This window comes from Hyla sarda, chromosome 5, assembly GCF_029499605.1.
Source record: "Hyla sarda isolate aHylSar1 chromosome 5, aHylSar1.hap1, whole genome shotgun sequence".
Taxonomy (NCBI): Eukaryota; Metazoa; Chordata; class Amphibia; order Anura; family Hylidae; genus Hyla; species Hyla sarda.
In genome coordinates, this window is record NC_079193.1 from 123,239,760 (window position 1) to 124,118,187 (window position 878,428).

Genomic DNA, 878,428 nt, shown 5'->3' on the forward strand with positions numbered 1-878,428 from the left:
ATGGTGGCCCAGTATATAGGGAATTAAGGGGGGTACGGTATATAATTAAAGGGAAACTGACAGGCTGTTTACTCGCACTAAACCCAATACACTAGGTTACAGTGCATGTATACAAAAATTGGTCTTTCCATTTTCTAGGTATTGCCCCACATTGCTGGTATGCGAAGTCAGTCTTGTGCGCAATGGAGGCGGAGCTTCCCTGCCTCCATCCTGTATGCTGTGCTATGCCTGGCTGCCTTTGTATATTTATAATTCTTTTTTTTGCCAACTCTAGTATATTGTAGCATGTAAGCATATATTAGTATGGTGTCCATCTCTTCAGTGTAAGAACCAGGGCTGTGTGGAGATTCCTGCATAAGGTGGGTGATGGGTGCTGGGTGATTGGGGATGGGTGCTGGGTGAATGGGGATGGGTGCTGGGTGATTGGGTGCTGGGTGATTGGTGCTGGGTGATTGGTGCTGGGTGATTGGTGATGGTTGATTGGGTGATGGTTGATTGGGTGATTGGTGCTGGGTGATTGGTGCTGGGTGATTGGTGCTGGGTGATTGGTGCTGCGTGATTGGTGCTGCGTGATTGGTGCTGGGTGATTGGTGCTGGGTGATTGGTGATGGGTGATTGGTGATGGGTGATTGGTGCTGGGTGATTGTTGATGGGTGCTGGGTGATTGTTGCTGGGTGATGGGTGATGCACCGCTCTTTCTCTGCACAGGTTTTGTATAAATCTCCTCTATAATACAGTATATAATAGTGCAGCTGTCACATGTTTTCTGTAAATAAGACTGACAGCACAGCCAAAGTGTATATAGACATGGCAGACCTCAGAGAAACTGTTCTTGACTCAATTTTACAAAAACACCAACTTTTATGGGGATAGGAATGTAGTGGAGGCCTGGCGGGAGTACACTGTATCCCTGGGCCGCAGCACATCTGCCCATTAAATCTGGCAGACGTTTTTTTTAATTATGAAAAGTGCCCTCTTTTTTTACTTGAGCCCCTGCCCTTCAAAATGTCTGTGCACGTCCCTGTCAAAACCGCTGTAACAATCAGCCACCCCTGTGCAAATCACCTCAAATGTACATGGTGCACTCTCCCTTCTGGGCCTTGTTGTGCGCCCCCAGAGCACTTTGCACCCACATCTCCGTAGTCGGGAGAAATTTCATTACAAATTTTGGGGGGCTTTTTTTCCCTTTTACCTCTTGTCAAAATGAAAAGTATAGGGCAACACCAGCATGTTAGTGTAAAAAAAAGTATTTTATTTACACTAACATGCTGGTATAGACCCCAACTTCACCTTTTCATAAGGGGTGAAAGGAGAAAAAGCCCCCCAAAATTTGTTACGCAATTTCTCCAGAGTACGGTGATACCCCATATGTGACCCTAAACTGTTCCCTTGAAATACAACAGGGCTCCAAAGTGAAAGCGCCATGTGCATTTGAGGCCTGAATTAGGGATTTGCATAGGGGTGGACATAGGGGTATTCTACTCCAGTGATTCCCAAACAGGGTGCCTCCAGCTGTTGCAAAACTCCCAGCATGCTTGGACAGTCAACGGCTGTCCGGCAATACTGGGAGTTGTTGTTTTGCAACAGCTGGAGGCTCCATTTTGAAAACAGTGGCGTACCAGCCGTTTTTCATTTTTATTGGGGAGGGGAGGGGGGCTGTGTAGGGGTATGTGTATTTGTAGTGTTTTTTACTTTTTAGTTTATTTTGTGTTAGTGTAGTGTAGTGTACTGTTTTTGGGATACAGTCACACGGGCGGGGGATTACAGCGAGTTTCCCGCTGCAAGTTTGAGCTGGCGCGCAAAATTTGCTGCATCGCAAACTTGCAGCCTGATACTCACTGTAAGCCAAGTGGCAAAATCATCGATCAGCTATAACACTGCAAAAAAAAAAAAGTGAATAAAGATCATTTAACCCATTCCCTAATAAAAGTTTGAATCACCACCCTTTTCCCATAAAAAAAAAAAAACTGTGTAAATAAAAATAAACAAATGTGGTGGCGCCGCTTGCGGAAATGTCCGATTTATAAAAATATATAGTTAATTAAACCGCACGGTCAATGGCGTATGCGCAAAAAAAATTCCAAATCCAAAATAGTTAAAATTGTATACTTACCGTAATTTTTCTTTCTTCGAGACAGAAGGCAGCACAGAAGGAATAGGCCTGGCCTCTTTTATTCATCCTAGGACCGCCCACCTAAAAAAAACTCCACAATAATCAACCAATGGCATGACATCTTATCTTATAACTAGTCATTCAACATACGTACAAACTGTGTAAATAACTAGACTCTTTTCTCTGATGCTTAAATCATTTATTGTGAGGGTTATATGTGCTGCCTTCTGTCTCGAAGAAAGAAAAATTACGGTAAGTATACAATTTTAACTTTCTTCCTCGACTTCCGGCAGCACAGAAGGAATTCTCGCTAGCTTAGAGAACAGGGGTGGGGTTATAGATGAAGAGCTGCAGACAGTACCCCAGTGTTAAAGGCTGGATTCTCTGCTTGAAGGTTAAGCCTGTAATGGTTGATGAATGTGGAAGACGATGACCATGAAGCTGCATTACATATATCTGTCAGGGGAACTTGTGCCCTCTCTGCCCAAGAGGTAGCTGTGGCTCTTGTGGAATGTGCTCTAATCTGAAAAGGGGGTTCCTTATCTTCCAACTTGTAACATTCCACAATCACCGATTTGATCCATCTTGACAAGGTATCTTTAGCGGCTTTCTTTCCTTTCCTTACACCGGAGAATTGAATAAAAAGATTCTCATCAATTCTGAAAGACTTCACTCTTTGTAGATAGATTAAGAGAGCTGTTCTGACATCCAGAGGAGAATTTTCAGATGGTAGGAAGGTAGGAAGGAAATTTCTCTATTGATGTTTTGTACCGAAGCTACCTTGGGAATAAATGAAGGTATTGTCCTGAGAAGAACTCCATCCGGAGTAAACTTAGTGTATGGAGGATTCGCTGATAGGGCTTGCAATTCCCCCAGCCTCTTGGCAGACGTGATGGCGACTAAGAAGAGCACTTTAAAGGATAACCACTTCATTTCTGCATCCTGTAATGGCTCAAAGGGAGGAAACGACAGTCTGGACAGTACCAGTGATAAGTCCCAAGAAGAAACCGGAGGTTTAACCGTAGGTCTTAAATTTCTCAGTGCTTTGAAAAATCTTGCGATAAGGGGTTGACCCATAAATTTTCCATCAGTATAAGCGTTGATTGCCGTGATATGAACACAGAGAGTATTTGGTTTCAAACCCTTTAGATATCCTTCTTGTAAAAATTGAAGAATAATAGACACAGAATTCTCTGTCAGACCCTTCTGTTCCTTCCAGGAGACAAATTTCCTCCAAAGCTTAGCATACAGTAGGTTAGTGGATGGTCTTCTGGCTGCTAACAAGGTTTCTATAACTTCTTCAGATAAACCTTTCTGTCTGAATTTCTCCCTCTCAAAATCCAGAGAGTCAGATGCAATCTGTCCAGATGTTGATAAAATAGCCCTTTCTGTAACAGAAGATCTTCCTCTAGAGGTAGCTTCCAATATTCTCCCTTCGAGAGACGAAACAATAGAGGAAACCAAGCCCTCCGGGGCCAAAAAGGTGCAATTAACAGGACTGAGGGGCTGTCCAGTATAATCTTGTTCAGTACTCTGCTGATTAACGGAATTGGAGGGAAGAGATAAATGAACCGATCTTTCCAGCTCATGGTGAAAGCATCCAGATGGTCCGGGAGATCTGTGCGATACCTTGAGCAGAACCTCTGAAGTTTTCTGTTGCATCTCGTGGCCATCACGTCCCATTCGGGTAATCCCCATCTGTGGGTTATCTGAGCAAAGTACCTGGGATTTAATTCCCATTCGTTGGGATCTAATCTCTGTCGGCTCAACCAGTCTGCTTGAGAATTTAGCGTTCCTTTTATATGAAGCGCCATCAGGGAGATGCCCTGTTGTTCTGTCCAGGACATTATCTTGCTGCATTCCTTCTGTAAGGCTGCAGACCTTGTCCCACCTTCCTTCTGTATGTAGTACACTGAGACTAGATTGTCTAATTGGATCAGGACTGAAGAATTCGCAATCTGAGGAGAAAAATGCATTATGGCTAATCTGATCGCTCTTAACTCTCTGAGGTTGGATGAAAATTTAGTCTCTTCTTTTGACCAAGCTCCCTGAACCCACTGAGTTCTGAAGTGGGCACCCCAACCCCATCGGGAGGCATCTGTGGTTATAACCAGAGGGTCTTGAAGCTTGAAACTCTTTCCTTTGTTCAGGTTGTTCTCTTGTAGCCACCAACGTAAGTTTAGGCGGGTCTGACTTGATAACGAAATTGTAGTTTCCAGAGAGCTGGGTACTTTGTCCCAGGAGGTTAAGATCTCTTTCTGCAAATCCCTGATGTGTGCTCTGGCATAGGGAACGGCATCTGTTGTTGCCGTCATAAGTCCAAGTATCTGCATAGCCTTCCTGATGGATAGAAATGGGGTCTTTATTAGGGAACTTACTTGAAGAATAATTTTCTCCTGTTTTTCTAATGGAAGAAACACTTTCTGACATTGTGAATCTATAATCATCCCCAGAAAACATTTTCTTGTCGTTGGTAAGAGATCCGACTTCTGGGGATTGAGGATAAATCCCAATTTCTTCAGAAGATTCAACGTTGTCTGCAACTGCTGAAGGAGAATCTCTTGAGTGGTTGCAATGAGCAACCAATCGTCCAAGTACGGTACTACTTGTATCCCTTGCAACCTTAGAGCTGCCACAACTGTAACTGCAACTTTCGTGAATATTCTCGGGGCAGATGTTAGACCAAAGGGCATGGCCCGAAACTGAAAATGGCAAATTTCTTGATCTTGAAGTACAGCTATCCTCAGAAAACTCCTGGACTTTAGATGGGGACGTGAAGATAGGCGTCCATTAAGTCTAGAGAAACCATCCAATCGCCCTGCTGGACTAGGTGAGTAGCGGACTTTACATTTTCCATGCGGAACTTTTCTTTTACCAAATAACGATTTAGGTATCGTAAATCTATGATCAATCTCCATTTTCCGTTTGCTTTTGGGACTGGAAACACGTGTGAGTAAATCCCGTGACCTTGCTGTTCTGGTGGAACAGGTTCCACGGCTTGCTTGTCCAGAAATTCTTTGAGGAGATGCTGAACCACAGGGTTTGCTCTGTTTAGGATAAATCTTTCGGGAGGAATTGACACAAAATTCAGACTGTAACCTTCTGCAATAATTTTTAACACCCATTGATCTGATGTCAGATCCAGCCAGGCTGGAAAGAAATTTATCAGTCTTGCTCCTCAATTGACCGCAATTGACCCGTGGTAGTCAGAACTCAGATTTGGGCTGCTTCTGATCTGGCTGTCTCTTTTTAGTTTCTTGAAATCTTTTATTGTACCTTCTGTCTTGAAAAGGTTTCTTCCTAAATCCAGATCTGCGGGGTCTAAAGGGCTGAAACTGTTTCTTCTTTCTAGTGAAAGGAAAATGAAGGGCCTTCTCACCTTTATCTGCTTCCAAAATCTTCTCCAGCTGTGACCCTACTAGAGAACCTGCTTCAAATGGTAGAGTACAGAAGTTACCTTTTGATGAAGCGTCACCTGGCCAAGGTTTCAGATAAATAGCCCTTCTTGCTGAATTCAAAACCGCAAGATTTTTAGCACAGATTCTTGTCACATCTAAGGGGAGATCACAGGCGAAGTCTGCTGCAGTCTTCAATGTATCAATTTCCTCTAAAAGATCACTCCTAGAGACTCCATCTTGAATATCTCTTCCAAGTTGACTCAACCAGACCCGAACAGCACGGGTCACTGGAACTGAAGCAAGGGAAGCTTTCATTAAAGCAGCTGTATTGCAATAAGCACGTTTAATCAAGACATCTGTTTTCCTATCCATAGGTTCTTTAAGAATGGAGGAATCATCAGAGGGTAGCAGAGTTCTCTTAGATAGTTTGGCTACAGGTAAGTCTACTTTAGCTGGATTTTCCCAGGATTCTGATTCTGCTGGGTCTAACTTATAAACTGCTCTGAACCTGGACCCTAACTCCAGCCTGCTGTCTGGTTTCTTAAATTCTTTCTCTACTATGGTTCTCAGAACTGGATGACCTGCCAAAACATCAGAGGGTTTCTTAGGAAAGTAGAAGAGACTTTCTTTATCCTCTCTCGGCTTCTGTTTGGAAGATTCCATAATATCTTTAACTGCTCTGATGAGCTTCCCAGCATTTTCTTTTTTGAAAAGAAAGAAATCTTCAGTGACAATATCTTCAGAATCTGAAGAGTCAGACTGCGACAAAACATTCTCTGATGAAGAAGAAGAAGGAGGATCCACTTTGTGTTTCTCCTTCTTACTCTTTAAATTTATTCCTGAGCCTGAACTAAATTCAGACTTAAACCAAGAGAAAAAACTTCTTGCATCTTCCAGAAACGCAGAGGTTTCCTGCGGCTCAGAACATCTCCTACAGACTGTAGAAACAGCTCCAGGGGGTAAGGGAAGAAGACAGCTGACACATACTGGCTTTTGCTTATCAGGAGATGTGGTCAAATGAAATTTGCAGACTTCACATAGATCCCCAGATAACTCATCTGGTAAGAGTTGCTGACAAGAGACACATTGTCTATGCTTTGTTTTAATCTTCCTTTTCTTTGAAGAAGCAGGGCTTGCCATCTAAAATAAAAATACACACAATGAGTGATGTATAATCCCATGTAAGAAAGCATAAGGCCGCAGCAATGCACCATTTGACCATACAACCAGCCATACCTTAGGAGCAGAGAAATCCGGCTGCCTGCACAGAAGGGCACAGCACGCCATCTCTGCTCCGCTTAAATGCGCTTAGAAACCTCCGTAACGTCACATCCTGTCGCTCTGCATCCGCTTCCGGTTCCTCGGCTGGCTGCACAAGGGCGCGCGTGTTGCCATTCCCAAGATGGCGCCCAAACCGGAAGTCCCATAGATGGCTAACACAGCCCGGATCGCACGTGTGATGCCGGGAAAGCGCGAAAAGAACTGTATGGCTGACATGGCGGGGGAACCGTCACCCCAAGGCAAAAGTCCTCCTCTAAAGCCACAACACATATGACTGATAAGAGGGAATACACTTGCAGTAACCTTAGAATATGCTCCTAATATGACCCGGGTTTCCCACATGGATTTAGGAGAACTGCAAGACACCAGGTAGGCCAGGGTTACCCACGTTGGCCCTCAGTAAAAAACTGGCAACACTGGTGTAAACAAAGGCATATATCTAGGAAAAAGAAAAAATATAGTTAGTGGTGGGCAAGGTGTGAAACACACCTGTCAGGAAGAAAAGAGGACAGAAAAAAACACAGTTTGTATGTATGTTGAATGACTAGTTATAAGATAGGATGTCATGCCATTGGTTGATTATTGTGGAGTTTTTTTTAGGTGGGCGGTCCTAGGATGAATAAAAGAGGCCAGGCCTATTCCTTCTGTGCTGCCGGAAGTCGAGGAAGAAAGTGCATTTTTGGTCACTTTTTATATCATGAAAAAATGAATAAAAAGTGATCAATAAGTCCGATCAATGCAAAAATTGTACCGCTAAAAACTTCAGATCATTGCCCTCATACCGCCGCAAACTACTATAAACTGGCCTCAAAACACATAAAGAGGTATCAGACCATAACAACAATTTAACCTCACCGGGGTATAATATGTGTGTACACTAAAACTTATCTTTATTTAAATAAATCTAATCTAGTAAACTGTGAGAAACACACATTTGAAAACACTATGTGTCTCTAAGGTTTATAGGATTCCTGTACCCACTGGTAGTTTCAATATAGTCTGAGAGCACTTATTAGGTGTTTATATATACACACCATTAGATCAGGTTTTGGAGACATTTCATGCCTTCCCTATATAGTGCTCTCATATGGGCTATAGATTTTATGCCATTCGCCTGCTGTGCACCGCAGGTCAGATAACAGTGTACTTTCATTTTGTGCATTATATAGGACACTTAGGGGTTGCACATTAAAAAGTGATACTGTCACAACCCGACATGTTTCGCCACTATGTGGCTTTATCAAGGAGGACAATTGACAGCATTGAGTGTTAGTCAAAAAACGGTCCCTTTTATATGGTATTAGAGATGAGCGAACTTACAGTAAATTCGATTCGTCACGACTTCGATGACTTTTCCTGCATAAATGAGTTCAGCTTACAGGTGCTCCCGTGGGCTGGAAAAGGTGGATACAGTCCTAGGAGACTCTTTCCTAGGAATGTATCCACCTTTTCCAGCCCACCGGAGCACCTGAAGGCTGAACTATTTTACGCAGGAAAAGTCATCAACTGCCGAGCTGAGAAGTTCGTGACGAATCGAATTTACTGTAAGTTCGCTCACCTCTATATGGTATGCCAATGACATCATTGCCTCCCTTCCAATCAGGGATTTCCTCTCAGATAACCAATGATTATATTCAACTTGATATGTTCAGCACCAATCAGAGACTTTAAAACATATATGAGGGACATTTATCAATGTTTGCTTATGTATTCTTTTTTTTAGTAATTTTTTCCTTACTTTTTTTTTGCTTATGTGTGACTTATTTATCAACTGCTTTCAGCCTGTTGATAATTTTCTTTCACGTAAGCAATTTTTCCTTTTTTTTACTTTGGTAGTAGCTTTTTCTGCTCCATGTTTGAGCTGGAGTAAATATAGTCAATTTTTAACCCTGTTGCGACTTTTTTTTGCGCAGTTGCGACTGTCACAGTTAATAAATACCTGACTACCCGTAGTCCATTTTTAAATTATTACTACGTAGTTAATTTTTGGAAAACTTGCTTTTCTCGATTTTCAGTCAAAATGTAGCATGAAAAATCGCGTAGTCGCAGTCGCGACAATTTTGCGATAATTATAGTAAAGAAAACCTGACTAAACCCGTTGATAAATGTCCATAATAGTGCTGTGAATCTCCCTATCACAGTCGGTAGCTAGTCCCGACATCACACGCCATCTGTGCATGTGACTGTGGGGACCGACTGTGATTCGCTTACTATCTGGACTAATACAAGTCTGTGTATCGGTGGATGTCAGCGTGTATCACATTGCGCTCGCTCTTTGCGCTCTGGCTCCTATTGCCCGGCTACGTCATGTGCATGTGATCAAAACAAATGCACATGGCTAGTATCAGAGCGGGCGCATGCGCACACAGATGCCACTTCCAAACTCCAGTAGTAAGTGCTTATACACCTCACGTTATGTATTGCTGTCATCCTGTCAAGACATAATTCATTTATTTGTATCCACAGTATTTCTTATTGCTAATCAATGTATATATATATGACTTTAGCAGATTGTGATTGTAAAACGGACTTGCCAAGAGAGCATGTCTTGTCTCAGCAATATTAGTCCCTTGCTCACATTTGATCTTTGGTTATCAGAACATATTTGTGTGATTTTTAAATAATATTGTTTATTGTATATACACATGTTTAATATTTAAAGGTAAATTTATATTTCTTATGTGTATAGAGTATTGACACAATCCATCGGGGCGTCGGGGACACCCCGGGGACGCGGCGACAGAGATGGAGGGTGACATCCAGGGCAGCAGTGACGAGCGGTGATGGTCCGGAGCGGCGGGGACAGGTGAGTACAACTTCCTCTACCAGTGGTCTTCAACCTGCGGATCTCCAGATTTTGCAAAACTACAACTCCCAGCATGCCCGGACTGCCAACGGTGTTGTAGTTTTGCAACATCTGGAGGTCCGCAGGTTGTAGACCACTGTCCTATACTTTACATTGCACGGATCCCTCAACATACAATGGTTTCAACAAACAATGGTCCGTTTGGAACGGATTACCATCGTATGTATTCGGATTTAACATATCCACTAAGGTGCTTAATTATAAGATATCCCTAAATGTGATATTATGTACATACAAACTTTAGTCTACCATTATGGACTAACACTTCAAATTATTTTTACCTCACTATATTATATTCTAGTATGGTAATATATAACAGGTAAATAGGCTGATAAATTTGAATAGCACAGAGCCAGTTACTAGATAAATGCAGTGTAATTAAACCTTTCGTTCCGACCCTTCGGACTCAGGGTTCCCAGCCGGAAAATCCATTTGGATTCTTCTTTCAAAATAATGTTGTCCAAATTGCCCCCTCGTGGGCCAGGTCTGATTTCTCTCAGACCCCAGAATTTTAAATGATTATGGTCATTTCCATGTATTTCTCTAATGTTGCGGGCTATAGGTATTTCTGGCCCCGTTCTTATGCCACTGAGATGTTTGGAAATTAGTCTGCAAAACTCCTGCATGGTCTTGCCTACATATAATTTCGGACATGAACAGGCACATACATAGACAATACCCGAGCTTTTACAGTTGATGTAATCATACAGTTTATACACTCTGCCGTCCCCAGGGTTTCTAAATTCTCTCCGTCGGACAACGAAGGAACAGAATGAACATTGCCCACATGGGCAAGTCCCTAGATTTGGGTTCTTGAGCCACATCTCTCTTTTTTTCTGTACTAAAGTGGCTGTGAACCACTAGATCTCTCAGGTTGGAGCCTCTTAGGGTAGTCATAGAGAACTGTTTTGAGGTCTTCATCTACTCTCAATATAAGCCAGTATCTTCTCAATATATTCCTTACTTGATCTGTTTTATTATCGAAGGTTCCGATACATCTGATGATCTTAGAAGACGTATGTTCTGTTTTTGACTTAGGGTTACTAGTAGGTCAGTTCTTGGTGTGGCTTTCTTAAGATATTTCTCGGAGTAACCCCTATCTTGGAATCTTTTCATCAATTTCGGTGCTTCCATATCAAACGTCTCTTCCTGAGAGCAATTGCGTTTCGCACGCAAGAACTGACCTACTGGAATCCCCCGTTTAAGGGGTGTCGGGTGCCAGCCATTCCATTGTAGTAGGTTGTTCACCGCTGTATCTTTCCTGTACATTGATGTTTGAATGCAGCCGCTCTCGTAGATTCTAATAGTTAAATCAAGAAAATTTATGGTTTTATAGCCAAATTCCGATGTGAAATACATACCAATGGTATTTTGATTACGTTCCTCAATAAATTGGTGAAATAATTCTCTACCACCATCCCATAAAATCAAAACATCATCAATAAAATGACCCCAAAAAAGAATGTGCTCAGTGAATTGAGTGTTGTGCTCAGTGAATACAATAGTGTCCTCCCACATAGGTTGAAAAAAGACCAGAGTCCATCAAGTTCAACCTATAACCCTAATAAGTCCCTATTGAGTTGAGTTGATCCAGAGGAAGGCAAAAAACCCTCATACCAGAGGTAAAAATTCCTTCCCGACTCCAAATATGGCAGTCAGAATAAATCCCTGGATCAACCTTCTGTCCCTATAAATCTAGTATACATAACCAGCAATGTTATTACTCTCCAAAAATGCATCCAGCCCCTTTTTGAACTCTATTACAGAGTTCACCATGACCACCTCCTCCAGGAGAGAATTCCACAGTCTCACTGCTCTTACAGTAAAGAATCCCCATCTGTGCTGGTGTAGAAACCTTCTTTCCTCTAGACGTAGAGGATGCCACCTTGTTATTGATACAGTCCTGGGTATAAATAGATCATGGGAGAGATCTCTGTACTGTCCCCTGATATATTTATACATAGTTATTAGGTCTCCCTTAAGCCTTCCTTTTTTTAAACTAAATAACCCTAATTCTGATAATCTTTCTGGGTACTGTAGTCCTCCCATTCCCCGTATTACTCTGGTTGCCCGTCTTTGAAACATCTCCAGCTCCACTATATCCTTCTTGTACACTGGTGCCCAGTACTGTACACAGTATTCTATGTGTGGTCTGACGAGTGATTTGTAGAGCGGTAGAATTATTTCCTTGTCGTGGGCATCTATGCCCCTATTGATGCACCCCATGATTTTATTAGCCTTGGCAGCAGCTGCCCGACACTGGTCACTACAGCTAAATTTACTGTTAACTAAGACTCCTAAGTCCTTTTCCATGTCAGTCGTCCCAAGTGTTCTCCCATTTAATACATAATACCAGCCCGGATTTTTCTTCCCCATGTGCATTACCTTACATTTATCAGTGTTGAACCTCATCAGCCACTTCCCAGCCCAAACCTCCAACCTATCCAGATCCATTTGTAACAGTGCACTGTCCTCTATACTGTTTACTACTTTACAGAGTTTAGTGTCATCTGCAAAGATTGCTACTTTACTATTCAACCCCTCTGCAAGGTCAATAATGAATATATTAAATAGGACAGGACCCAAGATGGACCCCTGTGGTACCCCACTAGTAACAGTCACCCAATCAGAATAAGTACCATTAATAACCACCCTCTGTTTCCTATCATTGAGCCAGTTACTTACCCACTTGCACACATTCTCCCCAAGCCCAAACCTTCTCATTTTATGCACCAACCTTTTATGTGGAACTGTATCAAATGCTTTGGAAAAATCCAGATATACGACATCCAGCGATTGCCCCTTGTCCAGTCTGGAGCTCACCTCCTCGTAAAAGCTGATCAGGTTAGTTTGACAGGACCGATCCCTCATAAATCCATGCTGATACAGGGTCATACATTTATTTTTATCAAGATATTCCAAAATTGCATCTCTTAGGAAACCCTCAAACAATTTACATACAACCGAGGGTAAACTAACAGGTCTATAATTCCCAGGGTCACCTTTTGACCCCTTCTTAACCCCTTAAGGACCCAGCCATTTTACACCTTAGGACCCGGCCATTTTTTGTACATCTGACCACTGTCACTTTAAACATTAATATCTCTGGAATGCTTTTAGTTATCATTCTACTTTAACTTAGTGGTAAAATTTTTTGGTAACTTGCATCCTTTCTTGGTGAAAAATCCCAAAATTTGATGAAAAATTTTAACATTTTGCATTTTTCTAACTTTGAAGCTCTCTGCTTGTAATGAAAATGGATATTCTAAATATTATTATTTTTTATTCACATATACAATATGTCTACTTTATATTTGCATCATAAAATTGACGAGTTTTTACTTTTGGAAGACACCAGAGGACTTCAAATTTCAGCAGCAATTTTCCAATTTTTCACAAAATTTCCAAAATCACAATTTTTCAGGGACTAGTTCAGGTTTGAAGTGAATTTGAAGGGTCTTCATCTTAGAAATACCCCACAAATAACCCCATTATAAAAACTGCACCCCCCAAAATATTCAAAATGACATTCAGTCAGCATTTTAACCCTTTAGGTGTTTCACAGGAATAGCAGCAAATTGAAGGAGAAAATTCACAATCTTCATTTTTTACACTCGCATGTTCTTGTAGACCCAATTTTTGAATTTTTACAAGGGGTAAAAGGAGAAAATGTATACTTATATTTGTAGCCCAATTGATCTCGAGTAAGCCCATACCTCATATGTCTATGTAAAGTGTTCGGCGGGCGCAGTAGAGGGCTCAGAAGGGAAGGAGCGACAAGGGGATTTTGGAGCGTACGTTTTTCTGAAATGGTTTTTGGGGGCCATGTTGCATTTAGGAAGCCCCTATGGTGCCAGAACAGGAAAAAAAGCCCACATGGCATACCATTTTGGAAACTAGACCCCTTGAGGAACGTAACAAGGAATAAAGTGAGCCTTAATACCCCACAGGTGTTTCACGATTTTTGCATATGTAAAACAATTTAAAAAATATTTCAATAAAATGTGTGTTTCCCCCCAAATTTCACATTTTTGCAAGGGTTAATAGCAGAAAATATCCCCCAAAATTTGTAACCCCATCTCTTCTGAGTATGGAGGTACCCCATAAGTTGACCTGAAGCGCACTACGGGCGAACTACAATGCTCAGAAGAGAAGGAGTCATATTTGGCTTTTTCAGAGCAAATTTTGCTCGGGGGGCATGTAGCATTTAGGAAGCCCCAATGGGGCCAGAACAGCAAAATAACCCCCACATGGCATACCAATTTGGAAACTAGACCCCTTGAGGAACATAACAAGGGGTACAGTGAGCATTTACCCCCCCACTGGTGTCTGTCAGATCTTTGGAACAGTGGGCTGTACAAAATTTTTTATTTGCGCAGCCCACTGTTCCAAAGATCTGTCAGACACCAGTGGGGTGTAAATTCTCACTGCACCCCTCAGGGGTGTAGTTTCCGAAATGGGGTCACATGTGGGGTTTTGTTTTTTTTGCGTTTGTCAAAACCGCTGTAACAATCAGCCACCCCTGTGCAAATCACCTCAAATGTACATGGTGCACTCTCCCTTCTGGGCCTTGTTGTGCGCCCCCAGAGGACTTTACGCCCACTTATGGGGTATCTCCGTAGTTGGGAGCAATTGCATTACAAATTTTGGGGGGCTTTTTTCCCTTTTACCTCTTGTCAAAATGAAAAGTATAGGGCAACACCAGCATGTTAGTGTAAAAAATTAATTTTTTTACACTAACATGCTGGTGTAGACCCCAACTTCACCTTTTCATAAGGGGTTAAAGGAGAAAAAGCCCCCCAAAATGTGTTAGGCAATTTCTCCCGAGTACGGCGATACCCCATATGTGACCCTAAACTGTTGCCTTGAAATACGACAGGGCTCCAAAGTGAGCATAGGGGTATTCTACGCCAGTGATTCCCAAACAGGGTGCCTCCAGCTATTGCAAAACTCCCAGCATGCTTGGACAGTCGATGGCTGTCTGGCAATACTGGGAGTTGTTGTTTTGCAACAGCTGGAGGTTCCATTTTGAAAACAGTGGCGTACCAGACGTTTTTCATTTTTATTGGGGAGGGGAGGGGGGCTGTGTAGGGGTATGTGTATATGTAGTGTTTTTTACTTTTTATTTTATTTTGTGTTAGTGTAGTGTAGTGTTTTTAGGGTACAGTCACACGGGCAGGGGGGGTTAGAGCGATTTTCCCGCTGCGAGTTTGAGCTGGCGCGCAAAATTGCTGCATCGCAAACTTGCAGCCTGATACTCACTGTAAGCCCCTGCCCATGTGAATGTACCCTGTTCATTCACAGGGGGGGGGGGGGGGGGGGACCTCCAGCTGTTGCAAAACTACAACTTCCAGCATGCACAGTCTATCAGTGCATGCTGGTAGTTATAGTTTTGCAACAGCTGGAGGCACACGGGTTGGGAAACAATGAGATAGGAAACAGACAATGTTTCCCAACCAGTGTGCCTCCTGTTGTTGCAAAACCACAACTCCCAAACATTCTCAGGCATTCTGGAAGTAGTAGTTCGGCAACATCTTTAGAGCCAGATGTTGCCGAACTACAACTCCCAGCATGCTTGGGGTTGTAGTTTGCAACATCTGGAGGACTACAGTTTGCAGACCACTGGAGACGCAGGAGGTAGGGGACATAATCGGGATGCGGCGAGTGAGCGGGGACCTCCCGCCACGCTAACCGCATCCACGTCAGGGATAACTCTGCGCTCCCGGTCAGCGTGTCTGACCGGGACGCGCAGGGACGCTGCGGGCCGGGACAGAGGTAGTGAGCGCTCCGGTCCAGGAGCGGGGACCAGAGCGCTCACTGTAACATTTGTGGTGTCCCGGTACAGGACCTTGTCCTATTCCTGTCTTGAGTTCCCTCAGGAAGAGTCCCTGCAGTCCATAGGGCTCTCCTGCAGGGCTTCACCTCTTGTTTATCAGTTATTGTTTCATAACTATGCAGGGCTTCACCTCTTGCTTATCAGTTATTGTTTCATAACTATGCATATAATATGTCTGTATGTTGTTCAGCGTATATAAAGGATGTACAAATGTATAAAATGTATAGGACCTTCCTGGGTCATGTGATACTGTCATGTGATGTACCAAGAGTTCCCTGGGTACAGGACCTCCAGGCTTGTCAACCAATGGGCTGTAGTCCAGCCTCCTTAGTATATAAGGGGCAGTAGTCTCTAAATTCGCTCTCTTCTATCTTAGTTCCTGACTGCAAAGCAAGCACAATCTCAGCATATACTAAATTCATCTCAACTAGGCCAAAGCCTAAGGAACCTGCAGCCACTAAAAACGAGAGTTACCAAGCTCTATCTGCAATTACTAGTGACTACTATTCAACTCAAGCATATAATTAGTAGCACAGTGGCCTGCATAAATCTCAATACTACAAGTCCCAGCAAGCCTGCATCCCGGTTCCCTCTAGAGAAACTGTGTAACTGTAAAGACTGCTCTATAAGGAGTTTAAGTAAACTACTACTACTACTACTACTACAGTTATTTGCACAATTCCTGCTGTGGACATTCCTTTGTTAAGAAATATAAGATTCAGGGGGCTCACGCTATATATATAAAAATATATATATCGAGGTTACTGTGTTGCACGTAACCCATGTGCCAAAATAGGAATAAATAGAGAAAATACAATGTCAAGATGTACGGTATATATATATATATATATATATATATATATATATATATATATATATATATGGGAATATGCAAAGCAGCTCATTACATCACCTGAATGTTCCCTGGTATCAGCTTGGCTCCTGTTAAGGAATATAAAAAGCTGATCGGGATTTATGCCAAGCCAGACTACTCCCCAAAAGGGAAGTTGCTACCCATCTGCAGACAGCTGTTTCGTGGTTTATTGAAAGTGCTTTATTGTCCGTTCAGTCATTACAAGTCATACAATAAATTACAATCACACAAAGCATGACAGTACAATACACAGCAAAGGTTCCCTAAGCTAAACATCGCACATCATGCTACTCTAACACTCCGCTCAATCCTGTAATAGAAAAGCACAAGAGATCGAATGACAAAACAATACAATCTGTGATCGGGTAGGGGCGTGGGCTGTGGGCGTGGGGGGTATGGGCGACTATGTGTGGGTGGGGAGGGGGTGGATCACAGGACCAAACTGCTGGGCTGTATCTTCAAGGAGACATGGGAGAAGGAGAGGGGTCTTCACTCCTCTTCTTCCTCATCAACGGCCGGGCTGTCCAAGATGGAATAGTCTCTAAGCAGGCTTTTGATGAACCTGCGGCAGTCCCGGACAGACATGTTCTCCCTGTTGATCACGAGGCGGTTCCTGGCAAGCCACACTGCGTCCTTAAAACAGTTCATAAGGCGCCAGGCCTCCTGGATGGCCTCCACGTCGTGGGTCCCAGGGAACAGACCGTAAAGCACTGAATGATACGATAGGCAGTTCCTGGGTACAGAGTCTCTGAGTTCATGTTCCAGGGCGTCCAACAGACCCTGTGCAAAGGGGCACTGCCAAAACACGTGCAAGGATGTTTCCTCCACATAGGAACACCGGGGGCAGTACCGGGTTGTGCACAGGTTGCGGGCATGCATGAACGACCTGAGAGAGAGTCCTCCCTTGACGACCATCCACGACAAGTCCTTGTGTCCATTGGTAAGCCGCTTTGAGGCCACATTAGTCCAAACTGTCTCTGCAGTGGCTGCGGGGAGTCCCGGAACCAGCTCAGTCAAGTCCTTAGCTCGGATGAGCTTGTAGATTGTCTTCAGCTTCCATAGGTCAGGTTTCAGTCCTTCCAGCTGGTGCTCCCTCACAAACCGGACAACATCCCCATAGATCCAGGGAGCGTTCCAGTTGTAAGGGATGGAGCTGTCCCACCTGTAGCTACCCAGCTGTCTCCAGAGGGGCATGAGAAACAAGCAAGATATGGACCTGCCCGCTGAGCCAGTCTTTTCAACAAGAGTCCGCTGCACGCTGACACATGCAAAGGAGGCCCTCAGCAGAGTGGAGATATTGGGTATTCCCTTCCCACCCGTGCGGGGCTCCTTGTACATCACAGTCCTCTCTGTCCATTTTGCCCCAGATGAAGCGAAACACTGTCCGGGTGATGGCCTTGCAAACGGTGGTATGGGGAGGCCAGGCCTGTGCGGTATACTGGAGCACAGGCAAAACTTCACTCAGCAGGACAAGTGCTTTGCCTTCAATAGAGAGCTTTCTGGAGCTCCACAGTCCGATCTTAGAGTTCATCTTTCCTAGTCGGTCTTGCCAAGACTTAAGGGCCGCTCCTTCCTTCCCGAACCAGACTCCAAGAATTTGAATGAAGTCCGGCTTAACGGTAAACGGGAAGGGGGCCGGAAGAAGCCAGGTGCCATTCCCCGAAGAGCGTGACTTCCGACTTCCCGCAGTTGACTTTTGCCCCCGAAGCTCTGCTGAAGTCCTCGCAGGTCTGGACGAGTGCAGTCACCGAATGCTCAGAAGACGGTCACGTTGTCCATGTAGAGCGAACACTTGACCTCGTAGCGATCTGGTCCTGGTGCGGTGATCCCTCTGATCTCTCCATTCTGCCGGATAGTCTCAGCGAAGAGCTCTATAACACAAACAAAAAGAAGAGGTGAAAGAAAGCAGCCTTGTCTAACCCCTGAAAGGATGGAAAAGGGGTTAGTCTTCCAGCCGTTCACCAACACCGTGCTGTAAATATCAAAATACATGACGTTAACAAAAGAGCAAAACATCTTCCCCACACCTAGCTTGCGCCAAGCCCTGCCCTTGAATGCGTGGGAGCCACGGTCAATTGCCTTCTCCTGATCCAAACTGATCAGGGCGGCGTGGCCACGACGGTCCTGGATGTAATAGACCGTGTCTCTCACAAGTGCAAGGTTGTCACCAATCCTGCGACCAGGGATGCCGCAGGTCTGGTCCGGATGGACGATCTGCCCGAGGACGGATTTCAGCCTGTTGGCCAGCACTTTGGCGAGGATCTTGTAGTCCACGTTCAGGAGAGAGATGGGACGCCAGTTTTTCAGGTCACAGCTCTCCCCCTTCCGCTTATACAAGATCGTGATCATCCCTTCCCTTAACGACGGAGGCATTCTGCCCCCCACCATCAGCTCCTCATACACCTCCAACAGGTCCGGACAGATCAGGTCACCCAGCGCTACATAGAGCTCGGCCTGGAGACCGTCACTGTCCGGGGTCCTGCCGGGCTTAAAGGATTTAGCGGCAGAGAGCAGCTCCCCCACTGTCAAGGGATCGTCCATAGCCGACGCACCTGCGGGATCAACAACGTTAGTGATACCTGACAGGAACCTCTCGGCGGCTTCGGGGGCGGATGACTTGGGGGCGTAGAGGTTGCTGTAGAAGTCGGAGATGACCCCCACCACCTCCTCCTTGCCCCTCCTCATGTGTCCGGTCTCATCTCGTAGCTCAGTCAGGGGTGTGTGGCCAGCATGGAGCTTCCTGAAAAAGAAAGAGTTACACTTCTCACCCTTCTCCAGGTTCTCCACCTTGGAACGAAAGACGATTCCTTGGATTCCTCCTCAAAGTGCCTTTTCAAGCTCTTTTTGGTCTCCTCCAGCTCCTCCCTAACGTCCCAGTCACACTGGAGCAGGTCCTGCAGGGACCGCAGCTCGCGCTGCAGTTTCCTGAAGTCCCACTTCTTCGCACACGCCTGTTGTCTGCCTTTTGCCTGAAAGAAACAACGGAACTCGACTTTAACATATTCCCACCAATTTCTGATGCAGTTAAACATCCCTGAGTTCCTCCATGACCTCCTTCTGCTCCAACAGGGCACAATTCAACTTCAAGGAGCCTGGGCCAGGTGGGAATCCATGGCCCAGAGTCCCCCGAAATCGAATGGCCCTGTGGTCAGAGAAGAAGCAGGGGACCATAGAGTACGACACCTTTCTGTCTGCTCTCGAAGTGAAGAGGAAGTCTATCCGAGAACGGAGCGAGCCATCGGGGCGGCTCCACATATAGTTTACGGAGCCGTTCCCGATGGACCCAACAACGTCCTGCAAGGATGCCTCTGTCACCATCTCAATCAGCAGCTTAGATGTCACGTTCTGGCAGATGTGCCAGAACTGCGCCCGTCCACCTCAATGGGGCAGTTGAAGATGTTTTGCTCTTTTGTTAACGTCATGTATTTTGATATTTACAGCACGGTGTTGGTGAACGGCTGGAAGACTAACCCCTTTTCCATCCTTTCAGGGGTTAGACAAGGCTGCTCTCTTTCACCTCTTCTTTTTGTTTGTGTTATAGAGCTCTTCGCTGAGACTATCCTAGTGGTGGCGAGCTGAGTCCGCAGGGCCTGGAGAACCGTTGATGAGCCGCACGGGCTAACCCGCCCAGGAACCGTTTGCGACGAGAAGTCTGCCACAGACGAGCTCCCAGACGGAATCAAGTGAAAAGTTACCTCCCCTGATCAGGATGGCCACCCCCGCAGACCTACTGTCACCCCCACCAGACCAGTAGGAAGGGCCGTGAGACCACCGCCTGGCCAGATGGTTGTAAGACCTAGAAGCAGACAAAGCACATTCCTGCAGCATGTAAACATCACACCTCTGAGAATCTAAGACGTAAGGACAGTTTGAAATCTAAACCTAGCTCTAATACTCCTCACATTAATGCAGAAGATGTTGAGATCAGCCATGGGAATAAAAAGAGAGGTTAGTTCAGATACTAGTTACCACTCCGATCGGGCGGGTCCTCTTCTCTGGCGCCTGTCAGCTCCAGTGGCTTCTCATAGCACCCTTCCAAGAACTCGTCGTAGACCGGGTTGGCCGGTGCGTTTAGGATTTCTTTGACCTCTGGGTCCTGCAGCAGCTCCTCCATAGACTGAGCTTGGACATGCTCCACTTGGGCCTGCTCCATCTCCTCCTCTCCATCTGGAGCTTGGGGGGTCTCGCAGACCTGCTCTGCTTGGGCCTGCTCCATCTCCTCCTCTTCGTCTGAAGCTTGAGGAGTCTCGCAGGTCTCAATGATCTTTCTCTTGTAGGACTCAGCTGATGCATTGTACCTTCCTTTCCTCTTCCTCTGTATGGTACCTGGGGGAGGAAGCACAGGAAAATCCTCCGAAGAGCGGGCACCAGCAGCTGGAGGGGGGTTAGGTGCCACTGGGCCAGGGGAGAAAGGAGGCTGGGTGGGGCAGGGGGCAGGAGAGAGTGGCCGGGCAGGGGAGGACGGGACGGGGCAGGGGTGGTGGCTTTCGCCTTCTTACCCTCCTTGGTCGGCTTGGCCATCCGTGCTGCTGGCTCCGGAGCTGGGTCTGGCTTCGGTGCTCTCGTTGCCACAGATGGCCATGTTCTCTCCCTCTGGGGCAGTCCTTGTAGCTGTGGGCCACCAATCCGCAGAGGTTGCAGGTCTTGCTCTTGGGGCAATCCTTGGTCGTGTGACCTGTGACACGGCAAAACCTGCAGGCATCCTCTTTACAGTCCTTGTCCTCGTGGCCCATCTTGCCACATCTCCTGCAGGTCTGTGGCATGTCCGGGTAGAAGATAAGTCCTGTGGAGTTGCCCAAGGAGAATGTCGGTGGCAGGTGCTGTAGTCCATCTGGAGAAGCAAGGTTCTTGTTCAGTCTGATGACCACAGACCACTTGCAGGTCCAGTATCCGAGGGAGTTAAGGATGCGGGTGGGCTCCCTCACCACGATGCAGAAGCGCTTCAGGAAGGTCGAGATGTCCGTGCCTGGGGTGTGTGGGTTCCGCATTGATACCGTCACCCACCTCTCCTCTCTTTGAATAGGGCAGTTGCCCACAAAGCGAGAGAAAGGGGATTCGGGACTCGCCGCTTTCACCGCCTCCCATTATCTTCTACAGGTTCCAATGGTGGCAAAGGTGATGTTGAAGATTCCAGACAGAAAAGTTCCAATTCCGAGGGTGTCAGCCGTGGAGAATACTTGATCCGCCAGCATCTTCTTGCAGAACACGTCGTGGGACATGTCCGGCACTCTTCTGTCCACAGGCTTCAGCTTCAAGGCAACAGTCTGCCTCACGCAGGGCTCCAGGGTTAGGAGCTTCCAGGTTGGGGATTCTGCCGCCCTTCTGCCTTGCTGTGGTGGAGGTTGAAGTTTGCTGTGGTTGGGGCTGGACCTCCAGGCCTTGCACTGCAGCCTCCTGGGTGGACTTGCTGGTTGAGGCCATGGCTTCTTCCAGCAGGCTCTTTTCCGCTTTCTTGCTTGTGGAGATTCTTCGCAAAGTCTTCTTTCCTGGGTGGGAGGAGCTATGCAGATCCGGCCCCCGGTGGGAGGAGCTATGCAAATCTTCTCCAGAGGCCGCAAATTTCTTCAAAAAGATTCTGCGTCGCCTTCGCCAAAGTTCCGGAATTCACCGCCGATTCCCTTCTTCCAAGTTCTTCGACGGCTTCTTCTGGAGCTGCAGTCTTCAAGCTCTTCTCCTTCTTCAGATGTTCCGAGGCAGGCAGGAGATGATCTTCAGGTGGTATGCTCTCAAGAATTGCGGTTCTAATAAGAACGAAAAGTACTGCAATCGTACTACGCAAAATCTCTCCCACAATGCTGGGAGTTCTTCAGATCGCCTGTTTCGTGGTTTATTGAAAGAGCTTTATTGTCCGTTCAGTCATTACAAGTCATACAATAAATTACAATCACACAAAGCATGACAGTACAATACACAGCAAAGGTTCCCTAAGCTATACATCGCACTTCATGCTACTCTAACACTCCGCTTAATCCTGTAATAGAAAAGCACAAGATATCGAGTAACAAAACAATACAATCGGGGTAAGGGCGTGGGCTGTGGGGCAGGGGCATGGGGGGTATGGGCGACTATGTGGAGGTGGGGAGGGGGCGGATCACAGGGCCAAACTGCTGGTCTGTATCTTCAAGGAGACATGGGAGAAGGAGAGGGGTCTTCGCCCCTCTTCTTCCTCATCGACGGCCGGGCTGTCCAAGATGGAATAGTCTCTAAGCAGGCTCTTGATGAACCTGCGGCAGTCCCGGACGGACATGTTCTCCCTGTTGATCACGAGGCGGTTCCTGGCAAGCCACACTGTGTCCTTAAAACAGTTCATAAGGCGCCAGGCCTCCTGGATGGCCTCCACGTCGTGGGTCCCAGGGAACAGACCGTAAAGCACCGAATGGTACGATAGGCAGTTCCTGGGTACAGAGTCTCTGAGTTCATGTTCCAGGGCGTCCAACAGACCCTGTGCAAAGGGGCAATGCCAAAACACGTGCAAGGATGTTTCCTCCACATAGGGGCACTGGGGGCAGTACCGGGTAGTGCACAGGTTGCGGGCATGCATGAACGACCTGAGAGAGAGTCCTCCCTTGACGGCCATCCACGACAAGCCCTTGTGTCCGTTGGTAAGCCGCTTTGAGGCCACATTAGTCCAAACTGTGGCTGCGGGGAGTCCCGAAACCAGCTCAGTCAAGTCCTTAGCTCGCATGAGCTCGTAGATTGTCTTCGGCTTCCATAGGTAAGGTTTCAGTCCTTCCAGCTGGTGCTCCCTCACAAACCGGACAACATCCCCATAGAACCAGGGAGCGTTCCAGGTGTAAGGGATGGAGCTGTCCCACCTTTCCCAGCCCAGCTGTCTCCAGAGGATCATGAGAAACAAGTGAGACAAGGACCTGCCCGCTGAGCCAGTATTTTCAACAAGAGACCGCTGCACGCTGACAAATTCAAAAGAGGCCCTCAGCAAAGTGGGGATATCGGGTATTCCCTTCCCACCCTTGCGGGGCTCCCTGTACATCACAGTCCTCTTGACTCTGTCCATTTGGCCCCAGATGAAGCAAAAGACTGTCCGGGTGATGGCCTTGCAAACGGTGGTATAGGGAGGCCAGGCTTGTGCGGTATACTGGAGCACAGGCAAAACTTCACTCCGCAGGACAAGTGCTTTGCCTTCAATAGAGAGCTTTCTGGAGCTCCACAGTCCGATCTTAGAGTTCATCTTTCCTAGTTGGTCTTGCCAAGACTTAAGGGCCGCTCCTTCCTTCCCGAACCAGTCTCCAAGAATTTGAATGAAGTCCAGCTTAACTGTAAATGGGAAGGGGGCCGGAAGAAGCCAGGTGCCATTCCCCGAAGAGCATGGTCTCCGACTTCTCGCAGTTGACTTTTGCCCCCGAAGCTCTGCCGAAGTCCTCGCAGGTCTGGACGAGTGCAGTCACCGAACACTGGTCAGCGCAGAAGACGGTCACGTCGTCCATGTAGAGCGAGCATTTGACCTCATAGCGATCTGGTCCTGGTGCGGTGATCCCTCTGATCTCTCCATTCTGCCGGATAGTCTCAGCGAAGAGCTCTATAACACAAACAAAAAGTAGAGGTGAAAGAGGGCAACCTTGTCTAACCCCTGAAAGGATGGAAAAGGGCAACTCGACTTTAACATATTCTCACCAATCACTGAGGCAGTTAAACAGACATTTGTCATTACGCCATACAAGGTACGCATCCCTGAGTTCCTCCATGACCTCCCTCTGCTCCAACAGGGCACAATTCAACTTCCAGGAGCCTGGGCCAGGTGGGAATCCATGGCCCAGAGTCCCCCGAAATCGAATGGCCCTGTGGTCAGAGAAGAAGCAGGGGACCATAGAGTACGACACCTTTCTGACTGCTCTCGAAGTGAAGATGAAGTCTATCCGAGAACGGAGCGAGCCATCGGGCCGGCTCCACGTATAGTTTACGGAGCTGTTCCCGATGGACCCAACAACGTCCTGCAAGGATGCTTCTGTCGTCATCCCAATCAGCAGCTTAGACGTGACGTCCAGGTTGGTGGATGTGCCAGAACTGCGCCCGTCCACCTCAATGGGGCAGTTGAAGTCACCACCCAACACTACTGCCCTATCGGTGGCGAGCTGAGCCCGCAGGGCCTGGAGAACCTCCAGTCGGACATTCTTCTCAGGGGAGGCATATGGCACATGGGCTCACCCGCCCAGGAACCATCTGCGACGAGAAGTCTGCCACAGACGAGCTCCCGGACGGAATCAAGTGCAAAATTTCCTCCCCTGATCAGGATGGCCACCCCCGCAGACCTACTGTCACCCCCATCAGACCAGTAGGAAGGGCCGTGAGACCACCGCCTGGCCAGATGGTTATAAGACCTAAAGGCAGACAAAGCCCATTCCTGCAGCATGTAAACATCACACCTCTGAGAATCTAAGAACGTAAGGACAGTCTGAAATCTAAACCTAGCTCTAATACTTCTCACATTAATGCAGAAGATGTTGAGATCAGCCATGGCAATAAAAAGAGAGGTTAGTTCAGATACTAGTTACCACTCCAGTCGGGCGGGTCCTCTTCTCTGGCGTCTGTCAGCTCCTGTGGCTTCTCATAGTGCCCTTCCAAGAACTTGTCATAGACCGGGTTGGCCATTGCATCTAGGATTTCTTTGACCTCTGGGTCCTGCAGCAGCTCCTCCATAGACTGAGCTTGGACTTGCTCCACTTGGGCCTGCTCCATCTCCTCCTCTCCATCTGGAGCCTGGGGGGTCTCGCAGACCTGCTCCGCTTTGGCCTGCTCCATCTCCTCCTCTTCGTTTGAAGCTTGAGGAGTCTCGCATGTCTCGATCTTTTTCGTGTGGGACTTCCTCTGTATGGTACCTGGGGGAGGAAGCACAGGAAAATCTTCCGAAGAGCGGACACCAGCAGCTGGAGGGTGGTTAGGTGCCGCTGGGCTAGGAGAGAAAGGAGGCTGGGTGGGGGGCAGGAGAGAGTGGCCGGGCAGGTGAGGAAGGGGCAGGGGTGGGACGGGGTGGGGCGGGAGGGGCCGTGGAAGGGGCGGGAGGGGCAGGGGAAGGGGCAGGGGAAGGACAGGACGGGGCAGGGGAGGGACAGGACGGGGCAGAGGTTGCGGCTCTCGCCTTCTTACCCACCTTGGTCGGCTTGGCCATCCGTGCTGCTGGCTCCGGAGCTGGGTCTGGCTTCGGTGCTCTCGCTGCCACAGATGCCCATGTTCTCTCCCTCTGGGGACAGTCCTTGTAGCTGTGGGCCGCCAATCCACAGAGGTTGCAGGTCTTGCTCTTGGGGCAATCCTTGGTCTTGTGACCTGTCACAAGGCAAAACCTGAGGCATCCTCTTAACAGTCCTTGCCCTCGTGGCCCATCTTGCCACATCTCCTGCAGGTCTGTGGCATGTCCGGGTAGAAGATAAGTCCTGTGGAGTTGCCCAAGGAGAATGTCGGGGGCAGGTGCTGTAGTCCATCTGGAGAAGCAAGGTTCTTGTTCAGTCTGACGACCACAGACCAGTATCCGAGGGAGTCCAGTATCCGAGGGAGTTAAGGATGCGGGTGGGCTCCCTCACCACGGTGCAGGGAGCCGTGCCTGGGGTGTGTCCGTGATGTCCGTGCCTGGGGTGTGTGGGTTCCGCATTGAGACCCGCCTCTCCTCTCTTTGAATAGGGCAGTTGCCCACAAAGCGAGAGAAAGGGGATTCGGGACTCGCCGCTTTCACCGCCTCCCAGTATCTCAGCCGTGGAGAAGCCTTGATCTGCCAGCATCTTCTTGCAGAACACGTCCGGCACTCTTCCGTCCACGGGCTTCAGCTTCAAGACAACAGTCTGCCTTATCCAGGGCTCCAGGGTTGGAGCTTCCAGGTTGGGGATTCTGCCGCCCTTCTGCCTTGCTGTGGTGGAGGTTGAAGCTTGCTGTGGTTGGGGCTGGACCTCCAGGCCTTGCCCTGCAGCCTCCTGGGTGGACTTGCTGGTTGAGGCCCTGGCTTCTTCCAGCAGGCTCTTTTCCGCTTTCTTGCTTGTGGAGATTCTTCGTAAAGTCATCTTTCCCGGGTGGGAGTAACTATGCAGGTCCGGTCCCAGTTGGAGGAGCTATGCAAATCTTCATCAACGGGAGCAAGTTTCTTCAAAAGGATTCTGCGCCGCCTTCGTCGAAGTTTCCGGAATTCACCGCCGATTCCCTTCTTCCAAGTTCTTCGTCGGCTTCTTCCGGAGCTGCAGTCTTCAAGATCTTCTCCTTCTTCAGATGTTCCGAGGCAGGCAGGAGATGATCTTCAGGTGGTATGCTCTCGAGAATTGCGGTTCTAATAAGAACGAAAAGTACTGCAATCGTACTACGCAAAATCTCTACCACAATGCTTGGAGTTCCTCAGATCGCCCCTCGTCAGTACAGAGCAGGGTGATCTGGCTCGGCTGAGGTAAGAGGCCTGAGAGCAGCTAAAGGGGATGAGTATTTACCTCAGGGAGAGACCACCACTCCTGGTGTAACGGAGTTCAGAAGGCCATTTAGCACTCCGCAGGCATTCTGGATAGGGGAATATGCAAAGAAGCTCATTACAGGAATATAAAAAGCTGATCGGGATTTATGCCAAGCCAGACTACTCCCCAAAAGGGAAGTTTCTACCCATCTGCAGACAGCTGTTTCGTGGTGTTTGCCACTCGTCAGTACAGAGCAGGGTGATCTGGCTTGGCTTTTCATATATATATATATATATATATATATATATATATTTATATAATATATAAATATATATATATATCTGCAGACAGCTGTTTCGTGGTGTTTGCCACTCGTTAGTACAGAGCAGGGTGATCTGGCTTGGCTTTATATATATATATATATATATATATATATAAAGAGATATGTATAAATAAATTTGTAAAAAATTGACAGACTAGTTGTACATTAAAATAACATTTATTAGTTAAGGATTTATAAATAAAATTGTAATATACAGTCCAAGCAGAGCCTTTGCTATGGACTAGTATTAAATGGTAGAAATAATAATAATAAAAAATAAAAAAATGGGGATATTGATGATAATGGAAATAATGATATAAGATGATGAGAGTAAAAATATGAATGGAACAGCCACCTATTTGCGCATAGATTTTGAGTAGATACTGTTGCTGCAGTTAATGAATACAATGTTGCAATTGCTAGTGTTCCACAGGGTAGTATGTGGCAGGAGTCCCCACGCGGGGGTACCCCCTGGAAAAATTCCTCGGCGTTTGCTGTGAAAGCGCTTCTCCGTTGCGACAATTAAATGGCTGTAACTTCTTGATTAGAAGGGGGGATTTATTATACAAACGGGTTACAAAAAAATAAGAATAAAAAAAAAAGGAAAAGCAAATTAAATTGAGAAGGTGGACAACGCGTTTCAAAAGGGGAATCCTTTCTTCTTCAGGTCTTCAGGACCTGAAGAAGAAAGGATTCCCCTTTTGAAACGCGTTGTCCACCTTCTCAATTTCATTTGCTATTCCTTATTTTTTATTTTTATTCTTTTTTTTTGTAACCTGTTTGTATAATAAATCCCCCCTTCTAATCAAAAAGTTTCAGCCATTTCATTGTTGCAACGGAGAAAGCGCTTTCACATCAAACGCTGAGGAATTTTTCCAGGGAGTACCCCAGCGTGGGGACTCCTGCCATTTTCTCCCACATTATTGCCACTGCCTGCCAGCGGTCTCGGCAAGAAAGCTGCTCCCGATCACCAACCGATAAGAACTTTATCCCACCGGGGTCTCGAGGACAGCGGCACCCTTCTGCTCACCGTGACTCCAACTGCGCTCTGACTGCAAGGGACCAGCAAACATCGAGGGGGCCACCACCCCTGACAGCAGCTGTAATATCTGCCAGCAGACTGCACTTGGACATCTGGGACACACCAGCCGACGGTACCCATCCCACAGAAGCAGCGCTCCAGAATGCCGACACCGGCTGGCACCCCGTAGCACCGGAGACCAGCCAGAACATCGACCAGCTGTTCCAGTGGTTAGCGGCCCCGGAACCTCGCCGCACACCAGCAAAAATGCTTCACAGAGTTGTGCCTGGTTGCAGCACAACTCTGAAAGGTGAGCAGAATAATCCTCCCCCCTTCCTCTCCCAACCTAGAATTAAAAGGGTAAAGGCACCATCAAGGCGCCATCTCTGTGTTTTTTTCTTTTTACATATTCTACAGGGTAGTATGTAGAATTTGAACTGGTGACTTAGCACCTCTCACCGCTCCGCTGATGTCTGGGGTCCCGGGATGGTAGCTCTGTAGATAGTGGAGCTCTGTGCTGCAGACTGGTACCAGGATGCACACGGCAAAATAGATAGTTGTAAGGATACGATGATTGGAGCAGTGGATAGGTGCAAATGATCCGTAATGCTGCCAGGCGGCATGCTCGAGGCTAGGTGCGCGCGCCTGTACAATGGTCCCGATATAGGGGGGTTCCAGCTGTTGCAAGTGCAAATGTGCATAAACGGAGGTAATAGTCTTTGTATAGGTGGTCTGTATAGTATAAATGGGTTAGCTAAACACGTTTTGGGGAGACTTCTTCTTCAGTAGCTGTATATAGTGTACTCCATGTTAGTTATGGGTTTAAATAGTCTTTCTGCTTTGACTGGTAGCCATTTTGAGTATGGTGTAAGTTTTGAACTGGATTACAGGTGATTGGTAGGAACATGGGAAGTACAATGGATATTAATAATGTGGAAGAATATAAAACAATATATAAAACAGGGTAGGTTATATGTACAACTAGTCTATAAATATATATTGATCTATAAGCAGGGCCGAATCATCATTGGCGCTCATGGAGCACCTACTCCGGGCCCCGTGCCCGCAGGGGGCCCCGTCACATTCGGGACATTCCTGCGGGCTGCTCAGTAGCGGATCGGGGCCCCCCCCCCGATAGCCCGGCTGTGGCCACTTTAAAACAGTGACCAGCGGCGGCTCCTGCTTTTTCTATATTTCATATTTCCTTACCTGGCCGCGCTCGGCAGGCTCAGGTGATGCGTCGGGTCTTGTGGGCTGTGACGAGTGACGTATCCTGCGGCTCCTCTCCACGGCATCAGGGACATCACTCACCATTTCCTGCAGCCATGGCCGCTACAGGGCACAGTTTTCTTCATTACACCCCAGCGCTGCAGGAAATGACGAGTGACGTCCCTGACGCCGTGCAGAGGAGCCGCAGGATACGTCACTCGTCACAGGCCACATGACCCGACGCATCACCTGAGCCTGCCGAGCGCGGCCAGGTAAGGAAATATGAAAAATAGAAAAAGGAGGAGGAGGGGGGGAGCAATGAGCAGAGGAGGATTATGAGTGGGGGAGGATGATGAGGCAGAGGGGGGTAATGATGAGCATGGGGGGAATGATTGGCAGGGGGGGAATGATGAGCGGGGGGGGGGATATTGAGCAGGGGGTAATGATAAGCAGGGGGGTATTGATGAGCAGTGGGGGGTAATGATGAGCGGGGGGAATGATGAGCGGGGGATAATGATGAGCAGGGGGTAATGATGAGCAGGGGGTAATGAGCAGAGGGGGGTGATGATGAGCAGGGGGGTAATGATGAGCAGGGGGGGAAATGATGAGCGTGGGGGTAATGATGAGCAGGGGGGGTAATGATGAGCAGGGGGGGTAATGATGAGCAGGGGCAGGGAATGATGAGCAGGGGGGGTATTGATGAGCAGGGAGGTATTGATGAGCAGGTGGGGTAATAATGAACATGTGGGGTAATAATGAGCAGGGGGGGGAATGATGAGCAGGGGGGGTAATGATGAGCAGGTGGGGTAATAATGAACATGTGGGGTAATAATGAGCAGGGGGGGGAATGATGAGCAGGGGGGAGAATGTTGAGCAGGGGGGAGAATGTTGAGCAGGGGGGGGAGAATGATGAGCAGGGGGGGAGAGTGATGAGCAGGGGGGGAGAATGATGAGCAGGGGGGGAGAATGATGAGCAGGGGGTAATAATGAGCAGGGGGGTTAATAATGAGCAGGGGGGTAATGATAAGCAGGGGGGGGAGAATGATGAGCACGGGGGAGAATGATGAGCAGGGGGGGGGAATGATGAGCAGGGGGGAATGATGAGCAGGGGTGGAATGATGAGCAGGGGAAAACACGGGTTGGGAGGCGGGGGGGTTAAATATGGCACAGGGGCTGATAAAAGGGGGAGGAAGGAGGGGGGCAAACTGAGGATCAAGGGGAATCAAAGTTGGGGGGATGAAGAGGCTTATAGTTCAGAGCTATAGTCATTTATTTTACATTTACTTTATTCCTCTCAAATTTTCCTGTGAAAATGAGGGTACGTGTTATATGCCATTGCGCAGATAAATACTGTCATTCCTCCTCCCCCCCCCTCACATTCAGCAGGACATCCCTGTGTCCTGAAAGATCTTTTTTACCTTTCTGTGGCCTCGCAATAACTTTAAAAACGCAGGGGCCACCGGGAGGTAGCGCACGCAGGGACATCACTGACGTCCCGTGCGTGCGCCCTTAGGAGCGGAGCAGCGAGGATGCACGCATGGTAAGTTACCTACACATCATCTTCAGTGCTCCGATCACCACTCCTCTGGTCCTGGGACCTACTGCTATGGCCCCTAGGCCATAGCAGTAGATCATGACCCCGGACCAGAGGAGCGGTGGTCGGAGCACTGAAGTGGGCAGTACACAGACATACAGTTCTCCAGCCATACACTGTATATGGCTGGAGGCTGTATGTCTGTGGGGGACACTGCCAACGTAATGTGGGGGGAGTACAACCTAATGCGGGGGAACTGCAACCTACTGTGGGGGAACTACAATCTAATGTGGGGAAACTGGGGGTGGGGTTGTTGAAGAAAAGTGTAGTGGAGAAGGACCAGGAGGGCATGGGGGGCTGAAGTTAGGTTGTTTGCGGGGTGGAGTGGGGGGTGAGGTAAGGTAAGTGTGGGTTTGGTAAAGGGGGCAGAGGAGTGTGAAGGGAACTGAGGGGGGGGGGGTAGGGGGTGCAGAAAAGTGGAATAGTGGAGAAGGACCAGGAGTGTTGAAGGGGGGACTTAAAGGGGTACTCCACCCCAAGACATCTTATCCCCTATCCTTTTGCTTGTTTTCAATGGGATGCTGCTGCTCTATGCACACTACTGAAGACACAGTGTGTGGTAGTATTATTTTTAGAGGGCATGATGTTTGGCAGTATAATATACAGAGTACACAGGGTTTGTCACAGGGCATTCCGTGCGGTCCCTTTATGTATGGGTCCCCATAGCCAGAGTCCCTGGGACGTAGGGGTCCATGTTATGTAGTCTACCCTTTGTCACCTCTATTCCATCTAATAGACCAGTAATTTATGCAAAAATATGGTTGTATAGATGTAAATAAATAGTTAATTACCTGCGTGTAGTGTACCAGGACCTGACTAGGAAAACTCTATGGTATTCTGCTCGAGGACCTTTGGAGGTCCCTGTGACGTATTCAATCCCATCGTTCTATGTAACAGAGAATGACAGGTATTCGGACCAATCAGATTCACCCCGCCCCCTGCCCATATAAGGGAGCGGCGGCCATGTGTTCTCTCTCTTGTTCCTGGGCTGTCAAACAGGAAGGATCTGCGCAGCAACTATCGCAGTGAATTAAGCCCGCGCCTTGTGGCAACGGCTGAGCAATTCTAAATAGAGAGTGTATCAATCCCCAGACACTCTGCAGCATCACCGGACCTAATCTAACCCCTAAATCCGGACGGATCTGCAATATCTACCCTAAATTCAGAGACATTCTAAATACCTCAAGGTCCGCAACAACTGTCAGTCACTGAGCGATATAAGGACTGTTTATATGAGACTGTTACTGAGCCTTGGATGTACACCGCAAGCATTTAAGTAAAGTTGCTCAAGTTCAAGTTAAATCACCTTGTGGACCTTCAATCATTTCATGCACCTATCGTTACTGGGAAGGGCGGCGATAGGCCGGAGAATTACCTCAGCATACTAGCCCTCAGCCTGGCGTCACAAACTATAGGGTTAATATTAACCCCTCATATACCGATATCATACCACCACTGCCATACACCCCCATACAGGGCTACCACATCAGTATTATATTTAGGAAGCACAGTCTCTTGGAGAGTTATAATGATTGTTTTTATACAGAGGATGAGTAGCGGCTGGCAAAGTGAGGAACCAATGATGTCCAGGCGTCGAACTTTACAGAGGAAGATGGAGCTGGAAGAAGACCTGGCGTCTGGACCAGATGAAGAAGAAAAGGAACGACAACAGAGAAGATGTCTCCTGTGAGTCATTTTATGTTTGTGTATTCTCCTGACTGTCCCATTAGATCTCTCCTCACTTCTAAGTTTTGCAGTAATAATGGATGACACTGTACCCCAATTTGAGGCTCCAGTTGTTACAAAACTACAACTCCTATAATGCCTGAAGCTCTCCAGACATAATGAGTGTTGTAGCTTTGCAACAGCTGGAAAGAGTCACTTGAACTGAAGTGATTTTAGACCATGCAGATCATTTTATTTTAACGGGGGCCTGACTCCTGTGACACCCACCAAAAAAAAAAAAAAGAGGGGACATAGTCTAATATACCCAGGCCTATTTTTGGTCTCAGTCTGTTCCTTACTTGACAGGCCCGCAACAGGTCTCAGTGGAAGGGAAGGGGGACTATCATAATGAAGTGCTCCGTCTTAATCTGGCCCTGTCTATAAGTAGATATGGACGAGGAATTGGACATATAGAAAATTAATAAATGAGTAAATATGGAAAACAGATCAAGAGAATACCTATATAGATAAATACAGATACTTAACCATATAGTTACATATATATATATATATATATATATATATATATATATATATATATACTCACATAGCTCTTGCATACATGGATAAACGAATAGAATAAATATATGTATAAAAGTGATAAAACATAGTAAAATATAATATAACATCATAAAATATAACTGTTATAGGAATGTCAGGGTACAAAATGTCATTATAAATATGGATACAGAATATAAAAATATATAAACATAAAAATAAAAATACAGTAGGAACACAATAAATACAGAAATATATAATACCAATGTAATCTATATATATAAAACTCAACGTGTGTGTGTGTGTATGTATGTATGTGTGTATGTTTGTGTGTATGTTCCAGCATCACGTCCAAACGGCTAAAGATATTAACTAGACGTGACCACCAATAGCAGATCGGGGGCAGTTTTCCCCGTCCTGCCCACCCACAATAGGCGGGGCAGAATGGGGAACGAAAGGAGACCGGCGCCGAAGATCCACTTATCGATCCGGCGGGTGACGGAGGCTGCGGGCGACGGAGATTGGCGGTCGGCGATGACGTGCGGCTGGATCCGACGGAAGCCAGTGAGTTGCCTAGCAACATCTGGAGGGTACAGTTTGAGACCATTATACAGTGGTCTCTAACTGTAGCCCTCCAGGTGTTGCAAAACTACAACTCCCAGCATGCCCAGACAGCTGTCTGGGCATGCTGGGAGTTGTAGTTTTGCAACAGCTGGAGGGCTACAGTTTGAGACCACTATATAGTGGTCCCTAAACTGTAGCCCTCCAGATCTTGCAAAACTACAACTCCTAGCATGCCCAAACAACTGTTTGCTGTCTGGGCATGCTGGAATTTGTAGTTTTGCAACAGCTGGAGGACCACAGTTTGGAGATCACTTTGCAGTGTTCTCTAAAACTGAAGCCCTCCAGATGTTGCAAAACTGCAAATCCCAGCATGCACAGACAGCAAACAGCTGTCTCGGCATGCTGGGAGTTGTAGTTGCGTACCTCCAGCTATTGCATAACTACATCTCCCAGCATGCCCTTCGGCAATCAGTGCATGCTCGGAGTTGAAGTTTTGCAACAGCTGGAGGCAGACTGGTTGGAAAATACTGAGTTAGGTAACAGAACCTAACTGAAGGTTTTCCAACCAGTGTGTCTCCAGCTGTTGCAAAAGTACAACTCCCAGCATGCATGGTCTGTCAGTACATGCTGGGAGTTGTAGTTTTGAAACAGCTGGAGGTTTTCTCTCCCATGTGAACGTACAGGGTACATTCACACGGGCAGGTTTACAGTAAGTTTCCTGCTTCAAGTTTGGGCTGCGGTGAATTTTTCGCCGCAGCACAAACTCCTAGCGGGAAACTCACCGTAACACACCAGTGCGAATGTACCCTAGAAACACTACACTACACTAACACATAATAAAGAGTAAAACTCTACATATACACCCCCTTATACTGTCCCCCCCCCAATAAAAATGAAAAAGGTATTGTATGTCAGTGTTTCCAAAACGGAGCCTCCAGCTGTTGCAAAACAACAACTCCCAGCATTTCCGGACAGCCACTGACTGTCCAGGCATGCTGGGAATTTAGCAACAGCTGGAGGCTACCTGTTCGGGAATCACTGGCGTAGAATACCCCTATGTCCACCCCTATGCGATCCCTAATTTAGTCCTCAAATGCGCATGGAGCTCTCTCACTTCGGAGCCCTGTCGTATTTCAAGGAAACAGTTTAGGGCCACATATGGGGTATCTCCGTACTCGGGAGAAATTACACTACAAATTTTGGGGGGCTTTTTCTCCTTTTACCCCTTATGAAAAGGAAAAGTTGGGGGCTACACCAGCTTGTTAGTGTAAAAAACTAAAAATTTTTACACTAACATGCTGGTGTTGCCCCATACTTTTTATTTTCACAAGCGTTAAAAGGAAAATAAGGCCCCCAAAATTTGTAATGCAATTTCTCCTGAGTACGGAAATACCCCAGATGTGGGCGTAAAATGCTCTGGGCGTAAAATGTGCACAAGGCTCAGGAGTGAGAGCGCACCATGTACATTTGAGGCCTAAATTGGTGATTTGCACAGGGGTGGCCGATTTTACAGCGGTTCTGACATTAACGCAAAAAAATAAATACCGATATGTGACCCCATTTTGGAAACTACACCCCTCATGTAATGTAATAAGGGGTACAGTGAGCATTTACACCCCACAGGTGTCTGGCAGATTTTTGGAACAGCGGGCCGTGAAAATGAAAAATTTAATTTTTAATTTGCACAGCCCACTGTTCCAAAGATCTGTCAAACACCAGTGGGGTGTAAATACTCACTGCACCCCTTATTAAATTTTGTTAGGGGTGTAGTTTCCAAAATAGGGTCACATGTGGGGGGTCCACTGTTCTGGCACCACGGGGGGGCTTTGTAAACGCACATGGCCCCAATTTTTTTCCCAAAAGCTCAATGGCGCTCCTTCTCTTCTGAGCATTGTAGTGCGCCAGCAGAGCACTTGACGTCCACACATGGGGTATTTCCATAATCAGAAGAGATGGGGTTTCAAATTGTGGGGGGCATTTTGTCCTATTATCCCTTGTAAAAAAAAAAATTAATTTGAGGGAAAACTAGCATTTTAGTGAAAAAAAAAATTATTTTCACGTCCAACTTTAACGAAAAGTCGTCAAACACCTGTGGAGTGTTAAGGCTCACTGGACCCCTTGTTACGTGCCTTGAGGGGTGTAGTTTCCAAAATAGTATGCCATGTGTTTTTTTTTTTTTTTGCTGTTCTGGCACCATAGGGGCTTCCGAAATGTGACATGCCCCCCAAAAACCATTTCAGAAAAACTCACTCTCCAAAATCCCACTGTCGCTCCTTCCCTTCTGAGCCCTCTACTGCGCCCGCCGAACACTTGACATACACATATGAGGTATTTTCTTACTCGAGAGAAATTGGGTTACACATTTTAGGAAGATTTCTCTCTTTTTACCCCTTGTGAAAATTCAATAACTGGGTCTAAAACAACATGCCAGTGTAAAAAATGAAGATTTTGAATTTTCTCCTTCAATTTGCTGCTATTCCTGTGAAACACCTAAAATGAATGTCATTTTGAATACTTTGAGGGTTGTAATTTTTATAATGGGGTCATTTGTGGGGTATTTCTAATAAGAAGGCCCTTCAAATCCACTTTAAAACGGAACTGGTCCCTGAAAAATTTCGATTTAGAAAATTTTGTGAAAAATTGGAAAATTGCTGCTATACTTTGAAGCCTTCTGATGTCTTCCAAAAGTAAAAACATGCTCGATATGCAGAAAAAATTGGAAACACAAAAGGGAACCGCAACAATGTGCAGTAAAAGTTTTCAGATATAACGAAGACAAAGAGGTGAAAAAAACTTGCTCACCTTCTGGTGTTGTGCAGTGGGCACAACACCATATCGCGCTTGTATCCCGTTGCAAAGGGAATAGTGAAATCAGGGGGTGTAGCTCACACCGTGGCGTCCTGGGATTCCTGGACGTCTGGAGAATGCAAGAGGTGAAGATCCCCGGGGCTCCGGTTCACGTGGAAAAAAGGTGTGTTCGAGCGCTCACTCCTGTAGAATAGCTTGGCTGGGATCGTGGCAGTAAGAAGTAGGCGGACACGGTTAAAGATATAATAACTGGATTTTATTTGGATAGATCACAAATAACGCGTTTCGAGGGGTGGGACCCCCTCTTCGTCAGATCATTGATCTGACGAAGAGGGGGTCCCACCCCTCGAAACGCGTTATTTGTGATCTATCCAAATAAAATCCGGTTATTATATCTTTAACCTCTTCAGGACATAGGGCGTATGGATACGCCCTGCATTCCGAGTCCTTAAGGACCGAGGGCGTATCCATACGCCCGTGGGAAATCCGGCCCCCACCGCTAGCCGGAGGGGCGCCGGAGCCGGATGCCTGCTGAAATCGTTTAGCAGGCATCCCGGCATATCGCCCAGGGGGGTCATTATGTCCCCCCATGTCGGCGATCGCAGCACATCGCTCATCAATTCAGATGAGCGATGCGCTGCGATTCCGTTCCCCGCCGCTCGCCGGGCGGGGATCGGAGCCGGATGTCTGCTGATTTCTATCAGCAGACATCCCGGCAGTGTGCCGGAGGAGGTCCGGAGGACCTCCTATACCGGCGATCGCTGCAGGACGCCGGTAACTACTAACCGGCGTTCTGCAGCGGTTCCGGGTCCTCAGGGTCACGTGTGACCCTGTTACCCGGATATAGATGGTGACTGGTGGTGTAGTATACACCACCAATCACCATCCATACTGTACTGGGGGCTGGCATTGTGGCCACCCCCCTCAGTACAGTTGTGATTGGGTGGCCAAAGAGATCTGGTGTGCAGGACCCACATCCCCTCAGTAAAAAAAAAGTGCCCCTTGCCCCCTTTCTGTGGCCCCTTGGCACAGAAATCCCCAGGGATAGCTTTAGATTTAGGTAGGGACAGGTTAGGGTTAAAAAAAAAAAGTTTATTTTTTTTTTCTTTTTTTGGCGTACCTCAGTGGGTGTCCGTGGGTCCGTAGCACCTTTAGCTGCGTGACCCTGCTGGGTCGCTGCGGTCTGCCGCCAGCCTTTTTTTTTTGGCGCAGATCTTTTTTTTTTTCTTTTTTCCCTAAGCGTGTGTGCGGACCCTCTTAGTTATAAAAGAGCGGTCGGCCACCGTTTGTTAAAGCCCACCCGCCGCTGATCAGTCCCGTAGTACTGATCAGCGTTTTTTTTTGTGGTGCCGGCGCTTTTTTACGCGTTTTCTAGCGCTTTTTTTGCACCCATAGGCGGTCCGTGCCACCAGTAGCAGGCGTGTACTGTGTGGCCAGACCTTACCTGTGTGTGCGGCGTGCCTCACCGCTGTCAGTGATTTATCACTGATCAGCGTTTTTTTTTGTGGTAAAGGCACTTTTTTCGGTTAACGCATATTTTTTTTGCACCCATAGCAGGCGTGTACTGTGTGGACGGACCGTACCTGTGTGTGCAGCCTGTCCCACCGCTGTCGGTGATTTATCACTGATCAGCGTTTTTTTTTTTGTTCAGGCGGGTGCATTTTTTCCGGGGTTAAGCGTTTTTTTATTTTATTTTTCGGGTTTTTTGTGTGGGGGTCTGAGTACAAGCCACCAGCCACTGTTCTGGGCTGAGTGGCCGGACCCCCCTCTGACTTCTGCGCCCCCTGCCGCCACAAGCGCTAATCAGTGCACACACCACTGATTAGATAAACGCTTATTTTTTTGGCGCAGGGTTTTTTTGCGCTAGAAGTCCCCCTTTTTTTTTTTAAAGTCCCCTTTTTATTTTATATTTTTTTCTGTTAGGGCGGGTTAGTTTAGTTAGGTTAGGTTAGGCTAGGGCGGGTTAGGGCGGGTTAGGGAGGTAGTATCGCACAACACAACACGCAGCACACACACCAATAAAGTTTCCCCCACCCACACACACACATACCCGTATCCCCATTAGAGTTGGGAAATGGCCCGCAGAGCGTTTTCGGCGGAGGAGGCATATGCCATAATTGCCTCCGACACCGAGAGCGGCTCAGAGGACGATGAAGACCCCACCTTCCTTATTTCATCGTCCTCCTTATCATCTAGTTCTGATGATGAGCCACCAAGGCGGCGGAGACGCCGCCGTGCGGTGCCGCAAACCTCCTCTGCCCTTGACCCTGTGCCCCATGCTAGTATGAGTCCCCCTGGCGCTCATACTAGTGAAGCCCCCCTGCCAAGGTCACTGGTACCTCGTACCGGAGAACTTGTCTGGGCTGAGCCAGCGGACCACGAGCCCGTGATTCCTGAGTTTGTTGGCGACTCAGGAATCAAGATTAACATCGCCGGGTTCACTGAAAAGGACTTTTTCGGTCATTTTTTCAGTGACGACTTTGTTAATCTAATGGTTACACAGACGAATCTGTATGCCCAACAGTTCGTCGCCGCTAACCCGGGCTCACTTTTAGCTAGACCCGGTGGCTGGACTCCAGTCGATGCAGCCGAAATGAGGACCTTTTGGGGCCTTGCGCTGCATATGGGTCTAGTTAAAAAACCCAGTGTCAGGCAATATTGGAGTGGGGACGTCTTTTACCAGACACCCCTCTACAGTATGGCCATGGCACGTTCCCGGCTCGAGGCCATTCGGAGATGTTTGCATTATGCTGATAATGCAGCATGTCCCCCCCGAACTGATCCCGCGTATGACCGCCTGTATAAAATCAGGCCGGTCATCAATCACTTCGGGGCCAGATTTTGGGAGGCCTATGTCCCTGGAAGGGAGGTCGCTATTGATGAGTCGCTCATCAGCTTTAAGGGGAGACTCAGCTTACGGTAATACATCCCCACCAAGCGAGCGCGGTATGGCGTGAAGATGTATAAACTTTGCGAGAGTACCTCCGGGTACACTTGCAAGTTTATGGTGTATGAGGGACGAGATTCCTGCATTGAACCCCCAGATTGTTCCCCCACTCTGGGTGTTAGCGGGAAAATCGTTTGGGGCCTTTTGCACCCATTGCTAGATAAAGGTTACCACCTTTACGTGGATAACTTTTATACTAGTATCCCTCTCTTCACATCCCTCGCCGCCAGATCCACGCTCGCTTGTGGGACAGTCCGGAAGAATCAAAGAGGCCTTCCTTCCTATCCCCTGCAGACTCCTATCCCCCGGGGTGAGTCCCGTGCCCTCACCCATGATAACCTGTTGTTGGTCCGCTATAAGGACAAGAGGGATGTCCTTATGCTCACCACAATTCATGGGAATGGCAGCACCCCTGTCCCTGTGCGAGGTACCGTGGGACCGGTCCTCAAGCCCGATTGTATTCTGGACTACAATCGGTATATGGGGGGAGTTGATCTTTCTGATCAAGTCCTCAAGCCATATAATGCCATGCGGAAAACAAAGATATGGTACAAAAAAGTTGCGGTCTACATGGTACAGGTTGCCATGTACAACTCTTTTGTACTGTACAAGAACGCTGGCAACACAGGGACATACCTGGAGTTCCAAGAGGAAGTTCTAAAGGCCCTCATCTATGGTGACCGCCAAAGAGCGGGTCAGAGCACCTCTGGAACTTCAGGTCCCCGGATCGTCCCCGGCCAACACTTTCCAGGTGTGATCCCCCACACTGGAAAGAAGGGACGATCTCAGAAGAAATGCAGAGTGTGTCGCAAGAGGGGGATTCGGAAGGACACCACCACTCAATGCGACACTTGCCCCGATCATCCGGGCCTCTGCATAGGCTGCTTCAGGGAGTATCACACTTCCATGGAGTACTAAATTTTCCGTCATTTGCCCTAATTTTCATTACCCACAATTCGACTCCAATGTACCAGTCCAGGGTACATTGTCTTCCAAATTTTATACCAAACCCCCCCCCCCCCCCCAAAAAAAAAAAATAACCTTTTTCTCAATACCCCCAATATCTTTTTTTTTTCTTCCCCCTAAAAAATGGGTCATGGGACACAGAGTCAACAGCATTGGAGGTTTGCAGTTGCCTCAAATGCGCAACGTTCTCTCTCCCCACCTGAGCGGGTTGCGCATTTGAGGTAACAGAATAGGGACGGCCCCACACATCCCCTTCCCAGAATGATGATTCAGAGTATAGGGTTTGGGGCGGGCATCCTTTTTACTTTTGGCTGTACTCTGGGTCATCATTCTGGGAAAATAATTGGCATATCAGTTCTAAAATTGCAATTTTCTTCCCCCCATAGTACACTTCATCCATTCCTGGAAAATAAATAAATGTTCCAAATCTCCACTTCACCCTATACACCTTCCCTAGGGGGTGTACTGTTTCTTGTATTTTCCTCTGAATGTATGTAACTGTTAGGTCCGTAACAAACATCCGACTCAAATGCGAAGAGTTCTCGCTGAGCTCTGTCGTATTTCCAGGCGACAATTCAGAGTCACATGTTAGTTGTTCCCAAAAAGATGAAGCAGAGCATAGGTTGAAAATTGCAATTTTCAAAAGCTACCCTTCATCCATTCCTGGAAAATAAATTTAGGAAACCCCTGTGCGTTAGAAATGTCCTCTTTACCCCTATACCCATTCCTCAGGGTGGGTACTTTCTGTAATGGTGTCACATGTGGGTGTTTCATTTTTGTATTTTCCTCGGAATGTATGTAACCGTCAGCTACTGATATGCCATAGGCCACAAATACAAAGTGACCTCTTTGTCTTCTGAGCCTTGTTGTGCGCCCGCCCAGCACGTTACCCCATATGTGGATGGATTTTTATAGTCAGGGGAAAAAGCCCTCCAAAATTTGTAACCCAATTCCTCATATTACCCCTTGTGAAAAAGTTAAAAATTGGGTAACCCCAGCATTTTAGTGTAAAAAAATCAAATTTTTCAATTTAGGCCCACTTTTCAAAAAACCTGTGAGGTGTAAGAACTCACTGTAACACTGTTACGTTCCCCGAGGGGTCTAGTTTCCAAAATGTAATGCCATGTGGTTTTTTTTCTGCTGTCCTGGCACCAAAGGGGCTTCCTAAATGAGGCATGCCCCCAGAGCAAAATTTGCTTCCAAAAAGCCAAAATGTGACTCCTTCTCTTCTGAGACCTGTAGTGCGCCAACAGAGCACTTTTTACCCCCATATGGGGTGTTTTCTGAATCGGGAGAAATTGGGCTTCAAATTTTGGGGGGTATTTTCTGCTATTACCCTTTTCAAAAATGTAAAATTTTTGGGAAAACAAGCATTTTAGGTAAAAATGTTAAATTTTTTTTACATTTGCAAAAGTCATGAAACCCCTGTGGGGTATTAAGGTTCACTTTACCCCTTCTTATGTTCCCCAAGGGGTCTAGTTTCAAAAATGGTATGCCATATGTTTTTTTTTTGCTGTCCTGGCACCATAGGGGCTTCCTAAATGCGGCATGCCCCCAGAGCAAAATTTGCTTCCAAAAAGCCAAATGTGACTCCTTCTCTTCTGATACCTGTAGTGCGCCAGCAGAGCACTTTTTACCCCCATATGGGGTGTTTAATGAATCGGGAGAAATTGGGCTTCAAATTTTGGGGGGTGTTTTCTGCTATTACCCTTTTAAAAAATGTAAAATTTTTGGGAAAACAAGCATTTTAGGTAAAAAATTTTACTTTTTTTTACATTTGCAAAAGTCATGAAACCCCTGTGGGGTATTAAGGTTCACTTTACCCCTTGTTATGTTCCCCAAGGGGTCTAGTTTCCAAAATGGTATGCCATGTGTTTTTTTTTTTGCTGTCCTGGCACCATAGGGGCTTCCTAAATGCGGCATGCCCCCAGAGCAAAATTTGCTTCCAAAAAGCCAAATGTGACTCCTTCTCTTCTGAGACCTGTAGTGCGCCAGCAGAGCACTTTTTACGCCCATATGGGGTGTTTTCTGAATCGGGAGAAATTGGACTTCAAATTTTGGGGGGCATTTTCTGCTATTACCCTTTTCAAAAATGTTAAATTTTTGGGAAAACAAGCATTTTAGGTAAAAAATTTTACTTTTTTTTAACATTTGCAAAAGTCATGAAACCCCTGTGGGGTATTAAGGTTCACTTTACCCCTTGTTATGTTCCCCAAGGGGTCTAGTTTCCAAAATGGTATGCCATGTGTTTTTTTTTTGCTGTCCTGGCACCATAGGGGCTTCCTAAATGCGGCATGCCCCCAGAGCAAAATTTGCTTCCAAAAAGCCAAATGTGACTCCTTCTCTTCTGAGACCTGTAGTGCGCCAGCAGAGCACTTTTTACCCCCATATGGGGTGTTTTCTGAATCGGGAGAAATTGGGCTTCAAATTTTGGGGGGCATTTTCTGCTATTACCCTTTTCAAAAATGTTAAATTTTTGGGAAAACAAGCATTTTAGGTAAAAATTTTAATTTTTTTTTTACATTTGCAAAAGTCATGAAACCCCTGTGGGATATTAAGGTTCACTTTACCCCTTGTTATGTTCCCCAAGGGGTCTAGTTTCCAAAATGGTATGCCATATGGTTTTTTTTTGCTGTCCTGGCACCATAGGGGCTTCCTAAATGCGGCATGCCCCCAGAGCAAAATTTGCTTCCAAAAAGCCAAATGTGACTCCTTCTCTTCTGATACCTGTAGTGCGCCAGCAGAGCACTTTTTACCCCCATATGGGGTGTTTTCGGAATCGGGAGAAATTGGGCTTCAAATTTTTGGGGGTATTTTCTGCTATTACCCTTTTCAAAAATGTTAAATTTTGGGGAAAACAAGCATTTTAGGTAAAAAATTTTACTTTTTTTTTACATTTGCAAAAGTCATGAAACCCCTGTGGGGTATTAAGGTTCACTTTACCCCTTGTTATGTTCCCCAAGGGGTCTAGTTTCCAAAATGGTATGCCATGTGTTTTTTTTTTTTGCTGTCCTGGCACCATAGGGGCTTCCTAAATGCAGCATGCCCCCAGAGCAAAATTTGCTTCCAAAAAGCCAAATGTGACTCCTTCTCTTCTGAGACCTGTAGTGCGCCAGCAGAGCACTTTTTACCCCCATATGGGGTGTTTTCTGAATCGGCAGAAATTGGGCTTCAAATTTTGGGGGGTATTTTCTGCTATTACCCTTTTCAAAAATGTTAAATTTTTGGGAAAACAAGCATTTTAGGTAAAAAATTTTACTTTTTTTTTACATTTGCAAAAGTCATGAAACCCCTGTGGGGTATTAAGGTTCACTTTACCCCTTGTTATGTTCCCCAAGGGGTATAGTTTCCAAAATGGTATGCCATGTGTTATTTTTTTGCTGGTTTGACACCCTAGGGACTTCCTAAAGGTGACATGCCCCCCAAAAACCATTTCAGAAAAATGTTCTCTCCAAAATCCCCTTGTCGCTCCTTCGCTTCTGAGCCCTCTACTGCGCCCGCCGAACAATTAACATAGACATATGAGGTATGTGCTTACTCAAGAGAAATTGGGCTACAAATACAAGTAAAAATTTTCTCCTTTTACCTCTTGCAAAAATTCAAAAATTGGGTCTACAAGAACATGCGAGTGTAAAAAATGAAGATTTTGAATTTTCTCCTTCAGATTGCTGCTATTCCTGTGAAACACCTAAAGGGTTAAAACACTGACTGAATGTCATTTTGAATACTTTGGGGGGTGTAGTTTTTATAATGGGGTCTTTCATGGGGTATTTCTAATATGAAGACCCTTCAAATCCACTTCAAACCTGAACTGGTGTCTGAAAAATAGCGAGTTTGAAAATTTTGTGAAAAATTGGAAAATTGCTGCTGAACTTTGAAGCCCTTTGGTGTCTTCCAAAAGTAAAAACTCATAAATTTTATGATGCAGACATAAAGTAGACATATTGTATATGTGAATAATAAAAAAAAAAATTGGAATATCCATTTTCCTTACAAGCAGAGAGCTTCAAAGTTTGAAAAATGCAAAATTTTCAATTTTTTCATGAAATTTTGGGAATTTTCACCAAGAAAGGATGCAAGTTACCACAAAATTTTACCACTATGTTAAAGTAGAATATGTCACGAAAAAACAATCTCAGAATCAGAATGATAACTAAAAGCATTCCAGAGTTATTAATGTTTAAAGTGACAGTGGTCAGATGTGCAAAAACGCTCCGGTCCTTAAGGCCAAAATGGGCTTGGTCCTGAAGGGGTTAACCGTGTCCGTCTACTTCTTACTGCCACGATCCCAGCCAAGCTATTCTACAGGAGTGAGCGCTCGAACACACCTTTTTTCCACGTGAACCGGAGCCCCGGGGATCTTCACCTCTTGCAAAAGTAAAAACATGTCAACTTTATGATGGAAACATAAAGTAGACATATTGTATATGTGAATCAATATATCATTTATTTGGGATATTCATTTTCCTTATAAGCAGATAGCTTCAAAGTAAAAAAAAATGCAAAATTTTCAATTTTTTCATCAAATTTTGGAATTTTTCACAAAGAAATGATGCAAGTATTGACAAAATTTTACCACTAACATAAAGTAGACTATGTCACGAAAAAACTATCTCTGAATCAGAATGAAAGGTAAAAGCATCCCAGAGTTATTAATGTTTAAAGTGACAGTGGTCAGATGTGCAAAAATTCTACAGTGAAAATTGGCTGGGTCCTTAAGGGGTTAAAGGGGTATTCCAGGGAGAAACTTGTTTTTTATATATCAACTGGCTCCAGAAAGTTAAACAGATTTGTAAATTACTTCTATTAAAAAATCTTAATCCTTCCAATTATTAGCTGCTGAAGTTGAGTTGTTCTTTTCTGTTCTAACTGTTTCTGTTCTGTTCTTTTTTTGTTCTTTTCTGTCTGACAACAGTGCTCTCTGCTGACATCTTTGCTTGTCTCAGGAACTGCACAAAGTAGAACAGGTTTGCTATGGGGATTTGCTTCTACTCTGCTTTGCTGGACAGTTCCCAAGACAGGTGTCATCAGAGAGCACTTAGACAGAAAAGAACAACTCAACTTCAGCAATCTGAAAGGATTAAAGAGGTACTCCGGTGATTTTTTTTTTTTTTTTAATATATGGCATGGTTTTTTTCCGTTTCGTTTTTTATAAAATTTTCGGTTCAGTAATATTTTCAGTTTTGACTTTCAGATACATTCGGTATTTGGGTGTCCAGGTTTCATTTTTTTTCGGATACATTCGGTATTCGGGTGTCCGGGGGTTCATTTTTTTCGGATACATTCAGTATTCGGGTGTCCGGGGGCTCATTTTTTCAGATACATTTGGTATTCGGGTGTCTGGGTTTGATTTTTTTCCGGATACATTCGTATCTGGGTGGGTTTGATTTTTCGTATACATTCGGTATTCGGGTAAATCTTTTTTAAGCAGGGGACCATTATCGGGAGTGTGTGCAGGAAAAGTAGGCAGCCACAGAGATCGGAACATTGGAAGACAGGTAAGACAATATGATTTTATGTGATTTATATTAATACATAATGTAATGTTGAATGAATGAGTAAATTAATGAATGAATGCTGTATGAATGATTGATGTGTTTGATCGATGTGTTTGATTGTCGAGTGATTTATGTATAACATCATGTTATACATAAATCACCCGACAATCTAACGCATCGATCAAACAGTTGCAAAACTACAACACCCATGCGGCTGTCTGGGCATGCTGGAAGTTGTAGTTTTGCAACAATTGGAGGCACACTTTGGCAAACACACACATTCGCGCAATGCTTTTTATTCATTTTCAAATTCCGCTGGCTTTTGTCAGAAATGGGTTACCAGGTCAATAACATAACACCAAGGAAAACTGAGTCATTTAGATAGAATTAAAACATGATTACTTTTATTGGTTACATCAAAAACATGAGAATGAGAACATGCAAACCAACTGAGGGAGACTAGACAAAAAGGGGCGACACTATCTGCTCATGTGCATAGACAATATAATTCAATGAAGGTGCATGGTGCATTTGATAAAGTGCATACATCAAAGGGTCAAGAAAGGACCTCTATAAAGTGCACATAACTAAAAATACAAGCATGCATACCACTCGTAAAGAGCACAATGGATAATACCAGCAGCAGAGCAGGAGCGACGCCACCCCTACGATCGTTTCGGCGAACCTTCGTCCTGGGGGTGGCGTCCTCTAAGAACAGTGGATTATTTATACATAAACAGAGCCAATAGAAAACTTTTTCATTACCCTTTGCACCTGTGGAGTAAGTGAACTGCCTCTCCTATATCGGCGCGTAGCGCCAGAATCCCGGACCGCCGCGACACTTCCGGATGCCACATCATACGCCGTAATCACATGACGTATCACATGACCGGCCATAGACGCGAAACCCGGAAGGACCCGGCACCGGGACTCGGCGCACGCACAGGAGAAGACAGTGGACTTAGTCTGCATACAAACCCACATGGGGAGAAATCTTGTGCAGTTGTATTAATTCATACAGGGATAGCGAACAATGCATGAATAAAAATGGAAATATATTAATGACAGAAAAAGACAGAAAATAAAATAATTGATTAATTAATTAATATTGCATAAAAACTTATGCCAAGGAGGTGAAAAAAATGAATGAACAGTGTGGTGCTGAAGTGCAATGTTGTGGGAGTATAAAAAGGAAGTAACAATGAAAAAAATGTGTAAGTGAAATATATGAGTCAAGTGTAAAAATCACTGTGTTGCACAAAATTAAAATTCTGAAAAAGTCTGAAGGTCAAAGGAATTGATCTTGTGGATTTGGGGTTGCGTGGTGGAGATATTGCTAAGAAATTAGGTCAACGAGAAAGCGAGTGGATTTGGAAATTGAACACTGTACAACCATACGGACCAGTCCTACCATTTGCACCGTTTCTATGATCATTTGTCCTCCAGCAGTGTTGTTTTTAATAAAAAAATGTTTATATTGTCTTGTTTACTCTTTTTGTGTTTTTTATTTTTCAGAGCCTGGTGATGGTCATCTATATTGTCCTTGTTGACCCTGTGGATCGTCTGTATTGATATGTCCCACTGCAGTGTGGAATCAGCGAATGGAGAAAAATACAGATAATTAAGGGACTTTTTCATGAGCCTATTCTTTCTTTTTTTTTTTTTTTTTCATCACTCCATAATATTTTTCCTTGTTACTCAATATGTTTCAGTATTTTTATATTCATTTTCCACACACTTCCATCTTATTTTTAATTTTTCATCGCCATTTTTACATGGCCTCCCATTTTCTTCCACGTTTAAATTTTTATTATTTTCTTATTTTTCACTTTTTACATGATTCTTGTGGCACATTTGTAATTTACATATTTTATTCACATTTTATAAATATCCACCCACAGATCCACAATTACTTTTCACTCATCAACTTTTTCATTTTTATCCACGCCATTATCGGCTTTAAAATTTTAATTTTATGCAATACAGTGATTTTTACACTTGACTCATATATTTCACTTACACATTTTTTTCATTGTTACTTCCTTTTTATACTCCCACAACATTGCACTTCAGCACCACACTGTTCATTCATTTTTTTCACCTCCTTGGCATAAGTTTTTATGCAATATTAATTAATTAATTAATCAATTATTTTATTTTCTGTCTTTTTCTGTCATTAATATATTTCCATTTTTATTCATGCATTGTTCGCTATTTTAATATATTAGCACATGAAATTTCATGAATTGACACTATTCTTTGTTGTGTCCCTGTATGAATTAATACAACTGCACAAGATTTCTCCCCATGTGGGTTTGTATGCAGACTAAGTCCACTGTCTTCTCCTGTGCGCGTGCGCCGAGTCCCGGCCCCGGGTTCTACCGGGTTTCGCGTCTATGGCCGGTCATGTGATACGTCATGTGATTACGGCGTCTGACGCGGCATCCAGAAGTGTCGCGGCGGTCCGGGACTCTGGCGCTACGCGCCGATATGGGAGGGGCTGTTCACTTACTCCACAGGTGCAAAGGGTAATGAAAAAGTTTTCTATTGGCTCTGTCTATGTATAAATAATGCACTGTTCTTAGAGGACACCACCCCCAGGACAAAGGTTCGCCGAAACGATCGTAGGGGTGGCGTCGCTCCTGCTCTGCTGCTGGTATTATCCATTGTGCTCTTTACGAGTGGTATGCATGCTTGTATTTTTAGTTATGTGCACTTTATAGAGGTCCTTTCTTGACCCTTTGATGTATGCACTTTATCAAATGCACCATCATTGAATTATATTGTCTATGCACATGAGCAGGTAGTGTCGCCCCTTTTTGTCTAGTCTCCCTTAGTTGGTTTGCCTTTCCCTCAATCTCATGTTTTTGATGTTAGCAATAAAAGTAATCATGTTTTAATTCTATCTAAATGACTCAGTTTTCCTTGGTGTTTTGTGTACTAATTTGTGGAGGTCATATATGAAGCCCTCTGTACTGGGGATAGAAATATAGTTTTTTAGACATAGTACATGTCTCATTGATACATTTATACCCCGGTACTATGTTGCTATTTTATTTTTTGTAATTGATCAGGTCAATAACATGCATATTAATTGCCGTGGGAACATTTTTCATTCATAAAACCGCAGACTTAATTGGATAATTGCAGTGTAGAATGTTTGGTGTCCTAAGCGTTCTATACGGCAATTATCCAATTAAGCCTGCAGTTTTATGAATGAAAAATGTTCCCGTGTCAATTACTATGGATGTCATTGACCTGGTAACCCATTTCTGACAAAAGCCAGCGGAATTTGAAAACGAATTAAAAAGCATTGCGCGAATGCGTGTGTTTGCCAAAGTGTGCCTCCAGCTGTTGCAAAACTCCCAGCATGCCCAGACAGCCACATGATGGGTGGGTGTTGTAGTTTTGCAACAGCTGGATGCACCCTAGTAACAGTAAAACAGTAACTAACAGTCAGAAACAGTGTAGCGCAAGGAACAATAAAAAAATTAGAAAGAATTCTTTACTTTCGTTTTTCTACCACATGCATTCGGTAAATAATTAATGCATTTGTTTTCGGATAACGAATGTATTCGTTTTTTTTACCGCATGCACTTGGAGAATAACGAATGCATTCGTTATGTTGCTATTCGTTTTATCGTTGCTATTCGGAAATATTCAAAAAACGTTTTCATGCATTCGGAATGGCCCAAATGCATGAAAACGGCAAAATTCAGTAAATTTGACAACCGAATTGCACATGTCTAATGTTTTGTAATGTGCAATGTGTTATATGTTTTGCCAGCATGTATGTAAACACATACCTGTTTGTTGGGCAGGAAGTTCTGCAGTTGAGAGGGTTTTCTTTTACTGTTGTCCACAGTTCTGAGTCTGTTGTGGACAAGATGTCATAGCATATTTTTTTCTCTGTCTGCATGAGAAAAATAAGCCACACCCCTCATCTCATCCTCACCTCCCCCCCCCCCCCCCCCCTGTTCTGTATTCTAAGGAGACAGGTCTGCACAGGAGAAGGAACACAGAGAAGATAAGTGTGTTATCTGAAGGGTAGGATGAGAAGGTGCACGGGCTGGGGATGTATGGACTGCAGGGGAATAAATCTCATACTGGGAATAATCTCTATATGTGAAGGGGTCCCCCCCGACTCCTGAATGACACATACTGGGAGTTGTAGTCCCTGTCCCTGTGTGTGTGTGTGTATGCTAGTGTTTACAAACCAGTGTGCCTCCAGCTGTTGCAATACTACAACTCCCAGAATGCCCTGACTTTGGGCATGCTGGGAGTTGTAGATTTGCAACAGCTGGAGGCACACTGGTTGGGAAACACTGTTCTAGCCTATTCAGCATACACAACAGTGTGCCTCCAGCTGTTGCAAAACTACAACTCCTAGCATGCCCAAAGGCTGTCAGGGCATGCTGGCAGTTGTAGTTTTGCAACACCTGGAGGCACCCTGGTTGGGAAACACTGGTGTATGCCCTATAGAGGTGTGGTGAACTATAACCCCCAGGAGACTACAGAGGCAGCATGCTGGTGTTATACCAAAGACTGAAGACTCCTGAATGACACATGCTGGGAGTTGTAGTCCCTTTTGTGTGTGTATGACAGTGTATCCCAACCAGGGCTGATTATATTAGTTTGCTGTGTATAAGGGGGCTGACCTAGGAAAATAGTAGGATGGGTAAAGGGCGGAACAAACAAACAAAAAAAGGAGCCGCCCCAAACCAGCAAGGCATGTGGCATGCTGGGATTTGTAGTTTTCAGCACAGCAAGAAACAGGAAATAGAAGCAAAGATAGGAAAACAAAGTGGGGGATAAAAAGACAACAAAGAACAGAAATAGAGTTGCCAAAACAACAAGAATAGAAATTAAACCAAACAAATAGGGTAACTCAAAAACGGAAAAACACGTTGACCACCGGAGTACCCCTTTAAGATTTTTAAATAGAAGTAATTTACAAATCTGTTTAAATTTCTGGAGCCAGTTGATATATATAAAAAAGTTTTTTCCTGGATAACTCCTTTAACTGTTCTTATATTAACCCCTTAAGGACACATGACGTTCTCATACGTCTCCATTTCCGAGTCCTTAAGGACACATGACGTATGAGAACGTCATGTGTTTTACCGGCCCCCCCGCAACCATCTGGAGCGGAGCCGGTGCCCGATGCCTGCTGAAATCGTTCAGCAGGCATCGGGGCATATCGCCCAGGGGGGTCATGCGATCTGCGGCGGATTCCGGGTCAATCGGGTCTCCAGTGACCCGGTGACCCGGAATTATTGGCTGATCGGGGCCAGAGCCAGCAGGGGTGAGGTAGCACTGGTGCCACCTCACGATCGCCCTGATTCGTCGGCCGGATTACCGGCCGACCAATCAGGGCGCATGCTGCGGGTGTCACTCCCGCAACCCGCTCCGCCCCTCTTCCGGAGGACGTGAGCGGGTGCGGGACGTGCACCCCGGGTGCTGGGGACCCCGATCCCCGGCTCCCCTGTTGGGATCGGAGCCCCAGGAGCAGCGGCGGCGGCGGCGACGACGAGGGACTGACCTGTGCGGCGAGGATCGTTGGAGGTGAGTGACAGCCTCCTGCTGTTGCTTAGCAACAGCTCCCAGCATGCAAAAAGGGCATGCTGGGAGCTGTGGTTATGCAACAGCAGGAGGCAGACCACCACAACTCCCAGCATTCCCTTATGGGCATGCTGGGACTTGTAGTTTTGCAACAGCTGGAGGCACATTCTTTCTATGGAAAAGTGTACCTTCAGCTGTTGTATAACTACAACTCCCAGCTTGCACAATCAGCTAAAGTGCATGCTGGGAGTTGTAGTGGTGCATCTGGTGGTTGCATAACTACAACTCCCAGCATGCCCGTTGGCTGTCGGTGACTGCTGAGAGTTGTAGTTTTGCAACAGCTGAAGGCACACTGAGTTAAGTAGCAAACCAGTGTGTCTCCAGCTGTTGCATAACTACAATCTGGCCAAAGTAGTATGCCTCCAGCTGTTGCATAGCTACAAGACCCAGCATGCCCTTCCGCTGTCCGTACATGCTGGGGGTTGTAGCTTTTGCAACAGCTGAAGGCACACTGGTTGCAAAACACTGAGTTTGTTACCAAACTCGGTGTTTCACAACCAGTGTGCCTCCAGCTGTTGCAATCCAACACCAGTGGTCCCATTGGGTTATGGGTTCAATAGTAAATTTTCCAATCCCCTTCTGGGAGGAGATCCTCCCTTCCGGGGAGCAATACCCTGTCTGTAACCCAATTAAAATGTAACTTTTATTCTTGTTACTTAAAAAGTCTAACTGTGGTTGTGAAACTTATATAAATTTAAAATTATCAGGAGAGACAGTGTGTCTTCTTATATATGCCCACTTAGTGGTGCTATAGTACTGGTGCAAGAGTTATCCTATTTCTCGCTGTGTGTAGTGAGTGTATCACTCTACTAACACACAGTAACTCTGCACCCTTATTACACACTGTCTTCCTGTCTAAAATCTTAATGCAAAGCATGCTGGGAGTTGTAGTTTTGCAACAGCTGGATGTCCCCCCCCCCCCAATGTGAACGTACAGGGTACACTCACATGGGCGGAGGATTACAGTAAGTATCCGGCTGCAAGTTTGAGCTGCGTCAAATTTTCTGCGCAGCTCAAACTGCCAGCGAGAAACTACTGTGAACCCCCGCCCGTGTGACTGTATCCTAAAAACACTACACTACACTACCACAAAATAAAATAAAAAGTAAAAAACACTACATATACACATACCCCTATACAACCCCCCTCCCCTCCCCAATAAAAATGAAAAACGTCTGGTACGCCACTGTTTCCAAAACGGAGCCTCCAGCTGTTGCAAAACAACTACTCCCAGTATTGCCAGATAGCCGTTGACTGTCTAGGCATGCTGGGAGTTTTACAACAGCTGGAGGCACCCTGTTTGGGAATCACTGGCGTAGAATACCCCTATGTCCACCCCTATGCAAGTCCCTAATTTAGGCCTGAAATGCGCATGGCGCTCTCACTTTGGAGCCCTGTCGTATTTCAAGGCAACAGTTTAGGGCCACATATGGGGTATCGCCGTACTCGGGAGAAATTGCCTAACAAATTTTGGGGGGTATTTTCTGCTATTACCCTTTTTAAAAATGTAAAATTTTTGGGAAAACAAGCATTTTAGGTAAAAAAATATATATATTTTTTTACATATGCAAAAGTCGTGAAACACTGTAGGGTATTAAGGTTCACGTTACCCCTTGTTACGTTCCTCGAGGGGTCTAGTTTCCAAAATGGTATGCCATGTGTTTGTTTTTTTTGCTGTCCTGGCACCATAGGGGCTTCCTAAATGCCGCATGCCCCCAGAGCAAAATTCGCTTTCAAAAAGCCAAATGTGACTCCTTCTCTTCTGAGACCTGTAGTGCGCCAGCAGAGCACTTTTCACCCCCATATGGGGTGTTTTCTGAATCGGGAGAAATTGGGCTTAAAATTTTGGGGGGTATTTTCTGCTATTACCCTTTTTAGAATTGTAAAAATTTTGGGAAACCAAGCATTTTAGGTAAAAAAAATATATATATTTTTTACATATGCAAAAGTCGTGAAACACCTGTTCACATTACCCCTTGTCACATTAAGGTTCACATTACCCCTTGTTACGTTCCCCGAGGGGTCTAGTTTCCAAAATGGTATGCCATGTGTTTTTTTTTGCTGTTCTGGCACCATAGGGGCTTCCTAAATGCGGCATGCCCCCAGAGCAAAATTTGCTTTCAAAAAGCCAAATGTGACTCCTTCTCTTCTGAGACCTGTAGTGCGCCAGCAGAGCACTTTTCACCCACATATGGGGTGTTTTCTGAATCGGGAGAAATTGGGCTTCAAATTTTGGGGGGTATTTTCCGCTATTACCCTTTTTAAAAATGTAAACATTTTGGGAAAACAAGCATTTTAGGTAAAAAAAATATTTTTTTTTTACATATGCAAAAGTCGTGAAACACCTGTAGGGCATTAAGGTTCACATTACCCCTTGTTACGTTCCCTTCTGAGACCTGTAGTGCGCCAGCAGAGCACTTTTCACCCCCATGCAAGGTGTTTTCTGTATCGGGAGAAATTGGGCTTCAAACTTTGGTTTTTTTTTCTGCCATTATCCTTTTTAAAAATGTTAAATTTTGGGGAAACCAAGCATTTTAGGTAAAAAATATATATATTTTTTTACATATGCAAAAGTCGTGAATCACCTGTAGGGTATTAAGGTTCACTTTACCCCTTGTTACGCTCCCTGAGGGGTCTAGTTTCCAAAATGGTATGCCATGTGTTTTTTTTTTGCTGTCCTGGCACCATAGGGGCTTCCTAAATGCGGCATGCCCCCCAAAAACCATTTGTCGCTCCTTCCCTTCTGAGCCCTCTACTGCGCCCGCTGAAAAATTAACATAGACATATGAGATATGTGCTTACTCGAGAGAAATTGGGTTTCAAATACAAGTAAAAATTTTCTCCTTTTTACCCCTTGCAAAAATTCAAAAATTGGGTCTACAAGAACATGCGAGTGTAAAAAATGAAGATTTTGAATTTTCTCCTTCACTTTGCTGCTATTCCTGTGAAACACCTAAAGGGTTAATACACTTACTGAATGTCATTTTGAATACTTTGGGGGTGTAGTTTTTATAATGGGGTCTTTTATGGGGTATTTCTAATATGAAGACCCTTCAAATCCACTTGAAAACTGAACTGGTCCCTGAAAAATAGTGAGTTTGAAAATTTTGTGAAAAATTTCAAAATTGCTGCTGAACTTTGAAGCCCTCTGGTGTCTTCCAAAAGTAAAAACTCATAAATTTTATGATGCAAACATAAAGTAGACATATTGTGTATGTGAACCCAAAAAAAATATATTTTGAATATCCATTTTCCTTACAAGCAGAGAGCTTCAAAGTTAGAAAAATGCAAAATTTTCATTTTTTTCATCAAATTTTGGGATTTTTCACCAAGAAAGGATGCAAGTTACCATAAAATTTTACCACTAAGTTAAAGTAGAATATGTCACGAAAAATTAATCTCGGAATCAGAATGATAACTAAAAGCATTCCAGAGTTATTAATGTTTAAAGTGACAGTGGTCAGGATTGCAAAAAACGCTCCGGTCCTTAAGGTGTAAAATGGCCTGGTCCTTAAGGGGTTAAACCACACTGACTGGTGATCACTAGATCCCAAGCTTTCGCCTACAATATCATATACCAAATCCCCATTTGTGAATACCAAATCCAAAATGACCTCCCTCTGGGTTGGCTTCTCAACCACTTGTTGTAGAGATAATCCCAGTAGGGAATTTAGAATATCTGTACAGAACTAGCTATTTTGGTTTTCCAGTTTATATCCGGAAAATTGAAGTCTCCCAAAATGATAACTTCTCCTTTCACTGTTATTTTAGCTATTTCTTCAACTAGTAGATCATCTAATTATTTAACTTGGCCAGGTGGTCTATATATAACACCTACACGAGTTACTGTATGATTACCAAACTGCAACGTAACCCAAACTGAATCTATGTTTTCCTCACTAACTTGTATTAGGTTAGATTTTATGCTATCTTTCACATACAGGTCCCAGTCATTACTTTCATTAAACCATGTCTCAGTAACAGCCACTAAATCTATATTCTTAGATGCCATTATTGACCCAAGTTCATTGATTTTATCACCTAAACTGCGAGCACTTGTAGACAGGACACTGAGCTTGTAATTTCTTAACCTCTGTGCTACTGACATGTTCTGGCATTGTTTCGGGGGGCAATTGGACTCATGGATTTTCACTCTTTTGCCCCCCCCCCCTTCCCTGGGCGGTCCTGTGCCTGTTCCTGATGGGTGAGTCGGTGTCTGAAGGGAAAGGGGATCCTGCTGGAGGACTGTCTGCCGCAATTCCCTAAGGGGCCTATATCCCCCAATGGCCCTCTGGCCCCGCTGCCCCCTGGCTCGCTATCTCCTTGCCAAGGACTGCCTCTTCCGACTTCCTATGCCCCCCAGGTGGCACCGAATCTGGGGCACTGCTTTCACCACCTTTACCTGTAGGCTTTAAGCAGCCTTCTCCATAATGGTCGATGGGTTCCTCTGGAATGCACATTCTCTCCTGGCTTCTGCTTTGTCTCAGTCAGCTATCCCAGCAGCTATCCATTCTACTGTTGCTCCAGCTCCTCTGCCCTTGCTCCCTACAGCTGGCATAGAGAGCACTCAATCTCTGGATGGCATACCGCCTATATTTCATTCACAGTTTTCAGCTCCGCTGTTTACCTACTCTGCTTCATCAGCCTCTGCCTTACATCCTGCTCTGCTGGTGGGTGACTCTAGACCACTTACCCTTGTTGACCTACAGTTGCTAGTCCAATCTCTGCCTACCAAGGACGATATCTTCAATCTCACCATGTAAGTGGTAGTGCAATGTAAAAGGGAGTTTGCTCAGTTTTGGACTGACCTGACGGCTCTTGTCGTCTGAGTTGATGCAGTGGATGCTGCCCAGGAGGCAACTTCTTCTGTCCATGCCTTGCAGCCTCTTGTAAGGCGACACTCTGAACAGCTCTTTTCACTACAACAGCACCTGAATGATGTAGAAAATAGGGGCCAAAGGAATAACATACGTGCTCATGGTCTACCTGAGTCAGTGTCTTCAGGTGAACTGTGGGAGGCTCTGACGACATGTTTAATGACCTGCTGGACCGCCCTCCAGATGCTCATTTTGAAATGGACAGGGCCCATAGGGCGCTCTGCCCTCACCAGTGCTGATGATCAGCCTCCTCATGATGTCATGTCGGATTCATTTTTATGCACTTAAAGAGGACATCCTGTGGCAGGTGAGATGCCGGCAACGATTGGCCTATAAGGACGCTCCCATACAGCTTTATTCAGATCTCTCCGCCACACTCTGGTGCAACTGGCTGCCCTTAAACCCTTGCTTGCAGTTCTCCGTGACAAGGGCATTCTCTATCAGTGGGGTTTTCCCTTCTCTCTCTCTCAGTCAGTAGAGGTGACTGGACCTACTCCCTCCACACTCCTGATGACCTCCCGGGCTCCCTGCATGACCTGGACTTGCCAGATAGCTCCCTCCCAGATTGGCCAACCCTCTCCTCCTACTTGTCACCAGACCCGGCCTTCTGACCTAACCGCCAGGAGTGGGTCTCCCTTCCAGAGGACCACGATGCTGGGAGCCCGTCCTCCTTTGGCAGACACCTGTGAGCCTGACAGCCTAGTTGAAGTGTCCCAATCTCATGCTTGTTATGCCTCTATGTTTTGTGATGACAATTCTTTTGTGTTTTTTTTATTTTATTTAGGGCTTTCTCCCCTATCCATTCTCCTTCTCTCTCTGAAGTGTTATTTTCTTTCTGTTCTCCTTTCTATCTTCTCTTCTTGGGCATGGCCCTCCCCTTACCTGTAAGTGCATCTTCAATTATATTTACGAGTAAGCAGCTTCAATGGAGACGCCGGCTCAACACAGACCAAGCAGGTAGGTGATAGACAAGGTGTTTATTTATCCAGAATGCAACGCGTTTCGCTGCCTAGGCAGCTTCATCAGGCACGCCTTTTTAAACAATCCTTCATCCTCTTTTAATACACCACGGAGCGCTGTTTCCCGTTTTTTCAATTATATTTAGCTATGTTGCACCGGTGGGCCTTCCCTTCATGATGTTTCTTTTGGCAGTGTCAGGAGCGTTTTTTATTGTGACCACCTTGCTACCTCTTCCCCCCAGTAGGTTGGAGATTTTGGTCTCTACATAGACTTTACTAATAGTTAGTGTATGCTGCAGCTTTCCTTTAACTGCCTGTTATCTTTGTTTGTATTTTGTTTTCCCTTTTTGTAATACATTTCCATATGTAGTCCTTGTCTTCCCTCCATCATTTCCATAAGCACCAGGAGACTCATTTGAAGGTAGGTCATGAACCTACCCTCAAACACAATTACTACACTACCTGGTTTACTGCCAACAATCCAATGTCTCGGTCATGTGGGGTAGCCTTTAGGTCATTAAGTCGCCCATTAGGTCCTTTCTTGTACACTTGACTTGAGGCCCGCTATATCATCTCTCCCTTTCCATTGGTGGCCACAAGTTCATGATTTTTAACATTTATGCTCCTAACCTTAACCAGATCCTGTATTTACTGAATTTCGTGGTTGTATCCTTCTTCAACATTTGGCCCTTCCCTGGTTGGTTTCCTCCACCATAGGCAGCATCCTCTGATCGGACCATGCCCCAGTCTTTTGCACTTTGAAGCTCCCCTTTCTCACCTGGGGGGAGTGGACCTGGCACTTGAATGAATCTCTCCTGCTAGACCCAGTCTGTGTTGTGGATGTCGATCTTACCCTCACAAATTCTATCCTTGATCATGCCCAGGATTCCACTCCCCCTATGGTGCAGCGGGAAGCTGCCAAATGTGTGGTGAGGGGGACTCTCAATAAGCATGGCTCACACCTTAAAAGAGAGAATAAATTTTCTTACAGGTAGCCTAGCAGCGAGGAACTGAGTTAGAGTTGGCCCACAAGAGTGCACTCTCTGTACCTAACCTCAGGGACCTAAAGGCTGCGTGGCAGGAGGCGAGACGTTTGCTCTACTCTTCTTACAAGCGCACCCTCCAACTATGCTGAAGTAAATTTTCTGAATATGGCAATAAGAATGGACACAAGTTGGCCAGAGCACTTAGAAAGCGTCTCAGTCAATCCCACATCCCCAACATTAAATCCCAATCTGGCTCCACCGTTCACACTACACCTGAAATTGCTTCTGTATTTCACACCTATTATTCCACCCTGTATAACTTGCCCGCTGTGCCCCCCCTGGTCCTAGGTTTGATTCTTTTCCTGTTTCTACTCTCCCCCGCCTCTCATCAGAGGTGGTAGAGGAGTTGGACGTTCCCTTTTCCTTGCCTGAACTCCTGGGGGTTATTGAGTACCTCCCAGGGGGAAAAAGTCCAGGCCCTGATGGCTTCACTGCTCCCTTTTATAAGAACTTTGGGGAGCGCCTTGGCCCCTTATTACTCTAGGCCTTTAATTCAGTTTCCCCTAATGCCCCCTTCCCTCTAAATCTACCTCAGCCCATGTTGCGGTTCTCCCTAAACCGGGCAAGGACCCGCAGGTCTGCGCCAGCTATTGACCTATTTCACTCTTGAACGTGGATCTTAAGCTTTCTGCTAAACTTGTTGTGAATAGGCTTGGGCCTTATTTGCTCTCTCTCATCCAACCGGATCAGGTGGGCTTTGTCCCGGGGAGGGAGGCCAATGATAACACCCTAAAAACCCTAGACATTATCCACCATGCCCAGCGAATGAAAACGCCACTCATGATTCTTCCGTTAGATGCCAAAAAGGCATTTGACCATATTTCCTGATCTTCCCTCTCTGCTATGCTTGCTCATATTGGCCTTGGTCCCACTCTTCCCTCTAAAATCATGTCACTTTATCAGGACCCCTCAGCTCGTCTCGAAATTAATGGCTCCCTTTCCCAACCCTTCCGCATACACAATGGTACTCGACAGGGATGCCCCTTGTCCCCTCTTTTATATGTCCCTGTCATGGAACACCTCCTGGCCTTGATACAACACAACTCTGATATCTCCGGTATCACAGTGGGGGAATGTAAATATAAGTGCTCGGCCTTTGCCGATGACCTTCTGGTCTATATTACCAATCCACACGTCTCTTTACCCTCTTTCCTGTCGGAGATATCTGCCTTTGGTATTTTGTCAAATTTCAAAATAAATACATTCTGTGGCCCTGAATGTTTATATAGAGAACGCAGTATATGTATAGGCTATGCGTTTTAGCCAGATTACAAGGGATCACCTCAGCATCAAGAGTCAAATAATAATTAGAACCAACTAATAAGTGTTCCAAACAGGTGTGCTTAATACGTAACTTTTACTATATTTCTTATTTAAAATCCACCATTAATAAGAAAGTGCCTCTGTATTCCAACACCAATTAAAAATTGGACAATACATTGGTCATCACCATTAGTAAATAAGCATATTGAGGCTCTGCTGGGCCCTGCCAGCCTCAAGTGCACAAATGGATTAGTATACAGAACCACCGACGCGTTTCTACCACCTAGTAAGCGGTGGTTTAATCAGGGAAAGGTTAAATATAGTTGACCAAAACATATAATCAAGCTTGTGGTGTATGCAGCATAAGTTCCCCTCATAGCAAAATATATAGCATAATTGGACTAGTACAGCGGGCTCAATTGATCCTGTAAGGAAAAGAAAGTGCTCCACTCCTGTGTCCTAAAAAGAATTGTTTTTGGGGGCCAGTAGTCCGTAGCTGCTTCTACCACCTAAGAAAAAACAGGCAAAAGAAATTGCAATCAATGCCCGTCCTGGAAGAAAGAATAGGGAACAATTCATTCCCTACAGTAGTACTCACGGTTAGCTGTTTCAAAGTACGGGCACGGCATTACCTGCAGTTGCGCAGGGAGTCGGAACTCAGTCCAGCTCTACTCGCTTGGTGTAGCGAGGTGCCGGCGTCTGTCGTCACTACCGGTTTCCGGCGGATGTTACATAGCGCACAGTCCCCGCCCGCTCTGTGACGCTCACAAACAGAGCGGGCGTATTGCCGTATACGGCCCGGCTATGCGCGAGGTTGGTAACTCCGCCCCAAGTACCGTAGTGTATAGAATAGAAGGGTTTAAGACAAGTAATCAGACGAATACCATAGATTAAAGGAGATGCATTTTTAAAGATTAATAATAATGTGACAAGATCAAGGGAATCGCTTGGAAAATTAAATTTATGGGGGGGGGGGGGGGATAGTTTAACCACATTCGCAGGAGTACTGATTCCGGGCAACACCAAGATTGGACAAGGACCCAGCATTGAGTATGTTGGTATTAAGGCATTAAGACTAAAGGGGTGTCTATAGGCGCAATTAGTATAGGTATGTAGAGAGGGGAGAGACAGGGAATGGTTCACTATGGGAAATGGGAGGGAGATAAACAGTGGCTCTATTGGGGGTCTAGTCTGTCCCTATTAGACCCTAGTATGATGAACCTAAACCTAGGCGGGGTGGGCGTTCTTAAAAGAACGGTCCCGCTCTGGAACCTCCTATTGGTCCCTGTAGACCCTATCTAGGGTGATTCCTGACTCCTGACTAGGTCGACTACGACCCTCCCTTACTACCTGCAGTCATCACCCATATGTCAACTCCCCTCTATTGTCTAATATGCGCCTATAGGAAGCACCCAAAGTTTAACTGTTCGTTTAGGCCGTATGGTGAAACTGAATTTAATCTATAGATCCATTTGCATTCATTATGCAATAGTAGTCTATCCACGTTACCCCCTCGTTGTGATAGAGTAATTTTGTGTTGACATTCCCTTCTTACCTACGTGACACAATGGACCTATTGAGACGCCTTGATGGTATTAGCATCGGCGATGATACTATATTCGCCAGTATTGACGTCGAGGCACTTTATTCTTCCATTCACCACAATGTGGGTCTTAAGGCGACAGAGTACTACCTACGGACAAGAGGCATAGGCTATAATGAACATAACACCTTTGTTTTACAACTTCTCAACTTTGTCCTCACTAGGAATTACTTTGTTTTTAATGGTCGTACCTTCCACCAGCTCAGGGGGACTGCCATGGGGTCCCCCTGTGCCCCCAGCTATGCCAACCTCACCCTGGGCTGGTGGGAGGCGACCTACCTGTTCAGTGACGAGAGGGAACACTTCAGCGAACAGGCTACTTTGTGGCTTCGTTTTATAGATGACGTTTTTGTACTATGGAATGGAACTAGAAGGGATTTCGAACAACTAGTTGATGCCATCAATGCCAATGACCTGGGTCTATTCTTTACTTTCGAAACTAATGCCAGAGAACTTTGTTTTCTGGATGTTAAGATCTACAAGGACAGTGAGGGCACCCTACAAAGCACTATCTTCAGGAAAAAGACCTCGACGAACAGCCTCCTGAGGTGGGAGAGTTGCCACCCCGGACCCCTGAAAAGGGGCAATATCTCCGCCTCAGGAGGAACTGTTCGTCGTCACATAGCTTCAAAAAAGAATCCTCAGCCATGAGACAGAGGTTTCGAGATAGGGGATACCCTGATTTTCTTCTATCGCAGGCTTATCATACTGCCCGGTCAACACCAAGGTGCGATCTACTCACACCGAGACAAAATGAGTCAGGACCCCAGCATATGAGAATCATTGGTAGGTTTGACAGACAATCCTCTAACATCCGAACCATAATCTCCAAATATTGGGATATTTTAAAAATGGATTCGGATCTTAGAGAAATAATCAGTCCCTCACCTTTGATAACATTCAGACGAGGACGAAGTGTGGGGGACTGTGTAGTCCAGAGTCATCTATATCCAGACAACTCGGCAGCTCAGAACTGGCTGAACAAAATTAACAACGTCACAGGCTGCTATAAATGTGGCAACTGCCGGGCTTGTCAATATATTACAAAAACCACTACAGTACCACTACAACATCAACCCTTACCAATAAGACACTTCATCAACTGTACCTCCAAAGCAGTCATTTATGTTGCATATTGCACCTGCCCCCTCCTCTATGTGGGGAAAACCATTAGAGAATTGAAACGTAGAGTACTTGAACATATAGGTGATATCAGAAACATCAGGGATACACCGTTAGCGACTCGTGTTAATCAAACACATAGGGGAAATCTTTCTGCCATACGGTTTGCAGGGATTGCAGGGATTGCAGGGATTACTCTATCACAATGAGGGGGTAACGTGGATAGACTACTATTGCAAAATGAATGCAAATGGATCTATAGATTAAATTCAGTTTCACCATACGGCCTAAACGAACAGTTAAACTTTGGGTGCTTCCTATAGGCGCATATTAGACAATAGAGGGGAGTTGACATATGGGTGATGACTGTAGGTAGTAAGGGAGGGTCGTAGTCGACCTAGCCAGGAGTCAGGAATCACCCTAGATAGGGTCTACAGGGACCAATAGGAGGTTCCAGAGCGGGACCGTTCTTTTAAGAACGCCCACCCCGCCTAGGTTTAGGTTCATCATACTAGGGTCTAATAGGGACAGACTAGACCCCCAATAGAGCCACTGTTTATCTCCCTCCCATTTCCCATAGTGAACCATTCCCTGTCTCTCCCCTCTCTACATACCTATACTAATTGCGCCTATAGACACCCCTTTAGTCTTAATGCCTTAATACCAACATACTCAATGCTGGGTCCTTGTCCAATCTTGGTGTTGCCCGGAATCAGTACTCCTGCGAATGTGGTTAAACTATCCCCCCCATAAATTTAATTTTCCAAGCGATTCCCTTGATCTTGTCACATTATTATTAATCTTTAAAAATGCATCTCCTTTAATTCTATGGTATTCGTCTGATTACCTGTCTTAAACCCTTCTATTCTATACACTACGGTACTTGGGGCGGAGTTACCAACCTCGCGCATAGCCGGGCCGTATACGGCAATACGCCCGCTCTGTTTGCGAGCGTCACAGAGCGGGCGGGGACTGTGCGCTATGTAACGTCCGCCGGAAACCGGTAGTGACGACAGACGCCGGCACCTCGCTACACCAAGCGAGTAGAGCTGGACTGAGTTCCGACTCCCTGCGCAACTGCAGGTAATGCCGTGCCCGTACTTTGAAACAGCTAACCGTGAGTACTACTGTAGGGAATGAATTGTTCCCTATTCTTTCTTCCAGGACGGGCATTGATTGCAATTTCTTTTGCCTGTTTTTTCTTAGGTGATAGAAGCAGCTATGGGCTACTGGCCCCCAAAAACAATTCTTTTTAGGACACAGGAGTGGAGCACTTTCTTTTCCTTACAGGATCAATTGAGCCCGCTGTACTAGTCCAATTATGCTATATATTTTGCTATGAGGGGAACTTATGCTGCATACACCACAAGCTTGATTATATGTTTTGGTCAACTATATTTAACCTTTCCCTGATGAAACCACCGCTTACTTGGTGGTAGAAACGCGTCGGCGGTTCTGTATACTAATCCATTTGTGCACTTGAGGCTGGCAGGGCCCAGCAGAGCCTCAATATGCTTATTTACTAATGGTGATGACCAATGTATTGTCCAATTTTTAATTGGTGTTGGAATACAGAGGCACTTTCTTATTAATGGTGGATTTTAAATAAGAAATATAGTAAAAGTTACGTATTAAGCACACCTGTTTGGAACACTTATTAGTTGGTTCTAATTATTATTTGGCCTTGGCCCTGAATGTTTCCCTGCCCCAATCCTTGGCTGATGTGATTAAGTCAAATTTCCCATTTTTCTGGCCTTCCCAGGGTATTACCTATCTGGGCATTAAGATACCATCTGATCTGTACCAATTGTTTAATTGTAACTTTACGCCCCTCCTCAACCTCTTTACGGAACACTTATATCCTCCTGAAACCGAAAATATTCTTCGTAGGTCTGCAGGATTAGTATCCTCAAATTGACCCTCCTTCCTAAACTACTTTACCTAGTTCAGACTATTCCCATTCGCATTGCTTTCTTCTACTGGCAGCTGGCACTGATCAGGACACACACACGGCTCTGCTAAGTTTCCCAAGTGTCCTGTCCCCCTTCCCCAATGTCCCTTACCGGTCCCGAGCTCCCGCAACTGTGCCCTCCTGCAAACAATCACTTCCGGGTGAAGCGAGTGCAGTCTTTTTCTTTTTTTTGTAAAGAAGCTGTTTAGTGTCCAAAACCTGCTACTGCATCTTGTGCTTGGCAGGGCAGACACTATGGGGAGATCTACATAGATATATATATATATATATATATATATATATATATACGAACACACACACACATATATATATATATATATATTGTATATATATATATATATATATATATATATATAAGCCAGGTCTATACAATAGTTTGGAATCAAATAGTGCTGGCCAACTTATTCTTTGTTTGTATTACACATACGGGGGAGTGGCTACCTCCATGTTGGCTCCTGCACCCCACCCACCTCTATTAGGTGTATATAAGGTGCCTTGGATGTTTCAGACCTTGCAATGCCTGTTGAACTGTTCACACAGAGGCATATTCATAGTGTAGGGTCCGTCCCAGAATGAGGTCACCTTACCGTGGTGGGATGGTCCACGCTATTTGGCCGCCAAATTCGCAAGCTAAGTACCTCATAATTTCATAGTTTCATATTTTCATTTATTGCACTCCAGCTGTATAGCTTTTCATGTTCTATCTATATACTCATGTTTTATCTATATCTTTGTGCTAGCAGTGTGCTGCTGTATTCTCCTGTTGCTGTGTATATATATGTGGGAAGGCCGGCAAAGTTGGCCTGTGTTTGTGTGAGGGGGATGGGTTACAACTATAAGAGCCCGCGGCGTCAGTACGTCTCCATGCCGCGCGTTCTTCGCAGTAGGTTCCGGTCAGCTGACCGGAAGTCGGCTGTCAGCGGCGTCTTCGCTTCCGGTGAGTAGGCTGCCCCTGGTCCTGGGTCCCGTATCCTCGTTGAGCGTCGCTTGGAGGAGCGGTAAATAACTAACGGGGACCCGGAGAAGGAGGCAGCCCCGGTCTTTATATTTTGAGCACTGGTTGGAGGCTGCTGACTTCTGGAGGCAGCTGACTGCGCTCGGGAGTGGCGCATATTCTGGGAGACCACGACAGTCTCGCTGCCGCATGGCATCGCAGGTCCCGGGTTAGCATGTGGCGCCGCTCCCGGGGGGGCGGATTATATGTATGTATAGTAGAGGGGCATAGCTATATTTCAATACCCCCGGTACCTGCCGCAGGGCGATTCAGGCGTTCTCGGGTGTCAGCCGGGTTCCACCAGCACCCGTGGCCACCACGTGTTCTGTCACCCAGCACGTGGGTCTGGGTTAGCTGACAACATTAGGAACCTCATAGGGAGTCTTTTATACGCATCACACAGGTAGTGCACTGTTGCTTCAGAGCAGAATTGGCACAGCACGGGGGGGGGGGGGGGAACAGTTGTGGGACAACATACTGAGGGCTTGGCGCAAGGTTACCCCTGTCAATCCTCAGTATGGGTGCCCTTTGCATGCTTCAGGCACTTTTTCCGACAAACTTGGTAAACCCATCAGGTATTTAGGCAAATCCCAAATTTGCAATAATTTCAACTATACTGTCTGCAATTACCACCAGTGCAGACTGCTGCACATTGCGCAGTCTGCTTCCGGGCACACCCGAAGACAGCATGCCCCCAAAAAGTCAGAGCATGACTAACAGTGGTGGAGGTATCGTTCATGCAGTTGTTTCTTCAGGAGCACCCAGACAGCCAGTTTGTTTCGTATCTGATATCAGGTCTGGTAGAAGGATTTCACACTGGTTTTGTGGCACTCCCCAGTGCCACTTTTGAGTGTGAAAACTTGAGGTTGGCATCATGAAACCCAGCAGTAGTCGATAAGTTGATTGCCAGCGAGGTACTTAAAGGGTTTGTGTTAGGCCCTTTTGATAAATCACCATTTGATGTCTGGAGAATTAATCCGATAGGCCTAGTAGTTGGCAAGTTCAGTAATAAACAGCGTCTGATCTACGACTTGTCCGCTCCTTACTCGTCCTCCACTCCGAGTTTAAACTCTCTAATTCCAGCAGAAGAGTTTGCTCTCAGGTATTCATCAATTGACGAGGCCATCGCAGTGATTCTCAGCTTGGTTGTCTAAGGCAGACATAGCAGACGCCTTCAAACTCCTTCCCATTCATCCAGAATTGTGGAAGTGGCACGGACTGTGATGGCGTGGTCAATATTACTTTGCTGTCAAATTAACCTTCGGGTCTCGTAGCAGCCCCTGCATATTCGATAAGTTCGCCCAGGCCTTACAATGTAAGTTCCAGTGTCGGATAGGAAGGTGGAGGGTCCAAGCAAGTCTCTCATGTTTCTTGGCATAGAATTAGACACTCAAGCCATGGAAGCCAGGTTGCCCGCGGACAAATTGTCCCGCATTAGGAAGATCATTCATGACACCCTCATGTCACCCAGGGTCACGAAGGTTAAGCTCCAATCTCTCCTTGGCATGCTGAACTTTGTTTCCAGGTTGTTGGTACTCATGGCTTCGGTCCCTGGTCAGAATGATGGAGTAATTTTGGATCAGCATGCCAGGGCGGATTTGCTCATGTGGGAGTCATTTCTCAGAGATTGGAATGGCAGGGCATTTTTTGTTCCAGGCGTTGATAATCTCTCACCATTGATATTCTCTGACGCTTCATTCTGTTGGCTTTGCCGCCGTCTGGGGCGGTAAGTGGATGGCGGGAGAGTGGCCGGCCAAGGTATTACGGTCACCCGGGTTCTCCTCTAGCTCAGAGTTATTTGAGCTCAATCCAATAGTGGCTGCGGCCAAAGTGTGGGGTCATTTATGGCACAGGAAGACAGTGATGTTTGTATCAGACAACGCAGCCACCGTAGACATTTTGAGTAAAGGCAGGTCCAAGTCTGCCTTGATTATGTCTTTAGCTAGGAGATTAGTATGGTTGTCCCTGCAGCATCACTTCCGGTTCACAGTTCACATATTCAAGGGGTTAGGAACATGGCCGCAGACGCCTTATCCAGACTGAATTTTCAACTCTTTTTCGAGATCATGCCAGAGACAGACCCTCAGGGGGCTCCAGTGCCCATGCCACAAGAACTGATCCTGGACTGATAGTCTACTTGGAGGCTGCCAAACATCTCATCAACAAATCATTGGCCCCCAGCACTCAGAAGATGTATAACACAGCCTGGAGCACTTACACCACATTCTGTAACAATTTCCCCGAAGAAACTCTGCACTCTATCACTCTCCTACTTGGTTTCATCGGCTTTTGCCACTCTTCTTTGCACCTTGCTCACAACACAATCAGGTCTTACCTTGCTGGGGTACAGCACCACATCACATAAGCACAACCACATTTAGCATCTTTGTTCACGTCACATGCTATCAAAGCTGCACTTAGGGGCGCTCGAAGGTGTGAGGGAGCGAAGACTCCTTCCCGCCAACCTCTAGCGGCCGAATTGTTTAGACAATTAGCCGACGCTTTAGACAGGTAACCATTTGGCTTCATGGATAGTCTGTGTCTGAAGGCAGCTTTGTTTTTAGGATACTACGGCTTCCTCAGACCCGGAGAATTTACTTGTAAAACAGCGAGTAGTCCTTGTTTGACACTGGGTCAATTAATTCGGAGTTCGGATCACTACAAGCTAGAGTTGAGCTCTACTAAAACATCCCTACCAGGGCAAGTGGTTACTGTCCGATACTTCCCTACCAATCATAGGTGGTGTCCGGTGCACGTCCTAGGCGATCTCTTGACCACTCGTCTAGGAGCCAGTAGAGCTCAGCCGTTGCTGTTGTTTCAAGGGGCCGCTCTCACCACGGCACAATTCATCAAGCCGTTAGTAAGAGGTTTAGGGGGCAATCCAACAGTCATATCTGGTCACTCCCTTCGTATTGGTGCCGCGTCATCTGCATCACGGCAGGGGGTACCAGCTCACATAATTCGCAAGTTAGGCCGATGGAAATCCAGCATATACATGCGCTACATACCCAATCCTAAGGCCGAAATGTTGCGTGCTTTTCAGTCCTTGGTACTGTAATGTTGTTTTGTTAATAAAGCGCTTTTGTTTCAAATTTTGCAGTTTTGCCCTCTCTTTTATTCAGGTATACCTACACGCGGAAGTACATGGCACAACTCAGACTGCCTGTTAGCTAGGTCGTCAGGTGGTTAGTTCTAGGTAGGTACGGTACGCATTAAGTCCCCGAACACAAGTGGGAAGGCCGGCGAAGTTGGCCTGTGTTTGTGTGTAGTTACCACTATAAGAGCCCGCGCCGTCAGTACGTCTCCACGCCGCTAATTCTTCGCATCCCAGCCGAAAAATTTCCCCCCCCCTTCTTCTATAATCCATTCACGGCTAATAGGTATGCCCTCTATTTTATTTACCTACACGCGGCAGTACATGGCACAACTCAGACTGCCTGTTAGCTAGGTCGTCAGGTGGTTAGTTCTAGGTAGGTACGGTACGAATTAAGTCCCCGAACATATATATATATATATATATATATATATATATATACACATACACCCACATATATATATTCAGAATTCAAGTGGTCCCTAAAAAAATTTAATTTTGAACTTTCGTAGAAAATTTGAAAAAAATGCTCATATTATTACAAGCCTTCTAATGTTATAAAAAAAAAGTAAAAGAATGTTTAAAAAATTATGCCAGCATAAAGTAGACACATTGCGGATGTGAATTAATAACTAAATTTACTTGGCATGACTATTTCTCTTACAAGTAGAGAGTTTCATACATAGAGAACTACATTTTTTTTTAAGTTTTTCACAAAAATCGCTTCATGTATCAACAAAAAATGTACCACTAATATATAGTACAATATGTCTCGAAAAAACTCTCTCTGAATTACTTTGCCAGGTAAAAGCAGTTCAAAGTTATTTCCACTTAAAGAGACAAATGTCAGATTTGAAAAAAAAACAGACTGGGTCATAAAGGCCAAAACTAGCTGGGTCATGAAGGGGTTAAAGAGGTTATCCAGTGAGGTTTTTTTTTTCCAACCAATGTGTCCAGGTTGTGTAATAAATCAGAAAAGCTTCTATGGTGGAGACCACACCTGCCTTCAGGTTGTATGTAGTATTACAACTTTGCTCCATTCACTTTAGTGGGACTGAACTGCAATCCCAGTAGTGCTGTTTTTTGAGCTTCATTATCTTATCCTGGATAACCCCTTTTTAAATTCTTATTTTAGCCTTGAAAGCTGAACCACATCAAGAGTGGTGTTAAGGTTCCAGACAGGGCTACATACAGATTTTCCATAGATTTGATATTAAAAGAGGTAGCAGACATGCTATTTTATGGTATGTAGGTTTATGATATTTTTTGCAAGCAATAATAAAGGACAGCCATATAGGTTATGCTTGTTTCACAACTTACTGATCATAAAATGTCAGGTAAGTCCTGAGTTTCAGTAACTAGTCGGACCCCCCCCCCCCCCCCCCCCTCGAGTCTGCAGCTCAAACTCCCAGCGGGAAACTCGCTGTGAAACCTATATGTGAATGTACCCTAAAAACACTACACTACCACATAATAAAGAGTAAAACACTACATATACACATACCCCTACACAGTCCCCTCCCCTCCCCAATAAAAATGAAAAATATCTGGTACAGAAGTGTTTCCAAAATGGTGCCCAGTTCTTTGTCTGCACTGCTAAAACCAAACGGCTGGACCGAAAGTATGTGGTGTTCGGCAAAGTCGTTGAAGGCTACGAAGCCTTTGCAACAGCTGGAGGCACCCTGTTTGGGAATCACTGGCATAGAATACCCCTATGCCCACCCTATGCAATCCCTAATTTAGGCCTCAAATGCGCATGGCGCTCTCTCAATTCGGAGCCCTGTTGTATTTCAAGGCAACAGTTTAGGGCCACAGAGTACAGTGAGCATTTACACCCCACAGGTGTCTGTCAGATTTTTGGAACAGTGGTCTGTGAAAATAAAAAATGTAAAAAGGCTTTTTAAATTCTGTGAGGGGTGTAGTTTCCAAAATGGGGTCACATGTGGGGGGTTCCACTATTCTGGCACCACGGGGGGCTTTGTAAATGCACATGGCCCCCGACTTCCATTCCAAACAAATTCTCACTCCAAAACTCAATGGCCCTCCTTCTCTTCTGAGCATTGTAGTGCGCCAGTAGAACACTTGACATCCAATATGGGGTATTTTCATAGAAATGGAGTTACAGATTTTGGGGGGCATTTTCTCCTATAACCTAAAATAGCACATTTGGGGAAAAAAATGCATTTTAGTGAAAAAATTAATTTAATTTACACATCCGACTTTAACGAAAAGTCATCAAACACTTGTGGGGCTCACTGTACCCCTTGTTACGTGCCTTGAGGGGTGTAGTTTCCAAAATAGCATGCCATGTGTTGTTTTTTTGCTGTTCTGGCACCATAAGGGCTTCCTAAATGCGACATGCCCCCCAAAAACCATTTCAGCAAAATTTGCTTTCAAAAAGAAAACGTTGCTCCTTCTCTTCTGAGCATTGTAGTTTGCCAGCAGAGCACTTGACGTCCACATATGGGGTATTTCCATACACAGAAGAAATGGGGTTAAAACCTTTTGGGGCATTTTCTCCTATTACCTCTTTGTAAAAATTGTAAATTTGGGGAAAAAACTGCATTTTAGAGAAAAAATATATATTTTTTTTCATTTGCACATCCGACTTTAACAAAAAGTCGTCAAACACCTGTGGGGTGTTAAGGCTCACTGTACCCCTTGTTATGATAATCCAATAAAGGTAATCCAGGTGACAGGCATTCTGTGAGATAATCCAATAAAGGCAATCCAGGCGACAGGCAGTCTGTGAGATAATCCAATAAAGGTAATCCAGCACTGACAGTGTATGAAAACAGTAAACAAAAGTATCCTAACTCTGAGCTCCATGTCACTGGACAACATAAACCGAGGGGTACAAACAGTGATGTCCCCAAGTCCATCCAAGTAGGTAGGGTGACTCCAGGATCCGTCACAAGTATAACTACCGAACGGCCGGTTGCATTCTCTGGTAATGGCATTTCTCATACAATATCCATGCGAATAACTCCAGCTATTTTAACCCCTTCAGGACCAAGCCCCTTAAGGACCAGAGCGTTTTTTGCACATCTGACCACTGTCACTTTAAACATTAATAACTCTGGAATGCTTTTAGTTATCATTCTGATTCTGAGATTGTTTTTTCGTGACATATTCTACTTTAACATGGTGGTAAATTTTTGTGGTAACTTGCATCCTTTCCTTGTGAAAAATCCTAAAATTTGATGAAAAAAATTTTGCATTTTTCTAACTTTGAAGCTCTCTGCTTGTAAGGAAAATGTATATTACAAATAAAAAATTTTTTTTATTCACATATACAATATGTCTATTTTATGTCTGCATCATAAAAGTGATGAGTTTTTACTTTTGGAAGACACCAGAGGGCTTCACAGTTCAGCAGCAATTTTCCAATTTTTCACAAAATTTTCAAACTCACTATTTTTCAGGGACCAGTTCAGGTTTGAAGTGGATTTGAAGGGTCTTCTTATTAGAAATACCCCACAAAAGACCCCATTATAAAAACTGAACCCCCCAAAGTATTCAAAATGACATTCAGTCATCATTTTAACCCTTTAGGTGTTTCACAGGAATAGAAGCAAAGTGAAGGAGAAAATTCACAATCTTCATTTTTTACACTCGCATGTTCTTGTAGACCCAATTTTTGAATTTTTACAAGGGGTAAAAGGAGAAAATGTATACTTATATTTGTAGCCTGATTTCTCTCGAGTAAGTACATACCTCATATGTCTATGTAAAGTGTTCGGCGGGCGCAGTAGAGGGCTCAGAAGGGAAAGAGCGATAAGGGGATTTTGGAGAGTAAGTTTTTCTGAAATGGTTTTTGGGGGGCATGTTGCATTTAGGAAGCCCTTATGGTGCCAGAACAGAAAAAAACCCTCACATGGCATACCATTTTGGAAACTAGACCCCTTGAGGAACATAACAAGGAATAAAGTGAGCCTTAATACCCCACAGGTGTTTCACGACTTTTGCATATGTAAAAAAAATAGTTTTTTTTTCACTAAAATGTGTTTCCCCCCAAATTTCACATTTTTCCAAGGGTTAATAGCAGGAAATACCCCTCAATATTTGTAACCCCTTCTCTTCTGAGTATGGAGGTACCCCATAAGTTGACCTGAAGTGCACTATGGGCGAACTACAATGCTCAGAAGAGAAGGAGTCATATTTGGCTTTTTGAGAGCAAATTTTGCTCGGGGAGCATGTCGCATTTAGGAAGCCCTAAGGTGCCAGAACAGCAAAAAAAACCACATGGCATACCATTTTGGAAACTAGACCCCTTGAGGAACGTAATAAGGGGTACAGTGAGCATTTGCCCCCCACTGGTGTCTGACAGATCTTTGGAACAGTGGGCTGTACAAGTTTTCATTTTCATGGACCACTGTTCCAAAGATCCGTCAGACACCTGTGGGGGGTAAATTCTCACTGCACCCCTCATTACATTCCGTGAGGGGTGTCGTTTCCAAAATGGGGTCACATGTGGGGTTTTGTTTTTTTTGCGTTTGTCAAAACCGCTGTAACAATCAGCCACCCCTGTGCAAATCACCTCAAATGTACATGGTGCGCTCTCCCTTCTGGGCCTTGTTGTGCACCCCCAGAGCACTTTGCGCTCACATATGGGGTATCTCTGTAGTCGGGAGAAATTGCGTTACAAATTTTGGGGGGCTTTTTTCCCTTTTACCTCTTGTGAAAATGTAAAGTATAGGGCAACATCAGCATGTTAGTGTAAAAAATAAAAAAAATTTACACTAACATTCTGGTGTAGACCCCAACATTTCCTTTTCATGAAGGGTTAAAGAAGAAAAAGCCCCCCAAACCTTGTAACGCAATTTCTCCCGAGTACAGCGATACCCCATATGTGACCCTAAACTGTTGCCCTGAAATACGACAGGGCTCCAAAGTGAGAGCGCCATGTGCATTTGAGGCCTAAATTAGGGATTTGCATAGGGGTGGACATAGGGGTATTCTACGCCAGTGATTCCCAAACAGGGTGCCTCCAGCTGTTGCAAAACTCCCAGCATGCCTGGACAGTCAACGGCTGTCCGACAATACTGGGAGTTGCTGTTTTTCAACAGCTGGAGGCTCTGCTTTGGAAACAGTGGTGTACCGGACGTTCTTATTGGGGGAGGGGGGCTGTGTAGGGGTATGTGTATATGTAGTGTTTTTAACTTTTTATTTTATTTTTTGTTCGTGTAGTGTAGTGTTTTTAGGGTACAGTCACATGGGCAGGGGATTACAGCGAGTTTCCCAGCGCAAAATTTGCTGCATCTCAAGATGCGAGAAACCCACTGTAAAAGCCTCGCCCATGTACATTCACGGGGGTGGCGGGGCGGGGGGGGGGGGGGCTTGGGGGGGTTGCATCAGCTGTTGCAAAACCACAACTACCAGCATGCATGGTCTGTTAGTGCATGCTGGGAGTCATAGTTTTGCAACAGCTGGAGGCACATAGGTTAGGAAACACTGAGTTAGAAACAGACAATGTTTCCCAACCAGTGTGTCTCCAGTTGTTGCAAAACTACAACTCCCAGCATGCCCAGACAGCTGAAGGGCATGCTGGGAGTTGTAGTTCGGCAACATCTGAAGGGCCAGATGTTGCTGAACTAAAACTCCCAGCATGCCTGGACAGTCAGTGCATACTGGGAGTTGTAGTTTTGCAACAGATGGAAGAGCACAGATTGGAGACCATTATACAATGGTCTCCAAACTCGGGCCCTCCAGATGTTGCAAAACTACAACTCCCAGCATGCATGGTCTTTTAGTGCATGCTGGGAGTTATAGTTTTGCAACAGCTGGAGGCACACAGGTTAGGAAACACTGAGTTAGAAACAGACAATGTTTCCCAACCAGTGTGTCTCCAGCTGTTGCAAAACTACAACTCCCAGCATGCCCAGACAGCTGAAGGGCATGCTGGGAGTTGTAGTTCGGCAACATCTGAAGGGCCAGATGTTGCTTAACTAAAACTCCCAGCATGCCTGGACAGTCAGTGCATGCTGGGAGTTGTAGTTTTGCAACAGCTGGAAGAGCACAGATTGGAGACCATTATACAATGGTCTCCAAACTGGGGCCCTCCAGATGTTGCAAAACTACAACTCCCAGCATGCCCAGACAGCCAAAGGCTGTCTAGGCATGCTGGGAGTTGTAGTTTTCAGACTCCTAGAAGCAGCAGTGAAGATCTCCACTGCTGCTTCTGTGGACCATATACTTACCTGCCGGTCCCGTCGCTGCTCGTCCACGTGGCCGGTCCTGCCGCTGATCCTCGGTCCTGCCGCTGCTCCAGGTAAGTCCGCCGGTCCCCACGTGTTCCCCCCGTGTGCCGCAGGTCCCCGCGAGCCCCTGCAGCCTTCGTCCCCCGTTCTGCCCGACTTCCAGGGGCGGGCAGTGCGGGGGATCTGAACTTTCACCCCAGATCACAGTGATCGCTGACCAGGACCATCAATGGATGGTCCTGGGGGTGAAGCAGAAGTTGTCCCCTGCTGGAAACAGCGGGACTTCTGCCAGTTAACCCGTGCGAGGCTGCGCATCGCCGGGTTAACTGAATGTCATTTATAAACGCCGGGATGCGCGAACGCACTGCACAACCCGGCGTTTATATATGACATTCTGCGGGAAGGGGTTTACAGTCCATTTTGTGGAACACCAGCTATTTTGTGGAACACCCCAACAGACCCGGATTGATCCTTTTCGGGTCAACTTGGGGCTGTCCGGTCTGCTGTTAGGGTAAAAGTTCCGTTTGCCTGGACAGTCCGTCTGCATTACCATTGAATCTGCCAGTGTGGTATTGGATGGAAAAATTGTAGGGTTGCAGGGCTAAGCTCCATCTTAGCAGGCGCCCATTATACCCAGCTACTCGGTTCAGCCATACGAGTGGGTTATGGTCCGTGATCAGAGTGAATTCCTGACCATACAACCAGGGCTAAACATTCCTTTTCCACTGCCGCGTAGCTCACTTCCCTGGGCAATAGCTTTCTACTCAGGTACGCGAAAGGGTGTTCCCCTCCATCCTCCCTGATCTGGCTCAGAACTGCCCCCAGTCCGTACATGGACGCATCTGTGTGAGCGACAAATCTTTTGTTAGGGACGGGGGCAAATAGAACAGGTGCGTTGATCAAGGCTTGTTTCAAAGTTTGGAATGCTGTTTCACAGGTGGGAGACCACAGGACTACTCTAGGCAAGTTCTTTTTGGTCAAATCTGTCAAAGGTTTAGCAGTCAGGGACAAATTTTCTGTAACACCCTGCTGTCCCTAGTAATGCCAGGAACTGGGTCTTAGTGTGGGGTGTGGGCCAATTGGCTACAGCCTCAACCTTAGCAGGTTCTGGTCGTTGTTTCCCACACCCCACTCTGTGTCCCAAGTACTGGACTTCTGCCATCCCGAAATTATATTTTTCTGGTTTCAGGGTTAGGCCTGCGGCCCTAATTTGATCCAGTATGGCCTCGACATGCCTCAGGTGTTCCCCCCAAGTCTCACTATAGATCGCAATGTCATCCAGCGAAATCCTGGAAGCCCTCAAGGAGACAGTTCACTAAGCACTGAAATGTAGCTGGGGCATTTTTCATCCCAAATGACATGACCTTGAACTGGTATAAGCCAAATGGGGTGACAAAGGCCGACTTAGGGATAGCCTCCTTGGCCAGGGGAATTTGCCAATACCCTTTGCACAAATCGATGGTGGTCAGATAACGTCCCCTAGCAATATGATCTAATAGCTCGTCTACTCTGGGCATAGGGTATGCATCTGTCACGGTTCTGTCATTGAGGCGCCGATAATCGACACAGAATTGTTCCGTCCTTTTTGGGAACTAGGACCACGAGGGAGGCCCAGGGACTGTCAGATGGTTCTATCACCCCCAGTCTTAACATCTCTTGTATTTCCTTCCTCATCTCCTATTTTATTGCCTCCTCTTTTACTGCCGACCCGACTCCCCAGTCCAAATGCACTCGGGCGGTGGGCAAGCAAAATATAGCACCCCCTGCGACCCGAACAGCAACGGTGCAAGTAGACACATTTTCTGGCTCTACCTGATGCTTTTGAATCAAAGTGATAGTAGCCCCGGTATCTCTTAGGCCTTGTGCTACTTGTCCATTCACCCGTACCTCCTGACGGTGATGCTGACAGTTATCTGGAGAAGCAGCTTGTATTGGGTCTGCCTCATACAAAATTCCCAGACATTCCTCAGGGCCCACCTCGGTTTCTAGGCAGTGAGCCGCAGAGGGGCGTGATGGGGTGGCCTCTGTGTTGGATGTTTTGCGTCTCCAGTTGTTATTGGTAGATCTTAATGGGCAATAACAAGCAATATGTCCCGTGTTGCTGCAGTGATGGCACGTCACCCTAGACAATTCTCGGGGGTAGTTGGTGAACCCCTGAGGGTGCGGTGGTCCTGGTGGGACTGGAGCCCGAAACTCTGGGCGTGAGGTGATGGCTGGAGTGCGCGGTTCTACCTTACGAGCCAGCCGTGTAGTACCCTGGCTTACTTTTCTTGTTTCCGCATACTCATCTACTAGCCGAGCCGCCTCGTTTAAGTTAGCGGGGCGGCGGTCTCGTACCCAGTCTTGTATGTCCGCGGCCAGGTCTTGGAAAAAATGTTCCATTAGGAACAACTGCAATACCTCCTCCCCGGAGTTGGCCTTGCATCCTTGGGCCCAATGTGATGCCACCATTTGTAATCGGTTGGCCCATTTCATGTGGGAGTCCACAGCCTTCTTCTTGGACTCCCGTAAGCGGCGGCGGTATGCAGCAGTGCCTCTTTCACCCTTTGATACTGCGATATCTCTTCTGCAGTTAGTGCTCGGAAAGCCTCACTTGCTTTCCCTGATAGTTTCCCAGCCACGATCGTGACCCATTGCTCTGGTGGTACTTGGTGTAGTGAGCACTGCCTCTCAAAGTCAGCCATCAATTTATTCTTCATTTTCCACAAAGGTTTTAAAAGCAGTAAATGGAATTTTCTTTACTGCAGCAGTGGGTGGAGGGGCAGGAACTGCATGTGTAATGGGCTGTCTAGCTCTTACCAGTTCCGCTTCTTGTCTCCTCTTAGTTTCGATCTCCTCCTTTGCGTCCCGGAACAGCTGGTTTATTAGTTCCGTGGACGTTGCTGGATACAAGGCTAATCTCCGCTGTACAATAGCAGTTAGTACATCGACCTCGCTGATCGGTGCAATAGGTTCAGTTACCTCCATGGACCTATCCCTTTCGTCCAGCTCCAGCAGGTCAGCTATCAGCTCTCTCCGTGGTCTGTTACTGGCACTCCTACCACGACTCTCCCATAAATCTTTTAGTGTAGGTCTTTTCAGCCTTGCATACCGAGACTCCATTCAGCACTTGCTCTTTGGATAAAAGGACTATCCCACCGTTGCCACCAATGTAACGGCTACCCAGGTAGAGAGAGGGTATCAGCCGTTGATGACGTCCTTTTCCCTGCAAGCTGCTGTGTCAAAGTAAAGCTGGTATAATCCTATTCACGATATCCAGAGGGAGAGTCAGGTTTAGCTGTAAAAAGAGCAGCGTAATATTCCCAAATAATCATCTTTCAAGAACGAGACAAGGCTACGTTTGAAGGCTCAAGAAGAACTGTTTGTTGTGGAACAAGTGTCTTCTTTTATAGGAAAGACATCACAGGGGGAAGGGTCAGCAAAGACAATACAGGTGACAGACAGTCTGTGAGATAATCCAATAAAGGTAATCCAGGTGACAGGCATTCTGTGAGATAATCCAATAAAGGCAATCCAGGCGACAGGCAGTCTGTGAGATAATCCAATAAAGGTAATCCAGGTGTATTGTGCACTGACAGTGTATGAAAACAGTAAACAAAAGTATCCTAACTCTGAGCTCCATAAACAACATAAACCGAGGAGTACAAACAGTGATGTCCCCAAGTCCATCCAAGTAGGTAGGGTGACTCCAGGATCCGTCACAAGTATAACTACCGAACGGCCGGTTGCATTCTCTGGTAATGGCATTTCTCATACAATATCCATGCGAATAACTTCAGCTATTTTAACATTCCAGGCACGTCGTATAGTCTTGTTACACCCCTTTTAAAAATAAAAAAATTGGGTCTACAAGAACAAAAAATTTAGATTTTGAATTTTCTCCTTCACTTTGCTGCTATTCCTGTGAAACACCTAAAGGGTTTACACACTTTCTGAATGTCATTTTGAATACTTTGAGAAGTGCAGTTTTCATAATGGGGTAATTTATGGGGTATTCTTATTTTGAAAATGTTTTGAAAAATTGGAAAATTGCTGCTGAATTTTGAAGCCCTCTGATGTCTTCCAAAAGTAAAAACATGTCAAATTTATAATGCAAACATAAAGTAGACATATTGTATATGTGAATCAATATATAATTTATTTGGTATGTCTATTTTCCTCACAAGCAGAGAGCTTCAAAGTTAGAAACATGCAAAATTTTCTAATTTTTTATGAAATTTGGGAATTTTTCACCAAGAAATGAAGCAAGTATCGACGAAAATTTACCACTATGATAAAGTAGAATATGTCCCGAAAAAAATATCTTGGAATCAAATTCATAAGTAAAAGCATCCCAGAGTTATTAATGCTTAAAGTGACAGTGGTCAGATGTGCAAAAAATGCTCTGGTCCTTAAGGCTGACCTCGGTCCTTAACCCCTTAACAACCAAGGATGTACATTTACGTCCTAGGCCGGCTCCCACGATATAATCATATCGGGTCGGTCCCGGCATGTATCTGAAGCCGGGACCCGGGGCTAATAGCGCACGGCAGCGATCACGGTGCCGCGCACTATTAACCCTTTAGACTTTGAACGCTGCGTCTAAAACAAAAGTGAAAGCTGGCCGGCTGCGGGCCGGCGTTAGGGCGGGGCATCCTAGACAATTGCCTGGGGCCCCCATCCAAAAGGGGGCTGCTTAAAAGCTTTAAGGCAGTACTAACAATACTCCATTTTGCACAAAATCGTGGTAAAATCGCAGCGTTTTTGCCACGATTTTACCACGAATTTGTGTAAAATGCAGTTTCCAGGGCATAAGGCACTAACACTCCTCCCCCTGTCCTGAGCATTCTGGAGGAGCACTGCGCTCCACTTATCAGACGTCACCACGCTAAGCGCTGCACTAGTAAATCCCCCTCACATCCTGCTCCTCTGCTTGGGGGCCCGGGCCAGCACTTTTTTTTTTATTCTACTATGTGCGGTCTGCAGGGCTGAGGAGGCCAGGGGCGTGACCCTGGCGCAGAAGCAAGGCAGCCTCAGCCAACCCGATCGCCAGCAGGAGGGGGTTTGTTACAGTGTGTCACCCCAGTAGTAAGGAGATTACATGAGGAGGAGGTTTGTTACAGTGTGTCACCCCAGTACTAAGGAGATTACATGAGGAGGGGGGGGTGCTACAGTGTGTCACCCCTGTAGTAATAAAATGGAGGAAAAAAGCGGAGGTAGCGCCAGGTGCGGTGTAGGTCTTTATCAAGTATAGGTGGGTATCCAGGTGAGGGTAGCGTGTTCCTTGCCGGTGATGGTAGCTTGGTATGCAGGCCAGCAGCGTGAGGACGGAGCCCAGAGGAGAGGGAGAGGTATTGGAGGGAAAAAGCTGCGTTGGCGCTCCTAAGGAAGTAACCCAAGTCGTGGGTATTGATGAAAAATTATTTATTCTTACAGCATAAGAAATCAAAGAAAATAATAAATATAAAGCAAGACGCATTTCGGGAGTCACAGCTCCCTTTTTCAATTGCAGGTGTTTGCATGATATCACTTTCAGCAAGAACAAATCTCTCAAGAATATGCTGGCACCCAGTAAACTGAAAGCACCTAAAAAAACAAACTATCCTGCTAAACACCCCACCTGTCACCGGCTCATACAAGTGCAGCAAACCCCTCTGCAAATGCTGCAACAACATTGCGAACAAATGCACCAAGTTCACCTGCAATATCACCAACATCATCTACCCAATCAGGAGTTTCATCAACTGCAGCACCTCCTACGTGATCTACCTCCTTGAGTGCCCCTGTGGTCTTCAGTACATCGGGCGTACCATCCAGCCATTGAATCAGCGCATTAACAAGCACAGATCGAATGTCACCAAGGGGTACCAACTCCACAGTGTCTCCAGGCATGCAGCGGAAAAGCACAGCAGCGACTTCAGGTGTCACACCGTCACACCCATTGAACACCTCTCCGCTGACACCGCCCACCACTTCGCAGTACTGAGGAAACGTGAACACTTCTGGATCTTCACCCTCAAAACTTTGACACCGTCTGGTCTGAATGAATACATCGAAAACGTCACGTAATACGAGACAAAATGACATCCGCACCAGAAGCCTCCTCAATGCGGGACAAGCTGACAGCAAGCCGCAGCCAAAATCACCTGTCTCTCCCCTTCCCTTCTACCTCTTTACTCCCCTATAGGTTTACAGCTCCTCCATGACAACTTCCAAGTATGATCCGGGCTTCGATGACATCCGTACCAGATGCCTCCTCACAGCTGCACCAGATGCCTCCTCAATGCGGGAAAAGCCGACAGCAAGCCGCCGCCGTTCGGGGAAGGGAGAGACCACCTGTCTCTCCCTTCCCCGTCTACCTCCTTACTCCCTTACAGGTTTCCAGCTCCTCCATGACAAGTTCCGAGTGTGCTCCGGACTTCGAGATCAGATGACAGCCCGCCCGGACGATGATAAAGTCTGACATCGGCACCTTGACAGCACTACAACACGTCTATTGGTCGTAATATTCAAAATGGATTTGCCGCCGATGCCTCTAGGAATCTCCCGTAGAGGATATACACGTCTTCATTCTGATTGGACGCCACCTGGACTGATCCTACAGCGATTGGCTGACGTTTTTGAACTTTTTTGAACGTTATTCCACCGCCACCAGCGACAAAGACTTGCCCGGACTTATACGTCCCACCTCTGATTGGCTCATCTAAGATCCCGGACAGCCAATCAGCACCCCGCCGACTCTCTTTGGACTTATCTCCATACGGCTCATGTTCCCCTATGACATCGTAACTGTACTCAGCATAGTACGGCTTGCTCCTGATTGGCCGCCTCCTCACCTCTCGCAGCAAGCGGCCAATCAGCTTCAAGGGGCTCGTCTCCATTCATTCCCCACAGCGACAACCCTGCACAGCGATGACAGCCTTCTCCTACTGCCTCCTGATTGGTCCCACGGACGCCGGCAGCTTCACCACCATGGACTATTCTCGCGGTTCAGTTTGAACTTCCAAATACTCCTGTAAAAGACTATACCTATGATTTTTACATGTTTTATGTGGTTTTCATGCCCCTTCTTTGAATATGTTTCATTATTTAGGTCTTTAATGCTTGACCCCTACCTGGCCCTGGCATCTACCCCACATGACGTCACCAGCTCACCTGGTTTTGGCGCCATTTTCTCATGTATTTAAACACATATACCTGTTACCTTGCCATACAGCAACCACATGCAATTGAAAAAGGGAGCTGTGACTCCCGAAACGCGTCTTGCTTTATATTTATTATTTTCTTTGATTTCTTATGCTGTAAGAATAAATTATTTTGCATCAATACCCACGACTTGGGTTACTTCCTTGGGAGCGCCAACGCAGCTTTTTTCCTCCAATACCTCTGCACCCCAGTAGTAAGGTGTTTACATGAGGAGGGGGGTTGTTACAGTGCGTCACCCCAGTAGTTAGGAGATTACATGAGGAGGAGGTTTGTTATAGTGTGTCACCCCAGTAGTTAGGAAATTACATGAGGAGGAGGTTTGTTATAGTGTGTCACCCCAGTAGTTAGGAAATTACATGAGGAGGAGGTTTGTTACAGTATGTCACCCCAGTAGTAAGGAGATTACATGAGGAGGAGGTTTGTTACAGTGTGTTACCCCAGTAGTAAGGAAATTACATGAGGAGGAGGTTTGTTACCCCAGTAGTTAGGAGATTACATGAGGAGGAGGTTTGTTAGTGTGTCACCCCAGTAGTAAGGAGATTACATGAGGAGGAGGTTTGTAACAGTGTGTCACCCCAGTAGTAAGTAGATTACATGAGGAGGGGGGTTGTTACAGTGTGTCACCCCAGTAGTTAGGAGATTACATGAGGAGGAGGTTTGTTATAGTGTGTCACCCCAGTAGTTAGGAAATTACATGAGGAGGAGGTTTGTTATAGTGTGTCACCCCAGTAGTTAGGAAATTACATGAGGAGGAGGTTTGTTACAGTATGTCACCCCAGTAGTAAGGAGATTACATGAGGAGGAGGTTTGTTACAGTGTGTTACCCCAGTAGTAAGGAAATTACATGAGGAGGAGGTTTGTTATAGTGTGTCACCCCAGTAGTTAGGAGATTACATGAGGAGGAGGTTTGTTACAGTGTGTCACCCCAGTAGTAAGGAGATTACATGAGGAGGAGGTTTGTTACAGTGTGTCACCCCAGTAGTAAGGAGATTACATGAGGAGAAGGTTTGTTACAGTGTGTCACCTCAAGTAGTAAGGTGATTACTTGAGGATGAGGTATGTTACAGTGTGTCACCATAGTAAGGTGATTACATGAGGAGGAGCTTCGTTACAGTGTGTCACCCCCAGTAGTAAGGTGATTACATGTGGAGGAGGTTTGTTACAGTGTGTCACCCCAGTAGTTAGGAAATTACATGAGGAGGAGATTTGTTACAGTGTGTCACCCTGGTAGTAAGGAGATTGCATGAGGAGGAGGTTTGTTACAGTGTGTCACCCCAGTAGTAAGGAGATTACATGAGGAGGAGGTTTGTTACAGTGTTTCACCCCAGTAGTAAGGAGATTACATGAGGAGAAGGTTTGTTACAGTGCGTCACCCAAGTAGTAAGGTGATTACTTGAGGATGAGGTATGTTACAGTGTGTCACCGTAGTAAGGTGATTACATGAGGAGGAGGTTTGTTACAGTGTGTCACCCCCAGTAGTAAGGTGATTACATGTGGAGGAGGTTTGTTACAGTGTGTCACCCCAGTAGTTAGGAAATTACATGAGGAGGAGGTTTGTTACAGTGTGTCACCACAGTAGTAAGGAGATTACATGAGGAGGGGGGTTGTTACAGTGGGTCACCCCAGTGGTTACATGAGGAGGAGGTTTGTTAGTGTGTCACCCCAGTAGTAAGTAGATAACATGAGGAGGGGGGTTGTTACAGTGTGTCACCCCAATAGTAAGGTAACCACCTTACTATTGGGGTGACACACTGTACATGAGGAGGAGGTTTGTCACGGTGTGTCACCCCAGTAGTAAGGAAATTACATGAGGACGACGTTTGTTACAGTGTGTCACCCCAGTAGTAAGGAGGTTACATGAGGAGGAGGTTTGTTACAGTGTGTCACCCCAGTAGTAAGGAGATTACATCAGGAGGGGGTTTGTTACAGTGTGTACCTCCAGTAGTAAGGAGATTATATAAGGGGGAGGTTTGTTACAGTGTCACCCCAGTAGTAAGGAGATTACATCAGGAGGGGGTTTGTTACAGTGTGTCACCCCAGTAGTAAGGATATTACATGAGGAGGACGTTTGTTACAGTGTGTCACCCCAGTAGTAAGGAGATTATATAAGGAGGAGGTTTGTTACAGTGTGTCACCCCAGTAGTAAGGAGATTACATGAGGAGAAGGTTTGTTACAGTGTTTCACCCCAGTAGTAAGGTGATTACTTGAGGATGAGGTATGTTACAGTGTGTCACCCTAGTATTAAGGTGATTACATGAGGAGGAGGTTTGTTACAGTGTGTCACCTTAGTAGTAAGGAGATCACATGAGAAGGAGGTTTGTTACAGTGTGTCACCCCAGTAGTTAGGAAATTACATGAGGAGGAGGTTTGTTACAGTATGTCACCCCAGTAGTAAGGAGATTACATGAGGAGGAGGTTTGTTACAGTGTGTCACCTTAGTAGTAAGGAGATTACACGAGGAGGAGGTTTATTACAGTTTGTCACCCCAGTAGTAAGGAGATTACATGAGGAGGAGGTTTGTTACAGTGTGTCACCTTAGTATTAAGGAGATTACATGAGGAGGAGGTTTGTTACAGTTTGTCACCCCAGTAGTAAGGTGATTACTTGAGGATGAGGTATGTTACAGTGTGTCACCCCAGTAATAAGGTGGAAGTGAAGGGTGGAGTGAAGGGGCGGCAAAATTAGCTTTTGCCCAGGGTCCAAAAAAATTGCTTGCCCAGGCTCCAATCAAAATTAAAGATGGCCCTGGCAGTATTGGTAAAGTATCAGGGGCAGATCCGGGGGGATTGGCAGCAGGGATATTACCCCCCCCCCCCCCAGGTTAGTTTCCCCCATCACTTTTAAGGACATCCCTATGTCCTGAAAGATCTTTTCGGGACACAAGATTGCCCCTACTGCTATGGCCTATAAGCCAGGAGGAGTGGTGGTTGGAGCACTGAAGCAGGGCAATACATAGACATACAGCCTCCAGCCATACACTGTGTATGGTTGTAGGCTGTATGTCTGTGGGGGAACTATACTGCCAACCTAATGTGGGGGAATAAACTGCCAGCCTAATTTCGGGGAACTATACTGCCAGCTTAATGTGGGGGAACATACTTCCAGCCTAATGTGGGGGAACTATACTGCCAACCTAATGTGGGGAAACATACTGCCAACCTAATGTGGGGGGAACTATACTGCTAACCTAATGTGGGGGAACATACTGCCAGCCTAATGTGGGGGAACTGTACTGCCAGCCTAATGTGGGGGAACTATACTGCCAACCTAATGTGGGGGAACTATACTGCCAACCTAATGTGGGGGAACTATACTGCCAACCTAATGTGGGGGAACTATACTGCCAACCTAATGTGGGGGAACTATACTGCCAACCTAATGTGGGGGACATATGCTGCCAACCTAATGTGGGGAAACTATACTGCCAACCTAATGTGGGGGGAACTATACTGCCAACCTAATGTGGGGGGAACTATACTGCCAACCTAATGTGGGGGGAACTATACTGCCAGCCTAATGTGGGGGAACTATACTGCCAGCCTAATGTGGGGGGAATTATACTGCCAACCTAATGTGGGGGAACTATACTGCCAACCTAATGTGGGGGATCTATACTGCCAAACTATACTGCCAACCTAATGTGGGGGATCTATACTGCCAACCTAATGTGGGGGAACTATACTGCCAAACTAATGTGGGGGAACCATACTGCCAACCTAATGTGGGGGACATATGCTGCCAACCTAATGTGGGGGAACTATAATGCCAACCTAATGTGGGGGAACACACTGCAAGCCTAATGTGGGGGAACTATACTGTCAACCTAATGTGGGGGGGGGACATACTGCCAAACTAATGCGGGGGAACTATACTGCCAAACTAATGTGGGAGAACTATACTGCCAACCTAATGTGGGGGACATATGCTGCCAACCTAATGTGGGGGAACTCTACTTCCAACCTAATGTGGGGGGGGACTATACTGCCAACCTAATGTGAGGGAAGTATACTGCCAAACTAATGTGGGGGAACTATACTGCTGTTACGCCGAGCGCGCCGGGTCCCTGCTCCTCCCTGGAGCGCTCGCGGCATTCTCCTTTCTGCAGCACCACGGTCAGACCCGCTGACCGGGAGCGCTGCACTGTCATTAACGTGGTTTGCAGCCCAATCTCATTTACTCGCATTAGCCAAGATGCAGCACAATTCAGGGGGCGCAACATGGTCATCTTTGGTCACGCAATCTGGGGGCGCCATTTTTCATTTTTGCCCAGGGCCACACTTAGTCTAAAACCGGCCCTGCCCGGCAGCTCAGTGGGGCTGATCAGGAAAATGCGGTGTCCCGATCAGCTGGGACACGAGTGGAGGTCCTCTTACCTGCCTCCGGCGTGTCCCTTTTTTTTCCGTTTTGCTGTAGATTTTTGGGTAAAATGACTGATGTCACTGCAAAGTAGAATTGGTGGCACAAAAAATAAGCCATCATATGGATTTTTAAGTGCAAAATTTAAAGGGTTATGATTTTTAAAAGGTGAGGAGGAAAAAACTAAAGTGCAAAAACCGAAAAACCCTCAGTCCTTAAGAGGTTAAGGAGTTAATTTAAAATAAAAGTTACACAAGTTGTGTATAGTAATCGTAAACAGGCTGGAGATGGCCAGGATACCATGTTAAGTCTCCTTGGGCAAAACCCTTTAAAGGGGTACTCCGGTGAAAACCTTTTTTATTTTAAATCAACTGGTGCCAGAAAGTTAAACATATTTGTAAAATACTTCAATTAAAAAATCTTAATCCTTCCAGTACTTATTAGCTGCTGAATGCTACAGAGGAAATTCCTTTCTTTTTGGAACACTGATGACATCACGAGCACAGTGCTCTCTGCTGACATCTCTGTCCATTTTAGCAACCGTGCATAGCAGATGTATGCTAAGGGCAGCATGGTGGCTGCCTTGCAGTGCTGGAGCCTTGGGTTCAAATCACTAAGGACAACAATAAATAAATAAAAAAGACTTATCATTATTATAAGTCAGCAGAGAGCACTGTGTTTGTGATGTCATCAGAGAGCATTCCAAAAAGAAAAGAATTTCCTCTGTAGTATTCAGCAGCTAATAAGTACAGGAAGGATTAAGATTTTTTAATAGAAGTAATGTAAAAATCTGTTTAACTTTCCGGAGCCATTTGATTTAAACTAAGATCAAGTTTAAAGAGTCCAAACAGCAAAGATTACTTGATTGTAAAATATCCTTCTGTTGATGGAAGATAAATATTATACACAATATTGATTGACATTTTCCTATTCGTCAGGCAATTGCATCATTTGGTTGCATCTTTTTTTAGGTATTCGTTCTAAATAAAAACATAACACATTTCTATTTTCATCTGCTGTGAATAAGATCTACATTATACCTTACAAATAATGTAATTACAAATATTTACAAACAATAAATGTGATTCATATGTCACTTTATGAAGAGTGGAACCATCTCACCACTGTATCACCTCTGACACTAATGGGCACAGTGAGCAGAAATTGATGTTAGGGTGGGTTCACACTCCCTCCGGAGCACAGTGAGGACCTGCCAGCTTGCTCCCCTCTGCTGTTTACGGCCGCGGTGAGTGGCCTGAAGTTGAAGGCTGTGTGTCGCCCTCCCTCTTCCCAGTGGCACCTGCGACGCTGCACTTGGGGCAACTGATGCAGGCACCCTCCCAGGAACCCACTGCCACCTCTGCCTCCTTGCTGGATCCTACGGGTTCCCCCCAGCACCTTCCGGATATAGCCTCTCTGCCAGTGCCTGTAAGGGGTCCCTCACCTGATATAAAGGGGCCCTCCTCCTCCAGAGTCCCTAGCTCCACCAGTGGGTGCCCCTCTCTCCCTGGGTGCTCTGCTGATTCTATCCCCACCTGGTCAGCTACTCCTGCACAATCCCCTGCTGCAGCGCCGGATTGGACTCTTGTGGCCCCTAAACTCCCTTAGGATCCCCAACTCAAGCCTCAGAGACCCATGTCCACTCACAAGCGGTGGTACCTCAGCGGGGCCAAACTCCAGCGTTGGGAGCACCGGAAACCCCTCGACCGGAGGCTGGACTCTCCACCTGTGCTGACGGCCGGGATGCAGACTTGGCCTGCTTCTGCCCCATTTCCTATGGACTTTAGCCAATTGCTCTCTCACCTCCCTTCTAGGTAGGACTTTAAAGGGGTACTCAGGTGCTTACACATCTTATCCCCTATCCAAAGGATAGGAGATAAGATGCCTGATTGCGGGAGTCTCGCAGCTGGGGACCCCCGGGATCATGCACACGGCACCCCGTTTGTAATCAGACCCTGAGCGTGTTCGCTCCGGGTCTGATTACGGTCGACCGCAGGGCCGGCGGCGTGTGATGTCACACCTCCGCCCCCGTGTGACGACATGCTCCGCCCCTCAATGCAAGCCTATGGGAGGGGGTGTGATAGCTATCATGCCCCCTCCCGTAGGCTTGCATTGAGGGGCGGAGCTTGACTTCACACGGGGGCGGAGGCGTGACGTCACACGCCGCCGGCCCTGCGGTCAACCGTAATCAGACCCGGAGCGAACACACTCTGGGTCTGATTATAAACAGGGTGCCGCGTGCATGATCCCGGGGGTCCCCAGCTGCGGGACTCCCGCGATCAGGCATCTTATCCCTTATCCTTTGGATAGGGGATAAGATGTTTAAGCAATGGAGTACCCCTTTAAGGCACTCGTTGCAGAGGTGAAATAGCTGCGATGCGCCAAGATCTATAGCATGTCTCCAACAGAGTTGATGACTTGGAGGACTCCACTCGGTCTTACATTGGAAAAATTCAAGGCTCTTTGTCTGCTCAGACCGACTTCCTTAAAGACCTGCATTCCCATGTGGAGGACCTGGACAATAGGGGTAGGTGTAATAATATCCGGGTCTGTGGTCTCCCTGAGGCTACTCATGCTGCGGACTTGCATGCTACTCTGGAAGCCATCTTTAACATGAATCTGGGAGAGCCTACCTCACATAAGATCAAACTACACCGTGTCAGCGGGCTCTCCGTCCCCGACCCGCTAATGGCCCCCCCCCCCGAGATGTCATCTGCTGCGTGGCTGATTTCCAACTAATGGAGAGGATAATGGCTGTCTTGCTCTCTGAAAGACTTTGATTTTGATGGAGCACCTATCCAGCTGTTCCAAGACCTTTCTTGGATTACCTTAAGGAAAAGACGGCTGTTGCAACCTCCTCTGTCAGCTTTGCGCTCAGCACAAATACCCTACAGGTGGTCCTTTCCATTTGCCCTACAAGCCAGGAGGGATGGACGCTCTGCTGTTTTGCGAACTTTTGCGGATCTGCCAGAGTTTTGTGCTTCCTTGGATGTCCCTGTGCCCCGGATTCTGGACTGGGGACTGGTCCCTCCCCCCCCTCTCTTCCACCAAGCCGATCCATCCGGTCCATCCGGTTCTCCAGGAATGGTAGAGCTGCCCCCCTCCTCGGTGCCTCTGGCCTTGATGCCCATCCTCCCTGAAGACTGTGGCTGAGACTGTTGGACTCACATCTTGATCTCTCTTTTCCTGATTTTTCATTTTGTGATCTCTCCTGCTTTGGTTCATTTACTTCTGTCATAGTTTTTTGCAAGAGAGGTTATTACAGGACTGTCATCTGGCATGGCCTTTGGGCGGGACTCTAGTTTTGGTTCGTGGTCCCTTTGGTGCGTTCTTCCACCTTCCCCCCCCCCCCTGGGGCCATGGCCATGTGTTACAATGTTTGTTTGTACTTTTTGATCTTATCACCAGTTTTGGCCTCCTCTCTGGCTCCCATGCCAGTGGTTTGTTTTTGGTTATGTGTTCTTTGTACATGTCTCCACTTGTTCCTGTCTGTCTGTTCCTGTCTGTCTCTCTCCCGTCTTCTGTTTGGTTTGTCTTCTGGTCGCCTTGTTTCTTTCTCTTGTGCTCTTTCTTCCTAGGTCTAGCGGTGGTTTGTGGTAGTCTCCTGGTCATTATCTACATAAGCATTAATGTTATTTTGTTCAATGAATGTATCTAACCCTGTTTTAAAGCTGTTAATTGTTCCTGCTGTGACCAGTTCCTGAGGTAGACCGTTCCATAAATTCACAGTCCTCACGGTAAAGAAGGCGTGTCGCCCCTTTAGACTAAACCTTTTCTTCTCCAGACGGAAGGAGTGCCCCCTCGTCCTTTGGGGGGGTTTAACCTGGAACAGTTTTTCTCCACATTTTTTGTATAGGCCATTTATATACGTTTACCATATCCCCCCTTAAACGTCTCTTCTCAAGACTAAACAATTGTAACTTCTTTAATCGCTCCTCATAGCTAAGATGTTCCATGCCCCATATTAGTTTAGTCGCGCGTCTCTGCACCCTTTCCAAGTCCGCAGTGTCCCTTTTATGAACAGGCGACCAAAACTGAACAGCATATTCCAGGTAAGGCCGTACCAATGCTTTATAAAGGGGGAGTATTATGTCCCTGTCCGTTGAGTCCATGCCTCTTTTTATACATGACAATATCCTGCCGGCTTTGGAAGCAGCAGCCTGACATTGCATGCTATTCTGTAGTCTGTGATCTACAAGTACACCCAGATCCTTCTCTACCAGTGACTCTGCCAGTTTAATCCCCCCTAAGACATACGATGCATGCATGTTATTAGTACCCAGATGCATAACTTTACATTTATCCACATTGAACCTCATTTGCCAAGTGGATGCCCAGACACTTAGTCTATCCAAGTCATCTTGTAACTTATGCACATCCTCTATAGACTGTACCAAAGCTTGGTGTCATCTGCAAAGATAGAAAAGATAGAAACAGAGCTGTTAATACCATCCTCTATATCATTGATAAATAAATTAAACAACAGCGGGCCCAGTACTGAACCTTGGGGTACACCACTAATAACCGGGGACCAATCCGAGTAAGAATCATTGACCACCACTCTCTGGGTACGATCCATGAGCCAGTGTTCAATCCAGTTACAAACTAAAGTTTCCAAGCCCAAAGACCTTAACTTACCTGTCAGACATATGTGAGGGACAGTATCAAACGCTTTGGCAAAATCCAGAAACACTATATCCACAGCCATTCCTCTGTCAAGGCTTCTACTCACCTCTTCATAAAAGCAAATTAGATTGGTTTGACAACTTCTATCCTTAGTAAACCCATGCTGGCTATCACTTATAATACTATTATCCCCTATGTATTCCTGTATGTAATCCCTTATAAGTCCTTCAAACAATTTACCCACAATGCACGTTAGAGTTACCGGTCTATAATTGCCTGGCGAAGACCTAGAGCCCTTCTTGAAGATTGGTACCACAATAGTCTTGCGCCAGTCCCTTGGCACAATACCAGACACCAGAGAATCTCTAAATATCATGAACAAGGGTACAGATATTACTGAACTTACCTCTCTAAGAACTCTTGGGTGTAGACCATCCGGCCCTGGAGATTTGCTTACATTTACTTTACTTAACTTACCTTGTACCATCTCTACATTAAGCCAGTTCAGTACATTACATGATGTGTTACCAGCACTGACCTGGCCAATGTCAGCTCCTTTTTCCATTGTGTATACAGAACTAAAGAACCCATTCAGTAGCTCCGCCTTCTCTTGATCGCTCGTGACAACCTCCCTCCTACATGCTCTGTCCTTGGTTTTTTGTATTTATATATCTAAAAAAATATTTAGGATTAGTTTTGCTTTCTTTGGCCACCTGTTTCTCATTTTGAATTTTTGCTGTTTTTATTATATTTTTACAGATTTTATTAAGCTCCTTGTACTGTTTATATGATTTTATATGATACTGTTTGTACCGATTTGAATTTTTTGAAGGCTATTTTTTTGTTGTTTATTGCGCTTTTAACATCATTTGGCAGCCATGTAGGATTTAGTTTTAATCGTTTATATTTGTTCCCCTTTGGTATATATTTAGCTGTATAGTTATTTAGAGTTGATTTAAAGATGTCCCACTTACCTTCTGTATCAGTATTTGACAACACCTCCCCCCAGTCTATGTCCTGTAGTGCATCTCTCAGACCAGGGAAATTTGCCTTTTTAAAGTTATATGTTTTTGCCTTCCCCGTCTGTCTTTGTTTTCTACATTTTAAGTCAAAAGTAACTATATTGTGGTCGCTATTACCAAGGTTTTCCCGCACAGTTACATTACCAACCAGCTCTGTGTTGTTGGAAATGATCAGATCCAAAAAGGCATCACTTCTTGTTGGGTCCTCCACAAACTGGCCCATAAAATTATCCTGCAATAAATTTAGGAATTTTCTCCCCTTTGTAGTTTTAGCCAGCCCCCGGCCCCAATCTATATCTGAATAGTTAAAATCTCCCAGGCGGCCCTCTCTATTTGTTTATACAGCCGACCTTCTATCTCTTCAGTGATATTAGGGGGTCTGTAGATTACACCAAATATTATTTTTTCAGTATTTCCCTCCTTTTTCCCTCTACCCACAGTGATTCCACATCCTCAGAATCATCACACACTATGGCATCGTTCACACTGACTTTCATACCACTTCTTACATACAGACAGACTCCACCACCTTTTCTGTTCATTCTATCCTTGCGAAACAATGTAAACCCCTGCAGATTAACAGCCCAGTCATGCGAGGAGTCCAGCCATGTCTCAGTGACCCCAACTATATCAATATGTTCCTCCAGTATCAAGGCCTAAAGCTCCCCCATTTTATTTGCTAGGCTTCTGGCATTTGTGAACATACACTTTACATTTCCATTAAGTTTTACACACATTGTTAGGAGGAGACGTTAACCTGGTCTTCTCGCCCTCTGTTGATCGCCACTCTCTAACTGGCTCCCTGCCGCCCCCACCTCAGCTGCGCTTCTCTACACTTTTTAGGCAGCTGGTTCGCTCTACTGCGCTTTTTGACCTTTGGCGTATTAATCACCCCTCGGACCATTCTTTTTCTTTTTACTCCCATCCCCACAAATTGCATACCCGCATTGATTATTATTTTGGCAATCTCCCGTTGGTGCGCATGCTCCCCTCTGCTTCTATGGAACCTATCTCCTGGTCTGACCATAGCCCTGTCCTAGTTTCTTTTTCTCCGCTGGCTATGGCGCCTCAATGACTTGTTGCTCAAATCCCCTCTTCCCTGCACTCGATCATGGCTAGCATTGCAGAATATTTTGTGGTCACTAAGCAAGGATGCCCGTTGTCCCCCTTGATCTTTGCTCTTTGCATAGAGCCGCTGGCTGCTCTGATCCGGAGGGACACGGACATCTCCGGTATAGCTTTACAAGATAGGGTTTTCAAAATCTGCCTCTTTGCTGATGATTAGAGATGAGCAAATCGAACTTGACGAACCCGAATTCGTTACGAATTTCATGAAAAATTCGATTCGCTACAAATATCACCGCAATTCTATCGCACGAATCGCTTCATTAAACTCCATTTTACAGCGTTCCAGGCAATTGTAGAGCTAAGATGGCGGATCCACATGTGAGTACAGGGAGCGCGGGAAACAGCGGCGGGAATGAAGGTAGGCGGGCTGACCCAGAACCACATGTGAGATGCACCCTATCAGTGTTCACTGACCCCTGTGATGTCACAGCCCCTATATAATAGGCGGCCATCTTGTCTCACTTCATTTCATCTATGCACTCAGATGGAGAGGACGGGACTGTGTGTGTGTGTGAATAGCTCATACCACAGCGTTACACAACAACTGCTAGTCACATCAGCATTAGGGAAAGGCAGGAGTGCAGAGTGCTGTGCTGTTACTCTGAGAAGAATCATTGATAGCTAAACCTCCTATTCACGTTATTGAGCATTGCAGCAGAGAGGGGCAGATAGCTGTCAGCTGCCTCATACAGATCTCAAAGCTGCCTGAACTTTCTAAAGCATCTCATCTCCTCATTTTTCAGCTCTATTGAGTTTTCTTTTCTCCACAAATCCTCTGCTGCTCAAAATTGTGTGACAGAGTGCAATTTAGGGTTTAATCCCTGGATTTTTTTTTTGGTGGTGCTGCACTGTTGGGTCCTGCTGCTGTTCAGAAATAAGTCATATTAGTGTGGACTTTAGTGCCTTTTTACCATTTTTCACCTGTTACTCTGTCTCTGTGCTAAATTCAGTGTTATAATTCAGTGTTATACACCTGCCGGTGTATTAAAGAAACATTTTTTTACAAGCACTGTCTCTGTGCTAAATTAAGTATTATACCACACATGCCGGTGTATTAAAGAAAAAAAAGTTTTTCCTCAGTAAAAATACGCTTAACAGTGGCCTTATCATTGCAAAGGGCCTACATACAAGCAAATAGCGTACCATATACTACCTTTTTTTCAGTCTCTGTGCTAAATTCAGTGTTATACCACACGTTATACATCTGCCGGTGTATTAAAGAAAAAAAAGTTTTTCCTGAGTACAAATACGCTTTTTCAGTGACATTATCATTGCAAAGGGCCTACATACAAGCAAATAGCGTACCATATACCACCTTTTTTTTCTGTCTCTGTGCTAAATTCAGTGTTATACCACACGTTATACACCTGCTGGTGTATTAAAGAATTTTTTTTTTCCTGAGTACAAATACGCTTTTTCAGTGGCATTATCATTGCAAAGGGCCTAAATACAAGCAAATAGCGTACCATATACCGTATTTTTCGCCGTATAAGATGCACTTTTTCTTCCCCAAAACTGGGGGAAAAAAGTTGGTGCGTCTTATACGGCAAATACACCCCTATCGCGGCGGTCCCTGCGGCCATCAACGGCCGGGACCCGCGGCTAATACAGGACATCACCGATCGCGGTGATGCCCTGTATTAACCCTTCAGACGCGGCGATCAAAGCTGACCGCCGCGTCTGAAGGGAAAGTGACACTAACCCGGCTGTTCAGTCGGGCTGTTCGGGACCGCCGCAATTTCACTGCGGCGGTCCCGAACAGCCCGACTGAATAGCCGGATTAGTGCTTACAGGACACCGGGGGGGACCTTACCTGCCTCCTCGGTGTCTTCTCCGTTCAGGGATCCCCTGTATGCCGGCGCTCTCCTTCCTCGTCATCACGTCGTCGCGTACGTGCGTCGGCGTGCGTAACGACGTGATGGCGACGACGGAGAGCGAGGATACCCGGCCGGCAGCAGAGACGTTCCAGAGCGACGGGGACACGGTGACAGCGATGGAGCGATATCCAGGGCAGCGGTGACGGGTCCGGAGCGGCGGGGACACGTGAGTATTACCTCCTCCTGCAGTGGTCTTCAATCTGCGGACCTCCAGATGTTGCAAAACTACAACTCCCAGCATGCCCGGACAGCCGTTGGCTGTCCGGGCATGCTGGGAGTTGTAGTTTTGCAACATCTGGAGGTCCGCAGGTTGAAGACCACTATTGGGTTCAAAATCTTTATTTTTTTAGATTTTGCCCCTAAAAATTAGGTGCGTCTTATACGCCGGTGCGTCCTATAGGACGAAAAATACGGTACTACCTTTTTTTCTGTCTCTGTGCTAAATTCAGTGTTATACCACATGTTATATACCTGCCGGTTTATTAAAGAAAAAAAAGTTTTTCCTGAGTACAAATACGCTTTTTCAGTGGCATTATCATTGCAAAGGGCCTACATACAAGCAAATAGCGTACCATATACCACCTTTTTTTCTATCTCTGTGCTAAATTCAGTGTTATGCCACACGTTATATACCTGCCGGTGTATTAAAGAAAAAAAAGGTTTTCCTGCGTAAAAATACGCTTTTTCAGTGGCAAAGGGCCAAAATTCAAGCAAATAGTGTACCATATACCACCTTTTTTTTCTGTCTCTGTGCTAAATTAAGTGTTATACCACATGTTATACACCTGCCGGTCTATTAAAGAAAAAAAAGTTTTTCCTGCATACAAATACGCTTAACAGTGCGCTCATCATTGCAAAGGGCATACATACAACCAAGTAGTGTACTATTTAGTACCTGTATTTCTGTCTTGGTGCTAAATTCAGTGCTATTCCACACATTGGCTGGTGTATACAACAAAAAAATTGTTTTTTTCTGCGTATAAATACGCTTAACAGTGCGCTCATCATTGCAAAGGGCATACATACAACAAAAGAGTGTCCTATTTAGTAACTGTTATTCTGTCTAGGACCTATATACTTTGAAAGGACAGCCGTAAGTAATCGCCTGCTGCTGTTCTATACCCTCATAAACACACTAAGTATGTCAGGCAGGGAAGTGCCAGGACGTGCACAGAGGCAGAGGCCTACATAGGTCAGGCAGAGTTGGCAGCAGACTTGGGGCGAGTGGCAGCAGGAGTCGCAGTAATAGGCCTGAGCTCCTGTTAACACCCAGCGGTCGTGTCGTCGACCCATCTCCTCGTCAATTGGTTTGCACACTCACCCCCATCATCACAAGCGACATCTGGCAACCCCAGTCAAGAGTCGGTGGGTTCCTCAGATACAACCCTCAGTTGGCATGGCCCGGGAGCAGTCCCTGTAATCCCATTGCCTTTGTCCTATGCTGTTCCCTATCCCAAAGAAGTATCTCATGCTTTGGGTTCAGCTCCACTATTTAGCGAGGACGAGGTAATAGAGGACAGTCAGCATCTAATGGGCAGCCAAGAATGTGAGGAGACATGCGTCCCTTGCTCCGCAAGGCGGCCAAGTAGTGATGCGGAGAGTGACGTGGGAGGCGGTGTTTCAATTGCTCAGGGTCCTGAGGCAGACACTGTTGTGGAGGACATCAGTGACATGCACACATCTTTTGATGATGATGAAGCCGATCACAATTGGGAGCCGGGTGCAGAAGCCGGGGCTTCATCATCATCAGGAGAAGAGATTTGCTCTTTGTCTATGAGGCAGCAAGGCGGTAGCATGGTTGGCAATCAGCGTGATGGTGGCAGTAGTGGAAATTCAGGAGCCAAACATGCCAGGGGGAGACCACCTGCTTCACGGCAAGCTACCATTCAGGGAGGTAGTGGAACAGGGGTTCCTGGAGACGGCGCCAATAGCAGTGAAATAGTGCGAACTACGGGTGGGAAAATCAGCTACTCTGCGATGTGATTGTTCTTCATAAAGAATCCAGAGGACCTTAGCGTAGTCACATGCAAAATCTGTGGGCAGAAAGTGAAGCGTGGCCAGGGTCCCAATTTCGGCACCACGGCCCTGCGTCAACACATGATTCGCCACCATAAAGCGGCCTGGGATAACCGTGGCTCCGAGGTAGTGGTCCAGCCTGCCGCATCACCCAGTGGCCATCTGCTCCCTCCGTCATCCAGCCAAGGCTCCACCACCTCAGCCAAAGGGAGCATTGTGTCAAACCATCCTTCTTGCGCTCCTGCTTCCTCCGCTCATAGTCAGACATTCCGCCAACAATCGATCGGCGGCGAAGCCATGTCCAAGAGACAACAGTATGCGCCCACTCATCCAACGGCGCAGAAGTTGAATGTGCTCCTGTCCAAGTTGCTGGTGTTGCAGTCCCTCCCTTTCCAACTGGTGGACTCTGCAGCTTTCAGGGAATTGATGGCTTGTGCCGAGCCGAGGTGGAGAGTCCCAAGCCTTCATTTCTTTGCGAAGAAGGCAGTACCAGCCCTGCATAAGTTTGTACAAGAGAAGGTGAGCCAGCCCTTGAGCCTGTCAGTGTGTTCAAAAGTGCACGGCAGCACCGACGTGTGGAGCTGTAACTACGGGCAGGGACAATACATGTCTTTTACGGCCCACTGGCTAAATGTTGTTCCTGCACAGCCACAGCAGCAACTTGGACAGGTCACACCGCTTCCTCATCCATGCTCTCGCTCCCAGGCAGTTGGTCCTTTTACAGTGTGCGCCTCCTCCTCCTCCCCCGTGTCCTCGGCCTCCACTGCACATCCAAATCTCGGTGGCCCTTCATCGTACCATGTGTGTAGATCACAGACCGCAGTCCTTCACATGGTTTGCCTTGGCAAACAGAGTCACACAGGGGAGGAACTGCTGAAGTTCATTAGGGAAGAAATCCGAGTATGGCTTACTCCACGAAATCTGGAAATGGGAACCATGGTGACCGACAATGGGAAGAACATTGTGGCCGCACTGCGACAAGGAAGTGTGAACCATTCGCCCTGCATGGCACACGTGTTGAATCTGGTTGTCAAGAAGTTCATCAAGTCTTCACCCCATTTGCAAGAGGTCCTGACAATGGCAAGGAAACTGTGCATGCACTTCAGCCACTCGTACACCGCCAAGCACACTTTGCTTGAGCTGCAGTATCAGAATGGTATCCCACAACATAGTCTCATTTGTGACGTTGCCACACGTTGGAATTCCACCCTCCATATGTTGGACAGACTATACGAACAAAGAAAAGCCATCACAGATTTTTTGATGATACAAGCAGATAGGAGTACTCCCCTGTGTAACTTCAATGTGAACGAGTGGCAGCTCATACGTGACACCTGTCGTTTGCTGAGGCCCTTTGAGGAAGCCACATTTTTTGTTAGTCGCTCGAATTACGCCATGAATGACGTAATTCCACTCCTACATTTACTCTAAAAAATGATTGAAAACATGGCTGGTCATGGCAATGGAGATGTTGCGTCTACATCAGTAGGCTACATGAGTCCTGTGGGGGATGAACTGGAGGAGGATGATGAGGGGCAGAGCGGAGCACAGTTTACGGTGGATGAGATGGCCGGTGTTTCTGGTCATTGGACAGGAGGGGAGGAGCAGGAGCAGCCAGAGGAGCTGGAGGGTTATTACGAGGGAGGCGAGACAGAGGACCCAGACACACTGTGGCAGTATGCAGTGGAGATGGAGGCAGGTAGTCCCAGTGAGTCACTGTCACAAATGGCACGATGCATGCCGAGTTGCTTGCGTAGTGACCCCCGAATTGTCAAAATTCGTCAGCGCGATGACTTCTGGATCTCCACCTTATTAGACCCTCGCTACCGGCCCAGAATGGGGGCCTTTTTTACACCCACTGAGAGGGAGGACAAACTGACCTACTTCAGGGAGCTTCTACGTAGTCTGTTGGCCGATGCCTATCGGCCACATGGTCCATCCACTCGCAGGTCTGACTCGGGGGGCCCTCTGTGCTCACCTTCCACTGCCACAGCTGCTGAGGAGGGGAGGTGTGGCAGGAGCAGTACCGGCTCAATCAGCAGCAGCTTGAGTCTACAGTCGCTGATGAGTAGCTTCCTTCAGCCACATAGTGAAGCTACTCATCAGCAGCAGGTGGACATGGAGCAGGACCTGAACCAGCAGGTGATGGCTTACCTCGACATGACCCTGCCAACAACCGTTGAAGATCCACTGGACTTTTGGGCAGCCAAACTCGATTTATGGCCGCAACTAGCAGAGTTTGCCCTGGAAAAGCTGTCCTGCCCGGCCAGTAGTGTGCCATCAGAGCGGGTGTTTAGTGCGGCCGGGGCCATAGTCACCCCAAGGCGAACTCGTCTGTCCACTAAAAATGTGTAGAGACTGACGTTTGTCAAGATGAATAAGGGATGGATCAGCCAGGATTTCCAGCCACCAATGACAGATGGGTCTGAGTAGATTGACCATGCTCCTACAACAAAATTGTCTCTATTGTGGTTGGTTATGAAACCCTCTGGGGCAGACCTGGGGATTGTACGGCTCGCTTGACACATACGGCCCTTTGATTTGCTCTGACCGGCCCGCGCTGATTGGGGGACAACTATGCTGCTTAATCTGGGGGACATCTATGCTGCCTAATCTGGGGGTCAAGTATGCTCCTAATCTGGGTGACATCTATGCTCCTAATATGGGGAAAACTGAAGCTTCTGGCTTTGGGCCTATAATTTTTAGAAGTTTACCAGTAGCTAAATACATGCTTAATGCAAATGTAAACATTGATCTTTAAATGTAAGGGGTTATAAAAACCTCTTGGGTACTGCAAATGCATGCTCCAGACTCATTCTGTGTCTTTCAGGAACTACTTGCCTCCCTGGTGCCTCTGGCCTTGAGCCTTAAATTTTTGGATGTTTAGCAGTAGCTAAATACATGCTTAATGCAAATTTCAACAATGAACGTTAAATTCTCGGCGCTCTGCCAGGGCCTTCTTCTACCCCGCCTGGGCCGATCCGAGGACCTCACTAACCAACTCACTAACTAATCCAATCGCTTATAGCGACGGGCGGTGTGTACAAAGGGCAGGGACTTAATAAACGCCAGTTTATGACCCTCACTTACTGGTAATTCCTCGTTTTAAGATTAAATAATTGCAATCACAGATCCCTATCACGAACTGGTTTCAGCGTGCAACACGCACCTGTCATTGAAAGATAGAGAGACGCTAATCCGTTCAGTGGAGCGCTAGTGCGGCCCAGGACATCTGAGGCCATAACACACCTGTTATTGCTCGATCTCGCAATTGATCGGGCAAGGTAAGGTTTATTAAAGCCTCTTGGGTACTGCTGAGTCCTACTCCTGACTGCTCCTGGTGCAATGTATGGGGTAATTAAACACTCTTGGGTAGTGTTATTGTTAAATTTACTGGTAATTTTATCAGTAATAAAATTTAATTTTGCAGAATGCTAACCGTTACACAACGGAACGCTTGTTGCGTGTGATTTTTTTAATGAAAAAAAAAAATAGATGGAGAGGGATTAACTCTTCTTAATCATTTTTGGCGAATAGAATCCTTTTGCCATCTGATTTTTTGGAGACAGATGCACTTACACACATGTAATAATTTTTTTAACCAAATTTCAAACATTGCGTGGTTTATTACTTTTGAGAAGAATGTCTTTGGGTGGTCCACCGTCCTGTATATGCGCTTGTTTTAACAATAAGGTATTTTGTCAGACAATTTCGGAAAAAAATTGCGGTTTTTTTGGGGTGGATTGTGAAGCTCGGGTGACTGGTGTGTAGTGTGTACTTGTGCATCAGTCAACTCCAGTCTGTGTCCGTTAGGCAATATATGGGTTACTGAGGCAGCAGAGGTGGGGCCTTGGTCTTGGAATTTCAATTATTTAAAAAAATTGAACATATTGTGTGGTTTATTATATTATAGAAGAATGTATTTGGGTGCTGTATATGCGCTTATTTTAACAAAAAGGTATTTTGTCAGACAATTTCAAAAAAAATTGTGTTTTTTGGGGATGGATTGTGAAGCCCGGTTGTGTACTCGTGCATCAGCCAACTCCAGGCTGTGTTTTTCAGGCAATCTATGGGTTACTGATTTCAGCTGAGGTGGGGCCTGGGTCTAGGAATTTCAATTTTTTTTTAAAAAATTCAACAATTGTGTGGTTCATTATTTTTGAGAAGAAAGTCTTTGGGTGGTCCACTGTCCGGCCTTATAGAGTCTTCTGAAATATTGACAAAAATTTCTCATTGTGTTGATTTTGGAGGGGGGATTGTGAAGCCCTGGTGTGTACTAGTGCATCAGCCAACTCCAGGCTGTGTCCTACAGGCAATATATGGGTTCCTGATGCCACAGAGGTGGCGTCTGGTTCTGGAAATTTCAAATTTTTGAATAGCGGGTGCTACCAATGAGAAATCTTTGTCAAAAATTTCATATATTGTGTGTTTTTTTTGTGGGGGGGGGGGGGATTGTGAAGCCCTGGTGTGCCCTAGTGCATCAGCCAACTCCACGCATACTACGAATACTACCATCACGATCCCCCAATGGAGGGTTATCTGGGACAGGGCCTCCCGAGCTTCTATTTGTACGGCCTACAAAGAGACACAATTTAAGATGCTGATGGGTTGGTACCACACTCCTGTTTTGCTGAATAAACTGAACCCTGTTATTCCCCCGCAGTGTTGGAAATGTGGTGTGGGGCTGGGAGATATCGTTCATATATTCTGGACCAGTCCACTGATTGTTCTCTTCTGGCTGATGGTTCAGCGTCTGATCCGCCAGGTACTGGGAGTTTTGGTCCCCCTGGACCCTTTAATTTTTTTTATTACACTTGTCCACTAAATCCTTGACTAAACGACCGCTTAAGTTGTTCCTACACATGTTTCTGGCGGCCAAGACTCTCATAGCTAAACATTGGAAGCAGACTACTCCTCCGTCTGAGGGGGAATGGTTAGCTAGGGTGAGGGAGATCTGATCGTTGGAGTCACTCACTGCCTTCTTAAATAATACGGTACCGCAGTTTCTTGTGGTGTGGGACCCATGGGATAGATTCATGGATAGGCAACCACCTTTACTTCTTCTTCCTAGGCTTTACTTATTTTTTCTCCTCTCTCTTTTTCTCTTGTTTATGTGTTCCCTATTTTACCCCCCCTCCCCCTTTTTTCCTGATGTGCATTTTTTGTTTGTTACCTCTTTTCTCCCTCCCTCCCCCCCTTCCCTTCCTTTCCCTCCTTCCTTCCTTCCTCATTTGCACCCTGCTGGATCTGGTTTAGACGTCTGTCTAGTCTTATCTGCTTGATTGGCGAACTTTTGACTTTATATATTGATTTGATTTATTCTGTCTCTTTGATACACTGGGGGTTGTTCCCCAATATGTGGACTTTTGTTGTCTTATTTTGTTGTGAAAAAAAAAAATAAAAAATTTACAGTAAAAAATGAAAAAATAAATAAAGAGAGAGACCAGAGTTATAGGGGAATAGTTATCTAACCATGTGAAACAGTGGAGCTGATGCCCATAATAACCAACCAGATTCCAGATTTCATTTTTCAGAGGCCTTTTTAAAAATAAATGCAGCAATCTGATTGGTTGCTATGGGCAACTGCTCCACTGATCCTATACACAAGATTTGATAAATGTCCACCATAGGCTGCTTTCTTGTAAATATAGCACCACATTAGTTGTATGTAGTGTTCCAGCTAAGCCCCACTCACTGTAATCATGGATACCTGGTAATGTTAAACAAAGTTTATTCCCAAAATGCAACGCGTTTCACGTTTGGCGCTTCATACCTGGTATCCGTGGCCTCTGAGCACCCAAAGTATTCCACTCTCACTTGGAGGTTGCAATTAAAATATACCCCCATATTGTTTTATATATTTCACAGTGCATAACTACATATATGCCCTAGTGGTAACTACATATCTATTTGAAATGCCGCCAAAGCCCGACGTAAGAAGATCTGGTGGGACAGTGAATGAGCATACAAATACTTCCAGAATGGAGAAATACTTGAAATCTCCCCTTGATACAATAAAGATTCGAACTCAAAAACAGACAGCACATGAGACCACTGCCTATGGGTCTAGGTTTACTGTATTGCAGAACGAGGAAATGGAGGAGGGGGGAGAAAGTGGTCAAACAAATGCATAGGTCCTTGAAACAATACTAAAAGGAGCGGAAAAATGTAATCAATCTCTTACGGAATTAACCTCAAAAGTCGGCTCGCTCAGTAGTGATGTGTCTATTATCAGGGAGGACACGAACAAAATCAAGGATAGAGTCAAACAAATTGAAAAAGCAGTCCCCCGCATGGAGAAAGAAATAGGAGAGCTAAGAAAAGATTGGGAGGCTATTAAGTTCGATAATAAATGGTTAAAAGATAAAGTCTCAGACCTGGAGGACAGATCTAGGCGATGTAATTTGAGGGTTGTTGGCCTCCCTGAAGGAGAGGAGACTGACAAACCCACAGTATTTGCTGAGAAATGGCTGAAAGAACTGGTTGATCCTCAGTCTCTGACAACACTATTTCATGGGGAAAGAGCTCACAGGATCCCTAGTAAAAGTCCCCCAGTAGGCTCGCGACCTAGAACATTACTGCTGAAGTTGCTGTGTTCACAGGATAGAGATGTAATCTTAAAAACATCCAGAGAAAGGGGCGAAATCCAGTATGGTAGCTCTAAAGTGTACATTTTTTTCGGACTTTTCAAGGGACACGATACATAAAAGAATGTCATTTAACACGGTGAAGAAGAGACTGCATGCAGCAGGAATCAGATTCTCACTCCTCTTCCTGGCCAAACATAGGATTGTGTTTAATGATCAAGTATATTTCTTTGGCTCAGAGGGGGAAGCGCATAAATGGTTGGAGGAGAAGGGGATATTGTAATTCTGGTTTATTAAGTGATGGCCAGGGGGGAAGGGGGAGTGGACAGGAGTTAAGTGTAGAATAGAGTTCCGCGTAATAGATGCAGATCATGATGCAGGATGGGGGGATTGGTGGTGGGTGGGTTGGGAGGGCTGGGGGGTTTAGGAAGGGAAAGGGGTTAAGACAGGAAGGGAGGATCGATTGCCAGCTGGGTTGTGCCTTAGAGATTTAGGTTGGAAACAACAGTCTGATGGATAAAAAAAGGAAAATTATAATATGGAATATTAGAGGTGTGAAGAACAGATCTAAAAGGGTGGCTGTCTTTGATAGACTAAAAAAATACTTACCTGCTATAATATGTTTATTAGAAACGCATGTGACCAGTGACTCCCTAGGGATACTTAAACGGGGATGGGCAAAGGAAACCTACCACTCAACATTCTCAGAGTATTCATCGGGAGTCACTGTGTACATTCATAAAACAGTTGATATACATGTTATCCATTCACAGTCGGACCATAGGGGTAGGTTTATATTTTTGTACGCTAATTGGGGTGGCAGGTTAACTATTCTTGCATTTGTATATATATTCCTCCCCCTTTCTCAGTGGAAACCCTCCAAGCTCTGGCTTTTTTTTTTTTATAGCAGATAAGGAATATCAAGACCTCTTCCTTTTTGGAGATATTAACTGTGTAATGAATAATGTACTGGATTGGCAGGGAAAGGACAGGGGGAATGGAGAAACTCCCTTATATAGACGGTGTAAAGAAATGTCCTGGGAGGATGCATGACGCACTATGTATCCAAATACTAAATGCTTCTCATGTTTCAATGCTACCCATAAAACAGCTTCACGTATAGATCATGTAATTACTAATAGCTCAGCACTGGTGCTGATTCATAAAATCTTGTACGAACCCCGCTGTATCTCAGACCATGCTATGGTTATCTGTCATATTAAAAAACAGGAGGTAAGGATGGGGATCAGGAGCATGTATATAAACCCGCACTGGCTAAAAATTGATGATATAACTAAGGGACTGGAGAAAGAAATTAGGGAATTCTGGGATATAAATGCTGGGTCCACTTGTACATTGATGGTATGGGACACCCTTAAAGCATTCCTTAGGGGACTCCTAATAGGAATTATTGCTAGGTTAAAAAAAAAACTAAGGAAGAAGAGAGAGTGTTGGTGGAAGAAATAAAAAGCGCAGAAATGCATTATATCAATGATCCAAGCATTGAAAACTGGAATATAGTGTATGGGAAACAGGAGAAACATAAAGAGGTGCTCCTAGAAAAAGCCTGACACTCTATCTTCTTCAGGAACCAAAGGAAATACACAGAAACAGGTAAACCTAAGAGTGTTTATGAATATTATCAATCAGAAGGAGGGGAAAAGGATTTCAATATTAAAAGATAAAGAAGGGAAGGAAGTTAGGGATCAGGAAGGTCTAACCCAGATAGCTATGCAGTTTTTTCAGGAGCTATTCACTAATGAAAGTGATAGAAGTGAGGAAGAAACAGAGCTGTTTCTTGATCGGATTAAATTGCCTAAAATTAGCAACATAGAAAGAAGTGAATTAGAAAAAAATATTACCTTAGAAGAAATAGAAAAAGCTCTGGATTCTTTCCCCAACAACTCGGCCCCGGGCTCGGATGGGTTAGTTTTTGACATATATAAGAAATTCAGGGATACACTACTGCTTTGCCTAAATACTGTATTTAATGAATCCTTAAGAAAAGGGGAGCTATCCCCGTCGATGGCAAAAGCCATTATAATTCTAATTCCAAAAAAGGACAAGGGAAGTAAGGAAATGGATGCACTCAGACCTATATCTCTGCTAAACACTGATCAAAAGATTTTGGCAAAAATATGGGCAATGCGCTTACAGGATGTAATTGAACAATTGAATGGTCCAGAACAAAAGGGCTTCATCTCAGGGAGAAACATTTACAATAATATCAGACGCTTATTTATAAATATGCAAGTAGCCGGAGATGCGGAGCCCAATTCCATCCTGTTACTGGATGCACAGAAATCGTTTGACAGGGTGGAATGGGGATTCCTTTTTAGCATAGTAAAACGTATGAATCTCGGTGATCTGTTCTTGAAGGGTCTTAAAACATTATATAACTCTCCTAGTGCAAGGATAAATATAAATAATGTAATCTCTCAAAATTCTATTACTCTACAAAGAGGGACGAGGCAGGGGTGTCCCCTCTCTCCCCTCTTATTCTTTATTTTTATAGAGCCTCTTGGTCAAATAATAAGAGTAACAGAAGAATTTGAAGGATTCGGTGTAAATGGGGAAAAAAGAAAAAATCTTGCTCTATGCTCTATTTATTACGGACCCAGTTAAGAAAGTCTCAAAAGTCATGGAGACACTTACGGAATATGGAAGCTACTCAGGCTTCAAGATTAATTGGAAGAAATCAGGTCTTATGATGTTAACAGGGGAACGACAGCCGGTACCAGGGGAAATTTATGTTCTGCAAGAAACGGAAGCACTGGAATATCTTGGCGTAAAAATATTGAGGACTTTGCGGGTCTAAATATTGTTCCATTGGCTCAAAAAATGTTAAATAAAAATATTTTAAATTCAAGTATGGTGGAGACTAAGGATGAACATTGCTGAAAGAATCTTATTGATTAAAACTCAGGTTCAGCTGCACAGGGGCCCAGCGTGTGAGGGGGCCCGCCCTCACACGCTGGGCCGGTCCTACCATCGGACCCAGTGCACAGGGCCACCATCAGGGGGTAAACCCATACACTTGTATGGGGCCCGGAGCTTCAGGGAGGCCCGGACGTCCCTGTACTTTTTTTTTCCGGCTAGTCAGTGAGTGACTGCGACTGTCACTCACTGACTCCTGGCTGGGTACCTGTCAGAACTATGACCGGGCCTCATAGTCTGGGGGGCCCGCAGGACTATGAGGCCCGCTCTTTCTAGGGCGCAGGCCCCTTAAGAAGTACGGCAGGGCCGGACAGGCCAGGGGCTGATGGGAGTCGACGTGCCCCGCGCAGGCACGCAAGTCTACTCCTGTCACCTGACCTGTCCCAGCGCGATCTCCAGTCGATGATGATGATGATCTTCCCGACGGATCCTCCCCATGCAGTGACACTCTGACAGGAGCAGCAGCTGCACCGAACCCCGGCAGGGTGAGTGAACGGGGGGGGGGGGGGGGTTGGATGGGGGCTATGTTGTTTGCAGACTACAATGGTGATGAGAGGTGCAGGGGAACTGGTGCTTGGGGTGTTATAGGGGTGATGAGAGGGGGGGTTATGGGGGTGATGAGAGGTGCAGGGGGGTGATGAGAGGGGGGTTATGGGGTGATGAGAGATGCAGGGGGGTTATGGGGGTGATGAGAGATGCAGGGGGGTTATGGGGGTGATGAGAGATGCAGGGGGGTTATGGGGGTGATGAGAGATGCAGGGGGGTTATGGGGGTGATGAGAGGGGGGTTATGGGGGTGATGAGAGATGCAGGGGGGGTTATGGGAGTGATGAGAGATGCAGGGGGGGTTATGGGAGTGATGAGAGATGCAGGGGGGTTATGGGGGTGATGAGAGATGCAGGGGGGTTATGGGAGTGATGAGAGGTGCAGGGGGTGTTATGGGGGTGATGAGAGGTGCAGGGGGTGTTATGGGGGTGATGAGGGGGGGGGGTGTTATGGGGTGATGAGAGGTGCAGGGGGGTATGGGGGTGATAAGAGGTGCAGGAGGGTGTTATGGGGGTGAAGAGAGGTGCAGGGGGGTGTTATGGGGGTGGTGAGAGATGCAGGGGGGGTTATAGTAGTGATGAGGAGAGGTGCAGGGGGATTATAGTAGTGATGAGGAGAGGTGTGGGGCGGTTATAGTAGTGATGAGGAGAGGTGTGGGGGGTTATAGTAGTGATGAGGAGAGGTGCGGGGGGTTATAGTAGTGATGAGGAGAGGTGCGGGGGTTATAGTAGTGATGAGGAGAGGTGTGGGGGGGTTATAGTAGTGATGAGGAGAGGTGCGGGGGGTTATAATAGTGATGAGGAGAGGTGCGGGGGGGTTATAGTAGTGATGAGGAGAGGTGTGGGGGGGTTATAGTAGTGATGAGAGGTGCCTGGGGGGGGGTTATAGTAGTGATGAGGAGAGGTGCGGGGGGGTTATAGTAGTGATGAGGAGAGGTGTGGGGGGTTATAGTAGTGAAGAGGAGAGGTGCAGGGGGTTATAGTAGCGATGAGGAGAGGTGCGGGGGTGGTTATAGTAGTGTTGAGGAGAGGTTTGGCAGGGGTTATGGGGGTGATGAGGAATGATGAGGACACAGAGGATAAGAGGTATTATATTTAGTAGGTACAGTGTGTGGCAGTATTATATTCAGGGTACAGTGTGTGGCAGTATTATATTCAGGGTACAGTGTGTGGCAGGATTATATTCAGGGTACAGTGTGTGGCAGTATTATATTCAGGGTACAGTGTGTGGCAGGATTATATTCAGGGTACAGTGTGGGGCAGTATTTTATTTAGGTTACACTTTCTGGCAAGGTTATAATGATTATTGTCTTCATGCAGAGGATGAGGATCTGCTGACAAAGTGAGGAGCCAATGATGTCCGGATGTCAGACTCTGCAGAGAAGATGGAGCTGGAGGAAGACCTGGTCTCTGGACGAGATGAAGAAGAAAAGATTACAGAGAAGATATCACTTAAGTCAGAAGACGTCACTCAGGTCACTGACATCATTGTGTGTTCTTATGACTGTCCCATCAGAGCTGTAGTCACTTGTAAGTTCTGCAGTGATGATGGGTAAAACTGTGTCCAATCTGTGTCTCTTCAGCTGTTACAAAACTACAACTCCCATTGCCAGAGGCTCTTCAGACATGATGGGAGTTTTAGCTTTCCAACAGCTGGAGAACCACTTCAACCAAGGTGATCGGTGGGGGTCTCAGGCCTTGAGTTGTGTAAGGGGCCCCGAAATTTCTGATGGCAGCCCTGCCAATGCACATATGACAGGGAAACCAGTCTTGCCCAGTCACTAATCTGCTACTTACATCTGCCCATGGGGACTTCCTGGCTGAGGTGCGTGCGGTGAGTGACGTCATCGCAAGCACCTGGACGCTGACGTCCAGAGCAGAGCGTTCGATAACGTCACTTATAGCGCGCACCTCTGCCAGGAAGTCCTCTCAGGCAGATGTAAGTAGTGCAGGCAAGGTAAGAGTGTGTGGGTGAGTGAGAGTGTGTGTGTGTGTTTGTTTGTTGGGGTTATCCTACACTACCTTATGTGGGGAATCTATGCTACCTAATGTGGGGAATATATGCTATGCTACCTAATGTGGGGAATATATGCTACGCTACCTAATGTGGGGAAATTATGCAATGCTACCTAATGTGGGGAATATATGCTACATAATGTGAGGAAACTATGCTACCTAATGTGGGGGAACTGCTGCCTACCTAATGCAGATTAATGTGAGTTGCAGTGCAATTTTATGGCATATTACTTTTTTTTTGGGGGGGGGGGGGGGCAGGCACATTGTTTGCACAGGGGCCCTCTGTTGTCTGTGTCCGCCCCTGTTAAAACTATTATATTTCCAATGGCTCTACATATTTTAAGAGCAGCACCAATATGGCTTAGCGAACACTGGTTTAAACAGATTCAGGGTGAGATTAGTAGGTTTTTGTGGGATAAGAAACAGGCTCGCATTAAGTATAATAGGTGAAGGCGGGTTTGGAGTACCAAACCTACAATTTTATTATATTGCAGCACAAATTGAATTTTTAGGTAAAGAAGAAGAAATTGAGAATTTTTTTTTCTAAATGTGGGGCCACGGGTGGATCTCCAATAGAGGTACTGGAGGATGGTAGGTATAAGTGTGGGGGAAGCACAGGGATGTACACGTTTAAAATGTTTATAAAAGTTTGGAAATATCTTAGACGGGTATTGAGAATAAATGGAAGTTTAAGATATACACATATCTGGAAAAACTATTATTTTCCAGAAATAATGAAACTGCAGGGGTATATAGACTGGGAAAAAAGGGGAATCACGAGAGTATATCAATTAGTAGAGGGGGAAAAAAATCAAAGATTGGAAGACACTTAGGGTGGAATTTAAGCTTAGCCATAATTGTGAATATGCATATGTCCAGGTAAGGAATGCATTTGAAAAGGATAAATCAAACCCAAGGTGGGAAATTTGTACACATTAGCTAATGGATTTTATTTTCGCTATGCATAGTGCTTCTAATAAGATCGTGGGGAAAATATATAAAGCCCTGGTGAAAGCTGATATGGTAAACAATGAACATTAAGCTAGGTTATATTAGTGGTTGGTTTGATGGAGGGTGGGGGGCTAGTAAGGGGAGAAAATTTGTATGCTGTAGAATCTTACTGTGTTATTGCAATTTTGTATGGAAAAATATAAAAAAAAAATTTAAAAAAAAGAGACCAGAGTTATAGGGGAATAATTATCTAACCATGTGAAACAATAAATGCAGCAATCTGATTGGCTGCTATGGGCAACTGCTCCACTGATCCTATACGCAAGATTTGATAAATGTCCACCATAGGCTGCTTTCTTGTAAACATAGCACCACATTAGTTGTATGTAGTGTTCCAGCTAAGCCCCACTCACTGTAATCATGGATACCTGATAATGTTAAACAAAGTTTATTCCCAAAATGCAACGCGTTTCACGTTTGGCATTTCATCAGGCGCAAGGCGTAAAACACTTTGCATGTTAGGAATAAACTTTGTTTAACATTACCTGGTATCCGTGGTCTCTCAGCACCCAAAGTATTCCACTCTCACTTGGAGGTTATTTGGTTTTTTCTTGTACTACATGGTGAAACGATGGTAGTGAGACTGTTCATCTATGCTCTTATCCTAAGTTGTGCTTTGGCTCGAAAAACTTCCACCGGTAAGCACCGGTACACTATGGAGTGCTCTCTCTTTTTTGTTTTCATGCCACTCGCTGTAATGGAAGCTGAGCTGTAATTCCAGAGGTAAATCATGGACAGGTATGGCATTGTTTAGCAAAGCTGCCTTTCTATTCACAAACGACTACTTTACATTTAAATTCTGTCAAACACGTACTGCATTATTGTTAACTAAAAGTCTAGAGGGATGGGTCCTGTACCAAGTTATTTGCATAGACAGATTTTTGCAGTGAATTGATGATTTAGGGTAGGGTTACATGTAGACCATACACAGCATATTTCCCACTGTAGATGCAACAATAGCAGTCACAAAAGAGTGAGATCCCTGCTGCGGCCAGGCAGCTCTGTGTGTCCGCTCAGAGCGGAGGATTTACCATTGTAGATTTCCAGCTGCCTGCTAGTAGTAGAGTTGTATCTCCCTCTGGCCATCTGCAAATGGACACACACAGCTACTCGCCACAGCAGGGAGCTTGCTCTTGTGACCGCAGTGTGAAATATGCTTCGGATGCACTATGTGTGACCCTACCCTACAGAATTAACAATGTTATTTCCAAATATAAAAAAAATTAAAATAAATAAACAAAGACACAACATAAATTATAAATGTACCTGGGGGTGGAGCGGAGGGAGGGGTTAGAATAGTTAATAGGAATAAGCTTCATAGGAAAATAAAACTTACACCCTTGAATCCCATTAACCCCAATAACATAAAGGATGGAAATGTAAAGTGTATGTTCACAAATGCCAGAAGCCTAGCTAATAAAATGGGGGAGCTTGAGGCCTTGATACTGGAGGAACATATTGATATATTTGGGGTCACTGAGACATGGCTGGACTCCTCGCATGACTGGGCTGTCAATCTGCAGGGGTTTACATTGTTTCGCAAGGATAGAATAGATAGAATGAACAGAAAAGGTGGTGGAGTCTGTCTGTATGTAAGAAGTGGTATGAAAGTCAGTGTGAACGATGCCATAGTGTGTGATGATTCTGAGGATGTGGAATCATTGTGGGTAGAATTACAAAAGGAGGGAAATACTGAAAAATAGTATTTGGTGTAATCTACAGACCCCCTAATATCACTGAAGAGATAGAAGTTCGGCTTCATAAACAAATAGAGAGGGCCGCCCGGGCAGGTACAGTGGTAATTATGGGAGATTTTAACTATCCAGATATAGATTGGGGTCCGGGGTTGGCTAAAACTACAAAGGGGCGACAATTCCTAAATTTATTGCAGGATAATTTTATGGACCAGTTTGTGGAGGACCCAACAAGAAGTGATGCCTTGTTGGATCTGATCTTTTCCAACAACGCAGAGCTGGTTGGTAATGTAATGGTGCGGGAAAACCTTGGTAATAGCGACCACAATATAGTTACTTTTGACTTAAAATGTAGAAAACAAAGACAGGCGGGGAAGGCAAAAACATATAACTTTAAAAAGGCAAATTTCCTTGGGCTGAGGGCTGCACTACAGGACATAGACTGGGGGGAGGTGTTGTCAAATACTGATACAGAAGGTAAATGGGACATCTTTAAATCAACTCTAAATAACTATACAGCTAAATATATACCAAAGGGGAACAAATATAAACGATTAAAACTAAATCCTACATGGCTGACACATGATGTTAAAAGAGCAATAAACAACAAAAAAATTGCCTTCAAAAAATACAAATCTGATGGGTCAGCTACAACATTTAAACAGTACAAGGAGCTTAATAAAATCTGTAAAAATGTAATAAAAACAGCAAAAATTCAAAATGAGAGACAGGTGGCCAAAGAAAGCAAAACTAATCCTAAATATTTTTTTAGATATATAAATGCAAAAAAACCAAGGACAGAGCATGTAGGACCCCTTAATAATGATAATGGGGAGGTTGTCACGGGCGATCAAGAGAAGGCGGAGCTACTGAATGGGTTCTTTAGTTCTGTATACACTATGGAAGAAGGAGCTGACATTGGCCAGGTCAGTGCTGGTAACACATCATGTAATGTACTAAACTGGCTTAATGTAGAGATGGTACAAGGTAAGTTAAGTGATATAAATGTAAGCAAATCCCCAGGACCGGATGGACTACACCCAAGAGTTCTTAGAGAGGTAAGTTCAGTAATATCTGTACCCCTGTTCATGATATTTAGAGATTCTCTGGTGTCTGGTATTGTGCCAAGGGACTGGCGCAAGGCTAATGTGGTACCAATCTTCAAAAAGGGCTCTAGGTCTTCCCCAGGAAACTATAGACCGGTAAGTTTAACGTGCATTGTGGGTAAATTGTTTGAAGGACTTATAAGGGATTACATACAGGAATACATAGGGGATAATTGTATTATAAGTGATAGCCAGCATGGGTTTACTAAGGATAGAAGTTGTCAAACCAATCTAATTTGCTTTTATGAAGAGGTGAGTAGAAGCCTTGACAGAGGAATGGCTGTGGATATAGTGTTTCTGGATTTTGCTAAAGCGTTTGATACTGTCCCTCATAGACGTCTGACAGGTAGGTTAAGGTCTTTGGGTTTGGAAATTTTAGTTTGTAACTGGATTGAACACTGGCTCATGGATCGTACCCAGAGAGTGGTGGTCAATGATTCGTACTCTGATTGGTCCCCGGTTATTAGTGGTGTACCCCAAGGTTCAGTACTGGGCCCGCTGTTGTTTAATTTATTTATCAATGATATAGAGGATGGTATTAACAGCTCTGTTTCTATCTTTGCAGATGACACCAAGCTTTGTAGCACAGTACAGTCTATAGAGGATGTGCATAAGTTACAAGATGACTTGGATAGACTAAGTGTCTGGGCATCCACTTGGCAAATGAGGTTCAATGTGGATAAATGTAAAGTTATGCATCTGGGTACTAATAACCTGCATGCATCGTATGTCTTAGGGGGGATTAAACTGGCAGAGTCACTGGTAGAGAAGGATCTGGGTGTACTTGTAGATCACAGACTACAGAATAGCATGCAATGTCAGGCTGCTGCTTCGAAAGCCGGCAGAATATTGTCATGTATCAAAAGAGGCATGGACTCAAGGGACAGGGACATAATACTCCCCCTTTATAAATCATTGGTACGGCCTTACCTGGAATATGCTGTTCAGTTTTGGGCACCTATCCATAAAAGGGACACTGCGGAGTTGGAAAGGGTGCAGAGACGCGCGACTAAACTAATATGGGGCATGGAACATCTTAGCTATGAGGAGCGATTAAAGGAGTTACAATTGTTTAGTCTTGAGAAGAGATGTTTAAGGGGGGATATGATGTATATAAGTATATTAATGGCCCATACAAAAAATATGGAGAAAAACTGTTCCAGGTTAAACCCCCCAAAGGACGAGGGGGCACTCCCTCCGTCTGGAGAAGAAAAGGCTTAGTCTAAAGGGGCAACACGCCTTCTTTACCGTGAGGACTGTGAATTTATGGAACGGTCTACCTCAGGAACTGGTCACAGCAGGAACAATTAACAGCTTTAAAACAGGATTAGATACATTCCTGGAACAAAATAAGATTAATGCTTATGAAGAAATATAAAATCTCATCCCTTCCCCAATATTGCGCCACACCCCTACCCCTTAATTCCCTGGTTGAACTTGATGGACATATGTCTTTTTTCGACCGTACTAACTATGTAACTATGTAACATTATAGGAAAATTATAGAATATTTTCTGCATGATTGAATAGTGATGTTACCTTAAAGGAGTAGTCCGGTGCACACCTTTCTCTTTTTATCCCATCCGGGCTACAAAATAAAAGGAAACAAACTTTCTCTTACCTGCCAACGAGCCCCCGGAGCTCCGGTACACTCCGGTACAGGAGCTCGGTCCCCGAGCTGTATTCTTCTTACTTCCTGTTAGCCCGGCACGTCACACGGAGCCTCAGCCTATCACTGGCCTCAGCGATGTCCCACCTCGGCTGGTGATAGGCAGAAACTCCGTGTGACGTGCCAGGCTAACAGGAAGTAAGAAGAATACAGCCCGGGGACCGAACACCTGTACCGGAACACCGGGGGCTCATTGGCAGGTAAGAGAAAGTTTTTTTCTTTTATTTTGCAGCCCGGACGGGATAAAATGAGAAAAGTGCGCGTTGGACTACTCCTTTAAGATATATCTGTTATTGACAGAGGACAGTGTAGTGTAATGTAATGTATATGTTTTAGTGAACAGAAATCTTTATGACATCCACCTGATTATTTTATATGGTATGTAAAATGTCCTGATTGTTATGCAACTTATTTATGGGCACTGTCAGACACAAAAACTTTTTAATGTTGTACATCTTGGCAAAACATAAAATTTACTTATGAAGTATATATAAGAAAAGTTAATTTAGTTTTTATAGAAATCATGGCTTTGTCCAAGCTAAAGCACAAGCATGGACAAAGTCCAGTAAGTGGGGGTGGGCTAGCACTCCTCTGTGCTCTCTCCTGTTTGATAAGACCGGAGAAAGCACAGAAGAGTGCTAGCCCACCTTCATTTACTGGACTTTGTCCATGCCTGTGCTTCAGCTTGGACATAGCTATGATTTTTAATCCATGATTTCTATAAAAAGTAAATAACATTTTCTTATGAAGTATATTAGAAAGGTTTATGTTTTGCCAGCATATATGTTAAATAAAAGCTTGAAATGAAAGCGTTAAAAAAGGCCTGTGACACTGAGCTATAAAGTACCACCTGTCATCCCAAAAAATGTAAAAAGTATAAATTGCCTTGTATGGAATAGTTTGGTCTATTATTTATTTTTGCTGATTTATAGTGACCAGACAAACATGATGTGAACAGAGCCAAAGAAAACATGCAAGCTTCAGATCTAAAACAAGAGGAGAGAAAATGCAGTAAATTAAATACATTTCAACCTGATAAGCCAAGCCATACTTTGATAAAAATATACATAGTCATTGCAAGGTTCTTGTAAGGGCAAATGCTTTCAGTATTTTCCCAGCATTGATTCTTCATGAATCTATTGCATCTTCAGTAAGGGAGTCAAAAGACAGTTTCATTTGCTGAAAAACAAAAATAGCAGCAGTTACAAAGGTTAGCGATTTTATGTCCGAATTTCTAGCTACTGTATATTTATCTGTGTGTTAGGCTATGTTTCCAATCCTTTTGAATCACACAAAAATACCATATACATTGGAAAATGGACTACAAGTGATCAGTTTTAATCTAAGTGACTATGAAAACAGCCAAACCTTGATAGCTAGATGAATGGTTCAGAGCAGACCTTGGCATTGTACGGCCCGCGGGCCACATACGGCCCTTTGATTGGCTCTGACCGGCCCGCGCTGACTGTCGGCCGTACAATGCCCAGGTCTGCACCAGCCTGTGCACTGAGCTCCCGTGTGATGACAAGAAGTGCTAACAGGAAGAGGGAGGGGGCGTGCACTCTCTCCCCTCCCCCGCCTTCTCTCTGCCGTGCAGTCTTAGAACCTCTGAAGGCAGAGGAGAGGCCGTGTATCCTGTCTCCCTCCGCCCCCTCCCCTCAGCTCTAAACTCCGGCCGGGTGAGTGTTTCTGTGTATATATGTGTCTGTGTATTGTCTGTGTATATATGTGTCTGTGTTGTCTGTGTATATGTGTATATATGTGTCTGTGTGTTGTCTGTGTATATATGTGTCTGTGTTGTCTGTGTATATATGTGTATATATGTGTCTGTGTGTTGTCTGTGTATATATGAGTCTGTGTGGTGACTGTGTTGTCTGTGTATATATGTGTCTGTGTGTTGTCTGTATATATATGTGTCTGTGTGTTGTCTGTGTATATATGTGTCTGTGTGTTGTCTGTGTATATATGTGTCTGTGTATATATGTGTCTGTGTGTTGTCTGTATATATGTGTCTGTGTGTTGTCTGTGTGTATATATGTGTCTGTGTGTTGTCTATGTATATATGTGTCGTCTGTGTATACATGTGTCGTCTGTGTATATACGTGTCTGTGTGTCGTCTGTGTGTATATATGTGTCTGTGTGTTGTCTGTGTATATATGTGTCGTCTGTGTATACATGTGTCGTCTGTGTATATATGTGTCTGTGTGTTGTCTGTGTGTATATATGTGTCTGTGTGTTGTCTGTGTGTATATATGTGTCTGTGTGTTGTCTGTGTGTATATATGTGTCTGTGTGTTGTCTGTGTGTATATATGTGTCTGTGTGTTGTCTGTGTGTATATATGTGTCTGTGTGTTGTCTGTGTGTATATATGTGTCTGTGTGTTGTCTGTGTGTATATATGTGTCTGTGTGTTGTCTGTGTGTATATATGTGTCTGTGTGTTGTCTGTGTGTATATATGTGTCTGTGTGTTGTCTGTGTGTATATATGTGTCTGTGTGTTGTCTGTGTATATATATATATATGCCTCAAGTCACTATTACAATTGCATATGGTTCATAATGTTATATACTTTTTATATGTTTTTTTAAATAATTTGTATATAAGTGTTGATATGTTCACAGATAAGTATAAACAGAGTTCCTTTATTTCTATGCAATTAGGTAGTGTTTTTTAAATGTAAATTAATGAATTTCTTTGCCCAGGATGTGAGGTCATAGTTTAGGTCATTATGAAGGGGCGTGATTTAAGGTATATAAACCACTATTATTTTATAGTTCACACGTTCCGTTGCTGAAGAAAAAACCGAGGATGGTTTTGAAACGCGTCCAGCGATTTTAAATATGCGATATTGAGCCTGACAATATAGAACACTTGCCTGACATTAATAGCGATCATCCGACAGATCCAAGGCATCTATTACAGTGCGCCATCTCCCGAGCGCGCGACCTGTGCACGAGGAACGCCGCCGGGTTATTCACTCAGTATCCACCGTTATATTAATTGCAAGTAAAAAGCCAATCGGGCTATCCACAATAAGGACTTTATGCTTGCTGACCGCCACCATTCTCAGCTGGTCCGACTAAGGGACTCCGCTTGACAGCGCTGCAGTCCCCCCAAACGGTGCCCACCACCAAGTGCTGCGTTCTTAGGAGTTGGCCGAGACTCCAGCAGTGCAATCTCTGACTGAGGCAAGTCACCGGGCGAAAGATCCTATACAGCCGGCACACAGGACTACATTGAAGGGAGACCCGTGACACCCCGGGAGTGGTGAGCATTGTATGGAGTTTATTGCAAACTGGCTGATTTGATATGACATTTTGATGTGTGGTATACACAGAGATGCATAAGGAGTGATCTTAAGTGACTGTTCACTGTTCACCAAGCGCTACCTTGTATCGGTTGGATCGAGTTGCCACTGTCTGGAAAGATACAGTACCATTGCATCAATTGACTAACTGTATATCTGTAGCTGCTACATTTTATCTGCTTTATATTGAAGATTACTGAGAATAGGAACAATTGAATGAGCATTTGCATTGTGTTGTTCCACAGGATTATTAGATTGTTATACTGATATTACAGGCTCAAGTCGCAGATTATTTTTATAGTTGTTATTGGTATTATTATATTTTATTATTGTGTAATTAAATTAATTAGGGGTGTACAAGGGCCCTGTACATTCCCTATTTAATCTAGTATCATTCTATATTAATAAATATTAAATGATTTTAAACCAGATATCTTTGACCTTTGAGCCCCATTTACTTTTAACATATTGTCCCTATTTTTATACACCATGGGTATAGTTGTTTCTTGGGTTGCTCGGGTCTTTAGTGATGGTCAGACAGACAGGAGCCTCTCCATTGTGTCTATATTAGATTTGTAAATTACTTCTAATTAACCCCTTAAGGACAGAGGTCATTTTGGCCTTAAGGACCAGAGCATTTTTTGCAAATCTAGCCACTGTCACTTTAAACAACAACAAAAAACGTGGTCTTAAATGGCTGGAGGTGCTCAACCCCAAATGCAATTGTGCATTTATACTGGGGGAGCAGATCCTGCACTTGTAGTCCGTTGCTAGGGGCGATCCCCAGCATAAAAATGCATGCAATGGCGGATGCTTGCAGTGGACTACAACTGCCACAATAGAATCCTACACCAGATAAACTGTGTGGATGTGTAACAATTAGAATAATACAATACAGAAATTTAGGTGCACTACTGTGGTAGATGTATACAATGACATTGGCTATCCCTCAACACTGATGTTAAAATTGAGACATTCGCCAGTGTATCCTTATATGAAGGACACACCAGAGCCCGCACACCAACGCCAAGGTTTCTCAAATGGCACAGGACCTAACACTAACCTACCTGTGCGTGAAAAGCAAAAACCAGGGGCCAGTGGGCAATTACAGCAGCACTAGGCCGACATTCAGCCTGCTCCCAGTTACCTCCAGCGTGACTGAGCACACATACAATGGAAGGAGGGAGAGAGGCTATAAGCCCCACCCAAGTTGTCTGATATAGTTGCATGGCCTCACAGGTGCAACATTAATGCTGCCTGGAAAATGTTCAAGGCGCATTAACATATGGAGTTTACACACCTCTGGCAAATCTGGCCACTGTCACTTTAAACAACAACAAAAAACGTGGTCTCAAATGGCTGGAGGTGCTCAACCCCAAATGCAGTTGTGCATTTATACTGGGGGAGCAGATCCTGCCCTTGTAGTCCGTTGCTAGGGGCGATCCCCAGCATAAAAATGCATACAATGGAGGATGCCTGCAGTGGACTACAAGTGCCACAATAGAATCCTACACAAGATAAATGGTGTGGATGTGTAACAATTAGAATAATACAATACAGAAATATAGGTGCACTACTGTGGTAGATGTATACAATGACATTGGCTATCCCTCAACACACCTTCATATAAAGATACACTGGCGAATGTCTCCATTTTACTCCCACATATGGGGTATTTCCGTACTCTTTTTATTTTGGGGGTCTTTTTTTCCTTTTACCTTTTGTGAAAATAAAAAGTATGGGGCAACACCAGCATGTTAGTGTAAAAAATTTAATTTTTTTTACAATAACATGCTGGATTAGACCCCAACCTTTTCATAGGGGGTAAAAGGAGAAAAAGCCCCCCAAAAATTGTTAGGCAATTTCTTCCGATTACGGAAATACCCCATATGTGGCCCTAAACTGTTACCTTGAAATACGACAGTGCTCTGAAGTGATTGAGCACTATGCCTTTTTGAGGCCTTAGGGTGCGTTCCCACAGGGCGTATACGTAGCGTATTTGACACTGCGCAAATTTTACGGCAGCAGCGGGAAATACGCTACGTATCCCTTGCTCACTATACACACAGGGCTTTCCGGCGGCAGCCCTATGTGTGTAGTGAGTTTTGGAGGCGGGGCTGTGTGCCGGCGTGTCTGTGACGCACGGCTCCGCCTCCAAAACTCACTGCACACATAGGTCTGCCGGCGGAAAGCCCTGTGTGTATAGAGAGCAAGGAATACGCAGCGTATTTCCCGCTGCTGCCATAAATTTTGAGCAGCGTCAAATACGCTGCGTATACGCCCTGTGGGAACGCACCCTAAATTAGGGATTTGCATAGGGATGGATATAGGGGTATTCTACGGCAGTGTTTCCCAAACAGGGTGCCTCCAGCTGTTGCAAAACTCCCAGCATGCCTGGACAGTCAATGGCTGTCCTGCAATACTGGGTGTTGTTGTTTTTCAACAGCTGGAGGCTCCGTTTTGGAAACAGTGCATACCTGATGTTTTTCATTTTTATTGGGGAGGGGCGAGGACAACTGTGTAGGGGTGTGTGTGTATGTAGTGTTTTACTCTTTATTTTGTGTTAGTGTAGTGTTTGTAGGGTACATTCGCACAGGCATTCGCCCAGGCATGCTGGGAGTTGTAGTTCGGCAACATCTGAAGGGCCAGATGTTACAGAACTACAACTCCCAGCATGCCTGGAGTGTCTGGGCATGCTGGGACTTGTAGTTTTGCAACATCTGGAAGAGCACAGATTAGAGACCACTGCACAGTGGTCTCCAAACTGCGGCCCTCCAGATGTTGCAAAACTACAACTCCCAGGATGCCCAGAAAGCAAAAGGGCATGCTGGGAGTTGTAGTTTTGAAACTACCAGAAGCAGCAGTGAAGAGCTTCACTGCTGCCTCTGATGCAGATGCCGCTGTCGCCTCCTCCACTTACCCGCCGCAGCCGCAAACTCATGTGCCTCCAGCTGTTGAGAGCTTGCCGCTGGTCCCCACTGCCACGCCGGTACTTATTAAGTGCCGCGGTCCCCGCGGTCTTCCCCTGCTCTGTCCAGACTTCTAGTGGTGGGAAGAGCAGGGGAAATAAACTTTACCCCCCAGTCAGCTCATTCACTGTGATTGGTCCACAGGGACCAATCACAGTGATCGCTGACCAGGACCATCAACAGATGGTCCTGGGGGTTGTTGCAGAAGTTGTCCCCTGCTGGAAACAGCGGGACTTCTGCCAGTTAACCCGTGCGATGCTGCGCAACGCCGGGTTAACTGCGCGTCATATAAAAAAGCCGTGATGCGCGAACTGCCTGCACATCACGGCTTATATATAAGCCATTCTGCGGGAAGGGGTTAAAAATCGTAATCCTTTCAGTACTTCTGCTGTATACTACAGAAAAAGTTATTTTCTTTTTGAGTTTGATTTCCGTCTAACTACAATGCTCTCTGCAGATACCTCTGTCCATGTCAGGAACTGTTCAGAGCAGGATAGGTCAGTGGCGTACTAAGGGGGGGGGGGGGGGGGCGGCCCGCCCCGGGTGCCACTCTCAAAGGGGGTGCCAGGGGCGGACTGACCCGCCGCCGCCGCTGCTGAGGTCCCAGATCCCCAGCAGACAGCAGTGCCTTCTCCTGTATGTGCGATACACGCACATACAGGAGAAGGCGTCCCCTCTGTGTGAGCCGCATCTGCAGCTACACAGAGGAGACGTGACCTCCGCCCCCACGCAGCACGCAGTACAGGCACCGGTGACGTCACTCATCGGCGCCTGTACTGTGGAGGGGAGAAGACGCGGGCCCTGCAGCTGAGGAGATCGCTGCGTGGGATATCAGGTGAGCATCTTTTTTTATTTATTGTTTTGCTCTGCATTTACCTATGGGGGGGGGGGTTACTCTACATATACCTAGAGGGAGGGGGGGGGGGTGCTCTGCATTTACCTAAAGGGAAGGGGGGGGGTGCTCTGCATTTACCTATGGGGGGGTGCTCTGCATTTACCTATAGGGAAGGGGGGGAGAGGGGGGGTGCTCTGCATTTACCTATAGGGAAGGGGGGAGGTGCTCTGCAGTTACCTATAGGGAAGGGGGGAGAGGGGGGCTGCTCTGCATTTACCTATAGGGAAGGGGGAGAGGGGGGGTGCTCTGCATTTACCTATAGGGAAGGGGGAGAGGGAGGGGGGGTGCTCTGCATTTACCTATAGGGAGGGGGGGAGAGGGGGGTGCTCTGCATTTACCTATAGGGAGGGGGGGAGGAGAGGGGGTGCTCTGCATTTACCTATAGGGAAGGGGGGAGAGGGGGGGGTGCTCTGCATTTACCTATAGGGAAGGGGGGGAGAGGGGGGGTGCTCTGCATTTACCTATAGGGAAGGGGGGAGAGGGGGGGCGGTGCTCTGCATTTACCTATAGGAAGGGGGGAGAGGGGGGTGCTCTGCATTTACCTATAGGGAAGGGGGGGGAGAGGGGGGGTGCTCTGCATTTACCTATAGGGAAGGGGGGGAGGGGGGGGTGCTCTGCATTTACCTATAGGGAAGGGGGGAGAGGGGGGGTGCTCTGCATTTACCTATAAGGAAGGGGGGGAGAGGGGGGTGCTCTGCATTTACCTATAGGGAAGGGGGGAGAGGGGGGTGCTCTGCATTTACCAGTAGGGAAGGAGGGGTGCTCTGCATATACCTAGGGCTGGGCGGTATGACCATATATGTGTATCACGGTATTTCCGGCGGTTCCACGGTGTGTAACGGTATCCCCCCCCCCAAAAAAAAATTTACCTATAGGGAAGGGGGGAGAGGGGGGGTGCTCTGCATTTACCTGTAGGGAAGGGGGGTGCTCTGCATTTACCTATAGGGGAGAGGGGGGGTGCTCTGCATATACCTAGGGCTGGGCAGTATGACCATATATGTGTATCATGGTATTTACCGCGGTTCCACGGTATATAACGGTATCCCCCCAAAATCATGTAACCCACCAGCGATGTTCTGCCCCCCCCCCCCAATTAATGATCAGCCCAGCGGGGAACTGCTCACATATGTCAAGCACTGCCCTCCTCCTCTTTGTTGGGGGCCGCCGGGCGCTGGAACTCTATACTGTACGCCAGTGGTCTCCAACCTGCGGACCTCCAGTTGTTGCAAAACTACAACTCTTGTAGTTTTGCAACAGCTGGAGGACCGCAGGTTGGAGACCACTGCTGTACACTGTATACCTATGCCTGGGCTGCAAAAGATACAGAAAATAAACTTTTAACTCACCCACGTCGGCCGCACGCTGGGGACGGGAACGCCGGACAGCTGACAGCCTATCCCCGGCCAGAGCGATGCCCCTCCCCTGCCTGACCCTGTCATGTAAGAAGCCGGCTTCATACATGACAGTGGGCTCAGCCTATCACTGGCCAAGACGGGGCATCGCTCTGGCCGGTGATAGGCTGACGGCTGTCCGGCGTTCCCGTCCCTAGCGTGCGGCCGATGTGGGTGAGTTAAAAGTTTATTTTCTGTATCTTTTGCAGCCCGGGCATAGGTATACAGCGTACAGCAGTGGTCTCAAACTTACGGACCTCCAGCTGTTGCAAAACTACAACTCCCAGTATGCCCGGATTGGCTGTCCGGGCATGCTGGGAGTTGTAGTTTTGCAACAAGGGGAGGTCCGCAGGTTGGAGACCACTGGCGTACAGAGAGTTCCATAGCCAGCTGTCCGGGCATGCTAGGAGTTGTAGTTTTGCAACATCTGGAGGTCTGCAGGTTGGAGACCACTGGCGTACAGTATAGAGTTCCAGCGCCCGGCGGCCCCCAACAAAGAGGAGGAGGGCAGTGCTTGACATATGTGAGTAGTACCCAGCTGGGCTGATCATTAATTGGGGGGAGCAGAACAGTGCTGGCGGGTAACATAGGATTGGTTCCCCGATGTGGGGACAGCGCTGTGCTAGGCTGATAATACATTCCCGAGGGGGAGGGGCCCAATCGGTATTGCGGTATGGGGGAAAATCCATATTGTGCAGCCCAAAAAATTTGGTATTCGGTATAAACCAGTATACCGCCCAGCCCTAGATATACCTATTGGAAAGAGGGGGGGGGGTGTAGCTCTGCATATACCTATGGGAAAGAGGGGGGGGGGTGTAGCTCTGAATATACCTATGGGGAAGAGGGGGTGGGGGGTTTAGCTCTGCATATACCTATGGGAAAGAGGGGTGTGTAACTCTGCATATACCTATGGGAAAGAGGGGGGTGTAGCGTAGCTCTGCATATACCTATGGGAAAGAGAGGGGGGTGTAACTCTGCATATACCTATGGGAAACAGGGGGGGGGGTGTAACTCTGCATATACCTATGGGAAAGAGGGGGTTACCTGGCTACCTACCTGCCCTTTTACTGTGCAGGACACCAAGGAGGGCATTATTACAGTTTGTGGGCCTATAGATGGAAAGATTGTGTAGAGAAGGGCACTGAATATATGCAGAGTCTGACATGTTTTTCCTGCAGATGTTAAGAGATCCACATGGCGGTCTTATCCGGACGGAGAAGAAAAGGAAAGAGGACGCCGCTGATCAGAAAAGACGTTATTATGAGTCCCAAAATGTAACTGTAATCACTTATATGGTATACACATCCTGTGTGCAGCTGATATCTACCGCTATATGGTCCTGTATATAATCACTTATATTGTATACAGATTCTTTAAAGTATACTGGTCTGTATATAGTGGTTTTATACAGTACAGTATGGCGGTATTATCCAGTTATTGTGTGGTGGTATATATTTACTCCTTGTATACCAGTATTATTGGTCATAGAAATTTACCTATGTTAAAGTGTTTCTTACATATGTTTCTTATAAATTTTTGTTTATTGTGTGTGGGATTTGGGTGGAATAGTAGCGTGGCAGAAGATTGACGAGCTGCAGGGGCCCTTGCTTTTTTTTTGGTCCAGGGGCCCGAGTGTTGTCAGTCGGCTCCTGGGGGGAGGGGAGGGAGGGGGTGTAATTAAGGGGGGGTGCGTGTGTGTGTGGGGGGGGGGGTGGGGGGATGTGCTAAACAAAGGGTCCGCCCCGGGTGCCAAATGCTCTAGGTACGCCCCTGGGATAGGTTTGCTATGGGAATTTGCTCTTACTCTGGACAGTTCCTGACTTGGACAGAGGTGTCAGCAGAGAGCACTGTGGTCAGACAGAAAAGAAATTCAAAAAGAAAATAACTTCCTCTGTAGTATACAGCAGCTGATAAGTACTAGAAGGATTAAGATTTTTAAATAGAAGTAATTTACAAATCTGCTTAACTTTCTGACACCAGTTGATTAAAAAAAATGTTTTCCACTGGAGTACCCCTTTAAAAGGTACAAAACACAGCAGCATGGATTGGGTACTGTTGCCAATTAATTACTTACATTAGATGCTAAACCTAACTACAAAAGTTTACTACATAAGGTCCAGCAGTCAGAATAAAGAATGGTAATGGATAAGTGAAGGCGATAAGTTCCAAAATATGCTATCCACCGCCGCCTAGTATCCTCCAATGTTTCTTGCGAATCCTTAACCCCTTCAGGACAAAGCCCATTTTGGCCTTAAGGACCAGAGCATTTTTTGCACATCTGACCACTGTCACTTTAAACATTAATAACTCTGGAATGCTTTTAGTTATCATTCTGATTCCGAGATTGTTTTTTCGTGACATATTCTACTTTAACATAGTGGTAAAATATTATGATAACTTGCATCCTTTCTTGGTGAAAAATCCGTAAATTTGATGAAAAATTAGAAAATTTTGCATTTTTCTAACTTTGAAGCTTTCTGCTTGTAAGGAAAATGTATTTTAAGAATACATTTTTTTTGATTCAGATATACAATATGATGTTTGCATCATAAAATTGACAAGTTTTTACTTTTGGAAGACACCAGAGGGCTTCAAAGTTCAGCAGCAATTTTGAAATTTTTCACAAAATTTTCAAACTCGATATTTTTCAGGGACCAGTTCAGTCTTGAAGTGGATTTGAAGGGTCTTCATATTAGAAATACCCCATAAATGACCCCATTATAAAAACTACACCCCCAAAGTATTCAAAATGACATTCAGTAAGTGTTTTAACCCTTTAGGTGTTTCACAGGAATAGCAGCAAAGTGAAGGAAAAAATTCAAAATCTTCATTTTTTACACTCGCATGTTTTTGTAGACCCAATTTTTACATTTTTGCAAGTGGTAAAAGGAGAAAATTTTTATTTGTATTTGTAGCCCAATTTCTCTCGAGTAAGCACATACCTCATATGTCTATGTAAAGTATTCGGCGGGCGCAGTAGAGGGCTCAGAAGGGAAGGAGCGACAAGGGTATTTTGGAGAGTATGTTTTTCTGAAATGGTTTTTGGGGGGCATGTTGCATTTAGGAAGCCCCTATGGTGCCAGAACAGCAAAAAAAAAAACACATGGCATACCATTTTGGAAACTAGACCCCTCGGGGAACGCAACATGGGATAAAGTGAGCCTTAATACCCCACAGGTGTTTCATGACTTTTGCAAATGTAAAAATAAAATAAAATTTTTTACCTAAAATGCTTGTTTTCCCAAAAATTTAACATTTTTAAAAAAGGTAATAGCAGAAAATACCCCTCAAAATTTGAAGCCCAATTTCTACCGATTCCGAAAACACCCCATATGGGGGTGAAAAGTGCTCTGCTGGCACACTACAGGTCTCGGAAGAGAAGGAGTCACATTTGGCTTTTTGGAAGCAAATTTTGCTCTGGGGGCATGCCGCATTTAGGAAGCCCCTATGGTGCCAGGACAGCAACAAAAAAAAAACACGTGGCATACCATTTTGGAAACTAGACCCCTTGGGGAACGTAACAAGGGGTTAAGTGAACCTTTATACCCCACAGGTGTTTCACGACTTTTGCATATGTAAAAAAAAAAAATTTACCTAAAATGCTTGTTTTCCCAAAAATGTAACATTTTTAAAAAGGGTAAAAGCAAAAAATACCCCCCAAAATTTGTAACACAATTTCTCCCAAGTACGGCGATACCCCATATGTGACCCTAAACTGTTGCCTTGAAATACGACAGGGCTCCAAAGTGAGAGCGCCATGCGCATTTGAGGCCTAAATTAGGGGACTTGCATAGGGATGGACATAGGGGAATTCTACGCCAGTGATTCCCAAACAGGGTGCCTCCAGCTGTTGCAAAACTCCCTGCATGCCTGGACAGTCAACGGCTGTCCGACAATACTGGGAGTTGTTGTTTTGCAACAGCTGGAGGCTCCGTTTTGGAAACAGTGGCGTACCAGACGTTTGTCATTTTTATTGGGGAGGGGAGGGGGGCTGTGTAGGGGTATGTGTATATGTAGTGTTTTTTACTTTTTATTTTATTTTGTGTTAGTGTAGTGTAGTGTTTTTAGGGTACAGTCACACGGGCGGGGGTTCACAGTAGTTTCTCCCTGGCAATTTTCTGCCGCAGCTCAAACTTGCAGCCGGATACTTACTGTAAACCTCTGCCCATGTGAGTGTACCCTGTACGTTCACATTGGGGGGGGCGACATCCAGCTGTTGCAAAACTACAACTCCCAGCATGCGCTGACAGACTGTACATGCTGAGAGTTTTAGTTTTTCAACAGCTGTAGGCACACTGGTTATGTATCACTGAGTTTGTGACCTAACTCAGTGTTTCACAACCAGTGTGCCTCCAGCTGTTGCAAAACTACAACTCCCAGCATGTACGGTGCATGGTGTACGGTGACTGCTGAGAGTTGTAGTTTGCAACAGCTGGAGGCACACCGGTCGTGAAACAATGAGTTAGGTAAAAAAAAAACTCTGAGTTTCACAACCAGTGTGCCTTCAGCTGTTGCAAAACTACAACTCTCAGCAGTCACCGACAGCCAATGGGCATGCTGGGAGTTGTAGCTTTGCAACCAGCAGATGCACCACTACAACTCCCAGCATGCACTTTCGCTGTTTGTGCAAGCTGGGAGTTGTAGTTATACAACAGCTGAAGGTACACTTTTCCATAGAAAAAATGTGCCTCCAGCTGTTGCAAAACTATAAGTCCCAGCATGCCCATAAGGGAATGCTGGGAGTTGTGGTTGTCTGCCTCCTGCTGTTGCATAACTACAGCTCCCAGCATGCCCTTTTTTGCATGTTGGGAGTTGTTGCTAGGCAACAGCAGGAGGCTGTCACTCACCCAGCTCCTGATCCACGCTGCAGGTCAGTCCCTCACCGCCGCTGCTCCTGGGGCCCCGATCCCAACATGGATGCCGGGGTCGGGGTCCCCAGCTCCCGGGGTGCACGTCCCGAACCCGCTCACGTCCTCCGGAAGAGGGGCGGAGCGGGTTGCGGGAGTGACTCCCGCAGCAGGTGCCCTGATTGGTCGGCCGGTAAACTGGCCGACGAATCAGGGCGATCGTGAGGTGGCACCAGTGCCACCTCACCCCTGCTGGCTATGGCTGTTCGATCAGCCAGTAATTCCGGGTCACCGGGTCACTGGAGACCCGATTGACCCGGAATCCGCTGCAGATCGCTGGACTGAATTGACCAGCGATCTGCGGCCATCGCCGACATGGGGGGTCATCATGCCCCCCCCTCCGCGATATGCCCCGATGCCTGCTGAACGATTTCAGCAGGCATCGGGCACCGGCTCCGCTCCAGATGGCTGCAGGGGGCCGGGAAAGCACATGACGTTCTCATACGTCATGTGTCCTTAAGGACTCGGACATGGAGACGTATGAGAACGTCATGTGTCCTTAAGGGGTTAAGGATACTAGTCAATTTGCCAGTAACCATGATTGAGTTCAGCTTGGATTTGACAAAATGTAAAGGGATATAATTAGTCTTCCAGCTTGTAGCCATTGATGGAACAATAGAGCACTGATAACACTGAAACAAAATACCAAAGTCCAGAATTGGGTATTTTTGGTTAGTAAAAAAAATGTATAAAGATGTAAAAAGTCCCATCAAAAGAAAAATGGTACAGATCACAGCACAAAAAATGAGCCCTCTCACATCCCCATATAAGGAAAAAAAAAAGTTATAGGGGTCAGAATAGGACATTTTTAAACATGCTGATATCCATACAAAAAGTAATGATTTTTTAAAAGAAATTAAAAAAAAGTAGGTAGCTACAACCAAGACAGTGCAGACCTGGTCCTCTGGAAGCGTTATATAGATGACATTCTAATTATATGGAAAGGCACCCCGGATCAATTAACATTTATAGAACATTTAAACAATAACACATACAATCTAAAATTCACACCCAACATCAGTACACACACAATAGAGTTTTTAGATTTACAAATTACTACCCAGGAAAACAAAGCCATCTGTAATACATATCATAAACCGACATCTAAAAATAATTGCATACGGTTTGACAGTTGCCACTTACCACAATGGCTTATCAATATACCCTACGGACAATATTGGCGCATCAGACGCTACTGCACAGAAATTCAACAATTTAATAATGAAGCACAAACATTAACACAACAATTCATACAAAAACAATATCCTACTACTTTACTTCAGGATTCATTACATAAAGCTAGAATACAAGATAGAACACAATTTTTCAGCGATACTAACAAGAAACAAGACAACACTACCCACCAAGCAAAATTAATAATTCCGTTTAACACTTCACACAATCAGATAAAAAGAATAATTAATAAACATTGGCATTTACTACAGCTAGATAAAATCATCGGCTCATCCCTACCAAAACACGCCCCTATTATATTCACCAAGGCACCGAATCTAGGTTTAAAGATCGCCCCGACAACAAAACAAACCAAGACCACTTCACTCACAACAACACAATCCACTATATCTCACACAACCGGTTTCTACAGATGTGGCCAATGCAACAATTGCAAAGTTACGGTATTCCCCCAAAAAAAACAGATAAAATTACATCTACTACAAATCATACAATACATTCCATCAAAGAACTACTTACATGCAAAAGCAATAATATTATTTACATTATTACATGCCCCTGCAATAAACAATACATAGGCCGCACTTCATGCACCCTCAAAAAAAGGATAGCAGAAAATATTTACAACATAAAAAGAGTTTATGAAAAACATACATTATCTGCCCACTACAAACAATTCCACAATAGCCATATGAGAGGTACACAATTTTCAGCATTACAGTCAGTACAACCAGATTGGAGGGGGGGAAATTTCATGGCCAAGATGTCAAGAATTGAGTCAAAATACATATATGAGATGGACACACTGGCCCCTAAAGGCCTAAATGCTGAACTAGAAATCTTTGCTTTTATTAAAAAATTTAATTTAATAACATATCATTTAATGAAAATAATGTATTAAACAAGATAGGTACAATAAAAATAAATAAAAAAACCATATACTCCTAACTGATACGCATGTGATAAAACACGTGCTATTCGGTGTTTACCATATATAGCGATATACGGAATAACAAATTTTGTTCAAAAACATATTCCCATCTCCATCATTTTAGATAAATCAATATATGTATATATCCACATGTTCAAATTGATAGGGCGGTTGTATAGTTATAGTATATAAACATACCTTTAATAAAATATACACCTGTAATAAAACTTATATACACGAAAATGTATGGTACACATTATTTTTAGCTATTACACTCCATACAATAAACAAGAAAACACACAACATACCAAATGAATATGTCATAACATATTCAGTGAAGATACAGCAAAAATCCCAAATATTTTTTTAATATTTTTGTCTATTTTACATATGGAAGTATACATCAGACATTTACACACTTTATATCCATATCACCTCATCATAACAATAATATTATCATATATATGTATCATTTACAAACATATATCACATTTTTATAAACCACATATCATTTTTTATTTTTAAATACAATACCAACCATATATTTTAGTTTTCATTCTACTTTTACATTACATCCATATATTATATATATTTATTTATTTCTTTCATCTTGTTCTATATATGATTCATTACACTCACTATAGTTTATAGTAAATATATGTATATATGATCCAATACCCACACTTTGGTTCCTCTGCTAAAGTTCAGGATCATTCAGATCCCTAATCACTAATGAAATTCAGTGCTTGTTCAGGATCATCCAGAGATTCAGTGCTTGTTCCATTTACAGCTAAGAAAATCCACCAGTTACAGAAAAGCTGTGGTTATAAAAGCAGCACATTTCCAACAGATCATCACAGCTATTGAAAAAGAGACAGTTGAAGGTCTCGAAACGCGTCTAGCCTCTACATATACCAGCAATCTATTATACCATACTCACCACCATAGAAACCAGGATCTTCACAAATCAACTTGCAACTGCTGGAGGCCCCGAGTGAGCGGCCCACTGTTACATGCGCAGCAACACAGGACATCAGCACTGTAAAGTGCGCTTCTACACAGGACGCCAGCATCCACTGCCGACCTCCCTTACATCATCACTCCCGCAGTCACCTGTTGAAGCCCGGACATTTCACATCGGCCGGACGCCAGCCCACATGCGCAGCACCACAGGACCACGCAGAGAAGTGCAGCTTTCCCTTCAGACGGGCACATACAACTGTGCCGGACGCTAGCCGAGCCAGCACGTCAGTGTGCCTAGGGACACTGACTGGGAGGTCAGGTAAGTGGTGCTGTGCATCATTCCATATTGCTAACCCACTGTACTACCAATGAACATAGGAGTATAACTCCATTATATCACCAACGGTGGTAAAATACTAACTATTACTGTAACACCAATGAACATAGGAGTATAACTCCAATATACCACCAACGACGTACTACCAACTGCTGCTTATTTATTTTATATCCTGGACATTTAACAATAAGCTGGTTTACTTTCAATACTATTTTTATTTTATTTTCATATTTTAACCTATATTTTACTTATATATCTGTATTAATTCCTGCCCCCTGCAAGGGCCCCGTGGGGGTAGGTGATTATAACTGTATTTAATAAATGTTTTATGATCACACTGAATCTCCTACAATCTTTTTAATATCACATTTACATATATAGAAACATTACATTTACACACACACACATACACACTTCTATACACACATTAAAATCCATATAGACATCATCACATATTTATATGGTCCATACACATTTATCACACAAACCCAATTCTAGTATTTAATACAATACATAAGCCCAGATTTGAGGAAACACGTACACAGTATATACATTGTATATACACAATTTTCATATATTTTTTAACCCCTTCCCGCAGAATGTCATATATAAACGCCGGGTTGTGCAGTGCGTTCGCGCATCCCGGCGTTTATAAATGACATGCAGTTAACCCGGCGATGCGCAGCATCGCACGGGTTAACTGGCAGAAGTCCCGCTGTTTCCAGCAGGGGACAACTTCTGCTTCACCCCCAGGACCATCAATTGATGGTCCTGGTCAGCGATCACTGTGATTGGTCCCTGTGGACCAATCACAGTGATCTGGGGTGAAAGTTCAGATCCCCCGCACTGCCCGCCCCTGGAAGTCGGGCAGAACGGGGGACGAAGACTGCAGGGGCTCGCGGGGACCTGCGGCATTCGGGGGGAACACGAGGGGACCGGCGGACTTACCTGATCCAGCGGCGGGACCGAGGAGCAGCGCGGGACCGGCCACGTGGACGAGCAGCGACGGGTAAGTATGTGGTCCTCAGAGGCAGCAGTGAAGATCTTCACTGCTGCTTCTAGGAGTCTGAAAACTACAACTCCCAGCATGCCTAGACTGCCTTTGGCTGTCTGGGCATGCTGGGAGTTGTAGTTTTGCAACATCTGGAGGGCCTCAGTTTGGAGACCATTGTATAATGGTCTCCAATCTGTGCTCTTCCAGCTGTTGCAAAACTACAACTCCCAGCATGCACTGACTGTCCAGGCATGCTGGGAGTTTTAGTTCAGCAACATCTGGCCCTTCAGATGTTGCCGTACTACAACTCCCAGCATGCCCTTCAGCTGTCTGGGCATGCTGGGAGTTGTAGTTTTGCAACAGCTGGAGACACACTGGTTGGGAAACATTGTTTCTAACTCAGTGTTTCCTAACCTGCGTGCCTCCAGCTGTTGCAAAACTATAACTCCCAGCATGCACTAAAAGACCATGCATGCTGGGAGTTGTAGTTTTGCAACATCTGGAGGGCCCCAGTTTGGAGACCATTGTATAATGGTCTCCAATCTGTGCTCTTCCAGCTGTTGCAAAACTACAACTCCCAGTATGCACTGACTGTCCAGGCATGCTGGGAGTTTTAGTTCAGCAACATCTGGCCCTTCAGATGTTGCCGTACTACAACTCCCAGCATGCCCTTCAGCTGTCTGGGCATGCTGGGAGTTGTAGTTTTGCAACAACTGGAGACACACTGGTTGGGAAACATTGTCTGTTTCTAACTCAGTGTTTCCTAACCTGTGTGCCTCCAGCTGTTGCAAAACTATGACTCCCAGCATGCACTAACAGACCATGCATGCTGGGAGTTGTGGTTTTGCAACAGCTGATGCAAGCCCCCGCCCCGCCACCCCCGTGAATGTACAGGGTACATTCACATGGGCGAGGCTTTTACAGTGGGTTTCTCGCATCTTGAGATGCAGCAAATTTTGCGCTGGGAAATCCCCCGCCCATGTGACTGTACCCTAAAAACACTACACTACCACAAAATAAAATAAAAAGTTAAAAACACTACATATACACATACCCTTACACAGCCCCCCTCCCCCAATAAGAACGTCCGGTACACCACTGTTTCCAAAGCAGAGCCTCCAGCTGTTGAAAAACAACAACTCCCAGTATTGTCGGACAGCCGTTGACTGTCCAGGCATGCTGGGAGTTTTGCAACAGCTGGAGGCACCCTGTTTGGGAATCACTGGCGTAGAATACCCCTATGTCCACCCCTATGCAAATCCCTAATTTAGGCCTCAAATGCACATGGCGCTCTCACTTTGGAGCCCTGTCGTATTTCAGGGCAACAGTTTAGGGCGACATATGGGGTATCGCCGTACTCGGGAGAAATTGCGTTACAAGGTTTGGGGGGCTTTTTCTTCTTTAACCCTTCATGAAAAGGAAATGTTGGGGTCTACACCAGAATGTTAGTGTAAAATTTTTTTATTTTTTACACTAACATGCTGATGTTGCCCTATACTTTACATTTTCACAAGAGGTAAAAGGGAAAAAAGCCCCCCAAAATTTGTAACGCAATTTCTCCCGACTACAGAGATACCCCATATGTGAGGGCAAAGTGCTCTGGGGGCGCACAACAAGGCCCAGAAGGGAGAGCGCACCATGTACATTTGAGGTGATTTGCACAGGGGTGGCTGATTGTTACAGCGGTTTTGACAAACGCAAAAAAAACAAAACCCCACATGTGACCCCATTTCGGAAACGACACCCCTCACGGAATGTAATGAGGGGTGCAGTGAGAATTTACCCCCCACAGGTGTCTGACGGATCTTTGGAACAGTGGTCCACGAAAATGAAAACTTGTACAGCCCACTGTTCCAAAGATCTGTCAGACACCAGTGGGGGGCAAATGCTCACTGTACCCCTTGTTACGTTCCTCAAGGGGTCTAGTTTCCAAAATGGTATGCCATGTGTGTTTTTTTTTGCTGTTCTGGCACCTTAGGGGCTTCCTAAATGCGACATGCTCCCCGAGCAAAATTTGCTCTCAAAAAGCCAAATATGACTCCTTCTCTTCTGAGCATTGTAGTTCGCCCATAGTGCACTTCAGGTCAACTTATGGGGTACCTCCATACTCAGAAGAGATGGGGTTACAAATTTTGGGGAGTATGTTCTGCTATTAACCCTTGCAAAAAGGTGAAATTAGGGGGGAAACACACATTTTAGTGGAAATTTTTTTTTTTTTTTTACATATGCAAAAGTCATGAAACACCTGTGGGGTAATAAGGCTCACTTTATTCCTTATTACATTCCTCAAGGGGTCTAGTTTCCCAAATGGTATGCCATGTGGGTATTTTTTGCTGTTCTGGCACCATAGGGGCTTCCTAAATGCGACATGCCCCCCGAGCAAAATTTGCTCTCAAAAAGCCAAATATGACACCTTCTCTTCTGAGCATTGTAGTTCACCCATAGTGCACTTCAGGTCAACTTATGGGGTACCTTCATACTCAGAAGAGAAGGGGTTACAAATATTGGGGGGTATTTCCTGCTATTAACCCTTGGAAAAATGTGAAATTTGGGGGGAAACACACATTTTAGTGAAAAAAAAAAATTTTTTTTTACATATGCAAAAGTCGTGAAACACCTGTGGGGTATTAAGGCTCACTTTATTCCTTGTTACGTACCTCAAGGGGTCTAGTTTCCAAAATGGTATGCCATGTGAGGGTTTTTTGCTGTTCTGGCACCATAAGGGCTTCCTAAATGCAACATGCCGCCAAAAACCATTTCAGAAAAACGTACTCTCCAAAATCCCCTTATCGCTCTTTCCCTTCTGAGCCCTCTACTGCGCCCGCCGAACACTTTACATAGACATATGAGGTATGTGCTTACTCGAGAGAAATTGGGCTACAAATATAAGTATACATTTTCTCCTTTTACCCCTTGTAAAAATTTAAAAATTGGGTCTACAAGAACATGCGAGTGTAAAAAATGAAGATTGTGAATTTTCTCCTTCACTTTGCTTCTATTCCTGTGAAACACCTAAAGGGTTAAAATGATGACTGAATGTCATTTTGAATACTTTGGGGGGTGCAGTTTTTATAATGGGGTCTTTTGTGGGGTATTTCTAATAAGAAGACCCTTCAAATCCACTTCAAACCTGAACTGGTCCCTGAAAAATAGTGAGTTTGAAAATTTTGTGAAAAATTGGAAAATTGCTGCTGAACTTTGAAGCCCTCTGGTGTCTTCCAAAAGTAAAAACTCGTCACTTTTATGATGCAGACATAAAGTAGACATATTGTATATGTGAATAAAAAATTTTTTTATTTGTAATATACATTTTCCTTACAAGCAGAGAGCTTCAAAGTTAGAAAAATGCAAAATTTTCAAATTTTTCATCAAATTTTAGGATTTTTCACAAGGAAAGGATGCAAGTTACCACAAAAATTTACCACCATGTTAAAGTAGAATATGTCACGAAAAAACAATCTCGGAATCAGAATGATAACTAAAAGCATTCCAGAGTTATTAATGTTTAAAGTGACAGTGGTCAGATGTGCAAAAAACGCTCTGGTCCTTAAGGCCAAAATGGGCTTGGTCCTGAAGGGGTTAAAAGAAGCAAAACAAAATAAAACCTATATAAGTTGGGTATCGTTTTAATAGTATGGACCTACAGAATAAAGATAAGGTGTCATTTTTACAAAGAAAGTGCAATGCGTAGAATAAGAATCTCCCAAAAGTTTTCATTTTTTGGGGGGTCTCCCCTTCTTTTTCCTCTTCTAGTTTTCTTTTTTGCGATCGTTTCAGTGGGAAATAGTCTGTAATAATTTCCGTCTGTTGATGGGTGCCTTTGTCTAAAAAACTTGCAACAACTTGCACCCTCTGACCTCAGAACAAGACCCAGTGCACGGACACCACAGTGCAGTGGAGAGTAAGTAAGAGACAGGCGGGCTCAGCATCATATAGAAAGGGGTGCTATTAAAGGGTACCTCTCATCAAATAAACTTTTGATATATTTTAGATTAATGAATGTTGAATAACTTTCCAATAGCATGTTAATGAAAAATATGCTTCTTTCTATTGTAATTTGTATTTTTCCCGATCAGTCCTGTCAGCAAGCATTTCTGACTCATGCTTGAGTCCTAAACACTCAGAGCTGCCAGCCTGCTTTGTTCACAGCCAAACAGGCTGTGAACAAAGCAGGCTGGCAGCTCTGAGTGTTCTCCTTTGTGAACAAAGCAGACTGGCAGCTCGTAGTGTTTAGGACTCCAGCATGAGTCTGAAATGCTTGCTGCCAGGACCGGTAGGGAGACCCCTAGTGGTAATTTCTTCAAAGTGGAAAATTAAATAGAAAGAAGCATATTTTTTAATAACATGCAATTGTAAAGTTATTCTGCAAACATTAATCTATAATATATCAAAAGTCTTTTTGATTAGAGGTACCCTTTAAGCGTACCAAACAACAATTGCTACACCAAAGAAGAAAAAGAAATACGCAACATAATGCACACCCACAATTACTATAATCCAAAAAATATTATCTTTATTGCACATAAGTATTACAAAACGCAGACAATACAATTAAAACCAATTAAAAAAGGCCCAAGTGGCCACTGCACAAACAAGGGGGGGACCCCCTAAAAAGAGGCACCTGCCTCCACAAATAAATAGGTTGTTAGCCTATCATGTAACAAGAATGTTAAATCAATACAGTCCTATCCCCACAACACTGATAATGTATTTACAACCTGAATATCCTTCATAAATAGCACAGGGGACTAGCAATGGAGGACAATAGATGGAGGAGTAGTACGGCAGGTGCCCCCCTAGAGACCCCACACGTTCCGTTGCCCGTCAGCAACTTCGTCAGCAACCCCTGAGGAAGTTGCTGACGGGCAACGGAACGCGTGGGGTCTCTAGGGGGGCACCTGCCGTACTACTCCTCCATCTATTGTCCTCCATTGCTAGTCCCCTGTGCTATTTATGAAGGATACTCAGATTGTATATACATTATCAGTGTTGTGGGGATAGGACTGTATTGATTTAACATTCTTGTTACATGATAGGCTAACAACCTATTTATTTGTGGAGGCAGGTGCCCTGGGTGGGGTTCCCCCCTCTTTTTAGGGGGTCCCCCCCCCCCTTGTTTGTGCAGTGGCCACTTGGGCCTTTTTTAATTGGTTTTAATTGTATTGTCTGCGTTTTTGTAATACTTATGTGCAATAAAGATAATATTTTTTGGATTATAGTAATTGTGGGTGTGCATTATATTGCGTATTTCTTTTTCTTCTTTGGTGTAGCAGTGGAGAGTAAGGACACGAACAGAGAAGAAAGTCCAGCACCAACGGGTAAGTGGATAAAATTCACATGCCTTATTTAATCCTTTAAAATTTCAGCTAGAAGCATGTACAATGAAGCAAAACTCTGCTTGACGCGTTCCATGGTATGCCCCTTTTTCAAAAGCATACTGTAAGCATTACACACAACGTTAAAATAAGTAAACTTCAAATAACTGGTAGCCATCAGCTGAAGTCACAAATAAAACAATGGATAACACGTATGCAATAGACTCCCATGAAGAAAGGAACCCCTAATGTACAGAGATGGAGAAAAATCTCAGTATATAACTTATATTTAAAACTTATGGACATTCCCAATATCTTCTTTTATTACTTTCTTCTCTGTACATGTTTCATCTCTATATTTCAGCATGTTCTAATAAAGAAAATACTGTTCAAACCTATAAGTGCAAACAATTCACCTAAATAATGCAAAATAATACAAAAAAGTGTACAAAAGTAAAAATACAAAAATTATACAAAAACGCCTGTATTCAGAAAGCACAGCTTCCAATGTGAACAGAGACAGATGTATTTTTTATTGGCAATTGAGCGTATGTTCATCAGAAAGACACAACTTGATAATGTGAATATGGACCAACATCATTTTCAGACATCATTAATACGTAAGCATTAAATCATGGCGTAGATTTACCTATTCTTTGCATGCTTTGGAAATTGAGTCTGCTATCCGTAATGATGTTATCCCCACTCAGTTTACTGTGCGTAATCCTGATTTTTATTCAATTGCCTCTTGGTGTGAGGCATTGGATAGATTCCAGGAGTTAATAGAACAAGATCTTGTTAATTTGCATAAAAAACAAATTGAGCGAAAAACGATACATCTGAATAATAACTTAACACATGAGGAAGTTTCCGCCCTGTCTGCCCTGCGCAATAGCCAGGATATGGTGGTTCGTAGTGCAGCAAAGGCGGCTCAAACAAAGGCAGACAAAATTGACAGATCGTCTCCTTCGGAGTATCATCGGAGTAATATAGATACTGCAAAAAACAGAGCTCTTTCTCAGAATCGCCGACATTTAATTTCACATCGGAACTTTCCTATAAATAAGAAAACAAATGGAAATACGTTTTTTTTCACTACTCCATATAGCAGACAATTATAATCAAGCACATCATCCAACATTATATTCCTATTTTAAAACAGGATTTGATCTTGTCTAATGGTATCTGCTTTGTTTCCAAAAAAGCCCCTTCTTTAGCCAATCTTCTCTCTAGTAGTGAATTTAACTTGGTACAACCTAAAGCGGCACACTGGCTTGCCTGTAAAGGAAATTACAAGTGTGCAGGTTCCCAATGTATAACTTGTACTTTTATGATAAAAACATGTGAATTTTCTTCTTATACAACAGTCAAAAAATATACGTATAAAATTTCATAAATTGTACCACAAAAGGAGTGGTTTACTTGGGATCATGTACAAGTTGTAAGAAACAAAATGTCGGCTGTACTGTAAATTCATTGAAGGCACGGATCAGAAGACATATTTCAGACATTTCCAATAACGCAGTAGGTGCCTCAGCCCTGACACATCATTTCAGAGAATATCACAGTGGAGACGCATCAAGTTTGATCATACAAGGTAATGAGAAAGTACATGTAGAAGGGGAGGGGATTTTCATAGGACACTTCTTAATAGAGAAATGTTTTGGATATTTTTGCTAGGAAGTAGGCAACCTTTTAGTTTAAATCTACGCCATGATTTAAATCTTACGTATTAATATTAATGATGTCTGAAAATTATGTTGGTCCATATTCACATTAAAAAGTTGCATCTTTCTGATAAACATTCTGAATACATGCGTTTTTGTATAATTTTTTTGTATTTTTTCTTTTGTACAATTTTTTGTTTTATTTTGTATTATATAGGTAAATTATTTGCACTCATAGGTTTGAACAGTATTTTTCTTTCTTGGAACATGTTTAAATATAGAGATGAAATATGAAACATGTACAGAGAAGAAATTAATAAAAGAAGATATTGTGAATGTCCATAAGTATTAACACGTTAACGACCATGGACGTGTGTATACACGTCCAGGCAGGAAGCACGTTCCTGCATCAGGACGAGTATACACGTCCATGGTTCTCGTGGGTGCTGCCCAGTACCCAAATATGCTATCCACCGCCGCCTAATATCCTCCAATGTTTTTTGTGAGTTCTTAAGGATACTAGTCAATTTGCCATTAATTATGATCGAGTTCAGCTTGGATTTGACTAAATGTAAGGGGATATAATTAGTCTTCCAGCTTGTAGCAATGGCTTTCTTGGACATTGATGGTTACTTAAAAAAATGTATAAAGAGCAATCAAAAAGTCCCATCAAAAGAAAAATGGTACAGATCACAGCGCAAAAAATGGGCCCTCTCACATCCCCATATACGGAAAAATAAAAAAAAGTTATAGGGGTCAGAATAGGACATTTTTAAACATGCTAATATCCATACAAAAAGTAAAGATTTCTTAAGAGAAGTAAAACAAAATAAAACCTATATAAGTTGGGTATCGTTTTAATAGTATGGACCTACAGAATAAAGATAAGGTGTCATTTTTACAAAGAAAGTGCACTGCGTAGAATAAGAATCTCCCAAAAGTTACAAAATTGTGTTTATTTAATTTTTTTCAATTTTTAAATAAGATGCATCAAAGCTGCATGTAGTGTCAATTTGTCCCGATTTACTTATGATTCTGAGCAGTTTAGGCTGCTGCCTTCTGGAGTCAAGCCAGCTGGATATACTATGCATTATTGTGTTTGCATTATTGTGTTTTTTATTTAATTTTTTTCAATTTTTAAAGGGGTACTCCACCCCTAGACATCTTATCCCCTATCCAAAGGATATGGGATAAGATGTCTGATCGCAAGGGTCCCACCGCTGGGAACCCCCGCATTATAGCTTGCAGCACCCACCTGTATCTGCTTCCGGCAGCTCTGGAGGTTCTGGCTCCCGACCATGGGAACGGAAGATTGTGACATCCCGACTCCGCCCCGTGTGACGTCACGCCCTTCCCCCTCAATGCAAGTCTATGGGAGGGCCCAGCACCGGGACCCCTGTGATCAGACTTCTTATCCCCTATCCTTTGGATAGGGGATAAGATGTCTAGGGGTGGAGTACCCCTTTTAAATAAGATGCATCAAAGCTCCATGTAGTGTCAATTCACCCAGATTTACTTATGATTCTGAACAGTTTAGGCTGCTGCCTTCTGGAGTCAAGCCAGCTGGATGTACTATTTAAGGCACATCAACTAAAACAGATAAGCACAAGACAAACACTGGAACCGCTATATTCTTCTCCAATAATTGCATTATTCTCTAATAAAATTGCTAATGCTATTTTATTGCCTTTATAAAAAATTTAAAATATCCTGGAATGCTTCTTTAACTTCTGAACTGTTTTTAATAGCATTTAGAGATATGCTTTATGGACGTAAGCACAATGGGGGGTATTTACGAATAATGGCCGTGGTATGTGTTTTTTTACTCATTTTTTTCATGGGTGGCTTTTTCACTCACTGCGCCAAATTTACAAAAAGGTGCAATTTCAGAAATGACTGTCATATGTGTGAATTTACCCACCTTTCAGGTGATAGTTCCAGGAAGCTCTTTCAGTTGTGATTCCTTGTGTGTTACTGCAAGGCAGTTTAGTAGCTTCAATGTGAATTTTTTTATTTTACATCTTTTCATTAGCTCACAGGGTTATAAAACCTTTGAGGGGAAGGGGGAGTGTCACTACCTTGGGGTTTTGGTGGGATGTGATTTGTTCTGCTCATGCAGCCTTGTCCATGACTCATGGACAAGTCTGAGGCTGCTGTACAACTGGGTAGTGTCCCAGTAGGTATGGGGACCCCTAGTGGTGGCTGATGACCTGTTTTCTTGATAAATTACAAAAAAATTGTGAAACAAACATATTACAAAAGGTGTCTAATTTGCATCCATGAAAATTTAGTCATTTTAATCTTAAAGTAATAATTTGGATAAACATGTAAACAAGTATGGCTTGTAAACTTAATTGCTCAGAATATCCAGTTTTTTTTTTACTCCTTCCCACAAATAGATGTATATTTACATCCATTGGATGCTCCCGCTGTATGACATGTGCTCAGAAGGTAAGCATGCATCATACTTAGTGGGTCCCAGTTGCTATCAGCAACCACGACCCATGGCTAATGCCAGACATCGCCGATCGGGCTGCTGTCCAGCATTAACCCTTTAGGTGCTGCAATCAAAGTTGATTGCAGCATCTAAAAGCAGTTACACTAACTCCGTTACCGGCTAGCCCAGTGGGCTGATCGGGACTGCTGCGGCAAAATCGAGAGGACAGGGGGAGGTGTCTTACCTTCCTCACAGCCGCCCCATCGGTGGTCCAGGCTTTCAGCCAGGTTTGCCAGCCAGCTTTGTCGGATCACCGATAACACTGATCAATGCTCTCCTATGGAGAAGCATTGATCAGTGTATGCAATCTAAAGATTGCATGTTATAGTCCCCTATGGGGACTAAAAAAAAAGTGTAAAAAATAAATAAAAAAAAGTTAATAAATATGCATTAACCCTTTCCCTAATAAAAGTTTAAATCACCCCCTTTTCCCATTTTTCTAATAAAAAAAATAAAACCTAAACATGTGTGGTATTGCCCCGTGCGTATTTGTCCAAACTATTAAAATAAAACCTATTAATAAAACCGCACGGTCAAAGGCACAAGTGTAAAAAAAAATTGCAGAAATACATATTTTTGGTCAATTTAAATACTAGAAAATGAATAAAACGCAATCAAAAGGTGCCATAAAAAATGGTTCCGATAAAAACTTCAGATCATGGCACAAAAAATGAGCTCCCATACATCCCTATATATGGAAAAATAAAAAAGTTATAGTGGTAAGAACTGGACAATTTTAAACATACTAATTTTGGTGCATGTAGTTATAATTTTTTTTAAAAGTAGTAAAATAAAATAAAACCTATATAAATTAGGTAACATGTCCATCCTAACCATATTGAAAAATCTTTACAAATAAAAAATAAAATAGTTATATTTTTAAAGGAAATAAAATAATAATAATATTTCAAATAACAAGGTGATCTGCTTATATTAATAATTTCAACAAATTTTTGTTATGTGCCACTTTTTTCATGGTGGCAATTTGTGCCATTTTAAAAGGGTTGCACACATTCATCTTGATGTGTTGCATCTATTTTCTCCCTTCTTTATAGTCGCATTATGGTAATGTTTAGAGGTATAGCACCTGAGTTTGCTCGGGGTAATCATTCCTTTACAGAGTAAGCGTTCTACAAAAAGTGACCCTTGGCACCCTCGGGATGGTGTCTTTCAAATATGGATTGGACAGAGGATGTGCCAGAGCTTTTGTAGTATATTTCTCATGGCATGTTGCCCTGCTGAATATGTGGTCACAAAGTTGAAACCAAAAGGGATTTTTTTTTCTTTTTTGATCTTGTTCATCTGAGCTGGTGTCTCCCATCTCTTGTCTAGGCATTACTCTTGTGTCAGGTTCTTTGTTCTAAGGTATGCATTTTTTTTACCCTTTAGCACAGAAGCGTTCCTCCAGAGATCTAGCTTGAGTGATAAAGGCACTGTCTTCCGTGCAGTTCTTCCTTACTCTTTTGTACTGGCCAAAGGAGGTATTCTCACGCCACTTCTTATAGTGGCCACTGTGAAATTAGATATAACTGTTTGAATCCACAGTTTTAAAGTAAGTTGACCTGAGTATTTCATCGTTCTTAGGGGTGATCTCCAGGTCAAGGAACTCGATTTTTTCCGAGGAATAGTTGGGGGTTAGTGTAATCCCCCAATCATTGTTGTTAATCTCTCTGACAAATTGATCAATATTCTCAGTGGGGCCCTGCCACAGGATGAACAGGTCATCTATATACCTTTTGTATATAGGTGAAAAAGTTATTTTTGAGTACCAGTTCCAGACATGTGGTGAGGAAGGCAACACCTCTGGTGGTACATCAGAGTCTTTCTCCAGAAATTCTCTGGTGCACTGAATGCCTAAGTCGTGGCAAATATTAGTGTATAGTGTGGTCATGTCCATTGTGACCAGCGTCAAGTGAGATGAGTTGGTTGGAATTTTTGAGGTAGCTCGGGAGATTCTGTACATATTCCTGTAACAGAAGGCCGAGATATTGTGATAGGTTGCAAGTGCTGCTATTTATGCCGGAAACAATAGGCCTTCCTGGTGGGCAGGTCGAGTTTTTATGGATCTTTGGAAGATGGTAGTTGTATGGAACTGTGGGGTTAGGAATGAACATGAACTTCTTCTCTTGTTCAGAAATGATGTTTTTGGTGAGGCCCTCATTTAATGTGGATAGAAATTCTTTTTGTAATGCCAGGAATGGGTCACCTTTCAATACTTTATAGTAGTTTTCATCTTCCAGAATCTTGCAAGCTTCCAGATGATAATCCTCGTAGTTTTGTATCACCAGGTTCACGCCTTTGTCCGCTGGTCTAATTACGATCTCCCTGTTGTCTTTAAGGCATGTTTCTCTCTGGCTGTAAGGTGTCCTTCATGTCTTCTCTGTGGGAACTTGTCTGGCAGTGTTTTAAAATCCTCTGCCACCAGTTCGTGGAAAGTTTTCAGTTTATGTCTTTAATAGGGTAAAATTTGGATTTATTCACAATATTGGGATGTTTTCATCCTTTTTTTCTTTATTGTTTGGTAGTGAGAAATGGCGTTGTAAGGTAAGGCGCCGAGTAAAGTGGTGCAGATCCAGAAAAAGATCAAATTTAGTGGGGTTGTAATGTGGACAGAAGGATAGGCCCTTCTGTAGGAGTAAGAGTTCATTTCTGTTAAGGATTTGAGTAGATAAGTTAAATATTTTGATGGTCGAATTCATTCTATTCTTTTCTTCTTGAGGTGTATTTTTTTTATTTTATTTTTCCTTTTTTGGGGGTCTCCCCCTCTTTTTCCTCTTCTAGTTTTCTTTTTTGCGATCGTTTCAGTGGGAAATAGTCTGTAATAATTTCCGTCTGTTGATGGGTGCCTTTGTCTAAAAAACTTGCAACAACTTGCACCCTCTGACCTCAGAACAAGACCCAGTGCACGGACACCACAGTGCAGTGGAGAGTAAGGACACGAACAGAGAAGAAAGTCCAGCACCAATGGGTTAGTGGATAAAATTCACAGGCTTTATTGAATCCTTCAAAATTTCAGCTACAAGCATGCACAATGAAGCAAATCTCTGCTTGACATGTTCCATGGTATGCCACTTTTTCAACAGCATACTGCAAGCATTACACACAACATTAAAATAAGTAAACTTCAAATAACTGATAGCCATCAGCTGAAGTGACAATTAAACCAATGGATAGACTCCCATGAAGAAAGGGTTAAAAATGAACCCCTAATGTACGGAGATGGAGAAAAATCTCAGTATATAACTTATTTTTAATACTTATGGACATTCCCAATATCTTCTTTTATTAATTTCTTCTCTGTACATGTTTCATCTCTATATTTCAGCATGTTCTAAGAAATACTGTTCAAACCTATGTGTGCAAATAAATCACCTATATAATACAAAATAATATAAAAAAATTGTACAAAAGTAAAAATAAAAAAAAATTATACAAAAACGCATGTATTCAGAAAGCACAACTTCCAATGTGAACAGAGACTAATGTATTTTTTCTTTTTTCTTGGCAATTGAGCGTATGTTTATCAGAAAGATGCAACTTCATAATGTGAATATAGACCAACATCATTTTCAGACATCATTAATACGTAAACATTAAATCATGGCGTAGATTTACCTATTCTTTGCATGCTTTGGAAATTGAGTCTGCTATCAGTAATGATGTTATCCCCACTCAGTTTACTGTACGTAATCCTGATTTTTATTCAATTGCCTCTTGGTGTGAGGCATTGGATAGATTCCAGGAGTTAATAGAACAAGATCTTGTTAATTTGCATAAAGAACAAGTTGAGCGAAAAACGATACATCTGAATAATAACTTAACACATGAGGAAGTTTCCGCCCTGTCTGCCCTGCGCAATAGCCAGGATGTGGTGGTGCGTAGTGCAGACAAAGGCGGCTCAAACATAGGCAGACAAAATTGACAGATCGTCTCCTTCAACTGGGTTATCATCGGAGTAATATAGATACTGCAAAAAACAGAGCTCTTTCTCTGAATCGCCGAGATTTAATTTCACATTGGAACTTTTCTATAGATAAGAAAACAAATGGAAATAAGGTTTTTTTTCACTACTAAAAAAATAGCAGACAATTTACAACTATCAAGCACATCATCCAACATTATATTCCTATTTTAAAACAGGATTCGATCTTAAAGCAGATAGTATCTGATGGTATCTGCTTTGTTTCCAAAAAAGCCCCTTTTTAGGTAATCTTCTCTCTCCTAGTGAATTTCACTCGGTACAACCTAAAACGGCACACTGGCTTGCCTGCAAAGGCAATTACAAGTGTGCAGGTTCCCAATGTATAACTTGTACTTTTATGATAAAAATGTGAATTTTCTTCTTATACAACCGTCAAAAAATATACGTATAAAAATGTCATAAATTGTAACACAAAAGGAGTGGTTTACTTGGGAATGCAAAATGTCGGCTGTACCGTAAATTCATTGAAGGCACGGATCAGAAGACATATTTCAGACATTTCCAATAATGCAGTAGGTGCCTCAGCCCTGACACGTCATTTTAGAGAATATCACAGTGGAGACACATCAAGTTTGATCATACGAGGTATTGAGAAACTACATGTGCCTAGAAGGGGAGGGGATTTTCATAGGAAACTTCTTAATAGAGAAATGTTTTGATATTTTTGCTAGGAAGTAGGCAACCTTTTGGTTTAAATCTACGCCATGATTTAATTCTTACGTATTAATATTAATGATGTCTGAAAATTATGTTGGTCCATATTCACATTATGAAATTGCATCTTTCTGATAAACATTCTGAATACATGCGTTTTTGTATTTTTTTGTATTTTATTATTTTAACTTTTGTACCATTTTTTTATTATTTTGTATTATATAGGTGAATTATTTGCACTCATAGGTTTGAACAGTATTTTTCTTTCTTAGAACATGTTGAAATATAGAGATGAAATATGAAACATGTACAGAGAAGAAATTAATAAAAGAAGATATTGTGAATGTCCATAAGTATTAACACGTTAACGACCATGGAAGTGTATACACGTCCAGGCAGGATGCACGTTCCTGCACCAGGACGAGTATGCACGTCCATGGTTCTCGTGGGTGGTGCCCAGTGCACCCACAAGACTGCGGCAGGGACTCAGCTGTAACTCACAGCCAGGACCCTGCCGCACTGCCAGGACCGAAGTAAAGAATCAAAGGCGAATGACCAGGGAGTCAGGAGTTTGTCTGGCGCAGAGAGGAACCATCAGACAGCCAAGTAAAATCAATGGATTTATTAGATGCAACGCGTTTCGCTGCGCATGCGCAGCTTCATCAGGCATCAGGCCTCAGGCCTGATGAAGCTGCGCATGCGCAGCGAAACGCGTTGCATCTAATAAATCCATTGATTTTACTTGGCTGTCTGATGGTTCCTCTCTGCGCCAGACAAACTCCTGACTCCCTGGTCATTCGCCTTTGATTCTACACTTACCCAGGAGGGCTGCAGTGGACCTGCTTTCATATCTCTTCTGCTCTTAACCTTGTTGTGTGTGGGCGCACAACCAACTTCGGTAAGCGGCTTGGGAATCACCTTCCCCTACCCCCACCTGCAAGATCTACTGATCCCGCACATGAGGCGCCTTCCTTCCTTTCTCTAGGACCGAAGTAAAGTGAAGTGACCGCGGGCTATAAGTGTTTTTCAGGGCATTGTTCAATGAATTATAGACCCCACCCCGTGCCTGAAAGGATCAAATTAATAAAAGAAGTTATTGTGAATGTCCATAAGTATTAACACGTTAATGACCATGGAACAATACCGCACCCCTACAAATGTATTGGCTGGACCAGGGACCACTCTTATCTGTCTTTAGTCAGCTAGCAGGGACGTGCAGCTGTCTGTGACACTTAACGTTCCCAATGGATATATCCGTTATGTTGTGGGAACAAGCACCCCCTCATGGCCAATATGTCCATCACTGGGCATTAAAAAGAATTTCTGCGGTATAGGTGTCCGTTGTCATGTGAAAAAAGGGATGCCAATGAAATGAATGGAGCTGCTACAGTAAACATCAGGATCACTTTTTTTGACATGATGCTGATGGATACCTCTAACATACTGCTGAAATGCAGTATGAACGGGATGCAGTGTAGAGTCACATAGAGCACATCCGCAGCATATTTCACACCACGGATGCCGCCGGCAGTAACAAAGGCAAGATCACTGCTGCGGCTTGGTAGCTCAGTGTGACCGTTCATGATTGCCGGTGGGAAATCCACCGCTATGAGTGGACACAAAAAGCTACCCAGCTGCAACAGGGAGCTCAATATTGTGACTGTGCTGTGTAGATCCTACACATTATGCATTTTTATTTTTCATTATATTTATTTATTTAATGTATTTTATATTTTACTTTTGTACACTTTTTGTACACTTTTTTTACACTTATTGTTTTTAAACTTTTACTTTATATTATTTTTTTTACACTTTTTTTTTTAATGCTTTGGAATACTTAGTATTCCAAAGCACTGCAGTTATATGCTGCCTGCTAGTTTTACACTGGCAGGCAGCATATCAGGATGTGCCTCTGGCATGCCTCCTAACAGGCAATATCCGGGGCAGACCTGTGGGTGCTTGTAAAGACCCCCGGCTGCCAAGGTAACTAGCAGCACCACGAAATCTTTGCGGGGTGCTACAGGAGAGAGACAGAGGGAGCCCCCTACCTCTGTCAAAACTCCTTACAGCTCATGGTCACTTCTGACCGTGGCTGTAAGGGTTAAACTGCCGGGACCCGAGGTTTACTTCGGTCCTGGAAGTGCGGCAGGTTCCCGTCTATCTGGGATCACACACAGCACCTCGCGATCATGCTGCGGGGTGCTGCAGGGAAGACAGAGGGAGCTCTCTCCCTCTGTCAAAACACTTATAGCCCGCGGTCACTTCACTTTACTTCGGTCCTGGCAGTGTGGCAGGGTCCCGGCTGTGAGTTACAGCTGAGTCCCTGCCGCAGTCTTGTGGGTGCACTGGGCAGCACCCACGAGAACCATGGACGTGTATACTCGTGCATCCTGCCTGGACGTGTATACACTTCCATGGTCGTTAACGTGTTAATACTTATGGACATTCACAATATCTTCTTTTATTAATTTGATCCTTTGCAGGCAAGGGGTGGGGCTATAATTCATTTAACAATGCCCTGAAAGCCAAAGGGGTCCTACCAGGCGGTCAGGCAACCAGATAAGTAGGAGTACTGCCCAGCCCGGGATGAACAGCATGATAAAATATGAGGCGCATTTCCTCTATTTTAAAAGCGACTTACCAAAATGTAGTGTACAAAAAATATGTCCCACAAATGATACATTTGTGAAAAAAAAAGCAAATATCGCATTTTTAACACTGACATTGTAATAATTCCTGGCAAAAAACTATGGTGTTAAAATACTCACTGTACCGCAAATACCTTGAGGGGCCTAGTTTTTAAAATGGAGTCATTGGGGGGGGGGGGGTTTCCTATGATCTACCACCTTCAAATTTCTGCAAACCTTGCATAGCGCATAAAAAAGATGTACTTTTCAAATTTTCTAAATTTTCAAGTTAAATTGTTAGGCTTCTAATTTAACCCCTTAAGGACTGAGCCCTTTTTCACCTTAAGGACTCGGCCATTTTTTTGCAATTCTGACCACTGTCACTTTAAACATTAATAACTCTGGAATGCTTTTAGTTATCATTCTGATTCCGAGATTGTTTTTTCGTGACATATTCTACTTTAACATAGTGGTAAAATTTTGTGGTAACTTGCATCCTTTCTTGGTGAAAAATCCCCAAATTTGATGAAAAATTTGAAAATTTAGCATTTTTGTAACTTTGAAGCTCTCTGCTTGTAAGGAAAATGGATATTCCCCAAAAATTTTTTTACTCACATATACAATATGTCTACTTTATGTTTGCATCATAAAATTGACATGTTTTTACTTTTGGAAAACACCAGAGGGCTTCAAAGTTCAGCAGCAATTTTCCAATTTTTCACAAAATTTTGAAACTCGCTTTTTTTCAGGGACCAGTTCAGGTTTGAAGTGGATTTGAAGGGTCTTCATATTAGAAATACCCCATAAATTACCCCATTATAAAAACTGCACCCCCCAAAGTATTCAAAATGACATTCAGTCAGCGTTTTAACCCTTTAGGTGTTTCACAGGAATAGCAGCAAAGTGAAGGAGAAAATTCACAATCTTCATTTTTTACACTCGCATGTTCTTGTAGACCCAATTTTTGAATTTTGCAAGGGGTAAAAAGGAGAACATTTTTACTTGTATTTGAAACCCAATTTTTCTCAAGTAAGCACATACCTCATATGTCTATGTTAATTGTTCGGCGGGCGCAGTAGAGGGCTCAGAAGGGAAGGAGCGACAAATGGTTTTTGGGGGGCATGTCACCTTTAGGAAGCCCCTATGGTGCCAGAACAGCAAAAAAAAAACACATGGCATACCATTTTGGAAACTAGATCCCTCGGGGAACATAACAAGGGGTAAAGTAAACCTTAATACCCCACAGGTGATTCACGACTTTTGCATATGTAAAAAATATATATATATATTTTCCCTAAAATGCTTGGTTTCCCAAAAGTTTTACATTTTTTAAAAAGGGTAATAGCAGAAAATACCCCCCAAAATTTGAAGCCCAATTTCTCCCGATTCAGAAAACACCCCATATGGGGGTGAAAAGTGCTCTGCTGGCGCACTACAGGTCTCAGAAGAGAAGGAGTCACATTTGGCATTTTTGAAGGAAACTTTGCTCTGGGGGCATGCCGCATTTAGGAAGCCCCTATGGTGCCAGGACAGCAAAAAAAACAAAACACATGGCATACCATTTTGGAAACTAGACCCCTTGGGGAACGTAACAAGGGGTAAAGTGAACCTTAATACCCCACAGGTGTTTCACAACTTTTGCATATGTAAAAAAATATATATATTTTTTTTACCTAAAATGCTTCTTTTCCCCAAAATTTTACATTTTTAAAAAGGGTAAAAGCAGAAAAGACCCACCAAAATTTGTAACACAATTTCTCCCGAGTACGGCGATACCCCATTTGCGACCCTAAACTGGGGTATTCTGGGACACAAAATTCAATCTTTCTTGTTTAGCAAAACAATAAAGATTGAATTTTGTGTCCCAGAATACCTTGGCATTGCATAGGGGTGGACATAGGGGTATTCTACGCCAGTGATTCCCAAACAGGGGGCCTCCAGCTGTTGTAAAACTCCCAGCATGCCTGGACAGTCAGTGGCTGTCTGGTAATACTGGGAGTAGTTGTTTTGCAACAGCTGGAGGCTCCGTATTGGAAACCGTGGCGTACCAGACGTTTTTCATTTTTATTGGGGAGGGGAGGGGGGCTGTGTAGGGGTATGTGTATATGTAGTGTTTTTTACTTTTTATTTTATTTTTTGTTAGTGTAGTGTAGTGTTTTTAGGGTACAGTCGCACAGGCGGGGGTTCACAGTAGTTTCTCGCTGGCAGTGTGAGCTGCGGCAGAAAATTTGCCGCAGCTCAAACTTGCAGCCGGATACTTACTGTAAACCTCCGCCCATGTGAGTGTACCCTGTACATCCAGCTGTTGCAAAACTACAACTCCCAGCATGTACGGTCTATCAGTGCATGCTGGGAGTTGTAGTTTTGCAACAGCTGGAGGCACACTGGTTGTGAAACACCGAGTTTGGTAACCAGTGTGCCTTCAGCTGTTGCAAAAGCTACAACCCCCAGCATGTACGGACAGCTGAAGGGCATGCTGGGTCTTGTAGTTATGCAACAGCTGGAGGCATACTACTTTGGCTGGGGATGCTGGGGATTGTAGTTATGCAACAGCTGGAGACACACTGGTTTGCTACTTAACTCAGTGTGCCTTCAGCTGTTGCAAAACTACAACTCTCAGCAGTCACCGACAGCCAACGGTAATGCTGGGAGTTGTAGTTATGCAACCAGCAGATGCACCACTACATCTGTAGTTATGCAACCAGTAGATGCACCACTACCACATAAGGGCATGCTGGGAGTTGTGGTTGTCTGCATCCTGCTGTTGCATAACTACAGCTCCCAGCATGCCCTTTTTGCATGCTGGGAGCTGTTGCTAAGCAACAGCAGGAGGCTGTCACTCACCACCAACGATCCACGCCGCATCAGGTCAGTCCCTCGTCGTCGCCGCCGCTCCTGGGGCCCCAATACCAACATTCACGCCGGGGATCGGGGTCCCCAGCTCCCGGGGTGCACATCCCGCTCACGTCCTCTGGAAGAGGGGCGGAGCGGGTTGCGGGAGTGACACCCGCAGCAGGCGCCCTGATTGGTCTGCCGGGAAACCGGCCGACGAATCAGGGCGATCGTGAGGTGGCACCAGTGCCACTTCACCCCTGCAGGCTATGGCTGTTCGGGGCCGTCAGAGACGGCCCCGAACAGCCTGTAATTCCGGGTCACCGGGTCACTGGAGACCCGATTGACCCGGAATCTGCCGCAGATCGCTGGACTGAATTGTCCAGCGATCTGCGGCCATCGCCGATATGGGGGGCATCATGACCCCCCTGGGCAATATGCCGCGATGCCTGCTGAACATCCACGATTTGAAAAAAACAGGCCTGGTCTTTCAGGGGCATACAGGTTTACTTGTATTGGTCTTTAACCTCTTAAGAATGCAGGGCGTACCTGTACGCCCTGCGACCGGTCCCGGTGTTTAAAACTGGGTCACGCCATGACCCTGCATCACACCGGGTCTGTCCCGATGTCCCGATCAGCTAGGACGCGAGCGGAGGCCCCCTTACCTTGCTCTGTCACGTCCGATCGGCGTTTGATTGCTCCAAGCCTGAGCTACAGGCTTGAGCGATCAACCCCCTATTGAGCTGATCCATGCAAAGCTATGGCTTTGCAGGGATCAGGGTAAAAGATCAGTGTGTGTAGTGTTATAGCCCCCTATGAGAGCTATAACAATGCATAAAAATTTTTTAAAAAAGTTAATAAAGGTTATTTAACCCCTTCCCTAATAAAAGTTTGAATCACCCCCCCCTTTTTCCATTAAAAAAAATAACTGTGTAAATAAAAAAAAATAAACATATGTGGTATCGCCGCGTGCATAAATGTCTGAACTATAAAAATATATAGTTAATTAAACTGCACGGTCAATGGCGTATGCGCAAAAAAAAATTGAAAGTCCAAAATTGCGTATTTTTGGTCACTTTTTATATCATAAAAAAATGAATAAAAAGCGATCAAAAAGTCCATTCAATGCAAACATGGTACCGATAAAAACTTCAGAACACAGCGCAAAACATGAGCCCCCATACCGGCCCGTATGCAGAAAAATAAAAAGTTATAGGGGTCAGAAGATGACAATTTTAAACGTATAAATTTTCCTGCATTTAGTTATGATTTTTTTCATCAGAAGTATGACAAAATCAAACCTATATAAGTAGGGGATCATTTTAACCATATGGACCTACAGAATAAAGATAAGGTGTCACTTCAGCTGATGGCTATCAGTTATTTGAAGTTTACTTATTTTAACGTTGTGTGTAATGCTTGCAGTATGCTTACAAAACGTGTCAAGCAGAGTTTTGCTTCACTGTACATGCCTGTAGTTGAATTTTTCAAGGATTCAATAAAACCTGTGAATTTTATCCACTTACCCGTTGGCGCTGGACTTTCTTCTCTGTTTGTGTTTGTGTCTTCATCTTTAGGTGCTTCCCATAGATTAGATGTTTGTACATTTCCAATGATAAGGGGTTGTAGCAATGGTACAGATGCTGTATTTCCTGAAGTTGAGTTGTCAAATATAATCGAATCTTACTTTCCAATCTCAGTGATTGAGTTCCCTGGGGAGCCATCAATCGAGCTATGCACGGTGAGAATGGATTTGTGTATATCGGTCCCTCCTTGTGCTCCTGATGGTTACGGTTCATCCCTTGACAGCGATGGGGAGAGATGTAATAGAGTTGGTGTCAGGGATTCAATGTCACGGATGGTGTCTTATTTAAGCTTGTAATTATTCTTTATATGGTCGATTGTGTTCGGTATATGTTTTAGGCATATACTTATGTCCACGTCCTGGTCTGTTTCAGTATTTTCTTTATTTTTCGTGTTGTAAGGTTCACATTGGTCCCTTCTTTCCATCCGTTAGGGTTGCCCACGGGGTAGCCGGCAGCTTTTTGTGTAATTTTGTGGTACTCTTCAGTGTTCTTGGGTTGTTCTGTACCGGGCTTTTTAGTGGGTGTTTTTTTTGTGTTCCGCCAGACTTGTGGTCCTGCACCATTTTGTCTAGGCTTTTTGTGACCACTGGGGGCAGTGGTGGTGTTTATGATGGATAGGTTAAGTCGCAGTTTTGGGGTTTTGTGGGGTTTCGGGCAGGGGGTAGGGTGTCTTTCTGTGTCTGCTCTGCATTTGGAGTTCTTCTTATTCCAACACCTGTAAACCCCTCCCCTTCTGTCATCCCTATCCTGATTTAGTTTGCCCGCTTTTTTTGAAAATAATATCTTTTTGGGCTTTAGTTACCCTAATGGAGATGTTACGATTTAGAGCGTGAAATTCATTAAGGGTATAAAATTCTTCTAATTTCAACATAGTATGCTATATTTTTTCAAGTAATTGATCATGTGGGAGGGTGCATTTTGCTCTGATGTGCTCCATAAGCATGTTGAAGCACTTGTTGAGCAAAAGGTCCCACTCTCGTACATACATCTCATTGTTTTTAAAGGTAGAGTCCATAGTGAGTCTCAAGCCCCTTGGGGCTAAATCCTCATTAATATAGATATTCAGAAAATCGGCATCACTGCTATGTCTTATTTCGGAATAAAGTAAGTCTTCAAGTTCATTAAATAGTTAAGTCATGGTAGTGACAAGTTGATTAAAATGATTCTGACTGTTGATCAATACATATATTAATACTTATATATTTATATGCCATTTATAATGCTGAAAAAATATATTTCTTACCTACTCTTAATTTCTATAGCCAGCTTGCTATCTGCTTGCAACTAAGAAAGACACCTTGGAATGATGCCAGGCGGCCCAAGATGAGACGTCAGAAGACAAAATATTTGAGGAAGATACAGATTGTATAGAAGGGCAAAGATCAGTTTTTTTTCCAGTTTCAGAGTAAAAGAGCCGCATAAGTGAACTTTGGCCAAGAAATAAATAAATGTTTAAATATGCTAATATATACAGAGATAGAACTCAAATAACCAATCAAAATGCAACATGATGATTTTGACATCATAACTCATAACTAACCTTCCTTTTTTGTCAAAAGCTAACACGCTTCCGTAAAATAAAGCAGAACTCTCTTGGAGAACTCTCTGATAACACTTGGGAACTCTGAGTTTTCTTGCTGAGAGAGTTTTATACCAACATATTGGCCCTCATTTACTAAGAGTGGAGTTTAGGTTTCTTGTGGGTTTTAATTCCCTAAAAAACTTTTTGCCATGGTATTTACTAAGGTTTCCCAACATTTTCCCCTTTCCCTACACTTTGCTTTTTTTTTACACATGCTCTGATCTGTAGGGTTTTCCTCAGCTCAAATCCACCACATTTTATGTGGAAACCTTCGTAAATATGTTGTTTTTTTGTAAAAATGTCGGGAACACGCCCCTTTACCAGGTGGCCACGCAAAATGCAGTGTTAGTCTGGTTTTTTTCAATTCTGGCGCAGACAGAATTTCTGGCGCAACGCTACAGAATCTGGCGCACAAACCGACAAAACATGTCAGGTTTGCAATAGTAAATGAGGGCCATTGTCTGGTGTATATTTCTTTATGTTGACACTCAGCATTATACAGCAGCAGTCACGCACATTTTAAGGCCTCATCTGCAACCATCCTTGACAGTTTGTGTCAGAAGTGGGACTCTGTTCCCTGGACTACACTAGAGGGAAGAGCCAAGTCTGGTGGACCAACACCTCTAACCATCCAGGGCAACCTAGAGCTGTTCAAGCAGGGGCCTTATCAACTCCACGGAACGCGGTAAGCCTGTTGATCTCTTTATAAATCTGTAGCTTATCTGTGTTTTTTTTTTTTTTTTCCCCCTCCTGTCTGTAGCACACCTGGGGGAGGGGTTAATTGATTAACTGCTCTCAGGTGTTTAAAACTAACTGGGAAACTCTGTGAGCTCTGCTCTGACTGAGTCTAACTGAAGCTTGGTTTGTATTCTAAAGTGTTAACATCTGAGAAGTTTTATACGCAGAAGTTTAAAAAGCAGGAGTTGTAAGCAGGACCCACTGTAACTGTAAGTATTACATTCCCTTGATAAAAGTAGTTTTTCTTAATAGTTAATAACAGCTGTTTGTCACCAAGGATATGGACAGCAAGATTGGAGGTTTTCTTCAGTGCACATTGTGCCACATGTATACATCTCTGGAGCAGCAGCTTCAGGGTGAATACCGCTGTGACAAATGTGAGCATGTTGCCCACCTGGAAGCTCGTATTAGAGATCTAGAGGAGCAAAATGCAACATTGAGGGCGATTGACAATCTTACAGAGCAAGAAGTTAGTGGGGTAGAAATGGAGGTTGGAGAAACTAGCCAGGAGGCCCAAGTAGGGAGCTGGGTTAATGTAGTTAGAGGGACTGGAAAGGGGGCAAGGAAAAGGAAGGTCACTTCTGCTTCTGATCTCCCAAGTAAAATTGCCAAGTTGGGCGATGATGCGAGGGCCTCAGTATCAGAGATGGCAACCCTAGTGGATACTGGTCTCCCTAACAGCCGGGGGTACAGCTCAACTAGTAGTGTGGGGGATGGTAACGCAGGTAGGCCAAGACAGTTAGTTGTGGTAGGGGATTCTATAATCAGGAAGACGGATAGAATAATTTGTCGCCAAGACCACCTCAACCGAATGGTTTGCTGTCTCCCTAGTGCCAGGGTTCGGCATGTGGGGGAAATGGTGGACAAATTACTAGGGGGGCTGGGGATGACCCAGCTGTCGTGGTCCATGTGGGAACCAATGACAGAATACATGGTAGGTGGAGGTCCTTGAAAAATAATTACAAGGAACTAGGTGCCAAGCTGAAGGGAAGGACCTCTAAGGTTGTGTTCTCTGGAATACTTCCTGTGCCATGCGCATCGCAGGAAAGACAGTGGGAGCTTAGGGAGTTAAATGCATGGCTTAAGTCGTGGTGTGAGGGGGAAGGGTTTGGATTTTTAGAGCACTGGGCTGACTTTTCATTGGGGTACAAACTCTATTCTACGGATAATTTGCACCTGAATGGAAGGGGGTCCACTGTGCTGGGGGAGAGAATCCAGGAAGGGGTGGCTGAGTATTTAAACTAGGTGAGTGGGGGGAGGATAATAAAGCAAAGAAAGCAGACAGTGGGATGGATAGGTTAGAGAGGGGTCAGGACATAATGGTGGGTGGAGAGGAGTCATGTGGGGGGAGGTTAAGAGCAGTGGATAAGGAGATCCATGGGTTACAAACCAGCCGTAAAAATAAATGTAGCCCGAAAAATTGTAATCCTTATAATTCAAAAAATTCCATTAGCCCCAATAACTCAATAACTACAATAAGCCCCATTAACTCAAAAAATACCGTTAGCTCCAATAACTTAAATAACAACGTTAGACCCAATAACGCAAAAAATCCCATTAGCCCCAATAACTTAAATAATAACGTTAGACCCAATAACTCAAAAAATCCCATTAGCCCCAATAACTTAAATAGTACAATTAGCCCTTATAACTCAAATAATAACATTAACCCCAATAACTCAGAATATCCCATTAGTGAGACAATATGTGTAAAACTTAATGGAAATGTAAAGTGAATGTTCACAAATGCCAGAAGCCTAGCAAATAAAATGGGGGAGTTGAGGCCTTGATACTGGAGGAACATATTGATATAGTTGGGGTCACTGAGACATGGCTGGACTCCTCGCATGACTGGGCTGTTAATCTGCAGGGGTTTACATTGTTTCGCAAGGATAGAATGAACAGAAAAGGTGGTGGAGTCTGTCTGTATGTAAGAAGTGGTATGAAAGTCAGTGTGAACGATGCCATAGTGTGTGATGATTCTGAGGAGGTGAAATCACTGTGGGTAGAATTACAAAAGGAGGGAAATATTGAAAAAATAGTATTTGGTGTAATCTACAGACCCCCTAATATCACTGAAGAGATAGAAGGTCAGCTGTATAAACAAATAGAGAGGGCCACCCGGGCAGGTACAGTGGTAATAATGGGAGATTTTAACTATCCAGATATAGATTGGGGCCGGGGGCTGGCTAAAACTACAAAGGGGAGAAAATTCCTAAATTTATTGCAGGATAATTTTATGGGCCAGTTTGTGGAGGACCCAACAAGAAGTGATGCCTTGTTGGATCTGATCATTTCCAACAACGCAGAGCTGGTTGGTAATGTAACTGTGCGGGAAAACCTTGGTTATAGCGACCACAATATAGTTACTTTTGACTTAAAATGTAGAAAACAAAGACAGACAGGGAAGGCAAAAACATATAACTTTAAAAAGGCAAATTTTCCTGGGCTGAGAGATGCACTACAGGACATAGACTGGGGGATGTGTTCTCAAATACTGATACAGAAGGTAAATGGGACATCTTTAAATCAACTCTAAATAACTATACAGCTAAATATATACCAAAGGGGAACAAATACAAACGATTAAAACTAAATCCTACATGGCTGACAAATGATGTTAAAAGAGCAATAAACAACAAAAAAAATAGCCTTCAAAAAATTCAAATCTGATGGGTCAGCTATAACATTTAAACAGTACAAGGAGCTTAATAAAATCTGTAAAAATGTAATAAAAACAGCAAAAATCTAAAATGAGAGACAGGTGGCCAAAGAAAGCAAAACTAATCCGAAATATTTTTTTTAGATATATAAATACAAAAAAACAAAGGACAGAGCATGTAGGACCCCTTAATAATGATAATGGGGAGGTTGTCACGGGCGATCAAGAGAAGGCGGAGCTACTGAATGGGTTCTTTAGTTCTGTATACACTATGGAAAAAGGAGCTGACATTGGCCAGGTCAGTGCTAGTAACACATCATGTAATGTACTGAACTGGCTTAATGTAGAGATGGTACAAGGTAAGTTAAGTAAAGTAAATGTAAGGAAATCTCCAGGGCCGGATGGACTACACCCAAGAGTTCTTAGAGAGGTAAGTACAGTAATATCTGTACCCTTGTTCATGATATTTAGAGAATCTCTGGTGTCTGGTATTGTGCCAAGGGACTGGCGCAAGGCTAATGTGGTACCAATCTTCAAGAAGGGCTCTAGGTCTTCGCCAGGCAATTATAGACCGGTAAGTCTAAGGTGCATTGTGGGTAAATAGTTTGAAGGACTTATAAGAGATTACATACAGGAATACATAGGGGATAATTGTATTATAAGTGATAGCCAGCATGGGTTTACTAAGGATAGAAGTTGTCAAACCAATCTAATTTGCTTTTATGAAGAGGTGAATAGAAGCCTTGACAGAGGAATGGCTGTGGATATAGTGTTTCTGGATTTTGCCAAAGCGTTTGATACTGTCCCTCACAGACGTCTGACAGGTAAGTTAAGGTCTTTGGGCTTGGAAACTTTAGTTTGTAACTGGATTGAACACTGGCTCATGGATCGTACCCAGAGAGTGGTGGTCAATGATTCGTACTCTGATTGGTCCCCGGTAATTAGTGGTGTACCCCAAGGTTCAGTACTGGGCCCGCTGTTGTTTAATTTATTTATCAATGATATAGAGGATAGCATTAACAGCTCTGTTTCTATCTTTGCAGATGACACCAAGCTTTGTAGCACGGTACAGTCTATAGAGGATGTGCATAAGTTACAAGATGACTTGGATAGACTAAGTGTCTGGGCATCCACTTGGCAAATGAGGTTCAATGTGGATAAATGTAAAGTTGTGGTCATGGCTCAAAGAGCCTAGAGTGGGACCTGTACAAATTGTATAATACTGACCGTACTTACCGACCTGGAAACAGGAGACCATCCAGAGGACCTAAGAGGGAAAAACTAGCGGATGAGGTGTGCCCAATTACCGCGACCGTGGGTATGCCTGATAGAGGGCATACCCTAGTGAGAATTATGAGAATGAGGGAGGGCTGGGTGGGTGACGCCAACGTAACACACGCCCCCAGATGTGGGAGAGGGGTGGTTATATACCCCACGCCACTCCCACAAATAAAGCCAATTAGGCTTAACACTTGTGGTCATGGCTCAAAGAGCCTAGAGTGGGACCTGTACAAACTGTATAATACTGACCGTACTTACCGACCTGGAAACAGGAGACCATCCAGAGGACCTAAGAGGGAAAAACTAGCGGATTAGGTGTGCCCAATTACCGCGACCGTGGGTATGCCTGATAGAGGGCAAAGAGTCGGAGGTAGGGTACAACTAAGTTTTATTTGAATTTACAGAGCCAACACTTTAAACACCCCAGCCATCTCGGTGGACGGGTCAGGGACGTAGCGCTCGAAGCAGACAGAATTCCAGCGCCCCAACTTCTTGATGACGTGTGCAGGGGCATTGTGTTTAGACGCTGCAGAGGCTGCTCCGATCCTAAATGAGTGACCTGAAATACAACTAGGCTCGTGTCCCAGGATTCTGACAAGGGACCGCACGTGTTTGGTGAACTGTGAAGAGGAGAGTGCTGACCCATTGACCGGCAGAAGAGAGCTGTCCGCTGGCCGTCCAGGGAACGTGGAAAGGAGTTGTGTGAGGGCCAGGACCGGACACCATTGGTGAAAAGTAGGAAAATAGCGTATGGTGGCTCCCCATCTGCAGGTTTTGGTGGAAGACAGAGTGAGTGCAAACCCTGCCCCGTGCGGTGATAGTTGGCTCAGGAGAGGACCCTGTGACCTTCGACTGCAGCGTGTGAACTCCCCCGGCCTCAAGAATCCGTAGAAGGCCAAGTAGATCGCTGCTTTGATGACAGTGCTGAGTCTGGGACCAAACGGGTGAGTGTCCAGAAGTGAGGACATGGATCGGAAAAGGTCGCCAGTGACTGGTGCACGGGAGGGTGGTTTGGGACATGACAGGACAAGGATGCCCTTGAGTGCCGCCTTAATAGGGTTAGTGGACAGTAGAGAAAGTGCGTCGGGATGTGAGAGGGATCTGTGGTGTTGTAACCCTGCTAAGTGAAGCTTGATGGTGTTGTAAGAGAGGTGAAGAGAAGAGTGGCAGAAACCAACATAAGCAAGAGAGGAACGCACCGAAATTGTGGCAGGGAGACCTTGTTTGTGCATAAACGCGGAAAAAGAGGCTAGAGCTGCGTCATACGCCCGTGTGGTGCTGGGTGCAAGGGACTGTCTGATTAAAGAATTTGCCACCGTGATGAAGTCTGTTAGTCCATCTGAAGAAACTGTGTTGAGGGAACTGGGACCCCGACGATGTCTGCTTCTGGGTGTACCTGAAAAAACAGCTTCATGTTACCTCGTGACAGAGCGTCTGCTGCTGTGTTTTTGGCACCCTCAATGTGCTCAACACAAAAGTGAAAATTATGCTGAAGAGCGATCAAGACAAACTTCCTGACAAAACGCATGATATGCGGGGACCTAGAACGCCCTTTCCTTAAGATGTCTACTGTGGCCATGTTGTCGCATCTGAAGCGGACAGTGGAGTTGACCCACGAACCACCCCATACGGCAGCGGCTGCCACTATTGGATAGATCTCGAATAAGGCTGAAGTTTCGTGAAAATTCGGGATAAGCAGTATGTCCTGTGGCCAAGGACTGGCCAGCCAATGTGCACCGTGGAGAGCGGCGAAACCGATGGCTGAGGCGTCAGAAACCACGGAGGGGGATCTTTCCGTGGCTGAGGGGACAAAGAACGAGATCCCATTCCAGTTACTCAGGAAGTGACCCCACATGACCAGGTCTGACATTGCCTCGCTGTCGATTCGAATGACATACCTCTGCCCGGAAACTGAAGGAAGTAAGTCCAGGAGTCTGGATATGAATGACCTACCTTGCGGAATGATCCGCATCGCAAAGGCCATCATGCCTAGGTGGCTTTGGAGCTCCACCCTGGATACTGTGTGGCATTTTGTAATTTTCTGGATAACCTCACGGATCCTAGCCAGTTTCTCCTGGGGAAGCCTGGCTTGCATTTCCTCTGTGTCTAAGATGTTACCTAGAAAGGTGAGCTGAGTGGACGGGCCTTCGGTCTTATGGGGTGCGATTGGGACCCTAACTTCCTTGAACAGCCTCAACAGTGACCTGAGATTGGAGGGACTGTGACCAGGGTGTTCCAGCAACAGGAAGTCGTCCAGATAGTGAATGGTGTAGTGACAGTTGGAGACATGTTGTAAGGCCCAGTGTAAGGCCGTGGCTAGTTGATCAAAAAGCCAGGGGCTACTTTTGGCTCCAAAGGTGAGTTTAGTGGCAAAGTAATACTTGCCTGCCCATTTTACCCCATGCCACTGCCACAGGTCTTGCTTGATGGGGAGAAGTTTGAAGGCGTCGGTAATGTCAGCTTTGGAGAGCCACGTGCCCCTGCCCAGCTGTAGTATGGCCTGTATGGCTTGATCGATAGTGGAATATTTCATACTGAACTGATCGGAAGGGATCAGTGCATTGATGCTTGGGATGTTAGAAGAGTAAGGCGCGGAGAGGTCATAGATTAACCTTCTTTTATTGGAAAACTTCCCAGTGGCTAGCCCCAACGGGCTAACCCTCCAGCAAGAAAAAGGGGGTACATCAAAGGGGCCGATCATTAAGCCTTTCAGAAGTTCGGTTTGTATTAGTTCTGACTAGTGTTGAGCGGCATAGGCCATATTCGAATTCGCGAATATTCGCGAATATATGGTCGAATATTCGTCATATATTCGCAAATATTCGCATATTCGTTATCTCCTCGTTTCATTTTCGCATATGCGAAAGTTCGCACGCCAGTCTCACACAGTAGTATTACAGCCTTCTTTACACCACACAAGCTGGAAGCAGAGAGGGATGATCACTGTGATGTGTACTGTGAAGAAAAAAAAAAAAAGAAAAAAAAAGAATATTCGTAATTACGAATATATAGCGCTATATTCGCGAAATTCGCGAATTCGCGAATATGCGATATTCGCGAATAATATTCGAATTGCGAATATTCGCGAGCAACACTAGTTCTGACACCACTGTGGGTTCGGCGACTGTAGGTTACTGTACTACTGACTGTAGGTTAAGGAATTCATGCGTGCTTTGAGGCAACGCGACCAACCCTGTGTGAAAACCTTCACGAAACCCCCCAACTAGCCATCTGACCCAGCAGGGATCAGGGTGGCTGGCTAGGATGCGGGCCAGGGCGTCAACCCGCACCACGCCTAGTCACGCCTGGTTACCCCTTTGAGAACAGATGGAGCTGGGGTGGGCCCGGAAACAGAGAAAACACACATGGAGAAGCTTGCAGTTGCAAGTGGTGTGTGTGGTGACCCCGCACCAGCTGCAGGAGGGGGCTTTTAGACCTGCGAAATGCTCGCAGTAAAGTTCAGTGTCGACGGCTCCCCAGTTGGTCGTGTAGTTGAATTGCTCGAAAGAAGCAGCTGCTTTAGCCGCAAAAGATTTATGGTACTCTTAGAAGGTGGACCCTCCGTGTTTGTACGCCATTTGTGCGATCTTGTGGAGGTACAAATCGAGTTCCTCCCTGCGACTGGGACTAACTGAGCAAATGACGTCTCTATATAGCCCAAAGGCTATGACAAACTCGTTAATTGTTAGTTTCCTGTTAAGCCTGGCATCTTTGCTTTTGAAGGTGACAGCGAGATCGCCACAGTCAACGGTTTTGGTGTCATTGATGTCCGTGGTGGCTATCAGCAGAAGAGCCAAGTTGACATTCTTACCCTCCAGAATGTCTTTTTTAATTGCTGCCGGGATAAAGTGTGCGGGTGTAATATTCGGGGGAGGCTGATGCATACCTGAAGGTGGAGCCTGAGAGGTAGAAGCAACAGGAACAGCGGGGCCTGGGGCTGTGTCCGTGATCCTGGCGCGTTCCATGTCCTCTAGTCTATCCTGGAGTCCGGACACTGACGTGAGCACCTGGCTCATCATGGTGTGGAGCTGTGAAAGTGAAGCACTAGACGCTTGGTCCGATGCTGCTGCCTGCCTCGCCGGGGGGGACCCGGTCTGTGCCCAGCAGGTTGAACAGCTCCCCTTTCTTGGCTGAGGCCGGAAAGGGGGTGCCCCTCCTCCTGAGCTCCTGCATCAGTTTGGGGACTGTCCAGGTACGGTAGGAGGACACGCTGCCCCGGTCCGAAGCTCTTGCTGGGGTCTCGGGGACGGAGAGGGTGTCCTCAATGTCAGATGGTTGCGACATGCCGCGTCGGAACCTGTCCGGGCCAGTAACGGGTGCCGGTAGACAAAGTTAGATGCTAGTGAGAAACCGGGATGGTACCTGAACAACCCTAGCTGCTATCTTATAACACTGACCTGCTGTATCCTGAGTTTGTGGGAATAAAGGGAGCCTGAATAGGCACGACCCGGCTCACGGCTGAGGGGATACACAGAGACAGACAACAAAAAAGTGAAAAAATGGGTGGCAGCTGAGTGCCTGACGTGATGAGTGCGTGACGTGGTGGGCTAAAATGAGTTTTCCCCTTTTTTTTTTTTTTTTTTTGGGGTGTGTCAGTAACGGATGACCCAGTGTTCATGTGTGTTGAGTTGCGTTGCGCTGAAGCAAGTCAGGAACAACGGGCTACACCAAGGCCCCCACTGATGCGAACGGCCCAGGCTGTACGGGGGGGGTTGGCCGCCCGAGGCCCTGGGCCGCACCAGCGGCGGGTCCGGCGCGTGGAATGTGTTGGCCAGAATGATTGAATGCCGTGCGGAAGTGAGAACTGATGGCTATGTGAGAAGAAGTGAAATCAGTATATGCGTTTTATTTTTTTGTTTTTTTTATATACCTTGAGCTGAAAGCTGAAAGGCGAAGCCACTTGTGGAACCTGAAGGGTAAGACAAATACTAAAGTCATTAATGTTGAGGGACAGCGTGTGCCTGGCCGTAGGGCATGGGATAGATGACCAACCCTCCCCCTGGTTCCCCCCTTCTTCTTCTTGTTGCCCCCTCTTTTTTTTTTGAGAAGGGAGAGGGGGGTGGGGGGGGGCAGTGTGAGAGGGGGGGGGGGGGGTGAAAAAGGGGGGGGGGGGCAGGTGTGACATGGTGGCCGAACCTGGGTGATGCCGATGCCCATGCCCCGACAGCCCAGATTCCGGACGCCTCCCCCCCCCCCCCCCCGCAGCACCCGACCATGCATAAGCATGCCGGGAGCCAGCAAAGAGGGGGGAGAGCGCCCGGACCCAGCTGTGGGACGGCACCCAGCGAACGTCCCGGCCGGCCCCCATGACAGGGATGATGTGACTCCGGGGAGTGGCGCCGCCCCCCGCAACGGTGGTGCCCCGCCCCTGTAGCCCCGTGGTCGCCGCAGAGCTGGGCGCAGGAACGGAGCCCCCGGGCCCGGAGAGCAGGCGCCCCCCCTCTCCTGTGGTGACGCGGCGCCGGGTGGAGTGGGGAGCGGGCCCAGCGAGCATGCGCCCTCTCGCCCCCTGGATTTGAGAGGAGGAGTAACTCCGGAGCGACGCCGACCGCCGGGGCGAATGGTGACCCCGCCCCCCGCAGCTCCGCGACGCGATCTGTAGTGTGGGACGGGGTCCCCGAGCCCGGCAGCAGGCGCAACTCCATTCCCTCGGGACCGGGAACCGGGCGGGGCAGGTGAGCGGCGGGGGAACACGGAAATGGGGAACAACAGAAGCAAAGAAAAAACAGGGTACCAAAAACCTAGGGGAGTGCGAGGAGGCAAGCGACCCAGCTGGGGGTGAGCCTGCTCCGGCACTACGAACCCGGGCTGAACGACATAGAGCCACACTGGCACTTACCTAACCAACCTCTGCGAGGACGGGGGATAGAACCGCTACACACTACCAACGACACTCCGGGGGGGGGGGACGTATGCACTAACACGGCAGACTACTAGAGAACTACCGCCAACGTAACACACGCCCCCAGATGTGGGAGAGGGGTGGTTATATACCCCACGCCACTCCCACAAATAAAGCCAATTAGGCTTAACACTTATGCATCTGGGTACTAAGAACATGCATGCATCGTATGTCTTAGGGGGGATTAAACTGGCAGAGTCACTGGTAGAGAAGGATCTGGGTGTACTTGTTGTCATGCCGACCGCTCCGGGTCCCTGCTCCTCCCCGGAGCGCTCGCAGCGTTCCTCTCTCTGCAGCGCCCCGGTCAGACCCGCTGACCGGGAGCGCTGCACTGACACTGCCGGCGGGGATGCAATTTGCATAGCGGGACGCGCCCGCTCCCGAATCGCATCCCAAGTCACTCCGCCGAGGAGGCTATGCAAGTGGATCGGTCTCGCCTGACCCATGAAGAGAGGACTCGCCGTAGGGATAAAAATTTATGTCTGTACTGCGCCAGTACCGAACATTTCTTGGTGGATTGCCCTATTCGTGCTCCACGTCTGGGAAATGCACGCACGCACCCAGCTCACGTGGGTGTGGCGTCTCTTGGTATATAGTGTTGCTCGCGAATATTCGCAATTCGAATATTATTCGCGAATATCGCATATTCGCGAATTCGCGAATTTCGCGAATATAGCGCTATATATTCGTAATTACGAATATTCGTTTTTTTTTTTTTTTTTTTCTTCACAGTACACAGTGATCATCCCTCTCTGCTTCCAGCTTGTGTGGTGTAAAGAAGGCTGTAAAACTACTGTGTGAGACTGTCGTGCGAAAGTTCGCATATGCGAAAATTAGCATATGCTAATTTTCGCATATGATAATATTCGCATATGCGAATTTTCGCGGGTGCTAATTTTGTATGTGCAAATTTTCACATACGTTAATTTTCGCGTATGCGAACTTTCGCATATGCGAAAATAAAACGAGGATATAACGAATATGCGAATATTCGCGAATATATAACGAATATTCGTCCATATATTCGCGAATATTCGCGAATTCGAATATGGCCTATGCCGCTCAACACTATTGGTATAAAGTCTGCTTCTCCACGTCTCACTGTGCCCGTGCGGATTTCTCCTTCTGCCAACTCCTCCTTCTCAGCCGTGGCCTGCTTGGACTCGGGTGCTTCTGGAAATTTTATTCTGGACTCTTTGGTGAATAAGTTCTGCATCCCGGTGACCCGTCTCGTCAAGCCGCTCTACATTTCTTCGGTCAACGGAGTGAAGTTGGACTGTACTGTGCGTTACCGCACAGAACCCCTCTTAATGTGCATTGGACCCCATCACGAAAAGATTGAATTTTTCGTCCTTCCCAACTGCACCTCTGAAGTCCTCCTCGGTCTGCCATGGCTCCAGCATCATTCTCCCACCCTTGACTGGACCACCGGGGAGATCAAGAATTGGGGCCCTGCTTGCCGCAAGAAATGCCTCACGTCTGCTCCCAGTCCCGTCAGGCAAGCCTCAGTGCCTCCTCCTACACCTGGTCTCCCCAAGGCCTATCAGGACTATGCTTTGTCTCCTCATAGCCCCCGTCCTGGTAACACTCTGCCCAGTGCCAAGCCTCACCCTCTGCCCTCCCTCCCCATTCCCACTCCTTCTGAACTGCCTGCCTTTGATGAGGAAACCCTACAATCGCTCCCAGTGTTCTCGTCCCACGTGAAGCAATTACCGGACAAAAAAAGGGGGAGACCTAAGGGGGGGTACTGTTACGCCGAGCGCTCCGGGTCCCTGCTCCTCCCCGGAGCGCTCGCGGCGTTCCTCTCTCTGCAGCGACCCGCTGACCAGGAGCGCTGCACTGACACTGCCGGCAGGGATGCGATTCGCATAGCGGGATGCGCCCGCTCGCGATTCGCATCCCAAGTCACTCACCTGTCCTGGCCCCCGGCTGTCATGTCCTGGCGCATGGCTCCGCTCCTTAGGGCGCGCGCGCGCCAGCTCTCTAAGATTTAAAGGGCCAGTGCACCAATGATTGGTGCCTGGCCCAATCAGCCTAATTAGCTTCCACCTGCTCCCTGTCCATATTACCTCACTTCCCCTGCACTTCCTGGCCGGATCTTGTTGCCTTGTGCCAGTGAAAGCGTTTAGTGTTGTCCAAAGCCTGTGTTCCAGATGTCCTGCTATCCTCTTTGACTACGAACCTTGCCGCCTGCCCCGACCTTCTGCTACGTCTGACCTTGCCTCTGCCTAGTCCTTCTGTCTCACGCCTTCTCAGCAGTCAGCGAGGTTGAGCCGTTGCCGGTGGATACGACCTGGTTGCTACCGCCGCAGCAAGACCATCCCGCTTTGCGGCGGGCTCTGGTGAAAACCAGTAGCAACCCTAGAACCGGTCCACCGACACGTTCCACGCCAATCCCTCGCTGACACAGAGGATCCACATCCAGCTAGCCGAATCCTAACACTTGTAGATCACAGACTACAGAATAGCATGCAATGTCAGGCTGCTGCTTCCAAAGCCAGCAGGATATTGTCTTGTATCAAAAGAGGCATGGACTCAAGGGACAGGGACATAATACTCCCCCTTTATAAAGCATTGGTACGGCCTTACCTGGAATATGCTGTTCAGTTTTGGTCGCCTGTTCATAAAAGGGACACTGCGGAGTTGGAAACGGTGCAGAGACGTGCGACTAAACTAATATGGGGCATGGAACATCTTAGCTATGAGGAGAGATTAAAGAAGTTACAATTGTTAAGTCTTGAGAAAAGACGTTTAAGGGGGGATATGATAAACGTATATAAGTATATAAATGGCCCATACAAAAAACTGGATAAAAACTGCTCCAGGTTAAACCCCCCCAAAGGACGAGGGGGCACTCTCTCCGTCTGGAGAAGAAAAGGTTTAGTCAAAAGGGGCGACACGCCTTCTTTACCATAAGGACTGTGAATTTATGGAATGGTCTACCTCAGGAACTGGTCACAGCAGGAACAATTAACAGCTTTAAAACAGGGTTAGATACATTCCTGGAACAAAATAACATTAATGCTTATGCAGAATTATAAAGCTACATCCCTTTCCCTTATCCCCTTACACCCTTCACTTCAATTCCCTGGTTGGACTTGATGGACGTATGTCTTTTTTCAACCATACTAACTATGTAACTATATGTGTTCATTGGTCGGCTCTACAAGCCTGGGGGATGGTTTTTGTCGACCCGCTAGGATTAGCCCAAGCGACTGAGGATCTCCCAGCTGTGTGCAGTGGCGTCTCCAGCATTCATATTTAGGGGGGGCACGTGGGGGGCCAGTGACAAAAGTGGGGGGGGGCAATTTTAAAACGTGTGTGCGTGTGTATATATATATATATATATATATATATATATATATATATATATACACACACACACACACACACACACACACACACACACACATATATATACATACACACAATGATTTTTTTTCCGTTTTTGCCATAGATTTTTGGGTAAATGACCGATGTCATTATAAAATTGGTGGTGCAAAAAGACTTTTAGGTGCAAAATTGAAAAGGTTATGATTTTTAAAAGGTGAGGAGGAAAAAACAAAAGTGCAAAAACGGAAAAACGCTCGGTCCTTAAGGCGTTAAAACTTTTGGACACTACCATCAACTTTGATAGCGGCATCTAAAGTGTTAATGTCAGACATCAGCCTGATTGGTGATGTCTGGCATTAGCCGAGGGTTCTAGCTAATGATTTATACAACACAGTGGGATCAGGCACTGTGCATACACTTACGCCTTGTGTCCTTAGGTCTCATTTACACGGATGGATCCTCAGCATATTTTACACTGTGGATCCCCCGACAATGGACCCTACAGTGCTGCCTCCATCTGTGCCTGATCAAAACAGCAATCCTCCGTTACGAGCAGACACGCTTTGATGTGTATACTCGCACACATCGCGGCTGCTCTCGGCCTAGCTCAGAGAGCAGGAGGAGCGGCCATGATGTGTGCGAGTATACACATCAAAGCGTGTCTGCTCGTAGCGGAGGATTGCTGTTATGATCAGGCACAGATTGAGGCAGCACTGTAGGGTCCATTTTAGGGGGATCCGCAGCGTAAAATACATTGTGTATCCACCCCGAATGAGCCCTTAGGGCAGGGGCGGATCCAGAGTCGAGTCTCAGGTGGGGCACTATTAGAGTATTTTGTGTTGGCGGACAGAAAACAAGATTACGGAACTTACAATATTATTAAATGTATAATACAGTCCTAACCTTGTTTAAGACTCTTAGGCCATGCTCACATGTCAGAATAATAATCAAATATACCAATTGCCACAGAATGGGAAAGCGCTAAAGAAGTTTTTACCATTTAAAACTACAGCTCCCAGTATGACCTAAGCAGTGGTGAGGGGATGCTGGGAGTTGTTGTTTCACCCATCATAACTGCAGAACTTACAAGTAACTCCAGCTCTGATGGGACATAGTGAGGAGAATACAGAATGATATCAGTGATTACAGATGACCTCTTCTCTATAGTGAGGACAATACACAATGATATCAGTGATTACAGGTGATGTCTTCTCTATAGTGAGGAGAATACACAATGATATCAGTGATTACAGGTGACGTCTCCTCTATAGTGAGGAGAATACACAGTAATATCAGTGATTACAGGTGACGTCTTCTCTATAGTGAGGAGAATACACAGTGATATCAGTGACTACAGGTGACGTCTTATCATTGTGTATTCTCCTCACTATAGAGAAGACGTCACCTGTAATCACTGATATCATTGTGTATTCTCCTCACTATAGAGAAGACGTCACCTGTAATCACTGATATCATTGTGTATTCTCCTCACTATAGAGAAGACGTCACCTGTAATCACTGATATCATTGTGTATTCTCCTCACTATAGAGAAGACGTCACCTGTAATCACTGATATCATTGTGTATTCTCCTCACTATAGAGATCAGTGATTACAGGTGACATCTTCTCTATAGTGAGGAGAATACACAATGATATCAGTGATTACAGGTGACGTCTTCTCTATAGTGAGGAGAATACACAATGATATCAGTGATTACAGGTGACGTCTCCTCTATAGTGAGGAGAATACACAGTGATATCAGTGACTACAGGTGACGTCTTATCATTGTGTATTCTCCTCACTATAGAGAAGACGTCACCTGTAATCAGTGATATCATTGTGTATTCTCCTCACTATAGAGAAGACGTCACCTGTAATCACTGATATCATTGTGTATTCTCCTCACTATAGAGAAGACGTCACCTGTAGTCACTGATATCATTGTGTATTCTCCTCACTATAGAGATCAGTGATTACAGGTGACATCTTCTCTATAGTGAGGAGAATACACAATGATATCAGTGACTATGGGTGACGTCTTCTCTATAGTGAGGAGAATACACAATGATATCAGTGACTACAGGTGACGTCTTCTCTATAGTGAGGAGAATACACAATGATATCAGTGATTACAGGTGACGTCTTCTCTATAGTCTTTCCTTATCCAATTCAGCTGGTACATACCGCCAGGATTTGTTCCAGCTAAATCTTCTCTCTGCAGAACTTGATGCCCAGACGTCTCCTCGCTATGTCAGCACATTCTGATCCTCTATATGAAAACAATAATTATTATAATACTGCCAAACACTGTATTCTTTGAATATAATACTGGCACACACCCTCTGAATATAATTCTGACACACTGTACCCCCTGAATATACAACACTCTGTACCCTCTGAATATAATACCGCTATACACTGTACCCTCTGAATATAATACTATCACACACTGCACTCTCTGAATATAATACTACCACACACTGCACCCTCTGAATATAATACTACCACACACTGTGTCCTCTAAATTTAATACTACCAAACACTGCACCCTCTAAATATAATACTATCACACACTGTACCCACTGAATACAATACTACCACACACTGTGCCCTCTAAATCTAATACTAACACACAGTGCATTCTCTGAATATAACTTGCTGTGCAGTGCACCCTCTGAGTAAAATACCGTAATGTATTGTGGCCCCTAAAAAACTTACCACCCCAGAAATTCCTCATAATATACACTATACTTCTGAAAGGCAAAACACTCTGTGCCTTCACATATAGTAATAATGCCCCATTTTGTGCCCCTACATATAATAATTATGACCCGTCCTGTTCCCCCCACATAATAATGCCCTCTGTGCTGTGCCCCTCACATATAATGCTCCTGTCATGTGCCCCACACATTTAATGCCCCCTGTGCTGTGCCCTTCACATAAAATGCCCTCATTCTTTGCACCTCACATATAATGCCTCCATCATGCGCCCCTCATATATAAAGCCCCCATCATGCGTCCCGCACATATAATGCCCCCATCATGCGTCCCGCACATATAATGCCCCCTGTGCTGTGCCCCTCACATATAATGCCTCCATCATGCGCCCCTCACATATAATGCCCCCTGTGCTGTGCCCTTCACATAGGGGGGCATTATATGTGAGGGGCACAGCACAGGGGGCATTATATGTGAGGGGCGCATGATGGGGGCATTATATGTGAGGGGCACAGCACAGGGGGCATTATATGTGAGGGGCGCATAATGGGGGCATTATATGTGAGGGGCACAGCACAGGGGGCATTATATGTGAGGGGCGCATGATGGGGGCATTTTATGTGAGGGGCACAGCACAGGGGACATTATATATGAGGGGCGCATGATGGGGGCATTATATGTGAGGGGCAAAGAATGGGGGGATTATATGTGAGGGGCACATGACAGGAGCATTATATGTGAGGGGCACAGCACAGAGGCCATTATATGTGAGGGGCACAGCACAGAGGGCATTATATGTGAGGGGCACAGCAAAGAGGGCATTATATGTGAGGGGCGCATGATGGGGGCATTATATATGAGGGGCGCATGATGGGGAATTATATGTGAGGGGCACAGCACGGGGGGCAATATATGGGAGGGGCACAGCACATGGGGCATTATAAGTGTGGGGCACAGAACAGGGGGCATTATATCATATAATGCCCCCCTGTGCTGTGCCCCACACATATAATGCCCCCTGCGCTGTGCCCCACACATATAATTTATATGTGTGGCACAGCACAGGGGGCATTATATGTGAGGAGCACAGCACAGGGGGCATTATATGTGAGGGGCACAGCACAGGGGGCATTATATGTGAGGGGCACAGGACAGGGGGGCATTATATGTGAGGGGCACAGGACAGGGGGGCATTATATGATATAATGCCCCCTGTTCTGTGCCCCACACATATAATGCCCCCTGTGCTGTGTGCCCCACACATATAATTTATATGTGTGGGACACAGCACAGGGGGCAATATATGGGAGGGGCACAGCACATGGGGCATTATAAGTGTGGGGCACAGAACAGGGGGCATTATATCATATAATGCCCCCCTGTGCTGTGCCCCACACATATAATGCCCCCTGTGCTGTGCCCCACACATATAATTTATATGTGTGGCACAGCACAGGGGGCATTATATGTGAGGAGCACAGCACAGGGGGCATTGTATGTGAGGGGAACAGCACAGGGGGCATTATATGTGAGGGGCACAGGACAGGGGGGCATTATATGTGAGGGGCACAGGACAGGGGGGCATTATATGATATAATGCCCCCTGTTCTGTGCCCCACACATATAATGCCCCCTGTGCTGTGTGCCCCACACATATAATTTATATGTGTGGCACAGCACAGTGGGCATTATGTGAGGGGCACAGCACAGGGGACATTATATGTGAAGGGCACAGGACAGGGGGCCCCCTTGTCATGTGCTCTTCACATATAATGCCCCCTGTGCTTTGCCCTGCAGACCCTCATTAAATATTCCCTTTTCTCTGCCCCCCCCCTCCTCCTAACAGTGGCACATATCCTGTTTCCCTAATTCCCTGGGCCCTGAGCATACCCTTACTTACTGCATGCTGGCCGCGGGGACGGGTCCTCCAGGCGCCGGCGCGATGATGTGACGTCATCGCGCCAGCCTTTAGTGGATCTCGTCCCCGCAGCTCACACGCTGTGTACTCACAGCGTGTGTGTAAGGTTTAGTGAATGGTGGAGCCGGAGCTTACAGCTTCAGCTCCACCATGCTAGGACGCGGGGGGGGCAGCCCCGTTGCCCCCCCCCTGAATCCGCCACTGCCTTAGGGTACGTTCACACGTACAGGATCTGCTGTATATTTTCTGCAGCTGATTTTGCTACCTATTGAAGCTAATGGATTGCAAAATCAGCTGCACAAAATATGCAGCAGATCCTGAACATGTGAATGTACCCTTGAGGGGTTAATGAGGGGTTAATGTGTTTACATTTTGTCCTTCCAGAGGGGTCACTTTCCCTCCTTCAGTTTCCACAGGTCACATTACCAGAACAATTTATGGAAAAATCGCAGCAAAAATTGCGCTGTTTTACCGCGATTTACGAAAAATCGCGGTAAAAGCGCACAATTTTTGCCGCGATTTTTCCCAAAAATTGTTGTGATAATGTGGCCTGTTGGTGACCTGTGGACACTGGAGGAGGGAAAGTGACCCCTCTGCACTGCTACCATACACATTACTCAGCCGCTGGTTATACTGCTGATCAGGGGGGAGAGAGGAAGGACACGGGACATCACTCACCTCATATGAAGCGGCCGCTCTGCTGTGTGACCTGTCAGCTCTCGGCCTGTCCTCTCCTGTGCTGGGGGCGGAGCCATCAATGTATCAGGATATCCCTATTTATTTTAAATTGGGGGGGGGGGCAAGGGGGGGCACGGCCTGATCTAGGGGGGGCCATGGCCCCCTCTGGCCCCCCCCCCCCCTAGCGACGCCACTGGCTGTGTGGTCTCAATTTCTGAGAGTTCTGAGAGTTTTTTTTAGTCGGAAGTGACTGACTGCAGCTGTTAAAATATAAGTTAGAAGGCAGACCGCAGGGAGATTTGCCTGTCACATTTTTTTGCAGCCTCGTGTAAACAACCCCCCTTTCTCTGGCTTACTGTGAAAGCTTATCGGTATCACAAGGCTAAGCATACCAAAACAAAGTGAAATGCATGGTTTAATAAGATTTCTTTGGATTTTTAGGAAATCTAACAGACATTCTAGATTCAGAGAATATCTTGTTTGGATTTTGATTTTTTACATTTTAAGATCTACTCAGTGGATATGGTCAATGGAATTAAAAGGGCTGTAGATTCTTTACATTTTTTTACTTTTTCTATTTTTCTTCTCTGTTAAATAGATAGCATCTGGTAAATTTGGTAATTATGTACTTCTGATGTGTGTGTGTGTGTGTGTGTGTGTATATATGTGTATATATATATATATTCAGCAGGCAAGTAAACTTTTGCACTGCTGGTTAATTTTGGATTGAGAGAAAGTGTGTTGTATTACTTCAGTATACGTACCAGAGGGAAACTTTTGTACTGCTGAGGTGATATCCCAGCTCAGTAGATGTACCAAGTGATAAATTTTGTTTATCGTACTGCTGGTAGATCCAGTCCAGTATATTTGTATTGTATCCTTGGTAAATTTTTTGCATACTGCTGAAACATATATATATTTTTCTTATTTAAAATTGTGTGAACACCAATTTGTGTACAGCCAATCCACTGAGAGATCTTGCTAATAGGGTAATTTGCAACCCTCACTCTTACTGAGACTTCAAAAGCTTTAAAATTGTTCAATTCCTGCTCTGGTTAACTTTTTAAAGATAAAACTGTGCATTTAAAGATTCAATTTCCTCCCACCATGGGTGTGAAGAGGCACGTGACATAGTGATGCACCGGGAGGGAAAGAAATATCTTGATAAAATGAAAAAAACTAATGTCTATATGCAATTTGCATGAAAAAGGTAGATTACACCCAGACTTATGGTCTGAGGCTCTTAACCCCTTAAGGACAAGGCCATTTTACACCTTAAGGACCGGAGCGTTTTTTGCAATTCTGACCACTGTCACTTTAAACATTAATAACTCTGGAATGCTTTTAGTTATCATTCTGATTCTGAGATTGTTTTTTCGTGACATATTCTACTTTAACTTAGTGGTAAAATTTTATGGTAACTTGCATCCTTTCTTGGTGAAAAATCCCAAAATTTGATGAAAAAAATGAAAATTTTGCATTTTTCTAACTTTGAAGCTCTCTGCTTGTAAGGAAAATGGATATTCAAAATAAAACATTTTTGGGTTCACATATACAATATGTCTACTTTATGTTTGCATCATAAAATTAATGAGTTTTTACTTTTGGAAGACACCAGAGGGCTTCAAAGTTCAGCAGCAATTTGGAAATTTTTCACAAAATTTTCAAACTCGCTATTTTTCATGGACCAGTTCAGGTTTGAAGTGGATTTGAAGGGTCTTCATATTAGAAATACCCCGTAAATGACCCCATTATAAAAACGACACCCTCAAAATATTCAAAATGACATTCAATAAGTGTATTAACCCTTTAGGTGTTTCACAGGAATAGCAGAAAAGTGAAGGAGAAAATTCACAATCTTCATTTTTTACACTTGCATGTTCTTGTAGACCCAATTTTTGAATTTTTGCAATTGGTAGAAAGGAGAAAATTTTTACTTGTATTTGAAACCCAATTTCTCTCGAGTAAGCACATATGTCATATGTCTATGTTAATTGTTCGGCGGGTGCAGTAGAGGGCTCAGAAGGGAAGGAGCGACAAATGGTTTTTGGGGGGCATGTCACCTTTAGGAAGCCCCTATGGTGCCAGGACAGCAAAAAAAAAACACATGGCATACCATTTTGGAAACTAGACCCCTCGGGGAATGTAACAAGGGGTAAAATGAACCTTAATACCCCACAGGTGATTCACGACTTTTGCATATGTAAAAAAAAAAAAATGTTTTACCTAAAATGCTTGGTTTCCCAAAAATTTTACATTTTTAAAAAGGATAATAGCAGAAAATACCCCCCAAAATTTGAAGCCCAATTTCTCCCGATTCAGAAAATATCCCATATGGGGGTGAAAAGTGCTCTGCTGGCGCACTACAGGTCTCAGAAGAGAAGGAGTCACATTTGGCTTTTTGAAAGCAAATTTTGCTCTGGGGGCATGCCGCATTTAGGAAGCCCCTATGGTGCCAGAACCGCAAAAAAAAAACACATGGCATACCATTTTGTAAAGTAGACCCCTCGGGGAACGTAAAAAGGGGTAAAGTGAACCTTAATACCCTACAGGTGTTTCACGACTTTTGCATATGTAAAAAAAAAAATTTTTTTTTTACCTAAAATGCTTGGTTTCCCAAAATTTTTACATTTTTAAAAAGGGTAATAGCAGAAAATACCCCCCAAAATTTGAAGCCCAATTTCTCCCGATTCAGAAAACACCCCATATGGGGGTGAAAAGTGCTCTGCTGGCGCACTACAGGTCTCAGAAGAGAAGGAGTCACATTTGGCTTTTTGAAAGCAAATTTTGCTCTGGGGGCATGCCGCATTTAGGAAGCCCCTATGGTGCCAGAACCGCAAAAAAAACACATGGCATACCATTTTGGAAACTAGACCCCTCGGGGAACGTAACAAGGGGTAATGTGAACCTTAATACCCTACAGGTGTTTCACGACTTTTGCATATGTAAAAAAAATTTTTAGTTTTACCTAAAATGCTTGGTTTCCCAAAATGTTTACATTTTTAAAAAGGGTAATAGCAGAAAATACCCCCCAAAATTTGTAACACAATTTCTCCCGAGTACGCCGATACCCCATATGTGTCCCTAAACTGTTGCCTTGAAATACGACAGGGCTCCAAAGTTAGAGCGCCATGCACATTTGAGGCCTAAATTAGGGACTTGCATAGGGGTGGACATAGGGGTATTCTACGCCAGTGATTCCCAAACAGGGTGCCTCCAGCTGTTGTAAAAGTCCCAGCATGCCTGGACAGTCAGTGGCTGTCTGGTAATACTGGGAGTAGTTGTTTTGCAACAGCTGGAGGCTCCGTTTTGGAAACAGTGGTGTACCAGACATTTTTCATTTTTATTGGGGAGGGGGGCTGTGTAGGGGAATGTGTATATGTAGTGTTTTTTACTTTTTATTTTATTTTGTGTTAGTGTAGTGTTTTTAGGGTACAGTCGCACGGGCGGGGGGTTCACAGTAGTTTCTCGCTGGCAGTTTGAGCTGCGGCAGAAAATTTGCCACAGCTCAAACTTGCAGCCGGATACTTACTGTAATCCTCTGCCCATGTGAGTGTACCCTGTACGTTCACATTGGAGGGGGGAGAAACATCCAACTGTTGCAAAACTACAACTCCCAGCATGTAGGGTCTATAAGTGCATGCTGGGAGTTGTAGTTTTGCAACAGCTGGAGGCTCCGTTTTGGAAACAGTGGCGTACCAGACATTTTTCATTTTTATTGGGGAGGGGGGCTGTGTAGGGGTATGTGTATATGTAGTGTTTTTTACTTTTTATTTTATTTTGTGTTAGTGTAGTGTTTTTAGGGTACAGTCGCACGGGCGGGGGGTTCACAGTAGTTTCTCGCTGGCAGTTTGAGCTGCAGCAGAAAATTTGCCGCAGCTCAAACTTGCAGCCGGATACTTACTGTAATCCTCCGCCCATGTGAGTGTACCCTGTACATTCACATTGGGGGGGGGGGGGGGGGGACATCCAGCTGTTGCAAAACTACAACTCCCAGCATGTACGGTCTATACTGATAGACCGTACATGCTGGGAGTTGTAGTTTTGCAACAGCTGGATGCCCCCCCCCCCCCCCAATGTGAATGTACAGGGTACACTCACATGGGCGGAGGATTACAGTAAGTATCCGGCTGCAAGTTTGAGCTGCGGCAAATTTTCTGCTGCAGCTCAAACTGCCAGCGAGAAACTACTGTGAACCCCCCGCCCGTGCGACTGTACCCTAAAAACACTACACTAACACAAAATAAAATAAAAAGTAAAAAACACTACATATACACATACCCCTACACAGCCCCCCTCCCCAATATAAATGAAAAACGTCTGGTACGCCATGCTGGGAGTTGTAGTTTTGCAACAGCTGGAGGCACACTGGTTGTGAAACACAGAGTTTGGCAACAAACTCAGTGTTTTGCAACCAGTGTGCCTTCAGCTGTTGCAAAAGCTACAACCCCCAGCATGTACGGACAGCGGAAGGGCATGCTGGGTGTTGTAGTTATGCAACAGCGGGAGGCATACTACTTTGGCTGGGGATGCTGGGGATTGTAGTTATGCAACAGCTGGAGACACACTGGTTTGCTACTTAACTCAGTGTGCCTTCAGCTGTTGCAAAACTACAACTCTCAGCAGTCACCGACAGCCAACGGGCATGCTGGGAGATGTAGTTATGCAACCAGCAGATGCACCACTACAACTCCCAGCATGCACTTTAGCTGTTTGTGCAAGCTGGGAGTTGTAGTTACACAACAGCTGAAGGTACACTTTTCCATAGAAAGAATGTGCCTCCAGCTGTTGCAAAACCATAAGTCCCAGCATGCCCATAAGGGAATGCTGGGAGTTGTGGTGGTCTGCCTCCTCCTACAGCCCTTTTTGCATGCTGGGAGCTGTTGCAAAGCAACAGCAGGAGGCTGTCACTCACCTCCTGCTGCTGCTGATCGACGCTGCAGGTCAGTCCCGCCGCCGCCGTCGTCGCTCCTGGGGCCCCGATCCCAACATTAACGCCGGGGATCGGGGTCCCCAGCACCCGGGGTCGTCTTCCCGCACCCGCTCACGTCCTCCGGAAGAGGGGCGGAGCGGGAGTGACACCCGCAGCAGGCGCCCTGATTGGTCGGCCGGGAATCCGGCCGACGAATCAGGGCGATCGGGAGGTGGCACCAGTGCCACCTCACCCCTGCAGGCTCCGGCTGTTCGGGGCCGTCTCTGACGGCCCCGATCAGCCAGTAATTCCGGGTCACTGGAGACCCGATTGACCCGGAATCGCCGCAGATCGCTGGACTGAATTGTCCAGCGATCTGCGGCCATCTCCGACATGGGGGGGCATAATGACCCCCCTGGGCGATATGCCGCGATGCCTGCTGAACGATTTCAGCAGGCATCGGGCACCGGCTCCCCTACGGCTAGCGGCGGGGGGCCGGGAATGGACAGGACGTACTCCTACGTCCTCGGTCCTTAAGGACTCGGAAACGGGGGAGTAGGAGTATGTCCATTGTCCTTAAGGGGTTAACACAAAGGGATTTTAGAAGATAATGATTTTCTAGCATCTGCCCAAGCATGGCATGTACTAAAGAAAGATATGTGGAGGAGGAATGCAGAGATTAAAAGGGGAAAGTGACTAAGTATTTGTATTACAAAGATAAAGAGCGATCACTCCCCTATAATTATGGTGATCCTAACTGTTGGGTATGTCCCCATTGTGGTCAGCAAAACCTGCCCTCAGCAAAACCCTGTGTTTCCTGTGGCCAAGCCCAGCCTTTAAATGCTCCACCTTGTACTACCACAGCCCTTCCCTATATCCCATTATAACTCCTTCTAGTGGTGGCCATGTTGCTACACCCACTTCCTCTGCTGTCACACATCTTGGTCTACCCGGAAGTACGGCTCCACCCACTTTCTCTGCTGTCAGCCATCTTGATCTACCCGGAAGTACTGCTCCACCCATTTCCTCTGCTGTCAGCCATCTTGGCTCACCCAATCTACCTACTTCCTGTAATGGGCCCTCATCCTGTACACCCAAACAAGGTTCTCAAGCACTTCATCTCTTTCTGGTTATGACTCAGGATGGGGGTTACTTTGTACCCAATGACCAGATCACTGGCCTATACCCAAATCAAACCCAAACACTCACAGCCCAGCACCCACCAGAAAGCTCTGTATTTGATTCTGCTAATAATTGCTGGGCCTCACCAAGAGGTTATACCTCTCTGCCTAGTGAAGACAGTCCTCCAGCCCAAGATGAACCCCATGCACGGTTTCAGTCTCCTACCAATGATCATCATCATCAGTCTCCTACCAATGATCATCATCATCATCAGTCCCCAGGAAAGATACAACTTTCACCTGTTAATACAATCACACCTACTGTGATGCAATTTCATGAGCCTCCCAATACCTCCAACAGAGAAATCACCGAAATATATCCTCCTGATCTACTTGATGAATCTTAAAACATAACCTTTATTTTAGATTTATACACAAAATTCTATACAACATTTTTTTGGGTGCATCACCAACCAAAATAAATAGCAAAAAATAGTGTTGAGGAGGCAGGAGGTGTAGAGCCCACCCAGACAGCTTAGGGGAAAAAGAAAATTAGGCCATAGCTTAATATAGAGGGAGGGTATAATTGTATATATTTTTAGGTCCAATAATGGCCAGCAGATATTTTTGAAATGGGGGAGGAGAAGTGCCCATTAATAGTATGATACCCTTCCCTCTTTCCCTGCCTTTTGAGGGACCCACCTCCTGAATATGGTGGCCTCAACCACGGTGCTGGACCCTAGGCTCCCTAAGTGAAGGAGAAAACAATAAAATAGATGGATAATATAGTAGGGAGAAGGAGGGCTGGGTCTCTACAGCTCAGGGCTCCAAAAAAAAGGTATAATAAACAAATAACCAAAATAGCAATGCGATAAACCCAAAAAGGTGCATTAAAAAAGACAATCCTGCCACAAAAAATGTTAGAAACCAATGCGTTTCGCCTGTACATTCATTACAGGCTCATCAGTGTTACAAAATTGGCAGTATAAACTGAATAAAAACCTTAATTTTATGCACTTTATTCGGACTATTATGTCATTACTGGTATCTGTACATAAAATTAATCTGAAGCTAAATTAAAGTCTCAGCAAAAATAGTTCGATACAAACAAGAGAACCAGAGTCCAGATTCACATATAGCAAAGATAATTTCAAATATATCTCAATAAGACATGGTTCAATACATAGCAGGGTTTAGATGACAAACAGCAAAAACATTTTTCGGCTATAGATAATTACTTAAAGCATTGTTTTCCCTCTTGTGAGCATAGAATATAGCAATAAATACTGCATCCAACCAGGTCCCAGGAATGGTCTCTTGATATATACAGAGAATTATCAACAAAATATTCACTAAGGTCCAAATAGATAATAACCCCTCAGTTTGTTGGTCGATAATAGTAGTATGTTATATGGTAGATGACAAAAGTGTCAGCAGGTCAACAATGATGATAACCGGGGAGGGGGAGATACAATAAACAAAAGGACGCTAAGGTCCAATAGATAATCGACACTCACATAATAAACTGATACTTGATAAATAGTGAGTAGTAAAGAAAAACCTCTGTGGTGTGTAATGGCACACCACCGGGAAGGAATACTTATCCCCTTTAGATTGACCCTATGTTGGAGCTGAGATGGTAGGATGTAGGTCCTTATGATATCATGCTGCAGTCTAACTGAGGAATCAAAATCCTCAATTCATATAATGTGCTCCTCACCTGGGTTCCGGTCCAAGATCCCAGGCTTTTTTTATTGCATGGAGCTGGTCCATGGTGATCTATGCAATCTTGGATGTGAGATTGCTCATCATGTGTAACTTACGGACCATGTGAGCGCTCCCATGGGTGGAAGGGGTCTCTAATTGGAACGCTCACGTGATCGGACGCAGCCATAATACTAAAGGTATAGATATATACTGAACTAGTTCAAATTGTCAGTATAGGTCCATTTTTGAGTATTTTGATATATTGATGAAAAAAATGACCATAAGTAGATAGATTAATATTGCTGTCAAAAAATATTATTGATCCCAAATTTCTCTCCCCCTCCTTGGTTATCATTATTGTTGACCTGCTGACACTTTTGTGTTCTACCATATAACATACTACTATTATCAACCAACAAACTGAGGGATTATTATCTATTTGGACCTTAGTGAATATTTTATTGATAATTCTCTGTATATATCAAGGGACCATTCCTGGGACCTGGTTGGATGCAGTATTTATTGCTGTATTCTATGCTCACAAGAGGGAAAACAATGCTTTAAGTAATTATCTATAGCCGAAAAATGTTTTTGCTGTTTGTCATCTAAACCCTGCTATGTATTGAACCATGTCTTATTGAGATATATTTGAAATTATCTTTGCTATATGTGAATCTGGCCTCTGGTTCTCTTGTTTGTATCGAACTATTTCTGCTGAGACTTTAATTTAGCTGCAGATTATTCGGACTATTGTGTCATTACTGGTATCTGTGCATAAAATTAAAGTGCATAAAATTAAGGCTTTTACTCAGATTATACTGCCAATTTTGTCACCCTGATGAGCCTGTAATGAATGGACAGGCGAAATGCGTTAGTTTCTAAAAAATTTTGTGGCAGGATAGTCTTTTTTAATGCACCTTTTTGGGTTTATCACATTAGACCATTAGACCAAGTATGGTGTCTGAATATTTTCAAGCGGCCCTTGAAACAAAGATCTGGAATAACACCTTACTCCGGATTGGCATGGGTTCTATGGAAACCCAGCGAGTGCAAGTTGGGCTCTGCGATTGTTAACCTGGCAAATTCATATCTTTAGCATAATGATGGCCTAGTGCATGCAGGGGGGCCTAGCATACAGCATGACTCTGATCTGTTGGTAATGCATAAAGGGCCCATTGCAACCTCCCAACTGGCCATTACAGGTTCTAGAACACTGCATTGAAACATGATAATACATGTTGTTGGTCTCTCAGATATTCCTCTGCCCAACATGATGCCTGAATGAGGCAGCCTGAGTCCGCAATACACCGCATTTTTGATTTAGCTGGAAAGAAGGAAATTTCCCCTCTGGCCATTCCAACCATCAGTTCTGGACTCATCAGATTTCTTCCTGATATCTGTGCCAATGTAATAGTGTCCAGTATTAAAAATCACAAGTCAGAAATCAAGCTTATCTCTAAAAAATACGAAACAGTCCAAGCTCTGGTGAGTGCTGTCAACTTGTTCAATCAAACAAACCTCTTGGGTAAATACCCAATGCCACATGGTGCTTCAGATAACCTACAAGATGGTTTACCCAGAACCACGCCATCTAAACTCTTGCCCATACAGCCTAATCATTCCAGAGATCTCCTGCATGGTTTCGGTGAACCCAGTCCACCGCAAACTACGACAATACCAGTTACCTATAGTGGTGGAAATAGAGGGTCTGAAAAACCTCTTTCAGAGACTCTTTATAAATATGTTCCCTTTACCCCGATGCAAGTAAATAATCTCCTAACCCAACTTCCTGACCCAGAAAAACAGCCAATGCCTTTGTACAGAAGAATCAAGCAAATCCAGCAAACCTACTCATCAGTATGGAAGGATTTATATAATCTAGACTCTATCAGAACTGGAGAAGCTTTCTGGCCTATTATTTCTGCCAGCCGCCTTGATAGCTCTGCTATTGTGGATGAGGAGACATACTCTTCTGGAATGGAATTTTGCCGACAACTACAAGCCTGGGCCAGAGACAGACTAGCTTCAAGCTCCACCAATTTCTCTGATGCCTCTCAGGAACCTACAGAATCAGCTGAACAGTTTTTCTCCATACTACTTAATCTGTTCCAGGAACAAGGTTATGACCTGGAAGCAAATTCCATGAGACACTCTTCATTAGCACCTTTGTACAGCTCTTAATCATTGTCAAAGCTATTGAAAAGCAAACTGAAGTGGCACCTACTAAGAAATGCTCAGATGTGGCAGTCTGTCAAGATGCACCAATGATGCTTAATGCTACAGAGCAATACCCAGTTCAGAATTATGTCCCTCAGTTCCAAACCGTTCCTGCTCAGTACCATGTTCCGAATGATGCCCCTTGTAGACAACCCGTCAGAAACATCATCTGCTACAGATGTGGTAAACCCAGACATTTCGAGCAAAACCAGACTTCCTCCTTCCAACTATCGAATGGATTCAGCCACTGCAAGGCCAATGATGTCACAAAAACGTTATAATATGGACCAACAACAATCTGGACCTCTACTTGAACACCCACCCCACTCCAGGATGAATCAACAATGGACACCAGACAATAGAATGACTCCACAGAATCCAGCTAATCATGTCTGAATTAGAAATTATTAAGAATCTGGATCTGAGAATAATCATTGCTCCTCCTACTATTCAGACTTCCAGCAACTACCTTATTTAGTCCTCTATAGGACAATGGCAAGCCTGTGCCCACACTGATCTCTCACGTACATACTAATACCGACTTTACTAAATCAGGACCAACCTCTTTTGTGAATCTTACAGTCAGTGGCAAAACTCTTCCTTTTCTAGTGGACACAGATGCAGCCAGATCTGTAATACACTCTAAAGACCTACTGTGTACTTCCCTTATCTCTTCTGATTGCCTTTCTTGTGTCGGTGTAGATGGCACACCTGTTGCTTCAAACTTCACCCACCCTATACCTATTGGAGCACAGCAAGACATCCTTTCCCGACTGCTAATATCAGATACTTGGCCACTCAATCTGTTAGGCGCAATGAAATAGGAGGATGATGGCATGCACCTTGAATTATCCCAGCCTCTGACACCGGAAGAACTTTGTGTTCTGCAGGCCTCTCCACTGATGGTCATGAACATCCCAACAAAGACTACACCCGATGTCTATCTGCAACAACTTCCTGACCGTGTCTGGTCCAATGGTCCAGATGATATTGGACTCTTGCCTGTTTCACCTGTTAAGGTCTTTTTGAAATCTGGTGCCAAGATTCCAAAAGTACCCCAAGAGCCAATCAAGAAGCTTCTCTATCTGAACAAATTACGGCTATTCTCAAGAATGGAGCGTTAATCAAATGTGTTTCACCAGCAAACACCCCTGTTACCAGTAAAGAAGAAGACCCCAAATGGACAACCTGAGAAGTTCTGCATGGTACATGATCTTCGTGCCATTAGTGTTGCCACAATTCTAGATACTCCCATTGTTCCCAACCCACATACTCTACTTAGTTCTTGCCCCAGATGCCAAGTTCTTTACTGTTCTGGACTTAGCCAATGCTTTCTTCAGACTTGCATCCATTTCTTCAGACTTGCATCCAGACTGCCAATATCTTTTTGCTTTTACTCATCAAGGTGGGCAGTATACCTGGAAGCGCTTGCCACAAGGAGCTCCGAATTCCCCCAATCACTTTTCTCAAGCCTTATCCACTTGTCTGGATCCATGGGTACGCACCCATTATAATGTTACTTTACATCAATACGTGGATGACCTTCTACTCTGTGCAACATCGCAAGATGAGTGTGCCACCACTTCAGTGGATCTACTATCTTTCCTTGCTTCAATCACTGCAAGGTGACCCTTGAAAAAGTTCAATGGGCACAACAAAAAGTAGTCTTCCTAGGACATTGTATCTCTCAAGAAACGGAAAAGAAACCGGACAAAATGATGAAGACCTTGGAGCACAATTGTTTAGAGGTTATGGAAATAGAGACATCACATTTACCAATTGTCCAAGAAACACCATTGGACAATGCAACCTTTACTCTCTACACAGACAGGTCCAGATATGCTGATGAAAGTGACAACTTCCACACAGCATACTCAGTAGTTATACCATTCGAAGTTCTGCAGGCAAGGGGGTACATGACTGCAAATGGAACCCCTATAAAGAACTTTGAAGCTGTAAGGACCCTGATTGCCTTGAAATTGCCTAAACAAGTGCCTTATCAAAGTCAAAGCGCACAGAAGATTGGACTCTGAGGAAGCCAAAGGCAATTTCTTGGCCGACCAAGCAGCTAAAGAAGCTGCAATACTGCCCCTTACTCGAGAGGAAGCAGGGGTATACGTGATGACAAGAAAGCGGAAGAAAGAATCAGAAGAGGAAAGTGAAAACCCTGGCCTAAAGACACTGAAACAGTTCCACACTCAAGCCTTGGACAAGGAAAAAAGTATGTGGGAGAAAAAGGGAGATGAACTCAGTGAATCGGATGGCCTATGGAGAAAAGCACACAAGATTTGCCTTCCCCAAGCCCTTTACCAGAGGGTGACTCAATGGGCTCATGGAGTCACCCACAGAGGAAAAAAACAAATGATCACTTCTATCAATAAAATCTACCTTGCAGTAGGAATAACGACACCAGTTCAACAATATGTCAAGGGATGTGACATTTGCAACACCTGTAACCCTGGAAGAACAGAAGTTACTCCTAAGAAACACTTAGTCAAACCTTGCTATCCATTTCAGAGGATCCAGATTGACCACTAGTGTTGCTCGCGAATATTCGCAATTCGAATTTTATTCACGAATATCGCATATTCGCGAATTCGCGAATATTCGCGAATATAGCGCTATATATTCGTAATTACGAATATTCGTTTTTTTAATTATTTTTTTTTTTTCACAGTACACATCACAGTGATCATCCCTCTCTGCTTCCAGCTTATGTGGTGTAAGAAGGCTCTAATACTACTGTGTGAGACCGGTGTGCGAATTGTCGCATATACGAAAATTTGCATATGCTAATTTTCGCATATGCGAATTTTCGTTCATGCTAATTTTTGTATATGCGAATTTTCGCATGTTAATTTTCGCGCATGCGAATATTTGCATATGCGAAAATAAAACGAGAATATTACAAATATGCGAATATTCGCGAATATGACGAATATTCGTCCATATATTCGCGAATTCGAATATGGCCTATGCCGCTCAACACTATTGACCACATGCAATTGCCCAAAAGTGGAAAGTTTGAGTACGTGCTAGTAGCGGTGGACATGTTCTCAGCATGGCCAGAAGTCTACCCGGTCACTAATATTACAGCAAAGACTGGTAAGCTGGTATGCAGATTTGGAGTCCCTAAAGTAATTGAAAGCGACCAAGCGATCTTTCATTGCAGATATTACAAGAGAACGTTGGAAAATGGTTGGAGCAGACCTCCGACTCCATACCCCATATCACCCCCCAGAGCAATGGGAAAGTTGAAAGACTACATGGCACCCTAAAGAACAAAATCCTAAAAGCCAGTAGAGAACTGTCCCTTCCATGGTCAGAAGTGCTGCCCATAGCTTTGTATTCTGTTAGAAACACACCCCGACAGCCAACAGGTCTAACCCCATATGAGACACTTATTTGGGGGGGGGGGGGGGTCCCTAAGCTATGATGTTACTACCCTCAGCAGCTTAGTGCAGGAAATTATAGTTTGGTAACGTTTGTTATCACACTGTGCAATGAGCTGAGAGTAACACATGCTGCAGTTTACTCTTCCATTCCAGATCCAGATGCTGAACCAGGAAGTCACAAATTGCAGCCTGGAGAGTTTGTCCTCGTAAAAAAACACGTGAGGGGGCCCAAAAATTTAAGGCCCAAGCCCAGAAGCATCAGTAAGCCAAGTAATTCCTGAAAGACACAGGAGCAGTCCGGAGCAAGCATCAGCAGTACACCAGAGACTTTCATATCCCCTTACATTGAAAGATCAATGTTGAAATTTCTATTAAGCTTGTGCTAAACATCCAAAAATTTAAGGCCCAAGCCCAGAAGCATCAGTAAGCCAAGTAATTCCTGAAAGTCACAGGAGCAGTCAGGCGCAGGCATCAGCAGTACACCCAAGGGTTTCATAACCCCTTACATTGAAAGATCAATGTTGAAATCGGAATTAAGCATTTATGTTAGCTAGTGCTACCATAACATATATTGAGTTAATATCCCAGTCCCAGCAGCATAAGAAAACGATATATTGGCTGACTGCCACAGCCTGGAGGTGGGGAAAGCATAAGGAGCCCATATAGTGTCTGAATGGTGGCTGAAGCATGAGGAGACATGCAAGAATTTTAAATAGACATACAAGAATTTTAAATAGAAATCTAAGATTTTGAAATTGAGGATTTTGAAATGGAACTTTTAACTCCCAAGTTTTAGTGGCCTGGGCCCCGGCGTGTGGGTACAAAGGACCTAATCTAAGAAGGAGTCCCATGTCACATGTCATCACAATGACAGAGCCTGGAGGTGGCATCAGTAGGAGGAGACCATATAGTGTCTGAATGACACAGCCTGGAGTTGGCTGAAGCATGAGGAGACCCCAGGGCTTCACAAAAATTGTCAGAATACCACCTGCCATTCAAAATAATAAAATGATAGATACGTTCTCTGAAGAAAAGGATCCTTCATTAGATGACACTATGAGTATAGTGTGTTCCAGTGACATTAGCTCATCGGAGGAACAGGAAAACATGATACAACTTAATTCTGCAACTGAAGAACCACAACAAAGAATGAATGACTTAAAGCCTACTGGAACGGAGGAACTTCAAAATGGTAAATCTACCACCTGGAATAGTCAGTCAATTCCAACAGCCAGTGGTCAGTATCCACAATTCCCTGTTTCTGGCAATATTCCTTTTATTACTGGTCTGGTATCAACATGGCAATAATGCTCAAGGATAGCCACATGTTTCCTGCAATACACAGTCAATATATGGAGACCATATAGTGTCTGAATGGCACAGCCTGGAGTTGGCGGCAGATGAGGAGACAATAGGGCCTCACAATCTCTCAGAATAAAAGATGAATTTAGAAATTTCCATTGAAGATGTATGGTACCTAGTGCTATCATAAACATATATAGGTAATGTCCTAGGCCCAGCAGCATCACTAAACCATGTAGTTGCTGAATGACACAGACAAGAGAAGTAGCAGGAGGAGTGCACAAGAGGGTTTCATAACCCCTAAGATTGAAAGATCAATGTTGAAATCTCAATTAAGTGTGGAGGGGATACAGTGAGAAAGTGCTAACATCCAAAAATGTAAGGCCCAAGCCCAGCAGCATCACTAAGCCACGTAGTTCCTGAAACACACAGCCTGGAGCAGGCATCAGCATGAGTTTACAAGAGGGCTTCACAACCCCTAACATTATGTTAATGTTGAAATCTGTATAGAAGATGTATGTTAGCTAGTGCTAACATCAAAAAATTTTAGGCACAGTCCCAGCAGCATCACTAAACCATATAGTTGCTGAAACACACAGCCTGGATAAGGAAGCAGCAGAAGTACACAAGAGGGCTTCATAACCCCTAACATTAAAAAGTGAATCTTGAAATCTGTATAGAACATGCTGTATAGTGCTAACATCCAAAAAATTTAGGCACAGGCCCAGCAGTATCAGTAAGCCAAGTAGTTCCTGAAACACACAGCCTGGATCAGGCAGCAGGACGTGTACATAAGAGAGCTTCACCACCCCTAACATTAAAAGATCAATGTTGAAATCTTTATTGAGCATGTATATTTGCTAGTGCTACCATAATAAATTGTTGGGTAATATCCAAGACAGTCCCAGCAGCATCAGAAAACAATATATTGGCTGAATGACACAGCCTGGAGGTGGGGAAAGCATAAGGAGACCATAGAGCAGCACAATTATAGAGCCTGGAGACGATATGGCGGCGCAACGACAGAGCCTGGAGGTGGTAGCATCAGCATGAGGAGACCATATGGTGGCACAATGACAGAGCGTGGAGGTGGTAGCAATAGCATAAGGAGACCTTATGGTGGCACAATGACAGAGCACGGAGGTGGTAGCATTAGCATGAGGAGACCATAAAGCAGACGAATAAGAGAGCCTGGAGGTGCCAGCATGAGGAGACCATATTGCGGCACAATGACAGAGCCTGGAGGTGGTAGCAATAGCATAAGGAGACCTTATAGTGGCACAATGACAGAGCGCGGAGGTGGTAGCATTAGCATAAGGAGACCATAGAGCAGCAGAATGAGAGAGCCTGGAGGTGGCAGCATCACTATGAGGAGACCATATTGCTGCACAATGACAGAGCCTGGAGGTGGTAGCAATAGCATAAGGAGACCTTATGGTGGCACAATGACAGAGCGCGGAGGTGGTAGCATTAGCATGAGGAGACCATAAAGCAGACGAATGAGAGAGCCTGGAGGTGGCAGCATCAGCATGAGGAGACCATATTGCGGCACAATGACAGAGCCTGGAGGTGGTAGCAATAGCATAAGGAGACCTTATGGTGGCACAATGACAGACCGCGGATGTGGTAGCATTAGCATGAGGAGACCATAAAGCAGACGAATGAGAGAGCCTGAAGGTGGCAGCATCAGCAGCATGAGGGCCATGCCAACTGAGGGTTGAGTGTGAGGAACCCACCTACTGTTGACTGGGGGTGTCGAATGTCACTTGAGATTAAGTGGATGACCAAGTGAACCGATCAATCACGGCTGCTGGGTTGCTGGTCACGACACGACTGCTCGCTGACACCGGGAGCTCAGATCTCTCGCTGTGACTCCGACTGGAACACACCCCTACTCTGCTGCGACCTCTGCCTGCGCCTGATGAATTTAGGCCTCTTCCACTCCTCTGTGCACTGTCCTTTCACAGCATCTAGGCCCTTGACAGATTAACAAGTACAAAATAGTACACTACTTCAAGTTTAACAGTTACATAGTTAGTACGGTCAAAAAAAGACATATGTCCATCAAGTTCAACCAGGGAATTGAAGGGTGGGGTGTGGCGCAATATTGGGGAAGGGATTGGATTTTATATTTCTTCATAAGCATTAATGTTATTTTGTTCCAGGAATGTATCTAATCCTGTTTTAAAGCTGTTAATTTTTCCTGCTGTGACCAGTTCCTGAGGTAGACTGTTCCATAAGTTCACAGTTCTCATGGTAAAGAAGGCGTGTCGCCCCTTGAGACTAAACTTTTTCTTCTCCAGACTGAGAGAGTGCCCCCTCGTCCTTTGGAGGGGTTTAACCTGGAACAGTTTTTCTCCATATTTTTTGTATGGGCCATTAATATACTTATATGCATTTATCATATCCCCCCTTAAACGTCTCTTCTCAAGACTAAACAATTGTAACTCCTTTAATCGCTCCTCATAGCTAAGATGTTCCATGCCCCATACTAGTTTAGTCGCGCATCTCTGCACCCTTTCCAGCTCCGCAGTGTCCCTTTTATGGACTGGTGCCCAAAACTGAACAGCATATTCCAGGTGAGGCCGTACCAATGCTTTATAAAGGGGGAGTATTATGTCCCTGTCCCTCGAGTCCATGCCTCTTTTTATACATGACAATATCCTGTCGGCCTTGGAAGCAGCAGCCTGACATTGCATGCTATTCTGTAGTCTGTGATCTACAAGTACACCAAGATCCTTCTCTACCAGTGACTCTGTCAGTTTAATCCCCCCCTAAGACATACGGCGCATGCAGGTTATTAGTACCCAGATGCATAACTTTACATTTATCCACATTGAACCTCATTTGCCAAGTGGATGCCCAGACACTTAGTCTATCCAAGTCATCTTGTAACCTATACACCTCCTCTATAGGCTGTACCGTGCTACAAAGCTAGGTGTCATCTGCAAAGATAGAAACAGAGCTGTTAATGCCATCCTCTATATCATTGATAAATTAATTAAACAACAGCGGTCCCAGTACAGAACCTTGGGGTACACCACTAATTACCAGGGACCAATCAGAGTACGAATCATTGACCACCACTCTCTGGGTACGATCCATGAACCAGTGTTCAAACCTTAACTTACCTGTCAGACGTCTATGAGGGACAGTATCAAACGCTTTAGCAAAATTCAGAAAGACTATATCCACAGCCATTCCTCTGTCAAGGCTTCTACTCACCTCTTCATAAAAGCAAATTAGATTGGTTTGACAACTTATATCCTTAGTAAACCCATGCTGGCTATCACTTATAATACAATCATCCCCTATGTATTCCTGTATGTGATCCCTTATAAGTCCTTCAAACAATTTACCCACAATGCACATTAAACTTACCGGTCTATAGTTTCCTGGGGAAGACCTAGAGCCCTTTTTGAAGATTGGCACCACATTCGCCTTGCGCCAGTCCCTTGGCACAATACCAGACATGAGAGAATCTCTAAATATCATGAACAAGGGTACAGATATTACTGAACTTACCTCTCTGAGAACTCTTGGGTGCAATCCATCTGGCCCTGCAGATTTGCTTACATTTAAATTACTTAACTTACCTTGTACCATCTCTACATTAAGCCAGTTCAGTACATTACATGATGTGTTACCAGCACTGACCAGGCCAATGTCAGCTCCTCCTTCTTCTCTAGTATATACAGAACTAAAGAACCCATTCAGTAGCTCCGCTTTCTCTTTATCGCCTGTGACAACCTCCCCATTATCATTATTAAGGGGTCCTACATGCTCTGTCCTTGGTTTTTTTGCATTTATATATCTAAAAAACATATTTCGGATTAGTTTTGCTTTCTTTGGCCACCTCTCTCTCATTTTGAATTTTTGCTGTTTTTATTACATTTTTACAGATTTTATTAAGCTCTTTGTACTGCTTAAATGTTATAGCTGACCCATCAGATTTGTATTTTTTGAAGGCTATTTTTTTGTTGTTTATTGCTCTTTTAACATCATTTGTCAGCCATGTAGGATTTAGTTTTAATCGTTTATATTTGTTCCCCTTTGGTATATATTTAGCTGTATAGTTATTTAGAGTTGATTTAAAGATGTCCCATTTACCTTCTGTATCAGTATTTGAGAACACCGCCCCTCAGTCTATGTCCTGTAGTGCAGCTCTCAGCCCAGGGAAATTTGCCTTTTTAAAGTTATATGTTTTTGCCTTCCCCGTCTGTCTTTGTTTTCTACATTTTAAGTCAAAAGTAACTATATTGTGGTCGCTATTACCAAGGTTTTCCCGCACAGTTACATTACCAACCAGCTCTGCATTGTTGGAAATGATCAGATCCAACAAGGCATCACTTCTTGTTGGTTCCTCCACAAACTGGCCCATAAAATTATCCTGCAATAAATTTAGGAATTGTCGCCCCTTTGTAGTTTTAGCCAACCCCGCACCCCAATCTATATCTGGATAGTTAAAATCTCCCGTTATTACCACTGTACCTGCCCGGGCAGCCCTCTCTATTTGTTTATGCAGCCGACCTGCTATCTCTTCAGTGATATTAGGGGGTCTGTAGATTACACCAAGTATTATTTTTTCAGTATTTCCCTCCTTTTGTAATTCTACCCACAGTGATTCCACATCCTAAGAATCATCACACACTATGGCATCGTTCACACTGACTTTCATACCACTTCTAACATACAGACAGACTCCACCACCTTTTCTGTTCATTCTATCTTTGCGAAACAATGTAAACCCCTGCAGATTGAAAGCCCAGTGATGCGAGGAGTCCAGCCATGTCTCAGTGACCCCAACTATATCAATATGTTCCTCCAGCATCAAGGCCTCAAGCTCCCCAATTTTATTTGCTAGGCTTCTGGCATTTGTGAACATACACTTTACATTTCCATCCTTTATGTTATTGGGGTTAATGGGATTCAAGGGTGTACGTTTTATTTTCCTATGAAGCCTATTCCTATTAACTATTCTAACCCCTCCCTCCGCTCCACCCCCAGGTACATTTATAATTCCCACCTCTCTATCTACACTATCTTCCCCCTCTTTGCTGTAGGTTCCCTCCCCCCAAGTCCCTAGTTTAAACACTCCTCCACCCTTCTAGCCATCTTCTCCCCAAGCACAGCTGCACCCTCCCCATCGAGGTGCAGCCCGTCCCTACGGTAGAGCCGGTAACCGACAGCGAAGTCAGCCCAGTTCTCCATGAACGCAAACCCCTCCTTCCTACACCAGCTTCTGAGCCACTTGTTTACCTCCCTAATCTTCCGCTGCCTCTCTGGTGTGGCTCGTGGTACAGGTAATATTTCAGAAAATACTACCTTGGAGGTCCTTGCCTTAAGCTTGCAGCCTAAGTCCCTGAAATAATTTTTAAGGACACTCCACCCACCTCTTACTTTGTCATTGGTGCCAATATGTACCATGACTGCTGGGTCTTCTCCAGCCCCACCCAGCAACCTGTTAACCCGATCCGCGATGTGCCGAATTTGAGCGCAAGGAAGACAACACACTGTTCCGCGATCCCGGTCTTTGTGACAGATCGCCCTGTCTGTCCCCCTAATAATTGAGTCCCCCACCACTAGTACCTGTCTGGCCTGCCCTGCACTCCTCCTTCCCTCCTTACTGGAGCAGACACCCCCCTGGCGGTAAGAGGCGGTATCCTGTTGCAGTTCTGCTAGCTCTGTAATGGCATCCCCCTCATCTGCCAAGCGGGCAAACTTGTTGGGGTGTGCCAGTTCAGGACTAGCCTCCCTGACACTTTTTCCCCTACCCCGCTTTCTAACTGTAACCCAGCTAACTGCCTGACTGAGTTTTTTCTCTTTTTTTTTGTTAAATTTTTTATGTAGTACTGCTACTCCCAGCATGGAAAAAAAACTGTTCCATGATGGGAGTAGTAGTACCTGTACTAATAGACATATCACCCCCGATGTCAGTCGTGACACCCGATGCGATCGTCCATAATATAGCAGAGATGTGGAGCGGCTCTATACAGCGCTCGCATCTCTGCTCTGTACTCTGGCCAGTGATGTGAATAGAACATCACTCATTCATATTTTCCGCCCAGAGTGGGGATTGGCCAGATGGTTCCAGCCAATCACCGCTCTCTGAGGGAAATATGAATGAGTGTGAGTGGCTGCCGGAGAAAGCCGCTCTGCATCTCTGCAATAGACAGGACGATCGCAGCGGGTGTCAGCGAGTGTAATTTCTGACACCCGCTGCGATCCATCTATCAATGCAGGTACTATAGCTCCCAGCATGGAGCAGAGTGTGCTCCATGTTGGGAGTAGCAGTACCTGCAGTTAAGAACAGATCACAGGGGTTATCATTACTGACACCCGCTGTGATCCTCCTGTATAATGTATAGATGCGGCCGGCTTACTCTTCTGAGTGTTGCTGTGTAAGAGGGGGCGTGAAAGAGGAGTTTCAAAAACTGTGATTATCTGTTGTGCGGAGTGAATCTGTGGAGTGGGTGCGACTGCCTATAGCCCACATTCATATTTTGGGTAAGTTTTTCTCTTTTGCACATAGTGGGATAACTGTTAGAGTTTAAACACCCTTTTTCTTTTTCTTTTTTTTCTCTGTTCCACCTCTAGGGGGAGGAGGAGTAGATTGGGCACAGGTGTATAAATCTTAGCTTGGGACTCTTATTGAGAGCTTGCTCTTCTGAGTGTTGCTGTGTGAGGGGGCGTGAAAGAGGAGTTTCAAAAACAGGAGTTTGAAAGCAGGAGGTTGAGATCGCTGTGAGTGTTAATTTCTAAACCCACAAGGTCTACAAAAAATTTTAAGTGTAATTTTGACTGTCTTTTTTTCCTATACATTTGTGAAATCCCCATAACTAGATGGCCTCCATGTTGGAAAATGCAGTCCAATGTAAATCCTGTTCAATGTATGCAATCCTTGAACAACAGTTTGAGGATGCATATTGTTGTGCGAGATGTGTGCTAGTTGTCCGTTTGGAAGCCCAGATCCTGCATCTAGAGGGGCGACTGGCAACAATGAGAAGCATTAACAACATGGAGAGGAGTCTCCTGCTCACTGAGCAGGCACTCTCGGGAATAGAGGTGGGGGAGGACAGTGGGACAAAGTTGCAGGACAGTCAGGCAGTTAGCTGGGTTACAGTTAGAAAGAGGGGTAGGGGAAAAAGTGTCAGGGAGGCTAGTCCTGAACTGGCACACCCCAACAAGTTTGCCCGCTTGGCAGATGAGGGGGATGCCATTACAGAGCTAGCAGAACTGCAGCAGGATACCGCCTCTGACCGCCAGGGGGGTGTCTGCTCCAGTAAGGAGGGAGGGAGGAGTACAGGGCAGGCCAGACAGGTACTAGTGGTGGGGGACTCAATTATTAGGGGGACAGACAGGGCAATCTGTCACAAAGACCGGGATCGCCAAACAGTGTGTTGTCTTCCTGGCGCACGAGTTCGGCACATCGCGGATCGGGTTGACAGGTTGCTGGGCGGGGCTGGAGAGGACCCAGCAGTCATGGTACATATTGGCACCAATGACAAAGTAAGAGGTAGGTGGAGTGTCCTTAAAAATGATTTCAGGGACTTAGGCCGCAAGCTTAAGGCAAGGACCTCCAAGGTAGTATTTTCTGAAATACTACCAGTACCACGAGCCACACCAGAGAGGCAGCGGGAGATCAGGGAGGTAAACAAGTGGCTCAGAAGCTGGTGTAGGAAGGAAGGGTTTGGGTTCATGGAGAACAGGGCTGACTTCGCTGTCGGTTACCGGCTCTACCGTAGGGACGGGCTGCACCTCAATGGGGAGGGTGCAGCTTTGCTTGGGGAGAAGATGGCTAGAAGGGTGGAGGAGTGTTTAAACTAGGGACTTGGGGGGAGGGAACCTACAGCAAAGAGGGGGAAGATAGTGTAGATATAGAGGTGGGAATTATAAATGTACCTGGGGGTGGAGCGGAGGGAGGGGTTAGAATAGTTAATAGGAATAGGCTTCATAGGAAAATAAAACTTACACCCTTGAATCCCATTAACCCCAATAACATAAAGGATGGAAATGTAAAGTGTATGTTCACAAATGCCAGAAGCCTAGCAAATAAAATGGGGGAGCTTGAGGCCTGGATACTGGAGGAACATATTGATATAGTTGGGGTCACTGAGACATGGCTGGACTCCTCGCATGACTGGGCTGTCAATCTGCAGGGGTTTACATTGTTTTGCAAGGATAGAATGAACAGAAAAGGTGGTGGAGTCTGTCTGTATGTAAGAAGTGGTATGAAAGTCAGTGTGAACAATGCCATAGTGTGTGATGATTTTGAGGAGGTGAAATCACTGTGGGTAGAATTACAAAAGGAGGGAAATACTGAAAAAATAATATTTGGGGTAATCTACAGACCCCCTAATATCACTGAAGAGATAGAAGTTCGGCTTCATAAACAAATAGAGAGGGCCGCCCGGGCAGGTACAGTGGTAATAATGAGAGATTTTAACTATCCAGATATAAATTGGGGTCCGGGGTTGGCTAAAACTACAAAGGGGCGACAATTTCTAAATTTATTACAGGATAATTTTATGGGCCAGTTTGTGGAGGACCCAACAAGAAGTGATGCCTTGTTGGATCTGATCATTTCCAACAACGCAGAGCTGGTTGGTAATGTAACTGTGCGGGAAAACCTTGGTAATAGCGACCACAATATAGTTACTTTTGACTTAAAATGTAGAAAACAAAGACAGGCGGGGAAGGCAAAAACATATAACTTTAAAAAGGCAAATTTCCCTGGGCTGAGGGCTGCATTACAGGACATAGACTGGGGGGAGGTGTTCTCAAATACTGATACAGAAGGTAAATGGGACATCTTTAAATCAACTCTAAATAACTATACATCTAAATATATACCAAAGGGGAACAAATATAAACGATTAAAACTAAATCCTACATGGCTGACACATGATGTTAAAAGAGCAATAAACAACAAAAAAAAAGCCTTCAAAAAATATAAATCTGATGGGTCAGCTATAACATTTAAACAGTACAAGGAGCTTAATAAAATCTGTAAAAATGTAACAAAAACAGCAAAAATTCAAAATGAGAGACAGGTGGCCAAAGAAAGCAAAACTAATCCTAAATATTTTTTTAGATATATAAATGCAAAAAAACCAAGGACAGAGCATGTAGGACCCCTTAATAATGATAATGGGGAGGTTGTCACGGGCAATCAAGAGAAGGCGGAGCTACTGAATGGGTTCTTTAGTTCTGTATACACTATGGAAGAAGGAGCTGACATTGGCCAGGTCAGTGCTGGTAACACATCATGTAATGTACTGAACTGGCTTAATGTAGAGATGGTACAAGGTAAGTTAAGTGACATAAATGTAAGCAAATCCCCAGGGCCGGATGGACTACACCCAAGAGTTCTTAGAGAGGTAAGTTCAGTAATATCTGTACCCCTGTTCATGATATTTAGAGATTCTCTGGTGTCTGGTATTGTGCCAAGGGACTGGCGCAAGGCGAATGTGGTGCCAATCTTCAAAAAGGGCTCCAGGTCTTCCCCAGGAAACTATAGACCGGTAAGTTTAACGTGCATTGTGGGTAAATTGTTTGAAGGACTTATAAGGGATTACATACAGGAATACATAGGGGATAATTGTATTATAAGTGATAGCCAGCATGGGTTTACTAAGGATAGAAGTTGTCAAACCAATCTAATTTGCTTTTATGAAGAGGTGAGTAGAAGCCTTGACAGAGGAATGGCTGTGGATATAGTGTTTCTGGATTTTGCTAAAGCGTTTGATACTGTCCCTCACAGACGTCTGACAGGTAAGTTAAGGTCTTTGGGTTTGGAAATTTTAGTTTGTAACTGGATTGAACACTGGCTCATGGATCGTACCCAGAGAGTGGTGGTCAATGATTCGTACTCTGATTGGTCCCCGGTTATTAGTGGTGTACCCCAAGGTTCAGTACTGGGCCCGCTGTTGTTTAATTTATTTATCAATGATATAGAGGATGGTATCAACAGCTCTGTTTCTATCTTTGCAGATGACACCAAGCTTTGTAGCACGGTACAGTCTATAGAGGATGTGCATAAGTTACAAGATGACTTGGATAGACTAAGTGTCTGGGCATCCACTTGGCAAATGAGGTTCAATGTGGATAAATGTAAAGTTATGCATCTGGGTACTAATAACCTGCATGCATTGTATGTCTTAGGGGGGATTAAACTGGCAGAGTCACTGGTAGAGAAGGATCTGGGTGTACTTGTAGATCACAGACTACAGAATAGCATGCAATGTCAGGCTGCTGCTTCCAAAGCCGGCAGGATATTGTCATGTATCAAAAGAGGCATGGACTCAAGGGACAGGGACATAATACTCCCCCTTTATAAAGCATTGGTACGGCCTCACCTGGAATATGCTGTTCAGTTTTGGGCACCTGTCCATAAAAGGGACACTGCGGAGTTGGAAAGGGTGAAGAGACGCGCGACTAAACTAATATGGGGCATGGAACATCTTAGCTATGAGGAGAGATTAAAGGAGTTACAATTGTTTAGTCTTGAGAAGAGACGTTTAAGGGGGGATATGATAAACGTATATAAGTATATTAATGGCCCATACAAAAAATATGGAGAAAAACTGTTCCAGGTTAAACCCCCCCAAAGGACGAGGGGGCACTCCCTCCGTCTGGAGAAGAAAAAGTTTAGTCTCAAGGGGCGACACGCCTTCTTTACCGTGAGGACTGTGAATTTATGGAACGGTCTACCTCAGGAACTGGTCACAGCAGGAACAATTAACAGCTTTAAAACAGGATTAGATAAATTCATGGAACAAAATAACATTAATGCTTATGAAGAAATATAAAATCCCATCCCTTCCCCAATATCACCACACCCCCTACCCCTTAATTCCCTGGTTGAACTTGATGGACATATGTCTTTTTTCGACCGTACTAACTATGTAACTATGTAACTATGTAACTATGGTCTCTTGCACTGATATATATATATATACATATTCCTATTTTCCACAGAGAGCTGTGATTGGCTGGAACCATCTGGCCAATCACAGCTCTCTGCGGGAAATATGAATAGGTGTATATATACGTCAGTGCAGGGGACCATAGAAGAGCGTCCGGCCACATCTATACATTTTACAAGAGGATCGCAATGGGCGATCTGTCTATTAGTACAAGTACTACTACTCCCATCATGGAACAGTGTGTTCCATGCTGGGAGTAGTAGTACTACCTAAAAAATGTTGGGGGAAAAGTGAAAAACACACACACACACTACATTCTTATTATTGTCGGCAAAATTTTTAGTGCTTTACCTGCCCACATACATTGATCCCTGTTTAAAAATTTGTAAAAATTTTGTAATAAAAAAGATACATTTTGTTGAATACAATTTTTTCCATCACTACTGTATCTTTTTTACACGCCCTGCATCCCCGATCCTTAACCCCTTAAGGACTCAGGGTTTTTCCGTTTTTTGCACTTTCGTTTTTTCCTCCTTACCTTTTAAAAATCATAACCCTTTCAATTTTCCACCTAAAAATCCATATTATGGCTTATTTTTTGCGTCGCCAATTCTACTTTGCAGTGACATAAGTCATTTTACCCAAAAATGCACGGCGAAACGGAAAAAAAAAATCATTGTGCGACAAAATCTAAGAAAAAACACCATTTTGTAATTTTGGGGGCTTCCGTTTCTACGCAGTGCATATTTCCATAAAAATTACACCTTATCATTATTCTGTAGGTACATACGGTTAAAATGATACCCTACTTATATAGGTTTGATTTTGTCGCACTTCTGGAAAAAATCATAACTACATGCAGGAAAATTTATACGTTTAAAAATGTCATCTTCTGACCCCTATAACTTTTTAATTTTTCCACGTACAGGGCGGTATGAGGGCTCATTTTTTGCGCCGTGATCTGAAGTTTTTATTGGTATGATTTTTGTTTTGATTGGACTTTTTGATCACTTTTTTTATTCTTTTTTTAATGGTATAAAAAGTGACCAAAATACGCTTTTTTGGACTTTGGAATTTTTTTGCGCGTACGCCATTGACCGTGCGGTTTAATTAATGATATATTTTTATAGTTCGGACATTTACGCACACGGCAATACCACATATGTTTGTTTTTATTTGTTTTTACACTGTTTTATTTTTTTATGGGAAAAGGGGGTGATTCAAACTTTTATTAGGGAAGGGGTTAAATGACCTTTATTAACACTTTTTTTTTAAACATTTTTTTTGCAGTGTTATAGGTCCCATAGGGACCTGCACACACTGATCTTCTACACAGATCACAGGCGTGTATTAACACGCCTGTGATCAGTGTTATCGGCGCTTGACTGCTCCTGCCTGGATCTCAGGCACGGAGCAGTCATTCGCCGATCGGACACCGAGGAGGCAGGTAAGGGCCCTCCCGGTGTCCTGTCAGCTGTTCGGGACGCCGCGATTTCACCGCGGCGGTCCCGAACAGCCCGACTGAGCAGCTGGGTCACTTTCACTTTCACTTTAGAAGCGGCGGTCAGCTTTGACCGCCGCTTCTAAAAGGTTAATACCGCACATCACCGTGATCGGCGATGTGTGGTATTAGCCGCGGGTCCCGGCCGTTGATGAGCGCCGGGACCGACGCGATATGATGCGGGATCGCGGCGCGATCCCGCTTCATATCGCGGGAGCCGGCGCAGGACGTAAATATACGTCCTGCGTCGTTAAGGGGTTAAAGGGGTATTCCAGGAAAAAACTTTTTTTTATATGTCAACTTGCTCCAGAAAGGTAAACAGATTTGTAAATTACTTCTATTAAAAAATCTTAATCCTTTCAATAATTTTCAGCTGTTGAAGTTGAGTTGTTTTCTGTCAGGCAAGAGTGCTCTCTGCTGACATCTCTGGTTGCCTCGGGAACTGCACAGAGTAGAATAGGTTTGCTAAGGGAATTTGCTTCTAAACTGGGCAGTTCCCGAGACACGTGTCATCAGAGAGAACTTAGACAGAAAAGAACAACTCAACTTCAATAACTCATAAGTACTGAAAAGTAATGAAGATTTTTTAATAGAAGTAATTTACAAATCTGTATAACTTTCTGGAGCCAGTTGATATATAAAAAAAAAGTTTTTTCCTGGAAAACCCCTTTAACCCCTTAAGGACCATGGGCGTATGAATACGCCCTGGCTTTCTGGTGCTTAAGGACCCAGGGCGTATCCATACGCCTGTGGGAATTTCGGTCCCTGCCGCGCGCCGGGCGGGGACCGGACCGGGATGCCTGCTGATATGGTTCAGCAGGCATCCCGTGCAAATGCCGAGGTGGGTCATCCCCGTGCCGAGGGGGGACCCCCCCCCCGTGTCAGCGATCGCAGCAGATCGTTAGTGAATTCACAATAACGATCTGCCGGGATTCGGGTCATACGGGTCACGTGTGACCCGATGACCCGGAGATACAAGGTGATCAGGGGTGTACAATACACCCCCTATCACCCACTGTATCTATGGGGAGGTGGCGATTTCGTCACCCCCCCAGGAGCGCTGCTAATGGCTGGACGATCGTCCAGCCAATAGCAGCCGGCAGGGGAGGGGTTAACTGCATCTTTTTGCAGCTCTGCCCGTTAACTGAGTTCAGTCAGCGGGCAAAGCTGCTCAAAGGTGCCAGGGACCCCCCCTCTGTGCGATCAGAGCCCCCTCAGGGAAGAAGATCTGCAGGGACAGAGCAGGGAAAGAATACACTCCAGGGCAAGGTAGGAGTGAGTGTAAAAAAGTAAAAAAAAATAAAAAAAATCCCCCCCCCCCTGACCCCCTAATAGGTCCCCAAGGGTCCACCACAAATTTTTCAGTGTGACTCGGGCCCTATTAGGGGTTCGGGGCGCTGCATTTGCCCCCCCATTTTTTTTTGTCCGCAATTTTTTTCCCTCCCTCATATAACGGTGTGTGATTTCTAATCACACACCGTTATATCTAATAGTTACACCAAGCACTCACTACATACATCCCGCCCCCCCCCCCACACACACACCCTCAGTGTCAGGCAGTACTGGGGCAGGGACATCCTATACCAGACCCCGCTGTACAGTATGGCCATGGCACGGAAGCGGTTCGAGGCCATTCGGAAATGCCTTCATTATGCAGATAATGTAGCATGTCCACCCCGAGGTGATCCCGCCTATGACCGGCTTTACAAAGTGAGGCCGGTCATCGATCACTTTGGGGCCAAATTTTTGGAGGCCTACGTACTGCTCAGGGACCTCTCTGTAGATGAGTCTCTCATCAGTTTTAAGGGGAGACTCATATTCCACCAGTATATTCCCTCAAAGCGGGGCGCGATATGGCGTGAAGCTTTATAAACTTTGTGAGAGTACCTCCGGGTACACTTACAAGTTTAGGGTGTATGAGGGGCGAGATTCCCGTATTGAACGCCCAGATTGTTCCCCCACTCTGGATGTTAGTGGGAAAATCGTTTGGGACCTTATGTACCCATTGCTGGATAAGGGTTTCCATGTGTAGGTGGACAACTTTTATAACAGCATTCCTCTCTTCGCATCCCTTGCCGCCAGATCCACGTCTGCTTGTGGGACCGTGCGGAAGAATCAGAGAGGCCCCCCTCTAAATTTTCTGCAGACACCTATGCCCAAGGGTAAGTCCCGTGCCCTTGCCCATGAAAACCTGTTGCTGGTCACCTGTCCCTGTGCGAGGTGCAACAACAACGGTCCTCAAGCCCGATTGTATTCTGGACTACAATCGGTATATGGGGGGAGTTGATCTTTCTGATCAAATCCTGAAGCCATATAACGTCATGCGGAAAACACGTGTATGGTACAAGAAAGTTGCGGTCTACTTGGTACAGGTTGCCATGTAAAACTCTTTTGTACTGTACCAGAACGCTGGCAGCACAGGGACATTCCTCCAGTTCCAAGAAGAAGTCCTAAAGGCCCTGATCTTTGCTGACCGGGAAAGAGCAGGCCGGAGTTCAGAAGGAACGGGGTGCGCATTTGAAGCAACAGGTTAGGGACGGCCACACACATCACATTCCCAGAATGATGATTCAGAGCATAGGGTTTGGGGTGGGCATATTCTTTAGTTTTGGCTATGCTCTGGGTCATCATTCTGGGAACAGAACCTGTTTTATAATTTTATGTTCCACTGTACCCCATTTTAGTAACTTACCCCATGTAACGTTTATAATTACCCCATGTAATGCCCCTTGAGGGGGGGTCCCACTGCTCTGGCTCCACAGGCAGCGATTTCGAAGCTCAAGGCCCCTGACTGCACTCCTGTTCTTCTGTGACCGGTTCAGATATGAGGTATGTCCTTATTCCAAAGAAATGTAAATTAAAAATTTTTTTGCTGTTCTGGCACTAAATGTGACATGCCCCCCCATTTCAGCAAATTAGCAAATGTGACTCCTTCTCTTCTAAGCATTGTAGTGCGCCTGCAGTGCACTTGACGTCCACACATGGGGTATTACCATACTCAGAAGAGATGGGGTTACACATTTTGGGGGGCATTTTCTCCTATTACCCCTTCTAAAAATCTAAAATTTGGGGAAAAAACTGCCTTTTAGTAAAAAAAAAAAAAACAACAAAAAAAATGTACACATCCAAAGTAGCCAAACACCTGTCGGGTGGTAAGGCTCACTGGACCCCTTGTTACGTTCCTTGAGGGGTGTAGTTTCCAAAATAGTATGCCATTAATGCTTGAAGTGACAGTGGTCAGATGTTCAAAAAATGGCCGGGTCCTTAAGGTATATTTGGGCTGGGTCCTTAAGGGGTTAAGGACTCAGGGCGTACCTGGTCCCGTTTATCGGGTTTAAACCGTTCTCACTAGCAGAGAACGGGTTAAACCCGGTGGGTACTATGGGCAGCCAGGACCCACGGCTAATGCCGGGCACGGCTGAACGGGCCGATGCCGGCATTAACCCTTTAGACGCCGCGATCAAAGTTGATTTGCGGCGTCTAAAACTAAAGTTAAATAATACCGGCAGCTCAGTGGACGATGGGAGGGACCTCACCTGCCTCTCCGTTGTCTGATCGGCGATCTACTGCGATTTACTGCTCCAAAAATTGTAAAATAAAAAAAGCGTAATAAAGGTTCATTAAGCCCTTCCCTATTAAAAGTTGAAAACACCCGCCTTTTCCCAATTTTTAAATAAAATAATGTAATAAAGAATAAAAATAATCACATGTTGTACCACTGCATGCGTAAATGTCCGAACTATTATAATATAAGTTTAGCTAAACCACACGGTCGATGGCGTACACGTAAAAAAATACCAAAGTCTAAAATTGTGTATTTTTGGTCACTTCATATCCCATAAAAATATTTTAAAAAAGCGATCAAAAAGTCCCATCAAAACAAAAATGGTACCGATAAAAACTATAGATGACGGTGCAAAAAATGAGCCCTCATACCGCCCCATACACGGAAAAATAAAAAAGTTATAGGGGTCATAAGATGACAATTGTAAACATACTAATTTTGGTGCATGTAGTTTATAAATTTTTTAAGTATTAAATTAAAATAAAACCTATATAAATTGGGTATCCTTGTAACCATATGGACCTACAGAATAAAGATATGCTGTCATTTTTACCAAATATTGCACTGCGTAGAAACGTGAGCCCTCAAAACTTACAAAATGGCGTTTTTTTTTATTTCACCCCTCAAATATTTTTTTTTCTGGTTTTGCCGCAGATTATATTCTAAAATAAGTGATGTCATTGCAAAGCACAATCGGTGACGCAAACAAGCCCTTATATGTGTCTGTAGGTGCAAAATTGAAAGATTGATTTTTAGAAAGGACGGAGGAAAAAGCGAAAATTCGCCGAGTCCTTAAGGTGAAAATAGGCTGAGTCCCTAAGGGGTTAATGGTACCCCACAAAATTATAATAATAAAAGGTATCTCCATCACTTTTTTGGATCGCTAAAGTCCAAAAAAGAATAAAAACTGCCTGAAAAAACGCCAAACTAGGTTTTGTCGGGCGTTTTGAAACAACTGCTGAGAAAAACCTCAGTGGAATTCTAGCATAGCTTGATTAACCACTCTCCAGACAACTCCACTAAGGAAACGGAGAAGGAAGACCTTATTATATTTGATAACACAACCTCTGGAATCATAGCATCAGTACCATTTCTACAACCCTTGAACTCAGCAAATGCACCCAAACCAGGGAGAAACCCAGGAGAACCAAGACACCAATACTGGTGGACCTTTTTTAGACAAAGGCATCCACCACCAGACGAAAACAATCATAGACTACTTCCCCTTAAAATTATCGCAAAAAAGAAAATTAGAAGAGGAAAAAGAGGAGACCCCAAAAAAAGTAAAAGAAACTAACAATGAGAACCTCACAAAAAGAAAGTGATATGGACTCCACGATTAAAATATTCAACCTCTCCACCAATATACTGAAAGCTGACAAGCTTTCACTCCTACAGAAAGGCCTTTCCTTTTGCCCACACCACAATCCAGCGAAGATTGATTTGTTTCTTGACTTGCACCAGTTCACTCGACGACTCACTCTACAATGGCATTTTTTACTACCAATAACCGGAAGGGACAGGATACAAACAGCGAATCTTCAGCAGTTGGCAAGCACCCCAGTATCAGAAACAAATCGAAGTTCTACCCGATTGAAAGTCAAGGAGACAAACTTAAAACCTTTCTTGAACTAGTAGCCGAGGAATTTAAAGCAATCCCTAACAGATTTCCCCAGAAACCCCAGGAGGGTCACCTCACAGCTGTGGAGAGACAGGCCTTAAGGGATCTTAAGAACAACAAGGAAATCGTCATTAGACCGGCAGACAAGGGCGTCAGCCTTGTCTTTCAGAACTATGATGATTACCATCAGGAGGCATGCAAGATCCTAGAAGACAACGATTACTACAGGCTAGTTGATGAAGACCCCCTTCCGACACTACAAAGAGAAATCCTTGCTGCACAAGGTCTCACTCAGAATATCATCACTAAACAAGAAAATAAATTCCTGTTTATTCCTAATATAACAGTCCCATACTACTACCACCTTCCTAAAGTGCATAAGAACTCCATATACCCACTGGGAACGCCTATCATTTCCGGAATAAACAGCATTACTTGCAACCTAAAACAGTATCTTGACCTTCTCCTACAGGAATATGTACAGGATAATCCTAGTTATTTGAAGAACTTTGACCAACTCATATCACTCCTCAAGCTCATACCATGGGAAGATGACATGATTTTGGTCACAATGGACGTAACAGCCCTCTGTACTAACATCCGCCATGACCTGGGTATACAATGCACCAGGAATTTTTTGGAGAAAGACCTGGACGTACTACCAGAACAAGTAGCTTTCCTGATTACTTGTCTTGAACTGGTGCTCAAGAACAACTTCTTTACCTATGACACACGTATGTTCCAACAAATACGTGGGACCTCAATGGGGACGAGGGTAGCACCGACCTTTACTAACCTTTTTATGGGGTGCTTCGAAGACACATTCATCACCAACAACCATCTATTCAAGACCCACACCATTCTGTACAAGAGATACACGGATGACCTGTTCATCCTATGGCGGGGCCCTTCTGAGGAGATCAACAATCTTGTTGATGACATTAATGCCAACAAATGGGGGATCATCTTGTCCCCCCCAAACACTCATCAGCGAACATTGAATTCCTCGACCTGGAGATTACCCATAGTGAAGGAAAAATTATTACATCTACTTATTTCAAAACGGTTGATTCTAATAATAGAAGAATGAGTCCAGTGCAGACTTTGTGCAAATAATGACTTCTTTATACAGGTACCAACAACAACAGAATAAGTGACGCGTTTCAGCCAGATAGACTAGCCTTACTCATACTAAAGACTTTGGGAATTATTGGGCATAAGTAGGCGGAACACCGCCCATCGAACAGGTGTACCTAAAATTAGGGTCACGTGTTCAAGAGATGGTGTCCGCCCCTCAAGACTCTGGAGGAGCTATGGATGGAAAGTGAGGATGGTGACATATCATTTGAAGCTCCCTTTACGGAGTTCAAGCCAAAGTCGAAAATTACACCAACTTTCTCACAGTTTCCAAACATAGAGATATTTGTAGATATAGTAACCCAAGAGTTGGGGACTATATACTCTCAGAGAAGAGGTACCACATTCAATCTGGACAGAGCAGAACAAGCAGCTCTGAACTCCCTTAAAAGTAATACAGCATTGGTTATTAAACCAAGTTATAAGGGAGGCAATATTGTCCTTCTTGATAGGGACATGTATGTAGATATGGCCATGGCACTATTGTCAGATGTGACAAAATACGAAACCCTTTCCGCTGACCCTACCCAGATGTATTTGTTGGAATATAAAAATCTACTTTCGTCTGCCAAGATCAGAGGCCTTCTTTTAGAAGATGAATACATTTATTTATAACCCTCATCCCACCATTGCCACTATTTATGTTCTCCCCAAAACACACAAATGTACTAATCCTATTCGGGGGAGGCCTATTGTTTCTGGCAACGATTGCCTTACACAATGTGGTAGTCTCTATCTGGATAAAGTCTTAGCACTCTTCGACACTACACTTCCTTCCTATTTGAGAGACACCAAAGACACAGTTTTAAAACTCCAGGATATCACAGTCACTGACACGACTATACTCACTAGTTTAGATGTAGAGAGCTTGTATAGCAATATACGTCACGAACTTGGTTTACAGGCTGTCTCTCAATATCTAAGCACTAAGAGCATCATTTTCCAAGAGTACAATACCTTCATACTTTCACTCTTACGATTCATTTTGACTCACAATAATTTTTTATTTAACGGCACTTACTATCACCAGACACAGGTCACCGCTATGGGGGCCTCTTGTGCCCCCAATTATGCTAATCTTTTTTTGGGGTGGTGGAAAGACACGTGTGTTTTCTCTGAGGATTTGGTTTCTTTCACAGAGCACATTTTATTTTGGGGGTGTTATATAGATGACGTCCTCATTTTATGGGATGGGTCACGTGCACTTTTTAAGGATTTTGTTTTGCTATTAAATCGCAATACCATTGGAATGACCTTTACATCTGAAATTGGTGGACGATCCATCAATTTTTTAGATCTGCGGATCTACTTGGATAGTGAGAATCACATCCAAATGGATATTTTTAGGAAACCAACTTCGACAAATTCTCTCCTCCACTGGGATAGCTGGCACCCGGACCCCCTGAAAAGGAGCATTCCGGTGGGCCAATATCTCAGGGCGAGGAGGAACTGTTCGGAGGAAAATAGATTCCAACAAGAGAGCTGTAACCTTTATCAAAGGTTCCGTCAGCGTGGTTATCCACGTAAACACCTAAAGAGAGCTTACTATAGAGCCAGCTGCAGCGATAGGAACACCTTATTATCACAGGACCAGGGAGTAGATGCACCCAAAAAGGTTAGATTCATTGGCACTTATGATGGCTGCACGAACCAAGTAATGGCCATCTTACGCAGACACTGGCACCTTCTCGCGAGAGATGAAGTTTTGCTTCCAGTAGTGGGCCAGAAACCAAGCATTACATATAGACAGGAACCCAGTCTTAGGGATCAGCTGGTCCACAGCCATTTGATGACTGAGGCCAGAGCTCCAACATGGTTACATAATAATGTGGTAGGTTCGTACCCGTGTGGCCATTGTAAATTTTGCCCTTTTGTCCCTAAGACCAAAGAAATTCAAAACCCTAGAGACCAACGGACATACACAATCCGACAGTTCATAAACTGCGGCACAAAAAATGTTGTGTACGTTGCTAGATGAAAATGTCCTTAAATATACGTTGGTAAAACAACCCAGGAATTACGCAGGAGAATTCCACAACATCTTAGCAACATACGAACTGAATTGAATACTCCGCTAGCCAGACACATTCAACATATACATGGTGGTAGGCTAGATGACCTGCGTTTCTATGGCTTAACGCACCTCAAACTGGGCCCAAGAAAGGGAAACATCGATGCCCGACTATTGAGAGAAGAGGCCAAATGGATTTTTATGTTAAAAAGTAAAGCCCCGAATGGTATCAATGAGAGATTCTCCTTTGCAGCTTTCTTATGAATTGATGTGGATATTAGACCAGACTGTTAATTTTCTGTATTATCAACATTCTAATAATGCATTGTCTTACACTTCAATATAGCATTAATTTCCAGTTTGATCCCTTATTTTGTTCTTATTCTTTTTGGCATGTCCTGCCATTGTTAGTGGTCTTGTTTAGTGTTTTGATTGCAGCCTATAAATTTATTGTTATAGATTGCATAATACATCAATCATGGAAATGTGGCATTTCCCGTATCCCAGATTAATATTTGTCTCCAATTGGGTCACGAGTACATCAAAGGTGACTATTGAGATACTTTTCTAATAGTAGATTGCATATACATTACCTCATATCATCAGGCTGACTTAATGTCACATAGTTTTGTTTAACATATATAATTGATACTTACCCTGGACTGTGGGATCATACACAGTGCAGTCAAGACATGTATATGCAATCTATATAGTGGCACCTAGGAGTCAATAATGTGGTGGCATCCACATATATATATAAGCAATACTTACCTTTGATAGTTGAATTATGTACAGTGCCGCCTATAATGTACATATATATGGACATTTATCAACGGGTTTAGTCAGGTTTTCTTTACTATAATTGTCGCAAAATTGTCGCAACTGCGACTACACGCTTTTTCGTGCGACATTTTGACTGGAAAGCGAGAAAAGCAAGTTTTCCTAAAATTTACTGTGTAGTAATAATTTTAAAATGGTCTACGGGTAGTCAGGTATTTATTAACTGCGACAGTCGCAATTGCGCAAAAAAAAGTCGCAACAGCGTTAAAAATTGACTAAATTTACTCCAGCTCAAACATGGAGCAGAAAAAGCTACTATCAAAGTAAAAAAGGAAAAATTGCTTACGTGAAAGAAAATTATCAACAGGCTGAAACCAGTTGATAAATACGTCACACATAAGCAAAAAAAAAGTAAGGAAAAAATTACTAAAAAAAGGAATACATAAGCAAACATTGATAAATGTCCCTCATAATGTTTATTTACAGATTACATGGGTGAATCTATGCCCCAGCAATGTGGTAGTATTTTTTTTTTTGCACTGGTGTTTTTTATGTACATGTTGCTTATATACCTTAGACTGTGTACATTGACAACCTGTAGCACCATGATTGACATATTAGGATTAAATAACAAAAGGTTTTGGGTGTCACATCTGATACAACTATGTGGGCTATTAGACTTTCAATAGTATTCAGACTAAGTCTAAGATCATGCGCAGTGGGGTCGGCGCCTTCACGCATGCTCGATTGATGTGGTGGGGCCCGTAAGTTTCTAAGTGAGACGCGGACCTCATAGCGCATGCGTGAGTTGCACAGGGACCTCACAGCGCATGCGAGAGTCTCCGTGAGACTGCGAGAAGAGATTTGGACGCAGCAGAATGACGTAGTGAGGTGAGACATGTACCGACGGCGCTGATACGTGCACTGATATTGTTTACGTCTGTTGTGACAGGTTGAGATGACGGACTTGAACCGGAAGAACATATAATGACTTAGAATGATTGGTGGCACATCTAATGTTTAGTTACAGAGGACCTCATTGGAACTGACTTCGAGTCGTGAATTGAAGAGGTAAGAATAATTGTCTATAAATAGGACCAGCTGTTGGTGGGAACGCCATTGCCACAATAGCCTCTTGACAACGCTTTGGTACAGCGAAACATGTTGAGGGTGGCTGTGGATTAACATTTTAATCTATGCTGTTCCAGTGCTCAATGTTGGTTGACTGCAGCACCATAGTGATATACTACTACTGAGCAGATTGGGGGCTCCTGACTGCTATATGAAAGTAATATATTAATACAGCACTGTAACAGCACACCTTTTAATCTTACTTAGGGATTTTTTATAATACTATTAAAAGTTAATTTTTAGGGGATTGTTTAAGAGGGGAGTTAGTGATTCCAGGCTTGGGCCCTGGGGTTTGTTGTACATCGCCCCTCAAGACAAAAGTTACATAGTTGTCTTATCATTAGAATATACAATCATGCATACATCAATAACCCCATAATATACAGAGAGATAAGAAAAAGATAAAAAGTAGACAAGTACAAATGTACTTTGTAGACAAGTACAAATGTAGAAAAATACAAGACTAGAAAATAGACAAATAAGACAAATATCTATACACTTATTTAGTCAGCCCAATGGGAGGTAGTCTCCCATGGAAACAAACAAATATATTGTACTGCAACTACCATGAAAACTCGTGCTCATCGTAAAGAACAGGCTGCTTGGAATTGTATATACTGTATTTATCAGCATATAACACACATTTTTTAGGCTAAAATTTTTAGCCTAAAGTCTATCTGCGTGTTGTACGCCGATAAGCTGCTGCAGTTCAATGATTTAAAGCGGGCGCTTTAACCTCTTAAGGACCCAGGGCGTATGGATACGCCCTCACACCCTGGGCCTTAAGGACCCAGGGTGTATCCATACGCCCTGGCGTTTTCCGGTCTCTGCCGCGCGCCGGGCAGAGACCGGAACTGGATGCCTGCTGAAATCCTTCAGCAGGCATCCAGGGCAAACTCCGAGGGGGGCCATGTAGGCCCCCCATGTCGGTGATCGCCGCAAATCGCAAGGGAAATCGCCCTTGCGATCTGCGGCGATACCGGGCTGATCGGGTCTCTGGGACCCGACCGCCCGGTAATTTCGCATGATCCCGGCTGTCACAGACAGCCAGGACCATGCTAACGTATAGGAGCGAGGTGGCAAGCCGGCCACCTCCTCCTATACCCTGCGATCTGTCGGTTAGTTAACCGACCAATCGCAGGAGGGGGCGGTTACTTCCTCCCGTCCTGCCCGGCCCCTGAAAGTCCGGAGAGGACGGGAGGAAGACCGGAGGACGCTGCGGGGGACAGGGGAGTGCTGGGGCCCGGCCCCGGTACTTACCTCATCCCTGAAGACCCGGATCCTGGCGGCGGAGACGGCGGCGGCGACAGGTGAGTAGATCTTCAGCCGCGGTCGGGCCCTTTACAGCAATGCACGTCGCCGTAAAGCGACATGCATTGCTGTAATGGGACCCTGTAAACTACAACTCCCAGCATGCCCAGACAGCCCTTGGCGTCTGGGCATGCTGGGAGTTGCAGTTTTGCAACATCTGGAGGTCCACAGTTTGGAGACCACTGTGCCCTTCCAGATGTTGCAAAACTACACATCCTCAGCATGCCCTTACTGTCCAGGTATGCTGGGAGTTGTAGTTCTGTAACATCTGGCCCTTCAGATGTTGCAGAACTACAACTCCCAGCATGCCTGGACAGTTTTGGCATACTGGGAGTTGTAGTTTTGCAACATCTGGAAGGGCACAGATTGGGAACCACTGTATTAGTGGTCTGCAAACTGTAGTCCCCCAGATGTTGCAAAACTACACCTCCAAGCATGCTGGGAGTTGTAGTTCGGCAACATCTGGCTCTAAAGATGTTGCCAACTACTACTCCCAGCATGCTTGATAATGTTTGGGAGTTGTGGTTTTGCAACAACTGGAGGCACACTGGTTGGGAAACATTGTTTCCTAACTCAGTGTTTCCCAACCCGTGTGCCTCCAGCTGTTGCAAAAATATAACTACCAGCATGCACTGATAGACTGCATGCTGGGAGTTGTAGTTTTGCAACAGCTGGAGGTCCCCCCCTGTGAATGTACAGGATACATTCACATGGGCAGGGGGCTTACAGTGAGTATCAGGCTGCAAGTTTGCGATGCAGTAAATTTTGCGCGGCAGCTCAAACTCGCTGTAACCCCCCGCCCGTGTTACTGTACCCTAAAACACTACACTACACTAACACAAAGTAAAATAAAAAGTAAAAAACACTACATATACACATACCCCTACACAGCCCCCTCCCCTCCCCAATAAAAATGAAAAACGTCTGGTACGCCACTGTTTTCAAAATGGAGCCTCCAGCTGTTGCAAAACAACAACTCCCAGTATTGCTGGACAGCCGTTGACTGTCCAAGCATGCTGGGAGTTTTGCAACAGCTGGAGGCACCCTGTTTGGGAATCACTGGTGTAGAATACCCCTATGTCCACCCCTATGCAATCCCTAATTCAGGCCTCAAATGGGCACGGCGCTCTCACTTCGGAGCCCTGTTGTATTTCAAGGCAACAGTTTAGGGCCACATATGGGGTATCGCCGTACTCGGGAGAAATTGCCTTACAAATTTTGGGGGGCTTTTTCTCCTTTCACCCCTTATGAAAATATGAAGTTGGGGTCTACACCAGCATGTTAGTGTAAAAAAATAATTTTTTTACACTAACATGCTGGTGTTGCCCTATACTTTTCATTTTGACAAGAGGTAAAAGGGAAAAAAGCCCCCCAAAATTTGTAATGCAATTTCTCCCGAGTACGGAGATACCCCATATGTAGGCGTAAAGTGCTCTGGGGGCGCACAACAAGACCCAGAAGGGAGAGTGCACCATGTACATTTGAGGTGATTTGCACAGGGGTGGCTGATTGTTACAGCGGTTTTGACAAACGCAAAAAAAACAAAACCCCACATGTGACCCCATTTTGAAAACTACACCCCTCACGGAATGTAATGAGGGGTGCAGTGAGAATTTACACCCCACAGGTGTCTGACATCTTTGGAACAGTGGGCTGTGCAAATTAAAAATGTTGTACAGACCACTGTTCCAAAGATCTGACAGACACCAGTGGGGGTAAATGCTCACTGTACCCCTTGTTACGTTCCTCAAGGGGTCTAGTTTCCAAAATGATATGCCATGTGGGGGTTATTTTGCTGTCCTGGCACCATAGGGGCTTCCTAAATGCGACATCCCCCCCCCCGAGCAAAATTTGCTCTCAAAAAGCCAAATATGACTCCTACTCTTCTGAGCATTGTAGTTCGCTCGTAGTGCACTTCAGGTCAACTTATGGGGTACCTCCATACTCAGAAGAGATGGGGTTTCAAATTTTGGGGGGTATTTTTTGCTATTAACCCTTGCAAAAATGTGAAATTTGGGGGGAAACACACATTTTAGTGAAATTTTATTTTATTTTTTTACATATGCAAAAGTCGTGAAACACATGTGGGGTATTAAGGCTCACTTAAATCCTTGTTACGTTCCTCAAGGGGTATAGTTTCCAAAATGGTATGCCATGTGGGTATTTTTTGCTGTCCTGGCACCATAGGGGCTTCCTATATGGGACATGCCCCCGAGCAAAATTTGCTCTCAAAAAGCCAAATATGACTCCTTCTCTTCTGAGCATTGTAGTTCGCCTGTAGTGCACTTCAGGTCAACTTATGGGGTACCTCCATACTCAGAAGAGATGGGGTTACAAATTTTGGGGGGTATTTTCTGCTATTAACCCTTGCAAAAATGTGAAATTTGGGGGGAAACACACATTTTAGTGAAATTTTATTTTATTTTTTTACATATGCAAAAGTCGTGAAACACATGTGGGGTATTAAGGCTCACTTAAATCCTTGTTACGTTCCTCAAGGGGTCTTGTTTCCAAAATGGTATGGCATGTGTTTTTTTTTTTTGCTGTTCTGGCACCATAGGGGCTTCCTAAATGCAACATGCCCCCCAAAAACCATTTCAGAATAACGTACTCTCCAAAATCCCCTTGTCACTCCTTCGGTTCTGAGCCCTCTACTGCGCCCGCCGAACACTTTACATAGACATATGAGGTATGTGCTTACTCGAGAGAAATTGGGCTACAAATATAAGTATACATTTTCTCCTTTTACCCCTCGTAAAAATTCAAAAATTGGGTCTACAAGAACATGCTAGTGTAAAAAATGAAGATTGTGAATTTTCTCCTTCACTTTCCTGCTATTCCTGTGAAACCCCTAAAGGGTTAAAAGGCTGACCGAATATCATTTTATATACTTTGGGGGGTGCAGTTTTTATAATGGGGTCATTTGTGGGGTATTTCTAAGATGAAGACCCTTCAAATCCACTTCAAACCTGAACTGGTCCCTGAAAAATAGTGAGTTTGGAAATTTTGTGAAAAATTGGTAAATTGCTGCTGAACTTTGAAGCCCTCTGGTATCTTCCAAAAGTAAAAACTTGTCAATTTTATGATGCAAACATAAAGTAGACATATTGTATATGTGAAAAAAAAATTTAAATATTTTGAATATCCATTTTCCTTACAAACAGAGAGCTTTAAAGTTAGAAAAATGCAAAATTTTCAAATTTTTCCTAAAATTTTCACATTTTTCACCAAGAAAGGATGCAAGTTACAATTTTTTTTACCACTATGTTAAAGTAGAATATGTCACGAAAAAACAATCTCGGAATCAGAATGATAACTAAAAGCATTCCAGAGTTATTAATGTTTAAAGTGACAGTGGTCAGATGTTCAAAAAATGGCCGGGTCCTAAGGTGTAAAATGGCTGGGTCCTTAAGAGGTTAAATCAATGAACTGCAGCGGCTTTTGCAGGTGCAGAGACCTGCCGCCGCTGCCGGATTCTCTCCCCCTGGCTATCGGCACCGCTGCCCCATTGCGTCTCGCAGTGCATAGAAACAACGCAGGGGACGCCACACCGGAGGCCAGAAGCAGCGCGGACCCGAGCCCAGCAACAGGTAATTATTCAACCGGGGATGGGGGAGGCAACAGGGCAGCGGTGCCGCCAATGGCTGCCGCTGCCCCTTCTCTCCCCCTGGCTATCGGCAGCGGCGACGACAGCCAGGGGGAGAGAAGCGGCGGCAGCAGGGCTCTAGACCCCAGGAAAGGTAGGGGGAGAGAAGCGGGCAGCGACGGCCTCTCTCCCCCTGCCTTTCCTGGGAGCTTCTGCGGGGTCAGAAACAGTGTATCAGGGTATACACATGCACACACACGCACCCTCATTTTACCAAGGATATTTGGGTAAAAAACTTTTTTTACCCAAATATCCTTGGTAAAATGCCGGTGCAGGGTATACCCCGATAAATACGGTAAGTACGGACAAAAATGAATAGATTTAATATGATGAGTATATAAATAATTAGACATCAAATCCCGTTCTTCACGGTGTGCATTATAACATGGAAAAAGCTGGAGCTGCAGGTGTAAGTCATAATGAGATACAAATATAGAGAAGGTAAAAATAATGTCAGAAATGCAATACAACGTCTAACCGCCTGTTCAGACCTCTAGGAAAGCGGGTATCTAGTTCCAGGATCCAGAAGATCTCTCTGTCTAGGATCTTCTGTCTATAATTGCTGCCTCTGGTCGGGGGGGGGGGGGGGGATACTTTTTCAATGCCCTGCAAAAACATGGACGAGTAGCTGCCTTCATGTCTCCATGGAAGTGTTACGGGTGCAAAAATGTGGAATGTCCAATAAGCGTTTTGGGGTTCTAGTTTTCAGTTTATTTGTGGTGCATCCCACATATTGCACTTTACACTGTCTACAAGAAAAAAAGATATATAACATTAGGGGTATTACAATTAATATATTGTTGTATATTGTACTTTTTACCTGTATTGTAAGATGTAAACTGTGTGGAAACATGTATCATTTTGCAACAAATGAAAATATTATGGCCACATTTTTGTGATCCTTTATGAATCAACTAAGATGAAGTATGAGACCTAACTTTGCTGGAAAAAAAGACTTGGAGAAAGTTTTTGGGCTAGTGTAGGTGCTTTATGTGAGATGCATTTGTATCCCCCCCCCCCCCCTTTAGAGCATCTGCATACAAGGTATGCGCATATATTTATGCACCAAGTCACAAATCGCTTTGTAATTCTGACTATATTGAGTAATGAACATAACTGGTTGAGCAGAGGACATGTTTTTACTTTTATTGTACTTGCTGCCATTAAATATTCGAGAACCACCAGTGCCAGAGCCTATCAAATTATCCCGATCTTTTTGAAGTGTTATGTCTTTAGCTTTGTCAATGCTGTGTCTGGGGTATCCCCTGCACAGCATGCAGGATTTTATTTCTTCAGCCTTAAGCTCAAAAATAGCACTGGTGGAGCAATTACACCTTTTAATGCAGTCCAAAAAATGATTATTGGGGGCAAAAAGAATCCCCCTTTCCCACCAACACATAAAATTGTTGGCGAGAGAGGGGGAAAATTTTGCACCCATAGATGCACCGATAGTCTGCAGGTAAAAAATATCATAAAACATAAAAAAATTGTGTGAAAGTAGATAATCAACACATGATGCAATAAATTCCTGCAGATCCTCCTCGTAGTCTGAATAGGTGTGTAAAAAACATTTTAATGCTATGATAGCCTTATCATGGGGGATGATAGAATATAAAGATGTAACATCTGCTGTGATCCAAGAAAGATCACTAGTCCATGTGAAATCATGAAAGGCAGCTAATACATGTTTGGTGTCCCGTAAAAAACCTGGAATTTGTGAGACCAGGGGTTGCAATAACGCATCGACCCAGGCACAAAGTCTTTCATCAAGGGATCCAATCCCTGCGACAATCGGCCACATGGGTGGTGGGAATTGCTCCTTGTGTATCTTGGGCAGAGAGTGAAATATAGGTATAACAGGATGTGATATTTTGATATAGTCTACCTACCTGAAGGTGAGGAAACCACTTTTCTGCCCAAGATCCACAAGGTCCTCCAATTCCCTTTGAAAAGAAGTGGGATTACACAACAGTTTCTATATGTGGCAGGATTAGACAGAATGTCACAATTCAATTTACCATAAAGACCTTTGTCCAAAATAATAACCACTCCCCCCTTATCAGCCTCACGGATGAAAATATGATCCATGAGTTTTAATTATCTTAATGCATTTTGTTCCTTAAATGTGAGATTGTACTTTAAGGGGGAGATTGTTTTGAGCCAGAATAGTAAATTTCTTTTCCATGTATGCCAATTTTTTATTTATTTACGTTTCACATTACATCATGCATCAACATCTATTTCCTTTTTAGATATCACTTTAGTGGGTGATTTGGATTCCCAGACTATTGTAACATCTACTTACCGTAAAAACACTGCCACAAATTCTATTCTTCACGCCTTTTCTTGCCATCCCCCCCAAGTCATCTCCAATTTGCCTGTGGGGAAGATGATAAGAGCAAGGTGTAATTGCTCCACCAGTGCTATTTTTGAGCTTGAGGCTGAAGCAATAAAATCCTGCATGCTGTGCAGGGGATACCCAAGACACAGCATTGACAAAGCTAAAGACATAGCACTTCAAAAAGATCGGGATATTCTGATAGGCTCTGGCACTGGTGGTTCTCGAATATTCAATGGCAACAAGTACAATAAAAGTAAAAACATGTCCTATGCTTAACCAGTTATGCTCAATATAGTCAGAATTACAAAGCGATTTGTAACTTGGTGCATAAATATATGCCCATTATTTTGAGTGATCCCTTGTATGCAGATGCTCTCAAAGGGGATACAAATTAATCTCACGTAAAGGACCTACACTAGCCCAAAAACATTCGCCAAGTCTTTTTTCCAGCAAAGTTAGGTCTAATACTTCATCTTGGTTGATTCATAAAGGATCACACAAATGTGGCCATAATATTTGCATTTGTTGCAAAATGATACAGGTTTCCACACAGTTTACATAGTTACATAGTTACATAGTTAGTACGGTCGAAAAAAGACATATGTCCATCAAGTTCAACCAGGGAATTAAGGGGTAGGGGTGTGTACATCTTACAGTACAGGTAAAAAGTACAATATACAATATATTAACTGTAATACCCCTAATGTTATATATCTTTTTTATTGTAGACAGTGTAAAATGCAATATGTGGGATGCACCACAAATAAACTGAAAACTAGAACCTGAAAACACTTTTCGGACATTCCACATTTTTTGTACCCGCAACACTTCCATGGTGTCGCAACATTGCGCACAGAGACATGAAGGCAGCTACTCGTCCATGTTTTTGCAGGGCATTGAAAAAGTATCCCCCCCGACCAGAGGCGGCAATTATAGACAGAAGATCCTAGGTGGTTAGACGTTGTATTACATTACTGACATTATTTTTACCTTCTCTATATTTGTATCTCATATGTTTTTGATAGATGTCAGGATTATTTGCTAGTGTGTATTACACCACAACGCATTATGACTTACACCTGCAGCTCCAGCTTTTTCCATGTTATACTGCACACCGTGAAGAATGGGCTTTGATGTCTAATTACATATATACTCATCATATTAAATGTATTCATTTTTGTCCACACACAATTTCAAGCAGCCTGTTCTTTACGATGAGCACGAATTTTCATGGTTGTTACAGTACAATGTATTTTATATGTTTCCATGGGAGACTACCTCCCATTGGGCTGACTAAATAAGTGTATAGATATTTGTCTTATTTGTCTATTTTCTAGTCTTGTATTTTTCTACATTTGTACTTTTTATCTTTTTCTTATCCCTCTGTATATTATGGGGTAATTATGGGGTGATTTTAGATACACCTGTTCGATGGGAAGTATTCCGCCTACTTAAGCCCAATACCTCCCAAAGATTTTAGTATGAGTAAGGCTAGTCAATCTGGCTGAAACACGTCACTTTTATCCTGTTGTTGTTGGTACCTGAATAAAGAAGTCATTATTTGGAAGAAGTCTGTGCTGGACTCATTCTTCTATTTCTGGTCTGTCTCTGTGCTGGGTCGCACCTGTCTGTCGCACACTGAGCGTAATCAGGGGTGAGCTGATAAAATTTGTTTCTCTGCTAAGGTTGACTCTAAAAATTACATTTCCTTCTATAGCGGCCACTATAAAAAGTGGCGAGAAAACACACCGTTCGGTCAATGTAAAAGAGTGAGGAAAAACTGTACTGAGGACAGAATTTTTGCCATCCAAGCCAAGACTTTAGAAAAACGTTTCCACGCTAAGGGCTACCCTAGGTCCCTAGTCAAGAATGCTTACTCCAGAACATAGAACCTGACCAAAGATGACTGGATAAGCCAAAAGACACCTCATCCCAGACCAGCAAGAGTGGGAAAGAAAACCCTGAACTTTATTACCACCTACTCAGCCGGACAACACGCCATAAGAATGATACTTCAGAAAAATTGGCACATTCTGCTGTCAGATCCATATCTCAAAGACACCATCCCAAAGACACCAGGTGTCACTTTCCGCAGAGCCACAACTCAAAGGGGCATGATAGCCCCAAGCAAACTCAAATGCCATACCACTAAACTGGACAATGACACCACCACAAAGAAAAGAGCATACAGGTGCAATGCCCCAAGGTGCATGTGCAGTCCCACCATCCGGCATGATGAAACATCTGGCATGAGCCCCAATACAGGAGAAACCTTTGAAATAAAGAAGTGCCTCACAAGCCAATGTGGTTAACCTGATTGGGTGTAAGTTTGGCAAGCAGTATGTGGGGAGGACCACACAGCCACTACATATCAGGTTAAACCAGCATCGGGCAAATATCAGAAAGGGCTACCAACTACATGGCCTTTCACGCCACTGCAGTAAAAACCCTCCTTGTGACAGCACCCCAATATCCATCATCCCGATTGACCAGGTCCCGGAACACCTGACTAACAGGTTCGAAGCCCTAGTAAAGAAGGAAATGTTTCGGATATACAGTTTTGGTTCATTACAACCCCAAGGCCTGAACGAGATGACAAAAATGATTTATTGATCCTATTACCAACCTCCAGTCCATATTATCCCCTGCCAACCCCCCCTCCCTTTTTCATTACCCCCAGCCCCAGGATCCAGGTCCCACACATACTTAGTTTAAGGCTCTCTTTGCACATTTCACATTACAAATGTCCCCAGCGACCGGCTTACTAGCAAGCCCGCGCCCGCACCCCCCCCATGCCTTCCAATCCTCTCCAGGTAAAGTAAATAAAATCAGGTAGGATGAACTCCTTTCCATCCTGCCTTAATAAACCCAGTTAACCTAATTTGTGGGAGGAGTCTGGTCTTTATATACCCACCTGATCCACACATGTGCTGTCGCCAGCATGCAAGATGTCTTTGCACCGGATGCTGTGGTTTTGGCGGGAGGTTTGATTGCATATGTCGCAGAGAGGCACTGTTTGCTAGCCTAACTATGATGCAAGGAATACGGTAATGTGTTTAGGTACCTTTCACGCTGCAGGCTGTGAAGTAGTTACATCTCGCTCCTACAATATGCAGTAAACATGCAGTAAGCACATGTAGCTGTGCAGGCTCCAGCCCTGGCCTGCTGGCCGTGAGGTAATTTGCATATTTCTGCTTGAGGTTAACTCTTTCCTGTCTCAGTCTCTTAGCCTGCAAAGATCACTCATAGGAGGTCACAGCTGTGGCTTATACAAATAATTGACTGCAGCAGGAGGATGTGTTTGGGCTGACAGAGCAGCACAGGCTGCTGAATCTCCAGGTGTTGGGGGGCCTCCATATTTCGGTGTTGTTTTGACTGTTCTTACATTTACGAGATTATTTTTCCTTCATATGTGACCTGGTGTAATCCAGTTTCATGCTCACAACCGCTCTCCATTCTGTCCCCTCGCTGGAGTCTCTTGTGCTGCGTCTCCCCATCTGTACACTCTTTTATGCTGCAGCCCAGGACCAATCTCTTTCTCAGACATGTCATCGATTATAGGCCATGTATAAATTGTCATTATACATTGTACTGTTATACATCACCAGTGCATTTATTTACTGTGTTTGTCAGTTATATGTACACCACGTATACATCCCTTAGTATATACCATGTAAGTTGCCATCAGTATACTGTTATATGTCACCGTGCTTATGTCCCTTATCGTAGATACATCATATGTCTCTATTATACTGTTTTATGTTACCATTCATATAACTTGTATAGTTTATAATTACATACACGTAGTCATGTATGGGTTATGTCACCATAGAATATACTGTGCGCCCACCTGCTACGTCAGCAGATGTTTCATAGCTTTATTGTCGCATTTGTCTTGGTTTTTAGTTATGTCACGTTAGGCTTTCATTAATGTATGCAGGTCAGGTTTTTCAAGCTGTCACAGCATGACTCTCATGGTTCTCAGGTCTAGTATGTTAGGCTGTTATCATGGCATTGCTTTTACATTTACTCATGTGGGAGGTCAGGTGTGATATGATGTCCTTGCTGACATTACCACATGGTTCTCCACATTTATGTTTCCTTACAGCGTTCTGTGTTTTGTTACCATACACGCCATGTTTTCCTGCATTTATCACGCATACGGTTCACACAAGATAACACGTATTCATTTCAACCAGGTACTGACATCACTTGGCTTCCTGTGTCACGGCTACATTCTACACAACTACACCACCATGATTGCGTTTCCACTCTGTTGCAACAGCAGGTAACAAGCAAAACCGTGTACTGCCATACGTTCCCACACAGTATACCACGCCTACCTTCCACATAGTGTTCCTTGCTGATATCCCACACAGTATACCATGCCTGCGTTCAACAGTGTATTACTCAGGTTCCTACTCGGTGTACGTGCTTATGTTTCCCTAGCGGTGTAACATGTACATCTTCCTTCAATGTGACCTGCATATGTTTCTTACAGTATTGTTTTCATGGCTTGTGGTTAAGTTTTTCATGTTCAGCGCTGTCATGCTACTCTTATGTTTCTCATTGAACATGATTAATTCTACCCCATAACGTTCACACTACGCAAATATTCCTATAGCAGGCACATTACGCATAAAATTATGTATACCTTTGTGGAGCTGTCACATTGTACGTACATGACTGTGACATTTATGCTACAATAGTTCCAGTGGCATGTTTTACCTGAGCTGATACAATGCTTCACGTTATATTGGTTTGCAGTACCAGACGTTGATACCACAGCGTATGTACTGTGCTCGTTTGGTATAGTTGATTTACTGGGCTTTGTATAGCCGATGCTGTGTTACGTTTCCATAGCTGTCATGTGATGCATTAATGTCCCTATTGTGGTCATACGGTGCTTATGTTACTATAGCTGATAATTTGCATTACATAACAAGTGTCTATATGCTATGCGTTAGTGTTAATTAACTGATATACGGTATATTAATGTACTTGGGGCTTATGTTACTGTAGCAGATATACTGGGCATTTTACATTATTTTAGCTGACATATGGGTCTATGTTCTATTGCTGGTAATTGCGTTTTACTGTGGCTTATATACACTGTGTATTAGTGGTTAATTTAGCTGTTCTGCTGAACATTAATGTTGTTCAGGGTTTACACTACTGTAAGCTTATATACAGGGCTTTGTTGTTTTCGGAGATGTTATACGGTGCTTACATTACTTCAAGTGATATACCATGCTTCAACGTTAACAATTCTCTTCAGAGTCACATACATACGGTTACCTTCAGTGTCACATACATACGGTTACCTTCAGTGTCACATACATACAGTTACCTGCAGTGTGACATGCATACATTTCCCTACAGGGTAATACGCATACAGTTCCTTACAGTATACGTTTCATAGTTATTCTCCCATTCTTTTGTTTCAGCTGTCACGTTATGAACGCTTGGTTGTTTTACCTCTTAGCGGCATACGTTCAGTGTGGTTGAAGGCTGATTGCTATCGTCAATCCGTAAAGCCTCATCTTTATAGTTTAGTTTCTGGTCATTATACACGCCTTGTTACAGCCAGGTTGACCTCACCATTCCAGGTAAGCTTTAAGTCGTCACTTTACATGCCTTTTGTACGTCACACGCTCCCGTGAGAGAGAAGCCTCATATCGTTGTCATTCCTTTGTATATTATAAATGTTCTCATTTGGGGCAGATTGTATCGTCAATCCACAAGCCTCTTGTTGTCTTTTGTCCGTATGTTACACACGCCCCTGTTAGAGGCAGATAGCTCATGTTATACGGTGCTTACGTTACTTCAAGGGATATACCATGCGTCAACGTTAACGGTTCCCTACAGTGGGACATATATATGGCTCCCTACAGGGTAATACGCATACAGTTCCTTACAGTGTACGTCTCCTAGTTTATTGTCCCCTTCTGTTGTTTCAGCTCTTTTGTTTCATCTTACTTTATGTACGCTAGGTTGCTTTAAGTCTTAGCGCTATGTGTTCGATGTGGTTGGAGGCTAAATGCTGTCGTGAATCTGTAAAGCTTCATCTTTATAGTTTCCTTTTTTGTCATTACATACACCTTGTTACAGCCAGTTTGACCTCGCCATTCCAGGTAAGCTTTAAGTCGTCACTTTACATGCCTTTCGTACGTCACACGCTCCCGTGACAGAGAGGCTACCCGACAATCCTCGAGCCTCATATCATTGTCATTCCTTTGTACATTAGAAATGTTCTCATTGGGGGCAGATTGTATCATCAATCCACGAGCCTCTTGTCGTCTTTTGTTTTGTACGTTACATATGCCCTGTTAGAGGCAGATAGCTTATGGTATACAGTGCTTATGTTACTTCAAGTGATATACCATGTTTCAACGTTAACGGTTCCCTATAGTGTGATATACATATGGTTCCCTATAGGGTAATTAATACGCATACAGTTCCTTACAGTGTAAGTTTCATAGTTTGTTTTCCCCTTCTGTTTCAGCTCTTTTGTTTCAGCTTACGTTATGTACTCTAGGTTGTTTTACCGCTTAGCGGTATGCATTCGGTGTGGTTGGAGGCTGATTGCTGTCGTCAATCCGTAAAGCTTCATCTTTATAGTTTCCTTTTTGGTCATTACATACGCCTTGTTACAATCAGTTTAACCTTGCCATTCCAGGTAAGTAACATAGTAACATAGTAACATAGTTCATAAGGTTGAAAAAAGACCAGAGTCCATCAAGTTCAACCTATAACCTTAATAAGTCCCTATTGAGTTGAATTGATCCAGAGGAAGGCAAAAAACCCTCATACTAGAGGTAAAAATTCCTTCCCAACTCCAAATATGGCAGTCAGAATAAATCCCTGGATCAATATTCTGTCCCTATAAATCTAGTATACATAACCAGCAATGTTATTACTCTCCAAAAATGCATCCAGCCCCTTTTTGAACTCTATTACAGAGTTCACCATGGTCACCTCCTCCGGGAGAGAATTCCACAGTTTCATTGCTCTTACAGTAAAGAACCCCCCGTCTGTGCTGGTGTAGCAACCTTCTTTCCTTAAGACGTAGAGGATGCCCCCTTGTTATTGATACAGTCCTGGGTACAAATAGATCATGGGAGAGATCTTTGTACTGTCCCCTGATATATTTAAACATAGTTATTAGGTCTCCCCTAAGCCTTCTTTTTTCCAAACTAAATAACCCTAATTCTGATAATCTTTCTGGGTATTGTAATCCTCCCATTCCCCGTATTACTCTGGTTGCCAGTCTTTGAACCCTCTCCAGCTCCACTATATCATTCTTGTACACTGGTGCCCAGTACTGTACACAGTATTCTATGTGTGGTCTGACTAGTGATTTGTACAGCGGTAGAACTATTTCCTTGTCGTGGGCATCTATGCCCCTATTGATGCACCCCATGATTTTATTAGCCTTGGCAGCAGCTGCCTTACACTGGTCACTACAGCTAAATTTACAGTTTTTTTTTTTTTTTTTTGCCACCAGTTTTTTTATTTTATTATAAATTTAATACATACAGAGTCCATTAATGCTTACATCATTATCACAAAAGAAAAGTGTTAAGCAGTCTCTTTGCATGCCTTTCGTACGTCACATGTCCTTGGGAGAGAGAGACAGCCCGACAATCCTCGAGCCTTCGTATTGTTTTCATTCCTTTGTACATTACAAACGTTCTTGTTTGGGGCAGATTGTATCATCAATCCACGAGCCTCTTGTCATTTGCTTTTGTACGTTACTTACGCCCCTGTTAGAGGCAGATTGCTTGACAATCATCGAGCCTCATGTTGTTTCCGTTTCTATGTTTCATGCGATTTTGTCCGAGGCAGATTGCACTGTCAGTCCACGAGCCTCATGTTTTTTCCATTTCTGCGTTTCATACGATTCTGTCCGAGGCAGATTCAGTCCACGAGCCTCATGTTGTTGCCATCTCTATCTTGCTCTTATGTTTGTTACTATGTGTCTGATTGTGGTCTTAGTTGTACACGTCTTAGTGTTAAGTTCTTTGATGTGGGTTCAGCTTGTTCATGTCTTGTCGTGTGTACCTGTTGGGAAATTTGCCCTTATCGGTCTTTGTAAGCTGCTGGTCATGTATATTTTCTTCTGCAATAAGCCTCAGGGCGTAGCAGTAATAATCTTCTTTACGCCTGCAAGTATGTGGAGACTACCTTACTGGTACACAAAACCTCAGGTTAAGTATGTTGTTATATACTTTTATGTTTTTTCTATGTGGGTCTGTTGTTGTCACTTTATGTTTGGCATGGTTCAATAGGATTACTTATATGTGTAGCTCGGGACACTTTTCAAATCTTCCTCTTCTGGCACTACCTATCTAAATACCTACTGACGTTTGTGTTTTGGCCACTTTTCTAACCGACTCATTGTACCTTCTGTCTATCTAGCACTTCAACATTTTCTATATTTGACACTTGGGTTACCTCTATCCATGCGCACCCTGGTAGTACCATCCTGGTAGGTGCTATGGGTCTAGTAGTGCCAAGTGGTATATCTAGAAATGTATCTTGGCTTCGGCTCCATAACAGCTGCGCCAGCTTCTGGGTAGGTGCTTCTCTATGTCAGTTATCACTTAGATGTTAAGTAAGTTAAGGGCACTGTTATCGCTCTGTTCCATTGACACGTTCCAACCTCCGGCTGTTAACTGGAGTATTTTGTCTGTTATCTTGGGTTCATATGACGTAGGTTATGCTTAACCATTAATTCATGTATTACCTAACTGAGGTATTTTTGCCCCCTTCTCTAGGATACCCTTCACGGCCACCCAGGCACACCCCAGGCCTAATTATTCATGCAAGTGGTACCCTACTTACGGTACATATAAGAATCCGACCACAAGTGGTGGTTAGCTGAAACAGTTAACCTAATCCACACAGGTGCTGTCGCCAGCATGCAAGATGTCCCCACCCTCCCTTCCCCTTTATTTTCTACAGTCACTCTCAGGGCATCCCCTTTCTCTAGGATGCCCTTCACGGCCACCCAGGCACACCCCAGGCCTAATTATTCATGCAAGTGGTACCCTACTTACGGTACATATAAGAATCCGACCACAAACAGAAATTTTTCTGGCCGCTGCGACAATACCAAATTTTCCAGCCAGGTGTACATGCCTAATTTTTCGGGCCTCTGCTGCTGCACTTGTTATCGTGTTGCAATTTTTCTGGCCGCTGCTACAGCTGCGACAATACCCAATTTTTCATCCATGTGTAAATGCCTAATTTTTCTGGGCTCTGCTTCTGCACTTTTTCTGGTGCTGCAATTTTTCTGGCTGCTGCTACAGATGCGGCTGCGACAATACCAAATTTTTCATCCATGTGTACATGCCTAATTTTTCTGGCCTCTGCTGCTGCACTTGTTATGGTGCTGCAATTTTTCTGGCCGCTGCTACAGAAGCGGCTGCAACAATACAACATTTTTCAGGCATGTGTACATGCCTAATTTTTCTGGTACTCTCTGCTGACATCTCTGTGAATTTTAGCAACCATGGATATTAGATGTATGCTAAGGGTAGCATGGTGGCTCAGAGGTTAGCACTGCTGCCTTGCAGCACTGGAGCCTTGGGTTCCAAGGTTCCAAGCCTTGGGTTCAAATCCCACTATGTGCTGCCTCAAGGGGAGCTCTAACTATGTGCTGCCTAATATGGGGGAATCTTATGTGCTGCCTCAAGGGGAGCTCTAACTATGTGCTGCCTAATATGGGGGAATCTTATGTGCTGCCTAAAGGGGAGCTCTAACTATGTGCTGCCTAACATGGGGGAATCTATGTGCTGCCTAAAGGGGGGATCTAACTCTGTGATGCCTAAAGGGGGATCTAACTATGTGCTGCCTAAAGGGGGCTCTATGTGCTGTCTAAAGGGGGGATCTAACTATGTAATGCCTAAAGGGGGGCTCTATGTGCTGCCTAAAGGGGGCTAAAGCACGTTATTCCAAACCATTTAGGAATGTTAGGTGATTTATGCCCTTTATGGATTAAAACCAGACTCTGCATCAACTGAAGTCAATGGCGCTTCGCAAACTTTTGCGGAAGTTCCCGTTCGCGGTCCGCGAACCCGAAAATTTTATGTTCACGACATCACTACGGCTCTACTTTGAAGCCCTCTAATGTTTTCAAAAAGTAAAAATATGTTCATTTTATGATGCCAACATAAAGTGGACATATTGTATTTGTGAATAAAAATAAAATTTATTCGGAATATCCATTTTCCTTACAAGCAGAGAGCTTCAAAGTTAGAAAAATGCAACATTTTCAAAATTTTCATGACATTTTGGGATTTTTCACCAAAAAAGGATGCAAATAACGACGAAAATTTACCACCATAATAAAGTAGAATATGTCACAAAAAACGATCTCAGAATCAGAATATTCGGTAAAAGCATTTTACAGTTATTAATGCGTAAAGCGATGGTGGTCAGAATTGCGAAAAAGGACTCAGTTCTTAAGGTGAAAAAGGGCTGCATCCTTAAGGGGTTAAATATAATGTTTATGATCTTGCACAGTAAACGGTGGAAACTTAAGTCCGAAAAATACCGATTTTTGGCCACATCATATATCAGAAAAAAAAAGTCCCAAAAAATTATTGGTCAGAAGAGGATAATTTAAGGCATACTGATTTTGTTACAAAAAGTTTTTTCCAAGTAGTACAGTAATAGAAAAAGTATATACATTTGTTATCGCTTTAATCACATTGATCCACAGAATAAAGAAGATATTTTTACCATTAAGTGTGCTGCTTAACCACTCAGGGACCAAGGGCGTACAGGTACGCCTTCGCTCCCTGGAACTTAAGGACCCAGGGTGCACCTGTATGCCCGTGGGAATATCTATCTGATATCTATCAGAGGGCACCCTGTGCAAACCCCTGGGGGTCCTGAGACCCCCCCCCCCCCCATGTCGAAGGGATAGGAGTGAGGTGGTAGGGGTGCCACCCCTCCTATCCCTTCTATTGGTCAGTCAGAAGCGACCAATAGCAGATCGGGGGCGGGGGGTTAAAGTTCAGTTGGGGGAACTGTCCTGTGACCGGCGCAGGAGGTCACTTACCATCGGCGGCGGCAGCGGGCGGCGATGACGTGCGGCTGGCTCCCTGGTGCAGACTACGGAAGCCGGTGAGTTGCCTAGCAACATCTGGAGGGCTACAGTTTGGAGACCATTATACAGTGGTCTCTAAACTGTAGCCCTCTAGATCTTGCAAAACTACAACTCCCAGCATGCCCACACAGCAGTTTGCTGTCTGGGAATGCTGGGATTTGTAGTTTTGCAACATCTGGAGGGCCACAGTTTGGAGATCACTGTGCGGTTGTTTCTAAACCGTGAACCTCTAAATCTTGCACAACTACAACTCTCAGCATAAACGTACCCCCAGCTGCTGTATAACTACATCTCCCAGCATACCCTTCAGTGATCAGTACATGCTGGAAGTTGTAGTTTTGCAACAGCTGGAGGCACACTGATTGGATAAAATGAGTTAGATAACAGAACCTAACTGAAGGTTTTCCAACCAGTGTGCCTCCAGCTGTTGCAAAAGTACAACTCCCAGCATGCACGGTCTGTCAGTGCATGTTGGGAGTTGTAGTTTTGCAGCAGCTGAAGGTTTGCCGCCCCCCTCCCCATGTGAATGTAATGGATACATTCACACAGGCGAGTTTACAGTGAATTTCCTGCTTTAAGTTTGAGCTGCGGCAAATTTTCCTCCGCAACGCAAATTCCTAGCGGGAAACTCACCGTAAACCCCCGGCAGTGTGAATGTACCCTAAAAACACTACACTAACACATAATAAAGGGTAAAACACTACATATTACACACCCTTACACTGTCTCCGCCAATAAAAATGAAAAACATATCGTACGGCAGTGTTTCCAAAACGGAGCCTTCAGCTGTTGGGAATCACTGGTGTAGAATACCCCTATGTCCACCCCTATGCAATCCATAATTTAGTCCTCAAATGGGCATGGCGCTATCTCACTTCGGAGCCCTGTTGTATTTCAAGGAAACAGTTTAGGGCCACATATGGGGTATTTCCGTACTAGGGAGTAATTGTGTTACAAATTTTGGAGGCTTTTTCTCCTTTACCTCTTATGAAAAGGAAAAGTTGGGATCTACACCAGCCTGTTAGTGTAAAAAAAATAAACAAATTTACACTAACATGCTGGTGTTTCCCCATACTTTTTATTTTCGTAAGCGGTAAAAGGATAAAAAGACCCCCAAATTTTGTAACACAATTCCTCCTGAGTACGTAAATACCCCATATGTGGACGTAAAATGCTCTGCGTAAAGACAACATGGCTCAGGAGTGAGAGCACACTATGTACATTTGAGGCCTAAATTGGTGATTTGCACAGGGGTGGCTGATTTTACAGCGGTTCTGACATAAACGCAAAAAAATTAATACCCACATGTGATCGCATTTTGGAAACAACACCCCTCATGGAACGTAACAATGGATTTAGTGAGCCTTAACACCCCACAGGTGTTTGATGAATTTTAGTAAAATTTGGATGGGAAAATGAAATAAAAACATTTTTAACTAAAATGCTGGGGTTACCCTAAATTTTTCATTTTAACAAGGGAAAATAGGGAAAAAAAAACTCCCCAAATCTGTACCCCATTTCTTCTGAGTAAGAACATACCCCATATGTGGATGTTAGGTGTTCTGCGGCGCACTAGAATAGTCAGAAGAGAGGGAACGCCACTGGGCTTTTGGAGAGAAAATTTTTACAAAGCCCCCATAGTGCCAGAACAATGGACCCCCCCCCCCCCCAAGTGACCCCATTTTGGAAACTACACCCCTCACGTAATGTAATAAGGGGTACAGTGAGTATTTACGCCCCACAGGTGTCTGACAGATTTTTTGAACAGTGATCCGTGAAAATGAAAAATGTAATTTTTCATTTGCTCAGCCCACTGTTCCAAAGATCTGTCAAACACCATTGGGGTGTAGATGCTCACTGTACCCTTTATTACATTACGTGAGGGGTGTAGTTTCCAAAATGGGGTCACTTGGTCACTGTGGCTGTAAATCCCATTGATTCGGGGAGTTTCCAGAGTTTTTGTCCCTGATTTACCACGCCTTGCGCAGTCCCGTATATGCTCAATAATTGGACGCGGTGATCACATGTGTTACTTGTTAGGGTTAATTCTAGTTTGTGCGCGCTTACGGTTATGCGCCTTTTACACAACATGTTATAACAGTGTGACATATCACGCATGCTCAGTAGTTGTTTACCAGAAGGGGTGGCCTGTGAACAGTACTGTTAAACCAATCACCATCCATCCTCCTCATGTGCAGATAAGATATGGAACTTGTTATTCTGAACTTAAGTAACCCTTATTTTTATACAATTTCATAGAGAACAAGAGCCATTACTATTCTTTATAAAATTCATCATGATTCTAGCTATGCTAAATCAGACACTCACACAGACTTGTCAGAATCGTATCACAATCCCTCCAGATCTTGCAATACTACAACTCCTATCATGCCCAAACAGATGCTTGCTGTCTGGGCATGCTGGGATTTGTAGTTTTGCAACATCTGGAGGGCCACAGTTTGGAGATCCCTTTGCAGTGTTCTCTAAAACTGTAGCCCTCCAGATGTTGCAAAACTGCAAATCCCAGCATGCCGAAACAGCTGTCTCGGCATGCTGAGAGTTGTAGTTGCGTACCTCCAGCTGTTGCATAACTACATCTCCCTGCATGCCCTTCGGTGATCAGTACATGCTGGGAGTTGTAGTTTTGCAACAGCTTGAGGCACACTGGTTGGAAAATGCTAAGTTAGGTAACAGTTTGCTTCCAGCATGCACGGTCTGTCAGTACATGCTGGAAACTACACCCCTCACATAATGTAATAAGGGGTAAAGTGAGCATTTACGCCCCACAGGTGTCTGACAGATTTTGGAACAGTGGTCCGTGAAAATGAAAAATGTAATTTTTCATTTGCACAGCCCACTGTTCCAAAATTTATTTGAGGTAAAACTAGCATTTTAGTGGGGAAAAAAAATCATTTACACATCCAAATTTAACAAAAAGTCGTCAAACACCTGTGGGGTGTTAATGCTCACTGAACCTCTTGTTACATGCCTTGAGGGGTGTAGTTTCCAAAATAGTATGCCATGTGTTTTTTGTTTTTTTTTGCTGTTCTGGCAGCATAGGGGCTTCAAAATCCCACTGTCGCTCCTTCCCTTCTGAGCCCTCTACTGCGCCCGCCGAACACTTGACATACACATATGAGGTATTTTCTTACTCGAGAGAAATTGGGTTACACATTTTATGAAGATTTCTCTCCTTTTACCCCTTGTAAAAATTCAATAACTGGGTCTACAAGAACATGCCAGTGTAAAAAATGAAGATTTTGAATTTTCTCCTTCAATTTACTGCTATTCCTGTGAAACGCCTAAAGGGTTAACAAACCTTTTGAATTTCATTTTGAATACTTTTAGGGGTTCATTTTTTATAATGGGGTCATTTGTGGGGTATTTCTAATATGAAAGCCCTTCAAATCCACTTCAAAACTGAACTGGTCCCTGAAAAATAGTGAGTTTGAAAATTTTGTGAAAAATTTCAAAATTGCTGCTGAAATTTGAAGCCCTCTGATGTCTTCCAAAAGTAAAAACTCATACATTTTATGATGCAAACATAAAGTAGACATATTGTATATGTGAACCCCAAAAAAAAATTATTTTGAATATCCATTTTCCTTACAAGCAGAGAGCTTCAAAGTTAGAAAAATGCTAAATTTTCATTTTTTTCATAAAATTTTTGTGAAAAATTGGAAAATTGCTGCTATACTTTGAAGCCCTCTGATGTCTTCCAAAAGTAAAAACATGTCAACTTTATGATGGAAACATAAAGTAGACATATTCTATATGTGAATCAATATATAATTTATTTGGAATATTCATTTTCCTTATAAGCAGAGAGCTTCAAAGTAAAAAAAAATGCAACATTTTCAATTTTTTCATAACATTTTGGAATTTTTCACCAAGAAATTATGCAAGTATCGACAAAATTTTACCACTAACATAAAGCACAATATGTCACGAAAAAAACTATCTTGGAATCAGAATGAAAGGTAAAAGCATCCCAGAGTTATTAATGTTTAAAGTGACAGTGGTCAGATGTGCAAAAAATGGGGGGGCGCATCCTCTGTGAGCTCCGTACCACCGGCCGGGATAAAGCTTCCTTAGCGCTGTTCATTCAGCTCCACAGACCTAAAACCTCTCCGAACGCTCCGGTGAACTCCTCAGCATGGATAGGACCAAGTCTGGCGGGTCGCAAAGATCACTCTCCCAGATTATCCCTGAGATCTTCAGAGCGGGCCCTAAATCCAACAAGACGCCGACCCCCTCGCGCGCCTCCAGCCCGCCGGCTGACGAGGAGGAGGACATAGCCGACTCTACACCACTACTGCCCTTACCTGCTGACCCACTAAATCCTGCTGATCTCTACCGCTCCATCCAGCTACTCTTCAAAACGGAACTGGGAAAGGCTGTGGCGGACTTCACGAAGCAGGTGGGTGAACTGGGTCAGAGGGTGTCAGATATTGAATTGAGAGCGGATGAACTGGCTGACGCCATAGAAAGTGACCGCACACTTCTATCAGATCATTCTGAACGCATGGATATGCTTGAACTAAAGATTGAGGAGTATGCAAACATACGCATTCGCGGCTTACCAGAATCGGTCACTGACCTCTCAGCAGCGGCGCTAGATTTATTTACCAAACTAGTACCGCAAGTGGACACGGCACTGCTAAAATTGGATCGTATTCATAGGGGCTTGGGCCACCCTAAAGGCCCCGACATCCCCAGAGACGTTGTTCTCCGCTTACACTACCCGGAGATGCGGGATAAGATCTTACAAGCAGCACGTAATATCACTCCACTCCCGGGACTACCACCCTCAGTTCACCTATATGCTGATTTGGCTCCCTCCACCCTGGAGAGAAGACGCCACATGAGACCGGTTACACTTGCATTGCAGAAGGCCCAGATCCGCTACAAGTGGGGGTTCCCCTTTAACCTGCAATTTCAGATACGCTCCCAAACACATGTTGTGCGTACCCCCTCCGAAGCCATGGAGATACTATATCGGGAGAATGTTCCATTTGATGACCGAGCTGCTCCCCCTCCTAAATCACCGGCCCTCAAACGTATGTGGCAGCGCTCTGAGATGCCGCATAAGAGACATCGCTCTCACCCGCAGAAGCCTGGATGATGCCCGTCCAAAGTTGCTTCAAGGTTTTCATCTGCTGTTTGGGACTTACCTATGTTTTTTTCTTCTCCTATAGTCCGGGACTTTAATATGATAGTTCACCAGAGTTGTAGTTAGCTATGTTTGTTTACAGGTCTACTACCATTAACGTGGCGACTTAGAGGACCTGACCTTGTCGCACACTTTACTGACCCCTAGTCGGGGTTTGGGCCTGCTATTCTCCATATTCCTGGGCCGTTGGACTGTCATGTTGTCCCTGATGTGTGGGAAGTGTTGGACCCCTAGGGTTCATTGTTGGATCACTATGATAAGGTCTATACTCCCATTGGTTCTCCTGACATGTATTCTTCCTGTTTTTTCTTTCCTAGTTTTTGGTCTTTATGTTCCTTCACTTTTCTGCTGTTTTAGTTTGTCCGGCCCCCCGTCCCTGTCATGTCCTGGGTCTTTGTACTTCTCTAGCTGTTCCCATCAGTGGTCTGTATCTATCCTCCTCTTATGTCTTCCTACTGTTCGTCCTCTCTGTTTGATCTTTCCACTCAGCCTCTTCACAACTATCCCACGATTTCCTTATGTGTCGTCTTCTCTCTCATAATGTGAGGTGCTTTAACTCCCCCATGAAGTGGAAAAAGGCATTCATAGATTACCTGCAACACTCTCCTGATATTATTAGTCTACAGGAAACCCATTTTACCACGTCTTCTTTCCCCAAATATTTCCATACCAACTATTCTCACAGTTACATGGCATCTTTTGTCTCTAAAACTAGGGGGGTCTTGACACTGTAACATAATGATTTTCCACTCACGGTTAACTCCTCATATTCAGATCCTGAGGGGCGCTTCCTCATCTTGGAGGGCGTTCTTCTGGAAGATCTGTATTGTTAACTCATACGCACCTAATGATGATCCTCTTTCCTTCTTTGTTCAATTAGTTAACAGGTTGAAGTCCATTACCTATGATGTTTTGTTGTGGATGGGAGATTTCAATATGGTTGTCAACGGCATGCGGGAAAGGTCGCACACTGCTGGGTTCCGACGATCAGGTATGCAACAACGCCTTCTATTACAGCAATTTATGGATCTTGATGTGGCAGATGTATGGCGGGAACATAATTTGACCCAAAGGGGATACACTAACTATTCTCCCCCTCACTCTCTATAAACCCGCATCGACTGGATGCTCACTAACACCTTCTCACTTACCTCTTTATTATATGCAAGGCACATATCATGCGCATGCTCTGATCATGACATGGTTTATGCCCATTTTCAATTTGGGGAATCCTGCCCCACTCCCTTCACTTGGAGACTTAATGAGTCCTTGTTGTCTCGTCCCCATCTACGCACGCAAATAGAGACATCTCTGACTGACTACTTTTCTCTCAACTCTACATCCTCTGCTGATCCTGGATGGGTTTGGATGGCGCACAAAGCTTATGTAAGGGGGAAGATAATAGCTCTGGCCTCCAATTTGAAGAAAGACAGAACGAAAGCGCAGGCCACCCTAGAACATAAATTAGCAAAACTAACTATAGCCCACCAACTTCGCCCCTCACCCTATCTCTATCAAGCACTTAAAACTACCAAGCTACAGTTAGATGCAGTTCTTTCTGACCGCACTGAAAAGGCCTTGCGGTGGACTAGAGCTTCCTACTATAAGTGGGCGAATAAACCGGATCGCCTCCTAGCCTCCATGCTTAGACAAAAGCAGAGAACTAATAGAGTACACAAAATAAAACTACGCCCGGGAGTGTCCACTTCCGATCCATCCAGGGTCTATGAGGTCTTCCGCTCCTTCTATTCTTCCCTATATAAATCTCCTACTGTTCCTCCTTCTCCCTCTACTATCTCGACATATCTACAATCTCTCGCTCTTCCCACCCTATCTGTCTCTAATAGGGATTTTCTTAACTCTCCCGTCACGGTGGAGGAGGTAGCAGACGCTATTACTCGTCTGAAACTAGTTAAGGCCCCAGGGCCTGACGGTCTCTCGGCCCTTTACTTCAAAAAATTTGAAACGATCCTGACCCCCCATATAGTTTCTTATTGCAATAAACTCCTCTCAGGTTCCTCTATGCCACCAGAATTTCTACAAGCATCCATTGTGGTTATACCAAAGCCCCATAAAGACCCTTTGCTCCCGTCCAATTATCGACCCATCTCCCTTATCAACCTGGACTCCAAGATATTCACATCTATACTTGCCAAACGCCTCAATGCCATATTGCCGGACCTTGTGCATAATGATCAGGTGGGGTTTATACCTGGCAGGCAAGCGCCCGACAATATCCGCAGAGTACTCAATGTTGTCCACTGGGCGACAGCTTCCAACACCCCACTCACTTTATTAGGTTTAGACATTGCGAAGGCCTTTGACACTGTATTGTGGCCCTATCTCTTTGAAGTCCTACATGTCTCCACGATCCGTTCCAATCCCCATACGCAGGGGTACTCGCCAGGGGTGCCCCCTCTCTCCAGCACTATTTGCATTAGCCATGGAGCCTCTGGCGAGTGCCCTACGCGCTAACCCGGACATAACTGGAGCTCGCATAGGGTCAGAAGAGTATTTGGTACACCTCTTTGCTGATGACTTGCTTCTTACGATCACTAATCCTTTAGTATCCCTACCCAACCTCTTTTCTATTCTAGATCGTTTCTCTGAAGTATCTGGCCTGATAGTGAACAAATCTAAATCTGAAGTACTGTTCTGCAATACCCCTCGACAGGTGCGGGAACTTATTTCTCAAAACTTCTCCCTTCATCCCTATTCTTCTTTTCTTCCCTATCTGGGTGTCTCTATTTCTTCCTCCATATCGGAACTATATAAATTAAATTATATTCCGCTTTACAAATCCATCAGAAAGGACCTTGCTAAATGGAACTTGCCACACATCTCCTGGCTGGGTCGCGTGCACGCGATTAAGATGGTGATACTCCCCTGCCTTCTATATCTCTTTAGAACACTACCGATCCCAATCAGGATGTCTGATCTTTATAGATTACAGGCAGACGTGTTTCGTTTCATTTGGAGGGGCCGTCCTGCTCGCATTCCTAAATCTATAATGTATTACCATAAAAGACTGGGGCAGATTATCAGTGCCTAATTTTGCTAAATATTATAAGGCGGCTAGATTGGCCCAGTTGGTACTCTGTAACGCCCAGTCCTCCTACCCTAGATGGGTGGACCTTGAAAACTCACTCCTGTCGCCATTCACTCTATCCTCTCTCATGTGGACCACTCAACCAACTTCTTCGTTTATTCCCTATGCAGCTACGATTTCTCTGTACTCTCTTCTCCTATGGCGATCTGTCCGCTTCAAACTACAACTACAATCTCCTGTTTCCCCTGTATTGCCTATTCTTACTGATCCCCTTTTTCCGCCGGGACTTAGACCTTCTGACTTTTCCTGGTGGGTTTCCCACAAACTCTTTCTACTACACCACTTCCTCGTAGGGAAGAAATTAACCTCCAAGTCCCTGCTAATCTCTACCTTCCATCCCCCCCCCCCCCCCATCTGAATCCTTCCGGCTAACCCAGATTTTCTCCTTTCTTACTTCCCTGATTACTCCTGCTACCCTCATTTCTCCTACCCCCTATGAGGCTTTGGCTTTATACTCTCCCCTTCTCTCAGGCTCCCTCTCACAACTATATTCTACTTTCAACCGACCATCTAGTGAGATTAAGCTCCCCTTTATGTCACAGTGGGAGACAGACTTCAATATAGATCTCCCTCTCTCATCGTGGCATGACTGCTGTACCCAACTAAGTAGGGGTAGTTGGCAGGTGTCGCTGGCTGAGACGGCCTTGAGAATATTACACTGATCGTATTATGTTCCCGCCTGGCTCCATGCTATATATCCATCGGTCTCCCCTCATTGTTTCAGGGGATGCACTGAAGTAGGGAACATGCTTCACATTTGGTGGACTTGTCCACGAGTCTCTGACTTTTGGACCCAAGTGATGTCTCTGATATCCTCGGTGACCTCTAGAATCATTCCTCGTGACCCAGCAGTGTGCCTCCTAGGACATAAACCTGGTTGGATGCAGAACGCGTTTTTTCGTCTTACCCCATGTTGGCGGCCCATATACATATTGCCTCCAAGTGGAAATCACCTGATTTATTTCTTTCTATGGTGCTTGCACGAGTGAATGATCTTATGCTCATGGAACGATTGAATGCCATACGCGAGGACTCACTGTTATCATTTGAAAAAGTGTGGACTCCATGGTTATCTTCCTCTCATGCTTCTGATGTTGCCTATTACCTTTCTTTATAATTAATTGACTGATGTAATTGCTTAGATATGCTGATAACCATTTGGACATCTTGACCTGAATTTGTAGACCCTGATCTCTCTCTTCTCCCTGGGGCTTTGGTGCTCCCCCCCCCCCCCCCGTTTTTCTGGCCTCCCCCTCCCCCTATACCTCCTCTCCTTCCCCTGTTCCTAGTGTATCTAAAGCCGGTTGTGTTGATCTCACCTTTACCATTGTTAATTTATGTATGCTGATCATTACTGTTCTCACGCTGGATTGCTGATGCCTGTACTACATACTCTGTATCAGCATTTGGTTAATGCTATGTCGATAACTTACTTTTTCTTTTTACACTATATCTATACTGATGTATTGTATATTCTGTATTTGACTTAATAAACTTTCTCATTTTGACACTAAAAAATGGCGAGGTCCTACAGTGAAAATTGGCTGGGTCCTTAACCCCTTAAGGACAAAGGGCGTATCCATACGCCCCCATTTCCAAGTCCTTAAGGACACAGGGCGTATGGATACGCCCTGCGCATTTCTGGCCCCAGCCGCTAGCTGGAGCGGAGCCGGTGCCGGATGCCTGCTGAAATCGTTCAGCAGGCATCCCGGCATATCGCCCGGGGGGTCATTATGTCCCCCCATGTCGGCGATTGCCACAGATAGCTAGACAATTCAATCCAGCGATCTGCGGCGGATTCCGGGTTAATCGGGTCTCCAGTGACCCGGTGACCTGGTGGCCGAACAGCCATTGCCAGCAGGGGTGAAGTGGCACTGGTGCAACCTCACGATCGCCCTGATTCGCCGGCCGACCAATCAGGGCGCCTGCTGCGGGTGTCACTCCCGCAACCCGCTCCGCCCCTCTTCGGGAGGACGTGAGCGGGTGGGGGAAGAAGACCCCGGGTGCTGGGGACCCCGATCCCCGGCGTCCCTGTTGGGATCGGGGCCCCAGGAGCGACGGCGGCGGGACTGACCTGCGCGGCGGCGGCGGCGTGGATCAGCAGCAGGAGGTGAGTGACAGCCTCCTGCTGTTGCTTAGCAACAGCTCCCAGCATGCAAAAAGGGCATGCTGGGAGCTGTAGTTATGCAACAGCAGGAGGCAGACCACCACAACTCCCAGCATTCCCTTATGGGCATGCTGGGACTTGTAGTTTTGCAACAGCTGGAGGCACATTTTTTCTATGGAAAAGTGTACCTTCAGCTGTTGTATAACTACAACGCCCAGCTTGCACAATCAGCTAAAGTGCATGCTGGGAGTTGTAGTGGTGCATCTGGTGGTTGCATAATTACAACTCCCAGCATGTCCGTTGGCTGTCGGTGACTGCTGAGTTGCCGTTTTGCAACAGCTGAAGGCACACTGAGTTAAGTAGCAAACCAGTGTGTCTCCAGCTGTTGCATAACTACAATCCCCAGCATCCCCAGCCAAAGTAGTATGCCTCCGGCTGTTGCATAACTACAAGACCCAGCATGCCCTTCCGCTGTCCGTACATGCTGGGGGTTGTAGCTTTTGCAACAGCTGAAGGCACACTGGTTGCAAAACACTGAGTTTGTTACCAAACTCGGTGTTTCACAACCAGTGTGCCTCCAGCTGTTGCAAAACTACAACTCCCAGCATGCACTGATAGACCGTACATGCTGGGAGTTGTAGTTTTGCAACAGCTGGATGTTTCTTCCCCCCCCCCAATGTGAACGTACAGGGTACACTCACACAGGCGGAGGTTTACAGTAAGTATCCGGCTGCAAGTTTGAGCTGCAGCTCAAACTGCCAGCGAGAAACTACTGTGAACCCCCGCCCGTGCGACTGTACCCTAAAAACACTACACTACACTACCAAAAAATTAAATAAAAAGTACAAAACACTACATATACACACACCCCTACACAGCCCCCCTCCCCAATAAAAATGAAAAACGTCTGGTACGCCTACGCCACTGTTTCCAAAACGGAGCCTCCAGCGGTTGCAAAACTACAACTCCCAGCATGCAGTGATAGACCGTACATGCTGGGAGTTGTAGTTTTGCAACAGCTGGATGTACAGGGTACACTCACATAGGCGGAGGTTTACAGTAAGTATCCGGCTGCAAGTTTGAGCTGCGGCAAATCTCCTGCCGCAGCTCAAGCTACCAGGGAGAAACTACTGTGAACCCCCGCCCGTATGACTGTACCCTAAAAACACTACACTAACACAAAATAAAATAAAAAGTAAAAAACACTACATATACACATACCCCTACACAGCCCCCCTCCCCAATAAAAATTAAAAACGTCTGGTAAGCCACTGTTTCCAAAACGGAGCCTCCAGCTGTTGCAAAACAACTAATCCCAGTATTGCCAGATAGCCACTGACTATCCAGGCATGCTGGGAGTTTTACAACAGCTGGAGACACCCTGTTTGGGAATCACTGGCGTAGAATACCCCTATGTCCACCCCTATGCAAGTCCCTAATTTAGGCCTCAAATGCGCATGGTGCTCTCACTTTGGAGCCCTGTCGTATTTCAAGGCAACAGTTAAGGGTCACATATGGGGTATCGCCGTACTCTGGAGAAATTGTGTTACAAATTTTGGGGGTATTTTCTGCTATTACCCTTTCTTAAAAATGTAAAAATTTTGGGAAAACAAGCATTTTAGGTAAAAAAAAACAACATTTTTTTTTTACATATACAAAAGACGTGAAACACCTGTAGGGTATTAAGGTTCACATTACCCCTTGTTACGTTCCCCGAGGGGTCTAGTTTCCAAAATGGTATGCCATGTTTTTTTTTTTGCTGTTCTGGCACCATAGGGGCTTCCTAAATGCGGCATGCCCCCCGAGCTAAATTTGCTTTCAAAAAGCCAAATGTGACTCCTTCTCTTCTGAGACCTGTAGTGCGCCAGCAGAGCAATTTTCACCCCCATATGGGGTGTTTTCTGAATCGGGAGAAATTGGGCTTCAAATTTTGGGGGGTATTTTCTGCAATTACCCTTTTTAAAAATGTAAAATTTTTGGGAAACCAAGCATTTTAGGTAAAAAATTTTTTTTTAACATATGCAAAAGTCGTGAATCACCTGTGAAGTATTAAGGTTCACTTTACCTTCACTTGTTACGTTCCCCGAGGGGTCTAGTTTCCAAAATGGTATGCCATGTGTTTTTTTTTTTTGCTGTCCTGGCACCATAAGGGCTTCCTAAAGGTGACATGCCCCCCAAAAACCATTTGTCGCTCCTTCCCTTCTGAAAATTCAAAAATTGGGTCTACAAGAACATGCGAGTGTAAAAAATGAAGATTTTGAATTTTCTCCTTCACTTTGCTGCTATTCCTGTGAAACACCTAAAGGTTTAATACACTTACTGAATGTCATTTTGAATACTTTGGGGGATGTAGTTTTTATAATGGGGTCTTTTATGGGGTATTTCTAATATGAAGACCATTCAAATCCACTTCAAACCTGAACTGGTCCCTGGAAAAATAGTGAGTTTGAAAATTTTGTGAAAAATTTCAAAATTGCTGCTGAAATTTGAAGCCCTCGGATGTCTTCCAAAAGTAAAAACTCATACATTTTATGATGCAAACATAAAGTAGACATATTGTATATGTGAACCCCCCAAAAAAATTATTTTGAATATCCATTTTCCTTACAAGCAGAGAGCTTCAAAGTTAGAAAAATGCTAAATTTTCATTTTTTTCATCAAATTTGGGGATTTTTCACCAAGAAAGGATGTAAGTTACCATAAAATTTTACCACTAAGTTAAAGTAGAATATGTCACGAAAAAACAATCTCTGAATCAGAATGATAACTAAAAGCATTCCAGAGTTATTAATGTTTAAAGTGACAGTGGTCAGATTTGCAAAAAACGCCCCGGTCCTTAAGGGGTTAAAGGGGTACTCCGGTGTTTTTTTGTTTTTTTTTAATCAACTGGTGCCAAAAAGATAAACAGATTTGTAAATTACTTCTATTAAAAAATCTTAATCCTTCCAGTACTTATCAGCTGCTGAATACTACAGAGGAAATTCTTTTCTTTTTGGAACACAGTGCTCTCTGCTGACATCACGAGCACAGTGCTCTCTGCTGACATCTCTGTCCATTTTAGGACCTGTCCAGAGCAGCATATGTTTTCTATGGGGATTTTCTCCTACCCTGGACGGTGATGTCAGCAGAGAGCTCTGTTTTCCAAAAAGAAAAGAATTTCCTGGCACAGTTGATTTAAAAAAAAAAGTTTTCCACCGGAGTACCACTTTAACCCCTTTAGGACATGCGCAATAAATTTACGGCACGGCTCTGAAGCAAGTGCAGGAGCTGCGCTCAATTCATGCTAGGCAGGTCCAGGTGACTGTCAGCAGCTAGGGACTTGCCGGTAATGGCGGACATCAGCGTTCGCACTGATGTCCATCATTAACCCTCAGATGCTGTGATCAATACAGATCATGGCATCTGCGGCAGTGCGGCTCTTAAAATGTCTGATCTGATCGCCCACTTCACTGCTGCGGGGATTAGATCAGCCAAGATGGTGGATGGAGGTCCCCTCACCTGCCTCCGTCCATCTCCCGAGGTCTTCTGCATAGATTTGCCTTCCAGCAGAACAGAGCAGAAGATCGCCGATAATACTGATAAGTGCTATGCCTATGCATAGCACTGAACAGTATTAGCAATCTAATGATTGCAATAAATGGTCCCCTATGGGGACTAAAGAAGTGTAAAATAAATGTAAAGAAGAGTTTTTAAAAAAGTGAAAAAAAAGTGAAAAAGCCCCTCCCTCAATAAAGTTTTAAACCACCGCTTTTCCCCATTTTTATTAAAATAAAAGTGTAAAAAATGATAACTAATAAACATATTTGGTATCGCCGCTTGCGTAAATGTCCCAACTATAAAAATATAATGTTAATGATCCCCTACGGCAAACTGCATCAACATAAAAAAAAGTCAAAAATGTATGCTGTTTGGTCACATCACATTTTTTTGCACATACGCCATTAACCGTGCGGTTTAATTAATTATATATTTTTATAATTCGGACATTTCCACACGCGGCGATACCACATTTGTTTATTTTTATTTACACAGTTTTCTTTTTTTTTATGGGAAAAGGGGGGTGATTCAAACTTTTACTAGGGAAGGGGTTAAATGATCTTTATTCACTTTCTTTTTTCCCATAGGGGGTTATAACACTGCACACACTGATCTTTTACATTGTTCAATGGTTTCTCATGTTGTAAGCTGTTCGGGATGCCGCGATTTCGCCGCGGTGATCCCGAACAGCTCCCTGAGCTAATGGCAACATTTTAGTTTCACTTTAGACACGGCGATCAACTTTGAAGGCCGTGTCCAAAGGGTTAACAGCGATCAGCACCACGATCGATCCCGGCCGTGGCCCCGCGTTATAGAATGGGAGCGGACTTATGACATACATCATGGTTCCTGTAGGGTTTAAGGAAAATTAAGGATTGCAGTAACACACATTTTGCTATACACATGTTTATTCCCTTTGTGTGTATTGGAACTAAACCAAAAAAGGGGGTTAAAAAAGCAAATTGTACACAATGTCAAGCCAAACTCCAAAAATGGGCTGGACAAAATTATTGGCACCTTTGACTTAATATTTGGTTGCTCACTGTTTGGAAAAATAACTAAAATCAGTCGCTTCCTATAACCATCAATAAGCTTCTTACAACTCTCAGCCGGAATGTTGGACCACTCTTCCTTTGCAATCTGCTCCAGATCTCTCTTATTGGAAGGGCGCCTTTTCCCAACAGCAATTTTTAGATCTCTCCACAGGTGTTCAATGGGATTTAGATCTGGACTCATTGCTGGCCACTTCAGAACTCTACAGCGCTTTATTGCCATCCATTTTTGGGTGTTCTTTTTACATATGTTTGGGGTCATTGTCCTGCTGGAAGACCCAAGATCTCAGACACAAACCCAGCTTTCTGACAATGGGCTGTACAGTGCGACTCAAAATTTGTTGGTAATCCTCAAATTTCATGATGTCTTGCACACATTCAAGGCAGCAAAACAACCCCAAAAACATTATTAAACCTCCACCATATTTCACTGTAGGTACTGTGTTCTTTTCTTTGTAGGCCTCATTCCGTTTTTGGTAAACAGTAGAAAGATGTGGTTTACCAAAAAGCTATATCTTGCCTCATCTGTCTACAAGACATTTTCCCAGAAGGATTTTGGCTTACCGTATATACTCGAGTATAAGCCGACCCGAATATAAGCCGAGGCCTCTAATTTCACCCCAAAAACCCAGGAAAAGTTATTGACTCGACTATAAGCCTAGGGTGGGAAATACATCATCCCCCCTATCATCATCCAGACCCCCGTCATTAACACCCTCATCATCATCACCCTGTCATCATCCCCCCTTCATCATCACCACCTATCATCACCCCCCCCTGTCATCATCCCACCCCCCCTTCATCATCACTGCCTGTCATCATCCCACCCCCCTTCATCATCCCCTTGTCATTATCCCACCCCCTCTTCATCCTCCCCTTATCATTATCCCACCCCCTTCATCATCCCCTTATCATCCCATAACCCCCCTTCATCATCCCCTTGTCATTATCCCACCCCCCCTTCATCATCCCCTTGTCATCATCCCACACCCCCTCTTCATCATCCCCTTGTCATCATCACACCCCCCCCCACCCCTTCATCATCACCGCTTGTCAATGTCTGATACAGTGGTCTTCAACCTGCGGACCTCCAGATGTTTCAAAACTACAACTCTCAGCAAGCCCGGGCAGCCATCGGCTGTCCGGGCTTGCTGGGAGTTGTAGTTTTGAAACATCTGGAGGTCCACAGGTTGAAGACCCCTGCAGCCTTTGAGATCATCCCCCCTCTCACCCCCTTTAGTTTTGTACTCCCCTCCGCTCAGCGGGACGTTAGGGTGCGCTGGTCCGGGCCATCTGTGCTGCAGGGACCGTCCAGTGTGGAGGGATAGTCGTTCCGGGCTCTCCATCTTCACCGGGGGGGGGGGGGGGCCTCTTCTCTGCGCTTCAGGCCCGGAATAGAGACGTTGCCTTGACGAGGATGCACAGGGACGTTACTCATGAACGTCCCTGTGCGTCGTCGGCCGGGCCCGAAGCGCGGAGAAGAGGCCCCCCCGGTGAAGATGGACAGCCCGGAACGACTATCCCTCCGCACCGGACTGTCCCTGCAGCACAGATGGCCCGGACCAGCGCACCCTAACGTCCCGCCGAGCGGAGGTGAGTACAAAACTAAAGGGGGTGAGAGGGGGGGTAGCTGGATGATGTCGAAGGCCGCAGTGGTCTTCAACCTGCGGACCTCCAAATGTTTCAAAACTACAACTCCTAGCAACCCGGACAGCCGATGGCTGCCCGGGCTTGCTGGGAGTTGTAGTTTTGAAACATCTGGAGGTCCGCAGGTTGAAGACCACTGAGGGCGGAGAGTTCACTCGAGTATAAACCGAGGGGGGTGTTTTCAGCACGAAAAATCGTGCTAAAAAACTCTGCTTATACTCGAGTATATACGGTAATCAAGTTCATTTTGGCAAAATGTAGTCTTGCTTTTTTAATGTCTCTGTGTCAGCAGTGGGGTCCTCCTGGGTCTTCTGCCATAGTGTTTCATTTCATTTAAAAGTCGACAGATAGTTCACGCTTACACTGATGCTCCCTGAGCCTGAAGGACAGCTTGAATATCTTTGGAACTTGTTTAGGGCTGCTTATCCACCATCCAGACTATCCTGCGTTGAATCCTTTCATCAATTTTATCCTCTGTCCACAACCAAGGAGATTAGCTACAGTGCCTTGGGTTACAAACCTATTGATCATGTTGCGCACTGTGAAAAAAGGAAATCTAGATCTCTGGAGATGGACTTGTAACCTTGAGATTGTGATATTCTTCCACAATTTTGGTTCTCAAGTCCTCAGACAGTTCTCGTCTCCTCTTTATGTTGTCCATGCTTAGTGTGGCACACACAGACACACAATGCAAAGACTAAGTGGACTTCTCTCCTTTTTATCTGCGTTAAAAGGTGTGATTTTTATATTGCCCACACCTGTTACTTGCCCCAGGTGAGTTTAAAGGAGCATCACATGCTTGAAACAATCTTATTTTTCCACAATTTTGAAAGGGTGCCAATAATTTTGTACAGACCATTTTTGGAGTTGGGTATGACATTATGTCCAATTTGCTTTTTTTCCCTCCCTTTTTTTGGTTTATTTCCAATACACAAAAAGGGAATAAACATGTGTATAGTAAAACATGTATTACTGTAATACTTTTCTGTGAGAAATACTTCATTTTCTTTAAAAATTTCAGGGGTGCTAATATTTACGGCCATGACTGTATATCCTCTGTAGAAATTCTGCCATGTGCACGGTACAGCAGAATTAATATACGTCTAATAGAGGAAAAGATAATTTGCAATAATTTGAAAAGAGGATTTCACAGACCTTATCAGTCCTAACTTCATTTATTTTCAGATGGCATATTTTTCATAAGCCTTAAAGCAAGTTTAATTCATTCAGAGTATGGAGCCGAACATGATGCTAAGTTTCAAGGAGTATCCCCTTAATCATGAAAACAGAAATTCTGTTGCAGCAGACTCTCATTGAACAGAACTTTTCTTCCGTATTCTGCTCAAAAATGTTGCTGTGTGAATGGGGCTTAAAATTCTAAGACAGTCTGTCTGTCTGTCTATATGTAAGAAGTGGTATGAAAGTCAGTGTGAACGATGCCATAGTGTGTGATGATTTTGAGGAGGTGGAATCACTGTGGGTAGAATTACAAAAGGAGGGAAATACTGAAAAAATAATATTTGGGGTAATCTACAGACCCCCTAATATCACTGAAGAGATAGATGTTCGGCTTCATAAACAAATAGAGAGGGCCGCCCGGGCAGGTACAGTGGTAATAATGGGAGATTTTAACTATCCAGATATAGATTGGGGTCCGGGGTTGGCTAAAACTACAAAGGGGCGACAATTCCTAAATTTATTGCAGGATAATTTTATGGGCCAGTTTGTGGAGGACCCAACAAGAAGTGATGCCTTGTTGGATCTGATCATTTCCAACAACGCAGAGCTGATTGGTAATGTAACTGTGCGGGAAAACCTTGGTAATAGCGACCACAATATAGTTACTTTTGACTTAAAATGTAGAAAACAAAGACAGGCGGGGAAGGCAAAAACATATAACTTTAAAAAGGCAAACTTCCCTGGGCTGAGGGCTGCACTACAGGACATAGACTGGGGGGAGGTGTTCTCAAATACTGATACAGAAGGTAAATGGGACATCTTTAAATCAACTCTAAATAACTATAGATCTAAATATATACCAAAGGGGAACAAATATAAACGATTAAAACTAAATCCTACATGGCTGACACATGATGTTAAAAGAGCAATAAACAACAAAAAAATTGCCTTCAAAAAATACAAATCTGATGGGTCAGCGATAACATTTAAACAGTACAAAGAGCTTAATAAAATCTGTAAAAATGTAATAAAAACAGCAAAAATTCAAAATGAGAGACAAATGGCGAAAGAAAGCAAAACTAATCCTAAATATTTTTTTAGATATATAAATGCAAAAAAAAAAAAAGGACAGAGCATGTAGGACCCCTTAATAATGATAATGGGGAGGTTGTCACGGGCGATCAAGAGAAGGCGGAGCTACTGAATGGGTTCTTTAGTTCTGTATATACTAGGGAAAAAGGAGCTGACATTGGCCAGGTCAGTGCTGGTAACACATCATGTAATGTACTGAACTGGCTTAATGTAGAGATGGTACAAGGTAAGTTAAGTGATATAAATGTAAGCAAATCCCCAGGGCCGGATGGACTACACCCAAGAGTTCTTAGAGAGGTAAGTTCAGTAATATCTGTACCCCTGTTCATGATATTTAGAGATTCTATGGTGTCTAGTATTGTGCCAAGGGACTGGCGCAAGGCGAATGTGGTGCCAATCTTCAAAAAGGGCTCTAGGTCTTCCCCAGGAAACTATAGACCGGTAAGTTTAACGTGCATTGTGGGTAAATTGTTTGAAGGACTTATAAGGGATTACATACAGGAATACATAGGGGATAATTGTATTATAAGTGATAGCCAGCATGGGTTTACTAAGGATAGAAGTTGTCAAACCAATCTAATTTGCTTTTATGAAGAGGAATGGCTGTGGATATAGTGTTTCTGGATTTTGCTAAAGCGTTTGATACTGTCCCTCATAGACGTCTGACAGGTAAGTTAAGGTCTTTGGGTTTGGAAACTTTAGTTTGCAACTGGATTGAACACTGGCTCATGGATCGTACCCAGAGAGTGGTGGTCAATGATTCGTACTCTGAATGGTCCCCGGTAATTAGTGGTGTACCCCAAGGTTCAGTACTGGGCCCGCTGTTGTTTAATTTATTTATCAATGATATAGAGGATGGTATTAACAGCTCTGTTTCTATCTTTGCAGATGACACCAAGCTTTGTAGCACGGTACAGTCTATAGAGGATGTGCATAAGTTACAAGATGACTTGGATAGACTAAGTGTCTGGGCATCCACTTGGCAAATGAGGTTCAATGTGGATAAATGTAAAGTTATGCATCTGGGTACTAAGAACCTGCATGCATCGTATGTCTTAGGGGGGATTAAACTGGCAGAGTCACTGGTAGAGAAGGATCTGGGTGTACTTGTAGATCACAGACTACAGAATAGCATGCAATGTCAGGCTGCTGCTTCCAAAGCCGGCAGGATATTGTCATGTATCAAAAGAGGCATGGACTCAAGGGACAGGGACATAATACTCCCCCTTTATAAAGCATTGGTACGGCCTCACCTGGAATATGCTGTTCAGTTTTGGGCACCTGTCCATAAAAGGGACACTGCGGAGTTGGAAAGGGTGCAGAGACGCGCGACTAAACTAATATGGGGCATGGAACATCTTAGCTATGAGGAGCGATTAAAGGAGTTACAATTGTTTAGTCTTGAGAAGAGACGTTTAAGGGGGGATATGATAAACGTATATAAGTATATTAATGGCCCATACAAAAAATATGGAGAAAAACTGTTCCAGGTTAAACCCCCCCAAAGGACGAGGGGGCACTCCCTCCGTCTGGAGAAGAAAAAGTTTAGTCTCAAGGGGCGACACGCCTTCTTTACCGTGAGGACTGGGAATTTGTGGAACGGTCTACCTCAGGAACTGGTCACAGTAGGAACAATTAACAGCTTTAAAACAGGATTAGATACATTTATGGAACAAAATAACATTAATGCTTATGAAGAAATATAAAATCCCATCCCTTCCCCAATATCGCGCCACACCCCTACCCCTTAATTCCCTGGTTGAACTTGATGGACATATGTCTTTTTTCGACCGTACTAACTATGTAACTATGTAACAGAGTTTAGATGCTGTGGATTTGCTGGGTTGCTTTTTTACCACAAAACCTCAGTATATTACAGTAAAATTCATTTAGGTGGGATTTACACATACAGAGGAAAAATATCACCACACATTTTACCCCTTTTACATATAGGTATCATGATTGCTATGAATCCAAAGCATAGATTTTGCTGCAGAATGGTTTTAAGATTCTTCCACTATGCCTGGTGTAAGGATTTCACTCTAGGGTTAGCTCTGGGATCGTGGGTGTTCTCCTTGCAAGGTCTCCTACCCTCTAATTAATAAGTTAGCTGGTGTGGGCTCTGCTGCTAGCTCACTTAGCATAAGGGACTGGGAAAAACACTCTTTCATTATCTGCAACCCTGCCTAAGTGTTACACTGAACTCATTCTAACACTAAGAAAAGGGAGGTTTAATTAATTTACACCGTCAGAAGCAGTGTGCTGGTCGCTTAATAAAGAAGGCGGTAGGACATTCTGTATCAGAAAACCAAAGCTCAGCCCCCAAGCTATATTACAAAATGAATCTGAGCCCATTAATAGCATGGTGTTAAAAGGTGGGCATTCCACTGGTGATGATTTATTTTTAAGCATCTGTCTTGACCGGGGGTGGACAGGGAGAGTGAGTCCCAAGCTGTCCCTAACAACACTCTCCCTGCCTACTGGCCCGTCCGCCCTAAACAGTGGATCGACAACCACGGTGCTGAAACATAACGGGATAACTACCAAAACCAGACATAATATAAATTTACCTTGAGGACCTTGGTAAAGGCGTGTTCCCGAAATGCGTTGGTTTTATTCACTATTTTTGTACTTCTCCTAATGATTTAATGAAGATGAAATAAACCTTAAAGGGGTACTCTGCCCCTAGACATCTTATCCCCTGTCAAAGGGGATCTGGATAGGTTGTAGGTTTGGGCTGGGACGTGGCAGATGAGGTTCAACACTGATAAATGTAAGGTAATGCAAATGGGGAAGAAAAATCCGGGCTGGGATTATGTATTAAATGGGAGAACGCTTGGGACAACTGACATGGAAAAGGACTTAGGAGTCTTAGTTAATAGTAAATTTAGCTGTAGAGACCAGTGTCGGGCAGCTGCTGCCAAGGCTAATAAAATCATGGGGTGCATCAATAGGGGCATAGATACCCACGACAAGGAAATAATTCTACCGCTGTACAAATCACTAGTCAGACCACACATAGAATACTGTGTACAGTACTGGGCACCAGTGTACAAGAAAGATATAGTGGAGCTGAAGAGGGTTAAAGACGGGCAACCAGGGTAATATGGGGAATGGGAGGACTACAGTACCCAGAAAGATTATCAGAATTCGGGTTATTTAGTTTAGAAAAAAAGAAGGCTTAGGGGAGACCTAATAACTATGTATAAATATATCAAGGGACCTTACAGAGATCTCTCCCATGATCTATTTATACCCAGGACTGTATCTATAACAAGGGGGCATCCTCTACATTTAGAGGAAAGAAGGTTTCTACACCAGCACAGATGGGGGTTCTTTACTGTAAGAGCAGTGAGACTGTGGAATTCTCTCCCGAAGGAGGTGGTCATGGTGAACTCTGTAATAGAGTTCAAAAAGGGGCTGGATGCATTTTTGGAGATTAATAACATTACTGGTTATGTATACTAGATTTATAGGGACAGAAGGTTGATCCAGGGATTTATTCTTACTGCCATATTTGGAGTCGGGAAGGAATTTTTACCTCTAGTATGAGGTTTTTTTTGCCTTCCTCTGGATCAACTCAACTCAATAGGGACTTATTAGGGTTATAGGTTGAACTTGATGGACTATGTTACTGTTACATGTCTATCATTTGATGTATAGGTATAATAAATGTATAGGCCCTTCACCAGGTCATGTGATCTACAGTTGTTAATGTAAATAGGCTTAAGGACCTTCCTGGGTCATGTGATGTACCCAGAGTTCACTGGGTTCAGGACCTACAGGTTTGCTGGCCAATGAGCTTAGTCCAGGCACCTATTATATACAGGTCTGTAGTCTGTAAATTCACTCTCTTGGTTCCTGCTCTTATCTCCTGGATCCAAAGCAAGCACAATCAGCATCTCTTCATACAATTCATCTAGGCCAAATCCTAAAGAACCAGCAGCCACTAAAACCGTGAGTTATAAAGCTCAAACCTACAAATCCTGTGTGACTACTATCCTACTCAAATCATATAATTAGTAGCACAGTGGCCTGCTTAAAGCTCATCAGTCCCAGCAAAGCCTGTGGGGAACCTGCATCCCGGTTACCTCAAGAGAAACTGTTTCATTGTAAAGATTGTTTGCAAAAGAAGTTCAGTAAAAGTTCCAGTTATCTCATAAAATCTGCTGTGGACATTCCGTTTATCATCCCTGCTGTTAAGGGTTAATACCACCAGACCCTTCATTCACCATTGCAACACCTCAGACACCACAACTCTTTTGGCATCCTACGGACAAGATACGGGTGTGTGCCTTTGATAACTTTGCTTCCCTGACCACCCACAACGAAAAACGAGTGTAAACTGTTATTGCAAGAGCCATAGTCCTCCCCCTATGCAGAACTGTGCATACAAAACTGTCTGGGATTATTATAAGTTGCGCACAAAATTGTGCCCAAAAGTGTACAGGACTTTATTGCTGAAATTGTGCTTAGTCGGGGCGCAAAAAAAAGTAAGGGGGGAGGTGAAGAATTTTGTGTGTTTGCTGTCATACATGAAGGGGTTAAAGCTAGTGACGGGCCTTGCCGCACGTGCGAAAAGCTGCGGCTCCTCCCCCAGTGGCAGCCGGAAGGAACAAAAAGTTCCCCCCCTGTTGCCGATGGGAAGGATTTCTCGCCCGGACCAAACCAGAAGTCCTCCGGGCGCAGCGAAATTCAAAAGCTCCGACAGCTGCGCTCGCATCGCTACAATGCACCTTCGCTGCAGAGACTCTGCAGACATCAGGACAAAGCTCCAGACAGCACAGCAGGCAGCAGAAACAGGCCACAAGGATTGCCGCAGTATGCCGCGGTTCATCTTAAAGGACCAGCGTACCCTAATTGCCCAGCAGTGACAACGCACTCAAGCTTCAAGACAGCACACTCAAGCTTCAAGTCAGCGCACTCAAGCTGCAAGTCAGTGCCCTCAAGCTTCTCTTAAAAGGCCAAGCGCACCCAATCAAGTCTACAAGATGTCAGCACCTACAGCACCACCACCACCACCTACCCAACAGGATGGATGTGCTCCTGCAACCCCCGCCAGAAGGGTCACCACAGTCTGCAAGGAGAATGTTGCCCTCTTCACCTCCAGTTCAACGTTACAGCCTGGGAGCTCCTGTAGCCGCACCTGTCTTCCTGGGGAATCCTGTGCTCCTTACCTATAATGGGGATCCTTTCACTCTGCGAGACTTCAAGGAGAAGATACAGAGTCTCTTTGTTTTTTATTCTTTTCCCCCTAACCAGCAGGTGCAGTTACTTATGGGACAGCTACAGGGATCAGCATTGGAAGAGGTCCGCACCTGGCCAGCCTCCGACAAGGCCACAGTGGAGCAAATTTTTGAGGGACTATACCAAGTGTTCGAGTCTCATTCCCCATCTGAGGTACGTCTATGCCTGTACGAAAGACGGCAGAAACCAGGTGAGATCCTTTGGGCCTATGCTGTAGTACTGCAAAATGCATTAGAGACTGTCCAGAGGTTAGATGGCCTCACACCTGTGCAGGGTAACAGGGTGCTTATGGACAGATTCATAGACCTGGCACAAAATAAATGGGACAAGGCCCAACTTAGAATGCTGGCGGCGGAGAACCCTGACATATCTTTCCCTGGCTTTAAGAGATTGGCCATAAAAGTCATTGAGTCAGGGTCAGAGGCAGAAGAAGTTAGTGCCCCTTCCACTGAAACGGTAGGAGCCTCTGCCAGGCCAGTACAGCCATCACCGCCTGCTCCTGCACCATTACCTGCCCCTACAAGCCCTGCGGCCTTGGACTTACAGAATGTATGACAGGACATTGACCAGTTAACTAAGGTAGTCAAAGAACTTGCTAGCCGGACCAGTCCGCCTAGCCAGGGAGTACCTCCCCCTAAAGAACCTGTCCCTACTCCCCCATCCTGCTAGTTCACATTCCGCGTGTTGCAAGTCAGGACTTTCCATTTATGTTGACCAATGCCCCTATGTAAAGGTCGTTGTGGAGGGGGTAGAGCTAGAGGCCCTCATTGATATTGGTTCCCAGGTATCCACTATTCCTAAAGATGTATTTTATAGATATCGGGGGCCCGAATTATTGTGTGAACCAGATGATGTGGACTTTAAAGTGATGGCAGGGAATGGGAAACCAGTACCCAGGCATGGGTACTGGTAGCCCACCATTCAAGTGGGAAAGTATGTCCTCCAAGGACAAGGTGTCATTGTAACAAATGTAATTGATGAAGGGGGAGCAGAGTTCATCCTAGGAATGAACATTATAAGGCATTGTTTTGAGGAGATAGTAGGGTCCTTGCATGCATCTCTCCCTCACACGTTACCCTCAGGCCGGCGAGCTGCGCAATATCATCTAAAGATTTTGCAAGCAGAACAGAAATTCGTCAATCGCCAAGAGGAGATCTGCCGAGTGAGGATTCAAGATATATGGTCTGTGACCCTCCAACCACAGACGGAGACGATCATTTGGTGCCGTGCCCGACCAGGGGTGAATAACCAAGATTATCAGGCCTTGCTGGAACAATACAGCTGGAAGACTACCCCATGTCCGTGCAGCGAGGAGCTTATTTACTGTGTCTAATGGAAGGGTCCCGGTCCGAGTAGTCAACTTGTCGGATGTCGCCACCAGGCTACCGAAGTATACTCCTGTCGCTCAGCTATACCATCTTGAGCCCAAGGACGTACTGACTAAGTCGGAAGTAGCCCGACAGTCAACCGCCCAGACTGCTTGTGGAGCCGATAACAGCTATCCAGAACCATGGTGGACCCAGCTGCAGATAGGGGATGAGAATACCCCTAGAGATCAGGTTGGCGGAGTCATCCAAGTGGCCAAACAATATCAGGAGGCCTTCAGAAAGCACCCCACCGATTTTGGCCGGACCACAATGATCCAACATTGGATCCTAACAGGTCATAGTCCTCCAATAGAGCAACAGCATCATCCAGTGGCCCCTGGTATGTACCAGACAGTGAAAAAAAAGTTAGCCGAGATGAAGGAGGCTGACGTCATCTGGGAGAGCCAAAGCCCTTGGGCCGTTCCCTTGGTCCTCGTCAAGAAAAAAGATGGGACCATCCGCTTCTGCGTGGATTACAGAAAGCTGAATAACGTCACCCACAAAGATGCCTACCCTCTACTTCGAATTGAAGAATCCCTGACAGTCCTGGGATCAGCCGCCTACTTCTCTACATTAGACGTGACCAGTGGATATTGGCAAGTGCCAATGGCAGAAGAAGATAGTGAGAAGATGGTGTTTGTGACACCAATGGGGTTCTTCGAATTCGAAAGTATGCCCTTTGGGCTATGCAACGCCGCTGCAACCTTTCAACGCTTAATGGAGCGGTGCCTAGAACATCACAACTTTCAGAGTGTGTTAATATATCTGGATGATGTCATTTTCTATTCCAATACTTATCAAGAGCATCTGGACCACTTGAAGGAGGTGTTTCAAGTCCTGATCCAACATGGACAAACCCTGCAAGTGTGATCTACTGAAGCCACTGGTCCATTATCTCGGCCATGTGGTAAGTGCGGAAGGTGTCCAGCCTGATCCAGAAAAAGTGAGTGTCGTCAAGGACTGGCCCACCCCACGCACGGTGAAGGATATCAGTAGCTTCCTAGGATTCACTGGCTACTACCGGCGCTTCATCCCTCACTTTGCCCAAATTGCTGGACCCCTTACAGCTCTTCTCCGGGGTATTGCGAAGGAGAACTATAACGATATATATATAACTATAACTATAACACTCCTGATCCAGTGGGATGAAGAACAGGAAACTGCGTTCCGGGCTTTGAAGTACCTGCTCACTAAGCTGCCTATCCTGGCATATCCTGATTATGGTCAGCCCTTCAGGTTTTACACAGATGCCAGCTTCGAAGGCCTGGGAGCCATTCTATCCCAGGTGCAAGACGGTAAAGAAAGGGTGATAGCCTATGTCAGCAGACATCTGCGAGGGGCAGAGAAGAATGACTCCAACTACAGTTCCTTCAAGCTGGAGCTCCTTGCCTTGGTCTGGGCCGTGACCGAAAAGTTTAAGGACTATCTAGCAGCCACCCCTTTCACTGTGTACACCGACAACAACCCGTTGGCTCATCTGAACACAGCAAAATTTGGAGCCATTGAGCAGGTGGGCCTGCAGACTGGCCAACTACGACTTCAACATTAAATACCAAAATGGCAAGGCTAATGTGAACACTGATTTGCAATCTCGTATGGCCCCTGGCGAAGAACCACCTGTCGAGGACGAGTGGGTAGACATAGAGATGCCCCCATTCTATAATAGGTTCGTGAGTCAGAATGTCCTCACCACACAGGAAGACGGTCAACCTGGATCTACTAAGGTTCCTGAGGACCTCTATACATGGAAGACTCTACAGGACGAAAGTCGAGTCATGGGGGATCTGTTGGACTACCTACTCCTGAAGAAGGTACCAACCCGTCTACGCCGGTCACAATGTGACTATGAATTGAAGAGATTGTGGTGACAAAGAAACCGACTGTTTATCCATAAAGGACTGCTATACCGGAACTTGTTGGATCCAGTTTCTGGTGAACGACTCCATCAGATCCTGATTCCCAGAAGAGATGCTGCAATGGTCCTGAATGCTTATCATGATCAGTCGGGACACTTTGGGATCCACAAAACCGAAGCCACCATCAGACAGAGGTTCTATTGGATAGGGATGAAAGGAGACATTGAAAAGTGGTGCGGTGAATGTACTGTCAGCAACGTCACCAAGAACCTACGCAAGGATGCAAGAGCACCCCTTCATCCCATCCAGACTGAAAGGCCCAACCAGCTGGTCGCCTTGGATCATGTGAAGTTTTTTCCTATTACTCCTTGTAAAAATGTAAAATTTGGGGGGAAAAACTGCATTTTAGTGAAAAATAATTTTCATTTACACATCCAACTTTAATGAAAAGTTGTCAAACACCTGTGGGGTGTTAAGGCTCACTGGACCACTTGTTACTTTCCCTGAGGGGTGTAGTTTCCAAAATAGTATGCCATGTGGGGGTTTTCTTGCTGTTCTGGCACCATAGGGGCTTCTTAAATGTGACATGCCCCCCAAAAACCATTTCAGAAAAACTTACTCTTCAAAATCATCCCATTGTCGCTCCTTCCTTTCTGAGCCCTCTAGTGCACCAACAAAACACTTCACATACACATATGAGATATATGTGTATGTGAAGGAAGATTTTTCTCCTTTTACCCCTTGTAGAAATTCAAAAACTGGGTCTAGAAGAACATGAATATTTTGAATTTTCTCCTTCACTTTGCTGCTATTCCTATGAAACACCTAAAGGGTTAACACACTTACTGAATGTCATTTTGAGTACTTCGGGGGTGCAGTTTTTATAATGGGGTCATTTGTGGAGTATTTCTAATATGAAGGCCCCTCAAATTCACTTCAAAACTGAACTGGTCCCTGAAAATTTCTGATTTGGAAAATGTTGTGAAAAATTGGAAAATTGCTGCTGAACTTTGAAGCCCTCTGATGTCTTCCGAAAGTAAAAACAGGTCAACTTTATGATGCAATTATAAAGTAGCCATATTGTATATGTGAATCAATATATAATTTATTTGGGATGTCCATTTTCCTTATAAGCAGAGAGTTTCAAAGTTAAAAAAATGCAAAATTTTCTAAATTTTCATCGAATTTTGGAATTTTTCACCAAGAAATGATGCAAGTATCGACAACATTTTACCACTATCATAAAGTAGAATATGTCAAAAAAAATAAAAAATCTCGGAATCAGAATGAAAAGTAAAAGCATCCCAGAGTTATTAATGCTTAACCTGTTAAGGTCCCAGGCCGTACCTGTACGCCTGAGTCCGCGGGACCCGTGGCTAATAGCGCGCGGCACTGAACGCGGTGCCGCGCACTATTAACCCTTTAGACACGGCATTCAAAGTTGAACGCCGCATCTAAAGTGAAAGTAAAACAATGCCGGTTAAGCTCAGGGGGCTGTGCGGCATCCCATAAAGCTTACAGGACAGCCGGAGGGTCCCTACCTGCCTCCTCGCTGTCCGATCGCCGAATGACTGCTCAGTCCCTGAGATCCAGGCATGAGCAGTCAAGCGGCAGAATCATTGATCAATGGTTTCCTATGTAAAAGATCAGTGTGTGCAGTGTTATAGCCCCCTATGGGAGCTATAACACTGCAAAAAAAAAAAGTTAAAAAATAAAGGATCATTTAACCCCTCCCCTAATAAAAGTTTGAATCACCCCCTTTTCCCCTTTAAAAAAAAACTGTGTAAATAAAAATAGACATATATGATGCCGCCAATTAATTAAACCGCACGGTCAATGGCGTACGCGCAAATATAGTATATTTTTGGTCACTTTTTGTATCATGAAAAATGAATAAAAAGCGATCAATAAGTCCGATCAATACAAAAATGGTACCGCTAAAAACTTCAGGTCATGGCGCAAAAAATGCATAAAGGGGTCAGAAGATGACAATTTTAAAGGGGTACTCCGGTGAAAACCTTTTTCTTTTAAATCAACTGGTGCCAGAAAGTTAAACATATTTGTAAATTACTTCTATTAAAAAATCGTAATCCTTCCAGTACTTATTAGCTGCTGAATGCTACAGAGGAAATTCCTTTCTTTTTGGAACCTGGTGACATCACGACCACAGTGTTCTCTGCTGACATCTCTGTCCATTTTAGCAACCGTGCATAGCAGATGTATGCTAAGTGCAGCATGGTGGCTCAGTGGTTAGCACTGCTGCCTTGCAGTGCTGGGGCCTTGGGTTCAAATCCCACTAAGGACAACAATAAATAGTTATTGTTACTATTATTATAATGACGTCAGCAAAGAGCTCTGTGCTCATGATGTCATCAGAGAGAATTCCAAAAAGAAAAGAATTTCCTCTGTAGTATTCAGCAGCTAATAAGTACAGGAAGGATTAAGATTTTTTAATAGAAGTAATTTACAAATCTGTTTAACTTTCTCGCACCAGTTGATTTAAAAGAAAAAATGTTTTCACCGGAGTACCCCTTTAAACGTATACATTTTCCTGCATGTAGTTATGATTTTTTCCAGAAGTACGACAAAATAAAACCTATTTAAGTAGGGTATCATTTTAATCGTATGGACCTACAGAATGAAGATAAGGTGTCATTTTTACCGAAAAATGTACTGTGTAGAAACTGAAGAGTTACAAAATAGCGGGTTTTTTTTCAATTTTGCCTCACGATGATTTTTTTTTCCTGTTTCTCTGTAATTTTTTTGGGTAAAATGACTGATGTCATTACAAAGTAGAATTGGTGGCACAAAAAATCAGCCATCATATGGATTTTTAGGTGCAAAATTGAAAGAGTTATGATTTTTTTTAAAGCTAAGGAGGAAAAAACTTAAATGCAAAAACGGAAAAACCCCGGGTCCTTAAGGGGTTAAAGTGACAGTGGTCAGATTTGCAAAAAAGGGCTGCGTCCTTAAGCTGAAAATGGGCTGCATCCTTAAGGGGTTAATGGGGCAATTAGCATCAGCCTCATGTTTTTTTTTTTTGCCTTTCTCTGAAACAACACAGTAGGGTTTTAGGTTGAACTCGATGGATTCTTGTGTTTTTTTCAACCTTACAAACTATGCTACTATTTTACTAGTCTTGTTTAATGAATGAACGTTTTTCAGACAACGGGGTTCTAGTATAGTACTATCAAGTTTAGGACTAATGCCTGTAGTCATAGTGCTATATGACCTCCCATACATACACATACCAACTAGAGAAAAATGGAGTCATTCAAGAATATATATTTCAAATACAGTGACCTACGATGGCCCCGACATACGATCATTTCAACATACGATGGCCTCTCAGAGGCCATCGCATATTGAAGGCAGCATCAACATATGATGCTTTTGTATGTCAGGGCCATGTCGGGGGTATGTCGGCGTGCGTAGCGACGTGATGGCGGCAACGGATGCCGTTGAAGCAGAGGCCTTGCCGAAGTGGCGGGGACACCCCGGGGACGTAGCGACAGCGATGGAAGGCAACATCCAGGGCAGCGGTGACGGTCCGGAGCGGCGGGGACACGTGAGTATAACCTCCAATACCAGTGGTCTTCAACCTGCGGATCTCCAGATGTTGCAAACTACAACACCCAGCATGCTCGGACAGCCAACGGTTGTAGAGCACTGTCCTATACTTTACATTGCACGGATCCCTCAACATACCATGGTTTCAACAAATGATGGTCCATTTGGAATGGATTACCATCGTATGTTGAGGGACCATTGTACAAATAAGTCTTTATTAGATATTATAATTAAAAAAGAAGAGAAAATCCACCCGGGGGGGCTGCCATAAAATTGCTTAATTATTATTAGTATATGCATAATAACTGCCATACATGGTACAAGGAGCACCTAAAGTTACACAAGGATCACAAGCAATAGTCAATATACAGCATGTTAATAACAGACATTACCATTAGTCACAAGGCAGGCACCTAGAGCGAGAGCTGGTGTCGCTCTAGGTGCCTGCCTTGCGACTCGTGGTAATGTCTGTTATTGACTATTGCTTGTGATTCTTGTGTAACTTTAGGGGTTATTCATACCATGTATGGCAGTTATCGTGCATATACTAATAATAATTAGGCAATTTTATGGCAGCTGAGTGACACCTTTATGTCTCTCCCAACCCCCCTCCCCCAGGTGGAATCTCTCCTTTTTTAATATAATATCTTAAATGATAGGTTAAATGATCTTTATTCACTTTTTTTTTTGCAGTGTTATAGCTCCCATAGGAACCTATAACACTGCACACACTGATCTTTCACATTGATCACTGGTTTCTCATAGGAAACCAGTGATCGATGATTCTGACGCTTGACTGCTCATGCCTGGATCTCAGGCACTGAGCAGTCATTCGGCGATCGGACAGCGAGGAGGCAGGTAGGGATCCTCCAGCTGTCCTGTAAGCTGTTCGGGATGCCGCGATTTCGCCGCGGCTATCCCGAACAGCTCCCTGAGCTAACCGGCATACTTTCACTTTCACTTTAGACACGGTGTTCAACTTTGAATGCCGCGTCTAAACGGTTAATAGCGTGCGGCCCCGCGATCAATGCCGCACGCTATTAGCCACGGGTCCCGGCCGCTATGACGCGGGGCCACGCCGCGGCCCCACGTTATAGATCGCGAGCAGACACATGACGTACCGGTACGTCATGCGTCCTTAAGGGGTTAACAGCAACAGTCCTACACAACAATACAAACTTACCACACACTGTTTTTATGTTTCTCAAAGGTGCATAATTAATTAGACCTTCCCACATTGCCAGGGCTGGACTGGCCTAGCGAGATACCGTGATAATTCCCGGTAAGCCAACCGCACAGTGGGCCGGCAGGGGCCGGCATGTGCGTGGCCACACAGTGGCTGCTCACTCACACAAGGTCCTGACACTAAGTCAGGACCTTGTGTGAAGTGGCCACAGAGAGGCTAAGCTATGAGCTGTAGGCTCCCAGCCCTGCCACTCAACCCAGTAGCTGCGCATCCAGAGGCAGCACGTAGCGCAGTGATTCCCAAACGTGATTTTTTTTTTAACTTCCCTCCCCAGCGCCGCAGGGGAGAGGGAAGTTAGTGTGCGCTGTGAGGCTGTAACAGGACCTGCAATGATGTCACCATCATGTGATCAGGCACATGGAGGAGGAGGAGTCACATGATCAGGGGCTGCTGTTCTAGATATGTAAAGTTTAAGGAACATCCAATAAGGCAGTGATACAAAAATAATATATAACTTTTATTCTGATTCTGTATATAAAATACGAAAATTTTAAAAGTCCATAACTGGCAGTACAATTGGTCAACACAGGACCGTGCTCAAAAGATGGGTATAGGGTAACAGGTGAATACCTATATCTAAATAGTCCTACCTCATCCTAGGACTATCCCTCACTACGTTTAGTGTGGGTGGGGGTGGGGTTTAGTGATTTCCACTCGCAGGTGGTTGGCTAATTATTCTCTCATACTCCTGTCCAACGCGTTTCTCCCACTTGTTTTAGGGGTTCATCAGGGAACCGAGGAGGAGATAATAGGCTACCAGTATATAGTCATATCACACCAGGGTACATAGAAATGGGTATATATGGACTAAGTTCAAATCAGTAGATAGTCAAGATCAATAAATGGTCTAATACCGACCAGATAAACATTAGATAGAAGAGATAGATGTGTCAGTCAGTCACTGGCAAGTTGGAACCACAGTTTGTGTCCAGATTGGTAAGTTTGCAGTCCGAAACAATCATTCAAAGTGCTGTATACCCCGTCAAAGAGTCCAAAGTCAGTCTAATAACCGCAAGTCACCATGTCATAACTTTAAATTCAATAAAACATAAAGATTATTTATATGTAACACCACAGTCATATATGTGTCATCACATCCATGTAGGTTCCACTATTGACAATAACATAGAGTGGTTGTTACTTCCACACATAGATATAGTGCCATTCAGGTTCTATGCATATGTAGATGAACTGTGAAAACATAATTAGACAGAAATATGTTTGTATAAGAAATACTATGGTAAAATGATGCCAAAAAATAGAATAAATAAATTAATCTATAAATAAATCATACCTTGGTTTTGAATAACCATGTATGAGGGCTTGGGTGGTTAATTCTCCTATGTAGACTGACGGTGTTTATTGTTTATACTCTGGACCATGTGATCTAAAACAAGCATCATATTCCATTTACATTATACAGTTTTTTGCTAGTTGTCATGCATAACTCACTTATTGTTACTCACCCCAGCAAATGATAATGCCCTGGTGGTTTTACTGACAGATTGCCATCTAGGGTCTAGTTAGACCTTCCACTTTGGGGCCTGAGGTGAAAGATACAATACAGTGCAATGAGCAAAGATGTGTGCCCCACATTGGACGCAGATAGTTTCCAACGAAAGCGGAGCCCTCCCTTGGTCAAAACGGCACTTACCCTATCATTGGCCTCTAGGTGCTTGGACATCACTGGATGGAGGTGATGTGCCATGATCGCGGCTTTTTCACTGTTTTATACCAGTGAGCCGGAAGTGTGTCATAGGAGGCGCGGCTATGTGCCTTCGTTATGTTTATTGGGTGGAACGCATCCGTCCCCGGAAGTTACTGGGTGTGGAACGCAACCCTTATATCTTCCACTGCCGGATGCATTAGAGCAGTTCCGGTTGGTGGAACGCATATGCGTCCCAGAGAATAAATTCCAGCCTACTTTGTAATGTGATGTTCCGATTGGTGGACCGCCAGACAAAGGGGGAAATCTGGTACTGTTGGACCATAAACAATATGTAGAAATGTGCTGTAACATCCTGTCAGACGTCACAACATATCGTATTCTGAGCAGTAATCCTACCCAGATCTTTTATAAACAATTGGAATCTATCCTGAAAGAGGCAGCGACCTCTAAATTAATTGACGACAAAGAATACTCATTTCTACTACCAAAAGCACCTCGATTGGCAACCTTTTATGGATTACCAAAGATACATAAAGGACTGCAACCTTTAAAATGCAGGCCAATAGTATCAGGTATCAATAATCTAACACAAAACTGTGGAATCTATTTGGATGAGATTCTAAGACCCTTTGTCACAAGTCTTCCGTCATATTTACGTGATACACAGGATCTTTTGAGCAAAATACAAGACCTAAGTATTGAACAAGACTGGTGGTTGTGCTCTATAGACGTAGAAGCACTTTACAGCTCAATACCTCACGAGGCAGGAATAAAAGCAGTGCAGCATTTCATCCGAAGCAGAGGGGTCCAGTTTGCATTACATAATGAATTCATCCTATTGCTTCTTAATTTCATACTCACTCACAATTTTTTCATCTTCAACTCTGTCCTATACCACCAGCTCAGGGGCACGGCAATGGGCAGCCCAGTGGCGCCCACCTATGCCAACTTGCTCCTGGGCTGGTGGGAGGAAATCATAGTATTTGGGGAATCTAATCAGTCATACCACCACCACATACAATATTGGGGCCGCTACATCGACGATGTAGCGGTCATTTGGTCAGGATCGAGGGAGGACTTTGATGCATTTATGACATCACTCAATGACAACCCGATAGGCCTTGGTTTCACCTCAGAAATCCATAATGATCAATTGGCCTTTTTGGATGTCCTACTGTCCAAAAATCAGCAAGAGGGGATTGATACGACTATACATAGAAAGACCACTGCAGGGAATAACTTACTTACTTGGAGCAGCCATCATCCCTTCCCACTAAAGAGGGGCATCCCAAAAGGGCAATACATGCGCCTACGAAGGAACTGTTCATCTACAGACTCCTTCAAAATTGAATCAGCAAAACTTAGGGAAAGATTCAGGGAAAGAGGGTACCCAGATAAAATCCTAAGGGAAGCCTACCAACAAACAAGACCCCTAGACAGGATTCCTCTACTCCAGTCCAAACCAAAGGACCCTTTGGCAAAGGCTCCGACTCGAATCATTGGAACCTTTGATGCGGCATCTAAAGAGATCCGCAACATTATATGTCGACATTGGACAATACTGAGTTCGGATCCATTGATGAGTGAACTAGTGGAACCAAGACCAGTCATCACATATCGTAGGGGAAAAAACTTGAATGATGTACTGGTCCACAGTCACTATACTCCTCCTAAAGCAAAGAGAACCTGGCTGGATAAACCAGTGATGGGGACATACCGGTGCGGAGAATGCAAAGCCTGCAAATACATACATGTAACAAAAGAGTTCTGTGGACCTGATGAAACTAAAACATACAAATGCCGGCAGTATGCAAATTGTAAAACCAAAGGAGTAATATATTTGGCCAAATGCCCTTGTCCGCTATACTATGTTGGTAAAACCATCCGCGAGTTTCGGCGAAGAATTTTGGAGCATATGGGTGATATTAAACATCAAAGAGAGAAACCCATTGCAACTCACATGTTTCTCAAACATCGTGAAAACATGTATGACCTCAAATTTCAAGCCATCGAAGTTTTGATGAAGGATCCAAGAGGGGGCGATCAAGACAGGATACTTATGCAGAAGGAAACCAAGTGGATCTACCGCCTTGGCACCCTATCACCACGTGGTTTAAATGATTCCCTCTCATTTGTGCCTTTTATTTAAGGCTATTTATTTAAGGTATTCTATTCAAGGCAGTCCACCTCCCCTGGGATTATTCTATACCACTAATCATCGGTAACACTCTATGTCATAGATATTACCTATCGTGGCAGAGACTGTATTTAGCACCCTAAACTACTTTTTCTCTTATTTCCTCATTTTTTACATTTAAGGGATTTCACTTTTAATTTGACTAATCTACATTACGGGATCTATATGACTCCCTTGTATTTGTGCCTCCCTTTTTCGATTTAACCCTTACCACTAAACATTAGGAATCTTCTATGTCATGAAAATTCCCCATCTTTGCAGGAATACTATTTGGCCACTTTACTATGTGCAATACTTTATACATAATATCTTTAAGTATTTATTATCAATCGTCTTTTTAGTCACTGGTATTCAAGATCTGTACAGATATCAAACTGTCTATATTTGTAGCAAAACACCTAACAAGTTTTCCATTCACTATGCGTCTCTCCCCATGTTCCTAGCGGTGAAACGCATATGCGTTTCACCAACTTAACCATCGGAGTGATCGTAGGGTGAGACGCATTGGCGGTCCACCAATCGGAACATCACATTACAAAGTAGGCTGGAATTTATTCTCTGGGACGCATATGCATTCCACCAACCGGAACTGCTCTAATGCATCCGGCAGTGGAAGATATAAGGGTTGCGTTCCACACCCAGTAACTTCCGGGGACGGATGCGTTCCACCCAATAAACATAACGAAGGCACATAGCCGCGCCTCCTATGACACACTTCCGGCTCACTGGTATAAAACAGTGAAAAAGCCGCGATCATGGCACATCACCTCCATCCAGTCATGTCCAAGCACCTAGAGGCCAATGATAGGGTAAGTGCCGTTTTGACCAAGGGAGGGCTCCGCTTTCGTTGGAAACTATCTGCGTCCAATGTGGGGCACACATCTTTGCTCATTGCACTGTATTGTATCTTTCACCTCAGGCCCCAAAGTGGAAGGTCTAACTAGACCCTAGATGGCAATCTGTCAGTAAAACCACCAGGGCATTATCATTTGCTGGGGTGAGTAACAATAAGTGAGTTATGCATGACAACTAGCAAAAAACTGTATAATGTAAATGGAATATGATGCTTGTTTTAGATCACATGGTCCAGAGTATAAACAATAAACACCGTCAGTCTACATAGGAGAATTAACCACCCAAGCCCTCATACATGGTTATTCAAAACCAAGGTATGATTTATTTATAGATTAATTTATTTATTCTATTTTTTGGCATCATTTTACCATAGTATTTCTTATACAAACATATTTCTGTCTAATTATGTTTTCACAGTTCATCTACATATGCATAGAACCTGAATGGCACTATATCTATGTGTGGAAGTAACAACCACTCTATGTTATTGTCAATAGTGGAACCTACATGGATGTGATGACACATATATGACTGTGGTGTTACATATAAATAATCTTTATGTTTTATTGAATTTAAAGTTATGACATGGTGACTTGCGGTTATTAGACTGACTTTGGACTCTTTGACGGGGTATACAGCACTCTGAATGATTGTTTCGGACTGCAAACTTACTAATCTGGACACAAACTGTGGTTCCAACTTGCCAGTGACTGACTGACACATCTATCTCTTCTATCTAATGTTTATCTGGTCGGTATTAGACCATTTATTGATCTTGACTATCTACTGATTTGAACTTAGTCCATATATACCCATTTCTATGTACCCTGGTGTGATATGACTATATACTGGTAGCCTATTATCTCCTCCTCGGTTCCCTGATGAACCCCTAAAACAAGTGGGAGAAACGCGTTGGACAGGAGTATGAGAGAATAATTAGCCAACCACCTGCGAGTGGAAATCACTAAACCCCACCCCCACCCACACTAAACGTAGTGAGGGATAGTCCTAGGATGAGGTAGGACTATTTAGATATAGGTATTCACCTGTTACCCTATACCCATCTTTTGAGCACGGTCCTGTGTTGACCAATTGTACTGCCAGTTATGGACTTTTAAAATTTTCGTATTTTATATACAGAATCAGAATAAAAGTTATATATTATTTTTGTATCACTGCCTTATTGGATGTTCCTTAAACTTTACATATATAGTATAATTTTTCTCTCCAAGGGCATCTTTATCAATACACCCTATTAGTGAGAAGTCTCATGGGGAAAGGGGTGTTCTTATTGAAGAATAAATTTCCCAGTGATATATTAGCTGCTGTTCTAGGCCTCAGAGTACCCCTACGTCCCCCAGCATCCCCCTCCCCCCTGCGGCCCAGTGAGTTCCCTGCCAGAGAGGGGAAGTGTGCGGAAGCTGCGCCGGGCCGATGCAGTAACCCATGCCCCAGCGTTCCCCTCCCCATGCGGTGCAGTGAATGATTGACTTGCCGGAGCCCTGAGTCGGTGCCCTGCCGGAGAGGTTAAGAACGGGGAAGAAAAATGGCTTGCTTACGGTACTGTACCATATCCCTCTGTCACCCCTGTCCATCCCCCTGTCACCCATGTTCCCCCCCCCCGCCCATCCCTCTGACCACCCCCCAGTCTACATCTGTCACCTATGTCCGTTCCCCCATTCACCCCTCTGTCACCCCAGTCCACCCTTCTTTGTCACTCCTCTCCACCCCTCTTTTAACTGCTTGTCACCCTTGTTCACCCCTCTGTCATCCCTGTCCATCCTCGTGTCACCCATGTTCATCCCCCATTGTCCACCCCTCTGACCACATACTTGTCACCCATGTACACCCTTCTGTCCCTTTGTCACCCCTGTTATCACCTTGTCACTCCTGTCCACCCCTGTACAGTCTTCTACACCCCTCTGTCACCCATGTACACCCCTCTGTCACCCATGTACACCCCTTTACACCCATGTACACTCCTCTACACCCCTCTGTCACCCATGTACACTCCTTTACACCCCTCTGTCAGCCATGTACACTCCTCTACACCCCTCTGCCACCCATGTACACTCCTCTACACCCCTCTGCCACTCATGTACACTCCTCTACACCCCTCTGCCACCCATGTACACTCCTCTGTCACCCATGTACACCCCTTTACACCCCTCTGCCACCCATGTACACCCCTCTGTCCACCCTGTTACCACCTTGTCACTCCTGTCCACCCCTGTCACCCCTGACGCCCCCCTGTCACCCATGTACAGTCTTCTACACCCCTCTGCCACCCATGTACAGTCTTCTACACCCCTCTGTCACCCATGTACACTCCTTTACACCCTTCTGCCACCCATGTACACTGCTCTACACTCCTCTGCAACCCATGTACAGCCCTTTATACCCCTCTGTCACCCATGTACACCCCTTTACACCGCTCTGCCACCCATATAATCTCCTCTACACCCCTCTGCCACCCATGTACACTCCTCTACACCCGTCTGCCACCCATGTACACTCCTCTACACCCCTCTGCCACCCATGTACACTCCTCTATCACCCATGTACACCCCTTTCCACCCCTCTGCCACCCATGTACACCCCTCTGTCCACCCTGTTACCACCTTGTCACTCCTGTCCACCCCTGACGCCCCCCCTCACCCATGTACAGTCTTCTACACCCCGCTGCCACCGATGTACACTGCTCTACACCCTTCTGCCACCCATGTACACTGCTCTACACCCCTCTGCAACCCATGTACACCCCTTTATACCCCTCTGCCACCCATGTACACCCCTTTACACCCCTCTGCCACCCATATAATCTCCTCTAAACCCCTCTGCCACTCCTCTACACCCGTCTGTCACCCATGTACACTCCTCTGTCACCCATGTACACTCCTCTACACCCCTCTGTCACCCATGTACACCCCTCTGTCACCCATGTACACTCCTCTGTCACCCATGTATGCTCCTCTACACCCCTCTGTCCCCCATGTACACTCCTCTACACCCCTCTGTCACCCATGTACACCCCTCTGTCACCCCCATATACTCCTCTACACACCTGTCACCCATGTACACTCCTCTACACCCCTCTGTCCCCCATGTACACTCCTCTACACCCCTCTGTCACCCATGTACACCCCTCTGTCACCCCCATATACTACTCTACACATCTGTCTCCCATGTATACCCCCTCTGTTACGCCTTTACACTTATATGCCCCTGTATTCCTCTTCACTTGTAAAAGGGGAATCTGGAGGCTAATGCTGGTAAAGTGTGAAGCCTAATAGATTTGTTTTGCAAGTTTAACGGTGAAGAGTTGTGGCTGGAAGAAATGGTCAGGATGGTCCAGACTAGACGAACAATGCTGATCAGAGAAGACGTCACATGTGAGTTGCTGTATAAAGCAGCACTTTAAACTACATACCGACTGATAAATAGATATTGGAATTTGTGTGCATTGCGGCTTTTTTTTAAACATTTTTTTATTATTATTATTTTTAATCTTTTTTGCTCGTCAACTTCGGTCAGGGTGCCCCGCAAATTTTATTTTTTCCGGATGGGTGCCCTAAGCCAAAAAAGGTTGGGAAACACTAGTACACATGATTTGGTCTGTAACAGTATGATGGTAATATAAATGCTGATAATATTCCTCCCTGTATACTGGTATTATTGGTAATATTGGTCAGTAAACAGGATTTGGCCAGTAACCGTATGATGGTAATATGTATGGTGATAGTATGAGAGATAGGTGCCTTAAAACTTAGCTTTTAATGAATTATAAAGTTAAAAAATTATATCACCAATAATGAAGTGCATAATAGTACTATCACCAAAATAAAGCAACAAGTCAGCTGCTCCATGATTCTATCTACAGGAGGTATGTTATATCAATTAGATCAAAAAGTTGTACACATGCCCCTATTTGCCAACCCAACGCGTTTCTGTCTGGTCGGAGTATAATGTAGACCAGACTTCATCAGGGGTATAAATAAGCATGAATAATCTAGATTCCAAGAAAACAGCAGCGTATGGCCACAATAGGAAAAATGAGTCAAAAATTATTACAAGCACACAGTATGTGGTAACCCGTAGCAACCTAATTATAGAGACCAAAACAATGCCTCACATATAATGGAAAGATGAGACTGTTGATTGCGGTCTCCAACTTAGACTGATAATAAAGAACACTGCAAATCAGCAAAATGCTCTGCCTTTGCAGGCATACAAACCCCCACAGGGTTAATACCCTGATAAGTAGGACAATGCCTGATGTATGGGGGTACACATACTACACAAACAAATGACTCTTCCTATATCCTTCACTGTGGTATTAGTCCAGAACAGAGATAGAGATAAGGCCAAAGAAAAACACTGTAGTATAGAACTAGGTGCCAAACAAACGCCTGCAGTGGCAGGGGAGCCCGTCCTGTGTCGGGGATTCATGGAGGGGGCGTGTCGGCCGCCGCATCATGCGGGGACGGGAAGCCCCCTTTCCTGTATATTGCCGCGGCCCCGTACCTATTCCTTCGGATAGGGGATAAGTTATTTTGCACCATAGATGTCCTTTGAAGAAGAAAAATGGAAAAGGGGGTAGGAAAGGGAATCTGCACCCTATAGGTATATAGCAGAGAATTAGAGTATAAGACCTCACATGTAATATTACCAATTGAGTGAAATTACACTAATTAGTGTCGAAAAATTAAGCAGTAAACAAAACTAAAACAGTTCAGTGTATAAGGTTAGCAATAAACACCAGTAAGTGGGTACGTGGAGAACAAATGAAAATAGAGTATTCAACTAAGGCACTCTACCAACATTCTAGAGGGGAACAAACCAGTACTCTAGCCAATTTTCAGGTCGGGATGGAAGTATCCTGCGATGGAGAATGATGGTCTGGAGAGCGGCGAGATCACATATCTGGAATCCCTATTCCAGCAGCGAGTCAAGTCCAATGTCCACAGAGGAGAAGGTGTGCATCTTGTTATTACGGAGAACAAGGAGTTTCGTTGAGAAGCCCCATCGGTAAGGGATTTCCAGTCTGCGGAGCTCAGCAGTGAGGGGATGGAGATCTCGTCTTGCTTGTAGCATCGCAGCAGATAAATCCACGAAGAGTTGTATCTCATCATAAGGTGAAGGTAGAGAATTATGTTTCCTAGAGCAGTAAATCCTTTGTTTTCAAGAAGGTGTATCGAGCCAGGACATCTCTCGCAAGATCTTCAGGGAGAGATTTAGGCTTTGCCACTCTGTAAGCCCTGTTAATGCTATACTCAAAGATGTCCAAATCAGGTAGGAAGTGGCGAGTCAGCTCTCTGCTGACATCATGACCACAGTGCTCTCTGCTGACATCTCTGTCCATTTTAGGAACTGTCCAGAGCAGCATATGTTTTCTATGTTTTTTTTTTCTCCTGCTCTGGACAGTTCTTAAAATGGACAGAGGTGTCAACAGAGAGCACTGTGGTCATGATGTCAGTAGAGAGCTCTGTGTACCAAAAAGAAAACTATTTCCCCTGTAGTATTCAGCAGCTAATAAGTATTGGAAGGATTAAGATTTTTTAAAAGAAGTAATTTACAAATCTGTTTAACTTTCTGGCACCAATTGATGAAAAAAAAAAAGTTTTCCACCAGAGTACTCCTTTAAGGCTGATGAACCGCTGCCATTGCTGTCTGAAGCAAGGAGGTCGTCTGAGAGCAGAGGTAAGGTATCATCTCCCGTATAAGAGTCATCCAGTGTAGGCTCTATGTGGGCCGGAGAGCTCCAGTGACGAGGCAGTTCACGATCTTTCAGGGCTCGGTTATTCGGCATAGCGTTGCCTACCTTTTTGGCTTTAACCCCTTAACGACCAATGACGTATATTTACGTCCTTGGCCGGCTCCCGCAATGTAACATGCCAGGACCCGGGGCTAATAGCAGTGCCGCACGCTACTAACCCTTTAGACGCGGTGTTCAAAGTTGAACTCGGCGTCTAAAACGAAAGTAAAAGCTTGCCGGCGGCTCACTGGAGCTGATCGGGACAACCGCAGTGAAAATACAGTGTCCCGATCAGCTAGGATGCGTGCAAAGGCCTTTTACCTTCCTCCGGCGCGTCTGTTCGGCGATTGATTGCTGTAAGCCTGAGATGCAGGCTTGAGCATTCGACCTCCTATAACATTGATCAATGCAAAGTTATGGCTTTGCAGTGATCAGTGAATAAGATCAATGTGTGCAGTGTTATAGCCCCCTATGGGCGCTATAACACTGCAAAAATAAAGTGTAAAAAAAAGTTAATAAATGTGATTTAACCCTTTCCCTAATAAAACTCCAAATCACCCCTCTTTTCCCATAAAAAAACATGTAAATAAAAATAAATATAAACATATGTGGTATTGCCGCATGCGTAAATGTCCAAACTATAAAAATATATATCATTAATTAAATCGCACGGTCAATGGCATATGTGCCAAAAAATTCCAAAGTCCAAAATAATGTATTTTTGGTCACTTTTTACATCATGAAAAAATGAATAAAAATGAATCAAAAACTCTGATCAATACAAAGATGGTACCGCTAAAAATTTCAGATCACGGCACAAAAAATTAGCCCTCATACCGCCCCATATGCAGTAAAATAAAAAAGTTATAGGGGTCAGAAGATGACAATTTTAAACGTATAAATTTTCCTGCCTGTAGTTATGTTTTTTTCCAGAAGTACGACAAAATCAAACCTATATGAGTAGGGTATCATTTTAATCGTATGGACCTACAGAATAAAGAGAAGGTGTCATTTTTACCAAAAAAAGTGCTGCGTAGAAACGAAAGCCCCCAAATTTCCAAAATGGCGCTTTTTCTTCAATTTCGTCGCACAATGATTTTTCTTTCTCCGTTTCACCGTAGATTTTTGGGTAAAATGACTGATGTCACTGCAAAGTAGAATTAGTGGCACAAAAAATAAGCCATCATATGGATTTTTTGGTGCAAAACTGAAAGGGTTATGATTTTTAAAACGTGAAAAGGAAAAAAGGAAAGTTCAAAAACGGAAAAAAGCATCGTCTTTAAGGGGTTAAGTCTTCCCATTCTCTGTGGCTGGGGAATCAGCGACTTCAAAGTGCGGGAGTCGTCTCTCAGCGGTGAAGGGCTGGCGCCATCTTGCCTCACTCGGTCTCCCATCCGTCCAGCAGTGAAAAAGTGCTTTAGGGATTACCTCCTGGATTTTTGTTTCTTTTCCTGCCTGAGGTTGTCATAGTGGACTAGGTGTCCTTTTCAGGAGCTGTAACAATCGCTGGCAGGCCCGCTTAGCTAGTGAACGAGTGCTAGTAACGGAGCAGCTCTGTTAAGCGGCCATTCAGTGAAGAGGACAAGCCACGCCCCACCAATATGTATTTCTGAACTGATAATGACAAAGAAATAATACCTCCATATTCGGTCAGCTTTATTTCTAAACACAGCTCACACAGTGGCACACACTGCATGCAAATATACACTTACAGCAGACCCTTAGATCATAGAACAGACTAATAAAGACCAAAACCCAGGGACCCTAGAACTGTAGACAAGACCCTCTAATGCAGACCCTATAATAGACCCCAAACAAGACAGCTAAATTAAAGAGAGACCCCAGATTTTGGTGCCTACTTATACTTACTGATCCTTGCTCCTCAGCCCTTTTCTGATCAGTATACTGTGGCACACAGGGTCCTAATGCTGCCACTATGTCACTATCTGACACTATGTCCTACCACCAGAAGACATTAGGACCCAGTGCCACAATACCTGGAGCAGAAGAGGATCAAGGAGAGAAAACTAATGAGTTACCACTCCCTGTCCCTCCTGTACCAATGGATTTGTTTTAGCCGCGTTACCACCCCTTTGGGATGCAACTCTCCAAGTATATATCACCGGATAAAAACTTATCTGGGGTGGAGTGACTAACCGCCGAAGAGAGAGGACGCATGGCTGAGTAGCTCCCTCTCAGATCCTGCAAAACACGGCTAAAACCGGCAAACAGCTTCACCAAACTTCTCTATTCCTATCCCTGAGGATCACCTACCACCCCGGGAGTCTCATTCTCCAGTTGGGCACCTCGTCGGAACTGCGGTACACTACAAACCCGAAGCGAAGGTGAGGGCTAATAGACAGAGCGGGCGCCATTTTCGCACAGCGCATCCTCCTTGCAGGAGGAGCGCGAACGACAGCGCAGGATGGAGCTGTTTAATTGCGAGCTGCCTGCTTGTGCTCGCTCCGGGACCTAATACCTCGCAGTGCGCCCTGCCCTCGGCACCTGTGGGAAACAGCACGGGCTGAGCGGCGGTGAAGATTGGAGAGATGAGCGGGCGCCATCTCCGCTCAGCGCTCCTTCTCCACAGGGGACATACAAACTGCCTATCAGGCTAAAATTACCGTGACCTGCTGCCTCCACATAATCCCCCTTATCTCTACAGCAGCCACTCTGGTACCTAACGCCTCGCAGTGTGCCTGCTCTCAGCTCTCATAGGAGGGAGCGCAGGCTGAGCAGCGACAGAGAAAAGAGAGAGGAGTGAGCGCCATCTTTACTCAGCGCTCCTCCTCCACAGGAGACGCGCTGACTGCTCCTTCAACGAAAGCAGCCCTGCTACATGTCTCACACAACCTCCATCACCTCGGCAATAGTTCCTCCGTTGCCTGAATCTCTGCAGGGAGTCCCACTCCCAGTAAACTAGGGAAATATCATATGCTGTAACAGCTTTCAATATTTCTTGCTGCATCACCTAGCAGTGAAACCCAACAAGAACCTCTCCTGCAGACTCTTGAAACTATCATCTACAGCTTAAATAAATAGCCCTTCTACATATTTTTGAGACTCAAAAGGGATACTAAGAAAGTACAGTGATCCATGTGAGTAATTACTGTAATATCTCCTGCTATACCTTTGCACTTAATACTCTAATCATATCTTTGCAAGTCTCACCTAGCTACCCTACTTCTATGTGAGAACCTGGGGACATCTATAGTGGACTTTCAATTGCTCATAATTCCTGTTGCAGTTCAATAGGACTTTTATTCTACTGCTCCATAATCCTGTCCTGCTTGCTTTTTTTCATTTGTACATAAAACATTTTTCATAAAACAGCAGTTATACTATAAAACCACCATTGCACTATTTTCAAATTACCACTAGATGGTGCCGTTGCATAACACTTACATGCAACTGTGTATTCATATTGCCTTACTCCTGTTTTCATCTAACTGAGGACTCTTTATGTAATCAGTCCTTCTGACCAGCTTGCTTTTTTCATTGGCAATATAAAGGAACAGCTGAACTATAACATCAATGCTCTATTCTCAATTATCAGTTGGATTATAAAAACGCCACTGCACTCTTTTCAATTCAACACTAGATGGTGCTGTTGTCTAACATTCACCTGCAACTGTATACTCTATATTGACTCGCTCCTGTTTTCATCTAATTAAAGACCCTCTACGCAATCAGTCTTTTTGAGTTGTATACCTTCATTAAGTTATGCCAGCACGGCGTGGAAAAAAAATCCCTAACAGCTAAGTTAACTAAATTCTACTCAACATCCTTACCAGGTGTGCACGAAAAAGTCTCTGCTCGGTCCTCCATAAAAGATATTTCATTCTCACCGAAAACGTCTTCTACCATTCTCCTACAATGGCATCTCACCATCCAAAAGATGACTCTAAACTACCATCAAATATGGAATCTGCCATGAGGGCGCTGTTCCAAGAATTCAGGGAAAACCTCCAGAAAGACTTTATGACCTCTCTGAGCTCCCTCTCAAAGGAAGTTGCTGACTTGGGGAATAGAACGGGACATTTGGAGGAAAAGATGAGCGAATTCACTGAAGCTCACAATGCACTGGTGGATGACCAAAATGAACTGAATGAGGACATGTTTGCGGTCAAACTAAAACTTGTGTGATGTTCCAGTACCGCATTCTATACGGTACTTGTTTATTTATGGGTCCCCATAGCCAGAGTCCCTAGGACTTAGGGATCCCTGTTAGCCAGTCTACCCCTAGTCGCCTCTATTCTAGTGTATAGATCTAAATAAATGGTTAATTACTTGTTTCCATTAGCGTTGCAGGACCTGCGGATCATGTGACCAGGTGAACTCTATGGTATTTAGCTTAAGGACCTTTGGAGGCCCTGTGACGTAAGCAATCCCATCACACCATGTAATGGTGAATGGCAGACGTTCGGACCAATCAGATTCGCCACGCCCCCTCCCCATATAAGGGAGCGGCGACCACGTTTCTCTCTCTTACCTCGTGGGCTGTCAAGCAAGCAAGACCTGTACAGCAGTAATCGCAGTGAGATAGGCCTGAGCCTTGCGGCAACGGCTGAACAATTATATCTATAGAGTGTATCAATTCCCAAACACTCTGCAGCATCACCGGACCTAATAACTCCCTTAAAACCGGACGGATCTGCAGATCTCTTCCTAAATTTAGAGACTTTATGTCTAGCTCAATGTCCGCAACTACTGACAGTCACTAAGCAACTCAAGGACTGTTTGTATGAGACTGTTACTGTGCCGTGGTTATTGCAAGCACTTCAGTAAAAGTTATTCAAGTTCAAGTTCAAATCTCCTTGTGGACCTTCAGTTATTTTATGTACCTATCGTTACTGGGAAGGGCGGCGATAGGCCGGAACATTGATTTAGCATACCAGCCCTCAGCCTGGCATTACGAACTCTAGGGTTAACATTAACCCCTTATATATCTATACCATACCACCACTACCATACACTCCCCCCAAGGGCTACCACAAGCCTTTTTGGCGTTGCACGAACAGGATTCGGGTGTGTGCCTACCATTGCCACTAGTGAAAGTGTACTCCCCCTAAGAAGTGAACTTTATTAATGTACTGTGACTTATACTCCGGAGTAAGGGGTTGCGCGCACGGTGCTGTGTGGAGGAAGTGCGCATGTAAAGTAAGGGGGAGGCGAACAGTACTGCGGAGCTACAAATCAGCGCGGGACATCCCGAAGCACGTGATCCAGAGACCCTGCCCACCGAAGCCCTCTGTGCAACGGTGGCCATTTTGTCAGAGCCTAGGGCCAGAAACCAACAAAGAGAGACAGCCCAGAGTGTGCCAACAGGCTAGAAACTGTGAAGAACCGGAACAGTACGGGACTCTGAGACATCAGATTACCGAATTGAAGTCCTGCATAGAATCGCTTCAGCTGCCGATCAACGCACTCAAATTTCAATTAAAGGCTGTTGAGTTTCAGGTCACTGCTCTCAAGTTTGAAATCTACGCTCACAAGTTCCAGATTAACCAGCCTAGCGGTATTCCCGAGCGTGACTCGGGATTAATTTTCGCTGCTAGAAGCGGTAACCCCGAGTCACGCTTAGGGTAGAATTGCAGAGTTGCTGTGCAGGCTGCACAATATATCGCAAAAGCAATCGAATCACGATTTTTGCTTTTTGCGATATAGCGATGCAGCCCCCGGGAAAACATGTGATTATCTGCTCGGGTCGGCTCCCGTGGCGGGGGCCGGCCAGAGCAGGTAAAGACATATACTAAAAGTCAGTGTTTCTCAACCAGGGGGCCTCCAGATGTTGCAAAACTACAACTCTCTGCATACCTGGACAGCCAATGGCTTTCCGGGCATGCTGGGAGTAGTAGTTTCACAACAGCTGGAGGCCCCCTGGTAGAAAAACACTGAGCTAAGGGTAAAAGTAAAAAGGAGGAAAATAAAAAAAACTTTTGCTTACCTAATCCCAATCCCTGCAGATGCCATTCCCCTCCGTGCGCTCTGGTCCCTGCTCTCTTCACTATTCGTCTTTCAGGACCTTTCCCTTTTCAGCCAATCACAGGCTGCAGTGGTTTCAAGCCAGTGATTGGCTGAAGGGGAAAGGGCTTGTTCTGCAGGAAATACACTAGGTTTGAAATCTGCCCGGCAAACCTAGTGTATGCTGCTGCATGACAAGACAAGGTGAGAAGGGGGGGAAATGTGACATAGGGGGGAATGTGACAAGAGAGAAGAATGTGACAAGGGGGGGGTGTGACAGGGGGGGGGGGAGAATGTGACAAGGGGGGGGCGTGACGGGGGAGGGGAGTGTAACATGGAGGGAGGAGAATGTAACAAGTGGGGGGGATGTGACGGGGGGGAGAAGAATGTGACAAGGAGGGGGGAGAATGTGACAAGGGGGGGGAATGTGACAAGGAGGGGGAGAATGTGATATGGGGGGGATGTGACAAGGGAGGGAGAATGTGACAGGGGGAGATGTGAAATTTCAATGCAAAAAATTGTACTGCTTTTGGTACAAATTTCCAGACAGAATCATACCGCCAGGGAGGTTAAAGAACAATTGCGTATTTCTCTGGGACTTAGGAATCCAAGGTCTATTTAAAGGGCCAGTATAACAAATACAGAAATGTCGGAACCTGCAGTCCCACAGTCCCCACCTGAACAGCAAGGGGGCGATGCTCCAGCGGCCCAGCCAATGGGGTCTCCACCCTCAGCTAGAAGAATGTTGCCGCCCTCACCAACACTCTCGACCTCCCAGGGGTGCGCCCTGCCTGTGATGCCGGCAAGACCTCCAACACCGGTGGAAAAGGACCCAACCAGTCCACCCTCAGTCTCTCCCTGGGAGCCTCAGTTGCTGCACCTTTCTTCTTGGGGAATCCTGTGCTTCCCACCTACAATGGTGATCCTTTTACACTAAGAGACTTTAAAGAAAAATTCTACAGCCTCTTTGCATTTTATGCACTTCCCCCTCATCAACAGGTACAACTGCTTTTGGGACCACTCCAGGGACCCGCCTTGGAAGAACTTCGCACATGGCCAGTGGCTGATAAGGCCACAGTGGGACAGATTTTTGAAGGACTTTCTCAAGTGTTTGAATCTCACTCCCCCTCAGAGGTACGCCTCCGACTCTATGAACGACGCCAGAAGCCAGGTGAGACCCTCCGAGCATATGCAGTGGCTTTGCAGAGCGCATTAGAGGCGCTACAAAAGTTGGACGGCATTACGCCCGATCAGGGCAATCGAGTTCTGATGGACCGTTTTATAGAGGGGGCGCTAAACAAATGGGACAAGGCCCAACTTAGGATGCTGGCCGTACAGAATCCCGACATGGCCTTCCCAGCCTTTAAGAGACTAGCAGTGAAAGTAATAGAGTCAGGACCTCAGACAGAAGAAATTAGTGTTCCTGCTACAGACTCTCAGGGTCCTTCGCCCCAACCGCCTGTCCCTTCTCAATCTGCCCCACCAACACCTTCTCCTAGTCCTTGGACAGCTGACTTACAAAACATTAAACAGGACATTGAACAGTTAGCCAAGGACTTTAAAGAGATGGCAGTACGGCCAAACCCTTCCAGATCTGCAACACCACCACCTAAGAAGGCTCACCCTCGCCCTGTCACTCCACCTAGTGTTCCTCCTGTGAGACCACCTGGGAGCCAAAGACCCGTTTGTAGTTATTGTAACAAGAATGGACACTGGAAGAGCCAATGCCGGGCTTTAAACGGGCATCCCCTGGGGACGAGGACCGCACCCCAGGAGTAGAGATTGAAGGTCCAGAATCAACCAGCGATAAGAAAGGACTGTCTATATATGTAGCTGCTTGCCCTTATGTACAGGTGATGATTGAAGGTGTCCGGTTACAAGCTCTGATAGATACGGGGTCTCAGGTATCCACTATCCCACAGGGGGTTTTCTATAAGTACTGGGGCCCAGAAAGGTTGTGTGACCCTCAGGAAGCGGACTTCAGAGTAATTGCAGGGAACGGGAAACCAGTACCCAGACATGGTTACTGGGAGCCCACGGTGCAGGTGGGAAAACATGTGTTAGGAAGGCAAGGGGTGATCATCACAAATGTTAGCGATGAGGGAGAAGCCGATTTCATTTTAGGCATGAATATTAGGCACTGTTTTGATGATATTGTCTGTGCACTGCATGCATCTCTCCCTCACTTGTCACCCCCAGGCCGGCGAGCTGCCCAACACCACTTCAAAATCCTCCAAACAGAAGTTTGTGAATCATCATGGAGAAATCTGTCGAATAAGGACTCAAGATATCCGAGCCATTAGTCTACAGCCACAGACAGAGACAGTTATTTGGTGCCGTGCCCGACCCGGGGTGAAAAATCAAGATTACCAAGCGCTCTTGGAGCCCCTTCTGCTGGAAGATTGTCCCTTGGTGCGAGCTGCTAGAAAGCCTGGTAATCGTACGGAATGGGAAGGTCCCAGTGAGGCTTATCAATTTCTCTCAAGTTGCTGTCCAACTACCCAAGTACACCCCAGTGGCTACTTTACACCATCTAGACGTCAGAGATGTAGTCTCGAAGTCACAGGTGATCCAACCTGGACCTGATCAGAGCCCTGCGGAACCTTGGTGGAACCAGCTGCAAATAGGAGACGAAGATACCCCCAAGGAACAGGTGGAAGGAGTCATCCAGGTGGCTAAGAAACATCAAGAAGCTTTCAGCAAATTTCCCACAGACTTTGGCAGGACCGCCATGATCAAACATAGGATTCTCACCGGAGACAATCCACCCATTAAAGAGAGGCATCGCCCTGTGGCTCCTGAGATGTATCAGACCATAAAGAAATGCTGATGGAGATGAAAGAGGCCGATGTCATCCAAGAAAGCCAGAGTCCGTGGGCTGCACCTTTGGTCTTGGTGAAAAACAAAGATGGCACCATCCGCTTTTGCGTAGACTACCGGAAGCTAAACAACATAACTCATAAGGATGCCTATCCTCTCCCACGCATTGAAGAATCCTTGACTGCGTTGGGGTCTGCCGCCTACTTTTCCACACTGGATCTGACGAGCGGCTACTGGCAGGTGCCAATGGCAGAAGAGGACAGAGAGAAGACCGCATTTGTGACCCCCATGGGTCTCTTCGAGTTCAAAAGTATGCCCTTTGGACTGTGCAATGCACCAGCTACTTTCCAACGCCTAATGGAGCGATGCTTAGGGCACCTTAACTTCCAGAGTGTTTTGTTGTATCTAGATGACGTCATAGTCTACTCTCGAACATATCAGGAACACCTGGATCACCTGAAAGAAGTTTTCCAAGTTCTTATCCGACATGGACTCAAGGTTAAGCCTTCCAAATGTCACTTGCTAAAGCCTCAAGTGCACTACTTAGGACATGTCGTCAGTGCTCAAGGAGTCCAGCCTGATCCAGACAAAGTGAGTGCTGTGAAAGAGTGGCCTACACCCAGGACGGTGCGAGACGTTCGAAGTATCCTGGGGTTTGCAGGATATTACCGGCGTTTCATTCCTCATTTTGTTCAAATTGCCGGACCCTTGACCGAATTACTGAGAGGGACTGCCTGGGATAATTATAATGGGAGGCTTCCCATCCAGTGGGCCGAAGAACAAGGGGATGCCTTTCGAGCCCTGAAGTATCTCCTCACGGAACCCCCCATATTGGCGTATCCTGACTACAGCCTGCCATTCCGTTTATACACAGACGCTAGCTTTGAAGGTCTGGGGACGATCTTATCTCAAGTGCAAGATGGCAAGGAGAGGTTGATTGCCTATGCCAGCCGGCATCTTCGAGGTGCTGATAAGAATGATGCTAACTACAGCTCCTTCAAGCTGGAACTCCTGGCCCTGGTTTGGGCTATTACTGAGAAGTTTAAAGACTATCTGGCTGCTACTCCCTTCACGGTCTACACTGATAACAACTCCTTGGCCCATTTGAACACTGCTAAGTTGGGAGCTCTTGAACAGCGTTGGGCCTCTCGGTTGGCCAACTATGACTTTAACATCAAGTACCGCTGCGGAAAAACCAATGTCAATGCGGATGTACTTTCTCGCATGGCACCGGGAGAAGCAACTCCTGCTGAAGATGTGTGGGAAGATGTAGAAATGCCTCCCTTCTACCGAAGGTTCGTGAGCCAGAATGCTCTAACTGCCCAGGCGGGTGACGGACCTGAATCTCCCAAGGTCTCTGAAGATGTCTACCTGGAAGACACTTCAGGATGAGAGCAGAGTTATCGGGGACCTCCTCAACTATTGCCTCCACAAGAAAGTGCCTACTCGGGTGCGCAAGGCCCATGGAGACTTCGAATTGAATCGGCTGTGGCGGCAGAGAAACCGCCTGTTCCTACACAAGGGGTTGGTCTACCAAAATTCTCTGGAGTCTCTGGAGACCGCATACACCAGTGGTTCCCAGGAGGGATGCAGCCATGGTTCTGAATGCCTATGATGACCAATCCGGACACTTCGGGGTCCATAAGACGGAGATCACAGTCAGAAGGAGAGTCTACTGGATTGGGATGCGGGGAGACATCGAGAAATGGTGTGCCGAGTGCTCTGTGTGCAACATGATAAAGAACCCCCGGAGGGACGCAAGAGCCCCTTTTACATCCCATCTGTACAGAAAACAATGGTGGATCATTACTCCAAGTGGGTGATCGTGGTCCCCGTCAAGGATCTTACCGCCAAGATGGCTTGCTGCTCAACTCTTCTATCGGCATTGGATCCAACCGTTGGGGTGTCCCGAATCGGTCCTAACGAATCGGGGAACCATCTTTGAAGCCCAGTTGTTCCAGGAACTTTGCCGGCTGCATGATTGCAAGAAGCTCCGGACAACAGCCTACCATCCCCAAGGGAATGGACTCTGTGAGAGGGTCAATCAAGTGTTCATCCAGATGCTCAGAATAGCCTCTGTCTCGAAACACGAAGAGTGGCCTCAGCTGCTGCCAGAACTCCTGGAAATCTACAACAACACTGTTCACTGCTCTACGGGGTATACGCCCTTTTTCTTGATGATGGGCCTACACGGCCAATTGCCAAAGGATCAAACCTTTGGGCTACAGGCACCTTTCAACAATTCTCCTCAGGCTTCCCAAGGTTGGGTGTCAGAGCATCGACGAAGAATTGAGGAAGCCAAGGACATCGTTGAGAAGAAAATGGGTGAAGTTCATGAGCGCCAACAGAGACTATAATCGACATGCTTCGGCTCAGCCCTTGCAGCTAGGAGATAAAGTGTGGCTCAGAAAATTTCCTAGAACCCATAAATTGGACTCCCTGTGGGAAACGGAGCCATACACCATCACTGCAGTTCCTTACCCTGAAACGGACGTGTATGAGATACAAAAAGATGGGTTCGAGCCACAGGTAGTTCACTGGAATAGGATAAAAGTGTGCCGGAAAGAAGATATGCTTGGCTCATCTCCTCCTACTCCTCCTGATCCTCCTGCTACTTCTACTCCACCTCCGACAAGGCCTGTGAGAGAGTATGTGCTGAGAGAAGGAATTCATCCCACTATGGACGTTCCTTTGTTCCCATCTCAGCAGCCTACCATGTATTGGGGCATTCCGTTCCCAGCTCCATCCAGTCAGCCGACACTGGTCGCACCAACCAGTCAGTTGCCAGTAGCTGTTGACCCATGTCAACCACCATTGGTCGCTACACCCAACCTCAGTCCTGCTCCAGTGACCGCTCCGGACATTGAAGCCACTACTCCATCTGTTTTAAGAGAACCCCTCAGTTTTACCGAAGAAGTTGCTCCTGTTTCCAGCCCTCCAGCTGGTCCCTCGGGGACTGAAGTTCTTGAAAAGTCCTCAATTGAAGGAACTCCTGATGACTCGGAGGTGGTGTTGCGGCGGTCTCAAAGGACTACACAGGGCAAATTACCCATTTATTTATTAATAACCCACTTCAATGCTCTGCCGATCACTTTTCAGTACCCTAGATTACTCACTAAATGTACTACCTCAAAATTTCTCTAGTAAATACACAAAAACAAATAAATATCTCACTTAAGAAAACACTTAAGGAATTGTAGCATATTGATACCCAATTCCTGCCACTGTTAGGTACACTTCTTCTCTTCTTTATTCATTGCATGTGTGAGATGCTCTGCCTGGTCAGTAGATGCTCTTGCTAGTACAAAAATAAACACGTGATCCTAAGAATAACCTGGATAGGTTGTTTTGAAAGTGCTCTAGGGGTAAGTAGCGTGTAGTCGATAGACCCTAGCAGCCACCCTTACTGTGACCTAGCTTCCGGCTAGCCAGTATACCTTTTGTGTACTAACTAACAGGTAACTTATTGTTGGCATATAGAATGTGTAAGATAATACAAATCTCTAGTCAGCCTGATGCAAAAGGTAAATAGAGCTGTACTAATGTTTAGTTAGCCTTATGTATAGAAGTATGTGCTAATGTTCAGTTTAGCCTCATCAAAATGTATAGAGAGCTAATAAAACTGTCTTTGGCAGCAATCTAATTGTCTAGAGCGACCTAATTGCCTAGTAAGCTTCAAAATGTATCATAAGTTTTATAGAGTTGTATAGGAAGCTAGAAACTAAAGGATAGATAGCTTTCTTTAAATGTCTAGATAGCATTCAATTGTCTAGATAGCATTCAAATGTCTAGATAGCATCAAAATGTGTTTAGTCTACTTAGGATGTATAACAAATGTACAGTTCATCCTGTTCTATAGCATCCTGTTCTAGTCCTAGTCCCTCTGTCTCAGGGGACAGACGTCGATGCCGACTTATCTTTAATAAGGGGGTTTGTGGTACCGCATTCAATACGCTACTTGTTTATTTATGGGTCCCCATAGCCAGAGTCCCTAGGACTTAGGGATCCCTGTTAGCCAGTCTACCCCTAGTCGCCTCTATTCTAGTGTATAGATCTATAATTTATTCATAGGTTAATATAAATAGAATAACATGTGTAAATAAATGGTTAATTACTTGTTTCCATTAGCGTTGCAGGACCTGCGGGTCATGTGACGAGGTGAACTCTATGGTATTTAGCTTAAGGACCTTTGGAGGCCCTGTGACGTAACCAATCCCATCACACCATGTAATGGTGAATGGCAGACGTTCGGACCAATCAGATTCGCCACGCCCCCTCCCCATATAAGGGAGCGGCAGCCATGTTTCTCTCTCTTACCTCGTGGGCTGTCAATCAAGCAAGACCTGTACAGCAGTAATCACAGGGAGTTAGGCCTGAGCCTTGCGGCAACGGCTGAACATTTATAACTATAGAGTGTATCAATTCCCAAACACTCTGCAGCATCACCGGACCTAATAACTCCATTAAATCTGGACGGATTTGCAAATCTCTTCCTAGATTCAGAGACTTTATGTCTAGCTCAAGGTCCACAACTACTGCCAGTCACTAAGCAACTCAAGGACTGTTTGTATGAGACTGTTACTGTGCCGTGGTTATTGCAAGCACTTCAGTAAAAGTTATTCAAGTTCAAATCTCCTTGTGGACCTTCAGTTATTTTATGCACCTATCATTACTGGGAAGGGCGGCAATAGGCTGGAACATTGATTCAGCATACCAGCCCTCAGCCTGGCATCACAAACTCTAGGGTTAACATTAACCCCTTATATATCTATACCATACACCCCCCAAGGGCTACCACACTTGCGTACCTAGAGGACAGGTCACGCAGGAACAACATTCGTTTCTGTGGAATCCCAGAGACTGTTCAAGCATCAGACCTCAAAGAATACCTAATTGATTATTTTACTATCCTTATTCCTGATGCAGAGCAAAGGGACATGATAATTGACAGAGTTCATAGAATCCCAAAACCTGCTCACCTTCCACCCACAGTACCTAGAGATGTTCTGGCTAGACTACATTTTTACCACTTTAAGGAGGAGATTTTGAGGAGAGCTAAAAAGCCTCCTGCATTGCCAGAACGCTTCTCACAAATGACTCTCTTTGCTGATTTTTCCACCGTAACCTTAAAAAGAAGAAAAGCTTTCTCAGCCTCAACAAGCATCCTCCAGGATAAGGGTATTCCCTACCGCTGGGGATTTCCAGTTAAACTTCTAATTACTAAAAATGGAACTACACATGAGCTTCGTACCCCAGCGGAAGCTCTCATACTAGTCGAGAAATGGTTTCCTGACTCTATTCCAGACAAAGAAAAAACTTCACCCAAACGGAAAGCAGAATCTATTCCCTAGGACTGGAGAAAAGTGGGATCATTTCCTAACAAGATTTCACCGCAATTTGTTGGCTCTCCTCCGAGATCCCCTAAGTCCGTTCCGACCCAGGATTCTCCAACATGATTCTACTACTGCTTATTATCAAAGTTGCACTGTATGTTCCTCTGTTTAGTTAATCTCAGGTATAGACCTCTTAGAGGTCACTGGATATATATGCTTTTATTAGCTGATGCGCTATTCTATACTCCGGATCTCTTTTCAGTGTCGTTGTTTTACTAATTTGATCTTTTGAGTGCCCTTCTGGTACTCTGCATCATAATTACAAGTGTTATTCTTTATTTGTATCCCCTTCCCTCATGACCTATCCTATGCCCTTTAGTAGGTACAGGTCTGTTCACTTTGAACAAATGTTAATTGCACTGAATGGTTGTTTTTTTTTTCTTTTATTGTTTACTTTCCTTATGAACAGCTCCACGGGTACTCCCATACTACTTTCAAAGACTGTTTCTTGATCAATTCTCTGGCCCAAGATGAGGGTAAGTGAACTCCCGAATAACCTACATCCCACACCAAATAATCTACATCCCACACCATGGTATTTAAACTTTCCACATTAAACGTTAAGGGCCTAAATAGTCCTTTCAAAAGGTCACTATCTTGGAATGAATGCTCACGTTTGAAATGTGATATTATTTGTGCTCAGCAAACTCACTTTCTAGCAACCGACACCCATAGGGTAAAAAATAAAAGATTCCCCTTTAAATACTTTACCCCAAATACAACTATAAAGAAAGGGGTGTTTATTGCTATAAAAAAAAATACGGTAGCTTTTCAACAGATTGATGTTATTTACGACACTAAAGGTAGATATATATTGCTGAATTGCAGTATCAATAATGAAAAATTGACTCTGGTTTCACTTTATGCTCTGAACAAAAAACAAACCAAATTTTTCACCCACGTTCTGAATACTATTAACAACCATAAATATGGCGCAATACTAATGATGGGTGACTTTAATCAGGTCATGTCTCCCCTACTTGATAAATCCCTTCCTAAACGATCGGAGAAAAACTCTACTCTTTATCATACATTATTTAAAGAAGACTTATACGATTCATGGAGAGTATTCAAAGCTAATGATAGGGATTATACCTTTTTTCCAATCCACACAAAATCTACTCTCGCATAGATCTCATTATTGTCGACAAATGGTTGCTTCAAAAAGTGACTTCTGCTACTATAGGGATTATTAGCTGGTCCGATCACGCCCCGGTCACAATAACGGTCCAAGAAAGATATAATTCCCCCTCATACTCTCCTTGGAGGCTCAATAACTCTCTTTTAAAATGATATTATTGTTAGAGACAAGTTAGAGGGTGCTCTGAAGGAATTTTTCGAACTTAATAAACCTGACGACACTAATGTTTTAATTAACTGGTGTGCCCACAAGGCAGTGATTATGGGATCTCTCATTAAAATTGCATCCACTAATAAGAGAAATAGGTTAGCTAAAACTCAAGAATTGCTCCAAAAAATTTAAACTTTAGAAGATTCTCACAAGCAAACACTTGAGCCTCTAATATTAAAACAACTCAAATCCTTACGTTTTCAATTGCACCAACTATTGCAATACAAATTTGACTACATGTTCAAAAAGACAAAAACTCAATTCTACTGGCATGGTAATAGAGCAAGTAAACTTCTAGCAAATACATTTTAAGCCATGGCAGCCAAAACAAAGATCCCATATATTTTTAATAAAGATAAAGAAAAAATTATTAACCCACAACAAATTTCTAACACTTTTGCTGATTACTATGCAGAATTATATAACTTAAAATCGGGTCCCTCTGTTCCACAACCCACTACCCCACTTATTAACAGATTTTTTGCTTCTATCTCATTACCCTCAGTGGACAGCGATACCTTACAATCTCTCAATACACCCATCTCCTCTACAGAAATTTTAACTGCCATCTCATTCCTGAAGCCTAATAAATCCCCCGAACCAGACAGATTCACTGGGGAGTACTACCAAAAAATTTCACATTTTATTACCCCAACTACAATTAATATTTAACCACATTTTCACCACTGGGACCATCATTCCGGAGATGCTTAAAACATTAGTGGTCACCTTACTGAAACCGGGTAAAACACCAGATAAACCTGAAAATTTTCGACCCATTTCTCTATTAAATAATTACCTTAAAATTTACAACAAAATTATTGCCAATAGACTCAATGATATTCTCCCTAATCTAATAAATGAAGACCAAGTAGGTTTCATAAAAAACAGACAGACAGTTGATAGGACGAGGAGATTTATCAACTTGATATACGACGCAGAAACCCATAGAGAGTCTTCTCTGTCACTTGACGCAGAGAAGGCCTTTGATAGAGTTCACTGGGGTCATCTTAAATCTGTTCTAGTTAAATTTGGCTTAAGGGTTCCAATCCATAGTGCCATTACAGCATTATATTCAAAGCCCGAAGCATCAGTTTATTCCTCAGGATTTCTTTCTAATAGCTTCTCTATTACCAATGGAACTAGACCGGGGTGCCCCCTTTCTCCCCTAATTTTTGCTATGTTAATGGAACCATTAGCTGAAAAGATTCGTAGAGACCCAGGTATTAGTAGGTCGAAAATTGGAGATAGAGAACATTGTATAGGCCTTTTTGCTGAAGACGTTATTATCTTTTGCTCGAATCCTGAATCTTCCCTCCCCTTCATTGTTAGAATACTGTCAGATTTTAGAGACATTTCCTATTATAAAATTAATGAAACCAAATCACAAATTCTAAACCTAGGGATCCCTGCCAAACCTGTACATCGATTAAAGACTCTTTTTCCTTTTAGTTGGACTTCCTCCTCACTACAATATTTAGGTATTAAATTGACCTTCCCGACATCCCAACTTTTTACTGTAAATTATATGCCGCTCTTGTTAGGCAAACTGTTTCGCACCTTTCAACACATCTTTTGGCTAGGCAGATTGGCAACTGTAAAGATGATGGTTATTTCAAAAATTCTCTATACCTTCTGTAATGTTCCTATATTGCTGACAATAACTTACTTAAAAAATCTCCAATCAATACTGATGAAATACATTTGGTGCAGCAAAGCTCCTAGAGTCAAAGCAGACATTTTATATAAGCCTTTGTGTGTGTGTGTGTGTGTGGGAGGGGGGGGGGGGGGGATGTCCCTCTATGCTCCAGTATTACAGAGCGGTGATATTAGATCAGCTGAAATCTTTATGGATGGGCGATCAGTCCAAGAACTGGGTTCATATTGAAACGCATATCCTAGGTAAACATTCTGTACATAACATTCTTGAGGCTGCTTGTTTATTTGGCCAGCTCCCTACCCATAAACATCCCACTATTAACGCCATTATGCACTCTTGGAATACTTATATTATCCCTAAAAAAATATTTGGAAGCTGCAAAAAAAATTTGGAAGCTGCAATTCTACACATTACCTCCTGGATAGAAAGGGGACTATGTTTCCTTTCAGACTTCTAGCAAAATGCGATTTTTAGGTCTTTTGAACATATTAAGACGAAATATAACCTTTCTAATAAAGATTTTTTATAAATACCTACAAATAAGACACATTTTGTCGCCTTTAGACGTTGCCTCCCCGGTCACACCTTCACCGATAACAAAATGGATTAATCTACAGAATACCAGTATCAGGGGTATCTCCTTCTGTTATTCTATTCTACTTGATTCTTATACCTCCATACCTGATCCATACAAAATTAAATGGGAGGAGGAACTGGGTACGCGTTTTACTGAACATCAGTGGTCCATAGCTCACTCAGTAGTTCTTCCATTATCCCGCTGTATCAATCACTTGGAGACTACTAAAAAAAACTCCTATACAGATGGTACCTCACCCCCCAGAGACTAGCTCAATTTTCTGATACTCCTAGTTCCTGCTGGAGATGCGCAGAAGAGGGTACTCTCTCTCACATCTGGTGGTATTGTCCGAAATTGTTATCATTCTGGAGAAAAATAGGCAAATTTCTGTCACAATTATTGTTACGCCGAGCGCTCCGGGTCCCTGCTCCTCCCCGGAGCGCTTGCGGCATTTTCCTCTCTGCAGCGCCCCGGTCAGACCCGCTGACCGGGAGCGCTGCACTGACACTGCCGGCGGGGATGCGATTCGCATAGCGGGACGCGCCCGCTCGCAAATCGCATCCCAAGCTACTCACCTGTCCCGGTCCCCGGCTGTCACGTCCTGGCGCGCGCGGCTCCGCTCTCCAGGGCGCCAGCTCTCTAAGATTTAAAGGGCCAGTGCACCACTGATTGGTGCCTGGCCCAATTATCTGTAATTAGCTTCCACCTGCTCCTTGCTCATATAACCTCACTTCCCCTTCCCAGCATTGCCGGATCTTGTTGCCCTTGTGCCTAGAGAAAGTGTTTCCTGTGTTTGCCATACCAGTGTTTCCAGACCTTCTGCTATCACCATTGACTACAAACCTTGCCGTCTGCCCTGACCTTCTGCTACGTCTGACCTCGCCTCTGTCTAGTCCTTCTGTCCCACGCCTTCTCAGCAGTCAGCGAGGTTGAGCCATTCCCGGTGGATACGACCTGGTTGCTACCGCCGCAGCAAGACCATCCCGCTTTGCGGCGGGCTCTGGTGAATACCAGTAGCAACCTAGAAACGGTCCACCGGTACGGTCCACGCCAATCCCTCGCTGACACAGAGGATCCACATCCAGCCTGCCGAATCCTAACAATTATGTGGTTTCCCAATCATCTTAACTAGTTTGCTAGCAATCCTTAATATTGATCTCAACCTCTATTCCCATCACCACAGAACTATCATACTTCATACTTTATTGGTGGTAAGATCGAAAATAGCTAATAACTGGAACTCCCCGAAAATACCCACATTGACTGAGGCGATAGCTGGCATCAATAACAACTGCTGGCACGAGTATAAAATTGCAGATACACAAGATAGATTGTCCTATTTTATATACAGATGGGATGTTTGGATACACAGCAAACACAATTTGGTCCAACTGTGACCAGTCTACATTACTAAACTATACCCTTTTGCCACATATACACTACTTTTGCTTTATGTTCATAGTCCCGTGGAGCCTGTGCTTATTGCCATTACTTAATACCTTGTAAAGCTGTGGTTGTATTTCCTTTTTTTGTTTTGGTGTTTTCTCTACAAGTTTATTTTATTTCACAATGTAACTGAAAGGATTTGATACCATTGCTGCCTCTCCTGCGTGAGATGGCTCTTCATTTTATATTCTTGTACACCTTTCTTTTTTTCAAGAGTTTGTTTAATAAAAATTGTCAAGTAAAAAAAAAAAGAATAATTATCTGGATATAAATAAAATGTGTCAATTCACAAATTGCAAACAATAATCTTTTATATGTCAAGAAATTGAAACACAAAGTATATTAGAAATGAAGATATATGTTTGCAAAAGATACATTTGTCTGACTTTAAAAAAAAGATTTATAGAACAAAAGATAAAAGGCAGTGTTCACACCAGAAGCCTTAGTGCACAGCTCCTTTAGATTTGAAATCATGCATCACTTTTCTTCCATCAAAATGATGGTCACCATGATGTTCCCCTGGAAAGACTTCATTATAAGTCAATGGGCTCTGTTGCCCATATTTGCTCCTTATATACCTGTAATTAGAAACTGTGAAATAGACCAAGTGGATTCTCCCACTGGATTGAACTGGCTTTCTAAACATAATATGCAAGCTCCAGAAGAAGCTAATGGAAATGTCTTCACAACCGTGACAAAGCATTTCCAAAAGCCTAAAAATTATTTCTATAATTAAAGATGTTTCTTTCTTGCCTAGTTAACATTCAGATAGGAAAAATTGTTCACTTACCTGTTTCTGCTTAAGGGCTTCCATGGATTCAAATTCCAGTCTGGCTAATTTTATCCGGATGTCAATTGGTTTGTTGGGAATCACAAATGCCAAGATAAACTTCAGAGCTAACAGAGCATGCTGTCAAAATTAAAAAGAAAAAAGGATAATTGACAAATGAAAGATAGAAGACAAAAGAAAGATAATTATCCCATGCGATTTCTCAAGCTACAGTAATTATTATTCTCCTATTCTTATTTTCTGGCACCATTATACAATTTCAGTAGCTTTTCCTCATTTTTGCACATTCATGCACAGTTTTGTTATCAGAGATCAATTCCATAAATAAACTGATGTACTTAACTTTAGGATTTGTCCTTCATCTTTCTTTTGCCCCTTTAAGTAGCCTCATGTACAGCATTGCTTGGGCCTGACTACATGAGCGAACTTACAGTAAATTCGATTCGTCACGAACTTATCGGCTCGGCAGTTGATGACTTATCATGCGTAAATTAGTTCAGCCTTCAGGTGCTCCGGTGGGCTGGAAAAGGTGGATACATTCCTAGGAAAGAGTCTCCTAGGACTGTATCCACCTTTTCCAGTCCACAGGAGCACCTGAAAGCTGAACCAATTTATGCAGGAAAAATCATAAACTGCCGAGCCGAGAAGTTTGTGACGAATCGAATTTACTGTAAGTTCGCTCATCTCTAGGCCTGACTTTAGCTAGTGTTTCACAACTTAGTCTTCCTATCAAGTCCCAAAATAGAAAATGATTACTTAAGTAATGTAGACATGTATCTTAAGTATATTACAATGTAGATGTATAACAAAGAAAATTATAAAGAGTAACTTAAACCAGCGACATAGCGGAAAACGAACTGACAGCTGAAGGTCTATAAGGACTGGTCACCCCCTTGCTTAGCTAATTATGCCCATACACATCAGATAAAAGTTGTCCTAACCTGAAGATTTCAGTAGGGTAGAATGACAAAAGTCAGGGCCGGACTGGGACCAACAATGGTCGTGAATGTGGCTATGTGAAGGCAGAGCAACAAATGGGAGGGGACAAATGTTAATCATAGTTTGGTATAATAGGGTACATGACAGAAAAAAAAAAAAAATATATATATAGCTGTGCACCCCTCCCCTTTTTCACAGGAGGTGTTTTAATTTGGATTGATAATGGATCCAGCATGTCACCCAGTCGGTAAGTGGATACGAGCGTTAGGCTCAGAATTTGTGTCTATATACTCTGTATGTGCCAGAGCAGTATGCACCCGTGTATCAGGTAGTTGTGCTGGCTATTTTTCTTTTTGTGTTTTTGTACAACATAGGGGGAATGGCACCCTCTGTAGCTGTGCACCCATCCCCTTTTTCAAAGGAGGTGTTTTAATTTGGATTGATAATGGATCCAGCATGTCACCCAGTCAGAGGCTATATGCCCAGCAGAGGTGAGTGGATATGAGCGTTAGGCTCAGAATTTGTGTTAGGGTCCCATCCTAAATGAGGCCACCTCCATGTGGTGGATGGGGGGACACGTTTTGATCAAAAGGTGCGCTGAGAGCCTCCATTTTTTGACCAATGTGTGCTGCTGCAACCTTCTTTGTCTATATACTCTTAGCTAATTATGCCCATACACATCAGATAAAAGTTGTCCTAACCTGAAGATTTCAGTAGGGTAGAATGACAAAAGTCAGGGCCGGACTGGGACCAACAATGGTCGTGAATGTGGCTATTTGAAGGCAGAGCCACAAATGGGAGGGGACAAATGTTAATCATAGTTTGGTATAATAGGGTACATGACAGAAAAAAAATTAAAAAATATATATATATAGCTGTGCACCCCTCCCCTTTTTCACAGGAGGTGTTTTAATTTGGATTGATAATGGATCCAGCATGTCACCCAGTCGGTAAGTGGATACGAGCGTTAGGCTCAGTACTCTGTACTCTATATATACACACTATATAAACATTAAGCTATGGTCATACAGTGTATTTCATTGTAAATAGTAAAAATTGCACAATGATTGTGTGCCGTATTTTTTACATTAATATGCTGTATGTCTATGGGAAAGTAGTTGTCATATACACGTATGTTTAACTCCTTGGGGACGAAGGGCGTATGCATACGCCCTCGCGTCCCGTCACTTAAGGATGGAGGGTGTATCCATACGCCCTCTGCATTTCCGATCACTATATCTATCAGCAGGCATCCCGTGGCAATGCCTAGGGGGGTCATGAGACCCCCCCATATCGGCGATCGCAGCAAATCGCAGGTCAATTCAGACATGCGATTTGCCGCGATCCGGGCAAATCGGGTCACTGGTGACTCGATCTCCCGGAAAATAAGACTGATCGGAGCTGTCAGAGACAGCTCCGACCATCTTAAAGGATAGGAGCGAGGTGGCAGTGTTGCCACCCCCTCCTATTCCCTGCCATTGGTCGGTCAGGCTGACCACCAATGGCAGGAGGGGGGCGGGGGGGTTAGAGTTCATTTCCCCTGCTCTGGCCACCGATCGGAAGTTGGTACAGAGCGGGGGAACACGGGCGGAGAGAGGGGGGGGGCATGACCCGACTTACACGGAACGGAGGAGGCGGCGGAGGCGGCATCCCGTTGCAGCGGCGCGAGCAGGAGGAGCGGCGGCCGGAAAGTGCGGCTGAGAAGGCTGCAGTGAAGATCGCGATAAGTGATCTTCACTGTGGCCTTCTAAAAGCTGCAAAACTACAACTCCCAGCATGCCCACACAGCCAAAGGCTGTCTGGGCATGCTGGGAGTTGTAGTTTTGCTACATCTGGAGGGTCACAGTTTGGAGACCACTGTGTAATGGTCTCTAAACTGTGGTCCTCCAGATGTTGCAAAACTACAACTTTCAGCATGCACTGACTGTCTGGGCATGCTGGGAGTTGTAGTTTTGCAACATCTGAAGTGGCACAGTTTGGAGACCACTATATGATGGTCTCCAAACTGTAGCCCTCCAGATGTTGCAAAACTACAAATTCCAGCATGCCCAGACAGTCAGGGATGCTGGGCGTGTAGTTCTGCAATATCTGCCCAGACTGTCCAGGCATGCTGGGAGTTGTAGTTCTGCAACATCTGAAGGGCCAGATACTGCAGAACTACACGCCCAGCATCCCTGACTGTCTGACCGTGCTTGGAATTGCAGTTTTGCAACAGCTGTAGGCACACTGATTGGGAAACACTGAGCTAGAGTCTGTTTCCTAACTCATACGGCAGTGTTTCCTAAATGGCGCCTCCAGCTGTTCCAAAACCACAACTTCCAGTGTTGCCGGACAGCCATAGACTGTCCTGGCAGGCTGGGAGTCTTGCAACAGCTGGAGGCACTCTGTTTGGGAAACACTGCTGTAGGGTTTTGGTGGAGACAAGCCCCATCCTTGTAATTGGGTCCACCCTTACTGCAAATTCCTTATTCAGGCCTCAAATGCGCATGGAGCTCTCTCACTTCAGAGCCCTGTCGTATTTCAAGGCAACAGTTTAGGGCCACATATGGGGTATCTCCGTACTCGGGAGAAATTGCGTTACAAATTTTGGGGAGATTTTTCTCCCGTTACCCTTTGTAGAAATGGTAAATTTGGGGAAAAAAACCTGCACTTTAGTGGAAATTTTTTTTTTTTCATTTACACATCCGAATTTTACAAAAAGCTGTCAAACACCTGTGGGGTGTTAAGGCTCACCGGACCCCTTGTTACGTGCCTTGAGGGGTGTAGTTTCCAAAATAGTATGCCATGTGTTTTTTTGTTGCTGTTCTGGCACCATAGGGGCTTCCTAAATGTGACATGCCCGCAAAAACCATTTCAGCAAAATTCACTCTCCAAAATCCCATTGTCGCTCCTTCCCTTCTGAGCCCTCTACTGCGCCCGCCAAACACTTGACATACACATATGAGGTATTTCCATACTCAAGAGAAATTTTGGGGGGCTTTTTCTCCCATTACCCCTTGTAAAATTTCAAAAACTGGGTCTACAAGAACATGCGAGTGTAAAAAATTAAGATTTTGAATTTTCTCCTTCACTTTGCTGCTATTCCTGTGAAACACCTAAACGGTTAACAAACTTACTGAATGTCATTTTGAATACTTTGAGGGGTGCAGTTTTTTTAATGGGGTAATTTATGGGGTATTTCTAATATGAAGGCCCTTCAAGTCCACTTCAAAACTGAATTGGCCCCTGAAAAATTCCGATTTTGAAAATTTTGTGAAAAATTGGAAAATTGCTTCTGAACTTTGAAGCCCTCTGATGTTTTCCAAAAGTAAAAACGCATCAATTTTATGATGCAAATATAAAGTATACATATTGTATATGTGAATCAAAATATTATTTTTTTAGAATGTTTATTTTCCTTACAAGCAGAGAGCTTCAAAGTTAGAAAAATGCTACATTTTCTATTTTTTCATCAAATTTTGGAATTTTTCACCAAGAAATGATGCAAGTATCGACAAAAACTTACCACTAACATAAAGTAGAATATGTCACAAAAAAAAAAAACTCGGAATCAGAATGAAAAGTAAAAGCATCCCAGAGTTATTAATGCTTAAAGTGAAAGTGGTCAGAATTGCAAAAAATGCTCCCGTCCTTAGGGTTATAATGGGCTCCGTCCCCAAGGAGTTAAAAAAAAAGTCCTTTTTTTTTTCCTTTTTTTTTTACATACTGTGCGCACAAAGTGGCATGTCAAGGATGTAAAAAATACATCAATTTTTTTTCCTTACATACTAGCCCTCATTTAGTAAGCTAACCCCATCAATTTTTGTCAGGTTCTGCGACTGAAATTGTGTCGCACACCCTGTGCGACACTTTCTGAGACAGATTCTAGTATCATGACCCGACATCACTCGGAGAGTTTTTAAAACCCTACAAAAGGGGCTTGGTTATTGAAAAAAAGGGCGTGTTCCCGACAAAACTCCCAAAACCCTCCGAGTATTTGATAAAATACTCCACAAAAAAATGTGAGTTTGTGAAGAAGAAAACCCTACAGCTCTGGGCAGTAGGAAAAAAGTAAAAATGGAGGAATTATGTGGCAAAACATGTCCTATGCTGTTTTATATTAGTTAAACAAATGTTTCTTATATTTATTTAATCCAATCTGAAAATAAAATGTAATTTAAATTTAATTTTAAATAAAATTTAATTATAATTTAATTAAGTGGGAAGCCTATCAGGCTGAATTTGTGGGAGGGGCTTTGGCTATTTAACATCCATCGGCCCCTCCCTCTGGGCGTATGCTGGGTTGGCGAAATTGCGGGGGTTCTTTCGTTGCGTACGCTGGGTCAGGTGTGTGGTGGTGCAGGTAAGTGCCGGGTGACCGGCAGGTTTCATGGTTTCATTTACTGGGGCCCTGGTCTGTTGCAATTGCTCCCCTCGTTTGGCGGGCGGGCTCCGGCACCCAGCGCGTTATGTAGGCGGCGGTCCGACGGTGCAGCGCGTGCCCGGGCTGGCCGCAGTGAACACGGCCTCTGGATCCAGCGGCAGCTGGCGGCATGGCAGGCGCGGGGAGACGCGACCCACGTGGGTCTCCCTGTGCCGGCGTCTCACGTGTAATGCGGGGCTCTGAACGGGCGGAGTCACAGCATGCCAGTGAGCCGGCGGCATAGCTCCATGGATGGTCAGCAGGTGGCGCTGAAAAAAAAAAATGTGTTAGGATTATAGAGTGTATTGGTACCATGCAGTAATGAGGGGCTGGCTTATGGTGCACCGGTGTCAGGCCACAGTTTCCTGACACATGCACTGTCGCAGACAAGGGGCAGCTTGTAAGTTAATAATACTATAATCCATATCACTGTGGCTTCGGTTTGGGGGGGGGTGGTCATGCATATCGGGGTACTGGGTCGGAGGCTTGGGGTAGTCAAGTAATTAGTGGGGTTGGGGTAGTTTCAGGCATGGGGGGGGGCTAGGGGGTACCAGCACGTATGTGTCAGAGGTGGTAGGTGGCGTGTAACCCATATGGTTAGTACACTGTTAGTTTCTCTTGCAGATTGGGTGGTCTGTATCCAGTTAGGTGGTCGTTACATTCCTGGTCATTGCAAACTTGGCTACGGTCAGTACCAACCGTATGGCGGTTGTTCATGTTATTTATTCACGTTTCACGGTGGTCATCACTTTCACTAGCAGACGCTAGTTCACGTCATTTCAGTTCAAATGCTTAATACTCCTGTTACATTAGTTAATGTTACGCACTGCTGCTGTTACACATAGGCCCTGAATCACTGTATATCTGACTCGACATGTCAGATAGGGTTCAAGGCATCATTGCTACTGTCACGCATACAGAGCATTTCGTTTACACGGGTATTGGTCACTGTGATCTTGACTCTTCTTCAAGGGTGACCACTTGCCTGCGGTGGTGGCTGACACGTCTTCAGAGCCATCGCTAGTTAGTTAGAAGCGGTGCACACTGTAATCTTAACTCGCAGTCAGGAGGTGTTCACGGTTTAGTTATTCATGACTATACGCGTCATGCACACGTTCTCGGTCAGACTCACGGTCAGGCCTCGTTTCAAACTATTCAGGTGGTACTCTGGGTCGCACTGGCACTACGGTCAGCACTCTTGGGTTCGGCCACATTGCACGGGCAGTCACCTGCAGCTGTAAGCTAACATTAAGTATGTATTCGGTTGTCCGCAGGGTTACAGTCGATTTGCTGTTCATTTCAGGCATCTTACTGTTGTGTTACAGTGGTGGTAAGGTCAGTCAGTACTCAGCAAGGGGGGTACACGTTTCTCATATCAGGTCACTCATGATTACCGTTTTTTTTCCCCGGCACCCATTATGGCCCGGACAGGTCATGTCTCACGTGTCAGACATAGAGGACCCGATGTCCATCCCTGATACACCAGCTAGAAGCTCCGTGCGAGGGACGCCCTCCTCTGCAGCTTACAGGGCTTGGAAGATCCCCAAGTTGATGGAGGAGTTGCGCAAGAGGGCAATTCCATTTCCAGCAACCGCCCGCAAAGCATAGTTATACAAACTCCTCATGGCGGATCAGGGGGCTGGCGACAGTCAGGAGGGGACCTCGGGCCAGTCCACCCTCTCTGAACTGCATGCAATGATGACTTCCATGTTGGGCAGGCTGGATTCTCTGGAGAGAAGGGGCATTCAGGGGCCCCCAGCTCCAGCAGCATTGCAGGCGCCAACGCCTACACAGATGTCTGCCCCTGTTCCGGTAGGCAACCCAGGTAGGCGCTCTGGGCCACCAAGGGTGTCACCAGTCCATTTTGTCCCAGCGGCCCTGAGAAAGGACATACTGGAAGGGAAGGACATCAATTTGGCCTCCCTGTTGCTATCTGCCTTCGACGTTGAGGACACTAGAACGGTAGCGTGCGCTGACTTATCTGTTGTCCTAAAGAGTAAGGACACCAGGCTCAAATGGAAGCTAAATATCCACGAGTTTGTGATTGCCTTCAGCAAATACAGGGAGGTGATATGCTCAGCCAGACCGGAGCGCAGAGAGGAGCTCGACCTGTATTTGCTGAGGGTTACTGAATACGCATACAAATACGGTGGTACCCATTTCTACGATTATCATAGAAGTTTCTCAGCCATGGCAGCGGCGGCCTTCAGCCAAGATGGGTACCTCACGGACTGGAGCATCGAAGATTCACAGATGTTCTGCAGCCGCTTCGCAAATATCAAATTCCCCGCATGTGCCGCCTGTCAATCAATCACGCATACTACGGCGTGGTGTGTAGGCCTGGCTCAACAGGGCGAGCAGGGCGCCGCCAGACCTTCCACTTCCACGGACAGTTTCAGCAGGTCCGCACCTTCCGTGGATAAGTTGGGCCCTCCAGTACACTATCTCGGAGGCTCACAAATTTGTAACAACTATAACATGTCTTTGTGCAACTTCAGCAATTGCAGGTTATTACACATCTGCTTCTGCTGCTTCAGGGCACATTCGGGCTCTGCATGTAGGCAGAAAGGGCCAGCATGACTAGGCGGGGTACGTACCCCAGTCCTGGCCGCTCTGCTCGCGGATCACCCGGACCCAGATTGGGTCCAGTGGTTGATCAATAGTTTTGACAGAGGCTTCCATGCCGGCATGGTCACACTGCCGCAGGCCACATTTGAATGTGACAATCTGCTGTCTGCCGTAAACGATCCCGCTGTTGTCACTGAATTAATAAATGCTGAGCTAATGAAAGGTTATATGATTGGCCCCTTGTTAAGTTTCTCCATTCAGGTCTTGGAGGGTCAGTCCGGTAGGGGTGGTAACAGGCAAGTTCAATGGGAAAAAGAGACTGATATTTGACTTGTCGGCTCCTCATGGGTCACTTGTCCCCAGTATCAACTCTCTCATTCCATCCGAGGAGTTTAGTATGCACTATTCTTCCATAGACCAGGCTATTCAGGTCATCTTGGCGCTCGGCCCAGGGACTTGGATGGCGAAGGCGGATATCACAGATGCCTTCAAGTTGCTGCAGTTGCACAGGGACCAGTGGCAATGGTTTGGGCTCAAATGGCAGGGTGCATATTATTTTGCTTCCAAGTTAACTTTCAGATGCAAGAGCAGCCCGTGGCTGTTTGACCAACTGGCCCAGGCATTGCACTGGCTGCTGGTTAATGTCTCTGGATGCAGCCAGGTCATCCATTATTTGGATGACTTTCTTCTGCTCAGTCGCCCGAGGGAAGAGCCAGACCAGTTGGTCAGATTGCTGAAACTGTTCACTGATATTGGGGCGCCAGTGTCTCCCAAGAAAACGGTCGGTCCAACTAAGTGTCTCACCTTTCTGGGAGTAATCCTAGATTCAGTCGCAATGTAAGTCAGCTTGCCCACTGACAAACTCAACCGTATCAGAGACACTATCCACAAGTACACGGTCTCCCAGGTCACGACCAAGGGCGAGTTGCAGAGCTTGCTGGGAATGCTGGCATTTGCTATGCGAGCAATTCCGCAGGGCAGAGCGTTCGTATCCAGAATATTGTCTTTGCTGCATGGTGTCCCTCAACAATACAGTAGGGTTTGGTTAGATTGCCAAGCCCTGGCTGACCTGAACATGTGGGATAGGTACATGGCACAATGGAATGGGACGGCTATGTTTGTCCCGCCAGCCTCCGAGTTGTCCCCCAAGATCTGCACTGATGCATCATCTTCCACCGGTTATGGTGCAGTGTGGGGCGGCAGGTGGACGGCGGGCCAATGGTCCAATCAGGTATTGGCTCTGGCAGGCTTCAGCAGCACTTCGGTACTTTTTGAGGTTTTCCCCATTGTAGCAGCTGCAGTGACATGGGGCGACAAGTGGTCAGGGCAGACGGTGGAGTTTCAGTGTGACAATCAGGCGACAGTTGCCATAGTCAACAAGGGCAGTTCCAGGCATGCTACTGTCATGTCTTTCATACGCAGGTTAGTCTGGGTGTCCTTACAACACAACTTCAATTTTGTAGCCAGACACATACCGGCGGTAGACAACACGGCCGCAGATGCTCTGTCCAGGGCTAATTTCCATCTCTTTTCACAGGTGGCTCCGCAAGCAGACGCAGTAGGAACACAACCCTCTTGCCTGGCACAATTAATCTTGGACTGAATTACTACACACAGGTGGCCCGGGAGTTAATGTCGGACGCTTTAGCCCCCAATACCAGAAAGGCCTATCATGCAGCACACGACACCTTTAGGTCATATCTGTCTCAACATAGCATCCCCTTTTCTTACGACACCACTATCATTCTATCTTTCATCGGTTTCTGCCACTCTTCTCTGCACCTGTCTCATAGCACTATTAAATCTTACCTTTCGGGCATTCAGCATTTCATTTCTTTATCCCACCCAGACAGGCTGTCTATCCTATCATCTCAGGCTGTCAAGGCTGCGCTCAGAGGGGTGCTGGCTCGTAGCTCCACAGCGCCACCTCTCAGGAAACCGATCAGCGGCGAGCTGTTCCGAGCCATGTCTGACGCATTAGCCAATAACCCGTTTGGCTTCGAGCGCAGTCTGATAATTAAATCTGCCATTTATCTAGCCTTCTATGGCTTCCTCCGGCCGGGTGAATTTTCATGTGTCAGGCGGGGAGCGACACATCCACAGAAGGCTCATTTAGGGTGGCAGGGTTCTTGGTTCGAAGTTTCACTGTCCGTCACAAAAACTTGCAGGTGGGGGGCGGTGGTTAAGTATTTTCCTTCAGGTAGCAACTGGTGCCCGGTGGCGGTGTTGGCACAACTGGTTGAGTTCCTCCATGATAAGCCTCCGGAGTCGCCACTGTTGCCTTTCGGTGGGGGTGCTCTTACCACTTCTCTTTTCACATCGCATGTCCGCACGCTGCTTGGCAATTTAGGACACAACCCCAGAGAGTTCTCAGGTCACTCATTCCGCATAGGAGCAGCATCGGCGGCCTCCAGGCACAAGGTGCCTGTACATGTCATCCAGAAGTTGGGGAGGTGGCGTTCTGATGCATATACCACTTATGTCCCAGATCCCTCAAGGGAAATGGCAGAGGCATTTCAATTTTTGGCATTATAAATAAATGATACTTAATTTACCCTAACTGGTGGTGTATTTTTGCCCTCTATAGGCGGACCCTCAACGCGGTTTTCAGGCACACCTCAACCGCTGTTCTATGTTATAAGTAGAGTTTTGTGTTAGGTCTTGGTAAATCTAGTTTCTTGCAGGTGGCCTTGGCAGGAGGTAACAGGTAAGCCCATGCACGGTTCAAAGTCCTGACCACAAGTGGGAAGCCTATCAGGCTGAATTTGTGGGAGGGGCTTTGGCTATTTAACATCCATCGGCCCCTCCCTCTGGACGTATGCTGGGTTGGCGAAACCCACCCTCCTCACCCTTTTCTTCATCACCATACATAAGGGAATGCCCTCTATAGGCGGACCCTCGACGCAGTTTTCAGGCACACCTCAACCGCTGTTCTATGTTATAAGTAGAGTTTTGTGTTAGGTCTTGGTAAATCTAGTTTCTTGCAGGTGGCCTTGGCAGGAGGTAACAGGTAAGCCCATGCACGGTTCAAAGTCCTGACCACAAATGTATTTATATTTTTTATACTTTTTATTCTTTTTGTCAAATTTTGTAGAATATATATTTCATTATTGTTTTTTTAAATCATTACACTGAACTTTATTTTAAGCAAGCCAGACACCCTTTTTTTTTTTGGGAAAATTACTAAATTTTATAATTTAGTAACTAAAAAACTAAAAATTACTAAATTATAACATTACAGTGACCCCTGACCTACGATGGCCCCGACATATGATGAAATCGACATACGATGGCCTCTCAGAGGCCATCGCATGTCGATGTCAGCATCGACATACGATGCTTTCGTATTAAGTGCTATCCAGCAGCGCCAAATGCTTAAGCTGCTGCCGGATAGCAGCTTAATGTTCCCCGTGTGGTGCGGTAAGTATTACTTACCCCTCCACGATGCTCCGGGGTGCCCTCCGGGTCCAGCGCTGGTCTTCCGGTGTCTTCTCGGCCCTCTCCGATGACGTCAATACGCTGCTGCGCACGTCATCCAATAGGAATGGCGTACGCAGCGGCGTAATGACGTCGCTACGCAGGCCCAGTAAGGCCTTGCGGAAGACAGAAGAGGACCGGAGAAGACAGAAGAGGATCGGAGAAGACAGCAGAGGAGCGGAGAGCCCAGCGGAGGCCGGGGTCACCATCGGGAGCGGCGGGGACACCATCTCGAGCGGCGGGGACAGGTGAGTACAGCTTCCTATACTTTACATTGCACGAATCCCTCAACATACGATGGATTCGACAAACGATGGCTCGTTTGGAACGAATTACCATCGTATGTTGAAGGACCACTGTATTTAGTTTCATAAATAAAAATGATCCATTTTGGGCATTTTTGAGGCTACGCTTACACAGCGGAATGTCCGTGCAGAATTCCACTGAGCACACAGCAGAATTTCCATGGCATATGTTTCCGCTCAGAATTGCATTGCCATCTCTGAGATATTTCTAATTTCAAAATTTAGCGTGCAACACAATTTTTTTCCCCGTGCGACACATTAGTAAATCAGGGAGAAAAATACACAGAGTAAATCAAAAAACACTAATCAGAGATAAACACTCCACTCTTAGTAAATGAGGGCTACTGTGTGCACTGTGAGAAGGTGAATGGCATGGTGGTTGATGGGCGATTTGTGTCACCAAGGCTCCTGGCTTTGGTGAAGTAGGTGCCAGTATTTATTCAGTGCCTGTGCTGTGATGCAGACTGACACTATGGCCGTAGTATGGCTGGAAGGCCAATCCGGGACGGCTCTTACTGGGAATGATCAAGTGTAGGGTGGGGATCATTTCCCACAATTCAGGCCGGCTTTTGTTGGCCTTAAAGCTAGGCTGCCTCACAAGCTGAAAGGGATTTGATAGTTGCAGCTCACAGTGCCAGAGAAAGCTGTGTGTGGAGTTCTTCCCTGTGGTTGCTCCAAGAGTGGAAGCTGCAGAACAGCCTAGCTGGGGGCCTCGAAAAGACTTGCTTGTTGCCGCATGGCATGGACTCAGGTGTGAACAAACACCTAAGAAATACAGGTGGACTTTTGTTATGTTTTCCTTTGTTCTACGTTTCAAAAACAATCACTGTCCCAAAGACTTCCATATAGCACATTAATGTTGAAAATATGTAAGCAATCTTTCTGTGACCAAATCCTGTATACTGAGACCAATATTAACCTGTTGGGGATGGAGGGCGTATGGATATGCCCTCGCATCCCGGTACTTAAGGACGGAGGGCGTACCTGTACGCCCTCCGTATTTCAGATCAACGCCACTCGTCGGGCGGTGATTGGACCGGGATGACTGCTGATATCTATCAGTAGGCATCCCGTGGCAATGCCTAGGGGGGTCCTGAGTCAATTCAGACCGGCAATTTGCGGCGATCCGGGCCAATCGGGTCACTGGTGACCCGATCGCCTGGAAAATAAGAATGATCGGAACTGTCAGAGATGACCACCAATGGCAGTTGGAAGCGGGGGGGGGGGGGTTAGATTTAATTTCCGAGCAGAGCGGGGGAAACGCGAGCGGCGAGGAAGGAAGCATGGCCAGCTTACCCGGACCGGCGTCGGCAGTGACATGGAGCAGCGGCAGCATTGTGGAGCGGCGGCATCGGCAGCAGCAGGAGGAGTGTGGCCAGAAAGTGCGGTGTGGAGGAGGCTGCAATGAAGATTGTGGTAAGTGATCTTAACTGTGGCCTTCTAAACGCTGCAAAACTACAACTCCCAGCATGCCCTGTGTAGTGGTCTATAAACTGTGGTCCTCCAGATGTTGCAAAACTACAACTTTCAGCATGCACTGACTGTCTGGGAATGCTGGGAGTTGTAGTTTTGCAACATCTGAAGTGGCACAATTTGGAAACCACTATACGGTGGTCTCCAAATTGTAGCCCTCCAGATGTTGCAAAACTACAATTCCCAGCATGCACAGACAGTCAGGGATGCTGGGTGTGTAGTTCTGCAATATCTGGCCCTTCAGATGTTGCAGAACTACAACTCCCAGCATGCCTGGACAGTCTGGGCATGCTTGAAGTTGTAGTTTTGCAACATCTGAAGGGCTACAGTTTGGAGATCACTACTTAGCGGTCTCCAAACTGTTCTTCCCCAGTTGTTGCATAACTACAACTCCTAGCATGCCCAGACTGTCCAGGTCCAGGTAGTTGTAATTCTGCAACATCTGAAGGGCCAGATATTGCAGAACTACACGCCCAGCATCCCTGACTGTCTGGGCATGCTGGGAATTGTAGTTTTGAAACAGCTGTAGGCATGCTGGTTGGGAAACACCGAGCAAGAGCATGTTTCCTAACTCAGTGATTCCAACCTGTGTGCCTCCAGCTGTTGCAAAACTACAACTCCCAGAATGCACTGACAATCAGTACGAACTGGGAGTTGTAGTTTTGCAACAGCTGGAGGCACACAGGTTGGAATCACTGAGCTAGATTCTGTTTTCTAACTCAGTGGTTCCCCACCAGTGTGCCTACAGCTGTTGGAAAACTACAACTACAACTTACTGTGAATGTACCCTAAAAACACAAAACTACACTAACAAATAATAAAAAGTAACACATTACATATACACCCCCTTACACGTCCCGTCCCCCCACCCAAATAAAAATGAAAAACATCTCATACAGCAGTTACATAGTAAAAATTCATAAGGTTGAAAAAAAGACCAGAGTCCATCAAGTTCAACCTATAACCCTAATGAGTCCCTACTGAGTTGATCCAGAGGAAGGCAAAAAAAAACTCACACTAGGGGAAAAATTCTTTCCCGACTCCAAATATGGCAGTCAGAATAAATCCCTGGACCAACGTTCTGTCCCTATTAGGCTAGGTTTCCACTTGTTTTTTTTTTTACAAAAACGCCAATAAAAACGCCCATTTTTTTTGTGAAAAAACGCTGCAGCCAGATGTTAGCTGCAAGTCAATAGTAAACTGCAAAATGCCAAATCCACTTGCCGTTTTTCAGTTTGGCGTTTTTTAAATCCTTTTGGAGTTTTTGGGCTCCTTGGCAGTTTTTAAAAAACGACCTCTTGTCGAGACTTTGGCGTTTTTTCGGGAAAATCTTGGCGTTTTTTCCCATAGAAGTCTATGGGAGTGAAAAAACGCCAAGAAAAACGCCATGTGGGTTTTGAATTTGGCGTTTTTTCAGGCGGTTTTTATTCTCTTTTTATACCTTTTTTATTAAAATTTAGTAGGGTACCCCCTAGGGATGACGTCATTAGGGGGCGGAGCTACATACGGCGATCCAGGCTCTGTTAACATTGTCCGTATTGGATAATGGGAACAGACCCTTCTGCCAGTGTCTACCCAGACAGGGAGACTCCAGCTGTTGCTAAACTACAACTCCCAGCATGCCCAGACAGCCAAAGGCTGTCTGGGCATGCTGGGAGTTGTAGTTTTGCACCAATTGGAGGCTCACTGTTTAGGTAGACATTGCATTATGGGCGCTCTCACCTGCAGAGAGCACAAAAAATGTCCTAACCTATTTTTTTTGTGGTTTTTTTCTTTCTTCTCGTTTCAGATCCGTGTATGCAGAAGATTACGACGGATTCGATGGATTACCACGGATGAACAGGATTTTTTAAATATTTTAATAAAATGGTTAACAAGGGCTGTGGGGGAGTGTTTTTTTTAAATAAAAATTTTTTCCAATGTGTTGTGTTTTCTTTTTTATTGAATATTCAGGCTTAGTTATGGAGGCTGTCTAATAGACAGAATCCATTACTAAGTCAGGGCTTAGCGTTAGCCCCAAAAACAGCTAGCGCTAACCCCCAATTATTACCCCTGTACCCAATGCCACAGGGGTGTCGGGAAGAGCCGGTACCAACAGGCCCGGAGCGTCAAAAGTGGCACTCCTGGGCCTAGGCGGTAACAGGCTGGCGTTATTTAGGCTGGGGAGGGCCAGTAACAATGGTCCTCGCCCACCTTGGTAACATCAGGCTGTTGCTGCTTGGTTGGTAGCTGGCTGATACTGAAAATAGGGGGAACCCTATGCGTTTTTTTTATTTTTTATTATTATTTATGAAAAAAAACGCATAGGGTTCCCCCTATTTTCAGTATCAGCCAGATACCAACAAAGCAGCAACAGCCTGACATTACCAGGGTGGGCGAGGACCATTGTTACTGGCCCTCCCCAGCCTAAATAACGCCAGCCTGTTACCGCCTAGGCCAAGGAGCGCCATTTTTGATGCTCCGGGCCTGTTGGTACCGGCTCTTCCTGGCACCCCTGTGGCGGTGGGTACCAGGGTAATAATTGGGGGTTAGCACCAGCTGTTTTTGGGGCTAACACTAAGCCCCGGCTTAGTCATGGATTCCGTCTATTAGATAGCCTCCATAACTAAGCCTGAATATTCAATTAAAAAAAGACACAACACATTGGAAAAAATATTTTATTTTAAAAAACACTCCACAGCCCTCGTTAACCATTTTATTAATAAAAATAAAAATAAAGTTCATCCGTCGTAATCCATCGAATCCGTCGTAATCCTCTGCATACACGGATCTTAAACGAGAAGAAAAAAACACAAAAAAAATAGGTTAGGAAATTTTTTGTGCTCTCTGCAGGGGAGAGTGCCCATAATGCAATGTCTACCTAAACAGTGAGCCTCCAATTGGTGCAAAACTACAACTCCCAGCATGCCCAGAAAGCCTTTGGCTGTCTGGGCATGCTGGGAGTTGTAGTTTAGCAACAGCTGGAGTCTCCCTGTCTGGGTAGACACTGGCAGAAGGGTCTGTTCCCATTATCCAAAACGGACAATGTGAACAGAGCTTCAGACTAGCCTGAATATGTATGTAGCTCCGCCCCTAATGACGTCATCACTAGGGGGCGGGGCTACACAGACCGGCGGTGACAGAAACGAGGGAGGTAAGTGGACCTCCTGTTCTGTATACACTATATACAGCTATCTATAGATAGCTGTATATTCTGTATACAGCCCAAAGGGCCTGTAGGAGCTGGGAGTCATGTCAGTTTGGTGACTGGATTCCCGGCTCCTGTATAGTATACACGGGTACACTATGCCCCCCTGTATACTATACTGCCGGGGAGGTGAGTAGTGATGCTGTACATCACACCTCATCTCCTTACACTCTGTGGACCGGGCGCTCAGCATCCGACACACAGAGTGGTACTGTCACGATTCGGCTGGCTGGAGGTGGATCCTCTGTGCCAGAGAGGGATTGGCGTGGACCGTGTCGGTGGACCGGTTCTAAGTTGCTACTGGTATTCAGCGGGATGGTCTTGCAGCGGCGGTAGCAACCAGGTCGTATCCACCGGCAACGGCTCAACCTCTCTGACTGCTGAGATAAGCGCGGTACAAGGGAGTAGACAAGAGCAAGGTCGGACGTAGCAGAAGGTCAGAGCAGGCAGCAAGGATCGTAGTCAGGGGCAACGGCAGGAGGTCTGGAACACACAAGGAAACGCTTTCACTGGCACAATGGCAACAAGATCCGCCGAGGGAGTGCAGGGGAAGTGAGGTATAAGTAGGGAAGTGCACAGGTGAAAGTACTGATTAAAACCTCATGCGCCAATCAGTGGCGCACCGGCCCTTTAAATCGCAAGGACCCGGCGCGCGCGCGCCCTAAGGAGCAGGGCCGCGCGCGCCGGGACAGCACAGATGGGGAACGGGTCTGGTAAGCGAGTCGGGATGCGCATCGCGAGCGGGCGCGTCCCGCATCGCAAATCGCATCCCGGCTGGGAGCATTATCGCAGCGCACCCGGTCGGCAGGTCTTACCGGGGCGCTGCGAATAAGAGAACGCTGTGAGCGCTCCGGGGAGGAGCAGGGACCCGGAGTGCTCAGCGTAACAGTACCCCCCCCCCCCCCCTTGGGTCTCCCCCTCTTTTTGGAACCTGAGAATTTGAGGATAAGTTTTTTGTCCAGGATGTTGTCCTCAGGTTCCCATGATCTCTCCTTCCCATGATTCTCCCAATCCACCCAAAAAAATTTTTTACCTCTGACCGTCTTGGATGCCAAGATTTCTTTCACCGAAAACACGTCAGAGGACCCGGAAACTGGAGTGGGAGAAACAACTTTGGGAGAGAAGCGGTTAAGGATGAGTGGTTTAAGGAGAGAGACATGAAAAGCATTAGGAATACGGAGAGAAGGAGGAAGAAGGAGTTTGTAGGAGACAGGGTTGATTTGGCATTTGACTTTAAAAGGACCAAGATAACGTGGTCCCAGTTTATAACTGGGGACACGAAAGCGGACATACTTGGCGGAGAGCCACACTTTGTCTCCACGAGAAAAGACAAGAGGAGTTCTTCTTTTTTTGTGAGCATGTTTCTTCATCGGGGATGAGGCCTGTAGGAGAGATTTTTGAGTCTCTTTCCAGATGGTGGAGAAGTCCTGAGTCACCTCATCAACAGCGGGCAAACCAGAAGGCATGGGAGTGGGGAGGGGGGGGGGAAGAGGGTGACGGCTGTACACCACAAAGAATGGGGATTTAGCGGAAGACTCAGAGACTTTGAAATTGTACGAGAATTCGGCCCATGGTAGGAGATCGGCCCAGTCATCCTGGTGGGAGGAAACAAAATGTCGCAAATAGTCACCAAGAACCTGATTAATTCTTTCCACTTGACAATTGGATTGGGGATGATAAGAAGATGAGAAGTTTAATTTGATTTTAAGCTGTTTACAGAGGGCCCTCCAGAATTTCGACACAAATTGAACGCCTCTATCCGAGACGATATGCGTCGGAAGCCCGTGAAGGCGAAAAATGTGCACAAAAAATTGTTTCGCCAACTGAGGCGCAGAAGGAAGACCTGGAAGAGGAATAAAATTTGCCATCTTAGAAAAACGATCAACGACCACCCAAATAACTGTGTTGCCATGGGATAAAGGTAAGTCTGTAATAAAGTCCATAGCAATCAGACCATGGTCGCTCAGGAACAGGCAGAGGATGGAGGAGACCGGCAGGCTTCTGGCGAGGAGTCTTGTCCCGGGCACAGACTGTACAAGCCCGAACAAAATCAGCAACATCTGTTTCCAGGGTAGGCCACCAATAAAAACGAGAGATGAGCTGGACGGATTTCTTGATGCCAGCATGGCTGGCGAGGTGGGAGGAGTGTCCCCACCTGAGAATCCTGAGGCGCTGGCGTGGAGGGACAAAGGTCTTTCCTGGAGGAGTTAGTCTGATGGAAGCTGGAGAAGCGGAGATCAGACAGTCAGGAGGAATAATGTGTTGCGGGGAGGCTTCCATTTCAGAGGCATCCGAGGAACGAGAGAGAGCGTCAGCCCTAATGTTCTTGTCAGCGGGGCGAAAATGAATCTCAAAGTTAAAACCGGCAAAGAACAATGACCACCTAGCCTGGCGAGGGTTCAGCCGTTGGGCAGACTGAAGATAAGAGAGATTCTTGTGATCGGTGTATATAATTACTTGGTATTTGGACCCCTCCAGCAGGTGCCTCCATTCCTCGAGAGCCAGTTTTATGGCCAGTAGTTCTCGATCCCCAATGGAGTAGTTTTTTTCCGCCGGAGAGAAGGTCCTAGAAAAGAAACCACAAGTAACAGCATGTCCGGAAGAATTTTTCTGTAGGAATACAGCTCCAGCTCCCACAGAGGAGGCGTCTACCTCCAGTGAAAAGGGTTTAGATGGATCAGATCTGGAGAGTACGGGAGCAGAAGAAAAGGTAGTTTTGAGACGGTTGAACGCCTCTTCCGCTTGAGGAGGCCAGGACTTAGGGTTGGCGTTTTTCTTGGTTAGGGCCACAATTGGGGCCACAATAGTGGAAAAATGTGGAATAAACTGTCTGTAGTAATTGGCAAACCCCAAGAAACGTTGGATAGCTCGGAATCCGGAGGGGCGTGGCCAATCCAATACGGCTGATAGTTTGTCCGGGTCCATTTGGAGTCCCTGGCCAGAGACTAAATATCCTAGGAAGGGAAGAGATTGACATTCAAAGAGACATTTTTCCATTTTGGCATATAACTGATTGTCCCGAAGTCTCTGAAGAACCATGCGGACATGCCGGTGGTGTTCTTCTAGGTTGGAAGAAAAAATCAAAATATCGTCCAGGTAGACCACAACACAGGTATATATAAGATCACGAAAAATTTCATTTAAAAAGTCCTGGAAGACGGCAGGGGCGTTGCAAAGCCCAAAAGGCATAACCAAATATTCAAAGTGTCCATCTCTGGTGTTAAATGCGGTCTTCCACTCGTCCCCCTCCCTGATGCGGATGAGATTATATGCACCTCTTAAATCCAATTTGGTAAAGATGTTGGCGCCACGTAGGCGGTCAAAGAGTTCCGAGATAAGAGGTAGGGGATAGCGGTTTTTTATAGTGATTTTATTAAGACCGCGGTAATCAATGCATGGTCGTAAGGAGCCGTCTTTTTTTGGAGACAAAGAAAAATCCAGCTCCAGCAGGGGAGGAAAACTTGCGGATAAATCCCCTTTTTAAATTTTCTTGGATTTACTCCGTCATAGCTTGTGTTTCCGGAGCAGACAGGGGATAGATTCTGCCCCGGGGTGGAGTAGTACCAGGGAGGAGATCAATAGGACAGTCATAAGGCCTGTGAGGAGGCAAAGTCTCTGCTTGTTTTTTGCAAAAAACATCAGCATAGTCCTGATAGGCCTTGGGGAGACCAGGTATCGGAGGAGCCATAGGGCTTTGACTGACAGGACTGGGAGCAGACATAAGACACTTTTTGTGGCCAGTATTACCCCAGTTCTTGATATCCCCAGTGGTCCAATCGAGGGTAGGGGAATGGCGTTGAAGCCAAGGTAGTCCAAGAAGAATTTCAGAGGTGCAGTTAGAGAGGACCAGAAATTCAATCTTTTAATGATGGGGTCCAATGCACATTAAGAGGGGTAACGCACAGTACAGTCCAATTTTTCACCATTAACAGAGGCGATGTAGAGGGGTCTGGCGAGACTGGTCACTGGGATGTTGAACCTGTTAACGAAAGAGGCCAAAATAAAATTTCCTGCAGATCCGGAATCCAAGAAGGCCACAGCTGAGAATGAGAAGGTAGAAGAAGAAATCCGCACAGGCACAGTAAGACGTGGAGAAGCAGAGTTCACACCTAGAGCTGTCTCACCTTTGTGCGGAGTCGGAGTGCGTCTTTCCTGACGTGGAGGTCGGATAGGACAATTCTTCAAGAAGTGTTCGGTACTGGCACAGTACAGGCATAGGTTCTCAATGCGGTGGCGTGTCCTCTCTTGAGGTGTCAGGCGAGACCGGTCTACTTGCATAGCCTCCACGGCGGAAGGCACAGGAACAGATTGCAGCGGACCAGAGAAGAGAGGAGCCAGGGAGAGAAACCGCCTCGTGCGAACAAAGTCCATATCCTGGCGGAGCTCCTGACGCCTTTCGGAAAAACGCATGTCAATGCGGGTGGCAAGATGAATAAGTTCATGCAGGTTAGCAGGGATTTCTGGTGCGGCCAGCACATCTTTGATGTTACTGGATAGGCCTTTTTTAAAGGTCGCGCAGAGGGCCTCGTTATTCCAGGACAATTCGGAGGCGAGAGTACGGAATTGGATGGCGTACTCGCCAACAGAAGAATTACCCTGGACCAGGTTCAGCAGGGCAGTCTCGGCAGAAGAGACTCGGGCAGGTTCCTCGAAGACACTTTGAATCTCCGTGAAGAAAGAGTGTACAGAGGCAGTGACAGGATCATTGCGGTCCCAGAGCGGTGTGGCCCATGACAGGGCTTTCCCAGACAGAAGGCTGACTACGAAAGCCACCTTTCACCTTTCAGTTGGAAACTGGTCCGACATCATCTCTAAATGCAGGGAACATTGTGAAAGAAAACCACGGCAAAATTTAGAGTCCCCATCAAATTTGTCCGGCAAAGACAATCGGAGGCTGGATGCGGCCACTCGCTGCAGAGGAGGTGCAGGAGCTGGCGGAGGAGATGATTGTTGAGGTTGTGGTAGTAGCTGCTGTAGCATCACGGTCAGTTGAGACAGCTGGTGGCCTTGTTGCGCTATCTGTTGCGACTGCTGGGCGACCACCGTGGTGAGGTCAGCGACAACTGGCAGCGGGACCTCAGCGGGATCCATGGCCGGATCTACTGTCACGATTCGGCTGGCTGGAGGTGGATCCTCTGTGCCAGAGAGGGATTGGCGTGGACCGTGTCGGTGGCCCGGTTCTAAGTTGCTACTGGTATTCACCAGAGCCCACCGCAAAGCGGGATGGTCTTGCAGCGGCGGTAGCAACCAGGTCGTATCCACCGGCAACGGCTCAACCTCTCTGACTGCTGAGATAAGCGCGGTACAAGGGAGTAGACAAGAGCAAGGTCGGACGTAGCAGAAGGTCAGGGCAGGCAGCAAGGATCGTAGTCAGGGGCAATGGCAGGAGGTCTGGAACACAGGCTAGGAACACACAAGGAAACGCTTTCACTGGCACAATGGCAACAAGATCCAGCGAGGGAGTGCAGGGGAAGTGAGGTATAAGTAGGGAAGTGCACAGGTGAAAGTACTGATTAAAACCTCATGCGCCAATCAGTGGCGCACCGGCCCTTTAAATCGCAAGGACCCGGCGCGCGTTCGCCCTAAGGAGCGGGGCTGCGCGCGACGGGACAGCACAGACGGGGAACGGGTCTGGTAAGCGAGTCGGGATGCGCATCACGAGCGGGCGCGTCCCGCATCACGAATCGCATCCCGGCTGGGAGCATTATCGCAGCGCACCCGGTCGGCAGGTCTGACCGGGGCGCTGCGAATAAGAGAATGCTGTGAGCGCTCCGGGGAGGAGCAGGGACCCGGAGCGCTCAGCGTAACAGGTACCCTGAAGACAGTGAGAAAACTGCCACAGGAGACAAATTTGGCTGTTTCCACACACCAGGGAAAACGCCAGAAAAAACGCCAGAAAAACTGCCAAAACTCAGGAAAAACCTCTGGCAGTTTTTCTGGCGTTTTTGCTGGCGTTTTTTTAGGTGTACAAAAAAAACAAGTGGAAACCTAGCCTCAATCTAGTATACATAGCCAGATATAATGTTATTCTCCAAAAATGCATCCAGACCCCTTTGGAACTCTTTTACAGAGTTCCCCATGACCACCTCCTCAGGCAGAGAATTCCACAGTCTCACTGATCTTATAGTAAAGAACCCCCGTCTGTGCTGGTGTAGAAACCTTATTTCCTCTAAATGTAGAGGATGCCCCCTTGTTATAGATACAGTCCCGGGTATAAATAGATCATGGGAGAGATCTCTGTACTGTCCCCTGATATATTTATACATAGTTATTAGGTCTCCCTTAAGCCTTCTTATTTCTAAGCTAAATAACCCCAATTCTGCTAATCTTTCTGGGTACTGTAGTCCTCCCATTCCCCATATTACTCTGGTTGTCCGTCCTTGAACCCTCTCCAGCTCCACTATAATTTTTCTTGTACATTGGTGCCCAGTACTGTACACAGTATTCTATGTGTGGTCTGACTGGTGATTTGTACAGTGGTAGAATTATTTCCTTGTCGTGGGCATCTATGCCCCTATTGATGCACCCCTGATTTTATTTGCCATGGCAGCAGCTGCCCGACACTGGTCACTACAGCTAAATTTAATTAAATTAACTAAGACTCCTAAATCCTTTTCCATGTCAGTCGTCCCAAGTGTGCTCCCATTTAATACATAATCCCAGCCCACATTTTTCTTCCCCATGTGCATCACCTTACATTTATCAGTGTTGAACCTCATCTGCCACTTCCCAGCCCAAACCTCCAACCTATCCAGATCCATTTGTAACAGTGCACTGTCCTCTTTAGTGTTTACCGCTTTACAGAGTTTAGTATCATCTGCAAAGATTGCTATTTTACTATTCAACCCCTCTACACCGTCATTAATAAATATATTAAATAGAACAGGACCCAAGACGGACCCCTGTGGTACCCTACTAGTAACAGTCACCCAATCAGAATAAGTACCATTAATAACCACCCTCTGTTTCTTATCATTGAGCCAGTTTCTTACCCAGTTGCACGCATTCTCCCCCAGCCCCTTCCTTCTCATTTTATGCACCAACCTTTTATGTGGCACCGTTTCAAATGCTTTGCAAAAATCCAGATATACGACATCCAGCGATTGCCACTGGTCCAGTCTGGAGCTCCCCTCCTCATAAAGCCATGCTGATATGGGGTCATACATTTATTTTTATTAAGATACTCCAGAATTGCATCCCTTAGAAAACCCTCAAACAATTTACATACAATGGAGGTTAAATTAACCGGTCTATAATTCCCGGGGTCACCTTTTGATCCCTTTTTAAATATTGGTACCATATTTGCCATGCACCAGTCTTGGGGAACAGTCCCTGAATATTAAAAATAGGGGTCTGTCTATCACATTACTTAATTCCTTTAGAACACGTGGGTGAATGCCATCTGGACCTGGTGATTTGTCTATTTTGAATTTTTGTAAGCGGCACTGTACTTCTTCCTGGGTTAGACAGGTGACCTGTACTAGGGAGTTTACCCTATCACACTGTATTTCATCTGGCATTTCATTTTCTTCGGTGAATACAGTGGAGAAGAATTTGTTTAATATATTTGCTTTTTCCTGATCCACATTTATAATTTCTTCCTCCATCATTTTTTAAAAGGGCCCACACTTTAATGTTTGATCTTTTTGCTATTTATATAGTTAAAGAACATTTTGGGGTTAGTTTTACTTTTTTTTTTACATATTTTACATTTTTCTCTATAGCTTTTTAATGCTTCTTCACTGCCGTCCTGTTTTAGTAGTTTAAATGCTTTATTTTTGTCATTCATAGCTCCCTTAACATTTTTGTTCATCTATATTGATTTTCTTTTATTTTAAGATACTTTTAAAAGTCTCCCATTTAGTGTCAGTATTCTTGTTTTTGAGGACATTATCCCATTTTATATTGTTAAGGGCTTCTCTGAGTTGATCGAACTTTGCCTTCCTAAAGTTCATTGTTTTTGTGGCCCCTCGAGAGATTCCCTTATTGAAGAACAAGTTATAATGTATTATATTATGATCACCATTTCCTAGGTATCCTTTTACTTGCACATTAGTTACTCTGTCAGGTCTGTTGGTTAATATTAAAGGGGTATTCCAGAAAAAAACCTTTTTTTTTATTTATCAACTGGCTCCAGAAAGTTAAACAGATTTGTAATTTACTTCTATTAAAAAATTCTTAATCCTTTCAATAATTATCAGCTGCTGAAGTTGAGTTGTTGTTTTCTGTCAGGCAACAGTGCTCTCTGCTGACATCTCTGCTTGTCTCAGGAACTGCACAGAGAAGAAGAGGTTTTCTGTGGGGATTTGCTTCTAAACTGGGCGGTTCCCGAGACAAGTGTCATCAGAGAGCACTTAGACAAAAAAGAACAACTCAACTTCATCAGCTCACAAGTACTGAAAGGATTAAGATTTTTTAATAGAAGTAATTTACAAATCTGTTTAACTTTCTGGAGCCAGTTGATAAATAAAAAAAAGTTTTTTCCTGGATAACCCCTTTAAGTCCAGTAGGGCGCCCCCTCTGGTTGGGCCCTGCACCATTTGGGACAGATAATTGTCTTTAGCTATAGTCAGAAACCTGTCTCCTTTATGAGCTTCACAGGACTCAGTCTCCCAATTTATATCAGTGTTTCCTAAATGGGACCTCCAGCTGTTGCAAAAAAACAACTCCCAGTATTGTTGGACAGCCATAGACTGTCCTGGCAGGCTGGGAGTCTTGCAACAGGTGGAGGCACCCTGTTTGGAAAACACTGCTGTAGGGTTTTGGTGGAGACAAGCCCCATCCTTGTATCCGGGTCCGCCCCTATTGCAAATTCCTCATTTAGGCCTCAAATGTGCATGGCGCTCTCTCACTTCAGAGTCCTGTCGTATTTCAAGGCAACAGTTTAGGGCCACATATGGGATATTTCCGTACTCCATACAAATTTTGGGGGGATTTTTCTCCTTTTACCCCTTATGAAAAGGTAAAGTTGGGGGCTACAACAGCATGTTAGTGTATAAAAATTTAAATTTTTACACTAACATGCTGGTATTGCCCCATACTTTTCATTTTCACAAGAGGTGGAAGGAGAAAAAGACTCCCAAATTCTTCCAAGTACGGAAATACCCCATATGTGAACGTAAAATGTTCTGCGGCGCACAACATGGCTCAGGAGTGAGAGTGCCATGTACATTTGAGGCCTAAATTGGTGATTTGCACAGGGGTGGCTGATCGTTACAGCAGTTCTGACATAATGCAAAAAGAAATCACACCCACATGTGACCCCATTTTGAAAACCACACCCCTCACAGAACGTAACAAGGGGTATAATGAGCCTTAGCAGCCCACAGGTCTTTGACAAATTTTCGTTAAAGTTGGACATGAAAATAAAAAATGTGTTTTATTTCCCCTGAAATGCAGGTGTTACCCCAAATTTTTCATTTTCACAAGGGGTAATGGGAAAAAAGCCTCCAAAAATGTATAACACCAATTTTTCTGAGTAAGAACATACCCCACATGTGGATGTAAAGTGCTCTGCGGGCGAACTACAATGCTCAGAAGAGGAGGGGCGCCATTGGGCTTTTTGAGAGAGAATTAGGCTGGAATTGAAGGCTATGTGTGTTTACAAAGCCTCCATGGTGCCAGACCAGTGGACCCCCTCCACATGTGACCCCATTTTGGAAACTGCACCCCTCATGGAATGTAACAAGGGGTGCCGTGAGCATTTACACCCCACAGTTGTCTGCCAGATTTTTTGAACACTGGTCGGTAAAAATGAAAAATGTAATTTGTCATTTGCACAGCCCCCTGTTCCAAAGATCTGTCAAATGCCAGTGGGGTGTAAATGCTCACTGCACCCCTTATTAAATTCTGTGATGGGTGTAGTTTCCAAAATGGGGTCACATGTGGGGGGGGGGGCACCATGCCACATGGCCCCTGACTTCCATTCCAACCAAATTCTCTTTCCAAATGCCCAATGGCGCTCCTTCTCTTCTGAGCACTGTAGTTCGCCTGCAAAACACTATACATCCACATATGGGGTATTTCCATATTCAGAAGAAATGGTGTTAAAAACTTTTGGGGGCTTTTTCTCCTATTACCCCTTATGATAATGAAAAATTTGGGGTAACACCAGCATTTTATTGAAAAAAAGAATAATTTTTTATGTCCCAATTTTACTAAAGTTTGTCAATCACTTGTGGGGTGTTAAGGCTCACTGTACCCCTTGTTACATTCCTTAAGGGGTGTAGTTTCCAAAATAGTACGCCATGTGTTTATTTTTCTTTTTTTTACTGTTCTGGCATCATGGGGGCTTCCTAAATGCGACATATCCCCAAAAAACATTTCAGCAAAATTCGCTCTCCAAAAGTCCAATGTCTCTCCTTCCCTTCTGAGCCCTCTAGTGCACCCGCATATCACTTTACATACACATATGAGGTATTTCCTTACTCGAGAGAAAATGATTTACAAGTTTTGGGGGGCCTTTTTACCATTTACCCTTTGTAAAAATGAAAAAAATGGGGCTACAATAACATTTTTTTTATTTAGATTTTTATTTTTCTGCTATTCCTGTGAAACACCTAAAGGGTTTACAAACTTTTTGAATGTCATTTTGAATACTTTTAGGGGTGCAGTTTTCATAATGGGGTCCATTATAGGGGATTTCCAACATGAAGACCCTCAAATTCACTTCTAAACTTAACTGGTCCCTGAAAAATTCAGATTTTGAAATTTTCTGGAAAAACTGGAAAATTGCTGCTATCCTTTGAAGCCCTCTCATGTCTTAAAAAAGTTATAACATGTCAACTTTATGATGCAAACATAAAGTAGACATATTGTATATGTGAATCAATATGTAATTTATTTGACATGTCCCTTTTTCTTACAAGCAGAGTGCTTCAAAGTTAGAAAAATGCAACATTTTCAAAATTTTCCTGAAATTTTTGAATTTTTCACCAAGAAGGATGCAAGTATCGATGTAAATTTGCAAAAAATGCTCCCGTCCTTAGGGTTATTATGGGCTCCGTCCCCAAGGGGTTAAAAATAATACTAGTATGCAAGGAGGAATATATCATACCTATTACCATCATACTGTTACTGACCAAAATCCTGTATACTGAGACCAAGGTTACCAATAATACCAGTATACAAGGAGGCATATTATCACCATACATATTACCATCATCATAGAGGTTGAGACAGGTATGATGGGAGGAAAGGTAGGTTATCTCCACCCACTCCACCCTGTCTATATGCTGCACACCTTGTTGACCTGATGTACTGATTACCTGGCTATCCATACGGTGGAGGTATCTATACCGACCAATATTACCAATAATATCAGTATACAAGGAGGAGTATTATCACCATACATATTACCATAATACTGTTACTAACCAAATCTTGTATACTGACCAACAATACCAAAATACAAGGAGGAATATGAACACAATACACATTACAACCATCATACCGTTACTGACCACATCCTCAGGGATGTGGAAATCCTATCGCCAGACGACCAGGACATGCAGCACTGGGTGCCAGGCAGGTGAATTTTGGTGACATTTAGCCCTGCTTGGGGCTAGCAGAGCCTTACCGGCAACTCCGCGGTGCTCAGGGTATATATGTAGATTGCCCTAAAACTTAACTTTTAATAGGAAATGATTAAAAAATTATTAGAAAATCATATGGTGCTCAATGTGAGTTAAAATTACATGTCACACATGCACAGCCTCATATATCAACAGGTCGACACACCAGTTTGAATTACTAGATATGGTAGGAAATGTGTGATAAATCCCACAATTTGAAGGCATATTTAGACATGAACTAAAACCATGAATATGTGCCCCCTCTACATGTTTCAGTGAATCATCACCATCATCAGGAGGTATATGGCTAGTGTTGCTCGCGAATATTCGCAATTCGAATATTATTCGCGAATATCGCATATTCGCGAATTCGCAAATTTCGCGAATATAGCGCTATATATTCGTAATTACGAATATTCGTTTTTTTTTTAGTTTTTTTTCTTCACAGTACACATCACAGTGATCACCCCTCTCTGCTTCCAGCTTGTGTGGTGTAAAGAAGGCTGTAATACTACTGTGTGAGACTGGTGTGCGAAAATTCGCATATGTGAAAATTTGCATATGCTAATGTTCGCATATACGAATTTTCGTGTATGTTAATTTTGTATATGCTAATTTTCACATATGTTAGTTTTCGCATACGCGAATTTTCGCATATGCGAAAATAAAACGAGATTATAACGAATATGCGAATATTCGCGAATATATGATGAATATTCGTCCATATATTCGCGAATATTCGCGAATTCGAATATGGCCTATGCCGCTCAACACTATATATGGCATACCTCCCAATGACGGTAATGATTCACCGAATCATGTAGAGGGGGCACATATTGGTAGATTTAGCTCATGTTTAAATATGCCTTTACATTGTTGGATTTATCACGCATTTCCCACCTTATCTAGTAATTGAAAGTGGCGTGTCCACCTGTTGATATATGAGGCTGGGCATGTGTGGCATGTAATTTTAACTCACGTTGAACACCATATCATTTTCAAATTATTTTTTAATAATTTCCTATTAAAAGTAAAGTTTTAGGGCAACCTACATATATAGGGATTTCTGTACCCCAGGCATTGCACTCTGGGATAATTGTGTTTTGTTTATGTGCGAATCATTGACTGCCTGTGGGGGTAATTGTGTGAGGGTATATGAGCAGGCTTCTGACTCAAGCCCGCTCCACACCCGCTACCCCCAGTTAATTTCAGTAGCTGGGGGCTGCCACTAATAGCCAGCATGTGGCAATCGTCGCTGTCGACTAATAACCCTTTAGATCGCCGCTGTCTAAGTTTACAGCGGCATCTAAAGGGACCTTTTAACCATCCCTGGTGGTCATTATTCATAAATTTTTGTCTCTTCTTATAGGGGTAAAATATGAGTATCAACAGGTGGACACGCCAGTAGAATAGAAGTAACTGTAGAAGAGCAAGATACATTTTAATATCTTGCTCTTCTACAGTTAGTGTTAGTGCTAAGGAGTCAATCCTGAGTTCCTGGTCAGGGGGACAGGGGGAGGGTGTGTTTTTTTTTTGTATTCCCCCCCCCCCCTTTTGGTATGTATTCCTGGATTATTGTGATGGGTGTTTTTTTTTTTTTTTTTTGGGGGGGGGGGGGGGGGGGAGGGGGTTGTGATGCACTTCAGCAGTTGGTTTATTTGGTATAAAGGACCTATGGTGGACCCTATGCCTAATTTGTGTGTTTTTTCCCCCCACTAAGACAGATGTCATTATCTATAGTTAGCTGGAATGTCAGAGGTATGCCAGGTGGTAACAAGCAAAATAGTATTTTTCACTACCTACTTAGATTTCAGCCAGCAAGATTTTGCTTGCAAGAGACACATGTAACCCAGGATCGTCTGCATTTCTTCCAGAACGCATGGACAAAGGTGGCTTACTATGCTACATATAGCAATAACTCAAGGGGGGGTGAGCATTTTGGTCCATTGTAATGTTCCTTTTAAGTTTCTTGCTAAGCATGCAGACCACCAGTGTCTCTTATGTACCTTACATAAAGTTTGGCCCTGGAAGTACTGTATGTGTCACCAAGGTTCCTGGCCTTGGGGAGGCAAGAGACGGTAATTTTAAGTATCTGTGCTGCGGTGCAGCTAGATACTGTACCCATAGCATGGCTGAAAGGCCGATCCGGGACTGCTCTTGCTGGGAATGACCAAGAGCAGGGTGGGCTTTCTGCTGTCTTTAAAGCTAGGCTGCCTCACCAGGTGGATTGTAGTGGAGAGAGATTGGAATGGGGGATTGTCTTTTGGGAAGTTACACAGCCAGGAGAAGCTGTGTGAGGAGCTCTGTCCTGGATACCAGGAAAAGCCGTTGATGTGCCACGTGGCACAAACCCCGGGTGTGAATAAACACCAAAGGAAGCTAAGTTGGACTTTTATTATGCTGTTTCTCTTTCCTGAGTTAAACACTGTGTTTGCTGTTCATTGGAGTGTGAATAAAACACTGGACTTTGCTTTAAAACGCTGTCTCCGTACCTCAATACTGCTAACTGCACCTCACTGCAAGAGCGAGTCATCACTATATATATATTTCCCCACCTTATACTCCACTGATTAATTATCCGTGAGGTGTTTGCGGTTGCCCTACTGTACCCAGAAATACCAATATTGATGGTTGGAGATTTTAACAATGTGGTAAATTTGAGCTTGGATACGTTCTCCCCTGGTCAAGTAACTGGGCAATCTAAATCTATGCATTTTGGAATTTTGATGGAGGAGTCCGGATTAACTGCTTTACGGAGACTTAGATATCCGCAAGCAAGGTGTTTCTTTTGTTATTCACCTACTTTTACTTCCCTGTCTCAAATTGGAATGGGAATACCCTGCTACTTCCTTTTATATTATAGGAAGTCGCATATAATACTAGATTTCTGTCAGACCATTCCCCATTATATATACATTTCTCTTGTTAATTTGTTGAGCCTAAAATTTGTTTGTGGAAGATAAATCCCTATTGGCTATCTATATTAGGGGAGGAAGCTGATTTCCAAGCTCCAATTTCAGATTTTTTTTTCTATATAATGAGACTAGCACATCCAAGTTTGTAGGGGGAGCAGCAGTAGCCAGTATGTCACGGCTTCCTGCACACTTGCAGGTTCTGCTCAGCGCCGGGACTTACCTTTTGAGCGGCACGATCGCACCTCTTGTTGGAGCTCAAAGTATGTGAGGGGCAATACTCACCCGTTGACCACCCCCAGTTTGTGCGCAGGGAACAAACGCGTGTATGTATGTATATATATATACATATATATATATATATATATATATATATATATATAGTTTGTGTTAGTGAACACAGAGGGGTCACACAGTGTATTGGTTTCTATATATACAGTATATATATATATATATATATATATATATATATATATATATGTGTGTACAGTCAGTTTTGGAGGCAGAGCCAGGCGTCAGTGTCACGCCGGCACATGGCCCCGCCTCCAAAACTCACTAGACACATAGGGCTGCTGCCGGAAAGCCCTGTGTGTATACTGAGCAAGGAATATGCAGCATATTTCCCGCTGCTGCAGTAAATTTTGCGCAGAGTGAAATATGCTGCATATACACCAGGTGGGAATGCACCCTTAAGCAATATCCTATCAATTGTTACTGATTAAAGGGGTACTCTGGTGGAAAACTTTTTTTTTTTTAAGTAACTGGTGCCAGAAAGTTAAACAGATTTGTAAATTACTTCTATTAAAAAATTTGTAATCCTTCCAGTACTTATTAGCTGCTGAATACTACAGAGGAATTTTTTTATTTTTGGAACACAGAGCTCTCTGCTGAATCACGAGCACAGTGCTCTCTGCTGACATTTGTCCATTTTAAGAATTGTTCAGAGTAGGAAAAAATCCCTATAGCAAACATATGCTGCTCTGGATAGTTCCTAAAATGGACAAAGATGTCAGCAGAGAGCACTGTGTTCAGTGCTCTGTAGTATTCAGCAGCTAATAAGTACTGGAAGGATTAAGATTTTTTAATAGAAGTTATTTACAAATCTATTTAACTTTCTGGCACCAGTTGATTAAAAAAAAAAGTTTTACACTGAAGTACCCCTTTAACCCCTTCAGGTCCGAGCCAACTTTCACTGTAGGACCCGGCCATTTTTTGCACGTCTGACCACTGTCACTTTAAGCATTAATAACTCTGGGATGCTTTTAGCTTTCATTCTGATTCCGAGATCGTTTTTTCTTGACATTCTACTTTATGTTAGTGGTAAAATTTTGTCGATACTTGCATCATTTCTTGGTGAAAAATTCCAAAATTTTATGAAAAAATTGAAAATATTGAATTTTTTTTTAACTTTGAAGCTCTCTGCTTATAAGGAAAATGGATATTCCAAATAAATTATACATTGATTCACATATACAATATGTCTACTTTATATTTGCATCATAAAGTTGACATGTTTTTATTTTTGGATGACATCAGAGGGCTTCAAAGTATAGCAGCAATTTTCCAATTTTTCACTAAATTTTCATAATCGACATTTTTTCAGGGACCAGTTCAGTTTTGAAGTGGATTTGAAGGGCCTTCTTATTAGAAATACCCCATAAATGACCCCATTATAAAAACTGCACCCCTCAAAGTATTCAAAATGACAATGAAATGGTTTGTTAACCCTTTAGGTGTTTCACAGGAATAGCAGCAAATTGAAGGAGAAAATTCTAAATCTTAATTTTTTACACTGGCATGTTCTTGCAGACCCAGTTTTTGAATTTTTGCAAGTGGTATTAGGAGAAAAAGCCCCACAAAATGTGTAACCAAATTTCTCTCGAGTAAGGAAATACCTCATATGTGTATGTATGTTCGGCGGGCGCAGTAGAGGGCTCAGAAGGGAAGGAGAGACAATGGGATTTTGGAGAGTGAATTTTGCTGAAATGGTTTTTGGGGGGCATGTCGCATTTAGGAAGCCCCTATCTTGCCAGAACAGCAGGAAACCCCCCACATGGCATACCATTTTGGAAACTACACCCCTCAAGGCACGTAACAAGGGGTACAGTGAGCCTTAACACCCCCCAGGTGTTTGACGACTTTGCGTTAAAGTTGGAAGTGTAAAGGAAAAACCAAAGTGCAGTTTTTTCCCCCAAATTTACAATTTTTACAAAAGGTAATGTGAGAAAATGCCCCCCCAAAATTTGTAACCCCATCTCTTCCGAGTATGGAAATACCCCATAGGCGTGTGCACGGGGTGTGCCGGGTGTGCCTGGGCACACCCTAATCAAGCCGAGGCTCCCGTCAAATTCGGGATATCCAGGGAGCGTAGGAATTAGGGGGACACATCCCCCCAGAAAATCATGCAGGGGGACAGATCATGGGGTAATCCTCCCCAGTTCTGCCTGCAGAATATCCTGCATTATATGCTCCCTGGGTCTATTTAACCCAGGGAGGCATTTATAGCTGTTCACTCACGGCCGGAGCTTCTGAACTGTGTGCGCACACAGTTCAGAGAAGGCCATGACCCCTTCCCAGACGCAGGCGCTGATGACGTCAATCATCAGCGCCTGCACTGTGGAGAAGAGAGAACGCGGCCCGGCTCTTCAGGAGATCGCTGCGTGGGACTAGGTGAGTTTTTTTTGTTATTTTCTTTGGTACTTTGGGATGGGGAATCGTGTGGGGTGGTGACCCGGGGGGGGGGGGCTTTTAGTCACAAAACACAGTGTTACTTCACACTTACTCTACTGCAGTTTTTCCCAACCAGGGTGCCTCCAGATGTTGCAAAACTACAACTCCCAGCATGCCCGGACAGCCTTTGGCTGTCCCGGCATGCTGGGAGTTGTAGTTTTGCAACACCTGGAGGCACCCTGGTTGGGAAACACTGCTCTACTGGACCCTTTTCACATAGACACGCTATTATGCAGTTACTTCTATGAATTTTTATTACTGCTCTTTATTTTGCAGTCCAATTATATGTGAGTTAATGTCCTTCGTATGTTTAGTTCACAAATAGAGCAACTGATAGAGTCATTTCATACAATCATAGATGCATAGCCTCTAGAGCAGTGGTCTCCAATCTTCGGACCTTCAGATGTTGCAAAACTACAACTCCTAGCATGCCCGGACAGCCAACAGCTGTCAGGGCATGCTGGGAGTTGTAGTTTTGCAACATCTGGAGGTCCGTAGGTTGAAGACCACTGCTCTAGTGTTATTCAAAGTGCATATATAATTAGGTGTTACTGTTTTTTTTGTGTGTAAACTGCGCATTCATAAACATAAGATGCATAACTTTGCCTTGATGTCAGGACCCTTCTTGTATAATTGCACAAAGTCCTGTGTATTACATTGGGTCCCTATATTAGCACCAGGTTATGTATTCACTGTTCACTTTATTGCAAATGTCCCAACACTGCGCTATTGCACTAGTGCCCGTCACTCCATTTCCTAATCCACATATGTACACAGCTTCCTTTGTTATGCATTGGCTGCAGATTGTATAACACTATGCCATTGCCCTTCGCTGTTTCCTAGTGGTAGCTGGTTTCAAGTATTTGGGCTCCGTTCACATTGCCATAGGTGATCCTACATGCTTTAATTAATCAGGGATCACGTTATAGCGTGTATTCTTCTAGTATCGCTTCATGGGCCACCAGTGACGGGCACTAATGCAATAGCGCAGTGTTGGGACATTTGCAATAAAGTGAACAGTGAATACATTACCTGGTGCTAATATAGGGACCCGATGTAATACACAGGACTTTGTGCAACTATACAAGCGTCCTGACATCAAGGCAAAGTTATGCATCTTATGTTTATGAATGCTCAGTTTACACAAAATGTGAAACAGTAACACCTAATTATATATGCACTTTGAATAACACTAGAGGCTCTGCATCTATGATTGTATGAAGTGACTCTATCAGTTGCTCTATTTGTGAACTAAACATACAAAGTGTGAAGTAACACTGTGTATTGTGATCTGACTTTGCCTACATGCTATCTACCTAGCTATCAATCCACCTAGCTACCAACTGGCCTAGCTAGCTAAAAAACAACCTACATACCTTATAGGCACTGATTTGAATAGGGACCTTCCATATGATAAAATATACCTTTTATTAAGTTCCATTTAACCCCTTAACGATGAAGGACGTAAATGTACGTCCTGATGACGTGGTACTTGACGCACCAGGACGTACATTTACGTCCTAAGCATAACCACGGGCATCGGAGCGATGCCCGGATCATGTGCGGCAGGTCCCGGCTGTTGATCGCAGCCAGGGACCCGCCGGTAATGGCGGACATATACACGGCGTGAGTTTGTGCTTTAGGGTGCACACCCTAATGCAATAGGCTGCGCACGCCTATGAAATACCCCATGTGTGGATGTCAAGTGCATTGCGGGCGAACTACAATGCTCAGAAGAGAACGAGTCACATTTGGCTTTTGTAAAGCAAATTTTTCTGAAATGGTTTTTGGTGGGCATGTCGTATTTAGGAAGCCCCTGTGGTGCCAGCACAGCAAAAAAAATAAAAATAAACACATGGCATACTATTTTGGAAACTACACCCCTCAAGGAACATAACAAGGGGTATATAGTGAGACTTAACACCTCACAGGTGTTTCCCGACTTTTTGTTAAAGTTGGATGTGTAAATGAGAAGAAAAAAAAACATTTTTCACAAAAATGCTGGTTTTCCCCCAAATTTAACATTTTTTACAAGGAGTAATAGGAGAAAATGACCACTAAAATTTGTAACCCCATTTCTTCTGAGTATGGAAATACCCCATGAGTGGACGTCAAGTGCTCTGCTGGCACACTACAATGCTCAGAAGAGAAGGAGTGCCACTGAGCTTTTGAAGAGTGAATTTGTTTGGAATGGAAGTCAGGGGCCATGTGCGTTTATAAAGTTTACAAAATTACATTTTCCATTTTCACGGACCACTGTTCCAAAAATCTGCCAGACACCTGTGGCGTGTAAATGCTCACTGTACCCCTTATTACATTACATGTGGGGTATAGTTTCCAAAATGGGGTCATGTGTGTGTGGGGGGGGGTCCATTGTTCTGGCACTATGGGGGCTTTGTAAACACACGTGGCCTTCAATTCCGGACAAATTTTCTCTTCAAAATCCCAATGGCGCTCCTTCTCTTCTGAGCATTGTAGTGTGCCAGCAGAGCACTTTACATCCACATATGGGGTATGTTCTTACTCAGAAGAAATGGGGTTACAAATTTTGGGGGTCTTTTTCCCTATTTTCCCTTGTGAAAATGAAAAATGTAGAGTAACACCAGCATTTTAGTGAAAATTTTTTTTTTCATTTTCCCATCCAACTTTAACCTCTTTAACCTCTTCCCATCCAACTTTAACCTCTTCTGTTTCCTTAAGAGTCCTTAAGGATGCAGGGCGTATCCATACGCCCGTGGGAAATCCGGTCCCCACCGCTAGCCGGTTGGGGACCGGAGCCGGATGCCTGCTGAAATCGTTCAGCAGGCATCGCGGCATATCACCCAGGGGGTCATGATGACCCCCCATGTCGGCGATGGCCTCAGATCGCTGGACAATTCTGCACAGCGATCTGCGGCGGATTCCGGGTCAATCGGGTCTCCAGTGACCCGGTGACCCTGAATTACAGGCTGTTCGGTTCCATCTCTGACGGCCCCGAACAACCATAGCCACAGGGGTGAGGTGGCACTGGTGGCACCTCACGATCGCCCTGAATCAGGGCACCTGCTGCGGGTGTCACTCCCGCAACCCACTCCGCCCCTCTTCCAGAGGATGTGAGCAGGTGTGGGAAGTGGACCCCGGCAGCTGGGGACCCAACCCCCGGCGTCCCTGTGGGGATCGTGGCCCCAGGAGTGGCGGCGGCGGCGCGAGGGACTGACCTGAAGCGGCGGCTTGCAGCAGTAGGTGGTGAGTGAGAGCCTCCTGCATTAGCAACAGCTCCCAGCATGCAAAAAGGGCATGCTGGGAGCTGTAGTTATGCAACAGCAGGAGGCAGACCACCACAACTCCCAGCATTCCCTTATAGGCATGCTGGGACTTATAGTTTTGCAATAGCTGGAGGCACATTTTTTCTATGGAAAAGTGTACCTTCAGCTGTTGTATAGCTACAACTCCCAGCTTGCACAAACAGCCAAAGTGCATGCTGGGAGTTGTAGTGGTGCATCTGCTGGTTGCATAACTACAACTCCCAGCATGCCCATTGGAAGTTGGTGACTGCTGAGAGTTGTAGTTTTGCATCAGCTGAAGGCACACTGGTTGTGAAACTCAGTTTTTTTTTACCCAACTCAGTGTTTCACGACCGGTGTGCCTCCAGCTGTTGCAAACTAGAACTACAGTTAGGTCACAAACTCATTGATACATAACCAGTGTGCCTACAGCTGTTGCAAAACTAAAACTCTCAGCATGTACAGTCTGTCAGGGCATGCTGGGAGTTGTAGTTTTGCAACAGCTGCATGTTCCCCCCCCCCCCCCCCAATGTGAATGTACAGGGTACACTCACATGAGCGGAGGTTTACAGTAAGTATCCGGCTGCAAGTTTGAGCTACGGCAAATTTTCTGCCGCAGCTCAAACTGCCAGCAGGAAACTACTGTGAACCCCTGCCCGTGCGACTGTACCCTAAAAACACTACACTACACTATACTAAAATAAAAAGTAAAAAACACTACATATACACATACCCCTACACAGCCCCCCTCCCCTCCCCAATAAAAAGGAAAAATGTCTGGTACGCCACTGGAGCCTCCAGCTGTTGCAAAACAACTACTCCCAGTATTACCAGACAGCCACTGACTGTCCAGGCATGCTGGGAGTTTTATAACAGCTGGAGGCACCCTGTTTGGGAATCACTGGCATAGAATACTCTTATGTCCACCCCTATGCAAGTCCCTAATTTAGGCCTCAAATGCACATGGCGCTCTCACTTTGGAGCCCTGTCGTATTTCAAGGCAACAAATTAGGGTCACATATGGGGTATCGCCGTACTCGAAAGAAATTGTGTTACAAATTTTGGGGGGTATTTTCTGCTTTTACCCTTTTTAAAAATGTAAAATTTTGGGGAAACCAAGCATTTTAGGTAAAAAATTTTTTATTTTTTTTTACATATGCAAAAGTCGTGAAACCCCTGTGGGGTATTAAGGTTCACTTTACCCCTTGTTATGTTCCCCCGAGGGGTCTAGTTTCCAAAATGGTATGCCAAGTGGTTTTTTTTTTTTTTTTTTTTTGCTGTTCTGGCACCATAGGGGCTTCCTAAAGGTGACATGCCCCCCGAAAACCATTTGTCACTCCTTCCCTTCTGAGCCCTCTACTGCGCCCGCCGAACACTTTACATGGACATATGAGGTATGTCCTTACTCGAGAAAAATTGGGTTTCAAATAAAGTAAAACATTTTTCCTTTTTAACCCTTACAAAAATTGGGTCTACAAGAACATGCGAGTGTAAAAAATTAAGATTGTGAATTTTCTCCTTCACTTTGCTTCTATTCCTGTGAAACACCTAAAGGGTTAAAATGTTGACTGAATGTCATTTTGAATACTTTGGGGGGTGCAGTTTTTATAATGGGGTAATTTGTGGGGTATTTCTAATATGAAGACCCTTCAAATCCACTTCAAAACTGAACTAGTCACTGAAAAATAGTGAGTTTGAAAATTTTGTAAAAAATGTGAAAATTGCTGCTGGACTTTGAAGCCCTATGGTGTCTTCCAAAAGTAAAAACTCATAAATGTTATGATGCAAACATAAAGAAGACATATTGTATATGTGAACAAAAAAAAATGTATTTTGAATATCTATTTTCCTTACAAGCAGAGAGCTTCAAAGTTAGAAAAATGCAAAATTTTCAATTTTTTTCAGCAAATTTGGGGATTTTTCACCAAGAAAGGATGCAAGTTACAAACATTTTTTACCATTATGTTAAAGTAGAATATGTCACGAAAAAATAATCTCTGAATCAGAATGATAACTAAAAGCATCCCAGAGTTATTAATGTTTAAAGTGACAGTGATCAGAATTGCAAAACATGGCCGAGTCCTTAAGGAGAAAAAGGGCTAAGTCCTTATGGGGTTAAAGGAAATTAGTCAAACACCTGTGGGGTGTTAAGGCTCACTATACCCCTTATTACGTTCCGTGAAGGGTGTAGTTTCCAAAATGGAGTCACATGTGGGTATTTATTTTTTTGTGTTTATGTAAGAAGCGCTGTAAAATCAGCCACCCTTGTGCAAATCACCAATTTAGGCCTCAAATTTGCATAGTGCGCTCTCACTCCTGAGCCTTGTGCGCCCGCAAAGCACTTTACAACCACATATGGGATATTCCCGTACTCAGGATAAATTGCGTTACAATTTTTGGTTTTTTTTTTTCCTTTTACCGCTTGTGAAAATAAAAAGTATGGGGCAACACCAGCATGTTAGTGTAAATTTTTTAAATTTTTTTACACTAACAGGCCAGTGTAGCCCCCAACTTTTCCTTTTCATAAGAGGTAAAAGGAGAAAAAAAAAATTTGTAGTGCAATTTCTCCTGAGTACGGAAATACCCCATATGTGGCTGTTTCCTTGAAATACGACAGGGCTCTGAAGTGAGAGAGCGCTATGCGCATTTGAGGACTAAATTAGGGATTGCATAGAGGTGGATATAGGGGTATTCTACACCAGTGATTTCCAAACAGGGTACCTTCAGCTGTTGTTAAACTCCCAGCATGCCTGGACAGTCAGTGGCTGTCCGGAAATCCTGGGAGTTGTTGTTTTACAACAGCTGGAGGCTCCGTTTTGGAAACACTGCCGTACAATACGTTTTTCATTTTTATTGGGGGGGACAGTGTAAGGGGTGTATATGTAGTGTTTTACCCTTTAGTATGTGTAGTGTAGTGTAGAGTTTTTAAGGTACATTCGCACTGGCGAGCGTTTACGGTGAGTTTCCCGCTAGTAGTTTGCATCGCATCCCTCTTCTGTTGCTGATCTCCGTCCCTGATCATCACTCCTTTGCTAGGGATGGGTATGTGGACTTCGTCGCCGGTCCCCTTTGTTTTCACCGTTCTGCCCCGCCTATTGTGGGTGGGCCGAACGGGGGAAAGCGAAAGTTAACCCCCCGCCCCCGATCTGCTATTGGTCGTAGCGTCTATCCCTTCAGGGGGATCATGGGTGTCTTGGACAACCCTGATCCCCCTTATTTTTCGGGTCACCATAGACCCGTATGACCCGGAATTATGCAAATCGCAAGTGTGAATTCACTTGCGATTTGTGCCGATCGCCGACATGGGGGGGTCTGATGACCCCCTGGGCATTTGCACGGGAATGAAATCATTCAGCAGGCATCCCGGTCCGATCCCTGCCCAGCGCGCGACGGGGACCAGAATTCTCCATTACGTACACGTACGTTATGGGTCCTTAAGTACCAGGGTGTCATGACGTACGCGTACGTCAAGGGTCCTTAAGGGGTTAAGCCTATTTTATGTGAGAAGGCTTAAATGTCTACCACAATGCATTTGCTAAATGATGAGGTTCAGAATTTGGAAGCCAGGTCTGTGAACAGACAGGCGATAAGTGCCAAAATGCTCTACGCCTCCATTTGGTGGAAGATACTAAGAATAGGAGGATTACTCAGAAACAGGTCTTTTACGCAGAAGGGGGATCAGAGGGTCATATGTAGTCTAAAATATCTAAAGCCCAAGATCCCCTCACTTAGAGAAGAACACGGTGGTATTGCTGAATCTAATCTTGATGGGGGACATTTATCAATGTTTGCTTATGTATTCCTTTTTTTTTAGTTATTTTTTCCTTACAATTTTTTTGCTTAAGTACCCTAAATTTATCAACAGGTCTCAGCTGTTACGCCGAGCGCTCCGGGTCCCCGCTCCTCCCCGGAGCGCCCATGGCGTTCTCCTGTTCGCAGCGCCCCGGTCAGACCCGCTGACCGGGTGCGCTGCGATAATGTCCCCCAGCCGGGATGCGATTCGCGATGCGGGACGTGCCCGCTCACGGTGCGCATCCCGACCCGCTTACCAGACTCGTTCCCCGTCTGTGCTGTCCCGGCGCGCGCGGCCCCGCTCCCTAGGGCGCGCGCGCGCCGGGTTTTGTGATTTAAAGGGCCGGTGCGCCACTGATTGGCGCATGGGTTTTAATTAGTGTCTTCACCTGTGCCAGATCTTGTTGCCATTGTGCCAGTAAAAGCGTTTCCTTGTGTGTTCCTAGCCTGTGTTCCAGACCTCCTGCCGTTGCCCCTGACTACGATCCTTGCTGCCTGGCCTGACCTTCTGCTACGTCCGAACCTGCTCTTGTCTACTCCCTTGTACCGCGCCTATCTCAGCAGTCAGAGAGGTTGTGCCGTTGCCGGTGGATACGACCTGGTTGCTACCGCCGCTGCAAGTCCATCCCGCTTTGCGGCGGGCTCTGGTGAAAACCAGTAGCAACCTAGAACCGGTCCACCGACACGGTCCACGCAAATCCCTCTCTGACACATAGGATCCACCTCCAGCCTGCCGAATCCTGACAGTAGATCCGGCCATGGATCCCGCTGAGGTCCCGCTGCCAGTTGTCGCTGACCTTACCACGGTGGTCACCCAGCAGTCGCAACAGATAGCGCAACAAGGCCATCAGCTGTCTCAACTGACTGTTATGCTACAGCAGCTTCAGCAACCATCTCCTCCGCCAGCTCCTGCACCTCCTCCGCAGCAAGTGGCCGCATCCAGCCTCCGTTTATCTTTGCCGGACAAGTTTGATGGGGACTCTAAATTTTGCCGTGGTTTTCTCTCGCAATGTTCCCTGCATTTGGAGATGATGTCGGACCAATTTCCAACTGAAAGGTCAAAGGTGGCTTTCGTGGTCAGCCTTCTATCTGGGAAAGCCCTGTCATGGGCCACACCACTCTGGGACCGCAATGATCTTGTCACTGCCTCTGTACACTCTTTCTTCACGGAGATTCGAAGTGTCTTCGAGGAACCAGCCCAAGCTTCTTCTGCCGAGACTGCCCTGCTGAACCTGGTCCAGGGTAATTCTTCTGTTGGCGAGTACACCATCCAATTCCGTACTCTCGCCTCCGAATTGTCATGGAATAACGAGGCCCTCTGCGCGACCTTCAAAAAAGGCCTATCCAGTAACATCAAAGATGTGCTGGCCGCACGAGAAATCCCTGCTAACCTGCATGAACTTATTCATCTGGCCACCCGCATTGACATGCGTTTTTCCGAAAGGCGTCAGGAGCTCCGCCAGGATATGGACTTTGTTCGCACGAGGCGGTTTCTCTCCCCGGCTCCTCTCTTCTCTGGTCCGCTGCAATCTGTTCCTGTGCCTTCCGCCGTGGAGGCTATGCAAGTAGACTGGTCTCGCCTGACACCTCAAGAGAGGACACGCCGCCGCATTGAGAACCTATGCCTGTACTGTGCCAGTACCGAACACTTCTTGAAGGATTGTCCTATCCGACCTCCACGTCAGGAAAGACGCACTCCGACTCCGCACAAAGGTGAGACAGCTCTAGGTGTGAACTCTGCTTCTCCACGTCTTACTGTGCCTGTGCGGATTTCTTCTTCTACCTTCTCATTCTCAGCTGTGGCCTTCTTGGATTCCGGATCTGCAGGAAATTTTATTTTGGCCTCTTTCGTTAACAGGTTCAACATCCCAGTGACCAGTCTCGCCAGACCCCTCTACATCGCCTCTGTTAATGGTGAAAAATTGGACTGTACTGTGCGTTACCGCACGGAACCCCTCTTAATGTGCATTGGACCCCATCATGAAAAGATTGAATTTCTGGTCCTCTCTAACTGCACTTCTGAAATTCTTCTTGGACTACCTTGGCTTCAACGCCATTCCCCTACCCTCGATTGGACCACTGGGGATATCAAGAACTGGGGTAATACTGGCCACAAAAAGTGTCTTATGTCTGCTCCCAGTCCTGTCAGTCAAAGCCCTATGGCTCCTCCGATACCTGGTCTCCCCAAGGCCTATCAGGACTATGCTGATGTTTTTTGCAAAAAACAAGCAGAGACTTTGCCTCCTCACAGGCCTTATGACTGTCCTATTGATCTCCTCCCTGGTACTACTCCACCCCGGGGCAGAATCTATCCCCTGTCTGCTCCGGAAACACAAGCTATGACAGAGTACATCCAAGAAAATTTAAAAAGGGGATTTATCCGCAAGTCTTCCTCCTCTGCTGGAGCTGGATTCTTCTTCGTCTCCAAAAAAGACGGCTCCTTACGACCATGCATTGATTACCGCGGTCTTAATAAAATCACTATAAAAAACGCTATCCCCTACCTCTTATCTCGGAACTCTTTGACCGCCTACGTGGCGCCAACATCTTTACCAAATTGGATTTAAGAGGTGCATATAATCTCATCCGCATCAGGGAGGGGGACGAGTGGAAGACCGCATTTAACACCAGAGATGGACACTTTGAATATTTGGTTATGCCTTTTGGGCTTTGCAACGCCCCTGCCGTCTTCCAGGACTTTGTAAATGAAATTTTTCGTGATCTTATATATACCTGTGTTGTGGTCTACCTGGACGATATTTTGATTTTTTCTTCCAACCTAGAAGAACACCGCCGGCATGTCCACATGGTTCTTCAGAGACTTCGGGTCAATCAGTTATATGCCAAAATGGAAAAATGTCTCTTTGAATGTCAATCTCTTCCCTTCCTAGGATATTTAGTCTCTGGCCAGGGACTCCAAATGGACCCGGACAAACTATCAGCCGTATTGGATTGGCCACGCCCCTCCGGACTCCGAGCTATACAACGTTTCTTGGGGTTTGCCAATTACTACAGACAGTTTATTCCACATTTTTCCACTATTGTTGCCCCAATTGTGGCCCTAACCAAGAAAAATGCCAACCCTAAGTCCTGGCCTCCTCAAGCGGAAGAGGCGTTCAACCGTCTCAAAACTACCTTTTCTTCTGCTCCCGTACTCTCCAGATCTGATCCATCTAAACCCTTCTCACTGGAGGTAGACGCCTCCTCGGTGGGAGCTGGAGCTGTACTCCTACAGAAAAATTCTTCTGGACATGCTGTTACTTGTGGTTTCTTTTCTAGGACCTTCTATCCGGCGGAAAAAAACTACTCCATTGGGGATCGAGAACTACTGGCCATAAAACTGGCTCTCGAGGAATGGAGGCACCTGCTGGAGGGGTCCAAATACCAAGTAATTATATACACCGATCACAAGAATCTCTCTTATCTTCAGTCTGCCCAACGGCTGAACCCTCGCCAGGCTAGGTGGTCATTGTACTTTGCCGGTTTTAACTTTGAGATTCATTTTCGCCCCGCTGACAAGAACATTAGGGCTGACGCTCTCTCTCGTTCCTCGGATGCCTCTGAAATGGAAGCCTCCCCGCAAAACATTATTCCTCCTGACTGTCTGATCTCCGCTTCTCCAGCTTCCATCAGACTAACTCCTCCAGGAAAGACCTTTGTCCCTCCACGCCAGCGCCTCAGGATTCTCAGGTAGGGACACTCCTCCCACCTCGCCGGCCATGCTGGCATCAAGAAATCCATCCAACTCATCTCTCGTTTTTATTGGTGGCCTACCCTGGAAACAGATGTTGCTGATTTTGTTCGGGCTTGTACAGTCTGTGCCCGGGACAAGACTCCTCGCCAGAAGCCTGCCGGTCTCCTCCATCCTCTGCCTGTTCCTGAGCGACCATGGTCTGATTGCTATGGACTTTATTACAGACTTACCTTTATCCCATGGCAACACAGTTATTTGGGTGGTCGTTGATCGTTTTTCTAAGATGGCACATTTTATTCCTCTTTCAGGTCTTCCTTCTGCGCCTCAGTTGGCGAAACAATTTTTTGTGCACATTTTTCGCCTTCACGAGCTTCCCACGCATATTGTCTCGGATAGAGGCGCTCAATTTGTGTCGAAATTCTGGAGGGCCCTCTGTAAACAGCTTAAATTCAAATTAAACTTCTCGTTTTCTTATCATCCCCAATCCAATGGGCAAGTGGAAAGAGTTAATCAGGTTCTTGGTGACTATTTGCGACATTTTGTTTCCTCCCGCCAGGATGATTGGGCCGATCTCCTACCATGGGCCGAATTCTCGTACAATTTCAAAGTCTCTGAGTCTTCCGCTAAATCCCCATTCTTTATGGTGTACGGCCGTCACCCTCTTCCCCCCCCCCCCCTCCCCACTCCCATGCCTTCTGGTTTGCCCGCTGTTGATGAGGTGACTCGGGACTTCTCCACCATCTGGAAAGAGACTCAAAAATCTCTCCTACAGGCCTCATCCCGGATGAAGAAACATGCTGACAAAAAAAGAAGAACTCCTCCTGTCTTTTCTCCTGGAGACAAAGTGTGGCTCTCCGCCAAGTATGCTCGCTTTCGTGTCCCCAGTTATAAACTGGGACCGCGTTATCTTGGTCCTTTTAAAGTCAATGCCAAATCAACCCTGTCTCCTACAAACTCCTTCTTCGTCCTTCTCTCCGTATTCCTAATGCTTTTCATGTCTCTCTCCTTAAACCACTCATCCTTAACCGCTTCTCTCCTAAGATTGTTGCTCCTACTCCTGTATCCGGGTCCTCTGACATCTTCTCGGTTAAAGAAATTCTGGCATCCAAGACGGTCAGAGGTGAAAAAAAATTTGTTGTAGATTGGGAGAATTGCGGTCCGGAGGAGAGGTCATGGGAACCCGAGGACAACATCCTTGACAAGGACCTTATCCACAAGTTCTCAGGTTCTAAAAAGTGGGGGAGACCCAAGGGGGCGGGTACTGTTACGCCGAGCGCTCCGGGTCCCCCTCTCCTCCCCGGAGTGCTCACGGCGTTCTCCTGTTCGCAGCACCCCGGTCAGACCCGCTGACCGGGTGCGCTGCGATAATGTCCCCAGCCGGTATGCGATTCGCGATGCGGGACACACCCGCTCGCGGCGCGCATCCCGACCTGCTTACCAGACTCGTTCCCAGTCTGTGCTGTCCGGGAGGGCGCGCGCCGGGTCTTTGCGATTTTAAGGGCCGGTGCGCCACTGATTGGCGCATGGGTTTTAATTAGTGTCTTCACCTGTGCACTTCCCTATAATACCTCACTTCCCCTGCACTTCCTTGCCGGATCTTGTTGCCATTGTGCCAGTGAAAGCGTTTCCTTGTGTGTTTCTAGCCTGTGTTCCAGACCTCCTGCCGTTGCCCCTGACTACGATCCTTGCTGCCTGCCCTGACCTTCTGCTACGTCCGACCCTTGTACCGCGCCTATCTCAGCAGTCAGAGAGGTTGAGCCGTTGCCGGGGGATACGACCTGGTTGCTACCGCCGCTGCAAGTCCATCCCGCTTTGCGGCGGGCTCTGGTGAAAACCAGTAGCAACTTAGAACCGGTCCACCGACACGTTCCACGCCAATCCCTCTCTGACACAGAGGATCCAGCCTGCCGAATCCTGACATCAGCCTGTTGATAAATGTTGCATTCCAAGGCTTTTTTTTGTATTTTGGCTTACCAGCTCCTTTTTTTTTTTTTCCTTAAAAAAGTCGCATAGGTGATGTCAAATTGTCATATTTAAAAGCTATTTAATTATTGTAGCTGAGCAATTCCTGCTTTCTATGGCTTCTGAAAGTGAGGGCACACAATCCAAGCCTTTGTTAGAAGCTCCGATGTCCTTGGAGGCTTCTGGGTCTGGACCCAATACTCGCTTTTATATATATATATATATATATATATATATATATATATATATATATGTACTAGCTGAGTATCAAGCGTTGCCCGGTTTTTCCTTCCTCATCCTTGTTGGGGAGTAAAATCAACAGAGGAGGAAGCTTTTGACTTCATATCCCATCCCCATATATTGTTGTCATATCCCAACCCCATATCCCGTCCTCATACCCCGACCTCCTATCCCGTCCTCCTATTTCGACCTCCTATCCTGTCCTCCTATCACGTCCTCTATCTCCACCTCATATCCTGACCTCCTATCCCAACCTCCTATCCCAACCTCCAATCCCGACCTCCTATCCCGTCCTCTTATCCCGTCCTCTTATCCCGACCTCCTATCCCGACCCGTAACATGTGTACCAGATATTGAAATATCTCCAGCCGTACAGAAGTTATGTGAGAACATACATTTCCCATTGATTTTCATAGGACTTATGTATATGTAGTGTTTTACCCTTTATTATGTGTAGTATAGAGTAGTGTTTTTTGGGTACATTGGCACTGGCGGGCATTTACGGTGAGTTTCCCGCTAGTAGTTTGCATCGCATCCCTCTTCTGTTGCTGATCTCTGTCCCCGATCATCGCTCCGCTGCTATGGATGGGTAAGTGGACTTCGTTGCCGGTCCCCTTTGGTTTCACCATTCTGCCCCGCCTATTGTGGGTGGGCCGAACGGGGGAACGATCTGCTATTGGTCATAGAGTCTATCCCTTCAGGGGGATCGTGGGTGTCTTGGACAACCCCGAACCCCCTTATTTTCCGGAATTGCGCAAATCGCAAGTGTGAATTCACTTGCGATTTGCGCCGATCGACGACATGGGGGGGGGGGGGGCTGATGACCCCCCTGGGCACTTGCACGGGATGCCTGCTGAATTATTTCAGCAGGCATCCCGGTCCGATCCCTGCCCCGCACACGGCGGGGACCGGAATTCTCCATGACGCACGCATACGTCATGGGTCCTTAAGCACCAGGGTGTCATGACATACACGTACGTCAAGGGTCCTTAAGGGGTTAAGTCTATTTCACGTAAGAAGGCTTAAATGTCTACCACAATGGATATGCTAAATGATAAGGTTCAGAATTTGGAAGCCAGGTTTGTGAATCACCCGTCTGAACAAACAGGTCCATTTGATGGAAGATACTAAGAATAGGAGGATGACTCAGAAACAGGTCTTTTATGCAGAAGGGGGATCAGAGGGTCATATGTAATCTAAAATATCTAAAGCCCAAGATCCCCTCACTTAGAGACGAACACGGTGGTATTGCTGAATCTAATCTTGATGGGGGACATTTATCAATGTTTGCTTATGTATTCCTTTTTTTAAGTTCTTTTTTCCTTGCAATTTTTTTGCTTACAGGTCTCAGCCTTTTGATGAGTTTTGCATTCCAAGGCTTTTTTTGTATTTTGGCTTACATGCTCCTTTTATTTTTATTTTTTGCTTAAAAAATGAGGAGCGATTAAAGGAGTTACAATTGTTTAGTCTTGAGAAGAGACGTTTAAGGGGGGATATGATAAACGTATATTAATGGCCCATACAAAAAATATGGAGAAAAACTGTTCCAGGTTAAACCCCCCCAAAGGACGAGGGGGCACTCCCTCCGTCTGGAGAAGAAAAAGTTTAGTCTCAAGGGGCGACACGCCTTCTTTACCGTGAGGACTGTGAATTTATGGAACGGTCTACCTCAGGAACTGGTCACAGCAAGAACAATTAACAGCTTTAAAACAGGATTAGATACATTCCTGGAACAAAATAACATTAATGCTTATGAAGAAATATAAAATCCCATCCCTTCCCCAATATCGCGCCACACCCCTACCCCTTAATTCCCTGGTTGAACTTGATGGACATATGTCTTTTTTCGACCGTACTAACTATGTAACTATGTTGCATGGGTGATGTAAAATTGCCATATTTAAAAGCTATTTAATTATTGTAACTTTTTAAAAAATGGAAAACAATCAAGGGAAGAGGTGACAAAAAAGGAAACATATATCATCACCTACTGCAGCTGAGCAATTCCTGCTTTCTATGGCTTCTGAAAGTGAGGGCACACAATCCAAGCCTTTGTTAGAAGCTCCGATGTCCTTGGAGGCTTCTGGGTCTAGACCCAAGACTCTGTTTATATATATATATATATATATATATATATATATATATATATATATATACATACATACATACTAGCTGAGTACCCGGCATTGCCCGGTTTTTCCTTCCTCATCCTTGTTGGGGAGGAAAATCAACAGAGGAGGAAGCTTTTGACTTCATATCCCATCCCCATATATTGTTGTCATATCCCAACCCCATATCCCGTCCTCATACCCTGACCTCCTATCCCGACCTCCTATCCCGTCCTCCTATCTCGACCTCCTATCCCGACCTCCTATCCTGTCCTCCTATCTCCACCTCATATCCTGACCTCCTAACTCAACCTCCTATCCCGACCTCCTATCCAGTCCTCCTATCTCGACCTCCTATCCCGACCTCCTATCCCGTCCATATCCCGAACTCCTATCTTGACATCCTATACCGTCCTCCTATCTCGTCCTCCTATCCCGACCTCCTATCCTGTCCTCCTATCTCGACCTCCTATCCCGTCCTCCTATCTTGACCTCCTATCCCGTCCTCATATCCCGACCCGTAATATGTGCACCAGGTATTGAAATATCTCCAGCCGTACAGAAGTTATGTGAGAACATACATTTCCCATAGATTTTCATAGGACTTTAAACAAAAACCCCGACCCTCACAAATGGGGGTGGTTAAGGGTTAAATTAACTATCCTATATTTTAAGTTGACATATAAGTGACATGTGACCAAGTATTATCAAAATATCTCCAGGTGTTTGGAAGTTATGCAGTAACATATATTTCCCATAGAGTTGTATGTGACTTTAAACATAAACCCCTCCTCTGGCAAATGGGGGTGGGTAAGGGTTAAATTACCTATCCTATGTTTGTTGTTGACATATAAGTAACATGTGTGCCAAGTTTCATGTTAATATCTTTAGCCGTTTGGACGTTTTTGTGGAACATACATACATACACACACACACATTGAGTTTTTTATATATACTAGCTAAATACCCGGCGTTTTCCTTCCTAACCCTTGTTGCGGAGGAAAATAAACAAAGGAGGAAGCTTTAGACTTCATATCCCGTCCTCATATATTGTTGTCATATCCCAACCCCATATCCTGTCCTCACATCCCGACCTCCTATCCCGTCCTCACATCCCGACCTTCTATCCCATCCTCACATCCCGTCCTCCTATCCCAACCTCCTATCCTGATCTCCTATCCCGACCTCCTATCCAGTCCTCCAGTCCTCCTATCCCGACCTCCGATCCCGACCTCCTATCCCAACCCGTAATATGTGTACCAGGTATTGAAATATCTCCAGCCATACGGAAGTTATGTGGGAACATACATTTCCCATTGATTTCCCATATATACAGATACTAGCTGAATACCCGGCGTTGCCGGTTTTTCCTTCCTAATCCTTGTTGGGGAGGAAAATAAGCAAAGGAGGAAGCTTTTGACTTCATAACCTGTCATCATATATTGTTGTCATATCCCAACCCTATATCCCTTCCTCATGTCCTGACCTCCTATCCCATCATCATATCTCGACCTCCTATCCCGTCCTCCTATCCTGACCTCCTATCCGGACCTCCTATCTCAACCTCCTATCCCGACCTCCTATCTCGACCTCCTATCCCGACCTCCTATCCCATACCTCCTATCCCGTCCTTATATCCTGTCCTCCTATCTCGACCTCCTATCCAGTCCATCTATCCCAACCTCCTATCTCAATGCCTGAAGAAGCTGCGCATGCGCAGCGAAACGCATTGCATTCAATAAATCCCTTGATTTTATCCTGCCTTCTGACGGTTCCTTTCTGCGCCGGACAAAACTCCTGTCTTTATGGTCATTTCATCCTCGTTTCTACTCTACTAAGGAGGGCTGCAGTGGACCGACTTATACACTTCACGCTAAACCTTGTTGTGTGTGGGCGCACAACCAACTTTGGTAAGCAGCTTGGGATTACCTCCCTTCCCCCCCACTCACAAGATCTGCTGATCCCGCACATGAGGCGCCTTCTTCCCTCTCTCTAATCCTCCTATCTCGACCTCCTATCCCGTCCTCATATCCAGTCCATCTATCCACACCTCCTATCTCGACCTCATATCCAGTCCATCTATCCCAACCTCCTATCTCGACCTCCTATCCCGTCCTCCTACCCCATCCTCCTATCCCGTCCTCTTATCTAAACCTACTATCCCTACCTCCTATCTCGTCCTCCTATCCCGGTCCTCCTATCCTGACCTCCTATCCCGACCCCCTATCCCAATCCGTAATATGTATACCAGGTATTGAAATATCTCTAGCCGTACGGAAGTTATGTGGGAACATACATTTCCCATTGATTTGCATGGGACTTTAAGCAAAAACCCTGACACTCACAAATGGGGGTAGTTAAGGGTTAAATTAACTATCCTATATTTTAAGTGGACATATAAGTAACATGTGACCAAGTATTATCGAAATATCTCCAGCCGTTTGGAAGTTATGCAGTAACATATATTTCCCATTGACTTGTATGAGACTTTAAACATAAACCCCCCCCTGGCAAATGGGGGTGAGTAAGGGTTAAATCACCTATTGGAGAAACAAAAGGGGTAGATCAGCTCACCAAATCCATATGTGTCAAGCATCAGGCAATAGTCCCGGAGCACGGACGCAGGGAGCCGCCACTCCCCGTGAGACTGAGAGGAGGAAAATAGAAGGGGTCCAGCTCCTGGGTAGGTAATCCAATAAAACTTAACCTTTAATAGCAACCAATTAAAACATGGAAAGTCGCCACAGAGGTGACGAGTGACATGTCACTTAAAAACAAGGGGGGGGTGAAACGCCGACGCGTTTCGAGCAGTTGCTCTTAGTCATGGCCAATGACTAAGAGCAACTGCTCGAAACGCGTCGGCGTTTCACCCCCCCCCCTTGTTTTTAAGTGACATGTCACTCGTCACCTCTGTGGCGACTTTCCATGTTTTAATTGGTTGCCATTAAAGGTTAAGTTTTATTGGATTACCTACCCAGGAGCTGGACCCCTTCTATTTTCCTCCTTTAAATCACCTATCCTATGTTTATTGTTGACATATAAGTAACACGTGTGCCAAGTTTCATGATAATATCTTTAGCCGTTTGGATGGGATGCTGGAACATACACACATACATACACACATACCTACACACATACCTACACACACACACACACACGTTGAGTTTTATATATATAGATATATAATATATGTGTGTGTTCATTGCATTTTTTTAACCACTTTTTCCCCCCAAAATGTATATAAAAAAAAAAAAAAACGCATAGGGTTCCCCCTATTTTTATTTTCAGCCAGATACCAATCAAGCAGCAACAGCCTGACGTTACCAGGGTGGGCGAGGACCATTGTTACTGGCCCTCCCCAGCTTGTTACCGCCTAGGCCCAGGAGCGCCATTTTTGATGCTCCAGGCTTGTTGGTACCAGCTCTTCCCGGCACCCCTGTGGTGGTGGGTACCGGGGTAATAATTGGGGTTAGCACTAGCTGCTTTTGGGGCTAATGCTATGCCCAGGCTTAGTAATGGACTCGGTCTATTAGACAGCTTCCACTACTAATCCTGTAAAGTAAATGAAAAAAAAAACACGTTTAAAAAAAAAATTATTCCAAAAAAACACTCCCCCACAAGCCCTTGTTAACCATTTTATTAACATTAAACAGAAAGGGGAAAAAAACGCTGGTCATCGACGCAGTCCACCGAATCCGAATGAGAAGGAAAAAACAAAAAAGAAAATAGGTTATTACATTTATTGTCACCCGCCAATGCATCTCCCGTGCCGCACAACTACAACTCCCAGCATGACCTTTCAGTAAAGACATGCTGGGGGTTGTAGGAGGGGAAAAGTGACAAGCTTGTCACCCGCCCCCTGCCGCACAACTACAACACCCAGCATGTCCTTACTGTAAGGCCATGCTGGGGGTTGTAGGGGAGGGCAGGAGACAAGCTTGTCAACCGCCCCCTGACGCACAACGACAACTCCCAGCATGACCTTACAGTAAGGACATGCTGTGAGTTGTAGTTGTGCGGCAGGGGACGTGTGACAAGCTTGTCACCTGCTTCCCCCCCCCCCCCTACAACGCCCACCATGGCCTTACAGTAAGGACATGCTGGGTGTTGTAGTTGTGGGGCAGGTGACAAGCTTGTCACCCACCCCTCAACTACAACTCCCAGCATTCCCTTACAGTAAGGGCATGCTGGGAGTTGTAGTTTTGCAGAGGGAAGGTGACAAGCTTGTCACCCGCCCCACAACTACAACTCCCAGCATTGGCATGCTGGGAGTTGTAGTCGTGCAAGCCAGGGAAGCGAGCAGTAATGCGCTCCGCTCCCTGGCTGGGGGTGATAAGAAAATCACTGTAATTTCATATTTCCGGCCGGATCCCGTGACACAGAACCCACCTGGAAATTTGAAATTACAGCAAAGTCTTCGGTGCCATGGTAAGGAGCCTGGACTGACATAACTCTGCAGCAGCCCGGGACATGTGCAGGAGCTGTCCCTGCCATCTCTCAGCATGTACCGCAGTGCTGAGGGAGGGCAAGGATGGCTCCTACACATCTCCCTGCCCGGCTACGGGAGTCCCGGGTGGATGCAGTGACGCCAGCCCGGGCTCCTTACAACGGCGCCAAGGGTGTATTATATGACGGAACCCGGGCAGCTCTTTTTAACATATAGCGGAGCCGCAGAGTTTTTAGTCCCTACTGTCACATCAAATTTCCTGCCGGGTCCCATGATTGGCGGCTCAGTTCTGGCCAATCATGGGACCCATAGGGAAATATGAAAGGGCATGCTGGGAGTTGTAGTTTTGCAACAGGTAGCAGGCAGGAGATGTGCGACAGGCATGTGGGAGACAAGGGGGGGAGGTATATCAGTGTCCCAGTCATTATGTTATGGTAGCGGGGTTAGAATGAGATGGAGCCCGGGCGGATGCAGAGTGATGCCAGCCCGGGCTCCTTTGTACATTTGTTATATCATATTTTCTGCTGGAGCTGTGATCATGGCTGCCAGCATGAAATATAAAAATGTGCTCACCAAAGCAGTTTTGTACCCCAGCTCCGGAGCTGGCTTACATTTACGCTGTTTTGGAGGGCTTGCGACTTTTTGTGCGACTTTCCCACTTGATAAATCCCTGACCACTGCAAAGTAAAAAATAAAATTTACTTTCGTACGTTCTTTTGGAGCTTTTTGCTTACAGCCAAAAGTCGCACAAAAATTTTTTAGGTGCTAATGCGACTTTTTGTGTGACTTTTGTAAGCAAAAAAAGAGCTCTAAATCCCTTGATAAATGTCCCCTGATATCTTGCAGGTTTTAGAAAAATTCTATCCTTCACTTTATCTGTCTAGCTTCTGTTCATCTCCTAAACATTAACATTCTCTGGATCGCCTGATGGGTGACAGGGGGTGGTTGTCCTACAAATCTGGGAATTATTCCCATGGAGAAATGGGCCCCATAGAAATATAGGATTGCACTGACATTTTCTGGCCATTCTATAGAGGATCCATTATTTATTTTATAATTTTTTGAGTTTTATTTGTTTTCTGTATATTTTTGTTTGCTTTATTTTTTTTATTATTATTTTTTTCCTTTATGGTAGTAATCCAATGCTCAAAAAATAAAGGGAACACTTAAACAACACAATGTAACTCCAAGTTAATCACACTTCTGTGAAATCACACTCAGGAAGTAAGGCTGGGTTCACATCACGTTTGCGTTTTTAAACAGTATACTGTTTTTAAAAGTGCATACAGTTACGTCAGTTTTTATAAAAACAAAAAACCCATACGTTTTTGAAAATTTTGTCCATTTTTAATGGGAGGGGTCTTTAGGATTCGTGGTCAACCACGGTTTTGACTCCGGTTTTAAAACCATACTGCAACCGCATACGTTTTTTTTAACATGGAAGTCAATGGGAAACGCATATGTATATGGTTCCATATGGGAAAAACGTATACGTTTTTACTTTGCACATGCGCATTTGAATCCTAAAGTCACCACCCAAGACCCCTCCCATTAAAAATGGACATTTTCAAAAACGTATGGTTTTTTTTCTATAAAAACTGACGGAACTGTATGCACTTTTAAAAACAGTACACTGTTTAAAAACGCATACGGTTTACTTTTTTCCATACTGTTCCATCCGTTTTTTTGCCATACGGTTTTCTTTAGAAAAACGGATTGAAAACAGTATAGCAAAAATGTGATGTGAACCCTAAGGCTGGGTTCACACCATGTTTTTCAAATACGGTAACCGTATACGGTTTTCCTCAAAAAAACGTATACGACCGTATAGGAAACCGTATGCATAGAGAATGCATTGTAAACCGTATTCCAAATGTTGTGTACAGTTGGATCCGTTTTGCCTCTGATACGGTTTTGCCGATTTTTCAACCGTAGGCAAAAACACAGTCGACCACGTTTTTGCCTCTGGTTGGAAAACCGTATGCGAACCGTATGCGGTTCTTTTAACATTGTTGTCTATGAGAACCGTACACAGAATTTCAGAATACGGTTGCACACGGTTTTTCTAATCCGTTTTTGGAGTTGACACATGCGCAGATTGTAATTTCAATAGAACAATAGTAACTTTATTAAATTGCTGGAAAACTAATTCCAACAAAATAGCAAAACCGTTGGCAAAAGCGGATGCAAACGGATAGAACCGTACAGGGAAAAACCGTATACATTTTAATTTGGAGTCATACGGTTGTATGCAGTTGCATACGGTTTTTGCCATACGTTTTTTAGCGGAAAACCGTATACGGTAACCGTATTTGAAAAACGTGGTATGAACCCAGTCTAACACTGATTGACAATCAATTTCATGCTATAGAAATGAATCAACCACACTTCAAGGATCTCACCATTCCAGATGGAACACAATGCTAATTGGAAACAGTGAGTTTGAAAAAGTAGCAAAATATTTTATTACAATTATTAGACCATTATTGAGAATAAAACATACATAATAAAAAACAAATATATTAACCTCTTAAGGATGCAGGGCATACCTGTATGCCCTGCGCCCGGTCCCGGTGTTTAAAACGGGGTCACGCCTTGACCCTGCATCAGACCTGGTCGGTCCCAGCTGCTATTGATAGCAGAGACCCTGGGCTAATAGCGCGCCGCATCGAAAACTAAATTAAAAGCTTCCCGGCAGCTCAGTCAGATAAAATTGCGATGTCCCGCTCAGCTAGGACGAGAGCGGAGGCCCCCTTACCTTGCTCCGTTGCATCCGATCGGTGTTTGATTGCTCCAAGCCTGAGCTACAGGCTTGGGCAATCAACTCCTTATTACTCTGATCCATGCAAAGCTATGGCTTTGCAGGGATCAGGGTAAAATATCAGTGTGTGCAGTGTTACAGCCCCCATGGGAGCAAAAAAAAAAAAAAGTAAAAAACTAAGTTAATAAAGGTCATTTAACCCCTTCCCTAATAAATGTTTGAATTACACACCCTTTTCCATAAAAAAAACTGTGTAAATAAAAAAAAAACATATGTGGTATCGCCGCGTGCATAAATGTCTGAACTATAAAAATATAGCATAAATTAAACCGCACCGTCAATGGCGTACATTCAAAAAAATTCCAACGTCCATAATAGCGTAATTTGTTGGGTACCAAAAAAAAAAAGGATGCAGCAGTGATGGAAACATTTTTATTTAACGAAATGTATATATTTTATAACAATTTTAATTATTTTTTTAATAAAGTGTGTGTGTTTCACTTTGTTCTCTACTTTTTAAATTTTTTAGGTAGTACTACTACTCCCAGCATGGAACAGACTGTTTCATGATGGGAGTAGTAGTACCTGTACTAATAGACATATCGCCCTGGGAGTCAGTCGTGACACCCGATGCGATTGTCCATAATATAGTAGAGATATGGAGCGGCTCTATACAGCGCTCCGTATCTCTGCTCTGCACTCCGGCCAGTGATGTGAAAAGAACATCGCTCGTTCATATTTTCCGCCCAGAGTGGTGATTGGCCAGATGGTGACAGCCAATCACAGCTCTCAGAGGGAAATATGAATGAGTGAGTGGCCGACCGGAGTATAGTGCAGAGATGCGAGCACAGGAGAAAGCCGCTCCATCTCTGCAATAAATAGGACAATCGCAGCGGGTGTCAGTAGTGATACCTGCTGTGATCTGTTCTTACCTGCAGGTACTACTTCTCCCAACATGGACCACACTCTGCTCCATGCTGGGAGCTGTAGTATCTGCATTAATAGACAGATCGCAGCGAATGTAACTTCTGACACCTGTTGCGATCTGTCTATTAATGCAGGTACTACAGCTCCTAGCATGGAGCAGAGTGTGCTTCATGTTGGGAGTAGTAGTACCTGCAGTTAAGGAAAGATCCCAGTGGATGTCACTCCTGACACCCGCTGTGAACCTCCTGTATAATGTATAGATGTGGCCGGCTGCTGTTCTATGGTCCCCTGCACTGACGTATATATACACATATTCCTATTTCCCACAGAGAGCTGTGATTGGCTGGAACCATCTGGCCAATCACAGCTTTCTGCTGGAAATATATATATATATATATATATATATATATACATCAGTGCAGGGGACCATAGATGAGCGGACGGCCGCATCTATACATTATACAGGAGGACTGCAATGGGCGATCTGTCAATTAGTAAAGGTACTACTACACCCATCATGGAACAGTGTGTTCCATGCTGGGAATAGTAGTACTACCTTAAAAAAAAAATAAAGAAAAAAAGTCAAAAACACACACACAATACATTTTTATTTTATTTTTATTATTGTCTGCTACATTTTTAGGTCCCTGCCAACCCATATAAATTGATCCCGGTTTTAAAAATTAATAAAAATTTTATAAAAAAGATACATTTCGTTAGATACAATTTTTCCTTCACTACTGTATCTTTTTTTTATAAAAAAAAATTTTAATGGTACTCTGCGAAATTTTATTAAAAAAGGTATCTTCATCACTTTTTTGGATCGGTAAAGTCCAAAAAAGAATAAAAACCGCCTGCAAAAACACCAAAGTTAAAAACCACATATCGTTTTTCTTTGTGTTTTTTCACTCCCATAGACTTCTATGGGAGAAAAACACCCCAATTTTGACAAAAAAAAAAATTGACAGTGGCTCAACGTGCTGCGATTTTGGGAAAACGCTAAGGAGCTGAAAAATGCCAATAAAGAGTGAAAAAAGGCAAAAGGATACAAAAAAAATAGCAAAGTGAAAAACACCAAGTGGAATAAGAATTTAGCGATTTCTCATTTATTTACAGCTAACATCTGGCCGCAGCGTTTTTTGGCCAGAAAAACGCCATGCGTCGGAATTGGCATTTTTCTTGGCGTTAAAAAACAAACGAACAAGTAGAAACTTAGCCATATGGTGACATCTGTTAACCCCTTCCCGACCTATGACATACCTGTACGTCATGGGTGGCAAGGTGTTCCCGACCCATGACATACAGGTACGTCATGGACATTACTGCCGCTACTCGCGGCATCCCGCAGCGCCCGGAAAGATGGTGGCTATCACTGATAGCCAGCCATCTTACCATGCGACCACGGGGGGTTTCGTCCCCCACCCCCCCCAGCGATCGCTGCCATCAGCTGGTCAAATCTGACTAGCTGATAGCAGCGTTTCGCTATCAGAATACTTAGCAGCGCGGTGTGTGAGTCCCGATCACGGGGATCAGGACACACACCGCTCTGCTAAGTGTCCCTGACCCGTCCCCCGGCGTCACTTACCCGTCCGAGCGGTGTCCCGAGCGGTCCCGGCGTCCTCTGTGCGGTCCCGGCGTCCTCCATGCGGTCCCGGCGGCGCTGCGTCCCGGAGGTGAGTTTCCGGCAGCAGTGCAGCATCTTCATTGGCAGCAGTGAGATCGCCGTAAAGCGATCTCACTGCTGCCTCTGAGAGTTTCAAAACTGCAACTCCCAGCATGCCCAGACAGCCTTTGGCTTTCTGTGCATGCTGGGAGTTGCAGTTTTGCAACATCTGGAGGTCCACAGTTTGGAGACCACTGTATAATGGTCTCCAATCTGTGCTCTTCCAGATGTTGCAAAACTACAAATCTCAGCATGCTCAGTCTGTCCAGGCATGCTGGGAGTTGTAGTTCTCTAACATCTGGAAGAGCACAGATTGGAGACCATTATACAGTGGTCTCCAAACTGTGGACCTCCAGATGTTGCAAAACTACAACTCCCAGCATGCCCAGACTGCCCAAGCATGCTGGAAGTTGTAGTTCGGCAACATCTGATCCTTCAGATATTGCCGAACTACAACTTCCAGCATGCCTTGGCAGTCTGGGCATGCTGGGAGTTGTAGTTTTGCAACAACTGGAGGCACACTAGTTGGGAAACATTGTCCGTTTCCTACCTCAGTGCCTCCAGCTGTTGCAATTGTTGCAAAACTATAACTCCCAGCATGCACTGACAGACCATGCATGCTGGGAGTTGTAGTTTTGCAACAGCTGGAGGCACACTGGTTTGGAAACACTAAGTTTGGTTGCAAAACTTAACTTAATTACTTAACTTAGTGTTTCCAAACCAGTTTTCCTCCAGCTGTTGCAAAACTACAACTCCCAGCATGCACGGACAGCCAAAGGGCATGCTCGGAGTTTGCAACAGCTGGATGTTTGCCCCCTCCCCCCAATGTGAATGTACAGTGTACACTCACATGGGCGGAGGTTTACAGTGAGTGCTGCAAGTTTGAGATGGTGCAAATTTTGCGCTGCAGCTCAAACTTCCAGCGGCAAACTTGCTGTGAACCTCTGCCCATGTGACTGTACCCTAAAAACACTACACTGACACTAACCTAAAATAAAAAGTAAAAAACACTACATATACACATACCCCTACACAGCCCCCCTCCCCCCAAAAAATTAAAAACGTCTGGTACGCTACTGTTTCCAAAACGGAGCCTCCAGCTGTTGCAAAATAATAACTCCCAGTATTGCCGGACAGCCATTGACTGTCCAGGCATGCTGGGAGTTTTGAAACAGCTGGAGGCACCCTGTTTGGGAATCACTGGCGTAGAATACCCCTATGTCCACCCCTATGCAAATCCCTAATTCAGGCCTCAAATGCGCATGGCGCTCTCTCACTTTGGAGCCCTGTCGTATTTCAGGGCAACAGTTTTGGGACACATATGGGGTATCGCCGTACTCGGGAGAAATTGCCTTACAAATTTTGGGGGGCTTTTTCTTCTTTAACCCCTTATGAAAAGGTGAAGTTGGGGTCTACACCAGCATGTTAGTGTAAAAAAATTAATTTTTTACACTGACATGCTGGTGTTGCCCTATACTTTTCATTTTCACAAGAGGTAAAAGGGAAAAAAGACCCTCTAAATTTGTAACGCAATTTCTCCCGAGTACGGAGATACCCCATATGTGGGCGCAAAGTGCTCTGGGGGCGCACAACAAGGCCCAGAAGGGAGAGTGCACCATGTACATTTGAGGCGATTTGCACAGGGGTGGCTGATTGTTACAGCAGTTCTGACAAACGCAAAACAATAAATATCCACATGTGACCCCATTTTGGAAACTACACCCCTCACGGAATGTAATAAGGGGTGCAGTGAGCATTTACACCCCACTGGTGTATGATTGATTTTTGGAACAGTGGTCTGTGAAAATGAAAAATAAAATTTTTGATTTGCACAGTCCACTGTTTCAAATATCTGTCAAACGCCAGTGAGGTGTAAATGCTCACTGTACCCCTTATTACATTCCGTGAGGGGTATAGTTTCCAAAATGGGGTCACATGTGGGGGGGGTCCACTGTTCTGGCACCATAGGGGCTTCCTAAATGGGACATGCCCCCCAAAAACCCTTTCAGAAAAACTCACTCTCCAAAATCCCATTGTCGCTCCTTCCCTTCTGAGCCCTCTACTGTGCCCGCCGAACACTTTACATAGACATATGAGGTATTTCCTTACTCAAGAGAAATTGGGTTACCAATTTTAGGGTGATTTCTCTCCTTTTACCCCTTGTAAAAATTCAAAAATTGGGTCTACAAGAAAATGCGAGTGTAAAAAATGAAGATTTAGAATTTTCTCCTTCACTTTGCTGCTATTCCTGTGAAACACCTAAAGGGTTAAAACACTTACTAAATGTCATTTTGAATACTTTGGGGTGTGCAGTTTTTATAATGGGGTCATTTATGGGATATTTCTAATATGAAGATCCTTAAAATCCACTTCCAACCTGAACTGGGCCCTGAAAAATTACGATTTTGAAAATCTTGAGAAAAATTGGAAAATTGCTGCGGAACTTTGAAGCCCTCTGGTGTCTTCCAAAAGTAAAAACTTGTCAATTTTTTTATGCAAACACAAAGTAGACATATTGTATATGTGAATCAATATGTAATTTATTTGGAATATCCATTTTCCTTTCAAGCAGAGACTTTCAAAGTTAGAAAAATGCTAAATTTTCAAAATTTTCATGAAATTTTTAGATTTTTTACCAAGAAAGGATACAAATATCAGTGAAATTTTAACGATAACATAAAGTAGAATATGTCACGAAAAAACAATCTCGGAATCAGAATGATAAGTAAAAGCATTCCAAAGTTATTAATGTTTAAAGTGACAGTGGTCAGATTTTCAAAAAATGCCCAGGTCCTGAAGGTGAAAATGGACTGGGTCATGAAGGGGTTAATTCAGAATTCTGATAGTCTGGCAATCATCTCTTGTGCATGGTGTATGATGGATCTCTGAAATATTAGTTAAGGCAGTCTATCAATTGGTCATAGTTAGCCACCTACATGTGATAGTTGGAATCATATATCTTACCGATATCCAGCCGCTGGTCCCGCACTGCGACGGACCAAGAATAGAGTCCTGCGGCTGTACGGGCGGTGTGATCCTCCGGATAACACAGGCTTTGTGTGTGCTGTACGGAGTTGGGCTCCGGCAGGGGTCCCCGAGCAGATGAAGTCCGCGACTCGGTTCAGCTCTCTCAAACACAGACAAAGGATCTCTCCTGGGTCACACAGACTGCATACCCGATACGTGGAATGGAGATTCAGGTGAGGTAGGCAGATTCAATTGATTTAAAGCAGGCTTGAGTTAGATTGTCAGCAGTTAGGCAGTGTGTCTTTTTTTAGTGCTTAATTCAGATCATAAAGGCTCTAGACGCGTTTCAGGGTGCTTAATCTGACCCCTTTTTCAGTAAACAAGTTGGATTAAGCACGCTGAAACACGTCTAGAGCCTTTATGATCTGAATTAAGCACAAAAAAAAATGCACTGCCTAACCGCTGACAATAACTCAAGCCGGCTTTAAATCAATTGGATCCGCCTACCTTACCTAAATCTCCATTCCACGTATCGGGTATGCAGCCTGTGTGACCCAGGAGAGATCCTTTGTCTGTGTTTGAGAGAGCTGAACCGAAAGCGCTGAGTTGCGGACTTCATCTGCTCGGGGACTCCTGCCGGAGCCAGACTCCGTACAGCACACACACAGCCTGTGTTATCTGGAGGATTACACCGCCTGTACAAACAGCCGTAAGACTCTATTCTTGGTCCGTCGCAGCACGGGACATGTGGCTGGATATCGGTGAGATATATGATTCCAACTATCACATGTAGGTGGCTAACTATGACCAATTGATAGACTACCTAAACTAATATTTTAGAGATCCATCATACACCATGTACAAGATGATTGCCGGACTATCATAATTCTGAATTAACAGATGACACCATATTAGCGTTTTTACAATTATAGCCAGTGTTCCATTTACCATTAGGGCCCAATGGTTAAATGTTTGTATGAATAAGTGCTAAATTCTTTAAATATATTTGTTTTTTATTATGTATGTTTTATTCTCAATAATGGTCTAATAATTGTAATAAAATCTTTTGCTACTTTTTCAAACACACTGTTTCCAATTATCATTGTGTTCCATCTGGGATGGTGAGATCCTTGAGGTGTGGTTGATACATTTCTATAGTTCCTCTAAATGTTGGTCAGTGGGGATCGATCTTTTAACCACTTATACCTCGGATCTTTTGGTTGTGAGCTGCACACGTACTTCTTTTAATTTCACATGCTGTTGTGCAAATGGAACAGACAGCAGGTGGAAATTATAGGCAATTAGCAAGACACCCCTCAATAAAGGAGTGATTCTGCAGGTGGTGACCACAGACCACTTCTCAGTTCCTATGCTTCCTGGCTGATGTTTTGGTCACTTTTGAATGCTGGCGGTTTTTTCACTCTAGTGGTAGCATTAACGGAGTCTACAACCCACACAAGTGGCTCAAGTAGTGCAGCTCATCCTGGATGGCACATCAATGCGAGCTGGGGCAAGAAGGTTTGCTGTGTCTGTCAGCATAGTGTCCAGAGCATGGAGGCGCTACCAGGAGACAGGCCAGTACACCAGCATTGTGAAAACATTTTTTTTTTCATTTTCACATCCAACTTAAACGAAAATTTGCCAAACACCTGTGGGGTGTTAAGGCTCACTATACCCCTTGTTACATTCCGTGAGGGGTGTAGTTTCCAAAATGGGGTCACCTGTGGGTATTTATTGTTTTGTGTTTATGTCAGAACCACTGTAATATCAGTCACCCCTGTGCAAATCACCAATTTAGACCTCAAATGTACATAGTGCGCTCTCACTTCTGAGCCATGTTGTGTGCCCGCAGAGCACTTTACCACATATGGGGTAGTTCTGTACTCAAGAGAAATTGCATTACACATTTTGAGGGTCTTTTTTTTTTCCTTTTACCGCTTGCAAAAATTAAAAGTATGGGGCAACACCAGCATGTTAATGTAAACATTTTTTTTTTTTACACTAACATGCTGGTGTAAACCCCAACTTTACATTTTCATAAGGGGTAAAAGGATAGAAAGCCCACCAAAATTTGGAACACAATTTCTCCCGAGTACGGAGATACCCCCATATGTAGCCCTAAACTGTTTCCTTGAAATACGACAGGGCTCCGAAGCGAGAGAGCACCTTGCGCATTTGAGGCCTAAATTGGGGATTTGAATCCACCATAAAAATACCCTACTGCAGTGTTTCCCAAACAAGGTGTCTCCAGCTGTTGCAAAACTCCCAGCATGCCCTAACAGTCAGTGGCTGTCCGGCAATACTGTGAGCTGTTGTTTTTCAACAGCTGGAGGCTCCGTTTTGGAAACAGTGCCGTACAATAATTTTTATTTTCTTTTATTGGGGGGGGGGGGAGACGGACTGTGTAGGGGTATTTAGTGTTTTCGTTTTTATTTTGTGTAGTGTTTTTAGGGTACATTCACACGGGCGGAGGTTTACAGTGAGTTTGAGCTGGGAGTTTGAGTTGTGGCGGAAAATTTGCCTCATCTCAAACTTGCAGCAGAACTCGCTGTAAACCCGCCCGTTTGAATGCACCCTGTACATTCACACAGGCCCGTCGCTACAGGACAGGCAAACCAAGCAATTGCTTGGGGCCCCGAGCTGGCTGGGGGCCCCCCCGAGTACAGCCAGTGCTTGCCTGTCCTGTATCGATTAACAATCCTGCTCTTGGAGTTTGTGCTCCGGGCCCCAGGCACACAGTCAAACAAGAGGGCCCCCGAATGTCTGATAATTTTTTTTAAATAAACTAATTTGCAGCTTTGGAGTTCTTCTCACCTCACCACAATCCCGCTCCCCCACCCCCGCTGCACTTGATATCTTCCCTCAGCCCGGACTCTTCTCTCAGCCTTCAGCCGTCTGAGCAGGAGGAGGGGAGGGGGAAGGAGAGAGCTGTGAGTAAAGGAGACCGCAGAGGCTGTTCAACATGGGGCCTGACTAACATAGGTGTCCCTGCATGTATTTGCGTATAAGCGTGTGTGTGTGGATATATGGAAAGGCCTGCGCAGCTGGCCTGTAATTGTGGGAGGAGCGGGATGACTATAAAACTCACGGCTCTCCTCCCTTCAATGACGCCGTGGGTTCTTCGCTTGAGGGTTGTCACGTGATGTCGGCAGGAAGTGGAGTCACGTTCCCACCGGTCAGCTGACTGCACGAGTCAGCTGACAGGAACCTCGCTTCAGCCGGCATGGGGGGGGGGTAAGTGGCTGTGGCTGACCGGGGGTAACGCTGGCGGTTCCCGGACTCCGGAGGTGAGCCGGAGTTCAGGGAAACCCTTGGTCAGCCCGGCCCCAGGTTATTGTATTACATATCTGCATTCGCCGGTAGCATTTTACGGTTTTCAGCTGTATATGATTACTTACGGCTTGCTGCGCATGTATATGGCTAATTTGTTATGCGAACAGCCTCCTGCACGAGCATATCGTTACCGCATTAGGTGTACGGCTTGCTGCGCATGTATGTGTTCTCTTATGGCTTGCTTTATTATGTGTTCAGCCTCCTGCACGTGCATTTCATTACCGCACTATGTGAACAGCCTCCTGCACGTGCATATCATTACCGCACTATGTGAACAGCCTCCTGCACGTGCATATCATTACCGCACTATGTGAACAGCCTCCTGCACGTGCATATCATTACCGCACTATGTGAACAGCCTCCTGCACGTGCATATCATTACCGCACTATGTGAACAGCCTCCTGCACGTGCATATCATTACCGCACTATGTGAACAGCCTCCTGCACGTGCATATCATTACCGCACTATGTGAACAGCCTCCTGCACGTGCATATCATTACCGCACTATGTGAACAGCCTCCTGCACGTGCATATCATTACCGCACTATGTGAACTGCCTCCTGCACGTGTTTATCATTACCACACTATGTGAACAGCCTCCTGCACGTGCATATCATTACCGCACTATGTGAACAGCCTCCTGCACGTGCATATCATTACCGCACTATGTGAACGGCTTGCTGCACATGTATACGATTACTTTGTTATGTGAACCGCCTCTTGCACGTGCATATCATTGCCGCGCCATGTGAACGGCTTGCTGCGCATGTATATGATTACTGCATTGTGTGATCAGTCTCCTGCACATGTATATCATTACCGCACTATGTGATAGGCTTCTTGCATATGTATTTGATTGCTGCATTGTGTGAACAGTCTCCTGCACATGCATATCATTATCGCACTATGTGTTAGGCCTCTCGCACATGTATTTGATTGCTGCATTGTGTGGACAGTCTCCTGCACATGTATATGATTACCGCACTATGTGTTAGGCTTCTTGCACATGCATATCATTACCGCACTATGTGTTAGGCTTCTTGCACATGCATATCATTACCGCACTATGTGTTAGGCTTCTTGCACATGCATATCATTACCGCACTATGTGTTAGGCTTCTTGCACATGTATATCATTACCGCACTATGTGTTAGGCTTCTTGCACATGCATATCATTACCGCACTATGTGTTAGGCTTCTTGCACATGCATATCATTACCGCACTATGTGTTAGGCTTCTTGCACATGTATATGATTACCGCACTATGTGTTAGGCTTCTTGCACATGCATATCATTACCGCACTATGTGAACAGTCTCCTGCATATTTTATCATTGCCGCTCTATGTGAACAGTCTCCTGCACATATATATCATTATCACATTTTGTAGTTCTGTGCTGCGGGGAGGATCTATATGTGTCTCCCGTATACTGAGACTCGCACACCTTTACACTCAATCGGACTCACCGCTCCGCCCCACCCTGTGGGCTTATGCTTCACCCCCACAGCTGCCAATCTGGTCAGTCTAAGGCACGCTACACCAACAGCTGCGCTCACTTCTAACCTTTGTCTCTTAACTAACTTCCTCACAGTTTACTTTTCATTTATTTATATTTCTGTGTTTCCGGGCGGTGTGCCTCCAGCTGTTGTGAAGCTACGATTCTCACTTATAGGAATCATGCCGTAGGGTTCATGCTGTACACATCCTGGTACCCATGCACGTTGGTAGGATTCATGCCGGTAACATTTATACGCCACACACGCTTTTAGGGTTCATTCGTTCTCTACGCACTTGTAGTTTTATACCGTACACACGCTTTTAGGGTCATACTGTACACCCCCTTTGTAAGGTTTATACTGCACACACGCTTGTATGATTCATACAGTACACACTTGTAGTGTTTATACCGTTTACTTGCCTACAGGTTTCATACTGTACACTCGCTTGTAGGATTATATTGTACATTCACCCTTAGGGTTCATGCTGTACGCTTGCTTGTAGCATTCATACTGCACTCACACTTGCGCATAGTTCGGGGGTGCATGCTTGTAGCATTTACTCTATACACACGCTTGTACATACTTGTAGCACTATGCTGCGTACACACTTATAAGATTCATGCTGTACACAGTACACACTGTACACACGCTTGTTGGATTCTTACTTTACACGCGTTAGGATTATGCAGTACATTCGCGGTAGCTTTTATACGGTACACTCGCTCGCATAATTCATAAAGTTCATGCGGTGCATACCAATGTAGCATCCATTCTGTACACTTGCTCGTAGGTTACGTGGTATACACGCTTGTACTCGCCTGCAGGGTTCTTACTACACACGCTCTTGTAGGAGTCATGTTGTACACACTCATAGGATTCATACTTTGTACACGCTCATACGAGTCACACTGTACGCACGTTTATAGTATTACATGGCCCACGCTCATAGGATTACTACTGAGTATGCACTCATAAGGTTCGTGCTGCACACCCGCTCGCAGGACCTGTATCACGCATGTTTGGAGGGTTATATTACTCGGGTGCACGCGGCAATCAGGCTGCGTGTGCACTCGTGGCATGTGTTCTGTACATGCACTTGCGCTATTTGTGAAGTTCGTACGCCCGCAGTTTTGTGCAGCGCACATGCTCATACAGCACATGGGGTGTGGCCCTGTACGCAGGTATGTGGTTATAATAGTTACTACTTGCCGGCATATTCTCTGCCATCAGGTCGTGGTTAGCTTCAGGCATTCACTGGTGGTCTATACGCGTTTATGGTTGGCCCGAGTATAGGTTCATCAAGTTGGTGGTATAGCCATGCTTAGCGGTTTACGACAGTTTCACACGTAGTCGTTCTGCACGCATTTTTATATAGGCAGGGTGATACATAGCAGTTGTCGCTGCTCACACATATTCAGAACGACTATTACATGACGCACAGGCGGGGCTGACCCAGTAAACCGTTGCAGACGGGGTATGTCTCATTATCGTTGGTACTGACATGCCTTCTGAACGACACTGACACTACGCATAGGTGGTATTTACCTGTTAAGCCTGTCATGTTACAGAAAAGGTACGTCGCATAATTGTTATGACTGACACGCCACACATAGGTGATGTATACCCATCATGCCTCCCACGCCTGCAGGGAGTACGTTGCACGGTTGTTACTGACACACCTTCAGAACAGCAATAACGCCACACGTAGGTGATAAGATTTGTTTTATTATCCAAGTAATCACCTCATGAACCTGACACGTCTTCAGGTTGTGTTTACTTGTGTCGTCGGTGCACCTCTTTTACGATATAGTCACGTTCTCAAAATCGGAATTCACGATGTTTTGGGTTGTAATGGTACTCGTATGAACTTTCGCACTTACCACTGGGCACACACTTATCTAGACTCAGTTACGCATATAATTCTCGTCCGACACGTCTTCGCATACTTTCCCTCTCTCCTGGTTTAAAGAGTTTCTTATTGTTGTCCAAGTAATCACCTCATGAACCTGACACGCTTTCAGGTTGTGATTGCTTGCGTTGTCGATGCGCTCATTTCTCTGTGTAGTCATGTCCCAAAAATGTACTTCATGGTGTTCTAGGTTGATATGGTACTCGTTTAACGTTTCGCATTTGTCACCGGGCGCATACTCGTTTAGACCCGGTTACGCATACGATTCTCGTCCGACACGTCTGCGCATACTTTCCCTCTGTCTGGTTTAAAGTGTCGTACATTGTTCTCCAAGTAATCACCTCATGAACTTGACACGCTTTCAGGTTGTGATTGCTTGCGTTGTCGATGCGCTCCTTTCTATGTGTAGTCATGTCCCAAAAAGGTGCTTCATGGTGTTCTAGGTTGATATGGTACTCGTTTAACGTTTCGCACTTGTCACCGGGCGCATACTCGTCTAGGCCCGGTTACGCATACGATTCTCGTCCAACACGTCTTCGGATACTTTCCCTCTGTTCTGGTTTAAAGTTTCGTACATTGTTCTCCAAGTAATCACCTCATGAACCTGACACGTTTTCAGGTTGTGATTGCTTGCGTTGTCGATGCGCTCCTTTCTCCGTGTAGTCTCGTTCCTAAAGATGCTCTTCAGGGTGTTCTACGTTGTTAAGGTACTTGTATAACGTTTCGCTCTTGTCACCGGGCACATACTTGTCTAGGTCCGTCACGTATACAATTCTCACCCGTCACGTCTTCGGATACTCTCTCTCTGTCCTGGTGTTAGACGGTCAGCCATGTTATAGATAAATGAGCTTGGCTAGACGGTTAGTTTGGCTGTCCCTACTACATACATTTACTTTCACATGTGCTCACGTTGAAGGAGTCCAGTATATTGCAGCAGATGCCTTGTCCGCAAATACGCAAAAATTTATGGTACGGCGTGGTACTCGTTTTCCAAATCCAGATCCAAGCACGCCGAGGGCGACAAGATTTCAGTTCCCTTCCTATTAGCATATGTCGGGTTTTGCCATTCCACACTGCATTTATCCCACAATACTTTTAAGAGTTATCTAGCCGGTATCCAACACCATTTATCCTTGACCAATACCCGTAGTTACTCCATACTCTCTTCTCGCTTGGTGAAGTCCGCTCTGAAGGGCATCCTTGAGAAGGAAGTCCCTCGCAGCCCAGTCAGACAACCAATCACAGGCAACGTGTTCAGGCAGTTGTCCGACTTGTTAGACTCCACACCATTGGGTATCCGTGATAGCCTCACATTAAAAGCGGCCATGTACCTTGCCTGTTATGGGTTTCTCAGACCGGGTGAGTGTACAACTCGGACCATTAACGCACCCTATCCTAAGGTCAGTCAGCTGTCACATGTCTCTGATCATTTCGAGCTGTCCCTCAGTCAGACCAAGACCTCGTTACCGGGTCAAACTGTGGTTGTTCGGTTTTCCCCACCGTGCACAAAGGGTGTCCTGCCACAGTCCTCCGTGAATTGTTGAATGCCTGTGTAACCTATCAGCTGACGACCTTTTACTCCATTTCAGGTCCAACCCGCTAACTACTTCTCAGTTCATCAAACATTTACGCATTTCAGTCAGGTCGCTGGGAGGAGTCCCGACTTCATTATCCGGTCACTCCTTCCGTATTGGCGCAGCTACAGCCAATTCTAAGCACGGGGTCCCAGCCCACGTAATCATGAAATTAGGATGTTGGAAATGCGGATGCTACATGCAGTATATCCCTAACCCTCGCAAAGAAATGGCTAGCGCATTCCAGTCTCTTGTGTTGTAATCCGCAATAAACAAACAAATGTTTGTTTAAATCCGGGTTTTGCCCTCTTTTCCAGGCATATTCTTTACGCCGCAGTTATGGCACACTCCAAACTGCTTAGTTGAGGTTGATAGATTATTGGTTACAGTTGGTTGTTAGGTTAGTATTAGGGTTTTACGCATTTCAGTCATGTAGCAACGACCACAAATGGAAAGGCCTGCGCAGCTGGCCTGTAATTGTGGGAGGAGCGGGATGACTATAAAACTCACGGCTCTCCTCCCTTCAATGACGCCGTGGGTTCTTCGCTCCCACCCGCCCCCCCTTCTTTTCATTCCATCACACTTACCACAGGGTATGCCCTCTTTTCCAGGCATATTCTTTACGCCGCAGTTATGGCACACTCCAAACTGCTTAGTTGAGGTTGATAGATTATTGGTTACAGTTGGTTGTTAGGTTAGTATTAGGGTTTTACGCATTTCAGTCATGTAGCAACGACCACAAATATATATATATATGTGTACATATGTGTATGTCTATGTACTGTGCCTGTGTGTGTGTGTGTTACTACTGTGGATGACTAAGTAAATGGATGTAAAGTGTGTATCTATACCAGTGTTTCCCAACCAGGGTGCCTCCAGTTGTTGCAAAACTACAACTCCCAGCATGCCCGGACAGCCAAAGGCTGTCTGGGCATGCTGGGAGTTGTAGTTTTGCAACTTCTGTAGGCATCCTGGTTGGGAAACACTGATCTATTCCATCTGTGTGTGTATGAAGCATGTACAGTATGTAATGTGTACAGTATGTGTGTGTATAATGCATGTACAGTATGTAGTGTACAGTGTGTGTATGATGCATGTTTAGTATGTAATGTGTACAGTGTGTGTGTGTGTATGAAGCATGTACAGTATGTAATGTGTACAGTATCTGTGTGTGTATGAATCATGTATAGTATGTAATGTGTACAGTGTGTGTATGATGCATGTATAGTATGTAATGTGTACAGTGTGTGTGTGTATGATGCATGTATAGTATGTAATGTGTACAGTATCTGTGTGTGTATGAATCATGTATAGTATGTAATGTGTACAGTATGTGTGTATGATGCATGTATAGTATGTAATGTGTACAGTATGTGTATGATGCAGGTACAGTATGTAATGTGTAGAGTGTGTTGTGTGTGTATGAAGCATGTATAGTATGTAATGTGTACAGTGTGTTGTGTGTATGAAGCATGTATAGTATGTAATGTGTACAGTGTGTGTGATGCATGTACAGTATGTAATGTGTACAGTATGTGTGTGTATGATGCATGTACAGTATGTAGTGTACAGTGTATGAAGCATGTACAGTATGTAATGTGCAGTGTGTGTGTGTGTGTGTGTGTGAAGCATGTACAGTATGTAATGTGCAGTGTGTGTGTGTGTGAAGCATGTACAGTATGTAATGTGTAGTGTGTGTATGTGTGTGTGTATGAAGCATGCATGTACAGTATGTAATGTGTACAGTGTGTTGTGTTGAAGCATGCATGTACAGTATGTAATGTGTACAGTATCTGTGTGTGTATGAAGTATGCATGTACAGTATGTAATGTATACAGTGTGTGTGTATATAATCCATGCAGTGGCAGATCAAGGGGGGGGGGGAAACGGGGCAATTGCCCCATCCCGTGCGTGCGCCCATTGCAAAGCAACGCGGAGGAGCGGTGCAGCGAACAGGATATGCGCTGGCCAGCATGGTAAGTTACCAGCTGCACATCAGCTTCAGTGCTCCGACCACCGCTCTTCCAGTCCCGGGACCTACTGCTATGGTGGCCGGACCAGAGGAGCAGTGGTCAGAGCACTGAAGCAGGGCAGTAAACAGGCATACAGCCTCCAGCCATACACTGTATGGCTGGAGGCTGTATGTCTGTGGGGGAACATACTACACCTAATGTGAGGGGACTATGCTGCACCTAATGTGGGGTAAACTATACTGCCAACCTAATGTGGAGAACTATACTGCACCTAATGTGGAGAACTATACTGCATCTAATGTGGGGAGACCTATACTGCATCTAATGTGGGGAGAACTATACTGCATCTAATGTGGGGAGAACTATACTGCACCTAATGTGGGGAGAACTATACTGCACCTAATGTGGGGGAACTATACTGCACCTAATGTGGGGGAACTATACTGCACCTAATGTGGGGAACTATACTGCACCTAATGTGGGGAACTATACTGCACCTAATGTGGGGGAACTATACTGCCTAATGTGGGGGAACTATACTGCACCTAATGTGGGGAACTATACTGCCTAATGTGGGGGAACTATACTGCACCTAATGTGGGGGAACACTGCTAGCCTAACATGGGGAGAACTCTGCTGCACCTAGCGTGGGGGGAACTCTGCTGCACCGAACTCTGCTGCACCTAACGTGGGGGGAACTGTGCCGCACCCAACGTGGGGGGAATTGTGCCGCACCCAACGTGGGGGGAACTGTGCCGCACCTAACGTGGGGGGAACTCTTCTGCACCTAACGTGGGGGGGACGGACTGTGCGGCACCTAATATGGGGGCCTCATATAAACGTTCGCTCACGTCACGCTCCCAGCATTCAAGGGCCAGCGTTACTATGTCCTGACGCCGGCCCTAGAATGTGACGTGCGTGAACATCAAGGGGGGGGGGCCTCCATGTCCATTTTGATTGGGGCCCCCCAAATTCCTTCAAACGGCCCTGCATTCACATTGGGGGGGGGGGGGCAAACCTGCAGCTGTTGCAAAACTACAACTCCCAGCATGTACTGACGGAAAGTACATGCTGGGAGTCGTAGTTATGCAACAGTTGGAGGCACATTGGTTGCAAAACACAGAGTTTTTTTTACTTAACTCAGTGTTTCCCAACCAGTGTACCTCCAGCTGTTGCAAAACTATAACTCCCAGCATGTACAGTCTCTCAGTTGTATTTTGTTGTTGTATTTTTTCAACAGCTGGAGGCACACTGGTTGCAAAACACTGAGTTAGGTCACAAACTGTTTCACAACCATTGTGTCTCCAGCTGTTGCAAAACTGCAACAATTAGCATGCATTGACAGCCGAAGGGCATGCTAAGAGTTGTAGTTTTGCAACAGCTGGAGGCACACTGCTACAACTCCCAGCATACCCTTTGGTAGGCTGTGCATGTTGGGAGTTGCAGTTATGCAACAGCTGGATGCACACTTTTTCCTAGAAAAAATGTGCCTCCAGCTGTTGCATAATTACAACCCCCAGCATGCACAGACTACCAAAGGGCATGCTGGGAGTTGTAGTTGGAACTCCAGCTGTTGCAAAACTACAACTCTCAGCATGCCCTTTGGCTTTGCATGCCGAGAGTTGTTGCTAAGCAACAGCAGGAGGCCTCACCTCCTGCTGTATCCTGCCGCCGGGACCGCTGCCGCCACCGTTCCTGCTGTTCCTGTCGCCACCACCGATCCTGAGGGGACCCCCGCCGGACCAGGGCAAGGTAGGAGACTCCTGCCGGCGCCAATTTCCGCTCTGATCCCCGCCCCGATCACCGCCCAGCAGGTCAGTGATTGGTCAGTCGTTCCAACCGATCACTCACGTGATCGTGAGGCGGCACCCGTGCCACTTCACTCCTGCTGGGTAAGGGTGAATGGGGCTGTCTCGGACAGCCCCATTCACCCTTTTTCTCCGAGTCACCAAAGATCCGATTGACCCGGAATAGTAGCAAATCACCGGTCTGAATTGACCGGCGATTTGCGTTGATCACCGATATGGAGGGGACCTCAGGAACCCCTGGACAATATGCCGGGATGCCTGCTGAACGATATCAGCAGGCATCCAGGTCCGGTCCCTACCCGGCGGGGCCAGAAGAATGCAGGGTGTACCCATACGCCCTGAGTCCTTAAGGACTCAGAAACATCAGAGTATGGATACGCCCTGCATCCTTAAGGGGTCAAACTACTTAAACAGGATGGCAGTGAAGAAGCACTAAAAATAAAATATGTAAAAAAAACTGATAAAAGCTGCAAAAATAGAGACAGAGAGACTCATTGCCAAAGAGAGCAAAACTAACCCCAAAATGTTCTTTAACTATATAAATAGCAAAAAGGTCAAAAAGAAATTATAAACGGGGATCAGGAAAAAGCAAATATATTAAACAAATTCTTCTCCACTGTATTCACCGAGGAAAATTAAATGCCAGGTGAAATACAACGAGATAAGGTAAACTCGCCAGTACAGGTCAGCTGTCTAACCCAGGAGGAAGTACAGTGGTGCCTACAAAAAAATCAAAATAGACAAATCACCAGGTCCAGATGGCATTCACCCCGGTGTTCTAAAGGAATTAAGTAATGTTATAGACAGACCCCTATTTTTAATAAGGGACTGTTCCCCAGTACTGGCGCATGGCAAATGTGGTGCCAATATTTAAAAAGGGGTCAAAAGGTGACCCCGGGAATTATAGACCTGTTAGATTAACCTCTGTTGTATGTAAATTGTTTGAGGCTTTTCTAAGGGATGCTATTTTTGGATTTTCTTGATAAAAATAAATGTATGACTCCATATCAGCATGGCTTTATGAGGGATCGGTCCTGTCAAACTAACCTGATCAGCTTTTATGAGGAGGTGAACTCCAGACTGGACCAAGGGGAATCGCTGGATGTCTTATATATGGATTTTTCCAAAGCATTTGATACGGTGCCACATAAAAGATTGGTGCATAAAATGAGAAGGATTGGGCTGGGGGAGAATGTGTGCAAGTGGGTAAGTAACTGGCTCAGTGATCGGAAACAGAGTGGTTATTAATGCTACTTATTCTGATTGGGTGACTGTTACTAGTGGGGTACCACAGGGGTCCCTCTTGGGTCCTGTTCTATTTAATATATTTATGAATGACCTTTTAGAGGGGTTGAATAGTAAAGTAGCAATTTTTGCAGATGTTACAAATGGATCTGGATAGGTTGGAGGTTTGGGCTGGGAAGTGGCAGATGAGGTTCCACACTGATAAATGTAAGGTTATGCACAAGGGGAAGAAAAATCCAGGCTGGGATTATGTATTAAATGGGAGCACACTTGGGACGACTGACATGGAAAAGGACTTAGGAGTCTTAGTTAACAGTAAATTTAGCTGTAGTGACCAGTGTCGGGCAGCTGCTGCCAAGGCAAATAAAATCATGGGGTGCATCAAAAGGGGCATAGATGCCCACGACAAGGAAATAATTCTACCACTGTACAAATCACTAGTCAGACCACACACAGAATACTGTGTACAGTACTGGGCACCAGTGTATAAGAAAGATATAGTCGAGCTGGAGAGGATTCAAAAACGGGCAACCAGAGTAATAAGGGGAATGGGAGGACTACAGTACCCAGAAAGATTATCTGAATTAGGGTTATTTAGTTTAGAAAAAAGAAGGCTTAGGGTAGACCTAATAACTATGTATAAATATATCAGGGGACAATACAGAGATCTCTCCCATGATCCATTTATACCTAGGACTGTATCTATAACAATTGGGCATCCTCTACGTGTAGAAGAAAGAAGGTTTCTACACCAGCACAGACAGACGGGGGTTCTATACTGTAGGAGGTGGTCATGGTGAACTCTGTAATAGAGTTCAAAAAGGGGCTGGATGCAGAGAATAATAACATCTCTGGCTATGTATACTAGATTTATAGGGACAGAACGTTGATCCAGGGATTTATTCTGACTGCCATATTTGGAGTCGGGAAGGAATTTTTACCTCTAGTATGAGTTTTTTTTTGCCTTCCTCTGGATCAACTCAGTAGGGACTCATTAGGGTTATAGGTTGAACTTGATGGACTCTGGTCTTTTTTCAACCTTATGAACTATGTTACTATGTTAGGTCTTATTGGAAGGGCGCCTGTCTGTACAGTGCGACCCAAAATCCGTTGGTAATCCTCAGATTTCATGATGCCTTGCACACCTTCAAGGCACCCGGTGCCAAAGGCCGCAAAACAACTCAAAAACATCATTGAACCTCCACCATATTTCACTGTAGGTACTGTGTTCTTTTCTTTGTAGGCCTCATTCTGTTTTCGGTAAACAGTAGAATCACGTGCTTTACAAAAAAGCTCTATCTTGGTCTCATCTGTCAACACAATGTTTTTCCAGAAGGATTTTGGGACTGTTCAAGTTCATTTTGGCAAAATGCAGTCTTGCTTTTTTATGTCTCTGTGTCAGCAGTGGGGTCCTCCTTGGTCTCCTGTCATAGCATTTAATTTCATTTAAATGTTGACGGATAGTTCGTGCTTACACTGATTCCCCCTGAGCCTGCAGGACAGATTGAATATCTTTTCAACTTGTTTGGGGCTGCTTATCCACCATCCGGCCTATCCTGCATTGACACCTTTCATCAATTTTTCTCTTCCGTCCAAGCCCAGGGAGATTAGTTACAGTGCCATGGATTGCAAACTTCTTGATAATGATGCACACTGTGGACAAAGGCGAATCTTGATCTCTGGAGATGGACTAGTAACCTTGAGATTATTATTTTTCCACAATTTTGGTTCTCAAGTCCTCAGACAGTTCTCTTCTCCTCTTTTTGTTGTACATGCTTAGTGTGGTGAACACACACACAATGCAAAGACTAAGTGAACTTCTGTCCTTTTTATAAGCTTTCAGGTGTGATTTTTATATTGTGAATTGCTGGGAATTATCTCTAATAATTTTTTCCTGCATAAAATAACAGCTTGGAATTATTTTCTGCAAATTCTGTTCTACACTTATTAACAGCTTGAAACCATCCCCTGAAATTCCGTTTTTATATATACTAATAGCGTGGAACTATCTCCAACAATTTTTGTCCTAAATATACTATTAGTTTGGAACTATCTCTGGCAATTTTGTCTCACAAATATATTTTAATATCTTGGAATTATTTCTCATATGGTTTCACGTTTGGAACTATCTCCTGTAATTTTGTCCTACATAGGTTAACAGCTTGGAATAATTTTTTTTTATAATTTTGTCTCACATATAGTAATAGCAGGGGTCAAGTCCTGGGAAAAAAAAGTGTGGGAACTCACCCAAGATTTCCTCTTGAAAGGGTACTCCGCCCCTAGACACCTTATCCCCTATCCAAAGGATAGGGGATAAGATGTCTGGTTGCAGTGGTCCCGCAGCTGGGGACCCCCTCATTCTCCCTGCTGCACCCGGCATTCGTTTAGAGCGTTGGGTGCAGCGCCGGAGGCTCGTGATGTCACTGCCACAGCCCCTCAATGCAAGTCTATAGGAGGGGGCATGACAGCTGTCACGCCCACTCCCATAGACTAGCATTGAGGGGGCATGGCCGTGACGTCACAATTAGAGATGAGCGAACCTTTAAAAAATTTGATTCGGCCGATTCGCCGAATTTTCCGAAAAAGTTTGTTTCGATCCGAATTTTTTCGTGGTGAATCTATATTAAAAAAGGCTATTTCTACCCTACATACAGCCTCTATAGGGGTATAGAACACTTTGCTGTGTTCTAAAATGCATATGGAGTGTGCTGGGTTAGTAAAATACCGTAATACTGTTATTCAGAATAACATGCAGATTACCGGCATCGCTTTTAGAATCACTGCCGCACAGCTGCACAATTACAGAGCCTGGTGGTGGCATCAGTGTCAGGAGACCATATGGTGACCGAATGACACAGCGTGGAGGTGTTGGCAGCATGAGGAGACCATATAAAGGCTGAATGGCACAGCGTGGAGGTGTTGGCAGCATGACACAGTTTGGATGAGGCTGATGCATGAGGACACCATATAGTGGCTGAATGACACAGCTTGGATGAGGCTGAAGCATGAGGACACCATATAGTGGCTGAATGACACAGCGTGGAGGTGTTGGCAGCATGAGGAGACCATATAAAGGCTGAATGGCACAGCGTGGAGGTGTTGGCAGCATGACACAGTTTGGATGAGGCTGATGCATGAGGACACCATATAGTGGCTGAATGACACAGCGTGGAGGTATTGGCAGCATGAAGAGACCATATAGTGGCTGAATGGCACAGCGTGGAGGTGTTGGCAGCATGAGGACACCATATAGTGGCTGAATGGCACAGTGTGGAGGTGTTGGCAGCATGAGGACACCATATAGTGGCTAATTTTTTGATTTGAAATTTAAAACAACCTTTGCGTGTCCCGGACCCCAGCATGTGGGTACGAACAGGGCCGGCCTTAGGTGTTCAGGTGCCCTGTGCGAGCTAACCTTGTGGCGCTCCCCCCCCCCCCATTACCCCATAAACATACACAAAGAGGAAAAAAATATTTGTAACAAATATATTTTTAAATATTTAATCAGTCCCCTGCCCCCTTAATCAGTCCCATGTCCCCCTTCAACAACCCCCTTAATCAGATGCAGTATAGTCCCCCCACATTAGGTGCAGTGTACAGTATCTCTCCACAATAGGTGCAGTATAGTTCCCCACATCAGGTGTAGTATAGTTCCCCCACATTAGGTGCAGTATAGTCTACTATAATCTACTGCTATGGACTATAGACCATAGTAGTAGGTCCTGGGACCGGAGGAGTGGTGGTCGGAACACTGAAGATGATGTACAACATACATGTAACTTTCCATGCGTGCGCGCTTCCTCTTCCTCGCTGCTCCGCTCTGCTGTTGCTATGGGCGCACATACAGGACGTTAGTGACGTCCCTGCGTGCCCGATCTCCCGGCGGCTCCTGCGTTTTTAAAGTTAAAGCGGGGGGGCCGCCACGAAGAAACGAGACATCCTTGTGTCCCGAAAAGATCTTTCGGGACACAAGGATGTCCAGAATGTGACGGGGGCCCCTGCGGGCTGCTTAGTGGTGGCCGCGGATCCCCCCCACCGGGCTTGATTAGGGTGTGCCCAGGCACATCCCGTGCCCACGCCTATGGCTTCTCCCCATCTTCGGCCAGCCTGTTACACTGCAATCTGTGTGGGCTGCCTGGCGCCCCTGTTGCTATGGCGCCCTGTGCGGCCGCACAGCTTGCACACCCCTAAGGCCGGCCCTGGGTATGAAGGACCAAATCCAAAAAGCCCCCACAGGGCTCATGTGGCCGTGAGATTTAGGCGCAACGTCTCCATTGCCCTGACCGACCATTGTTTCCAAGACTTCTTGCCAAGGCAAACCATGTGAAGAACAGCGTGACACCACCGTGACCTGCACACATGGTATGCTGAAGGGCCACTGAGACTTGTCCAGGCAGTGGAGGCTTAAGACACAGTGGAGGACGTGGAGGTGGAGTAGCACACTGTCACAGGACCAACGGGCTGACAGAGTGTAGCAGGAAGCTACATTGAGTACACCCCAGGGCTTCAGAATCCCAACCATTTTTAAAATAATTTTAAGAATATTTAGGACAGCGGGTACTACCTATATATTGCCTGAATGACACAGCCTGGAGTTGGCTGATGCATGAGTACACACTAGGGCTTCACAATCCCTCCAAAAAAACACAACAATTGTAGAAATTTATGAAGAAGACTTTTGGATAGGGGGTGCTACCTTTGAGAAAATTTGAAATTCCCAGACCCAGGCCCAGTAGCGCCATCAGTAAACCATATATTGCCTGAATGACACAGGCTGGAGTTGGCTGATACCAAAGCTTCACAATTCCTAATAAAAAAGACAAACATTATTGACGAAAAATGTTAAGAAAAATTTAGGACAGTAAGTGCTCTCTATATATTACCAGAATGACGCAGCATGGAGTTGGCTGCAGCATGAGGAGACCATTGAAATGTGTGATTTTTACTTGGATGTACCTATGCGGTATGCACTGATGAGGGCAGTAATATGCCTAACTATACCCAGAAAAAAATCTGTATTTTTGTAAAACACCAGCCGGTGGATACTATTGTTTGGACTTTGACGGTATGGAGCACCTTGACAGCTTAACAGGTACTAAATGGTACAATATTTGGATGTACGTATGCGGTATGCACTGATGAGGGCAGAAATATGCGTAACTATACGCAGAAAATACTATTACAAAATTCTAAAAAAAAAAACAGCCGGTGAATACTATTGTTTGGACTTGCACAGTATGTAGCCCCTTGACAGATTAACAGGTACAAAATGCACTACAGTCCACTGAACAATCACGTATTTCTGAACAGCAGCAGGACCCAAAAGTGCAGCACCACAAAAAAAAAATCCAGGGATTAAACCCTAAATTGCACTCTGTCACACAATTCTGAGCAGCAGAAGATTTGTGGAGCAAAAAAAATAAACTCAATTGGGCTGAAAAATGAGGAGATAAGATGCTTCAGAAAGTTCCGGCAGCTTGGAGATCTGTATGAGGCAGCTGACAGCTATCTGCCCCTCTCTGCTGCAATGCTCAATAACGTGAATAGGAGGTTTAGCTATCACTGATCCTTCTCAGTGTTAACAGCAAAGCACTCTGCACTCCTGTATTTCCCTAATGTGACTAGCAGTTGTTGTGTAACGCTGTGGTATGAGCTTTTCACACGCAGTCCCGTCCTCTCTATCTGAGTGCATAGATGAAATGAAGAGAGGCAAGATGGCCGCCGATTATAAAGGGGCTGTGACATCACAGGGGTCAGTGAACACTGATAGGCTGCATCTCACATGTGATTCAGGGTCAGCCCGCCTACCTTCATTCCCGCCGCTGTTTCCCGCCCTCCTGTAATCCCCTGCCCCATGTACTCACATGTGGATCCGCCATCATAGCCTGGAACGCTGTAAAATGGAGTTTAATGAAGCGATTCGTGCAATCGAATCACGGCGATATTCGCATTCGTTGCAAATCGAATTTTTCATGAAATTCGTAATGAATTCGGGTTTGTCAACTTCGATTCGCTCATCTCTAGTCACAATCTTCTGCCCCCTTCACCAGTCATTCGGCACGGACCAAAGTTCACTCAGTGCATCGGATGTCTGGGAGGAGTCCCCAGCAGCGGGACCCCCTGGATAAGATGTCTAGGAGCGGAGTACCCCTTTAAGGGCTGGTCCTGCAGGACTCCTGCTAATGGGAACTGCGTTCCTGCTGTGGAAAAAGTGCAGGAACTCTGTTCCCATGAGTTCCTGCAGAACTTTAACCCTGAGAAATAGCTTGGAATTATTTTCTGTAAATTTTTCCCTACGTGTATGAATGGTTTGGAATGGTTTCTCAGAGTTTTATTTTACATATATTGACAGTTTGGAATCATTTCCTGCAAGTTTGATGTACATATATTAACAGCTTGGTATTATTTTCTGTAATTTTGTCTTACATACAGTATAGTAGCAGTTTGGAATTCGTTTTATACTAACAGCTTGGAAGTATTTCCAAATTTTGCTTCTTATACACTAAGAGCTTGAACTTTTTTCGTTTTTGCATTATGATACTATGTATCATAAAGTGCTATTTATGATAGATAGTAACATAGGGGGAGATTCATCAAAACCTGTGCAAAGGAAAAGTTGTCCAGTTGCCCATAGCAACCAATCAGATTGCTTCTTTCATTTTGTAGAGGCCTTGTGAAAAATGAAAGAAGTGATCTGATTGGTTGCTATGTGCAACTGGACAACTTTTCCTTTGCACAGGTTTTGATAAATCTCCCCCATAGTTTGTAAGGTTGAAAAAGGCAAGAGTCCATAGTGTCCAACCTCAAAGCAAAAGAGTGGATATGGTGGAAGACTAGAGGATTATCAAAAAAGGGATTCCCAGAAATGTTGAAGAAAATTCTAGAGGGGGTAGAAAAATCTAATCTTTGGTAGAGGTGCAGGAGTGTTTGCGTGGTGTAAAAATAGAGGTGTCCCTGATCCGGGAGAACATAAAAAAAAAAAATTAAGCAAGAATAGGAGAGGTAGAAAATAGAGTGGGTGAGATTCAAGACAAATCAGAGTGCAGATAGGGAGATAGTTAAGCTAATAAAAATCCGTCATCAAATGTCTACAACATTTCGATATCTAGGGGAGGCGTGGCTTGGTGCACTTTTGCGTGCGCAGTGCTTGATGCTCGGCTGTGTGCACCTCATCAAGCGGCTCGGACCACGCTACATTACCGGCAATTTCGGAGCACCCGCTTCCAGCTCCAGCGTCTGCTCCGCTATACCACCAACCACAGCTAAGTGATTTTCCGGTTCCCTCTACCTCAGTGTTTGTGCCGGAGCAGGCAAACTCCTCCTCACCTGACCCACACTTGGAGGCTGCAGTGCATCCCTCAACAGTTCAAAGTGCTGGACCATCAATGCAAAGGTCTCAGCACGACATAAGTGACCCTCCTGCCACAATATACAAAGGCCCAGAGGGACCACAAAGCCAGCCTCATGCCAAAATACCTGTCTCACCCACTCCTCTCAGATGCCTGAGATTCAAGCCATACAGCCACAGACAGACCAAAACTCACACCATCCCTCTTCTACTCTCCTTCTGCTGAGCTCTGTGAATGCCCCATCCCCCATGAAATTGTCCGTTACCCTTCCCTCCTTCGCCAAGCCCCACTCCTGAACGAATATTTGCTCCTGGACGCTCTCTGCCTTCAGGATCTCAAGTCATCAATATCTGATTTTCAATGCACACACGAGAATGACCCTTTGACCCCCATGATCAAATAGGAGACTCTGAAGTGTGTCCTCAGAGGAGTCCTAATTAAACACGGGGCTATACTAAAGAGGGAATCAGTCGCAAAATACATCTCGCTTATCAACTGTCTCCACACCCTAGAGTCCCTGAATCAACAGTCTTGCCAGGAAACAGTTTTGCATGAGCTTATCCAGGTTCGACATGAACTCTTGTCCCACCTGATCATTAAACATAGTCACTATAGACAGGTTACGGGACAGGTCTTCTACGAATGGGGGGACAAATCAGGTAGACTTCTCGCCAATGCCCTTAGGGAAAGGCGATCCTCCTTTTTGTACATTCCATACGTACTCCCTCAGGCTCCCTCTCTTGTTTAACCCCTGATATATTCGACACATTTCGCTTGTATTATGCCTCACTTTATAATCTGTCAAACCCTCACCAGCCATCCTCCACCTTGCCCTCCTCCTCCCCACTACACCAATATATTTCAGCTACGGTCCTACCCTCGTTCCACTACACCAATATATTTCAGCTACGGCCCTACCCTCGTTATCACCAGACAAGGTTCAATCCTTAGAAGCTCCCTTTACAACGGAGGAAATAGATCTAGTGATAAAATCTTTTCCGGGAGGTAAGAGCCCGGGACCAGATGGGTATACTGCCAAATTCTTCAAAACATTACACTTCGATCTCGCTGTCCCTCTTCTTTCAGCTTATAACTCTATCTCCTCCTCTTCTCCCCTCCCTCAATCATTTTTGGGAGCCTTGTCCAATATTGTCCAATCTTGTTGATCAATCTAGATGCAAAACTTTTCGTTAAAACTCATAGTAAATAGACTTTCTCATCTTATGGATTCTCTAGTGCACCCCGATCAAGAGGGATTCATCCGTGGGAGGAAAGTTAAAGACAACACTCTGCGGACGTTCTCAGCTGTTCACCACTCTTTCTTCTCTCCCTTGACGCGGAGAAAGCCTTCGATAGAATGGATTGAGGCTTTCTAGAGACAACACTCACGAAGATTGGTCTGGGCGCCGTAATGAAGGCTCGTATTATGGCACTCTATTCCCACCTACAAGCTCAGGTCCATCTGAATGGTGAGCTTTCTCACCCTTTCAGCATTTGTAATGGCACGAGGCAAGGATGTCTTTTGTCTCCACTGTTGTACATACTATGCATGGAACATCTTCTAATAGACATCTGTCAGAACCCAGACATTAAGGTGCTCAACATTCCCCCCCCCCCCCCGCACCATTACATATGTTCCGCCTTTGCAGATGACCTGCTTCTATATCTCTCATCTCCTCTCATGTCTCTATCCTCTCTGATGTCCACCCTACAACATTTTTCCACACACAGCAACTACAAAATGAACCCTACCAAATGTGAAGCCCCTAACATCACCCTACCTCTTTCTACCATTTGACAGCTCTTAGACAACTATCCTTTCAAATGGCAGTCTAAATCAACTTTTTTTCTTTTTTTTTACATTATAAATTTTATTTTCATATAAATTTCCATACATCAATACGCAAAAAAAAAAAAAAAAAACCCATATACTAACCCCCCCCCCCCTCCCCACCCATCAGCCTGGCATTACTATCTGACCCTAATCTATCTAAAAAGAGAGAGCAAGGGCAACAACAAAAAACCTTTCTAACAAGGAAGCTACCTAATTTTTCCATAATGCCCACCTTTCTTTTTCCTTGATTCCTAATTTCCTATCCTTATATAGGATTTCTTCATATTTTTTATAACCTTATTCACCAGCTCTATCCATCCTTTTTTCAGTGGGTACCCCCGGAGCCATCCATTTTCTGAGTATCACCATCTTTGCCAATCCAATGTTTCTCACAATCCCTTTTCCATAACCTTTTACGTTTAATCCTATCCCCAAAATTGCACTTCTAGCTTAGAAGCTAGAAGTGGCAACCTTAAAATCCTTAGCAATTTTCCTATACACTCTCACCAAAAATTCTTTGATTCTCCAAGAATCCCACATTAAATGCAGTAGGTACACTTCTTCCTTACTGCATTTGGGGCACATGACATATTTTCTTATACCCATTTTCTCCAAAAGCTTTGGAGTATAATAAATCCTATGATTCAGTTTCCAGAAAGAAACACAGTGATTCATACTAACTGAGGACATCCTAAATTTTTTTAGGACAGTCTACAATTCCACCTCAGTTATTACCTCTACATCCTCCTCCCATTTATTTTCTGGGTGATCCCAATACTATTCACAATCTTTCTATACACTATCCCTAACACATTCTTAACCTTTTGTCCCTTAAATGGGTACTCCGCCCCTGGCATCTTATCCCCTATCCTAAGGATAGGGGATAAGATGTTAGATCGCCGCGGTTCTGCTGCTGGGGACCCCGGGGATCGCCGCAGCGGCACCCCGCCATCATTACTACACAGAGCGAGTTCGCTCTGTGCGTAATGACGGGCGATACAGGGGCCGGAGCAGCGTGACGTCATGGCTCCGCCCCTCATGACACGATCACCATGCCCCCTTCCCATAGACTTGTATTGACGGGGCAGGCCATGACGTCACGAGGGGCGGAGCCGTGATATAACGATGCTCCGGCCCCTGTATTGCCCGTCATTACGTGAAGTGCGATCTCGCTCTGCGCAGTAATGATAGCGGGGTGCCACAGCAGCAATCCCCGGGGTCCCCAGCAGCGGGACCCCGGGATCTGACATCTTATCCCCTATCCTTTGGATAGGGGACAAGATGTCTAGGGGCGGAGTACCCCTTTAACCCTCATCAAAAACTCTATTTCCTGTTTTTCAATTTTCCACCTACAATTCTCCTTATCCCTCCACCATGCTTCTTTAACTTGGATACACCCACATTTATTCTCTTCCTCTAAACCAAACTCATTACAAATCTGTGTCTCTTCTTTCAATTTCCCTGCTTCAAATAAGTGATATACTCAATCAATACCATTCTCTCTCCAATTTGTGAATTTCGTGATTTTCAAAACATTTTTCATGTAGGTATAAACTCAAAACTCTAAGGGGGGGGGATTCATCAATATGTGTCTGTTGTAGACACAGTTCTACCCCTTTACACTGCTTGTCTAATTTACACTCTTGCTCAGAATTTACTAACTTTCCTACGAAATTTAGATACGTGAATGCGGAGGACTATGTCAGACTTTGTGGATTGCAACGATGAACAGCGTTTTTTTTTTTTAAATGTCAAAAGGCTTAAAGAGGGCTCTGGGGTAGTGTTTTTTTAAATACATTTTTTTTTCAATGTGTTGTATTTTTTTTATAATTGAATTTTCAGGCTTCGTAGTGGAAGGCGTCTTGTAGACATAATCTATCACTAGGCTGGGGCTTAGCGTTAGCCCCCAAAACAGGTAGCGCTAACCCCCAATTATTACCCCGGTACCAACCACCACAGGGGTTCAGAGAAGAGCTGGTTTTCACAGGCCCGGAGCGTCAAAAATGGCGTTCCTGGGCCTAGGTGGTAACAGGCTGGCATTATTTAGGCTGGGGAGGGCCAGTAACAATGGTCCTCGCCCACCCTGGTAACATCAGGCTGTTGCTGCTTGGTTGGTATCTGGCTGATACTGAAAAAATTAGGGAAACATACACTTTTTTGATTTATATATATATATATATATAAAAAAAATGCATAGGGTTTGCCCTATTTTTAGTATCAGCCAGATACCAACCAAGCAGCAACAGCCTGACGTGACCAGGGTGGGCAGGGACCATTGTTACTGGCCCTCCCCAGCCTAAATAACGCCTGCTTGTTACCGCCTAGGCCCAGCAGCACCATTTTGACGCTGTAGGCCTGTTGATACCAGCTCTTCCCAGCCCCCCCTATGGCGGTGGGTACCGGGGTGATAATTGGAGGTTAGCTTAGTAATGGATTCCGTCTATAAGACAGCTTCCACTACTAACCCTGAAAATTCAATTATAAAAAACAAGACACATTGGTAAAAAAAATGTATTAAAAAAAATAATCACTCCCCCACAGCCCTCATTAACCATATTATTGAAATAAAAAAAAATGCTGGTCATCGTCGCAGTCCACCGAATCTGACATAGTCCTCCGCATTCACGTATCTGAAATGAGAATAAAAGAAAAAATACTCTTCTGAGTGTGGAAATAACTCATATGTGGATATAAAGTGCTCTGTGGGTGAACTACAATGCTTGGAAAAGAACGAGCGCCATTGGGCTTTTGGAGAGAGAATTTGGTTGGAATGGAAGTCGGGGGCCATGTGCGTTTACCAAGCCCCCCATGAAGCCAGAAGAGTGGACCACCACCCCACATGTGACCCCATTTTGGAAACTACACCTCTCAAGGAATATAACAAGGGGTGCAGTGAGCATTTATATTCCACTGGCATTTGACAGATCATTGGAACAGTTGGCTGTGCAAATGAAAAATAAAATGTTTCATTTTTATGGACCACTGTTCAAAAAATCGGTCAGACACCTGTCCCTGCCGCAGCCGCTACGATGTCGTCCGGTAAGCCGGCCATGCTCCCACCCTCGCCGCACTTGTTCCCCCCCCCCCCTTTCTGTCTGGACTTCGATCGGTGAGCAGAGTGGGGAAAATTAATTTTACCCCCCCCCCCCGCCCGACTGGTCAGTCCTGATCGACTAATTGCAGGGGATAGGAGGAGGTGGCACCCCTGCCACCTCGCTTCTATCCTTAAGAATAATCAGAGCAGCTCCGATCATCCTAATTTTCCGTGCGATCGGATCACCAGTGATCCGTTTGGCCCTGAATTGCCGCAAATTTGCGATTTGGGGGAGGTCTCATCACCGACATGGGGGCTCTCAGGACCCCCCTGGGCATTGCCAAGGGATGTCTGCTGATAGATATCGCAGTCATCCTGGTCCGATCACCGCAATGGTGATCGGAAATAAGGAGGAGTACAGGAACGCCTTCCGTCCTTAAGTACCAGGATGCGAGGGCGTACCTGTACGCCCACCGTCCCCAACAGGTTAATTCCTTTATCTTTAAGAATCTCCATCAGAAATTCACCTTCTTGTGCAACAAATATTATCTGTGTTATTACATAATAATAATAATTGGGAACCCCCAGACCCCCTCTCTCCATTGTCGGATTTAGGTAATAACTCTTAAGCCGCACTTTTTTTCCACCCCATATGAATTCACAAATTTTTCTGTCTATCTCCTCAAAGAATTTATTTCTAATCCAATTTATTCTAAACCCAGATTTCTTTACAAATTCTTCTATTTCCCCTATTACTGCTGAAACACTGCTTTCTGGGTTACACACAAACAATACCACATCAACAGCGTATAAGAGGATTTTTTCCTTCCGCTCCTTAACTCCAAATCCTTCAAAGCTAGCGGTGGTCCGTATCTTTAAAGCCAATGGCTTCACAAAGAAGGCAAAAAGCAGGGGCAACAATGGGCACCCCTGTCTTTTGCCTCGACTGAGGTTAAAGCTGGTAGATAATTCCCCATTAATTTAGATCCTAGCTGCAGGTTCATTATAAATTGTCCGAACTCCCCTTATAAAATTTTCCCCCAAGCCAAATTCCCCCAATACCTTAAACAGGAAACCCCATTCCACCCTGTCAAAAGCCTTATTAGCATCAAGAGACAGGATGGAATGGGGCTCTCCACACTCCATCTGCATAGTCCATAACAATCTCCTGACATTCCCAAACATACTCCTACCTGGGACAAATCCCTTCCGCTCCTCCCCCACAACCTGATTAATTATCTTGGCTCGTCTCATCGACCACATTTTTGAAAAGATCTTACTATCCGTATTAAGTAACAAGATCGGCTGAAAGGCATCATCTCCCTGCTGTCCTTTCCTCTCTTCAGTATTAAAGGGGTACTCCGGTTGAAAAAACATTTTTTTTTAAATCAACTGGTGCCAGAAAGTTAAACAGATTTGTAAATGACTTCTATTAAAAAATCTTTACCCTTCCAGTACTTTTTAACAGCTGTATGCTACAGAGGAAATTATTTTCTTTTTAAATTTATTTTTTGTCTTGTCCACAGTGCTCTCTGCTGACACCTCTGTCCGTGTCAGGAAGTGTCCACAGCAGCATAGGTTTGCAATGGGGATTTTCTCCTGCACTGGACAGTTCCTGATACAGGCATCAGGTGTCAGCAGAGAGCACTGTGGAAAAGACAAAAAAGAAATTCAAATAGAAAAGAATTTCCTCTGTAGCATACAGCTGCTAATAAATACTGGAAGGGTAAAGATTTTTTAATGCAAGTCATTAACAAATCTGTTTAACTTTCTGGCACCAGTTGATTTAAAAAAAAAAAGTTTTCCCACCGGAGTACCCCTTTAAAATAATTACCGCATCAAGCATTAACGGGGGCAACTTCCCCACTTTCAGGCTAAGTTTCCACTTGATCTTTTCTCTGGCAGTTTTTGGAAAACTGCCACTGGAGTTTTTGAGCCAAAGCCAGAAGTGTATTCAAAAGGAATAGGACATATAAAGGAAGGACTTACACGTCTCCTCCCTTATGGATCCACTTCTGACTTTGGCTCAAAAACTGCCAGAAAAACAAACCAGTGGAAACTTAGCCTCAAGGATTCATGAAATACCTCTAAGAGAAAACCCAACAGTGGATTCTTTTATCTCCTATACACTTCAATGACAAACCCGTCTGACCCAGGTGCTGAATTTCCTGACATTTTCTTAAGTGCTTCTTGAATTTTCATGTAATTTCATCATTCAGTCCTTTCAAACATTCATTCTCCACCTTTGGGACCTCCAATTTTTTCAGATACTTCTCAGTTTTACATAGTTACATAGTTAGTATGATTGAAAAAAGACATACGTCCATCAAGTCCAACCAGGGAATTGAAGGGAAGGGTGTAAGGAGATAAGGGGAAGGGATGTAGTTTTATAATTCTGCATAAGCATTAATGTTATTTTGTTCCAGGAATGTATCTAACCCTGTTTTAAAGTTATTAATTGTTCCTGCTGTGACCAGTTCCTGAGGTAGACTGTTCCATAAATTGACAGTTCTTATGGTAAAGAAGGCGTGTCGCCCCTTTAGACTAAACCTTTTCTTCTCCAGACGGAGGGAGTGCCCCCTCGTCCTTTGGGGGGGGGGGGGGGTTTAACAGTTTTTCTCCATATTTTTTGTATGGGCCATTTATATACTTATATATGTTTATCATATCCCCCCCTTAAATGTCTCTTCTCAAGACTAAACAATTGTAACTCCTTTAATCGCTCCTCATAGCTAAGATGTTCCATGCCCCATATTAGTTTAGTCGCGCGTCTCTGCACCCTTTCCAGCTCCACAGTGTCCCTTTTATGGACAGGCATCATCCTCTATTTCTTCACTTTGATAAAGTTTTCTATAATAATTTACTGCAACTTCCTCAATCTCCTGTTTCCCAAATACCATCCTACCCTGATCATCTATTATTCCTTTAATACTCCTACTCTCCCGTTGGTTTCTCACAATCCCTGCTAGCCATTTTCTCGACTTGCCCCCTTCCTTGAATTTTTCTTTTTTTACCCCAAAATACAAGCCCAGAAAAAATATTAAGAATTCAAGTTCAGCATAGACTCCTAATTTTCTCTCCTATTAGATTATTTTGCCTTACTATATGCTAGCTTGGCCTCCTCCACTAGCTTGATCAGGGTCCTCTAGTTTTCCTTAGCTTTTTTCCTAACTCTACATATGTTTCTGTACAGGCAACCTCTTAACCCCTTAAGGACGCAGGACGTAAATGTACGTCCTGGTGAGGTGGTACTTAACGCACCAGGACGTACATTTACGTCCTGTGCATAACCGCGGGCATCGGAGCGATGCCCGTGTCATGCGCGGCTGATCCCGGCTGCTGATCGCAGCCAGGGACCTGCCGGCAATGGCCGACGCCCGCGATCTCGCGGGCGTCCGCCATTAACCCCTCAGGTGCCGGGATGAATACAGATCCCGGCATCTGCGGCAGTTCGCGATTTAAATGAACGATCGGATCGCCCGCAGCGCTGCTGCGGGGATCCGATCATTCAGAACGCCGGACGGAGGTCCCCTCCCCTTCCTCCGTCCGGCTCCCGGCGTCTCCTGCTCTGGTCTGTGATCAAGCAGACCAGAGCAGGAGATGACCGATAATACTGATCTGTTATATGTCCTATACATAGAACAGATCAGTATTAGCAATCATGGTATTGCTATGAATAGTCCCCTATGGGGACTATTCAAGTGTAAAAAAAAATGTAAAAAAATGTAAAAGTAAAAGTAAAAAAAAAAGTGAAAAATCTCCTCCCCCAATAAAAAAGTAAAACGTCCGTTTTTTCCTATTTTACCCCCAAAAAGCGTAAAAAACATTTTTTATAGACATATTTGGTATCGCCGCGTGCGTAAATGTCCGAACTATTAAAATAATATGTTAATGATCCCGTACGGTGAACGTCGTTAACGAAAAAAAAAAAAAAAGTCAAAAATTCCTACTTTTTTAATACATTTTATTAAAAAAAAAATTATAAAAAATGTATTAAAAGTTTTTTATATGCAAATGTGGTATAAAAAAAAAGTACAGATCATGGCACAAAAAATTAGCCCCCATACCGCCGCTTATACGGAAAAATAAAAAAGTTAGAGGTCATCAAAATAAAGGGATTATAAACGTACTAATTTGGTTAAAAAGTTTGTGATTTTTTTTAAGCGCAACAATAATATAAAAGTATATAATAATGGGTATCATTTTAATCGTATTGACCCTCAGAATAAAGAACACATGTCATTTTTACCATAAATTGTACGGCGTGAAAACAAAACCTTCCAAAATTAGCAAAATTGCGTTTTTCGTTTTAATTTCCCCACAAAAATAGCAACGACGCAGGGGACGCACGCCGGAGGCCTGCAGCAGCGCGGACCCGACCCAGGTAATTATGCCACCGGGGATGGGGGGGAGGCAACGGGGCAGCGGCGCCGGCAATGAGTGCCGCTGCCCCTTCTCTCCCCCTGGCTATCGGCGCCGGCAATGGGGCGCCGGTACCGATAGTCAGGGGGACAGAATGGGCAGCGGCGCCAATAGCCAGGGGGAGAGAAGGGTCGGCAGCAGGGCTCTAGACCCCAGGAAAGGCAGGGGGAGAGAAGCGGGCAGCGACGGCCTCTCTCCCCCTGCCTTTCCTGGGGGTGTATCGGCGTATAACACGCACATAGACTTTAGGCTAAAAATTTTAGCCTAAAAAGTGCGTGTTATACGCCGATAAATACGGTATGTTTTTAGAATAATGAGCAAACCAATATGGCGACCAGGTCATGTGACCTATGACCCTGATATTACATAAGATTATGCACAGCTCCAAGATCTACCACTATGCAAAGTTTCATAAGTATTAGAGTAACAGTGCAGCTATTACATGCATTTTATCGCAGATGAATAATGATAAAAATAATAATAATCTGAGCAAAAAGTTACAATAGGTATCCAGTGCAACTTCGTTGCTTGGCCACTTAATAATAATCAGAGCAATAACAATAGGTGTCCTATGCAACTTTGTTGCTTGGCTTGGCCACCTAATAAAAATAATAATCTGAGCAAAAACAATAGGTGTCCAGTGCAACTTTGTTACTTGGCCACCTAATAATCTGAGTAAAAACAATAGGTGTCCTATGCAACTAATTATAAAGATGGCATGGTCTGTCGGTCGGAAGGCTCAGTTAAGAGGTGACGTTGCCTGAAAGAATTCAGGGAGATGTCCCACAGAAAGTGCAGCCTGGAGTGCAGCGGGGGGGTCCAGCCTCATCCAATCATCGCTCTTCTCACACTTAACTGCCATATGTTTTATTTGTGCTTAAAAAAGCTCAAGAGCACATTTTCCCCCCTTCTCATACACAGACTTTGGACCAAAGGAAGTGCAGCCTGGAGTTTGTGTCCAGCCAACAGCATATTAATAAAGGAGATAAAAAGGCAACAAAAGGTGCGCACCTAGTGAGGACCGTTTCGGTAAATGGTGCAGGTAAAAAGAAAGATGGGTCCTTACCCTAAGGTGTTGCGCTTAGAGCACAACACCTACAGTAGCATCTTGAGTGAACGGATAGCCGGACAGCTGCCACGAGGAACTTCCCGGAGTGACGTCAGTCTAACCGGTAACGAGGCATGGATAGAAATGTGAAAAGATGTTCCCCTCAATAACGGCGCTGGTCCATGGTAAGATGAATATGCATTTATTGGAACATAAAAGGCAACGCGTTTCAACCCCGAACAGGGGTCTTTATCAGGCATAATGTACATTAGAAGAAGTACTCACTTTTATAAGATGACAAATTGGAACGCAATGACCACTTCCGGATTACCGGAGAAGCCGTGTGCAAAAGCCATACGAAATTTAAATATAATCTCTAGCAGCAATTTGTATTAAAACCTATAAATATAAGGTAAAAAATACATACATAAAAAACTAGATTAATATATATATATAAAAAATCTAAAACATTAATTCATTTGTAGAAGTAGCAAAAGTACTGGGCGCTATATTTAGAAACCACCAGTAGATGGCAGTGTCAGTAAAGGATGTTAGATCTAACTGGTATGAAGAGAATGCGCAGGAACAAGCAGATGATTCAATCCAATGACTCCGCAACCAGCGAATACACAGGGATTTATCGTACCGATCAGGTAAGTGAAAATATGCCAGTTAAATGTAAAAAATGTATATCAATAATTAAATAATGTTTAAGGGGTAAAAACAACAAGCTGAAACCAGATATGGACATGCACCAACGATGATATGGTTGCTATATAAAAAAGAATTTATTTAAAAAAAAAAAATTGATATTATAATATGACCTCAGAGTTCATTGAGTCCATCTGGGGCTAAAGTTCCCATCCGGTAGATCCAATAAATTTCCTTTCTTTTCAACTGCTCAAACCGGTTTGAAACGTGTGGTGGGACTGCTTCTAGAGGGGTGATAGTTATGGGGTGCTCTATATCGGGATGAAGTTGTGCACAGTGTCTAGACACTCCATGTAATCAAAATTTATTTCGAATATTGTGACTGTGTTTATTTAGTCGGTTGTGAAGGGACTGAGTAATACGTCCTACATATTGTAGTGTGCAGATACATTGTATGACGTAGATAACATAGTCAGACTCACATGTCAGTCTAGTTTCAATATTAAAAGTATCACCAGTTTTTTTTTAAGTTACCATTGTAAGGCCATGGGTGATTTCTTTACAGCAAAGACAATTTCTTTTATTGCACATGTAGCTGTCCGGTTTTAGCTCATTTTCTCTCTTGATTTGACGTGTTGCCGCAATTGACTGGGGCTAAGAGACTCTTTAATTTCGGTGCTCTCCATAAGGAGTGCAATAGTAAACATTTGTTTTAATGAGAGTGGCCATTTAAAGGACAACTGTAGTGGAACACTTTTATATATTGCTGTGCCCGGGCTTAAAAAATAAACAAAATAAACTTATACATACCTTCCTACAAGCCCCCGTTAGTCCTGCACAGGCCTCACGGTCCGGCAGTGCTGACCTCATTCCACTTCCTGGGGACGGGGATGTCACAGAGCCGTCGGCGTATCACCGGCCGCAGCGATGTCCTGCCCCGACGTGTGATAGGCTGAGCTCACTGTCATGTAAGAAGACGTCCAGAGCTCCTTACATGACAGTGGGCTCAGCCTATCACAGGCCGGGCGGGACATCGCTATGGCCGGTGATACGCTGATGGCTCTGCGGCATCCCCATCCACAGGAAGTGGAATGAGGTCAGCGCTGCCGGACCGCGAGGCCTGTGCCGGACCAGCGGGGGGCGCGTAGGAAGGTATGTATAAGTTTATTTTGTTTATTGTTAAGGCACGGGCACGGGAATATATAAAAGTGTTCCACTACAGTTGTCCTTTAAGGTTATATCAGGACATCTACCAAGGGTAATATGTTTGTTGGAAACCCACTTGATAAAATCAAAAGTCTATATATTGCAACATATATGGTCCGTTAAATCATTTAATTCAACCTATTCAAAGAATTTTAGAGATGTGAGTGTTTTGATACATGTGAACGTTCAAGTAGAGACTTTGCATTATGAAGTAGAGAAGTATAGAAGATATGTATTTTTGGTAGTGAACTATAATAGAATTTTTTTTTTGTATATTCCTCCTCCTTTTTTCTTATCGATCTTGCATAATTTGTGTTTATTTCAAAGGAAGGGGATGTTCCAGTATTAAACATGGGTGATAATAATGCAGTATTGCAAAAATAAATCGATAGGTTAAGTTTTGAAGAGACAAGCGGGAATATGAGAGTATCTTCATTAAAGTGGTTATCCAGGAATAAAAAAAAGAGTTTATTTCTGTAAAAAAAAAAAAAAAAAAAAGCACCATGTCTGACCCCAGGTTGTGTGTGGTATTACAACTTGGCTCCATTCACTTCAATGGAACTGAGCTGCAAAACCACACCCAACCTGGAGACAGAAGGGGATCGTTTTTTGAAATTAGCTCTGTTTTTCTATTCCTGGATAACCCCTTTAACCCCTTTAACCCCTTAAGACCACGGAGGTATATTTACTGCCGTGGCCGGCTCCTGATTTGTGATGCGCACACCTGCGGCTAATACCGGACATCGACGATCAGGCTGATGTCCGGTATTCAAGGCTGCAATCAGGGGGGGTACAAACCATACACCTGTATGGGGCCCGAAGCTTCAGGGGGGCCCGGCCATCCCTGGACATTTTTTTTTTGTTTGTCAGTCAGTGAGTGGGCCCGCCACCACTCCTGACTGATAACTTACAGTTATGGTCACGCTGCCATGTGGTCAATGTTGCTTCCATGCAGCAGGGATACCTCCGAGGCCGGCTGTCTCTTCAAATTTGCAGTGGCCGGTGGGAGGTACTTCTCACTCCCAAACGGCCGCTGCACATTGATACAGCCGCCGCCACACAGAAGTGCTGTGGCGGAGCAGAGGACAGTCTCTTTGATGCCTGCCATGACTGAGCAAGGTGCGCCGCAGCTCCGCTGGCTGGTTAGCGCTAAGGTGAGAGGTGGCAGCGGTGGGAAATAAGCACTAAAGCGGCGCCATAAATGTATATAAAACATATATATATATATATATATAAAATATAATGTGATCATTTGGGACTGGGGGGGGGGGGGGCTGGAGGCGAGCAGAACTATATAGCGCAGGTGGCAGGCAGCTGAGCTGGGGCCAGGCAAAAGATATGATGAGGAGACATTCAGGCATAAACTATATGGGAGCAACAATTAGCAGCAAAAAGGGGCGTACGGCAACTTTATAGTGGAAAGTTGTGCCCTGGCAAATATAGTTGTTGTAGGCCCCTCTTTGCTTATAGTTTTCCCCCCATATAGTTGCAGGCCACAACTATGGGGACAACTATTAACAGAGGGGCCTACCCAAATTATACGAAGCACCCTATATATTTTGGGTAGGCCTCTCTGTTCATAGTTGCTGCTTCCATATAGTTTGGGTAGGCCCCTCTGTTAAAGGAGTAGTCTAGTGATAAATAACTTATCCCCTATGTAAGGATAGGGGATACGTTATAGATCGTAGGGGGTCCAAGCTCTGCCCCCCCCCCCCGCGATCTCCTGCACGGGGCCCCGGCAGTTTGCCAGAAGCTGACGTCTGTACCCCGCATGAAGCCGCTGCCGACACCCCCCCTCCATGTATCTCTATGGGGTACATGGAGGGTCGTGTCGGCCGGCGCTCCGTGCGGGGTCCGTACGGCACCCCCCCTTTCAGCCAACTGCCGGTACCCTGTGCAGGAGATAGCAGGGGCCCCCAGGGCTCGGACCCCCACAATCTATAACTTATCCCCTATCCTTGGATAGAGGATGTAATTTTTTACCATGGTAGAAATCTATGCCGGCTAGCTCAGCGGAGCTGTTAGGGACCGCTGCGGTGAAATCGTGGCATCCAGAACAGCTGAGAGGACAGCAGGAGGCTCCCTACCTGGCTCCACACTGTCCGATCGGTGTTTGATTGCTCCAAGCCTGAGATCCAGGCTTGAGTAATCAAGCGCAGATAACACTGATCAATGCTATGCTATGGCATAGCACTGATAAGTGCCAGCAATCAGTGTAATGCATGTAATAGCCCCCTATGGAGGCTATAACTTTGCAAAAAAAATAAGAAATGTAAAAAAAGACAGTTAAAGGGGTTATCCACCATAAGGTGAAAACCGTCACACACAGGTACAGACACTATATTATGAACTATACTAATTTTACAGCCCCTGTAACATAGTCAAATAAAACTATTTCCTGAAATACCTCTTTAATAATTGTGATTTAACCCCTTCCTAATAAAAGTTTGAATCACCCCCCTTTTCCCATAAAAAAAATAAAAAAAATAAATGTTTTTTTTTATTTTTTTTTGCTAAACGTGTGGCCGGTGTGAGGTGAGATTTCCGAACCCATGCAAAACCCGAACCGCTCCTCCCCTCAGCTCTTTCGCTCCTCCCCTTCGCTCTCCGACGTTTTCCGAAGCTAGAGCGAGGAGGAGCGAGGGCAGAGCCCGAGATCGCACGTCTGCAGGAGATGATTAAGCCACGCCCCTTAGGTTCGGAAATCTCACTTCACACCCCTCTACATTACACGAGAAGACACAGCAGGGGGAATTAAGCCACACCCCTTAGGTTCGCACCCCCCGCTCTACAACAAGACACTGCAGGGGGAATGAAGCCACACCCCTTAAGTTCGGAAATCTCACTTCACACAGCTCTACATTACACAAGAAGCAGGGGGAGAGCGAGAGCGAGGATGTACACTGCTCGGTACACAGCTCTATCCCCCGCACACAGCTGCATCGCCTCCCCCTGCTCTGTCTCCCCAGGACCTCATCCACCATGGGGAGGCTGCAAGTTTGCACGGAGAAAACACAGAGCAGGGGGGGGAGGGAATAGAGGACATACTGCACTGCACGGGGAAAACACAGAGCAGGAGGGGAAGAGAGGACGTCCGTGCACAGCTCCTCACCTCCATAATGACTGCTCTGTGTGAGGAGGACAGACTGCACTGCACGGGGAGGATTTCTGTGTGTGAAGGAGACACAGACTGCAGGGGAATAAATATCATAATGGGGATGAATTCTATGTGTGAGGGGGGGGGGACTCCTGAATGACACATACTGGGAGTTGTAGTCCCTGTTATGTGTGTATGCCAGTGTTTCCCAACCAGGGAATGCTGGGAGTAGTAGTTTTGCAAAATCTGGAGGCACCCTGGTTGGGAAACACTGGTGTATGAACTACAACCCCCAGGAGAATACTGAGATACAATAGAGGTGTTGGTGAACTACAACCCCCAGGAGACTACTGAGATACAATAGAGGTGTTGGTGAACTACAACTCCCAGGAGACTACAGAGATACAATATAGGTGTTGGTGAACTACAACTCCCAGGAGACTACTGAGATACAATAGAGGTGTTGGTGAACTACAACTCCCAGGAGACTACAGAGGCAGCATGCCGGTGTTATACCACAGACTCAAGACTCCTGAATGACTCATGCTGGGAGTTATAGTCCCTTTTGTGTGTGTATGCCAGTGTATCCCAACCAGGGCTGAGTTATATTAGTGTGCTGTGTATAACTCTGCACGGGCTATGAAGCTGTGTGCTGTGAAGTGAGATTTGCGAACCTAAGGGGCGTGGCTTAACCATCTCCTGCAGACGTGCAATCTCTGGCTCGGCCCTCGCTCCTCCCCGCTCCTCCTCGCTCTAGCTTCGGAAAACTTCGGAGAGCAAAGGGGAGGAGCGAAAGAGCTGAGGAGAGGAGCGGTTCGGTTTTTGCATGGGTTCGGAAATCTCACCTCATACCAGCCATAAAAGAGCGGTCTGCCACCGTTAGCTAAAGCCCACCTGCCACTGATCAGTCCCGTAGTACTGATCAGCATTTTTTTTTTCAGGTTATAGCGCCTTTTTTTTTTGCACCCATAGGCAGTCCGTGCCACCAGTAGCATGTCTGTGCAATGTGGATGGACCGTACCTCAGTGTGTGGCTTGCCCCACCGCTGTCAGTGACATATCACTGATCAATGTTTTTTTTTTGGGTTCAGGCGGGTACATTTTTTCAGGGTTAAGCGTTTTTTTTTCTTTTTCGGGTATTTTGTGTGGAGGTCTGTGCGTGCCACCAGCCACTATTCTGGGATGAGTAGCCAGACCCCCCCCCCCAACTGACTTCTGTGCTCCCTGCCGCCACTAAGCGCTAATTAGTGTGCACACCCCTGATTAGGTAAACTTTTTTTGGGGGGCGCAGGGCTTTTTTTGCGCTAGAAGTTATTTTTATTTTTTTTAAAGTTTTTTTTCCCCTTTTTAGTTTATAATTTTTTCTGTTAGGGTAGGTTTAGTTAGGTTAGGGTGGGTTAGGGAGGTAGTCTCGCACCACACCACACACATACACACATCCCATCCACATTAGAGTAGGGAAATGGCCCGCAGGGCGTTTTCAGGGGAGGAGGCATATGCCACACTTGCCTCCGACACTGAAAGCGCCACAGAGGACAAGGAAGATCCCACCTTCCTTATTTCCTCGTCCTCCTCCTCATCTAGTTCTGATGATGAGCCACCAAGGTGGCGGAGATGCCACTATGCGGGACCGCAAACCTCCTCTGCTTCTGACCCTGTGCCCCATGCTAGTATGAGTCCTCCTGGCGCTCATACTAGTCAAGCCCCCCAGCCAAGTTTACTGGTGCCTGGTACCGGCGAACTTGTCTGGACTCAGCCAGCGGACCACGAGCCCGTGATTCCTGAGTTTGTAGGCGACTCAGGAATCGAGATTGACATTGTCGGGTTCACTGAAATGGACTTTTCAGGTTTTTTTTTTCAGTGATGACTTTGTCAATATTGACCAGACGAACCTGTACGCCCAACAGTTCGTCACCGCAAACCCGGGCTCATTTTTAGCTCAGCCCGGTGGCTGGTTCCCAGTCATTGCAATCGAAATGAGGACCTTTTGCTTTTGGGGCCTCGTGCTGCATATGGGCCTAGTTAAAAAGCTAAAGGTCAGGCAGTACTGGAGCGGGGACGTCCTCTACCAGACCCCGCTCTACAATATGGCCATGACCCGTCCCCGGTTCGAGGCCATTCGGAAATGTTTGCATTATGCTGATAATGCTACATGTCCCCCCCCGAACTGATCCCGCGTATGACTGCCTGTATAAAATCAGTCCGGTCACCACTTCGGGGCCAAATTTTGGGAGGCCTATGTCCCTGGAAGGGAGATCGCTATTGATGAGTCTCTCATCAGCTTTAAAGGGGAGACTCAGCTTCCGGCAATACATCCCTACCAAGCGAGTGCGGAATGCCATGAAGATGTATAAACTTTGTGAGAGTACACTTACAAGTTTATGGTGTATGAGGGACGAGATTCCCGTATTAAACCCCCAAAATGTCCCCACACTCTGGGTGTTAGCGGGAAAATCGTTTGGGGCCTTTTGAACCCATTACTAGATAAGGGTTACCACCTTTACGTGGATAACTTTTATACTAGTATCCCTCTCTTCACATCCACCGCCTACAGATCCACGGTCGCTTTCTTCCTTCCTTCCTATCCCCTCCGCTCCTCAAGCCTGATTGTATTCTGAACTACAATCGGTATATGGGGGAGTTGATCTTTCTGATCAAGTCCTCAAGCCATATAACGCCATGTGGAAAACACGGGCATGGTACAAACAAGTTGCGGTCTACATGGTGCAGGTTGCCATGTATATCTCTTTTTTGTACTGTCCCAGTATGCTGGCAACACAGAGACATTCCTGCAGTTCCAAGAGGAAGTTCTAAAGGCCCTCATCTTTGGTGGCCGCCAAGGAGTGGGTCAGAGCACCTTCGGTACCCCGGATCATCCCAGGCCAACACTTTTCAGGTGAGGTCCCCCACACTGGAAAGAAGGGACAATCCCATAAAAAAGAGTGTGAGGTAAGAGGGGGATTCGAAAGGACACCATCACTCAATGCGACACTTGCCCCGATCATCCGGGCCTCTGTATTAAGGGTTGCTTCAGGGAGTATCACACTTCCATGGAGCACAAAATTTTAATCCTTTTCCCTGATTTTAATTCCCCAGAATTCGACTCCAATGTACCAGTCCAGAGTACATTGTCTTCCAAATTTTAAAACCTCCATGAGACACAAAGTAAACAGCATCGGGGGTTTGCAGTATCCTCAAATGCGCAGCGCGCTCTCCCCACCTGTGCACATTTGAGGTAGCAGAATAGGGACGGCAACACACATCACATTTCCAGAATGCATAGAGTTTGGGGCAGGCATCATTTTTACTTTTGGCTATACTCTAGGTCATCATTCTGGGAATATAATTGGAATATCAGTACTAAAATTGCAATTTAAAATTTTTGCCAAACTACACTTCATCCATTCCTGGAAAATAAATTTAGGGAACACCAGTCTGTTCCAAATCTCCACTTCACCCCTATACACCTTGCCTAGGGGGTGTAATGTTTGTAATAGGCTCACATGTGGGTGTTCTTTTTTTTGTATTTTCCTCTGAATGTATGTAATTGTTAGGTCCGTAAGAAACATCAGCCTCAAATGCGTCCTCGCTCATGAGCTCTGTCGTATTTCCAGGCGACAATTCAGAGTCACATGTTAGTTGTTCCCAGAAAGATGAAGCAGAGCATAGGTTGAAAATTTCAGTTTTCAAAAGCTACCCTTCATCCATTCCTGGAAAATAAATTTAGGAAACACGTGTGCATTCAAAATGTCATCTTTACCCCTATACCCATTCCTCAGGGGGGGGATACTTTCTGTAATGGTGTCACATGTGGGTGTTTCATTTTTGTATTTTCCTGATATGCCTGTCAGGAACCGGACTGGTAAGTGGGTAGGATACAGGTAGTGGATCCTCTGTGTCAGTGAGGCGAGGACGTGGGCCGTACCAGGGGACCGGTTCTAAGAAGTTACTGGTTTTCACCAGAGCCCGCCGCAAGGCGGGATGGACTTGTTGCGGCGGTAACTCCCAGGTAGTATCCCCCGATAACCTATCGACCTCACTGACAGCTGAGATAGGCGTGGTACACAAGGACAAGTCGAAGGCAAGGTCGGACGTAGCAAGAGGTCAAGGCAGATGGCAAGGGTTCGTAGTCAGGGGCAACGGCAAACGGGTCTAGATACACAGGCTAGGGATACACAAAACGCTTTCTCAGGGCACTAGGGCAACAAGATCCAGCAAGGACAGGAAGGGGAAGTGGGTTTTTATACGTTTTGCACTGATTGGACCAGGCACTGGTGGTGCACTGGCCCTTTAAGTTCCATCGAGCCGGCACCCGCGCCCTAGAGAGCGGGGCCGCGCGTGCCTGGATGGAAGTGAAGGGGGATGCGGCTGGTAAGGGACATGGGATGCGATCCATGAGTGTTACGCCGAGCGCTCCGGGTCCCCGCTCCTCCCCGGAGCGCTCGCTACACTCTCGCTACTGCAGCGCCCCGGTCAGATCCACTGACCGGGTGCGCTGCGATACCGCCTCCAGCCGGGATGCGATTCGCGATGCGGGTGGCGCCCGCTCGCGATGCGCACCCCGGCTCCCGTACCTGACTCGCTCTCCGTCGGTCCTGTCCCGGCGCGCGCGGCCCCGCTCCCTAGGGCGCGCGCGCGCCGGGTCTCTGCGATTTAAAGGGCCACTGCGCCGCTGATTGGCGCAGTGGTTCTAATTAGTGTGTTCACCTGTGCACTCCCTATATATACCTCACTTCCCCTGCACTCCCTCGCCGGATCTTGTTGCCCTTGTGCCTAGTGAAAGCGTTCCCTTGTGTGTTCCTAGCCTGTGTTCCAGACCTCCTGCCGTTGCCCCTGACTACGATCCTTGCTGCCTGCCCCGACCTTCTGCTACGTCCGACCTTGCTTCTGTCTACTCCCTTGTACCGCGCCTATCTTCAGCAGTCAGAGAGGTTGAGCCGTTGCTAGTGGATACGACCTGGTCACTACCGCCGCAGCAAGACCATCCCGCTTTGCGGCGGGCTCTGGTGAATACCAGTAGTGACTTAGAACCGGTCCACTAGCACGGTCCACGCCAATCCCTCTCTGGCACAGAGGATCCACCTCCTGCCAGCCGGCATCGTGACAATGAGCGGGCACGTCCCGTCCCGCGGATCGCGTCCCCTTCGGTGACAGAGGAGCAGCACTCGCGGTCAGCGGCCCCGACCGAAGCGCTGCAAGCAGAGGGACCCGGAGGGCTCGGCATTACAGTACCCCCCCACCCTTTAGGTCTACCCCTCTTTTTAGAACCCAAGAATTTACGAATGAGTTCCTTGTCAAGGATATTAGCCTCGGGTTCACAAGACCTCTCTTCGGGGCCACAATTCTCCCAATCAACAAGAATTTATATTTTTTTTTTTTGCCTCGGACGACCTTGGAGGCGAGGATCTTCTTGACAGAGAAGACATCAGACGAGCCAGGGACAGGAGCAGGAACAGTGACCTTGGGAGAAAAGCGGTTAAGTATGAGAGGTTTGAGAAGAGAAATATGGAAAGAGTTAGGAATACAAAGAGAAGAAGGAAGATGGAGCTTGTAGGAGATGGAATTGATTAGATTTTTGATTTTAAATGGCCCGAGGTACCGAGGACCAAGCTTGTAGCTAGGGACACGGAAAAGGATGTATTTGGCAGAGAGCCACACTTTGTCACCGGGGGCAAAGACAGGAGGAATTCTTCTTTTTTTATCAGCATGTCTCTTCATGCGAGATGAGGCTAGTGGGAGCGACTTTTGAGTTTCCTTCCAGATAGAGAAGTCTTGTGTCAATTCATCTAAGGCAGGGACTCCAGATGAAATGGGAATGGGGAGGGGGGGGGAGTGGATGACGGCTGTACACCACAAAAAATGGAGATTTAGAGGAAGATTCAGAATTTTTGAAGTTGTACGAGAATTCAGCCCAGGGCAGAAGGTCAACCCAATCATCTTGGCGGAAGGAAACAAAATGTCGCAGGTAGTCACCAAGAATCTGGTTCACTCTTTCCACTTGTCCATTGGATTGCGGATGATAAGCAGAAGAGAAATGTAATTTGATTTTTAATTGACTGCTAAGTGCCCTCCAAAATTTTGAGATGAATCAAACACCTCTATCAGAGACAATATGCGTGGGAAGCCCGTGGAGACGAAAAATTTGGAGAAAAAATAGTTTTGCCAATTGAGGCGCAGAAGGAAGGCCTGGAAGCGGGACAAAATGAGCCATTTTGGAAAAGCGATCAACGACCACCCAAATGACAGTGTTACCATGAGATGAAGGAAGGTCAGTGATGAAGTCCATAGCTATATGGGACGATTGTTGTTCAGGCACAGGCAGAGGAAGGAGAAGACCAGCAGGCTTCTGGCGTGGAGTCTTGTCACGTGCACACACTGTACAGGCCCGTACGAAATCCGTCACATCTTTCTCCAGGGAGGACCACCAATAGTGTCTGGCAATTAACTGTATGGACTTTTTGATTCCAGCATGACCAGACAGGTGGGAGGAATGACCCCATTTGAGAGTTTGGAGGCGAAGACGTGGAGGAACTTAAGTTTTCCCGGAGGAACTGGCACCAGAGAAGCAGAAGCAGAGGAGATCAGACACCCTGGAGGTATGATTTGCTGAGGAAGAGCTTCGGATTCTGAGCATCGGTGGAACGTGATCGAGCATCTGCCCTGACATTCTTGTCCGCAGGGCAAAAATGAATCTGAAAATTGAAACGGGCAAAAAATAACGACCATGTAGCCTGGCGAGGATTTAAACGCTGGGCGGACTGAAGATACAACAAATTTTTGTGGTCCGTGTAGATGGTGATGGGATGAAGGGACCCTTCCAGAAGATGTCTCCACTCTTCAACTGCCAACTTAATGGCCAATAATTCACGGTCACCTATAGAATAGTTTTTTTCAGGAGGAGAAAACGTTTTGGAGAAAAATCCGCAAGTGACGTTTTTTCCCTTAGCGGTTTTTGGAAGAAGGACAGCTCCGGCTCCGACTGAGGAGGCATCAACCTCAAGGAAGACAGGCTTGAGAGGATCTGGCCTGGACAAGACTGGTGCAGAGGCGAAGGCGGCTTTGAGGTGGTTAGAGGCTTCCTACGCCTGCGGTGGCCAGGATTTCGGATTAGCATTTTTCTTGGTCAATGCTACAATAGGAGCAACACTGGTGGAGAAGTGGGGAATGAATTGTCGGTAATAATTAGCAAATCCAAGAAATCGTTGGATAGCTCGCAGACCAGTGGGGCGTGGCCAATCTATTACCGCCGATAGCTTGTCAGGATCCATTTGAAGGCCTTGACCGGACACTATGTATCCCAGGAAGGGTAGACTGCTGTGCTCAAAGAGACATTTTTCAATTTTGGCATAAAGTTGGTTTTTACGTAGGCGCTGAAGCACTTGACGGACATGGAGGCGGTGTTCGTCTAGGTTGGGGGGAAAAATGAGGATGTCATCAAGATAGACCACCACACAGGAATACAGCAAGTCCCGAAAAATCTCATTGACAAAGTCCTGAAAAACTGCAGGGGCGTTGCAAAGCCCAAAGGGCATGACAAGGTACTCAAAGTGTCCATCTCTAGTATTGAAGGCGGTTTTCCATTCATCACCTTCTCGAATACGGATGAGATTATAGGCACCCCTGAGATCGAGCTTGGTAAAAATTTTTGCTCCCCGCAGGCGATCAGATAGTTCTGAGATGAGAGGCAGAGGATAACAGTTCTTTACAGTGATTTTGTTAAGACCGCGGTAATCAATGCAAGGCCGTAGGGATCCATCTTTTTTGGCAACGAAAAAGAAGCCTGCTCCTGCAGGAGATGTAGATTTTCGGATAAAACCCTTTTTAAGGCTTTCTTGTATATATTCAGACATGGCCTGCGTTTCAGGAGCGGATAGTGGGAAAATCCTGCCACGGGGTGGAGTAGTGCCAGGAAGCAAATCAATAGGACAGTCAAAGGGTCTGTGTGGCGGTAAGACTTCTGCTTGCTTTTTAGAGAAAACATCAGAGTAGTCCTGATAGGCTTTAGGAAGGCCTGGCAATGGTGTGGCGAAGGAGACTTGACAGGTAGGAACAGACTTGAGACATCGCTTCAACTTTTAAATGACCCCAGTTGCCCAGTCGAGGGTAGGTGCATGACGCTGGAGCCAGGGCAGACCAAGAAGAATTTCAGAGGTAGTTGGGTAATACAAAAAATTCAATACTCTCATGATGGAGATCTCCAACGCTCATGAGCAGAGGTTCTGTGCGATAACGCACGGTGCAGACCACTCTTTCTCCCTTCACAGATGAAATGAAGAGAGGTTTGACGAGACGGGTAACAGGTATATTGAATTTATTGATGAGAGAGGCTTCAATGAAATTTCCTGCTGAACCTGAGTCTAGAAAGGCCACAGCGGAGAAGGAAGTATTTGGTACTTGCAGGTAGAGAAATCCGCACAGGTATAGTCAGACGTAGAGAGGATGAATTCACACCTAGTAACGCCTCTCCCACGTTAACTAGGTGCGCGCGTTTCCCTGACGCGGAGAACGAATAGGGCAGTCCTTTAGGAAATGTTCGGTACTAGCACAGTACAGGCACAAATTTTCATTTCTGCGGGGAGTCCTCTCTTCTTGGGTCAGGCGAGACTGATCCACTTGCATAGCCTCCTCGGCGGGAGGCACAGGAGTAGGTTGCAGTGGACTCTGGAAGAGAGGTGCCAAGCGAAGAAACCGCCTGGTGCAAACAAGATCCTTTTCTTGGCAGAGCTCCTGGCGTCTTTCAGAGAAACACATATCAATGCGGGTGGCCAACTGGATAAGTTCTGACAGGGTAGCAGGAATTTCTCGTGCAGCCAGAACATCTTTGATGTGGCTGGATAAACCTTTCTTGAAGGTCGCGCAGAGGGCCTCATTGTTCCAGGCGTGTTCAGAGGCGAGGGTACGGAACTGTATGGCATATTCGCCCACTGAAGAGTTCCCTTGGACGAGATTCAGAAGAGCCGTCTCGGCTGAGGAAGCCCATGCTGGCTCCTCAAAGACACTGCGTACTTCGGAGAAGAAGGACTGGATGGACGCAGTGACAGGATCATTGCGGTCCCAATGCGGTGTGGCCCAGGACAAGGCCTTTCCAGACAACAAACTGACCACGAAAGCCACCTTAGACCGTTCTGTGGGGAACTGGTCCGACATCATCTCGAGGTGCAGGGAACATTGAGACAGGAACCCACGACATATCTTAGAGTCCCCATCAAATTTCTCAGGAAGAGACAGGTGGACTCGAGAGGTAGAAGCGGCAGCTCGCAGTGGAGGGGAAGCTGGAGCTGGCGGAGGAGATGATTGATGCTGTGGAGGCAGAAGCTTCTGGAACATGGCGGTCAACTGCGACAGCTGTTGTCCTTGTTGGGCGATCTGTTGAGACTGCTGGGCAACCACGGTGGTGAGGTCAGCGGGACTTGGCAGCAACAAGTAGCGGGTAGTGGATCCTCTGTGTCAGTGAGGCGATGACGTGGGCCGTACCAGGGGACCGGTTCTAAGTAGTTACTGGTTTTCACCAGAGCCCGCCACAAGGCGGAATGGACTTGCTGCGGCGGTAACTCCCAGGTCGTATCCCCCGATAGCGACTCGACCTCACTGACAGCTGAGATAGGCATGGTAAACAAGGACAAGGCGAAGGCAAGGTCGGACGTAGCAAGAGGCCAAGGCAGGCGGCAAGGGTTCGTAGTCAGGGGCAACGGCAAAGGGTCTGGATACACAGGCTAGGGATACACAAAACGCTTTCTCAGGGCACTAGGGCAACAAGATCCGGCAAGGACAGGAAGGGGAAGTGGGTTTTTATATGTTTTGCACTGATTGGACCAGGCACCAATTAGTGGTGCACTGGCCCTTTAAATTTCATAGAGCCGGCGCGTGCGCTCTAGAGAGCAGGACCGCGCGCGCCGGGATGGAAGTGAAGGGGGATGCGGCTGGTAAGTGACATGGAACGCGATCCGTGAGCGGGCACGTCCCGTCCCACGGATTGCGTCCCCTTCGGTGATAGAGGAGCAGCGCTCGTGGCGCCGACCGGAGCACTGCAAGCAGAGGGACGCCGCGAGTGCTCCGGGGATGCAGCGGGACCCGGAGCGCTCGGCGTTACAATGCCATAGGCTTCAAATGCAAACAGACCTCTATGACTTCAGAGCCTTGTTCTGCGCCCATCCAATACGTTACATAGTTACATAGTTACATAGTTACATAGTTAGTACGGTCGAAAAAAGACATATGTCCATCAAGTTCAACCAGGGAATTAAGGGGTAGGGATGTGGCGCGATATTGGGGAAGGGATGAGATTTTATATTTCTTCATAAGCATTAATCTTATTTTGTTCCAGGAATGTATCTAATCCTGTTTTAAAGCTGTTAATTGTTCCTGCTGTGACCAGTTCCTGAGGTAGACCGTTCCATAAATTCACAGTCCTCACGGTAAAGAAGGCGTGTCGCCCCTTGAGACTAAACTTTTTCTTCTCCAGACTGAGGGAGTGCCCCCTCGTCCTTTGGGGGGGTTTAACCTGGAACAGTTTTTCTCCATATTTTTTGTATGGGCCATTAATATACTTATATACGTTTATCATATCCCCCCTTAAACGTCTCTTCTCAAGACTAAACAATTGTAACTCCTTTAATCGCTCCTCATAGCTAAAATGTTCCATGCCCCATATTAGTTTAGTCGCGCGTCTCTGCACCCTTTCCAACTCCGCAGTGTCCCTTTTATGGACAGGTGACCAAAACTGAACAGCATATTCCAGGTGAGGCCGTACCAATGCTTTATAAAGGGGGAGTATTATGTCCCTGTCCCTTGAGTCCATGCCTCTTTTGATACATGACAATATCCTGCCGGCTTTGGAAGCAGCAGCCTGACATTGCATGCTATTCTGTAGTCTGTGATCTACAAGTACACCCAGATCCTTCTCTACCAGTGACTCTGCCAGTTTAATCCCCCCTAAGACATACGATGCATGCAGGTTATTAGTACCCAGATGCATAACTTTACATTTATCCACATTGAACCTCATTTGCCAAGTGGATGCCCAGACACTTAGTCTATCCAAGTCATCTTGTAACTTATGCACATCCTCTATAGACTGTACCGTGCCACAAAGCTTGGTGTCATCTGCAAAGATAGAAACAGAGCTGTCAATACCATCCTCTATATCATTGATAAATAAATTAAACAACAGCGGTCCCAGTACTGAACCTTGGGGTACACCACTAATAACCGGGGACCAATCAGAGTACCCCATTGGTGGATGTATTTCCATAGTCAGAAGAAAAAGCCCTCCAAAATTTGTAACCCAATTTCTCCCATTACCCCTTGTCAAAATGTAAAAAATTGGGTAACCCCAGCATTTTTGAGAACAAAAATAACATTTTTCAATGTATGGCCCACTGTTCAAAAAACCTTTTGAGGTGTAAATAATCATTGTACCCCTTTGTTACCTTCCTTGAGGGGTGTAGTTTCAAAATTGTGGTCACTTGCCAGTTTTTTTTTTTTAGATTTTATGTCAGAACCTCATCCATTGCAGTGCAAAGCACCACTTTAGGCCTCAAATCTCATTGGTGCTGTCTCACTCCTAAGCCCTGTGTTGCACCTGCATAGTGCTTTTCCACCTTATATGGGATATTTTTTTTTTATTCTGGAGAAATTAGACTACAAATTTTGTGGTGATTTTTTTTCTCTTACTACTTGCAAAACTAAAAAATGTTTGGTTAATACCAACAATTCAGTATTAAAAATCAATTCTTCCAAAAAAACATGTCAGTTGTAAGCACTCACTATAACCCTTGTTACATTCCTTGAGGGGTTTAGTTTCTAAAATGGTGTCACATGTGTGGGGTTACTGCTGTTCTTGCACAATGGGGGCTTTGTAAACGCACATGATCCCCGACTTCAATTCCAACAAACTTTTAACTCCAAAAGCACAATGGCGCTCCTTCTATTCTGAGCCTGCAGAGCACTTTACATACACATATGGGGTATTTTCTTTCTCAGGCAAAATAGCACTACAAATTTTGGGGGCCTTTTGCCCTATTACCCCATGTGAAAATGAAACATCAATATCTAATATTTCACTTAAACCTGTGAGGTGTAAGTACTCACTGTAACCCTTGTTACGTTCCTGGAGGCAGGGCCGGACTGGGGATTAAAACCAGCCCTGGAAATAATTGCAGACCAGCCCCATGTCAGCCACTCCTAGATTTATCCCTTTACAGTACACTAATTATATATATATATATATATATATATATTATTTTTTTTTATTATTATTATTTTTTTTATTTCCTTGATATATATTTCGAAGAAATAAATTGCTACTGTATTTCACTATGGTGAAGCAATTTATATATGTGTCAATTTTCCATGCATTATAATACTGTATATGTCTATATAAGTCATACATTTACCAAGTAACAATAGTATGGGAGGAAAGGAAATATTACCATCACACTGTAACTGACCAAGTCCTCTATAGTTAGACTGATATTAACAATAATGGCACTATAAAAGGAGGAATATTATCACCATACATATTACCATCATACGGTTACTGGCCAAATCCTGTATACTGACCAATATTACCAATAATACCAGTATACAGGGAGAAATATTATCACCATTTATATTACCATCATACTGTTACTGACTAAATCCTGTATGTCAGTGTTTCCCCAACCTTTTTCGGCTCGGGGCACCCCTCCAAAAATAAAAAATAAAATAAAATTTCACGGGGCACCCTGACCGAAGTTGACGAGCAAAAAAAAAAAAAGAAATAAAATAATGTTTAAAAAAAAAGCTGCAATGCACACAAATTCCATTATCTATTTATCAGTGCGTATGTAGTTTAAAGTGCTGCTTTATACAGCAACTCACATGTGACGTCTTCTCTGATCAGCGTCGTTCATCTGGTCCGGACCGTCCTGACCATTTAATCCAGCCACAACTCTTCACCGTTAAACCTGCAAAACAAATCTTTTAGGCTCCGCACTTAGCATTAGCCTCCAGATTCCCCTTTTACAAGTGAAGAGGAAAACAGGGGCATATAGGTGTAAAGGGGTAACAGAGGGAGTGTACATGGGAGACAGGTGTGTAGAGGAGTATACGGGGGAGACAGAGGGGTGTACATGGGAGACAGGTGTGTAGAGGAGTATACGGGGGAGACAGAGGGGTGTACATGGGAGACAGGTGTGTAGGAGTATATGGGGGTGTAGGGGGGGGGGGGTTTACAGTGGTGGCAGAGGGGTGTAGAGGAGTGTACATGGGTGACAGAGGGGTGTACATGGTAGACAGGTGTGTGGGAGTATATGGGGGTGTAGGGGGGTTTACAGTGGTGGCAGAGGGGTGTAAAGGAGTGTACATGGGTGACAGAGGGGTGTACATGGGTGACAGGGGTGTACAGGAGTGTATATGGGTGACAGAGGGGTGTACATGGGAGACAGGTGTGTAGGAGTATATGGGGGTGACAGAGAGGTGTAGGGGGGGTTTACAGTGGTGGCAGAGGAGTGCACATGGGTGACAGAGGGGGCAGAGGGGTGTAGAGGAGTGTACAGTGGTGGCAGAGGGGTGTACATGGGTGGCAGAGAGGTGTAGAGGAGTGTACAGTGGTGGCAGAGGGGTGTAGGAGTGTACATGAATGACAGAGGGGTGTACATGGGAGACAGAGTGGTGTAGAGGAGTGTACATGGGTTACAGAGGGGTGTAGAGGAGTGTACATGGGTGGCAGGTGTGTAGAGGAGTGTACATGGGTGGCAGAGGAGTGTACATGGGTTACAGAGGGGTGTAGAAGAGTGTACATGGGTAACAGAGGGGTGTAGCGGAGTATATATGGGTGACAGAGGGGTGTAGAGGAGTGTACATGGGTGACAGAGGGGTGTAGAGGAGTGTACATGGGTGGCAGAGGTGTGTAGAAGAGTGTACATGGGTTACAGAGGGGTGTAGAAGAGTGTACATGGGTGATAGAGGGGTGTACATGGGTGGCAGAGGGGTGTAGAGGAGTGTACATGGGTGGCAGAGGGGTGTAGAGGAGTGTACATGGGTGGTAAAGGGGTGTAGAGGAGTGTACATGGGTGACAGGGGGTGTAAAGGAGTGTACATGGGTGACAGAGGGGTGTAGAGGAGTGTACATGGGTGGCAGAGGTGTGTAGAAGAGTGTACATGGGTTACAGAGGGGTGTAGAAGATTGGACATGGGTTACAGAGGGGTGTAGAGGAGTGTACATGGGTGATAGAGGGGTGTACATGGGTGGCAGAGGGGTGTAGAGGAGTGTACATGGGTGGCAGAGGGGTGTAGAAGACTGTACATGGGTGACAGAGGGGTGTAGAGGAGTGTACATGGGTGACAGAGGGTTGTAGAAGACTGTACACGGGTGACAGAGGGTTGTAAAAGACTGTACATGGGTGACAGAGGGGCGTCAGGGGTGACAAGGTGGTAACAGGGATGACAAAGGGACAGAGGGGTGTACATGGGTGACAAGGATGTGGTCAGAGGGGTGGACAATGGGGGGTGAACATGGGTGACACAAGGATGGACAGGGATGACAGAGGGGTGGACAAGGGTGACAAGCAGTTAAAAGAGGAGTGGACAGCAGTGACAAAGAAGGGTGGACTGGGGTGACAGAGGGGTGAATGGGGGGGGTGGATATAGGTGACAGGTATAGACTGGGGGGTGGTCAGAGGGATGGAGAGGGGGGGACATGGGTGACAGGGGGATGGACAGGGGTGACAGAGGGGTGGCCAAGGTGGACATGGATGACAGGAGGGTGGACACGGGAGATATGGGGGTAAACAGGGATGACAGAATGGTGGACAAGGATGACAATGGGGATAAAAGAGGGGGGACAGAGGGGTGAATAGGGGGATGGACATGGGTGACAGGGATGGACAGGGGGTGGACAAAGTGGACATGAGGGGGGGATGGACATGGGTGGGGAAGGGGGGGATGGACATGGGTGGGGAAGGGGGGGATGGACATGGGTGGGGGAGGGGGGGATGAACATGGGTGGGGGAGGGGGATGGACATGGGTGGGGGAGGGGGGATGGACATGGGTGAGGGAGGGGGGGTGGACATGGGTGAGGGAGGGGGGGATGGACATGGGTGGGGGGAGATGGACATGGGTGGGGGAGGGGGGGAGGGACATGGGTGGGGGAGGGGGGGAGAAACATGGTTGAGGGAGGGGGGATGGACATGGGTGGGGGAGGGGGGTGAGGGACATGGGTGAGGGAGGGGGATGGACATGGGTGGGGGAGGGGGGGATGGACATGGGTGGGGAAGGGGGGGATGGACATGGGTGGGGAAGGGGGGGATGGACATGGGTGGGGGAGGGGGGGGATGAACATGGGTGGGGGAGGGGGGGGGATGAACATGGGTGGGGGAGGGGGGGGATGAACATGGGTGGGGGAGGGGGATGGACATGGGTGGGGGAGGGGGGGATGGACATGGGTGAGGGAGGGGGGGATGGACATGGGTGAGGGAGGGGGGGGATATGGTACAGTACCTTTAAGAACGCCATTTTTCTTCTCCGTTCTTCCCCATGGCACCGACTCAGGGCTCAGGCAGGGCAATCATTCACGGCGCCGACGCAGCTTCCGCATATTACACCCTCTCTGGGCCGCAGGGGGAGGGAGAAGCTAAGGGACGCTGGGGGGCGTAGGGGTACGCAGAGGACTATAACAGCAGCCCCTGATCATGTGACTCCGACTCCTCCATGTGACTGATCACATGACGGACCGTCATCTGACCAGTCACATGAAGGAGTTGGAGTCACATGATCAGGGGCTGCTGACGGTGACTTCATCGCAGGTCCTGCGGCGCCGGGGAGGGAAATAAAAAAAAAATCAGGGTTGGAAATCACTGCGCTCTGGATGCGCAGGTACTGCTGGGGTGAGCCTACAGCTCATAGCTCCGCCTTTCTGTGGCCGCTTCACACAAGGTCCTGACTTCGTGTCAGCACCTTGTGTGAGTAAGCAGCCACTGTGTGGCCGCACATGGGCCGGCCGGTGTAGTTCAGAAAACCGGCCCCTGCCGGCCCACTGTGCGGTCGGCCCACAGGGAATCTTCCCGGTATCCCGCTAAGCCAGTCCGGCCCTGCCTGGAGGGGTCTAGTTTCCAAAATGGTGTCACGTGTGTGTGTGTGGGGGGGTACTGCTGTTCTGGTACCATGGGAGGTTTGTAAATGCACATGGCCCTGACTTCAATTTCAGCAAAATTCTCTTTCCAAAAGTCCAATGGAGCTCCTTCTGTTCTGAGACCTGTAATGCGGCAGCAGAGCAATTAAAGTCCACATATGGGGAGTTTTCTTAATTAGGAGAAATTGGGCTTCACATTTTAGGGTCCATTTTCTCCTAATACCTCTTGTGAAAAATAAAAATTTGGGGTTAACCATCATTTTAGTGTTAAAAATCAAATTTTTCATTTTCACGTCCAACTTCAACGCAAAGTCGTCAAACACCTGTGAGGTGTTTTAAGGCTCACTATACTCTTTGTTACGTTCCTTGAGGGGTGTAGTTTCCAAAATAGTATGCCATGTGTTTTTTTTTTCTTTTGCTGTTCTGGCACCATGGGGGTTTCCTAAATGCAACATGGACCCCAATAACCATGACAGCAAAAAAATTTCAAAAATCCCACAGTTGCTCTTTCCCTCTTGAGCTATGTTGTGAGCCCGCAGAGCACTTTATGTCAACATATGATGTATTTCCATATTATAAATTGTGTGGGGCTTTTCTCCTTATAACCACTTTTAAAAATTAAAAAAAATGGGGTTACAAGAACATGTTGTAAAAAAATGCAGATTTTGATTTTTCTCCTCCATTTTGCTGCTATTCTTGTGAAATACCTAAAGGGTTAACAGACTTTCTGAATGTCCTTTTGAATAATTTGAGGGGTGTAGTTTCTATAATGGGGTCATTTATGGGGTATTTCTCACAGAAAGGCCCCTCAAATCGCCTTCAAACTTAACTGGTCACTGAAAAATTCAGATTTTCAAATTTTCGTGAACATTTTGAAAACTACTGCTATATTTTGAAGCCCTCTAATGTCTTCAAAAAGTAAAAAAACATGTCAACTTTATGATGTCAACATAAAGTAGACATATTGTATTTGTGAATCAATATATCATTTATTTGGAATATCCGTTTCCTTACAAGCAGAGAGTTTCAAAGTTAGAAAATGCTAAATTTTCATGAAATTTGGGGATTTTTCACCAAGAAAGGATTCAAGTAACGCCGAAAGTTTACCACTATGTTAAAGTAGAATATGTCACGAAAAAACTATCTTGGAATCAGACTAAAAGGTAAAAGCATCCCAGAGTTATTAATAGAACGAAGAGAGGAACACACAGAGGTAGGGAAGGTCGTAATCGCGCTGCCAGAGAAGATGACCGTGGAGTTGAGGTACAGTAACAAATAATTTTAATCTTTTTAATCAAAAAGTGGCACAATATAAAGGTTTCAACAGGGACGCCAATCAACCGGAAATTCTCTTGTTTCATTGAGACCCTCCGGGTATGAACAATTCAACTTAAAAATCCAGTAGGACTCCCTATTTATCAGTGCTTGGAAGCGACTGCAATGATTTTCTGGAACAGCCTCTATTATACAAACCGTCATATTTTTATAATCGCCTTCATGACACAAAGTGACATGTCTTGAGACTCTGTGCAACATAAATGTAGAGGTAATATTATAACGATGTTTATTTAAACGGGCACGAAGTGTTTGTACTGTCCGTCCTACATACTGTACTCCGCAGTGACAGGTAATTAAATAGATCATGTACATAGAGGTGCAAGTATTATGTTGTTTCAAAAGAAAATTTTCCCCAGTGGATTTTGAGGAGAAACTAGTTATCCCGCCACAGGTATCATATTACAACACAGACCTCTGGATTTTTGACACCGAAACATCCCTATTTTTCTATCCTTATTTCCTTGTAGGGAACCATTTTTTTTGTTGTAGTTTTTTAGCTTTACTTGATTCATATAAGGATTTTATCCTACTGGGAGCGAGGTGATTCCGTAAGGATCTCGTTCGCCGGAAGGTCAAAATGGGATTTTCAGGTAACAAATCTTTCAGCACAGGATCCATTAAAAGAATGGGCCAGTGTTTAGTTAAAACATAAAGAATTTTTCCTGTGCATGTATTAAAATTGGTAATAAAATTTAATTTCCGTTTATTGCCTCCTTTTTTATCCATAATAATCTGTTTCTCTCCTTTTTTCTCACTTACTGTCCCTAGCTTTACTGCTTCTATAGATTGTTGCTTGTTGTTAATTAAAGTGCTCTGCATTAAATTAGTAGCCCTTTTAAAAGCATTCACTAGCACCCTTTTAGGGTAGCCCTTTTCAGTAAAACGTTCACGCAAAATCTTCGCTTGCAATTTAAAATCCTGTTCCTGACTACAATTTTTCCTGACCCTTTGATACTGGCCGAAGGGGATGTTATTAAGCCATTTAGGGTAATGGCAACTAGAATAATGAAGGAGACTATTTACATCTACCTTTTTAAAGTGCGTTTTCGTTTGAATATTATTAAAAGCATCTTTAAAAATCTCTAGGTCCAAAAAACCCATTTTTTCACTAGAAAAATTTGGAGTAAAAACCAGACCCCAATCATTATTGTTAAGGTGCTCAACAAAATCAAGTGCTTGTGCCTCCGTACCTCACCATAAAATGAAAAGGTCATCTATAAAATTATGATAAAACATTATGTGTGTGTCATACCAACGGGACTGTGCGATAAAAAAAGACTCGAAGTGCCCCATATACAAATTTGCATAACTAGGGGCAAAACGGGTCCCCATCGCACAGCCCCACCGCTGACGGTAAATAGATTGACCAAAAGTAAAAACATTGTTTTGTAAAATGAATAAAATGGAGTCAATTAAAAACTGGGACTGAATATGTCCTATTTCTCCATCTTTATCCAAAAAGTGCTTGATTGATGCAATGCCCTTTACTTCCAAAATATTGGAATAGAGGGCACTAACATCTAATGTTAAAAAATTTATGTCAAAAGGAGGCGATAGGGATTGTAATTCTGCTATTAATTGCGTAGAATCTTTTTAAAATGCTGGTAATACCAATACATATTGTTGCAGAAATAGATCCACATAAACCTAGAAATTTAATATTTTTTATATTGCCTGCATGTTCCATGATTACGTGCTCAATTAATCTCGGTGAGCCCTTTCTTGTTTCTATGGAGTGCATGTGCTCTCTGAATCTAACATTCATGGGTCTAATGCATGCATTCACATAGAATTGCGTATATCACGTTTTTGGACCTACAGCACATGAAATCCGTTATTTCTTTTTTAATTCCTCCTAAATTAATAGTGTTACTTGTCATGAAATGATTACACCAGTTACAGTTCCCGCATTTTATATTTCCTCTTATTAGTGACCTGCTTAACCAGTTTTCTTCTGATGTTCTTTTTTCTGTTATTTTACTTTTTACTAATTCATCTTTTACATTTTTAGTTCGCTTGGAGGCTATCAATGGTTTTTCTATTTTTAGATTCCCTAGAATTTGGTCTCTCTCTATAAGATGGTGCATGGGACTATATTCAAATGTAAATGTAAACCTTTCTTTTTTTGGTGTTGTACCGTATATACTCGAGTATAAGCCGAGTTTTTCAGCACGATTTTTCGTGCTGAAAACACCCCCCTCGGCTTATACTCGAGTGAACTCCCCCACCCGCAGTGGTCTTCAACCTGCGGACCTCCAGAGGTTTCAAAACTACAACTCCCAGCAAGCCCGGGCAGCCATCGGCTGTCCGGGCTTGCTGGGAGTTGTAGTTTTGAAACCTCCGGAGGTCCGCAGGTAGAAGACCACTGCGGCCTTCGACATCATCCAGCCCCCTCTCACCCCCCTTTAGTTCTGTACAGTACTCACCTCCGCTCGGCGCTGGTCCGGTCCTGCAGGGCTGTCCGGAGAGGAGGTGGTCCGGTGGGATAGTGGTTCCGGGCTGCTATCTTCACCGGGGGCACCTCTTCTAAGCGCTTCGGGCCCGTCCTCAGAATAGTCACGTTGCCTTGACAACGACGCAGAGGTGCGTTCATTGCCAACGTACTTCTGCGTCATTGTCAAGGCAACGCCTCTATTCCGGGCCGGAAGCGCGGAGAAGAGGCGCCCCCGGTGAAGATATAATATATATCATTATTGAAAACTGATACAAAAATGATGGCAAAAGTGTTGGCCAATAGATTGGCAGTGGTGATTCCCGATATGATATTTAACGATCAAGGTTTTAATTTCGTTATTTGCTGACGATATTCTTCTTTACTTGGCCAATACAGAGGAAAATCTGGATAGGGTGATTAATATTATAGAAGATTTGGGGAAAATATTGACTTACAAATTAATTGGGAAAAGACTATTTTACTCCCCTTGGATGATAAGATCACCCATCCAAATATTAAAGTAATAGGTGATCAAGATTCCTTTAGATATCTTGGAATCCAAGTAGCAAAGAATGTGTAAAAATATGTCGATCTCAATTCAAGTCCCTTATTGCAAAAGATTTGGACCAAATGTAAGATCTGGTGTGGACCCCCACTAAGTATGGCAGATAGAATAAGTTTAGTCAAAATAGTGATACTTCCCCAATTATTGTTTATTCTTACAAATAGCATGATATGGTTGGGGAAAGTGTCTTTAAAATAACTGAATATCTGATAAGAGATCTGAACTGAAGCAGAAGACCTAGAATCAAGTTAGATTATATGATGAGAGATGAAAATTATGGAGGTGTTGCAGTTTCGGATTTTAAGATATATTTTATGGCATCACAGCTGGTCTTCCTGAATAAATGTAAGAAAGTGGGTTATCTAGAAAAATCAGCCCAGAATACTGAAGGATGTAAAGATATATGGGAAATATTGGAAATTGAGATGGGAAGTGTGCAGGGTAAAAAAAAAAAAAAAAAAAAAAAATTAAAGAGTACCTGTCATCAAACCATATTTTCTAAACTAACTCAGATTGTATTCCCTAACTACTCCTAACACTCCTCCTGACCTTAATTTTTTTTTCTGAGCTTAAAAAAGCTGTGTATCATACCTATCCCCTTGCTCACATTGTGTGAGCTCCTGGCAGGAGAAAGTGGGCGTTCCCCAGCAGGCGCAACAACACTAAAGCCTGTGCCTCGCCATGTCCCACAAGGACTTCCTGAGTTTGGTCTCCTGTCAGGCCGGGAGGAGACCAAAATAACTGTTTGACTTGTGGCAGGGAACAGAACAGAGCCACCTAGTGACTTTTTTTTTTTTAATCACTGGCGATTCCGGTCATACACAACCCGAAATTAGAAGGTAATTGTAGCTGGGGGAGGTGGCGATCCAGTCACCTCCCCAGGAGCGCTGCTATTGATCGGATAACCAATAGCGGTGGGGTTAATGTCCCCTTCTCTAAGCTCTGCTTGCCCAACAAGCTCAGTCAGCGGGCAGAGCAGAGAGATGGAGACAGGGAAAGGGACCCCCCCTCTGTGAATATCTGTGCCCCTCATGCTGAAGAAGTGCTGTTAATGCAGGGTGAGCTTCAGTACAAGGACAAGTAAGAGTAAGTAGGTTTTCAGGGCGCTGCATTTGTCCCGTCCCCCCCCCCCTTTTTTTAACCCCTTAAGGACTCAGGGTTTTTCCGTTTTTGCACTTTCGTTTTTTCCTCTTGTGTCGCCAATTCTACTTTGCAGTGAAATTAGTCATTTTACCCAAAAATGCACGGCGAAACGGAAAAAAATATATTGTGCGACAAAATCGAAGAAAAAACGCCATTTTGTAACTTTTGGGGGCTTCCGTTTCTACGCAGTGCATATTTCGGTAAAAATTACACCTTATCATTATTCTGTAGGTCCATACGGTTAAAATGATACCCTACTTATATAGGTTTGATTTAGTCGCACTTCTGGAAAAAATCATAACTACATGCAGGAAAATTTATACATTTAAAAATGACATCTTCTGACCCCTATAACTTTTTTATTTTTCCACGTACAGGGCGGTATGAGGACTAATTTTTTGCGCCGTGATCTGAAGTTTTTATCGGTATGATTTTTGTTTTGATCGTACTTTTTGATCACTTTTTAATGGTATAAAAAGTGACCAAAATACGCTTTTTTGGACTTTGGAATTTTTTTGCGCGTATGCCATTGACCGTGTGGTTTAATTAATGATATATTTTTCTAGTTCGGACATTTACGCACGCGGCGATACCACACATGTTTATTTATTTATTTTTTTACACTGTTTTATTTTTTTTATGGGAAAAGGGGGGTGATTCAAACTTTTATTAGGGAAGGGGTTAAATGACCTTTATTAACACTTTTTATTTTTTTTTATTTTGCAGTGTTATAGGTCCCATAGGGACCTATAACACTGCACACACTGATCTCTCATCCTGATCAAAGGCGTGTATTAACACGCCTGTGATCAGTGTTATCGGCGCTTGACTGCTCCTGCCTGGATCTCAGGCACGGAGCAGTCATTCGCCGATCGGACACCGAGGAGGCAGGTAAGGGCCCTCCTGGTGTCCTGTCAGCTGTTCGGGACGCCGTGATTTCACCGCGGCGGTCCCGAACAGCCCGACTGAGCAGCCGGGTCACTTTCACTTTCACTTTAGAAGCGGCGGTCAGCTTTGACCGCCGCTTCTAAAGGGTTAATACCGCACATCGCCGCGATCGGCGATGTGTGGTATTAGCCGCGGGTCCCAGCCGTTGATGAGCGCCGGGACAGACGCGATATGATGCGGGATCGTGGCGCGATCCCGCTTCATATCGCGGGAGCCGGCGCAGGACGTCAATATACGTGCTGCGTCGTTAAGGGGTTAATAACGGTGTGTGACTTACAATCACACACAGTTATATAAAGTTTGCACCAAACACATACACTACACACTAGCCCCCCACTTTACTGTATGGCCATGACACAGAAGAGGTTTGAGGCCATTCGGAAATGCCTGCATTACACTGAGGCCGGTCATAGATCACTTTGGGGCCAAATTTTGGGAGGCCTATGTACCCCTCAGGGAGCTCTTGGTAGATGAGTCTCTTATCAGTTTGAAGGGGAGACTCATCTTCCGCCAGTATATTCCCTCGAAGCGGGCACGGTATAGCGTGAAACTCTACAAACTTTGCGAGAGTACCTCTGGGTACACTTGCACATTTAGAGTATATGAGGGACAGGATTCTTGTATTGAACCATCAGAAACTCGTTTGGGGAAACTCGTTTGGGACCTTGTTCACCCATTGCTGGAGAAGGGTTACCACCTTTACATGGATAACTTTTATACCAGCATCCCTCTGTTCACATCCCTTGCCACCAGATCCACGTCCACTTGTGGAACCGTGTGGAAGAACCAGAGAGGCCTCCCTCTAAATTTTGCTCAGACACCTATTCCCAAGGGTTAGTCCCCTGCCCTTACCCATAAAAACCTGTGGCTGGTCAGGTATAAGGATAAGAGGGATGTCCTTATGCTGACCACAATTCATGGTAATGGCAGCACCCCTGTCCCTTTACGAGGTACCACAACAACGGTCCTCAAGCCTGATTGTATTCTGGACTTCAATCAGTATATGGGGTGGGCATATTTTTTCGTTTTGGCTATGCTCTGGGTCATCATTCTGGGAACATAAACTTTTTCGGCGCACTGTACCCCACTTAATGTAATCAGTGTACCCCATGTAATGTTCCTTGAGGGGGGGGTCCCGCTGTTCTGACTCCATAGTAGCTCAGTAAATGCTCAAGGCCCCTGACTGCGCTCCTGCTCTTCCGAGACCTGATGTGCACCCGCAGAGCAGTTTACGTCCTAATATGAGGTATGTCCTTACTCAAAAGAAATGTATTTACAAATTTACGGTGACGTTTTCTCCTATTACCACTAGTGAAAATATAAACTTTGTGGTAACATCAGCATTTTAGTGTAAAAAATAAAATGTTTCTTTTTCACAGACCACTTTAATGAACATTAAAGGGGTGTTAAGGCTCACTGTACTGCTTGTTACGTTCCTTGAGGGGTGTAGCTTCCAAATTAGTAACAAGGGGTACAGTGAGTGTTAAGGCCCACTCTAACCCTTGTTATGTTCCTTGAGGGGTGGTGTTTCCAAATGAGTATGCCATGTGTTTTTTTAAATTTTTTTATTTCTTTTGCTGTTCTGGCACCAGAGGTGCTATCTAAATGTAGTGCGCCCGCAGTGCACTTGACGTCCACACATGGGGTATTTCCATACTCAAAAGAGATGGGGTTACACATTTTGGGAGTATGGAAATACCCCATGTGTGGACGTCAAGTACACTTCGGGTGCGCTTAGATAGCACCTCTGGTCCCAGAACAGCAATAAAAAAACACATGGCATACTAATTTGGAAACTACACCCCTCAAGAAGCCTTAACACCCCACAGTTGTTTCACGACTTTTCGTTAAAGTTGGATGTTAAAATAATTTTTTTTTCACTAAAATGCTGGTTTTCCCCCAAATTTTAAATTTTTACAAGGAGTAATAGGAGAAAATGCTCCCAAAATTTGTAACCCCATCTCTTCTATTACCCCTTGTAAAAATTTGAGGGAAAACCAGCATTTTAGTGAAGAAAAATAAAATGAATTTACACATCCAACTTTAACAAAAAGTCATGAAACACCTGAGTACGTCTTGTTACGTTCCTTGAGGGGTGTAGTTTCCAAAATAGTATGCCCTGTTACGCCGAGCGCTCCAGGTCCCTGCTCCTCCCCGGAGCGCTCACGGCGTCTCTCTCCCTGCAGCGCCCCCCGTTCAGACCCGCTGACCGGGAGCGCTGCACTGACATTGCCGGCGGGGATGCGATTCGCATAGCGGGACGCGCCCGCTCGCGAATCGCATCCCAAGTCACTTTCCCGTCCCGGTCCCCGGCTGTCATGTGGGGGCGCGCGCGCGCCAGCTCTCTGAGACTTAAAGGGCCAGTGCACCAATGATTGGTGCCTGGCCCAATTAGCTTAATTAGCTTCCACCTGCTCCCTGGCTATATCTACTCACTTCCCCTGCACTCCCTTGCCGGATCTTGTTGCCTTGTGCCAGTGAAAGCGTTTAGTGTTGTCCAAGCCTGTGTTACCTGATCTCCTGCAATCCATATTGACTACGAACCTTGCCTACTGCCCCAACCTTCTGCTACGTCTGACCTTGCCTCTGCCTAGTCCTTCTGTCCCACGCCTTCTCAGCAGTCAGCGAGGTTGAGCCGTTGCTAGTGGATACGACCTGGTTGCTACTGCCGCAGCAAGACCATCCCGCTTTGCGGCGGGCTCTGGTGAACACCAGTAGCCTCTTAGAACCGGTCCACCAGCACGGTCCACGCCAATCCCTCGCTGACACAGAGGATCCACAACCTGTAAGCCGAATCGTGGCATGCCCTGTGTTTTTTTTTGTATTTTTTTTTGCTGTTCTGGCACCATAGGGGCTTCCTAAAAGCGACATGAACCCAAAAACCATTATGAAAAACTCACTCTCCAAAATCCCATTGTCGCTCCTTACCTTCTGAGCCCTCTACTGCACCCGCCGGACACTTTACATACACATGAGGTATTTCCTTACTCAAGAGAAATTGGGTTACAAATTTTGGGAGTTTTTTCTCCTTTTACCCCTTGTAAAATTTCAAAAACAGCCAACAGACAAGTGTCATGAGTATGTAGATAATATTAATAATTAATAATATATGCCTGGCCATTAATAATATATGCCTGGCCGCTCTGTCACAACGTATCTCGAATCCATCTAATAATATTATTTACATACTCATGACACTTATCTATCCTGTTGTTGATTATACATTTTCACACTGATACACACTATGTCTGGAGCTGCTGGGCATACTGAACCAACCATATAGCCATCCGGCATATTATAAGCCTTGTCCAGTCTCATTTGGAATCATACATATTATTGCTTTAATACACCGGGGCTGGTCTTGTTTCTGCAGTCAGTACATGCAGTATTGTTCAGATACTTACTGCTGTTTCCATTTCAAACTAAACACTGCTGCTAGTAGTGATAAGGATGGCCATTATGATTTTGATTACTGATAGATATATATTAAAAATAGATATATATGCTAACATTCTGTAGAAAAACATTTTCCTTATGAGTCATTTCAGTTTGCTATTTGCCTGTAACTAAGATGAAGACCTTGGAATGAGGCCAAAAGAAGCAAGATGAGAAGAGGCTGAAAGCTGTAAGAAAATATTTGAAGAGATACAGACCGTGCAGAAGGACAGAGAAATCCGGAATTTTCCAGTAGAAGAGTGAGAGGGCAGCATAAGTGAACTTTGGCCAAGAAAGAAATGGGTGCTTAACCCCTTCAGGACGGAGCCCATTTTGGCCTTAAGGACCGGAGCGTTTTTTGCACATCTGACCACTGTCACTTTAAACATTAATAAATCTGGAATGCTTTTAGTTATCATTCTGATTCCGAGATTGTTTTTTCGTGACATATTCTACTTTAACATAGTGGTAAATTTTTGTCGATACTTGCATCCTTTCTTGGTGAAAAATCTGTAAATTTGATGAAAAATTTGAAAATTTTGCATTTTTCTAACTTTGAAGCTCTCTGCTTGTAAGGAAAATGGATATTACGAATACATTTTTTTTTGGTTCACATATACAATATGTCTACTTTATATTTGCATCATAAAATTGATGAGTTTTTACTTTTGGAAGACACCAGAGGGCTTCAACGGTCAGCAGCAATTTTCCGATTTTTCACAAAATTTTCAAACTCAGTATTTTTCAGGGACCAGTTCAGGTTTGAAGTGGATTTGAAGGGTCTTCATATTAGAAATACCCCATAAATGACCCCATTATAAAAACTACACCCCCCAAAGTATTCAAAATGACATTCAGTCAGCGTTTTAACCCTTTAGGTGTTTCACACGAATAGCAGCAAAGTGAAGGAGAAAATTCACAATCTTCATTTTTTACACTCACATGTTCTTGTAGACCCAATTTTTGAATTTTTACAAGGGGTAAAAGGACAAAATTTTTACTTGTATTTGTAGCCCAATTTCTCTCGAGTAAGCACATACCTCATATGTCTATGTAAAGTGTTCGGCGGGCGCAGTAGAGGGCTCAGAAGGGAAGGAGCGACAAGGGGATTTTGGAGAGTACGTTTTTCTGAAATGGTTTTTGGGGGGCATGTTACCTTTAGGAAGCCCTTATGGTGCCAGAACAGCAAAAAAAAAACACATGGCATACCATTTTGGAAACTAGACCCCTCGGGGAATGTAACATGGGATAAAGTGAACCTTAATACCCCAGTGTTTCACGACTTTTGCAAATGTAAAAAATTAATAAAAAATTTTACCTAAAATGCTTGTTTTCCCCCAAAAATTTTATTTTTAAAAAGGGTAATAGCAGAAAATACCCCTAAAAATTTGAAGCCCAATTTCTCCCGATTCAGAAAACACCCCATATGGGGGTGAAAAGTGCTCTGCTGGCGCACTACAGGTCTCAGAAGAGAAGGAGTCACATTTGGCTTTTTGAACGCAAATTTTGCTCTGGGGGCATGCCGCATTTAGGAAGCCCCTATGGTGCCAGGATAGCAAAAAAAAAACACATGGCATACCATTTTGGAAACTAGACCCCTCGGGGAACGTAACAAGGGGTTAAGTGAACCTTTATACCCCACAGGTGTTTCACGACTTTTGCATATGTAAAAAAAATATTTTTTTTTTACCTAAAATGCTTGTTTTCCCAAAAATTTTACATTTTTAAAAAGGGTAAAAGCAGAAAATACCCCCCAAAATTTGTAACACAATTTCTCCCGAGTACGGCGATACCCCATATGTGGCCCTAAACTGTTGCCTTGAAATACGACAGGGCTCCAAAGTGAGACAGCGCCATGCGCATTTGAGGCCTAAATTAGGGATTGCATAGGGGTGGACATAGGGGTATTCTACGCCAGTGATTCCCAAACAGGGTGCCTCCAGCTGTTGCAAAACTCCCAGCATGCCTGGACAGTCAACGGCTGTCCGACAATACTGGGAGTTGTTTTGCAACAGCTGGAGGCTCCGTTCTGGAAACAGTGGTGTACCAGACGTTTTTCATTTTTATTGGGGAGGGGAGGGGGGCTGTGTAGGGGTATGTGTATATGTAGTGTTTTTTACTTTTTATTTTATTTTTTGTGTTAGTGTAGTGTAGTGTTTTTAGGGTACAGTCGCACGGGTGGGGGTTCACAGTAGTTTCTCGCTGGCAATTTGAGCTGCAGCAGAAAGTTTGCGGCAGCTCAAATTTGCAGCCCGATACTTACTGTAAGCCTCCGCCCATGTGTACCCTGTACGTTCACATTGGGGGGGGGGGGGGGGACATCCAGCTGTTGCATAACTACAACTCCCAGCATGCCCGTTGGCTGTCGGTGATTGCTGAGAGTTGCAGTTTTGCAACAACTGTAGGCACACTGGTTATGTATCACTGAGTTTGTGACCTAACTCAGTGTTTCACAACCAGTGTGCCTCCAGCTGTTGCAAAACTACAACTCCCAGCATGTACGGTGCATGGTGTACGGTGACTGCTGAGAGTTGTAGTTTGCAACAGCTGGAGGCACACCGGTCGTGAAACACTGAGTTAGGTAAAAAAAAAACTGAGTTTCACAACCAGTGTGCCTTCAGCTGTTGCAAAACTACAACTCTCAGCAGTCACCGACAGCCAACGGGCATGCTGGGAGTTGTAGTTATGCAACCAGCAGATGCACCACTACAACTCCCAGCATGCACTTTAGCTGTTTGTGCAAGCTGGGAGTTGTAGTTATACAACAGCTGAAGGTACACTTTTCCATAGAAAAAATGTGCCTCCTGCTGTTGCAAGACCATAAGTCCCAGCATGCCCATAAGGGAATGCTGGGAGTTGTGGTGGTCTGCCTCCTGCTGTTGCATAACTACAGCTCCCAGCATGCCCTTTTTGCATGCTGGGAGCTGTTGCTAAGCAACAGCAGGAGGCTGTCACTCACCTCCAACGATCCAGACGCTGCAGGTCAGTCCCGCCGCCGCAGCTGCTCCTGGGGCCCCGATCCCAACAGGGGATGCCGGGGATCGGGGTCCCCAGCACCGGGGGTCGTCTTCCCGCACCCGCTCACGTCCTCCGGAAGAGGGGCGGAGCGGGTGCGCGAGTGACACCCGCAGCAGGCACCCTGATTGGTCGGCCGGTAATCCGGCCGACTAATCAGGGCGATCGTGAGGTGGCACCAGTGCCACCTCACCCCTGCAGGCTCTGGCTGTTCGGGGCCGTCAGAGACGGCCCCGAACAGCCAGTAATTCCGGGTCACCGGGTCACCGGAGACCCGATTGACCCGGAATCGCCGCAGATCGCTGGACTGAATTGTCCAGCGATCTGCGGCGATCGCCGACATGGGGGGGCATAATGACCCCCCTGGGCAATATGCCGGGATGCCTGCTGAACGATTTCAGCAGGCATCCGGCTCCGGTCCCCAACCGGCTAGCGGTGGGGGCCGGAATTCCCACGGGCGTATGGATACGCCCTCGGTCCTTAAGGACTCGGGATTCAGGGCGTATCCATACGCCCTATGTCCTGAAGAGGTTAAATATGCTAATATATACAGATGCAATACTCAAATAACCAATCAAAATATAACATAATTTTGACGTGATAACTAACCTCCTCTTTTTGTTAAATGTAAAAACCAATATACTTCAGTGTAATAAACAGAACTCCTAGAACTCTTGGAGACAGCTCCTGAGCTTCCTGCTGAGAAAGAGTTTTATACTCTTTAAACTTTTTGTCTAGTGTATATTTCTTGTGTCGACACTCAGCAGTATACAGCGGCAGTATACATGCACATTTTAAGGCCACATCGGCAGCCAACCTTAACATTTGGTCAGAAGTGGGAACTGATCCCTGGACCACACTCGAGGGAAGAGCCAAGTCTGGTGGACCGACACCCCCGATTTTTCTTGATCTACTCAGTGGATACGGTCAAGGCAATGAAAAGTGCCACAGTTTTTGATTTTTTTTTTATATCTCTGATAATTAGTGATCTGTGTCCCTGATATCTTTTTTGTAAATATGTACTTCTGATAATCTTTTGTGCTATATCAAAGTTAAAGATAACTCTGATATTTTTTTTTATATCAGTCAAGTAACTTTTGCCACTCCAGTATCTCTTTACTGTATCCTTGATAACTTTTTAGTGTACTGCTATATTTTTTTCTCTTTTTGTTTTTGTTTTGGACCTGAGATAAAAATGTATCAGCCAGTATCTTTTTTGTACCAGAAGATTAGTATCAGGAGACAAATTTGATGATGGTGTGTGCAAGTGGTGAGACAGCTGAGGTAGGAGCGGATTGTTGTAAGTAGCTTGATAGGATTAGAGAGAGAAACAAAATAGAGACTCAGGCCGACATTTATCAATGAGTTTACACCTTTTTTTCTCCGTACAAAAGGCGCTATTTTGGAGCACTGTGTGTTATTTTGCGCCTTTTGGTGGTAGAATATTTTAGTCATTCCAGATGTTTTGGAGTAGCAGTACACGCTTTTCAATTCAGCGTATGCTGTGGACTGAAATTTATGAACTGCGCCTTTTTGTAAAAAGGCGCAAAGCCACTGAAAAGTGTCTAAAACTACACCATCCCAGGCCTGGCGTAGCTTTTTGGTGTATGTGAAGAGAGAAGTTTCAGAAAATGTTTACCTGCACAAAATTTGCCAAATGCTATGTGAACATTTAATACATTGGGTGCTCCTACACATTACCAGCACACACAAAAAGGGTGTAAAAAAATGCTTCACTTACACCTACAATGATAAATGTGGGCCTCAATGTTTTGATGGAAAAGCATGTGGATATTGAGGCAGTTGAAAGTTTGGAATATACAGATGGTTAATGGACAGAAGTATTCAGATACAGCAGTGATAAAGGTGACTGCATGTTTAAGAGGATGGGAAACAGTATGTTGCAGAAGGCGCAGAGGAAGGTAGGAATAGAAATGGTGAGAGTGGTTATGTAAGTGATACTATGGTGCAAGAATGTAGAAGAGTCCAAAAAGTTTGTTGAAACTGTAAAAAGTAAATACTTTGTTCAGGAATGTACTGAAGGTGTCAGGGCGTACCGGAGGGGTCCCCTGGTTCAACAAAAGGAGATGAATGAATGGAGTGTTTTTTTCCAATGTTAGGGGTAAAAGTGAAGATGATGATGATGATGAGTGTTTAGTGATATGGAATGCAGATGGTGTGGTAGGTCTCTGGGAAAGCTGTGTGTGTATGGAGTAATGTGATGACGTTCATAGGATGGTTCTTATGATATAAAGTAGGATGTATGTGTGTGATGTGTATTAATAAATCAGGAATGTATGGAATATGACCAGTGAATGTTTTCTCTGTGAAGCTGTTTGTGTTGTAATGGATCCTTTTTAGATTGGTGTAGAAAGAAAAGAAAATTGGTAAAGAAAATCCATGTGGTATTAATTGAACCTATTTGATGATATTTCATTAATTTCCTAATAAGTTTTGTTCTCACAGTTACACAGTATGGGTGCTAAAAAATTAAGTGTATCAGGAAATGCCATTAATTGTCTGATTATATTATAGGAGTAACAAGAGAAGTTTGGCCAAGAAAAATAAAATAAGATATATAAAAAAAGTGATCACTATCTATTGATAAATATTACCAAACCTGAGGGAGAACAAAATGCCAGACTCAAAGGGGCGGTGACCATTGACATAGAGGAGTGGGAGGAGAAAGGTGGGGCTTATAGGGAGAATGACCTCCTCTCATGGAACACAAAAATCACATTAGACTTGAAGGAAATATTATATATATATATATATATATATATATATATATATATATATATTTTTTTTTTTTTAACTCTTTAAAATGTTGTATTTTATGGTACCTGCATACACAATGTGATATACCTATACATTCTACATTGCATTTATTTGAATAATAACAATTTTGAGTGGATGATTTTAATGATAATTTAGTGTAATCTAAAGATGCTTTGCTACTCTCAGATTTTGACTAAATTGTTTTGAATTTATGAGCTTAAGAATTCAAGAGCCATGATAAAATATCAGAGAATCCATGGTTGATGCTGAGTTATAAATGTAAGCTTGTTCCAAGTGACGCAAAGATGTAATACATAAGACAGGATATATGGTGACCACACACAGAATGAAGTTCTACTGCAATAAACCACTCGATCTGAGCTGGTGGTTCGGAAAGTAGAGTTGAAGGTATTAACTGAAATGTGTAAGATATTTGAAGGTATGACACAATGGGGGAGATTTATCAAAACCTGTGAAGAGGAAAAGTTGCCCAGTTGCCCATGGCAACCAATCAGATTGCTTCTTTCATTTTTCAGAGGTCTCTTTAAAAATGAAAGAAGCAAGCTGACTGGTTGCTATGGGCAACTGGGCACCTTTTCTTTGCACAGGTTTTGATAAATCTCCCCCAATGAGTATGGGTAAACTTTTATTACCGCCCAAAAGTATGGGGCTATTAGAGTAAAGATTTTCTTGAATCCTTGGGCAAACATATCTGTAGTTTGTAATTCAAGTGTTCAAGTCCTAGAGCTGCCAGAGAAGATGGCCATCATGAAGATCAAACCAACATGAAGGAAACAGCCCCAGAAGCCAAGGGGACTGAATGGTGAAGGAGGCTGCCAAGGCTGCAGTCCTCCTGTCCTCCCACAGTTATGTTACAGAGTGTACAGGTGGATGGGGAGTGTGGATTTTTCTGGTTAGGGCTCTTACAGGAACCGGCAATGCATGCTGAGAGAGACCAATGGAAGAAGAGAGAGGTGGTATAGGGCAAAGATGGCATCTGAAGAGTTGGTAAGAAACTGTGTGTGCCAGCAGTCTTGTAGTCCATGGTAACATACCTGGCCTCATACGTTAAGCAGAAGGGAGCTGTGTGTGTAGTAATGTCTGTATATCGGGTGGACTCAGGATTCAAGAATGCAAAAAGGGGGTTTGTGCAGATTTCATTATCTGCATCTGTTATGACCTAGGTAAAACAATAAAGGTATCTGACCAACACACTAGAATCATCTTACCTGTTGCAGAGACTATGAGGAGATTTCATCTAACTGCCTAAGGTGGACCAATATAAGTATGTCCTTGTCTGACTGTACTGATTCCGTAACCATGGATACAAAAAATAAGTGTGAGGCAGGATAATAGAGGTACATTTTAATATATATATTCTTTCTAAATAATTCCTGATAAAGAAAAAAATGATGTAACGGGGGGGGGGGGGGGGGGGGGGAGAATAGCAGCCCACATACCCAGCTGCAGCACTGAACTCCTGTTCATACGGGTTGTATGTTGTGGTCAATGTATGGTTGTGGTAAGTATAAAAGCAAGTACACTAAGCGATAGTTGAGCTAGGCGATTGTGTGTCTGTATACAAGAGTGTGAAGTATACAAGTGAGTGAGTATAAAAGTGAGGGGACTTAAAATTAAGGGTATACTGTAAAGTATTGTGAGCATTTTGAGTGCATTTCTGTGTTTTTTATAATTTTTTTTCAGTTTCCCCCCCCCCCCCCCCCCCCTCTCTTTCTCTGTCTGGGAGGATTACAGGTGGAGAGAGGGAGGAGTAACTAAATAATTAGCAGCTGATAAATTGCAGCTGTTTGCAGCCAGCTAGCCATTTGCAGTCACTTCCAGGCAGTGGAAGAGAGGTGGTTGTGGTAAATATAAAAACAAGTACACTAAGCAATTGTTGAGCTAGCGGTTGTGTGTCTGTATACAAGAGTGTGAAGTATACAAGTGAGTGTGTATAAAAGTGAGGGTACTTAAAATTAAGGCATTTTAAATTCAGGAAGTTTAAATGGAAATATTAGATTTTTTTTTTCTTTTCTGTTAATTTTTGCTATCCCCAAATCTAGTATGACCTCCATGAAAAGGCAGTCCAGTGTGCATCTTGCACAATGTATGCAATCCTTGAACAGCAGTTTGAGGGTGCATATTGATGTGCGAGATGTGTGCGAGTTGTTCATTTGGAAGCCCAGATCCTGGATCTAGAGGAGCAACTGGCAACACTGAGATGCATTGAAAACCCGGAGAGGAGTCTCCTGCTCAGTGAGCAGGTACTCTCTGGGGTAGAGGTGGGGGAGGATAGTGGGACGGAGGTGCAGGACAGTCAGGCAGTTAGCTGGGTTACAGTTAGAAAACGGGGTAGAGGGAAAAGTGTCAGGGAGGCTAGTCCTGAACTGGCACCCCCCAACAAGTTTGCCCGGTTGGCAGATGAGGGGGATGCCATTTCAGAGCTAGCAGTACTGCAGCAGGACTCTGCCTCTGACTGCCAGGGGGGTGTCTGCTCCAGTAAGGAAGGAGGGAGGAGAGCAGGGCAGGCCAGACAGGTACTGGTAGTGGGGGACTCAATTATTAGGGGGACAGACAGGGCGATCTGTCACAAAGACCGGGATCGCGGAACAGTGTGTTGTCTTCCTTGCGCTCAAATTCGGCACATCGCGGATCGGGTTAACAGGTTGCTGGGTGGGGCTGGAGAAGACCCAGCAGTCATGGTACATATTGGCACCAATGACAAAGTAAGAGGTGGGTGGAGTGTCCTTAAAAATTATTTCAGGGACTTAGGCTGAAAGCTTAAGGCAAGGACCTCCAAGGTAGTATTTTCTGAAATATTACCTGCACCACGAGCCACACCAGAGAGGCAGCGGAAGATTAGGGAGGTAAACAAGTGGCTCAGAAGCTGGTGAAGGGAGGGTGCAGCTGTGCTTGGGTTGAAGATGGCTAGAAGGGTGGAGGAGTGTTTAAACTGGGGACAGGGGGGAAGGAACCTACAACATAGAGGGGGAAGATAGTGTAGATAGAGGGGGGGGGGACTTAATAATGTACCTGGGGGTGGAGCGGAGGGAGGGGTTAGAATAGTTAATAGTGATAGGCATCATAGGGAAAAAAATATACACCATTGAAGTGCATGTTGACTAATGCCAGAAGTCTGTCCAATAAAACTGATGAACTGGAGTTGAAAATTTCTGAGGAGGATTATGACATAGTGGGTATAACAGAGACGTGGTTGGACGATAGCTGTGACTGGGCGGTCAACATACAGGGTTTTGGCTATTCAGGAAGGATTGGACAAAACGGAAAGGGGGAGGAGTCTGTCTTTATGTAAAGTCCAATTTGAAGGCCACACTGCTGGAGGATATTTGGGAGGGAAACGATAATGTGGAGTCGTTATGGGTAGAAATACATGGAGATAAAAATAAAAAAAATTCTGATAGGGGTTTGCTATAAGCCACCAAACATAGTGGAAGAGCCAGAAGATCAATTATTGAGGCAAATAAACAAGACAGCAAATCAAAATGATGTAATAATAATGGGGGACTTTAACTATCCTGATATAAACTGGGAGACCGAGGCCTGTGAATCTCATAAAGGAAACAGGTTTCTGACTATAGCTAAAGACAATTATCTGTCCCAAATGGTGCAGGGCCATACCAGAGGGGATGCCCTACTAGACTTAATATTAACCAACGTACCTGACAGACTAATTAATGTGCAAGTAGATGGACACCTAGGAAATAGTGATCATAATATAATACATTATAACTTGTTCTTCAATAAGGGAATCTCTCGAAGGGCCACAAAAACAATGAACTTTAGGAAGGCAAAGTTCGATCAACTCAGAGAAGCCCTTAACAATATAAAATGGGATAATGTCCTCAAAAAGAACAATACTTCCGGTTCCGGCGCTGCCATGAGAGGACGCGGCTAGCAGAGCTCCCGCGCCTCCCGACTCTTATCTGGTCTCTCTACCAGCCTTGTGACCCTTCCGGGACCCCGGTACCCACGGATCCCCGCTACTCTTTCCAGCTCTGCTGTATGGAGCGTTACCTGCTCCGCCGACCCCGAGATTCACCGGCCTCCCGCATCTCCCGCCCGACTTCAGCAAAGCGCACGGCGGCAGCTCCACGTGGGTCGGTGTCGGCAACACGAACACTGCAGAAGCGCCTATCCCGCTTCTCCTACGGGCAGTCTCCCACCCGCCGGAGCCCGGTACCTGCTGGACAGCTCTGCTCCTCTCCGGTGGCAGCCTCGTCGACGCAGCTCAGTGCTCCCTCATCGGGCTCGGCATCTCCTGCAGCGGAGGACGTCCTCACTGAGCCTCGCACCCTGCAAGTGGAGAGCGCTCATATCGGAGGTACTGCTTCCCCAGCGCAGGTCGGTGTTTCCCCGGTGGGGCCGGCTGATCCCCTGCTGATGGCTCTGTCTCCTGCTCAGGACTGTAACTCTCATAAGAGACCTGCATCTCCCTGGTCCCCTCAGGGGACTCAAGTGGCATCATGGCGTCCAACAGGCCCTCTAACTCTAGCCCTCCTCTCAGTATCCAGCAGAGTTGCAGGTGGGTTCCCCCCCCCCACCTCCTCACCCATGCAGCCCATCCCTACCAACCTATTGCGCAGCCCTGGGAGCTAATCTGTCCCTGCTCACCCACAGCCTGCCTTTATACCACAGACTGTCAACTTTAAAGCATTGGCTGAACAGATAATGGCACAGATTGTCCCAGACATACAGAAGTCCTTGGAGGCAACGCTGCAGGCGTCCTTTGATTCACTGAGAAGGGACATTTCCCAAACTAATATATCTGTGGCTGCAGTGCGCTCTGATGTTACTGATCTCCATGTTACTGATCTGATGTTACTGATCTTGAAGTTCACCTGGCTATGTTTTCACTTACATGCTTAGTCGGGAGGTTCGCACACTTTCTGGCAGAAAAAAGCGAAGTCCCGAGCACGGTGCTGACGGTCGGCTGACGGTCTTTACGCACGTAGTGCAAATTCAGTTCTTGTGTTAACTAGACGCGTTAGAGCTTAGTCGCCTCGAGCCCAGTCCCTGGATTGTTGGTCGGGCGGCAGTCTCTAACGGTAGTGGGGTTGCCGGTATACATTGAAGGAGTGTGTGGTGTGTGTGAGGTGTTTGAGAGGCCTGCCTGATTGTGTGTGGTTTTTTTTTTTCTCTCCCCTTCTCCTCCTCTCTTCTCTCTTTTCTTCTCTCCTTGCTCTTAGAGACATGCGGATGATCTCGTGGAATGTGAAGGGGCTCCGTTCCCCTAACAAAAGGATGCAGATACTAAGACATCTGAAACGTCTTCATCCCGATGTAGTGATGCTGCAGGAAACCCACCTAGCCGCAGACGATATTGCACGCATGTCCAAACTATGGGTGGGTTCTGTTCTAGGATCCCCGGCAGTAGGAGGTAAGGGGGGTACGTTACTGCTTATTCACAAAAATTTTGGGGGGACGATTGTGTCTCATGAAACGGATTCAGAGGGGCGGTGGACGTGGGCTCACTTAAGATTCGAGGGCCGTGACTTTAGTTTATACTGTTACTATGCACCTAATGGGGATAATAGACCTTACTTTCAGGCTTTGGAGGACAGGCTCTTGGCGGACACGCTTCCTAATAAGATTGTAGGGGGAGATATGAATGCCGTGGCTACGACGGATGAGGACAGGAAAGGAGGGACGGCTGACAGGACGGTTCCTCGTACGAGCGACAGGGTGTTTGGGGACTTTCTGGGTTCGGTAGGTCTGAAGGACATGTGGCGGTTAATGCACCCAGATAGTAGGGACTTTTCCCACTTTTCACACAGTCACTCATCATGGTCCCGTATAGACTACCTGCTGGTTTCCCCCGATTTAGTGCCCCGGGTAGCGGACACGGACATACATACCATGGTGATTTCAGATCACTCTCCCATCTCATTGCTCCTAGCGGACTCTTTCCCGAAAGGGTCCGACTTCCAGTGGCGCTTCCCTGCTTACATGAATAAAGATGACAATTTCGCCGACTCGTTGAGAAGCTGGTGGCAAGAGTTTACTTGGGATAATGGTACTCATACCAGTAATGCACCACTTTTCTGGGAGTCGGCTAAATCTGTTTTACGGTGTCGCCTAATTGCCTACATGTCGACAGTGAAGAAGAAATCTCTTCTTCACTTTCAAGAGGCTAGCACGGCGCTACAGAAGGCCTACACTGATTATGTTTCTCGTCCCTCGGCGGCGTTGTGCCAGGCTTGGAAGGCAGCAAAGACAACCTTTGACCTGTGGTCAGAGCGAAAATGTTTGGCGACTTACTCCCGTTTTAGAGCGGAATTGTTTCGATTCGGCAATAAATCGGGCCGCCTCTTGGCGCACCTTGCCAAGGGACGACATTCTCCCCAACACTTTTCCTCCCTAAGGGACGAATCGGGCACGACACACTCTGACCCCAAAACTATAAACTCCCTTTTCTGCTCATATTATACCGCGCTTTATGCTCCTTTGCCTGCTGAAATGGTTGCTGGCGGGGCGTTTCTGGAGTCGGTCACCCTTCCGACCATGACCACTGATCAGCGCGATCTTTTGAACGCTGACTTTACAGAGGAGGAGGTGCGCAATGCGATCAAACACCTTCACAACTCCAAGGCACCTGGCCCGGATGGTTTCAAGGGTGAATTTTATAAGATCTTGGTGGAACAGGTGGCGACTCCTCTGACGTCCTACTTCAACCATGTTTTGCACACTGGCTCCCTCCCCCTTCACTCCAACACGGCCACGATCAAACTGTTGCTGAAACCGGGCAAGGACCCCCTACTCCCCCAATCTTATCGTCCCATCTCGCTAATCAATCAAGACCTCAAATTAATGTCTAAAATAATGGCAGATCGCCTCAGTGTCTCCCTCCCTTCTTTGATTGGTCCCTCACAGGTGGGCTTTGTACGCAATCGCTCAGCTGTGACTAACATTCGAAGGGTCCTCGCAGTCCTGGATAGGGTGCAGCCCCACCCCAGACCGGGTGAACATCCAGTGCTGCTGAAAAGGCGTTTGATAACGTCAAATGGGACTGGCTCGGGATGGTGCTGGACAAGATGGGCATCACAGGGAGCTTCCGGAACTTTCTGAACAGTATGTATTCCTCTCCACAAGCTAGGGTGTTCACGTCCGGTATCCTCTCCCCCTCCTTCCCCCTTTTTAAGGGGACGAGACAGGGATGTCCACTCTCCCCGCTTTTATTTAATGTAGCACTTGAACCTCTGGCCAGATATCTCGAGGATTCCTCGATTTATCGTGGTATCCCTATCCAACGCATGGAGGTCGAATTGACCCTCTTTGCAGATGACATACTTATCTTTATGGCAGATCCCAGGGCTCACTACTCAACCCTGATGTCAACGTTGACTCACTTTGAAACTTTCTCGGGATATAAAATTAACCAATCTAAAAGTGAACTTTTGTTGATGGGAACCCCGGGATCCTCCTCCTACTGGGCTGCACTCAATATCCCCGAGGGGCTCCTTAAATCTTCCATCACGTATCTAGGGATCAAAATAGGGAAGTCCCTGTCCTCCCTGTATACCTTGAATTACCCCCCACTTTTCCAACAGATCTGTAACGAACTACAAAAATGGAGCCACCTGCCGATCTCTTTCCTGGGCAAATGTCACCTGGTAAAGATGATAAGTTTTCCTAGACTCCTATATCATCTGCAAACTTTACCTATTCTCCTGAAACACAAGGACATCAACACTCTTAATTCAGCCTTTACTCGTTTTGTCTGGTCGGGCAGGCGTCCTCGCATTTCCCTTCAAAAATTGATGCTTCATCGAGTGGATGGGGGAGTGGGTTTCCCCAATCTACGAGGCTACAATTTATCGTGCCTCTTTAGACATGTTCTGGACTGGATATACACATCCAGTTTTCACTCCAATTTTGAGGTGGAGGCGGATTACGCATCCCCCTGGAATTTGGTGTCCTGCTTACATTCTAAATTATCGAGCCTGCCCGCACATATAAAACGCTCTGTCTTGATTAGGGACACGGTGGTGACATGGCGGTCAGTACGCAAGGCCTACAATCTACCCTTTCTATTGTGTGGGGGGCTACATTTGTGGGGTCATCCGGAATTTCCCCAGGGTAGAGAGAATGCACTGTTTACTCAGTGGAAGCGCAAAGGGTTGAGCACAGCTAAGCAACTAATGCATCCTGAGTTAGGTCGCTGGTTTACCCCAAGCGAGCTCTTACAGCAATTCGACATGCCTCCCTCTCACTTTCTCCAGGTGTCGCAACTGATGATCTTCTGTACCTCTAGGCTCCGGGATCCGATTTCGGAATTACGGCCCTCACCCCTGGAGGATTTGATAGGGACGCAGCCCAAAAAGTTGTCTATTTCTACCTTATATAGATGTTTCAATGACCGTTTTTTGAGAGTCTCTAAACACACTCTTTTTGACAAGTGGGAAGCAATCTTGCAGGACCCCGAGACCAGAGAGCACATACTGGGAGGATGGACGAAGGTTAGGCAGAATGTCATAAATGAAAGGTGGTGGGAATCTTACTTTAAAATGATGCACTTTGGTTATCTGGGCTTTAACATCCCGGCCTCGGCAGTATTTCCTGACAGGATCACGTCATGCCCGAAATGTGACACTCCTGCTACTGATTTTCTGCATGGTATCTGGTCCTGTGAGAAAATTCAGCTATTTTGGAGGGAGGTAGTGGAATACATTTCCAAGTTTTGGAAGGTTAGCTTACCATTGACACAGTGTGCTCTCCTGTTCCAGTCCGTTAATACATCCATTACGGAAGGGACAGGCCTGCGGTCACTACCCAGGTTCATTCATGTCATACTCCTGGTGGCTAAACGTATAATTTTACGCAAATGGATCAAACCCATGATGCCGTCTTTGGCGGCAGTGGTGGAAGATCTCAAGGACTTTTTGGAAGTCGATAGACTGGACACGGAGAGGCATCGTGAGAGGGACGCTATGAAATTCTTTGCTAAATGGCGGACCTTCTTGGTTGCCCATTTCACTAAACCACAAATAGACTAAATTGTACTGCCGTTCCGTCACACGGAATGGTACTCTTTGGCTTCTCTCAGCAACACTTTGGGCCCACTCCGCCTTTCTGATGACAGGGGATGATTCTCTCGTGCTTCTATACTCTTCTCCCACAATTACCTCTTCCACGCTTCTCCATGTCTTCTTCTCCCCCCCCCCTTTTATTTTTTTTTCTCTACGAGTGTGGGTATGTGTGTTCGGATGGATGTCAGGTGTGGTATGTGGAGGAGGCCCCTGTGTGTGGGAGTGAGTGTTTTGCTGACAATCGTACTGATTTGTTTCACTGTATTTTGGATTGGGATTGCCTGTTGTCCGGCGATCTGTTTGTCCTCGAACGAGGACTTATATATCATATTTGCCTTTATGTCTGTTGGGTCCAGAGTGACCCTCTCTCTGATTGCACACCTGCCTTATTATCCTGATTGTTGTTTACCTTAATTGTAAAATTTTGAAAATCCTTTCAATAAACAAAGTTTGAAAAAAAAAAAAAGAACAATACTGACACTAAATGGGAGACTTTTAAAAATATCTTAAATTTTCCCTGTAAGATGTATATACCTTATGGGAATAAAAGGGTCAGAAATACAAGAAAACCAATATGGATGAATAAAAATGTTAAGGGGTCAATAAATGACAAAAATAAAGCATTTAAATTACTAAAACAGGATGGCAGTGAAGAAGCATTAAAAAGCTATAGAGAAAAATGTAAAATATGTAAAAAAAAAAAAACAGATAAAAGCTGCAAAAATAGAGACCGAAAGACTCATTGCCAAAGAGAGTAAAACTATCCCCAAAATGTTCTTTAACTATATAAATAGCAAAAAAGGTCAAAAATGAAAGTGTTGGCCCTTTAAAAAATGATGAGAAAGAAATTATAAATGGGGATCAGGAAAAAGCAAATATATTAAACAAATTCTTCTCCACTGTATTCACTGAGGAAAATGAAATGCCAGGTGAAACACAGTGTGATAAGGTAAACTCCCCAGTACAGGTCACCTGTCTAACCCAGGAAGAAGTACAGTGCCGCCTACACAGTGCCGCCTACAAAAAATCAAAATAGACAAATCACCAGGTCCAGATGGCATTCACCCCCGTGTTCTAAAGGTATTAAGTAATGTAATAGACAGACCCCTATTTTTAATATTCAGGGACTCTATAGTGATAGGGACTGTTCTCCAGGACTGGCTCATGGCAAATGTGGTGCCAATATTTAAGAATGGGTCAAAAGGAGACCCCGGGAATTATAGACCTGTTAGTTTAACCTCGGTTGTAGGTAAATTGTTTGAGGGTTTCCTAAGAGATGCTATTTTGGAATATCTTGATAAAAATAAATGTATGACCCCGTATCAGCACGGATTTATGAGGGATCGATCCAGTCAAACTAACCTGATCAGCTTTTATGAGGAGGTGAGCACCAGACTGGATCAGGGGCAATCGCTGGATGTCGTATATCTGGATTTTTCCAAAGCATTTGAAACGGTTCCACATAACAGGTTGGTGCATAAAATGAAAAGGATGGGGCTGGGGGAGAATGAGTGCAAGTGGGTAAGTAACTGGCTCAATGTTAGGAAACAGAGGGTGGTTATTAATGGTACTTATTCTGATTGGGTGACTGTTACTAGTGGGGTACCACAGGGGTCCGTCTTGGGTCCTGTCCTATTTAATATATTCATTAATGACCTTGCAGAGGGGTTGAATAGTAAAGTAGCAATCTTTGCAGATGATACTAAACTCTGTAAAGCGGTAAACACTATAGAGGACAGTGCACTGTTACAAATGGATCTGGATAGGTTGGAGGTTTGGGCTGGGAAGTGGCAGATGAGGTTCAACACATAAATGTAAGGTAAAGCACATGGGGAAGAAAAATCCGGGCTGGGATTATGTATTAAATGGGAAAACACTTGGGACAACTGACATGGAAAAGGACTTAGGAGTCTTAGTTAACAGTAAATTTAGCTGTAGTGACCAGTGTCGGGCAGCTGCTGCCAAGGCTAATAAAATCATGGGGTGCATCAAACGACAAGGAAATAATTCTACCGCTTTACAAATCACTAGTCAGACCACACATAGAATACTGAGTACAGTACTGGGCACCAGTGGACAAGAAAGATATAGTGGAGCTGGAGAGGGTTCAACCAGAGTAATATGGGGAATGGGAGGACTACAGTACCCATAAAGATTATCAGAATTAGGGTTATTTAGTTTAGAAAAAAGAAGGCTTAGGGGAGACCTAATAACTATGTATAAATATATCAGGGGACAGTACAGAGATCTCTCCCATGATCTATTTATACCCAGGACTGTATCAATAACAAGGGGGCATCCTCTACGTCTAGAGGAAAGAAGGTTTCTACACCAGTAGGGATCGACCGATATCGATTTTTTAGGGCCGATACCGATAATCTGTGGAGGTTAAGGCCGATAGCCGATAATTTATACCGATATTCCGGTATAAATTATCGGTTATTTCTCTCCTCCTCCCCCCTCTGTAGCCGCTGCAGATCATTGATTTAAAGCGGGCGCTTTAAAATCAATGAACTGTAGCTGCTTTTGTGGTGCCAGAGACCGCCACCGCCACTTGCTTCTCTCCCCCTGCCTGTATAATGCCCCCCCTGACTTATAATACCCCCTGTCCTGTGCACCTCATATATAATGCCCCATGTCCTATGCCCCTCACATATAATGCCCCCTGAGGGTGCAGAACAGGGGGCATTATATGTGAGGGGCACAGGACATGGGGCATTATATATAAGGGGCACATGTCAGGGGGCATTATATGTGGGGGCACATGATGGGGGCATTGTATGTGAGGAACACGGGACATGGGGCATTATATGTGGGGGTCACAGGACAGGGGGTATCATGTATGAGGGGCACATGATGGGGGATTATATGTGGGGGCACATGACAGCCCACCGCTGTCATGTGCCCATATAATGCCCCCCTGACTTATAATACCCCCTGTCCTGTGCCCCTCATATATATTGCCCCCTGTCCATTGCCCCTCACATATAATACCCCATGTCCTGCCCCCTCAGGGGGCATTATATGTGAGGGGAACAGGACATGGGGCATTATATGTGAGGGGCACAGGACAGAGGGTATTATAAGTCAGGGGGCATTATATGGGCAGGGGGGGGCTGTCATGTGCCCCCACATATAATCCCCCCTGTCCTGTATTCCTCACATATAATACCCCCTGATATGTGCCCCTCACTTATATTTGCCCCCCTCACTTATAATTTGCCCGTCCATCCATACAGCGCCCGAGCAGTGCTCCCCTCACACGCTGCTACGTTCTTGTACTGTGAGTGAGAGCTGCAGGGACGTGATCACCGGGCGCCGGCGCAATGATGTGATGTCATCACGCTGGCCTGCCGTGGATGGCGTCCCGCGGCTCTCACTCACAGTACAAGAACGTAGCAGCGTGAGAAAGTTAAGGGAGTGGAGGAGCGTGACAGCTGACAGCTCCCGCTCCATCATGCTGTCAGCTGTCAGGCAATTGCTCCGCACGGCAAAACAAGGCGTGCGCATGAATCGCGGGACTTGAGTCCCGGCCTGAAGTTCAGTGCTGGGACTGTAGTCCCGCGATTCGTGCGCACGCCTTGTTTTGCGCATTATCGGCATTATCGGCTATATCGGCATTATCGGCATTATAGGTTAGAAGCCGATACCGATAATGAAAAAAAACATGACTATCGGCCAATAATATCGGCCATGCCGATAATCGGTCGATCCCTACACACCAGCACAGATGGGGGTTCTTTACTGTAAGAGCAGTGAGACTGTGGAATTCTCTCCCGGAGGAGGGGTCATGGTGAACTCTGTAATAGGAGTTCAAAAAGGGGCTGGATGCATTTTTGGAGAGGAATAGCATTACTGGTTATGTAAACTAGATTTATAGGGACAGAAGGTTGATCCAGGGATTTATTCTGACTGCCATATTTGGAGTTGGGAAGGAATTTTTACCTCTAGTATGAGGGTTTTTTGCCTTCCTCTGGATCAACTCAACTAAATAGGGACTTATTAGGGTTATAGGTTGAACTTGATGGACCCTGGTCTTTTTCCAAACTTATGAACTATGTTACTATGTTACTATGTTTCTGTTTGGTTTGTTTTTTCTCTCTCCTCAGAATAGCTTATCTCTTTGGCTCGCAGATACTGTTAAGTCACTTTCCTGTTTTGCATAATTTTGCTTTAACTACTTTTCAGGCCCTGTAGAATATACTGTACTGTTTTTTTTTTCCAGTTTATAAATGCTGCTTTTAAAACATTGTTGTCCCATTGGGTTAAATGTAGATTGCATTCAATGACATATAGTAGTGTTGGTGCTCATTAGTAGCTCCAGTAAAGTAGGGCTAATAGAGTACCAGGTGAAGGATCAGTCTGGGTACAAAGGGGGGTGGTTCATAAGGAGCCACTTGTCTCAAACCAGTGAAGCATCCCATACCTTTTTTTCTTTTTCCCACCTGAACCTGAGACTATTAGGCGGAATATATTATAGGGAAAGATGACGTCAAATAATGTTTTTCTAGGGGGGAATTAATAAGGATGACCATTATGATTTTGATTACTGATCAATATATATATATATATTGCAAATAGATATATATGCTAACATTCTGCAGGAAAACATTATTTTCCTTATGAGTCATTTCAGTTTGCTATTTGCCTGTAACTAAGATGAAGACCTTGGAAAAAGGCTGAAAGTTGGAAGACAAAATATTTGAAGAGATATAGACTGTGCAGAAGGACAAAGAAATCCGGAATTTTCCGGGAGAAGAGTGAGAGAGCAGCATAAGTGAACTTTGGCCAAGAAAGAAATGGATTCTTAAATATGCTAATATATACAGACGCAATACTCAAATAACCAATCAAAATATAATGATGATTTCGACGTGATAACTAACCTCCCCTATTTGTCAAACGTAAAGAACAATGTACTTCTGTGTAATAAACAGAACTCTTAGAATTCTTGGGGACAGCTACTGAGCTTCCTGCTGAGAAAGAGTTTTATACCAACTTTTTGTCTGGTGTATATTTCTTGTGTCCACACTCAGCAGTATACAGCTACAGTAATGCACATTTTAAGGCCTCATCAGCAGCCAACCTTTACATTATTTACAAGCCCCATTCATCCAGCTGTTGACAGCGAGCGCCGCTAACGCACGTAGCAGCTCTGCCTATAATTACAACTCGCACTATTTTTGCATTATTTGTGTGCTTCTTATAATATGTTCTTACTATGCTTGTCATATGGATTATATTCACCATTAGGTTTTAATGTTCATTGTATTTATTTTGTAAATTTTATTCACTGTATGGTGACCCCTGACCCCACAGAAGTTTTTTTTTTCCTGGGCTAATAAACTGTGTTTGTTAACTTCTGATAATATGCCTGACAAAGAGTCTGGTACGGGCTTGAAACTTTTGTTGCAATAAACTACTAGTTTTACCACTGTGGACGGCTGCCTTTGCATCTTTCCTGTGAGAAGAAGCACTAAAATTGGAGGAGAGGGAAGGTTAAGGAGGCGAGGGAGGGGGGAGAAAGAGAAATTTTTTTATGTAAAAAAATTCTTCCTATATTTCTCCTTTTTCCTCTTCTTGCTCTTTTCTGGTCTCTATTAGGGTGTGGTTGAAAGAATGCTTTTTTTTTTCTTTAATACGAAAAAGTAATTTTTTACATTTTCATTAGAGAAAAGGTATATATATATATATATATATATATATATATATATATATATATATACACAGACATATATATATATATCTTAGGGAAGGGGTTTAATTCACATTTATTATTTTTTTTCACTATTTTTTAGTCCCCATAGGGGACTATTACATGCAATCTGTAAACTGCATGCACTGATCCATTCTATGCCATAGTATAACATTGATCAGTGTTCTTGGTGCTCCATTACTACTGCCTGCCAAGGCTGGCTGTAGTATAGGAGTGATGATCAGACTTGTAATGGACTTCCGGGCATCCTCTCACCTGATTGGGAAACCACGATTTCACCGTGATGATCCCAATGAGCATCCCTGAGCTAACCAGCAGTTAATTTCAGGACTTTTAGACACCCCAATCAGCCACAGGTCCCGGCTATGATGTGTGTTCAGCTGCACAGGGGATACCGACCAGCAGGTATCGGGGACATTTGCACGAGTACAAATACTCGTGCAAATGTCCAGTATAGGTCTCCATACCAGTATCGTGACATCCCTAGTTATAATAATTTTTCCTCCTATATTAACTGTATTTTCATACAGAATAATGTACTTTGTATGACTTATCAAAAAGAGTTTGGGAAGGAGGAACTGCTCTGATAAAGGAAGCTCCGTCGGTTGGAAGGACAGGAGTTGAGCAGAAAAAAAAATAAAATAAAAAAAGTGTATGTCCTATATTTTTTTTCTCCGCTCAACTCCATTAAATTACCAGACATTCAATGGACCCCATTAAAGTCAATGGAATCCATCAGGACCTGGCAGTGTCAGACGTGTTCCGACCTATTCAGGTCAGGGCACAACGGCCGTGTGAACTTAGCCCAATATGCTAATTAATCAGGCTCTGACTACTGCTACATAATACCTAATGAGATACAAAGTAAATATATATATTTACGTGCTATAAAGCAAATACAAGTATGATGTTACAGAATATTAGGCCATTAGAGTAACAAATATAGGAAAAATACACAGTACCTCTATGGCTGTTACAGTCAAAAATAGGTCTTGTTTTGAGTCCTGAAACAAGGCATTAACTTGTGACGACATCCCAAGGAGAGCACAGTTTGTCACTACTGCGACAATCCCCATGGTTTCAAATGCCAACTAAAAGAGAGGAAATATTGCAAACTCAGAAGTATAGTAATGACAGGTATCTTGTACTATTAGAATAACTTTCAAAGTTCTGTGATAAAACATATCATGCTCAGAGCTCAAGTGTCAAAGAGGCTGTGCAGAGTTGCAAGATGCATGCCTTCTCCTTGCCATTAAAAATATAAAAGAGAGTGGGTAGATATTGGTAGAAGGATTCTTTTTAAAGCCTCTTACCCCAGGTGGTTGTGTGAACTCACACACAACAATGGACAGCGTAAAGGATTGTTAGAGCCCAGTCTGCAGCCTCCCAACCAAGTAGATAGAGACAAATGGACTTCAAAGGTCCGGTGGGTCTTTTGCGACGCTAACTCGGAACATACCCATCAGGTGAGTGTAAAAGATTTATTAAAATGCCACGCGTTTCCCCGCACATGCGCGGCTTCATCAGGAATGGTAATCACAGGAAGGGGGGGGGGGGGACTTATATACAAAGAAAAACAACTCTTTAACAACTTTTGTATCAGAAATAAAAGATTATAAAATTACAAAAAAATACAGGTTACCAATCATAACAACTTTTAGCATAGCCTGCAAACTCAATGTGGGAGGTAAGCAAATCTGTGCATAATATTTGTTTTATTTTGTGTAGTGTTTTTTGGTGTGTGAACACGCTCTGATTTCCAGGGGTGTATCTATTCTGTCTCTTGGTGTGTGAACACACTCTGATTTCCAGGGGTGTATCTATTTTTATACCGGACTCACTAAAGAGAATGTCTATATATTGTCACAATAGATGTCAGGATCAAATATGTTTTTTGGTGTGTGAACACGCTCTGATTTCCATGGGTGTGTCTATTCTATCTTTTGGTGTGTGAACACACTCCAATTTCCAGGGGTGTGTCTATTTTTATACCAGACTCCTTAAAGAGAACGGCTGTATATTGTCACAATAGGTGTCAGGATCAAATGTGAACGATCCTCAATATGGCTCAAATAAAAAAATAAAAAAATGTATCTTTAGTTTATAATTGTACAGTGGTCCCTCAACATATGATATTAATTGGTTCCAGGAGAACCATCATATGTTGAAACCATCATATGTCGAGTACATATGTCTATGTAAAAATGGTAATTGGTTCTGGGGCCTCGGAACCATTGTATGTTGAATACATATCTCTATGGAAAACTGCTAATTGGTTCTGGGATGACCATTGTATGTGGAGTGTATGGGGAGTGTTTAACAAACCAGGGTGCCACCAGCTGTTGCACAACTACAACTCCCAGCATGCATGTACAGCCAGCCATTGACTGTCTGGGCATGCTGGGAGTTATAGTTTTGCAACAGCTGGGGGCACACTGATAGGGAAACACTGATGTATGGGGTGTATTGTGTGTATATGTATTGTATGTGATGTGTGACATCGCATACAGTACTGTACAGTTCTTTAAATACCTTCAGGGGGGGGACAGAATGTCCTCCATGACGATCCTGCCGACTACAGCTCTATAGGAAAGGAAGGGGAGGGCAGCCAGCAGCTCATTGGATGCCTGCAGCAAGATGCTGCAGGCTATTGGCTATGGCTGCACTGGGGGGCGGGGCTTACACGGAGCTCACAGTGGAAGCCTGCGTGAGTTAGCAGGACAGCATGTGAGTAACAGGAGGCAGAACGGGGCACACGGGGAACATTAAACAACTATCTGTCAGTTGCTGAAGTTGTCAGCGCTGTCAGATAGCTGTTTGTATGATGGCCCGACACACAGCAGCATCATATGTCGAGGCTGCCTTCAACATACGATGGGCTCTGAGAGGCCATCATATGTTGAAATGATCATATGTCGAGGCCATCATAAGTCGAGGGGTCACTGTACTGTGAGATGTAGTTATGCAACAAGTGGAGGTACGCAACTACAACTCCCAGCATGCTGAGACAGCTGTTTGCTGTTTGGGCATGCAGGGATTTGCAGCTTTGCAACCTCTGGAGGGCTACAGTTTAGAGATCACTGCACAGTTATCTCAAAACTGTGGCCCTCCAGATGTTGCAAAACTACAAATCCCAGCATGTCCAGACAGCAAACTGCTGTGTGGGCATGCTAGGAGTTGTAGTTTTGCAAGACCTAGAGGGCCACAGTTTAGAGACCACTGCACAGTGATCTCCAAACTGTAGCCCTGCAGCTGTTGCAAAATTGCAAATCCCAGCATGCCCAAACAGCAAACAGCTATCTGGGCATGCTGGGAGTTGTAGTTTTTCAACATCTGGAGGGCTACAGGTTAGAGATAACTGTATAGTGGTCTCAAACTGTAGCCCTCCAGATGTTGCTAGGCAACTCACCGGCTTCCGTAGGATCCAGGGAGCCGTATCGCCTTCCTCTGCTGCCACCGATCCCCGCTGCTGATCGTTGCCTCCGCCGCAGTAAGTGGACTTCGGCGCCGGTCCCCTTCAGTTCCCCTATTCTGCCTTGCCTATTGTGGGTGGGCAGAATGGGGAAACCGAAAGTTAACCCCCCGATCTGCTGTTGGTCATCGCTTATAGACGACCAATAGCAGGGATGGGAGGGGTGGCACCCCTGCCACCTCACTTCTATCCCTGCAGGGGGATCGTGGGTGTCTTGGACAACCCCGATCCCCCTTATTTTCCAGGTCACCATAGACCCCTATGACCCAGAATCGCGCAAATCGCCCGGTGTGAATTCACCCTGGACATGTGCGTGAGGTGACTGCTGACCGATATCAGCAGTAACCCCGGACTTGTCCACTGACGTACGTGTACGTCTTTGGTCCTTAACTATCAGGGAGCTTAGACGTACGCGTATGTCCATGGTCCTTAAGGGGTTAAATTCTCACTGTAAGATGTATATACCTTATGGGAATAAAAGGGTCAAAAATAAAATAAAAAAGGGTCAAAAATGTTAAGGGGGCAATAAATGACAAAAATAAAGCATTTAAACTACTAAAACAGGATGGCAGTGAAGAAGCATTAAAAGCTAGAGAGAAAAATGTAAAAAAAAAAAGATAAAAGCTGCAAAAATAGAGACAAATAAAGACTCATTGCCAAAAAGAGTAAAACTAACCCCAAAATGTTTTTTAACTATATAAACAGCAAAAAGGTTAAAAATGAAAGTCTTGGCCCTTTAAAAAAAATGATGATGAGGAAATTATAAACGTGGATAAGGAAAAAGAAAATATATTAAACTAATTCTTCTCCACTGTATTCACCGAGGAAAATGAAATGCTACGTGAAATACAGCAAGAGAAGGTAAACTCCCCAGTAGAGGTCACCTGTCTAACCCAGGAAGAAGTACAGTGCCACCTACAAAAAATCTAAATGGACAAATCACCAGGCCAAGATGGCATTCACCCCCGTGTTCTAAAGGAATTAGGTAATGTAATAGACAGACCCCTATTTTTAATATTCAGGGACTCTATAGTAACAGGGACTGTTTCCCATGTTGATATGGGGTCATACATTTATTTTTATCAAGCTAGTCCAAAGTAACATCCCTTAGAAAACCCTCAAACAATTTACATACAACGGAGGTTAAACTAACAGGCCTATAATTCCCGGGGTCACCTTTTGACACAGGGAATTATAGGCCTGTTCGTTTAACCTCTGTTGTATGTAAATTGTTTGAGGGTTTTCTAAGGGATGCTATTTTGGAGTATCTTGATAAAAATAAATGTATGACCCCATATAAGCATGGCTTTATGAGGGATTGGTCCTGTCAAACTAACCTGATCAGCTTTTATGAGGAGGTGAGCTCCAGACTGGACTAGGGACAATAGCTGGATGCCGTATTTCTGGATTTTTCCAAAGCATTTGATCAGTACCACATAAAAGATTGGTGCATAAAATGAGAATGCTTGGACTGGGGGAGAATATGTGCAAGTGGGTAAGTAACTGGCTCAGTGATAGGAAACAGAGGGTGGTTATTAATGGTACTTATTCTGATTGGGTGACTGTTACCAGTGGGGTACCACAGGGGTCAGTCTTGGGTCCTGTTCTATTTAATATATTTATTAATGACCTTGTAGAGGAGTTGAAGAGTAAAGTAGCAATCTTTGCAGATGATACTAAACTCTGTAAAGCAGTAAACACTATAGAGGACAGTGCACTGTTACAAATGGATCTGGTTAGGTTGGAGGTTTGGGCTGGGAAGTGGCAGATGAGGTTCAACATTGAGAAATGTAAGGTAATGCACATGGGGAAGAAAAATCCGGGCTGGGATTATGTATTAAATGGGAGAACACTTGGGACAACTGACGTGGAAAAGGACTTGGGAGTCTTAGTTAAAAGTAAATTCAGCTGTCGTGACCAGTGTCGGGCAGCTGCTGCCAAGGCAAATAAAATCATGGGGTGCATCAATAGGGGCATAGATGCATAGATGCCCACAACAAGGAAATAATTCAACCACTGTACAAATCACTAGTCAGACCACACATGGAATACTGTGTACAGTACTGGGCACCAGTGTACAAGAAGGATATAGGGGAGCTGGAGAGGGTTCAAAGACGGGCAATCAGAGTAATATGGGTTATGGGAGGACTACAGCACCCAGAAAGATTATCAAAATTAGGGTTATTTAGTTTGTAAAAAAAAAAAAGGCTTAGGGGAGACCAAATAACAATGTATAAATATATCAGGGGACCTTACAGAGATCTCTTCCATGATCTATTTATACCCAGGACCTCTGGATCAACTCAGAAGGGACTCATTAGGGTTATAGGTTGAACTTGATGGACTCTTGTCTTTTTCAAACTTATGAAGTATGTTGCTATGTTATATTACTAAAGACATGCATTAAAATGAATTTCTCTTAAAAAATATGATCCTTATCTCAGGTATTAATACATAGGCCCTGATTTACTATTGTAAACCTGACATGTTTTTCGGGTTGTGCGCCAAAATTCTGTCTCATTGCGACAGAAATGACAAAAAATAATAATAATGACAAGGGGGTGTGGTCACAGAAGGGGCGTGTCCCTTTCCACAAAAACCCAACATATTTACTAAGGTTTCCACAGAAAATGTGGTGGAGTTCAGCTGAAAACCCTACAGATCAGAGCATGTGTAAAAAAAACAAAATGCTAAATGTAGGGAAACCTTAGTAAATACCATGGAAAAAATATTGTAGGGAATTAAAACCCACAAAGTAAACTACACAACACTCTTAGTAAATCAGGGCCATAATGTTTAGTAGAGAAACATAAAGTAAATGTATAAATATTTACCATCCATACTCCAATGCTGGCGGAAGGCTCAGCAAAAGGACGCTTGAACAGACGGCACATTTTTAATGCATCCGAGTAAAGTTCAGTCACGTTGTTGAGAACGGCAAGAAGGGCCGCAAGAGGATACACACATGAGAAAAGACTGACATAGCCAAACAACAGGAATAACTCCAAGTAATCATCAAATGTTCCCTAAAAGGCAAAAGACACATAATGTAAAAAAGTACAGTACTGCAATTATAACAGATTTTGGGTGTTTTCACACATATTTGATATTTACAGCTGCAAATTTGGAGCAGTGTTCAATTAGTTTACATTGAAATCTGTAGCTTCAAATCCTGCACATCAAATATGCACAGGATAAAATACATGTGAATACATTATAAAGGGATATTGAGAGGAACATTTTTTTTCATCTCAATATGCCCAGACTGCCGCAATTAAAGCAATTAAAAAATAAACCATAACTTACCTTCTGCCGCACCCCCGGTATCGCTGTCACTGTGCCCGCTGCGATCCTCTTCCTGCTTCAGATGCACAATGTGCAACACTGCAGCTAATTGCTGGCGGCAGAGGTGTCCCACATTGGCCAGAGATTTGTTGAGCAGTAAAATTTGATTTGGCCCAGGAACCAGGAAGAAGATCCAGTCCCGGGCCAAATCTGTCAGCCAATCACTGGCCAAGGTGGGACACCGCTGCTGCCAGTGATTACTTGAGCTGCAGTGTTGTGTGTTGGGCCCCAGAAGCAGGAAGAGGATCGCATTAGAAACCAGGACAACCACTTGAATACAGGCTAAGATCCCAATGAAGGGAAATGTTTTTAAGACCATAACACAAACCTTTTGTAAGGATTCAAATCTAATATCTGTATGATTATAATTATTATTATTTTTTATATTCAAGAGAAACTTTTAATAAACAATAAGGGATACAGAAAGCCAAAAAAAAGGGAAGGTGAGAACACAAGAACAAAAGTGATACAATGGGCAGCCCATCTGCAATACAAGGCAAAATAGGAAAATGTACAAAATTACCAAACTACAGTGTGAAATTGTCCACAGCAGTACATAAGCAGGGCCATGGCCAAGCAACAAAGACTCCACGGCTTGGCAATCAGTGCATGCTACATAAAATGGCTCAATTATCTATCCATGTTGCTTTGTGATTGTATGTCATAAAATATAAAATATATGTTCTGTATAAATGTCCATCTGCATGCACAACTTGTAATTGCGTTACCCTTATCTGTGTGAATACAGCACCTCAAAGTGATTCATCCCTTTTGATCAAAGTACCAGGAGAAGACAGTCTGAGGTATTGCATACAGTGGCTACTTAGGGCAATTAACATGACTGTGCCAATCAATGGAAACGTTTTGCCTGGATGGTAAATGTGACACCTTCCCAGCCACACAGAAAAGAAAAGAACTGGGAATAAAACTAGAATCCTTATTTACAAAAAAGTACTATTAGTTCTATTCCATGGGTTCCGGTAGGGAATGGCGTCTGGTATCCAAAATTAGATCTTGTCCCCAATGCAAGTGCTCCCAGCCCGCCTCAGTCTGCAGTTTTATACCTTGCTTTGGACAGGTGACACCTATAGGTTCAGCCCCATGGCTGGAAAAGGTCCACCACCTTTCCAAGTCATAAATTTATGGACAAAAAATAGAAAAATACCTCCATCTTCCATCATGGGCCAGGCAAAAACATAATGTTCCTATTTTTGGGTTCTCAATCAAATCCTTTTCTATCTATGGGTACCAGGCAAACAGTGTCCATTGATTGGCACAGTCATGTTAATTGCTCCCAACTGGCCACTGTATGCAATAGCTCAGAATATCATCTCCTGGTACTTTGATCAAAAAGAATGAATCCCTTTTTGGTGCTAAATTCATACAGATAAGAGTAATTGAATTACAATTTTTTGCATGCAGATGGACATTTATACAGGACATATATTTTATACTTTATGACATAAAATCACAATGCAAAATGGAAAAATATTTGAGCCATTGTTTGTGACACCTCACCCCAATAAGAGACGTAATGGGATGGGAGGAGGTTCTACCTTGCGTTTAAAGTCTTCCATTTGACATGACACCATAGGTAGACCCAACGTTCCCAAGGCCCAAACAATTGCAATACACATAGTTCCCATTGTGACATTCAATGACAGCATCCTCTGTGCCACTTCATACACTCTCTCTCGAGAATCCCAGTCATACCACTGCTTCTTCAAGAACTGATCAGTATTCATACTCTCTGGCCCCTCCCCATTAACCCCTCGAGGACTAAGGGCGTACAGGTTACGCCCTTACGTCCTGGTACTTAAGGACCGAGGGTGTACCTGTACGCCCGAGTTCTGATAAGGGGTTTGAAGCGTGCTCACGAGCTGAGCATGCTTCATGCCCAGTGAGTCCCGGTTGCTATGAGCAGCCAGGACCCATGGTTAATGGGTCGATTCCTGGCATTAACCCTTTAGATGCTGCAATCAAAGTTGATTGCAGTGTCTAAAATGTAGAGTTAACGCTGTGCAGGTTAGCTCAGGGCAGCTCATCAGGACATCCATGACAAAATCTTGGGTCCCGATCAACTGAGTGGATGGCAGGAGGGCCCTTACCTGTCTCCTCGATGTCCAATCGGTGCTCTGGGGCTCTGGCCAGCAATAGCAGGCTAGAGCAGCAGAACACTGATAACAATGATCAATGCTATGCTATGGCTTAGCCTTGAACAGTGTATGTAATCAAAAGATTGTGTGGTAACACCCTAAACACACACAATTACTTACTTGTGCCTCACCTTTCTCCTTGGACTGGTGGGGTGTGTTAAATGGACCGGTTCCTGGGCAGCAAGAACAGCCAAAAGGACGTACCGTACAGTACCGGACCCCGAGAAGCAGGAGTAGCCGATCAAGCATGGCCTCCTCTTTGGCCTCCAGCAGGGCTGCCTCCCCGACTCCCTCGCTATCCGGGCTTATGGCAGGGATTGACACATATGACCGGCAAGGCACCAACTATGCCACCCTGACTGATGCAGTGGTGGAGTGGATCGTCCCGAGGGTGAAGTGGACTCTCATAGCCACAATACAGTCCACGCTGCAGGAGCTGCAGCACACAGTCTCTATGTATCAGATCTAAATATTGGTGGGGCTAAACTTCTTATATTTGTTGACTTTTCAGCGAAGGCGCCGCAAGCTATTTGTGCCACTCTGCACCACTATGTACAAAAAGAACACCCGCTTTGCCCTGCTATACCCGGCTATCCTGCAGGTGTTTTGGATCCATTGCGACTTACCATTCACCCGACGACACTGCTGCAGGTCTGACTAATGTCCTGGGACCTTCTCCGGGTCATCACCGGAACTCTCCTCCTAATTCTCCATGTCTCACACAGGTGACTTCACCAGGCCCCCACATGGATTCTTCTGTTCTGCCCCCTGCTGACAGGAATCCGGACCCTTGGTGTCTTTCCCTGAAGGATCGGAGGGATCGCTGATCTTCTTTTCATGAGACCACCAGATCGATCAGATTCATCAGATTTCCGGGTTCCAGATACTGGTTTGGGTTGGAACTGCTGACCAGATGTGCTGTTTAACCCCATAAGGACTCAGGGTTTTTCTGTTTTTGCACTTTCGTTTTTTCCTCCTTACTTTTTAAAAATGAGAACCCTTTCAATTCTGCACCTAAAATTTAAATTTTATGGCTTATGTTTTGCACCACCAATCCTACTTTGCAGTGACAGTCATTTTACCCAAAAATCCACGGCGAAACAGAAAAAAAATTAATTGTGCGACAAAATTTAAGAAAAAATGCAATTTTGTAACTTTTGGTGGCTTCCGTTTCTACGCAGTGCATTTTTGGGCAATAATTACACCTTTCTTTATTTTGTAGTCCATACAATTAAAAGGATACTCTACTTATAAAGGTTTGATTTTGTCTTCTAGAAAGCTGCCGGGACCAACCCACTATGACGCGGGGTCATGGTTGTTCTATGTGACTTTAGATACCTAACTGCCTCTGATAGGATTTCTATATTCATTTTCACACCTCCATGCAGATAGTCTCATGGAATGTGAAGGGGTTAAGGTCCCCCCTTAAGAGCAGCTTAGTCTTAAAGGGGTACTCCGCCCCTAGACATCTTATCCCTATCCAAAGGATAGGGGATAAGATGTCAGATTGCCGCGGTCCCGCTGCTGGGGACCCCTGGGATCCCCGCTGCGGCACTGCGCTATCATTACAGCACAGAGCGAGTTCACTCTGCACGTAATGACGGGCAATACAGGGGCCGGAGCATCGTTACGTCAGGGCTCCACCCCTCGTGACATCACGGCCCGCCCCTTTCAATACAAGTCTATGGGAGGGGGCGTGGCGGTCGTCACGCCCTCTGCTATAGACTTGCATTAAGGTGATGTCACGAGGGGCGGAGCCATGACGTCACGCTGCTCTGTCCCCTGTATCGCCCCTCATTACGCACAGAACTCTCTCTCTCTGTGCTGTAATGATAGCGGGGTGCCGCAGTGGGGATCCCGGGGGTCCCCAGCAGCGGAACCGTGGCGATCTGACATCTTATACCCTATCCTTTGGATAGGGGATAAGAAGTCTAGGGGCGGAGTACCCCTTTAAGAAATCTAAAGCGAATCTCTCCAGAGATTGTTCTGCTATAGGAGACCCACTTAGAGGCTGATGACTTCAGCCGTATGTGTATATGCTGGGTGGGAAGGGTAGAGGGGGCACCCGCAAGGCCGGTATAATGATCCTCTTCCTCAAGGCTTTTGACTATGATCTTCAATTAGTCACAGTGGACGATATTGGCAAGTACTGTTGTGTTAGAATAAAGACGGCTTCTGACAAATTAGAAATTTCTAGTGTGTATGGTCCTAATGAAAATAATGGTCCCTTCTTTGCTGACTTAGCAAATAGACTAGCTGTCCATGCCACCCGTCACAAGATAGTAGCGGGGGATTTTAACCCCTTAAGAACATAGCCCATTTGAGCCTTAAGGACGCAGCCAATTTTATTTTTCCGTTTTTTTTCTCCTCGCCTTCTAAAAATCATAACTCTTTTATATTTTCATCCACAGACTAGTATGAGGGCTTATTTATTTTTTTGTCCTTTGCAATGACATCACTCACTTTACCATAAAATGTATGGCGCAATAAAAAAAATTACTATTTGTGTGGGGAAATTAAAAAAAGAAGACCACAATTTAGCAAATTGTGGAAGGTTTTGTTTTCACGCTGTACAATTTACAGTAAAAATTACATGTTTTTTTTATTCTGTGTGTTAATACAAATAAAATGATACAGTGGGGATCAAAAGTTTGGTAAACCCAGGTAAAAAATTGTATTAATGTTCATAAAGAAGACATATGTCAACAAAAGTTAGATTTTATTTCCATCATTTACACTTTCAAAATAACAGAAAAAAAAAAATGGCGTCTGCAAAAGTTTGAGTACCCTGCAAAGTTAATATCTTGTACTGCCACCTCTGGCAAGTATCACAGCATGTAAACACTTTTTGTAGCCAGCCAAGAGTCTTTCAATTCTTGTTTGAGGTATCTTTGCCCATTCTTCCTTATAAAAGTCTTCCAGTTCTTTTAGATTTCTGGACTGTCTGTCACGGACTGCTCTTTTAACCTGTTCAGGACGTGGGGCATATGCATATGCCCTGCATCCCGATTCCTTCAGGACGCAGGGCGTATGCATACGCCCGTGGGAATTCCGGTCCCCGCCGCTAGGCGGTTGGGGACCGGACCTGGATGCACAGCTCCGAGGGAGGTTCTGAGACCCCCCCATGTCGTCGATCGGAGAAAATCGCATGTCAATTCAGACATGCGATTTTCTGCTTTTGCGGGCGGATCGGGTCTCTGGTGACCCGATCAACCGGAAAATAGGGATGATCGGAGCTGTCAGTGACAGCCCCAATCATCCTGAGGGATAGGAGCGAGGTCGCAGTGCTATGATCTCCTCCTATCCCCTGCCATTGGTCAGAACTGAATTCTGACCAATGGCAGTGCAGGACGGTGGGTTACATAGTTAGTACGGTCAAAAAAAGACATACGTCCATCAAGTTCAACCAGGGAATTGAAGGGTAGGGGTGTGGTGGGATATTGGGGGAAGGGATGGGATTTTATATTTCTGCATAAGCATTAGTGTTATTTTGTTCCAGGAATGTATCTAACCCTGTTTTAAATTTATTAATCGTTCCTGCTGTGACTAGTTCCTGAGGTAGACTGTTCCATAAATTCACAGTTCTTATGGTAAACCATGGCAACCCCCCATTCTGCCCACCCCTGGATGTCGGGCAGAACGGGGAGAGAATGTCTGGGCATGCTGGGAGTTGTAGTTTTGCAACATCTGGAGGGTCACAGTTTGGAGACCACTGTTACAGTTATGTCCAAACGGTAGCCCTCCAGATGTTGCCAAACAACTTCAGATGTCCCTTCAGATTTTGCAATTTTCATGAAATTCTTGAAAATTGCTGCTCTACTTTGAAGCCCTCTAATTTTTTCAAAAAGTAAAAATATGTCCAATTTATGATGCCTACATAAAGTGGACATATTGTATTTGTGAATAAAAATAAAATTTATTTGGAATATTCATTTTCCGTACAAGCAGAGAGCTTCAAAGTTAGAAAAATGCTAAATTTTCTAAATTTTCATGAAATTTTGGGATTTTTCACCAAAAAAGGATGCAAGTAACGACGAAAATTTACCACCAAAATAAAGTAGAATATGTCACGAAAAAACAATCTCAGAATCAGAATATTCGGTAAAAGCATTTTAGAGTTATTAATTCGTAAAGTGACGGTGGTCAGAATTGCGAAAAAGGACTCAGTCCTTAAGGTGAAAAAGGGCTGTGTCCTTAAGGGGTTAAGGTCTATCCTTAGATTTTCAATTATATTGATGTCAGGAGACTGTGAAGGCCATGGCAAAACCTTCAGTTTACGCCTCTAGATGAAATCCTCCGTGGATTTCGAGGTGTGTTTAGGATCATTATCCATTTGTAGAAGCCATCCTCTCTTTTTCAGCTTTTTCACAGATGGCATCAAGTTAGCATCCAAAATTTGCTGAAATAATATTGAATCCATGACACTGGCAGGTCTCCGCTTTGCAAAGGGGGCAGTGCATGCTATAAATTCTGCAGGGTGCCCAAACTTTTGCAGATGCCATTTTTTTTGTTTTCTGTTATTTTGAAAGTGTAAATGATGGAAATAAAATCTAACTTTTGTTGACATATTATAAGAATGTCTAATCTATAATTTGATGCCTTTTGGAGATTTTTCTATCTTTCCTTGGCTTCTTTATGCACATTAATACAAACTTTTACCTGGGGTGCCCAAACTTTTGATCCCCACTGTATCTATACATTAAATAATAGACATGTAAATACAATTTTATGAGGCGACCAAGGGGCAAGCCCTGCAGGAGAGCCCTGTGGAGATGGAGGGACTCTAGCTGAGGGGACTTAACACAAGGGACAGGGCCAGGTCCTGTACCGGGACACCAGATTAGGATATATCATTGTGTTTGTTACTCATTAATGTTTATATCCTTATAACCAATAAATCTGCATGCTTTTCAAATACCTGTGTATTATCAGGGCCGGCTTTGCCTATAGACAAAGTAGGCTGCCGCCTATAGCGCCTTCTTGAGGTGGGCGATGCTCTGCCTGTTGCCGCAACCGCCCAGCGCCGACGAGATAACACATGCAAGCAAAAAGCTGCACCCCCATATAATTATATCCCCTGCCCAGCATGTTGATAGAGGAGCAGGGCCGCCCCCCCCCCGCATACCCCACAACCCCCGACCGCATTCAGCTTCTCCGCGCGGCCGCGCTCACCATTCTAATTGCCCGCCCGCAGTGACTTCCAACCAGAAACAGCTTGCTGCGGGCCGGCACTGGATGACGCCCCTGACGCTGCGCAGGGGGACGTCACTCGTCATCACTGGAGCGCGCGCCACTCGTCCTCATCGGAGCTGCTGGGGAAAAGAAGACAAGCTGCCTGCCCTGCCCGGAGGAATCGGACAGGTGAGGCGGCAGCTTAGGGGGGTGGGGGGGCTAATGAAATCGTACAGGGAGGGGGCGGGGGGAATCGCACAGGGGGGGGAGAGGAGAGGAGGTTTAATGAAATTGCATAGGGGGGGGAGAGGAGAGGTGGGGGGGAGAGGAGAGGTGGGGGGAGATGGTTAATGAAATTGCACAGGGGAGGAGAGGAGGGGGAAGGGTTAATGAAATTGCATAGGGGGAGAGGAGAGGTGGGGGGGGGTAATGAAATTGCACAGGGGGGGGGAGGAGGGGAGTGGAAGGTTAATGAAATTGCTCAGGGGGGGGAGGGGGGTGGTTAATGAAATCGCATAGGGGGAGGAGGAGAAGGAGGGGGATGGGGGGGTTAACGAAATTGCATGGGGGGGGATGGAGGGGTTAATGAAATGGTACAGAGGGAGGAGGGGGTGGGGGGTTAATGAAATGCCACTGGGGAGAAGGGGGAAAAATGCAGGGTCTAACATGTTTGTCCCACAGATGCTGAAGAAAGGAAGTTTTGGCTGGAAGAAGACATCATGGCGGTCTGAGCCGGATGGAGAAGAAAAGGAAAGAGGACGACGCTGATCAGAAAAGATTGTGAGTCCCTAAATATAATTTTAATCACTTATATGGTATACAGATCTGTATACAGCTGGTATATACCTCTATATTAGTTTTTCCCAGCCAGGGTGCCTCCAGATGTTGCAAAACTATAACTCCCAGCATGCCCAGACAGCCTTTGGCTGTCCGAGCATGCTGGGAATTGTAGTTTTGCAACAGCTGGAGGCACCCTGGTTGGGAAATACTGATCTAATCCCTCTGTGTGTGATATTGTCTGCTGAGAAGGGGGTTTGTTACAGTGTGTAAACCCAGTAGTAAGGAGATTACATGAGGAGGAGGTTTGTTATAGTGTGTCGTCCCAGTCGTAAGGAGATTACATGAGGAGGGGGTTTGTTACAGTGCGTCACTCCAGTACAGTGGTCCCTCAACATACGATGGTAATTCGTTCCAAACGACCCATCGTTTGTCGAATCCATCGTATGTTGAGGGATACGTGCAATGTAAAAAGTGCATTTAATACTCACCTGTCCCTGCCGCTCCGGACCGCGTCCTCACCGCTCCCGATGCTGTCCCATGGGCTCCAGATGCTGTCCCGCTGCTTCGGGATCCTTCGGCTTCTTCCGCATCTTCTCCAGTGTCCGGGCCTCGCTTTCTGCTGAGCAGCGGGGATAGGTAAGTGAACCTGTCCGGGATGCTTAAACTGCTATCCGACAGCAGCTTAAGAATTTTTCGCTGTCTGATAGCAGTTAATGCGATGGCCCCAACATATAAAAGCATCGTATGTCGATGCTGACATCGACATGTGATGGTCTCTGAGAGGCCATCGTATGTCGATTTGATCATATGTCGGGGCCATCGCATGTCGGGGGGTTACTGTAGTAAGGAGATTTACATGATGAGGAGGTTTGTTACAGTGTGTAACCCCAGTAGTAAGGAGATTACATGAGGAGGGGGTTTGTTACAGTGTCACCCCAGTAGTAAGGAGATTACATGAGGAGGAGGTTTGTTACAGTGTGTCACCCCAGTAGTAAGGAGATTACATGAGGAGGAAGTTTGTTATAGTGTGTCACCCCAGTAGTAAGGTGATTGCATGAAGAGGAGTTTTTTTTACAGTGTGTCACCCCAGTAGTAAGGGGATTACATGAAGAGGAGGTTTTTTACAGTGTGTCACCCAGTCGTAAAAAGATTACTAGAGATGAGCGAATTTACAGTAAATTCGGTTCGTCACGAACTTCTCGGCTCGGCAGTTGATGACTTTTCCTGCGTAAATTAGTTCAACCTTCAGGTGCTCCGGTGGGCTGGAAAAGGTGGATACATTCCTAGGAAAGAGTCTCCTAGGACTGTGTCCACCTTTTCCAGCCCACCGGAAAGCTGAACTAATTTATGCAGGAAAAGACATCAACTGCCGAGCCGAGAAGCTTGTGACGAATCGAATTTACTGTAAGTTCGCCCATCTCTAGAGATTACACGAGGAGGAGGTTTGTTATAGTGTGTCAACCCAGTAGTAAGGAGATTAAATGAGGAGGGGGTTTGTTACAGTGTGTCATCCCAGTAGTAAGGAGATTAAATGAGGAGGGGGTTTGTTACAGTGTGTCAGCCCAGTAGTAAGGTTGGGCACGTCAAAGGGCGGAGCCAGTGGGCGGGTTCAAGGGGGGCGGAAAAATTTACTTTCGCCTAGGGCGGCAAAAATCCTTGCACCAGCCCTGTGTATTATTGAATACTGCTAAACTACATCCTTAGCGTTAATGTCATCCCGTCATAAAAATAACTTGTTGATATCTAAGGAAATAGACTCAGATGTGAATTGTAATGATTGGCTTTGTCTACAACTCACCAGGTCATAATTTTGATAATTTTCTAAAATTGTAATTTTTAATAATTCATTTTATGACCATGATTCCTAATTGAGTTATTACCGCACAACATAATGTGCCCATGGTCCTAAAGCTTTTTAGGGGGCAATTTTCCACCTACTAACATTAGCCTAACTGCCACTTCTGTCCGTGTCAGGAACTGTCCAGAGCAGGAGAGGTTTACTATGGAAATTTGATCCTGCTCTAGAAAGTTCCTGACACGGACATAAGTGGCGGCAAGGAATGCCATGTCTGACTGGAAAGAACTACACAACTTTCCTAAGAGCAGAAGTAAGATTCTTACAAAGTTTTGGTAAGAGACACAAAAATGGTATTCCATTTAATTAAGACTAATTGGGACAATGTGGATGGAATTATACCATTTAGATTGGTGAAAAAATTAATAAAATAAAATAATTAATTATCTCAATAATGAGATTATAGTGTTAGGATATTGTGATGCTTCCTTCTACCTGCAGAAGGATCAAGACTCATAATCTATCAAAGCATTAAAGGGGTATTCCAGGCCAAAACTTTTTTTTATATATCAACTGGCTCCGGAAAGTTAAACAGATTTGTAAATTACTTCTATTAAAAAATCTTAATCCTTCCAATAGTTATTAGCTTCTGAAGTTGAGTTGTTGTTTTCTGTCTAACTGCTCTCTGATGACTCACGTCCCGGAAGCTGTGCAGTTCCTATGGGGATATTCTCCCATCATGCACAGCTCCAGGGATGTGACATCATCATTGAGCAGTTAGACAGAAAACTTCAGAAGCTAATAACTATTGGAAGGATTAAGATTTTTTAATAGAAGTAATTTACAAATCTGTTTAACTTTCCAGAGCCAGTTAATATATATAAAAAAAAGGTTTTGCCTGGAATACCCCTTTAACCCCTTAAGGACTCAGCCCATTTTGGCCTTAAGGACTCGGACAATTTAATTTTTACGTTTTCATTTTTTCCTCCTCGCCTTCTAAAAATCATAACTCTTTTATATTTTCATCCACAGACTAGTATGAGGGCTTGTTTTTTGCGCGACCAGTTGTCCTTTGTAATGACATAACTCATTATATCATAAAATGTATGGCGCAACCAAAAAACACTATTTTTGTGGGGAAATTAAAACGAAAAACGCAATTTTGCTAATTTTGGAAGGTTTCGTTTTCACGCCGTACAATTTATGGTAAAAATGACATGTGTTCTTTATTCTGAGGGTCAATACGATTAAAATGATACCCATTATTACATACTTTTATATTATTGTTGCGCTTAAAAAAAATCACAAACTTTTTAACCAAATTAGTACGTTTATAATCCCTTTATTTTGATGACCCCTAACTTTTTTATTTTTCCGTATAAGCGGCGGTATGGGGGCTCATTTTTTGCGCCATGATCTGTACTTTTTTTTGATACCACATTTGCACATAAAAAACTTTTAATACATTTTTTATAATTTTTTTTTAAATAAAATTTATTAAAAAAGTAGGAATTTTTGACTTTTTATTTTTTTTTTCGTTCACGCCGTTAACCGTACGGGATCATTAACATTTTATTTTAATAGTTCGGACATTTACGCATGCGGCAATACCAAATATGTCTATAAAAAAAATTACGCTTTTTGGGGGTAAAATAGGAAAAAACGGACGTTTTACTTTTTTATTGGGGGAGGGGATTTTTCACTTTTTTTTTACTTTTACTTTTACATTTTTTTTTACACTTGAATAGTCCCCATAGGGGACTATTCATAGCAATACCATGATTGCTAATACTGATCTGTTCTATGTATAGGACATAGAACAGATCAGTATTATCGGTCATCTTCTGCTCTGGTCAGAGCAGGAGACGCCGGGAGCCGCACGGAGGAAGGAGAGGGGACCTCCGTGCGGCGTTATGAATGATCGGATCCCCGCAGCAGCGCTGAGGGCGATCCGATCATTCATTCAAATCGCGCACTGCCGCAGATGCCGGGATCTGTATTGATCCCGGCACCTGAGGGGTTAATGGCGGACGCCCGCGAGATCGCGGGTGTCGGCCATTGCCGGCGGGTCCCTGGCTGCGATCAGCAGCCGGGATCAGCCGCGCATGACACGGGCATCGCTCCGATGCCCGCGGTTATGCTTAGGACGTAAATGTACGTCCTGGTGCGTTAAGTACCACCGCACCAGGACGTACATTTACGTCCTGCGTCCTTAAGGGGTTAAATAATTGCTTATACATATTGATAGAATTCCTACTTGCCAAGCTAAGTGTTATAACTATATTTCCCACACAGGAAACTTGTTTCAGGTTCTTCCTCCTAAAATATAGAGCAAGATCATATATCTCTGCTCATTGTCTTAAAGTCTTACCAAGATAATGTATAGAAAATAGTCCAGAATGGGGGGGGGGGGAAGTATATCAAAATTCTTCCATATTTATATCTTAGATGGATTTCCCCATTCTTGGAATCATGTGATTTGTAGTTGGTTAGAAGGGGGTGGGGAGTGTATTTAGCATTCCATATTGAGATGTCTATGATTAGATATTGCCCATCTTAATATCATGAGCTTCCTCTGGATAGAGTGATATGTAACCTTTTTATTATATGATATTCTAACCTAGTGGCTTTTGTTTATTGTAACAAGTTACTACCCACATGTATTGTTCTACTTTTATGTAGTCAATTAACAATCTTGTACTGTTTACTAATATCTAATTGATATTCATTGTGTTTATTACTCATTTATGTTTATAATTTTATAACCAATAAATCTGCATACTTTATAATACCTGTGTATTATTGTATATTGCAAAACTACATCCTTAAGCGTTTCTGTCATCCCATCATAAAAAGAACTTGTTAATATCTGAGGAAATAGTCAGACTCAGATGTGAATTGTATTGATTAGCTTTGTCTACAATTCACCAGGTCATAATTTTGATATTTTTAATAATTTTCATAATTTTTTATTTTTCATAATTAATAATTTTTATGACCATAATTCATAATTGAGTTATTACCGCACGACAGAGAGGAGGACACAGGGGGACGCTGTGTGCGCAGTGCGCACGCAGGCTTCCCTTCCCCCTTGTGCCATCAGTCATAAGGGCACAGGCCGGGGTGGGACATTTAAAAAAAAAATCCCGCGGCACCACGGGCACACACAGGTGTTGTGGCACCACGGTTGGGAATCACTGCCCTAGAGTCTACATCACCATCTCCCTGTCATATACATGGGACATTTAGGAAAGAATGATATGTGTTTACAAAATGTTTCCTTGTGCTGAGCAGTGCCATTGGCAGAGGAGTAGTAGCAATAAATATCACCGCTTTTGCAAACTTTCTGGATGAAGTGTACAGCAATGCCCTGGGTGTCGGTACCTGCTGGAGTGCTGTGGAAGGAGAGTGAGCAGGGTGGGGAGAGCTGTGATGAAAGGCTGAGGGAAACCATTGTATTTTGGGAATTGTGGTACTGAGCAATTGCTCAATCAGGAAGCACAGTGATTATTTGACAGAAGAGACCCACAAACACACAAAACTATTTTTTTATGTGGTTTCAGAGCAGGGCAGACAGGTAAACAATGCTATATGCGTCTGCATATATATATATATATATATATATATATTTTTTTTTATTTATTTTTTTTCTTAACCTGATGTCAGGATACCCCTTTAACCCTTCAGAATGGTAACAAGGGGATTTCATGGTGTCTACTGTTGTTACCAAGCTCCAAAGAGTCTTCCTCCATTGTGCACAGCTATCTCTTATTCTCTCCATTTCATGGGGTGGGATCAAAGCTGGGTTGTTTGATAGCATTACTCTCAAGCAGATATGCGGCCATGCCTTTCTTTTTAACCCCTTAACGACGCAGGACGTATATTTACGTCCTGCGCCGGCTCCCGCGATATGAAGCAGGATCGCGCCTCGATCCCGCATCATATCGCGTGGGTCCCGGCGCTAATCAACGGCCGGGACCCGCGGCTAATACCACACATCGCCGATCGCGGCGATGTGCGGTATTAACCCTTTAGAAGCGGCGGTCAAAGCTGACCGCCGCTTCTAAAGTGAAACTGAAAGTATCCCGGCTGCTTAGTCGGGCTGTTCGGGACCGCCGCGGTGAAATCGCGGCGTCCCGAACAGCTGATCGGACACCGGGAGAGCTCTTACCTGCCTCCTCGGTGTCCGATCGACGAATGACTGCTCCGTGCCTGAGATCCAGGCAGGAGCAGTCAAGCGCCGATAATGCTGATCACAGGCGTGTTAATACACGCCTGTGATCAGGATGAGAGATCAGTGTGTGCAGTGTTATAGGTCCCTATGGGACCTATAACACTGCAAAAAAAATGTAAAAAAAAAGTGTTAATAAAGGTCATTTAACCCCTTCCCTAATAAAAGTTTGAATCACCCCCCTTTTCCCATAAAAAAAAATAAAACAGTGTAAAAAAAAATAAAAATAAACATATGTGGTATCGCCGCGTGCGTAAATGTCCGAACTATAAAAATATATCATTAATTAAGCCAACGGTCAATGGCGTACGCGCAAAAAAATTCCAAATTCCAAAAAAGCGTATTTTGGTAACTTTTTATAACATTAAAAAATGAATAAAAAGTGATCAAAAAGTCAGATCAAAACAAAAATCATACCAATAAAAACTTCAGATCACGGCGCAAAAAATGAGTCCTCATACCGCCCCGTACGTGGAAAAATAAAAAAGTTATAGGGGTCAGAAGATGACATTTTTAAACGTATAAATTTTCCTGCATGTAGTTATGATTTTTTCCAGAAGTGCGACAAAATCAAACCTATATAAGTAGGGTATCATTTTAACCGTATGGACCTACAGAATAATGATAAGGTGTAATTTTTACCGAAATATGAACTGCGTAGAAACGGAAGCCCCCAAAAGTTACAAAATGGCGTTTTTTTTTTCGATTTTGTCGCACAATGATTTTTTTTCCGTTTCGCCGTGCATTTTTGGGTAAAATGACTAATGTCACTGCAAAGTAGAATTGGCGACGCAAAAAATAAGCCATAATATGGATTTTTAGGTGGAAAATTGAAAGGGTTATGATTTTTAAAAGGTAAGGAGGAAAAAACGAAAGTGCAAAAACGGAAAAACCCTGAGTCCTTAAGGGGTTAAAGATGTAGTACACTCACAGGTACTTTCTTTCCCTTACTTATTTGGCAAAAGACAGGATAACACATACATCTCTCTGTTCTGCCATGATGTAGTGATAAAGAAAGTGCACTGGACTGACCAGGCACTTTCATCACAGGCACTTTCATCACAGCCCTCCCCACCCTGCTCACTCTCCTTTCATAGCACTCCAGCAGGTACTGACACCCAGGGCATTGCTGTGCACTTCATCCAGAAAGTCTGCAAAAGCGGTGATATTTATTGCTTCTACTCCTCTGCCAATGGCACTGCTCAGCACAAGGAAACATTTTGTAAACACATATCATTCTTTCCTAAATGTCCCATGTATATGACAGGGTGATGGCAATGTAGACTATAGGGCACATGCAGACTCTGGGATTTACAAATGAAGAGTTATTATTTTTATTATTATTTACAGTACACTGCTATAGATTGCATGTGGAGTGAGAATCCTACTGAGAAGCCAGTACTGAAATTGTAAATAGGATCATCTTGGCACAATATTATTTCACTGAAATTGAGGGGAAAAAAAGGCAGACCTCCCTTCTTTTGCTACTGGCAAAGTGTAGCAATTTTTATTTTCTAATATTAAAGTACCATCTAGTATTAAAAAAAGGCATTCAATTCTTATAAAAGTGATGAAATATTGCATCACTAGAACCTTACCAGTGCTTTACCAGGGTTGCCAAAATGACCACTGTGCAGGGAACACAGTAAATAGACTATCAGAGCTCAATTAGCATCTTCATTCTCAGAATCAGTGGGGTCCCAGAAGTCAGACCTTTATCTATCAAAGTGATGGCATATCGTAGCCTAACCCTAAGGGGTTAATTCAATAAACTGTGCAATTGCACTGTGATGTATGTGAAAACCATTACTCAGCTGTTGTGGAACTCACCAAATATGCATCCATCTCTTTTTCAAGGTGAACTTGCTCCAACAAAGTGAACTCTGTCTCCACCTTCAATGCTTTTACTTTATTTTTTATTTGTTTATTTTGCCTTTTCTGCATCCAATAAGGAAGTAGAGCCTCCACAAACTGGTTAAGGATCTGAGAGGTGATAAGTAATGTGGCCAAGCTCTGTAAAATTAAAAAGAGAAAAAAAAATGACAAAATGTATATAAAAAGTAAGAATTACATCTTCACTGTTCTTTTCCTTAGATTTCATACAGCTCAAACAAAGCTTATACAGTGAACATGTTTCGAAACTATCCCATAGGACTAAAAGGGTAGTACAGAGCTTGAAAAAAAGCATTATAGCATATATTCTGTTACAATTTGGAACTCAAGACCAGACTTTAGGGACTACTCTAAATAGAAACTTGTGTGTTTTGTGTTTCTGTTTACATCATGTTTAGTGTGCTAGAAGGTCATTATTTCCAGCTTCAGTAACTTGCATTCTGTCTTCTTTTGATGTGTTTATACCTTTTGATACTTAGTGACAGATGTGCTAGGTTTTGAAACTGTGAATATTTTTGAAACTGTGAATATTATAAATAAAAATAATGGCATAGCAAGCCTTCAGAAAAGCAAGACATAGGCAATATGAAACAACTTCCATGAAAAAAGGGAGCTATAAAAGCCTTGACACAGATGTCAGCATTATAGACAAGAACATAAGAGGGAGAATGATAGAAGAAATAAGTAGTAGAAATGGAAAAAGAAAGCAAGAGAGAAAGAGCAGAAGAAAAAAGGGGGCGGCATTTTTCCCCTCCTCAAACAGTAGAGATTAAAATTTGACATGCTGAACATTTGTGTATTAAGAGATCAGGAGAGATAACTGTTGACCAAACAGTTATTTAAAAAGAGTACCTGTCATCAAAACATATTTTCTAAACTAACAGATTATATTCCCTAACTACTCCCTCCTGCCCTTTAAAAAAAAATTCTGAGCCTTAAAAAGCTCTGTATCATACCTTTCCCTTTGATCACATTGTGCAAGCTTCCGACAGGAGAAAGTAGGCGTTCCTCAGCAGGCGCAACGTCACTGAAGCCTGCGAGAGCTCTACCTCGCCATGCCCCGCACGCACTTCCTGAGTTTGGTCTCCTGCCAGGCTGGGAGGAGACCTAACTGTTTGGCTTGCGGCAGGGAACAGAACAGAGCCACCTAGTCGTTGTTTTTCCAATCACATTAAAAACATATAAAAGGCTGAGAATTTTAACAGCAAGTAAATAGCAAAGTGTCTTATAATTACATAAGGAATAATATATTAAAAGTTTAGTTTGGTGACAGGTACTATGGCCAAGGGGCATGGCTTGCTGCTTACCAGAAGTGGCCGCTTTATCAGAGAGCTCCGTGCTCACGCAGCAACTACAGTGACTAACTGGCTTGTCTGCATATCTTCTGACTCACCACCTGACCCTGAAGATACCCAAGACCCACAGACATAAAAAGAGGAGGAAATCCAGAGTTAAACTCCAGTTCTTCTATACTTCTATAAGTCATCTGCCTCTCCGGACCTCCAAGATGGCGCCAGGTTGTCTTCTCCTGTTCGCTCAGAGTCTTCAGACTCCTGCTCAAGCACAGCACTGCCTCAGCACTCTCCCCGACACACGCTTCCCATCAGAGAACTATGTGCCTTCTGAGGACACCTTGCCGGGTGACCCGGACCACATTTATGGCCAGTCCTCGGCCTCAGCTACGGCTTCCCCCATCTCTGGGAGCTAGACCAAGCAAAGGCAGCACTTACATGAAGATGTAACAGGAGAAGGCACCAACAGAGGGGTGAGCCATGACGCCAACTTCACAGTAGCAGAATGTTTAGCTAGCCACTCTAATTATGATGCACCTGTAACATAACTGACTTTGAAAACTATGCTGATATTTCTCCACAAATCTATTCATATGGACGTGGAACAGAATCATAGATCGCTCGGGATTCCCTCTACAATACAATATAATATGTATTTCCCATCTAATGGAGATCCATGCCATGTATTGTAAGTCTTTACAACATTTTCTATTGCCAACATGGTATTGAAATTTGTGTCTGTTCATGTCAACAGGCTTAATAGCCCTCACAAAAGGGCCATATTGTGGTCGGAAGCTAAAACAATGTCTGGAGATGTCCTTTTTGCCCAAGAAAGACATCTGGAAATTGATGATTGTAGAATACAAAAATATCCACATATTTTTAAATCACGTACTCCTGTTAAAAAGAAAGGGGGTTTGGTAGCTATTAAAGGAGTTATCCACCATAAGGTGATTTTAGTACGTACCTGCCAGACAGTAATGAACATGCTTAGGAAGGATCTGCGCTTGTCTTGGAGCCAAATGGCTATGTTGTGAGATTACCATAATACTGTGGCCACAGTATTATGGTAATCTCACAACATAGCCATTTGGCTCCAAGACAAGCGCAGATCCTTCCTAAGCATGTTCATTACTGTCTGGCAGGTACGTACTAAAATCACCTTATGGTGGATAACTCCTTTAATAGCTACCAAACCCCCTTTCTTTTTAACAGGAGTACGTGATTTAAAAATATGTGGATATTTTTGTATTCTACAATCATCAATTTCCAGATGATTGTACTGGCATTTCCTTTTTGAGTTTTCTTCTTTGCCTACAAATCCCATAATTCAATTTCCCTCCCTCCAACACATCAGCCAACCCACCCATTGAAACATAAATGAGCTGCATCCATTCAAAAGACCTGCGGTTTTCAATCAGAGTGCCTACAGCTGTTGCATTACTTGCAGATTGATCTCTCTCCCACCAAGCGATCCCTCCACCCATTGAAGCAAACAGGCTCCCTGTCATCAGCTGACTAGTGAGTCAGGTCTCGGCCAGATTGCAACCTGGGAAAAATCTGAGACAACAGTCATTTTGTATGCTGTTAAAAATAAATATTGGGGTGAAAATCACATAAGAATTGTGAGAAAACCAGCACACACAGGTACAGACACTATATGATGAACTACACTAACTTTACAGACCCTGTAGCATAGTCACATTAAAAAAAATTCCTGGAATACCCCTTTAACCCCTTTAGGACCGGGGGTTTTCCGTTTTTGCATTTTCGTTTTTTGCTCCTTGCCTTTAAAAAACCATAACTCTTTCAATTTTGCACCTAAAAATCCATATGAATGCTTATTTTTTGCGCCACCAATTCTACTTTGTAAAGACGTCAGTCATTTTGGCCAAAAACGGAAACGGAAAAAAAAATCATTGTGCGACAAAATTGAAAAAAAAAACGCAGTTTTGTAACTTTTGGGGGCTTCCGTTTCTACGTAGTACATTTTTCGGTAAAAATGACACCTTATCTTTATTCTGTAGGTCCATACAATTAAAATGATCCACTACTTATATAGGTTTGATTTTGTCATACTTCTGGAAAAAATCATAACTACATGCAGGAAAATTAATACGTTTAAAATTGTCATCTTCTGACCCCTATAACTTTTTTATTTTTCCGCATATGGGGCGGTATGAGGGCTCACTTTTTACGCCGTGATCTGAAGTTTTTAACGGTACCATTTTTGCATTGATAGGACTTATTGCACTATGCACTATTTCGGACTTTGGAATTTCTTTGCGCGTACGCCATTGACCGAGCGGTTTAATTAACAATATATGTTTATTTTTATTTACACTGTGTTTTTTTTTTTTATGGGAAAAGGGGGGTGATTCAAACTTTTAATAGGGGAGGGGTTAAATGATCTTTATTCACTTTTATTTCCCACTTTTTATTTGCAGTGTTATAGCTCCCATAGGGACCTATAACACTGCACACACTGATCTTTTACATTGATCACTAGTTTCTCATAGGAAACCAGTGATCGATGATTCTGCCGCTTGACTGCTCATGCCTGGATCTCAGGCACTGAGCAGTCATTCGGCGATCGGACAGCGAGGAGGCAGGTAGGGACCCTCCTGCTGTCCTGTAAGCTGTTCTGGATGCCGCGATTTCACCACGGCTATCCCGAACAGCCCACTGACCTGACCGGCAGTTTTTACTTTCACTTTTAGCCGCGTGGCTCAGCTTTGAGCGCGCGGCAAAAGCGCGCGGCTAAAGGGTGCGCTATTAGCGGCGGGTCCCGGCTTCACTATGACGCCTGGCCCGCCGTGATATGATGCGGGGTTACCGTGTAACCCTGCGTTATATAACGGGAGCAGGACCAAGGACGTACCGGTACGTCCTTGGTCCTTAAGGGGTTAAGCATACTATTACGTTTCAGCATCTTTATTCTATTGCGGACACACAAGGTCGCTACTTAAAGCGTATCTGTCAAAAAAAACTGTTCTAAGTTGCTCAGTATCTCATCCTGATCATGTACATAACATTTTTATGTGTCTATGACCTATATTTCTCTCAGAATTTGCTTTATGTATGAATTACCTCAATGTTGTTGACCAGAAGCAGGAGGGCGGTTACCTTTCTTCTCCTCGGGTGATAACCACTCCCCTTCTGCCCCCTCCCTCACTCTCCTCAGTCACTGGTCTCAGGAGTGAGCATCTGTAACCCTTTCCTTTCTGGTTTTATGCTATACACACACTGTGTGCTGACAGCTTTTGAAAAACTACAGCTCCCAGCATGCCCACACATCCTTTGAGTTGTAGTTTTGCAACAGCTGGAAGCATATGATTGGTAAAACTCAGACTTACAGCAGTGTTGCTGTAGGCTGTGTTCCTCCTACTGTTGCAAAACTACAACTCCCAACATGCCCACACATCATTTGGCTGTGCAGGCATGTTGAAAGTTGTAGTCCCCCTGTATTAGATAAACACACACATTGACTTCATTTATTCATGCACATGCACATTACATAGACAACACAGATTTACACACATACATTAATATCCACACACATATATATATATATATATATATATATATATATATGCAGGGACACTTACTTTTTAAACAAAAAATCCTCCATTCAGTCCCCATCTTCAGTCACAAGCTTCTTTCATCATCTGCTCACAGGCAGCAGTGTACTCCCGCCCCTCCCCCCCCCCCCCCATCTCCTCACACGAGGAGACTCAAGTAAACACAGACAGTGAGGGGGCTGATCACAGCAGCTTTAGATCTGCAGACATGTCAATCATGAAGTGAGTCCATGACGTAGTTGATGACTAGTGGACACAGCCAAGCTGGTATGTATCCCAGGAGGCAGTTTTTTTACTGGCTTTTTCAGTATGAAATACTGAATTTTTTTTTATGAAAGCATGTCAAAACATATTGGTTTTGCATGCTTTACAACATATCAAAAGTTTTTATATCTGACAGTGCCCTTTTAATAGAAGTAGGTCTTCTTAATAATGTTCTGTATACCATTGTCTCAATGTTTGCACCTAATCGTGGCCAAACTAGGTTCTTACGCAAATTACTTAAGCTGGTGTCTACTGGTGTCGACTGGTGTCGACTGGTGATGTGTGGTGCTTTTAACACGGTAGTTGACCAGGACTGGGACTGCACTTCTGGACATCATTCTGACTGTTGTGACCTCAAGAATATTTTGCGGGATGAGGACCTCCATGATGTGTGGAGAGTGCAACACAGCACCGAAAAGACTTTACGTTTTACTCCTCAGCTCACATTAGCTACTCATGGATTGATCTTTTTCTTAATGATAGGGAATTATTGTTCCACGCCACATCATCATCCATCAAGCAAATACAAGGGGTACTTCTGTGGAAAAAAAATAATTTTTTTTAAATCAACTGGTGCAAGAAAGTTAAACAGATTTGTAAATAATTTTTATTTAAAATTCTTAATCCTTCCAGTACTTATCATCAGCTGCTGTATACTACAGAGGAATTTCTTTTCTTTTTGAATTTCATTCTGTATGACCACAGTGCTCTCTGCTGACACCTCTGTCTATGTCAGGAACTGTCCAGAGCAGGATTGGTTTGCTATGGGGATTGCTCCTGCTCTGGACAGTTCCTGACATGGACAGAGGTATCAGAAGAGAGCACTGTGTTCAGACAGAAAAGAAATTAAAAAGGAAAATAACTTCCTCTGGAGCATACAGCAGCTGATAAGTACTGGATGGGTTAAGATTTTTAAATAAGTAAGTAATTTACAAATCTGTTTAACTTTCTGGCACCAGTTTATTAAAAAAAAAAATACAAAGAACGATTTCCACCGGCGTATCCCTTTAAATGGTCGGATCAGGTCTCCATTACTTTCTCTGTTATGGATAAGGATAATGGTTCCTAAACATATCGGCTGTGAACTAATCAATTCCTGCTACACCACCCAACCCCCTCTACGACATTGAAGGCTAATTTGCATGAATATTTTAATGTCCATGCTAACTTTACCTCTAGCGACTCCACGGTATGGAATGCTTATAAAATCTTTACAAAAGGGAACCTTTATAAAGCTTGTGTCCAGGGTTAAAAAGGCTAGATTAGCTGACATCTCCAAACTACTAAGTGAGATTAGTCACACTGAATCACTAAATAAGGCCCACCAAAGCGAGTCCCATAGGGACCAATTGAGACCTTTAAGTAATTCCTTATAGGAGTACTCTGGTGCTTATAGGAGTACTCCTGCTCTGTCCTGCCCGGGCTGCAAAAAAAAAAAAAAAAGAAAAAGAAAATAAACAATCCCTCACCTTCCTGGGTTCCCGCGGAGTGCCACTACAACTGATCGGTCCTCCGGTCCATCTTCTTCATACTTCTGTGTGTAACGAAGCATCACATGGCACTCAGCCTATCGCCGCGATGTTCTGCCTCGGCCCATAATAGGCTGAGCGCCATGTGGTATGAAGTATGAAGAAGATAGACCGGAGAACCGATCAGCTGTAGTGACGTTCCACGGGAACCCAGGAAGGTGAGGGATGGTTTATTTTCTCTCTTTTTTTTTTTTGCAGCCCGGGCAGGACGAAGCAGGAGTACTCAGCACCAGAGTACTCCTTTAAGAGAGAAACTGTTTATGGATCAGGAACGGCAGCTGCAGAGATATAAAGCATCTTACTATGCTTGCTCAGGCAGAGCTGGAAAACTATTGGCTTCCAGGCTTAAATGCCGTCAAGCCAAGACAAAAAAATCCTTTTCTGTGGAAAGCAACTAAAACTGGTAACCTTAGTGACCCAAGACATATTGCAAATATATTTAAGGATTATTATGAGTCGTTGTATAATAAAGGATGATCTTGACTCTGTGCAGCCTACTTCTGAGTCTATCAATAGTTTTTTCTCTTCTATATGCCTACCAACTTCATCTGACTTTCAACTCTCTTCTCTAAACTCTCCACTGACCATTTTTGAAATGGATAAGATATTAAAAGCCCTGTTCCCTGGACCCGACGGCCTCACTAACGAATACTATAAAAAGTTTACCCATGTCTTACAGTCCCCAATGCACCACTTTTTTCAAGTCCCCATGATCTCTGGCATGATCTCTGGCATCTCTCCATTAGCCATGTTATGGGACAGTAAGCCATGAGCTGGAGGTGTGTGTCAAGCTTAACATGGAGTTTATACTGGGCAGAGACTTCCCGTGTTTTTGGCAGTTGCGGGAGGGGGAGAGTGTGCCAGAGAAATCACATACAAATGTCCCTGAGATAATGGTGAGCGGTGTCTCGCTACTTGACTGTGTGAAATCTGTCCAAAGTGGCTCCAACCTATGTCCTGTTGTGAAATGACTGATGGGACTGTTCACACTGTACAAGCTGGACTAAAAAAAATGTCTAGTGAACAGAAAATGTTGCATGCAGGACTGGGAGAAAATTTTATAAAACAATGTTTGCATGAGTTAGGTCATATTTCTTATAAACTGTCCTGTAAGTTTTGAACCTATACAATGTGATACTGTTTTTTGTGAAAAACCCATGCCTATGTTTTCTGAAGTAATGTGTACTGCTACCAACTCTGACAGGACAGCAGTCACTAGATATATGTCATATAGGGGTCTGCCAGACTGCTGGGACAGATGAAGAACAGACCGAGAGTCAAATCCAAGACGATCTAGAATATAGGTAAAGAGATCCCAACACACAAAATTCTGCTGCAATGTGTTTCTTTATTCAAGCAAAGCAATGCATATACATAAACGCAGCACGCGTAAGAGGATCTAGAGACTTAAGTGAAAAGTGTGCCTGCCTTTGACTGAAACAGAGTCTTCAGTAAAACCAGAAACAGAGCAGGTACCGGAACATGAGTTCCTTCTGCCAGTTAATGATGAGCCCAAGGGGGGGGGGGGGCTGAAATTGCGCAGTCATCTGGAAGAGGTGACCGAAAGAGAGGTTACAGTGATGTCTGTGCACAGTGCATTAGTACTGAAAAAGAGTACATGTGGAGCTGGGTGCTGCATTTACTGTCACAGACAGAGTCCTGAGTGAAGGAGATGTGGCGTCTGGACCAAAGATGGATGGTGACTAAGAAGGTTGTACTACTAAACAGATGTTGTTGCAGACCCTGGAGCCCTAGACGTCTCTGCTGGGCAGCAGTGGTGAAGTGAAAGGAGAAGTCTGCGAGTGAGCAGAGAGACAGCAAGAAACTGTCCGGGAACTAACCTGAGGCCCAAGGGGCCAAGACCCTTGTAAAGGGGAAGATAACTCCTAAGCAGGAGAAGAGGCCTATCGAATCGGCTAGAAGGAAGAGACAGGTAAAGGACAGGTGACTGTCAGAAGACAAGAGAATGTCTCAAGGTCCAGCAGCGAGAGTGAGGAGACCGCTGTAAGTAAGAGATCTTGGAAAAAAAACAACCTGTTATTGGTAAGAAAAGGGGGCAGATCTAGAATCTTGAAGAAACCTTACAGGTGGTTTCTGCAAAATTGCAAAAATAAGTGGAGGCTTATCACTTGACGGAGGAGAAAGAAAAAAAATACTTGCAGACTTGAAAAAAGAGCAAGAAGTGGAGCTTCAGTTGCAGAAATATATGGAATTCCACAAAATTTAGTTTGTGGTTCTGCAGGATGAACTGTCCCACTCCCAGGATCTTGTGACAGCAAGGAGGGCGAATCAGGGCCAAGCAGATCTCATTCAGGGAGAAAGAAGTGAATGTTCTGTGTGAGGCATATCAGGCTCTACAAAGTGATCACCAGGCTAGGTTGGTAGCCATATACAAGAGCTCGAGAAGGAAAAAGTGGAAATGGGCTCATAAAAGGTGCAGAGGCTGGAGGCGCAGAACGATACACACAATAAGTCTCACGCAGCTACCTTGGATTTGCTGGGAACAGATGTCTCCGAGAGGCTCAGCTTAAACTCTATGAGCAGAAAGTGTCCAAGATGGAGCAGCTGACTAAAAACCATGAGCAGATGAGAGAACAACTGCTGTGCCTGAGGGATACTGTCAAAAACTTGACAGAATTGCTGGAAAGAGAAAAGGTGCACTCTACTAAGCTCAAGATTGAGCAGCAGAAACATTTTAAGGGGTTATCCACCATAAGGTGATTTTAGTACATACCTGGCAGACAGTAATGGACATGCTTAGGAAGGATCTGCGCTAGTCTTGGAGCTAAATGGCTATGTTGTGAGATTACCATAATACTGTGGCTAGCTTTTTGTGAACTTGTATTTCCTGTTTGATTTTTCTTTTTTTTTTTTTTACTACAAATCCCACAATTCTATTTTCCTCCTTCTCACACATCAGCCACCCCACCCATTGAAACATAAATGAGCTGCAGACCTGTGGTTTTCAATCAGGGTGCCTACAGCTGTTGCATTAGTTGCAGATTGATCGCTCCACCCATTGAAGCAGACAGGCTCCTGTCATCAGCTGACTAGTGAGTCCGGTCTCAGCCGCATTGCAAGCTGGGAAAAATCCGAGACAACAGTCATTTTATATGCTGGTAAAAATAAATAGTGGGGTGAAAATCACAGAAGAATTGTGAGAAAACCGTCACACACAGGTACAGACACTACATTATGAACTACACTAACTTTACAGCCCCAGTAGCATAGTCAAATAAAAAAATTCCAGGAATACCCCTTTAAAGCTGGAAGGGGACATGAAGTTCCTAAAAGAAAACTGTCTAAAGAGAGGTTAAAAGGGTCTCAGATGGAAACTGAGGCCAAAGCCACAGCCATCCATGTTGAAGAAGAAAAACTGCTTGTGGTGCAAAATCTGCTGGAGACGGAGATGCTTACTCTAAAAGTGGCGGAATCTGAGCAATGGACTAAAGAAACAGAAGAGTCTAAAGACAATGAGAAGAAGCGATATAAGAATTCCATTGAAGCTGAGATTGAGGTAAAACCATATGAGAAGTTATCTGATGCTGCAGAGATAGACATTTGATGGTAAAAATGCTGAGGAAGAGAAGTTCTCTGAGGCAGAAACTAAATCAGAGATAACTGATAAGCTGAAAGTAAGAACAGTGACACAACTGGAGGTGTGGGTGAAGAGAGGCCTGAAGAAGTCTCAGCCTGCAGATGAGCCTGTTAAGGTTGGTGTCCCTAAAGAAAAGACTAATGAGAAAGCAGAATCATTAAAAAGAGGTCACTATGATGGACGATATGGTAGATACCCTGAGAGTCGCTGGATTCGTTCCAGAAAAAAAAAGAAGAAAGTCTGCAGAAGTAGAATTTGGAGTAGAGTTCGTCTCAAGGAGAAGACAGACAGGTGTGTTAAAGGGAAGCTTCCTTAAATTGTGGAGAATGTCTTAGAAGTCCTCAAATGGGTGATACAGGCTTGGTTGGCCATCAGCAAAGTTTGGGCAGTGGTCATACCGTTGACAGAAGAAGAAAAATGTCTGTAGAATCTGCCTTATCTGCATCAAGTGTCCAGAGCACTGCGCAGACCAAGATGAAGAACCCTGCGTTGGAGAGGAATGACATGAATGGAGCCTTCTACAAGGGATTTGCCAAAGGCAACAAAAAGTCTCGTGCTTGGTGGCTGGTGAAAGTGCGAATGAAAGAAGGGTGCGCTACTGAAGTGGTGCATATAGATTTGGCTGAAGTAAGCAAAGTGCCTCAAAACCTGTTGGACGAAGTTGGTCAAGTAAAAGGAAAGGCAGTTGTATACTGTCTTTTGAAGGCAGTGCTCATTCCCAGTGGTCTGAGCGGGTGGGGGGTTTGGGGGGGGGGGGGAGATATGTGACATTGAGACAGGTTTGAGGGCAATGAAAGGGTGTTTTTCCCACTCCTTTATCCTAGGTGAGCTAGTGTAAAATAATATTTTTTAATATACATTGTAATCTGTGGATCAAAGTATTGAGCTAGGTTATACAATCCAAGATGGCGTGACATTTAGGAGAGGCAAACCTAAGACAGCTGAAATCCTATAGATAGAAAGCCAGAGGTATTTCAGTATATACTAATTTTAGAATAGTCACGTAGTCAAGGTTGAGACTAGAAGTACCATATAGGTTAGGGTAGCGGTATCCAATCAGATAACGAGTTAAACATTACATAAGGTATACACCCATAAGGTAAAGATATATTCAAGCCAACCCACTAGGAGGAGATATATACTCTATAGGTATATTTATGGATAGAAGACACAGGTTTACTTAGGATAAACACACCCACATATGTAAAGGACACACTTCAATCATAGTAAACCCACCCATAGTTATGGTATATAAGAGTCTGCAACACATGGGGGCACCATCATTGCTATCGTCATCATTACTACCACTACAAGCGCCGCAAGACTAATGAAGAAAGCCAAGCTAACCAAGGAGGAAGGAAGGCGGGGACAAGCCTGACCAGGCCAGACCAGACCAAGCCAGCCTGATGAAAGAGGAAGGCATCTTAGAAGGACTCCAAGATGGATCCAGCTCACACAAACCTCAGTTGTTGCTCACTTATTCCTCCAATGGTGACCGTGTCATACACTATGACTGGCATAAATATTTAAAGGCTAGTAGAGACACTCATCAGCTGCCTAATCAACACAGAACAGCAGGAAGGGCAGAAATTTAAGAGTCCAGGAAGTGTAGTCTCGACTCTCCCCAGAAGACAGCAAGGTGGCTGCGTGGGAGAGGCAGGGGTCCTTGCAAGGAGCACACAGCCAGGCGCTGTGAGTGACCCACAACAGTGAAGTGGTATAAAAGAACAGAGGAGCGCGATCCTAGTGCATTACCATAAACATTATAGGCAGAGTTTTCAACACATATGTGCTCACCAGAGTTGGTTATGCTCAGAGCATAACATCTACAGCAGCGCATCAGTAGTGGGTCAGTAGCCCAGGAGCACCCGAACATCCAAGGAGGTCGGCAGGCAGTAGTGAAATCAACGATTAAAGAAGCAATATCTCCAAAGACAGGCACTTCTCCCAATAAAAGGTTATCTTTACTCCATCTGGAAAGACATAAAAAATTGGCGTAAAAAAAAAGCACTTTCAACGCGTTTCTAGCTCGGACTGAGCTCTTTATCAAGACATGCATGTCTTGATAAAGAGCTCAGTCCGAGCTAGAAACGCATTGAAAGTGCTTTTTTACACCAAATTTTTATGTCTATCCTGATGGAATAAAGATAACCTTTTATTGGGAGAAGCGCCTGTCTTTGGAGATATTTCTTTTTTAATCGTTGATTTCACAACAATGAAGTGGACTGTGACAACTTGTTATAACACAACGCATGTTTTCACTGGTAGAGAAACGCATGTTTTAACTGGCAGAGAAAAGCCCTCCAGTTGATGGTCAGGGCATGCTGTATTGTATAGTCCATGGCTAGACGGCCTAGGATTTTGTTTGTTCCTGTGTTATGGTTTTGTTTATCCTGCAACCTATCTAATAAAGCTGTCGAGGAGCCAGACTTGCATAAAGAGTTGTTGTTTGCCTGCTGAATGAAGTAGATATGTGTCCTGTGGCTGTGTCAAGGGCAATCCCCGAGCTAACGCCAGAGTGAAATCCCTACAATAAATTATACATATATTTATATTTCTTTTTCATGCATTACTGTTAATAGAAATTTGTTTAGTCTCCGACATCAATTTATTTAAATGCACAGTTTATTTGCACACAATCAGGGTTTTGTTCACACCACTCTTCCCTCTAATGAAAAGCTGTTTATGTTATGTTATATATACATCATCTGGAGATCAGTCAGTGATGTACACATCTCAGATATTTCATGTGTTTTCTACCATCCAGCAAAATGACATACTTTAGTGTGCATCCTTTACCACGCAAGTTAACATCAATAGTGGTTTACAAGCAGGTATGTATGTGTGTATATATATATATATATATATATATATATATATATAGTACAGACCAAAAGTTTGGACACACCTTCTCATTCAGAGTTTTCTTTATTTTCATGACTATGAAAATTGTAGTCACACTGAAGGCATCAAGACTATGAATTAACACATGTGGAATTATAGAAAATATAACACATGTGAAACAACTGAAAATATGTCATATTCTAGGTTCTTCAAAGTAGCCACCTTTTGCTTTGATTACTGCTTTGCACACTCTTGGCATTCTCTTGTTGAGCTTCAAGAGGTAGTCACCTGAAATGGTTTTCCCTTCAGGGGTGCTGGTGTGGAGGAGGATGTGTGATGATGTGGGGGTGCTTTGCTGGTGACACTGTTGGGGATTTATTCAAAATTTAAGGCATACTGAACCAACATGTCTACAACAGCATCTTGCAGTGGCATGCCATTCCATCCGGTTTGCTTTTAGTTGGACCATCATTTATTTTTCAACAGGACAATGACCCCAAACACACCTCCAGGCTGTGTAAGGGCTATTTGACCAAGAAGGAGAGTGATGGGGTGCTGTGCCAGATGACCTGGCCTCCACAGTCACCGGACCTGAACCCAATTGAGATGGTTTGGGGTGAGCTGGACCGCAGAGTGAAGGCAAAAGGGCCAACAAGTGCTAAGCATCTCTGGGAACTCCTTCAAGACTGTTGGAAGACCATTTCATGTGACTACCTCTTGAAAATCATCAAGAGAATGAGTGTGCAAAGCAGTAATCAAAGCAAAAGGTGGCTACTTTGAAGAACCTAGAATATGACATATTTTCATGTGTTAATTCATAGTTTTGATGCCTTCAGTGTCATGAAAATAAAGAAAACTCTGAATGAGAAGGCGTTTCCAAACTTTTGGTCTGTACTGTATATATATAGTGGGGATCAAAAGTTTGGGCACCCCAGGTAAACATTTGTATTAATGTGCATAAAGAAGCCAAGGAAAGATGGAAAAATCTCCAAAAGGCATCAAATTACAGATTAGACATTCTTATAATATGTCAACAAAAGTTAGATTTTATTTCCATCATTTACACTTTCAAAATAACAGAAAACAAAAAAAATGGTGTGTGCAAAAGTTTGGGTACCCTGCAGAGTATCTTTTACTGTTCCCTTTGGCAAGTATTACAGCTTGTAAACGCTTTTTGTAGCCAGCCAAGAGTCTTTCAGTTCTTGTTTTAGGTATCCTTGCCCATTCTTCCTTACAAAAGTCTTCCAGTTCCTTGAGATTTCTGGACTGTCTGTCACGCACTGCTCTTTTAAGGTCTATTCATAGATTTTCAATTATGTTGAGGTCAGGAGATTGTGAAGGCCATGGCAAAACCTTCAGTATAAGCCTCTTGATGTAATCCCCCGTGGATTTCGAGGTGTGTTTAGGATCATTATCCATTTGTAGAAGCATCCTCTCTTTAACTTCAGCTTTTTCACAGATTGCATCAAGTTAGCATCCAAAATTTGCTGAAATATTATTGAATCCATTTTTCCTTCAACTCGTGAGATGTTCCCTGTGCCACTGGCTGCAATACAACCCCAAAGCATGATTGATCCACCCCCATGCTTAACAGTTGGACAGAGGTTCTTTTCATTAAATTCTGTTCCCCTTCATCTCCAAACGTAGCTCATTCCGGCCAAAAAGTTAAATTTTAACCTCTTCGGTCCACAGAATTTGTTTCCAAAATGCATCAGGCTTTTCTATAAGTTCAAACGCTCATTTTTGTGGGGAGGACGTAGAAGAGGTTTTCTCCTGATGACTCTTCCATGAAGACCATATTTGTACAAGTATTTCTTTATAGTGGAAAAGTGTACCACAACTCCAGTGTCTGCCAGATCTTTCTGGAGGGATTGTGCAGTCAAGCGTGGGTTTTGAATTATTTTTCTCACAATCCTGCGAGCTGTTCTGTTTGATATTTTTCTTGGTCTTCCAGATCTTGCTTTAACTTCCACTTTTCCTGATTACTGCCATTTCTTAATTACATTCCGAACAGAGGATATTGACATCTGAAAACGTTTTGCTATCTTCTTATAGATTTCTCCAGCTTTGTGAGCGTCAACTATTTACAGTTTCAGATTTCTAGACAACTGCTTAGAAGAACCCATGGTGCTGATAGTTGGGGCAAGGTCAGATGAGTCTGGGTATTTAACCCCTTAAGGACCAAGGACGTAGCGGTACGTCCTTGGTCCTGCTCTCCTGATATAACGCGGGGTTACACAGTAACCCCGCATCATATCACGGCGGGCCCGGCGTCATAGTGAAGCCGGGACCTGCCTCTAATAGCGCGCAGCGCCGACCTATAACACTGCAAAAAATTTTTTTTTTTTAAAAGTGAATAAAGATCATTTAACTCCTCCCCTTAAAAGTTTGAATCACCCACCTTTTCCAATAAAAAAAAAAAAACACTGTGTAAATAAAAATGAAAATAAACATATATGGTATCACCGCGTGCGGAAATGTCCGAATAATAAAAATATATCATTAATTAAACCGCTCGGTCAACGGCGTGCGCTCAAAAAAATTCCAAAGTCCAAAATAGTGCATTTTTGGTCACTTTTTATATCATTTCAAAATGAATAAAAAGCGATCAATAAGTCCTATCAATGCAAAAATGGTACCGTTAAAAACTTCAGATCACGGCGCAAAAAATGAGCCATCATACCGCCCCATACACGGAAAAATAAAAAAGTTATAGGGGTCAGAAGATGACAATTTTAAACGTATTAATTTTCCTGAATGTAGTTATGATTTTTTCCAGAAGTCCGACAAAATCAAACCTATATAACTAGGGTATCATTTTAATCGTATGGACCTACAGAATAAAGATAAGGTGTAATTTTTACCGAAAAATGTACTACGTAGAAACGGAAGCCCCCAAAAGTTACAAAACTGCGTATTTTTTTTCAATTTTGTCGCACAATGATTTTTTTTTCTGTTTCACCGTAGATGTTTGGGCAAAATTACTGACGTCATTACAAAGTAGAATTGGTGGCGCAAAAAATAAGCCATCATATGGATTTTTAGGTGCAAAATTGAAAGAGTTATGATTTTTTAAAGGCAAGGAGCAAAAAACGAAAATGCAAAAACGGAAAAACCCCCGGTCCTTAAGGGGTTAAAACCTTTGAGATTGACATCACCTGGTCTTCCCAGATGATGATTGAGAACAATCCATGACACTGGCAGGTCTCAGCTTTGCAAAGGGGGCAGTGCATGCTATAAATTCTGCAGGGTGTCCAAACTTTTGCAGATGCCATTTTTTTGTTTTCTGTTATTTTGAAAGTGTAAATGATGGAAATAAAATCTAACTTTTGTTGACATATTATATGAATGTATTGTTGTTTGATGCCTTTTGGAGATTTTTCCATCTTTCCTTGGCTTCTTTATGCACATTAATACAAATTATTTTTACCTGGGGTGCCCAAACTTTTGATCCCCACTGTGTGTGTGTGTGTGTGTGTGTGTGTATATGTATATATATATATATATATATATATATATATATATATATATATATATAGCTCCAATTTGCTGTTATACTCCACTTTTACTTTTAATTATATTAACCACTTTGTATTTCTTTTACTGTAAGTTATTGCAATATTTATCTCATTAGCAGGATAATCGTAAACAAAGTGCTGTGTGCTATGTGCAATATTTAACCCTTTTGCAGGCACATGTAAATAGGTGTCCCAAATGTGTCTCGTTCATGTTGCGACAGGTGGCTCCATTTGCCCATCCTGATACTGTAATAACATTATAAGTAAAAGTGGAGTGGATATATATAACGTTTGAGGTGTTATTCAGTGCAAACTGTGAGATGCAAGTTGACAAAAAGTGGATATATATTACCAAGTATGCTAATGTAAGATGAGCGTGCATATATACCTTAACACAGGGAATTGCTAGCCCCAAAAATTGTATATGGTGTACCTAAAGTGTGAATGTGCACTAGAGGAACCTTTTGCTCACAGAAAAACATACTATGAAAAAAGTATTTATATGAGTGGTGTTAAAAGGTGGCAGCCATATGTGCAATAGATTATATGTGTTTTGTGAGCTAAAAAATTACCTTTAAAGTGATGAGAAAATAATCAAAGTTAATAGGTCCCCCCTTTTTTTTTTGCGGCTTCACTGTGTGTCATAATACCAACCAAAAATTGACAGCACAGCTTTAAAAAAAAATTAAACACTAATGTAGAACCAAACATATTACAGCTCTAAACAAGAAAGAAAAAAACATGACAGAACATAAAGCAATCATCAGACGGGTTGCTTGCTTACATGAGTAAGTAGATAAATGACTGTGTAAACTGGGCCATAACTACAACATGTTTCAGCAACCTCTCCCTAGGATACATAATTGACATCCAATCAGAAGAGGTCTGAATGTGTGAACCTTGATCATCACTAGAATTCATTTGCATAGGTGCTGGAAAGTCTTGTGCCACTTCATCTTATCTGGACTCTCCTCAGCTATCTAGGGAGATCTGCCTTGTGGACACAGAATAAGTCAATGGTTCAGTAAAATCTTTTTCAGTAAGTTTGTAGCAATGACAGCAATTCCAAATCAAAACAGTCGGAACTGAGAGAGCATAATAAATAACGCTACAAATTGCCATAAAATATGCTATGTTGTGTAAATATTAACATTATTCATGCATACTGTATACATGTAATAAAGTGACAAGTAGCTATTTATTATGAATGAATCAATGCCATATAAGCCCAGGTTACTGCTAGCAAGCTGAGACAGGAGCACAGGGTGGCCATTATTTAAATGAAGAAACCCCTTCTACAGAAGGAAGGGCTAATTAAATGTTTCTAACAATGTGTAAGTATAGAAAAATTAACACCATTGTTTGCCCTTTATTCCCATGGCACTGAGCTGATGCCTATTACAGTGAAGGAGACATGAGGTATAACATTAGCTAGCATCAGTACATTTGCTTAACTAACACTGCTGGTATATACAGTGGTCCCTTAACATACGATGGTAATCCGTTCCAAATGGACTATCGTTTGTTGAACCCATCGTATGTTGAGGGATCTGAGCAATGTAAAGTATAGGACAGCGGTCTACAACCTGCGGACCTCCAGCTGTTGCAAAACTACAACAGCCAGCATGCCTGGATAGCCAAAGGCTGTCCAGGCATGCTGGGAGTTGTAGTTTTGCAACATCTGGAGGTCCGCAGGTTGAAGACCACTGATATTGGAGGTTATACTCACATGTCCCCGCCGCTCCGGACTGTCACCGCTGCCCTGGATGTCGCCCTCCATCGCTGCCGCCGTGTCCCCGGGGTGTCCCCGACGCTCCGGCAAGGCCTCTGCTTCCCCGGCATCCTTGCTCTCCGTCGCTGCCATCCCGTCATTACGCACCCTGCTCCTATTGGATGACGGGACGGCGTGCGCAGCGATGTGATGACGACGATGGAGAGCCACGACGATGCAGGGGATCCCGAAGACGATGCGCCGGAGCCCCGAGGACAGGTAAGAGATCGTCAGCGGACCACACGGGGCACCGTAAACGGCTATCCGGTGGCAGCTGAAGCAGTCTGCGCTGCCGGATAGCCTTTTATGCGATGGCCCTGACATACAAAAGCATTGTATGTTGATGCTGCCTTCAACATGCGATGGCCTCTGAGAGGCCATCGTATGTTGAAATGATCATATGTCGGGCCCATCGTAGGTCGGGGGGTCACTGTATCTATTTTTTTATCCAAATACCGTATATACTCGAGTATACGCCGACCCGAATATAAGCCGAGGCCCCTAATTTTACCCCAAAAACCCAGGAAAAGTTATTGACTCAACTATAAGCCTAGGGTGGGAAATACATCATCCCCCCCCATGTAATCATCCAGACCCTCGTCATCATCCAGAACCCCGTTATCATCCCCTCCCTTCATCATCACCGCCTGTCAATCCCTTCATCAGTGGTCTTCAACCTGCGGACCTCCAGATATTGCAAAACTACAACTCCCAGCATGCCCGGACAGCCATCAGCTGTCCAGGCATGCTGGGAGTTGTAGTTTTGAAACCTCTGGAGGTCCGCAGGTTGAAGACCACTGCGGCCTTTGTCATCATCCCCCCCCCCCCCCTTCATCATCACTGCCTGTCAATCCCTTCATCAGTTACGAGTCGGCCTAATGCTGCCGTAATTGCCCACTGGCCCCGGTTTTGTTTATCATGCACAGGTAGATTTAGCGTTAGGTCCCTTGCCATTTGAGAAACCTTGGCGTTGGTGTGCGGGCTCCGGTATGTCCTTCATATAAGGATATACTGGCGAATGTCTCAATTTTAACATCAGTGTTGAGGGATAGCCAATGTCATAGTATACATCTACCACAGTAGTGCACCTAAATTCCTGTATTGTATGAACGTCCCTGTGCGTCGTCGTCAAGGCAACGTCACTACTTCGGGGCCGGGCCCGAAGCGCGGAGAAGAGGCCCCCCTGGTGAAAATGGACAGCCCGCAACGACTAACCATCCCCACCGGACAGTCCCTGCAGCATAGATGGCCCGGACCAGCTCACCCTAACTTCCTGCAGAGGGGAGTTGAGTACAAAACAAAAAAGGGGGGGGGGGGGGGGGCTGGATGATGTGGTTTTCTGGGCTTGCTGGGAGTTGTAGTTTTGCAACATCTGGAGGTCCGCAGGTTGAAGACCACTGATGAAGGGATTGACAGGCGGAGAGTTCACTCGAGTATAAGCCGAGGGAGGCGTTTTCAGCACAAAATGTCGTGCTGAAAAACTCAGCTTTTACTCGAGTATATACGGTAGTTCATTTTCAAAAATATATAAAGGAAAAATTACAACAGTGTACAACACGGTACAAGTAAATCACACAAAACAAAAAGTCTATGAAAGAGGAAAACCAGCTCATGTAAGTTCTTAGGAGGAGGAGGACTTCAAGTGTAGGTAAGAAGCACGGACAACATCCAACCGCATGCTTGGCGTGAAGACTTGGAATGAAGGAAAAGAGCAGGGTCCAGCTCCCAAGGAAAACGAATAAAATCCAAAATTTGAATTCAAGCCATTAAAAGGTAAATGAACAAAAGAGGGGGAATAAAATCATAGCAGAAACGCTGACGCGTTTCGGACTATATAGTCCTTAATCATGGCATGTCACAGTGAGCTACATGCATCCTATATATACCATGGGTAAATACCCACTGGATTAAACAGTTAGTTGAGGAACGCCTACTCGTGCCAGAGGTTCCTGAATTGAGATAGTGATGTAATTTATTGGGTACACCTGTGGGAAGGCTGGAAAGAATTAACCAGCTCAGTGCTACACAGTGGAGTATCACATAGCAACCGTCACCTCTCTATCATATAATGAAACACTCGTCACGATATGTGTACATCTGACCTGCGGCACACCCACCTGTATCAAAAAAGAGAAAAAATCTATATATAAAAACTAGCGATATAAGTGTAAATAATAAGTGAAACAGCAGGTGAATGAAAAAACCGCAAGGTCTGAATATAGCCATGACCTATATAACAGCAACAGGGTATATGGGAGAAAAACGGATATATGAGACAAAATAAAATAGAAAAATCACAATAATGATAATAATGAGGAACTGAAATGAGGGTTTAGACAAAAAAAATTATATAAAAAATGTATAAAGTAAATGCTTAAAACCATAGAATGCAAAGAATAATGCAAAAAATGATGAATAACCAAAAACCAAAACCTGAAAAGTATATGCTAGATATATGTATATATATATATCTCCAATATAAATTTAGCATGTCTGTATATAGTTTGAGGAATAGAAAAAACGCATGAAAACGCATGAAAAACGTATGAACCAAAACATGCCTAAAATTGTAAACTGACTAGTAAAAATAATATAGGTCCTGACGATAATTAAGACCTAAAGGAGTACGCGACTGTAATCTCAAGATCCAAAATGCTTCACGCATTAAAACTTTATGATACCAATCTCCACCTCGCTTAGGACGTGACACTTTTTCTATGCCCATAATGGATATGCATGTGCTGTCCCCTTGATGGACTTCCATAATATGTCTAGATAGACCTGACATGCCTCTTCCTATAGTGGTGGTTGCATGGAGATGTTCGTATATGCGGCGTTTCAGTTCACTGGTTGTACAACCAATGTACTGGAGGTTACAAATTGTGCATATAGCTGAATAGATTATATGTGTTGAATTGCAGTTTATGAATGAGTACATATGGTAGGATTGTTTGGTTGCTGTGGATATGAAAGTATCTGATTTGTGCATAAGAGGGCGTAGACTACATCTATTTTGGGAACATTTATAATTTCCTATTAAATGAACCATGTGTGACTTTCAGTACATCGTATTGTGGAATAATCACTGGGACATAATCTGTTAGATAAGGTACAACCTCTTTTTGCTACACATTTGACACCTTTTTGTAGAATTTGAAGGTGTTTAAAAATAATATTTTTGATATCATTGAATTCTGTGGAGTATGCTGTAGAAAAAACAGAAAAATTGTATTTCATAGAAGGGTTTTCCTTCTGTTGTAAAGAATTCTGAGATGATAAATAATTGGCTCTTGGTGGTGCAGTGACTATACTTTCTGCTCTATTCAGGATACGAGGAGGATAACATGAGTGTGAAAAAGAATCCTTGTTAGATGATGCAGGTCTTGCCCTTACGAATTCTCCCACTGGGAGATTATTAACCACATGTTTGGGGTGGCAGCTTTTACAATGTAAAATGTTATTACCCGAAGTCTGTTTCCTGTATAATTTTGTATGGATATTATTATTTTTGGTGTCGCCTGTGAGGGTGACATCTAAAAAATTAATTGTGCTGCCACCCCATTCAAGGGTAAATTTTAGACCAAGACAATTATTATTAATTTCCTCAAGGAAAGTCATAGCCTCATCTTTAGATAATGACCATATGATAAGCAGATCATCTATATAATGGCCGTACCAGCCCACCCCATAAAAAGGTGGGCTGGTTGCCGCATACAGACAAGTCTCCTCCCAATAAGCCATATAGAGATTAGCCAATGTGGGGGAGAAGCTGGCCCCCATGGGGCAACCTGTAACCTGTAAAAAAAATTGTTGATCAAAACGAAAAAAATTATGTTTTAACAGGAACTGGATAATATAAGAACTTAATTCAGAGCCACATGTACTGTACTTATGAATATGGTATTCTACAGACCTTGCGGTTTTTTCATTCACCTGCTGTTTCACTTATTATTTACACTTATATCGCTAGTCTTTTTATATAGATTTTTTCTCTTTTTTGATACAGGTGGGTGTGCCGCAGGTCAGATGTACACATATCGTGACGAGTGTTTCATTATATGATAGAGATGTGAAGGTTGCTATGTGATACTCCCCTGTGTAGCACTGAGCTGGTTAATTCTTTCCAGCCTTCCCACAGGTGTACCCAATAAATCACGTCACTATCTCAATTCCGGAACCTCTGGCACGAGTAGGCGTTCCTCAACTAACTGTTTAATCCAGTGGGTATTTACCCATGGTATATATAGGATGCATGTAGCTCACTGTGACATGCCATGATTAAGGACTATATAGTCCGAAACGCGTCGGCGTTTCTGCTATGATTTTATTCCCCCTCTTTTGTTCACTTACCTTTTAATGGCTTGAATTAAAATTTTGGATTTTATTAGTTTTCCTTGGGAGCTGGACCCTGCTCTTTTCCTTCATTACAAGTAAATCAAGCAGTACATAATAATATCGTACTAAATCAGCACAGAGGGAAGTAGAGAGCTACTCAAGCTACCACTTAACCCTGAACTCGAGCTATAAGGCAGTTAGTGTGAGAAAGCGAGTAAAACCAACATAAGTTAAGACATACATAGTGATACATCACTCGAGGTGAATGAGAGCCCAACAGTGTCAGCCCACTATATAAGTAATGGAGTGAGAGCAGGCTAGGCTATTCTGATATGTTAGGGAGGAGACCATGATCAGGAACCACAAGTGGTGAGTCAGGTGTTTCCCATGAGAGGGCAGTGTGGACTAGTGAGCCAGCTTCCCAAGTGTTTACGAAACAAGTTGTTTTTGGAATGAACATAGGCATATGACCTCTCATAACTACAGATGAAGTTCAACATATTGATAAGTTCCAAAAGACCGGTAATCTCTGATGTGCGCCATTTCCTAGTGATGAGGAGTTTAGTAGACATCAGAATATGGGCAACTGGTGAGCGGACACCTATAGGTAGGTGGTCAATATTGAGAAGTAGGAGTGCTAGGCTAAGTCAGTATCTAGGAGTCTACATAGAAGCAGCTGTGTCCCGTTCCACAACAGGTATAACTTGGGGCAGCTCCACAATGTGTGTAAGAGAGTTCCCTTCTGACCACTGTTCTGCCAACAGAGATCTGATCACTCAGGGTTCATGAGGTGAAGCCTGGAAGGTGTGAAGTACCACCTAAAGATAAATTTAATAATCACTTCCCTATGACTAGTAGATCTCAATAATTTACGGGAGTTGCTCAGAGCCTGGAGCCACTGGGTGGTGGTGTAGGATTCTCCAAGAACCCTTTCCCATTTTTCCATATAGGAAAGTTTTGTAGGTTCTGTTCAGTCACTCAATAAATTGTAAAACTGGGTGATCTTTTTTTTATTGGTTGAAGGCCTTTGAAAAAAGGGCAGAATACGGGAGGGTACCAGGATACTGCGGTATAAAGCAGGGGTCAAGAGACTCCTAATCTGGAGTCATTTATAAAAGTCAGCCTGGGGGAGCCCATACTTCCCTCTAATATATGGAAAGTGCACGGTACCATAGTACTCTAGGAGGTCACCCACCCTAGTAATATCTTTCTGTTGCCAGGAGCGTAGATGCAGGTCGGGGAAATAGTGGGAGATGTAGTCCAGAGAAACTTCCCTCAATGGAACAACTCACTTCTGTAGTGGTTGCAGTAAAAAATATGCCCATACTCTATCTGAGATATTGATGGCCGACAAGTGAGAAGGGTTAGGGAGAGTAGGGTTACTCGCTGCTATCAGTAATCGAGATCTAAGAGACAGAGGGCTAGAGCTTGCTTCCTCAATGCCTATCTAGTGCTTATCTACATTGCCTGTCCACCAATATTGAAGTTGGTCCAAAATGCAAGCACGGGGGTAATCCTCTAAATGAGGGAGACCAAAGCCTCCAGCGTCAGTATGTGTTGTCATAAGTCTCCATGCTACTCTAGGTTTTTTGCCCGCCCATACAAAATCAGAGAGAGTCCTATTTAGAGAAGAGAAAAGGGATTTAGGTATGGCTATAGGGAGAGTTCTGAATAAATAGGAGTTTTGGTAGTAAAAGCATTTTGAATTCCATCAGACGATCCAGCCAAAAAGAGATCTGTTTAGAGTATGCTGTCAAGGAGGAAGATATAGAAGTGGATAGGGGGGAAAGTTGGTGTGAAAGGTGCCAGAAGAGGGGAACGTCAGCTGGATACCCAAGTAAGTCACAGATTCCTTTTGCCAATCAAGATTGAACTGTTGCCTAATGGAGTCCAGTATGGTATCTGGTAGGTGAATCGGTAGTATCTGTGACTTCGAGGAATTTAATTTATCATAGGATATCTCACAAAATTATTGTAGAAGAGAAAACAGAAGCAGGTAAGGAAGAAGGGACGTAAGAAAGGGTAAGAATCAAGTCATCTGCGAATAAGGCCAATTTATGTTCCTGATTTCCTACAACAATTCCATGAATGTCATGATGCACTCGGATAGGCCAGGGGCTTAATGGTAAGAATAAAGAGCAGGGCGAAAATGGACATCCCTGTCTCGTGCCATTTGACAGGGTGAACCGGTTAGAGAGAGTTCCATTAGCAAAAACCATTGCAGCAGGGTTAGAGTACAGATTTCCAATGGCTTCCAAAATTGGACCAGAAAAGCCAAAGGCAGATAAAGCGTACTGCCAGTTCACCCAGTTGAACACTTTTTCTGCGTCAAGAGTTAGAAAAGCGGGGGTGCGGAGGTGTTCACAGTGTTGTAGGAGAGATATGACCCGCCTGATGTTATCGGGGGCCTGACATCCAGGGGTGAAGCCAACCTGGTCAGCTCCAACTAATCGGGGTAGTAACGGTATTAGTCTAGAGGACAGGATCTTGGCATAAAGTTTAACATGTTCATTTAAAAGAGAGATCGGCCTATAGTTAGTGGTTTGGTCAGGGGATTTACCCGTGTTATGGATAGTAGTGATAAGTGCAGTAAGCATTTCTTGTGGGAAGGAACCGGAGGTCATGGCTGTATTAAAAACTGCATGAAGATGGGGTGTCAGAATGTCCTTATACCTCTTGTAATATTCAAGCTAAGAACAAAGAACAATGTCCAGCACTACTCCCGGTAAAACGTAGCTATTTATTTAAAAAAACATAGTAGACACAGGTGATGGGTTTCGGCCTGTCAAAGGGCCTTAGTAATTACTAATTACTGGTATTACTAAGGCCCTTTGATGGGCCGAAACATGTCACCTGTGTCTACTACGTCTTTTGTACCTATGGTGTATTTGAAATAAATAGCTATGTTTTACCGGGAGCAGCGCTGGACATTGTTCTTTGTTCTTAGCTTGTGTAATGGTGTAGTCCGTACCAGACCGCACACTACGGGACACGGAGGTGAGCAGAATATCTACATACAGCTCCTATACTCTTGTAATATTCGTTAGGAAGACCGTCAGGTCCAGGGGTTTTATGTGTGGGCAGGGATGCAATTCTCGCTTCCCTACCGGCATGAACACAAAACATGACCTGATGTATATTTACTAGAGGTATGTCCTAGGAGAGGGTGCTACTTTTCAAATATTTTAGTTATGACATGGGTACATCTCCGTAATTCCCCTTATTTTTCTTGGCCCTCCCCTTTCCTTCCTTCCCCCCCCTTCCCCCCCCCCCCCTTTTTTTGACGTAGGTTACATGATGGATATAGTTCATGTGCTGCTATTATAATTAGTTATAGATGCAGTTTTTTCACACCACAATACTAGGTATGCTATATGGGACTAGATATGAATATTATTACATCCAACTAACATTTAATGGTAGAATATCTCATAACATACATTATTCTAATCTATAGGTTTTTCCTTTCTCTTGGCCCCCATGATAGGCTGGGATTGATACTGTGCCGTTGTAGACATGTGACAGGTTCTATATATTCCGTTTAAGAGGAAAAAATTATCTCTTTTTTTGGGAACCGTTTACTGTTGCGGTTTTTCTACAACACATGTTATTTTTGTTACACTGTGATTTATTTATCATGACTCAAAGGCACACTGTGGCTTGAAGATACCTATGCGCGCACATTGCCACATATATTATTATATCGGATGCTTGTGGTATATGCCCTTGGTGCACATGGTCCACGTGTGTATGGATATGCGATAATTATCATTACCTTTATAGATCTATAAGGACATAGTATAGTCCCACATATGGTTTAATTTTGGACCAAGTGCTATGCACATACCTAACAGAGTATTCACACCATGCGTTTTTTGGATGCGGTTTTTGTTTTAATTGATGTCCCATATAAGACCCCTCTATATATGTACAACCGGTCGGCAACCTAAATAGGTTTGAATAATTATGCCTACATATGGGCAATGCTATGCTGCCGGTGTCAGTACATATGAATTAGACATGGCCTCCGCACACGTAGTGTTAAATATCATGCACTCACCTAGCACATGACCACCCATTCAGTCCAGGTCTTATAGGTGTTTTTATCATTGATCTACGTCATTACCCTTCCGGAATCCGGGCCTCCTGGTTTCCGTTCGGGGTCATTTGGAGTTACACTATATAAGGGGGCACTTGCCCGATATATTATGTGCCACGACTAAGAGCCAGCACAGGCTCGAAACGTGTCGGCTTCCCTTCCTTCTTTTTTATTTCCACCATGGATATCCTTTGTTTTTAAACATGCTACAATAAAGGTGAAGTTTTAACTTTCTAATTGGACTTTCTGGAGAAGCTGGAGGCCCCCCCTGCACGTGTGCTTTCTTCTTCCAGGGACGCAATAGCCACTTCCATTTCCTGTAAGGATATGGGCAAGTTGAGAGAGTGGAGAGAAGATTCAGAGAGTCGGGGGTGGTGGAGAGAGTGCAAAAATGAGTCAATAGAATCCTGAGTTGGCTGAGTCATCTGGGGGTCACCTTGACGGTTGTACAGGTCACAGTAGTAAGTTTGAAATGCATTAGCTATCTCCCTAGGGGAGAGTAGTACTTTCTGTGAGGAGGGATGTTTCATCCTACCTATACAGCATTTGGCTTGGGGTGGTTTAAGTCGTTTGGCTAAGAGGGCAGTGGGTTTATTGTTTTGGGTGTAAAATCTAAGCCTAGATTTCTTCCTGTCCGTTTCGTATTTATAGAGTAAAAGTTGTCTCAAGTGGGTACACACGTGCATAAGTTGGGCATATAGGTCAGTCGTGGGCATAGCTTTATGCAAGACTTCCAACGCAGCGACTTTGTCAATGACCTCTTGTAATTTTGCTATATGTTGCTTTTTAAGGAAGGAGCCCAAGTGTATAAAGGCGCCTCTGATCACGGCTTCATGGGCAAGCCACAAGGACGTGGGCATCACTTCAGGAGTAGAATTCAGTTGGAAATATTCCTCAAGGGAATTCTGAATGGATTCGCTATGCTCTGAGTGTGCAAGAACATGCGAATTGGCCCTCCATACAAAGTCACTGCGTTTGGCGTGATTCGTCCATGTCAGTTCCCCAATCCCAGATTTGGCAACCTGTTCTTTTAGACCTCTTGAGACTAAAATGTAATCAATCCTAGAATATGTGTGGAACTTGGGTGAAAAATAGGTAAAGTCGTGTTCTGAGGCATGGTGGATACAGCAAGCATCAAACAGATCCTAAGCAGAAATCTATTTTCCAAGGGCAAAGGAGCGATGTCTACGTGCTCCAGATAGGCCCAGTGCAGGATCTGGGACTGAGTTAAAGTCCCCACAGAAAATAGTTTCCCCCTGCTGGAAAGCAACGTTGACGGCTATTCGGGGCATACAAATTAACGATGGTAAAAGGCACAATGTCAACAGTGCCCATAAGGACAATAAAATGACTATGTGAATCTATGTGAATCCATGAAGGCTATCAATACTTCTCTCTTCTTTTTGGCATATGAGGAATACATAGGGAATTTCCTATGATGAAGAGGCGATAGTTTAGCTGCAGATACGTGCGTTTCTTGTAGGAATACTAGCAAGACATTTCGTCTCTCCACCTCCCGCCATAGGAAATGCCATTTTTGAGGGCTATTCAAGCCATTGACATTTAAGACAAAATATCAAGACAAATGATATCACCAGTATCATCATAGTACCAGTATGCTAGCTAACTAGAGGATGCAAAAGTAGATTAAAAACTTAACTGGCCACCTGGTGACACAGACAAGGATGACACAATTCAAGCAGATAAGCAGGCTGTCTTAGAAGTAGCAGATTGAAGTGAAGGAGAAGATTAAAAACTTGACTGGACCTGAGAAGGCACAGACGAGGATGTATCACTGGGAACACCGCTTCAATTGAAGCAACCTCCGAGTATTGGGCTGACACTGTGGGGATTAAAAACCGACTGGATGTCACAATAGAGCAAACACTTCGGGAAAACCATATGGCAATGCTTCAGTTAGAAATAGCTACCAAAAATGTATGCAAATAAAGCAAATGATAGAAATAAAACAAGAAAATCAAACAATAAAGAAACAAAAGAGCAATGATGTGCAGGTGCACAAAACTACCGGTGTGGAGATCTAGAAAGTAACACAGATTCAGTGGGTGTGGAACAACTGTCTCGAAAAAGTCAGCCGCCAGTAACAGCTTCAACCCCGGGTTAAACTAGCAGAACGGGGTTCCATATTGACTGTGTTGGGAGTCAATCAGAGTCTCGTCGAGGTGGAGAGTCAGATAGCAATAAAGTCGAGCCTTCTTCAGCTGAAATCATACCGCACTCACGGAGGGCAGAGAAGCTGTCGTGAGAAGTGCATTAATTCTGCCTTGCCGGTTGATTAATACTTTAGCAACGATATGGGACCCCTAGGTTGCAGAGAGTCTCTGTAAGTGGTTCGAAGCTACACCTCGCCTGCAGGTTGGCAGCCGAAAGATCCGCATACATCTTGACTTCTTCATACGGCGCAGGCAGGAAAGGGTTTCTATGAGAGTACCGGAGTAGCAGATCTTTAGCCAGAAAGATCGGGAATCTGGCAAGGACGTCTCGGGGCAAATCTTCAGGTAAAGAGCGCGGTTTGGGCACTCTATGAGCCCGGTCTATAATATATTAGTAGTCCTCAAGATCAGGGAGCAATTTTTTAGCAAGGTGCTTTACATAGCAGACAAGCTGGGAGCTGGGAATGTCCTCTGGGATGCCCCAGAATTTAACATTATTCTGCCTGTTGTGGTCCACGTAGTCCACCATCTTAGCATGCAAAGAGTCCACCTTTCCATCTAGGGCATTATGTGCACCCTGTAGATCATTGTGGACTTTCGCAAAGGAGATCAATTTCGTTTCAGCCTGGAACATTTTCTGCTTCAGGGGAGAAGTAGAAGCATGTAAGGGCTGAAGGAGCTTGGTGAAGTCTGCCTGCAAGGAGCTACGTAGCAACAGCAGCAAGTCCTTTAGCAGGGTATCTGAGACTGCCTTGTCGGTGGTATGGTATGCGAAGAACAGGTCAGTCTCAGGGCAGCTATGTGGGTCAGTGGCATCTTCAATGCCCTCACCTGGGGCAACCAGGCGAGGTCTTTGCTTAAGAGGACTGACATTTGCTCTCACCGCCAGTCCGGCACCCTCATCCACGAGGCAGGGATGGGTACAGAATCTTGCAATGGCGCGGTTTAGGTGTCCCAGGGTACCAGGTCCTCAAAGGAGATAGTCTGGTGCACTCGGGTCGAGGATAAGGTCTGATAAGGGCTCACTCTGTTATCCACCTACGTCTCTTTCATAAAGCGCTTAGTTTTGTTGCGGCCTGCAGGAGTCAGGTGCCATCTTGGGAAGGCTTGCTGGCCGAGTCCCCATAGCGAAAGAAGTATGTTAACTGTTGAGAACCACCAGGTTTGTGTTTTTAACTTATTCAGGACCCAGGGTGTATGGGTACATCCTGAAACCCTGGTACTTAAGGACCCAGGACGTACCTGTACGACCGTGGGAATTTCTGTCATCGCCGCACGCCGGGCGGGGACCGGACCAGGGTGACTGCTGATATCGATCAGAAGGAATCCCCCGCAAATGCCCAGAGGGGTCATCAGAGCCCCCCATGTCAGCGATCGCGGCAATTTGCAAGTGATTTGCACAATTCCAGGTCATTACGGGTCTATGGTTACCCGGTGACCCGGAATATAAGGGGGATCGCGGTTGTCTAAGACACAGACGATCCCCCTGAAGGGATAGGAGTGAGGTGGCAGGGGTGCCACCCCTCCTATCCCTGCTATTGGTCATATAGACGACCAATAGCAGATCGGGGGGGTTACTTTCGGTTTCCCTGTTCTGCCCACTCACAATAGGCGTGGCAGGATGGGGAAACCGACAGGGACCGGCGCCGGAGGTCACTTACCGATCTGTGGAGGCTGTGGACGACGGTGATCGGCGGGCGGCAATGTCGTGCGGCTGGCTCCCTGGATCCTACGGAAACCGGTCAGTTGCCTAGCAACATCTGGAGGGCTACAGTCTGAGACCACTATACAGTGGTTTCTAAACTATAGCCCTCCAGATGTTGAAAAACTACAACTACCAGCATGCCCAGACAGCTGTTTGGGCATGCTGGGATTTGTAGTTTTGCAACATCTGGAGGGCCACAGTTTGGAGATCACTGTTCACTGGTCCTCCAGATGTTGCAAAACTGCAAATGCCAGCATGCCCAAACAGCAAACAGCTGTCTCGGCATGCTGGGAGTTGTAGTTGCATACCTCCAGCTGTTGCATACTAACTGAAGGATTTCCAACCAGTGTGCCTCCAGCTGTTGCAAAAGTACAACTCCCAGCATGCCCTGTCTGTCAGTACATGCTGGGAGTTGCAATTTTGAAACAGCTGGAGGTTTGCCCCCCCCCCCCATGTGAATGTACAGGGTACATTCGCACGGGCAGGTTTACAGTAAATTTTCTGCTTGAAGTTTGAGCTGTGGCACATTTTTCGCCGCAGCGCAAATACCTAGCGGGAAACTCACCATAACCTGCCAGTGCGAATGTACCCTAAAAACACTACACTACACTAACACATAATAAAGGGTAAAACACAACATATACACCCCCCCTTACACTGTTCCCCCGCAATAAAAATGAAAAACGTATTGTGTGGCAGTGTTTCCAAAATGGAGCCTCCAGCTGTTGCAAAACAACAACTCCCAGCATTTCCGGACAGCCACTGACTGTCATGCTGGGAGTTTAGCAACAGCTGGAGGCACCCTGTTTGGGAATCACTGTCGTAGAATGCCCCTATGTCTACCCCTATGCAATCCCTATGTAGTCATATATGGGATATCTCCGTACTCGGGAGAAATTGCACTACCAATTTTGTGGGTCTTTTTCTCCTTTTACCCCTTATGAAAAGGTACAGTTGGGGGCTACACCAGCCTATTTGTGTAAAAAAAAAAAATTTTTTTACACTAACATGCTGGTGTTGCCCCATACATTTTGTTCTCACAAGCGGTAAAAGCAAAAAAAGACCCCCAAAATTTGTAACACAATTTCTCCTGAGTACGGAAATACCCAATATGTGGACATAAAATGCTCTGCAGGGGGCACAACAAGGCTCAGGAGTGAGAGTGCACTATGTACATTTGAGGACTAAATTTGTGATTTGCACAGGGGTGGCTGATTTTACAGCGGTTCTGACATAAACGCAAAAAAATAAATACCCACATGCAACCCCATTTTGGAAACTACACCCCTCAGGGAACGTAACAAGGGATATAGTGAGCCTTAACAACCCAAAGGTGCTTGACGAATTTTCATTAAAATTGTATGGGAAAATGAAGAAAAAATGCTGGTGTTACCCTAAACTATTCATTTTCACAAGGGAAAATAGGAAAAAAGCCCCACAAAATTTGTAACCCAATTTCTTCTGAGTAAGAACACACCCCATATGTGGATGTAAAGTGCTCTGCGGGTGAACTGCAATGCTCAGAAGAGAAGGAGCGCCATTGGGATTTTGAAGAGAAAATTTGTCCGGAATTGAAGGCAACGTGTGTTTACAAAGCCCCCATAGTGCCAGAACAATGGACCCCCCCCCCACAAGTGACCACATTTTGGAACCTACACCCCTCATGTAATGTATTAAAGGGTACAGTGAGCATTTACACCCCACAGGTGTCTGACAAATTTTTGGAACAGTGATCCGTGAAAATGAAAAATGTAATTTTTCATTTGCACAACCCACTGTTCCAAAGATCTGTCAAACGCCAGTGAGGTGTAAATACTCACTGTACCCCTTAATACATTACATGAGGAGTGTAGTTTTCAAAATGTGGTCACTTGTGGGGGGTATTTCTAATAGGAAAGCCCTTCAAATCCACTTCAAAACTGAACTGGTCCCTGAAAAATTTCAATTTTGAATATTTTGTGGAAAATTGGAAAATTGCTGCTATGCTTTGAAGCCCTCTGATGTCTTCCAAAAGTAAAAACATGTCAACTTTATGCTGAAAATATAAAGTAGACATATTGTATATGTGAATCAATATATAATTTATTTGGAATATTCATTTTCCTTATTAGCAGAGAGCTTCAAAGTAAAAAAAAATGCAAAATTTAAAAAATTTTCATCAAATTTTTTAATTTTTCCCCAAGAAATGATGCAAGTATTGACAAAATTTTACCGCTAACATAAAGTAGAATATGTCATGAAAAAACAATCTCGGAATTAGAATGAAAGGTAAAAGCATCCCAGAGTTATTAATGCTTAAAGTGACAGTAGTCAGATGTGCAAAAAATTGCCGGGTCCTACAGAGAAAAAATCTTAAATCTTCCAGATTTGTTCTTTTCTTTCTGACAACAGTGCTCTCTGCTGACACCTCTGCTTGTCTCAGAAACAGTCCAAAGCATTAGAGGTTTGCTATGGGGATTTGCTCCTACTATGGACAGTTCCTGAGACAAGCAGAAGTGTCAGCAGAGGGCACTGTTGTCAGACATAAAATAACAACTCAACTTCAGCAGCTGAAAACTACTGCAAGGATTAAGATTTATTAATAGAAGTGATTTGCAAATCCTATATATGGGGTATTAGGAAAAGCAAACCATTTCCCCAGAAGGATCCTTAGCGAATGGCCTGATTTTATGGAAACCTTTTTATTGATGACATTGTATTTATTTGGCAAGGAACGGATGACACTTTAACCTCTTAAGGACGCCGGGCGTATGCATACGCCCTGTATCCCGAGTGCTTAAGGACGTGGGGCGTATGCATACGCCCGTGGGAATTCCGGTCCCCGCCGCTAGCTGAGCCCCCCATGTCGGCGATCGCAGAAAACGCATGTCAATTCAGACATGCGATTTTCTGCTATTCAGGGCAGATTGGGTCTCTGGTGACCCGATCACCTGGAAAATAGGGATGATCGGAGCTGTCAGTGACAGCCCCAATCATCCTGAGGGATAGGAGCGAGGTCGCAGTGCTGCGATCTCCTCCTATCCCCTGCCATTGGTCAGAACGGATTCTGACCAATGACAGCGCAGGATACTGATGCGTGGAGACCGAAGATCATCGCAGAGACAGCGGAGATCATTTTGCAGGTAGGGAATCGACGGTGGGGGGGATTAAGGGGCCAGTAAGCGATATTTACTGCTGCCCTTCCTAGTGAGTGCCAGACTGCTACTCCCAGCATGCTGGGAGTTGTAGTTTTGCAACATCTGGAGGGTCACAGTTTGGAGACCACTGTTACAGTGGTGCCCAAACGGTAGCCCTCCAAATGTTGCCAAACTACAACTCTCAGCATGCCTAGACTGCCCAGGCATGCAGGGAGTTGTAGTTCTGTAACATCTGTCCTTTCAGATTTTGCAATTTTCATGAAATGTTCGAAAATTGCTGCTCTACTTTGAAGCTCTCAAATTTTTTCAAAAAGTAAAAATATGTCCATTTTATGATGCCAACATAAAGTGGACATATTGTATTTGTGAAGAAAAATAAGATTTATTTGGAATATCCATTTTCCTTACAAGCAGAGAGCTTCAAAGTTAGAAAAACTTTTAGGATTTTTCACCAAAAAAGGATGCAAGTAACGACGAAAATTTACCACCAAACTAAAGTAAAATATGTCACGAAAAAAACGATCTCAGAATCAGAATATTCGGTAAAAGCGTTTTAGAGCTATTAATGCGTAAAGCGAAGGTGGTCAGAATTGCGAAAAAGGGCTCAGTCTTTAAGGTGAAAAAGGGCTGCGTCCTTAAGGGGTTAAGGGAATTTTTTATGAATCTTAATAAAAATGAATTTTATTAAAGCAATTGCATAAAGAAAGCTATATATTACAGCCTGCAAGGGGCCCAATTTCACGGTATTAATTGGCAACTGAATCAGCCATGGAAAGGGGGGGGGGGAGATTTTAAAACCCCTCTCCAAACTGATTAAGGGAAAAACCTTTAAACACATAACCTTTAATTGGTTTATACTAAAATACACCAAACCCAGTGACAAAGTGCTATAAAACCCAGCACCAATTCAAAAATAGACAAACAGAGCAGTTACCACAGTTGTATGTGGATTTACAGATTTAGTTTAACTATTGCTTGGAATATCACCCGACGCGTTTCTGCCACTACGTGGCTTCCTCAAGGGAATATTTATATTCAATGGGCAATAGAGGTATTTACTGCTATACAACTGCTATACAGTGTCAGAGTATAAAATATTATAAATTTAAAGAGAACGGTGTAAATTATTCATGATGGGGGAGACACCCGATACTTAGCGTCTAATCCCCTCTTATTACATGTGTGGCACTTTATACAGGAAGTAGAGTCATCCCTGTAGAGAACCTGGAAATAAAACACAAGAACATGGGAAAAAGAAATTCAATAGCTGTTCACATTCACTTCTTGCTAAATGTTGGTTTCTCTGTATAGATACCTAAAGGAAAGACAACCAATCTCAGTGTCCCAAGGTATTCCAGGATGCCTGTAATAAATGTATAGAATCCCAATCAATATGGGAAATTCCGGTTCCTTAAAAGCAAACGGTGCGCATCGCACCAGCAAATCTACTCACACTCCCATAGCCACACGTCCGGTTCTCCTTTCTCAGGTAGACGCGCTATTACCCGCATTGGCGGGGAGCCGTCTAGTTCTGACGGCTACTCAGAGCTCACTGAGAATGCGCCAGCGTCTGCCATCATATCCTGCTTCCGACGGAGCCACGTCATAGCGTTCCGCCCTCTATGACGACTATCAAGGGCGGAGCTATGTTTGGCAGTGGCGTCAGTAGTAACGGAAGCAGCTAGAAAGCTAAAAGGCAATTTGCTTAGAACAACTAGAAGTAATATATTAGAACCTGTCTGAATATTAATGTGCTCTACAGAGTTTTTAGAGATAAGTATGAATAGAATTTAATAATGAATGGTGATGTATTAACTGCATGTATGGGTGTCTAGATGTTGGATGTTTGCGGGGAGAGAAAGTGTTCAGCATAGGGTACTCATTGAAATATCAGACAGATACTGGGTCCCTGGATCTCAGATATGCTGGACCTCTCTCATCCCCGCCTCCAAAGAATATTCCCAAGATCAAGACACACTCATAAATACATAAAGGAGAATAGTTGGATGACATCATGGGTGATTAGGACCAAAGGAGCATGTATTGCGTATAGCTCAATGGTTGAGGCTATGGTATTTAATGTATATACCTAAGTTCTGAGATTATAAATATAAAATGTAAAGTCTGCAGAAGAAGGAGTATTTAATGAATCTCATTGCCTCTGGGGATTGTGATGCGTTGCTGCCAATTAAAAGGAGCTCTATCCTTGTAGTATTGGGTAGGACTGTTTAAACCGGGAGGGAGTATGTTGAGGCCCTAGGGTACCTTGACTCACCCTACACTAACTCAATCCCTATCCCTAGGCAGAATTGACGCCCTGATAAGGGCGGTCCCGCTCTCGTACCTCCTACTTGGTCTGTTCTTAACCCTTATATTGTAGTCTTGGTGATACTAACTTGAGAGACCCACTAGGGCCTCCTCTTACTACCTATAATCACCAAAAAGGAAAAGTCCTTTCATAGGAAGCACGCATAATTAAGTTGATCATTAAGTCCCTCCGGGGCAATGGTTCTCAGCTCATATATCCATCGACGCTCCTTACGTAACAAAATCTGATCAAAATGGCCTCCTCTTGCAGGGGGTTTTACTTTTTCAAGTCCGAAAAATTTGATGTTGTCCTGTTACATTGGTTCATATGACGAGCTATGGAGGTGTCATGGTCATGTCTAACGTCTCCCATGTGCTCGAGAATACGTTTTTTAAATTCTCGAAAAGTCTTCCCTATATATTTCTTGGAACATGGGCAGATGGCCATATATATAATTCCCCTAGTACTACAATTTATGAAGTCACGGATAATATATTGTTTTCCTGTAACTTCACATGTAAAATTTTTACTTTTTGCATATGTGGGCAGGCTTTGCAATGTCCGCAAGGATGATTGCCTGTGAGTTTAGGGATTCTGCCAAGCCACGTCGTATGTTCCAATGCCACGGGAGTAAGATGACTATGAGTTATCATATCTCCTATATTCCGACCCCTTCTGAAAGTAATTTGAGGAGACTGTGAAAGAACATCTCTCAGGTCTGGGTCCATCTGAAGGATTCCCCAATATTTTTTGAGAACCTCACGCATTTGTTGTGATCCATTATCAAATGTGGCTATTACTCGTGTTGTTAATGTTATATTGTCACGATTTCTTGGTGTTAAGAGTGACTCTCTGGAGGTTTGTAAAGCATGCTGGTATGCCGAACGTAAAGCATGTTGTGGATAAACTCTATTTGTGAATCGCCTCCTTAGGTCTTGTGCCTCCCGAATGAAGTCAATTCTCAGAGCAATTCCTCCTGAGGCGGAGATACTGCCCCCTCGGGATACCCCTTTTAAGGGGTCCCGGGTGGCAGCTCTCCCACCTCAGGAGTGAGTTTGTGGCAGTGGATTTCCTGTATACTGTAGTACGTAGACTCCCATCGTTGTTTTTATGGATAAAGATGTCAAGAAATGGCAAAGACGTTAGATTGTGTTCGTGAGTAAATGTCAGGCCTATCGAGTTGTCATTCAGGGATTTCAAGAAATCCTCAAACTGCTGCACATTTCCCTGCCAAAGTATAAAAATGTCATCAATGAAACGAGCCCAGAGTAGGGCTCGCTCAGTGAATTGTTCCCTGAAATCAACAAAAACTTGGGTGGCCTCCCACCAGCCCAGAGTGAGGTTCCCATAGCTGGGGGCACAGGGGCTCCGCATAGCGGTCCCTCTGAGCTGGTGGAAGAATTTCCCATTAAATAAAAAATAATTGTGTGTAAGTGTGAAGTGCAGCAGTTCGAGAATAAAGTCATTATGTGCTTTAAATTGATTGCCCCTGAATGCCAAAAAATAGGCCACTGCTCCTATTCCTATCTCGTGTGGTATAGAGGAATACAGTGCCTCCACATCAATGCTTGTTAAAAGGGTATCGGGCTCAACTGTTATTCCATCCAACTTTTGAAGAAGATCGGTAGAGTCACTTGTATATGCAAATTCTCTCAACATTTGGTCAATGTAAATTCCAATGTTTTGGACCACACCTCCTATCCCTGCCACTATTGGACGTCCCTTCAGGGGGGGAACCCCTTTGTGGACTTTACGCAGGGCATAGAAGGTGGGAATGATAGGATTTTTAGGGAGGAGAAATTCACATTCTTGGTCACTAACAAGTTTTCTCGACCTGGCTTGAGCCACAATAGACTTGTTACGCCTAGCGCTCCGGGTCCCCGCTCCTCCCCGGAGCGCTCACGGCGTCTCTCTCCCTGCAGCGCCCCGGTCAGTCCCGCTGACCGGGAGCGCTGCACTGTCATGGCCGTCGGGGATGCGATTCGCACAGCGGGACGCGCCCGCTCGCGAATCGCATCCCAGGTCACTTACCCGTCCCGGTCCCCTGCTGTCATGTGCTGGCGCGCGCGGCTCCGCTCTCTAGGGCACGCGCGCGCCAGCTCTCTGAGACTTAAAGGGCCAGTGCACCAATGATTGGTGCCTGGCCCAATTTGCTTAATTGGCTTCCACCTGTTCCCTGGCTATATCTGATCTCCTCCCTTGCACTCCCTTGCCGGATCTTGTTGCCTTGTGCCAGTGAAAGCGTTTAGTGTGTCCAAAGCCTGTGTACCTGAACTTCTGCTATCCATCCTGACTACGAACCTTGCCGCCTGCCCCCGACCTTCTGCTACGTCTGACCTTGCCTCTGTCTAGTCCTTCTGTCCCACGCCTTCTCAGCAGTCAGCGAGGTTGAGCCGTTGCTAGTGGATACGACCTGGTTGCTACTGCCGCAGCAAGACCATCCCGCTTTGCGGCGGGCTCTGGTGAAAACCAGTAGCCTGTTAGAACCGGTCCACTAGCACGGTCCATGCCAATCCCTCGCTGACACAGTGGATCCACAACCCGAAGCCGAATCGTGACAGTAGATCCGGCCATGGATCCCGCTGAGGTGCCGCTGCCAAGTCTCGCTGATCTTCCCACGGTGGTCGCTCAGCAATCGCAGCAGATTGCCCAACAAGGACAGCAGTTGTCGCAGTTGACCGCCATGTTACAGCAACTTCTGCCTCTGCTACAGCAGCAACCATCTCCTCCGCCAGCTCCTGCACCTCCTCCGCAGCGAGTGGCCGCTCCTAGCCTCCGCTTGTCCCTGCCGGACAAATTTGATGGGGACTCTAAACTCTGCCGTGGATTTTTGTCTCAGTGTTCCCTGCATATGGAGATGTTGTCGGACTTGTTTCCTACAGAACGGTCTAAGGTGGCGTTTGTAGTAAGCCTTCTTTCAGGAAAGGCCTTGTCTTGGGCCACACCGCTCTGGGACCGCAATGATCCTGCCACAGCCTCAGTCCAGGCCTTCTTCGCTGAAATCCGGAGTGTCTTCGAGGAGCCAGCCCGAGCTTCTTCTGCCGAGACTGCCCTGTTGAACCTGGTCCAGGGTAATTCATCAGTGGGCGAGTACGCCATCCAATTTCGTACTCTTGCTTCCGAGTTATCATGGAATAACGAGGCTCTCTGCGCGACCTTTAAAAAAGGCCTATCCAGTCGCATCAAGGATGTGCTGGCCGCACGAGAGATTCCTGCCAACCTCCAAGAACTCATCCATTTGGCTACCCGCATTGACATGCGTTTTTCTGAGCGACACCAAGAGCTCCGCCAGGAAAAAGACTTAGATCTCTGGGCACCTCTCCCACAGCATCCTTTGCAGTCTACGCCTGGGCCTCCCGCCGAGGAGGCCATGCAAGTGGATCGGTCTCGCCTGACCCAGGAAGAGAGGAATCGCCGTAGGGAAGAAAATCTCTGTCTTTTCTGTGCCAGTACCGAGCATTTCTTGGTGGATTGCCCTATCCGTCCTCCACGTCTGGGAAACGCACGCACGCACCCAGCTCACGTGGGTGTGGCGTCTCTTGGTTCCAAGTCTGCTTCTCCACGTCTCACGGTGCCCGTGCGGATTTCTCCTTCAGCCAACTCCTCCCTCTCAGCCGTGGCCTGCTTGGACTCTGGTGCCTCTGGAAATTTTATTTTGGAGTCGTTTGTTAATAAATTCCGCATCCCGGTGACCCGTCTCGTCAAACCGCTCTACATTTCCGCGGTCAATGGAGTCAGACTGGATTGCACCGTGCGTTACCGCACAGAACCCCTCCTGATGTGTATTGGACCCCACCACGAAAGGATTGAGCTCTTCGTTCTCCCCAACTGTACCTCTGAGGTTCTCCTCTGTCTTCCGTGGCTCCGCCTTCATTCTCCCACCCTTGATTGGACCACCGGGGAGATCAAGAACTGGGACTCTGCCTGCCTTAGGAAGTGCCTCTCCCCCCCTCCCAGTCCCGTCAGGCAAGCCTCTGTGCCTCCTCATGGCTCCCGTCCTTGTGTCACCCTGCCCCGTGCCAATCTTCACCCTCTGCCCTCCCTCCCCATTCCAACTCCTGCTGTACTGCCTGCCGTTGAGGAAACCCTCCATTCTTTCCCGGTGTCCTCATCCCAGGGGAGGCAGTTACCGGACAAAAAAAAGGGGAGACCTAAGGGGGGGGGTACTGTTACGCCTAGCGCTCCGGGTCCCCGCTCCTCCCCGGAGCGCTCACGGCGTCTCTCTCCCTGCAGCTCCCCGGTCAGTCCCGCTGACCGGGAGCGCTGCACTGTCATGGCCGTCGGGGATGCGATTCGCACAGCGGGACGCGCCCGCTCGCGAATCGCATCCCAGGTCACTTACCCGTCCCGGTCCCCTGCTGTCATGTGCTGGCGCGCGCGGCTCCGCTCTCTAGGGCGCGCGCGCGCCAGCTCTCTGAGACTTAAAGGGCCAGTGCACCAATGATTGGTGCCTGGCCCAATTTGCTTAATTGGCTTCCACCTGTTCCCTGGCTATATCTGATCTCCTCCCTTGCACTCCCTTGCCGGATCTTGTTGCCTTGTGCCAGTGAAAGCGTTTAGTGTGTCCAAAGCCTGTGTACCTGAACTTCTGCTATCCATCCTGACTACGAACCTTGCCGCCTGCCCCCGACCTTCTGCTACGTCTGACCTTGCCTCTGTCTAGTCCTTCTGTCCCACGCCTTCTCAGCAGTCAGCGAGGTTGAGCCGTTGCTAGTGGATACGACCTGGTTGCTACTGCCGCAGCAAGACCATCCCGCTTTGCGGCGGGCTCTGGTGAAAACCAGTAGCCTCTTAGAACCGGTCCACTAGCACGGTCCACGCCAATCCCTCGCTGACACAGTGGATCCACAACCCGAAGCCGAATCGTGACAAGACTGGAGCTCTTTTTTATATACAACAGTGGGATCACAGGATAAAATCTCGGATGTTAGTCTATCAGTAAGCAGTTTATTACACATGTTTACATATTGTACTCGATAAAGGACTACTATGTTCCCCCCCTTGTCCGCAGCTTTGACTATCAGATGTTCATTCTTCTGGAGTTGTTGTACCGCTTTACGTTCCTCACGGGAAAAATTAAGTCTCGATGCAGACAAGGAGGGGACATCAATTGATCAAATTTCTTTAGTTACTAACTCGAGGAAAACATCAATGCAGGAGGTTTCTCCAATTGGTGGGAAGGATTTGTTTTGTAACTTACATGTAGTAAAAGGTCCCTCCCCCTGATACCTGGAGTTGTCGTCTATTAGGGATGCTAGCTCACGCACTGCCGGAAGATCATTCAGGCCAATACCTAATTCCCGGCATTCCTTTCTGTCACAAATCTTATGGAACTTATGCCACTTAAGTTTGTGCGTGAACAGATGGAGGTCCTTGGTCCAATTAAATCTGTCAAAGGCCACTGTTGGTACAAATGAGAGACCACGACCAAGGACCCCCATCTGTGCCTGTGTCAAGGTAAATTTAGAAAGATTAATAACTTGTAGGGCTCCTTCATCCTGATATATTTTCAGGGTTCTCTGGCTCTTATTGGATATGGATCCCTGTAGGGTTCCCTGTGATCCACCCCTAAAAAAGGAGGAGGACCAGAAGAAGGTAAACCAGAGGATACTGGACCAGGCGAATTTTCGCTCGGCCATTCTGAGTGTGGTTTCCTATTGGTGTCTCCTCTACCTCTGTTAGACCCTCTTCCTCGTCTGGGGTAGTAGTTTCCTCGTCCGCGTCTGCCCCGCGAGCTAGTTCTGTCGTTCTCACCGGGTTCAATATCGGACGAGGAAATATCCGTCTCCGTATCTCGATATTGTGGACCCCTGGACAGAACACTGTAAGCCCTGTTTTCCCTGAACTCTTGTAAGTCTCTTACAAATTGTATATGCTTTCGTTGTTTAAGTTGATATAGAAATCTTTCTAGTGTATTCTTGGTATATGTTTCCTTAATTTTGAACTCCGGGTCGTCCTTGAATCTTAGGACAGTTTCCCTTTGTTCTTTTAATTTAGACTCTGCTAAAGATAGATTTATTTTTTCTTCCTCAAGTAATATTTCAATAAATTTTAAGGAGGTAGATGTAGCCTCAGCCTCCCACTTCTTAAGAACTGCTGGAGTCCTGAGTCTTGCTGCCGGTAGTACGGGAATCTGCAATCCCCTGGGCACTATTTTGTGTCTTAAATAATTTTCGAATGCCTGGATTTCCCAAAACGCAAGAGCATACTGCTTATAACATACGGTCAGACCTTTCAAAGCTATTTTTAAAGATGGAGTAAATTTAGGCTGCGAAAAGGTTTTTTCTGAAAAAAACTTTTGCCTCTGTGAGCCATTCAGCCAGATTCGGTACCTCTGTCACCAAGCTTGCCATAACATTGAATAATATTTGACTCAACCTCCTGTATAAAGTGCCACACATGTAATAAGAGGGGATTAGACACTAAGTATCGGGTGTCTCCCCCATCATGAATAATTTACATCGCTCTCTTTAAATTTATAATATAGTATACTCTGACACTTTGTTGTATAGCAGTAAATACCTCTATTGCGCATTGAATATAAATATTCCCTTGAGGAAGCCACATAGTGGCAGAAACGCGTCGGGTGATATTCCAAGCAATAGTTAAACTAAATCTGTTAATCAGCATACAACTGTGGTAACTGCTCTGTTTGTCTATTTTTGAGTTGATGCTGGGTTTTATAGCACTTTGTCACTGGGTTTGGTGTATTTTAGTATAAATCAATTAAAGGTTATGTTTTAAAAGGTTTTTCCCTTCATCAGTTTGGAGAGGGGTTTTAAAATCTCCCCCCCCCCCCCTTTCCATGGCTGATTCAGTTGTCTAAAAAAGAATTTTATCAGAATTTTACTCCAAACACAAGCCAAACGGAAAAAAAATTTTTTTTAGACATCACTATTTATATTAAAGAAAACCGATTATACACTAAATCCTATTCTAAACCTACGGATAGTAATAGTTTAATAAGAACCGATAGCTGTCATCTCTCAACTTGACTTAATATTCCAAAAAGCCAGTTTGTATGAGTAAGAAGAAACTGTACAGAACTGCAAGAATATGAAAAGGAAGCAAAAAACTTTCAAGAAAAATTCATACGTAAGGGATACAAGAAAACGACTTTGGAAAAAACAACGAAAGATGTGTCACAATTGGATAGAGAGGCACTCTTAATGAATAAAAATAAAACAACAGAAATAAAAAATCCAGAAGAACAAATTAAGATTCCTTTTATCACCACATACAGTACTCACAGCTTTCTTTTCAAGAGAATTATCAATAAACATTGGAATATTCTGCAGGGAGACCGTACAATAGGAGAGAAATTGCCCTCACATCCAAGCTTTAGCTTTGAAAAAAAAACGTTTAATTTGTGCAATATGGTAGTGCCCACAGTCACCAATCCCCCCCAATAAAACTGGACACGTTTTTTTTCCAAAAATGCGGGTTCTTTCCATGCCATGCTTATAAAGGCTGTAAGACTATAAATGAAAAACATCTATACTTATAGTAATAAAGAATAATGGACAGGAAAAGAAAATTAAAACACATATTACCTGCAAAACAAAAGGGGGTAATATATGGAATTATCTGCCCATGCGAAAAAAGTTATATTGGCTGCAAAAAGGATGCTAAAAGAACGCATCGGGGAGCATATATACAATATAGAAAGTAAATTTCAGGGACACCGCCTCTCTAAACATTATGTTGAACACCATCAAGCTATCTTTAAGGGATCTAAATTCTTCGGGTTCGAGGAAATAAAAAAACACGGGGGGGGGGGGGGGGGGGGGGGAATTTATCTCCCGAATGTCACAGACTGAAAGCAAGTTAATTTGTTAACATGACATGATGGTCCTGCGGTGACTTAACGTGGAGTTTGAATTATTTGCCTTCCTGAAATAACATATAACTGACGGCTAATAGATTGAATCCTGATAACAGACGTGTAACATATCTTTTCTGCAAACTGGGAGGAGGATCACTGAGACTTGTAGTTTAGGTGGTAACGGATACCTATGGACGTCTATACCTTCTTATATATACGGACAGACCACTATTACTAACGGACGTTTAAAGTACAATATAAAAGATGGGAGATGCACAGTGTTCAAACCCTTACAAGGGTTAGTGGGTGCCCATCCTCAAGCTTGACCAAGGCAAACGTATCAAATAGAAGAAATGGAAGACGGCACTCCGGTATTGGTGTCCAAATTCAAAGAAGGTGGTTTATTGATCCCAATACATACAGAATGATGCAACGTTTCGACCTAACAATAAGGTCTTTATCAAGCACAGTGAAATAAGGAGCAAACAAGTGTTATATAGGGTCACCAATTGATGACATCATAAGGAGGAGTTAACCTCAGAGGCAGGGGGAGTTACCCTTAAAGTGACAATGGGTGTGTCAGACAATGACATAAATAAACACAACATAGTGAAATAAACAGTATCGTGTATATAAATAGAAAGTGTTACATAGTAATCCAATATACAGAGTTTCTAGAGAACATCCCGTTTCTCCGATCTTCATAACTAACAAAAATATTATACAAATGACTTCTAATTGTCCAACCTGTACTTCTGTATAAACAATGTGGTCAGCCAATCCGGAGAGGGACCCGTATCCATGGTGTGTCCGCTTGTAGCCGGCTTGTAAACAAAGCAAACGCGCATGTCCAACGGGACCATGCGCCGGAAGTTACGTCCATTCACAGGATGATGCGCCAATAGGTGCCAAGTTGCACGGCGCATGCGTGCTGTGCAGTACCGATATCCCGGCAGCCATTACAAGTATGGGCAGTACCTTCTTTTCTGTACTTGCACAGTGTGTTGGCACGCTCCGGGTCCGGCATTATACATTCTGGCAACCAATGGCTAACACAATCTCTAGGGCAGAAAAAGCGTGAAATAAGCATGGGTCATAAACCAATCATGTAAAGCAGACAAACAAAGTCATTATTCTGGTCATGAGGGTAATATTGGTACTGGCTTACCATGTTATGGATAGTATATTACCATCCATTTCCCATGGTCCGGTGTCCGGGGAAACTAACACTGACTAGGACCGCACTGAGGCGTATTCCCATTCCCAAAGTAACCCCATATCACACATTGTGCTCTGACCTTATATCCCTATTTTGACCAGGTGACCACAGTGATAAAACACATTCAGGCAACCCAGCTCAAAAAAATATAATTATAATGCCCCGAAGTGTAGCCCAACAGAGAGAAAAGGTAATTACATTACTTATGGCGTCCCATCCTGTAAATTGACAAAAAATAAATAAAAATGTAAACTTCCAGAAGGATGAAAAAAATCATCTTGTAAAAAAGTGTATTATTCCAATGGATTATTTCGGGTTCCACTCCGGGTTGGGATGGCTCTGTAATATAGGAAAAAATAGAAAAAATGTCAATATCTACATTATGAGGTAAATAATCCTCTAAAAACAATAAAACATACATAAAATAAGTGTAAACCAACCTATCATGGAGAAACAATGTGTATACTTTAAGTGGTCAATCTTGGGATCATTAAGCCTTATAAAAAAATGTTTCAAAGAGAAATCAATATTGAGCCCATTTGGTTGGAGACTATTCAATTTGTCAATCCACCAAAGTTCTTTTTGTTTGAGCAATCTGCGTCTGTCACCACCACGTCTCGGTGGTGGAACATGATCAATCAGGACAATACGCATTTGATCAATAGAATGTTTAAATTCCACAAAATGACGTGGTACAGGTAATTCTGTTTTTTTGGTCCTAATAGTAGACTTATGATTATTAAACCGTATCCTTGCCTCTGTGGTGGTTTCTCCAACATATATCTTATTACAAGGACAGATTAGGACATAAATAATAAATTCTGACTTACATGTCAGATGGTGTTTAATTGGAAATTTTTGGGAAGTCATCGGGTGTGTAAAATTATTACCTCTAATTAGCAATGAACAGTTTTCACAGTTCATGCATGGAAAACAACCTGGTTTGAGAACAGTTGCCAAGCTAGGTTTATCCTTAGTGATGTCGGCTCTTACTAATTTATCTTGCAAATTCTTTGATCTACGATAAGAGAAGAGAGGAGTTGTCTTAAGATGTGGGATATTCTCAAAGGAATTAGATATAATGGGCCAGTGTCTACGGATTATAGATGCAACCTGGGGGGAACGATAGTTGTATGTGGATACAAACGGGATTCTATCAATATTGTCCTGTTCTTTGGGTTTTGGCTGGATAAGATCAATTCTATTTAGGGTCCTCACTTTTGTTTTGTGTTGTTCTATCAATTTTTTAGGATAGCCTCTATGGGTAAATTTATCCCCCATCTCTGTGAGTCTCTTTTCTAGAACATCCGGGTCTTCAACTATTGTTTTAACTCGTAAGAGTTGACTAAAAGGGAGGGAAGCAATCATATTTCTGGGATGAGCACTATTATAGTGTAACAAGTTATTTCTATCTGTGGGTTTAACAAAAATATCCGTGATAAGATGTTCACCTTCCACACTAACCCACATGTCCAGAAACTGTAGGCTTTTTTCAGAGTAGGCCATAGTAAACTTGATACTATTATCAACAGTGTTGAGAAAGGAGAAAAATGCATTCAACTCATCCAATGTGCCACACCAAATCAGGAAGATATCATCTATGTATCTCCACCACTTCAGCACTCGGCTGAAGTGGTGGGACACATAGATATCAGTCTCCTCCAGATCCGCCATCACTATGTTTGCGTAAGTGGGCGCCATGTTCGATCCCATGGCCGTCCCCTTGCGCTGAACATAGAATTGGTTGCCAAAAACAAAATAGTTACATGAAAGGATAATTTCAACTAGGCCCAAGATAAATTCCTGACATTCTCTAGTAAAGTTGGTAGTCTGTAAGGCTTTGAAAATGCTGTGTAGTCCTCTCTCATGCTCAATGCATGTATAGAGACTAATAACATCAAAGGAGGCTAAAATGGCCCCCTGTGGAATGGATAAATCTCTGATTTTGGTCAAAAAATCGGAGGTGTCCCTTATATAGGATTTGGCGTCCGTAGCAAAAGACCTCAAGATCTTATCAACCAATATGGAGGAAGGACTCAGTACTGACTCACACCCGGAGACAATTGGTCTCCCCGGTGGCTTTTGTAAAGATTTATGTATCTTTGGTAGTACATACAAAGCAGTAATTCTAGGATATTCCGGTAAAAGAAACTTGTGAGTATCTGAATCAATTATATCCATTGCTAATGCATGGTCCACCAAAGTCTTGAGTCGAGTTTTAATTTTGTTTGTGGGATCATATGCGATACACTCATAAGTTTCAGCATCTGTAACTTGTCGAGTTAAGGGTGTATGATGAGATATTTACCACAAGTGAAGAGAGTCTATCATCTAGGTTTTCTGTTGTGTTGCTGCTTTGTTGGTCTTCGCTCTGCGGGTCTGTATTGGGTCTTTTCTTTCGGTATCCGCCCCTCCTTGTTTTGGACCTCCGTCTGGGGGTGTAGAGTTGGCCTGTTCTAAAAAATGCTGATGTTGTTCCCTGGTTGTATCCTTAGATTTGGGAGGTTGACTTCTGTTATTTCTTGATTTTCTTACAGGTGGTTCCGTTTTCTGCCAATTATAAACTTGACCCGCCCTATAATCTTCCATATCACGGTGGAATTTCTGGCGTTTATTTTCTTCTTGTTCCTGACGAAACTTTTCAAAATTGTTATTCATACGGTCAAGGAAAATTTGTAAATCCTCGGATGGCATAATTTCTGTCAGAGTAGTCTTATGTTCTTCAACCCGTGTGGAGACAAGTGCGATTTCCTTTTGTAGAAAGTCTATATTGAGTAATATAAGGTCAAATGCATATTTATTGGCCAGTCCTTCAAAAATATGGCAAAAGGCTTCATTTTTCGGAAAAAGATTCGGACGTAAGTGGGACCTCAGTCCCCTTGGGACCATCTTCAGTTGATAATAGCGGCTCAATAGAGATAAATGCAAATTAAGTGAAATAAGGCGTTTGGACTCATTTTCGTATAACCTCTTTGTGTCCAACTTAGAGGGAATACTAAGAAATGTTCCGTCCCCTAGGTGGCCACTCAGGATTCTATCCACAGTTTCATCCGTGTAGGAATACGTAATGGGAGCTGTTGTAGTACTGGTTTGTGGAGGAGTATCCATAATGAGGAGAAAAATAAACGCTATTGATACATTTATCACTTTAGTGGATAAGGATATACAATCCCTTAGACAGAACCAGACCAGATATAGAATCTCCAGACCCAATTTTACCAAAAAAGATCATGAAACCCTGCGTGCACTTGTCCATAACGACGACATAATCATTAAACCGGCCGACAAGGGCGGGGCTGTCGTCGTTATGGACAAGTGCATGTATATTGAAGAAATAACTCGACAAGTTACAGATGCTGAAACTTATGAGTGTATCGCATATGATCCCACAAACAAAATTAAAACTCGACTCAAGACTTTGGTGGACCATGCATTAGCAATGGATATAATTGATTCAGATACTCACAAGTTTCTTTTACCGGAATATCCTAGAATTCCTGCTTTGTATGTACTACCAAAGATACATAAATCTTTACAAAAGCCACCGGGGAGACCAATTGTCTCCGGGTGTGAGTCAGTACTGAGTCCTTCCTCCATATTGGTTGATAAGATCTTGAGGTCTTTTGCTACGGACGCCAAATCCTATATAAGGGACACCTCCGATTTTTTGACCAAAATCAGAGATTTATCCATTCCACAGGGGGCCATTTTAGCCTCCTTTGATGTTATTAGTCTCTATACATGCATTGAGCATGAGAGAGGACTACACAGCATTTTCAAAGCCTTACAGACTACCAACTTTACTAGAGAATGTCAGGAATTTATCTTGGGCCTAGTTGAAATTATCCTTTCATGTAACTATTTTGTTTTTGGCAACCAATTCTATGTTCAGCGCAAGGGGACGGCCATGGGATCGAACATGGCGCCCACTTACGCAAACATAGTGATGGCGGATCTGGAGGAGACTGATATCTATGTGTCCCACCACTTCAGCCGAGTGCTGAAGTGGTGGAGATACATAGATGATATCTTCCTGATTTGGTGTGGCACATTGGATGAGTTGAATGCATTTTTCTCCTTTCTCAACACTGTTGATAACAGTATCAAGTTTACTATGGCCTACTCTGAAAAAAGCCTACAGTTTCTGGACATGTGGGTTAGTGTGGAAGGTGAACATCTTATCACGGATATTTTTGTTAAACCCACAGATAGAAATAACTTGTTACACTATAATAGTGCTCATCCCAGAAATATGATTGCTTCCCTCCCTTTTAGTCAACTCTTACGAGTTAAAAGAATAGTTGAAGACCCGGATGTTCTAGAAAAGAGACTCACAGAGATGGGGGATAAATTTACCCATAGAGGCTATCCTAAAAAATTGATAGAACAACACAAAACAAAAGTGAGGACCCTAAATAGAATTGATCTCATCCAGCCAAAACCCAAAGAACAGGACAATATTGATAGAATCCTGTTTGTATCCACATACAACTATCGTTCCCCCCAGGTTGCATCTATAATCCGTAGACACTGGCCCATTATATCTAATTCCTTTGAGAATATCCCACATCTTAAGACAACTCCTCTCTTCTCTTATCGTAGATCAAAGAATTTGCAAGATAAATTAGTAAGAGCCGACATCACTAAGGATAAACCTAGCTTGGCAACTGTTCTCAAACCAGGTTGTTTTCCATGCATGAACTGTGAAAACTGTTCATTGCTAATTAGAGGTAATAATTTTACACACCCGATGACTTCCCAAAAATTTCCAATTAAACACCATCTGACATGTAAGTCAGAATTTATTATTTATGTCCTAATCTGTCCTTGTAATAAGATATATGTTGGAGAAACCACCACAGAGGCAAGGATACAGTTTAATAATCATAAGTCTACTATTAGGACCAAAAAAACAGAATTACCTGTACCACGTCATTTTGTGGAATTTAAACATTCTATTGATCAAATGCGTATTGTCCTGATTGATCATGTTCCACCACCGAGACGTGGTGGTGACAGACGCAGATTGCTCAAACAAAAAGAACTTTGGTGGATTGACAAATTGAATAGTCTCCAACCAAATGGGCTCAATATTGATTTCTCTTTGAAACCTTTTTTATAAGGCTTAATGATCCCAATATTGACCACTTAAAGTATACACATTGTTTCTCCATGATAGGTTGGTTTACACTTATTTTATGTATGTTTTATTGTTTTTAGAGGATTATTTACCTCATAATGTAGATATTGACATTTTTTCTATTTTTTCCTATATTACAGAGCCATCCCAACCCGGAGTGGAACCCGAAATAATCCATTGGAATAATACACTTTTTTACAAGATGATTTTTTTCATCCTTCTGGAAGTTTACATTTTTATTTATTTTTTGTCAATTTACAGGATGGGACACCATAAGTAATGTAATTACCTTTTCTCTCTGTTGGGCTACACTTAGGGGCATTATAATTATATTTTTTTGAGCTGGGTTGCCTGAATGTGTTTTATCACTGTGGTCACCTGGTCAAAATAGGGATATAAGGTCAGAGCACAATGTGTGATATGGGGTTACTTTGGGAATGGGAATACGCCTCAGTGCGGTCCTAGTCAGTGTTAGTTTCCCCGGACACCGGACCATGGGAAATGGATGGTAATATACTATCCATAACATGGTAAGCCAGTACCAATATTACCCTCATGACCAGAATAATGACTTTGTTTGTCTGCTTTACATGATTGGTTTATGACCCATGCTTATTTCACGCTTTTTCTGCCCTAGAGATTGTGTTAGCCATTGGTTGCCAGAATGTATAATGCCGGACCCGGAGCGTGCCAACACACTGTGCAAGTACAGAAAAGAAGGTACTGCCCATACTTGTAATGGCTGCCGGGATATCGGTACTGCACAGCACGCATGCGCCGTGCAACTTGGCACCTATTGGCGCATCATCCTGTGAATGGACGTAACTTCCGGCGCATGGTCCCGTTGGACATGCGCGTTTGCTTTGTTTACAAGCCGGCTACAAGCGGACACACCATGGATACGGGTCCCTCTCCGGATTGGCTGACCACATTGTTTATACCGGAGTACAGGTTGGACAATTAGAAGTCATTTGTATAATATTTTTGTTAGTTATGAAGATCGGAGAAACGGGATGTTCTCTAGAAACTCTGTATATTGGATTACTATGTAACACTTTCTATTTATATACACGATACTGTTTATTTCACTATGTTGTGTTTATTTATGTCATTTTCTGACACACCCATTGTCACTTTAAGGGTAACTCCCCCTGCCTCTGAGGTTAACTCCTCCTTATGATGTCATCAATTGGTGACCCTATATAACACTTGTTTGCTCCTTATTTCACTGTGCTTGATAAAGACCTTATTGTTAGGTCGAAACGTTGCATCATTCTGTATGTATTGGGATCAATAAACCACCTTCTTTGGACGTTTAAAGTAGATATACCTGGGATTTCTAGGAGAAGGATCGCTGAGACCTGTTGTATAAATAACAGCGGAAACTTATGGTTACCATCTCTGAGGAAGAAAATCGCTAATTTCGGAAACGCGTTAGATTTGATCCACACTGGAAACTGTAGTGACGTTACTAGCAGCCAGAGGTCAGTCGGGTCATTTTTCCGTAGCGCAAGGAACCAGTTGTAGCGCAAGGAGTCTCCCGTCACACGCTACCAACATACATCTTCTAACGAAGATAAATGCCCAGAGGTAGCGCCGCTTATACCCAGTGTTCAGAGCGCCGCTTATCCTCAGTGTTCAGAGCCCTGCTTGTGAGCACAGCACTCCCGCCTGTCTGATTGACAGGGGGGGAGTTGCGCTGAGCTGGTCACGTGCTCAGCCAGCGCTGAGATTTCAGACTCCCTGCCAGGCCTGCGTGAGTCCGAAATCAATGAAAAAGCTCCTAGGGAGACCCCTAGTGGCCACATTTTCAAAATGAAAATACACATAAAAGGATATTTTTTTTTTTTTTATTACATCCCATTACAAAGTTGTTCTATATACAATCAGCTCTAACATATCAAAAAAATGTTTGCGGATCCACATTCAATTGTGGAACCTAGAGCTAGACTGCCTTACAGTTTTATTCTATGCTTTAAAAACACTAATTAATAATTGGGTGACTATTGCTAGAACCACTGGCTTACCTGTTGGCTAACACTCCTTAAAGGGGTACTCCCGTGGAAAACTTTTTTTTTTTTATCAACTGGTGCCAGAAAGTTAAACAGATTTGTAAATTACTTCTATTAAAAAATCTTAATCATTTCAGTACTTTGTAGGGGCTGTATACTACAGAGGAAATGTTTTTCTTTATTGATTTATGTCACGACCACAGTGCTCTCTGCTGACCTCTGCTCTCCCTTTTAGGGACTGTCCAGAGCAGCATATGTTTGCTTTGGGGATTTTCTCCTGCTCTGGACAGTTCCTAAAATGGATAGCAGAGGTCAGCAGAGAGCACTGTGGTCATGACATAAGAAAAGTCCAAAAAGAAAAACATCTCCTCTGTAGTATACAACCCTAAAAAGTACTGGAAGGATTAAGATTTTTTAATAGAAGTAATTTACAAATCTGTTTAACTTTCTGGCACCAGTTGATCTAAAAAAAAAAAGTTTTCCACAGGAATACCCCTTTAATGTGTGAACTAAGACACAGAACTAAGAGATTAATTTGACTTGGTGCCTCGATCTTAGCCAAAGTTAAAACTTAAAATACTCTATATACGCCTAAACAGGAAGATATCTAACAATCAAGGCTGTAGAGGTGGGAAGAAGCATCCAGGAACCACCCAGCAGCATGAAAGTGATGACGTGAATTATTTAAACCACATCACAATGTGATTTTAGCATTATCACAGCTGTTATTGTGCCTCTGAGACCCCCCCCCCCCCATGGTGCACAACCATTTCTCACTCTATCCATTTCAAAGGTTGTTTGCCAGCAGTACTTACACCTAGACTTCCTTTACCTTACTTCTAGCCAATTAATGGGCACTATCTACACTACTCAAATAAATAAAGGGAACACATAACACAATGTAACTCAAAGTCAATCACACTTCTGTGAAATCACACTGTCCACTCAGGAAGCAACACTGATTGACAATCAATTTCACACGCTGTTGTGCAAACGGAACAGACAACAAGTGGAAATTATGTGCAATTAGCAAGACACCCCCAATAAACGAGTGGTTCTGAAGGTGGCCACAAACCACTTCTCAGTTCCTATGCTTCCTGGCTAATGTTTTGGTCACTTTTGAATGCTGGTGGTGCTTTCACTTTAGTGATAGCATGAGACGGAGTATACAACCCACACAAGTGGATCAGGTAGTGCTGCTCAACTGGGATGGCACATCAAACTGTGGCAAGAAGGTTTGCCATGTCTGTCAGTGTAGTGTCCAGAGCATGGAAGCGCTACCAGGAGACAGGCCAGTACATCAGGAGACGTGGAGGAGGCTGTTGGAGGGCAACAACTCAGCAGCAGACCACTACCTCCGCCTTTGTGCAAGGAGGAGCACTGGAAGAGTCCTGCAAAATGACCTCCTGCAGGCTACAAATGTGCATGTGTCCATTCAAATGGTCAGAAACAGACTCCATGTGGGTGGTATGAGGGCTCGACGTCCACAGGTTTGGGTTGGGCTTACAGCCCAACACCATGCAGGACATTTGGAATTTTCCAGAGAACACCAAGAATGGCATATTCGCCACAGGCACCCTGTGCTCTTTACAGATGAAAGAACACTGAGGACATGTGACAGACGTGACAGAGTCTTGAGACACAGTGGAGAACATTCTGCTGCCTGTAACATCCTCCAGCATGAGGTGGTGGTGGGTCAGTAATGGTGTGGGGTGGCATTTCTTTGGGGGGCCGCACAGCGCACCATGTGCTTGACAGAAGTAGTCTGACTTGCCATTAGGTACCGAGATGAGATCCTCAGACCCCTTGTGAGACCATATGCTGGTGGGTTGGCTCTGGTTTCCTCCTAATGCAAGACAATGCTAGACTTCATGTGGCTGGAGTGTGTCAGCAGTTCCTGCAAGAGGAAGGCATTGATGCTATGGACTGGCCTGCCCGTTCCCCAGTCCTGAATCCGATTGAGCACATCTGGGACATCATATCTCGCTCCTAGGCTATACCGGCAGGCACTGTGCTGGGGAATAATGTACACAATACTGTAAATGGCATGTGAGCGGAGAAGTAGGTTGTTGATTGGGTTGTGAAATATAAAAGACAAAACGGTGCGCACCTGGTGAAGATCGTAGGTGAGATATGTGGTAAGGAAAAGGATTTGTTTACCAAATGGTGTTATGCTCAGAGCACAACACCTAATATCTCACATAGAATCGTAGGTCACTGCACACAGGTCCCACCAGTATAGGGATGCTAGTACCGGAATGGATAGGACTGGAAAATCAGACAGAGGGTCAGCAAAATGGGACATCACTGGAGCACTGGACCATCAAGGATACACAGTAGGTAAAACTTGCAAATGTTTATTCCAATCTCAAAACGCTTCACATAGGGCGTTTTGAGACCGGACCGGTCTCTTCGTCAGGCATTCACATAATGGGACAGGAGGTGCATATATATATATATATATATAAAATAAAAGGAATTGGTTCTGGGTCGGGTCACCGATTGGGAATCAATTGCAGCAGGTAGTGTTGGAATATATACAGCAGCTAACACAATGCTAAAAACACTAGTATTGCAGATAGAGAAAAGATATAGAAAGACAACAATTATTAGATTCCGTAATGTGGCATCCTTGAATGAAAACGTCAAATGATATTATAATGCCCTCTTGTGGACGGGGCAAGAAGTACAACTATCAGTAGTGTGTGAACTGCAGTCTATAGTGTAGTACCAACTTTGAAGTGTAAGTGGAGCGGAAACTCAGTGTGTAAATGACAGGGCAGCTCCAAGATCTTTCTTGTACACTGGTGCCCAGTACTGTACACAGTATTCCATGTGTGGTCTGACTAGTAATTTTTACAGCAGTAGAATTATTTCCTTGTCGTGGGCATCTATGCCCCTATTGATGCACCCCATGATTTTATTTGCCTTGGCAGCAGCTGCCCAACACTGGTCACTACAGCTAAATTTACTATTAACTAAGACTCCTAAATCCTTTTCCATGTCAGTCGTCCCAAGTGTGCTCCCATTTAATACATAATCCCAGCCCGGATTTTTGTTCCCCATGTGCACTACCTTACATTTATCAGTGTTGAACCTCATCTGCCACTTCCCAGCCCAAACCTCCAACCTATCCAGATCCATTTGTAACAATGCACTGTCCTCTATAGTGTTTACGGCTTTACAGAGTTTAGAATCATCTGCAAAGATTGCTACTTTACTATTCAACCCCTCTACAAGGTCATTAATACATATATTAAATAGAACAGGACCCCATTTGGTACCCCACTAGTAACAGTCACCCAATCAAAATAAGTACCATTAATAACCACCCTCTGTTTCCTATCCTTGAGCCAGTTACTTACCCACTGTCACACATTCTCCCTCAGCCCGATCCTTCTCATTTTATGTGGCACTGTATCAAATGCTTTGGAGAAATCCAGATATACAACATCCAGCGATTGCCCCTGGTCCAGTCTGGATCTCACCTCCTCATAAAAGCTGATCAGGTTAGTTTTAGAGGACCGATCCCTCATAAAGCCATGCTGATATGGGGTTATACACTTATTTTTATTAAGATACTCCAGAATTGCATCCCTTAGAAAACTCTCAAACAATTTACATACAACGGAGGTTAAACTAACAGGTCTATAATTCCCGGGGTCACCTTTTGATCCCTTTTTAAATATTGGTACCACATTTGCCATGTGCCAGTCCTGGGGAACAGTCCCTGTTACTATAGAGTCCCTGAATATAAAAAATAGGGGCCTGTCTATTACATTACTTAATTCCTTTAGAACACGGGGTGAATGCCATCTGGACCTGGCAATTTGTCTATTTTGATTTTTTGTAGGTGGCACTGTACTTCTTCCTGGGTTACACAGGTGACCAGTACTGGGGAGTTTACCTTATCACACTGTATTTCACCTGGCATTTCATTTTCCTTGGTGAACACAGTGAAGAAGAATTTGTTCAATATATTAGCCTTTCTTGATCCCCGTTTATAATTTCTTTCTCATCATTTTTTAAAGGGCCCACGCTTTCATTTTTGATCTTTTTGCTATTTATATAGTTAAAGAACATTTTGGGGTTAGTTTTACTCTCTTTTGCGGTTCTTATCAGTCTTTTACATATCTTACATTTCTCTATAGATTTTTAATGCTTCTTCACTGCTGTCCAGTTTTAGTAGTTTAAATGCTTTATTTTTGTCATTTGTTGCCCCCTTAACATTTTTGTTCATCCATATTGGTATTCTTTTATTTCTGACCCTTATATTCCCATAAGGTATATACATCTTACAGTGAGAATTTAAGATATTTTTGAAAGTCTCCCATTTAGTGTCAGTACTCTTGTTTTTGAGGACATTATCCCATTTTATATTGTTAAGGGCTTCTCTGAGTTGATCGAACTTTGCCTTCCTAAAGTTCATTGCTTTTGTGGCCCCTCGAGAGATTCCCTTATTGTAGAGCAAGTTATAATGTATTATATTATGATCACTATTTCCTAGGTATCCTTCTTGCACATTAGTTACTCTGTCAAGTATGTTGGTTAATTTTAAAGGAGAACTAAGGATAGGGGATAAGTTTCAGATCGCGGGGGGTCCGACCGCTGGGGCCCCCCATGATCTCCCGTACGGGGCCGCGGCTTTCTGCATAGAGAGCGCGTGTCGACCACCGCACGAGGCGGCGGCTGACACGCGCCCTCCATTTACTGCTATGGGAGAGCCAAAGCGCTGCCTTCGGCAATTTCAGGCTCTCCCATAGCAGTGTATGGAGGGGGCGTGTCGGCCGCTGCTACGTGCGGTGGTCATCACGCCCTCTCTAACCAGAGAGCCGGGGCCCCGTACGGAAGATCGCGGGGGGCCCCAGCGGTCGGACTCCCCACCATCTGAAACTTATGCCCTATCCTTAGGATAGGGGATAAAATTTTCAATCCTGTAGTTCTCCTTTAAGTCCAGTAGGGTGCCCCCTCTGGATGGTCCCTGCACCATTTGGGACAGATAATTTTTAGTTATAGTCAGAAGCCTGTTTCCTTTATGAGAGTCACAGGACTCAGTCTCCCAATTTATATCAGGATAGTTTAAGTCCCCCATTATTATCCCGTCATTTTGATTTGCCGCATTGTTTATTTGCCTCAGTAATTGATGTTCTGCTTCTTCCATTATGTTTGGTGGTTTATATATACAGACAAACCCCTCCTCCTTTCTGTTTTGTCTGATCCTTCCTGAATAGACTATAACCCTGTATGTTGACCGCCCAGTTACAGCTATCATCCAACCAAGTCTCTGTTATACACACTGTCATAATTTTCTTCAGACATCAACCACTCTAGTTCATCAGTTTTATTGGTCAGACTTTTGGCATTAGTCATCATGCAATTCAATGGTGTATGTTTTTTTCTTCCTATGAAGCCTATTCCTATTGACTATTCCAACCCCTCCCTCCGCTCCTCCCCAAGGTACATTGATAAGTCCCCCCTCTCTATCTACACTATCTTGCCCCTCTATATTGTAGGTTCCCTCCCCCAGTCCCTAGTTTAAACGCTCCTCCACCCTTCTAGCTATCTTCTCCCCAAGCACAGCTGCACCCTCCCCATTGAGGTGCAGCCCGTCCCTACGGCAGAGCCAGTAACCGACAGTGAAGTCAGCCCAGTTCTCCATGAACCTAAACCCCTCCTTCCTACACCAGCTTCTGAGCCACTTGTTTACCTCCCTAATCTACTGCTGGCTCGTGGTACATGTAATATTTCAGAAAATATTACCTTGGAGGTCCTTGCCTTAACCCCTTAAGGACCCGGGCTTTTTCCGTTTTTTCATTTAAAATTTTTCCTCAATAACTTAAAAAAAATCATAACTCTTTAAAATTTTCACCTAAAATTCTATATGATGGCTTATTTTTTGCGTCACTAATTCTACTTTGTAATGACATTAGTCATTTTACCCAAAAATCTACGGTGAAACGGGAAAAAAATCTATGTGCGACAAAACTGATGAAAAAACACTATTTTGTAAGTTTTGGGGGTTTCCGTTTTTACGCAGTACATTTTTCGGCAAAAATGACACCATATCTTTATTCTGTAGGTTCATACGATAAAAAGGATACCCTACCTGTGTAGGTTTCATTTTGTATCACTTCAGAAAAAAATCATAAATACATGCAGGAAAATGTATACGTTTAAAATGGTCATCTTCTGACCCCTATAACTTTTTATTTTTCTGTGTTCAGGGTGCTATGAGGGCTAATTTTTTCCGCCGTGATCTGAGGTTTTTAGTGGTACAATTTTTGCTCTAATCAGACTTTTTAATCACTTTTTATTCACTTTTTGTGGTATAAAAAGTGATCAAAAATGCGCTATTTTGGAATTTTTTTGAGAGTACGCCATTGAACGTGCGGTTTAAAAAGCGCTATATTTTTATAATTTGGACATTTCCGCACGCGGCGATACCACATATGTTTATTTTTATTTACACTGTTTGTTTTTTTTTATTCTTGGAAATGCCGGGTGATTCAAACTTTTATTAGGGGAAGGGATAATTCAAAGGGTTAATGTTTTTTTTTTTACACTTTTCTTATGCAATATTATAGCTCCTATAGGGGGCTATAACATTGCATTAACTGATCTTTAACACTGATTGATGCATCTCCATAGGAATGGATCAATCAGTGTTTTCGGCGATTGATTGCTCAAGCCTGGATCTCAGGCTTGAAGAATTCATTCGGCGATCGGACAGCACAGGAGAAGGTAAGAAGACCTCCTCCTGTGCTACAGCTGTTCAGGATGCCACGGCGATCCTGAACAGCTCCCTAAGCTAGCCAGGCACTTTCACTTTCGTTTTTAGCTGCGCTGCTCAGCTTTGAGCGCGCGGCTAAAGGGTTAATAGCGCGCGGCACCGCGATCGGTGCCGCACGCTATTAGCGGTGGGTCCTGGCTTCACTATGACGCCGGGCCCGCCGCGATATGATGCGGGGTCGCCGTGTGACCCTGCGTTATATCGCAGGACCGGGACTCATGACGTACGCGTATGTCATGGGTCCTTAAGGTGTTAAGCTTGCGGCTTAAGTCCCTGAAATAATTTTTTAGGACACTCCAGCTACCTCTTACTTTGTCATTGGTGTCAATATGTACCATGACTGCTGGATCCTCTCCAGCCCCACCCAGGAACCTGTCAACCCGATCCGCGACGTGCCGAACTCAAGCGCCAGGAAGACACACTGTTTGGCGATCCTGGTCTTCGTGACAGATCGCCCTGTCTGTCCCCCTAATAATAGAGTCCCCCACTATCAGTACCTGTCTGGCCTGCCCTGCAATCCTCCTTCCCTCATTACTGGAGCAGACACCCCCTGGTGGTCAGAGGCAGTATCTTGCTGCAGTATTGCTAGCTCTAAAATGGTATCCCCCTCATCTGCCAACCGGGCAAACTTGTTGGGGTGTGCCAGTTCAGGACTAGCCTCCCTGACACTTTTCCCTTTACCACCTTTCCTGTAACCCAGCTAGCTGCCTGACTGTCCTGCACCTCCGTCCCACTATCTTCCCCCACCTCTACCCCAGAGAGTACTTTCTCAGTGAGCAGGAGACTCCTCTCCAAGTTGTCAAAGCCTCTCAATGTTCCCAGTCGCTCCTCTAGATCCAGGATCTGGACTTCCAAACGGACAACTAGCACACATCTCGCACAACAATATGCACCCTCAAACTGTTGTTCAAGGATTGCATACATTGAACAGGATGTACACCGGACTGCATTTTCCAACATGGAGGCCATCTAGTTATGGGGATTTAACAGATTTACAACAAAAAACAGACAGTAAATATTACAATTAAATTCTCAGTAGACCTTCTGAGTTAAAGTCTTTACGGTGTAAGCAAAGTAACACTCAAAGTGATTCAAACTCCTGCTTTCAAACTCTCAGATTTACAACCCTCTTGCAGTTCCTCTCTTTCAAAGCAACTCTCAGTAAGAGCACGCTCAGAATGAGTCCCAAACTACAATGTATACACCTGTGTCCAATCTACCCCTCCCCCCTAGAGGCAGACTGGAGAAAGAAAAGAAAAAAAAAAAGGTGAGAAGGCTGTTTAAAATAGCAGTGATCCCTCTGTGCAAATTTAAGTACTCACACAAATCACTCCAGGTGTTACACAGAACTTTATATTTGGTATAAGACAGGACAGATGCTTTAAATAACCTTTCAGGGAACAGGGTGGCCCCCCTGGAGTACAGCATGGGGCAGCTAGGAAAGGCAGATAAGCTCAGGCTGCACTCCCACAGTCCAGTATATCTTTCTTGCATAACATTAAGTGATGCCCCAAATTAATGTATTAGGTTTTGGTCTTTTTTTGCTGCTAGAGATGGAATTTTTCTAACAAAAGGCAGCAAACATCAATTTTTAGGGGAGTGAGACACCTAGTGGCCAAGACGTGAGAGCTTTTTATTTGGGTAAGGAGTCATTTTTGGTAAATTAAGTTATATACAATTATGTTAGGAATCACATAGGAGGGAAGTTGTTTGAACAGACAATGACCACTTAATATTCCTCACATTTAGGTTTTTACATGTGATTAAGCTGTTTACATAAATATGTCTAAGCTGTCATTTTGCAAACTTAATGTTCAAAAACAGCCAAACAGGTATGCACTGCACTCACCTGGCGTAAGAGCTTTAGATCACACATGACAAAGGCTATGTAGAACAGTGATGCAAAGCAATTTACAATGTTAAACTGCAAAAAAAAAAATAAAAAAATGACAAAGGCTATGTAGAACAGTGATGCAAAGCAATTTACAATGTTAAACTGCAAAAAAAAAAAAAAAAAAAAAAAAAAGAACACACAGTTAAGGCATGATATCTATACAAAAGGTTTACACTATTAAAACAATGAATTACTGAACAGTCCAAAATAACAGTAGCCGCTCATAGTGGCTTTCTGCTCTGGTTAATATGTCCATGTACTTTGATAAACAGTTTTGATAAATCTTTAGGTGTGAAATTTATAAATATGACCAGTAAGACTATGATGAAGTTGAAATTAATGAACTTGATTAATTTTGATTTAATCATGTGTTATATTTACCAATGTGGAAACAACAGACAAGGTAAACCAGCTCACCCCCTTGTTTTGAAAACGCCAGCCGCGTCACTGATCAGCTTGGACAGTGCTGAAGATAATGGAAGACTTAGGAAAAATCCAGAGCAGCAGCTTGAATATAAAAGTATTTATTCCTTTCAGTACAGCAACACACACGGACCAAGGCAGCAGTGACACGTTTCGATCGTCTAAGCGATCTTAATCATACTGATACAGAGTCTCAGAGTTGGATTGCCTATATGGGGGAGGGAATCCCAAACACAGGTGTAGTCATTATACATGAATCAGGAGAAAGGGAAAAAGACCTCTCCCCCATCAGGCTAACTCCATTACAAAACTATATGTAATGTTTGCATCAAATATGTCACAATAATACAACATATAAATATTAGTATTGATAGAAAATACTGTGAATAATATAAACATAGATAAGAACATATATTGCTGATAGTGAAAACAATTACAAAATATTTGCAATATTGCATCGCAGTAGCACATGGATATAAATCCAGAATATAAACCACAGGAGATGAAATTTATTCAAATACATGAAAATACATATACTGCACTACGTAGACTACAGTGATACAAAGTATTGTAGTATGACCCTAAAAGGTGAGTAGGAAGACAACTTCATCATAGACATAGATATCATTACATGTGTGATATACAGAGGGGAGAAAGAAAAAAAAAAAGGGGGGGGGGTAGGGAAAAAATATATGAAAACATATGGTAGACATCCCGGGTCATGCGGCTTAATAGTTAATTTTGTAATTGTTTTCACTATCAACAAAATATGTTCTTACCTATGTTTATATTATTCACAGTATTTTCTAGCAATACTAATATTTATATGTTATCTTATTGTGACATATTTGATGCAAGCATTACATATAGTTTTTTAATGGAGTTAGCCTGATGGGAGGGTGGTCTTTTTCCCTTTCTCCTGATTCATGGATAATGATTACAACTGTGTTTGGGATTCCCTCCCCGTATATCCAACTCTGAGACTCTGTATCAGTATGATTAAGATCGCTTAGACGATCGAAACGCGTCACTGCTGCCTTGGTCCGTATGTGTTGCTGTACTGAAAAGGAATAAATACTTTTATATTCGAGCTGCTGCACCGGATTTTTCCATTTACCAATGTGATGACTAAAAATCTAGTAGCAAATAACACTGGTCAACACTCAAAATCTAGTCAAACATCGTTAATTCCTATTTATTTTGATGTGAAACAAACGAATACAATGTTTAAAATGTTTAGTTAGCTCTCATTCTCTTAAAATACAGGATTTAATTTTATGAATTTTTATGATAGAGAGAATTTATTATAAAATGGTAATATTTAATTTTGTTACAAATACAAGTTGGCAACATTGAGTGAACTACATTTTGTTCCTAGAGAAGTCATTTTGTTTACAGAATCTTTGTTTGTTGCAGGGAAACCTATCTGTTCTTATTTCTCAGCAAATTGCTGTATTTGAAGTTCTAATGGACTTCTGAAGACATACCAACTGATGGCAGCGCTCTCCTTGTTTGTCACTCAAAGCGCCACAATTGCTTGGAAAGAATTCAAGATGAGAGTGCAGATCTTTAGTGACTTATTACAACCTAACTCTTGGAAAACATAGAGGGAGAGATTTATTAAAACCTGTGCAGATGAAAAGTTGCCCAGTTACAACCAAACGAATTGCTTATTTCACTTTTAACAAGGCCTCTGCAAAATAAAAGAAGCAATCTGAATGATTGCTATGGGCTCTTTTCCTCTGCACAGGTTTTGATAAATCTTCCCCAGAATGTGTGTCAGCAGATAAGAAGCATTCTGGCCATCTAGTCTGCCCAATATTCTGAATACTATAAATAGTTTCTGGCCTTATCTTATATGAAGGACAGCCTTATGCAAATACAGTGAAGGAGTTTAACCCCTTAAGGACTCAGGGTTTTTCCGTTTTTTTATTTGACATTTTTCCTCCTTACCTTTAAAAAAATCATAACTCTTTCAGTTTTTCACCTAAAATTCTATGTGACAGCTTATTTTTTGCGCCACCAATTCTACTTTGTAATGACATCAGTCATTTTACCCAAAAATGTACAGCGAAAACGGGGAAAAAAACATTGTGCTACAAAATTGAAGAAAAAACACAATTTTGTCACTTTTGGGGGCTTCCGTTTTTACGCAGTACATTTTTCAGTAAAAATGACACCTTATCTTTATTCTGTAGGTCCATACGGTTAAAATGATACCTATTTGTATACTTTTTATTTTGTCGTACGTCTGAAAAAAATCATAACTAGAAGCAGTAAAATTTATATGTTAAAAATTGTCATTTTCTGACCCCTATAACTTCTTTATTTTTATGGGGCCGTGATCTGAAGTTTTTATCGGTACCATTTTTGTTTTGATCGGACTTTTTGATCACTTTTTATTCATTTTTTTATGGTTTGAAATGTGACCAAAAATACGCTATTTTGGACTTTGGAATTTTTTTGCGTGTACGCCATTGACCGTGTGGTTTATTTAATGATATAGTTTTATAGTTCGGACATTTACGCACGCGGCGATACCACATATATTTTTTTTTATTTAGATGTTTAATTTTTTATTATGGGAAAAGGGGGGTGTTTTGAACTTTTGTTCAGGAAAGGGTTAATACATATTTTTTTTTACTTTTTTTACACCATTTTTTTTGCAGTGTCATAGCCCTCATATAGGGCTATAGCACTGCACACTTTGATTCATTGCACACATCCCTGCCATGGCAGCGATCAGTGTTATCGGCACTTGACTGCTCCTGCCTGGATCTCAGGCACGGAGCAGCCATTCGGGGATCGGACACCGAGGAGGCAGGTAAGAGCCCTCCCGGTGTCCTGCTCGCTATTCGGGACGCCGTGATTTCACCTTGGCGGTCCCGAACAGCCCGACTGACTAGCTGGGATAGTTTCCGGCGATGTGTGGTATTAGCTGCGGGTCCAGGCCGTTGATGAGCACCGGGACCGACGCGGTATGATGCGGGATCGCGGCGCGACCCCGCTTCATATCGCGGGAGCCAGCGCAGGACGTAAATATACGTCCTGCGTTGTTAAAGAGTTAAAGGGGTACTCGGCCCCTAGATATCTTATCCCCTATCAAAAGGATAGGGTATAAGATGTCTGACCCGCAATCTCTCCTGCAGCACCCACTTCCATTGATGTCCAGATCAGAAAGACGTTGTCTATGAACCTTAACCATATTAGAATATGGTCGGCCCATGACGACATACTTTCACAGAATACCGTTTGGTCCTCCCAGGAGGTACAGATTTGCGTAACTGGAGGTGCAGGGGCTCCCCATCCCTGTGCCTCGGCATTGGTGAAAGGACACCCTCAAACTAAAATCATTATTTTTAAAGACAAAAAACAAGAGTTTGAGGCCAACATTGCTCATTCCTCCAACCATAGGTCATCTATTCTTTTAAAGGGGTACTCCGGTGGTCAACGTGTTTTTCCATTTTTGACTTACCCTATTTGTTTTGTTTCATTTCTATTCTTGTTGTTTAGGCTACTCTATTTCCGTTCTTTGTTGTCTTTTTATCTCCCACTTTGTTTTCCTCTTTGCTTCCATTTCCTGTTTCATGCTGTGCTGAAAACTACAAATCCAGCATGCCACATGCCTTGCTGGTTTGGGGCGGCTCCTTTTTTTTTGTTCCGCCCTTTACCCACCCTACTATTTTCCCGGGTCGGCCCACTTATACACAGCACACTAATATATACAGCCCTGGTTGGAATACACTAGCATACACACACAAAAGGGAGTACAACTCCCAGCATGTGTCATTCAGGAGTCTTCAATCTGTGGTATAACACCAGCATGCTGCCTCTGTAGTCTCCTGGGGGTTGTAGCTCACCACAGCTCTATAGGGCATACACCAGTGTTTCCCAACCAGGGTGTCTTTAGGTGTTGCAAAACTACTACCGCCAGCATGCCCGGACAGCCAAAATCTGTCCGGGCATGCTGACAGTTGTAGTTTTGATAAAACTGAAAACACTCTGGTTTGGAAACACTGGTGTAACACTATGTGTATGCTGAATAGGCTAGGACAGTGTTTCCCAACCAGTGTGACTCCAGCTGTTGCAAAACTACAACTCCCAGCATGCCCAAAGGCTGTCAGGGCATACTAGACGTTATAGTTTTAAAACGGCTGGAGACACACTGGTTTGGAAACACTAGCATACACACACATAACAGGGACTACAACTCCCAGCATGTGTCATTCAGAAGTCCCCCCCCTTCACACATAGAAATAATCCCAAGTCCGAGATTTATTCCATTGCAGTCTATACATCCCCAGCCCGTGCACTTTGTTATCCCCCCATTCAGATAACACTCTTATCTTCTCGGTCTTCTTTCAGTGCAGACCTGCGTCCTCAGAAGACAAAGCAGGGGGAGGGGAGATGAGGAACTGTGTATGTCCTCTCTCTACCCCTGCTCTGGCTTCTTTCTCTCATGCAGACCTGCATCCTCATGGAGGGGGAGGTGAGGGGGTGTGGCATCTCTCTCTCATACAGTTCTGAAAGAACAGAGAAAAAAAAAAGCTCTCATGTGTTGTCCACAGCCTAATCCTAACATGGCCGACATTGTGGACAACAATAAGAGAACCAACACAGAACTACAGAAGTTCCTGGCCCACAAACAGGTAAGGAAAAAAAGACACATGCTACACAAACATATAATACATGTCAATTGCATAAAACATGAACCTTAAAAGAAGATGCAATATAGCCAAAAATCTTAACCACCGGAGTACCCCTTTAAGGACATCTGTTGTATCCCTAACAAATGATGGCAGGGCGTACATAAATGGCCTCAATATTTGATCTATATATTGACTCAAACCCTATGTTAAGTTACCCATCCCCGACACAATATGTCTCCCCATAAAGGGGGATAACCTTTGTGAATTTTAGGGATGCAAAAAACAAAATCAAATACCGGGAACTCTGGCACTGCAGGGTTGTTGTTAGCAAGTCTCTAGTCTGACAGGGAAGGACTGTCATCAGCAGTCGGTGTCTATTCCCATATATAGGAGTACATCTCGAGTGGTGGTTACGCATCACTAATTGGGCTTAGTGAGCCTTGCATCTCAATTGTGAAGAATGGCCACTTCATGATAGGTCTACCATTTTGAGTAGCAATCACACAGTTTATAATCATAATTGTGTTTATACTTCCTTTTTGCACACTCCCTTAGGGTCCCCTGAGGAAGCTAATGGGACATCAGAGAATTTGCTGCATGCATAGAAATGCGTTGGGATGGGACATATACGTGCATTATGGTTCTCTTTTTACTATGAGTTATGCTTCTAATTACTGTTTGCACCTCATATGTATTTGATTAATGATTTTCCTGTCCGTGACCAAGTGTTAAATGATGATGGTCTTTATTATTTGATTATCACGGAGTGGGTATCATGTTAAATTTTTGAATGATGTGGTGATTCTTTTAATGAACCAATAAATGGTATGTTTTATACGGCACCTCAGTCTTTAGGGACAACTTTAGTTTTTTGCATTATTTTCCATGAGGGTTTCTGTTATATGGCATATGTGTGGCCTCTACTATATACACATGTATATTTAATGAATTTTAGGGATAGAGTAAAAACAGGCCACCCTAGGTGTTACAGGTTTCATGTGTTCATGTTCTGTCCTGTTTATTAGATTTGCCGATCTTGCCTCGTCCAGAATGGCTATTAATTCCTTAGAAAATTCCTGCGTGGGGTCCTTTTTAAGCCTATGATAACAATCTCTTTTTTCCAATATATCCAGGCTTATCCTTTTGTAATCCTCCCTGGCCATCAACACAATATTTTCCCACTTTATCGGAGAGTTTTATGACCAGGGAGGTATCACTTTGCAAGGACCTTAACGTTTTTCTTTCTGCATGCGTTAAATTTTGTTCACCCACAGTATTTTGTTCCAATTGCTTTAGTGCTTTTGTAACTACCTCTACGAATATGTCTATCCCCTTAAGGACTCAGCCCATTTGGGCCTTAAGGACTCAGACAATTTTATTTTTCTGTTTTCGTTTTTTCCTCCGCGCCTTCAAAAAAATCATAACTCTTTTATATTTTCATCCACAGACTAGTATGAGGGCTTATTTTTGTGTGACCAGTTGTCCGTTGTAATGCCATCACTCACTTTACCATAAAATGTATGGCGCAACCAAAAAAATACTATTTGTGTGGGGAAATTAAAAAGAAAACCGCAATTTTGCTAATTTTGGAAGATTACATTTTCACGCCGTCCAATTTATGGTAAAAATTAAATGTGTTCTTTATTCTTTGGGTTAATAAAATTAAAATGATACCCATGATAACATACCTTTCTATTACTTTTGCGCTTAAAACAAATCGCAAACTTTTTAAACAAATTGTACGTTTAAAATCCCCCTATTTTGAAGACCTATAACTTTATCATTTTTCCATATAAGTGGCGGTGTGAGGGCTAAATTTTTGCGCTGTGATCTCTACTTTTTATTGATACCATATTTGCTTATATAAAACTTTAAATCAATTTTTTTATAATTTTTTTTAATAAAATGATATAAAAAAAGCAGCTATTTTGGACTTTTTTTTTTCGTTCACGCCGTTCATCGTACGGTATCATTAACATTTTATTTTAATAGTTCAAATATTTATGCACGCAGCAATACCAAATATGTATATAAAATATTTTTTTAACACTTTTTGGGGGTGAAATAGGGAAAATGGGATAATTTACGTTTTTATTGAGGGAGGGGGGTTTCACAATTTTTTACTTGATTTTTTTACTTTTTTACATTTTAACCCTTTGGGGACGTAGCCCATTATGACCCTAAGGACGGGAGCATTTTTTTGCAAATCTGACCACTGTAACTTTAAGCATTAATAACTCTGGGATGCTTTTTTTTTTTTTTTTTTTTATTTATTTCAAATTACAAAATTACAATAATGCATTTCAAAATTCGCTTTTCACAATATAAATAATCCCACCCACACCCCTATCCCCCCACCCACTACCAGCTAGGATGCCTCATCCCATTTCTTCCACTCGTTTTCAACTTTTTGACCTATCTTTTTTCCCTGATAGTAAATAGCTTCAAATCTTCTCATTTGTTGAACTTCCCTCTGCCACTCAACCCAACATGGGCCCTGGGGAGCAAACCATCTCCTAAGAATAATTATTCTAGCTAATCCGAAAGCCTTTATCAGAACACTGTTCTTGCACTGCATCCACTGCAAGTCCTATCCCTAGAATGGCCGTTTTAATATCAAAGCTTATCTTAGTACCCAATTTCGTTTCTACCATATTGTATACCCCTGTCCAAAAGGAAAGCAGTTTTGGGCAGCTCCACACCATATGTGACAAATCCGCACCTTCCATATTACATTTCGGGCATTTAGAGTCAAGTCTTTTTCCTATCTTATACAAGAACCCCGGCGTTTATGGGATCCTATGTATCAGCTTTATCATAGAGGTTTTATGGTTCATATTGAGAGATGATTGGGAAATATTTATAAATACTTCCCTCCATTCTTCCCCATCGATCTGACCTACTACTTGCTTCCATTTATCCCTACTCTTGACAGTAGGAAATTTTTCAATGGAAAATCTAACTAGGCCCTTATATAAGTTACCTAATACCTTTAACAACCTAAAAGAAGTCCTATATACTGTGGTCTAAATAAAATTGGGGAAAACCCAAAACAACCACTAAAAAACCTATAAATACGCCACTACAGCGTATAGGGTAAACCCACCAAGAATAAAAAATGTATATAATAAAATGAATAAGAAATATATTAATCTGATAAATCAATAACCATCAAGTTTAATAAATATAGTTTTATTTTACAAAAAATACATATATCATACACAAGCAAAAAAGATTGATAATAATATATAGCTATATAACATACATAAAAATAGTAATCATTAGCGCAATTTGATAATGTGTATAATTATTTAAAAAAATATTTTATATATATATATGTAAATAAATGAACTTAAAAAATGCAAAAGATAGCAGGGACGGGAAAAGGATGTAAAAAAGAAGAAAGGCATAAATGTCGGGGTCAACTGATCACCAATGGATCATAAAAGCACCTGTTGCTATAAAATACGTGCAATGTGACACTCTGTTTAAAGCATAAAAAGTGTGTTTAACCTTAAAAATAAATATGCATAAAGTGCAATGTGCAACACAGAAATATAAGTGTATACAATAAATGTAAAAAAGCAGTGCAAGAAAACAAAAAATAAGGTGCTAAAAGTGAAGGTGTCAGAATGTAAATACTTGACCCCACATGTAAAAAGAAGATAGGTTCCACGTCCCTGCAATCACCTCCAACGCGTTTCACCGTGACCGGCTTTGTCAAGGAGTATGTATATACTAAATAGGAGCAAGGATATATAGGGTATTCAATAAAGAAACTATTAACACACCTGTGGTATCAGGAAGCGCCTCAGCTAACTACCGGAAATGACCTACAACGCCAAAGATCTCTAGTGTCTAATATAAAAGAACGCACGGGCTACACCAAAATGGCACCCGACACCGTTCCTGCGCATGCGCGTCTACATAAAAAAAAATATACACAAGAAAAAAAAATAAAAAAAAAAAATAAATAAAAAAAAATATATATATATAGTAGGGGGAACAGAGGCTCTGAAAAAATGGCGTCCATGGTCTATACTGCGCACCATGAGCAACGGCTACACAAAAATGGCGCCCGACGCCATTCCTGTGGATGCACATCTACATAAGGAATGATAGGGGGAACAGAGGCTCTGAAAAGATGGCGTCCGTAATCTACACTGCGCACCAGGAGCAGCGGGATTAGATGGTTAATTTAATTTAATATATACTTATAAACAAAATAGATAATAAATTGCAAGCTGAAACCGGACCATAATTCATAGAATAGATATATAATTAAAAATTAGAAACTGGCCAAGGAAGGGGAAAAGGAGAAAAAGGAAAGATAGACCATAATGAATGTAGTGGTGACATCAATAAAGAATATAATGACAAGTGGAAAATAACCATAATTATCCAACATGATTAAATACCAAAAAAATATATACATACATATATCCTCTATATATGTATATATTTTTTTGGTATTTAATCATGTTGGATAATTATGGTTATTTTCCACTTGTCATTATATTCTTTATTGATTTTATTCACATATTTACTGTGGGTTCACATGTATGAATCACATATATATTTATCTATGCATTGTTTATATATATATATATATATATATATATATATATATATATATATGTGTGTGTATGTGTATATATATATACACATATGTTTATTTTATTCACTTTTTCACACATTATGATTATTATTACATATTTTTCCTTATCATGTTTTATCTTAATCATGATTTTTTTCACTAATTCACCTATTACTTGCATCATGTCACCACTACATTCATTATGGTCTGTCTTTCCTTTTTCTCCTTTTCCCCTTCCTTGGCCAGTTTCAAATTTTTAATTATATATCTATTCTATGAATTATGGTCCGGTTTCAGCTTGCAATTTATTATCTATTTTGTTTATAAGTATATATTAAATTAAATTAACCATCTAATCCCGCTGCTCCTGGTGCGCAGTGTAGATCACGGACGCCATCTTTTCAGAGCCTCTGTTCCCCCTATTATTCCTTATGTAGATGTGCATCCACAGGAATGGCGTCGGGCGCCATTTTTGTGTAGCCGTTGCTCATGGTGCGCAGTATAGACCATGGACGCCATTTTTTCAGAGCCTCTGTTCCCCCTACTATATATATATATTTTTTTTTTTTGTAGACGCGCATGCGCAGGAACGGTGTCGGGTGCCATTTTGGTGTAGCCCGTGCGTTCTTTTATATTAGACACTAGAGATCTTTGGCGTTGTAGGTCATTTCCGGTAGTTAGCTGAGGCGCTTCCTGATACCACAGGTGTGTTAATAGTTTCTTTATTGAATACCCTATATATCCTTGCTCCTATTTAGTATACACATACTCCTTGACAAAGCCGGTCACGGTGAAACGCGTTGGAGGTGATTGCAGGGACGTGGAACCTATCTTCTTTTTACATGTGGGGTCAAGTATTTACATTCTGACACCTTCACTTTTAGCACCTTATTTTTTGTTTTCTTGCACTGCTTTTTTACATTTATTGTATACACTTATATTTCTGTGTTGCACATTGCACTTTATGCATATTTATTTTTAAGGTTAAACACACTTTTTATGCTTTAAACAGAGTGTCACATTGCACGTATTTTATAGCAACAGGTGCTTTTATGATCCATTGGTGATCAGTTGACCCCGACATTTACGCCTTTCTTCTTTTTTACATCCTTTTCCCGTCCCTGCTATCTTTTGCATTTTTTAAGTTCATTTATTTACATATATATATATATATATATATATATAAAATATTTTTTTAAATAATTATACACATTATCAAATTGCGCTAATGATTACTATTTTTATGTGTGTTATTTAGCTATATATTATTATCAATCTTTTTTGCTTGTGTATGATATATGTATTTTTTGTAAAATAAAACTATATTTATTAAACTTGATGGTTATTGATTTATCAGATTAATATATTTCTTATTCATTTTATTATATACATTTTTTATTCTTGGTGGGTTTACCCTATACGCTGTAGTGGCGTATTTATAGGTTTTTTACCTAATACCTTTGTCGAGGAGGACCGAAGCCCAAACATATAGTCAATTAACTCATGTCTATTTATTGCCCATCTAGGGTTGTTCTTCTCCTTCTCAAAAGCGCTTTTGATTTGTAAGTATGAAAAGTATTCGCTCTGACTAATACTAAATTCCCTATTGAATGTTTTCCACTCTTTTAACGTGCTTTCTATCACAAAATCTTTAACTCTAATAACCCCATTTCTTTCCCAGTTAACATATTCCTTTAGTTTCATCATTTCTGGAAAATTTCCATTACCCCACACTCTGGGATGCTTTTACTAATAAATTTGATTCCGATATTGTTTTTTCGTGACATATTCTACTTTATGTTAGTGGTAAATTTTCGTAGATACTTACATCATTTTTTGGTGAAAAATTCAAAAATTTGATGAAAAATTTGAAAATGTTGCATTTTTCTAACTTTGAAGTTCTCTGCTTGTAAGGAAAATAGACATACCAAATAAATTATATATTGATTCACATATACAATATGTCTACTTTATATTTGCATCATAAAGTTAACATGTTTTCACTTTTGGAAGACATCAGAGGGCTTCAAAGTTCAGCAGCAATTTTCTAATTTTTAGCAAAATTTTCAAAATCGGAATTTTTCATGGACCAGTTCAGGTTTGAAGTGGAATTTAAGGGCCTTCATATTAGAAATACCCCATAAATGACCCAATTATAAAAACTGCACCCCTCAAAGTATTCAAAATGACATTCAGTAAGTATGTTAACCCTTTAGGTGTTTCACAGGAATAGCAGCAAAGTGAAGGAGAAAATTCAAAATCTTCATTTTTTTACACTTGCATGTTCTTGTAGACCCAGTTTTTGAATTTTTACAAGGGGTAGAAGGAGAAAAATCCTCTCAAAATTTGTAACCCAATTTCTCTCGAGTAAGAAAATACCTCATATGTGTATGTAAAGTGTTCGGCGGGCGCAGTAGAGGGCTCAGAAGGGAAGGAGCAACAATGGGATTTTGTTGAGAGAGTTTTTCTGAAATGGTTTTTGGGGGGCATGTCACATTTAGGAAGCCTCTATGGTGCCAGGACAGCAACCCCCCCCCCCAACATCGCACACTATTATGGAAACTACACCCCTCAAGGAACGTAACAAGGGGTATGGTGAGCCTTAACACCCCACAGGTGTTTGACAACTTTTTGTTAAAGTTGGATGTGTAAATGAAAAAAATAAATGTTTTCACTAAAATGCTGTTTTTTCCCAAATTTTACTTTTTTTTTTTTTTTACAAGGGGTAATAGGAGAAAATGCCTCCCAGAATTTGTAACCCCATTTTTTCTGAGTATGGAAATACCCCATGTTTGGACGTCAAGTGCTCTGCGAGCGCACTACAATGCTCAGAAGAAAAGTAACAGTGGGCTGTGCAAACAAAAAAATTATATTTTTCATTTTCACTGACCACTGTTCCAAAAATCTGTCAGACACCTGTGGGGCGTAAATGCTCACTGTACACCATGTTACATTCCGTGAGGGGTGTAGATTCCAAAATGGAGTCACACGTGGGTATTTATTTTTTTGCGTTTATGTCACAACCGCTGTAAAATCAGCCACCCCTGTGCAAATCACCAATTTAGGCCTCAAATGTACATAGTGCGCTCCCACTCCTGAGCCTTGTTGTGCGCTCGCAGAGCATTTTGCGCCCACATGTGGGGTATTTCCATACTCAGGAGAAATTGTGTTACAAATTTTGGGGGTCTTTTTTTCCTTTTACCTCTTGTGAAAATAAAAAGTAAAGGGCAACACCAGCATGTTAGTGTAAAAAAATGTTTTTTTACACTAACAGGCTGGGGTAGACCCCAACTTTTCCTTTTCATAAAGGGTAAAAGGAGAAAAAGCCCCCAAAATTTGTAGTGCAATTTCTCCCGAATACGGAAATACCCCATATGTGGCACTAAACTGTTTCTTTGAAATACGACAGGGCTCCAAAGTGAGAGAGCGCCATGCGCATTTGAGGACTAATTTAGGGAATGCATAGGGGTGGACATAGGGGTATTCTATGCCAGCGATTCCCAAACAGGGTGCCTCCAGCTGTTGCTAAACTCCCAGCATGCCTGGACAGTCAGTGGCTGTCCAGAAATGCATGGAGTTGTTTTGCAACAGCTGGAGGCTCCGTTTTGGAAACACTGACGTATAATAACTTTTTTATTTTTTATTGGGGGGGGGGGGGACAGTGTAAAGGGTGTACATGCAGTGTTTTACTCTTTATTATGTGTTAGTGTAGTGTAGTGTTTTTAGGGTACATTCGCACTGGCGAGTTATGGTGAGTTTCCCGCTAGGGGTTTGTGCTGCAGCGAAAAATTTGCCGCAGCTCATACTTGAAGCAGGAAACTTACTGTAAACCTGCCTGTGTGAATGTACCCTGTACGTTCACATGGGGGGCAAACCTCCAGCTGTATAAAAACTACAACTCCCAGCATGCACGGTCTGTCAGTACATGCTGGGAGTTGTAGTTTTGCAACAGCTGGAGGCACACTGGTTGGAAAATACTGAGTTAGGTAACAGAACCTAACTGATGGTTTTCCAACCAGTGTGCCTCTAGCTGTTGCAAAACTACAACTCCCAGCATGTACTGACAGACTGTGCATGCTGGGAGTTGTAGTTTTGCAACAGCTGGAGGCACACTGGTTGCAAAACCTTCATTTAGGTTGTTACTTAACTCAGTATTTTCCAACCAGTGTGTCTCCAGCTGTTGCAAAACTACAACTCCCAGCATGTACTGATCACAGAAGGGCATGCTGGGAGATGTAGTTATGCAACAGCTGGAGGTACACAACTACAACTCCCAGCATGCTGAGACAGCTGTTTGCTGTTTGGGCATGCTGGGATTTGCAGTTTTGCAACATCTGGAGTGCTACAATTTAGAGACCAGTGAACAGTGAACAGTGATCTCCAAACTGTGGACCTCCAGATGTTGCAAAACTACAAATCCCAGCATGCCCCGTCTGGGCATGCTGGGAGTTGTAGTTTTGCAACATCTGGAGGGCTACAGTCTAGAGACCACTATAGTGGTCTCAGACTGTAGCCCTAGGCAACTTACCGCTAGGCAACTTACCGGCTTCTGTCAGATCCAGGGAGCCGTCCTCTTCTGCCGCACGCCGCCTGCCGATCACAGTCGCTCCGCTGCCTCCGGACGGGTAAGTGGACGTCGGCGCCCGGTCCTCTTCATTTTCCCCGTTCTGGCCCGCCTATTGTGGGTGGACGGGGAAAACAAAAGTAAAGCCCCCCCACCCCTGATCTGCTATTGGTGGTCACGTCTAGACCATCAATAGCAGGGATAGGAGGGGTGACCCTCCTATCCCTTCAGGGGGATCGTGGGTGTCTTAGACAACCGCGATCCCCCTTATATTCCGGGTCACCATAGACCCGTATGACCCGGAATTGCGGCAAATCGCAAGTGTGAATTCACTTGTGATTTGCGACAATCGCCGACATGGGAGGGGGAGGGGCATTTGCACAGGGTGCCTGCTGATCGATGTCAGCAGTCACCCGGGGACCGAAATTCCCACGGGCGTATGGAAACGCCCTTCGTTCTTAAGTACCAGGACGCAAGGGAGTATGCATACGCCCTTCGTCCCCAACAGGTTAAGGACCAGGCCAATTTTATATTAGCATTTTGTTTTTTTCTCCTCGCCTTCTAAAATCCATAACTCTTTTATATTTCCATCTACAGACCCATATAAGGGCTTGTTTTTTGCGTGACCAATTGTACTTTGTAATGAAATATCTCAATTTACCATAAAATGTACGGCGAACTCAAAAAAATATTTTTTTAGGGAGGAAATTTTGCACATTTTGTAGGGTTTCGTTTTCACACTATACAATTTACGGTAAAAATAACGTGTTCTTTATTCTGTGGGTCAATATGATTAAAATGATACCCATGGCTAGATACTTTTATATTTTTGTACCGCTTAAAAAAAATCTAAAACTTTTTGTACAAAATCAGTAATGTAAAATCGCCCTATTTTGACCACCTTTAACTTTTTCATTTTTCCGTATATACGGCGGTATGAGGGCTCTTTTTTTGCACCATCATCTGTACCTTTTATTGATACCACAGTTGCATATATAAAACTTTTATATAATTTTTTTTTTTTATTGTAAAATGTGACAAGAAAAGCAGCATTTTTTTTACTTTTTTAAAAATGTTTATGTTTACACCATTCACCGTAAGGGATCATTAACATTATATTTTGATAGTTCGGACATTTACGCACACGGTGATACCAAATAGGTTTATATAAAAAAAATTACGCTTTTTGGGGGTAAAATGGGAAAAACTGACAATTTTCATTTTTATTGGGGGAGGGGAGTTTTCACTTTTTTTTTTACTTTTTTTTTTTCAAATTTTTTTTTTTAGCACTTTTTATGTCCCCATAGGGGACAGTCTATAGCAGTGGTCTTCAACCTGCAGACCTCCAGACCTTCAACCTGCAGACCTCCAGCCATTGGCTGTCCAAGCATGCTGGGAGTTGTAGTTTTGCAACATCTGGAGGTCTGCAGGTTGAAGACCACTGATCTATAGCAATCCTTTGATTGCTAATAATGTCCAGTGCTATGCATAGGTCATAGCACTGATCAGCATTATCGGTGATCTTCTGCTCTGGTCTGCTCGATTTCAGACCAGAGCAGGAGACGCCAGTAGACGGACGGAGGCAGGTGAGGGGACCTCCGTCCGCCATTTCAGGAGATCGGATCACCGCGGCAGCGCTGCCGGCGATCCGATCACCTATTTCATCATGCGCATTGCCGCAGATACCGTGATCAGTACAGATCACGGCATCTGAGGGGTTAATGGTGGACATCTGCGCGATCAGGGATGTCGGCCATTACAGGCGGCTCCCGGCTCCTGATAGCAGCTGGAACCTGCTGTGTATGACACGAGCTCCACTCCAATACTCGCGGTCATGCACAGGATGTAAATGTATGTCCTGGTGCGTGAAGTACTGCCAAACCAGGATGTACATTTACGTCCGTGGTCGTTAAGGGGTTACAGTGCTCCACAAATCATCTGCTGCTCGGAATTGTGTGACAGAGTGCAATTTAGGGTTTAATCCCTGTATATTTTTTTTATTGTGGTGCTGCACTGTTGGGTCCTGCTGCTGTTCACAAATACATTATTTTTCAGCGGACTGTTGTGCATTTGTCTGCCCTCATACGTGCATAACACATGCCTACATCAAAGCAGTCTACTATTCTGTATCTGTAACAAGTCTAGATACTGGCAAAAGTAATCACCTGTTGGCGTTTAAAAAAAAATACTTATTTTTTCTGCGTATAGTTGCGCATATTATTGCCCTCATCAGTGCATACTGCATAGGTACATCCAAGTTTTGTACCATTTAGTACCTGTTAATCTGTCAAGGTGCTCCATACTGTCAAAGTCCAAACAATAGTATTCACCAGCTGGTGTTTTACAAAAATACAGAGTTTTTTCTGCATATAGTTGTGAATATTACTGCCCTCATCAGTGCATACCGCATACGTACATCCAAGTAGTATACCATCTTGTGCCTGTTAATCTGTAAAGGGCCTGCATACTGTGAAAGGACAGCCATAAGTAATCACCTGCTGCTGTTCTAGACAAATACTGTTTAAAGAGTAGTGTAGCGTATTGTAATACCCTCATAAATGCACTAAGTATGTCAGGCAGAGAAGTGCCAGGACGTGCACCTGCCATCTTTGTACATTTCTTTGTATCGTTATTTTACTATAAATCCCTAACAATTGAGGATAGAATATTATAACTGATATAATGTTTTTAAACAGTTGCCTATAATTTTCGCAGTCTTTTCGCCGGTATATATGACGGCATCCCCGGCTTGTACAATCATTGGACCTGACGAAGAGGGGATCACACCCTTCGAAACACGTTGTCCCGCCCCCTGTGATATGGCCGTTTCATTTTATTTTATTTCTTTTATACAAGAAAATACACCTGGTTTTAATACCCCCGTTTGGATTGGATTCTTACCCTAACTGGGACTTAATCGACACCTGCAAGGAGAGCGCCTGAGTGCACCTATATTTTCTGCCGCCGAGCAGATCACAGCTTCTTTCAAGGAAACTGTGCATGCACTTCAGCCACTCGTACACCGCCAAGCACACCTTCCTTGAGCTGCAGCGTCGGAACGGTATCCCACAACATAGTCTTATTTGTGACGTTGCCACACGTTGGAATTCCACTCTCCATATGTTAACCAGACTATACGAACAAAGAAAAGCCATCACCGATTTATTGATGATCCAAGCAGATAGGAGTACTCCCCTGTGTAACTTCAATGTGAGAACTAGAGATGAGTAAATTCGATTCGTCACGAACTTCTCAGCTGGGCAGTTGATGTCTTTTCCTGCATAAATTAGTTCAGCTTTCAGGTACTCCCGTGGGCTGGAAAAGGTGGATACAGTCCTAGGAGACTCCTTCCTAGGACTGTATCCACCTTTTCCAGCCCACCGGAGCACCTGAAAGCTGAACTAATTTATGCAGGATAAGTCATCAACTGCCGAGCCGAGAAGTTCGTGACGAATCGAATTTACTCTAAATTCGCTCATCTCTAGTGAGAACCAGTGGCAGCTCATACGTGACACCTGCCGTTTGCTGAGGCCCTTTGAGGAAGCCACATTATTTGTAAGTCGCCTGGATTACGCCATGAACGACGTAATTCCACTCCTACATTTCCTACAACAAATGATTGAAACCATGGCTGGTCACGGCAATGGAGACGTTGCGCCTACATCTCAAGGCTACATGAGCCCTGTGGGGGCTGAACTGGAGGAGGAGGAGGAGGAGGGGCAGAGCGGAGCACAGTTTAGGTTGGATGAGATGGCTGGTGTTTCTAGTCATCGGACAGGAGAGGAGGAGCAGGAGCAGCCAGAGGAGCTGGAGGGTTATGAGGAAGGCGAGACAGAGGACCCAGACACACCGTGGCAGTATGCAGTGGAGATGGAGGCAGGTAGTCCCTCCGAGTCACTGGCGCAAATGGCACGATGCATGCTCAGTTGCTTGCGTAGTGACCCCCGAATAGTCAAAATTTGTCAGCGGGATGACTTCTGGATCTCCACCTTATTAGACCCTCGCTACCGTCCCAGAATGGGGGCCTTTTTTTTTACACCCACTGAGAGGGAGGACAAACTGACCTACTACAGAGAGATTCTACGTAGTCAGTTGGCCGATGCCTATCGGCCACATGGTCCATCCACTCGCAGGTCTGACTCGGGGGGCCCTGTGCGCTCACCTTCCACTGCCATGGCTGCTGGGGAGGGGAGGGGTGGCAGGAGCAGTACCAGCTCAATCAGCAGCAGCCTGGGTCTACAGTCGCTGATGAGTAGCTTTCTTCACCCGCATAGTGAAGCAACTCATCCCATGGAGCAGGACCTGAACCAGCAGGTGGTGGCATACCTTGACATGACCATGCCAACAACCAATGAAGATTCGCTGGACTTCTGGGCAGCCAAACTTGATTTATGGCCGCAACTAGCAGAGTTTGCCCTGGAAAACCTGTCCTGCCCGGCCAGTAGTGTGCCATCAAAGCGGGTGTTTAGTGCGGCCGGGGCCATAGTCACCCCAAGGCGAACTCGTCTGTCCACTAAAAATGTGGAGAGACTGACGTTTGTCAAGATGAATCAGGGATGGATCAGCCAGGATTTTTAGCCACCAATGCCAGATGCCTCAGAGTAGATTGACCATGCTGCTACACCAACACTTCCCAATTATGGTTGGTTATGAAACCCTCTTGGGTTATCAATTAGGGTTATGAAACCCTCTTTGGTACTGCGATTGCCTGCTCCTGGCTCATCCTGTGTCTTTCAGGAACTACTTGCCTCACTGATGCTTCTAGCCTTGGGCCTTTAATTTTTTGAAGTTTAACAGTAGCTAAATACATGCTTAATGCAAATTTCAACATTGATCTTTAAATGTAAGGGGTTATGAAACCCTCTTTGGTACTGCGAATGACTGCTCCTGACTCATCCTGTGTCTTTCAGGAACTAATTGCCTCCCTGATGCCTCAGGCCTTGGGCCTTTAATTTTTGGATGTTTAGCAGTAGCTAAATACATACTTAATGCAAATTTCAACATTGATCTTTAAATGTAAGGGGTTATGAAACACTCTTGTGTACTGCGAATGACTGCTCCTGACTCATTCTGTGTCTTTCAGGAACTTCTTGCCTCACTGATGCTTCTGGCCTTGGGCCTTTAATTTTTGGAAGTTTAGCAGTAGCTAATACATGCTTAATGTAAATTTCAACAATGATCTTTAAATTCTCGGCGCTCTGCCAGGGCCTTCTCCTACCCCGCCGGGGCAGATCCGAGGACCTCACTAAACCATCCAATCGGTAGTAGAGACATGCGGTGTGTACAAATGGCAGGGACTTAATGAACCCGAGCTTATGACCCGCACTTAGTTGGGATTCTTCTTTCCTGGCAAATAATTGCAATCCCTGATCCCTATCACGAACGGGGTTCAGCAGGTTACCCGCACCTGTCGGTGAACACCGGTTATTGCTCGATCTCACGATTCATCGTGCAATGTAAGGGGTTATGAAAGCCTCTTGGGTACTGCTGATGCCTACTCCTGACTGCTCCTGTGTCTTTCAGGAACTATTTGACTTCATGATGCTTCTGGGCTTAGGCCTTTAATTTTAGGATCTTTGAAATACATACATACATGCTTAATTAAAATTTCTACATTTATGGTGCAATGTATAGGGTTATTAACCCCTTAAGGACTCTTGACATACGCGTACATCATGACACCCTGGTACTTATGGACCCATGACGTACGCGTACGTCATGGAGAATTCCGGCCCCCGCCGGACGGGGATCGGACCGGGATGCCTGTTGAAATCATTCAGAAGGCATCCTGTGCAAACGCCCAGGGGGGTCATCAGATCCCCCCATGTCGGCGATCGCGGCAAATCGCAACTGAATTCACACTTGCGATTTGCGTGATTCCAGGTCATTACGGTCTATGGTGACCCGGAATATAAGGGGGATCGCGGTTGTCTAAGACACCCAGGATCCCCTAAAGGGATAGGAGTGAGGTGGCAGGGGTGCCACCCCTCCTATCCCTGCTATTGGTGGTCTAGACGCGTCCACCAATAGCAGATCGGGGGGGGGTTAACTTTAGTTTTCCCCATCCTGCCCACCCACAATAGGCAAGGCAGGATGGGTAAACGAAGGGGACCAGCGCCAAAGAATCCACTTACCGATCCGGGTGGGCGTCGGAGGCAGCGGGCGACGGAGATCGGCGGGGGCCAATGTCGGGCGGCTGGATCGTACAGAAGCCGGTGAGTTGCCTAGCAACATCTGGAGGGTACAGTTTGAGACCACTATACAGTGGTCTCTAACTGTAGCCCTCCAGATGTTGCAAAACTACAACTCCCAGCATGCTCAGACAGCTGTTTGGGCATACTGGAATATGTAGTTTTGCAACAGCTGGAGGGCTACAGTTAGAGACCACTATACAGTGGTTTCTAACTGTAGCCCTCCAGATCTCGCAAAACTATAACTCCTAGCATGCCCAAACTGCTGTTTGCTGTCTGAGCATGCTGGGATTTGTAGTTTTGCAACAGCTGGAGGACCACAGTTTGGAGATCACTGTGGCCCTCCAGATGTTGCAAAACTGCAAATCCCAGCATGCCCAAACAGCAAACCGCTGTCTCGGCAAGCTGGGAGTTGTAGTTGTGTACCTCCAGCTATTGCATAACTGCATCTCCCAGCATGCCCTTCAGCGATCAGTACATGCTGGGAGTTCAATACTAACTGAAGGTTTTCCAACCAGTGTGCCTCCAACTGTTGCAAAAGTACAACTCCCAGCATGCACGGTCTGTCAGTACATGCTGGGAGTTGTAGTTTTGATACAGCTGGAGGTTTGCCCCCCCCCCCCCCCCCCCCCCCATGTGAACGTACAGGGTACATTCACACAGGCAGATTTACAGTAAATTTTTCGCCACAGCGCAAACTCCTAGCGGGAAACTCACCGTAACATGCCAGTGCGAATGTACCCCAAAAACACTACACTACACTAACAAATAATAAAGGGTAAAACCCTACATAAGCACCCCCTTACACTGTCCCCCCCCCAATAAAAATTAAAAACATATTGTATGGCAGTGTTTCCAAAATGGAGCCTCCAGCTGTTGCAAAACAACAACTCCCAGCATTTCCGGACAGTCACTGACTGTCCAGGCATGCTGGGAATTTAGCAACAGCTAGAGGCACCCTGTTTGGGGATCACTGGCGTAGAATACCCCTATGTCCACCCCTATGCAATCCCTAATTTAGTCCTCAAATGCGCATGGCGCTCTCTCACTTCGGAGCCCTGTCGTATTTCAAGGAAACAGTTTAGGGTCACATATGGGGTATTTACTTACTCGGGAGAAATTGCACTACAAATTTTGGGGGGCTTTTTCTCCTCTTACACCTTATGAAAAGGAAAAGTTGGGGGCTACTTCAGCTTGTTAGTGTAAAAAAAAAAAATATTACACTAACATGCTGGTGTTGCCCCATACTTTTTATTTTCACAAGTGTTAAAAGGAAAAAAAGACCCCCAAAATTTGTAACGCAATTTCTCCTGAGCACGGAAATGCCCCAGATGTGGGCGTAATATGCTCTGCGGGCGCACAACAAGGCTCAGGAGAGAGAGCGCACTATGTACATTTGAAGCCTAAATTGGTGATTTGCACAGGGGTGGCTGATTTTACAGCGGTTCTGCCATAAACGCAAAAAAAGAAATACCCACATGTGACCCCATTTTGGAAACTACAACCCTCACGGAATGTAACAAGGGGTATAGTGAGCCTTAACACCCCACATGTGTTTAATGAAAATTCTTCAAAATGGAAAAAAAAACATTTTTTTTCACTAAAATGCTGGTGTTACCCATCATTTTCACAAGGAAAAATAGGAAAAAAGCCCCCCAAAATTTGTAACCCCATTTCTTCTGAGTAAGAACATACCCCATATGTGGATGTAAAGTGCTCTGCTGGCGCACTACAATGCTCAGAAGAGAAGGAGCGCCATTGGGATTTTCAAGAGAAAATTTGTCCGGAATTTAAGGCCACGTGTGTTTACAAAGTCCCCATAGAGCCAGAACAATGGACCCCCCCCCCCCACATGTGACCCCATTTTGGAAACTACACCCCTCATGTAATGTAATAAGGGGTACAGTGTGCATTTACGCCCACCAGGGGTCTGACAGATTTTTGGAACAGTGGTCCGTGAAAAAGAAAAATGTAATTTTTCATTTGCACAGCCCACTGTTCCAAAGATCTGTCAAACTCCAGTGGGGTGTAAATACTTACTGCACCCCTTATTAAACTCTGTGAGGGGTGTAGTTTCCAAAATGGGGTCACATGTGGGGGGGGGTTCCCCTGTTCTGGCACCACGGAGGGCTTTTTAAACACACATGGCCCCCGACTACTATTCCAAACAAATTCTGTCTCCAAAAGCTCAATGGCGCTCCTCCTCTTCTGAGCATTGTAGTGCGCCAGCAGAGCACTTGACGTCCACACATTGGGTATTTCCATACTCAGAAGAGATGGGGTTACAAATTTTATACCCCTTATAAAAATGTAAAATTTGGGGGAAAACCAGCATTTTAGTGAAAAAAAAATTTTTTTTTCATTTACACATCCGACTTTAACAAAAAGTCGTCAGACACCTGTGAGGTGTTAAGGCTCACTGTACCCCTTGTTGCGTTCATTGAGGGGTGTAGTTTTAAAAATAGTATGTGTTTTTTTTTTTTTGCTGTCCTGGCACCACAGGGGCTTCGTAAATGCGACATGCCCTCCAAAAACCATTTCAGCAAAATTTGCTTTTCAAAAGCCAAATGTGACTTCTTCTCTTCTGAGCATTGTAGTGCGCCAGCAGAGCACTTGACGTCCACACATGGGGTATTTCCATACTCGAAAGAGATGGGGTTACAAATTTTGAGGGGCATTTCGTCCTATTATCCCTTGTAAAAATTGACAATTTGGGGGAAAACTAGCATTTTAGTGAAAAAAAATATAATTTACATATCCAACTTTAACGAAAAGTCGTCAAACACCATTGCGGTGTTAAGGCTCACTGGACCTCTAGTTATTTGCCTTGAGGGGTGTAGTTTCCAAAATAGTATGCCATGTGTTTTTTTTTTGCTGTTCTGGCACCATAGGGGCTTCCTAAATGCGACATGCCCCATAAAAACCATTTCCAAAAAACTCACTCTCCAAAATCCCACTGTAGCTCCTTCCCTTCTGAGCCCTCTAGTGCACCCGCCGAACACTTGACATACACATATGAGTTATTACCTTACTCGAAAGAAATTGGGTTACACATTTTAGGAAGATTTCTCTCCTTTTACCCCTTGTAAAAATTCAAAAACTGGGTCTACAAGATCATGCCAGTGTAAAAAATGAAGATTTTGAATTTTATCCATCAATTTGCTGCTATTCCTGTGAAACACCTAAAGGGTTAACAAACCTTTTGAATGTCATTTTGAATACTTTGAGGGGTGCAGTTTTTATAATGGGGTCATTTGTGGGGTATGTCTAATAAGAAGACCCTTCAAATCCACAAAACAGAACTGGTCCCTGAAAAATTTCAAATTTGAAAATTTTGTGAAAAATTTGAAAATTGCTGCTATACTTTGAAGCCCTCTGATGGCTTCCAAAAGTAAAAACATGTCAATTTCATGATGACATCATAAAGTAGACATGTTGTATATGTGAATCAATATAAAAATGTATTTGGAATATTCATTTTCCTTATAAGCAGAGAGCTTCAAAGTAAAATAAAATGCAAAATTTTCAATTTTTTCATCAAATTTAAGAATTTTCACGATGCAAGTATCAACAATATGTTACCACTAACAAGTAGAATATGTCATGAAAAACAATCTCAGAATCAGAATGAAAGGTAAAAGCATCCTAGAGTTATTAATGTTTAAAGTGACAGTGGTCAGATGTGCAAAAAATGGCCAGGTCCTACAGTGAAAATTGGCTGGGTGCTTAAGGGGTTAAACACTCTTGGGTAGTGTTTTTTTCAAATTTTCTGATAATGTTCACAGTAATAAACTTGAATTTTCCAGAATAATAACCATTACACCATTGAATGCTTGTTGCATGTGATATTTTTATAAAAATTTTCAAAAAAAATAAAACGGAGAGGGATGAACTCTGCTTCTTTATTTCATAAAAAAATATTTTAGAGAAGAATGTCTTTTGGTGGTCCACCGTCCTCCATTATAGAGTCTTCTGGACTCTTGGATATGCGCTTGTTCTTAAACAAAGGTACAAAAACAAAAAACGGCCAGTCAGGGATATGGAGACGTTGCGCCTACATCTTACTGCCACATGAGCCCTGTGGGTGCTTGTGAGATTCGGTCCTTTGAACCCACACGGCGGGGTCCGGGACACAAATTTTGATTTAAATTCCAAATAAAAAAAATCAGACATTTCAATGGTCTCCTCATGCTGCAGCCAACTCCAGGCTGCGTCATTCAGGTAATATATAGAGAGCACCCGCTGTCCTAAATTTTCGTCAAAAATGTCTGTCTTTTTGTGAAGCTTTGGTGTGTATCAGCCAACTCCAGGCTGTGTCATTCAGGCAATATATGGTTTACTGATGGCGCTGCTGGGCCTGGGTCTGGAAATTTCAAATGTTCTCATAGGTAGCACCCGCTATCCAAAAGTCTTCTTCATAAATTTCCACAATTGTTGTGTTTTTTTGGGGGGGATTGTGAAGCCCTGCTGTGTACTCATGCATCAGCCAACTCCAGGCTGTGTCATTCAGGCAATATATAGGTAGCACCCGCTGTCCTAAATCTTCTTCGAAATTTTTTAAAATGGTTGTTTTTTCTTTGGGATTCTTAAGCCCTGGTGTGTACTCAATGCTGCTTCCTGCTACACTCTGTCAGCCCGTTGGTCCTGTGACAGTGTGCTGCTCCACCTCCACATCCTTAACTGTGTCTTAAGCCTCCACTGCCCGGACAAGTCTCAGAGGCCCTTCAGCATACCATGTGTGCAGGGTACGGCGGTGTCACGCTGTTCTTCACATGGTTTGCCTTGGCGAAAAGTCTTGGAAACAATGGCCGGTCAGGGCAATGGAGAAGTTGCGCCTACATCTCACGGCCACATGAGCCCTGTGGGGCTTGTTGGATTTGGTCCTTCGTACCCACACGCGGGGGTCCGGGACACTGAAAGTTTGTTTTAAATTTCAAATTAAAAAATGATGGTGCTGCTGTGCCTGGGTCTGGGAATTTCAAATTTTCTCATAGGTAGCACCCGCTATCCAAAATCTTTTTCAGAAATTTCTAAAATTGTGGTGCTTTTTTTGGGGGGGGTATTGTGAAGCCCTGCTGTGTACTCGTGGCTCAGCCAACTCCAGGCTGTGTCATTCAGGCAATGTATGGTTTACTGATGTTGCTGTGGGGGCTTGTTGGATTTGGTCCCCATTTCGTACCCATGCGATGGGGTCCGGGACACTGAAAGTTAGTTTATTTTCAAATCATAAAATGATGGCGCTGCTGGGCCCTGGTCTGGGAATTTCAAATTTTCTCATAGGTAGCACCCACTATCCAAAATCTTTTCCCAAAATTTTAAAATTGTGGTGTTTTTTTTTTTGGGGGGGGGGGGGGGGGGGTTGTGAAGCCCTGCTGTGTACTCGTGCATCAGCCAACTCCAGGCTGTGTCATTCAGGCAATATATGGTTTACTGATGCCGCTGTGGGGCCTGGGTCTGGGAATTTCAAATTTTCTCATAGGTAGCAACCGCTATCCAAAATCTTTTTCAAACATTTCTAAAATTGTGGTGTTATTTGAGGGGGATTGTGAAGCCCTGCTGTGTGTGTACTCGTGCATCAGCCAACTCCAGGCTGTGTCATTCAGGCAATATATGGTTTACTGATGTTGCTGTGGGGGCTTGTTGGATTTGGTCCTTCATACCCACACAATGGGGTCCAGGACACTGAAAGTTAGTTTATTTTCAAATCAAAAAATGATGGCGCTGCTGGGCCTGGGTATTTTAAATTTTCTCATAGGTAGCACCCGCTATCCAAAATCTTTTTCAAAAATTTCTAAAATTGTGGTGTTTTTTGGGGGGGGGGATTGTGAAGCCCTGCTATGTACTCGTGCATCAGTCAACTCCAGGCTGTGTCATTCAGGCAATATATGGTTTACTGATGCCGCTGTGGGGCCTGGGTCTGGGAATTTCAAATTTTCTCATAGGTAGCACCCGCTATCCAAAATCTTTTTTTTTAAATTCTAAAATTATGGTGTTTGTTTTATTTATTTTTTTGGAGGGGGGTTGTGAAGCCCTGCTGTGTACTCGTGCATCAGCCAACTCCAGGCTGTGTCATTCAGGCAATATATGGTTTACTGATGTTGCTGTGGGGGCTTGTTGGATTTGGTCCTTCGTACCCACACGATGGGGTCCAGGACACTGAAAGTTAGTTTTAAATTTCAAATAAAAAAAAATGATGGCACTGCTGGGCCTGAGTATTTCAAATTTTCTCATAGGTAGCAACCGCTATCCAAAATCTTTTTCAAAAATTTCTAAAATTGTTGTGTTTTTTCTTAGGGATTGTGAAGCCTTGGTGTGTACTCATGCATCAGCCAACTCCAGCCTGTGTCATTCAGGCAATATATGGTTTACTGATGCCGCTGTGGGGCCTGGGTCTGGGAATTTCAAATTTTCTCATAGGTAGCACCCGCTATCCAAAATCTTCGGTTTAAATTTCTTAATTCATCTTTTAATCTTCGGGATTGTGAAGGCCTAGTGCCTACTCATGCTGCTGGCAACTCCGGGCTGTGCCATTCATCCACTATATGGTCTCCTCATGCTGCCAACACCTATACGCTGTTTCATTCAGCCACTATATGGTCTCCTCATGAAGCCAACATGTCCACACTGTGTCATTATGCCACTATATGGTGTCCTCATGCTGCCAACATGTCCACACTGTCATTCAGCCATTATATCGTGTCATCATGCTGCCAACACCTCCACGCTGTGCCATTCAGCCAATATATGGTCTACTCATGCTGCCAACACCTCCACGCTGTGTCATTCAGTCCCTATATGGTCTCCTGACACTGATGCCACCACCAGGCTCTGTCATTGTGCTGCTGTGAGGCAGTGATTCTAAAAGCGATGCCGGTAATCTGCATGTTATTCTGAATAACAGTATTATTTCACTAACCCAGCACACTCCATATGCGTTTTAGAACACAGCAAAGTGTTCTATACCCCTATAAAGGGCTGTATGTAGGCTAGAAATAGCCTTTTTTAATAGAGATTCACTGAGAAAAAAATTTGGATTGAAACAAACTTTTCGGAAAATTCGGCCGAATCGAATTTTTGAAAAGTTCGCTCTTCTCTAGCTGTGAGATTACCATAACACTGTGGCTAGCTTTCTGTGAACTTGTATTTCCTGTTTTTAGTTTTCTTGTTTGCCTACAAATCCCATCATTCCCTTTTCCTACTTCCCACACATCAGCCACCCCACCCATTGAAACATAAATGAGCTGCAGACCTGTGGTCTTCGATCAGGATGCCTACAGCTGTTGCATTAGCTGCAGATTGCTCTCTCCGCCCATTGAAGCAGACAGGCTCCCTAGCATCAGCTGACTAGTGAGTCAGGTCTTGACCGCATTGCAAGCTGGGAAAAATCTGAGACAGCAGTCATTTTGTATGCTGTTAAAAATAATTATTGGGGTGAAAATCACATAAGAATTGTGAGAAAACCTTCACACACAGGTAAAGACACTATATTATGAACTACACTAACTTTACAGCCCCTGTAGCATAGTGAAATAAAAACAAATCCCGGAATACCCCTTTAAGGGGTTAAGGATCAGGGGTTTTTCCATTTTTGCACTTTCATTTTTTCCTCCTCACCTTTTAAAAATCATAACACTTTACATTTTCCACCTACAGACCCATATGAGGGCTTATTTTCTTCACCATTCATTTTGTTTGTAATAACATCAATCAATTCACCACAAAATCTACAAAACCAGAAAATAAATATATGTGGGGCAATATTGGGGGGGGCGACACTTTGTAACTATTGGGGGCTTCTGATTCTACGCAGAGCACTATTCGGTAAAAATTACACCTTATCCTAATTCTGTAGGTCCATACAATTAAATTGATACCCAACATATATATAGCTTTGATTTTGTTTTTCTTCTGTTAAAAAATTATACATTTTTGCACCAAAATTAGTGCATTTAAAAATGTCCTCTTCTGACCTCTATAAGTTTTTATTTTTTTGTATATGTCTAAGGGCTCATTTTTTGCGCTGTGATCTGTAGTTTATATCAGTTAAATTTAGTTTTGATGGGACTCTTTGATTGCTTTCTAGACATTTTTTAGGCTATGCGAAGTTAAAAAATAAGCAATTCTTCACTTTTTTTTTACGTATATGCAATTGACCCTGCCGTTTAATTAACATTATATTTTTATAGTTCCGACATTTACACGTGGCAATACCACATATGTTTATTTTAAAGGTTAAAAGGTTAATTCACATTTATTAACTTTTTTTATACTTTTTTTAACACAAATTTTTGTTCCCTTAGATGACTATTACATGCAATCTTTTGATTGCATACAACTGTTCAATGCTATGCCATAGCACAGCATTTATCAGTGCTATTGGTGCTCTGCTGCTCCAGCCTGCCATGGTTGACTGAAGCTTCAGAGCAACAATCAGATGGTGAGGAAGACGGTAAGGGCCCTCCCTGCTGCCCTGTAAGCTGATCAGGAAAACGCGCTTTATCGCGGCATCTAATGGGTTAATGCATTGTATCACCACGATCAATGATGTCTGTTATTAGCCACGAGGCCCGGCATCTTTTAATCTTGTCCACAGTGCTCGCTGCTGACACCTGATGCTCGTATCAGGAACTGTCCAGAGCTTGTATCAGGAACTGTCCCATTGCAAACCTATGCTGCTCTGGACAGTTCCTGACACGGACAGAGGTGTCAGCAGAGTGCACTATGGACAAGACAAAAAATAAACAAATTTCCTCTGTAGCATACAGCCACTAAAAAGTACTGGAAGGGTAAAGATTTTTTAACAGTAAAAAGTTATTCAAAAATCTGTTTAACTTTCTGGCACCAGTTGATTTAAAAAAAATATATATATATTTTTTCCGCTGGAGTACCCCTCTAAGGTTTTTTGCCATATGTTGCTACAAGTTAAAGTGGCTGTCTTGATGATATTTTAACAACTGCATGCATTTCAGAAAAGGCAAGATACAATAAATACATTTTTCTTCTTTTCTTATCACTCTCGGAAAAGAAAAAAGAATGCCAAATGCAACTTACCACTAAGACCTTGAGTATCAAGTGGTTCTGGTGTGATGACTCCAGTCTATGGTTTTCTTAAAAAAGAAAAAAAGAAAAGTAGAAAAAAAAAGGTCCATACAAAAACCATTTTGGTTTAATAAATAGCAATATTCCTATATAAATCAAGCAGGTTGCCATATTATACTGGGATATTTTACCATACATTATATTGACTTTAAAGATCCTAATACTAAGGAAATACCTAAAAATGAGAATGAGAATGAGATGAGAATATCCAGCCATCAGTTTATAATATAAAGAAATGACTTGCCGGATCATTTTCAAATAACCAGGACGCAAGTCCTCCTACCGTATGGCTCAGGTAAAGTACAGTGTCAAAAGGCTTTCCCAAGTCCCTGGAGTGCAGAGGGCAGTAACGCCTCATCTCTACCCCTTTAGTTGAGGAGGCCCCACCCATGGGAACCCCCCACCCCAAGACCCAAGACCCAATTTTTTTTGTTTTTGAAACTGCCAAGGACAGCCAAGTACAACAGAGAAAGGTAACTTATGGATAGGGACTAAGTGTTAATGATGACACAACCTCTTTTTTGTTGCTTTCTATACCTGGATCTTACCATAATTGGTGAGAAACTCTGCAGCATATCTGTAAATACGATTCAGGATTTCAATCACTATGGCATAAATGATGCTTGGGACAAACAGAAGAAAGCTACTGAAGGTTGACTGTTGCTCATGGTTATATCTAATGGCCCAGTCCTCCAAGTCAAAGTAAATCATCATCACGTAAATTGCAAAATACAGGCTAAGGCACACAAAAGGCACAGATACAAGATATATCCGTAATTGCCTCTTTAAGCTGGAGTAAGTAGGTTCTCTTTTGCCTGTGATTGGATTGATGCCAAGCACTCCATGAAAACCAGATCTGGGCTCCTCAAACTCCCTCTTCATTAGCAGCGTGCCCCATCGAAAGGTCATTGTTGAGCAGTATCGCTTCCATAATTCCAGGATAACTGTTGCCCACACCAGGTTACATGTAGCAAAAATCACGTATTTATCATAATCCTCCCAGGCAAAAAAGTAATAAGGTATGCCGATGAGAGCCATTGGAATTAAGGCCAAAGTAAAGAATTCTAGGAAACCAAAGTATAATCCAATAGTATCTCCAAAGTAATGGCGAATATTATCTGCAAAAAAATAGGAATTGGTGAGAAAAAAAAATTATAATGTATTAGTCTTGACAAAGCTTCACCTTGGTAAACACTCTCCTACCCTGGGCCCCAGTGCTGTTATGCTATTTACCAACATGTACTTATATGTAGTAGCTTACATGTAGCAGCTTACAGATGTCTATCCAGTATGCTATTCCCCAGTAAAAAAAAGATAAATACTGCAATATGTGCATGTTTCCATCAGTAAAAGCTACAGCACCATTGACTAGAATGGTTTTACAATCTTTATCTTCCCTCTCTATCACTGTACCATTTGGGTGGCCCTACTTAGTGATTAGCAGCTTTCACAATATATCCACACTTATACAAACCAAGTGGGACCACCCACTTGACTACTTAGCCAAGAGAGTTACAGGAATAAAATATGTTTTCCTGGAACTTTTCCACTCAAAATTATACATTAATCTGCTCTTCTTCCCCTACTTTATAATATGGTGCCTGCAGACTGGACTGCATTTGCAATGTAATAGGATCATACACAGGCACACAATGTGCCTCTTGACAAATCCAGTGCGATCTTAAACTGGCAGATTTTACTTAAAGAAAAGGTGTAGTGGTATATAAGTTACAGATCGCAGGGGGTCCGAGCACTGGGACCCCCTCGATTTTCTGTACAGGGCTCAGGTAGTCCGCATGGAGGGAAAGTTTCGTCCCCGCATGATGCGGCGGCTAAGACACCCCCGTCCATGTATCTCTATGGGATACATGGGGGAGCGTGTCGGCTGTAGCGTCATGCTGGGGGCAGATACGCCCCCTTCCTGCCGACTGCCGAGGCCCCATACAGGAGATCAAGGGGGACCCAGTGTTCAGACTCCTCTTCTCCTCTATCCTTCGGATAGGGGATAAGTTATATACCACTACAGTATTTCTTTAAGACTCCTTGCGAAACACCAGTAATAATAAATGCCTCCCATTGTGTGCATACATTTTCCTTATCTCTTTACATTAATGGAGTGCTAATACTTGTTTCAGCCCCTAGAGCTTGCACCCAAACATGTGGAGTTTTGACATCGTCGCCCCATTTCCAACATTTGAGTAAACCCTAAAATGTCCAAAGAAAAACAAAGAAGAGGTATTGTTACCTATAGGTTGATAAGCAAACTTGATTTGTCGGTACCATTGGAAACTCAGTCGTTTCAATTCATCTTTGTCATGTAAAGGAAATATCTGAATCAGTAAACCACTGGTCTTCATTCTTCTTACTAAAACAAGAAGAAATCAATACAATGATTATGCACATTAACATGCATATTTTATATGTAAAATACCTTATTTTTTTCTCTTTAGGAGTATTCATTGTCCCTGCAATTTTGTTGAAAGCTGTGGGCTTTGTTTGGATGGGGGTGTTCCTTTAGGATCATGACAACTTGCTCCTCCCCCTGTATTGTAATTTTTCATTTTTTTTTCTTTAACCCCTTAAGGACCCAGCCCATTTTCACCTTAATGAACCGAGCATTTTTTGCACATCTGACCATTGTGCACTGCGGGAGCACTACAATGCTCAGAAGAGAAGGAGTATAATTTGGCTTTTGGAAAGCAAATTTTGCTGACATGGTTTTTGGGTGGCATGTCACATTTAGGAAGCCTCTATGGTGCCAGAATAGCAAAAAAAAATATAAAATAAACACATAGCATATTATTTTGGAAACTACACCGCTCAAGGAACATAACAAGGGGTACAGTGAGCCTCAACACCCCACAGGTGTTTGACGACTTTTTATTAAAGTTGAATGTGTAAATTCATTTATTTTTTTCACTAAAATGCTGGTTTTCCCCCAAATGTTTTATTGTTACAAGGGGTAATAGGAGAAAGTGCCCCCCTAAATTTGTAACCCCATCTACTCTGAGTATGGAAAGACCCCATGTGCGGACGTAAAGTACTCTGCGGGTGCACTACAATGCTCAGAAGCGAAGGAGCCACATTTGGATTTTTTAAATTGTTTGCTTTGGCTTTTTGAAAGCCCCACATGGCACACTATTTAGCAAACAAAACTCCTCAAGGAACGTAACAACGGCTACAGTGAGCCTTTACACCCCACAGGTGTTTGACAAATTTCCACAAAAGTTGGAAGTGAAAATTAGAGATGAGCGAACTTACAGTAAATTCGATTCGTCACGAACTTCTCGGCTCGGCGGTTGCTGACTTTTCCTGCATAAATTAGTTCAGCTTTCCGGTGCTCCGGTGGGCTGGAAAAGGTGGATACAGTCCTAGGAAAAAGTCTCCTAGGACTGTATCCACCTTTTCCAGCCCACCGGAGCACCTGAAAGCTGAACTAATTTATGCAGGAAAAGTCATCAACTGCCGAGCCGAGAAGTTCGTGACGAATCAAATTTACTGTAAGTTCGCTCATCTCTAGTGAAAATGAAAAATTAGATTTTTTTTTTCACTAAAATGCTGGTGTTACCCCAAATTTTTCATTTTCATATGTGTTAACAGGAGAAAAAGCCTACCAAAATTATGGAAATACCCCATATATCGATGTAAAGTGATCTGCAGGCAAACTTCAATGCTCAAAAGAGAAGGAGCGCCATTGGGCTTTTGGAGAGAGAATTTGTTTGGAATGGAAGTCAGGGACCATGTGCATTTACAAAGCCCCCATGGTACCAGAACAATGGACCCGCCCACATGTAACCCCATTTCGGAAAATACACCACTCACGGAATGTAATAAGGGGTGCAGTGAGCATTTACACCCCACTGGCATTTGACAGATCCTTAGAACAAAATGAGGTCACATGTGGGCGAGGGGGGTCCACTGTTCTGGCACCATGGGGGCTTTGTAAACGCACATGGCCTTCAATTCCTGACACATTCTCTCCAAAAGCCCAATGGTGCTCCTTCTCTTCCGAGCCCTTTAGTGCGCCAGCAGAGCACTTTACCTCCACATATGGGTATTAATATACTCAGGGGAAAAAAACAGTGATTTGTAACCCCATTTCTTCTATTACCCATTGTGAAAAAGAAAAATTTGAGATACCACCAGCATTTTAGTGAAAAAAAAAAAATGTCATTTTCACATCCAACTTTAACGAAAATTCATCAAACACCTGTGGCTCACTATACCCCTTGTTACGTTCCATGTGGGGTGTAGTTTCCAAAAAAGGGTCACGTGTTTTGTTTTTTTGCGTTTATGTCAGCACCCCTGTGCAAATCCCCTCAAATGTACATTAAGATCTTCTGCCGGGGTCATTGAGAAAGCGGTAATATACCTCGAAACCCGTCTGACAAGGCAAATAAAAGAACTCTTGGATCTTATACAGGTCTACTCAAGTTATTTATACCAGCGGTTTGCGCCATCTATCCGGAGATTTTTTTCCACTACTGCTATCTTGAGAAGTCCACATATGGGGCATTTCCGTACTAAGGAGAAATTGTGGTACAAATTTTGGGGGTCTCCTTTTCCTTTTACCTCTTTTGAAAATGAAAAGTATGGGGCAACAACAGGATGTTAGTGTAAAATCTTTTTTTTTTTTTTTTTTTTTCAAATAAACACGCTGGAGTAGGCCCCAAGTTTACCTTTTCATAAGTGGTAAAAGGAGAAAAAGCCCACCAAAATTTGTTAGGCAATTTCTCCCAAATACAGAGATACTCCATATGTGACCCTAAACTGTTGCCTTGAAATACGACAGGGCTCTGAAGTGAGAGAGCGCCATGCGCATTTGAGGCTCAAATTAGGGATTTGCATGGGTCGGATGCAAGAATGACACTTGCCTCTGATACCAAAATTACCCTACAGCAGTGTTTCCCAAACAGGGTGCCTCCAGCTGTTACAAAACTGCCAGCATGTCTGAACAGCCAATGGCTGTCCGGCAATACTGGGAGTTGTTGGAGTTGCTGGAGGCTCCGTTTTGGTAAACAGTGCCTTACCAGACGTTTTTTCGGGTATATGTATAAGTATTGCTTAATTTTTTTATTTTGTGTTGTGTAGTGTTTTTAGGGTACATTCACATAGGTGGGTGTTCACAGCGAGTTTCCCACTGGGAGTTTGAGCTGCAGTGGTAAATTTGCTGCATCTTAAACTTGCAGCGAGAAACTCGTACCATGTACATTCACATTGGGGGTCAAACCTCCAGCTGTTGCAAAACTACAACTATCAGCATGCCCTTTGGCTGTGCTGGGGGTTGCAGTTATGCAACAGCTGGAGGCCTACTGGTTGCAAAACATAGAGTTTGTTACTTAACTCAGTGTTTCCCAACCCGTGTGCCTCCAGCTGTTGCAAAGCCAACTCCTAGCATGTACGGTCTATCAGTTCATGATGGGAGTTGTAGTTTGCAACAGCTGGAGGATAACAGTTTGGAGACCACTTTATAGTGGTATCCAAACTGTAGCCCTTCAGAAGTTGCAAAACGTCAACTCCAAGCATGCCCAGACTGCCCAGGCATGCTGTAAGTTGTAGTTCGGCAACATCTGAAGGGCCAGATGTTGCCGAACTACAACTCCCAGCATGCCTGGACAGTCTTGGCATGCTTTGAATTGTAGTTTCGCAACATCTGGAGGGCTCCAGTTTGGACACCACTGTATAGTAGTCTCGAAAGTGTGTCCTTCCAGATGTTGCAACACTCCCTTCCGGAGTTGGAAAGGGTGCAGAGACGTGCGACTAAACTAATATGGGGCATGGAACATCTTAGCTATGAGGAGCGATTAAAGGAGTTACAATTGTTTAGTCTTGAGAAGAGACGTTTAAGGGGGGATATGATAAACGTATATAAGTATATTAATGGCCCATACAAAAAATATGGAGAAAAACTGTTCCAGGTTAAACCACCCCAAAGGACGAGGGGGCACTCCCTCCGTCTGGAGAAGAAAAAGTTTAGTCTCAAGGGGCGACACGCCTTCTTTACCGTGAGGACTGTGAATTTATGGAACGGTCTACCTCAGGAACTGGTCACAGCAGGAACAATTAACAGCTTTAAAACAGGATTAGATACATTCCTGGAACAAAATAACATTAATGCTTATGAAAAAATATAAAATCTCATCCCTTTCCCAATATCGCGCCACACCCCTACCCCTTAATTCCCTGGTTGAACTTGATGGACATATGTCTTTTTTCGACCGTACTAACTATGTAACTATGTAACTATGTAACTATGTAACTACAGCTCCCAGCAAGCAGAGACTGTCCAGGCATGCTTGGAGTTTTAGTTCTGCAACATCTGAAGGGCCACTTGTTACAGAACTTCAACTCCCAGGAAGCCTGTCAAAGGCTGTCTGGGCATGCTGGGAGTTTTAGTTTTGAAACTCCTAGAAGCAGCAGTGAAGATCACTTTATAGCGATCTTCACTGCTGCCTCTGACGCTGCTGCCTCCACTTGCCTGCGCCGGTCCCCCGCTGAATGCGCCTGCCACCTCGCTCCTATCCTTCAGGATGGTCGGGGCTGTCTCTGACAGCTCCGATCATTCCTATTTATCAGGCGATCTTTTCCTCTGCACATGTTTTGAAATATCTCCCCCTATATGTGCAAAAGTAATTATGATATATGCAAGTTATTACAATATTTAAGCAGAAGGATACATTTATTGGAGGAAAACTGTACAACTGAACCTATTTTACACTGTTTGCCAGACTGTAGTTTGAATACAAGATAAGATACAGTTGAGCATGGAGACAAAGAGGTGAAAACATCTTGTGCCACCTTTGCATACAGATGCTTGCTTGCCATGAACGATAAATCCGGCAACAGGTCAGGCCACGGAAGTGTTGCATTCATAGGAAACCCATAGAGTTGTCGGGGGTCAAACCATAAATGATAAGGCCTAGCATAGGGGCTCCCTATCTGCCAAGGGGGCATATTGAAGAGATAAGGGGGGGTTATACAAAAATCCGGAGAGATAAACAGGGAGTTGGGAAAAATCTTTGGAGAAGGAACTGGTTGTGTTCACTTGATATGCCCTGAACTTACCCTAATGGGACCCCACCTTATGGGTTTTGTTCTACAAACTTTAAACATAGAGAGTATAGTATAAGTTCTACAATCCTTTGATATCTGATTGGTCCCAGGTCACTAAGTGATTTGCATATTACAGATCGTAATTGTTAACCGTGTGTTCAGATTGGTCTTTTGGTTTAACCACATAGAGAAATTTTTTTTTTTTTTAATGTACATGCATTCCCTCCATAGTCAGGGTGGGATCAATTGGGTAATAAATGTGCATAAAACATAATATGTAATAACACTAATGTGTTTATTAAGCGATAAAGTGATTTGTGGTCGGATCTTATCGTGAGATGAACGTCCCTACCTATTCTTATCCTACCTAACCACCTCGTATATAACTATGCAGTCTGATGTGTGCCATTACTGCTGCGTGCAGAGTACACCTGTATAAAAGAGGGCATACCCTATAAGAGAATGAAAAAATAACGGGAGGGTGGGTGGGAGCAAAGAACCCGGGGCGCGCACTGGTAACCGGCCACGGGTTCTTATGCGTCCTTCCAGCTCCTCCCACAAATACAGGCTAACTTGTTAGCCTTTACACTTGTGGTCGGATCTTATCGTGAGATGAACGTCCCTACCTATTCTTATCCTACCTAACCACCTCGTATATAACTATGCAGTCTGATGTGTGCCATTACTGCTGCGTGCAGAGTACACCTGTATAAAAGAGGGCAAAACTCATTAAGATAACCAAAACTCTTTATTAACAATCACAATTCACATCACCAGAGACTGGAACGCCTCCGCCATTTCTCTACGAGGATTAGGAATGTAACGTGTGAAACTGCCAGATTTCCAGCGACCCAACTTCTTTATAATGTGCGCTGGTACCCCATTGCGTGACGCTGCAGTGGCAGCACCAATACGAAACGAATGCCCAGAAATCGCAGCCGGGTCGCCACCTACGGACCTGACCAGAATGCGTAAGTGTTTGATGAACACTGAAGTCGTTAACGGGGAGTTTTTAAACAGCAACAGGGGAGCATCAGGATGACTGACATGACCTAGGGCCAATAATGAATCCAATACTTTAACTGGACACCATTTATGAGTCGTGGCAAAATACCGAATAGCTACAACATGCCCTGGTAACGTAGTCTTAGTGCTGTTCAACAACAACTCAAAATAATCTAATTTACGTTCTAATTGACCCACCTTAAGGAAAAAGCTGTGATTGTTACTACTGGTGAACTCTCCTGGCCTGAGAAAACCATAGTATCCAAGATACATAGCAGCCTTTAAGATATGACTGTCGCACCGACCGAATGGGGCACCATCTAGCGCATCCGAAAGCTGCCGGAACAGCTCCCCTGAAATCGGCTGCCTGACAGCTACTTTGGGTGTCTCTGTTTTAGCAATACCTTTCAACGCTGCTTTGACCATGCGAGATGAAAACACAGAGTCTCTGTTAGGCTCAGTCAAGGAAAAGTAATGGTGAATTCCTGATAAATATAGTTTTATTGTATTGCGTGCTAACTGTAAATTAGTATGGCAAAACCCGATAAAAGCTAGAACAAATTCTACAGATCTCACATCTCCTTTTGGAAAATCTAGACAGAATCTCTGAAACACTCTCCACGCAGCATCATAAATCCTCTGAGTATTAGGAGACAAAGAATTAACAACAAGCTGTTTAGCTGTCAGCCAGTGCTTTACTAGTCTAGGATCAGTGAATGCCACGGCGGGATCTGGGCCCCTTCTGGCTCTGCTTCTGGCATTACTTGTGAAAAAAGCGAAAAGTTCCTTCTAGAAAGAGCATCGGCTGCTGTATTTTCAATACCACTTATGTGTGCACAGGAGAAATTGAATTTATGATGCAACGATAACCATACTAGTTTCCTAGCGAAGGACATGATGTGAGGGCACCTGGACCTACCCTTCATGAGTACTTCCACTATAGCTGCATTATCTGACACGAAGAGTACAGTAGACTTCTCCCAGTAACGACCCCAAACCTAGGCTGCTGCTACTATAGGGTATAGTTCAAACAGGGCAGAATTACGCTGGAAACCAGGCATCTGGCTTACTTCAGAAGGCCACGGACTCACCAACCATCTCTTACCCCAAATAGCAGCATAACCCAAGATGGCGGACGCATCTGAAAAGACTATGGGGGATTGGTCAGAAATTTCAGGGATGAAAAAGGAAATCCCATTCCAGTTAAGAAAAAACAGTTCCCACATCCTCAAATCGGCTACTGCTTGCTGATTTAATTGAATGATGCTGTTTTGTTCGGGGGCCGTGGGAAGGAGTTCGAGCAACCTGGAAATGAACGTGCGACCTTGCGGAATTATACGCATCACAAAATTCAACATGCCTAGAATCGATTGTAGCTCGACTTTGAGTATATGATGACTGTTTTTTAGCTTGACAATTGCTTCTCTAACTCTCTGCAACTTGTCTACTGGTAATCTTGCCTCCATTTTTTGTGAATCGAGCACAACTCCAAGAAAAGTGATAACTTGTGTGGGGCCCTCTACTTTATTGGGTGCCACAGGTACCGCTAATTGCTCGAAGGATGCCAACAGGATCGCTAAGTCCCTAGGCATCTTGTGAGGAGGCTCGGTAAGCAAAAAGTCATCAAGATAATGGATGACATGATGGGATGAAAATATATTTTCCAGAATCCAATGTAGAGCATCGGCAAACTTGTTAAACAGCCATGGGCTACTCCTAGCTCCGAATGTCAATTTGACAGCAAAATAATACCTGTCCAACCACTTAATGCCATGCCATTTCCATAGTTGAGGAAGTATGGGCAGGAGCTTGAATGCATCGGAAATATCAGCTTTACTAAGCCACGCTCCCTGCCCTTCACTAAGGATAATGGCGATGGCACTGTCGATGGAGGCATATTTTAAGGAAAACTCCTCTGCTGGTACGAGAGAGTTAAGACTAGGTATATGCGAAGAATATGGGGCAGACAAATCATATATCAATCTCTTTTTATTGGAGAATTTCCCGGTAACTAAACCAATAGGGTTCACTCTCCAGATGTCAAACGGAGGTTGCTGGAATGGTCCAATAATGAAACCCTTCTCCAACTCGACTTGGACAAGGGAAGATACTGTGCACGGATCTGCCAATGCCGACAGTAGATTCCTACACTCATATGTGACCTCGGGAAGAGACACTAAACCTGTGTGAAACCCACCCTGGAAACCGTTAACCAAGAACTCAACAAAACGCTGATCAGGATGATCTACCAAGAACAGGTTCAAGAATTCTAAATTGACCTCGCTTAATCATGCCTTTTCATTTTTCTGGGTACAAGCTGTTTTCGGATGAGCCCTGAAACAGATTGTGCATATGTGCAGCAACCTGCATTGCCCATAGTTGCATGAGGTGTAATTGTAATTGTTGCATATTTGCGATTTACCCAGGAAACGAATAGGACGTCCTAGCTTATCAACCAACCTGGACACCTTCTGGTTTCTTGGCTGGTTGACCCCTGACGTGCTCGGCTGGCTATCTGCAGATCCTGAATTAACCAAATTGCACCACTCAGTAGAATGTGTGCTGGACTGACACCTGGCGCATACAGCTGCCTTAAGACCAGCGAAATGGTTGCAGTAGATCTCTGTATCAACAATAGCCCAGTTGACAACATAATTAAACTGACTGAGTGCTGCTGCTGCTTTTGCTGCGAATGACTTGTGGTAATCATAGAAATGATAACCGCCATACTTATGGTAAAATTCTGCTATCTTGTACAGGTACTGGTCTAGTTCTTCTCTTCTGTGCGGTTTGACTGTACATATAACATCCCTGTATATACTGAAGGCCATAATAAATTCTGACAAAGTCAGCTTCCTATTAAGCCTAGCATCTTTTGATTTCAGCACTACCGAGACGTCACCGCAGGCTATGGTCTTGTTTTCGGCAATGTCATGCGTGGCTATCAATAATGATACCACCAGTAAACAGCTGAGATGGGTAACGTACCCTGTGTTGTAACAGTGAGAAGTGAATCATCTACCCGTAACCTGTACCAGAATTGCACCCTATGTCCTGGACATGTGACGACCACCGTGATTAATAGTGCACCGAATGCACGAGATAGTCGCAACCCAAAGGCGTGTCGGGTTCATGAGGCGACTATCAAGGATAAACAAAAGGATACCTTACCCGGACTGATGACGAATCACACCACCTGAAGCTGAACAACAAACCTTATTATAATTATTCGCAATTTATATCCATAACATCCGACTGAACTAATGGTACCCCTAACAAGTAACTGAACACGTACCCAAAAAGACCGCAACTTGAGGATTACTGCACGAGAGCGGATGTTCACTGATGACACCTCTGGTCGACTAACTGGAACCAAATACACAAAGTTATTACCTCCTACCTGTATGCTGAAAAAGTTTATTTATTTATTTATTTATTTATTTTTTTACACCTACCCGGATGTGGAGAATCTGCTTGTTGTGAGGAATATGATTAGTCTAACTACGTCCAGCCAGAACAAAGTCGTGAAGATAATCTGAATTATATCAAGAAACATCCTATTACATGACAACCTATCATCACGCCAACACTAACTGACAATGCACTGTACCTGATTGATTCCTGCTCATACGGCGATAACTACTGAAGACTGACAGATGAATCAAAAGACCGACCAATTTTACCCTGGACCCAAAAAGGAATAATCCGTAACTGATTACAGACACACAAATTGCAACCATATTGCTTATCCTTCTGACAATGCGCATGTATTTGCATATCCTTTAACTGTGGGACCCAACGCATGTGACAACGCTGCAAGATGTGATTTATTATGTATACTATCTTACTTCGACTGAGCTGATAACCTCGCAAACTTCCCTATGCAACATAAATATATCGGACCTGAGTATGGACATGACTTAAAAACTACAACTGTGCTACTGGCTATAACAGATGACGCTACATACCATCTGTATTGCAAGATGACCGAACAGCACGTGACGTAAATATGATGAATACTCACAACTCCAAGCTGTAACAAAAAATGCGTTTATAAGATCTAATAACCAAACTGACCACCATAACTTGTGAAACACTTTGCCAACATAATCATAACGTCTAAAGCCAACATGTACTATCCATTCGTGACTATATACATATACTGATGGTGGTAACATGAACCAACAACTATGCGAAAAAGAAATGAATATGTAATCCGAATTATGCAGAATATTTAACCCTGAGACCGTACTGTGGCTGCGAAGACTCGGGATAAAGAAATAAAATCACTTGGCCAACCTGCCGCTCATGGACAAGCTGCAATTTGCCGTGTTAGTGAACCCTCTATACATAACATTAACAAGCTGTGGCTGGGTCGAGCAACGTGATCAGGTCTATGGATAATATAACTGAAGTAACGTGCGCAGTAGTCATTGCGTAAAAAGAGTCAGCCACGACCGATCTCTTGAAATTAAATAGTGCGACCTGAGCCAGTACTGCCTCCTGTACATGACTAGTGACAGTGTGAAAATTGGCGATACCCCTCACTGTATGCAGTTTATAGTAGCATGACCTGAGCCAGCCTCGCTGAGCTGAGCCAGCACTGTCTCCTGTAAATATGCACATTGAAAATGATAACCGACCCAGTCCCCCCTGTAAACCTAATCTGTGGTGGTGTAACTAAGCCAACCTGCCCCCCCGTGTTAGTGCTACATAGCGTGGCCGAGCCAGCACTGACCCCTGTAAATATAAATTAATAAAATGAATTCGGCACTGCTCCCCCTGTATGCATAACGCATGGCGGCGCAACAGAGTCAGCCTGCCCTGTGTCAGCGCTGTGTAGCGTGGCCGAGCCGGCACTGACACCTGAAGATGTAAATGTGTACAATAATCCGTCCTGTCCCCCTTGTAATAAAAACCCCCTGTAACAATAACATATAATGGCGCAGCCCCGTGTCTGTGTTGTGTAGCGTGGCCGAGCCGGCACTGCCCCCTAAACCAGTACCGCCCCTCACTGAAAACAACCTGAGTGTCATGCCTGAACCGGGACTGACACCGGGACAGTAGCGTGACCGAGCCTGCATGAAACAACCGCTCCACATTATAGCGTGGCCCGAGCTGGCTGAAATGAAAAATAAACCTGGGGTCGGGCTGAGCGGGGATCCCTTCCATCTACGGCTCACCTCCGTAGCGAAGGAAACAACACGACCCCGTTCAGCCCCGACCGCTTACCTGTTCTTGCGCCGAACTACTGCGTGTCTGTTTCCGGTCAGCTAACTACGGCTAGTCAGCTGATCAAGGGAAGCAAAGAACCCGCGGCGCGCACTGGTAACCGGCCACGGGTTCTTATGCGTCCTTCCAGCTCCTCCCACAAATACAGGCTTGTTAGCCTTTACACTTGTTCTATGGCATAGATCAATATTTGTTCTATGGCATAGTGTGATTACAGGCTTGTTTTTCATGATACTTTGCTGAATCCCTAGGGTTGATATATTGCGATTATTAGTTAATTTTTCTCTGAATGTTGACACTGCTTTATTGTTGCTCAAATAGTTTGATATTATATTATTAAATTGTACGCTTATATAGATTACAATGTTTAGTTGCCATTTTTACATCATTGTTCCTTTTAATAAACTGTATATTTTGATTTAATTAAATCCCTGTTCTGTGTTTTACTTGTATAAACTACACTAGATCAAAAAACTTGATCATAGAACTGGGGGTTATTTTTATTTGTCAGCCCAGGTTATCTGAATTGCATTGTTTAAATATTTGTCTGCAATTCATACAGACCAACTACACCATTGGTATTTTTTATTTTATGTGGCCATAAAATCCATAGATCCTTACCGAACTATTAATTGTATCTGACAAAATGGAGGTCCTTCAAAGACATCTAATCTTGCAAAAAGTAAAACTTGTCACTATATTTTTGGATGATTACATGATAATATTCATATGAAAAACTGGTGGACTAAAATGAGTTTGCAATATGATGATATGGATTTGGGCAGTTCTGGTGACATCACAATACCAAATATGTGTGCAGATTGACCTTATTAACCTATGGTCCAGATTATCAGGGAATCCAGAGGGATTAAAAGAGCAGACCCTGAGGTGGGGACAGCAGATGCCTTATGCCGTGAGTATCATGGTTGCTAATGAGGTTAATATCCCTGCAGGTTGTTTTCCTTTTCTTCTACCAGTACAGGTTAAGATAGGGCAAAAGCTGAAGAACACAGATGCGTTGATTTCATTGTACAACAGGATGCAGCAACTAGGTCTGAAGGTAATGCACACGTCCATGATTATTCATAATATGACTCCCCACTGCATAACATTACCAAAGGGTACCATCATTGGTTTAGCATTAGATTTTGATTATTACACATTCGGTTTACAGATTGATGTTCTTGGTCTCATCCCAGAGGGATATTTGACAGAGGATAAGCTTGTAGAACAAAGTTTCTGCTCAACCCCTGAAGGGTTGTTTAATGTTTAGGCTGTTTATCCTTTTAGTGCAGAAGAGAGTACATGGCATGTTGATAAATTATTTATGGTCTTCAACCATAAAATCAATGAAGAAGAGTACCAGTTACATCAACAGCAACAGGAAAAGGTAAGTGAATTCAAAGGCGACCTAACTTCTGAGCTTGAAGAAGCTTATGAGCTAAGTCAACCTGAAATCTTCCTTGGATTTCAGGAGCGGGTTGAGGAACAAGTTTCCTTGGCTAGTGGATGCTCAGATGACTCAGAGCACTAGTTGCTAAGGAAAATTCTCACAGACAGGTATATTTGCTGTGGATTCCTATGATTGTGGGTTGACTTACCTACACGCCACTAGAATCCCAACTGATCCCAATGCACCTCCTGTCTGTGTCAAGCAATATAGATTTCTGCTGGCTGCTTACGAGTCACTATCAGAAGTCGTCAAGAGTCATGCGAAGAAGAGGATAATACAGCCTGTGCACAGTTTGTGGAACCCTCCCATAATCACAATTCTCAAGCCTAACAGTCAATTTCAGATTTGTTCTGACCTAAGGCAGCTTAACAAACCTGTATATATGTCCAGATGGCCCGTACCATATATAGACCAATGGTTGGCACAGATCCAGGGGTCCAAAATATTCACTGCCCTAGATTGTGTGCAGGGATATTGGACGATTAAGGTGGATGAGAAGGATCAATACAAATTGGCATTCACATTTGGGAAGCAGCAATATATTTGGATCAGATTGGTTACATGTGTTCATGCATAAGGTAATGCCTCATGCCACTGAACAAGGTAGCTTATCCTACGTGGATGACGTCCTGATAAAAAGTACAACTTTTGGGGAGCACATCCAGGAGCTGAGACATGTACTTAACCAGTTGAAGGAAGCTGGTGTAAAATTGTCATTGCAGAAAGCTCAATGGTGACGTACCAAAGTTAATTTCTTAGGTCATGAAGTCCGAAGGCCTCAATCCACAGAAAAAGAAGGTGGAGGCAGTGCTCAACATAAAGGCACCTACTAACTGGAAGGAGTTTAGATGCTTCATGGGCACAATGAACTACTCACATAAGTTTATCGATAACTATCCCAAGATTACAAAACCTCTCTTGCTAAAGAAAGATGTAAAATGGGAGTGGAAGAAAGATCATGAGCAAGCCTTGAATGAACTTAAAATGAGACTAACCCAGGCTCCATGCCTTACATATCCAAAAGGCAGTATCTTGAAACAGGTTTCAGTGACAAGAGCATGAGTTCAGTCCTTTTCCAGAAGCAAAAGGATCTAAACAGGATCATCGCCTATGCCAGCAAGTCCTTGTCCCCAGTCGAGGTGAAGTTCAATGATTTTGAAAAGGGATTACTTTCAACAGTTTGGGCACTACAAAATTTCAGAAGCATCATTCAAGGTGGGAAAGTTATTGTCTAAACAACACCAACCATTACAGTACATTGATCCCTCAACATACGATGTTAGTTCATTCCAAATTAACCATCATTTAGCTGAAATCATATTATAGGAATAAATAATGTGGCGCTCACAAACAAAACAACGCAAGGTTAACTGTGGCCCTCTCACCCAGATAAGAGGGAAAAGGAAATAACAATAAAGAATCACAGTCCTCAGTGTTTCACCTACAGGAGGTGTATGATGGAAATTGATGCAGTGGTGAAAAATATATTTAATATTCACATAATTTAGACAGAATACAACAGTATCACATCAAAATTACACATAAAACATGGTCCGCAGGGCCCTTGCGGTATTAAAAAACCAATCTAAAAATATAGGATAATAAGAAAAAAGCCCCAAACCCAGTATATCATCAATGACGTTGCATGGATAAGGATATGTGGGGAAATTGTGTCCACCTGCGACAAAAGTAGAAATAGAAATGTCCACCTGTAAAAAAAATATATGGAAATGTCCACCTTGCAATAGAGAATAGAAATGTCCACCTATGTGAAAAGGATAAATCCACCTGTAGAGTGAATTCCACCTGGATAGGCAACAAGGTAATCAGTCCTGTAGGATCACAAGATGCAGTGCCGAACAAACAAGCGGACAATCCCCACAATAGCTGCTAGATGTTATAGTGTCGGCAATTTCACTTGCCAATAGATGACACAGTACACGAGTCTGTAAATGCAAACGATCTGTTCGGCACTAGTCCCAAACAGCCGCACGCCTGTCGGCGTCTGTGTTGTGTCTCGCGGCTGCACGCTAGCGAGCTTCCGGTCTCGGCGGTCAGCTGATTGCAGGTCAGCTGTCCGGGACTTGTCGTTTTATCAGATGGTCACGCTCGTGGATGGCAATAGTAGCTTTCAGATGTATTTTGATTGTGGAGAGTGCTTGTGTCGGCGCAAGTAGCACTGATGGTAAAGGTGGTTGAGGGTAGTTAACCCTTTAATGTCCTTCTTGTGAATATAAATCCGGCACGATAGCGCACTGTGTGAACACGATTCACACCACATTAGCTGCAGCAGTCTTTCACCAAACGTGTTTCGGGGTATAAAAAATTAAATCAGAACCCCTTCCTCAGTGGTGTATGAGTGAATACCAGCTCTGGTATCCCTTTATATATCCCTGAATTGGTCAGCCCAAATTGGCAAAATAGCATCCCACAAAAGGTGGCATGGATCAGATAACATGGAGAGAATTTCTATGGATAATCGCATACAGACAGGTCTCAAGATACTGTGTGAACATTGATATACCCATCTCAGTGTTAAATTTTAAATATTAAAAATAAAAATAGAAATAAAAATAGAAATAAAAATAAAGTGCAATATAAATAAAAATAAGAATAAAAATAAAAAAGAAAAATGAAAGAAAAAAAAGAAAAAGAAAAAAGATAAAAAGAAAAATACAAATAAAGATAAAAATGAAAATGCAAATGCAGATGAAAAAATGCAGATTAAACTCTTTTTTTATATATATTAGAAGGTCTGCAAAGAAGTTGATATAGAAAGGGGGTGGTAGTCATCATGGGGGGACGGCCTCGGGTATTGGAACAACGGGGCCATACCCCCAGAACCAGACCACCCTCTACAGGAAACCAAAAATCTCCAAACTTGCATTGAGGCCCTTTGGCTCTAAACTTTCAAATTCATAGATTTTTGGAGTTTCTACCTTTGACATCTTTACCATAAAGCTGCCACCTCGCCTATCTTTCCTCACGACCTGAATGCCAACAAAACTTAGACTAGTAGGATCTTTATTATGGATTTTTGCAAAATGTGATGATAGTGGATGTTTTAGGTTTCCCTTTTTTATATTATTAATATGTTCATAAATTCTCACTTAAAGGGGACGTTTCGTTCTCCCTACGTACGGTTTCCTACAGGTACATTGTAAAACATAAATCACACCTTTGGTGTTGCATGTAAAGAGATAATTTATTTTCCATGAAAAAAGATTACTCGTAGAGTTTACTTCAGTCACCTTTCTCTGTCCCTTTATGATGTTACAGTTTGCACAAATGCCACACCTGAAAAAGCCTTTTGTGGATAGCCACAAATCTGAATTTAGATTTTTATCTAATTTCTTTATTGAGGGTGCCACGGCGATCCCCAAATTGGGGGCCTTAGTATACACTACCTTACGCCTCGCCGGGAGAGTGTCTACTATGATTTTGTCCTGTCTGATGAGGTGCCAATGTCTATTAAAAATTTGTTCAACCTGTTTATAATTTTTATTAAGAGGTAATATTATATTTGTGGATGATTCAGTCTGTGTAAGGTTATTACCCCGTTCAAAGAAGGTTGTCCTATCCAGACTATTCACTTTGTCTAGAGATTTTTGTATTTCTTCCATAGGATAATTTTTTATCAATGAACTGCAGCGTTAAAGTTATTGCTTCTTTTTGAAATTGGGATTCAGCAGTACAGTTGCGTTTAAGCCTTTGAAATTGTCCCACTGGAACATTAAATAGCCAATGTGGTAGGTGGCAGCTGTCGAATCTGATGAAGCTATTTCGTGCTGTAGGTTTAATAAATGTCTTACAATGTAGACTATCCTGTACGTTATAATTGAGATCATCGATGAGAGACTCAAGGTCCACCCTAGGACATTTCCAAATTAAAATAATGTCATCTATATAACGACGCCATAGTACCAGGTTCGCGCCAAGAATGGGGGTGATGGTGACTTCCTCCCACGCCGCAATAAATTGGCGTAACTCGGCACGAACCTGGTACCCATGGCCGTTCCTGTCTGTTGAAGATAAAATTTGTCTTTAAAAAAAAAAAATAATTATGTGTCAGAATACATTTTATAGCATCTAAAATGAATAATGTATGCTCCTCCAAAATCTCACCTTTTTCCAAGAATTTCCGTACTGAAGCTAAACCATGGTGGTGTTCTATTATCGTGTATAGTGAACTAACATCAAGTGTAGCTAACCAATATTCGTTTGACCATTTGAACTGTTCAATCATGGATATAATTTGGGTAGTGTCCTTTACATAAAAATCTGTTTTTTGTACAAACGGTTGCAAAAAACGGTCTACGTATTGAGATAGATTTGAGGTTATAGATCCTATGCCCGATACAATTGGGCGACCTGGTGGATGGTGATAATGTTTGTGAGTTTTAGGCAAACAATAAAAAACGGGTAATCTTTCAGGGGTACTCAGGATGAATCTTGACTCTTTCTCATCGATGATCCCAGCTTCTGAAGCTTCTTGGCATAAAGCATGCAATTGTCTGATGAATCCCGGGGTAGGATCTGTAGCTAATTTTATGTAAGTGGTGCTATCCTGTAGTTGTCGTAGACATTCCGCTTCGTAGTCTACTGTATCTAGGAAGAAAATAGCCCTGCCCTTATCCGCTGTGTCAATGAGTGATTCGTTAACGGTGCAAAAATTGTTTCCTGTGGGCCCACTTTGGTGATTCCCTGTATGTGGCCTGTAGGTGATTATAAAATATATTTTTCACCACTACTTGGTTGGCATCAATTTCCATGATACACCTCCTGTAGGTGAAACACTGAGGACTGTGATTCTTTAATTATTGAAATCATATTATGTTGATGGCTCCATGCAATAATAATATAGAAAGGCATACTCATGTGACCCCGCCGCTGCCCTGGATGTTGCACTCCATCATTGTCGCCGCATCCCTGGGGTGTCCCCGCCGCTCCGGACCATCACCGCTGCCCGGGATCATCGCTCTTCATCGCAGTCATCAAGTTGCTGCACACGCAGCCCCTATTGTATCACGGGACAGCATGCGTGGCAACGTGATGACGAGGAAGGAGAGCGACTGCCATGCAGGGGATCTTGAAGAGGACGGTCCGGAGCATAGGGGACAGGTGAGTGACAGTCACAGGGGCACCGTAAACAGCTATCCGGCGGTACCTTAAGCAGTCTGCGCTGACGGATAGCCGTTAATGTGATGGCCCCGACATACATAAGCATCGTATGTTGATGCTGCCTTCAACATGCGAAGGCCATCATATGTTGAAATTATCGTATGTCGGGGCCATCGTATGTCCGGGGGGGGGGGGGGGGGTCACTGTATGGGCAAAGTAACAAGATCAGGGATGGTAACCTTTCTAACAGCAGGATCACTGCCTGGACATTATCACTGATGGGGTGGCCTCTAGAGATACGGCACAAGCAAATAAATAGAAAGAAAGTCGCCCAAGGGTTGGCTGAACTTCATGACTGCACTATTCCAGACCACAGTTGTGAACAGGTCGGGGGTGATTTCCTGGAGGTACAATTGCTGTCTCCCTAAAAGCTTTTGAGGGAGAACAGTGTAAATCCTTAACATGGGTATATGTAGACAGTTAAATATGTCATAAAAGAGTTTGTTATCATCACGGATTATAACTACATTCATAACCGTTTTGTAGAGTACCTCCTTGGATGGAAGAGATCCCAGATAATGAGAAACAACAACAAGCCCGCCAAACATGGTCAGATGTTTTGCAGGATCGATGAGATGGTTATTGCTGATGGATTAACAATCTACTGGAAGAAGATCAAAGGTCATCCAAACAACTAGGTGTGGATAAAAAGTGCAATGACTTGGTGGATTGCCTAGCCAAACATGGTGCCCTAGATGAAGAGGTCCTTGATGTTGATGACCTCATGAGATCAATCCAGATAGACGCATTGACCAGACAGAACAAAAGAGAAGCTGAAGCCAGCATGGCGCAATGGAGTCAGGATTTTCCCGGTGAGGATCTTATCAAAAGCAAAAAGGGGGATTCAATCAGTGGTACAAACATTTGAGGATCCTAAGAAAAATCCTATATCCCAACAAGATTGCGAATGTAAGGAAGACATGCGGGTTCTGATGAGGGAAAAATCACAGTTTTCATTACAGGATGAAATGCTGATGAGAACCACGAAAAATTGAATATCACAATGGGTGGTCCCCACTGCATTCACTCCCATGACGCTCCAACGGCTAATCACCAAGGTGAGAAGATAACATATGAGCTGTTACGAGACTATGCTTATTGGCATCACATATTACAAGATGTTAAAACATATTGTCAGGGATGTCTAATTTGTCCTCAGTTTAAGCCACAAGCACCCACTCACCTGGCATCATTGATGAAAAAGGGGGTGTCATTACCATGGTCAGACATCCAATTGACTTTATCAGACCAGTAACAACTTCTTCAAAAGGAAATAAATACATGCTAATTTTTACTTGTCTCTTCACAAAATGGATAGAATGTCTGCCATGTAAGACATGCAGTTCAAGCGTATGTGCCTCTTTACTAATTAACTACATATTTTTCAGATTAAGTCTTCCCCAACGCATCGAGTCTGATCGAGGAAGTCATTTGTGGGAATTACAGGGTGCCAAAAAAAGCTGCACATTGCTTACCGACCAGCATCTAGTGGTAGAGTGAAACTCTATAATCAATCGATAGGGAACATCTTGAAGAAGTCTGTCAAGCAATCTGGTAAGGACTAGGATGTGAAACAGCTTTTAGTCTTTATGGCCATCAGAGCTGTAATTCGTTACAAATTTCAGGAAAAATTTGCTTTGCAACGAATCCGATTATCGCCACGATTCGATCGCACAAATCACTTCATTAAACTCCATTTAGTGCGATCCAGGCTCCAGGGCATCTAAGGTGGCTCCACATGTCAGGACATGAGGCAAGGAACTCTGGGAAGGCAGGATGACCCTGAATCACATGCAGCATGCAGCCTATCAGCAGCCAGTCACCCCTGTGATGTCACAGCCTTTTATATAATCGGCAGCCATCTTGCGGCCAGTCACATCAGCGTTTTATTGCAGAGAGAGAGGGACAGAGAGCAGTGTGTGTTGCACAAAAAAGCATTTTTACAGCAGCGATTCACCTCAAGCCCAAATCCAGCCTAGAAGCACTTATAGGGAAGGGAGAGAGATTGAAAGTGCAACTTTGGGTATACTAAAAATTGACTGTGCGCTGCAGCACTGTTGTGTACAACAACTGAAAAGCTAATAGTAGCCTGCCAGTTAGGGTAAGCAAAGCACTAAAAGCCATAATCACCTACTATTAGTGCCTTATACAGGTTGGGTAGAGGAGCGAATTGTCCAATATTAATTGTAACCTGTGCGTACAAAAGGTGGTGTACGATTTTGTTCTTGTTAAAGTCTTAAGGGCCTAGTTACTGTGAAAGACAATCCAAATTAGTGGAGCATATTGTACTTCCCTCGTAAGTGCATACCACGTACGTACATCTACGTGGTGTACCATTTTGTTCTTGTCATAGTCTTAAGGGCCTAGTTATTTATAAAGGCCAGTCAAAAGTACACACCTGCTGCTGTTCTAGAAAAATACTGTTTTAAGTGTAGTAGAGCATATTGTACTTCTCTCATATATGCACTATATGTCAAGCAGAGAAGTGCCAGGACATGCACAGAGGAGTGGCAGAGGCCTTAATTCATCAGACGCAGGCAGAGGTCGCAGCAGACTAGGGGTGAGTGGCAGCAGGAGCGAGAGGCCTGAGCTCCCGGTATCAGCTAGCAGTAGTGTCTTGACCAGCAACCCATCTGCCATCATTGACTGGTTAACTCGGTCATCCACTTCATCACAAGTGACATCTGACACCCCCAGTCAACAGTCGGTGGAGGTTCCTCAGACACAACCCTCAGTTGGCATGGCCCGGGAGCAGTCCCTGCCCTACAATTGCCTCTGTCCTATGCCGTTCCCTCCCCCATAGAAGTATTCTATGCTGTGGGTTTAGTTTCACTTTTTAGTCAGGACGATCTACTAGAGGACAGTCAACAGCTACTGCCTAGCTAAGAAGTGAAGACATCCCTGGCTTCCTTCGCCTAGGCGGGCAAGTAGTGATGAGGAGAGTGGCGTGGTAGGTGGTGTTTGGAGCATTCAGGCTCCTGAAGCACACACTGTTGAGGAACCTGAGGAGGAAAATCAGTGACATGCAGACACAACTCGATGATTATGAAGCCGATTGCACTTGGAAGCTGGGTGCAGAAGAGGGTGCCGAGTTGCCTGTGAGGCAGCAGTTGAGCCAGCAAGGTGGTAGCATGGTTGGGAGTCAGCATGGTGGAAGAAGTGGGAAGTCTGGAACCAAATGTGCCTTGGGTACAATCTGCTTTGCGGCAGCCTACCTGGCCGGGAGGTAGTGGAACAGGGCTCCCTGGAGTCGGTGGCAGTAGCAGTCAGTCAGTGCGGACTGTTGAGGGGAAAATTAGCTACTCTCCGGTGTGGCAGTTTTTCATCAAGTATCGGAGGATTTTAACGTGGCCACATGCAATTTTAAAAAATTATCTTTAATCTTTTCAATTGTGAGGCCCTATGGTTTCATTAAGTTGCCGCTACCTCCAGGCTGTGTAATTCTGTCACCATATGGTCTCCTCTTGCTGTTGCCACCTCCAGGCTGTGTCATTGTGACGCCATGTGGTCTCCTCATGCTGCTGGCACATTAAAAAAAAATGTTATGTTAATCTATTTAAAATCTTCAATTAACATGTTAAAATATATCTAATCTTTTCAATTATGAGGCCCTATGGTCTCGTCAGGCTGCTGCCATTTCCAGGCTGTCATGCTGCCACTATATGGTCTACTCATGCTGCTGCCACTTCCAGGCTGTCATTCTGCCACTATATGGTCTCTTCATGCTGCCACCACATCCAGGCTTTGTCATTCTGCTGCCATTTGGTCTCCACTGTCTCGTGTCAGTTTTTTATATGTTTTTGACCCAAATAAATTCATATCGATCAAATTTTTTTCTGAAAATGCCGCTGATTGGACAAATGATTTTTTATTTTTTTTTTTAAATTAAATTGGATCATAGTTAGTCCTCATATGTTATCTCTGGAATTACAACAAGAATCCATAGAAACATTTTGGAGCGAGAAAATTAAACCATAACTGATTAAATGAGACATTCAAAGTTTGATACGCAGTTTCGCGGTACCAGACGTGTTTACTTACACGTACATGGCTTGATATTTTGGACAAGCATTTCATACTGCCAGGATATACCCAGTAGCCCTCCTGGGTCGGGCCTTCACCACTGAGAGGGAGTACAAACTGACATACTACTCCAAAATTGTGCCACTCTGCGGCCTACATAGGCTGCCACCACCTCCAGACTGTGTCATTGTTCTGCCATATGGTCTCCTCATACTTATGCCATATCCAGGCTCTATCATAGTGCCTATATGTAAAAAAAAAAAAAGACCAGCTCACCGCCCTGTAGATACTTTGAATTGAAGGAACTTCTGTGGTTTCTAGGAAGCACAGAACCATGACTAAGAACCATGATGGTTCTAAACGCGTTAGCGTTTCTGCTATGCTTTTAAAACCACCTTTTTGGTTTTCCTTTTTCCACCAATTTTAAGTATGTGAAATACATTTTGGACTTTTATCAATTATTTTGGGAGCTGGAATTTGCACCAATTTTTTATCTACCACAGTGCCGCCTTATGGTCTCCTCATGCTGCTGCAACCTCTAGGCTCTGTCATTCATTGTGATGTGATCTTCTTGTTATTTATCTTGTAGTTTGACAGTATTTATTCAAAGTAAACACTTCGGGCACCGGGACACTAAGTCATGAGCATGGGGGGAGGCTATTTAAAGGGGTACTCCGGTGCTTACACATCTTATCCCCTATCCAAAGGATAGGGGATAAGATGCCTGATCGCGGGAGTCCCGCAGCTGGGGAACCCCCGGATCATGCACGTGGCACCCCGCTTGTAACACGCTCCGGGTCTGATTACGGTCGACCGCAGGGCCGGCGGCGTGTGACGTCACGCCTCCGCCAGCGTGGGACGTCACGCTCAGCCCCTCAATGCAAGCCTACGGGACGGGCGTGATAGCGTTCACGCCCCCTCCCGTAGGCTTGCATTGAGGGGCGGAGCGTGACGTCACACGGGGGCGGAGGCATGACGTCACACGCCGCCGGCCCTGCGGTCGACCGTAATCAGACCCGGAGCGAACATGCTCCGGGTCTGATTACAAACGGGGTCCCGTGATCAGGCATCTTATCCCCTATCCTTTGGATAGGGGATAAGATGTGTAAACACCGGAGTACCCCTTTAAGGGCAGGGACTGGGACAGGCAGTAGCTGGCCTCGCGGCAGACTGCCAGCTCGATTTTAAGATACAAGTATGAGTTTTTTCACTGCTGCAACTTCTAGCAGTATGCGCCCACTCATCCAATGTCACAGAAGCTGAATGTGCTCCTGTCCAAGTTTCTGGGGCTGCAATCCCTCCCTTTTGAAGTCGACACTCAGTCACCAGCATGGGGTTGCGCTGAGAGGCAGGGGCTGGGACAGGTGGTAGCTGGCCTCGCAAAGGACAGCCAGCTCGATTTTAAGATACAAGTATGAGCTTTTTCACTGCAGAAACTTATACGATGCAGCAATTATACACTATTGGAGCTGGAACTGCCACGGTTGCTGGCACCAGACTTGCCCTCCAATGGGTCCTCAAAAAAGGATTTAAAGGGGTACTCCTGTGGAAAACTTTTAGTTTTTTAATCAACTGGTGCCAAAAAGTTAAACAGATTTGTAAATTACTTCTATTAAAAAATCTTAATCCTTCCAGTACTTATTAGCTGCTGAATACTAAGGAGGAAATTATTTTATTTTTGGAACACAGAGCTCTCTGCTGACATCATGACCACAGTGCTCTCTGCTGACATATCTGTCCATTTTAAGAACTGTCCAGAGTAGGAGAAAATTCCCATAGAAAACATATGCTGCTCTGGACAGTTCCAGATGTCAGCAGAGAGCACTGTGGTCATGATGTCAGCAGAGAGCAATGTGTTCCAAAAAGAAAATAATTTCCTCTGTAGTATTCAGTAACTAATAAGTACTGGAAGGATTACGATTTTTTAATAGAAGTAATTTACAAATCTGTTTAACTTTCTGGCACCAGTTGATAAAAAAAATAATAATACGTTTTCCACCGGAGCACCCCTTTAAAGTTTGCTCATTCCAATTACCAGGCTCTGTCATTGTGCCGCTGTGCGGTAGTGATTCTAATAGTGACGTCTGTGATCTGCATGCCATACTGAATAACAGTATTATTTCATTACCCCTGCACACTCCTATGTGTGTTACAACAAGGCAAAGTGTTCTACACCTCTATTGAGGCTCCCTGTAGCCCAGAAATCGCTGTTTTTAATAGTGATTCACCGTGAATAAATTCAGACCAAACCAAATTTTTTTCGGAATAAAGTTTTTCAAAAATTCTCATCTGCAATTATTACAGGTAGAAAGATGACTTTGCCCCAGCATTTACTTTACCAGATGGTAGATTCCAATTTGACCAATGCTTCCACAACTCATGAATATATGGAAAACTTGCGTAAACATCTTCAAAAAGCCTTTGCATTTGCTCAAATGAATTTGGAAAAGGTAGCAACCAGCACCAAGACGTATTATGATTTGAAAACTCCCCAAAAGAAGTACCAGATTTAAGATCATGTTTATCTTTATAACTTTGTGCGGAACCAGGTGAAAGAGTGGAAGTTTTTACCTTCCTGGAAAGGACCTTAAGTCTTCATTGACAAAGTATCACCTGTTGTCTATAAAGTTAGAAATTCAGGGGGATGAGTTGATCGATAAATGGGTGCATATTAACCAGGTGTGTGCTTGTCATCCAAGGTTTTAACTCCACACCATAGAAGGAAGACTTGAACATGAACAAAAGAGAGATCCCGGCATTCAAGCTGAAGACAGGGAATCAAGGATTGGTATCATATACAAATCCTGATGCTAACTTAACTTTGTGAATTTTCCTTCATGTCTTATCTCTCTATATTAGCTTTCATACCAGATACTTGCTTTGTTTAGAGGTTTCACAAAATTGCAAAGGCATTTTTGTATATATTTGTGGTCAGTGCTCATTGGTATAGCGAGCCTACCTTACTAAACCTCTTACTAACTCCTGCTCCCTACTAAACCCTGTAACCTATTAAAGGCAGTAATTGTTGTGGCATATACTGCCGCGTACGAGTACACCTGATAAAATAGAGGGCAAAAACTCTAGAATCAGAACAAAGCGCTATTAATGCATGTAATAATCGCAACACCAATGACTGTAATGCATCGTGCATTTCTGACTCTGACTCTGACTTATGACTAATAAGTATTGGACTACCAGCGCCCCAATTTCTTAACCCCGTGTGCCGGCACACCATGGCGTTAGGCCGATGCAGCTTCCCCGATGCGCAGAGAGAGACTGGACATAATTGACAGACCACCACCTAAGCATTTAATGCAAGTACGTACATGATTGTAAAATGACGTAGTAGTGAGTGCCGCCCCACTAAACAACCATGGCGGCTGACCCCCGATGGATCCTTGACGTGCGAAAGTAAAGCTTGCAACACTCCAACTGGGCAACGCTTGTGGGACGTAGGAAAATACCGTATGAAACAACCAGAGCGGGCAACAACGTTTGCTGCTAAACAATTTCACTGCGTGATTATTGGCATCCCCACAAACCTGATGTAACTTCCACCATGCACCTGCATGTGAAATCCCCAGGCCCTAGAAAACCATACTAACCTAAAAATAGAGCGGCCTTTAACGTAAGCCGCCCTGATATCCAACTCGGGAATTATGTAGCACCTGCTAACCGTCTAACCAGGCCAGCTGTCAAGGGATGACGGCTAGAGGGCTTACTCACCTCCCTCTATGAACGCTCTACAGAGCAGCGTTGCTGGCATGAGACGCAAACAAAGGTGCCCTGTCAGGGCCGGACAACGTGATATGATGCTGGATGCCTGACAGATAACCTTACATAGTATTGTGAGCTAAATGCAGTGATGTGTGGCAAAGCCCAATGAATGCAAGTAGGAATTAAATTGTATGTGGGACATCCTCTGGGTCTCTATTGTAATATTTCGTGTCAGTATTCCAGGCTGTGATATCCACTGTCTGCGTGTTGGAGGCTCTCTGTGACCAGTAGACGTGAAGAAGTCTCAACAGAAACAAATCATGCCCGTATGCACAACCCCAAGTGCTAAACATGTATACACAAGTATCAACCTAGTCGTCAACCTAAAACCGTGCTACCTTTAGGTTTAGGTAACCTACCTGTGGACGTGACAGGCAATGAAACCACTTATGCAGCATGCATGACCATGCAACTCAACCAATTTGATATTACTATCATTGTCACGCTAAAGCTGAGACAAATGAAAACCTCAACAGAGCCAAGCTATGTCCTTGCACACACAACCCAATTGCTAAGAAAACATATGATAAGAACCTATGATGACGATGTCGCCAACCTGAAGCCATGTCAGATTGTAACTTAAGTGACCTGTAGACGTGACAGGTCTGGCTGAAAAATGAAGACTTAACCAAATATATATCACTGATAGTATGGCCGTCTACCTAAAGGCGAGACTGGTTATAACCACGATTGACCTATAGACGTGACAATTCTCCACGGAAACATCCTATATCCCTGTAGCATAACTCAACAGCTGAATAAACATGACCTATAAGAAGACATTGTCGCCAACCTGAAGCCGTGTCAGGTTGTACCCGGACTGATCAATAGACGTGACTGGTCTGGCTGAAATTAAAAGCCTCCACCAATGTATATGACTAACAGTATCAAAACCAACCTAAAACCGAGACAGGTCGTAATCGTGATTGACCTGTAGATGAGACAATTTTTCAATTTTTTGCCACAAAAAACCTGCGCAGTGTCAAAGACATGAGTGTACGGTCTAAACACCATAACATGGAGAAATGTCCTGAAACATATATACTGAATGAACCTATGAATGTATACCAAACATGAACACTAAAAATTTATGTCTAGCATAACTCCTTAACACATATGCAGAACATTAATGCGGGCCGGACCTAATCATCAAACAAACACCACGACCGTACACAGACCAAACTATATGGGCGTATACACGGAACAAACTATGAGCGCATGCAGCGAACAAACTATATAAACGTATGGCTAGAATGAACTGCATGAGCGAGCGTATGCACTGAGCATACTTATATAAGCATATACACAGAGCAACTTATCCACACATATGCCCAGTACAAACTATATGACAGTATGATAAACTGATGTGTGACCCTACACATAAATTTATACATTCAATGTCTGACCCACTGTACAATATCTATAAAGCACTAATCTGAAGTTAGACACAAAGTTTATAACCCACCTCACACCAATGCTCCACACACGCGTATGCCCGGGATGAACTGACTATATGTCCCGAACACTTATACAGAACTATATATGTGAATGTGTGCATAAAACTAACGATGCATGTGTATGGATGTGTGTGCAGAATAAAAGGTATAAGCGTATGGCTAGAACTAACTATATGAGCATATGCACTGAACAGAAATATAAGCGTGTGGGCATGTGGACGGAACAAACTACTTGAGCATATGTACAAAACAAACTGTCTGAGTGTGTGGTCAGAATAGACTATGAAAGCATAAGCCCAGGGGAAACTCTGACAGTGTGTACAGACCTCACAATATGAGAGTATGGCCAGAACGACTGAATACATACATATACATGGAACAAACTATAAGACTGTATGGCCTGAATAACTATGAAGTAGTATGGCTCAGATAAACCATGAGTGTGTGTGACCAAATGACTTAAATGCGCGTGAGGCCAGAACAAATTATGAACAAATGCACAACACAAACTATGTGCGAATGGCCAAAACAAATAAAGACTGTGGGGGAGATTTATCAAAACTTGACCAGAGGAAAAGTTGCCCAGTTACCCATAGCAACCAATCAGATCGCTTCTTTCATTTTTAACAAGGCCTCTGCAAAATGAAAGAAACGATCTGATTGGTTGCTATGGGCAACTGGGCAACTTTTCCTCTGGACAGGTTTTGATAAATCTCCCCCTGTATGCCTAGAACAAACAAGTGCAGAACAGACTATATGAGTGTGAGCATGAAACTATAGGAGTATAAGCACAGAGCAACTAACTAAATGAGTTGATGCACAAACAAACTATAAGAATGTATGCCCAGAACAACTATAAGCTGATTCACGTAAGCATTGAACAAATTAAGTGAGCGCATATCCGAGCAAACTATGACTGCATGCATAAACCCAATTACATGAGCATATTCCTAGAGCAGACTAAGTGAGTGTATGCACAAGACTATATGAGCATGAACACCTGACCACTATATGAGCATATACACAGAACCAACTATATGCGTGTATGCATGGACTAACTAAGTGAGCGTATGCCGAGAACGAACAATGTGCGTATGCCTAGGAAAGACTACGTGAGCGTATGCCGAGAACAAACTATATGCACGTATGGATAGAACTAAGTGAGTGTATGTCGAGTTCGAACTATATGCACAGAACTAAGTGAGCGTATGTCAAACTATGTGCACGTATGCACAGAATAACTATGACTGTAAACATGGAACTAACTATATGCACGTGCACAAAACGAACTAAGTGAACTTGCAGAGAACAACTATATGGTTGTATGTACGGGACCAACTGGACGAACATGCACAGGACAAACTTGTATGAGTGTATGCACTGACACACTGAGCGTATAAGCCGAAAGAACTATACCGGTGTATACACACACGAACTAAATGAGCGAATGCCCAGAACAAAGTATATGTGTGTGGACCCAAAACAAATGTACAGAACAAACTATGTGCATATGAATAGAAACTATGGCGTATGACAGGCTATGAACGACTGTAGCAAACAAACTTGATGAAACTATACTCAGGACAACTATAGGCGCGTATGCGCAACCAAGTGCATGCGCGTATGCCCAGAACAAACTATGTGCATGCACCGAACGAATTTGATTAAACGTATGCACAGGACAAACTATATGCATGCCTGGAGTAAATTATATGACAACGCATTCACGCATATAACACTATGTATGTTGTACGAGCATGTATGCGGTGTGAATGCTACAAGCGTGTGTGCAGCAAAAATGCCACGCGCGTATGTACAGTATAAATGCTATCAGCATAGTACAAAAAGCTACAAGCTTATGTACACTATAAAAGCTCAGAGCGTGTGTACGGCATGAATACTACAAGCGTAAGTATAGTATAAATGCTACGATATGCCACAAATACAAAAGGAGTAATTTAAGTAGAATATAAAATATATATAATTTTATTGATTGTATTAAAAACATATAGTTCATAAAACATAAAAGAAGGGGAGGATTACAACTACTGGGGGAGACTAGACAAAAGGGGCGACACTACCTGCTTGCGCATAATACATTAACACAAAGATGAAGTGCATGACTGGTGGACAAATATAAAGTGCATAATAGGGGCTATTACAGCTTCCATAGAGTGCATAATCATGTCTAAGAACCAGCATACATACCAAAGAACTATAGAAAAACAATATAGCAGCTGACCCAAGCGGGAGTCACGCCACTCCCGCTTGGGTCAGCTGCTGTATTGTTTTTCTATAGTTCTTTGGTATATATGCTGGTTCTTAGACATGATTATGCACTCTATGGAAGCTGTAATAGCCCCTATAATGCACTTTATATTTGTCCACCAGTCATGCACTTCATCTTTGTGTTAATATATTATGCGCAAGCAGGTAGTGTCGCCCCTTTTATCTAGTCTCCCCCAGTAGTTGTAATCCTCCCCTTCTTTTATGTTTTATGAACTATATGTTTTTAATACAATCAATAAAATTATATATATTTTATATTCTACTTAAATGACTCCTTTTGTATTTGTGGTATAACTAATGGTATGGAGATCATATATGAAGCCGCAGTCACTTTAGTGCCATTATAATTTTTTTTTTAGAGATCTATGATATCCTAATTATATAGTACAGGCACTACTGTTTGTATGCTGCTGATTGCGTTTACACTATAAATGCTACGAGCGCGTGTACAGCACAAATGCTACGAGCGAATGTAGATAGGTTGCAGTAAAGTGATCTTTATTGCTGCATTCCTAGTGGTTGCCAAACTACAACTCCCAGCATGCCCAGTCATGCGCTGCCTGTCATGTCATGCGTTGCCTGTCATGCGCTGCCATTGGTCAGAATTCATTTCTGACCATTGACAGGGGATAGGAGGAGATCTCAGCGCTGCAATCTTGCTCCTATCCTTCAGGATGATCGGGGCTGTCACAGCTCCGATCATCCCTATTTTCCGGGCGATCGGGTCGCCAGAGACCCGATCAGCCCGGAATAGCAGAAAATCGCGTGTCTGAATTGACATGCGATTTTCTGCGATCGCCGACATGGGGGGTCTCAAGACCCCCCTCGGTGATGTGCCGGGATGCCTGTTGAATGATTCCAGCAGGCATCCCGGTCCGGTCCCCAACCGGCTAGCGGCGGGGACCGGAATTTCCACGGGCGTATGCATACGCCCTACGTCCTTAAGGACTCGGGATGCAGGGCGTATGCATACCCCCCACGTCCTGAAGAGGTTAACAACCGCAAGGGACGCGGGTCCCCGAATGCTGAAACCAGGGGCCGGGCTGGCCGAGGGTAGCCTTCCATCTTCGGCTTACCTCCGGAGATCGGGCTGCGATAGAACGCCGCTCCCCCGGCCAGTCCCGGCCACTTACCCGTACGCCACACTGCAGACTCTTCCGGTCAGCTGACTCTGCGCGTCAGCTGATCAACGTCACGTGACGGACCTGTGGAATGAGGATCAGGTACGGCCGCGTGTTCTTATAGGGAATCCCCGCCCCTTCAACAAATACAGGCTAAGTATTAGCCTTCTCACGCACACACACATACACACACACACATATATATATATATATATATATATATATATACACACACATACACACACATGCTGTCCCCCCCCCCCCAGCAGGTATAATGTATATATGCATAATCTGCTAAATAAAGAAAAAGGACAGTGAGACCCATATTTGACGCATATTTGTCATACAATATTTAAACAGGTGAAGCCCAGACCCCAGACTACGGTGATCAGCAGCTATTATGATGAGATGACATCAAAAGATACTGCAATCGTGTACATTATCCTGATCCTGAGAAAGGAATTCCAGACTGAGCTGGTTGCTGTCCCAGGACCATCCTCTGATGGATCATGCTACATGACACTCCAGGATTCATCTTAACCAACAAGAGGATCCTGACTCAGAAAATGTATCTCAGCTCGGATCCCCGTCTTTAAATTGAAAGGAAGTTCAACGTATCTGGAATACAGTCACCAGAGATTAAAGGGGTATTCCAGGATTTTTTTTATTTGACTATGCTACAGGGGCTGTAAAGTTAGTGTAGTTCATAATATAGTATCTGTACCTGTGTGTGACGGTGGTCTCGCAATTCTTTTGTGATTTTCGCCCCAATATTTATTTTTAACAGCATACAAAATTACTCAGGTCTCTGGTTTTCCCAGGTTGCAGAGCGTTGAGACGTGACATCACTAGTCAGTAGTGCAAAAGAAGCCAGTTAATGGTTAAAACGACCGCTGGGCGGGACAGAAATCATTCTGCAACAGCTGTAGGCACCCTGGTTAAATAACACTGAATGGATGCAGCTCATTTGTGCTCCAATGGGTGGGAGGAATGTAACTTCACACTTACAAATAAGGAACTATGGGATGTGTAGTTTAAGAGACTGAACTCCAAAAGGAAATACCCAGTTCACAAAAGTATAGCCTGGCAGGTATGTACTAGAATCATCTTATGGTGGATAACCCCATTTAAAACATGGTATTCAAGATATATCATATATTCTCAAGAACGGATTACACAGATCCTTGAACAGATACGGAAAACTTTAATCAATCCACCATTTCCTCTAAATTACCGTCCAAAACGATTTGTCTCCGCAATAGTTGCCACCATAATCATTGCCGTGTTTGGTGCTATCATAGCAACTATTGTGTCAGCTGCCAACTTTATGTCCATCATGGTACTGGAGCTTAAAATTTTTTTATCGCTAAAGGAAAACCTTGGGACAATTCACGAGGAGATAAGACAAAAAGAACGATTAATGGACCTGCTTTCTGTTGTGGATGTCACTATGTGTCATACTTATTGTAGGCCCCAAAAATGAATCACTATGTTTAATTGCATGATGTCTGCCATTTTGTGTATATTCTAAGTAGGCCAACATTCTAAAATTTCTTCTCTACAAATGTGCCCGTTTGAGAAGAATACTTCTTGTCTCCTTAGATAAGACAGGTGAAAGGGCTAGTTAGCCTGTCTTGTGAATGTTATTCTAACTAACAATTAATTACCCATTTGACTGGACAGATAAACATTCACACATCTGTGTTGTAGACATACACAGTAGTCTAGATCTATATCTCTTTCCAATAAATTTATAGTTGGAAATATGTTTGACTTGGCCCCAAGATGTCTGGGGATCCACCATAGTTGATTACAGAAGTGTCAGAGTTAATCCCTTTACTTCTAATTTAGGGCTCCATACGTCAAGTGTGAAATGTGGGTTTAAAACTAACTTTGGACAGTTAACCCTTAAAGGTAATGATGCTAATTGCTTAGGCAATAGCACCCCCTAGCACAGTGTTTCCCAACCTTTTTCGGGTCGGGCATACCTCGAAAAAAAAAAATTCCGCGGGGCACCGCTACCGAGGTTGATGAGCAAAAAAAAAGGGAAAATGGTAAAAAATGCAATGCACTATATCTATTTATCAGTGGGTATGTAGTTTAAAGTGCTGCTTTATACAGCAACTCACCAATTACGTCTTCTCTAATTTGCAATGTTGCCTTCTCTTCTCCATCTGGTCCGGGCCATCATCACGATTTCTTCCACACACAATTCTTCACCGTTAAACTTGCAAAACAAACCTATTAGGCGCCGAACTTTTTTTTACACGGGTGACAGAGGGGTGTAGAAGAGTGGACATGGGTGACAGAGGGATGTAGAGGGGTGGAAATGGGTGACAAAGGGGTTTAGAGGGGTGTAGAGGAGTGTACAGAGGGGTGTAGAGGAGCGTACATGGGTGACAGGGGTGTAGAGGAGCATACAGAGGGGTGTAGAGGAGCGTACATGGGTGACAGGGGTGTAGAGGAGTGTACATGGGTGACAGGGGTGTAGAGGAGCATACATGGGTGACAGGGTGTAGAGGAGCGTACATGGGTGACGGGTGTAGAGGAGCGGACAGAGGGGTGTAGAGGAGTGTAGAGGAGCGTACATGGGTGACAGGGGTGTAGAGGAGTGGACAGAGGGGTGTAGAGAAGTAGACATGGGTGACAGGGGTGTAGAGGAGCGGACAGAGGGGTGTAGAGGAGTGGACAGAGGGGTGTAGAGGAGTGGACAGAGGGGTGACAGGGGTGTAGAGGAGTGGACAGAGAGGTGTAGAGGAGCGGACTGAGGGGTGCAGAGGAGCAGACAGAGGGGTGCAGAGGAGCGTACATGGGTGTAGAGGAGTGTACAGAGGGGTGTAGAGGAGCGTACATGGGCGACAGGGGTGTAGAGGAGTGGACAGAGGGGTGTAGAGGAGTGGACAGAGGGGTATAGAGGAGAGTACATGGGTGACAGGGGTGTAGAGGAGTGTACAGAGGGGTGTAGAGGAGCGTACATGGGCGACAGGGGTGTAGAGGAGCGGACAGAGGGGTGTAGAGGAGTGTAGAGGAGTGTACATGGGTGACAGGGGTGTAGCGGAGTGGACAGAGGGGTGTAAAGGAGCAGACAGAGGGGTGTAGAGGAGTGGACAGAGGGGTGTAGAGGAGTGGACAGAGGGGTGTAGAGGAGTGGACAGAGAGGTGTAGAGGAGCGGACAGAGGGGTGCAGAGGAGCGGACAGAGGGGTGCAGAGGAGCGTACATGGGTGTAGAGGAGTGTACAGAGGGGTGTAGAGGAGTGTACAGAGGGGTGTAGAGGAGCGTACATGGGCGACAGGGGTGTAGAGGAGCGGACAGAGGGGTGTAGAGGAGTGGACAGAGGGGTATAGAGGAGAGTACATGGGCGACAGGGGTGTAGAGGAGCGGACAGAGGGGTGTAGAGGAGTGGACAGAGGGGTATAGAGGAGAGTACATGGGTGACAGGGGTGTAGAGGAGTGTACAGAGAGGTGTAGAGGAGCGTACATGGGCGACAGGGGTGTAGAGGAGTGTACAGAGGGGTGTAGAGGAGTGTACAGAGGGGTGTAGAGGAGCATACATGGGTGACAGGGGTGTAGAGGAGTGTACAGAGGGGTGTAGAGGAGCGTACATGGGTGACAGGGGTGTAGAGGAGTGGACAGAGGGGTGTAGAGGAGTGTAGAGGAGCGTACATGGGTGACAAGGGTGTAGAAGAGTGGACAGAGGGGTGTAGAGGAGTGGACAGAGGGGTGTAGAGGAGCGTACATGGGTGACAGGGGTGTAGAGGAGTGGACAGAGGGGTGTAGAGGAGCATACATGGGTGACAAGGGTGTAGAAGAGTGTACAGAGGGGTGTAGAGGAGTGGACAGAGGGGTGTAGAGGAGCGTACATGGGTGACAAGGGTGTAGAGGAGCGTACTTGGGTGACAGGGGTGTAGAGGAGTGGACAGAGGGGTGTAGAGGAGCGTACATGGGTGACAGGGGTGTAGAGGAGTGGACAGAGGGGTGTAGAGGAGCGTACATGGGTGACAGGGGTGTAGAGGAGCGGACAGAGAGGTGTAGAGGAAAGTACATGGGTGACAGGGGTGTAGAGGAGTGGACAGAGATGTGTACAGGAGCAGACAGAGGGGTGCAGAGGAGCGGACATGGGTGACGGGTACAGAGGGGTGTAGAGGAGCGTACATGGGCGACAGGGGTGTAGAGGAGTGGACAGAGGGGTGTAGAGGAGTGGACAGAGGGGTGTAGAGGAGCGTACATGGGTGACAGGGGTGTAGAGGAGCGTACATGGGCGACAAGGGTGTAGAGGAGTGGACAGAGGGGTGTAGAGGAGTGGACAGAGGGGTGTAGAGGAGCATACATGGGTGACAGGAATGTAGAGGAGTGTACAGAGGGGTGTAGAGGAGCGTACATGGGCGACAAGGGTGTAGAGGAGTGGACAGAGGGGTGTAGAGGAGCGTACATGGGTGACAGGGGTGTAGAGGAGTGGACATGGGTGACAGAGGGGGGTGAACATGGGTGACGGGGGGGGGGGTGAACATGGGTGACAGGGGGGTGAACGGGAGTGAAAGGGATGATAGGAGGGTGGACAGGGGTGTAGAGGAGTGGACATGGGTGACAGAGGGGTGTAGAGGAGTGGACATGGGTCGACAGGAGGGTGAACATGGGTGACAGGAGGGTGGACTGGGGTGACAGGAGGGTGGACGGGGGTGACAGGAGGGGGGTGGACATGGGTTACCGGGGGGGGGTGAACATGGGTGATGGGGGGGTGAACATGGGTGACGGGGGGGGTGAATGGGAGTGAAAGGGATGACAGGAGGGTGAACATGGGTGACAGAAGGGGTGAACATGGGTGACAGGAGGGGTGGACGGGAGTGAAAGGGATGACAGGAGGGTGAACATGGGTTACAGCAGGGTGAACATAGGTGACAGGAGGGGGGGTGGACATGGGTTTCCGGGGGGGTGAACATGGGTGACGGGGGGGGTGAACGGGAGTGAAAGGGATGACAGGAGGGTGAACATGGGTGACAGGAGGGGTGAACGGGAGTGAAAGGGATGACAGGAAGGTGAACATGGGTGACAGGAGGGTGGACAGGGTGGGTGGACGGGAGTGAAAGGGATGACAGGAGGGTGGACAGGGGTGACAGGAGGGTGGACAGGGGTGACAGGAGGGTGGACAGGGGTGACAGGAGGGTGGACAGGGGTGACAGGAGGGTGGACAGGGGTGACAGGAGGGTGGACAGGGGTGACAATAGGGTGGACAGGGGTGACAGGAGAGTGGTGAACATGGGTGACAGGAAGGTGAACATGGGTGACAGGAGGGTGGATGAGGGTGAACATGGGTGACATGGGTGGACAGGGGGGGGTGGACAGGGGTGACAGAGGGGTGGACAGGGGTGACAGGAGGGTGGACAGGGGTGACAGGAGGGTGGACAGGAGTGAAAGGGATGACAGGAGGGGGTGAACATGGGTGACAGGAGGGGGTGAACATGGGTGACAGGAGGGGGTGAACATGGGTGACAGGAGGGGGTGAACATGGGTGACAGGACGGGAGTGAAAGGGATGACAGGAGTGTGAACATGGGTGTGAACAGGTGTGACAGGAGGGTGGACAGGGGTGACAGGATGGTGGACGGGGGGGGGGGACATGGATGATGGGGGGTGGTGAACATGGGTGACAGGAGGGTGAACATGGGTGACAGGAGGGTGGACGGGAGTGAAAGGGATGACAGGAGGGTGAACATGGGTGACAGGAGGGTGGACAGGGGTGTGAACATGGGTGACAGGAGGGTGGAAAGGGGTGACAGGAGGGTGGACAGAGGGGGTGGACAGGGGTGGTGGACATGGGTGACAGGGGGGGTGGATATGGGTGACAGGGGGGGTGGACATGGGTGACAGGGGGGGTGGACATGGGTGACAGGGGGGGTGGACATGGGTGACAGGGGGGGTGGACATGGGTGACGGGGGGGCAGACTGGGTGACAGGGGGGCGGACTGGGTGACAGGGGGGCGGACTGGGTGACAGGGGGGGGCAGACTGGGTGACAGGGGGGGCGGACTGGGTGACAGGGGGGCGGACTGGGTGACAGGGGGGGCGGACTGGGTGAAAGGGGGGGAGGACTGGGTGAAAGGGGGGGCGGACTGGGTGACAGGGGGGGCGGACATGGGTGACGGGGGGGGGTGGTCATGGGTGACAAGGGGGGGTGGACATGAGTGACGGGGGGGTATAGGGTGGACCCGAGTGATGGTTGGGGGGGGTTGGACAGGGTTGAGAAGGGGTAACAGAGGGGTGGAAAGGGTACAGTACCTAAAGCAAGCCGGTCCGCGCAGCTTGAAGGTCCACGGCAGGCACAGGAGTCCGGCGCAGGTGAAGATCGTTCCGCCTCAGGGACCCATTTTCGGCTCACTGCGTCGCGAGGTAGAAGGGGACGCAGGGGACGAAGTGGAGAGGGGGAGGGGGACGCTGTGTGCGCAGTGCACACGCAGGCTTCCCTTCCCCCCCTGCGCCGCCAGTCATAAGCGCGCAGGCCGGGGCGGGATACTTTAAAAAAATAAATAAATCACAGCAAAATCCCGCGGCACCACGGCCAGTGGCGAACGGCACACACGTGTGCCGAGGCACCGCGGTTGGGAATCACTGCCCTAGCATATGGGTATGGTTGGTATGGTATGGGTAGTTGACATTACATCGACCAGAAATGCTTTCTGGTTTAACCCCTTAAGGACACATGACGTTCTCATACGTCTCCATTTCAGAGTCCTTAAGGACACATGACGTATGAGAACGTCATGTGTTTTACCGGCCCCCCGCAACCATCTGGAGCGGAGCCGGTGCCCGATGCCTGCCTAAATCGTTCAGCAGGCATCGGGGCATATCGCCCAGGGGGGTCATGATGACCCCCCATGTCGGCGATGGCCGCAGATTGCTGGACAATTCAGTCCAGCGATCTGCGGCGGATTCCGGGTCAATCGGGTCTCCAGTGACCCGGTGACCCGGAATTATTGGCTGATCGGGGCCGTCGGAGACGGCCCCGAACAGCCATAGCCAGCAGGGGTGAGGTGGCACTGGTGCCACCTCACGATCGCCCTGATTCGTCAGCCGGATTACCGCCCGACCAATCAGGGTGCCTGCTGCGGGTGTCACTCCCGCAACCCGCTCCGCCCCTATTCCAGAGGACGCGAGCGGGTGCGGGACGTGCACCCCGGGTGCTGGGGACCCCGATCCCCGGCGTTAATGTTGGGATCGGGGCCCCAGGAGCAGCGGCGACGGCGGCGACGAGGGACTGACCTGATGCGGCTGGATCGTTGGAGGTGAGTGACAGCCTCCTGCTGTTGCTTAGCAACAGCTCCCAGCATGCAAAAAGGGCATGCTGGGAGCTGTAGTTATGCAACAGCAGGAGGCAGACCACCACAACTCCCAGCATGCCCTTATGGGCATGCTGGGACTTGTAGTTTTGCAACAGCTGGAGGCACATTCTTTCTATGGAAAAGTGTACCTTCAGCTGTTGTATAACTACAACTCCCAGCTTGCACAATCAGCTAAAGGGCATGCTGGGAGTTGTAGTGGTGCATCAGGTGGTTGCATAACTACAACTCCCAGCATGCCCGTTGGCTGTCGGTGACTGCTGAGAGTTGTAGTTTTGCAACAGCTGAAGAAACACTGAGTAGCAAACCAGTGTGTCTCCAGCTGTTGCATAACTACAATCCCCAGCATCCCCAGCCAAAGTAGTATGCCTCCAGCTGTTGCATAACTACAAGACCCAGCATGCCCTTCCGCTGTCCGTACATGCTGGGGGTTGTAGCTTTTGCAATAGCTGAAGGCACACTGGTTGCAAAACACTGAGTTTGTTACCAAACTCGGTGTTTCACAACCAGTGTGCCTCCAGCTGTTGCAAAACTACAACTCCCAGCATGCACTGATAGACCGTACATGCTGGGAGTTATAGTTTTGCAGCAGTTGGATGTCCCCCCCCCCCCCCAATGTGAATGTACAGGGTACACTCACATGGGCGGAGGATTACAGTAAGTATTCGGCTGCAAGTTTGAGGTGCGGCAAATTTACTGCCGCAGCTCAAACTGCCAGCGAGAAACTACTGTGAACCCCCGCCCGTGCGACTGTACCCTAAAAACACTACACTAACACACAATAAAGTAAAAAGTAAAAAACACTACGTATACACATACCCCTACACAGCCCCCCTCCCCTACCCAATAAAAATGAAAAACGTCTGGTACGCCACTGTTTCCAAAACGGAGCCTCCAGCGGTTGCAAAACTACAACTCCCAGCATGCACTGATAGACCGTACATGCTGGGAGTTGTAGTTTTGCAACAGCTGGATGTCCCCCCCCCCCAATGTGAACGTACAGGGTACACTCACATGGGCGGAGGATTACAGTAAGTATCCGGCTGCAAGTTTGAGCTGCGTCAAATTTTCTGCCGCAGCTCAAACTGCCAGCAAGAAACTACTGTGAACCCCCGCCCGTGCGACTGTACCCTAAAAACACTACACTACACTAACACAAAATAAAATAAAAAGTAAAAAACACTACATGTACACATACCCCTATACAACCCCCCTCCCCTCCCCAATAAAAATGAAAAACGTCTGGTACGCCACTGTTTCCAAAACGGAGCCTCGAGCTGTTGCAAAACAACTACTCCCAGTATTGCCAGATAGCCGTTGACTGTCTAGGCATGCTGGGAGTTTTACAACAGCTGGAGGCACCCTGTTTGGGAATCACTGGCGTAGAATACCCCTATGTCCACCCCTATGCAACTCCCTAATTTAGGCCTCAAATGCGCATAGCGCTCTCACTTTGGAGCCCTGTCTTATTTCAAGGCAACAGTTTAGGGCCACATATGGGGTATCGCCGTACTCGGGAGAAATTGGGTTACAAATTTTGGGGGGTATTTTCTGCTATTACCCTTTTTAAAAATGTAAAATTTTTGGGAAAACAAGCATTTTAGGTAAAAAATATATATATTTTTTACATATGCAAAAGTTGTGAAACACCTGTAGGGTATTAAGGTTCAAATTACCCCTTGTTACGTTCCCCGAGGGGTCTAGTTTCCAAAATGGTATGCCATGTGTCTTTTTTTTTTGCTGTCCTCGCACCATAGGGGCTTCCTAAATGCGGCATGCCCCCAGAGCAAAATTTGCTTTTAAAAAGCCAAATGTGACTCCTTCTCTTCTGAGACCTGTAGTGCGCCAGCAGAGCACTTTTTACCCCCATATGGGGTGTTTTCTGAATCGGGAGAAATGGGGCTTCAAATTTGGGCGGGTATTTTCTGCTATTACCCTTTTTAAAATTGTAAAAATTTTGGGAAACCAAGCATTTTAGGTAAAAAAATATATATATTTTTTTACATATGCAAAAGTCGTGAATCACCTGTGGGATATTAAGGTTCACATTACCCCTTGTTACATTTCCCCAGGGGTCTAGTTTCCCCAGGGGTCTAGTTTTTTTTTTTGCTGTCCTGGCACCATCTGGGGCTTCCTAAAGGTGACATGCCCCCCAAAAACCATTTGTCGCTCCTTCCCTTCTAATCCCTCTACTACGCCCGCCGAACAATTAACATAGACATATGAGGTATGTGCTTACTCGAGAGAAATTGGGTTTCAAATACAAGTAAAAATATTCTCCTTTTTACCCCTTGCAAAAATTCAAAAATTGGGTCTACAAGAACATGCGAGTGTAAAAAATGAAGATTTTGAATTTTCTCCTTCACTTTGCTGCTATTCCTGTGAAACACCTAAAGGGTTAATACACTTACTGAATGTCCTTTTGAATACTTTGGGGGGTGTAGTTTTTATAATGGGGTCTTTTATGGGGTATTTCTAATATGAAGACCCTTCAAAACTGAACTGGTCCCTGAAAAATAGTGAGTTTGAAAATTTTGTGAAAAATTTCTAAATTGCTGCTGAACTTTTAAGCCCTCTGGTGTCTTCCAAAAGTAAAAACTCATAAATTTTATGATGCAAACATAAAGTAGACATATTTTATATGTGAACCCAAAAAATATATATTTTGAATATCCATTTTCCTTACAAGCAGAGAGCTTCAAAGTTAGAAAAATGCTAAATTTTCATTTTTTTTTAATCAAATTTTGGGATTTTTCACCAAGAAAGGATGCAAGTTACCATAAAATTTTACCACTAAGTTAAAGTAGAATATGTCACGAAAAAACAGTCTCAGAATCAGAATGATAACTAAAAGCATTCCAGAGTTATTAATGTTTAAAGTGACAGTGGTCAGAATTGCAAAAAACGCTCCGGTCCTTAAGGTGTAAAATGGCCTGGTCCTTAAGGGGTTAATACCCAGAAAGTGGGTAGTGATGTCATAGTCATTATCATATGTACATGCTCAACCTACATTCATTGTGGAATTTCAATTTGGGACGGTGTGTCTAACTAGTTAAAAGGCTGTTAAACCAGATGATAAAACCGAGCTAGAGACCTACAAAAGGGACCCAGACCTAGGAAAAGCGTTTAGACAGAAAAAGAAGTCTGCCAATGAAAGAGGTCCAATAAATGGAAGCTATGTGAGATCCCAGTACGCCGGACTGATCACACTGTACAGACCTATGGCTACCCATGACAATGCAATGATGGACCATTCAGCTTTTCTAGGAACGGAAAATTAGATTCTCACTTGGACTTGGTAAGAGACACAAAAATGGTATTCCATTTAATTAAGACCAATTTGGATAATGTGGATGTAATTATACCATTTAGATTGGCAAACAAATTAAATCAAATAATTAACCCTTTAAGGACCCAGCCAATTTTCACTGTAGGACCCGGGCATTTTTTGCACATCTGACCACTGTCACTTTAAGCATTAATAACTCTGGAATGCTTTTACCTTTCATTCTGATTCCGAGATTGTTTTTTCGTGACATATTCTACTTTACGTTAGTCGTAAAATTTTGTCGATACTTGCATCGTTTCTTGGTGAAAAATTCCAAAATTTTATGAAAAAATTTTAAATTTTGCATTTTTTTTAACTTTGAAGCTCTCCGCTTATAAGGAAAATTAATATTACAAATAAATTATACATTGATTCACATATACAACATGTCTACTTCATGATTGCATCATAACGTTGACATTTTTTTTACTTTTGGAAGACACCAGAGGGCTTCAAAGTTCAGCAGCAATTTTCTAATTTTTCACAAAATTTTCAAAATCTAAATTTTTCAGGGACCAGTTCCGTTTTGAAGTGGATTTGAAGGGCCTTCTTATTAGAAATACCCCATAAATGACCCCATTATAAAAACTGCACCCCCCAAAGTATTCAAAATTACATTCAAAAGGTTTGTTAACCCTTTAGGTGTTTCACAGGAATAGCAGCAAATTGAAGGAGAAAATTCTAAATCTTCATTTTTTACACTGGCATGTTTTTGTAGGCCCAGTTTTTGAATTTTTACAAGGGGTAAAAGGAGAGAAATTTTCCTAAAATGTGTAGCCCAATTTCTCTCGAGTAAGGAAATACCTCATATGTGTATGTCAAGTGTACGGCGGGTGCAGTAGAGGGCTGGATTTCCCCCACATTTTATATTTTTACAAGGGGTAATAGGAGAAAATGACCCCCAAAATTTGTAACCCCATTTCTTCTGAGTATGGAAATACCCAATGTGTGGACATCAAGTGATCTGCTGGCGCACTACAATGCTCAAAAGAGAAGGAGCGCCATTGAGCTTTTGAAGACAGAATTTGGTTGGAATAGAAGTCGGGGGCCATGTGCGTTTACAAAGCCCCCCCCCCTGGTGCCAGAACAGTGGACCCCCCCCACGTGACCCCATTTTGGAAACTACACCACCCACAGAATTTAATAAGGGGTGCAGTGAGTATTTACGCCCCACTGGCGTTTGACAGATCTTTGGAACAGTGGGCTGTGCAAATGAAAAATTTAATTTTTCATTTTCACGGACCACTGTTCCAAAAATCTGTCAGACACCTGTGGGGCGTAAATGCTCACTGTACCCCTTATTACATTACGTGAGGGGTGTAGTTTCCAAAATTGGGTCATATGTGGGGGGTTCCATTGTTCTGGCTCTATGGGGGCTTTGTAAACACACATGGCCTTCAATTCCGGACAAATTTTATCTTCAAAATCCCAATGGTGCTCCTTCTCTTCTGAGCATTGTAGTTCGTCCGCCGAGCACTTTACATCCACATATGGGGTATGCTCTTACTCAGAAAAAATGGGGTTACAAATTTTGAGGGGCTTTTTTCCTATATTTCCTTGTGAAAATGAAAAATTTTGGGTAACACCAGCATTTTTGTGAAAAATTTTTTTTTTTCATTTTTCCATCCAAATTCGTCAAACACCTGTGGGGTGTAAAGGCTCACTATACCCCTTGTTACTTTCCGTGAGGGGTGTAGTTTCTAAAATGGGATCACATGTGGGTATTTATTTTTTTGCGTTTATGTCAGAACCGCTGTAAAATCAGCCACCCCTGTGCAAATCACCAATGTAGGCCTTAAATGTACATAGTGCGCTCTCACTCTTGAGCCTTGTTATGCACCCGCAGAGCATTTTACGCCCACATATGGGGTATTTCTGTACTCAGGAGAAATTGCGTTACAAATTTTGGGGGGCTTTTTTTCCTTTTAACACTTGTGAAAATAAAAAGTAAAGGACAACACCAGCATGTTAGTGTAAAATTTTAATTTTTTTTACACTGACAGGCTGGTTTAGTCCCCAACTTTTCCTTTTCATAAGGGGTAAAAGGAGAAAAAGCCCCCCAAAATTTGTAGTGCAATTTCTCCCGATTACGGAGATACCCCATATGTGGCCCTAAACAGTTTCCTTGAAATACGACAGGGCTCTGAAGTGAGAGAGCGCCATGCGCATTTGAGGACTAAATTAGGGATTGCATAGGGGTGGACATAGGGGTATTCTACGCCAGTGATTCCCAAACAGGGTGTCTCCAGCTGTTGCTAAACTCTCAGCATGCCTGGACAGTCAGTGGCTGTCCGGAAATGCTGGGAGTTGTTGTTTTGAAACAGCTGGAGGCTCCGTTTTGGAAACACTGCCGTACAATACATTTTTCATTTTTATTGGGGGGACAGTGTAAGGGGGTGTATATGTAGTGTTTTACCCTTTATTATGTGTTAGTGTAGTGTAGTGTTTTTAGGGTACAGTCACACTGGCGGGTTACAGTGAGCTAGAAATTTGCACTGCGGCGAAAAGTTTGCCGCAGCTCATACTTGAAGCAGGAAACTTACTGTAAACCCGCCCGTGTGAATGTACCCTGTACGTTCACATGGGGGGGGCAAACCTCCAGCTGTTTCAAAACTACAACTCCCAGCATGTACTGACAGACCGTGCATGCTGGGAGTTGTAGTTTTGCAACAGCTGGAGGCACACTGGTTGGAAAACCTTCAGTTAGGTTCTGTTACCTAACTCAGTATTTTCCAACCAGTGTGCCTATAGCTGTTGCAAAACTACAACTCCCAGCATGTACTGATCGCCGAAGGGCATGCTGGGAGATCTAGTTATGCAACAGCTGGAGGGATCGCAACTACAACTCCCAGCATGCAGAGACAGCTGTTTCGGCATGCTGGGATTTGCAGTTTTCCAACATCTGGAGGGCTACAGATAGAGACCACTGCACTGTGATCTCGAAACTGTGGACCTCCAGATGTTGCAAAACTACAAATTCCCGCATGCACAGACAGCAAACAGCTATGTGGGCATGCTGGGAGTTGTAGTTTTGCAAGATCTAGAGTGCTACAGTATAGAGATCACTGTGCAGTGGTCTCTAAACTGTAGACCTCCAGCTGTTGCAAAACTGCATCTCCCACCATGCCCAGCAGCTCTCTGGGCATGCTGGGAGTTGTAGTTTTGCAACATCTGGAGGGCTACAGTCTCAGACTGTAGCCCTCTAGATGTTGCTAGGCAACTTACCGGCTTCCGTCGGATCCAGGGAGCCGTCCTCTTCTGCTGCATGACACGCCGCCACGCCGATCACCGCTGCCGATCCGGTCCCGCAGCTTCCACCGACGGGTAAGTGGATCTTCGGCGTTCGGTCCCCGTCATTTCCCCGTCCTGCCCCGCCTATTGTGGGTGGGCAGAACTGGGAAAATGAAAGTAAACCCCCCAGCCCCTAATCTGCTATTGGTGGTTGCGTCTAGACCAACCAAAAATTTTTCATAATTCATATTTTTATGACCATAATTCAAAATTGAGTTATTACCGCACAACATATTGTTATCACAAATCAAGTCATACAATCAGAATGATTATTCGGAAGGGCAATATTGCTGGGGATGAATTCCAATATTCTTCTCTGGACGAGGCCCTGATGCATCCATCCCTCTCGTCATGGCGGATGGATTATGATTGGGGCGCCCTGATCCTTCTCATTCTAGGATGGTTGAGTTACCTGACTACTAAACATATATGCTGGGTGTGTATAGTCAGAAGGACTATCACTGGCTGGTTGACCTATGGGGGGGGGCTGGCTGTTCCTGATGTAGCTAAGTACTATTGGGCTGCTCACCTACGCCATCTCGTGGCTTGGTCCTCCTACCATGCCTTTAGCCGCTGGATGGAGCTGGAGAAGCTTTGGTTGGCCCCTATGCACCCAAACTCCCTCCTCTGGTCCCCTCTCATATGCTCTGTCATCCCCCCCCCCCAGAGTCCTATGTGCTTCTCTAGATGCGCCTGGGTTACTGCTCTAGGAAGTTTAAATTATATTCCCCCTCTTCCCCCTTAGGGTCTTTCCTTTACTGTCCTAACTTTCCGGCGGGTATGTCCTCCCTTATGGTGCGGGAATGGGGTTCCCGAGGCCTCTTCTGCTTGGCTAATGTTGTGGATACCTTATCTCGCTCCCTTTTACCCTTTGAACAGTTGGTGTCTCGTTGGAATCTCCCCTAGTCTGAGCGCTTCCACTACCTACAACTCCGGCACTTGTTGACCTCCACAACTGGATCCACTGAGGTTTCTAGACCGATTGGTCCTGAACGGCTGTGCCGTAGTGGTCCTCAGGCGCAGGGACTTCTCTCAGACATCTACTCGCTACTCACAATGCTGGCGTTGTGGGGTGGGTTTGGGTACAGTCCTGTCTTCCTATAGCTGACTATTTGAAGTTGGTGTAGCAATTGGTCTCTGGCTCCCTCGGTGTCTCGGTCCCTCAAGACCAGGGGTCTCAAACTCCCGGCCCGCGGGCTATTTATGGCCCGTGGAACGAAAGTTTGTGGCCCACACCAGGTATGTGTAATTTGTATTACATGAAGCCTGGGACATGCAGTTCCGGGCGCTGGGCAGGTAACTTCTTAAGGCATTTAGCCCTGCTTCGGGCAAGCAGCGCTAAATGCTGGAAGGCTTCACTTACCCCGCCCTTCTTCTCTCTGGTTGGCCGGCCGACCCGAATCTAATGAGGGACATCGCGCATGTGACGTCCCTCCGCAGATCCGCACAGGAGGACGTCAGTGACGTCACTCGTTAGGCCGCCGCCGGAGAGGAGAAGCGCAGCGCAGGACAGGTAAATGTGTCTGTGTGTGTGCATGTGTGGGTGTCTGTCTGTGTGTGTGTGTCTGTGTGTGAGAGTTGGGGGGGGGGGCGACAATGCCACCTAATGTGGGGAACCTGCTTCTACCTAATGTGGGGAACCTGCTTCTACCTAATGTGGGGAACCTGCTTCTACCTAATGTGAGGAACCTGCTTCTACCTAATGTGGGGAACCTGCTTCTACCTGATGTGGGGAACCTGCTAGTACCTAATGTGGGGAACCTGCTAGTACCTAATGTGGGGAACGTGCTAGTACCTAATGTGGGGAACCTGCTACTACCTAACGTGGGGAACCTGCTACTACCTAACGTGGGAAACCTGCTTCTACCTAATGTGGGAAACCTGCTTCTACCTAATGTGGGAAACCTGCTTCTACCTAATGTAGGGAACCTGCTACTACCTAACGTGGAGAACCTGCTTCTACCTAATGTGGGGAACCTACTTCTACCTAATGTGGGGAATCTGCTGGTACCTAAAGTGGGGAACCTGCTACTACCTAATATGGGGAACCTGCTTCTACCTAATATGGGGAACCTGCTACTACCTAATGTGGGGAACCTACTACTACCTAACGTGGAGAACCTGCTACTACCTAACGTGGGGAACCTGCGTCTACCTAACGTGGGGAACCTGCTACTACCTAATGTGGGGAACCTGCTACTACCTAATGTGGGGAACCTGCCACTACCTAATGTGGGGAACCTGCCACTACCTAATGTGGGGAACCTGCCACTACCTAATGTGGGGAACCTGCTACTACCTATTGTGGGGAACCTGCTTCTACCTAATCTAGGGAACCTGCTACTACCTATTGTGGGGAACATGCTACTACCTAATGTGGGGAACCTGCTACTACCTATTGTGGGGAACCTTCTACTACCTAATGTGGGGAACCTGCTGATATCTAATGTGGGGAACCTGCTACTACCTAATGTGGGGAACCGGCTTCTACCTAATGTGGGGAACCTGCTACTACCTAATGTGGGGAACCTGCTACTACCTATTGTGGGGAAGCTGCTACTACCTATTGTGGGGAACCTTCTACTACCTAATGTGGGGAACCTGCTACTACCTAATGTGGGGAACCTGCTACTACCTATTGTGGGGAAGCTGCTACTACCTATTGTGGGGAACCTTCTACTACCTAATGTGGGGAACCTGCTACTACCTAATGTGGGGAACCTGCTACTACCTAATGTGGGGAACCTGCTACTACAGGTAATAATGGAAATGTCCAGCGCTTTAGGATGCAAAAATTCTTCGGCTTTATTAAGTCATAAAAACATGCAGCATAGGGACAAGAACGCCGACGCGTTTCGGATCTGTGCGATCCTTAGTCATGGCCATGACTAAGAATCGCACAGATCCGAAACGCGTCGGCGTTCTTGTCCCTATGCTGCATGTTTTTATGACTTAATAAAGCCGAAGAATTTTTGCATCCTAAAGCACTGGACATTTCCATTATTACCTGTTCTTTCCATTCGGCCAGGTGCGCTGCTGGCCCGTCCGAGCGCAGGTGAGGGAGAGTGGATCTGTCGAGTAACTACACGTGCACAACCTGGTACTACCTACCAAATGTGGGGAAACTGCTACTACCTACCTAATGTACGGAAACTGGGGGTCGGTGCGGTGGGGCGGTCGCGGTGTGGCGGGTCGGTGATAGGTCTCAGGACCCTCGGACAGGCAGGGGGAGAGAAGCGGGTGGCGGCGGTGGTCTATGGCACCGCAAAAGCCACTGCAGTGCATTGATTTAAAGCGCCCGCTTAAAATCAATGATCTGTCGCGGGGGGATAAATAGCCGATAACTTATACCAGAATATCGGTATAAGTTATCGGCTATCGGCCCTAACCTACACCGATTATCGGTATCGGCTCTAAAAAAACGATATCGGGTTCGGGGCGTGGCTTGGCGGTTGAGATGAGCGGTCGCACGCTGTGAGTGCTCCCGCTTAGAACCTGCATTTAACTTATCCTGAGGTGAATCCTGGAGTCCCTGACCCCACAGACTCGGCTGAGGACCCGCATTATGGCCTCTAAACAAGACCCGACGAGAAACAAGGATCGACCGGCCGTGGAAAAGCTCTGGGACTATGCCCGCGCAGACAGGCAAGATGGCGCCGCTCAGGCCGGGGCGCGTGTTCCACCAGCGGCTGCGGAGGGAGGAGAGGCTTCACATCGTGAAGAGGGCGCCGATTCTACTGACCTTACCCTTCGGGAGGTGAGCGATACCCTCCTGATGGCGATCCAGACATGCCGCACTTCTCTCACCGGCAAGCTTGAAGAGGTCAGGGTGGACGTGGGCCTCCTACGGCAGGACTTTCAGACCTTGAGGGAGCGGGTGACTGAGACTGAGACACGCATCTCCACCCTGGAAGACACGGTACAGCCTCTACCCTCTTCACTCCGCGAGGTCCGGGAGCAATTGGATTTGGCCCGTCAGAAGAATGACGACCTCGAGAACCGGCTGCGCCGGAATAACATTAGAGTGATCGGTCTCCCTGAGCGGGCGGAGGGTCAGAACCCGGGGGCCTATGTGGAGTCCTGGATCAAAGAGCTCTTTCCGGATGCCCCCTTCTCAGCTGCTTACGCCGTGGAGAGAGCACACCGAGTACCATCTAAGCCACCGATCCCTGGTGCGCCTCCTCGTCCTCTATTGGCGAGGTTTCTCAACTGCAATGATCGGGACTTGATCCTCCGCTCTGCCCGGCGGATGCCGGAGATCATAGTGCAGAACGCAAAGGTATCCATTTTCCCGGACTTCTCCTCTGATCTTCAACGCAAGAGGGCCTCGTTTACTTCTATCAAGGCGCGGCTGAGAGAGAGAGGGGTACCATACTCCATGGCATACCCTGCCCGGTTGAGGATCGTGGATGGTGACCGGGCGGTTTTCTTTACTTCCCCGCAGGATGCGGATGACTGGCTGCGGCGCCAACGTTGATCCGGATCCTGTAGGTGACCCAGGATTATGTGGTGAGATGGAGATGCTGGTACAGGACCTCCTGCCATGACCTTTACCCTCCCTCCCCTTGCCTCTATCCCCCTGTATGGCCCCGGTCTCCTGGACCCCTTTGCGGAGCTCAAGGTACTGTGATTCCCCGGGAGGGGTTTTTTTTTTTCCCCGTTTCCTTCCCCCCTTCCCATCTCCTCCCCCCTCCCCGGGAGCCTGGTCTCCCCAGGCCCTCCATTCTCCCCATGCACCTGATGTCTCCCTGATGCTCCCAGGCCTTACCTCTCCCTTCCCTCGCCCCCATCCTGTTGCTTACTTTGGACTGCTGTGTGCCCTGATTCAGGACTGTTCCTCCGGGACTGCATGAGGGCCCTACCCTGACCCTCTGAAGGGATTTATTCTGTCCCTCTCCAGTCTACCTGCCACGTCACCCTGTCCCTTTTCCCTGGGTCGGTTCATTTTTTTAAATTTTTTTATTTTGGAGTCTCAGACTTGGAGGACATCGGCCGCTGGATTACTATTACACGATCTCTATCTGGTCTCCTTCCCCCCTCCCTGATGTGCCAGTTTCCCCCCCCCTTCCCGTTCCCCCTTCCTAACCGAACCCCCCCCCCCCCCCATAGTGCCTGAGACCTTTTGTTCCTCGATTACCTGGACTGTCCCTTGCTGTGTGACTCCTGTTTGCTGGGATAATTATATATATATTTTTTTTTTCTTTTATTCTTTTTTTTTTTTTTTCCATTTGTGGGGGGTCGGGGTGACGGGTGGACAATCTCCTGAGTCGGGGATGGGATTTACTGTTGATCATATATGTTTTATCATTTTCTATTTCCTCTCTTTCTCCTGCTTCCCCTATCCTTCTCTCCTTCGCAAGACCCTCCCTCCACCCCCTGTTTTCCCCCTCCCGTCCCCCCTCTCTCTCTCTTTTTCTTTTTATTATTATTATTTTTTTTTTTCTTTTTTTTTTTTCTTTCCTGTACTTCCTTCCTCTCTCTCTCCCTGATTTCTCCTTTTTTCCCTTTTTTCTCTTCCTTTTTTTCCCTTCCCCCCCCCCCCCTGTTTTTATTTTCCTGTATTTTCCTCTACTTCTTCTCTCGGGTCCCAGTTGGACTCATATTCTCCTAATGATTGATGAACATACTCAGGGTTCTCCACTGTTAGCATGTATGAGCAGGTTCTCCCCACTAGATGGAGCTGTTGCTCCACTGATGCTTATGCAACACTGGTATAGATATGTTTACTGTTTGATTTATTTACTGGTCCCCTACTTAGTTTGGGGTTTCATTTTGCCTCCAAGATACCTACCCGCGAGGTCGCCTATTAGTAGGGTTTTTTGTCTTACCACTTCAGTACTATGGCCTATATATGGTCCCGCGCATCCCTGTCAGTGTTTCTCACCCCGGCTGGGGCATGTATGTCTTCTCTGTCTTTACCTCTCCCCCTGCTGTTTTACGTGTTGTCTCTTCTTATGGCTGATATTAAGATAATGTCATGGAATGTTAGAGGAGCACGCACCCCGCGCAAGCGCACTATGATATTCTCCCATATTAGAAAGTATCAGCCTCATATTGTGGCACTGCAGGAGACACATCTTACTCCAGATAAAGCTGGACAGTTTTCTAAACCCTGGGTCCAATGGTCCTTGCACTCCTATCACACGTCCTTCTCAAGGGGGGTTTCCCTACTGGTTAGTCGGAGAGTAAGGTGGGACCCAGTTACAGTACGTAAGGATTCACAGGGTCGTTTTATCTTTGTATACGCATTTTTAAATAATGTGCCTTTTGTCTTCTTATTCATATACAACCCTCCCCCTGCCTCTATGGATATACTCCATAGGGCGGTTACCTTCGCAGCTAGTTATCCCTCTGCCCGTGTCCTCTGTATGGGGGACTTCAACATGGTACCGAATCCGTCCCTAGATCGCCATAGCCCCAGGGGGGTCCCGGTGGGAGTTGGGGGTGGCCCTTTATCGCTGTTTTTGGAGGAGGTTGGATGGGTAGACATTTTTAGGGCCAGGTACCCTCAGGCTAGGCAATACTCTTGTCACACTCTGGGCAGAAATGCGCTGTCCAGGATCGACCTTGCATGTGGCAACTCGCTCCTTCTTCCCCAGGTTTCAGCGGTTTCCTATGAACCGCGGGCTATATCAGACCATTCCCCCCTAATGCTTGATGTCTCCATGGTAGATCCTGGTTCACCGCGAAGGTGGAAAATCCACCCTTTCTGGCTGGAACAGATAGGCTCCTGCGACCGTATTCCGGACCAGCTTCGAGTCTTTCTTGAGGCCAATTCCCCTGGGAGTTCCCCCATCCTGGTGTGGGAGACATTGAAGGCGTATTTGAGGGGGTGCTTGCGCTCCACTATCTCCTTTCTCAAAAAGTCAGCGTCTAGGCGGGAGGAGGAGCTGGCTGGACGATGTGCGGAGCTGGAGGCCCGATACGTTGCGGACTCATCCGAGGCTAATAAGGTTGAATGGCTGAGTGCGGGGCGGCAATATATGCTGCACCTCTCAGAGAAGGCCAATAGAAAGCTGTTTTTCACAAAACAATTCTACTTTGAACATGGCAATCAATCTAGTAAGCTGTTAGCACATATAGTCAGGCAGAACTCTTCTGCCCCTGCGATTCTTAAGATAGTGGCCTCGGATGGGTCCGAGCTGTTGGGGGTTGCGGACATTGCGCGTTGCTTTGCCACATACTACTCTAATCTTTATTCTTCACAGGTGCAGTATGGTGCTGAGGAGCTGGACACCTACCTGGACGGTATTGACTTTCCGGTACTATCGGATAGTGATCGGATGATGTTGGAGGCCCCCCTCTCCTTACTGGAGATTCAGGATGCCATGGGGGACATGACTAAGGGTAAATCTCCGGGCCCTGATGGCCTTCCATTGGAGGTTTACTTGCGGTATTCTGACATGCTCCTTCCATCCCTGCTTGCAATGTTTGAACGGGCATTTGAGGATGGTATTCTACCTGCCTCTATGTATGAGGCAACCATAGTTGTCCTCCTAAAACCTGATAAAAATCCTGTGGAGTGCGGTTCTTACAGACCCATTTCGCTGCTGAATCTGGATTATAAGGTGCTTACGAAAGTTTTAGCTAACCGATTGAACAAGGTAATCCTATCCATAATTCACCCAGATCAATCCGGCTTCATGCCTGGCAAATCCACATCCGATAACATCCGTAGGGTACAGGCGGCTGTCCAGGTGGGGAACGCTCTGGGGGGAGATTGGGCTTTGGCGTCGCTGGACGCCGCCAAGGCCTTTGATTCCGTGGAATGGGGTTATTTGCAGGCTACCCTTGTTAAATTTGGTTTTGGTCCTAACTTTAGAAAATGGGTGTCCCTCCTGTACAGATGCCCGCAGGCCCAGATCCTGGTGAATGGTGTGTGTTCTTCCCCATTTGCTCTCGGCCGGGGCACGCGTCAGGGGTGTCCCTTGTCCCCGCTTCTGTTTGCGGTGGCAGTGGAGCCCCTCGCCCTCCGCATTCGGCAGGATCCTGGCTTCCGAGGTATGTCTACGGGGGGCCGGGAGGAGCGTATAGGCCTCTATGCCGATGATATGGTGTTATTCCTCTCTGACCCTACATTGATGCTTCCTTATGTCATGGCACTCATGGACCGTTTTGGGTATTTCTCTGGTCTACTCATCAACTGGACTAAGTCTGCAGTGATGCCGCTTCTGTCTAGGGATTGGCCCCCGGTAATGAATGGCCTCCCGGTGGTTTCCTCATTTAAGTATTTGGGGGTTCACATTCACAGAGATCCTTTGCTTGACCTGTCCGCCAACATACTCACTCTACTTCCTTATGTTAAAGCGAAGTTCCGGGTGTGGGCCACGCTCCCATTATCGGTCGCTGGCTGTATCAATCTTATTAAACTCATTGTCTTACCTAAGTGCCTTTATGCGCTGGAGCATGCCTCAGTGCCTGTACCTAGACACTTCTTTGATTCTCTTCACTCCCTTCTTTCACCATTTATTTGGGGCCCCAATAGACCTAAAATTCGGCTAACCACGTTACAACGCCCCAAGTTGGCGGCGGGAATGTCACTCCCTGATTTTTATTTATATTATTTGGCCGGTCAACTTCGGTATATCAGGCACTGGATCTCTGGGGATGTGGTGCCGGATTCCGAACAGTCCTTAGCTAGGTCTGTCCCGATAATGACCCTTAGGATGCTGCTAGATAGCCCTGTCCTTGGTGGTAGAGCTTACCTCCAACTTCATAAGCTGGCCATAAAGGTATGGCGGGCTGTTAAGGGGATATATGGATATACTGACATCGCTGAGGATACCCCTCTATGGCATAATCCTCAACTTCCTCAAGTGAGCGATGCTCTGGACCCAGTCTTCTGGCAGAACGCGGGGGTGCTTACTTTGGGGCATGTTTATCGTGACAATGTGCTCTGTTCATTTGATCAGTTGCAATCCAGTCATGCTCTTCCCAGAAACAGTTTTTTTAAATACCTCCAGCTCCGACACGCCCTGAATGCCCAGTTCCCAATGGGGAGCCCATTGATATCAGCGTTTCCCCTCATTGGGGTTCTGAAGTCACAGGGTCCCAGGGAGCTGGTGTCCATCCTGTACACGCACCTTATTCAGGCCAAGAACTCCCGCACTCCAGTACCGGCGGTCCGGCATTGGGAATCCCATATCCCTAATTTGACTAAGGATGAATGGGAGGACATTTTTTCCTCCCACATGTTAGTGTCCCCGGCAGCGAATAATAAATTGATCCAATTGAACATTATACACTATAGTTATATCACTCCTTTAAGGCTCCATAGAATGGGTCGTTCAGACTCCGATGCTTGTCATCGCTGTAGCGCTGCCAGGGCAGACTTTTGGCATTTGATATGGGCCTGCCCCTATATCGCAGCTTTCTGGCATGCAGTGCTCACTTTTTTAGCTACTCTGGCTCAACCTTCCCTATCTCTTGATCCTTTGATCTGCCTTTTTGGTATCTTAGATGAAGAGATATGGACACATCACGTACGTACGTTTTTGCGGGAAACTTTGTTCTTGGCCAGGAAGGCTATTGCTCTTAAATGGATGGACCCCGGCTCTCCTACCCTGACTCAATGGAAGGCTATGGTAAATGCTACATTGCCTTTCTCACACATAGTGTACAAAAATAGGAAGTGCCCGGGTAAATTTTATTCTGTGTGGGGTGGTTGGTGTTCCTCTCCCTTGACTCAATGCTCGTACTCTGTGACCTCCTCTGGGACAATGTAAGATACATTGATGCTATGCTTGCTGTCTGTTGTCTCTACTAACCTTTGTTTCTCTTTCTGTGTACGTTTGTCGATTCTTTTTCTCTTCCTTGGATGCGTGGGTTGCCTTTCGGGGTTATTTATCATGGGTTATTTGATGGTACCACTAACTAGTGATAGTATTGGTGCTCCTCGCGGGATGGTATACGATTGCTAATTTTGGCGAATGTTCGCCTTCTTGTTCTATTTTGTTTTCAGTTTACCTACCTCAGTTGGGTAGTGTTTTATGACTTCGATGTATACCATGTGATGTAACCTGGAGTATCCTGTCGCTTGCATTCTGTATTTTGATGTATGGTCTCATGACCCTTTTCTATGTACTGTAGATATGCTTCGTGTTCACTTTAATGGGCCTGTGGTCTAAAGTTATTTACTTTTCAATAAAACGAATTAAAAAAAAAAAAACGATATCGGTCGATCCCTAATTATATGTAAGGGACGCATGCGGCCTAGCCTCACCCAGCTGCTACCTCCAGTGGCCCCCAGATAATTTGACTTTGAGACCCCTGCTCTAGAACCCCAAATATACCTTCGCCATCTCTCCCATCCCGCCCTATCCAAGAAATCGTTTAACCCTTTCATGCATCCTGCCTTGGCTCCCAAAACACTTATAGCTAAATGTTGGAAACAAACTCTCCCTCCCTCTGAGTCTGACCTACTTCCCTGTATCTGAGAGATCCGCTCCTTGGAATGCCTTACAGCTTTTTGAATAACTATTCCCTCTTTTCTCTCGGTTTGGGAACCTTGGGATCGTTTCTCTGATCGACAACCACCTTGACCTGTCGAGCTCCCTTCCTTATCTGCTTTCTTCTCTCTTTTTCTTTTTCCTTTTCCTCCTGGTCCCATGTCTTATGTCTTATGTGTATGTTTCTGTGGTATCTTAGTGCTCTTCCTCCACCCCCTTTCCCCTCCCCCTTCCTCATGTTTGTGTTACCCTTTGGGACTTGTCGATAATTGTTCTGATATCGAAATGTGCCTTCTCTTGGCTGCGTCCGGTGTTAGTATTGACCTTTATTTTACAAGATATGCTATAGCAGCCTGTCGTAAGCCTTCAGGGTATGCCTTTCTGTATCTTTGTGGGCATGGCCCGTATTGTTATAATTACTTGTTATTTTCTTTGTTTATATATTTGAAAAATTTCAAAAAAAATTTACAGTAAAAAAAAATAAAAAATAGTAGGGACAGAAACAGAGGTGTGTAATGAAGGTGACAACTGTGTCTGGATGGTGAACAAGAAAACAGTGGGAGCTGTTCATGCTCAAAAAACCCACTCTACTGGTGGTCTGTCTGTATGTCCAATTCGCTTAAATGTGCCAGTCACCAGCAAAGAACTTTATGTACAGCTTAAAAGTGCATGGTGTGTAGGGGGACCTTGCTAAATGTAAGTGTCAGGTTAGGTAGTCAGGTTAGGGAATGTTATAAATCTATTTAAAAATGTGTTATCAGAGAACACTTAAAACTGTAGACGTTAGAAATAAGGAATTTTGCTAAGTTGAAAGAGCTGTTGTGAAATAGCACACATAATAACCACCTTTTATGGTGAATGGATAAAACCAAAATAAAGATTTTTGCATTATACTTTGAGAAAGGAAACCACTATATTTCAACATAAAAACCTCATAAAGTTTGTGAAACACAGTGGTGGTAGTATCATGGTTTGAGTCTGTTTTCTGCAGCTGGGCCAGGATGGTTTTCCATTATAGATGAAACAAAGAATTATGACTTGGGAGGGGCGTGACATGCTGGAGAGAGGACGCGCACTGTGAGAGCTACCGCTGGGCTGCAGCTATAACAGGCTGAAAAGATTGTAATGGGTGCCAGATCCCACTCCAAAAAGTAGAAGTAAGTACCTAAACTGGCTGTGTCTCCTCCTGGCCGCATATCACACTTCTTCCCGCTACAGGGCACCGCCACCGCTCTGAATACAGCGCGGGCTTCAGTCGCAGTTTCCCCACGGCAGACCCACATGACCGCTCCAGACGGAAGCCCTGTAGCTGCAGAGCAGAAACCTGAAGCTTCAGGTCGTCTGTCCTCAGTCGCTGCGGCTGAGACCCGTCACACCTCACCGCTCCTGCCCTCTGTGGACCCTACAGCGCAAGTAAGTGCTGCTGCCCAGCTCCAGATGGCTGATCCCAGCTGTCTTGTCTCCCGGGCCTGCTGAGAGAGCTCACCCCTCACAGCCCTCACCCAGCTCGCTCGCTTCTACTTTGCCAGGGCAGACACAATCCTCCTAGGCTCTAATCTATGCAGCAGCAGCTTCCTCAAGTACTATGGCAGACCTGCAGCTCCAGCAAACTAATGTTGCCTGTATGCCACTGGTCCCTTTTCCTGCTTATGTCTATATCCTGCTTTTCCTCCATTGATGTAATCTTTTTACCTAGTTCATTCTGCCCTCCCACCCATTAGTTACCATTGGGCATTAGGCCCGATTTAGTATTGTTTTGCCTGTTCAATGCAAGCATTTCTCCCTTATACTGGGATTATGCTCATTTAGATGCCTGTGTTTACTACGCTTTGTGGATGTTACTTTTACTGTCTCTGGTGACCCTCCTTTGGTACACCTTTCACGTTACCCCACTTAGTCTAGATGCTGGACTAGCTCCGGCAAAGTCTTTGGCCCTTATGGCTTTTCTTCTTAGTCCCTGTGCACCCGTGTCAGTGCGGTTCATGCTTTATGGTCTTTTCCGTTCTGCTAACTGTCCTGTTCTTTGTTTTTATTTTAGGCTCCTCCTTCGTTAGACTTCCCTGCGTTGCCGATTGGACGACATGCTGGCCTTTCCCTTAAGAGTCCCGTGCCCTTTCCTACATCCCACATGGCAGCTGATATATGTATTGCTACCCTTAAAGGGGTATTCCAGGATTTCTTTTTATTTGACTATGCTATAGGGGCTGTAAAGTTAGTGTAGTTCATAATATAGTGTCTGTACCCTAGTGTGATGGTTTTCTCACAATTCTTCTGTGATTTTCACCCCACTATTTATCTTTACCAGCATACAAAATTACTGTTGTCTCAGATTTTTCCCAGCTTGCAATGCAGCCGAGACCTGACTCACTAGTCAGCTGATGACAGGGAGCCTTGTCTGCTTCAATGGGTGGAGGGATCATTTGGTGGAAGAGAGATCAATCTGCAACTAATGCAACAGCTGTAGGCACCCTGATTGAAAACCACAGGTCTTTTGTTTCAATGGGTGGGGTGGCTGATGTGTGGGAGGGAGGAACATGGAATTGTGGGATTTGTAGTCAAAAAAAGAAAAGTCAAACAGGAAATACAAGTTCACAAACAGCTAGCCACAGTGTTATAGTAATCTGACATAGCCATTTAGCCCCAAGACAAGCGCAGATCCTTCCTGTAGATGAATACATTTTAGGGAGTATGTTTTAAAAAGGGGTGATTTGTGGGGGTACGGTAAGGTTCTGATAACGAAAATCCTTTCCAGGCATGGAGTGCAGCCTATATTTAATATGAGGTCCTGAAATCTACTTCTGGGTCCCACCAAGAGGCCAAACAACCAAATAGGGCCCAAGCGGGGGTATTGCAGAACACGAGACGGGCAGCGGAATAAAATATGGGGTGCAAAATATGTACGCAGGAAAACCTTTTTTTTTTCTTTAATACACCGGCAGGTGTATAACGTGTGGTATAACACTTAATTTAGCACAGAGACAGAAAAAAAGGTAGTATATGGTACGCTATTTGCTTGTATTTAGGCCCTTTGGCGTATTTGTACGCAGGAAAAAAAGTTGTCTTTAATACACCGGCAGGTGTATAACGTGTGGTATAACACTGAATTTAGCACAGAGACAGAGTAACAGGTGAAAAATGGTAAAAAGGCACTAAAGTCCATACTAATATGACTTATTTCTGAACAGCAGCAGGACAGTGCAGCACCACAAAAAAAAAAATCCAGGGATTAAACCCTAAATTGCACTCTGTCACACAATTCTGAGCAGCAGAAGATTTGTGGCGAAAAAAAAAAACTCAATTGGGCTGAAAAATGAGGAGATAAGATGCTTCAGAAAGTTCAGGCAGCTTGGAGATCTGTATGAGGCAGCTGACAGCTATCTGCCCCTCTCTGCTGCAATGCTCAATAACGTGAATAGGAGGTTTAGCTATCAATGATCCTTCTCAGTGTAACAGCAAAGCACTCTGCACTCCTGTCTTTCCCTAATGGTGATGTGACTAGCAGTTGCAGTGTAACGCTGTGGTATGAGCTATTCACACACACACAGTCCCGTCCTCTCCATCTGAGTGCATAGATGAAATGAAGAGAGGCAAGATGGCCGCCGATTATATAGGGGCTGTGACATCACAGGGGTCAGTGAACACTGATAGGCTGCATCTCACATGTGGTTCAGGGTCAGCCCGCCTACCTTCATTCCCGCCGCTGTTTCCCGCCCTCCCATAATCCCCTGCCCCATGTACTCACATGTGGATCCGCCATCTTAGGTCTCCAACAGCCTGGAACGCTGTAAAATGGAGTTTAATGAAGTGATTCGTGCGATAGAATCGCGGCAATATTCGTATTCGTTGCAAATCGAATTTTTCATGAAATTCGTAACGAATTCGAGTTCGTCAACTTCGATTCGCTCATCTCTACCAGAGAACTTTGTTTTTTGGACACAAAGATATTTAAAGATGTGGAAGGTACCTTACAGAGTACTATATTCAGAAAAAAGACTTCGACAAACAGCCTCCTGAGGTGAGAGAGTTGTCACCCGGGACGCCTGAAAAGGGGTATTCCCAAGGGCCAATACCTCCGCCTCAGGAGGAACTGTTCGTTATCACAGGACTTCAAAAAAGAGGCTTCAGTTATGAGGCAAAGATTCAGAGATAGGGGCTACCACTACTTTTTCTTATCACAGGCATATCATGCTGCTCATTCGACACCAAGGAACAAATTACTTACACCGAGATTTAATGAACCAGGACCCCATGGTTCCGCCATGAGAATTATTGGCAGGTTTGATCGACAATCCACAAATATTCGAACTATAATCTCCAATTATTGGAATATTTTAAAAATGGATTCGGACCTTAGGGACGTGATTAGCCCCTCACCTCTAATAACATACAGACGAGGACATAGTGTGGGCGACTTTCTAGTCCAGAGCCACCTCCATCCTGACAATTCTGCAGCTCAGAATTGGCTGAACAAAATGAACATCACATGATGTTTTAAATGCGGTAACTGTCGGGCTTGTCAATATATTACAAAAACCTCTACAGTACCATTACAATGTAAACCATTACCAATAAGACATTTCATTAATTGTACTTCTAAAGCAGTCATTTATGTCGCATACTGTACTTTCCTATATGTGGGAAAAACCATCAGAGAGTGGAAACGTAGAGTGCTGGAACACATAGGGGATGTGAGAAACACCAGAGACACACCCCTAGCGACTCATGTTAATCAAGTATACAAGGGCAATCTTTCGGACATACGCTTTGTGGGTATTGACCAAATAATACCCTCACAGCGAGGGGGAAACCTGGACAGACTACTGTTACAAAATGAATGTAAATGGATCTACAGATTGAATTCAGTATCACCATATGGTCTAAATGAGCAGCTAAATTTCGGGTGTTTTTTTGTAGGCGCATCTTGGTTGGTAATTAGGGGAGTAGACATTGTGGGTGACTTTTTGAGGTAGTTAGGGAATGTCGTAGTCGACCTACTCAGGAGTTTGAGGTCACCCTAGTCAGGGCCTCTAGGGACCAACAAGAGGTTCCAGAGCGGGACCGCCCTTTTTAGGGCGGCCACCCCGCCTAGGCCTGGGGTTTTCATACTAGGGATTAACAGGGTCAGTATAGACCCCCTTTAGAGCCACTGATTTATTCCCTCCCCCTCTACCCTTAGGTCTATCCCAGTCTCTCCTCTCTTGTATATACCCACTATGCGCCTAGATTTGTTATTAGCCCAAATTCAGATAAACACCTCTCCCTATATTGATACCATTCGTTCCTTGGTGTTGATGACATGAAACAGCATCCCTGTGATAGATGGGAAACCTACATCTGCCTCTGGGACTATTTAAGTCCCTACGTTTTTGTCAGATACATATTATTTGTCTCCTCTTCCATTAACTGATAATACATCTAAATAAATTGTAAGAAGAATGGCATTTGGCTAGATACTTACCTCAAACCCTTTTATTAGATATACTACGGTAATGGGGCGAGGTTGCTTACCTCGCACGCAGCCAGGCCTTGTACGGCAACACTCCCGTTTTGTCTGTGCGCGTCACAGAGCGGGCGGGGATTGCGTGCTATGTAATTTCCGTCTGAAACTGGTAGTGATGTCAGACGCCGGCATCTCGCCGCACAAGGTGAGTTGAGCTGGACCGAGATACGGCTCCCTGCGCAACTGCAGGTAACGCCGTGTCCGCATCCTGAGACAGCTAACTGTGAGTAACAACAGAAGGATGAATTTGTTCCCTGCTTTCTTTTTCAGGATAGGCACTGAATGGATTCTTTTTTTGCCTGTTTTTCTCTAGGTATGAGGAGCAGCCACGAATACTTGGCCCCAAGGGGATAGATAGACTATCCCAAACCTTTTCTTACAGGACACGGGAGTGGAGTCCCTTTTTCCTTACAGGATCAATTGAGCCCTTCCTAATAGTCCTATTGCATTGCATGCTATTTATTTACAGGGGTCATATATGCTGCATATACCAAAAATCTAGGAAATTGTTATATGTTATGGACATTTATATTTAACACCTCCCTGATGAAACCACCGTTCACTAGGTGGTAGAAACGCGTCGACTGTTCTGAATATTACTTCATTATGGAATTTGGGGCTGGAAGGGCCCAGAAGAGCCTCATAGTGCATGGTTGCTAATGGTGATGACCATTTTTTTTTCTTTATTTCTTGTTCGTTGTTGGTATACACAGGCACTTTTTGTAATTGGTGGATTTTAATAGAAACCTAGTAAAAGTTATGTATTAAGCACACCTTTTTGATAGAACACTCCTTAGTTGTGTCTAACTATTATTTAGTCTTCCAGCAGGACAATGACCCCAAACATACGTCAAAAAGCACCTAGAAATGGATGGCAACAAAGTGCTGGAGAGTTCTGAAGTGGCCAGCAATGAGTCCAGATCTAAATCCCATTAAACACCTGTAGAGAGATCATAAAATTGCTGTTGGGGAAAGGCACCCTTCCAATAAGAGAGACCTGGAGCAGTTTGCAAAGGAAGAGTAGTCCAACATTCCGGCTGAGAGGTGTAAGAAGCTTCTTGATGGTTATAGGAAGCGACTGATTTCAGTTATTTTTTCCAACGGGTGTGCAACCAAATATTCGGTTAAGGGTGACAATAAATTTGTCCAGCCCATTTTTGAAGTTGTGTGACATTATGGTGTGGTCTGGTGTGACATTATGTCCAATTAGCTTTTTTTCCTCCCTTTTTTGGTTTAGTTCCAATACACACAAAGAAATAAACGTGTATAGCATAACATGTGTTACTGAAATCCTTTTCTGTGAGAAATACTTAATTTTCTAGAAAAATTTCAGAGGTGCCAACATTTACAGCCATGACTGTATATCAACAGGTTACATCATTAAAGTGCAAAAGAGACAATGTTTACAGTATAGAACTGTCACATCATCAATCAGATACATAAGTGTCACCAGGTGCTGTAATATGCTCCATAGTAAACAATTTACAAATGGGGCGGAGAAAGGCATACACTCACCATTAGCCAGGAAAAAAACCTGCTCGGTACTGTAATTGGGACTCGGAATCTCACATGTAAAGGTGCACAACACTGATGGAGGAAATTAATGCAGACCAATAGAATAGCAAGAGGGTGGAGCGCCAGGTCAGCCATGTCACAACACGCTGCATACCTGAAACGCATGCGTGATAAACACAGATGAATAGCGTTCAGCCATATCAGTTAAGAGCAAACTGGTAAGCATAGAGCAATATGCAAGTGGAATACATCACAAAACGGCATAACTCATACCCAGTGTCTTGTAGAAATTCCACTGTCAACAGTTGCCGCATAGTATCCTAGGGGATATGGGGGAACCCCACATCTCACCAGGAACTTCTCATCCAACATCAGATCGAGGTTGCAGTTGGCATCCTCACATCATGGATCAGGAGGACAGAGCTTCACTGTCACACAGTATACGGAATGGAGATCACTATTCAGGTAGAGACGCACAGTGAAACGCAATGAAATAGCATCAAGTGTAAACATAGGCCAACGCAAAGTAAATTAAAAATAGAAATAAATGCCCAAATGAGTGGTCCGGCATCATGAACTTCCCGCAGGTAAAGAAAACCGCAAAATTAGGCATTGGTGAAGACGACTCGAACATCCGCGATCCAATCTAGGAAAAGTGAACTAAAAACACAATTAAAATATGCTCTCCAATGTTAAGCACATCATCAAGAAGAATAACATAAAAGACCGTATTTGTTCGCAGGTGTCACATTAAATTCGACATTCAAACCATTAGGGGTAAAGTGTTTACCTCAAAAATCTAGCGGAGTTCACAGCGTTTTAACAATGCAGTGCGATCACAGCCGGCTTTGGTCATAGGGACGTAAACAATGAATGTAAACCTTAGGTCAAGCTCGTTATGCCCAGCTTCGGCAAAATGCTTGGATACAAGCAAATCCATACGTTTTTTGTGAATCGTATATCTATGATGGTTGATGTGAGTACAAAACTCTAGGGTAGTTTCTACTACATTTTTCTCATATGTTTACACTTGATGCTATTTCATTGCGTTTCACTGTGCGTTTCTACCTGAATAGTGATCTCCATTCCGTATACCGTGTGACAGTGAAACTCTGCCCTCCTGATCCATGATGTGAGGATGCCGACTACAACCTCGTTATCATGTTGGATGAGAAGTTCCTGGTGAGATTGACACGGGCAAGAAAGAGCATAAATTACATATTTTCATGTACATGATATATATAATCTAATTTCATGTTCTTTCAATGTACGTGGATGTTTAAAACTGGGACCTTTATTCATAAGAGGGCAATTTACACAGAGACTACAAGGATAGGACCCTTTGTTCTGGACAGAAAGGTACCGCTGATTATCGAATGGTTTGAGGGACACGTCTGACTTCACCAATCGGTCTCTCAAATTACGTGGTCTTCGGTATGACATCAAAGGAGGGTTAACGAATTCTGGAACATTTGGAAAACATTTAGCAAGAATGGGCCAATGTTTGTTAATGACTAGCGATTTTATATGAACAATTGTTATATGTGGTTACAAATGCAATACGAGAATTGGAATTGTCTTGCCATTTGGCGGAGTGATGAATGAAGGACTGTCTTTCCATCACCATGACCCTGGTCTTGCTTTCCTGGAGTAAATCAATAGGATATGATCTCTGCGCAAAATTAGAGAATTGACTGCTGTATATTTTTCTATTTAGTTATTTTTAGTTACATACTGAACCAGTCCAACTTAATTGATGGTAAATATTACCCACTGTAGCATTACCCACATCTATTGCATTATTGTATTTTATAGGTCATATATACAGTGTATGCATGGCTTAGGGGTTTATTCCCCATTTACCTTCCATAAGTATTGGTATTCTTTTATTTCATTTTTTTGTTACCATGAATGCCCACCTTTCCCAGATAGGGACTGCCTTGCATTAGATTGCACATAGTACAATATTCACAAATGTGTCAATATATGTAGCAATCACGGTGTTCCCTCACAGCTATGTTTTTAAAACGTCCAATGAGTATGTATTTTTAAGGAGGAGGGGCATGTTGTTGCATTTCTGATTTACATATTTTTCTATTATTATGACTATATGGTTATTTTTTATAAGGTTTTGTAGGTTTACTATTGCTTTGTTTGTACTTAGCTATTTTATGTGGCTTATTCATTTTGAATAAGTATAGTTCTTCTCAGTAGGTTGTGGTTTCCATCTTTAGCTATCATTGCATCCAAGACAAAAGAGAGACTGAGCTGAGCTGAAGAAGATAGACCTCCATTCCAGCCTCCATTGCAGTCTCGTTATGCACCTTTGAGCGTGTGCATGAGGCCATTTAACATAGACACCTGGCTCATAGCCCAATGTTATGCAAGCATCTTTGGATAGTTAAAGGGGTAATCCAGGATTTATTTTTTTTTGTTTGACTATGCTACAGGGGCTGTAAAGTAGGTGTAGTTCATAATATAGTGTCTGTACTTGTGTGTGACGTTTTTTCACAAATCATATGTGATTGTTACCCCAATATTTATTTTTAACAGTATACAAAATGACTGTTGTTTCAGATTTTTCTCAGGTTGCAATGCCTGACTCACTAGTCAGCTGATGAGAGGCAGCCTGTCTGCTTCAATGGGTGGAGTGATCGCTTGGTGTGGGAGAGATAAGTCTGAAACTAATGCAACAGCTGTAGGCCCCATGATTGAAAACCACATGTCTTTTAAATGGATGAAGCTGCTTATGTTTCAATGGGTGACTGATGTGTGAAAGGGAGGAAAATGGAATTGTGGGATTTGCAGTCAAAAGAAGAAAAGTCAAACAGGAAATACCAGTTCACAAAAAGCTAGCCGCAGTATTATAGTAATCTCAAAACATAGCCATTTAGCCCCAAGACAAGCGCAGATCCTTCCTAAGCATGTCCATTACTGTCTGCCAGGTATGTACTAAAATCACCTTATGGTGGATAACCCCTTTAATGCAGACAATGTTTGATGCCCTAGCTTGGTACATGAAGTTCAATTTCAAGAAATTTTCTAAATTACCAATCTCATGGTTAGGGAGGATTTCGGTAGTAAAAGTGGTTCTATTATCTAAAATATTATATTTGTTTCGCAATCTTCCAATAAAATTCACATTAGTAATTATAAAAAAATTACAAAATATGCAATAGCAAAAACTGGAAGTCATTACAAGTCCCAAGTATAACAATAATACTAAGTTCCTTAAGTCAAGTGTTTACAATGGAGAGGCTAAGGTTGGATACAATAGAGAGCTTAACATCATACGATAGTCATAGTAGTATTTGGGACCATAAGATAAAAAGAATAGAAGAAATAAGGCGGGCACAAACAGAATGAGGTAACACTCTGCAGATGTTTGCCTCTGTGCACCTCTTGCTGTCTTTTCAGTTTATTGTTGGTCTTCCAACAATTAAATAGCATAGACATCCTTGTCTATGCACATAGCGATCTGCCAGAGTGATAAACCAAGGTCTCTAAGTTGAAGGATTCTGTACCTCTCGGTTCGTGACAAGTGGCAATAACTGTCAAATAGACATACAGGAGGCATTGCACATACTGTATTGAAGTGATCAGATTTCTAATGGATTTCATGTGGCTGAAAAATTAGCTTTCAATATATTTTATAAAAGATTGAAAGCAAACTTTTTAGCCATATGCAATTGAATTGAAGCCCCTCCCACATGCCAAATATTGGAGCTAGGTGCTGGAAAAGTTGATCATTTGCAGATCTTATGTACACCTGATATTTCCTCGATTTGCATATCCTTGACTTGTCCTTCTTGGTGTTGCAATTTCAATGTTGATTAGTGTATCTACTAAAAAAAAATAAGGCATTCCTCCTCCTGCCAAGGACTGAGTGCACTAATTAAAGTATGTAACCCAAATTACACATTAAATACTCTATAACAGTAGATCATAAAGAACAACCAAAGACAAGGCATCAGGTATTGTAAATTGTTAGTTGATGTGTATATATAGTCTTATGTCCATATCCCACAGCACCCTTGAGAAAATCGCTCCCAGGCAGCATAAAGCGTGGGGTTACAGTAAGACACTCGTCCTTGTGCTTTTCTTCATCTTTACTTTCCATCTGTTCCTTTCCCTTGATCTTACACTTGACTCCAGAGACAGGGTCACTTTTTGGGTCAAGTTTATCCATGATATGGCATTATGAATTTCATATTATTTGGTCTGGTATAGTCGGTATTTTAACACTAGACTTTCATTCTATTTCTGTTTGTGTTCTGGTTAAGCCCCCTATTTAGCTTGTTGGTACACAACTTGATCTTGCTGCAGCATGATATGCTGACCACAGGGAACCCGGAAGAGGAGCACATGGTGACCACAGCTGGACAACTGAAGCACTAGGTGTGTGATGGGAGGTAAGTAAATGTTTATTTTTTTTTTTAATACCTGACAAAATGGTAAATTTAATTAAAAATTCTATCCCAGAGGACTCCTTTAATGGCCGGGGCGTGTATTCAGCTCCAGCCAGCCAGTAAACAGGATCTTGTGTGTTGCACGCTGTATAATAATGGGGGATTTAGGTCAGGCAATCACCATACTATAAACAGATATGTGATCATCCCCCAATCACCTATACATGCCACTAAATAGTTGTTTATTTTTTTGTTCTTTTAAACTTTTATAATCAGGATAAATTAATCCTTAACCCAATATCGAAAAATCATGAATTCCACAACATTTGGAGTGGGTTGGAGGTATCTCTTTATTAGGCTGGGTTCACACTACGTTTTTGCCATACATTTTTTGCCAATCCGTTTTTCGAAAGAAAACCGTATGGCAAAAAAACGGATGGAACAGTATGGAAAAAAGTAAACCGTATGTGTTTTTAAACAGTATACTGTTTTTAAAAGTGCATACAGTTCTGTCAGTTTTTATTTAAAAAAAACCCATAAGTTTTTGAAAATTTTGTCCATTTTTAACCCCTTAAGGACACAGCCCATTTTCACCTCTAGGACACAGCCCTTTTTTGCACATCTGACCACTGTCACTTTAAACATTAATAACTCTGGAATGCTTTTACTTATCAATCTGATTCCGAGACTGTTTTTTCGTGACATATTCTACTTTAACATAGTGGTAAATTTTTGTGGTAACTTGCATCCTTTCTTGGTGAAAAATCCCCAAATTTGATGAAAAAATTGAAAATTTTGCATTTTCCTAACTTTGAAGCTCTCTGCTTGTAAGGAAAATGGATATTCCAAATATTTTTTTTTGGATTCACATATACAATATGTCCACTTTATGTTTGCCTCATAAAATTTATGAGTTTTTACTATTGGAAGACATCAGAGGGCTTCAAAGTTCAGCAGCAATTTTACAATTTTTCACAAAATTTTCAAACTCGCTATTTTTCATGGACCAGTTCAGGTTTGAAGTGGATTTGAAGGGTCTTAATATTAGAAATACCCCATAAATGACCCCATTATAAAAACTACACCCCCCAAAGTATTCAAAATTACATTCAGTAAGTGTTTTAACCCTTTAGGTGTTTCACAGGAAAAGCAGCAAAGTGAAGGAGAAAATTCAAAATCTTAATTTTTTACACTTGCATGTTCTTGTAGACCCAATTTTTGAATTTTTACAAGGGGTAAAAGGATAAAATTTATACTTGAATTTGTAGCCCAATTTCTCTCGAGTAAGCACATACCTCATATGTCTATGTAAATTGTTCGGCGGGCGCAGTAGAGGGCTCAGAAGCGAAGGAGCGACAAGGGGATTTTGGAGAGTACGTTTTTCTGAAATGGTTTTTGGGGGGCATGTTGCATTTAGGAAGCCCCTATGGTGCCAAAACAGCAAAAAAAAAAACACATGGCATACCATTTTGGAAACTATACCCCTTGAGGAATGTAACATGGATTTAAGTGAGCCTTAGTACCCCACAGGTGTTTCATGACTTTTGCATATGTAAAAAAAAAAAAATGTTTTCACTAAAATGTGTTTCCCCCCAAATTTCACATTTTTGCAAGGGTTATTAGCAGAAAATACCCCCCAAAATTTGTAACCCCATCTCTTCTGAGTATGGAGGTACCCCATAAGTTGACCTGAAGTGCACTACGGGCGAACTACAATGCTCAGAAGAGAAGGAGTCATATTTGGCTTTTTGAGAGCAAATTTTGCTAGGGGGCATGTCGCATTTAGGAAGCCCCTATGGTGCCAGGACAGCAAATAAAAAAACCACATGGCATACCATTTTGGAAACTAGACCCCTTGAGGAACGTAACAAGGGATAAAGTGAACCTTAATACCCCACAGGTGTTTCACGACTTTTGCATATGTAAATGCTTGTTTTCCCCCAAATTTTACATTTTTACAAGGGATAATAGCAGAAAATACCCCCCAAAATTTGTAACCGCATCTCTTCTGAGTATGGAAATACCCCATAAGTGGACGTGAAGTGCACTGGGGCCAAACTACAATGCTCAGAAGTGAAGGAGCATCATTGAGCTTTTGGAGAGAGAATTTGGCCATGTGCATTTCCAAAGCCCCCTGTGGTGCCAGAACAGTGGACCCTCCCACATTTGACCCCATTTTTTAAAACTACACCCATCACGGAAGGTAATAAGGGGTGCAGAGAGAATTTACACCCCACTGGCATTTGACGGATCTTTGGAACAGTGGGCTGTGCAAATTAAACATTTTATTTTTCATTTTCACAGACCCCTGTTTCAAAAATCTGTCAGACACCTGTGGGGTGTAAATGCTCACTGTACCCCTTATTACATTCCGTGAGGGGTGTAGTTTCCAAAATGGGGTCACATGTGGGTATTTATTGTTTTGCACTTATGTCAGAACCGCTGTAAAATCAGCCACCCCTGTGCAAATCACCAATTTAGACCTCAAATTTACATGGTGCACTCTCCCTTCTGAGCCTTGTTGTGCGTCCCCAGAACACTTTGCGCCCACATATGGGGTATCTCTGTACTCTGGAGAAATTGCGTTACAAATTTTGGAGGCTTTTTTCTTTTACCGCTTGTGAAATTTTAAAGTATGGGGCAACACCAGTATGTTAGTGTACAAAAATGTTTTTTTTTTACACTAACATGCTGGTGTAGACCCCAACTTTACCTTTTCATAAGGGGTAAAAGGAGAAAAAGCCCCCCAAAATTTGTTAGGCAATTTCTCCCGAGTACGGCGATACCCCATATGTGGCCCTAAACTGTTGCCTTGAAATATGACAGGGCTCCAAAGTGAGAGCGCCATGCGCATTTGAGGCCTAAATTAGGGATTTGCATAGGGGTGGACACAGGGGTATTCTACACCAGTGATTCCCAAACAGGGTGTCTCCAGCTGTTGCTAAACTCCCAGCATGCTTGGACAGTCAATGGCTGTCCGGAAATGCTGGGAGTTTTTGTTTTGCAACAGCTGGAGGCTCCGTTTTGGAAACACTGCTGTAGGATAAGTTTTTCATTTTTATTGGGGGGGAAGGGGGGTGGTAGGGGAGGGGGCAGTGTACGTGTGTATATGTAGTGTTTTACTCTTTATTTTATGTTAGTGTAGTGTAGTGTTTTTAGGTTACATTCACACTGACGGCGGATTACACTGAGTCTCCCGCTAGGAGTTTGAGCTGCGGCTGCAGCTCAAACTTGAAGCAGGGAACTCACTGTAATCCGCTGCCAGTGTGAATGTAACCTGTACATTCACATGGGAGGGGGGGGCAAAACTACAACTCCCAGCATGCATTGACAGAACGTGCATGCTGGGAGTTGTAGTTTTGCAACAGCTGGAGGCACACTGGTTGGAAAATACTGAGTTAGGTAATAGAACCTATTACCTAACTCGGTATTTCCCAACCAGTGTGCCTCCAGTTGTTGCAGAACTACAACTCTCAGCATGTACTGATTGCCAAAGGGAATGCTGGGAGATGTAGTTATGCAACAGCTGGAGGCACGCAAGTACAACTCCCAGCATGCCGAGACAGCCATTTGCTGTTCCTGAATGCTGGGAGTTGTAGTTTTGCAAGATTTAGAGGGGTTCAGTATGGAGATCACTGACAGTGGTCTCTAAACTGTGGCCCTCCAGATGTTGCAAAACTACAAATCTCAGCATGCTAAGACAGCAAACTGCTGTCTGGGCATGCTGGGAGTTGTAGTTTTGTAACATCTGGAGGGCTACAGTTTAGAGACCACTGTCAGTGATCTCTAGCCTGAACCCCATCTTGCAAAACTACAAATACCAGCATGCCAACACAGCAAACAGCTGTCAAGGCATGGTGGGGGTTGTAGTTTTGTAACATCTGGAGGGCCACCGTTTAGAGACCACTCTCCAAACTGTCGCCCTGCAGTTGTTGCTAGGCAACAGACTCCCGGACACACGGCGCCATACTCACCTCCACCGCCGCCATGATCACAGCCTCCGCCGGGTAAGTGACCGCTGGTGCCGCCGCCGCTACTACACGGTTCCCCCCGCTGTGCCCAGACACCGATGGGTGGGCATAGCGGGGGGGAACCGAACTTTAACCCCCCCCCGCCCCCAGTCTGCTATTGGTCGGTCGCTCGGCCGATCAATAGCAGGGATAGGAGGGGTGGCAACCCTGCCACCTCACTCCTATCTCTTCAAGGGGGATCGAGGGTGTCTTGGACACCCTCGATCCCCCTTATTTTATCGCGGAGACGCCGTTGATGGGCAGGGGGATAGCGCTCCCCCTGCAAACACCATAGATGCCGTGATCAGAACTGATCACGGCATCTATGGGGTTAATGCTGCCGGGACCGGCGCGATCGCGGCCCCGGCAGCTGCGGTGGGACTCCGGCTGTGATTGACAGCTGAGTCCCACCCGCGATCTCCCGCGCTGCCCACGGCAGAGCAGGAGATCGCTTGGACGTATGCATACGTCCATTTGCGCGAACGTGTAGTTCGCCTGGACGTATGCATACGTCCAATAGCGGGAAGGGGTTAATGGGAGGGGTCTTGGGTGGGGACTTTAGGATTCAAATGCGCATGTGCAAAGTAAAAACTTATAAATTTTTCCCGTATGGAACCGTATACATGTGCGTTTCCCATTGACGTCCATGTAAAAAAAAAAATATGCGGTTGCAGTACGTTTTTTAAACCGGAGACAAAATCGTGGTCAACCACGGTTTTGACTCCGGTTTAAAAACCGTACTGCAACCGCATACGTTTTTTTTTTTTTTTTACTGTTCCATACGTTTTTTTGCCATACGGTTTTCTTTAGAAAAACGGATTGAAAACAGTATGGCAAAAACGTAGTGTGAACCAAGCCTTAGCTGGTTTTGTCTACATAAACATATCCTCCCTTGTTTATGCACAAGAAAAGACAAGCACTCATGATATAACGGGGATAAATTCCCAATTTATTTTGGCATGCCAATAAAAATTTTTATACATGATTATATTTTATGAAAATGTTTATGTAGTCATAATTTTATGTGATTGTAAAACATTAAAGGAAAACTGCCAGCCGCTCACACTAAACTCAATACACCGGGTTACAGTGTGGGTGAACAGGAGTCCAACAAAGGGGTCACTTACTAAAATACATCCAGTAGGTCCTAAGATATGTCCCCCAGAAGATCCTTTGCTAAATTCAATCAATTGTGCACTAGAGGTGGGGGCCATGCCGGCTCAGTTTACATATTCATGGTCTGTGATTCTACATCTTAGGGACCTTGAGTGGTTGGTCACGTGAGCGCTCTGCTCATTACAACATGAATAAATAAAGTCAGTTGGCACATGCGCTTTAACGCGTAATTCACTGAATCTAGCAGAGGATCTTCTAGGAGACATACCTCAGGACCTATTGGACGTATTTTAGTAAGTGACCACTCAATGGACTCCTGGTCACCCACATTATTGGGTTTAGTGTGGGAAAACATGCTGTCAGTTTTCCCTTTAAAAAAAAAAAAAAAAGAGTTGATATTCATATCTAGTAAAAATGGGTCTTGGTGAGCCAATATAACAAAATTGAATCTATTAAACACTATTTATATCACTGAAATGCTAAGCATAGAACAGAGTAGGATCTGCATTAACTGCATTACCTTTTCTGCATTGCAGCTCTGAGATTAGGAAATGCTTGAAGGACCAAACTTCTGCTTCAATTTACACTGTATCTCCAAATCTCCCAACATTAAACAGGTTTACCACACATTCAATAATAATGTTCATGTCTAGCTAACTTTTAAAAGTAACTATCAATTTCCTGATCATACCTCGATGCATGTACACTGAACTGCAGCTCTGGTGTCTCCCCAGACCTGTTCATAATGTGGTTCTCCTGTTTCATGTAAGAATATTCTGATAGGAGTATAAAATGCACTTACCTATTGATTTTCCAGGATAAAGTTTTGACTGAGGATAACCGGGAATACTTGTCTCATCTTGAGCTCGAAGATTGTCAAACTCATGTTTGATGATATACTGACATTCAGCTATGCTGAGAAAATCTTCTCCATCTCCTGCGGTAAGAAAAGTGCATAAAAAAGTATAAAAGAACATGTTAATGTGCATATCTAGAAAAAACAGACTGACAGTCATTCATTACATAAAAACTAATATTAAACAGGTAAACAAGATAGTCATGGGAAAAAATGTATACTTATTTGAATTCTATGTTTTTTTACATATCAGGAGAAAAATATGGTCCTTAAGTCTCAAAATTAACCCCTTAAAGGGGTACTCCGCCCCTAGCATCTTATGCCCTATCCAAAGGATAGGGGATAAGATGTCAGATCGCGGGGGTCCCGCCGCTGGGGACCCCCGGGATCTCCGCAGCAGCACCCCGCTATCATTATTGCACAGAGCAAACTCGCTCTGTGCTGAATTACCGGCAATACAGGTCATCTGACATCTTATCCCGTATCCTTTGAATATGACATACGATTCTAGGGGAGGAGTACCCCTTTAAGGACGCAGATATTTTACATTTTTGCACTTTATTTTTTTTCTCCTTGTCTTATAATAATAATAATTGTAACGCTTTCAATTGTTCACCTCCAGACCCATATGAGGGCTTGTTCTTTGTTCCACACAATGAACTTTGTAATGACATCTTACATTTTACCACCAAATATACGTAAAAAAAAATATTAATAATAATAATAATGTATATATATATATATATACATACACACACACACACACACAATCAGTGACACTATAGATCTTAACATCTTGATTGCCCCAGATAGCAGAGTAATGGCTACATTGCACCGTAAGGAAACGGCAACAAATACATTGCTTCAGTGGGGCAGCTGTCACCCCCCCTGCACTAAAGAGGTGTATCCCGGTCGGACAGTACCTTAGGTTGCATCGTAATTGTTCGACTCTAGAAGAATTTAAAATAAAAGCGGCTGAACTCAGAATGAGATTAAAAGATCGAGGATACCCCAACAGAATTTAGAAAAAAGCTTATGTCAGGGCCTTATCCAGTAATCGCAAGTCCCTTCTCAGACGAAACGTTGAGGGGTATCTTACCAGACTACCCATCAATTACCTATCGACGAGGTAAAAATCTCAGTGACCATATCACAAGTAGCTGTCTACCACTGACACCTACTACGACAAGCTTGTTACATAATAAAACATTGGGGACATATCCTTGTAGCCAATATTACATTTGTAGATATGTCAAATCAAGTAGACTGTTTAAAAGTCAGGTTACAGCGCAAGAGTACACAATGAGGCACTTTGCTAACTGTAACACCACTGGTGTGGTCTATCTTCACACGTACTCCTGTCCGAAGAACTATGTGGGCAAAACAATAAGGTCCCTAAAAAACGGGTACAGGAGCACATGGGAGATATAGTTAACAAAATAAATACCCCCATTGGAGTTCATTTCAAAGAAAAACACCAAAGTTCAAGCAAGGACCAAGTGGTGCAGGTAATAGAAGTCATCAAACCATCTCCTGGGGGGGCAACTGGGATAGACGTATCCTGCAACGCGAAGCAGAATGGACCTTTTAATTGAGGTCTGTTAAACCCAAGGGCCTCAATGATTTTATATTTTTTGCTTGCTTCATTTGATGTATAAATTGGTAATAAGATACTACATTATAACTATTTGCTTTAATAAGATACTACAGTAGAACCATTTGCTTTACCACTCCAGCAATCAAACGATTGTCAAAAATTGTTCTACTCATTATCTATGCATATTACTTCCATACATCAAATGATTGTCTTAAAGTGGTAAACCCTTCATCTATGTATATCACTTTTATATTATGTTATAGTAATTTTTTTAGGGTCCTTATATATCTCTACACAATACACATTGGGTGTTCTTTTCTTTTGCTGACCTATATCTAGGTATAGAACGCAAATCTGTTTATCATTGTTCTACGTAGTATAGCCTCAATCCCTGCCCTCATCTTTACATCCATATATTTTTGTATTTACATTTATCTTAACATCTTCCTACACCATGATCAGCCATAACATCTATATATACCAGTCTATTCATTTACCTTAGCTGGAGGATATGATGTCAGTATAGAACTAGCGACTATTGAAACTCTTGCTCCATGCGCATGTGCAAACGGGGCTTAATGTTCTTTTGTTTTGCCCAGTTGCTAAGATACACTAATCCATAGCTCAGAACTGGAAAAGAGGCTTGATGCGCACCTACGTACATATGAAAACGAGGCTTGACGTGCACCCACATACAGATATGCCCGATCGTTAAGACTGCAAGCGAGGCTTGCAGTGTAGGATGACTACTTCCCCCGCATGCTCCTCCCATATACAACGTCTATCCTAATCGCATACTGATTGGCTGTTTCGCCATCCTGCGATGGGCTAGCACTAGGGGCGGGCATGTTTGAACACATGGGGATGTATAAATAACACACAGTTATTTCTAATCAGTGCACGGCCGCCATCAGAAGCCATGCACACAATCAAGATATACTGAGTGAGGCTTTAATGATACTACAGGACTGTCAGCGATTCCTGATGATCGGACAGTGAAACACGTTGAATCGCAATTACAGCTACCTCCCTAGGCTAACCTTTGCCAGAAGATACGCCGCGGAACACAGGTTTTTATTACCACACTTGCACAGCTGGTTACATTGCACAAGCCATTTAGTCAAGCGCTGCTATCTTATTGCACAGGCACTTTACCGCACTCACACCTCAAGAGAGTTCTCAATACCCTCATTATGCCTGATATGCTGGATGTATATGAACTGATAAAAATTGAAGTACAATAGGTGATTTAGGACTGGACTATTTACAAATGTGAATTGCTTGCTGCAGCATTATTTCAGGACTGTGCAATTGTATATTGAATACTTCTTTGCTATTATCAATGTGAAGCATGTAATGATATGCTCAGTCCGAAGTGTGTCATCATATTCTGGGACTGTGCAATTTACCAGTGCAATATACCTGGTGCAATACAATTACTGTTTACTGGGATTGTGCAATATACCTGTGTAAATTGGTCTCCTACTGTCGATAAAGAAAACAGGATTAACAATTTTTCCGCATACCAAAACTGGATTGGCGTATAGCAGGGATGGCGGCCGTTTGGTATAGTTTATCACTTTATTTATTTATTTATTTTTGGTTGCTTTTGTTGTGTGTTCATTTAAAATTGATACAATAAAGTTTGCAAGTTTAACCATCCACACCTTCAGTGCAATATACAACTCCTTTGGAAGGCTAATCTCTATATTATTGGGTTTTTCACAGTCAGTGCTATATACATATATATATATATATATATATATATATATATATATATAAGTGAAGAAATTCCAGCACTGGATGGCCTTCAGTGCGATGCAGGAGTCCCCCAGCGTGCCATGCTGGATAACTAAATATTTCCACTCCTAAGGACACAGCACCAGTCACGAGGTCCGGGTTGAATGCAGTTAAAACAGCTTTATTGCCTCAGGGTATAAAGTGCAACGTTTCGGCTCAGTAGCCTTTCTCAAGCATAATGAAACAGTGATATACAACATTCTTAAACAGGTGACCAAGCTATGTGATTGGTCAACTAGAAAAGAGAAAAGATCCAGCACTCCATGGTGTATTAAATGGGAGACCTGTGAGGTGGAGAGGTATATACTGACAAGGAGGCTCACCTGGTGTTGTTGTGTACCCCCATACACAACAATGGTGAGCACATAAAGTGTCCGCAGCAAAGCCGGCTGAACAGGAGGTAATGCAGAGAGAGACTTCTACAGGGGTGCCGGCTTTGAGAGGCGCAGGTCACAGGACAATGAAGGTAGGTAAAAGCAAGGGTAGTTTATTCTCCCAGCATGCAACGCGTTTCACTACATCTGGCACAAGAGACACATGGATGGTGAATTTATCAGGATGGTGAGAGCACATGTAAGAGGAAAGGTGGGAGGAGTGAGGAGGAAAGGAATGTAAAAAGACAGTCCTCTCAACCAGCGGACAAACTCAGCATTTACAATTATATATAAATTGTACAAACAGTATATAAAAACAATTAAAAAAAATGGAAAATTATGTATAAAAATATATAAAATTATACATATAAATAATCAATGAGAGAATAGAGAAGGGTCGTAAATTTTTCATCGAGCATTCTCTATGGTCTCATTCAGACCATGCGGTATTAAAGTAGACAAAGTAAATTTCCAATAGGATTCGCGGTTAATTAAACATTGGAAACGATTAGGTTTAGAAGGTGGAACAGATTCTAAAACAATTAAACGAAGAGATGATATGTCGCTTTTGTGAACATGAGTGAAGTGACGTGACACACTATGAAGTTGTGTGTCACGTCACTTCACTCATGTTCACAAAAGCGACATATCATCTCTTTGTTTATTTTAGAATCTGTTCCACCTTCTAAACTTAATCGTTTCCAATATTTAATTAACCTGCGAATCCTATTGAATATTTACTTTGTCTACTTTAATACCGCATGGTCTGAATGAGGCCATAGAGAATGCTCGATGAAAAATTTACGACCCTTCTCTATTCTCTCATTGATTATTGATATGTATAATTTTATATATTTTTATACATAATTTTTCATTTATTTATTTTTTTTAAATTGTTTTTATATACTGTTTGTACAATTTATATATAATTGTAAATGCTGAGTTTGTCCGCTGGTTGAGAGGACTGTCTTTTTACCTTCCTTTCCTCCCCCCTCCACCCTTTCCTCACTCCTCCCACCTTTCCTCTGACGTGTCCTCTCACCATCCTGATAAATTCACCATCCATGTGTCTCTTGTTATGCCTGATGAAGCTGCAGATGCAGTGAAACGCGTTGCATGCTGGGAGAATAAACTACCCTTGCTTTTACCTACCTTGATTGTCCTGTGACCTGTGCCTCTCAAAGCCGGCACCCCTGTTGATGTGATTGGTCAAGACACATCTGTGAATCATACAATACTCAGTGGTAAGACAGCCCACAGGCTGTCATTGGTTAAGACAATGTCCAAGTGACATAACAACTGTCAAAACATGTAAACATGCGTATAACTCATAAACACTGATATAAAGTGCAGCGCAGGTGACATGGCATACCATGGGGGGCTCCAGAGTTATGTAATTGGCATCCGATCTTCGGTATTATGGCTCAGGATCGTCAGTCACCTGGGGTCCGCGCTCCGTGATCCTGTTTGTAAACAGTGCCACTGCGGCTGCGCGGAATCCCCGTGTGCTGACGTGTGCCTATCTTGTCTGATCGCCCGGGAGGTTATCCCCTGCACATGCGCGGACCTCTGACGCGCAGTACAGCCCAGCTGTATGTCCACGAAACACAAGGATTCCCCAGCGCATGCACATTGTGTTCACATCGCGCTGCCGTCCTGAATCAATTGCGTTGGTCCCACTGACAGAAACTGTCAGTAGGAGCTTGCAATACACTTGACAGGAAACGGACGGGAGCCTGAAAAATTTTTTTGGAAGTCATATGTTAGGTGGGCGTTCAAACTTCTGGTGCTTGCTTGTGAGGTTATTCGTGGAGCTCCCAGTGGTGTGCGTATTCGCCTGATCCGTGAAATTATGAGGACCTAAATTGCCTAAAAAATACAATAAAAACCATAATTAAAAACCATAATTAAAAACAATGCCTTGTGTCAATTCAATTTCCTATGTATACACATTATTACTTGAACAGGAGAAGAAGAGGGGGGAGGAGGAAAAAGGAGGGGAGGGAAAAAAGGGGGGGGGGGAGAAAGAAAAGTAGGAAAATAGATACCCAAAGGGGTAAAAAAAAGAGGAAAAAAGAAAAACAAGGGAGAACAGAAAAAAGGGGGGGAGGGAAGGGTATGGAAGGTTGAAAAGGGGAAAAAAAGAAAGGAGGGAAAGGAAAAGAGAGAAAAAAACTGACCAGGAAAAAGAAAAAGGAAAGAAAGAAAGGGAAAATTTGAAAGTGAAAGAGAAAGCAACCAAAAGAATATCGTCACAGCACATTAAGGTCCCAGCGTTTACATATACGGTTTGAGATTGAAATCAATGTTCAATCCGTGTGGATACAAGGTATTCAATCTATGTATCCACCGGAGTTCTTTCTGTTTTAATATTTTCTCTCGGTCACCTCCTCTCCTCAATGGGGGAACATGGTCAATTATTCTGAAGCGAAGTTGACTAATATTGTGGCCCATTTCTATAAAGTGTTTAGGAATGGGATGTTCTATCTTCCCTGTCCTAATGGACGATTTATGTCCATTAAGACGGATACGGCATTCGTTAGTTGTTTCGCCTACGTAATGCAGCCCGCAAGGGCATTCCAAAAGATAAACCACAAACTACGATCTGCATGTATACCTTTCTCGAATTTTGAAAGTGTACCCCATTTGCGGGTGTATAAAAGTATCCCCTTTAATCATACTGTTGCAATGGCTGCACCCCAGGCAGGGAAAACTCCCTTTCCTGGGGCCCAGCCATGTATGATTTTCTTCCTGGGGCCCAGCCATGTATGGTTTTTGCAACTGAACTCCCTACATCTAATTTCACTAAAATGTCTTTATAACTGCGGCCTCTACGATAGGCCATAACCGGAGTGGCCGTTAAATTGGTGGTGCGGTGTATAATGTTCCAATTCTGTTTTATGATCTTAGCTATTTGGTTACTGCGTGTAGAGAAGGTAGAAACAAAGGGGACTCTCTCTTCCCTATCTTTATGTGTTAGTTGTAACAGTTCAGTTCTGTTTTTAGTCTCTACTTAGTGCGATGTTGTGTTAGCAATTTTTGTGGGTACCCGCTCTTTTTAAACTTTGTACACATATCATCCAGTCTGTCTGCCAGTTTCACAGAGGGCGAAACAATTCGTTTAACTCTCAGTAACTGGCTCCAGGGTAACGATTGGTTCATTGATCTAGGGTGGAAGCTATCGTAGGCCAGCAGATTGTTCCGATCAGTTTCTTTTGAAAACAGATCGGTTATCAGTTGGTCACCTTGAAGAGAAACTGTGCTGTCTAAAAATTGCAGAGAGCTTGGTGAGGACACCATGGTGAACTTTAGCTCAGGAAAGATATTGTTAAGTCCCTCCAAGAATAAATTCAATTCTGACTCAGTGCCAGTCTATGTGACAAACGTGTCATCGATATAGCGAATCCACGTCTGTATATATCTTAACAATGGCGAAGAGTAAATATATGATTCCTCTACATCGGTCATATAGATGTTCGCGTAGCTGGGTGCTACATTAGAGCCCATGGCTGTTCCCCTGTTCTGGACATAGAGATCATCCCCAAACAGAAAATAATTCTGTCTGAGGGTGACCCCCAATAAGTCCAGAACAAGGGAACAGGCTCCTTTTGTCATCTCAGAGTTTTGTAAACATTTGGCTACAGCGTGTACACCCCGATCATGTTCGATCGAGGTGTAAAGGTTCACCACATCGAAGGACACCAGGATTGTATGTCTATGGCCTTTTAATGGCATGATTTTTTGTAAGAAATCCGTGGTGTCCTGTACATATGACTTTGCTTGTGTGGCAAATTTACTCAGTATCCTGTCAAGAAACATTGCAATAGGAGAGAAAACAGAGTCCCTCCTGGAGACAATGGGTCTTCCGGGAGGGTTCTGTAGACTCTTGTGAATATTAGGCAGTATGTAGAATATGGGAGCGACATGTTGTTATAAAAACTGCTCACCGGAGATCCAAATCCGAGCAGGGAACAGGGCACACACAATCCTGGTGTCCTTCGATGTGGTGAACCTTTACACCTCGATCGAACATTATTGTGGTGTACAGGCTGTAGCCAAATGTTTACAAAACTCTGAGATGACAGAAGGAGCCTGTTCCCTTGTTCTGGACTTATTGGGGGTCATCCTCAGACAGAATTATTTTCTGTTTGGGGATGACCTCTATGTCCAGAACAGGGGAACAGCCATGGGATAGATGTTCGCGTAGCTGGGTGCTACATTAGAATGTAGCACCCAGCTACGCGAACATCTATATGACCGATGTAGAGGAATCATATACTTACTCTTCACCATTGTTAAGATATGTATAGACGTGGATTCGCTATATCCATGACACGTTTGTCATATGGACTGGCACTGAGTCAGAATTTAATTTATTTTTGGAGGGACTTAACAATATCTTTCCTGAGCTAAAGTTCACCATGGTGTCCTCACCAAGCTCTCTGCAATTTTTAGACAGCACAGTTTCTCGTCAAGATGACCAACTGATAACCGATCTGTTTTCAAAAGAAACTGATCGGAACAATCTGTTGGCCTACGATAGCTTCCACCCTAGATCAATGATCCAGTCGTTACCCTGGAGCCAGTTACTGAGAGTTAAACGAATTGTTTCGCCCTCGGTGAACCTGGCAGACAGACTGGATGATATGTGTACAAAGTTTAAAAAGAGAGGGTACCAACAAAAATTGCTAACACAACATCGCACTAAGTTGGAGACTAAAAACAGAACTGAACTGTTACAACCAACACATAAAGATAGGGAAGAGAGAGTCCCCTTTGTTTCTACCTTCTCTACACGCAGTAACCAAATAGCTAAGATCATAAAACAGAATTGGAACATTATACACCGTACCACCAATTTAACGGCCACTCCGGTTATGGTCCATCGTAGAGGCCGCAGTTATAAAGACAATTTAGAGAAATCAGATGTAGGGAGTTCAGTTGCAAAAACCAAAGAGAAACATACATGGCTGGGCCCCAGGAAAAGGAATTTTCCCTGCCTGGGGTGCAGCCATTGCAACAGTATGATTAAAGGGGATACTTTTACACACCCGCAAACGGGGTACACTTTCAAAATTCGAGAAAGGTATACATGCAGATCGTCATTTGTGGTTTATCTTTTGCAATGCCCTTACGGGCTGCATTACGTAGGCGAAACAACTAACGAATGCCGTATCCGTCTTAATGGACATAAATTGTCCATTAGGACCGGGAAGGTAGAACATCCCATTCCTAAACACTTTATAGAAATGGGCCACAATATTAGTCAACTTCGCTTCAGAATAATCGACCATGTTCCCCCATTGAGGAGAGGAGGTGACCGAGAGAAAATATTAAAACAGAAAGAACTCCGGTGGATACATAGATTGAATACCTTGTATCCACACGGATTGAACATAGATTTCAATCTCAAACCGTATATGTAAACGCTGGGACCTTAATGTGCTGTGACAATATTCTTTTGGTTCCTTTCTCTTACACTTTCTAATTTTCCCTTTCTTTCCTTTTTCTTTTTCCTAATCAGTTTATTTCTCTCTTTTCTTTTCCCTCCTTTCTTTTTTCCCCCCCTTCTCAACCTTCCATACCCTTCCCTCCACCTCCCCTTTTTTCTGTTCTCCCTTGTTTTTCTTCCTCTTTTTTTTTTACCCCTTTGGGCATCTATTTTCTTACTTTTCTTCCCCCCCCCCTTTTTTCCCTTCCCCCCCTCCCCTCCTTTTCCCCCCTCCCCCCTCTTCTTCTCCTGTTCAAGTAATAATGTGTGTATATATATATATATATATGAAATTCAATTGACGCAAGGCATTGTTTTTAATTATGGTTTTTATTGTATTTTTTGGCAATTTTGGTCCTCATAATTCCATGGATCAGGTGAATACGCGCACCACTGGGAGCTCCACGAATAACCTCACAAGCAAGGACCAGAAGTTTGAACGCCCACCTAACGTATGACTTCCCAAAAAATTTTCAGGCTCCCGTCAGATTCCTGTCAAGTGTATTGCGAGCTCCTACTGACAGTTTCTGTCAGTGGGACCAACGCAATTGATTCAGAACGGCAGAGCGATGTGAACACAATGCGCATGCGCTGGGGAATCCCTGTGTTTCGTGGACATACAGCTGGGCTGCACTGCGCGTCAGAGGGCCGCGCATGTACAGGGGATAACCTCCCGGGCGATCAGACAAGATAGGCACACGTCAGCACACGGGGAATCCGCGCAGTGGCTCTGTTTACTAACAGGATCATGGAGCGCTGACCCCGGGTGACTGACGATCCTGAGCCATAATACCGAAGATCGGATGCCAATTACATAACTCTGGAGCCCCCCATGGTATGCCATGTCACCTGCTCTGCACTTTATATCAGTGTTTATGAGTTATGCACATGTTTACATGTTTTGACAGTTGTTACGTCACTTGGACATTGTCTTAACCAATGACAGCCTGTGGGCTGTCTAACCACTGAGTATTGTATGATTCACAGATGTGTCTTGACCAATCGCATAGCTTGGTCACCTATTTAAGAATGTTGTATATCACTGTTTCATTATGCTTGAGAAAGGCTTCAGAGCCGAAACGTCGCACTTTATACCCTGATGCAATAAAGCCGTTTTAACTGCATTCAACCCGGACCTCGTGACTGGTGCTGTTTGCTTAGGAGTAGAAATATATATATATATGTATATGTATATATATATATATATATATATATATATATATATATATATATATAGTCATGGCCGTAAATGTTGGCACACCTGAAATTTTTCTAGAAAATTAAGTATTTCTCACAGAAAAGGATTGCAGTAACACATTTTGCTATACATATGTTTATTCCCTTTGTGTGTATTGGAACAAAACCAAAAAAGGGAGAAAAAAAGCAAATTGGACATGATGTCACACCAAACTCCAAAAATGGGCTGGACAAAATGATTGGCACCCTTTCAAGATTGTGGAAAAATAAGATTGTTTCAAGCATGTGATGCTCCTTTAAACTCACCTGGGGCAAGTAGCAGGTGTGGGCAATATATAAATCACACCTGAAAGCAGATAAAAAGGAGAGAAGTTCACTTAATCTTTGCATTGTGTGTGTGTGTGTGTGTGTGTGTGTGTGTGTGTGTGTGCCACACTAAGCATGGACAACAGAAAGAGGAGAAGAGAACTGTCTGAGGACTTGAGAACCAAAATTATGAAAAAATGTCAACAATCTTAAGGTTACAAGTCCATCGCTAGAGATCTAGATTTGCCTTTATCCACAGTGCACAACATTATCAAGAAGTTTGCAACCCATGGCACTGTAGCTAATCTCCCTCGGCGAGGAAGGAAGAGAAAAATTGATGAAAGGTGTCAATGCAGGATAGTCCGGATGGTGGATATGCAGCCTCAAACAAGTTCCAACGATATTCAAGCTGTCCTGCAGGCTCAGGGAGCATTAATGTCTGCGCAAACTATCTATCGAAATTTTTATGAAATTAAATGCTATGGCAGGAGACCCAGGAGGACCCCACTGCTGACACAGAGACATAATAAAACAAGACTACATTTTGCCAAAATAAACTTGATTAAACCAAAATCCTTCTGGGAAAACGTCTTGTAGACATCATTCTACTGTTTACCGAAAACGTAATGAGGCCTACAAAGAAAAGAACACAGTACTTACAGTGAAATATGGTGGAGGTTCAATGATGTTTTGGGGTTGTTTTGCTGCCTCTGGCACTGGGTGCATTGAATATGTGCAAGGCATCATGAAATCGGAGGATTACCAACAGATTTTGGGTCGCACTGTACAGCCCAGTGTCAGAAAGCTGGGTTTGCACCTGAGATCTTGGGTTTTTCTAGCAGGACATTTACCCCAAACATGCGTCAAAAAGCACCCAGAAATGGATGGCAACAAAAAGCGCTGGAAAGTTCTGAAGTGGCTTAATGAGTCCAGATCTAAATCCCATTGAACACCTGTGGAGAGATCTTAAAATTGCTGTTGGGAAAAGGCGCCCTTCCAATAAGAGAGACCTGGAGCAGTTTGCAAAGGAAGAGTGGTCCAACATTGCGGCTGAGAGGTGTAAGAAGCTTATTGATGGTCATAGGAAGTGACCGATTTGAGTTATTTTTTCCCAAAGGGTGTGCAACCAAATATTGTTAACTGGTTAACGACCATGGACATGTATACACGTCAATGTGCCATTAACTGAGTATGGCACTGGCTCCCGACTCGAGCCTTCGTTATATTGGCCAGCCCTCAGCTGATTCTTGTAGCTGAGGGCCAGCGTTAATAGCCGACATGCGGCCGGCTATTAACCCTGTAGATCGCTGCTGTCAAAGTTGACAGCGGCATCTAAAGGAAGCTTTGAACACTCCCTGGTGGTCCAGTGGGGTGGATCCCCCCCCCGCAGGGCGATCACGGGGGGGGGGGGCGATCCACTGTGAAGGTAGCCGGAGGGCTTACCTCTGCTTCTGTGCAGATCCCGGCTCTCGCATTGATAAAGCCTGGCAGGACCCGGCTTTATCAATCGTGCGCAGATCACACTGATCAATGTGGTTTTATGGAACCACATTGATCTGTATGAGGAATCTAATGATTCCTCCTAAAAGTCCCCTAAGAGGACTAATAAAGTGTAAAAAAAAAAAAAATAATTTAAAGGGTACCTCTCATCAAATAAACTTTTAATATATTTTAGATTAATGAATGTTGAATAACTTTCCAATAGCATGTTAATGAAAAATATGCTTCTTTCTATTGTATTTTTCCCGATCAGTCCTGTCAGCAAGCATTTCTGACTCATGCTAGAGTCCTAAACACTCAGAGCTGCCAGCCTGCTTTGTTCACAGCCAAACAGGCTGTGAACAAAGCAGGCTGGCAGCTCTGAGTGTTCTCCTTTGTCAACAAAGCAGACTGGCAGCTTGTAGTGTTTAGGACTCCAGCATGAGTCTGAAATGCTTGCTGCCAGGACTGGTAGGGTGGTCATTTCTTCAAAGTGGAAAATTAAATAGAAAGAAGCATATTTTTTAATAACATGCAAATGTAAAGTTATTCTACATACATTAATCTATAATATATCAAAAGTTTTTTTTGATGAGAGGTACCCTTTAATAAAAGTTAAAAAAACACACATTAACCCCTTCCTTATTAAAAGTTTAAAACACCCCCCTTTTCCCAAATTCCATATAAAAAAATATAAATACATAATAAAAATAAACATAAGTGGTATTGCCGTGTGCACAAATGTCTGAACTATAAAAATATAACATTAATTAAACCGCACAATCAGTAGTGTACACGTATTTTTGGTCACTTTGTATACTCTAAAAAAAAATTATAAAAAACGATCAAAAAGTCCCATCAAAACAAAAAATGGTACCGATAAAAACTACAGATCACGGTGCAAAAAAAGTTATAGGGGTCAGAAGAGGACAATTTTAAACATACTAATATTGGTGCATGAAGTTATGATTTTTTTATGTAGTGAAATAAAGAAAAACCTATCTATCTATCTATATATATATCATTGTAACCGTATGTATCATTGTAACCGTATGGACCTACAGAATAAATATAGGGTGCATTGCGTAGAATCGGTAGACCCCAAAATGTACAAAATGAAAATATTTTTCCCAATTTTGCCCCACAAATTTTTTTTCTGGGTTCGCTGTACATAGTACAATTGGTGGTGCAAAAAATAAGCCCACATCTGAGTCTGTAGGTGCAAAATTGAAAGTGTTATGATTTTTAGAAGGTGATGAGGAAAAAACTAAAGTGCAAAAAATGGAAAAACCCGTGGTCCTTAACCCCTTAAGGACCCAGCCAATTTTCACTGTAGGACCCGGACATTTTTTGCACATCTGACCACTTTCACTTTAAGCATTAATAACTCTGGGATGCTTTTACCTTTCATTCTGATTCCGAGACTGTTTTTCCGTGACATATTCTACTTTATGTTAGTGGTAAAATTTTGTCGATACTTGCATCATTTCTTGGTGAAAAATGCCAAAATTTTATGAATTTTTTTTTTTTTTTACTTTGAAGCTCTCTGCTTATAAGGAAAACGAATATCCCAAATAAATTATATATTGATTCACATATACAACATGTCTACTTTATGATTGCATCATAAAGTTGACATGTTTTTACTTTTGGAAGACATCAGAGGGCTTCAAAATCGAAATCTTTCAGGGACCAGTTCTGTTTTGAAGTGGATTTGAAGGGCCTTATTAGAAATAGCCCACAAATGACACCATTATAAAAACTGCACTCCTCAAAGTATTCAAAATGACATTCAAATTGTTTGTTAACCCTTTGGGTGTTTCACAGGAATAGCAGCAAATTGAAGGAGAAAATTCTAAATCTGCATTTTTTACACTGGCATGTTCTTGTAGACCCAGTTTTTGAATTCTTACAAGAGGTAAAAGGATAGAAATCTTCCTAAAATGTGTAACCCAATTTCTCTCGAGTAAAGAAATACCTCATATGTGTATGTCAAGTGTTCGGCAGGTGCACTAGAGGGCTCAGCAGGGAAGGAGCGACAGTGCGATTTTGGAGAGTGAGTTTTTCTGAAATGGTTTTTGGGGGGACTGTCGTATTTAGGAAGCCCCTATGGTGCCAGGACAACAAAAAAAAAAACAACAAAAAAAAAAACACATGGCATACTATTTTGGAAACTACACCCCTCAAGGAATGTAACAAGGGGTACAGTGAGCCTTAACACCCCACAGGTGTTTGACGACTTTTCGCTAAATTAGGATGTATAAATTAATTTTTATTTTTTCTCACTAAAATGCTAGTTTTCCCTCAAATTTACAATTTTTGCAAGGGGTAATAGGAGAAAATGCCCCCCAAAATTTGTAACCCCATCTCTTCTGAGTATGGAAACACCCCATATATGGACATCAAGTGCACTGCGGGTGCACTACAATGCTCAGAAGAGAAGGAGTCACATTTGGCTTTTGCAAAGCAATTTTTGATGAAATGATTTTTGGGGGGCATGTCACATTTAGGAAGCCCCTATGGTGCCAAGACAGCAAAAAAAAAAAACACATGGCATACTATTTTGGAAACTACACCCCTCAAGGAATGTAACAAGGGGTACAGTGAGCCTTAACACCCCACAAGTGTTTGATAAATGTTCATTAAGTGGGATGTGAAAAGGAAAAATTTTATTTTTTTACACTAAAATGCTGGCTTACCCCAAATTTTTCATTTTCACAAGTGGTATTAGGAGAAAATGTCATTGTAAATTTGGAAGTACATTTTTTGGAGTAAGCACATACATCACGTTTTGGCGTAAACAGCATGGACACCGGTCTCAGAGGTGCCAGAGATCAGTCTGGGTCGTTGAGCTTTGTATTTCTCCTATATAGCCAGAACAGTGGGACCCCCCCCTCAAGGGACATTACATAGGGTAAATAACTGGGGTACAGTGGGAGATAAAATTATAAAAAAGATTATGTTCCCAGAATGACGACTCAGAGCATAGCCAAAACTAAAAAATATGCCCACCCCAAACCCTATGCTCTGAATCATCATTCTGGGAATGTGATGTATGTGGCCGTCCCTAACCTGGCAACATAAAAAGTCCCCGATGATAGTGACTCAGTGACCCATGACACATTTTTTTTTTAAATACCCCCAGAGGTCTTATTTATTTATTTTTTTCATGAAACTTTTTTTTTGGGCAATTTAGTGGTTTTATGGGGTTAAAACTTGGAATGTACTCTGGACTTGGTACATTGGGGTCAAATTGTGGAAAATTTAAATGAAGAGGGAAAATTTAGAACTCCATGGAAGTGTGATACTCCCTGAAGTAATCCTTAATGCAGAGGCCCGAATGATATGGGCAAGTGTGTACTGTGTGTGTGCTTGGTGTAACTATGTATAACGGTGTGTGATTAGAAATCACACATCGTTATATGAGGGGGGGAAATGCTGCAGCCCCCCAAAAATGTGGGGTGGGGGGTTGCAAATGCAGCGCCCTGAACCCCTAATAGGGCCCGGGTCACACTGAAAAACTGCAGAAGACCCTTGGGGACCTATTAGGGGTCGGGGGGGATTTTTTACTTTGTTCTTCCTTTTTTTCTTTACATTTTACCCTACCTTTCCCTGGGCTGGATTCTTTCCCTGATCTATGGGGGGCTTCTTATCTCCTGAGGGGGCTCCGATCTCGGCAGAGGGGGGTCCCTGGCTTCCTCCAGCAGCTCTGACCACTGACTGAACCCGCATCACCGGAATAGCCTCAAATTGCATGTGTAAATTCACATGCGATTTGTGGCGATAGCCGACATGGGGGGGGGGTGACCCCCCTGGGCATTTGCATGGGATGCCTGATGAATGATTTCAGCAGGCATCCCGGTCCGATCCCCACCTGGCGGGGACCGGAACTGCCCATGACGTAACTGTACGTCATGGGTCCTTAAGACCCAGGGTGTCGTGACGTAATGTTCTGTCATGGGTCCTGTAGGGGTTAAGGGTGGCAATAATTTAGTTCAGCCCATTTTTGGGGTTTGGTGTGACATTATGTCCAATTTGCTTTTTTCCTCTCTTTTTTGGTTTAGTTCCAATACACACAAAGGGAATAAACATGTGTATAGCAAAATGTGTTACTGCAATCCTTTTCCGTGAAAAATACTTCATTTTCTAGAAAAATTTCAGAGGTGCCAACATTTACAGCCATGACGTCATAGATGTTTATTTGTAGGGCAAAAATTGAAAAAAGAACTAAACAAACAAAAAAAAAACATTTTGCAGCTTTTGGGGGCTTTTATTTATGCAAAATGCACTTCTTGGTAAAAATGACACATTATCTCTATTCTGTAGGTCCATACGATTAAAATGATACCCAAATTATATAGGTCTAGTTTTATTTTACTACTTTTAAAAAGTCTAACTTTTTGTTCAAAAATAAGTATACATAAATGTGTCCTCTTCTCACCCCTTTAAAGGAGTACTGAAGTATGAATGATCACCTCAAAATATCGAGAGAGACGTTAAAGGGAGGGATTCTGAAGAGCGCTACTGGATAGGAGCGTTAAATGAATTTCAAAGGACGCCAGCGGTAACACAAGACTGACGTTAATTCAAAATATAGTTAAAATTATACAGGACAACGCGTTTCGGCACACACTCGCACCTTCCTCAGGTCCACAAAAATGTACAGTCTGTAGTCCTGATAAGTTTTCCCACCGTCACACAGGAACGCCAATGGGGTTTAAATGCTCACTGCACCCCTTATAACATTTCTTAAGGAATGTAGTTTCCAAAATGGGGTTGTTGAAATTGATTAAAATGATTCTGATGATTGATCAATATATTTACTTATACACCATTGCTAATGCTGCAAAAAGATATGTTACCCACCCTTAACCTATATACCAGCTTGCTATCTGCTCATGACTAAGATGGAGACCTTGGGATGAGGCCAAGAGAAGCAAGATAAAGAAGGCTGAGAGTTGGAGGAGGACAGAGAAATCCGGAATTTTCCAGTATGAGAGTGAGAGGGCAGCATAAATGTACTTTGGCCAAGAGAGAAATGGATGCTTAAATATGCCAATATATAAACAGACACAAAACTCAAATAACCAAATCAAAATATAACATGATGATTTTGACGTGATAACTAACCTCCCCTTTTTGTCAAATGTAAAAACCAATGTACTTCCGTGTAATAAACAGAACTCTTTACCACAGCTCCTGTGCTTCCCGCTGAGAGAGTTTTATACCAACTTTTTGTCTAGTGTATATTTCTTGTGTCGACACTCACAGTACACAGTGGTAGTCATGCACATTATAAGGCCTAACCAGCAGCCATCCTTGACATTTGGAGTCAGAAGTGGGATTCTATTGCCTGGACCACACATGAGGGAAGAGCCAAGTCTGGTGGACCAACACCTTCCCGGCCGTCCAGGGCGACCAAGAACTGTCCAAACTAGAAGTCTAATCTCCACAAGAACACGGTAAGTCTGCTAATTTCTTTATGAAACTGTAGCTTATCTGTGTCCTTTGAGCAGGTTTGGGAGCCTGGGAGATGGCTTTTGTCGACCCTCTATGACAAACCCTAGTGACAGGGAATCTCCCCCCTGTGTGGTCTCAATTTCATAGAGGAGTTCCAGTCGTAGGTGACTGACTGCTGCTGCTTAAATGTAAGTCCACAATTTAGCAAAATCGGGAGAAGTTGTGAGAGAACCAGTAAAATGTTCTTTTTGCCAACCTTAACCTCGTAAAGGCAGTGCTAAATAAGATTTCTTTTGGATTTTTGAGCTTTAGGAAATCTAACAGATATTCTAGATTTGAAGAATATCTTGCTTGGATTTAGATTTTTGACATTTTTAGATCCACTCAGTGGATACGGTCAAGGGAATCAAAAGTCCTGTGATTTTTTTTTTTTAATCTCTGTTAAATAGTGATGTACCCCTGATAGATTTTGTGCTGTATCAGAGTTAAAGCTTCTATCACTCAAGAAAATTTTGTGTATCGTACTGCTGGCACCAAATTCAATATATGTATCAGAGGATAACTTTTGTGGATATCGTGTGGATATCGTACTGCTGGTAGATTTTGTGTTTTTTCAGAGTTACCTGATATCTTTTTTGTTGTACTGTAGAAGAATAAAAATATAAATATACGGCTCCCATCTCGGGTTGCTAATCCGACACGGTTCTCAGGACAGCGTAAGGCGCTCAGAGGCGACTGCCGGCTGTTTCACCCATAGGTATGCACTTCTTCCGGCCTTGTTTCACGTCATCGCGCTGTGCAATGATATAGTGCAGCTGGTGAGTCATGTGATCTCACTGGAGAAGCAAATGCAGAAAGCAAGAGAGTTCAACAGCAATTCAAAATTGATACTCTGTGAACTTATGGGGTAAGTTACTCTATTACTATATTACTTAACAATTCAGAAGCAGGAACTTATAAAAATGGAGATAGTTCAAGCAGGTCATTAAGACCTAATGGGCCCTCTGTGTGTCTAATTACAGTATCCAGCGACCCTCGGCTGGTAATAATAGACGTCTACGGTCTATTCCATTAAGACTTCTCTGGATTAACTCAAGACCACCAAATCTCAACTTAGATCAATCACAATCACTTCTTGCATATGATGTGTAAATCTAGGTGAGCCTCCTCCTTTTCTAACTGAGTAAATATGTTCTCTTATTCTTATGCCAAGCTGTCTTTCCCGTTTTGCCAATATAAAAATAATTGCAACTGTAAATGGTGAAATAAACAACAAAGGTACTTTGGCATGTAATAAGATCTTTTATCACATATTGATACCCCCCTAAAACTCCTGTAGCAGTGTTTATATTTAACCCCTTAAGGACTGAGCCCTTTTTTGCGATTCTGACCACTGTCACTTTATGCATTAATAACTCTGGGATGCTTTTACCAATTATTCTGATTCTGAGATAGTTTTTTCGGGACATATTCTATTTTAACACAGTGGAAAATTTTCGTCATTACTTGCATCCTTTCTTGGTGAAAAATCCCAAAATTTCATGATAATTTTGAATTTTTCTAACTTTGAAACTCTCTGCTTGTAAGGAAAATGGGTATTCCAAATAAATTCTATATTGATTCACATATACAATATGTCCACTTTATATTTGCATCATAAAGTTGACATGTTTTTACTTTTGGAAGACATCAGAGGGCTTCAAAGTTCAGCAGCAATTTTCCAATTTTTCACAAAGTTTTCAAAATCTGAATTTTTCAGGGACCAGTTCAGTTTTGAAGTGGATTTGAGGGGTCTTCATATTAGAAATACCCCATAAATTACGCAATTATACAATCTGCACCCTCCTCAAGTATTCAAAATGACATTCAGAAAGTGTGTTAACCCTTTAGGTGTTTCACAGGAATAGTAGCAAGGAAAAGGAGAAAATTCAAAATCTTCATTTTTTACACTCGCATGTTCTTGTAGACCCAGTTTTTGAAATTTTACAAGGGGTAAAAGGAGAAAAAGCCCCCCAAAATTTGAAAACCAATTTCTCTCGAGTAAGGAAATTCCTCATATGTGTATGTCAAGTGCTCTGTGGGTGCACTAGAGGCCTCAGAAGGGAAGGAGCGACAATGGGATTTTGGAGAGTGAGTTTTTCTGAAATGGCTTTTTGGGGGCATGTCACATTTAGGAAGCCCCTATGGTGCCAGAACAGCAAAAAAAACAACATGGCATACCATTTTGGAAACTACACCCCTCGAGGAATGTAACAAGGGGTCCGCTGAGCCTTAACACCCCACAGGTGTTTGACTGACGACTTTTCGTTAAAGTTGGATGTGTAAATACATTCTTTTTTCACTAAAATGCTGGTTTTCCCCCAAATTTAACATTTTTACAAGGGGTTATAGGAGAAAATGCCCACCAAAATTTGTAACCCCATCTCTTATGAGTATGGAAATACCCCATGTGTGGACGTCAAGTGCACTGCGGGCGCACTACATTTAGATAGCACCTCTGGTGCCAGAACAGCAAAAAAAAAAAAAAAACACATGGCATACTCATTTGGAAACTACACCCCTCAAGGAACATAACAAGGGTTAGAGTGGGCCTTAACACTCACTGTAACCCTTGTTACTAATTTGGAAGCTACACCCCTCAAGGAACGTAACAAGCAGTACAGTGAGCCTTAACACCCCTTTAATGTTCATTAAAGTGGTCTGTGAAAAAGAAAAATTTTATTTTTTACACTAAAATGCTGATGTTACCACAAAGTTTATATTTTCACTAGTGGTAATAGGAGAAAACGTCACCGTAAATTTGTAAATACATTTCTTTTGAGTAAGGACATACCTCATATTAGGACGTAAACTGCTCTGCGGGTGCACATCAGGTCTCGGAAGAGCAGGAGCGCAGTCAGGGGCCTTGAGCATTTACTGAGCTACTAAGTCACATTTGGCTTTTGGAAAGCAGATTTTGCTGAAATGGTTTTTGGGGAACATGTCGAATTTAGAAAGCCCCTATGGTGCCAGAACAGCGAAAAAAACAACACATGGCATACTATTTTGGAAACTACACCCCTCAAGGAACGTAACAAGGGGTGCTTGACAAATTTCTGCTAAAGTTGGACATGAAAATGAAAAATTAGATTTTTTTCACTAAAATGCTGGTTTTACCCCAAATTTTTCATTTTCACAAGGGGTAATTGGAGAAAAAGCCTCCCAAAATTTGTAATCCCATTTCTTCTGAGTATGGAAATACCCCATATATGGATGTTAGGTGTTCTGCTGGCACACTACAATGCTCAGAAGAGAGGGAGCGCCATTCAGCTAATGGCGAGATAATTTGGTTGGAATGGAAGTCGGGGGCCATGTGCATTTACAAAGACCCCCGTGGTGCCAGAACAGTGGACCCCCCTATTGTGAACCTATTTTGGAAACTACACCCCTTAGAGAATTTAATAAGGGGTGCAGTGAACATTTACACCCCCGCTGGCGTTTGGCAGGTCTTTGGAACAGTGGGCTGTGCAAATGAAAAATAAAATTTTCCATTTTCACGGACCACTGTTCCAAAAATCTGTCAGACAATTGTGGGGTGTAAGTGCTCACTGTACCCCTTATTACAATACATGAGGGGTGTAGTTTCCAAAATATGGTCACATGTGTGGGGGGGGGGGGTCCACTGTTCTGGCACTATGGGGGCTTTGTAAACACACATGACCTTCAATTTCGGACACATTCTCTATCCAGAAGCCCAATGGCGCTCCTTCTCTTCTGAGCATTGTAGTTTGCCCGCAGAGCACTTTCCATCCACATATGGGGTATGTTCTTAGTCAGAAGAAATGGGGCTACACATTTTGGGGGTCTTTTTTCCTATTCTCCCTTGTGAAAATGAAAAATGTAGGGTAACACCAGCATTTTAGTGAAAAAAAAAATACAACTTTAACGGATATTTGTCAAACACCTGTGGGGTGTTAGGGCTCACGTTACCCCTTGCTACATTCCTTGAAGGGTGTAGTTTCCAAAATGGAGTCACATCTGGGTATTTATTGTTTTGCGTTTATGACAGAACCGCTGTAAAATCAGCCACCCCTGTGCAAATCACCAATTCAGACCTCAAATGTACATGGCATGCTCTCACATCTGAGCCATGTTGTGCGCCCACATAAGGGGTAGTTCTGTACGCCCACATATGGGGTAGTTTGTGTTACAAATTTTGGGGGTCTTTTTATCTTTTTACTGCTTGTGAAAATTAAAAGTATGGGGCAACACCAGCATGTTAGTCTAAAAATATATATTTTTTACACTAACATGCTGGTGTAGACCCCAACTTTACCTTTTCAAATGGGTAAAAGGAGAAAAAGCCCCCCAAAATTTGTAACACAATTTCTCCCTAGTACGGAGATACCCCATATGTGGCCCTAAACTGTTTCCTTGAAATACGACAGGGCTCCGAAGTGAGAGAGCACCATGCGCATTTGAGGACTAAATTGGGGATTTGAATCCACCACAAAAATACCCTACGGCAATGTTTCCCTAACAGGGTGTCTCTAGCTGTTGCAAAACTCCCGACCTTGACAGTCAGTGGCTGTCCAGCAATACTGGACTGGGAGTTGTTGTTTTTCAACAGCTGGAGGCTCCGTTTTCGAAACACTGGCGTACAATAAGATTTTTTTCTTTTTTTTTATGGGGGGGGGGGGGGGGGGGGACTGTGTAGGGTATGTGTATAGATAAAGGAGGAAGTATTGTGGTGTGGTCCAGGAGTCTATATGAATTGGAGGCTGATCGTCAACTTTCGATGCCAATACATATTAACAAATAAACCTAAATCCAACAGCACAAATCAAAGATAAATTAAGATCATTCTTAAAGGGGTACTCCGCCCCTAGACATGTCAGATCGTGGGGGTCCCGCTGCTGGGGACCCCCGGGATCTCGGCTGCAGCACCCACCTGGATGGCTTCCGGCAACGCTGGAGGCTTTGGATCACGACCACAATGGAGGAAGAGCATGACGTCACGACTCCGCCCCATGTGACATCACACCCGCCCCCTCAATGCAAGTCTATGGGAGGGGGTGTGACGGACCTCCCATAGACTTGCATTGAGGGGGCGGGGCGAGATGTCACACGGGGCGGAGTTGTGACATCACACTCCTTTGGATAGGGGATAAGATGTCTAGGGGCGGAGTACCCCTTTAAGACATTATGTAGAGTTGGGGGCATTAGATCAGAAATTAGCAGAACGTCTCATTCCCATTTGTCCTAGTGATCCATACTGGTATCTACTACCAAAGGTACATAAGTGGCGCACCCACTTGGTATCTACTACCAAAGGTACATAAGTGGCGCAATTGGAAGACCAATTGTTGCGGGGGTTGATTCGGTGACCGAATACCTGTCTAAGTATATTGATTGGACACTCAGACCCATGTTAACGTCCATACCAACATATCTAAAGGACACAGGAGATGTGCTCAGGTTTATTGAAGAGTTCTAATGGCACGACAGCTATTCCTTATCCTCCATAGGTGTGGAGGCCCTGTGCACCCGCATCCCACACGATGCGGGTGTACAGGCTATCCACAAAGTCCTGTCCCAAACTGAAAAGTCACCAATCTTTATTCAATTCATTTGTGATGCACTACAATTCATCCTCAATAATAATACCTTTCAGTATAACAATCAATGGTACAGACAATGTGTCGGTACGTCAACGGGGAGCCCCACCTCTTGCTCGTACGCTAATTTATACCTTGCAGTTTTCGAACAAGAATATGTTCAGTGTAATGAATCCATATGTGAGACAGATCAGTGCCTTCTGGAGATATATGGATGACATATTAGTCATATGGGAAGGGTCACAAGAGTTTTCATGAGTTCGTGTGATACTTAAATCACATTATAGGGGTTATCCAAAAAAAAAAAAAAAATTTTTATATATCAACTGGCTCAGATTAAACAGATTTGTAAATTACTTCTATTAAAAAATCAAGTTGAGTTGTTCTTTTCTGTCTAAGTGCTCTCTGATGACACGTGTCTCGGGAACCGCCCAGTTTAGAAGAGGTTTGCTATGGGGATTTTCTTCTCCAGCTTAGAATTTTTGGATCTGCGTCTTTTTGTGGAAGGTAACCAATTAAAATTGCAAGGATATCGTAAGAAGGTAGAAAGAAATGCTTTGCTCCATTATGATAGCTCGCATCCTGTGGGAGTAAAGAATTCAATTCCGTACAGTCAATTGTTGCGGCTTAAAAGAAATAACAGCAATGAAAATGACTTTAAAGAACAAACGGAGGATCTATTGGACAGATTTAGACAGCATCAGTATCTTGATCAAGTTCTATCTAAAGCCTATCATAGAGCTATGAAAAGAGATAGAAACAGTCTGTTATACAAGAACAAATTTGTTGCCAGGGACGACAACAGTGCCAGAAAATTCACATTTGCCTTTAGGAACAGTTCTCTGAATTACACTATAAGAACAGCAATTACAAGAAATTGGCATCTATTAAGGGCCGATCCGGATATTTCTGATACAGTAAAGAACAGACAGATAGTGACCTTCAGGAGGAACAGTACTATTGCAAACTATATTAAAACTTGTAAAATCTCCAAAGTTAAGACCCTAAATGAATCATGGCTTTCTTCCTCTGCCCCCATAGGAAATAAAAAATGTGGGTTCTGTCCTCAGTGCCCCTTAAATATAAACACTGCTACAGGAGTTTTAGGGGGGTATCAATATGTGATAAAAGATCTTATAACCTGCCGAAGTACCTAATTTTTATATTGGCAAAACGGAAAGACAGCTTAGAATAAGAATTAGAGAACATATTTACTCAGTTAGAAAAGGAGGAGGCTCACCTAGATTTACACATCATATTCATGAAGTCCATAATAGTGATTGTTCTATGTTGAGATTCGGTGGCCTTGAGTTAATCCAGAGAAGTCTTACAAGCCAAGGGTCGCTGGATACTGCGGTTAGACGCACAGGGCCCATTAGGTCTTAATGACTGGCTTGATCTATCTCCATTTTTATAAGTTCCTGCTTCTGAATAGTTAAGTAATATAGTAATAGGGTAACCTGCCCCAGAAGTTCACAGATTATCAATTTTGAATTGCTGTTGAACTCTTTTGCTTTTTTTTCCTGCACATTCTTCTCCGGAGTAATTTTATATATCATTGCACAGCGCGATGATGTGAAAGAAGGCCGGAAGAAGCGCATACCTTTGAGTGAAACCACCGGCAGTCGCCTCTGAGCGACCCACGCTGTCCTGAGAACCGTGCCGGATTAGCAGCCCGAGATGGGGGCCATATAGCCAGCATTGAAGCTGTGAGTGAAGGACGCCTGTTTTTGCTTTTGTATTCATATTAGTGATTGCTATTCATTTTGTCCCAGCACCGCCGCTGCTGAGTTATTTGGTTACCTGCCTAGGTGCCACAGTGTCCATCTTGAGGATCTGCAGGATAAGGTATTAGTGCCACTTGTTCCTATTATTATTTATAACCATATATAATAATTCAATACAATGTCTATTTCCCTTTAATTCAGTAATATGTCAGAAAGTTGAGAAAGTTTATGAAAATATGTGATATGCAACCTGTAATTGGTGGAAGGTTGCAACCAGAAGAGTGGCGGAAAGTTCTCAGAGAGAAGAAGGGATTATTAGTTGATAATAATCTGTTGAAAGTGGCAGAAGCATGGTATAACACAGCTAGATTTGTGCAGAAAGAAAATTGGCTGGAGCAAGAAATAGACCATGGAAATAAGAAAATGTATGTGTATCATAACTGTTGGAGATGAAGGGCGTAAGCATACACCTTGCGTCATGGTACTTAAAGGACGAAGGGCAAATCGCAAGTGAATTCACGGTCATTACGGTTCTATGGTGACCCGGAATATAAGGGGGATCGCGGTTGTCTAAGACACCCACGATCCCCCTGAAGGGATAGGACTGAGGTGGCAGGGGTGCCACCCCTCCTATCCCTGCTATTGGTGGTCTAGACGCGACCACCAATAGCAGATCGGGGGTGGGGGGCTTTCCTTTTGTTTTCCCTGTCCTGCTTACCCACAATAGGCGGGCCAGAATGGGGAAAACGAAGAGGACCGGGCGCCGATGTCCACTTACCCGTCCGGAGGTAGCGGAGCGACGTGATCGGCGGGGAGCGACGGTGATCGGCGTGCAGCAGAAGAGGACGGCTCCCTGGATCCGACGGAATCCGGTAAGTTGCCTAGCAACATCTAGAGGGCTACAGTCTGAGACCACTATAGTGGTCTCTAGACTGTAGCCCTCCAGATATTGCAAAACTACAACTCCCAGCATGCCCAGACAGCAGCGCGGGCATGCTGGGATTTGTAGTTTTGCAACAGATGGAGGTCTACAGTTTAGAGACCACTGCACAGTGATCTCTATACTGCCCTCTAGATCTTGCAAAACTACAACTCCTAGCATGCCCACACAGCTGTTTGCCGTCTGGGCATGCTGGGATTTGTAGTTTTGCAACATCTGGAGGTCCACAGTTTGGAGATCCCTATTCAGTGGTCTCTAAATTGTAGCACTCCAGATGTTGAAAAACTGCAAATCCCAGCATGCCCAAACAGAAAACTGCTGTCTCGGCATGCTGGGAGTTGTAGTTGCGTACCTCCAGCTGTTGCCCTTCTGTGATCAGTACATTCTGGGAATTGTAGTTTTGCAACAGCTGGAGGCACACTGGTTGGAAAATACTGAGTTAGGTAACAGAACCTAACTGAAGGTTTTCCAACCAGTGGGCCTCCAGCTGTTGCAAAACTACAACTCCCAGCATGCAAGGTCTGTCAGTACATGCTGGGAGTTGTAGTTTTGAAACAGCTGGAGGTTTGCCCCCCCCCCCCCCATGTGAACGTACAGGGTACATTCACACAGGCAGGTTTACAGTAAGTTTCCTGCTTCAAGTATGAGCTGCGGCAAATATTTTGCCGCAGCGCAAATTCCTAGCGGGAAACTCACCGTAACCCGCCAGTGCGAATGTACCCTAAAAAAAAACACACTACACTACAATAACACCTAATAAAGAGTAAAACAATACAGAGTATACAAAAAAGAAGATTGCAGCAGCACACATTGGTCAAAAAATTGAGGCTCTTAGCGCACTTTTTTGATCAAAAACGTGTCCCCCATCCACCACGGGGAGGTGGCCTCATTTAGGATGGGACCCTAACACACATTCTGAGCCTAACACTCACCTAACTCACCTCTGCTGGGCATATAGCCTCTGACTAGGTGACATGCTGGATCCATATACAATTTAAAACACCACCTGGGAGAAAGGGGGAGGGGTGCACAGCTAAAGAGGGTGCCATTCCCCCTGTGTAGTAAATAAAGAGTAAAACACTACATATACACCCTCTTACACGCCCCCCCCCCCCCCCCCCCGAATAAAAATGAAAAACGTATTGTACGGCAGTGTTTCCAAAACAGAGCCTCCAGCTGTTGCAAAACAACAACTCCACGCATTTCTGGACAGCCACTGACTGTCCAGGCATGCTGGGAGTTTAGCAACAGCTGGAGGCACCCTGTTTGGGAATCACTGGCGTAGAATACCCCTATGTCCACCCCTATGCAATCCCCAATTTAGTCCTCAAATGAGCATGGCGCTCAATCACTTCGGAGCCCTGTCGTATTTCAGGGAAATAGTTTAGTGCCACATATGGGGTATTTCCGTACTCGGGAGAAATTGCACTACAAAGTTTGGGGGGCTTTTTCTCCTTTTACCCCTTATGAAAAGGAAAAGTTGGGGTCTACACCAGCCTGTTAGTGTAAAAAAATTTTTTTACACTAACATGCTGGTGTTGCCCTTTACTTTTCATTTTCACAAGAGGTAAAAGGAAAAAAGACCCCCAAAATTTGTAACGAATTTCTCCAGAGTATGGAAATACCCCATATGTGGGCGTAAAATGCTCTGTGGGCACACAACAAGGCTTAGGAGTGAGAGCGCACTATGTACATTTGAGGCCTAAATTGGTGATTTGCACAGGGTTGGCAGATTTTACAGCGGTTCTGACATAAACACAGAAAAATAAATACCCACATGTGACCCCATTTTGGAAACTACACCCCTCACGGAATGTAACAAGGGGTACAGTGAGCATTTATGCCCCACAGGTGTCTGACAGATTTTTGGAACAGTGGTCAGTGAAAATAAAAATGTAATTTTTTTGTTTGCACAGCCCACTGTTCCAAAGATCTGTCAAACACCAGTAGGGTGTAAATGCTCACTGTACCCCTTATTACATTCCGTGAGGTGTGTAGTTTCCAAAATGGGGTCACATGTGGGGGGGGGTCCACTGTTCTGGCACCATGGGGGGCTTTGTAAATGCACATGGCCCCCGACTTCCATTCCAAACAAATTATCTCTCTAAAAGCTCAATGGCTCTCTTCTGAGCATTGTAGTGCGATTGCAGTGCACTTGACGTCCAAACATGGGGTATTTCCATACTCAGAAGAAATGGGGTTAAAAATTTTGGGGGGCATTTTCTCCTATTACACCTTGTAAAAAAAAAAGTTAAATTTGGGGAAAAACCAGCATTTTAGTGAAATTTTTTTTTTCATTTACACATCCAACTTTAACAAACAGTTGTCAAACACCTGTGGGGTGTTAAGGCTCACCGTACCCCTTGTTATGTTCCTTGAGGGGTGTAGTTTCCATAATAGTGTACCATGTGGGGGGGGGGGTTGCTGTCCTGGCACCATAGGGGCTTCCTAAATGTGACATACCCCCCAAAAATCATTTCAGAAAAACTCACTCTCCAAAATCCCATTGTTGCTCCTTCCCTTCTGAGCCCTCTACTGCGCCCGCCGAACTCTTACTCGAGAGAAATTGGGTTACAAATATTGAGAGGATTTTTCTCCTTTTACCCCTTGTAAAAATTCAAAAATTGGGTCTACAAGAACATGCGAGTGTAAGAAATGAAGATTTTGAATTTTCTCCTTCACTTTGCTGCTATTCCTGTGAAACACCTAAAGGGTTAACACACTTACTGAATGTTATTTTGAATACTTTGAGGGGTGCAGTTTTTATATTTTGATCATTTATGGGGTAATTCTAATATGAAGACCCTTCAAATCCACTTCAAACCTGAACTGGTCCCTGAAAAATACAGATTTTGAAAATTTAGCGAAAAATTTGAAAATTGATGCTGAACTTTGAAGCCCTCTGAAGTCTTCCAAAAGTAAAAGCATGTTAACTTTATGATGCAAATATAAAGTAGACATATTGTATATGTGAATCAATATATAATTTATTTGGAATGTCTATTTTCCTTACAAGCAGAGAGCTTCAAAGTTAGAAAAATGCTAAATTTTCAAATTTTTCATCAAATTTTTGAATTTTTCACCAAGAAATGATGCAAGTATCGACGAAAATGTACCACTAACAAAGTATATGTAAATATGTCACGAAAAAACTAACAATCTTGGAATCAAATTTATAAGTAAAAGCTGTAAATATGTCACGAAAAAACTAACAATCTTGGAATCAAATTTATAAGTAAAAGCATCCCAGAGTTATTAATGCTTAAAGTGACAGTGGTCAGATTTGCAAAAAATGCTCCCGTCCTTAGGGTCATAATGGGCTCTGTCCCCCAAGGGGTTAAAGCTGATAAAAAGTCCCCATATCCCATCAATGTATTTGGCCACCCACCACCCTATGCTGGAGAACCAGGGTGGGTGTGTTTTAAGTTTTAATTGTGGTGCCCAGAATGCCCCGGCGAGATACGTGCTATGCTTGTGGTGCCATAGGCCATGCCCAGTCTCTTCCCCAGTAATGACTCAAAAATGCCTGCCCCTTTGTGTCCCATGTTATCAAAATCAGATCCGCCCAGAGTGTCACCAACTTCTGGTTGCAGCCATGATGCCACTCCCAGAACTACCTCAACTTCCGTATCCGGAACTGGTGGCCATCTTGGTGCACCCGGAAGTATGGGTACTTCCACTTCCGGCTCCACCCTTAGCGGCCATCTTGCTACACCCGGAAAGCCTTGTATCCTGTGCTTAATCCTGATGGTTCCTATTAGGTTCCAACCATTCCTATAGTTCCTTTCTCCCATGCAAATGTAGAGAGTGGGGATGAGGAGTCAGAGGAGAACAAGACGGGTGTAGCTGATGGTGGGTTGGAGTTAGCAGAGCCCCTCCATACAGAACCATACCAAAGTGAACCACCCCGAGTGGGCAGCTACCCATTTACTCCAGCAGAGGCCCTCACAGAAGCACCAACAGCCCCCCCCCCCTAAGTGGCAGGTAGATTTGGTTACCCCCGTCCACTTCCACATGTCACCTTATGATCGGTGTGACACCGATGGACAGTACCTTGAGACGGCCTAATGGACATGCACAGGGCAATGCCCCCCTACTACGTATGTTACATTCAATTCAACTCAATTCAAGCAGCCACCCTTGTATTTCAGCTCCCAGCCCCAGCCCATGCCCTTTTACCGTAGGATAAGAGAAATTCAACAAGCCTACTCAGCTTCATTCAAAGATCTGTAGAGCCTATGTGAAATTAAAGCTGGTGATACGTACTGGCCAATTATGGAACCGCATCTCTGGAAGCGATATTATCCCGAACAAACCAGTTATCAGTCAGAAGTCTTCTTCTGTGAGTGCCTACTAAAATGGGCTCAAGACAGGTTGGCAGATCAAGCGAATAGCGTCCCTGAGGTTAGTCAAGACAAAGCTGAGTCTGTTGAGAAATACTATACCCAGCTCAAGCAGCTTTTTCATGATTTGGGGTTTGTTTCATCCAACAAATCTCATGCACAAATGTTATCCTCTGCCTTTGTAAATGGTCTGAAGGACCCAGTGAAAAAAAGGCCTTATCTTTTTACGTCCAGAATACAGAGTGCTGCCACTAGATACCCTACTCCTAGTGGCAAAAGGCTTAAAGTCTAGCCAAGCTCTGACCAGGAAGCCTGCCCCTCTCATGGTAACTATGGATCAGCCCCAACAACCCTTTCACCACCTAAACGCCGGCAACCCCTCCTCTGCTTTAACTGTAAAAAACCTGGTCATTTTAAATGTGACTGTAGATCATTAAAAATAGCCAGATCCCCACAAGACAATACAGGTAACCCACTGGCCAATCTGGCTACCAAGAGCCTAGGTACTCCTCAAATCAAGGGCAAAGGTCCAAACAAGATCGTTTGGATCAGATACCATAGGATTTAGGCAAGCCTGTGTCTCACTCCCCTTCTATGGCAGTATCCTCAACCAATAATGATGGCCCTCTGGCTAAAGTGACACTACCCATTGAAAAGCACCCTACCACCTTTGCTATAGACACAGGTGCAGCTAGAAGTGTAATAAGGGCCCAAGATCTGCCAACTAAATCCTCTCTCTCAAAAATAGATGTTTCCTGTGTGGGAGTTGATGGAGTCCCCCGAACCAATCCTCTTACAAAGCCCCTCCACATAGCCAGCATCCTCCACTTACTGGCAAGATTTGTGGTCTCAGACACCTGTCAAATCAACCTGTTAGACTCCAGGCCTCCATCAAATTTAGTAAGGATGGTACTGTATCCATCTCCTCCCCTCTGGAGACTATTGATGTCTCTGCTCTTTGTTCCATCCTGATCATGTTGGCTCTTAAGCAGACTCCCACCTGCACAATTCCATCAGAAGTGCTTGCCCGTATCCCAACAAGCCTCAGGTCCACTGGTTCAGAAGATATTGGCAAACTTAGGGTTCCGCCTGTCATGGTCACTCTAAAGCCAGGAGCCCCACTTCCTAGAAAACCCCAGTACCTACTTAAGATTGTCCAATCAGAGGCTCTCTAAACAAGTCCAAACACTGGTCAGCAATGGGGCTCTCACCCCATGAACCTCGCCCTGCAACACGCCCCTATTCCAAGTCAAGAAGACTGCCAAAAGGGAACCTGAGAAGAACAGGATGGTTCAAGACCTCAGAGCCGTGAATGAAGCCACAGTACTGGAAACCCCTATTGTACCTAATCCTCATACTCTGCTGTCAAGGGTGCCCCCTACTGCTAAGTACTTTACTGTTGTTGATCTAAGCAACACATTCTTCAGCATTCCTTTAGATCCAAGTTGCTGGTATCTATTTGCCTTCACCCATGAAGGCCAACAATACACTTGGACTGTCCTACCCCAAGCGGCCCAAAACTCACCTAGCCAATTTGCTAAAGCATGACTCTCATCCTATCCACCTGGCAAGAACACAACCGATCTGTGATGCTTTTAGCTACATGGATGATCTTCTGTTATGTGCTGATGACTTAACATCTGCAGAAAGACACTTTAAAAGTCTCCTCTGATATCTAGCAGATCAAGGCTGCAAGGCCTCAAAGCAGAAACTCCAGTAGTGTCCCACTTCAGTAGTTTTTTTTGGTAACTGCATCTTGCAAGGCACAAAACACCTTACTCAGGACAGGATTACAGCCATACAGGCTATCCCTGTATCAACAAGGCCTAAGGATTTACATGCCTTTCTTGGATTAATCTCCTATTGCAGGTCATGGATCCCAGAAGTCTCTCTATTGATGCAACCTCTCTAAGATGCTTTGAAGATGGATCCCTTTGGCCTCTTTGAGGAGGCCATCTCCAGCTTCCAGAAACTCAAGGCGGCCATCTCCTCAGCACCTGCACTTGGCCTGCCAGACCCTTCAAACTTTTTTGTCTCTGAGAGACAAGGACATGCCACTGGTGTCCTAGCCCAGTTTCATGGCAACAGGACAAGACCTATCAGATACTACTCCTGCAGGCTTGATGCTGTAGCCCTTCCTGCCTTAGAGCTGTCTTTGCTGCACAAGCACTCACAGACAAAACATCTGACCTAGTTTTTGGTCATGATCTCATCCTTCTGGCTCCTCATGACATCTCTGCAATTCTTAACCAGATTCAACCAAAACATCTCTCCACAACAAGGCATCTCAGACTACAGTGTTCACTCTTGATACCTGATAATGTCACCCTTCTGAGATGCAACATTCTTAATCCCTCCACCCTGCTTCCAATTCCTGAGGGGGGAAATGAGGGTGATGAAGAGGATCAAGGTGGAGAGGCTCAGGGGAATCCCTCCCATGACTGTTTTGAGCTGATGAAGATGGAAACAACACACTTGCCATCTGTAAGTGAAACTCCGCTGCCAAATCCAGACATCATCATCTTCGTGGATGGCTCAAGATTTGCAGATGAACATGGAAAGTGGCACACATAATATGCTGTCACTACAGAGGACACCGTTCTAAAAGCAGAGGCTCTCCCTCCTACAATGTTAGCACAAGAAGTTGAACTTCAAGCCCTCATCATGACATGCAAATTGGCAGAAGGCCAGACAGCAAATATCTACACTGACTCCGCCTACACATTTGGCACCACCCATAACTTTGGCTTGTCGTGGAAAAATAGGGTCTTCCTGACAGCAGCAGGTACACTGGTAAAACACGGTATGGCCATTAAGGATCTGATGGATGCCTTTCTCCTCCCAACTGAAGTGGCGGTGAAAGTGAAGGCCCATAGATGACTGAACTCTAAAGAAGCAAAGGGCAACAACTTAGCAGACTTTGCAGCCAAACAAGCAGCTAGAAACTCACAGGAAGTGAAGAGCAGAGAGGAGGACATACCGACTTTGGCCTTACAGACCCTACCAGTAGAAAAATCCCAGTTTAAGGAGTTACAAAAGGCAGCAAGCCCTGAAGAAAAGAACATATGGAAACAAAAAGGAGCTGTGCTAAATAGAAATGGCCTATTTAAAAACGACAAAAAGTATGTACCCAGCGGTGGTACAGTGGGCACATGGAGCAACCCACTTGTCAAAAACTCTCATGAATGCTCTAATTCAAAAGTACTACACAGCACCAGGAATTACACCACTAACAGACAACTACTGCTAGTCCTGTGCCATTTGGGATACACCCAAAATTATTAAAAGAGCTCAGTGGTGAGCTAGCAAAACCGTTAACAGATTTATTTAACCAATCAATGGTAACAGGAGTCGTCCCTGATGATTGGAAATTAACAAATGTTGTGCCCATTCACAAGAAAGGTACTAGGGAGGAATCAAGCAACTATAGGCCAGTAATTATGACATCAATAGTGGGGAAATTAATGGAAACCCTACTAAAGCATAGGATTGTGGAACATCTAAAATCACATGGATTGCCAGATGAAAAACAACATGGGTTTACTTCGGGGAGATCATGTCAAACAAATCTTATTGATTTTTTTGACTGGGTGACTAAAATAATTAGAGATGAGCGAATTTACAGTAAATTTGATTCGTCACAAACTTCTTGGCTCGGCAGTTGATGACTTATCCTGCATAAATGAGTTCAGCTTTCAGATTCTCCCGTGGGCTGGAAAAGGTGGATACAGTCCTAGGAGACTCTTTCCTAGGACTGTATCCACCTTTTCCAGCCCACCGGAGCACCTGAAAGCTGAACTAATTTATGCAGGATAAGTCATCAACTGCCGAGCCGAGAAGTTCGTGATGAATCGAATTTACTGTAAATTCGCTCATCTCTAAAAATAATAGATGGCGGAGGGGCAGTAGACGTCGCATATCTAGATTTTAGTAAGGCTTTTGACACTGTCCCACATAGAAGACTTATCAATAAACTATAGTAATTGAGCTTGGACTCCAATATTGTTGAGTGGATTAGGCAGTGGCTGAGTAACAGACAACAGAGGGTTGTAGTCAATGGAGAATATTCAGAGCAAGGCCTTGTCACCAGTGGGATACCTCAAGGATCTGTACCGGGACCAATATTGTTTAATATCTTCATTAGTGATATTACAGAAGGTCTCGATGGTAAGGTATGTCTTTTTGCTGATGACACAAAGATATGTAACAGGGTTGAGGTTCCTGGAGGGATCCGCCAAATTGGAAAGGATTTAGGCAAACTAGAAGAATGGTCAGAACTCTGGCAACTGAAATTTTATGTGGATAAGTGCAAGATAATGCACCTGGGGCATAAAAACCCATGGGCATAATATAGATTGTTTGACACAGCCCTGACCTCAGTATCTGAATGGAGGGATTTAGGAGTAATTATTTCAGAAGACTTGAAGGTAGGAAGATAATGTAATAGAGCAGCAGGAAACGCTAGCAGAATACGTGTATGTATAGGGAGAGGTATAAACAGTAAAAAGAGAGAAGTGCTCATGCCACTGTACAGAACACTGGTGAGACCTCACTTGGAGTATTGTGCACAGTACTGGAGGCCGTATCTCCAGAAGGATATAGATACTCTAGAGAGAGTTCAAAGAAGAGCTACTAAACTATTACACGGATTGCAGGATACAACTTACCAGGAAAGGTTAAAGGACCTTAACATGTATAGCTTGGAAGAAAGAAGAGACAGAGGGGATATGATAAAGACTTTTAAATACATAAAGGGAATCAACACTGTAAAGAAGGAGAGCATATTTAAAAGAAGAAAAACTACCACAAAAGGACATAGTTTTAAATTGGAGGGGCAAAGGTTTAAAAGTAATATCAGGAAGTATTACTTTACTGAGAGAGTAGTGGATGCATGGAATAGCCTTCCTGCAGAAGTGGTCGCTGCAAATACCGCGAAGGAGTTTAAACATGCATGGGATAAGCATAAGGCTATCCTTCATATAAGATCGGGCCAGGGACTATTCGTAGTATTCAGATTATTGGGCAGACTAGATGGGCCAAATGGTTCTTATCTGCCGACACATTCTATGTTTCTATGTTTGTGCTAAGTGCAACCCAGGCCGCATGGACAAGACACCCCGGAAACACTTGGAAAAAACAAAGTACCCATTTCAAAGGATACAAATTGACCACATACAGATGCCAAAGAGTGGAAGAATTGAATATGTCCTTGTGGTAGTGGACATGTTCTCAGGATGGCCAGAAGCCTATTCACCTACCAATATGACAGCCAAGAAGCTCCTCAATGAGATAGTATGCCGATATGGAGTACTTGAAGCCATAGAAAGTAACCAAGGACCTGCTTTCACAGCTACGGTGACTAAGGAAATCTAGTCTGCCCTAGGAGTCATTTTATCCTTTCACACCCCCTACCATCCCCAGAGCAGTGGTAAGGTGGAGAAAATGAACGGCATCCTTAAAATCTGAATGTTGAAAATGTCCCAAGAGACTGGTTTACCATGGCCCGATAGTCTACCCATTGCCCTCTATAGCGTCAGATACACCCCTAGGGGAGAACATTCTCATTCTTCCTTTGAGATTTTGTTTGGCACCACCCCTGATTAGGGTGTCACCATCCTCAGCAGCTACAAGTACAATCTAATGCACTTACTAATTATGTGACCGCATTATCAAAGGAGTTGACTAAGCTACATGCCCGAGTGTTTTCTTCTCTTCCAGATCCTGAAGCAGTTGCTGGGACTCACAGGCTATTACCTGGTGATTGGGTATTGGGTGAAAAGATTTGCGAGAAAGAATCCTCTTGAGCCCAGATTTGATGGTCCGTTTCAGGTTCTGCTGACTACGTCCACCTCAGTCAAGGAGGGGGGCGAAAACACCTGGATCCACACCTCCCACTGTAAGAAGGTGCCACCGCCAGAAGACGAAGAAACCAGTCCAACTCAGTAATGAACATCATACACAACATCATTCATATCCTTTGTTTGATATCATTAGCCCAGATATAGCCATAACAAAAATGGGCTAGTACAATTTTGGTTTAACTCTGCAAACGCCACAACAGCTTCATATGTCTTTGACGCATGAGCAAGATTACCATGTCCAAAGGGGGCAATTAGGATATATAAGTGGTATCATGAGGCATATGGGGAGGGATATATATGTGTCACTGGTGGGCCATGGGGGGGAAGATTGGAAATCCTGGGCTGCAGCTGCCTTGAATTCCGGTCCCTCATGGGGCTACAAGCCTAAAAATTCCGTTGCTACAGACAGTAAGAAGAAGGAAGGTAGACCATTGTGAGACCTCATGAAATTAGTTAAAGCAGGCCCTGGTATGCGGCTTACATTAACTATTCAGAATCCAGTCCCTAGTGATTCAGGAACTTATGTTCTTGGTTGGTGGGACTACTCAAGGACACCAGACACAGTTTGAAATGAAGTACATAAGTAGCTCAGGAGAATGGAAATACCCTAATAAACCCCTAATCTGCGCTATAAACCATCATATCCAGTCCTACCAAAAATCTGTCGCAATCACAAATCCCACCTTTGTAGACACCATGGCCATAGAAACAGGTTACTCAGATATTAATCTCTGGCTTGAGTGGATGAGGTATACCGTAGGAAAAGGTAATAAAACAAACTGTTATGCTTGTGGTAGCGCTAGACCTCATCTAGGTACAGTCCCATTAAATATCCCAGAGCAAATATAGAGGACTGCTTCCTCAGCCTATACACCAATAGCTCCACTGATCACACAGATTGTGAACGGTGGAAGAATATCATATAACCACTAAAACCCCTAAACCAGGAGAAGGTACCATTAACCCTGGAAATTATACTTGTTATGTCATTGCAGGTGATCAAGGCAGATTCCTAGGACATTTTCTGATGATTACTGTTCCATCTACAGAGTTATAAATAAATCTAAACTACAAGACCAAGTCCAGTCTCTAGGTGATATTTACTGGTTGTGTGGAGACATGAAACTTAGAACCCGGTTGGAAGGATATTGGACTAGATAATGCACATTGACTTAAGTCATTATGCCTGTGCATATCTTTAACCATGAGCCAACAGAAGAACCAGAGATCCATCATAGGAACAAACGAGAAGCCCCCAAAGGAAGCCTTGACCCATATGTGTACATAGATGTCATTGGAGTTCCAAGGGGGCTCCCAAATGAATTTAAGGTTAGAGACCAAGTAAAAGCCGGATTTGAATCTTTCCTAATGCCCCTAGTTACTATAAATAAAAATGTAGCTTGGATTAACTACATATATTACAATCAACAAAGATTTGTAAATTTTTCAATAGAGGCTCTTAAAGGACAAGCTGAACAGCTTAGTGCCACATCTACTATGACCTTCCAGAACAGGATGGCCTTAGATATGATTCTAGCAGAAAAAGGAGGGGCGTGTAAAATGTTTGGGGATACCTGCTGTACATACATGCCAGATTATACAGGCCCCAACGGTAAAGTAACCCTAGCCATAAAGAAATTAGAAAGCCTGTCATTAGAACTCAAAATAAATTCAGGAGTGTCAGACCCCTCCCTGGGACCAATATTTTAGTGCAATGGGGGGATGGCAGAAAATGTTGATGCAAATAGGAATATCAATTCGAACAATTCTTATTATCCTTGCTTTTATCATCTGTTGCGTTCTACCATGCATGAAGAAGATGTGTGAAAAAGCCATGGACAATGCTACTCCCTTGATGACAAACATCAACTATGAAGAGTACCCAGATGAACCCCATGCACCCATGAAGATATACCCAAATACTAAACCATTAAATATGTAAGGGACAGCATCTGAAAACCTATGTACAAAGTCTGTGCGTACAGCAAGAAGAAAAAGAGTTGGAGAAGTACATAGGACAGATGAGATAGGACTTTATGTTAGGGCAAGAATGTTGAAATAAATATATTATCAAAGGGTGCAATTGTGGTAGAATGAAAATGTCTATTTCACTTTAATTCAGTAATATGTCTATTTCACATTTGCTTAGCTTTGCAAACACTAGCTCATATGTAACAGATAACATATAGCCTTCCTTCCAGTGTAGCCTAACTATCAAGATTGACCTTTGATTACTAATATTAATGTTGTAAAAAGATCGTGATGGCTGTACCAAGATACGTATGGAACAACGCCTGATAATGCTTGCCTAATAATGCTCGATCAATAAATGTCAGGCTGACCATCTGGAGGAAAGAGGAACAAATTATGATTACTCAATGCTTAAAGAGAAAAACAAGACTATAAACTTAGCGCATGACAAACCGCATACACGCACACATACATGTCATTGAATGATGATTGATAATATGGGTGTTAACTTATGTTAATCTTGAGGCCCTATAAACCCTTGTAAAATGCTTTAATAAACAGAAGAGATGTGGAAAACCTGAACGTCTGTCAGTTGTCATTTCTCCTTCGATGCATGCATCATATAATCAATTTGGCCGGGAATAGATAAGCACTGTATACCTGAAGAAGTCATTCTACTTCAGTACCAGTCCAGTATATGTATCAGAGGATATCTTTTGTACTAATGGTGGAATTTGTGCTGTATAAGAGTTAAAGTTAACTCCGATATCCTCTTTCTTGTACCGGTCCAGTATCTTTTTCTGTATCCCTGATAACATTTTAGTGTGCTGCTGATATTATGTATCAGCCAGTATCTTTTGTACCAGAAAATTTGTATCAGGTGACAAACTTTGGTTGTACCTTTTTTGTTTGTGCTGAGTACAAATCTTTGTACGGCCGATCCATCCTCTGGGAGATCTTGTTAATAGGGTAGTCCTCACTACTCTCAAAAATGTTTTAAAAACTTTGAAATGGTTAAACTTTGATAGATGTGAACAGTCTAAAGCCAGACTTAGATGAAAAGGTTTCAGAAGAAAATGGCTCTTGGACAGGCGCAGCTACAGTGAAAGAAGGGTGACAATATCCATAGGATTACTTCATAAGGTTTATTCAATGGCACAACAGCAACGCGTTTCTTGCCCACATAGTGCACTACCTCAAGTAATGTGCATGTACTAAAAATGGCAAAACTGGGATTTAAATACAACAGCCTAGCGTATCTTCTAAAGGTTAAATTAATCTGGCTATTCCGAGTTGGCTGCTGAACTTCATACAGCTGTGTTGGGATTCCTACTGTTACTATAAGGCAGAATCTGTGTAGATTCTAACCAAATTCAGTGTAAACAAGTGTCCACTATTAAAGCATTTATGACTAAAACTGTTCTTATAAAAATCTCTTTAAAAATATTGTTATTGATGGACTTAACACAGTAAACTATTCTTGCTCCGTAGAGCTAGTAAATAAGCGTACGGGAGATGAGCTAGTGAGCACTCAGATTGTAATAGAACTGTGAATGGGAGCGCTATATACGCTGTAGCGTGGCTAGCAGTGAGCGGAGTAAGCCAGTATGTATTAGAATAAAGAATCAGATAGAGGGAAGATCCGGAATTGTAATCATTAAGGGTAAGACTACAATGTTAGAACAAGTAGGAGAGATGGTAATTAATCGGAAAGACTTCTCCAGTCACAGTGGAGGTGAAGTTGCCTTGTTGGTGTACGATATCATGACAGCATAGACACCTCTTTTTTCCACATCTATAGCTACCAGCTGTTCTTGCTTCTTTTTTCCTGGGTTGATGCTGTTTTAACTGGCTGGGTGCCAGGATATTTTTCAGTGTAGGTGCTCTGCGATAAGTAATACCAAGTGTTTTTGTAAGTGATCCCTTCCAAAATATACCAGTATTTTTGTAGGATATTTCTAATCTCTGGTGCAGACCTACTAAAGGTGATAATGAAGTTGAGGTCCCATCTTTGTTGTTGTTGTTGTTCCTTAGCCGTAGCTTCTAATATTTCTTTTCTCTCCTGTCCTTTAGTTTTTTCTTTTTTGTTAACGCTCTTTTTTCGTGGTGAGATATTCCTCCTGTGTGAGACATTTAGGGTATTTCTTTTCTAAAAGCCTTTTTTGAAGGATACCTGTCTGCAGTTTAAAATCTTATCCACGAGTACAATTCTTTCTGATTCGTTTGTATTGGGAGTAAGGTACATTTTCTAGCCATTTTTTATGATGGCTGATCCCAAATTCAATGTAGCTATTCGTATCTATAAGCACTGAAATATTGGTTTTTAACCCCTTAACCCCTTAAGGACTCAGCCCATTTTGGCCTTAAGGACTCAGACAATTTAATTTTTACGTTTTCATTTTTTCCTCCTCGCCTTCTAAAAATCATAACTCTTTTATATTTTCATCCACAGACTAGTATGAGGGCTTGTTTTTTGCGCGACCAGTTGTCCTTTGTAATGACATCACTCATTATATCATAAAATGTATGGCGCAACCAAAAAACACAATTTTTGTGGGGAAATTAAAACGAAAAACGCAATTTTGCTAATTTTGGAAGGTTTTGTTTTCAAGCCGTACAATTTATGGTAAAAATGACATGTGTTCTTTATTCTGAGGGTCAATACGATTAAAATGATACCCATTATTATATACTTTTATATTATTGTTGCGCTTAAAAAACAATCACAAACTTTTTAACCAAATTAGTACGTGTTACGCCTAGCGCTCCGGGTCCCCGCTCCTCCCCGGAGCGCTTACGGCGTCTCTCTCTCCGCAGCGCCCCGGTCGGTCCCGCTGACCGGGAGCGCTGCACTGTCTTGGCCGTCGGGGATGCGATTCGCACAGCGGGACGCGCCCGCTCGCGAATCGCATCCCAGGTCACGTCCCGTCCCGGTCCCCCGCTGTCATGTGCTGGCGCGCGCGGCTCCGCTCTCTAGGGCGCGCGCGCCAGCTTCCTGAGACTTAAAGGGCCAGTGCACCAATGATTGGTGCCTGGCCCAATTAGCTTAATTGGCTTCCACCTGCTCCCAGACTATATCTGATCTCTGCCCCTGCACTCCCCTGCCGGATCTTGTTGCCTTAGAGCCTAGTGAAAGCGTTACTGTGTTGTCCATACTGTGTACTTGACCTCCTGCTATTGCCTTATTGACTACGATTCTTGCTGCCTGCCCCGACCTTCTGCTACGTCCGACCTTGCTTCTGTCTACTCCCTTGTACCGCGCCTATCTTCAGCAGTCAGAGAGGTTGAGCCGTTGCTAGTGGATACGACCTGGTCACTACCGCCGCAGCAAGACCATCCCGCTTTGCGGCGGGCTCTGGTGAACACCAGTAGTGACTTAGAACCGGTCCACTAGCACGGTCCACGCCAATCCCTCTCTGGCACAGAGGATCCACCTCCTGCCAGCCGGCATCGTGACAGTAGATCCGGCCATGGATCCCGCTGAGGTTCCCCTGCCAGCTATCTCTGACCTCACCACGGTGGTCGCCCAGCAATCCCGACAGATCGCCCATCTAACTCACCAGCTGTCGGAAGTGTCCACCATGGTGCAGCAACTTCAGTCGCAACTTCTGCCTCTGCTACAGCAGCAACCTTCTCCTCCGCCAGCTCCTGCACCTCTTCCTCAGCGAGTGGCCACTCCTCGCCTCCGCTTGTCCCTGCCGGACAAATTTGATGGGGACTCTAAGTTTTGCCGTGGCTTTCTTTCACAATGTTCCCTGCACTTGGAGATGATGTCGGACCAGTTTCCTACTGAAAGGTCTAAGGTGGCATTCGTAGTCAGTCTTCTGTCTGGGAAAGCTCTGTCATGGGCCACACCGCTCTGGGACCGCGATAACCCCGTCACTGCCTCTGTACACTCCTTCTTCTCGGAAATTCGAAGTGTCTTTGAGGAACCTGCCCGAGCCTCTTCTGCTGAGACTGCCCTGCTGAACCTGGTCCAGGGTAATTCTTCCGTTGGCGAGTACGCCATAAAATTCCGTACTCTTGCTTCTGAACTATCCTGGAATAACGAGGCCCTCTGCGCGACCTTTAAAAAAGGCCTATCCAGCAACATTAAAGATGTTCTGGCCGCACAAGAAATTCCTGCTAACCTGCATGAACTCATTCATCTAGCCACTCGCATTGACATGCGTTTTTCTGAGAGACATCAAGAGCTCCGCCAGGGAAAAGACTTAGATCTCTGGGCACCTCTCCCACAGTCTCCGTTGCAATCTACGCCTAGGCCTCCCGCCGAGGAGGCCATGCAAGTGGATCGGTCTCGCCTGACCCAGGAGGAGAGGAATCGCCGTAAAGAAGAAAATCTTTGTCTGTACTGTGCCAGTACCGAACATTTCTTGGTGGATTGCCCTATCCGTCCTCCACGTCTGGGAAACGCACGCTCGCACCCAGCTCTCGTGGGTGTGGCGTCTCTTGATTCAAAGTCGGCTTCTCCACGTCTCACGGTGCCCGTGCGGATTTCTCCTTCAGCCAACTCCTCCCTCTCAGCCGTGGCCTGCTTGGACTCTGGTGCCTCTGGGAATTTTATTCGGGATTCCTTGGTGAATAAATACCGCATCCCGGTGACCCGTCTCGTCAAGCCACTCTACATTTCCGCGGTCAACGGAGTCAGGTTGGATTGCACCGTGCGTTACCGCACGGAGCCCCTCCTAATGTGCATCGGACCTCATCACGAAAAAATTGAGTTTTTGGTCCTCTCCAATTGCACTTCCGAAATTCTCCTTGGACTACCCTGGCTTCAACACCATTCTCCTACCCTGGATTGGTCCACAGGGGAGATCAAGAGCTGGGGTACCTCTTGTTTCAAGGACTGCCTTAAACCGGTTCCCAGTACTCCCTGCCGTGACCCTGTGGTTCCCCCTGTAACCGGTCTCCCTAAGGTCTTTATGGACTCTGCCTGCCATAAGAAGTGCCCTTCCCTCCCTCCCAGTCCAGTCAGGCAAGCCTCGGTGCCTCCTCATGGCCCCCGTCCTGGTGTCACACTGCCCCGTGCCAGGCCTCGCCCTCTGCCCTCCCTCCCCATTCCCACTCCTGCTGTACTGCCTGCCGTTGAGGAAACCCTCCATTCTTTCCCGGTGTCCTCATCCCAGGGGAGGCAGTTACCGGACAAAGAGAAGGGGAGACCTAAGGGGGGGGGGGTACTGTTACGCCTAGCGCTCCGGGTCCCCGCTCCTCCCCGGAGCGCTTACGGCGTCTCTCTCTCCGCAGCGCCCCGGTCGGTCCCGCTGACCGGGAGCGCTGCACTGTCTTGGCCGTCGGGGATGCGATTCGCACAGCGGGACGCGCCCGCTCGCGAATCGCATCCCAGGTCACTTACCCGTCCCGGTCCCCCGCTGTCATGTGCTGGCGCGCGCGGCTCCGCTCTCTAGGGCGCGCGCGCGCCAGCTTCCTGAGACTTAAAGGGCCAGTGCACCAATGATTGGTGCCTGGCCCAATTAGCTTAATTGGCTTCCACCTGCTCCCAGACTATATCTGATCTCTGCCCCTGCACTCCCCTGCCGGATCTTGTTGCCTTAGAGCCTAGTGAAAGCGTTACTGTGTTGTCCATACTGTGTACTTGACCTCCTGCTATTGCCTTATTGACTACGATTCTTGCTGCCTGCCCCGACCTTCTGCTACGTCCGACCTTGCTTCTGTCTACTCCCTTGTACCGCGCCTATCTTCAGCAGTCAGAGAGGTTGAGCCGTTGCTAGTGGATACGACCTGGTCACTACCGCCGCAGCAAGACCATCCCGCTTTGCGGCGGGTTCTGGTGAACACCAGTAGTGACTTAGAACCGGTCCACTAGCACGGTCCACGCCAATCCCTCTCTGGCACAGAGGATCCACCTCCTGCCAGCCGGCATCGTGACAGTACGTTTATAATCCCTTTATTTTGATGACCTCTAACTTTTTTATTTTTCCGTATAAGCGGCGGTATGGGGGCTCATTTTTTGCGCCATGATCTGTACTTTTTTTGATACCACATTTGCATATAAAAAACTTTTAATAAATTTTTTATAATTTTTTTTTTAATAAAATGTATTAAAAAAGTAGGAATTTTGGACTTTTTTATTTTTTTTCGTTCACGCCGTTCACTGTACGGGATCATTAACATTTTATTTTAATAGTTCGGACACTTACGCACGCGGCGATACCAAATATGTCTATAAAAAAATTTTTTACGCTTTTTGGGGGTAAAATAGGAAAAAACGGACGTTTTACTTTTTTATTGGGGGGAGGGGATTTTTCACTTTTTTTTTACTTTTACTTTTACATTTTTTTACATTTTTTTTTACACTTGAATAGTCCCCATAGGGGACTATTCATAGCAATACCATGATTGCTAATACTGATCTGTTCTATGTATAGGACATAGAACAGATCAGTATTATCGGTCATCTCCTGCTCTGGTCTGCTCGATCACAGACCAGAGCAGGAGACGCCGGGAGCCGCACGGAGGAAGGAGAGGGGACCTCCGTGCGGCGTTATGAATGATCGGATCCCCGCAGCAGCGCTGCGGGCGATCCGATCGTTCATTTAAATCGCGAACTGCCGCAGATGCCGGGATCTGTATTGATCCCGGCACCTGAGGGGTTAATGGCGGACGCCCGCGAGATCGCGGGCGTCGGCCATTGCCGGCGGGTCCCTGGCTGCGATTAGCAGCCGGGATCAGCCGCGCATGACACGGGCATCGCTCCGATGCCCGCGGTTATGCTTAGGACGTAAATGTACGTCCTGGTGCGTTAAGTACCACCTCACCAGGACGTACATTTACGTCCTGCGTCCTTAAGGGGTTAAGGACCAAGCCCATTTTCACCTTAAAGGGGTATTCCAGGAAAAAACTTTTTTACATATATCAACTGGCTCCAGAAAGTTAAACAGATTTGTAAATTCTTTCTATTAAAAAAAACTTAATCCTTTCAGTACTTATGAGCTTCTGAAGGTAAGGTTGTTCTTTTGTGTCTAAGTCCTCTCTGATGACCCCTGTCTTGGGAAACGCCCAGTTTAGAAGCAAATCCCCATAGCAAACCTCTTCTAAAATGGCCTTTTCCCGAGACAGGTGTCATCAGAGAGGACTTAGACAGAAAAGAACAACCTTAACTTCAGAAGCTCATAAGTACTGAAAGGATTAAGATTTTTTAATAGAAGTAATTTACAAATCTGTTTAACTTACTGGGGCCAGTTGATATATATATAAAGTTTTTTCCTGGAATACCCCTTTAAGGACCAGGCCAATTTTATTTTTGCGTTTTCGTTTTTTCCTCCTCGCCTTCTAAAAACCATAACTCCTTTATATTTCCATCTACAGACCCATATAATGGCTTGTTTTTGCGTGACCAACTGCACTCTGCAATGAAACCTCTCATATTACCATAAAATGTAGGGCGAACCCCGAAAAAAAATTTAGCAAGGAAATTTTAATGAAAACCACAATTTTGCGCATTTTGAAGGGTTTTGTTTTCACACTATACACTTTACGGTAAAAATGACATGTGTTCTTTATTCTGTGGGTCAATACGATTAAAATGATACCCATGGCTAGACACTTTTAGATTTATTTTAAGCGGTACAAAAATATAAAACTTTTTGTACAAAATCAGTAATCTAAAATCGCCCTATTTTGACCACCTATAACTTTTTCATTTTTCCATATATAGGGCGGTATGAGGACTCATTTTTTTGTGCCGTCATCTCTACTTTTTATCGATACCACATTTGCATATATAAAACTTTTACATCATTTTTATTGATTTTTAACCCCTTAAGGACCGGGGGTTTTACCGTTTTTGCATTTTAGTTTTTTGCTCCTTGCCTTTAAAAAATCATAACTCTTTCAATTTTGCACCTAAAAATCCATATGATTATTTTTTGCGCCACCAATTCTACTTTGTAATGACGTCAGTCATTTTGCCCAAAAATCTACGGTGAAACAGGAAAAAAAATCATTGTGCGACAAAACTGTTTTGTAACTTTTGGGGGCTTCCGTTTCTACGTAGTACATTTTTCGGTAAAAATGACACCTGATATTTATTCTGTAGGTCCATACGATTAAAATGATACCCTACTTATTAAGGTTTGATTTTGTCAGACTTCTGGAAAAAATCATAACTACATGCAGGAAAATTAATACGTTTAAAATTGTCATCTTCTGACCCCTATAACTTTTTTATTTTTCTGTGTATGGGGCGGTATGAGGGCTCATTTTTTGCGCCGTGATCTGAAGTTTTTAACGGTACCATTTTTGCATTGATAGGACTTATTAATCCCTTTTTATTCATTTTTAAATGATATAAAAAGTGACCAAAAATGCACTATTTTGGACTTTGGAATTTTTTTGCGCGCACGCCATTGACCGAGCGGTTTAATTAATTATATATTTTTATAATTCGGACATTTCCGCACGCGGTGATACCATATATGTTTATTTTTATTTACACTGTGTTTTTTTTTTTATTGGAAAAGGGGGGTGATTCAAACTTTTAATAGGGGAGGAGTTAAATGATCTTTATTCACTTTTTTTTCACTTTTTTTTTTGCAGTGTTATAGGTCCCATAGGGACCTATAACACTGCACACACTGATCTCCCATGCTGATCTCCTTAAATGATCTTTATTCACTTTTTTTTCACTTTTTTTTGCAGTGTTATAGGTCCCATAGGGACCTATAACACTGCACACACTGATCTCCTATGCTGATCACTGGTTTCTCATAAGAAACCAGTGATCAACGATTCTGCCGCATGACTGCTCATGCCTGGATCTCAGGCACTGAGCAGTCATTCGGCGATCGGACAGCGAGGAGGCAGGTAGGGGCCCTCCCGCTGTCCTGTCAGCTGTTCGGGATGCCGCGATTAGCCGCGGCTATCCCGAACAGCCCGACTGAGCTAGCCGGGAACTTTCACTTTCACTTTTAGCCGCGCGGCTCAGCTCTGAGCGCGTGGCTAAAGGGTTAATAGCGTGCGGTGCCGCGATCGGCGCTGCGCGCTATTAGAGGCGGGTCCCGGCATTAACCCCGCGTTATATCAGAAGAGCAGGACCAAGGACGTACCGGTACGTCCTTGGTCCTTAAGGGGTTAAATGTGACAAAAAAGCTGCATTTTTGGACTTTTTTAATTTTTTAAGTTTACGCCATTCACCGTACGGGATAATTAACATTATATTTTGATAGTACTGACATTTATGCACACGGCGATGCCAAATATGTTTCTGGGGAAAAAAAAACGCTTTTTGGGGGTAAAATGAGAAAAAAGGACAATTTTCATTTTTATTGGGAGGGGGTTTCACTTTTTTTTTTACTTTCTATTTTTACATTTTCAACTTTTATTTTACACTTTTTATGTCCCCATAGGGGACTATCTATAGCAATCCTTTGATTGTTAATACTGTTCAGTGCTATGTATAGGACATAGCACTGATCAGCGTTATCGGTCATCTTCTGCTCTGGTCTGCTCGATCTCAGACCAGAGCAGAAGACCCCGGGAGATAGCCGGAGCAAGGCGAGGAGGGGACCTTCGGCCGCCATGCTGGATGATCGGATCACTGCGGCAGCGCTGCGGGCTATCCGATCATCCATTCAAAGTACCGCACTGCCGCAGATGCCATGATCTGTATTGATCACGGCATCTGAGGGATTAATGGCGGATATCCGCGTGATCGCGGATGGCGGCCATTACGGGCGGTTCCCTGGCTGTTACTAGCAGCCGGAACCTGCCGTGTATGACGCGAGCACCGTTCCGATGCTCGCGGTCATACACAGGACGTGAATGTACGTCCTGGTGCGGGAAGTCCCGCCAAACCAGGACGCACATTTAAGTCCGTGGTCATTAAGGGGTTAAATAGTTAGGTCTCTCAGTAAAAATACAAAAAATGTAGACCAATAGGGAACCTCTAAAACATAGATTTTAATGCATGTCAATAAAAATATATCACACACAGTGAAAAAGTAAAAATAGAAAAATATATCAATTCTTCATGGGGCCATCATACAGTCCAAAAAATGTTGTTATCCTCACACATGTCTTCACTGAACTCCATCAGAGTTATCTATAATTAACAGCCACACTTAAGGGGTTAAAAGAAAAAAGGTTTTCACCGGAGTACCCCTTTAAGGACTCAGGGTTTTTCCGTTTTTGCACTTTCGTTTTTTCCTCCTTACCTTTTAAAAATCATAACCCTTTCAATTTTCCACCTAAAAATCCATATTATGGCTTATTTTTTGCGTAGCCAATTCTAAGTCATTTTACCCAAAAATCTATGGCGAAACAGGAAAAAAAATCATTGTGAGACAAAATTGAAAAAAAAAAAACGCCATTTTGTAACTTTTGGGGGCTTCTGTTTCTACGCAGTAAATGTTTCGGTAAAAAGGACACACTCTCTTTATTTATTCTGTACGTCCATAGGATTAAAATGATACTCTACTTATATCGGTTTGATTTTGTCATACTTCTGTTAAAAATCATAAATACATGCAGGAAAATGTATACGTTTAAAATTGTCATCTTCTGACCCCTATAACTTTTTTATTTTACCGCGTATGGGTCGGTATGAGGGCTCATTTTTTGCACCGTGATCTGAAGTCTTTAGCGGTCCCCTTTTTGTATTGATTGGACTTGATCACTTTTTATTCATTTTTTCATGATACAAAAAGTGACCAAAAATACACTATTTTGGACTTTGGAATTTTTTTGCACATACGCCATTGACCGTACGGTTTAATTAATGATATATATTTTTTATAATTCGGACATTACCGCACGCGGCGATACCACATGTTTGTTTTTATTTACACAGTTTTTTTTTTTTTTTTTTAAATGGGAAAAGGGGTTGATTCAAACTTTTAATAGGGGAGGTGTTAAATGATATTTATTCACTTTTTTTTTCACTTATTTTTTGGAGTGTCATAAATCCCATAGTGACCTATAACACTGCACACACTGATCTTTTACATTGATCACTGGTTTCTCATAGGAAACCAGTGATCAATGATTCTGCCGCTTGACTGCTCATGCCTGGATCTCAGGCACTGAGCAGTCATTCGGCGATCGGACACCAGGAGGCAAGGTAGGAGACCCTCCTCGTGTCTAACAGCTGTTCGGGACACCGTGATTTAGCCGCGGCGATCCCGAACAGCTCCCTGAGCTAACCGGCATGGTTTCACTTTCGACGCAGCGTTCAACTTTGAACGCCGCGTCTAAAGGGTTAATAGCGCGCTGCACCGCGATCACTGCCGCGCGCTATTAGCCACGGGTCCCGTAGCTAATAGTCGTAGCCCCGGGTTATAGAAAGGGAAAGGACTCAGGACGTACCGGTACGTCCTTGGTCCTTAACCCCTTAAGGACACATGACGTACTGGAACGTCATGTGTCCACTCCCGGCCGGGACCCGTGGCTAATAGCGCGCAGCACTGATCGCTGTGCCGCGCGCTATTAACCCTTTAGACGTAGCGTTCAAAGTTGAACGCCGCGTTTAAAGTGAATCTGAAAGCATGCCGGTTAGCTCAGTGGGCTGTTCGGGATAGCCGCGGCTATCCTGAACAGCTTACAGGACAGCGGGAGGGCCCTACCTGGGCCCTACCTGCCTCCTCGCTGTCCGATCGCCGAATGACTATGAGAAACCAGTGATCAATGATAAATATCAGTGTGTGCAGTGTTATAGGTCCCTATGGGAGCTATACCACTGCAAAAAAAAGTGGAAAAAAAAGTTAATAAATATCATTTAACCCCTTCCCTATTAAAAGTTTGAATCACCCCCCTTTTCCCACAAAAATAAAACACAGTGTAAATAAAAATAAACATATATGGTATCGCCGCGTGCGGAAATGTCCGAATTATAAAAATATATCGTTAATTAAACCACAAGGTCAATGGCGTGCGCGCAAAAAAAATTCCAAAGTCCAAAATAGTGCATTTTTGGTCACTTTTTATATCATGAAAAAATGAATAAGAAGCGATCAATAAAGTCCTATCAATGCAACAATGGTACCGTTGAAAACTTCAGATCACGGTGCAAAAAATGAGCCCTCATACTGCCCCATACACGGAAAAATAAAAAAGTTATAGGGGTCAGAAATGACAATTTTAAACATATTAATTTTCCTGCATGAAGTTATGATTTTTTTCCAGAAGTACGACAAAATCAAACCTATATAAGTAGGGTATCATTTTAACTGTATGGACCTACAGAATAAATATCAGGTGTCATTTTTACCGAAAAATGTACTACGTAGAAACGGACGCCCCCAAAAGTTACAAAACAGCGTTGTTTTTTTTCAATTTTGTCGCACAAAGATTTTTTTTTCCTTTTCACTGTAGATTTTTGGGCACAATGACTGACGTCATTACAAAGTAGAATTGGTGGCGCAAAAAATAAGCCATAATATGTATTTTTAGGTGCAAAATTTAAAGAGTTATGATTTTTTCAAGGCAAGGAGCAAAAAACGAAAATGCAAAAACGGAAAAAACCCCGGTCCTTAAGGGGTTAAACCCTAGTATATATCCAGAAGGTTTAAATTGTATGATGAAACTGTTCCAAAAGAAATACAAACCTGACACTAACATGATCTGTTCTACATAGGGTTTGTTTCCCCAGGTCAAGAAACCTCAAATACCCTCAGCGGTAACATTTCCTGGCAATTATACTTGTCTTGTACTCCCAGGGAACGAGAGCGGTACAAACCTGGGATCGTTGCCTGATGACTACTGTATGGAGAAGATTAACAAAACAGGGAAAGATGGTGGCTGGGTTGAGCATGATACTCAAAGGGCTGACATCTGGTGGTGGTGAATAAACGAAAGAGCTAGGATCCCGGCCAATGCCCGTGGGGATTGTGCTGTGGTTCAACTGGCTATGCCCCTTCCATATCCTGTCAGAGTCACCCTGGAAAGGAGGCCACCCACGTAACTGAAGGGACACCTCTCCTAAAGGGTCATTTGATTCTCAGGTGTACATTGACAAGATAGGGGTTCCACACTGAGTGCCTAATGAGTTTAAAGCCAGAGATCAAGAGGCAGTAGGGTTCAAGTCTCTGTTCTTTTGGTGGAGTACAGTAAACAAAAATGTTGACTGGATAAATTACATCTACTATAACAAAGGCATGTCAAATTATGCAAGGGATGCAGTCAAAGGCTTAGCAGAACAATTGGCCCCCACTTCATTGATGGCCTGGCAAAATAGGATAGCCCTAGATATGGTACTAGCAGAAAGAGGAGGTGTCTGCAAGATGTTTGGCAGTATGTGCTGTACCTTTATTTCAAACAATACAGCTCCAGGAGGAATTCTGACCAGAGCAATGGAAGGAATTACTGTATCATCAAATGAGACGGCTGAGAACCCAGGAATAAGTGACCAATTCACCAACATTCACTTGAGGGATGGTTTAGCAGATGGACTGGATTGATGACTTAAGCTCTCATCTCCATCACAATTGTGTTAGCCATCCTGGTGACCTGTGGGTGTTGTTGCATTCCTTGCATCCGAGGACTATCTAAAAAAAATTGATTGAGACTGCTGTGACAAGGACTATGTACCAAACTATTCTTCTGGAAAAACATGTCTATGATGATACCCTCTCTCTATGAAGTGAGATCCAAGAAACCAACTAAGGGACTAATGCTGAAAAATGAGGGAGTGAAAATAGATAGAGGAGGGAATGTTGGGAAAATTATATTTTGATATCTATGTTCCCTGTATTTTTATATGTGATTTCTAATTAAAATGGCGTTGGTTTGATTTTCCTTGTTCCAGTTAACTTTTATCTTAGTTCCGGCCAGTGCCCAGTGATGCTTAAAACTATGCACCTGAAGAAAAATAAGCTTTTGCTATATTAGGAAATACCTGTGTGAGGGGCACTGTGATTGGTAATAAAAGGTACTTCTGCACAATGAGCCACCAGTGTGCCAATCAGCTTGCACTCAAACTTATTAGATAATAGACATTTTTCCAGACCTGAGGTGTAACTCTGCTGCTCCTTTGCTTGGCTGTAAGAGTCCACCCGTTTGTATATACATCTGTAATAAATCTGTCTTCTAATCAAGACAACTGGAGTTGACTGATCACAGGTAGTAAAGAGATCCCAACAGTCTTGGTGTGTGTTGATTTTTTTTCAGGCTGGCCTGAAGCCTACCCCGTGAAGTGGATTCTCTCACAACAGCAAGGCAACTAGTCCAGGAACTGGTCTGTAGATATGGAGTTCCAGAGGTAATTGAGAGTGATAGAGGAACCTATTTTACAGGTGAGATCATGACAAATATTTTGGGGGCCCTAGGGATACAGCATACGGCTTTCCACACTCCTTACCACCCACAAGCGAGCAGGGAGGTTGAAAGATTGAATGGCACCCTTAAAAATAAGCCCAGAAGGCAATGGTAGAGACTGGGAAACCATGGGTAGAGTGCCTCTCCCTAGCCTTATTTTCTGTATGAACCACTCCTAAGGATCCACTGGGTAGTCACGTTAAGTAATACTTTTTGGAATCCCTCCCAATACTGGATTATTCTTCCCTGAGCAGTTGGTAATGCAACATTCTAAACTAACTGATTATGTGCAGGCCTTACATTCACGGTTACATCAAGTGCATAAAAAAATATTTAATTCCATTCCAGATGCTGACCCTAATGGTAGAGCCCATGATCTTGAACCTACTAATTGAGTGGTCTTATTCTCTTGGGGACGCAGGGGGTATGCATACGTCCTGCATCCCCAATTGTTAAGGACTCAGGGCGAACCTGTACGCCCTGAGCATTTCCGGTCCCCGCCACTCGCTGGTGGGGACCGGGATGCCTTCTGAAATCATTCAGCAGGCATCCCGGCACATCGCCGAGGGGGGTCCCGAGGACCCTCCATATCGGTGATCGACGCAAATCGCCAGTCAATTCAGACCGGCGATTTGCTGTGATTCCGTTCCCCGATGCTCGACGGGCGGGGATGGGAGCTGGATGCCTGCTGAAATCATTCAGCAGGCACCGTGGCACAGTGCCGAGGGGGTCCTGAGGACCCCTCATATCGGTGATCGCCGCAGATAGCCTGTAAATACAAACCGGCAATCTGCAGCGATTCCGGGTCATGGGGGTCACAGGAAGGTAGCAGCTTTTCTAATGCTGGTACTGATACCGGTGTGCATTGTTGACATGCAACGCGATGCATGCAATTGGCAGTATAGCAAGGAGTGTGTCACCTAACTATGTAAGTGCGTCACCATGAAAAGTTTGAAAAGCTCTGACTTAGGGAGTATAATTGTTTAAATGGGAGCCCTACTTGATGGGGGTGATACAGTGGGGATCAAAAGTTTGGGCACCCCAGGTAAAAATTTGTATAAAGAAGCCAAGGAAAGATGGAAAAATCTCCAAAAGGCATCAAATTACAGATTAGACATTCTTATAATATGTCAACAAAAGTTAGATTTTATTTCCCTTGTTTACACTTTCAAAATAACAGAAAACCAAAAAATGGGTTCTGCAAAAGTTTGGGCGCGCTGCTGAATTTATAGCATGCACTGCCCCCTTTGCAAAGCTGAGACCTGCCAGTGTCATGGATTGTTCTCAATCATCATCTGGGAAGACCAAGTGATGTCAATCTCAAAGGTTTTAAATGCCCAAAAACTCATCTGACCTTGCCCCAACAACATCATGGGATCTTCTAAGAGGTTGTCTAGAAATCTGAAACTGAAAATAGTTGACTCTCACAAAGCTGGAGAAGGCTATAAGCAGATAGCAAAACGTTTTCAGATGTCAATATCCTCTGTTCGGAATGTAATTTAGAAATGGCAGTCATCAGGAACAGTGGAAGTTAAAGCAAGATCTGGAAGACCAAGAAAAATATCAGACAGAACAGCTCGCAGGATTGTGAGAAAAAAAATTCAAAACCCACGTTTGACTGCACAAACCCTCCAGAAAGATCTGGCAGACACTGGAGTTGTGGTACACTAGTCCACTATAAAGAGATACTTGTACAAATATGGTCTTCATGGAAGAGTCATCAGAAGAAAACCTCTTCTACGTCCTCACCACAAAAATCAGTGTTTGAACTTTGCAAATGAACATATAGACAAGCCTGATGCATTTTGGAAACAAGTTCTGTGGACGATGAGGTTAAAACTGAACTTTTTGCCAGAATGAGCAAAGGTATGTTTGGAGAAGAAGGGGAAGGAATTTAATGAAAAGAACCTCTGTCCAACTGTTAAGCATGGGGGTGGATCAATCATGCTTTGGGGTTGTATTGCAGCCAGTGGCACAGGGAACATCTCACGATTAGAAGGAAAAATGGATTCAATAAAATTTCAGCAAATTTTGGATGCTAACTTGATGCAATCTGTGAAAAAGCTGAAGTTAAATAGAGGATGGTTTCTACAAATGGATAATGATCCTAAAACACACCTCGAAATCCACGGGGGATTACATCAAGAGGCGTAAACTGAAGGTTTTGCCATGACCTTCACAATCTCCTGACCTCAATATAATTGAAAATCTATGGATAGACCTTAAAAGAGCAGTGCGTGACAGACAGCCCAGAAATCTCAAATAACTGGAAGACTTTTGTAAGGATGAATGGGAAAAGATACCTCAAACAAGAATTGAAAGACTCTTGGGTGGCTACAAAGAGAGTTTACAAGCTGTGATACTTGCCAAAGGGGGCAGTACAAGATATTAACTCTGCAGGGTGCCCAAACTTTTGCAGATGCCATTTTTTGTTTTCTGTTATTTTGAAAGTGTAAATGATGGACATAAAATCTAACTTTTGTAGACATATTATAAGAATGTCTAATCTGTAATTTGATGCCTTTTGGAGATTTTTCCATCTTTCCTCTGCTTCTTCATGGACATTAATACAAATTTTTACCTGGGGTGCCCAAACTTTTGATCCCCACTGTATCTATCTGGGGGCCTGTCTACTTACTGGGGGAGCTCTACCTAATCTGGGGCTCTGTCTGGGAGCCCTACCTTTTTACCAGCTGGACACACACACACACATATATATATATATATATATATATATATATATATATCTGGGGCCCTATTTACATACTAGTGGAGCCCTACATGCCTGCCTACCTGATGAGGGGGCGTACCTACCTGAAGGGGGGGGGGGGCTACCTATTTATTGGGGCGGAATTACCCATCAGGGGCCCTATCCACCTAATGGGGTGACATACTGGTCTGCCTATTAATTTTCTATTAATTAAGACCTTATTTACAGACTATTTTGGTTGAAATTATTTTATTTACCAGGACAAGTGGATCGTCATGAGGGACAAGTAGAATGTGCCCGTTTCAGTCCCTCGGACAAGTTTTCTTTATTTTTTTACATTTCCACACCCCTGAATATACACCACTAATCATCATCCGTACTGTACTGGGAGGTGGCAGTGTTAACGACCCCCCCCCCCCCCCAGTACAGATGTGACTGTAGTCGTAGTGACTGCACCGATCGCAGTGTATGAGGAGGGGGGAGGAGAGCAGGAGCATGTTTCTCCGCTCTGATCAGCACCATTTTATATCTGGTGCTGATCAGGACGGAGCCCCATGCTGCATCTCCCCCTCAGATGTTCTTAATGCTTCTTTGCATTGTTTATGTGCCCCCTGGCACAGCAGCGATTAGGGAAAGCTTCAGATTAGGCAGGGACAGAGTTAGGTGGTAAAAAAAAAACACTTTTTTTTTAAAGCGTACCATACTGTATGTGTCCGCAGCACCTTTTGCTCCGGGCCCTACTGGGTCGCTGCAGTCTGCGCCACGTTTTTTTGTGGGGGGGGGGGGGAGCTTTTTTTTTTGTCTGCTAAAATGTGTGGCCATGCCCTCTTAGCTATAAAAGAGTGGTCCGCCACCATTAGCTAAAGCCCACCCACCGCTGTTCAGTCCTGTAGTTCTGATCAGCATTTTTTTTGTGATGCTGGTGCTTTTTTGGGTTATAGCAGCTATTTTTTTTGCACCTATAGGCGGTCCGTGCCACCAGCAGCATGCCTGTGCTGTGTGGATGGACCATACCTCTGTCTGAGGCCTGCCCCACCACTGTCAGTGAATTATCACTGATCAGAGGGTTTTTTCAGGGTTCAGGCGGGTGCATTTTTTTTCTGGGTTAAGCTTTTTTATTTTATTTTTCAGGTATTTTGTGTGGGGGTCTGTACGTGCCACCAGCCACTATCCTGGGCTGAGTGGCGGGACCCCCACTGACTTCTGCGCTCCCTGCCGCCAGCAAGCGCACGTTTTTTTGCACTAGAAGTCTTTTTTTTTTTTTTTTTCCCTTTTTAGTTTAGATTTTTTCTGTTAGGGCGGGTTAGGGAGGTAGTCTCGCACCACACCAAACACAGCACATACACAAATAAAGTTTCCCCACACACAAATACACCCCCCATCCCCACTAGAGTAGGGAAATGGCCTGCAGGGCGTTTTCAGCGGAGAAGGCATATGCCATTCTTGCCTTCGACACTGAAAGCACCACAGAGGACGAGGAAGACTCCACCTTCCTTATTTCTTCCGCGTCCTCCTCATCATCTTCTGATGATGGGGGACAGACAGGGCAATCTGTCACAAAGACCGGGATCGCCGAACAGTGTGTTGTCTGCCTGGCGCACGAGTTCGGCACATCGCGGATCGGGTTGACAGGTTGTTGGGCGGGGCTGGAGAGGACCCAGCAGTCATGGTACATATTGGCACCAATGACAAAGTAAGAGGTAGGTGGAGTGTCCTTAAAAATGATTTCAGGGACTTAGGCCGCAAGCTTAAGGCAAGGACCTCCAAGGTAGTCTTTTCTGAAATACTACCAGTACCACGAGCCGCACCAGAGAGGCAGCGGGAGATCAGGGAGGTAAACAAGTGGCTCAGAAGCTGGTGTAGGAAGGAAGGGTTTGGGTTCATGGAGAACTGGGCTGACTTCGCTGTCAGTTACCGGCTCTACCGTAGGGACGGGCTGCACCTCAATGGGGAGGGTGCAGCTTTGCTTGGGGAGAAGATGGCTAGAAGGGTGGAGGAGTGTTTAAACTAGGGACTTGGGGGGAGGGAACCTACAGCAAAGAGGGGGAAGATAGTGTAGATAGAGAGGTGGGAATTATAAATGTACCTGGGGGTGGAGCGGAGGGAGGGGTTAGAATAGTTAATAGGAATAAGCTTCATAGGAAAATAAAACTTACACCCTTGAATCCCATTAACCCCAATAACATAAAGGATGGAAATGTAAAGTGTATGTTCACAAATGCCAGAAGCCTAGCAAATAAAATGGGGGAGCTTGAGGCCTTGATACTGGAGGAACATATTGATATAGTTGGGGTCACTGAGACATGGCTGGACTCCTCGCATGACTGGGCTGTCAATCTGCAGGGGTTTACATTGTTTCGCAAGGATAGAATGAAAAGAAAAGGTGGTGGAGTCTGTCTGTATGTAAGAAGTGGTATGAAAGTCAGTGTGAACGATGCCATAGTGTGTGATGATTCTGAGGATGTGGAATCATTGTGGGTAGAATTACAAAAGGAGGGAAATACTGAAAAAATAGTATTTGGTGTAATCTACAGACCCCCTAATATCACTGAAGAGATAGAAGTTCAGCTTCATAAACAAATAGAGAGGGCCGCCCGGGCAGGTACAGTGGTAATAATGGGAGATTTTAACTATCCAGATATAGATTGGGGTCCGGGGTTGGCTAAAACTACAAAGGGGCGACAATTCCTAAATTTATTGCAGGATAATTTTATGGGCCAGTTTGTGGAGGACCCAACAAGAAGTGATGCCTTGTTGGATCTGATCATTTCCAACAACGCAGAGCTGGTTGGGAATGTAACTGTGAGGGAAAACCTTGGTAATAGCGACCACAATATAGTTACTTTTGACTTAAAATGTAGAAAACAAAGACAGGCGGGGAAGGCAAAAACATATAACTTTAAAAAGGCAAATTTCCCTGGGTTGAGATCTGCACTACAGGACATAGACTGGGGGGAGGTGTTGTCAAATACTGATACAGAAGGTAAATGGGACATCTTTAAATCAACTCTAAATAACTATACAGCTAAATATATACCAAAGGGGAACAAATATAAACGATTAAAACTAAATCCTACATGGCTGACACATGATGTTAAAAGAGCAATAAACAACAAAAAAATAGCCTTCAAAAAATACAAATCTGATGGGTCAGCTATAACATTTAAACAGTACAAGGAGCTTAATAAAATCTGTAAAAATGTAATAAAAACAGCAAAAATTCAAAATGAGAGACAGGTGGCCAAAGAAAGCAAAACTAATCCTAAATATTTTTTTAGACATATAAATGCAAAAAAACCAAGGACAGAGCATGTAGGACCCCTTAATAATGATAATGGGGAGGTTGTCACAGGCGATCAAGAGAAGGCGGAGCTACTGAATGGGTTCTTTAGTTCTGTATTCACTATGGAAGAAGGAGCTGACATTGGCCAGGTCGGTGCTGGTAACACATCATGTAATGTACTGAACTGGCTTAATGTAGAGATGGTACAAGGTAAGTTAAGTGATATAAATGTAAGCAAATCCCCAGGACCGGATGGACTACACCCAAGAGTTCTTAGAGAGGTAAGTTCAGTAATATCTGTACCCCTGTTCATGATATTTAGAGATTCTCTGGTGTCTGGTATTGTGCCAAGGGACTGGCGCAAGGCGAATGTGGTGCCAATCTTCAAAAAGGGCTCTAGGTCTTCCCCAGGAAACTATAGACCGGTAAGTTTAACGTGCATTGTGGGTAAATTGTTTGAAGGACTTATACGGGATTACATACAGGAATACATAGGGGATAATTGTATTATAAGTGATAGCCAGCATGGGTTTACTAAGGATAGAAGTTGTCAAACCAATCTAATTTGCTTTTATGAAGAGGTGAGTAGAAGCCTTGACAGAGGAATGGCTGTGGATATAGTGTTTCTGGATTTTGCTAAAGCATTTGATACTGTCCCTCATAGACGTCTGACAGGTAAGTTAAGGTCTTTGGGTTTGGAAATTTTAGTTTGTAACTGGATTGAACACTGGCTCATGGATCGTACCCAGAGAGTGGTGGTCAATGATTCGTACTCTGATTGGTCCCCGGTTATTAGTGGTGTACCCCAAGGTTCTGTACTGGGCCCGCTGTTGTTTAATTTATTTATTAATGATATAGAGGATGGTATTAACAGCTCTGTTTCTATCTTTGCAGATGACACCAAGCTTTGTAGCACAGTACAGTCTATAGAGGATGTGCATAAGTTACAAGATGACTTGGATAGACTAAGTGTCTGGGCATCCACTTGGCAAATGAGGTTCAATGTGGATAAATGTAAAGTTATGCATCTGGGTACTAATAACCTGCATGCGTCGTATGTCTTAGGGGGGATTAAACTGGCAGAGTCACTGGTAGAGAAGGATCTGGGTGTACTTGTAGATCACAGACTACAGAATAGCATGCAATGTCAGGCTGCTGCTTCCAAAGCCGGCAGGATATTGTCATGTATCAAAAGAGGCATGGACTCAAGGGACAGGGACATAATACTCCCCCTTTATAAATCATTGGTACGGCCTTACCTGGAATATGCTGTTCAGTTTTGGGCACCTGTCCATAAAAGGGACACTGCGGAGTTGGAAAGGGTGCAGAGACGCGCGACTAAACTAATATGGGGCATGGAACATCTTAGCTATGAGGAGCGATTAAAGGAGTTACAATTGTTTAGTCTTGAGAAGAGACGTTTAAGGGGGGATATGATAAACGTATATAAGTATATTAATGGCCCATACAAAAAATATGGAGAAAAACTGTTCCAGGTTAAACCCCCCCAAAGGACGAGGGGGCACTCCCTCCGTCTGGAGAAGAAAAAGTTTAGTCTCAAGGGGCGACACGCCTTCTTTACCATGAGAACTGTGAACTTATGGAACAGTCTACCTCAGGAACTGGTGACAGCAGGAACAATTAACAGCTTTAAAACAGGATTAGATACATTCCTGGAACAAAATAAGATTAATGCTTATGAAGAAATATAAAATCTCATCCCTTCCCCAATATCGCGCCACACCCCTACCCCTTAATTCCCTGGTTGAACTTGATGGACATATGTCTTTTTTCGACCGTACTAACTATGTAACTATGTAACTATGATGAGCCACCAAGGCGGCGGAGATGCTGCCATGCGAGGCCGCAAACCCCCTCTGCTCCTGACCCTGTACAACATGCTAGTATGAGTCCCCCTGGCGCTCATACTAGTCAAGCCCCCCAGCCAAGATTACTGGTGCCTGGCACCGGTGAACTTGCTGCACTGAGCCAGCGGACAGGAGCCCATGATTCCTGAGTTTGTTGGTGACTTAGGAATCAAGATTGAAATAGTTGGGTTCACTGAAATGGACTATTTTTGTGTTTTTAGTCTGAATTCCAATCAAATGGAGGGGGCATGGCCTCACTGTGCAGGTCTCCGCCCCTCCCTCAGTATGCTGTCTGCTCACATCTCCCCTAGCATTAGCAAAACTACAACTCCCAGCTTGTCCTCACTGACAGTAGCGGGACACAAGCTGACAGTGGGAGGATTTTTCCTCCAGCTGTGAGCCCTGTACTCACAGTTGTAAATCAAGGAAGTGTGTCCATCACATAGGTGATGATGCACGAACACATCACGACTAGTATGTGTCCCAGCATGCGGGTGGGGGGGGGGGGGGGAACATTCCTGAAGTTCCAAGAGAAAGTTCTAAATCCCTCATCTTTGGTGACCGCCATGGAGAGGGTCAGAGCACCTTTTGAACTTTGGTTCCCCGGCCAACACTTTCCAGGTGAGGTCCCCCACACTGGAAAGAAGGGACGATCCCAGAAAAAATGCAGAGTGTGTCGCAAGAGGGAGATTCGGAAGGACACCACCACTCAATGCGACACTTGCCCCGATCATCGGGACCTATGCATTAAGGATTGCTTCAGGGAGTATCACACTTCCATGGAGCACTAAATTTTTATCCTTTTCCCTGATTTTAATTCCCCAGAATTCGACTCCAATGTACCAGTCCAGAGTACATTGTCTTCCAAATTTTAAAACCAAACATCCCCCCACACCCAAAAAAATAAAATAAAAAAATACTATTTCCCAATACCTCTGATAATATCTTTTTTCCCCCCAAAAAAATGGGTCATGGGACACAGTCAACAGCATTGGGGGTTTGTAGTTGCCTCAAATGCGCAGCGCTCTCTCCCCACCTGAGCATAGGGTTTGGGGCGGGCATCATTTTTACTTTTGGCTATACTCTGGTTCATGATTCTGGGAATATAATTGGTATATCAGTTCTAAATTAGCAATTTTAATTTTCCACAAACTACACTTCATCCATTTGTGAAAAATAAATTTTGGGAAAACCCATCTGTTCCAAATCTCCACTTCACCCCTATACACCTTCCATAGGGCGTGTACTGTTTGTAATAGGCTCACATGTGGGTGTTTCTTTCTTGTATATTCCTCTGAATGTATGTAACTGTTAGGTCTGTAAGAAACATCGCCCTCAAATGCTTCTCGTTCATGAGCTCTGTCTTATTTCCAGGTGACAATTCAGAGTCACATTTTTGTTGTTCACAGAATGATGAAGCAGAGCATAGGTTGAAAATTGCTATTTTCAAAGGCTACCCTTCATTCATTCCTGGAAAATAAATTTAGGAAACACCCATGCATTCAAAATGTCCTCTTTACCCCTATACCCATTCCTCAGGGTGGTTATTTTCTGTAATGGTGTCACATGTGGGTGTTTCATTTTAGTTTTTTCCTCTGAATGTATGTAACCGTCAGCTACTCATATGACATAGGCCTCAAATGCAAACAGACCTCTATGACTTATGAGCAGTGTTGTGTGCCCGCCCAGCACGTTACCCCATATGTGGATGTTTTTCCATAGTCAGGAGAAAAAGCCCTCCAAAATTTGTAACCCAATTTCTCCCATTACCCCTTGTGAAAATGTTAAAAATTGGGTAACGCAAGCATTTAAGTATAAGAAAATCTAATTTTTCAATTTACGGCCCACTGTTCAAAAAACCTGTGAGGTGTAAGTACTCACTGTACCCCTCATTACCTTTCTTGAGGGTTGTAGTTTCAAAATTGTGGTCACTTGCCAGGGTTTTTTTTTTATAGATTTTATGTCAGAACCTCAACCATTGCAGTGCAAAGGACCACTTTAGGCCTCAAATCTCATTGGTGCTGTTTCACTCCTAAGCCCTGTTTTGCACCCGCATATTGCCTTTCCTCCTTATTCTGGAGAAATTGGGCTACAAATTTTGTGGAGTTTTTTTTTTTCTCTTACTACTTGTGAAACAAATTTTTTTTGGGTCATTTTTTGGGTCAATACCAGCAATTCAGTGTTAAAAATCAATTATTTCACTTTTAAAGGGGTACTCCGGTGAAAACCTTTTTTCTTTTAAATCAACTGGTGGCAGAAAGTTAAACATATTTGTAAATGACTTCTATTAAAAAAATCTTAATCCTTCCAGTACTTATTAGCTGCTGAATGCTACAGAGGAAATTCCTTTCTTTTTGGAACTCTGATGACATCACGAACACAGTGCTCTCTGCTGACATCTCTATCCATTTTAGCAACCATGCATAGCAGATGTATGCTAAGGGCAGCATGGTGGCTCAGTGGTTAGCACTGCTGCCTTGCAGTGCTGGGGACTTGGGTTCAAATCCCACTAAGGACAACAATAAATAAAGCGTTATTATTATTATTATAATAACGTCAGCAGAGAGAACTGTGGTCGTGATGTCATCAGAGAGCATTCCAAAAAGAAAAGAATTTCCTCTGTAGTATTCAGCAGCTAATAAGTACAGGAAGGATTAAGATTTTTAATAGAAGTAATTTACAAATATGTTTAACTTTCTGCCACCAGTTGATTTAAAAGAAAAAAGGTTTTCACTGGAGTACCCCTTTAAGGCCCACTGTTCAAAAAACGTGAGGTGTAAGTACTCACTATAACCCTTGTTACGTTCCTTGAGGGGTGCAGTTTCTAAAATGGTGTGTGGAGTTACTGCTTTTCTTGCACAATGGGGGCGTTGTAAATGCACATGGCCCCCCGACTTCAATTCCAACAAACTTTGAACTCCAAAAGCCCAATGGCGCTCCCTCTATTCTGAGCATTGCAGTGTACCTGCAGAGCACTTTATATCCACATATGGGGTATTTTCTTTCTCAGGCAAAATTGCACTACAAATTTTGGTGGCCTTTTGCCCTATTACCCCATGTGAAAATGAAACATTTGGGGTAACACTATCACTATAGTGCGAAAAATCCAATTTTTCACTTTTACGGCCCACTGTTCAAAAAACCTGTGAGGTGTAAGTACTCACTGTAACCCTTGTTACGTTCCTGGAGCGGTGTAGTTTCCAAAATGGTGTCACATGTGGGGGGTTTCTGCTGTTCTGGTACCATGGGAGATTTGTAAATGCACATGGCCCCCGACTTCAATTTCAGCAAAATTCTCTCTCCAAAAGTCTAACGGCGCTCCTTCTGTTCTGAGGCCTGCAGTGCACCAGCAAAGCACTTAATGTCCACATATGGGGCACTTTCTAAATCGGGAGAAATTGGACTTTAAATTTCGGGTTCTTTTTCTCCTATTACCCCTTGTGAAAAAGAAAAAATTAGAGTTGAAAATCACATTTTCCATTTTCACGTTCAACACCTTGTTTTCAAATACATGTGAGGTGTTAAGGCTGATTATACCACTTGGTACGTTCATTGAGGGGTGTTGTTTCCAAAAAAGTATACCATGTGGGGTGTTTTTTGCTGTTCTGGCACCATGGGGGCTTCCTAAATGCAACATGCCCCCAAAAACCATCTCAGTAAAATTCTCTTTCAAAAAGCCAAATGTTGCTCCTTGTCTTCTGAGCATTGTAGTGCGCCAGCAGAGCACTTAGCGTCCACATATGGGGAGTTTTCTTAATTGGGAAAAATTGGGCTTTAAATTACGGGGTCCATTTTCTGCTATTACCCCTTGTGAAAAAGAAAAATTTGGGGCAATGCCATCATTTTAGTGTTAAAAATCAAATTTTCCATTTTCACATCCAAATTCAACGCAAAGTCGTGAAACACCTGTGAGGTGGTAAGGCTCACTATGCCTCTTGTTACGTTCCTTGAGGGGTATAGTTTCCAAAATAGTATGCCATGGGGGGGGGGGGTTGCAGGTTGCTGTTCTGGCTTCCTAAATGCAACATGGCCCCCAAAAACCATGACAGCAAAATTTGTTTTAAAAAATCTCACAGTTGCTCTTTCCCTCTTGAGCCATGTTGTGAGCTCGCAGAGCACTTTATGTCAACATATGAGGTATTTCCATACTAAAGAGAAATTGGGCTTCAAATTTTGGGGGCTTTTTCTCCTTACACCACTTTTAAAAATAAAAAAATGGGGCTACAAGAACATGTTCGTGTAAAAAATGCACATTTTGATTTTTCTCCTCCACCTTTCTGCTATTCTTGTGAAACACCTAATGGGTTAAACTTTCTGAATGTCATTTTTAATACTTTGAGGGGTGCAGTTTCTATAATGGGGTATTTCTCACACAAAGGCCCCTCAAATCCACTTCAAACTTAACTAATCCCTGAAAAATGTAGATTTAGAAATTTTTGTGAAAATTTTGAAAATTGCTGCTATACTTTGAAGCCCTCTATTGTCTTCAAAAAGTAAAAACATGTCAACTTTATAATGCCAACATAAAGTAGACATATTGTATTTGTGAATCAATATATAATTTATTTGGAATATCCATTTTCCTTACAAACAGAGAGTTTCAAAATTTTCATGAAAGGATGCAAGTAAAGATGAAAATTTACCACTATGTTACAGTAGAATATGCCACACAAAAAAAAAAAAAAAACTCTCTCGGAATCAGAATAAAAGGTAAAAGCATATCAGAGTTATTAATACATACACAGTGACAGTGGTCAGAATTGCAAAAAAGGGCTGAGTCATTAAGATGAAAATGGGCTGAGTCCCTAAGGGGTTAAAAAGACACACCTGTAGAAACCTTTAAACCTGATTTGATAGTCCCCTCCATGTCCTGCTAACTACAGCCACCTTAGTTAAGCTTGAAGGAAAACCCAACTGGATCCACCTCGGCCGTTGTAAAAGGGTCCAGGAACCATTGGCAGATTGAAACATTATGGGTGGGTGCTGGGGATTTTGGATTTGTTCAAAATTGTGGTTGGGGTTTTGGCCTTTTATACTAGGAACTTGTTTAACAGAACACATAAAGAACAACATTATAAGATGGGCATCTTATGGAGCAATGGTAATGGAAAATTTCTGGAGGACAAAAATGTGTTGTAGCAAGTGTAATAATCTCTGGCATAAAAAAAAAGATACTCTGGAAGGAGGAGAATATTTATAATAGAGGAGCCAAGTCAAGAAGCCATATTGACCTTTCTAAGTTACAAGACTGAAATATGATGCAAAATTAACCAGAAATGCACAGCCAAACATTATTTAAAGGAGACATTTGATGAAGAGTCTGATCACACACAATGTTTAGAAGTTCCTTTGCTATCTGGTCCACCACCGTATGATTATCAGTATTGGTAGCCTACGTGAATCGACTCAAATAGTGATACTCATACTGATGAAACATGTACATAGATATATGAAGAAATGATTTTCTGACAAACTTTAAGGCTATATGAACCTTGCATGTTCAAAGGAGGGTTAATGCTATGGAAAATAACACTATAATCACCTGTTACATGTTCTGTAATATCAGGACTTTAGGGGAATTGCTGAGAACATGATGATTATGGCCCAGGTTTATCAAACTGTGTGAGAGGAAAAGAATAGAGTGATTTTCCCACAGCAACCAATCACAGCTCAGGTTTCACTTTACCAGAGCTCGTTAGCCGAGCTGTGAATGGTTGTTATAGGAAAATCCCTTCACTTTTTCTCTCAGTTTGATAAATCTGGGCCTATATGTGTGAGCTCTCTTATTCCTAGTGATGAATAGTGGGATTCCTGCCAACAGCATGTTGGATTTTAGCATCCAACCTGATCTTGGAAAATAGCTGCTGGTATATTGAGAAGAGACAGACAAAAATATATTCAAAGGAGGGTTAATTATATGGAAACATTACCTTATGTTCAATTCCGCCTATTCTTACAAATTTACTGCACAAATTAAACTTACAAAAATAAAATTTTTTGTAAATTTAATTTGTGCAGTAAATGTGTAAGGCTAGGCGAAATTGAACGTAATGTACAGCAATTAACAACTTGCCGTTCCACATTTGTTGCATATGCCATATTTTGCCCCTGTGGACACCATTATGTGGGGAAAACTACCAATTTTGTATTAGGATTAGAGAGCATTTCCATTCCATAAATACCAAGAAAGAAGTCCCGCGACTGATCACCCACGTAATGGAATTCCACGCAGGTAACGCAAGATTTGCTGGCCTAGAAAGAGTGCTACCCGAACCATGTATTAAACGCGAGATTAAATTATTACAGCAAGAATCAAAATGGATTATAAAAACCAATGCGTAAGGACCATTAGGGTTTAATGATGGGTATGACCTGAGCTCTTTTGTCCGTCTGAAGTAGGATTTCTATAGGTGCTTCCTTATGTAGGTCACATGATTTGGTGTTCTAATAGGTGATTGGTTTGGCGCCGTAGTTTTTTTCTGTACCCCCCACCCAGTATGTATATCTCCCCCCTAGAAATATGAAAGGCTTCCAATAAAGAAGAAAGAATAATCGAAGTGGTCAGTGCAGTCATTTCAACATTCTACTATGAAAATGTTTCCTTTACTCTGCATATAATATAACTGAGCACCGCTAGTCTGCAAATATTTGGCAAGAAATACTTCCTTACTGTACGTATTTAACATATCCAGTAGCGGCTGTGTCTGACTCTCTTTCTCTTGACTATACAAATATCTAAAGAATGTCTGGGATGGTCGTCAATAATTATTTAATTAACAGGTGTCTTCTAGTTAAGTGTTATGCAGAGGCAATAGTAACCCTGTAAGGACTAAGGGTTTTTCCATTTTTGCACTTTCATTTTTTCCTCCTTACCTTTAAAAAATCATAATTCTTTCAATTTTGCACCTAAAAATTATTTTTTTGCACCACCAATTCTACTTTGTAATGACACCAGTCATATTACCCAAAAATCTACGGCAAAATGGGAAAAAAATCATTGTGCGACAAAATTGAAGAAAAAAAATCATTTTTAAAATTTTGGGGGCTTCCATTTCTACGCAGTACATTTTTTGGTAAAAATGACACCTTCTCTCTATCCTGTAGGTCCATACGATTAAAATGATAACCTACTTATATAGGTTTGACTTTGTCGTACTTCTGAAAAAAAATCATAACTAAATGCAAAATTGTCATCTTCTGACCCCTAAAACAGTTCTATTTTTCCGTGTACAGGGCGGTATGAGGGCTAATTTTTTTGTGCCGTGATCTGAAGTTTTTAGCTTGTATTGATCGGACTTTTTGATAACTTTTTATTCATTTTTTCATGATATAAAACGTGACCAAAAATATGCTATTTTGGACTTTGGAATTTTTTTACGCACACGCCATTGACCATGCGGTTTAATTAATTATATGTTTTTATAATTCGGACATTTCCGCTTGCGGTGATACCACACGTTTATTTTTATTTACACAGTTTTTTTTTTTAAAGGGGAAAAGGGAGGTGATTCAAACTTTTATTAGGGAAGGGGTTATTAGGGGGCTATAACACTGCACACACTGATCTTTTACACTGATCATTTTTATCCCACAGGATAACATTGATCAATTGTCGATTCTGCCGCTTGACTACTTATGCCTGGATCTCGGGCACGGAGCAGTCATTCGGCGATTGGACACACAGGATGAAGGTAGGGACCCTCCTTGTGCCCTCCAGCTGTTTGGGATGTCGCGATTTCGCCACGGCGGTTCCGAACAGCCCACTGAGCTAGTTGGGAGTAGTTTACTTTCACTTTAGATGCAGCGTTCAAAGTCTAAAGGGTTAATAGTGTGTGGCACCGTGATCAGTGCCGGGCGCTATTAGCCACGGGTCCCGGCCATTGTTAGAGGCCGGGTCCAACCCCCTATGACGAAGGGCAACGCCGTGGCCCTGTGTTATAGAAAAGGAGCGTACTCAGGGCGTACAGGTACGCCCTGCATCCTTAAGAGGTTAATCTCTGACGTATATCTGGTGTACACAGGATAAATAACTTCCAATAAACAGCACTTTGCTCAGAGCATTTTGGATTACCCAGCTTTTCTGTGTATTCTCTAATGTTCATGACTGGCCAGTGACACCTCATTCTATAATTTGGACCCACACAGATGACCCATAAATGGATGATTTCCATATCACAGCCATTCAGCAACTGCAGCACTGTCCCACCTCAACGGGCAACTGCAAGTGTTGACTTCAAACACAGAAAGTGCTACGCATTGGGACTTTCCAAAATTCTCAACCCCATGAACATTAAACGGGAGATTCATCAAAACTGTGCAGAGGAAAAGTTAACCAGTTGCCCATAGCAACCAGATTGCTTCTTTAATTTCACATTTAAAAATTAAAGAAGCTATCTGATTGGGGTCTAAGAGCAACTGGTCAACTTTTCTTCTATACGGGTTTTGATAAATCTCACTCATTGTGTCTTAAACATAAATATTCCAATCCATTCCATAAAAGCGTCATCTATCATATCCTGTGTAGAGGAAAAGTGGTGCAGTTGCTCATAGCAACCAGATTGCTTCTTTCATTTTTAGGAGGCATTCACATCACGATCTGGGGGTATGGCAGCTGGATCTGGCGGGAGAATGTAAAACCTAGCTGCTGCCATATCCCCGCCAGATCATCACCAACCCTATTCATTTCCATTAATTTAACAAGAGTCAGAAAATAACTCAGGGCAGCTCATTTTTGGACCGCATCAGTTTGTTGCCAGACTAAAAAACGTGGTCTGCTACGGTTTTAGTCTGTCAACACAAAAGGTTTCAGTCCAGCCCATGAAAACAAATGAGGTGCGGCACGAGTCTGATGGGAATACAGCAGCAGACAATTTTTTAATTTGCCCACCGTATCCAGCTGCTGTATGTCTAAATGGTGGCGTGAATGTACACTAACAAGGGCCTCTGAAAAATAAAAGAAGTAATCTGATTGGTTGCTATGGACAACTGAACCCCTCTTTTATACAGGTTTTAATCAATCTTCCACATTATGCCTTCCATGTAACTGAGGAAAATGTTTCAAGCACTACATCAAGGTGTTACATCCCTGAAATTAAGCAGCAAACTGGATAATCTGTATTATTTCCCTAAAACATGAACTGAAGTTTATAGAGTTGAAGTGCAGTTAAAAGGGCACAGGGTGCATCAGGTGTCTAGAGCAGGAATTCCAATAGCCAAAAGATGATTCAGTTCTACTAAGAATTTTACTTCAGACTAGCATAGTCCTACTGTTCACTAGAGATCTTATAAACACTTAACTAACTTTGAAACAGGTCCATAACAATGTGTGGTTAATCAGCGGTTAATCAGCTAATAAATAGCATGCTACACTATATGCTGCAAGTATGTGTGGCAAATAGCTGGCATTCACTTGAATGTATGTAGGACGTTAATAAATAAAGACGTAAATAAATTTGTTGCTTTCTACACTTGCATGTAGTATAGCCAATTTAAGCACATGACTAAAGAATAGAGGATGTATTCAAGAGTTTTTTGTGCATAACCTTTGTATGTAGTCAGAACTTACCCATAAAATTTTTGTACTCTTTCCGGTTGCTGTATAAGAAAGGTCTCATGGTGCCATCCTCATTTTCCTTTACAAATCCTACATCCTCAGCTCCAAACAAAAGTCTTCTAGTTGAGGCTCCCACAACATAAATATTTTCCTCCTCTTCTGAGATTACTAGAGGTTTGATCAACAGCTGAGCACCTTGTACAAGGAAAATAAAAATGTTATTGGAAAAAAAAAAACACCATAAAAATAATTAATAGCAATAATTAATACATCACATCACCATTATGTTTCTCCCAGTGATTCTAACAGAATCCAACGCAATTTTAAAGTGTACCTGACAGATCCCAAAAAAAAATTTAAAAATAAAATAATAATAATAAAGTTACTCAGTACCGAATCTTGATCATGTACATCTGCCTCTAACACCTATATTTAATATAAAAATAAAATTTTTCATTAGCTTTGTGATAGAAATTCTCTCAGGGGAAAGGGGCGTGTCCCTCCCTTGTAGTGGTGGGTGGTGATTGGTGCTTCTGCTCATGCAGCCTTGTCCATGAGGCTTCTCTTGTACATGACTCGTGGATAAGCCTGCTGCTGCTTGACAGGTTAGTGTCCCAGTAGATCTGGGGACCCCTAGTGGTGGTATTTTCAGGAGCTGTTTTCTTTAGTAACTATTCAAAAAAATTTAAACCCTTCAGGACATCGTATTTTATTTACTTTTTTTTTTTTTTTTTTTTGCACTTTCCTTTATTCCAGCTCACTTCTTAAAATCATAAGGCTTAAAATTTTCCTCCTACAGACCACATGAGGGCTTGTTTTTTGTGCAACCAATTTTACTTTGTGATGACATCAATTTCACCACAAAATCTACGGCGAAACAAAAAAAAAATATTTGTGGGACAAATCGAGAAAAATTTAGAATATGTAGAAAAAAAAAAAAACAGATATAAGCCACAAAAGTAGAGACAGAAAGACTCATTGCCAAAGAGAGTAAACTAACCCCAAAATGTTCTTTAACTATATAAATAACAAAAAGGTTAAAAATGAAAGTGTAGGTCCTTTAACTCCTTAGGGACAGAGCCCATTATAACCCTAGGGATGGGAGCATTTTTTGCAATTCTGACCACTGTCACTTTAACCCCTTAAGGACCCAGCCAATTTTCACTGTAGGACCCGGTCATTTTTTGAACATCTGACCACTTTCACTTTAAGCATTAATAACTCTGGGATGCTTTTACCTTTCATTCTGATTCCGAAATAGTTTTTTCGTGACATATTCTACTTTATGTTAGTGGTAAAATTTTGTCGATTCTTGCATCATTTCTTGGTGAAAAATTCCCAAATTTGATGAAAAAATGGAAAATTTTGCATTTTTTTTTTTAACTTTGAAGCTCTCTGCTTATAAGGAAAATGAATATTCCAAATAAATTATATAATGATTCACATATACAACATGTCTACTTTATGATTGCATCATAAAGTTGAAATGTTTTTACTTTTGGAAGACACCAGAGGGCTTCAAATTATAGCAGCAATTTTCCAATTTTTCAAAAAATTTTCAACATCAAAATTTTTCAGGGACCAGTTCTGTTTTGAAGTGGATTTGAAGGGCCTTCTTATTAGAAATACCCCACAAATGACCCCATTATGAAAACTGCACCCCTCAAAGTAAAACTGCACCCCTCAAAATGACATTCAAATGGTTTGTTAACCCTTTGGGTGTTTCACAGGAATAGCAGCAAATTGAAGGAGAAAATTCTAAATTTTCATTTTTTACACTCGCATGTTCTTGTAGACCCTGTTTTTGAATTTTTACAAGGGGTAAAAGGAAAGAAATCTTCCTAAAATGTGTAACCCAATTTCTCTCGAGTAAGGAAATACCTCATATGTGTATGTCAAGTGTTTGGTGGGTGCACTAGAAGGCTCAGAAGGGAAGGAGCGACAGTGGGATTTTGGAGAGTGAGTTTTTCTGAAATGGTTTTTGGGGGGCATGTCGCATTTAGGAAGCCCCTATGGTGCCAGGACAGCAAAAAGAAAAAAAAACACATGGCATACTATTTTGGAAACTACACCCCTCAAGGAACGTAACAAGGGGTACAGTGAGCCTTAACACCCCACAGGTGTTTGATGACTTTTCGTTAAAAGTTGGATGTGTAAATAATTTTTTCTTTTTTTTCACTAAAATGCTAGTTTTTCCCCCAAATTTACAATTTTTGCAAGGGGTAATAGGAGAAAATGCCCCCTAAATTTGTAACCCCATCTCTTCTAAGTATGGAAACACCCCATATGTGGACGTCAAGTGCACTGCAGGCGCACTACAATGTTTAGAAGAGAAGGAGTCACATTTGCAAATTTTGCTGAAATGGGGGGGGGGGGGCATGTCGCATTTAGGAAGCCCCTATGGTGCCAGGACAGCAAAAAAAAAAAAAAAAACACATGGCATACTATTTTGGAAACTACACCTCGCAAGGAACGTAACAAGGGGTACAGTGAACCTTAACCCCCCTCCCCCACAGGTGTTTGATAAATGTTCATTAAGTGGGATGTGAAAAGGAAAAATTAGATTTTTTTTTTTACACTAAAATGCTGGGGTTACCCCAAATTTTTCATTTTCACAAGTGGTAAAAGGAGAAAAATTGTGAATTTGTAAGTACATTTTTTTGGAGTAAGGACATACCTCATGTCTGGGCGTAAACAGCATGCACACCGGTCTCAGAGGTGCCGGAGATCAGTCAGGGTCCTTGAGCTGTGTATTTCTCCTATGAAGCCAGAACAGTGGGATGCCCCCTCAAGGGGCATTATATGGGGTAAATAACTGGGGTACACTAAATAACTAAAATGGGGTACAGTGGGACATAAAATTATAAAACAGGTTATGTTCCCAGAATGATGATCCAGAGCATAGCCAAAACTAAAAAATATGCCCACCCCAAACCCTATGCTCTGAATCATCATTCTGGGAATGTGATGTGTGTGGCCGTCCCTAATCTGTTGCCTCAAATGCGCACCCCGCTCAGGTGGAGAGAGCGCTGCGCATTTGAGGCAACGTAAAAAGTCCCCGATGATAGTGACTCAGTGACCCATGACCCATTTTTTACTTGGAATGTACTCTGGACTTGGTACACTGGGGTCAAATTGTGGAAAATTAAAATGAAGAGGGAAAATTTAGTACTCCATGGAAGTGTGATACTCCCTGAAGCAATCCTTAATGCAGAGGCCCGGCTGATCGGGGCAAGTGTCACATTGAGTGATGGTGTCCTTCCGAATCCCCCTCTTGTAACACACTCTGCATCTTTTCTGGGCTCGTCCCTTCTTTCCAGTGTGGGGGACCTCACCTGGAAAGTGTTGGCCTGGGACGATCCTGGCACCTATATTTCCAGTTCCTTGGGAAGTCTGGCCTGCTCTTTCCCGGTCGCCAAAGATCAGGACCTTTAGGACTTCTTCTTGGAACTGGAGGAATGTCCCTATGTTGCCAGCGTACTGGTACAAAAGAGTTGTACATGGCAACCTGTACCATGTAGACCGCAACTTTCTTGTACCATACCCGTGTTTTCCGCATGGCGTTCTATGGCTTGAGGACTTGATCAGAAAGATCAACTCCCCCCCATATACCGATTGTAGTTCAGAATAAAATCGGGCTTGAGGACCGTTGTTGTGGTACCTCGCACAGGGACAGGTGAGCTGCCCTTACCATGAATAGTGGTCAGCATAAGGACATCCCTCTTATCCTTATACTTGACCAGCAACAGGTTTTCATGGGTAAGGGCACGGGACTCACCCTTGGGAATAGGTGTCTTAACAAAATTTAGAGGGAGGCCTCTCTGGTTTTTCCGCACGGTCCCACAAGCGGACGTCGATCTGGCGGCAAGGGATGTGAACAGAGGGATGCTGGTATAAAAGTTGTCCACGTACACGCGGTAACCCTTATCCAGCAATGGGTGCACAAGCTCCCAAACAATTTTCCCGCTAACACCCAGAGTGGGGGAACAATCTGGGGGTTCAATACGGGAATCTCGTCCCTCATAGACTATAAACTTGAGGTACTCTCACAAAGTTTATAGAGCTTCACGCCATATCGCGCCCGCTTCGAGGGAATATACTGGCGGAAGAGGAGTCTCCCCTAAAAACTGATAAAAGAGACTCATCAACCGAGAGCTCCCTAAGCGGTACGTAGGCCTCCAAAAATTTGGCCCCAAAGTGATCGATGACTGGCCTCACTTTGTAAAGCCGGTCATAGGCGGGATTACTTCGGGGTGGACATGCCGCATTATCTGCATAATGCAGGCATTTCCAAATGGCCTCGAACCGCTTCCGTGTCATGACCATACTGTAAAGTGGGGTCTGGTATAGGACGTCCCCGCTCCAGTACTGTCTGACACTTGGCTTTTTGACCAGGCCCATATGCAGCAAGAGGCCCCAAAATGTCCTCATTTCTGCTGCACTGACAGCGTACCATTCAGGGGGCTCCGGTAAACTTCTTTGGGGGGGGGGCGGACTCATAGTACGAGCGGCATCACCACTCGCACTAGTGCCGGCCACTGGGCCACTATCATGGGGGGTGCATGGCCTCGCCTGGCGGCGTCTCCGCCGCCGTGCAGGGGGCTCATCATCAGTGCTAGATGATGAGGAGGACGATGAAGAACACAGGAATGTTGGATCTTCATCGTCCTCACTGGCAGATTCGGAGTCTGAGACAAGAAAAGCATATGCCTCCACTACCGAAAATGCCCGGCGAGCCATTGCCATTTTTCTACGGTGGGGAGGAGGGGCGGTCAGTGACGGGGAGGGGGGGGGGGCGAGGTATGTACTGTGTGTGTGCTTGGTGTAACTATGTATAACGGTGAGTGATTAGAAATCACACACCGTTATATGGGGGGGGGGGGGGGGGGGGGAAAGATGCTGGAGCCAAAAAAAAAAAATGGGGGGGCTAATGCAGCACCCTGAACCCCTAATAGGGCCCGGGTCACACTGAAAAACTGCAGAAGACCCTTGGGGACCTATTAGGGGGTCGGGGGGGGGGGGTGGGGTTTCCTTTTTTTTTTTTTTTTTTTACTTTTTACCCTACCTTTCCCTGGATTGTATTCTTTCCCTGATCTATGGGGGGCTTCTTTTCTTCTGTGGGGGCTCCGATCTCAGCAGAGGGGGGGTCCCGGTCTTCCTCCAGCAGCTCTGACCGCTGACTGAACTCAGCCAGCGGCGGGAGCTGCGGGAAGATGCTGTTAACCCCTCCCCTGCCGGCTGCCATTGGCTGGATGATCGTCCAGCCAATAGCAGCGATCCTGGGGGGGTGACGAAATCGCCACCTCCCCATAGATACAGTGGGTGATAGGGGGTGTATCATACACCTCCCGATCACCTTGTATCTCCGGGTCAGCGGGTCACACATGACCCGCATCGCCGGAATAGCCGCAAATCGCATGTGTGAATCCACTCATTCTGATGACCCCCCCTGGGCATTTGCACGGGATGCCTGCTGAACGATTTCAGCAGGCATCCCGACCCGATCTCCGCCTCGCGCACGGCGGGGACAGGAACTGCCCATGACGTAACTGTACGTCATGGGTCCTTAAGACCCAGGGTGTCGGGACGTAATGTTACGTCATGGGTCCTGAATGGGTTAAGCTTTAACTCTGGGATGCTTTTACTTTTCATTCCGATTCCGAGATAGTTTTTTCGTGACATATTTTACTTCATGTTTGTGGTAAATTTTTGTCGATACTTGCATCATTTTTTGGTGAAAAATTCCCAAATTTGATGAAAAAATAGAAAATTTTGCATTTTTCTAACTTTGAAGCTTTCTGCTTGTAAGGAAAACAGACATTCAAAATAAATGATATATTGATTTACAAATACAATATGTCTACTTTATGTTTTTACTTTTGGAAGACATCAGAGGGCTTCAAAGATCAGCAGCAATTTTCCACTTTTTCACAAAATTTTCTAAATCGGAATTTTTCAGGAACCAGTTCAGTTTTGAAGTGGATTTGAAGAAATCCACTTCATATTAGAAATACCCCATAAATTACCCCATTATAAAAACTGCACCCCTCAAAGTATTCAAAATGACATTCAGAAAGTTTGTTAACCCTTTAGGTGTTTCACAGGAATAGCAGGAAAGTGAAGGAGAAAATTAAAAATCTTCATTTTTTACACTCGCATGTTCTTGTAGACCCAGTTTTTGAATTTTTACAACGGGTAATAGGAGAAAAAGCCCCCCCCCCAAAAAAAATTTGTAACCCAATTTCTATTGAGTAAGGAAATACCTCATATGTGTATGTCAAGTGTTCGGAGGGCGCAGTAGAGGGCACAGAAGGGAAGGAGCAACAATGGGATTTTGGAGAGCGAATTTTTCTGAAATGGCTTTTGAGGCGCATGTCACATTTAGGAAGCTCCCATGGCTCCAGAACAGCAAAAAAAAAAAAAAAAAAACACAAGGCATACTATTTTGGAAACTACACCCCTCAAGGCACATAACAAGTGGTTCAGTGAGCCTTAACACCCCACAGGTGTTTGACGACTTTTCGTTAAAGTCGGGTGTGTAAATGAAAAAAAAAAAAAAACTTTTTCACTTAAGTGCAGTATTTTCCCCCAAATTTACTATTTGTAATGGGAAAAAATGCCCCCCAAAATTTGTAACCCCCATCTCTTCTGAGTATGGAAATACCCCATGTCAGGGCGTATAATGCTCTGCGGGCGAACTACAATGCTCAGAAGAGGAGTAACATTTGGCTTTAGGAAAGCAAATTTTGCTGAAATGGTTTTTGGGGGGCATGTCGCATTTAGGAAGCCCCTATGGTGCCAGAACAGCACAAAATACCCACATGGCATACTATTTTGGAAGCTACAGCCCTCAAGGAACGTAACAAGGGGTACAGTGAGCCTTAACACACCACAGGTGATTGACAAACTTTCGTTAAAGTGGGACGTGAAAATGAAAATTTTTATTTTTAACACTGAAATGCTGGTGTTACCCAAAACTTTTCATTTTCACAAGGAGTAATAGGAGAAAATGCCCCAAAATATTTGTAACCCCATTTCTCTCGAGTAAGGAAATACCTTATATGTGTATGTAAAGTGCTCTGTGGGTGCACTAGAGGGCTCAGAAGGGAAGAGCAACATTGGGCTTTTGGAGAGTGAATTTTGCTGAAATGTTTTTTGGGGGCATGTCGCATTTAGGAAGCCTCCATGATGCTAGAGCAGTAAAAAAAAAAAAACACATGGCATACTATTTTGGAAACTAAACCCCTCACAGAACTTAATAAGGGGTGCAGTGAGCATTTATACCCCACTGGAATTTGAAAGATCTTTGGAACAGTGGGCTGTGCAAATGAAAAATTACATTTTTCATTTTTACAGACGACTGTTCAAAAAATCTGTCAGACACCTGTGGGGCGTAAATGCTCACTGTACCCCTTGTTACATTCCGTGAGGGGTGTAGTTTTCAAAATGGGGTCACATGTGGAGGGGGTCCACTGTTCTGGCACCATGGGGCTTTGTAAACACACAGCCTTCAATTCCAGCCTAATTCTCTCTCAAAAAGCCCAATGTTGCTCCTTCTCTTCTGAGCATTGTAGTTCATCTGCAGAGCACTTTACTTCCACATATGGGGGTATTTATATACTCAGAAGAAATGGGGTTACAAATTTTGGGGGGCTTTTTCCTATTACCCCTTGTGAAAATGAAATATTTGGGGTAACGCCAGCATTTCAGGGGGAAAAAAACTCATTTTTAATTTTCATTTCCAACTTTAACGAAAATTTGTCAAAGACCTCAAGGGTGTTAAGGCTCACTACACCCCTTGTTGCGTTCCGTGAGGGGTGTAGTTTCCAAAATGGGGTCACATGTGGGTGTTTTTTTTTTTTTTTTTGCGTTCATGTCAGAACCGCTGTAACCCATCAGCCACCCCTGTGCAAATCACCAATTTAGGCCTCAAATGAACATGGCGCTCTCTCACTTCTGAGCCATGTAGTTTTGTCCGCAGAGCATTTTACGTACACATATGGGATATTTCCGTACTCAGAAGAAATTGTGTTACAAATTTTGGGGGTCATTTTCTCCTTACCTCTTGTGAAAATGAAAAGTATGGGGCAACACCAGCATGTTAGTGTAAAAAAAAAAAAATTACACTAACATGCTGGTGTAGCCCCCAACTTAACCTTTTCATTAGGGGTAAAAGGAGAAAAATCACCCCAAAATTTGTAGTGCAATTTCTTCCGAGTACGGAAATACCCCATATGTGACCCTAAACTGTTGCCTTGAAATATGACAGGGCACTGAAGTGAGAGAGCGCATGCGCATTTGAGGCCTAAATAAGGAATTTGCAATAGGGGCGGTTACCTACAGTAGTGTTTCCCAAACAGGGTGCCTCCAGCTGTTGCAAGACTCCCAGCCTGCCAGGACAGTCTATGTCTTTGACAAATTTTCGTTAAAGTTGGAAATGAAAATTAAAAATGTGTGTTTTTTTCCCCCTGAAATACTGGCGTTACCCCAAATATTTCATTTTCACAAGGGGTAATAGGAAAAAGCCCCCCAAAATTTGTAACCCAATTTCTTCTGAGTATATAATAGACAATACTGGGATTTGTGGTTTTGCAACAGCTGGAGGCTCCCTTTAGGAAACACTGCCGTATGAGAAGTTTTTCCATTTTTATTAGGGGGGAGACGTGTAAGGGGGTGTTATATGTAGTGTTCTACTTTTTATTATTTGTTAGTGTAGTGTAGTGTTTTTAGGGTACATTCACACAGGCAGGAGTTCACAGTAAGTTTTCCGCTGGCAGTTTGAGCTGCGGCGGAAAATTTGCTGCAGCTCAAACTTGTAGAAGGAAACCCACTGTAAACTCGCCCGTGTGAATGTAACCTGTATATTCACATGGGGGGGGGGGGGGCGCCCCAAACCTTCAGCTGTGGCAACATGACAACTCCCAGAATGCACTGACAGACCGTACATGCTGGGAGGTGTAGTTTTACAACAGCAGTAGGCACACTGGTGGGGAACCACTGAGTTAGAAAACAGACTCTAGCTCAGTGATTCCAACCAATGTGCCTCCAGCTGTTGCAAAACTACAACTCCCAGCATGTATGGTCTGTCAGTGCATTCTGGGAGTTGTAGTTTTGCAACAGCTGGAGGCACATGGGTTGGAATCACTGAGTTAGGAAATAGACTCTAGTTCAGTGTTTCCCAAACCAGTGTGCCTACAGCTGTTGCAAAACTACAATTCCCAGCATGGCCAGACAGTCAGGGATGCTGGGCATGTAGTTCTGAAATATCTGGCCCTTCAGATGTTGCAGAACTACAACTCCCAGCATGCCCGTACAGTCTGGGCATGCTAGGAGTTGTAGTTATGCAACAACTGGAGAAGAACAGTTTGGAGACCGCTAAGTAGTGGTCTCCAAATGTAGCCCTCCAGATGTTGCAAAACTACAACTCCATGCATGCCCAGACTGTCCAGGCCTGCTGGGAGTTGTAGTTCTGCAACATATGAAAGGCCAGATATTGCAGAACTACATGCCCAGAATCCCTGACTGTCTGGCCATGCTGGGAATTGTAGTTTTGCAACATCTGGAGGGCTACGGTTTAGAGACCACCGTATAGTGTTCTCCAAACTGTGCCACTTCAGATGTTGCAAAACTACAACTCCCAGCATGCCCAGACAGTCAGTGCATGCTGAAAGTTGTAGTTTTGCAACATCTGGAGAACCACAGTTTAGAGACCACTACATAGTGGTCTCCAAACTGTGACCTACCAGATGTTGCAAAACTACAACTCTCAGCATGCCCAGACAGCCTTTGGCTGTCTGGGCATGCTGGGAGTTGTAGTTTTGTAGCTTTTAGAAGGCCACAGAGAAGATCACTTATCGCGATCTTCACTGCAGCCTTCTCCGCCGCACTTTCTGGATGCCGCTCCTCCTGCTGCCGTCGCTGCTCCGGGATGCCGCCTCCGCTGGTCCGGGTAAGCCGGGCCATGCTCCCCCCTTGCCACCCGTGTTCCCCCTGCTCTGCACCGACTTCCGATCAGTGGGCAGAGTGGGGGAAATGAACTCACGATCGTCGTGATTAGTCGGCTGGACCGTCCGAACAATCAGCCTTCCTGTTGGGCGGCATCGGCAGTGGAGGTGATCAGCGGTGGGAGGTGTGTGGAAGCTTGCCCTGGGTCCGGTGTGGCGGCGGTCCCCTGTGGCGGCGTGGTCCCCAGCGGCGGCCTTCGGCGGAGGGATCTAACAGCAGGAGATAATCGCTGATTGCCTCTTGCTGTTGCATGGCAACAACTCCGAGCTTTTACAGCCAAAAGGCATGCTGCAAGTTGTAGTTTTGCAACAGCTGGATGCACAACTGCAACTCCCAGCATGCCCTTTGGCTGTCTGGGCATGCTGGGAGTTGTAGTTATGTAGTTATGAAAAATTGTACAACTCCCACCATGCATGGACAGCCAAAAGGCATGCTGGGAGCTGTAGTAGTGTGCCTCCAGCTGTTGCAAAACTACAATGTTCAGCATGCCCTTCGGCTGTCAGTGCATGCTGAGAGTTGTAGTTTTGCAACAGCTGAAGGCACATTGGTTGTTTGTTACCTAACTCAGTGTTTCGCAACCAGTGTGCCTCGAGCTGTTGCAAAACGAAAACTCCTAGCATGCATTGACAGACCGTACATGCTGGGAGTTGTAGTTTTGCAACAGCTGGAGGTTGCGAAACACTAAGCAACAAACTCTCAGTGTTTTGCAACCAGTGTGTCTCCAGCTGTTGCATAATTACAACCCCCAGCATGTACAGACAGCCAAAGGGCATGCTGGGAGTTGTAGTTTTGCAAAAGCTGGAGGTTTCCCCCCCCCCCCCTCCCCATGTGAATTTACAGGGTACAAACGGGCAGGGGTTTACAGTGAGTTTCTCGCTGCAAGTTTGAGATGCAGCAAATTTTCCCCTGTGATCCCCCGCCTGTGTGAAAAAACCCTAAAAACCCTACACTATACTACACTACCACATAATAAAAAGTAAAAAAAAACACTATATATACACCCCACATAGTCCCCCCCCCCACTCCCAAATAAAAATGAAAATGTCTGGTACAGTAGGGTTTCCAAAACGGAGCGTCAAGCTGTTGCAAAATAACAATTCCCAGTACTGCCGGACAGCCATTGACTGTCCAGGCATGCTGGGAGTTTTGCAACAGCTGTATGCACCCTGTTTGAGAATCACTGGCATAGAATACCCCTATGTCCACCCCTATGCAAATCCCCAAATTATGGCATCAAATGCACATGGAGCTCTCTCACTTCGGAGCCCTGACGTATTTCAAAGCAACAGTTTAGGGTTACATATGGGGTATTTCCATACTCGGGAGAGATTGCCTAATTTTGAATGTTTTTTTCTCCTTTCACCCCTTATGAAAAGGTAAAGTTGGGGTCTACTTCAGCATGTTATTATAATAAAATAAATTTTTTTACACTAACATGCTGGTGTTGCCCCATACTTTTCATTTTCACAAGACCCCCAAAATTTGTAACACAATTTCTCCTGAGTACAGAAATATCCCATATGTGGGCGTAAAATGCTCTGCGGGCGTACAACAAAGCTCAGGAGTGAGAACGCCATGTACATTGGAGGCAATTTGCACACGTGACCATATTTTGCAAACTACACCCCTCACTGAATGTAACAAATGGTATAGTGAGCCTTAACCCCTTAAGGACCCAGCCATTTTACACCTTAGGACCCGGCCATTTTTTGAACATCTGACCACTGTCACTTTAAACATTAATAACTCTGGAATGCTTTTAGTTATCATTCTGATTCAGAGATTGTTTTTTCGTGACATATTCTACTTTAACTTAGTGGTAAAATTTTTTGGTAACTTGCATCCTTTCTTGGTGAAAGATCCCAAAATTTAATGAAAAATTTGAAAATTTTGCATTTTTCTAACTTTGAAGCTCTCTGCTTGTAATGAAAATGGATATTCCAAATATTATTTTATTTTATTCACATATACAATATGTCTAATTTATATTTGCATCATAAAATTGACAAGTTTTTACTTTTGGAAGACACCAGAGGGCTTCAAAGTTCAGCAGCAATTTTCCAATTTTTCACAAAATTTCCAAAATCACAATTTTTCAGGGACCAGTTCAGGTTTGAAGTGGATTTGAAGGGTCTTCATCTTAGAAATACCCCACAAATGACCCCATTATAAAAACTGCACCCCCCAAAGTATTTAAAATGACATTCAGTCAGCATTTTAACCCTTTAGGCGTTTCACAGGAATAGCAGCAAAGTGAAGGAGAAAATTCACAATCTTCATTTTTTACACTCGCATGTTCTTGTAGACCCAATTTTTGAATTTTTACAAGGGGTAAAAGGAGAAAATGTATACCTATATTTGTAGCCCAATTTCTCTGGAGTAAGCACATACCTCATATGTCTATGTAAAGTGTTCGGCGGGCACAGTAGAGGGCTCAGAAGCGAAGGAGCGACAAGGGGATTTTGGAGCGTACGTTTTTCTGAAATGGTTTTTGGGGGGCATGTTGCATTTAGGAAGCCCCTATGGTGCCAGAACAGGACAAAAAAAACACATGGCATACCATTTTGGAAACTATACCCCTTGAGGAACGTAACAAGGAATAAAGTGAGCCCTAATACCCCACAGGTGTTTCACGACTTTTGCATATGTAAAAAACATTTTTTTTAAATTTCAATAAAATGTGTGTTTCCCCCCGAAATTTCAAATTTTTTGCAAGGGTTAATAGCAGAAAATACCCCCCAAAATTTGTAACCCCATCTCTTCTGAGTATGGAGTTACCCCATAAGTTGACATGAAGTGCACTATGGGCGAACTACAATGCTCTGAAGAGAAGGAGTCATATTTGGCTTTTTGAGAATAAATTTTGCTCGGGGGCATGTCGCATTTAGGAAGCCCCTATGGTGCCAGGACAGCAAGAAATACCCACATGCCATACCATTTTGGAAACTAGACCCCTTGAGGAACGTAACAAGGAATAAAGTGAGCCTTAATACCCCACAGGGGTTTCACGACTTTTGCATACGTAAAAAAAATAAAAAATTTCACTAAAATGTGTGTTTCCCCCCCAAATATCACATTTTTGCAAGGGTTAATAGCAGAAAATACCCCCCAAAATTTGTAACCCCATCTCTTCCGAGTATGGAGGTACCCCATAAGTTGACCTGAAGCGCACTACGGGCGAACTACAATGCTCACAAGAGAAGGAGTCATATTTGGCTTTTTGAGAGCAAATTTTGCTCGGGGGGCTTGTCGCATTTAGGAAGCCCCAATTGTGCCAGAACAGCAAAATAACCCCCACATGGCATACCATTTTGGAAACTAGACCCCTCACAGAATGTAATGAGGGGTACAGTGAGCAATTACCCCCCCCCCCCCCCCCACTGGTGTCTGACAGATCTTTGGAACAATGGTCTGTACAAAAATTTTAATTTGCGCAGCCCACTGTTCCAAAGATCTGTCAGACACCAGTGGGGTGTAAATTCTCACTGCACCCCTCATTACATTCCGTGAGGGGTGTAGTTTCCGAAATGGGGTCACATGTGGGTTTTTTTCTTTGCATTTGTCAAAACCGCTGTAACAATCAGCCACCCCTGTGCAAATCACCTCAAATGTACATGGTGCACTCTCCCTTCTGAGCCTTGTTGTGCGCCCCCAGAGCACTTTGCGCCCACATATGGGGTATCTCCGTAGTCGGAAGAAGTTGCATTACAAATTTTGGGGGGCTTTTTTCCCTTTTACCTCTTGTCAAAATGAAAAGTATAGGGCAACACCAGCATGTTAGTGTAAAAAATTTATTTTTTTACACTAACATGCTGGTGTAGACCCCAACTTCACCTTTTCATAAGGGGTGAAAGGAGAAAAAGTCCCCCAAAATTTGTAAGGCAATTTCTCCCGAGTACGGCGATACCCCATATGTGACCCTAAACTGTTGCCTTGAAATACAACAGGGCTCTGAAGTGAGAGCGCCATGCGCATTTGAGGCCTGAATTAGGGATTTGCATAGGGGTGGACATAGGGGTATTCTACGCCAGTGATTCCCAAACAGGGTGCCTCCAGCTGTTACAAAACTCCCAGCATGCTTGGACAGTCAACGGCTGTCCGTCAATACTGGGAGTTGTTGTTTTGCAACAGCTGGAGGCTCCATTTTGAAAACAGTGGCGTACCAGACGTTTTTCATTTTTATTGGGGAGGGGAGGAGGGCTGTGTAGGGGTATGTGTATATGTAGTGTTTTTTTACTTTTTAATTTATTTTGTGTTAGTGTAGTGTAGTGTTTTTAGGGTACAGTCACACGGGCGGGGGGTTACAGCGATTTTCCCGCTGCGAGTTTGAGCTGCCGCGCAAAATTTGCTGCATCGCAAACTTGCAGCCTGATACTCACTGTAAGCCCCCTGCCCATGTGAATGTACCCTGTACATTCACAAGGGGGGGACCTCCAGCTGTTGCAAAACTACAACTCCCAGCATGCACAGTCTATCAGTGCATGCTGGTAGTTTTAGTTTTGCAACAGCTGGAGGCACACGGGTTGGGAAACACTGAGTTAGGAAACAGAATGTTTCCCAACCAGTGTGCCTCCAGCTGTTGCAAAACCACAACTCCCAAACATTCTCAGGCATGCTGGGAGTAGTAGTTCGGCAACATCTTTAGAGCCAGATGTTGCCAAATTACAACTCCCAGCATGCTTGGAGTTGTAGTTTGCATTATCTGGAGGACTACAGTTAGCAGACCACTAATACAGTGGTTCCCAATCTGTGCCTTTCCAGATGTTGCAAAACTACAACTCCCAGTATGCCTGGACAGTAAGGGCATGCTGAGAATGTGTAGTTTTGCAACATCTGGAAGGGCACAGTGGTCTCCAAACTGTGGACCTCCAGATGTTGCAAAACTGCAACTCCCAGCATGCCCAGATGCCAAGGGCTGTCTGGGCATGCTGGGAGTTGTAGTATATAGGGTCCCAATACAGCAATGCATGTCGCTTTACGGCGACGTGCATTGCTGTAAAGGGCCCGACCGCAGCTGAAGATCTACTCACCTGTGGCCGCCGCCGGGATCCGGGTCTTCAGGGACGAGGTAGCAGCAATTTTCCAATTTTTCACAAAATTTCCAAAATCACAATTTTTCAGGGACCAGTTCAGGTTTGAAGTGGATTTGAAGGGTCTTCATCTTAGAAATACCCCACAAATGACCCCATTATAAAAACTGCACCCCCCAAAGTATTTAAAATGACATTCAGTCAGCATTTTAACCCTTTAGGCGTTTCACAGGAATAGCAGCAAAGTGAAGGAGAAAATTCACAATCTTCATTTTTTACACTCGCATGTTCTTGTAGACCCAATTTTTGAATTTTTACAAGGGGTAAAAGGAGAAAATGTATACCTATATTTGTAGCCCAATTTCTCTGGAGTAAGCACATACCTCATATGTCTATGTAAAGTGTTCGGCGGGCACAGTAGAGGGCTCAGAAGCGAAGGAGCGACAAGGGGATTTTGGAGCGTACGTTTTTCTGAAATGGTTTTTGGGGGGCATGTTGCATTTAGGAAGCCCCTATGGTGCCAGAACAGGACAAAAAAAACACATGGCATACCATTTTGGAAACTATACCCCTTGAGGAACGTAACAAGGAATAAAGTGAGCCCTAATACCCCACAGGTGTTTCACGACTTTTGCATATGTAAAAAACATTTTTTTTAAATTTCAATAAAATGTGTGTTTCCCCCCGAAATTTCAAATTTTTTGCAAGGGTTAATAGCAGAAAATACCCCCCAAAATTTGTAACCCCATCTCTTCTGAGTATGGAGTTACCCCATAAGTTGACATGAAGTGCACTATGGGCGAACTACAATGCTCTGAAGAGAAGGAGTCATATTTGGCTTTTTGAGAATAAATTTTGCTCGGGGGCATGTCGCATTTAGGAAGCCCCTATGGTGCCAGGACAGCAAGAAATACCCACATGCCATACCATTTTGGAAACTAGACCCCTTGAGGAACGTAACAAGGAATAAAGTGAGCCTTAATACCCCACAGGGGTTTCACGACTTTTGCATACGTAAAAAAAATAAAAAATTTCACTAAAATGTGTGTTTCCCCCCCAAATATCACATTTTTGCAAGGGTTAATAGCAGAAAATACCCCCCAAAATTTGTAACCCCATCTCTTCCGAGTATGGAGGTACCCCATAAGTTGACCTGAAGCGCACTACGGGCGAACTACAATGCTCACAAGAGAAGGAGTCATATTTGGCTTTTTGAGAGCAAATTTTGCTCGGGGGGCTTGTCGCATTTAGGAAGCCCCAATTGTGCCAGAACAGCAAAATAACCCCCACATGGCATACCATTTTGGAAACTAGACCCCTCACAGAATGTAATGAAAAGACATGACGTATGCATACGTCATGGGTCCTTAAGACCCAGGGTGATGACGTATGCATACGTCATGGGTCCTGAAGAGGTTAAAAGGGATACTCCAGTGGAAAACTTTTTTTTTTTTTTTTTTGAATGAACTGGTGCCAGAAAATTAAACAGATATTAAATTACTTCTATTTAAAAATCTTAATCCTTTCAGTACTTATTAGCAGCTGTATGCTAGAGAGGAAATTCTTTTCTTTTTGAAAATCTTTTTTGTATTGTCAACAGTGCTCTCTGCTGACACCTCTGTCTGTGTCAGGAACTGTCCAGAGCAGCATAGGTTTGCTATGGGGATTTTCTCCTGCTCTGGACATTTCCTGATACAGGCATCAGGTGTCAGCAGAGAGCAATAGCAAAAAGGTAAGATGGCACTCACGATGTTGCAATTCATAATATTTATTGTAGTCAGGTCGATCACAGGTATGGCCATTTCTCGCTAACACAGCGCTTTCTCAAGACCATAGACTTCCGTACTAAACCCCACCCTTAAAGGGTACAATTTAACCCTTTGTGAAAACATACATTTAAAAACTGTAACATGGTGGTGAGGATTAGAGATGAGCGATCTTACAGTAAATTCGATTTGTCACGAACTTCTCTGCTCGGCAGTTGATGCCTTTCCTGCATAAATTGGTTCAGCTTTCAGGTGCTCCGGTGGGCTGGAAAAGGTGGATACAGTCCTAGGAGACTCTTTCCTAGGAATGTATCCACCTTTTCCAGCCCACCGGAGCACCTGAAGGCTGAACTAATTTACGCAGGATAAGTCATCAACTTCCGAGCCGAGAAGTTTGTGACGATTCGAATTTACTGTAAGTTCGCTCATCTCTAGTGAGGATGTTATTCTTGCACAAATAACAATTTCATAAATCAATAGAAAACGATTCAGCTCTTTTTATTCATAGTGTTGCTATCTTCATTCATTTTGTCTACTTCAATTGCTTCTATATATCTGGCGGAAAGATTCTAAGGTCCTTCCTTTCATTCAGACCTAGCAGTCCTAATGCTTCCGTCTTTAGTATCAATTCAGTTTCTTTTTGCAACAGTTTTTTATGTCTATTGCCTCCCCTATGAAGGGGTCTTATTTCGGATAGACCTAAGAATTTTAGTTCTTGGACATTATTATTATGATTTAACCTCATGTGTTCTATCACACGAGAACATCCAAAACCTGTGGTCAGCGAATGTAAATGTTCCCTAACCCATGTGAACAAGTGCCGAATCGTTTTCCCTAGATAATGGTATCCACATTCGCATACTAATGCATATACTACATATTGAGTTCTGCAAGTAATAAAGTCATTGATGCATAAAGTCATAAAGTAAGCTGTTTCTAGGTATTTGCCTAACCTTCTCTAAGGACTCCAGAATAATTCTATGTGGATAACCTCTAGATTTTTATTGTTCTGTTAACTCCGCTGCCTGTCTCTCAAAACTGTCCTCTGATGTGTTGATCCGTCTTAGCCTAATAAACTGTCCATATGGTAATGATTTTTTAACGTATTCTGGGTGAAAACTATCAAACCTAAGTAGAGAGTTTGTGGCAGTCGGTTTCCTGTACCCCTCTATTGTCAAATCATTGTTCACTACTTGTAACTTAACATCCAAAAATTCTAGTGAAGTGCGGCTGTAGACACTTCTGAATAACAAATTCACATTGTTAGTATTCATGTATCCGACAAAATCATAAAATACTTCATCTGAACCAGACCATAAAATTACTAGATCATCTACATATCGTAGGTATAAGGAGAGGTATTGGACGTAAGGATTTTTATAGATGAATATATTTATTGATCTTCTAGTACCCCCCAAAAAATATTTGCAAAAGTTGGGGCCACCGGTGTCCCCATCGCCGTACCATCACACTGGATAAACCAGTCATCATTAAATTGAAAAGTATTGTAGCTTAAAACAAATTTTAACATGTCACAAATATAATTAATAAATGAAGAGTCATACTGCTGTAATGCTTCCAGACGCTGACGGACAGCCTGTACACCCGCATCATGCGGGTGTACAGGCTCCCCACGTCAACGCTGGCTAAAGAGAAATGTAGTTGCCAACCAAAGTCCTGCAAAATTTTTAGAAGGTGAGAGGTATCATTTAAATTTGATGGGATAGTTTTTAAAAGTGGTCTCAATATAAAATCTAAATATTGGGAAAGGGGTTCCAACAGTGACCCTCTCCCCGCCACTATGGGGCGTCCAGGAGGTGTACTGAGACACTTGTGTATCTTTGAAATCCAATACGTTTTTTTAGAGTATTATATAAACAATTTTTCAGCAAATTTTGCATTGAAAATGCCTTCCTCTACACCTCTCCTTAACAGGGTTCTAACTAAATTTTTATGTTTTATTGTTGGATCTTTTTTTAATTTACAATATGTATTTATTTCGGCCAGTTGTCTATTGGCCTCATCCACATAGCAGTTTTTTGACAGAAGGACAATATTTCCTCCGTTGTCCACAGGTCGAAAAATAATGTCCTCTTGTGAGGACAAACATTTCAATGCTTCCTCCTCACCTACATCCTTGCTATAGGATGTATCAAAGATTTTACATCTCGTTGGACTCTCTCTATAAATGGATAAAATATTCAAATCTGCGGGCAAGGGAGGATTAAACGTGGAAGGTACACCTCTTCTAAATGTATTAATTTCTACTTCCTCACTCTCTTGGGGGCAATCCAATAATAATCTTAAATTTTCACAATCTGCAGCAGTGGACGAAGGGTTAACACAAAAACCCAATGGGCCCAGTTTAACCGGTCGTTCTCCACTAACATTACTAATATGTAAGTTACTAGAACTACTATTAGACAGAAAAAAATGATGCAGATTGATTTTACGTACAGCTCTATGTAAATCTATAACAAATTTGCTAAAATCAAATTCTGCTTTTAGGCAAAAGTTTAAACCTTTGTTCAGCAGTGTGGAAAAGAAAACAAATAGATTCCAATAGAAAAGAATTTCCTCTGTAGTATATAGCAGCTAAAAAGTACTAGAAGGGTAAAGATTTTTGATAGAAGTAACTTACAAATCTGTTTCACTTTCTGGCACCAGTTGATAAAAAAAAAAAAGTTTTCCACCGGAGTACCCTTTTAACACCCCACAGGTGTTTGAAGAATTTTCGTTAAAGTTGGATGTGAAAATTAATTTTTTTTTATTTTTCACTAAAATGCTGGTGTTATCCCAGCATACCCCTTGCGTGGACGTTAAGTGCTCTGCTGGCACACTACAGGGCTTAGAAGAGAAGGAGCGCCATTGGGCTTTTGGAGAGATAATTTGGCTGGAATTGAATGCCATGTGCGTTTACAAATGGTGCCAGAACAGTGGAACCCCCCCCCCCCCACATGTGACCCCATTTTGGAAACTACAACCCTCACGGAATGTAGTAAGGGGTGCAGTGAGCTTAATGGTGCTCCTTCTCTTCTGAGCATTGTAGTTCGCCCGCGGAGCACTTTACATCCACACATGGGATATTTCCATTTTGGGTGGCATTTTCTCCTATTACCTCTTGTAATGGAAATTTTTGTAAAAATTGTAAATCTGGGGAAAAAAAAAACTGCACAAGAGAAATTTTTTTTTCCTTACACATCTGACTTTAACGAAAAGTCGTCAAACACCTGTGGGGTGTTAAGGCTCACTACACCCCTGAAGGAACGTAACAAGGGGTACAGTTTCCAAAATAGTATGCCAAAGGTTGTTTTTTTTGCTGTTGTGGCACCATAGGGGCTTCCTAAATGTGACATGCCCCCAAAAACCATTTAAGCAAAATTTGCTTTCCAAAAGCCAAATGTGACTCCTTCTCTTCTGAGCAATGAAGTGCGCTCGCAGAGCACGTTACATCCACACTTTTCCATACTCAGAAGAGATGGGGTTTCCAAATTTTGTGGGCATTTTCTCCTATTAACCCTTGTAAAAATGTAAAATTTGGAGAAAAAACTGCATTTTAGTGAAAAAAAAAATCATTTACACATCCAACTTTAACGAAAAGTCATCAAACACCTGTGGGGTGTTAAGGCTCACCCCCTTGTTACGTTCCTTGAGGGGTGTAGTTTCCAAAATATTTTGCAATGTGGGGTATTTTTTTTTTGCTGTTCTGGCACCATAGGGGCTTCCTAAATGTGACATGCCCCCCAAAAACCATTTCAGAAAAACTCACTCTCCAAAATCCCATTGTTGCTCTTCCCTTATGAGCCCTCTAGTGCACCCACAGAGCACTTTATGTACACATGAGGTATTTAATTACTCGAGAGAAATTAGGTTACAAATTTTAGGGAGATTTCTCTCCTTTTACCCCTTGTAAAACTGGGTCTACAAGAACACGCGAGTGTAAAAAATTGAGATTTTGAATTTTCTCCTTCACTTTGCTGCTAACACTTTCTGAATGTCATTTTGAATACATTCAAGGGTGCAGTTTTTATACTGGGGAAATTTATGGGGTATTTCTAATATGAAGGCCCTTCAAATCTCCTTCAAAACTGAACTGGTCCCTGAAAAATTTCGATTTTGAAAATCTTTAAAAATTGGAAAATTGATACTGAACTTTGAAGCCCTCTGATGTCTTCCAAAAGTAAAGTCATCTCGGAATCAGAATGAAAAGTAGAAGCATCCCAGAGTTATTAATGCTTAACCCCTTAAGGACCGGGGGGGTTTCCGTTTTTGCACTTTCGTTTTTTGCTCCTTGCCTTTAAAAAATCATAACTCTTTCAATTTTGCACCTAAAAATCCATATGATTGCTTATTTTTTGCTCCACCAATCCTACTTTGTAAAGACGTCAGTCATATTGCCCAAAAATCTACGGTGAAACGGGAAAAAAAATCATTGTGCGACAAAATTGAAAAAAAACCCCGCAGTTTTGTAAATTTTGGGGGCTTCCGTTTCTAAGTAGTACATTTTTCGGTAAAAATGACACCTTATCTTTATTCTGTAGGTTCATACGATTAAAACGATACCCTACTTATATTGGTTTGATTTTGTCGTACTTCTGGAAAAAATCATAACTACATGCAGGAAAATTAATACGTTTAACCTGTTGGGGACGAAGGGCGTATGCATACGCCCTTGTGTCCTGGTACTTAAGGACGAAGTGCCTATCCATATGCCCGTGGGAATTTCGGTTCCCACCGGGCGGGGACCAGGCCGGGGTGACTGCTGATATCTATCAGCAGGCACCCCGTGCAAATGCCCAGGGGGGTCATTAGACCCCCCCAATGTCGCCGATCGGCGCAAATCGCAAGTGAATTCACACTTGCGATTAGCGCCGATTCCGGGTCATTACGGGTCTACGGTGACCCCATATAGAAGGGGGATCGCGGGTGTCTAAGACACCCACGATCCCCCTAAAGCGATAGAAGTGAGGTGGCACGGGTGCCACCCCTTCTATCCCTGCTATTGGTGGTCTAGACGCGACCACCAATAGAAGATCTGGGGCGGGGGGGGGGGTTACTTTCGTTTTCCCCGTCCTGCCCACCCACAATAGGCGGGGCAGAACAGGGAAAACGAAGAGGAGCGGCGCCGGAGTCCACTTACCCATCCGGAGGCAGTGGAGCGACGGCAATCGGCGGGCGTCAACGGAGATCTGCGGGCGGTGTGCGGCAGAAGAGGACGGCTCCCTGGATGCGACGGAAGCCGGTGAGTTGTCTAGCAACATCTAGAGGGCTACAGTCTGAGACCAATATAGTGGTCTCTAGACTGTAGCCCTCCAGATGTTGCAAAACTACAACTCCCAGCATGCCCAGACAGCTGTTTGCTGTGTGGGCATACTGGAATTTGTAGTTTTGCAAGAGCCGGAGGTCTACAGTTTAGAGACCACTGCACAGTGATCTCTATACTGCCCTCTAGATCTTGCAAAACTACAACTCCTAGCATGCCCACACAGCTGTTTGCTGTCTGGGCATGCTGGGAGTTGTAGTTTTGCAACATCTGGAGGTCCACAGTTTGGAGATCACTGTTCAGTGGTCTCTAAATTGTAGCACTCCAGATGTTGCAAAACTACACATTCCAGCATGCCCACACAAAAAACAGCTGTCTCGGCATGCTGGGAGTTGTAGTTGTGTACCTCCAGCTGTTGCATAAATACATCTCCCAGCATGCCCTTTTGTGATCAGTACATGCTGGGAGTTGTAGTTTTGCAACAGCTGGAGGCTCACTGGTTGGAAAATACTGAGTTAGGTAACAGAACCTAACTGAAGGTTTTCCAACTAGTGTGCCTCCAGTTGTTGCAAAACTACAACTCCCAGCATGTACAGTCTGTCAGTACATGCTGGGAGTTGTAGTTTTGAAACAGCTGGAGGTTTGCCCCCGCCCCCCCCATGTGAACGTACAGGGTACATTCACTCGGGCGGGTTTACAGCAAGTTTCCTGCTTCAAGTATGAGCTGCGGCGAAAAATTCCCAGCGGGAAACTCACCGTAACCCGCCAGTGTGAATTTACCCTAAAAACACTACACTACACTAAAACCTAATAAAGAGTAAAACACTACATAAACACCCCCTTACACTGTCCCCCCCCCCCCCCCCAATAAAATGAAAAACGTATTGTACGGCAGTGTTTCCAAAACGGAGCCTCCTGCTGTTGCAAAACAACAACTCCCAGCATTTCCGGACAGCCACTGACTGTCCAGGTATGCTGGGAGTTTAGCAACAGCTGGAGGCACCCTGTTTGGGAATCACTGGCATAGAATACCCCTATGTCCACCCCTATGCAATCCCTAATTTAGTCCTCAAATGCGCATGGTGCTCTCTCACTTCGGAGCCCTGTCGTATTTCAAGGAAACAGTTTAGGGCCACATATGGGGTACTCTCCGTACTCGTGAGAAATTGAACTACAAATTTTGGGGGGCTTGTTTTCCTTTTACCCCTTATGAAAAGGAAAAGTTGGGGTCTACACCCGCCTGTTAGTGTAAAAAAAAACAATTTTTACACTAACATGCTGGTGTTGCCCTTTACTTTTTATTTTCACAAGAGGTAAAAGGAAATAAAGACCCCCAAAATTTGAAACGCAATTTCTCCTGAGTACAGAAATATCCCATATGTGGGCGTAAAATGCTCTTCGGGTGCACAACAAGGCTCAGGAGTGAGAGCGCACTATGTACATTTGAGGCCTAAATTGGTGATTTGCACAGGGGTGGCTGATTTTACAGCGGTTCCGACAGAAACCCCAAAAAAATAAATACCCACACGTGATCCCATTTTGGAAACTACACCCCTCATGTAATGTAATAAGGGGTAGAGTGAGCATTTACGCCCCACAAGTGTCTGATAGATTTTTGGAACAGTGGTACGTGAAAATGAAAAATGTTATTTTTTTGTTTGCACAGCCCACTGTTCCAAAGATTTGTCAAACGCCAGTAGGGTGTAAATGCTCACTGTATCCCTTATTACATTCCATGAGGGGTGTAGTTTCCAAAATGGGGTCACATGTGGGGGGGTACACTTTGTAAATGCACATGGCCCCCGACTTCCTTTCCAAACAAATTATCTCTCTAAAAGCTCAATGGCGCTCCTTCTCTTCTGAGCATTGTAGTTCGCTCGCAGTGCACTTGATGTCCAAACATGGGGTATTTCCATACTCAGAAGAAATGGGGTTACAAATTTTGGGAGGCTTTTTCTCCTATTACCCTTTGTAAAATTTGGGGAAAAAACAGCATTTTTGTGGAAATTTTTTTTTTTCATTTACACATCCGACTTTAACAAAAAGTTGTCAAACACCTGTGGGGTGATAAGGCTCACCGTACCACTTGTTACGTTCCTTGAGGGGTGTCGTTTCCATTATAGTGTGCGATGTGGAGGGTTTTGCTGTCCTGGCACCATAAGGGCTTCCTAAATGGGACATGCCCCCCAAAAACCATTTCAGAAAAACTCACTCTCCTAAATCCCATTGTTGCTCCTTCGCTTCTGAGCCCTCTAGTGCACCCGCTGAACACTTGACATACACATATGAGGTATTTCCTTACTCGAGAGAAATTGGGTTACAAATGTTGAGAGGATTTTTTCTTTTACCCCTTGTAAAAATTCAAAAACTGGGTCTACAAGAACATGCCAGTGTAAAAAATGAAGATTTTGAATTTTCTCCTTCACTTTGCTGCTATTCCTGTGAAACACCTAAAGGGTTAACACACTTACTGAATGTCATTTTGAATACTTTGAGGGGTGCAGTTTTATAATAGGGTCATTTATGGGGTATTTCTAACCAGAAGACCCTTCAAATCCACTTCAAACCTGAACTGGTCCCTGAAAAATTCAGATTTTGAAAATTTTGCAAAAAATTGGAAAATTGCTGCTGAACTTTGAAGCCCTCTGATGTATTTCAAAAGTAAAAACTCATCAATTTTATGATGCAAACATAAAGTAGACATATTGTATATGTGAATCAAGATATAATTTATTTGGAATATCCATATTCCTTATAAGCAGAGAGCTTCAAAGTTAGAAAAATGCAAAATTTTCAAATTTTTCATAAAATTTTTGAATTTTTCACCAAGAAAGGAGGCAAGTATCGACGAAAATTAACCACTAACAAAGTAGAATATGTAACGAAAAAACAATCTCGGAATCAAATTTATAAGTAAAAGCATCCCAGAGTTATTAATGCTTAAAGTGACAGTGGTCAGATTTTCAAAAAATGCTCCTGTCCTTAGGGTCATAATGGGCTCCGTCCCCAAGGGGTTAAAATTGTCATCTTCTGACCCCTATAACTTTTTTATTTTTTCGCGTATGGAGCGGTATGAGGGCTCATTTTTTGTGCCGTGTTTCGGTCTGCTGACCTTCGTCCGGGGGTGGCGGTATCCTGGGACTTGCATTACTTCTTCCATATTACTGTGGTATGTATATGTTATTCATCTGTTGCTACATGATCAATGCTTAGGCCTCATTTTGTTTGCACTTGCACTTTAGCCTGAATTGCCAGCATATGTACCCATTCAATGCACTTTCTTGCCTCAGTAATTGTATACACAAACTTAATAAGATTTAGCAGTATTTTGCACATCTATTGACATTGTCCCAGGTATGCCGTCTGTCTGTGCCGTATTCCTCCTTTTTTAACAAATTGCACTATGTTTTTAACATTATGAAATAAAGTTTATATTTGATATTTTGACTTACAATTTCTGAGTAGCTCCTTTTTCTTTGGGTTTATTATTATTTGGAGTCTAATAAAGAGGCTTTTCTGTACACGTGGTTAGAGGTTGAGTTATATATATATATATATATATATATATATATATATATATATATATATATATATATATATTTATCATCTTTTTTCACATGAATACCCAATTTCGGGCAATCCTATATATTTATAATACTTATTGATCTGTTATACCCCACACAGTCGTGCTTTTTTCATGTTTTTGTTGTATGATCAAGGAATAAAGTGAGCCTTAATACCCCACAGGTGTTTCACGACTTTTGCATATGTAAAAAAATTTAACAAAAATTTCACAAAAATGCGTGTTTCCCCCAAAATTTCACATTTTTGCAAGGGTTAACAGCAGAAAATACCCCCCAAAATGTGTAACCCCATCTCTTCTGAGTATGGAGGTACCCCATAAGTTGACCTGAAGTGCACTACGGGCGAACTACAATGCTCAGAAGAGAAGGAGTCATATTTGGCTTTTTGAGAGCAAATTATGCTTGGGGGCATGTCGCATTTAGGAAGCCCCTATGGTGCCAGGACAGCAAAAAAAAAAAAAAACATGGCATACCATTTTGGAAAATAGACCCCTTGAGGAACGTAACAAGGAATAAAGTGAGCCTTAATACCCCACAGGGGTTTCACGACTTTTGCATACGTAAAAAAAAAAAAAAAATTCACTAAAATGTGTGTTTCCCCCCAAATTTCAAATTTTTGCAAGGGTTAATAGCAGAAAATACCCCCCAAAATTTGTAACCCCATCTCTCTGAGTATGGAGGTACCCCATAAGTTGACCTGAAGCGTGCTACGGGCAAACTACAATGCTCAGAAGAGAAGGAGTCATATTTGGCTTTTTGAGAGCAAATTTTGCTCGGGGGGCATATCGCATTTAGGAAGCCCCTATGGTGCCAGAACAGCAAAATAACCCCCACATGGCATACCATTTTGGAAACTAGACCCCTTGAGGAATGTAACAAGGGGAACAGTGAGCATTTACCCCCCACTGGTGTCTGTCAGATCTTTGGAACAGTGGGCTGTACAAAATTTTTAATTTGTCAGACACCAGTGGGGTGTAAATTCTCACTGCACCCCTTATTACATTCCGTGAGGGGTGTAGTTTTCGAAATGGGGTCACATGTGGGGTTTTGTCTTTTTTGCGTTTGTCAAAACCGCTGTAACAATCAGCCACTCCTGTGCAAATCACCTCAAATGTACATGGTGCACTCTCCCTTCTGGGCCTTGTTGTGCGCCCTCAGAGCACTTTGCGCCCACATATGGGGTATTTCCGTAGTCAGGAGACAAATTTTGGGGGGCTTTTTTCCCTTTTACCTCTTGTCAAAATGAAAAGTATAGGGCAACACCAGCATGTTAGTGTAAAAAATTTATTTTTTTACACTAACATGCTGGTGTAGACCCCAACTTCACCTTTTAATAAGGGGTGAAAGGAGAAAAATCCCCCCAAGATTTGTTAGGCAATATCTCTCGATTACGGCGATACCCCATATGTGACCCTAAACTGTTGCCTTGAAATTCGACAGGGCTCCAAAGTGAGAGTGCAATGTGCATTTGAGGCCTGAATTAGGGACTTGCATAGGGGTGGACATAGGGGAATTCTACGCCAGTGATTCCCAAACATGGTGCCTCCATCTGTTGCAAAACTCCCAGCATGCTTGGACAGTCAACGGCTGTCCGGCAATACTGGGAGTTGTTGTTTTGCAACAGCTGGAGCCTCCATTTCGAAAACAGTGGCGTACCAGACGTTTTTCATTTTTATTGGGGAGGGGGGCTGTGAAGGGGTATGTGTATATGTAGTGTTTTTTACTTTTTATTTTATTTTATTTTGTGTTAGTGTGGTGTAGTGTAGTGTTTTTAGGGTACAGTCACACGGGCGGGGGATTACAGCGAGTTTCCCGCTGCGAGTTTGAGCTGCCGAGCAAAGTTTGCTGCATCGCAAACTTGCAGCCTGATACTCACTGTAAGCCCCCTGCCCATGTGAATGTACCCTGTACATTCACATGGGGGGATGGGAACTCCAGCTGTTGCAAAACTACAACTCCCTGCATGCAAAAGTCAGTGCATGCTGGTAGTTAAAGTTTTGCAACAGCTGGAGGCACAGGGGTTGGGAAACACTGAGTTAGGAAACAGACAATGTTTCCCAACCAGTGTGCCTCCAGTTGTTGCAAAACCACAACTCCCAAACATTTTCAGGCATGCTGGAAGTATTAGTTCGGCAACATCTTTAGAGCCAGATGCAACATCTGGAGGACTACAGTTTGCAGACGACTAATACAGTGGTTCCCAATCTGTGCCCTTCCAGATGTTGCAAAACTACAACTCCCAGTATGCCAAAACTGTCCAGGCATGCTGAGAGTTGTAGTTCTGCAACATTTGAAGGGCCAGATGTTACAGAACTACAACTCCCAGCATGCCTGGACAGTAAGGGCATGCTCAGGATGTGTAGTTTTGCAACATCTGGAAGGGCACAGTGGTCCCAAAACTGCGGACCTCCAGATGTTGCAAAACTGCAACTCCCAGCATGCCCAGATGCCAAGGGCTGTCTGGGCATGCTGGGAGTTGTAGTATACAGGGTCCCAATAGAGTAATGCATGTCGCTTTACGGCCACGTGCATTGCTGTAAAGGGCCCGACGGCGGCTGAAGAGGAACTCGCTTGTCGCCCCCGCCGCTGTCTTCATCGCCAGGATCCGGGTCTTCAGGGACGAGGTCCTCCAGTCTTCCTCTCGTCCTCTCTGGACTTCCAGGGGCCGGGCAGGGCGGGAGGAAGTAAACGCCCCCCCTGCGATTGATCGGTTAGCTAACCAACGGATCGCAGGGGATAGGAGGAGGTGGCAGGCTTGCCACCTCGCTCCTAGCCTCCAGCATGGTCCTGGCTGTCTGTGACAGCCGGGATCATGCAAAATTACCGGGCGGTCGGGTCCCAGAGACCCGATCAGCCCGGTATCACCGCAGATCGCAAGGGCGATTTCCCTTGCGATTTGCTGCGATCTCCGACATGGGGGGGCCTACATGGCCCCCCTCGGCGTTTGCCCTGGATGCCTGCTGAAGCATTTCAGCAGGCATCCGCTTCCGATCTCTGCCCGGCGAGCAGCAGGGACCGGAAAACGCCATGACGTTGTGGGACGTCATTGGTCCTTAAAGCCCAGGGTGCCATGACGTTCCACAATGTCATTGGTCCTTAAGAGGTTAAAAAGGGGTCAAAAAGTAACCCTGGGAATTATAGGCCTGTTAGTTTAACTTCCGTTGTATGTAAATTGTTTGAGGGTTTTCTAAGAGATGCTATTTTGGAGTATCTCGATAAAAAATAAATGAATGACTTCATATCAGCATAGGTTTGAGGGATCGGTCTTGTCAAAGTAACCTAATCAGTTTTTATGAGGAGGTGAGCTCCAGACTGGACTAGGGGGAAATCTCTGGATGTTATATATATTGGATTTTTCCAAAGCATATGATACGGTGCAACATAAAAGGTTAGTGCATAAAATGAGAAGGATTGGGCTGGGGGAGAATGTGTGCAAGTGGGTAAGTAGCTGGCTCAGTAATGGGAAACAGAGGGTGGTTATTAATGGTACTTATTCTGATTGGGTGACTGTTGCTAGTGAGGTACCATGGGGTCAGTCTTGGCCTTGTAGAGGGGTTGAATAGTTAAGTAGCCATCTTTGCCGATGATACGATACTCTGTAAAGTGGTGAACACAATAGAGGACAGTGCACAGTTACAAATGGATCTGGATAGGTTGGAGGTTTGGGCTGAGAAGTGGCAGATGAGGTTCAAAACTGATAAATGTATGGTTATGCACATGGGGAGGAAAAATCCAGGCTGGGATTACTTATTAAATGGGAGCACACTTGGGACGACTGACATGGAATAGGACTTATGGGTCTTAGTTAACCAGGTACACCCTGAGTACGCTCCCTTGCTATAACAACGGCCGGGACCCGTGGCTGTAAGCGTGTGGCACTGATTGCGGTGCCGCACGCTATTAACCCTTTAAACGTGGCGTTCAAAGTTGATTGCCGCGTCTATAGTGAAAGTAAACTACTCCCGGCTAGCTCAGTGGGCTGCTCGGAACCGCTGTGGCGAAATCGTGGCATCCCGAACAGCTGGAGCACAAAGGAGGGCCCCTACCTTCCTCCTGTGTGTCCAATCGCCGAATGACTGCTCCGTACCCGAGATCCAGGCATGAGCAGCCAAGCAGCAGAATCATTGATCAATGTTATCCTATGGGATAACAATGATCAATGTAAAAGATCAGTGTGTGCAGTGTTCCAGTTCATAAAGATCATTTAACCCCTTCCCTAATAAAAGTTTGAATCACCCCCCTTTTCCCATTAAAAATATTAAATAAAAAAGTGATCAAAAAGTCTGATCAAGGGGGGGGCGTGTCTAGCCATGGTGGTGTGAGGATGTGTCTGCCTGGAGCTCCGGCCTGCCGTTCGCATATATCAGTTACTAGTGCCGCATTATGGGGAAATCCGACAGAAAAAAAGGTGAAGCCCCCCGCTACCTCCCAGACCCCGCTGCTGGACTTGAAGTCCTATTTTACAAGGTCCCAGACGCCCCGCACCAGGACCCTGCAGCCCGCGCTGGAGGCCGACGCCATCTTGGAGCCGCAGCCTCGTGAGCGCTCCGCTGCTGCACAGCGCCCCGGACAGCCTGCGCAGGTGATCCCTGCAGTCTCCCCGGCCTCCCTGCTCCCGGATCCTACCAGTGCCCTCCGGACAGGGTCCTGTGCTCCTGGGGCCGCTTCTACTGACGTCCCGCTCGCTCCCCTGCAAGGACCGGGCCGAATCTCCTCCTCTCCAAGCTCCGGCGGTGCGCGTCAGGCCCTGCCTGCTGGCGCCCCTGCCTCATCCTCAGTGCCTGCTCCGGAACTCCCAGGCTCTTCAGGACCGGTGAGTGCGGGCGATACCCGGAACCTGCCAGCCCCACACTCCCCTAAGGGCCCTTCTCCACCGGACCTTTTAACTGGGGACCCTCTATTAACCCCTCGAGTGCCACTGCTGCCACCCCCTCTGGGCCCTACCACCTCCCCTAGGCAGCTCCCTGCTGGATCTCAGCCACCCGCTGACACTCTCCTGAGACTCCCTGGGGTCGCTTCGCCACCCTCTCCCGGCATGATGTCAGCTCTATGCCCACCAGCCTCTCCGTCAGCGCCCCCTGTGGTGGAAGTGCCACCCTCCCCTCAGTGGTCTGTGGGATCCTCCTGGGACACGGCTTTGACTCGGGTGGCTGTGTCCCCTACTATGCAAGCCCTGGGGGCCCCTTCCCGGGCTTCGACAACTCCGGATCGCTGCCACCACTCTCTGTCACCCGGCTCCTTCTCCTACCTCTCCTGCTCCTGCATGCAGCTTGGAAGCTACCCCTTCGGTTTTCAGACCTAGCCTGTCTCCACCTGGATCATTATCTATGGAGACGGACTTTTATCATCCTCCTATGTGTTGTGAAGTGGGTCCCTGCCAGGCCCAGGTGGCCGCTACGCCTATTACCTTGGCCGACCTGCAATCTCTGGTTCGCTCTCTGCCTACCAAGACCGACATCTCTAATCTCACTAGACAGGTGGTGGATGAATGTAAGCGAGAATTTGCTCAGTTGCGTACTGAACTTTCTATGGTCTCTGCCAGAGTGGATGCAATGGAGGTGTCTCAGGAGTCCGCTCAAACCTCACTTCAAGCCTTACAGTCGGTGGTGAGCAGTCACACTGATCAATTGTTTTGCCTCCAACAACACTTGGATGATGTTGAAAACCGCAGCCGCAGGAACAATGGCATGGAACATCTTAGCTATGAGGAGCGATTAAAGGAGTTACAATTGTTTAGTCTTGAGAAGAGACGTTTAAGGGGGGATATGATAAACGTATATAAGTATATTAATGGCCCATACAAAAAATATGGAGAAAAACTGTTCCAGGTTAAACCCCCCCAAAGGACGAGGGGGCACTCCCTCCGTCTGGAGAAGAAAAAGTTTAGTCTCAAGGGGCGACACGCCTTCTTTACCGTGAGGACTGTGAATTTATGGAACGGTCTACCTCAGGAACTGGTCACAGTAGGAACAATTAACAGCTTTAAAACAGGATTAGATAAATTCATGGAACAAAATAACATTAACGCTTATGAAGAAATATAAAATCCCATCCCTTCCCCAATATCGCGCCACACCCCTACCCCTTAATTCCCTGGTTGAACTTGATGGACATATGTCTTTTTTCGACTGTACTAACTATGTAACTATGTAACTATATCAGAATTCGGGGGTTGCCGGAGGCGGTGTCGCCTGCAAAACTGTGGGAGGCTTTGACTACCATCTTTAATGACCTGTTAGACCGTCTTCCTGATGTATATATAGAAATGGACAGAGCACATAGGGCGTTGCGCCCCCCTAGCACTGATGACCGGAATCCTAGAGATGTCATTTGCAGGATTCACTTCTACACACTCAAGGAGGACATTTTGCAACGTGCGAGACGCCGCAGACGCATTACCTACAAGGACGCTACTATTCAACTTTATCCGGATCTCTCCCGTCATACCTTGGCGCAGCGTGCTGCGCTAAGGCCGCTCCTGCAGGTACTCCGAGACCGTGACATCCCGTACCGCTGGGGGTTTCCGTTTTCACTCATGGTGCTGCAGAGAGGACGCATGTTCACCCTACGCTCGCCTGATGACCTCCCGGGCTTTCTGAGGGACTTGGACTTGCCGGAGGTCATGCTCCCGGACTGGCCTATGCTCCACGCTCCCTCTTCCAGAAGGCCGCTGCGCCCCTCCACTTCCCCCTCCTCACTGGCTCCTCATTCCAACTTACCTCCGAGGGGACCCCGAGCTCAGGGAGCCCGTGTTGCTGTTGAGCCTAATTCTGCACAACGCTCCCCTGCTGGGCATGCTGAGAGAGGGGCTGACCTGATGCCGGCTTGAATTGCATTCAGTGCATAAATTGTTTCTCATTATGTCATGTACCCATCCTTGTATTGCTGTAGTCTGATACTTTGGGGTGTCCTTTCTTTGCATACTTCTGCCCTCATGTCTTCTTCCCTGGTCCCTGTTTTTTTCCATCATACCCAATTTTTCCAAAGCGCCCCATTTGAGGTTACTTCTGTATATTTTTTGTTGCATTTGGTCCCTTGTTCCTCATACATTTTTATTTTATTTTTTTTATGTATTTTTTTTATTTTCTCCCTTATCATTGGCAGTGCCGGAGCCCCGGCCTTTCGTTGCCTGGCTAGTTCTACCCCCTAATAGGTGAAAGGTACCCTGGGCCTTTGCGGTGCCGGGTATATTTTCCTATACATAGTTGCTAGTTCACGCAGCAGTAGCTCCCACCTTTCCCCTCCCCTTCCCCCTTTTCTACTGCTTTTTTTGTTGATTGTCCCCCCATCCTCCCTCCATATTCGCTTCTAGCTTTTCCTTCACCTTCCTTTTTGTTTTTCCCTACTTCCTTCCTCTTGCCCTTTCCTCTTTCTTTTTCCTTCTTTCCCTCCAGTTTCTCCCCGTTTTCCCCTTCCCTCGTTTTCCTTCTTTTCCTTCTTCCTCTTCGTTTCTCTTTTCTATAGCCACTGGGTTCTGTTCTTTACTTTTTCCTCTTTCTTTGCTCTCCCTCTACCATTTCTTTTCTCTCAATATTAATTTTGCTTTTTGTTTTCTCCTCTCCTTGGTCTTGGTTATGGCGGATCTAAAAGTTGTCTCCTTCAACGCGAAGGGGCTCAATACTCCGGAAAAGCGGGCTCAAGTATTGCACCACTTCCACAAACTGAGAGCTCACCTGGTGTGCTTGCAGGAAACCCACTTCAAGGTAGGCCATGCACCCTCTCTTAAACACCCTCACTACACCACTTGGTATTGTGCGGACAATCGGCACTCCAGGTCTTGTGGGGTGGCGATTGCCATTCACAAGTCGCTTCCGCACAGGGTTCTGGATTGCACGATTGATCCGGACGCCCGTTACATTGTTCTTACCCTGTCAGTCAGTGGCCACGTGTTCACGATTTTAAACGTATACGCCCCTAATCATAACCAAATCTCTTTCCTGGTTAATTGGGTGGACACGGTCCTCCCTTTAGTCAGGGGCACTGTTCTCCTGTGTGGCGACATCAACCTCACTCTAGATCCCACGCTAGACAACTCAACGGGCCGCTCTAGTGTGTCCTACTCGGCCATAAAGCGCCTTAAGCGGGCCTTTTCCTTATTACAGCTTTGCGATGCCTGGCGGCTTCTTCATCCAGCAGATAGGGATTATAGCTTTTATTCGGCCCCTCACGGTTCTTATAGCAGGATAGATTATATCCTTTTACAACATAATGCCCTCCCGTGGTTGACATCCTCAACTATTGGGAATATACTATGGTCTGACCACGCCCCTGTGATCTGCACTCTGCACTTGCCCTTTCTTTCTAGGGGGGAGTGGACCTGGCGTTTCAACGAATCCCTTCTATTGGACCCTGTATGTGTTACAGATGTCAAACAATCGATCTCTAATTTCATTATTGACCATGCCCAGGATTCCACTTCCCCTATGATGAAGTGGGAGGCTGCTAAGTGTGTCTTGCGGAGGGTCTTTATTAAGCACGGTACCCGTCTTAAAAAGGCAAAGGCACATGCCCTTAAGCAGGCGTTGCAGAGGGTTGCTGATTTGGAACTGGCCCACAAGCGTGCACTCTCTCCCCCTACTTTATGTGACCTTCTGTTGGCGCGCCAGGAGGCTCGCCGCCTGCTGGACGCTGCTTCTAAACGGATCTTCCAACTCTGCCGTAGTAAGTTCTACGAGTTCAGTGACAAGAGTGGGCGCATGTTGGCTAGGGCGTTGAGGGAACATATAGCTAGGTCACACATCCCCTGTATCAAGACCCCATCGGGATCCGTAGTTCACACCACTCCGGAGATTGCCTCTGTATTTCGGAGTTATTATGCTAATCTTTATAATCTACTCCCTAGCCTTTCAGTTAGCCCTCGGACGGACACTTTCCCCCAGGTTGGTCTCCCTCGTGTTTCTGAGGAGGCTATGGAGCTCCTGGAGGCTCCCTTCTCTTTGAGTCAAGTTCTTGAAGTTATTGACTCCATTCCTGGGGGCAAGAGTCCGGGCCCGGATGGCTTTACTGCCGCATTTTATAAGAGGTTTGCTGAGCGCCTTGCCCCCTTACTGCTGGAAGCTTTCAACGAGGTGTCCCCATTGTCTCCCTTTCCCCCGCAGACTACTTTAGCTCATGTCGCGGTCCTCCCTAAGCCGGGCAAGGACCCCCAGGTCTGTCCTAGCTACAGGCCTATTTCTCTACTGAATGTAGATGTGGAAATCTTTGCTAAATTGATCGCTTCACGATTGGGTCCGGTCCTTCCGGACTTGATTCACCCTGATCAGGCGGGCTTTGTACGGGGTAGGGAGGCCCGTGACAATACGCTTAAAACCCTGGACATTATTCACTATGCTAAGTCCCGTAAGATCCCTTTAATGGTTCTCTCCTTGGACGCGGAGAAGGCCTTTGATCGTATATCGTGGCCTTCTCTGCGTCAAACCTTGTCCTCTATAGGTCTCGGCCCCATTCTCACTTCAAAGATTTTGTCTCTTTACCAAACCCCCTCAGCACGCCTTAAAATTAATGGTTCCCTATCCCAATCCTTTAGCATACACAATGGGACGCGTCAGGGTTGCCCCTTATCCCCTTTACTATACGTATTGGTCATGGAGCATCTCCTGACTGCTATTTGGCGGAATCCTGATATCTCGGGTGTCGACATTGGAGGTCATGAGTACAAGTGCTCAGCATTCGCTGATGATCTCTTGGTATATATCACTAATCCCCATGTCTCGCTTCCTGTGTTGATGTCGGAGCTGTCGGGATTCAGGATATGGTCCAATTTTAAAATTTATGTGGCTAAATCGGAGGCACTTAATGTCTCCCTTCCCCAATCCTCAGTCGATCTCATTAAGTTGAATTTCCCCTTTGCATGGCCTTCAGGAGGCCTTTCCTATTTGGGCACGAAGATCCCTGCAGATTTATCCCGTCTTTTCCATTGCAACTTCACTTCTCTTCTAACACAATTTGACACTCTCTTGCAGGCATGGCGCCGCAAGAACTTTTCCTGGTTTGGCAGGATTAATATCTTAAAAATGACCCTCCTTCCAAAATTATTGTATTTAGTCCAAACATTACCGATTCAACTTTCTACTACGTTCTGGAGGGACCTGCAGAGCAAATTTGGCTCTTTTGTCTGGGCTATGGGTCGGTCGCGCATTCGAAGGGAAATACTTTATCGCCCTAAGGAGGCTGGGGGTGTGGGCCTGCCTGATTGCCCCTGTATTATATGGCGGCGATGCACGCTCGCCTATTAGACATCTTGCACAATTCTGAGTCCAAGCTCTGGGTGCGTATCGCGCACGGTTTCTCCTCTTTCTCGAGCCGGCCTTCCTTGGACGTGGCCTTCACCCCCACCCTCCTTGCCTCTTCTATCCTTCACTTCTAGACATACCTTTTCTGCCCTTCGGGGGTCCCTGTCTAGTGGGTCCATGGTGGAGCCTACGGGCCCCCTGTTACCTATCACAGATCACCCAGATTTCCCCCCGGGCGCCTCGACTCGTGGGTTCTTAGGTGGGGACAAGTCAAACCCTCTCCGTTTCACACATGTGCTCTCCTCCTCTGACCTACTCCCCCTCTCTGACATACGCCCTGATCTAGTCTCTCGTGTACGGGCACCTTTTGAATATATACAGCTGCAACACTTTTATACCACCATATGGCGCTCTACGCGCTTACATAGACCACTGACACAGTTTGAACAGCTCTGTCTTCAGCCTCCCCTACCATCTCACACCATAGGCTCTCTCTATAGGATGCTACTATCCCGCTACTCCACTTCACTGCCTGCTTTTTGTGCTGCCTGGGAGTCGGAACTTAATACACAATTCACACCTGAGCAATGGCGGAAATGCTTCTACCTGTCTCACAAGTCGGTTATTGCTAATAAAACACAAGAAACTAACTACAATATCCTTTCCTGGTGGTACCGTACTCCGGAGCAGCTGCACCGTTGGTTTCCCTCTGTTTCTGAGAATTGTTGGCGATGTGACCTCTCAGCTGGTACCATGTTGCACATTTGGTGGGACTGCCCTTCTCTGCGTCCCTTTTGGACTACGGTCCGCCAGGTAGTGGGTAAGATCACCGGTGTAGCTGTCCCGGACTCTCCTGAGGCCACTCTCTTATTTATGTTTGATATGTCCTCTTCTAGATATAAGAAGTCTCTCTTGCGATATTTACTGCAGGCGGCGAAGTCGGTTATTCCTCGCAAATGGAGATCTACTGTCTCCCCCACGATTGGTGAATGGATAGCGGAAGTAAACTACTTCCAACATATGGAGGAACTAATTGCCTTGACCCCTGCAGAAAACGATAGCCAGTCAAACCAAGTTTTAGTATAGCGGTCTTTCCAGTCTACCCCTGAATATCGTACTCTGCTTTCCCCTCAGAACCCGGTGGCTCCTGTTCCTGGCCCCTCCACCTCCGCCTGACTTCTTCTATCTTTTGTTCTCTCCCTCCTGTAGACTCCTACTTCTTTTCTCCTTTCCCCTTGTCTTGTCCCCTTCTGTTGGTACCCTTGCGCCCTTCCTGTGCACATCTTGTTACCTGGTATTTGTTATCAGTTTCCTTATCCATGTTGCATAAGTGTCTGGCTGGACACATATTGGTTAATGTAATTTGAATTTCCAGTATGGCATACTTCTCTTTCTCAGCTTGAGGATTACTGAGAGGCCTTATTGTTCCCTGATTGGGAGTTTTGGTGTTATGTAACGCCTGAACATGGACTTGTTCAGCACCTGTATTATTGTACTTATTCATTTGTATAGGCAGGGCCGGGCATACCGTTTTTTTTTTTTCAATAAAACAAACGCGGCTCAGACCGCTCTCAACAACTCTCCCCTATGAAGGGGCCCCTCTTGCATAATGCTCTCCTCTTTGGCTGGTCCCCCGGCCCCAAATAAAGTAAGCTGGGGCAGGGGTGCTGCCGCTTTAACATGTCCGTGCATATGCACGCCCGGCATCATGGATGCGTTCCTGCCCCGGCTGCTACGTCGCAGAAGGAGATCCCGCCACTGCTGAGAGCTGCAGTTGCAGCTTTTACAAGGTGCGGACAGTACGGAGGTGTACAGAGGGGTGATATGGTTTTGGCTGGGGATGGAATGTTTAGTTTAGGATGACGGGGGGGGGGGGGGGGCACTGTAGGAGTGTGGAGAATGACAAGGTGGGGTACTGTAGGAGTGTGGAGAATGACAGGGGGGGTACTGTATGAGTGTGGAGAATGACATGGGGGGCACTGTAGGAGTGTGGAGAATGACAAGGGGGGCACTGAAGGGGTGTGAAGAATGACAAGGGGGCACTGTAGGGGTGTGGAGAATGACAAGGGAGCACTGTAGGGGTGTGGAGAATGACAAGGGAGCACTGTAGGGGTGTGGAGAATGACAAGGGGGGACACTGTAGGGGTGTGGAGAATGACAAGGGGGGGGGTACTGTAGGAGTGTGGAGAATGACAAGGGGGGAACTGTAGGGGTGTGGAGAATGACAAGGGGGGCACTGTAGGAGTGTGGAGAATGACAAGGGGGGGCATTGTAGGAGTGTGGAGAATGACAAGGGGGGGCACTGTAGGAGTGTGGAGAATGACAAGGGGGGGCACTGTAGGAGTGTGGAGAATGACAAGGGGGCACTGTAGGAGTGTGGAGAATGACATTGGGGATGTATTGAGGACTGTGGAGGATGACATTGGGGGTGTACTGAGGACTGTGAAGGATGACCTTGGGGGTGTACTGAGGACTGTGGAGGATGACATTGGTGGTGTACTGAGGAGGATGACATTGGGCGGTGTATTGAGAAGACCTAATGGCTGGACCAGATGAAAAAGAAAAGGAAAGTGACTCAGGTCACTGATATCATTGTGCATTCTCCTGACTGTCCCATCAGAGCTGTAGTAACTTTTAGGTTCTACAGTATTGATGGGTAAAACTGTACCCCAATCTGTGGCTCTCCAGGCATGTTGGAAGTTGTAGCTTTGCAACAAGTGGAGGGTCACTTTAACCAATGGGATTTTGAACTATACAGACAATTTTATTTTGGCAGGGGTCCCACTGTTGAGACCCCCACCCCAAAAAAAGGTCTGCATAGTCTAATATGCCGGGTCTATTTTTGGTCCCAGTCCAGCCCTGTGTATAGGTGTCTTTAAGACACCGATACAAATGAATAGCCACAGCCCAAAGCCACAGACTGGACCAGGGGGAATCTCTGGATGTCGTATATCTGGATTTTTCCAAAGCATTTGATAACCACATAAAAGGTTGGTGCATAAAATGAGAAGGATCGTGCTGGAGGACAATGTGTGTAAGTGGGTAAGTAACTTGCTCAGTGATAGGAAACAGAGGGTGGTTATTAATGGTACTTATTCTGATTGGGTGACTGTTACTAGCGGGGTACCACAGGGGTCCGTCTTGGGTCCTGTTTTGTTTAATATATTTATTAATGACCTTGTAGAGGGGTTGAATAATATAGTAACAATCTTTGCAGATGATACTAAACTCTGTAAAGTGGTAAACACAATAGAGGACAGTGCACTATTACAACTGGATCTGGATAGGTTAGAGGTTTGGGCTGGGAAGTGGCAAATGAGGTTCAACACTGATAAATGTAAGGTAATGCACATGGGGAGGAAAAATCCAGGCTGGGATTATGTATTAAATGGGAGAACACTTGGGACGACTGACATAGAAAAGGACTTAGGAGTCTTAGTTAACAGTAAATTTAGCTGTAGTGACCAGTGTCGGGCAGCTGCTGCCAAGGCTAATAAAATCATGGGGTGCATCAATAGTGGCATAGATGCCCACGACAAGGAAATAATCCTACCACTGTACAAATCACTAGTCAGACCACACATGGAATACTGTGTACAGTACTGGGCACCAGTGTAAAAGAAAGATATAGTGGAGCTGGAGAGGGTTCAAAGACGGGCAACCAGGGTAATACGGGGAATGGGAGGACTACAGTACCCAGAAAGATTATCAGAATTAGGGTTATTTAGTTTAGAAAAAAGAAGGCTTAGGGGCGACCTAATAACTATGTATAAATATGTCAGGGGGCCATACATACTCCCATGATCTCTTTATACCCAGGACTGTATCTATAACAAGGGGGCATCCTCTACGTTTAGAGCAGTGGTTCTTAACCTGGGTTCGGTGAGTCAGTCCCAGGGGTTCGACGGGGGAGGTCGCAACAGGACAGGCAAACCAAGCAATTGCTTGGGGCCCCGAGGAGAGCCGGTGTTTGCCCGTTCTGTAGCGACAGGGCAATTCCCCCTATCACTATTAACTCCCTGCGGCCCCGCGTTAAGTTTAAAAAAGCAGGGCCGCCGGGATGTCACCAACGTCCTGTGTGTGCGCCCATGGAAAATAAGGCACCTAGGACCAGAGGATAGAGAAGGAGGAAGACACGCGCTGGCCAGCTTGGTAAGTGACCACCGGTCCCGAGACCTACTGCTATAGCCGGAGCGGTGGTCGGAGCACTGAAGTGGGCAGTACACAGGCATACAGCCTCCAGCCATACACTGTATATGGCTGGAGGCTGTATGTCTGTGGGGGAACACTGGCTACATCAGTGATCTTCAACCTTTGGACCTCCAGATGTTGCAAAACTACAACTCCCAGCATGCCCGGACAGCCAATGCTGAGAGTTATAGTTCTGCAACATCTGGAGGTCCGCAGGTTGAAGACCACTGACCTACATAATGTGGGGGGAACACTGCCTGCCTAATGTGGGGGGAACACTGCCTGCCTAATGTGGGGGGGGGGGGGGAACTGCCTGCCTAATGTGGGGGGGGGGGGGGAACACTGCCTGCCTAATGTGGGGGGGGGGGGGGAACACTGCCTGCCTAATGTGGGGGGGAACACTGCCTGCCTAATGTGGGGGGGAACACTGCCTGCTTAATGTGGGGGGGGGGAACACTGCCTGCCTAATGTGGGGGGGAACACTGCCTGCCTAATGTGGGGGGGAACACTGCCTGCCTAATGTGGGGGGAACACTGCCTGCCTAATGTGGGGGGAACACTGCCACTGTTGCGAAAATGACATGAGAGTGGCACTTGCCAAGGTAAAGCCGCGCATTTCTGAACTGGTCTCTGAAAGACAACAGCAGAAGTCACACTGATTTGCAGTAAATATTCATTATGTTTTATTTTTTTTGTGAAAATCATGTTTTCATGGTTTTGTTCTTAAAGGGGTACTACTGTGCTGACAACTTATCCCCTATCTAAAGGATAGGGGAAAAGTTGCCTGATCGCGCAGGGTCCCTCCGCTGGGGACCCCCGCGATCTCGCACGCAGCACCCCACTCTCATCAGGCCCTGGAGCGAACATCCGCTCCAGGTCTGATGACGGGGCCGGTGATCGTGACGTCACGCTCCGCCCCTCAATGCAAGTCTATGGCAGGGGGAGAGACACCTGTCTCGTCCCCTGCCATAGACTTACATTGAGGGGGCGGAGAGTGACATCACATAGGGGCGGAGCCGTGATGTTACGATACTCCGGCCCAGTGATTGGCAGTCATCAGACCCGGAGCGATGTTTGCTCCGGGGACTGATTATAACGGGGTGCTGCGTGCGAGATCGCAGGGGTCCCCAGCGGCGAGACCCGGCGCGATCAGACAACTTATCCCCTATCCTTTAGAGGGGGGATAAGTTGTCAACACGGTAGTACCCCTTTAATGGTTTTGTTCATTTTGTGCACCTGTATAAATATTTACTTAAATATATACCTCCTATGTTTTGAATTTGAAAAAAACATTTTATTTTTTCAATTAAGAGGGGTTCGGTGAATGCGCATATCAAACTGGTGGGGTTCAGTACCTCCAACAAGGTTAAGAACCACTGGTTTAGAGGAAAGAAGGTTTCTACACCAGCACAGACGGGGGTTCTTTACTGTAAGAGCAGTGAGACTGTGGAATTCTCTTCCGGAGGAGGTGGTCATGGTGAACTCTGTAAAAGAGTTCAAAAACGGGTCTGGATGCATTTTTGGAGAGTAATAACATTGTTTGTTATGTAAACTAGATTTATAGGGACAGAACGTTGATCCAGGGATTAATTCTGATGCCATATTTGGAGTCGGGAAGGAATTTTTACCTCTAGTTTCAGGGTTTTTTGCCTTCCTCTAGATCAACTCAGTAGGAACTCAGTAGGGATATAGGTTGAACTTGATGGACTCTGGTCTTTTTTCAACCTCATGAGCTATGTTACTATGTGCTCCCTGCCTGGCACTTCTGTGATGCAGGTGGCGCGATAAGTGCTGCCTGCATCATCTGCTCTGGCCAGGCCTGATTAGAAGAGGCCAGAGCAGCGCAGTACCTGGGACAGGGAGCCTAATTTTTCAGGTGAACAGTAATTCCCACACCTGTGACTACAACTCCCATCATGACCGTCTGTCTGTGCATGATGGGAGTTGTAGTTTGCAGAAGCTGAAAAGTCACAGTGGCAAAGTTTATGTGGTAGCACAGTAACATCATGTATTCTGGGGGCACTGGGACATCATGTATTCTGGGGGCACTGGGACATCATGTATTCTGGGGGCACAGTGGCATCATGTATTCTGGGGGCACAGTGGCATCATATATTCTGGGGGCACAGTGGCATCATATATTCTGGAGGCACAGTGGCATTATATATTCTGGGGGCACAGTGGAAACATTCTGGGGGGCACAGTGTCATCATATATTTTGGGGGGCACAGTGTCATCATATATTCTGGGGGGCACAGTGTCATCATATATTCTGGGGGCACAGTGTCATCATATATTCTGGGGGCACAGTGGCATCATGTATTCTGGGGGCACAGTGGCATCATGTAATCTGGGGGGCACAGTGGCATCATGTATTCTGGAGGCACAGTGGCATCATGTATTCTGGGGGCACAGTGGCATCATGTATTCTGGGGGGGCACAGTGGCATCATGTATTCTGGGGGAGCACAGTGGCATCATGTATTCTGGGGGGGCACAGTGGCATCATGTATTCTGGGGGGCACAGTGGCATCATGTATTCTGGGGGCACAGTGGCATCATTTACTATGGAGCAAAATGTGTGGCTGTAATATACCAGGAATATAGCATGTGGCAGTACTATACCAGGGGCATACCCTGTGGCAGTAATATACCAGTATATATATATATATATATTTATATATATATATATATATATATAGATAGATAGAACAGTGTGTGGCAGTAATATTTTCAGGGGCATAGCGTGTGAAAGTGATATATTTGGGGGTAGAGTATGTGGCAGTATTATATTCAGGTTGTATAGTGTGTGACAGTAAAGTATTCAGGGGAACTGTGTGCCATTAATATATTAAGGGGTACAGCATGTGGAAGTATTATATTCAGGGGTACAGCATGTGGCAGTATTATATTTAGGGGTACAGCATGTGGTATTATATTCAGGGATACACAATGCCGCAGTATTTCATTCAGGAGTACAGTATGCAACAGTATTATTTTCAGGGGTACAGTCTCTGGCAGTATTCAGAAAATACAGGAAACAGTAGTTTTACATCCTCCAGACTCCAGTCGTTTTGTCTATTTCCTTCATGGCACTGTGGCCATTAAGTGTGAACCAGGCCTCAGTGCTTTGCTCGGACCTTTACCAGTGGCAGACCTGGATAAGCGGACCCTCACTAAAAAGAGTTGAGTACCCCTGATGTAGGGTATCATTTTAATCATATGCACCTACAGAATAAAGAGAATGTATCATTTTCACCCAAAAAATGTACTGTGTAGAAACGGAAGCCTTCAAAAGTTACAAAAAACAGTTTTTTCTTCAATTTTGTCACACAATGATTTTTATTTTTTTTCCATTTTGCCGTAGATTTTGGGGTAAAATGACTGATGTCATTACAAAGTAGAATTGGTGGCGCAAAAAATAAGTCATCATATGGATTATAGGTGCAAAATTGAAAGAATTATGATTTTTTTAAGGGTAAGATGGGAAAAAAGAAAGTGCAAAAACAGAAAAACCCTGAGTCTTTAGGGTGCGTTCCCACAGGGCGTATACGCAGCGTATTTGACGCTGCGCAAATTTTACGGCAGCAGCGGGAAATACGCTGCGTATTCCTTGCTCACTATACACACAGGGCTTTCCGGCGGCAGCCCTGTGTGTAGTGAGTTTTGGAGACGGGGCCGTGTGCCGGCATGTCTGTGAAACGCGGCTCCGCCTCCAAAACTCACTGCACACATAGGGCTGCCGCCGGAAAGCCCTGTGTGTATAGTGAGCAAGGAATACGCAGCGTATTTCCCGCTGCTGCCGTAAAATTTGCGCAGCGTCAAATACGCTGCGTATACGCCCTGTATACACTTTATTACACTTTTAATTTAGCTCACTAGTCTGAATTTCTCTCTAAGGGAGGGGGCGTGGCCTCAATGTGCAGGTCTACGCCCCCTCCATCAGTATGCTAAACTACAAACTCCCAGCTTGTCCTCACTGACAGTAGCGGGACACAAGCTGACAGTGGGAGGATTTTTCCTCCAGCTGTGAGCCCTCCAGCTGTCAATCAAGGAAGTGTGTCCATGACATAGGTGATGATGTATGGACACAGCAGGACTAGTATGTGTCCAAGCAGGCAGAGGGGGCAGTTGTTTGACTGGCTTTTTCAGTAAGAAATACTGAAAATTTTCTAATGAAAGCAATTTCAAAACCTATTGGTTTTGCATGCTTTACAACATATTAAAAGCATTTGTATCTGACAGTGCCCATTTAAGAACAGTGCCCAGAAAGATCAGAATTAGGGTTATGTAGTTTAGAAAAAAAAGAAGGTTTAGGGGCGACCGGATAACTATGTATAAATATATCAGGGGACAGTACAGAGATCTCTCCCATGATCTATTTATACCCAGGAATGTATCTATAACAAGGGGGCATCATCTTCATTTAGAGGAAAGAAGCTACACCAGCACAGATGGGGGTTCTTTACTGTAAGAGCAGAGAGACTGTGGAACTCTCTCCTGGAGGAGGTGGTAAGAGACCTCAAAAAGGTGCTTGGATGCATTTTTTGAAGAGTCACAACATTACAGGTTATGGAAGGTGCAAGCAAGTAGAACCAACCCCAGGCTTCTGAGCGCGGACAGGACCAGGACCAGTCCAAACGTATGCAAGAAAAGAAGACTGTCCAGGGCACACACGTGTAAAACCGAGCTGCTTTATTGCATAGTTACCATAGGATACATCGGACACTCAGGTAACGTGACGCGTTTCGGCCCGCAGGGCCTTAGTCATAGTCGTATGACAGGTTATATTACAGGTTATGGATACTAGATTTATAGGGACAGAAGGTTTATTCTGGGATTTATTCTGTTCATTAGGGACTCATTAGGGATATAGGTTGAACTTGATTGTCTGTTTTCAACTTTATGATCTATGTTACTATTAGAGATGAGCGAATAAAAGCAGACGAACCTGAATTCGTTACGAGTTTCAGGATTTATTCGATTCTTCTGTGCGAATCTCTTCATTAAACTCCATTTTACAGTGTTCCAGGCTCCAGGACACCTAAAATGGCGGATCCACATGTCAGTACATGGGGCAGGGGATGCTGGGAAGGTGGGAATGCGAGGCGGGAAGCGAGGTAGGCGTGATGACCCTGAATCACATATGGGATGTAGCTTATCAGCATTCATTGACCCCTGTGATGTCACAGCCCTATATAATCGGCAGTCATTTTGCGGCTGCTCATTTCATGCCATATACACTGCAGAGATAGGACTGACAGTGTGTCTGTGTGTGTTACACAGAGAGACGTTGAATTGATTACACCGCAGCGTTCCACTGCCAACTGCTAGTTACATCAGCGTTGTGGACAGAGAGAAGTGCAGTACTTGTTGTCAATGAGAAGGATTTTGACGCCAGCCATTAAGCTTCCAGTCACTTCATTCAGCATTTTATCAGAAAGGGGCAGATAGCTTTTCATTGTCTCATACATATCAACAAGCTGCCAGAACTTCATGAACCTTATCACAGGAGGCAGGAATGATTTTTCAGCGCAATTCTGTGTATTTTTCCCCACAATAAATCATCTGCTGCTTATACTAGTCTGTAGACTGTATGAAAACCAGTTCACACCATTCTTAACACTCTGTGACAGAGTGCAATTTAGGGTTTAAACCCCTCCCCCTTTTTTTTGTGCTGCACTGTTGTGTCCTGCTGCTGTGCAAAAACATGTTTTTTCAGCAGACTGTAGTGCATTTGTCTGGCCTCATACATGCATACCACATACCTACATCAAAGCAGTCTACTATTTTGCTTCTGTAAATCTGTAACAAGTCTAGATACTGAAAAAGCCCATGCAAAAGTAATCAACAAAAAAATAAAATCAAGATTTTGGAGAGGCTCTTGTCCGACTGGCTTCCAAAATGACCTGGGCTACCCAATCTGACACCTTTTACCCACGGTGTCTAAAAAATAAATAAATCAAGTAAAATGATTGGGGCTCAAGGTCTGGGATATGGGTACAATTAGTTTATTAATTAATTATAGATATAAATTCAGGTATGTGATATGTTGCCTGTGGCTAACAGGGCCATTGTAAGCCAGCAGGAACAATAAATTGTAATAAAATATAATATAAAAACCATAAATAAAATATAATTAATAATATATATACGGAGACCAATAAAATATAAGTATAAAAACAATAAGGTGCATTCGGTAATTAGGGGAAACAAATGTCAATCAATCAAAATTCTTAAAAGTTCTCCCCTTTCAAGTCCAATAGCAAAGTATTTGAATTTCTTTTTTCAATAGTTCCAAATGTGTCAAAGGAGGTAAATGTCTTTGTATAAGTTCCTTGCAACAAAGTATATCTTTGCAATCACCACTTCTACTATGTAACCTGTAGCAATTATGGGGTCAGCTCCACTGACTTAAGAAAACAGTTTATGTTAGGAGTCAATGCAAAGTTATTTCGGGATATAGACACTGTGGTCTCCGGCGGAGTCGAGGCGCCGTTGTTGCCGGTAAGTTATAGAAACTGTGATCTCCCGGTTTGCTGATAGCTGGTAGTACTGGGTTCCAATTAGCTGCTTAACCGATGTATAAGCCGTGCAGGCACACCGTTGGAGACTCGGCCTTCTCCTGATGTAAACGGGGCAATACAACGGTGGGCAAAGAAGCCGGGGACTGCAGCGCTTCTACTGCATCCCTTAATGGAGTCCCAGGTGGCGTGCTCGTGTTTCCAAAGCGCGCACTGTTCAAGCAGGTGATTGACAGATGTCTGTCAAAGATGTTCTGAGGGTAAAGTGGTGATTTGCACTAACAGGTAAATAGTAGGTGGTCTTAGTATGAATGTGAAGGGGTCACTGGATGCGTTTCAGGACTTTCCTCAGTCCTTTCTTCAGCAGTTTAGATAATTATAGGTGTCGGGGGGTCAGTATCCTCACCTATATATACAAATTGGCCCTTCCCCACCAATCATGATGTCACAACCAGTGTCAACAGTAGTAAAACTATAATTTATGAATGGAAAGGGGAAAACAGTGCTTGATGGAGATGGAAAACTTCAAAATTATTTTCATATCTGAGACAAAGTAAATCTCCTAAATATCAAATAAATCATGTAAATGTAATAAAAATTTAAATATAATATTTATTTTTATATATATATATTTTTTATATAAAAACTGAATAAAATGTAGGTACATAGTAAGAATGTAATGAGCAATCAATGGAATGAAATATGAAGAATGTACAAATTAATATATAAATAGGTGTGTATGTTTATATTGCATGATTGTGGGACCTAATTGATGTATATAACAATATAGTAGATAGAAATGTATAAATATGTATGAATTCATGTGAGTCGTATATTATTGGGGAATGTAAATGTCACAGTGTTGGGACCTCTGGAGTATTATATAACATAAATATCATATAAAATATAAACATTATAAAAACATTAAATATTATATAAGATGTTAAATAATAAATAGGATGTGAGCAAACCTAGAATATCTTCATATATTAGATAGTATACAAGCCTAAAATATAACTAAAATCACTAAATTACATGTCTATACTGGGTCCGTGGAATAGAGGGAGGGCCCAATGAAGGGTCCGTCGGAGTGCTGGGAAACAGCCAAACGCCGACGGACCGTCCAAAGGGACCACCTCTTGCATCAGTTCAGAAACCCAAATATCTCCATGTCGTTGTTCAAACCTCTTGGGGCCAAGGAGCCGAATTCGAATATCTTACGGGATTCGGCCCTTGACATTTTGCTAATATAGTTCCCGCCCCTCCAGTCTTGTTGAATCTGTTGCAAAGCTGTGTATTTTGAAGGGTTACCCTGGTGGAAATGTTTAAAATGTGCGGACAAGGGATGTTTATCATTTTGTTTTTTAGGTTATACCGATGTTCTAAAATTCGCGTTTTGAGGGCCCCTGATGTACGTCCCACATATTGCTTGTGGCACGGGCATTCTATCAAATACATTACACCCTTACTCGCACAGTTTAAAAATTCATTAATTTTAAAATCAAAGTAATTGGATGTGGATTTTAAATTTACAGTGCGTTTTTCAAATGTGGTTGCTTTACAGTTAGGACATTGTCCACATATGAAAAAACCTTTTAGGTCCACCAGGGTAGCTGATTTTTTGATGGAATTTTCCTGCCGTACAGTGGGGGCTATTTTAAATTACCTAAATTAGGTGCTCTTGTGTACACGATTGGTGGTTTATCCAGTACTATCACATTCAAAGTTCTATCTTGCTGAAGTAATGGCCAGTATTTTTTTATTATATTTTCTATTTGTCTGTGTTGTATATTAAATGGAATGATTAATTTAGAGTTGTCCTTATTAATTGTGATGGTGGGTTCTGGGTTTCGGGGAATAAAGAATGTAGATCTATCTAATTTGCGAACTGTTTCTAGTGATTTATGCAGACTAGCCAAGGGATATTGTTTATCTAAAAATTGGTCGGTAAGGGCTACGGCTTCAATCTCGAATTGATCATTTGTTGCACAATTTCGTTTCAATCTACGAAATTGACTGGTCGGTATATTTGTTAGCCATTGTGGTAGGTGACAACTTGTGTGAAGAATAAAACCATTTTTTTGCAACCGATTTTCTAAAAGTGCTACATATTAATTTATCTATATTTGTGGTGATAAATAAATCTAAAAATTCAACCAACACTACTAATATTTGGTGTAAATTTTAAATTGAGATTATTAAAATTTAGGGAAAGAATAAAATTATCTAGGTCCAATTTAGAGCCGCGCCAAATAAAAAAGATGTCGTCTGTATAACGGTGCCAGGACACCAGATTGCCGCCCAGCTTGGGAATAATGGTGGTTTCTTCCCAATTCACCATAAACAAGTTGGCATAGCTGGGGGCGAATCTGGTGCCCATAGCTGTGCCGTTAGTCTGCAAGTAATATTCCTGACTGAACATAAAATAATTATGGGTAAGTATGAATTCAATGCTATCAATGATGAATTGTATTTGGTCCAATGGTAAGTCTGCTTGTTTGGTGAGAATGGAGTGAGTGGCTGAGATACCTTATTGGTGATTAATGATGGTGTAAAGTGAGCTAAAGCGACTGTGCTGATGTGTGCCATTAACCCATCAGATGCCGTGAGCAATACAGACTGTGGCATCTGCGGCACTTCTAAGAGCTGATCTGATCATCCGTGGCACGGCCAAGATGGCGGACAGAGGTCCCCTAACCTGCTCCAGCTGTCACATATATGCAAAAGTGGTACCAATAAAAACTACAGATCAGAGCGCAATAAATGAGCACTTATACATGCCAGTATACAGTCACTTTGGAATTTTTTTGCGTGTACGCCGTTGACCATGCGGTTTAATTAACAATATAAAAATTAATTAAGAGTTAATATATCTGGAATAAATTTATATAAATTTATATAATATACTAAAAAAACATTGGATATATTTCAAAATGATAAAAAATTATAAACACAAATAAAATATACTTTCTATCCAAAATAAGCAGATATATAATAATCAACAAAAAAATGCAAAAAAGAAAATAAAAATAAATAGAAAATGAGGCCATAGAGAATGGTTAAAAATGTTATTGAGCATTCTCTATGGTCTCATTCTGACCATGCGGTATCAATCTCGAAAGGCTGAATATCCAGTAGGATTCTCGATTGATTAGATATTGAAAGCGGTTAGGTTTATCTGCTGAAATAGATTCAAGAATAACTAGGCGTAATGAAGACATGTCATTCTTGTGATTACTAGTAAAGTGCCACGATACACTGTGCAATGTGAATTGATTCTTAATATTAAGTATTTATCGGTACCATTTTTGTATTGATCGGACTTTTTGATCTCTTTTCATTCTTCATTTTTTCATGCTATAAAAAGTGACCAAAAATATGCTATTTTGGACTTAGTCATTTTTTTTTTTTTTGCGCGTATGCCATTGACTGTGCGGTTTAATTAACAATATATTTTTTATAGTTCGGACATTTCCGCACACGCGGTGATACCACGTTTATTTTCATTTACAGTTTTTTTTTATGGGAAAAGGGGGTGATTCAAACTTTTATTAGGGAAGGGGTTAAATGACCTTTATTAACTTTTTTTTAATTTTTTTTGCAGTGTTCTAGCTCCCACAGGGGGCTATAACACTGCACACACTGATCTTTTACATTGATCCCTGCAAAGCCATAGTTTTGCATGGATCAGCGTTATAGGGGGTTGATTGCTCAAGCCTGTAGCTCAGGCTTGGAGCAATCAATTGCCGATCGAACAAGACGGAGCAAGGTAAGGGGACCTCTGCTTGTGTCCTAGCTGATCGGGACATCGCGATTGTCCTGATCAGCCCGACTCAGCTGCCGTGAAGCTTTTACTTTAGATTTAGATCCAGCGATCAATTTTGATCGATTGGTGCCGCATGCTATTAGCCCAGGGTCCCAGCTATCATAAGCCGCCGGGACCGACCCGGTATGATGCGGGGTCATGGCGTTTTAAATACCGGGACCGGGTGCAGGGCGTACAGGTACGCATTGCGTTCCTTAAGAGGTTAACCATTATACGCTCACCACTGTTGTGTATGATGCTACACAACCTCTCCAGGTGAGCGGCTATACAGCCTTTATATACATTTCTGATTCTCCTCTTATTACACCATGGAGCGTGGTTATTTCCTTTTTCACAGAATTGCACACATTCAAGGCACCCCTTGCCTGAGGCAGTAAAACAACCCAAAAACATAATTGAACCGCCACCATATTTCACTGTAGGCCTTATTCCATTTTCGGTAAACAGTAGAATGAGGTGCTTTACCAAAGAGCTCTATTTTGGTCTCATCTGTCCACAAGACGTTTTCCCAGAAGGATTTTGGCTTACTCAAGTACACTTTGGCAAAATGTAGTTTTGCTTCTTTAGGTCTCTGTGTCAGCAGTAGGGTCCTCCTGGGTCTCCTGACATAGTGTTTCATTTCATTTAAATGTTGACTGATAGTTTGCGCTGACACTGATGCCTGCAGGACAGCTTGAATATCTTTTGAACTTGTTTGGGGCTGCTTAACCACCATCCAGACTATCCTACATTGACACCTTTCATCAATTTTTCTCTTCCGTCCACGCCCAGGGAGATTAGCTACAGTGACATGGGTTGCAAACTTCTTGATAATGTTACGCACTGTGGACAAAGGCAAATCTAGATCTCTGGAGATGGACTTGTAACCTTGAGATGGTTGATATTTTTCCTCAATTTTGGCTCTCAAGTCAGTTCTCAAGTCAAACAGTTCTCTTCTCCTCTTCTTGTTGTCCATGCTTAGTGTGACACACAATGGAAAGACTAACTGAACTTCTCTCCTTTTTATCTTTTTCAAGTGTGATTTTTATATTGCTCACACCTGTTACTTGCCCCAGGTGAGTTTAAAGGAGCATCACATGCTTGAAACAATCTTATTTTTCCACAATTTTGAAAGGGTGCCAATAAATTTGTCCAGACCATTTTTGGAGTTTGGTGTGACATTATGTCCAATTTGTATTTTTTCCTCCCTTTTTTTGGTTTAGTTCCAATACACACAAAGGGATATAAACATGTGTATAGCAAAACATGTGTTACTGCAATCCTTTTCTGTGAGAAATACTTAATTTTCTTGAAAGATTTCAGGGGTGCCAACATCTACTGCCATGACTGTATATTAAATAGTACCCCACTAGTAACAGTCACCCAATCAGAATAAGTACCATTAATAACCACCCTCTGTTTCCTATCACTGAGCCAGTTACTTACCTACTTGAACACATTTTCCCCCAGTCCAAGCAATCTCATTTTATGCACCAACCTTTTATGTGGCACCGTATCAAATTATTTGGAAAAATCCCGATATACAACATCCAGCGATTGCCCCTGGTCCAGTCCGGAGGTCACTTCCTCATAAAAGCTGATCAGGTTAGTTTGACAGGACCGATACCTCATAGACCCATGCTGATATGGAGTCATACATTTATTTTTATCAAGATATTCCAAAATAGCATCACTTAGAAAACCCTCAAACAATTTACATACAACTAACAGGCCTATAATTCCTGGGGTCACCTTTTGACCCCTTTTTAAATATTGGCACCACATTTGCTATGCGCCAGTCCTGGGGAACAGACCCTGTGACTATAGAGTCCCTGAATATTAAAAATAGGGGTCTGTCTATTACATTACTTAATTCCTTTAGAACACGGGGTGAATGCCATCTGGACCTGGCGATTTGTTTATTTAGATTTTTTTGTAGGCGGCATTGTACTTCTTCCTGGGTTACACTTACTGGGTAGGTAACCTTATCTGGCTGTATTTCACCTGGCATTTCATTTTCCTCAGTGAATACAGTGGAGAAGAATTTCTTTAACCCCTTAAGGATGGACCCATTTTTTTACCTTAACCCCTTAAGGACCAAGGACGTACCGGTACGTCCTTGGTCCTGCTCTCCTGATATAACGCGGGGTTACACAGTAACCCCGCGTCATATCACGGCGGGCCCGGCGTCATAGTGAAGCCGGGACCCGCCTCTAATAGCGCGCAGCGCCGATCGCGGCTAAAAGTGAAAGTTCCAGGTAGCTCAGTCGGGCTGTTCGGGATAGCCGCGGCATCCCGAACAGCTGACAGGACAGCGGGAGGGCCCCTACCTGCCTCCTCGCTGTCCGATCGCCGAATGACTGCTCAGTGCCTGAGATCCAGGCATGAGCAGTCATGCGGCAGAATCGTCGATCACTGGTTTCCTATGAGAAACCAGTGATCAATGATGAAGATCAGTGTGTGCAGTGTTATAGGTCCCTATGGGACCTATAACACTGCAAAAAAAAAAGTGAAAAAAAAGTGAATAAAGATCATTTAACTCCTCCCCTATTAAAAGTTTGAATCACCCCCCCTTTTCCAAAAAAAAAAAAAAAAAAAACACAGTGTAAATATAAACAAACATATATGGTATCACCGCGTGCGGAAATGTCCGAATTATAAAAATATATCATTAATTAAACCGCTCGGTCAATGGCGTGCGCGCAAAAAAATTCCAAAGTCCAAAATAGTGCATTTTTGGTCACTTTTTATATCATTTAAAAATGAATAAAAAGCGATAAGTCCGATCAATGCAAAAATTGTACCGTTAAAAACTTCAGATCACGGCGCAAAAAATGAGCCCTCATAACGCCCCATACACGGAAAAATAAAAAAAGTTATAGGGGTCAGAAGATGACAATTTTAAACGTATTAATTTTCCTGCATGTAGTTATGATTTTTTCCAGAAGTCCGACAAACTCAAACCTATATAAGTAAGGTATCATTTTAATCGTATGGACCTACAGAATAAAGATAAGGTGCCATTTTTACCGAAAAATGTATTACGTAGAAACGGAAGCCCCCCAAAGTTACAAAACGGCGTTTTTTTTTTCAATTTTGTCGCACAATGATTTTTTTTTCCGTTTCACCATAGATTTTTGGGCAAAATGACTGACGTCATTACAAAGTAGAATTGGTGGCGCAAAAAATAAGCCTTCGTACGGATTTTTAGGTGCAAAATTGAAAGAGTTATGATTTTTTAAAGGCAAGGAGCATAAAACGAAAATGCAAAAACTGAAAAACCCCCGGTCCTTAAGGGGTTAATGACCAGGCCTTTTTTTTTTTTTTTTTTTTTTTTTACACTTGACATGTATCTCTTTAAATAGTAATAACTTTAGAACGCTTTTTCTGAGCAGAGCGATTCTGAGAATGTTTTTTTGTGAAATATTGTACTTTATATCAGTGGTGCATTTTTGTTGACACAGGCAGCATTTTTTGTGAAAAACTGGAAAATTTCTGGCATTTAAATTTTTTTTTTTTTGTTATGGTGTACACCATGGGTGTCAAACATTCGGCCCACAGGGATGCCCCTGTCAACTCTCAGCGGACCAGCATCCAGCATCACTGACATCCTGTGCATGCGTCCATAGCAATGGAGGTGTGGAGGAGCGGAACATGGAGGTGGAAGACGCGTGCTGGCCAGCATGGTAAGTGACCAGCGGCACGTCAGCTTTGGTGCTCAGACCCCCGCTCCTCTGGTCCCGGGACCTACTGCTATGACCGGACCGGAGGAATGGTGGTGAGAACACTGAAGTGGGGCAGTACACAGGCATACACTGTATATAGCTGGAGGTTGTATGTCTGTGGGGGAACTATACTGCACACCTAACGTGGGGGAGCTGTGCTGCACACCTAACGTGGGGGAGCTGTGCTGCACACCTAACGTGGGGGAGCTGTGCTGCACACCTAACGTGGGGGAGCTGTGCTGCACACCTAACGTGGGGGAGCTGTGCTGCACACCTAACGTGGGGGAGCTGTGCTGCACACCTAACGTGGGGGAGCTGTGCTGCACACCTAACGTGGGGGAGCTGTGCTGCACACCTAACGTGGGGGAGCTGTGCTGCACACCTAACGTGGGGGAACTATACTGCACCTTATGTGGGGGAACTATACTGCACCTAATGTGGGGGATCTATACTGCACCTAATGTGGGGGAACTATACTGCACCTAATGTGGGGGAACTATACTGCACACCTAATGTGGGGGAACTATACTGCACACCTAATGTGGGGGAACTATACTGCACACCTAATGTGGGAGAACTGTACTGAACACCTAATGTGGGAGAATTGTACTGCACACCTAATGTGGGGGAACTGTACTGCACACCTAATGTGGGGGAACTGAGGGGCATGGGGTCTTGTGTGAAGGGAGCATGGGGTCTTGTGTGAAGGGAGGCATGGGGTCTTGTGTGAAGGGAGGCATGGGGTCTTGTGTGAAGGGGGCATGGAGTGTTGTACAAAAGGGTCTTGGAGTCTTGTGAAGAGGGGTCAAGGGGTCTTGTGAAGAGGGTCATGGGGTCTTGTGAAGAGGGGGGTCATGAGGTGTTGTGCAGGGGGGCATGGGGTCTTGTGCAGGGGGGCATGAGATGTTGTGCAGGGGGGCACGAGTTGTTGTGCAAAGGGGACATGGGGTGTTGTGCAGTGAGGGCATGGTTTTTTTGGTTTTTTGATACGGCCCACAAACTTAAATCTTGTTTTTTTTTGGCCCATGTTAGCCTTTGAGTTTGACATGCTTGGTGTACACTGTGCGGTAAAAGTGATGTTATATTTATTTTTTTACGTGCTGGGTCACCGTGCTGGGTCATTTACATTATATAGTTTTATAGTAAACGTCACTACAGACGTGGCAATGCCTATTATGTATATGATTTGTGCTTTTAATTTTTTTTGGTGATAACAGTTTTTTTGGGGAAAGGGGCATTTAATTTTATTTTTTGAAACTTCATACTTTTATTAAAGAACTTTTTATTTCATTTTTTACAGGTTATAGTATGTTGCAATATATTTGTACTGCAGCAAAGTATGACCCGATCAGCTGCACACTGTACAGCCTGTGTGATGATCTGACCTCCTGCTGCCATAGCAGGATCGTATCGCGGCCCTGCCGTTGGTGAACAGGGGAAGCGTGCTCCCCCTGTCAACACCATATATGCATGATCAGGATTGATCACGGCATCTATGGGCTAATGCTGCCGGGACTGGCGTGATCGTGGCTCCGGCTGCCGGCGGGACTCCAGCTGTGATTGACAGCCGGGTCACGTCGCCGATCTCCTGCGCTGCCCGCGGCAGTGCCGGAGATTGCTAGGTTGTACGCATACGTCCCAGTGAGCAAACGTGTCGGGTACTGGGACGTATGCATATGTCCTATAGCGGAAAGGGGTTAATATATTTGCTTTTTCCTGATCCCCGTTTAGAATTTCTTCTTTATCGTCTTTTAAAGGGCCAACACTTTCATTTTTAATCTTTTTGCTGTTTATATAGTTAAAGAACCTTTTGGGGTTAGTTTTACACTCTTTGGCAATGAGTCTGTCTCTATTTTTGCGGCTTTTATGTTTATTATTATTTTTTTTTTACATTTATCTCTATAGCTTTTTAATGCTTCTTCACTACCGTCCTGTTTAAATGCATTATTTTTGTCGTTTACTGCCCCCTTAACATTTTTATTCATCCATATTGGTTTTCTTTTATTTGTGACCATTTTATTTCCATAAAAGGTATATACCTCTTACAGTGAGAATTTAAGATATTTTTAAAAGTGTCCCATTTAGTGTCAGTATTCTTGTTTTTCAGGACATTCTACCAGTTTATATTATTGAAGGGGTACTCCCGTAGAAAATTTGATGAAAAAATGGAAAATTTTGCATTTTTCTAATTTTGAAGCTTTCTGCTTGTAAGGAAAATAAACATTCTAAATAAATAATATTTTGATTCACATATACAATATGTCTACTTTATGTTTGCATCATAAAGTTGACATGTTTTTACTTTTGGAAAACATCAGAGGGCTTAAAAGTTCAGAAGCAATTTTCCAATTTTTCACAAAATTTTCAAAATAGGAATTTTTTAGGGGCCAGTTCAGTTTTGAAGTTGATTTGAAGGGCCTTCATATTAGAAATACCCCATAAAGTACCCCATTATAAAAACTGCACCCCTCAAAGTATTCAAAATGACATTCAGTCAGTTTGTTAACCCTTTAGGTGTTTCACAGGAATAGCAGCAAAGTGAAGGAGAAAATTCAAAATCTTCATTTTTTACACTCGCATGTTCTTGTAGACACAGTTTTTGAAATTTTACAAGGGGTAAAAGGAGAAAAAGCCCCCCAAAATTTGTAACCCAATTTCTCTCGAGTACGGAAATACCTCATATGTGTATGTCAAGTGTTCGGCGGGCGCAGTAGAGGGCTCAGAAGGGAAGGAGCGACAATGGGATTTTGGAGAGTGAGTTTTGCTGAAATGGTTTTTGGGGGCATGTCGCATTTAGGAAGCCCCTATGGTGCCAGAACAGCAAAAAAAAAAAAAAAACACATGGCATACTATTTTGGAAACTACACCCCTCAAGGCATGTAACAAGGGGTCCGGTGAGCCTTAACACCCCACAGGTGTTTGACGACTTTTCGTTTAAATTCGGATGTGTAAATGAAGAAAAAAAATTTTCACTAAAGTGCAGGTTTTTCCCCAAATTTACCATTTCTACAAAGGGTAATGGCAGAAAAATCCCCACAAAATTTGTAACGCAATTTCTCCCGAGTACGGAGATACCCCATATGTGGCCCTAAACTGTTGCCTTGAAATACGACAGGGCTCTGAAGTGAGAGAGCGCCATGCGCATTTGAGGCCTGAATAAGGTTTTTGCAGTAGGTGTGGACCCGGTTACAAGGACGGGGCTTGTCTCCACCAAAACCCTACAGCAGTGTCTCCCACAGGGTGCCTCCAGCTGTTGCAAGACTCCCAGCCTGCCAGGACAGTCTATGGCTGTCCGGCAACACTGGGAGTTGTGGTTTTGCCACAGCTGGAGGCGCCGTTTAGGAAACACTGCCGTATGAGACGTTTTTCATTTTTATTGGGGGGGGGGGGGGGGCGACGTGTAAGGGGGTGTATATGTAGTGTTTTACTTTTTATTATTTGTTAGTGTAGTGTAGTGTTTTTAGGGTACATTCACACAGGAAGGGGTTCACAGTAAGTTTCCTTGCAGGAAACCCACTGTAAACCCGCCCGTGTGAATGTACCCTGGTCAGCCTGCCCGACCAATGGCAGGGGATAGGAGGGGGTGGCAACACTGCCACCTCGCTCCTATGCTTTAGGCTGGTCGGAGCTGTCTCTGACAGCTCCGATCAGTCTTATTTTCCGGGAGAAATTGGTCTGAATTGACCTGCGATTTGCTGCGATCGTCGATATGGGGGGGGGGGTCTCAGGAGGCATATCAGCAGGCATCCCGGTTCGATCACCGCCCGGCGAGTGGCAGTGATCGGAAATGCCGAGGGCGTATGGATACGCCCTCCGTCCTTAAGTGAACGGACGCGAGGGCGTATGCATACGCCATTCTTCCCCAAGGAGTTAAGGACCATGGACATACACGTACGTCTAAGCATTCTGGTAGTTCAGGACCAAGGACATACGCCTACGTCCGTGGGAATTTCGGTCCCTGCCGCGCGCCGGGCGGGGACCGAACGGGGGTGACTGCTGATATCGATCAGCAGTCACCCCGTGCAAATACCCAGGGGGGTCATCAGACCCCCAGGATTGCTGCTATTGGCTGGACGATCGTCCAGCCAATAGCAGCCGGCAGGGGAGGGGTTAACAGCATCCTCCTGCAGCTCCCGCGGCTGGCTGAGTTCAGTCAGCGGTCAGAGCTGCAGGAGGAAGCCAGGGACCCCCCCCCCCCCCTTGGCCAGGAGATCAGAAGCCCCATAGAACAGGGAAAGAATCCAACCCAGGGAAAGGTAGGGTAAATAAAGTGAAAGTAAAAAAATAAATCCCTCCCCCCTGACCCCCTAATAGGTCCCCAAGGGTCCTCTGCAGTTTTTTACCCCATATAACGGTGTGTGATCTTTAAACACACAATACAGTCACACCAAACACACACTGCATACTCCCCTGCCCCTCCACAGACCACCCCTACCGCCCCCCCCCCCCCCCCACCACCACCACCGTAGAAAAAACGATGGCTCGCCAGGCATTTTCGGCAGCGGAGGCATACACTTTTCTTGCCTCCGACTCCGCCAGTGAGGACAATGAAGATCCTACATTCCTGTGTTCTTCATCGTCCTTCTCATCATCTAGTACTTATGATAAGTTCCCTGTACGGCGGCGGAGACGCCACCAGGCGAGGCCACGCACCCCCCATGAAAGTGGCCCAGTGGCCGGCACTAGTGCGAGTGGTGATGCCGCTCGTACTAGGAGTCCGAACCCCCAGACAAGTTTACCGGAGCCCCCTTCCGGTGAACCTGTCTCGAGACCCCCAGAGGGTTATCAGCCACGGGTTCTGGAGTTTGTTGGCGAGTCCGGAATCCGGATTGACAATTCTAGATTCACTGAAATTGACTATTTCAGTAATATTTTCAGTGACAGTTTTGTCAATCACATGGTGGAGCAGACGAATCTGTACGCCCAGCAGTTCATCGCCCACCACCCTGATTCCGTTTTGGCCAGCCCCAGTGAATGGTACGCCATTGATGCAGCAGAAATGAGGACATGATAAGCACAGGTAGGATTAGCGTAGGTCCCGCACCATTTTGAGAAACCTTAGCGTTGGTGTGCGGGCTCTGGTGTGTCCTTCATATAAGGATACACTGGCGAATGTCTCAATTTTAACATCAGTGTTGAGGGATAGCCAATGTCATTGTATACATCTACCACAGTAGTGCACCCATATTCCTGTATTGTACCATAGGGGCATCCTAAATGTGACATTTCAGCAAAATTTGCAAATGTGACTCCTTCTCTTCTGAGCATTGTAGTGAACCCGCAGTGCACTTGATGTCCACACATTGGGTATTTCCATACTCAGATGAGATGGGGTTACAAATTTTGGGGGGAATTTTCTCCTATTACCCCTTGTAAAAAAGTAAAATTTGGGGGAAAACCAGCATTTTAGTGAAAAAAAAAATTAATTTACACATCCAACTTTAACGTAAAGTCGTCAAACACCTGTGGGGTGTTAAGGCTCTTCGTACCCCTTGTTACGTTCCTTAAGAGGTGTAGTTTCCAAAATAGTATGCCATGTGGGGATGTTTTTGCTGTCCTGGGCACCATAGGGGCTTCCTAAATGTGACATGCCCCCCCAAAAACCATTTCAGAAAAACTCACTCTCCAAAATCCCATTGTTGCTCCTTCCCTTCTGAGCCCTCTAGTGCACTCGACGAACACTTGACATACACATGAGGTATTTCCTTACTCGAGAGAAATTGGGTTACACATTTTGAGAAATTTTTTTTCCTTTTACCCCTTTTAAAAATTCAAAAACTGGGTCTACAAGAACATGAGAGTGTAAAAAATGAAGATTTTGAATTTTCTCCTTCACTTTGCTGATATTCCTGTGAAACACCTAAAGGGTTAACACACTTACTGAATGTAATTTTGAAGTTCCCCAGATCTTTGGAACAGTGGGCTGTGCAAATGAATGAAATTACATTTTTCATTTTCACGGACCACTGTTCCAAAAATCTGTCAGACACCTGTGGGGCATAAATGCTCACTGTACCCCTTATTACATTACGTGAGGGGTGTAGTTTCCAAAATGGGGTCACATTGTTCTGGCTCTATGGCGGCATTGTAAACACACGTGGCCTTCACTTACAGACAAATTTTCTCTTCAAAATCCTAATGGTGCTCCTGCTCTTCTGAGCATTGTGGTGCCAGCAGGGCACTTTACATCCACATATGGGGTATGTTCTTACTCAGAAGAAATGGTGTTAAAAATTTAGGGTAACACCAGCATTTTAGTGACATTTTTTTTTTCATTTTTCCATCCACCTATAAAGAATTTTCATTAAACACCTGTGGGGTGTTCAGGCTCACTATACCCCTTGTTACGTTCCGTGAGGGGTGTAGTTTCCAAAATGGGGTCATATGTGGGTATTTCTTTTTTTTGCGTTTATGGCAGAACCACTGTAAAATCAGCCACCCCTGTGCAAATCACCAATTTAGGCTTCAAATGTACATAGTGCGCTCTCACTCCCGAGCCTGGTTGTGTGCCCGCAGAGCATTTTACGCCCACATCTGGGGTATTTCCGTACTCAGGAGAAATTGCGTTACAAATTTTGGGGGTCTTTTTTTCCTTTTAACACTTGTGAAAATAAAAAGTATGGGGCAACACCAGCATGTCACTGTAATTTTTTTTATTTTTTTTACACTAACAGGCTAGTGTATGTAGCCCCCAACTTTTCCTTTTCATAAGGGGTAAAAGGAGAAAAAGCCCCCCATAATTTGTAGTGCAATTTCTCCCAAGTACGGAAATACCCCATATGTGGCCCTAAACTGTTTCCTTGAAATACGACAGGGCTCCGAAGTGAGAGAGCGCCATGCGCATTTGAGGACTAAGTTAGGGATTATATAGGGGTGGACATAGGGGTATTCTACGCCAGTGATTCCCAAACAGGGTGCCTCCAGCTGTTGCTAAATTCCCAGCATGCCTGGACAGTCAGTGGCTGTCCGGAAATGCTGGGAGTTGTTGTTTTGCAACAGCTGGAAGCTCCGTTTTGCAAACACTGCTGTACAATAAGTTTTTCATTTTTATTGGGGGGGGGGGGGGACAGTGTAAAGGGGTGTATATGTAGTGTTTTACACTTTATTATGCGTTAGCGTAGTGTAGTGTTTTTAGGGTACGAACAAAAGAAAGAAGTCCAGCGTCCAAAACTCTGAGGATAACGTTTATTTCACCAGATGGCACATACAGAAACACAGGTACAGGTACAGTGACGCGTTTCGGCCTTAAAACAAGGCCTTAGTCATACAAGGGGTATAGTACACAAGACCTCTTTATATATGTGGGTAGGCGGACATGACGTCACGAAACACACCTGCAATCTCAAGTGCGTCCCACCCACATGCAAAAACCCTTAACAACAGCTACTGCAATACACATACTATATATAAACATTAGTTAAAAACATGTATCAAATATAAAAACAGTAAGGATAAATATGGGAAACGATACCTTTATTACGTTAGTATATTTTTCTAAAAGAAAAAAAAGGACATTACTTCTTTAGTTTTATTTTCTTACAACAGTAAAAAGGTATACCGCATATCCCAAGTACACGCACATAGAGATATTATATACATGCACGTGCACTATGGGATTATGCTATTGCACGCAACCGGACCTGTTTTTATATTTGATACATGTTTTTACCAGATGGCACATCTATATCAGCAGTCACCCCCGGTCCGGTCCCCGCTCGGCGGGGACCGAAATTCCCACAGGCGCACAGGTACGTCCTGTTTCCTTAAGACCCAGGTACAGAAGGCGTATCCATACGCCCTGGGTCCTGTACGGATTAAGGGCTTCTCTGAGTTGATCAAACTTTGCCTTCCTAAAGTTCATTGTTTTTGTGGCCCCACCGAGAGATTCCCTTATTGAAGAACAAGTTATAACTTAGTATATTATGATCACTATTTACTAGGTGTCCTTCTACTTGCACATTAGTTACTCTGTCAGGTCTGTTGGTTAATATTAAGTCCAGTAGGGCACCCCTCTGGTCCGGCCCTTCACCATTTGGGACAGATAATTATCTTTAGCTATAGTCAGAAACCTGTTTCCTTTATGAGATTCACTGGTCTCAGTCTCACAGTTTATATCAGGACAGTTAAAATCCCCCATTGTTATCACCTCATTCTGATTTGCTGCCTTGTTGGCCTCAGTAAGTGATCTTCTGCTTTTGGTGGATTATAGCAAACCCCTATCAAAGTTTTTTTTTAATCTCCATATAATGCTACCCATAATGACTCCACATTATCGTTTCCCTCCCATATAAACTCCCACAGTGCATCTTTCAGACTGGATTTCACAGAAAGACAAACTTCTCCCCCTTTCAGTTTTGGCCGATCCTTTCTGAATAGACTATAACCCTGTATGTCGACGGGCCAGTCACAGCTATTGTTCAACCAAGTCTCTGTTATACCCACTATGTCATAATTTTCCTCAGGCATCAACCACTCCAGTTCCTCTGTTTTACTGCAGACTATTAACTATTCTAAACCCTCCCTCCGCTCCACCCCCAGGTACATTAAGTCCCACCTCTCTATCACACACACACACACACACTATCTTCCCCCTCTATGTTGTAGGTTCCCTTCCCCCCCCAGTCCCTTTTTTTTTCTTTTTTCTTTTTAAGTCTTTATTATTCATTACATATCATTACAAACAATCATTCGTTGATTTCTGTAAAGCAATAAGCATGTACAGTATACATAAAAAATACAAGAACATAATATGTTCTACAATAACAGAATATTACAAAAATTGTTAAGGGTATTCAAGTAGTACTTACATTATCTAATGGCCTGGGGAAGAAAAAATAAAAAGAGGGGGGGGGAGGGGGGAAGGTAACCCTCTGACACAAGAGCTTGGCGTTACTGTCTTGTAATCCACCTATTCCAAATCAAACTAAATTTGTCTGCTAGCCCTCTCTTTGTATATATTGCTTTCTCCCATGCGACCACCTTCTCCATTTTTTTTAACAAATTGTTCTTTCCTGGGGGGAGACAGATCTTTCCAGAGTTGTGCTATTAGTTTCCTAGCATTATACAGGAGTCTCCCAACAGCTACCTTAATATGGGCTGATATGTTTAGATTATCTAAATATCCTAATATGCAAGTTTTAAGGTCTAAAGGGAGATCAATATCCCATACAGTACCAATATATTCTATAATTACTGCCCAGTAACACCGAATATCTACACAACTCCAAAACATATGTATAATGTCCGTGGAGTCTTGAGAACAGCGAGGGCATTTTGAGTCTTTACGATGCCCTATTTTAAAGAGAAGAGCCGGGGTTCTATATGCTCTGAACAGGATATATAATTGAGTTAGCCATGCCCCCTCTCATAGTGCCTGACTGGGAATACTTTTAAGTACTGATTTTCACTGTTCTTTGCTAATATCCACATCTTCCTGCCATTTAAAGAAAGCCGGTATCGACTGTGTCGCCCAGCCTCGATCGGCAAGGAGTTGATATGTTTTGGAGATACAACCCCACTGTTTTTTCTCTTTTGTTATTACATTCAAAGCTAGATCTTTATTCACGGTTAACGAGAAATATTTTAGCTGCGCACCAACAGCATGTCTCAGCTGTAGATATTGGAAGAATGCGTTAGCAGGGACATTGAAATCCTCCTGAAACTCTCTAAAAGAACGGAAGCTGCTAGATTTAAACAGATCTTTTAGCCATACTACCCCTAGCTTCCTCAAATTGTCAAAGCCTTTCAATTTTTTAATTTCTAGACGCTGTGGGTTGTCCCATAAGGGAGTATATTCATTAACTTTCCCCAGTACCCTAATATCTAACTTTATTCCAGGTTCTGTGTATTAAATTAAAGGTTGGGAAAGCAGAGTTTTTACTTTTCTTAAATTAATCTGCTTCTAAAGCCATTATTAAATTGTTACCTGACAAAGTTCTTATTATCATAGCCATGCTAGGGTTTAAAGAATCCATGTTATCCCATCCCCTAAGATGTTGGCATTGTGCAGCACGAAAATTTAACCAGGGGTTAGACAATGCTAATCCACCCTCCTGTTTTGGGCGATAAAAATAATCTAATTTTAACTTGGGCTGACGCCCATTCCAAATCAACTCACGAAATTGAGTGTTAATTCTCTGAAAAAGACTAAGACTTATCCAGATTGGAGAATTGTGTAGAAAATATAATAATTGTGGCATCACTATCATCTTAATAAGAGCTCGGCTCGGCTCTGCCTCTCCGCGCTGTAACAACAAACGCGTGCGGCAGATCGCGTCATGGGAGGCGCGGCGCTTCACGCTGTAAAAGGGCAGAGCAGGCGGACGTGACGTCAGACGCCAACTCACCGCACTAGGTGAGAGATGCCAACACTGGCGTCCTGCTGACTAGCAGGACAGCGTCGTATGCTGCTGTGACACTTCAAAACCATGAGTAAGACTGGACCTGTCTATGTACAGCTCTAGTGCTTTTTTTACAAGATCAATTAGTAAATATGGACTATCTTTCTTACAGGGAGAAGACCGGAACAGAGACCATAAACAGGGATAGATTCTCACCCCCCCCCCCCCCTTTTTTTTTTCCTTTGCAGGAACCTAGCATGCTTTCTCCCTTTGCAGGAAAAAAAATTAGGAAGAGCATTTTATCTTGCAGAGTCTCTGGTTTAACTGAAATGAATGTCACAGTATACATGACTAAGCCACAACTGTTGGCATATATGTTGATTTTTTGAATCATAGTGATCATTGTACAGTTTTAATTACTGGTCAATTGTGTTGGATATTTATTTGATGCCCTGAGGACGCCAGTGAACACAAACTGGCAGAAACGCGTTGGCATTGCATGATAGTCCTACTTGTTGTGGTTTCTATTGTACATAACCCCAAGTGGGTGGCAGCCCTGGGCTGGCTGGGCCCTGCAGAGCCCAGAGCTGCCTAGTTTGTTTCCTACTGACCATATGAATTGATATGCTGATTATTTTATTAGATAGAATTAAACGCTACGTTTTAATATATATATATATCTTTCTTTCTTGCCCATCCTGGACACGAGGTCCATTTCTTTTGATATGACTCAGTGTTTTTCTAGCAGGGTGCCTCCAGCTGTTGTGAGACTACTACTCCCAGCATGCCTGGACAGCCTTTACCGGTCTGAGCATGCTAAGAATTGTAGTTTTGCAACAACTGGAAGCCCCCTGGTTGGGAAACACTGACTTTTAGTATTTAAATTGGTTTTTTACCTGCACTGGCGAGCCCCCGCCAGGGGAGCCAACCTGAGCAGATAATCGCATGTTTTCCCGGGGGGGGGGGGGGGGGGGGCGTATCGCTATATCACAAAAAGCTTAAATCGCGATTCGATTGCTTTTGCGATATATCGTGAAGTCCTAATACAGACACACAATCACTAGCTCAGACAATCGCTTAGTATACTTTCTTTTATACAAAACACAGAGAAACAGAAGGTGTCTGGCACTTCATTCCGGATATATATGATCCCTATTTATGAGAGTACAGAAGTGGATGACAGCACATGTATCCAGGCATGGAGGTGCAGACCACTATAACGGTTCATGTAATGTTGTAAAAAGGAGGAGGAGAATATAGAAGGTCGCACTCACCACAATAGCCCAAGATTCTTTATTGAAGCATGTACGGCAGGTATAGGTGACTCAGATGCGGGGGCGCCTCCGTGGGACGGTGTCCATTTCATGCGGCAAGCGCACTTGTGAGTGTGGAGGTGGGAAATATCAGTATACCACAACAGGTGCCACAATCCGCATAGTCCTCACCTTAGTGATTCAATAGCCAAGTTAAACATAAAAGCAAAACCATACAAATCATTGTAAAAATGAACTATAATCAATCATTCATGTCATTAAGTCCAAGTGGTCCTATTGCTTCTAGTTTATAGGGGGTACTCCGGCGCTAAGACATCTATCCCCTACTGTCATGCTAATAGGCCCCAAATATGAATCACAATGCTTAATAATACATGGCAATATGTCCTCTATGTTGTCCCTATTCTCAGAAGGTCTAAAATGGAGTCTTTGAGAGACCAAACCCATCTCTAAGAAATGTGTTTTCATGCCATTGATTGAAAAGGCACAAACCTTTGCCTGAATGTCTGCAAATGTGTGTCTCTTCTAAGAGACATGTAAACAAGTCAAAACAATGGTTTATTGGTTAAGTTCTTTACCAAACAATGGTAGCGTCTGGGAAAAGCCAATAAGTGAAAGTCTTCACATCTGAACAATGTTAGCTGAGATTTTAGTACAATGACTCTCATATGTATTGAGCCAGTGATATTGGGGTGTTATATGATCCCATTGTCCCTGAAGAGAAGTCAGTCAATATGACTGATTTAGCTAGCCAAGGGTGACTTAAAGGCTAAAATGCATGTCTTCTTATAAAGCAATCTTTATAGCATGAATACACTATCTTGCCCTATTATACAATATATCTGATAAATAGGGGCATTATAACTTTTAGTATGATTGTGTATACAGCTATATAGCTAAATGCTGTATTTAGGTGTATAAATAATGTGTGGGATGTTTAATCATATAATTGGTGTTGCTTGATGGATTAATTCATGATTATTAATCTTAGGAATAATATAGCGTACTATGAAAATATAGTAGCCATGATATTATATATATATATATATATATATATATATATATATATATATATATATATATCACTTATGGTGAATTTAATCACATAGTAAATTAATGATTAGCTGTGATGTCATGAGACTAGACATGTGACTTGCCCTGATCTCCATACACACACCCACCAGACATCAATGGATAATATGGTATTTGTGGGGGGAGGATCTTTTAGATAAGGGACGAGTTAAAAAGAGGGTGTGGGACAGACCCAGGACACACATCCAGGAACACACCGACAGAGAGACAACTACACAGACAGAGGGACCCCATCCTCATCACAAAGGCTATCTGAAGGGGCGGAGCCATGAAGAGTCAGGGAGAAATACTTTAGTCAATAAGCCCATTCTTTTCTCATAACCGGTTATGACTTCAGGCGTTTCCATGGACCCCGGGCAACCATCTTTCTTTCATCCAGAAGTGCTCTCGGTAAGATACACAGGTTTCTATTTTATTACGTTTCCTCATTTTAATGTGGACAGTTATGTCATGTTTATGAGCAGACAGGCTTATTATTATTATAATACCCACCAGCTGTCTGCAGATGGGTAGAAACTTTCCTTTTGGGAAGTAGTCTGGCTTGGCATAAATCCCGATTAGCTTTTCATATTCCTTAACAGGAGCTAAGCTGATACCAGGGAACACTACCTGAATAAGGTGGTGTAATGAGCTGCTTTGCATATTCCCCTACCCAGAATGCCCGCGGAGTGCAAAATGGCCTTATGAAGCTCCGTCATACCAGGAGTGGTAATCTCTCTATGAGATAAATACTCATCCCCTTTAGCTGCTCTCAGGCCTCTTACCCCAGCCAAGCCAGATCACCCTGCTCTGTACCGACGAGTGGCAAAAACCACGAAACAGCTGTCTGCAGATGGGTAGAAACTTTCCTTTTGGGAAGTAGTCTGGCTTGGCATAAATCCCGATTAGCTTTTCATATTCCTTAACAGGAGCTAAGGTGATACCAGGGAACACTACCTGAATAAGGTGGTGTAATGAGCTGCTTTGCATATTCCCCTATATATATATATATATATATATATATATATATATATATATATATATATATATATATATATATATATATATATATATATATATATATATACATACAGTGACCCCCCCCCCCGACCTACGATGGCCCCGACATATCAAATCGACATACGATGGCCTCTCAGAGGCCATCGCATGTCGATGTCAGCATCAACATACAATGCTTTTTTATGTCGGGGCCATCACATTAAGTGCTATCCGGCAGCGCAAAATGCTTAAGCTGCTGCCGGATAGCAGCTTAATGTTCCCCCTGTGGTGCGGTAAGTATTACTTACCCCTCCACGATGCTCCGGGGTGCCCTCCAGGTCCAGCGCTGGTCTTCCGGTGTCTTCTCGGCCCTCTCCGATGACGTCAATACGCTGCTGCGCACGTCATCCAATAGGAATGGCGCATGCAGCTGCGTAAAGACGTCGCTACGCAGGCCCAGTAAGGCCTTGCGGAAGACAGCAGAGGACAGGAGAAGACAGAGGAGGACTGGAGAAGACCAGGAGAGCCCAGCGGAGACTCGGGGTCACCATCGGGAGCGGCGGGGACACCATCGCGAGCGGTGGGGAGAGGCGAGTACAGCTTCCTATACTTTACATTGCACGAATCCCTCAACATACGATGGATTCGACAAACGATGGCTCGTTTGGAACGAATTACCATCGTATGTTGAGGGACCACTATATTATATATATTTATTTTTTTCCCCCTCAATTGTGAGATGTAACAGTAGTGTATAAGCCACCCCCTTCTACTGCAGATGATCCCTTATGGGGATCAATGTGATGATCATATTGCATATATAGTATAGTCTGTTGGGATCCCACTCTGCTTGTATACATGGCATAATAATTACCACGAGATAACTTACTTTAAGTTTTCCTAATAAATAGCGTAGTTAATACTGTATCTTACCAGGGAAAGATGTGGTTAGGACTGGGCAGGGTTTATTCTCATTCTATGTATCTACAGATCATATGCCCATAGTATATCATATAAGGTGATTATCTCCACACAAAGTAATATACTGATATCTGAACTAACCCACTTCTGTGACCAAGTTTAATGTTGTTAGTTAACTTATTAACCCCTTCAGGACCAAGCCCATTTTGGCCTTAAGGACCAGAGTGTTTTTTGAACATCTGACCACTGTCACTTTAAACATGAATAACTCTGGAATGCTTTTATCTATCATTCTGATTCCGAGACAGTTTTTTTGTGACATATTCTACTTTAACATGGTGGTAAAATTTTGTGGTAACTTGCATCCTTTCTTGGTGAAAAATCCCAAAATTTCACGAAAAAATTTAAAATTTAGCATTTTTCAAACTTTGAAGCTCTCTGCTTGTAAGGAAAATGGATATTCCAATTTTTTTTATTATTCACATATACAATATGTCTACTTTATGTTTGCATCATAAAATTGATGAGTTTTTTCTTTTGGGAGACATCAGAGGGCTTCAAAGTTCACCAGCAATTTTCCAATTTTTCACAAAATTTTCAAACTCGCTATTTTTCAGGGACCAGTTCAGTTTTGATGTTGATTTGAAGGGTCTTCATATTAGAAATACCCCATAAATGACCCCATTATAAAAACTGCACCCCCAAAGTATTCAAAAATGACAGTCAGTCAGTGTTTTAACCCTTTACGTGTTTCACAGGAATAGCAGCAAAGTGAAGGAGAAAATTCAAAATCTTCATTTTTTACACTCGCATGTTCATTTAGACCCAATTTTTGAATTTTTACTAGGGGTAAAAGGAGAAAATTTTTACTTAGATTTGTATCCCAATTTCTCTCGAGTACGCACATACCTCATATGTCTATGTAAAGTGTTCGGCGGGCGCAGTAGAGGGCTCAGAAGCGAAGGAGCGACAAGGGGATTTTGGAGAGAACATTTTTCTGAAATGGTTTTTGGGGGCATATCACCTTTAGGAAGCCCATATGGTGCCAGAAAAGAGAAAAAAAAAACCCACATGGCATACCATTTTGGAAACTAGACCCCTCGGGGAGCGTAACAAGGAATAAAGTGAGCCCTAATACCCCACAGGTGTTTCACGACTTTTGCATATGTAAAATAAATGTATTTATTTTTTTTACCTAAAATGCTTGGTTTCCCAAAAATTTTACATTTTTAAAAAGGGTAATAGCAGAAAATACCCCATAAAATTTGAAGCCCAATTTCTCCCAATTCAGAAAACACCCCATATGGGGTTGAAAAGTGCTCTGCTGGCGCACTACAGGTCTCAGAAGAGAAGGAGTCATATTTGGCTTTTTTGAAACAAATTTTGCTCTGGGGGCATGCTGCATTTAGGAAGCCCCTATGGTGCCAGGACAGCGCAAAAAAAAAAAAAAAAAAACACATGGCATACCATTTTGGAAACTAGACCACTTGGGGAACGTAACAAGGGGTAAAGTGAACCTTAATACCCCCCAGGGGTTTCACGACTTTTGCCTATGTAAAAAAATATATATATTTTACCGAAAATGCTTGGTTTCTCAAAAATTTTACATTTTTACAAAGGGTTAAAGCAGAAAATACCCCCCAAAATTTGAAGCCCAATTTCTCCTGATTCAGAAAACACCCCATATGGGGGTGAAAAGTGCTCTGCAGGCGCACTACAGGTCTCAGAAGAGAAGGAGTTACATTTTGGCTTTTTGGAAGTGCTCTGGGGGCATGCCGCATTTAGGAAGACCCTATGGTGCCAGGACAGCAAAAAAAAAACACATGGCATACCATTTTGGAAACTAGACCCCTTGGGGAATGTAACAAGGGGTAAAGTGAACCTTAATACCCCACAGGTGTTTCAAGACTTTTGCATATGTAAAAAATAAAAAAATAAATCACTAAAATGCTTGTTCTTCCCCAATTTTTTCATTTTTACAAGGGGTTATAGCTGAAAAATTACCCCAAAATTTGTAGCCCCATTTCCCTTGTGCAAGGAAATAACCCATAAAAGGACGTAAAATGCTTTGCTGGTGAACTACAGGTCTCAGAAGGGAAGGAGCAAAATTTGGAGAGAGAATTTTTTTGGGGGGGATGTCGGATTTAGGAAGCCCCTATGGAGCCAGAACCCCGGGAACCTGCTGAGGTATTCATCTAGGGGTATAATGGAAAAAAAAATTTTGTTAGGGGTTTAGCAAAATGTTGAAAATATAAAACTATACCTGCCAAGGTATTCATCTAGGGGTATAATTGAATTATTTTTTTTTGTTAGGGGTTTAGCAAAATGTTGAAAATATAAAACTATACCTGCCAAGGTATTCATCTAGGGGTATAATGGGAATTTTTAGTTTTAGGGGTTTGCCAATTAGATTTTTTTAAATAGTGTAGTGGAGAAAAAGGGGAAAATAAATGAATTGCTCACATGTCATTCCAAGGGTGCATTGGGTAGAATTATCCAAAGTCATTCTAAAAATAATTAAAGGGGACAAATTTAGATATCATATGTTGTGTGATAGATTTTAAAACAGTCTTCAATGCACAGACCGGGTTTGTGGGGACATGTCTCACAGTGGTATATAGTGCATTTTCTAATGCCACGCTTGGAGCACACCCGACACCGCTTCTGTTGCCTACTCCCCGATTCTCTACGGGGAACTACCGCAGGAAAATGTTGCCCTGGAACTATTCTGTTCTCCGATCCTGTGGCTCTGCTTCCCTCCCCTTCCGGATCCCCAAACAGAAAGTCCTTAATAACATTTTCCTGGAATTGCAGGTATGTGCATGTATTTCCTGCACGTTTGTACACCACAAATGAATTGTACATGGTAATTTGGAAGAGGTGCAGTGCCAATTTTTTATACCAGTTCTTAGTTTTGCGTAGGGCAGTGTACGGCTGCAAGGCCTGATCATAATCCTGGATACACACAGGTTTAGGGGCACTTTTGCCGTACAAAAATTTTAGGCAGATCCCTTTGATTTCACCTGATGGTACCACAGGCCACAGTCCCCTTGGCAAACAGGCATTGTAGTAATGGGACGCTAGTGTAAAAATTATCAAGGTAGATGTTATACCTTTGATCTAGCAGGGGGTGAACTAGATCCCATACTATTTTTCCCGTTGTTTTTAGTATGGGGGGGGGACACTCTGGGGGCTCTATTTTAGAGTCTTTCCCCTCATAGACTCTGAATTTGTGCGTATAGCCGGTTGCGCTCTCGCACAACTTATAAAGTTTTACCCCATACCTGGCCCGTTTGTTAGGCAGGTATTGCCTAAAGTGCAACCTTCCTTTGAAGTGCACAAGAGATTCGTCCACTGCAATCTCTTTTTCTGGGGTGTAAACTTCTGAAAATTTTTGATTTAAATAATTAACAAGGGGCCGAATTTTATATATGCGATCAAAATTTGGATCACTGGGAGGTGGACAATTTTCATTATTAGCATAATGTAGAAATTTGAGGAGGGCTTCAAACCGAACCCTTGGCATGACAGACCGGTACAGTGGAGTATGGTGAAGCATATCATTACTCCAATAGGAGCGAGTTGTGGGTTTTTTAACTATGCCCATGTTAAACAAAAGGGCAAAAAATTTTTTTTAGCTCTAGTGCATTGGTTGGCGTCCATTGGTAAGGCCTAGCATGATATGCCTGTGGATTGGCCGCAATGAATTGCTCAGCATACCGGTTGGTTTCCTCCACTATCAAATTAATCAGCTCTTCTGAAAAGAAGAGCTGAAAAAAAATCAGCTTCTTTCAACCCCGCGGTGTCAAAACGAATGCCTGCAGTGGCCACAAACTCAGGCAAATTGGGTATAAAGTTTGAAGCAGGAGCCCACTCAGAGATGGCACTAGGACCTGGCTCAATATTGGTACTAGGACTGGTACTAGGACCTGGAATAGGGCGGTGGCGGGGAGGTTCCTCGTCAGAATCAGTGGAAGAGGAAGAAGAAGAGGGTAAATATAGCAACTCTTCACCGCTATCTGAACCAGAGGAAGATGCCAAGAAGGCATATGCCTCCTAAGTGCTGTACATGTGACGCCTTGACATATTGGATGACACTATAAGTGGCGAAGTGTCTCTGATGTACAACACAAGAACAATTTATTTTTTGTAATTTTATAATTTTTTTCACTTTTTTTACAGAAGCAAATAACCAAAATGTAACCGCGATACGAACAACAAAACGGTGGAAAAATGTCACCGCTGTCCTAAATCCCTAGAACTAAACTCGCAGTTAGGAGAGTATGGATAAAAAAAAACTGAAACTGTAACAGCTCCACTAGTACTATAAGATAGCTATAGTACTATATCACAAATAATATATATAATTATATATTTTTTTTCTTTTTTACTTTATTTATAACAACGGAAAAACTGAAACAAAAAGCGCCACTAGAAGTAAAAAAAAACAGCGGCGAACTGTCACTGCTGTCACAAATCAGTGATGCACCAGGAAAAAACGTAACAGGGTAGTATGGAGGTGTGCGAGGTGGTGATGGGATGAAAGGGTGACAGTCACTTCAGGGGCACTGACAGTAATTTATATTATTCTTCACTGTCACTCTTATGGTCAGTGACAGACTTCAATTTCTTCACAGATTACAGCTGATGAATGAATGAACGAACGAATGAATCAGCAGCAGGATAAGGGGCACTGATGGGCACTCAAACTTTATTACTGTACTGTACAATGTAACTATATTCAGTTACAAGTTACAATCTTCACTGCAGCCTGTCAGATCACACAGGCTGCAGACTTCAGACATGGAGGACAGCAATTGGAAGGGGCACTGCTGGGCACTACTGGAGACTGATGGGCACTACTGGACACTGATGGGCACTAGACTGTCACTGTTATATTCAGTGACAGTCACTAGGATCTTCACTGCAGCCTGTCAGATCGCACAGGCTGCAGACTTAGGAGGCAGCAGGTGGGCACGGATGGGCACTGAGGGGCACTGCTGGGCACTACTGGGGCACAGATTTATACAAGACTGTCACTGTTATATACAGTGACAGTCACTAGGATCTTCACTGCAGCCTGTCAGATCGGACAGGCTGCAGACTTCAGACGGCGGCAGCAGCAGCAGGGTAAGGGGCACTACAGGGGGGGGTTCTTTTACTTTCACTTTAATTTGTAGCTTTTAGAAAAGCTTTTTTACACTCTTCTGTCCTAACACTAACACCGGCTCCGATCGCTGTTCAGAACGAACTGAAAACTTCGGAGCCGGTGTTAGTGTAACAAAGACACTGATACACTGTGATTGGTCCACAGGGACCAATCACAGGGCTCTAATCCCAGGACCAATTACAGATGGTCCTGGGATGTCAGGCAGAACTTGTCTCCCGCCGCTGGGCACGGGACTTCTGCCTGTTAACCCGTGCGCTGCTGTGCAGCGCCGGGTTAACTGCATGTCATTTATAAACGTCGGGATGCGCGAACGCACTGCACAACCCGGCGTTTATATATGACATTCTGCGGGAAGGGGTTAATACCTCATTGGTTTATATCTGACATTATGTCATTGATATTTTCTTTATATCATTTCATTGATATTATGGTCTGTTTGTATTACTCTCCTTAATGTTAATCAACTGTAACAAATAAATGTACTTATTTTTATAATAACTGCGTTATTATTTTTATATACTGCAAAAGTTACCCTACCACTACTATAGAAGTCATATCTGGGAAAATAGTTGGGCCCAGATATGGTGAATTGCATTATTTGCATATTTCTGGCAATTCATAACGGTCATAATATTTTTCATATTTTTGTTGACCATAATTAATAATTCATAAATGAGTTATTAACCCCCGACACTATCCAATGCTGTCACGCCCCTCCCATAGGCTTGCATTGAGGGGGCGGAGTCGTGACATCACAATGCTCCGGCCCCGTGATCGACAATCATCAGATTCGGAGGTAACATGCTCCGGTGGCTGATGATAACGGGGTGCAGCTGGACCCCCGCGATCAGGCATCTTATCCCCTATCCTTTGGATAGGGGATAAGATGTCTTAGTGCCGGAGTACCCCTTTAATAATCCATCTATCTTCACAATGTAAGAGGCTAGTATGTCTTTCACTTCCGTTACAGGGTGGATTAACCACTTGAAGTCCAGCAAACTTTATGCTCCCGCAGTCGCTCTTATGCTTATCTTGTGTGTGAGCAATAAAGCGAGGGGCGCCGTGTCCCGATCGGACTGGGTAGAAGTGTTCACGGACCCTAGCGAAAAGTTTCCTAAAAGTTTTACCTACGTAGTAAAACCCGCAAGGGAATATTAGAACATATACTACGTATGATGATTGACAAGTGATCAATTGGTTTACTACATGGGTACATCCTCCTAACTTTATAGTGAGACTATTTACATTATGAGAGCAAAAACCGCAGTGTCTGCCTTGGAAATTACCTCTGAGAGCCGATCTTTCAAGCCACGTATTTTTTTGAACATTCTGATATGGCTTTGAGACAGCATTGCCCAGGGTTGTGCTTCTACAATGTGTGAAGAGTGGTTTTCTGACAGCAATCTCATGCAGATCGGGATCGGCTTCAGTCATGTGCCAATTTCTTCTGATGGAAGATGATATGATGGAATTCATTTTGTTTTTTCTAAGACGAATCCCTACATTAGTCATATCAAATTATTTATGCAAAGACAAAAGGGAAAAAAAGGGGGAACACGCGCCCCTAGTGTGATACGTTTTTGAACAGTGAATAAGTGCAATAAAGGTCACACTTACCACATAGTGTTGCGCTAAGGGCACAACACCATACAGCGTATTGATCAGGTTAGGTTGTCAGCAGCCACGATCCTCCGGTCTATCCTGGTTCACCGGTCCAAACTGCATAAACGAAAAATAGCAAACATGGATCTTTGCAGGCGCATGGACAGCAGTAGATAAAAGTTCATGGAGTCTTCAATACATAGAGGTTTATTTTAAGTACATAAAAGCTTTTATGTGCTTAAAATAAACATCTATATGTATTGAAGACTCCATGAACTTTTATCTACTGCTGTCCATGCGCCTGCAAAGATCCATGTTTGCTATTTTTCGTTTATCAAATTATTTATGAGATATATAGATGACGTGCTGGTTGTATGGGAAGGAAATAAGGAATTGTTTGAACAGTTCGCCAATTACTTTAATTTTAATAATGTAAACATGTTATTTACGTATGTATTTGGCGATAAGTCACTAGAGTTTTTGGACGTCTCGATTAACATAATAGATGGCACAATCCACACAAAAGGGATTTAGAAAAAAGTACAGCTCGCAATACTCTATTAGAATTTAACAGCTCTCATCCATATCATGTAAAAAAAAGTGTACCGTACTCCCAATTCCTTAGGTTAAAAAGAATTAACAGCTGAGAGAGCACACACTCTGCACATGCAGAAGAGTTAAAAGGGGTTATCCAGGAAATGTTTTTTTTATATAACAGATTTGTAAATTACTTCTATCAACATTTTTTAATCCTTTCAGTACTTATGAGATGCTGAAGGTGAGTTGTTCTTTTTCTAAGTGCTCTCTGATGACACCTGTCTTGGGAACTGTCCAGAGTAGAAGCAAACCCCATAGCAAACCTCTTCTACTCTGTGCAGTTCCCGAGACAAGCAAAAATATCAAGTTAACATAATTAACAAGTAAAATCTTCCCCACACATACACACAACCCTCCCTTTAGAGTAGGGAAATGGCCCACGGAGTGTTTTCAGCAGAAGAGGCATATGCCTTACTTGCCTCAGACACTGAAAGCGCAGGGAGGGCGAGGAAGATGCCACATTTTTATTATTTTCCTTACCCTCCTCATCATCTAGTTCGGATGATGAGCAACCAAGGTGGCAGAGACGACGCTATGCAGGACCACAAACCTCCTCTGCTCCTGACCCTCTGCCCCATGCTAGTACGAGTCACCCTGGTGCTCGTACTAGTCAGACCCCCCCCAGCCAAGTTTACTGGTGGCCTGTACCGGTGAACTTGTCTTGACTTGACTAAGAGCGCTTGGCGTTTGAAACGCGTAACCTCTGCTGTTCCTTGCATGTCCTTTGAATAAAGATGATTTTATTGCTATTGAAGCTGGATCCAACTCTACTTTCTTCTCTTGGTGAACTTGTCTGGACAAAACCAGCGGACCACGAGCCAGTGATTCCTGAGTTAGTTGGGGGCTCAGGAATCATTATTGACATTGTCAGGTTCACTGAAATTGACTATTTTAGTCTATTTTCAGTGACGACTTTGTCAATCTAATGGTTGACCAGACAAACCTGTATGCCTAACAGTTCGTCGCTGCAAACTCTGGCTCCTTTTTAGCTAGACCCGATGGATCGTGAGCCGTTAATGCAGCCAAAATTAGGAAGTTTTGGGGCCTTGTGCTGCATATGGGCCTAGTTAAAAAACCCAAGGTCAGGCAATACTAGAGTGGAGACATCCTCTACCAGACCCCACTCTAAAGTATGGCCATGACCCGTCCCCGGTTCCAGGCAATTCAGAAATGTATGAATTATGCAGCATGTCACCCCCCCCCCCCCCAAAGTGATCCTGCCTATGACTGCCTGTATAAAATCAGACCGATCATCAATCACTTTGGGGCAGAATTTTGGGAGGCTTATGTCCCTGGGAGGGAGGTCTCTATTGATGAGACCTTATTGGCAGCACCCCTGTGCTAGGTACTGCGGGACCGGTCCTCAAACCGATTGTATTCTGGACTACAATCAGTATATGGGGGGAACAAATTAGATAAAAGAAGGTGTAGCTCACTCAGTGGGTGAATATACCTGAGGTTAACTGGTGTTACCTTCACCCAAAGGTCTAAATAGTACAGAAAAACGATTTAGTTGATAAAACAACTAGGTACCAGTCCTCAAGGTATATGTAAAAGAAAGTTAGTGGAATATAAAGAATAAGAATAGATGGAGATCCAGATATTAATTGAAAAAATATAATATATTTATTAAAGGTGATGTTATTCGCTGGTATCTAGTGTCCCTGCAGGGCCCTTGCATGGGCCAAAAGGCGCAGCGTAGAATAATAAAAATGTATAAAATCAATGAATTAATAATTCAATAGAAAGAATAAAATAAAATAAAACTTGCATCTATAGTTCATCCAATGTTGGCATCAATAATAATCAGTTAACAGTGTGCTTAACTGCTCAGTCTCTTATAAGCACGATGTGATGCCGATAGCCAAATACACTGTCAAATAACGGCTTGTTGTAACAGTTGCAGTGTCCAATCTCAATGAATCAGCCGATGGTAGTGCAGTGTAACAAACTGTCTCACAGATGTGAAAGATAACGAAAGTCCGGTGCACAGCACCACTCACCACCCTTGCGACCGCTGGTATTGCTGGTATCGGCAGAGGAGCTGTTTCGGTGATGTGGCACGGAGGTGTCAGGCCTCCGGCAGTGAAGGTCTGTATCTCCTGTGTCCGGCAGCGTTATAGGTAGCGCTGGAGTTGTCCTCTCCGCAAGGTCCGCGGCTGGCACGGATGGCACCGGCCTCGTAGGTAAGCCGAAGGTCCTGGCTGGTGGAATAAAGCGGTGCGTTCAAGGTAGCGGTGGGAGTGCGTGCAGCGCGCCCCGTGTAGTTGAGCGCTTGCACGCGCGCAGAGTGGCAGTGAAGCCGCAGTGGTCCCAATACTGGGGGCTTCCAGCTGTTTCAAATAGAGTTTGGTATAGAGCTGGGATATGGAGATGATTATAGATAGATGCAAGTAGAATACACAATTCTAGACGCGTTTCAAGGCCTCGGGCCTTTTCTTCAGTAGAGGTATAGGACTATACTATACCTTTACTGAAGAAAAGGCCCGAGGCCTTGAAACGCGTCTAGAATTGTGTATTCTAGACACTGCACTACCATCGGCTGATTCATTGAGATTGGACACTGCAACTGTTACAACAAGCCGTTATTTGACAGTGTATTTGGCTATCGGCATCACATCGTGCTTATAAGAGACTGAGCAGTTAAGCACACTGTTAACTGATTATTATTGATGCCAACAACGCCAAATTTTTCATTTTCACATAGGTAATAGGAGAAAATGGACCCCAAAATTTGAAACCCATTTTAGTGTTAAAAATCAAATTTTTCATTTTGCCGTCCTACTGTTCAAAAAACCTGTGAGTTATAAGTACTCACTGTAACCTTGTTACGTTCCTTGAGGGGTGTAGTTTCAAAAATGGTGTCACATATGTAGGGTTTTCACTGCACCATGTGGACTTTGTAAACGCACAAAGCCCCTGACTTCAATTCCAGCTAAATTCTCTCTCCAAAAGCCCAATGGTGCTCCTTCTGTTCTAAGACCTGTAGTGCACCAGCAGAGCACTTTATGTTCCCATATGGAGTATTTCCTTACTCAAGAGATATTGAGTTTAAAATGTTGGCATCCATTTTCTCCCATTACTCCCTGTGAAAATGAAAAATTAGGAGTAACACAATCATTTTTGTGTTAAAAATCTAATTTTTCATTTTCTCATCCAAGTTCAACGCACACCCGTCAAACATCTGTGAGGTGTGAAGGCTCACTGTACCCCTTGTTACATTCCTTGAGGGGTGTAGTTTCCAAAATAGTGTGCCATGTGGATTTATTTATTTTTTTTGCTATTCAGACACCATGGGGGCTTCCTAAATGCAACATGCCCCCCAAAAACCATGACAGCAAAATTTGCTCTCAAAAATCCCACAGTTGCTCTTTCCCTCTTGAGCCATGTTGCAAGCCTGCAGAGCACTTTACATCAACATATAAGAGAAATTGGGCTACAAATTTTGGAGATCTTTTTCTCCCTATACCCCTAGTAGAAATGGGGCTACATGAACATGTTAGTGTAAAAAAATGGAGATTTAGATTTTTCTCCTCCACTTTGCTGCTATTCCAGTGAAACACCTAAAGTGGTAACAAACTTTCTGAATGTCATTTTGAATACTTTGAGGGGTGCAGTTTCTATAATCGGGTCATTTATTGGGTATTTCTCACAGAAAGGCCCTCAAATCCACTTCAAACTTAACTGGTCTTGAACATTTTGAAAATTGCTGCTACATATTGAAGCCCTCTAATGTCTTCAAAAAGTATAAACATGTCAACTTTATGATGCCAACATAAAGTAGACATTTTGTATATGTGAATCAATATATTAAATGTATTTGATATGTCCATTTTCCTTACAAGCAGAGAGTTTAAAATATTCATGACATTTTGGGAGTTTTCACCAAGAAAGGATGCAAGTAACAATTAAAATTTAACATTATGTTAAAGTAGAATATGTAACGAAAAAACTATTTTAGAATCAGAATGAAAAGTAAAAGCATCCCAGAGTTATTAAAGCATAAAGTGACAGTGGTCAGATTTGCAAAAAAAAAAAAAGAAGAAAGGCTGAGTCCTTAAGGGGTTAATTAAATTAACCCACAGAAGAAATAGAACATGTCATGTGCACTGCGTAAAAACGAAATCCTCCAAAAGTTGAAAAATTGCATTTTTCTTTTCACTTTTCCCACATAATATTTTTTTGGTTACGCGGTACATTTTATGGTAAAATGAAAGGTGTGACTACAAAGTACAATTGGTCATGCAAAAAAAAGCCCTCCTTAAGGCCAAAATGGGCTTGGTCCTTAAGAGGGTAATGAATTCTATACAGTTAACTTTATCCCTCCATTACAGGCTTAAAAGTTGGCACTTGCTTACCATGTCCTGGTTGAGTCGAATGGCTGGAACCCTTGCCTATAAACATACCACATACTTATTATTTAAGGTCCCTTAAGGTCCCAAAACCCTTATGAATAAATGTATCTTGTCCCCCAGCTTCCCTAAACTATAACATCAAATACTTAGATACAGAGACAAAGGTGGCACCGGGTTTACACCTAGTAGTAGTATGCTACCAGGTCTCTGTCATCATCATATTACAAACTAATATGTATCCTTACAAACCTTTATCTCCCAAATATATCCTTTTGTTTTCCAGTGAATACATCATGAGCCACTGAGTTATCGTTTTATCTAGAGTTCCTTATATGGCGTCCCCGCTCTTCGGGCGGGAACGGACAGGGATGCCTACTGAAATCATTCAGCGGGCGTGCCGTGCAAACCCCTGGGGGGGGGGGTCTGAGACATGTCAATTCAGACCGGCGATCTGTGGCGATTCCTGGTCATACGGGTCTCCGGTGACCCGAAAAATATGGGGGATCCCCCTGAAGGGATAGGAGTGAGGTGGCAGGGGTGCCACCCCTCCTATTGGTCGGTCAGAAGCGACCGACCAATAGCCGGTCGGGTGTGGGGGGTGTTAAAGTTCGGTTCCCCGCTCTGCCCACCCGGTCGGGTGTGGGGGGTGTTAAAGTTCGGTTCCCCGCTCTGTCTGGGCAGGGCGGGGGAACCAATGGTGACCGGCGCCAGAGGTCACTTACCGGCGGCGGGCAGCGATGACGTTCGGCTCCCTGGGGTGGCGATCGTACGGAAGACAGTGAGTGGTCTGTAAAATGTTACCCTCCAGATGTTGCAAAACTACAACTACCAGCATGCCCAGACAGCTGTTTGGGCATGCTGGGATTTGTAGTTTTGTAAGATTAGAGGGGTACAGTTTAGAGATCACTGTACAGAGGTCTCTAAACTGTGGCCCTCAAGATCTTGCAAAACTACAACTTCCAGCATGCCCACACAGTAGTTTGCTGTCTAGGCATGCTGGAATTTGTAGTTTTGCAACATCTGGAGGGCAACAGTTTGGAGATCACTGTGTGGTGGTTTCTAAACAGTCACTCTCTAAATATTGCACAACTACAACTCCCAGCATGCACGAACAGCAAACGGCTGTCTTGCCATGCTGGGAGTTGTAGTTGCGTACCTCCAGCTGTTGCATAACTACATCTCCCAGCATGCCCTTTGGCGAACAGTACATGCTGGGAGTTGTAGTTTTGCAACAGCTGGAGGCACAATGGATAGAAGAACCTAACTGAAGGTTTTCCAACCAGTGTGCCTCCAGCTGTTGAAAAAGTACAACTCCCAGCATGCAACAGCTGGAGGTTTGCCCCTTCCATGTGAATGAACAGGGTACATTCACACGGGTGGGTTAACAGTGAGTTTCCTGCTTCAAGTTTGAGCTGCGGCAAATTTTCCGCCGCATCGCAAACTCCTAGCGGGAAACTCACTGTAAACCCGCCCGTGTGAATGTACCCTAAAACACTGCACTAATACATAATAAAAGGGTAAAACACTACATATACAACCCCTTACACTGTCCCCCCAATAAAAATGAAAAACTTATCATACGGCAGTGTTTCCAAAACAGAGAATCCAGCTGTTGCAAATCAGCAACTCCCAGCATTTCCAGACAGCCACTGACTGTCCAGGCATGCTGAGAGTTTAGCAACAGCTGGAGGCACCCTGTTTGGGAATCACTGGTGTAGAATACACCTATATCCACCCCTATGCAAATCCCCAATTTAGTCTTCAAATGCGCATGGCACGCTCTCACTTTGGATCCCTGTCTTATTTCAAGGAAACAGTTAAGGGCCACATGTGGGGTATTTCCGTACTCTGGAGGAATTGCATTACAAATTTTGGGGGGCTTTTCTCCTTTTACCCCTTATGGAAAGGAAAAGTTGGGGTCTACACCAGCCTGTTAGTGTAAAAAAATTTGGGGAGCATTTTCCCCTATTACCCCTTGTAAAAATGTAAAATTTGGGGGGGAAACTGCATTTTTGTGAAAAAAAAATTCATTTACACATCTGACTTTAACAAAAAGTCGTCGAACACCTGTGTGGTGTTAAGGCTCACTGGACCCCTTGTTACGTGCCTTAAGGGGTGTCGTTTCCTAAATAGTAAGTCATGTGGGGTGTTTTTTGCTGTTATGGCACCTTAGGGGCTTCCTAAATGCGACATGCCCCCCAAAAAAACATTTCAGCAAAATTCTCTCTCCAAAAGCCAAATGTGACTCCTTCTCTAAGCATTGTAGTGCGCCAGAAGAACACATGACGTCAACATATGGGATATTTCCATACTCAGCAGAAATGGGGTTACAAATTTTGTCCTATTACCTCTTATAAAAATTGTAAATTTGGGGGGGGGGGGGGGGGGGGGGCAGCATTTTAGTGAAAAAATAAATTCATTTACACCTGTAGGGTGTTAAGGCTTGCTGGACCCCTTGATATGTGCCTTAAGGGGTGTAGTTTCCAAAATAGTATGCCATGTGTTTTTATTTATTTTATTTTTTTGCTGTAATGGCACCATAGGGGCTTCCTAAATGTGACATGCCCCCAAAAAAACATTTCAGCAAAATTCACTCTCCAAAATCCCATTGTAGCATCTTCCCTTCTGAGCCCTCTAGTGCACCCACAGAACACTTTAAAGGGGTATTCCAGGAAAAAACTTTTTTTTATATATCAACTGGTTCCAGAAAGTTAAACAGATTTGTTAATTACTTCTATTAAAAAATCTTAATCCTTTCAGTACTTATGACCTTCTGAAGTTAAGGTTGTTCTTTTCTGTCTAAGTAATCTCTGATGACACGTGTCTCGGGAAACGCCCAGTTTAGAAGCAAATTCCCATAGCAAACCTCTTCTAAACTGGGCGTGTCCCGAGACACGTGTCATCAGAGATTACTTAGACAGAAAAGAACAACCTTAACTTCAGAAGCTCATAAGTACTGAAAGGATTAAGATTTTTTAATAGAAGTAATTTACAAATCTTTTTTATATATCAACTGGCTCTTGAAAGTTAAACAAAGTTTTTTCCTGGATAACCCCTTTAAGTTCACATATGAGGTATTTGCTTACTCGAGGGAAATGGGGTTACAAATTTTGGGGGAGTTTTCTCCTTTTACCCCTCAAAAATTCAAAAAATTGGGTCTTCAAGAACATGTGAGTGTAAAAAATGAAGATTTATAATTTCCTCCTTCACTTTGCTGCTATTCATGTGAAACACCTAAAGGGTTAGTTAATAAACTTTCTGAATGTCATTTTGAATACTTTGAGGGGTGCAGTTTTTATAATGGGGTAATTTATGGTGTATTTCTAATATGAAGGCCCCTCAAAATCCACTTCAAAACTGAACTGGCCCCTGAAGAATTCAGATTTTAATAATTGTGTGAAAAACTTGAAAATTTCTGCTGAACTTTGATGCCCTCTGATGTCTTCCAAAAGTAAAAATATGTCAACTTTATGATGCCAACATATTGTAGATATATTGTATATGTGAATAAATAATTTATTTGGTATGTCTATTTTCCTTACAAGCAGAGAGCTTTGAAGTTCGAAAAATGCAGAATTTTCAAAATTTTTCATGACATCTTGGAATTTTTCACCAAGAAATGATGCAAGTGACCCCGTGTCATATCGGGTCGGTCCCGGCGGCGATCAACGGGGTGATGCCCTGTATTAACCCTTCAGACGCAGCGATCAAAGCTGACCGCCGCATCTGAAGCGAAAGTGAAAGTATCCCGGCTGCTCAGTTGGGCTGTTCGGGACCACCGCGGTGAAATCGCGGCGTCCCGAACAGCTTACAGGACACCGGAAGGGACCTTACCTGCCTCCTCGGTGTCCAATCGGCGATTGACTGCTCCATGCCTAAGATCCAGGCAGGAGCAGTCAAGTGCCGATAACACTGATCACAGGCGTGTTAATACACGCCAGTGATTTGTGTAAAAGATCAGTGTGTGCAGTGTTATAGGTCCCTATGGGAGCTATAACAATGAAAAAAAAAAAGTTAAAAAAAAAAGGTTAATAAACATCATTTAACCCCTTCCCTTAAAAAAAAGTTTAAATCACCCCCCTTTTCTTATTCAAAAAATAAAAGTGTAAATAAAAATAAACATATGTGGTATCGCCGCGTGCGTAAATGTCCGAACTATAAAAATATATTGTTAATTAAACCGCACTGTCAATGGTGTACACGTAAAAAAAAATTCCAAAGTCAAAAAAAAGCTTATTTTTGGTCACTTTTTACACCATTAAAAAATGAGAGAAAAAAGTGATCAAAAAGTCAGAACAAAAATGGTACCGATAAAAACTTCAGATCACAGCGCAAAAAATGAGCCCTTATACCACCCTGTACGTGGAAAAATAAAAAAAGTTATAGGGGTCAGAAGAGGACATTTTTAAACGTATAAATTTTCCTGCATGTAGTTAGGATTTTTTCCAGAAGTACAAGAAAATGAAACCTGTATAAGTAGGGTACCATTTTAACCGCATGGACCTACAGAATAATGATAAGGTGCCATTTTACCGAAATATATGCACTGCGTAGAAACGGAAGCCCCCAAAAGTTACAAAATGGCATTTTTTCTTCGATTTTGTCGCACAATGATTTTTTTTCAGTTTCTCTGTGGATTTGTGGGTAAAATGACTAATGTCACTGCAAAGTAGAATTGGTGACGCAAAAAATAAGCCATAATATGGATTTTTAGGTGGAAAATTTAAAGGGTTATGATTTTTAAAAGGTAAGGAGGAAAAAACGAAAATGCAAAAACTGAAAATCCCTGCGTCCTTAAGGGGTTAAGGTATAGATATTATTAAATAATTTTAGGCGATTATGTTATGATGCAGGTAGTAAAATGGAAAACAATCAAGTCTTGCAATTTTCACACTAGCCACTAAGCCTAAAAATGAACAGACTTCCTGTTGCGTACAAATCAATTCATGCAGTCTCCTCCTTAGGCTATGTTAACACATCGGAATGTCCGCTAGGTGCTTGGACCACGAGAGAATGAGCCATCTCATAGACTGCTATGTATTCCGTGCAGAGTCCTCAGAAAGAATGAACATGATCATTTTTTCTGCGGACGTGGAAAACGCAATTTCTGTGGCGGAAACATCTGTCGCGGAAATCCCGCTGTGTACACAGCACAGTAGAATCCCATTGAATTCAATAAGACTCTGCTGCAGCGGAATCTCCATGCTGAATTCCAATGCGGAATCCGGCACGGAAACTTCGATGTGTTAACATGGCCTTACCATCACAGACAGGTTTACAGTGAAAGGTGACCAGTAGGTAGATCAGACACCATTCACAACAGCTGTTCCTCAGAGTCCAGCCTTCCCCCTCTCTTCAGAATGACCTCTGCACAGGTCACAGAGCATGTCTAGAAACCATTGTCACAATTGTAATGACCCAAGGAGTTAAGTCAATTTGTACCTAAAATGAACCAATCAAAACAACAAGTTATCCCACAAAAAAAATAAAAAATCAAGCAGCTATATTGATGAAAAAAAAGATTTGAAAAAATTTAAAACATAAATGTTATAGCTCTCAAAATCCAGCATCACAAAAATGCAGAAACACACACACACACACACACACACACACACATATATTTATATTTGTAAACATACTAAAACTTAAGAAAAACCTTTATATATCTAGTAATGCAGATTTGGTGACAACCCACAGAATACAGGTATAATGTTACGTTATTCAAAGTAAAAGGCAGGGAAAAAAGCAAAAAAAAAAAAAAAGATTATGCTGTTTTTTTTTTTTGTATTCCGTAGTAAAAGTTAAAGGGGTTGTCCGCTGCCCTGCCTTCAGGAGCTCCGCTCGCAGCGTCCGGAAGTTCATTCCTCCGAACGCTGTGTGCGGGCTTCCGTGTTCAAGGCCGCCCCCTCGTGACGTCATGACCGCCCCCTCAATGGAAGTCTATGGGAAGGGGTGTGACAGCGGGGCAGCGGACAACCCCTTTAATGAAATGTTGATCACCAAAAAAACAAATCATCTAGCCGAAAACAAGCCCTTTTACCATTAAAACGATGGAAAAACAGAAAAGGTTATGGTTCTTGGAAAGCATGAAGAAAAAAACTAAAAATGTAAATAAAATAGCTGGATCATCAAGGCCAAAAAGAGGGTGGGTCTTCAAAGTGGGTCTCCAAAGAGGTCAAAGGGGTACTCCGCCCCTAGACATCTTATCCCTATCCAAAGGATAGGGGATAAGATGTCTGACCGCTGGGGACCCCGCGATCTCTGCTGCGGCACACCAGACATCCGTGCCAGATGATTGGTGATGCGGGGCAGAGGCTCGTGACGTCACGGCTACGCCCCCTCAATGCAAGTCTATGGGAGGGGGCATTGCGGCCATTGACTCGCTCCGGGTGCAGCAGGGAGACCCCGGATCCCTTGGCTAGGGGATAAGATGTCTAGGGGCAGAGTACCCCTTAAAGACATCGGACGTAAATGTACGTCATGGTGCGGTGGTACTTAACGCACTAGGAAGTACATTTACATCATGAACATGAACATGCACTTCAGTAGCCAGGGACCTGCCGGTAGTGGCGGACATCAACGATCGCGCTGATGTCCACCATTAACCCCTCAGATGCTGTGATCAATACAGATGACGCAATCTGCGGAAGGTGCGGCACTTCGTTCCAAAGATTCGTCAGATACCTGTGGGGTGTAAATTCTCACTGCACCCATTATTACATTCCGTGAGGGGTGTAGTTTCCAAAATGGGGTCACATGTGGGTGTGTTTTTTTTTTGCGTTTGTCAGAACCGCTGTAACAATCAGCCACCCCTGTGCAAATCACCTCAAATGTACATGGCGCACTCTCCCTTCTGGGCCTTGTTGTGTGCCCCCAGGGCACTTTGAGCCCACATATGGAGTATCTCCGTACTCGGGAGAAATTGCGTTACAAATTTTGGGGGGTGTTTTTCCCTTTTACCTCTTGTGAAAATGAAAAGTATAGGGCAACACCAGCATGTTAGTGTAAAAATGTTTATTTTTTTACACTAACATGCTGGTGTAGACCCCAACTGTTCCTTTTCATAAGGGGTAAAAGGAGAAAAAGCCCCCCAAAATTTGTTAGGCAATTTCTCCCGAGTACGGCAATACCCCATATGTGACCCTATACTGTTGCCTTGCAATACAACAGGGCTCCAAAGTGAGAGCGCCATGCGCATTTGAGGCCTGAATTAGGGACTTGAATAGGGGTGGACATAGGGGTATTCTATGCCAGCGATTCCCAAACAGGGTGCCTCCAGCTGTTGTAAAACTCCCAGCATGCTTGGACAGTCAATTGCTGTCCAGAAATGCTGGGAGTTTTTGTTTTGCAACAGCTGGAGGCTCCATCTTAGAAACACTGCCGTACAATACGTTTTTCATTTTTATTGGGGAAGGGGGGTGGTAGGGGGGGGCAGTGTACGTATGTATATGTACTGTTTTACTCTTTATTTTATGTTAGGGTAGTGTAGTGTTTTTAGGTTACATTCACACTGGTGGCAGATTACACTGAGTCTCCCGCTAGGAGTTTGTGCTGTGGCAGAAAATTTGCTGCAGCTCAAACTTGAAGCGGGGAACTCACTGTAATCTGCCGCCAGTGTGAATGTAGCCTGCACATTCACATGGGAGGGGGGTCAAAACTACAACTCCCAGCATGCACTGACAGACCATGCATGCTGGGAGTTGTCGTTTTGCAACAGCTGGAGGCACACTGGTTGGAAAACCTTGAGTTAGGTTCTATGAAACTACAACTCCCAGCATGTTCTGATTGCGGAAGGGCATGCTGGGAGATGTAGTTATGCAATGGCTGGAGGCATGCAATTACAACTCCCAGCATGCCAAGACAGCCTTATGCTGTTCCTGAATGTTGGGAGTTGTAGTTTTGCAAGATTTAGAGGGGTTCAGGTTGTAAATCACTGTCCAGTGGTTTCTAAACTGTGGCCCTGGTTTCTAAACAGCTGTCTGGGCATGCTGGGAGTTGTAGTTTTGCAACATCTGGAGGGCCACGGTTTAGAGACCACTGTAAACTGTGGCACTCCAGATGTTGCTAGGCAACAACTCACCTGGCAGGACCCGGATGCTGAGTCCCTGGACAGTTCCCCCGTTTTGCCCGGACACCAATAGGTGGGCAAAGCGGGGGAACCGAACTTTAACCCCCCCTCCCGCGGTCTACTATCGGTCGGTCGCTCCGGCCGAACAATAGCAGGAATAGGAGGGATGGCACCCTCTGCCACCAAACTCCTACCCCTTCAGGGGGATCGAGGGTGTCTGACACCCCCGATCCCTCTTATTTTCTGGGTCACCAGTGACCCGTATGACCCGGAATAGCGCAGATCGCAGGTTTGAATTGACCTGCGATTTGCGCCCATCGCGGTCATGGGGGGGTCTCAGGACCCCCCTCGGCGATGTGCCGGGATGCCTGCTGTTAGAGAACAGCAGTCATCCCAGCCCGATCACCGCTACCGGTGACGCGGCGCTCCCGGAAACCCGCGACGTACATGTACGTCGCCGCGCGCCAAGTGACACTTCGCGGCGCCATACATGTACATCGCTCATCGATAAGGGGTTAAATAATAGGTTTCCCTATTGAAAATGAATTGGAAAGGTAAAATCTGCATCAAATCCACAACAAAATCTACAATCTTCATGTGGATTTGCTGCAGATATTTCCACAAGTTAGTAGAGTTTGCTATGAAAACAATTCTTGTCAATTACTGTACATAAACTTCCCTTATATCTCTCCAATCCTGTCCATTGCATCAGGGCATAACCTGTATGTCAAAGCTTCCACCCATGGCATCTATACATGGCTTCCACCCATGGCATCTATACAGTTAAATGGGCACGGTCACCAAACTTTTATTATTGATATGTTGTAGTACTTATGTACTACAACATCTCTAATATAAATCCATGAATTTTTTTTTCATTAAAATAGTTTATTTTAATTTTGAAAACCAGCCACAAGGGGTCTCCCTCCTACCTCCCCCCCCCCCCCCTTCTCTATATTATTGTTCCCCATCCACTCTAAAACAACCACTATGTAACGTACCGAGCAGGCTCCTGTGTTTGCTAACGCTGTCTGCGTCGTCCTCATTGCAGCACAGCTAGACTCCGCCCACCGACGTACAAGCATAGAGTCTTCTATGTGCGGCAGTGGTCACACCACTAGAAGTTTGCACTGTGTCTGCCATTGCGACTGCGGTCAGTGTTCTGTGACCGTGGTGGCAACGGCACAAAGGCAGATGCAGTGCAAGCACTGGCGGCCAATGCAGCAGGCCGCCACTGTGCAGCAGGCCGCAAATGGCCTGCAGGACGGGAGTTTGAGACCCCTGACGTAAAGTGTTCTGTGGGCACAAAACAGGGCGCAGAAGAGAAGGAGCGCCATTGGGATTTTGGTGAGAGAGTTTGTCTGGAATTCAAATCAATCATGTGACCCCATTTTGGAAATAACACCCCTTACGGAATGTAATAAGAAGTGCAGTGAGCATTTACACCCCACAGGGGCCTGACAGATTTTTTGAACAGTGGGCTGTGCAAATGAAAAATAAAATTTTTCATTTTCGCGGACCACTATTCCGAAAATCTGTCAGGCACCTGTGGGGTGTAAATGCTCACTGCATCACATTCCCTGAGGGGTGTAGTTTCCAAAATTGGGTCACATGTGGGTTTTGCTCCCCCAAAATGTGTAACACAATTTCTCCCGAGTACGGAAATACCCCATGTGTGGCACTAAACTGTTGCCTTGAAATACTACAGGGCTGTGAGGCGTGAGAGAACGCCATGCGCATTTGAGGCCTAAATTAGTTATTTGCATAGAGGCGGCTGAGGATATGTTCAGACGGTGGAATGTCCATACGGAAAATTTCCGTGCGGACATTCCATTGAAAGCTGAGCACTGGCAAAACATGCCGGCGCTATGAGTGCTCGGAAGTGCACTGTCTCATAGACGGCAATGCATTTCTGTGTGGACTCCGCAGAAAGAATAGACATGTCAATGCTTACTGCGGACTCCTCCATTGGGATTTTTGCCGCTGAAACATCTGTAGCGGAAATTCTGCCGTGTGCACAAGAAAGCATCGGGGTGCTGGGCCGCAAAAGTTAGTTTGAGCCGCCAAACTGAGAAAGTCCTCGTTGAAAAAAAACGTAAAGTCCATGTGTAGTGTTTTTTACGTATACTGTAGGCTTTTTTGCGGTGCAGGTTTTTTGCACTTTTTGAAGAGCTTTTGCAGTCCGTGCCACCAGCGACTGTTCTGCTCTGTGTGGACAGACCGTACCCGGTGTACAGACTGCTGATCAGTGAGCTGTTACTGACTGTTTTTGGGTGCAGGTTTTTTTTTTTTTACTTTTTTTGGGGTGTTTGTGGTCCGTGCCATCAGCGACTGTTATGCGCTGTGTGGCCGGACCGCAAACTCCCCCCCCAAAACAAGAAAGAAAAAAAATCCCTGTACCCCAAAAAAAGTGCTAAATAAATCACTGATCAGCAATCAGAGCAGTCTGTACACAGGGTACGGTCCTGCCACACAGCACAGAACAGACGCTGGTGGTACGGAGGACTGCAAAAGCTCCTCAAAAAGTGCAAAAACAAAAAACCTGCACCGCAAAAAAAATCCTACAGTAAACTTAAAAAAACACTACACTGTCTCTGGTGGGACGGACCGCATACGCCCCCCTGACAGCGCTCCGCACCCCCCCCCCAAAAAAGAAAAAAAAATGCACCCCATAAAAAGCTAGGAGCAGGCATCAGACCAGTGGTCGCCAAAGTGTGGCCCTCCAGATTTTGCAAAACTACAACTCCCAGCATGCCCCGACAGCTGTTGCCTGTCTGGGCATACTGGAAGTTGTAATTTTCTAACATATGGATGGCCACAGTTTAGTGACCACTACATAGTGGTCTCCAAACTGTAGTCCTCCAGAAGTTGCAAAACTACAACTCCTAGCATGCCCAGACAGTCTGTTGGGAGTTGTAGTTTTCCAACTACTAGAGGGCGAGGACTTACCCGCTCTGTCTTTGCTGCCGACGCCTGGAGTTCCACGCATCTGCCGGGACCTCCGTGCACCGCCAATCCCGCCGCACCCGATCGCTGCGCGGGTTAATCAGGCGGAAGTAGTCTCCCACCGGACACACCAGGCATTGAGCTGGTGAGCGTATTGTTATTGAATGGCAAATATATATGGCGGAATGCGCAAAGGTATCGCGTCATCCGCCATATATATACAGCATTCTGCGGGAAGGGGTTAATACTACATTGTGGTACAGGAACTACTCACTTCCACACTGCTTTACACATGTGTGGGATGGTATACATACAGGGATCACTTTATAACATCCAAGCAGATATTGCATAAATCGACATGTTCCTTGTCAATGTCCATTTTACATACAATAAATCTGATAACCCCATTAATGCAAAGAATAAAAGCAGACAATCAGTACCTCCATCTTTTTTTTTGTCCATAACTTTCTTGAGAAGCCATTTTTTGGTTTCTTCTTTTACGTCCTTAGCAAGTTCTATTACCACCAGTGGTTTGAATTCTGGCTCTAGAAGATAATTCTCCGATACCAAGCCTCTCTTCATTTTAACATGAGATCTGTGAAGTAAAAGCAAAGTAAAAGCACATATACTCAAATAAGCACTTCATGTGGCGGTCGACACCCGCTACCTGGCCGGAGAGCCTGGCCCCTGTACAGAGAGATCGCAGGGGGCCCCAGCGGTCGGACCCCCCGCGATCTCAAACTTATCCCCTATCCTTAGGATAGGGGATACGTTTTTCACCACTGGACAACCCCTTGAAGCACAGTCACCATCACTAGGCCTACAGCACCATTTGTTTTATTCCAGCACAGTTGCATTTATACTTTTTATTACAGTAACTAACCATGTGATCACCAGTCTGACTCTCCAAAATCTTTCAGTTCTTAATGTGTTAGAACAGGGTGTCAGTTTTGGGTCAGCCAATTTCCTTTGAACTACAGTATGACATCATCACCAAGCTCTCATATCCCAACTCTCCCAACTTAACTCCATCTGCTAATGTGGCATTTTAACGGTTCCAGCAAAAACCCTAAGGCTGGGTTTATACTGCAGAATTTGTGGGCAGAATCTCTGCCTAAGATCGAGCTGGCGGTGCTAGGACCAAACAGACTGCATTGCAGCCCCCATAGACTGCAAATCATTTCTGGGTGGATCTTTTCGGAGACCTGCTCAGAAATAAATTGCCATCTATGGGGATGGCAATGTTGTCCGCGTGGTCCTAGTGCCGCTGGCTCGATCTCCGGCAGAAATTCTGTCCAGAAATTCCACAGTGTGAACCTAGCCGAAATGTACATTCACACGGCCGTATTACCTGCGGAATTTCGCAAGCGAATTTGCTGCTAAGAATCCGCAGGGGATTTTGCTACCATTGACATATTTGTCACTATTGCAGATTTTCTGTTGACCCATTAAAGTCAATGGTAGCAAAATCCGCTGCGGAAGTTCCGCAGGTAATCATCCCTTGTAAACGTACCCTAAATGTAGAAAAAGCTTGAAAAATGCAGTAAAAATTCAACAATGTGAACAAAGCCTTAAGATTTCAAATATTTATTAACCCCTTAAGGACATAAATGTATGCCGTAAATGTACAGCACTGCTTAGCGCATTTTTGCGCACATTGCCGTACATTTACAGAGCGGTGTTCCGGGATCGCCATGTCACCAGACAGGGTGATCAGGCTGGGAGGGCTGCTGTTATCTAACAGCAGCCATCCCGGCATATCGCCCAGGGGGGTCCTGTGAGCACACCATGTCGGCGACCGCCGCAAATCGCCGGTCAATTCAGACAGGCGATATGCGTTGATTCCAGGTCATATGGGTCTCCAGTGACCCGGTAAATAAGGGGGATCCCGGTCCCACTGAAGGGATAGGAGTTAGTTGGCAGGAGTGCCACCCCTCCTATCCCTGCTATTGGCAGGTCAGAAGCGACCTACCAAAATTCAGTTCCCCCGTTCTGCCCACCGACAGTAATATGGGCAGAACGGGGGAACTGTTCTGTGACCGGCGGCAGCGACAATTGAGGTCCCTTACCGGCGATCGGCGGCGGCAATCCTCTCCCCCCTGGTGTAGCAATCCTACGGAAACCGGTGAGTTGCCAAGCAACATTTAGAGGGCTACAGTTTGGAGACCACTATATAGTGGTCTCTCAATTGTAGCCCTACAGATGTTGCATAACTACAAATCCCAGCATGCCCACACAGCAAACTGCTGTGTTTACATGCTGGGATTTGTAGTTTTGCAACAGCTGGAGGGCTACAGTTTGGAGATCACTGTGCGGTGGTTTCTAAACTGTGGCCCTCTAAATCTTGCAAAACTACAACTCCCAGCATGCACGAACAGCAAACGGCTGTCTCGCCATGTTGGGAGTTGTAGTTTTGCAACAGCTGGAGGCACACTGGTTGGAACATACTGAGTTAAGTAATAGAACCTAACAGAAGCTTTTCCAACCAGTGTGCCTCCAGCTGTTGCGAAACTACAACTCCCAGCATGCACGGTCTGTCAATACATGCTGGGAGTTGTAGTTTTGCAACAGCTGGAGGTACTCAACTACAACTCCCAGTATGGCGAGACAGCCGTTTTCTATTAGTGCATGCTGTGAGTTGTAGTTTAGCTAGATTTAGAGGGCCACGGTTTAGAAACCACCGCACAGTGATCTCCAAACTGTGGCCCTCCAGATGTTGCAAAACTACAAATCCCAGCTTGCACAGACAACAAACTGCCATTTGGGCATGCTGGGAATAGTAGTTTTGCAAGATCTAGAGGGCCACAGTTTAGAGATAACTGCACAGTGATCTCCAAACTGTAGCTCTCCTGCTGTTGCAAATCCCAGCATGCCCACACAGCAGTTTGCCCCTATTAAAATGAAAAACTTATCGTACGGCAGTGTTTCCAAACCAGAGCCTCCAGCTGTTGCAAAACAACAACTCCTAGCATTTCCGGACAGCCACTGACTGTCCAGGCAATCTGGGTGTTTAGCAACAGCTGGAGGCACCCTGTTTGGGAATCACTAATACCCCTATGCAATCCCTAATATAGTCCTCAAATGCTCAGGGCGCTCTCTCACTTTGGAGGCCTGTCGTATTTCAAGGAAACAGTTAAGGGCCACATATGGGGTATTTCCGTACTCGGGAGCAATTACCTTACAAATTTTGGGGGGGCTTTTTCTCCTTTTACCCCTTATGAAAAGGAAAGGTTGGGGTCTACACCAGCCTGTTAGTGTTAAAAAATAAAAATAACACTAAAATGCTGGTGTTGCCCCATACTTTTTATTTTTACAAAAGGTGAAAGGAAAAAAAGACCCCCAAAATTTGTAACGCAATTTCTCCTGCATACGGAAATACTCCATATGTGGGGGAAAACTGCTCTGCAGATGCACAACAAGGCTCAGAAGTGAGAGTGCCATGTACATTTGAGACCTAAATTGGTGATTTGCACAGGGGTGACTGATTTTACAGTGGTTCTGACACAAACGCAAAAAAAATAAATAGCCACGTGTGACCCCATTTTGGAAACTACACCCCTCACAGAACGTAACAAGGGGTATAGTGAGCCTTAACACCCACAGGTGTTTGACGAATTTTCATTACAGTTGGATGGGAAAATGAAAAAAAAAAAAAATAATAATAATTTTTTAACTAAAATGCTGGTGTAAATTTTTCATTTTCACATGGGAAAATAGGAAAAAAAAGCCCCTCAAAATTTGTAACCCAATTTCTTCTGAGTAAGAACATACTCCATATGTCGATGTAAAGTGCTCTGCTGGCGAACTACAATGCTCAGAAGAGAAGGAGCACCACTGGGCTTTTAGAGAGAAAACTTGTCCGGAATTGAAGATCACGTGTGTTTACAAAGCCCCCATAGTGCCAGAACAATGGACTCCACCTAAACGTGACCCCATTTTGGAAACTACACCCCTCATGTAATGTAATAAGGGGTTTACGCCCCACAGGTGTCTGACAGATTTTTGGAACAGTGGTCCGTTACAATTTTTTCATTGTAGGTTTCATTTGCTCAGCCCACTGTTCCAAAGATCTGTCAAACGCCAGTGGGGTGTAAATGCTCACTGCCCCCCTTATTAACCCCTTAAGGACGTATGAGTACGTCCTTGGTCCCGCTCCCGTGATATAACGCGGGGTCCCACGGTGACCCCGCATCATATCACGGCGGGCCCGGCGTCATAGTGAAGCCGGGACCCGGCCGCTAATAGCGCGCAGCACTGATCGTGGTGCCACGCGCTATTAACCCTTTAGCCGCGCGCTCAAAGCTGAGCCACGTGGCTAAAAGTGAAAGTAAAAACTGCCGGTTAGCTCAGTGGGCTGTTCGGGATAGCCTGGGCGAAATCGCGGCATCCCGAACAGCTTGCAGGACAGCCGTAGGGTCCCTACCTGCCTCCTCGCTGTCCGATCACCGAATGACTGCTCAGTGCCTGAGATCCAGGCATGAGCAGTCAAGCGGCAGAATCATCGATCACTGGTTTCCTATGAGAAACCAGTGATCAATGTGAAAGATCAGCGTGTGCAGTGTTATAGGTCCCTATGGGAGCATTAGCACTGCAAAAAAAAAAAAGTAAAAAAAAAAAGTGAATAAAGATCATTTAACCCCTCCCCTATTAAAAGTTTGAATCACCCCCCTTTTCCCATAAAAAAAAAAACTGTGTAAATAAAAATAAACATATGGTAACACCGCGTCTCCGAATTATAAAAATATATCGTTAATTAAACCGCACGGTCAATGGCGTACGGCGCAAAAAAATTCCAAAATCCAAAATAGTGCATTTTTATTTTTGGTCACTATTTAGATAATTTAAAAATGAATAAAAAGCAATCAATAAGTCCTAGCAATGCAAAAATGGTACCGTTAAAAACTTCAGATCACAGCGCAAAAAATGAGCCCTCATACCGCCCGACACGCGGAAAAATAAAAAAGTTATAGGGGTCAGAATATGACAATTTTAAACGTATTAATTTTCCTGCATGTAGCTATGAATTTTTCCAGAAGTACAACAAAATCAAACCTATATAAGTAGGGTATCATTTTAATCGTATGGACCTACAGAATAAAGTTAAGGTGTCATTTTTACCGAAAAATGTACTACGTAGAAACGGAAGCCCCCAAAATTTACAAAACTGGGTTTTTTTTCTTTCAATTTTGTCGCACAATGACTTTTTTTCTGTTTCACCGTAGATTTTTAGGCAAAATGACTGATGTCATTACAAAGTAGAATTGGTGGCACAAAAAATAAGCAATCATATGGATTTTTAGGTGCAACATTGAAAGAGTTATGATTTTTTAAAGGCAAGGAGCAAAAAACGAAAGTGCAAAAACGGAAAAAACCCCGGTCCTTAAGGGGTTAAATTCTGTGAGGGGTGTAGTTTCCAAAATGGGGTCACATGTGGGGGGTCCACTGTTCTGGCACCACGGGGGGGCTTGGTAAACGCACATGGTCCCCCAACTTCCATTCCAACCAAATTCTCTCTCCAAAAGCCCAGGGGCGCTACTCCTCTTCTGAGCATTGTAGTGCGCCAGCAGAGCACTTGACATCCACACATGGGGTATTTCCATACTCCTACTCCTATTACCCCTTGTAAAAATGTAAAATTTGGGGGGGGGGGGGACTGCATTTTAGTGAAAAAAAAAATTTCACTTACACATCTGTCTGTAATGAAAAGTCATCCAACACCTGTGAGGTGTTAAGGCTCACTGTACCCCTTGTTATGTCTTTTTTGTTTTTGTTTTTGCTGTTCTTGCACCATAGGGGCTTCCTAAATGCGACATGCCCCCCAAAAACCATTTCAGCAAAATTTGCTTTCCAAAAGCCAAATGTGACTCCTTCACTTCTGGGCTTGTAGTTCGCCTGCAGAGCATTTAACGTCCTAACATGGGGTATTTCCATACTCCTAGGAGATGGGGGTTACAAATTTTGGGCGGCATGTTCTCCTATTACCCCTTGTAAAAATTTTAAATTTGGGGGAAAAGCAGCATTTTAGTGAAAAAAAAATAATAATTTACACATCCAACTTTAATGAAAAGTCGTCAAACACCTGTGGGGTGTTAAGGCTCACCGTTCCCCTTGTTACATTCCTTGAGGGGTGTAGTTTCCAAAATAGTATGCCATGTGGGGGGTTTTAGAAAAACTCACTCTCCAAAATCCCATTGTCGCTCCTTCCCTTCTGGGCCCTCGTGTGCACCCGAAGACCACTTGACATACACATATGAGGTATTTCCTTACTCGAGAGAAATTGGGTTACAAATTTTAGGAAGATATCTCTCCTTTTACCCCTTGTAAAAATTAAAAACTGGGTCTACAAGAACATGCGAGTGTAAAAAATGAAGATTTTGAATTTTCTCCTTCACTTTGCTGCTATTCCTGTGAAACACCTAAAGGGTTAACACACTTACTGAATGTAGTTTTGAATACTTTGAGGGGTGCAGTTTTATAATGGGGTATTTCTAATATGAAGGCCATTCAAATCCACTTCAAAACTGAACTGGTCCCTGAAAAATTCAGATTTTAAAAATTTTGTGAAAAATTAGAAAATTGATGCTGAACTTTGAAGCCCTCTGATGGCTTCCAAAAGTAAAAACATGTCAACTTTATGATGCAAACACAAACTAGACATATTGTATATGTGAATCAATATATAATTTATTTGGGATGTCCATTTTCCTTATAAGCAGAGAGTTTCAAAGTAAAAAAAAAAAAAAAGCAAAATTTTCAACATTTTCATAAAATTTTGGAATTTTTCACCAAGAAATTATGCAAGAATCAATGAAAATTTACCACTAACATGAGGTAGAATATGTCATGAAAAGACAATCTCAGAATCAGAATGAAAAGTAAAAGCATCCCAGAGTTATTAATGCTTAAAATGACAGATGTCAGATTTGGTCAGATTGTGGTCAGATGTGGTCAGATTTGCAAAAAAGGGCTGCATCCTTAAGGTGAAAAGGAGCTGCATTCTTAAGGGGTTAAAACACTCACCTCATGGCAAGATTTCTCAAAAAAAAAAAAAATCAATAAGAAAGCACTTCAAAACTGCTCATAATGTGAACTGACCTCAGCCTACTTATGAGTCTTATCAATTCACCTGGCTAAACTCCAGTACTAGTAGCCTGATTAGATAAATTGGTACAATAATCAAACACCCCACCAAATCTCTCTGCACAGCCAGTGGATTCATGGGAAACATAGGCTGCATTACAGAACCATGTCAGCAAAGAATTTACATTCAAAAATTTAGCCTATCCCATGTCTGTCACTTTAGCAAGAGGTAAGGAAAAGGCATACACAAGAACCTCTACGGTTCATCTCTTATAATAGCCTAAGCTGCACCAAATAAGCAAAAAAACCTTTCCCAGAATGCTTTTGAAGAAGAGAGACACTTGTGGAAAAATAACAGAAATAAGGTAGAATGTTCTTCAGAGGTCTCTGACAATTCTGAGAGGGCAAAAAACATTGGCAAAGCGAATCTATGTATTTGCAGCAATAACCATTTCATGTCACAGGCTGCATTTATCTTTTAGATTAAGTATATGAGTTTTGCAAAGTATTCATATTACTGTATGTAACAATTAGGCCAGGTTCACAGGATAGTGTGAAGTACCTAGCCTAATTGTTACATACAGTGATATGGATACTTTGCAAAACTCATACACTTAATCTAAAAGATAAATGCAGCCTATGACATGAAATGGTTATTGCTGAATTTCTGTCCGTAATTCAGCTTATGAATTTCAGTCAGAAATTATGATGTAGCAGAATCCCCTTGCTTACAATGGGATTCTGCTTTACAGTGCACACTACTGAATTTAAGCGGCAGATATTCCACTGCCAAAAGAATGAGCTTGCTTGCTTACACTACAGTCTATGGGCATTCTTCTTGGCTTCTTTTTGTCTAGGTGCCTAGCCCTAGCCTATTCTAACCACTGCTCTGTCTTCAAATGGGTTATCCAGCACTAGAAAAGCAGAGATGATTTCTACCAAAAAAAAACAAAAAAAAAACGCACCACATTTGTCTGCAGGTGAGGTGTGGTATTCTCAGTAAAGAAGTAGGGCAAATTGGCACTCCTGCAGCTTGTAGCCATTAGACATACACTTGATGTTGACCACGAGGAACCTAACCTAATCCTGATGTATGGGGTGCAGGTACAATCCAAGCAATGGAGTATATACAAAAGAAATAAAGGCAACTGCACTCACCATTCAGTGATAGGAATTTCTTTGCTGTAGTCCGTAAGGCATTGACAGTAATGTGACAGGTATACAATAGAGCCGGAGGCAGTGGTAGTAACAGGACAGAACTGTTTTGCAATGTAAATGTGCTTCCACAAGCCGACACCTGGTGTCTCTCTATGCGCAAGCGCATCATATACGAGAAGCGCCAGAAACAACAAAGACAGGTAAGTCATGTGATCACATTAGAATACATAGAAAAAAGTATATATAAATATAACAAATTACTAAATATTAAACCTTTTATGGGGCACTTATCTTAGGAGCATTGATAGCAGCGTATAATCAAAACTGGCAGGTGTTATATAAGAGGGTGCTGAATTTGTTGCGATCGTTGAAGCCTAAGGCTCCTGTCGCATCTAACTTAATAATCCAGCGCGCTTCCTTTTGAAGCAGAGCTGCGTCTCTGTCACCTCCTGGCGGTAATGGATAAACTCTTTCTAAACCTGCAAATTTTAATAAGGTAACATCACTGTTATGGATTTGTCTCATATGAGAAATAAGACGAGGAACTCTTCTTATGGATCTAAAGGGTTCGCAAATGCGAACTTGTAACGGGCGGATAGTTTTGCCGATGTAAAAGAAGCCGCAGGAGCAGATCAATGTGTACACTACAAAGGAGGTACGGCATGTTTTTAATTGACTATGGGGGAGATGTATCATTGCATTTAGACCATTTTTCACGTTTCCAAATTTTGCGCAATTGCGCTTTTTTTGCATAGAGTTGTGTTTTTTTTGGTGGACAGTTTTCTAAAGTTGTCACCAGTTTGGTCTACCGTATACCACCTAATCCAGTGGACTGGTATGTATCAATTGCACAAAAAAAAGTAGATTTTTTTTTTTGCGCAATTGCGCTTTTTTTTTGCAAGATAAGTAGTTTAACCTAACAGTGCAAGCAAGGACTCGTAGAAAATGGCAGACGGTGGAAGATGCACTAGCCGTCTTTCAGCACTGCAGTACTACAACTACTCCCATCATGGGACAGAATCTGTCCCATAATGGGAGTTGTAGTACCGCAGCGCTGAGAGATGCACATCCCCCGTCTACGGGACTCTATTGCGACTGTTAGGACTACTATTCCCATCATGGACAGACTCTGTCCATGATGGGAGTTGTTGTCCTGGTGCTGAAGGACAGATGATCGCAGCAGGTCATTCTCCAGAGACCCGCTGCAATCTGCATTTATTAACTTAAAAAGCCGGCGGTACATGCGGCTCCACTGCGCTGCCGCCGGCTCCCGTATGCAGATGTCATGATTCATAATCCCCGCCGCCGGGAGACAGGAGCTCTGATTCGTGGAAAGCTATTCACCAATCAGTCTTCTGGCGGGGATTATGAATTGTGACAGGTCTATACAGGGGAGCGAGTGGAGCCGCTTCTACAGTATATAATTGTTATGTGTACTGTATACCCCCCCCCCCCCCCAGACTAATACTGAACACTACTATAGTGAGCGCTGGGACCGCTGTGTGATTGACAGGTCCCCAGCGCAAGTGTCCGGCCCCACTGACCTTTACATGTTGTAAATCTTCATGATACACACTGCCAGTCCTCCTCTTCATTCTTCTGATCCCGAGACAAGCGGCTTCTGTATCATAGTCTATAGACAGAGCGCTCCCTCCCTGCCTCCACACTGCACAGGGCTGGGGCCAGACAACGGCAAGGGGTGCCCTGACTATAGTGAAAGCAGAAGCCGCTCGTCTCCGGTATCAGAAGAAAGAAGAAGAGGACGGGCAGTGTGTATCATAAAGATTTATAACATATAAAAGGTCAGTGGGGCCGGACACTTGCGCTGGGGACCTGTGTGTCAATCACACAGCGGTCCCAGCGCTCACTTTACAGGGGGTCACTATTAGTCTGTGGTGGGGAAATACACATAACAATTATATACTGTAGAAGCGGCTCCACTCGCTCCCCTGTATAGACCTGTCACAATTCATAATCCCCACCAGAAGACAGGAGCTCTGATTGGTGTATAATGGTGAATAGCTTTCCACCAATTAGAGCTCCGGTCTCCCGGCGGCGGGGATTATGAATCGTGACATCTGTATATAGGAGGCGGCGGGGAGTGCAGTGTTGCTGCCGGCTTTTTAAGTTACTAAATGCAGATCGCAGCGGGTCTCTGGAGAATGACCTGCTGCGATCTGTCCTTCAGCCCAAGGACTACAACTCCCATCATGGACAGAGTCTGTCCATGATGGGAGTAGTAGTCCGAACAGTCACAATACAGTTTTGCAGCTGGGGGATGTGCAAGAGCCATCCCTCAGCACTGCGGTACTACAACTACTCCCATCATGGGACACAAAATGTCCCATGATGGGAGTAGTAATCCAAGGGCAGACTGACAGATCTCAGGGGTCTCACTATTGAGACCCCTTGCAACTTCTCCGCCCCTGACCCCTAGTGATGACATCATTAGGGGGCAGAACTTCACAGTCCAGGCCTGGAGCCAGGGTGGTAAGTATGGCTCTGTTCTCAATATGCATTTAGCATAATGGGAACAGAGCCTTTTTGGCAGTGTGTTCCCAAACAGGGTGACTCCAGCTGTTGTTTACCTACAGCCCCCATGATGGGAGTTGTAGTTTAGCAACAATTGGAGGCTCCCTCTTTAGGAACACACTGCATTATGTGCGCTCTCCCCAGGGGAGAGTGCCAAAAATGTACTAACCCATTTTTCGTGTTTTTATTTTCTTGTTATTTTAGATAGGTAAATGCGGAGGACTACCTGAGATTCGGTGGACTGTGACGATGACCAGCGTTTTTTAATGTCAATAAAAGGGTTAACGAGGGCTGTGGGGGAGTGTTCTTTTAAACACATTTTTTATTTAATGTGTTGTGTTTTTTTATAATTGAAATTTCAGGCTTAGTAGTGGAAGCCGTCTTGTAGACGGAATCTATTACTAAGCTGGGCTTAGAGTTAGCCCCAAAAACAGCTAGCGCTAACCCCCAATTATTACCCCGGTACTCACCGCCACAGGGGTGCCAGGAAGAGCCGGTACCAACAGGCCCGGATCATCAAAAATAGCGCTCCTTGGCCTAGGCGGTAACAGGCTGGGGTTATTTAGGCTGGGGAGGGCCAGTAACAATGGTCCTCGCCCATCCTGGTAACGTCAGGCTGTTGATGATTGGTTGGTGTCTGACTTACACTGAAAATATGGGGAACCCTATGTGTTGTTTTTTTTGTAATTTTGTGTGTGGTTCCCCATATTTTCAGTGTCAGTCAGATACCAACCAATCAGCAACAGCCTGACGTTACCAGGGTGGGCGAGGACCATTGTTACTGGCTCTCCCCAACCTAAATTACCTCAGCCTGTTACTGCCTAGGCCCAGGAGCGCTATTTTTGACACTCCAGGCCTGTTGGTACTGGCTCTTCCCGGCAACCCTGTGGCAGTGGGTAACGGGGTAATAATCGGGGGTTAGCGCTAGCTGTTTTTGTGGCCAACGCTAAGCCCGGTTTAGTAATAGATTCCGTCTACAAGACAGCTTCCACTACTAAGCCTGAAAAATTCAATTAAAAAAACACGACACATTGAAAAAAAAAAAAAAAAAAAAAACACTCCCCACACAGCCCTCATTAAACCTTTTATTGACATTAAAAAAAGCTGGTCATCATCGCAATACACTGAATGTAACATAGTCCTCCCCTTTCACGTATCTGAAATGAGAAAAAAAAAAGGTTAGGACATCATTTGCGATCTCACCTGGGGAGTGCGCCCATACTGCAGTGTGTAACAGGGAGCCTCCAATTGTTCTTGTCTGCCTACTGTATCCTGTAGATGGCTGTATATACAGGAGAGCGCACAAAGATTTTACTCAGAACTGCTCAGCAGCAGGGTGGGTTAACTCTTTCCTTGCTGGGCTCCTGTATAGTATTCTTGGATACACTATTCCCCCTGTATACTATACAGCGGGCGGAGGTAAGTAGTGATGCTCTGCACCCTGTATATGTATATGCTGTACATCACTCCTTACACTCCGTGGGGCGGGTGCTCTGCATCCGACCCATGGAGTAGTACCTGAAGGCAGTGAAAAAAATGCACACGGTACAAAAATGTTTGTTTCCGCACACCAGCAAAAATGCAAGAAAAAACACAAGGGGGGAGATCAAAACTTATGTAGAGGAAGAGCAGTGCATTTGCCCATAGCAACCTATCAGATCGCTCCTTTCATTTTTTTAAACAAGCAATCTGATTGGTTGCCATGGGCAACTGCACTACTCTTCCTCTGTACAGTTTTTTATAAATCTCCCCCAAGAAAAATTACCAAAATGCAGGAAAAGCTGGGACCGTTTTTCAGGCGTTTTTGCTGGTGGACAAAAAAAACCTCAGTGGAATCCTGAAAAACAATAGAACAAAAGCCCAGCGTCCAGGATACACCACTTTTCCTATGAGGTGTAGAACAGGTCTACAAATAGAACTGTGTGGAGATTTAGACCATTGCACGAAATTTATCACGGGGCTTACACAAGTTTGATAAATTTGGAGAAATTGCACCAAATTTAGACCAACCAAAATGATCTACAAAAAACTTCTACCAACAACAACATTGATACATCTCCCCCTATGTGTGTATAGCCGCCTAGTTTTATGTGTCTACTGGCTAAATTATTTGTACAGAAGGAGCAATTCTTGCATGGGTAATTAATTACCCATGAATGAGTAACCTGTAAGCCATGTAGAGTAAGTAGATTTCTCTTTTTTATTTGTAAGTTTTTTCAAACGGTCACCTATGGTCATGTTTTTTCTAAATGTGACTAGGGGTTTGTTAGTGGTTACTTCTTTCAGGTCTCCGTCTGTCCCTAACATGTACCAGTGACAGTGTATAGCTGCTACTACTGTTTGATTCAGGTTTGAGTTGCTAAGGGAGAACACGAAGCGTTTATTGGTGTTAGTATTTCTAAGTTTTTGTTTTTTAGGTTTCATTAATTCTGTTCTTTCTAGTTTTCTGGCTCTATCAAGAGCTTCATCTACAATAGATAAAGGATAGTCTCTGGCAAGAAATAATTTTTTTGAGCTCTTCTACTTGTGTTTAAAAAATCTTGTTGGTATTATTAATACACTTTAATAGCAGGAATTGTGTGTGGGGGCTGGGAGCTCTGAAAATGCAAAAGTGAGTTACGCGCAATAGGTTTGCGGTAACCCATAGTAACAAGGGAATTGTCCATAATTTTTAGTTTAACATCCAAAAGTTTGAGCTCCAAACAATCAAACACAAAAGTGAAAAACATATTTTCATATGTGTACCGGCTCTCGACGTCTACAGAAGCTAGTTTGTATCTAGGTTGCCACTCAAAGATGTCTAGATGTGTAAGAAGGTCACCAGTGTCTTTTATATATGTTGGAGTATGTTTTAGTAATGGTTTTAGCAGCCACTCTATATATTGAGAAAGATATTCGGTAGCATAGCCGATCCCAGCAACAACTGGTCAGCCTGGGGGTCGGCTCTGCGACTTATGAACTTTTGGAAGGAAATACCATTTTGCAGCTTTTGGACAAATAGGTAATTTTTCTGCCGTTTTTATTGAGATTTGACCTTGTTCAGATTGTTTTCTTAAAAACGATCGTAATTGATTTCATTTCTTAGGCGTAGGATCGGAGGGAAGGTGCGCATATATATCTTTCCCAATATATAGAGTGGCTGCTAAAACCATTACTTAAAACATACTACAACATATATAAAAGACACTGGTTACCTTCTTACACATCTAGACATCTTTGAGTGGCAACCTGGATACAAACTAGCTTCTGTAGACGTCGAGAGCCTGTACACCCGCATCCCGTGGGATGCGGGTGTACAGGTTATCCGTGAAATCCTTTCGGAGACAGATAAATCTGAATAATTTATTTCATTTGTATTTGACGCTTTACTATTTGTATTGTCGCATAAGGAATTCAAAGAGGGAGAAAATTGGTATAGGCAGGAGACCGGCACGGCGATGGGCACGGTCTCCTGCACTTGTGACAATCTCTTCCTCGCTGTCTTTGAACAAAAATACATCTTTTCCAACCTCAACCCATATGTTAAATTTATTAAATTATTTTTAAGATTCGTTGGCGACGTATTGGTTGTCTGGGACGCCCCAGAGGATGCCTTTTCTGACTTTGTATTCTATCTTAACACAATTAATAAGGAAAATATGTTTTTTACTTTTGTGTTTGGAGCTTGAATTTTTGGATGTTAAACTAAAAATTTTCGACAATTCCCTTGTTACTATGGGTTACCGCAAACCTATTGCGCGTAACTCACTTTTGGATTTTCAGAGCTCCCCCCCCCCCACACACACACAAAATGGGGGATTGCATATTCCCAATTCCTGCGATTAAAGCGTATTAAGAATACAAATAAGATTTTTGAAACACAAGCAGAAGAACTCAAAAAACGATTTCTTGCCAGAAACTATCCTTTATCTATTGTAGATGAAGCTCTTGATAGAGCCAGAAAACTAGAAAGAACAGAATTAATGAAACCTATAAAACAAAAACTTAGAAATACTAACACCAATAAACGCTTTGTGTTCTCCCTTAGCAACTCCACCCTGAATCAAACTGTAGTAACAGCTATACAACGTCACTAGTACATGTTCGGGACAGACGGAGACCTGAAAGACGTAACCACTAACAAACCCCTAGTCACATTTAGAAAAAACGTGACCATAGGTGACCGTTTGAAAAATAAAAAAGAGAAATCTACTCACTCTACATGGCTTACTGTTTACTCATTCATGCAAGAATTGCTCCTTCTTTACAAATAATTTAGCCAGTAGACACATAAAACTAGGCAGCTATACACACAGTCAATCAACATGCCGTACCTCCTTTGTAGTGTACACACTGATCTGCCCCTGCGGCTTCTTTTACATTGGCAAAACCATCCGCCAGTTACAAGTTCGAATTCGTGAACACTTTAGATCCATAAGAACAGGATTCGGAGTTCCTCGTCTTAGTTCTCATACGAGAAAAATCCATGACAGTGACAATACCTTATTAAAATTTGCAGGTTTAGAAAGAGTTTATCCATTACCAGCAGGAGGTGACAAATACGCAGCTCTTCTTCAAAAGGAAGCGAGCTGGATTATTAAGTTAGATGCGACAGGAGCCTTAGGCTTCAAAGATCGCAAAGAATTCAGCACCTTCTTATAACACCTTCCAGTTTTGATTATACGCTGCTATCAATGCTCCTAAGATAAGTGCCCCATAAAAGGCCTCAATGCGCATAGAGAGACACCAGGTAGTCGGCTGTGCAAAACAGTTTTGTCCCATTACTACCTCTGCCTCCGGCTCTATTGTATACCTGTCATATTACTGTCAATGCCTTACGGACTACAGTAAAGAAATTCCTATCACTGAATGGTGAGTGAGGGGTGGTATTGCAGCTCAGTTCCATTAAAGTGAATGTAGACATGTAATACGACACAACCTGCAGACAGGAGTGGTACTGTTTTTGAAAAAAAAATTTGCTCAGTTTTTCTATTGCTGAATAACCCCTTTAAGCGTACGTTCACACGCTCTCTGTTTTTGCGGGTTTTCCGCAGCGTATTTGAAAGGGGCGGACTCTTCTGGGCTGTCCATAGGAGATTTCCGCGGCGGAATTTACGCTGCGGAAAATCCGCCGCAAGCCCCATTGAAGTCAGTAGGGACTGCGGCGGATTTTCTGCAGCGTAAATTCCGCCGCGGACAATCTGTGGGTGCAGAAGCAGACAGTTCAGAGGTTGAACTGAACATATCAATAAGTAATCTGAGGCCTACTGAGAGACCTTTCAGTCCTGATGGGCTATACACATATATTATGGTCCTCTCAACTGATTGATACACCAACCATCCATAACTTCTGACAAGATATAGTAGAGTTTTTCAGTAGACACAATTTTTGACATTACATCTGGGTGGACTGCAGGTAAACCCTCTGCTGCACTAGAGTTTGCACTGGAGTTTAGAAAGTTATCACAGAGCAAACTGTGCATTGAGTTACATGACATATCTGACGCTCTTTTAATCGCAGGTTGTAGTGTCCTTCCCTGTAGCTCCATTAGATATAGTAGCTACATGTAGAACTTAGCAAGGTGTAATGTAGAGAGGGCCAAGTAGAAATAAATAGCACCTCACTATGAATTGTAAACAGCTTTTAGGGCAACTTCCTAGAGACCATGAAAACTCATTGCATGAATATGTATAGTGCCCATGACAAGTCAAGTCTCCTACAGTGACACTACAAGCCCCAGAATGCTTTGCAAACACCCCCAACCCAAACACTATCGTGTGCAGTGACAGTTCGGATTTCCCTACCCGGCTGTGCCCTACTTACCTCGCCTTCTCCGAGCAGTACTACACCCATCCAGCCTAGAGAAGCGCAGCCCAGACAGGAGGAGGGACGGGCTCTCAGCATTCTAAAACTGTCACAAACTGTCAATCACAAGAGATACCCTGCTGTGGAAACGTGGTAGCCATGTTTCCGAAGACTAACATTCGCTTTTACCTTTTGGAAGGCTGCCTGAATACCCGACATTTGTGTTGCCTCGTTATCACTCTATGGTCCGAATAGTGCAGATTCTTGGCTCTGCGCTTTTGAGCTGTTCTGTGATTGGCTGTTTCTGTGACGTTGAAGCAGAGGAAGTGCCCTACAGTGAATGGAATGCTGCTGACAACACTTTGCAATAGGGGTGCTTTCGAGTCCAGTGTACCTCCAGCTGTTGCAAAATTACAATTTACAACTGCCAGCATGCCTGGGCAGCCAAGGCTGTCCGGGCATGCTGAGAGTTGTAGTTTTGCAACAGCTGGAGGCGCCCTGGTTAGGAACTTATCTGGCAAAATTTGCTTTATTGTTTAGTGGGAATCTGTTTTTTAGTCAAAGTTTTGTTGTGAGAGGAAAGTTATGATACACAAGATGTGTCCAATGGCAAAGCAAAAGTTGCCCAGTTGCCCATAGCAACCAATCAGCTTGCTTCTTTCATTTTTAGGAAGGCCTGTGAAAAATGAAAGAAGCAATCTGATTGGTTGCTATGGGCAAGTTTTCCTCTGCACAGGTTTTGATAAATCTCCCCTAATTCAACTAAAGTACCCAGGGGTGTGGAAATTTTATTAAAAAAACTACTTGTCCACGGGTCTAAAATGGAGCAAAATCTACTTGTCCCTCATGACGATCCACTTGTCCGTGGCAATTTTCACTTTTACGTTCAAATTTTTTCCTCTTCGCCCTATAATAGCCATAACTACCTACTATAATGATACCTTTTAATTTTTCAATAACATATTCTATGAACCAAAAAATATATTATATATATATATATATATATATATATATATATATACTAGCTGAGTACCAGGCGTTGCCCGGTTTTTCCTTCCTAATCCTTGTTGGGGAGGAAAATCAACAAAGGAGGAAGCTTTTGACTTCAAATCCCATCCCCATATATTGTTGTCATATCCCAACCCCATAACCCGTCCTCATATCCCGTCCTCATACCCCGACCTACTATCCAGTCCTCCGATCCCGTCCTCCTATCCCGACCTCCTATCCCGACCTCCTATCCCGTCCTCCTATCCCGTCCTCCTATCCCGACCTCCTATCCCGACCTCCTATCCCGTCCTCCTATCCCGTCCTCCTATCCCGACCTCCTATCCCGACCTCCTATCCCGTCCTCCTATCCCGACCTCCTATCCCGACCTCCTATCCCGACCTCCTATCCCATCCTCCTATCCCGTCCTCCTATCCCGACCTCCTATCTCGACCTCCAATCCCGTCCTCCTATCCTGTCCTCCTATCCCGTCCTCCTATCCAGTCCTCCTATCCCGACCTCCTATCCTGTCCTCCTATCCCGACCTCCTATCCTGACCTCCTATCCTGTCCTCCTATCCCGACCTCCTATCCTATCATCCTATCCCGACCTCCTATACCGACCTCCTATCCCGACCTCCTATCCCGACCTCCTATCTCGACCTCCAATCCCGTCCTCCTATCCCGACCTCCTATCCCGTCCTCCTATCCCGTCCTCCTATCCCGACCTCCTATCTCGACCTCCAATCCCGTCCTCCTATCCTGTCCTCCTATCCCGTCCTCCTATCCAGTCCTCCTATCCCGACCTCCTATCCTGTCCTCCTATCCCGACCTCCTATCCTATCATCCTATCCCGACCTCCTATACCGACCTCCTATCCCGACCTCCTATCTCGACCTCATATCCCGACCTCCTTTCCCGTCGTCATATCTTGACCTCCTATCTCGACCTCCTATCCCATCCTCCTATCTCGACCTCCTATCCTGACCTCATATCCAGACCTCCTATCCCATCCTCCTATCCCGACCTCCTTTCCCGTCCTCATATCTCGACCTCCTATCTTTACCTCCTATCCCGTCCTCCTATCCCGACCGCTATCTCGACCTCCTATCCCGTCCTCCTATCCCGTCCTCCTATCCTGTCCTCGTATCCCGTCCTCCTATCCAGTCCTCCTATCCCGACCTCCTATCAGGTCCTCCTATCCCGACCTCCTATCCCGACCTCCCATCCCGACCTCCTATCTCGACCTCCTATCTCGACCTCCTATCTCGACCTCATATCCCGTCATATCTTGACCTCCTATCTCGACCTCCTATCCCATCCTCCTATATCGACCTCCTATCCTGACCTCCTATCCAGACCTCCTATCCCATCCTCCTATCCCGACCTCCTTTCCCGTCCTCATATCTCGACCTCCTATCTTGACCTCCTATCCCGTCCTCATATCTCATCCTGCTATCTTGTCCTCCTTTCCCGACCTCCTACCCGACCTCATATCTCGTCCTCATATCCTGTTCTCCTACCCCGACCTCCTATCTCGACCTCCTATCCCGACCTCCCATCCCGTCCTCATATCCCGACCTCCTATACCGTCCTCCTATACCGTCCTCCTATCCCATCCTCCTATCCCGACTCGTAATATGTGTACCAGGTAATGAAATAGCTCCAGCCGTACGGAAATTACATGGGAACATACATTTCCCATTGATTTGCATGGGACTTAAAAAAAAACCCTGACCCTCACAAATGGGGGTAGTTAAGGGTTAAATTTACTATCCTATATTTTAAGTGGACATATAAGTAACATGTGATCAAGTATTATCAAAATATCTCCAGCTGTTTGGAAGTTATGCAGTAACATATATTTCCCATTGACATGCAGGGGACTTTAAACATAAGCCCCGCCCCTGGCAAATGGGGCTGAGTAAGGGTTAAATTACATATCCTATGTTTGTTGTTGACATATAAGTAACATGTGTGCCAACTTTCATGTTAATATCTTGAGCCGTTTGAAAGTTTTTGTGGAACATACACACATACATACACACATACATACACACACACACACGTTGAGTTTTATATATATATATAAATATATATATACCGTATTTATTGGGGTATACCACGCACCGGCCTATAACACGCACCCTCATTTTACCAAGGATATTTGGGTAAAAAAAGGTTTTTACCCAAATAGCCATGGTAAAATGAGGGTGCGTGTGTGCGCGTGTATACCCCGATACACCCCCAGGTGTATAAGGCAGGGGGAGAGAGGCCGTCGCTCCCCGCTTCTCTCCCACTGCCTTTCCTGGGGTCTAGAGCCCTGCTGCCGGCCCTTCTCTCCCCCTGGCTATCGGCGCCGCTGCCCGTTCTGTCCCCCTGACTATCGGTGCCGGCGCCGATAGCCAGGGGGAGAGAAGGGGCAGCGGCACCCATTGCCGGCGCCGCTGCCCCGTTGCCTCCCCCCATCCCCGGTGGCATAATTACCTGGGTCGGGTCCGCGCTGCTGCAGGCCTCCGGCGCGCGTCCCCTGCGTCGTTGCTATGCACGACGCGGCGCACTGACGTCATGCGCCGCACCGTGCAGCGCATAGCAACGACGCCGGGGACGCACGCCGGAGGCCTGCAGCAGCGCGGACCCAGGTAATTATGCCACCGGAGATGGGGGGAGGCAACGGGGCAGCGGCGCCGGCAATGGGTGCCGCTGCCCCTTCTCTCCCCCTGGCTGTCAGCGCCGCTTCTCTCCCCCTGGCTATCGGCGCCGGTAATGGGGCGCCGGCACCGATAGTCAGGGGGACAGAACGGGCAGCGGCGCCGATAGCCAGGGGGAAAGAAGGGCCGGCAGCAGCGCTCTAGATCCCAGGAAAGGCAGGGGGAGAGAAGCGGGCAGCGACGGCCTCTCTCCCCCTGCCTTTCCTGGGGGTGTATCGGCGTATAACACGCACATAGACTTTAGGCTAAAAATTTTAGCTTAAAAAGTGCGTGTTATACGCCGATAAATACGGTATATATATATATATAGATAGATAGATAGATATATTAGGTGAAGTGAAATTGAAATAGTAAAAGATAATTTTGCAGATTTGGTGGTTTTCTTTTCTACGCCATTTACCTTGTGGTTGAGCTAACATGTTATTTTGATACTTTAGGTCGTCTGATTACAGCAATACCAGATTTGTATAGTTTACGTCATGTTTTACAAATTTTTAAAAAAATTCGGAACTTTTTCAAAACAATTTAACCCCTTCACGACGAGCGACGTACATGTACGGCGCCGCAAAGTGTCACTTGGCGCGCGGCGACGTACATGTACGCCGCGGGTCTGCGGGAGCGCTGCGTCACCGGTGGCGGTGATCGGGCCGGGATGACTGCTGTTATCTAACAACAGGCATCCCGGCACATCGCCGAGGGGGGTCCTGAGACCTCCCCCCCCCCCCCCCCATGACCGTGATGGGCGCAAATCGCAGGTCAATTCAGACCTGCGATCTGCGCGATTCCGGGTCATACGGGTCACTGGTGACCCGGAAAACAAGAGGGATCGCGCGACACCCTCGATCCCCCTGAAGGGATAGGAGTTTGGTGGCAGGGGTGCCACCCCTCCTATCCCTGCTATTGGTCAGCCGAGCGACCGACCGATAGCAGACCGGGGGAGGGGGGGGGGGGGTTAAAGTTCGGTTCCCCCGCTTTGCCAACCTATCGTGTCCGGGCAAAACGAGGGAACTGTCCAGGGACCGGCGCCGAAGGTCCCTTACCTGGATCCCGGATCCCGGAGCGCGATCCTCCTTGCCGGGATCCCCCACATGCGGCGGCTGCAGCAATTCATCCGGGTCCTGCTAGGTGAGTTGTTGCCTAGCAACATCCGGAGGGCCACAGTTTACAGTGGTCTCTAAACCGTGGCCCTCCAGATGTTGCAAAACTACAACTCCCAGCATGCCCAGACAGCTGTGTGGGCATGCTGGGACTTGTAGTTTTGCAATATTTAGAGGGGTTCAGGTTGTAGATCACTAAGTGGTCTCAAACTGTAGACCTCCAGATGTTGCAAAACTACAACTCTCAGCATGCCCAGACACCAGTTTGCTTTCTGGGCATGCTGCAAGTTGCAGTTTTGGAACATCTGGAGGGCCACAGTTTTGAGATCACTGGACAGTGATTTACAACCTGAACCCATCTAAATCTTGCAAAACTACAACTCCCAGCATTCAGGAACAGCTTAAGGCTGTCTTGGCATGCTGGGAGTTGTACTTGCGTGCCTCCAGCCGTTGCATTACTACATCTCCCAGCATGCCCTTCCGCAATCAGTACATGCTGGGAGTTGTAGTTTTGCAACAGCTGGAGGCACACTGGTTGGAAAATACTGAGTTAGGTCAAAGAACATAACTCAAGGTTTTCCAACCAGTGTGCCTCCAGCTGTTGCAAAACTACAACTCCCAGCATGCATGGTATGTCAGTGCATGCTGGGAGTTGTAGTTTTGACCCCCCTCCCATGTGAATGTACAGGCTACATTCACACTGGTGGCAGATTACAGTGAGTTCCCCGCTTCAAGTTTGAGCTACGGCAAATTTTCCGCCGCAGCTCAAACTCCTAGCGGGAGACTCAGTGTAATCTGCCTCCAGTGTGAATGTACCCTAAAAACACTACACTACACTAACATAAAATAAAGAGTAAAACACTACATATACACACGTACACTGCCCCCCCCTACCACCCCCCTTCCCCAATAAAAATGAAGAACGTGTTGTACGGAAGTGTTTCTAAGATGGAGCCTCCAGCTGTTGCAAAACAAAAACTCCCAGCATTTCTGGACAGCAATTGACTGTCCAAGCATGCTGGGAGTTTTACAACAGCTGGAGGCACCCTGTTTGGGAATCACTGGCATAGAATACCCCTATGTCCACCCCTATGCAAGTCCCTAATTCAGGCCTCAAATGCGCATGGCGCTCTCACTTTGGAGCCCTGTTTTATTTCCAGGCTAAAGTATAGGGTCACATATCTGGTATCACCGTACTCGGGAGAAATTGCCTAACAAATTTTGGGGGGCTTTTTCTCCTTTTACCCCTTATGAAAAGGAACAGTTGGGGTCTGCACAAGCATGTTAGTGTAAAAAAATAAACATTTTTACACTAACATGCATGTGTTGCCCTATACTTTTCATTTTCACAAGAGGTAAAAGGGAAAAACGCCCCCCAAAATTTGTAACACAATTTTTCCCGAGTACAGAGATACCCCATATGTGGGCGCAAAGTGCTCTGGGGGCGCACAGCAAGGCCCAGAAGGGAGAGTGCACCATGTACATTTGAGGTGATTTGCACAGGGGTGGCTGATTGTTACAGCGGTTCTGACAAACGCAAAAAAAAACACACCCACATGTGACCCCATTTTGGAAACTACACTCCTCACGGAATGTAATAAGGGGTGCAGTGAGAATTTACATCCCACAGGTGTCTGACGGATCTTTGGAACAGTGGTCCGTGAAAATGAAAAATTTTGCACAGCCCACTGTTCCAAAGATACAAGTGGGGGGTAAGTGCTCACTGTACCCCTCATTACATTCTGTGAGGGGTCTAGTTTCCAAAATGGTATGCCATGTGTTTTTTTTTTTGCTGTCCTGGCACCATAGGGGCTTCCTAAATGCGACATGCCCCCCGTGCAAAGTTTGCTCTCAAAAAGCCAAATATGACGCCTTCTCTTCTGAGCATTGTAGTTCGCCCGCAGTGCACTTCAGATCCACTTATGTGATACCTCCATACTAATAAGAGATGGGGTTACAAATTTTGGGGGGTCTTTTCTGCTTTTAACCCTTTAAAAAATTTGACATTTTGGGAAAACCCAACATTTTTGTGAAAAACATTTTTTTTTTTACATATGCAAAAGTCGTGAAACACCTGTGAGGTATTAAGGCTCACTTTATTCCTTGTTATGTTCCACAAGGGGTCTAGTTTCCAAAATGGTATGCCATGTGTTTTTTTTTTTTGCTGTTCTGGCACCATAGGGGCTTCCTAAATGCGACATGCCCCCCAAAAACCATTTCAGAAAAACGTACTCTCCAAAATCCCCTTGTCGCTCCTTCGCTTCTGAGCCCTCTACTGCGCCTGCCGAACACTTTACATAGACATATGAGGTATGTGCTTACTTGAGAGAAATTGGGTTACACATGCAAGTATACATTTTCTCCTTTTACCCCTTGTAAAAATACAAAAATTGGGTCTACAAGAACATGCGAGTGTAAAAAATGAAGATTTTGAATTTTCTCCTTCACTTTGCTGCTTTTCCTGTGAAACACCTAAAGGGTTAAAACACTTACTGATTGTCATTTTGAATACTTTGGGGGGTGCAGTTTTTATAATGGGGTCATTTATGGGGTATTTCTAATATGAAGACCCTTCAAATCCACTTCAAACCTGAACTGGTCCCTGAAAAATAGTGAGTTTGAAAATTTTGAGAAAAATTGGAAAATTGCTGCTGAACTTTGAAGCCCTCTGTGTCTTCCAAAAGTAAAAACTCCTCAATTTTATGATGCAGTCATAAAGTAGACATATTGTATATTTGAATCCAAGAAAAACATTTTTGGGGAATATCCATTTTCCTTACAAGCAGATAGCTTCAAAGTTAGAAAAATGCAAAATGTTGAATTTTTTCATCAAATTTGGGGATTTTTCACCAAGAAAGGATGCAAGTTACCACAAAAATTTACCACTATGTTAAGCATTCCAGAGTTATTAATGTTTAAAGTGATAGTGGTCAGATTTGCAAAAAAGGGCTTCGTCCTAGAGGTGAAAATGGGCTCCGTCCTTAAGGGCTTAATTGCCATATTTTTTTTACCCCTGCAGCTTTTTTTTTTCCCCCCGCATACCAGGCTGCATGAGGGCTAATTTTTAGCACCATAATCTGTTCTTTGTATCAATACCATTTTGGTATTGATCTCACTTTTTAATCGCTTTTTAACTTATTTTTTTCTGGAATATTATAAAAATTGCAATTCTGTGGTTTGCTTTTTTTTTTTTTTTTTACATTTACCGTATGGGATACATAATGCTATATTTTAATAGGTCATATCGCACGCAGCGATACTAAATATGTTTATTTTTATTATATTTACATGTTTTTATATAGGAAAAGGGGGTGATTTGAACTTTTAACATTGAAGAGGTTAATGTGTGTCTTTTAAAGCTTTTTTTTTTTTTTTTTTTTTACACTTTATTAGACTTTTAGGAGGAATCATTAGATTCCTCATACAGATCAATAGAATTCTATTGAACTCAATTGATCTGTGTGCTCTGTGATCCATTGATAGAGCCTAGTCCAGCCAGGCTCTATCAATGACAGAGCCACAGACACCAGGGAACAGAGGTAAGCCCTCCGGCTACCTCTATAGTGGATCTCCCCCTCGCGATCACGCTACGGGGGGGGGGGGGCGATCTACCCCACTAGCCCACCAGGCAGCATTCACATGTCCTTTTAGACGCCACTGTCAGCTTTGATAGCGGCGATCTAAAGGGTTAATAGCCAGCCGCCGCGGGGCTGCAGAGTATGGAGCGGGTAGGAGTCGGGAGCACGCTGAGCACTGCTGCGCTTGTCAGGTCAGGCCCTGCTTGCCCGAAGCTGGGCTAAGGGCCTGAAAAATTCACCTGCCCGGTGCCCGGAACTGCATGTCCCAGTCGTCGGGCGATAGGAATTCCACATCCCTGGTGTCTCATGAAGTGCATGAACAACAATCCCAGGAATACCGGACAGCTAGCCTGAGACACTGGGCCTGCTGTGAGTTGTTTTTTTGTATTGCAGACACCCTTGTTGCAAATATAAGTCCTTCTGGCAAATCAGCCTACATCACTCTCCCAAAGGTTTTAAACTCCAACTCTAGCATTGCAGTGTGGTGATATGGGGGTGCAAGGAATTCCTAATCGCTTCCTGATGCCAGGGCACTGTTAGCCTATACACGGTCCGAGGTGGAGACAGCTTCTCCTGAGCCAGACAAAGGGGTAAAGAAACGCAGCGATGTCGGGTTACAGATAACTGCCTTTTACTTAGCAGGGTGCAGATGTTATAACACACAGTCTGGAGCAGAGTGGAAGGGATGCAGTGTAAATCTTAGGGATCCCTCTTACCTTGCTTGGACTTATGGTGAGGGAAACGAGATTTGTTCCACACACAACTTCACCTGCTTCCCACAATTCAGCTCAGGACTAACTCCACACTCCACTGAGCTTAGACTGGGGCAACTCCTCCCCCACTACACTATATACCTGCCAATTTAGGGGTTCCCATTGGGCAGGCAGGGTCACCTTGTTTACACTGCTCTTTAATGTTTAAGGTACAACACACATATATAAAATATTTTACAGTGCATATGGGAAACATAAATGAGCATATAATAAAGTGCTTATGTGAAGGTATGTGCAATTAACTTTTTTGTGATGCCAGGGCGTGGTTGACCTATACACCACCCGAGGTAGGCCAACTTCATCTGTGTCAGGCACGGGGAAAATAATCACTCCGACGCAAGCTTACGGTTAACTGGCTTGCTTTACTGAGGTTGGAAAAATGGTACGATCCATTACAGCTCAGATTAGCGTGAAGGAGATGCAGGGTGAACTTAGGGAAGCTTATCGGCTTGCTGGGACTTATAGTTGATTGTGCTGTCTGAGGCTGGGTTCACATCACGTTTTTGCCATACTGTTTTCAATCAGGTTTTGTAACTAAAACTGTATGGCTGAAAAAGGGACAGCGCCGTATGGACCCGTATGCAAAAAAGTAAACCGTATGCTTTTTTTTAACCATATACTGTTTTAAAAAATGTGTCCGGTTGTATACGTTTTTTTAACCCCTTAATGACGCAGGGTATTTTCTGTTTTTGCATTTTTATTTTTTCCTCATCACCTTCTAAAAATCATAACGTTTTAAATTTTGCACTTACTTCTGGAAAAAATCATAACTACATGCAGGAAAATGTATACGTTTAAAAATGTCCTCTTCTGACCCCTATAATTTTTTATTTTTCCGCATATGGGGATGTATGAGGGCTAATTTCTTGCACCGTGATCTGATTTTTATCGGTATAATTTTTGTTTTGATTGGACTTTTTGATTGCTTTTTATTAACTTTTTTATTTTATAAAAAGTGACCAAAAATACGGTATTTTGGACTTTGGATTTTTTTTTACATGTACGCCATAAACCGTGCGATTTAAATAATTATATATTTCTATAGTTCGGACATTTATGCATGCGGCAATACCACATATGTTTATTTTTATTTACACTTTTTTTTATTTATTGGGAAAAGGGGGGTGATTCTGACTTTTATTATGGGAGGGGTTAAATGATCTTTATTAATACTTTATTTTAGCCACCACAGGTGGGTTGTAACACTGCACACACTGCTCTTCTACACTGATCACTGCCAGGCAATAGCCTGGCATTGATCAGTGTTATCGCCACTCGACTGCTCCTGCCTGCACGGAGCAGTCATTCGGCGATCGGACAGCAAAGAGGCAGGTAGGGACCCTCCTGCTGTCCTGTAAGCTGTTCGGGACACCGCGATTCATCGCAGCGGTCCCGAACAGCTCCACTAAGTTAACTGGCAAAGTTACATTAGACGTGGTGATCAACCTTGATCGCCGCGTCTGAAGGGTTAATAACGGGCATCACCGCGATCGATGATGTCCGGTATTAGCCGCGGGTCCCAGTCATTAATGACCGCTGGTACATGACGCGGTTTCAGCGCGTGACCCCTTGTTCAATAGAAGGAGCCCGTTCATGACGTATGCATACGTCCTGTAACGGGAAGGGGTTAAATAAAATCCAATCCGTTTTATGCAATATTGACCATTTTTAATTAAAGTAAATTTAGTTTTATTGAAATCCATAGGGAAGTAGGATGGGTTTTCCTTGTGGTCTTGCCTTGCTAGGTTGGAGAGAGACAGGAGAGCAGGTTTTTCTAGAGCTCATACCTTTTTTGCATTATTTGTCTTGCTGACATGATTGGTGTGCCAATTTTGCGCATGCAGTTTGTAGAGCTGCGTGAGAGGGAACGTGAGCAGAGGTACACCCGGTTAATGCCATTTGGCTACGGCTTGGTGCATTTGAGGCACTGTATGTCCAGCTACGACAAATTTCAGTGTTATCATCAGATGACCCCTTCTAGCTTTGATGTCTTATTGGGGCTTGTGCGGAACGACATCCAGGTCCAGGATACGCGCATCAGGATTGCAGTGTCGCCAGAACAGCCCCTTGTGGTGACCCTCTGTTAAATATAACCGGAACGCTAAAATATAACCCGGTCTGACCATGGAGAAGGCGAGTTCTTGTTTTTATAAAAAACATACATTTATTGTATTGTAATCTTCTTGACAGACAGTAAAAAAAAACAAGAAATCTTTATTAAATGGCAGTCCTTAGTAGGGATCAACTGATATTGAATTTTTAGGGCCGATACCGATAATATGTTAACTTTGAGGCCGATAGCCGATAATTTATACCAATATTCCCCCCCCCCCCCACCGGCCCCACAGAGGCCGCTGCAGAACAATTATTTAAACCGCTACTCTCCCCCTGCCTGTCCTGGGGTCCTCCCTAGTCCAACCACCGCCCCTGCCCCATTGTCTCCCCCATCTCCAGTTTTATAATTACCTGTTCCCGGGGTCTGCGCTACTTCTGGCTCCAGCGGCGTCCTGAGCTGTCACTGTGCGCACTCATGGGGACGTCGCGTTGAGGACGTCACTCGTCATTGCGCAGCGCACAGCAATAGCGCAGGACGTCGTAGAAGCCAGAAGTAGCGCGGACCCCAGGAACAGGTAATTATAAAACCGGGGATGGGGGAGGCAATGGGGCGGCAGTCTCGGGGCGGGGCATTATCGGCAAGGTAATTGCCGATACCGATAATGTCAAAAATCGATAATATCGGCCAAACCGATAATCGGTTGATCTCTAGTCCTTAGCATAAGTAAATAATGAAAGAAGCTTATGTAGACATGTCCATTAATCTTGATTCACCAGCTGCTTTTAAGATGGCCGTCTCTGTTAGCATCCTCTAGCTGTCATCCTACTTCAACAAGATTTGCAATTTTTTATAAACTCTGTATTTGTTGGTAAGATCTGGTTTAATATTGCTGCTAGGAAATGTCATATTATGTTTTGATTTTAAATGTGAAGCATATTTTTGCTTCGATTTTAACATGAGATCTCTCATTTCAGAATTTAGCTCTCGCGAGAGATGAATGACTATTTATTGGGTGATGGGTGCACGATAGGGTCACTTGACAAAGGGGGCGTGTCCTCCAAAAGATCGAAAGCGTCTGGCAAACACTCACCTGCCTACCCCTTCGTGAGAGGAAGGAAGGTCAGCTCTGTCATGCACGTGGAAGGGTGAAGTTAAACCAGCTGCTGATCCAGGACTGTTGGGCGTTATTAGTGAGCACTGTGGGTGAAGTCATTTTTGTATCTTCAAAAAAGTGGAGATTCCTACTTTTTTTGTACTAAGAAGTTTAATTACTAAAGCATTAAGAAAAGCACAACTTAGTTGTTGTTACGCCGAGCGCTCCGGGTCCCCGCTCCTCCCCGGAGCGCTCGCAACATCCTCGCAATTGCAGCGCCCCGGTCAGACCTGCTGACCGGGTGCGCTGCGATACCTCTCCCAGCCGGGATGCGATTCGCGATGCGGCAGGCGCCCGCTCGCGATGCGCTTCCCGGCTCCCGTACCTGACTCGCTCTCCGTCGGTCTTGTCCCGGCGCGCGCGGCCCCGCGCCGGGTCTCTGCAATTTAAAGGGCCACTGCGCCACTGATTGGCGCAGTTAGTTTAATTAGTGTGTTCACCTGTGCACTCCCTATTTATACCTCACTTCCCCTGCACTCCCTCGCCGGATCTTGTTGCCATCGTGCCAGTGAAAGCGTTTCCTTGTGTGTTCCTAGCCTGTGTTCCAGACCTCCTGCCGTTGCCCCTGACTACGATCCTTGCTGCCTGCCCCGACCTTCTGCTACGTCCGACCTTGCTCTTGTCTACTCCCTTGTACCGCGCCTATCTTCAGCAGTCAGAGAGGTTGAGCCGTTGCTGGTGGATACGACCTGGTTGCTACCGCCGCTGCAAGACCATCCCGCTTTGCGGCGGGCTCTGGTGAATACCAGTAGCAACTTAGAACCGGTCCACCAGCACGGTCCACGCCAATCCCTCTCTGGCACAGAGGATCCACCACCTGCCAGCCGAATCGTGACAGTAGATCCGGCCATGGATCCCGCTGAAGTCCCACTGCCAGTTGTCGCCGACCTCACCACGGTGGTCGCCCAGCAGTCGCAACAGATAGCGCAACAAGGCCACCAGCTGTCTCAACTGACCGTGATGTTACAGCAGCTACTACCACAGCTTCAGCAATCATCTCCTCCGCCAGCTCCTGCACCTCCTCCGCAGCGAGTGGCCGCTTCCGGCCTACGATTATCCTTGCCGGATAAATTTGATGGGGACTCTAAGTTTTGCTGTGGCTTTCTTTCACAATGTTCCCTGCACTTGGAGATGATGTCGGACCAGTTTCCTACTGAAAGGTCTAAGGTGGCTTTCGTAGTCAGCCTTCTGTCTGGGAAAGCTCTGTCATGGGCCACACCGCTCTGGGACTGCAATGACCCCGTCACTGCCTCTGTACACTCCTTCTTCACGGAGATTCAAAGTGTCTTTGAGGAACCTGCCCGAGCCTCTTCTGCTGAGACTGCCCTGCTGAACCTGGTCCAGGGTAATTCTTCTGTTGGCGAGTACGCCATCCAATTCCGTACTCTTGCCTCCGAATTATCCTGGAATAATGAGGCCCTCTGCGCGACCTTTAAAAAAGGCCTATCCAGCAACATTAAAGATGTTCTGGCGCACGAGAAATTCCTGCTAACCTGCATGAACTTATTCATCTGGCCACCCGCATTGACATGCGTTTTTCCGAAAGGCGTCAGGAGCTCCGCCAGGATATGGACTTTGTTCGCTCAAGGCGTTTTTTCTCCCCAGCTCCTCTCTCCTCTGGTCCTCTGCAATCCGTTCCTGTGCCTCCCGCCGTGAAGGCTATGCAAGTTGACCGGTCTCGCTTGACACCTCAAGAGAGGACACGACGCCGCATGGAGAATCTGTGCCTGTACTGTGCCGGTACCGAACACTTCCTGAAGGATTGTCCTATCCGTCCTCCCCGCCTGGAAAGACGTACGCTGACTCCGCACAAAGGTGAGGCAGTTCTTGATGTCAACTCTGCTTCTCCACGCCTTACTGTGCCTGTGCGAATATCTTCCTCTACCTTCTCCTTCTCTGCTATGGCCTTCTTGGAATCCGGATCTGCAGGAAATTTTATTTTGGCCTCCCTCATCAACAGGTTCAACATCCCAGTGACCAGTCTCGCCAGACCCCTCTACATCAATTGTGTTAACAATGAAAGATTGGACTGTACCGTGCGTTACCGCACGGAACCTCTCCTAATGTGCATCGGACCTCATCACGAAAAAATTTAGTTTTTGGTCCTCTCCAACTGCACTTCCGAAATTCTTCTTGGATTACCGTGGCTTCAACGCCATTCCCCAACCCTTGATTGGTCCACAGGAGAGATCAAGAGCTGGGGTACCTCTTGTTTCAAGGACTGTCTTAAACCGGTTCCCTGTACTCCCTGCCGTGACCCTGTGGTTCCCCCTGTAACCGGTCTTCCTAAGGCTTATATGGACTATGCTGACGTGTTTTGCAAAAAGCAAGCTGAGACTTTACCTCCTCACAGGCCTTATGACTGTCCTATTGACCTCCTCCCGGGTACTACTCCACCCCGGGGCAGAATTTATCCTCTGTCTGCTCCAGAGACTCTTGCTATGTCTGAATACATCCAGGAAAATTTAAAAAAGGGATTTATCCGCAAATCCTCCTCTCCTGCCGGAGCTGGATTTTTCTTTGTGTCCAAAAAAGATGGCTCCCTACGTCCTTGCATTGATTACCGCGGACTTAATAAAATCACGGTAAAGAACCGCTACCCCCTACCTCTTATCTCAGAACTCTTTGATCGCCTTAAAGGTGCCCACATCTTTACCAAACTGGACTTAAGAGGTGCTTATAATCTCATCCGCATCAGGGAGGGGGACGAATGGAAGACTGCATTTAACACCAGAGATGGACACTTTGAGTATCTGGTCATGCCCTTTGGCCTGTGCAACGCCCCTGCTGTCTTCCAAGACTTTGTTAATGAAATTTTTCGTGATCTCTTATATTCCTGTGTTGTTGTGGTTTATCTGGACGATATTCTGATTTTTTCTGCCAACTTAGAAGAACACCGCCAACATGTCCGCATGGTTCTTCAGAGACTTCGAGACAATCAACTTTATGCCAAAATGGAGAAATGTCTGTTTGAATGCCAATCTCTTCCTTTCCTAGGATACTTGGTCTCTGGCCAGGGATTACAAATGGACCCAGACAAACTCTCTGCCGTCTTAGATTGGCCACGCCCCTCCGGACTCCGTACTATCCAACGTTTTTTGGGGTTCGTCAATTATTACAGACAATTTATTCCACACTTTTCCACTATTGTGGCTCCTATCGTGGCTTTAACCAAGAAAAATGCCAATCCCAAGTCCTGGTCTCCCCAAGCGGAAGACGCATTTAAACGTCTCAAGTCTGCCTTTTCTTCTGCTCCCGTGCTCTCCAGACCTGACCCATCTAAACCCTTCCTATTGGAGGTAGATGCCTCCTCAGTGGGAGCTGGAGCTGTCCTTCTACAAAAAAATTCTTCTGGGCATGCTGTTACTTGTGGTTTTTTTTCTAGGACCTTCTCTCCGGCGGAGAGGAACTACTCCATCGGGGATCGAGAGTTACTGGCCATTAAATTGGCGCTTGAGGAATGGAGGCATCTGCTGGAGGGATCAAAATTTCCTGTTATCATATACACCGATCACAAGAATCTCTCCTATCTCCAGTCTGCCAATCGGCTGAACCCTCGCCAGGCCAGGTGGTCGTTGTTCTTTGCCCATTTTAACTTTGAAATTCACTTTCGCCCTGCCGACAAGAACATTAGGGCCGATGCCCTCTCTCGTTCCTCGGATGCCTCGGAAGTAGAGGTCTCTCCGCAACACATCATTCCTCCTGACTGTCTGATCTCCACTTCTCCAGCCTCCATCAGGCAAACTCCTCCAGGGAAGACCTTCGTTTCTCCACGCCAACGTCTCGGGATTCTCAAATGGGGACACTCCTCCCACCTCGCAGGCCATGCGGGCATCAAAAAATCCTTGCAACTCATCTCTCGTTTCTATTGGTGGCCGACTCTGGAGACGGATGTTGTTGATTTTGTGCGGGCCTGTACTGTCTGTGCCCGGGATAAGACTCCTCGCCAGAAACCTGCTGGTCTCCTTCATCCTCTGCCTGTCCCTGAACAGCCTTGGTCACTGATTGGTATGGACTTTATTACAGACTTACCCCCATCCCGTGGCAACACCGTTGTTTGGGTGGTCGTTGATCGATTTTCCAAGATGGCACATTTTATTCCTCTTCCTGGTCTTCCTTCAGCGCCTCAGTTGGCAAAACAATTTTTTGTACACATTTTTCGTCTTCACGGTTTGCCCACGCAGATCGTCTCGGATAGAGGCGTCCAATTCGTGTCTAAATTCTGGAGGGCCCTCTGTAAACAGCTCAAGATTAAATTGAACTTCTCTTCTTCTTATCATCCCCAATCCAATGGGCAAGTAGAAAGAATTAACCAGGTCCTGGGTGACTATTTACGGCATTTTGTTTCCTCCCGCCAGGATGACTGGGCAGATCTTCTACCATGGGCCGAATTCTCATACAACTTCAGAGTCTCAGAATCTTCTGCTAAGTCCCCATTTTTCGTGGTGTACGGCCGTCACCCTCTTCCCCCCCTCCCTACTCCCTTGCCCTCTGGTTTGCCCGCTGTGGATGAAGTGACTCGTGATCTTTCCACCATATGGAAAGAGACCCAAAATTCTCTTTTACAGGCTTCATCCCGCATGAAAAGGTTTGCCGATAAGAAAAGAAGAACTCCCCCCATTTTTGCACCCGGAGACAAGGTATGGCTCTCCGCTAAATATGTCCGCTTTCGTGTCCCCAGTTACAAACTGGGACCACGCTATCTTGGTCCTTTCAAAGTCTTGTGCCAGATTAATCCTGTCTCTTATAAACTCCTTCTTCCTCCTTCTCTCCGTATTCCCAATGCCTTCCATGTCTCTCTCCTTAAACCACTCTTCATTAACCGCTTCTCTCCCAAACTTGTTTCTCCCACTCCTGTTTCCGGCTCTTCTGACATCTTCTCCGTGAAGGAGATTCTGTCCTCCAAGACGGTCAGAGGAAAAAAATTCTTCTTGGTGGATTGGGAAGGCTGTGGTCCAGAAGAGAGATCCTGGGAACCTGAGGACAACATCCTAGACAAAAGTCTGGTCCTCAGGTTCTCAGGCTCCAAGAAGAGGGGGAGACCCAAGGGGGGGGGGGTACTGTTACGCCGAGTGCTCCGGGTCCCCGCTCCTCCCCGGAGCGCTCGCAACATCCTCGCAATTGCAGCGCCCCGGTCAGACCTGCTGACCGGGTGCGCTGCGATACCTCTCCCAGCCGGGATGCGATTCGCGATGCGGCAGGCGCCCGCTCGCGATGCGCTTCCCGGCTCCCATACCTGACTCGCTCTCTGTCGGTCTTGTCCCGGCGCGCGCGGCCCCGCTCCCTAGGGCGCGCGCGCGCCGGGTCTCTGCAATTTAAAGGGCCACTGCGCCACTGATTGGCGCAGTTAGTTTAATTAGTGTGTTCACCTGTGCACTCCCTATTTATACCTCACTTCCCCTGCACTCCCTCGCCGGATCTTGTTGCCATCGTGCCAGTGAAAGCGTTTCCTTGTGTGTTCCTAGCCTGTGTTCCAGACCTCCTGCCGTTGCCCCTGACTACGATCCTTGCTGCCTGCCCCGACCTTCTGCTACGTCCGACCTTGCTCTTGTCTACTCCCTTGTACCGCGCCTATCTTCAGCAGTCAGAGAGGTTGAGCCGTTGCAGAGAGGTTGAGCCGACCTGGTTGCTACCGCCGCTGCAAGACCATCCCGCTTTGCGGCGGGCTCTGGTGAATACCAGTAGCAACTTAGAACCGGTCCACCAGCACGGTCCACGCCAATCCCTCTCTGGCACAGAGGATCCACCACCTGCCAGCCGAATCGTGACAGTTGTCAAGTGTGATTTACTTCTTTTGCTGGTTATTATTTCAACACGTGGTTACCATAACTTTGATACATATACTGAGTACATAATATTGTATTTTGAAAAATACATCTCATAATATTTTACATTTCCCCCTGTTTTGAGTTTAAATACATATTTGATACTCAAAATAAAGATTTTTCAATATACAATCACCATATATAGTATTATTTACCAAATCCTTACTGTTCCGCCGAGCACTCCGGGTCCCTGCTCCTCCCCGGAGCGCTCGCGGCGTTCTCCTGCCTGCAGCGCCCGAGTCAGACCCGCTGACCGGGAGCGCTGCACTGTCACTGCCGGCAGGGATGTGATCCGCGTAGCGGGACGCACCCGCCCACGGGTCGCATCCCAATCCACTCACCTGTCCCGTTCCCCGGCTGTCACGTCCCGACGCGCGCGGCCCCGCTCTCCAGGGCGCGCGCGCGGCAGCTCTCTGAAATTTAAAGGGCCAGTGCACCACTAATTGGTGCCTGGCCCAATCAGTTGTTAATCACTTCCCATTCCTATAAAAACCCACTTCCCCTTCCTGTCCTCGCTGGATCTTGTTGCCTCAGTGCCCTGAGAAAGCGTTTTGTGTATCCCAAGCCTGTGTATCCAGACCCTTGCCGTTGCCCCTGACTACGATCCATTGCTGCCTGCCCTGACCTTCTGCTACGTCCGACCTTGCTCTTGCCTTGTCCCTGTGTACTGCGCCTGTCTCAGCTGTCAGTGGGGTTGAGTTGCTATCAGGTGGAACGACCTGGGGGTTACCTGCTGCTGCAAGTCCATCCCGCTTTGCGGCGGACTCTGGTGAAAACCAGTAACCCCTTAGACTTCGTTCACCTGGTACGGCCCACGCCATCACCTCACTGACACAGAGGATCCACCTCCAGTGTCGTATTTGCATACCAGTCCGGATGTCCTGACAGTAGATCCGGCCATGGATCCCGCTGAGGTTCCACTGCCTAGTGTCGCTGACCTAACCACTGTGGTCGCCCAGCAATCCCAGCGATCAAGGACAGCAGCTGACTCAACTGACCGTTATGCTGCAACAACTTCTGCCGCAACTACAGCAACAATCTCCTCCGCCAGCTCCTGCATCCCCTTCGCAGCGAGTGGCTGCTCCCAGCTTCCGACTGTCTCTACCAGACAAGTTTGATGGGGACTCTAAACAGTGCCGTGGATTCCTGTCCCAGTGTTCCCTACACCTGGAGATGATGTCGGACCAATTCCCTACCGAACGGTCTAAGGTGGCTTTCGTGGTCAGTCTCCTGTCTGGAAAGGCCTTGTCATGGGCCACACCGCTTTGGGACCGCAACGATCCTGCCACCGCTACTATCCAGTCCTTCTTCTCAGAAGTACGTAGTGTTTTTGAGGAGCCAGCCCGGGCTTCCTCAGCCGAGACTGCTTTGCTGAACCTCCACCAATGGAATTATTCTGTGGGTGAATACGCCATCCAGTTCTGTACCCTCGCCTCAGAGCTATCCTGGAATAATGAGGCCCTCTGCGCGACCTTCAAAAAAGGCTTATCCAGTAACATCAAAGATGTCCTGGCTGCACAAGAAATTCCTGCTAATCTGTCTGAACTAATCCATTTGGCCACCCGCATTGACATGCGTTTCTCGGAAAGACGCCAGGAACTTCGTCAGGAAAAGGATCTTGTTCGCACCAGGCGGTTCTTCTCCCAGGCTCCTCTCTTCCAGCGTCCTTTGCAATCTGTTCCTGTGCCTTCCGCCGAGGAGGCTATGCAAGTGGATCGGTCTCGCCTGACCCTACAAGAGAGGACTCGCCGCCGAAACGAGAATTTGTGCCTGTACTGTGCTAGTACCGAACATTTCCTAAAAGACTGTCCTATCCGCCCTCCGCGTCAGGAGAAATGCACGCACCTAGTTCACAAGGGTGAATCGACACTTGGTGTGAATTCTGCCTCTCCACGTCTGACTGTACCTGTGCGGATTTCTCCTTCCGTCAACTCCTCATTCTCAGCAGTGGCCTTCTTGGACTCTGGTTCTGCAGGAAACTTTATCTTGGCCTCTTTTGTTAATAGGTTCAGTATTCCAGTAACCCGTCTCGTCAAGCCGCTCTTTATCTCTTCAGTAAACGGAGAGAAATTGGACTGCACTGTGCGCTACCGCACTGAACCCCTGCCCATAATCATTGGACTTCACCACGAAAAAATTGAATTTTTCGTTCTGCCTAACTGCACCTCTGAAGTTCTTCTCAGCTTGCCGTGGCTCCAGCGTCATGCTCCTACCCTCGACTGGACCACCGGGGAGATCAAAAGTTGGGGTCCTTCTTGTCACAAGCGGTGTCTCACATCTGCTTCCACTAGTCCAACTCCTGTGGTTTCTTCTTTACCAGGCCTTCCCAAGGCTTACCAGGACTATTCAGATGTATTCTGCAAAAAGCAAGCAGAGGTCTTACCTCCACATAGACCTTTTGATTGTCTCATTGACCTTCTTCCTAGTACCACTCCGCACTGTGGCAGGATTTACCCTCTGTCAGCCCCAGAGACTCAAGCCATGACGGAATATATCCAGGAGAACCTAAAGAGAGGTTTTATTCGGAAATCCTCATCCCCTGCTGGAGCAGGGTTCTTCTTTGTTTCTAAAAAAGGATGGATCCTTACGTCCATGTATTGACTACCGCGGTTTAAATAAGATTACCATCAAAAACCGCTATCCCCTGCCTTTGATCTCCGAACTCTTTGACCGTCTACGCGGAGCAAGTATTTTCACCAAACTGGACTTAAGGGGTGCGTATAATCTTATTCGCATCCGTAAAGGTGATGAGTGGAAAACCGCTTTCAATACCAGAGATGGACATTTTGAATATCTAGTTATGCCCTTTGGGCTCTGCAACGCCCCTGCAGTCTTCCAGGACTTTGTTAATGAGATCTTTCGGGACTTATTGTATACCTGTGTTGTGGTCTACTTGGATGACATCTTGATTTTTTCCTCTAACTTAGAGGAACACCGTCGTCATGTCCGTCAAGTGCTCCAAAGACTCTGTGAAAACCACCTGTACGCTAAATTTGAAAAATGTCTCTTTGAATGCAACAGTCTTCCTTTCCTAGGTTACCTAGTCTCTGGCCAAGGGCTTCAAATGGATCCAGATAAACTGTCGGCGGTTTTGGATTGGCCACGCCCTTCTGTACTCCGTGCTATCCAACACTTCCTGGGATTTGCCAACTATTATCGACAGTTTATTCCCCACTTCTCCACCATTGTGGCCCCTATTGGGGCTCTGACCAGGAAGAATGCTAATCCTAAGTCGTGGCCTCCACAAGTGGATGAGGCCTTCAATCGTCTCAAAGCTGCCTTCGCCTCTGCACCAGTTCTATCCAGACCTGATCCGTTGAAACCATTCTTCGTGGAAGTAGACGCTTCCTCAGTCGGAGCCGGAGCCATGCTGGCATTAAAAAGTCCATTCAGCTAATCTCCCGTCTGTATTATTGGTGGCCTACACTAGAGGGTGACGTTACTGATTTTGTTCGGGCCTGTACTGTTTGTGCCCGGGATAAAACCCCTCGCCAGAAGCCTGCTGGACTCCTCCTTCCTTTGCCCGTCCCTGAGCAACCATGGTCCCAAATTGCCATGGATTTCATTACAGATCTTCCCGTATCCCATGGCAACACCGTCATCTGGGTGGTCGTTGATCGTTTTTCCAAAATGGCTCACTTAATTCCGCTTCCAGGCCTTCCTTCTGCGCCACAGTTGGCGAAGCAATTTTTTCTGCACATTTTTCGTCTTCACATGCTTCCCACGCATATCGTCTCGGATAGAGGCGTTCAATTTGTGTCAAAATTTTGGAGAGCTCTCTGTAATCAATTAAAGATCAAATTAAATTTCTCGTCCTCCTATCACCCCCAATCCAATGGACAAATGGAAAGAGTAAACCAGATTCTTGGTGACTACTTGCGACATTTTGTCTCCTCCGCCAAGATGATTGGGTCGACCTTCTGCCCTGGGCTTAAATGTACTCTAGGTGTTTCTGCGTGCTGCGCCTGCCCAGAAAGCACACGGGTGAAACCGACAATGCAGGCTTGTCGGGCACCACTGTCTGCACCAGCACAGCAAGTTTTGTGTCCCTCACATCTTCCATTAACCCGAATTTGGGAAAAAGCGCTTAAATGTACTCTAGGTGTTTCTGTGTGCTGTGCCTGCCCAGAAAGCGCCCGGATGAAACCGACAACGTAGGCTTGTGGGGCGCCACTGTCTGCACCTGCACAGCAAGTTTTGTGTCCCTCGCATCTCCCGTTTGGCCGGAATGTCAAGGAATGTCTGCATGATCTATATCCCATAGCCGTCAAGGGGAAAAAGCGCTTAAATGTACTCTAGGTGTTTCTGCGTGCTGCCCCAACCCGGGTGAAACTGACAATGCAGGCTTGTCGGGCGCCACTTTCTGCACCAGCACAGCAAGTTTTGTGTCCCTCGCATCTTCCGATCACATGGAATTGCAAGGAATGTCTGCATGATCTATATTCCATAGCCGTCAATGGGAAAAAGCACTTAAATTTACTCTAGGTGTTTCTGCGTGCTGTGTCTGCCCAGAAAGTGCCCGGGGGAAACTGACAACGCAGGCTTGTCGGGCACCACTGTCTGCACCAGCATAGCAACTGTCTCACAGACTATTAGGAATGGACTGCTGAGTCTGTAATATACCGTCTACAGACTAATTATAACCAGCAGTCCATTTGTTGTGGAACATGGAGAGCAGAAAAATGTGCTACAGTACCCTTTAAAAAAACGTATTTGAGTAAAACACCAGCCGGTGATTACTTTTGCCTGGACTTTCACAGTATATAGGCCCTTGACAGATTAACAGGTACAAAATAGTACACTACTTAGATGTGGTAGGCACTTATGAGGGCAGAAAAACATATTTTTGCACAACACCAGCAGTACACAACAGTGCTGCAGCACACAGTCACTGTGTACTAAACCCAAAATTTCACTCTCTCAAAGACTATTAGGAATGGACTACTAGGTATTATACAGTTTACAGACTAGTATTACCAGCAGACCATTTTGTTGTGGAACAAAGACAGAATTATGCTGAAAAATTATTCCTCCATCTTCTGCTAAGGTTTATGAAGCTGAGGCAGCTTGTTCAAATGTACGCTCTATGCCCCTCTCTGTAATACAGTGCTGTAGAAAGCGACTGGGAGGTTAATGACTGCAGTAAAAATGATTTTCAGTGAAAAAAAACACTGCTCTCTGTCCACCAGAACACTGATGGGACTAGGAGGTGAAATTCTGCTGGAAAAAGCTTTTCTGTGTGACACACACACAGGCTGTCCATCCTATTTCTCTGAAGTGTAATGAATGAAGTGACTAGCCGGAATATGGCTGCCGATTATATAAGGCTGTGACATCACAGGGGTGACTAGCTGCTGATAAACTGCATCCTGCATGGGATTCAGGGTCATCCCGCCTAGCCACCTTGCCTTCCCGCCTTCCCAGACTTCACTGCCCCATGTCCTCACATGTGGATCTGCCAGTTTAGATACCCTGGAGCCTGGACTGCACTAAATGGAGTTTAATGAAGAGATTCATGCGATAGTATCACGGCAATATTCGCATTCATTGCAAATCAATTTTTTCGTAACGAATTCAGATTCATCGGCTTGATTCGCTCATCTCTAAATACTATCATTAATTTTAATAATTCTATGTCATAGCATATCATCATATGTACCAGATCATGTTATACTAGGCCATATTATGATAAATTATCGCATATTATATTATCATATTAAATCATAGCATGTTGTGTTATATTATGTCATGTTATGTTGTGGTATACTGTTATTTTATTTTTCACCAAAAAAATGTACTAATATTTAAACCTAATCTAGATCTTCTTGTCTTCTTCTCTTGGGCCTTGGAAAAAATTAAAATATAGAAGATCAATGTAACTTTTTATCATACCACAGTCCATAAAATTCTTAGGACGGGAAAAACTTGAAAAATCTTTGAAAAATAAGTCATTGTCCTTATATTGGCAAGTTGATCAAAATGATTGTGACTGCCGATCAATATATATATATTAATACTGATATATTTATATGTAATTTCTAATGCTGAAGGAAAAAGATATCTGTTGAACTATGCACCACTTTCCTGAGTTTGCAATCTGCTCGTGACTGAATAACCTTGGATCAACGCCAGGAGGCCCAAGATGGAAGTCAAAACATTTGAGGAAGATGCAGATTGTATAAGAAGGGCATAGAACTGGAATTTTTCAGTATTAGAGTGAGAGAGCTGCATAACTGAACTTTGGCCAAGAAAGAAATTAACGGACACTAGATATGCTAATATATACGGACATGATAATCGAACAACCAATCAAAATGTAATTTGCTAATTGTGATGTCATAACTAGAGATGAGCGAACTTACAGTAAATTCGATTCGTCACAAACTTCTCGGCTCGGCAGTTGATGACTTATCCTGCGTAAATTAGTTCAGCCTTCAGGTGCTCCGGTGGGCTGGAAAAGGTGGATACATTCCTAGGAAAGAGTCTCCTAGGACTGTATCCACCTTTTCCAGCCCACCGGAGCACCTGAAAGCTGAACTAATTTATGCAGGAAAAGTCATCAACTGCCGAGCCGAGAAGTTCGTGACTAATTTACTGTAAGTTCGCTCATCTCTAGTCATAACTAACCTCCTTTTTTGTACAATGTAAAAATCCAAATGTACTTCCTTAATTAAACAGAAAAAATCTCTTTGATAACTCTCTCTGGGAACATTTTCTGAGTTACCTGCTGAGAAAAGAGTTTTAATACCAACATATTGTCTGGTGTGAATCTCTTGAGCCGGCCCTCAGCGATAAGCAGCAGTGGTCAATCACATTTTAATGCATGACCTCAGTTCGATCCTTGACAGTTGGTGATGAGGATGGGATTTTCTGTTCCCTGGACCGCACTCGTGGGAAAAGCCAAGCCTGGTGGACCGACACCATCTCAGCCGTCCAGGCCAACCCAGAACTATCCAAACCAGGAGTCAAATCTCCACAAAAACACGGTAAGTCTGATGATTTCTTTATGAAACTGTAGCTTATCTGTGTCCTTTGAACAGTTCTGCGAGGCTGGGAAATGGCTTCTGTCGACCCGCTATGACTAGCCCTAGCGACGGGGAATTTTCCCCCTGTGTGGTCTCATTTTCACAGAGGAGTTTTTAGTCGCTTGTGATTGACTGACGCTTTAAATAGGTTCAGAAGGGAAAAGCAGGTTAGGATTTTTCTTTTTCCTCGTCACAAACTTGCAGTCTTATAAAAACATTTTTTTTTCTCTCTTAGTGAGCTGAGAGCTCCTAATCAGCTATTGCTGTACACAGTGTATTGTAGCAAGGTCAAATTTGGCTCCTAATGCCAACAGGAGGATTAACTGTGAGAGACTCTGTATTTTTTTTTTTGAGTCTTTAAAAATCCAGTTTATTTTTTTTCTTCCTGATTGTTCGGATTTAATTTCATTTTAGATTTTTTTAATCTAGCCGAGTGGATTGGGTCAGGGAAGCAAAGTGACGTAGATTTTTGTATTCTAGGTTCTCTGATAGCTTGTGGATGTAAGTGGGCATGATAACTTTTTTGGATGTCAGACAAGCTGATAGCTTCAGAAGTTAGTGTCGGCCAGTAACTTTTTCCGTATTAGAGGACGGCATTACTAATAGCTTCAGATAGTATTGGAGCAAGGATTTGCTGCTCCCGTAGCTTTTAAATGATATTAGTAATGCACCAGAGTAGCAGATAATAGTAGCATCATACACACTGTGGTTGTCATGCTGACACCCTTTTTTTGTTTGGTGTTTGGTATCAATTTGTTTGGCCAATCCACTGAGAGTTTTTTTTTGGGTGACTGAACTGTGCCAAGGTAAGGATGTATAGCTGTGTGAGAAGAAGTGTGTCTGTGTTGTAATTTAAGTTGTTGAGTAGGATTGATTGCCTTAGTGTCTCTTAAAGAATGTTTCTTGGTGGTTTTGTTATATGGTGGTTTGAGTGGACAAATAGCTGTGTGCATTGTGTTGAGGAAATTGGTGTTTTTGGTCCGGTGTGTGCAAGTGGTAGGAGTAGATTTTTGTAAATTGCTTGATAGGATTAGAGAGATTGTTGTCAGAAATAGAGATTCAACGTTTTGGTGGAAAAGCAGGGGATTTATGAAGGGAAAAGAATGTGAAAATTAAGTTAGTTGAAAGTTTGGAATATACTGATGGTTAATGGATAGAGGCAGGGACGTGCACAGACATTTTGAAGGGCAGGGGCTCAAGTAAAAAAAGAGGGCACTTTTCATAATTTAAAAAACATCTGCCAGACTTAATGGGCAGATGTGCTGCGGCCCAGGGACACAGTGGACTCCTGCCAGGCCTCCTCGACATTCCTATCCCCCATAAAAGTTGGTGTTTTTGTAAAATCGAGTCAAGAACAGTTTCTATGAAGGTCTGCCATGTGTATATACACTTTGGCTGTGCTGTCAGTCTTATTTACAAAACACATGTGACAGATGCACTATAATATACTGTATTATAGAGGAGATTCATCAAAACCTGTGCCGAGAAAGAGCGGTGCAGTTGTCCATAGCAACCAATCAGATCATTTTGCAGAGGGCTTTTCCTCTGCAAAGGTTTTCATAAATCTCCCCCTATATGCCCCCACCTGACAGAACCCATCACCAATCACCCAGCACCCAGCACCAATCACCCAGCACCCATCACCCAGCACCCATCACCAATCACCCACCTTATGCAGGAATTTCCACACAGCTCTGGTTCTTACACTGAAGAAATGGGCACGACACAAATATATGCTTACATTCTACAATATACTAGAGTTGGCAAAAAAAGAATTATAACTATACAGCCAGGCATAGCACAGCATACAGGATGGAGGCAGGAAAGCTCCGCCTCCATTGCTCACAAGACTGACTTCGCATACTAGCAATGTGGGGCAATACCTAGAAAATGGAAAGACCAATTTTTGTATACATGCACTGTAACCTAGTGTATTGGGTTTAGTGCGAGTAAACAGCCTGTCAGTTTCCCTTTAATTATATACCGTACCCCCCTTAATTCCCTATATACTGTGCCACCATTCATCTATTAATTCCCTATATACTGTGCCACCATTAATGAACAATATACTGTGCCACCGTTAATGAACTATATACTGTGCCACTATTATTTAACTATACTGCGCCACCATTAAGGGTGCATTCACACGTGCATATTTTCTGCTGCAGATCTGCTGCAGATTTGCTTTAGCAGATTTCTCTTCCCATTGTCAATGGGAAGCAAAATCTACAGCAGCAAAATCTGCAGCAGATCTGCAGCAAAAATAGGCACGTGTGAACGCCCCCTAAGGATCTATACATAGTGCCAGCATACATCAAAAATATAATGTTCCAATATAATGAAATATATACTGTGCTCTCATAAATTCCCTATTTACTGTGCTTTCATTTACGTGCTTACATTCCTCCAATAATTCCCTACTAATGTGCTTCATACAATAAATACAAGCACATAACATAAAGGCACATACAGTACATAGGTAATATACACACACATACATAGAGACACTTTGACACATACATACAAATAATATACATTAAGAAACATAAATACACAGACACACATATAACATGGAATATATACTAAAAGATATAGCCAATAAGCACATCATACATACAGGTACACACATACAATCACTCACAGATATATACACACACATACATAGATTCACTTGCTCACATATATATACACACACACACACACATACATACATACATACATACACACACATACATAGACTCCCTTGCTCACATATATAGGCACATACATAGAGATAGACACACACAAAAACACACATATATACACCTCACACTGACATACAGTCACTCAATATATACACTAGAGGTGCACCAAAATGGAAATTTCAGAACCGAAACAAAACCAAAATAAAAAAAAAAATGTCCGGCCGAAACCGATACCGAAACCGAAAATGACTTCTCCCCGTCTTCTGGTAAAATGCAGCGCTCCGCTCATTAGATTCCCCCACATTAGATTGCCAGCTCCCCCACATTAGGTCGAGAGTTCCCCCACATTAATAGGCAGCTCCCCCACATTAATAGGCAGCTCCCCCACATTAGGTCAGCATTTCCCCCACAATAGTAGGCAGTTCCCCCACAATATTAAGCAGCTCCCCCCAACAATATTAGGCAGCTCCCCCCCACATTAGGTCAGCAGTTCCCCCACAATAGTAGGCAGCTCCCCCACATTAGGTCAACAGTTCCCCCACAATAGTAGGCAGTTCCCCAACAATATTAAGCAGCTCCCCACAACAATATTAGGCAGCTCCCCACAACAATATTAGGCAGCTCCCCCCACATTTGTAGGCAGCTTCCCCCACATTTGTAGGCAGCTCCCCTCCCACAATATTAGGCAGCTCCCCCCAACAATATTAGGCAGCTCCCCCCCAACAATATTAGGCAGCTCCCCCACAATATTAGGCAGCTCCCCCACACAATATTAGGCAGCTCCCCCACTCAATATTAGGCAGCTCCCCCACATTTGTAGGCAGCTCCCCCAAACAATATTAGGCAGCTCCCCCCCCCACATTTGTAGGCAGCTGCCCCCCAACAATATTAGGCAGCTCCCCCCCCCCACACATTTGTAGGCAGCTGCCCCCCAACAATATTAGGCAGCTCCCCCACATTAGTAGGCAGCTTCCCCCCACCCCACAGACATACAGCTTCCAGCCATATATGGCTGGAGGCTGTATGTCTGTACTGCTGCCCCCACAGTGTTCCGGTCACTGCTCCTCTGGCCCGGGGTCACATCTACTGCTATGGCCTAAGGACCATAGCAGTAGGCGCCGGGACCGGGGGAGCGGTGACCGGAACACTCAAAAAGATGACGCGGTCACTTACCAGGCCCCGGCCGGCGTGCGTTCTCCTGCGACGATCCTGCGGTCCTCCTGCGTCTCTATGGTTGTACGCACGGGACGTCAGTGACGTCCCGTGCGTATGACCATAGAGGCGGAGAAGCGAGGGACCGGAAGAGGATCGCAGGAGGACGCCGGGGAATGGTGAGTGACCGGCGGACATCCTTATGTCCCGAAAAGATTTTTCGGGACACAGGGATGTCCGGGATAGGAATACTTCTTTTTATGGGCCCGGGCCGGCTCCCGTGTGTGGCTGCAGGCGGGGGCCGACCAAAGCATATAAAAACTAATACTGTATACTAAAAACCAGGGGGCCTCCAGCTGTTGTGAAACTACAACTCCTAGCATGCCCGGACAAACTTTGCCGGTCCGGGCATGCTGGGAGTTGTAGTTTCACAACAGCTGGAGGCCCCCTGGTTTTTAGTTTACAGTATTAGGTTTTATATGCTCTGGTCGGCCCCCGCCTGCAGCCACATACGGGAGCCGGCCCGGGCACATAAAAAGAAGTATTCCTATCCCGGAGAGCGTGCCCTCCCCCCCCCCAGATGTTGCGCCCGGCCCCCCCTGCACCCCCCAAGAGTGCCTCTGCCACTGGCTGCGTTTGCAACTTGTGCTGTGGGCGGGCAGGGAAGGTGGGTCATTATCGGCACATTTTTTGTTGTTTCGGCATTTCCTCAAAACAGCTATTTTCGGCCGATATGTATCGGCCACCGATATATCGGTGCATCCCTAATATACACAGTCACTTACACTAAGGCCCCAGCCATCCCTCTCTGCACAGGCACATACATAGAGATACGCACACATATATAAACATCATACACACACACACTGACATACAATCACTCACATATATGCACAGTTACTTACAGTAAGAGCTGCATAGACTGAAGTTTCTGGCCAGGACATGCTGTGGGCGGGGCTTCTCTCTGCCTCCTCTGCTCCTGTGTCCTCCGTGTGGAGATAAGCAGAGAAATGGCAGATAATGACAGGGTAAGTGGTGCCCCCTTGCTGCAGGGAGGGCACAGCACCCTCCATTAAACCACATACAAATCTCCCCAGCAATTGATCTTTTTTACTTCACCTGTCACCCTGAGTCTGCAGCTCCTTTTGTGAGGGCACTAGAGGGGCAGGTGAGGAAAAGGGCAGGGGCTCCAGACCCATTTCACTCCTATGTGTGCACGTCCCTGGATAGAGGTATTGATATACAGCAGTGTTATATACAATATTTGTATACAGTTATAAGCAGAAAGGCAAAAGGAAATGAAAAGGTGACTGGTGTTGTTTAGGAGGATGATGCTGCAGAAGACGCAGACTCAAGGAACTGGATGAGCAGAGCTGAAAGTGTTTGTGTAAGTGATATCAAAGTACAGGAATGTAGAAAAGTCCAATAAATTTGTTGAAGCGGTGAAACAGTGTTAATACTTTGTTCAGGAATGTACTGAAGGTGTCAGGGGGAAACTTGGGGGTCCCCTGGATCAATGAGGGAGATGAGTGAATTGAATGCAGATAATGGCCCTCATTTACTATTGCAAACCCGACATGTTTTGTTGTGCGCCAGATTCTATCACATTGCGCCAGATTTTGCACCAGAATTTGCGCCAGAATTGGAAAAACCCCGACTAACTCTCCATTTTGCTAAGAAAACAGGGAAAGGGGCGTGGTCTCCAAAAAGGGGCGTGTCTCCGACATTTTCACAAAAAAACAACATATTTACTAAGGTTTCCACATAAAATGTGGTGGATTTGAGCTGAGGAAAACCCTACAGATCAGAGCACTTCGGCAGGCATTGCACTTTACACAGCATGGATGAGTGTGCGAGGAGGGTGAGAATTCACCCTTGATTACTTCCATTATATATGCTACATAGGATTACTCTTATATACACACTGTCTCTACTATGAAGGTTTATTATAGTGTGTGATAATACAATTGTTTGCATATATTGTTACTGTTGTTTTTCTTGCATACCCCATGTTTGGTATACCTTCTTATATTAATTTAATTATATTATTATATGCAACTTCTGCTGGCCACCCAGATTTCTGGCAATTTTACAAGTATTTCAAGTACTGTGTATTTTTAAAAGTTATAATAAAGATATTTGTTTTAATATTATTGTGGTAGTTGACTCATCTCTCGGTATACAAGATCAGAGCATGTGTAAAAAAGCTAAATGTAGGGAAAGTGGAAAATGTAGGGAAACCTTAGTAAATACTGTAAAAAATAAACCCACAAAGAAACATACACTCCATTCTTAGTAAATGAGGGCCAATGTGTTAGGTCTCTGGGAAAGTTGAGTGTATGTAGTCATGTGATGACGTTCATGAAATGTTGTCCTTGTTGTAGTGAATTCTGGTGTTTTGGTGAATTCTGGTGTTGAAAGAGGAGAATATCCGCGTGGTATTAATTGAACTGTTTGATGATCTTTAATTGATTTCCTTGTCTTCACAGTTACACGGATAGATGCCAAAAAATATAATGTATCAGGAAATGCTATTAATTGTCTGATCATATTACAGTAGTAACAAGAGAAGAAGTTTGGGCAAGAAAAATAAAATGAGATAAAAGGAAAAAAGTGATCACTATTCAATTGATAAATGTTTAAAATCAGCAAATTTTTTCCTTCTTCCCCCAAAAGAGCTGTACATATTTTTTTGGGGGTGAGAATAGGCCATGTGTGTTATGTGGGCCCTGTGTGTTTTGTATGTCAGTATTGTTACATGTTACATGTGTCTTGGATGTCTCTTGTTGTAAAGTAGCGCAGAAATCCAGTGATGAATGAGCAAGCTTGAGGTAAAGCAGAGAGCCAGACTCAAAGGGGCGGTGACTGATGACATAGAAGTTTGGGAGGAGTAAGGTGGGGTTTACAGGCAGAATGTCAGCCACCTCTTCTTAAAAAATCACACGAAGAAAATGCTAAGTAAGTGTAAGTGTAAATGTAAGTACTCACTGTAACCCTTCTACACACTGTAACCCTTGTGTGACATGTTGGGGGTTTCTGCTGTTCTGGCATCATGGGAGGTTTGAAAATTCACATGGCCCCCTTCTTCAATTTTAACAAAATTCTCTCTATAAAAGACCAATGGCGCTCCTTCTGTTCTGAGACCTGTAGTGTGCCAGCAGAGCACTTAACATCTTCCGTTCAGCCGGAATGGCAAGAAATGTCTGCATATTCTATTTTCATTTCGGTCAATGGGAAAAAGCACTTAAATGTAATCTAGATGTTTCTGCGTGCTGCGCATGCCAAAAAAGTGCCTGGTCCAAACCGACAATGCAGGCATGTCGGGTGCCACTGTCTGCAACAGCACAGCAAGTTTTGTGCAAATAGCATCTTCCATTCGGCCGTAATTGCAAGATATGTCTGCATATTCTCTTTTCATTGCAGTCAATGGGAAAAAGCGCTTAAATGTAATCTAGGTGTTTCTGCGTGCTGCGCCTGCCCAAAAAGTGCCAAGTCCAAACCGACAATGCAGGCATGTCGGGTGCCACTGTCTGCATCAGCACAGCAAGTTTTGTGCAAATCGCATCTTCCGTTCGGCCGGAATTGAAAGAAATGTCTGCATTTTTGCATTTTTATTGCTCCGCCTGCCCAAAAAGTGCCTGGTCCAAACCGACAATGCAGGCATGTCGGGTGCCACTCTCTGCACCAGCACAGCAAGTTTTGTGCACCTCGCATCTTCCGTTCAGCCGTAATTGCAAGAAATGTCTGCATATTCTATTTTCATTGCAGTCAATGGGAAAAACGCTTAAATGTAATTTAGATGTTTCTTCAGGCTGCGCCTGCCCAAAAAGTGCCTGGTCCAAACCGACAATGCAAGCATGTCGGGTGCCACTGTCTGCACCAGCACAGCAAGTTTTGTGCACCTCGCATCTTCAGTTCGGCCGGAATTGCAAGAAATGTCTGTATGTTCTATTTTCATTGCGGTCAATGGGAAAAAGCATTTAAATTTACTCTAGGTGTTTGTGAGTGCTGCACCTGCCCAAAAAGTGTCCGCTCCAAACCGACAATGCATGCATGTTGGGTGCCACTGTCTGCACCAGCACAGCAAGTTTTGTGCACCTCGCATCTTCAGTTCGGCCGGAATTGCAAGAAATGTCTGCATGTTCTATTTTCATTGCGGTCAATGGGAAAAAGTGTTTAAATGTACTCTAGGTGTTTCTGCGTAATGCGCCTGCCCAAAAAGTGCACGGTCCAAACCGACAATGCAGGCATGTCGGGTGCCGCTGTCTGAACCAGCATAGCAAGTTTTGTGAAACTCGCATCTTCAGTTTGGTCGGAAATGCAAGAAATGTCTGCGTATTCTATTTTCATTGCGGTCAGTGGGAAAAAGCGCTTACATGTAATCTAGGTATTTCTGCATGCTGCGCCTGCCCAAAAATGTGCCCGATCCAAACCGACAATGCGGGCATGTCAGGTGCCACTGTCTGCACCATCACAACAAGTTTTGTGCAAATCGCATCTTCAGTTCGGCTGGAATTACAAGAAATGTCTGCATGTTTTATTTTCATTGCGGTCAATGTGACAATGGGAAAAAGCATTTAAATGTACTCTAGGTGTTTCTGCGTGCTGCGCCTGCCCAAAAAAGTGCCTGGTCCAAACCGACAATGCAGGCATGTCGGGTGCCACTGTCTGCAACAGCACAGCAAGTTTTGTGCAAATAGCATCTTCCGTTCGGCCGTAATTGCAAGATATGTCTGCATATTCTCTTTTCATTGCAGTCAATGGGAAAAAGCGCTTAAATGTAATCTAGGTGTTTCTGCATGCTGCGCCTGCCCGAAAAGTGCCAAGTCCAAACCGACAATGCAGGCATGTCGGGTGACACTGTCTGCATCAGCACAGCAAGTTTTGTGCAAATCGCATCTTCCGTTCGGCCGGAATTGAAAGAAATGTCTGCATTTTTGCATTTTTATTGCTCCGCCTGCCCAAAAAGTGCCTGGTCCAAACCGACAATGCAGGCATGTCGGGTGCCACTCTCTGCACCAGCACAGCAAGTTTTGTGCACCTCGCATCTTCCGTTCAGCCGTAATTGCAAGAAATGTCTGCATATTCTATTTTCATTGCAGTCAATGGGAAAAACGCTTAAATGTAATTTAGATGTTTCTTCAGGCTGCGCCTGCCCAAAAAGTGCCTGGTCCAAACCGACAATGCAAGCATGTCGGGTGCCACTGTCTGCACCAGCACAGCAAGTTTTGTGCACCTCGCATCTTCAGTTCGGCCGGAATTGCAAGAAATGTCTGTATGTTCTATTTTCATTGCGGTCAATGGGAAAAAGCATTTAAATTTACTCTAGGTGTTTGTGAGTGCTGCACCTGCCCAAAAAGTGTCCGCTCCAAACCGACAATGCATGCATGTTGGGTGCCACTGTCTGCACCAGCACAGCAAGTTTTGTGCACCTCGCATCTTCAGTTCGGCCGGAATTGCAAGAAATGTCTGCATGTTCTATTTTCATTGCGGTCAATGGGAAAAAGTGTTTAAATGTACTCTAGGTGTTTCTGCGTAATGCGCCTGCCCAAAAAGTGCACGGTCCAAACCGACAATGCAGGCATGTCGGGTGCCGCTGTCTGAACCAGCATAGCAAGTTTTGTGAAACTCGCATCTTCAGTTTGGTCGGAAATGCAAGAAATGTCTGCGTATTCTATTTTCATTGCGGTCAGTGGGAAAAAGCGCTTACATGTAATCTAGGTATTTCTGCATGCTGCGCCTGCCCAAAAATGTGCCCGATCCAAACCGACAATGCGGGCATGTCAGGTGCCACTGTCTGCACCATCACAACAAGTTTTGTGCAAATCGCATCTTCAGTTCGGCTGGAATTACAAGAAATGTCTGCATGTTTTATTTTCATTGCGGTCAATGTGACAATGGGAAAAAGCATTTAAATGTACTCTAGGTGTTTCTGCGTGCTGCGCCTGCCCAAAAAAGTGCCTGGTCCAAACCGACAATGCAGGCATGTCGGGTGCCACTGTCTGCAACAGCACAGCAAGTTTTGTGCAAATAGCATCTTCCGTTCGGCCGTAATTGCAAGATATGTCTGCATATTCTCTTTTCATTGCAGTCAATGGGAAAAAGCGCTTAAATGTAATCTAGGTGTTTCTGCGTGCTGCGCCTGCCCGAAAAGTGCCAAGTCCAAACCGACAATGCAGGCATGTCGGGTGACACTGTCTGCATCAGCACAGCAAGTTTTGTGCAAATCGCATCTTCCGTTCGGCCGGAATTGAAAGAAATGTCTGCATTTTTGCATTTTTATTGCTCCGCCTGCCCAAAAAGTGCCTGGTCCAAACCGACAATGCAGGCATGTCGGGTGCCACTCTCTGCACCAGCACAGCAAGTTTTGTGCACCTCGCATCTTCCGTTCAGCCGTAATTGCAAGAAATGTCTGCATATTCTATTTTCATTGCAGTCAATGGGAAAAACGCTTAAATGTAATTTAGATGTTTCTTCAGGCTGCGCCTGCCCAAAAAGTGCCTGGTCCAAACCGACAATGCAAGCATGTCGGGTGCCACTGTCTGCACCAGCACAGCAAGTTTTGTGCACCTCGCATCTTCAGTTCGGCCGGAATTGCAAGAAATGTCTGTATGTTCTATTTTCATTGCGGTCAATGGGAAAAAGCATTTAAATTTACTCTAGGTGTTTGTGAGTGCTGCACCTGCCCAAAAAGTGTCCGCTCCAAACCGACAATGCATGCATGTTGGGTGCCACTGTCTGCACCAGCACAGCAAGTTTTGTGCACCTCGCATCTTCAGTTCGGCCGGAATTGCAAGAAATGTCTGCATGTTCTATTTTCATTGCGGTCAATGGGAAAAAGTGTTTAAATGTACTCTAGGTGTTTCTGCGTAATGCGCCTGCCCAAAAAGTGCACGGTCCAAACCGACAATGCAGGCATGTCGGGTGCCGCTGTCTGAACCAGCATAGCAAGTTTTGTGAAACTCGCATCTTCAGTTTGGTCGGAAATGCAAGAAATGTCTGCGTATTCTATTTTCATTGCGGTCAGTGGGAAAAAGCGCTTACATGTAATCTAGGTATTTCTGCATGCTGCGCCTGCCCAAAAATGTGCCCGATCCAAACCGACAATGCGGGCATGTCAGGTGCCACTGTCTGCACCATCACAACAAGTTTTGTGCAAATCGCATCTTCAGTTCGGCTGGAATTACAAGAAATGTCTGCATGTTTTATTTTCATTGCGGTCAATGTGACAATGGGAAAAAGCATTTAAATGTACTCTAGGTGTTTCTGCGTGCTGCGCCTGCCCAAAAAAGTGCCTGGTCCAAACCGACAATGCAGGCATGTCGGGTGCCACTGTCTGCAACAGCACAGCAAGTTTTGTGCAAATAGCATCTTCCGTTCGGCCGTAATTGCAAGATATGTCTGCATATTCTCTTTTCATTGCAGTCAATGGGAAAAAGCGCTTAAATGTAATCTAGGTGTTTCTGCGTGCTGCGCCTGCCCGAAAAGTGCCAAGTCCAAACCGACAATGCATGCATGTCGGGTGACACTGTCTGCATCAGCACAGCAAGTTTTGTGCAAATCGCATCTTCCGTTCGGCCGGAATTGAAAGAAATGTCTGCATTTTTGCATTTTTATTGCTCCGCCTGCCCAAAAAGTGCCTGGTCCAAACCGACAATGCAGGCATGTCGGGTGCCACTCTCTGCACCAGCACAGCAAGTTTTGTGCACCTCGCATCTTCCGTTCAGCCGTAATTGCAAGAAATGTCTGCATATTCTATTTTCATTGCAGTCAATGGGAAAAACGCTTAAATGTAATTTAGATGTTTCTTCAGGCTGCGCCTGCCCAAAAAGTGCCTGGTCCAAACCGACAATGCAAGCATGTCGGGTGCCACTGTCTGCACCAGCACAGCAAGTTTTGTGCACCTCGCATCTTCAGTTCGGCCGGAATTGCAAGAAATGTCTGTATGTTCTATTTTCATTGCGGTCAATGGGAAAAAGCATTTAAATTTACTCTAGGTGTTTGTGAGTGCTGCACCTGCCCAAAAAGTGTCCGCTCCAAACCGACAATGCATGCATGTTGGGTGCCACTGTCTGCACCAGCACAGCAAGTTTTGTGCACCTCGCATCTTCAGTTCGGCCGGAATTGCAAGAAATGTCTGCATGTTCTATTTTCATTGCGGTCAATGGGAAAAAGTGTTTAAATGTACTCTAGGTGTTTCTGCGTAATGCGCCTGCCCAAAAAGTGCACGGTCCAAACCGACAATGCAGGCATGTCGGGTGCCGCTGTCTGAACCAGCATAGCAAGTTTTGTGAAACTCGCATCTTCAGTTTGGTCGGAAATGCAAGAAATGTCTGCGTATTCTATTTTCATTGCGGTCAGTGGGAAAAAGCGCTTACATGTAATCTAGGTATTTCTGCATGCTGCGCCTGCCCAAAAATGTGCCCGATCCAAACCGACAATGCGGGCATGTCAGGTGCCACTGTCTGCACCATCACAACAAGTTTTGTGCAAATCGCATCTTCAGTTCGGCTGGAATTACAAGAAATGTCTGCATGTTTTATTTTCATTGCGGTCAATGTGACAATGGGAAAAAGCATTTAAATGTACTCTAGGTGTTTCTGCGTGCTGCGCCTGCCCAAAAAAGTGCCTGGTCCAAACCGACAATGCAGGCATGTCGGGTGCCACTGTCTGCAACAGCACAGCAAGTTTTGTGCAAATAGCATCTTCCGTTCGGCCGTAATTGCAAGATATGTCTGCATATTCTCTTTTCATTGCAGTCAATGGGAAAAAGCGCTTAAATGTAATCTAGGTGTTTCTGCGTGCTGCGCCTGCCCGAAAAGTGCCAAGTCCAAACCGACAATGCATGCATGTCGGGTGACACTGTCTGCATCAGCACAGCAAGTTTTGTGCAAATCGCATCTTCCGTTCGGCCGGAATTGAAAGAAATGTCTGCATTTTTGCATTTTTATTGCTCCGCCTGCCCAAAAAGTGCCTGGTCCAAACCGACACTGCAGGCATGTCGGGTGCCACTCTCTGCACCAGCACAGCAAGTTTTGTGCACCTCGCATCTTCCGTTCAGCCGTAATTGCAAGAAATGTCTGCATATTCTATTTTCATTGCAGTCAATGGGAAAAACGCTTAAATGTAATTTAGATGTTTCTTCAGGCTGCGCCTGCCCAAAAAGTGCCTGGTCCAAACCGACAATGCAAGCATGTCGGGTGCCACTGTCTGCACCAGCACAGCAAGTTTTGTGCACCTCGCATCTTCAGTTCGGCCGGAATTGCAAGAAATGTCTGCATGTTCTATTTTCATTGCGGTCAATGGGAAAAAGCATTTAAATTTACTCTAGGTGTTTGTGAGTGCTGCACCTGCCCAAAAAGTGTCCGCTCCAAACCGACAATGCATGCATGTTGGGTGCCACTGTCTGCACCAGTACAGCAAGTTTTGTGCACCTCGCATCTTCAGTTCGGCCGGAATTGCAAGAAATGTCTGCATGTTCTATTTTCATTGCGGTCAATGGGAAAAAGTGTTTAAATGTACTCTAGGTGTTTCTGCGTAATGCGCCTGCCCAAAAAGTGCACGGTCCAAACCGACAATGCAGGCATGTCGGGTGCCGCTGTCTGAACCAGCATAGCAAGTTTTGTGAAACTCGCATCTTCAGTTTGGTCGGAAATGCAAGAAATGTCTGCGTATTCTATTTTCATTGCGGTCAGTGGGAAAAAGCGCTTACATGTAATCTAGGTATTTCTGCATGCTGCGCCTGCCCAAATATGTGCCCGATCCAAACCGACAATGCGGGCATGTCAGGTTCCACTGTCTGCACCATCACAAGTTTTGTGCAAATCGCATCTTCAGTTCGGCTGGAATTGCAAGAAATGTCTGCATGTTTTATTTTCATTGCGGTCAATGTGACAATGGGAAAAAGCATTTAAATGTACTCTAGGTGTTTCTGCGTGCTGCGCCTGCCCAAAAAGTGCCTGGTCCAAACCGACAATGCAGGCATGTCGGGTGCCACGGTATGCACCGGCACAACAAGTTTTGTTTACCTCGCAAATACCGTTCGACCAGCCCAAAGAGTGCCCGACTGAAAACGACAACGCAGGCATGTCGGGTGCCACTGTCTGCACCAGCACAGAAAGTTTTGAGCAGATATCTCCTTCCATTCGGCCGGAATTGCAAGAAGTTTGTGCATCTTCTATGTTCGTCGCGGTCAATGGCAAAAGGCGCTTATCTGCAATCTAGGTGTTTCTGCGTGCTACGCCGGGCCAAAGAGTGCCCGGCGGAAAACGACAACGCAGGCATGTCGGGTGCCACTCTCTGCATCAGCACAGAAAGTTTTGAGCAGATATCTCCTTCCGTTCGGCCGGAATTGCAAGAAGTTTGTGAATCTTCAATGTAGGTCGCGGTCTATGTCAAAAAGCGCTTATCTGCAATCTAGGTGTTTCTGCGTGCTGCGCCGGCCCAAAGAGTGCCCGGCTGAAAACGACAACGCAGGCATGTCGGGTGCCACTGTCTACATAAGCACAGAAAGTTTTGAGCAGATATCTCCTTCCATTCGGCCGGAATTGCAAGAAGTTTGTGCATCTTCTATGTTCGTCGCGGTCAATCGCAAAAGGCGCTTATCTTCAATCTAGATGTTTCTGCGTGCTGCGCCTGTCCAAAGAGTGTCCGAATGAAAACGACAATGCAGGCATGTCGGGTGCAGGCATGTCGGGTACCTGCACAGAAAGTTTTGAGCAGATATCTCCTTCCATTCGGCCAGAATTGCATGAAGTTTGTGCATATTCTATGTTCGTTCGTCAGTGGGAAAAGGCACTTAACTGCAATCTAGGTGTTTCTGCGTGCTGCGCCTGCCCAAAGAGTGCCCGAATAAAAACGACAATGCAGGCATGTCGGGTGCCATTGTTTGCACCAGCACAGCAAGTTTTGAGCAGATATCTCCCTCCGTTCGGCCGGAATTGCAAGAAGTTTGTGCATCTTCTATGTTCGTCGCAGTCAATGGGAAAAGGCACTTAACTGCAATCTAGTTGTTTCTGCATGATGCGCCGGCCCAAAAAGTGCCCGAATGAGAACGACGACGCAGGCTTGTCGGGTTCCACTGTCTGCAGCAGCACAGCAAGTTTTGAGCAGATATCTCCTTCCGATCGGCCGGAATTGAAAGAAGTTTGTGCATCTTCAATGTTGGTCGCGGTCTATGTCAAAAAGCGCTTATCTGCAATCTAGGTGTTTCTGCGTGCTGCGCCGGCCCAAAGAGTGCCTGGCTGAAAACGACAAAGCAGGTATAACGGGTGCCACTGTCTGCACCTGCACAGAAAGTTTTGAATAGATATCTCCTTCCATTCGGCCGGAATTGCAAGAAGTTTGTGCATCTTCAATGTTCGTCGCGGTCAATGCCAAAAGGCGCTTATCTTCAATCTAGGTGTTTCTGCGTGCTGCTCCGGCCCAAAGACTGCCCGGCGGAAAACGACAACGCAGGCATGTCGGGTGCCACTGTCTGCACCTGCACAGAAAGTTTTGAGCAGATATCTCCTTCCATTCGGCCGGAATTGCAAGACGTTTGTGCATCTTCTATGTTCGTCACGGTCAATTCCAAAAGGCGCTTATCTTCAATCTAGGTGTTTCTGCGTGCTGCGCCGGCCCAAAGAGTTCCCGGCGGAAAACGACAATGCAGGCATGTCGGGTGCCACTGTCTGCACCTGCACAGAAAGTTTTGAGCAGATATCTCCTTCCGTTCGGCCGGAATTGAAAGAAGATTGTGCATCTTCAATGTAGGTCGCGGTCAATCACAAAAAGGCGCTTATCTTCAATCTAGGTGTTTCTGCGTGCTGCGCCGGCCCAAAGAGTGCCCGGCGGAAAACGACAACGCAGGCATGTCGGGTGCCACTGTCTGCACCTGCACAGTATTTTTTGAGCAGATATCTTCTTTCGTTCGGCCGGCATTGCAAGACGTTTGTGCAATCTGCAATGTAGGTCGCGGTCAATGACAAAAAGGCGCTTATCTTCAATCTAGGTGTTTCTGCGTGCTGCTTCGGCCCAAAGAGTGCCCGGCGGAAAACGACAACGCAGGCATGTCGGGTGCCACTGTCTGCACCTGCACAGTATGTTTTGAGCAGATATCTTCTTTCGTTCGGCCGGAATTGCAAGACGTTTGTGCATCTGCAATGTAGGTCGCGGTCAATGACAAAAAGGCGCTTATCTTCAATCTAGGTGTTTCTGCATGCTGCGCCGGCCCAAAGAGTGCCCGGCGGAAAACGACAACGCAGGCATGTCGGGTGCCACTGTCTGCACCTGCACAGAAAGTTTTGAGCAGATATCTCCTTCCATTCGGCCGGAATTGCAAGACGTTTGTGCATCTTCTATTTTCGTCGCGGTCAATGGCAAAAGGCGCTTATCTTCAATCTAGGTGTTTCTGCGTGCTGCGCCGGCCCAAAGAGTGCCCGGCGGATAACGACAACGCAGGCATGTCGAGTGCCACTGTCTGCACCTGCACAGAAAGTTTTGAGCAGATATCTCCTTCTGTTCGGCCGGAATTGAAAGAAGATTGTGCATCTTCAATGTAGGTCGCGGTCAATGACAAAAAGGCGCTTATCTTCAATCTAGGTGTTTCTGCGTGCTGCGCCGGCCCAAAGAGTGCCCGGCGGAAAACGACAACGCAGGCATGTCGGGTGCCACTGTCTGCACCTGCACAGTATGTTTTGAGCAGATATCTTCTTTCGTTCGGCCGGAATTGCAAGACGTTTGTGCATCTGCAATGTAGGTCGCGGTCAATGACAAAAAGGCGCTTATCTTCAATCTAGGTGTTTCTGCGTGCTGCTCCGGCCCAAAGAGTGCCCGGCGGAAAACGACAACGCAGGCATGTCGGGTGCCACTGTCTGCACCTGCACAGAAAGTTTTGAGCAGATATCTCCTTCCATTCGGCCGGAATTGCAAGACGTTTGTGCATCTTCTATTTTCGTCGCGATCAATGGCAAAAGGCGCTTATCTTCAATCTAGGTGTTTCTGCGTGCTGCGCCGGCCCAAAGAGTGCCCGGCGGAAAACGACAACGCAGGCATGTCGAGTGCCACTGTCTGCACCTGCACAGAAAGTTTTGAGCAGATATCTCCTTCCGTTCGGCCGGAATTGAAAGAAGATTGTGCATCTTCAATGTAGGTCGCGGTCAATGACAAAAAGGCGCTTATCTTCAATCTAGGTGTTTCTGCGTGCTGCGCCGGCCCAAAGACTGCCCGGCGGAAAACGACAACGCAGGCATGTCGGGTGCCACTGTCTGCACCTGCACAGAATGTTTTGAGCAAATATCTCCTTCCGTTCGGCCGGAATTGAAAGAAGATTGTGCATCTTCAATGTAGGTCGCGGTCAATGACAAAAAGGCGCTTATCTTCAATCTAGGTGTTTCTGCGTGCTGCGCCGGCCCAAAGAGTGCCCGGCGGAAAACGACAACGCAGGCATGTCGGGTGCCACTGTCTACACCTGCACAGAAAGTTTTGAGCAGATATCTCCTTCCATTCGGCCGGAATTGCAAGAAGTTTGTGCATCTTCTATGTTCGTCGCGGTCAATGACAAAAGGAGCTTATCTTCAATCTAGGTGTTTCTGCGTGCTGCTCCGGCCCAAAGAGTGCCCGGCGGAAAACGACAACGCAGGCATGTCGGGTGCCACTGTCTGCACCTGCACAGAAAGTTTTAAGCAGATATCTTCTTTCGTTCGGCCGGAATTGCAAGACGTTCGTGCATCTTCAATATTGGTCGCGGTCAATGTCAAAAAGCCCTTATCTGCAATCTAGGTGTTTCTGCGTGCTACGCCGGCCCAAAGAGTGCCCGGCTGAAAACGACAATGCAGGCATGTCGGGTGCCACTGTCTGCACATGCACAGAAAGGTTTGAGCAGATATCTCCTTCCATTCGGCCGGAATTGCAAGACGTTTGTGCATCTTCTATGTTCGTCGCGGTCAATGGCAAAAGGCGCTTATCTTCAATCTAGGTGTTTCTGCGTGCTGCTCCGGCCCAAAGAGTGCCCGGCGGAAAACGACAACGCAGGCATGTCGGGTGCCACTGTCTGCACCTGCACAGAAAGTTTTGAGCAGATATCTCCTTCCATTCGGCCGGAATTGCAAGACGTTTGTGCATCTTCTATGTTCGTCGCGGTCAATGGCAAAAGGCGCTTATCTTCAATCTAGGTGTTTCTGCGTGCTGCGCCGGCCCAAAGAGTGCCCGGCGGAAAACGACAACGCAGGCATGTCGAGTGCCACTGTCTGCACCTGCACAGAAAGTTTTGAGCAGATATCTCCTTCCGTTCGGCCGGAATTGAAAGAAGATTGTGCATCTTCAATGTAGGTCGCGGTCAATAACAAAAAGGCGCTTATCTTCAATCTAGGTGTTTCTGCGTGCTGCGCCGGCCCAAAGAGTGCCCGGCGGAAAACGACAACGCAGGCATGTCGGGTGCCACTGTCTGCACCTGCACAGAAAGTTTTGAGCAGATATCTCCTTCCGTTCGGCCGTAATTGAAAGAAGATTGTGCATCTTCTATGTTTGTCGCGGTCAATGGCAAAAGGCGCTTATCTTCAATATAGGTGTTTCTGCGTGCTGCGCCGGCCCAAAGAGTGCCCGGCGGAAAACGACAACGCAGGCATGTCGGGTGCCACTGTCTACACCTGCACAGAAAGTTTTGAGCAGATATCTCCTTCCATTCGGCCGGAATTGCAAGACGTTTGTGCATCTTCTATGTTCGTCGCGGTCAATGGCAAAAGGCGCTTATCTTCAATCTAGGTGTTTCTGCGTGCTGCGCCGGCCCAAAGAGTGCCCGGCGGAAAACGACAACGCAGGCATGTCGGGTGCCACTGTCTGCACCTGCACAGAAAGTTTTGAGCAGATATCTCCTTCCATTCGGCCGGAATTGCAAGACGTTTGTGCATCTTCTATTTTCGTCGCGGTCAATGGCAAAAGGCGCTTATCTTCAATCTAGGTGTTTCTGCGTGCTGCGCCGGCCCAAAGAGTGCCCGGCGGAAAACGACAACGCAGGCATGTCGAGTGCCACTGTCTGCACCTGCACAGAAAGTTTTGAGCAGATATCTCCTTCCGTTCGGCCGGAATTGAAAGAAGATTGTGCATCTTCAATGTAGGTCGCGGTCAATGACAAAAAGGCGCTTATCTTCAATCTAGGTGTTTCTGCGTGCTGCGCCGGCCCAAAGACTGCCCGGCGGAAAACGACAACGCAGGCATGTCGGGTGCCACTGTCTGCACCTGCACAGAATGTTTTGAGCAGATATCTCCTTCCGTTCGGCCGGAATTGAAAGAAGATTGTGCATCTTCAATGTAGGTCGCGGTCAATGACAAAAAGGCGCTTATCTTCAATCTAGGTGTTTCTGCGTGCTGCGCCGGCCCAAAGAGTGCCCGGCGGAAAACGACAACGCAGGCATGTCGGGTGCCACTGTCTACACCTGCACAGAAAGTTTTGAGCAGATATCTCCTTCCATTCGGCCGGAATTGCAAGAAGTTTGTGCATCTTCTATGTTCGTCGCGGTCAATGACAAAAGGAGCTTATCTTCAATCTAGGTGTTTCTGCGTGCTGCTCCGGCCCAAAGAGTGCCCGGCGGAAAACGACAACGCAGGCATGTCGGGTGCCACTGTCTGCACCTGCACAGAAAGTTTTAAGCAGATATCTTCTTTCGTTCGGCCGGAATTGCAAGACGTTCGTGCATCTTCAATATTGGTCGCGGTCAATGTCAAAAAGCCCTTATCTGCAATCTAGGTGTTTCTGCGTGCTGCGCCGGCCCAAAGAGTGCCCGGCTGAAAACGACAATGCAGGCATGTCGGGTGCCACTGTCTGCACCTGCACAGAAAGGTTTGAGCAGATATCTCCTTCCATTCGGCCGGAATTGCAAGACGTTTGTGCATCTTCTATGTTCGTCGCGGTCAATGGCAAAAGGCGCTTATCTTCAATCTAGGTGTTTCTGCGTGCTGCGCCGGCCCAAAGAGTGCCTGGCGGAAAACGACAACGCAGGCATGTCGAGTGCCACTGTCTGCACCTGCACAGAAAGTTTTGAGCAGATATCTCCTTCCGTTCGGCCGGAATTGAAAGAAGATTGTGCATCTTCAATGTAGGTCGCGGTCAATAACAAAAAGGCGCTTATCTTCAATCTAGGTGTTTCTGCGTGCTGCGCCGGCCCAAAGAGTGCCCGGCGGAAAACGACAACGCAGGCATGTCGGGTGCCACTGTCTGCACCTGCACAGAAAGTTTTGAGCAGATATCTCCTTCCGTTCGGCCGTAATTGAAAGAAGATTGTGCATCTTCTATGTTTGTCGCGGTCAATGGCAAAAGGCGCTTATCTTCAATGTAGGTGTTTCTGCGTGCTGCTCCGGCTCAAAGAGTGCCCGGCGGAAAACGACAACGCAGGCATGTCGGGTGCCACTGTCTGCACCTGCACAGAATGTTTTGAGCAGATATCTCCTTCCGTTCGGCCGGAATTGAAAGAAGATTGTGCATCTTCAATGTAGGTCGCGGTCAATGACAAAAAGGCGCTTATCTTCAATCTAGGTGTTTTTATGCGTGCTGCGCCGGCCAAAAGAGTGCCCGGCGGAAAACGACAACGCAGGCATGTCGGGTGCCACTGTCTGCACCTGCACAGAAAGTTTTGAGCAGATATCTCCTTCCGTTCGGCCGGAATTGAAAGAAGATTGTGCATCTTCAATGTAGGTCGCGGTCAATGACAAAAAGGCGCTTATCTTCAATCTAGGTGTTTCTGCGTGCTGCGCCGGCCCAAAGAGTGCCCGGCGGAAAACGACAACGCAGGCATGTCGGGTGCCACTGTCTGCACCTGCACAGTATGTTTTGAGCAGATATCTTCTTTCGTTCGGCCGGAATTGCAAGACGTTTGTGCATCTGCAATGTAGGTCGCGGTCAATGACAAAAAGGCGCTTATCTTCAATCTAGGTGTTTCTGCATGCTGCTCCGGCCCAAAGAGTGCCCGGCGGAAAACGACAACGCAGGCATGTCGGATGCCACTGTCTGCACCTGCACAGAAAGTTTTGAGCAGATATCTCCTTCCATTCGGCCGGAATTGCAAGACGTTTGTGCATCTTCTATTTTCGTCGCGGTCAATGGCAAAAGGCGCTTATCTTCAATCTAGGTGTTTCTGCGTGCTGCGCCGGCCCAAAGAGTGCCCGGCCGAAAACGACAACGCAGGCATGTCGGGTGCCACTGTCTGCACCTGCACAGAATGTTTTGAGCAGATATCTCCTTCCATTCGGCCGGAATTGCAAGAAGTTTGTGCATCTTCTATGTTCGTCGCGGTCAATGAAAAAAGGAGCTTATCTTCAATCTAGGTGTTTCTGCGTGCTGCTCCGGCCCAAAGAGTGCCCGGCGGAAAACGACAACGCAGGCATGTCGGGTGCCACTGTGTGCACCTGCACAGAAAGTTTTGAGCAGATATCTCCTTCCGTTCGGCCGGAATTGAAAGAAGATTGTGCATCTTCAATGTAGGTCGCGGTCAATGACAAAAAGGCGCTTATCTTCAATCTAGGTGTTTCTGCGTGCTGCGCCGGCCCAAAGAGTGCCCGGCGGAAAACGACAACGCAGGCATGTCGGGTGCCACTGTCTGCACCTGCACAGTATGTTTTGAGCAGATATCTTCTTTCGTTCGGCCGGAATTGCAAGACGTTTGTGCATCTGCAATGTAGGTCGCGGTCAATGACAAAAAGGCGCTTATCTTCAATCTAGGTGTTTCTGCGTGCTGCTCCGGCCCAAAGAGTGCCCGGCGGAAAACGACAACGCAGGCATGTCGGGTGCCACTGTCTGCACCTGCACAGAAAGTTTTGAGCAGATATCTCCTTCCATTCGGCCGGAATTGCAAGACGTTTGTGCATCTTCTATTTTCGTCGCGGTCAATGGCAAAAGGCGCTTATCTTCAATCTAGGTGTTTCTGCGTGCTGCGCCGGCCCAAAGAGTGCCCGGCGGATAACGACAACGCAGGCATGTCGAGTGCCACTGTCTGCACCTGCACAGAAAGTTTTGAGCAGATATCTCCTTCTGTTCGGCCGGAATTGAAAGAAGATTGTGCATCTTCAATGTAGGTCGCGGTCAATGACAAAAAGGCGCTTATCTTCAATCTAGGTGTTTCTGCGTGCTGCGCCGGCCCAAAGAGTGCCCGGCGGAAAACGACAACGCAGGCATGTCGGGTGCCACTGTCTGCACCTGCACAGTATGTTTTGAGCAGATATCTTCTTTCGTTCGGCCGGAATTGCAAGACGTTTGTGCATCTGCAATGTAGGTCGCGGTCAATGACAAAAAGGCGCTTATCTTCAATCTAGGTGTTTCTGCGTGCTGCTCCGGCCCAAAGAGTGCCCGGCGGAAAACGACAACGCAGGCATGTCGGGTGCCACTGTCTGCACCTGCACAGAAAGTTTTGAGCAGATATCTCCTTCCATTCGGCCGGAATTGCAAGACGTTTGTGCATCTTCTATTTTCGTCGCGGTCAATGGCAAAAGGCGCTTATCTTCAATCTAGGTGTTTCTGCGTGCTGCGCCGGCCCAAAGAGTGCCCGGCGGAAAACGACAACGCAGGCATGTCGAGTGCCACTGTCTGCACCTGCACAGAAAGTTTTGAGCAGATATCTCCTTCCGTTCGGCCGGAATTGAAAGAAGATTGTGCATCTTCAATGTAGGTCGCGGTCAATGACAAAAAGGCGCTTATCTTCAATCTAGGTGTTTCTGCGTGCTGCGCCGGCCCAAAGACTGCCCGGCGGAAAACGACAACTCAGACATGTCGGGTGCCACTGTCTGCACCTGCACAGAATGTTTTGAGCAGATATCTCCTTCCGTTCGGCCGGAATTGAAAGAAGATTGTGCATCTTCAATGTAGGTCGCGGTCAATGACAAAAAGGCGCTTATCTTCAATCTAGGTGTTTCTGCGTGCTGCGCCGGCCCAAAGAGTGCCCGGCGGAAAACGACAACGCAGGCATGTCGGGTGCCACTGTCTACACCTGCACAGAAAGTTTTGAGCAGATATCTCCTTCCATTCGGCCGGAATTGCAAGAAGTTTGTGCATCTTCTATGTTCGTCGCGGTCAATGACAAAAGGAGCTTATCTTCAATCTAGGTGTTTCTGCGTGCTGCTCCGGCCCAAAGAGTGCCCGGCGGAAAACGACAACGCAGGCATGTCGGGTGCCACTGTCTGCACCTGCACAGAAAGTTTTAAGCAGATATCTTCTTTCGTTCGGCCGGAATTGCAAGACGTTCGTGCATCTTTAATATTGGTCGTGGTCAATGTCAAAAAGCCCTTATCTGCAATCTAGGTGTTTCTGCGTGCTGCGCCGGCCCAAAGAGTGCCCGGCTGAAAACGACAATGCAGGCATGTCGGGTGCCACTGTCTGCACCTGCACAGAAAGGTTTGAGCAGATATCTCCTTCCATTCGGCCGGAATTGCAAGACGTTTGTGCATCTTCTATGTTCGTCGCGGTCAATGGCAAAAGGCGCTTATCTTCAATCTAGGTGTTTCTGCATGCTGCTCCGGCCCAAAGAGTGCCCGGCGGAAAACGACAACGCAGGCATGTCGGGTGCCACTGTCTGCACCTGCACAGAAAGTTTTGAGCAGATATCTCCTTCCATTCGGCCGGAATTGCAAGACGTTTGTGCATCTTCTATGTTCGTCGCGGTCAATGGCAAAAGGCGCTTATCTTCAATCTAGGTGTTTCTGCGTGCTGCGCCGGCCCAAAGAGTGCCCGGCGGAAAACGACAACGCAGGCATGTCGAGTGCCACTGTCTGCACCTGCACAGAAAGTTTTGAGCAGATATCTCCTTCCGTTCGGCCGGAATTGAAAGAAGATTGTGCATCTTCAATGTAGGTCGCGGTCAATAACAAAAAGGCGCTTATCTTCAATCTAGGTGTTTCTGCGTGCTGCGCCGGCCCAAAGAGTGCCCGGCGGAAAACGACAACGCAGGCATGTCGGGTGCCACTGTCTGCACCTGCACAGAAAGTTTTGAGCAGATATCTCCTTCCGTTCGGCCGTAATTGAAAGAAGATTGTGCATCTTCTATGTTTGTCGCGGTCAATGGCAAAAGGCGCTTATCTTCAATGTAGGTGTTTCTGCGTGCTGCTCCGGCTCAAAGAGTGCCCGGCGGAAAACGACAACGCAGGCATGTCGGGTGCCACTGTCTGCACCTGCACAGAATGTTTTGAGCAGATATCTCCTTCCGTTCGGCCGGAATTGAAAGAAGATTGTGCATCTTCAATGTAGGTCGCGGTCAATGACAAAAAGGCGCTTATCTTCAATCTAGGTGTTTCTGCGTGCTGCTCCGGCCCAAAGAGTGCCCGGCGTAAAACGACAACGCAGGCATGTCGGGTGCCACTGTCTGCACCTGCACAGAAAGTTTTGAGCAGATATCTCCTTCCATTCGGCCGGAATTGCAAGACGTTTGTGCATCTTCTATTTTCGTCGCGGTCAATGGCAAAAGGCGCTTATCTTCAATCTAGGTGTTTCTGCGTGCTGCGCCGGCCCAAAGAGTGCCCGGCGGAAAACGACAACGCAGGCATGTCGAGTGCCACTGTCTGCACCTGCACAGAAAGTTTTGAGCAGATATCTCCTTCCGTTCGGCCGGAATTGAAAGAAGATTGTGCATCTTCAATGTAGATCGCGGTCAATGACAAAAAGGCGCTTATCTTCAATCTAGGTGTTTCTGCGTGCTGCGCCGGCCCAAAGACTGCCCGGCGGAAAACGACAACGCAGGCATGTCGGGTGCCACTGTCTGCACCTGCACAGAATGTTTTGAGCAGATATCTCCTTCCATTCGGCCGGAATTGCAAGACGTTTGTGCATCTTCTATGTTCGTCGCGGTCAATGGCAAAAGGCGCTTATCTTCAATCTAGGTGTTTCTGCGTGCTGCGCCGGCCCAAAGAGTGCCCGGCGGAAAACGACAACGCAGGCATGTCGAGTGCCACTGTCTGCACCTGCACAGAAAGTTTTGAGCAGATATCTCCTTCCGTTCGGCCGGAATTGAAAGAAGATTGTGCATCTTCAATGTAGGTCGCGGTCAATAACAAAAAGGCGCTTATCTTCAATCTAGGTGTTTCTGCGTGCTGCGCCGGCCCAAAGAGTGCCCGGCGGAAAACGACAACGCAGGCATGTCGGGTGCCACTGTCTGCACCTGCACAGAAAGTTTTGAGCAGATATCTCCTTCCGTTCGGCCGTAATTGAAAGAAGATTGTGCATCTTCTATGTTTGTCGCGGTCAATGGCAAAAGGCGCTTATCTTCAATGTAGGTGTTTCTGCGTGCTGCTCCGGCTCAAAGAGTGCCCGGCGGAAAACGACAACGCAGGCATGTCGGGTGCCACTGTCTGCACCTGCACAGAATGTTTTGAGCAGATATCTCCTTCCGTTCGGCCGGAATTGAAAGAAGATTGTGCATCTTCAATGTAGGTCGCGGTCAATGACAAAAAGGCGCTTATCTTCAATCTAGGTGTTTCTGCGTGCTGCTCCGGCCCAAAGAGTGCCCGGCGTAAAACGACAACGCAGGCATGTCGGGTGCCACTGTCTGCACCTGCACAGAAAGTTTTGAGCAGATATCTCCTTCCATTCGGCCGGAATTGCAAGACGTTTGTGCATCTTCTATTTTCGTCGCGGTCAATGGCAAAAGGCGCTTATCTTCAATCTAGGTGTTTCTGCGTGCTGCGCCGGCCCAAAGAGTGCCCGGCGGAAAACGACAACGCAGGCATGTCGAGTGCCACTGTCTGCACCTGCACAGAAAGTTTTGAGCAGATATCTCCTTCCGTTCGGCCGGAATTGAAAGAAGATTGTGCATCTTCAATGTAGATCGCGGTCAATGACAAAAAGGCGCTTATCTTCAATCTAGGTGTTTCTGCGTGCTGCGCCGGCCCAAAGACTGCCCGGCGGAAAACGACAACGCAGGCATGTCGGGTGCCACTGTCTGCACCTGCACAGAATGTTTTGAGCAAATATCTCCTTCCGTTCGGCCGGAATTGAAAGAAGATTGTGCATCTTCAATGTAGGTCGCGGTCAATGACAAAAAGGCGCTTATCTTCAATCTAGGTGTTTCTGCGTGCTGCACCGGCCCAAAGAGTGCCCGGCGGAAAACGACAACGCAGGCATGTCGGGTGCCACTGTCTACACCTGCACAGAAAGTTTTGAGCAGATATCTCCTTCCATTCGGCCGGAATTGCAAGAAGTTTGTGCATCTTCTATGTTCGTCGCAGTCAATGACAAAAGGAGCTTATCTTCAATCTAGGTGTTTCTGCGTGCTGCTCCGGCCCAAAGAGTGCCCGGCGGAAAACGACAACGCAGGCATGTCGGGTGCCACTGTCTGCACCTGCACAGAAAGTTTTAAGCAGATATCTTCTTTCGTTCGGCCGGAATTGCAAGACGTTCGTGCATCTTCAATATTGGTCGCGGTCAATGTCAAAAAGCCCTTATCTGCAATCTAGGTGTTTCTGCGTGCTACGCCGGCCCAAAGAGTGCCCGGCTGAAAACGACAATGCAGGCATGTCGGGTGCCACTGTCTGCACCTGCACAGAAAGGTTTGAGCAGATATCTCCTTCCATTCGGCCGGAATTGCAAGACGTTTGTGCATCTTCTATGTTCGTCGCGGTCAATGGCAAAAGGCGCTTATCTTCAATCTAGGTGTTTCTGCGTGCTGCTCCGGCCCAAAGAGTGCCCGGCGGAAAACGACAACGCAGGCATGTCGGGTGCCACTGTCTGCACCTGCACAGAAAGTTTTGAGCAGATATCTCCTTCCATTCGGCCGGAATTGCAAGACGTTTGTGCATCTTCTATGTTCGTCGCGGTCAATGGCAAAAGGCGCTTATCTTCAATCTAGGTGTTTCTGCGTGCTGCGCCGGCCCAAAGAGTGCCCGGCGGAAAACGACAACGCAGGCATGTCGAGTGCCACTGTCTGCACCTGCACAGAAAGTTTTGAGCAGATATCTCCTTCCGTTCGGCCGGAATTGAAAGAAGATTGTGCATCTTCAATATTGGTCGCGGTCAATAACAAAAAGGCGCTTATCTTCAATCTAGGTGTTTCTGCGTGCTGCGCCGGCCCAAAGAGTGCCCGGCGGAAAACGACAACGCAGGCATGTCGGGTGCCACTGTCTGCACCTGCACAGAAAGTTTTGAGCAGATATCTCCTTCCGTTCGGCCGGAATTGAAAGAAGATTGTGCATCTTCAATGTAGGTCGCGGTCAATGACAAAAAGGCGCTTATCTTCAATCTAGGTGTTTCTGCGTGCTGCGCCGGCCCAAAGAGTGCCCGGCGGAAAACGACAACGCAGGCATGTCGGGTGCCACTGTCTACACCTGCACAGAAAGTTTTGAGCAGATATCTCCTTCCATTCGGCCGGAATTGCAAGACGTTTGTGCATCTTCTATGTTCGTCGCGGTCAATGGCAAAAGGCGCTTATCTTCAATCTAGGTGTTTCTGCGTGCTGCGCCGGCCCAAAGAGTGCCCGGCGGAAAACGACAACGCAGGCATGTCGGGTGCCACTGTCTGCACCTGCACAGTATGTTTTGAGCAGATATCTTCTTTCGTTCGGCCGGAATTGCAAGACGTTTGTGCATCTGCAATGTAGGTCGCGGTCAATGACAAAAAGGCGCTTATCTTCAATCTAGGTGTTTCTGCATGCTGCTCCGGCCCAAAGAGTGCCCGGCGGAAAACGACAACGCAGGCATGTCGGGTGCCACTGTCTGCACCTGCACAGAAAGATTTGAGCAGATATCTCCTTCCATTCGGCCGGAATTGCAAGACGTTTGTGCATCTTCTATTTTCGTCGCGGTCAATGGCAAAAGGCGCTTATCTTCAATCTAGGTGTTTCTGCGTGCTGCGCCGGCCCAAAGAGTGCCCGGCGGAAAACGACAACGCAGCCATGTCGGGTGCCACTGTCTGCACCTGCACAGAATGTTTTGAGCAGATATCTCCTTCCATTCGGCCGGAATTGCAAGAAGTTTGTGCATCTTCTATGTTCGTCGCGGTCAATGACAAAAGGAGCTTATCTTCAATCTAGGTGTTTCTGCGTGCTGCGCCGGCCCAAAGAGTGCCCGGCGGAAAACGACAACGCAGGCATGTCGGGTGCCACTGTCTGCACCTGCACAGAAAGTTTTGAGCAGATATCTCCTTCCGTTCGGCCGGAATTGAAAGAAGATTGTGCATCTTCAATGTAGGTCGCGGTCAATGACAAAAAGGCGCTTATCTTCAATCTAGGTGTTTCTGCGTGCTGCGCCGGCCCAAAGAGTGCCCGGCGGAAAACGACAACGCAGGCATGTCGGGTGCCACTGTCTGCACCTGCACAGTATGTTTTGAGCAGATATCTTCTTTCGTTCGGCCGGAATTGCAAGACGTTTGTGCATCTGCAATGTAGGTCGCGGTCAATGACAAAAAGGCGCTTATCTTCAATCTAGGTGTTTCTGCGTGCTGCTCCGGCCCAAAGAGTGCCCGGCGGAAAACGACAACGCAGGCATGTCGGGTGCCACTGTCTGCACCTGCACAGAAAGTTTTGAGCAGATATCTCCTTCCATTCGGCCGGAATTGCAAGACGTTTGTGCATCTTCTATTTTCGTCGCGGTCAATGGCAAAAGGCGCTTATCTTCAATCTAGGTGTTTCTGCGTGCTGCGCCGGCCCAAAGAGTGCCCGGCGGATAACGACAACGCAGGCATGTCGAGTGCCACTGTCTGCACCTGCACAGAAAGTTTTGAGCAGATATCTCCTTCTGTTCGGCCGGAATTGAAAGAAGATTGTGCATCTTCAATGTAGGTCGCGGTCAATGACAAAAAGGCGCTTATCTTCAATCTAGGTGTTTCTGCGTGCTGCGCCGGCCCAAAGAGTGCCCGGCGGAAAACGACAACGCAGGCATGTCGGGTGCCACTGTCTGCACCTGCACAGTATGTTTTGAGCAGATATCTTCTTTCGTTCGGCCGGAATTGCAAGACGTTTGTGCATCTGCAATGTAGGTCGCGGTCAATGACAAAAAGGCGCTTATCTTCAATCTAGGTGTTTCTGCGTGCTGCTCCGGCCCAAAGAGTGCCCGGCGGAAAACGACAACGCAGGCATGTCGGGTGCCACTGTCTGCACCTGCACAGAAAGTTTTGAGCAGATATCTCCTTCCATTCGGCCGGAATTGCAAGACGTTTGTGCATCTTCTATTTTCGTCGCGGTCAATGGCAAAAGGCGCTTATCTTCAATCTAGGTGTTTCTGCGTGCTGCGCCGGCCCAAAGAGTGCCCGGCGGAAAACGACAACGCAGGCATGTCGAGTGCCACTGTCTGCACCTGCACAGAAAGTTTTGAGCAGATATCTCCTTCCGTTCGGCCGGAATTGAAAGAAGATTGTGCATCTTCAATGTAGGTCGCGGTCAATGACAAAAAGGCGCTTATCTTCAATCTAGGTGTTTCTGCGTGCTGCGCCGGCCCAAAGACTGCCCGGCGGAAAACGACAACGCAGGCATGTCGGGTGCCACTGTCTGCACCTGCACAGAATGTTTTGAGCAGATATCTCCTTCCGTTCGGCCGGAATTGAAAGAAGATTGTGCATCTTCAATGTAGGTCGCGGTCAATGACAAAAAGGCGCTTATCTTCAATCTAGGTGTTTCTGCATGCTGCGCCGGCCCAAAGAGTGCCCGGCGGAAAACGACAACGCAGGCATGTCGGGTGCCACTGTCTACACCTGCACAGAAAGTTTTGAGCAGATATCTCCTTCCATTCGGCCGGAATTGCAAGAACTTTGTGCATCTTCTATGTTCGTCGCGGTCAATGACAAAAGGAGCTTATCTTCAATCTAGGTGTTTCTGCGTGCTGCTCCGGCCCAAAGAGTGCCCGGCGGAAAACGACAACGCAGGCATGTCGGGTGCCACTGTCTGCACCTGCACAGAAAGTTTTAAGCAGATATCTTCTTTCGTTCGGCCGGAATTGCAAGACGTTCGTGCATCTTCAATATTGGTCGCGGTCAATGTCAAAAAGCCCTTATCTGCAATCTAGGTGTTTCTGCGTGCTGCGCCGGCCCAAAGAGTGCCCGGCTGAAAACGACAATGCAGGCATGTCGGGTGCCACTGTCTGCACCTGCACAGAAAGGTTTGAGCAGATATCTCCTTCCATTCGGCCGGAATTGCAAGACGTTTGTGCATCTTCTATGTTCGTCGCGGTCAATGGCAAAAGGCGCTTATCTTCAATCTAGGTGTTTCTGCGTGCTGCGCCGGCCCAAAGAGTGCCCGGCGGAAAACGACAACGCAGGCATGTCGAGTGCCACTGTCTGCACCTGCACAGAAAGTTTTGAGCAGATATCTCCTTCTGTTCGGCCGGAATTGAAAGAAGATTGTGCATCTTCAATGTAGGTCGCGGTCAATGACAAAAAGGCGCTTATCTTCAATCTAGGTGTTTCTGCGTGCTGCGCCGGCCCAAAGAGTGCCCGGCGGAAAACGACAACGCAGGCATGTCGGGTGCCACTGTCTGCACCTGCACAGTATGTTTTGAGCAGATATCTTCTTTCGTTCGGCCGGAATTGCAAGACGTTTGTGCATCTGCAATGTAGGTCGCGGTCAATGACAAAAAGGCGCTTATCTTCAATCTAGGTGTTTCTGCGTGCTGCTACGGCCCAAAGAGTGCCCGGCGGAAAACGACAACGCAGGCATGTCGGGTGCCACTGTCTGCACCTGCACAGAAAGTTTTGAGCAGATATCTCCTTCCATTCGGCCGGAATTGCAAGACGTTTGTGCATCTTCTATTTTCGTCGCGGTCAATGGCAAAAGGCGCTTATCTTCAATCTAGGTGTTTCTGCGTGCTGCGCCGGCCCAAAGAGTGCCCGGCGGAAAACGACAACGCAGGCATGTCGAGTGCCACTGTCTGCACCTGCACAGAAAGTTTTGAGCAGATATCTCCTTCCGTTCGGCCGGAATTGAAAGAAGATTGTGCATCTTCAATGTAGGTCGCGGTCAATGACAAAAAGGCGCTTATCTTCAATCTAGGTGTTTCTGCGTGCTGCGCCGGCCCAAAGACTGCCCGGCGGAAAACGACAACGCAGGCATGTCGGGTGCCACTGTCTGCACCTGCACAGAATGTTTTGAGCAGATATCTCCTTCCGTTCGGCCGGAATTGAAAGAAGATTGTGCATCTTCAATGTAGGTCGCGGTCAATGACAAAAGGGCGCTTATCTTCAATCTAGGTGTTTCTGCGTGCTGCGCCGGCCCAAAGAGTGCCCGGCGGAAAACGACAACGCAGGCATGTCGGGTGCCACTGTCTACACCTGCACAGAAAGTTTTGAGCAGATATCTCCTTCCATTCGGCCGGAATTGCAAGAAGTTTGTGCATCTTCTATGTTCGTCGCGGTCAATGACAAAAGGAGCTTATCTTCAATCTAGGTGTTTCTGCGTGCTGCTCCGGCCCAAAGAGTGCCCGGCGGAAAACGACAACGCAGGCATGTCGGGTGCCACTGTCTGCACCTGCACAGAAAGTTTTAAGCAGATATCTTCTTTCGTTCGGCCGGAATTGCAAGACGTTCGTGCATCTTCAATATTGGTCGCGGTCAATGTCAAAAAGCCCTTATCTGCAAACTAGGTGTTTCTGCGTGCTGCGCCGGCCCAAAGAGTGCCCGGCTGAAAACGACAATGCAGGCATGTCGGGTGCCACTGTCTGCACCTGCACAGAAAGGTTTGAGCAGATATCTCCTTCCATTCGACCGGAATTGCAAGACGTTTGTGCATCTTCTATGTTCGTCGCGGTCAATGGCAAAAGGCGCTTATCTTCAATCTAGGTGTTTCTGCGTGCTGCTCCGGCCCAAAGAGTGCCCAGCGGAAAACGACAACGCAGGCATGTCGGGTGCCACTGTCTGCACCTGCACAGAAAGTTTTGAGCAGATATCTCCTTCCATTCGGCCGGAATTGCAAGACGTTTGTGCATCTTCTATGTTCGTCGCGGTCAATGGCAAAAGGCGCTTATCTTCAATCTAGGTGTTTCTGCGTGCTGCGCCGGCCCAAAGAGTGCCCGGCGGAAAACGACAACGCAGACATGTCGAGTGCCACTGTCTGCACCTGCACAGAAAGTTTTGAGCAGATATCTCCTTCCGTTCGGCCGGAATTGAAAGAAGATTGTGCATCTTCAATGTAGGTCGCGGTCAATGACAAAAAGGCGCTTATCTTCAATCTAGGTGTTTCTGCGTGCTGCGCAGCCCCAAGACTGCCCGGCGGAAAACGACAACGCAGCCATGTCGGGTGCCACTGTCTGCACCTGCACAGAAAGGTTTGAGCAGATATCTTCTTTCGTTCGGCCGGAATTGCAAGACGTTTGTGCATCTTCAATATTGGTCGCGGTCAATGTCAAAAAGCCCTTACCTGCAATCTAGGTGTTTCTGCGTGCTGCGCCGGCCCAAAGAGTGCCCGGCTGAAAACGACAACGCAGGCATGTCGGGTGCCACTGTCTGCACCTGCACAGAAAAGTTTGAGCAGATATCTCCTTCCATTCGGCCGGAATTGCAAGACGTTTGTGCATCTTCTATGTTCGTCGCGGTCAATGGCAAAAGGCGCTTATCTTCAATTTAGGTGTTTCTGCATGCTGCGCCGGCCCAAAGAGTGCCCGGCGGAAAACGACAACGCAGGCATGTCGGGTGCCACTGTCTGCACCTGCACAGAAAGTTTTGAGCAGATATCTTCTTTCGTTCGGCCGGAATTGCAAGACGTTTGTGCATCTTCAATATTGGTCGCGGTCAATGTCAAAAAGCCCTTATCTGCAATCTAGGTGTTTCTGCGTGCGGCGCCGGCCCAAAGAGTGCCCGACTGAAAACGACAACGCAGGCATGTTCGGTGTCACTGTCTGCACCTGCACAGAAAATTTTGAGCAGATATCTCCTTCCTTTCGGCCGGAATTGCAAGAAGTTTGTGCATCTTCTATGTTCGTCGCGGTCAATGGCAAAAGGCGCTTATCTTCAATCTAGGTGTTTCTGCTTGCTGCGCCGGTCCAAAGAGTGCCCGGCGGAAAACGACAACGCAGGCATGTCGGGTGCCACTGTCAGCACCTGCACAGAAAGTTTTGAGCAGATATCTCCTTCCGTTCGGCCGGAATTGAAAGAAGATTGTGCATCTTCAATGTAGGTCGCGGTCAATGACAAAAAGGCGCTTATCTTCAATCTAGGTGTTTCTGCGTGCTGCGCCGGCCCAAAGAGTGCCCGGCGGAAAACGACAACGCAGGCATGTCGGGTGCCACTGTCTGCACCTGCACAGAATGTTTTGAGCAGATATCTCCTTCCGTTCGGCCGGAATTGAAAGAAGATTGTGCATCTTCAATGTAGGTCGCGGTCAATGACAAAAAGGCGCTTATCTTCAATCTAGGTGTTTCTGCGTGCTGCGCCGGCCCAAAGAGTGCCCGGCGGAAAACGACAACGCAGGCATGTCGGGTGCCACTGTCTACACCTGCACAGAAAGTTTTGAGCAGATATCTCCTTCCATTCGGCCGGAATTGCAAGAAGTTTGTGCATCTTCTATGTTCGTCGCGGTCAATGACAAAAGGCGCTTATCTTCAATCTAGGTGTTTCTGCGTGCTGCTCCGGCCCAAAGAGTGCCCGGCGGAAAACGACAACGCAGGCATGTCGGGTGCCACTGTCTGCACCTGCACAGAAAGATTTGAGCAGATATCTCCTTCCGTTCGGCCGGAATTGAAAGAAGATTGTGCATCTTCAATGTAGGTCGCGGTCAATAACAAAAAGGCGCTTATCTTCAATCTAGGTGTTTCTGCGTGCTGCGCTGGCCCAAAGAGTGCCCGGCGGAAAACGACAACGCAGGCATGTCGGGTGCCACTGTCTGCACCTGCACAGAAAGTTTTGAGCAGATATCTCCTTCCGTTCGGCCGTAATTGAAAGAAGATTGTGCATCTTCTATGTTTGTCGCGGTCAATGGCAAAAGGCGCTTATCTTCAATGTAGGTGTTTCTGCGTGCTGCTCCGGCTCAAAGAGTGCGCGGCGGAAAACGACAACGCAGGCATGTCGGGTGCCACTGTCTGCACCTGCACAGAATGTTTTGAGCAGATATCTCCTTCCGTTCGGCCGGAATTGAAAGAAGATTGTGCATCTTCAATGTAGGTCGCGGTCAATGACAAAAAGGCGCTTATCATCAATCTAGGTGTTTCTGCGTGCTGCGCCGGCCCAAAGAGTGCCCGGCGGAAAACGACAACGCAGGCATGTCGGGTGCCACTGTCTGCACCTGCACAGAAAGTTTTGAGCAGATATCTCCTTCCATTCGGCCGGAATTGCAAGACGTTTGTGCATCTTCTATGTTCGTCGCGGTCAATGGCAAAAGGCGCTTATCTTCAATCTAGGTGTTTCTGCGTGCTGCGCCGGCCCAAAGAGTGCCCGGCGGAAAACGACAACGCAGGCATGTCGGGTGCCACTGTCTGCACCTGCACAGAAAGTTTTGAGCAGATATCTCCTTCCGTTCGGCCGGAATTGAAAGAAGATTGTGCATCTTCAATGTAGGTCGCGGACAATGACAAAAAGGCGCTTATCTTCAATCTAGGTGTTTCTGCGTGCTGCGCCGGCCCAAAGAGTGCCCGGCGGAAAACGACAACGCAGGCATGTCGGGTGCCACTGTCTGCACCTGCACAGTATGTTTTGAGCAGATATCTTCTTTCGTTCGGCCGGAATTGCAAGACGTTTGTGCATCTGCAATGTTCGTCGCGGTCAATGACAAAAAGGCGCTTATCTTCAATCTAGGTGTTTCTGCGTGCTGCTCCGGCCCAAAGAGTGCCCGGCGGAAAACGACAACGCAGGCATGTCGGGTGCCACTGTCTGCACCTGCACAGAATGTTTTGAGCAGATATCTCCTTCCGTTCGGCCGGAATTGAAAGAAGATTGTGCATCTTCAATGTAGGTCGCGGTCAATGACAAAAAGGCGCTTATCTTCAATCTAGGTGTTTCTGCGTGCTGCGCCGGCACAAAGAGTGCCCGGCGGAAAACGACAACGCAGGCATGTCGGGTGCCACTGTCTGCACCTGCACAGTATGTTTTGAGCAGATATCTTCTTTCGTTCGGCCGGAATTGCAAGACGTTTGTGCATCTGCAATGTAGGTCGCGGTCAATGACAAAAAGGCGCTTATCTTCAATCTAGGTGTTTCTGCGTGCTGCTCCGGCCCAAAGAGTGCCCGGCGGAAAACGACAACGCAGGCATGTCGGGTGCCACTGTCTGCACCTGCACAGAAAGTTTTGAGCAGATATCTCCTTCCATTCGGCCGGAATTGCAAGACGTTTGTGCATCTTCTATTTTCGTCGCGGTCAATGGCAAAAGGCGCTTATCTTCAATCTAGGTGTTTCTGCGTGCTGCGCCGGCCCAAAGAGTGCCCGGCAGAAAACGACAACGCAGGCATGTCGAGTGCCACTGTCTGCACCTGCACAGAATGTTTTGAGCAGATATCTCCTTCCATTCGGCCGGAATTGCAAGAAGTTTGTGCATCTTCTATGTTCGTCGCGGTCAATGACAAAAGGAGCTTATCTTCAATCTAGGTGTTTCTGCGTGCTGCTCCGGCCCAAAGAGTGCCCGGCGGAAAACGACAACGCAGGCATGTCGGGTGCCACTGTCTGCACCTGCACAGAAAGTTTTGAGCAGATATCTCCTTCCGTTCGGCCGGAATTGAAAGAAGATTGTGCATCTTCAATGTAGGTCGCGGTCAATGACAAAAAGGCGCTTATCTTCAATCTAGGTGTTTCTGCGTGCTGCGCCGGCCCAAAGAGTGCCCGGCGGAAAACGACAACGCAGGCATGTCGGGTGCCACTGTCTGCACCTGCACAGTATGTTTTGAGCAGATATCTTCTTTCGTTCGGCCGGAATTGCAAGACGTTTGTGCATCTGCAATGTAGGTCGCGGTCAATGACAAAAAGGCGCTTATCTTCAATCTAGGTGTTTCTGCGTGCTGCTCCGGCCCAAAGAGTGCCCGGCGGAAAACGACAACGCAGGCATGTCGGGTGCCACTGTCTGCACCTGCACAGAAAGTTTTGAGCAGATATCTCCTTCCATTCGGCCGGAATTGCAAGACGTTTGTGCATCTTCTATTTTCGTCGCGGTCAATGGCAAAAGGCGCTTATCTTCAATCTAGGTGTTTCTGCGTGCTGCGCCGGCCCAAAGAGTGCCCGGCGGATAACGACAACGCAGGCATGTCGAGTGCCACTGTCTGCACCTGCACAGAAAGTTTTGAGCAGATATCTCCTTCTGTTCGGCCGGAATTGAAAGAAGATTGTGCATCTTCAATGTAGGTCGCGGTCAATGACAAAAAGGCGCTTATCTTCAATCTAGGTGTTTCTGCGTGCTGCGCCGGCCCAAAGAGTGCCCGGCGGAAAACGACAACGCAGGCATGTCGGGTGCCACTGTCTGCACCTGCACAGTATGTTTTGAGCAGATATCTTCTTTCGTTCGGCCGGAATTGCAAGACGTTTGTGCATCTGCAATGTAGGTCGCGGTCAATGACAAAAAGGCGCTTATCTTCAATCTAGGTGTTTCTGCGTGCTGCTCCGGCCCAAAGAGTGCCCGGCGGAAAACGACAACGCAGGCATGTCGGGTGCCACTGTCTGCACCTGCACAGAAAGTTTTGAGCAGATATCTCCTTCCATTCGGCCGGAATTGCAAGACGTTTGTGCATCTTCTATTTTCGTCGCGGTCAATGGCAAAAGGCGCTTATCTTCAATCTAGGTGTTTCTGCGTGCTGCGCCGGCCCAAAGAGTGCCCGGCGGAAAACGACAACGCAGGCATGTCGAGTGCCACTGTCTGCACCTGCACAGAATGTTTTGAGCAGATATCTCCTTCCATTCGGCCGGAATTGCAAGAAGTTTGTGCATCTTCTATGTTCGTCGCGGTCAATGACAAAAGGAGCTTATCTTCAATCTAGGTGTTTCTGCGTGCTGCTCCGGCCCAAAGAGTGCCCGGCGGAAAACGACAACGCAGGCATGTCGGGTGCCACTGTCTGCACCTGCATAGAAAGTTTTGAGCAGATATCTCCTTCCGTTCGGCCGGAATTGAAAGAAGATTGTGCATCTTCAATGTAGGTCGCGGTCAATGACAAAAAGGCGCTTATCTTCAATCTAGGTGTTTCTGCGTGCTGCGCCGGCCCAAAGAGTGCCCGGCGGAAAACGACAACGCAGGCATGTCGGGTGCCACTGTCTGCACCTGCACAGTATGTTTTGAGCAGATATCTTCTTTCGTTCGGCCGGAATTGCAAGACGTTTGTGCATCTGCAATGTAGGTCGCGGTCAATGACAAAAAGGCGCTTATCTTCAATCTAGGTGTTTCTGCGTGCTGCTCCGGCCCAAAGAGTGCCCGGCGGAAAACGACAACGCAGGCATGTCGGGTGCCACTGTCTGCACCTGCACAGAAAGTTTTGAGCAGATATCTCCTTCCATTCGGCCGGAATTGCAAGACGTTTGTGCATCTTCTATTTTCGTCGCGGTCAATGGCAAAAGGCGCTTATCTTCAATCTAGGTGTTTCTGCGTGCTGCGCCGGCCCAAAGAGTGCCCGGCGGATAACGACAACGCAGGCATGTCGAGTGCCACTGTCTGCACCTGCACAGAAAGTTTTGAGCAGATATCTCCTTCTGTTCGGCCGGAATTGAAAGAAGATTGTGCATCTTCAATGTAGGTCGCGGTCAATGACAAAAAGGCGCTTATCTTCAATCTAGGTGTTTCTGCGTGCTGCGCCGGCCCAAAGAGTGCCCGGCGGAAAACGACAATGCAGGCATGTCGGGTGCCACTGTCTGCACCTGCACAGTATGTTTTGAGCAGATATCTTCTTTCGTTCGGCCGGAATTGAAAGACGTTTGTGCATCTGCAATGTAGGTCGCGGTCAATGACAAAAAGGCGCTTATCTTCAATCTAGGTGTTTCTGCGTGCTGCTCCGGCCCAAAGAGTGCCCGGCGGAAAACGACAACGCAGGCATGTCGGGTGCCACTGTCTGCACCTGCACAGAAAGTTTTGAGCAGATATCTCCTTCCATTCGGCCGGAATTGCAAGACGTTTGTGCATCTTCTATTTTCGTCGCGGTCAATGGCAAAAGGCGCTTATCTTCAATCTAGGTGTTTCTGCGTGCTGCGCCGGCCCAAAGAGTGCCCGGCGGAAAACGACAACGCAGGCATGTCGAGCGCCACTGTCTGCACCTGCACAGAAAGTTTTGAGCAGATATCTCCTTCCGTTCGGCCGGAATTGAAAGAAGATTGTGCATCTTCAATGTAGGTCGCGGTCAATGACAAAAAGGCGCTTATCTTCAATCTAGGTGTTTCTGCGTGCTGCGCCGGCCCAAAGACTGCCCGGCGGAAAACGACAACGCAGGCATGTCGGGTGCCACTGTCTGCACCTGCACAGAATGTTTTGAGCAAATATCTCCTTCCGTTCGGCCGGAATTGAAAGAAGATTGTGCATCTTCAATGTAGGTCGCGGTCAATGACAAAAAGGCGCTTATCTTCAATCTAGGTGTTTCTGCGTGCTGCGCCGGCCCAAAGAGTGCCCGGCGGAAAACGACAACGCAGGCATGTCGGGTGCCACTGTCTACACCTGCACAGAAAGTTTTGAGCAGATATCTCCTTCCATTCGGCCGGAATTGCAAGAAGTTTGTGCATCTTCTATGTTCGTCGCGGTCAATGACAAAAGGAGCTTATCTTCAATCTAGGTGTTTCTGCGTGCTGCTCCGGCCCAAAGAGTGCCCGGCGGAAAACGACAACGCAGGCATGTCGGGTGCCACTGTCTGCACCTGCACAGAAAGTTTTAAGCAGATATCTTCTTTCGTTCGGCCGGAATTGCAAGACGTTCGTGCATCTTCAATATTGGTCGCGGTCAATGTCAAAAAGCCCTTATCTGCAATCTAGGTGTTTCTGCGTGCTGCGCCGGCCCAAAGAGTGCCCGGCTGAAAACGACAATGCAGGCTTGTCGGGTGCCACTGTCTGCACCTGCACAGAAAGGTTTGAGCAGATATCTCCTTCCATTCGGCCGGAATTGCAAGACGTTTGTGCATCTTCTATGTTCGTCGCGGTCAATGGCAAAAGGCGCTTATCTTCAATCTAGGTGTTTCTGCGTGCTGCTCCGGCCCAAAGAGTGCCCGGCGGAAAACGACAACGCAGGCATGTCGGGTGCCACTGTCTGCACCTGCACAGAAAGTTTTAAGCAGATATCTCCTTCCATTCGGCCGGAATTGCAAGACGTTTGTGCATCTTCTATGTTCGTCGCGGTCAATAGCAAAAGGCGCTTATCTTCAATCTAGGTGTTTCTGCGTGCTGCGCCGGCCCAAAGAGTGCCCGGCGGAAAACGACAACGCAGGCATGTCGAGTGCCACTGTCTGCACCTGCACAGAAAGTTTTGAGCAGATATCTCCTTCCGTTCGGCCGGAATTGAAAGAAGATTGTGCATCTTCAATGTAGGTCGCGGTCAATAACAAAAAGGCGCTTATCTTCAATCTAGGTGTTTCTGCGTGCTGCGCCGGCCCAAAGAGTGCCCGGCGGAAAACGACAACGCAGGCATGTCGGGTGCCACTGTCTGCACCTGCACAGAAAGTTTTGAGCAGATATCTCCTTCCGTTCGGCCGTAATTGAAAGAAGATTGTGCATCTTCTATGTTTGTCGCGGTCAATGGCAAAAGGCGCTTATCTTCAATGTAGGTGTTTCTGCGTGCTGCTCCGGCCCAAAGAGTGCCCGGCGGAAAACGACAACGCAGGCATGTCGGGTGCCACTGTCTGCACCTGCACAGAAAGTTTTGAGCAGATATCTCCTTCCATTCGGCCGGAATTGCAAGACGTTTGTGCATCTTCTATTTTCGTCGCGGTCAATGGCAAAAGGCGCTTATCTTCAATCTAGGTGTTTCTGCGTGCTGCGCCGGCCCAAAGAGTGCCCGGCGGATAACGACAACGCAGGCATGTCGAGTGCCACTGTCTGCACCTGCACAGAAAGTTTTGAGCAGATATCTCCTTCTGTTCGGCCGGAATTGAAAGAAGATTGTGCATCTTCAATGTAGGTCGCGGTCAATGACAAAAAGGCGCTTATCTTCAATCTAGGTGTTTCTGCGTGCTGCGCCGGCCCAAAGAGTGCCCGGCGGAAAACGACAACGCAGGCATGTCGGGTGCCACTGTCTGCACCTGCACAGTATGTTTTGAGCAGATATCTTCTTTCGTTCGGCCGGAATTGCAAGACGTTTGTGCATCTGCAATGTAGGTCGCGGTCAATGACAAAAAGGCGCTTATCTTCAATCTAGGTGTTTCTGCGTGCTGCTCCGGCCCAAAGAGTGCCCGGCGGAAAACGACAACGCAGGCATGTCGGGTGCCACTGTCTGCACCTGCACAGAAAGTTTTGAGCAGATATCTCCTTCCATTCGGCCGGAATTGCAAGACGTTTGTGCATCTTCCATTTTCGTCGCGGTCAATGGCAAAAGGCGCTTATCTTCAATCTAGGTGTTTCTGCGTGCTGCGCCGGCCCAAAGAGTGCCCGGCGGAAAACGACAACGCAGGCATGTCGAGTGCCACTGTCTGCACCTGCACAGAATGTTTTGAGCAGATATCTCCTTCCATTCGGCCGGAATTGCAAGAAGTTTGTGCATCTTCTATGTTCGTCGCGGTCAATGACAAAAGGAGCTTATCTTCAATCTAGGTGTTTCTGCGTGCTGCTCCGGCCCAAAGAGTGCCCGGCGGAAAACGACAACGCAGGCATGTCGGGTGCCACTGTCTGCACCTGCACAGAAAGTTTTGAGCAGATATCTCCTTCCGTTCGGCCGGAATTGAAAGAAGATTGTGCATCTTCAATGTAGGTCGCGGTCAATGACAAAAAGGCGCTTATCTTCAATCTAGGTGTTTCTGCGTGCTGCGCCGGCCCAAAGAGTGCCCGGCGGAAAACGACAACGCAGGCATGTCGGGTGCCACTGTCTGCACCTGCACAGTATGTTTTGAGCAGATATCTTCTTTCGTTCGGCCGGAATTGCAAGACGTTTGTGCATCTGCAATGTAGGTCGCGGTCAATGACAAAAAGGCGCTTATCTTCAATCTAGGTGTTTCTGCGTGCTGCTCCGGCCCAAAGAGTGCCCGGCGGAAAACGACAACGCAGGCATGTCGGGTGCCACTGTCTGCACCTGCACAGAAAGTTTTGAGCAGATATCTCCTTCCATTCGGCCGGAATTGCAAGACGTTTGTGCATCTTCTATTTTCGTCGCGGTCAATGGCAAAAGGCGCTTATCTTCAATCTAGGTGTTTCTGCGTGCTGCGCCGGCCCAAAGAGTGCCCGGCGGATAACGACAACGCAGGCATGTCGAGTGCCACTGTCTGCACCTGCACAGAAAGTTTTGAGCAGATATCTCCTTCTGTTCGGCCGGAATTGAAAGAAGATTGTGCATCTTCAATGTAGGTCGCGGTCAATGACAAAAAGGCGCTTATCTTCAATCTAGGTGTTTCTGCGTGCTGCGCCGGCCCAAAGAGTGCCCGGCGGAAAACGACAATGCAGGCATGTCGGGTGCCACTGTCTGCACCTGCACAGTATGTTTTGAGCAGATATCTTCTTTCGTTCGGCCGGAATTGCAAGACGTTTGTGCATCTGCAATGTAGGTCGCGGTCAATGACAAAAAGGCGCTTATCTTCAATCTAGGTGTTTCTGCGTGCTGCTCCGGCCCAAAGAGTGCCCGGCGGAAAACGACAACGCAGGCATGTCGGGTGCCACTGTCTGCACCTGCACAGAAAGTTTTGAGCAGATATCTCCTTCCATTCGGCCGGAATTGCAAGACGTTTGTGCATCTTCTATTTTCGTCGCGGTCAATGGCAAAAGGCGCTTATCTTCAATCTAGGTGTTTCTGCGTGCTGCGCCGGCCCAAAGAGTGCCCGGCGGAAAACGACAACGCAGGCATGTCGAGTGCCACTGTCTGCACCTGCACAGAAAGTTTTGAGCAGATATCTCCTTCCGTTCGGCCGGAATTGAAAGAAGATTGTGCATCTTCAATGTAGGTCGCGGTCAATGACAAAAAGGCGCTTATCTTCAATCTAGGTGTTTCTGCGTGCTGCGCCGGCCCAAAGACTGCCCGGCGGAAAACGACAACGCAGGCATGTCGGGTGCCACTGTCTGCACCTGCACAGAATGTTTTGAGCAAATATCTCCTTCCGTTCGGCCGGAATTGAAAGAAGATTGTGCATCTTCAATGTAGGTCGCGGTCAATGACAAAAAGGCGCTTATCTTCAATCTAGGTGTTTCTGCGTGCTGCGCCGGCCCAAAGAGTGCCCGGCGGAAAACGACAACGCAGGCATGTCGGGTGCCACTGTCTACACCTGCACAGAAAGTTTTGAGCAGATATCTCCTTCCATTCGGCCGGAATTGCAAGAAGTTTGTGCATCTTCTATGTTCGTTGCGGTCAATGACAAAAGGAGCTTATCTTCAATCTAGGTGTTTCTGCGTGCTGCTCCGGCCCAAAGAGTGCCCGGCGGAAAACGACAACGCAGGCATGTCGGGTGCCACTGTCTGCACCTGCACAGAAAGTTTTAAGCAGATATCTTCTTTCGTTCGGCCGGAATTGCAAGACGTTCGTGCATCTTCAATATTGGTCGCGGTCAATGTCAAAAAGCCCTTATCTGCAATCTAGGTGTTTCTGCGTGCTGCGCCGGCCCAAAGAGTGCCCGGCTGAAAACGACAATGCAGGCATGTCGGGTGCCACTGTCTGCACCTGCACAGAAAGGTTTGAGCAGATATCTCCTTCCATTCGGCCGGAATTGCAAGACGTTTGTGCATCTTCTATGTTCGTCGCGGTCAATGGCAAAAGGCGCTTATCTTCAATCTAGGTGTTTCTGCGTGCTGCTCCGGCCCAAAGAGTGCCCGGCGGAAAACGACAACGCAGGCATGTCGGGTGCCACTGTCTGCACCTGCACAGAAAGTTTTAAGCAGATATCTCCTTCCATTCGGCCGGAATTGCAAGACGTTTGTGCATCTTCTATGTTCGTCGCGGTCAATAGCAAAAGGCGCTTATCTTCAATCTAGGTGTTTCTGCGTGCTGCGCCGGCCCAAAGAGTGCCCGGCGGAAAACGACAACGCAGGCATGTCGAGTGCCACTGTCTGCACCTGCACAGAAAGTTTTGAGCAGATATCTCCTTCCGTTCGGCCGGAATTGAAAGAAGATTGTGCATCTTCAATGTAGGTCGCGGTCAATAACAAAAAGGCGCTTATCTTCAATCTAGGTGTTTCTGCGTGCTGCGCCGGCCCAAAGAGTGCCCGGCGGAAAACGACAACGCAGGCATGTCGGGTGCCACTGTCTGCACCTGCACAGAAAGTTTTGAGCAGATATCTCCTTCCGTTCGGCCGTAATTGAAAGAAGATTGTGCATCTTCTATGTTTGTCGCGGTCAATGGCAAAAGGCGCTTATCTTCAATGTAGGTGTTTCTGCGTGCTGCTCCGGCTCAAAGAGTGCCCGGCGGAAAACGACAACGCAGGCATGTCGGGTGCCACTGTCTGCACCTGCACAGAATGTTTTGAGCAGATATCTCCTTCCGTTCGGCCGGAATTGAAAGAAGATTGTGCATCTTCAATGTAGGTCGCGGTCAATGACAAAAAGGCGCTTATCTTCAATCTAGGTGTTTCTGCGTGCTGCGCCGGCCCAAAGAGTGCCCGGCGGAAAACGACAACGCAGGCATGTCGGGTGCCACTGTCTACACCTGCACAGAAAGTTTTGAGCAGATATCTCCTTCCATTCGGCCGGAATTGCAAGACGTTTGTGCATCTTCTATGTTCGTCGCGGTCAATGGCAAAAGGCGCTTATCTTCAATCTAGGTGTTTCTGCGTGCTGCGCCGGCCCAAAGAGTGCCCGGCGGAAAACGACAACGCAGGCATTTCGGGTGCCACTGTCTGCACCTGCACAGAAAGTTTTGAGCAGATATCTCCTTCCGTTCGGCCGGAATTGAAAGAAGATTGTGCATCTTCAATGTAGGTCGCGGTCAATGACAAAAAGGCGCTTATCTTCAATCTAGGTGTTTCTGCGTGCTGCGCCGGCCCAAAGAGTGCCCGGCGGAAAACGACAACGCAGGCATGTCGGGTGCCACTGTCTGCACCTGCACAGTATGTTTTGAGCAGATATCTTCTTTCGTTCGGCCGGAATTGCAAGACGTTTGTGCATCTGCAATGTAGGTCGCGGTCAATGACAAAAAGGCGCTTATCTTCAATCTAGGTGTTTCTGCATGCTGCTCCGGCCCAAAGAGTGCCCGGCGGAAAACGACAACGCAGGCATGTCGGGTGCCACTGTCTGCACCTGCACAGAAAGTTTTGAGCAGATATCTCCTTCCATTCGGCCGGAATTGCAAGACGTTTGTGCATCTTCTATTTTCGTCGCGGTCAATGGCAAAAGGCGCTTATCTTCAATCTAGGTGTTTCTGCGTGCTGCGCCGGCCCAAAGAGTGCCCGGCGGAAAACGACAACGCAGGCATGTCGAGTGCCACTGTCTGCACCTGCACAGAAAGTTTTGAGCAGATATCTCCTTCCGTTCGGAGGGAATTGAAAGAAGATTGTGCATCTTCAATGTAGGTCGCGGTAAATGACAAAAAGGCGCTTATCTTCAATCTAGGTGTTTCTGCGTTCTGCGCCGGCCCAAAGACTGCCCGGCGGAAAACGACAACGCAGGCATGTCGGGTGCCACTGTCTGCACCTGCACAGAATGTTTTGAGCAGATATCTCCTTCCGTTCGGCCGGAATTGAAAGAAGATTGTGCATCTTCAATGTAGGTCGCGGTCAATGACAAAAAGGCGCTTATCTTCAATCTAGGTGTTTCTGCGTGCTGCGCCGGCCCAAAGAGTGCCCGGCGGAAAACGACAACGCAGGCATGTCGGGTGCCACTGTCTACACCTGCACAGAAAGTTTTGAGCAGATATCTCCTTCCATTCGGCCGGAATTGCAAGAAGTTTGTGTATCTTCTATGTTCGTCGCGGTCAATGACAAAAGGAGCTTATCATCAATCTAGGTGTTTCTGCGTGCTGCTCCGGCCCAAAGAGTGCCCGGCGGAAAACGACAACGCAGGCATGTCGGGTGCCACTGTCTGCACCTGCACAGAAAGTTTTGAGCAGATATCTCCTTCCATTCGGCCGGAATTGCAAGACGTTTGTGCATCTTCTATGTTCGTCGCGGTCAATGGCAAAAGGCGCTTATCTTCAATCTAGGTGTTTCTGCGTGCTGCGCCGGCCCAAAGAGTGCCCGGCGGAAAACGACAACGCAGGCATGTCGAGTGCCACTGTCTGCACCTGCACAGAAAGTTTTGAGCAGATATCTCCTTCCATTCGGCCGGAATTGCAAGACGTTTTGGCATCTTCTATGTTCGTCGCGGTCAATGGCAAAAGGCGCTTATCTTCAATCTAGGTGTTTCTGCGTGCTGCGCCGGCCCAAAGAGTGCCCGGCGGAAAACGACAACGCAGGCATGTCGGGTGCCACTGTCTGCACCTGCACAGAAAGTTTTGAGCAGATATCTCCTTCCGTTCGGCCGGAATTGAAAGAAGATTGTGCATCTTCAATGTAGGTCGCGGACAATGACAAAAAGGCGCTTATCTTCAATCTAGGTGTTTCTGCGTGCTGCTCCGGCCCAAAGAGTGCCCGGCGGAAAACGACAACGCAGGCATGTCGGGTGCCACTGTCTGCACCTGCACAGAATGTTTTGAGCAGATATCTCCTTCCGTTCGGCCGGAATTGAAAGAAGATTGTGCATCTTCAATGTAGGTCGCGGTCAATGACAAAAAGGCGCTTATCTTCAATCTAGGTGTTTCTGCGTGCTGCGCCGGCCCAAAGAGTGCCCGGCGGAAAACGACAACGCAGGCATGTCGGGTGCCACTGTCTGCACCTGCACAGTATGTTTTGAGCAGATATCTTCTTTCGTTCGGCCGGAATTGCAAGACGTTTGTGCATCTGCAATGTAGGTCGCGGTCAATGACAAAAAGGCGCTTATCTTCAATCTAGGTGTTTCTGCGTGCTGCTCCGGCCCAAAGAGTGCCCGGCGGAAAACGACAACGCAGGCATGTCGGGTGCCACTGTCTGCACCTGCACAGAAAGTTTTGAGCAGATATCTCCTTCCATTCGGCCGGAATTGCAAGACGTTTGTGCATCTTCTATTTTCGTCGCGGTCAATGGCAAAAGGCGCTTATCTTCAATCTAGGTGTTTCTGCGTGCTGCGCCGGCCCAAAGAGTGCCCGGCGGAAAACGACAACGTAGGCATGTCGAGTGCCACTGTCTGCACCTGCACAGAAAGTTTTGAGCAGATATCTCCTTCCGTTCGGAGGGAATTGAAAGAAGATTGTGCATCTTCAATGTAGGTCGCGGTAAATGACAAAAAGGCGCTTATCTTCAATCTAGGTGTTTCTGCGTTCTGCGCCGGCCCAAAGACTGCCCGGCGGAAAACGACAACGCAGGCATGTCGGGTGCCACTGTCTGCACCTGCACAGAATGTTTTGAGCAGATATCTCCTTCCGTTCGGCCGGAATTGAAAGAAGATTGTGCATCTTCAATGTAGGTCGCGGTCAATGACAAAAAGGCGCTTATCTTCAATCTAGGTGTTTCTGCGTGCTGCGCCGGCCCAAAGAGTGCCCGGCGGAAAACGACAACGCAGGCATGTCGGGTGCCACTGTCTACACCTGCACAGAAAGTTTTGAGCAGATATCTCCTTCCATTCGGCCGGAATTGCAAGAAGTTTGTGTATCTTCTATGTTCGTCGCGGTCAATGACAAAAGGAGCTTATCTTCAATCTAGGTGTTTCTGCGTGCTGCTCCGGCCCAAAGAGTGCCCGGCGGAAAACGACAACGCAGGCATGTCGGGTGCCACTGTCTGCACCTGCACAGAAAGTTTTGAGCAGATATCTCCTTCCGTTCGGCCGGAATTGAAAGAAGATTGTGCATCTTCAATGTAGGTCGCGGTCAATGACAAAAAGGCGCTTATCTTCAATCTAGGTGTTTCTGCGTGCTGCGCCGGCCCAAAGAGTGCCCGGCGGAAAACGACAACGCAGGCATGTCGGGTGCCACTGTCTGCACCTGCACAGTATGTTTTGAGCAGATATCTTCTTTCGTTCGGCCGGAATTGCAAGACGTTTGTGCATCTGCAATGTAGGTCGCGGTCAATGAAAAAAAGGCGCTTATCTTCAATCTAGGTGTTTCTGCGTGCTGCTCCGGCCCAAAGAGTGCCCGGCGGAAAACGACAACGCAGGCATGTCGGGTGCCACTGTCTGCACCTGCACAGAAAGTTTTGAGCAGATATCTCCTTCCATTCGGCCGGAATTGCAAGACGTTTGTGCATCTTCTATTTTCGTCGCGGTCAATGGCAAAAGGCGCTTATCTTCAATCTAGGTGTTTCTGCGTGCTGCGCCGGCCCAAAGAGTGCCCGGCGGATAACGACAACGCAGGCATGTCGAGTGCCACTGTCTGCACCTGCACAGAAAGTTTTGAGCAGATATCTCCTTCTGTTCGGCCGGAATTGAAAGAAGATTGTGCATCTTCAATGTAGGTCGCGGTCAATGACAAAAAGGCGCTTATCTTCAATCTAGGTGTTTCTGCGTGCTGCGCCGGCCCAAAGAGTGCCCGGCGGAAAACGACAACGCAGGCATGTCGGGTGCCACTGTCTGCACCTGCACAGTATGTTTTGAGCAGATATCTTCTTTCGTTCGGCCGGAATTGCAAGACGTTTGTGCATCTGCAATGTAGGTCGCGGTCAATGACAAAAAGGCGCTTATCTTCAATCTAGGTGTTTCTGCGTGCTGCTCCGGCCCAAAGAGTGCCCGGCGGAAAACGACAACGCAGGCATGTCGGGTGCCACTGTCTGCACCTGCACAGAAAGTTTTGAGCAGATATCTCCTTCCATTCGGCCGGAATTGCAAGACGTTTGTGCATCTTCTATTTTCGTCGCGGTCAATGGCAAAAGGCGCTTATCTTCAATCTAGGTGTTTCTGCGTGCTGCGCCGGCCCAAAGAGTGCCCGGCGGAAAACGACAACGCAGGCATGTCGAGTGCCACTGTCTGCACCTGCACAGAATGTTTTGAGCTGATATCTCCTTCCATTCGGCCGGAATTGCAAGAAGTTTGTGCATCTTCTATGTTCGTCGCGGTCAATGACAAAAGGAGCTTATCTTCAATCTAGGTGTTTCTGCGTGCTGCTCCGGCCCAAAGAGTGCCCGGCGGAAAACGACAACGCAGGCATGTCGGGTGCCACTGTCTGCACCTGCACAGAAAGTTTTGAGCAGATATCTCCTTCCGTTCGGCCGGAATTGAAAGAAGATTGTGCATCTTCAATGTAGGTCGCGGTCAATGACAAAAAGGCGCTTATCTTCAATCTAGGTGTTTCTGCGTGCTGCGCCGGCCCAAAGAGTGCCCGGCGGAAAACGACAACGCAGGCATGTCGGGTGCCACTGTCTGCACCTGCACAGTATGTTTTGAGCAGATATCTTCTTTCGTTCGGCCGGAATTGCAAGACGTTTGTGCATCTGCAATGTAGGTCACGGTCAATGACAAAAAGGCGCTTATCTTCAATCTAGGTGTTTCTGCGTGCTGCTCCGGCCCAAAGAGTGCCCGGCGGAAAACGACAACGCAGGCATGTCGGGTGCCACTGTCTGCACCTGCACAGAAAGTTTTGAGCAGATATCTCCTTCCATTCGGCCGGAATTGCAAGACGTTTGTGCATCTTCTATTTTCGTCGCGGTCAATGGCAAAAGGCGCTTATCTTCAATCTAGGTGTTTCTGCGTGCTGCGCCGGCCCAAAGAGTGCCCGGCGGATAACGACAACGCAGGCATGTCGAGTGCCACTGTCTGCACCTGCACAGAAAGTTTTGAGCAGATATCTCCTTCTGTTCGGCCGGAATTGAAAGAAGATTGTGCATCTTCAATGTAGGTCGCGGTCAATGACAAAAAGGCGCTTATCTTCAATCTAGGTGTTTCTGCGTGCTGCGCCGGCCCAAAGAGTGCCCGGCGGAAAACGACAACGCAGGCATGTCGGGTGCCACTGTCTGCACCTGCACAGTATGTTTTGAGCAGATATCTTCTTTCGTTCGGCCGGAATTGCAAGACGTTTGTGCATCTGCAATGTAGGTCGCGGTCAATGACAAAAAGGCGCTTATCTTCAATCTAGGTGTTTCTGCGTGCTGCTCCGGCCCAAAGAGTGCCCGGCGGAAAACGACAACGCAGGCATGTCGGGTGCCACTGTCTGCACCTGCACAGAAAGTTTTGAGCAGATATCTCCTTCCATTCGGCCGGAATTGCAAGACGTTTGTGCATCTTCTATTTTCGTCGCGGTCAATGGCAAAAGGCGCTTATCTTCAATCTAGGTGTTTCTGCGTGCTGCGCCGGCCCAAAGAGTGCCCGGCGGAAAACGACAACGCAGGCATGTCGAGTGCCACTGTCTGCACCTGCACAGAATGTTTTGAGCAGATATCTCCTTCCATTCGGCCGGAATTGCAAGAAGTTTGTGCATCTTCTATGTTCGTCGCGGTCAATGACAAAAGGAGCTTATCTTCAATCTAGGTGTTTCTGCGTGCTGCTCCGGCCCAAAGAGTGCCCGGCGGAAAACGACAACGCAGGCATGTCGGGTGCCACTGTCTGCACCTGCATAGAAAGTTTTGAGCAGATATCTCCTTCCGTTCGGCCGGAATTGAAAGAAGATTGTGCATCTTCAATGTAGGTCGCGGTCAATGACAAAAAGGCGCTTATCTTCAATCTAGGTGTTTCTGCGTGCTGCGCCGGCCCAAAGAGTGCCCGGCGGAAAACGACAACGCAGGCATGTCGGGTGCCACTGTCTGCACCTGCACAGTATGTTTTGAGCAGATATCTTCTTTCGTTCGGCCGGAATTGCAAGACGTTTGTGCATCTGCAATGTAGGTCGCGGTCAATGACAAAAAGGCGCTTATCTTCAATCTAGGTGTTTCTGCGTGCTGCTCCGGCCCAAAGAGTGCCCGGCGGAAAACGACAACGCAGGCATGTCGGGTGCCACTGTCTGCACCTGCACAGAAAGTTTTGAGCAGATATCTCCTTCCATTCGGCCGGAATTGCAAGACGTTTGTGCATCTTCTATTTTCGTCGCGGTCAATGGCAAAAGGCGCTTATCTTCAATCTAGGTGTTTCTGCGTGCTGCGCCGGCCCAAAGAGTGCCCGGCGGATAACGACAACGCAGGCATGTCGAGTGCCACTGTCTGCACCTGCACAGAAAGTTTTGAGCAGATATCTCCTTCTGTTCGGCCGGAATTGAAAGAAGATTGTGCATCTTCAATGTAGGTCGCGGTCAATGACAAAAAGGCGCTTATCTTCAATCTAGGTGTTTCTGCGTGCTGCGCCGGCCCAAAGAGTGCCCGGCGGAAAACGACAACGCAGGCATGTCGGGTGCCACTGTCTGCACCTGCACAGTATGTTTTGAGCAGATATCTTCTTTCGTTCGGCCGGAATTGCAAGACGTTTGTGCATCTGCAATGTAGGTCGCGGTCAATGACAAAAAGGCGCTTATCTTCAATCTAGGTGTTTCTGCGTGCTGCTCCGGCCCAAAGAGTGCCCGGCGGAAAACGACAACGCAGGCATGTCGGGTGCCACTGTCTGCACCTGCACAGAAAGTTTTGAGCAGATATCTCCTTCCATTCGGCCGGAATTGCAAGACGTTTGTGCATCTTCTATTTTCGTCGCGGTCAATGGCAAAAGGCGCTTATCTTCAATCTAGGTGTTTCTGCGTGCTGCGCCGGCCCAAAGAGTGCCCGGCGGAAAACGACAACGTAGGCATGTCGAGTGCCACTGTCTGCACCTGCACAGAAAGTTTTGAGCAGATATCTCCTTCCGTTCGGAGGGAATTGAAAGAAGATTGTGCATCTTCAATGTAGGTCGCGGTAAATGACAAAAAGGCGCTTATCTTCAATCTAGGTGTTTCTGCGTTCTGCGCCGGCCCAAAGACTGCCCGGCGGAAAACGACAACGCAGGCATGTCGGGTGCCACTGTCTGCACCTGCACAGAATGTTTTGAGCAGATATCTCCTTCCGTTCGGCCGGAATTGAAAGAAGATTGTGCATCTTCAATGTAGGTCGCGGTCAATGACAAAAAGGCGCTTATCTTCAATCTAGGTGTTTCTGCGTGCTGCGCCGGCCCAAAGAGTGCCCGGCGGAAAACGACAACGCAGGCATGTCGGGTGCCACTGTCTACACCTGCACAGAAAGTTTTGAGCAGATATCTCCTTCCATTCGGCCGGAATTGCAAGAAGTTTGTGTATCTTCTATGTTCGTCGCGGTCAATGACAAA

The 878,428-nt window shown here is 44.6% G+C and overlaps 1 protein-coding gene and 1 long non-coding RNA gene across 6 annotated transcripts; both read right to left on the bottom strand.

The window, feature by feature from the left end:
* Nucleotides 1-115,317: 115,317 nt before the first annotated feature.
* On the bottom strand, nucleotides 115,318-802,539 carry ANO10 (anoctamin 10). 5 transcript variants are annotated; one of them, XM_056520224.1, is made up of 13 exons: nucleotides 802,430-802,539; nucleotides 786,126-786,280; nucleotides 694,232-694,414; nucleotides 624,341-624,475; nucleotides 552,245-552,364; nucleotides 550,548-551,117; nucleotides 549,952-550,007; nucleotides 520,432-520,506; nucleotides 459,379-459,561; nucleotides 442,904-443,095; nucleotides 437,560-437,688; nucleotides 292,692-292,811; nucleotides 115,318-115,605 (listed from the first exon to the last, which is right to left on the bottom strand). In XM_056520224.1, the coding sequence occupies exons 2-13, from the start codon at nucleotides 786,265-786,267 to the stop codon at nucleotides 115,555-115,557; spliced, it is 1,956 nt and encodes a 651-aa protein (XP_056376199.1). In that variant the 5' UTR covers nucleotides 786,268-786,280; nucleotides 802,430-802,539; the 3' UTR covers nucleotides 115,318-115,554. The 5 variants fall into 5 exon arrangements, with proteins under 5 accessions (XP_056376199.1, XP_056376198.1, XP_056376202.1 ...); XM_056520223.1 differs by lacking the exon at nucleotides 802,430-802,539 and adding an exon at nucleotides 802,259-802,375; XM_056520227.1 differs by lacking the exon at nucleotides 802,430-802,539 and adding an exon at nucleotides 739,240-739,332 and having other exon boundaries at nucleotides 786,126-786,160.
* LOC130273434 (uncharacterized) lies at nucleotides 503,941-507,182 on the bottom strand. Its single transcript, XR_008843992.1, has 3 exons — nucleotides 506,949-507,182; nucleotides 504,839-504,979; nucleotides 503,941-504,482 (listed from the first exon to the last, which is right to left on the bottom strand). It is a non-coding gene; the product is annotated as an uncharacterized LOC130273434 (long non-coding RNA).
* Nucleotides 802,540-878,428: the final 75,889 nt, after the last annotated feature.

Coding starts and splice junctions, on each gene's coding strand:
- ANO10 (XM_056520224.1), bottom strand. CDS start 786,267: ATGAAGAGAGGCTTGGTATCGGAGAATTATCTTCTAGAGCCAGAATTC. Junction 694,415..786,125: donor GGACAAAAAAAAAGATGGAG/GTACTGATTGTC, acceptor TCCTTGTACAAG/GTGCTCAGCTGTTGATCAAA. Junction 550,008..550,547: donor AGAGTTTCTCACCAATTATG/GTAAGATCCAGG, acceptor TTCTTTTTTAAG/AAAACCATAGACTGGAGTCA.